General features: G+C 40.2%; 1 protein-coding gene, 2 non-coding genes and 1 pseudogene across 6 annotated transcripts; 3 read left to right on the top strand and 1 right to left on the bottom strand.

Moving 5' to 3' along the window:
• The first annotated feature begins 118,400 nt into the window (after window positions 1–118,400).
• On the top strand, window positions 118,401–118,474 carry Trnaa-cgc (transfer RNA alanine (anticodon CGC)). The gene has a single exon. It is a non-coding gene; the product is annotated as a tRNA-Ala (tRNA).
• Window positions 118,475–239,831: 121,357 nt separating this feature from the next.
• Window positions 239,832–1,095,864, top strand: Ctnnd2 (catenin delta 2). Of its 4 annotated transcripts, XM_047555396.1 has the most exons (23): window positions 239,832–240,316; window positions 387,072–387,208; window positions 550,787–550,899; window positions 692,050–692,084; window positions 692,414–692,530; window positions 706,596–706,768; window positions 717,865–718,426; window positions 741,651–741,845; window positions 754,566–754,821; window positions 849,335–849,467; window positions 886,083–886,296; window positions 926,491–926,674; window positions 957,192–957,309; window positions 962,993–963,178; window positions 977,522–977,695; window positions 990,990–991,064; window positions 992,048–992,198; window positions 1,045,647–1,045,857; window positions 1,051,443–1,051,527; window positions 1,075,224–1,075,350; window positions 1,080,364–1,080,495; window positions 1,087,034–1,087,107; window positions 1,094,717–1,095,864. In XM_047555396.1, the coding sequence occupies exons 1-23, from the start codon at window positions 240,280–240,282 to the stop codon at window positions 1,094,975–1,094,977; spliced, it is 3,750 nt and encodes a 1,249-aa protein (XP_047411352.1). In that variant the 5' UTR covers window positions 239,832–240,279; the 3' UTR covers window positions 1,094,978–1,095,864. The 4 variants fall into 4 exon arrangements, with proteins under 4 accessions (XP_047411352.1, XP_047411353.1, XP_047411356.1 ...); XM_047555397.1 differs by lacking the exon at window positions 990,990–991,064; XM_047555400.1 differs by lacking the exons at window positions 239,832–240,316; window positions 387,072–387,208 and adding an exon at window positions 519,649–519,894.
• LOC124987711 (U6 spliceosomal RNA) lies at window positions 274,593–274,695 on the bottom strand. The gene has a single exon (XR_007109235.1). It is a non-coding gene; the product is annotated as a U6 spliceosomal RNA (small nuclear RNA).
• Window positions 921,334–924,519, top strand: LOC124986604 (H/ACA ribonucleoprotein complex subunit 1-like; annotated as a pseudogene).
• Window positions 1,095,865–1,153,433: the final 57,569 nt, after the last annotated feature.

Raw genomic sequence — 1,153,433 nt, 5'->3', positions numbered from 1 at the left:
TCCCTTCCACCATGTGAGAACACCCTGACAGTGCCATCTACAAGGAAGACGCTTCACCAGACACCAAATAACCAGCACTAGATCTCGAAAATTCCAATCTCGAGAACTATTGGAAATGAATTTTTATTATTTATAGAATATCCAGTCTCAGGTATTTTGCTATAGAAACAAAAATGGACTAAGATAAAGCTCATGTCTTTCTCCCTTGGAGATTCAGAGCTATTGTGACATTCTGACTGGAATAGTTCCAGACATGCTCAGGAGTCTGGGTGTGGGTTACTAGTGGTCCGAGGGAGAGAAACATTTTTATAGCACTCAAGTCCCAGTAACTGAGTGAATAAAGTCATAAAATTATGTAGTGACTACTGGTGATCCAGGTCAGGAATTTGAAGGGGAGAATGATTCAGCCTAAAATTATGAATTCAAATGGAAAATGAAAGTTTTCCCAGCAAAGTGTTGATTTAGACCTAGCATGTGGCACTGTTACAGGCTGTAAATTCAAGGAAGGGTGTAGTAAGAGCTTACAAAGGCTTTCAAACAAATTCTAGAAAGATTTAAGAACATATTTTGTAATTATAGGGCTATGAATAGATTTTTATCCATATTATGTCCTGAAGTCTAGATCTGAATTATCCAGTTCAGATTTCTCATTCTTCACATTCTAGCTGTGTGCCTCTAATGTGATAAGGCTGCCCTTTAATTGGAGTATTTGGTCCACTTTTAATTGTAGAGTGACTAATTTATTCGAATGAGTACAGATTCACCTTTCTCTGAGTCTTGTCATTCCTCTGTCCTCTTTTGGCTCCTCTCGTGTGGATTACTTTTTATCGACTCTATTTTACTCCCCCATTAGCTTGGTAGATTTATGACATGATGGGATTCTTTCCTATATTTTTAATGATAAACCAGAGATATAATACACGCCCTTCAGTTACCAAACTGTGGAACCCTCATTGCTTCCCATTCCAGGCAAAGACCTTTAGGCACCTCAATTTCTTTCCTCTTCCCTACTATAACCCACCTGTACCAGGTAATTTCATTCTTTTAATTCATAACTCCACAAGTCAAGGTCCACATCGTGTTTAACAGGAGGTACCCATCCAGGATGTATTTGACATTTCAAATGCTTTTCTTTCAAATGCACATCTTCCAGTTTCATCCAGGATCATGGTCCTCCTCTTCAAAAGTACAGTTCTTCAGTTTAGCTCTGCTGTGACACGTACTCTTCATATTTGTTTTCATGAGAACATCTGGTAGAAGGCTCTTCTGAGGGTTTAGGATTCTGCAGTGACAGATCTCTGTGTTTCACCTGAAGGTGTCCTATACTGACCTCCACCCTCTGCTTCAGGAGGTAAGTCCAGCCTGGCCTTCCTGCTCTTCCTTTAAAGAAATGTGTCTTTTTTCTTTGCCTTCTTTTAAGATTTCTTAAGAAATTTGCTTTGCAAATCTTGGGAATATGCTTTCTAGTTAAATGTTCATTAAAATAAGAAAGAACAACAGAAAAAAAGCTTTTTCCCTAAGTCTCACAGATCCCTGCATTATCTGTAAATCAGAGTGAGTGGCATGGTCCTGATAGCTAACTGTGCTAGAAACATGTTAGCTCGCTGTTCCTTTGTGGCTACCAGACCAACAGTATGGTCTCATTTTCTCTCCTTTGTCTTATTTATGAGGGGGGTTTGGGCACAATCTTATATGGTTTGTGTTAAAAATGATTACCCTCCTTTAAATCTTTTCTCGAATAAATTGTATTGAACAACTCCTACAATGAAATCAGTCCATAAATTAAAATGCATGTTTTCGAGCACAGCGCTTGGACTCGGAGCAACCACTGGGGCTCCGGGTGGCTGCCTGAGGAGGAGCTGCGTGGCGAGCTGTGTGGACTCGAAACGACCGCTTCTGAACACCGGGGGGTTGCCCGGAGGAAGAGGAGGAGCACGGCGGGTCGCTTGGTCTAGGAGTGACTACATCAGACCCACAGGCGGTTGCCAGAGGAGGAGGCGAGTGGTGAGTTGATTGGACTAAAAGCAACTGCTCCTGAAAACCGGTGGCCTGCCTGGAGGAGGAGCGTGGTGGGTCACTTGGTCTCAGAGCAACTGCTCCTGAACACCCGGGGGGCTACCCCGAGGAGGAGGAACAGGGCGGGTCACTTGGACTTGGAGTGACTGCCTAGGGCTACGGGTGGTTGGTGGGAGGAGGAGACCCGAAGTGAGTTGTTTGGACTCCTAGTGACTGCGTCGGAAACAGGGCGGCTGTCCGGAGGAGGAGGTGTGTGGCGGGTCTCTGGGTCTCGGAGCTATTGTACAGGGTTCCAGGTGGCGGCTCAGAGTAGGGGCCGCATAGCCAGGCGATTAGGTGTAGAGCAGGGTCCCAGGACCGGCTTCTTACTGGAAGAGCCGCACAGAGACACGCCTAGGGGCGGAGCGAAGTTTCCAGGACTGCGGGCAGATTCTCTGGGAGAGGTAGCCTAAGGAGACTCGCCTGTGAAGGGTGAGGCTCCCAGGCCCAGGAGGTAGGTCCGGGCCTCTGGGAACGTTGCTGAGGAAGACAGCCCAGCCCAGGCAGTAGTTGTAGATTGAGGGGAACCTCTAGGAGGGGAACTGACCAGCGAGACGTCCCCACCGAGTGACTCTTCCCTGCCGGGTGAGGTTTTCCCACAGGGATGGTAAAACCAAAGACACAGGCAAAAACAGGCCTTGCCTCAGCCCGCAGCCTAGTTCCCCGTTGGATGACCATTGGTCAACAAGTGGAGGCACCTCTGCCCACTAGCAGGGAATATACCCCACCTGAAGTCCACCACACCTAGAGAGGCAGCTTCCTTGTGGAGCACTGCATTATCAACTTCCTCCAAGACTTCAGGCTACTGAAGGATAAGAGGGGATATACTAGCAATCTTCAGGGACCTTATAAGTCAATAGAGGAAATCTGCAATATCTTAATGACCCACTGATTCCTGAACAATATGAGAAAACAACGGAAGAAAATGCCCCAAACAAATCTAGATGTTACATCAATAAAATCCAACGACAGCATGGCAGAAGAAATGACAGAAAGGGAGTTCAGAATGTACATAATTAAAATGATCAGGGAAGCAAATCACGAGATGAAAGATCAAATGCAGGCATTGAATGATGAGATGAAAGAGCAAATGCAGGCACTGAATGATTGCACCAATCGACAGTTAACAGAGCAAATTCAGGAAGCAAAGGAACATTTCAATAAAGAGTTAGAGATATTGAAAAAAAACCAAACAGAAATCCTTGAAATGAAGGAAACAATAAACCAAATTAAGAACTCCATAGAAAGCATAACCAATAGGATAGAACACCTGGAAGACAGAATTTCAGATATTGAAGACAAAATATTTAACCTTGAAAACAAAGTTGAACAAACAGAGAAGATGGTAAGAAATCATGAACAGAATCTCCAAGAACTATGGGATATCATGAAACGGCCAAATTTGAGAATTATTGGGATTGAGGAAGGCTTAGAGAAACAAACCAAAGGAATGAACAATCTATTCAATGAAATAATATCAGAAAATTTCCCAAATCTGAAGAATGAAATGGAAAATCAAGTCCAAGAGGCTTATAGGACTCCAAATACACAAAATTACAACAGACCCACACCAAGGCACATTATAATGAAAATATCTAACATACAAAATAAAGACAGAATTTTAAAGGCTGTGAGAGAAAAGAACCAAATTACATTCAGGGGGAAACCAATACAGATATCAGCAGATTTTTCAATCCAGACCCTAAAAGCTAGAAGGGCCTGGAACAACATTTTTCAAGCCCTAAAAGAAAATGGATGCCAACCAAGAATCTTATACCCAGCAAAACTTACCTTCAAATTTGACAATGAAATAAAATCATTCCATGATAAACAAAAGCTAAAAGAATTTACAAAAAGAAAGCCAGCATTACAGAACATTCTCAGCAAAATATTCCATGAGGAAGAGATAAAAAACAAAGAAGCAAATCAGCAAAGGGAGGAATTATCCTAAAGGAACTGTCAAATAAAGGAGGAAACAAGATGTGTCAAAAAATAAATAAAAAAATAAATAAATAAAATTTTAAATATGAACCAATTGACCGGGAATACAAATCATATCTCAATAATAACCCTGAATGTTAATGGCCTGAACTCATCAATCAAAAGACATAGACTATGATTACACAAATGATATGCCTTTACACCATGTACAGACAGAGAAACAACATGTATCCCATTTGTTTATAATAAAAAAAAAAATAAAAATAAAAAAAAGAATTCGCAAAAAAAAAAAAAAAAAAAAAGACATAGACTGGCAGATGGGATTAAAAGAAAGATCCAACAATATGTTGCCTACAAGAGACCCACCTCTTAGAAAGAGATACCCATAGACTAAAGGTGAAAGGATGGGGAAAAACATACCATGCACATGGACTCAGCAAAAAAGCTGGAGTATCCATCCTCATTTCAGATAATGTGGACTTCAAGCCAATGTTAGTCAGAAGGGATAAAGAAGGAAATTTCATACTGCTTAAGGGAAACATAAATCAGCAAGATATAACAATCATAAACATCTATGCCCCAAACAGTGACTCATCCATGTATGTTAAACAAATCCTTCTCAATTTTAGAAACCAAATAGACCATAACACAATAATACTAGGTGATTTTAATACGCCTCTCTCACCACTGGACAGATCTTCCAAACAAAAATTGAACAAAGAAACCATAGATCTCAATAACACAATCAATAATTTAGACTTAACAGACATTTATAGAATATACCATCCAACCAAGAGCGAATACACTTTCTTCTCAGCAGCACATGGATCCTTCTCTAAAATAGACCATATATTATGCCACAAAGCTAATGTCAGCAAATACAAGAAGATAGAGACACTACCTTGTATTCTATCAGATCATAATGGATTGAAGTTAGAAATAAATGAAAGAGTAAAAAACAGAAACTACTCCAACACCTGGAGATTAAACAATATGCTATTATATGATGAATGGATAACAGAAGATATTAGGAAGGAAATTAAAAAATTCTTAGAGGTAAACGAGAACAAAGAAACATCATATCAAAATCTCTGGGACACTATGAAAGCAGTACTTAGAGGAAGATTTATTTCATGGAGCACATTTAATAAAAGAAGTAAAACTCAACAAATAAACGACCTAACACTACAGCTCAAAGCCCTAGAAAAAGAAGAACAGACCAACACCAAAAGTAGTAGAAGACAGGAAATAGTTAAAATCAGAGCTGAAATCAACGAAATTGAAACAAAAGAAACAATACAAAAAATTGACAAAATAAATAGTTGGTTCTTTGAAAAAATAAACAAAATTGATAAACCTTTAGCCACACTAACAAAGAGAAGACGAGAGAAAACCCAAATCACTAAAATTCGGAATGAACAAGGAAATATCACAACAGACACGACTGAAATACAAAACATAATTAGAAGCTATTTTGAAAATCTATACTCCAACAAAATAGAAAATTTTGAAGACATCAACAGGTTTCTAGAGACATATGAATTGCCTAAACTGAACGAGGAGGACATACACAATTTAAATAGACCAATTTCAAGTAATGAAATAGAAGAAGTCATCAAAAGCCTACCAACAAAGAAAAGTCCAGGACCAGATGGGTTCTCAGCCGAGTTCTACAAAACCTTTAAAGAAGAGCTCATTCCAATACTTCTCAAAGTATTCCATGAAATAGAAGAGGAGGGAACCCTCCCAAACTCATTCTATGAAGCCAATATTACCCTGATACCTAAACCAGACAGAGACACATCAAGGAAAGAAAATTTCAGACCAATATCCTTAATGAAAATCGATGCAAAAATTCTCAACAAAATTTTAGCAAATCGCATACAAAAACATATTAAAAAGATAGTGCACCATGATCAAGTGGGTTTCATCTCAGGGATGCAAGGTTGGTTCAACATCAGGAAATCAATAAATATAATTCACCATATCAATAGACTTAAAGTCAAGAATCACATGATTATTTCAATAGATGCAGAGAAAGCATTTGATAAAATACAGCATCCCTTCATGCTCAAAACACTAGAAAAAATAGGGATAGTGGGAATGTTCCTTAACATTGTAAAGGCCATCTACGCTAAATTCATGGCTAATATCATTCTAAATGGTGAAAAACTGAAAGCATTCCCCCTAAAATCTGGAACAAGGCAGGGATGCCCTCTTTCACCACTTCTTTTCAATATTGTCCTTGAAACTCTAGCCAGAGCAATTAGACAGACCAAAGAAATTAAAGGGATACGAATAGGAAAAGAAGAACTCAAACTATCCCTATTTGCTGATGATATGATTGTATACTTAGAGGAACCAGGAAATTCCACCAGAAAACTTTTAGATCTCATAAGTGAATTCAGTAAAGTAGCGGAATATAAGATCAATGCACATAAATCTAAGGCATTTTTATACATAAGCGATGAATCTTCAGAAAGAGAAATTAGGAAAACTACCCCATTCACAATAGCTTCAAAAAAAATAAAATACTTTGGAATCAATCTCACAAAAGAGGTGAAAGACCTCTACAATGAGAACTACAGAACACTAAAGAAAGAAATTAAAGAAAACCTTAGAAGATGGAAAGATCTCCCATGTTCTTGGATAGGAAGAATTCGTATTGTCAAAATGGCCATACTACCAAAAGTTCTATACAGATTTAATGCAATTCCAATTAAAATCCCAATGATGTACCTTACAGAAATAGAGCAAGCAATTATGAAATTCATCTGGAAGAATAAAAAAACCCAGAATAGCTAAAGCAATCCGTGGCAGAAAGAGTGAAGCAGGGGGTATCGCAATACCAGATCTTCAACTCTACTACAAAGCAATAGTAACAAAAATGGCATGGTATTGGTACCAAAATAGAAAGGTGGATCAATGGTACAGAATAGAGGACACGGACACAAACCCAAATAAATACAATTTTCTCATACTAGACAAAGGGGCCAAAAATATGCAATGGAGAAAAGATAGCCTCTTCAACAAATGGTGCTGGGAAATTGGAAATCCATATGCAACAGAATGAAACTAAACCCATATCTCTCACCATGCACGAAACTAAACTCAAAATGGATTAAGGACCTCGGAATCAGACCAGAGACCTTGCATCTTATAGAAGAAAAAGTAGGCCCAGAGCTTCAACATGTCGACTTAGGACCAGACTTCCTCAACAGGACTCCCATAGCACAAGAAATAAAAGCAAGAATCAATAACTGGGATAGATTCAAACTAAAAAGCTTTCTCTCAGCAAAGGAAACTATCAGCAATGCGAAGAAAGAGCCTATAGAGTGGGAGAAAATCTTTGCCAATCGTACTTCAGATAGAGCATTAATCTCCAGAATCTATAAAGAACTCAAAAAACTCTACAACAAGAATGCAAGTAATCCAATAGACAAATGGGCTAAGGAAATGAATAGACACTTCACAGAAGAAGATCTACAAGCAATCAACAAACATATGGAAAAATGTTCAACATCTCTAGTAATAAGAGAAATGCAAATCAAAACCACCCTAAGATTTCATCTCACCCCAATTAGAATGGCGATTATCAAGAATACAAGCAACAACAGGTGTTGGTGAGGATGTGGGGAGAAAGGTACACTCATACATTGCTGGTGGGGCTGCAAATTAGTGCAGCCACTCTGGAAAGCAGTGTGGAGATTCCTTAGAAAACTTGGAATGGAGCCACCATTTGACCCAGCTATCCCACTCCTTGGCCTATACCCAAAGGACTTAAAATCAGCATATTACAGAGATACAGCCACATCAATGTTCATAGCTGCTCAATTCACAATAGCCAGATTGTGGAACCAACCTAGATGTCCTTCATTTGATGAATGGATAAAGAAACTGTGGTATATATATACAATGGAATATTACTCAGCCATAAAGAATGATAAAATTATGGCATTTGCAGGCAAATGGATGAAACTGGAGAATATTCTGCTAAGTGAGATAAGCCAATCTCAAAAAACCAAAGGACAAATGATATCGCTAATAAGTGGATGATGACACATAATGGGGGGTGGGAGGGGTTAGTGTTAGGGTTAGAGTGAGGGTTAGGGAGGGGGCAAGAATGGAGGAAGGAAGGACTGTATAGAGGGAAAAGAGGGGTGGGAGGGGTGGGGGGGAAGGGAAAAAAATAACAGAATGAATCAAACAACATTACCCTATGTAAATTTATGATTACACAAATGGTATGCCTTTACGCCATGTACAAACAGAGAAACAACATGTATCCCATTTGTTTACAATAATAAAAAAAATGCATGTTTTAAAAAAAAAATGATATCAATACTATTTGTCAATTTTTAGCCAGGTATGTTGTCACACACCTGTAATCCCAGGTGAGAGGCTGAGGGAAGAGGATCACAAGTTTTGAGGCCAGCCTCAGAATCTTAGCAAGGCTCTGAGTAACTTACCACGATTCTGTCTCAAAATAGAAAGGGCTGGGAACAGAACTCAGTGGTACTAGGTTTAATACTCAGTACCAAAAAGTATATATATATGCATTAGTCAGATTTCATAATTGTTATTGCTAATTAAATATAATCCATTCGTATATGCCTTCTAGGTACTAATTAGTGAAGTCTGATTGCCAATGTCTGAAACCTCAGCAGAGCTGACAGGCCTTTGTCACAAACCACTTCTCACAAGAGAAATGGGATTCTGAATGTGTTTTCTATAATGATGTCCCTGTGTGGCTGTGTGACTTCCGTCTTTTAAGACTGCTCCACTAGCAACTTCAGCCAGCAAGAGTAGGTAAAAACCACATTTAACTGTGAACTGAAAGTACTGTGAGCTCAACACTAGTTTGACTTCAATGTAGAGAAATGGCACTATTAAAGGTAATTTTTAAACAAATATGTAATAATTCATAAATAAGTTGATCAGATATGAAAAAAATAATGAGATGTACAGAAGCTCAGGAATAAAATTAAACTCATGTAAATTTCTGTGATCCACCATTTACCATATCTGTATTCAGGACTAGGCTTACTTTTGCGGTGAACAATAGGTCCAACAAACAAATATTAGGCTACTCTATAATAATCAAATTATCACATGTTTAATACCTAAATCCAAAATTTCTCTCTCATGATATCTGATAGTCTCACTCCTACTGTCCTGTTACCAGCTTCGTGACAGCATCCAGAATTTCCCTTCACCTGATTAATGTCTAACCATCAATTTCCCAACAGCAAGTAGAATTAACATAATTTGTGCATCAGTCTCCAGCCAAGAGCTGTCCCACTGATTTTCTTACAGCTTCCTTATGGCTCCCTCTCTAAATGACTCTCTTGCACCATTTCTATCACTTTAGGGCTGTATTCTAAACTAGTAAAACTGATGGGCTTTTCTTTTCAGTCTGTTCTTCCTAGTTTATCACATATACAATAGTGTTTGTATGGATATGGATGATCATTTTATCATTTGGATTAAAACAGTATTCTAAAAAGATTTTCTGATACAATACTCAGCAGAGTACTCAGGAATTAGATCTCTGCTATGATTTTGATAAGTGTCCCCCCAAGTCCCATGGGCTAAAGATGTGGTCCCCGCTTGGTGGCAGAACCATTTGGTGGTAGAACCTTTACAGGTGGAATCTAGTCAGAAGTTTCCCAGTTGCATATGGTCGTGCACTTGAAGGGGTCATTGGGACCCTGCCCTCTCCTCTTCATCTCTCTTCACTCTGAGGACAATATGAGGTGAGCAGTTTGCTCCAACATGTGCTTCCTGTTCCAATGTTTATTGCTTTCCTGTGATACACTGCAGGTCCCAAAGTAATATGGTCAAGAAACCATAGGCTGAAACTCCAAAATGGTGAACCAAAATAAACCTTTCCTCTCTTTATGAGCTGGTTATCTTGGATATCTGTAACAGTAATGGAAAACTGAGTAGCTTAGTCTTAGAAACTGGCAGGACTATTTCAATATCTATAGGTAATGTCCATTAGGCTGTAAATGTTCCTTTTTGGTAAGTATAAAATTCTAATCTTTGTTTCCAAAATTGTTTACCTGTTGTCAAGAGATTTTTTTGATCCAAACTAGTAAATATAATATTTAGTAAATGATTATTCATTATTTAGAATTCAAATTTTTCCCTACCTGTGGCTTAGTTTTTAGATCTTTTGGGTCTGACTCAATTAAATACCTAAATTTTACCAATTTTGAGAAATTTGGTAGTTCATGGCATCAACTTAATGTGAATGATTTAGTAGGCTTGGATTCAATAACTAGGAATTTTCAACAATGATACAGGAAGGCTGAGGACATTACTGCCATGCACATTTTTCAAAGACCACAGCAGTGCTATTAATTAACATTAAACTCAGAAGAATGTTGGTACTTGAATTATGTAAAATCACCATTGATCAGGAAATGAATCAGAGTCAAAAACATAAGTATGGTTGCAGTCGCCATTAAGCCATTACTGAACATCTTATCTAAATGTTAAGGGCTTCTTTGTATAACGATCACAAATTCAGAAAGGTCGCCATGAACAGTAGGGCTTAAAGAACAGTTCCATGAAAAGGAATAAAGCCTTCACAGAGTTCATGGCAACGTCTAACTGAGATTTTGATAAGTGAAGAAAACAACACCATCCTTGGCCTCTACGTACTAGATGGGCGTAGTGTCCCTTCCCTGGTGACAAATGGAATGCTTCCAGGTATAGCCCACCTTCCTCTGGAGGACAACATTGTTCTGGGTTGAGAGTCATTGTATTTAGATAAAAGTCAAGAAAAGTGTCTTCATTTCTTACCGTGTGCTGGACTTTCGTTTGTTAACTCATCTATTACTAAGACATTTGATATATGTTTAACAAGGAGCTAAATTTATGTCTTAAATGGGTACCTTTCTCCAGTAAAATGAGTGTCACTGAAATGTTTCCCCCACCCTTTCTGCCTAGCAAGTTGCTATTCCAGAAGGTATTGCTTACTGGGAACAATAAACAGACTTTCTCTGGTGAACAGAAGTACTCTGCTTACCACCTGTGATGACTAATTTTATGTGTCGACTTGACTGGGCTAGGGATGCCCAGATTCCTCAAAAAACATTATTTGAAGAATGTGTCTGTCAGGTATTTCCAGAGGAGATGGACATTTGAATGTGAAGTACATCCACATTGGTATCTAACTAGTAAAGCAGAGAGTCCACCTCAAAAGTCAGGGGGAAAGTTACTTCTGTCTCTTGAAATGAAACATCTATCTTCTGCTCTCAGACATTGCAACTCCTGAGTTGGGGCTTTCAGATTCTGAGATTTATACTAGCAAGACATCCCACCACACCCCATTCCTGCCTTTTTTTCTTTTTCTCAGTTTACAAACAGCAGATTCTAGGAGTCCATACTTGAGTGACCCAATTACCATCATCAGCAAATAAATGCACACATATATTTCTCTGGAGAATCTGCCTTACACACCACCATATGTAGATTTTGCTTATTGTGCGTATTTCATAAGTCCTTGCTCTTGATGATAACACACTCCTACACGACCTCCTTATTCCACATGCCACCTTGACATATTTCTGCAACTTTCACAGTGCTTTCTCCATGCATGGACTCCCTCAGCCCTGAAATTATACTGACCAGACAAGACTCACCTAACTGTGGACACATGTGCGATCATCTTTGCCATCTTGTGATATATTTTAAAACTGAGACCATTCAGTATTCACTGATGTGCCCTTCCCTGAATAACCCATGTATTAGGAAACTCTTTCTTTAATAAATAAATTTTAACATCCAGATAAGTGAAAGTAGGTTAATTTAGCTCACAGTTCTTGAGGTCCAAGAGCACAGCACTGGCTTCTGCTCAACTCTGGCAAGGGTCTCATGATGGATGGCATAGCATGGTGTGGATGAAGTCACATGTCAAGATGTGTTAGAGCTGAAGTTAGAGACTGGGGAGGGGACATGCTTGTTCTTTTAAAAAAAAATTCACTCGAGTGGAGGCTGAGAAGTACATGAATCTTTTCTGCAGACAGTGCCCCCATGATGTAATCACCTTCTACTAAGGTCCCTCTCTTAAAAGTTCCACCACTTCCATCACCACAAGCTTCCAATCCAGGAAAATTTGGGGGCCACTTTCAAATCATATCCAAACTTTAGCAGGGCACAGCCATAATCTGAGCTCTTCTGCACACCCTACAGTCACCAAGGAGAGGTATCTTGTTATGTTCAATACCTAGTGAAATTGTACTCCTCTAATGAGAACACATAACTCTTACAATCTTCTAAATGTTCCACCTTAGTGAAGTACAATCCCCAACCATTAGGTAATACAGCCATATTCATTTAAATGAAATTATGATTTTTCAATAAATAAAATTTCTTCATTGTTCAAAGTATGTGCTATAGGATATCAAATCTATTTATACAGAGGTTATAGAATCATGAGTGCAAGATAGGCACTATGAGTAGATTCAAAAGAAAATCAAACTCCTTTTTGACCTTTGCCACAATTTTTCAGGATAAACCAAAAGTTTTCATGATCTTCTAAAAATTTCACAAGATTAAAATAAATGAAATGCAAACCACAAATAATGTGTAATACCATCACATTCACGTGGACTTAAAATCTGGCTTCAACATAATATCATTTTGTATTTTAAAGTTTCCAGTTGGTCATTTAATCCATTTTAGGAGAGTTTTATGCTGTTTAACACACAGTAATCAATAAAATCAGGATGGAGACAATCTGAAGACATCAAGGGTACAAGGGTATTCCTAAGACCATCTGCTTTGTTGAGTAGTAGGAATGATCAGATCTAAGAATTGTCACTATTGTGAAAAACAAGGTTCCAAAGGGAAGTCCCTTTTGTTGCCCCTTTAGACATAGGTTCATTTTTGCTATGACTGTGTCATTGTTGCTGAAATCTAGGACTTGCAAATGGCTTTTCTGAATGTACACAAGTCGTGACAAGCATCTACTAAAGCTAGCACTGTGAGTACTGTAATAGCCCTTAAGTGCATAAATGTTCCTTTTAGGGAAAAAAAATTTGAATCAGTTGGTAATTTGATAACTTTCAAGGCTCTATGCTTGAGTAATTTAATAATTTAAAAGTATACTTCCAATTATGATGACTCATCAAATAACTGGTACTTGGCATGAAGTGAGTCAGTGGCTGTGATCAGGACGTCTTAGTCATGCTTACTCCAGAACTCCATGTCTTTTTGTGGTCCAATTCCCAAGAACAGGACTTTCTTGCCCCGACCTCAGACTTTCCCTTTTACACCAGCCAGAGAAGACAGCATGAAAGTAGAGCCACTGAAGGACACCACTGCCCCACAGTCCTCCAAAGGAAAGGGAGGAAGAGCCTGTCCCACTACAATAATCCCATTTTTTCCTAAGGGTGTATTTTGCCCATAAACTTCCTCAGTTTTCAGGCACTCTCAACTGTCATACTCTCTTCCCAATCTTGTGTAACCATGCAAAAGTTCTTAAGTTTCTTGAATATGAAGAAAGAAATCATCTGAAATACCTGCATATGTTGTATACAGAAGTTTGGTGTGGACTGCCAGTGTGAACCCCTGACCTGAAAATAGTGTTTTGTGAGGTGACTCATTTAATAGACCACTGAAAATACCTCTCTCTCTCTCTTCCTCTTTCTCTCTCCTTCACACACACACACACACTTTGATTGACTTTGATGTATGTATATTAGTATAATATAAACTGAGCTTACTGCAGGAAGAGCAAATGCCATATTGACAGAGATAAACTCTAAGAAAGGAAACGCTGAGAAGAATTTCATACATTTTAGCATGGGTGCTCAAGTGAGTTAATGCAGGATACTCAAGATGGGGAAGAGATTATGACTGGACAATATCTGTGACCTAGTGCTGTGGGACAGGTAAACACAGATGCTTGGTGCTATAGCAAGCTCCATTGCTGTCTAATAAATAACTGTGTGTCCAGGAGAACAACCTATCATATCAGAGATATCAGCTCAAATGAATTTATTCTTTGCCTAGGTAAATTGGATTGCAAAAATCTCTTCAATCAAAAATTAAGATTATTTTCTAATTTAAATATATTTAATGTCCTCCATACAATAATTTCCTGGAACAAATGGGTAACTTTTACCTATCTCTTGCCTTTAACTCAGTCTGAAGTACCAGAATGAATGAAATGAGGTGAAATGGTTAAATCAAAGTTAAGATTTTAGGGTTTTGTGGCAGAGACTATGGTCTCATATATGTGAAATCTATTCTCTCTTCCCTCCATACTAACATCACCCTCAATTTTAGAGGGGACAAAATTGTCTGACTAAAACTCTAGTACAAAAAACTTCAAAATATACCTCCCAGGCTGGGGTTGTGGCTCAGTGGTAGAGCACTTGTCTTGCATGTGTGAGGCACTGGGTTTAATTTTCAGCACCGCATATAAACAAATAAATAAATAGAATAAAGGCCCTCAACATCTAAAAACTATATTTAAAAAAATATATATATATACTTCCCAACTGATACCTAGTCCCTCCTCCCCAAAGTAAGAACTTGCTTGAGTTCTAGTAGTAAAAGTTAATATAACATGGTTTTTATTTGCAAGTTATACATCTATAAGGGCCTACTGTCTAAAATATACAAGAAACCACTCAGTAACAAACAGATGACCCTATTAAGAAAAATGGAAAATGGATATTAATCAATAAGAGATATTCAAATAGCCAACAGGCATATTTTAAAAAAGTTCTACCTCAGGGAAATGTAAATCAAAACTACAATATCACCTCAATAGAACTGCTATTATGAAAAAGGACAAAAGAAAACAAGAACATACAGAGAAAAGGGAAACCTTATACATTGTTGGTAGTCCTGTAAATAGTAAAACCATTTTGATATGTATTATGGTGGTTCCCATAGAAACAGGATCATCATATGTATTAGTCAGCTGTTTGTTGCTATGACTAAAATAACTGACAAGAACAACTTAGAGAAGGAAGGATTCATTGGGGCTCATGGTTTTAGAGGCTTCTGTCCATGGTCACTTGGCCCCATTGCTATGGGCCTGAGAGGAGGCAGACATCATGGCAGAAGGCTGTGTTGGAGGAGAGCTGCTTAGTTCATGTTAGTCAGGAGGCGGTGAAGGAAAGGGAGGGAGAGGCTGAGTACAAGAAATACCCTTCCAGGGTATTCCAGTGACCTGCTCCCTCCAACAAGGCCCCACCTCTTAAATCTCCACCACCTGCCACAATGCCAACAAATTATCAGTCCATCAGTGCTCTAGTCTACCAGGAGGCCAGAGCCCTCATGATCCAATCACGTCCCAAAGCCCCATCTCTGACTATTGCTGCATTGGGGACCAGGCCTTCAATACATGAGCCAGTGGGACACATTTAAGACCCAGACTAAGACACCACGTGATTCAACAATCTCACTATGAGTTGTATACCCAAAACACTGAAATCAGCACCCCTGAGAGGTCTCCACACTGTTCACAGCACTGTTCACAGAAACCTAGTGCCCATCAGTATACCAACAGTCTTTAAAATACTGTATATATTCACAACAGAATACTATTCAGCTTTAAAAAAACCTAAAAACCAGGAAATTCTGTTGTCATTTGCAATAATATAGATGAAACTAGAAGACATTACAATAAGTGAAATAAGTCAGGCACTCAAGTACTATGTCATCTCACTTATATGTGAAATTTTAAAGAATATTACATTTAACATAAATAGAAAATAGATGTGAATAGGAATGGGAGAGTGGACAGAGAAGGAAGAAATGGACAATGAGTATAAAGTCCAATTAGGAGGAATAAACTCCAGCATTCTACAGCACAGAGTAAGGTGACTTGAACTAAAAATCATGAGTTTGAAATTTCAAAATAGCCAAAAGAGAGGACTTTATATGTCTTCAACACAAAGGAATACAAGCATCTGAGGTGATGGATGTGCTAATTACCCTGATTTATTTTACAATATATACATGTATCGAAACACTACTTCATACCTCTTAAACATATACAATTTTTATGTGTTGCTTAAAAAAAAACTTTTAAAACTTTATAATTCATGAACCCCAATAAAAACAAATTTGTGAAAGTAGCAATCTATCAAAAATTATGTACTTCATATAAATACCACCAAATATTTATTATGCAGTTTATATAAATAACACCAAAACAGGAAAAAGAGATAAAAAGGTATAGATACCATAACAATATAATTTTTATTGTTTCTTTTCTCATTCAGTGAGTCAAAAATGCTAACTTCTATGCCTTTTTTAATATTGTGCAGATAATAGGTGGATTGTTTACTTAATAGTGTTTAAACAGCAAGATTTATATTTTAAAAAACATTGAAGTAATCCTTCAAAATCTCTAATTTTTATTTTCAGGTGGATTAAAGATCTATATGTATAAATAGATGCTTGAAAAAATATTAGATGAAGTTTTTAAAAACAACTATTTGGGGAGATTTGTGTGAACATAAATATCAACAGTGTGCTCATATATGAATAAAATCTGATTTATAAAATAAGAGATTATAAGAAAAATGGGAAGAATAATATTTGTTACAGGAAAAAATAATGAAAACCCATAAAAATATACATATCAGTGAGAGGTAATTCAATACAAAACTTCCTCAAAGACTTTGGGCAATCTAGAAAACAAGGTAATGACCCATTAAACCAGCAAGTGATTTCCAAAATTATTAGTATTTAGAATAATGTATCATAAAAATAATAAAGCTGCATTCCTAACATAATATTGCCAAATATTAAAATTTGGAAACTATCAAGAAGCTAGGAGGAATGTCTGGAAATGTATTATTGATAGACACTGCAAATGCATCAGACAATAAAAAGGAAATGTTCCAAAGGCCTGTGTAAGAGTGTCTGCAAAATTAAAAATCATATAAATTGCATCCCTGCATAATCTGCTTCATGAAGAAATTCTTATAACAGATTTATATGCATGTGTGGAAGACACCCTGAACCCATAAATAAGAGAAGTGTAAAGACCTGGCAAAGTCCATATTGTACACTACTGGGTCAGAATTTTAAAATAACATAGAGCCAGGGGGATTTTCCATGAGTTTAAAAGAAAACAATTAGTTCACATATCAAATGAAGATTGAATTCTTAAACAATAATAAGAATAGAAAATATTATGAAATGCCTATTTATTGCTCTTTCCTACAGACTCCAGAAGACTTGCCTTATTTCAAAACCTCATCGCAGAGTTACTGTGTTTATCCTCATTGTACAACCAAAGATTCAGCTATGGGAGAGGTTAAGCAAACTGCCCAGCCTTGTATTATTGTAAATGGTGGAACCCGGATTTCAAATTACATACCCTGTCTCCACAATTCTGCTCTAAACTCTAGAGTGTCCTTTATGACATATTAAAAGAACCCTGTGATATGTACACCCTCTGAGTTTATTTCATTTTAACAAACTAGGGGACATTATAGCAACAAATTATTAGGTAACAATGATCAGCTAACCACTAAGTAAGAGTAAGTTTACAGGCATGCTTTCCTGACTGAGGAACATAACAGAGCAACTGTACCTGCAAACTGGGCATAGCATATATTTATTCAGATAAATGGAGCAACCACTTGTATGCTTCATGAATTTCTAGTTTACAAAAATAAATTTGTGTCCACTCTTCATGAAACTTAATTTATTACAGACCTTCCATATACATATACCTGCAATTAGCAATCAATATTTAGTATTCGACGGGTTGGGGTTGTGGCTCAGTGTTAGAGCACTTGCCTGGCATGTATGAGGCCCTAGGTTCAATCTTCAGTACTGCATATAAACAAATAAATAAATAAATATCCATTGACAACTTGTATTAAATACTTTTTACAAGTATTAAATACTTGTAAAAAATACTAAATTTTTTTTAAAATTTAGTATTTTTATATATTCATTTAAATGATTCAATTGTTTCCCATAAAAAGATATGTTGGAATCTTAACCACCAGTACTTCAAAATGTGAACTTTCTTGGAAAAAGTATCATTGCGGGTATTTTCAGATAAGTAAAGGTGAGTTAATGACTAAGTGCTGTGGACCTTTAATCCAATTATGATCAGTATTCTTCTAAGGGGAAATTTGGACACACACACCCCCCCAGAGGACAGCACTGTGAAGACATGCACACAGAGAAGGTCACATGAGCACACAATCCACCTGCACCTTGACTTTGAACATCTGGTCCCCAAAAATATGAGAGAATAAATTCTTTCTGGTTTTAAAAATACTTTAAATATGCAAATACGAAAATATTATCTAACATTTAACTCTTTGTAAAAGGAACTCTCTAAATTGTTTCACTAAATTTACCTCAAGTGCACTCTGGCTTTGCAGTTATACAAGAATGCACTTAATTGGTTCATTATCAGAGATTAATAATAGATTTAAAAAAATACTATCTGACTAAAGACTTGCTGCCATTATATGAAGTGATAAACTGCATATCATAACGTTTGATGATGATTTTGAAAAAAAATCCTAAAGCAAATGAAATTTTTAAATGGAACATCACTACCCTTTTTCTCTATTTTTGCAATACTGGGGATTGAACCCAGAGTCTTGAACATACTAGGCAAGTGCTTTAAGACTGAACTGCAGTCACAGCTCTGACAACATTATTTCATAACATTCAGTTGTAAGGATGTGTTTGGTGTTTAGGCTCCTGATTAAATAATCTTAAACTTTAATATACTGGAGGTCAAGTGGTTGTAGGTAATATGTAAGCTCCAGAAGTAAGATCTTCAGTCATTTAAGTGATTGCGATTAATTTTATCAAAAAGAATCTCATTTAAAGATATGTATCAAAAGCATCAAGTCTCATGACATGTAGAAATACTGCTAGATGTTGAAAGAGGATTACCTAAACCGATGCTTAGAAAACCAAACTATGGTTTTAGGTATTTTGGCAAATATCTTCCTCTGTGTGTGTATGGAGTGTGAATGTGAGACAGAGAGAGAACATTAGGTATTGCCTGATCATTTCAAGTAATCAACTAAACTATTAATGGAGGACTATAATTTCCCTCCAAAAGTTGTTACCCTATTTGATGTTTTGATGTTAATGTAGTATAAGAAGGCCAAGTTGGGTGTTGGAGGTAGTTAGGAACTTCCTAACTTCCTAACTCTTAACAATGGTGGCTTGGACCAGGGTGCTAGTGGGAATGTCAATAAATAAGGAGAAATGAAAGGTGTTTGTGAGGAAGAATAAAATGAACCTGATGATCAATGATGGAGGGAAAAGGACCATGAAGGACCCTAGATTTTTGACTGGTAAAATCAAATAGATGGAGATATAATTCACTGAAATGAAGACCAATGAACAACAATGAGATGTGAAGTTCTCCACCTTTGCTTATAATAAAGGAAATGCAAAACAGCTGGATAGTGAGTGATTCTACAGCTAATGATATTCTACAACAACTGATGAAAAGGGAACAAACACTAACAGGGAGCAAGCAAAAATATCACTGATACAGTTTCACCAGGGAGCAATCAGGCAACACTTGGTAAGTCAAGATGCAAACACTCTGACTAAGCTTTTCAATGTTGCCTCCTGCAAGAGGGGCTCACACAATTGGCCTAGGAGACACAGCCAGGCTTCTTCAGTACACACTGCTTGGTCTTGCACATAGTTCCTTGCTGCATAATTCCCTCTCAGCAGTAATCACATAAGCAACTGTAATTTTTTCAAACAATGGAATATTCTTTAGTACCAAAAAGAAATAAATTGAATCAATACGTATTACCATGGATAAATAACTAAAATGTAATATAAAGCTTACAGGTTGCAAGAGAATATGCACCTCATCATGCTGATTATATAAATGCTCAAAACAATACTGCATATCATGAATAATAATACAAACTATAAAATGATATCTGACAATGATTAGCATCAATATTATGGTATTAATCACCAGTAGGGAGAAAAGAGAAGTTGTGAGGGAATTTTACGTACGTGATACTAAGGATACCAAAAAAAAAAAAAAAAAATTCGAAGTGAAATTTTGGATAGGTGAAATTATAAGAGAAATTTATTTCCTTTACTATAATTTGTAGTATTTTTCATTTACTGATAAATCATTTGATAAATAATAAACATGTTCACCAATATTCCATGGGAACTATTTTTATTACATCATAATTAGCATCATTTCTAACTCTACACTAATCATGGTGTTTAGCAAAATGAAACACATACATCGTTTCAAGAAATGCACATACACTTGGCATCCTTGTCATAAAAGCAAGGACACAGCACCTGCATCTGCCACTGAACGTTCAGTGGCTATGCAGGACAAGGAGCTACTGCTCTGGTAGACTCACCTTTCCACTCACCTCCATCAGCTCTTCAGCAGAACAAGGAAGAGCAGAGCAGTTATTTCAGTACTGATCAAACCAGACTTACGAATCTGCATCATATTGTTCTATTGGAGTTTGGAAACCCAGGGCAAGAATTTATGACATCCTCAAAATAAGAGTAAAAGCCACATCTGGAAATGTTCGTAAATTTAGAAATGAGTGGCCAGGAATGAGAGAAACTTGATTCCAAAGCTTGTCTATGACTCTCATCCTCTGTGAGACTTTGCCGAGGTCAGCCTTGGCAAGGTGCAAACTTCCTCAGCTAAGGTGCTGTCTGTGTCTTCACGTTCTACATTCCTCATACCCTTTCCACACACGACTTGCTTAATGCCAAACAACTGTAAGAGGAAATATTATTGGCACCATTTGATACACAAGCAAAGGTGCATTTACCTGCCTATTCCCCAACTTGGTAAGTGGCCCAGCCAAATTCCCAACATATGTTTTCTGACCACCTGTCTCCCATTGTTACGATCAAGACACATCATTTAGTCTGTTGACTGCATTGACATACTTAAGCTTTAGGTAAAGAAAAAGTCTTCAGGAATGAGAACTTTGAAGCATACTACAACTATTAGCTTCTGATTCAAGTGATTGAACTAGACATAGTCTGCTGAAAGTCTGAGAAAAATTAGCTACACCTCAAGTAAAGCAGTTCACAGTTAGGCAGGTGTATTCACTCACTGTACATAGGAGTCCTTAAAAGAAAACATTTCCTCATCAAGATTATTTAGCAGCATCCAGTTTGTCTGCCAATTCCTCACCATCTCTACCATTTTTAGCACTGCCCCCTCCCCCGGGCCATGTATGCTTCCCTGGAGATATCTTTGGTGGAGGAAAAGAAAAGCTCTATTATCACTAAATCATTTTGCCCTATGATAAACCCAGATCATAAAACATGCTCTGGATCACACTTAAAATTAGGAGATCCACAGATATGCATGCATAGCACCAAGGTGCAAGTGTTGAGGGGAGACCAAGGACACTTAATATGTAACTTTGTTGAATGGGGGAAATGACTAAGTGCATTACATTTTTTAGTGATTGAATGCTACCTTTAGATTATCTTTGTAAAATATGTGACCTAAACATTGAAAAATTGTATGCTTTACAAAAATCACTATTGCGCACTTAATGTATTCATCTTGAGACATTCTACCTTGAGTTTTTCCCTCTCCAGATCTAAGTTTTGAAATGCAATCAGTATAAATCTCTGTGGGATGGGTCTTCATAATTTATGTTTTTGATAATTTCTAAGCAAGCAAATTCTGCTCTAGGGTAGACAGTGATAAATTTCATGGTCCCAGAGAATATTGGAAGTTTAAGTTCTCTACACTCTGAAGTTCCTTATTGATTTTTCTTAACCCTCAGGATCCAATTTAAAATGAATTCTTCATTGCTCATAATGGAGATATGAAAAAAATGGAGGAGTAATGAAATCATGGTAGGATACACAGATATATAATTTCATCTTCTATTTGTCATTTCTGTCTTAATTCGCTTATCTAGTCTTCTTTTGTCTTTGACAGGACTGGGACCCAGGAATCCTGGGGACTTGGGAGATGTTGGAACTAGCCTCAGGGATCCAGGCTGCACCAGTGTTCAGCAACATTTTTCTGACCTCAGTAACCCTCAAGTTGGGAAGTCTGGGGAAATGTGTGAGTATTGGGAGCTCTCGGGGCTGAAGGTATCTCCAGGTGAGAAGGAGAGTCCCTGCTGACATCTTATACCAAAATATAGTCCTGGTATATGGAATCATAAGTTTTCCAACTATGCACTTTATGTTTATTTTTAAAGTTTATTCTAGACATTTTGCTTCAGAAAACAAACTTGGCTATCACATTGTTCATTTCGGTACTACTATTCTCTCTGCCCCTTTTTACATTTTAACATCTAAGGAGTAGAGTGACTGTACAATTGCCTCCAAGGTCCTCCTCCTCTTAGAATCAAGTCCAGGCAACCTGCTCCTGGAATATATGCCCAGACTGCTTGAGCTGAGATGGAAGGTTACCTTCCTTGAGACTTTGGTGCACAGTGTCTTCTACCACCATCAATGATCGGAAATAAATTCAAAGTATCCTCCATGGTTTGAGAATTTTTCAATTTGATTTAATTTCCTCACCTGCTGCTTCCCTGCATCTTTGGTCCTGAAAGATCATGGGAAGTAAAAATGTTCACTCCATGACGATGTGTGCAGGATTAATCTGCCACCGAATGCTGGCTCTATTCAATTTCTTTTTCTGCTACCCAAGTTTCTCTCCATCTATCATTGCTCACTCTTGTTTAAAGGCAATTTCAAATATCAGCACTTGGCTCCTTGCCTTAGAAAGATGACTGATTTTCCTGACAAGGGCCTGTAGCCCCTCCAGTCTCTCTTCCATTGCTGTTCTTGGTGTGGGTCCCTGTGAGGACAGTATGCTGTGAACAGAGACTTTTCCTCTGCCCTAAACCCCACCTCTACTGGACCCATGCTGCTGTAACCATGGTCTTTTTCCTCCTGGACACCTTTTCCTACCTGTGTGTTGTCTGACACTAACAGGCACCCTCATTCCTACAAGATCTCACACTAATGCAAGAAAATAATTGTGTGTGTGTGAAAAGAATCAAGATGCATTCCATTCCAGTACAACTAGAACCTTCCTTCTGTCTTTCTCATTCCTCATTATGGTGCCTTGACCACCCAAAGTTAAAGTACTGAAGTCATGATTCATCATGGTCCTTTCTCCTGATGTGTTTCTGGATGCTAATTCATGAAGAGTACTCATTTAAACTTTCTCATTTCTTCTATATCCAGATGTTACTGTGTCTTCCCTGCACTGCCAATGTGTGAGTCGGTTTTGCAGTGTTGTGACCAAAACACCTGACACGAACAATTTGAGAAAAGTCTACGTACGCTCACAGTCTCAGAGGCTTAGTCCGTGAACAGCCGACTCCACAGCTCTGGGCCAAGGTGAGGCAGAGCATCATGTGGAAGGGTGCGAAGAAGGAGAACTGCTCACTCCTGGCAGCCAGGAAGCAAGAGTGGGAGGAAGGAGCTGCGGGGAAGGTGAACCCTTCCAGGGCACACCCCAGGGGGTGTCCCACCTCCTCCAACCTGTCCACCCTTACTACCCAGTTAGTCCATTCGGAGTAGGATGGACTGATCAGGTTACAGCTTTCCTAACAATCTTTTTACCTCTGAATATTTCTGCATTAACACAGGAGGTTTAAGGGGATACCTCGGATCCAAATTATGGCAACCATAATGCTTTTTTAAAATTTAATTTGTTTTAATTAGTTATATATGACAGTAGATACATTATGTATAATGGAGTATAATTTCTCATTCTTCCAGTTATACATGATGTAGACTACCACCAGTTGTATAGTTATATATGTACATGGGGTAAAATGTCTGTTTCACTCTACTATCCTTCCTATCCCCATACCCCCTCCCCTCCCTTCTATCCCCTCTGCCTAATCTAAAGTAATTCTATTCTTCCCTAGTTCCCCACCCCCCACATTGTGAATCAGCATCGCATATTAGAGAAAACATTCGTCTTTGGTTTTGGAAGATTGACTTATTTTGCTTAACATGATATTCTCCAGCTCCATTCATTTACCTGCAAATGCTGTAATTACATTCTTTTTTAAAACTGAGTAATAATCTGTCATATATATATATATATATACACACACACCACATTTTTTTATCCATTCATCTGTCGAAGGGCACAATTAAACCCCCTGTTTCTCACCCTGAAGGAAACTCAACTCCCAGTGGATCAAATTCTTAGACACTAAACCAGAGACCCTATGCCTAATAGAAGAAAAGTAGGCCCAAATCTTCACCATGTGGGCTTAGGATCTGACTCCCTTAACAAGACTCCTAAAGCATAAGAAGTAAAATGAAGAATCAATAAATGGAATGGATTCAAACTGAAAAGGTTTTTCCCAGCAAAGGAAACAATCAGTTACATGAAGAGGGAGCCTACAGAATGGGAGAAAATCTTTACCACCTGCCCCAGTTTATATAAAGAACTCAGAAAACTTAACACCAACAAAACCAAATAACCCAATCAATAAATGGGCTAAGGAACTGAACAGACACTTCACAGAAGAAGAAATACAATTGATTAACAAATATATGAAAAAGTATTCAACATCTTCAGCCATTAGAGAAATGTAAATTAAAACTATTCTAAGGTCTCATCTCACTCCTGTCAGACTGGCACTTATGAAGAATACAAACAATAAACATTAGCAAGGATGTGGGGAAAGAGGTGCACTCATCCATTGCTGGTGGGACCCCAAATAGGTGTGAGCACTATGGAAAGCAGTGTGGAGATTCCTCAGAAGACTTGGAATGAAACCACCATTTGACCCAGTTATTCCACTTTTCAGTTTATACCCAAAGGACTTAAAATCAGCATACTACAGTGATGCAACCACATCAATGTTTACAGCAGCTCAATTCACAATAGCTAAACTATGGAACCATAATGCTTTTTAATTGACTTACTTAAAGGCCTCTTTTCTCTATTCACAGCATGATTAATTTGATATTTCAACAAATATATTTGACATCAATTTTATGTGCATAGTCAAAGTTCTTGTTAAACTGACATAATATATTAATCATCTCATTTACAAACTTTGGAGGTGTGTGTGGGTATTGTGCATATGGACTCATGCTTCATACCACAGCCACATTGTCCTTCCAAAAATGTGGATTTGATTTTTATGTCCCAAACAAAAATGTTAGTGAGTCCTCATTCTTTCACTCATTAAATGAACACCCTCTATCCTGACTCAAGAGTTTTAGTTCTTACAACCCTTCTGAATACACCACCTGGTGACATGGGATATGTAAGCTAGATGTTTTTCTGTTTCTGAAATACTTCCCCTGCCTTCCTGCTCTGTTTATAATGCAGAACATTCTCCTCCCTGCCCGGTCCACTTCTCTGTCCCACAGTGGACTGCTTCTTCCATCCTTCAAACATGGCTCCTTAAGAAAAAAACAAAAACAAAACAAACAACCTGCTTCAAACTGCGGTGAGCTCTGACCTTGCTGTATTCATGCTGCACTTGATCTCTTTCTTCAGACTTGTTTCTGACTGCAGTGTGCCTTTTACAGGTTTAGAGGCAACAGGACAAACAATGGAAGAGGAAGAGGGATTACAGGAGACACGAGGAGGTTCTGGCAAATCCCGACTCCTCCTCCTCTCCCTGAAAGAAGAGAGTTTGACAATTACCTGACCTGTCTGTCCATCTGATCCTTTCCTTGCCTCTAAAATGCAGATAACACATTAGAACTCATCTGAAATTCTGCAGAAAGTTATTTGGCACGACTGAGGTGCTCAAGGAAAGATTCCTTCCTCTCTGTGCAGCGGGCTGATCTGTCTCCGGATTACTCCTTCCCCAGGACCAGGCCGCTGCTGGAGGTGGGGTAGAACGCCCCAAAGTTTTCCACAGATGCTCTGAAGATGCGAATGATCCAATGCCATGTTCCTGATTTAAACTGGAGCTACTGTTGGCTCTAGAATGTATGTCTGAAATGAGAAAATTCACTAAAGAAGTCGAGGTTCTGTGCATTTTAACATGGGGAGGAGAAAGAAGTCTCACTGTGGGGAAAAAATAATCTTGTTTTTTAACTTTTCAATTCACACTGAAAGGTTTCCCAGCCTGTGAAGTCATTACCAACTTGAGGTCATGATCACTGGGGCAGAACTCCTGTTTGATGCCAGAACTCATCCTCAGGGCTGGTCTGAAGTACGTGGCTTCCTTCCTTATCGCACCTGCTCTCCAGTGCCTGCACCCTCACTCGCGGCAGCGCCAGCCCTTGCTCCTCTTCCCCATCCTAATGAGCTGCTGATAGAGCTGTCGTTTCACTGCTCATACTCTGCCTAATTGTGTATTACCAAGATACTAAGAACTGTCTTTCCTCGGTTGATGCGGAGGTGCCAACAAAAATGAATATCAGATGGGAACTCGAGGTGCGGGAATATCTTCTAATACAGAATCTATACAGGAATAATTATGACTGTTTATCTCTGGGGCACCATGGTGATATCCAATCCATAAAAAGAAGTCCACAAGTGAAAAGAAGAGTGAAGTCTTTTGGAGAAAGCTATTGTTGAACTTCTGTCATTACCCAAGGGAAGGCATCCAGTGGGCCAGCTCATTTACAGAAGGCAAGAGTTTGGGTGCTAAGAGGGGGTTTCTTTGGGTAATGTGTTGACAAGGGGTCCCTGCAGTCAGAAAATGGAGACAACTACCAGATTGCTGTTGCAATAAGCAGGAGAAGATAAAGTGGGTCAAGGGGCAGACGAGAGACTGTGGGAGATGGTTTTTCGTTCCCTTCAATAGGATACCAGAATCTGGAGCAGAACTTGAGAAACCTAAAGAATGCAAATGACTGCAAGTCAGCACCTGAAACAGAGAGACAGCTAGCCAGGTAAAGGGAGTGGCAGCAGAGCCATCTGGGGTGATGGAAATATCAAACAGATCACTCAAGTGACAGGAGAAAGTCAGTTTCAATAGCTTATGCACCTTTGCATTTCTTATCTGCCCCTGAGGGCATTCCATGTTGAACTTGAGTGATTTACCACAGCCCTCTTCCCCATTTAGCTTTCACAGTGTGGCAACTTAAAGGGAAAAAGAAGGAATTCAGGATTTAATGACAGAATTTGAAGCATCCTAATGGAAGTGGTGCCAAACTCAGTGGCAGCAATGGTCTGTGGCACAAGAAGAGAAATCTTCAGTTTACAGAGGAAGTTCAAGGAGTGCAGGATCAAGGACACCCTTTGAACTTTCAAGAGGACTAGTTTCCACCAAGGACTGGGAGTAGGCACAACTAGTATTGCTAGCTGCCACCAGCAAGGGCTGATGCATTCATGTGATGCTTGGTGGGAAACTTTGCAGCTTATGTTTTTGTCTTGACTTACCCAGGGATATTTAATTTCCCATAAAGGCTCTTTGCTTTTTTCTTCCTTGTTCTGTAGCCCTCTGAACAACATACCTTTTAAAATCCTGTGCAAATATTGATTTGCTTTATGTGTACAAAATCCCAAGGAAAAATTTTTGCTTTGACTTGAAATGCTTACATAATCAGAAATAAAACCCAATAAATAAGTTGAAAAGAAAATGTAGCTCAGAGTTCCTGGTATGTGTTTGTAGCTGTTAGGCCAGTTTTCCATACATCCTTCTATGGACATCCCATCTACCTCTCACATGTGCATGTACATGTGTATGTATAGACACAAAACTTACTGAGTTTTACCTGGATGCTGAAGATGCTAAGGTTTACGTGATGCCAAGCAATTTACTATTTCTATTCCATTTGTGAACTTGCATATTGGTGAATCATAGGAGTCTCCATAACCCAATGAGAATGTCCAATTTTAAAGAAGTATGTGCATTTTTCTTAATGATATTAATTTCATCACTTAATTAAGCATACCATTTAGAAAGATTCATTTCTACTTGTCAGATAACTAACAAAAATAGTATCAACCGTCTCTGCTAGAATGGCCAGCCAATATCTTTTAGTTGTGGAATCTAATGAGCAGTTCCTCACTGACTCTAAGCAACCTCATATGGTTGGCACCAGAATTTGAAGGTAACAGTCTCAATGAGAATCCTTTTTATACATTTGACAAAAAAATATCAATCACATCTAAAGAATCTTTGTGGGCTATACCAGCGATATAGTTCATTCTTTCCCACTTACAAAGGGGGGCAAAACAGGAAGATACACTAAGATTACTCAATTCTACTGGAATTAAGTCTGGGATAGATGACCGTTTTCCACAGTCAGTAGTATTTATAAAACAAGATTAACCACATACATAGACTCATGTAGCCTTCTATGGATTATATAATTTTAAATTGCTTTATGAACATATTTTTGATTTGTTTATAACTTTGAGCCTGTGAACCTAGAAGTAAAGTGTTAAAACAAGAATTTTGTTTAACAAGTGTGATCAGAGACTTCCTGTGCCGCCTGTACCAAGATGACTCTGTGGGGTTACAAGCCTTATATCTTTTCTTCAACTTACTAAAATTTACCTGACCAAATATGGATAATGAGACATCTCTTCTCTGAATTTTTAAATATTTTATCTGCAAAAGAGAAGAGGTTGCATTGTTATGGAGCCAACTATCTTTAGCTATGAATACATTATTAAAATCATTTTAACTGAACAGAGTCACATAAAAAATGAATTATGCCTAAGAATAAGTTGCTCACATTGTTGGTGGAGATAGATTGGTAATTATTTTGTGAAAACAGCAAAGGAAATAAATGTAAGTTTAAAAATACAAGCCCACTGTATTTTTAAAAACAAAAATTAATTATCAATACAAGTATAGACACATGATTCCACATCTGTGATTATTTAATCACAGGCTTAGAGTGGTGCATGCAAACACTTAGCAGGGAGGAGATAGTAAAGAATATTGCACTAATTCTATGCTGGATCAAATCTCCACAAACTTTGTGGCATAAAACAACACAGATGTATTTTCTTGCAAAAGTAGAGGCCTGAGTTCTGAAATCAGTTCCACTGGAGTAACAAGGTGTTGCCTAGCAACTCTAGGGGAGTCCACTCCTTTCCTGCCCCTTTCTAAAGCTGCCCACCGTCCTGGGCTCCTGGTAGCATCCCTTCGATCTCTGCGTCCCTCCTCAAATCCACTCCCACTATGGGCAAACTCTTCTGTCTCTCTTCTAAGGACATATGTGATCGATTAAGGATCCAGCCAGGTAACTCATGATGACCTCCCCTCTCCACATACTTAATCGCATCTATAAAGTCCCTTTGTCATAGGAGAAACAGTGAGATGCTCTGGAGATTAGGATGTGAATAATTCAGGATCATTATTTTGTCAACCACAGAAATTCCAAGGTTATTCACAATGAGCAGGTTAGAAGATACAGTTAGAATTTTCCAAATCTTTATTCATATAGAAAATTGTTCGCGTCTGTCTCCATCAGTAAGTAGCCTTGGCAATGTTAAAAATGTTTCCTTAGCTTTATGTCAATAATGTATTGAACCTGCACCATCACTAGAAACAGCTCCTGTCTAGAAACAGTGGATCATTTACCTGTGAATCTTTCTGAGGCAAGCCCCTGGGAGGGAATTTTAAACTACATTAAGAGACTGCCAACATCGATCTTGAAAACTATTCATTAGCAAACTCATTATTTGCATGTAACCATTTCTTATTGAAAGAACAAGTCCTAAATGGTGGCAAAGGTAGAGAAATGACAACAAGGGATGAGAAATAAACTAGGCTTTTCAATAAATAGGTCAATGACAGAAAATCATGATTACTCAGCTTTATTTTTAATTAAAGTTTCAACTAATTAAAATATTGGATTGTGTGACTGAGAGATAAATGATGCCTATTCCATGTACTTTAAAATGAAGTGAGAATCCGAATTGTCAATAAAGTAGGTAGAAAATTGAGATTTTTGATAACTGAGCACACAACTGATGGTTCCAAGAGAAATGAAACATTCTATTCAATAATATTTATTTTTCCTAATTGTGCTATAATTTTTCACTTTCTAATGTGGGTACAGCTTTAGCAAAACATATTGAACATGTCTCCAATTAAATAAGATGCTCACATTTACAGATATAAGATACAGTTTGAAGTTCTCTGAGTTTCATGCTCCTGTTGATACCAGAAAATCAAGTGCATGTAGCTCAAACTGGAAGCTGGTTGGCTAGGACCGCATAGCGCTTGATGAAGAAGGAGAAGAGGGTAGAAAGGAATGAGGAGGAGGAGTTGGGAGAGGAAGCAGAGGAAAGAGCCATGCCCAAATCCTTCCAGAACACAGTCATCTTTCAAGAAAGGAAAGCGATTTTATGGCTACAGGCAACCAGACTCCCAGAGAAGAATGACTTGTACTACAAAGGTGGTAGACAACTCTATTCATTAAGAAGAGAGGTTTGTTGCTCATCCTCTCTGCACACCAAGTTAGTTTTGGAGGTAAATCCATCCAAAATATTCAAGTGAACCGTTTCTGTTTATTTATGATAAGAAACCCGGGGCCCGATCGAGACTGATAGAACAGAAATATCTTTCAATTACATAGTCAAGGTGACAAGTCTTCCAGAACACTTTAACAGAACAGCATACTATATAGTTTTTTTTAAATTGTAAACAAATGGGATACATGTTGTTTCTCTCTTTGTACATGGAGTAAGGCATACCATTTGTGTAATCATAAATTTACATAGGGTAATGTTGTTTGATTCATTCTGTTATTTTCTCCCTTCCCCCCCACCCCTTCCAACCCTCTTTTCCGTCTATACAGTACTTCCTTCCTACATTCTTGCCCCCCTCCCTAACCCTAACCCTAACCCTAACACTAACCCCTCCTATCCCCCATTATGTGTCATCATCCGCTTATCAGTGAGATCATTTGTCTTTTGGATTTTTGAGATTGGCTTATCTCACTTAGCATGATATTCTCCAATTTCATCCATTGCCTGCAAATGCCATAATTTTACTATTCTTTATAGCTGAGTAATATTCCATTGTATATATATACCACAGTTTCTTTATCCATTCATCACTTGAAGGACATCTATGTTGGTTCCACAATCTGGCTATTGTGAATTGAGTAGCTACGAATATTGATGTGGCTGTATCTCTGTAGTATGCTGATTTTAAGTCCTTTGGGTATAGGCCAAGGAGTGGAATAGCTGGGTCAAATGGTGGATCCATTCCAAGCTTTCTGAGGAATCTCCACACTGCTTTCCAGAGTGGCTGCACTAATTTGCAGCCCCACCAGCAATGTATGAGTCTTTTACCACACATCCTCTCCAACACCTATTGTTGCTTGTGTTCTTGATAATCGCCATTCTAATTGGGGTGAGATGGAATCTTAGGGTAGTTTTCATTTGCATTTCTCTTATTACTAGAATGTTGAACATTTTTTCATATATCTGTTGATTGCTTGTAGATCTTCTTCTGTGAAGTGTCTGTTCATATCCTTAGCTCATTTGTTGATTGGATTATTTGTATTCTTCATGTAGAGTTTTTTTGAGTTCTTTATATATTCTGGAAATTAGTGCTCTATCTGAAGTATGAGTGGCAAAGATTTTCTCCCACTCTGTAGGCTCTCTCTTCACATTGCTGATAGTTTCCTTTGCTGAGAAAAAGCTTTTTAGTTTGAATCTATCCCAGTTATTGATTCTTTCTTTTATTTCTTGTGCTATTGGAGTCCTGTTAAGGATGTCTGATCCTAAGCCTACATGTTGAAGATTTGGACCTACTTTTTTTCTATAAGATGAAGGGTCTCTGGACTGATTTCAAGGTCCTTGATCCATTTTGAGTTGAGTTTTGTGCAGGGTGAGAGATAGGGTTTTAATTTCATTTGTTGCATGTGGATTTCCAGTTTTCCCAGCACCATTTGTTGAAGAGGCTATCTTTTCTCCATTGCATATTTTTGGGACCTTTGTCTAGTATGAGAAAATTGTATTTATTTGGGTTTGTGTCCATGTCCTCTATTCTGTAACACTGATCTACCTGTCTATTTTGATACAAATATCATGTCATTTTTGTTACTATTGCTTTGTAGTAGAGTTGAAGATCTGGTATTGCGATACCCCCTGCCTCGCTCTTTCTGCTAAGGATTGCTTTAGCTATTCTGGGTTTCTTATTCTTCCAGATGAATTTCATAATTGCTTGCTCTATTTCTGTAAGGTACGTCATTGGGATTTTAATTGGAATTGCATTGAATCTGTATAGCACTTTTGGTAGTATGGCCATTTTGACAATATGAATTCTGCCTATCCAAGAACATGGGAGATCTTTCCATCTTCTAAGGTTTTCTTTAATTTCTTTCTTTAGTGTTCTGTAGTTCTCATTGTAGAGATCTTTCACCTCTTTTGTGAGATTGATTCCCAAGTATTTTATTTTTTTCGAGGCTACTGTGAATGGGGTAGTTTTCCTAACTTCTCTTTCTGAAGATTCATCACTTATGTATAAAAATGCATTCGATTTATGAGCATTGATCTTATATCCTGCTACTTTACTGAATTCACTTATGAGTTCTATAAATTTTCTGGTGGAATTCCCAGGTTCCTCTAAATATATAATTACGTCATCAGCAAACAAGGATATTTTGAGTTCTTCGTTCTTTTTTCCTATTAGTATCCCTTTAATTTCTTTGGTTTGTCTAATTGCTCTGGTTAGAGTTTCAAGGACGATGTTGAATAGAAGTGGTGAAAGAGGGCAACTCTGCCTTGTTCCAGTTTTTAGGGGGAATGCTTTCAGTTTTTCACCATTTAGAATGATATTGGCCATGGGCTTAGCGTAGATGACCTCTACAATGTTAAGGATTGTTCCCACTATCCCTATTTTTTCTAGTGTTTTGAGCATGAAGGGATGCTGTATTTTATTGAATGTTTTTTTCTGCATGTATTGAAATAATCATGTGATTCTTAACTTTAAGTCTGTTGATATGGTGAATGACATTTATTGATTTCCAGATGTTGAACCAACCTTGCATCCCTGGGATAAAACCCACTTGATCGTGGAGCACTATCTTTTTAATATATTTTTGGATGTGATTTGCTAAAATTTTGTTGAGAATTTTTGCATCAATGTTCATTAAGGATATTGGTCTGAAATTTTCTTTCCTCGATGTGTCTCTGTCTAGTGTAGGTACCAGGGTGATATTGGCTTCATAGAATGAGTTTGGAGGGTTCCCTCCTCTTCTATTTCATGGAATACTTTGAGGAGTATTGGAATGAGCTCAGAACCCATCTGGTCCTGGACTTTTCTTTGTTGGTAGGCTTTTGATGACCTCTTCTATTTCATTGCTTGAAATTGATTTATTTAAGTTGTGTATGTCCTCCTGGTTCAGTTTAGGTAATTCATATGTCTCTAGAAACTTGTTGATGTCTTCAAGGTTTTCTGTCTTGTTGGAGTATAGATTTTCAAAATAGCTTCTAATTATGTTTTGTATTTCACTCATGTCAGTTGTGATATTTCCTTGTTCATTCCAGATTTTTAGTGATTTGGGTTTTCTCTCGTCTTCTCTTTGTTAGTGTGGCTAAGTGTTTATCAATTTTCTTTATTTTTTCAAGGGACCAACTCTTTGTTTTATTAATTTTTCGATTGTTTCTTTTGTTTCAATTTGGTTGATTTCAGCTCTGATTTTAACTATTTCCTATCTTCTACTACTTTTGGTGTTAGTCTGCTCTTCTTTTTCTAGGGCTTTGAGCTGTAGTGTTAAGTTGTTTATATGTTGATTTTATCTTCTTTTGTTGAATGCATTCCATGAAATAAATCTTCCTCTAATTACTGCTTTTATTGTGTCCCAGAGATTTTGATATGATGTGTCTTTGTTCTCGTTTACTTCTAAGAATTTTGTATTTCCCTCCTGATGTCTTCTCTTATACATTCATCATATAATAGCATATTATTTAATCTCCAGGTATTGGAGAAGTTTCTGTTTTTTATTCTGTCATTTATTTCTAATTTCAATCCATTATGATCTGATAGAATACAAGGTAGTATCTCTAGCTTCTTGTATTTGCTAACAGTAGCTTTGTGGCATGAAATATGGTCTATTTTAGAGAAGGATCCATGTGCTGCTGAGGAGAAAGTGTATTCGTTCTTTGGTGGATGGTATATTCTATATATGTCTGTTAAGTCTAAATTGTTGATTGTGTTATTGAGATCTATGGTTTCTTTATTCAATTTCTGTTTGGAAGATCTATCCAGTGGTGAGAGAGTGTGTTAAAATCATTTAGTATTATTGTGTTGTGGTCTATTTGATTTCTGGAATTGAGAAGGATTTGTTTGATGTACATGGATGAGTCAATGTTCGGGGCATAGATATTTATGATTGTTATGTCTTGCTGATTTATGCTTACCTTAAGCAGTATGTAATGTTCTTCTTTATCCATTCTGACTAACTTTGGCTTGAAGTCCACATTATCTGAAATGAGGATGGATACTCCAGCTTTTTTGCTGTGTCCATGTGATGGTATGTTTTTTCCCATCCTTTCACCTTTAGTCTATGGGTATCTTTTTCTATGAAATGAATCTCTTGCAGGCAGCATATTATTGGATTTTTTTCTTTTTAATCCAATCTGCCAATCTATGTCTTTTGATTGATGAGTTCAGGCCATTAACATTCAGGGTTATTATTGTGATATTATTTGTATTCCCAGTCATTTGACTCATTTTTGTTTTTTGACATGATTTGGTTTCTCCTTTATTTGGCTATTCCTTTAGGCTAGCTTCTCCCACTGCTGATTTGCATCATTGTTTTTCATCTCTTCCTCATGGAATATTTTGCTGAGAATGTTCTGTAATGCCAGCTTTCTTTTTGTAAATTCTTCTAGCTTTTGTTTATCATGGAAGGATTTTATTTTGTCATCAAATCTGAAGGTAAGTTTTGTTGGGTATAAGATTCTTGGTTGGCATCCATTTTCTTTCAGGGCTTGGTAAATGTTGTTCCAGGCCCTTCTAGCTTTTAGGGTCTGGATTGAAAAATCTGCTGATATTCTTATTGGTGTCCCCCTGAATGTAATTTGATTCTTTTCTCTCGTGGCCTTTAAAATTCTGTCTTTATTTTGTATGTTAGGTATTTTCATTATAATGTGCCTTGGTGTGGGTCTGTTGTAATTTTGTGTATTTGGAGTCCTATAAGTCTCTTGAACCTGGTTTTCCATTTCATTCTTCAGATTTGGGAAATTTTCTGATATTATTTCATTGAATAGATTGTTCATTCCTTTGGTTTGTTTCTCTAAGCCTTCCTCAATCCCAATAATTCTTAAATTTGTCCTTTTCATGATATCCCATAGTTATTGGAGATTCTGTTCATGATTTCTTACCATCTTCTCTTTTTGGTCAACTTTGTTTTCAAGATTAAATATTTTTTCTTCAATGTCTGAGGTTATGTCTTCCAGGTGTTCTCTCCTATTGGTTATGCTTTCTATGGAGGTTTTAACTTGGTTTATTGTTTCCTTCATTTCAAGGACTTCTCTCTTTTTTTGTTTTTCAGTATCTCTAACTCTTTATTGAAATGATCTTTTGCTTCCTGTATTTACCCTTTTAACTGTCAATTGGTGTGATCATTTAATGCCTGCATTTGCTCTTTCATCTCTTCCTTCAAAGCCTGCATTTGCTCTTTCATCTCCTCGTTTACTTCCCTGATTGTTTTAATTATGTACATTCTGAACTCCCTTTCTGACATTTCTTCTGCCATGCTGTCATTGGGTTTTATTGATATAATATCTAGGTTTGTTTGGGACATTTTCTTCCCTTGTTTTCTCATATTGGTCAGATGTCAGTGGGACCCTGAGATATTGCAGATTTCCTCTATTGGCTTATAGTGTCCCTGTAGATTTCCAGTATATCACCTCCCAGCCTTCAGTAGCCTGAAGTCTTGGAGGAACTTGATAATGCAGTGCTTCCGAAGAAAACTGCTCCTAGCCCGCGACTGGGTCCAGGGCTGGGGGCTGATTCTGCATGGAAATCCTCTCACTGGGCAGTCCTGCTCCTAGAAGCTGGCTATAGGTAGGGCCTACCCCCGCCTGAGGGAGCCGGGCTGCTCGGGGAAAGCCTCTCCCTGTCCTGCCTTGGTCCCAGAAGCCACCTGCAAGCTGGGCCTGCTGCTGGGTTCAGGGCTTGGGGTTGGCTCTGTGTGGACAGGCTCTCACTTGGCAGGCCTGCTCCGAGAATCTGGCTGTGGACCCCGCAGGAGGGAGTTGACGGAGGGAGCAGGGCTGCTTGGGGAAGACTCTAGCTGCCCTGCCCTGCTCCAAGAAGCTGCCCCTTTCTGGGTCTGCCACCCAGGCCTAGCTTCACCCGATGGGAGAGACTCACCCCGCAGCTCTACGGTGGTCCGAGTCTCTCAATACCTCCCCTTCTTGAATCCTGAGTTCTGGAGTGACGGGAGATGCAGTCACCCTCTAGTCTGCCATCTTGGATCTCTATACAGTTTTTTACAATTAACATTTTCCCCAAGCACACCACTTTATCAAATTATGTAGGCACAACAGTGTTACATGTAGATTTACAGCTCTTTTACAACTTTCTTTCAGTGAAATGTCGAGTACAATAAATAAATTCTATGTTTTATTAAAGTTTAGTCCACTACAGTTTGATTTGTAGAAAAGAAAATAAGGCTGTTTTTAGGAAATGAACAACTTCCCAATAATCCGAATTACAACTGCTTTCTTCCCTCTTTGTTTTCCCTACCTAAACTGTAAATATCACCAAGTCTCTGAAGACACATCCTGACCTAACTTCCTTCCCAATGATCCCAGCAAATCCTTCCTTTTATCCGACAGAAGTGAGACCCCAGTGGTTCTTAAGGGAATTAAATTAATTCTTGGTAACGTACTTAGAAGATAAAAAGCCCATAAGTGCTAACTATTAATTAGTATTTCTATTATAAGTATGACCTTGAAAGATGAAAATTGTAGCTCTCACAATTAAATGTTGGCTATACTTAGCAGCTATAAATACATCTTAGTGAAGAATCAGATTTTAGATTGAACCAAGGCAAAGGTTACCTAAGCATGTTCATGTTTAACTTCAGAGGAGCAAACTATCCTATATGTATGATAAATACATAATACCATATGTGTATTCATACATAATTTCAGTCATAACTAATAATATTTTCTTAATTGTATAAAGACTGAGGTAAATTAGTCAAACTTCAGAACCTCAGATAAACTAACCTATAATAAATATGGAGAAAATAAAATAAATTGTAAGAGCTAAAAATAATTTCACAAGTATCTCTCCAACAATACTATTTCATCATTTATTGTAATGGAACTTAAATTCCACTTTGATCTCTATCTCATCGAGGACAGATGAATTTAGTCAATTTAGTTTCCTCCCTTTATGTCAAAGTTCTGAAGACGTAATAAATAACCACTAGTTGGTATATGCTGTGCATGTGGCGATACATTTTTCTGTTTCTGATGCATAAACGATGTTTGCATTACTGGCTGTCATCTGATATACAAGGATATCATCTGAACATCTTTGTGTTGCTGGATGTTTTTTGTTTATTCTTGAGAGATGGACCCAAAGCATCCTGCCCTCGTATTCACCAACACCTCATAATCCATCTATCATTTCTAAGAGTCACGTAAGATTTTGTTTAAAGAAAACTAAGAAACATACTGCAAGCTCAAACATGGCATAGGACCCTACTTACCAATGACTCCAAATTCATGTCTGCTCATATTCTGTTTTCTTATATTTTTAAAAGAATCTTTTCAAAGTATTGTACAGAAAACATCACAGATCAACTCCGGATCAGGTCACCTCTACCCCAAACACTGATTTTATTTTGTTTCCCAGTTTGCAGATGCAAGTTTAGTCCAAATTAATGCTTCTACACAGACAAATGTAAAATGGAAAGATGTTTGTTACAGTATTCCTATATAATATAAATGCTATCCTGGTATTTCTATTATTCTGCAACTTACCTGTTTTTAGTAAATATAATTTTTCATAATCTGCCCTGGAAAGTATATATAATTAGTGGATATTTTATTTATATTAACTATTGTGCAATCTTCTCTCATATTAATATAGCACCTCATATTAATATACAAAGCACATATTGTTTGTCTTTTTCCTTATTAATTAACATGATCTATTTCTATTTGTTTTTTGTTTTTATTATCACAATTTTATAATCGATGCCACACACAGAATTTTTGTTTGTCATCAGTCAAATATATAAGGCTTTTCCTGTAAAGTTTAGGAAAAATTTTTCAGCCTTGAGATAAAAATAGAACATATCCTTATATTTTCTTCAAGATTCTTAAATGACATAAAAATGTATATATTTATAGGGTAATATGATGTTTCAATACATGAATGCATTGTGTAATGTTCAAATCGCCTTAAACATTTATTATTTCTTTGTGATAAAAACTTTCAAAATCATTTTTTCTAGTCATTTTGAAATATGCACTAGATTATCATTCTCTATAGTCATCCTACTGTGCAATAACACACCAGCACTTACTTCTATATAATTGTAACAGAACCCACTGAAATGTTAGATATCTATTCAGTTTGAATTTCATGTGTGTGTGATTGAGGTAGAAATCTAGTTTAATTTTTCCCAGGTACCTAGCAAATTATTCCAATAGCAGCTGTTGGACAGGTGATCCTTCCTCCATGATTTATAAAACTACATCTGCCACAGGCGAATTTCACACACACACAGAAGGTGTTCTCTAGTTCCCATTTGATTGATGTGTTTGTCTACCTTTACTCTATTTCAACCAGTAGTTTTATGACCTGTCTTAAAACCGGAAATGACAGCCTCCATTCCGCTCAGATAACCTACATATTCTGAACCATTGTCAATGGATTTTAAATTATTTTCTGAGTTCCACAGAATGTTCTATTGAGATTTGCCTTAAACTTTGTTTATTTTATAGTATCAATTTCGTCTTTGAAATGGGTTATCTTGCCCTCCTTGTTTAAAGCCTTCCATAACTGTATTTTTAATGTGAGGCACATACACACAGTTTACACACGGTCCCTAGGAGAACAATCCAGATTTTGTTGCTCTTGAGGATATAATTAAAATGAAAGCTATTACTGAACTTTCTAAAATGTTATTACTGATGTACAAATACTAATTTTTTTTATTATTATGCAACCATCTATTTATTACATTCTCTTACTAGTTGTATTTTGTAGATTTTCCCGCCTCTTTGACTTTATATCACAATTTCAGTTACACTCTTATATCTTCTTTTGGGCTGTATTATGTTGCTCAAATTGCCCAATAATGATGTTAACTCATAGCCATGATATCAGGCATAAATTACTGTTCCTAATATCAGTGGAAATATTTGCATTTTTATACAGTTTACAACAACTCTTTTATAAAAAATTAATTTAATTGTTATATACAGTACAATTTTATCCTGTAGAACACTACCACCTTAAGAATGATAGCATATTCTACCAATATTTGTTTGAAAATTATCAGAATTATTTAAATTTTTATCTTTTTCATTTTATAATTACATATGACTACAAAAAGCAGTTTGACCTACACTTTAAATAATGCTACTTGAAGGCTTTAGCTATTTTACTTTTCTTTACATTTGCTTGTTATCTAAAATTAAATAATGTTAACTCTACTCATGTTAATATCCATTTAGTAGATTTCACCGATTTAGTTTAACCATACGTTTTCCCTGGGGTATTGTGCCTGAGGCTTTGTTTCAGATTCATGTAAGATTTAAAATGTGCAAACAAATATACTCCCTAATATTTTGTTCTAAACGACATGCTATTCAAATGGACTAGTTACAGAACTGCAATCATAATCAACAGATAAAAAGAGCCCTTTTGAGTCATAAAATCTTATGCTATCAAGTCTCTCAATTCAGTCCTGCAAGATCTTCAATGTGACAACTTATGAATTCTGATTATTCTTTCTATAAATATGCTAACAATTTATTAAATATGCTCATATACAATTGCATTTTTAAAGCACAGCGTGTAAGGAGTTCATGAAATTGACACACATTTCAATGTTAAACAATGAATAACTACCTAAATGTATTATATTTTGTGTTAAAAGTATCTGTGCCCTAAATATGCTAAATTGTTTTTGAGATGCTTCAGTGGTCTTGAGAATATTTTTTAACAAGCTAAACCAATCGATCTCTCAGAAATAAAATCCCATTCATAATTCTCTTTTAAATACAAACATGAAAGTACTGGCCAAAATAAGACTTCTTTATCTGTGAACTTAGATTTTAATTCACTTCTAAGGTTTTTAAACAGTAAAATTAATATAGAAATAAATAGCAAGGGTTTTCTGCTGCTACATATGAAGCAGTGGCTAAATTAACTCTCAAGGCAAGTTATACAATTATCTGAACTTAAAATACGTAGCATAAACCTTTGTTGTTTAATTATTGTCCAAATAATAAAGTTCAAATCCCGCAGGCTTTCCAAATTTGTTTTTCCTTCAAGTTTTTTCTTTTTCACTTTTATGTATTCTAGAAAACATAAAGTCAAAATATTAGTAATCCTAGGAAGACTCCTTATAACTTTTCCTGTGTTTATTTGCTCCTACTTCTTCCTCCACAAAAGCACTTTCCTCTTTACCAGTGTTTGCAAGATAGTCTCTACCCAAATGTCAAATCATCCTCAGAAAATCCATTGCATTTATGAATGCATATAAGTCAGCTTTTCCAGATATTTATTTTAAGTTACTTGATGTCAGATTTTAGTAAATAGTGTGTATATATATATATATATATATATATATATATATATTTAAATTTCTTTTGGAAAATATTAAAACCAGTTGAGAGCTTTTATTTCCCCCAAGATATTCAGGTACCTTTCAGTTCTACCACTAGACCTCTGGCTGTTCCCTCTCTGCGGCATCCGTGGAGTCTCAGATGCCTACGGAGTGCACTTCCACACCAGCCACACCATCTCCCACCGCTCCTGGGAGCCTCAGAGTCCACACATCTGCTAGGCTGTTGAAGAACTCCACCATAAGGTTGTTCAGGCAACACCAACTTAGAACGTCAAAATCTGAGTTCACTGCTCTTTTCTCATGTAATTCTTGCTGGTGGTGGTATCACTGAATTTAGTGACCAAAGCTAAAAATGTGGAAGTGCTCCCACACACTGTCACCTTCCTAACCTCTGTCACACACTTAACGATTACCATGCATTGAGTGTGTCCCTCAGAAATTCCTACACTGAAGCCCTACCTGGTATTAGAAGGGCCACTCGCAGGTAATTACAATGGGTAGATTAAATGAGTTCAGGAGGTGGATTCCCCCATGGTGGGATCAGTGGCTTTTAAGTCTCCAGAGAGCCACTTCCCACCATGTGAAGAGGATGCAAAGGCAAGTCGGCCACCTGCAACCCAGCAAAGAGCCCTCTCCAGAATCACCCCGGTCTCAGACGGTGTCCAGAACTCCGAGAGAAAACTTGTGCTGTTTTCACCAACCCAGTCTAAAACAGTTTGTCATACCAGCCCAGCTAACAATGACAACCACCAAAATCTCCGAATTTCCTTTCTTCTCTAATCATCTCTATTTCAGCAATATTTATTTATTTATTTTTAAATTTTTTGTTATTTTTTTTTTGATTCATTGTACACAAATGGGGTACAACTTTCATTTCTCAGGTTGTACATGAAGTAGAGTCATACTGTTTGTGCAATCATACATGTACATAGTGTGATGATGTATGTCTCATTCTATTGTCTTTCCTTCTCCCAATCCCTCCCCACCCCTCATTTTCTTCTGCACAATCCATCCTTCCTCCATTCTTGCTTTACCACCTGCACATCCTCCAGTTATGTATCACCATCCACTTATCAGAGAAATCATTTGGCCTTTGGATTTGGGGTTTGCTTTATTTCACTTAGTATGATATTCTCCAACTCTCTCCATTTACCTGTGAATGTCATGATTTTATTCTTCTTTATGGCTGAATAATATTCCACTATGTGTATATATACCACAGTTTCTTTATCCATTTGTCTATTAAAGGGCATCCAGGTTGGTTCCACAATCTAGTTTTTGTGAGTTGAGCTGCTATAATCATTGATGTGGCTGCTATTATTTCTTTTTCCATCACTGTTGCAACTGCTTGGCTCGGGGCCTCAGTGTGAGCTTGTTTGATGAGCATAGAAGGGTGTCTCCTCCATTTTCAGTTCCACTTCACTCTACTTCAATCCATCCTACAAACTTCTTTCACTGCGGTCCATTTGTAAGATGCCACTCTGTCATTTAAGAGATTTAGTTCAATGCAATAAATGCTATTGCCTTCAGAAAATATTCAACCTCTATTTTCATGATCCTGAGTAATCTTTGTGTGTGCTAAAAACCTTATCAGACACACTAATACAGAAGAAGCAATCTTCTCAACTTTTTTTTAAAAAAAAAAAGCTTGGTTAGATTTTAGAGTATGGGATAAAAATGTTCTATTCAAGAGTCTGGTGTAAAGATCATCCAGTTGCTGATTAAGGACAATTTCTCATATTTGAAATGTCACAAAAGAGGCACAGTTAATAAGGCTGGAATTCTACCAATAATTAAAACCATAACCATGATTTTCAGATTAAGGAGGTGATCCCCTAACCTCCTCAGGTGTTGGGATATATAGGTGACCTTTCTGGGTCCACACAAACTGAACAAATGATTAAAATCCCTGGTTTTGCACCTGACATCCCAACTTAGAGCATCTGGGCTGAAAATCTTTAAGCAAGTGTTACCTGTCAGGAGACATGGTGCTAGAAAAATCTCATTAATGAGCTCATCCAAGTTCTACTTTTGTTCACTGTATCTCCAAAAGTAAATCACTGGTGAAATTCACTTGCCAACTACACAACTGTCGTTAGACCACATATAAACTAGTAAAAACACGGGACAACATTTGCAAGGCTCTTAGTTTGGGATGAGTTCATTTTAATTCATTTTGCTGAAAATATTTAGATAAAATCATTTATTGATCGATACCTCTTTCCTCACTATGTAAAATAGCATTCTAATTCCTATAAAATCGGGACATAAAACCACTTGACTCCCAGCGATTTTTCAAATGATAAAGAAAGTGGAAAGACTGCCAGAAGGTGTAGGAGAGAAGAGACAGACTAACCTTTGGATAATGAACAATACATCTATTTCATACTCTCTTGAAAACAAACAATGAAAATTATGAGACAAATGAAAAGGGGAAAAACGTGCAACCCAAACACAGTATCTGTGTAGAAAAGTCTTCTGAGGACAAAAGAGAGGCTCCTGGCCTGTGGACTCTGTAAGTGGCCTTATTCAAAAGACAGAAGCCAAGACCTGTTGTTAGAAGCAGATCTGAGCACGCAGAATGCTGTGCGAGCGCCCTGGGCCCCATGGGCTAGCCTGGCACATCTTAAGGAGACCCACAGAGGACAGAAACCTCTGGGCAAGCCAGCTTTGCCAGGCGCGGTGCCAGGAAGCTCCCGAGCTGGGGCGGGGCACAAATCTGCACCTCTCTATCTTTTTTATAGATAGAGACCAGAGTAGATTTATTTGCACACAAAGGGCCACTTGCTTTGTGTTGCTGCATTTGTCCTTCTCACCCGCTGCCAGAACATTCCAGAGGCAGTCGTTTAAGGCTTGTGCTGAAACAACAACATTTTCCCCAGGCTGGTTTTACAATTCTTACTGCTGCCTACCAGTCAGACCTGTTAGACGTCAAAACACAGTTTCCTCTCTCAAATCTTTCCACCTGCACTCTGCGTTTTGTCTTGTTATTCCAGCAGTGGTGGCATCTTTACTTGAGAGATTCTGGGTGCTGAGAATACCTGGTGTAAAGGTTGATTGAGCTGGTAACTTGATTGGATTACGAGCTGCCACGATTAAGAGGCTTTTGGGTGTGTCCATGAGGGCGTGTCTAGGAATGATTGGCAGGTGGGATAGGAACTGAAGTGGAGCCCCTCCCTAAGGGTGGGTGGCACCGCCCAATAGGATGGACTAGAAGCTGGAAGAACTAGGAAGCAGATGCAGGTGGGAGCTCGGCTCTGCTTGACCGGGTTCTTGATCTCTGCTTCCATTATCTGAGGATATCGTACTTTGGCTTCTTCCCTCTTCCAAAGTGGACTCTGCCAGTGATTCTCCAAGGAGTTTATAGAAGCCTTGGTCTCAGACAAGGGTAGCCCTGTTGATCCCTCTTGTTCTGGGGCTTCCACCTCTTGGACTGCGCAGCTGCTGGTTCCTCCAGTTCTCCAGCTGCAGACGGCCATTGTGGACATCCAGCTTCTGGTCATGTAAGCCCATCTAATAAATCCCCTTTTATAATCACATTTCCTGTTGATGCTGTTCCTCCAGAGAACCCTAATACACATGGTAAGAGTGATCCTGTCCCCAATTCCTATCCCAGTGGTAGAGAATGGCTGCCCCTCTGGACTCACAGGCAAGTTCTCAAGAAATCGGGTTCTTTGCTCGGCTGCTCTGTGAGCCAGAAGTGTGACGGGCAGGTCTGTTTCCCTGTTCCTCCCTCCCTGCCACAGTGTAGATCTTCTGCCGCTCAGTGTTGGGAAGGCGGAGTCACACTAGCAGCATGTGCGAACTTCCTCTTACACCATCTTGACCAAGAAGAGGGATTAGTATTTAGGAGAGGGAGCCAACAAGCCACTGCCACGCAGTGACGGTGGCCACTGCGCACAGAATCTGGTACTGACAGGATCAGTGTTGGACAGGGGAATGCACCAGGACCTGGAGCTCATCCACACAACTGAACTTGTTTAAATATGCACACGTGCCACGCCTTAACTTCTTGGATGGTGTGAGTGAACACACTAGACAAACATCTGCCCCTCCGATTCCTCTCTCTCCCTCTCACACACACACACACACACACACACACACACACACCTCACATAGCACCAGACTTTAAAGACAGGATGGCATCTTTTGCATGCATTCTCATAGAGATAGCTATTCCAATAAGAGCTCCTCTCCTTCAAATTCAAAGAATGGAATAGGAATAGGAACTCTCTAAGTATGTTGTCGGGGCTAAAACTGATAGTGAACAGAATAAACAAAAATCTAGGCTGCTATTGGGGGGAGAAGTGCTCAAAAAGGCAATTAATCAGTCACTTGGGGAGGCAAGAAAGAATGAAAATGACGTCTGTAAACAGAACTCCAGTTGTAAGTGCTCAACAAGAAAATTATACGACAATATCACAGGTTAAACGGAAAGCAGACATACCTCAGGAAAGAAGTTCAGTTGACAAAGAAAGCCATCAGAGAACCTGTAGCCACTGCATAACAGGGACCTCAGGAACAAATGGGATGGGCTGACAGACCTGACTCCATGAGAATGTTCTAGGCCAGACTCCATTTTGCTCTGAGACTCCATGTTATGTAGGAAATAAGCTTCTCCCATGGGAACACCCCGCCTCTGTGCCCACCATCAGTTACTTAGTGTGACATGTTTAACAACACAGAATGACAATTCCTATGTAAAGAAACATTGCTCTCTTTTGATTCCTATTGCTCCTAAACAACGTACCATGTGAACAGTGATTGTGTGGATGTTAGTAACCATTCTTTAGTTTGTACCTAGGTAAGGGTCAGTTTGACCCACTTTCCTGTCTGTCGATGATCTCATGATGTTAGTTTGTAATTTCGAATCATAGCAACAGACACTTATGATTGATGTGATCTTTGGTATAAGAACCCCTACAACACTGCGGTCGGGGCTGTTCTCCCAATAGCCATTTTTTGGGGCATTGTGTGAGACAGTCAGCCGGCCGGCTTAATAAAGACTCTCAAATTTGCACTTCTCAGTGGTGATTGGTCTGTTCTTAAGTTGTGCCCCATAACACAAAGACATGATAGTAGGGCCAATTTGACCATATTAATTATGCCTGTCTAAGAACATGGAGGTCTCCCATCTTCTGAGTTCTTTGATTACTTTCTTTGTATTCTATAGTTTTCATTGTAGAGGTTTTTAACCTCCTTGGTTAGGTTTATTTCTAAGTATCTAAGTTTTCTTTCTTTCCTTTTCTTTTCTTTCTTTTTTTTTTTTTTGAGGTTATTTAAAATGAAATCATTTTCCTGATTTCTCATCAGATTCACCATTAACGTATAAAAAATACAGAAAAGTGATTGATTTTTATGTTAGTCTTGTATCCTGCCACTTTCCTGAATTAGTTTAGCAGCTCTAGAAGTCTTCTGCAGGAAATTATGGGAGTCATCAAAATATAGAATCATATCATTGACAAACAGTTAATCTGACTTCTTCTTTTCCTATTTGTTTTCCTTCAATTTCCTTTTCCTGTCTGCTTAGAGTTTCAGAAACTACGGTGAATAGGATTGATAAGAGTGGACTTCCTTGTCTTTTCCCTTATTTTAGGGGAAATGCTTTCAGTTCTCTTTCAGTGTATGATGTTGGCTTTAGGTTTGTCTTATATACTTTTACAATGTTGAAGTATGTTTCTACTATCCCTACTTTTTCCAGCATTTTTAAGATGAATTGATGCTGGATTTTTGTCTAATGCTTTTTCTGCATCTATTGAGATGATTCTCATCCTTAACTCTATTTATGTGGTGATTTACATTTATTGATTTGCATATGTTGAAACTACCTTGCATCCTGGTGATAAAACCTACTTGATCATGGTGCACTCTCTTCTTAATTTGTTTGTGAATGTGGTTTGCCAATATTTTATTAAGGATTTTTGAATCTATGTCCTCGTCTATATAGATTCACTGCAATCCCCATCAAAATACCAATGACATTCTTCACAGAACTAGGAAACACAGCGTTATAATTTAATTGGAAGACAAAAAGATGTGGACTAGCTGAAGCAATCCTGAGTTAGAAGAGCTATGCTGGAGGCATCCCAATACTGTACCTCTAATTACACTACAGAGCTATAGTCACAAAAACAGCATGGTTCTGACATCAAAACAGACATGAAGACTAATGGTATAGACAAGACACAGAGACAAACCCACAAAGATACAGTCATCCAATAATAGACAAAAGTACCAAAAATCTATGTTGGAGAAAAGATAGCTTTTTAAACAAATGGTGCTGGGGAAACTGGATATCCATATGTAGAAGAATGAAACCAGATACATATTTTATATCCTGCACAAATGTCAACTCAAAGTAAATCAAAGACCAGGAACTAGACTAGAAACTTGCAACTGCTAGAAGGAAACAGGCTCAACACTCCAACATTTTGGTACTGACACCAATTTCCTTAACAAGACAACTAAAATGCAATAAACAAGACCAAGAATCAATAAGTGGGACAACATAAAATTAAAAAGTTTCTCCACAGATGGAAATAATTAAGAGCACAAGAGAGAGTCCTAGAATGGAAGATCTTTGCCACCTGCTCCTCAGGGGACTAGTATTCAAAATACATAAGAACTTAAAATCCCAAAATAAATAAATGAGCCAGTTAATAAATGGACAAAGGAATGAAACCACACTTCTCAAAAGAAGAAACACAAATAACCAACAACCATATGATTAATGTTCAACATCACTGGCAATCAGGGAAATGCAAATCAAAACTATGTTGAGATTTCAACTAACTCCAGGTAGAATGGCAATCATCTAAAATACAAATAATAATACACGTTAGCAAGGATGTGGGGATAAAGGTACACTCATACTTTGTTATGGGACTGAAAATCAGCACAATCATCTGGAAAGCAGTGTGGAGATTCCTCAAAAGTTTAGAAAATAGAACCACCATGTGTCACAGCTATCCTACTCCTTGGTATTTATCCAAAAGTTCTAAAATCAGCATACTATAAGGACAGGGCCACATCAATGTTTATAGCAGCACAATTCACAATAGCCAAATGATGACTGCTTCCAGGTACCAGTCAACAAATGAATGGTTAAAGAAAATGTGGTATACATACACAAAACAGTTTTACTGATCAATGAAGAATTAAGTTATGGCATTTGCTGGTAAATAGATGAAACTGGAGAACATCATGCTAAGCAAGGTAAGCTAGGCTCAGAAAATCAGAGTCAAATATTTTCTCTCATTTACAAAAGTCAGAGCAAACTAAGGAAAAAGGAGGAAGGGGAATTCCATGAAAATAAAAAGGAGATCAGTGGATTATAGGAAGGGGATGGGGGCAGCAGGAAAAGGAAATAAGGGTGGAATAATATTGACTAAATATGCTGTGTGCACATATGCGTATACCAGAGTGAATCTCTATATATCTATAAAGTGCCAATTTTAAAAAACAGTAAATGAATAGGTACTAAAAGAACAGGAATGGGGGAGGGCAGAAGGGAGGGGAAAAGGAAGCACTCGGGATTGAAGTGGAGCTAATTATATTCCATGCATGTATGATTATGCCAAAATGAACCCTAATATTTTAAGTATAATGCACTGATAAAAACATAATTAAAGAAACAAAGACATGGCAAATGAGAGTCAGAAAGTGAGTTAAATGCAAAGAACAGACAAAAATAAATAAATAAATTCAATATAGGCATAATTGATATACCTAAGGAATGCAAAAAGAAATAAGACCGAAAAATCCAATATGCAATTCACCAAATTAACTTAAAATAAAAAGGTTTAAATTTACAAGTGAAAGTTACTCCAAACATCCTCAGAATTCTTACATGATTACCCAGACTGAATTACATTTTACAACGTTCACTTGAATTTAAAAATATATAATCAGAAAAATGAGAGATTGCGCTCCATTTATGTATGATTTATCAAAATATATAAATGCATTCTATTGTCATGTACAACAAATTAGAACAAATAAAAAAATTTTAAAAAGACAAAAGGAGAAAAGTGATCTACAAATGGATAAAAGTCAAACTGCAGCTAGGATTCTATGTGCCATCTTCTGATAGTATGAAATCATGGAAAAAGTCTACCATGGCTTTAATTTAAAAACGTGTTATTCATGAGTATCCTCTGGTCATAAAATAGAGCTAAAAATTTTAAATATTTGGTAAAAAAGGCAAATATTTCCAAGCAGGCATTAACACAAGGACTATGGTTACCATGAGTGACTTTTTTTCTATCCATACTTTTTTTTATTGCTACGTTATGAGTGTACATAAAGGTGGGATTCTTTGTTATGCGTTCCTACTTGCACACAATATAACAATATGACCTGGTCAACATCATTCCCCAGTATTTCCCCTTGCCCTTCTCTCCTCCCACCCCCAGTCTTTTTCTCTACTCTACAGATCTCCCTTGGATTTTCATAAGATAGCCCCTAGGCCTTCCTTCCTGCTTCCTCGCTAGCTTCCACATAGTCAAGAAAACATACAACCCTTGACCCTCTGAATTTCAGAAAAATTAAGGACAATGGTCACCAAAAAGGAATATGTAGAGATGTGTTTTCAAAAACTTGGCAGGAAATTCACTTCTACTTACATTGAGGCAAAAACCAAAGGAACTATAATACAAAGTATAAATGTTATAAACAACAACAATGCAAATATAGCATGAGTGAAATAGTTTTAGACTTCGGAAGGCTAGAAAAGAAATACCCTGAGAAAGAGGGTGCTAAAGATGAGGCTCTCTCTTATGAAAACTACCAAACAACAAAAGAAAACAGGAAACTCATGGTGAACTCATGCTCTCAAGTAAGGAAAATCTCTTGTATTCTAGAAATATCCAGGAGCTTGCCATTATTAATAAGAGCAGAAACTACCACACTAGTCGATTCTCTGTAGTGTTACACACATATGGCCCTGTACTCTTGGATTTTAAATCTAATGTTGCTTGATGAATACGTATTATACTATTCCTTTATGAGATGGCTCTGCATGGTGTCTTCTAGGTTGTTTTTCCTGACTCTCCTTGAAGACGCTTGTGGGTATCATCCTATTGTTTTACTTATGCTATGTTCTAAATCAGACTAGTGTATTTGCCTCCTGTTAGACGCAGTCGTTTCTTCTGTGCAGGACATGGACTCTGCTGTAGGGGATGGGTCTGTGTAGATCCTATGTCCCTGCTGTCCTGAACCTCACATGACCAGTTCCTGTTGAGCGATTATGATACTCCTCCCAGCACTGGGAAAAAAAAGTCTTTTCATGCGAAAAACAGCAGAAAGCATGAATGAAGGGAATCATCACCTGATAACATAAAAAATACTGATTCATGTTCGTCAAACTTCCATGTGTTTATGAAACAGACAAGAATACTTAGGTAGTATTTATCACCTATTATTCTATTTTCTGTTCATTATAATCTTATTATAAGTCAGATATAAAATTCTGCATACATATCTGTTCCATTACAATATGCATATGTGTTAATATGTGTGTGTGTGTGTGTGTGTGTGTGTGTGTGTGTGTGTAAGTATGTGTCCAATCTACTCACAACCTGAGTAGAAAAGAATCCATACAGATGAGAATGTTAAAGCATAGAATGCTAAGGTCTGCGGCACACGGTTGGGAATACAATGTGCTTAAAAATATAGTCTTACTGCATGAATTTTTCATTCAAGTGCATATTTAATTATTTAGGGATTTTCTGCGGATCAGCAATGCCCTTTGTTACACCTCGTCCTCCCGCTTGCCATTTAGACATTGCGTGCTTTCTTAACTCCTCCAGGAGAGAGGGGACTGGCGAGGGGAACGACTTCTGTTCCCTCCGGCGGCTCTCGTTAAAGGTTAGGAGGTAGAAACATTTAATTTACTGGCCAAAATACTTCCCGGGAATTACTTGTGAATTTCAATTCCTTCGCACATACTTCATTATTTTTTTGGATAATTGGAGTTAGCTGTATGTTTCCATGATTCAGAAAGAGTCTTGGTTTCTGTGGATTAAGTCAGGACAGAACAAGGGATAGATACCCACAGAATTTGGAATTTACTGCCCATATTCACTATTCATTAATTTATAGAAACAGTATGACTTCTATGTGTATATTCTTACACACCAGTAGTGCTTAACTTTCTACATTATAAAGAAATGGCATTTCACAAAATGGAGAGTTGGGAATAACGAATCTATCGTGAATTCATTAATGACCTGCCATCTCCTCAACATCTGCTTAGGTTTTCCACAGCTCCTCCTGGTCCCCAGGTCTGGGTACAGCATGGCAAGAGCCCTCTGTGGTCTCAGAGCCCGCGCTCTGCTCAGCTCTCTTAATATTAGGCCCTTTCCCTGTCGGAGCAGACATTCTGATTTAGATGAGGAGAAACAGAATTAACATTATTTTCATCAAAACTGTGCCTTGAAGAGTTAAAAAATAATTATGAATATTTAAAATATTGGTGCCTACTAAGGGTGCATACTCAGAGGTAGTGGAATTCAGTAAAATATCTGATAAAACAGAATGAAGAGGTTTATTCCTCTGCACAATATTTCCTATCAACATATAAAAATGTTAAGAAAAGCCCCAAATATTTCTTTATGAGGTATTTCTTTTATATGAATGTTATTTAGAGAACAAAATATGACAAAAATAAAATGAGAGGGTTAGTGTTCAATTTCCATGGGGACAGTAAAGAAGACTTAAAAACTTTGGAGGACAAATGAGCTTACATCTAATAAGGGTAAAGTACAAACTCCAAATGCCTGTCAGAACAATACCTGTGCAAACTACTATTGCTTCTAAGTAAAACCATGATTTCCTTAATCAGAGCTAACAATCATAAATGCTTAATATGTGCTGGATAACAAGCCTCTTTACATGTACCATCTCCTTCAGTCTTCACAAAACTAGGGATGGGGTTCTCTTTTGTCTATTTTTTTTTTTTATTTACTTCCTTGTTTTGTTCTTTTTTATTTGTTGAATCCTATTTAAACCTGGTCATGCAGGTTAAAACAACAGTTAGGATATCTTTATGTTCAGCCTGAGACAGATTTTGTTTTCTTTGACTGACTGCATGATTTTAAACCAAAAAAATCAATATAAGTTTGAAATTTTTTTAGAAAATTCAAAGATGGGGGGGAAATCACAGACAACTGCTTGAGTATTGCCTATCAAAACCAGACATATTGTTCAAGTGATATAGTTCCTTCTTTTTCCTTCACATGAGCAATTATTACAGTATAGATCATGAATGACATTTTATGTTTTCAAAACCTTTTGGTGAAGTTGTGTTCTTATGAAGCTACCCTTTAAAAACATGTTTGAACTACAGTAATTCTGAAAACTAACATGACATTTTTTATTACTTACATTAAACACATCTGGTGGAAAATAATAGGTCTAGTTCAAAAGAGCAGAGGGAAATTTTGTCTTGGAAATTAATTTTTTTCTTTTCTTATTTTTACAGACTGTACTGTGATTCATTGTACACAAATGGGGTACATCATTTTGTTTCTGTGGTTGTGCACGATGTAGATTCACACTATTAGTGTAATCATACATGTACATAGGGTAATGATGTCTGTCTCAGTCCACCATCTTTCATACTTCCATCCCTCCCCCCTCTCATTTCCCTCTACATAATCTAAAGTTCCTCCATTCTTCTCTCACGCCCACCCTCCCACCCCCATTTTGTATCATCATCCTCTTCTCAGGGAAAACAATTGGTCTTTGTTTTGGGGGGATTGGCTTATTTCACCTAGCATGATATTCTCCAATTCCATCCATTTATCTGCAAATGCCATAATTTTATTCTTCTTTATGGCTGAATAATATTCCATTGTGTATATATACCATAGTTTCTTTATCCATTCATCTGTTGAAGGGCATCTAGGTTGGTTCCACAATCTAGCTATTGTGAATTGAGCTGCTATAAACATTGATGTGGCTGCGTAACTGTAATATGCTACTTTTAAGTCCTTTGGGTATAAACCAAGGAGTGGGATAACTGGATCAAAAGGTGGGTCCATTCCAAGTTTTCTGAGAATTCTCCACACTGCTTTCCAGAGTGGCTGCACCAATTTGCAACTCCACCAGCAATGTAAAAGAGTGCCTTTTCCCCACATCCATGCCAACATCTATTATTCTTTGTGTTCTTGGTAATGCCATTCTAATTGGAATAAGATGAAATCTTTTGTCTAATTTTACATGAGGAAATTGAGGATTAATTAAGATGTTTAAGTTGCTCATGGGTAAACATTTATTAAACAGTGGAATAGAAATATTAACCCAGGCATTCTGACTAAAGAACCAAAAACCTGTAAGGAAATATGACTGAGGTACCATGATTGTATGTGCCAATGAACATCCCACACTCTAAAATTACTTATAGAGTCTCATTTAACTCAAAAGTGTACCACACTGAAATATGAAATACACTATTGATAACTGTAGTCACCCTACAAGAAATAGAAGGTCAAAGCTTGTACCTCCTATCTTGCTGTAACCGCACCTGTTGACAAGCCTCTCCCCTCTCTCCAGCCTCTCACCCTACAGTAACCATTAATCTGCTTTCAACTTCTATATGTTTGACGATTTTAGATTTCACATGAGGGAGATCATATGATATTGTTTCTTATGTGCCTGACTTATTTCCCATAACATAATATTCTGCAGTTTCACCTATATTATTACAACTGGCAGGATTTCATTCTTTTGTGTGACTTAATATACATTGGGGTGTGTGTGTGTGTGTGTGTGTTTGTCACATTCTTAATCCTTGCATCCATTGATGGACACTTAGGTTGTTTCCGTCTCTTGCTTATTGTGAATAATGTTGCAAAAAACACAAGAAATGCAGATATTTCTCCAACATATTGATTTTGGATATATACTCAGCTGCAGGATTGCTAGGTCATATGTTAATTCCATTATTCATTTTTTTAAGGAAACTCTACGCTGTTGTTCATAATGACTGTGCTAATTGATGTTCTCATCAACAGTGTGTTCAGAGGCCCCTTTCTGCCATTTGTTTTCCGTTTTTTGTCATTTTGAAAATAGGTATTCTAACTGGGATGAGGTGAGAACTCACTGAGGTTTTGAGCTGCATTTCTCTGATTTCAAGCATTTCTTCATATACCTATTTCCACTTGAATTTTCTTTTGAGAAATGTCTGTTTATGTCTTTAATCCATTTTCATCAGATTATTTGGTTTTATAGTGAGTTGAGTTCCTTATATATTATGAATATTAAGTCGCTGTCAGATGTATAATTTCCAAATATTTTCTCCCATTTTGCAAGTGGATTCCTGCTCTGTTGATTGTTTCATTTGCTAGGCAGAAGCATTTTACTTCGATGCAAATTCATTTATGTATTTTTGCTTTTATGGATAACTAGAAGAGAGGATTTTGAAAATTATTAGCACAAAGATATCATAGATATTTGAGGTGATGGATATGCTAATTACCCTGATTTTATCATTACACAATATATATGTATTGAAATATCATAAGTATATACAATTATTATTTGCTAATTAAAAGAAATAAAATTTTAAAGTAGAATTTTAACCAATTTGGATAATAAATACTGTAGCCATAGTACAGATAATAAATACTTCCTCAGCCTCCCACAAACCGTCCTGGAGCAGGTGATTGGAGAAACTAAACAGATGGACAGACAATGCATCTGTGAGAGTCCTCTGTGACAGACACAGGGACACCGTGGGTAGAGTGGACATGCAGCGCTGTCCAGAGCACTCAGGTGGGCAGGTGGGAAGCTTCGCAGGACTCAGGAGGCTGCGTGATTGCCCCTGCTTCTCGTTTCTACCAGGAGAAACCCTGGGCACAGGGAAATCCTCTTCCCCTTCGGGCAGGGGAAAGGAAGAGACATTTCTACCCGTCCACTTCAGTCTGCATTCAGATCTGATGACCACACAGGTGTCCCAGGCTTCTTTCCAAACACTGGAGCCTTCTGGTGGACATTCTGGACTGGAAAGGACTGCTCGCTGAGCTTTCTGCAGGCGGTGGTGAAGCCAAAGCCATCTTCTGCCATCTTGCTGGATTCCCCAGGTATTCATTCCTGGTTCATGACATTTAGACTGGAGAAGTTTTTTTCTATTCCTAGTTTAATGGTCTTAATAATAGTTTAATCATAAACAGGTGTGAGATTGTTTCTCCAATGCTTTCATACATTATTGGAATGATTTTTTGTTTTTTTTTTTCCTATATTCTCTTAATGAGGTAAATTACATTGATTGATTTCCCAATGTTAAATCAGATTTGAAAGCCAGTGACAAACTCTATTTACTGGTTTATGATGTGTTAACTTTTTTTACACATTGCTGGATTCAATTTGCCAATATGTGCTAAGTGATTTTCAATCTTCTCTTTCCTCCTTCAATACTGTAGATTTTGTCACAGATTATTTTGAAATCTCTGTCTTTAAATGTTTATATCTTTAGGTTGCTATTGACAAATTTACCCTTTTATTATTAAATAGCCCGCTTTCCTTGACCATAAGGAAATGTCTTGGAGTCTTTGCATTGTAGTGTAGTACACGTTCTAGAGATTACAATATGTGCCCTTAACTTTTCAAAATCTACGTAGAAGGTATATACAAGTATAGTTAGGAGGAATATAAAAATAAATGTCCAGAATGGGCAAATGAATAAAACAGAAAAGAAACAAGTGATTTCTTAGAATTGGGAGACCAGGGAGTGGATAGGTAGTAGAATGGAGAAATAAGGAATGACTTTTAAGGACTATGGAGTTTTTATTTGGGGGTAATAAAAATGTTTGAAAACTGATTTTGTTGTGAGCAAATTAAAAACTGCTGAACTGAGTGCCTTTTGGTGAATTGTATAATATGCGAATTATATTTTAACAAAGCTAATTTTCAAAAAGATACTATATCACTTTACAATAAAGATAGAATCCTTGTAACTGTATAGGTCACTTACTCCCCATGCTTTATCTTACAGTTTCCAGGGGTAGTACATCTAAATATATATATATGTTATAAGGAACCAATATAATGTTGCAATTTTACTTGGAACAATATTATGCATTTTAAAGAAATGAAAATGGAAAATTTATATTAACCTCATTGCTTACTATTTTTGAAGCATTTCATCCTCTGAAGATTACAGTTTTCCTGTGGCTTTACTTTCTTTTTGCTAGTGGAACTTCATTTAGAATTTTTAACAACCCTTAGAACTTCAACTTATGGCAATACGTTATGTTAAATTAATTTGTCTGAAAGCATTTTAGTTGCCTTCTTATTGAGAGGTATTCTCTGCACCCGGATTTCTGGGATGATACATCCATTTTCATCTGCACCAGATGATGATATTGCACTGGTAGCCACAGCTTGTAAGAAGTCAAGATTCCTGCAAATCACAACTTTCCAATGCATTCCTTTTCTCTAGTTATTTGCACATTTTCTTTTTATATTTTGATCTCAGTAATTTGATCAGGCATGCCTAATCATGATCTTCTTCCTATTAATCTTTCAATCTGTATATTTTCACCTTATGCACGACATTTTCATCGTTTCTTGACATTTTGAGGTGCTAATTCTTTCCTAACCTTCAGCAATTACTATTTCATATGTTCTAATCTTATTTAACTGCTTGTTCCACAGACTCTAATCATTTTGTTCTCAAGCTTTATTCTCTGTTCTCAGAGTTGGATAATTTCAGTTGTTTTATCTTCAAATTAATGGTCCTTTACCCTCTGTCAACACTTACTGTCAAGCCCATTCTGTGACTTTTTAATTTCAGGTATTATATCCTTTAGTTTTATAACTTTGATTTTATTTCACTTCATAATTCTTGTTTATCAGCTGAATGGTGCTATATTTTCATTCACTACAAACATGTTTTATTTACTGTATTAAGTATATTTATAATAGCTACTTAAAAATCTTTGTCTGATAAGTCAAATATCTGTATCATCTTTTATTTATTGCCTTATTATTTGAAACTGTGTCATATAGTTTTGATTTTTCACGTGTGAAGGAAGTTCAGATCATTAGCTAGACATTGTGAATATGATGTTTTAGAAATTGTGCATTCTGTTCTAGTCCCCATAGGGTATTTAAGTTTCATTATTGAACATGATTAACTTGCTTAACTCAAACTCTGAATCCTATTTCTTGGGCAGCAGCCTAGATTTCAGTTTAGTTCTGCCTTAGTCATGCTGTTTGAGTCCACCCTGTATACAGGAGGGTGACACCTTGATGCAGGAGTCAAGCTGAAGGACAGTCAATATTCACTCACAGAGCTGGGGTAACCCCCCATGGCTTCTCCTCTGAGGAGTCTCAGTTACTCCCAAGTGGTTATGGATTCCCCAGACTTTGTCTTTCAATTCTTCAAGCCAAAAATGTCCCAGGTGTCATAGTGGAGATTTCCCCACATTACACAGAATTCCCAGCAGGCTGCCTTCTAGCTGGAAGCCATATGAACAGGAAGTTCCTACACTACTCCTTTTCCCAAGCACTGAATCTCCTCGTCTCTCTGCTCTTTATCTTTATCATTATGTGCTCTTCGCTCACTTTTGTTTGTTCTCTGGGCACATCAGTTTGGTTTTTGCCATGAATTTATAGCTTTTATTACAGGAGAGGGTGTTCTATTAGAATTCTACAAACTGTATCAAAAAGATAAAGTGCCGGGCACTGCAGTGCACACCTGTAATACTAGTGACTCAGGAGGCTGAGACAGGAAGATTGCAAGTTCAAAGTCAACCTCAGCAATAGCGAGGCACTAAGAAACTCAGTGAGACCCTGTCTCTAAATAAAACAAAAAAAGGACCAGGAATGTGGCTCAGTGGTTGAGTGCCCCTAAGTTCCTGGTATCAAAAAAAAAAAAAAAAAAAAGTAAGGTGTCCCTTTAATGTAAAAAGAAATTACAGTTGTATGATTTAGTCAAAAAATGTATTAAAACTTTTATCCATTAAGTTGCCACCTTCTGTGTTCCAGGAAATGTTATTTGTTGCAATCAAATTAAGAAAGAGAATGAAGACTCAGCTTTCTCTCACAGATTTCACAATGTAGCCATAGAGGAAAACAGCCCAACCAGAGTTAAAATTTGGTGTGATGAGTGCCGTACCTGAAGTTAACCACCATGTAATACGAGAGCACAAAGATAATGCGCCTTTGCACAGTGGTTAGTCTTGAACTACTCTTAAGTTTCCTCTAGCAATGGTGTGCACAGGATCTGCTTTGTGGACTTATCAAAGTGTCACTGTCCCAGATTAAAGCATCTGCCTAGATTTAAGTTAAAAGTATTCTTTCTCCAGGATCTCCCAGTGTGATGACATTGAGATGACACATATCATCTAAAAATCTTGTCTGGGAATAAATAAACTGATCTCTGTACATCATTCTTTTAAAAGAGGATTTCTGTGTGCCTGCAATCACATAGCACAGAGAATTAATAATATATAAGGTAATTCCAAATATAGTTCCTGTTCTTTAAGGTAGAATGTTTTGACTGAATTGTTACTTATCATAGATACCATTCGTGCAGAACAGAATTTTGATTCATTTGCTAGGGAGTTGTAATCTTATAAGTTTGCCAATGCCATGAGTACCTGGAGGGAAGTAAGAAAATACAATCTGATTTCTTTCTTGAATATCCAAGAGCAATTTCATGTGCCTTCACATGTGAGTTTCAATACCTTTCTAACCAACTGCAGAAGTACGTTGTAAGTTTCATTGCTTGAACAGACAGCTGTCAAGAACCATATTGAGACTGTGTGCCTCTCTACAGGTAGTTAAAAAATAGGCAGTAATATAATGATTCTGTCACCCCAAATCATCCATCATCTGTCTCATCATTAAGATAGCTTAATTCCCATAATCACTAGATTGCATAATCACTTTCCAATGCAAAATTATCAAGCCATGTTGAGCATGGCTTGGGCAAAGTATGCAGATCATTGGTTCCAGGCATTTCAGTACCTTAAAGTAAGGACAGTAATGGTGTCACACGGGCAGCAGCATCTTTCTAGAAGGAATTAGCAATCGAATGGAAAGCATGATATCTGAGTATTATAGATTGCATGGTTTTCTGTAAGCTCCAAATTGGTACATTCTGGTTATTTTACACATCATTTCCTCCTTTTACAACCGTTAAAATTCACTGAACTGATCATTCTGCAAATCCCTGGAAATCCGCAGCTTTCGCCTGAATGAAAATTTATGTAAACTTATCTTTCGGCAGTTAAAAGGTGGTAATAAATCAGGACACCTATACATCTTTGAAATTTTAGAGATTTTATAAATATGATTATTAAAATAGATTTATGATATCACTATGCTCAAAATATATATTGCATCATAAAGTAAGTGATTTACTTAAAAGTAATGTAGCTCATTTTTTCTTTTATCATGGGACCACAGAAGTTTCTAAGAGCAAAACTATGGTGTTTTGACATGACGGCTTATAGCCACTACTAGCAGGACACCATCAGCTTCTTGCATCACTCATCAAACCTGCCATTTCTCACAGACTTTTGATGCTTTCTGAGGGGAAATTTTTTCTTCTTCTTGATTTATTCTATCTATCTAATATCCAACCTTAACTCTGAATTTGTATGAGGCTTCTTTCCAACATCCATTGGTATGGTGAGTGATGAGTTGATTTTTTAAATTAATAAGCTTTTTCTGAGTCTTATGCAAAAATGTGGTTCTTGAGTTTTCTCTCTTTTTTCTCTTGAAACACAACATTGTGGGGAACAAGATATTATGGGAAGAGGTTTGAATTAAATACATCAGCTAAAGAACAGTGTAAAATTTATGTTTTCCCTCAGTGTTTTATGAAACTTCTTAGAACCACTAGATAACATCTGGATGTACCAATCCTAATTAAGCAAACACAGCAGGAAAAACTCCTCTTAGTGCTAACCCATCTGACACCTGCAAATTCCTCATTAAACTATACATACCAATGAGGAGGTTTGAGCCTCAGCAAAGCCTACCTCAACCTTCACTTCCAAACCTAAGGATCAGGGAAAATTAGATCTAACATGAGCTTGAACATAGACACTTAACCACTCTGCTTTTCTTTTAAACATTGGTGTGAACCACATTTTATAATTTTCACGAACAAAAACTACTGAACTTTTTTCACAGTCGTTTTATCATGCAACTATTAAATTCATTGAATCACTTTTTATTTGAATTTGCATTATTTTTAATAATACCAATAATTTTCTCTTTTGTAGTGCGCTCTTTCTTAAGAAATAGAATCCAAAAAGGACTACACATGACTCTACCTAAGAAATCTTTTCTGAAAGAAGAGTTTTGTTTAGAAATAAATTCGGTAAGCACTAAATTACATTTCATGATAATTTATCGATGTCTCTGAGAATTATTATACAAAAGAGTCCTGTTTCTGATGATGAAAAAATTTTAATTCATTGATCTACCTGTTAGGAGAACAAATTTTGACAGGAACTCTCCTAGAATACTCACTGATCTTCATTTCCCTTGGAAGAAGCTCGGGTAGTAAAGTTACATAGCTCTGCTTGTGGTAACAAGTTCTGTCTGTGAAGGTTGTTGTCCTTCCTGGGAAAACATGCTGAGAAGACATGGAATACCTCCACCATCTGACAGCTAGAAAACTAGTAGGAAAGGTAGGACGTCTCTTCCCACCCTTGACTCCTCACCTCTCCCATCTAAAAAATTTTAAAAACTTAAAACTTGACAATGTTCTTTATTCAAATGCAATGCTAAGTAAGCATCTCTCTAAATAACCACACGGCCAAGTGCAGCATCAAATCTGTTCAAACTACCTCATTTCCTTGAGTTTGGTGGGTTGACAAATTGCAGAGGTCCTTAGTTTTCTTTCCAGAGTCACTTATTCATTCTGCAGATGACAAAATAACCTGTCTTTGCAATTATTAGCCGTTGTGCTGTCTTTTGTGCCATACTGTCAAATTCTTTTGATGCAACATGCAGCTGAAGAATAACATCCATCACAATTTTTTTTATTTTTTTGAAAATTTTTCTGGGTTTTTTTTCTCATACTGATTTTATGTCCTCATTAGCAAATAGAATTTAAGTGAACCATCCCATTGGTTTTGAAAAATGAGTAACACCCACATTACTCACCCTCCTTTAAGATAAAAAGTTGCTTTGTGCTGTTCCAGAGGTTCCTAAGACCACTCTCAGGTGTGACGATTTGCTAGGACTCCCAAAATTCAGTGTATAGTCACATTCATGGCAGTGATTTATTAGAAAAAGGATAAAAGCAGTATCAGCAAAGGCAAAGATCGCAGATGGCGGCGGTGGCTGGAAGAAACCAGGTGCAGGATTCCGAGAGTCTTGTCCCATTGGCGTGACACAGATGAGCTTAGGTATCCACCAGCAAGTGGGAATTACTCCCAGGACACAGTGCCCGTCGTTTTCACTGGGACTGATCATGCTCTCACACTCCGCCTGGCATGTACAGAAATGTCGAACTCCAAGAAGGAGAGCAGGCATTCAGCATAAACCAATAGTTTGCACAAACTATTTAGACCAGCAGACCATGACCTGCTTATGACAGAATGGTGGGAAGCTTTCTGAAATTCAGGTTCCCTGTTGCCAGTCAAGACCACACCTGCAGGCAGGCCATTCTGAGGATCAGAATCTCAGGCCTGCCACGGTAATTCTTATCTGTAGGTGCCAATGCAAGTCAGATCTACCTTCCATCAAAATAAATCTTGCCCCAAAATGGAATCACATAGTGTCATTTAACAGTTTAATTTTCATTAAACTGATATTTGATATTTGATAGCTCCTAAAAATGTTGCTTTTGAGTTATTCTGCATTTTATGCTACAGGATTTTGTATCTCAGGAACCATGGTCATCAGCAACTCCAGATTCACTCTCCCACCGATTGGCCCCAAAAAGAAAGCAAAGTCTGCAGCCACATGCTCATTTGAAAACCCCCAAAGAACCCTGATTGGCCTCAATCCAGTGATGGCCCACTTCTAACCCAGGCTTAGTGCAAGCAAGGCAGGTTTGGCTTTCATTCAGAGACAGAGGAGAGGTGATTAGAAGGATGTGGTCTATACCAAGAGCGGGAGCCAGCCCCTAGGAGACATGACACTGCGGGAGACAACCATCAATGTGACCATATTATGTTTAATTTTTCAAGAAGTGTATACATTTTAAATACCAAAACAAGACACTTTATTCAGCATTGCTCTCGCTGTCCTAGGCAACAGGAGGATACAAGAATGAAGAGGAGGATTTCCGTCTCCCCTATTTCACCACATAAGCATTGTGCACCCTATAAAGTAGACAAAAGGCCCCCATTCAGAACTTACCTATTCCACCTTCAAATCCAACTCTTTTCTGACCACATTTGCATCTTCTTTAAAGTTAGGGAAGCTTATTTGCAGTTACTAAGTCAGAAAGTTAAACGCCAGGGTTCAAGCCTAGAGTACCCATGACTTTGCCTCTCCTGGCAGGCAAGAGACTGCCTAAAGTGTACTTGGAAATCAAAGCAAAAATAGGTGCTGTGTACCTCAATTATTAGCTGCTTTTTAAAAGCATCATGATCTTAATAGCAGCACTTATTTCAATTGAGAAACCAGGTTGAAGATGCTCATAACCAACAACCTTAAAGTGTTTTCTTCTCAACGAATTTTGTTCCGACAGTCTAACTTGAAATTCTTACAGAGGAACATTTGCACCCCTGGGAATGGCTTCCTGGTATTGGCTTGATGCTGATTTTCAGTGTGGCTACAGAGCTTTGGCTTGAATGTCACACTCCTCAAGTATTCCCCATGCATATAGAATACATCATTGCTCTGGATGAATTTCAAAATCTTGATCTAATATAGTACTACTCCTGAGTTTATTGTGCAAAGAGAAAAAAGGGTCAGTTATATTAAATTTATATATTAAAAATTTAAGAGTACTTCATTTTTGTTTTCCACAATTTTTTTTTCTGGTACTGGGGAAACTCCACCAACTGGGTAGCCTTTCAGCATTATGCCTGGCTCTCTCGTGTCTCTCTCGTAGAGTAGAATAATTTTCTTTGATTCTTCCAAAGTCATTCCTTCCCACTGCGATCTCCATTCCCAACACTCTTCCCTTCAGGAACTTCATTTCTTTAAATGTTTTTGTTCATCCTGAGTCTTCTGAGGAGCCCACTTTTCCCTTGCCTCTCCTCCTTGAGAGTCCCTCCAAGTAGACATGGTCCCATGAAATGCTTCTCTGAATTTGCCTGCTGAAGTTGAATGCTTTGCATTCTTTTTCCATGAAATGTCACTATGCCTTTTACTGTATCTTGCCCTTCCTCAGACAGTGAATTTTAAGCTTCTTGAAGGTGGTAAAGGAATTTTTTTAATCTTCATATTTCCCACAGCTTGAAGCAATAAAACCTTACAAATGATAAGTGAGAAGCAAAGATTTACATCAATATTCCATTCATATTTCATAGACTATATATTCATTAAAATGACTGTCCCCATTAACATACTTCCAGTAAACGAGCTAATTTTCCCCATCATATGAAAAATCTCACTAATTAAGTGAATTTTTCTAAGCTTGTGTTTTAAAACAATAATATCCCCTTCCTGGCTCTGATAGTCATAATATTTGAAAATATTCATGACTTGATAAGGAAATGCCCTTGGAAAAATTTTAAGTGGGTATTTGGGGTTAATAATTTTTAATACTATTATTCTTACAGATATTCAGATTCAGTCCATAAAAATCCTCTAATTTACAAAAAAATAAGACTCAGCTACTTTCTTAGACTTAAAAATAAGTACACCTTATGACATAATTTTTAATTTCATACTTCATCCTTGAAATCTCCAGCTATGTTGGTAAATTGTCTTTATCGATTTGAAGAGCCCAATTAAAATTTTGTCAGGACCTTGGTAGCTTATCCCTGTGCCAATAATCCTGCTTAAGGTCTAATAATTAGTTTTAAGAAGAATATAAGTACAGTAAATAATATAAACTTAAAAGCTTAGCCAAGGTTATGAGGGGGAGGACCTGTGCAGGTGATTTCCTGCCTTCCATCATTTTTACTCTCGAAGACTTCATTCAGCTTAGGCTGAATTTTCAATGTTAATTGCATCTTTATTAAAATGAAGTTTAAGGCAGGGAATAGCTATTAATAAAAGCTATGCATTCACCATACACTATAATAATCATCTTTATTGCCAAATATGTGTTTTTGTGATCAATTTCAAGACCACAAAGGGTTTGAATCATGTAGTTAATCAAATACATCTTAGTATAATTACTTATGAATAACTTATTACTCAATTTGTGAATTGTATTTTTATGTGTAAAACCTAGAATTGTACCTAAAATTATGCATATCAACACATGCATCCATCAGTATGAGGTTTGGTGTGGTCAAGTTTTATAACTACGTCATTCTCTTCATTGAGCATGTAGGTTTTTAAATAAAATTTATCAATGAGGCAACACTTATATAGGCAGCAAACATAGCTAATGGCATAAGCTGCAAAGATATTCTGAGAGTTCAAACAAATGGTAAAATCTAACGAGATGAGTTTCTTAGATTAAATTGAAGGTATTGCTTCAGTCAAAATTTCTTCATCCTGAATTACTCACTTGCAGGACATAAGCAAGTTACTGATAGCATGAAAATACTGAGTGATTTTCAGCATAATTAAATGAACGTAAAACATTGAGACAATCTTAAGGCATTGGGAGAACATCAAAACCTACCTCCTCCAGGACACTGATACGAAAGATTCATATCAAACAAAGTATGTTTTTCAGGCTAAGTGTGATTTTCAGCATAATTAAGTGAACATAAAACATATTGAGACATCTAGATTATAAATTAGCATAAAGGTATTTTGAAAAAATGCCTAATGAGCATATAGTTTTCATTAGTAGAAGTAAATTATTTAGAAGTGTATTCTCCAGAATAAAGTATGCAAGATCTTTCACTGAGAGAAAAAAAAAACATATAGTATTACTTATCTAACATTATTTCCAGGAAAGTTAAAGTTTTTACTGAAAATTTTAAAACTCACTGATAATCAGTCAAGTATACAATTATTATAACAGAAAAACTTCTTTCCACAGTAGATTGTTATAACATTTTGTATGGTCACATTTTTTATAATGACAGATTACTTAGTTCCCCGCTTATAACTATACAATTTTGTTTTTATTTCTTTCAGATGTCGACTTTATCTGTATATGGTTATCAAATCAGACTTGTACTGAAGTTAGAATCTACCATCAGAAATTTGACTCAAAATTTAATAAATCCTTAGAGATGAAAGTGCTGTGGAAATATATTTGACTTTAACTTCAATTCATTTATGCACTTCTGTTGATAAACACGCTATGAAATACACAATGTTTTCAATATTACTATACAACACTGACATTTAAATGACTCAGAGATGACTATTCTGCAAAATCTACAAAAATCCTATTGTTTCAAAGAAGAGTCATAGTTTCGGTTAGCTACCAAAACAGGAATGCTCATAGTGATCTGACATCAAAACCATGGCTGACAAACTTGTTTCTTGCACTGAGACCACAGAAACTTGGAAAGAGCATTGCACCCAATCTTACAATAACAAGAAAAATAGCTGAAAATTTTTGCAACATATTAAGTTTTCTTGAATTCCTAAGAGAGCTTAGGTTGCGGGATTGTCACAACCTGAAATTGAAGGGCATGCACATATGTCCAGAAGAGAGAGGACAGAAACACTAGCCTCCTGGAAGCAGGTGCTGGATGAAGCTGAGTTGGTGAATTCACTGAAGATTTTAGCAAGTTGCTAATGGCAGATTGTGGGCTGCTGTGAGATCCCTCAGAGCTGGTATAGAGAAATTCACTCCCTGACCACAGGAAAGACTGAAGGATGAGTGAATGAAAGGCTGAGCAATTGAACCTATTGAAGATGGTGTAAGCTTCAGGAAAGAGAATACACAGCTTTGGGAATGACAGTCTTAAGGCATTGGGAGGAGAACATCAAAACCTACCTCCTCCAGGACACTGGAAAGATTCATTTCAAACAAAGTGTGTTTTTCAGGCATAAAATCTTTTTACTTCAACCAATAAAATCTAGACACAAACACGTGATATTAAGACTGCTGAAAGCCAAAGATTAAGAGAAAACTTTAAAGGGACCCAAAGATAAAGGATGTATCACAACCAGAAGAATGAAGATAAGAATCATAGATGTCTACCAATGGGAAAATATGTAACTCAAAACTGGGGCGGAATCACTGAAATACTCAATAGGAGTCAACCCAGAATTTTATATGCAGAAAAAACATCCTTCAAATTGAAAGGAAATTGAGACCAAAAAATGAAAGACATCTCCTTAGCAACAGACCTGAATCAGAAGAAATGTGACGGAAAGCTTTTCATGAAGATGGAATGATGCATTATGCATTAAATAAGCATGAGCAATAAAATCATCTTTTTTATCTTTAATTGCTTTAAGATGTATTTCTGCAGATAACGAAAACTTAGCACTGAAATGTTATGTCCTTAGAGCATACACAGAAATAGGACCACAATTGCACAGGATGAGGGGATGAATTAAGAACAGCATCACACTTTCTGGTTTCAAAATGCAGTCATTCCTCACTTTGTGGGATTGGTTACAGGACCCTCCAGGATGCCAGAAACCATGGAGGATCAATTCCCTTTTATAAAATATTAGTATTTTAGTAGAACCTAGAACATCTTCCCTTATTCCTAAAATCATCTCCAGATTATGTATGTATAACACCTAATAAAATAGAAATGTTATATGAATAGTTCTTATACTATATTGTCTAAGGAATGACAAGAAAAATGTATGAATGTGTACAGTACAAACACTTTTTCTTTTTTAAACTGGAGAGTGAACCCAGGGGCACTTTGCCATAGTTATTTTTATTTTTTGAGACATGATATAATTAGTTGTCAAGGTTGTCCATGAGCTTGCGATCCTGCTTCAGCTCCAGACTTGCTGGAATTACAGGCACGCACCACCATGCCCAGCCTGTTCTTGAATATCTTCTACACATAATTGGTTCAAGTCATAAATTCAGAAACCAGGGATACATAGGGCTTTCTATATTACAAAATTACAGTAATCTAAACAGCATGGTACTTGTACTAAAACAGACATATAGACCAATGGGACCAAAAATAAACTCACACATTTGCAGTCAATAGATCTTTAACAAGGATGCCAGGAATTTAAATTGGGGTAAAGGACAGTCTTCAATCAAGTGTTGGGAAAACTGGGTATCCACCCCACAGAGAATGAACTTGGACCCTTATCTCGCACCATAAAACAGTAAATCTACTTGAAGAAAATTTAGAAGTAAAGTTCCTTGGCATTGGACCTACCAACAATATTTTGAATATGAACCCCAAAACAGGTAACAAAAGCATAAACAGACATATGGGATTTTATTAAACTACAAACATTTCTGGACAGCAAGCAATTCACAGAGCAGTGAAAGACAGATTTTACAATGGAAGAAAATATTTATAAATCACGTATCCGAGAAAAGGGTCACTGCCCAAGCAACTCAATGGCAAGAGAACAAGTGCTCTGCGTTTTTAAAATGGACCTGAATAGACATTTCTCAACAAAATCATTCGAATGACCAATAGATATTTGAAAATATGCTCAACATCCCTAATAATCAGGGAAATGTAAATCAAAACCACAATGATATATTTCCTTATACCTTAATAGAGTGGCAACTATCCAAAAGGCTAAAGAAAAGTGTTGGTAAGAACACAGAGAAAAGGGCATCTTTGTACAATGTTGGTGGGAATGTCAGCTAGTACAGTCATTGTGGAAGACAGTATAGAGGTTCCTCCAAAAATTGAAAATAGAGCTACCATATGCTCCAGCAATCTTACTTCTGGAAGTCTATCCAAAGGAAATGCAATCAGTACTTTGAAGAGACATCCACAACCCTGGGCTCACTGCACCATTATTCACAATAAAACCAGAGATGGAAACAACCTGAATGTTTTCCTGTGGATGAACAGACAAAGAATATGTAGTATATACGCAAGGTAATGTTATTCAACCTTAAAAAAAGGAAGGAAGTCTTGCCACTTGGGACAATATGGTTGAACATGGACTACATTATGCTAAGTAAAATAAGCTGGACACTTAAAGACAAGTAGTACATGATCTCACCTGTACGGGGAATCTGATACAGCCAAGTCCAGAGGGAAAGAGTAGAACAGCAGTTTCAAGGGAGTCAGTGTGAGCAGGAGGGATGGGAAAGATGCTGGTCAGGGCTACGATGTCTCAGCTACACAGGATGAATAAACTTTGGAGATAAATGGTACAACATGGCGACCCAAGCGAATAATGCTGTATTACATCTTGGTTTGCTTAAAAAAAGGGAAACCAAATGTACCATGTTAGTTTGATTATAATGATAGAAACATTTCACCTTCCATTTTTATTTGTCTAAAAAGGAATACATGGTTATGAGGTAGTAAGGCTTCATAAGTGATATAGTAAGTGAAAGTAAACTACACTTAATTACATATGCATATTATAAAAAAGTAGCCATCAGTATCTTCTTAAAAAGAGAAATAATAAGTCAACAAGGGGTATAAAATTAAATCACAAAATAGTCAATCCACAACAAAATAGAAAAAGATAAAGAACATATGGAAAAACCAGAAAATACCTCAGAAGGTGGTAGGTTTTAATTGAACTGTATTGGCAATTGCATGAAATTTAAACTGAGGCAGTTGAAATATATTCTAGATTAAATTTTCTAGCATTAAATGATTATATTGTAAAATAAGAAATGACTGAAATAAATGATTCAGCCTTCACCCAAAGGATTAAGAAAGGCAAAGAAAATCAAAATAGAAATGAAATAATATTTCAGAATTAACAGCAGAAGTCAATAAGTCAATGCAATTGAACACAAAAATGCTGAGATCAGTTTAATTAAAAGTTAGTCCTTTGAAACAATAAATGTGATAAACATGTAGCCAAACTCTCTGAGACAGAGAAGCACAACACAAATTACATAGAAAAGAAAGAGAGGCTATTGCTACACTTCATAAATGTAGGAATTTCAGGCCAGTCAATGTACACAGGAGTGAAAGTCCTTTGAGTTGAGCAAACTCCTTGGGACAAAAGGTGTCCTGTTTGAATGGCTTAAAGACACTCTGCAGCTCCTCTGTCCTTGAGGCCTGGAGACATTATCTTGTTATAATAACCTTTGGTACTAGTGAACTCTGAGAAGCAAGCAAGTTGTGTGATCTGCACATGCACAAAGCTAACTGCACTACGTAGCCTAGTGTAACTTGATATGACCCTGGATATGGCTTCCCTTGGGAGCCACTTCTTGCTCTTTGTCATCCTTTGTGCTTGCCTCTTTATTAGCTCTCCACTTAACCCTTATAGCTGGACCCCAATTAACCTTTACACATAAACACTCCAAGGCTTATAAGGTAAAAGTACAAACAATTATATTACTTCAACAAATGTAATAGACACATTCCCTGAAAGATATAGCCTATCAAACTCCTTCAAGAAGGATTAGGTAATTCAAATCATCTCCTTATCTCTATTTTGAATATGTAGTAAAGAAGAAAGGATAGAAAATAAACAATAAAAGAGAGGATAGAAAAAATAAAGGATAGAAGCAAAATTTTCAAAAAATAAAACTCCAGACCCAAATGGATTTCCTATTAAATTTTACCCAATAGTTAAGGAATAAGTAGTACTCATTCCATACCTCTTTTCCAGAATACAAAAATAAAATTAAAAAAAAAGTGAGGGAATATTTCTAAACTCATTTGATTAGGAAAACAATACCTTGCTCTAAAACCAGAAAGATATTAAAAAAGTGAAAGTACTAGACTAACAATTATTTTTAAAATAGTGAATATCTCTAACAAATAACTAGCAAAACAAATCCAACAAGTAAAAAATAAAAACAGTTAATAAATCATGACCAAGTGGGCAATATCCTAGGAACACAAGTCTGGTCTAAGTTTTAAATATCAGTGTAATTCACCATATCAACAGAGCAAAGAAAAAAAAAATTCTGTGTTTCTCTCAATAGTTTCAGAAAAGGCCTTTGACAAAATTAAACTTAAGTTCACTAAAAAGTCTCAGGAATCTAATAACAGAGGAATTTTCTTATTACAGTAAAAAAAAAATCTAAAAAAAAAAAAAATACCTACAGCTAACCTCACACCCACTAGTTGAAGGCCGTTTTATGCTTGGACCAGGAACATGGAAAGAATGTTCTTTTTCACCACTCCTAGTTAACATTGTACTGGAGGGTTTACCCAATGCAATAACATAACATTAGTTAAAAAAAAAAGCACTCAGATTGGAAGGAAAGAGTTAAACCTGTCTTCTCAGATATCATGATTACCACATTGAAAAATCCTAAAGAGCCAGTTAATGTAATAAGTGAGTTTAACAATGACAGAGATATACACAGATCACTTGTCATGTAGTATACTTGTGATGAATTACAAATTGATTAAATGAAAAATATCATTTATAAGATCATGAAAACTGAAATTCTAAGATATAAGAGCCCAAAATGAATAGGTTACTGCTGAAATCTCCAACACACTGATGAAAAATTTTAAAAAATATCTAAAAAGAGCTATACTATATTAATGCATCAGAAAACATATCATTAACACAGGAATACTTTCAAGAAGTGAGAATATATATATTTCTTCAAAATTTCAGCATAAAATGATTTTACATATTAACAAGTTGGTTCCAAAATTTGGTGAAATAAATTACAATAGCCCTAATAATTTTGGGAAAAAAAAAGAACAAAGTTGTTCCCAATTTCAAAACTTACTAAAAAGTTACAGGTAGTTCAGTATGTTAATGAAGAAAACATAGACATATCAATCAATGTAACAAAATAGAAAGCCCAAAAATAGACCTACACATATAAACCATCAATTGATTTTTGACTAAGGTCAAAACCAATTCAGTAGAGAAAAAAACAGTCTTTCAGCAAATAGTGCTGATGCAATTAGATATTCATATGAGAAAAAAGTTAACAGCAATCCTTACCTCATATATTATAAATAATTCATAAAAACTATTTTAAGGAGATAAATATAAAAGCTATATCTATAAAATTCTTACAGTAAAGCCCAGGAAAACATCTTTGTGACTATGGATAAGCAAAGATTTCTTAGACAGTATACAAATAAATCAATAATTGGAAAAAGATATTTTTAAAATGATAATGACACTATCAAAGGATATACTGAGAAGCCATGAATTGAAGAAAATAGTAGAAAATAACTATTAAACTAAAAAGGCCAAATTTTTCTGTATCACATTTATAGCTTGATTTTTAAAATGGAAAAAGGAAATCGTGACTAAGTTTGAGTAAAGAGACGAATGTGCAAAGAAATATTTCACTTGTTTCTTTGAAAAATGTTCTTGAACTATGCATCAAAAATTATAAATGTCAAGTTGATTGAGAAGCAGTAAGATGATCTCCTGTGAATAAAAATTGTATTATGCTTGTTTATGGATAGATGGTAGATGATAGTTGGATAGATTCATAGATGATAGATTTATACGCAAACATACAATGTTGATGTGAAGACATATATTCATCTTTAACCTGTTTTTTCTCTTAATTTTTTTAAAACAGCAATTATTAAGCTGAAGTAATTGTTGAGAAGTTACAGTCATGTGAACCAGGCTAAGTAGAAGTTAATAAAAGAAGTAACAACTGCAACTCAAAACAAAACAAAAAGAACATAATGCAAATTTCCCCTGAGACAATTAAAACAATGAATGACTTCTCAATATTTTGGTAGTAAAAATATTGGAATGAAAAAAGTTTGGTCATGCAATGAAGAGTAACAAATGCAAAATTTCCTTCAGAATATGTGTGCCTAAACCTCTATTCACCATTATTCCGAAGATCCCATGTGTATTTCAGATTGTCTATTTTTCTCCATTTCTACTTTTAAAAATAATCACGTGTTTTCTGCTTTACATTTGACCTTTACATTTTATAGAACAGTGCAACAATTCACAGAAATTTCACTGAGATCAATGGTCAGTAACAGAGCTAGAATTTGGAAACAGGCAATTTGAATCTAGGGTCCTGGCTCTTAAAGAACATTGAGGAAAATTCACTGTGAATACTGCTGTGGAGAAATTTGTATTCCAGTCTGTGTGTGCTGTTTAATACTTGACCCTGTGGTACTGAGTGTAAACCACACAACTATCAATACACCCACCCATTAAAGACATTTTGGAGATGGTGAATGAGAGTGCATCAACGTGACCAAAATACACGAGAACAACTAGACGAGGAAAAGCTCATCTCGTGACCATGGTTTCAGCGATTCAGTCCATGGTCAGTCAGCTCTGTTGTTCTGGGTCTGCTGTAAACAGAACCTCACGGAGAAGGCTGTGGTAGAGGAAAGCTTTTCAGTTCATGGCCAGGAAGGGGAATATCAGGACAAATACAGTCAAGGCCTTGCATCCAGTGACCTATTACCTCCAACCATGCCCCACCTGCCTATAGTTAAAACTAGTAGTCCAACCAGCAAATGGATTAATCCAGTGATGGGAACACAGTACTAATCTTTGCCTGAAAACCCTTCTCTGGACCTTGCTGCATTGGGTATCATGTTCTCAACACCAGAGCTGTTCCTGAGACATTCTGGAACAAAAGAGTAACATATCCCAAGGAAGGTTAGCTTTCCAGAGGGTCCAAGAAGATGAGAAAGACAATTCAAGACCCAGAAGACAATATCTCCAGAGCCTAGCACCTGGGGAAGCAGGCAGTCTTGGGGAACAACTGGCAGTGGAAAGGAGGTCAGTTGCTTGGGACAAAATATCAATCAAAGCAGGTAGTCACACTAGATCAGGACTCCTTGAGCCCTCCTACTTCTTATTAGTTAGGGGTGCATCATAAAATGGAATACATGCATGAATGGAATAGCCATTTTATCATATCTACTATGTAGTATTTTGCATTGAACAAGATAATGGAGATATTTTTACCTCTAATTAATGCTGAAGAAACTGAGGCTCATTCACTGCCCAAGTTTATAAATTCCAGAAACAGAGCCCAAACTTGGCTCTTTGAACTTCAAATGAAGTATTCTTTCCCCTTTGCTAAATTACTTCTTGTGTGAGAAATTCTGAAAACATAGACAGCTCTTCCTTAACGTGGAATTAATTCTTTACTGAGGCGTCTGTACTGTCACATTTAATTAACTCGGTGTTTCAGAAAGAAGGTGTGGAAACACCTTAGCATGCTGATATTTTTGATTTTTAACTTGGCTGGTCCTTTTGAAAGCCTTAGATTGATTTTCTATAGGATATAGTATCTTGGAGTTAAGAATTAACGTTGAGATTGTGATGAAACCAAAACCATTTAGATAATCAAAAGTCTAAACAATGAAAATGTTTAAAAAATATTTGTTGTAATCTTTTATTTTTTAAGAAATTCAGTATGACTTCAGTAGTTTCTCTCTCATTCATACATATGCATATACTCAAGATTAATCTGTTGTATTGAATTATATGTGCATATTTCACATGAGTTCATTTATACTGAAACACACTGCGTTTGTTCACCCACCAACCCAGCGCTGCTCTCCAAAACCATTCAAACTCCATTTGCAGCATTTCATTAAACAGAACGTAATTGAACAAGTTGATTATGCCAGTAAATTGAATTTTTAACTTCATTTTTTTCCCTAGGCAGGGCTGACATTTTTATTTTTATTTTTATTTTTATTTTTATTTTTTACAGACTGCATTTTGATTCATTGTATACAAATGAGATGCATCGTTTCATTTCCATGGTTATACACAATGTAGATTCATACCATTCGTGTAATCATACATGTACATAGGGTAATGATGTCTGTCTCATTCCACCTTTTCATACTCCCTCCCTCATTTCCCTCTATGTAATCTAAAGTTCCTCCATTCTTCTCTCACTCGCCACCACAACTCCCATTATATATCATCATCCACTTAGGAGGGAAAACATTTGGCCTTTGGTTTTTGGGGTTTGGCTTATTTCACTTAGCATAGCATGATATTCTCCAATTTCATTCATTTATCTGCAAATGCCATACTATTTTTCTTCTTTATGGCTGAATAGTATTCTATTGTGTATATTTACCACAGTTTCTTTATCCATTCTTCTGCTGAAGGGCATCTAGGTTGGCTCCACAATCTAGCTATTGTGAATTGAGCTACTATAAACATTGATGTTATTACTGCACTGTTACTGTGTTACTGTATATGTTACTGTAGTATGCTGATTTTAAGTCCTTGGGGTATAAACCAAGGAGTGGGATAACTGGATCAAAAGGTGGGTCCATTTCAAGTTTTCTGAGGAATCTCCGAAAACTTTCCAGAGTGGCTGCACCAATTTGCAACTCCACCAGCAATGTACAAGTGTGCCTTTTTCCCCACATCCACACCAACATCTATTATTGTTTGTGTTCTTGAAAATACTCATTCTAATTGGAGTAAGATGAAATCTTAGAGTTGTTTTAATTTTCTAGACCAAGACCCTGCACCAAATAGAAGACAAAGTAGGCCCGAATCTTCAGCATGTTGGCTTAGGAGCAGACTTCCTTAACAAAACTCCCAAAGCACAAGAAATCAAAGCAAGAATCAATAAATGGGATAGAATCAAACTAAAAAGCTTTTTCTCAGGAAAGGATACAATCAATAATGTGAAAAGAGAGACTACACTGTGGGAGAAAATCTTTTCCACACGTACTTCAGTTAGAGCACTAATCTCCAAAATTCATAAAGAACTTAAAAAACTTTACACCAAAAATACAAAGATTCCCAATCAATAAATGGGCCAAGGAACTGGACAGACACTTTACAGAAGAAGATATAGAGATGATTAATAAATACATGAAAAAGTGTTTAACATCTCTAGTAATTAGGAAAATGCAATTTTTTTTCTTTTTCCCTTACTTTCCTGTTTTTAAAATTTTTTTTTATATTTTAGAGACTGCATTTTGATTCATTGTACACAAATGGGGTACATAATTTCGTTTCTATGATTGTGCACAATGTACATTCATACCATTTGTGTAATCACACATGTACAGAGGGTAATAATGTCTGTCTCATTCCGCCATTTTTCATACTCCCCCTTAACTTCTTATCTCATGTACCAAAGCATCAGAACGTTCTTCCTCCAGAACAAACTTCATCTCATCACTACTCACCTTTGGCCAAACTGGATTTTACTAGTACAGGCTGGACCCTACTAGTCACCTCCCACATTACCAACTCTAACAGCCTCTTTCTGATTCCTCTTTTCTCTGCCTTTGAATCAGTGTAGTTCAGACTGTAAAATCACCAAAGGGAATGTTGTAAACTATATCTTGTATGCAGTCCTCCCACTTATCACTCCTGAAGGGCTTTTCATTATGTACAACATTATAGTTGAAATAAAATTCAAATACATACCCATGACCAACAAAGTTCTGCATTCACATGCACCCCTGCTAACCCTTCTGTTCAAATTTCTATCACTCCACCTTTCTCAGCATAAATCAATAGGGCATGTCTATACTGATCTCATGGTCTTTACAGTGGCTGCAAATTTCACAGCAAACAATCTCCCCTAAATCTCCCAAAATCTAGATGTCTCACACCTCCAATCTGTGCTTGAATGTTTGTTCCCTTTACAGAGAGGTTGTCCATAACCAATTTATGAAAAACATTCCCAAAACTTTCCCACAATCACTATCCCATTACCTTACTTCATTTTTATACCAATTATCATTATCTGAAGTTTTGTTATTTATTTTTGCATTTGTTAACTGCCTTGCCTTCTAGATGGTAGGCTCCAAGATGGCAGCAACCCATTTGTCTTGCTCCTTATTAAATGCACAATACCTTGAATGATGCTCAGTTTCTTCAATAAGATTACTCTGGACATCAGTGGTAACCATTCCCTTCCCTCCTTCTAGCAAGGTAGAGTGTGTTGGCTGGTAATAGCTGCCTTCTCTAAGGAGTTCCCTCATACTCACTTAGGATGCACACAGTCCCTTTCACACATGGAATTCTGCCAGTGAGAAATGACATGGGGTGAAGACGTCTGCCCATCCTGAACCACCAATGCATGATTACCCTCGGTTCAATGTGCACTTTAGGGCTTCTCTGTGGGGTTAGAGTGAGGCCAGTTGCCAGCTGAAATCCCACTTTGGCTTAGCTCCAGCTCTCTTCCTTGTTCTTCTCCCTTATTCTTTTTTGTGAAAGTATTCCTTCAATAAATCATTTAAAATAGAATCAGCTGTAGAATCTAGGGAAAAGAAGATGACAGGAAAGTCACAGGAGGACTATTAGGGGAAGGGAAGGGAAGCGGGTGGGGTTAAAGAGGGTAAGAGAGAGGGTGGGTGCCATCCAAGTGTGTTATATGCATGACTGACAATGAAACTCATTATTATGTACAATTAATGTGGTAATCATTGTAATTAAAAAATAGAATCAGTCTGCTTCTGGGAACTGAGCTAAAACAGCATTCAGTACATTTTTGAGTGAATGACTGTGGAGACATCCAGTGATGTACAAGGCAACCTTGACGCACAGCATCTTTGATATTGGTTTAACTCAGTTTTTCTAAGAGTCCAAAAGTCCAAAAAGAAACATCATCTACTTTAAAAGAAAAAAAGAGAGAGAAGGAGGGAAGGAAGGAAAGAAGGAAGGAAGGAAGGAAGGAAGGAAGGAAGGAAGGAAGGAAGGAAGGAAGGAAGGAAGGAAGAGAAAATAGTTTTCCTGACCACATATTCTTGGGAAACATTACAGAGTAAAATCTCTCCACAGGAATGCTTAGGGCTTAGCCAGGCATGATGGCACGTGCCTGTAATCCCAACTGCTTGGGAGGCCGAGGTAGGAGAATCTAGAGTCCAAAGATAACCTCAGCAATGGCGAGGCACTAAGCAGCTCAGTGAGACCCTATCTCTTAATAAAATACAAAAAAGGGCTGGGGAAGTGGCTCAGTGGTTGAGTGCCCCTAAATTCAATCCCCAGCACCCCAAAATAAATAAATAAATATATAAAAGAATATTTCGGGTTTAATGATAGCCTGTTAAAGGACCTAGTTTAAAGAAGCATGCTAGGTAAAACAATAAGAAGAAGAAGTCTCTGCAAGATACACACGCCCTAATTTCTGCAAATTATGTCTATGTTGTGTTGGGTGGCAAGGGGGTATTGGGGTTGCAGGTATAGGTGGAATTGAGTTTATTAATTGCCTGATCATAAAATAGAGATTATGCTGAATTATCTGGGTGTCCCTAAAGTAATCATATAGGTTCTTTAAAGCGGAAGAGGGAGGCTAAAAAGCAGGTCAAAGTCAGAGAAAGATTTCCTGTCTGCTACTCTGCTGGCTTTGAAGAAGAAAATATCAATCTTGGAACGCAGTGTTCTGGAGAAACTTGAAAGCAAGTAGATTCCCCTAGAGCCTCCAGAAGAAGCACAGCCCTAGTCACACCTTGATGTTAACTTGGGGACCTCCAGAAACAAAAGATGATAAACTCGGGGTGTTTTGAAAAATCAAAATTTACACTAACTTATTACAGTAGTAATGTGAAACTAATATGTGCCATAAATAAACTGGTTTACTTTTGCTGAATTTTATGTTCATTAAACACCTTGGAAGACAAATCATACTTTCCATAAACTTTTCAAATGTTTCTGGCTTAATGTATATTTAAGATACGAAAATATTTTTGTTATGCCTAAATTAAATCTGATTTTCCAAAATTCAGAAAAGTAGTTTTTTTTTTTTTTTTAATAAGATAGTGTTTCCAATTTCTCTAACTGTCCACAAACTACATCATAAGAGGGAAAATCAGGGTTAAATATTTAATGGTACACAGATCAATTCTTTGTTTGGGGTAAATACTGAAAATACATTTTAGTAAAACTTTTGTAACATGTGGATCTAGAGTCACTTTTTCAGAATGAATATTTATTTAAAATATTATATATTATATAATATGTAATATATAGTATATATATTTTATATTTTATAGAAATCTTACACTCTTTGCAAAATAGAAAGAGAAACTTTATACCAATACTCAGTGTGTTCAGTTTTGGAGGCCTTGGATATGGAGGGAAAGTCAAGGTCGCCACCTCCCGAACCTTGTCCTTTTACCTTAAAAAATGCAACACACAATGAAGAAAGTCAACTATACCCTCTAGTACCAATAGTGTTTGTCATCCCAGGGCATCTTTATTCCCCTCCTCTGTGAAAACAATTTTTTTTTTAATTGATTTTCCTTGATCTTGAAACTACCTGCTTTTCTCTGCCATGCCTACATTCTTGGAAAGGTGACTTGTGGCCATCAAACACCTCGCCTTCACTGTCCCCACATCGGTACCTGATTTTTGCTCACCCTCTCTGTTTACTCTACTCTTGCAACAATCACCCCGATCAGGCTTCCTACTGGGAGATAGCCAAGTGACATTTGGCGTCCACCAGCACACCTCCAGTGAACTTAGGGCATGTTGCAGGCTGGCCCACCATGTGCATGAAGGTCCTGAGTGTCCTGAAGCATCCCGAGGTCCCCCCAGTTCAGGAGGACCACAGCAAGCTGGGCTGTTGTGTTGGGCCTGGGAACCACTTTGTCTCATTCCTAGAGTCTCAAAGAGTGGTTGTGGACAGTTTGCTATTCTTGATAATTTTGGGAGCAAATAATTACATGTAAGGGAATTAGATTGCTTATATAAATTTTAAAGAATTTTTAGACATATGGAATTTTTACAGTGAGTAACTATTTTGAATCTGAGCTCATTTAAATATGTTTGAGACTCAGTTTGTACTGGAATATTGTAAAGTCAAATGCATAATAAATTTTCAAAAGCTCCAGAGCATGTATTATCGTGTAAGTGATTCTTAAAGACTTAATCAAGTAGCCAGGTATTCATTTTGAGATTATTAAATTTATTAAATGACACACTTGTCAGTGTTCTTCTGGTGTAACAAAATACCACAGACTTGGTAACTTATAAGGAAAAGAAATTTCTCACGTTGAGAGTCAAGACCAAAAGGACACATCTGATGAAGATCTTTCTGTGTCCTAACATGGAAGAAGGTATCACATGGTGAGAGAATGTGTATGTGTGTGTGTGCAGAGATGGGGCGGGGAGTGGGGAGAGTGAGAGAGGTGGGAGGGGCCAGGGAGAAAAGCAGGGAGCCAAAACCCACCTTTCAACCCTAACTCACTCCTGAGTTACAACCTTAATCCATTCAAGAAAGCAGTGTCCCATAACCTGATCACTTCTAAGAGTATCCACTTCCAACACCGCTGCACTGGGATTATCTTCCCAACACTGAAATTCGGGGGACATACTCAAACCATAGCTGACATAGCTAAGTAAAAAGAGTGTCAATTCAAAAACAAAATTACTATGGTGTGATAAAATCCACTGATCACTGAATTGTAATTGTATATCCTCTGAATAAATGAGAATTTGAAAATGTACTCATTAAGCAAACTTATATTTGCCCATTTTTTGAAGTAGTGAAACTTTTTTCTTTAAAAACTTTTAGCCAACTTTTTCTTTGAAATGACCATACTCAGACTTCCATGCAATTTATACTAGAGAAAACTTTAAGCATACTTCCAGTTTCATGAGAAAAACTAATATTCAAGATGTCAAAATTATTGATATTATGTAATAAATGATCTTCCAAAAGACTAACACATAGCTGGTCATGCAATTTGTCACATCTCTGCTCAAAATTAAAAGCCATATCTTTGGCATGTTGTATCTTTCCACAATGACATTTTCAAAGTAAGCTGTGAAGTTAAAATGCCCAAGCAATTGCTCACTGTTCTTTTTCTTTTTAATCTATGTTCTTATTTTCCACTTAAGATAGTGTGTTTAATATAAAATGGTTAACATTTTTAATAAAAATATAATCCAAAATTTGCATTTTTTACCAAGAAATAGAAATCAGACTTTGCTTCGGCACATGATGTTATTAGACACTTTAATTTCTAAATGGACAGATACAATTAGCTACATTTCAAACATTGTGAAACACAGTATATTTCCTTCAGTATTATATGAAAATATCACAAGTTGAAATAATGATTTCATTTTCTACAGTTTCAAAGATAAAAACATTCGTGGAAGTAGACAAATGAAAATGTGAGACATCTACATAAGTGAAAGTTATTAAATCAGAGTGAGGTTTTAGATATCAGCATTTGCCTGGTTTATATCTTTCAAGTAGCACCTGCTTGATAATGTTATTTATAAAAATTTATGTAATATTTTTTGTTGGGTGCCAGGGACTGAACCCAAGGGTTCTTTGCCACTGAGTCACATCTTAAGCTCTTTATATTTATTTACTTTGTACTTTTAGAAGGCTTCTTGCTAAGTTGCTTAGGGTCTTGATAAATTGCTGAGGCTGGCCTTGAACTTGTGATCCTCCTACCTCAGTCTCCCAAGTCACTGGGATTACAGGCATGTGCCACCACACCCAGCAAATTTACATAATTTTATTTTTGAAAAAAAAATTAAAGAAAGAGAAAATAAAACAGGACAAATATTTAAAATGTACCAAAAGAAAATAAGATTCCAAATATAAAGTACAGAAATTTACAATCCAAGGACTCCTAAAGAAAACCTGAGAGTATTCTTACTCTGCAAGTTACTGAACTTTGCAATTGCATTCCTGCTGAGCAGAAGGTAAATTGACCTAAATTTTACCGGCTCTCCAACTCTGTGTAGGAGAGTGGCTAGGGGGAAATAGAGTTGCAAAATTATTGCCCAATTGCTTGAGGAACATGTTTTCAATTGGTATATTAGATTTATTAATATTGACTTTATAACAACTGCACAAAGAACATGTTTATTTGCCACTTTAAAATAAATTATCCCTGCTTTCTGAGAGTGTGGATTTTTACTTTAAGTTTTGCAGATGAATTGACATACAGAAAATACTGAACTAATATTTTATAAAATCTCCAATGTTAGGTCTGGGAGAGAAGAAAAAGAAAAAGACAGGAGCAATCTCCGATCAGGAAGCAAGAACTGCAGTAGGAGAGGTGAGCACAGAGTACCTTGCAGCAGGGCTGGAAGCGGAATTGAGGGCCAGGAGACTTGGGGCAGCAACACGGGCAGCGGGGCAGGTCTTAATTCTGACTGGAATTGAAAGTGACGAAAAATAAATAAATTATTTATAAAGAAAAGAAGGAGAAAAAAGTGACTTAATGATGAGGTTTTGTTCCAAGGTGATGAAGATGGAGTGTCAGAGCATTCTGAAACAAAAAAATATTACCAAGAAAGACAGATAGACAGACAAGGCAGCTATGCAGGGTATGGCTTGTGTTCATCAGTGGTAGGTATGCATAGTACAGTTTGTGTTCCTAAGTGGTCTAGACTGGCTGGTGCAGATAAAAACAACACAATCAGAGACTATAAAGCCTTTGGGGTGAGGGATACAGAAGAAAATCACATGCTAAATAGAGCAAAAATAGTGGAGCTAACACTGTGGAGACAGCATCGGCTGGACTCTTCTAAGCGTGTGTAGACACAGTTAGAGGACCACAGTTGGGAAAATATGCACTCCAGCATTGACTTTTGTATCTATTTCAGTTTCTCCCAAGTTCCTTGGGCCTTTTATATCAGACAACACATATATGACCTACTTCCCTCCAAAAGTCTAAATAAAACTCAAACCCATCAACAACATCCATCCTCAGAGCAACGTGTACAATTAAATCACGTGAAGAGGAGCAAGGTAAAGAGCTTACCTGCCTGTACCGCTGTTCTGCTTCTACAATAGCAAAGAAATCCTGATGATGGTACATAATGGGGATGGGAGGGAGGCAAGAATGGAAGAAGGAGGGACTTTATAGAGGGAAAAGAGAGGTGGGAGAGGTGGGGGAAGGAAAAATGACAGAATGAATCAAACATCATTAACCTATGTAAATGTATGATTACACAAATGGTACGCCTCTACTTCAGGAATCCTCTTCTTATGAGACCGCCATTCAGGCTTGAACTTGCAGTTAGGCTGAAGTGCCCTCAAAGTGACCGTTTCCCATGAATAAACATCATGGCACTGGCCTTTCATAAGTTTTTTCCAGGCCTCTGCTGACAGAGGAGAGATGATCTTCTGCACTTTACAAAAAACCAAGAGTAGGTACAAAGATTCAGGGTAATTTTAAGAATATCAGTGTGCAACTTGCTAAGAAACCAAGTAAGGAGCAAAGAGAAGGATTGGGGTGGGGGAAAAGTGTGCGATTAAGTGTAAAGAGATGGGGAAGGAAGAAAAAGAAAGAAAAAGGAGAGGCAAAGAAAACACCCTGGGAGAAACAGAAGGCTAGGGGTAAAAAAAGGAACAAAAACAAAAAAAAAAACAAAAACTAAAGAAAATAGACAACACATTTCTTAAAATCCATTTTGTATTTCCAAAATGGAAAATCCAGTTTTCGATTTGGCGCTGGTTATCATTGGTGCATCCCAATCTTAGCTCATTGGTGGCTTAAAGAGCATGCATACTGCTGTTTGGGGCCACAGCTCAGGCATTTTGCCACAACCTAACTAGGTGTTCTGTTTCACTGTTTCTCAGGTGCCTGCCATCAAGGTCAACCACAGCCTGGTCTCACTGAGAACTCAGCAGAGGAAGGATTCACTTCCATGTTGGATGCCCTTTCTAAAGGGTTGCGCAGGGAGGGCCTCATTTCCTTGCTGCATATTGGCTGCAGACTGCCCTGCATTCCTTGCTAGCTCTGACCCAGAGGCCATTGTCCAGTTATTGCCAATTGGATACCAAGAAGGCAAGAGTATATGTGCTAGCAAGATGGAATACCCAGCGTAATGCAATCTCAAAGGGTAACGTCCATTCTCTGTCATATTGTCCTAGTTAAAAGCAAGTCATAGGTATTACCCACACTCAAAAGGAGGTTGCTTGAGAGTCTGAAACAAATATTTTAAGTTTCAGTTGTAGCTATCATTTCACATGGAAATGTCCAATGTGTAAGAACTGAAATAACATGACCCACTCTCCCTGAGCTGACGAGATTGGTACCAGAAGAACTTTTATCCCTGTGTTAAACAACACCAGGCACAAATAAAAATAAACTTCTTGCTCCAGAAGACACCTGGTCCTAAATGATAACATGCTAAAAAATGTCTTACTTACCAAGACTAACAACTGCTTGAGACTCACTTTGAAATCCTGTCTTGCTGGAGCTATAAATCATAACCTCTGCCCAATCACAATTAATTCCCCCTCACAAGAATGATCTAAAATCACATAATTCAGGTTCTACAATCCTATAAACATCTTACTCTGAATTCATGCTAAAACAATGCTAAGATTCTACCAAAGTCACATGCTACCTTAAAGCAGCAAGCTTTGCTCCATCAATATAATTTTTAGAAAATTGAGTCAGTGCAAACAATGAATAGATGCTGGAAAGAATCTTCCTTGATCTGCTGATCTTCACTTGGCTGTATGAAGGAAAGAAAAAACGTAAAAAGGATACCTGGACACAAGGCAGGCTCACCCTTTAGACTTCTCTAAGTAGGTTCAGTGAAATATTAGGCGGCTAGTTCTGAGAAAGTTTTTTTTCCCCCTTCTTCTTTTGAATTGATGAAGTCTTCATTTGAAAGAAATAAGGCTAATATATTTTAAAGAGAAATTCAAATCCATAATCACATTACTATTTGAATAAATGTATTCTAACATGATTTTGCATGAATTCTTTATTCAATGTCAACCTTAAATTTCATGTTCTTCAACTTATGTCAAAGTTGATACTCAACATTTCTTCAATCTCACTTAATTGTACTTTACAAGTTTGCAGGAAATTTTTCTTTTTAAAAAATACTAACGTGAAGGACAAGTAGTTGGTATTTCCAGGTTCTCCATTTGGTATTGTCTAATTTCGGTCCAAATGGAAATCAATGACACATCATTACTGAGTGTTCAGAAATCCTGGAATGCACCGAATAGAAATGTGATAAAGGGGAAATGTCAACACAAGTTCAGATGCTTTGATGTGACTGTACAAACAACAAAACAACTTGCATTAATTAGAAAATTTGATGATGTTTTAAAGAAAAGTTTTGCATTCATTCTACATAAATTATATTTACAGTAGTAAAGCTATAAGCTGTTATTTATTTTAGGTAAATATTTCTGTCCCAAACAGGTATCTACTAAGTCAATCACCATATTTAATGCTACATTGCTTCTATGGACAAAGCGGTATGCTGCACCAGTAATGATAATTACTAAGCAATTAACATGAAAATTCACAGTGGCCCTTTGAAGTAGGCAATATGAGTATCCCCTTGTTTCAGTTGAGAAACCAAAGTTTAAAGTTTAATTTGCTCGCCTAAAGTCATATAGTTAATATATTTGCCTGGTTTGAAATCTAGACTGTGTTGCTTAGGAATCGAAGCTAGACACCTACTCTACCAGATACTCTATTTAGTAGTGCCCTCAAATACCAGAGCTCACTGTGCCTTTAGTATTTACTTTCCAATTCTGAAGAAAGGAATGAATGAACTCTACTAGTCTTTATTCATACAATAAATTAAAATACAAATCAAAATTTTGTCAGATTATTTCAAGAGTATCTCTCGATGATATTTGCCTTCTGAGAAGAATTGATATGATTAATTTTAGAGTTTCAGATGATAATTACATAAATATAATTTAAATTTAGGGAGTTAAATCTCAGATTACAAGTTTATTCATGAGATTTCTTGTTAATACCAAATCAGTATTCCTTTCCTCATCTAAATCAGCACATTATAATGGCAATTGCGACTATTCATTTATTCCAGGATGTTACTGAATATTCCTTATATACTACAATAATTTCTAGGAATATCCAACCGAATGCAAACATTGAACATTTAAATTCACAGATGAAGAATAAAGAACTTGCTAGAATTTAGGGGAAAAGATTAATACATCAACATACTTCCATTCATATATCAATTGCCATAAAAATTACACAAATATCTTCAAGCCTGGATTCCTCTTACTTCTCAATAACAGAAATCCCTGGGATGTAAATTCAGAATGCAGGTGTATGAAGTGGCATCTGCGTATCACTGAGCCACACTCCTCATGTCTCCTTACAAGACAATCTACCTGCCAATGTTTCAAAAGGTATTTCTTGGTCCAGTTGTTGATAATGAGGGTTTTGTAAAATCCCTTCAGAAACTATGAGATGAAGGCTTCCTCCAGGTATTAACTGCAAAGCAAATGAAGCTCTGTCCTAAAACAACTCCAGGAGCCAAGACTGCCTGCTCAGCACTTTCTTGCCTTGCTTGCTTGTTCCTTGGTGGGTCGGTTGTATTTCTTACTGTTACGACAGTGCATTCCATGAAGAGTTTGAGCTCAACAGTAGACAAACGAAAAGGAAGGTCAAGATATTCACCGGAAGCACTTGCCAACAGTTAACTGCCCTCTTTGAAAAACAACAGGATTAAACAAATGCACCTCTCTGCCTGTGACTTTTCACCACCTACTCAGGGGCTTGGCACCAGGGAAATGCTCTTGAGGATGGTGTTTTGTACTATTGTACTTCCAAGTCACTTTCACTTGAATAATTTACTTTTCTTCTAAATTAAACCTAACAAAGTCAATACTTCCTTATCTTTTCTCTAGGGTTTACAGAACCTAGAGCTATTATAAATGCTTTTGAAAAGGAAAGGCGGAAATCACATGCTCACACACACACGCACACACGCAGGCACATGCCAAAGAGACCCTGATGCCTAAGAAGGTGTCCTACTTCATTGTTTTGCATGTGGGCTCCTCATTGTCCCAGCTCTTAGCCTGTCCTCTCTCGACTGATCTGCACAAGTAAGCCTGCTGGGTATCTGATTGACGTGCTTCTGCACCCTTTGCAGTCGCTGTGCTATGGTCTGTTGCTCGACATGCCCGTTGCTGAGCCCATACCAGACTGCACTAACTCTCACACTTAATAATGCATCTTCATCCCCAGCAGACCTCCTTCAACGTTTCCTCTTCCCCTGGGACAGTATAGCGACTAGCATCTTATCACTGATCGCCGCAGGAGGGCCAAGAGCTAATTTGAAGAAGCCATTGGGAAGAAGGGCGAAGTGCACTGTGAGGAAGCAGGACTAGGAGGTGACAGACACTGAAAAGACAGACCAAAGGACAGGTAGGAGGCCGGAGGGACATAATACTGCCCGGGTATGTTTGGTGGGGAAAGACGTGTGTGATGGATAATTTCAGCATTTGTGTTTGAAGAAATGACAGTGTCATGACTGGAGAAAGAGAAGGCTAAAGACGGACTAGCGTCCCGGGTGGTGTGCACGTGTATGAACACAGCACACTGAATCTCACCAGCATGCGCGTCCCCAAGACACTAAATAAAAATATTAACTGTAAGGAAATAGCAGAAAGACCAGCAGAGTGCAGGGAAGGGAACCCGGGAGGGAGGAGGAGAGGAGGAGGGAAAGTGCTGGGCACTGAATTAGAGCAAATTATGCTCCATGCTTTTATAATTATGTCAACACAAACCCTAATGTTATGAATAATTAAAAAAGAACCAACAAAAAAAAAAAATAAGACCTATTACCTGTTTAGGACCTAGCACCTCACCCTGTGTGACTAGGGTTTTACCAATAGAAAAATAAAAAAATAAATAAATAAATAAATAAATAAATAAATAAATAAATAAAACAGCTTGCTGCTTCTTGACTCTGCATTTCCTAATTGCTAACTGTCCCTGCACCCCTTGTACTTGCTGTTAAGAAAGAGTGCTAGCGAGTGGAGACTGCTGGAATACATGAGCTGTATATGAGGCAAAGGATCAACAATTGACACTGCGGATTGTGGTGTTATTTCTTAATTAAATGGCTTCCTTTTTGAAAAAAATATATAATCTCTACAAGACACTTATTGTATAATTGTCCTAACCAGACTTCCTGCTGTTCCAAGCATTTAATTTTCTAGAGATTCCACTTCCTACATGATTATTTTACTCACTAACACTTTAAGAAATTAGGAATTGTACCACGTTTAAAACAGAAGAAACTTAAAGATTGGGAAGGTCTCCTCCAGCCCTACCCCTTCCAGGGAAGAGGTTGTGACACAGGGGTGAGAGGTCACCCTCCAGGCTGGAATGCCTGGTTTCAGTCCTTCCCTAAATGTTGCCTGGCACAGAAATTGTTAACTCCCTCTCAGGTTTCTCAAACCAAACAGGCGAAGTTATTATTACTTCATAGGGTTGTGATCACAACTAAATATGTTTATACATGTGACAGTCCAAAATGTGCCCAGCACAGAGTAGGTGGTCAATAGCGCTCAGTGTTCTGATACTGATTATACTTACATAGAAGAGATTTATGAAACTCCAAACGACTGCCGATTGCTGATCTTCATGTACCCAGTCAATCACATGTGGAGTTAGGACCAGCATCTTCTTCTTTTCTTCCCTATCTAATGTTATATTAGATAACCCTAATCAGAACCCTAATGATTACATTTTTCCCTCCATGCAACACACATGTGTAGGTGTGAAATACCTATGTCTGACAAGTCAGTATTTTTATTCACTTGCAAATCTTTAATTGCTTTCCATCCATATGCCAGGAGGTCATGACAAGGGATAGCAGACACAAAACCTATAACAGAGGTGAGCTATAATCTAAGGGGAGAATTGATGCTGGAAAAATGGTGGCTTTCACAGGTGCTCCTTTCTGAAGAGGAAAAGGACTTGCACAACCACTTCAGAATGGAGCCAGGAGTGAGCGTCTCACCCCAGACACAGAGCAAGGAGGTTTCCAAGTCAGGTCGTAAAGATAATCACAGAATGCATCCAAGACCTAAAGGAAGAGAAAGTGTTAAAACATAGAGAGACAGAAAAAAAAAATACAGGTTTGAGGTTCCCCTGTGTAGGACCAGCTAGGAGTGAACAAGAGAAATTTTGGAGATAGACTGTATCTGGATGTTTGTCTAGACTATGTGGGGCTGCAGAATATGGTTCCAGGTCTATTACATCATTTCACCATAAGCAGAAGTATATATTTTCAATAAGATTAACATACTTTTAAAATAGCCCAGTCGTTTCCCTTATGTAAGAAATGAAAATCCAATCCAGAAGGATACATTTAATAATGTATATAAATTGCTAATCTGTGGAACATAGCATAGTTTCTAAATCTTCCTTGTAATGTGCCTTGTTGCTGGTTGCAAGGATTGAAGTGTTAAAACAAGTTTTGATATCCATTATTTTATAAACATCATAGAAGTGAGAGTGAATAAAACTAACAGGCAAAAACATTAATCTTCTTCCATCAGCTTTAATGTAGGAAGGCAAGATGCATTGTTCCAAAAAGAAAATTCCATCCAAGATTCAGGTATAGAGAATCACTGTTATTAGGAAATCAAGAATAAAAGCAAAACCCCACTACCACCCCTTCTAAAAGTTCTTGTTGTTCTACTGGCCCAGTCCTATTTTGGGAGGAATCACATTCCTCACGGGTGTGGTGAACTTCAGCCATCTCCATGCAAAGTAGTTGTGACATAGATCTTACAAGAAAGGTCCAATTCTTGATCTCTGTAGAAGGTTGTTTGCTGGCTATTAACTTTAGATTTTTGTGAGAACCATACCTGTGGTTTAATGGTGATTCTTCCACTTACTGTGAGCTTTGGTAATTAAATATTGTCCTTGTCTATAAAATGAAAGAAAATAATAGACACCACCCAATGTAGTTTTAATTACTAAATGAGGGTATTTCTGAAATATCCCTAAAAACATTTATACTTAAAAACACTGAATAAATTCTGAGTACCTATATGAAGACAATATTATTTCTACTATGTTCAAATCACATAATTAGAGAATGTGTATGCCCAGGCAGAGAATTTTTTTTATTATTATTGTAGGTATTTTTCATCTGCCAAATGAATTTGCTAATGCGTCTCTCTCTTTGATATTTCCTAGTTTCACCATGATCCATCCAGGCTTAGATGATGTTTTTATCTTGCTCAATATTCAAAGCACTCCTTTGATGGAGAGAATCAAGTCTTTCTTCACATCTTAATGAAGTCAGAGTTTTATCCCTTGTGTACTATCCCTCCGAAAATTTTTACATTTTCTTCTTCTGATATTCCCAACTGATAAAAGGCAGCACTGTTTCTCTCCTCTGCGTTTGCCTCTAATGCATTTAAGTCTCACATTTCCCAGCTCTGCATAGGTTTGCATTATATACTCCTTTAAGTTTTCTCCTTTGCTCTTGTGGGATCCTTTGTCTTACCTGCGTCAGAAGACTATTTACCAGACAGCGTCTTCGGAGGACTCCTCTTGAAAGCCAGCTGCTGGTTCACCCTTCAAGCCTTTGAAGGGTCTGGGAGATGAGACACCTTGTAATATGGAAGACGGACAGAGATGAGCACCCCCAAGGATCCAGACAGGGCAATGGGCCTGTTGCATCCTCAGCTCTCTCCCCCAGCATGGGCCAGAGACGATGATTCCCCACTTTAAACTCCTCCCAAATCTCAAACTCTCAAAAATGTGAACAAAATACAATGACTATTTCAACACAGTGATTTCAGAGGAATATATCTTTACTTAGCAATTGCCATAAATGAGACTGTCGCCCCAAATCCCTTCATCCACGTTCATACTATATTAAAGCTTCTTCAAAGGTGTGATGGGCTGACAAATCTGACTCCATGAGAATGTTCTAGGTCAGACTCTAAGGGAAATAACTAAACAGACTCCATTTTGCTCTGAGACTCCATGTTATGTAGGAAATAAGCTTCTCCCATGGGAACACCCCGCCTCTGTGCCCACCATCAGTTACTTAGTGTGACATGCTTAATAGTATACCATGGCAACTCCTATGTAGTAAAGAATTGCTCTCTTTTGATTCCTATTGCTCCTAAACAATGTACCATGTGAACAGTGATTGTGTGGATGTTAGTAACCATTCTTTAGTTTGTACCTAGGTAAGGGTCAGTTTGACCCACTTCCTCCTCTGTAGATGATCTAATGATGTTAGTTTGTAATTTAGAATCATAGCAACAGACACTTATGATTGATGTGATCTTTAGTATAAGAACCCCTACAACCCTGTGGTCGGGGCTGTTCTCCCAATAGCTATTTTTGGGGGCATTGTGTGAGACAGTCAGCGGCCGGCTTAATAAAGACTCTCAAATTTGGACTTCTCAGTGGTGATCGGTCTGTTCTTAAGTTGCGCCCCACAACATTTGGAGGCCCCAGCAAGATTCTCGCTGCCTGGTGGGTAACCACCACTCACCACTGACCTGGAAACTCCTGCGGAGGGGAGAGGCCACAGCGTTGCTCCTAGGGGAAGGTCTCAGAGACGTTCCTCAACCCCAGGCTGCACGGTCTGTGGAGCCCCGCCCCAGGACTGAACTAAATTCTCCGAGAGAGTCACCTGTTTCTGCACCCCTGGGGGACCGGTAAGTCTGGCAGATCTGCATCTGGGGACTCTGAGGAAGGCTGGACGCAGCATTACCTCCCAAGTCTGGGACTGGCAAGACGTTGCTCATTCCCTCTGGTCTGGAATCTGGAATGGCCACTTGTCCCTGTCTTCGGTGTTTTACCTGCTCTGTGTTTGTTTGTCCTTTTCTGTTTTTTTGTTGCCCTTAAGTGTAAGCCTGGGTCAGTCTCCCTCACGTCAGTCATGTACTCCCCTCCAGTGCATGTCAACTAATTTCCAGGAATTCCAGAAGAGAGCCAGTGACTACGGAACCCGCTGCGATGTCTTTTCTCTCTCTAAATTCTGTAAGAGAGAATGACCAACTTTCGAGGTCAGATGGCCCCCTCAGGGGACCACCAAATTGTCTCTGGGCAGCCTGAAAATCCTGATCAAATGTTTTATAGTCAAATTTGGGTAAAAACATGGTTAAAAAGGTTTTTAACCTTGTTCACTAAAGCTTACATTAAAATGTAAACTGTTGCCAATAGGAATTTCCAACTATTGGAGTTGGTCCACCAAAATGCCAGGCTAAAATTTTGATGACTGCTGTCCAGGAGACCAGAAAAACCGGTTTAGAACAAGACCCCAACCTGAGGGGCTCTCCCAATTGAAGCAGCTCCCTTGCTGTCTCTTCGGGAAAATCCTTGAGGAAGGGATAGGCATAACCATTGTCTATATTCTCTTAATTCTTTTTCATCAGGATGAAGATCAAAAGGACTTTAAAATTCTATTTTTTCGAGTTCATAATTTCGATCTGGAGTGCCTAAGTTAATTTTTGATCAGAACTATTTTATTCAACTATAAAGTTTTCTTAATGCTGTTTCATTCAAAAGCCAGTTTACAAGGGTTAACTCTCAGTCTAATGAGTTTTTAAAAAATAAGCTATAAGGTCTTTGTTCATCTGTTTATTTTATGTATATGTACACTGGTGTATTATCATGTCTACATATATTTGGAACCAAAATTGACATATGAGCTCATAAGTCAAAATTTTAAAAAATGGATCCAAATGCTTTTGATTCACATAATTTAAAAGGTTTTTAAATTGAGTAAACAAAAATATGGCTTTCAAGTTACTAATACAGTTTTGTTTCTAGGTAGTCAAAAGTAATAAAATGTTAATTTTATAAAATGTCTAATATTCATTGTTTCTAGGTTTTTCTTCAATAGGAAAGAAATGACTGATATGGCTCAATACGATTCTCTGATATCTTGTTTTTTTTAAAAAAAATAACTAAATTAGATTTAACATATATGGGGTTGATCATGGGTGTGTTTGTTAGAGACATCTGATTGGTTTAAAAAGTTAAAATGCTAACTGTTAAATATAATATCAAGTACTATTAACTCCTTAAATTCCACAAGGTAACATACTTAAAACATGTTTGGTGTTTTCATAAATTGGTAAATAAAAAAAGGGTTTAAATTTACTTTACGTTATCACCAAAAAAAACATGTTTACTAAAAGTCTTAACAGGTATTATTCTATATAAAGGGTCCAAAAGTTTCAACTGTATTTAAATAGAGTTCTATAAGTAACAAAGTATTTCATCAGATTAAAATGGAGTAATTTATATGAATTCAGAAATTTATAAGGGTTGTTTCAAAATATAAATTTACAAAAAGGGGATCAGCAGATTAAAACATTACAAGGTTTTAGATATAAAAATATATTTAATAAAAATGTTTCTAGATAAAAAAGTCTTCATGTAATCAAATAAGGCTGTAATCCATCTAAGTAAACAACAAGAGTGTCTAAGTGATTAAAAAATGCTAATTAAGAGTAAATTTTAAAAGGTTTACTTGTACCAATAATTCTGAAAGCATTAATTTACTCTTAACATTGTGTCTGTTAAGTTTTATTCTGTAGAGCAACTACTCTTAAAAATCGGGGGTTTGTACAACTCTGGTTAAACAGCAACTGTTAAAGTATTGTACTACATTACAAAGTCTAAATTTTCTTTAAAAGTTAAACATGGTTAATATAAAAGCATCAATGTAATTATGATTCTATCACTCTTATATATATATATTAAATGTGTTCATATCTTCCAGGTATATAAGTCTTTAAAAGGTTTAAAAGAACATTTTATCAAGCTGGTGTTCTCCAACCTAAAGTTGTATGGTAAATCTAAACTTATCAAAATAAGAAATTTTACTGGGGATTTATTTATATCATTTAGTGTTGTGTAACTGAACCTGAACCTTATGTTGCCTTCTGCACTGGGATAAAAATGTAAATGTATTTCTAAAAGATAATGAGAGTCTGATCTGTTTAAAGGTTAATATCATGAAACAGAAAAAACATTTTGCCACTTTAGTACACAAAAGGAAAATTAAAAGCTCTCTCAGCTTTCTTTGATTCATACTTTAGGTATAATATCATACTGTGTTAACTAACATTCATATATTTATGAGGAGCCCTGCCTTACCTGAGATAAAGTTCTGCCTCCCACCTTACTAAATGTTATAGTGGCTCCAAAATAAGTCAGACTTCAGTTCACTTAAAGTTATATTCAAAAGACTGTTTTTTTGTTGTAAAATTACTATAATCTCAAACAGGTGATATAATATATAGCTCAGTCAAAATTTAAGATAGCTATTACACACTAAATATGTTTTTACTGTTGTTAATTCCATTTTGTATTTTCCTTGTAAACTCTGTAACTATTGACTGATTAATGTTTTACAGAGGTACCGCTTCAAGAACAATCTAAATTAATTTGAGGTAATAAGCCATCACCTATGGCACAGATAATATAGTCCCCAATTTAATAAAATTCAGTAAATGACTGTAAAGTCATAAACATTAAAGTTAAAGCCCCGTACTCTTACTGTATGACTGGTGAAACTGACTTGCTGGATGTTTAAGATCAAAACTTAAAGATTGAGATTAAAATTAAGGGGTCAAAAAAAATCAATATTTGGCTCTTGCCCTCAAAGTCAGCCTAAACCCAGGGAACAAGAGAACTTCTCTAAGGAGCTTTGCAACTCTGGGCCACACAACCTTCTGATCAGGGAGATTAATGAGACCACTAGAGGATGAAAAGCCAATCAGTGCACCTGCTGCAGAGTCCTTGGGAAAGGGAGACATCCCTAATGCTTCCAAAGGAAGCCACCTCATCAAGGAGCCCCTACCAGGTGAATGACACTAAAGGAGCTAAGAAGCTGCTCTCAAGTTCCCCAAGAGTGACCCCTGTGGGAACTCAGCTGACTCTTAACAGCAGATAGGAACAAGGTCAATTTGACAAGCTTGGTCTTAAACACCTAGTAAGACAGTTAAAACCAAAACACAGTCATTCCTGGACATTTTAAAAACAAAACAATAGTTATTTTCATGTAACTTAAGATGTACACTTGTGTTAGCCCCCAAAATAAATAAAACTGGAGGTAACAAAAAATATTCTTAGACAAATTGCCTGATAACTATCAAGAGAAACTGTGAGAGTTAGAAGTTTTTAGTCAGTTTAAGGCCTACAGATCATCCTAACCTCTGGTACAGGTAGATTTAATCCATGTTTACTGGTATGATTCTCTAGCCCTGAGTAACAAAAATAAATGGATCTCTACTAAACAAAAAGATCATACCAGTAAAAAGATATTTTACAAAAATCAGATGACATTGAGTAACTTAACTAAATGTTGTGTTTACATTCCTGATAACTCCAAAAGCGTTAAGATTTACAATTAAGGCCTTATCCTCTCCAACCTTGTTAGACTTTTTTAGGCCTTTTTATGGGAACAACCTCTCAGCTCTTCTACCTCCTGGTAAGAGATTATTAATTTCTATCAGCTTCATGATATTCATTGACATGTTCCAGATGCTATTTATTTTGTACTCATGGTTTTTTGTTTCTTTCATAGAACAAGACATTTACCCCTAGAAAGGAACTTTTTACTGCTTGCCCCACCCCACATCGCCCCCTCTCAGCTCGAAGCCGCAAGAGCGGTCATCGCCCTTTTTCCTTACAGCAGTAAAAAGTCCCTAAAATTAGAGGGGTAATCATAAAAATTTAAAAAGACAGTCAATATAGATAGGTTAATTGGGTTAAATCACAAAAATAAGGGCCAGTTTGGGTCCAGAAAGTTGGAGGCAAATGACCTCTGAGAGATTAAAATGTTAATGCTTCCAGAGCCCTTCCTCCACCCTTACCAAGAACCTGCTCCTGTTCTAACCTGTTGTTAAGTCTCTCCAACAAGTTCAACTTATGAGAGAACCAGCCCCAAGAGACCACTGATTTCCAACACCCATTTCAGTCAGAAGACTATGTCTACATCAAATTATTCCAGAAAGGACTAACACCTGGCTGAAATGGCAGGGACCTTACTCACAACATGGACTCATCACATTTGAGTCAAGACAACAGAAAAACGGACAGCCCTCAGAGACCCCAACCACCATCTAAAGATAAGACTGAAAAAATGTTAATCATGTTTTTTCTCTTACTTGGACTATGTCAGGAATAACTCCATGTTTGGCCCTTCAACTTTTTGAGATTACCAAATGGGATGAATTCTGTGTTACTATTCACATCTTTCCCCAGGTGTATGATGGAGAGGGGAAAAAAAAAAAAAAACCATATGGGACTAATATCTAAACAAGCAGCGCCTGTCTTAGTTCCACTACTAGTGGGAACAGGTATAGTGGGCTCCACAGCTATAGGAACCACTGCCCTGATTACTGGAAACCAGAATTTCAAAACTTAAGTAGACAAATAGATTTGGACTTAAATATGTTAGAGATAGAATTCAGTCTATTAAGCTAATGGTGTTGCACACTCACTATAATCACCTATACACTACTAATAAATCAATGATTTGATTATGTACAAAACACCAGTGGGGAATGTGATGGGTTGACAGATCCGACTCCATGAGAATGTTATCGGCCAGACTCTAAGGGAAATGACTAAACAGACTCCATTTTGCTCTGAGACTCCATGTTACGTAGGAAATAAGCTTCTCCCATGGAAACAGCCCACCTCTATGCCCATCATCAGTTACTTGGTGTGACATGTTTAATAATGTACAATGACAACTCCTATGTGGTAAAGAATTGCTCTCTTTTGATTCCTATTGCTCCTAAACAATGTACCATGTGAACAGTGATTGTGTGGATGTTAGTAACCATTCTTTAGTTTGTGCCTAGGTAAGGGTCATTTTGACCCACTTCCTCCTCTGTCGATGATCTCATGATGTTAATGTGTAATTTAGAATCATAGCAACAGATACTTATGATTGATGTGATCTTTGGTATAAGAACCCCCACAATCCTGTGGTCGGGCTGTTCTCCCAATAGCCATTTTTTGGGGGGCATTGTGTGAGACAGTCAGCTGGCCGGCTTAATAAAGACTCTCAAATTTGGACTTCTCAGTGGTGATCGGTCTGTTCTTAATTTGCGCTCCATAACAAAAGGTGCCTATGATTTCCCATTCCTCTTTGGTTGATGGTTGTCTTTCTGTGAATGGGTTTCTTTCTGTAGCTTTTTGGTCTGTGTTTCTTTTTTATTTAAGATAGTTTTTATGGATGTACTTACTTACCTACTTACTGATTTATGTAATTCTTGGAGAGGCCTAGTTGCCCCCCAGTCCCTGGTTTGGAACCTTGGGTTTCAATGGTGTTTCCCTTTTCATTGTCATGCTAATTTCCATGCAGTGGCTCACGCCTGGCTTTCTGTGCTTGCAGTTGTCCCTATTTCACTGAAGGATTGTTTGGTAGCAACTACTCTAGCTATTTCCCTGGGCCAGTAGTAGCTTTTCTGTAGTTCTTTTATGGTGGACAGGAATCAGCTTGGGGCAGCGTTCTATTTTAAGCTCCCCACCCATCCCTTGCAGGATCAAGGATCTTCCATTGCCTCTTCCCTGGACAACAACATTCCAAGTACAGCCCTAGGCTCCTATCTGGGTAACAGACCCCCTGATGGTCACGGCAGCTGGGCTCACTCTTCTGCTTCCCTCTCATTTCTGACACTTCAGGAGTTTCTTTCTTTGAAGTTTGACAATGACGTTTTGACAAATCTCCTTGAGAAACTTTTTCACTTACATGCGCAAATGTGGAATGAGTGCCACTTCACCCCAACAATTAGAAAATGCTAGCCCTGCACAAAACCTCCGCCAGAGATGTGAATGCATCTAACAGCAACGAGGTCAGTCCAGGATTTCCGTCTTCAGAGAAAGTAGGTGAACTTTCTCCACAGAGAGAACTTGTGTGCCCAAACATTTGTGTAGTTACCACTTCTTAAATTCTACTATCCACATAAAACCGTTTTAGAATGTCTACTTCCATGTCAGGAATGACAAAATATTGAATAAATAAATTTCAAAATTTTGTATTTTTTTCTTTTGTCTTTAAAGTATATTCTATTGACAGTATATATGACTAAAGATATAAACTATTCAAAAGTTACTAATATTGAATCTGTATTTCTTCTTGGTACATTCAAGTTATACATAATATTGGGGTTCATTTTGACATAATCATTCAAGCATGGAGTATAATTCTCTACAGTTAAGTCCCCAGTAGTTCCTCTTTTCCTCCCCTCCTTCCTTCCCCTGATCCATTTTCTATACTTTACTGATCTTTCTTCCATTTACTTATAGCTTTTTAAATTAGTGCATTATAGATGTACATAAAGTTGAAATTCAAATTTCCTTTTTGAGACTTTACAAAGTGATATGCAGTTAGTTTTAAGTTTTTCCGATTCTTGTTGATTTAAATCTACATAATTATGTGTAATTTCATTTGTTTTGCTTTTATAAGATTCAAGATTATCCTTGTTTCATATAGCTTTGACAGTTAATATATACCCCACCAAATTCCCCCATTTTTATGTATACAATTCAATAACTTTTATTAAATCGTAGAATGTCACGACCACCATAACAGTTTGATCATGGAACATTTCCAAATATCCAGAAAGAAACTTCTCGTGTCAAAAAGAAACCACTGGCGTCACCCTCTTGCCACCTCCGCCCCCAGGCATCCGCTCACTGTCTCTGTTGCTTCCTCAGGATGCTTCACAGGAACAGATTCACACAAGGTGTGCTCCCTACAGTCTGTCTTCTTTCACTTGGCGTGATGAACTTGGGGTCTACCCACGCTGCAGCATAGGTAGCACCTGGTTCCTTTATGTTGCCAAATGCTCCTTGGAGTGGAGACTCCACCTTTCAGTTGACATTTGTTCACCGGTTGATGGACATTTGGGCCTTATGTTTTTAAATGGCAAATACAATCATGAGTCCAAAAGATGAAGGTGTACAACAGCAAATCTCCATATACCTGTCTCCTGGGATCCTTGCCTTCTCACTCATTGTTTTAACACATCCCCTTCCATTGCTCTTTATTTCATAGGGCCTGTGTTTCTCTCTTACCCACTGATGTGCGGAGGTGTCTCTGTGTATGTGTCAATGTGTGTGCATCATTATGAGGTTTTTATTTTCATTTTCTAAATTTTGAGGTACTTTTTATAGAATAGAGATACATCTTTACTTGTGCTACATGTTGCAATCTCTTTCTGCTTTGTCTTCATTTAAGTTTATGATGATATTGCAATGCAACCTTTTTTTTTTCAATTTAACAGAGTTTACTTGAGGAAGAAAAAGATGTTAGAACTGGATAATATTCCACATCAAAGATGGTTCAAAGGCCCATCTCCACTGTGCAAAGGTTATATTCCTACCTAGAGAGAAACTGGTAGGTGTGGCCAACCAAAATAATCTGATGGACTACAGTTGGCATTTGCTTTATATGAACATGATCTGATCAGTTGGCAGCCTGACATTGACTGAAGCATGAACCAATGTGATTGCCTGAGACTAAAGCTACCTAGTTATAAAACTATGTTCTTGGTTTACAATTTATGTTTTTTTTTTCTTTTTTTCATTCTTTAACTCGTTCTCTTTAGATATACATGACAGTAGAGTGAGTAAAACTTATTCTAATTAGGATTCCATTCTTGTGGTTGTGCATGAGATGGAGTTTCACTGGTGGTGTATTCATGTATAAATACAGGAAAGTTATGTCTCATCCATTCCACAGACTTTCTTATTTCTATCCACCTCTCTTCCCCTCATTTCCCTTTGTCTAATCCAATGAACTTCTATTCTTCCTCTCACCCACCACTTATTGTGTGTTAGCATCTTCATATCAGAGAAAACATTCAGCTTTTGTTCTTTGGGGGATTGGCTTATTTCACTTAGCATGATATTCCCCAGTTCCATTTACCAGCAATTGTCATAAAGTCATTCTTTTAAAGTCAAAATTACTCAGTCATTCTGAGTAATTTTCCATTGTGTATCTACACCACATTTTCTTTATCCATTCATCTGTTGAAGGGCATCTAGGTTGGTTCCATAACTTAGCTATTGTGAATTGAGCTGCTATAAACATTGATGTCATGGTGTCACTGTAGTATGCTGATTTTAAGTCCCTCAGATACATGCCAAGGAGAGGAATAACTAGATCAAATTGTGGTTCCAATCCTGCTTTTTTTTTTTTTTTTTTTCTTTTTTTTTGGAGAAATCTTCATAATGTTTTTTAGAATGGTTACTCCAATGTTTAGTCCCACCAGCAATGATGAGTGTACCCCTTTCACCACATCCTTGCCAACATTTATTGCTCCTCATATTCTTGGTATTTGCTATTCTGACTGGAGTAAGATGGAATCTCAGTGTAGTTTTAATTTGCATTTCTCTAATTTCTAGAGATGTTCAACATTTTTTTCATATATTTGTTGACAAATCATATTTCTTCTTCTGTGAAGCGCTTGTTCGTTTCCTTTACCCATTTATTGATTGGGTTATTTGATTTTTTGTGTGTGTTATGTTTTTGAATTCTTTATATATCCTAGAGATTAATGCTCTATCTGAGGTGCAGGTGGCAAAGACTTTTCTCCCATTTGGAATCTAGTTGAGGAAGTTGGTTCCTAAGCTGACATGATGGAGAGTTGGGATACATTTTCTTCTAGTAGGTTCAGGGGATCTGGTCTTATGACTAGGTCCTTGATCCACTTTGAGTTGAGTTCTGTGCAGGATGAGAGAGAGGAGTTCAATTTCAATCTACTACACATGAATTTCCAGTTTTCCCAGCACCACTTGTTGAAGAGGTTATCTTTTCTCCAATGTATGTTTACCGTGCCTTTGTCTAGTCTGAAATAACTGTATTATGTGGGCATGTCTCTGTGTCTTTTGTTCTGTTCCATTGGTCTCCATGTTGGTTTTGGTGGCCATACCATGTTCTTTTTATTATGATGGCTCTGTAATATAATTTAAGGTCTGGTGTTGTGATGCCTACTGCTTCACTTTTCTTGCTAGGGATTGCTTTGGCTATTCTGGGGTTCTTGTTTTTTCAAATGAAATTCATGACTGCTTTTTCTATTTCCATGAAAAATGTCATTGGAATTTTTACAGAAATTGCATTAACTATGCATAGCACTTTTGGTAGTATGGTTATTTTGACTATTTTAATTCTGTCTATCCAAAAACATGGAAAAGCTTTCCATCTTCTAAGTCTTCTTTCTGTAGTGCTCTGTAGTTTCCATTGTAGAGGTCTTTCACCACTTTTGTTAGATTGATTCCCAATTTATTTTAGGCTATTGTAAATGGAATGGCTTTCCTAATTTCTCTTTCAGTTGTCTCATCATTAGTGTATAGGATCACAACTGATTTATGGGTATTAATTTTGTATCCTACTACTTTGCTGAATTCATTTATGAATATGAGAAAAAATTTTGGTGGAATTTTTTGGGATCTTCTAATACAGGATCATATCATCAGCAAATAGGGATAGGTTGAGCTCTTCTTTACCAATTTGTATCCTTTGAATCTTTCTTTTGCCTAATTGCTCTGGCTAGAGTTTCAAGAATAATGTTGAACAGAAGTGGTGAAATAGGGCATCCCTTTCTTGTTTCAGTTTTTAGAGGAAATGCTTTCAGTTTTTCTCCACTTAGAATGATGTTGATGTTGGATTTAATGTGTATATCTTTTAAAAAGTTGAGGTATGTTCCTACTATCCTTAGTTTTTCTACTGTTTTGAACATGAATAGATGCTGTATTTTGTCAAACAATGCAATCATTTTTGATATCGTCAAACTGACCTATATTTTGTAACTAGATTGATTCTAGGTAGAATAGTATTTATCAGAGTTTCTTCAAATTAGGTTCATATCTTCTTGGATTTTCATGGTTTCTATTATTTTTTGCATTTATTTATCTGATCCATTTGAAATAGGTTAAATTTTCATAGTTACTGAGGTTGATTTCAAATGTTTGTATTCTATTCAGCTAGTTCATTCATGTGCCCATAACAGATTTTTTAAGATTTTTATTTGTAGATGGACAAAATACCTTTATGTATTTATTTGTTTATTGTTTTGTTTTGTTTGTTTTGTGTGTGTGTTGCTGAGGATCATACCCAGTGCTCACACTGGGTGAGTGCGTCACCACTGAGCCACAACCCCAGCTCTCCATACAGACTTTTAAATACAGAATATTTAAACTGTTTTTCAAGGTAACGTAAGTCTACATTACCTGTTCTATTTGTTCTACATTCTCATCAACGCTTGAACGTTTATTTCTCTCGGTAAACATTACAGTCATTTATTTAATTCCGAAAGAACTAACTCTTAATTTTATTGATATTTACTAAAAGAAAAAATTAAAGTGCCCAGAACTGACATCTTTTTGATAATGTTTGATCCTGTCCAAGTAATTACACTTTGAACAGAAGGGCTTATGAATGCATAAAATCTGCCATGATGCCTGATGAACCCATAGTAAAATGTAAGTAAGAGACATTTGATTAGGTAAAGTGAATTTCCTTTATTTATTGACTTGAATAAGCAAGTGTCTGGGTCTGTGGAAGGATGACATTTGAAATCTGAGCAAGCACTGTTGAAGTTTCAGTCTTTTTAAAACTGGATCAATACTTATAAAAATCCATCAGGAAATGATCTCAGGAGTTTTCTCTCTCAAGTGAATTTATTCCCCATATATCTGCATGATGTGTAGTTACTTCCTATTACTTTCACTACTTTTTATTCCAACACACTTTTAAACTCATTCCATGTGACTTATTTCTTAAAACTGTAGTTGATTGGCATTTTTTCTTCAAAATGAATTATACCATAATAAGAGGTTTTGTTCACCTCTTACTTTTGTTACTTCCTTTTTATTCCAACATGTTTTAAGTTTAATTTTATTTTTTATTTCTTAAAATCTTCATTTGCTTAAAATTTTTTTTGCAAACTGTTACTGATTTTTAATGGGTATCAGATGTGATCCTAAGATATGTATAACCAGAAAAATGAGAGATTACACTCCATTTATGTATGCGCTATCAAAATGTATACTGTCATGTACAACTAATTAGAATTTTTAAATTAATTAAAATTTTTTTTAAAAAAGTAAAAAAAAAAATTTACAGGTGACAAAGACCACAAAGTTCTTCAGATGACAAGATATCTTAAAAAGAACAAGCCTTAAATATAGAAAACTTTTCATAATTTGATTTAATGAATAGGGTAGATAATGTGTTGTTCAGATTTTCTATTTCTTCTTCTGTCAGTTTTAGTTCTCTTTCAAGGAATTTATTTCAATGAAAATTTTTTCATGATTTGTCATAATATATTCCATTTTTACTACCTGAAGGATCAGTGCACTTAATGAAAAGCATGGATTCTATGATTCTGGGCATTGAGTTCACACACGCACAGCAGATAGGTTAGGTCCACACCTTCATCAATCTTCCACACGCCTGTGCTGTTGGCTGTTGTGCTGCCCATCATACATGTGAATTTGCTCTTTTCTCTTTGAATTCTGTCAGTTTCTGCTTCATATCTGTTGAAACTGTGTCAATACATGCATAATACTATGATTCCTTCTGGTATGGCCATCTCTTTTTTCTCATTTCTTGCCTTTTTTGAATCCATCATAAATATTTTTGCTAATACTTTTCCCACAATGAAATCCATTTAATATTCTTCTAATAGTTACTTTGGAGATTACGATACATATTCAGTACTGACCTCTGCTCTTACTTTAAAGGTAATATCTTTTTTCTCTGTTGCCTTTTAACACTTTTCTCTTTGGCCTATTTTAGGCAGTTTGCTTATTTCATTTTTATTCATTTTTACAGCTTTCTAATTAAAAAAAAAAACTTTGAAATAGACTTTCTAGTTCCTTTCAATGGGAGTGTATAAACCTGTTCCCTTTTCACATCTACAATTATAACACAGAGTAATATCTGCAAGTGTATGACACTAAAATAAATACGGTCATGGGAAGATCGGTTATAAATACAGCAAAATAAAAACTATGATATGATGAAGTATGTGCTTTATAACTAATGTATTAAATAATAGTATTGGTTTTAATATCTACTTCAAGTTGAAAATAATTATTCATTAATGACAATTTGAGTATCTGCAATGAATGTGTGATACAAAAGTAAAGATGATTTCTATTGGTGATGAAATCTCAAGTACTTTTTCTAATGTCTGCCTACTTACATGCATAAGTGAAGGAAATGCTAAATTTTAGTTATGTATTATAAGAAAATGGGTAACGTGCTTCTTATCCTTGGTTATGGTACAGTACCTGGGTTCTCTCCATGTCCCCTAAGTATCCCAAACAAAGACTTCCTGCTGTAGAGGCACAGGAGGCACTTTGCAAGAGTTGGGCTTCTGTCTTGGAGAGACCAGGTATGTGTGTGCATGTGCACATGTGTGCACGTGCATCTGCCAGGCACATGAGCACTAAGAGTGAAGAGGCAAGATTCAGCCAATGAAGGTGACTGTAAGATACTGGTGACTAACATCATGGTTAAATTCGTTATTTGTAGGATGTTCACTGAATGTAACATTAGTGTTCACAATAGCACCAGGAAAACTAAGTAGATGAAATTTTTCTCCAAGCAAAAGTGTACGGCCTCTACCTGTACCCTACCACTTTAAAAATAAATTGATACAATTAACAGTCTGATACAATTAACTGATACAAAAAATGACACAATTAAGCACTCTGAAATTCATATAATAAAGCTCTATATGGGATACAACTTTATTGAATCATTACGCCAGATAATTCTTGTAAATCTTGCAGGGAACAAGATCTGTGAACTTTGACTTTGGGGCTAGAATATTCTTTACAATTAAGAAGCCAACAAAAACTACTTTTAGACAATAATCTGGCCCTGGCACCCCATTGCTCCCAGATGGTGAACCCCTTATGGTATCCTCAGTGTTCACAGGAGGGTATTAATTCTACCTTGGTTCAGCTGTTTTTTAAAAACCATTTGCTACCTAACAAGTACAATGGAACATCGCTGAAGGTGCCCCTAGGGATGTGATACAGAACAGACTGCCATCATCAAAAAGTGTCATTGCAACAAATACTAATATGACATGCAAGATTCTAAAAGACATGGACTTTGTTTGATTTTACATAATGAAAATGATGTAGAAAACTTATGCTGAGTGTTTCCTGCCACTTAGGAAAGTTCTGATATCACAGACTGATCATATTATCCAACTTGCTCCATTTTTTCATTTTCTGATACAACTAATCATATTTTAATAGTTGTTCAATATTACTTAGAGTTATTTTTTAGAGTACACTGTATTTTTTTTGAATAATTTTCTTTCAAAGTAAGAGATAATCATTACCTTTTGGTTATGATGTTAGTTCAGAAACCCCTGCCATATACCGTAAGAGAGTAGGCAAAAAAAGAGAAGAAATACATCTTAAAGTCTCATCTGTGTCCTAGAGAAGCCATACCTAAATTCAAACTATGCCCTACCATCATCCAAATATAAGCTGATCCTAAATGTAATTAAAGTTATGAACACAATTAAGCTATGAATAAATTAAAAGATTAAATAATATTTATCTTTACTTGCCAAGCACCAGCTCAAAGAAAGCCCTTGAAATTAATGCCAATTTGACTTTAACTTCATTAACTATTAACTATTTAATAATACAAAATATCAGTTGCCTCAAAATGGTCTAAGGTCAACTCTAGGATTTCTTACTTCCAAATCAAAGAACAAGTTCATTCAAAACAAAAGTAAAGAAAGGAAAAGATGTTTATATGAATAAGTTGAAAAGTCCCGTATTCTATAATGATAATTCTCAGTCTCTTCATCCTAAGAAAATATTACATAGTTGAATTTGCAAGAACTTTCCGTGTATCCTTTACAAAGTTGCCCTTAAGTAATTAGAATTCATTAATAACATCAGGTTTCTCTTTGCCCAGTAGAGGGCACTGCTACATACAGAAACCAACACATCTCAGTACTAGGTTCTTCAAGAGCTTGTGATTGAAGGGCCCCATTAACTCCTGTACCTAGAAAATCTCAATTTTGCTTCTTGAAATGGAGAGCTCCAGAGGAACTAAGTGACAGTAGAGATGTGGGGAAGTAAAATGTGATATTATCTAAGAAATAACTACAGCGCTGCTCAGCATTGGTAGCTCATATTATCATTGACTATGACTTACAGAAGTGTTTTCAATGAGCCAGATGAAAACCAGACATTTGTTGTTTAGAATTAATATTCAGCAATAACATTGAAAATGATACATTATCTTGTTTTGTTTTGTCCCTGTTTACTAGAATTCCAATAGGTGAAGTTCTTGAAGACCAATGCTAAGAAAGCCACCATGGTTTGGGATGAGGTTCCTTCTAGCTTTGAGGCTCCTACTCCAGTAGAATTGAAACAGTGATTCATTCTTTTGAATCAGAAATTTCAAATGCTGACCCAGTTTTAGTTCACTATATATCTCATGATGATATCAGTATCCTACCACTAAAAATTGAAGTCGTGTTTTCTAATAAACCTTCCCACAGCTACTGAAATAATAAAATAATGGATATTTTTTAACACCAGAGTACCTTGGTTTAAGAAATATGCGTCTCTAATACTTAAAAGAAAACACATCTACTTTTTTCTACTAAGCATAGATTAATTTGTTTCCACTCTACAAATTTATCAAACCAATTATCCAAAATTGCTATGTTAATTTGTCATTCATATAAATTTGACACATATCATCTTAGACGGAATATTTACCTCCAGAGGTTTCCCTGATATTTCTTCATTTTAAACACATTTTGTAAAGCCTATTTGATTTTTTAAATCTCTCAACAGAAGTATAATTAATTATTTGAAAAAAGACTTAATTCTGGATGTTTAGACTTTAGACCCCTTTTCAATCTTAAGACCCTTTTTCAATCTTAAGATTTAGGGAAAATGAAGGGAATTATGTGTTAAGTGCTTAGAAATAAATATTGTTGGGGATGGTGAAGAAGATGATGATGAAGTCGATGAGATTTCCTGTCCACTCTACTATTTAAATTTTGACTAAGAAGAATGTCTGAAAAAAATTAAATAAGTGTGAGCATGAGTTAAACATTTCCAGCTCATTGATTTTGTAGCCCCAAAGTCAACACAACCATGTGCCGACTCTCCTATTACAGCACTCTGCAGGGAGGAGAAGAAATTGGTAATTTGACAGAAAATTACAAGTCAAAATAGTTTCTTTATAAAAAGATACTGCCTACAGGAATCTCCAGGAACCAACTCTAAATTATTTTACATTTAAGCATTTGACCTGAAAATATGAATCCACATTCTTCTGCCATCATAAAAATGTCATTGTTTAGACTATGAAATGAGGGGCAATAGCTAATCTGAATGAGGGAAGCTATTTTTTGACTTAGTGTGGAATGTTTTTATTTTGGTTCTAGGCTCTGCCTAAGCATTTAACACATGGCTCCCTTCATTTTTCTACCTGGGCTACCTCAGTCACCCAGTCAGTTGCCTGGGAACTAAGTCCTCTTCCTTGGAAGGTTGATGTAGTCCAGGTAAACACGCAGTGCCTATGAAGTGACAGTGACTACTAAGTTCTGATGACTATTACCAGCTCTGCAAATCACTTGTTATTGAATATTGTGCAAATTCTTTTCTTTTCTTTTCTTTTTTTTTTTTTTTTTTTTTTTTTTTTTTTTGCAGAGTTTATTGGGGCAAAACTTACAAATAGACAAATAGGGAATGAGTGGATCATGTGTAGTCCCAACTGGGCACAGATGGTCTGCAAACACCACAACCAAGCATCCTATGAAGAAAGGTCCCAAACCTGTAAATTCTTAACTTCTTTGAATCTCTTCCTTGTGCCTCAAGTTGGAATTATAATGCCCACCTTACTTATCAGAGTGTTGTTAATTCAAAATGAGACCATTAAAAAAAATGGAAATGAAAACACTCTGCAAGTGACAAAGTGCTATATAAATATTAGGATATATAATGAATTGGTAATTTAACACAGGAATTAAAACAGGCATAAGTTACTCTGTCGCATACACTGTCATCTGGGGAAATTGTTTAGAAGGATAATTTTGAATGAAAAGTTTATATTGGCTTATAAAGAGCACATCATTATTTACTACACCATTATAATTTCTTATTTGTTCTGTGGAAATGATGTTTACATTTTTCAGAGTTTTATCTGGAAACTAATGGATTTACTTAGTGGATCATAAATAATAGTGTTGGGTATATTCCTCAAGTAAAGACTTCCAAGACATATTTACGTTTTCCTTTCAAAGTAAATTTTTATTTTTTAATGGTAAGTTTCCAGTGTTTACTCAGAAGGAAAATTTTACTATTTGCTGATAAGAAAACCCTGTTCAATACACAGGGGTTCTTATCAGAGTTGCTCCGCAGACGCTCATGTACACATCTTGTTTGGGAGTGTTTGAGGAAATGAGGACATGGATACCTTAAAACCCTTTTGTCTGAAGCGAGTAACGACAGCGTGGAAAGACTGATCTTCTGTCCCTCTGGAGGGCCATCTCATGACAAGCACACCAAGAGCTAAGCCTGAGGGCCACCTCAGAAGAGCAGCAGTGGAGAGCTTGCACCTCTCATTTCCTTGCAGCGCCGTTCCCACCAGAAAACCCACGCGTGCTCTAAGGGTCCTCCCAGGGCTGCCTTCCACAGGTGGTTGAGACACAGACTGTTTCTCTGCTTAAACAAACATTTCTAGTGGCTCTGAGAATGTTAGCAATACTCCGTTCGCTGGTGCCTGGTTTATTCATCTCCTTGTTCAGTCTGCAAGTTCCCAGCTCCCTAAACATGCACGTTCCCACTGACCACGCTAACTTTCCAATCTGTCTATATCTGGATGGATAGGTAGGTAGGTAGGTCTTTGAAACTTGTGGAGTTGCTAGGACTCATCCCTTTAATGGTCCATGTTCACAAGAACAAATGTGCTCTGGGAGAAAGTGTCCATGATGGTGAGGGAAAAAATAAATAAATAAATAAAAAACTAGACAAGGGTACTTAGGGTACCAGGGTACTATACCCTGAATTGTCTGTTCAAAGACAGATGAATGACATCAGGGCCTGGTTCAGCTCCCTGTCACTCGGGGCTTCATGCTTTGGCCCACACACCGTTTTCTCTCTCTTCCACCTATAGATACACATTTCCCAGATGCTGAGACTCCTCATTCTGCTTTCCAACCACAGCACTGTTCACATCCTGCAGCCTGGGATGCAATCCCTGGCATCTGGGTCTGGCTCCCTCGGTTGGGGCTGGCAGTCCTGGATGAGACCCTCCCCTTCAGGGACCTCTCTCTGAACATGCACCATACAACTATTCCATGAATCCTTGCGTCCTTTGCCCCAGACTGGGAACCACATAAGAGGCAGGGCTGGTGTCTGTTTTCTTCTCAAGGGTCTTGTCCCCTTTCTGCAGTGCCAATCTCAGCAGGAGCTTGGTGAGTATGAGAGTAAACAAAGTCCAGAGATAAAAGGATTTTAAGCAGAGAAGCAGGAATTCACTTTTACAAAACTTTGGGGTTATTACATCTCAATTTAAACAGCAGAAAGTGTTATGGGACTGCTTTATATTATCTCATGTGCATATAGGACTGCATGACCGATGTGATCCTGTGATATGTACCATCAGCCAAAGGAGAGATTGCACTCCATGTATGTGTGATCTATCAAAATGTATAAATGCATTCTACTGTCATGGACCACTAATTAGAACAAATAAAATAAAGTAAAACAAAATAATTTTTTTTTAAATAAAGGAAAAGAGGTGAACTAGGAAACAACAACACACTGGGAACCTATCGTGTGTGAGGGATGTAACGGTGCAGACTGCCACGGAAAGGCAGAAGAGTGTGGCGGCTTACCGAGAAAAAATGTGGTCAAATAAAAAGGTGACTTCTGTCTGAGGAGGGTTTCTAAAGAAACAGACTGAGTGTAGACAGTTGATCGTGGAGAAGTGAGAGGTGACGACGGAATGTTCCACAGACCATCATCACTACTGTGAGGCACTCTCTCAACTCTCTCAGTAATTATTGTAACCAGCTGAAAATGATAGCATGATCATGTCTGAATGAGATGGGACCAAAAATCCACAGAGCACAGCACACGCAAGGTCACCTTCTTCCCCTCCTGCTTATGGTGGTGAGGAACTCAGAACCACAGTTAAGCACTTTGCACACATGACCCAATACACCAGGGGAAGGACTGGGACAAAGCTCAACTCTTATATCCTCAAATCTTACACCAACTTTTATAAAGGCACATTATCATTTCTAATATAATTTCAGCATTTTTAAAGGAATAACACATAAAATACTCTGTTCTGCAAATATTTCTTCTAGTAGTTAAACCATAATTAATTAAAACCATGTAATTCTATTTAATTTTAATGATATCCCTTTATTCTTCAAAATAAGTATTTCTCCAGTTATACTTACATTTTTCATTTGGTAAGTATCCAAGTACAGCTCTTTGCAAGTTATGTATAATATAAGCTAAAAATAATGTCTGGGTATTTGTTTCAGAACAGAAGGAATTCTAGACTAATGTGACAAATGGCATTCCCCCAACTGCACCCATTTTGGTTTAGAGTCAGCTCCAAGACTAGTTAGAGACTCAAAGTCTATCTCCATGCACTTTAAGTTTGTGACATTCAAAATTGAAATACAGTTGCTACTGTATAGTTTAGTCCATAGATAAAATGGTGAATTCCAACAAACTCACTTATTTAAGCACTATTTTAATGGTCAGCCTTATGTACAAGGTTTGAAATTTGAACTCTAGGAGAAAGAAATATGCATGCAGTGCACAATTGTTGTTGTCCAGTAAAGCAGGATGACATGGTGTACATCTTGTTCCTTCTTTTAAATTCATGCATATCCTCTTAGAACCCTCATGGATGTGTTGGTATTCCAAATAAGAATAGAAAATCATTATGACTCAGGTAACTAAGAATTAAATAACATTATAATTACATTTATTAATGTCCAGAATTAAATTGTTTCTTTTTAATATGTTCCTCTCAAGTATGACCATGTCTTCAATTAGAATAATGAAAGACATAATTTCTAAATGGTAGGGATGAGATTCTAAAGAACATCAAAAAGACAAAAGAGATTCCAAAGTTGTTTCTTAAGCATTTTTAGACTTTTATTCAAACATCCTTTTCCCATCATTTCAAATAAATCATTCCAGCCACCCAGGCCTATCTGAGTACCATGAAATATACCATCCTATATGTAAAGGTAATTGCCATGGAAAATTCCTTATTTTTACCAATTCAAAGAGGCAGTAGATACATTTAAAATAGTGGGAAGTGGGTGTTGGATAATCACTGGGAGTAATGAAGAGCTCAACAGTCTTGCTGATTGTGACACGGGCTTTGTCCAAAGGGAACACATTTTATTTTGGTTAGAAATGGGTTGGCAAGAACTCAACTCTGAGCAAGCAGCCCCATGGATACTCATTAATTTTAATTGAATGAATTGAATGTCCAGTCTAGATACAATTTTTCAAACCCAATTAATGAGGTACTTAGGTGTTGGCAAAAGTCACTGCAAGGCTTCTAGCTAATTTTAAGAATTTGGAACATGGGCAAGATGCCTGGAAATTATAAAGAAGTCAATGCAGTAATTTTATTTAAAAAGGGAAAAACAGATGATACTGTATGCACTAGGAAGCTCGGTTAATTTATGTACTCATACACAAGAAAAATGAGTTAAAATGTCAGTTTTAAAATACCTGGATAAGAGCAGGCTACAGGAGAGAGCAGACGATGTTGCCTAAGAAAAAGATATGTCAGATGCCTGTATTTCTCACTGTGCACAGAAGCCAAAATTCACATCTTCTCTTGAGATTACCTTTATCTTTTCAAATATTATCTGACTTGAAAATACTCATATTTTTTCTTCCTTTGGCAAAATGTTAATATTTTCTCATCTAAACTGACCCATTACCTACATTTAGAAATTACTCCCTAGACAAAATTTTACTGAAATTAACTTTGCACAGAAGAGCGTGCATTTTTAAAACTTCTATCACAATATGTGCTGATGTTACATGCTTTGCTGTTTAATTTAAAATAAATATCTTCACATCAATTTACTTGGTCAGTTAGATCTTCACGTTCTCATGTGCAACGCAGTGTTGGCTTTGCTAAGTCAATTTGAAGAGAGAAAGTTCTGTGAGTTCCCGTGGTGGAAGTCAGATAAAGCTGGCAGAAGCCAGGGAGAAGAAAGAGGAGCAGGGGGTGTAGCTGAGGTTCAGAGCAGAGGCATATCATGTGAAACCCTTGTGCAGAGCAGCAGTGAAGGTGAAAACACCGCAGAGCAGCCTGAAGGAGGGACCAGTGGAGAAGGAGGGAGGGTGTCCTGCATCAGGTCCAACAGGCAAGAAAGAACAATGAATGGCAGAGCAAACGCGGCCCACCGTGAGCCTGGCAGCAGAGCAGGCTCCGAGGTACAGAGCATGCCAGAGTGAACGTGTATGATTGACAGGGAGCACTGGCCTGCGACAAGGACTGCAGACAACAGCAAGAGGGTGCAGAAGACCCATTTCATGTTGCCCTGGCTACAAGCTTTAGGGACAGTGTTAATGATTTATGAGGCTCTCAGAGGGCAGAGAGAGACTTCACCCCGTCAAAGTGCAAATGTCAATTGTCAACTTCTGGAGTTACTTATACATAATGTATTGTGTGTTATATAATATTTATAATTATATAATGCATATATTTTAGACCAAAGAGAACCAGCCATGCACATAGTAATATGCTCGCTGTTGATCGTTTTAAAATAAAAACCTATGTTTCTAATGTTCACATTTGCGATTGAATTTGATCATGATCCAGTGGAAACAATGCCCGGCAGTACCTGAGGACCTCAGGGCCCCATCAGTGCCACCTGCTCAGAGCAGGGAGCACCTGAGGAGCAGACGGCTGTCTCCGGGATGCAGCGTCAGGGGCCACGCCCGCAGAAAGGGCTGAGGCCAGGCTGGAATCCTCTCGAGATTTGCACCTTTCGTCTCGGCTCTCCCAAATCCTTTTATTTAATCCCTCCTCCATCAGCCTCGTTGCTTCTGCTGTGGGTTTTTTTTCCCCCTGCCATATGGAAGATAGAAACACGTGTTCACGTCCTTGCCAAACTTACAGATGTAGCCCAAAAGCAGGAGGAAAATATTCTGCCGGGCTGGGCGTGGGTCCCTCAGTTCTACATAGGGTGGGGTTCAGCGCAGCGAAGGGCTGCCTGTGGCCTCTGCCATCTTGGAAAGGGGAGAATTTGATACAAAACTGGAACTGTCACTCTTTTTAAATGATGTTGTTTTTATATAGCTCTCACATGTGGTACCATTTTTCTCAGATGCCTGATATGTCTGGATTATCAAAAAACATACTGTATAAAAATGAAGGCATCCAATGCTGCTTAAAATCTCACGGTAACTGGGCGGGCCTTGTCAAGCACCAGCCTGCAGGGCGACAGTTGTAAATCCGCAGGGACATTAACTAGCACACTGTGACAGTTCTGCCTGAAGTCATTTTTTTTTTTTTTTAATGAAATTTTTCCAGCTGAAAGGTACCTACTCTGTGGGGTTTTGAAGGCCCTGGGCTGGAGGCTCAGTGGTCTGTAACTCTTCTCACCCCCACACCCACAAGGTTCCTGCTTCTCTGTGCCTGGCACTTTGCAGTGGTCTCTTTTCCTGAGGTTAGTAAGGGAGCAGTTGGGTCCCAGCTCTCGGCTTGTTCCCCACTACTTCCTCCAGCATGCTTCCTAAGGACCACTGGTCTGCACGCTTCCCTTTTGCCCAAAGGGTTGCCACATTGGTCTTCCATTACTGTCCAGCCCCCATCCCCTGGGTGGCCATTGTGAGATTGTACCTGTGCTACACAGTCTGTCATGTTTATCAGTGCGGAAGATGGAACTGAAGGGGCTTGGAGACCAACCACGTGGTCAGTGACTCCCTGGAGAACTCTCGGTACTGGTGTCCTTCCCACTGACTGCTGTAGGGTTGTGTTCTGTTTGTATCCTCTGCGTTGGGTTCCCTTTTATGGAATTCTTCCTGTAACAATTTCTTTGGTTATTTGGTGAGGGTTTTTACTGGGAGAGGGTCAGAGGTACCCGCTGCCCAGGTGTTCCCTATACATCACACAGTTAGGACAAAAAACCCAGGCACACCAAGACAAACTTGTCCATTAAGAGCAGAGAAACCATTGTGAAAGCCAAGTTCCCAGATGTCAACCAAAGGCAGCCCCACCAGCGTGACCTATAAAAGCTCAGTCCTGCTATGTCAACTCTTTTCTGCATAGCCAAGAGGGAGGTAGACATATGTAAGGAAACAACTTATTAGCAAAACTAAGAACCTTTGAACTAGGAAGTCACTCAAGTGCAAGGTTATGCCACACCAAATTCATGGTAAAATGCGTAGTAAGATGTAGTTCTGGGAGTCGGGAAATAGGTAATTATTCTGATCTCTGTCAGCAGGGTTCAATTCTGAGATCCTTTCCTTGGATTTCTAAGCATAGGGAGAGTGCATAAAACAGCATAAATTAGCATGTGATGTTCGGCATGAGTGCTTATTATCAGGCAAAAATTAAAATCATCCTAGATAAATGGAAGCACATAAGGAAGATTAGGGAAGGAAGAATTTATAGGTCAATAGGAGACAATGTCCAACCATAAATTTTGGCATTCTTCTATAAGCAAAGGCAGGTATAAATATCATTTTTGTAGAAGAGAAATATAACAATTATATTGTAGAGAAATAACCTGGCTTGGAGTCTACAATGGTTCTCTTTGAGTGACAACACTGTCTTATGTCATACACATGTGCAATTCCTGAGATAAGGCTACAGAAAAAGATTAGGTAAGGTTTTATTCCAACTAAAAGCTAAATGCATGGAGGGATGATGCAGGAGAGGTTAAAAGATGAATAGAGGAATTTAAAGGAAGGACAGAGGAAGGAACAGAGTTCGTTCTGAATTTACTGGCTGTAAAATCAGCAAGACTTGCTACGGTTACTTGTGTGACTTCCACGTCACTGACGAGAACACATTATCCTGGGAGAGCAAAACATTCCCTGGATACTATCTGTGGTCTAACCTTCTCCCAGGAGCTTCATCCAGGATGCTTCTCTGCACACCATGCAGCAAGTTCTTACTTAAGGCTGTTTTCTGCAGCCGCCCTCCACAAAGTCCGTGGAAAAGCCGCCAAAATGCAACTGCAATTCTGCAGGCTTTCAGGACCATCTGGTCCCAGCATGTAATTCTCTGGTCATCCGACTTCATTAATGGATGAAATCGCAAGGGATAGAGAGTCAGCTTGATCTGCCACGGTCATCCATAATTATAACTTCTCTCAAATCATCCTAGGACGATGCTAGACAGAGACAGTTCCAGGATGCACTCTGGTGAAGGTTGACGGTAAGTTAAGCAAATCTGCCCATTGATAGTTGACTCTTTTGTTATATCATTTATTTTAAAAGATTATTTTTTAAAGAAGCAGCCTTCTTTAATAGCATTAGTATTATTTTTCTCTTGTGCTACATAGAATTTTGAGGATAGAGAGCTTTCTATTTAAAAAAGAGGAAGGGAGGGAGGAGAGAGAAAGAGAGAGAGAGAGAGAGAGAGAGGACTATATTCCTTGGAAAGCAAGGCCCATGCTTTCTCCATGCAGGTTTCTTATCATTCCTTAACTTGTGTTCCCCTTCTGAGGCCATCCCTCCTCTGTGAACCACAGTAAGCTAGTCTAGGACTGGGCTCCTGGCAAGAAAGTGCTCTTCATCCATGATATGTGATCTGCTTCACGATGTTTAGCTGAACTGATTGTAATCTCTCTTGAGACCACGAGCCCAAGAGGCAAAGGGTCAGGAATGAGGACGTGAGAAGGTGGGCGATAGCATTTTGAGACTGAGACAGAGTTCACCAAGCAGTGGGCCTAGGCACAACTGGTAAGGAGAGAGAAAGAGCAAAAGCAGAGGCACAGAAAAGGGGAGAGGGGCTGGCTAAAAGAGATGGGAATAAAAGCCACCATGCGAGTCGCTCAGGGAGCTGTAACAGCATATCACAGACTGGTGGACACAACAGAAATGTCCCATTCACTGCTGGAGGCTGGGAAGCTTACGATCAGGTTGGCAGGGCCCTCTTTTGGGTTCCAGACTGCTGAGTTCTCACTGTGACCTCAGATGGTGGAAGGAGACAGGTATTTCCGCGAGGCCTCTCTAAGAAAGGTACTAACTCCATTCAAGGTGGCCCATTCTCAGGATATAATCACTTCCCAAGGGCCCCACCTCCTACACGCTCACCTTGTGGGTTAGGATTTCAGCATAAGGATTTTGGAGTGACAGATTCAGACCTCAGCAGCTGCTAATGCCTCAGGAGCCAGTAGTCCTGCATTTCCAAGCAGTTCTTCATTCGACTTTCCCAGGTCAGTCAGTTATCTCTGCTGTTTTAGGCACCAGAGAAATCTGAGCAAAAGAGAAGAAAACGCATCAGGCTTGTAAAGTGAAGCAAACAAAAGCACACTTGAAAGAGATCTTCAGTGCCTGAAAGAGGAGAGGAAACCGGTCAGGGCTTGCTTCCCAGATCTCAGGCCTTGGGAACCCTCCTTATGCTTTTTCATGAGACGAGTCCCTACAGTAACTCTCCCCCTGGCTTTTCCTGAGTTTGCTCTAGAGGGTCTCTCTTCCTGCAGGAAAAAGAAAGTCAATGTTAGGTAGCAATACTTTGTTTTAATAAAGGTAATAGTATATATTATATTTAATTGTGAAACTTCATTAGGTAAATAATCTCAGATGTTTCTTGATCATTTGTCTTTTATATCAAACACTATATATCATTTAAAGCTCTAAAATCATTCTTATTTTTTTTTTGGTACTAGAGATTGAATCTAGGGGTGCTTAATCATACTGAACTATATTCTCAGACCATTTTTTTAATAGTTTGAGACAGGGTCCTGATAAGTTGTTTAGGTATCACTAAGTTGCTGAGGCTGATCTCGAACTTACAATCCTCCTGCCTCAGACTCCCTAGTCACTTGGGATTACAGGCATGCACTACCAGGCCTGGCCCAAATCATCCTTTTTGCAATGAAGAAATTGAGAAATTTTTTAGTAGTATAATTTTTTTTAAAAATTTCACTTAAAAATAGATCTTGTATAGACCTAACAGTAAAATACCAAGAGGAATAAAATAGGAAACTATTCATAGCTTAATTCCAAATATGTATTAAATTTATCTAAATTATACCCTAATAAAACATGAAAAGTAAGTTTGACTTTACATTGTGAAATTTTAATATATGTATGAAATAAAAATAGAGGTCATGTATGACTTCTTCATATATAATAATATCCTATTAAAAATGCAAAGTGCAAGCATTTTAATTTTTCCTGACTATACAATATGTAACTGGTTAATCCTTTGGTTGTAACATGAGTGCATATTAACATACTTGGAAATACATAGATTCTTACTACAAATATATCTACGTGGGCATATTTACATTTGGTAGACTCATTTTAATCTAACCCTTATTCCCATTGACTGCCTATGCTGTATCAGTCTCTTTGCAGTGTGATGACATAACTTTCCATCATCCATTGTTAGGGATAGGAACAGACCTCCCACCAGAGCACTCACCTACCCTGCAGGGGGTCCTGGGTTTTATCCCCAGCAGTAGCAGTTGCTCTGGACTTCTGTGTTCTCTCTCTGCTCTTCAGTGCAGGGTACACTCTGAGGATATTGGGAAAGTAAAGTGTGTGGGCAAAGGAGTGAGGCAAGGAAGCAATGGTCCTTTTATATTCCTTAAACTTGATATATTCATAGTGATATGCACAGAATATTACTTGATAAATACAAGCCTGATATATACAAAATACAATGACTATACTTAAAACTAATTAGCAGAGTAAATTTGACAGCTGGCGATACCATCAAATATGTTTCTTCCACATTATTTTTAAATAATCTAAACCATGATGCAGCTACTCACTAAGAATACATTAAATTCCTAAAATTTGCATAGGTTTCAAAGAGTTCCCAGGAAGTTTGTGTAAATATAGAGACCAAACAGACTAGGGTGTGTCAAAATTTTAATGGTTACTACATACCAACAGTTAAAACTTTAAGCATATCCCACATCTTGTTTTTCTGGAATATGTTGGTCAAATCAACTAACCAAGTACTATAAAGGAAATGAGACAATTTCAATCACGTGAAAGGGAATAGAAAAGAAGGTAAGTAAAAACTTTCAAGATTTTCTGAGCTCTACTGTGGACCTGGCATTCCAAAGAGAGAATTTTTGAACAAGGTTTAACTTAATATTTATAAATATTTTATTAAGTATGATTATACCCATTTTGTAGATTACTGAAGTGAAGTGCATAAAAAATAAAGTAATTTCTTTAGATCATATTCTAGGCTGGGTTTGGGCAATGACCCCAAAAGACAATCCCTAATGCCATAATCCCAAATCTTGAAATCCTTGAAGTCTAAAATAGTGCAAGATCAAAATTCCAAAACTTCTCAAAAAAAAAATCTAAACAATCTTTTAAAAGATTTTCATTTACACTTTAAAAAGTGGATTATTTGAAAAACTTTACAAAAATTATTCAAAACTTAATATCAGCTGCCTTAAATGTTCTTATTTATGTAAACTTCATTTAGCCAATTAGATTGTAAGTGCTCTGAATTCCTAGTCCCTAGATTAATTACATTTTTATCTCATTCTTTTTAATGTGTAGTTTTAATAATTATTTACAAACACCTAATAAATTCTTTTTAAAAAAGTCAAAAAAAAAAAAACACAACAGAACATTTCATAGGCCACTTGCACAATAATAATGACATACATTTTCTTAAGCACACACATTCAGATATACTGATGAAATCATACTGGTATAACAGTTACTAGCAGACAACCCATAAAAGAAATGGGTTAAAAACAAAAAGTGTAAACATTCATCATGGGGTTTGGTAACTGCGTGCACCCAGATTTGTAACTATAGTCACCTGAAATAAAGTGATGGGCTACCTAATTCTTTGACCAAAAAAATAAAAGAAAGAAAAGAAAAAGTCATCTACAAGCAAGAGACGCCAGGATACCAGCAGTGTGGCTTGGTCCAGGTCCAGAAGCCTCGGAATCTCGAAGCTGAGGCTCAACTCTCAGTCTGAACGTTTGAGAACATGGACAGGGTTGGGGTGTAAGTCCTGCAGTCCTGAGAGTGGTAAGCCTGGAGTTTGAGGTCCAAGGCTGCAGAGGAAAGTACTGCCTCACCTCTACGCCGAGACCTGACAGCTTCTGTGTTGGTTTTCCTCTCCAGGCACGCTGATTGGATGGTGCCCACCCACATGAGGGCCCATTTCCCACCTGGTGCACCTAGACTGGGTGCTAACCTCACAGACACATCCAGATAATGTTTCATCAGGTTCTAGGTGTACGTTCCACCTAACACAGTGGAGCTGTCCTGCACAGAACCAGACTCACAACAATCCCTGTCCCAGAATTCTACTTTCTACATTTTATATGACTTTTTTTTTTTTTCCTAATGGGAATTGTGATTTGGGGGGACTTTAACTTTCAGAATTTCAACATTTATGATTTTCATCTTTCAGAATTGTGATTTGGGGAATTTAAGACTGTAGAGCGTTTGGACTTTAGGAATTTCGATCCCTGAGGATTTCACATTTAGGATTAGAGTGTTGGAAGAGTGTGGTTTTTCCCTTATGATTGACATGAGTAGAAGCCAACCAACAAGCTACTTTAGAACTGTTAATTTTAAGACAAAGGACAGCTATTACCTCAGTTTTAACCAGAAAAACAACTTTGACATTTCAGGATCTTCAAAATCAACACTATTAAGAAATTGATTGAGAAACTGGAAATCAAGAACTACCAGGGCTGGGGATATAGCTCAGTTGGTAGAGTGCTTGCCTCGCAAGCACGAGGCCCTGGGTTCAATCCCCAGCACCGCAAACAAAAAAAAAAAGGACTACCAGATACCACCACCTCCAACATTGTGATAAAAAAAGGGTATCTCTTTAAACACAAATACATTAAACATGCTTAAATCCATGAGTTCAGAGTGGCAGAGAAAAGTACATGGGATACCTTTAAATGTATCAAGAAACCAACTAATTCCAAAACTCATACATAAGAGAATTAATTTTTTTTCCATAATTTTTCCTTTCCTATATGAATTTTATCTTAAGGTATCAAATACTTGATGTGAGGAAGTTTCTTATTACAGAAGTATTACAGGCTGTAGGTAAAATCGGTGGAAGTGGCATATCATCATTTAGGAATCTATAATGAATTGAGAGTTTGCATTCCTTACCCATTATTATGTAATAAATCTTTCCAAAACATCGTCATGTCATGTAAAAGATCCTTCATGGATTCATTTACAATTCTTTGGACAGGCAACTCTGTGACTGTAAGGACTCAACTGTGCAGAACTTCTGCTGGTCTCTCCTGGATCACACACGTGGAATCAATAGAATGAGATGGTGGCAGAGGAATTCACTCGCACATTGTCAGCTGGTACTGACTCTCAGCTCAGCTTGTCTACATATCATTTAGAAGGTGGCTGCCCTCAGCTTTTTCAACCAGCAATTTTAGGATGGAAGTTGTCTTGAGTGCTAGACTAAAAAACAAAACAAAACAAAAAAACAAATTCACATCCACAAAGCTATTGAGTTATGGCGATCAAATCTGCTCACACCACCAGCCAGTGTCAAGAGGGCAGAAAGTACATTCTATCTCTTAGAGGTGTGGTAAAGTCCATGGCAAAGAACACAGAACAAATGTAGGGGAAAAGCAGCAACAGCCTCTTAAAATGCACCAAATAGCTGTAGGCAATGGCCACTGAGTATAACTAACATCCCCAAAGTGATATGCAAACATGAGCCTCTGAGTGTAAGTATATATCACCACCTAAGAGGAAAGAGTAGAGAAATAAAGCAGGGAGCACAGGAGAGATGCCCAGCCAGCACCTGGAAAGAGAAATCTAAACCTGAGCAAGTCTCCTATCTTACTAACTAAGTTGAGGATAGGAAATTCAAGAGACAGAAGACCAAGACCCACAAGAGCAAGGGGAAATTGGTACTGTAGTGAAGTTCAAACAATCTGATTTCTCCTGACAAAAACTGCAGGAAAAATAAAAATAAAAATTTAAAGGGCAAAATGGAAAAGGAAAAAACAAAACTTTCTTATCTTCAGAAATAATGATTCCCTTTGTAGGAAATCCAATGTAATCTAACTACAAAATATTATGAACAATAGTTGCCAGATACAATATCAGTAGAAAAATACATCTCAACAAAGCAATAAGCAGAAAACTTAATTAAGAATGTCCTTTTACCATGGTAATGAGAATAGAGTGATCTGAGGAAGAAATCAAATAAAAGATAGCCAAGAACTCTATGTAATAACTTTCGAAAGACCAAATAAGAAAAGTCTTATGATCAGAGGGTACATTGAGGTCTTTAAATAAGACTCGAAATACATTAACCATTCTGATCTGTGGATTAAAAGCAATTTCAAGTCTGAACTGAAACTTGAATAGATATTTTCAAAATGAGTATGGATGAGTAAATGTCCACAAATGGTCTGGATACTCCTAAAGAAAGAGAGATAAAGGGATTTGACTGCCAGGCAATGGGATAGGCTGCAAATGTGTTGTGCAAGAACAGAAGTAATGCGGAGTGGAGAAATAAGACATGGAGTGTGCGTGAGGCATCCCTCCAGCTGCAAGCAGACAGGTAATGAAATACTGCACAATGCACAGTCTGGGAAAACATCAGCACAGGCCTCTTGCCCACACAGAACAATCGATCCAGCTGGATCACGCTAACTGCCCAAGGCTGCCCGTGCAGATATTTGTAAAGAGAATGGAAGGGAGGGTTTATGTTCATGGGATGGGTTAAGATGACTCAAGTAGACAAGCATTGACCAAAAATTAAAATAACATGAAGTTTGACTTAATTAATAAAAAGTTAAAAATGTGCTTTCAACTTGAACTCTATAAGGAAGAAATTAAAAGAATAAGACATTCTTTATGAGATCATTTCAACAAAGGTAGTTGGTTAAGGTTAGCATCCAGAAACATTTGCAACTCATTAAAAGAAATAAGCAAATAAAGATAAGCAAAAGACATAAACACTATTTTCAGAAGCAGAAAGAAATATTCCTAATAAGTTTATAGAGATTTCCTCAAATTCCATAACAATGAGAACACACTAAGAAACTGGGAAAAGAGCAATTTATATGAGCTAAATGGGCCAAAAAAGTAAGAACTATCAGTACAGTATATGTTAAACTGCAAAGTCCTCAGATGTTAGGAAATAGTTTGGCATTCTATTTTAGAGATAAAGGAGTATGTAACTTGTGACCCAAAGATTTTATTTCTAACTATATGCCAATTTATAAAAGGAAAGAAGAAAGGAATATAACAAGGTAGGAAGGAGGGAAGGAAGGACAGAAGGAAGGAAGGAAGAAAGGAGGGATCGAGAGGGAGGGAGATTAAGAAAAACTAACACTTGCATACTGAGTAACTTACAGAAGAAAATTTAATGCAATGTTTTTGTCATGTTAAAAATCTTGAAAATGGGTTGGGGTTGTGACTCAGTGGTAGAGCACTTGCCTAGTATGTGTGAGACACTGGGTTTGATTTTCAGCATCACATATAAATAAATGAAAATAAAGGTCCACTGATAACTAATGAAATGTTTTTTTTTTTTAAATCTTGAAAACACCCAATTCCACCATCAAGGAAGATAATAAATAAATTGTAGAATTTTCATTGTATGGACAACATAAAGTAAAACAATAAAATTAAATTTCATTTAGAATGATACTAGCCATGGGCTTAGCATAGGTGGCCTTTACAATGTTAAGGAATGTTCCCACTATCCCTATTTTTTCTAGTGTTTTGAGCATGAAGGGTGCTGTATTTTATCAAATGCTTTTTCTGCATCTATTGAAATAATCATGTGATTCTTGACTTTAAGTCTATTGATATGGTGAATTACATTTATTGATTTCCTGATGTTGAACCAACCTTGCATCCCTGGGATGAAACTCACTTGATCATGGTGCACTATCTTTTTAATATGTTTTTGTATGCGATTTGCTAAAATTTTGTTTAGGATTTTTGCATCGATGTTCATTAAGGATATTGGTCTGAAATTTTCTTTCCTCGATGTGTCTCTGTCTGGTTTAGGTATCAGGGTAATATTGGCTTCATAGAATGAGTTTGGGAGGGTTCCCTCCTCTTCTATTTTATGGAATACTTTGAGAAGTATTGGAATGAGCTCTTCTTTAAAGGTTTTGTAGAACTCGGCTGAGAACCCATCTGGTCCCGGACCTTTCTTTGTTGGTAGGCTTTTGATGACTTCTTCTATTTCATTACTTGAAATTGGTCTATTTAAATTGTGTATGTCCTCCTTGTTCAGTTTAGGCAATTCATATGTCTCTAGAAACCTGTTGATGTCTTCGAAATTTTCTATTTTGTTGGAGTATAGATTTTCAAAATAGCTTCTAATTATGTTTTGTATTTCAGTCGTGTCTGTTGTGATATTTCCTTGTTCATTCTGAATTTTAGTGATTTGGGTTTTCTCTCGTCTTCTCTTTGTTAGTGTGGCTAAAGGTTTATCAATTTTGTTTATTTTTTCAAAGAACCAACTATTTATTTTGTCAATTTTTTGTATTGTTTCTTTTGTTTCAATTTCGTTGATTTCAGCTTGGAATTTAACTATTTCCTGTCTTCTACTACTTTTGGTGTTGGTCTGTTCTTCTTTTTCTAGGCCTTTGAGCTGTAGTATTAGGTCGTTTATTTGTTGAGTTTTACTTCTTTTATTAAATGCGCTCCATGAAATAAATTTTCCTCTAAGTACTTCTTTCATAGTGTCCCAGAGATTTTGATATGATGTTTCTTTGTTCTCATTTACCTCTAAGAATTTTTTAATTTCCTTCCTGATATCTTCTGTTATCCATTCATCATATAATAGCATATTGTTTAATCTCCAGGTGTTGGAGTAGTTTCTGTTTTTTACTCTTTCATTTATTTCTAACTTCAATCCATTATGATCTGATAGAATACAAGGTAGTGTCTCTATCTTCTTGTATTTGCTAACATTAGCTTTGTGGCATAATATATGGTCTATTTTAGAGAAGGATCCATGTGCTGCTGAGAAGAAAGTGTATTTGCTCTTGGTTGGATGGTATATTCTATAAATGTCTGTTAAGTCTAAATTATTGATTGTGTTATTGAGATCTATGGTTTCTTTGTTCAATTTTTGTTTGGAAGATCTGTCCAGTGGTGAGAGAGGCATGTTAAAATCACTGAAAGCATTCCCCCTAAAAACTGGAACAAGGCAGGGATGCCCTCTTTCACCACTTCTTTTCAATATCGCCCTTGAAACTCTAGCCAGAGCAATTAGACAGACCAAAGAAATTAAAGGGATACGAATAGGAAAAGAAGAACTCAAACTATCCCTATTTACTGATGATATGATTATATACTTAGAAGAACCAGGAAATTCCACCAGAAAACTTTTAGATCTCATAAGTGAATTCAGTAAAGTAGCGGGATATAAGATCAATGCACATAAATCTAAGACATTTTTATATATGTGATGAATCTTCAGAAAGAGAAATTAGGAAAGCTACCCCATTCACAATAGCATCAAAAAAAATAAAATACTTGGGAATCAATCTCACAAAAAAGGTGAAAGACCTCTACAATGAGAACTACAGAACACGAAAGAAAGAAATTAAAGAAAACCTTAGAAGAAGGAAAGATCTCCCATGTTCTTGGATAGGCAGAATTCATATTGTCAAAATGGCCATACTACCTAAAGTGCTATACAGATTCAATGCAATTCCAATTAAAATCCCAATGATGTACCTTACAGAAATAGAGCAAGCAATTATGAAATTCATCTGGAAGAATAAAAAACCCAGAATAGCTAAAGCAATACTTGGCAGAAAGAGTGAAGCAGGGGGTATCGCAATACCAGATCTTCAACTCTACTACAAAGCAATAGTAACAAAAACGGCATGGTATTGGTACCAAAATAGAAAGGTGGATCAATGGTACAGAATAGAGGACACGGACACAAACCAAATAAATACAATTTTCTCATACTAGACAAAGGGGCCAAAAATATGCAATGGAGAAAAGATAGCCTCTTCAACAAATGGTGCTGGGAGAATTGGAAATCCATATGCAACAGAATGAAACTAAACCCATATCTCTCACCATGCATGAAACTAAACTCAAAATGGATTAAGGACCTCGGAATCAGACCAGAGACCTTGCATCTTATAGACGAAAAAGTAGGCCCAGAGCTTCAACATGTCGGTTTAGGACCAGACTTCCTCAACAGGACTCCCATGGCACAAGAAATAAAAGCAAGAATCAATAACTGGGATAGATTCAAACTAAAAAGCTTTCTCTCAGCAAAGGAAACTATCAGCAATGCGAAGAAAGAGCCTACAGAGTGGGAGAAAGTCTTTACCAATCATACTTCAGATAGAGCACTAATCTCCAGAATCTATAAAGAACTCAAAAAACTCTACACCAAGAATGCAAATAATCCAATCGACAAATGGGCTAAGGAAATGAACAGACACTTCACAGAAGAAGATATACAAGCAATCAACAAACATACGGAAAAATGTTCAACATCTCTAGTAATAAGAGAAATGCAAATCAAAACCACCCTAAGATTCCATCTCACCCCAATTAGAATGGCGAGTATCAAGAATACAAGCAACAACAGGTGTTGGCGAGGATGTGGGGAGAAAGGTACACTCATACATTGCTGGTGGGGCTGCAAACTAGAGCAGCCACTCTGGAAAGCAGTGTGGAGACTCCTTAGAAAACTTGGAATGGAACCACCATTTGACCCAGCTATCCCACTCCTTGGCCTGTACCCAAAGGACTTAAAATCAGCATATTACAGAGATACAGCCACATCAATGTTCATAGCTGCTCAGTTCACAATAGCCAGATTGTGGAACCAACCTAGATGTCCTTCAATTGATGAATGGATAAAGAAACTGTGGTGTATATATATACAATGGAATGTTACTCAGTCATAAAGAATGATAAAATTATGGCATTTGCAGGCAAATGGATGAAATTGGAGAATATCATGCTAAGTGAGATAAGTCAATCTCAAAAAACCAAAGGACGAATGATATCTCTAATAAGTGGATGATGACACATAATGGGAGGTGGGAGGGGTTAGTGTTAGGGTTAGAGTTAGGGTTAGGGAGGGGGGCAAGAATGGAGGAAGGAAGGACTGTATAGAGGGAAAAGAGGGGTGGGAGGGGTGGGGGGGAAGGGAAAAAAATAACAGAATGAATCAAACAACATTACCCTATGTAAATTTATGATTACACAAATGGTATACCTTTACGCCATGTACAAACAGAGAAACAACATGTATCCCATTTGTTTACAATAAAAAAATAAAAATAAAAAATAAATTAAAAAAAATTAAATTCCATTGCGCATATTAACATGGATGAATTGCAAAATTTCCTGTAAAATAGTGACAAAAGGAAAGTACACAAAAATTTTGAAAAGCTCATGAAAGATGAAAATATATATTAAGAAAAAGAAAATATGCTTAAAATACTTGAAATATAATAATATGAATGTGCACACACATAGTGCTAGAACCAATAATGAGTCCAACCAGTAAGACCTATGTATATAAATCAATTTAATTTCTATATACTACCAATAAGCAATCCAAAAAATTAAGAAAACCATTTTATTTAAGAGTTCTAATAGTACATATGTATATATATATGGCTATACACACACACATATATGTATATATTCACATGTACTCCAAATGTACTACAACTAGATCGGGCTTTTGCATCTCTAAGCTGGCTTCTTCAGATCCTCAGTATATATGCAAAGAATTTAAAATCAGTGCAATATCATGACATAGCCACATCAATGTTTATAACAGCTCAACTCACAATAGCTAAGTTATGGAGCCAAAGTAGTTGCCCCTTCAACAAATGAAAGAATAAAGAAAATGTGGTATATATACACAGTGGAGTATTATTAAGTCATTAAGAAGAATAACTTTGAAACATTTGCCTGTAAATGGATGAATCTGGAGGCTATCAGCTAAATGAAATAAGCCCCACCCCCCCAAAATAAACAAGCTCGAATGTTCTCGCTGATCCGTGGAAGCTAACATACAACAAGGGGGTGGGGAGGGGAAGATTAGAAATTCAGTAGATCAGACAAACGGGAATGAAGGGAGTAAAGGGGAGGTAGGAAAAGGAAAGACCTGGAATGAATCTGATATAACTTTCCTACGCACATATATGAATACATCATAGTGCATACCACCATAATGTACATCCACAGGAATGGGATCTAGTTAGAATCAGATATATTCCATGTGTGTATAATTATATCAAAATGGATTCTACAGCCTTGTATAACTAAAAAGAACAAATTTTTAAAAAAAGAATTTGCAATTTTCATGATTCCCCACCTACTCACCAAGCACCTGACTGCCAGGTAAAATCTCCGAGATACTTTAGTTTTTCCTCTTTCAAAACTTTTCAAAGTTCTTTCAACTGTATCGCACATGTAAAACAAAAATGGGTTTTTATATTTATCCTTTGTACACATTCTGAAGGATAATTACAAATTTAGAGAAGTATCTAGAAAATAAACATTGAAACACACTAGAATTTACCTCCTTAAACACCTACCTGGTTTATTACTCCCAGTCTTCTTTTGATTCCTCATATTCATCTTTTATTTTTTATATTTTTAAGATTTTTAAATGTTTTAAAACTTACACATAAAAACGTAAAAGTTGGACATATTAATGGTGTACCAAGTAATGTTTTGATGCTTGTCTACATAGCTTAACATTGAAAGCAACTTGAAAGATACTGATTTCCTCAGTTATCATTTCTGTGTGGTGAAAACTTTCAAAATCCTTCCTGTTAGCTTTTTGAAATATGCTGTACATTCTTGTTTTTTATAGTCACTCTACTGTGCTGGTGACTGCCAGAATCTCTTTTATCTAACTGTAATTTTATATTCACTAATCAACCTTGAACTGCTCCTCCTGCTATCCCACTCTCCACTCTCTGGGGCCTCTGGCGATCACTTTCTAACCTCAGCTTCCATGAGATCAACATTTTTAGATTCCGCATATAAATGAGATCATGCAGTACTATCTTTCTGTATCGGACTTCTCCCACTTAATGATCACCAGTTTTATTTCTGTCCAGCAAATGACAAGATTTCATTCATTTTTTGGATGAATTCTATTCCTTTGTTTATGTGTACCACATTGTCATTATCCATTAAAAAGTTGATGGACACTTAGTTTGTTTCCATGTGCTGGTTACTCTGTACAGTGCTGCAGTGATCTTGGGCCTGCAGATGTCTCTTCAACAGATGGGTTTTGTTGCCTTTGGGTTTATACACAAAAGTGGGATTGCTGGATCCTACAGCAGTTCTATTTTTAACTTCTTGAGACACCTCCTTGCTTTTTTCATAATCACTATATCTTTTACTTTTTCGGTCATGGATTTTGATAACTGACATTACCTTTTCATAGGTTTTTAACTCCGTGGAGAATGTGTGAAGGCAGATGTGAAAAGAAATCACAGCAAATCCCTGTGTCCAGGATTAACCTCATTCTCATTAAATCTCTGTCCAATATAATGTTAGGCATATAAGACACAAAATAGATAGATAGGTACATTTTAATTTTAAAAGCAAACATAGATACTATTATAGTGAAGTAATTACATTTAAATTTAACAAAAATGAATAAAAATTAAAAGATTGAAGAACTTCAAATAAATTCTGTGTTTTTAAAGAAAATACTCCTTTCTGAGTAATGTTTATGAAATTCCTTTACGGAAGTAGGTGTTTCTTTTTTTTCCTGTTTTTTTTTTTTTTTTCCTTTTTAAATGCCCATTTCAAGTTTACACACACTTTATTCTTACTACCTGGCTATCGAAGTATTATCCTTTTACTCTCACATCCTCCTCTCCTCTCTTGACTTAAGACTTTTTCTATTATATCATGAGAGTTGAAATTCTAAAACACTTAGAATTGTGTCTGCAATTAGTAAATGTGCAAATATATATTTGTAAACTAAAACTAGGTAAAATGAAAACATCGTCAGAATTAGCTACCTGTAATCTCTTTTATAGTCACAATTTTCATAGTTGTTAAATTCATATCTAAATTTAATCAATTAAGTGCTATGGTCTAAAAGTTTATGCACCCCCCCCCCAAAAATTCCAACATTGAAAGTCCCAAGGTCACACTATTCAGAGGTAGGGGCTTTGGAAGATGGTTATGTCACATGAAAGAGCCCTCAAGAAAGAGGCTATTCCTCTCACAAAGACAGGCCCAGAAGTAGGCTTGCCATCTATGAACCAGGAAGTGGGCTCTCAGCAGACCTCAAATCTTCAGCTGCTTTATTTTGAAATTTGCAGCCTCCAGAACTGTGAGAAATAGATTTAAATACATTTATGTTGTTTATAAACTACACAGTTTATGATATTTTTAGAACAGCCTAACTGCCAAATTACAAAAACATTTAGTAATGCTCCCACTGTGTCTTACTGCCTCTTTTTTTTTTCTTTTTGGAGGAATAACTCTTAGTTGGTGGATGTAAGGGTCTATTGATGTTTTTTGTATTGTAGTATTGTTTTCTTCTTTGAGATTTTGTTTCTGCTTATTTATTTTTATTTTTATTTGTTTTTTGCTATGCCAAGGAGAGTTTATTGATTGAGTTTATGTTTTCAAGCTTCTACTTCAGGCCAAATTAATATGTAAATAATGATTTAAACTAAAGTAAAATTTTTCATTTTTATTTTTGTCTTGGTTACATAAAATATGTTGGGATTCGTTCTTCTTCCCCTGAGAATTTTAAACATTTCTCCATTATCTTTTCACACCAAGAATTCTGAGTGGAAATACTTTCATGATGAAAAACAAAATACAACAAAAGCAAAATATCTTTTAGAAAATTGGGACAGAAAGAAACTGCCCTAATGATTTAAAAAAGAAAGAAAAGAAAAACAGCACATACTGTACCCAATAATGGCAAAACAAAAAGGCTAGAATGAATTTAATAAAAGATGTGCAAGAACTCTACAGAGAAAATTATAAAACTTTTTTGAATGACATTAAGAAAGACTCAAATAAGCACAGAGCTAATTTCTCAAATCTCTCCACTCTTTGCATAAAACAAGGAGTGCTTTTGCATCCCAAATGCTCAGGCTGATTCTAATTCTGGGACATTTTGTTCGACTTGTGCTAAAGAGTTGTTTCTTCCAGGATGGAGGAGATGAACAAAAGGAGCTTAAAAGAAGGAACAGGCTCGGTCAGGCCCGCACAATGTGACTTTTTAAAATTAACTGTAAATTTAAATCCCAAAGCACAAGTCCTATCATATTCTAGAGGATTTAAAAGTGGTATCACATCTAACCATTCCCCTCCCCTCTAGGATTGGACAGCCCCCCTCAACGCCTTGCAAACTTATCAATATATGCAGCATTGACCAGAAAGAGGTCAACTAAGAGCAAGAACTCTTTTCTATTTGTGTTTTGCAACCACAGTTAGCAGAGGGAAAGGGCCACACAGACATATAAAAATGTCCAGCATCCAAGGTCTGACTTCACGACCAGACACTTGAGATAATATGAAATATCCAAACTTCACTTCTCTCCTTTATGGGATGAAGTTAACAATCCTGCGACCCACTGCCAGGTGGATATGGAGAATCAGGAGCTAATGAGTAAAGGGGGGCTTTCAACTCAGAGGACCACACCCAGAGGAAAGAACTATGTGGCCTGCTCTTTGTAATTTACACTACAGTTTTATCAGCATTGATTTTGTTATTGATAATATAATGATTTTGTTGTTATTGATAATATAAACTCCAGCAGTTGAAACTTATACAAAAATGATTCAATTTTTATAAATAATTCCTTGAAACATGTATTACCACTAAAGTTCAAAAATTCAAGTATTTTCTGATTTCTTATGATTTTGCAACTGTGGCAACTCCATATGTTATAAATATTGTAGTCAGGTATTTAATAAATATTTACAAAAATGAATTGAGAAAAGATACAACAATGAAGGATCATTAAGGGAATGGTATGAATAGGCTGACCTTTCCCTTCTATACTTAGTAATTCATAAATTATTAAATAAAGGGAAGAAGGTGTTTCTGTTGGTTAAAGGTCATGAAATTTCACTGCTGTTATGACCTTGGAGCACTTGCTGAGAAGAAATTAAGATCTTTATTAGCCACTAACTAGAATATATCATTTTCTCCTGTTAGGAACAGACAACAAACCACAGTGGAGTCAGACCCTATCACAAAGAACTCGCAGGTCCTGTTATATCCTAACACGTGGCTTCGGAAATCTCAAGATCTCACTCACAAAATTACAGAGGTTGTTACTAGATGTTTTGTTAGTCTTTGTCATTTATTGCTAATACTGCAGCACATAGACTACTATGTAGCAGGTTTTTAAAAATAGTTGATGCTGGTATTTCCATAAAATATCTCATTTTTAATCTTATTTTATAAGTTTTGTTACATTATTTTGAGAAAGGCCCATGAATTTCACAAACCTGGCAAAGGAGTCCATGATTCACATCAAGGGGGAAAAATAAGAAATTAAGAATTAGATGTTTTTGAGGATATCCAATTCTACCTCCCAGACTCTGTGCCTCCCTACTGAGGGATGACCAGCAGCACCCACATTGTCAGGGCACCTATGAATGCAGAACCTGCTTCCCCATCCCAAACTACCAAATCAGAATTTGCACTTCAGGAAACACCTTCTGGCAACCTGGACATTTCTCAGTGCATTGTTCTGTAATAACAAACTTCTTATAGAAATTTGTTGGTACTTATATACTTTCACAACAATATGCAAACATTAGTCAACTTCTTCTAAGCAAAACAAAATAAGAAAAAAATGGCAGTATCCATTCTATTACCAGTAAGAAATTCATTTTCAGCATTCTTCTTGGCACAAAACTTCTTAACTCATTATTTATGATATTGAATCCACAAGGGAAATCATCTTTTCAGGCTCCAAAATAAACACATTTTGCTTCTATTTGTTCTTATTCTAAGATTTAAAACTACATGAAAATATGTGTTTGTCTTGAAAAGATAAGTCACTTCAGAATGTTGAGCATCTTTGTTTAGCAACAGCACCTATACTTCAGACTTGTGAAGCAAGAAACAAGAGATGAAAGAGATAGCCAAAGGTAATCTGATGTTGGAAAATTACTATAGTTCATTTACCATTCAGTTTTGAAGTTAAATAATTTGGGAGGCTGGGGTTGTGACTCAGTGGTAGAGTGCATTCCTAGCCCATGTGAGGCACTGGGTTTGATCCTCAACAGCATTTAAAAATAAATAAAAGATATTGTGTTTACCTACAATGAAAAAAGTATTTTTAAAAAATGAATAATTTAATATATATATACTAATTTTAATGGTTCTTAAATGTAGCAGAGGTATTTAAATATTTTTTTAAAGAAATCCAAAACAATTCTAAACTTTGAAACATGGAAGTTCATACACTCAATGATGCAATATCTTTCTTTGGAAATGTTGACAATAATTTCCTGCCAAAAACCTTTTTAGCAATACTGTCTTCCAAGAATATAGATAAAATGATTAAGCAAAGGATAACTGCAAAATATGAGATAAGGAAACGTGCATGTAATGGCATTTTCCAAAATAAAATTGAGTGCATTTTTATTATTCCAGTGCAGCGATATTTATTGACTATGATGTCAAATTCTGAGCCATCCATGAAGAAGTGTGTAGGTAACAAATACTGCAACTTCTACTTGTTTTACTTCACTAATTAAAAATTAAAAGCTATATTCATCCTGATCTTTAAAAAGTCGCATATGCCCAAGAATGCTTCTACTGTTTTGTCAGTAGACTTGATTTGGGATTCTTTTACTAATTGCAAATGTAACTTTAGAAAAGTGTATATTCTAAGAAGAGGAATTTTCCTACAAAAAAACATAATTTATTGTATCAGAAACTAAGACTATTTTGTCACATGAAAAAGCAGAGGAAAAAGTGATGAAAGATACTCACTTGGAAAAAGAAGTGAATATGCACCACTAATTTTAATTATTATCGAAGAGCTGCATAAATTAACATAAACAATGAGCAAATTTATTGTCATTTTTTCAGGATATAAAATCCAGACTCAGAGTCATAGGAGCTGAGTTTGTACTGAATACCAACCACTTGGAAAGTGAACAATGACTCAAAAATACTAGTTTTCAGGGATGACAGTTTGCTCAATGGTGAAGAGCAATAGTGACTTTCTAATCTTCCCACAATGGTATTTTGTCCTTATGACCTCAGGTTCAGAAACTTGCCAGAGTAGTCTGCTGTCTTGGAATTCCCTCTTGATTCCTATTCCTATCATCCATCTGCATTAATTGATATTTGATTTTCTTTAATCATCAATCATTTGCAGTAAATTTTGCATTCTAAATAGGTGTTGAAATCTTTGAACTTTACTGAGACACAAAAAGAATAAACTGTGTGCTTGAGGTGGGATACAGTGCATGGGATCCATTCAGAACCCACCCACTTCTGCCCCAGGAAGGATGTTTGTTTCCAGAGATGCTGGAAACAACAAGATTTCGGCTAAGAGATGCTTCCAGGATTGCCAGTAGTGATTATTCCAAGAGCCGATTGCCAGGGACTGGCCCATGTCCATATATTTCTGAAGCAGGGATACAAAAGCCATTTCATCCAACATGAGCAACTCTGTCAGGATATTGTAGTCCCGTGGGTACTTGGGGGGAATGGCCAAATCTTCTGTCTCCACCATATCTTTAACTTCTCCCTCTACCAAATGAACTCTGCTTCCTTTCCCTGCCATAGGTGCTGTTGAACTAACTTAAAGGTCCACTAAGATTCTTCCCACTTGCTGACTCCTCCATCTCAAACCTACCTCCTAGGAAACCACAGCTGAGCAAACCTAAGTCTCTCTCTCTCTTCTCTCTTCTTCCCTCTTCTCTTTTCTCTCTCTCTTTCATTTTCCTCCCTCCTCCTGGTAAAATTTCTCTCTCTAGCTGAGGGTTATTTTAAACGTATCCCATTTAGTTGCCTATTCTGTTGTTGGCTAAATACCTTCCAAGAATGCATTTTAATGAGGTTTTTGAAACTGACATTTCCTTCACCACCCAAAGGAGTAAAACAATGATAGTAGAAAAAGAGGTAGCGGTTAATATTTCTCTGTCCAAAAAAATTCTTAGCATTGACTCTGCTATCACCACTAGGAAGCATCTAATATAAATGCCAGTAAAACCCATATTCAGAGAAAAGTCCTGGTCTATATCACAGAATTACCTCATATGGAACAATCCAAGAAAATATTGCAGAATACAGAACAAGGAGGCAAAGGAATCTCTGCATTCAGTCTCCATTCATTCCTAGTATTCCTTAAGAATTTTTAGGGCAGAGTTTCACCTAAAAAAGTCATTCTCCAAATATTGCCACACACACTTACCTCTTCTTAAGGCATTTACAAGGGGAAGTTCTGTGATGTACTTGAACATCCTAACACAGAACAGATGCAGGATGTTTGCTGATTCTATCCTTCTCATCAATTCCTCTGCCCCCGATTTTCCATTGGTAATGACCATCAACTTAGCTAGACCCTAGGCAACTGTCCCAAAATAAAAGCAAAAAGGACTGGAAATATGGCTCAGTGGTGAAGGGACCTGGGGTTCCAACCCCAGTACCAAATAAATAAATAAACTAATAAATATTTTAAATGGACTACATAACTTAAAAAGTTCTATGTTCCCTCAATCATGTCTAAATATATCATTTCCATTGCATCATTTGAATATATTTTCATGTATTCTTCATATGTATTGTTTCTTGGGTTTATAAATAAAATGTGTAAAATAACGAAAATCTGTAAATCTGCGAATTAAATGATATCTTTGCATACAGGTACCACTTCAGAGAAAAGCACCCTGTTTAGACAGAATAATTGTTTTTCTCATTTTAAAAGTGATTATATTTCTTTTATTTTTATATTGAAAAGAATGAGTGATCAAGCAATAGAAATTCATAACCACTCATACATTCAACCACTTAACTTTGCATTCAATATTTACTAACTCATTGAGCTCTGTGTACTGGGACTAAACATGAGTCAAAGGGTTTTTTCTTCCTAAGTCATCTAATATCCTTGAAAAGAATAAAACAAGCGGCATATACATAACTGACTAAGCACTTAGCTATTGGAAACATATTCAACAGATATTTTTAAAGAAAGCATGCTAAGAAGAGAATTTTTCAATGCCATGAGCAAAATTAAAAAGTGAAATGTTTGCTTTTGTGTGGTATAAGGAATGAGCAATTTATTGAGTTCATCCAATCGAGTATGATTTTTCCTCACAATGTCAAAACTCCCTTTGATCTCACTGAAACAAGATAAATTTTTCCATAGTTATTTTTTGGGGGAAGAGATCCTAAAAAAAAAAAAATCAGCATTCAGGGTCAATTTAGAGATAAAAGTATATTAAGTTCACTTGGTTTTTAATTTTAACTATTACTAACAATATTTGATATTAATGAAATGAATCTTATCTACTTTCAAGTTTAAAGAACTTGCAGGAAAATTAATATGAAAGATATTAAAGGTAATTTTAAAGCTTTATTTCGTAGAGTTAGAAACAACTCAAAGTGATTATACAAGAACTCTGCATTAATTTCACGATAATAGTTCACATTTGGGCTAGAACTGTGTGATTCATCCAGTGATAAGCATCTAACAGGTTAATGCAAAACAACCGATGAAATCGTAACAGCATATTTTTGTGTTGTTTGAGGGCTGTTGTCTACTTCTTATCTCCCACAGCCCGTCTACAGTATGTGCTTGCGGGTCCTGTGGCAATTATATTCCCTGAGGACTGACATCACTCTCAGTCACTGTCATCCGTGCAGTCTCTGTTCAGTATCCAAAAGGTTCTTTGCGATGTATGAAATAGTACACTGATACAGCAAAGCTCCAAGTCACCTCCAAGGCAACCATGCCGCAGGCTGAAAATCCCCGGAAGGGAGGGAGGGGGTTGAATCCATCATCATCTTCTTTTGCCTCTCCTCCCTCCAGCCTATAGTCCAGTCGGAGCTCTGGAGAGGCCCTGACTTGAGGGATGGCATCTCTATTCCATGCCTGGAAGTCTTTCCACAACCCACCACAACCCAGCCTTCAGCCTGAGTATGCCAAAGTGTCCTCAGTCCCCTCTGCTTTTCAGAGTTCATTGTGCAGAATCCTAGATATCACTGTGGGTCATTAGACCTTCCATTAGACCCAAGAGAGGCTATCCCACTGGGTTTGAGAAGCGGGATCGGAAAGGACCAGGGAAGCAGGATTCATGTCACGGCTTACTCTGAAGATCTCCTATCAAAGTCTCACTCTCCACTATTTTAAACACATAGGTATAGATATTCATATGGATACATAGATGGACAGAAATGATCCCCGACTTAATCGTGGTTTAACTTAGGATTTCTCAACTCTGTGATTGTGTGAAAATAGTATACATTCAGTAGAAACTATACTGTGATTTTGGAATTTTAAGGCTAGCAATGTTCAATAGGACCCTGTCTCCTTTCTGGGCAGAGGTAGCTAGCTGCAGCTCCCAGTCAGCCATGCAATCGGGAGGAGAAAGAACCCATATTCTGCAGTGTATCAAGCTATGTTGCTCAGCTCTGGTGTTCAGTAGGTCAGGAGTATTAAATGCATTGGCACTTTCTATAATTTCAGTGTACAGTGATCTCATCACATCGTGACGTGAAGAGCTCACATGTGCATACCTAGAGTGTCTACATACATTCACACACTAAGGATTGAATAAGGTTTTTTTTTTTTTAATTTTTACAGACTGCATTTTGATTCATTGTACACAAATGGGATACACCATTTTGTTTCTATGGTTGTGCACAATGTAGATTTATACCATTCGTGAATCATACATGTACATAGGGTAATGATGTTTGCCTCATTCCACCATTTTTCATACCTGAATAAGGTTTTCAAGTGCCTTAGAACATGCTTTCAAATAATATTATCTTCCTAGGGCAACTTGTGCCTCACACACTTTGGACTCTAATATCCCTTTTATTTGAATCAAAATTTAAATTAAAGAAGAAGCCAATCAATTCTATTTACTGCACAAGTCTCCTACTGCCATATTAAAGATCCATTACAAATAGGCACAAAACAGCTAAATTTAATAATGATGTTCTCCTTCATTTGTGCGGGTTGGCTGGGGTTTGGTTGACTTGGGGTGGGTTCTTACAGGCTTGGCCACAAACCGGGGCAAATGACTAAGTCTGTTCCGGAGATCTCTCTTCCGTGATTCAGTCAGATCATGTTCTTGACACAACCTTTGCCAAAGTGTAAGAGATCACGCCAGAGGCACCAAGCCTGCTGTGAGCTCTCAACCTGTACTGTCACCAGAGTTCAAGAGGCCAAAGGCACTCCTCAGCAGAGCCGTGTTTTCTCACCAACTCTAATGGGATGACCAGCAAAGCCGTGTTAACCACATGACCCATGAACCTGCAGATTCCACCCCTGCAGATCAAAAACATTTGAAGTGTGTACAGACCTTTGTCCTCCTCATAATTAGTCCCTGAACAACACAGTATAACAACCATTTACCTGGCCTGGATGTTGTGTTCAGTGTACAAGTACTCCAGGAATGATTTAAAATATAAGGATATGTCATTTTACATAAGAGACTGAGCTTCTCTAGACTCTGGTATTCTTGAGGGTCAGGAATCCGTCCCCCATGGGTGTCAAGGAGTCACTGAGTCATGGACTCCTTCCACTACCATAACCCTGTCTTTGAAAGTCATGATAAAGTCACATGTTTCACCTAAGTGCTCAGAGCCTTGGCAGTTACATTCACAGCTACTGTCTTCAGACAAGAACGTCAACTCTAGAGATCGAGGTCTTCTATGGTGATCAACACTGTGGAACAAGACGCCCTCCATCATGAACGAAAATGAAAATATCCCTCCCTAGAAACAACTCTGCCATGTTTCCCTCTTGAATTCCATTTCCTTTCCTTTTGCTTACATTTTTGCCTTCCACATGACTATAGCATCTTCTTTAGAACTTGCTTTCACGTTTAATAAATTCCTCTGTTAGAGTTTACCTAGCCATACAACATAAAATCCATCAAATTCACTTTAACTAAAATTGTCCTTGCCTGTGTATAATTATTTTTTGACCTCTAACCACTCTTAGATAATGCTTATCTTTCTACATATCTTTTGACTTTTCTTTGCATCTTCTGTACATACCTTAATGAGATACTGTTCAAAACACAGTGTATAATTTGGGTTCTATTCTTTCAATTCTATGCTATCACCTATCTACATATAAGTTATAGACAGATAATAGAAATTCAGGTAGTATGGAGAGACTATGCACTTAACCTTAGTTTTTTAGGTATTTTTTTAAAGTGGTTTTATTTTATAGATTTTTAATTTAAATTCATTTAAGACTTACAAAACAATTGCAAAGATCATAAAGAGATTTCCTATTATACACTTTATATATTTTCTGATCATGATAAGAGCTTATATTCGTGGGACAATGATTAAAAGTAAGAAGCAAATATTGACACAGTATTTTTAACTAAACTATTGGCTTTATTCAGATGTCCCCAGATTTCCTGCTAATATACTTTTTCTGTTCCAGGATTCAAGCCACGATGTTACATTTGCCATTTTTTCTTATATTTCTGCAATCTAGGACAGTTTCTGAAACTTTCCTTTTTTTCTTTTGATAATTTTAAAATCTTGGAAGAGCTGAAATCAACAAAATTGAAACAAAAGAAACAATCGGAAAAATTAACAAAATAAATATTTGGTTCTTTGAAAAAAATAAACAAAATTGATAAACCCTTAGCCACACTAACAAAGAGAAAGAGAGGGAAAACTCAAATCACTAAAATTCGGAATGAACAAGGAAATATCACAACAGACACGAGTGAAATACAAAACATAACTAGAAGCTATTTTGAAATTCTATATTCCAACAAAACAGAAAACCTCGAAGACATCAACAAGTTTCTAGAGACATATGAATTACCTAAACTGAACCAGGAGGACATACACAACTTAAATAAATCAATTTCAAGCAATGAAATAGAAGAGGTCATCAAAAGCCTACCAACAAAGAAAAGTCCGGGACCAGATGGGTTCTCAGCCAAGTTCTACAAAACCTTTAAAGAACAGCTCATTCCAATACTCCTCAAAGTATTCCATGAAATAGAAGAGGACGGAACCCTCCCAAACTCATTCTATGAAGCCAATATCACCCTGATACCTAAACCAGAAAGAGACACATCGAGGAAAGAAAGTTTCAGACCAATAACCTTAATGAACATCGACGCAAAAATCCTAAACAAAATTTTAGCAAATTGCATACAAAAATATATTAAAAAGATAGTGCACCACGATCAAGTGGGTTTTATCCCAGGGATGCAAGGTTGGTTCAACATCCGGAAATCAATAAATGTCATTCACCATATCAACAGACTTAAAGTCAAGAATCACATGATTATTTCGATAGATGGAGAAAAAACATTCAATAAAATACAGCACCCCTTCATGCTCAAAACACTAGAAAAAATAGGGATAGTGGGAACATTCCTTAACATTGTAAAGGCCATCAACACTAAGTCCATGGCCAATATCATTCTAAATGGTGACAAACTGAAAGCATTCCCCCTAAAAACTGGAACAAGGCAGGGATGCCCTCTTTCACCACTTCTATTCAACATTGTCCTTGAAACTCTAGCCAGAGCAATTAGACAGACCAAAAAAATTAAAGGGATATGAATAGGAAAAGAAGAATTCAAACTATCCCTGTTTGCTGATGACATGATTATATATTTAGAGGAACCTGGAAATTCCACCAGAAAACTTTTAGAACTCATAAGTGAATTCAGTAAAATAGCAGGATACAAGATCAATGCTCATAAATCCAATGCATTTTTATACATAAGTGATGAATCTTCAGAAAGAGAAGTTAGGAAAACTACCCCATTCACAGTAGCCTCGAAAAAAATAAAATACTTGGGAATCAATCTAACCAAAGAGGTGAAAGACCTCTACAATGAGAACTACAGAACACTAAAGAAAGAAATTAAAGAAAACCTTAGAAGATGGAAAGATCTCCCATGTTCTTGGATAGGCAGAATTCATATTGTCAAAATGGCCATACTACCAAAAGTGCTATACAGATTCAATGCAATTCCAATTAAAATCCCAATGATGTACCTTACAGAAATAGAGCAAGCAATTATGAAATTCATCTGGAAGAATAAGAAACCCAGAATAGCTAAAGCAATCCTTAGCAGAAAGAGTGAAGCAGCGGGTATCGCAATACCAGATCTTCAACTCTACTACAAAGCAATAGTAACAAAAACGGCATGGTATTGGTACCAAAATAGACAGGTAGATCAATGGTACAGAATAGAGGACACGGACACAAACCCAAATAAATACAATTTTCTCATACTAGACAAAGGGGCCAAAAATATGCAATGGAGAAAAGATAGCCTCTTCAACAAATGGTGCTGGGAAAATTCGAAAACCATACACAACAGAATGAAATTAAACCCCTATCTCTCACCCTGCACAAAACTCAACTCAAAATGAATCAAGGACCTTGGAATCAGAGCAGAGATCCTGCATCTTATAGAAAAAGAAGTAGGTCCAAATCTTCAACTTGTTGGCTTAGGATCAGACTTCCTTAACAGGACTCCCATAGCACAAGAAATAAAAGCAAGAATCAACAACTGGGATAGATTCAAACTAAAAAGCCAACTATCAGTAATGTGAAGAGAGAGCCTACAGAGTGGGAGAAATCTTTGCCATTCATACTTCAGATAGAGCGCTAATTTCCAGAATATATAAAGAACTCAAAACACTCTACACCAAGAATACAAATAATCCAATCAACAAATGGGCTAAGGAAATGAACAGACACTTCACAGAAGAAGATCTACAAGCAATCAATAGATACATGAAAAAATGTTCAACATCTCTAGTAATAAGAGAAATGCAAATCAAAACTACCTTAAGATTCCATGTCACCCCAATTTGAATGGCGATTATCAAGAATACAAGCAACAATAGGTGTTGGCGAGGATGTGGGGGAAAAGGTACACTCATACATTGCTGGTGGGTTCCAAATTAGTGCATCCACTATGGAAAGCAGTATGGAGATTCCTTAGAAAGCTTGGAATGGAACCACCATTTGACCCAGCTATCCCACTCCTTGGCCTATACCCAAAGGACTTAAAATCAGCATACTACAGAGATACAGCCACATCAATGTTCATAGCTGCTCAATTCACCATAGCCAGATTGTGGAACCAACCTAGATGTCCTTCAACTGATGAATGGATAAAGAAAGTGTGGCATATATATACAATGGAATATTACTCTGCCATAAGGAATGATAAAATTATGGCATTTGAAGGCAAATGGATGAAATTGGAGAATATCATGCTAAGTTAGATAAGCCAATCTCAAAAAACCAAAGGAGAAATGATCTTGCTGATAAGAGGATGATGACATATAATGGGGGGTGGAAGGGGTCTGCATTGGGGTTAGGGTTAGGTTTAGGGTTAGGGTTAAGGAGGGTGGCAAGAATGGAGAAGGAAGGACTGTATAGAGGGAAAAGAGGAGTGGGAGGGGTGGGGGGGAGGAAAAAAATAACACAATGAATCAAACAACATTACCTATGTAAATTTATGATTACACAAATGATATGCCTTTACGCCATGTACAAACAGAGAAACAACATGTATCCCATTTGTTTACAATAAATAAATAAATAAATAATCTTGGAAGAATGTTGTCAGATATTTCATAAACTGTCCTTCAATTTGTTTTTGTTTTGTTTTCCTATGATGAAAAAGGTCATACAGCATTTGGAAAGAATACTGCAGATTGTCCTTTGCATCACATATTAGGGCCACAGCACATGATATCTATATATCTTATGACTGGTAACACTGGCCATGTTCACCTGTAAGGTGGTATCCCCAGGTCCACTGTAGAGTCACCATTTTTCCCTTCGAGTAGTATAGTCAATAAAACAGGCCACTCAGTCCCACCTCCTGGAAGGACGAGTTTCAAGGTGTCTGAAACTTACATGAAAACCATATTTGAGGAAAATAATTTGAAGATGAAAATATTCATTTATCCTTAAAATTCAGCCTAATAACTTTAACATTCCTTGCTGAATCTTGGCTATAGAAATTGTTACTGTTGGGTTCTAATAGTATTTTCTCTTTTCCCTTTATTGTCACTTCTATTATAAATAATGCTTCTATAAGAAGAGCGGACACTCTTGTCCCATTTACGTATATATTCATTTATTCTTTATATCATCATAGACTTGCAGATATTATTTTTATTGGGAGATAAAATTCAAATGCTATAAACACCATATTGCTCAAATTGTTCTGGACACCCCATTGAAAGCTTGTTCAGGTTGCTTTTTGTCCTTCAGACTTGAAAAGCCTCACTTTCTGTGTTATTGCTTTATTTTCCTTTTTAAGTAGCTCTGCACTTTCACAAGGCTCTCAGTGATGTCTGGTGCTTTTCTCCTCCATTCCATTTCTCCAAGGAGGACTGCTCCTTTCTACTGGGGCATGTGCTTGGAAGCCTGTCACCAGGAGACAATTCATTCCCAGGAATGATGAAGGTTTGTGAGCTGTTCTTGCCTGTCTGAGGCTCCTCTCCACCTCTGTCTTTGTGCTACTCTGTCTTCCTCGGAACTCTTCCCTGATCCTGTGTCACCCAAATCCACAAGACTTCTCTTACTCTGGATTTGCTTTTCTCAATTCTTATGTCCAAATATTCTGGAGATTCTAAAATTTCCTTCCTGCATGACTAATCTTTTCTCTTCGGTATTTAACTATGGAAACTTAGCTAATTTTGTAGCTTCACTGTCCACCTAAAGCATTGACCTCCTTCTAGTATCAATTGCCTGTCATTTGAACCTTCCTTCTTGCCTCCCTTGAGTCAGTTGTTACAGTGGCCATATCCAGGCTCAGGAATCTTCAGTAATTCCCCAATTTTCATCACTAGATATTCACCAGGTTACACAGAGAGGATCACCCAACAGTAGTTTAAAGACCAAGTTGACATTTTTAAGGACTTTTTTTGGTCTTTCCCCAACTCAATAAGAGAACACAAACCCTGCCTACAGACCTCAATGCCAGTCTTGTATTCACAGCCTTAGTCCTCTCGAAACCCATGCCATGATAAGGGAGACAATAACAGGGAAATGTCAATCTATAAAGGCTAACATAGTTAAAATACAGGTCACACGGCATTATAACAGACACCCAGGTTCACGGTGGTTTAAACTACATGGAAATTTACCTTCTGTTCCCACACATTTCGAGGTGTAGTCCAGGGCAACATGGTAGTCATACTTTACAAAGTCATCAAGTGACTGGTTCCCTCTGACCCAGGATGGTGTGCCGCCTTTAGGATGAACCCAATGATTCAAGATGGCTCCAGGCAGGTGTACACCCCAGCACACAGGAAGGGCGAGGACAGAAAGGAGAGCAGCTTATTTCCACTACCCTGAATGCAGAGCTTCCTCCCCACACCTGTTGGAATACTCATAGCCCACGTGGTCCCACTTCACTGTCTACAAGACTGGAAATGTAGACAGCATGGAACCAGCTAAAAATTGGAGGGTTCTAGTAGGGTGACAGAAGGGAGAAGTATCTTTGAGGACTGCTAATGTTTATTTATTCCAGAGATAACAAAACCTCTCATTCCTTTTAGCATGCCCATCCTCTCCTCTATCCTCACCCAAATTCCTCCTGTCCTTCACTCAAGACCTCACTGGTGGATTTTGTTAAATGTAAAAGCTACAATATCACTGAAAATAGATGAAAAATACAAAATATTTAGTAATAGCCAAATATGTTCAATATACCTACAGAGAAAACAACAAATTTTTTTTTATTTTGATTCATTGTACACAAATGGGATACAACCTTCATTTCTCTGGTTGTACACGAAGTAGATTTGTACCATTTCTGTAATCATACATGTACATAGGGTAATGATGTTTGTCTCATTCTATTATCTTTCTTTCCCCCCATCCCCTCCCCACCCCTCATTTTTCTCTATACAATCCATTTTTTTTTCCATTTTTACCTCCCCCCTACCTCCATTATAAATCATCATCCACTTATCAGAGAAATCATTCGGCCTTTGGTTTCTCGGGATTGGCTTATTTCACTTAGCATGATATTCTCCAACTCCATCAATTTACCTGCAAATGCCATGATTTTATTCTTCTTTATGGCTGAGCAATAGTGCATTGTGTATATGTACCACAGTTTCTTTATCCATTCATCAGTTGAAGGGCATCTACATTGGTTCCACAATCTGGTTATTGTGAATTGAGCAGCTATGGACATTGATGTGGCTACATCACTGTAGTATGCTGATTTTAAGTCCTTTGGGTATAGGCCAAGGAGTGGGATAGCTGGGTCAAATGGTGGTTCCATTCCAAGTTTTCCAAGGAATCTAGACACTGCTTTCCTGAGTGGCTGCACTAATCTGCAACCCCATTAGCAATGTATGAGTGTACCTTTTTCCCCACATCCTGGTCAACACCTATTGTTACTTGTACTCTTGATAATAGACATTCTAATTGAGGTGAGATGAAATCTTACAGTAGTTTTGATTTGCATTTCTCTTATTACTAGAGATGTTAAACATTTTTTTAATATGTCTATTGATTGCCTGTAGATCTTCTTCTGTGAAATGTCTGATCATTTCCTTAGCCCATTTATTGATTGGGTTATTTGTATTCTTGGTGTAAAGTGTTTTAAGTTCTTTATAGATTCTGGAGATTAGTGCTCTACGTGAAGTCTGTGTGGCAAAGATTTTCTCCCATTCCGTAGGCTCTCTCTTCACATTGTTGATTGTTTCCTTTGCTGAGAAAAAGCTTTTTAGTTTGACTCTATCCCATTTATTGATCCCTGCTTTTATTTCTTGCGTGTTGGGAGACATGTTAAGGAAATCTTGTCCTAAGCTGACATAATGAAGATTTGGACCTACTTTTTCTTCTATTAGGTGCAGGGTCTTTGGTCTAATTCCTAAGTCCTTGATCCATTTTGAGTTGAGTTTTGGGCAGGGTGTTTACTAAAATATTACTTGAAAATATTATTATTTCATATATTATTGTTCGTGAATTACTTTCAACCTTCTGTAAGGGAATCACTATTATATTAAGAATGCCCCCATAGTCATAATAATTACAAAAGATTATTGATATCATCATTTCTCTGTGCAAAAGTATCAATTGCTTTTCTTCTGGTGTCCAGGACTAAATTCTTTTGACCCATTTTCATGGATTTTCCTTTTAGAACATGACTGTGGGGTATACAAATAATTGCTCCTAGACATTTACTCAATCGCTTCTTCCTGCTCTATTGTAGTTCTTTCTCATGCCTGAGCTCTTCTTTGAACTGCATCGTTTGCTCACTGGCACAGGGATACAAGAAAATTGTACTGTGGTATATATCGTGCTTATTTTTTAGAAGCATCCTTTCAATTTCCCAAGTCAGCCCAAATGTAAAATGCATGCTTTCTTGCTGAATGAAGAATGCACAGTCTTTGATAAATGGCACAAGAGATTGATTTCTTTGCTTCCAAAGCTGTTTTGTTGACTTGTTTCATTTTCATTTAGTCTAGATTGCAAAAGACCTTATCTCCCTCTCCAAAGAAAGGCCTGCTGCTTAAGGAAGCACATGAAATATGTAAATAATGACAATTTTTTTCCAAATATTCATTGCACATTGTTCTTTTCATATTCACAGTGGAGAGATTTTCCCCTTAAAATATCTATATTTTGCATATTTTATATGTACATTATGAGTCAAAGTATAGCTCAATTATGATTAATTTTATGTAAAGATAGACTAATAGATCCCTTGCTTTCCTTCTAACTTATACTCCAATATGGAATTTTAATAGTTTGTATCATTTAGCTCCTATTTTGATTAAACAATGAGTCAAATTCACCTTGGAGTTTTCTGGAAACAAAACCATGTATGCATTTATTTACTTTAGAGTTATTTTTTTTTAATTTTAGTGTCCATATAGTTTTTCCATAAGGATCACTCTGTTCTTAATAAGTCATATATAGAACTTTGATTTCCCTTTCTTGTATAAATGCCATGAATACACATATGTATCATTTATGTCTATTATCCCCTGTCACTTCTCTTCTTATTTCCAAGCCTTAGTCTGAGCTTTTCCATGACAGTTGCATTACTAAGTCTATCATGTGCTTTTTCCAGTTGCCATTCATAATGTGGCACCATTGCAAAATAATCCAGTTCCACCATGTGAAACATTCACTTCCAAGTCAAGTTAAATAGCAACATCAGGTGTGGGAACTAACACTTTGGCTCGATAAGAAGAGGGAAATGACCATGAAATGTGTATATCAGTCATTGCCTGGGATTGAGCATAAGATTAAATACGCTGATATTCTAAAGCACACTGTACCAAAAAGGAAACTCTTCCATGATCCCCCTTTTCTTAGTCACAGTCCAGCAGAATTGCCTGCAAAGATCCAATGATCTGGCTTAATTGGAAGATGCTATTCTGTCCATAGGCTTTCAAAAGGCTATATAATTGATAAACGTATTAAAACAAGTCTGCAGTCTTTGCCAGTTTATCCCCCTTTTAAAACCGTAAACATCTATTTGTTATCACGCTCGGCAGGTGAGAGATGAGTTGTTATTTGGAAAAGCATTACAAGAAAAATAGAATAAATCAACTTGTCCCTGTGACATTGGTCCCTTGTCCTAGAAATATCTCCCAAAGTTTTAGTACTCTCTTAGAATTTAATAATTTTCTCTGCAAGGCCCAATGTTTTCTTCAGACACATGTCAAAAGGTATTTCAGAATGTTCCCTCATCTGAAACCATCAGACCTAGTGAATATTAAGATCGCATAGGTCCTGCCTGAAACTATGGGGAGGTTCCAGCATTATCAGAAAATGGAGTGTCTGAAAAGCAATCATAGGAAAGAGAATGGGGTCCAACACTAAAGGCTTCACATTCAAGGAAACGTATCGCCCTCAAAGTCTAAGGTCAAGAAGGCTTTGCCATGTTCTCGAGTAGACGGCAACCCTGGAGAATATACATAAAAGTTCCAGCTGACTCTTGATTGAGGAAAAGACAGGAAAGGGTTTTTTTCTTCTTTTTTCTTTCTTTTTTTTTTTTTCTTCAAAATAAAAATTCAGTACAAAGACTGAGAAAAAAGTGGCCTCTGGAGAAAAAAAGCTATAAAAATACAAAAAGGGGAGGGTTTGGAGGAAGACTGTAAAAATGAATAGAGCAATGAAGTTAAGCAATAACACGGAAAGGTGGTAAATTTTGACATATCATATCTTGGCCAGCAACAGAATTTGGCTTACTGGGAAGAGAGGAAGATGACCCTGGGGAGCAATAGCAACTAGGAAGCAGAGAAAGAAAATACACTGTGCATAGTCTGAGTTTGGAATCTATGTTTAATTTTTAAAAATCAGGTTTCTGAAGGCAGAGATACACAGAAACAAACAAAATAGAGTTTTTATGCACAATCAAGTATATCTGAAACTCTACTACTCTTTTTTTTTTATTAAATATAACTTTAAGTCAAGGTTTAATTCTAGATTTCACTACATGATATGAATTTTTAAAGCAACCCACTCTCCTCAACACTTACAAGAAGTCTTAGGAAATGAATATAAAAGCATTGGGTAGTCTTTATTATTAATTTGATGTTCATGAAGTCCAAGAGAAATTTGTGACTATAATTCCGTCATGATCTCTATTGTCAGGAAAATAAGACTTGTTGACATTCTTAATGAAGAATAACCATCCGGAATTTCATTTGTTGATGGTTAAGAACTAAAATAGTAAGTATACTTATGTCTATATTCATAAATCCTGCACTCCTTCTGTTTTTCCTAAGTATCACCTCTAATCCTAAACTGATTTTATAATTTCTTCTCTGCCAACGAGTACACTTTCACTCCAGTTATATTTTTTCACTAAGCCTTGGAGCATCCATACCATTCCTGATGCTCAGCTGTAGCACAGGTGAGTATGTGATAACCGTCAGTCCAAGGTGGACGGTGGGATGAGGACCAGGACTTCTCCGCCATCTACTCTACGAAACCATTTTCCTTTAGAGTTATGTTCCTGCAATGAGTTTTCTCTGTGTCATGTTTCATTCAATGTCTAATTTTTATTGAGCGTTTATTGTACCCCATTCCCCATATTATAACTGCTAGAGAGAGTCACTAGGTACAGCTCCCTTGAGGGAAGGTGATTGCACCAGGGTCTGCACATGAAAGCCAGGATCGTGGGGGCCACCACAGAGCTGCACCATGTGACCTTTGCCAGATTCCCTCTCTGGGTGTGGTGGCTCAGATGGCGATGGTCCCACGCTCCATGGCCTACATAACAGTCTCCTCTTTGAGTGTGAGTAAACCTGTAGGTGTGGTGAGATACCGATTTTAAGAATTATGGTACGGTATAGGACAGAGCAGACAGTAAGAAATGTAGATTATCTGTGTGGATTTTCCCAACCACATGGCCTTTTAAAGGCAGATAAGTTTCTTCATCTGATGGCAGAAAACAGAACGTGGGGAGGGATTCAAGAAAGAAGATTCTTGATGTTGTCTTTGATGCTGAACAGAATCATGTAGAAGGGAACAGAAAGCAGCCCCAGGGGACTTTCATGAGCTGCAGTCTCACAGCTATCAGGGCGTGGGGTTTCAGTGTGCAGCCAGAGGGAACAGACTCTGCCACAGCAAGAAGGGGCGATGAAGGAAGTCATCCTGGAGACTTCAGATGAGAGCTCAACGCAGCCTCGATTTCAGCTGGTATCCGCAGTAGGTAACTCATGCACATTGTGCCAGACTTCTGACTTAAAAAAACTGGGATCTTGTAAATGACCATTATTTTAAGCCATGAAGTGTAAGGTAAATTGTTATGCAACAATGTTAACCTTCTGAGGCAAAATTTCCCCAGATATTCTTTAGAGTTAAGATGATCCTGTACAATGATAGGCATCTGTGTATCTGGGGGGCAGGGAGTTAAACACTATTTGTAAGAGTACACATTGTTGTCCTACACACACATATATATACACATAGATGGAGATGGAGATACACATATGTCCATATTTAATATATTTAATAATTAATAGAAATAAGATATATTTATTTTTAATTTATCTCTGAAGAGTTCTTTCATATTCATTACAGGCTGGTGATTGCACCAAGTATTTAGCTAATCTAAATCAATAGATCTTAGTGCTTTTGAGCTGCCAAAACAAAATACCGGAAATGAAAATGACTTCTAAAGGAGAGACATTTATTTCTTGCAGTTCTGGAGCTGAGACGTCCAACACCAAGGTGCCAGCAGATTTGAGTCTGTGAGGACCTGCTTTCTGGTTCAGATGATGCATGGTTTCTTCTTTCTACCTCCGTAAAAAGGAAGAAAGAGCACCTGCAGGTCTTTTTAGTATAGGAGCACTAATCCCATTAGAAGAGCACTAACCAGCTCCCCAGAGTCCCCCCTCCTAGTACCATCACACGGATGGCTAGGATTTCAGCATGGGCATTCTGAGGGGACACAAACCTATCAAGGTCAAAGTTTTGTGGGTGGTTGATAGCAAGGTAAAAAAGACTTTCAGAATACCCAAGACTAGCTGGTTTCTTCAGCCTCATTCTCTTGTAGGTGTAGAGCAGAATTTTCCAGAGACTATGTGGCAGGGGATAGCTCAACATAGTGAATGTAGAGCAGCGAGCAGCCATCCTCTCTGAGGCAGAGACTGCAGAGCTGGTCACAGTTCAAACAGTGCCTCTTTCCCACCATGACTTACTTTGGAAAACATAGTTCTTTCTTCCTCTTTTTTTTTTTTAATGTAACCCGGTTTAATTCCTTAATCTTATAGTCCTGGACATTTACAGCTTTGTTGAATAGGAAATAACTTTTTTTCAGTTATTGAATTTTTTTTTTATTTTTTAAAATTTTCTCTAGTTATACATGACAGTAGAGTTGTTGCTAATAAAAAGTTATTTATCATAGTATCTAACAGGATAACTATTGGACATTTTAAAAGAATTAATACATGATTGTTTTAAAAATTAATCAATATCAATTGCTTAAATGGTAAATATCAACACATACATGTCATTTAAATGAAGGCTCTTTGGGTTCTCAATATTGTTTAAGAGTGTAACAATTCTGAGACCAAAACATTTGAGAATACCTAAACTAAATCTTTTCTTCTGGAAGACGTTTTCATAGTTCTCTGAGCAGATTGAAACATGTTTTATGCAGAATTCCTTGTTGACTTTGTGACTGTGAATTCCTCCACCTTTTATATGAAAGTACTTTAGCAATGTACAGAATTTAAAATTTGCACATTTTGATCCAGCAGTTTCAACCTGGATATTTTTTTTAGGCAATTAAAGTTTGTTATAATACAGAGGAAAAAGTTTGGTAGTTATATTAATAAGGGAAGGCTAACCTTTTACTCCTGTAACAAACAAATCCAAACTATCAAGCATTTAACACACGAAACATCATGTCTGGTTCATACTGCATGTGCAAGTGAAATGAATTAGCAACTATGCAGAATATAAATCGGTTTGGATTCAGAATATAAATCAGTTTGTCCAAAATGTAAGTCACTGTCACATTTGTTACATTAGTAAAAACTTAAATATGCTATGGAAATACATGACCAAGATGAATTACTTTATACAGAGGGGGTAAGAAAGAAAAGTATTTGGGCTGTGTTTTTAATAAGACCACTTGAGATAGAACATACTATTTCAATGACTTCTTCTCTTATTTCATCAGGCCAAATACCTTTTTATTCTATCTCTCTGAATAGAATTCTGCAAAATGAACTCATACTTATCTTTTATATCATAAAAATTTTTGAAGAAGTGTATTCTAGAAGATTTTGGATGATGTTCAAAAAAATAACACTTTTGCAAAGTTGTTCTGACAAATAATTAGATTTGAAAAGTGTATTTAAGTTTCAGACTGGCAATCATTGCATAGCAGATTTTTTTAAGCCAATAAAGCATAAGTAAATTGTACAGATGACAGATCTAAAAGTTCATAACTTTTTTAATCTAACAGTCTATTGTTGATACAAGGGAAAATGGTTGACATATTTTTGAATAGTTGCAAATTTTTCAGAATATGAGATTCTCAATTATTTTTTCAGTGTAGAATTTCAATATTAAGGTGAAAAAAAAAAACCAAAAAACATTTTTTCCTCAGGGTTTGTACATCAATTCAATGCTCAAATTAGAAAGTAATTCATCTGCTGCATATATAAATCACGAAAAAGTGAAAAAGTACAACTCCCCCAAACAATTCTGGATTTCCAAATCATCTTTTATGCCAAACTATTCTTATCAAGGAAGATTTATTGAAAAATTGGTCTTTCAATGTTTCCATCCATAGTCACTAGCCCCCTTTGCTTTGGGCCTAGGAAAGACAGTACATAATGGCAGGAGAGTGTGGCACAAGAAACTTCTCACCTCATGAGGGCTGAGAAGCAAAGAGAGAAACAGAAATGGTCCAGATTCCCAATCTCCCCTCCAACTACATGCACCCATTACCTAATTCCTTTCACTGGGCCCTACCTACTACCACTTCCACCACCGTCCAATAGTACCACAGGCTGCTGCCAAGTCTTTAACATCTGGGCCTTTCGGGACTTTTCAGATCCTTACCATAACAATTTTTCACAGTACAAATTATGACTTAGGGACATGGTTTTATCCAGTTAATAATATCCTACCACAAACAATATTCCCAGTCTCTGTTTTGTGCTTTATATGTTGCTATTGTAGAAGAAGATTAAAGATTAGAAGCATACAGTCCTGATAAAGATACTGCCATTTGATAAATGGTATAGTAATAATTGTTGCAGCCAAAAATCATTAATGGAGGCTAAAATAATAAAGTATTATGACAATCAAGGTATCCGCCTAGTCTCAAAGTATAGCCCCACAAGATGCTATTGATTAGAAAGGGAAGAAAAATAAAATGATAGTGGTTGAGTTTGTAAAATACCAACAAGTGATGAAAGGTAGTTAGGAATTGCATGTGGAAAGTGGCATTATGGTCTTCCTGAAGGCATGCACTCGGGAGTAGACATCACTCCAGAGCACTTATGCCAAAAGTGCAGAACCTGAACTTAATCACAAGAAAGTTTTACACAAATATATGTTTAGAGACATCTAATAAAATAACCAGTACCTGACAAAAGTGTCAGTTCATGCTAAGTAAAATAAGTCAAACCCAAAAAACCAAAGGTGGAATGTTTTCTCTGATATGTGGAAGCAAATTCACAATAAGGGGGAGAGATAGAGAAGAAGAGAGTTACTTTATATTAGGCAGAGGGGAGGAGTGAAGGAAGGGGGGTATAGGGGTATGAAGGATAGTAGAGTGAAAAGACATTATTACTGCAATGTACAAAGCTGCTCCCCCGCCCATCAGGTACAGGCATTTTGCCCGCCTCCCAACCACTTGTCAATCTGTGAACATCCTAGCTAGCTATTGGTTCATCAGTCAACTTGCAAGTATCCTTCTCCGATATTGGTCCCCTGTTAGCCCGGCAGAATTCAACTGTTTTACTCTAGCTTCCCTGCCATCTTTTCCCATTCTTCTTCTGTCTGTCCTACACACTTTCCTCTATCCTCCTGGCTTTCCACTCTCTCTAGCACACGCCCTTTCTTTTCCTTTCTCTTTTCCTCTCATTTTCTCTCTTACCCTGCAGGGAGACACTGTTTGCTTAATAAATTCCCTTATGTGATTTCCTGTGTCCTGTGTGGTTCCGTGGAAATTCCTTTACAATTCCTTCATATACATATACAACTGATATAATCCTACAATATGTACAATCAGAAAAATGAGAAATTACACTCCATGTATGTATGATCTATCAAAATGTATGAATGCATTCTACTGTCGTGTAAAAAAATTTTTTTAAAAAGTATCAGTTTATGAAAGAAAAGGAAGAGTTGATCTGAATAGAGACTAAGGAGATAAGATACATAAATGTAGTACAGGATCCTGAATAATTATTTGGACCAATCACTGGAATAAACAGTCAAAATGTGAATAAAGATAGTAGATTAGTCAATAGAAATGAGTCAATGTTTATTTCCTGGTTTTGTCAATTATACTATAGTTTTTTTAAAATTTTTTCATTGGAAAAACTGGATGGTGGTATAAGGAAACACTGTATTACATCTGAAACTTCTTAGAGGTCTCAAATTATTTCAAAGTACATAAATTTTTTAATGGCCCTTTTTTGAAAAGTATGTTGGCAGACCAATGCATATGAGTGCTGTGAGGCTACAGCATATTACTCTGTACTAAGTAAAAATAAGGAGAGAACAACTAAATGTAAACAAATTCAAACATATGTAGGAAATGAAAGTATGATGAAAAGTGTTGAAAATATTATTTCATGATATTTAGTGCACTCGCTGTTTTGAAAGGGAAAAGAGTGGTTGCCGTAGAATTTAAATGTACAAAATTAACCATATTACAAGAAGTATTTATAACATGAAGTGGAAGAATCCTTTCAGAGAAAGAAAGAAAATTTTAAATGAAATGAGAAAATGCAGAAAAAAAATGTAATGAAGGATTAAAGAAGAAAGCGAACAGTCTGTGTTATGGCTAATCTGGAATGTGCCCCAAATCCTCATGTGTACAGAAGTAGGACTTTCAGCAATGAATAGACCATGAAGGTTCTGACCTCATCAGTGGATGAATCCATCAAGTTGATTAACCCATCAACAGGAGAAGGGACTACTAGGAGGTAGGACTTTTTGGAGGAAACGGATCATAGGGATCATGTCCTGGAATGGATTATCTTCCCCCAATCCCTTTCCTCCCCTGTCCCCTGCCTCCTAGATGCCATGAGCTGCACAGCTTTCCTCTGCCACACCCTCCCGCCATGATGTTCTGCCTCAGCTCAGGCCCAGAGCAATGGAGCCAGCTCACCTTGGACTGAAACCTCTGTACAGTGAGCCAAATAAATCTCTGTTCCTTTAAATTGTTCATATTGGGTTCTTGGGTCACAATGCTGAAAAGTTTAACAGTTCATGGGAGAGACATATAAGACCATAGGCCATGAATATCCCAGGAAAATTAACATAGCAAAAGTATGAAATAAAGTCCAAATTTACCCATAGTTAAATAAGTGCAAACTAAAATGGCATCAATATGTTAGTGTGTTAGTTAACTTTCTGTTTCTGTAACAAATACCTGAGATAATCAATTTATAAAGGAGAACGTTTACTTTGCTCATAGTTTTGGAGGTTTTATCAATGGTCAATTGGCCCCATTGGTTTAGGCAGTGGTGAGGCAGCACCTTATGGCTGGAAGCCTGTGTAGAGCAAAGTTGCTTACCTCATGGCCAGAACGTGACAGAGAGAAAGAGCAAGGGGCTGGAGTCCCACTCCTCGGGAGTAGAAGACCCTCACAGGCCCCACCTCTATGATTTCTACCACCTCCCAAATCACCAAGATAAGAACTAAGCTTTTATCACATGGGTCTTTGGAGGATATTTAAGGTCCAAACTATAGCAGATAGTTCTAGGAATTCAATCTGGCCAAAGTTGAAATAAAAGTTTATAAATAATAGGGTGGATGAAGTGTGGGAAGGTGGTCATTCCCTTACATGGCTGACAAGCTTTTCGAGAGAGGTGACCATTTTGTTTGGTGGTTTAACAGTTTCTAGCAGAGTTTGACAAGCACATACTCTTCCAAGCAACAGCTTCCCTGCTAGGAATTGATTTTATTTGTCTTCTCTCAACAGACCCTAAGAATGGCTCTATCCTGAGAGTTGTAAATCCATGAGCAACGGAATTGTCTGCTTATTCCTTTCCACAATCCTAAAGAACCTGACACATGCTCAGTCCGCATAAGTGTTTGGTGAATAAATGTACGGGTCAATCAGTCAACCAATTATAGCATTGCTTGCATAGCAAAAGCTGAACAGAAATGTTCATTAAATAATCTATGATACTTTGCATAACATAGTATTGTGCAGATGTTTTGTTGTTTTGTAATGGCAAGAGTATGTTTCTGATCTCCTAGATTATTTCTTCCCCAAAATTAGGGTGAAAGTTTGAACAGATTAAAAAAAAAAATGGCCTCAAGTCATTTTCAGACAAAGAATATTCTTGTTCATGAATTGAAATCCTGAAAGCCAGCGGAACCATTCAATATTATGGCATGTGCTAATATACGGAGGCTCGTTCGGATAAATTCTATCATGTTTTTTTCTTTCAGACTCAGTATGATGAACGAATGTCAAATCACAATGATTTCAACTCGTTTGGCAGTTGCCATTCAGTCCTCCTCCCACTGGAAGCTCCCAGTCTCCCGCAGGAGAGATTATCCCTTATTCCTCCTTGGGAAGAAGAGGGGACCTGAGAGGGTCAGGAGTGCCTCCTCTCCCTTTTGCCTTTCTGCCTCACCCCCAGCACCTCCCAAAGAGAGCAGGCAGGGAGACTGAGGCACAGGTGGAGCCCTGGCCGCCCTCTGAGCACAGCTGAGGCTCAAGCTGATTGCGCTCTCCTTCATCCTCAGAGGAAACAGGACTTTGCCCAGGGCCAGCTTCCCCTCCGCCTCTGTGAGGCAGGTGACCCACTCTTACCCAGGGTGCTGTCCATGTCAGTCAGGCCCTGCAGGCAGCCTTCAAGGAGGCCAGCCCCAGGACAGGGACGCTTCCCAGTGTCAAGGACCTCGTGGAATTCCTTCGCATGCTTCCCCCAGGGGCCTTCTCTCCATGGTCTCCGAGACCTACCCCATTCCCACACCCACAGATACCACTCACACCCCCACCTCCACCTGGGTGTACAAAAGGACCAGTTGCTCTTTGTGAAAGAAAAGAGATCAATTAGACACCTACTGGAATCAAATCTTCATATCCAGAGTAAAGCCCAAGAACGAAGTTTCCCTGGGCTTTTAAATCATCTCACATTAAAAGTGACATAAGACCTGACGTGTGCTACTGAAATATGTGGAGTTTCATTTGGATAAATTCCTTTTAGTTTTTTTTTCAGATTCAGTGAGATAAAATAATTGTCAAATTATATTAAATTTAACTAGTGTCGGCAGTTGCAATTCAGACACTTGGCACAATAATCCATATGGTTAAAAAAATGAAGAAATTCTGTGCTTTTAACTATCCGTTTGCAGTCATTATGAAATATAGGTTTTGTTTTTTTAATTAATAATAAGCATAATGCATTCTATAACCTAATTTTTACCTATTGCACTTTGATGAGGGTTTTATAAAAAATAAAAACAAGTGTTTTTTTTTAATGCCAAACACTGGATCTGGCATTGTGTCGTGTCTAATGGATATAGCTACAGAAGGAAGTGTAGGATGGAATGTGTTTTAAAAATTCTATTTTCAGTAACTGCAATAACAACAAAAGATATGTCTGAAATTCCTCCTTCTCCTTAGCAGTCCCAGCTGGATTGTATGTGTTCACCTGCCTAAAATTACATTTTAAAATTGTTCATTTATAGAATATTCTTAGCAAGTAAGGGACAGAGATAGAGCTAATTAATAAAAGGACTGATTAAATTTGACATCATAAAAATGTGAATGCTGAGGTAAAACATTTCATGAGAGTCTACATAAAATCCTATAAAGTTAAGCAATTTAGATACTTTTAAAATTCATTCACATTTTTTTCTATAATTTCCAAAATTTATGCAATGAATATCCATTACTTTACTCTAAGGATAACATTTTCAAAGATTTATTTGCTGGCTAATACATTAGAAGTAATGAGGTAGGGACAAAACCAACACAGAAGTACTTTTAAGGAAAAGCATTGCTAGATGAAAAGGGTAAGGCCATTTCAAAGTATTTTTCTCATATTATGTTAATAATAATTTAAAACTGACTTTAATTTCAATAGGCTCTGGTGTTTTCATGTAAAAGAAATACCTCCTACATAAATGTAATATAGAGCTGCTATTTCTAGCAATGTGGCAGTCAAAATATCCAGAAAGTCTGTTCCTGATATGGTGGATGAAATATTCAAATATAATTTGAGTGCATAGCTAAGGAAAGAGAAACTATCAGGAATCCAAAAACTCACATAGAACTGGAAATAAGTAGTAGGGTTCTGTTACCAGTTCTAAGGGTGCTGTCATTGCAGCCATTTTGTGGCTTCCCAATTAAAAGGGCAAATGTCAATTCCCTCATCCTGAAGGTAGGTCTCTGGACATGCAAAATTGGACTTGGAATTGAGAGTCTCTTAAGGAACTGTACCCTCGGTGAGAGGATGGATTTCAGGATGAAGAAATCTGCCTTTCAGAAAGAAAGAGAAGATACTCTTCTGTTCCTGAGGAGAAAAACAAAATAGATGCTTCACTGAAATGTCCTCATGACTCATGGCACATACTCCTCACATCAGTTCAAATGCCCAAGCAGAGTGAGTAATATCCCTGAGTGTTAGGACCCAAATCAGGTCCTCTTAGAGGACCATATTCACACCTGGTCACACAGCATCCCCACAAATGAAACTTCACTGAGCCTTAAGTTCACAATAAAAGAAAGTTAGAAAATCAAAGGAAGTAAATCATTACTGAGAATCAGTACAAATAAAGAAAATCAAGCACCCCTTTAAGAACTTTGGATCATTTAAAGTTTCATATATTAAATGAAAAATACTAATGGAAAAACTATTTTTAAAAATATAAAATGAAATGTGAAAAAGAATACATACCATCAAAAATAACTTGAAAAGCAGCCATTATAACTAGAAATGAATAATGCAGTCAAAATTGAAAATTAAATGATAATGCTAGACAAGAGAGAGAAGAGAGTTCGTAGATTCAAAGTTGAAATTGAAGAAATTATCCAGGATTCAGCTTAGAGAGTCAGAGATGGAAAATATAAAAACAATTTTTAAAAGTGGAGAGTAGAATAAAAGCATTTATCAAATTTACTTGGTGTTTAGAAAATCAAGTAACAGCTTACTACAGCGGTCGTGTGCACAAGGATGCTTCTAATGAAGTCTTATCTTCAGAGCCCTTGACGGTGCTCCTTGGCGGCTACATTGAGAGGTCAGTCTCTCCCAATTTCTTGTAGCCTGGCCTCCTGGTTTGCTTTGACAAATACAGCGTGGCAGAAGTGACATTTCATGAATTGCGGAGTAGATTCTGCTCCTGACCAATTGAACAACTGCCCTGAGACTTCGGTGTACAGACTGTCGTCTGAGCCCCTTTGCATGGGAAGCCACATGGGGGGAAATTAAAGTAGTCAAGTGGCTGCCGGTGCCCTCTGCCTGACCTGTCCCTAAGACCACCCTACCCACTCTGCCTCTCACGCCTCTCAAATGACTGCAGACACGTGAGTGACTTCAGGAGAAGGGTCATACAGCTGATCCCAGGCCAGTTCTGGTGAACAGTTGTCATGTGAAAATCAGAACGGTTTGAGATGATATTATTTAGCAATTGACATCTGATGCATTTGTTAATATTCTACAACTGATATATGTCTCTAAACTTACAGCTAATGCCACATGGGGCAATTCAAAACTACAAAATTAAGTAAGAACATCAGTATGTATTTAGAATGAGAAAAAAATATTAATTTTTAAAAGGTTGTGAAAATATCACAAACATTACACAAGGCAAGAAAAAATAATACTGTTTAGCAATTAATGATTGCACACATATTTGACTACTTTTTCATAAATTATCTTTTCTAATGGCAATGATTTTGTAATAGTTTCAATGACAATATCAAAAAGACAGTCTTTTCTCTAATTCAGGCTTTATCAATCTAAACATTATTTCCATTTTTAGGCTAGATAACTATGTTTTGAAGGGCTGTCCTGTGTATTGTATATGTCATGTACCACCCCTGAGCTCTAGCTACTAAAACCTAGACATTGTCAAATGTCCCTAGGTGGGCATGAGCCCTACAACACACACAGTTTAAAACCACTCCTTAAGGTAATTGGCCATCACTTACTTCCACTGTTTCTTGATGACAGCTTAACTAAACATGTCACTTCACTCACAGACATACCTACTTCATTTCGTACTGTCAGATGGTTAGATCGTACAAATACAGGAGCTGGTAATTCTGTTTCATGAATCCCCATTTTAAAAACACATTACTATATAAATGAATCATGAACTATTATCCTATCAGAAGGTGAATGCTGCTTTTACTGGTATTGTTGAAAATCAGATTATCTGCATATAATTTTACCCATCTGATTGTTAGAAAAATTTGCCAAAGTCTGGCTTCTGATTCCAATTATTTCAACTTGTTCCCCATCATTACTCAAGACTTTTAGCGCCGTGTTGTAGATCACACTCCCAGACCAAGACACAACCCCTGCCCTTGCACCTGCACATCTTCTTTTTAATTATTATAATTACTAGTACTTATTAATTATATAAATTAATGGCTTATTGTGACATTTCCATACATGTATGTAATATAGGTGAGAAATAAATATGTGCAAAAATGCTCAACATTTTTAACTATCAGGGAAATGCAAATCAGAACTACATTGTACATCTTAATTTTGAACCAAGAACCTCATTAGGTGGGAGATGTTCATCTGGAGGCCTGTCTACTTCAACATGGCAAGCAATTACACAATTAGATAAGAGAGGGTTAAACCATAAATACAAGTAACTACTTGTCTTAGCCTTTTGTCATTACAACAAAATACCTGAGAAAAATAACTTGGAAAGATATATTTCAGATCACAATTTCAGAGGTTTCAGTCTATGGTTGACTGGCTCTCCTGCTTTGGGTCCGAGGTGAGGCAGCACATCATGGCAGAGGGTGTGGAGGAAGAAAGCTCTCATCTCATGGCAGTCAGAAAGGAGAGAGAGAGAGAGTGTGTGTCTTTCCAATGACCCACTTTAATACATGAGCTTTGGGAAAATAATCCAGATCCAAAGCATAACACTACCCAAATTAAAACAGTTGTCTAATTTATTGTTCCATTTGCTTGATCTTCAAAATGCCCATGATTCCTCCAAAGCATCCATAAAAGGAAGATTAGAGAGAGAACAATTGACATAAAAATACAGTATATTACTTTTGCAAATGTGATGAAAACATGATAGGTTGATCTTATAGTTGTGAAGACATGTAGCTCAGTCTTCCATACAAAATACCAAAGATCGTGTGGCATAAGTAAAAAAAAAAAAAGAAAGAAAAACTTTTTTTTCTCATACTGGAGGCTAGCAAGTCCAAGTTCAAAGTGCTTGCTGATCTGATGTCTGGTAAGACCTATATTTCTTGTTTTCAGTCCACAGTTACCCACTCAGTTCCAAACTTCAGCCACATTTTTAGGTATTTGTTATGGTAGTACCTGTTTTCTATCTTAATCCACTGGACTATTATAACAAAACACCGTGGCAGGCTTGTAAATAACAGGGGTTTCTTCCTCCCAGGTGTGGAGATTGAGTTAAGACCACGCCAATGGCAGATTCAGAGTTTGGTGAGGACCCACTTTCTGGATCACACAGGGTCGTCTTGCTGCATCTTCATGTACCCGGCGGGGAAGGGAGCTTTCTGGGGTATGTGTTTAAAGGGCAAAAATACCACTCATTAGGTCTCCTCTCTCAGGACTTAATTACCTCCAATAGACCCCATCTCAAAATATCATCACATTGGTGATTAGGTTTCAACTTGTTCACTTGTGAAGGACCTAAATATTTAGTCTGCAACAGAGTTTCAGCCCCAGGAATTTCATTACAAACGCATTTGACTACAGTAAAACTGGAAAAAAAAAGGAAAACAGTATTCATTTATTTATTATTTGTTCTTATGAGTTATACGTGACAGTACAGTATATTTTGACATGCTGTATATTCACGGAGTATAACTTGTTTTAATGATAGGCTCCCATTCTTTTTGGTAGTACATGATGTGGAGTTTCACTGTGTTGTATTCATATATGAACATAGGAAAGTTATGTCCAATTAATTCCACTGTCTTTCCTATTCTTATCCCCCTTCCCTTCATTCCCCTATGTCTAATCCAATGAAATTCTATTCTTCTTCTCCCCCCATCATTTATGAATTGGCATCCACATATCAGAGAAAACTTTTGATTTTTTTTATTGTTTCATTTAACTTAGCATGATAGTCTTGAGATCCAATTATTCACTGACCAAAGAAATGAAGTCGTTCGATTTTATGGCTAATATTCCATTATGTATACATACTACATTTTCTTTATCCATTCATCTGTTGAAGGGAACCTAGGTTGGTTCCATGACTTAGCTGTTATGAGTTGAGCTGCTATAAAGACTGAAGCTGTGCAACTGTAGTATGTAACTCCTTTGAATATAAACCAAGGAGAGGTATAACTGGGTCAAATGGTGGTTCCATTTCTAGTTGTTTGAGGAATATTCATACTGATTTCCATAGTGGTTGAACCAATTTGCAGTCCCACCTAAAATGTATGAGCGGACATTTTCCCCCACATCCTCGTCAACATTTATTGTTGCTTTTATTCTTGATTGTTGCCATTAGAATAGAATCTCAGTGTAGTTTTAATTTTAATTTATCTAATTGCTAGAGTTATTCAACATTTATTCACATATTTGTTGACCAGTTGTATTTCTTCTTCTGTGAATAATGTGTTCAGTTATTTTGCCAATTTATTGATTGTTTTTATGGTGGTGTTTTTTGAGTTCTTTATATATCCTGGAGATTAATGCTCTAGTTGTAGGTAGCAAAGATTTTCTCCTATTCCACAGGCACTGCATTCATACTCTTGGTTGCTATGAAGAAGCTTTCTATTTTGATACTACTCCATTTATTGATTCTTGATTTCACTTCTTGTGCTTTAGGAGTCTTGTTGATGAAGTCAGTTTCTAAGCTGACAAGACAATGACTGAATATTGGGCCTACATTTTCCTCCACTAGGCAGAGGGTATTCTGGTCTAATGCTGGTCTGCTGGTCCTTGACCCCTCTGAGTTGAGTTTTATTCAGGGTGAGAGATAAAAGTCTAATTTCATTTTATTATGTGTGGATTTCCAGTTTTCCCAGCACCATTTGTTGAAGAGGCTATCTTTTCTCCAATGTACTGTTATGGTGCCTTTGTCTAGTCTGAGATGACTGTATTTATGTGGTTTGTCTCTGTGTCTTCTATTCTGTGACAGAGGTCTTCATGTCTTTTTTGGTGCCTATACTATGCCATTTTTGTTATTATATCTCAGTAGTATAAGTTTGGTATTTTGATGCCTCCCGCTTCATTTCTCTCGATAATGATTATTCTAGCTATTCTTGTCCTCTTTTTTTCCCAATGAATTTCATGGTTGCTTTTCCTATTTCTATGAATAATGTCATTAGAATTTTAATAGGAGTCACATTATATCTGTACAACACTTTTGGTACTATGGCCATTTTGTCGATATTAATTCTGCCCATCCAAGAATCTAGGAGAACTTTCCATCTTCAAAGGTCTTCTTCAATTTCTTTCTTTAGTGTTTTGCAGTTTTCATTGTAGAGGTCTTTCACCTCTTGTTAGATTGATTCCCAAGGTTTTTTTTTTTTTTTTTTTTTTTTTTTTTTTTTTTTTTTGAGGTTATTGTGAATGGAATAGTTTTCCTAATTTCTCTTTCAACTGCTTCACTTTGCTATATAGGAACAAATCTGACTTATGGATGTTAATTCTATATCCTGTACTTTGCTGAATTTGTTTATGAGTTCTAAAAGTTTTCTGGTGGAATTATTCAGATATTCTAAATATAGGATCATGTCTTCAGCAAATAGGAATAGTTTGAGCTTTCCCGCCCCTCCATTTGTATTCCTTTAATTCTTGTTTTGCTTAATTGCTCTGGCTAGGTTTGTGAGGACTGTATCAAATAGAAGTGGTCAAAGAGGGCAATGCTGTCTTGTTCCAGTTTTTTTTTTTTCTACAGGCTGCATTTTGATATATCATTTTGTTCCTATGGTTGTGCACAATGTGGATTCATACCTTTCATGTAATCATACATGTACATAGGGTAATGATGTCTGTCTCTTTCCACCATTTTTCATACCCACTCCCTCTCATTTCCCTCTAAGTAATCTAAAGTTCCTCCATTCTTCTCTCACCCCCCCATCCCCTCACCCCCATTATATATCGTCATCCACTTATCTAGGAAAACATTCAGCCTTTGGTTTTTGGGGATTGACTTATCTCATTTAACATGATATTCTCCAATTCCATCCATTTATCTGCAAATGCCATGATATTATTCTTCATTATGGCTGAATAATATTCCATTGTGTATGTATATCACAGTTTGTATGTATATCACATTGTGTATGTATATCACTTTATCCATTCATCTGTTGAGGAGCATCTAGGTTGGTTCAACAATCTAGCTATTGTAAATTGAGCTGCTATAAACATTGATGTGACTGCGTTACTGTAGTATGCTGATTTTAAGTCCTTTGGATATAAACTGAGGAGTGGAGTAACTGGGTCAAAAGGTGGGTCCATTCCAAGATTTCTGAGGATTCTCCACACTGCTTTCCAGAGTGACTGCACCAATTTGCAACTCCACCAGCAATGTACAAGTGTGCCTTTTTCCCGACATCCACATCAACATCTATTATTGTTTGTGTTCTTGACAATAGCCATTCTAATTGGAATAAGATGAAATCTTAGAGTTGTTTTAATTTGCATTTCTCTAATTACTAGAGATGTTGAACACTTTTTCATATACTTATTAATCACCTCTTATTAATCACTTCTATAAAGTGTCTTTCCAGTTCCTTGGCCCATTTATTGATTGGGTTCTTTGTATTTTGGGTGTAAATTTTGTAAGTCTTTATAAATTGTGGAGATAAGTGTTCTATCTGAAGTGTGTGTGGAAAAGATTTTCTCCCACTCTGTAGGCTCTCTTTTAACATTATTGATTGTATCCTTTGCTGAGAAAAAGCTTTTCAGTTTGAGTCCATCCCATTTGTTGATTCTTGTTTTGCTTTCTTGTACATTGGGAGTCTTGTTAAGGAAGTCTGATCCTAAGCCAACATGATGAAGATTTATCTTCTATTTGGTGCAGAGTCTCTGGTCTAATTCCTAAGTCCTTGATCCTTTATGAGTTGAGTTTTGTGCAGGGTGAGAGATAGAGGATTAATTTCATTTTACTGCATATGGATTTCCAGTTTTCCCAGCACCATTTGTTGAACAGGTTATCTTTTCTTCATTGTATGTTTCTGGCTCCTTGTCTAGTATGAGGTAGCTGTATTTATGTGGGTTCATTTTGTGTCTTCTATTCTGTACCATTGGTCTGCCTGTCTATTTTGGTGCCGATACCATGTCGATTTTGTTACTATTGTTCTGTAGTATAGTTTAAAGTCTGGGATTGTGATACCTCCTGCTTTACTTTTCCAGCTCAAGATTGTTTTGGCTATACAGGGTCTCTTATTCTTCCAGATGAAGTTCATGATTGCTTTCTCTATTTCTATGAGGAATGTCATTGGGAGTTTAGTGGAATTGCATTGAATCTGTATAACACCTTTGGTAGTATGACCATTTTGACAATATTAATTCTGCCTATCCAAGAACCTGGTAGATCTTTTCATCTTCTAAGTTTTTCTTCAATTTCTTTCTTTAGTATTTTATAATTTTCGTTGTAGAGGTCTTTCACCTCTTTTGCTAGATTGATAATTTTTTTTTTTTTTTAGTTTATTATCAATGGAGTGGTTTTCTTAATTTCTCTTTCAGAGGATTCATCACTAATGAATAGAAATGCATTAGATTTACATGTATTGATTTTATATCCTGCTACTCTGCTGAATTCATTTATGAGTTCTGGAAGTTTTCTAGCGGAATTTTGTGGATCTTCTAAATATAGAATCATGTCATCACCAAATAGTGACAGCTTGAGTTCTTCTTTTCCTATTCATATCTCTTTAATTTCTTGGTCTGTCTAATTGCTCTGGCTAGTCTTTCAAGGATGATGTTGACTAGAAGTGATGAAAGAGGACATCCCTGCCTTTTTCCAATTTTAGAGGGAATGCTTTCAGTTTTTCTCTGTTTAGAATGATGTGGGCCTTTGGCTTAGCATAGATAGACTTTACAATGTTGAGGTATGTTCCTACTATCCCTATTTTTTCTAGTGTTTTAAGCATGAAAGGGTACTGTATTTTATCAAACATTTTCTCAGCATCTATTGAAATAATCATGATTCTTAACTTTGAGTCTATTGATGTGATGAATTACATTTATTGATTTCCAGATGTTGAACCAACCTTGCATCCCTGGGATAAACCCCACTTGATCATGGTGCACTATCTTTTTAATATGTTTTTGATTGTGATTTGCCAGAATTTTGTTAAGGATTTTTTAATCTATGTTCATCAGGGATATTGGTCTAAAGTTTTCTTTCCTTGATGAATCTTTGTCTGGTTTTGGTATCAGATTGACACTAGCCTTATAGAATGAGTTTAGAAAGGTACCCTCCTTTTCTATTTCCTGGAATACTTTGAGGAGTATTGGTATTAGTTCTTCTTTAAAGATCTTGCAGAATTTGGCTGAGAATCCATCTGGTCCTGGGCTTTTCTTGGTTGGTATGTTTTTGATAGCTTCTTCTATTTCAGTGTTTGACATTGATCTGATTAAATTGTGTAGGTTTTCCTGATTCAGTTTCTTTAAAAATTGTTCAATGTCTTCGATATTTTCTATTTTGTTGTATAGATTTTCAAAGTAGCTTCTAATTATGTTATGTATTTCAGTGATGTCTGTAGTGATCTTTCCTTTTTCATCACAAATTCTAGTATTTTGAGTATTCTCTCTTCTCTTCATTAATGTGGCTAAGGGTTTATCAATTTTGTTTACTTTTCAAAGAACTTTTTGTTTTGTCAATTTTTTGAATTGTTTCTCTTGTTTCAATTTCATTGATATCAGTTCTGATTTTAATTATTTCCTGTCTTCTACTATTTTTGGTGTTGATATGTTTTTGTTTTTCTAGAGGTTTGAGATGTAATGTTAGGTCATTTAGTTGTTGACTTTTTATTTTTTTAATGTATGAGCTCAATGCAATGAACTTTCCTCTTAGTACTGCTTTCAGATTGTCCCAGAGATTTTGATATGATGTATCATTGTTCTCATTTACTTCTAAGAATTTTTGTTATTTCTTCCCTGATGTCTTCTGTTATCATTGCATCATTCAATATCATATTATTTAGTCTCTAGGTGCAGGAGTATTTTTATTTTTTATTTTATCATTGATTTCTAATTGCATTCCATTATGGTCTGATAGAATACAAGGTAGTGTCTCTATTTTTTTGTCTTTACTAATGGCTTCTTTGTGGCATAGCATATGGTCTATTTTGGAGAAGGATCCATGAGTTACTGAGAAGAAAGTACATTCACTCAATGATGAATGAAATACTTTGTATATGTCTGTTAAGTCTATATCATTGATTGTATTATTTAGTTGTATAGTTTCTTTGTTCAGTTTTTGTTTGGAGGATCTAGCCAGTGGTGAGAGCAGTGTGTTAAACTCACCCACTATAATTGTTCTTTGATTTATTTGGTTCTTAAAATTGAGAAGGGTTTGTTTGATGTACATAGATACTCCATTGTTTGGGGCATAAATATTTAAAATTGTTATTTCTTGCTGGTTTATGCTTCCTTGCAGCAGGATCAAATGTCCTTCTTTATCCCTTCTAACTAACTTAGGTTTGAAGTGCACTTTATCTAATCTGAGGATGGAGACCCCTGCTTTTTCACTGAGTCCATGTGCATGGGATGTTTTTTCCCATCCTTTCACCTTTAGTCTGTGGATGTCTTTTTCTATGAGATGAGTCTCTTGAAGGTAGCACATTGATGGGTCTTTCTTTTTAATCCAATCTGCCAGTCTATATTTTTTGATCAATAAATTTAGGTCTTTAAAATTCAGGGTTATTATTGTGAAATGATTTGTATTCCTGGTCATTATGTCTTATTTTTAGTTTTTAACTTGACTTGGTTTCTTCTTTGATTGGTTTTTCCTTTAGGGTAGTTCCTCCCTTTGCTGACTTGTATTGTTGTTTTTCCTTCCTCCTCATGAAATATTTTGCAGAGAATCTTCTGTAGTACAGGATTTATATTTTTAAATTCTTTTAACTATTGTTTATCATGGAAAGACTTTATTTCATCATCAAATTTGAAGGTTAGTTTTGCTGGGTATAGGATTCTTGGTTGGCATCCACGTTCTTTCAGAGATTGAAATCTATCGTTCCAGATTCTTCTTGCTTTTATGATCTGGGCTGAGAAATCTGCTGATATCTGTATTGGTTTACCCTTATAAGTAATCTGACACTTTTCTTATGCAGCCTTTAAAATCCTATCTTTATTTTTGTATGTGAGTCATTTTCATTAAAATGTGACTTGGTGTGGATCTGTTGCAATTTTGTGCACCTGGTGTTTTGTAAGCCTCTGATTTTCCATTCCATTCTTCAGGCTTGGGAAAAGTTCTAATATTATTTCATTGAACAGGTTGTTCATTCCTTTTGTTTATATCTCTGTGACTTCCTCAATGCCAATAATTCTTAAATTTGATCTTTTCTTGATATCCCATAATTCTTGGAGTTTCCATTCATGATTTCTTACCATCTTCTCTGTTGATCAACTTTGTTTTCAATATTAAATATTTTGTCTTCATTATCTGAGATTCTTTCTTCTATGAGGTCTGTTCCATTGGTGATGTTTCTATTGAGTTTTTAATTTGGTTTATTGTTTCTTTCATTTCAAGGGTTTCTGCTTTTTTTTTCCAGAATCTCTATCTCTTAATTGAAGTGTTATTTTGCTTCCTGCATTTGCTCTTTTAACTGTTTATTGGAGTGATCATGCATTGCCTGCCTTTGCTTTCCTGTCTCATCTTTTGCCTCATGGATCATTATGCAGATTCTAAACTCTTTTTCTGTCATTTCTACTGGCATGCTGTCATTGGACTCCATCAAAATAGTATCTTGGTTTGTTAGGGATAATTTCTCCCTCTGTTTTTTCATATTGTTTCTGTATATTCCCCTCTAGCAGTGAAGATCTGAGGTACTGAAGTTTCCCCCTGCAGGTTTATTGTGAGGCTGCAGGTTTCCAGTACCTCTCCTTTGAGGGAGAGATCAATATTAGTGGCATCCAATACAAACTATATGCAGCCCTGAACCAGATAGCCCCTATAAAGACTTTAACATTATTATAATAAACAGAATGAGTTCGATTACTATCTACAGTATTTCTAGTGGTGGACAAAAAGGATGGGGAGGGATGTAAGATGTGAGTAAATAGAGGTAACTGACCAAGGGACGAGTGAGAGCTGGATCAAAAGAAAGTGGTCTTTACCATAAGAAAGGGAGAAAGAGACTCCAGGGGAATAGATAAATAAAAGGAAAATAGAGTGAAAAAAAAAGAAGAAGTAAAAAATTAAAAACAAAACAAGAAAAGAATCTATGGTTCACAGTCATCCACCACTCGAACCTCCCAGTCCTCAGCATCTTGATGTGAATGATACCTGTCAAAGGGCCTCCAGTCTCCTGTAGGTGTCTCAAGAAGGAGATGCCCCTGCAATGATGGTGGCTATGCCCTCAGGGATGATTCAAATTGTCTGCACCAGCCTTCTTGCATGCCAAGCTCTGTCTGCGCCTGGGAGGAGGGGGTTGGGGGAGCATTGTTCCAGTTTTTAGAGGGAATGCTAACCATTTTTATCCATTTAAAATGATGTTGACCTTGGGTTTATCATATGTAGCTTTTACAATGTCGAGGTGTGTTCCTACTATCTCTAGTTATTGTACTGTTTTGAATATGAATTGATGTTGAATTTCGTCAAATGCTTTTTCTGCATCTATTGAGATAATCATAGGAAGCTTGTCTTTAAGTCTATTGATGTGGTGAATTAAGTTCATTGATTTCCTTAGGTTGAACCAACTTTGCATCCCTGGGAGGACCTCATTTTAATATGATTTTGTATGTGATTTGCCAGAATTTTATTGAGAATTTTTGCATCTATATTCATCAGGGATATTGGTCTGAAGTTTGTTGTTGTTGTTGTTGTTGATGTGTCTTTGTCCGGTTTTGGTATCAGGGTGATATTAACTTCATAGAATGAGTTTGAAAGTGTTCCCTATTTTCTATTTCATGGAGTAATTTGTTAGTTCTTTTTTCAAAGTCTGGTAGAACTTAGCTGAGAATCTATCTGGTCCTGGGCTAGGAAGCACAATTTTTAAAAAGACAAAATATATAAAAAGAAAAAGAAAAATATCAACATCCTCTTCAATCAGAGCTGTTAAATCCAGACCATCATGAAATTGGAGCTTAAAAATAATGAAAATTTGACAAAATAGCATTTATATTTAAAATGTCAATTCAAAAACCAAGTGAAAATTGTGATATTTTTGGAAAATCTAAGAAGTACTCATTATCAACAGGGATATAACAAGGGACTTTTTGAAGACTATGTTTTGAGAAGAACAATATTCCCAGAAAGATTTGGTGTACAAAAACAATAAGGAAAAAAAGAAAATATAAATAAATTTGAAAGATGAATATGGAAAAATGTATATTTTCATCTAACACTATATGTAGTTAAATATAAGGTATTTGGCTTTCTTAAGATCTTAAGAAGTGAAGTCAGAGGGGAAAAATGAAATAAAAATAAGAAAAGTGAACCTGATGTTGTAAATTATGATGACATCCAGATGACTATAAAACTATCAATAAATGCAAGAATTTTCTAAACCAATTAAAATTGATAAGATAATTGATCAAAGGTTTGGATAAAAGATGGCTATACTAAAAGGAATAGCAGATTACTACTTGGAAGAAAAGTTTAGAAAATATAATTTTTTTTGGAATTCCACTTATAACAGCAATAAAACAAGAAAATCTAAGAATAAGTCTAACAAGGACTTAGAGGTATTTTGGAGGGATAAGTCCAATTTAAAAGTTTTTGAATTTTATTGAATTCATTGAAAGATTGGATACTGACAGTTGCTAAGACATGAGTTACTGCTGATTCACAATTACAGACAGACTGGAAACATGGGCAGTGTGTGTGGAGGGTATCTTCATGACCCCTAATGAGAAGGTGACTTTAAAAATAAATCAATCACAAGCAATGAAATAAAACTAAAACATCTTTGCCTAAAAACAGCTTTGCCTTTTTTTTAGATGTGGAAAGGAAACTTTCAGAATAAAATGTCTGTAATATTTACTGTAACAAGTAATTTATTTCTCAAAAGCAATTAACAATTCTTTTTTTTTTTTTTTTTTTGCAGTGCTGGGGATCGAACCCAGGGCTTTGTGTTTGCAAGGCAAGCACTCTACCAACTGAGCTATCTCCCCAGCCCAATTAACAATTCTTAAAAATGAAACAATCAACAATCAATTCAGTAGGTAAGCCACGAGGAAAAATCTAGGCAAATCAGAGAAGAAAAGTAAATGACCAACAAACACTTAGAAAGTTGATATTCCTCTCCAAGGTAATAAAAGACTAGCAGATTTAAACTAGGGAACACCACAAGGAACCCTAAGCAGGTTGGCACAGTTCAATTCTGAAACTACCCTGTGCTTATAAGTTTATGAGCAATCCGATTCTTCATAAGCTACTGTCAGATGTATCAACTGCATAATATGTTTGAGAACCATTTTGATGGTATCTAGAAATTTGTATTTGCACGTATACAAAAGTTAAAAAGTTCTAGATTTCAGTATATACTAAAGGATCGTATGTGGACATGTAACATGTGTATAAATGCTCATAACAACATTAGTTGTCTTTAGAAAATGTCAGAAACAATGTTAGCGCTTCTCAGTAATCAAGTAGATAATTACAATATATTCATGTAAAAATACAGTAGACTAGGGGAGTGCTAGGGTAATTTAGATTAGGTGGAGGGGAGTGAAGGTAAGAAAGGGTTAAGGGGGTAGGAAGGATAGGAGAATGAATCAGACATTATCACCCTATGTACATATATGACTACACAACCAGTGTGATTCTACGACATGTACAACCAGAAGAATGAGAAATTATATACCATTTATGGATGATGTATCAAAGCGCACTCTACTATCATGTGTAACTAATTAGAACAAATTAAAAAACAAAAAAGTAATTATAATAATAAAAAACTATAGTAGACGCTGAAATTTAGCATGTTACAGCCCATGTATCCACATTAATGAATACTATTTGACTCAAAGAAAGAGTTGAACACAGAAAACTAATCTATAAAACTTTAAAATGTGCAAAAAACTGTACATTGTCAAGATTAAAACATAGTAGAGTAACTGGTTATCTTGGGAAGAGGGAAAGATTTTGACTGCATTTTTATGTTTAATTCTCAAATATGTCCTGAGTTATTTTAAACTATAACAACATAAATAAAATTCATACAACCTATATAAAATTATAATCTAACAAGTTTTCCCTGTCCTTCTAAATATTTAGGATATATGCAAAAATTCTAAATTATTTAGACAGATCACCCTGAGTTTATGCTTTATCTTTTTATCTTTTAACATAAAAATGATACAGAAATCACCATAATTTTGATTTTATTATTATTTTCTTCTATTAAGAAGCAACAATCTCTCATCCTTTTTCCATGGATATTCAGGAATTAAAATACGGCTGCACTTTCTTTGCAAAATTCCTTAAACATTAAAATCAGGCTCTACTCCAGCTACCTGGAAAGTAAATAAAATGCAACATGAGTTGACAATTATAAAATAAGAAGTTACACATAGCTGGAAACACATGATCATAATTTTGTGCCATTTTTGTGTACAGTGTTAAATAATTGAGTATAATTTTAATTAAATCAATATTAGCATCTATGAATTATATAAATGTTAATCATTTGTACAGTGGCTAAATCTGAACTGTAAAATAACATCTCAGGGAAAAACCTGAAAGATGTGAATATTAATTATATATAAAATTCACCTGAGAATATAATTCTGATTTTTGAGTCAAACATGGTAAATATAAGGTTGCCTCTCTGGAATCAATAAAAGATCACACAAACACACACACACACACAAACATACACATACACACACACAAAGTTTTCCTTTTCCACAGTGAATAAAGACACACCTCTGTGCTTCTGGGATACATTTATATGCCTACAGTGTTGTGCCAAGGGTGTTGAAGGATAGCTGAGAACATCAGATGTGGAACAACCATTTCTTTCCCTAAGAAAGTAGGGATGGGGACAGCACTATTCACTGAGGTGAAATTCGGGACAAAGACTTTTCAGCAGAACATGGAGGTACACTCTGCAGTGCTAAATGCTACAGTCTTCCTAGGGATCTAAAAGTAAGCATTGCTTATTAAATTAGATAAAGCTATCATCTGTGAAGTGGAAACTTGCAGCAGTGTAAGGAGAAGGTAACATAGAAAAGTAGGAAACCTTATATAATTTCTATTAATCTGGGGAAACACACAACTGGCATAAAATAATTAGGCAAATCTAATTGATGTATTTATATTAACTAATCTACTTGTACTCCTTGGTATAACTTCCTAGAAATTACCCACTTTCAAACATTTTAAAAGATTGTCATATATTAACATACAAAATACTTCATTGGATCTTTAATAAAGCAGGAAACTAAAAAACATGAATGAATTACTGTTTCTCTTAGAAGTTTTTATGCTATGGAATTCTAATACTAAAGGAAATCAAACTAAGTTTCTTAATATATAGAAAATAATGATAAAATAGGATCTACTGTAAATTACAGAATAACAACAAATTTGAACTCAGAGACACATTCATTTATCACTTAACACAAATGAATTAAAATATCAATTAAGCTTTCAGTTTCGAAAGTTGGAAACAGATCCCCAAACCAGGCCTGAGAAAAGTAGAAGGAACAAATTAGGGATGATTAGAACAGAAAATAGTAGGAAAACAAAAGATGTTTATTAAGAATAACAGGAAAACCCAGTGACAAATTCTTCAAGAAGTACGGAGCATCGATCCTGCAAGGTGGATAAGGTCTAGAGCTTATTGCGGAGCATGGCGACCCCAAAGCAGCACTGTATGGTACAGACCTTCTAGACAGCTCCTCACGTTGTCACCACAAGGACAAAGAGTTAACCATGTGAGGTGACGGTAGGCTAATTAGCCTGGTGGTGGCAACACAGTGACACTGCCCAGTGCATACATGTATCAAAACATCCTTTTGTTTATCTTAAATGTATATAATTTTTGTTTGTAAATTATGCCTCAATGAAGTTGGAAAAAATTCAGAGAAAAATCTAGTAACTCTTTCCTTGAAATCAAATAATAGAGAAAACAAGATAAAGGATTAAAAGATTTATTCTAGAGAAAGCAAGCATAAATCCCCAGAAACATTATAATCCAGGGTCCTATGTAAACATATATTTGAGTAATATAAATTAAAATTAGAAATATAAATCCAGCCATGCATTACAGAGTGTCATATGATATGTTATAGGTTTTTTCCTAAGAAGACAAAGAAAGCTGAACATTTAGGAGCCTAGCCATAAAATATATAATTAATAAATAGAAATAAATCATGAAAATAATAATGAAACTTTTATAAAAGGTGAAGAAACACTAAGAAATACTCAAAACACATTTATAATAAGTTGTAATTGAAGAAGCCCTGAAACTCCCTTATAATGACAAGTCTATCCAATAAAAACCCAGAGTCAAAACCATCCTTACAGGGAAAACTTTAAAGTGTTTTTTAAGGTCAGGAACAAGATAAGCATGAGCACTTTGGCCAATAATATCAACATAAAAAGACAATAAATACTATCCTGTATGATAAAATAAAAGGTGAAATAAAATATTTGAGATGGGAAAGGAAAACATGAAGCTATCATTGCTAAGAGAAATATGTCTATTTGAGAGTGTTAGAGACAGACCCAACTAATGACTAATTTAATCAGTGTTACTGGTTACAAGTTAGATATGCAAAACTAAGTAGCCTTTGGCAAAACAACTGTAAAAACTAGAAAATGTATTCAATATAACAAATGTCTCATTCTGATAGTAACTTTAAAAGAAAGCACCTACATACAAATGTCAATAAATAATATATAAAATTTCTAAAGAAGAAATTATAAAGTCTAGATATAAATCCAGGTGAATATAACATCAAAATTTATATGCTAACATTGTGTGTTACTGGAATTTGACAGTTTTTCTATTATAATTCCATTGTACACGGGGAGCTGGTTGTAAAGACACTATTGGTGATGATATCAAACAAAACATTTTAAGTTGTCTGCTGGCTCCTTGACTCTCAGGGATGTTCTCAGCTTGAAAACAGTATCTCCAAAAGTAGCAAGACACATAACATACTGTCTGATGCATGCTTCCTCTCTCTGTATTTCAACATGAACCACCCTATTTAGTTCATAGAGGACAGGCTAAAGGATTTTAAAAGTGACACACAGGCTCTGCAAAATGTTTTTTGCTGACGGGTAACCCTACCAGCCTTTCCTTTAGTTGCCCTGCAGGATCTGATTCCTGAATATTCCCAAACCAGACTGACACCTCTCTTGCTGTTTTATCTCCTGCATATCACTGGAGTGGCCACAATTCTGTCCTTCTTTCTTAATTTTTATTTCTTTTTCTCTTTTACAAAGCTAAAAAACCAAGGGTTTCCCTGTCAGGGTGAAGTTATTTGACCTGCAGGCAGGCCCTGGGGGCAGCTTGGCTACTTCTCTGTGGGGTTTCCCAAACTCTTCTGATCTGCTCCAGTCCCCAGGGCTCCTGCTGTAGATTTTCACTCAAGACATGTAAAGAGAGATTTTAGCCAGTGAATTAAAAGTAAGGGGTTCAAAGGTGGTCACTTTAAAGGGGACAATACTTTGGATTGGTATTGTCATTCCAGTTCAAAAGTAATTTTGGAGAACTTCCTGTTGGAAGCAAATAAATTCTCCAACTCTGCTGAATGCATTGAAACACACACACACACACACACACACACACATCAAAACAGATCCACCATTGAGTTTTTATTTAATTATTTATATAAATATTTATTTACTTGCATTTCATTGAAATTGAGATGTGCCTCTTTGTGGAAATGTATTTTCCTGCATGATGAACTCATGCACCTGAATACAGAACTGTGATATTCTGAGGTCATAAACGAACTAGGATTTAAATAACATGTTACAGAATTTAAACAGCAAGTATAAAATCGATCCCAAGGTTGCCCTCTATATTAAATCCCCTACCACCCGTGACTGAGATATTTAAAGGAGTGACCTCAACATGCATGCTTTGAAAGTAACAAAGGACAGATAAAAATCCCAGGAGACTCCTTATCCAACAGGATCTGTGCACCTTTACCTAGGGGCTCTCTCCTGAGAAAACTACCTCTGCCACCATGGTTAACCTAAATTCACTAAACAGAAATGTACACCCTGGTGGACCAGTTAATTGTAAACCATGAAAACAAGCAAGCAAGCAAACAAACCAAAACAGTGGAAACAAATGATCCATAAAGGAAACAACAATAATAAGTATGTGATTTCAGAGGTGCCTCCAGGTTTTAATAGTTCCAATTAAATGTTTTAGTAAAAATTCAGGAAGTCTTTCATTGGAAATGGAAAATTTATAAGATTACATACTTGCAATTCCATCAAATATAAAATTAAGAGTGCTAAACTAAAATACAATGTAAACTAGAGAACAAATTTGTATGCACATGCATTTATTTGCACACATGAAAACTAATGCAGTTCTTTGCACGACAGGATCATGAAAATTTAATGTGTGGTAAGGCAGGCTGTTTTCAAATTATTTCAAACCAATTTTGAAACTCTTCGAAAAGAATAGCCATATATGGCTAGATTGATTCTCCTGTTTCTAGAGGAGACAACATTAATTCTTTACCATTATTATATCTAAAGATTTGAAGAAAGAGATCTCTTAAAAAACAGCTCTTTCAAAAATATTGAAATCATGAATATTCCAGAAAGATTTGGGATGATTGATTTATATGTACATAAATTACATTTCCAGAATTTTTTTTCATCTTCTGGTAGTATCTTAAAGTGATTCCACTTTAAATAATATATTAATGCCTGTTGGTGCAGAAGTTCATTCATTTCAGATGCTCAAAATTTTACTGCCAAAAATCTAATGGCAATACTAATTTCTTTGTTAGGTACAGTCTTCCTCATATGAACATCATTTTGGAAGCAGTAAAAAATAAAACTACTTAAATAATTTACTTTTCCTTCCCAGAAAACCTGAAATAATAGTGATGACCAACAGCAGATAAAGTACTTATAGTTTAAAAATAGTTCTGGCTAATTTATACTTACTCTATGTGGCTTATAATCCTCAACCTCGATTTTTTTAAATGAATATGGCTTTATTTTCAAAGAAACAATAAAACAAACTGACTGCATTTTACATTTTCACATATCTTTATGAACAGCTTTTAAATTTTTTAAAATTTTTTAGCTGATACATAACATAAAAGTTGTATATTGGGAGATCCAAGATGGTGGACTAGAGGGAGGCTGCATTCCTTGTCGCTCTGTAACTCCGGTTTCAAGCAGAGGATATCTGTTTCTTGGTGCCCATCATCCACCATTTGCCTGCCTTTCGACTGTTCATCACCTGCCTTTCACCTATCCATCACCCAATGCACAAGGTTCACCTCCTGATCGTCCGACAACAGTCAGCAAACTGATCCCTGACTGCCAGTGGAGCACCAGCTGCCTGCTGTTGCCTGGAAGTTCACTGTCACAGTACCTGCAGGTTTGGTTACACGTGGCTGCCACCATTTTGAGACAACAGCCAGGCCCCATAGGACCCCTGGCCAGACTGACTGAGCCCCATCTCCAGGATACCTGAGCCCGATCAATCACTCCCTGCCTCCAGGGACCTCACATCCACTGACTGCTCCCTGCTGTCAGGACCCCCAGACCAACTGACTGCACCCTATCACCAGGAACCTAGACTGACTGATTGCACCTGGCCTCCAGGATCCCACAACCACACCAAACACACCTGACTTCCAGGACCCCTGCCTGACCAACCGCACCCCGCCTCCAGGACCTCCAGCTGACCACGTCCACATCCTAAGCTGCAGCTCCCCAATTGCCAACACATTTCGAAGCCAGAGCAGCCATCTTGGATAATCCTGGAAGCCATAGCTCCAATCTTTAGGTGGGGCAAAACCCATCCTGAGACGCCTGCTGGAGGCTTGAAACTCATTGTCAGGTACCTCTCATGCATCAGGCTACTGAAGACTGGGAGGTTTCATTACTATATGACTGATATAGTGTAGATTTTCTTTTTTCTCCTTATTGAAAAAATTTAAGTTTTTATTTCTTTACTTTTATTGCTCTCTTTTCCTTTTGTTTACCTGTTCCCTCAGAGACTCTCCCTTTTTTGCATGCGAACATCCAATTTCTTTTGATTATACTCTCACCCTTTCTATTATCTAGAACTTCTGTATATTCTTTTCTTATCCCATTAACAGCTACATTCTACATCCCTATGGATCCTCTTTGTCCTCCATTTGAAACTGCAGACCTTATTGCAAATCTGTTTGTTTTACTGAAGATAATATTTAAACTCATTCTGTTTATTGTGACAATTTTGTTATTGTCCTCATAGGGGCTATTTGGTCTAGGATTGCATAGTGTCTGAATTGGGCACTGCTAATATTGATCTCCCCTTAAAGAAAGGGTTTTGGAAACCTACAGGGCAACTATAAGCCTATAGGGGGAAATCTTCAATACCCCAGATCTGTGCTGCTAGAGGGGAAGATGCATGAACAACATGAAAAAACAAGGGAAGAAAATGATCCAAACAAATCTAGATTCTATATTAATAGAATCCAATGACAGTATGTTAGAAGAAATGTCAGAAAAGGACTTCAGATTATACATGATTAAGATGATTCACGAAGCAAAGGATGAAATAAGAGAGCAAATGCAGGCAATGAATGATAATACCAATAAGCTGAAAGAGTAACTGCAGGAAGCAAAAGATCATTTCAACAAAGAGACAGATATTCTCAAAAAATCCAAACAGAAATCCTTGAAATGAAGAAAACAATAAACAAAATAAAAAACTCAATGGAAATCATCACCAGAAAGACTAGACCACTTGGAAGACAGAACCTCAGACAATGAAGACAAAATATTTAATCTTGAAAATAAAGTTACCCAAACAGAGAAGATGGTAAGAAATCATGAACAGAATCTCCAAGAATTATGGAACATCATGAAAAGACCAAATTTAAGAATTATTGGGATTGAGGAAGGCACAGAGATACAAACCAAAGGAATGAACAACCTATTCAATGAAATAATATCAGAAAATTTCCCAAACCTGAAGAATGAAATGGAAAATCAAATACAAGAGACTAACAGAACACCAAATGCACAAAATCACAACAGGTCCATACAAAGTCACATTATAATGAAAATGCCTAACATTCAAAATAAAGATAGGATGTTGAAGGCCGCGAGAGAAAAGCATCAGATTACATATAGGAGGAGACCAATACGGATAGCAGCCGACTTCTCAATCCAGACTCTAAAAGCTAGAAGGGCCTGGAATAACATATTTCAAGCTCTGAAAGAACGTGGTTGCCAACCAAGAATCCTATACCCAGCAAAACTAACCTTCATATTTGAAGATGAAATAAAATCCTTCCATGATAAACAAAAGTTAAAAGAATTCACAAATAGAAAGCCTACACTACAGAATGTTCTCAACAAAATATTCCATGAGGAGGAAATGAAAAACAACAATGTAGGTCAGCAAAGGGAGAAACTACCTTAGAGAAAAACCACTCAAAGGAGAAACCAAGCCAACTTAAAAACCAAAAACAAGTCAAATGTCTGGAAATACAAATCATATCTCAATGATAACCCTGAACGTTAATGGCCTAAACTCATCAATCAAAATACATAGACTGGCAGAATGGATTAAAAAGAAAGACCCAACAATATGCTGCCTGCAAGAGACTCATCTGATAGAAAAAGACATCCACATACTAAAGGTGAAAGGATGGGAAAAAAACGACCACGCACATGGACTCAGTAAAAAAGTGGGGGTTTCCATCCGTATATCAGATAAAGTGGACTTCAAGCCAAAGTTAGTCAGAAGGGATAAAGAAGGACATTTCATACTGCTTAAGGGAACCATAAGTCAGGAAGACATAACGATAGTAAATATTTATGCCCCAAACAATGGTGCATCCCTGTACATCAAACAAATCCTTCACAATGTCAGGAATCAAATAGACCACAACACAATAATTCTGGGTGACTTTAACGCACCACTGTCACTACTAGATAGATCTTCCAAACAAAAACCAACCAAAGAAACCACAGAACTCAATAACACAATCAATAACCTAGACTTAATAGTCATATATAGAATATTCCATCCATCAACAAGCGGTTTCACTTTCTTCTCAGCAGCTCATGGAACCAATAGACCATATGTTATGCCACAAAGCAGCCCTTAGGAAATGCAAAAAAATAGAGATACTTCCTTGTGTTCTATCAGATCATAATGAACTGAGAGTAGAAATCAATGACAAAATTAAAAACAGAAATTACTCCAACACCTGGAAACTAAATAATATGCTATTGAATGAAACATGGATAACTGAAAATATCAGGGAGGAGATAAAAAAAAAAATTCTTAGAGGTCAATGAGAATGACGATACAACATATCAAAATCTCTGAGACACTATGAAAGCGGTACTAAGAGGAAAATTCATTGCATGGAGCGCATTCCAGGAAAGAATGAAAAGTCAACAACTAAATGGCATAACATTACAGCTCAAAGCCCTAGAAAAAGAAGAACAGAACAACACCAAAAGTAGTAGAAGACAGGAAATAATTAAAATCAGAGCTGAAATCAATGAAATTGAGACAAAAGAAACAATTTAAAAAATTGACAAAACAAAAAGTTGGTTATTGGAGAAAGTAAACAAAATAGACAAACCCTTAATCACACTAACAAACAGAAGGAGAGAGAAAATCCAAATTACTAAAATTTGTGATGAAAAATGAAATATCACACAGACACCACTAAGATACATAACATAATGAGAAGCTACTTTGAAAATCTATATTCCAACAAAATAGAAACTACCGAAGACATTGACAAATTTCTAGAGACATATGCTCCTCCCAAACTGGACGAGGTGGACATACACAATTTAAACAGATCAGTATCAAGCAATGAAATAGAAGAAGCCATTAAAACCTATTGTCCAAGAAAAGTCCAGGACCAGACGGATTCTCAACCGAGTTCTACAAGATCTTCAAAGAAGAACTCATTCCAATACTTCTCAAAGTATTCCAGGAAATAGAAAAGGAGGATACCCTACCAAACTCATTCCATGAAGTTAATATCACCCTCATACCCAAACCAGGAAAAGATACATCAAGGAAAGAAAATTTTATACCAGTATCCTTGATGAATATAGATGCAAAGATCCTTAACAAAATATTGGCAAACCATATGCAAAAACATATTAAGAAAATCATGCACCACGATCAAGTGGGGTTCATCCCTGGAATGCAAGGATGGTTTAACATCCGTAAATCAATAAACATAATCCATCATGTCAATAGACTTAAGGATAAGAATCATATGGTTATTTCAATTGATGCAGAAAAAGCGTTTGACAAAATACAGCACCTTTCATGCTCAAAACACTAGAAAAAATAGGGATAGTAGGAACATACCTGAACATTGTAAAGGCTATTTATGGTAAGCCCATGGCCAACATCATTCTTCATGGAGAAAAACTGAAACCATTCCCTTTAAAAACGGGAACAAGACAGGGATGTCCTCTTTCACCACTTCTATTTAACATTGTCCTCGAAACTCTAGCCAGAGCAATTAGGCAGACTAAAGAAATTAAAGGGATACGAATAGGAAAAGAGGAACTTAAGCTGTCACTATTTGCTGATGACATGATTCTATATTTAGAGGATTCAAAAAACTCCTCCAGAAAACTACTAGACCTCATCAATGAATTCAGCAAAATAGCAGGCTATAAAATCAACACGCATAAATCTAAAGCATTTTTATATGCAAGCAACGAAACAGCTGAAAGGGAAATGAGGAAAACAACTCCATTTGCAATAGCCTCAAAAAAAAATAAAATACTTGGGAATCAATCTAACCAAAGAGGGAAAAGATCTCTACAATGAAAACTTCAAAACATTGAAGAAAGAAATTGAGGAAGACCTTAGAAGATGGAAGATCTCCCATGTTCTCGGATAGGCAGAATTCATATTGTCAAAATGGCCATACTACCAAAAGTGCTATACAGATTCAATGCAATTCAATTAAAATCCCAATGATGTACCTTACAGAAATAGAGCAAGCAATCATGAAATTCATCTGGAAGAATAAAAAACCCAGAAGAGCTAAAGGAATCCTTAGCAGGAAGAGTGAAGCAGGGGGCATCACAATACCAGATCTTCAACTATACTACAAAGCAATAGTAACAAAAATGGCATGGTATTGGCACCAAAATAGAAGGAAGATCAATGGTACAGAATAGAGGACACAGACACAAACCGAAATAAATACAATTTTCTCATACTAGACAAAGGTGCCAAAAATATGTGATGGAGAAAAGATAGCCTCTTCAACAAATGGTGCTAGGAAAACTGGAAATCCATATGCAGCAGAATGAAATTAAACCCCTATCTCTCACCCTGCACAAAACTCAACTCAAAATGGTTCAAGGACCTTGAAATCAGACCAGAGACCCTGCATCTTATAGAAGAAAAAGTAGGTCCAAATCTTCAACTTGTTGGCTTAGGATCAGATTTCCTTAACAGAACTCCCATAGCACAAGAAATAAAAGCAAGAATCAATACTGGGATAGATTCAAAGTAAATAGCTTTCTCTCAGCAAAGGCAACTATCAGCAATGCGAAGAGGGAGCCTACAGAGTGGGAGAATATCTTTGCCACTCATAATTCAGATAAAGCACTAATTTCCAGAATATATAAAGAACTCAAAAAACTCTACACGAAGAATACAAATAACCCAATCAACAAATGGGCTAAGGATATGAACAGACTCTTCACAGAATAAGATCTACGAACAATCAACAAACATATGAAAAAATGTTCACCATCTTTAGTAATAAAAGAAATGCAAATCAAAACTACCCTAAGATTCCATGTCACCCCAATTAGAATGGCGATTATCAAGAATACACGCAACAATATGTGTTGGAGAGGATGTGAGGAAAAAAGTACACTCATACATTGCTATTAGTGATGCAAATTAGTGCAGCCACTCTGGAAAGCAGTGTGGAGATTCCTTAGAAAACTTGGAATGGACCCACCATTTGACCCAGCTATCCCACTCCTTGGCCTATACCCAAAGGACTTAAAATCAGCATACTACAGAGATACAGCCACATCAATGTTAATAGCTGCTCAATTCACCATAGCCAGATTGTGGAACCAATCTAGATGTCCTTCAATTGATGAATGGATAAGGAAACTGTGGTATATATATATACATTGTATATATATATATACAATGGAATACTACTCAGCTATAAAGAAGAATAAAATTATGGCATTTGCAGACAAATGGATGAAATTGGAGAATATCATGCTAAGTGAGATAAGCCAACCTCAAAAAAACCCAAAGGACGAATGATCTCGCTGATAAGTGGATGATGACACATAATGGGAGGTGGGAGGGGGGCAAGAATGGAGGAAGGAGGGACTGTATAGAGGGAAAAGAAGGGTGGGAGGGGTGGGGGTAAGGAAAAATTAACAGAATGAATCAAACATCATTACCCTATATAAATGTATGATTACGCAAATGGTATGGTGTTTCTCCATGTATGAACAGAAACAACATGTATCCCATTTGTTTACAATTAAAATAAATTTTTTAAAATAGCTGTATATTTATGTGGTATCATGTAATGTGTTTGAGACATGTATACATTGATTAATGTTTAACTCAGGTTAAACAAATTCATCTTTCCAGATATTTATCATTGCTTTGTGGTAAAAATTTTCAAAATCTTTTCCTATAGATTTTTGTAATGTAGAGTTAAAATTATTACCTGTGGTCACCATACTCTGTAATAGTATCTCAGAGCATCTTGTGCCCAACTATAATTTAATACCCATTGATCAAACTTTCCCATCCCTCCTCTGCCTGTTTCCTGTGTCTCACCTCTGGTAACCACCATTCTCCTCTCAATTTCTATAAGATCGAGTTTCATATATTCCATGTAAAACGTATGAGTGAGCTAATGCAGTACTTAGCTTTCTCTGTCCGAATTATTTCACTTCTCACAGTGATCTGTAAGTCCACCAATGTTGTCAAAAATGTTAAACAATTTCGATTTTCTTGAAAAATGAAAATAGTAAGCAATATTCCTTTGAGATAGTACAATGCCTACAATATGTTCTATTTTATTTGTTATGTATGGTCTTTTAAAACATGAGAAAGGAAATATTTTGAGATTTTTAAGGAATGATGAATTTTAGAGTTTAGTGGACTCCAGACACCCCTCCTCCCTAAATTTAGCACAATCCAGTGGAGTTGTCCATGATGTAGAAACACGGATGTGCAATGGGCTCGTTCAAAGGGGCACGTGTGGATTCCTAGAAGATTAATTAAAACTGCAGTAGATGGAAGGCACATTGAAAGGCAGCACGATGCTATGCCCTATGCACAATCCACAAGGAAAATATCTATACAAGTTTTGCTCACTCAGAAATGGTGGTTTTTCTCAATTATTTACCATATTATGGATCTTTCATTGATCATGTCAAGGCTGTGCAGAGTTATATTTAAATCAACCCGGGATTCTAAACAAGATAAAAGACAAAATACTACAGTAGTAGTATTATCTGAAAAAACATTAAAAATTCTAAGATATGATATTCTCTCACTTGGTTAAATTAAAATGTTGTAACAGACCTAAGAATAGTTGTTATCACTTTAATAAGGAAAGTACTTTATTATAACAGAAGTGCAGAAATCAATACAGAAATATATATGTAGGTATATTTAAACATATGTATATATATGTGTGTGTGTATATTTCTGATGGATGGCAATAGATGGAAATTAAGAAATATTAATGAGAAATAAGAGCTCTCTGGATAACTTATAGTTTGTATCTTTTCAAACAGGAAAATGGCATGTTTTGAGAGTATTACAGAAAAAGACTCTTTTAACATTCTGTTTCCCTTAACAGTAAAAAAAAAAAGAATAAACAGAATACTATAAAACACGCTAAAATTATTAAATTTTGTCTGCTTTATCTACCTGGGCCAAAGCAATATATCCCCCATGAGTGAACATGTTCCTGGACTCCATACTCCTGAACCTGCACTTCACATTCATTTCTGGGCTGCCTGTTTTGGGTGGGAAACCTCTAAGTGACTGGTGGGCATCTGTGGAAATCAAGAGTTCCTTCATTATACTAAAAACAGGAATCAATGTTTTGAAACGCAAAGTAGTGCCTACTTTATTTTTCCAAAATTTATGCTGCTCCAGTGATTACAAGTTAATTGATCTTTTCTCCTCTGTGAAATACCAGCCTAAATCCATGGTTTTCTCTAAGGATGCTCTAATGAGAAATTTTCTTTCCTTTTTGGAAGCACATGATTTAAACCAATTTTCTGAAAAAGATTTCAGGGTAAAAGACTCCATCATTTTAAATACACAGTTAATTTTCTCAGTGATTTCATTCAAATTTGAACCATAGAAATATTCTTCTCATAAGGTGTTTTTAAATGATGCTTCAAAGAAAGAATTGAAGAAATTTTAAAAATGTACTATCCATGAAAGCAAAACTTTAGAATTTTATTGTTCTTCTTTCTTGTTTTGCAGAAAGACATGAATGAAGGTGGCTAAGTGTTTTCTATTGTGAGCTGGGGTGTGAGATTTAAGTATTCTTTTCCTTCCTTTGATCAGTAGCAATAGAAAGAAAGCAAACAAAAACAAACAAACAAAAAAAAAGAAGCACCTCTTGCAGAGTGTCATGTGAGAGAATTTAATCGAAGTACCAGATAGTTCTGGACTTTCAAATTTCTGACATTTCTGCCCCAGGACTCTTTCCCAACAATTTCACTTATTTCTGTCAATGGAATTTAGCATCCAGTATAAATGCGCTTTTATTAAGAAAGACATAGGAGTAAATGATAGCTACCTAATTAGATGCCGAGGGTGAAATCACTAAAATAAAGCTAATTCTGGATTCCTTCTAGGAAAATAATATCTTATATGTAAATTTTGTGTTATGTATACTCACATGCTTTATAAAATTAACACCATTCACACAAATCATGGATTAGGATTGTTCAGTTTTCTATGAGCAGCTTAAGTCCTGATACTTTCCTTTATAAAGACATGAGAACAGTTTTAGAATTTCACCTGTAATGATATTTGCAGGAAAAAAATTTTAAATCCTGTCATCTCTGTTAAGAGAAGATAGCACCAGGGAAGGGAACCCAGAATCACATGTGAAGTACCTGAATTATTTTTCAGAAATGACATGAATTATAGACTTTCTGACATTTTAAATATTTTCTTTCAAATTTGCCTCCAAAGAGAAAAATTTTCTCTGATGTTAGTTTTAAAATATGTTTACTTCATTATTTCAAAAGGGCTGGGGAGATAGCTCAGTTGGTAGAGTGCTTGCACTGCAAGCACAAGTCCCTGAGTTCGATCCCCAGCACCGCAAAAAAAAAAGCAAGTTGAAATTTTCTAAGAAAAATTATTTCAGTTCATGATATAACTTAGCTATTTGGTCTCGGATTTGAGTTTTTATTTAAATATATATACACATTTATATTTAAACACCATATTTACAGCTTCATGGATATGAATATTGCCCTCAAATTAATTCAAAACCATTATTTTATTGACAGGAAAACTGAAGCACACAGATAAAAATACTGAATTTGTACCCAGATAACTGCTGACAAAAACAGGAATATAATAAACAGTAAACAATAAATATATAAACAATAAAATATAGTACAATGTTTACTTTGTTGTCTGATGATGTACATTCCAAATGAAATACTTGTTGTTTTGCACAGGTTAATAAGTATTGAGAATAGTCATAATAATTGGATTCATGCTATTTACCTTTTGTGTTTGTTTTGCTTGAGTATTTCACAAACATGCTTGAGATGAAAACAGATTTGTCTAATGTCAGAAACAGAAAAAATACAGAGAAAGTATCAACAGTAGGGGTTCAAGTAAGATTTACAACTTAAGAATCTAGAAAATATATTTTAATTCTAAGCTACTTATTAGATAATGTCACTGTCTATAAAAGTATTTTTGTTTAACATCACCACATTGCAACCACCTAAATTGCCAAATTTGCTCCCAATGAATGGTTTTGTTAAGGTTTTATATAATAATAGAAAATCCATCAAAATAAATATTTATTCTGTCTTAATTTAATTTGTTAGATAACATTTTTTACGTGCCTGAATATGTAATCTTTCTTTAAAATAAATTTTAGGAGCAACAGATACACTGACCCTTCCCATGAATACTGGAATAACATTAGTGTAATTAATGGGATTGTTTCATGGCATTAACAGAGTATTCATGTAGGGGTGCATTAAGACAGGAGATTATGGCAATCTTAAAAGTTATAATCAGCAGTCAGTAAAAATCACATTTAGACTCCTAGGTGTAATGCTGCAATATCATCTGAACCCAGTTCCCAAAGGGTAGGACACATTTAAAGCAACTTAAAAAAAAATACTCCCTTTTATCTCATCAAAGGGTGAAAATCTATTTTTGCAATTATATGCAATTATTGGTCCATTACCCATTTTCTCCTCTGAGGATTGTTCATGGTCTTGGACCTCCTTAAGCACACAGGCTCCCACCAAATCAACCTTCAAGGAACGGTCATCTGAATGCAAAGAAAGCTAGGTCGGGGGTTGTGGCTCAGTGGCAGAGCACTTGCCTAGCACATGTGAGGCACTGGGCTTGATCCTCAGTGCTACATAAAAATAAATACATAAATGAAAAAATAAATAAATAAATAAATAAAGGTTAAAAATGTTTTCGTTTTCATTTTTATTTTTAGAGGAAAGCTAGGCAGTGGACACCCATGAAACAGACAGCAGTCAGGACAGATTGCATGAGAATAAGCAAGTAAATGTGGACATGAAAAAAACTCTTGCAGAGATGCACACCAAAATATATGGACACCAAAAAATCTACACACCAAAAAATATATACTGACTATAGCAACATAAATGGCATTTGAGGAGTTGTGACAGAAACCACAAGAACTGACTTTTGGTGACTGGTGCATAGAAAACACAGAGTGCCTGCCACTCACAAAACACAGGTGGTGACCGGTGCAGCCTGAGCCTCAAAGTGAAGAGCAGAACTCTACCTGCCGAGAGATTAAGTGAGGAGAAGGTCGGACAGGTGATGATTTCAAGGTGAGATGTGATTAACTTCCTGTAAGTGGGGCAAACCATGCTGGATGGTTATTGTCCCTTAAATCACTCCTGACTGGAATAGCCAGGGAACATCTAATAAAAGAAGTATTTTGTCTGAATTTTATCCTTTCTGGGGGAATCTCAAATATACCTAGAGAAGTTAAATTTATGTCAATGCCTTTTCTGATGCAGGTCAGAATGAAGAGGCATCTCTAAGACCTGTACACCTCTCTGTTTCAAGGTATTATGAAAAAGGATTGAGACATTAATCTTAGGAAGGAAGCATAGCTACAATTTTCAATCTAATAGGTGTATGGTATTAAATAACAGGGTATCCTTTAGTTGACAGAGGCCAAAAGATTGTTCTGTATCCCTGATAAGCTTTACTACTTGATGTTTCTTGGGGTTAGGTGAGAATTAATCCCAGGAATCTGAAGTCCTATGGCTTACAGCTAATTCTTGGGGTTGGGGTAAGGCATCCCCCTTCTAATAGCATTAATAGGGCAGCCTTGGTGAAAGCTGGCTGGGTTCACTACTTCCTGGAATGTGATCCTGCTGGCTAAAAATTCCCAAGAGGGAAAAACAGTCCTGGATATCACAACTGTGCATTTTGTTTTACCCAAGAACTTCCTCTCCAGGTATTGATCCAACTGGCTTTTCATCAATCCCTGGAGCCTGCAGTGCTCAAAAACACTGCAGGACAGAGCCCAGTTCTAGCAAAGAAGAGAAATCAACCATCAGCTGGAGTACTAATAATCCTCTTATCTTCACAGTCATATCGAACTTTTCCATTTGTTTTACAAAGGAATATTCTGGTTAATCTAGGTTTAGTTTTACAAAGCATTCTTTGGAACACTTCCTTCCTACTAAATTAAAGAAATATGATAAGGGGGTCAAATTTGCATATATATCTTATTTATGCCAAAACATGGATTTCCATCAGAAAGACTCTAAAGTGATAACTTTAAAGTTCTCTCTTATAATACTATCTACAATAAATAAGCTGTCACTCTTTTCTTGAACTCAGATGAAGAGGAAATATACTTGTCAGATCCTCCTTTGTTCTCTTTTCCTAGTTGGAGGGATAAAGGTACATTTAAAAAATTCATTAACTATTGTTTATCACATTTAGTGCAAAATATTTAAACTTACAAGTTTGAATTATAATGACATTTAATTTATACTTTATTCTTTGTAATCTTGATTCACCTGTTTCAATGTTTTAGAAGAAAGGAAAAAAGGGAGAAATAAGTATTCATGCTCACGATCCACAAGATTCCTTGTTATCTAACTAGATAAAGATGCTCGTTCTAACTGTACATCAAAAATGTTCCTCAAATAATTTCCTCTGCTCAGCCTGGTGTTTATATTATTATTATTGTATAGAAAATTCTACAATATTTTTTAAAGATTCACCTCAATTCCAAAACCCATTCAAAATTTTCACTATAAAAATCAAGCACTATAATATTATAGTATTTGATTTTGACACAAACAACATTTATCAAAGTTTGCATTTTGCCATGATTGCTATATTTTTTGTGATTTCTACATACATCTACCTTTTTGAATCAATTATTTGATTTTTATAGGAAATTACACCAATTATTTCAAGTACTGTGAAGACAATAATGAGTCAGGCACAGACATGGTATACTCAAATATTTTTCCTTAATAAAAAAGATGTACATAGATTCCTTGGATGTGGAGCTCAGCGTACAAAATAACAGGAGAAAGTCACCTCAGTACTGCAAAAAGAAAAAGAAAAAAAAAAGAGTTGTAACAGTTCACAGCAGGAAAACAAGTATCAGAATACAATGAAGAATACAGTGTGACACGTGGGCTTTATTTTGCATAATAAAAAGAATAAGTGAAACTTTTCAGCAGGAAAATAAAATGGTCAGGTCTAGCCCTGAGGAAAATTAAGTTGACAGCAAAGGTTCTGTTGAATCGGAAGGTGACTGGCAGGCCTGTGGGGGAACTTTATCCTGGGTGAGTTTAATGGGAACTGAAATAAGAGAAGCGTCAGTGCAACCCAAGAGGAAGACGGAGACGCACGATCTATTTTCCATGGATGTTTGGCTGTACTCAGGCACTGACAGGTGAGGTGGCATTGGAGAGCGGGTAGGAGCATTTGCTTCAAGGGAGGTCCTTGCCTCAAGTGTTGAGAACTGAGTGACAGATGTTGAAGGGGAAAAGAATGGGAAATATGACAGAAGAGGCCTCAGGTCGACAATGTGGCAATTTCAGACGGGACGCACTGAGTCCAAGTTACAAGGAGATGGATCCAGGTTTTAAGAAACATGTTTGCATTTCTATCCAAACACAAAGAAGAATTTAAAATCACAGGAGATGTGAGACTATGATGTGATGGACTCGTAAGGGAAACGTGTAGAAAGAAAGACAAGGCAGGCCCGAGGCCCCTTCCTTTTGAGGGAGACCCTTACAAGGAAATTTAATAATTACCCCTGGACTGAATGACTAGATGGCAAGGACAAATGAGAGATTTGAGAGATGTTGAAAAACAGACATTTTTTATTTTTTAAAAATTTGTAAATTTGTCCTAATTAGTTATAGATGACGGTAGAATGCATTCATTCATTTTGATAAATGATACATAAATGGAGTATAATTTCTCATTTTTCTGTTTGTACATATTGTAGGATCACATCGGTCTTGCAGTCATACATGTACATGAGTAATAATGTCTGTTTCACTTTGTGGTATATAAATATATACCACATTCTCTTTATCCATTCATCTGTTGATGGACACCTAGGTTGGTTCCATAGTTTAGTAGTTTAGCTATTGTTAGTTGAGCTGCTATAAACATTGATGTGGCTGTGTCACTGTAATATACTGCTTTTAAGTCCTTTGGGTATAGACCAAGGAGTGGGATAGCTGGGTCAAAAGGTATGGAAAGCAGTATGGAGATTCTTCAGAAAACTTGGAATGGAAAAACAGACTTTCAAAACATGCTTATGGTATTTAATCATTTTAAAACATATGCCAAGGATTTTATGTGTGGTGCTATAGAACAATTAAGAGGAACCAGTCTGTGCTCCAGATGTTTCTGCCCTGATGTTGGCTTCTTCTTTGCAAGAAGTCTGGGGCCATATTATCTGGCTCATGATATTACTGGTATTGATGATGGAGGGCCTGAATGTGAAAATGGACACAAGCCAGACCATGTGTAAAAACAGAACTCTGACTCACAACCCTCAGTAACCAGCTTAGCAAGCCAAGCAACAACCTCTACAGCAGCAGGCCCAGAAAGATCAGGACTTGGTCAATGACTGCTGGCTTGCTAATTTTTCCTACTGCTTCCTAACCAGTTACTAATTAAGGAAATCAAACATGCTCCCCAAAGCAATCCCACAGATGCCCAAATCAATCCCACTTCCAATAGCCCCCCTCCATTTTCCCTAGAGGACCTTCAGTCGGTGCACACCGGAAGCCTTCCCCTTATTTGTGTTTTCCTGTCAAAGTTTCACTTGTCTGCCAAGCACTAGTGCTTGTGAACAAACTATAATACACTAGGTCAGTCTCATCAATTCCTGGCAGATTGGGTGCTACTCTTTCTGCACTAAACTCTGCCTCTTCCTTAGAGTAAATATTCCACGTAAGTAGAAGGTATTTCAAATATATCACATGTATTTTGTGTCTGCCTGTCCCTACCTCTAATACTTGAGCCCTGACCCTTGATGAAATTCTTTCCTTCATAATAATAATATCACTGCAAATTCAATAGGGAGAAACTCTGCAAATGAAATCATGATGTTATATGACCACCAGAAGTTCAGGGATTTCTTGAGGTTCCAGAAGACTCCTCTGTTCATGAACAAGTTACAGATATACTTGTATATGCCTTTGCCTTCTTCCTTATTATTATTATTATTTTTTACTTTTACTTTTTGTGGTGCTGCTAAGGACTGAACCCAGTGCCTCACACGTGGTAGGCAGTTGCTCTGCCACTGAGTCACAGCCCCAACCCACTCCCTTATCTCAGATAGAAGTCTTCACACCAAACCTGACAGTCTGTAGGCTACGCAGGAAAATCATTGACCTAGAACTTATTAAACCATTACTATCAAAGTGCTACCCAGACTTCTCCCAAATTCCTTGAAGACAGGCACAATGAAAAAACCCAAACCTATTGGTCAAGTTTTTATATCCAAAAGACTTCTCATATTCTGCCCTGGCCCTTATAACATTTCTATTCAGAAAAGGGGGACATAACACAAACAAGATAAATGGGCAAAGATATCTATTTGTTCAAAAGCTTAGGACCATCAACAAAATTGTTATCCATAACTTCTCACTTCAAATTCCATCCCGTGGTCGATTCCTCCAAAAGTCTCTTACTTCATTACAGCAGATCTGGGCTCTGATCTTCCCAGAGCACTTCTTAGACCAAGAAACCCAAGGTCTTGACTTTGCTTGGGAAGACCACATGTCAGGATAATTACGCTGCAGAGGTTCACTAAAACCTCCCTGTTTCTTCCAATACCTCAACCAAGAATTAAAAGACATACATTTACTTTTGATTTGGTTGTTAAGTAATATGCTGGTGATGTTCAGTTTTGTTGAGAGAACAAAGGAAAACTATGAAAAAAGAGGAAGGAAAAAGGGAGGAGAGAAAGAAAAGAATCCACGTACTTGCTCTCGGCTTTGGTAGAAAATTATCAAGAGAAATGTATCAAGAGAGTAATCACGATTTTACCAAAACACAGTTAGTATAGGCTATGATATATCTAAGGAAAAAGAAACATCCTTTTTAGACAGAATAAGGACTGACAAACATCCTAAACATCTTAAAAATCAACAATTTATAAGACTACTAGGTTAAACTGGAATGAGTAAAAACTGGATATCAATTTTTCCTGCAATTGTAGCATCTCTTTATGAATTTGGCAAAATCCTAAATAAGATAAGCTTTAGGATCCAAAACCAGAGTAAGCCTGTAGAACCCAAAGATGACTCTTCAAATGTATTCTTCCCTAAGCCTCCTTAACTATGAAAAGCTCTTGTGTGTATTTGTGAGCGAGTGTTCAAACAAGCCCCTTTGCCCTTCTATGATGCATGGGGAAGCTTCAAAACCCCATGGCTTACTGCAGCCTCTCCTTGGACTGGAGAGGGCTTAACGCTGCTTTAGGACAACCTCCAGCTTGTCACTGTGTCTGCCGAATTAGTTCTAGGCTCCATGCTGATCTCATAGTTCTCAGCCAGACTACCAGATCCTGAGCATCCGAGTTCTATCAGTCCTGCCCCTGCCAGATAAGGAGGACTCAGAACTGTCTGACCTGAGTTAGGGAGCTGTCAGCACCACACTCAGATGTGTTAGACTCTATCGAGAATCCTGACCAAATATTATTTGTTGATGCATTTTATCACAAAACTAAAACTGGAAGTCATCCAACAGGATATGTCATCGTTAGTTTAAATCCTCCTTTAGAATAGAGTCATCTACATGTGATACAATCAACCCACACGGCAGAACTTACTGGGCTTGCTGAGTTTCTCAGATGACTGAAGGTCCAGCATGTGGTACCTACTGTTGGAGGATTTGCTTCTGGAGTACAAGACGTGGTTATGCCTTGGAAACAAGGAAGTTCCTACTGTAACTTATAAACCCCCTCCAAAAAACAGAGTAGTTAAGGAAGTCAATATGAATTCTTACTACTTAAAGAAATTACTTTTAAAAATATTTAATTCAATGCAAAAAGAGATAATAAGGAAGGTAAAACAAGTTATCTAGCCGATCATTATACCAAAGAGGTTCTCTTAACCAAGGCTATGATCCTATATAAGTCCTCAAAAGAAAAATCTCTAGAAGGATTCAAACAGGGAATTAAACCATTGCAGCCATTCACTCTCTGTTATTATAAGGAAAGAGTTGAAACTATGGTTTCACCCTTTACTTGGGTGATCTCTGGCCTCCCAAGGTGCCCTCATGGTGGCACCAGATTTGAAATGGATAGTAGATAAATTTCTTCATAAAACTTCTCCTCATGATACAAATTGGTTGCTTTCTTAGAACAGCATTGGTGAAGAAACCAGAAAGACGGCCACGTGTCATCTGTCAACTGTGAAGGTGACGCACGGTCTGGAACCAGCACTTCCAGTCCTTCCATTTGGACTTTTATACACATTCCCGTCTCCTTGGAATTTGAAAATGCTCTAGTTACCATCAATCTATTTTCAGAATGTGTCTTAACAATTTGTTGCTGAAAAGCTACACAATTACTGTTGCTGAGAATTTGCTTGATTTTGCTCCCATCTCAGGCATACCTTCTTTAATGTCAAGTGACTAAGGAATGTCCTTTAAAAGAACAATTATAAAATAAATCCATAATGCATCATCGTGTACTCAACAGATACACTACTCTTCCTACTTACAGTATTCTAGAAAGTTGAAAGAATTAATGACATCCATGATCAGTTACAAACCATTGATCTCTCTTGTCTAAAGGAACTTCCACCATACTTCATGACCATATGGCCCGCTCCCTGGGACTCACATCATCCCCTCCACATTGGTGACTGGAAGGCCCATACCCTCAGAGATTCCCCTTCCAGTCTTAGACCCTTTCCTGCTAAATGCAGACATGACAAAATGTTTCAGGAAACTGATCGGATAGGCTCTGTCCTGTCACCAATTTACCTATCACTTTACCAAAACAACTTTCTGTGCAGCCTCTTCATAATCCTCAATAGGGAGATTTTATATGTTGTGGAAAAAAAAGAGAAATCTCTTTAAATTTATTGAACAGACCTTTGAACACTTTCACATGGATGTTATCGGCTTCCATTCTCCTTGGGATTTGAATGTTTTAGTTAGTATACCATATTGGTACTATTGACAACCATACAGTAGTGGAGTTACAGGGAGTTGAACATTAGGTTCAAATTTTACAACCAAAGAATCAATTCAGGATTAAACAGAATTTGAAGAGTATTTCAACAGGGAGGCCAGACTGAGGATTAATAAAGATGCCCTGATCTAAAGAAGAAACTGATCCAAGACCATGTGACAAAGTTGATGACCTCAGATAGTGAATAGTGTATACCAAGGACAGAACAAGACCCTTTTTTATTTCCTGTTTTGTTTTTTTATTTGTTTTTAATCATACTTCTCATTTTCTACAGACTTCTGTGCATTCACTATTTGAAGCCCTTTTCTCTTATTTATTTTTTCTCCTTATTACCACTGTTATGGCAGACAAACACATCCTAACACCATTCTTAGATTATCCCAATTGCAGTTACTGCCTGCATTCTGACAGACTGCAGCATGAGCCATCTATCACCAGGTCTCTTTGGAAAAAATTGCCGCTGGGCAATTGTGGTCTCATCAAGTGAGACAAGCTGATAACATTTCAATTTGCACTTACACGGATAAATGACCTTAAACAAACCAATCTATAACCAGAAAAAAATCAATTTTACAATCTATTTATTAGACATTAGGTAATTGTAAATTTAAACTCAACAATCTTCATAGGACAATGGGATAATAACTTGTGACCTAGAAGAGGCTAAAAGAGAATCAAATATGTAACCCAGGTAATAAAGACTTTGATCTGACCTCATGGAATGAACATCTCTTTTCCTGGGTCTCCTGGCACCCCTACCCAATACTACTTCCTTTTTATCCAGGACACTGGATGTATTTGCCTCAGCTCTAAATCTCATTCATTTTAGGATGGAGTATTGAGATTTGTCTGTGCACAGCAACACTAATTCCACAAACAGCCATGACTGGAGATTGCATCCCAAAAGTGAGCTACAAACAAGGTCATTGTTGATTATGAAGTCTCTTTACCTGGGAGAAATGCAAACTCATTTATGCAATAGAGCAACGATCTCAATGGTGAGAGTCATACACACAGGAAAGACATTACAACTGATAACCAGTGCTGGCAGTTATTAACACAATGCCTCTGCACTAGGTGGTGCATAGTGATCTCAGTTTGTTAGCAAAAGTCATGATGAACAATTTTGTCACTCTGAACTTCATGTGGCATAGTCAGGATGATATTTGTGCATCACTTATACTCTCCTGCAGACTTAGATCGATGGAAAAGGCTAGGTGCAACTGGCTCTATAAAGCCTTAAAACCGTGTGGCCTATGAGATTTGCTCTCTTGTCTTGGGCTGGAAAATTGAAGTTCACTCTTCCAAAGCATCCAATAGGAACATTGTTTATTCTTATTGTCATGGTGCTGCATTCCTTACCAGAAACTTGATGTCATTATTATTGATGTAATACCATTCTCTCCAGATGATCACCCTCACCATACAGCAACAAAAAGGTCAAAAATATTTTACAATATGTTGGTTTGAATATAAAAGTAGACAATAACCAGACCACATGTAACACTACATTTGACTCACAACCCTCCAACTTAGGAAGCAAAACCACAATCTCTGAAGCAATCAGTTCTGAGGAGACAATTCAATAACACCAGCTTCCCTAATTTTGTCCCTGCTTCTGACTCAGGGAAAACACTCGTGGTGAGCTCACTTGCAGCCTCACCATACCAACGCCTCCCGTGAGAGCCCTTCCACACCCCTGCTTGGCTCGGACCCTCTGCCACCTGAGAAGGACTCGCCACAGGCCAAGAATTGTTTTACACATCACCTGAGAAGCAGGTGCCAAGATAGAATTCAACAAGTAAGAGATTCTTCTGGGAGAATTTTCTTTCTGCTGTGACCAAAAGACCTGATAAAAACAATTTTAGAGGAGGATAAGTTTTTTGGCCCTCACAGTTTCAGAGGTCTCAGTCCACAGGAGGACGGCTCCATTCCCTGGGGCTAGAAGTGAGGCAGAACATCATGGTAGAAGAGCGTGGCAGAGGAAAGCAGGTCAGGACATGACACCAAAGAAGCAGAGAGAGGCCTAGCGGGTAGGAGGTGGGAGACAGAGAGAGAGAACATGAGGGAGAGCACCCCCTCACCATGCACAAAATACATACCCAAAGGCACAACCCCAGGGACCCCTCCCCTCCAGCCACACCCCAAGTGCCTGTAGTTACCACCCAGTTAATCCCTACCAGGGGGATTGATGAACTGATTAGATTAAGGCTCTCATAACCCAATCATTTCACCTCGACACTTTCTTGTACTGTCTCACACATGAGCTTTTGGAGGACACCTCATATCTAAATCATAACAATGGGGAAATGAAGAGAGAACTGAACAAGACCAAGGAAGCTCTCCAAAAGTAATACTGATGATAATACTGAAGGGAAGGAAAGGAAGGAAGGAAAAGAGGAAGAGAGGGACAGAAGAATAAGGAAGGAGAGAGGGAAGGATAGAAACTTATAATGCAGTACAGTTCATTTGATTTTTTATATGTGTATATATGTATGAATGTGTTTATTCCTCTATTTATTTATTTTTGTGATGATGGGGATTGAATCTGGGGACACTCCACCACTGAGCTACATCCCCTGCTCCTTATTTTTTATTCTTTTATTTTTTAGACAGGGTTGCACTAAGTTGCCAAGGCTGACCTCCTGACTCGGCTTCCCAAGTCTCTGGGATTACAGGTGTGCACCTCTGTGACCAGCCGGTCTTAGAAATTTCCACAAAACAAGGAGAGTCCTTAAGTCCTTCAGAAATGAATGTTTATTAGCACTGCGATCAGGCTCAGCCATTGACCAGGAGGCAGCCCACCTGTGAGAGGTGTGGCTTCAACGTGATGTGTTTGGGACTTCAGAGTTCAGCTTGTGCCTTTGACCTTTTATACTCCATAAAGTAGGATGTCCAAAAGGTGTTTCATCAACTGAATTGTACTCCCCTAAACTCACATGTTAAAGTTCCAACCCTTCATATATTAGAATGTGAGCATACGTAGAAATATTCTTCAAGGACTTGACAGTCAGGATGAAGCTGCTAGAGTGAGTCTCCAATCCAACAGGACAAGTGTCCTTACAAGACGAGGAAGAGACACTCAAGAAATGCACGCCCAGAAAGAGGGCTTGGGAGGACTTGGCATGAAGATGACAACCAGCAAGCCAAGGAGAGACTTCAGAAAAACTAATCCTACCCATAACCTTCTTAGACTTTCAGCTTCCAGAAATGTGAGCAATAAATGAGGTGTTTCTATAGTGCGGATCTGAAATATCCCCCTGAGGCCCTTGAGTTCAAAGCCTGGCCCCAGCCTGCAGTACTCTTGGGAGGGGGCAGAACCTTTAAGAGGTGAGGTCTGCCTGGCGGAGGTTAGGCCATCGGGAGTGTGTCCTAGAAGGGAAAATTGGATCCTTGGCCCTTCCCTCTCTTCCTTTTTGCCTCCAGGCTGCCATGAGGTGAGCAGTTTCCCCCATATGCATTTTCACCAGGATGTACTACATTGCCACTGGCCCAACAGCAACAGAGCTATCCAACCCCAGACAGAAACCTTTGGAACCATGATCCAAAATCAATCTTTCCTCCTTAAAAGTTGTTCACTTCAGTATTTTGTCACCCTGATGGAAAGCTGACTAGCATGCTATTGGTAAGTCCACTCATCAGTGGTATATTGTTATGGCAACCCTAGTTAACTTAAAAACAAAAGCATTTTCAGAATTGCCTTAGCACTGCATTGGTCTGTATGTGTGTTGATTGATTTCATCCACACAGAACCCTGCTATATAGATACTATTATTCTCCTTATTCTTCAAATCAAACATAATTTAAATTTGTCCACACGTATAAGCAGTGAAGTCAAGATTTGCATCTGGATACTGTGGACCCAGAGTCCTCTCAACCTCATGGTATTAAACTTAGTGTCACCATTGAAAATCTAAAGCATAGTAATCCCTCCTTAGGTTTTATGCCTCTTTATGACTAGTTTTAAATACATTTTACTTTGCTTCAGTGACTTCTACTTGGAAGAATCTGTGATTTATATAACAAATGAATGATTCTTTTTTCAAAATATTTTTAAACTTTCAGTAATGTGAAAAATTCAGCAGTTTTTAACTTAATCAATTTTGCAGTCCAGGTGGATTTATTTCCATGCTAACTTGTTAGCGCATGAAGATATTTATTTTTATTTATTTATTGGTAACACACACCATGGTATGTGCTACACAAAAGTCCTTATTTTGCTCTGATTCCTCATATTATTAGATTATACATGACATAGCAATTTCCTTTCTTCAGTAGTATTTCCCCTATTAGGAGATAAAATGAGTGGCTTGACCTCTATATATTTCTCCATAATTTCTTCTATTCATACCTCTTGGACAATGATAAGATAGTGGATCAAAAAGAGCACTACCCTAGAGCACGGGATGTTAGTCCCCTGGGTTAATTACCTGCTAGTCTCAGGGAAAACATCTTCCTTCCCTGGGGTCTATGTTTTTTATTTCCTTCATCTATAAAATGAAGAACTTGGGATAAAATGAACCAAAAAACAACCTAGGAGGTAAACTCCAGCCAAGACTACCACCACACTCACCCCAAACTGCCAGCAGCGTTCCTGACAAACTGTGGCATCTCACTGGCCAGTTGCTGACCCAGTAAAGAGACTTTTGCATCTCACAGAACTATCTTGGCTTTAACGTGTGTGCAATGCTGAAGCTCTGTACTTCAAAGGCTTTCAAAGGGTTGGGGCTTCCATGAGTGCAGAAAACTCCTAGGAAAAATGACACCCGGGTGCATCTTTCCTAATTAGATATTAATGCTAGGCTGGAGTCAGACACTTTTCTGACAAGTAAAGCTGTCATAATGATGTTTGAATACTAATAAGTTAGCTAAATATGGACTTATGATTGTCATGTTGATATCAGGATTTTATTTACCATAAAAAACTTATAGCTTAGTAGTTATTGTTATGGTTTAGATATTAAGTATCCCCCAAAAGCTCATGTGTGAGAGGATGCAATAAAGTTTAGAGATGAAATGATTGGGTTATGAGAGCCTTAACCTAATCAGTGCACTAATCCCCTGATAGGAATTAGCTGGGTGGTAACTCTAGGCAGGCAGGGTGTGACGGAGGAGGTGGGTCATCGAGGGTATGCCTTTGGGGTAACTATATTGTCCTTGTTGAGTGGAGCTCTCTTTCTCTCTCTCTGCCACCTGATCATCATGTCCTGACCCATTTTCCTCCACCACACACTTCCACCATAATGTTGTGCCTCACCTCAGTCCCCCAGGAATGGAGACAGCTATCTAGAGAATGAGACCTCTGAAGTCATGAGCCCCCACATAAGTTTTTCCTCCTCTAAAATTGTTCTTATCAGGTCTTTTGGTCACAACAGTGAAAAAGCTGACTAAAACAGTAATCCATCAGGAATTATATAAGTGTGAATTTTTTTATTATTTTTCACTACTTTTAAAGATGTGAAAATTTCTGAAGGATACTCTGTCACTTCACACTCAATTCCAATCATTGTAACTACTCTCATTCATGTATATTGGAGCCATAAAATGGAAGAAATGCTAAATTAATTTCATGTGAAAAAATCCACTTAAAAATTGTCATAGTTATATAAACCTTGGTTTAGTTTCCATGTTAATAACAAACGCCTGTGTTGAATATTTCCTTTGCTTTTAGTAATCACATTTACTATAGAATTGGGAGCAAAAGTACAATACTAACTCATTTACAATTTGTTGCAAGTGTTCCTTTTGATTATGCTGCTTTTTGTGGTAATTACACTAATAAAAACTGTACTAAAATTCAACAGCTTTTCTTTTACTGCCTGAATTCATTTTTTATCTTATCCAAAGGCTTATTTAAATCAATTTTTAAAATATTCTCCCTACATAATAATTTTAAGTTAATAAATGTGATCTACCCTAATTTTCAATTTATATCAAGATCAAATATATGAATATTATGTTAGAACTTTCAGATTTCCACAAAGGTATGACAACCTTGAAATCATTATTCATGAATCATTTTCCCTGGAAAAGGCATAGACATCAATAAGCACATAGTGTCTGATGAATATTTCCTTAGCGGTGGTGGTGATGATGATGATGATGATGATGAAGGTGATGATGGTGATGAAGGCAGTTCTTTTCTTCCATACTTTGAAAATATTGTCGTCCTCACTTCTGACTGGCAAGTTCTTGCTGAGAAATCTGTTGACATACTTTGGGGGCTGCCTTTGCCATGATGAGTTGGTTTTCTCTTGCTGCTTTCAAAATTCTACCCTTGTTACTTTTTGAAAACATTATTTTGTTTTAATTAGTTATACATGACAGTAAAATGCACCTTGATACATCGTATATAATGGAGTATTCTTTCTCATTCTTCTGGTTATACCTGATATAGAATCCCACCGGTTGTATAGTTCTATATGAACAGAGGGTAATAATGTCTGTTTCACTCTACTATCCCTCCTTTCCACATACCCCTTCCCCTCCCTTTGCTCCCCTCTACCTAATATAAAGCATCTCTATTCTTCCCTTGCCTCCCCACTCCACTATGAATTTGCATCCACGTATCACAGAAAACATTCAGCTTTTGGTTTGGGAGGTTTGGCTTATTTCACTTAGCATGATATTCTCCAACTCCATCCATTTATCAGCAAAAACCATAATTTCATTATTCTTTAAGTTTGAATAATAATCCATCATACATATGTACCACATTTTTTTTAATCTATTCATCTGTTGAAGGGCACCTAGGTTAGTTCTATAGTTTAGTTATTGTGATTTGGTCTGCTATAAACATTGATGTGGGTGCATCGCTGTAATATGCTGATTTTAAGTCCTCTGGGTATAAACCAAGAAGTGGGATAGCTAAGTGGGATAGCTAGGTCAAATGGTGGTTCCATTCCAAGTTTTCTGAGGAATCTCCATACTGCTTTCCATAATGGTTGCACCAATTTGCATTCCCACCAGCAATGTATAAGAGAACCTTTTCCCCCATATACTGTTGTTAGTATTCTTGATAATTGCCAGTTGAACTGGGATGAGATGAAATCTTAGAGTAGTTTTGATTTGCAATTCTCCAATTGCTAGAATTGTTGAACATTTTGTCATATATTTGTTGATCGATTGCATTTCTTCTTCTGTGAAGTGTCTGCTCAGTTCCTTAGCCCATTTATTGATTGGGTTATTTGTTTTATTGGTGTCAAGTTTTTTGAGTTCTTTACATATCCTGAAGATTAGTGCATTATCTGAGTTGCATGTGGTAAAGATTTTCTCCCTATCTGTAGACTCTCTTTTCACATTATTGATTGTTTCTTTTGGTGAGAAGCATTTTAGTTTGAATCCATCTAATTTATTGATTCTTGATTTTACTTCTTGCACTTTGGGAGTCTTGTTAAGGAAGGCAGCATGGTGAAGATTTGGGCCTACTTTTTCTTTTGTTAAGTGCAGGGTCTCTGGGCTATCTTTGTTACTTTGTTATTCTCAAAGGTCTACCTCTGTTACTTTTGACAATTCGGTTATAATGTTTCTTAGTTTATATTTCTCTGGGTTCATAACTTTTGGAGCCCATTGAGCTTTATGAATTAAGATGTTCATTTTCCTTCCCAAACTAGAAAGTTTTGTCCATTATTTCATTATAAAATTTTTCTGCTTGTCCCCACCCTTCTATTTTCTGAGAATGCTATAATGTGTACATTGACTCACTTAATAGTGCTACATAAGTTCCTTGAATTTTTTTCTCTCTTATTTAATCCTCTAACAAGGTGATATCAAGCGACCTATATTTGTGTTTTTTGATTCTTCTGCTTGAGCAACTTGGCTAATGAAACTCTTTAGTGTATTTTTTGGTTTGATTATTATATTCTTTAGCTTCAGACTTTGTGTTTTTTTAATAGTTTCTATTCTTTTGTTGATATTCTCATTGTGTTCATGCATTGTTTTCCTAAATTTGTTTAATTATATATCTCTATGATCGTATAATTCACTAGGCTTCAAGACATTTGTATTCAATTCTTTTCTGGCAATTCATAGATCTCCATTTCTTTAGGTTCAGTTACTGAAGATTAATTTTCTTGCTTTGTGTCATCTTTTCCTGATTATTTATGTTGTTGTGGTTTTGGGTAATGCCTGTGCATTTGAAGAAATAGTTACTTTTCCCAGTCTTTACACACTTGTTTTGACAGGTGGAGACCTTCATCAACCAGTCTGGGTAGAGGTTCTGGGAGCCTCTCACACCTCTTCCATGAACGTGCCTTCTCCTTATTGGTGTGTGTAAAATCGTTAAAAGAGAGCTTTACTGAGGAGGGAGTTGTGTCTGCTTTGGTTTTTCAGAAGCATGCAATCCCTTGCTCCTTCCGTTGTCTGACTGCTGGACCACAACTGGGACCCTGGCGCAGGCATGTTCTACTTCCATCCCTCATTCCTGGTGGAGAAGCCTCCTTCTCCCTGTCTTGCATCAGAGTATGTGGTATGCAGGACCACCTGCCCCTTCCCTTTCACTGAGGTGATACCATCAATCTGCCAGCAATGCTCAGTGATGGATGAGTCAGAAACCTCCTCTGGGAGAAGAGCAGCAAAAGACCAGGCTCTGGGAAGCACAATCTTCTCCATCCCTTCTGAGAGAGAATTCTCAGTTGTGCACTTTCTAGCAATCTCACAGAGCCCTAGAAGCAGTAGCAAAGCCTCCCTTCTCTTTGTTGTTAATCTTACAGTCCCCAGGAATCTGAGTTATGCCACTTCCATCAGTGCCTCAGGTGAGGTGAGAAAGAATCTGGCCCCTTCAGCAGTGAAATAAAAGGCCAGGATTTTTAAGGCACAGTCCATTCTTTTTCCTCATGAGAGAGAAGCTCTGAGTCCTATTGGTGTGGAGGAGGACCTGACAGTGGTAAAATTTCTATTACCTGCCTTAGTGCAGCTTTTCTCAATTTCATGATCATCTGGAATACTATGATTTCTTAACTGGGATTCTGACCTCTATAAAGATATTCAGACCAATAATATTTGGTCCATATTGTTAAACTGAGTTTTCTATGGAAGAATAAGAGTTGAGACTTATTTTGCCTTCATGTTAATGTCCTTCTCACTGATACTTTTAGTTTCCTTTTTCCTGCAGTGTTCTGCTGAGTCCTCTCTCTCTGTTCACTATCCACTTTAACTCTGTTTTGATCCCAGTTTACACTTTCTATTTATTATTACATATTATTTTAATGGAATTAATGAGTTTGAAGAATAAAGACTTTTACTTGTAAAAATTGGCATATTTCTTTTATACATTGAGAAATTAATACTCCAGTTGCTTAGTTACACTGACTACCCCCAAAAGAAACCTGTTACTGCTCAAGCTTCCTTAACAACATATCATTGACTGGCATAACCAGGATAAATTTATTTTCTCACAGTTCTGGACAGTGGAAGTCCAAGATTAAGATCAAGGGGAGTCAGTTTCTGGTAAGGGCCTTCATGACTTACATTTGGATGCCTTCTTACAGTATCCTCACATGGCCTTTCTACTGTGCACATGAGACAGAGACCGAGGAAGCTTTCTGTTAATTCATCCTCTCTTTTAAAGAGGTCATCCCATCAGATTAGGCCCCACCTTTATTACCTTATTTATCCTAATTCCTTTCCCAAAGGTCCTATTTCCAAATACTATTATATTGGGTATCAAGGTCTCAAGGTAGGAATAGTTGGAGGGTTGGCCTGTGTCAGTCCATATAAAACTTAAGGAGGTTTGTGTGATTATACTTGAACTTGATCTGTGAGTTTTTGACTTTATTAAATTACCTAACGTCAGAGCTGCACATGGCAGACACATTCTAATGATGTGCAGGTTGTCTGATTAGTGATACTTCCAAGCATGCTGATACATTAATATTCATAAACCAACATTAGCATTTCCTCATAATTTATTCAAATTTTTAAAACCAGTATTTGATTCATAGTTTAATTAAAACAAAATAAATTGAATTGCAATAGATTATTTGATGAATTTGAAAAAAAAAACTTTTTGCATTCTTTGTATTCTACATCAAATAGGTTTGAGTAGGTTGGGAGCATCTTTCTTTGGCTAATATTAATTTTGGCTATTTAAAAAAATGTCAGTTATTCAAGACTGCCATTTCATAAAGTGTTAAAAGTAACTCCTGATTATCTCTGATTACTCTCAAATGTGAAATATATGTTGATGTCTTATATACAGATGTCTTATATACATTTTTCAGAACTGTAGTCACTATTTTACTCTCATTTTACTTTGAGCAACAAAAATGACCACTAGCATTTACTGTGTCTTCTGTAATACATCATTTGCAAGGATAAAACATTTCCAACAGAGACATCATCTTGATGGCTATTAATCTAAATAAACTGGTCCTAGCGAAGTTGCCACCAGTCTTCAGAAATGTGCACACATGTGATTTTATTTTTCCGGCAAATTGAGACCTCTGACTTAGCTTCCACTGATATCATGGTTTTGAAATAATATTTGGATGCATCAAATTTCATGCTGAAATCTAAATTGTTAACAGCATTTCACGATCGTTTTCATAGTAACCTTCTGCTTTTTCAACACATTAAAAATTTTTGTATAATCTTTTTGACTGAGAACAGGTAATGTCTTTCAACAAGTTACCCCATTATGCAATAGTAGGTATACAAAGTAAAAGGATGCATGTCAATATATTGTCATATTTTAAGCATATTTGCACTTATCTAAACAAATAATCTATATTCTTTATGCTTGAGATACAAAATAAAGGAGCTCACTCAAATGATTTACAACATTCTTTTAGATAAAAGCCTCACATAAATGGAGGAAGGAAGGACTGTATAGAGGGAAAAGAGGGGTAGGAGGGGTAGGGGGGAAGGGAAAAAATAACAGAATGAATCAAACAACATTACCCTATGTAAATTTATGATTACACAAATGGTATGCCTTTACGCCATGTACAAACAGAGAATCAACATGTATCCCATTTGTTTACAATAAAAAAGAAAGCCTCACATATATATTTATACTGGATATTGAACCCAAGAGAGTTTTACCACGGTGCTACAGGCCTAATACTTTTTAAATTTATTTTATATTTTTTGAGATACAGTCTCACTAAATTGCTGAGGATCTTGCTGTATTGATGAGAGTCATCTCAAACTTGTGACCCTCCTGTCTCAGCCTCCTGACCTCTGGGAGTAGAGGTGTGTGCCACCATGCCAGAACCTATAATAATTCTATGGAATTAAAAACTAATTTCCTTCAGTCAACAAGCATTTTTCTCACATTTTTTATTTGTGCATTTTGGTTGTAGATACTGATGGGATTTTTTGTTACATATTCATACCTACACACAATGCACAATATAACAATACAATTTGGCCAATATCATTCCCCAGCACTTAGACCACAAGCATTTTAATCAAACTCATCTAAAAAATTCTTTGGTTTAGTGGTAACCTTATAAAAAATAATGTGATTTTAAAACATCTTTCCCTTCCCTGAAAAAAAAAAAATTTACATAAACATTTACATCCAATTACCTTAAATACATATATCAAATTTAATAAAAATGGCAATCTAAAATTAAAAAGCAATTATTAATTAGAAGTCCACTTTCCATGTCCATATGGTGTAAACAGGAAATGCAAAGGGGTGAGCCCTCCGGTGGCTCCCCTAATTATCAGCCTGGTGAAAGAGGTTTGAAATGCAAAACACTTGGCCACGTCAGATATGTTTAAATGTACGTTATAGTTATACATGAAATTTTGCCAAAAAGAAGAAGGGGAAAAAAGGATCTCTCAGCACTTGCCCCATGAAGTTGGCTTGAGGATTCAGTAGGAAGTGTGTTTGGAACAGTGCAGCGTCGGGCACAAAAGCACCCTGAGCGGGGGCTCCCTCATTCCTGTGCACAGTGTAGGTTCCAACAATGGCCACAGCAATACGTCTCTTACAGTCTGAATGTGAGGTGTCCTCCAAAAGCTCATGAGATGGAGGAGCAATAGGTGAAATGCTTAGCTTATGAGACCTGTGACCTAACAAGTAGATTAATCCATTAATAATCGGAAAGGACTATTCCACCAAGTGGTACCTGTTGGCAGGTGGGGCATAACTGGAGGAAGCAGGTCACTGGGGTCATGTCTTGGGGATTATATGCTTTGTCCCTGGCTCCTCACACTTTTTCTCTCCCTGCTTCTTGGCTAACTTGAGGTAAGTAACCTTCCTCTGTTAGGCATTTATTTTATGTCACTCCTCCTCATCTTGGGCCCAGAGCAATGGAGGCAGGCAGCCATGGACTGAGACTCTGAAACCATAGGCCAGAATAAACTTTCCTCCCCAATTTGTTCTTGTCTGGTCCTCGCCAACATCCCAAATGGGTGAGGGAAAGGGTTCCTGTCGGAGGGATAGTCGGATGCAGAATAAAACTATGAAATGTATTTATCAGAATAATGACAGAAGACAGAATTAATTATCTTAAGAGCAGGGGCATAGCGACTGAGCCGTCCAAAAGGGTCTGGACAAAGGAAGGAGTCCGCGCTTGCTTTATTTACAGCAGTACAGATCAAAAAGGACCTGTTGGGGCTTCTTCCATGAACACAGAATGGGGGTGGAGGTAAGCAATTCATTTGACTCTAGTGGTTCATTCCCACATCTGATGCTTGTATATGAACTTGACTGATGAGCAACAACACAGGATAACCACGTGACTTAGTGTTTTCCAACAGTTATCAATAACTGTGAGTTCCTGAGGCCGGACATGCATTAACCAATGGCTCAACCATGCTTGGATCTCATACAAGCCATGGATGGCTTTCAGCACCATGTACTGTGGTCACAGTGATGAAAAACTGACTGACACACCATCCCACATCTCTTAGAGTGAAACTGAGGCTTGCCTTACACTCAAGGACACACTGTATTTCTCCTGCTGACCCTGCCTGGGCCTCTCCAGACCAACAGGGTACACTAGTCCCCTATTATCCACAGACTCACTTTCTTTCATTTAAGTTGCCTGCTGTCAACCACTGTCTGAAAATACTAAAAGGAACATTCCAGAAATAAGCAATTTGTATTATTTAAATAAGTTTTACTATAGTATATTATTAAAATTTTTTCCATTTTACCATTGTTGTTAATCTATTACTGTGCATAATTTATATATTAAACTTGATCTTTAAGTATGAATGTATAGGAAAAAAACAATATATGTAGAGTTTGGCATCTCCACTTCAGGCATCCATTGAGGTTCTTGGAAAGTATCCCTTTCAGGTGAGGAGGGGATGCATTAGAAATGAAGCCCTTTATCTTCTGTGGCAAAGTGATTCATGGAACACAGCATCCTTTTGACTATCTTTTGTGCTCACATTCTTACTCTCTGGGAACAAACCCTCATAGTGTGAGGAAGCCCAGTGTATGTGAAGAGACCACACGGAGGTAGTCCAGTTGATGGGGACCCATAAGGTTCAACTGTCAGCCAGAATCAAACCCAGACACACAGGTGAATAGGCCTTAAGTTGCCTGGTCACCAGACTTCGTGACTTCCTTCACATCTCCCTCTGGGAGCACAGACAGGCGGTCCTTACTGTTCCTGTTCAAACCCTCATTCACAAAAACTATTAAAGATCAATAAATGACTATAATTGTTTCAAGACACAAAATGCTGTTACCATTTGTTATACAAAATAATAATACAAATTATTTTATTTTATTAAGTGATAGAATATTTAAAAAGGACTGTAGTATTCCTACAGGATTGTTACTTAATAAATCCTGATGAAATTGAATTAATGCAAAATTCATTTCACAGGCATAGATTAGGGTGATTCTGACTCATCATCATAAAGTTTTTAGATGATGATTATTCTAAGGCAGATAAGGATAGTTTTTATAGTGAGCCACAAAAGTGGGAAAGTAGTAATCATAGGTACAATGTAAAAAAGTAGCCAAAGTCATAATATGAATGTTTTGTACTTCTTGTTAAATGTCAGTGGAAATACATATTTTATAATAGTCATGTTATTATTTCACTTCCATTATTACTGATACAAAATAATAACTTAATACAATGATTTATTTCCTCTATTTTCTTGCCATTCTCACTGAGCCTCAGCTAGTACCACTGTAGCAATTGGGGATCTCACATAACCTGAGGTGCAAACAGAGCATCTTGTTTATAGCAAAGGAGGTGGAAGAAAAGGCTTCTGTCCAGGGGATTGACTTGTCTTATTGCATTCTAGTTGGCCAAGTGACTGGGCAGAACTAGTGATGAAATGAATCAATTGAGGCACGGATTGAGAACTGGATTCTAAGGAAGATGCAAGGATGACCCTCATCTCCCTGGGACACTCCCTTGGCCTTCGCTGTCCATGGGTTCAACCAACTGCAGATGGACATTATTTCTAAAATAATGTAACTCTTTATGTTCAGATTTTTTTCTCATCATTATTCTCTAAATAATGCAGTATAACTACTCTTTACATAGCATTTACATTGTATTGTGCAATGCAAGTCATCTTTAGATGATTTAAAGCATAAGGAAGGATGTGTGTAGGTTATATGCAAATATCATGACATTTATATAAAGGAGCTGCACATTTGCAGATTTTGTCAATGGTGTGTCCTGTAGCCCATCCCCCGTGGATGCCCAGGGATACCTGGATACACTTGGAGGCAAGGGCATACATATCTATGCTCTCACAGACACATACATCCGTGTGCCTGGGGAGATGAGTGCATGAGTTCAAGGATCAAGGGGTAAAAACTAGCCCAAGCATCTCCTTTGATTTCTGTTTGCTGTCCCTGTGATGCTGAATGTCCTGGTCCCCAAAGGGAACACTTCCATGAGGGGATACATCACATCATCTCTGTCTCCAGGATCTTTTGAGCAAGAAAAGGAGTGCACTCGTTTTCTCAGAAAGCCATACAAATTGTCACAAGCTGAGTGATTTAAACCAATGTCAGTTTAGTCTCCCACAGCTCTGGAGTTAGCGTCTAAAATAAAGTCCTGGCAGGGCCTCGGTCCCAATAACAGCTCCAGGAAAGAATCTCCCCTCTCCTATTCCTAACTTCTAAGGGCTTCCACCCCTGTGGTGTCCTAGGCACCCCTCCACTTTCTCCCTCCACTTCCATGTGGACTTTGTCCTTGTAAGTATGTCCTCTCATCTCCTTATAAGCATAGCTGGCATTGAATTTAGGACCCACCTTAATCCCATATGACCATACCTTAACTTCTTTACTCACACTCACAAAGACCCTGTTTCTAAATAAGTTCCCTTTCTGCAGCTCCTAGTGGATGAGGATATTGGGGGTTTGTGAAGGTTGATTTTCTGTGTCAACTTGACCATCCTTGGGGCACACAAATTAGACACTATTTCTGGGTATGTGTGAGTGAGTGTTTCTCCTGCCCTCAGACTAGGATTTATACCATCAACTCTGTTGATTACCAGATCTTCAGACTCAGTCTGGATTATATCATCAGATTTTCTGCATCTTTAGCTTGTAGGTGGCAAACTGTGGGACCTCTCAGCCTCCATAACACATGAGCCAATTCCTCATAATCAGTCCTAAGTTTCATACACATAAGCACGTGCACACACACACACACACACACACACACACACACACAAACACCCAGTTTCTGACTTAGTTTTTCAATTTTACAATGATGTGGAAGCATGCCCATATAACCAATCTGTTTTTCACTTGTAGCATAGTAGTCAATAACTTATATGGGATATTCAGTATTTTGTGTCCAAATGGGCTTGTGTGTTCAGTAATTTTGCCTAACAATAGGCTACTGTGCTATGGGCACATTTCAGGGAGGTCAAGCTAAGGTCAGATGTATTAAGTGCATTTTCAACATAATGATATTTTCAATGTACAATGGGTTTATTAGGACACAATCCTATAGTACAAACATTTATCTGTGGATTCTGTTTCTCTGGAGAACTCTGAGAAACATGAAGAGACACTATTCAGCATACTATACAGAGTCACCCTCCTGGATGGACTGATTGACTATTAGGATAGTTGGGGGCAAGTAACAGTGAGAGTCCAGAAGAAAAGTAAAAAATTCAAGAAATTCCTTAAATATGATTTTATTAACATGCTGTCAATATTGATATGGGCAATGTTGTCAGATATATCAAATATATTTTTTCTATTGAGGTATACTTTATAATTTTAATTTAATAATTGTATAATAATACTTTGGTAAAGATAACTTAGGGGATCCAAGCCTATCACTTTTGACAAATTTCCTGGAAAATTTTGTGAGCTCAAAGAAAAATGTGACTTCCAGAGTGATTGAAGAGGAACATGACTTTGTACCTCTAAGTCATCCTGGTAACCCATACGGTGTTCACTGTAGTGGCACATACTGTTTCAAGGCAAGGTGCACATATTCACATGGATGAAACCTGCAAAAGCCAGGCTCCATTGTAGAGAACTGATGTTAAAAACTGCATCCACACATGAGGTCAGTCTTCCCAATAATAAGTCTACAAAGATAAAGAAGAGTTTTACACGTTCCTTCTCATACATTAGCACAAATCTGCATTTGGATGCCATAAATATATTTCCCTTTGCTGGGGAACAGTATCGTTGTCACTAAGTTACCTGACCACATTCAGGGGAATGGTCTTCAAAATGATGTGAGAAACTCGGGCACTGGGCATATCAGGGATGAATTCAACGGTTCACAGGAATTGCTTCCCAGTGTGGCCTTTGTACCAAACTTCACAGCACAAAACACGGGACCCAGTGTGTTTGCATGTGAGTCTTCTGAGGAGTTGCTCTTGCAATGTCTGAAACTACTACACAGCAGTATTACCTTACCCCACAAGTGTTCACAGGGGCAGGATGTGACTGTTTGATAAAGAGGGTTGATTAAACAGTTTTTTTAGAAAAGAATGTGACATGAGTAAGTGGTAACTGGAGAATGCATAGACCGACTTTTGCTTTTTCCACTGTGACAAATCTAGAATTTTATTTTCCAAGTCTAAAGGAAGAAGAAATGCAAAAGAAAATACTAGTTGAAGCTTTTAAGTTTTGCTCTCCAAGAAACTGAAAGTCTACTCCACACATGCCTAGTTATTCTGAGCATTGTAGTCCCTCACTCCTGATGTGCAGGGCTGTGCACAAATTCTCCTCAATTGTTGAGTGAGCACTTTGCTATACTCTGGGACTTCTCAAGAAACAAGGATCACAAACATAAGTACATGCAGGATATTACAAAAACCCTGAACCATAGAAAGGCAAATGACAAATAGCAAGTGTTAAGATGAAAGAATTTTTTTTTAAATTTGTTCTAATTAGTTGTACATGACAGTAGAATGCATTTATACATTTTGATAGATCATACATAAATGGAGTATAATTTCTCATTTTTCCAATTGTTCATGTTGTAGGATCACATTGTTCTTGCAGTCGTATATGTACATGAGGTAATAATGTGTTTCACTCCACTATCCTTCCTACCCCCATACCCCTTCCCCTCCCTTCACTCCCCTTTACCTAATATAAAGTAACTTTTTTCCCCTAATGCTACCCCCTTATTGTGAATTAGCATCCACAAATCAGAAAGAACATTCAGCCTTTGTTATTTTTGGTTTGGCTTATTTCACTTAGCGTGATATTCTCCAGCTCCACCCATTTACCAGCAAACACCATCATTTCATTCTTCTTTAAAGCTGAGTAATATTTCCACATTTTCTTTTTCCTTTCATCTGTTGAAGGGCATCTAGGTTGGTTCTATAGTTTAGCTATTGTGAGTTAATCTGCTATAAATATTGATGTGGCTGTGTCACTGTAATATGCTAATTTTAAGTCATTTGGGTATAAACCAAGAAACTGAATAACTGAGTCAAATGGTGGTTTCATTCCAATTTTTCTGAGGAATCTCCATATTGCTTTCCATAATGGTTGCCCCATTTTGCAGTCCCAACAGCAATGTATGAGTGTACATTTTTCCCTACATTCTTGCCAACATTTATTGTTGCTTGTATTCTTGATAATTGCCATTCTGATTGGAGTGAGATGAAATCTTAGAGTAGTTTTAATTTGCATTTCTTTAATTGCTAGAGATGTTGAACTTTTTTTTATATATATACTCATTGTTTTTATATCTTCCCTGTGAAGTCTCTGTTCAGTTCCTTTGCCCGTTTATTGATTGGGTTATCTGTTTCTTGGTGTTAAGTTTTTTGAGTTCTTTATATATCCTAGAGATTAATGTTTTATCTGAGGTGCATGTGGTAGAGATTTTCTCCCAATCTGCAGGCTGTCTCATCACATTATTGATTATTTCTTTTGGTGACAAGAAGCAGTTTGTTTTTTTGTTTTCTGGTTTTTTTTTTTTTTTTTTTTGCAAAGTCTTAAAATTTATTAGAGAAAAAATGGTATTTTCAACAAATGGTGCTGGAATAATTAGACATCATAGGCTTTTTATTTTGAATCCATCTCATTTATTGATTCTTGATTTACTTCCTTACACCTCAGGTGTCTTGTTAAGGAAGTCAGCTCCTAAGCCGACATGATGAAGTCTTGGGCATACTTTTTTTTTTTTTTCTAGTAGTTACAGAGTCTCTGTTCTAGTGCCTAAGTCTTTGACTTGAGTTTTGTGCAGGGTGAAAGGTAAATGTATAATTTCATTTTGTTACACATAGCTTTCCATTTTTTGCAGCACCGTTTTGTTGAGTAGGCTGTCCTTTCTCCAGTGTATGTTTTTGGCACCTTTGTCTAGTAGGAGATACCTGTATTTATGTGGGTTTGTCTCTGTGTCTTCTATTCTGTACCCTTGGTATACATGACTGTTTTGGTGCCAGTACCATGCTGTTTTTATTACTATAGCTCTATACTACAGTTTGAAGTCTGGTATTGTGATGTCTCCTGCTTCATTTTCCTTGCTAGTGATTGTTTTGTCTATTCTGGGTCTTTTATTTTTCTGAATGAATTACATGATTGCTTTTTCTAGTTCTATGAAGAATATCATTGGGATTTTTAACAGGAATTGAATTAAATTTGTATAATGCTTATGGTAGTATGGTCATTTCAATAACATTAATTCTTTCTATCCAGGAGCAGGGGAGATCTTTCCATCTTCTAATTTCTTCTTCAATGTCGTTCTTTAGTGTTCTGTAGTTCTCATTGTAGAGGTCTTTCTTCTCTTTTGTTAGATTGATTCCCAAGTTCTCTTTTTTTTTTCTTTCTTTCTTTTTTTTTTTGAGGATACTGTGAATGGCGTAGTTTTCTTTTTTCTTTTTTTTCTCTTTCAGTGGATTCATTCCTGATATATAGGAATCCATTTGATTTATGTTTATTGATTTTATATCCTGTTACTTTGCTGTACTCATTTATTAGTTGTAGACTTTTTCTGGTGGAAATTTTTGGATTTTGTAATAGAATCTTGTCATCGGCAAATAATGATAGTTTGAGTTATTCTTTACCTATTTTTATACACTTAATTTCTTTCTTCTGTCTAATTGCTCTGGCTAGAGTTTCAAGGACAATGTTGAATAAAAGTTGTGATGGACGGCATCCTTATCTTGCTCCAATTTTTAGAGGGAATGCTTTTAATTTTTTTCTGTTTAGAATTATGTTGGCCTTGGGTTTAGCATATATGACTTTTACTATGTTGAGGTATGTTCCTACTATCCCTAGTTATTCTAGTGTTTTGAACATGAAGTGGTGCTGTCTGTTGTCAAATGCTTTTTCTGCATCTATTGAGATGATCATATGATTCTTATCTTTAAATATATTGATGAGATTAATTATATTTATTGATTTCCGTATGTTGAACCAACCTTGCTTCCCTGGGATGAACCTCACTTGATCACGGTGCATTATTTTTTAATATGCTTTTGTATGCAAGTTGCCAGAATTTTATTGACAATTTTTGCATCTATGATTATCAGAGATGTTGTTCTGAAGTTTTCTTTCCTTGATGTGTCTTTGATGTGTTTTGGTATCAGGGTGATATTAGCCTCATACAATGAGTTTGGAAGGGTTCCCTCCCTTTCTACTTCATGGAATAATTTGAGGAGTAGTGTTAATTCTTCTTTGAAGGTCTTGTAGAACTTGGCTGAGAATCCATCTGTTTCTGGGCTTTTCTTAATTGGTAGGCTTTTGATGGTATTTTCTATTTCATTGCTTGAAATTGTTCTGTTCAAATCAAGTATGATCTCCTGATTCAATTTTTGTAGGTCATATGTCTCTAGAAATTTGTCAGTATCTTCAATATTTTCTATTTTATTAGAGTATAAATTTTAAAAATAGTTTCTAATTATCTTCTGTATTTTGGTTTTGTTCATTGTGATATTTCCTTTTTTATTCCATAGTTTAGTAATTTGGGTTTTCTCTCTTTTTCTCTTTGTTAGTATGGTTAAACATTTGTCAATTTTACTGATTTTCTTCAGAGAACCAACTTTTCGTTTTGTCAAGTTTTTCAATTGTTTCTTTTGTTTCAATTTCATTTATTTAAGTTCTGATTTTAATTATTTCCTGTCTTCTACTGTTTTTGGTGTTGATTTGTTCTTCTTTTCCTAGAACTTTAAGATGTAGTGTTAGGTCATTTATTTTTTGACTTTTTATTCTCTTAATAAATAATCTCAATGCAATGAACCTTCCTCTTAGTACTGACTTCATGATGTCCCAGATATTTTGGAATATTGTATCAGTATTCTCACTTACCTCTAAGTATTTGTTCATTTCATTCATGATTTCTTCTACTATCCATTCATCATTCAATAATGTATTATTTAGTCTCCATGTGTTAGAGTAGCTTCTATTTTTTATTTTATTGTTGATTTCTAATTTCAGTCCATTATGATCTGATAGAATGCAAGGTATTATCTCCATTTGTTTGTATTTACTAAGAGTTGCTTTGTGGCATAAGTTTGGTCTGTTTTAGAGATGGATCCATGTGCTGCTGAGAAAAAAGCATATTCACTCCTTGATGGATGAAATCTTCCATATGTGTCTGTTAAGTGTAAATTATTGATTGTATCATTTAATTCTACAGTTTATTTAGTTTCTGTTTAGAAGATCTGTCCAGTTTTGAGAGAGGTATGTTAAGGTCACCCAGTATTATTTTGTTATGTTCTATTTGATTCTTGAAATTAAAAAGTGTTTGCTTGATGTAGATAGATGCTCAATTGTTTGGGGCATAAATATTTCAATCATTATGTCTTGCTGATGTGCAATTCCCCTCAATAGAATGAAATAACCTTCTTTGTCCCTTCTGATTAACTTTAGCTTAACTTCCACTTCATTTGCTATGAGAATGGAAACCCTTGCTTGCTTATGCAGTCCACATGAGTGGTACATTTTTTTCCATTCTTTCACCTTTAGTCTTTGGATGTCTTTGCCTATGAGTTGAGTCTCTTGGGTCTTGTTTTTTAATCCAATCTGCAAAATTATGTCTTTTGATTGATAAGTTTAGGCCATTAACATTAAGGTTATTTTTGAGATATGATTTGTATTCCTGGTCATTTTGTTTTATTCCTTGCTTTTAATTTGACTTAATTTCTCCTTTGACTATTCTGTTGGTGTAATTCTTCCTTTTGATAGTTTTCACTTTTTATTTTCACTAAGACTTTCTTAAAGACACCAAGGAACCCTTTGCCAAATAGAAAAGAAGAAGAAGAAAAAGAAGAAGACGAACAACAACAGCAGCAGCCTGGATCTAAAAGAAGCTTTGTTGCCCCAAATAATCCGATCAAGTAGAAGAGAGAGTGAATTGAAGAAGATCATTCTAGACAGTGAAACGTCATGAAAAAGGACACCAAAAATTATGACCCGATCATGCAAAATCTCATACCAACCATCATAACTCATGGTACCTTCTTAAAAATATTATGATCTGGAACTGAGTAAGCTGTCCACTATTAATACTTCTTTCAAACTTCGAACCAGAATTCCCAACCAGAGTAGTGAGATTTATAAAAACTAACAATAATAAACATACAGAAGATTTCAAATGGGAGGCGTTTATCTATTCTGCGTGTTAACAGTACAATTGTTCTTTTTAATCCAATCTGCAAGTCTTTGATTGATGAGTTCAGTCCATTAACATTCAGGGTTATTATTGAGATATGTTTACTTCATTGTCAATTGAGAAAGTCCAAACGAATTTCCACCAGCAACTCTTATAAATGATGAGAGAGGCTAGGTTGTTGGTTTATGTCATTAGTGTGTGATTCAAGGTTGTTGGTCATATTTGTTCTTCTAATTCTAATCCTTTCTCAGTTCTCTACTTTCCCTCCTATCCACACAATCTAGTAGGTCAACCTCAGTTTTCCTGTGTAGATTTCATTTTTAATTTCACTATTACTTTCACTTTGTGTATGTCAGGTCGACATTTATATGATCTATGAAACCATTTTCTCTGATGCAAAAGTGAAATAATCATGACCCAAGTTATAAAATTATGTGTGCCATTTACTCAGTCTTCTACCCTGTCTCTTACACCAGATAGCAGCTAATTGATATTCTCACTATGGACCACTGTTCTGCAAATGCTGCACTTCACAGGGAAAAGTCAGCACTCCACAACAGGATTCCACTTGACAGAACCCAAGTAGCATCCATGTGTCTAAGGGCAGGACTTTGTCACTTCATACAGGAGCCCTAATTACATGAGATTATAAGAATACTCCAATCAGGTAAATGACAGACTGAGCTTAGGAAGAATCAATATGGAGAACTTTCTCAAATAAAAAAATTACAAGCTCCATTTCCAGACCAGAAATGCCCTGCCTTGTTTCAAGAGTTCCAAACTGCTCTCTGTTCATGAAGGTCGGAGTCCTTGTCTCTTTCACAGTTAGCTACCAACAGCAGAAAAAATCTGATTAGACTTGTGGACAATATATTCTCATACACATTGTATTATTAGCTGGATCTGCCACATCTAAGTACCATAGAATGGGTGGTTTCCACAATATTTATTTTTCTCACAATTCTAAAGGCTGAAAGTCTTACTTTGAAGGTCAGTTTCTTCTGAAGTATCTCTCCTTGACTTGTCTTTGCTCTGCATGGCTGTGTTCTGATCTCTTCCTATAAGGATCCAAGTCATGTTGACAAGTGTCCACCATAGGAGAGGAAGAGATGGTCTCTACCTTTTAATACAAGCCAGCAGCCCCAGGGGAGTTAGGATCAGAGTTCACTATACTAGAAAGAAAGCAAATAAGCCCCAGGCCATACGTAGCTTCTAAGGCCTATTTAAACTCAACTATTCTTTAACTCAGGTTACCAGTAATTTTCTCTCAGAAAGTCCCATTCACGCAGAAACATGTAAAGATTCATAGAGAATTGCTTTCCAGCAAAAACGCCTCCCTCCATTACCACCACCAGCAGAATGGGATTGGATACACTGCAAGATGCTGAAATATCATCCTTTGTGGGACCCATGGGTGGGGTCCATTTCCTTTGCCACCACTTCCATTTTCGTCCGTATTTGGTCAATTCAGCATACACTGTTGCCTGGAAGAAGGAAGAGTTTTACAATCTTGTTTAATGCCACATCACAAGGAGCAGACCCTGAGGACACCACTCAATGAAGCTTGCTGTCACTGGAAAATCCTGGGTCTCATACCTCTTTCTAATCTTACCTCTACTGGTAGTAGTCTCATCCTTGTTACCATTATCGTTGTCCTGGTATGTTCCAGAGTATCCTAACACATACTTGCCTGCCCGTATCCTGTTCCCCACACAGTGACCAGAATTCTCCACGTAGGCCCTAAATCAGGTCTTACCATGCACCTGGACGAAACTCTCCATGGGCTCCAACCATTCTCAACACAAAGCAAAGGTTTTCCCATCACTCAAATGCTCAGCATTATCTGGCGTACTTTGCCAGATCTCACGTTGCACACCTGTAATCCCAGCAATTTGGGAGGCTGAGACAGGAGGATCACAATTTCAAAACCAGCCTCAGTGAAAGTGAGGTGCTAAGGAACTCAGTGAGACCCTGTCTCTAAATAAAATATAAAATAGGACTGAGGATGTGGCTCAGTGGTTGAGAGTCCCTCAGTTCAATCCCTGGTACCAATAAATAAGGAAATAAATATATGACTCTTGATTACTTAGATGGGGATTGCACTGAATCTTTACTTCTGGTAACATGCACATTTTGACAATATTGATTTTGTCGAAGAACATAGAAGGTCTTTTCATTTTCTAATGTCTTCTTAAATTTTTTTCTTCAGAGTTAAATAATTTTCAATATAGAGCTCTTTTATTCTCAAGTATTTTATTTTATTTTTTTATTAGGCTATTGTGAATGGGATTGTTTTCCTGATTTCTTTCTTAGCAGATTTGTTTTTGAAGTATGGAAAAATAATTGACTTGTATATGCTGGTCTTATACCCTATTACTTTGCTGAATTTGCTTACCAGTTCTAGAAATCTTCTGGTGGGGTGTTTTAGGACCTCCACGTATAGGATTATGTCACCCACAAACAAGGATAATATGACTTCTTGCATTTCTATTTGTATCCCTTTATTTATTTTTTCTTGCCTGATTGCTCTGAGTAGAGTTTCAAGAACTATGTTGAATAGGAGAGGTGACACAGGGCATTCTTGTCTTGTTCCTCATTTTAGGTAAGTGTTTTCAGATTTTCTCCACATATAGCATTTATGATGTTGAGGAACATTTATGATGTTGAGGAACATTTCCTATATTCCTAGTTTCTTCAGTTTTTAGCATGAATGGGTGTTTTTTAGCATGTTGGGTTTTGCTAAAAGTTTTTATGCATCTATTTAGTTGATCCTGTTTATAGAATGGAAATAAGCAGTCCTAAAATTCTATGGAAGAATGGAAGGCCCAGAATATCAAAGCAATACTGATCAATAACAGCTATGCTGGAGACATCAGAATACCTCATTTCAAATGATAGTAGAGATGTAGTAACAAAAACAACACAGCATTGGCATACAAACAGATATGGAGACCAATAGAATCAAATAGAAGACATAGATATAGTCATCTGGTGCTCAACAAAGGTGCCAAAAACATGTTGGAGAAAGGGCTTAAAATCAGCATACTACCAAGACACAACCACATCACTGTTTATAGCAGATCAATTCACAATAGCAAAGCCATGAAACCAAACTAGGTATCCTGCAACAGATGAATGGATAAGGAAAATGTGGTCTATATACACAATTGAATATTACCCAGCCATAAAGAAGAATGACTTTAAGACATTTGCCTGTAAATGGATGGATATGGAGATTATCATGCTAAGTGAAATAAACTAGTCCCAAAACACTAAAGAATGAATGTTCTCTCTGATATGTGGATGCTATGGTCAGGGGAAGAAGAAGAGAATTTCACTGGATTAGACAAAGGAGAATGAAGGGAAGGGAAAGGAGATGAGATAAGGAAAGGCAGTAGAATGAATCAGACATAATTTTCCTATGTTCATATATGAAGAAAGGATTAGGGAAACTCTACATCATGTACAACCACAAGAATGGTATCCTAATTAGAATAAGTCATATACTATATATGTATAATATGTCAAAATACATTCTACAGTCACACATATTTTAAAAGATCAAATAAAAAAGATAATAAATAAAATTTAGTACAAAAGCTAAAGAAACAAAAGTTGGAGAAAAGATAGTCTTTTAAACGACTGTTGCTTAGAAAACTAGATATCCATTTGTAGAAAAATGAAACAAGATACCTCTTTCTCAAACTGCATAGAAATCAACACAAAGTAGCCCAAAGATCTAAAAATTAGATCAGAAATACTACAAGTGCTAGAAGAAAACACAGAGTCAACACTCCAACATTTTGGCACAAGCACCAATTTCCCTAGTAAGACCTTTTAAGGTCAAGAAACAAAACCAAGAATCAGGAAGTGGGATGGCCTCAAATTAAAAAGCATTTGCACAAAAGAAAAATCATTAAGAGTATGTATGAACTATCAAAATATATAAACACATTCTACTGTCATATACAACTAATTAGAACAAATTAAAAATTTTTAAAACAAGAGTATGAAGAAAGAATCTATAGATTGGGAGAAAATCTTAACTAGTTATTCTTCTGATGGAGTGACCAAAATTTATAAAGAACTCAAAAAACTTAATGCCAAAGAAAGCAAAGAACCCAATCAATAAATGGGAAAATGATCTGAGCAGACATTTCTCAAAAGAAGAAATCCAAATAATCAACAAATATATGAGAAAATGTTCAACATCTTAACAATCAGGGAAATGCAAATCAAAACTATCTCACTGTGGCATTGCCACCCACCACCACTGCCCCATCTCTGGGTGCAGCCTCCTCCATCTTGGGTCATCACCACCACTTCCATTGCCATCTCAGGACCCAGCTGCCTCCATCTAGGGATGCTGGACAGGGCCTGGAGGTACATCATCAAGGTTCTTGCAGATTTGGTGACACCTGGGATCTCCCTGTTAGGTGTGCTGACCACGAACGTCTTGCTGCAGAGGCTGGAGAAAGCCAGGCTCTCCTAGCTCTGTGATTCCTGAGGAGGGTAGGCTACAGCAGATGGGAAGCTTGGAGAAGGGTGTGGGGGCATCTTCTTCTTTGTTTGCCCAGTCAGTCAAGTCCTGCACCCACTAAGTTCCTGGGGCCCACGTGGGCCAGCACTCACTGAGTCCTAGCACCTAGTCAGTCCAGTCCCTGACTCCCTCCCCAGTGCAGCATCCACCGATCCCCTGGTTTCACCAGTCTGGCATCAGTCAGGCACTCAAAAAGGTCCTCTAGCTCTCTAACCCCCAGGACCCAACGTCTCCCAGGTCACCAGCCTGGCCCAGTGCTCGCAGCACCTGGTCCTCATCTGCCACATATGGAACAGCACTCAGCCTTGGGACTTCCTGGGAGAGAAGTGCCTGCCATTTTAATGGGAGCTATTTATTTTAAGTTTATATATTGTTTGCATTGGGTGCTATTAATATTGATCTCTCCCTTAAAGGTGAGGTACTGGAAACCTTCAGGGACACTATAAGTCTACATGATAGAAAATGTACTCCCTCAGATCCACACTGCTAGAAGGAAAGACGCAGGAACATCATGAAAAAACAAGGGAACAGAGTGCCCCAAACAAACCAAGATGATCCAATAACAAAATTCATTGACAACATAGTAGAAGAAACATCAGAAAAGGAGTTCAGAAGGTACATAGTTAAACTGATTCACGACATAAAGGATAACGTAAGGAGTGAAATCAGAGATAAATATCAGGAGGTGAAAGATCACTTCAATAAAGAGAGATTATGAAAAAAAATCAAACAGAATCCATAAATCAAGTTAAAAATTCAATGGCCACATCAATATTTATTGCAGCTCAACTCACAATAACTAAATTATGAAACCAACCTAGGTGCCCTTCAACAGATGAATAGATAAAGTAAATGTGGTATATTTATATATGATGGAATATTACTCAGCCTTAAAGAAGAATAAAATTATGGCATTTGCTGGTAAATAGATGGAGTTGTAGAATATTATATTAAGTGAAATAAACCAAACCCAGAAAGCCAAAGGCCAATGTTTTCTCTGATATGTGGATGCTAATTCACAGTAAGGGGGGTGGGGCTAGGGAAGAATAGAGTTACTTCACATTAGGTAGAGGGGAGTGATGGGAGGGGAAGGAGTATGGGGATAGGAAGGATGGGAGAGTGAACAGACATCATTACCTTATGACATAATGACTGCATGACTGATATGATTCTACAAGATGTACAATCAGAAAAATGAGAAATTACAGTCCATTTATGTATGATTTATCAAAATGTATAAATGCATTCTACTGTCACAACTAATTAGAATAAATTTTTAATTAAAAAAAATCCAATGGAGACTATCACCAACAGACTAGACCACTTGGAAGACATAACCTCAGGCAATGAAGACAAAATATATAATCTTGAAAATAAAGTTGACCACACAGAGAAGATGGTAAGAAACCATAAAGAGAACTTCCAAGAATTTTGGGATGACATGAAAAGGCCAAATTTAAGATTTACTGGGAGAGGAAGGCACAGAGATGCAAACCAAAGGAATGCACACATTTTTGAATGAATTAATGTCAGAAAATATCCCAAACCTGAAGAATGACATGGAAAATCAAATACAAGAGGTTTATAGGACCCCAAATGTACAAAACTACAACTGATCCACACCAAGACACATCATAACGAAAATGCCTAACATACAGAATACAGATAGAATTTTAAAGGCCACAAGAGAAAAGTATAAAATTACATATAGAGAGAAATCAACTTGGATCTCAACTGCTTTCTTAACCCAGGTCCTCAAAGCTAGGAAGTCCTGAAAAAATATATACTAAGCTCTGAAAGAAAATGGATGCCAACAAAGAATTTTATATACAGCAAAATTAAGCTTCAGATTTGAAGATGAAATAAAAACATTCCATGATAAACAAAGGTTAAAAGAATTCACAACTAGAAAACCTACTAAAGAACATTCTCAGCAAAATATACCATTAGGAGGAAATTTAAAAAGAAAAACAGTAGAGGGAGGAACTAAAGGAAAAGACAAAGGAGAAACTAAGTCAAATTAAAAACCAGAAATAAACCAAAATGACCAGGAATACAAATCACATCTCAATAATCATAATGACTATTAATGAATTAAACTCATTCATCAAAAGGTACAGACTGGCAGACTGGCAGATTGGATTAAAAAACAATATTGAACAACATGCTGTCTCCAGGAGACTTACCTCAGAGGCAAAAACATCAACAGACTGAAGGTGAAAGGATGGGAAAATACATATCACTCACGTGGAGCACATAAACAAGCAGGGGGTTCCATCCTCATATCAGATAAAGTGAACTTCTAGCCAAAGTTAGTCAGAAGGGACAAAGAAGAACATTTCATACAGCTTAAGGAAATTATTCATGAACAAGACATAAGAATCATATATATTTATGCCCCAATGAATGGAGCATCTACATGCATCAAACAAACCTTTCTCCATTTCAAGAATAAAATAGGCCACAACACAATAATAATGGGTGACTTTAACACAGCTCTCTCAATACTGGACAGATCCTCTAAACAAAAACTTAGTAAACTATAGAACTAAGTGATACAATCAATAATTTAGACTTAACAGATATATATGGAATATTTCATCCATCAAGGCATGAATATACTTTTTTCTCAATAGCACATGGATCCATCTCTAAAACAGAGCACAAAGCAACTCTTAGTAAATATAAACAAATGGAGATAATACCTTCCATTCTATCAGATCATAATGGACTGAAATTAGAAATCAATGATAAAATGAAAAGTAGAAGCTACTCTAACACATGGAGACTAAATAATACACTATTGAATGATGAATGGATAGTAGAAGAAATCATGGATGAAATGAATGAATACTTAGAGGTAAGTGAGAATACTGATACATTCCAAAATATCTGGGACACCATGAAGTCAGTACTAAGAGGAAAGTTCATTGCATTGAGATTATTTATTAAGAGAATAAAAAGCCAACAAATAAATGATCTAACTTTATATCTCAAAGTCCTAGGAAAAGAAGAACAAATCAACACGAAAAACAGAAGACAGGAAATAATCAAAATGAGGGCTTAAATAAATGAAATTGAAACAAAAAAATTCTTAAAAACTTGACTAAATAAAAATTTGTTTTTTTGAAAAAAATAAATAAAATTGGTAAACACTTGACCATGCTAATAAAGAGAAAAAGAGAGAAAACCTAAATTACTAAAATTTGTGATAAAAAAGTAATATCACAACGGACACTATTTAAATACAGAAGATAATTAGAAACTATTTTGAAAATTTATACTCTGAAAAATAGAAAATCTGCATCAACAAATTTTTAGAAACATATGACCTATCCAAACTGAATCAGGAGGAAATACACAATTTAAACAGATCAATATCAAGAATGAAATAGAAGACGCCATCAAAAGCCTACCAACAAAGAAAAGCCTGGGACCAGATTGTCTTGCAGTCAAATTATACAAGATCTTCAAAGTAGAATTAACACTAATACTCCTCAAATTATTCCATGAAGTAGAAAAGGAGGGAACCCTTCCAAACTCATTCTATGAGGTTAGTGTCACCCTGAAACAAAACCAGACAAAGTCACATCAAGGAAAGAAAACTTCAGACCAATATCCCTGATTAACATATATGCAAAAATTCTCAATAAAATTGTGGCAAATTCCACATAAAAACATCAAAAAACAGTGCACCATGAACAAGTGGGGCTTATCCCAGTAATGCAATATTGGTTCAACATATGTAAATCAATAAATGTAATTCATCACATCAATAGACTTAAAGAAAAGAATCATATGATCATCTTGACAGATGCAAAAAAATCATTTGACAGAATATAGCACCCCTCATGCTCGAAACACTAGAAAAACTCGGGTTAGTAGGAACATACCTCAACATTGTAAAACCTCACATCCATCTAAGCCTATGCCCAACATCATTATAAATGGAAAAAATTGAAAACATTCCTTCAAAAAATGGAACAACACAAGGATGTCCTCTATCACCACTTCTATTCAGCATAATCCTGGGAACTCTAGCCAAAGCAATTGAAGAAAGAAATTAAAGGGATATGAATAGGAGAAGAAGAATTCAAAGTATCACTATTTGCTGACAACATGATTCTATATTTAGAAGATCCAAAAAACTTTCCACCAGAAAACTTCCAGAACTAATAAATGAATTCAGCAAAGTAACAATATATAAAATCAACACCCATAAATCACACACATTCCTATATATCAGTGATGAATCCTCTGAAAGAGAAATTAGGAAAACTACAATATTTACAATAGTCTCCAAAAAAAAAAAAAAAAAAAAAAAAAAAAGAACTTGGGAATCCATTCTAACAAAAGAGGTGAATAGACCTCTACAATGAAAACTACAGAACACTAAAAAAAAAAAAAAAAACATAGAAGGTGGAAAGATCTCCCATACTCTTGGATAGGCAAAATTAATATTGTCAAAATGACCATATTACCAAAAACATTATACAAATTTAATGCAATTCCTATTAAAATTCCAATGATATTCTTCATAGAAATGGAAAAAGCAATCATGAATTCATTTGTAAAAATAAGAGACCCAGACTAGCCAAAGCAATCTTATCAAGAAAACTGAAGGAGGAGGCATCATAATACCAGACATTAAACTATACTACAGAGCCATAGTAGCAAAAACAGCATGGTACTGGCACCAAAACAGACACATAGACCCATGGTACAAAATAAAAAGACACAGAGAAAAACCACATATATACAGTTATCTCATACTAGACAAAGGTGCCAAAAACCTTCACTGGAGGAAAGATAGCCTCTTCAATGAAAGGTGCTGGAGAAAACTGGAAATCCATATATAACAAAATGAAATGAAATTCTTCTCACCCCGCATAAAACTCAACTTAAAGTGAATCAAAGATCCTGTGCCTAACAGGAGACAAAGTAGGCCCAAATCTTCGCCATGTCAGCTTAGGAACTGACTTTGTTAACAAGGTTCTTATAACACAAGAAGTAAAATCAAGAATCATTAAATGGGAAGGATTCAAATTAAAATGCTTCTTTTCAGCAAAGGGAACAAACAATAAGTGAAGAGAGAGCCTACAGAATGGGAGGAAATCTTTACCACATGCACCTCAGATAGAGCAGGATATATAAAGAACTCAGAAAACATCAAAAAAACAAAAAGCCCACTTCACAGAAGAAGAAATATGATTGGTCAACAAATATATGAAAAAATGCTGAACATCTCTAGCAATTAGTGAAATACAAATCAAAATTACTCTAAGATCTCATCTCACCTCAGTCAGAAAGGCAATTATCAAGACTACAAGCAACAATAAGTGTTGATGAGGATGTGGGGGAAAAGGTACACTCATACATTGTAGGTGAGATGAAACCACTATGGAAAGCAATATGGAGATTCCTCAGAAAACTTGGAATGAAACCACCATTTGATCCAGTCATTCCACTCCTCAGGACTTAAAATCAGCATATTATAGTGATATAGTCCCATCAATGTTTACAGCAGCTCAATTCACAATACTAAATTACGGAACCAACCTAGATGTCCTTCACCATTTGAATGGATAAAGTAAATGTGTTATATATACACAATTGAATATTACTCAGCTTTAAAGAAGAAAGAAGCTATGACATTTGCCAGTAAATGGATGGAGCTGGAGAATATCATGCTAAGTGAAATAAGCCAATCCCCCAAAACCAAAGGCCGAATGTTTTCTCTACTATGTGGATGCTAATTCACAAGGGGAGTGATGCTATGGAAGAATAATGTTACTTTAGATGAGGGGAGTGAAGGGAGAGGAGGGGGCTTGAGGGTAGGAAGGATAGTAGAATGAATCAGACATCATCACCCTATGTACATATATGATTACATGACCAGTCTGATTCTGTATCATGGACAAGAATGAGAAGTTATGTTACATTTAGGTATGCTGTGTCAAAATGCATTCTACCATCATGTATACCTAATTAGAACAAATAAAAAACTATCTTACAGTAATTAGAATGGCAATCATCAAGAATACAAATGATTGCTGGTGAGGATGTGAGGGAAAATGTACACTTGTACATTGTTGGTGGGACTGACTACAAATTAGTACTACTACTTTGGAAAGCAGTTTGGAGATTCCTCAAAAGAGTAGGAATGGAACCACCATATGACCCAGCTATACCATTCCTTAATATTTATCCAAAAGAACTAAAATCAGCATACTATAGTTATTCATGCATACCAATGTTTATAGCAGCACAATTCACAATAGCCAAGTTACGGAAAGTCTAGATGTCCCTCACACAATAGCCAAGTTACAGAAAGCCTAGATGTCCCTCAATAGATGATTGGATGAAGAAATTATGACATATATACAAAATGGAGATTTATTTAGCTACAAAGAAGAATGAAATCCTGACATTTGGATGGAATTGGAGAATATCTTGCTACATGAAATAAACCAGACTCAGAAGGTCAGGTGAATATTTTCTGTCATATGTGGAAAGTAGAGCAAAGAATGGCCTTTAGCTTTAACTAAAGTGAACTGAATTAAGCACTATTTGGTCTACTATTCTCAGTGTAAAATAACAGCTACTGTAAACTTAATTTATTAAAGTTGGTATTTAAATGCCTTCTCAAGACTTCCATATACTGAACAATGTAGGTAAACAGGAGTGATTTATGCTTAATGATGAACAATGATAAATCATATGTAAGTTTGAAAATTATGAAACTTAGATTTAACACCTAAATTTTAACCCAAAGAAAAGTCTCAGTAATTTGCACAAATGAATGGATTTTTAATAGTAAAATTAAAAACTATAAAGAAATAATTCAGGGTTTCTTAAATTCATATTTAAGCCAGAATTCCCAGGGAAGATTACAGAATTGCGAGAGGGTAACAATAAAAAGCAACTTGACCAGAGGACTTGAATTTTAGGTGGTCACTGAAGGAGGCAGTAGGAAAACTCACATGTGGGGAGTCACATAGTCTCAGGTTTCTGGGAGGCACAGTAGACTGACAGATGTTCACCTCTGCACAGGATTAGCTCCAGCCAGCCACAGTTAGGAAATTCAGCCTTCCTTTGAAGATGGTGAAGGGAAATTTCCCTGAACAGATTGAACAAATGGGTTCAGTTTCCAAGGACTGGGAGTGGCCAGGGCAGCCCAGGCAGGTGGAATCAGTTCAGAGTCCACAGTCTCCTCACCTGAACTTGTTCATGCCCTTATTTTGACCTAAGGGAAAGACTCTGTATTGTATTTCTCTACAGTGAATTCATTTTCTTAATTTTAGACTCTTGTATTCATCTCCTAAAATATACTTTGAGACTTCATGCTGTCTTTCAATTCTTTGTCTTTTCTTACATGCCCAGCTTGATATCTTAGTATTTTTCATTCTCATTTATCTCTTTAACAAATTATTTTATAATATGTTCTACAAAAATAAAGCTAGAAAAGTCCTCTTTTCATTTCTTCTAGTACAAGAACTTCTGTTACAGAAGGAATCACGTGTTTGTGTGTGTGCGCGTGTGTGCGCGCGCGCGCATGTGTGACCTGAACCAGACACTCACTTAACCTATATTGATAATAAGTTCTTGCTTCATGATAGCTAAATGTCAGCAACTGGGGTAATTTAGTATGGGGCAAGAGACACTCTAGACATCTGAGACTATCTCATACCATGGCAAATTAACATCTATGTTACTGCTCTGACTTACCAATGAAAGATCTTTCTCATGCCCTGCTTAATAGAAACAAAACGAGTCCTTCAAAATAATTTTCCATAAAATAGACTAAGTTTGGGATGCTCTTCAGAATGTTGACATGTATTTCAAACCAGCCCCCTGGAAACAGAGAGACAAAGGGCATTCCACCAGCATCTCTCCCTTCGAACCTGCATTGATTATCATAAGTGGAAAAGATTTTGCAAAATTGATAGGGGGATATGGACATCACAAAACTACTTACTTAATGTAATCATAACTATGATTATTTCTATGATTATATTCTTCTTTTTTATTTTTATGTTTCACATGTTTCTATTTATGAATTATAAATATTCTATACTTCATGTATGATCAGCAGACTTCAAAGTGAATCGATCTACGGATATTCATGAAGTAGAAAGAATGAAACAACTTCCATCTACTACTTGTGAATCATCCTAAGAACTGAGACCTGACAAAGGCTACAGAATCTTCCCTGGTGAAGTGGCAATCTTTGTCCTGACAAGACACGGTACTCCTGATGGTCCACACTGCCCTCCAAGGGCACTGGTCAGTCTATGTGCAGATGAGTCTCCAACAGCCAAGGCTTTGACTTCCAGTTTTTGGGGTTTTGCTTTGTTTTTTATAGTACTAGGAGTTGAATTCCAGGTGAGCTTTACCATTGGGCCACACCCCCAGTCCTTTTTTTTAAGTTTTTATTTTGAGATAGGGTCTACCTTGCTGACAGTCTTGAACTTGCAATCTTCCTGCTCAGTCTCCCATGTCGCTGGGATTACAAGCATGCACCAGCAGTTTGACTTGCTGTTTCTTTTTTTTTAACTTTTATGATGGCACAAAAAGATAAAGTGATCTGTACTTCCAACTTTGAATTTTGATCTTTCCCATGGCGGGGGAAGGATACTTCCTCACACTCTGGGCAGCAGCAATGAGCTGGACCTGCGGTGAGCTGCGGTTCCAAGTCAGCCACTTCATTTGAGGGGAAACACCTGTGCTCTGTGGCCAAGGTGTAATGTTTGATAGCTTAGGTGTATTTAGTGCATTTTCAACAGGCTATTTTCAATTAATGGTGAATTTATCAGGACATAACCCTACTCTAAGTCAAAGGGCATCTGTACAGTTTTTCCCTAAAATTTGTATTGGCAATAACTTCTGTGACACAGGAGGAAAGCTTCCTTCCCTGCTCCATTTCAACATGTCTCCCTTCTCCAACTCCACAAAAGAAAAGTGCTTTACTTACTAGGTCCTAACCCTGCCTCTGTGATTGTACTCTGTCAACCCATGACACTTTTGGCGTGAGTTAGGAGACGATACGTGTATGCCAGTTTCTGAATTCTATCCCATTCCTTTGTCCTTTATCTATTCTTCTGCAAACATCACAGTATTAATTACTAAAGATTTATAGTAAATCTTGTATCTGGTTGAAAATATACTGGAACTTTATTCTTCAAATTCAACATCGACTTGATTATCCTGGGTATTTTTTACTACTGTAAAAATAATAGAATCAGCATGCCAATTTTTAAGATCCCAGGATTTTTGTTGCTGTTTCACTGACTATAAAAATTAATTTTCAGAGAATTGATATTTGAACAGTATTGACTCTTCTAATCCATAACCATGAATATATATAACTACTAAAGAAACTATGGTACTTAAGAAATTTGTTTATTTTTCAACTGTTTATTGTAAGTTTATAGAAACACAATTGATTCATCTCAACCGAGTTGACTATTATTGCTAAATTCATACATTAAATCCGTGCACTGTTAATCTTGGATATATACAATCCTTTCTGGTTTAGTTTCCTATTGTTGCTATAATAAATTACCACTAATACTATGGCTTCTAGGAGCAAGTATTCATTAGCTTACAATTTTGGAGAAATACGTAATGGCTTCCACTGGCCTAAAACCAAGCTATTGGCAGGAAGAGGTTCACTGTACAGACAACAAGGAAAAGTCCACTTCCCTTTCCTTCCAGCCTCAGAGGCCAGTTTCTCTCCTTGGCTTCTGGCCACTTCCTCCATGGTCAATGTCAAGAGCACAGTATCTGCAAATCTTCTCACTCTGACCCTCTGACTTCACTCTCTCACTTATAAGGGCCCTGAGGTTGTACTGAGCCCACCTGGATAATCCATGACAATCTCCCCATCTCAGGTTCCTTAAATTCAGTCACACCTGTAAAACCCATTTTGCTATGTAAGAAACGTATTTACAAGTTGCAGTGATCAGGATGTGGAAACCCTTAGGTGGCCATTATTATTCTCAATGTACTTTCTATTTTTGTGACTGTTCTTTCTTCCATTGACTAACATTTACAGTAACATGTTGAACAACAGGATGCTGTGGCATATGCCTGTCATCCCCGGGACTCAGGCATCTGAGACAGGAGGACAGCAGGTTTGAGGCCAGTTAAATAGTTAAGCTACCAAAGAAATAAGACCTAACTTTAGGATTTTTAAAAAGAGATCCTACCTTAGTGTTCTCCCATATTAATAGCTTGTAGCCCTTAGTCCTAAATTGTGGTTTTTCTTTACTCTTAGTATTAGTGTGCTGGAGCTGCTGTAACAAAATACCACTTAGCAGTGACTTAAGTTCATACAGGAGTTGGAACAACTATCATCAAGGTGTTGGCAGGGCATATTTCTCTGAGGCCTCTCTCCTGGGTTTGTAGATGACCACCTTCACCTTTTGCCCTCAAAGAACCCATCCTGGGTGCATAGGCACCCCTGGTGTCTCTTCCCTTCCTAAAATGACAGAGGTTCTATTGGAACCATTAACATTGGAGGCTATTGGAAGCTCATCGTCTCATTTAACCTTTGTTACCTCTTTAAAGATCTCATCTCAAGTACAGTCACACCGAGGATTAGAGCTTCGACATATCCATTTGGAGAGAACACAATTCTGCCTTTAACGCCATAGCAGAGGGCCTTTCTGACCTCTCAACTCACTCTGGCCTGTTTGTAAGTATTCTCTGATCTGGTTGGGGCTGACCACCAAAATCTCCATTCCACTGACAAAACTCCCCAATCTCTCCAGCTCCCTCCCTCTCAGCATTGACTCTCCCTAACTTCTTGGAGTCTTGTTCCATCCACGTGAATTGAGAGTTTGATCACAGGACCTAGTGGGGAGATGGATCTCTATCCAAACATCTTTATTTCTGTCTCAAAGGATCCTCCTCCTCCAGTGCCCTCTCTCATAAGTCAACGTCACTTTATTAAAACCAGGCTTTAGTCCTTACCTTCTGCGTCCCAGTAAAACACAACTCTTGTATGTGTGCTCTACAAAAGCACTGCAAACCAGAAAATATTCCTCGGGAGAAAGTCTGTGTAAAAAGTAGTAGGTCCTTCTACAGCCTCCTCACTGTCAAGGATAGAAGCCTTAACTTGAGCAGTATCCGCTGTGTGCAACAGCGTATCATAGGTATATTTCACCAGGTATAATAATATTAAAAATAATTTCGTTGCATCTCACAGGTTTTGTTATATACTTGTGTTTATTATCACTTAAACAATTCAACCTTTCTGAGTGCATTTATGAAGTGGCATTAATGAAATTCCTCTTTCCTTTTGGGTACTTACAGTAAGAAAATATATTCTAATAAGTCTCATCACTTCAAACTTCTTGTTATTTGCTTTATAACTCAACACAAGTTTGATTTTATGGAATAAATCAATAGAATGGACATTAGAACATGTTTATGTGTAGCAATTTAAATAAAATTTTTAATTTTAAATTGAAATTTTAATTTCTGTTACTCTGAGTTCTGGGATTCTCCATGGATTCATTCTTATAAATTCCCATATTTTTGTGAATTTCTCTCTTTTTGTGCTTTTTTTCTATCTTTGCCTACATTTCTGTAGTCTTGTGAAGATATTGATCATTATCATTTAAACATTTTGTCTACTAATTCTAATATCTATATCACGTTTGGGTCTGTTTCTATTATCTGTTCATTAATTGGTTATTGGTCATGTTCTGCAGGATTATTGTTACCCTTATATAATAAACTTTACTGAATGTTGGGCAACGTACATAAACCACTGTGGAAGTTTGCCCTAATGGGTTCACTCCTGTTTCTCTAGGTGGATAGATTACCTAATCACCCCTATTCTAACCACTGAATGGGCCTGGGGCCAGCAGTAGCTCTAGTGTCCATCCTCTGCTCTTTACCTCAGCTCTCAGGGTGCAGTCCTCTGGGGTCTTGAACTGACAACTTCATGTGTCTCCCAAGGTCACTATCTCAGGCAAAATGTGAATGCTTTTCCCCTCTACATAAAGATTAATAAAGTTAGACTCTGATTTTTCAGCTGCTTTATGCTTAGCTGTTTAGTTCTAGGCAACTTTATAACTTTATATTTTAAGGAAGTTTTGAGAGCACTCTCAGCCATTCAGTCTCAGTACTCTGCTCTTTCTCTAGGGGCATCTTGATTGCTCAGGTTTCATTTTGGGTCCTGTGAGACCAACACAAGCTCCTCCACCATCTCTCAGACAGCGGCCCTCTACCCACAAAGAGCCTCAAAATGCCTCCTCTTTCACTGTGTCCAGATTGGCAGAACTTCCTGGAGGCAAAGCAGATGTGCCGTATCAGCTCTATCCTTCTCTTTCTTTCCCATCTGAGATCTTGTCTCCTCTGGTTCTTTTTGCTTCAGCAGGATTCTGATACTTTACGGAAATATTACGGTACTTTATTCAAAATCTCTAGTTATTCTCAGCAGAAGCATAGAGCTTACTCGAGCTATTCCCTCCTATCCAGAAGAGGAATCTGATCTAGTTCTCAATGGGGTGTCTATCTTTTCAAACAACTTGAAAAGAATAATCTTTATTGAACTTTTATTTACCATGAGAAAAATCACGTAATAGCAGTCAAAATATATTAAATGAAAAAATTGGCTACTCAAAGAATATTACAATCTTAAACTAGGAAGTGTGTGGAAAAACAACAGAAAAGTTCAAGAATACATTTTTTGGTTAACAAGAGCATAGACCCTTGTATATAATGTCTCAACACAAGAAAAAAAATAGGAGAAGGAAATTAAACAAGCTTCTTTAGTTCTGGGAGGTGGCATTGTGATTTTTTCATAATTTTATGAAATTTGTTAATTATATGGATGAGAATTTGGTATTTTTGTAATAAGCAAAACAATTTTTTTTCTTTTATCAATGTTGGAATCAAACCCAGGCCCTCATGCATGCTGGGCAAGGGCTGTATCACTGAGCTGCACCCCAATCCCTAAACTGAACTATATCTGCAACCCCCAAACTGAGCAAATTGCAACCCCTAATATATATGTTACTATATATGATTAACTGCAGAAAAACAAAATCTATGAGACTATGAGGATCATTAGATAACATGGTTATCAACAGGTAAACCAAAGTGATACATTGTATGGAATAGACAAAGAACATATGAAGACATACACCATTAGACATACACCATCATGACATACAACAAAATGGCAATCTACTTAACTCTGAAGTGTGTATTCATATGCTTTTTAATTTCTTAAAATTGACTAAAGGCATTAAACAATAGTGTACAAAATGGAGATAAGGGCAGGCACAATGGCACATGCCTGTAATCCCAGTGGTTCAGGAGGCTGAAGCAGGAGGATCACTAGTCCAAAGCCAGCTCAGCAACCTTGAGGCACTAAGTAACTCAGTGAGATTGTGTCTCTAAATAAAAATACAAAATAGGGCTGGGGATGTGGCTTAATGGTTGAATCCTCCTGAGTTCAATCCCTGGTATCCCTCCTAAAAAATGGAGACCAGTGTAAATATTCACCATTAGTCTGCAAGATATAATTACCTGTATGTAGGAGAAATTCAGTTAATGCTTATTTGACAAAAAAAAAAAAAAACTATTTGAAAAAAATACATTGAAAAAATTTATTGCAAAATAATGTCTTCTCTGTTTCGAAGACCAAATGAGGTACGTACAATCAGATGAGTGTTTTTTGACATAGGAAGATGTCAAAAACAGCAAAAATAAAGGTCCTTTTAATGTCATTATTCCTATTAGCCATCACTTATTGATTTCTCACTATGAGCAGGCACAGTGCCATTTGCCCACCATAGATGGATTCATTTGATTCATTCTCCCAACAAACCAAGTGACCAGATTTTGCTCATTTATAGATAAGAAAATGGGAGCTTTGAGGATTTTATTGAAATGGGTAAGCTGATTTCAGAATGGGTACAGTGTGCAACATTGAGAGTGACATCTGAGTGGGTGGAAAATGTTAAGAAGACTCTTGTTTGAAAATGAAATATTCATTTTGGAAGATGGCTTAAAAATCATTAGGGCACACTCATTAAGCAAAACATCGTGGCTTCCTCCATGGGTTAGACACCCCAAACCCCTCTCATTGTCATTTTCATTTATTTGTCTTTTCATACATGTGATTTCAGACCATATTCATTTACTCATTTCATTGACAAACCTTCATTTTCAGAGAAAATATATTATGAGAGAACTATTTATAGTGATGAGTCTGTAGTAAGCAGAGGGGAGGAATTACAGATAACACTTATTAACTGCCCCCCCTTTAAAATATTTTAATTTTGAATTTCAGGGTAACAACAAGTTTTAGTACATACTCTTTGCCCAGAGTCCTTAAATGTGAACATTTGCTTTAGCATTCTCTCCCCGACCCTCTCCTTCGCCACACACAGAAACACACACACATACATAACAATAATTTTTAAAAAAGCATAAAAAACCCTACTGAGATTTTTTTTGTTTGGATTACATTCAACCTATAGATGGATTTTTGGAGAATTGGAATTTTAACAATATTTAATATCCCAATCCATGAATGTGGTATATCTTCTTATTTAGTTCTTCAATTTCTTTCTTTAATGTTTTTACCTCTTGACATAAAATATATTTCAATTGAAATTGCATTTAGCTGTAGGTATCAAAAACCAACCACCATTCTGGCTTAATAAAATGTTGATTTTTCTCTCATAAGAAGCAGCTCAGGGAGCATAAGTCTTAGGGTGGTAGGGTGACTGCAGAAAACTTTTATTTCCCTGGTTCCTTCTATTGGAGGCTTCGACACCTTGATCTGTGGCTCTCATTCTCTCTGTCAATGTACATTCAGCCTGCAGTTTGCAATCAGGCTGTAAGGAGGAGCAAGAAGCAACCACTAATGGGGAGTTCCCCTTTTGCAAAAGTAAAATGCGCCCTGAACACTCCACCAGACTGAGACTTTTCTAACTGACAGATTCTGTGTAGCAGCCTGGGAATCTGGGAAGTAGTACTTTGTAGCTGGTCACACAGTGCATTGAACAAAATTCCTGTATAAAGGGAAGAAGGGAGGATAGATATTGGGAAGGGAACCAGCAATGATTACTGGGTTCTTCTTCGTCAGAAGAACCAACTAAGAAATTAGAGAATAAATAATGAAAGATCAGATGAAAATTCTAAAACAAAATGACACAATGAGATGGTGATGGGGAGAAATGTTTATGACTAAGAAGCTGGTACTGAAGTTATAAGGCTGAGAAAAAAAATTCTCATTGATTTGTAGATTCTTCCTTTGCATGCATAGTGATTTTGATAGCTGCATTGTTGATTAACCATTCATCATTATTATTACCAACTACTTTATTCAACAGAATCGATAGTGGGGTTCAAACTTTTGTCAATGGATCCAATTTTCCTTCCTGGAGCCACAGTAATGTGGTCATAATATAAAATCTTGATTTTCTTAAGAAAAATATTTGGGCATTTCATTCAATGACCTATTGAAACTAAAATGGTGCATTTTTATAATAAATATTGTTGTAATGCTCACATTACTTTCCTGAAAAGCAAATTCACAGGTATTAACTGATTTTGAATATTGACATAATCTCCTAACAGAAATATTGAAAATAAAAGCAAAGTGATTTCAAATACAATATTATGTCTTTCTTTGTATAACTACATGGCTACAACTTTCTTAAGAGTTAACCAAAATATTCAGATTCTTTATCTGTAACATCAACATAAATGTTATGCCATTAAACAAACTGATGCAGGAATTTTTTTTTCCTGAAATATGTACTACTAGTTCTTAGTCATAGGAATATCTTTGGTCAGTATCTGAAAAAAGTAACATTAAAATGACCCATAATTTACATACCCATTAAATTCAATATGTATTAAAATGATACAAAATGCTTCTTGCTGGTACATAAAATATAGTAACATGTCTTAGGTACTTGTGAACAGACCTGCAAAAAATCAGGAAGGATGCTGGCAATCCCTCCTTTTTGTAGAGTTGTCCCAGATTTTCAACATTTGTGTTTGGGACAGATGCTAGTGACAATCAGAAAATTCCTTCTCACACGTTCTGAAATAGCTCCTGGAGGGCAATAATGAACCACTGACCATGAAAAACCATTGACCTAGAAGTTTAGCATGAAAAATGGAAATTTGGATGACAATATTTTTAGGCTAGGTCAACTCTTTCTTGAAATGTGTCTAGAACATCTGGATGAACCTTGAAAGAACTTCCCTCTTCCATTACTTGGGTCTTGTTTTATGCAGTTCCTCCTTCCTGTTCCTGTCTGAACACCTCAAGCCAGCCACTGTGGGGAGTCTATTCCTTCATCCATGGGACATCCATTACATCTTTATGTGTTACTGTCAAATCACAACATAAAGTTGGCTTCTCCTGTCACGGAGATTCTGTGCCCAACCTCACACTCTATTCGAGATCTTTCTGCATAGATAACTTATCAAAGACTGTTATCTAGACTTCCAATGAGCAATGCTTTTCCTTTCCTACATCTGACCAGTCTACATGGGATTCAGAGGTTTTAGTACCAGGTCGTGATACTTGTAGGGACGTCATGAACCCCTCAGATCTCTGAGTCCTCCACCCAGTACATGGCTTTGTTCTGTCTTCAGGAAACACAACTCTTACCAAATGTACACACTCCACAAGCCTTTGCTTGAGGATTTCAGATCCTATTTCCTCACCATACTACCTATGTCCTGGCACAAAAACCAAAATTTCTTGAAGAAGCAAAAACAGTGAGGAAACATTTTATGAAATGGGATTTTAATCAACTCCCAAAAGCACATGCATTATCAGAAATAAATGGGGATATTTCAGTATCTTAGGCTTGTGGTTACTTTCCTGGGGTTCTGTCTTTTTTTCTTTTACTCAGTAAGTCCAATTCTATAGTTAAATTCTATAAATATATAGAATTAATCATTTTATCTTTTGTTTGCTATCAATTCTCCAAATTTGCCTAGGACTGAACCGCACTATATGCTTAATAAACATTTGCTGAAAACACATCAAATGTGTTTTAGCCATAATGAAAGGCAACCTGCATGAAGTGTGAAGCTTTGAATCAAATACTGTAGTGGTCCACAGATTGATCTTAAGTAAAATGTTCAATGCAAATACTTAACCATTTTTCAAGTCTTTAAATACAATAACAACATGTTTCAATATCAAATGCTATATCTTTAAGGACCAACACACAGTGGTGTTTATCAGACTCCCAAACACACATATCCATCATTGTGATAAAACTACTGGTTGCTATTCCAGAAAATTTTATTTAAAATTTAGATTGTAAAATTTAAAGATGTATTGTTATTCTGCTTATGTGTGGGATGGCAATAATAATGACTTACATAATTTTATTTTTCCAATTTGAAATTTTCTGTGTGATTATCAATGGGTAGTATACATTGAAAATTATAGAAATATTATCTTTTATTTGACCCTCAATAGCAAGGCACACAATACTACGTTAAACAACTTTGACTCACATAAGGATATCATTCTCCTAAAACTGATATCCTTTAAATTACAAAATATGACACACAAATTTATAAAAATATTTTGGATCATTAGATCTTATTTCTAAAAATTAAGTAAGACTTTTATTTATAAACACATGTGTTTCAAAATTTCAAGTTTAAAAATCAAGAGATATAGTAGTTAGTATTTATAGGTGATTTCCATATTATATAACTAATAATGCATTTGCAGAAAAAATACAATAAAGATTTTTTCATTTAGTATTAATTGCTATAACTTGAAAACAAAAAAATAATAATTTCCTGGTCTTATAGGAAGTTAGTGAATTCAGAATGTTCCTTTTTATAGGAACTATCAGAAGCAGGAGGCAAAAGATGGCAGCAGTGAGTCATTCGAAGATTGAACACTACACATGATCATTTTATTTTTCAAAATTACCTATTTGTGAATTTAATAATATCTTGAGTAATACATTATTTTAGAAGAATATAAATCGTAAATGTTTCAATGACATGGGGCACAGAGCAAATTAAGTCACCCTGGGCATTACTGCTCTGTTCAGGTACCCTCTCACCCATCCCCAGTGAATCTAGGGACTGCCTATGGGTCATTTTCAAGGTGCATAATTAGTGAATAGTATTTTCACCATTGCTCATCTCAAAAGTAACTCTAAAAAAGGTTTTGAAAATTATTTCCATATCTTGGATTTCTATGGGCGTAAAACACACATAAACTTTTCTATGGATATTATCTATGCACCTACCTCAATTTTAACCCAAGGGGTAACCTGATCTCCCTTCATCATTCTTCCTCTTTCCCCATGATTTCCTGAGTTAAAAGATGCAAAAAGAAAAACAAATAGACAAACAAAAGAAAAAAAAAGACAGAGGCTAAGGTTGGAAATGAAGAGCCTCTTTTAAAATATAATGTGGTCTAATACACATGGTGCCATTAATTTTTCTTGTACCAAGAACTCAGTGTGATGGACCTGCCATTCTGAGAGGAAAAAAAAAAAAAAATAGAGTTAACTATATGATGAAAGGGCCTTTCCATGTCTTTCCTCACAGGAGTCAGGCTATTTTAATATCAGACCAGCTTTACAGCTTAGAGCCACATCAGAGAACCATTTTTGCAGGTAAGGCAAGCCTACATAAGCATGTGCATCCCTGAGACGCAGGTAATAAAAATGTATCTGTTGTTGTCAGTAGTCCTTGCTTAATCTACTGCTCCATTCGTTTATGTTTACCTATGTAACCTGTTTAAAACCTTTTCTTCTTTACTCCAACTTATATTTTGACTTACTCCAAGTATATTAGAGATTAGCACTGATTAAATATTCAAGTCATTTAACTCTGTTGGATAATCTTTTCTAACACAAAATAGAAGCACACTGCTACTGAGATTCATAAGCCCCAAATCCCTCTTATTACGATTTCCAGTATTCTGTCATGCTTATCTGTGTTTCAGAAAGATCCCTGGTGGAGGGTTGGAGAAGAGAAGATCAAAACCCCTTACAGTCTGGGATCTCCAGGATCAGGGATGCTGAGCGGGGCATAGTAGCAGCATTGATCCTGGCCCCTGGGTAAGTTGTGCTTTGCCCTGGCCAGGTCTTGAAAATGTGGTAGGGATGTGCCCCTCATGACTCCTGAAACAGAGGGTTACAGGTGGAGGCCCTCAGGACTTCCTTGGCATATGACAAGGGTCTTTTTGCAACAAGAATTTCCGTAGGGTGTCTCTAGTTGCTAAATTTCACAGCAAGAGGCACACTGAGAAGTCTCAATGGGATTAATCAGCTGTCTGACCCTGAGGAGATTTGGAAAACCCATCTAAAAAAAAAAAATGAAGAATGTAATGCAGTCTGTATGGGACGACTGTGGGGGAAGGAAGATTTGAGTGTTTCCATTTTAGTTTGAAAAGGGGGAAGAAGAGGAGGAAGCGAGGGTGGCAGAGATGCAGTAGAAAACACTTAAGATAGAAGAGATGATTCGAGAGGATGAGGAGAACTCAACACTTGTAATCAATTCCAGACCAGACAAGGGTCCTTGATGCAGGAATTTTTTTTTTTTTTTAAGTCATTTCACCTGTGAAAATCATGGAACCAGAACACTGGAGGTGATGGTAAGATGGGGCGGGCACTGTGAAAAAGACATCTCACCGATGTCACGTCTTCTTTGCTCTAGAACCACGGGATCTACAAGAGCATCCACCTCAGTCCTCCAGCATGATGGGCGAGCCTGGTCCCCCTCCCCCAACTCACAATCTGTTCTAGATTCCCCCCTCACCCTCAGCCCTTTGCAGACGGACATCTGTCCCTCCAGAATCAACTGTCAGCAGCTTGCACGTGAATGAAGGACCCGACCCCTTGAGAAGCGGTCCATCCCGGGGTTCCATCCTTCCCTCATCCCTTCCAGATTTCGCCTGCTCCCCAGCATCCTCCCATCTCTGGTCCAGGGTGTGCACTCCCAAGTATGCCCGGCCCTCTCCCAACCCGCGGCCTCCTCCCTCTCTGCTGCTGCTGCCGCGAAAACCAGAAGTGGAATTCGCGTGGCGAAGCGCCGCGCTCTCGCGGCGGCACTGGGCATGCTCCGCACCCAGGGCAGGTTTCGGTGGTGGGGCGGACGCTTCCTCACTAGCCGGGCGCCGGAGCCGGCCGCCGAGGCATAGGTGGAGGCTGAGGCTGCCGCGCGTCGCGGGAGGAGCCTCGCCCTCGGCGGCGGCGGCGGCGGCGGCGACACAGGTGGCGCGGGCCGCGCGCGGGGCGCAGCACGGGAGCGCTCGGCGCCGGGCGCCGCGGCGGCCCCAGGCTCGCGCCCGCGGCGGCAGCCGGCGGAGCGGAGCGGCGGGCGCGGCTGCTGCTCTTCTAGCCCGGCTGGCAGTGGCGGTGGAGGTGACGGTGGCGGCGCCCAGAGCCCGAAGGAGCCCCGAGAAGCCCGCGGAGCCCGCGGAGCCGGGCAGGGGGCGCTGCGCTCGTCGCGCTCGGAGGGGCCGCCGAGCCGGGCGCTGCGCACTCGCGTCGGGAGCCGCCTCTCGCCCGCGGCGCTCGCCCCAGCTCCCCGCTAGCATCACTTGTCCCGCGGCCGCGTTCAGACAACAAAAGCGGAAGATGCTGCAGTTGGGCAAGGTCAGGACCTTGCCCTGAAGCCGGGCGGCGGCGCACACGCCTTTTCCCGGACTGAGGAGCGGTAGCTGGCGGCGGGTGCATGTTCGCCAGGAAGCAGTCGGGCGCCGCGCCGTTCGGTGAGTTGCTTTTGCTGGGCTGCTGGGGCCAGGCGCATCCTCCTCCTCGGCGTCGTCCTCCTCCTAGCCGCCGGTGGGGGTTGGTCCTCGGCTCCCGGCCGGCTGGCGGTGGCGGTGGCTGCTGCGCGGTCCTGCCAGCCCGGGGGAGGACCGCTATTGCTCCGGGTCCCCTCTTGGAAGACGGGTCTGCCTGGAATGGGGTGCAGGGTTAGTGCCTTTCTTGGAGCGGTTACCAAGTGGCTTCTCTGCGTGCTCCCCCTCCCTGCCACCCATCTCCCCCGGAGGAGGCGTATATAGGGCAACACCGACAATACTGCTACCCGCCACCCTCAAGAACATACCCGTTGCGTTCATGACGTCCCTAATATATGGGAGAGGACGGGGTGGGGGTGGGGAGGACTTCCCTCCAGTCTTTTGCCCTTATGTTCAATGTCATTACGATGTTTGGCTAGAACAAAATGGAAAGACTTATTCATAAGCGTCCATGGCCGTTTCTTCAGTCTACCGCTTCTTGCCAGACCCAGAGACCCTTTGGTCTATATTTAGCGGTTTCCGCGGACGCATTTTCAGCTCCATTCACAGGTTTCGGGGGCTTCTGCGTCCTGACAATAGATAGCGAGGCTCTGAAAAGCGCCGCCTGAAACACAGGTTTGGAAAGCTGTGCATGTGCATGGGAGATATGTGATGCGATATTTGGGTGATTCGTAATTAATGGCTGAAAGCAAAGCTGCTTTTCTTTACCCCCGACCTTCCTCTTCTTCTGGTGTGTAATGTGTTCATCGATTGCTACTCAGCAGGTTTGAGCCACTGTGCTGAGAATTAAGTCACTAGAAAGGTGGTGTATGTAGCCTCTTCGGTTTGGGTGGTAAGATAACAGACTTCAGAATTTTGGGGGTGTGCGTGCGTGTGGTTCCACAAAGAACAGTTACTTCCAAAATGCCCAAAGTTGTGTTTCGCAGTAAATACGGGGTAACGAAGGGTGTGGAAGATGAGAACGAGGGGCAGTTGCTCCTTTCAAGGTGTTCGTGTTTCCCCCATTGGAACTGATCGGATTTGCTTTAGCTCTGAAAGGTATTATGAACATGTATGCCTAGTGTTCTCAAGCAAATGTGTTGGCTTAGAAACAGATACGTTATGAGCATAATATCATACCTGACAGACATAGACTTTTACTTTTAGCAACTGTGTGACCAAGACCTAAGAGGCTGGGAATTTCTGAAATGACTTCCATGGAAATGGGGAGGTGCTGAAACTACCCAGGAGTTATCTCATTGTGCATCCTTCTTCTGATGACAGTTCGGTTGATCTCTGCTGGTGGGCATTCACCTACATAATGAAAAGGCTTCGGAGCCCCACTGCTTCTAAAAGCCCATGGAGAAGTGTTTGATATGACATATAAAATTGCAGAGACGGACCTGTGCATGATTTGGGGGGTTTGCTCCATAGAAGTATGACAGATAGGGGTGAGTAATCTCACATATAGACTGAAGGTTTTAAGCCCTGAGACTTCTTTCCAGAGCTTATCTCCACCACATGCATGATCCATTGTTAATGTTGTTGGGAAAAATGTTAAGTGATATCCTTACTGGTGTGTGGGTTATAAGGTCTCAGGGCTTGAATGAAGATGATTATGTTCGGAGTTAGATGTTGAAATTTGGGAGGCCTGTAATTATACTAATAACAAGTCGGTGATGCAGAAGAACTAGAAGGGTCTCCATGGCTCGAGTTAACTGAACACTATGATTAGTTCTACCAATATTGCCTTAGTTTCGCATTATTAACATCCAGAGAACTTTCCAAGAGCACTTTGGACACACTATTGTACCCTCGTCATTGTTTTAATATAAAATTTCTTCCAAAAGAAGCATTAGATGAAGTAGATATGCATTTCTCCTTCCATTTCCTTTTCCTTTGATCCAGTGTTTCAGTTTTAAAGATGATCCTTAAAAGATTAGTCAGTATCACTCTGTGCCTGTGTGTGCGTTTGGAGAGCAGCTGATGGGCTTGAGGAAAACTCGGTATATTGTCTATATGATGTTTGTGTTGTATTGTGGGTTGAAAATGATAGTACCTGATTGAATGGCAACTGTAATAAGTACATGAGGTTGTTGCTCTAATAAAATTGCCATCTTCTTATTGAAGGGAGTTAGTTAATTTGGTGTATGTTTGTGTAGTTGTATAACCCAGTCATCTTAGATGTCACTAATGTTTTCATTGTTTGTAATAATAAAAGTCAAGCACTGTCAAACTACAGTATTTCCATCTACTTCACATCTTTCACAATAGAGAGAAGCCAATTTTTTCTTCCAGTGAAATGGTTCATCAGGGAGAAAAAAATATGAAATTCAAATGATATTAGTTGGAAAGTGCCATTCATAGTTTTGTCAAATAATTTCTATGGATAATGTTACTTTCATAATGGACTCTAAAAATGAGGTTTTATTTTCATTTTTATATAATAAACATCTTATTTATTGCTTTTGGCATATCATTGAATATATAGTACCTTTACTGAAAATGTTGTAGAATTTGTTATTTTCTGTTGTGCTTTATCAAAGTTCTCTCTTATGTGGCATGATTAACATGAATCATTGAAGACTTTTGCAGATGCATTTCATCAGTTGTCCTTATCTAAGAAAGCATTAAATTTACATTTGAAGTAATTTATATAATTTGTTTATAGTGTGCATCAATATATCTAGTTGTGACAAGCCAATGAAACTGGTATATTTTGAACTTCAAAAGTTGTCTCTTTCTCTCATGATTATCTACAGGTGATGGAAACATCCATTTCTGATTGTTTCTCTGTGTGAACATTATTTTCACTTCTTTAGAGGGGATAACTGATGCTAGTATTACTATTCCTAACAGAGACTTTATTTTTAAAGATTCTCACATGGTTGGGAGTACTTAAATTAACTTACCATAATACAGGCAATGAACAGAAACCAAGCATAGACTGCCAATATTGTTAAGTCCACTATTTTGGTTGAAGGTAGGGTACAAGGGGTCTCTGCTGGCTGGTTTGTGAGTCAAGAAGTGCACTTTCAAGTCAGATTCTTTCATTGGCTTCTGAGATGATTTTCGTCAGCCGTATCCCTGAGGTGTTCCCAGGGATGCAGTCCTTTAATGGCTTCGCAGTGGCTCATGTTGTTGTGTGTGAAAAGTTTATTGAGTAGGAACAGTTCATGATACTTGTTGCTCGCTTCCAGTTTATCAGATTATATGCCAAAACAACAGCTTTTTATAGTACTATAAAATATTAAACATGTCATAGATAAATAGTTTCTTTCACATTGTCTGCCAATCCAGCCTACTGATTAATAAACTGCCTGGTTGGGTTTAATGAATCCAATTATATTCACAAACAGTACCTCCAACACAGGAAACTCACAGAAATATTTTATCATACTGTGATTTTAGTCCATTAAATATTAAGACTCATAAGAAAAATGTGTAGTTATGACACCTCCAGTTGTTTATCTTTTGATCACATAAGAGCTCAGTATAATTTCAAGCCCTATGTCATGGTTAATTGATCTGTAGGAAATGTCAGCTATATTAGGATATTGAAGTTATACTTTGTATCAATTAGTTTTTGACAAATTGGAAATAATGACTTTATAAGTGAAACAATACTTCCTAGAAGCTTTCTATCTTAGATATTCTTCTGTGTCCCATGAAGCTATTTGCAAAATGATATTTATATTTATGTTCCTGTATATTACATATTCTAATACAGTCAGTATTTCACATAAATATAAACATGCACATAGGTTGTGGGGTACAGTCCCACTTTTTCTTTGAAAGTGTATTTCTGATCAGAAATGGCAATGTTGGAAAAATAAGTTTCAATAGTGCAATACTGTTTTGGTTTCTGCTTCTAGTGGGTAAGAGAACGGGGAATAAACACTGGCTTTGAGTGGATCCCAACTCTTGACCATGTGATCCTGAGTTATTAACTTAGTTCTTCAGCTGTAAATGGGTACAGTAAGAGAATATCTCAAAATATTGAGGACAAAATAAGTGCTCATGAATAAGTGCTTATGAATTATAAGCACTTATGTAAACATAACGGATGTGTCTACATATTAGAACAGATAACTCTGTTTCATATCTGTGTTGTTAAGGAGGTTGACACACCCTCTGTATCAAAGACCTTTCAGTAGACACTGTCTCCTTACTTTGTTCTAACATTATTTTATTGTCTAGATTTTCATATAAAACACCATATTTCTACTCTAAAACATAGTATTCCTTTACATATTGAAATATATAATAATTAAGCTAGAAGAGATGTAAATTATATCTCCCTGCACCATTATTTTTAAAAGATTTTAATCTAACAGTCAGAAATTGATAAACTTTGATACTTTTTGTTAGTGGTCTATTAGTCATCTGATCAAGATCAAACTTTATACAAAGTTGTACAGAGATTAATGTTGTACAGAGAATATTATAGATAGTTTTATAAGCATCACTCAGTGAGGTCAAATGTTAAATAAACATCTGCTCAGTTTAGTATCACAGAATATGGATGCCAACAAAATACCATTGAAACAGAGTCAAAGGAAAAGTTGGGCAGGAAAAAAAATGGTGCACAAGAAGAAGACACCCCTCCTGTTAAAATCAGTTCACTGGAGAAAATAAACCAAGTGTGCACATTGGTACTTTAAAAAAAAATACATGATTCCTCCATTCTTCTCTCTACTCCCACCTGTTTGGTGTGAATCTACATCGTGTACAACCATAGAAATTAAAAGTTGAACCCCATTTGTGTACGATGAACCAAAGTGAAGTCTGTAAAAATAAAAAATAAAAATAAAAATATAAAAGATAAAAAAATATATATGGTCATTTTTTACTTGTCCCTTAACCGTCTGAATCTGCAGTGAAGGAGTTGGATTCCTCCAAGTTTGACGATGTCCTGGTCCTTTGTCCTCATCAAACCTAGAGGAATCTGATGTAAGCACTGATCTTTAGCAATATAATTTTTGGGATAATCACACTTTAATATATCTTAGAATTTGTTACAGAATATGACCTATGTAACAGGGAACTGATTTATCTTCAGTAAGAAAAGTATTTGACAATAAATATGGTTATTTATATTCAAATTTATGTTTTGTTGTGGGAAATTCCAATTTTATTACCAGAGTAAAGCACATGTTATAATAGTAAAAGTCATTTCTGTTTGTTTGTTCGTTTGTTTGTTTTTTTCAGATAAAAGTGAGCAGGTTAGCCAATTATGTTTGGTTAAATAGATGATAAGTGTCAAAAATTCTATAACTTTTGAATGACACAAATATGGTACTTACTGAAAGGTGTGTTTAGATTTTAGCATTAGGTAATGAGGAACAATTAATTTTATTGTTGAAATTAGTAAATACATTTATTAATCATAAGTAGAGGGCTAGAATTTTCTCACTTGTCATTTTTTTTTGTTTAGTAGATGTGATTATCACAACTGTCATTAGACATTTGATTTAAAAGGTATGAATTAATTAAAAAATATTTTGGGCATGTTACATATAATTTATCCTTTTGTTTTAGGAGCCTCTTTATAATCTTATAATGCTTATTGTAATATCTCATTTAAACAATAACATAAATCACAAATGTATTTACTTCAAAAATTCTAAAATGTACAGAAATATTAATTGTTGATGTCTTTAAGGAGTCAGATAAATATCAACCCTCCAATCCCTGCCCCAGGTCCTGAGCAAATTGAGTTATTGGAAGGGGAAAAAAAAAAAAAAAAGATAATGGAATGACCACCATTCTTAACACATAGCTTGGTGTGGCTGCTGAATGACATCGCAGGTTCTTGGCCTTCCTCCATTCCTCCTTCCCCACAGGGACAGAGCTGCCTCTGAGCTGGTAGAGGCCAGCCTTTCTCTGCAGGCAAGGAGATCTCCAGAGGACGAATGAAGAGGCAAGGCAAGATGCTCCTTCATTCTTCAGAGGCAGAGAAAGTAAAGGGTTGGAGAGAGGCCAGAAGTGTTTCATTAATTAAGTTCCCTTTACCTGGAAGGAAATAATGGAAGTGGGGAAGAAGTGTTCCCCATTGACATGGTTTATAAAGAATTCTGGTTGATAGAATTCTGGATATAGTATCTTCCATATTACTTCACTTAGTAGTTGAGCTCTTTAAATATTTCATTATAATTTGACACTATATCAGGAATTATCAGGAGACTGTCTAATGCCCTGGCTGATTTATAGTGAGGATGATCCATGGAATTCAATTGATTTATGTATAGCTAACTTTAAAATAACTTATCCTTAGTGTTTTTTCCCCACTTCCCATGTTAGTTTTTAACTGCCAATCAATGAATGGCTTATAAGTGGTGAGCATTGAACATAAAAAGGATAGTGTCAAAATCTGACTTCTTAAACCATTTATAAATGATGATCCAGGCTAACTAGTATCCATAGCATATTCTACCTCAAGATAGATAATTAGATTTGGTGTTTAATGTTTCAGTAATAATTGGATCAATCACAGACACAGTTAAGAAAGAAAAAAAATGCATTTCCAAATAGATATGATGTTTTATTTGGCTCAGAGCATGACTACTCAACCTAAAAATACCCACTTCTTAAAATAAATTTTATTCTTCTCCATCAAATATTTTATTTGGACTTTCAAATATTAGAGTAACATAGCAGTCATTACCTTCAGCAATACAGAATAATTTAATTTCCAGGAAGAGCAATTTCCTTGTCAGCAAACTAAGTTATCCAAATTTAAGAGCCATAGTCCAGACTCCATTTTTAACACAGTTCTTACTAGTGCAGAGCATGGTTCTTGGAGTCATAGGGACACTAAGCAAGGAAGAAGAGGCATATGGGAGAAATGCAGAAAGGCTCAGGGGCAGAACAAATTATATCACTTTTAACCAGGACATGGCAGGTGGTTCAGAAAAGTCTGACTGGTAATAACTAGATCAGGTTACTTGTGAGACGAGTTGGTTTGAAAAGAGTAATGCTGTGAGGGTACATCAGTAGATTATGCTACTTCTAGCTAAAGAAATACCATATAGGTATGAGTTATATTTTCAAGGAATAGTCACATTGGTAATATTCATCAAGGAAAAAGCCAAAAAACAAAAACAAACAAAAAAACCCAAGAAACCTCTGCTGATATGATACCCAGCACTCATAGCCCAACACATACCCACATGAATTCAAGAACACAGTGTTCATGACCTGGTTTCAAGTGTTTCTTTATATAGTATTTTCTCACAACATGTAGTTTATTACATATTCCATAACCATGCAAAAACGTGCTTTTAGATTTTAAAATTCTATTTCCTTCAGGATGTTTCTTTATTTAGCTGAATACATGATTTAACAAGGTTCATTCTTCATAAGGTGCATATTGCACTTGCCCTAGTCAGTCATACTTTTGTTATTTCTACTTCAAATTTGAGATGTATTGAGTAGATTTAGCAATTTTGTATCTTCTTGAGAAATCTACAGCATGTTAGTGAAATGTTTTTTCTGCTTTTCACATTACATTTTACTTTTTTAAAATAATTCAGGCACACTAAATATTTGGAAATACATGTGATAAAAATAAAGTTCACACCTGAATTCAAGCTCCATGGATAACCCTAATTGTGGCAGAAATGGTAACACATATATTTTTAACTTTGAAATAAGATTGCTCATATTTCATTTTTTTTACCTTTTAACATGTAAGACAGCTTCTCTCATATAATTAGTATTCATTTTTAGCATCTGTTTCCCATGCCTTTATGTAACATTTTTCACATAAATAACTCTCTAATTTTGAAGATTGATGGTGTTTTCAGTTTTTTGGCAGTGTATTTGATGCTCTGATTATATTCCTGATAGCTGAATTCTTTCTAAGGGGTTGTTTGCTTCAGAAATACCTTAGGACTAGATGTTTTCACCATTGTTGATACCTATTGTCTAGGTGTCCTTGAGAAGGGTTATGTAATTTGTGTTTCTCTCAGCAAAGCAGGAGTAAGCCAATTTCCCATGATTTTTACAACATTGGATATTATAATTAGGAAAGAAAAAAAACTCAAAATTTCCAGTTACGTAGGGGAAAATCATATTTTCCTGTGATTTCATTTGCTAATGTAACCTGTGCTGAGCTTAAATATTTCATGAGTTTGTTGTCCACTTTTATTTCTTCTAAGAATTATTTTTTCATATCTAATGCATATTTCTTACTTAACTAGATACTTCTTTTGATTTATGTTGTTTGTCTATACTAATTCCTTCATTCTTTGCCATGTCTTAACTGTATATATTTCATTTCATTTTATTAATGATTTCTGGTGGCAGGAGCATAGTTCTTAGGTTCAAGGTTAAATTAATCCACCTTTCCTGGAAGGATTTTTCTTTAAAGAAACATTATTTTGCTCACTGATTTTGTGTCTTAGTAGTAAATATGACAGTGGAACAGATAGTTGAGGGGACAGCTCAAGAGTCAGTCTTCCAATTATGGTACCATGCTTTTAGCAAGTGGGTGGGTTACTACTGAATGTCATTATTGATAGAGGGGAAATAATAATTATTGGGTGTTCAGGCTGTGACTGTGAATTAAGAGACTATGTACTTAAAATACATTGCAGGGTACTTGGTGTCTTAGTTACAAGACCTTAAGCATATTAGCTGCTGAGAAAAAAGTGCCACATCATTGTCTACAGTGTCCCCCTCTGCTTTTCTCACGGGAAGCGTAATTAGACCTCCATACAGACCCCGGGACCTCTGTGTGCAAAGGCCAGGAGCTTGTGGCAGTCTGTGCTCACAGGTGGATGCGTTTGCATGCGGTACAGACATTCACTGCGTTCTCCCGGAGGCCCTGCTGCATACATTTTAGTTTGTTGGAAGGGTCAGTTAGGACCCTGTTACTAATTAGTCAGATGTTTTCCATATTCTGCTCTGTTCCAAGAGACACATTCCTTTCTTTCTTGTCACATAGGACCATGCTTCTCCCCAGCCCTGTCCCATATTGATAATCTTTCTATCATTGGGCCTCCAATCTTAGAATAGTAATTGACACAGTAAATGGTGATTTATCATTTTGGGTATTGGTACACTATTGTTTTCATTGTCAAACTGATTCACAAATCAAGGTTTGTGTTATGTTTTAGATGTGAGGTGTCCCCAAATAGACTGAGAGCTGTCAGCTAACTAGTCCATCCTACTTTGAGTGGACAGACTGGGTTGTAACTTAAGGCAGGTGGGGCGTGACTGAAGAGGTGGCTTCTTGGGGGAACACCCTGGGAAGGTTCATCTTCCCTTGGCCCCTCCATCTCTCTCCGAGTTTTCCAACCTCTGTGAATGAAGCAGCACTCCTCTAGCAAGCTTTCCGCCATGCTGTTCATCCTCACGTTGGGCCCAGAGTGCTGGAGTCAAACCACCATGGACCATGAGCCTGTACTACAGACTTTTCCTTCTCTAACATGTCACAGCAACAAAAATCTGACTAACACAATTTGTTTACTTTGAGTTTATTTTGGGTACTAGGCGCTGGAGCCTGCTGAAAGGCACCAGGTTAGGATTCTGGGTTCGGAAATCCTAATTGTGCTTAGCATTTGCTTTTTCTTGCAAACTTGCATCTGTGCCTCTTTTGTCATTTGTTCATTGAGATAAAAACTCACGGGGATTTTGTGAATGCTATAAGATATTTCATGTGAAAATGCCATGGGAAGCACAGTCATAATAAACACTTAAGTATAAAATGTATTCATTGGAGCTTTGATGTACTTCAAAGATAGTTTTTCTTTTTCCTTTTGTATGAGTTGAAGTCAAAAGCCTTTCTTGCCTGTAAAGTGAATCTGTGACTTCCATTACTTATATGGATATAAAGTGTCCAGTTTCCTGATGGTTGTGAGACATTGTAGCATTCCTTCCCATCTAGTCTTTTCCAAAGGATCCCCTCTCTTTTACCCATCAGTGGAAGTACTTCTTGTTATTTCTTAATACCACTTCAAAACTTGTAAGATATTCCGAATTGACTAAAGACATTTTCCCGTATTTTTTTCTTCTGGCATAGATATTTGCTGCTTGAAAGAAGCGGGTAACTTGAAGCCCTTTTGTTCATCAAGAGTGAAGTCTGTAGAGCTGTCTTCAGAATATTATTTTATCCTCTGGTGGGCTGCTGAGTCTGGCACCTATGAGGCTTTATCAGAACAGTTTTAGAAGTGTGAACCATCGTTGGCTTCCATTTTTTGAACACATTCCTTAAATAATTTGACAAAATTGCTGAGAATTCTTATCGCTCCAACTGTAGCCTACCAATAGGAAGAAATCATGTGTAATTTACAAAAATTTAATTGTTCCCTGCTCTCCAAACTTTTGAAGGACATACAGGAGTTAAAGTTCCTGGTTGAGGATGTAACTTAGTGAGTAGCATGATTTCAAGTACTTGAGAAGTAATGCTAATCATTGTTTTATGTTTTTAGCAACCACAGATATGATCATTTTCCTTGTAAAGCTGAGTTTTTTCTGCAGTTCAGAGCAACCCATGTGGTACTTTTACAGCGGTGCCATTCTTCCTGTTTGATCAGTTTAGGGGATTCTTGGGGGTGTGCTTAGATTTCCTTAGTGGACCCAAGAAAGAAACAGCACCAAAGGAGAGGGTCAATAGGATTGCTGGGGGAATTGACACTCGGGTGTCATCCCTTCTTCCTCTGCACACTTTTCCTGTGGACACACAAAACAGTGTGTCCCGGTGAGCTCTGAGCTGGGACCTGAGGCTTGGTAATACACTGCTACAAAGTACAGGAATTTCAAGAGGTGGCGGGGGACTCAGGTAGCTTAAACTGGTTTGGCAACAGATATTTTTTATGATGGGCTTCTCAATGGCTCATTGGTTTACTGTTCTGTCCACAAACTGGGCAGAACTAAGTTTTGAGGAAGCAAGAAGTTATAAAAGAGTAGCATGCTACACTCTGACAGTGTTCCTTCAGATGAACTGCCCCCTTCTGAATAGTTTAGTGTTTTCTAGTTGAATCATAGCTGCTTCTCTCCTGTGCAAACTCAGATTTCAAATGCAGGTGGCTCTTCAGCTGCATCTCTGAAAGTTTTCCTTTCCCTCTGGGCCAGTTCTCTTGATATGCATGGATTGCCACTGGAACTCCAGATTTTTCATTATTGAACATAAATACTTGTGCATACCCAATATAACACGATGAGTTCGTGCGGCTTCCTCAGGGCTTGACACACGGTGCATTTTGCAACCACTCAGTTGTACCTGGGGAATGGCAGGTGGTGTGTAGCTGTAAGTGGGTATGAAGGAGACTGAGCCTGAGAAGGACTGTCTTGAGTTGTACAGGATGTGGGAGGAACTGGAAGCAAAGTGATTTGAGTTTCATAGCATATTAGTTTTTACATGTGCTTTCTCATTTTCTCTCTTGAAAGTGAGGAAAAGAATTTTAACAGCAACATAACCAATTTTTGGACTAATAAATTTTTGTTGTGTTCGCTGAATCTCAGAATACCCTGAGGTACTGTTCATCTGATTGCAAACAGCATGCGGTCCCTTACAGTTATTTATCACTGTAGCTAATTGAGATGGGGTGGGCCAGGATTGAGTGGCTCTATTCGTTTTTATCTCTGGCCCAGAGAAAATGCTATCTCCTGCTGAAAGCTGTTTCCACAGTTTCTTTCAGTGTCTTTTATGTTTGAACAGTTATGTTTGTTGCTCATTACCTTTCCTTCTTTGTGTTTAAATCAAATTGTTTTATGGATATTTTCTGTAACTTATTGATGATCAATGCATATAATCATGATTTATGTTAACTAGTTGCTCTTGTGCTATGGGAGTGATTTTATTTTTTCCTTCTGAGTATTTTTCCTTCTGAGCAGTTTTCACAGAAGTAGATCTTAGTTACCTATATATTTACTGCTGACGTATCTTTGAAGATAGATGCTGTTGGTCATTTGGCAAGAAGTAGAGCATCTTCTGCATCCATTTTGAGGCATTGAGGAGGACACTAGGGGTGGGCAGGTCACCTTGGGTCACTCAACACTTTGCAGTGATACTTTTGGCATTTGGAAAACTTTAGCATCATTTGATCATGAAGCGAAGCTGCATATGCATTCTGATTTCAAGCACAGATACAATAAACAGCACAGGTGTTACAATGTACACATGGGTGATGTTACAGAGAAAATCATGATGTCAGAAGAATTTTTGATGCTCTTCAAATATTACCAGAAGATGGTAGAACATTTTGATAACCTATCTCTAGACATTTCTTTAGCACTGAGCAGATATCTGAGTTCAATATTAAATTGCATAGGTATCCCTAAATCCAGACCTAAGAACCCATGTGTCCCCATACCACAGAAATTAGGCAAAACATGTCCAGAAATGCTTATGTGTTATAGGGCAGCCTGGCTGTGGGAGGGATTCACTAAATCTAAGTAGTGTAAGAGACTCAGCTCAGGCTGCTCTAATAAGATGCTGTAGAATGGATGGCTTAAGCAACACATTTCTTTCCCATGGTTTTGGAAGTTGGACAGCCTAAGGTCAAATTGTGGGCCAATTTAATTCCTGTTTAGGGCTTTATTTTTGGCTTGCAGATGGCTGCCTTCTGGATTATTCTCACATGGATTTCTTTCTGTCCTCCTTATGAGGCCACTCATCCCATAATGAAGGCCCCACTCTCAAGACCCATCGAACCCTAATTACCTACTAAAGGGTCCATCTCCAAATGCCACCATACCAGAAGTTAGGGCTTCATCATATGAATTTGTTTTTTGGGGGACATGTAGTCCATAACAGAGATCACAGGACAAAACTGATGAGATTCTCCAATACTAAGAAAAGCCAATCTCTATGGCAAGTTTAGATTTCACTATTGAATTGTTCTTCAATGAATGAGAATTTCCAATGGGTAATGTGGGTCATTCTTTGAGCTATTTTGAATTATTCTTCAGTTCACTGTTCAGTGTTTTGCTTTGAGTGATTAAATACAGAAGGTGACACAGAATAATGTGCTGTGGAGAATACCTAGATAAACATTTGTTTTTATTCTATCATGGTCTCTAAGTTATTTTTTTGCATATATTTTTCAAAATTGCATGGATGGTTCTCATCTTGGTTGATACCCACTTCTTACTACCTTCACTCTGAAGCTGCTGACCCACTTGCCTCATCTTTCATCAGAATTGCTGTTGCAGGCTCTTGGGCCGCTTGCCTTCTACCCTGCCTGCCAGTAACTCATCATTTGCTCATTTGCCAGAAGCTTTCTTCTGCTGACTTACATCTTGCCTTTGCTTATGACCCTAGCAATGATCATCAGAAAAGGGTTGAAACCCTTCTTGTTTTTCTCATTTCCCTTTTCTGTGTCCTTGGTCTATTAAGCTAGCACTTCCTTAACTGTCTTTCTGTCTCTCCTGATCGTCCTGCTAAAGCAGATGTTTCCCTCTTCAACAATGAGGTTTTAGCTCTTTCATAAGATGTCTGTGAACGAGAAGTCATCTCATTACTAATTGGTTTGCATGGTGGTTTTCATGGGTTCTACCATTCACATGCAGCCTCTTTGAGGCTTGGTCATCATTTAAATGACTTTAAAGTGGATTCTGTACTGACATAGTGCAAATAGGAACTCTTGAGCATGAGTATGCATGCCCAGCTTCGAGGAAGATGCCTGATGGAAGATAGGTGGAGATTTAATATATGATCATCATGGAATGCTACCATAGATATATGTTGGAATGGGAAGACAAGGTAGAAGACAGTAATCTATCACCCAGTGGGTATGAGAGATCAATATGATGATTAGTTAGCCAGAGTTGCCTGCATTTCCATGTGTGGCTCAAACAGTGCTTTTGTCTGGTAAGTTAGCTGCCATACATTTCCTGCCATGCTCAGATTCAGCAGCTGTTTCTCAAAGACAGATTATCTCAGGTAAATGTAATATAAATATGCAGGTATTTTGCTGCTAGATGATTTAAACATACTTTTATAACCCAAAAACAGAACTGTGCCAAGTTTATATTTTCATGGTCCAGTAACCATCATTTCAAAGAAAAGTAGTGGACTATGAAACAAAAATATTGATTTAGATGAGTTTTCAGGCTGATTTTTCAAGACTTCAGAGAAAACATAGATGAAAAACAATACAAGTTCAAGTAATTAGCATGTATAATTATCAAAACTAGTTTTAATTTCTTAGAGTGAAAGCGCATTTCCCATTATATTAAATTGAAGATACTGTGTATGATTTGGAATATTGTCAACTGAAAGGAAATTATTTTAAATAACTACAGAATTATCCAAATGCTAATTTTTAGATGAGGCCTTGATGTATATATATTGAAGACATTGGGATGTCTTTTATAAAGAATAAATGTCAATGTGTTTGGGATATGGAGTTTTTTTTTTTTTTTTTTTTGCAACTACAACATAATTAAATATTAGAACCCAATTATGTGGCTTCAAGAGTGAAATTCAGTAATTTCATGTTTATTTTTATTTCATCTCATACAGATAATGTAACTCAAAGTTAATATAAAATGAGGTTATTTGCTTTTATTTTATAAACTTAATTTCTCTTGTTTGGACTCCACTGTTAGAGAATTTCCTGTTTTATTTAAATTAGCTATGCCTTCAGTGAATTTTATTTGAAATATTAAACCTGCACAGTGAAAATGATTGAAGTTATTAAATATGTCATTAGATCGGGGACATTCCTCTTACCTCACAAGTGTATTTTAAGGTGCTTCCCGCTGGTATTTCAATTGTGGCCGTCCACTCAATAATTTAAACTATTTCTTTCTTGGAACACTCTACTGACTGAATATTTGTACATCTTAGCTTTTGAATCTGTCTGTGCTTGAAGCATAGTCTTGGAGAGCACTTTGGGGTCTGTGAGTATGTGCCACTGAGGCTTGTGCCTGAGACAGGCCACCTCAGGGCTTGGTGGAAGGTGGCATCCTGACCCCTCCTCCCATCTCCGGTAGCACTGTTGACAGTCTCCATTCCATCTGATGATTTTAGCTTTTGTTTTTTGAGCTTTTCAGAAAGCTGGAAAGGAGACCCTCCCTCACGCATTCAACGAGGGTTTTGCCTGCCTTGAAAAGACTTCTATTTGTCATTCTGGGAATTTGAAAAATACTCAGCCAGGCTCACTTCACCATGTTGCTGTTGAAATATGAGGTAGGACCATGTGGAAGGCTGACGTGCCGCCAGCTCTGACCTACAGGATGACGATTTCACTCTAATGATGTTCATTCTCCTTAACTGAGGAATTAGTAATTGTAAAATACTGTTTATGCCTTCCTCACACCCCCTGAAATTCTCCATGTAGTGGCTTAACAAATAAGAGACTTGAGAATTCTCTTGTGTTTTCAAATACTAAGGGAGAGGTGCCAATTCTTTGGTCATGGGGGAAACCATTGATTGGATTAAGGTTGGCATAGCTGGAAAGAATTAACTTAAATCCCTGAGCAACTTAAAGAACTCTGGGCTGATGTGTTTGGCCCTGGGGAGTGGGAAGCACGCAGTCCCTGTGCCTCAGGCAACTATTCTTATCTTCAACAACAATTCTGTCTTTCCTGGGTTTTACAGCCCAGCTGTGAGCTGTAGCTTTGGCCTTTAAGTTATGGAGGATTTAATTAATGGACCAATGTAATATTCTAATATTTTTATGAGACTATTTTCCAAGTTTTTATTTTTATTTTTGCATTTTAAGATGTTTTATGTTCATTCTAAATGAAGCTGGAGTTCATATCAGGTACTATTCATTTGTATAATGAGTCTGGTTTAGATTTTTACTTCCAATTGGATACATTGGCAGTATAGTTGCCCCTCTGTGAGTTCTGCATCTTGAGATTCAGCCAATCTGAATGGAAAATATGAAAAGAAAAAAATGTATATATATTAAACAGGAAGACTTTTTTTTATTATTGTTTCCTAAACATTACCATATAACAACTACTTACATAGCATTTACATTGTATTAGATATTGTAATAATCTAGAAGTGATTTAAGCATACAAGAGGATGTGCATAGGTTACATGCAGGCACCATTTTTTATAAGGGACTTGGGACTTGAGCATTCATGCACCACGAAGAACTCTGGAACCGATCTTCTTTGTGTACCAAGAAACTACAGTACTAAGTTGGGGGCATTAAAATATAATTTAGTGTCCACAAATATGAGCAAGCAGTTAACAAAAATTGTTACTTTTCCTATGTGCTAATCTGAATAGACCACAGTGAATCTCACCTTTATGTATATTTTACAAGGACTAATTTAAAAATTATAAATAAAAAAGAGTCAATCACAAACGTGTGTGTGTGTGTGTGTGTGTGTGTGTGTGTGTATGTGTGTATTTATACCCTGGATATGATGTGTTGAAAAGGGCACTTTTTGACTTCCCCCCAAAATTAAACCTTAGTCTAATCATGTGGAAATTATCCTTTATAATATCCAGCCAATTTTGCTCAAAACTATTAAGGTCATCAAAAATGAGGAAGGTCTGAGAAACTGAAAACAAAAATGAGGAAAACCAAAATGAATGTACTCTGGTATCCTTGATGGAGTCTTGGGACAGTAAAAGACATTAGGAACAAATTAAGTAACTCTGAATTAACTGTAGTGTGGACTTCAGTTAATAATAATATATTAACACTATTTCATTAATTTTCACAAAGGCAACATATTAAAATTTCAATAGAGGGTAAATTGGGTCCTAAAAGATAAAGGCCATTTCCTTTTTGAATGTAATTATTGACACTGGGAGTTCTTGAAATGCCTATTCAAAATTTTTAAAGATGTCAGTAAAAGAAAATATATTTTATTTTGACAGTTGTAGTCTGTCTCCCAATATTTTAGAATTGTTAGTTAAATTGATCTGTTAGTTATTAAATAGTAAATCAGCATGAAATATTTTTACCACTATGTCATGAATTTCTGGCTAAGAAGAAGGGAGGTGAATAATAAAAACTATTTTAAAAATTGATAAATTCCTTATTTTCTTGTTTATTGGTCACTTGGAATAATAAAAAATAACTCAAAAGTTAAAAAATTTCTTAAGTATTTCTTCAAAGTATGACTTTCATAGAAGCAAAGGGCTTTTCCATCATTTGTTTTGAATTTGTTTTAGTAAGTGGAAATATTTTCTTCCTAACATTTACAAAGTCAAACATGTAATTTGTCTTTATTTTATGAGTCATATTACTGATATTTGAATATAAGCTTTTAATGCCCCCCCCATCAACCCTTTTGCATAAGGTTAAGGTTGCTAGATTTAGCAAATGAAAATAAAGGATGCTTAATGCAGTTTGGATAAACAAATAGAATTTTTAGCAATAAATTTTGATTTTATAAACAATATGACTTGTTCAGTGTTAGTATATTCTGAATAGTGCATGGGGCACACATATATAAAATTTTATTTGTTGATTTTTTTCTGAAATCCAAATTCAACTGGACCTACCCCTACAGTCTCTTGGGCACAAAGTGACCTGTAGTTCTTTCCCTTTAATTCCACTAGTACTAATAATGACAATAGTAATCATTGAGCTCTTATTGCAGGTCATAGACCTGGACTTCTTACTTGTGATAGAAGGCCTGCTTCCTGGTTTGCCAGTTCTTGAACATCACTAACTTAAGTGTTACTTTCCTATTGAGGCGTCCAATGTTAACCTGAGCCTGAAGGAAACTTCTGCAGAAATCTGCTTTTCACTTACTATGGGATATTTCATACATTGCCTAATAGAGTAATCATGTGCTAAGGTGGTAGAATATCTGTCATAATTCTCTAGGCTGAAAATATAAAGTGACATAATGTCTTAATTAAAATATTGTATAACTGAAAGAGGAGGTTGTATGTCAGGATGAACTAAGTTATTCTGCCTTAGTAAATAATTGCCAGTTAGTAGCTGAAAACAATTTTAAAGGTTGGTAGATTTTTCAGCCTGGATTGTCAAGAGGTTGAGGATGGAGCTTTGGACAGTCCTAATTACTTTGGGGCACAGGCTAATGGATTCTCCACCTTGGCAAAGTCTCCCATGACCATAGAGGTCAAGAAAAAAGTGGGAATATGAGACATTATCACTTGGTCTTATTTCATTAGGCAGAGTGAGCTACATAGCTGTACCCAACTTTAAAGAGAGAGGGATACCCAGGATGTCCTCAAGGATGAAGAAAACTGGGATACTGGTAAACTGTCCTAAATGAATGATCAAAAAATAGAAAAACATTGTGAAGTCTTTGAGAATTGGATGACTGAGATATTCCTTAACTTGAAGAGTTACTCTTCGTGAACCTATAGGTTTTACTTATAAAAGAAACCTTTTTTCTGAATTCTTGTACTTAAGATAGAAACTCAGATTTTTGTAAAAACTAAGAAAAAAATGAACGTCAAAGCCTCATTAATGGTACAAAATAGTATGTGCATCATGATTGGGAATCAGTATTATGATCATGTGCTCCAATAAAATGGTAGCATGCTCCAAAGCCATCTCACTGTTTGTCAAGAAATGCAGTTATCAGACATTAAGGCAGATCAGACCTTCATTTGTGTGCGTGTGTAGACATATGCATGTGCACGCACAGGTGCACGTACACCTGTATTATACAAATATATAAATATATATTTTCCTTAACTAAGCTTGAGGACCCGATTTCTGTTTCATCCTGGTAGTAACGTGATTGGTGTCTGGAGGCTCCTGCCAGTTTTAAATGGTGCCCTGCCACCGCTGCTCCCCTCGCCCCCAGCTGACATCCCTCCCAAGGACCTCAGGGGTGGCAGTGCTGCAGTCCTGTTCCGCTGCTCCACTTGGCATCCGCCTCACCCTCTCTCTTCTGTGCGGGCACCATCTCCATGGCAACCACGGGCTGCTCAGCAGGCAGCTGTGCCATGGGGGGCGGCTGGAGCTGGCAGAGGCAATCAAAGAGCGAGGAGGCCTTGAAGAGCCCTGGAAAAAGCTTCCAGTGTAATTGCAGAGACAGAAATGAAAAATGTTATTAATTTGAGACATCCAGGCTAGCGGTGAAACCCCCAGGAGGGCCCGTCTCTCCTCTGCACCTTGCTAACGATCTGCTCCCACCTCCATGTGCCTCTTTCTGCCTTTGGCTGCTTTTCTGTGTTGGCGTTTGAGGAAATATGGGGTAGGCAGATTTTCGGCCCGGGAAGAGCATGTCTCCACCTTGGATGAATGACTGATCACATGCGTGGCAAAGCAAGGGCTCTTCTGAAATAAAAATCCGAAAAGATGTAGATACCAAATTCTAAGGTCAGTGAGTCTTCAGCTGAGGATTCTAGAAATAACCTGTAGTCACTTGAGCAGCCATACCAACCTTGGAGGAGGTTTTTGATGCAGTTGTACTCAGTTTGGGGTCTGGGTTTTAGAGCACTGCTGAGCATTTGCTGCTCCTGTTTTCTCTCAGCATTGATCTGCCCTCGGGATGTGATGTAAACTCAGGTACCAATGCCCTTTGTTCTTGGGCCTCTCTGAACCTTGCCCTACTTTCCTTTTCTCCAGGGAACTCATCTCAAAGACAAACTGGCAAACTTTTACAGGAAGTAACACATATTGTTGAGGAAAGAGAGCAAAGAAGAGCTAGAAGAAATCCTTTTGAGACCAGAACTAAGAAAAATATGTAATATTTGTAATCGAGGTTTTTTTTTTATATATACCGTATATAAATTTGTTATGCCATGTTTGTTAATACAAAGTGCTGTAGATTTTCAAGTATAACATGAAAAACAATTCAGAAAGGATATAATCAGATTTTTAGTACATCTCTGATTGTTTCTGAAATTTGTTCTTGCATGTGTGTCTGCATCTGTATGTAAAACTGTTAAGGTGTTCTCTCCTGCATTTTTAAAAGGATTAAAGCTTGAATAGCAGATAATTCTCTTTTGCATTTCTTTTATCATACACAAGACTCATTCACTTAATAGTGCCATAAGGAAATTCTCAGGATTTCATGTGCTGCTCTTTGGTGCTTAAATAATTTTGGTTATTAATTAAATAAATTTATGAAATTCGATGTTTATAGTTTTATTCCACTTGCACTAGAGTATGTCTTCCCAGTGAAATAAAGTAGTAGTCCTTTCGTTTTTCAGAATTTGATGCTCATCATGTCTTTGTCTTACAAGGGGTACTGACAGACTCTGATGATGATGACAATAGCCATGATCATTATTGAGAGTGAGAGGTTTCTTCCAGGCCCCTCTTTTCTAGCCATGGGATGGGCAGTAATATGAATGGTTCCCAACCATAGGCGTCACCTCCAGGCACATTTGAATATTGTTATTACTGACAGTTTAACAATGATTTCTTTATCTCTCAAAAATTCTTCTATTAAAAATTAAAATACAGCTTATTATATGCTTGATTTGTAATGACAGTTCAAAAGAAGTTTACTTTTAAAAGTTAAGTTAGGAACCGACTGTGGTGGGGGCACATCTGTGATCTCAGCCGCTTGGGAGGCTGAAGCATGAGGATCCTGAGTTCAAAGCCAGCTTCAGCAACTTATTGAGGCCCTAAGCAACTCAGCGAGACCCTGTCTCTGAATAAAATATAAAAAGGACTGGGGATGTGGCTTAGTGGTGAAGTGCCCCTGAGTTCAAACCTCAATACCAAAAAAAAAAAAAAAAAAAAAGTTGGGGATATTATGAGTTTTAAAAACTGTTTATAACTACATTTCCATTGCATAGTAAAATAGCAGAACTTAAAGTAGCTAGTTTAGTACCTAAAGAGAATTTATAGTATTGAATGTATGTATTAGAAAGAACAACAACTGGGAGCTAATGAGCAAAGTGCTCATCTCAGGAAATTAGAAAGCAAGGGCAAGGGAGGAAAGTTGAAGAAAGCAGATGGAAACCAGCTCTTGCAAATATGAATAGTACAGTTCCTAAGAACAGCTGTATGATTTAAGAGTTGACAGTTGTTTTATCAGTCACAAACCACTTCAGTATTTACAACAGAGGGAATTTAATGTAGGGGATTGTATGCATAATTGGCAGAGAAGCTGAGAAGTTAAATAAGGGTCAGAGACATAGCTTAGGAAAGAGTTTCAGGGGTCGTCAGCTGGGGCCAGTGTGATACCTCCTTCCCCTCCCTGTCAGGAGACACTTAATGCGTGTCACCAATGCGTGGTGGGTGTTACTGGTGTCGTGTACAGAGGCCAGTGCTGCTGCTAAGCATCATACAGGTCTAGGACAGACCCCATGGCCACTTCTGGAGGCTAACACTGAGGCACCATAATGAACTTCAGAAAATGTATGTAATTCAGGGTCAGTTAAAGCATATGAGTGTAACCTAAAGCCGGGCTAGCTTTGAACACTTGTTTCTATCCATAGCATTACTAAAAGTTCCTAAATATGTGGTATGTTTCTAAGAATAACCTTTTATGCCAGTCAGGTCACTGGGCTGTTTCAGCTTCTCTCCCAGTGCAAAGTTCCTTCTCTTTTGTTTGATTATCCATATGCTTTTACATGATTTGTATCTGAGTACCTATGTACACACACACACATGCAATTTGTTGTGCATATGATCTACTGATTTTAAACTTGTGAAGTTTTAGATGGAATTCTTTTCTTTCTTTCTTTTTTTTTTTTTTTTTTTTTTTTTTTTTTTTTTTTTTTTTTTTTTTTTTTTTTGCGGTGCTGGAGATCGAACCCAGGGCCTTGTGCTTGTAAGGCAAGCACTCTATCGACTAAGCTATCTCCCCAGTCCGATGGAATTCTTTTCTACAAAATGCATGTGTGACCAAAGTCACCTTCTTAAAAATTATATATACAATACATTTTATGTCTATCTAAAATCATAGTACAGCATTCCATCCATTTTGTCAAGGGACTAGGGAGAAGGAACGGATTGTATCTTCTGCTGCTTTATATAAATAGCCCCAGGTTGAGTAATATATAAATTGGACTCATTAAGTAACATTATTCAGGCATGTTAGGTGTGCATGATAGGAAATGAAGAATGCATACACGATCTTCACATTTTGTCTGTTTAATTCCGTATTAAGGCTGCAGAAACTTGACGGTGAACCAGCGTTAGTTCCTGGGTACCCCAAGGGCTTTCTTCCAGTGATCGTGTGTTGTCTCTTCATGTGCTTTTGAATCTTTCTAGTAAAATTGGGACTTTATTCAAGATCATTGTGAGTCTGCTTGGGTTTCTATAGAAAGATGGCAGAGACTGAGTGCTTACAAATAACATTTATTTCTGTCATTCTGGAATTTGTTGATAGACCTTTATTTTATTTGTTGATTTGTATGTGGTGCTAAGAACCGAACCCAGTGCCTCACACATGCTGGGCAAGTGCTCTACCCCTGAGCCCCAAACCCAGCCCTGGTTCTGGAATGTGTGCAGAACAAGGAGAGAGCCCTGTCTGGTGTCCCTTCTCCAATAAGAGCACCCGCCCATCATGACCCCACCTTCCAGACCTCATCCACACCTCATTTCCTCCCAGAGGCCCTGCCTGCCCTGAGTTAGACCTTCAGCATATGACTTGGAGGGGATTTAGTCCAATGGGTCACTGATGCCAGAGTCTGAAGTGTTTGGGGCATCAGTTCTTCTTTCCCAGATCTGAAGGTTTGGGTTGAGTCACGTATTCCTGGAGTGACAGCCTCAAGGATCAGTGTGCTTGCACAGATCCCGTAGTGAATTAGGGGTGAGGAAGCAGAAATCAGGCTATGGGGTAAGGTAGGTAATTTCGAAGTTAAAGAACTGAAGATAACAATAGGGTAATAGCTACTCTGACTCAAGAATTTGAAACTCAGAGAAGTCTGGTTTCTCCCAGCATGATTAAACAATTTGGAATAAAGTCTTTGCAGTTCCGAGGGCAAATTATTTTTAAGTTATCTACCTAAGTGAAGGATAGAGCCATGAATACTATATGAGGTCAAAAATCTTATTTGTTTTCTACCTGTGCAAACCAATTTGGGATTAGATAATTACCTCTTTTTTTGGGTAATAGTTTGAAAGAATCAAATGAATCACAGCTATACATGCTTTCTTTCGTATCTAACTTAAAAAATAGTTTTCGTTATATTTTCCTTTGAAAATTAATGATGGGATTTACCTTGCTGTAGTACAGGCTCTCTGGCTGACAGATTGTGGTGCTAATTTCTCGAGTGAAACATTATTACATTTTATCTGCTCTGTGATATTTGATACTTCTGCTGTATTTTTGTGAGGTGTAGAAGTTATGAAATGTTTCTCAAAAAGAGGTGATAAGAACAAGAGTATTTTAATTGTTAAAATTTGGTGTTTTAACAAAATAGGAGAAAGAGAGGGCTTCAAGTTCTGACTAATGAATTCCAAATTTTCCACTTTTTTTCTCCTTTTCCCCTGAAAACAAGTCTTTAAAAGTACACCGTATTTCAATCCCCACCGACTGGCAGGGTCTGGACATCTGTGTTGGGAAGGTTCTGTGTTTCTCCATCCCCCCAGCTCCCCTACAGTAATTTTAGATTTTCTTTTCTGGGCTCCCTCTCTATTTGCTTCTAAATAGTTCCCCCATTATATCTGCAGGAGATGTGTTCCAAGACACCCAGAACATGCCTGAAACTGCAGATAGCATGGACCCCATGTGCTTGATAACTGAGATGGCTACTAAGTGACCATGGGATTGGTAGTGTGCGCAGCATGGGTGTGCTGGGCGAAGCAATGGTTCATATCCTGTGAGAGAGAGAGCGAGATGGTATGAGATTCCCCACGACTACTCAGAAAAATGTGCAAATCAGCACTTATGAATTGTTCCTTTCTGGAAGTTTCCATTTCATAGTTCACCCTTCTGTTGACCAAAGGTAACTAAAACCACAGCATAAGAAATCCACAGGTGAGGGGGAACTAGTTCACCTCTTCTTTGGCACCAGTGCGGTCACACCACCTGCGGGTGTTGGATGGAATGAGGGCTGCTGTCAGCTGCTCTTCTGCTCCAGCTGTGTTGGGCAGGGGGCACAGGTGTAGCCTTCATTCAGGACCCTTTAAAGTCTGGTTCTGATAAATAGGGAAGTTGTAGGATGGCTACTTTGGTGACTAACCCAAGCTGGTAATTCAGTACTATCAACAGTAAGTGGGTTCTCTCTTTAAAAAATTTTCTTATCACATTTCCTAATTTGTTTAGAATGGAGAGGTGACTTTTATGCAACCTGTGTGTATTGATTTTAATATTAGGATAAGGCGTTAAACTCATAGATGGTCAATAAAATCTCTTTGTGACCCATTCACCTTGAAAGATGAATCCCTAGGGGCTGATAAGTAATCTCAGTCCTCCCAGCAAGCTTCTCTCTATGTGTATTAACTAGTCTTAAGTGCAGGTGCACTGTAGTTTAGTGATTTGCATGCTGCCTTGTTTGGTTTGGAGCAGATGGTCATGGTTTAGTATGACCGTTTTCATCTTTCAGTCCCAAGTCTGGTCCTTTCAGGTAGTATAATTCTTAATATCCATGCTTCAACATGCTCTGTCTTAAATACTATAGATTTCTTGATATTACCATTTACTGTTTTTGTTACTGCATGATAATTTTGGGCAGATAGAAGTCACTGTTGAATAATGGTTTAGGAGTGGGTAGGTTTTTTACAGGCAGTATGGAGGAATTATCAACCAAATCCTGGTACGTCTTTCTCCACAATCCCCCCAAATCATTTTACCTTCCCAAGAGTGGAATGGGATGTTTTCCAGTGGATACTCGTCCTCCTGAAATGATGTCTTATTCTTAACGAAGCCCAGGTCTCTCGATGTGCTATGAAGATTTCCAGCATCGTAAGTTACCAAAATGCTGACGGAATCGTGAAGAGGGACCACATAGTCTAAGAAGCTAATTCAGAGGCCTACATAAACTTAAGAGGATGCTACAAAGTTTTCTTTAGAAAAGCAGTGACAACTTGGAAACTCTGGTAAACTTTTAAAGATTTCACCATTGTTTCTTTGTTAAAATACAGATTGTTATAAATGTGATAGTTCTGAAACAAACAAGATGGTGAGCAGAAAGTTGAGAATGTATGCAGTACACCTTCAGTGAACACACTTGGTAGATGTGTTTCACAGTAATGCAGGGAAGAATACAAGTAACAATAAATGTTGGCAAGGATGTGGGAGGAAGGTATGCCCATACATTGCTGGGGGACTGCAAATTGGTGCGACCACTCTGGAAAGCAGTATGGAGATTCCTCAGGAAACTTGGAATGGACCCAGTTATTCCACTCCTGGGTTTATACTCAAAGGACTTAAAACCACCACACTACAGTGATGCAGCCATTTCAAGATTTACAGCAGCTCAATTCACAATAACTAAGTTTTAGAACCAACCTAAGTGCTCTTCAACAATGAGTGGATAAAGAAGATGTGCTATATATGTATACAATGGAGTATTACTCAGTCATAAAGAAGAATGAATTTATGGTGTTTGTTGGTAAATGGAATGGATGGAACTGGAAACTATCATGCTAAGTGAACTAAGCCAATTAAAAAAAAATCTTCTCTCTGATATGTGGATTCTAACCCACAGCAAGGGTTTGGAAGAATAGAAGTTCATTGGACTAGACAAAGGGGAATGAAGGGAAAGGAGGGAGGATGGGAATAGAAAAGACAGTAAAATGAATTGGACATATCTTTCCTATTGTTATATATGAATACATGACCAGAATAACTCCACATCATATAAAACTACAATATTGGGATCCTAGCTGGAACAAGTTATACTTATTCTTTGTATGTGTAATATGTCAAAATACACTCTACTATCATATATATCTAGAAAGAACAAATAAAAAAAGTACTGCAGGAAGATGAGCTTCCTCAATGCTCTGAATGCAAATTTTACCCCTTGTGAAACCAAAACTATACCATAATGATGTGGCGAGTTAGAATAAATAAAAAAGTTTTAAAAATGGAAAAAAATATTTCATACCTCAAATATTCCAATCTCTCTCTCTCTCTCTCTTTCTTTTCTTTGTAAAGAAGACTTTGTGATATTTGGTGTCAAATTTCTGGCTTCCCAGATCTTCCATTTTGATGTCCCCTATAGTCTATAGATATGGGAACATGGGTATCCCATCCAAGTCGTCTGGAGGGGATTCTTTCCAAAATGATGAGGTTGACTGTCATTAAGTACTAAGCACAGTCTTTATTTTATAAATATGTATGCAGCACTTTTTATGCACCTGGTATTACTTTGAATCCGTTAAAGTATTAACTCCTTGAGCCCCCTAAGAACACGGTTTTGTAGAGAAGGAAACTGAGGCATAGGGAAGTTGAGAAGCCTGACTGCCGTGTGTGACATCCACAGTCCAAGGTATAGAGATATGAAAGTGACTCAGGGAAGCGGCAAGGTAAGTTTAGGCTGCTATAAAAAGTGCCACAGACTGGGTGACTAATAAATAGCAGAAATTCATTTTTTGTGGTTCTGGAGGCTGAGAGTCTGGGTTGAGGGAGCCAGTGCAGTGGGGTTCTGGCGATGGTACTTTTAGGTCACAGTCAGCTGATGTCTCATAGGATGGAACTAACTCTTGGGCCTCTTCTTATTAGGGCACTAATACCGTTCGTGAGTGCTCTACCCTTCTGACCTCATCTAAGCCTAATTACTTCCCAAGACTCCATCTCCAAACACCCTCTCATTGGGAGTTAGGGTCAACATATGACTTTATTGGGTGGGGGTACAGGTTTTCCATCCATTGCAGAAGTCGTTTTCTTTACTTACCACCAAAGTGTAACTTCCCACAAATCCGTGTTCCAGATTTACATCTTGCGTAGTGCATAGTAAATTTGACCTCGGCTTGTGACTGTTCAGATTGGTGCAAGTTTCCTCCAGATACTAGCTTCCATTTTCCTGCCAGTCTTGGCATCTGCAAGTGCCAGGGACCAGTGGTCCATGACGGAACTGAGTGAGCACAGTGGTAGCAACAGGCAGGACGATTCCATCCTCTGCTCCTGAGGAGATGTGGAGATGACAGGTTTCTTGCTTTGCCCTGCAAAAGCCAACCTGGCACTAGATAGATTTTTAGCATTTCCTTCTTACAGGGAGTTGAGCCAAGGGAACTTCTATTTATCATCAAGAGTATGTAAGTCAGGGAATCTTGCAAAACATATTTGTTGTAAGCAGATCTGAGTCTTCAGCTCTGTGACTGTGTAGCTTGGTCATGAGTGTCCTTGTCTTTCCAGTTTAACTTGGTTGCCTGCCATGGAGAAGCTCAGCTTTTGAATCGGTCAAGTTTCTTCACCTCAGCCCTATTGAGGGTGTGGCCGGATCTCCCTTTGCTGTGGGACTGTCCGCATCGCAGGATGTGTGGAGCATCCTCAGCCCCTACCCACTAGAACGACAGTCATAACCCACCCCCAGGCATTGATCTGTCACGGGGCCTTGCAGTGGATCCCACCCCTCAGCAGTCTCCCTGCTGGCCCCCGTCGACTGGCCGTGGTGCTGGGGGGAACGGGCTGTGGCGCGGCCACTTCTCCCCCAAGGCAGTCTGCTTGTGTCTGCCTCATGGTTATCATGCTCCATCCTGGCCCCTCCAGCCTCGGCATTTTGAGATTTTCATCCTAATACAGATTAACTGCTATGTTAAGGGAATTAGGACATTTCTGACACCCTTATGTTTTTCTGAATTTCTTCCTGATGCTTAGTGGCCCTCTTCTGGCGCTGGAAGGCAACGCGCAGCGAGTCCACCCAGACTGGCTTTTCCCCCCACCCTCAGGTGTACATCCTGGAAGATGCTTTAGAAAATAGACACATTTTTATTTTAGTAAAAATACGTGACACGGAGTACACTGGTGTCACCAGTCTTAAGCGTGCGATTCAGTGGCCTTATGGAATTTCACAGCGTTGTGTGGCCACCACGCCATTCACTTGCGGAACTTTGTCATCATTCCAAGTAGAAGTGTTGTGCTGCTGGGCAATATTTCCTCTTCCCCGATCCTTGCAGCCCCTGGCAAATGTCATTCCCCTCACTATCTCCGTGAATTTGTCTTTTCTGCATACCTGATGTTGGTAGAATCAGGCACTGTTTGTTCTTTTGTGTCTAATGTGTTTCTCTTATGATACTTGCAAGGTTCATCTACCCTGTTGTATATATCAGAATTTGTTCCTGTGTGTGTGTGTGTGTGTGTGTGTGTGTGAGAGAGAGAGAGAGAGAGAGAGAGGGAGAGAGAGTGAGAGAGAGGAAGAAATGCACATTTTGCCATTTTGATTATCCAGTCATCCATCAGTGGGCAGTTAGTTGAGTTGCTTCTGCCTTTGGCTGTTGTGAAAGATGCTGGTACAACACCGTGTGCAAGTATCTGCTGGATTCCCTCTTTCATTTCTTTTGGGGAAATGCCTAGGAGTTCTGGGATTGCTGAATCACATGGCGATTTTGTGTTTAGTTCTTGGGGGGGAACCATCAGACTGTGTTCCACTTCATCTGACCTTTTTCAGTTCCTACCTTCCGTGGCACTTCTCTTTGTGCTGTACTGTTGTCTGCAGGAGAAGTGACCTGTCGGAGGCCAGTCCTTGGGAACATCAAGGCTAGTGCTCATCTTAGAGCTCTCTGTTCCTCTGCTCTGGGTTCCCACATCTAGCTGTTAGGGGTGATCAAAGATGGCGCTAGGGTCAGGTGTAAGAACCAGCTCTGTGGTTGGGGAGAACATTCTACTGCTTTAGATCATGGCATGGGGAGGCACTTCAGATGCCCAGCATTGCTTAGATTCTCTTTCCATTTTTAATGTATTCTTATAATTTCCCAGTAGCACATTGTTTTTAGTAAGTCACAGTATAAGTTGATATTCGAATGGTATATTGATTCCTTTGATCTGTCAAATTCTTGGCTTAGAATCATAGGTTGTGCCACAGATATTCTGGGTGATTCAGGTTCAGTGTCTTTGACTAGTTGAGACCTTCACAGACCTTATCAAATATGTGATTGTACAAGAAATTAGTAAATCTAGAGTCTCCCATTGTGTAACAAATGCCAAAAGGTGACTGGTTTTTTGAGTTACTTAGATCTCTGATACACGGTAATAAAGTGATAATCCTCAGCTCTCACACAGTAGCCACTGAGTCTTCTGCCTGTGTGACTGAGCATCCTGCTAAAAAGACAGAACATCATCTCCATGTAGGAGGGAGAGAATCTCAAGCCACTCATTAAAGTTCTGATTGACTGATTATAATAATCTAAGACATTCTTCTTTGCCTGTAATGTTTTCTGTGATTTTGTATTTTCTTCCCCCAAATAAAAACAAAAACAGCGATTATTTCTTGCCTCAAATAATTATTGGACTCTTTTTCTTCTGAAATCAGTCCAAAGTCTGAGCAAAGGGCAATTTTCCTGGCTAGAATTAACATGATATAAAAAACCAGCACTGCAGCCTGGAGCAAGCTCATGCTTCTCTGGAGCAACTCGACTTGTTGAAATCGTCCCTGGCTTCAGAACATTTTGCACCAGCCAACCAACTGGACATTGTAGGCAAGGTCACGGATGCCTTGGCAAGGCAGAGGGAGTTCAAACCCGAGTTTGGATCAGAGTCATGTAGGATCATGCACGGACTCGAAATGTTAAAGCCAGGCTGCAGGAGAATGTATAATGCCGTGTCATGCATTTGTCACGATGATAGATGTGCTTGCAGATACCTAGAAAAATGGTTACAGCTTATCTGTGGCTCCTGATAAGGTGTCAGAGAGGCAGCAACCCGCAGTGAGTCCATGATGACTGGAATCAGGTATTGATCGAGGCCACACAGAATAGCATGCTGCTATTGATCATCCTAAGAATTCCGAGGGAGGCCTACTGGCCCGCGTGCGAATGTGCCCTGCATTTTGCATGAGTAGTAGCGTCACTTTTGACGAGGCCATCACAGGAAAGACTGTTCCTTGGAGTGGGCAGAGCGCTCCTGTTTGTCTAGGCAAAATGCAGGAGGACATCCGCAGCGGGCATTTATTTAGCCCTTGGGATGTGCCAGACGCAGGGCTGCACGCAGAATCTCTTAAGATCCCCTCAACGGCCTCTGATGTTGGGTCCTTTTTATTTCCTACATCAGAGTTGTCAGCAAGGACGTCCTGATTTTCGTATTTGGTAACATTGGCCCATACTTGTATGGATCTGGGCATTGAGGTTTGGGCAGGTTCTGATGTTCCTGGCTCAGTCTTCCCTTTAGCAGAGTCTGTGTCCTCGCATGCGACTGTTCCCCTTCTCCTGCTGCTGTGACGAATCACCTTGAAGTTGGCAGCTTCAAACAATACAAATGGATTGTCTCAAACTCTGTAGGTGAGAAGCCCAACTTGGGTCTTGTCTAAAATCGAGGTGTCAGCAGAGGTCTACCCTCTGAAGGCCCCAAGGAGATCCATTGCTTTCCTTTTCCAGCTTCCGGGCACTGCCACATTCCGGGACTCCTGGCCCTTCCTCCCCTTCAAAGCCATGACTGTGGTTTGAGACCTTGTATTCCATATCTGCCCCCTTTGTGTGTACGCTTCCGGCTGCTTGTGATGACACTTGACCAATCTCATGTTCCGCTCATTCAGTGCTGTCTGAGACCTTCTTTCCCTTTTGTGTGTCCTGGGCCTGTTCACAGGATCCAGGGATTAGAGTGTGGACAACATTGGGTGACATCTTTTTCTTCCTACACTGACTCAACCCAGAAGTGAAACACCATGCTCCTTTGCTGATCTCTATTAATAAAGCCTTTGATCTCAGTTATATCAGAAGTTAACTGAGTTTATTCCTCCTCACTTCTTTTTGTCACTTTTCCATCCTGGATGGATTCCCCCCTTTTGTCAAAGCTGACAGTCCTTTCCATCTTGGCCTCTTTATTTATTTATAGTACTGAGGATGGAAGTGTTCTCCTGCTGAGCTACTTCACCACCCCTTTTAATTGTGACCCAGGGTCTCACTTGGTTGCTGAGGCTGGCCTTGAGCTTGCCATCCTCCTTCCTGCACCTCCACAGAAGCTGGGATTACAGGTGGGCACCCCTGTGCCAGGCTCCCATCTCCGTCCTTTGGAAATCTCTTCCTTTCAGAAGCAGATGAGCTACCAAAGATTGAAAAAGGAGCTCTAGACCGCGACTGTGAATAGACTTCTCAATATCTTGTCATATTAGACTGTTCTACAGATTGGAAAGCAGCAAAAACAACTGAGCCTGGGCAGGTTTGTAATTGGCCGTAGACCTGTGATTCTTGACTGGGGGTGCCTTCCTTTGTCACCAAGGGGATTTGTGGCACTGACTGAGGCACTTTGCTTGTCACAGCTGGGGGAGAAGAAGTGGCAGTGCCCCTGGCCTCTGGGTTGTAGAGTCCAGGGACACTGCTGACGGGTACAGTGCAAAGCCTGGGCAGCAAAGAGTGACCTGCGCTGCAGTGTTGGTAGTCCCCTGATGTGGACTGCGCAGCCAGGTGCTCGATGCAGGAGAGTCAGCCTGAACACTGATCCCCCATCCACCCGACAGCCACCCGAGGGCTGAGACCCATAAGCTTGAGCTCTCCTTCCAGACAGGAGACGTGACACTTTGAGATAAAATCTCACCTTTTCTTAGTTATAAGATTATCATATATATTTTTCATGAATCATGATTTGAGTATTTGTAAATATACGGAATGCAGCGTTTTCTTCTGCTTGATGTGGTTTTCCATATGTCTTGGTAATATAGTAATTATTTCTACTAAATAACTTCGATAGAAATTTCTAAGAAGAGTAACATCATTTTTCAGACACATTTTAATGAACGCCTATGAATAGAGTCTCCCCCCCCCCCGGAAATTAGAAATCCATATATACCCTTGCTGGTGGCATCCCTTGGGTTGACTCTTGAAATCTTACCTTTCATTGAAAAGGCATGTATTCCTGGAAGTGGAAAAGGGAAATCAAGTCAAGGAACAATTAGGAAGCAGTATGCTGACCTGAGCATGCAGTGAAAAATTGTGTTTGTGATCCAGTTTGTGATCCTGGTCCATTTACAAGCTGGTTACAGTAGACTAGTGGAACAGGCCTGAGCTGACCAAAGAACGGAGGGCCCTATTCTAGGTGGGCCCTAAATAAAGTCTGGAATTAGAGGATGTGAGCACAGATGTACTTCTGTGTCAAATACTGTTACTCCCCTTTTACTGAGAATGTTGAAGAGAATTATAGAATTTGGAGATGTGAAAGCATCCTTTTGTCTCAAACATTCCTGTTTTTTACTATCCTTGATTATGTACTATCTTCTGTTTATGATGTTGGCTTCAAATATGTGATTATGTTATTCTTAAATTTAGCTCAGGCAGAAGTGTTGCTTTGGTAGAAGAAGCAGGACATGGACAGTGATTGCAATTTTAGGTTGATTATGTGCTTGGGGCACGTTGATATCTGCATAGTGATTGTTAAGTTGGGCTTCTAGGGCTTAGATTTGATTATTTTCATAAAAATCAGCTTTAAAAATAAAGAACTTCTTTGTCTTCTTCCTCTACCCATGTAGCACAAATAGAAGGACCTATTATCTTAATAATTGAATTTATTGCTGGAAATTAATAATAATTGTATTGTTCTGGTAGCATCTGTTCATGTAATACTTACACCAATCAGAAATAATTGGTTCCTAAGCTAGGGAAGCTACTCTGCAAGGGATCCTGGTGTGATATTTCTGGCCCTGTAGTTTGATTCATCCCCATTGAGTAAAATCCTTTGAGACTCACAACCCTCATATTCTAAAAGAGAATTTCCACATTTCCACGATATATCATTTATGATAGGAAACAGCAATTGTTTGGCAATCAGTGGTTTTATTATTGAGCATCTATTTGCATAACAATGTGCTGGGTACTATGGAGATTTCAGATGATATCAGCTTATAGATTTATTTTCTTAAAGTGAAAGTTTTCAACTTTATTAGGAAGACATAATTTAAACCCATGAAAATGTTCTTATAAGTTTAAGGGTTAAGTGAAATATGAGAAAATAGAGGGGATCAGTCTGCCCTGAGAAACTAACAGGGACAAAGCTGTCGAGGCCCTCCCGAGCCTCTGGTCCGATTCTGAGCTGTGTAACTTGAGTCTGGAAGTCTAGTTCGTCTGTGTGCTTATTTGAGTCCTAATTTTTCTATTGAATGGAATACAGAAGACTTTTTATTTTTAACTCGTGTCTTCAAGTGATGTACACTGGTTCGTTCACATTCAATCTAATATTGCTCTTGTTTGTATCACCTCAAATGTATTCAAAATGAATTTACAGGAACCGTAAAGCAGTTCTGAGAACTGTCAGGAGGCTAAGAATGGAAGAGTTGGCTCATGTGTCAAAGGAAATGGGCTGGAGTCTAACCCAGAAGCGTACTCCAATAGGATGATGGAGGAAGGCCCCGGGGGAAGAAAGGCCCAGTGGCTTTGGTGTGATGATGACTTTTTGAGTAACTCTTCAAAGTGTCAACTTTAGGATTGTGAGGCAAAGCTCTGAAATGTCTGCTTTGGTCAGAATGATAAGGAATGCATCTGATCTCTCTGTTTCCTAATGCTGTACTCACAAATGTCCTTTTGGGGTGACCTCTTGAAATAGATGAAATATAAAGTGTGTGTGTGTGTGTGTGTGTTTTAAACCAGGGTGCCTTTGAAATAGGAAAAGGTCATGTTGTTTATGCATACATCAAAGGTTTCCAGGATTTTAAAGGGAACCCTGGCATCCTGAAGTTACAGTAATAAACATCAGTAACTGTAACAGATACCTTCATATTCTCAATGAAAAATCACGCGTATTCTACTGGTAAGACAGGACAGTCTTTGAGGAAAGTTTCATGACAGCTGGAACAGAGTCGTGTGATGCAAATGTGGAGATATGGTTGAGTCAGCAACTGGAAGAAGTATGGACCCAGCATGAGCGTGGAGTGTTGTAGGAGATGGTCATTGTGATGGAGAGGCACCGCGGGATTGGGTACCCACAGAGGGGAGGGGTGTCGGAAGTTCCGAGGGGGGCAGTCAGGGAAGCTACATTGGGAAACAGTTTCCAGAAGGTGGGGATGGCAGCCTTGCAGGTAACTGTGAAGAGCACAGGAGCCGGAGCCTGGGCCCCTGAGGTGTGGGGATGCTCCTGTGCTCACCGATGCCAGGGAAGCCGGTCGTGGCTGTAGCACAGGAGGTGGGCAGGTAGCAGGAGGTCTATCCATGGCGTCAGACTTACAGACCAAGCTGTGAGAAGCGACATCATCCAGCTCACATTTTTTCTTGGTTCTTTTCAGTTATACGTAACATCAGGACTCATTTTGACTTAATTATGAAGGCATGGACTATAACTGGCTCTAATTCAGTCCCAGCACTGCCCCTTTCCCTCCCTCCTCCCTCTTCTTGTTCCCTTCCCTCTACGGAGTTTTCTCTGACAGTGTAAAAACCTAGAATGCTTCCCAAATATGTGTGTCATCCTGGTGCAGGGGCATGCTAGCCTTCTCCCTATCCTTCCAAATTCAGTAACCCCAGGTCACACCTTAAAAGCCCTCTTCAGATTGCCTTGCTAAAGTCAGAGCGGGAGGAGGGTCAGGGAGCTCAGCTAGGAGGCCCTTGCAGGAATCCAGAAGAGGCCGTGTAGGTGTGCACACTGGAAGTGACCATGTGCTGGGTATGTTCAGAAAGGCAGAGGGTTTGCTGACTAAGGGGACTGGGTGCAAGAACTGGAGGGATAAGAGATGACGCCAAGTTTTTGGCACAGCAAAGGGAAGGCCGGAGTTGCTGTCCACTGACAGAGGAGCCTGTGAGATTGGGTGGGGAGAATTCTGTGGACCACTTTCATGTGACTGTGTGGCGTTCTGTCCCACCATACTGTACTGTGTCGTGTTGCAGAGGTTGGTCAGACGTCTAGGCAGAGGAGCCAGCAGGCACAGAGCATGCATCTGGAGCCATGCATGCAGGGCCAGAGAGACTCTAAAACATGAATGCAGGCAGTGGGTTATCATATCATATGGAAATAGAAGTGGGCTCTCTTGGTGGGAATGTGTGTGGGTGGATTAGTTGTTTCTGTTTAGGTCATGTTCTGCAGTTTGCAATGTAGACGTCAGTGCAAGAGGACCATTCAAATATATATATATATATATATATATATATATATATATAAATATACATATATATTACATATATCTAAATAGATCTATATATACATATATACATATACCTCTGTCTATTACATGTCTGTTTGTCTATCTATTGATATATCCATCTATCTTCTTATTACATATATCTAAATAGATCTATATATACATATATACATATACCTCTGTCTATTACATGTCTGTTTGCCTGTCTATCTATCTATCTGTCTATTGATCTATCCATCTATCTTCTGTGCTGGTAATTGACCCGAGCCCAGTGCACTGGTAATTGTGCACTAAGCTACATCCCCAAACTTGTTATTTTTTATTTTATACTGAGACTGGACTCTGGAAATTGCCCCAGCTGGTCTTGAACTTGGTGATCCTCCTGTCCTAGCTTCCCCAGATAGCTGAGATATCAGTCATGTGCCATCACGCATCCTAACACCTTTTAAAAAGCTCTTGTCTAAAAAACACTGTTGAGATGATTTGCAGTAAATTTCTGAAAATATGATTTTGATTTACCCTTTCACAACACAAAAAGAAATTATGTTTTACTGAGAGAAGAATTCTCGTGAAGTAGGAATGTGTTGATATGAATTTGGCAGGCTCTCTGCGATTCTCTATATCATATTTGTGGGGTTGGAACATTCTGCAGGAGATCTTGGAGTCATGGGGATTTCCAGTCATCTTTAGGAACTATTATACTCAAATAATAGCTGAGGTCATTGAGCAAAGGTAAGTCGAGGACTCTAATTAGTATCTAAATCACCTGGTTTTGCTTGTTTATGCATGTGTCATAGGTAAATTATAGCACTTGTATAAAACAACCCGCCAGTTGACCTCTGATTTCCACAGGAAGCAGTTGTTATGACTAGTGAAGCCATGAGAGTTATTTCTACTTTCTCCTAGTTTGTAATTGGAACACTTCATGTGTACATTACAGGATTTTAGCTATAATTGTAAAAAATCCAATCAAAAGAAATTGCTGAAATGGTTACATAACTGTTAAAAATTATAGATCTTTTGAAATGTTCCAAAATACAATATTATTAAGACAACATTCACACCTGAGCTCTAAAGTTTAGTAAGGAGGGGGTTGTCCAACAACTGTGATTATAGAATTACCCAGAAGTTGAAACAATAGTAAATCTAAAGAAAAACAGCAGTCGTGAGGTAGGGAAGTGTGTGCTCTTTTCTTTAGAATACTTAAGGTGCCGCAATAGGAGAATTGAAAATGATTTTAAAATATGATATGCCTGTAAGTCTTGGTTATGAAACATCCTCATTTTACAACTTCATTGTGTTTTATTATAAATACCACTTATGCATTTGTATTCTGTAAGGAATCAGAGACATTACAGTAATATACAACACTTAATAAAATCACTTTCTAGTTAATTTCAATGTGACTGAGCAAGAATAAGAAAAAACACTGCTCAACAAAATAAGTTTTAAAACAAGAACTGGTTGCAAGAATCAGTGATCTTTTATTCTTGGTACTTCTGAAGTCTCTGCTTCCGTGGGAAGCGGAGGGAAGTGCTGAACTACTGGTGGACTCACTCTTCCAACAGCATTTGCTGGTAGATTCAGCCTACAAAGCACTGTCCAGTTTTTTAGTACATTTATACTTCAAATTTACTGTCCAATAATGTTGTCAAATTTTCACTGTTTTTTATTGTAACAATGCAATTGGACCTTAAGTACCTGAGATTTAATCTGATTCCTTGCGATTCATCTGATAAATCCAAATATGATGGACAGTTGAATACAGATATAGCAATAATTCCAACTATGTATCTTTTTCTTATTGTGATGGTTCCTTAAGCAAATGATAAATAAGGGACTGGAGGAATATCAGCCACTGCATTTCTGATAGGTCTAGCCTGTGCTTATGCTGTGGTTAGTGCAGGCAGTAAGGGCAGGGTACTGAATACAGAGTAGGTAGGGCACCTGCCATTGTAGTGCTCAGAGGTTTGTTGAAAGGCAGATTCCAGCACATTAATGAATAAATGTTTGCAGCTGAGAAACAATTTTAAGTGGGAAGAGGAAGGGTGCTGGAGAGAGTGATGCACGTGAGGTACATACATGACAGGTATGTAAGCGGGTTTAATAGAAGGATATGGTCACCATGAGTAAGAGCAGGAGCAGGTTCTGAGAAAGCATGAACAGACACTCGGGGGCAAGAAAAAGCCTGGACTCTTGGCTCAGTGGAAGGAAGGTGCTTGGACAGTATTACAGAGACTGCCAGAAGCCTCAGGTCTGTACGGAGATGTGGGGACACCAAAAGCTGGCAAGACCATATTTTCTTATAAAACCAGGTGTTGGGCTGGGGTTGTGGCTCAATGATAGAGCACTTGCCTAGCACGTGTGAGGCGCTGGGTTCAATTCTCAGCACCACATACAAGTAAATAAATAAAATAAAGACCTGTGAATGTCTAAAAATATTTAAAAAATAAACCAGACATTGATTTTTCACACAGTAATTTTGTGATCATACGGTCTGGTGACCAGTGAAAAGACGTTTTGCTTACTACCATTGTGGTGTTGTTAAGGGTATTTGCTGTTGTTTTCTTAGACCTAGTACCATAGGAAGGTCTGCATATGGAACTTAACTTCTGCAGAGATGTCAATTGCAGTATAAGGCACGTGTTAAGTGTAATATGTAGGCACAGGAGTGAACTGCTCAGTCACTCAGAGGAAAGAGAGATCATTGCTGAATGAAAGAGAAGGCTCCTCCTTCTATACGGGAGTGGAACCCACCGGCCTGAAGGAGATGCTATTGCGGCAGTTTGGAGGATGAGGCTGGGGTCAGGCAGGATTCCATCAGCCTTCGACTTGAGCTTCATCAACCTTACATCACTGGGTTTTTTGAGTTAACGAGGTATTATGTGCAAAGCATGTAACCCAGGGAAAGCATAGAGAAACTTGCTGAAATATTAAATATTCTCCTCAGTTTTGCTCTCAATATGTTTATTACGTTATTTGATTGAGCTGGAAACCATAAGAGTGGATGGGCATAGAATACGTGATGCTTCGGAGCGAAGAGGGAGCAACCACGCTAAGATTTTGGATCAACTGACTGTGTGCAGTTTTCATGTGCCACAACATTAACAGGTAGGATTATGAAGAATAGGAAAATGGGAGTATTTTATTGATTTTGAGGTAAACTTGCACCTTGAGTTCACTCACTACATCCGATTTCCTCCAATTGGAAATTTATCGTTGAAATTATGGGGATTTCTCTGTGTGCACGTGCGTTGACGTCACTGTGAGGAGTCATGGAACAAACCCAGCAGGACTCCTGTTTTTGTTGTTGATTGCACGGAGTCCTGTGTTGTAGATGGCGTTGCAGGAGGCGTCCAGGGATGCCTCATAACAAGGAGGATCAGCTTAAAACTGGAGGAAAGGAGAGCGAAGGACAAGCACGGGCATCCTGATGAAGTCACTTTACCAAGAGGCACAGAGCTGGGCGGAAGCTGCACTGTCTTTAATTCTGTTCTGTCACGGTCACTGTGAGGGAACAAATCCAGCCACCCAAAAGCTTGCCACAAGGAGGCTCAGGCTTGCTGCTGGGCCCCAAAGAAAGTATTACCAAGGTCCCAGCAGCTTGCAGATGTTTCCCATCTGAAAAGTCCCCTCTGTCCTTTCAGGACTCTACCAACCACAAACAGACCTTGTCACCATTTGTGGACTGTGGCTGAAGGACAGTGTTAAAATCATGATCTTGTATGCATTACATTACATATTCTTCCTTTTCCTAAATGCACATCTACTATCTTAAAACACATCACAGAGCAGACAGGCATAATTTCCCTTACATAGAGATGATAGTTTTTCTTTAATAGCATAGGGAGTCCCCGATCAAATATGCACATTTGTAGCTCAGCTCAGATTTATTAAACATGACACTAAGTAGGTTAACCCACACTTAATGTATATTAGCTCTTCTGCTTGTTGACCCCAAAGATCACAGACACCCTTATGAGTCAAGAGCATCACATTATTCTGGGTCCAGATTACAAGATTGGAATGTCTCATTAGAACACAAGTGTACACTCATTGGCACAGGGTAATCAGATCATATTAGCCTCCTGTGCACATCTTCTCTTGCTGTCATATTGCACAGAGAGGAGCATCTTTACCATGGCTTACAAGGACACAGCCCCAATTGACTGATGTACCCCAGCCATATTGCTGGTTTCCTGTTGCTCAAAAGACCAGTACCCCAGTGCCTTTGCACCTACAGATGTCTCTCAGAGGACTTCATACCTTGATATGGCTGCTCACCTGTGGCATCCTGAGCTCCCTTTGAGGATTTCCTTCATGAGGAAGCCCATTTTCAAACTTGTATTCTTACACATGACTTAAATTAACCATTTGATAGTATAGAAAGATGCAGTGTGAAAAGCAATATCTTTAATATTTAGAATACTACTTATCAGGATTTAGGAATTAAATCTTAATATCAGTAGTATCAGAATGGTTTTTAAATATAGATATCTAATATGAAGGAAAGTTTAAAAATGCACATTCACTGTCAACATACTGGGCGTTGATTTATCTTTGAACAAACATTTCAACAAGGTTTTTGGGGGGAATTTATTAATTTGAGAATAAATAGTCATTTAATATGAAAGGGACTTCTAGATCATGTTTCCCTATGGTTGTGATATTTTAAGCTGCTGTGCTTTGGGTTTTATTGCTTGCATGTAACACTCCAGTTCATTCCAGGCCAAGGGTGCATTTTAAGAATACCCTATGATTCAGTTTCTGCCTTGTTGTCAGAATTGCTTCACATGCTACGTGTTGATGGGAGATGCATATGTATGTTCTTAATGTCCATCCTGCCCTTGAGTCGTGAATGCTTCATCTCCTTCTTGCCTTGATACTTTGTTTCTTTACCTAAACTCTGTAGTTCCTTAGGTAGAAATGACACTTAGCCAAGAACTGAGAAGGTGCCCAAGAATCGAGGGGAAGCTGCTTTAACCCGCCTGATGCAAACACTAAACGATTCTTTTGTCTGTCTCCACACCCTTGGTTGTGCAGAGACGATACTGTCAAACACAGGTGTTCTCAGCAGGTTGTAGATGGCAGTTAATTTAATTCTCACAAAAATAATCACACAGATTGTTTCTGTGTATCAGCGGAGGAGATGATCGGTACAGGAGAGGTCAGTGACCCAGGATTTGAACCTGGGGTTCAGTGCCTTTGAGGCTAACCACTCCCCCAATACCTCTCTGGGCAAGACAAGCTGCTGTTGTCCTTGTTTCAACCTGTGGGTTGATGCTTTTCCCACAGATTCTTTTGGCATCTCCAGTTAATCCCTGGTTTAAGCCTGCCCTGTGGGCATCGTAAGATTTTCATGCTTGAATGGGAAAACCCAAGGAACCATCACTCTTTAAGGAACTGTGTCTTAATCAGATTTATTTAGGTCTTTGAGTGCAGCTGCACATTACAATTACAGTGTATTTTTATCACTTACTTTATGAAAAGTGACAGTGTCATAAATGGCCCAGTTCAGAAGGGAATAGTAGGCTTTCTTATCACACGGTCTTGCCCTTTTGAATGTAGCTTTACGTGTATCATCATATTTAGTTTTAAAAACAGCAATAAAAAATCCCTGTGAAATATTATCCTGATTTTATGGAGAAGGGACTGATTACCAGGGCAATTGAAGAAATTCTTCAAGGCTAACCCTTTAGAACAGCATGTAAGCTCAAGTGCAGGATTTTCATTCCCACGTCAGCCCTGGTTGTCCTGTGTATTAGATATTTGCATTCAAATGGAAAGTATTCCTTTTACTGCCTTGGGGAGAGAGATTTCATCTGTGGAGTACGTTTGGTAAATTAGGGTTTTGAGTCTTCTTATACTCAAATAAGTGTTTGCTGAGCTCCTTCTTTGAGCCTGGCACTTTTCTGTGTGCTTAGAAGACATCAGCACAGGAAAAGGAGATCGGCTCCAGTGAAGGTTGCAGCGTGGTGGTGGGAAAGCGGAAGTGAACAGAAACAAGTGTTGTGGGTTAGAAGTCGGTGTGGGCTGTGGAAAGCAAAGTAAACTAAGAGAAGGTTAGGGAGAGTGGAGACCAGGCAAGGGGAATGTGGAATTTGACACTGGTAGTAGCTCTTTAGAAATGACCCTGAAGCAAGAAGTAAGGCAGGTGAGGAAGTTGGCCCTGATTTCCTGGGGACACTGTTACAGCACAGTGAGGACAAGGACCACATATGGCAATGTGCTTAGTGTGCTTCATGAGCTCAAGGAGGGTGCGGGGCACCTGGGAGCCTAGGAGGTTACTTAGGGGACTACTGAACAACCAGACTTTCTGGGGTCTTGTAACCCATGGCAGGTTTTGAACTAGAAGTGACATGGCCTGATGTAGCCTTAGCTCATTCCGGGGCTTCGGGAAGACTAGACTCTAAGGAGGGAATTGTGGATGCGTGGAGAGACGGTGTCCTTAGTCCGAGTGAGGGACGGTGGCAGTTTGGACTAGGGAGGTCGGTTGGTGGAGTCAGATGTCAGATGTGGCCACCTGCTGGGCCTATCCGAAGGTCGAATGGACTGAACCAGCTGGTGGTTGGGGTGTAGACTGGGAGAGAAAAGCTGGAGTTCAGGATGACTCCTAGACTCTTCACCCCTGGAACCGTGAGGGGTGGAGTCAGCACCAGGTGAGAAGGAGGGGTGCGGGGAGCGGGCCTGAGAGGTGGATCCGCGTCAGGTCAGGTTCGAGTTCAGAAGTCTTGCCGGGCAACCAAAGTCAGCGTGAAGTAGGTAGCCGGATCTGGGAGCTGGGTTCAGCTGGAGACAGAGACTTGGGCTGGTCCTAATACGCATGATGTTTAAAGCCACCAGCCTGGATGAGGTCCCCCAGGAAGTGGGTGTCAGTAGAGAAGAGATTGTAGGGGTTCTGAGTCCTGGTGCAGGGGTGGTTGGGACGTCACAGAGGGGAAACGAGTGAGGAGCGGCCGTGGAGGAGGAGAACCGGTGGGTTAGTGTTCACTCAGGAGACCATCAGGAACCTCCTTAAGACTGAGCTGGCTGAACCCCAAAGGGAGAGAGAGTGGGGAGGACTTGGGAATTGACTGCAGGTTAGCAAGGGCATGGGGCTTGGGGACGCTGGCGGAGCGAAGGGATTAAAAATGAAATGGAGCTTCTCACAGAACAGGGGCCTCAGAGTTGGGGAGCATGTGCCGTCTTTGCGGAAATGTACCTATTTTCCAATTCTGAGAGGCTTTCCGTTCCCTGGATTTGAATGTGATTCTTCTGTGGGGGGTGTTCAAAAGGGAGATGGGGAAAAATCAGAGGAGAAGGCGCCAGAGGAAAGTGACTCCCAGAAACCAGATTAAGGGAAGGCTGTCCCCACCGCGGCCCTGCCTCTCCTCCTGAGGGAAGCCTAGCCTCGTGTGGACAAGCAGTCGGCCCTCCGGGAAGTCCTGCCTCGCTCGGTCAAGCTTCTGACGCAGACTGCAAGCCAGCCTAAGTCCGAGAACTGCCAGTGAGCAGGGAGTTTCCGTTTTTAAGATTTAACCTAGGACGTCTTTTGCCTGGATGTGTGTTTTTGAACTTGTTGCTTGGATCGCTCTGAGGGACTGGATTTCATGACCAGGGAGATGGTCGCAGCCTCTGTTTCCTTCGCCTCATACTGTGCCTCTGAAAGGACCCAGGGTTTACTTAAATACGTCTTCTCAGTGTCACCCAGTGTTCTCTGAATTCTTTTTCATTTTCTTTATTGCCACTCGACGGTCACTTAGGGCCACAGTAGGAAAAGGGTGGCTTAGAATTGTGGGATCAAATTTGTCTATCATGAATTGAGCAAAGATTGTGTTATTATTTCTTATAACTTTATGAATGGACTTTTCAAAGTCTCTCTGGGGCTTTTTTGATCACCTTGAATGACTTTATTGTGAGCACTACAGGGTCATTCACTGGGTGACATTCTGGTGGTGTTCTGGGGGATGAATGCGGGTCTGAGGCCCCTGGCGGGCACTGGAAGATGTAAAGTTAACAGCTGACCCTAAGGAAAGCCAGATGGTATAGCAGGGAATGCCACTGGGCTCAGTTGTGTAGGGGTGGATGAGAGCGTAAGCTAGTTCTGAAGGTCTGAGGGAGCGCAAGGTGCTGGAGAGGAAGGGAAGGCCCACTTGAGGCAGGAGAGAAAATGCACACACCGGCTCCCTGGAAGTTTCTCTAAAGCTTTCACTCACCCTCTTGGAAAGCGTGGACTGCGTTCAGCTGCCTTGTGTCCTCACCAGATCATCCACAGCTCATTAAATGATAAACACCTTGTTCTGGCCAGGCTCTGAATATTAAGACTTAGTTTTTGAGATTCCTTTTACAATCAGCACTTTATGAAACATATTGTGTGTACCTAAGTCACAAATGGAATTACACATTGCCAAAGAGGAGACTTGGCACCAGCACCCAGGCCAAGCAGACTCCCAGAAATGTAAACACGGCACCAGGCTGCTTGAGTACCACAAGCAGAACGCACGCAGCACTGCCGGGGACAGGTTCGGGGTCGACCTGATTTGATGACTTCAGAAGTGGGCTTACCAAACAGGCCCCATGTTTAACAAAGCCCCACGATGCTGACTATTCCTGGTTGCTTGGGGATGGGTGATGTCAGCCACCATCAGGCCCCTGAGGGAAGTTGGAAAATTCCTCTGAGAAATAACCAGGGCCAAGAAAACAGACCTGGGTCACCGGGCTTCATTTTTTCAGTCATGCAGAGTAAGACATTTCTTGTCCTGATAGGTAGGGTTAGTCAAAATCCTTTCAGTGGCATTTAAATATTCTGGTAAAAGCTATCCACTCCAGAGAAACAGAACATGCATATACACACAAATAAATAATATGTATGTAATAACAACATGTTTACCTACATAAATAATGTACATGTCATTGGTCTATAGACACATAAATTACATATTTATAAAGTACATAGTATATACATATACACTACATATATATTCATATTATATATATATATATATATATGTAGGTTCAGAAAGAATGAATATTGTTTAAAGAAATTGGCTAACACAATTATGAGTACTAACAAATCCAAAATCTGTGGGACAGGAAGATAGACTAGAAATTCAAGTAGGATCATCTTTGCAATCTAAAGTCTGAGATCACAGGGCAGCCCCGTAGTTTGGGGACTCAAGCAGGGAGTTCATAGTGTAGTCTTGAGGTGGAATTATTTTTGGGAACTCTCTTTTTCCATTGTGGTCTTCGACGGATTGAACGAGGATACCGTATTATGGAGCGTGACCTGCTTTGCTCACTTAGCTGATGGTAAGTCATCAATCAAATTCACAGAGGCCCTCAGAACACCTTCCAGGCTCATGCCTGACTGCGTGACGAGGCACGGTGGCCAGCGGAGCCAGAACGTAGAACCGCCTACCACAGCAAACGTTTCACACCCATCGTGAGTACATACTGTGCTTGCACAGTAAGGAAACCTACATCAGATAATACAAAATGCACCTCAAGTTGAACTTTTGTCTTTTTATTAATCAGATGCAAATGCGTGTGTGGAAGACTGTGCTCTTGGGCTGGCACTCTGGGTCTTGTCGTCTTCCTTAGGACTCACTGTCATAATGCATCTGCAAACAAGGAAGAGAAGAATTCTCACTATTTTTAGAAAACAATGTATGTTCTGCGTTAGTAAGGCTCTCCTCTTACATTCTTCAGTGCAATGTGTTCTGCCATTTTAATAATTTATTAAAGATGCACAGTAGGAATAGCGCTGCTGTTCACTAAGGACAGGAAGTTGTTTGTTTGGTATAAATAATGCAGATGAGACCCTGCTCTCTGCATAAATGAGAAGTTGATTATTAGCAACTATTTTATTGCTAATCTATTATCTTAGAGTTTAATCTCTTGAGAATGTATTTGTCTTCCTAAGACAAAATATGTTCATCATTTTTAATTTGGCATAAAGGATAAACCTGCTTTTTCACTTACACTTCCCATTTCCTTGGAGTTTTGGTGAAGTGGGGTGAAGGGTCTTTCCGTCATGGTGTCCCTGTGCCTTCGAATGCAGAGTACGATAGCACCTGAGGTCATCTTCCTTATGTCACGTCCCTTCAGCAGATCTGTGCATTGTAAAGTTTATGTCTTACATCCAGACTCCTGGAGGAAAAGAGATGTGACCCTTGGACGAGATGTGGCTTTTCTTTCCTGGAAGGCTCATGATCATCTGATTTAGCCATTTGGTGTTGCTGGCCATGGACTGAAATGTCCCTGTTGTCATAAATGTATTTCCTTTTCTGTCTCTTTCTCAGTGTGTCAGTCTGAACACAAGATTGCCTGTTCCTTGGGAGAAGCATCCAACATGCCCATTGTATACTCTGAGAAGCATCCTCCAGCCTCACGTGTGAGGCACATAGAAGGAGTTTAATAGTTGCTTTGCAAATAGAGAATGTTTACCTTTGTAGTCAAGGGCAGGGAATCCTCACTGCCTAAACCCTACATCCACATCCATAAGGTCTTTTTTGAGGCATAGCACTGACAGCCAGGGACAGTTTTCTGGTTGTTTGGTTCTCCTTGTCAAACCAGTGTAAACCAGGTGAAAGGGAAATATGGAATTTATTGCTTCTCGTTCCCAAGGTTTTAGTCAGTTCATGCTTCACTGATCATGACTCAACTTTTTTCTTCTTTCGTGTCTTTATTCTGCTTTCTTCTTAATTCATCTTTGGCATGCTCTTTAGAAGTAGTGCAATATGTCAGTGGGAACATAACCCAGGAGTCCAGCAACCATCAGAGAGAGTATAATTATGTCCTCATGGTTCCGGAAGATTCTTAAGGATTTGCTTTGCTTGGTCCAGGTCAGATCTCATGGGAGTCACCCTGGTCCAGAGGATCTGTTGTGACCCAGCAGGCATGGTGGGCATGGGCTATTCAGCTCACACGACCTGCACACCACATATCCACGTGCCTCACATGTCTGGTCACTGCAGGGTGAGCTGCGTGTGGAAGGGGTGTACCAGAAGCTCTGTGTGTGCAAAGATGCGTGTAGATCCAGTATTGTGGAGCATGACGTGGGCTGGGACTGAGACATTGCAGTACTCAGAGATCAGATAGGGAGGCTGGGGAGGAAGGAGGTCAAACCAGAGAAGGTGGAGGAAGCTGGGAGGGTGGGTGTGCCCCTCAACCGAAGGGAGAAGTCGCAAGGGGACCATCTGGGAACACGCAGAGCTGCTGGAGGGGCGTGGGAGCCGAGAGTGTGTGAGTTGAGGGCGTGGTGCTGACTCTGGAGGCCAGGGGAGCTTGCTGAGCTGAGGAGGGGCTTGTGCCTCTGTCCCTCTCAGTGATTCTGAGCGCTGGTGAGGACAGGTTTCCTGTCGGGAGAACAAGGATGGGCTTAGGGCATCTGTGAGGGGCTTATTCAAAGTGAAGGCCAGTGTGTCTGAAGGAAAGAAAGTTGGCCCTTGTGTGAATGGGGAAGTTGAGTCATTCTGTGAGGCCAGAGTCCAAAAGAGTCACACCTTGTCAGTCAGCCCCAAATCCATGGTGTGGCTGGGAACTTACATTCCCTAACAGTATCACCAGATGCACTGCTTTAATACAGTTAACTTGACTTTCATTTATTTTATTGATTATAAAATACATTTATATTTATTTTGTAATTAAAAAAAATGAAGACTATAGTTGCTCAGAACTTAAGGACTTTATGCCTGATTATATATCTTTCCATGTTTGGATAACTACAGTAAACTCAATTTAAAACTGCCCTTTTTTTTCCCCTTAAAAGATGTACTTTTTTAGACTGTTATATTTTTTCATCCATGGAACCTACCACTGTTTGGACATAAGGAAGCAATTTGATTAATATTTTAGCATTCATTGATGACTAAAAGAAATTAAAATAGAGCACAGGAAAAAACTTTATCTTAGGTTGAATGGAGTCTATGAAATTTATGTGTAGCAATGTGGAAAACTTGCCAGCACTCTGGGAATCTTAGATTCTCATTGGTATCGAGATATATTAAAGATAAGCATTAAATGGCTTTTAAAAAGAGTTCTACATGATGACTGGTTTTTAACATAATTACTATTATTGCTGAAAAATTTTATATGTGCCACTTGACAGGGCCATCAACAAGTCATTCATTAAGAAAGGCATTTATGTACAAAAGTTTGCAAAATTACACTTATTTATGAATCCGAGCATCTACTTCCACATTGTTTGTTTCTCATCACCCCTCAAAAACAGAGCAACCCTGCCATCTGCACAGCAGGAGGCAAAAAAATTGATAAATAGTTCCTTAAAGTGTTGAAAATGTCCTTGCATTTGTATTTTCTCAAGCCAACAACATATGGCATATTTCTAATTTTTCCACTAGGATTTCTTTTTTAGTGACTGACTTGTGCTTGATTAAAACACACACACACACACACACACACACACACAATTCTTAAAGTAGAAATGGTGAAGAAACAATTGTTTTGATGCCTATTTTTGGTTTGAAGTTTTCATTTTTAATATTTTATGAAGCAAGCTCACAAATTCCTCCTGTGTGTTGAATTATGCTTCTCTGTGTTGGCCATTCATTCATTAAACAGATTTATTATGACTTATAGCCATAACGTGTTGGCCTGCATTTAAGTTTTGGGGGTGTGTTAGTGTACAAATCAAAGTTCCTGGTCTCAAGGTCTTCTACGTGTCCTGAATTAATTTAGGTGGCTTATTCATGCTCCTCTAATGAAAATCAGGCATGATTAATTAGGGATCTAAACACTAAGCAGAGCAAGACACATAGCTTGAAAACCTTTTCTTAGTTTTCATTTAGATTTAGACTTCCTGTTATTAGTTTCTATTAAGTCGTAGATTGTCTTAACCACTGTTAATTTGCTAAGCTTCTGGGACCAACTGCCTCGGACTGGGGAGCTTAAGTCACAGATACGTATTCACTCAGAGTTCTGGAGACAGGAGTGCTAGACCAATGTGCCCAAGGGTGGGAGGGCCTGTCTTTCCCTGGAGCCTGGGCAGCTGCTGGCAGTCTGTGGTGTCTCTCGGCTACTCTGGCATCGTCCTGACCCTGCCCTCATCTCCCCGTGGTATTCCTCTCCACTCATCCTGCAGGCATACCTGATGAAGGGCCCACTCTCTGCCTTATTCCATGTCCAGATAAGGCACATTCCACCATCATGTAGGTTAGAACATCAGTATGTGCTTTTGGGAGACATAATGCCATTTGTAATAGCCACCATTGAGTGGATGAGAATTGTTTTTATTTAAAAAATAGGTATTATCTACTGTTCTAGGAATAAGCAATACAGTAATTGTTTAAAAAAAAAAAAAGCATGTTAAGGTCCTTACTTTAGAAAGCTGATGTCAGATCAAATTCACAAAATTAAGACTCTAATGTCCCAGCTAGTCTGTCCTAATAGCTGGTATCAGGAGATGCTTCCCGCTTGGACACTGGTGTCCTAATGCAGCTGTGACTTCCTTGTCCATAGTTTACTGGAAAGCCTCTGGAGAGTCAGGACCTTTGTTTTATCACATGAGGTCACCCCAGGTGGGTGTACCCAGCTGGAGGCACTTTTGGGCTCCTGTTCTTGAAGGCGATGTCTCCCTGCCTCCCTAGCGATTAACAAAACTCCCCGATCTTCAACTTCCTGTCTTTACTTACAGCCAGCCTCCTGAGTTAAAAATTCAAGTTTCCTTAGAAAACTTGATTAAAGACACTAATGTGACTTACCATATAGGAAGCTTACCAGTAAAAAGGTAGCTCCCCAGGTAAGGAGTGTGATTTATTTTAAAAAGGAGCTAGTTATTGAGTTTTCAAAAATTGTCAATTCATAAGAAATCTGGCAACAGAAGATACATGGCATATATAAAAGGGTTCAGATTAAAGTAAACAACAGGTGCACCATGAATCCATTAGTTCTACCATTAAAACCAAAGTGATACAGAAGTTCTGTGCTATGCCACTTTACGTTATAACAGATTTTCCAATTTGCAAAATGAGTGAAATAATTATAGCTAGAGAGTGCTTTCATTTTAATGTGAATCTACAAATGCAAATCCTAATTTAGCTTCAGGAGTTGTGTTATTAGACTTTAAAATCTGATAAGGGTGTGTGTGTGTGTGTGTGTGTGTGTGTGTGTATGTGTATTACAGTCTATCCATTTGTTACTTAGGGACATTCATAATGTATAGTAGATAAATGACTTTATAAAGTTTAAAAAGTCTTTGGGGAGCTATTATACAACCTTCTCAGAAATAGGTATTAAAATTTCTATAAGGATATTCATTTTTAAATATACTTTACATTTTATTTGGGTATATTTGGACTTTCTTTGGTTAAACATGAAGCACATTCCCCCACTTCCATTCGTCTGGAAATATGGAATGTGGAACATTAGAGCCAGGAGGAATCGTAGCATGACAACTAGCGCCCCCACTCAGGAATGAGCAAACTAAGATCTCAAAAACAGATTGAGCATGATGGGAACTGGGATTCCAGCTGACTTCTGTTGAATCTAAATCATTATCTTAAAGACAGCAACACTGAACCACTTCAGGCTACTGGTATGTCCCAATTTAGCAGTAGATCAAACTGCAAGAGTTGCATGTTCTTTCTTATATGTGGAAATTTAAAAACAAAGTCAGTCTGAAAGCAGAATAGTGATTTGGTAGGAACTTGGAAAGGTGCCCGGGGTGGGGCACATGGTGGAAGAAGGGTGGTTAGATGTGATCGATGCATGTTGTATGCATATTTGGAGGTAACAGATCACACCAAATCCTGTTAATATGGGTCAGTAAAATAAATAAGCAAATCAACAAACAAACAAAATGTGATTACAGATAAACCCAAAGCAATGACAAAAACTACCCTTAAATTTTCTGTGCCACAAAAAATAATATACTCTTTTGTTTTCCTTTAAAGGCTTGTTATTTTAAATAAAATGAAATCACATACTTCTGAAAAACTTTTCTTCATTTGGATTTTGTTGATGCAGAAAGGGCCAGAGAGAGACCCTCTTCAGACTATATAATTGTTTAGCATTTTTAATGTGAATCTAGAATGTGAAGCACTTAGGACTGGTGAAAGGTAGCCCAGATATTGGGGCTTTAACTTTTAATAAAGATAAGGTAGTTTGTATTTCGGTATTGGCTTCAGCATCATAGTGATGAGTTAGATTTTCCTCCTTAAACTCTTGTGACTTTGTGACTTGATATCTTCTTGAGATCAGGTTTGTGGACTCAGAGGGGTTCATTTACTTATTTTCCCCTCCTGTAGTATTGGAGCAGCCTGGCAGGGAAGCTGCATCATCTCAGCACAGCTAATATTTGTTCCAGTAGGCAGTTTGGAAGTTATCCATGAGGAAGGTTTAGCAAAAGTAGCATCTTCAGGAGAATGCTCATCTCTCTGTAGGAATGGATATCATTTCCTCTAATGATGTCATTGCCTGCACACCCAACCACTGTTCTCTAAAAAGAAAATAAAGTGCATTTTAATTTTCTCCAGAGGAAAAGAGCATGAATTGTCTACTGCTCATGAGATATTACTTTTTGATAATAGATTTTCTTGTTTTATGTTCATTGTCATATATATATGACATATATGTATACACACATACACACACACACATATATAGTTTTTATAAGACAAGAAGTACAAGATTCAGAGTGTCAGATTCAGTGATGAATCTGTAAGAATGATTATATTCCATGCCAGGCATTTTTGGGGAAAATATTGATTTTTATTCTCTGCTTATAATACAATATTTCGGTCTAGTTTTAGTCCTTGTTTCTGTACTGAGCCAGGTTAATACTTGTCCCATACAACAGTGTTCCACATATTTGAAAAGACCTGATACAGATCCCTGATTATCTCCCAAACAGCGTTGCCCAACAGAAATAAAATGTGCACCCCAGAAGTAATTTAATCTTTTCTGGTAGCCACATTACCAATGCAAATATGAATTAATTTTAATAATATATTTGAGTTAAGGCAACATATTCAACATGTTATTTCAATATGTTCAATATAAAATTATAAAAGAAGTATTTCACATTGTTTTTTTAATTATTGGTTCGCAGTCTGCAGTGTATTTTATGCTTACAGCCCACCTGAATTTGCATTAGCTTACTTTTACTTGCTAAATAGCCACATGTGGCTACTGGTTACCATATTGGATAACACATTTTAAACCAAAGATCCACAGCCTTTGAAATATGTTTGGTAGTTTTAGAGATTTGAGTTTGTGCCTGCCTTGATCTAACTGATTTGCATCACATGAATGTGTACTGAGGATGCGGCCTCTCTAGTCTAGACTGGAGACTGACTTGATCTGATCTGACTCATAACCTAGAACAGTGTATACTAAGTCACTGGGTATCTTTGTAATAGATGGAGTCTGATGCTGGAGGTCTGGTGTAGACCCCAAGATTCTGCATTTCTAGCAACTTCCTAGCTGATATTCATATAACTGGCCAGGGACCACACCTTGGGTAGCAGGAGTCCATGGTGCCTGGTTTGGGAAACTTCCTATATACCTAGACCTTCCAAGATTTTCTCCATACATGTTGCTACAAGCTTTGGCTTTCCATGCTGTTCTTGTACATTTGGTTTTCTAAACCCTAGTGTAGAAATGTGTATATGTTACTGGTACATCTTACTAGATTCAGTCCACCAAGCTGTGAGTACTAACTGTGGATCTTAGTTCTTCAATCAATAAGTTTACTTACTTTCTTATTATTTATTTATTTTTTGTGGTACTGGGGATGGAACCCAGGGGTGCTGTGCCACTGAACTACATCCCTACCCCTTTTTATTTTTTGAGACAGGGTCTTGCTAAATTGCCCAGGCTGGCCTTGAACTTGCAATCCTCATGCCTCAGCCTCCTGGGTTGCTGAGTTTATAGGCATGTAACAATGCACCTGCTTACATCATTGTGTTTAGAATCACCTCCTTCTTTTAAGTAATCCCTACATCCTATCATAGTTTACTCAATATCATTCTTCATGTAAAAATGATGGTCAGCGGTTTTGAATTATAATCAATCCAGTGGTATTTTTCAGATTGTAAGTATTTGGGTAGTAAATAATTCTACAAATTACACCACTGTCTGTACATAAAGAGAACAAGATCAGCTAATGTGGAATCCCCAAAAATTCCCTGGTGATATTCAGAAACACTGTGTCTCTCATATTGAAATATTTCCTAGAAAGTCATCAGAATAAAAAGAAGAGAGCAGGCATTTGCCTTTGGGGTGGGGGAGGAGGTGCTATTCTCAGGGGGTGTGACTGACTGATGCCATTGGCTCCAGTGGTGTGGGAGTGAGTGCTTTGGTCCGCCAGAGCCGGCTGTCACGGTAAGGTTTCTTGTGATGAGAGGTCTCAGGGCTCTAGAACTCCAGAGCCTGAAGGTCCACACTGTGCCATTCTAGTCCAACCCTGGTTTTACCCATGAGGAAACTTAAAGCAGTTATGTGATTCCAGGGATAGCCAGCCAGTTTCTAGGCAAGCTATAATGCCACCGCTGCTGGAATGTCTACACGCCAGGGAGCCCCTGCCGGATAGTACCCTCTCTCCAGCCCCTGGCTTTGCTTTCTCTCTTACCAGATCCATGGACTTTGTCACTTGTGCTCTGTGTCAACTCTAGACCCAGACTGCACAACTTTGTCCTTTTAACTGTTTTATCCTGGTACCTGGCACAGCATGTATGGTCAGAAAACATGTTTTACCCACTTAATCAGTGTACAACTTAAAATAGGCATCCATGTTACAAATTTAGATAATTCTTTAATGAGTTGTGGGGCTGCGGGGAGATGTTCCATTAGCTTTCGGTTTTTTGAGATTAATCCTCTTCTTGAGAAACTTGTATGACTGGTATTGGTGCCAAAATTTGTTAAGGGACTGTCATGAAATAAAATGGTGACTGAAGTGGACTAGAAGGAGGGAGAGGGAGACCACTGCACCCTGGGAAGTCATTTTGCGTATGCCTTAACTTTTGTGAATTGAAGTGATTCCTGTAGCATTTATGAAAAGTTGGGGGATTGGTGTGGGGGTGTCTGAGGTATAAAGGAGAGAGAATATCACTGGTTTTATGGCTCTGTGAGTTAATTGAAACAGTGTGTTCCTGGCATCCATGATGTGGCATTTTAAATGAAGTTTGTTATATTAATACCAATAACATTAATCTGTTTTAAATTAGATATTTTGTGCTATTAATTAATCTGTTATACAGAAAATTTGTTTTAAAGTTTACCAGCAGCTGCCTGATAGGATAGGTAAGCACATTAAAACGTGGAACTTTTTAATTAATCTGTACATACATGGGCAGGCAGACATATTTAAGGTATTTCTTATTTTAAAGTTAACTACATTGCTTACCAGTGTTACCTTCTATTAAAGCTATAATTTCCCATGTGCCTACTTCTTATTGAAAATAAACCACGGAATGCTAACTCTGGAGGGTTTTTACCCTGAGCAGCATGGATCTCTGTGCATACATACTCTTGATTCTTAAATAAAATGAAGTAATACAGAATTATTTTGGTGAGTTTGGTTTGCAGCATTTGAATCCAAAGTTTTAAAAGCTGAACTGCAATCACAGAGAATGAGCTTTTGCCCATTTCATTTTTATTTCTTTGAGAAATATAAAAATATAGCACATATTCACTGTCTTGATTATTCTGGTCACAGTTTCACGTTTCTCTGGATGTACTTCTTAAATAAAATCTTCCATTAACCTGAGGTGATTAATTTTGAGGGACATAAATCCTATCATAACATGTTCTAAAAAGCCCCTTCAATAAATGATAGTACACAGTTAATGTTTTATAAAGAAATGTTATTTGTGGTATTTTAAGCAACTTTGTTGAGGGATTTTGTATTGATCCAATTTGAGCTTAAGAAAGATGTGTTATGTATCTATGTGTGTGTGCGTGTGTACTTTTAACCTCTTTGGTGTTTTCTGCCTCAATGAGTACTTAGGAGATTTTTTTTTTTTACTACTAATCAAAAATACTGCTTTAGCTTCTGTAACTATTTAAGAACAAAAATATCAGATTTTTGTTGTGAATATCTTTTCCTGTAGAGGTAATTTAAAAATGTTAGACTTTGAATTTTGTATTTAGAGAGTGACAACTTAAAATGCCTCTTTGTGGTAGTTTAAAAACATATCCATGAATTTAGTTATCTTTTTAAGAATATTAAACTGACTTTAATGCCTTACTACCCGTCAACATGGTTCAGCAGACTCTTGGCTGCCTGGGGCGGGTCACAGAGAGCCACACAATTCCCATAGGCTCTCTGCATCTCCCTGTCTCTCTTTCTGGAGAGTCCCACCTTTAGAGCTCTGAGCCTCTGTATAATAAGTGTGACTGTCCTGAAGCAGCCTCCTGGAGACACTTAGGTGCAGACCACACAGATATTACAGGGGACACCAGAGGGGTGCAGATACTCCACCCCAGCTCTTTATGTCTTCCAGTTCACAATCCAACTTGTGAACTCTCTGTCACCCCAGCCACTATGTTCTGACTGCAGCCATGTCCAGGTTCCCCAATGAGCTTCACTTAGTTGAGCCCTGGTAACCCTGAGCCATGGTTATCTTAGAAATAAAAAAAAAAAAAACAAACAAAAAAAAAAACAAAAACAAACTTGTCATTTTGTGCCATTAGGTCTGAGTAGTTTGTTTCTCAAAAACAATGTTGGAACACTGTTTTTGAATGACTTTCATGTTGAGCTTGGGTTTTGTGACCTCCAAATCAAGAAAGAGTTCAAAGCTGGGATGTGGTCCAGGCCCTACCCTTTCAAGGGTCTAATAGACCAAATTGACTATTGGAAGGAATAAATTTCCATTCCTTTGGTTTTATTACATTACCATGATACCAATTCTCCTTTAATATAATATTTATATATCCTAGGCTGAATTAATCATTTGATATTGTCATTCTACCATCTTATTTCCATGATATTATTTGAACTGCTTGATTACTGCTTCATTTTTCACTTTGTTAGAGAATTTATTTTTTATCTTCCTGTCTTTGCTATTTTATTTTTCACATCAAATAAAATTTGATTGTAAGGTGCACCATTATGTTAGGTGCTAATGTGAAAGAAAAGATACTGACAAATAACTTGAAGATGCAGATTTTAAGACATGACCCAATATCAAAGATGTTATAGTGTGAAGAAGTACCTCCCAAATGCATGCAGTATAGTATTTAATACCAGCATGCTCCTATTCTACAACAGTGTGTTCAGAAAATCAGATAGGCTTCAGGTAGTGGTCATGAGTTGGGTGAACTTGACTCAAGACGTGACCTTTATTCTCAAATGTAGAGCTTAAGTTCTCAGTCATTCAAAACTGGATCTTCCTGTGGCAACTGAATCATATCACCCCAAATCCCAGAAGTACCTTTCAAGTATTCATATATATCAGAATCCTTACCTCCAGAGCTAATGACTCATGCAAAGGCTGGGCTCATTTAGGAGGAGATGCCTGGTCCTCTGTGTTTACTAAATTGCCCAGGTGACTGTGATAGTCACTAAAGTTTAAGAACCACTGTTCTGGAACTTACTTAATATCTGTCAGAGAAAATGTAAAATAACTGTGCCTAGGGTATTGAAACTCTTTCAGGGTTCACTAGGGAAATCTGAAAACATAGACTCAGGGAGGGATAGAAATTCCACAGTACCGGAAGCCCCAGGAATTGCAATGTTTGGGAAGGCCTCAAGTATCCAGGTTAGGAAATACCCTGAGCCTCAGTCAGACTCTCTTGGGATACTGAAAAGGGAAAGTGCTCTAAGAAGGGAACATGAGGGTACAAAGGAGAGGGGGTGCAGAGAATGGTGCTGGGCATAAGGTCGGTTTCGTGGACCAGTAAGCAGCTGACCCCAGGGAAGCCAGTCATCCCGGCTGTTGATGCTCCAGCTGAAGGCAGGGAGAGCCTGTCAAGGGCAGGGCTATTGTAAAGAAGAAGAGTAAAGGAAGGGCCTGGAATTGCAGCCAGAGCAAAAGTACGTACATTTATCTTGAGAATTGATTTCTTTTCCAAGACAACACACACTTCCAATAACCAACATACTGTGTGGATGTTACTGACCCAAAATTGTCATTATTATACATACATTGTGCATTATTGTCTCACTCTTTAGAGTAGGCTAAAGAATCATTGACTAAACAAAAAACATTGTTAGGGAGAAAAAGACATTAAACATTAAACCTTTTGTTGCCTAGAAGATGTGACTGGTGCCCATCCTGGAAAAGCAAAGAACCACTTCACAGATGGCTTTACTTAAGACCCAGCGGCAGGGCAGCGGTGGAACGCTTCCAATCTGAGTTGGAATTTGAGATTGTCGCTTCTCACTGTGACTGGTCTTCCCTGCCCGGGCGCAGGAGACCTTGCCTGCTCTGTGTATTACACCCTGATAATAAGGCACTAATGTGTATTTACAGTTTACAGAACATTTTAACTCATGTTATCCCGTTCACTTTTCGAACATTCTTTCAGTGTTTAGTAAGATAAATTTCATAATCCTCCAGTGACATTCTAAAGCCACACAGATGGTAAAATGTGAAGCAAGGGTCTGAACCCAGGGTTTTACATTTATTTTTTGATGGATCATAATCACATATCATTATGGTATATGGTGTGATGCTTTGGTATGTTTATGCGTTGAACATGGGTCAACTCAGCATACTGAAGTTTTCCATAATTCCAAATACTTATTATTTTATTGTAAGCACAGGTGATTTGATTCAAATGCTTTTTTTTTTTGTTTTTCCTTTTATTGCCAGGCATTTTCATATCCTTTGAAGTAGATGGCTAATAAATATTGGAATAGCAATTATCATATTATTTTTCATCAGGAACTGAACTTAGAGATGTGTGGTCTCTTCTTTGTACTTTGTAGCTAGATGAATTGGTACCCTGAGAATGGAGGTGGATTAACTGGAATCAAAAACAAAGTAAGCAAGTATCAGATCCTCTGCTGGTTCCCCAGTTATGCTGTGAAACAAGACTCTTGCATTTCCTATGCTGATTATTAATCCTTAGCCAGTTCCACTAACTGGTGCTCCTCAGCAGCCCGGAGCTTCCCTGCTCGGAGCTATGGGCCTTAGAATCAGAACACTGGTGACCATCGATATTTCCCTCTTGAATTAATCTCTTTCCATTCCCTTGACATGAAGGAGCAGAAACAGCAGAAATATTTTGTACACTCTCTGATTTTTGCCCCAAGAATTTCCATTGCCTATATACCCTACCCTAGGTATAACTAAATATAGTGTAGCATTCATTGAAAAAGTTTGCTTCAAAATAAATCTGTCCTGAGATTTTAATTTAGCATTTTTATTAAATTTTAGAAAATTATGATTATTGTTTATTCATCAGCAAATCATAAGAGCTAATAGATCTCTGCTTTTAAATACAGAGAGTTTATGAGTACTTCATCTCTTTGCTTGACTTTTAAATTACTGTCTAGTGTAAATATAAATTGTAGGTGAATTTTCTTTTTGGTGGTGTTGTTAGTTTGATTCTCTTTAGTGCTATTATATATTTTTAAAAATGAAAATGGAACAAGATTTGCAGAATCAATCATATTGTCATGGTTTGGAGCCAGTAGGAGGCAGAGAGTCTGTGCATTCCGGTTAGCTCAGTGGTCCTCATCAAAGACTGACTTGTAGTTCTTTAATGCTCACATGCCACTGGTTAAGCCTATTGGCTACATTCCATAGTTGTTTTCTCTTAGATCCAGTGAAGCTATAATTGTGTTAGCACTCTCTTCCAGTCTTCAATGTTTGTCTAATTCTTCTTTGTGATAATGTACTAAAAAGTTTTCCAGTAGAAGGAAGAGGGAGGAGGATCAGGGAAAGGAGAAGTACTGGGGATTGAATAAGAACAAATTATATTCATCCAAATTATGAATTATCAAATTATATCCATTATATTGTATAGAATGTGTTTGTGTGTGTGTGTGTGTATATATATATATATATATATATATATATATATACATAGACATAAAATTATGTTCATTGGTTGGAAAGGAATGATTTTGAAAGGTTAATGGGTTTGTCTTGCTGTGGTGGCATCAGTTGTTATTAGCATCAGTTACCATTCCTATCTTGTTTAGTACCTACTGTGTGTATTTTTGTGACTGTGGTTGTGTCACTGGACAGTGGAAGGCTGGGGATTCAGTGAGGTCCCTCCCTGGCGTGGGTGAGTGATGAGCATAGCACAGGGCAAGCTCTCTCTTCTGCTTTCTTCTCTGTCTTTCCTCGTCCTTCAACCATTCAATGATGTCTGGTCCTGTTTTCTCTATAGGCTTCTCACCTTCAAAGGGGTTACGTTGAAATCTGGTAACGGGATTGGAAAGGGTGGGTATCTATATTTGTAGTTCTAGTTCCTTCAGCACGAGAGTCAGAATTTCTTACTTGGTCTCTGATGCAATAGAAGGGTACATCCACAATTGTGTCCATCCCAGAAGCAGGATGCAGGTGCTCAGTGTTCAGGGTAACTGCAGGCTGTCTGAACCCTTTATCTACTTGTTTTGCTTATTTACTTAAATGGACAGAGTTGTGCATATTTATGGGGGTCTACAGTGTGATCCTTCCATATGGGAGTATACCATAGACTAATCCAGTCAAGTTTGTAAGGTGTCTGTGCCTTTGCACTTGTACCATTCCTTCGTGGTGAGAAATATATAAGATTACGTGTTTTGACTTCTCATGTTTCCCAGCAAAGGAAAACGAGAATGCATAGGAGAAATCTGTAGATACCTACTGGTTACAGGTATTACAGATTAACTGGTACAGGGGGAGAGGTAGGGAGGTCATGATGTGATTTTGTAAAGCATTTATTTTTACATGCACAGATTTACTAAGGAGGCTGTGTTAATATTTTTGCAGGCATTTTCATGGTGTATTATTCAGAGTATTACCTTTTTCCCTGTTGGATAATTGTTTCCATTTCCTTCCTCCTACGCTCTCTTTTTCCTAGGCTTTTACCCCAAGCTACACCTGGCTCCTCATGGAGTTGTCTATTTCATGCCTTTGCTGGGAGTAGTTATGGCATTGGTCCCTTTATCTTTTTCAAGTGATTAACATTCTTTAAAATTCGAATTTGTTTCATGATGACTTGAGGATGTGATGTGTAATGTGGATACAATCAATTTCATTTTGGGGGTATGATGGGTTTTGACGCATGTGTACTGCTACACAACCAAATGTGTTCCCAGCCCAAAGCGAGGTACAAAATAGTGTCAGCAGGCCACAGAGCTTCTGCCCTTCCCTGACAGGATGTCGTCCCCTCTCCCCACCTGGGCGACCCCGTGGGATTCTGGCCCTGTGCTCTGCCCTGTCAGAATGTCTTATAAGTACATTTACACTGTGTAGAGCCTTCTGTGCTGGGCTTCTTCCACTCAGCAGAATACATCCAATGCTGCACTATGTTTTATCATTCATCAATGAGGCATTAAAAGTCAGTAGAATGCCTTGTGTGGATGTGTCACCAGTCGCTTGTCTATTCACTAGTTAATGGACTTTTACATCGTTACTGGTTTTTTGGTATTATGAATGAATTAGTTGTAAACATTTACTCCAGAGATCAACCATGTTTTCTTTTCTCAGGTAAATGCAAAGTGTATGCTTAACTTTTTTTAAAAAACCACAAGCTTCCAAAATCTCCGCACTTTTCCTACCACCACCGATGTCTAAGGGTCTCCGTTTCTCCAAATCCTTGACAGTACTATGCAGTTTCATTATGTTTTTATTTTATTCATTCCAGTAGATGGGTTGTGGTTTTTCATGGTGGTTTTACTTTCCATTTCTAGTGGCTACTGATATTGAACAACTTTTTTATATACTGTTTGCTGTCTGTTTATTTTCTTCGGTGAAGCGTCTGTTGAGATCCTTTGCCATTTGTTAGGTTGAGTCATTCTTAAAGCAGTAAGAGATTTTTTTCCTCTCTCTTCTAGTCTGTACCTTAACTTTTCTTTTTCTTTCTTTCTTTCTTTTTTTTTTTTTGACAGTATATTTCGAAGGCAGAACTATTTCATTTTAAGGTACTATCTAAATTTTTTTCTCTGATGACTATGGTCTCTGTATTATATATTTAAAATATTTGGCTCTTATATTTTCTCCTGGAAATTTTTGTACACCATTAAATCTTTGATCCTTTTAAGTTATTTGTTTATAGTGTGAGCTTCTTTATGTGTATTTCCAAAAATATGTCCAAGCATTGGCAAGACTTTCTTGTCTCCACTGAGTTATTTTATGCACTGGTCAAAAAGCAGTTGACCTTCATATGTGAGTGGACATATCTCTGAACTCTCTATGTACACTTATTCTACATGTCTAGTCTAAGGTGAAGAAAATACTGTCTCAATTACTTCAGCTTTGTGTTAGAACTTTAATGAGGAAGTGTAAGTTGTCCAACATGGTCCTTCCCTATTCACTGTTATATTTAAAAAAATCATTCTAGATCTCCATCTTTGTCACGCAAAATTTAATATCAGTTTCCTCCTTTCTATGAAAACCTCTGTTGGAATTTTGAAGATGATGGCATTGAATATAAAAAAGCAGCAGTTGAGAGAATTGACACCTAGATAGTACTGAATCTTCTGATCTAATGAATGCACATTTTCCTTTAATTATTTACATCATTGTATTATAATTGTCCTTGTATAATTAAAAATTTTTTATTATAGTTATCCATACATATTTCATATAGTTTAATGCTATAAATGGTGTTGTTTTATTTCAATTTCCAGTCATTCACTGCAAGTATGTATTTTAAAAATAGAATTTTCTGTACTGTACTTGTGTTCTGTAACCTTGCTAAGGAAACACTAGTTCTAGTAACATTTTTGGAGATTCTTTAGGGATCTATAAATAAACAATTCCATTGTCTATGAATTAGTTATATTTCTTTCTTCCTAAAAAAAATGTGTTTATTTTCTTTCTTTTATTTTATTCATGTAAAGTTCCCATGCATTGTTAAATATGAGAGGTGAGATGAACAGCCTTGCTGTATGTCCACCATTAGGGACATAATTCAGGTCTTCATCATCAAATGTATTTTGAGCTAAGTTTTTCTACATATGATATTTTTGGATCGAGATGATTCCCTTTTGTTCCTAGTTTGCAGAAAGTTCTTGTTATCATTTTCAAATTGATGAAGAGCTTTACCTTTATTCATATAATCATATTCGTGTTTTTTATTTTTTCTCTTATATGAATTATGTTTATTAATTTTTGTCTATATTTTGGACAATTATTGCATTAAGGGACACACCCCAATTAGTATGTATTTCTGGATTCAGTGTGCTAATGATGAGTTAAGGTTCATTTGTCTCTTCTGATTTGGTAAAAAATTATTCTTTTTAGTTCTATACAACACCAGGATACATGCTAACCTAATCACAATCTCTTCCTTTTATATATATGTATTTAAATTATGTGTATTTCATATAATTATCATACAAATGTTTCTTATTATGGGGCTATGTCCTGATGAATCCATTGTAAATTGAAAGTACATTTAATATACATAACCTACCAAATAACATAGCTTAGCCAAGACTACTTTAAATATGCTCAGAACACATATGTATTTTCCAATAGTTGGAAAAATACCGTGTAATGCAATGCTCATTTCATAATACAGTTTTGAATACTTCTTAGAATTTTGTAACCTGTTTTCAAAAAAATACTGGCAAGATAATGCACTAGAGATTGGTGGTTCCCCTCATGATTCTGCAGCTGACAGGCACTGCAGTTCCCTGTTTAGCCCACATTATGAGAGTGTCAGGCTATATATTGTTAGCCCAGGAAAATATCAAAATTCCACATATGAAGTATGATTTGTACTGAATGTATGTCACTTTTGCACTGTTGTAAATTAAACAAAAATCCTAAGGGTAACCACTGGAAATTGGAGCCATCTATATTTGGAGTTTCATCATTCTTCTGAGTATTTTTTAAAATTTTATCATATATTTCTGTTTTTTTCTTTAAACTTTTTCCATCCTTTTGGATTAATTGAGCTTCTTTTAAAAATGTTGCTTTATCTAAATTATTTTCATGATAATCATAACTCTTTATTTCTAGGTGGATATATCCATTTTTATTTCAGTACTTCTTATATATTGTCAAAACTTTAATATAATAATATGCATTTGTTTTATACTCTGTGCTGTGATTTCATGTTTTTCTTTTGTCTATGTTATTAACCACATAATAGCAGCTACTGTTTTTGTCAATAGATTATCTTTTGAAATGATTAAAATATTTAAGAAATCTTTTCTGTTTACATCAGTTCTAATTATTTCTACTGTTCATTTCTTTGTTACAGATCCATATTACTTCTGGTATCATTTTCTGTCTTCTATAGAATTTTCTTTATTATTTTTACATTGCACTGTCTTTCCTTGAATAGCAAGAAAATGGCAAAGCTTTTGCTTCTTGGAGAACAAGATATTATTTATTTTATTTAATATTTTTTTCAAGTAGGTGTAAAACTTTGGGTTACAGGGTTTTCCCTTTTTGTTCTCAGCCCTTCAAAGTTTGGCTCCATTGTTTTTTAGTTTGCGTAATTTCAAGTGAGAAGTCTATAATTTTCTTAGCTTTATTCTTCTGCAGGTAATGTGCTTATTCTTTCTTTTTGTTTTTTTTTTTTTCTGTCTACCACCATGATTTTATCTTTATCTTTGCTTTTTAATAAAATCAATTTAATAATAATCATTATAGTGATTTAAGTATAACTGTTCTGGATTTTAAAATGATCAGTTTTTAATTTGTAGAACTCTAATATTCTTTGATTTGTCATCTATTTTTGATTTATGTTGAAAATTCTCATTGTCTCTGCAGATATTTCTTCTGCCCTCTTCTCTCATTTTGAGATTCCAGTATTCTAGAGTTCAGACTTCTTGATATTGTTCCAATATGATGCTCTATTCATTTCATCGTGCTCTTATTTTGGATAAAGGGTGTTGATCCATGTTTAAGTTTGCGGTTTCTTTTTTCAGCTGAGTTGCCTTTTGATAAGTGTGTTGAAGGAATTCTTTTTCTCTCATATTACGTCTTTATTATCATATTTTCACTTTTTTTTTGCATTTTTCAATTTGTGGTTTGTTTCTCTTTGCTTATGTCCCCACACTTCATGCATGTTTCCTACCTTTTCTATATTAATGATCACATGTTAATGATTCTATATTAACGTGATAAAAACTAACTTTGAGTTTCCGTGGGTTAGTTTCAATACTAGGTCATTCCAGAATCTGATTCTTTTGATCATTGCTTGACACCAAGTAAATACCACATCCATTGTCTCTGGCAGGCAGTTAATAGACAAACATCAGTAGTTTAACTGCGATGGGTTTTTCTTATTACCATTGTTGTGCTTAGTACACTATAGGACCAAATTTCTCCAGTGGTGTACTCCTGTTACCTTGTGGTTAGTGTGCTGACCTAACTACTCTCTCTGGGGTGACAGAACAGTATTCTTACTTCCCTTACTCCTTTTTTAGCTTTCCATAGTTCCTAATCACCTGTACAGCAGAGGACAATTTTTATAAATGCTCTTGTTCCTCCTTAGAGGTAGTGTGTTATTGCCTGTTATCAGTAGTAGACATGGTGGGGACAGGGAGAGTTCTGAATTCCACAAGTCTAGTCTTAGGATTGTAGATCCTGTCCTCATGGGTCTAGGGTTTAGGACCTCTGTGTCATTTGTACCCTTTGAAGCATGACAGCTGGATTCTGCCTTGTGTCTCTGGTTTTTCTTGTATAGAGAGTGTTTTCCATGCCTCTCCTAATGGAAGTCAATGTCTGCTTCTTTTCTGGTGGGGAATTTAGACCCATGAGGTTTCCCTTCTTCCTAACAGAGGCACCGGTGCTTCTTCCCTCCACCAACAGCTGGTGCTTTCTTGCTTCCTGGTGGTGTGCTGCAGGGTTTCCCCCGTCTGTACTCCAGAGTCAGACACGTTTTGCTTCTTCTATTGCTGCCATCCCAACCACCCCATCAGCCCTGGGTGAAAGTTCTTGTTCATCTACTTTAAAACTTTTGCTTACTTTCATACAAGTCTGCATAGGAGAGCTGGATCTGATACCAGTTGATTGAATTTTTAGCTGTGCTGCTAACTGACCACTTACAAAATAAATTCTCTTTGATAGAAACAGTTTAACTTGCCTCTTTCAAAGTTGGATGGAGACTGAGGTATTGAGAACATCTTTCTAATGATTTTTTAAATATTCAAAACATTTTTTCTCAATATTCATGTTGAGCCTCACATTGTACATTATAATGTTTAAATAAACTTTTCCCCGGACATCATTCATAATTTCTCTTGTGGATTTTATTTTTAAAGTTCCACTGTATAATATGGTGCTGACATGGCATCGGATGCCTCAGAAATGTTTTACAAATTATCATGAACAATAACTTTTTCCCAAATTCATTCATATGAGAACATCGTTATTCATTATAAAATGTTTATCATGAAAAGGAAATATAGAACAGCAATTTAACTGATGAAAATGAGCTGTGTAACAGATGAAATTTTAATCATTTTGTAATGACTGATATTTACACTTTCATCATTATTGTATTTAGCAGTGAAAACATACTCATTGATTAATAATTTGGGTTGGCTTCTGGTGTGTTTCTGTAATGTGACTGCAACACTTTTAGGATCAAGCTCAAAAAATAAGTAATGAAAAATTTTCTTTCAAAAAATTTTTTTGTGTGTGTGCTGGGAATAGAATCCAGGGCCTCACACATGCTAGGCAAGCACCCTACCACTGAGCTGTATCCCCAGCTCTGTAAATATTTGAAAACAAATTTGAGTCAGTAAAATTTCTTGATTAGTAAGTTTCCTAGTATACACCTAGGGAAAATCCAAAAGTTCAGTGATTAGAAAGAATTGCATGCCTGATTATTAGCTTTATATATAAGTTGATATTTTCTTTGGCTTTTTGGAGGACACTGTCTGAGTTGGAAATTTTTCCATGTGCAGCTGTAATCCTTCTTATTTAATTCAGTTATACATCTGAACATAATTCTCATTATCGTTAAAAATATATTTGAATTATTGATATGAGTATTAAAATTATGCATGAAATATAGATTTAAGGACATTAAAATTAAATATATGTTGTCAGTGGTAAGAATAATTAAATCATTTTTATGTGGCAAATGAGTATCAGTAATTTATTTATTATTTTTAATGCTATTGTACTTTTATACCTTTATTTTATTTATTTTTACGTCGTACTGACGATCGAACTCAGTGCCTCACATATGCTAGGTAAATACAACCCAAATATTGGTAATTTATTATTATGTGACAAAAATACTCTCGAACTCAGTGGTTTACAGCAGCTTATGTGCATCCTCTCACGGTTTCTGTGAGCTGTGAGTCAGGCCATGGCTTAGGTGGCCTCTGTCTCCTACCTCTCCCAAGGCCTGAATAGAGAGTTGCAGCCACCTGAGGGCTTGACTGGAGAAGGTTCACTTCTATAATTGGGCCCTGGTTTTTGGTAGCATTGCATTCCTCATGAGTCACTGGGCTGAGGTTCCTGTCCTCTCTGTTGACTGGAGGCTTCCCTGAGTCCTTGCCAGTTGGTTTCTTCAATATGGCACCTTGCTTCATCCAAGTATGGAAGCCCATAAGCACTAGAGTGCATGCTATCCCCATAGGTAGCCTCCTCATGGAAACTAACCCCTCTTAATGCAGTGTTGGTTAGAGGGAGTTTTCCAAAGGGAAGGTATAGAAGGTATAAGGCCATAGACACCAGGATATATAAAGCCATAGACAACAGGATATAGGGATCATCAGGGGCCCTCTCAGAGACCACCCACCACATTCAAATAAGCATTTATTACAAAATCAAGGTAAAATTTGACTCTTGTGCTGACTATTGAACTTCTTTATGTTATAATTAAATTCTTCTAATAATTTGAAACTTATTCATTGTTTATTATTTTTCAGACCAAGTCATTAAAATTTCTTTTCGCCAAAGATATTGTGCTGTAATTTTCCCAAAACATTGTGTTAGAAATACAGAGTAAGAGGAGGTTATTGCAGAATTAATAATAGCTAAATAAGAAAGACCAAGGTGTGATTTTATTCAAATTCTTTCTCTATCATTTATTTTATACCTCTGAGACTCAATTTCTTCCTCAAGTGGAGATAACCATGCCATCCTGTTTGATAGTTTTTACATGTAGTTCCCATAAGATAATAAAAATGGAGTCCTTAATGTATTTTTCTTACATAGTAATTGCTACACAGTGAGATTTATTATTATAATGCCAATCATTAAAGAATGAGAAAGGGCTTGGGTGGTGGCTCAGTGGTAGAGAGCTTGCCTGACACGTGTGAGGCACTGGGTTTGATTCTCATCACCACATATAAATAAATAAATAAAATAAAGACTCATTGACAACTGGAAAAATATTTTCAAAAAAGAATGAGAAATTCCGTCCTATTGATGAAAAACTGTTAAGTCGTTCTTAGTAAACTGAATGCATTATTCGTGCATTTGGGGACTGATTTGCTGGCACAGTAGATTGTTAAGAAATGGTTTCAGCATACAGAGTAGTAAATGGTTAGAATAGTATACTGTTAAATGAAATCAGAATTGATTTAGTTTTACTAAACAGAGATGTCTGTGTTTCTAATTGATACGACAATGTGAATTTAAATTCCTCTCATTGATATTGTGGTGTTACCATTGATAGTTTTCTCAGAAGTAAATTCTAGAAGTAATTTATAATAGAGGATGGGAAAGTTAGAAAGTTCAGCATTACAGCAGTGTAGTACTGAAATAAGGATTAACCAACAGATTGTTTCGAGTGATAATAATTTAGGTTCTGATGGAGTTTTTGTTTCAATTTCCATGGTTGATTTTAAATGAATCTTCTATAATGAAAGCTTTAAAGTTAAAAAAACGTTGAATTTTACAGTGAACAGTCCTTAGAATGTACAAGTAATTACTATTATATTTTTCACATATCAGTGCACTTTGCCAGCCGTTTCTTCACTCTCCCAACAATTCATTGTTTATCCTTTCAAAGTTGTGTACACTGTCTAGACTAAACAGCAAGTTGTTCAGCTTGGGGACTAACCTGTAGAACTCAGTTTATTTTATGGTTCTTTTTTACATAAAACTTAGATCAAGTGGAATGAATAATCTTAAGTGTACTATTTGAGAAGTTCCAGTAAGTGAATTTTTGACCTAAATTTATATGTGCTATCTTATATGTCATAAATCAGTGTGAAAAGAACAGAAAATGGTATTTTGACAACTGGCCAACATTTGTAGAAAATAGTGTTCTCTGCAAGAGCAATTGGCAGGCTTGAATAGACATACTTTATATGTGGAAGATACTGATGGAGAATAACCATGGACATTAGTAATTTGACCAGTGGTGTCTACTTTGCAAATCGTGGATTGTTTTGAATCTTCACTTCCCATTCAGAATACATTCTGTTACTGTGATTCTTTCTGAGACTATCTGACTTGCTGATTCACCTATGGGATAAACTGAACTTGAACTTTGCATTATTTCAAGTGCAGACATTGAGCACCTTTTAAAACCCACATCCTGCAGTGCCTGAAGTTTCAAGGAATTAATTCAACTTGTATGGTGTATGGGGGCATCCTGTTGACAGAAGACCTTTATCAAAGCAGCACATGCATTATAGCACAAAAAGAAAAAACACTTGATATATAGCAATTCTTTAAAACTGTCGTAAAGGAAATTCTTTATATAAGATAAGTAGCTGGCCAAGAGATTTGAATATATAACATTGTGAGCAGATCTTTGAGAATTTGAACTGTTGTCCTTTTGAACATAAGCTCTTCTATTAATTTTGGAGCAGAAACTAATGTAATATGGATAATGTTTCGCCAATATTAAATTAAAACATTTTAAATTTTTACCTTCAGGCACGTTTCTTTCACCATTCTTCTTCTAAGTCTGAGCCTTAAGGGATATAGTCCCATGAAGGAGACAGGAGAGATTTCCTAGAGGAAAGAAATACCTTTGGATCTCAGGTTGATTTCTGGAACTTTTAGCAAGACAGAGGCATAAATGGCATGGACGTGTATAGTCAGAACAAGAGTTTCCGGTTTCCTTATTCCTTTGCCTTCTGTGTTCCGAATCCGCAACCAAGACTGGCAGATTAGACTCCAGAGTTGCCTATCAGAGTCCAAGTCAGACAATAAGAAGCAGAGAGCTCTCATTTTCTGCCCAGTGAGTATTGGGAAAAGGGAGAGAAAAGTGTCGGAAGGAGGCCTCAGACATGTGTCCTCACTTTCCCCTAAAGTCCTGGAAGAAGAGGCTGTAAATCTAGGAGAAAGCCAATGGCCTAGGGCTCTTCCTTGAGAATCAGGGAAGAGCTTGCTTCACATGCTGCCTGATAAGAACAGACTCATCAACTAAAATGCCAAGGCTTTCTCTGGCACAGTGCCTGCCCGTTGTAGCCCTCTATCGCCACCTGAGGTCCCCTTAAGGAATGTCCCCTTAAGGAATGTCCCCTTAAGGGAATGTCGTAAGCTGGAATACAGGGTGTGGGAGTCTGCTGGGATGTTTCCTGGAGGGTTTGCAAAGGTCCTGCCATGACCCTGATGAGGGGGAAACAGGCAGGTGTGGAGAGAAGGTTGCTTTGACCTGGATCCTTGTAGACCTCACAAGACCAGCGGCGCCGTATGGTTCCTTCACCAGGTGCAAGGAAATGACCCCGACTCACCAGTCAGAAGAAGGCTGTGAAGTCTTGCTGTCCTCTGGCTTCTGTGGTGATAGCTGGTGCAGGGCACCAGCAGCCCTGCAGACCCAGAACTGAGGAAACCAGAATTCAGAGCTGGTCTCCCTGTCCTTGCAGACTGGTCATCAAAGCATCCTGTGCCAGGGTGGCAGGAAGAGGCCAAGGCCCATGCTGGGAAATGCTGAATATGGATTCCAGACCTAGAGGCAGACTGCGCTGGACCGTCCCGCTAGGGTTACTGTTACAGTGAAATTTGATTATTCATCAACAATGGCGGGGGGCGGGGTTAGGCTCAGGAAAGGAGAATTTTTCTGGGGAAGTAAGAGGGGTGTGTGTGTGTGTGTGTGTGTGTGTGTGTGTGTGTGTGTGTGCGTGCGTGCATCTGCCTGTTCTGACACGTAAGTGTAAGTACATCTGAGACTTCTCATAGTTTTCTTTGTTGTTTTTGTAGTTAAATTATTCAAAACTATGTATTGTACTGCAGTAAAAGCTGTAGCTACTTTATCATGTGTGTACATTCAGTCTGTAAATCACCAGTACAGTCATTTCAGTGTCTTGCTTTTCCTCTCCCCATTCCTCAGAATATCTTTGGGAAAACCTCATTGGAGAGAAAATTAGTGAGATCTGCTGCCACCCTACAATTCCTGAGTCTGAACATGGGGGGATCCAGCAGCCTAGATCCTGCTTTTCCTTAAGTGTCAGGAAAGAATACTACTTGAACTTTGAATTTTTTTTCCACCAAGAATATAAAAATAGGTTTATTCATTTATTTATTCATTTGGTTCTTTTAAATTCTACATACATTCTTCTCTCATGTTCCCAACAGCTGGCAGCTGGCTTAATCATATTAATGAAATATTCACTGAATTTCTGCTATACAGATATTTTTATGTAGGGTGTTCAGGGAGCAGTGCACAACCCTGCCCACAAGGAACCTGAATCTAAGAGGGAAGGGAAGCAGCAGAGGTCATTTATAAACCTTTCAGCAGGCTCTGAAAGGGAGAACGAATAGGTCTTGGAGAAGAATGGTGGCTTCTTTTCTCCATTCATCACCTCCACAGGCACAGTGCTATGCTGTGAAGAGAAATCCTGCTGTAACCACAGACCTGGTGTTTTTGCTTGTAATTTTACTATGCATGTCACTGACACTTAAGGCTTGATTTTAACTGGCAGATGAGCTGTACCATTATCATGTATAATGTGCTGTCTTAGATAGCCTCTTGTGCACTCTTTTATTTTGTTGAGCTTTCTTATTCCAATATTTCCTTCCACTTCACTGCAACAGGGCTTAGATAAGGTTAAGAATGCAGGTACCTGAGCCTGAGCCAGCCAGCCTGGTTCAAATCAAATTCCCCACGTAGCAGCTGTGTGATCTAAATACTGTGACTTAATGATGCATTCAGATAATAAATTGAAGAATTCATGGATGTCCCTACATCAATATTAAAGCCTGTAAGTATATATCTAGACACATCATAATCAATACATTATCTTCTTTCCATCTGCCCATCCTTCCATCTCTCGTACCTTGTTTTTTTATGGCTAAGTAATTTCCATGCTGTTTGATAAGTAAGCATGTTATAAAGAGCCACAATCACCTACCAAAATAATGACACTTCTGTGATCGGTTTTGTTTTATTTGGTACTGGGAATCAAATCCAGGAGCCTTTGGCCTCTGAGCTACATGCCCAATTTTCTTTTTTTATTATTTTTCATTTTGAGACAGGGTTTTGCCAAGTTGCCCAAGTGGTCCTAGAACTTGCCATCCTCCTGCCTCAGCCTCCCTGGGATTACAGGTATATGCCACCACACTGGCATATCGTGGGATTTAGATACAGGGTGGAAGCAAAAGGATGAACAATACCCGTGACACTTATCTTCCCTTAATAAATCTTTGAAACTCTCCTGAGAGATTTTTTACTGAGGTAGCATTTCCCATGTTTATCCCATTTCTGTTTTCACATGATAAGTTTCTTCCCAAGCATTAGTTTTCTTCTTTTTTTATAATCCCTCTTTTCTAAAGTGTAGAGAATGTGCTTCCATTCCTGCTCAACATAAATTCCTGGCTCAGAATGAACTGCATCCCTGCATCCTGCTTAGTGAATAGACTCAAGTCTCCAGGACTCCCAAGGTCCTGCCCGTCTCCTGCCTCTGCTTTTAGCAGGCCTCGTGGAATTCCCCTAACCTTAAGAGATGAGCACTGAGCATCCCTTTCAGACATAAATTCAATCTGATTTTAATAAGCACACATTACTTTTATGTATTAAATCCAATTTGATTAAGAACATTCACTGTAGCTGTAAGTTAAAGTGTCCCCTTCCTCCCTCCCTCCTTTCTTTCCCTGCCCTTCCCTGTACCTGACCTATGGGGACTGGATCTGTAAAGGTGCTGTCACCTGCTGAGTTCTCCTGTCGTTGGTCTCTCTTGTTGGGTTCAGGGGAGAGGACCTTTGAGGACAAGCGTTTGCCTGTTCTCAGCCAGCCACTAGCCCTCCATCATGAAGGCATCCTGGTGCTGCCCGGGGCCCCTCTGAGTGCTTTCTGAGGTTCTGCTTAGATCCTGATGCAGTTTTCATGAATGACATATACAGGGGATTCCCTCTCCCAAATTGCTTCTAGCAAAAAATACGCCTGTCACCTCTCATTTCCAGGGTCTCCTTGCTCCCCAGTTGCCCTTGGGAGCAGGACCCCATCCGAAGGATCCAGCACAGTTAATTTCAGTGTGGTCCAGGTGGCTGATGGGAACTTGACTCTTCCTTGCCAATCTCACCAAGAAAGGACGAAGCAGACTGACTTAATCCTATGGCCTCTCCTCACCCTGCTCCCTGCTGCCTGTGTTTTCAGATGTCTCCAGACAGCAGGGAAGTGTGACCTCCCTGTGCATGTGTGACCCCCATCCAGGCCCAGGACCACTCACAGGTCTCCCAAGAGCACTTTAATTTTGCTCCATGCTGGGGTGTCAGGGTGGGCTCTTGGCTGTGCAGCTCAGCTGGCAGCAGGGGACAGTGAGAAGCTCTCTCCTCTCTCACAGCCACCCTTGTGTATTCAGCGTGATCTCAGAGACCTCATCAGTGGCATGAGGGGGACAGAGGAGGAGCCTTCCTCTCTCTTCTCCCAGCAGGAGGAAGATCAGAGAACTCACCTTTAGCTTGGGGAGCAGGTGGCTGTCGCTCTCCTGAGCATGGGAACCTCCTTTGGATGAAGTATTCACACAATAGAAAGGACTCCTTTCCTCCTTCTGTTGTACCAATAAGTTGCTGCGTGAAGCCCTGCTATTTGAATGGTACACTTGACCTGACCAAATCTATCATCAGAGTGGTCATGGTGGAGGAACCATTTTAACAGAATTGGGAAAAAAAAATTGGGGATTATAATCCATTTACAGTTGGTTATGTAGCATAAAAAACAACTGATATAAGATCAGAAGACTCTATCAGAGTAGTTTAGTCTCTTAGGGATTTTCTGAGATCATTAATAGCTGTCAGTTAAAACAGCATTTGTCAAATAACATCTTAAATATAAGCATTTGCTTTTATTATAATAATGATGAAAGTAAACATAGTAATGGCAATATTTCCTCCCAGTTCAATATATAGAGTAAGTAAAATAATAGAAGTGAAAATGATACACTCATACTAATATTAGTTAACATTTAATGTTAATTTTAACACATTAGATCAGAAATTTGAAGTTTCTTGTTTTGAATTGATTAAGCTTATTTTTCATTTTCATTTTTTCCACAATTTTCATGTAATATCTATATCTGGGTACATGGTAACTTGTTTTTTTTTGTTGTTGTTGTTGTTTTTTGAACCTAGCAGTACTTAACCACTAAGCCACATCCCCTTTTTTATATTTTATTAGAGACAGGGTCTTGCTAAGTTGCTGAGGATAACTTTGGACTTGTGACTCTCCTGTCTCAGCTTCCCTACCCTCCAGGATTACAGGCATGCATTACCACACCACGCCATAGTCACTTCTTAATGATACATGTCTTCTCTTCCTAAATCTGCATTTTGTAGGGATTTGAAGTTTTAGATATAATTTGTAGATGTAATTTCTTCAGCAAGAATGATTCTGGTATCTATGAAATTCTCATTATTGAGAATCCCATGAAATGAGAGAGAGCTTTAAAATAAGTTCTTCAAATACGTTTCATTTCAGTAATACAAATCTGTGTGCAATTATAACTAAGCTCCCATTGATCAGCTCAGTTATCTTGTTTAGAAACTGTAGATATGATAGGCTACATTGTAACTTCACAGCCAGATATGTGGTGCTATTTCTGCTACGCGTCCATTTGGTACTTTGTACTTGGGTGAGTTTATACAGTTGTATTCAGAATGAGGTCTAGGGATGGATAGCAAGGTCCTGGACATTTCCCCATTAAAAGCTGCAGCTGGGATCTTGTTTGTAGTAGCTTCATCTTCACCAGTGGTGGCCTTGCTTTCCTCCTGGCTGGGTGTTACTTGCTTTGCTTTTCTGCATGTGCTGGACAGCTCTCCCTGCCCATCAGCCGTCACTGCTTACAAACCTGCGGGTGTATTTTAGACATACCTGCGGTACTGCCACAGCAGCCCACACTGAGTGATGATGCATTCATCAGTGAAATCCCCCCATGTGGGTTGGAACTGCCATCTACCGAATCTTTTAATGAAATGCTTGTCCACCAGGGGCTCAGTGTTCTGCAGTGTTGAGATGGCTTCCCTCTCATCTCTGATCTTCCTGAGTTCTCTCTGTAGGTACACACAGAGGTATTTGGTCTCAGCGTATAGGTGTATTTAAAACTCATTAATAAAACCTCATTGTCATTATTTCAAATGTTTTAGGGACAACTTAATTGAACTTTGAAGATTAGACTTTCATCATTGTTAAAATGTCATATTCTGGAAATAGTAGATAGAGAAAGTAATTGAAATACATACAGGATAAAAAAAATGTGTCCAGTACATAAGCAAGTATAAAGGAAAAACATCTACAAATGAAAGTTATATCCTATTTTATTAACAATTTTCTGATAGCCATACTAAATTTTATTTTTAAGATAATTATGTAGATTCTTGTAGGATTTACCTGGATCAGTGAATAAGCATAGCCCTCAGTGATTTGAATATGATGTGAAAATTGTAGCTTCATTTTAAAGTCTTGTTAATTTTTCAGTTAGAATGCTTATTAAAATGTTTGTTCTAAAACAGATGTGGACTGTTTTAGAAAGTGGATGCGGACGTGGAATGAGATATATATATCACCAAAAATATCAGTTGCTAGGGAGATATGTGGAGATGTACTTCAGTTTGTGCAGGAACCAATTAAGAGTAGAAATATTCAAATACATTTCGGTAACAAGTGGTGATGGGGGGAGAAGGTTAGTTAAGCTTCTAAAATGAAAACTTAGCAGAGATCACAATCAGAAGATTGTGTAAATGTTCCAGAGACTGTTGGCTAAGGTAGAGCTTCATGTTTCACTTTGTTCTTGAAAAATATAGTACAAAGAATATTCTACAAGACATGTGATTAAATGGCTATATTATGAGGTGTATTGGATGTGGGGGGAATAATGGTAGTTCTGGGTGCTTTTGGTTTCATAAAGCAGTAAAAAAAAAAAAAATTAATTAATCATGGAAATTCCTTATCTGATGTTTCCAGAAAGTCAATTGACTTCAGACATGGTTTGATCAGGGCACCAGTAACTTTCTATGTGAATACCTTTACTTTGCCCTGTGCTAAAAATCAGTTTGATCATCGACTGACTTCCCTTATCACTTAAAAAAAAAAAAAAAATGGCTCACAAGGTCTGGCGCTCACATTTTTCAAATTCATCCAAACAAAGGAGCCTTTTCTTTCTTGCTCATCAAACAAAAGTGTTGAGTTTTGCAGTATTTCCCTTTCTTAGCTTTTGTCTTCTTCTGAACTGTTCCTTGAGGCCAGATGTCTTGCCTGGATTGGTTTAGACTTGAATGTCTGCCCATCAGAATCCCAACACAGTGATCCAGTCAGTTCAGAGCAGAAGCTAGAGTCAATAACAAATGAGACGGGGAAGCAGTAGATGCTTAGAGCCCATGGGTCTGCTGCTGGGGAGAACAAGAAGCTGGGGATACAATCAGGGGCCATGTCATGTCAGACTTAGGAGAGTTGACAAGCCTGCAGTTTATAAAAGGACTCATTTGCAAACTCACCTCTTAAATAATTTTTTCACAGAATTAAAAATGATACAATTTAATCTGAACATTAAGTAGGGCTAGACTTACAAAGATTTCAAATCAAGAGTAATGATAATGCTATGAGATGATAACGAATATACTTATTTTTTTTGGATTTCTGCCCCTCAGTTGCCATCTCATCTTTATTAAGATATCAGCTTTCTTAGTGAGGACTACTTGGTCCACCACCAAAGAGCAGGACCTTACCCAGCAATCCTGTTCACGTTCTCTGTTTCCATTTCGCCTGTGCCTGGACATTGGTATTTTGCCGATTCATTTCTGTGTGCATTGTTTGCTTTGCTCCTCTAGAAGCCAAGTTCCACAGGAGCAGGGATTTTTAACTGTTTAGAACACTGATAGAATAGTGTTTTCTTTCAGTTAGGAGCTTATTAAATATTTGATGGATGCATTTCCATATGCCATCTTCCCGCCTTTTAGAAGCGCTTGAGGTTTGTGAGCATACTGTGGTAGCAAAGGGTTTAAAGAAGATCATTGGGGACAAAAACATACCTGTTTCAAAATGACATCCGATGATATCTTTTTCTCCTTTTCCGCTGCTTTTTACTTCAGTACACAATTTAATTTTTTTTTTTAATTTTAGGCCATTGTAATTATACACAATCATGGGGTTCATTCTGACATTCATAAATGCAGGTAACACAGTTATTTTCCATTTCAGTCCCCATTATTCCCCTTCCCACCCACCTCACTCCCCCCTCCCCTTCCTCTACTCTGTTGGCCTTCCTTCTGTTTATTTATTAGTGTCTCATTGATCACTGGCTGTATGGATTGGAATGCATTGTGGTGTCTTCTCACATCCACCTCCTGGAATTCAGTCAAGTGTCTTCCCCAGTTTTTCCCATTCAGTCCCCCTTCTGCTCTACTATTCTCCCTTCATTTTTTGCAGGATCCCCTTTCTTTTTATTTACTTTTTATTTATTTGTTTTGGCTTCTGTGTACGAGAGAAAGCATTCAATTTCTAACCTGAGACCTTTCCCACGTCCCACCATTCAGTCAGGGACAGCCTACCTGTAGATTCAGGGTCTAGAAAGAGTATCCGCTATCATGCCAGAAACGGTAGAGGAGCAGTGGAGTTCAGGATGCTGTCAGCTTGGTAATCAGACCCTCCTGTTGTGGAAATGGGGGATTCATAGTTGTTCCTCTTTACCTGTATATAACGAAGGCCAAGGTCAAAGTTTAGGGCGGCTGGAAGTTGTGTGAGGAGGTTTGTATAAGGTTTGCAGTGCATTCCATCAGGCTTTTAATTTCTCAGTGTCTCCTACAGATTCCTAAGAGTGACTTGTCCCTAAGAAACCCAATAAATGTTTGTTGACTCAATATAAAATCCTCATGTATTTAGAGTAATCGTTTCTAAACATGCATTTCATTTTAAGATGACTTTTTATGACTTGAAGTGTGATAAGCATTTATAATTTCTCACACAAGCTATACTAAAGTTCAGATGATCCGTGTAAAATAAAACATTTTATATTTATATATATAATAACTATTTTCTTCAGTTCATATTGCAAAGTATGTCTTTCTATAAAAATAGGTCCCTAAGTACTAAAATGAGATGTTGACTAATTTACCCTAGGATTTTAAGCTTGCATTTAAAGTGGTATGACAATACTTAATTAGCTAATTTAAGAGGTTCATTGCTTTTCATTTTAATCAATAGAGTACCTGTATACACACATACACCCACATACACACACCAGCAATTTAGGGTTGCTTTGCAAATTACAATCATGCCTCACAATAAGCATTAGAAACTAAGTTGTTTTTCAAGTTAATGATTTTTCTGACATGACACAATTGATATAATTGCAAATTATGTTTTATAGTAAATGGAAAGTATGCTCATTTTTAATTTAGAAATCAACATTTGTTAAAAGTAGTAATCCACATTTAAACATTTAATGCAATGCACATTTAATTTTCAAAACATAGCTTCAGGCAACAGTTGACATTTTCTTATATTTATCAGATTGCCATTCAAAATTGAACTAAAAATTAATTTGCTATATAGTAAATCCTCAAAAAACTTATGAACATCATCCTACATTTCACAACCATCCTTAATGAAGGCCTTTCTTCTCTTTTGTAATGTCACAGTTATTGTTAATTACTTTTTAAGCTTATGTCATAATCTTAACAATTTAACTCAAATTAACATGGTAGCTTGGATGGCATCATTAGCAAAAGCTCAGAAAATGTTCTTAATATCATTTAAAACAACTGCATTGGGTACCAAATATGATTTTCTATGTAAAATACATTGTAGGCAAATACTTGCTATATTAAAGAATATGAAGTTCAAGTTGGATGAATATGATCTTATATTTAATTGCTTATATTTAAGATGCCACATTTGTCAGGAGAAATTTGTTTTCTCGTTATTTACCTAGGAAGGTATTGTCAGGTTTTATACTCTTGCCTCAGGGTCCTATACTTCCTTTGAAACATTTACTGAACCAGTAGGGTCAGATTTCCAGTTGCTATTCTTTCTTAAGATCTCTTCTTCAATCAAGAGCTGATAGAAGTTTTCTTACAGCAGGGCCCAGTGACCTCCCCCATACTCTCTGCCCTTTCAGTTGTTATTCATTACACCATGCATTTGAAATAATGTGCCAGTAATTTTTGTTTATGGTTTTTGGTTTTGTTTTGTATTCCCTGTAAATTGTGACACTTATGGAGCTGTGACCAATTCTTCATCTTGGTTTAGAAAGGCTTTCCCAGTCCCCTTGTGTATGCCTGGCAATAAATCAATATTTGGAGATGACAGGGAAGTCCCGTTTTTTTATTCATAGACCCATGACCCAGAGACGTGTGGCCCACCCTGACTCATGTCTTCCCTTCCCTGGCAGCGTATGAATTTCGACACTGACTTATTCTTTCATCATTTGTCAAATTCATCTTTATGGGTTCCCAATGGTAGTGAATAAAGTCAGAGCGAGGTAATGGGATTATGAGTGTGCATCTTAATTTTTGAAATAAGCTTCTCAGTATATATTCTAAGTGAAGATTACCAAACAGAATCCTGTGAATTTACTGCTACACTCGCATGCTTTAGAATTTTGAGCTTGAAAACTGTAATAATCACTCAGAATTCATCTTTATGCCCTGTTATATTAGATATGGCTTTGCATCACTTTAAAAGTGATGTAATTCTGTGGAATGCTGGAATAAATGAGTATTCCATTTAGAGTTTGACATTGAATTGTCCCAAGAGGCTTTAAAATAAGGGAGCCATAAACACCACATCAGGAAAGCGTTCACTTTCCCTGTCCTTATCAGAGCAAAATTAGTGCTTTCAGTTTTACACAAACACGCAGAATTTAGCACAATGCTCAACCTACATCACCACAGTGAAGTGTGTTTCCAGAATCCTCTTTGCACTGTGTAGAAAGAGGACTGACAGAGCCTCCAGCAGCCTCAGTGGGGATCATTCTGGAGGCTTTCCCTTCTGATTGGGCTTGTACTGTTAGTGGCTCAAGATAATTTCCTTAGTGTCTTCTTGAATGTGTTACTTGTAGTTGCTAATAATCTCATTTCCACTTTCAACACTTTTCTCAGTAATACATATTAAACCAATAATGCATATAAAGCTAATTCTTAACCACCATGTTTCTGGTGAGACGAATCTTGTGTGATGTAAACATGTTTATTATTTCTGTACAAATTTATTTGTAAATGCTTTAAAACCATGTTCTGATGAAAAACAAGAGGAGGATATGATCTTTTTAAAGAAGAAATCCTGATACCAGATTTGGCATGTATGGGCAATGGCTCATGGGTCCATGATTTTGTGTGTGCAATGTATGTTCTCCATGTCTTACCCATAGTTGGGAGATGTACAAAGCCTTGAAAACCAGAAACTCCTTCTTGGGTTCATGGAAGTCTTTTAGGGGCAGTCTGACCTGGACTAATGTAGCTATGTGTAGTCATTGTTTATCCTACATAATGTGGATATTCATAATTTTTTTCTTAAAAATATCACTTTATTTGATTAACCATGCTGCCCAAGACCTAACTGGGACAATCACATTAAAAAAAATGGTAGATCCACCTTTACATTGAAGACTGGAACCTCCATAATTCCAAGGACTCAGATAACCAACTCTTGGTACATATAAAAGATGAGGGTCAGTAGTTGCTTTTACTAAGAAAATGACAGATTTAGAGAAGTGTTACTGTGGTTAAGAAATGCAGAAATTGTGATTCATGTTGCAAATTCTGGTGAATGACTGTGGTTTACATTTTTTCAATGTCTCTGCCTGTGGTAGAGAGATGGAAGAAAGCAGAGGCAGCTATTTGGCAGGGCAGATATTAAATAGGAACCATCTAGTTGTAACAGAAACCAACTTCTGGCAGCTCTGAAGAACACAACGGAACAGTTGGCATGAACCTGCTTGAAGACCCAGAGCTACAGAATAGCCCCAAGAGGTCTGACTCCAAAGGAAGCATTCCCAGTGAAGGCTAGGGTTAGTTTAGGGCCTGATTGATGTCCGTCTGCATTGTGCTGGGTTGTGATTTCCAGTTTCTACTCTGCTCCCTCCAGATGGTAAGCTCCGGGGCACGCACTCTCTGTGTTCAGTTTCCCCATTCCTCAAACATCATCTGCCTGGTGGTGGGTGTTCATTAAGTATTTGGCAATAAGTAAATGAAGTATGTTTAGTTGTGGTCCAGTGACTCAAAGTCTGCACATTATGTTTTAAGTCTCTGATGTCTAACATCGTGTGGTTCAGTTGGGAAAAGGAGGAAGTGCCATGTGTCTCTAGAGGTTGTAGCAGAAGCCTTTTGGCTAGGGAAGCAGGACTTGGTTTGAAACCGTAGTGCTCCTGATGTCCCACCCAGTTTCTAATATACCATGGTCTCCTCTCTGTGATGAGAATTTCTCTTTTAGGGAGCCGCTCTTACTGGTGGAAATATTTCTTATTTCCTTTTTATCAAAGTGAAAAATAAGTGGGAGAATCACTGTTGGAAGGGGTGTAAAATTTACACAGAATCATGAATAATGGAAGTTACTTTATAGGCTTAGTGGTTCTAGAATGTCTGTTTTCATGTATATCAGAGAAAAAACAGGCCACACATTTTAGTTAGTCAAGTAGACCTCTGGGAATAGGCAAAAGTAACTGTGGTGTCTCTGCTCATGTCTTAGGGTGTGCAAATGGCAGATGAGGGGCTGGGGTTGTGACTCAGTGGCAGAGGGCTTGCCTAGCACATGAGAGGCACAGGGTTCAATTCTCAGCACCACATATAAATAAATAAAATAAAGGTCCATTGCCAACTTAAAAAAAATTTAAAAGATGGCAGACGAAGTTCTGAGTGTTGTATAGCTAGCTTTTCATACCCAAATCTACAACGATCACTAAATTGGCAGTTCTTAGGTTATATTAGATAGTAAGCGCACATTTTCCCAGATTGCCTGTAACTCCTGTCATTTGCTCACAACTCTGTACTGGATGCTGGTGCCCCCTTTTCTATGGACTCTGTGACGTAATGCTAACATTGATGGCAAAAGAAATGGGTGCTTATGAATACTGCTTAGAATAAAAAAGTTATCAAAATGGTTCTAAAATTAGAAGTACTTAGACAAACTGAATTTTCATTTATCAAAGTAGGAAGTCAAGAGAAAATGTCTAATTGGATAAAGCAATTATTATTGACATATTATTAAGAGATGTGTAAGTAACCGATAGAAAACACAAGTAAGTCTTGAAGTCACTTGTGCTAACAGGAAATAAATGTGGAAGTAGAAGAGGAAGGAAAGAATTGCTTTTCAATAGAAAAACCTTCTGAACTGTTTTTCACTTAAATATTTGCAGTACCTTAACATATGAAATTTTAAAAGAGGGGATGTAAGCACTGATCTAGTATAGCAAGTTGATTTAGGATTTTAAGTGTTTATTTTTATTATGAGTTCATGTGTATCCATTAGCAACTTGGAATCACAGGAAAGCACACGGACAAAATCACCTGTGATCTGTTCATTCAATGCTCCACTAATAAAAATGAATTTAGGGGGAGTGATTGGTGATCATGTTTTCTTTTAGGATAATATCCTCATGATGATAAACATCAACATAATGGTAGCTAACATTTGTGTTCATTAGGATAGGCGTCCTCCTAAGTGGTTTATGACATCCCCAGGAACCACAGAGATAAGTGCTTTTATAGCCCCCTTGTTGGAAATGAGGGAACCTAAACCCAGCATGTTAAGAAGCCACATTGCCACATTGTCATCGATGGCAGACTTGGGAAATGAACAGGGAAGGAATGAGCAGGAGCAAGGAAGGATTGTCTGTCCATCAGGCGACGACTGAATGAGTTCTACCTTATTAAACATATCTTGGGTATCTTATTAAAGATATCTTGGATATCTTTGGTTACTTTAAAGTTCCTTTAGGTATCTGTCCTGTATCCAGAATAATATGTGGACTCTGGTTTTCTGTTCCTGTTAATTTTATTTGCTTTAAACTGTTAGAGGTGTAATGCATCTTTTAAAAGTGTCTTAAGTGACTCAGGAAGCCGAGGCAGGAAAATTACAAGTTTGAAGCCAGCCTCTACAACTTAGGACAAAATTAAAACTTAGTCTCAAAATTAAAAAAATAAAAAGAGTTGGGGTACAGCTGAGTGGTAGAATGCCCTTGAGTTTAATGCCTGGCAGTGCAGACAAAATAAAAATGTCTTAAAGTAATTTTTGAACAGTTTTAGAGCCATGAAAAAGTTGAGAAGACAGTACAGAGAATTCCTATATACCACACAGCAGGTTCCCCCTCTTAGGAACATCTTGCATTAATGTGCTACGTAATTATAATTACAGGTCAGTATTGATACATTGTTGGTTGAAGTTCATACTCTCGTTAGGCTTTCTTAAGTTTTACCTGATGCTTTCTTCCTATAACAGGTCCCTATCCAGGACACTACGTTGCATTTAGCTCTCATGTGCCATTTGGCTTCTCTTGTTCAGGAAGCTTCTCTGACTTTCCATGTTTTAATAACTTTGACAATTATGAGGCATATTGATCGGGAACATTGTAGGATGTCCCTTTAATGGAATTTGTCTGATTGAGTGAGTAATTTGGAATTCTTTTGCATGGGAATTTCTTTTCTCATTTTAAAAATTATTCAGTCATTTATTTGATAGGGACTCTTGGATATTTATCTTATACTTTGTTATACTCCAGTGCTACTATGTCTTTTTTTGCCTTGTATTTTGCCATTTTTATTGACAGATAAAATTTTACATCATCATGGAATATATTGTGATATTTTGATACATTGTTACAATGTGTAATGAATGACTCAGGGTATTTAGTTTATCTATCAAACATTTACCATTTCTTTGCATTAAGAACATTCACAATCCTCTCTTCTAGCACTTTTGAATTATAACTCTGTTGTGTTGCTAAAATTGTTCTAGCTTTGGTCAAAGAGGCTCTGTGTCCTGCATATCTCTGACATATCTCTGCCTATTGACTAATTAATAGCACTTCACTAATTAATTTCACTTCACTCTCTGCCTCTACTAGATGCTTCAGGCTCATCTTGTGTTTTCCTTGCCCCAGTTCTAGAGTCAGACATTCCTTTAAGGAGCTCTGGTTCCTGTTTTTGAAGACTGGTATTAGAGGTCAAGGTCAGCAGATTCTATTGTGGCGGTGGTGTTTGTAGGTCCCCTCAGGCGACCTTGAAAGAAATATATGTATGTACGCTAATGTGAGCATACACATGTACCTATGGGAATTCCGTGTACAGCTACCTGCATCTACATGAAGCCATACCCCAAGTCTCTGTCTCTAGACCAGCACCACATGGATCCCCCAGCCTCCTTCCATTGCTTACATGTACCTCCCTGCTCCAAAACTGAGAGGCTGGTGCAGCCCCTTGCCATTGCTTAGGTCCTTGTTCAGTTGCAGTGGACACGAAGCCGGGTCACAGTGGTTAACCCCTTCCTCTACAGGAAACATCATCATCAACTCAATTACAACGATGTAAATGGTCTATTTTCCCTTTAGTCTCACAACCTCCACTCACTTCCAAAGTTTCTACGGCCACCATCTCTTTCCCTGCCTGCTTCATGAGATTGTGTCCTACAGCTAGACAACTTTGTCACATTTGGTATTCCATCTCATATCCCTCAATGTTCCAAATTACTTTTTAAAATTTTCCCACATTAAGCTTCATTCTTTGTACTATAAAGTTCTGTGAGCTTTGGCAAATACATCGTGTCATGTAACTACCATTATAGTTTTCCTCAAAATAGTTTCACTCCCCTAAAAAGTCACGTGTACTTCACCTGTTCCATTATTTTCTCCTCCCTTCAAACCCCTGGCAACCACTGACCTTTTCTTATTTTGTCTTTTCTGCAGTTTCATGTGATTGGAATATTATAGTACTTACCATAGAATATTATAGAACTTATAGTTCCAGAACGGCTTCTTTCATTTAGTCACATCCATTCAAGTTTCCTCCATGTCTTTTCATCGTTTGATAGCTCATTTCTCTTTAGCACTAAATAATATCCCATTGTATGGGTGTATCATAGTGTATTTACCCATTCACCATTTCAAAGGCCACCTTGGATGCTTCTAGTTTGGGCAGTACTGGTAAAGGTACTGTACACATTAACATGCACATTTTTATGTACATGTCATTTTAGATGGGTAGATGGAGTAAATACCTAGAAGTATAATTACTGACAGCATGGTAAGACTGTATGTGTTTTATGACACGTATACCAAACAACCTTCCAAAACACCGCTACCATTTTGCATTCCCATCAGCAGTGAATGAGAATATCTGTTGTCCTGGATCCTGGAGGGCAATTGATACTATCATTTTTTTAAACATTTTAGGCATTCTAATATCTGTGGAGTGTTATCTCCTTGTTGTTTTAATGTGTAATATATTTTTAAACAGAAGCCATGACTTCTACTTGAAATAGCATCTGCTTAGAAGTCCCTGGATCAGTCTTTTCAAATCTTATCCAAGAAAGTATTCATACGCTGACAAAGTAAGAAACTCACTTGAATCCTTAGAACAAAGACCAGAAGCTAGAATTTTGATAAGATGATAAGATTTTTTTTTAAAACTAAATTGGAGCAGGAAAAAAAATGAGTAAAAAGAGGGAGAATAAAACACAATAGTATAACATATCACAAATGAGAAATGTTGACAGTGGCAAAAAATGAGGAATTATGGGAGGACTGGTATGAAATACTGAGTCCAGAGATGCATATTTCATTACACAGTGTTTGTTACAGTGCCACGTATGGTAAAAAGAAAACAGATGACAATAGAAAATTGTTAACTAAATCAGAATAGAGCCAAATAATGGACTACTATATACCCATTTACATCATAGTTTAATTATATGTGACCTGGCAAACATATGCATTATAATAAGTTACAGTAAACCAAAATGTTTTTATGGTGTGATTGCAAGATTATTAACAGATACACACAGGGACTACACAGAATGGTGGAGAAAATGTTTCAAAATCTAGTAGGAGCAGCAGCATTTTCTTTCTTAAACTTTTCTCATCATTTTAAAACACTATATGATTAACCATGGAATTGCCTATTAAAAAAATCTCTGTAATATATATGATTGTTTTTAGATCACTCAGTTCAACTCCAAATTATTGGTTCTTGTCCAGTTATTTGATGTTGTAGGAGTACATTTTATTTTGATAATGAAAAGTCCTACTTTTATACTTAAGCACATAGAACGAAAGTTCCACTTCTACCTAACAGCATAGCTAAGCATATAAGAAGATGCAAAAGAAGATCTTCAGTCGTTGCCTTTGGAGACTCCTCAGTTACATGCCTAGAGGGTACCAGCCATTCCCATTTCAAGTGTTCCTGGCAATAGTGCCCCCCCCGAAACATTGCAAAAATGGAAACTGTAATCTTTGAATTATTACAGATAAGAAAGAGTGAGCGCTGACTGTACACATCTCAGTACCCTTCGAACGAGGCCATTTACAACCAAGGAAAAGCCTAGGTTTTGTTGTTAAACACAGAGCCAGAAATTGATGTACATTAAAAGAGATCCCAAAGCATACAGGGCTTTGTCCTTAGTGGAGGGAGCTATCATGGTTCTGCACACCAGGTGAGTGAGAATTTGCTAATTATTACATTTGTTCCATATTGGCTCAGAAAATAAAACCACAGTGCACCACTCACTCAGAAGTGCCGTGCTTAAGTGGTTCCTATCAGCCACCAAGACTTTTGCCAGCATGTTATTTAGCACAAGGAACAACAGCAACAAAAGAATGTGTTCATTTTGGAAGACAGGATTGTAAAGGATAATTATGGAAGAGCAACCCTGCAAGAGTCTAAACCTTATATTATTCCTGTAGGAAATTAACGTCTTAAATACCTTCCTTCTCGTGTCACTGAGAGATGCAAAGAACACTCTCATGAAAAACAGCCACAGAGCCCTGTCCACACCTTCTCATTAGAAAATTAACACTTTTCACTAGTTAACGACTCTATTTCCTTAAAGTAGTGAAAGTAGGAGAAGGGAATTCTGAAGTGTTTTTATGACTTACAAATATGAATTATAAAGCATCTACTTTATATTTGGGCCTCAGAAACTTAATTTTAAATGATAGCTGAAAATATTATGAGAAAATGCTTTATTCTGCCTCTGTCTATCTCAATTGATTCCATTTTATCAATCATTTTTTACATATTGCAGAAGAATCAAATGGCAGTATTGTTATATAAACTCTTTATTGGACTTCAGTCTTCTGTCACCTGGTCTCCAGTGCAGGGTCTGGTACAAACTGGGACAAGTGTCTTTTGCATGAATGATTAAATTAAAGGATGTATGCTGGTCCATTTCTCTTTATTGCTTCTGCTAATTGGAACAGAAGCTCAATAATATGCTCAGATATTATATGATTCCATGACCATAATGTCAATATCCCCTTCATGTTGAGGTCTGAATGGTAGGTCTCTTGCTGTTTTATATCATTAAATGTTTTGAATCACACACATAGTGTACAAGTGTTAGGAACCCTTGTCCATCTCTTGTCCAGAACACAGTAAATCAGCTTTGTCTCCATCTTTTCTCTGCTGCCAGGTGATTACCACATAAGAAAGCCCAAACTGATGCTCTGTAATTGGGTAATTATGTGAATATTTAAATTCCATTCAGCAAACATTTGCTCAACATCTCTGATGTGTCAGACATTTTAACATGCTTTATTTCATTTCATCATCTCAATGGACCAGGAAGCTGATATTGGCACTCACATTTTGGGGGAAAGAACAACCAAGGCCAAGAGAAATTAATTCAGTTGCTTAAATAAAGGAGAAGTAGCTGAGTGGGAAGCCTGTCCAAGATTCTGAAATGTCACAGTGTACCACTCTAGTCTGTGCCTTGAAATAATTTATGATTTAAGAGGGAGGGTGGTGTAGTAGAAAATCCACGGGCGTTTGACAGGAGTCTGTATCTGCTGTTGCTATTTGTGCGTTGTGTCTCTTAGAGTGACCCACGTACAGTCTCCAAGCCCTGTTTTCATCTGTTGGTAGTACTTTGCCTGGCACAACTGAAGTGTCTTATAAATGATATTTATTACTGTCTAGATGTTAGGACACTTCTGATCATATTTTAAGATATTGCTAGCACATACACAATGTTAAACAATCCTCTCTTTATCAGAATAGAGATTTGCGCACAGAATGGGGTATATTTCAGAGTATTATAGTAGTAGCATCTAATGCATTTTTCCATTAAATCCTATGTAAATGCATAAATATTTTCTCAAAGAAGATAAATGCATTGAAAATAGTGTAATGAATGGAAAGGCAGAAGAAGTTGATCAAAAACTGTGGAGATGACTAAATGTTTGGAAAACACATACACGTTTCCAAGAGGACAAGAAGTTGTAAAAGTTTGGAGATTGACTCCAAGCCACAGAATTCTGCCAAAATATATAGACATGGAAACTGGCGTTGAGTCCAAGTCTTCCATCTGAGATAAAAACGAACACTGCGCGTTGTAAATAAAAACAACGTAGGATTAAAAAAATCACCAGTGGCGTAAAATTACTGTAGAAATGTGAAGCACAAATGGGAAATTAAATCAATGAAGTATGAAATAATGTCATGAAGCAACTGGAGAATGTGAAAAAAATTTGTTAAAAAGATGAACCAGTGTGCGACAGATGATTTAAGACCTGAAGGAAAAGCAGTGAAACCCAAGCAGGGTTGCTTCTTTCAAAGTGGCAGAACATGTGGCATAAATCAAATGGCCAAGTGGTTCCAGGGTGGGAAGAGAAATTGTCGTTCGTGAGCACTGTGGAGTGCTGAGAAGAAGAAAAGGCACGAGCCCATGTGAAGAGATTTGTAAACAGGGAAGAACTAGCTAGCATACGACTTTAAAAACGAGAAGTGTTTAAAATAACTATGTTGGGTAGACTTCTTGTTTAATTGAAGGGAATGATAGAAAATATGTATTACAAACATACGCACAAGTGCATTGTTCTGTCACTAAGTAATACATCCCTATATCCATACCCGTCATATAAGTTACATATTTACATCTATTCTAACACTATTTTTATTTGTTCTAATTAGTTATATATGACAGTAGAATGCACTTTGACACATCATACATAGAGTATAACTTCTCATTCTTCTGGTTGTACATGGTGTAGAATCACACTGGTCATGTAGTCATATATGCACATAGGGTAATAATGTCTGATTCATTCTACTATCCTTCCTACCTGATACCCCTCCCCTCCCTTCACTCCCTACTACCTAATCCAAAGTAACTCAGTTCTTCCCTAGGCCCCACACCATTTGCATTCATGTATCAGAGAAAACATTCAGCCTTTGATTGTTTGGGATTGGCTTATTTCACTTAGTATGATAATCTCTAGCTCCATCCATTTACTGGCAAATGCCATAATTTCATTCTTCTTTTTTAAATTTTTTTATTATTTTTAATTAGTTATACATGACAGTAGAATGTACTTTGAAACATCATATATAATGGAGTATAACTTCTCATTCTTCTGGTTGTACATAATGGAAAATCCCATCAGTCGTATAGTTATGTATGTACACAGGGTAATAATGTCTGATTCATTCTACCATCCTTCCTATCCACATGTCCCCTCCCATCCCTTCTATTCCCTCTACCTAATCTAAAGTACCTCTGTTATTCCCCAGTTGCTCCGTCCATTGTGAATTAGCATCCACATATCAGAAAAAACGTTCATCTTTTGTTTTGGGGAGATTGGTTTATTTTGCTCCATCCATTTGCCATGATTTTATTCTTCTTTAAGGCTGAGTAGTATTCCATCATATATATATGATATATATATGATAGATATATGGATATTTATATATGATAGAATACTGTATATATATATCATATATATCACATTTTTCATTCTTCTTTATGGTTAATATTCCATTGTGTATATATAACACATTTTCTTTGTCTTTCATCTGTTGAAGGACACCTAGATTGGTTCCACAGTTTAGCTATTGTGAATTGAGCTGCTATAAACATTGATGTGGCTGCATCACTGTAGTATGCTGATTTGAAGTTCTTTGGATATAAACAGAGGAGTGGGAAAGCTGGTTCAACTGGTGGTTCCATTCCAAGTTTTCTGAGGAATCTCCATACTGCTTTCCGTAGTATGAGATTACACCAATTTGCAGTCCTGCCAGCAATATATACCTTATTCCCCACATCCTCACCAACACTTATTGTTGCTTGTATTCTTGATAATAGACTTTCTGACTAGAGTGAGATTAAATCTTAGAGTAGTTTTGATTTGCATTTCTGTAATTGTTGGAGATCTTGAACATTTGTTCATATATTTGTTAATCGACTGTATTTCTTCTGTGAGTGTCTGCTTAGTTCCTTAGCCCTTTTATTGACTGGATTATTTGATGTTTTTGGTGGTAAAATTTTTTGAGTTTTTCTGTATCCTGGAGATTAATGCTGTATCTAAGATGCATGTGGTAAAGATTTTCTCCCATTCTGTAGGCCCTCTCTTCATGTTATTGATTATTTCCTTTGCTGAGAAGAAGCTTAAATCCCAATGATATTCTTCATAGAAATGGAAAAGGCAATCATGAAATTCATTTGGAAAAATAAGAGCCCCAGAATAGCCAAAGCAATCCTTAGCAAGAAGAGTGAAGCAGGAAGCATTATAATACTAGACCTTAAAGTATACTACAAAGCTATAGTAATAAAAACAGCATGGTACTGGCACCAAGGTAGACATGTAGACCAATGGTACAGAGTAGAAGACACAGAGGTAAACCCACATAGATACAGTTATCTCATACTAAACAAAGGCACCAAAAACATTCACTGGAGAAAAGATAACTTATTCAACAAATTATGCTGAATTGGAAGTATATATGTAACAAAATGAAATTAAACCCTTATTACTCAGCTGCATGAAACTGAATTCAAAGTGGATCACAGATTTAGGTATTAGAACAGAGATCCTGTCCTAATAGAAGAAAATGTAGGCCCAAATCTTTACCATATTGGCCTAGGATCTGACTTCTTTAACAAGACTCCTAAAGCACTACAAGTAAAATCAAGAGTCAATAAATGGGATGGATTCAACCTAGTATTATTTTAGTAAAATATATTGCTGTGATAAAAATAAAACTCACCTATCATTCTCCATAGATTCAGAAACACTTTAATTCTTGAATGAAAGTCTGTGGTATTTCTATAAAATTTGATGTATGTTCATGATTCAGGCAACTTTTATGAAGATACCTTATGTTTGTTATATAAGAACCTAGGGGGAAATATGAAAAACTTGAAAAATAAAAGGAAAATACGATTTAGTAGTATCTTCCAATACTAATGTTCGACAATGAGTCTGTGTCATCCTAAGTGTGGAAAAGGTGAAAGTTCAATTTGTCACCAAAAGGGATTTGATAATGTCATGAATCAAATACAGAACTTCTTTACCATGGTCCACTGGAAAATGACAGGGTGACTCAGTAGAGACATTTTTCTGTGAAAGAAAAGTGGACTCATTTGTCACAACCACTAAAATATGAAGTAATTGGCAGTAAACTCTAATTCTGTCCTATGGTTGACATAAAGAAAACCAGCAAGTTTCATTGGGAACCCTGTATATGTTTCCCTCGGTAACATTTTTGGTGGTCTGTACCATTTATCCTGTGCCCAGATATGCTTTGCCTTGAAGTGAAGGTGGAACATTATGCTCAAGTACTGTTCCTGAATGGCAGAGTGAAGGCCTGAATCCTTCTCCCTGTGGACCCCTTTTCTGTTCCAAACTCCATGGGCTAGTCCTGCCTTGCTTACTTGGAGCTCCCACACTTGAGACACAACTTTCAGTTAATCTAGGGACTGGTCACCGCTGTAGCCGGTGCACTATCCTTGTTAATAATAGTCATTAAACTGTAAGTACCTCTGTTTAGGAAACTGACAGAAAATGGAGTTCTTACACATTTAAAATTTTAAAATTCCTTAATTATATTGAACCTGGGGCTTGTGTCTTAGGGAAGAATTGCATCTTTACTACTAATATAATCAGCTTGAAAACGGCAATGGCTATTTCAGTGTGTCTAGAGCTGAGTTCCTTGGGGAACAATGGTGAAGATAAAATGCATGGAGGAAAACTAACACACTTACATTTGAATGTTGCTATAAATGTTTTATGAGAAAGTTGGGTTTTAATGGTTTAAAAATATATTGGTTTTAAAAATAAACTTTTTGAGGTTGAAATTATTTTTCTATGGCAATACATTTCTGAAATACAAGTCAGGTTATGAATATGTTGACCAATTTCTCAGGAATATATATCATAAATTGAAGACTGTTTCACCTGGATTTTACTGAAGAAAAGTATTTAATCTCTTCTTCTGATTTATTCTCTAAAGTCATATACATTAAAAATCATCAGGATGATTAAATGATACTCTTGACTTGCTCATTGGCCACTTAAATCTTAATACGGAGTTCTATTTCACATATTTGTTACTAATATTCTAATTAGTGTACATATTTAAGATACACTTAAATACTTAAGACACATATTTAAGATATGTTGTTTCATAAAAATACTGAATTATAAATGTAATTTTTCTTTTAACTGAATATATTAGAATAATCTTTTCATAATTTATATTTCCTAATCCTGTTCCCTTGAAATACTTTGACATTACCACATAAGTTTATCAATAAATGCTCATATATTGCAGACTTACAGATGAGTAACTTGAGGTTAATAGAGGTTAATGATACTCAGCAAAGAAAAAAATATTAACAAACCAGAATTTAGTTTAAAGAATTTCAGATTTCTGAGTCAGCAGTCTAGCCCATGAAAGAAGCTGCCTGTTCCCTCCTCTAAATTCTGCAATTAAAGTAACGATCATTATAATCATGATGGACAAACCTCAACATGATCTATAGTGTTTTTCATTTACTCCATAAAATGTTGGTACAAAACTTTCCAAAGCAAAATTTTTTCCTTCCAAATATGTATTACAAAGTAACATTTCCAACCAAATAAATCTTCTGCTTTTTTAGAAAATGTCACTAAGGGATGTGGCAGTGTCCCTTCACACACACACACCACACTACACTCCTGTCTGATAGTTAGCACAAGAGTCAAAGAGACTAACATACAAGAAAATAATTTTCAGTAAAAGCAAATAGCATTTAGAATAGTGAATTAATATCTTGGTTAGAAGAAACATAAGTTACTAAAACACTTTCTGTTTTTACTTTTGCTCTGTGGTACATTGAAACTACATCCACAAGTTTTTTCATTCTGTTTTGTTTTTTAACTTACATAGAAACATACAAAAATATTGCATTATTGAATGTTTACTGAGGAGGAAGAAAATCTGTGATATCTTTTTATAAGTACAGTCTAGCAACTTCTATAAATTTAAATGATGAAAATGTGTAGGTGGAGTAGAATAATTAAATTTAAATTCCCAAATTACATAATCTTGAATTATTGGGATACTAGCAAATAATTATTGCCAACCATGTTTGAAAATGGTTTATTATTTTCATAATTATGCTTCTGTAAAAATTTCCACCTACAAGAGATGTTGAACATTTTTTCATATATCTGTTGATCGCTTGTAGATCTGTGAAGTGTCTGGTCAGTTCCTTAGCCCATTCATTGATTGGGTTATTTGTATTCTTGATGTAAAGTTTTTTTAATTCTTTATAGATTCTGGAGATTAGTGCTCTATGTGATGTGTGTGTGGCAAAGATTTTCTCCCACTCTGTAGGCTCTCTGTTCACATCTTTGATTGTTTCCTTTGCTGAGAAAAAAACTTTTTAGTTTGAATCAATCCCAATTATTAATTCCTGCTTTTATTTCTTGTGCTTTGGGAGTCATGTTAAGGAAGTCTGATCCTAAGCTGACATGATAAAGATTTTGACCTACTTTTTCTTGTAAAAGGTGCAGGGTTTCTGGTCTGATTCTGAGGTCCTCGATCCATTTTCAGTTCAGTTTTGTGGAGGTTGAGAGATAGGGATTTAGTTTTATTTTACTGCATATGGATTTCCAGTTTTCCCAGCACCATTTGTTGAACAGGGTACCTTTTCTCCAGCATATGTTTTTGGTACCTTTGTCTAGTATGAGGTGACTGTATTTATGTGGTTTCGTCTCTGTGTATTCTATTCTGTACCATTGGTCTGCCTGTCTATTTTGGTGCCCCTACCGTGCCATTTTTGTTACCATTGCTTTGTAGTATAGTTTAAGGTCTAGTATTGTGATACCTCCTGCAACACTCTTCCTGCTAAGGATTGCTTTAGATATTCTGGGTCTCTTATTCTTCCAAATGAATTTTGTGATTGCTTTCTCTTTTTCTGTGAGGTACATTATTGGGAATTTAATTGGAATTGTATTGAATTTGTATAGCACTTTTGGTAGTATGGCCTTTTTTACAATATTAATTTTGCCTATCCAAGAACATGGGAGATCTTTCCATCTTCTAAGGTTTTCTTCAATTTCTTTCTTTAGTGTTCTGTAGTTCTCTTTGTAGAGGTCTTTCACCTCTTTTGTTAGATTGATTCTCAAGTATTTTTTTTTTTGAGGCTATTGTGTGTGGGGTAGTTTTCCTAATTTCTCTTTCAGAGGGTTCATCACTTATGAATAAAAATGCATTAGATTTATGAGTGTTGATTTTATGTGCTGCTACTTTACTGAATTCATTCATGAGTTCTAGAATTTTTCTGGTGGAATTTTTTGGCTCCTCTAAATATAGAAGAATCATGTCATCAACAAATACTGATAGTTTGAGTTCTTCTTTTCCTGTTCATATTCCTTTAATTTCTTTGGTCTGTCTAATTGCTGTGGCTAAAGTTTCAAGGACAATATTGAGTAAAAGTGGTGAAAGAGGACATCCCTGCCTTCTTCTAGTTTTTAGGGGGAAGTTTTCATCTCACCCCAATTAGAATGTCTATTATCAAGAATACAAGTGACAATAGGTGTTGACGAGGATGTGGGAAAAAAGGTACACTCATGCGCTGCTGATGGGGTTGCAAATTGGTGCAGCCACTCTGGAAAGCAGTATGGAGATTCCTCAGAAACCTTGGAATGGAACCACCAGTTGAACCAGCTTTCCCACTCCTCTGTTTATATCCAAAGAACTTCAAATCAGCATACTACAGTGATGCAGCCACATCAATGTTTATAGCAGCTCAATTCACAATAGCTAGATTGTGGAACTAACGTAGATGTCCTTCAACAGATGAATGGATAAAGAAACTGTGGTAAATAACAAAGGAATCTTATTCAGCCATAAAGAAGAATAAAATTATGGTATTTGCAGATAAATGGATGGAGTTGGAGAATATCATGCTAAGTGAAATAAGCCAATCCCATAAAAGCCAAAGGTCAAATGTTTTCTCTGATAAGTGGATGATGATACATAATGGGGGTGGGAGGGAGGGGAGGATGGATTGTATAGAGGAAAATGAGGGGTGTGGAGGGGGTGGGGGTAAGGAAAATAATAGAGTGAGACAAACATCATTACCCCATGTACATGAATGATTACACAAATGTTATGATATACCCCATGTACATGTATGATTACACAAATGGTATGATTCTACTTCGTGTACAACCAGAGAAACGATAGTTGTACCCTATTTGTGTACAATGAATCAAAATTAAAAAAAAAAAACAAAACATTTCCACCTACAGAGATATAACCATGTGCATTTATAGTTAAATTATTCTTGTACATCATGTGGAAGATGCGAGTTTCGAGATGAGTTATTTGAGGACAACATTCAGTTTGGGACAGTCTCTTTACAATTGATCATTAAATAAAATATGCATTTTTATCCTTGATCATAATTTTATAGGAATGATGCCCCTAAACCCTAAATCTTGGATTGTTTTCAAAGTGAGGGGAAAGTTAATCCCCTTTATTCTTGCCCCAATTGGAAGGCCTGTGTGGGAACCAGGACCTCCCTATGTCCTGGTGAGACAGAAGCAGGAGCAGGGCTGGGGGGGGGGGGGGGGGGGGTAACAGGAATGAGAAGTGTTCCTGCTGCCCCCTGCAGTCAGCTTGCTGACTCCAGAGGATCAATGACAGTTTATTCAGTCATGGTGAATTAAGGTGACTTTGAGTTTTTTCCAGTTATTTCATTAAGAGATCTCCTTTGGGAAAAATGTTTATAAAATCAGTCTGAATGAAAGAAGACAAAAGAAAACAAAACAGCCTTTTTTCCTCAGTGAAGTCTGCCATTTCCGGAACCTGTAATGGTTCTTTTCCTGGATTTGTATGCCTTTTCACTGCTATTAGTAATTAGAGAAATACTAACACAGTCTAGTTTTTTGTAGATACGGCTTCTGTTAAAGTTCTTATTTCTGTGCTAAGTCAAACACAATTCATTCTAAGTGCTTAAAAAAAATCCAAAACAGAGAAGAATCTTCAGATGACAAAGCAAACCAGAAGGAAATACAAACTCACACAAGCAAGACTCCAGGTTCTGGCCAGTGCTTCTTGATCTGAGGCTGCTCTGATCTCTTCTAGCATGTAACATCTGCGCACATAATTTAGCACCTAATTATATGTGTCTCCTCTTGGTAACTGTTGGCTTTTAGGTTCACAAGCAATTTGTTTAGCTCAGTTACTTAATTTTCAGCAAACTAGTATAAAAAATATAAACCTAGTGGATGTTGAAAACATCATTTGACACATTTGCTCATCTATCTTCTAGAAGTCGGAGGAAATTAACATGGGAAGCTTGGCTGTGAATACCGATAACAAGTTCCAGGAGTTGGAGCTAGGCGGGGAGAGGTCCCCCCAGCATGTGGCACACTGTCCTGGAGTAGATGAACAGGCATTCTTTCCGAGGGTCAGCAGGGGCGGAGAGAACAAGAAAACACTTGCTTCTTACAATATTTCTTCTCAATCAATTTAGGATAAGTATAAGCTGTGAGAATGGAAGACATGTTGAAACTAATACTGCTTTTGTGAAAACTTTCTCCTGAGAAGGCTAGAATAACCCTGGTGTGAGAAGTCATATTTGCAAACAGTATCAGAGGCCAGTAGGATTGGCAGATGGTTGAATGCTGTTTAAACTTGTTAGGGCTGCTCTATGGAACGACCATAAACTGAGTAGCTTAGGACAATGGAAATGTACTTTCCAGCAGTTCTGGAGACCAGAGATTCAAGAACAAGGCGTCAGTAGCAGGTCCGTCTCCCTGGAGAGGTGCTGGGAGGTTCTTTCCCAGGCCTCTCTCTCAGCTTCTGAAGTTCCTTGGCAGTGGCAGCAGAATGCCAGTCTTCATGTGGATCCTCCCCGGGTATGTTTATGGTCCAGAGTCCCTTTTTCAGCACAGTGGTCCTATTGGATCAGGGGCTTACCCTCCCTGCAACATTAACAATTCTTTTCTTGTTGTCGTTGGGCTTTTTTTGGTTATGCATGACAACAGGATTCATTTTGACATAATTATAAAGGCATGGAATAGAATTTATTCCAGTTCAGTCCCCAGTACTTCCCCTTCTCTCCTCCATTCCCCTTGTTCCCTTCCATCTGATCTACTGAGCTTTCTGCTATTTATTTATAGTTACTTTTTAAAATTAGCATCATGTGGATGTATATGATGTTGAGATTCACTGTGGCATATTCATATATGTACCTAGAAAAGTTAGGTCAGACCCATTCCACTGTCCTTATCCCACTCTCCTCCCTTCTGTTCATGCCCCTTTGTCTGCTCCACTGGTCTTTATTTTATTCTTTTTTTTTTTATTCCCCCCTCTCCCTTATTTTATATTAACTTCTGCATATCAGATAAAGTATTCTACTTTTGACTTTTTGGATTGTCTTATTTCACTTAGCAAGATAGACTCCAGTTCCAGCCATTTACTAGTCAGTGCTATAAATGCATTCTTCCTTATGACTGAGTAATACTCCATTGTGTCTGTATACTTCTTTTTCTTTATCCATTCCTCTGTTGAAGGGCACCTCAGTTGATCCCATAGCTTGGTACTGTGAGCTCTACTGCTTTAAACATAGATGTGACTGTGTCACTGTATTATGTTGGTTTTAAGTTCTTTGGATATGTAACAAGGAGTGGGATAGCTGGGTCATATGGTGGTTGCATGCCTAGTTTTTTGATTAATGTCCATACTGCTTTCCAGAGTGGTTGCATTAATTTGCAGTCCCACCAGCAATTTATGAGTGTACCTTTTTCCCCATATCCTCACCAAAATTTCTTGTTACTTGTATTCTTGATGATTGCCATTCTGATTAGAGTAAGATAAAATCTCAGTGCAATTTTAATTTGCATTTCTCTAATTGCTGGAGAAGTTGAACTTTTTTTTCATATATTTGTTGACCATTTGTAACATTTCTTAAGTACTTGCATCTACAGCAACCCCAATTCCAAATAGGTTATATTCTGATGTACTGGGGGTTAGGACTTAAGCATATGAATTTTAGAGGAATACAGTTTAAACCATAACCAATACTACATGTGAAATTAAGAATGAAGACAAAGGTGATTGTAGATTTTTGGACCAAGCGACTAGAAGAAGAAATTGCTATTTATTGAGAAAGAGAAAACTGGAAGGAGCAAGTGGGTGGGGTCTGTCTTGTCGGGGCTGAAAGGCTGAAGCCAATGAACTCACCTGAAGAGCTTATGTCTATTTTGAGGGTCAGGGTTCCTTGAACCAATAAAACAGTGAGCCATACAATACCAGTCTAATTCTGTCTTTTGGAATTTTTATCAGTAACTCAATGTCTACCATGTGGGACAAATTATGAAATTGATTACGTAAGATAATTTTTACTTATCTAAAGCATTTATAATTTGACTTCAAATGCATCCCTGGTGAATCGTGATATGCATTCCAGTTCTGCACATGTGGACCTTTTTCTTCCCTCTAAATAAATGTAGCTTATGCATTTTATCCCTGAGCTGTTTTATCATTTTAAGCCTTTTTTGGCAAGCGTCTGTTGGCTGTGAATGGGGTCTGGCAGGGAAGCTTTCCTTAGGGAATGAGGAAATGCAAGTAGAATAGCAGCATTGTGCACTGCTAGGGTATCTTTCTTTTAAGAGGACATTGCTGTTTTATTGGTAGAAGTAACCATGGAATTTGATAATTAAAAGAAAGAATAAGCAAAATTCTAAGCGACAAGAAGTGAGAATTCTATAAAAAGCCGTGTCAAGCATGAATAATATCTTGAACACTCAATTTGTTGGCCTTGATATGCTTCCTCTTAGACCCCTGCTGTAATCATATTTGAATGTCTGAAAGCTTTTTCGCCTGCACAAAAAGATACTGGGCAGGGGTATCCCAGGACTCTTGCCTTCTTAGAGAAAGTCTCCATATATAATAGACTAAGTGATAATAAAATATTCTTATGTGTGTGGATTTAATCAATATATTTGAATTTTTGAAAATGAAAAGCACAAATAAACCTCAGAGCTAATTTCAATAGTTAAAAATAAATGCTAATAGTCATTTATAGTGGATTTTTTATACATACTCATTTAGACAGCTAAAAAATATATATGCATTTTTTTTAAGAAAATTGGATCTAAATCAGTCGGCATTGCCTGACAGTTTTTGAGGGTAGAACATTGCAGTAATTATTATCAGTCCTTCCTAACTATGTAATTAGAGCATTGAGTTTGGCAGGAGTTCCCTCATTTAAACTGATTATCATAGAAGAATAAAAACTTTGAGACTGCATGGTCTAGAGAAGAGAAAAGAGAATTGATAGGGAGAAATTCTGGTTTCATTCCCAGATTTAGAATAGCTCCATCATATGACTGGGAGAGCAAGTCAATTCATTCTATTTGCAGAGTGTTGAATGCAGTCACCCACTCTCCTGGCGTGGCGTCCACATCTCTGATCCTGTTTGACCAGAGTGTGACCAGCATGCCTGCCTTTTGCTTGTCTGCTGCATCTGATTGGTGTCATAATGATTGATTTAGCTTTACTCATCCCTCAGAAGACAGGGAGCAATGTGGAGAGTGAGATCTCAGAGATTGAGGCTGGTCTAAACCAAGGAAAACCATGGATCCCAGAGTTTAGTAGTAATGACTGGAAGGGACATATGACTTTTCAGGCATGGACCTTGTGCCTGAGACGCATTTTCATGACCTGCTTTCTTTACAGGATCACATTGGGAATTGTGCTTGTATCCCCTGCATTTGTTTCTGTGGCACCATTTTCCAAATAGATTATCAGACGTATTTAGCAGTTAAAATTGCACCCATTTCCCAGCGAGTTGATGAGCCTTTGATACAGTCTTAGCAATACTTGGCCACTGTTAGCCATCATGGCTCAAGGGCTGTGTTCTCTGCTCCGCTCCGGCCACTTCCTCCCGTTCGCCCTGGCTGGTGCCTGTTGAGAACGTGACCCTGCTGTCTTCCCAGCTCAGAGAGCGTCCGACTTCATGTCAGCACTTTCCTGTTGCTGGCACTGTACCATCTTCCCCTTGGTTTACTTCACTGACAGCCTGAACCTCTGTACGGGCCCTTTCCTGGCTCTGACCCATGACACCTTCTTCCCCCAGGACTTCTGGAATAAAGAGGCATCAAATAATTGAAAGTTATCATCTTCGCCTTCTGGAGGGTCCAAGTCTGAAGTTGAGGTGTTGGCAGAGCCACACCCTCTGCAGCCTTGGAGGCCCGGGTGACCCTTGGCTTATAGGTACATGGCTCCATACTCCGTCTTTGTGTGTTCTCTGATGATTTCAGTCATATTAGATTGGGCCCATCCTACTCCAGTGTGATCATAACTAATTACATCTAAAAACTCCCGTTTCTAAACAAGGTCGCATTTGCAGGTACTGTGCAGGTAGGCCCTTACCACCTTGGGGGAGCACAGATCCACTCACACCCCTGCCTGCCTGGCTCCTTACAGGATATGTGGTTGTCATTCCTTCTACAGTCAGACTGTCCCAGACCCATACCAGATTTCTGGCACCAGCTTATTCTCAGAAGGCTCCCAGTAAGCCTTTCTTTTATAAGTGGTATTAAACCCTGCGTATCATTCAATATGCGGAGACCAAGGCCAATGTAGTCCAAGCAACAAATGCGTGCAGCTACCTTCACTAACAGAAAGCATCCGTCATTCTTTATAGAAGACCCCGAATCTCCAGGCACCCTGAGAGCAGTTCCAACCCCATGCAGAGTAGGACTCACTCCTGTTTACAGAGGAGGAGAACAGAGGGTTAAATACACACAGTGCTTATCCCCCACCTCAGGCAGTGGCCCCTCACCCAGAGGCTCCGGGAGTGGGTGTCAGGATGTTTTCCTGAGAACCAGTGACTGGCTCATGATGGCACCAAGAGGGTGAAGCAGAGTCGGGATTGGGTTATTGGAAACACAGACGAACCAGATGTGATGCCAAGTTGAAAGCAACCCAGGAAATATTGTAGAACAATTTAGAATTTATGTAACGAAGTAGGACTCCAAAACCCCAATTAACACAAAATTTCAAAATACTATTGAATCCTCTATGTTTTGAAAATGATTAGAGCAAAATGATTTTTATTTCAGATATTCAAGGATGGCTCAACATTATAAAACTAATAGATGAAATTTAGTGAACATAATGTTCATCAGAAGAAGAGTTTTCTGCTCATGTCAATAGAAGCCCAAAATACAGTTGAGAAAGTTCAATACCCAATTATGATTTTAAAATATTTCTGTTAGCAGAATGACAGAAGGAAGTTCTTCAACTTGTTAACGAGTTGCCAATCAGAATGCAATCCCATATGCCAGAGGAGTGCAGTGATAAGAAATATAGGTAAAAATCCTAACAAAAACATGCAAAACTCTTTAGAGGAAAATTACAAAATTTTATAGAAATCCATGAAGAAAACTAGAATTAACAAGATAATACCAGTTTCAGGAATAGGAAGGCTCAATGTGGAAGCCTTTGTAGAAAGTTAACCCTATAAGCAAATATAATGCACTCCACTCAAAAACCCCAAGAAGATTTTTTAGGAGTGACAAAAAAATTGATTCAAAAGTCACATATAAATATCAATGAACAAAACAATTTAAGACAATTTACAAAATAATGTTAATAAGAGTATGCAAAGGCATTGTGCAGGTTCCCATTGGAAGGAATTTCCTCATTAAGCCTTTAGAACAATAATATAAGACTAGAAATAGATTTGAACATATGTGAGAATTTCATAAGAGGGAATCATTATGTGTCTGCATGGAAATCAGGGTAAAATTAGATTTCTGTCTTCATTCCATAGTATAAATTCCAAGTTGATTTAAAGTCCTAAATATTTTAAAAATATAAAATATTAGGTAAGGTGGTGGTGCCTGGCCTTTGATGCATTTGATGGTGGCCTTCCTCATGAATTTGAGCATTCGACTAAGGATCCTTATCCCTGTGTTGACCATGAAGTTATTAGTTCAATTTAATATAACGTGCAGGAATCACTGTAATATACAGTAAATTCTGGAGTCTTGAATATATGTCTTGGTGTGTTTGTGTATTTGTGTGTGTGATGACGCTGCTTTGAGACCTTTTCATAACAGAAATAACAAGTGAACAAGAGAAATACCATTGATTCAGGGATTCAGATCTTCTCCCAAAGCTGTAAACTTGAAGGTAGCAGTGTTCTACACAGAAGTAGCAACTGTGTATTTGTTGGGAAATCAGTCTTATTAATACATAGGGCACTGTCTGTACATGTTCATTTATTTTCATTCCCAAGTAAACATACATTAAATATAGAACACGTTCTCAATAGGAAATAGCAACATTCCCCCAAGAAAATGCAACTATATTTCACCTTTTCTATTTCAAGTTCATGAACAGTTGTACAGGGCTGGAGTTGTGGCTTAGTAGTAGAGCACTTGCCTAGCACAGGTGAGGCACTGGGTCTGATCCTCAGCACCACATAAAAATAAATGAATTAGATATCGTGTTCATCTGCAACTAAAAAATATTTTAAAAAATCCAGTTGTATAGAATAACCTTCCTAGAAATCATCCTTCCTAACTCATCCTAAATCTGGGATTCATATTGTTCTAGTATGTACACACATGAGAGCACACAGACCCAGAGGCCTTTATTAAGGAGTTGGCATTAGCATTAAACCCAATGAATTCTAATATAATCAGCCACATATTTCAGATGGGGTTCTATAATGCTTTTTGTTAATTAAAAATCTTAAAAAGTACCAAATTGAACCTACTGAGAAATAAAAAGTACATTTGACAACTAACTGCCCTAAGTAATAAGTGCATCAGTTGCAGGTTACCTGTTAGAATGCTCAGGACTGGAGGACCAACCTCACGGTAGGTAGGGCCATGCTGGCTACATGTATTGGCATGTAAATGATTCCTAGAAGTGTGACTGAAGAGTAGCACTTAATACATCACGAATTGCCATTCTTAGTACAGTTGCATTTATTTGACCTATAATTTATGTTCTCTCAGATCTTTTGCTGAGTTGATAATGTACTTGGGGATTTGGTCTTGATTACACATAGACTGATCAATCTATGTGTTCACGTGCACAGCAAGTTTGCTTAGCTCTATTTAACCAGAATATGTTTAATGGTACTGTTTTATCTTTAGCAGTGTCAGCTGTTTTCATCCAGAATACTGTATAAAGATACCATTGCTTACATTAAGAAGAATTGTAGAGAACAATAAGGGCTTGATCTTTCCCCCAACATTTCCCATTGTGGCATAGTCCAGAATTCCCACATTAAGACCATCCTATCCAGTATGTAGCACAAACACCTGGCCAACTCCAGCGGTGGTGGGGTGCAGTTTGTTGATGTTATATGACTTTATTATTGAAGCACTTTTGATCTCTGTAGAAACCAAGTGTGTGGAAGGCAGGAGTTCCTTCCTTGGACATTTTAATGATTTTTTTCCTAATCTCCAAATCCATTCTGATATTACAGAACACATTGTAACTCTAGTATAATAATAAAATTAAAATGTGGATAAGCCCTAAAGTCTCCCTGGGACTCACAAGTTTAGTTTGTCAACAAAAATGTGAGAATTTTGTGTAAAGAAAGGCAACTGCTTATTCATAGAAGTTATTAAGGAAAAAAAAACTGCCAACTTTCAGGGATAGAGATCTCAAGAAAAAGTCTCTTCCTTTTCTACTTTGGTTCAGTTTCTTCTGTGCAAAATATGTTGCTGATTTGCTTAAATGACCTTAGCATAGTTCCACATTTTTGTTCTTTGTGCCATTGGAAAGCATTCCATGTCTTCATCCTGCTCCTGCATTTCTTAACTTTAGGGAAGAATTGAATTATCAACATCAATTAATTTTCATAACATCTCTCTGGAAAATCAGCAGCATTTAGTTTTCTAGGTTAGATACCAAGGGACTTAAGGTGTAATGCTTTATTTATAACCCCCTCAAATGATTTATCTGACAGAGAGCATCTTGGGAAGCTGCCTCACTTTTAAAAGTGTTAATAAATTAATAGAGTAACAGAAAGAAGTCTCCAGGAACTATGCAAATTGAAGAATCCCCTTCTGAGAGGGCAGTCTTCCACTTTGCTTTTCTAAAATGAAATTGTGACATCTGTAGCAGTGAATCCTGATTACTGAGAGGGAAGAGCAGCTCCTGTCCTCTGAGGGCAGATCTGGTACTCTGCACTGCACCTGTGGTGGCTGTGGCCAGGGGGCCCTCCTTAGCCTGGCCTTGGTGCCTGTCTCTTGTGCATGCAGGCTTACACACAGCTGTGCTGCCTAACCAGGGAGCTGGGCCCTGTGCTTAGCAGCACGTAGGACATGCTCCAGGCAGGGGCTTGATAAGAGCGACAGCAGCCTGTGACCTGTATGCGGGACTTCTCTGGTCAGCTCACTCTCCAGTCCCACGCTGACTCACCAGCCATCAGTCAAGGAAGAGGTTCAGGTTTAAACCTGTTCTCACTGGTATGTCACCCCCTCCTCTAGGAGAAGAAATGTGGGGCGGACATTCTTCCCACTTCAGAACGGTGGAAATGCTGAACCCCAAGTCTCAGCGAAGCCATGTCTTTATGAGAGACACATTTTGATACTAATTGTTAAGACATTTTACCATTTAACCTGCAATTAGGGAATACTCCTATACATTTTATTTTACACTCCCTGCCCCCACTAACAGTATGTCAGTAGCACATTTTCATCTCACTCTTTCTTGCTACTGTGCTAAATAGTACTGATTTGTTTTGATAGAACATGCATTATGCAAACAATTCATATTTTATTCACTTTAAATTAGAACTTAAACTTTTGAAATAACTTTTGATATTTGATGTTCAGGTTACTGAAAAGTATCTAAAATGGTTATTTTTAAAGTCATATTAGCATTTCTGTACTTCAGCCATTATTATTTATGATATTTACTTATACAGTTTCTACATGTCCTACTTTTAAAAAGATAGCTTGCAAAATAGTGACTATTTTTGACTAACACATATTCATATTCATCTTCAAGGTATATCTGAATATGTGAATTCTGTAATGTTTGAATACATTAATTATGTTTCAGTGAATTATAATTTCCAATATATGCTGTAACTCATTTATGCTACTTGTAGTCAGGTACTACATAATGACCCTTACATTGACAACTGTCCATTTAATGGTCATCCCATGAGACTGCATTGGCTGGTGAGGTCAGAGCCCACTGGCTCTATTTTTTATGATGATGAAATTGACCAATCAGATATTTCTTAGAATGTGTTGCTGTCCAAAGTACACAATCAAGAACATGAATAGAGAGCCTATAGAATGGGAGAAAATTTTTGCCACCTGCACCTCAGATAGAGCATTAATCTCCAGAATATACAAAGAACTCAAAACACTTTACAACAAAAATCAAATAATTAATCAATAGATGAACAAAGGAACTGAAAAAATACTTCATGGAAGAAGAAATATGATTTGTGAACAAATATATGAAAATATGTTCAACATCTCTAGAAATCAGAGAAATGCAAATTGAAACTACAATGAGATTCTATCTCACCCCAGTCAGAATGGCAGTCATCAAAAATAGAAGGAACAATAAAGTTTGCTGAGGATGTGGGGAAAAAGTTTCACTCACATGTTGCTGGTGGGACTGCAAATTGGTGGAACCACTATGGAAAGCAGTGTGGAGATTCCTCAAAATCTTGGAATGGAATCACCATTTGACCCAGTTATCTGACTCCTCAGTTTATACCCAAAGAACTTAAAATCAACATATTACAGTGACACAACCACATCCATGTTCATAGCAGCCCAGTTTACAATAGCTAAGCTACGGAACCTATCTAGATGCCCTTCAACAGATATGGATAAAAGAAAATGTGGTATGTGTATCTATCACACACACACACACACACACATAATGGAATATTACTCAGCTTTAAATAAGAATGAAATTATGACATTTGCTAATAAATGGATGGAGGTAGAGAATATCATGCTAAGCGAAACAAGCCAAGCCCCCAAAACCAAAGGCCAAATATTTCCTCTGATATGTGAATGCTAATTCACAATAAGGGGGGATAGGGAAAATTGAGTTACTTTATATTAGGTAGAGGAGAGTAAAGGGAGGGGAAAGGGACTAGGGGTAGGAAGGATAGTAGAGTAAACAGACATTATTGCCTCATGTACATGTATGACTGCCTGACTGATGTGATCCTACAATATGTATAATTGGAAAAATGAGAGATTACATTCCATTTATGTATGATCTATCAAAGTGTATAAATGCATTCTACTGTCATGTTCAACTAATTAGATCAAATAAAAAAATTTAAAAATAAATGAATGAATACATGACCAGTGGCACTCCACATTATTTACAACCACAAGAATGGGATCCTAATTGGAGTGGGTTGTACTTTATGTAATTATAATATGTCAAACTACATTCTACTGTCATGTATATCTAAAAACAACAAATTAAAAATAAAAGAATGTGTTGCCGTTGTGAAGTGATGAACTACCATATAAGGTGCCACAACTAGATACCTCTAAAGAGGAACTTTTCATGTTAACTTTGTGCTCACAGAGAGGGCGATAGGCATACATGTAACCACCTCAGTTTGCCTGGACCACAGAAGAGAGCCTTGGTACATATTATCAGAGTGTTAGTGAACGGTTATTTCACAACAGTGTTGCACAAAGTTAGTGGCTTACAGTGACACCCAGAAATCATCCCACAGCCCCCACAGGTTGGCGTTCTCGGCGTGGCTCCGCTGATCCTCACTCCTGGTGGACTCGGGTGGAAAGCAAGGCCTCACGTCGGCCAGGCTGTTTGCCTCGGCAGGTGAGGCTGGAGAACGAGCCCTCCCCAGCTCTCTCGGGAGCCTGGTGGAATTCATCTCCACTTGGCAGTTGACTTCATGGGACGTGCTTCTTCAGAGTCAGCAATGGAGAAGGATAGTCTTCGGCTTCCAGTCACCTGTCTCTCAGGATAGTAGAGAGAACCAGACATGATGACCTCATGTCCAGATATGACTGCATGACCGATGTGATCCTACAATGGGTAGAATCAGAAAAATGAGAGCGTGTACTCCATTTGTGTATGATCTGTGAAAATGAATGAAGACATCGTGCTATCACGGATAAGGAGAACAAATTAAAAAATAGAGTTGGCCTGATCAGGCCAGGCCCCCCAAGAAAGTCTCCCTTTTCATTTATTTTGAGACCTTAATTCTACCTGAAAAGGGTTGCTTTGTCTTGACATATGACATGGCCTGATCACTGGAGTGGTATCCCTTACATTCAAGGCTTTTCTCTTGCTTGAGAAGAGGGAGTAAAGAGAAGGCATGGAGAATTGGGGATCATTTGGAGTTCTGCTGCCTCGGGAAAACCTCCTCAAGTCAGTCACCACAGACAATCTCCGAGTACCCACTGTGATAGATCCTGCACTGTTTTCATTTATTAACCACTTACATCTGATAATTTTTCACTTTTTAAGTGTTATATGTCTCTCATTTAATTGTGTTTCGCTACTCTCTTTCTATAGCTTATGCCATTTCAACAGGACAACAGTACCTCTCTTATGGAGTCCAGTCTGCCTTTGTCCCACTGTTCTCTATGACACAAAGCCAAATAGTCCACTTACTAGGGAGTTTCATGAACTTCTGCTGTTTTAACTCTGTTTTGGGACAGCAGCTTTGTGGAAGTGGTGTGGTCTGCAGCTTTGTGGAAGGGCCGTGTGGTCTGCAGCCTTGTGGAAGTGGTGTGGTCTGCAGCTTTGTGGAAGGGCTGTGTAGTCTGCAGCCTTGTGGAAGGGCCCTGTGGTCTGCAGCCTTGTGGAAGGGCCATGTGGTCTGTAGCCTTGTGGAAGTGGTGTGGTCTGCAGCTTTGGGAAGAGGTGTGGTCTGCTGGCTAAATGTGGCTGGAATCCCTGGTGTGCAGTGGGTTACAGGTGGGCTCCCTGACTCTTCTCACTCCCTGCCAAGGGTTGCCTATCCCAGGTCAACATGGTGGAGTATGGCATGTTGTCCTGGACCTGGTGACATATATTGCTAGTGGTCAACTTTCCTGGTGGCTCTCGGAGGAAAACTAGAAATTCTCAAAGCAATAGGGCAGGATAATTTTTTTTTTTTCCAAAACAGCAGATGACATCATTGCAGGTGGTAAATAGGAAGAGCTGCCAAGAGGAAATAAAAGTGCGTGTTTGATTGTTGCTAGTGGAGACTGAGCAGGTCGGCAGTGCCCTGAATGCCCACATGTGGTGGTGGAGGAGATGCTGCTTTTGCTTGGCTTTCTCCTTCCTTGTGGAAGCACCAGCTAGGTGTCTGCCTGACATCTGTCTTCTCAGGGTGCTTGGGGAGCCGAGGAGAAGGACCTGGGAATAGGAGCCCCCACCCCCTTGGGGCAGTGTCCCTTCACTTGACAGTTATTTAAGTGGACCAGCCTTTGGGAGCTGAGCATGTGCTTCAGCATCACGATTCCCTGGGGGCCACAGTCCAAACCCCACTCTGCAGAGTCCAGCAGCCGGCACCAAGAGGAAGCTTTCAATGTCCCTTTACCTGAATTCTTCCAGTCTTCTGGTTCTAGACTGGGGCCGTGAAGGTGAGTGGGCCGTTTGCTCAGCCCCCTGCAATATTAGCACGATCATGTTGGAGAATTCTGTATACATGATTGTACACAGGGAAGATCAACAGGCGGAAGAGAAGGGTAGCCCAGGTACCATAACGGAACGTGATAGGAGTAAAAGCAGACAGTTAAAGAGTAAAAAGGTTAGACAGAAGAAATGATTTTATGGAATGTAGACTGAAGTAAACTTGAGGTTGTGGTATACAACCATTACTGAGGTAGTGCAGCAGTGAGTAACACAGGATGAAACTCTGCAAGAAAAACACCTGTAGGCTTGGTGTCTGGCATCTGTGTGGGGGCAGGGTACAGTCTGTCGTGGTCATTCTTTCAGGCCTTTACCGCCTTCATGAATGTGCATTAACATATCCTGAAAATTTAAGTTTAATTAGTCTTCAGTCTTGTTTCTTAAAAAGGAAATTCTAAATATATTAAGTTTGCGGAAGTGTCACTTTTTTTTCTTGTCCAGTGGTTTTTCAAGTATTGCGTATATTAAAACGGTCTCCCTAACTCCCAATTGTACCAGACCCTCAGGTATCAAAATAATTTTTATAAACCAGATGCAACAATACAAGCAAGTTTAAAAAGCACTGCAATGATGCTTTAAAAGCAATGCAGTTCACACAGCATTTAAAAGTTAGAGGTGAGCCAGGCATGGTGGTGCATGCCTGTAATCCCAGTGGCTCGGGAGGCTGAGGCAGGAGGTTTGCCAGTTCAAAGCCAGCCTCAGCAAAAGTGAGGTGCTAAGCAACTCAGTGAGACCCTGTCTGTAAATAAAATACAGTAGGGCTGGAGATGTGGCTCCAGGGTTGTATACTTCTGAGTTCAATCCCAGTACACTTCTCCCCCCAAAAATGTTAGAAATGGTGGGTAACAGGTAGGCTGAGAGAAGAAGAAGTGAGATTACAGTGAGGCATCATGAATATCGTTCAGCATGTAGAAATGTAAAGGAAGGAAGATCACAGCTAAATGTTTATTCCACCTGTATTACCAGCTGACCCATCAGTTATGTATGTGTGAGCTATTTACCATGTGAATTATCTGGAACTTGACTCTCAGAGAACAGCAAAGCTAGCTCTTGTTTACAGCTCTTTATTTCACAGTCTGTGTTAACATGGGTCATCTTCAGAAGGCTGCTTGCACTTCTATGAAATATTGTTCAAACTGCAAAACTTACTGCAGAAAGCAAGTTCAAGTGCCAGAAAAGGTGAAAGGAAGACTCCTTTGGGGGAAGGGACTCTTGACATTCGATTATAAGCTCCCGAAGGGTGGCTTCCTCACAGTCAATAGCACTCTTACTGGCTTTTTATAAATTCAGTATTTGGAAAATGGTCATATTAGGGAATTTATAGATTAGCATATATATAATAAAAAAGGCAGTCTGAAATTGAGAAGGCCATAGACTTTTCTCAAGCTCAACCCTGTTTCCATCCAACACTCCTATGTGAAGGATTAGTGTTCCCCCTCCAGCTGGACGGCAGAGAGTGTGATAGTGTTTGTCAAGCCCTGGTGACTGGCAGGAAGAGCGGTGCCTTAGTGACCATTCTCCTCGATACCTGGCTCGACAATCGCGCTTCAGTGCATTGAGTGAAAGCAGTCACTCAATGGAAGCAGAGTAGTAGGATTGGAACAAAGGTTAAAAGAGGTTATAACATCTATGGGACAAAATCTTTACCACATGCACCTCAGATAGAGCACTAATCTCTGGGATCTTTGAAGAACTCAAAAAACTTCACACCAAAAAAAAAAAAAACCCAATCAATAAATGGGCTAAGGAACTGAACAGACACTTCATGAAAGAAGAAATACAATCCATCAAAAGATATATGAAAAATGTTCAACATCTGTAGCAACCAGAGAAATGCAAATAAAAACTAAGATTTCATCTCACTCCAGTCAAAGTGGCAATTATCAAGACTACAAGCAACAATAAATGTTGGCAAGGATGTGGGGAAAAAGGCACACTTTTACATTGCTGGTGGGACTGCAAATTGGTGCAACCATCATGGAAAGTAGTATGGGGATTTGTCAGAAAACTTGGAATGGAACCACCATTTGACCTGACTATCCCACTCCTAAGTCTTTACCCAAAGGACTTAAATCAGCATGCTATAGTGACACAGTTACATCAATGTTTCTAGCAGCTCAATTCACAATAGCTAGGCTATGGAACCAACCTAGATGCCCTTCAACAGATGAATGAATAAAGAAACTGTGGTATATATACACAATGGAATATTACTCAGCTTGAAAGAAGAATAAAATTATGGCATTTGCTGGTAAATGGTTGGAACTGGAGAATATCATGCTAAGCAAGTAATCCCCAAAAAACAAAGGTCAAATGTTTTCTCTGATATGTGGATGCTGATACATAATGGGAGGAAGACAAGAGAAGATTAGAGGAACTTTGAATTGGGTAGAGTGGAGAGAGGGGAGGGGAGGGAGTATAGGGTAGGAAAGATGGTGGAATGAGATGGACATCGTTACCCTATGTACATGTATGATTGCACGAATGGTGTGACTCTACATCATGTACAACCAGAAAAAATGAAAAGTTGTGCTCCATCTGTGTACAATGAATCAAAATGCATTCTGCTGTCATGTATAACTAATCAGAGCAAATATATATAAAGAAATTCTAGTAGCAGTTCATGGGCCCAGGCTCATGACTTCCCTTTTTCTCCACCTAACCCTGAAATCATTAGCCATTTTGGGGTGAGCTCATGTCATGTGATGTAACTGAAGATGGTGTGGCATCTACCATTTTCTGGGTTTGGGAATGGGTGTCCATTGAGTCAGTCCCATGCTAACTTAAGAGGTTTGCCAGATGCAGGGTCTAACTCAGGGGTGAGGTATCATGCCATTTCACAGGGTGGCCCCCAAAGCCTCAGCACTCCCCAGGCAAGAAACAGAAGTCCAAATTCTAAAGGGGAACGAAGTGGGAGGAAAGTTGCAAGAGAGGGAGAGATTGAATTGAGAGTGATGTTGGAGTCTTAAAATTGACAAGTGCTAAGTTCTAATAAATGAAATGACTGTGTTTTGGTAACCAGAGTCACTGAGAATTTAATAAAGTTGCACTGAGCTATCATTAAGGAATCTAGTGGTCTAGCAAGAAAGGAGAGCCTGACAAATTACAGCAGGTAGCAATTACTGGAAAAAATAAAAACAATTTGCTATTTATACATCAACAAGTGGTGAATCCTCACATAACCAACGTGGGTATTTCAAGTGCAGGAGAAGCTGTGTAAACAACTGACCTCCACCTCCGGAGCTTGCTGGTCCACCAACCCTCCTCCTAGCTCCTGCTCTGACCCACTGCAACCCACGCTGCCTGCAAACAGATGCCCACTCTGGCTGGATGCTCTCTTGCTCTCTCTGCAAGGTACCCTGCACCCTGACCCCCACCAGGTGAATTTTAGTCAAGGACTTGCTCCTACATCCATTTGTCTGTCGTGTTATCATTAATAGGTCATTGAGTTAGACAGCCCTAAGCCAGTGGAAACGAGGACCAGTGTGAAATGCAGCTGTTGCTTCAGTGCACGCTATGAGGAATCCTGGAAGACTAGAATGCACAGGTAGATGTTGGGTTAGGCCACGTGAGAAAGCAGTAAAAAAGTGGTTTGTAAAGTCATAAAAATCCAGAAGTAGTCTGCATTCAATCTACTGCAGAGTTCTGTTTTAATTTTCTCCAGTTCTCTCGATTAAGTAAGACATGAACTAACAGAGGATTCTCCACACATCCCAGGTGTGAGAAGGACGTGGCAGCCTGACCCAGGGCTTAGACCCAGAAAGGGCCTGGCGTGCTGTAAAAAGATGTGGGATTGGATCTGTATTATGTTCTAAGCTTAATAAAATGTATGTGTTTTGTTGTAACTGATTTTGGAGGATTTTTTTGATTAGTTTTTAGAGTAGTTTTAGATTTGCAGAGTTAGGGTGAAGAGAGCATGGAGATTCCATATGGTTGGCATCCTTTCCCATGTTATAAATATCTTACATCTGTATGGTACATCTGTCATGACTAATGAACCAATATTAGTGCATTATTACTAACTAAAGCCCATAGTTTATTCAGATTGCCTTCATTTTTTCCTAATGTTATTTTTCTGTCCCAGGATTCCCTCTGGGATTTCACATTACATTCAATAAAATCATGTCTGTGTCATTTTCTGGCTGTGACAGTTTCTCAGACTTTGTTTTTGATGACCTTGACAATACTGGTCACCTATTTTATAGACTATTCCTCAGTTGGGATTTGTCTGATATTTTTCTCATGATTAGCCTGGGGTTGTGGGTTTTGGCCGTAGTTGACAGAGTAAAGTGCCTGTCTTGTCATATCACATTGCAGGTACATACTGTCAAAATGATTTATCTCTGTTGATGTTGATGGTGGTCACCTGACTGGGATTTCTGATTTGAGTCACCTGGAGAACTTGATAATCATTCAAAACCTGGGTTCAGAGTTGATTCCAAAACTAAAAGATATAGATCACAGGTGGTCTGGTATAAATACCATAAGTACTGGTGCACAGTAAACTGTTAAGATTTTTTTGGCTCTGAAAATGTTTTATCCTGGGACCATCCCAGGGCCCACTACCAGATGCTGGAACTCATGTTTATGGAATAGACCTGTGGCTGTCCAACAGGTTTATCCTAATCATGAGGGAAATATAGTAAAGAACATGAGGACCTGGTGGCATTGATAGAGCCACAGCTTGAGCAATTGTATTTTTGATCAGTTTTACAGAGGAATTCTGAAATAACTGACATTTGTGAACCAAAAAATGTTGGAAGTAGGATCGTTTTTACTGTGAGAAGATGCCTGCTACTTTGCCTGCTGCACAGTCCCCAATATTGATTAGAGCACCCCTGACACATACACATCCTAGTTTCTGTGCAGGCCTCTGTGTAAGATTCAGGAGTGGGACTTCGACCTAAACTCAAGTCAACCAACTACGTCTTCCAGATCTCAGCACTCCATCCAGGGTTGGAAACGTTGTTGGGGCTCACCTCACTAACTGGAGGTAAGCATATGAATGAGAACTATGAATATAAATATTGAGTCTTCAGCAGTTGAAAAGTGCATTCCTTAGATGAAGATGTAAATACATATTATTTCCATTTTGCAAATGAGAATGTGGCAATCTAAATATCAGCATGGCTGTTATTCCAGCCAGTGTTTCCAAATAAAACTGGCATTATTTTGTTCTGTCAACAAATAAGTTGATGTGTGCTTGACATATATCCCAGTGAACTCTTTTGTGTATATTTAAATAACAGATGAGGTAATAGTGTTAAGGTTTATTTAGTTATTTTTTTAACTGTACTAGAATTTCCTTTTGCTCAGTGTTAGATCTCTGGTTTCAGTCCTACAGATCCTGCTGTCTCATCTTGTTTGACAACAGGTTCAGTGTTTTCTCTCCTATGACAACTTGCTCACGATAGTGAGTGCAAATTTTAAAATTTCTATGGGTCAGTCCTACTACTCACTTCCTTAGAATTAAAAAAAAGAATGTAATGGCTTCTTCTACGTGATTTTTTTTTTAAAGTTGATCATGAATTTGTGTATTTGTTGTATGCTTTCTTCTATTAAATCCCAATATATGGTAACTTATAAAGCAAAACAAAAATTTCAGCAGTAAGGCTACATTTGGCATAACTAATTCTGCATTGCGGTAGTGTCAAAGGCATTTGGCTATAGTGCTCATTAAATAATACCTATTTTCAGTGATATTCTTAGTAATTTGCACAGTTAGTAATCTTGCACAAAACAAACCTAAAATAAACTGAGTTTTACTGCTTGAAAAAAATCATTACACTTATACAGATTTAGAGATGTATTTATAGATGTTTGAAATTTATGTATGGATGCAGTTTTTTTCCCTGCTACTTTCTAAAATGGATTGGCAGACGCTAGCAGATTATTAAGAGGAAGTTACGTTGTTCAGTGTCGTCCACTCTTACTTGTAGCTGACTTCCTCGCCAGCAGAACCTGCTCAACACAGAAAGCTTCCTGTGTGATCTGTGCTTCACCTTTGCACTGCCGCCGGACAGTATGACACAGGATACTGGTCTGGATCTTCATATCTTCTGCTTCTTGAGGAAAGAGTGCATTTCCTTCCCTTAGTCTGTACCATCATTTATTTCCAATTCCACAAGCATAACACATTTGAGTTATGATGAGTCATTCTGGGAACTTTTATTTGGAGGTAGAAGATGAATTTAGATGACGCATGTTTTCCTACTTTCGACCATGTTCAATTGCAGGGTTTTCAAATCCTGCTGCAGGTTTCCAGCGCCCTCCTTCTGCTGTAAGGGAAGAACTGGTATTATCTGTCCTAGATGGGAATTTCTTTGTCACAAAAGGCTGAAAGATCACGGGACTGTGCCTGCTCTTCTGAAATTGAAAGGGATATACCTGCTTCTTAAAAGGAAGCCTCATTGAGTACTTCATGTGGATTTACTCTTTAAAGCAAAATTTTTTTACCATTTAGGGTTCAACTGTCACTTGGAGAGTTCTGAACATGCCAAGACTATTTAGTAAAATTCACGAATGCATATATATCCAACTTTTCAGAAATAGTTTAAATACTCAAAGTTCTCTGTAAGCTCTTCCATGGACCCCATGTTTTCAGAACTCCTATCTAAATTTCATAGCACTGTTACTATTAATTCCAACACTAGAAAACTTGAGGGAGAAAACCCTACCACTAGACTTTGTACTTTGCAAAGATGAATTCCATAGAGATAATATTTTGTCTAAAAATAAACTTTAGAAACAAAAGAAAAGGTAATTATTTGTTTATTTTTAGAGAAGAGGAAGAAATAATACAAAGGTTTAATCAAGATTAACGCTCTAAGTTACTACATAGCAAAATCACTGTAAAATGTAGTACATATGAAGAATTTAAAAATCATGGTATACCTTATGTTAGACAGTTGATCTCTGTCTTATACAAGAGTAGTCTACAAGAAAATAGCCATTTATATATTTGAAAAATTGACAAAGATTACAAATGTGCAAATTTTAAAATAAGAAATAAAAATTGTGAAGAGGGATGAAAATGCTCATGTTGTCTACTAATTAAAATAACAAAGTCTGACTGTCCTTCAGATAGCAAAATGGATGAGAAAGTCCTACTACATAGCAGAGCCTTGTTGTGTGCCTACCAAGCTCATATATCCAATTTGCCCAGAGTGAACTTTTTCAGTGTTTCAAAAGCTCTAAAATGGTATAGGATTTTAAGGCAATAGTTACATCCTAAAGAGTTGTCTTAAGGAAATGGACAAGCCAACAAAGGTTTCCATTGCAATCTTTTTTATAATGGGAAAGTGGGAGACACTTTAAATATCCAAAACCATAGCCAAACTGATAAATCATAAGGTCTCAGCTAATTAGAGAAAATGTAGTCATTATAATAACTGCATAAATGATTACTGATATAGAAGGGGGTTGGGAGAGAAGAGTGATTAAAGTCTACATGTACGAAGCAATGTTACATGATTTTGTGTGTCTGTGAAAAAATTATGTGTACATCTCAAATATTAATGTTGATTTTCTCTAAATAATATATTAAGAATTTGAACATTACTTTTTGTAATTATGTTCCTTATCTATGTTTGATGCTATATTTGATTTCTTCTGTAGTCCTGCACTTACTACATAATTTAAAAAATGTTAAAGTTCAAATCAAATTTAAAAAAATAGCACTAACAATGTGAATCTATGAAAAATGTTGGTATTTCCAGGAAGGTAGAAATTTGGCTCTTTTTCCTGGTACAGAAAAATTGAACATATTTATGAATGAAGAAACCCTCTTATTACTGGGATCTGAAAGCAAGACGAAGTCTTTCATTTCGTGTACAGATTGTGATGTTCTGAGTGTGTCAGGGGAATGCTGCTTTCTGACAGAATCCACGTCACGTATCACATGTGTTTAGGAGGGAGTAGTTTTCATTGGTTTTATCTGGATGTAGTTGTTTTTCTAGGTAACTCAGCAGGAGGAACGTGACTGAGTCTCAGGGAATAATTGGAACTAATGGCCTTGCTGCTCCTTTCTGGGCACCTGCTGAGTTCTTTGGTCTTTTCCCCTCAGTTCCTTCCTCTTTCTTTGCCTCTCCTTTCTTTCTCTTTCTGCCTGCCCCTGTTGTGTCTGTCTGTCTCTTTTTCTCTTTGAATTTTTTCTAATCTACATGGTGGAAATGCATGTTCTCACAGCTCCCAAACTTGACATTTTATACCTGTGTTCATTGGAGAAGGATCAGTGACTCTGGGCCTAGAACCAACTCTCATATCAGGCTCTGCAGGTCACAGCGTGGGTCAGATGCCCATGGCCAGACAGGTAGCCCTCGGGAGGAGCCTGGTGATATCAGAGTACATAGACTCCCTCTGCTTCTTGTGGATCACAGTGCATACATGGGGAGTTCCTGCATGTAGGGAAATAGTCAAACAAATTAAAGATATATTCACCGTGTTGAACAGTCAATTCTTATTTTTTGTTTACCACATGATAGACTAAGTCTGAATCTTCAATAGAATCTCAAGATCCTTATTATTTCTAATTATGTTTACTTCATGTAGGATTCGTTCAGTACTGAGTGTTCACATCAAGATTGGAATTTCAGGGCTGGGGAGATAGCTCAGTCAGGAGACTGCTTGCCTTGTAAGCACAAGGCCCTGGGTTTGATCCCCAGCACCCAAAAAAAAAAAAAAAAAAAAAAAAATTGGAATTTCATGTTGCTCTCAAACTCATGAATACTGTTTTGATGTTTTAAACATAACAGAAGAGGGTCCAGGGTTTCTTTTGTTTCTTCCAAAATCTATGATGCTGGTGAGGGCCATTCAGCCATAGGGAGTCTCTGTTTCTCCCAAAGTTTTCCTGACCCTGAAAGCTTTTCTTTCCTTAATAATTTAACCCATGGTAGTAGTAGTTCCCAGAGGCTGATTATAGTCTTTAAAATTCATTAGCCATTTGAATTTCATCATTTCCTCCTGAATTTTAGTAATATATATTCTGGAAAATACACAGAAAGTTATTAAACCTGGAATTAGACTGCCAACATATTTTCAATTCGAATGTTTAATTTCATAATTGGAAAATGATACATCTGCCTAGAGAAAATCAGTGGGGTTGGAAAACAAATTATGTGTCGACAGTGTTGGTACAGAAAGATTATACATATTTATGAATGGCCAAATCATCTTATTACTGGGATTTGAAAATATAATTATTAATCATTTATAATATAATGATTTCAATTGAATGCCTTATCCCGAGGCATGTGTTTTATGTGTGTGTAAATTTGCACATTTATACTGCTGACTGTACAGTATCTCTAGTTACCATCTCATTTGATCTTTAAACCTTCATTACTATAATTCAGATTCCAGTGAATTAAACGTCTGCCACAGTGCTGTAGGCAAATGGATACTATGTAAAATGATTAGTAAAATAAATTGCAACTTTTAAACTCTAGAAGAATGTCACATTTTATAGTATTTAAATAAGTATGTATAATGTGCACTTTAAGTACATTGTGGAAGTTGTTCAAAGACCATATTAAACTAAGTTCCTTTAAGGATTTAGTTGTTGCAATCCTAAATGGGAAATGATTGTCTTGTATTAATACATTGCTTTTGGCTTTAGTTACAAACACAGGTGTGTCATCCATGTCATATTCTTTTAGTATAGTTGGGTCACTGGTGGCATCACCTTTCAGAGGCCCCTGGAGGCTGTGTGACCATGGAGTTGCCACCTCAGTTTTAGCCTCCCAGGGGTTACTGTGTCTGTGTTTTCAAGGAGGTTCAGGACAGGAGGGCCCTGAAGTGACCCAGGACAGGATCCCTAAAGCAATCCAGCACTTAGGAATCAGATTTCTTGAGCATACTCTCTGGAATTCTACATTTTTAACAAGGTTCTCGGTAGATCTTGACACATACTGAAGTTTGAGAATCAGTGATTTGATGCTGAGAAGAAAGCTGTCCATTGTATAGTAGAAGGAAGTCATCAAGTAAGCAAACAGTCCTCTTTGTTCTTAAGAGAAATGGACTCTATTTTGCTAGATGAGGGGGCTCTTTCCTACAGCACATGAATCTAATCAGAAAACTGTACCATATCCTGTAACTGATTCTCCAGATGTCCAGAGGGTGGAGGAAGCCCCAGGATCCTGAAGACGCTGGAAATGAGGGCTTTTAGGGACACACTCTTTCTCTTGGGAGCGTCTCAGTGATTCATTTTTGGCCAGAACTCTTGCAGGTATTTTTTTCTCACCATCCTTGGCTTACTATGTGTGTGTAAATGAGTTTGCACATGCAGGGTGGTGTGTACTGAGAGTCTGTGCTCAGTCAGGCTACCTGGGTTCTGGGTCAGGCTGAGCTACTCCTTTCTTATTTGAACTTTGGCCTTGTCTCTTAGTGTACTGAATGCCTTGTCTCCTTAATAACTTCCCAGATGGGAGGGTGGCTTTCCAGGTTCTGTGTGCTCCTCACTATCCATGACTTAGTACATTATATCCATAATGTTGTATGCTGATTGTTACAATCACCTCATGAACAGAAAACCTTCTTTTAATTTAAAGCCTCATGCAAGAGATTTTATTTTTTATTTTTTCATGTTTAATGCTGTAATTACAAAAGAAATTGATGTGGCAAGGCATGTCAGCCCCCAATGAAGAAGTCTGTTATTCATCCCAGGATTTTTATATTGTAGTTAAAAACTTAGTGAGACATTATTAGAGTATTCTCTTAGTTGAAAAACAGAACTGTGGGTGTTATGCATAATATCTGTATCTGTCATTTTTTTTTTTTAACTGAATTTGACAAATATTATCCGGGAATATAGGAGGAAGCAGTGAGAGGATGCAGCAATGACCCTTGGTCAGCAGACCTCCTGGTGCTGTTTACTAGGTATTGGCCAAACAAGCAGACCTCACCTGGCTTCCGCAAACCTTCAGGAATGGTCGTTTGAAAACCAGCACAGAGTCCGTGAGAACTGTGTCTCATAGCAGTCTGCTTTGTTACCCTTTGGAATCCATTTCAGCATATTTAAATAAAGGCTGGAAACATTGCATTGAAAGTTTTCTTAAAGACAGTAAGACAGACGTGTTTTCTTTTTTTTTTTTTTTTTTCTTTTTTTTTTTTTTGCGGTGCTGGGGATTGAACCCAGGGCCTTTTGCTTACAAGGCAAGCACGCTACCAACTGAGCTATGCCCCCAGCCCCCAGAAGTGTTCATTCTTTTACTTGCTCTTCATAGCACATCAGTGTTTGTTTGGGATCATCACTAACCCATCTCTGGAGCACAGCATGTGCACTCTGTGACCCTTTTTCCTAGAGGCAGTGATGCCCAAGCCTGAGCTCTGGCTTTGCAGAAGTGGAGTTGGAGAATTACAGTGGGTGCATATGAACAGGTGGAGACACAGGCACAAGCCTGTGGTAACCTCACACCTGCTGTCACGTGGCACACCAGGAATGAATGGGCAAGTGTAGCCAGTGGTTCTGTGTCAGAGCGGTATTGAAGCTCTGACGGTACTGAGGCTGCCATATACAGCCACGGAATTTGTGCTCTGCAAGCTCTAGGTATTCACCTGTGCTCTTCAGAATTGATCTTGATCTTTTGATACGTTGATTGCATTCCATGGGTCTGGAGAGAGGTGAGATTTGTCATTTTAAGTGAGCTCCCAGGTCCTGAGGACATTAAATAGTGAGCCCCGAGATGACGGTGTAGATGGTACCCTAACAGAGTTGTGTAGTTGGGCACATAAGACACTTGACCACAGCTGCAAGCTACAGAGACAGGCCAGTTTCCTGGTTCTCCTTACCTAAGGTGCATATTGTTGTGAAGACTTCAGATTCACAAGTGTTTGCCTAAAATGCAGGATAGGTTTGAGATTTTATGTACTGTAACATCGAGAAGAGAAGGAGAATTCAGAGCACAGAAGTCTAGGGATGCTTGCCCTCCCTCTGTTGTTTACAACTGAAATCCGCAGAGTGGGTAGCTTTATAAAGAAAAGAGGTTTGCTTTGGCTCTGGAGGTGAAGAGGCTGCATCTGGTACAGGCCATCTTATTGGCAGAGCCCTGAGGAAGGTCAGGGCATCATGTGACAAGAGACAGGGAGTTTCCTGGTGTGTCTCCTCTCATCTCCCCCTCTTCTTATTAAGCCACCAAGATTCAATCCTGGGGGCTGCAAACTGATGGCCTGATCCTAATTACCTTCCAGTGGTGCCACCTGTATACCTTAGTCAGATGATTTCTGCCCTTTTAACACCTCATGATGGGTATTTCAACACATGGAACCTGGGGGGACACTCAGACCACACCCAAACCAAGCACTGTGGTGGGACTGAGAGGCTTCCCTTCATGGCTCCTGTGGGGCTCTGGCCATACCCCGCTCTCACTGAGAGCCAGCTAAGTGCCATTCAGCCACTCTTCTGAACATCAAGGGGCTGTGAGCCACCAACACTCAATGCCATTGGAACTTGCATTATTATCCCCGTAGAATACTTTGCATCCTGGGGGACCTGTGTTCACTGTCTGCCAAGGAGAGGTTAATACACAAGTGGAAGTAGATAATTATTCAGTGAAAATTAATAGGAAAAATAAGTTAATATATCATTTTGGTCTTTATTATAGGGGTGAAATAGTTAAAATGCCTGGTATATACGCCACAGATTTCCTCAAATTGAATAGTAAAGTGCTGGGTTCCTGGCATGTCTTCTAGAAAACCCAAACCTTTGTTTCTGTCTTGGCACCAGCTATAATTATTAAGGAATAATTCAGAATCCACAATGTTTAACACATCTATTCTGATTTAATGAAAAGATAATTTTATTCTTTTGAAATTATTTTAATTGAAATATATGATTACATGTTTTAATAAAATATTATTAAGGAATTATTTGAATTGTTATGTGACCCTAAGCAGTTTTGAGTCATTTTGAGAAGCCCATGTCCATCAAATGGGATACTTTTATTTTCAGTGTTCGGGATTGAACCCAGAGCCTCACTGGTGTAGGCAAGTGCTTTGCGTTGAGCTATTGCCCTCCTATGGGCTTCTGTGTGTTGCCTCTTGACGTCTCCAGTTTTTCTCCTTCCCTCCATCTCCTAATTTGAACCTGCTACATGGACAGATGAGCAGAGAGGAGCCTCATAACTTGACTCTGCTGTGAGTTCTACACCTTTTATCAAAGTAGTTTTCAGGCTACATTTAGAATAATATTTTCAGAAATACTCAAATCCAATTTCGAAGGTCATTACCCCATGTGTGAAATCTTTTACGTCCTCTCCAGCATCTTCAAGATTTCTAAGGAGTGCATGTGCAAAAGTGTACCTGGACCTCTGTGGCCTGGACTTGCCTTTCTTTCCAGTCCCATCTTCTAAGATTCCTTTCTACAGGTCTTTGCTCCACTTTTCTAATCCACATGGAGCCTGGGAACTTGCTGTATGAGTCCTGCCGGAGTCTGGCTCACAGTTCCCATAGCTGGGACTCCCTCCCCTCTATCATCCAGCTGACCAGCTTCCACCCATCTTGCAGGTCTGGGCTCAGCATTGCGCGTGTCTCAAGCTGGCCTCTGACTCGCCATCCCAGTCCTGCCATCTGAACATTTGTCTCACTGCATAACTGTCTTTATTCATCTGCATCATCCACGACCTTGGTACTGCGAGATCCTCTGACTTTGTTTCACCGCCTTAGTTGCCTTGGCTTTGCTCATACTCAGTGCTAACATAGAGGCCTCGTGAATGCTCCTCCATCTCATGAGTAAGTTGAAGGAACAAGCAAGAAAGGAGCGGCTGTACGTAATGAGAGCCGGGTGAGCCGCCGCTTCTTGAGGACAGACCTTAACAATACTCATGTCCTGTGGCAGATAGCATCTTGGCAAACTTTCAGTTTGAGTTGGAACCAGAAGATAATGTTTCTTGCTTTTTATCTGGACATGTTTTCTTGATATGATTTTAAGTTATTTATGTGAGTTGGGTTTATGGTATTGGCTGCATGTTATATATACTTGGTAGCAAAAACTGCTTTTGTTGTTGACTTCTTGATTTCACTGCTGAGCAGTGTCTGGTCCTCAGAAAATACATTTTTAATAGCCCAATCAACCAAGAACATTGTTCCAATCAGGTTGGATACCTGACTGAATTAACTACATTCGACAGGAACTTTGGGCAGAAGTGAAGGAAACTACAGATCTGCTTAAGAGGGAAAAGAAAAGCCATTGGTCTTATGGGATTCTCATAACAGAAAGACGTATTTCAAAGCCAGGGTTTAGGAAGAGCAGGACTGTGGAAACTCTGGGGTTATAAGCAGCGGGGACTCGTGCATGTGACTGGGATGTCCCCATTGGAGGAATCAAACTAAACAGTGTTCTGTCCTAGTATTGCTTTTCCAGGGTTCATATCTCAAGAGGACCCCATTGGATTAGAGCCACACCCACAATTGTCCAGAAAAGGATGGTATTTTAGCTTCCAATGCCTGCTGTAACAAACTATCCCAAATGTGGTGGTTTAAAAGAACACAGCGTATTATTTTATTTTCTTGCTAATCAGGAGTCTGAAATGAGTATGGCTGGGCTTGGATCAAGGTGTTGGCAGGGCTGCATTTCCTCTGGAGGCTTCAAAGGAGAATCTGTTCTCTTGCCTTCTCCAACTTCAGAGGCTGCCCATGTGTCTTGGCCTGTGACTCCCTTCCATCTTTAAAACTACCAATTGCACCATGTCAGTTTCTTCTTCTGTTGTCACGTTTTCTTCTCTGGCCCTCCTGCCTTTCTCTTCCATTTACATGGGTGTCTGACACACCCAAGCAATCCAGCATGATCTCACAGTTAGCTAACTAGCAGCCTTACTTACATCTGTACTAATTCCCCTTGCATTTATTATAGCATATGCCTTGGTTCCTGGGATTGGAACATGGATATTTGGGGGAGCCATTGGTCTGCTTTCTGTAGATGAGAATCCTTCATTAGGGCCACCCCCAAAATTCCTACAATATAAAAGGGATCAGTCTCTCAAGGGAAACTAAGTGCTGCTTAGACAAAAATGAACACTGCACAAATTGAAGTTTGCATTGCCAATTTTTTGGCACTAAAAAGAGCATTGTAAATAGGTTACTCCATACGGTGAGGAGATGCTTAAAGTGTCATTTGAGCAAGCCCTTCCCTCCTAAGTCTGCTATGGGCATTGCTGTCTCTCAGCCTTCACTAACAGGACCTGGAAAGGGGTCTGTGCCCTGATTTAAGAACAGCAGTCCTGGCAAGATTCAATTGATCAGTTATCTTTTTAATTTTTTTTTTTTTTCAAAACTGTGATTGCAAATTCAAACCCACTCGGAAGTAGGAGAAAACAAGAAGACAGAAGGATGGACGTGGATTTGACTTGGATGCAAAAGATGTACATGCTATATGGAATTGCTTCCGGCAACTCCAAGATGGCTAAACTTGTAATAAGGTGGCCTGGATTGAATTCACAAGGTCATTGCAAAGTACACGAATAAAAGCAAGCAAAGGAGAAATATGCTTGAAGGCTGTCATCTATCTTAAGCTTTCTTTTGGAGATTGCAGTGCACCTTTTTAGTTCGTCTTTCATTTACTTTTGGAAATAATTCCTTTTTGGATCATTTAGCATCTTGAATAAGCAAGTGTTTCATATTACACGTATGAAGCTTGTCCAGTGCCAAGCACTTCATTTGGGTTCATTGTATAAGAGAGCAAGATTGGAAGCATGCTCTAGACATTACAGTATGTCTCTAATAGCCAGAACTTATGGTTTTATTCTCTGCTCTATTAAAGGCTCAGGATATGACCTTGAAAGTGTTACTTAATTCTTTTATGCCTCATTACCCTCCCATCTATAAAATGTCTCAGCAAAGAGTCCTTACCTTCCCTTGGGCTGCTCAAGGGCTACTCATATGTTTCTGTACTTTTTGGTTTGTGCCAAGAAGAAATGCACAGAATGGCTATCATTTTTTTAGGGGACTCTAGAAGTGACAAAGGAAAATTGAAATTTCATCAAGTTATACCAATATTTTCCTCACTTAAAGGGGCATTTCACCTTTCACATGTTAGAAATTAAATGTACTGGAAGTCACATATATGTGTGGATATCTTTTCTCTACTAACAGAGTTCACCAATACCAATTTGTATGTGAGTTTGTCTCTTCATTTTTTCAGTTCCCATAGTTTTCTAATCATGATAAAATCCAATTTTCTAAATTGACTCATTACCTTGACTGCTATAGTCCATTTAAATTTTAAATTAGAAGCTTTCCTGGTGTCCAGTATAAGCTACATATCTTTTGCTACTGTGGGGGTAAACTAGTGTATGTCAGGGATAATTGATTTTAGGTCCAATGGGTGTTACTGGAAACCTTATGAAACCTCATACTGTCACAGTTTGCTGTGTTCAGATCTGGGCCATTATGTCACTGCATTAGACACTGCACTAAGTCATTATGTAGCAACTTAACAACTTGAATTGAGCAACGTGTTTGTGCACTGTGATACAAATTTAAATATATGCAATTCAATGCTTCATTATTCACTTTTTTCCAGGCACCTATATAATGATTAAACCATGATTTAATTGTGACTTTAATCATATCATCTTGCAAACAAAATTTAAAACTTAATTTCTGATTAATGTTCATCTTCCTAATTTTGTCCAATTTCTTAATATATCAATGGAACTTTAATCCTGTGTTCAAAGTTCAGAGAGCTGCTCCACTTTTCAAAATAGCTAATTGAGAGACATTTTCCCTCAATTGTGCAAATTATATGTGCGGTACACAGAAATTAGAAAATGATTTTCCAATATGATGATGTGTAGATTGGTTATTCTAAATTGAAATTCAGTCACTTGTACAATTTGAATTTAGCGTCATTTGCAGAGTAATTGCTGTTCCATAAACTCAGGCTCTCAGCCTGTGTTGTCTCTGGATGCCGCACACAGACACAGTCACCAGGGAGCATAGGTGGAATTCATGCAAACAAAAGGCCCTTCAAAACCTGGCATCATCCTTTCTGGTGGAATTATTGACATCATCAAGTACCAGTAGGCACTTGTTTCTTAATGAAGTTAATAAATGACTAATTGATCCAGCAAGTAAATGATTCCAGGCAAAACAAATGCTCGTACCATGAGGAGACCAGACAACCCCATAACATAACAAAGTAGGCCTCAGCACGACCAGTTCACTTCCCACTCACCCTTTCAATCATTCATTCAGCTTATTCATTTGGCAGATAATTATTGAGATACAGGTTGATGAAACCCTTTTAGCCAAGAGATCGAGATCAGTTGGTTAAGAAGAGTCATGTAAAATGGGGAATCTGGCTATTTTCGTTTCTTTTCAACTTCACTGTACCTGTGTTCACTCGACCATACAGGACCAAGGCCGTTTGTTGAAGTAGGGCCTACTCATAAGAGCCAAGTGCAAGTTCTTGCTGCCTGCTCTCCCCAGCCCGGCAGCCCCCTCCTTGCGTTCTCTATGACGTACCATTTCTGTTTCTTTAGCGTCAGTAAGGGATCTGACGCTGGTGACGCTTTCTGAAGGAAGAATTCTTCTAGATGTGTATAATTTCCCCCTCGCCCTGGACAGTCCTCTCATCTACAGTTGATTCCACAGCATATTTAATGACTTATCTTAAAGGAGCTTCACCAATGCAGTTATTTAAAATAAACAAATTTTTAAAAATCCTCTTTTTTGTTCATGAAGTTATAACTCATTGTTTTGTGTCTGTTTAATTAAATAATATGACTATTATTTAAACTAAATGGGAATGAAGGGGTTGGGAAGCAGCACTGATAGCTATTGGCAGTCTACCCAGAGAGGTCAGGAGGACCTTCAGGCTGACGTGAAGTGGACAGCTTACCACAGGTGCAAGAGAGCTTCCAGAATATATGCTTGTCATTATGGTAGGCATCGAAACACCAAAATAATCAGCCCTCTGAAGACATTCCTATGTACAAACTTTTCCTCTTCATAACAAAAATAGAAATTCATAGTTAAGATTTGATCTCTATGTGTATTATTTTCCCTCGGACTTCTCCCAACTGTGAAGAAAAAATTTCTTACTTGTCTTTTGCATCAAGTATCAATACCTACTTCTGGTCCTGGTGCAGTCTGTGGTCAGTGAATTACTTTTTAATCAATGGATTATTTTCTATATTGGTGTCAGTATTAAGAGTCATTCTGTAGAATTGCAGCATAGTAAAATGAGAAAAATGGGCTTTGTCAACTTGAATAGTGGTTCTTCCCTTTAGCTGCCTTGGCCAGGTTACCTTTCAGGGTCTCTGTTTCACCATTTGGGAAAGGGATAATCATAGAAGTACAGCCCAGGGCTGAGTATTAACTAAGCCAGTATTGGTGAAGAGCTTTAGCATGGTACCTAGTGCATAGAATGTATGCTTACTTAATGATATTATTATATTGTCTTGAAAAATATTTAGTCAGCTGTAGCTTAAAACTTGAAAGGTAGCTTTACAGCTTTTAACTCATTTGTACCATCCATATATATATATACTTTAGTATATGTGCTAGTACTGGTGTGACTTTCAAATGCATTTTTAATTGGTTATTCATCTAAGACATACAGAAATGGATAGGAAACCTTATAGGAGAAAAAGTGAATGTAAGAGAAGAATTTTGTGGTTGAATATTTGGTTTTTGTCTAACTAAAATCTACATTCCTACATAGATGGAGATTGTAAAGACACATATTGGTTTATTTTGAGGTCTTGTTTTCTTGAGAACTTGGACATTTGTATGTAAAACAAATTTCAATCACAATAGTTCATTTGTATGCTTTTAATGACCCCTTCAGGTTAATAGGGTTTTCCTATTGGAAAGACTGGAAAATTTTCTTTTTTTCACCCCTTTTAAAATATAATATCACCCTTCACTGGTTGAAATTCCATTCACCAATCTTATTTTAGAGATATGGAAAAACAAGAGACAAGGGACTCTAGCTAATAATCAAGTCAGCTCTTGGAACTAATTCTCCAGAAAGACTAGCGTAACCTTCAAACATTTCCAGGGAAAGAGAAGTGTGCTTCCTACCTAATTGGTGGAAAGTTTGTTTCGGTTTTTGTTTCTTTTGGCTCGACAGCAAAGCCAGTTTCCTTTTCTAATGGTTATCCTTGTTTCATTAAAGTTTAATATTTTTGAACACCTATAATTGACTAATTTTATAACAACTAAATATTAAACTATTTGAAATTTTATTTAGCAATCATTTCTGTATTAGAGAGTGGTAATTGCTGATGATGTGAGGCATTGCGAGTAGCCTTAAAAAAGAGAGAGTAGAAGTTGGGAACCCTGTTGGTGGAGGGAGAATTTCTCTGAACGTAGAATGAATTAATGGTGCTTTAAAATGCACTAGGTAAAAAATAAAGTTCAAAATGAATTTTAAATTACTAAATATTATCATTTCAAACTGGGAATGTGTCACCTCAAACAAACCTGTTTCCTTGTATCTAATATTGAAAAATATGACATAATTGCACAAATAATTATAAACATAGAATTGTTGCTTTTCTAATAACTTGGCTGAAATTTCCTCTGGAGTTTAAAATAATCTTAGTCTCTTAGAAGATGATAGGCTTTGCAGCATATTAAAAAGGTATGGTATGGTGGGAGCAGAAGCTGAAGGTAGTGGGAGAATGGGGAAAGGGGAGATGTGGATCCAAGGATGCAAAGTTTCAGTTACACAGCAGGAAAACACTACAGTGACCTGTTATGTGCAGTGGTGATTCTAATAAATAAGAAGGCATTGTTTGTTTCTAGCTTTTTAGCTGCAAGAAAATGAGAATATGAGGTGAGGAATTTGCTATGTAGTATCTCATTCTATAATGCAAGTGTATATCAAAATGTCATAGAGCAGCCCATAAAGATATAGTTATTGTCAATTAAAAATACATTTTTCAAACAGCATGTTATTTTGACTTAAAATATAGCATCCTATCTCAAGTTCTCAAAAGTAATTAGTATCTTCATGACAAAACTTAAAGATTCAAATTAAATTTTGAAAAAAAAAAACACAAACTTTTGAAACTAATGAGTATTGTTTTATAATAGGATTTGAAATGTAAAAGAACCATCACATTCAAACATTGATAATCCTTGGGGCTAATCAAAATGACATGTGACATAATGTCAGAAATTCAGTTTAAAATCCTTTACCATCATTGGCAACCCTTTGTGCGAGGATGCATGCTATTTACTTTTTCTTAATCTCGTTTTTCTACATTTGTGAACTGAAGTTATGAGTAGTTACTTTGTACATTTGGCATGAGGGTCAGAAGAATTTTATCCCTAATTGCAGAGAAATGGTAAAGTGCTATAGGAGGCATGACACTCACATGACAAACAATGGAGAGAAAGATGGCTTATGTTCTCTGTGCTCGGAATCAGCTTTTTGTCTGATCGATTGTTTGGTTTAAATGTCATTTTATGCAAAAGAAAACAATTATCGATTACATTTTAACTATCATAAAAAAATTAAACAATGACTCATATGGATGTTTGCCTAAGAACTTGCAAAATGCTATTCTCTTCTGTCGCTGGAGGAGTCTCCACTGGAAAGGCTTTTAGGATAAGACGGCAGTGTCTGTCACTACTTAAGAGGTTCATATTCTTAAGACAAAGAAAATCCATTTCTGGCAATCTACTCTGAAGTAATTTTCTCACACATGCACATAGAGTCAAAGAGTGGTGCTGATTTCAACGACTTTAAGTGAGTGAAGTGGAAAAAGATGAGGAAAAAGAAAAAATGCATATAAAAATTTTTACAGAGGAAAGATTTAAAAATATATCAGTTTGGGCTGGGGAGATAGCTCAGTCGGTAGAGTGCTTGCCTTGCATGCACAAGGCCCTGGGTTCGATCCCCAGCACCGAAAAACAAACAAAAAAATATATATATATATATTCAATGGAATACTTGTATATAAATAAAAAAGCATGATAAATCCAGATGTTTGGATATCCAAAACACAGTGATAAAATAAAAATGGTGACAGAACAATGTGTAAAGCCTAGTTCCACTTCTGCTATGTATACATAGATAAGTGTGGATTTGGGCTTGTGCGTGTATGTATGCAAATATTTACAAATTATGTAATTATGTGTTGATAACATACTTATCAGCTCTTTGTCACTGTGATCAAAATGCCCAACAAGAATGGCTTACAGGAGGAAAATTTTATTTTGGCTCATTGTTTCAGAGGGTTAGTTCATGATGGACTGACTCCATTGCTCTGGGCGCAAGGTGAGACAGAATATCATGGCAGAAGGGCATGGGAAAGGAGTGTTAATCTCTTTTTGTTGGCCTGGAAGCAGGGGGAGGGTCCACAGGAAGATTCACCCTCCCTACTGAACTACCTTGCTCATCCAAGCCTCACATGCCTACAGTTAACCACCTAGTCCATTCTTTCAAACTCGGTTGAACCAATCAGGTTACAGCTATCATAATCTAATCATTTTAACTCTGAATATTTCTGCATTAACACAGGAAATTTGGGAGATACCTCATATCCAGACCACAACACATACCATAATAATGTGACTGCTGATAAATTTGTCTATGGATTGTTCTTATTGTTTTGTATTTTATTTTGTTTTTAACAATCAATGTTGTGTGAATTTAAAATATTTTAGTGAATATTTTATAATGGTATTATTGTACCAATGTACTACTATTGTATTTATTTAACTTAGTTTAAATATATTATTCTTAAAATATTTAGAATTAGTGTATCTTAATGTAACAAGTAGAAACAATGCAATGTTTTATCCAATTTTTTATTTTTGAGTACTTGAGTATTTTAATCACATCACATGAATAAGAAGTTATATTTTTTAATTTTTCTATACCTGTGGATCAGCTTCTTGTTGTAATTTAAAATTCTTATAGACTATAAACTTCCTTTAATTTAGTTTACTTTCATTTTTCAGATTGTTGTATGTGTGTGTGAATTCAGGTATAAAAACGTTTACACATAAAAGAAAGTTTTTCTTTTAGTTTATCCATGAAACTTTTCAGAATGTATACTGGAGAAGATGATTAGTATTGGTTAAACTGTAAGCTCATCAACAAAGTACATGGGCAAATCACTGTTGAATTATCCTTTGATTATTTCACTAAGTAGAGATTTTAGGTATACATTTAAGTGGTGTGCTTCTTTAATTGCCTGATATGATGAGGCAGTTTGCTTAAATTATACCCTGAACAGGTGAATATCTATGTGATCAGAATTTTAACATATCAAGAAGTTAAGAAATGCATTCTGATTTTTTAAGAATGTATGGCTTAAATCACAGATCGAATTTTAGTGTAGCATAAGTATGTGTGATTATAGTTCATTTTTCAATAAATATTGCATACATATTAAAGATAAAGATCACTTTAATATTAAAAATTAATTTTATAATAATTTTCCAATATTTAGTCAAGGACTTTTTTGTTTTCAAAGCGTAATTATAAAAAATTAACAATCTTTTGAGTCTGATGCATATCTTGAACAGAGAATATTCCCTATCATCAAAGGAAACTGATGATGATGAGGAAACTGAGATCCAGGAAAACATTTTCTCAATAGGACAGTAATTAAGCTTGTACCTTTATCTCTTAGATCTGTCATACAAAGCTACCACAGGTTTCTAATGCCTCCAGACTAAAGAAAATACATGCAAAATGGGACAGAAGAAATTTTGTTTTCAAAGAGAACTTCGTATCACTTCTTTTTTTTTTTTTTTTTTATACCTGGGATTGAACTCAGGGGCAGTCAACCACTGAACCACATCCCCAGTCCTATTTTGCGTTTTATTTAGAGAGAGGCTCTCACTGAGTTGCTTAGTGCCTTGCTTTTGCTGAGGCTGGCTTTGAACTCGTGATTCTCCTATCTCAGCCTCCCAAGCCGATGGGATTACAGGCATGCACCACCGTGCCTGGCTTCACTTTATCTTTTTTTACTGAGAAACTTTTGTAACTATGCCCTGTCTTGCCCTCTTCTGGCTTATCAGTCAGGATGGGTTAGATATGCCACAATAACAAATATCCAAGTCTTAATGCTTATTAATTCAGGAGACTCACGCATCATGTCTGTTGCAAGTGGATAAACTTCCTCTTCCTCATCGTCACTCTACAACTTCTTAAGCCTCTTCTACACTGGAATGAGGCACATAGCTTCCCAAAGCAAGGAAACATGGAATGCAGACTCACGACTGACTTTCTCATGCTTGTACTCCTTCATAATTTATTGACCCAAGCAAGTCATAACATCAAGGCTGATTTTAATTAAATGTTTTCCTAGATATAAAAGAAAAAAAAATGAAAAATGAGTGAGTAACACTAATATTTACTAAGATGGATTTAACTCACCCCACCTTGGGTTGGGAAGAATGCAGTTGGTTCACACCAAGAACAGAAGGCTACTAGTGGAAGAATGGGAGGAAAATCATGTGCCAGAAGAGCGGCTTGAATGTGAATACAGAAGAAATGAAAAGCCCTTGCCAAGAGAATCTGCTGAAGGTACTGCCAGTAAATGAATCATTGGAAACTTAGCACCAGTCGAAGCTAGATAATTGAGGATTATTATGGGCATTCACTAAGGGAGAACAGTTGAAACCTGAATGTACAAGGATCTATTTTTTAAATGAGGCGCAGTGTATGAATAAGATAAGATCATCCTATGATATTAAAACAGTTTGTCCTCATCACTATTCATGTATAAGGGGCTATTGTTTTCTGCATATTTAATGAAAACTGTTGACAAAATACATCAACTCAACAGGATATCCAAAAATAGCATCATAAACTTCAGCAAAAATATTGAATGCTTACTTTTTAAATATGTGCACACAATTCTGTAACATCTTCAAACTTCTTTAAAAATATTTAAGTGGACAAATATAAAATGTATTGTGAAGTCATGATTATATTCATGTTAATCTTCTATATATTCTTTTCCCTGATTGCTTATTAGCATTGAACTTGCCTGTCAGCAACCAGAAATTTGTGATAGATCATAAATTCTGAGGGATCATGTAGAATAAATCTTGGGGATGGAAGCAGAGTCTCTGGCCTAGCCTAGTTTTCATGCATCCCATTTGGCTCTAAAAGACCATCATGAAACTATTGTAGTGTCAGAATTATGGAATGAACCCTAAAAGAACACAAAAATTGTCACTATATTCAGTATATCTTTGTTGTTGTTGTTGTTGCAAATCTAAATTTATCCTTGATCCTTGTCCCTGGAATCATTTCCTTTAGCTTCTAGATTCCATTTCTACCTTTCTCAGGTACAGACCAGGTTAGAAGTGCTTTAACAACATTCTTGCAAGTCAGGGGCTACAAGATCATTAGAACAAATACCCTTTTAGAGAGAAAAAAATGCTCATTTAGGACTATTCTATCATGTATTCATGGCCTATAAACCAAACTTAGCCTAACTTTTCTAAATGCCCCATGATTACCTTCTTTAATGTAATTATTTTTCTCACTTTTTTATTGGTGCATTATAGTATATTTTATTGTAAGACACACTACCCTAGAACTTCACACCTGAATAAACTAATGTTTATCTCATCATTTCTGTGAGTCAGGAACTCAGAAGCAGCTTAACTTGTTTCTAGAGCAATATTTCTTATAATGTTTAAGTCAAGGTCATCAGAAGGCATGCCTGGGGCTGCAGGATCTGCTCCCACCATATGGCCCACTCCTACGGCTGTGGCTGTAGGCATCAGTCCTTTGCGTTTGGTTGATGGAGACTTTAGTTTCTACTCCATAACCTCCTCATGGAACTTGAGTGTCCTCTCAATATGGCAGTTGATTCCGCAGAGTAAATGATGCAAGAGAGATCGAGATGGAAGTCACAAGGCCTGGTAGGACTTACTTTTCTCAGAAGTCATGCACCTTTCCTCCACCATTTCTTTTTTAAAGAGGAACAAATCTAGACCACACTCAAAGGGGTGTGGATTAAACTCTACTTTCTGAAGAAAGAATCATCAAAGAATCTGTGGACATAATTTAAGATCATCACACTCTCCCAAGCCAATCCTAACAGAGGTGGTTAGAACCACTAAGCAGATGAAATGCACGTGTTTTTATTAAGAGGTAAATGAAGAAAAAACAGTATCTGAGAGTCTTATTTTGAGGAAAAAAAGATTTGGTAAGGAAATATTATAAATTTGCCTTGAGGGGAGTAATGTTTAGATTTGTGCAAAATGAAATTTAAAAGAAAAAAATAGCAAAAGTCGGGTTAGGATCAGTAGTCACTTTTGCATAATGTACAATTGTTTGTCAGTTGTGTAAAATTATTGATTACTTACCAGAATATTTAAACCCCTAAAGAACAATATTTAATGAACATAAATGTGTATATATACACAACCAAGAAGTTCTTTGTTTTGTAACCTTCACAAGTACAATATATATAAATTTGATTTCACACTCTAAACAAAGCTTACTTTTTTCTTGAAGTCACATGATATAATAAGCAAATTATAACCCTGAGTCTTTCAAAATTTGTTGTTTGTGAGTAAAACTGTAAACATATCTTGCCAGCCATCAAAAATTATTTGACTCTATCTAGTTTTTCTTTTAAGGCCAGAAGAAGTATTTATTTGAAAACTTTCCAAGTCAATGGTACCAACCAAAGCTGTATAAGAGTAGTGGAAACTCTGTGCTCTCTACTTACATTTAAATGACAATTTAGCTGCTGTCATGGGTTGAACATTTTGACTGACTGGAGATATTTACTTACAGTTCGAGATTTGGTCCTTGACCGCCTATTGAGAGCCATTGGGAGGGAGGTGAAGTGGTTAAGCTCCAGTATCAAGAAATTGTGAAGTGTCAGATATGTATTTGCAATCAACATGAAGGGTAAATTGCCATAATTTGAGTGGACACTTTCAAATACTGGGCAACAAGAATATGTTGCAGACTAGTGTGTGACTGGCATTTGGAACTTTCTGTTTAATAGGTTGTGACAGTGTTGGTAATTCACAGTGGTTAAGTTGTGGACTGGTATAGAGCATGATTTTTTTTTTTATTAGATTTTATCATATAAATCTGTGGTTGGATGGGGGATATAAAATGCAAAACTACATTTAAAAAATATTATTGGGAAAATATTGGGGAAGACAAATTGTTTTTCACTTTCAAGCATGGATAGATACTGTTGAGCATCTTGCATACATTCAGGGTGAGATGGATTCTGTCTGCTGGAGCTGTGTGTGAAGAGAACTCTAGTCTCAGAGACATTGGCTGTGACAGTACATTCTGGATACTCACTGTCTGAGGAGCACTGTGTGAGGACCTTCTTTAAGTTTCGGCTAGAAGAACATTCAAACTATACTGAGTCTCTTTATTATAGAAGACATTAGAACTTCATCCATGCAAGGGGAGAGTCACAATTTAAGATACTCTGCTGTTTCAGTTTCTGCTATTATTATGTGAGGGGTTTGTAATTCCTGAATCCTGGACTTTTATTTGTCTGGCATGAGAAGTGTCTCTGTAGCTTAGTACTGCCATCAATCAGCTGTTGAAACATATTTGCATTGTCTAGGGGAGCTATGATGGGTATTGATTCCAGAAGTGGCTCCCTGTCTAATTCTTACTAAATATGAATGCTGAAACATTGTCTTATTGTGATCATTAATTTGATCTGGACATACCCATGGTAAATATAGACATAGCTTAGATTGGCACAAATATAAATGCTTTGGTTACTTTAATTCTATGTATATATTACTCAAACTCATACATTTAGATATATCTATTGTACAAACCTGAGCCGATTCATAGAAAACTTATATATCAATCAGTATTGTAAGAGTAAATTTTTGGGGATCTTAAAATTATAAATCTTTGACTTGTTCAATAAACATTAATGAGATCAATTCCTTACTAGGCACCAATTTAGGCACAGGGGTCATAAATATGAATAAGTGGGCATGATGGCACACACCTGGAATCCCATCAGCTAGAGAGGCTAAGGCAGGAGGACCACAAGTTCAAAGCCAGCCTCAGCAACTTAGTGAGACCCTGTCTCAAAATAAAAAATAGCAAGGACTGGGAATGTGATCCATGGTTAATTGCCCCTGGATTCATTCCTTGGTACTTGGTATGTATGTATCTATCAATCTATCTTGTGTGTGTGTGTGTGTGTATGAAACAGTTTCCATGCTCAGAGAATTCATGACCTAATTAGGAGCTATAAAATGTAAATTTATGGTGTTTCCATAAATTTCTATATATTATTGATTTAATAACACTCTTAGTTGCAAGTGACAGAAAATCTATCCCAAATAGCTTGGAGGAAAAGGGGACCACAGTCATGTCAAGAAGCATCCTATTTTCAAAAACCTTAAAGATTTTTTTTTTTTAATCCCAGAAGAGGTCAGATCATTACTGCTCATGGTGATAAATGCAGTGCCTGGGGAAGATTCCCACTGTCAAGGTGACAGTGAGGAGCAAGTGATTCATGTTGTCTAGACTTGTGCAGAGGGCTGGGAGAGGAGGAAACAAGTGGGCAGGATTCGGAAGGAGAAGGAAGCGGGTTTGACTCCAGCAGTCCTGATGAGGAGAACTGTGAATGCAGAATTCCGTTCAGTGAGATGTGCTGGGAGCTAAAGGAAACTTGGAGTAGCATAGCATGGGTGTGCTATGCTGGGATGGGGGCGCAGAGGAGCAAGTGTGGAGAACAGAGAATTAAATACGGGCCACGGAACATGGCTCATGGAACATGGGCGGTGGAACAGCTTCCTCCATGGTACAAAGCAGACCAGACTTCATCCTTTGTGCAATGGTTTCCAAATGTTTTCCTTCCATCAATTTACAGGTTTAAATTTCCCTTGTGAATTTTAATGGACGTGAACAAGATAGAATTGGAAATATAGTGATTTGCATGTTGTAAGTCTTCGTATTTCAATACTTTTTTCTCCCCGGTTAAAATATATGATTAAGTATCACTGGGTCATGATCTAAGATATATTTCCTGTCTCAGAGTTTGGAAGCCTCTGGTCTGGGCACTGAAGACCAGTGAAATAAATTTAGAAAAACAGAGTGTCATGATCAGATTTTGGGTAAAGGAGATTGATGCTCCCAATAAATAGTGTAGAGAATTGTTTGAAGGAAGCAATGGTGCTGGAAGACAGGCAGGTTAGGAAGATTTTGCGAGTGTCCTGGTAAGAGATGAAGAACCACGTGGAATTTTGTCTTTTGTGGAGCTGTCTGGGAGCCTTGTGTAATTAGGCCTATTGGATGTCAAGTGTGAGGTCTCCATTAGTAGTAAGCATCTGAAATATTATTTGCACACCCAACCTCTGTTGTGCAAGGTCTTGCAAAGACAAATGTAGATGAGGTTCAGTGACAGGAAACAGGCGTGGACTCCTTGCAAACTTACTTGTAAGACATTGGCTTTCAAACTCATTCTCCTGGTCCACTGGGATTCCAGAGTTGTGGAGAAAGTCTCATGCTACTTGTTAATAATACACTTGTTACAAATTGGTTATTTTCTAAGATTAACAAGTCCAAATTCAAGATCATACACAAATTCCAGGTCATCACTAAACTTTTAAAAATACTCTTCAAGGCCTTCAGATTATACACATGCCCACAGTTTATTTTCCTCCAGTGTGTTTAGGCTCACTCCTGTTGCTTCCCGAGTCCCAGTGGGGTTACCCACCTTTCTTGCCCCTCTCATTCTTCTTTCTACATTTATTTTGATTCTTTCCTCTCTGCTTGTAACCCTGCTAAGGTTTTGATCTGTAATGTCCCCAAAAGCCCATGTGTTAAAAACAGGGTCCCCTGTGCATCAAGGTTCAGGGGTAGGGCTTTGAGGCAATGATTAGTTTATGAGCATTGTAACATCATCACTGGATTAATTCAACTGAGGGGTTAATAATCTGATTAGACTCCTGGGTTGTAACTGAAGGCAAGTGGGCACGTCTGGAAGAAACAGGTCACTGGAAATACATTGTTGGGGAATGAATCTTGTCCTCCCATCTCCTTTCCCCTCTCTCTTCTGCTTCCTGGCAGCCATGAGCCGAGCTGCTTTCCTCCACCATGCCCTTCTGCCATGATGTCCTTCCTCACGTGAGCTCTGGCCCAGGATAATGGAGTCAACTAACCGTGGGCTAAGAACTCTGAAGCTAAGAGCTGAAATGACTCATTCCTCCTCAGGTTTTGGTCACGGTGATGAAGAGCTGTCTGACAAACCCTCTGCCTTTCCTGTGACACGCATTCAGGCTCTTGTCTTCCTCCACCGTTTCCCCTCCTGAGATTCTGTGGGAGCCCTTATTGCAGTTGAGGAACCTTTCCTCTCTCACCAGTGGAACTTTACCTCTTGGCTGGCTTTGCTTCACCTGGAGTTGGCTCTGGCTCTGGCGTGGCAGCTTATAAGCTTGTCTGGAGCAGGTGTCAGGGGATCAGACACCCACCGCAACTGCTGGGCTTGTTTTCTGAAAGCACCACCTTTTAAATACATTTTTAAAAGATAAGTCGTTAACATAATGTATGTTAAGACTAGATGGAAATGTTTGTTACCTCTGGGAAATAGGCCTGGGGGACACTCAGAGGGAAGAGCCCAAAGGAAGACCGTCTCCTCTCCTCACTGATCTCATTCTGCTCCGTTTTGGCTGCTTACAGTATCTCCCAAGTGTGAGAACTGCCATCACATCTTGCTCTCTGGTATCCTCCACAAAATCTTATTTATACCTTCAGATATAATTTAGGTCACTAAGAATAATAATCCAGGTGGATCTTAAGTCAGATACTCAGGTTGGTGGCCTCCTCCTCAATGATTAATAGCCCATGCAGTGACTCAGGACAGGCTTGCTGACCCTCTCAGCTTGTTCGGCCTGCCGCTGTTCCCACTTCTCTCAACATGTGGGTGGAACCGTCATCCCTGGCCTTTGCCTTGTGAGTGAATCCAACACGCAGATCCCTGCAGCTCTCCATGATTCCATCCCATCTTCACATAGCAACAAATGGCAGTGTCTGCAACTCCATGAATACTCTCTGACCCTCACCCCACATCGTAGGTACAGTTTCCCCAGCCCCTGACTTTGCCTCCCAAAGCCTTTGCAGCCGCTTTGAATGGAGTTCAGTACTGCTGCTTCCTGTCCTTGGGGGCTGTGCTCCATGGGGTTCGTCAGCTTTCTTTTTGTAAGTTTCTGGTTACACTTATCAAGTCCTAGAAGCCTACTTGATTGATGATTGTACCTGAAAATCCAAATATCAGGGTACACCATTCTCAAGCAATTGGCAGAAGCAAAAGCCTTTCTGAAAAGCATTTTCTTGAGTCATAATAAATCATTCAAATACCATACAGAAAAATGCTCCTAATGTAAAGCCCATTTTACTTACGTTATATGCTCTAGTAAGCAACCATTATTGATTTTACTCTAATAGTTCATGCATTAACTCAACAAATACTTATTAACTGGCTGCTATATATCAGAAGCTGATGCAGGTGTGGTAAATTGAAGATAGATCAAGACAAATTGAGTTTCTGCCCTAATTGTATTTAGTTTTGACAATGATTAATTATTATATTATTTGTATTATGACAAGCAATAATTTCATATTTCTCTTTTGAAAGTAAGATGTAAGGATGGATATATTTGTTTGTGGACAGAACACATGTAAGAGAGAATGATGCTGTGTCTGGTCCTGGTAATGACATGCTAACTGCAAATTTAGAATTGCAGTTTGGGTGGCCACAGGGATTCCCCAAATGAGGTGTTCCGTATTGGTGTTGAGGCCACTAGTTGATGTAATGTATGCATTTTGTGCATCCTTATATTAATAAAGAGATGTTTATGCTCAGTGTTACATAGTATTTTAGGTGTTGCTTGTGGAGCAGAAGATTATCAAAATCAATTATGTTGAAATATATTAAATTTTATAACATTAAATCACTTACATTCATATTTGGCTTTTAAGTGACAATATCTGGATCCAGGGCAGGGAAGGGCTGCCATGCAGAAGATCAGAGGATAACTTCGATCCACATGAGGGAAGGGTGTAAGGTGAGGTGAGGTTGTACACAGGGTGTGCTTGTTTGGTGTGAGAAGGATCCAGGAAAGTCACATCAGATGTTCGGGGATGATGTTGTCAACTGAAGCTAAAGTGGAAGTGTGAGAAGATTCATGGAAGCTTTTATCAACTCTAAAGTAGAATGTGGAGGGACCTGCCTGGAGAAAAGGAAAACGGGGAAACAAGGCTTGACAAGCAAGGCTTGGAAAGCATCAGGCTGTGCATCCCTGCTTCACATCCCTGTGTGGTTTCTGTCTGGCGCATTCAGCCGCCAGGTTTTATCAGTGAAGGAGAATCACAGGCAGATTGGTTTGGGTTGAGGGTTTGTAGCAAGGCCACCTTCTGCTATAGTTTGGATATTGAAAAGCTTCATGTGTTTCGAGGGTGGTGCTATTAGGAGGTGGTGGAATCTTTAGAAGGTAGTTCCTAAGGGGAAGTCCGTGGGTCACTGGTGGTGCACCTGGTCTCTTCATCTTCCATCTTCCTCTTCCTGGCTTATGAGTGTGCATTTCGCTCTACCATGAACCCCCACCTATTGCATCTGGCATCCCCACCAGAAGCCTAAAACCAATGGGTCCACATGATCTTGGACTAGAATCCAAGATTGATGAGCTAACTAAATAAGTCTTTTACTTATTTTAAAATATTTTATTATAGTGATGAAAAGCTGACTAACATAGAAAAAGGTGGATGGATTTGGAGTTGAAGGTTTGTAGGCAAGGTCTCCTTCCCTTGCTCCAAGTCTGTTCTACCTGCTTGGCCCATAGTCATTCCACATCTTGACCCATGACCACGCACTCAGACCAAACCCTTGGGATCATCCAGATTTCCCTATCCTTCTTGCATGTACCACATGGAGTCTGTCAGTTATCCTGAAAAGTTCTTCCTTCAAATTTATCCATAACGTGACCATATCTCACAACCTCTACTGCTCAGGATTAAGACATCAGATAACTCATCAAAGAGTTGATTATTGAGTATAGAACAAGGCTATAAATGAAACTGTGCAGTGATAAAAATCTTCTGCTTTTCACTGCCCAATATAGTAGCCACAGGCCAGAGTGGCTGAGTCCTTGAAGTGTGAATAGTACAACTGAAGAGCTGATTTTTAATATTAATATTCAATTAAAATGTAAATGGCCACATGTGACAAGGGGATTGCTATACTGGACATTGAAATATCGCGTTCCCTCTGGCCGCAGAGAGAGACAGGACAAACGTCTGAAGCTTTGGAAGTTTATTGTGCACAGTCTTCCTTTCTTTCCCTCTTTTCTATCCCATTCTCTCTTTTCTTTCTCTCGCTCTCTTTCCCTCTACTTAACTCTCGCCTGCTCCGGTCGCTCCGCTTCTCCTGCTCGGCTCACTCCTGTTTCGGCCGCTCCGCTTCTCCCACTCGGCTCTCGCCCTCGCTCGCAGTCTCCTTCCTCGCTTCTACCACTACTCTCAGCTTCTTCCTGCTCTCAGCTTCAGCTTCAGCTTCTCTCCCACCCACCAGGCTTATATACACTTCAACCAATCAGGGGAGAGCACACGAGGTAAACGCGCGGACAGCTGCAGGCATAGAATAGGTACAGGAGGGGGGCATGCTCTAATCACATCGTTAACTAGCCAATCATTGGAATTCGCTGGTTGTTTACTGTATAGCTGGCCGCTTTTGGCTCAGCGCCAGGCGCCATCTTGACCGTGCCCAAGGCTGGGGGTCCCGGAAACCCCGACATTGAAAGTCTAACTAATTGTGTGCTATTGAGTCCAACAGCAGGAAAGGATTTGAAGATGCTATAATTTGAAGCTGGTGGTACCTGCTCACCTAGGAGGAATAAAGAAACAGGCCTCTGTGACGTCAGAGTGATAGGGCCATGGAAATGACAAAGTGAGAGAATAATTGAAAAGATAATAGTTCAGGAACCACAAAGAAGGGGTGGACAGCTCAGTAGGAGCCAAGACTGTATCATGACCAAAAGAGCTTATTGTCAAATTGGAGGTGAAGGAGAATCAAGAAACTATAGCATGTAAATGCTGGGTGGGTCACTTAGCTGGGTGACTGACATGGAACCCATCAGTTATTTTGTTGAAGATGGCCATGTATTGATGCCAGAGTCATTAGTTGCTAGGCAAAAATGACCAAAGAAGGAGCAAATTGAAATATTAAAAAAAAAAACCAAAACTTTAAGTTGTTTTCTTTCTCTATGATGGGTAGCAATAAAATATGACATTTAATGTATTTCCTGAATCAAAAGGAACAGTGTTTCGTCTTCCAAAATGCAAATGATATTTTACTGTGTTACTAAGTATAAAGTAGATTTATAGTATCTCATGTTTGGGAAAGAAATGTTTGGAGTATTCTTCGGACACCACAAAATCTTATTACATTTGGATATGAGTTCAAATTGAAAGGGAGCCTGCATGTGGTGTGGCTACCTGCTTTCCCTCTTATTGTCACTTTAGCCAACTTCTCTGAATTCCTGAATGCTGCTTCAATGAGAATGGAAGTATTATGGTGTTTTTTAAGGTAGTATTTTGTTCTCTAGGCTTATTTCACACTGAAGAGACACAACCCTTTTTAACTAGTGATCCACGTGTGCTGATTTGAAGCAAGAGGTGGGCCTTCTCTCAACACTTTAATTCATTTTAGATACACCCTGCTACCATCAGATACAAGACTCCCATGCTTATGTCCCTGGGGGAATTTACGGAAGGAAATCTGAGAATAACCAAATTCTTCTTTTTTTTGCATAATGTCTGCTTGGGAAACTATAACAAAATAACAGTAAGCAACAAAAATTTAGTTTTTAAATTTTTAAATTTTTGTTTGTTTTAATTAGTTATGCATGACAGCAGAATGCATTTCAATTCATTGTACATGAATGGAGCACAACTGTTCATTTCTTTGGTTGTACATGATGTAGATTCCATACCATTCATTTGATCATATGGGTACCTAGTTAACAGTGTTAACCACATTCTACCATATTTCCCTCTCCCCTGCCCCCTTCCCTCCCCTCACTCCCCTCTGCCCAATCCAGAGTTCCTCCATTCATCCCTCACCCCCACTCCCATTGTGGGTCGGCATGCACATATCAGAGAAAATGTTTGGCCTTTGGTTTTTTGGGATTGGCTTATCTCGCTTAGCATAATATTTTCCAACTCCATTTACCTGCAAATGCCATAATTTTAGTCTCCTTTAAGACTAATATTCCATCCTATATATATGTCATAGTTTCTTGATCCATTCATCTATTGAAGGACATCTAGGTTGGTTATATCATTTACCTATTGTGAGTTGAGCTCTATAAACATTGATGTGATTGCATCACTATAGTATGCAGATTTTAAGACTTTTGGGTATAGACTGAGGAGTGGGATAGCTGGGTCAAATGATGGCTCCATTTCAGGTTTTCTAAGAAATCTCCATACTCTTTTCCAGAGTGGTTGCACTAATTTGTAGTCCTACCAGCAATGTATGAGTGTACCTTTTCCCCCACATCCTCACCAACACTTATTGTTGCTCGTATTCTTGATCATTGCCATTTTGACTGAAGTGAGATGATATCTTAGTTTTGATTTGCATTTCTGTAATTACTAGAGATGTTGAACACTTTTTAATATATTTGTTGATAGATTGTGTATCTTCTTCTGGGAAGTGTCTGACCAGTTCCTTAGCTCATAACTGACTAGGTTATGTGGGTTTTATTTTTGTTTTTGTTTTTGTTTTTTTTTTTTTTGGTGTTAAGTGTTCTTGAGTTCTTTGTATATCCTGGAGATTAGTGCTCTATCTGATATGCGTGTGGTACAAGTTATCTCCTACTCTGTAGGTTCTCTCTTCACACTATTGATTGTTTCCTTTGCTGAGAAGAAAATTTTAGTTTGACTCCATTCCATCTGTTTATTCCTGATTTTATTTCTTGTGTTTTGGGAGTCTTGATGAAGATTTGGGCCTGGTTTTTCTTCTATTAAGTCTCTGGTCTAATTCCTAGTCCTTGATCCACTTTGAGTTGAGTTTTGTGCAGGGTGAGAGAAAGGAATTTAATTTTATTTTGCTGCATATGGATTTCCAGTTTTCCCAGCACCATTTGTTGAAGAAGCTGTTTTTTCTCCAGTTGCACCTTTGGCACCTTTGTCTAGTATGAGATAACTGTATTTATGTGTGTTCATCTCTGTGTCTTCTATTCTGTACTACTGGCCTGCCTGTTTGTTTTGGTGACAATACCATGCTGCTTTTGTTACTATAGCTTTGAAATATACTTTAAGTTCTACTATTGAGATGTCTCCTGCTTCACTCTTCTTGCTAAGGATTGCTTTAACTATTCTGGGTCTCTTATTTTTCCAAATTTATTTTTTACTTTTCTGGCAACTGAAAGTCCAAGATCAAAGTGCCCTTAGGATTGGTTCCTGTGACACCTCTCTTTCTGGCTTGCAGGTGGCATTTTCTTGCTGTATCTTTACATGACTTTGCAACTGTGTGTACACAAGGATATCTTGCTTTTTCTCTTTCCCTTTTCTTATGAGAACACCAATCCTTTTGGATTAGGGCCCTGACCTCATGACCTCATGTAACCTTAATTACCTCCCTAAAGGCCTTGACTTCAAATACAGCCATACAGGGAATCAGAGCTATATATTCAGGGGACACATCTCAGTGCATAGTACTGCTTATGTTTCTGTGGGTGCAGAGCAGCTTGACTTGGCCCAGAAACAGTTTTGTTTTGCTGTTTTGTGGACAAGGATTTGATAGTGCTGAGTTCTGCTAGAACAGACAAGCCCTAAATTCAGGGCTATTTTTCCCTCTCTACTCTCTTTCCTTTCTCGTGTGGAAAATGGGCCTAAAATGTCACTTATATATTTGCAGATTATAATTCTATTACCCGGAAAGACTTCTCACATAGAAATTCTGTGAAGGGTCTGAAGACTTGTATATAAAGGAATAAATCTGTCTTGAATAGTCACTGAACTTGTAGGCAGATTTAAATGATTGAAGCGATGCATTTTTCTATATCACGTTGGTAAAGGAGCGAGAGACAGGCCAGCGCTGCTGACATGGTGGGGAAGTGACTTTCTCATTACACCACCAGGGGGCAGATGTGCTGGCTCAGTCTGGCTGGGGGACCCTGTGTCTTTGGCTACCAAAAGTCTGAAAAATGTACACATTCCTTAATGGTTTTGCTTCTGGAAATTTGTTGAAAATGTCAGAGATGCAAAAATGGGATAAAAATTACAAATAAGGAATAAGTAAGTACATCTTGATGTGTACAGATTATCAAAATACTGAGTAATCATTACATCATTGAACTGTAGAGCAATTATTGTTGATATAAGAAATTGTTCATGAGATGTTGCTGAGCAGTAAAACAGTTTTTCACAAATATTACCTTAGTTCTCCATTATGTAAAAATCTCTATACAGATAAGTTATAGAAGAAAAAACATGACTCAAATCCCACAGTAAACACACTCATAGGGAGGGCAGCGTTGTTGACGGTTGCTCTTCCTTTATTTCTGCCTTCTTTTTGCTTCCCTGTGTTTGGTAATTCCCTGGGTTTAACACAGTTTAAATACTAATTTTTAGTGGATTAGTTCTGATTAAGACTAAAGTACTTGGCCATATTTCTGCAAAGTATGGAAGCTTAATGCTTTTTATACTTACCATAAGGTAATCTAGGGCTTGGTTGCAGCAGGTCCTTTTGCATATTTTATTCACCTCTTCTTTTGCTCCAAGCCAGGAACATGGGAGTGGAAGTTGGCAGTCTTGGCTATCCGGACATGGTGGTGACCAATGCTTAAGTTAAATCTGGATATTAAGAACTATAAGCCATGGACATTATTCCGAATCGTTTGCAGACAGTCCTGATGGCTGCCTTAGGCAGCAGTAGCTCTATGTGGTGGAATGAGACCTGAAGAGTTCACTCCTTTCTGTTCCTGCTAGAGAAAGATAGAAGGGGCAAACAGTCCTAAACTTGCCTTGAACATGTGGATCAAGTTGGTCAGTTACCAAAGGATAAAACTTGATTTGGTGCCTCTTAAAGCCGATATTTTATTATAAGAGGCCATTGTCATACTTTTAAGGGTGCTATGTTGTAAAAATTAGGTGATAGACTAGCATTTAGGAGGCAGAACAGGTTAATGAAAATACACATCAAAAAACACTAAAATAGAAATGAAAGGGCAGAAAACATGAGTTCTGGACCCACTTATGTTCATTAATATATTTAAGACCTTAGACATTTTGTCAGAAAATATATTAAAAATCACTCTAGCCCAGAACCTGAATTAACATGGGCCAAATGAAGTTTAGAGAACACAAATATTAGAATAATAATTGAAAACATGAAACTCCCTTCTCAGAGACAGCGCTCCTGTGTTGAGTCCCGTTTGGAAGCCATCATGGTACATCCTGGTTGGGGAGGGTCTTGGTGACCAGAGTTGACCAAACACCCAGAGCTGTGACTTTCCTTCCTTCTGACATTCTACCCTGCCCCTCTCATCTCCCAAACCCCTCTTATATGGAAGGTCCTGGGTCTCAGTTACTTTATCTGGGCACAGTGTTTATTAATGTATCTGTATTCTACATAGTTATGAGACTTGATCAAGTAAGAAAACCACATCAGAAAGCAATGCAGATGCATAAATATACTTTGATCTTCCCAGCCCCACCTCCAAACTGACTTGAGTCTCTTTCTTTCATCCTGTTGGTTTCCATCCCTCACATAGTTTGAACATTTTAAGCAAGGTTGCATTTTGCCAAATCATATTTGATCTGATCTGTACTCTTTGCTCAAATTGTTTTCTTAATCCTACTAACTGAAAATCTCAAAGATTAATTTCCCCAATGTTATTCTAATCTCCTGTGATGAAATCATAGTAAGTTGCTTCAAAATATAAAAGTAAATCAAAAGGTAGTTGTAAGGTTCAACAACAAAAAAATTTGAATGACATTTTCTATTATTCTGTGTTTTAAGTAAAATTGTATAATTGGGCTTTATAATTTTGCCTAGACCTATGTTGTATGATAAATGTAGCTAATAACACAGGCAAAGGACTACTCTGAAAATTATGTCACTTAGTGTAAAAGCAGTGATACTCAGATGCACTGTAACAGGGAATATCCTTTAATATCACACAACACTGGTCCTTAGGGGGCATGGAATATACTAGGTTTAGGCATGAAAACAAATTTTATTTCCTCCCAGCTTTTTATTGAGATGTGTCTTTTGTAATGACTTGATAAAAATGACTCTGAGTTAGTTATTGGTTACTCTGTTGATGATCATCACTAGATGATATGTGTAATAAATACTTCAGTGTTTGTCTTAGTCCATTTGGGCTGCTCTTAACAAATATTGGTATTGCTGGGCTTGGTGGCATATACCTGTAATCCCTGTGGCTTGGGAGACTTAGGCAGGAGGATCACAAGTTCAAAGCCAGCCTCAGTAACTCAGTGAGGCCCTGAATAAGACCTTGTCTCAAAAGAACTGAGGATGTGGCTCACTGGTTTAGCACCCCTGGGTACAATCCCTGGTATCAAAAACCAAAAAAAAAAAAAAAAAAAAAACCCACTTGTCATATCTTACAGTTCTAAAGACTAAGTCCAAGATGAAGGCACTCAAGGATTCACTATCTATTTATGCACTAGGGTCAATGTGATTCGAGTTTCTGTTTTGTTTTGTTTTTTTCCTCATAAATAAACTCAGACAAAATAAAGTGTGGAAATGGACTTTTTCTGTTTTTGTTGCTGTCTGTTCTGGAGTAAGAGCTAGGTAAATACTTGTGGGATGGACTAGTTACTTACTGTATTTCACAGTGCCAACAAAGATTTTTATGTTAATTTCATGATTGGTAATTGTGGATCATGCATATTGGATGATCTCCTTACAGTGGTTAGACTTGAGTTACAAATATACCAATGGACAAGAGTAATAAAGTTGCCTAAAACATATGAATTTGCAGTTACAGTAGCTTCTTAGACTCATTGCTTTTTCGTCTCTTTACTCTTCGCTGGAGTCTTGCTTATTTCTTCCCCCTCTTGCCCTTTCTTGCCCACTGATCTCAGAGACAGAATGCAAAGGCATGAGCAGGCCACTGCAGATTTGCTTGGGGTGGACATAAGGAGAAGGTGTTTTGTTTCCTCCTATTGTTTCCTCTTCTACCGTTGGGTGATGTTCTGCAAGCAGTTTGTAAGTTTCTCCATTCCCACCTGTGCTTCTGGGGCCACCTGATGGGGATATCTGTTGATAGTGACCCTGTCCAGTTTCCTGAGCTTGCCTGTCCTTTTGCATTGCAGGAGCTATGCCTGTCCCAGACCAGCCTTCGTCAGCCTCTGAGAAGACCAGCTCCCTGAGCCCTGGCTTAAACACCTCCAATGGGGACGGCTCTGAAACGGAGACCACCTCTGCCATCCTCGCCTCGGTAAAAGAACAGGTAGAAACATTCCATTTTTGTGACATCGGTATATGTAGTGGGACATTGAAAGGCTGATTTTCCACATGAACAATGGTGATTAAATTGTTATTTAAGAGAAACATAATTTTCTTGCAGAATATTGGTATTTGTCATTTAAATAAAATGTGGTTAAAATTGCCAGGCATGATGGTGTATGGCTATAATTACAGCAACTTGGGTGTCTGAGGCAGGAGGATGGGAAGTTTGAAGCCAGCCTTAGCAACTTAGTGAGAACCTGTCTCAAAATAAAACATAAAATGAACTGGGGATGTGTTCAGTGGTAAAGTGACTCAGGTTTAATCCCTAGTATGAGAAAAAAAAAGTTAAAATTGCTTTTAACTTCATAATATCAGCAACTTTCCTTGGAAAATCTTCCATAGGGGAAAAAACTTTCCTATAGGAAAAGATTGGGAAGATTTGTTGCTTAACCTGATATTTAATGTCATTAAACATATGAAGCCAAATAGTTGGTCTTTAGAAAATATAAATAAATAAATTGCCAATATATATCCAGGAGGCAAAAATTTAGTAGATATTGACAGTGAATGAATATTAAATTAGATCAAGGAAAACTGGTTTTCCCAGTGTTTCTCAGGTGGATCTCGAAAGACACATTCCAGATCTTTTGCTTTCAAAGTGATCAAAATCTGAATAATACCTCCCTATTTTACTTTGCTATTAAACTGGTAAGTAAAATCTGAATCTGAGATTTAAAGAAATCATTTCATGAAAGTCATGCTCCTTGTTAATAAAAAATGATAAATGATTGAAGAATGCCAAATGACCACAATTTTTTAATTTCCTTCTGAGTATTTGCTAGAAAATAAAATCGGTATTCCTAAATATTTAAAAATTTTAATTAACTATGTTAATTTTGTATTTACTTATGGGATTCAGGTTTATATTTTGGAACATGTATTATTTATATAATCTATAATGATCAGATCAGGGTACTTAGTGTTTCCATCTGCCATTATCATTTCTGTGTGTTGGAAACCTTCAAATTCTTCTCTCGTTATTTTGAAATGCATAATAAATTGTTACAGACTGTGGTGACCTTGGTATGCTATGAAACACCACAGCTGGTTTCCCCTCTAGCTCTGTGTAGGGTACCCATTATCCAGCTGCTCCCTACCCCCACTCCCTTCCTTTCTAACTTCTAGTGGCATCTCCTCCTCTCTCCCGTGCTCGGATTATTTCATTCAGTGACAGTGAATTAGTGCCTGCCATGGGAGGATTGGCATGACTGGCCAACTCCAGGAAGTAGGCAGAAGAGTGTAGCTGGAAACTGGCAATGAAGGACAGTAGCTGTGCTCAAGAAGAAGGCTCCTCGGTCGGGAAGTTCTGTATAGAGAGTGGGAACTGATCAGGAGAAGCTAGGAAGCCACCTGCATGACCAAGCTATCAAGAGAGCCAAGGGAAGATGTTCTGACAAAGGTTCAACGATACTGTCAGTCAAAAGTGTGGCCCCCATTCAGGAAGTGTGCAGCCGGGTGGGTCTGGAAGGGGAGCTGGATAGATAGATTGGATTGTCTAATTCTGGGTGATGGATGGTGAGCAAGAAACTGCAATGAGCATCAGGCAGTAATGCTTGAACAGTTTGCTTTCAAAAGCCCGTTCTTGATTGTTCTGATTATATTTAAGGAGTAGTAGAAAAGGGGGCCAAAAAGGGGCTTCCTTCCTCTCCCCCAAATTGAAGATACTGCTTTGTTTTAATTGAGTTTCATCATGGTTTCTTACTCTGGTGTGATCTGGAAGTCCTGCTAGGCTTTAATGTGGTGGTAAATATAAAACAGAAGGGATAAATTTAACAAGAATGCTTCAAGAGTTGTCTGAGGAACATTTAATCAAAAGTAACATTTTATCAGAGAATTTAATATAACTCAATCAATGAAGACATGCCATGTTCCTATGTGGAAAAGCTTGATAGCTTCACAGTATTACTCTCCCAAATTAATATAAAGATTTTAAACCATTGTAATCAGCTTTGTGTGTCTGATTGTTCACTTCAAACTAGTATTTTTAAAGATTATAGGGAAGCATAAATATATTGAGTTCAAGGAAAATTGATAGGATTTACCTTATCAAACATCCTAATCACAGAAGTATTCAGTTGACTAGAAATAGAAAGAATGATCCCTGAAGATCTTAATGGAGAGTACAGAACAGATTCAAATACAAATAGGGGCTTACTTCATTGAAAGTTTGCATTTCTTTTCAGTACAAAGCAGTGGTTTAAATGGCATTAGCATAACTGACTCAACATCTGGAAGAAAAGTTGTTAAATCACAACCCATGTAGAAATAAGTCTCAAAAGAAAAGCCTTGCAATTGTAAAAATGCTTTGAAGAAGCATTGGGGACATATTCATATAGATTAATGGCAAAGAGGCTTTGAGTAAGTCAGGAAGCTCTGAAGCCATCTACAAATGGCAGATGCATATGGCAGTGTGAATACTAGCAATAATAGCAAGGCAAAATTAAACAGAAGAGTAGAAACACAAGCCAAGAGAGAATATAGGCCATGTGCATAACCAAATGTTGCTAAAATTAATGAAACTTCCTGATGTTCATGAGAAATAAAAAGCATAGGTAACTAGGCCGAGGATATGGGCATGGGTTTACAGAAGAAAACTGCAAACAATAAATGGATGTATGAAATGTCTTTCACTTGAATATTCTTATCAGGGCATTAAATTTTAAGTGAAATTATTTCTTTTTTAATCTACCAGGTAAACAAATGTTTAAAAAAATAGTATATAGTATTTGCTGCCTTAGGGTTAAGGTTTGGGGAAACACACATTCTTTCCATTCCAGATGAGAATGTGAATTGCTATAATGATCCCTGTCTGTGATTTGACATTTTAAATATCCAGTAACAACTTTTGGTCTGGTCATGCTTGGATGTATGTTCTATAGAAATGAGTGATCTGGGACACACGTTTTATCTATATGGACATTTATAGAAATATTTGGGATAGCAACAAAAACAACTGAAGAATATTTTTTGGTGAAAATTTGAAAAAAAGGATAAATCCTTTCTATAAAATATTATGTAGTTATTAATTAAAATGAGTTAGGACTATATATCTGGCCTTTGGGTAAAATTCATAAGAACTTTAGAAAGAAATGACATAGGATGGTATTACCCTGTGTTTTAGAAACAGAATAGCAAATTTTTGGATCTGTATGTCTGTGATCATCTAGAAAACTTAAAAAGACACCAAAGGATTAGTGTTGATTTTACTGTACATGTTTACAATTCAGTAGATACAGGAGTGGAATGAGGAGGTAGAAGAGAGTCAAACGTGTGGAAAAGAATTGGTGGCTGGAATAAACTTTGGCTAGTGGAATTACTCTTCAGCTGAAATAGTGGTGTTTGAATTCTGAGAACTTACACAAGTGCTCTGGGCCAAGCTTCATTTCTATAAAGGAAAAGGCATTTCAGAATTCTTCCCTCCCCCTCTCCCCTCCCCCTCCCTCCCCCTCCCCTCGACCTTCTCCTTTCTTTCCTTGGCAGTTCTAGGGATGAGCCCCTGCTAGGCATGTGTTAGCAAGTGCCCTCCAAATTCCTGACAGGAATTTACTAAAAACTTGGGAAAAATTTTTTTTTAAATAATTCTTTTGAATTCATTGGTTCCGGGCAGTAAAGGTGAGATTCTGTGTGGCAGATAACTAAGGTAAGAAGGAATGAAAATCTGTTTTTGGCACTTGAAATAAAGCAATTTGAAGAGCCCCCATTGGATGCTTGGAGCCAAGTCCCCTGAGCAGCATCTGCTTATGTGAGACCAGAAACCTAAAAGTAACAAATCCCGTGAACTTTCTTAGGGTGACCTGACAAAAACAACCAGGCTCTCCTTCATTGGGGATGCTAGTTCTAAGTCATTCTGAGGTTTCCTTCTCCTCTGAACCCCAAGTAAAAACTATTATCAATGGAGTTAAAGCTCAGTTAAAGATGTTTCTGTGGAAGCTGGAATCAAGAAAAACTTACTTTAAAAGTTAATGCCTTCCATGATTCCTAATAATCATATACAAACCAGTCGTTAAACCTGTTTGCTTATGGAATATAATTTTGCTTTGCTCTTTTGAGTACTCAAGAAAATGAATCTTCTGGAGTAGAAATCCCATTTTTTTACTTAGGAAATTTCAGGTGAGAGATTTTGTGATATCACACCATGTATTACCCTAGTCCTGTCTACTTGGAAGTCATCTCTACAGGAAAGAACCGGTTGTTTTGTGTAGCAGACACATCTTCTGAGCTCTCAGATAACAAGGTAACAAGTGACATACTTTGTTCACTCACTGAGTAAACATATCCAGCATCTTATACAGCAGCACACAATAAAGAGTAACACACACCCAAAGAAAACCCAGTCTGATAGAGTTCACTGGAGCCAAGTCATTAATGACACTGAAAAGAGGCCGCTAGTTAACAATGCATGGGAATAGATTCCAGTTCAAAACCATGGCGTGAGATTTAAGTCATGACATGCCATTCAACTCCCATGATGGCATGACAGAAGTGATTCCATCCTGGATTGCTCAATGAAATGTGTTCATTGATTTTTCTCTTTGTTCTAATTTTCCATCTTGATTGCTGTTTAACTGGTGGGTTTTACGCTTTTACATTATGTTAACATAAATGAAGCCATAATGTATGCAGCACTCTTTGGTAATTTTCTGTTTCAGACACACCTGCCTCATTTCCAGCAGTTATCAAGTCTCTTTTTCCATAGGGTTTTAAGAGAGAGGCACCTAATTTCCATTTCCTCCCCTGTAATCAAGTGGCCCTCACCGGAACAGGAGGTGAAGGTGGACAGTGGGTATGTAATGACTCCTGTTAGATAATTTGGATGAACAACACAGCAGCCATTAAAAACACTTCTTACTGTGAGAAACTGAAGATAGCTTGGTGATTAAGGAGGTGAGAAGGGTCAGGGATTTTTTTTTTTTTTTTTTTTTTGCTATGGGTAGTTTTCTTATGAGGACGATGGTGACCCATGAAATCAGATATTAATGATGTTTGAGAGAGGGACAGTTTTAAAGGAAGAGTTCCTGAGTCGGTGAGAGTGAACAAGGTGCGGTAAAGAAGTAGAACGAAGGCAGGTCATCCCTTCCTGCAGAGCTGAGCGAGACACAGGAATGAGACGCAGGTGTGCTGTGGCCCGTGCAGAAGAGAGCTGTGTGTTGTTCCTCTTCTGCGGCCATCTGCAGGCCGCGTTAGCTTGTCTTGAGTTCCAGCCTCTTCACTGTGTGCGGAGGTGACCAAACCAAGGTAGAGAGGGAGGGGAGCATTGGAGATGAGGGGCACAGAGAGCAATTGTAATGCTGGGCCATGGAATTCATGCTGAGCAAAAGCCAGTGACTGACAGGGGAATTGTCGGGATGAGAGGTCACAGTCAGTAGTCAGAGTACACGTGAATGGATGAGATCACTTGGAGACAGAAGTGAATTTTCAGGGGTACTTAAAACCAAGAATTTGGGAGTATGTGTTGATAAAGTCAAGACTTAAGACTGTGGGGAATGAGAAAACGAAAACAAGGAAAAGAGAGACAGATGTTGGCTAGGTCACCCCAGAGAGTCTGTGTGAGGATGCAGACAGATGCAGAAATGAAGAGGATGCACACAGACACAAGGATGAGGAGGGCCAGCAGCAACAGCTCAGATCACTGCAGTGCAGAAACCGGGAGGATGGAGGTAGCTACGGGCCTGGGAGAAGCACAGATGTGTTTGTCTGAGACTCGTCTGAGGCTGCTCATCCTAATCGTCATGTCATGTGTCTTCATTTGTTTTGTTTTTTGTTTTTATAATTCAATACCAAGTACAAATTGGTACCAAGTATTTTTTATAATTTGGTACCAAGGTTAAGGGGCACTTAACCATGAGCCATATCCCTAGCCCTTTTTTGTATTTTATTTAGAGACAGGATCTTACTGAGTTGCTTATGGCCTCACTCAGTTGCTGAGGCTGGTTTTGAACTCACGGTCCTCCTGCCTCAGTCTCTCAAGCCCTAGGATCAGGCGTGCACCACTGCACTCTGCTGTTTGTCTTAATTTTAAAACTTGTTTTAATGTCGGTCTGTCCCTTAGCTAATACTTAACTTTCAATCATGCCATATAACATCGGTCTTTGTATTTTATTTTCTTTTACTTTTTTCACTTAACTTGACATGGATTTATTATCATTCTTTTTTAAAATTTTATTTATTTTAATTTTTACAGAATGCATTTTGATTCCTTGTCCACAAATGGGGTACAATTTTTCATTTCTATGGTTGTACATGATAACAGATTCACACCATTTGTGTATTCATACATGTACATAGAGTAATGATGTTGATCTCATTCTACTATCTTTCCTTCCCCTGCCCCTTCCCCCATTTCCCTCTACACAATCCAAAATTTCTCCATTATTTTTTTACAAGCTATCCCCCCATTATATATCATCATTCACTTATCAGAGAAAACATTTGGCCTTTGGTTTTTTGGGATTGGCTTATTTCACTTAGCATGATATTCTCCAACTCCATCCATTAATCTGCAAATGTCATAATTTTATTCTTTCTTATGAATAAATAATATTCCCTTATGTATATATGCCACAGTTTCTTTATTCATCCATCTATCGAAGGGCTTCTAGGTTGATTCCACAATCTAGCTATTGTGAATTGAGCAGCCATAAATATTGATGTGGCTGCATTACTGTAGTTTGCTGATTTGGGTATAAACTGAGGAGTGGGATAGCTGGGTCAAATGGTGGGTCCATTCCAAGTTTTCTGAGGAATCTCCACAGTGCTTTTCAGAGTAGCTGCACCAATTTGCTTCTCTACTAGCCATGTATGAGTGTGCCTTTTCCCCCACATCCATGCTTGTATTGTGGATAATACCCATTCTAATTGGAGAGAGATGGAATCTTAGGGTGATTTTGATTTACATTTCTGTAATTACTAGATACGTTGAACACTTTCATATATTTGTTGATCATTTTATATCTTCTTCTGTGAAGTATCTGCCTAGTACCTTAGCCCATTTATTGATTGGGTTCTTTATATTTTTGGTGTAAAGTTTTATAAGTTCTTTATCAATTTTGGAGATAAGTGCTCTATCTGAAGTGCACGTGGAAAAGATTTTTTCCCACTCTGTAGGCTCTCTTTTCTTGTTATTGATTGTTTCCCAAATCTTTGAACCATTTTGCTCTTAGGAAAACTATGAGTTTCCTGAAAATACACTTCTGTTCCAAAATAATACTTCCTTCCCTTTGATTTACCAGTATTTCATTGGTGATCACGTGTTTCCAAAAATTAACATGCAAGATTTTTTTTTTTTAATAAACTAGAGAAATTGTTGGGACATTTTTAGAAGCTTTAGAGCCCATTGATATTTTTAAACTCTTATGACTCAGACAAATGTTTTTAGAAATAATCCTACCAGCCATTTAGTAATGAATAGATCATGCAGAGAACTTCAGTATAGGTAGCAGTCTGTGCACATTATCGTCATGCCACACCTTTCCAGTAGTTTTTGTCCTACTCTGTGTATTGGACAGCATTGCCGCAGGTTCTGCTAAGATTTGGGGTTCACCTTCAAGTACTTATTGAGGATTTCATAATACAGAACAAACATATGTAAAAAGTTTTAAAATATAAAAAATTCTCAGTGAAATTTCAAGAAAACTGTGTGTCAGTATGTTCCCAAACTCCAGATGATGCACACAGGAACAAACAAACAAAACACTTCCTGAGATTGTGGGCATTTGTAACCCTAGGCTGCTTTCCTACACTGACATTTCTTGTTTCATAAATTCTACAAGCATTGTAAATCATATTCCTGGTTTTAGAAGAATTTCAAAATATCATTATTTAGGGCATCGATGGTGTCTAGATGGTAAAAAAAAAAATGTATTCTTGCTCTTGGTCACTTTGTTGTTCTACTTGATATGGGAAGAAGTAGGGATGAAGGCACCCCACCCCCCACGGGGAAGACCATGGCACTGAGTACTTTAAACATGTTGTCATATGAAGGCACGCACTCAAAAATCCATCTCATGTAAATTCTAAAGGAAGCTTGATCTTTTACATCAATTCATGTGATGGTGTCATGCTTTCTTTTTGAGTTAGTTTCTACATTTGTAATTTTAAAGTGTCTTTGCTCTATATAACAAGAATACTATTTGGAAGAAGCACATTATAAAATACTCTCTTAATTAATATTCTTTCCTACCTATATCATTGCAAAATCTTTCAACATTATTACCGTTACTATATTGTACAACAATAGTTTCTGATACTATAATGTGGAATATAACCTATACCTATTAATTTCCAAACTGTATTTTAGAAAAACATGTTATAAAAGTAATGACAGAATTATCATCCATGAAAAATAAAAGGAAATTAAAATACCTTTGGGAAAGGTCAAGAAGATGGAGGATTATCTGCAAAGCCAGTGAACTTTAGATTCCTTTTGTCAGAAAAGATAAGAATTATACATAATGTGGTACTACTAGTTAACTGCTTCCACATATGGAAATGAAAATGAGAATCCCTTGATCGTTAATTTTTAAATTTATTTCTTCTTTCAAGAATATTGAGAATGAGAAAAATAAAAGCATGTTTCCCCCCTAATTTTCAGTGCTAGAGCATTCGTTGCATTATGAGAAGTGATTGTTTTGAGATGTCGATTGAAATGTCAAGGCCAGGAGTCTGGGAACTGTGTTCGGGAAGCTGGTGGTTTCCAGCATGGAGGAGAGGGAGCTGCGGCATCCCCAAGGCTCAGAGAGCCTGCGAATGCCAGAGAAGACGGTGGGCTTGTGGGTACAGGTCTAGTCCCCTGTGTGAAGGGCATAGATGGCAGGGGGCATCTGAATGAGGGGACCTGCTGGATTGAAGTAGTGTGGTCTCCTTGTTGACTTTGTGCATCAGAAAAATGATGGTCAAGACTAGAAATCAGGGAGAAACAAGGGTGATCAAATAATATTACAATCTTGGGAACCAGTGCTAAGGGTTCCAGTTATGGCAGACTATTTCCCCAAATGTTGATATGACCTCTACACCCACCCCCTGCCAACCCAATGCTCCCTTAAATGTATTCTGTTATTTTGATTTCTTCTCCCTAAAACATACTTTTTCTTAAAATTTCAAAATATAAGTTTTCTAAAGACCCTGCATATTTATCTTTGAAAACCTTAAACTCTGTCTTAATCCATTTGATTGCCTTCTACTCTGTTCTCTTTAAAAGTGTTCATTGTGAGGTTTATAGGACTCTAGAAGTTATGATGGGGAAAAATAAAATGCGCTTTAACCTTTATATCTAAATGAGAAGATGAGGGTATACTAGTGGGTTTTGTACTATGATGTTATAGTGCATCTCTGCCTCTTTGATATTTCTCATTAGAATTCATTTTAAATATTCATATGTGAAATCATATTAAATTTCTTAAAAGTAATGTTTTAGTAATTTAAAATTTTTTCCATTATGAAGGTAGTCCATGAATATTATAGAAAAATTGAACATCAGAAAGAATAAAAACAAAATTTTATTTGGGAAATTACTATGACCAGAGTTAGTTACAAATATTTACAGATATTTCCTTCCAGGATATATGAATATATGATTATTTGGGTACAATATTTATTTTGCTTTATAACTGTTTTATCTTTTGCACATTTAACATTGTATCAGGAATATTTTCACATATCACTGTCTTATTTTGAACATTTTCTAATGAATATATATGATACAGATTCACCATAAATTATTCAATATGATCTACCTTTATTGATATCTTAAGTTGGTTCAATTTTCTCAGTATGAACAAAAATGACCTGTCATAGTCCCTTGTACATAAATCATTGGGTCTACTTTGACAGAAGCTGCCTGGGGCAAAGTTTTGAAAAAGAGTTTAATGATCCTTACAAACTCACTGGGAAAATATGTCATAATTAATTACTGATAAGGGCCTGGGGCAGGACAACAAAGCAGGGGCGTTAGGAGTATAATAGTCAATGCTGTCTGCATGGTCTACGCAGAGTAAGAAATGGACAGAACATTCTAGGGAGAAAATGTAAATGTTCTTTATTCAGAGAAACTGAACTGAATTATTCCAAATTTGGATTTTTTAATACTTTCCAATGACATATGGTAAGTTGCAGATAAAAATATGCCACTATGAGACCTACTATTCCATATAATGAATATGAACCAATAAAAATTTGGTGGAAATACTCAAGATAAACACAAGAGTTATCACAGAACAGGAAATAATGTTAACAGTATCTCAAAATAAGATGTTCTTAGAAAGTTTTTTTATTAAAATGTACTTATTTTGTACAATATTTGTTTCATATTTCTATAAATTTGTATGTGAAACATCTTCAAGTGCGTAGTTACATAATAATTGTTTTCTTTAGTAATCATTTTGTTCAATATTTTTATTAATGACCAAAAAAATTAAAACATATTCAGTTTACCTACTGACAGCCATATAGGAAATTGCTGAAGAGTTGAAACAAGGAATTATTTTACTCTGAATTCAGTGCCATTTTCAACACACTACAGTGTCTCATAATTTAGGTATGATAATGGACTTATAATGTGGTATCTAATATGCCTCCCAAGAGATACATTTTCCTGAAATATATTTTTGGACTCTCAAGGAATCATTAATGAGAATCTGAATAAAAATAATACAGAGAACTTCTACACCTGATTATTAGTTAAGAAAGTCTGTGAAGAAGATGTTATCGTAAGGGCTTAGTATAGTCCTGCTGTAGTTGAGCATTCCTGTGACTGAGCCAGTGGCTTGCACTGCTGTTATCTCTAGCATGCATCAGTGACATAGGTAAATGTGCCGGAGGCTGCCCATCGATCACGTTCAAGTTGCTGTCACTCTGCTGCACTCATAAAAGGCACGTGCAAGTTCATGCCCTGGGCTCTAAATGAGCCTGCTCTGTGGCCTGCTGCCATGGAAAAGTGAAGCTCAGCATTCTCCTTTTCTCCTAATGACAAGTTCTGGCTTTCACATTCTCCTCATAGCCTCAGGAAGCAGCTGGACCACTCGCCTAATTACTGTGAGGAAAAAAAAAAAAACATTCAATATCAATAAGCCAAATAAAAAAGAATCACTTTTGACAGGTAATCTTCGGCATTTAGATAGACATTGCTAAATAGCTCCATTTACTAAGTCAATAGATTTAGTCATTGGGGATGCATTTGCAACTTACACATCCTGGAGATCTGCTGGATAAAGGACTTAGGCGCAAATTAAAAATTAAAGCTACATAAACGTCAATGGAATATTTTCCATAGTGGTTGTAGGTAATCACAAACAACTCCATGTAGACTTCCAACATGCTCTCTGTTCTGGGAAGTAGAATCGTGGTATACCAACTAGGGGTGTTTCTGGCCCTGAGGTGATCCGTACGACTGTAGCCCTGTTTCTGGCACCTACAGGTACCACATCCACAGCAGAGCAGAGACCCTCCACCCAAGACGTGAGCTTGGTACTCAGCCCACCTGTTAGTACAGAAAACACTTCAATAAATAAAACTGCACTCTCCCAGTACTTGTCAGAGACCTGGAATTGCCTGCTATCGACCTCCTGTCAAAAGCCCCAGGCAATTTATTCTTAAAATTAATAATCTAGAGTGTAAATACTCCATCTTTAGGAGCTCTGCTCATATTAGGAGCGTACCTCAGCCCTCCATGGAATGCCCTCTAAGAGCCTGTCTTTAAGAATGCAGTCTCGCAGTGTGACCACACTTTTCATGGAGATCCAAGGTAAGGAATACCATGATAGGAGATCTTTTGGATTGTACAGAAGAATGATATTGTAAACCTTTCCTACACTGTTGTCAATTGATTTAGCATGCATAAAGCATTTTAGTAGTAGGTGTGGTGATTTTTTTTACTGATAGAAATTAATATCTACAATAAGTTTTCCCCATAAGCACCTGAGAGCTATTAGTCTATGGAAGAAGATTATTGCTGTGTCTCCCCTGCTTCCTGGTGTGTGATCAGGAGCAGAACTGAGCTAGCCAGGCAGGAGGAGGTATTTATTTGTGTGGAGCATAGGATTTCAGGAGAGAACTTTACCACGTTTTACTATTTTATTTTAACCCAAAGTAAACCCTTTGCTCAGTTGTGCTAAACATCCTGGTTTATTTTCTGGCATAGGTCACAGCTGACCATGTTCCTTTCCTTCTTTTATAGTTATATTGGGTCTGTGTCTCCTATGTGGGCTGTCTGCATCTGCTTTCAGAATTAACCCCTTTATTTTGATAAACCCCTAGCCCCCAAATTGCAATTTCCTTTGTAAACAATGTTCAACAGAGACTCATTGAATCAGGTGAAGTGAGACATTTTCAATTTAAAATGTGACTTACTAACTCAAATGTACTCTTCATTAATAAAATTTTGATCTTTTCCCCCTTAATCTACACTGTGTGCCTTGTTTCACTTAAAAAACTCCTACCCTTGTAGTGCATGAATCTGTAACTTTAAATATGCAAAACCCACAAATACACTCATGTTATTTTTGTTTATATGCATTTATGCCAAGTCCATCAAATTTGTTGACCATCTCCTCTGATGATCTTTAACTGCTCTTAGAAAACATACCCTATCTGAGTCTCAGAGCATGATGATTAGCGACATTAGTGCTTATCTTCAATATCCTTTGTGTTTGGAGGATTTTAAATATATATTTGTGTTTGATGAAACTCTCAGTGTTGTTAAAATGAAAAACTCCTAATTATCACAGATTTGGAGGGTTTTTTGCTTGCTGTTTCTTTGTTTAATGGTGGTACGGTATAAGTGATGTATGTGGGTGAGCTATTTAAAAATGTCAGCTTTTTGTATTTTATTACAAGGTACATTTTGTGTATATTTGATAGATTACACTAGGACAGTAGAAAGCTTACTTTTATGTAGCTATATACCAGAATAATTTCAGTCTTTTCCAGTGATTATTGGAAATAGAATCTACATAGAAGAAAATGCTATCAGGATTTCTGTTGAAAAGTTGTAAGTACTCTTGCAGCAAATCCTTCATTATATCCCTGGCTCTTTTAAGGATTTATTTTTCAGCATTTTTTAGTAGAGAATCCTACTAAGTGGAGCTGGTGTCTTAAAACAGCCTATTATTGAAAGCCACTCCACTAAAACGTAAGCTATGAATGCACTTTTATGTCCCTGCAGGAAGTGAACATTTAGAAAAGCGGAGCCTGTTGTGTAGGCTGACAGCACAGTAGATGAACAGGTGCATTTTGACATTGTGCTGACCCTGGTCCTCAGTTGGCAGATTGTCCTGTTTCAGAGTGGCCACAATGCCATTTCTCATCTCTCAGGCCCCCTTACCATTGGAATCTTACCCTTTCCTCTTAACAGGTGGGCTCTCGATTCCCTCTGTTTCTTTAGGTGAGATGGGGACAGTGATGGAGGTGTCACCACGGGATAGGAGCCTGAAGGCGATACTCTCCTGCGGTGAAGTGAGGACACTCAGGGTCCTTGTAAGTGGTCCCTGTGAACAGGCCTGCAGACTTTGAGCACAGCACCCCTGAACCCCCAGATAACACAGCGCCAGCATGCCAGTCTTTCCAGTGATCTTCCCCTGGTAGACCTGGGCCACAGCAGATTTCATTGGGAGCAGAGATGATTAGTCCCATGGGTGTTTGGAAATGGATAATCTAAATAAATAGTCCTGCTGTTAAGCTGTTAATTTCTAGGCAAACTGTCACACAGTATACCTAACCAATTCACTAATTTCTCCAAAATTATATAGATTCAGTCCTGTTAAACCATTTCTAGTTTGTTATGCTTCTAAGTCTTATGATTCTGTGTATCCCAAGGTAACATTTTTATTTTAAAGCAGCCTATTGAGGTGTAACAGAATCCTACCTATTTTAGTTATTCATTGTCTTCACTACAACCAGCACTACAACCTAATTTTGAAATGCTTTTGTCCTCTTAAAAAGAAGCTCTCTGTCCATCCTTAATCACTCCTTATTTTTCCCAAGCCCCTCAGCCCTATAAGACCATGGCTGTGCCTTCTGCCTGTCTAGGCTCTTATTCTGGTCATTTCATATACACAAATTATGCGGTCTTTCATGAATGGCTTCTCTCACTCATACTGTTTGAAGGTTCTTCCATGTTTTGTATCAGGATTTCATAATTTTGGTTAACAAATAATAGCCCATTGTGTGACTTAACCTCATTTCATCAATTCTCCTATCTGCTGCTGACCATTTAGGTTGTTTTCACTTGTTGACTAGTGAGAATTATTGTTGTGATTATTTGCGACCAAGTTTTTGTGTAGACATGTTTTTATTTCTCATGGATAAATTCCCATGAGTGGAAATACTGGGTCATAGGATAAACTTCAGGCTGACTTTTTGAGAAACAGCCAGAGTGTTTTGTGAAAGAGAATGCACCTGAGGGCCCTGATTTCTTCACAGCCTTGCCAACACTTGATATTGACTGTCTTTTTAAATTACTACCATAATAGAGAACTACAGTAACAGAAATGAACTGCCAGAGCAAAGCCCAAGGATACACACCAAAAAATTCCATGGCAGAAAAATAATTTTAGATTTTAAAGTATTGAAATATTTAACAAACATTTAGCAGTATAATTATTTAGTAGACAAAATAAGTTCCCAAACCTGAGTTTTTTAAGCCCCAGCATACCCAGAGCAACACACCCTTGCCTATAGAGAGTCAAAAAGCCAATACATATGTCTCAGGTGGGACACCAACTATGTCTGACTTGCAAATTCTCATGCCAGGATGGACTGTGAGAATTGCTTTCAAACATTGTTATAAAAGACGTAAAATCTGTTGGAGAGCTGTTTGAAACTGAGAAGAGAATTAGGATAAGGAACCAAAATTCAGGGGAGTGAGTTTTTGGTTTCACGTCAGACATAATTCCTGGTTCTAAACTTGGCAATTTTAAGCTGAAAGGAATAACTTAAAAGACCCAGGTAACTCACAGAAAAACTTAGAAGGACCAAACGGGTTTGTAGTCAACACCGTTAGGAATAACGACCAGTTTTCCAGCAGATAGGCCTTAGGGATGTGATGACAAGATAAAGTTTTTTAAATGGAAAAAAGGTTCTTCAAGATGCTGGTAACTAACAAATTTAGGAAAGTACAAATAGGTCTAACTGGTTACTACTGTCTCTTCAGGAAATTGAGTAACAATGATCAATGACAGACCTTTGACCAGTGGGTGGCAGTACAGAGGACCCATGACTGGCCTAACGTGCTGTAATCACCCTTCAGCCCTGGTTGTGGCTTGGTGGACCATTGCTGCTGGCTTCTTCTGTTGATTTGCACAAAATGCCCCCCAAATATTCTTCTCTAACAAGATTAAGAAACTAGGATAAAGCTGGGAGGCGGTGTGGTAGTGCATGTCTGTAATCCCAATGGCTCAGGAGGTTGGTAATTTCAAAACCAGCCTCAGCAACTTAGCAAGGCCTTGTCTCCAAACAACAACAACAACAACAAAACAAAAAACAAACAAACAAAAAAGCCCAAACAACAACAACAAAAAGACTGGAAATGTCCCTCAGTGGTTGAGTGTCCCTGGGTTCAGTCCCTGGTACAAAAAAACAAAACAAACAAAACAGCAACGAAACTAGGATAAGGCACAATTTTTTTTTTTTTTTAAACCTCCTAGGATATAAGAAGTATGTGCTATAGAATTACCTAACACAAACAAAGCACTTACAAATTAAGGAAGAGGGATAGTGAAGTCATGTTGGTGGGAATTAAGCAAGAAAAATCTGAAAGAATATCTGGCAGGGCTTCCTAGATAGTGGATAGAAGAACTAAATGGTCTTCTCCAAAGGTACATATTTTTGAACTCTGACTTCCAACTTGTTAGTCAGTAAAATCTACTTATTCACATCCCATTACTAAAGATGAATATTGAAAATTATTTTTTTAGTAATAGTGTATATGTATATATATACTAATATATACACGTATGTCTGTATTTATACACACACACACACACACACACACACACACACATATAGTACCTGCTTAGAGTATTTTCTCAGTGTCTGAATTTTCCTTAATTTTTAAATATTGGGCATCTACAAACAGAGCAGTTATTAGGTTATTAGGTAACATTAGAAATCATTGTTTCCCTAGTGAGTCCAGTTAAGGAATTGAACAAAGACAATTCAAGAACCTTTGATAATTAGCAGGGACGTCACTCTGGCCAAAATGTGTCTTCCAGTTTCAAGGACAAGTTAAAGTTTCAGAGCTTCTCTGTGACACAGACTAAGCCACAGACTAAGCTTACATCTTACTCTGTGCCAGGAAATCTTTATTTTTCCTGAAGATAAAGTGTGTCAACTTATTTTATAAGTATTAGTTCATGAGTGGTTTTGGGGTTTGGGCTACTATTCAGCATGGTAGAAAAGGAGATATTTTTAGTAAATGAAGACTTGATTCAGATTCCTCCAGCATTTTCTTAACTGAATGGCCTTGGTAACATAATGCAACATCTGAAGCTGATTTTGATTCTATAGTAAAATGAAGATAATCAGATCTGAGTTATGATGGAATGAATGCAAATTATAACAAATATACAAAAAACATTAATTTATTAAGATGCTCATGCAAATCTCTGCTTCTTAGTTTATATTAGCTTGACAAATTACTCCTCAAGATTATTTAAACATATATGCAAACTCAAACTTGGGATGAATTCATAAAATCCTAAAGCGAATCTGGGATTTCTTTAGTAAATCAGTATTTAGAATTTTACTTATTGACATTTGGTATGTAACCATATGCCAATGTCTAATATTAAGAGATTTGAAAGGAATAAATGAAGGCAGGTTTTATTCTTCATCTTAATATGCTCATAAGGTAGTTTTATGTGAATGAAGGAGAATGTTTGTAAAAGTGAAGGAACTCAGAGCCAAATATGACCAGAAGAACATGAGGGCCTGGGATTTATAGAAACCTTGGGCTGACTTGAATTCTCATAAACATGAGAAAGGAAGATCTAAGGAGCCTTCATTAAGTCTCATGAAATTTAGCTACTATTTGAATTTTACTATGGAAAGTGCTCCTGGGTCCCTTTGGCACACCTCCTCCTTTTGAGAGCTCTGGAAAGGGACTCTGATAATGCCTGAAATATAGAAATTACTCTTTGCATAGCAGTTACAATTAAGAAAATGGAAATTACTTCATTGCAACAGTAGTAATACATTTCATACTTAACCAGTGAGGTTGAATTGAGTATGTGAAATCCATTCCAGGAGTTCTGATGTTTTATTGCCATTGGAATATTTTATGTAAGTGAATAAATCTACTCATTTCATTTAAATTGTTGAAATATTTAAGGAAGTATTAGCAGTGAGTATGGTGAAATTAATTTTCTACTTTTTCAAAAATTCTCAAATTCCTGGGATCATGATCCTAATGCTTTCAAATTTTATCATTGATGGTGATTTAATTTTAGATTGAATGAATAAATGAATGATTAATAAGTGGTAACTGTTAGGAATTGTAAGTGAAGAGACAATAAGTCAATGAAATTTTAATATATTTAGGTAGATTCAAGGGTTTCAAGGTCAGCATGTGAATATTCAATAGCAACAATACCTCAAATTTAATTTTAAGATAATTCATCCCAAGAAAATTATCATTCTTATTCATAAAATATGATATCCCTGTTTTTTTGCTTGAATTAGACCTTTATGATAATATGCACATAAATAAATCAATGAGAGATCATTTTCCCTTTGTTAACTTCAATTATTTCACTATTTAAAATAGTTAACTGTGTGTTTAACCAGATTAATACTCTTTTTGTTGCTAGGTTCACAGTATTTTTTTTTTTCAGGAAATATTTTGGCTTTACAATTAAGTAGTACCGTGTCTGGCTTGGTATAAAGGAGTCCAGAAGTCAGTATGGGAGCACCTTGGTTTTGACTGCCATGTTTGGCCTCATAGCCCAAACTCTGTGCAGTGCCACACTGGCCTGGCCATAGGGGATTGGCAGACTGGGGATAGTCACTTGAACTGAAGGGACACATCAGCATGTTTCTCTGAGCCTGTTTGTCTTAGTGCTATGTAGTCAATGGTGTCTGAAATCTGTAATTAAAAGTGGATAATCAGAAACCTTGTTTTCTGTTCTATGAAAATGTTAGAATGCTTGGTAGTTCAGCCTTGGAACAATTCATTGAAAGATCTAAATATACGCCCAATACATTCTATTTTGTTATTTGATTTTGTTTTTTGCCATTTTTGTTTTCTATTAAACCAATTCAAATTGAGCTCCTCTTACAACCAAATGAGTCCTAACTAAATTATTTATTTTTTACTCCATGAGCATTTCCTTTAAAAAGTGACTTGATAGGTAATTACATGACATTTAAAGGCAAACCCATGACATTTCCTTTTCTATCTTAAGACGTGTAGAAGATGCTTCTAAGAACTGTGTTTTAGTCAGCTGTTTTGCTGCTGATACTAAAAGGACTCAACCAGCACAATTTTAGGCAAGGTAAAGTTTATTTGAGGCTCATAGTTTCAGAGGTCTTAGTTCGCAGAAGGCCGGCTGCATTGCTTGAGGTGAGGCAGAACATCATGGTGGAATGGCAGAGGGAAGCTGCTCACATTATCAGGAAGCAAAGAGAGACTCCACTCTCCAGATAAAAATATATACCCCATAGCCACGCCCCAATCCCCACCTCCTCCAGCCACACCTACCACTCCAGAAACCACTGATTGGGTTGCGTCTCTCACAGCCCAATCATTTCTCCTCTGAACCCTCCTGCATTGTCTCACCTATGAGCTTTTGGGGGACACCTCACATCCAAACCATAACAAACTGGGTACTGAGTTGAAGCATTGCAGAGTAGGGGCTGCTGATTTGGTCTCCTGGAGCTGCATCCCAGGGAAGAGTAGGCGAGAGAGGATTCTACATGTATCCTTGATCTGGACCACATTCTGCGGTTGGTTGAAGTTCATTTCCGAAGGTGAATGGCTTTTTGACTCCTAGGAGGGTCATGGAGTTAAGTCAGTTTTGTGAATATATTGTAAAAACGTCACCGCAAGGAACCAGTCAGGGATGAGTGAGAAGGAGCATTCTTAGCTGCCCTGTTGTCCTCCTGTGCTCTTACTCTTTCAGTAGCTTGCCCTGCAGATGGAGCAGTGACAACTCAGAGATGCAGTCAAAGCATTTGTCACTCTTCTGCAGCGTCCTGTGTCACCTCATTAGGTGAGATCACATGGGGCACTGCCACTCACTGCTGCTCGAACGATGGTTCTGAAATCTTGCCTCAAGTGTTGGCATCAAGTTGGGGCACCCTTGAGGTTTAGTCATTTGTCCAGGATGTAAGCCCGTGGAGGGAAATTTATTCTAAGACAGAAAGCCTGTCTCCCTGTCCGGTGTTTTATTGTTGTGTAGCTGGTATTGTTGTTCTTAAAAGCGATAATCACTAGAGTATTAGCTAATAACTGTGTGCCACAATACAAATAGGTTTTCATTCTTCAGCCTCCTGAATCCATGCAATTTACACATAAGTAAGATTGCATTGTGACCGTGTTAAAATGAAGATGAGACTGAGTGATCTTGCAGCTTACACAGAGTCATAGACTATTACATTTCAGAGTGGGATTCAAACCCATCTTTCCTACCTTTAAAGTGAGTTCACCTCTACACTACTCTATAAATACATATAAATGAAATAAAAGATCAAAGCAGCCAATGCTTTGTAACTTTCCCTGAATAAAGTATTAGAAAGAAGAGAGAAAGATTCAGGCAATAACCTTAAGAAGAAGAAAAAAAATGGAGCTGTCATGAAAACATATCATTATCCCTAGGAAGATAAAAACATTTAAAGATTTGTTGAGATGTTTGTCTCTCTGTCTGGAAGATCGACTCTAGTCGATTTTTGCTGGGGTTTTGCTTTTCCATTTTCTACCAATTTTAGCTCCATGGGAGCGTTCCTGCTATCAGATTCATTCAGTTTGTTTTCAGATACAATCACAAGAAAAATCTTTCAAGTTCTCTTTAAAAATAAATTAAGCCATCACTCACAGCAAACATATACTCCCCATGTAACAAAATTAAGTGTGGAGTGTAATTTACAATTAAACTAATATTGAGCTTCCTGCCAATGCTGCCATCTTATTACACACTGACTCTGTTTGAATGACTGTGACTTTGGAGTCCTCAGTGTCTCCCTCCTCCCTGTCTCTCAAGCGACCCTCCAGGAGACAGAAGGTCAGGAAGCCTTGATCACCAACCATGGCAAGTTTGGGTTTAATTAATGGATTTTTTTAACTCATCACAAATTTTATTATAATTGGGATTCCAAGAAAGTTGAAGCTTTATGTTAAGTTTGATTTTTTCATGTTGATGTGGAGCTGATTTTAAAAATATTCTAATGACATAGAGGTTGTTAGTGTAGAAAGTCTTATCTTCATAATGAAAATCTAGGAAAAAACCTGTACCAGGCATATGCATATTTACATTTCCTGTGTAGGTGGATGCTAAATATCTACAAAGAATAAACCATTTTTATCCTAGCCCTTATAATCACAATTATCATGCTATTAACAATAGAAGCAAATGATGTTGTAAAATTTCCCATTCACATTTATTCTTCTTATCCTTAAATAACAAAATGCAAACTATAGTTCTTTCTGGTCATGTCAGTATTATTTCTTATGATAAGATCTTCAGTTTTCAATTCTTTTTATTCCCAATTCACAGCACTGTGCACATATCATTTTGCAGATAATGGGATTGCAACTTTATTTCCATTTATTTTCAACATGCCTTCCACATTAATATAGAAGATTTTGTTATCAAGAAATACCCCTATTTTCAAATGTTGCTTTTAAGTACCATTTCCCCGTTTTTACTATGGCACATGAATAACCAAAAAATTAACTGTGTATGAACTTACCTTCTCAAACTAGTATATTTGATTTTATTTTGAACTGATTTTAAGTGATCGAGTATGGTAACTGCTGTAAGTTACTGAATTCTAACTTTTAGAATGAATGGTTTTTTAGTGTTATTTTACCCCCGTTTGCTATTTGCAAAGCAATTTTTATATCCTCCATTTCAAAAAATACTATTTAATTATGCCTATTTATTCAGCATCATTGGAAAATGAAGAGTTTTAAATAAATAAGAGAATTTACATTTAATTAGTTTGACCTTTGTAAGTGCTATAATAATATTTTTATTCATATTATCCTTGTAAAGTTATTTTTTCATAATCTTGCTCTGAGTTCTACAGTTAAATTAAAAACAAAACACTGAAAATGTTATTGTTATTTTGTAAGTACTAAATTTACTGGTTTTCATCCATAATTACAGAAGCAAGAGCTGTGAAACTATAGCAGGGCAGGTCTGTATAGAAAATACTCCTAAAAGTTGTTTTGTAAATTCATCTGTACTTTGTGATAAAAAAAAAAAAAGTAGTGAAAACATTTATCTGTATGAGCTTAGGAACACTGAACTATCTGTAATGCTTACTGTGTAATAAAAGGTTAAGGCCATTGTCTCCCTTCTGATTTAATATAACTAATAGTTTGTGTATTGTTTCTTACATTTTGCCAGCTACCTCTCCAAACATTGTTTGATTTAACCTTGCACCGCATCCTGTAGTCCATAGGAGACATTTTGCTAATCTGACTCCATAGGTCAGGAAACTGGGAAGCAAAGGTTTGAAGTCTTTTCTCCAACATTGCAGATTATAAACTGTCAATCCAAGAGTGTACACCCGTGTTCTTCCTCCTACTAACAGTAATATTAACTAAAAATCATTGAGGATTTTCTTTGATCCAGGCACGATGCCTTACCCATTATCTTTGAGTGTCCTCAAATGGAATGATATGCAATTACAGGGCCCATCTGACAGATTAGTGATGAGGTCAAACTAGACAATTAAAGTTGGGTTAGTAAGAGTGTCTATCTCATGGAGTGTTCAGGATTTCAAAGTTAATATATCTAAAAGCTTAAAATGGAACATAATATGCAGCAAGCACACAATATATAGTAGCTACTATTTATGTCCTCTGCTTTTTTTTAAATATAAAAAGCAATAGTGAAGCCTGGACATTTATGTGCTATAGCTTAATATTAATCCAGTTGAAATGGTCAGATTTACATTTCCATATGAAATGGCATGAGATGCAAGAGTCCTACATGCTAACATTAGAACTGTGCTAGTTAAAAACAGTATCCAAGTAGTCAGTGATAGGTAAGAGGAACAAGACCTCAGTGAGTCCCCTTTGAGAACAAAGTCAATGGGAAAAACATTTGAAGGCAATAAAGAATAGTATCTCTACAAACATTTGGGTTCAAAGCTTGTTTCTTTCATTTGTTTAAAAAGGTAATAGGCAAATATTTAAAATAACTAGTGTTAAACTGCAAAAAATATGTTAATAGGCAAGGAATCAGATTGTGGGGTATTTTATTTTTTCATGACAAAGAGTAAAAGTAATTAAGCAAACACTTTAAAGCAAGTAGGTGCTCCATCCTCACCATCTCCTTCTTATTGAAGATGACTTGAACCTAAGCTGCAGTCTTGGAAAGATAGCAAGTTGAAGTCTTTAAGGAAAAGACTAGATGCATTGAGTTAAACATTTCTTTTCATCTTGCTCATTTTTTTCCCAGATTGACCATATAGGATTTTCCATTTGTAAACCAAAGAAAGGGCAAATTTAGACATCTTTTATGTTGTTTTTGCTAAATCTGAATCAGTTATTAAGGAAAATATTTTAGACAATTTTGCAACTATTTAATTTTCAACTCATTTTTTAAAGACTTTTAACCTCTGGGAGATATATCTCCCATAGACACAGCCATGGATCCATGTCTTGAAACTAAAGAATCAATTCCTTAAAACTATTGGACACTTGACATAGTTAAGATTCAGTTTATCCTTTATACCTTTATAGATTTATTGACCTGAGTTTTGAGAACATTGCAAAAGGTATGCTAAATGAGATCACTTATATCATATAGGAAAAGAAATGGCAGGTTAGTTATATAACAGGTTCTTGAAAAAGATCATCATTAATTTATTCAGTATATAGATTCTCTCAAACAACAAACACTTAGTGAATTTCTATTATATACTGAAACTGAAAAGATTAATGGGCAACATGCCTTTTTCAAGAAGTTTATAAGTTACAAGTTTTTAATGCATCAACAGGATTTTGTCGATGTTGGCAGGAAAATGGGTAACAACTGAGCACCTTGTAGGATAAAATCTCTAAAAAATGTGCTGCATTTCAGTATTGGGGGCAGGGGTAGATGGAAAATTCTGGTTCACACAGACCAGGACAGGAGAGTGTCATCAGGGCCATAGGAGCTGGTAGTGCAAGAGGTAAGAGAAAATGAGGAATTACGTTGCCGAGTACCTTCCTTATTTGATTCCTCTAGCCACCATCCAGGTCATGGAGCTTGGGTTGTTGTCTTCGTGGGTAGTTTGCTTAGATAAAAGAATTAATACTATTCAAGAGGAGATTCATTTCACCTGTAAGTGACCTCTTCACAATGACAAAGCTGAACATGGTCCCTGTTGGAGTGGGATTGGTTGACTTTGAAAAGTTTCTTCACGTTTCCTTCTCTTCTTATCAGTGTCCCCTGTGTGTCACTGTCCACTGGGCTTCTGAGTTTTGGCTTCTATACTGGGCAGATCACAAAGTGGTGATTTCAGGATAAGGTCACGTGACCCTCTTGAGTCCTTGGAGAGTAAGTAGTTGACTTGAAGTCACCAGCAGGAGTTCACTCTTTTCATAGGGGATCAACTGATGCCACTAGGGTGTTTTGTGGTGTCACAGACAGACACAGGGACCAAGGAGATGAGATTATGCAACCATAGAGTGCTTGGGACCACTACCCAACCCTTGTCTGTCTCTTAGCTTTCTGAGTCACCTTCTCTGTCATTCCAACTTGAGAACTGGACCATTTTCCAAGTGATAGTGAATGGCAACATGTTCAAGCACAGGAATTTCCATTTTGTTCTGTAGGCAGAAAATAACACTTTGAGGAGGTGGTGGTGGTTATGGTAGCAGCTGTTCTGTTTTGAAGCAGCGGGTGCGATAATCCATGTGTCTTTTAGTAAAAACATGGTGCTGTAGCCTTATGGAGTTTCCAGTGGAGAGTGTAAGCGTTTTCAGAGAAGACTAAGAGAGAGATCACAACAGCCGAACCCAGGAAGGTACCTGGGGAATGGAGTGGCGGAGGAGAGAGCTGTAGATCAAAAGAATTGATCAGTGGGATTTGATCAATGTTTGTCAGAACAAGGAACCATCAATATGTGCTTCCAAACTGAGGGACTGAGGAATTCCTTCAGTTTTCATCTGATTTAGGAAATGGAGACAAAGGGAATCAGGACAAATCCACATGAATTGTTGTTGGCTCCCCAAGGTCAAGAAATAATCATCACTCCTTGGCACCTCTCTGGGGACACTTGGCACCTTCTAAATGGTTTTAGAGTTATCTGTGTGTGTCTTCTCTCTCTCTTTTCTCTCTGAATGGAAAGATACTTATGGGTTTAGGGTATCCTCTTGTAATGAAATTGTTTTTCTATTCCATGTATCACAAAATGTGTAGCATTCATGGATTTTATGTGAGCTTCTAGAGGGATTTTCCTAATTCACTGCATCTTTATAATAGTATACAAATATGATTTTTATAGTATCTATTGAATTTTATCAATTGGATATGTTCTATTTTTATAAATATACTTGACAGTTTCACCACAGCATATATTAGGTAACAAAACATAGGTTTAATGTGAACATCGTTTGGTACAAAATCTCTTCGTATGAAAAGAAGCCCAACTTTATTCTTACTGACAACAGCATTTGCATTCTTTTTAAGCCAGCTGAATCCTTTGGTAACTTTTTAAATGACCGAAGCAATTCTCTCTGTTCTGCTCTTTTTGCTTTCGGTATAACTTATTTTTTTTACATTGTTTTTGCAGATCACTGTATGTTCTTAGCAAACAGAAAAAATAAATTAGACTAACTCAGAAAGTGTTTGGCATTGTTGTGTATAATTTTAGAGTACAGTATTAGTTCAACATCTTATTTTACGTGACATTTTGACAAGTGTCTTAACAGATTGGAGAGAAGATATGCTTTTACATGATTAAATTAGACTAAGAAACACATTCAGACCCTGTCATGGTGTAGCAGAGTTTTCCCTGAGTCCAGAGTCATTGAGGAAGAGATTCTTGACACCTCTGAGTACCTGGACTGCCGTCAACTCTGGCTGCTAATGCTGGTAAAGAATCGCAGCGTGGCAGCACTCTGATCTTGCAAAGCCTCCACCAAATGCTGCTGACTGTCCAAGACAAGCCACCTTCTCACTTTCCAGCTTCTGCTATCAAAATGGAAAAGCTGAATTTTATCTTCCCAGCCTCTTCTGCAGCCCAGTGTGTCTTGAGGCACCTCATTGACAAATACAAGCAAAAACTCATTGCATTTTTGTGATAGTTCTTGCTTTTGTGGAAAAGGTCCATAGCTGTCACCCTCATGACACCTGCTTAAGTATGGACTGAAACCCAGAACTGCAGCAGCCGCCCATGGCCCTGAGTTGAAGAATATCATTACCTGGATGGGGAAGAGTCCTGGGTGGAGAAGTTCTCTGATGGCATTCAGGTCTTCCACTTCCTTGAGCCACACTGCAGAAGTTCTACATCACACACCCTCACACTTATGCAGGGGAAAAAGAGCCCCTTTATATTGCTTTATATTAGACATTGTTGTTCAGGTTGTGCAGATGGACATTTCCTAGCAGACGTGATAACATATAAATGAAAAGTCACTATTAGTGTTATAGGCATTAGAAATGCTTGAATCTCTCTAATGTGTGGAGAAAATCATAAACTCATACAGAAAAATGTCATCTTTCCTTACTTTTAAAGCATTTTGCTGTAGGAGATCTTCTTGACCTACTCTGATAATTTTTTACGGTTTAGATATGAGGTGTCTCCCAAAAGCTCAGGTGTGAGACAGTACAGGACAATGTAGAGGTGAAGCAGTTGGGTTATGAGAGTCTTACCTAATTAGTACATTTGTACCCTGTTGGGGATTAATTGGAGGCAGGTAGGGTGTGGCTAAAGGAGGCAGGCCATTGAGCGTGTGCCTAGGGGACGTATGTTTTGTCCCTGAAGAGTGGAGCTGTCTTGGTCTGGTTCTGGTGGCCATGTCCTGAGTCATTTTCCTTTTCTGCTATGAGGTTCTGCCTCACCTCTGGCCCAGAGCAATGGAGCCGGCTGTCTGTGGACTGAGAACTCAGAAATTGTGAGTGCCAAATAAACTTTTCCTTCTCCAAATTGTTCTTGTCAGGTCTTTTGGTCACAGTGACAAAGAAACTGACTTTAAACAGTAATGATTAATGGCTCTCTTTCCTGGATAAACTAAGGCACGTTTTATATAATAAAAATGAAATATAATGCAGAACTCTCCACTGGATATTTACACCTATTACACTGGTAAACCTGTTTAGCTGACAAATCTATTCAACTATTTCTTATGCTACGAAAATCATCTTTTTCAAAAAAATATTTTTCCTTGTCAATGGATTTTTATTTTGTATATTTACATGCGGTGCTGCGAATCAAACCCAGTTCCTTTCACATGCGAGGCAAACCCTCTACCAGTCAACCCCCAAAACTGTCTTTTAAAAACATATATTTATCTACTTTTTATTTCTCCTGAATATATATGTTACTAGTTTTTATCACAATGAATATCTTTAAGTTAGCAAAATACAGAAATTTAGAGTTGGAAAGATTTTAGAAATATTCGACTTTGTCTCTATTTAATGATGCAGAAATGGAAACTCCAAGAGGTTAGCCTCGAACAGTGGGAGTTATGTACATTGGTCACATCTGAGGACCTTAGAGACTTTTTAAAAAATGTTTTAATTTGTTATAATTAGTTATACATAACAACATTTATGCATTTTGATATAGCATACATAAATGGGGTACAGTTTCTCCTTTTTCTGATTGTACATGTTGTAGAATCACATTGGTCATGCAGTCATATAAGTACATAGTTAATAGTATTTGCTTCATTCTTTTATTTATTTATTTATTTAGGTACCAGGGATTGGACCCAGGAGTGCTCAACCCCTGAACCACATCTCCAATCCCTTTTTATATTTTTTATGTTGAGACAGAGACTTGTGAAGTTTTTTAGCTCAGAGTCTCAGCTAAGTTGCTGAGGTTGGCTTTGAACTCAGGACCCTTCTGCCTCAGCCTACCAAGTCTCTGGGTTTATAGGAGTGTGCCACCATACATGGTGAGATATTTTTTAAAAATTTATTTTCCTTCTTTTTAAAAAGACTTTGTAATCTTAAGTTGTTACTAGCCTAAAATAATGGCTTATAAAATGATTTATATAACAGAGTGAGAAAATGTTAAAACTTCTATTTGGGTTTACTCTAAAGAGTAATTGAACTCTTAACATTTGCTGTGTGCTCTGCTGGTTGCATGTCCTCTGGTTTCGGTGTGGGTCAAGGTGCATTGTCATTCATCATCATTGGCCTCTTTTTCTGGGGTGTCCTCCTGTGATACAGAGGCAGGGAAGGGAAAGTGCATTTCCCAGACTCCTTTTCATTTAGGCGTCTCCATCCGTTTCAGCTTTCATCAGTCCAATTATGTGCATATGATTCAGAGGCAAAAGCAACATGCAGGTTGTCATTCTGCCTGTGAAGGGGGATGGGGATAGGGTTGGACAGGAGCTCAGTAGGTCTGTGTGGGTTGAGAAGAGGGCAGGTCTGGCAGGTCTGTCCGTTTCTAAGTCACCACCTGTCAAGAGCCACAGTGACGTAGATTCATGCTGTGGCGATTTTCCTGGTAAGAATGTTCAGAAACAAAAACGAATTTCTACTTCATGCAACAGCTTGTATGAGTCTCAAAAGCATTTTGTTAAATGAAAAGAGAGAGGCATAGAGGCTGTCTAGTATATAGAATTGCATTTGTATGGTATTCATAAAATGACAGAACTATGGGCAGCAACTCTATCAGCAGATCCCAGTATTCAGGGGACGGGCTGACAGCAAAGGAAAGCAGGGTCCCTTTGGGTGATGAAGACATTCTGTGTCTTGATTTGGTGTTACTTACACATCTGTACACATTTTCCAAGATTTTTTATTAAGACGTATGAATTTTACTATGTGCAAATTTTTCTTCTATAATCATTTAAAAAATGTATGGAAATCCGAGGTCTTGGGAAAGTCTCCCCATCCCTGTCCTCTGTCCTGCTTGTGTCTTATAACCTTGGTTCAGACAGCCCACCAGTGGAAATGGCTTCAGGCTTTTGTTTGGGGTCGGACCTAAAACAACTCACATTTATTCTTCTAGTTTGTGAGATAGGAGTCCAGGCACAGCCTAGCCCTTTCTTCTGCTCAGAGTCTCACAGCTTCAATCCAGCGTTGGTAGAGTTGGGTTTTCACAGAGGTCAACTGGAGAAGAATCTGCTTCTAGATACACACAGATCGTTGGCAGAATTCCTACGGATGTGTAGGCCTGAGGGCCTGGGCTGCTCCCTGGTCCAGGACGGAGGCTGGCCTCAGCTCTTCAGAGCAGCTCCTGGTTCCTGAAGAGCACCCACAGTTCCTGGCCTTGTGGTCTTTCCCAGCAAAACTTCCTTCATCTCACAGCTGGGATAGTATCTAGAGCCAGTCATTTGGTGGTGAAGCCTCATATAAGGCTATTAAGATGGAGTGTAAACACAGGGTGGCCTCCTGTCACTTTGCTATATCCTGTTGATTAAAAGTAGGTCACAGCACTTGGCCACACTGAGTGGGGTTTATGTTGAAGTGTAGCAGAAATTGTGGGGACCACCCTAATGACTGTGCACCATGGTCTAGAGGAAGATAAAGGAGAGTTTGCTGATTATTCTGGGAAGGCAGTTCAGAGCATGGTGGCAGCTGGTGGGAAATGGGGGCTGTGGGAACCTGGCCAACAGCAAGAAAGGATAAGGGTTCCAGTGTGAGACAGCGCTACAGGACCTCCCTGGGGACTGTCCACTCTCTCTGTAGGCTAAGTATAACTCAGATTTTTAAAATACAGTATTTCAAGAGAATCAAAAAATTTCTGTAAAGAATAGGAGTTTCACATCCCCTTGTACCCATTACTCCAATATAAACTATTTACTTTTTTAAATGTCTCATCCCTGATTATTTTATTCATAGGCCTACATATCCCTGTATGTTTACATAAATGGAATCTGACCACATATGTCCTGTTTTTCAGCTTGTTGAATTATTTCTAATGACTTTTACCTTTTCTATTTTAGGTCACTTTAATCCTTCCTTTTTTCTAATAATACTTGTCATCCTTTGAATAGAGGTCTGGTTTGTGCTTGCTTGGCTCAAGCATGGAGTTGGGTGGGAAAGGATTTTGGCTGGTGTCCTGCTCAGGTGAGTTCTGGTTTTCCACATGCCACCTGTAGCATCCTTTGTTTGAGTTAGGTCCTGGGCAGAGGAGCCAGTTACCTCTCGAATGTCACAGTGGTATTTGCCCCTTACAGACTTTTGATTGGCTGTTTGTAGATAACTTATTCCTAGACTACTGACCAATTCCAACTCTTCAAAGGGTTGTGGCTGTTTCCTTTGTCTTTCCTCTCTGGCTTTGTCTTCAGACAGTTTCTCTAGTTTAATTGACAGAAAATTGTCTTTCATATGTGAGATCATTGGTTGAATCACTCAAGATTTTCTCTCTTCATTCTAATAACATCTGCCTTCTGCTCAGCTCTGGAGAGAGACATTGGCTTTGTGTATCCTCACTGGGTGTGCATTGTGTTTTGGATCCATACTATTCACTCATATTACGTGTGATTATATTATATTATTGCCCTTGATTCCAGTGGTTTTTCTTTTCCTCATTCTGATCCACAGCTAAACTGCAACAGCTTTATCATGGTTGATCTAGCTACAGGGCCTCCAAAGAAACAACTGAATGTGTATTAATTTAGATGCAAGCTGAATACACTTGTGTTATCCTGAATTAAGTTCAGGTTAAATGCATTAAAACCAATGGAAATAGAAATTCCTAGGACCAGCACATTCAGTTCTAAACCTAAACCATCTCCGCCAGTGTTTGCTTCCATCTGGAGACCTGAATGTGACCTGCATCTGTGACGCTCAGGGCTCGGGGCCAGGATCCCCCGTGTACCTGAGGTGGCATCCACACTCCGCTGGGTGGGAATTGAGAGAGAGGGTACTCATATTTTCATCAGACCCACGTTAAAGTTAACCATCTGCTACAGTCTGTCATCTGTTTCTTGACCTCAGTGAAAAATGGTACCTGTCACTCTCATTAGGAAGGCTTCTGTATTGTGAGAAGTCTTCTTAATTAATCTTCCAGGAGGGGATGTCAGCCAGGGCCATCCTTCGAATTGTTCTGAAATGGGAGCTGTCTTCACACCTTTGTAGGTGGTCCTCTGAGGTCAAACCCAAGCAAGATTGATGGGATGAACACTATTGAGACCTCTTAGATAATTAATTTCCAGTGAGTTTTACTGCATTCTAGTCTTCTAGTCATTGCCATTGAAATAGCATTTTCAAAGTTTTGATGAAAAATTGTTTCCTTTCTTCTTTCGTATCCTCTTCATGAAGGATGCAGAAGTTGTAGGATTTGGGGTTAATGATGCCTTTAGATGAGGATTCTACTACATGTATTGTTAAAACATTATATATGGCCTTTTAAGATTCCACAAGAATCTCTCTGACAAGAGATAATTATTTTAATTTTCTCCCTCCAGGATAATATTCTTTTGCTCCCTTTTAATTGTTTCAGTTACTAATTGCTTCTGGTCAAAGACACAGAGTTCTGATCAAATTATATTTGAGATCTTCATTCCAAATTCTAGTTCTTTAGTAGACACAAGATATCCAGATAAATAATTCAAATCCAGTCTTCTTAAAAAACTAGCTTTTACAGAGACCCAAAAGATTGAAAGTCTCTTGTTCATTTATTTACTAAATAGCACCTGTGAAATTACCTGCTTGCTGAGGGTAGAAACAATGTTTTATTCCACACTAAAGCCAGGAGATGGTGGAAGTCCTCCCTTGAGCCTGGCATTTGCTGAATAAACATTAGAATGAGGGTTAAGAGCTTATTTCAATTAAACTTGATGTTGGCAACAGATGTGATTCTATAGTGACGGTGCAGATATGCCTGAGTGCCTGTCCCGTGTTACATGTGGCCTCCACGAAACCTATTACAGGCAAGGAAAGGGCGTGTTGCTGTCAGGAAACAGCATGTTTCAGGTACCATGCTGGTTCTAGGACATGTTTTGCTAGAATCACCAGTAGACCAAGTCTTTATGGTTAGTTGCCATCTCCTGATTTATATGTAGCCATAAGATACATTTTGTTTAAACCATATTAAGATTTTTTTAATTAGTTGCCAACTACATATTTTTTTTTTTTTCTGATTCCTCTTGCAAGTGGGGAAGATCATAGCCTTCTTTGTGGGAAGAGTTGGCTGGCGTTGAGCAGCTCTTACCTCTTGAGAATGGGGCATGCAGATCCCGTCAGCCCTGGACCCAGCCAGTCCTCTCATGTGCTGCCTGCATGCTCCTTCAGGATTTGCCTTTGTGACCCCTGAATGCTTCATCCTAGAATTTTGAGGAGGTGGGTTTCTCCTCTTGCCATATTTTGAAGGCAGTGCTGAAGAATGTATCAGGGATGTTAGTTGTTAAAGTTGACATGATTAGGTACACAGTCTGTCCTCCAAATTTAGTAGGAAACTTGGTCCAGTGTGGGGTCCTCAGAGTCAGGACTGGCTTGCAGAGATTAGAGCAAGGAGAAGTGGAAGCGAGCATCCCAGGAAAAGAGAGAAGGGAGGCTCACTCTCTACATAGAGCTAGAAACTAAGCTTCTGTGCTTTTTGAAGGGACCCAAGGAAGCTGTCCAGATGTGAAGAGATGGGCAGTCAGCAGGCAAGGTCTTCTCCCCAGGTTTCTACCCCTAGGATCCAGCGTAGCAGTCCTCGACCTCTGGAGAGTGACTTGGGCTGGGTGTCGTCTTTGCAATCTTGTGGGAAGGAGAGAGAGAAGAGCAACATTTATGGTAGACAGAAATCACTAATTGGTCAGGGAAAAGATGATCAGAATTCAGTCAAGGAGAATGACTCATCTTCACATGTGGCATCTTGCTGTCAGGAAGTATGGTAAAATGAGCCCTCTGTGAAGCCGCTGCATCCCTTCAAACACGGATGGTAAATCTGGGAAACTAAGAGTGCAGGTGAGCGTGGTCTTCCATGCAGTTGTGTTGAGACATGCCGGGGCCTTTTAGAGGTGATTAGGATGCTAAAGAGCATTATGCTTTTCTCAAGGGACTGTGTTCTAGCTCTCAGAACTGGTTTGGTTGCTGTGAGAACAGATTGTGATATAGTGAACCTTGCGCCTCCCCTTCCTTTCTCCTTCCCATGTGCCTGTTGGGCTCACCTATTCCGCCATGACACCCTCATCAGGCTAAAGATATCAGCACCATACCCTTGTATCTGCAGAACCATGAGTCAAAATAACACTTTCTCCTTGATAAATTAGCCAGTCTCAGGTAGGTGAATTGTTAAAGCAACAAATAACAGACTAAGACCTATGCCTCGTATTAAACAAGCAAAACTTCACTGGTATAAAATTAAGAGCATTTATTGCTCTCAGGACTAAGTCCATTCTGCTGGTTTGGGCTGGATTTGGCCACTTGTCTGAGGACCAACTGGACTGGACATCAGCTGGGTGTCACCTGGGGCAATTGGAGACCCAGACTCCGCTTGCTGCATTTCATCCTGCAGGAGGCCAGACATTACACATTCTCACAGCAGTGACTAAGGACAAACCCAGGTGTCATGTGCCTGTCAGGCCCTTGCTGTGTCACATTTCCCATTCATAGCGATGAGGCTGAGTCCAGAGACAGAGTGGGAGTTCACTGCAAAATTAATTCTCATTAAATTCTTGTTGATGTAAGCCTCCAAGCTTTTTGGGTGAGCTATATCCCCAGCCCCTTTTCAACACCTATGTAATCACATACAGAACTCATATTGGCAATTCTGTATATCATAATTCTAGCAGTTTAACTCAGAGGAGAATAAATATGAATATTGAGTGTATAGATATTATTTGGAAGGTCTATATAATCACTTTATGCAAAAGGATGGTTGGCTGGTTTGATATTATTATTAAGCTGTCAAGTTCAGTTTGGACATATTTGCACTTCACAGATGTTTACCTGAACCTCCAGCAGCCTGAGAGGAATAAACCACTGTCTCCAACATCAGATGATGGAACCCTCTGCAGGAGAGCTCCTTACTAATGGGGCATTGCTGAGGATCCTCTCAGAACAATTCAAGAGGACCAAAGACTTACTAAGGCATAAATGGGTACTTTGAAAGAATGTTGAACATTCAGATAAAAAGGAGACATCTCTACCTGTGGCCCATGATTATCTTAAAAGTCCCCTTTCTTAATTTTGACAGTTTATTTAGTCATCATACAAGATTATTTTATACTTAATGGGTCTCAAGTAGTCACAGTATATTTAACCAAAATGAGCAGCCATTTAATAAAATAACTGTTTTGATTATGCATGATAATATCAATGAAACAAGAATGATCTTGAAAGTAGCCCTGAATTAGCACCAATCTTATCCTCACTAATCTCTTTATATATCCTTTCTAAACAAAGGTGCATGTTGTGACTCGAACTCAAATTTCAAGCGGATCACTCTCTTTGAAAGGCTTTTCTCCCTCTTTACCTCAGTTGCTCAATCTGATTCTTATTTTAGGGAACTACCTTATTTTTCAGCTACCAAGTGCTGATGCAACTTCAGAAATTTCCCAAGATCTGAGAGTATTCCCTCTAGAATAATCTTCTCTTGAACTGATGTCTCTGTTAACTGTTGGCTTCTAACAAGAAACAAAAGGAAGGAGGCCAGCTGCGTAGGAGACCACAGAATGGAACTGCACGGAGCAGAGAGAAACAGCTCCTCCTGTGGGTCACCACGCAGCCACTTCCTGCCAGAGGTGGTTTTCCAAATGTACTACCCATAGCCAAATAGGGGTGCCCTGTCCTCTAAGTCACTGACTCCTCAGTGAAGTGGAAGCTCCGTAAGGTCAAAGGCAATCATCTTCAATAATTAAATATTTGAATTGAAAATTAGTTTTCATTGCCTTTGTCAAGGATCAGATGACTATGTCTCTGTGTGTTTTCCTCTGTGTATTCTAGTCTGTGCCATTGGTCTATGTGTCTTGTTTTATGCCAGTATCATGTAGTTTTTGTTACAGTCTGTGGTATAATTTGAAGTCAAGTATTGTGATGCTTCCAACTTTGCTTTTTTTTGGGTTAGAATTGCTTTGGCTATTCTGGGTCTTTTAGTTTTCCAAATGAATTTTAGAATGCATTTTTTTTTCTAGATCTTTGAAAAATGTCATTGGTATTTAGATGGAGATTACAACGAATATGCATGTTGCTTTTTGCTTTTGGTAGTATGGATACACATACACACACACACAACACACACACACACACACACACACACACACACACACACACTGAAGATAGAATTGAATCCAAGGACACTTTGTTACAGAGCTACACCCGCCATCCTTTTAATTTACTTACTTATTTTTATTTCAAGACGGAGTCTCACTAAGTTGCTTATGGCCTCATTAAGTTGCTGAGGTTGGCCTTGAATTTGTAATCCTCTGTCTCAGACACCCTGAATTGCTGGGATTATAGGTGTTGTGTCACTATGCCTGGCTAGTATGGCCTTTTAACAATATGAATTCTCCCTATCCATGAATGTGGGAGGTCTTTCCATCTTCTTGTGTCTTCTTCAATTCTTTCCTTCAGTGTTCTATAGTTTTCATTATGGAAAACCATTTTCTATCCTCTTGGTTATATTTATTCCTAGTTTTATTGTCTTTTTGTGTGTGTGGCTTTTGTGAATGTGATTATTTTCTCAACTTTTTTTCATTCTTGGTATATAGGAAAGCTATTGACTTTTCCATGTTGGTTTTGTAACCTGCTACTCCGCTGAATTTGTTTATTAGCTCCAGCTATCTTTTGTGGAGCTTTTTGGATCCTAAGTATTGAATCATATCATCTACAAATAGCAATAATTTGACTTCTTCTTTTACTACTTGTATCCTTTTTATTCCCTTCTCTTGCCTAATTGCTCTGGCCAGAATTTGTACTACTGTTTTAAATAGGATTGGTAAAAGTGAACATCCTTGTCTTGACAAAGGTGTGCTAAAAATGTGCATTGGAGAAAAGACAACGTCTTAAACAAACAGTGCTGGGACAACTACTTTTCCATATGTAGAAGACAGAAACTAGACATTTATCTCACACCCTGCCCAGAAACCAACTCGAAATGGATCAAAGACCTTGGAATTAGACTAGAAATTATGCGACTCTTAGAACAAAATGTAGGGTCAACACTCCAGCATATAGGCACAGCAAAACCTTTCTCAATAGGGCCCCTAAAGCTCAGGAAATAATGCCAAGAGTTAATAAATTCAATAGCATCAAATTAAAAAGCTTCTGCACAGCAACGGAAACAAGAATGGAAGACAGAACCTACAGAATGGGAGAAAATCTTTACCCTTCTAACAGAGTATTAATGTCTGGAATATATAAAGAACTGGAAAACAATACCAAAAAAACACAAATTTTAACACAAAAATGGGGCAAATGAATTAAAAAAACACTTCTCAAAAGAAGAAATACAAATGACCAATATATATGAAAAACTAACATCATTAGCAATTAGGAAAATACAAATCAAATCTATACTGAGATTTCATCTGACATCAATCAGAATGGCAGTCATCAAGGAAGGATGCTAATTCACAGTGAGGTGGGGGGGTAGCTAGCAAGAATAGGGTTATTTTAGATTGGGTAGAGGGGAGTGAAGGAAGGGGAGGGGGCATGGGGATAGGAAGGATAGTAGAGTGAATCAGACATGATTACCCTGTGTACATATGTCACTATATGACTGGTGGGATTCTACATCATGTATAACCAGAAGAATGAGAGATTATACTCCATTATATATGGTGTATCAAAGTGCATTCTACTGTCATGTATAACTAATTAAAACAAATTTAAAAATTTTGAAAAGAGAATACAAAGAGTAATAAATGCTGGAGAGTATATGGAGGAAAAGGAACACTTTGACACTGTTGGTGGAATTGTAAATTAGTATAACCACTGTAGAAATCAGTGTGGAGGTTGCTCAGACTAGAAATGAGCCAACACTTAACCCAGACATACCACTCTTTGATATTTATCCTAAAGAATAAAAGTCACTATAGTGTAGTGACATGTGCACACCCATGATTCTAGCAGCACAATTGCAACAGCCAGACTATGGAAACAGCCTAGGTGTCTGTCAGTGAATGGATGGATAAAAAAATATAGTATATGTACACAATGGAGCTCTTGTCCTCACTCAGACTCACCTTCATGATTTCTAACCTCATGGAGAATTAATTACAGTTTAAATGCTTAAAGGAATGTTTTCATTTTGAAAGGAGCTTGTGGACCATCCATTGGTCCATCTGGCAAGGATTTAAATAGATGGTAGTAAAACTGGGGAGAAGCAAGGCAGAGGGTTTGGACTCCTCCTTTCCTTTTAGTCCTCCATATGTTCCTTTCATCCTGGTCCCTGCCTCTCTCCCTCTGCTCCAGAGGAATGTTATTCCTCCCTCATTTGCAATTAAAGCCTTACAGTTTCCAGAGTTCTTCTCGTCCTCTCTTAGGTCAGTTAGCCTTTTCCATCTACTGCTCACACTCTGGACACACTGACCTGGTCACGCCTCCACCTTTGTTCCTTGTCCCAGGCAGTCAGTTGCCCAACCAGATTCTTCTCTTAACCCTTCAGGATTTGCTCCCCTGCATCTCTGCCTCTGCCTCCTGCATGCTTCCATGGAGCCCAGTCCTCCACTCCCTTTCCCAGAGGATCCTGGCCTCTCCTCTGACTTGTCTCAGCTTGTCCATCCCTACATGACCCAAAATGTAAACCTGACCTTACTTTCTCAGCACTCAATATTATGATTGCAGTTGAACAAAGCTATTCAGTGACTCCTCACTGAACAAAATTTGCATACTTCATGGTGATTATTTTAAAAATTTACTGTCTTTCTAAAGTACAATTAGATATATGTTTGCATATATATATGTGTATTTATGTTCATATTATATATAGTTATTCAAAACAAATTTTGATATGTTTAATTCCTCATAATATAGCAATAAGTAAGAGACAGGAAATGTGCCTATCAATATTATTATTGTTGGATAATGCTAATATTCACAATTTAGAATAATATCAAATCTCTTCATAAATTCTTATAAGACAGGTTTCTAAAAATAATCTGCATGATGAATTATACTTGTAAATTCTTTGAACTTTGTGGTGATACTGGTTCCATTGCTTTAGTAATATTTTAATTGAAATTATGTGTATGTCTGTTGAAAAACTTCACTAATATTAGTATTTGGTTCCTAAATCATTTCCAGTACTTCTAGGAGAGGAAGGTGTGAGCCCAAGACCAAAGGGTTGGAGGTGTGTATCCACTTCAGAAGGGGCACTGCATTAGCACAGGAACAGGGTTATTTACCCCCAGGCTCAAGTGGCCTTGAGGGTTGGGTTGGCCAGTGTTACCCGGGGGCCTCAGAACTGCTTCCTAAGTGGGCAGTGGCAGGCTTTCTTCTCTCTGGCATTTACTCTTGTCTGAGCCGTGATTGTTCCTGATCTTCGACAGCCCTTAGTTAGTTTCCCCGTTACACTCTTGTTCCTCAGCCCTCATTATCCCATCGCCGCACAGCAACCAGAGTGATTTTTAAAATGAAATCTGAGCTGTAACTGTACTCCTTTAAAAGCTGTAGTGGCTTCCCATTACTTTAGAACAAAGGAGCGACCTGCTACTGTTGCAGAAGAGAACTGCCAGCAAGCCTGAGAGGCAGCCTCTAAGATGGGGAGAATTCCAGGCAAGACAGGAGACTTAGTAGAGGGTAGCAAAGTTTATTAGAGGTGATAAGAAAAGGGAAATGGGGACACTCTCAGAGAAAGTGTGTTGTCTTAGAAAGCAGAAGGATTGTGTGCTACTCTTGACCTCCTAGTTTCTTTGGGGGTCCCAGGGAAGTTTCCAGAGAGTCCTTTCCAGGTCCCCCTCTTGACTTTGATTGACATCAGTGTCCCTTCCACACATTATAAAGGTTCATGGCAACCCTAAGTCACTTTGGCCCATGCTGACCATTCTAATTGTAACTTGTTCTTGCAGATTTTTTTGTTTTCTTTTTTTTTAGAGGAAATAATCTTTTTTTCCCCTGAGTTCTGGAACCTGGTCTACATGAGGGTCACAAAAGTCTCCCCCTTCAGGATAACTGTGCTCTTATGCATTTGGGGCCTGCATTTCTCCTCAGATAACAGGTTGTTTGCCAAGGAAGGTAACATATTCTGTTCACAAACCAGGCAGGGCTGCAGGCAAATTCCTTTTCTTTGTTGTTGTGTATCTCAGGTGTTTATTGTTTTTTTAAAATTTATATTCTCCACTCTTTTATCGATGCATTGTAGTTGTACGTAATGATGGAATTGGTTGTTTCATATTCATACGTGTTCACAGCATCACTGTAGTTTGGTCAGCGTCCCTCTCCAGCACTTCCTCTCCCCTCCCGCTACCCCTTCCTCTGATCTATGATCTTCCTTTGCTTTTATGTGATCACCCCCACCTTTCTTTTCCTTTCTCCTCTGTAGCTAAAATCAAGGGGAAACAAAAACCGTCCAAGATAAGAAGGTAATTGCTTTTTAAGAGGAAGTGTTTGGGGATCAGGACAGTGAGCCCAGTTTCTGGAACTGCCACCATTCATGTCTGTGACACCCGTGACCTCCCATGGACTCTGGGCAAGGTCTGCTCGGAAGACCTGCTGCTTTGCATGGTTGGTACCTTTCCACCCTGCAGGCTCCAGTGTGACTCACGCCTGCTGAGAAAGGCCTTTCCTGCCAGTGAGTAGCCCTACCACTCACCCACAACCACGCCTCCAGGTGTGGGCTGTGAAGAGCATACACTTGGCCTCTGCCTCCCTGATCAAAAGTGTAAAGCCACTTCCTGAAGATTGTGTCGTATCAAGGGAATCCTTCATTGCTTTTCCTCAATTTCCTTATCTGAGAAGTGGGTATAATAAAAGCACCTGCCTCCTTAGGTGCAGCTTTTGAATGGGTTGTTCTGTGCCCTATGCTTAGGACCATGCCCGGGCACAGAAAGTTAGTGATAGGACATTTGATCCTAACTTATAAAACACAAAGGATGTTTCATACATTTTTAATTGTTTATCTTTTATTCTTTTTCCTGCCATAGCAGTGTTAGGTGGGGGACCTTATCTGCCTTTATTCCGACACTGTCCCTGCGGCTATTCCTGGTGCACAAGAGAAGCTCCTCAAATGTTTTATTGATGGAATGTGAATTGCGATCAAACTTTTGCAAATTAAATTAAACCATATCATTGAGACTCAACAGTTTTTAGGCTGTGGTTGGCACCTGCAAATAGCTGGAATTAGGGAGGCTTTTACACTTTCCAGTGACTGGCAGAAGTGAAGGCAATTTTGAGACCAAAAGCCACCACACCTAGAGATATTTGTAAGGTTGAGTTTTACCTTCAAACAGGCACAGTTGGTGGGTTGCAGTCAAGAGATGAGGTAAAACCCTCTTGGGCAGTGCTGGTCTTCAGATTTATGCACTCATAGCACCATACCAGTTGTTAAATACTAGTCATTCTTCTTGTTGATATATAATTACTGTCCAGATGCCAAAGTGTCTGACCTCCCCAGTATTTGCAGATGCTGAGCCCAAACACAGAAAAAAGGGTTAAAAGCTGACTCTGAATACCTCTAATTTCAACAGTGAGAGCTCATATCTAACATCTGTTATGTTAGCAAGCCAATAATTTCACTCAGGAGAACTCATTCTAATGCAAATTTTTTAAAATAGCTGCTGCCAATCAGATTAAAAGATAGCTGAAGTCCCAGTGATAACCCCTCCTTGGAAGAAGGACCTTGGACTGGGGAGGGAGTGGGCCATTCCTGGAGAAAGCGATCCTTATTAGGGCAATTGACTGAACCTCCTGGAGGCTTAAACTCGGGATCTGCAAACTATATGTAGGGGCCAGATCCAGTGTGCTACTTGTTTTTCAGTGACCTATGAACTCAGAATGATTTTCACACTTTTAAATAGTTGGAAAAATTCAAAACAAGAATACTATTTGGTGACATATGAACATTATGTGGAATTCAGACTTCTATCTCTTATAAAGTTGTATCGGAACAGATGACTTTCATTTGTGTGCTGAGTGTCATCGCTTTGGTGCTAGCATGGCAGTGCTGAGTGATAGCAGATAAGGTCTCAGTACCACTAATCTCCAAAGTAATCTCTGTCCCTTTACAGAAAGTGTGTGGACCCCAGGCTTAAACTAACACACAGGCAATACCACAATATCACTGCCAAATAGTTTAAAACAAATTATAGACATGCATAGAAAGTATGAAAACATGCATAACCAATGTGGCAAATGTTTAAATGATTTGGCCATGTCAGGTAATGGGAGTTGTTTTTGAAGATTAATGACAGTGCTCTTTATGTAGTAAGTGATTAAGAACAGTACAAGACTCATATTATGATCACGAGCTTAGCATTTAATATATGACTAATATTATATGTGTATAATGAAGAATAAGTGGATCAGATTAAGAGTTATGGACAACAATGGTCTTACTTATTATTGCTTAACAATTCTAAATGTGCCTGCATTCATTTTAAAATAACAGGACTACTATAATAATATAGAACATCAAACTCATGCCAAAGATAAGGAATAGGGAGTTTGCGTTCTCTTCATCATTAGTGAAGTAAATATGGATGTGCCATTGTTATGGAATAAAGTATTCCATTTATTCTTGAGAGACCAAAAAGCATTGTTATAATACATAAGTTGGAAAATATCTCTGAATAGCTTGTTTTTTATCCATTTTATTATAATGGAAGAAAAGGGAAGTGGTCGGACGTTCTGTCCCTAGTTCTTAATGATTCTACAGAGAATAATTTAGCTCTTGAGCTTCAGTGCTATGAGAAGTAATAACGCAGTACCCAGCCCACAGAGCTGTCAAGACAAAAGGCTCCTCGCTGATTACTTCTGCAGAACAATAGATTGGACAGGATATGCCAACTGCTACATCCTCATCTTGAACAATAAGCAATATGACATGATATGCTATTATTAATTGACATCATTAATAGTACTACCTAAACCAGTGAAACCATTTTCTTCCTTCTGTGATTCCTCTTTTCCAGACCGTCTCTTCTTGACCTGGCCTTTGTAAGATTACAGTGGTCCCCTCTTATCTGTGGGGAGTGTATTCCAAGACACCCAGTAGATGCTTAAAAATGTGATTAGTACCAAATATTGTATTAATTGTTTTTACCTCTATAACCTATAGCATTGCCATGTAATATCAGAATTCATCTCTCCTTCCATGTTTTATGCTGTGGCACCTGTGTTGCTTTACTCCTCTCATGCTTTGAGTGTTCACTAAGCAAGTTAAGTGTTTTTACTTGAACACAAGTCATGTAATACTGTGAAGGACACTGATAACTGAGAAGACTAAGGGACTCATGAGTGGGTAGCATATACAATGTGGATACACTGGACAAAGGAATGACTCATTTACTCGGCAAGGTGAAACAGGAAGGCACAGGATTTTAGCACAACACTCAGAAAGACATGCAATTTAAAATTCTGAATTTCTCATTTCTTGAATTTCCATTCAGTGTTTTCTTATTGTGGTTGACCAAGGGTAAGTGAAACCACAGAAAGGAAAACCATATGTGAAGGCATCCTTCTCAATTGTCTGTTGTAATCCTCTCTCTCTCCTTTCTGTTCACTCCACCTCATCTAACATTTCAGTTTATTCTGACTGGTCTGTAATCCAGTAACGTTTGGTGAAATCCGTACCTCTGTGGGGAACATCTTTAAATATCATCTACTACATGCAGTATATTTTGGATGAATACATATATATTTAAGATGACAAAATAGGGGAATTCTCAGTCCCATTGTTATTTAGTCTCCAGTGGACAGAAAAGTCCTCAAAGCATACATTGGTTTTCCTTCTCAGCAAGCACTGGTTAGGTGTTTACTGCTTGCAAACTGTGTTTATGATACAGAGGAAAGGGGAGAGGCGAGATCACAGAATTGGAAGGTCTGATTCCTGCAAGAATATTGTAATTCTTTGTTAGAAACACAGTCAGTCCTCATTGTTTGATAATGCACATTTGAGCTTGCACGCTTGGTAATTCCACCCTCAGTGCACAAGGTGCCCTAGTCCTGCACCACAATGGAGAAGCCCATGGCCAGCCAAAGCCAGAAAGGTGGTATTCTGCTTTCCTTTTATCTCCTGCTCCATAAACAAATGTCCTTTTCATGTTATATAACACTTTTTAAAAATTGTGGTTCTTTTTTCCTATGATTTCATGTTTTAAAATGGTCCTTAAGTGTAGTGCTAACATGCTATCTAGTGTTTGCCAGTGCAAGAAGGCTGTGACAGTCTTTGTGAAGACAATACGAGTATTAAATAAACTTTATTTGGGCTGGAGTTCTGGAGATACTGGCTATGAATCAATGTTAACAAAGCAACAACATGGTTAAATAAAATGCTTTTACATAAAACAAGATCGTACATCCATAAGCTGATGAAATGTGACCAGGGCTTGTAGGGACCTGGCCTTTGGTCTCACCAGGAGCAGTGATTCAACATTAACCAATTCAGCTTTCTCACTGACTGTCAAACATAACTATCATAAATAACTACAATCAACTATATTATGTTCAGGTTGCTATGTAAATTTCTGGAAACTTGTTAAAAATTATTGATAATCACAAGTTATGCATTTACCAGTTATTTACGGAGGGGTTCTGTGTGGTAGGCATTGATCAAAGAGACAAATAGCCCTTCCTTCCTGGAGTATCTAGTACTGTTAAGATGCATTGATTTCTAAGGGCCAGTGTGTACTTCATGTGTATTGGATGGTCCTTTCAACAATCCCATGAAGTAGTCATTTTAACCCATCTTAAGGGAAAGGAAGCTGTGATTGAAGTAAATAACTGATTCAAGATGAAGTGCACCATTTTACAAAACTGAGCTTCAAATTCAAGTTCACTTGAATCCAAAGTCAGTATCTTGGTCTATTTGGGCTTTTATAACAAGATACCATCAGCTGGGTGACTGATAAGCAACAGAGACTCATTTTTCTGAAGATGGGAATATTTAAGATCAGGGCAGATTCAGTGTCTGGGAGGGCCACTTTCTGGTGTCTAGAAGGTGGATGTTTCTTGTGTCTGTATTTGAAGGAAGTGACAAATAAACTCCCTTGGATCTCTATCACGAGGTGCCGATCCTATCATGAGAGCTGTTCCACACAAGCTGATCACCCCCAAGAACCCCCTTCCTAATACCACTCTGTGGGGAGTTAGGATTTCAACACATGATTTTCTACGAGTCTTTTAAATATGGCACTATTGTGTCACCACCTATTTTTAATTACCTGAAACTATATGCTGAAAAGAAAATCAGAGAGAAATCAAAATGACTCCTGAGTGTTTAAATTTCATGTAGTAAGTGCTATACAGTAACAGTTCATTCAATTTAATAATTTAAGTGAATACTACATTGTACAACTATTGTTTCTTTTTTACTGTTATGGATTCATGATTATACTTTTCTTTGGAAACTGGAGTAACTTTGTAATACGTGTTTTTGGTTTGGGGACTAAACTTATACCAATATATGAAAATGGACAACCCAGACAGTGTTTGGTTTAAACTTTGAAGTGGGGTGGATATTTTTCTTCTTCTCTTCCAAAAGTTTTAGAGGGATAATTAGAGATTTTTATCATGCTTCACAGTTAAACTTGAAAAAAATATTTTTAAATGTCAGTGTGATTGTCTGTGTTCCACCTAATGGTATTTATCATCACAGTGACCCCCTGCCTGGTCCTGAGAATCCTCCAGAATTCTCCCCAGGCCTGTGTCCTCCCACTGCATTTGCTTTGTTGCCTGCCCAGGAACACAAATTCTATCATCAATGAGATTCCGGCAAAGCCAGATGTATATGGCAGCCAATCTCATTCTGCCTCTGGCTAGTTTTCTTTTAATACCCTACACTTGCCAGTGTTTTTCCAGTTGGATTTTTTATTTTCATGATGGGTTAGGAATCTATTTCTATCATTTTATGAATAACTAAAATTTTTGGTGGAAATGTTTGAAACAAGGTAAAAGGGAGAAAATAAAAATTGTCAATAGGTATGTTCCTCAGAATCAACAAAATGAAAATTTACAAATATATTTCAGATGTCTTTCAAATTGTCAAATATCCTGCTATAACTTTGTGTGAGGTTACATTGATTTGCAGGAAAATATATATGTGGTATTTTTCAGAAAATAGGAAACTTTATATACTTTTTATTTTAGGGAACAATTAAATGAAAATAATAGCATAGAATGTGGAAAAGATACTGAGCACACTTTAAAAATGTTAGATAATTGGGAACCAAAAGATTCCTTACTTTTTTTTTTTTTCCTCTTTTGGTACTGGGGATTGAACCCAGGGGAGCTTAACCACTGAACCACATCCCCAGCCCTTTTTACATTTTTATTTTGATACAGGATCTCTCTAAATTGTTTAGGGCCTTGCTAAGTTGGTGAGGCTGGCTTTGAACTCTCAATCCTCCTGCCTCAACTTCCTGATCCTCTATGATTGTAGGTGTGCGCCACCAAGCCTGGCTACTTTTCTTTATTATATAGTTAAAATTTCCTTTAAAGCAATAAAATTTGTATCTGAACTTGACAATCTTTAGGAAAAGATTCCTTTTGAAATTACTGATTTTTTGGTGAGAACCAGTATGTTTGGGGAATCTATAATGTTCTTTTTTTTTTTTTTTTTTTTCAAACTACTTTGTTTTATTTTTACAGATTGCATTTTGATTTACTGTACACAAACGGGGTACAATTTTTTGTTTCAGTGGTTGTACACAATGTAGATTCACACCATTCGTGTAATCATACTTGTATGTAGGGTCATGATGTCTGTCTCATTCCACCATCTTTCATATCCCCGCCTCCTCCTCCTCTGATTGCCCTCTACATAATCTAAACTTCCTCTATTCTTCTCTAGCCTCCCACCCCCCCCAACCTCCATTATGTATCATCATCCACTAAACAGGGAAAACATTCGACCTTTGGTTTTTGGGGATTCACTTATTTCGCTTAGCATGCATGATATTCTCCAATTCCATCCATTTACCTGCAAATGCCATGATATTATTATTCTTTATGGCTGAATAATACTCCATTGTTTATATATACCTCAGTTTCTTTATATGTTCTTCTGTTGAAGGGCATCTAGGTTAGTTCCACAATCTAGCTATTGTGAATTGAGCTGCTATAAACATTGATGTGTCTGCATTTCTATAGTATGCTCATTTTAAGTCCTTTGGGTATAAACCGAGGAGTGGGATGTCATGGTCAAAACCATTGTATTTTATTAACTAAAAATTTCCTTTTTTTCAACATGTTTTCAGGTTAGTATGTCAAGATCCATCCACATGGAGTTATTAATTTCCTATCGAGACTCTAGTGCATACAGCAGTGTTTTATATACCAGTTATTAGCTATCAAGCTTAGAAAGGGGATCTTGTGGAAAGCACTGATTCCTGAAGTCAGAGCCCCCCCTTGCTTGAGTAGAAGGAACTGTGGAGACTTGTGTGCTTTTCAGTTTGTTTTCCTTCTCTGTGTTACTGTAAAATGAAGAGGCATTTCAGGACCATGCAATCTTCAGTGAATATGCTTTCTCATTCCTTTGTAACATTGTCTGACAGATTTGTCTGTTGTTGTTATTCAGGTGTACATGTGAGCTGATGTGTTGCTACTTCAGTGTGTGTCCACTGTTGCAATCATTGAATTCCCACATCAGTGCCTTGGTACATTGGATTCGCTTCCTTCCCGCTTGCTCCTGGTTGATCTCATTTCCCCATCAAAGTACACTTTTCTTTGACTTTGTCATTTTCATTTAAGTCATTTTACAATTGTAGCGATGCAAGTCTACAAACTTGTAATGACAATACTTTAAAATTTGTACCTTTATTATAGTTTTTAAAAGAATAAGACAGTTTTCCCCTGGTGTTTGACTGCTGCTAAATAGTCTTTGCAATTTTGTTTTGGAAGTAAGAAGAATGGTGATTCATCGACATTGTTCAATTACTATCCTAGATTCAAGGCCATGGATTGTCATGCTACTGTGACAAAATAGCTTGCAGCGTATTATAATGTGCACTATTGAAAAAAGATGATAGGATCCAGATCCTCATAGTAAGCAGAGGAAGTCAATTTCATTATTTCAGCTTTCAAGGTAATTTGATGTAACTGATCCCTTTTGGCTTTATGATGAGAGATTTTCCTTGCTTTTTATAAATGTCACAATATCACAGTAATATAATATAGAAGCAGTATTTCTGAATAACACACCTCCTGGGATATTTCTACAACACAATGATTATTAGCTGCATGAAGCTGTGGCCTTGTTTACATGGAAAAAAAAAAAAGTGTGTCCTAATATTCTCTACAATGGCGCTCTCAAGTTGATTTATTTACTGAAAAGTGACATTAAGATATGGCTGTGTATGAAGTGTGAGTCCGTTTTTAAGTGGTGATTAACCATTTTAATGGGAGATAAATTTTTCATCAAATGATTTAAAATATAATAAAGTACTTCATTTCATTATATTTATATCTATTTACATATAGATGTATACATATGTTTATATATACATATATAGTGTTGCCTATGCATTAATATATAGAGAGCAAAGAGAGATTTTAATTTTCATGCTTCGAAAACACTTCATTTTTAATATTCTACCAGTCTTCAATGAAACATATCATTAAAATGGACATTGTCTTCTCCATTTTACAGATTAAAGAAACCTAATCTCAGTATTAAAAAAAAAAAATAGAATGTCTGAGACCTCCTTCATAGTCAATGCAAAGTCTCTCCTGTAGAAAATCTCCAAGTACAGTGTTCATTATTTTTTGATTTGTTTACTACAGTTGTCTTGAATTATATATTACATACAGTATTGCTGCTGAAGAAGTAGAATTTGACAAAAACTCAATAGAACAAAACAGCAATATGGAGAATAGACACCATTGGTAGTAACTTCATTGTCAATACTGCATGTTCCAAGTCATCTTGCAGCAACTCTTTTTTTTTGCGGTTCTTTCTCATTCATCAGAAGGGTGACTCCATCTGTGATCAGTGAATGCAGAATGGAATTATTCTCTGCTGGTGTTCTCTCCCCGCAGGCCCAAGGCCCTCTTCATTATGTCCATCCGCTATTAGTTTTCCTGCTTTCTTCAGCTTCCTGTGCGGCATTGTCTTGGGAGAATGCTCTCTGTGCTGTAAGAAGCTGCACTATTCCAACTAAACAGCAGAGCTCTGCTCACAGGAAGCAGATTCCTGAATTATAGGACTGAGTTTTCCATTAGTCACTTGATATTTTGGTCCTCAATTTCCTTATTTGGAAAATGAAGATACTTAAATCAGAAAAGCACAGAGTTATTTTTGAAACAGATTTAGATAACATGTGCAGGAATTTTAAAAATTATAAAATGAAATAGTTTTAGCAAAGTTGCCTAGAATTGCTGAACCTTGTTGCTGACATCACTGAAAATTCAAATATGATTGATGTCCGTGGAAGGCATGTGCTTCTTCATCATCTATGTTTCCAGTTTCTTGTGGAGGATTCTCAACTCACTGTGACATCCATATGCTCCATTGATCTTCACAAAGAGTATTGTCCGTTTTTCACTTGTTTCATCCACATTCATCCATTCATTCTTTTTTTAATCCATTCATTTTTTTTTTTTTTTGGGTGCTGGGGTTCGAACCCAGGGCCTTGTGCTTACAAGGCAAGCACTCTACCAACTGAGCTATCTCCCCAGCCCCAATCCATTCATTCTTTATTGGACTGTTGCTGCATGTTGAGCAACCCATGTGCACTGAGATGAGCAACGGCGGTGTGTTTTCCAGGACTTCCACTGGGGGTTGGGAGGGCTGCTACTGTAAGTGCCTTAACAGAGGCATCAAGTGTCCTATAGGTGCAGAGAAGAGGAGGGTGGAATCTGCAACACCCGGAGTAGCTTGCCCTGGCCTGGGCTTGGGAGTGGTGAAAATGGATTTTGAATCCTGTCAGCAGTCACTGCTACAGTGCACAAGCTCAAACCACACTCTAGAACCTAGACAGGAGAAGAATGTGGTGTATTGGGGGCACTGGAAATAGCTTCCTCTGATAGGTGTCGGGGGCTGTGTCTTGGGAGTGCCAGGTAAATTCCTGTAAATTCCTGTTAGACCTGTGCAGTAGACAGGTGGCCAACGATAAGGTCCTTCATAAGCTTAGCAAGGAAGTCAGGCTGGCACGGCAGAGGTTGAGTAATACCTGGTCAAAGTAGGGCAGTGAATCAACTTAAGTCGCAGGCAGGTCTCTGGCAATAGCAGGAAGGAGAGGAGGTGGGTTTGGGAAGCCAGTGAGGAGGCCATGGGTGCAGTCCTCACACACAGAAAGCGGACAAAGAACTGAACAAGGTGAAGGTCAGGGAAAATGGGAAGAGAGGGTGAGGTTGAAGAACTTTTTGATGGCAACATGGACTGACTCTTAGTAAAAGCAGACTGAAAGGGCATGTGTTAGAGCCCTGGCCACCGTCATTCTGGAAGGAATGAGGAATAAAAGGTAACATTTTCTTATGATCTCAAATACACCCTCCATTAATCTCTGTAGTATAAAATTCAAATATATAAATGTATTATAGATTGTATACATATATATACTATATATGAGGTTCGACTTATGTAAAATTATATAACACTTCCATATGTATATATAGGCTATGTCTATATTCTAGTATATAATATTTAACTATAATGTGTGTCATATGTGTATAATACACATGTCCCATATGTATACACATACTATATAAGCATTGTAACAACAATTACGCACATTGTTGAGTAGTTCAGCGTGCTAACGTTTAGGAGTTCATTGGGTTTCTTCTCTCTATTCATTAGTGAAAGCTGTATCTTGATGAGGAGCCTGAGACAGTGATTATGGGAACCCTTGTGGAGCTGGCTCCTGAGACAGCCTCATGACTGTGGCAAATGCAAACATCACGTATTGCTGTTCTGTAGAAACTGTATCCCCGTTCGCACTGTGTAACTCAACAGTGCTCTGTCCCTGCTTTGTAGTGGCTCCCTTCTGCACAACGCTGCATTCCTATCTCTGCTACAGGAGATCATTGAGTGTGGACGGCAGCAGCTGCTGAGGGCAGAGGAAGTGGCCTGGTGTGGGCAGACCCTCCCACTCTTCCTAGTAGAGGAATCCGCTCTCGCCCTCCGCACTTGATCTTTTGTGCCACAGAAACACTTTCCAAAGTCCAGGGCTTCACACACGGGTTCTCTTAACTCTTCAAACTTGTTACATAGTGGATTTGAATGCTAGGAGAACTTTCTACAGACTGTATGGATTAAAGATAACGTCCTAACCTCATCTCCTCATCTTTAAGTGGGAATGTAGCTCTCCAACTAGGTTTTATGTGAGTGGATGACATGAGATATTGTTTGAAAAGTTTCTTGGAACAGAGATTAATAATAATGTGATTAATAATAATGTGAATGGTCATCACATTGCAATTCATGACAATGGGATTGGTATTATCATTATAATGATTTTTATTACTCATTAGTGGAAATCAACTTAGAATGTATATTAGCATATACATGTCATGTTCAGAGTTTATATATTAAGGGGGAAAAGTTGAGTTTAAGAACAAAAAAAATCTTTGGCAAATTGTAGTTAGAAGAGTTTGCTTTAATTCAGTTATCCATAGATCTAAAATCCTAAATGTAGGTTGTAGAAACTAGTAGATCCTTATGCTTTTAGTTTACATATAATCAAATATTACCTGAGACTCCAATAATCAGAAAGTTCAAATGATCATATATTTTTTGTAGGAACTTCATGAGCGATGAGACTGCAAACTACCCTCGGGTTTGGCACAAGGGCTGAATTTCTTGCTCTTTGCTGTCATCTTTTTAAAGCTAGTGCCAGAATTGGCTGAATATGGTTCTCCTTCCTCTCCACGACTCCCTTAGCTCTTCCACCAACAGCTTCACTCATGTGCTTCATCTGCTGTCCCTCATTTGGATTTGCAGTGCTGGGTCTGGGTAAATAAAAATGCCTTGGGGGTCAGCGTAGTATTGATATTCCTGCATACTATCATCTGGTATTTGTAATAAGCTACTTTTAAAAAATAATAGTTCATTTAACTAATAGTCCATTTATCAATCATACTGTACTGTTTCAGAGTACAAAATGGAAATTTTGTTAACGTCCAGCTGTGAATAAGAGGAAGGTACCAAGTTACGGACTGTAAGTTTGATGGTGATTCCATAAAGATGAAGAGTTGGTCCTCTTATTAGCAGGTAGAGGGAACAGGATGTGGGGTCATTCTCTCTCATTCCTTTTTGGTTGACTGTTACTGGGAAATAGTCTAAGGAAAGAAGTTCAAGGGTTTTCAGAAATGGAGAAAATCTTCCTGTCTTAGAGCAGTTAAAATAGGAGCTGATGCACGCAGAAACTCTGAAAAAGAAGGACTGTAGCACATTTATTAGGCTCCACAGCATCAGGCCTTTCTGCAGCCTGCTGTGTGCTGTAGCTCAGTATTTACAATACGCCTAGCACTTGGGTCGTTCTTTGTCGCGGTACAGCGTGACATCCGCTGGTAGTTCTCCTAAAGCCTTTCATTCTGCCTTTCTTTTCACATGTCCTACTTAGCAAAATCAAACTGTGAGCTATAAAAAGTTGCTAGTCACTCCTCCTGGTTTTCTTGATCAGTATAGCAAACATAACTGTGGCCTTGAAAGCCATCTGACATTTATAATTGGAAGGGAACTTTCTGGAAGCAGAGAAAAGAATATATACTTCTATCTTAGAATTATTCCATTGCTTCAAGCACAGTCTCTGGGATGGCATCTACTCTCTGAAAGCTCAAGGGCCTCCCAAGCCCTCATTCCATGAGAAATGTTCCTGCCTTGTGAACTGGACATCAGTCAGTGGGAAAGAGGCAAAAAGTACCATCACCAGACAAATAAAGGCACAGCCTCAAAGCCTTTTAAAAATTATGTTCAGTGCTGCTTACTTTATATTTATTGATCGTTCATTTGGCTTCAATGTAGGATATTTAGGAGAGGGTTACAGAGGCTGGAGTAGCTACCAGCAGCTCAAAGTAAAAAGGATCTCATAAGTGTGCCGAGACTTAACTGCATAGACCAAACCCTCGAATGTTTAATGTCTCTGCTTTCACTGTGGTATTTTACTACATATTAGCATGCTTCTTTTTCAGACTTGTAATCAAAGTAGCATAGGATTTTATTTATCTCTGTTCAAAATATTGTGTTCAGCACACCATGTGGTTACTGAAAAATCACATGGAGGGGATGAGTGATCCTGGGTTCTTCATAGTCTTGGCTAAGGTACTGATTCTCAGTAGGACATTATGAATGCCATTAAGCTCAGAGGCTTTCTCTCAGTATCCAACCTGCTAAAGCAGAGACTGAGAGCTTGAACCCTCTTGTATTGTATTATAAGTGATCACCTTTGGCAGTAGCTTAAATTGCTTGTGGAATGCTGTAGATCAAATTGTTAAAGGCTGTTAGGACACCACTTCATCCTATTCCTCTGCTCTGTTCGCTTTTATTATTCTTATTCAGAGAATGAGCTCTTAAGGTACCTCTGTGCAACTTCAAACTCATGGATTCTTCAAACTCAGATTTACACCAAGCATGAAGAAGGTAGGCAGAAACATGCTTGGAACGACTGTGGGGTGGCTCTTTGATGACATCACTTACCACACTTGATTACAATTTGAGGAAATAGTTTGGGGACGGAAATTTGCATTTAAAACCAAGAACTCTGTATTGAGTATTCCACCCCAGTTTAAAATGATCAATCTGTCCAATCCAACAGGATTTTAAAAACTACTTCTCTTGAAATACTTTGAGCTATTTCTTATTAAAGAAAGGCTTATTAAAATGACCTGTCCAAACTTAACAGTGGCTGTCTCTTTTGCTGAAGTGTCAATATGCATCAGTGGCATATTGTTAGGTCTATACCCTTTTTATTCTCTTCTCTAAAATCATGAAACCCTAGTACTTTTACCTTCATGACATTTTGGAACTGCTGGGTGCTAGGCATCATATCCTCCAAACCCTCCTGTTACAGTGAGGATGTGGATTCCTGGCAGGACTCTGACTCAGGACTGTGACCTCTAAGTTTGTTCATCCATAATTGTGAGGGAAGCACAGTGTCATGCTGCTTGGAGCTCTGTAAGTTGTTTCTCCATGGGGTTTCCACAGAGAATATCAGTTACTCTTTGTGATTCCAAGTGACTTTTTGAAGGAAAGAGTTTAGGAGATCATTTCTCAGTGCTTATTTATCTTAAATTAAAAGTTTAAGAAGATAGGCATTTATTTTCTCTCTGAACACTTTACAAAGGGCAATCTTGTGAAAAAGAAATGAGGATTATTAATGATTGGGAGAGAACTGTGTAAGTGCAAAGGTAACAATTACAGGGCCATTAACTTAAGTTGTGCTGTGAATCATATAAAATCATAAATTTGGATGTAGGAAAATAAATAATTATCTTTATAATGAATTCTGTTGATTTTATCATGGATTATGATTTGAGGTTAGAATATGTAATTTAAGAGATAGTAGAAGTTAGGAGCAATTGAAATCTGTTTATTTTCTGCTACTGTTTGAAAAATAACATGCTTAGAATACTAAAACTACAGGTGAAGTTTTTATCACTTTGTTGGAGTTCACACTCTGACATGGAAACTTAACATTGCATTTAATGCATCGCTTTTAAGAGAATATTTAAATGTCTTGGATCTCCATTATGCCTAAGGATTTCTATATGAAGTTAAGATATGTTAGAAACTAGCTAGAGAGAAACCATAGGCACGTAAATTAGCAGTGTAAACAAAACCTTCAGAAAACACAGTAGATGTTACCAGTGTACAACTGACTGGCAAAAAAATTGATGTGGATAATAGAATTTATATTGTATTATGGGATTATGTATTTTATTCCAAGAGTTGAATAAATACCCTTATTAATCGTTATGTTTTTCCATGTATGGAGTTTGTAAACTCTGATTTCTTCTACCTTTCTTTCCCTTCTCATTCGTAGTTGCTTGTGTCGGGAGGTCTTCCACGACAGGGTTTTGTTTGTACTCTTGCATGAACAGCAGGCTACATGCCAGCATATGCAGCTTCTTGCTTGGTTTTCATTTTGTTTCTGTCCCAGAGCAAGGACCACTTGCAGTGCCTGACCTTGTCACAGTTCCTGGCGTGTCTTGGGTGTTCAGTAATTTCAGTGTTCTCTGCGAGAGTCTGGATCTTGAATGTGCCCCCAAGTTCTGTTGGTGAAGGCTTGGTGCACCTGGGAGATGGTGGGACTTGAGGAGGGGGGCTGACTGAAAGGGCTTCAGGCCATCAGCAGTGTGCCCTTGAAGGGGATAGTGAGGCCCCAGCTCCTTTCCCTTCTCCTCTGGTTTTTTAGTCATGAGTTGAGCAGTTTTGCTCTGTCACACCCCAGTAATGCACTGCCTTACTACGGGCCCAAAAGCAACAAGGTCAACCAATCACAGACTGAAACCTCTTCTGTTTGTGAGTTGATTATCTCAAGTAAGTTTTTACATTGATGAAAAAGCTGACTGACATAATGCCACTTAGTACAATAACTGTTCTCAACCCTTTACCTTCCACACATCATAAAATGTACTGTGATTTACATGACTTCAAATGTGTATAGCCAAAGGGATATTAAGAAAGAAATAAAAGGATGGTCGTTTTCCTTTCACTGAATTTGCCAAAAGAAGTGTCCTTTCAGTATGCACTGGGAGGAATCTTGTTATCTTGAAACATTCTGCATCCAGAGTAGGCATTCTTACATTTATATGAGTCTATCCAGATGTTGTTGGTATAATTTACAAATGGTTCCAAGTAATCAGTGTTTGATCACCTGTGGAATATTTTGTGCTGATCTGCAGGGGCAGTCTGTGACACCTGGGCTTGTCCCTGTCATCGCTGCTATCTGTTGGATTCTAATAAACATTGTACTCAGCCCGATTGTAGTACCCAGGGCTTCAGGTATAGAAAGATCTTCCACATAAAGATCTGAGTGTCTAGTAAGAGAATGTGAAACTGCCTTACTTAAAACAGACTCTCGTCTATACATCTTCTAGATAGAAACTAGAGATGATTCCCATGCTACAGGACTCTGCAGTTGCTGTTCCCAGGTACCTGGGGGAGAACAAGCTGGCGCTTACCTGCACAGACGGACAGCATGCTGTTCCAGTCATCTCATGTAGATGCTTGTCTGTTTCTTACTATTTTGTGATAATTGCTTCAAATGCTGACCGTGGGAATTCTGCTGAGAAAAATTAACCCTTTCTTGATAGGTCAGTAGATTTCTAACAGGTAATTAGTAAACTCACAGGTAGCTGGCAAGCTCAGCCAATCTGACAGGTGTGAACCTGTTTGCTCTTAAGGATTATGTGTACAGTTATTACATGTGCTATGTGTCATAGCCAATGGTAACAACATTGAGATGAATGACTCCATGATTAAAATGGGTATGTAGTTATAAAAATCATTGGTTTAAGTGAAAAACTAATATGTATAATTTCCATTGCATTTATTATCTCTTCATTAACTTTCCCTGGTGGGAATGGAAAACAACTTTTATTTCCTCAAAAGCCAAGATTGCTTAGAGAGTCCTTTAGCAGATGGGAGATACCAGCCATGTGGAACCCGTAGCAAGATCAAGTCTGTTTAAGCACACGGATAAAAAAAAGAGAGAGGTAATCTGAAAAGGCAGAGCTCATATTAGCAAAGACACAAGCTTTTCACTTCAATGTGAACAAAAAAAGCTTGCATTAAGTTCAGAGGACTTTAATCTCAGTTCCTTAGATTCATTCATCTGAGTAGTTCTGGAGTGTCAACTGAGGATGTGTTTGAATCACGTGTAAGCAGCACTTGAAAACTGAGTGGATCTTCCTGAAATCTTGAACATATTCAGGCCTAATTATGGTTTGGAAGAGAGGTACACCTCAAAGGCCAACATCAGGAACACTCCACTCCACTCCTCGGCGCTGACAGATCCTGAACTTCTCAGTGACCTGTCCAAAACTGATATTGTTCCTTACTGTTTCCCAGTTTTGTATACAATTTTCTCTTCCACCTGAAGGGAGGAATAAATACCTAAGTTGTCACTTTATTTTCACCATAATAAACAGTCAACTTCCTAATATTGAATGAGTGAATTAGATGCTAATGCAACCCCTTTTGGCTTGAGGCAATAGCGGAATGTCCTAAGAAATAAAACACAGCCTTAAGATGAGATTCAAAAATATGAGAAAAGGAAGATTAGTCTGAATTTCCAAACATGGGACAACATCCACATTAATTTTAATTCATAAAAAATAAAGCAAATGCACCATTACTTACTATAATTTAAAATAAAAGTTTGCTCAACATTTGAAGCAGCTTTTCAAAAAAATCTAGCAAAAGCCACAAACATACATTTGTAATAGTGTGGCATTTTACATGTATATTTTATCCACATAGCAAAAGCTGTGTCTATTAGTAGATTAAGATATAAATAATCATAAATGGAAATATAGGCAGGCAGCAAAAATCAAACAACCTGTGACAAGAGCATTTGGGTCCCATGTAAAAATTCTGTAACTTTCTAACCCTCTGGAAAATTCATGAGTGATTATTTTCCAAGTAGAGGGCCTGGATCTCCTGTTGTAGAATCTTTGAATATTGAAGTGATCAACTAGACATGGGAAGAAATTTTACCTTGTTTCATGGCCCATTCGTCCACTTTCAGTTTCAAAGAAATCAGATTCTCTCAGTTCAAAGTGTAGAAGAATGCAGTCACTTTACATTACAAAAGAGTGGTTAAGAATCCCAAGTGCTGCCTCCTTTTGTACAGGAGAGAAAGAGACCAAGCAGCAAGCTCTGCTACCACTCAGACACAGAGAGAGAACAATCCCAGTGATGGGCACAATTAGTTCCATTCTGTGATTGCATTATAGTGTACTTTTATTTTTACCCAAGCATATTCCTCCAATTTGGTTTGAAAGAAAAACTTTTTGTATTTTGTAATGTCTGGCTGTTGAAACAATTCCATCTATGAACACTCTTTAAAACTTCCTTTCTGAAGAGTGCATTGATCTTTGGAATGAAAAGAATTCTTTTCTTAGTCTTTGTCCTTTTTCTAAGGTGTTTGTTTCTCAGGAGTGACACAACCCTGCTGGCTTGGGATGTTCCTTCTTCCAAGAAGATATTACAGCTATAAACTGAGGGTCATGGCCAAGCCAGTGTAAGGAGGGTCAGAGTTCAGTCCCTAATTACCTCTTCCTCCAAGTGCTTTTGGATGTCCATGAACTCTGCTGTTGGACTTAGGGACTGTGATGGTATCTTAGTTTATATACATGCCTTGATCTTGTTCGACCTTACATTTGAAACTTAAATCTTGTCCTTCTTCCCTAGCCTTTTGTAATACACACTCAGCATGGCTAATGTACATTAAATAATCAAATAGGACCGCCTGAAGTTCTGTGAAGTACTCAAACTTTTGGCAATTATTTCTCCTTCTTCCTGATTGGTGATTGTATAAGAAGCAAATATAATGCCCTTGACTGTCCCCTGACACATTCAGCTGTCAATCTTGGGCAGGAGCTGGACTTGTGATGCAGAAGGGTATCAGCTGTGCTGCTTTTGGAGGGACAAAGCAGAGACATTCAAGCAGGTGAAAGGAAAGGCTGAGAGGCTTACCTGCCCCTTCTCTTGTCACTCAGCTGGTCCCCAAATATGCATTTTACTCTGTCCTCTGTTCCACATCAATATTAAGATGAGGGATTGGTATCATTTGTTTAACATATAAAAAATTAGGTAAATTTGTCATTCTGGAATATTAAAACTACTGAGAAGTTGGTATGCTTGAATAGAATATCCCAAATAGCATTAAACTATAAAACCAAATTACAGTTCCTGGAAAGAGTGAAAGCCCTTATGTCACCTCATCTATTTTCCCCTCTAGTAAAATCCCCGAAGACAGTAACATTGTGTTTGTGCAGATGTAGTAAGAATTATACACGGATCTCAGGGGTTCTGTTTTTATTAAGTAACCTGTGATATGCTAGCGCTAGATGCCTTCCAAAACGATTTATATGAACTGGCACTACACTTTTTAACATAGCTATCAACTGCCTCTATTCCAGGAGTGTAACTGCTGGATGGAATTACTTGCTATCTCACAGCTGCTAAGTAGTAGAGCTGAGATTCCCAGGCAGGGTTCCCAGGCAGCCCACCAGCTCACCTCCATATACATGAGCCTACAAGTTCACTTGTGAGTTCTGGACAGACATGAAGTATTCACTAGCTACAAATATGAACCTGGTTATTGATAACCTGAACCATGATTGTAGTTATTCATTGGAAATCTGACCAGGGAAATAAATTTTCAGTTCATCTTCTTGCTCACATCCAAAGAGGGCCAACATTTTGAACACAAAAAACCCAGGTGTCAGCAAATCAAAAAAAAAAAAAAAAAAAAAAAAAAATCCACTTGAATTCTCCCTTCAACACAATGATTTCACGATGTAATTAGTTTGTTGTTATTCTCCAGTCACCTCTGATGAAGAGTAACTTCGTATTTCATTCTCTACACAAATCCATTGGAGCAGTTCCCCTTGTGGAGGACAGAAGATCAAGTCAGCTCTATCTTTCTTTGATAAAGTATCTATGGGGGAAACTAAGTTGAATGAACTGAAGCTAATAATTTGGAAGAAAATTATCTCAGCCCAGAGCCAGCCAAGATGGGAAATGAGCAAATGTTTTTCTGTGATAAATGATGTTGTTACTTTCAAAAGTTTATAACATTTAAAGTAAATGATCTATTTTAATTTTTAAATGATCATTTAACTTAATCGACTTCGAAAACTGTTTTTCTCCAAGTATGACACAGAAGTGATATTTTCTTACAATGATATTTTTGATAATAATAAGGTATTTGCCTACATATGTGATAGATACATGACATTTTGAATAAAGAGATCACATTACCAACCAATTTACATCATTAGGGCATAGCATTTTAATTAGCAGCTTCTACTAAAACATTTAGATATGAATGAATTCTAAGAATAAACCTTTTTAATTAACTCCTCTATGTGTTTGAGATGTGTTATCAACTAACAGGATTTGAAGATGACACAGCATCTAATCTTGAGATGATTTCGGCCCTCGCGCCTCGCTAGGAAATGCTACTTTAGAGTTTTGCTGATCCAATCCCTTCTACCATCATTAAAATGAATTCTGCAATTTGATATAGTTTAGGAACAGAATAATTTACATTGCTTAATGATACTACCTATGAAGATGATGGTAAAATAAAAGTATCTTTAAATGTTATTTTATTACTTATTTAATTATGTTAGAGTTATTTTCTCTTTTGCCCTGGTTCAAATTATGATTCCCTCTTGAATTCTTTTATTAACAATAATCTTTGATTTATAATAGACTTTGAATTAAATATGTTTGTTTTAAAGTTTTGTACAAGTTTAAAATTTAATCTTGTTCATTGTCCATTTCTAAAAAAACTCTGGAATGCAGAATCTTAGAATGACGATGAAGAAAAAGCTTTATTGGGTTAATTTCAAACACATTTATTCCTCACACACACATAATTTAATTGATGTTAAGAGTACATCATATTTTAATGGTTTTCCTGATTGTTGTAAAAAAAATAACTGTTTTCCAGGAGTAAATATATATTTATTCTACAAATATCTCCATCCTACTCCTCAGGCACCTTGATAGTTGGGTAGAATTACTTGCCATCTCACAGCTAAGTAGTGGAGCTGAGATTCCCTGGCAGAGTTCCCAGGTAACCCACTGACTCACCTCCATATATTGTCCACAGTGCATATTGACAAGCTATAGATATTAAAATGTTTGCAGATAAAAATGGCAATTTAAATTTATGATTGGATTATTTAATGAGAAAATTTAGCTGTCTTTCCACTATAGATTATTCCATAGCGCAGTATAGGACATTAGGGTAACTTAATTTCTGTTAAAGATTTCTATTTCAGTCAATTATATGAATATATGTTTTTATAATGGCATGACTAGTTATCCTCCAAAAAATGCAGATGCATGACGCGCCATCTACAATGACTCTGTGGATTCTCTCTCAGCTTTACCTTCCCTCAGACCCAGATTCGAGGCATCTTTTGTAAAATGAAAATCTTAGAATTAGCGAGGAGCCTCCGGCACCTCCCCACCCTCTTCCTCCCTTCGACTCAAGACTTCCTATGGTCCAGCTCTGGTGTGTTCTGCTGCTGCCCTACTCTGGGCAGGGCAGACTGGAAATGTTTTGGTTACTTTGTTTCCTGTTGGTTTTGTGGAAAAAATTGTCTAGTAATCCTGTTTAGGATTTTAGAATGAATTAAAATGAGAGCTTTAATTAGTTCTTCTTCATTAAATCAATTAGAGGAACTTTCTCCTTACTCAGAGCCATTTATTTAAGTGTCTACAAAGTAAAAAAAAAAAAAAAAAAAAGGGAAGAAGAAAAGTATATATTTACATCTATGAATAGAAATCTAGAATTCTTTCTTTTTTAAAAATATTTCTTTAGTTTCCAGTGGGCATTTATTTATTTATTTATTTATTTATTTATTTATTTATTTATACTCGGCATTGAGGATCAAACCCAGGGATGCCAGGCAAGTGCTCCACCACTGAGCCACAACCCCAGCCTTCTGAAATTTTTTCTAATTTGGTCTTTTCAGTCAAAAAGAAGTAATTGCACTTTGAAGATGGAGGAAATAGCTTTTTCCATCTTTGGTACCCATGGTGAGTGGCTTTTTTAGTGACCTAAGGACGATAAATTTCCAGCAACTTTGGGTATGGATATGTGCTTCTGTAAAACGCGTGTGTTGTTTTGTTGTTTGTTTGTAATGGGGACCCAGGAGCACTTAACCACTGGGCCACATCCCCATGCCTTTTCCTTTTTTTATTTTGAGACAGGGTCTTAGTAAGTTGCTTGCTAATTTGTTGAGACTGGCTTTGAACTTGTGATCTTCCTGTCTCAGCCGCTTCAGTTGTCTAAGTCTTTTTAACATTGCTTTAAAATAATTTGATTTAATTAGGCTTTACGGAAATAAACTCTGGGGAGAAAAGTTCTCTGAAGAGACCACATTCAAAACTCTAAGATTCAAGGAGGTTGATATTTCAAGACACTAACAGGCAGTGGGGTCCACAGGACTTGGTGCTTCATTTAGCAAACAAGGACACTAAGTTTCTAAACGGTCCAGAAGGAAGTTACTCACTCATAAAGTTAGAACTTTACCTTCAGTCCTGCTTCTTTCTCAGGGCAAGCTTTTTCAAAATTGGCTTATCTTCGGAACCTCACTTTCTCATCTGTAAACAATCTCTACAGCGCCTTTTGAGCCACGTCATGGGATTTAGGTGGAAAGTTAGGGAATTTCCTTGCTTTGTCTAGTTCTATTTGCAGAGATAGGGGCTCAAACTCATCCAACTCCTTTAACTACATAGAACTACCTTTTATACTTAAAATCACTCTCTTAAAAACCTTTGATTTGGGGCTGGGAAGATAGCTCAGCTGGTAGAGTGCTTGCCTTGCAAGCACAAGGCCCTGGATTTGATCCCCAGTACCGCAAAAACAAAACAAAACAAAAAAACTTTTGATTTCCCAGAAACTTTTTAGCAACTGTTTTATTTGCATTTATTAAAAAAATAAAGTCATTATACACTTATATTTACAATCCCGAGAGGTTTTCTTCTTAATAAACCTTATTGATTTTTTTATGATTTTCTTGCTTTTTCATATTTCATGAGAAATGCTATCACTGTTTTTTAATAAATGTTCCTTGAATAATTCCCTGATCTAATTACTGAGTTGAATACTCATGTTTCAGAAATTTAGCTACATTTTTAGCTGTCACTGTCTTTCTTTAAAAGCTTACTTTTAATTTTTTTCTCAAAATTTTTAAACTAAATTTTGCTTTTTTGATATTGGTCCTATGAAGGTTTGTATGTTTTAACTTCATTTTAGTTTATTATCACTTGGATAATTTTTTATTATCATCAGAATGAAGCCATTCTTAAGGCTTAATATGTCAACTTGCAAAATACAAAGAATAGATTAACTTTAAAAATATGCACATTTTTCTAGTGTTCTCCGACAATGTACAAATAATTGAAACATCAAATATCAACATCTTCGATTTTCCAATTTGGATTTTCTCCCCCAATACTTTATTAATCTAATGATCCATTTCTTTCCTGTGTAAATCACTCATCTCTTACATATATACTAATATTCTTTTTATTAATTTTTATTGATTATTTTTAGTTACTTGAAACTTGAGGGTTTATTTTGACATAATCACAAAGCTTGGAGTATAATTTTTTTCTAATTCAGCCTCCAGTACTTCCTTCCTTCCCCTCCTCCCCTCCCTCTACTGTACTGATCTTTCCACAAGTTATTTGTGGTTGTTTTTAAATTAGCGTCTTGTGGGTGAACTTGGTATTGGGATTTACTGTGCTGTATTCATGTATGTACATGGAAAGTTCAGTGAAGATTTATTCTACTGATCTTCCCTTTTCCTGTCCCTGCTTCCTCCCTCTCAATCCCCTTCATTTGCTCTACTGATCTTTCTTCTATTTTGATGAGTTTCCCACTCCCTTTTATTCCTTTCTCACTCTTAATTTCTTTCTGTATCTCAGCTTTCTCTAGCAGCTCATATTTTCAGTCATCTACCAATCATTTCCATTTGGGTCTTTCAGATCTTTCAACAGTTTGTCATAGCATGAGTGTAATTGATCTTGGAGTCAGAAACTGTATGCAGTTCCCATAATTCTTGTGATTGTGCTTTCCCCCCCTAAATCAAGTAAAGTCAAAACTCCGGATTGCTTTTTGATTGACACATTCCTTGTGCCATAGTGAGTCAGCAATAGACCCTCTTCCAGTAGCTTATTCCCATTCATTCTTCAAGTGGCTCACTGTCCTTGTCCATGTCCTGCCATCTCAGGTAGCAACTGCTCAACTGTCTGTGCAGACCTCATTCCACCAGGATCCCCTGCTAAAGCTCAGCCTGATTGAGTTTCCTAAGCACAAGCTTCTGATCCCAAACTGTCAGCTCAAAATTCTTTCAAATTCTCCTGCTGCCAATGTAATGACTCTTTACTGACAATGAAAAGAGTCCCAAATCTAATTCCACCCCATCTTCCCATAACTTCAGTTTAAGGATCTCAAATTCTATCCTGTTCATCGTTTGCTATTTTCCTGAAAGTGTTCACTGATGCTAGCTATACACTACCGACAAACTACTGCAATAGTGATAGTTCTTCTTCACATGTATTTGCCTGCTTCTGACCATAAAGAAGTACCCTGCAGAAGATGTAGACTTGTGACATAAATAGTTATAAAGCTGGTTCAGTACATGATGTAACTATTTTCAGGCTTTGGAAAAACAGGTGGTATTGGATTTCATTCTTGAGGAAAGAAAAAAAAGAAAAGGAAATGTGACACTAGGAAATGAGTGTCACATTTTTTCCAGATCACTCTTAGAGTAGTGTCTCGTCCTGACACTAGTGGGAAAGCGGGGTTCTCTGAATGTGAGGGATCAGGGGTCGGAGTTTGCTGCTGCTGGAGAAACTGGAATTTGAACAGTTGGACATCAAAGAAGAGGTACATACCAAGTATGCATCAGATGTTCCCTTAGGTTCACGCCTAATTTGATTATGCTGATTGCTTGTGTGTAAAATGAGACTCCAAAAGATTTTCTGATAGAAGAGCTCCTGAGAGTTTATTGGAGATAGACCAGGTCATGTGGTGATGAGAGATGTCAGGGTTCTGGTCCACCCAGAGTGGAATGACCTTGGAGATCAAGTTGGACATTCAACTCACACCAAATTTAGAAGTGAGAACCACTGCATAGAGTCATAATGATCTCTTAGGTCTATGGAGAAAAGCAGAATACAATGACCCTCCAAGAAAGCAAAAGATCAAGTCCAACAGAACCAAAACATTCCTCCTGCAACTCAACTAGGTGTTACTTTTTAAAAAATCATTTTATTTGTTCTAATTAGTTATACATGACAGTAGAATGAGTTTATGCATTTTGATAAATCATATATAAATGGAGTGTAACCTCTCATTTTTCTGATTGCACATATTGTGAGATCACATCGGTCATGCAGACATATATGTTCATGAGGTCATAATGTCTGTTTCACTCTACTATCCTCCCTAAAACGTGGACACTCCTTTGAAGGTAACAACATAATCTATATTTGCTACAACGAATCATCAACAGATAGGAAATAAGGGAAGATGAAAGATTAAATCTGATGGTTTACATTAGATATAAATGGACAAGACATGCCATTTAGAGGGTAAAAATTTTCATGCCAGGTAAAAACAGGATCCAACTATTTGCTAACTAAAGAGTCACATTTGAAGGAAATTGAATTAAGTAATATCAACAAGAAGTATAAAAAACAGATATCAGGTGATTTAGTTTGATTAATTATTGTCAGACAAAGTAGAATATCTTTGCATAGAGACAAATACTGAAAACCTCATGTGTGTGCTAATAACAGAACTTCAAAAGAAATGAAGCAAAAACTGATAGAATTAAGATTTCTTTTTTAAAACTGAAACCATAGTTGAGATTTCAACATCTCTTTCAGTAACTGGCAGAATGAATAATGAATGATCAGTGTGTGTAGAAGATTTGAACCACCAGCTTGGTTCTGGTGTAAGGAGAGACAGAATGGAGCAATGTTCAGGGTCAAAAGAATAGAATCAGGCAGCTCCCCATTCATCTCAGATGACGAAGAGGAGAGACAAGCATTGCTTAAGAAAGGGGGAGAAGCTTTGAAACACCAAGCCCTACTGTGGGAGAGATGCTTGTGATCATGCCTCGTTTGGCCTTCACGTGGCCTGTGCTCAGCAGTGTGGAGGGACCCCTGCTTCTGTGAGAGGAGAGTCTATAGGAGTCACTTTCTTTGGTCCCATGTCTCCTTATTCCACGTGAAGATGTAGAACTGTGTTTGAATGGGGTTCCTCTGTTTTAAGGTACATGCTAACATGTTAGAGCTATAATGCATGAAAACAATAGCATAATTGAGCCCTGAAGTCTGCAGTCCACTTCAGCTTATTCTTCTGTGGGACTCTAGTATTCATTCTCATTCTATATTAAGAATATTTGCAAAAAGTAATCTAATGCACACTTTACTGAAATGAAATTTTAGAACTTTTTATTAAACTGTTAAATTATTTCTAAGTGCTGTCTAGTTATAATCAGTTTTATGATAATATTTGACTCATAATAGATCTCCAAAGACTTTTCACTGAGACTTTGTAAACTACCAAATGGCAGGATTTGTATTTATTAGACAGGACTGTGATTTCTGAAATTTCACGTTCCATGCCTACTTTAGACACTCCGCTTTAGCAGCCAATAATGCTGATTGTCCGGAAGTATATTCACATAGTGCAGTGTAAATTTTTAATTCACTAATCTGTCACTTCCTCCCATCAGCAATCAACTGTCATTTATGGAAATCTTACAGGCTGAGTGCTTGGTGCCAGAGGGCTTAAGTGACTCCAAGACATTGACTATAATGTTTTTAGGGCTTTGACAAAGATGAGATATGTCAGGTTTTTTCAGTTTAGTGAGTTTCCCATGGAATACAGCAATAAGGATAGCACAGGAAGCCAGGAAATAAGAGCTTTTCAATAATGGGTTCTGCTTATTTGTTGGGTTGTCAGTAATTTGACTTGAGTGCATCCAACCTATTGTAGGACAGCGGATAGACTTGGAGTGTCCCAACTCCAGGGTAGTCCTGACAGGCAGCAAAGCTTTCCCTGATGCATATTTAGTCTTTGTACCCACTCGGGCATCTCACTGTCTAGTACCTATACTCTTCATCATGTTGGACATTTAGTGGGTCTAGGATCATGTAGTGGACATATGTCAGTGTAAGCACACACATAGATATAATATATTTTTAGGAAATATTCCTTATTCTCATTTGGTTGAAGAGTTACAATAGTGTAAGTTTCATAATCTTTGAGAAATCAGGTGAAATTTACTATGATCTATGGACAGAGATACTCAGAAAATAGTTTTGTAACTAATAATTAGAAAGAGTAATTTCTGAAAATAAATAAATTGGATTTGATTATAAAAATAAGCCATATTTTCTCAGGTGTTTTCAAGAAATGATTTTCAACCATTTTAAACATAATTATAAACATCTACATGCCCCCAAACAAAATTAATTAGAAAAAAAATGTGGAACACTTTTTCATATTTTACCAAAATATAAATCATGAAGTTCATGAGTATTTGAACTTTATGCTCAATAGGGGTATCAAAATGATTTTTTGAACTATTTTAACTGGTGTGCCAGTTGAAATAAAGACCTTTAAAATATGCTTGTGAAAGATGTATTAATCTGAGAACTTGATTTTTATATCATCAGTGTTTAATTTTCCCTAATTGCTTGAGAAATAGAATCCCTAGCCCTGTCTATTGCCATACTTCATAAAAGCTTAGAAATGTTAAACTTTAGACACTGTAAGAGGCTGTTAAGATGAGTAAGAGAGGAAGGAGAGAAAGGAGGAGAGAGAGAGAAAAGAGAGAGAGGATATCAAGTAAATCAGGATGCAAACTTGAACACAGTGCTTTTGTGTTAAGATTTTCATCTAATAATTATTGGAAAATCTCATGGATAGATCTAGATATAAATCTTTTCTTTTTCACATGTAATTATTGTTCACTCTTTAAAAGTGAAGTACAAGTTTGATTAGATGGCTAAGTATTCACAAAACTTTTCAACAGTCTTTCCCCTTTGATTCACTTCTGCTGTGTCATTTGTTTTTCCAATTTTCCACACACTGCCGTCCTTAGTGGCATCAAGGGTGAGGTGACAGGACATTTTTCAGAAGAGTTATATAGTTGCTTCTGTGCTTATCTTTCCAGCTGTTGAGACACATTTGCAAATAATGTTTTCTTGATCTCACCAGAATAAAGCTCTAGCAGATTTCGAGACAGCAATAAGCACTGATACTCCTTCATGTGTTTCTTTAGTGAAACGCAGCGAGTCATGTCCCCACGTGTGTGACTTGAAAAATGTGCTGTGGCCACCGTCTGGCCAAATGTGATTGTAAGAAGGCCTGTCTGTAAGATGCATTCTGATTGCAGAGACGTGAAAATATGGAAAAGTGTGCATCTTAGATTTGCTAGCATGTGCTGTTTATCATTTGCTTCTTCCGGTCTCTGTTATTGGGCTTGTGTAGTTAAGTGCAAAGATGCTAGTCATTGTATCTTTTGGGACTCTTCTGTAAAGTTCACCTGCAACTACAGAGAGATGAAGGGTTTTGCTGTCTGTGGGTTTCCATAGTTCATGGGGCAGTAGGAGCACCTCCATTTCTTGGGATGGAGAGCCAGGGGTAGGGTTAAGTTATGGCAGCATGATGCAGGTTTGCAATAACCTCTGTGTGACTGGCATAGGGTACTGGAACTTCACAAAATGCTCAGGTCCAAAGTGAGGTTGTGGAGCTTCTCTGGGCCACATCAGTATGTAATTGTTTCTCTGGTGTGTTCAGCAGAAAATATAGAAGCAGAAATGATCTGGGCTTCTACTGATTAAAGGTAAAGGTTTTATAGAGCAAGTCTGAAAAGAGTTTAACCATTGCAAATACAATTATAGAATAAGAAGAGATGTAAAAGCACTTAATGATTTTATTTCTGGACATTATATGTGAATTAAAGCTGAAAATCAGTAAAGACTTAGCAATTCTCGATTCATCTTGCCTGATAACTTTATAACTTATAGTCTCAGGTCAGTTTCTAAGTGTTCTCAATCTGTTACTATGTCTAAGTCCTAAAACTCTGAAACACGTTTAGAATGAAATTATTCAAAGCTTCTTTAAAACTAAAATGATCTTTTAAATTAAATCAAAGAATTACCTGATATAAATATAACTCTTATGACCCACTAATGGAAATAAGTCGTAGATGGTTGATTCAGAAACTCCTATATGAGCAACCAAAGCTAGTGTTTCATCAATGGAAAAAAAAAAAAAAAAGCAGCAACTTGGGAAACTGAGAGCCACATTATCAGCCACTTCAATTACTGAAACCACAGCCCGTGTGGTATTTACTTCCTGGGCAGTGTATGTGAAATGTAGGAAAGCCACTTAGGGCTGCTTCCAGTGCATTTGGGTTGATCTTATTTAATTCCTAAACCCTGAAGGAAAATGATAAATCGATACAGGCAATGCTTTTTGCCATTTTTACTGTGACTTATTTCAGTTAAAAACACATGACCTTGAGCTGAATAATATGTGCATTCCTGAAAAATTACATGTTAATATAGTTTATTATGGAATGATTTTAACTGAACATGAAAGGATCAATCACGAAGAAGTTATTTCCTCCTCAATTCTGTTCTTTTAATTTAAAATTCCAGTTGTTATATATCCATGTTGTGGAAAGCAGATTCCTGCTGGGTAATACACTGCTGTTTTCTCAGTGGAATAGATGGCCCAGTTTGGCAGGTGTGGAAGAGCTTTGTGTCTTTAATAATGAAAGATTCAGGAAATGGTAGTCAATAACTGAATGAATGTAAGAACTTCAGTGTGCAGTGTTTCCTGGAGAGAGTAGACATAAAGAATAGCGAGATTTTCTTTATTGGCTACAAATTAGAAGTGTTCCCATTAAGCTACAATATAAGTATATTTAATGCAAAATCTATTTGTTTAAAAATATTCTTAAAAATGCTGATCAGTACATTTTTTAAACAAGATGAAATGACAGATTTTGAATATTGAGAAACAAAATCTAGATTTATTTTGATAATCTCCTTAAAAAAACCCAGCATTATTGACTGATAAATAATTGAAATTAATAACTTTTCAACAGAACAGCAAGACACTACACAAGACCTAGTGCTTGCCATATTTGACAAAGGTAAAAATCCTTTGGTTATTCAGCTGTCTACCAACTAGGCACAGGATAGCACTCAACACAAGAAAGGCCACATATAACAAGCACATGGTCACTATCATACTCAATGGAACAAGACAAGGATTCCCAATATCACTGCTTTTATTAAACAGAGTACAGGAAGTCTTTGCCAGAGCAATTATAGAATAAAATGAAATAGGGAAGTCATCCAAATCATAAAGGAAGAAGAAACATTGCTTCTGTTCGCAGATGACCTAATCTTTTATACAGAAAATCCTGAAAACTCCAGCAAAAATAAAATAAAATAAAATAAATAAAATAAAATAAAAAAGTTTCTGGATACAAAAACCAACATACTAGAATCAGTTGCATTTTCATATAATTACACTGAATTAATGGTGAGCTCCTATAAAGGAATAAAGATGTGATTCCATTTACAATAGTTTCAGTAAGAAGAAAATACTTAGGAATAAATTTAACCAAGGAAGGGAAGACCTGGGCACTAAAAGTTATGAAATATTGATGAACAAAATTGAAGATAACACAAACGGAAAGATAGCTGGTGTTTCTGGAGTAGAAGGGTTATTTTTGTTACAATAATCATGTTGCTCAAAATAATTCTAAAATCTGTATGGAAACATAAAAGGCCTGAAGAGCCAGAGCAATCTTGAGCAAGAAAGACAAAGCCAAAGGCATCACACTACCTAATTTCTAAGTATATTAGGAAGCTATGATATTCCAAAGAGTGTGGGAGTAGCATGAAAACAAACACAGACTAATGGAACAGGAAAGAGAGGCGGAAATAAACCCATGCATAACTCATCAACTGATCTTCAAAAAAGGCACCAAGAATTTGCAACAGGGAAAGGATAGTCTCTTCAAAAAGTGGTGCTGTGAAATCTGGATAGACAAATGCAAAAGAATGCACATGAACTCTTGTCTTTCATCATACAGAAAAATCAACTCAATACTATAGAATTCCTGGAATACCTAAGAAGAAAGCTCCTTGACGTTAGTCTTGGTAATACATTTATGAATATGAACACAAAAGACCAGACAACAAAAGCAAAATTAAACAAGTGAGATGACATTTAAAAAAAACTTGGCACAGCAAAGGAAACAGCAAAAGAAAAGGCAACCTATGGAAAAGGAGAAAAATTTGCAAATCATATGACTGATGGGGCTCAATATCCAAACATGTAAATAACTCATAAAACTCAAACTTAAAACAGTCACCACCACCCAATTAAAAATGGGAGAAGGACCTGAATAGACATTTTTTTCTTTCCCAGAGAAGGCACACAAATGACCAATAGGTATGTGAAAAAATGTTCAGTATCACCAGTCAACAGATGTGTACAAATCAAAACCACAGTGAAATATTACCTCACACGTTCCGATGGCTGTTATCAAAATGTTGAATACATGTTAGCAAGGGTGTGAATAAAAGGAGATATTTGTACAGTGTTGGTGGGGTTGTAAATTGGTAGAGCCATTATGGAAAATAGTATGTAGGTTCCTAAGAAAACTAAAAAGAGAACTACCGTATGATCCAGCAATCCAACTTTTGGGTAATTGAAATCAGTACCTTGATTTCTGCGCTCCTGAATTCATTGCAGCATTATTAGGGTTGTTTACAGTAGTTCAGATATGGAAGCAACCTAAACATCCAGGGGGATGAAGACATAAAGGGAAGATGGCCACACACGTAGGCCTGACCCATGAAAGCAGTCAATCCATAGGACGCTGGACTGGAATAAAGGATTTTATTAAAGGAATAATTATACAAGAGTAGGAAAGTGATTTTTTTTTCAAATAAAAGGAGAATTGATGACTCAGAGTGATTAGTCTCCTATGTATGTCAATCTGTTAACTTTCTGTAGTCATTAGAATTTTGGTAAAAATTAAACAACAAAAAGAAATGAAGCTGAAGATGAATACATAAACAGATGTGGGAAATAATACACAGTAACATGTAGGAATCTGCTCTAAGTACTTTAAACACTTTGTGTATACAATTTATCCATAACCCTAACAGAGAGTGGCTGCTGTTATCTGTGATCTGCACTCACAGGGAGATCAGGTGAGCTGCTCATGGTCCACCGAGGGCCAGTGCGGAATGGACCTGCGCATCTGGGTCTACACTCTGTCAAGCGATAAAGGACTCAAACGATTAACACAATGGAGATTTCAGATCATTGGAGAATATTTGAAGGGTTCATTAAGTAGTGCTAACGTACTTAATTAATCGACTACACACACGGAGCCTTAGTTTGCAGGAAAACATATTGGAGAAAGATTTCAAAAGGCTAAATAAATGTAAGTAAATTTAGGAGAAAATATTACAAAGAAAGAACTTTTCAAAGTGTAGTGAGGTGTGAAGCTAAACCCAAATGGATCTGTATATTTTTCTTCCCTGAAAAATTGATGGGTCAGGGACTTCATTAGTATCAATTACCAGGAGCTGATAAGCCTGGAGAGAGGGACTTTTGACGGAGATGTATGTGCAGCCAGCCCTAAACAGGAATAGCTGAGACACGGAGATGAACACAGTGGGATGAGACATCTTGGCTTTGGTAACTCATGTACGCACAGGGAACTCAGGCAGAATTTAATTCTATTCAATACGTGAGGCCCTAGTGAGTGCACTGGCAAAGTTGGAAACACAGTAGTGAGAAAAATCCATATTGACTAAGAAAGAAAATTGTACGTAAAATTATAATATAGTATTCTAAGTGCAGTGGTGAAAGTTCAGGATGCTTGGGATAGGAAGAATGCTTAATGCATATTTAGCATGTGTAGAAGACTTTCAGTGAAAGGAATGTCTGAACCAAGACCTAATAGTTCCCTGAGATTTAGCTTGCTCCTCTTCATAGACTTATTTGTGAACACTTCTTTTTTTTCATTATTGTTATTATTTCTATTATTATTATTATTTATTCACCTGGTGAAGACAAAAACCTGGAGTTGTATGGAATTAGGCAAATGAACAATTAGATTTATAACTGGGAATTTGACATGGAGAAGCAAGATCTTGGCTGGATGTGTAGAACAAAGATATCAGCAGGCAAGAATCTAGTCTTAGAAAACAGATGAGAGAATGAGAAGTGTACAGAGATAAAGGGTAGTTAGCACAGGTCCTCTGTAGCACCCTGAGGATCACCACAGTTATGGGACAGATGGAGCAGCCCAACGAGGATAGTGGCAAAAGCCCAAAATCACATCTGGAGAAGACTAAGTAGATGGGATGTCATAGAAAGGACCAGAAGATTATTTCAGTACAGTGGAGAGGTGAGGTGTGATTCTCTCTGACCAGCAGATAGATGTTAGTGGGGCCAATGTAGCAGAGTAGTAGTGGAACCCAGACCTCAGTAGGTAGGATGATTGGTGGAGATGACAGGGACAGGTGACTAAAGTAAATCATTACCCTGTGGTGAGCCCTGAGGGAGGACCCATTGAGGTTGAATTCCACCAGCCTGGATTCTCATGAGCAGCAATCTGTTCAGTTGTGCTATTTTTCTGAGAGAAGTAATTTTGTTGGAACTCAGACTTAGAGAAGGCAGACAGCTTAATTGATCCAGGGTTGGATTTCTTTTTTGCCAGACTCATAATGCAAGGAAAATGAACAAAGGAGTTGTGGGTATTTGCGGAAACCCAAGTTCTTTAATAAGTACTGGAGTCTAGCTGAGGAAGCAGGGCCAAGAGCAGTGGAGATTACATGGAAGCAGAAATGGTGGTGGGGAGCGGGGCCGTAGTCACAGGCTGGTATCCTGTAGGAACAAGAATGATTTCACTGGACATAAGGTACTGAAAGTGCTGGAAGGAAAGAAGGCTGAAGTGGAATAGAAGGAAGAGAAGGAGAAGAGCATTTGGGGAGGATCCCTGTGAAAATGTGTGACTGACTTTGTTTCCTGGAGACGTTCTGAGGCTGATGGGAGGAGATGGACAGTTCACAGGAGAAGAGCTCCACACGCACATGGTTCTGAGGATATCTCCCTGTCGATGGCTTCACGAGCCCTGGGGACCAGGCTGCGCCCTTCCACTTGAGGCTCTGACTGGAGTAGGTCAGACAGAGTGAGAAGACTCAGCGTCCACAGATGTCCTCAAGGAGGCTGTGCAGAACGGTTGTTCCTCTGGCACGTGCAAGGAGAGAGGGTCTGGTGGGGACGGGGGGCGGGGTGAGAGGAATGGCTCCTACATGAGCAGATAGGAATAAAAAGACACATTTAATAAAAAATCGAAATACTGAATAAACAAAATTGGTTCTAAAAATTGAAAAGCCAGACTTGCCAAGCATCATTGGTAAAAATGTTTTTGGAAAATAATTTCAAAGTGTGATCACAAATTTTAAATTAGCCTGTGAGGGGTTATTGATGGGAATGTATTCCAAGGAAGCGTTCAGGCCAGAATCCAGCGAGACACTCCTGGGAGCGTGTGCTTCAGGGTGCGGCTCCGTGGAATGGGAGAGCCTCCCTCTCTGGGAACAGGCTCTCATGACTGTGAATCCCGTACTGACTGTCTCTATCTCACTGACCTTAGGAAATCCCTTCACCCTGCTAATAGTCTTACTGGCAAAGTGGCAAAGCTCTGGTAATGGCTGCTCAGACAGTTGAAGGGGGAATGTGGGTGATACACACAAACCTGAACCCAGTGCTGGAACATGATGCTAAAGGCACTCAGTTCATTTCAGCCGCAGGGAAAAAGAAAAAGGCAAATGCAAGGCAGAAGGGAAGAGAAATGGAGTGGAAGAGAGGAGGGGAGAAGGGACAAAGGAAGAAAGGTAATTCACAGACCTTCTATGAGATAAATATAGTGCATCATAAAATGGAGTAGTGTATATCTATTACAGTCATATTATATTTTATGTATATAGTCCACAATGATTGCCAAAAAGAGGTTTTTGATTTTGAAAAAATACAGATTAAAAAACTAGATGATCAATATGATGTCCTTTTGCTTAAAAGTTGAACATTATTAATTTTTTAAAAATTAACAAATATAGATGCAAATGAAACTTAACTCACCTTTTCACACAGTAAGATTGTTATTTTCTCATTTATATATTTTTCCTTTTCTAAACAGTTTATAGTAAGGATGCTTATACAGATAATCAGTAAATTCAGGAAGTTTGTATTTCCTTATTCTTATAAAGGAAATTATTTCAAATGAATAATTAGTACATTATGTCTGAACATGTCATTAACCCTTCCTTAATTATTGCACCAAATGTCCCCAGTTTATTGAAAGATTACAATGATTTTTGACATATTCAAATTCTTGGATAAAATATCATTAATTCATGGTTTAATTCAGTATACATAACTGCAAAAGGTCATTTTAATATCATTTCTTGTAATTTGCAGTGTGAAGAACAGAATTTCTGGGATTTAATTTTGTGTTACATGCACCTGTTTTGTGTTGTTGGGTCATAACAAAATCTGTGAAATTAATCACCATATCTGCAAGTTTATAACTATATATCAAAAATTATTCAGGATTTTGCTAGTTGGTGGTTTTGGACCCCATCTGCTAGAACACTGCCATTAAACCAAATTGCCTCTCTCATATCTCTACTTGACAAAAGTAGCCATTAAAATGAGCTTATTTTCATGTATATCCTGTCTGGTAGGTTACAAGCATCAGTTGTCCAGTTCTTTGCACAAAGGGGCCTATGCATTGAACACAGGGGGGCAATCATGGCTGACTTCCTCTGCTGGTATATATTTTAAACCAGAAAAATTTTTAAAAAAATACATTTCTAGGTATCGTTCAGGGGATTCAGCTGTTTTAGTAGTTGAAAATAACAATTGTTGTTTTCCTAAAATACGTTCTAGAAGTTTAAAACAAGAAAATAAGATAATTTATTATGAAACATGCTCCATAAATTGCCAGCTTGCTGTCTGGGCCCTGTATCTGGCATGACATGTTCCTATCAGCCTTTCAAATACTATTATCCAGGTTGTTTTCACTTTCTCTTATTGATCCATTTATTGATTCTCCTATTAATGAAACTTTCCCACTATGGAGAAGAGCAGGCAAAAGTAATAAAGTCGGTCCCTGGACTAAGTGATTTCATTGTCCTTCGTGCACTGAATATTTAAAAGACAAAATCAAGGGGTCATGTACAATTATTGACCTACTTTATATACTGGACAAATAGAGCAGGTTATTTTTTAAGCATTTCTCTCTCTACTCAAAAGTTTTTCTCAATAATAATTGTTAGATCGAGAATAATAATGACCTGCAAAAAGGAGAAAATGAAATTTCCCTTCATTTTACTTCATATATATATTCAGGGAAGTAAAAGCAAACAAATATCACAGTAGAAAAAAGGAAAATAGCTCAGTAGTTTTAAATTGTATTAGTTCATTTCTGAGGAAAATTCTAGAGACATAATGACCTTTTGGTCTCTCACAAAATTCAATCATAGTAGCATAGTTGGATAGCAAATTGCACTTATATAATAATGATAATGGTAATACAATTATGTAATAAGGTAATAGATATGATTCCAATGCATGTAACTAAGACTTCTTATTTTGAGGGTTGTCTGTATATCAGGAAGTTTTATATATGAGATTAAAACTTCGTAGTAGCCAAAAATTTATTTAGAATTTGACCCAACAGATACTTTGGATTTTTTAACTATTTTTAATCTTGTTCTAATTAGTTATACATGACAGTAGAATGCATTTATGAATTTTGATAAATCATACAAAAATGGAGTATAATTTCTCATTTTTCTGTTTGTACATGTTGGATTTTAAGTAGCATTTTATCTGTGCCATTGATTAGAATTACTGGCACAGAGTTATAAAACAGCTTTATTACCTCTTCCAATTCTTTGCTTAGTGTTCACTTCTCAAAAAATGGCTGTTTTGATTCTCCTGGTCCAAACTACAACCTCCCCATTCCTTATACTCTACTGTTATTTAAAATATGATTTCCATTTTCCACCATAATATATAACTTGTTGATTTATTATAACATTCTTTAATATTTATTTAGTGCCTGGGTTCTAGAATCTAACTTCCATGAGAACAGGGATATTAATGCATTTTAATTATTTATACATTCCAAGTACCTGTGCAGTCCCTGGCACATGATAGGTATTCAAAAAAGTATTAATTAATGCATACATCTATTGAATGGGTACGCTTTTATTTATTGAATAGATATACCTCCTTTTTATATGTATAATTGGGGTTCAAAATTGTTTTCAAAACTTTGTGTCTTTTTTTAACTTTTAAGAAACAATTTTCCTAATTTTACCAGTCAAACTCCACAATTTAATATTCACTAAGAAAAAACAAACAACAAACAGCAATTACCCTAAACCTTGTGGGAGAAGCACCGTGATTATGTTATGCACCATAAAGAAAAGGCTATTGGGAATGTAATGGAATCAATGAACAGCTTTATCATTTTTAAGCATATAAATTGTTTTATATTACCTAAATGAATCCTTTCAATTACCTTGTGAGCAAGAACAAAAAGATTGCCTTTTACTGGTTTTCTGAAAAGGAAATAGATGCTAAAATAGATTAAATACCTTTCCCAGTGGGAAATGGATGCTCACAGCAAAACAGTGGAGCCTGGTTCATCCTGTCCAAGACCAACTATGTTTCCAGTGTGTTTGTTTAACTCTCACATTGCACTCGTCAGAGAAAAATGTCTGGGAGAGCTGATATGTATGTTATTTCTTGTTTCTATGCTGTCAAAGAAACAAAGCTATCTATTAATTTCACATGGACTCACAGGGCATGAGGATGGCTCCCCATTTCCAAAACTCTGTACACGGAGAGACCCTGGAGACAGGCAGAGCTACCTGTAGACAGACCTTAGCTCCTTGAGCACCTCTTGCCCCACAGTAAACAATTGGTGTTCTTTTTTGTTTTTGACTGAATGAGTGATACACTTCATGAAAGTCAAGCGCTTTTAAGGTATATTCTTAATGCTGAGTGACTCTGACATTTATCACTCCATTGATCAGCAGAATTGACTGGGCTCATTATTCTTTGATCACACCCTTGACCGAGCATAGTTGATTTGGCTCATTATTTCTTGAGAAGCTCTCTCCAAGAGAATGGCTTTGGTTGACTAAAGTGAATTGAGTGGGTAGAAGCCAACAGTGTTAGGATGTTGCATAGGATGGCACACAGAGAAGAGTGTCTGCGTGTCACTTGAGGATGTCTGAATAGCTAGGCAGACCTGAAAATGGAAATCTTAAGTCTACCAATGGTGATTGCCACTGGAATAGATGAAGGCCCTGTACTGTCCTTCTTACATGACACATGGCTCATACTGCTGTCCCCCCGTTGTTTCCCTTGTGCTGGGGCATGGGTATGGGTATGCTACAGGTCTGAACTGAGACACGCTTATCTCCAGTCCTGACATCTTAATCATTAATCACATACAGGTACTCTTTCTGTTGTTGCTCTTTTCTTGATAGTGTAACACTACAACTATTTATAGATAACTACGTATCAACATGAAATGCCAGGGATACAAACCTAGTCTGTGTGACAACCCTGAGGAATTGTTAATTGCTTAGGAAATGTTCACGGGTTTGCAAAGCTGTCCACATCAAGGCAGTCCTCTTCATTAAGTGAACCTTCAATAACCCTTAATATAATTAGTGATGAAAAGAGACAGTCTGTGACTCCATGTAATTTATGTGCATAATAAAGTCACCATTGACATTGAATTACTTATTTTTTTTCTTCCTTCTCTTTTGCAATTGTTCCCAAGAGTTGCTTGTTAAATGATTTTTGTCCCTATTACAAAGAGGGCTGAAAAAAAAATGTTAGTGCTAAAGCATTCAGATAGTGTGTGGAAAGCATGTGTCCTTGTAATGCGATTCTGAGCGAGGAGACTCCATCCCCAGCTCCAAGCTGTGTTTCTTCTTCAGCAACAACCATACCCTGATTATTTTTCTCACCTGAATTTTTGCATATAAGAAATTTCCCACTGCACAATGCTGCTTGGGCGTGGTTAACACTCGATGAAGGTTTTTTCTGTGGAGACTCTATAGGATTCTAGCCTGCGACTCATTGTTGAGGCGGGCCTTGGTTTTTGTCTTCTGTTGGCGCAGCATGCATGGCTGGGAATACCAAATTCAAGACTCTTTTGAGAGGAATTTGAACTTTATTCAGTCTCTTTGTCTTTCAAGCTGAGAAAAGGAAATGTGTTCTGTGAAACCTTAGGCTTACTAAATGCTCTGAGGAAAAACAGATTCTAGAGTGAAATAATTTGGGAAAATGCTGTATGTGAGGACTTTTTTGGTAATTCTTAAGGTGCCTTAGCTTCTCAGCACATATTGTCTGCTCTATATTGAATTTTCCATATGTATTGAGGAATGGATTATTTTAAATTTTGTATGTAACACTAATATCCAGTGGAACTAATGGAATATTGTTTTAGAGACAGGATGGTCTAACAGGGAGTCTGTTATCTAAATTAACAGTATTCATTAGGGTACTAAAACAGATAGCCCCAAAGAAAATTTATAAAATTTAACCACGGCCAAAGTGTTATACAATCAGTGCTCCTCAAACTTGACTAGCCATATGAGTCACTTGGGAATCTTGTGAAATGTAGGCTGATTTAGTAGATCTATTGTGGGCCCAAGTTTCTAATGAGCTATGAAAAGATACTGAAAACAGCCTGTATGAGAACAGCACTTTGAGTAGCAATATTTATATCAGCATTCCTCACCACTGGGAAGAGTGATGTCTTAGACTAGGTGACTCCTTGCTGGGCGTGTGTCCTGTGCATGGTAGGGTATTGAATAGCACTACTAGCCTCTACCTACTAAATGACTATATGACCATAGCACTTTCTCACCCCAGTTAGGACAACCAAAAATGTCTCCAAATGTTGCCAAAGTCCCCTTATGTTGGGAGCAAAGTAAACCCCATTTGAGACTCACTGATTTGAGTGGTTTGTATTGCAAAAACCTTTGTCTTTGACATAAGCATTCCTTCTTGGTTCTCATAGATAGGATTGGCCACAACTAGAAGTATAGTCACATTGGTATAGGCCATCAGCTATTTGAAGGCATCATTTCCTATAAAGAAATAAGATGAATTGGGATGTAGCTCAGAGGTAGGATGCTGCCTTTCATGTACAAGACCCTAGGTACAATATTCAGTATAGAAAGAAGAAAGGAAGAAAGAAAGAAAGGAAGGAAGGAAGGAAGGAAGGAAGGAAGGAAGGAAGGAAGGAAGGGTGGGATAGAGGGAGGGAGGAAAGAAATGTAAAAAAAAAATATTAAGAAACCTTGTTTCAAAATTTGGAGTTATTGAAAAGAGAACCTAGGGTGAGAGTCTGTGGTTCTGTTGAGTTTCAGGGCTAGTTAAGTAGGCATTCACAAACTTGTGTTCAGGGAATAGCATTATAATCTGAGGGGCCTTTGTATAGCCAGAGAAGAAAATGACTTTCATAAAACTGAAGGGCCTTTGCAGAGGTAACAAGAATTGAGGCTTGCAGTTCATTATTGGAGTACCTGTTATTCATCACACTAATGCTAGTGATTTTTGAAATTCTTTAGTCTGAAAGTGAAAGTAGAATTATAGCATAAACAAAGTTGGCAAACATAATGTAAAATAACAAAAAATGTTACTGGTAGCATCTGAAGAGCTGAATTCTGTAGTTAGAGAGCGGTGGACAGAATGTTCGGGAATGCCAGTTCCTTCTGTACCCGAGTGTGGTAGAGATCCACAGAGTAGGGTCATGCCACTGCCAGGAGTGGATACCAGCCTTGCATCTCCCAGAGGGGCAGCTGGAAACAGGAAGAGCTGCCCCTCATTTGGCACAACCAATCTAAAGTTCTGAGAATGTATTAAAAGTTTAATAAATCTGAGACTAATTCATTTGACTAAAAAAGAGAGACTATTATCTTTTTTCATTAAAATTAAAGACTTTAGATACCAGTTCTTTACATTAGATTTTACTGATGACTTGTTATAAAGTGTTAACTTTTCTTAAGCAGATTAATCTTGTACATATCACTTTTCTGGGCTTCACTTCTTCTCTATAAAGTGAGGCTTAGATTAGGTGATCTCTAAGGTATCCTCCAGTTTCAGGATTCCATAATTCTGTAATAGGTTTGGGTGAAGGGCAGAGAAATCAAAGTGTGTCTGAGAAAGGAATCACTAATGGAAATTTTTTTAAAAAAATCAGGTGTGTACTTTATAGTTATTGTTTGATGAAAAGATTGATAGATGAATTTTAAGGCCAATTATTTTATGTTATAATGACATCAGAGTCTTTATAATAATTTTCAAAATGAGTTTTAGTTTGATAATGCAGAATCTTTTAGTGTGCTAGTCTAATTTTTAGTGGCATTGTTCTGAGGCTAAAAAGGTACAATTCTGCGCTAAGCAATTTTGATAAACAAATAAGCAATTCAGATGAAAATAACTTGGGCATATAAAACTTTCCAGTAGAGGTAATTGGAGGGAATAAGTGTGAGCTATCAGTTTGCATGTTCACAACATGAAAATATTTCTCAAGGATATTTTGCTGGAGCAAGGGCTATCTTCTCAACTGCGTTGGGGGGGGCTTCTGTACTTATTTTTTTTTTTCAAGGAAGCTAATAGCAAGAGTTTCTTTCAATATATCAGTATACCTCTGGGCTGCATGTTCTGTTGAAATGGTTCATTGGAAAGAACTTAGTTTTTTGAGAGCATATATATTATCCTTTATTAGTTTTAAAAACATTCAGTTGGCACTTATACATAGAAACTAAGGTAAATATTTCCAAATTTATGCTTGTATTTCGAAGCTGTTACAACTTCAGAGTTTACCAACTTCTAAATGAAACTGCTGTCTTGTTATTTTGAAACTGTCATTTACTTGAGGTCGTATCTCCTTTTTCTGCTATCGTTCTGCTTCCCCTGCCCTCTGTGGTTCTCTGAATCATGATATTATTTACTCCTATTACAATCTGGCTGCACCTTGGAACCCAGAGAAATAAATTCTAAATGCATAAAAGCCTGTGTGAGGAATTGCCTCCAACTTCCAAAAGGAAGGTCATTGCTTAATATTTATGTGAACTCCACTACCCCTTCTTCATGCTCCATTCAACACCAATGTGCAAGCCTTAAACTTGCTCTCTGCGCCTGTTGATAAATAGATCTGCTCCAAATGGTTGCACGCCAGCTGGTGCCAAGATGACACACTTTACAATGCCTCAGACATGTCTTCCAGATTTGTACACTGGACCAGATAGACTTTGATTAGCAGCATTCTGCTTCTCTGGGCAGTAGAGTTAGCTGGCTGAGTTGCGTTAGAGGGTAGGAAATACTTGGGAGGTAGAAATACCTGTCTGCACTATTGTAACTGCCTTGTTTTTAGTTATCTCAGCACCTATTTTGTTACTGCTAAAAGTTTTATTTCCATAATTGCCAAGTACGGGAAGCCTATTATAGTCAAGGTCTACATGGATATGGAAGAGCAACCTAATCCTTCACAAAATGACTTCCTACTTTTATGGATATTTTATGCTAGAGTGAGAGGATAGAGAAGATAATGCTATTTGCAGGTAGCTACCTGCATAACTATCCTGGGACAAGAGTAGGTTCAAGATTGTCAGTAGTTACAGCTATAAAATATTCTATAGTCAACTTACAAACACTTTGAATGTGTATGTGTTTGATTTCCATTAGCAGGAATAATATCCATACCAAATAAGCTGTATTTCAAAGATTCATTTGTAGTCCTTAAGGAGGCAGATTTTTCTCATTTTTATTTCCTTCCCTCTAAAATCTGTGGAGATGATAGTAGAATCATGAATGGGGAAGGGAGTTAAGCCACTGATGTCAAGTGGACCTCAGAAGATGAGGAATTTGAACTATTTCTGAAAGATGAAATTAGTGGGAGTTTCAGTTTATGAAATAGAGAAAATAAGACCCAGAATGCTTGCAGAAAGAAGTTGACATAGAGGAGTAAGGATAAGAGTCTGTCTGCTGGCAGAACCTGCAGTGTCTTGGGGTTCCCCAAGCATGCAGTATGTGTGCAAGGCAAGACTAAAAGAGCCTAAGTACAGAAGATGTAAAGAAATGCTATCTATGTGTGTGTGTGTGTGAGAGAGAGAGAGAGAGAGAGAGAGAGAGAGAGAGAGAGAGAGAGAGAGAGAGAAAGAAGAGAAGAGAAGAGAAGAGAAGGGGAGGGGAGGGGAGGGGAGGGGAGGGGAGGGGAGGGGAGGCAAAGAGAAAAATACACTCTTTCCTGTGTGGAATGTGAGAAACTATTGTACTACAGCATAGTAGAAAAAATATATATCAGAATGTTAGAAAAATGGCATGTATACTTAGCTAGAATATTGAGATCTGGGGAGAATTCAGAGCAGTTTGGAGCTATTTAGAAGATAATAATAGTAACACAGTATCCATAGCATCCCTTCAGAAATGATGAATTTCCATCCTTCCCAATCTCATCTGATGTCATAAAGTTCCTGGAACAATTGCGTTCTTGTTCCTGGCGAGCTCCATTTTTTTCTGCATCAAGTTCCACCTCCACCAGACTTCCAGCCCTGTTTCCCTCATGCTCAGTAGATGATCTTGACTCCAGCTTCCTAACACTCACTGTGACCATCACCTCTCTCTTGTGAGTGATGCCTTAGTTCTGAAGATGGTATTTAGCCACGAACATCCTACACACTTTTTTTGTTCCATATTCTTTGAATCCTGATAAAAACTATGTCCTCTTATTTAAGTTTTTAACAATAATTCCTTTACTCCTGTTCTGTGCTTTTTACTCAAGAACATGGCCAAATTGTTCCCTCCATCCAAAATGTACAGGTTGGAACATCTGTCTTTTTTTGTGTGTGATTTATAGATATCCTTTCCCTGCATTCACAAACAACTGTCTTAAAAGGGTGCTTTAAAATCTGTTTCCTATTTCCAATTGAATATCACTCTTTCAGCCCATTGACCATATCTGCACCCCATAATATGACCTTCAAATTCCTCCAGCTTTTCTGTTCTTCCTGTAGGAGTCTTCCTTCTTCCATCATTGGCTTATTTCATTCCATCTTCCACTTACATATTGCAGTGTCCTGTGATTCTTCCATGGACCCTTATGTCATTCTCCCCATAGTCTCTGACCCACTTCACTGTGGCTTGTGTTCAACTACCTCCTACTCAAAATGACACTAATATTTAGTTTTCCTGGTCTTCCAAAATTCAATGTGAGATTGCAAAGAAAGAGCAATCTATGAAGAGCTCAGTGCTTTCATGGCAGACTACTGGTTTGCCACCTGTCGTTTCATAAGAGCAGGAGCAAGAGGCAGAACTGGAAAGCCAGTGCTCAAGTGATTGAGAAGAAAGTCAGGGAAGGACCTTTTCCCTTTGTGTGCCCACAGATCAGGGGTAGCTAATCTGGATTCTGCTCTCCAAGGTGCTGAACTATGAATCTTCAGAAGAATGGCTTATGAACTTTAGCTGCTTTGAAATGGGGAGACAGTTCCTTGGCTGTGTGTGCTTTTTGTCCTCTGCAGGCGTTGCTGGGGCTGAAGAAGAATAATAGAAAAACATGGTGTTATGTCCAACCACATGAAGAAAGGGTGGGTTCTCTGGTCTCATGAAGGTATGAGCCCCTAAAAGTAGATATTCACCTTATTGTGGCAAGAGTTGTGAAATAGATAAAAGAGACTGGGGAGTCTGGCCTACTGGGGGCTTCCAAAGCCTGGGGTTAGGTGTTATGTGCATTGGAAGCATGGGCCTGATTCTGTCATCTGGGTTTTGTATAGAAAACATGAACAGATTCCAGAAGACTCTGCCAGTGGGTGTTGCCCAAGACTACGTTGCCTGAGTTTGCAGCCTCCACCAACTTGCACAGAGACTTTCCTAAAGTTTCTGGATATGCTTTGATGACCAGCACAAGGGAGTATCCATTTTACCACTACCACGGTGGAATTATTCATGTGTTTATGAACAATTAATGAGAAGATTAATGATAATTAATGACTTTAATGATAGCCTCATAAGAAAATGTCTTTCTCTCTATATATTCCTGGTCAAAACCCAAAGAGAAGGATCAGGCATAAAAAAAATGTACTGTATTCCTGTCTACTCAAAATCACTGAAACTTCAAACACTGCATCATTAGAGGAGGGAAGATATTTGATTTCAAATGCAGGTTTAAGAAAACAAAAAAATTCTTATGTTAAATATAACAAGTTAAAATTATTGTTTTAGATTGAAATGTCAAAGAAAGCCTACACTCAGCTGATAAGAGGGTTATAGAGAATACCAATGTTAACCATATATATACATGCACAGGTCTTTTCCTTAGCCTTCAATTATTTTCCTCTGATCTGAACTGCTGTTGTGTTGTTTTGTACATTAAGTAGGATGTTGAAATCTCCAGATAGCACTGCTGAATTACAGCAGCTCTGAGTGTAGCTCAGGAGTGCTTGCCCACTGTGTGAGGGGCCCTGCGGATGTCCCCCCAGCACTGCCAAAAATAAATAGCAGTTTGAGAAAGTTTTGAATTGTGCATGTTTTCCTTCAGTTCCTACATTATGGGGCTCTTTGGGTATATGTAACTATTTCGTCCTTTCTAGCCTTTGCTATTACTGCTGCAAAGGCAATTGTTCTTTTTGTTCACCTTCCCTTGCAAATGAGAAGTCATTTTTCTCTTGCTGCTGTAAATATATACTGATTTTCTCTTCCAACTTTCTAACTGTAATGTGTCTGAATATGGATGTCTTTGTGTTTAACCTTCTTGCATTTTATTGAGCTTCTTGGAAGTACTAATTAATGGTTTCCACTTAATTTGGGAAGCTTACACCACTGTTTGATATTTTTGCTCCTTTCCTGCTTTCTGGTACTCCTATTACATGTGTACTGGTATGCCGAACGGTGTCCCACAGTTCTCTGAGGCTTTGCTCAATTTTCTTCTTTCTTTTTGTTCTCCATGTCAAATAATCTCCATTGGTCTTTCTTCAAGTCCACTGAGTCTTTATTTTACCAGCTCAAATATATTGTAGATATCCCCTAGAGAATCTTTCACATCAGTTATCATACTTTTCTACTTTGGAATTTCCATTTGTCTTTTAAAAATTATTTCTTTCTCTTTATTGACATGCTGTAATTGAGGAGTACTTTACTCTCCATACCTCCCTTTAATTCTTTCAGCAGGGTTCCTTGAATTCCTTGAGCATATGGATAATAACTGATTTGAAAACTTTGCCGAATCTACCATCTGGGCCCCTTCAGAGCAGTTTTTAATGTTTCATTTTGGTTGTTGTTGTTCCTCTGTATGAATCACACTTTCACATTCTTTGGGTTTTTCATAACGTTTTTGGTTGAAAACCGGACATTTAGATACTATAAATGCATCTACTTGGGGTACTGACCCTGAAGCCCTCTGCAGGGGCTGCAGCTTCAGTATCCCTCTCGTAACTCGGTTGGACTAGTGTATCAGTGTATCCGGCCTGTTTTCTTTATTTCGCATCTGCTGCGGCTCCTTAGAGGGCGCACCCATAGACGTTTATGCAGTCTCCCTTAATGCCTCGCCCGTCCAACCTCGGTTGGCTGTGGTTTCAACCAGACTCTCTTGTACTGTTTCTTTCTTGCATTTACCTGTTTGTGTTAAGTCTCTTGCTGGTGCACCTTCGTCACTGTCAGTGGCTGTTCATCTTGGAGCCTTGCCCCCCCATCATAGGAAGGGTTTTCATAACTGTCCCTCTCCAAGATCTCTGTGGTGAAAGTCACCAGATTCCGTCATCTCATTTGTGGCAGTCATTGCGTTGTCAGCCTTCTCTTAATCTTCTGTCATGGGATCTCCTCCTCGTGAGCAGTTTGTAACAAGTCCAGTGGACTATTCTCAGTTTGCAGCAGCCGAGGGAGTAATTCTACCCTAAAAGTGGGGTGAGGTAAGGAGGGTGCCTTGGGCCCTTGGTCACTTCTGTCTGAAATGGAGCTTCTGTAAACAGGACTGCAGGTGACGGCCAACGCTGGTGTTTTTCACTCCTGGGAAGACTCCGTTGCACCACAGTTGGAATCGATGGTGGGGGGGCCCTTTGTTCTTTCTGCAGCCACTGAGAGCAGAGTGGAGCTTCCGTCCCACCAATCACCAAGGAGGGGAGCATGCCAGGACCCAATGCTAAGGGCTCCCTTCTTCCCAAGGCCTAGTTGGTTACCTGGAGTAAGCGATTCTGCATCTGCTATGTGCTCTTCAAACAGTTTTCCAAGATTCTACATGTTTTTATTGAAAAATTATTCTTCCCAATTATGGTTGTTTTGTTAGGTAGAGAGTCTGAAGCTCTCGACTCCCACTCCTGGAAGTGCCTCCCAACACAATCCACTTTTAGTACCTCTTCATGACCCCATAAAGTTTCTTTACATGTTTTTCCAGCTAATTCCTGCTGCCACCCTCAGCTCCAAGCAACAACGGATCTGATTTTTTGCTCTATACCTTTGCCTGGTCTAGACATTTCATAGCAGTGACATCATACCACATGTAGTCCTCTGCCTCTGGCTTCTGTCTTATTGTCATGCTGCTGAGAGCCCTCCTAATTTGGGCTGTGTCAGTAGTTCATTCCCTTCAATTGTTGAAAGCATTCCATTCTGAGGATATTTACGTTGTGTTTACCTATTCACCTCCTGATGGACATTTGTATTGTTTCAGTTTGGGGCTATTATGAATAATGCTTCTATAGAAAATTGCATTGTCTCTTTGTATACACATAAATTTTCATTTTCCTTGAGTAAATTTTAAAAAGGGTAATTTCTGGGCATGCTGAGTTTAACTTTTAAATAACTGCCAAACTGCTTTTCACAGTGGCTGTGTTTTGCTTTATATTCCCATCAGCAGTGTATAAGATTTTCCACATGCTAAGCAACATTTGTCATTATCTGTCTTTATTACAGCCATTCTAATGAGCTTGCAGTATTTTCTTATTTTTAAGTTGTGATAATTATGTAGCTTTTTAATTGCCTGTAAATAGCATCTATATATTTTGAAAATTTATAATAGATTGTCTCTAAAATATATGAAGATAATTTTGCCTCAGAGGAAAACTGGTATAATTGTAAGCTACCAGCCTTATCTTAGGTGATATTGCATGTGATACTATTCAAGGAACCATATATACTAAAAATGACATCAGCTTAGAAATATCTACTGAGAATTACTGATCTTGTTTGATGAGGGAAGTCTAATCCTTTCCGCTCATGTTTTATTAAATCACTCATCTTCAGTCTTGAAACATCTGCAGTTATGATTTTAACATAGAATTCCGTTCTTCTGTGTTAACGCTGCTTGTTTAATCTCTTGAGTACCTCCCTTTGCAGTGGGGAGAGTCTCCGTATCCCCTGTCAGTCCACAGTGGTGTTGGAGACAGTGCGTGAAGGTGAAGGCTGAGTGAAGTCTGCCTTCTAGGAAATTTTCCCAGAAATAGAGACATGGAAATTGCTTTTTTTTTTTTTAACTGAAATTTCTGTTTGGGTGATTTTTATGGATTCATAAAAATTTTAGAACTTAAACAGATCTTCAACATCATCTTGTTCATCCATTTTATTCTTGAAATAAGAAACATGTGTCTTGGCATCAGATTTAGTTTAAAAACTTTGAGTCTTATAAACTTTCTCTGACATTAAAGATTTTCTTTTTCTTCAGAACAGACATGGTGAACAGTCTTTATTAGCGATAACACCTGGCTGTCTTCACAGTAATTTAATAATGTATCCTTTACTACTGCTTGAATACTATCAAGAACTTATTGCATCTTGTAAACATATACAATGGGATGTCTTAATTATAGGTATTACCATATATTATTGAAATAGTAGGGCTTCTCCTTTTAGACAATAAGAATTTTTTCATAGTAACAAAATCCGTGTATACTTCTTCAGGGAAAGACAAATAGATTGTTGCTATACAGGAGCCCAGGGAATATCCCCATGAAGATAATGTGACCTTGATTTGACGATAAATATAATGTAACTTGCAAAGACACTCAACTTACTATAGGATGATCCTATACAATTTCTGATGTTTTAAAGACCAAAATATGAAAGGTAATCTGCACTAGTCAGATTTTGCTGCTTTAACAAAGGCCTGAGCAAGGCTCCTTATGAAGAAAAAGAAGTCTCTTTAGCTTCCAGTGTGGAAGGTTCCAGGGCATGGCACTTGCTTTGGCCCCAAACAGGAAAGGACCTTCAACTGCATCACATCATGGTGGTTGGCAATGGCAGGGGCACATTGGAAGCAAGTACTTACATCAGCAAGCAGGAAGCAGAGGGCGCCGGGTGTGACCAGGGTCAGGCTTTGGCAACAGCCTCCTCCCTGGAGCTAACCAGATCCCAGGGGAGATTCTGTAGTCCCTTTTGAAGACTTGCCTCCGGTTGGCCTAGGAACTCCCACAAGGCCCCACCTCTTAAAGGTTCCATGGCCTCTGAATACCATCAACCTGGAGGCAAAGCTCCTAACACATGAAACTTTAAGGGGACAAACGACACCCAAACCATAGCATGATCCTATACAGTGTTTAGAATAACATACTGGGGAAGAGCTTAACGACATAAGGATTGGAAAATCTTCCCTGAGCAAGCATTTTCTCCCTATGGGAAAAAGTGACATTATATGTCTCCTTTAATATTAATGTTCCTATTGAGTGAAAGACAGCATGGAGAGTTAGGAGATGTTTGAAGCAACTGACTGGGAGAAGACTTGATTATCTGCCAGCAGGGAATCGGAGCCTAAAATATATAGGGAAGCAATCCACAGGAAGTGAAAACGGAAGTGCCTGTCCCAGGAGGAGGGTGGACAGTGCACATGATGCACACGTTGCGCGGTAGAAGCCAGAAACCCATACCCTTCAGGGAAAGGCTGCCCTCTTCACACAGGCCAGCTTGGCAAAGTCATAGGACATGAGGTGCCCTCAAGAAAAGGGACCAGAAACCCCTGCCCTCCTGCTTGGTGTGTGTGTCTGGTTTGAATATGAATGTCCCCCACAAACTCATGTGGGAGTTTAATCCCCAAAGACATGTTAATGGTATTAAGAGGGTGGAAATTTAATCTGATTATGCTGTATAGGCATGGGGCCTTTGGGAAGTAATTAGGTTTACATAAAATCATTAGGATTGGATCTTGGTGACATTATAAGGAGAGATAAAGAGAGAGAGGATTATGTGTTACAGAAAAGGGTGTGGAATGCTCTTTAGAGTCAGTATCCCAAAGTGTGAGCCATGATAAACCTCTGTTTTTAATATAGTAGCTGCCTCTAGTATTTCAACTCAGTGAAGAAAGCAGACTAATACAGCATGGGTGCTGATCACCGTAGGAGCCAGTGGGAACACAATGGATGACACTCAGTGTGCACACTGCTCAATGTCCTGCGGTCCACCTCTGGATACTTTGCATTCTCCTGGAGCCCCAAGGAGCATGTGCAGCAGGATTCATCACTGTGTTGTTGGGGTAGGAAAGGACAGGAGAATCTGCTCGGGGAGTGGACAAGTGAATTGTGGTACATGCATTGGCCTCAAAGAATGAACTGTGTCTCTGTATAGTACTGTGTTGAGGTACTGTGTTGAGTGGGAAAAAAAAAAGAAAAAAAGGAAACAGAAGTAGAATGAAAAAAAACACCAAGTACTTTCTAAAGATGCCCACATAAGTAGAAAAACGTGGAGGATGAATTCAAAGAATGTGCATCAAATGCACTAGAGTTAATTACTATTAAGTAACAGGGACTGAATTGAGGCTAGCAGACAGATGGGACGATGACCAAAACAAGCAAACAAAAGCTGATGTACAAACAGCATGGCTTTTTATGGACCAACAGTAAGAGTTCAACACACTTACTGTTTTCCTGTAAAAAAATGAATGATTTTAACTTTTTAATTAGCATAGTTTTTTCAATAATTAAATTAAAGCCTGTCATGTGGAATCCTGGTCAAATTGGGGAGCAATGACATATAGAAGTAAAAATGAACTACTCTTCAGATATAAATGCTCCATGCCTACAAGGAAGCCACAGGATGCCAAAACTGAAACGGAGAAAACTGCCTGTGGTGTCTCTCAGCGAGCTGTGTCAGGATCTCCTCTCACTGCTGGTGCTCTTGGTTTGATAGGTCCAACCTGTCCATAGTTTGAGGAGGAAATACGTTACTTCTATTCTTGTGTTACTCCTAAACAAGCCTGTATTTTGTGAGGCAGACACCTTGGAGAATTTTGAGACTCTGCAGTGTGGTGGAGTGGGGTGTTTCATGAAGCACCTGTAGTGAGCAGCTGCCCTATTGTGTACCAGAAAGATCTGCTCCATCTTCTGTCTTTTCTGCTGTCTAGCTTCAGACTTATTGACTTTAAGGTGAATTTTTTTTTTTTTAACTTTTCTAGCTCAGGCAGGGGGAACATAGCAAATGCTCAGTAATTCAAAGAAATACTGAATGTGCATTATTAAAAAATTTTGGCATGGCACTTCATTATTGAATCCTGTCTTTAACATTTGCATTTCTTCTGCTAACTAGGTTGTTTCAAATACTTCTGGACACTTGGGTGAGAGACAGTTTTGTTGTTTCCTGGTCAGGTCTGCTAGTCCCATGAGCAACCTGACCATACATCTTTCACCTCTCACTGAATGATTTCTCCTAGGAATTTACTATGTCACAGATGGTATGACAGAAATAAATAATGTTAGTCTATTCTGTTTTTGTTGTTGTTGTTTTGTTTTGTTTTGTTTTTTGTAGTTGTAGATGGATAGCATGCTTCTATTTATTTTTGTGCGGTGCTAAGTAACGAACCCAGTGCCTCACACAGGCTAACCAAGTGCTCTGCCATTGAACCACAACCCAGCCCTCTGTTCTGGTTTTGGACGCTCAACAAGTGCTAAAATGTTTCCATCAGCTCCTGTCCCACATTTTGGAGCAATACAAAAGAGTGAAAGTCTGGTTTACACTGGGCAGCTCTCAGGGCATTCAAGATGAGAGTCTTGTTCTCTGAATCTTCTCACGAGTTTTAACCACTTTTGCTTCTTTGATCCTTCCCCATGCTAGGGATGCTGTAATTCAGATAAATATGATCTTACAAAAATTGATGACCATCAATCTCCTCCTTTATTCTGGGCCTACATCTATTAATGCAACACAAAGCCTTATTAATACTTGAAAGGTCAAATGATACTACAATTTCTTTGAGAATCAATATCCATGGTGGTCAGGAACAAGGACTTTAAAGTCCAAGAACTGAGGATCTCACTGCACATACTGTTTATTTATGTGACTTTGAGCAGATAGTTTAAAACCTCTGAGTTTAAATTGCCTCATATCTTATGTTCAAATCTGATATTACTATCTTGTAGTGTTCTGAGGGTTGAGTTATGTGATACTTGTAAAATACTTCGCACTTACAGCAAGGCAGAATGAGTCTTCAGTGGATAGATTACCCATTATTTTGTGTTCTTCTATGCAAAGTAGGATTTTAAGCACCAGTCTCTTGATTCTGGACAATAAAATAATTTAAACTCTAATCAGGGCTATTTTATTAATCCTTACTAAATTTCATCTTTTAGGATTTACCTTTCATTCCAGAATGGTGAAGTTGTTTTGAATGATTTCTGTCATCCTAATAGTTGTTATCCCTGCCTAAATCGTAAATTTGGTGACAGAGTCAGTTGGGTGCTGCACAGGTGCTTCCCGTCATCTGAAATGGTCAGTATTAGAGCTGACCATGTAGCCCAGCCCTACATCAGACATTGCCCATAGTGAATTTTTCACTTTTCTTTAGGACTTCATCCACAGCTTTCAATAAGTATGTATTGATGCATCACTACAGGTAACCATCGTGTTGTTTTACAGCACTGTGTTCGAATGGCGCAGGCTGAGGTTAGATGGATTATTAAAAACACTGGGATACATGCCTGATGAAAGGTCAACTGAAGGACCTCTGTTTTGGGAACCTGCTGAAGAACTGCTGGAGTCTCCACCGGGATTAGCAAGGATCTGCTTTGCAGAGTTGCCGTCTGGGTAGATCTTGAAGAACGAATGGTCTGAGACAAGTTTTAAGGGTATTGCAGGACACAGAGACCAGCCTCCTCAGACCCTTGGCTGAAATCCAACAGCATTGCTTTCACCAAATTCCTTAGTTCTTCCAGTGCTGATAAATCTATCAGAAAGACTAAAGATCTGTCTTATGGGACAAGCTCTTCATGACCTAATTTTGGAGCCTAGAGATCACCAGTAATTCTTCAAACACTTTCCAAATACCTCTGCAAATTAGCTCAAATTTGATCCATCATCTAACCTGTACCTGGCAGCTGAAAATAGATGAAACAGGCCTCTGGCTTAACAGAAAGAGCCTCTGGCACACCAAATAAGCAGTAAGAACCACTTGGCACAATTTTTAAAACTGAGAATGAAATCACCCCGGGAGCCTTCTGTGTTTGTGTGTGTGCTGGTTAAACTCTTCTCTTAACTTGTGCTTTCCTGTTTGCACATGAAATTCAGTGCATTCAATTCAGTGCATTTATTTTAGAGGAAGCACAAATCAACATCCCTTTTTGGGGTGGGATATGTGGTATCATGTTTCCTATATCTGAGATCCCATTCATCTCACTGTCTTTGCTGCTCTAAAGAAAGAACATTAATTACACAGTGGCAGCCACAAGAGACAAAGTCAGAGTGTCTCACAAAAATGGAAATACATTGCAAAACTCAGCCACTTAACAACTTGTTAAGAGACTTAAACACCCTGGCTCTTCAATTTGTGATGGTTGATGGAATATAATTTTGTAATTAGCAATGTGTACATTCCTAATATGATAGTGTTTCATATACACTCAATGAATTATGTAAATCTCTTTTACCTGTTAAGTTTATGTTTTAGTTTTTACCTCATTACTAAATATCACACTTGGTATAGTGTTCACGTTTAAGACAATGCAATTAAAATTTTTAAATGAAATAATCAGTGGGCCACAACCAGCAATCAGCCTTAAACATGCAGCCAAATGGAATAAGAGGCCAATGCTGCTGAGGGTTTGGGAGAAGGCAGACAAGTACGTATTAACTTGCAACCCAGGATTTGAAGTGGGAGAAAAGTGTCCCTTTGCTGGCTCTGTGGCCAAATAAGTCCTGACATTTTAGTTGGGTTGTAATTTCAGAGAAGCCTCATGGTTTATTTCACATTAGGTATGTGAGAAACTTACTATTTTATACTCAGTCTTCGAATGAGCCTGATAATACCCTTCGGTACTTGTTAGCAGAAATGATACCTATTTGAAGTGGAAAGAATGTAATCATAACTTTACAGTTAAATCCTTTTAAAATCTGTGACTAAACTTTGTAGCAAACACCTTATTACATTAAATTTCTTTGTGGGCAGTCCTGAAGAAAAATTTACAGTTCATAAAACTAACTTTATTACTGGTGAAACAGCAAGTTTGCAACAGTATTTATGTAAAATGTTCGCCAGGGGACATGAATATTTTGACCTGTTTGATCCACTGATCTCATTTCTATAAGTTTGTTTTAAGAAAGTAATCTCAAAAATGGAACCCAACCATATACACCGGTCTGTTTCCTGTCACTGAAGTTGTGACTTTTCTAGAGTTTCACATAAACAAAATCATAGTGGGTTTAGTCTTTTTAGTCTTTTGTGTCTGATTTCTGTTAGAGTAATGCCTTTGACATTCATCCATGTTATTGAGTGTGTCAGTGATGTGTTCCTCCTTTTTTGGGGGGTGGTGTGCTGGGTATTGAACCCAGGGCCTGGTGCGTGTGAGGCAAGCACTCTGCCAACTGAGCTATATCCCCAGCCCTTGCCATTTTGAATAAAGCTGTTATGAACATTCAAGGCCAGGTCTTTGTGTGGGCGTGTGCTTTCATCTTCTTGGGTAGATATCTAACAGCAGAACTGCAGGGTCATGTGCTAAGTCTGTACTCCCATTTGGGAGCCACAGGATATGGGAGCTTCACTTCTGGAACCTCACCAGCACTTGGCATCATGGATCTTTACCATTTTAGCTATTCTGGGGGTTTGTGTGGTATCTCAATGTGACCTTAATTTGCATTTCTCTAATAACTAAATAAGCTCTGAATCTTTTCATATGCTCATTTCCACCATTATATCCTAGGTACTGAAGCATTCAGTATTTCCCATCTTTTTATTTGAGCTCTTATTGGTACCTACGAAGTCATGAATGTTCTTGGTGTTTACTAGAGACAAGTCTTTTATCAGAATTTGCAGGTGTTTTCTTCCAGTCCATGACTCTTTTTCATTTTGTAGTAGTGTCTTTTGAAGAGCAGAAGTTTGTAATTTTAATGAATTCTAGTATCTCTTTTAACAATATTTTCATGTTTTGATATCACTGTAAAGAAATCTTTGCCTAGTCTCTGAATACAAAAAATTTTTTCAATATTTTGTTGTAGAAGTTTTACACTTTTATATCCTATATCTAATTCTATGTTCCATTTCACATTCACTTTTGTTAATAGTGTGAAATAAGGATAGGGCAGATATATTCATTTTTCTTTTTCATATGGTTGCCCAATTGTTTCTGGGTCATTTGTTGAAAACATTCCCCTTTCTTTACTGTATGGGGTTGACCTCTTTGTTGACTATCAGCTATAATTTATATCATGTATACATGATATTACATACTCTAGACAAAATATTTTCCCCCAACCACTTCAATAAGAGAATTGGTGGAAGGAATTTTTAAGGAAAAAATTAATTCCTCTATGAAGACTAGAAGCAAGAAACAAAGACCATACTGACTCATAGCAATTTTGAGAAATGTTAGTGATTAAATTTTTTGACTTCTATTACACTCTTAACAGTTTCAGCCATTTGGTTATTTCTGTGGATGCTCTTTAATGATGCATGTTACTGGAGTATATTTTAGTTTTTAACATACTGAGGAGATTTGGATTACTGTTGTTGCTAGATTTTTTTGTTTGTTTTCGTTTTATAGACAACTACTTTTAAAATATAAACCACAAATTGCAGTAGATTATATAAATCTTCAAGTGCCATACCTGTCATAAAAGTAGATTCAATAATTATGAGCTGAAAGAAGGCACAATTGGTAGGTATAGTTTTAGCAATTATTATTGTGTCATTACACTTTGGATTTTTTTGTGTGTGTGTGTGAATATTTGTAATATCTGTAATTTTGGAAGAGGGAAAGGATCTATCACTGGGGGAATTGCAACTGTTAATTTTTCTCATTTGAGAAGAATCTTTTTTCCTAACTTCTTATACACCAAAATTACAAAAGCTACTTCCTTTTCAAGAAGTTACTGTTGATAAAAGTAAATATTTTTGAACGTTTCTCTCAATTTTTTTCTATTCTTTTACTTTTGTATTTGCAGTTATATTCTTAACACAATTTCATATGTAATTTATTCTGTTTAATAAGGTAGCATCTACATAGTACATTGTGATTGATCATTGTGAATACAATAACACCATTGTCATCAAGTATTAAACAAATTGTGTGCTACCTTACATAAATGAAAACAATGGGCATATTTAGCATTCAACATCTAGGGCATGGATACTTTAATGTAGATATGCGTGTTTTTCTTACCTTTCCTCAAGCCAGCTGGTATGTGCATCTTCTTTAAATAAAGGACATGGCCTGAGAATTCCCATATTCCTCAGTGGTCAGTCTTAATCAAGAAGAGAACATAATGAAGGTCAGTATCACTAGCTTTCAAATAGGAATGGCAGCTATAGTGGTACACACCTATAATCCCAGTGGCTCAGTAGGCTGAGGCAGGATTACAAGTTGAAGGCCAGAAGAAGCAACTTAGGCCCTAGGAAACTCAGTAAGACCCTGTCTCAATATAAAAAATAAAAAGTGCTGGGAATGTGGTTAAGTGCCAGCTCAGTGGTTAAGCGCCCCTGGATTCAATCTCTGGTACCAAAAAACAAAACAAAACAAAAGATAAAACACAAAGCAATAAACCTATCTGAGGATCCAGTGAGATCTTACTTTAAAAGTCTTGGCCCAGTACCTTGCACAATAAATCCTCAAAACTTGTGAACTTGCGTGACCTTAATTTTCCACTTCTTTAGCAGCCTGTGAGGACATAAAAATAATCTAAAGCAAGTTCATGAGTGCATGCTTCTAGTTTGACATTTTTCCTGTAAAAAGCAGTCTGCCTGCAGGCTGAACATCTCTTATGCTCTATGGAGAAAGGAATATCTCCAATGGAAAAATTCAAAGACCAACAGGGTAGTTAATTTTTTCATTCTTGTTCAATGGGAGCAGTTTTCCAGTAAATTTTCTTTTTATGATGATAAAAATAAACATGTTGCATTGTTAATGTGGCTTTGAAGGACATAGTTATAGAAAACTAAAGATATCAACAATAAAAAACATTTTATGAAGTTGAAATAGTTCATATGTGGGGGGCAAAAGAGTTGATTCAGTCATTCTGAAATTAAAGTGAATGATATTAGTGTTGTTTGCTGGTTGACTCTAGTTTTTTCCCCCTACCTTGAGATAACTGCCTCAACTTTATTTTGAAGTAGATAGGATAAGGTAAATGCTGAGAAGGTATCATTGGGGAATAGCTTTCTATGAAGGTAGGTGGTGTCCTGAGTCATGCTTTTGTGAAGGCAGTTTTGTCTCTGCAAGACTATGTTTTTCTAAAACATAAAATAAAGCCCACTAGCCTATAACAGAAGAGAGCTGTAATCAATTGTGTCATTTTAGCCATTTTAACTGCATGGTCAGTTCAATCAATTCTGTCATTTAGAATGGTGGAATAAAATCAGATCATCAAAGTGTTCAGTTTGTGAAGCTACGTGGATGCAACTGGACTCTTTCTTTCTGCAGGGACTCTTTAAAAAAATAGTCTGAACTATCTAACACTATTGCTGTGCTTACTGAACAGCTTATTGTTTGCATTTGCTTTCTGTTGATGTATTAAGCTGGTGCATCTGTTGTCCCCAATCGATGGTACATTCATAATGTTTTATGTGGGTAAGAAAATAAGTTTATTTACTTTCTGGTCTCCATTTAAAGTAATTCTTAGCTTAGGAAATAGAATCTTTTTAATACAGATTTCTAAAGAAAATAATAATTTTAAAGTACACAATTCCTTACTAGAAATTTAAAGTAGGTAATTATTGGTAACTCTGGAAAAAAGAATACCTGTTGAGCTTTTTCTTTGTTCCTAGTGAGCATTACACCTGATTTAAAATCTCTGTGACTTAAACCTGGTACTAGGACCCTGTTATTAATATTTAGATTTACTAAATTTTTAAGCACTTGCTTGACAAATTTAAATCAAATATTATTTTTAAGCGAATGATGAATATTTCATTTTAAAGTAGTGTATTTTTGTCTGTAGTGTGTGTGTGCACACTGCAAACTTTTGGGAACGAATGGAGGAGAGCTGTTTAAAGGGAGCTCAGGGAGAAGCCACCAAAGGCAGGCAAGTGGCCCTGTGTAGTGAGTTGTCCTTAGTGTCAGGCGATGGTGGGGCGTTGACGCCCTCAGCAGGGAAGCATCACATAGCAGCACAGGACAGGAGCTCACCTGCTTCCTGGCCTCATCCTTTTTACCAGGTGCTCTTGTGGTGCTTGAAGGAGAACAGGTGTGTCGTGATTCATCATCTGCATACATCTAAATAAAATAAATGCACTGCATTGTACTCATTTTATATATGCATTTAATGTATGCCATGTTTTATGCAGTATTTAAGCAAGTTTATATAATCTACAGATGTATGCTATTTATACAGTTTCTCTTCTTCTGAACCAAAAGAAAAAAAAAAAGTAAGTTCAAGAGTCAAGGAAGTCTGTTATCTAACAAAAATTAGTAGAACTACAAATGAAAATTCTGGAATTAACTCAACATTAGTTCTCAATAATGAGATGAACAAGCATGCTACTGGAAAAGCAGAATTTGCATTTGTTTTATAATTCAGACATACTTTCAAATAAAACATTTAGACAAATGTAATCAACATGAAATTCATATGTACTGCTTTTTTTCCATTACCAAAATATAATAACCGGTACCCATCTACCAATGTATATTTATCACAAAATTATTTTCTAAAAAGTGCAAATGTGGGTTGGGGATATAGCTCAGTTGGTAGAGTGCTTGCCTGTCAAGCACAAGGGCCTGGGTTTAATCCCCAGCACTGCAAAAGAAAAAAAGTTACAAATGTGGTAATTCAAATCCTGACATTCCATTTACAGAATTCCTTTAATATTGGTTTTGCATCTTTACATGTGGTAGTTGTTTTATCTGAATACATGTGCATGTATATGAATGTGTGTGTGTGTGCACACGCATGCATGTGCCACTCACACATGCATGATCATTTCAGGAGATACATGAGAGTGACTGAGTAAACAGCAATGAACCAACCCACAGCTGGGGTTGACCTCTGACGTGAGAAGCAGTGTCAAGTAGACATGTCTGCCAGGCCATGATTTCTGTAGTCATTTACAGTAACATCAGGGCCATTCTGGCATTGGTGAACCCTGAGCACGAAATAGATGCTTGAGGCCTTTGGCATCAGGAAATGCTGGGAACATGTATCAAAGCCACTGGGATGAGTGTCACCTGGCACCTGCATCTGTCCCAGAAAAAAACAGCTGCAGGCTCCAGATGCAGAGGGTAGGCTATAAGCCTGGGGACTGAGAGAGAAGGAGGTACTAAAACCAGGACCTGTGCTCTGTTGCTTTCAAATGTAGATTTTATTATTACTTAAGTATGATGAGACTGATGATCAGGAAGCAGTGAGTACTGAAGAGAAAGTTTGTTATGATTCCTAAGAAGGGACCACAGGATGTTGGGAGAATACTGGGGCGTGTGCCTGGCTGCACTTTCCCCAGGAAGGAGCCCTGAGGCAGGGGAGTGGGCTCCAGCATATAGAGCTGTCCTGGGCTGTCTGCTTCCTGGCCCTGGGTGATGAAGGCAGGGAACTCTTTGCCCTGAGAGTAAGAGCCCTATAGCGGTGCAGTGCTGTGGGCGGCTCTGGATTGGCTGCTTGCAAGTGAAGGTGACACTGGAGCTAGTCAGTTACTTTAATCTCCAGAATAGACGAGCTCTGGGAGGGGCTGCCTCTGTGGAGTCTGTCAGGCTCCAAGCTGTCTAAACATCAGAATTTCAGAAAATAAAGAGGCATAGTTAATATACCTATGATCCATAGTAACGTTGCTGGGAAGAATAATAATGAAAATGAGCTACATTTTTGAAGTTTCATCATTTTTGATTTATTATATTTTAAATCAAGAGAGCCAAAATAGCCCTGATTAAAATAGTTCTTCATGTTGATATTAAAATTTATTTGATATATTATTTTGTGCTTTTGTGGAAAATATTTGGAAACAAATACAAAGCCCAACTTGAAAGCAAGATGAACTGGACCAATGAGCTGTGTCAAGGAAGAGAATGTACAAGAAACTGTTCATGCCTTGTGACACAAAATTAAGATATTAAATCACGGGGGTGTTTAGGATACAGGTAACATCAAACTTCAAACACTAAGGTTAATCACATGATGTTTCTTCGGTGAAATTTCTGAACGCCCACCAATTTGGGTGCCATTCCTGCAGTGCCAACAGATGGCACCAGTAGTTAATGGAGACGGGTTATGGCTTTAGCTGGGAAGAATACAAGTGGGCTAGAGATTTCCAGCTACCTGCACAGCAGAAAGGAACGGGCAGATGTTAATAATGTCATTTTTATATACTCACCTAACCCAAAGTGCTGACACCATCTATTTAGAATGTTTACATTTCTTTCTTCACCATCACGGAACACATAGAGAAATTTAAAATATATATAATTGAAACTCATGTCAAGAAGGCAGATTGCTTCTGTTCAGCACAGACTCTTACATGTAGGATTCAAAAAGACTAAAAACAATGAATAACCCACTAGGACTACAAATCATCTCTCCTCAGGCCACATGAAAGGTCAGGCAGAAGAAGGACAATGTGTAGGCAATATTGACTATAAGTTTTGATTTTTTTTATTTTTAGGACTCAAGTTTAGAGTGCATATAAACAAAAATGATACAGCTCAAATCCCATGAAGGAGATATTGAAGTTTTTATTTATTAAAAATGATTGTTTAATTTGCAAAACACTTGGAATCATACAAGGTTTAAAATTACATAATTCATATTAAAATTTGGAGGGGAACAATATAGTTTTCAGGTGTGTTGTTAATAAATAATAGGTTTACCAGAATTTTTGAATTTTTAATCCAAATTAGTAGTATTTGAGAATTAAAAACAGTTCAGTGATAAAATGAGAATGTCTCAGTGCCCAGTGTATGCAGAGGCTCAGCTCATTCCTGGAGTGGGGGCTGGGGGTCACAATGGCTTTCTTTAATGGGAATAGACTAGAAAATGGCCTTGGCAGTCTTGTTGTCTATGAAAAACACAAACAAAACATCTATTTGTGGCAAATTGTGCCACTGAATAATTATTTCTTTGTATTATATCAGATACGCAAATGTGTGGAAAAGGTAAGAGACTTAAGAAGTATTTTTACAAAATGACACTTTATTGTTTGACTCCAAAATCTATAGTGTGCATGTGTGTGTTTGTGTGTGTGTGTGTGCGCGAGCGCATGGGCACACACATGCAAAGAGTGTTGTGGAGATGCTTCCCAGAACCATTAGCAGTGTTCTGTCAGTAGGGTGTTAAGGAGACAAGTGACCAGAAGCTCTTTTCTTCTGAATATAACCTGACCTGAACTAGCATGAAACTATGGCATTGTTAATCATAACGTGTGAGTCATCACTCATATTTTTCATAAACTTTAATGTGTTGACTCTGTGTACTTCTCCTTGACCCTACGGTATATGTATAGTCATATGTTTATGTTAAAAAAATTGCTCAATTCAAATATGTATCTAAATGCAAGCATTTTGCATAAGAGGTTGTGATTGTATAATTGGTAGAGAGCAGGCTTTATGATTTTTTTCAAATGATTTGAAATGGACATCAAAACTCAAATGTGCTTAGATATGAATGTTAAAATCTGATAGGATTCAGATAGCGAGGGCAGAGGAAGGGTAAGCTCTGAAGCATGTTGTTGAAGTGCTAAATATATGCAAAACAAAGAAGAAAAATCTTAGCAGATTTGAAGGGTAGACATGAGCTATCATTTTTATAGTGCTACTGTAATTGAATTCCCTGTCATCAGTTTCTTCATCCATAAAATGTAAGCAATCATACATACCTGCTTTACCAGTCTTGATGAATGGACTAAACCTCTGGTCGTGTAAGTTAGTGGTTCTGTAACTAGGAAGTTTGCAAAGCCTGTTTTATATTATAAATGGTTCTAAAATTCATGTGATAAAGACCCTTGTTTAACTTTGACACACTGGATGCCAGAATTATTTCTCCATAATATTTGTGGAAATATTTTTCTTCCAAGACATTTTGGGAAGTGACTTATATTCCTCAGTGCACCAGAACGGATAGGCAAGGTAACACTGGTCAAGAGCCGGTGTCCTTCATATTCATGCGATTGTACTTTGAAGAGCCTATAATCATAACTGCTTAGTAAATGTTTAAGTGTGTGCATAAAAAATTATTTCCAAAGTATGTGCTATAGTATTCATACTTGATAAATGATAAATGAATGAAAAAAAGGCTTCTGTCATAAGAGATAGAAGTTGTCTATTCTGCATGTGCTTATTGATATGAATCTTAAATATATTTGAATTCTTACTCAAATCTTACTCTAGTCTAGCAGATGATATTTAAATGAGAGCAACTGCATGTGATACACACGTAGCTTCACTGCCCATTCAAATATTTCTCACACACACACACACACACACACACACTCACACACACACACATCTTGTTTCTGACACTGTGTTTTGGGTGTGAGGTGTCCCCCAAAACTCACTTGTGAGATCATGCAAGAAGATTTAGAGTAGAAATGATTGGGGGCGGGGCGTGAGCATCTTAACCCAATCAGTGATTAATCCCCTGATAGGAGTTAATGGAGTGTTAATCAAAGTGGTTGGGTGTGGCTGGAAGAGGTGAGAATTGGGGTGTGGATAAGGGGTATATATTTGTATCTGGCAAGTGGAGACCTCTGTCTCTGCTTTCTGATCATCATGTGAGTTGCCTCCCTCTTCCACACATTTCTGCCATGATGTTCAGCCTCACCTTGAGGCCCAAGGAATGGAGTCTGTTGTCTATGGATTGAGCCCCTACATAAACTCTTCCTCTCTACAGTTGTTCTGTTTGCATCCTTTAATCACAGCAGTGAAGAAGCTTATTAAAACAGATGTCCTTATCATGTTTGTATGGTCTGGTGTCTGTGTGTCTAGTTCTCATGATGATCTCATCAAATAGGGACCATTATCCCCAGTCTGGAGATGAGGAAATGGAGGAACAGAGAGATTACAGAATAAAGTCCCTTTGACATGGATGTCACAAAATCTGGCTCCCTTGCCTGGGCTCTCTCCTGTGTTACTGCACACGTTCAGTGATGAAGCAGGTTTGGGAGCCTGTGCTGTGCCCACCTGATGTTCATTTACTGCCCTGAAATCATCCAGTATGTGTCTACATCATAATTGACACATTCTCCTCCAGATGAGTTGTTGCTTTGGCAACAGTGCTACCATAAAGCCACAGAACTCTACATGTTTCCCGAGAGTTTTTCTTCATTATATACCCAAGAGTTGAAAGTTCTTATAATAAGCTAGTGCCAAATTATTTTCCAAAGTGGTTGCATAAGTTATATTCTCATCAACAATAGAAATGAGGCTGTTGATTTACATCTTCTGACTCACTTGAGTTTCTTAATCTTCGTAGATGGAAATAGGACTAATTCATCAAGTGGGAAAAGGGAGGCAGAATTCTTTTTTCCTCAAACTTATCTGAAGTCAGATCTCAGGCACAATCTTTAACCTTTCCAAATACCAATGTATATGTTTTCAAATTTAAAAAATATCTTATTTAACCTGTAAAATGTAGTGTCTACATACAAATAAAAATGTGTAGGGCATGCAAATAATAACAAGTATAATCATCTTCTCAATAAGAAGCAAGTTACCTTTAAAATAATTACATTGCTTTTAAAAACAGAACTATTAGGAAAGATCCATTGACAAACAAGAGATTATCCAAACTTTTATCAAAAATGTTTAAACATTTTTAATGAATGTATGTCTTTTTAACTACACAAACACACACACACACACACACACACACAGAGTTTAAAATACAGTCCTTGGAAGTCACTGTAGATTCCTCTAAGGAGGAGTTAATAGTTTTAATTAAGTGGAAGTGGGGATTTTGCTGGGAGAGGAAGAGAGATAAAAGTCATGAGACTGGTAGGTTAATATGAAACTATAGACTATTTTGGAAACATGAAGGTCTAATCCTAATTCTGGCCTTTTTTAGGCTATAGATAATAAGGAAGATGTTGGGAAAGAGCATGATCCAGATACACAGGGTTACCTCTGGGGAATGTGTGTACCCCACCATTTAATTTAATCTGAAGCAATAAATTGCCTGAAGCAGAAAGCTCAATGAATGCATAAAAATTAAACCCAAACATGTCAATCAATGTCTTTGAGTTCCTGATTGGACAGTAGGTTTGACTACTTCCTAGTGGTGATTTATTTCCTGGAATCTGGATGGCACATGAGAGGTAAGTTCTTAGTTTTCCTTTTCATTTTGAAGGTAGTGTTGGGATTTGCCTGCATCTCTCATAAATGTCATAATGGATCTCAGTAAGAACTTTAGAAAGATTATTTTAATGTAAGCTCAGTAAGTGGCATACACATGCATGTGTGTTTATAAAACTGTGGGAAAGAAGCAAGTTAAGGCCTAAATTCATTATTGACACGAGGTCTTGGAAACAGGATCCTTGCTACACAAATGCCATCTTGAAACCGGAATGGAAACAACCCCAAGCCAGGCAGATCTCAGTGAAGAAATCTTGACCTGGGCAAAACATCTTAGAAAATGCCACCTAGAAGCCAATTGGCTCTGCCCACATCTCATTCACAACCTTATTCAGCCCGAGTGAAAGACTGTGCATTCAAGTAACTGGTACACAACTGAGGGAAAAAATTCTGCAATTCTATTCACTTAAGCTGTGGTTAATTGACCCTTAGAGAATTCTAATTTTTTTATTTTTAGGAAGAGCATATTTGTCTTGGTAAGAAATATAATCTCCTAATGCTGTTTTTTTCCCACCATGTTTTCAGTGAAAAATTTTGTCTGTACATTCTAAGTTACTTAATGCACGTGCCTTGGAAATATAGGCAGGTACATAGCTCGGATTCAGTGTTTTTCTGGCATAAATCTGCTTATTTATGCCATTAGTAAATTTAAGCATCTTTTAGGCATAACTAGCTTGCTTAAGCATTTGACAAAATACAGCACCCCTTCATGCTCAAAACATTAGAGAAACTAGGGATAGTAGGAACATACCTCAACACTGGAAAAGCTGTATATGCTAAACCCAAGGCCAACATCATTCTTAATGGACAAAAATTGAAAGCATTCCCTCTGAAAACTGGAACAAGACAAGCATGCCCTCTTCTACCACTTCTACTCAAAATTGCCCTTGAAACTCTGGCCAGAGCAATTAGACAGAAGGAAGAAATTAAAGGGTTGCAAATAGGAATAGAAGAATTCAAACTATCACTATTTGCCAGTGACAAGATTCTATATTTAGAAGATCCAGAAAATTCCACCAGAAAAGGTCTAGAACTAATATATGAATTCAGCAAAGTAACAGGATATGAAATTAACAGCCAAATGTGTTCCTATACATCAGTGATGAATTCACTGAAAGAGAAATTAGGAAAACTACCCCTTTCACAGTACCTTCAAAAAAAAAAATGAAAATATTTGGGAATCAATCTAACAAAAGAGGTGAAAGACCTCTACTATGAAAACTACAGAATACTAAAGAAGGAAATTGAAGAAGACCTTAGAAGATGGAAAGATCTCCCATGTTCTTGGGTAGACAGAATTAACATTGTCAAAATGACCAAACTACCAAAAGCACTATGCAGATTTAATGTAATTCCTATTAAAATTCCAATGACTTTCTTCATAGAAATAGAAAAAGCAATAATGAAATTCATTTGGAAAAATAAGAGACCCAGAGCAATCCTTATCAAGAAAAGTGAAGCAGGAGGCATCACAATATCAGAACTTCAATTATGCTACAGAGCCATAGTAACAAAAATGCCATGGCATTGGCACAAAAACAGACATGAAGACCAGTGGTACAGAATAGAAGACACAGACAAACCCACATAAATACTAGACAACATTACCAAAAATATACACTGGAGAAAAGACAGCCTCTTCAACAAATGGTGCTGGGAAAACTGGAAATCCGTGTTTAGCGAAATGAATTTAAACCCCTATCTCTCACCCTGCACAAAACTCAACCCAAAATGCATCAAGTATTTAGGCACTGGACCAGAGAACCCTGCGCCTAAGAAGAAAAATAGGCCTAAATCTGCACCATGTTGGCTTAGGAACTGACTTCCTTATGAAGACTCCTCATGAAGCACAAAAAGTAAAATCAAAAATCAATAAATGGGATGGATTCAAACTAAAAAGCTTCTTCTCAGCAAAGGAAACAATCAGCAATGGAAAGAGAGAGCCTACAGAGTAGGAGAGCATCTTTACCACATGCACTTCAGATAGAGCACTAAACTCCAGGAAATACAAAGAACACAAAAAACTTAACACACACACACACACACACACACACACACACACAAAAAAAAAAAAAAAAAAAAAACGCACCTAACCAAATAATCCAATCAATAAATGGGCTAAGGAACTGAACAGACACTTCATAGAAGAAATACAATTGATCAACAAATATATAAAACATGTTCAGCATCTAGCAATTACAGAAATGCAAATTGAAACTACACTGAGATTCCACCTCATTCCAATCAGAATGGCAATTATCAAGAGCATAAACAAGAACAAATGTTGGTGAGGATGTGGGGAAAAAGGTACACTCAGACATTGCTGGTAGGAATGCAAATAGGAGCAACCATTATGGAAAACAGTATGGAGATTCCTCCGAAAACTTGAAATGGAACCATCATTTGACCCAGTTATCCCACTCCTTGGTTTATACCTAAAGGACTTAAAATCAGCATACTACACTGAAGCAGCCACATCTATATTTATAGCAGCTCAATTCACCATAACTAAACTATGGAACCAACCTAGGTGCCCTTCAGTAGATGAATGGATTAGTAAAATGTGGTATATATACACAATGGAATATTACTTGACCATAAAGAAGAATGATATTATGGCACTTGCCAGGAAATGGATGGAACTGGAGATTATCATGCTATGCAATATAAGGCAATTCCAAAAAACCAAGGGCTTAATGTTTTCTCTGATATGCGGATGCTAATTCACAATGGGGAGACTAGGGAAGAATACACATTCTTTGATTAGTCAGAGGAGAGTGAAGGGAGGAAAGGGGGTTTGGGTGTAGGAAGAACAGGAATGAATCACATTATTACCCTGTGTGTACATATGATTATATGACTAGTGTAATTCTACATCATGTACAACCAGAAGGAAGAGAAGTCATACTCCATTTATGCATGACATGTCAAAATGCTTCCTTGTCATATATAACTAATTAGAAAAAATAATTTTAAAAAAGAAATAACTCTTAAATTAGAAAATTTTTGATTTCTATGAAAACCAAAATTCCAAGTCAGAAGTCATGAGTAATAAGTTCTAATAAGCAAGAAATTATAATGACATGCAATATTCACTTCATCATATTTTTTTATATATACAGCACTAGGATATACCCTAACATTATCACAAAAATGTGGAACATAGTTCAATCTCCAGCATCCCCCCAATCACGATTCCTCTCCTTCCACTGCACCAATCCTGCATTAATCCATGTACAATTTCCTTTTTTTAAAAAAAAAATCAAATAGTGTGCTATGCCTACACTGCTGCTGGGAACCACCATGCCACTTCCACATAGCATGTATGACAGTGTGGTCAGACTCATTCCCCTGATCTTCCCTTTTCCTGTCCCTCCTTACCCCTCCTCTAACCCCTGCATCTACTCTACTGATCTTTCCTCTCTTTTGATGAAATTTCTTCTCCCTTTTTATTTCCCTTCTCCCTTTGTTTTTTTTTTTTTAATTCCCCCCACTTATTTTGGAATAGCTGTTGCATATCAGAGAAAACCTTTGACCTTTGACATTTTGGGATTGACTTATTTCACTCAGCATGATATTCTCCAGTTCCATCCATTTCCTGGCATTTGTCACAGTGTCATTCTTCTTTATGGCTGAGTAATGTTCCTTTGTGTATATGTACCACATTTTCTTAATCTATTAATCTGTTGAAGGGCACCTAGTTTGCTTCCATAATTTGGCTATTGTAAATTGGCTGCTTTAAACATTAATGTGGCTATGTCACTATAGTATTCTGATTTTAAATCTTTTGTGTATACACTGAGGAGGGGCATAGCTAGGTCATGTGGTGGTTCAGTCTGCAGATTTTAAAGATTCTCCCGCTACTTTCCAGAGTAGTTACACTAATTTGCATTGCCTCCAAGGATGTGTGAGTGCTCCTTTTTCCCCACATGCTTGATAACATTTATTATTATTTCTGTGCTTAATAATTGCCGTTTTCACTGGAGTGAGACAAAATGTCAGTGTTGTTTTGATTTCCCTTTCCCTAAATGCTAGGGATTTTGAACATTATATGTATTTATATATATATAATTGTATATATTATATATATATATAATTGTATATATTATATATATATATATTCATTGATCATTTGCTTTTCTTCTTTTGAGAAATATCTGTTTAGTTCCTTTGCCCACTTACTGATGGGTTATTTGGTTTTTGTGTTCAGCGTTTTGAGTTCTTTGCATATTCTGGTGATTATTGCACTCTCTGAGGAGCTGGTAGCAAGTCTTCTTCCATTCTATAGGTTTTCTTTGCATGCTCTTGTTTCCTTTGCTGTGAAGAAGTTTTTTAATTTGATGCCATTTCACTTACTGGTTTTTCGTTTTCTTTCTTGCTGTGTACGAGTCTGATGAGGAATTCAGTTCCCGCACTGACATGTTAGAGGAGTGGGCCTGTATTCCCTTCTGGCAGTAGCAGAAGTTCTGGTGGTCACCTGTTCCTTTTGCCGAGGCACATTTAAATGCTCAAAGTCAACACTGTTTAAGTGATAGACTGCAGTGCCAATCCTGGTATGTGGCATTTCCTGTTAGACGTGTTCCCAAGTTCACATTGTTCTCCTTTCAGTCCTTGCTCAGTGAACACCTGCTGTTGGGACTTAGGTCAGTAGAAATCAGAAAGATAAAATTTCCACATCTGTTTGTTCAAAGTAAATTATTTTGTTTTGAAGGCCAGGTATTCCTTGATCACTTATTTGTATTAGGAACTCACCTTGAAATAAAATAGAATCATTGTCCCAGAAGATCTCAGTGTCTGAAGGGACCCGTCGCCCAGAACAATTGTTTATGATTCATGGAGTGAGAGATGGAGGAGACCATTTGCCAGGTGCATAAATTTGCCTGGTGAACATCTCCTTGGGAGAAGCACCCACAGCGTCTTATGGACATTGACCCTTGAGCGAGAATGAAGGTTTCCCAGGCCAGGCAGGGGAAGGTTGGCCGGCATCCGAGGGCCCACATCTGCAAAGCCTGGCTGACGGAGCTGAGTTTCTCCATTGTGATGCTGTGGCAGAGGCAGGGATGGGTTCTTAGGGTCTCTGCACTGAGCAGGGCCCAGGAAGGCAAGACCTGGACAGTGTGTGCACCGCATCTGCTTTGTTTTCAAGGAAAGACTTTAACATTTCATCCTGATGAACATGATGTAAAATGAAAATAAGTGAACTCCATGATTAAATTACCATCAACCATTCCACAGTCCCTTATCCCCCTTAGAATGAATCTTTGAAGGTTTGAGGGTTCACATGATTTTTCTTATTTATTTATTTATTATCATGAACATGGGGTGCAACTTGTTTCTCTGTACATGAAGTAGAGTCACACCATTTGTGTAATCATACATTTACGTAGGGTAATGGTATTTGAGTCATTTTGTTATCTTTTTCCTTCCCCCCTCTTTTCAATAACTCCCTCTTTTCCCTCTATACAGTCCCTCCTTCCTCCATTCTTGCCTCCCTCCCACCCCTCATTATGTATCATCATCCGCTTACCAGCGAGATCATTCGTCCTTTGGTTTTTTGAGATTTGCTTATCTCATTTAGCATGATATTTTCCAATTTCATCCATTTGCCTGCAAATGCCATAATTTTATTATTCTTTATGACTGAGTAATATTCCATTGTATATATATACCACAGTTTCTTTATCCATTCATCAATTGAAGGGCATCTAGGTTGGTTCCACAATCTGGCTATGGTGAATTGAGCAGCTATGAACATTGATGTGGCTGTATCTCTGTAGTATGCTGATTTTAAGTCCTTTGGGTATAGACCAAGGAGTGGGATAGCTGGGTCAAATGGTGGTTCCATTCTAAACTTTCTAAGGAATCTCCACACTGCTTTCCAGAGTGGCTGCACTAATTTGCAAACCCACCAGCAATGTATGAGTGTACCTTTTTCCCCACATCCTCACCAAAACCTATTGTTGCTTGTGTTCTTGATAATCGCCATTCTAATTGGGGTGAGATGGAATCTTAATGTAGTTCTGATTTGCATTTCTTTTATTACTAGAGATGTTGAACATTTTTTCACATAATTGTTGATTAATTGTAGATCTTCTGTGAAGTGTCTGTTCATTTCCTTAGCCCATTTGTTGATTGGGCTATTTGTATTGTTGGTGTAGAGTTTTTTGAGTTCTTTATATATTCTGGAAATTAGTGCTCTATCTGAAATACGTGTGGCAAAGATTTTCTCCCACTCTGTAGGCTCTGTCTTTGCATTGCTGATAGTTTCCTTTGCTGAGAGAAAGCTTTTTAGTTTGAATCTATCCCAGTTATTGATTCTTGCTTTTATTTCTTGTGCTATGGGAGTCCTGTTAAGGAAGTCTGATCCTAGGCTGACATGTTGAAGATTTGGACCTACTTTTTCTTCTATAAGGTGCAGGATCTCTGGTCTGGTTCCAAGGTCCTTAATCCATTTCGAGTTGAGTTTTGTGCAGGGTGAGAGATAGGGATTTAGTTTCATTCTGCTGCATACGGATTTCCAGTTTTCCCAGCACCATTTGTTGAAGAGGCTATCTTTTCTCCATTGCTTGTTTTTGGCACCTTTGTCTAGTATGAGAAAACTGTATTTATTAGGGTTTGTGTCTGTGTCCTCTATTCTGTACTATTGATCTACCTGTCTATTTTGGTGCCAATACATGCCATTTTTGTTACCATTGTTGTGTAGTATAGTTGAAGTTCTGGTATTGCGATTCCCCCTGCTTTACTCTTCCTGCTAAGGATAGCTTTAGCTCTTCTGGGTTTCTTATTCTTCCAGATGAATTTCATGATTGCTTGCTCTATTTCTGTGAGGTATGTCATTGGGATTTTAATTGGAATTGCATTGAATCTGTATAGCACTTTTTTTTTTTTTTTTTTTTTTTTTTTTTTTGCGGTGCTGAGGATCAAACCCAGGGACTTGTGCTTGCAATGCAAGCACTCTACCAACTGAGCTATCTACTCAGCCCTGTATAGCACTTTTGGTAGTATGGACATTTTGACAATATTAATTCTGCCTATCCAAGAACATGGGAAATCTTTCCATCTTCCAAGATTTACTTTTTCTACTGCCTCAGATCCTAGATTCATATCCTAACTCTTGGCTCCAAATTATAGTCTGACTCAAAGCTGTTTGACGTAAGTAAAGTATCTTCTCATTCCAGGTAGTTTGCAGGATTACTTTCTCCCTTAAGAGAAGTACAGGTAAGATTCAATAAGACAACCATGTAGCCATACCTACAGTATGTTACTCCTATCAAAAATAAGAATTTATCATACTCCTAGATGAGTAGAACTCTGTGGATGATATTTTTGGATCAGCATGTTTATGGTATAATTGATTTGACCAACGTTTATGATCATAACGTTCTGTTACTTATAAGTTATGACCATCAGCTACAATCCAGAGGGTTTGCTTTCATAAGCGGGGGAAGGAGAGGGGCTTAGTGAAAACCAGCTTCCCTGGCTGAGAGTAAAGTTCAGGCTGCCTTCTGGCATTATGAATTCTGGCAAGGATGTGGGAAAATTGTCGGTTCATCCATTTTTGCTTGGATTGCAAATTAGCACAACTGCTCTAGGGAGCAGTATGGAGATTCCTCAGAAGCGGTAGTAATGAATTCACCATAAGACCCAGCTCTTCCATTCCTTGGTATTTATTTAAAAGAACTAAAATCAGCTTACTGTATTGATGTGGGCACATCAATGTTACAGTAGTGCAGTTCACAGTAGTCAAATTATGGAACCAGCCTAGGTGTCCCTCAATAGAGATAGGATAAAGAAAAGTGGTATACATACACTATGTAGTTTTACTCTACCATAAAGAAGAATGAAAGTATGCCATTTGCTGGTAAATGGAATTGGAGAACATAATGCTGAGTGAAGTAAGCCATTCTCAGAAAGTCACGGGTCAAATATGTTCTCTTATGTGGAGGTTGGAGAGAAATAAGGAATGAAAAAAGGGTGGGATCTCATGAAAAATAGAAGGGAGAAAAATGGAGTCTGGGAAAGGGATGGAGGGAGAGGGAGAAGGGATGGTAAATGGAACAGCAGGATGAAATTGACCAAACTGTACTATGTGCCTATAGGAATGTATCACAATGAATTCCACTTCCATGTGCAACTACAACACACCAATTTAAAAATGAATTGATAAAAAATAAAACAGTGGTGTATCAATATGGACCAGTAACTTCACATCCATAGGCCTTAATTTCTCAACACCAAAATGGGGATATTGTTCCCTTCTTACATATCTTAAGGGGTTATAGCAAAAGCTAGCTATTCTTCCCCCAAAATTCTTCAATATATGTTTTACCCATCTAGTTTTCAATCTATTTCAAAATGCAGTATAATTGGCAAAACAAAACTTGGGAATGCCATTTTCTTATATAAACCAAATGTTTTTCCTTCCTAATCTAATAAAGCATTGAGTTTTGCTTGGATTCATTTATGAAGGTCATTACTGATATTGCACCGGCCAAGTTTTCCTCAACTCAATCCTGTGGAATAGCCTCGTGTCTTTAGTCTGGCATGCAGAGGGAACTAAGTGTGCGGGGAGCCGAAGTGGTACTTTGAGTCTGGAGCGAGTCCTAAAATTTTGTCATGGGCACTTACACTGTTATCATAAATCAACATAACAAATGCTAGGACTCGAACCAAATACCTGTCAAATAAATCAGTTCCAAACTTCTCCTTGTGTTTAAAGGAGGTCATTGTGTAGGTTAAGGGATTCTCAGTGCAGTTTGTTAGGAGGAAACTTTCATGATAAATGGTTAGTAGGCCTGCCCAAAGGGAAGGAGTCTGTCCCTAGGAGGTGAGTTTGAGATCCCCGTGCTGGGGGTGGGAGATGGCCCTCAAGTGGAAGCCACCTGTTGGCAGGTAGCTTCACACCTCCCTGGGACCGGGGCAGGCTTGAGCTAGACGCACGGACTGCAACACACCCAGACCTGTAGACAAGACTTCCTTCCTGCGGTCTCACCTGTCACCGTTGTGTATTATCAGTCTATCCTGGGCCAAAAAGTCAATATTGGAATTTTGTCCATCACAGATGTTATAAAATAGACCATTATTCTCCCAGAAGTTTAAGAAATGTCATTCTCCCACTCCAGTGCCAGTGAGTGATTAGTAATTCTAATTGAAGACCCACAGCCACAGTGACAGGGTCAGCAGAGACCCACCCATGGAGAAGGAAATTCATGCTCTTAAAGAGTCCCACATTTTTCATGTTTGGTGGGGGAAAAAATCTGCAAACTTAGAACAGCTTCTCATAATTCATCAAAAATAATGGTGTCAGATTTTGTGGAAAGTGAACAGGAAGGCACATTTCTAAACCACATTGAAATTCTGGAGGAGACAAATAATAAATCTGTAAGCAAAACCAAGAAAGCAATTGCCGTAGTTTCAGGTGATGACAAGTTACGTGAAGAAGACAAAACACAGGGGCAGTGGCATGAGAGAGTGGGGAAGGTGGCAGGCCTGGCTGAGGAGAGGCTGCCCCGAGGAGCAAGCCCTGTCCTCAGACTGCAGGGAGGAGCAGGGGGCAGCCATGCTGGGTCTAGGAGAGCTGGGCCACAGGAATCGCCTCTTGAGTCTGAGGAAGAAAATGGACCATGTGGTTAGGGTTTAGTAAAGAGAGTGAAGGATGAAGCAAAGTCAGTCACAGGGATGGCAGAGTCCTGTCCAGTCCAGGTCCTCAGGGACCCTCTGACGATGCTGAGGAGGAAGATGACAACTTATTGGGAAGCCATTTGAACATTTTAAGCAAAGGACAGAAATGTTGAAATTAAAATTTGGGAAAACTCTGCTCTGCAGAAAATAAAGATTCTGCAGGTAGGAGTGGGAGTGGGGTTGGGTCAGGGGCCAGGAGGAAACCAGGGAATCAAGTAAAATGCTATTGCAGAAATTTATTTTATCTGTTTTACTTTCCCTTTCTTTGAGGTGGAAATCTTACTCTGGGCCCAGGTGGTCTCCAACTTGTAAGCTTAAGTTTTACTTCTGACTCAGACACCAAAGTAATTGAAGAGGCCACCAATGCCCAGGAAGAAATTGGAACTAGCGATGGTGGATGGATTTGGTGGAATCAGTACAGGATGCAAAGTGAAAGATTCCACAATATTGTTTGCAGGAGAGCAGAACCAATGGAACCTGGCTTGTGTATTTTTGTGGGGTATATGGAGAAGTAACTGGTCCAGAACCTCATTCATGTCTGTCCAGTAGGACTGCAGTGCGGGTGGTCCCATTTACAGAGATGTGATGACTAGAAAAGAAGAAAGGCTGGGAGGGATGGGATGGGGATAATGGGAAAAATAACAATGCTGTTCTGGGTGTGGGAACTTAGAGACATCTGGTTTACCCAGTGGGAACAGGAAATAGGTAGTTGAATAAATGAATCCGGAGCTCCACAGGGCTGGTAGAACTGGAGGTGAAAGCTTGGGAATCATCAGCATTTAGATGATGTTTAAAGCCTTGGACCTGCCTGAAATAACACTTGGTTAATTTTCTATTTCCAACTAGGTCTTTTCTGGATTTCTATGAATCTTAGGAATTCAGAATTTACCAGGATCCTTCTTACTTTCCATTGCTCTGGGTCAATTCGCATTCTCTTTAACATAGCACATGAAGTTGGCTGCTTCTATTTCTAGATTTGTTGCAAATTTTTGATAAAATTCAGAGGTACTCTATTTTATGAATATTTTCCCCTTGGATTCCTTTTTTATGGTTGGTAATGAACTTGAGAATTTTTTATAATTCACAATGTCAACCTTAAGCACATTCCTTGCATGAGGCCTAATTATGTATCAATTTGTGTTTATAGCAGAAGGTGTGCTCCTTTTAAAGTTGGAGAGGGTTAGATGCCTGCCGTGTTCACAGACTTTCAAGCCCAAGTTTTGAGCTTTTTCCATTTGGGATGTTGACAGTTTGACATTCTTAACAGATCTAAGTTAAATAAAACATTATTTGAGTAAATATGAGGTATATGATACAGAAGTGGATACATAACTAATATTCTTGAGCACTTTTCTATCCATAATATTTTATGGAATATTAATATTCAGAGAACAGCAATTTATGTCAACTGAATTGCAATAGATTTTAAGATCATCTAATAAAAAAACTTTAACTTCTAAGTGAATTCATATTTGATAATGAATACATGCTTGCTGTTTCTTAAAATCGAATAATTAAAATTATGTGATTACTATAATTATTTTAATAGTTTATTTTTTCTTGCCATAATTTCATCTACTTTATTTATTCTAAAATGTACAATAATATTATGTTTGCCAGATATGGAGATCATAATACCTCAAATATATGTGTGGCTGTCTCGGAGGGCAACTTTATAGGATTTGTTAGGACTGGTACATATATATATTACATATATACGCACACACATATATATATATATATGTATATATGCATGTATATGTATAACTATATAGCACTATATATATTTGTTAGGGCTGATATATATACACATATATTTCATGTAACATAATACATATGTTACATAGTACATAGTGAAATACACACACACACACACACACACACACACACACACACTCGTATAACTGGGTTGCCGACTAGCTGGGTTAGTTAAACGATAACTAACTGGGTTGCTTAAACAATGGCAGTTAAGCATACTCACAGTCTGGAAGCCAGAAGTCCAAGCTCAAGTTGTCAGCAGAGTCGATTCCTTCTGAGGCTGAGGGCACATCTGTCCCATGCCTCTCTCCTGGCTTCAGGTGGCTTGTAGGTGATTCTTTCATTCCTTGGCTTATGGGAGCATTGTGCTGCTCTCTGTCTCTGTCTTCACATGGGGTTCTCCCCGTGTGCAGGTCCCAGATTATATTTCTCCTTCTTACAAGACCCTAGTCCTGTTGGATTAGCAACCACTCTAATAAACTTACTTTGAGTATTTTTTTAAAGAGCCTACCTTCAGATATAATCACATTCACTAATTCTGGGGATTAGCATGCCACAGTATCTCTTTGGGGGAAGATACCGTTCAGTCCCTAACAGTGTGTGATATCCTTTCTGTCCTAATATTCCGAATTTTCCTGAGTCATTATTAATAAGAAAATTCTGCAGACATGGTCTCTTCATCTGTATTCCTGGGAGTGCATGTGTAGCTAAAAACAGTAGTATATGTTTACAGTACATTTATAAAGCCAGTTTGTCTCCAGCCCTTACTTCCTTACTGAACTCCAAATGTGTATTTCCATTTGCCTTCCTGTTGCCTCTAGCTGCATAGATGATAGACATCTCAAACTCTGCATGTTCAAAGCACCTTTTTCTGCCCCCTCCCCAAAAGTTCCTTCACCATTCTCCTCCACCCTGGTAAATGATCCCTTCATCCCCTTCAACTCTGTCCTCAGAGCCGTCTCATCCTAAAATGTCTCTTTCCCTCTCTCCTAGTGCTGGATGAATTTGGCCTTGCTGTTGTAGCAAATGGCTTAGAATACTACCAATTTATTGATCGCACTGTCTCAGAAGTCCAATGTGAGTCTCATTGGCATGAAATCAGGATTGTCAGCAAGTCTACATTCCTTTTTGGAAGTTCTGTGGAAGAATCTTCTTCTAAGTTTATTCAGGCTGTTGTCTAAGTTCAGCTCCAGGTAGTTGTAGGGTCAGGATCTCTGGCTGAGGATCATTATTGACTTGTTAACGCCACCTGTGTTCAGTGGCTCATGGCTCCCTTCCTCCATTTGGGTTTTAAATTTCTCTGACCTTTTTCTAATTCAACTCCTATCCCTACTGTCATATCTCTCTGCTTGTTGTTTAGGGACTTGAGCAATCGGATTCTGTTAACCTGATGATTTCAGTGTCTTTTTATTTGAGCTCAACTGATTGGTAGCCTTCAGTTCTTCTTCAAAGTCCCTTCACAGAAGAACCTAGATGAATATTGAATAGCCACCCATGATGGAGATTTTTTAAAATTATTGTTTTAATTGTTGATGAACCTTTATTTTATTTATTATTTCTATGTGGTGCTGAGAATCAAACCCAGTGCCTCACACATGCTATGCAAGTGCTCTACCAAAGAGCCACAACCCCAGCACCATGAGGATCTTGAACAAGGGGACACCTTCAGGATTGTTCCTCTCACAGCCGCCGGGTCTCCTTAGCACCATTTCAGCACACTGTACTTCTCTCCTGCTGCTCCCACCCATAGTCCCAGCTCCCACCATTTCTGGATAATTACAGTAGATTGCTCTATGGCTCCATACGTGATTTCTGTGAATCATGGTTTTTTGATCAAATCAAGGTGTTTCTTCATTTTTGTTGTGTTGTTCTAGGTGGGTTCACATTAAGCTTAGTACAGTTCATATTAAATCAGTCATTCCAAAAACGAAGCAGTAGCTGCCAGATCATGTCATTCAGATTTCTCTTTTGACTTCCTTCTCTGTTTAGAATAAAATCCAAACCTTAATATGACCCTCAAGGGCCTGTGTACCCCTGAGAAACTCTGCCTCTCTACTGAGCCGTTGTACTTTGGTCTTAGAACTTATCGCCATGAAAAAACATCTAGTTCATTTATGGTGGATATTCTTGTGTGTGACTCTCCATTCGGATAGGAGACTGTCTTCAGTCTTCAGCATCAAATGGACCTGACAGCATGCTGACCTTGTGCTCACCACATCTTTAAATTCCGGGGAAATCAATTGCTTTCATATGTATCTGTCCATTCCATTAACATGGGTGTCACAGGGTGTCATGTGCTGGGCACCCCGACTTAGAGTTACCCTAGGCACAGAGAGGAGTGTGAATATGCCTTAGACTAAGCCCTTGACCCCAGATAGCTTGCAGTCTTTTCTCCATGTATTCCTCTCACCTTTATTCTACTGCACAAGTGTTATTTCAATTTTATACATAAAAGAACTTCATTGAAGACAAGTTTAGTAACTTCCCTAGGGAATCCTGGTGCTGTAGCTTAAACTTAGAGTTGTTGCTTTTACTCTAGATGTCTTTCTGTACCAAATGCTACGTTTAATCATTCTCAGCCCTCCTAAAGCTTGGATAAATTATTCAGTATTTTTCCAAAAGTGAATATAAATCATCTTCATGTTATGGTTTAATGTCTTTTTCCTGGCATTTATATATTAAAGTTAAACATTAAATTATGTGGAAACGCCTTAAAATGATTGACAGAGTAAGCCGACACAAGAGAAAACTTGTCCAGGGCGATAAAGAAGAAAGGCTTGAAAGGGGAGATGGGTTGCCAAGGGGTTTGGGTCTGGCACCAAGACTGGTTCTTCCTTTCTCCACTCTTGCCAGGGACTCAAAGAGGCAGGTATCCGTTCCTTCCTGAGGGGTACTCCTCCATTTCCAATTTTACACTTTCCATCACCTGAAGGGGCAGATGTGTGGATAGGTCTCCAGGGTCTAAAAACCAAAGGCTGGCAAAAATGGTCATGAGGCTCTCTTGAATCCCTCCACAGACAGACTTGGAATTATAAATGCCCATTTAATTTCCCACTCAACATGCTTTTAGTGAAATGCTTCTTGTGATCTTGGGGCATGGATATTTATTGGGTCCAGGTAATAGTTGAGCTTTGGGGACACATGGAAAAGATGAACCTCAGACTTTCTATAGGACAGAGGAAGAACTAGGATTTGGAAAGCCAGAGAACATTAAGGCAGGGCACAGGAGAATATGGATCACTGCATATAGAAAGCAGATATGCTGCAGAAGACCAGAACTTGGAGTCAGAACTGTGCCCAGATCATGCTCCACATATACCAGCTTGGTGGCTTTATTCAAATGACTCCTGTTCTTGAACCTCACACATCTTTAAGAAATAAACAGTACTTTTTTTATGGTGGAAGTTCTTGGATATATGTGTACAGAACTTTGCACAACATCTAGATGATGGATGCTGTCTAACTCATGGTACCAAGTACAATGTAAATTTGGGGGGCAACAGGTTGGCAATGAGGGCATGTGGTCACTTAGTGTATCAGTTGCATGGGCATGAATAGCACACTGCCTTTATTCTAAAATATTAGCCTCCATGTACACATTCCAGCACCTTCCACACATTCCACAGTTCTGTGATAAAAGGAGAACCTGCTTGGAAGTGTGAATGCTTGAAAACATGAATAGGAAATGTCTGTGTTCTTATTTCCATCCTGTGTGATATAAAGCAACCAATAACTTTGCATTTTTTGTGGGTTATAATTTTATTTAAAATTTTTTTTCTAATTAGTTATACATGACAGAATGCATTTATGTTCTTTGATATATTATATATAAATGGGGTATAATTGTTCCTTTTTCTGATTGTGCAAGTTGTAGGATCACATCAGTCATGCGGTCATATATGTACATAAGGTAATAATGTCTGTTTCACTCTACTATCCTTCCTATCCCAGAACATTGGATTTTTGAGGTATGTCTTAACACTATACACTTAATGATTTAAAAGGAAAATACTTATTCAGTCTGTTAGACCATGATTAAATGTTTACTAGATGAAATTCACTGAAGGAATAAATAAATTTGTTTAACAGAGAAAAAATTGAGTTTCTAGCAAGGCATGGTGGCTCACACCTCTAATCCCAGTGGCTTGGGAGGCTGAGGCAGGAGGATTGCAAGTTCAAAGCCAGCCTCAGCAACTCAACAAGGCCCTGCCTCAAAATAAAAAATAAAAAGGGGGGTTGTGTGTGGCTCAGTGGTTAAATGCTCCTGGTACCAAAAAAAAAAAAAAAAAAAAAAAAAATTGAGTTTCTGGAAGAAGTAGAAGGCACAAGGCAGATATGAAGTGTCTCCCAAACAAAGCTGGGTTGTAAGCTCCATGAGGATGGGCCACATGTTTCTATTGTACCTTTCACTGGAGTTACCAGAGCACAATGGGAGTGTGGTAACTATTTGTTGAATGCGTGAACATATGAATGATAACAGACTTCTCGAGCTAATGATTTGTTGGGTTTGTAATAGACTTCGCTGCGATGTTTATATTTGATCATACATTCAAGCTCTGTTCACATTCATTGCCTTTTATTTTTAGGGAACATGATCTTCCCAGGTTTTACATATTATATTAAAATAATATGATAATGAAGCCGTGTGCAGCAAGCTCTGTAATTAGCCATTTCCTCTGGATTCCTCTGGGGCCTGCAGCCTATTTCACTGTGAAAGCAGGTGTGTGGAGGGGTAATCTTGGTTACCTAAGAACAGGCAAGGTTTTGTCTTGGTATAGCACACGAGATCCTGACAATAATGCCAGCGATATTGAGTTGAAAACGGTTAGTTGCTACTGCGGCGACATTAACATGTGAAACGTGGGTGAACTATTTGTGTTTGTTCCATGAAATGGTTCCCATTAGGATGTACTTAGAATCTGTTTTGGAAACTAGACCTGACAATGTTCACATTGCAAAAGTAGGTGGTCACCTAACTAATATGCTAAATGCAGATGAAAATTTGTTCATTAGATTATGACACATGACAGGTGGACTCGTCCTGACAAGAGGGCCTGCCACATCTTGGAGTTAAAGGCTTAAGTGTCATCCCTTTGTGGTTGTGGTTGTTAAGATGCCCATTGTGAAGTCCTCTGTCCTGTATTCCTGTTTACTGTGCAATAGGGTCAAGAATAACGATACTTTTACTTTAAAATTGCCACATTATGCATTTATGTTATACTTATCAAAATACCTTAAGAAATCATGAATATATCTTGTGTGGATTCACTATTCATGGACTTTAGGCTTCCAGGAGCACAGGAGAATTAGAGAGTCAGGATTATTTCAATGAATCAACATATTTTATTATTATCAGCTTGGAAAGTAAATTGAATTATTGAATTATTGAATTTTTTTAATAGTTAAAGAGAAGGTGAAATTGCTGGTTGGTTTCTGTCTTTTTCACTGGTGAATATTGTAAGACTGTTCCACTAGTCCCCACTGGCTCAGCATGTCACTCTTCCATCTGGGCAGACGGCTGGATGATTCACTCTGGTCCCCATGGCCAAAGGGCAGTGCCCTTGTTTCCTGCTGCGACTGCCAAGAAAGTGTTTGAATAGCACTATCTAATGTCATCATGCTTATTATGCACACTGACACATGTCCGTGGGGAGCTTGCCTGAAAGGAAATATTCGTATGTGCTGCTCTGGATTCTCAAATCCGCCCAGATGACAAAAACTATGGAATTATTCTTGGTATCAACAATGAGAAGAAAACTCTAGAATGTCCCTACCTGTAATTCCCTAATTGTGGTAATGTTAATCCTGCAGCACTGATGCTAATGCATTGCCAGAAGCCACTTGCAAAGTTAGAAGATGAATTACTATGATGGTATAATAATGAAGTAGACAAAATAGATTATATTATTAATTTCTATAAGAAGAGAAATAAAATTGTATGGTGTTTTACATACACATATTGTTAAAGGCACTTCATTAGCACATTCTGAGAGGAATAAATGTTCTTGCCTGAGTCTTGGGAGAAAAGAGTAGTAGGAAAAGGTTCATTTTACCCACTTGGCAAAACATTCTGGAGAGATGGGGGTGGGGGATTGAAGGGATCTGGTGAATGGTTTGAGATATAATACTACCTAAGTGCTCTCTTTAATGAGCAGTCCCTAAATACCTAAGTTTATTTTAATATGTGCATAAGTATTATCTGTAATTAGCCTGGTAATTTAACTTCCCAGATAAGAATTTTGATATAAATTAGGTTTCTGTTATTAAATTCATAATCTTTCTATTTTTAGATATTAATAGCTACTTGAAAAATTATTAAGAGGATCAGCAGTGACAATTTATGCAAAACTATTTGTAAACCGTAAGGCAATAAATATACTTATATGTTACCATTGTGATGTGTTTTCTCATCTAGCAAAATAATAGTTCTAAAAATCTTAATAAGTTTTGAGAAGCAAACAATTAAACATTACCAGTTAAGCATAATAAAGTCATTTCAATAAATTTAAGATGTTTAAGGGTTTTCAAAAAGATCACATTGACATTTAGTGATCTAAATTTTATTTTTAATGACCTGAATTGAATCTGTCCCAATAATTTATGTTTTAATACCATATATTTTCCTTCCCAAGAAAACTTACTGCACAAAACAGGAAATTCGTGTAGAGTAGAATGCTATTTTCCATAGCACTGAAAGAGCCCAGGCAAAGTGGAGAGAATGGAGATCATTTTCATTAGATCCTAGACCAAAGAGAGGTGAACATAATGCTGCGGAAGAAAGAAAAACACATTTGTGATTCCAGTTTCCCTGTAGCTCTAAAATGTTCTGCATGACATTATAGATGTATGAAATATGTCTGTGCATATTCTTTTTTGTACATGTACCAATACAAATATTTATGTATTCCCCAGTTATGATTTCATTTCAGAGTGAGGGATTCTAACCTATTTCTACATCTTTATGTAGTTTTTTGAAATAAAAAAGTTCTTCCGGCTTTAAGCTAGTGAAGTGACTCTATTTATGAGATTTAGAATTATTTACATTCTTTTTGTTTAATTCAGATCTTTATCTGGGAGTTTTTAGTCTCCTGGGTGGACAGGGCCTCCTGGCTGCCTTCACAATGTCCGTAGATATGTTGTCCCTGATTCGTGTCAACCACCAATACTCTCATTTCCTTCTGACTTCTGTACTATTGCTGCTCGGCTAATTTCTGTCATTTCTTTTCAGATCAAACCTTTTATTACTAACATCATTGTCTGGAAGCATTCTGCTCAATAATTTTCAAATACAGTTTCATGGGCTGGTCTTCATTTTAAAAGATATGCACACTTGCTCATTCAGTTATTGGCACATTTTTCAACTGGCAAAAGCAAAAACACAATGTATTTAACGTATCAATGGAAAATATTTGGTACATCTTAGATATAGATTTCTATTTTAGAATTTTTCATTTGTTCTAATTAGTTATACATGACAGTAGCATGCATTTTTGCATTTTGATAGATCATACATAGAGTGTGAATCTCTCATTTTTCTGATTATACATATTGCAGGATCACGTGGGTCAGGCGGTCATACATATACATGAGGTAATAATGTCTGTTTCACTCTACTGTCCTTCCTAATCCATATCCCCTCCCTTCCCTTCACTCCCCTTTACCTATCTATTCTTCCCTAGTGCCCCCCACATTGTGAATTCGCATTCACGTATAAAAGAAAACATTAGGCCTTTGTTTTGTTGGCTTTGGCTTATTTGACTTAGATTGATATTCTTCAACTCCATCCATTTGCCAGGAAATACCATAATTTCATTCTTCTTTAAAGCTGAGTAATATTCATATATATATATATATATATATATATATATATATATATACACACACACACATATACACACACCACATTTTCTTTATTCATTTATCTGTTGAAGGATACCTAGGTTAGTTCCACAGTTTATCTATTGTGAGTTGAAATGCTATAAACATTGATGTGTATGCTTCAGTGTAGTATGCTGATTTTAAGTCCTTTGGGTATAAGCCAAAGAGTAGAATAGTTGGGTCAATGGTGGTTCCATTCCAAGTTTTCTGAGAAATCTCCAGATTTCTTAGCTTTAATGTGCTTCAAATACTGTTTAGAATTTAGACATCAGCAAATGCTTTTCACATACTGAATATCCTTGCATTCACTATATTAATATATATATAATCCTGATAAGTAGACATTACTTGTGATTGTCTCAGACATCCAGTGATGTCAGATGAGGAAAACAGAGATAGTATATGGAGGACATTTGAGTCTTAGATCAAATTTAGTTATCAAATTTAGTTCAAATTATTTTAGTTATAGATCCTAAGCTCAGATCCATATTTATGGTTGTGCTTCAGAATGGGATAAAAAAGCAGCTGTGGTCTCAACAGTTGGAATTTCCTACAAGTAGACATAATTTATGGTTTTTTTTAAAGCAACTCTTTAACTTTGTAATTCATCATCATGTAACTCAAGTTATCACCTGGATGACAATAGAATACCATCAAAAGCCCCAAAGAAACTTCCACCTTTAAATTCCTCAGAAATGTAGTATGACTCTAAGAAAGATAGATAGCCATTTCCATGTGTCATCTCTCATCATTGAATAATAAACTCTCTGGCCTAAAAATCTAGAGAAAAGTCTGATTTCCCTGACTTGTCATAGAATTGTACTCTCAGGCAAAGGCTTCACCTTTGATTTACATTGACCTCATAGACCAGTAGAAGCTCCAACTTCTTTGGGATTTAGAAACTAGTAAAAATAAAACCAAAAGCATAAAGACTTAAATTCTTTGTCAGTAAATATTTCACATGTGAGTAAAAAAATACTATATATGGAAAACCTACAATTGGCAACTTCAAGATATCATACACTATAGGAATTAATGAAAAAACCCCCAGAGATGTATTAAATAATGTTGTTTTGGTTATGCACCATACTCTTGATAAATTGTCTGGGGATAGAAGGTGCATGTTTTCAATATTGTTATTGACACTTCCTTTTGAAATTTTTTGAGCAAGTCATTAATGAACACTGATATTTTAATAAACATGAAAATATGCTTGCCCTTGCTGGTCAGATGTTCCGGTTAAGTCGCATACATTTTATAAATTGTCAGGGGATGGAAGGTGACTATTCAGTCTTCATCTCATTTACTAAAACCAGGCATGGAATCCTAGTGACTTGGGAGATTGAGGAAGCAGGATGGCAAGTTCAAGGTGAGGCCGGGGAACTTAGCTTTACAGTTTTAAAAATTAAAAGAATTTTAAAAAGGACTGGGATGTGACTCAGTGCAGGATACCCCTGGATTTAATCCCCAGTACCAATAAATAAATTGATAAATAGATAGATATATAACTCAATGACTGTAACTCCTAGATACTTTCCTCCCTCAGTTTTTACATCTGCCACAGGAGGCTAATTGAAAATGAAGGTGATATGTATCTCCTTTTATTTAAAAAGGTGCAACTATGACTTTCAAATGGTATCAGATAAAAGACCCTGAAATTTTCCAGGTACTATTAACCTTCATTACTTTTCAAATAGTCGACAAAACCAGGGTTGGTGAAGAATGGCTTAGTGGGTGGATCAGTGAGGACAGACCCAGTGTGCAGGTGCCCATAGGCCCTGGCTGCTTCTTAGGGGCTTGGGATTTCTTGTTGGAGATTTATTTCTTGATTGGTCAGGAAGGGCATGGAAAATATGATTCTTCATTATTTTTCTAACTTCGTAAGAGCATGCCACAGGACTTCTTAGACACGGCTCCTAGAAGACAAACTCAAAATCTTGTAACTGATTTCAGGTTTCTAGTGGTTTGCTGTTTAAGCTCAAATTCAGGTTCTACCCATTGAAGTCTGTGTGATTTGAGACAAATATAAAGTAAAGTATTGACTTACCCCCTTAGGAATGTGCTTACAAACTATGGTAAAACTCCATCCTTTGCTTAAGCTGTTTTGTTTTGTTTTGTTTTGTTTTGCTTTTGGCAGTGCTGGGGATTGAACCCAGGGCCTTGTGCTTGACAGGCAAGCACTCTACAAACTGAACTCTATCCCCAGCTCAAACTGTGTTTTTGATACAACAAAAAATATACACCAGTTTCTTATCACATGAAAGTATGGACCAAGGCAATTTCAGTACAGAGGGAAGTTAGTTACCCTTGTTGTCCTGTAAAGAGTTGCCTACTGATAAAATACCTACTATTCTTGGCTATTATTTTTAAAAATATTTCCTAGTCCATGGCACTCAATTATGAATTTAAGAAAGCCACATTATTGGTTGGGGGAAATTGTAAACTTAGAGCAAATTCTAGAAATCGTAGCATAAATGTACAGAGCTAAATGAGCCATAGCTTTTCCATCCAGTCCATCAGATGATGCGAGTGGTTTTGAAAATGCCAAGGAACCACTGCATTCCAGATGTACTCATATTTTAATGAGAGAAGCCTCAGTGTTTGGGAGATTTAAAAAGTCGTGAGCAACTCTAAACAAATGCTTATTTCAAATAGCGCAATGTCAATTTATAGAACCAACGTAAGTTGTGACCGACAGTCACGGACCTTGTTTTTAGGATATTTGCATTCCAGGAAGTGTTCAGAAAGAAGTGAATTTGCATAGTTTTATGGGAAGGACTTCAGAGTTCTCAAAGGACTGTGTAACATTTCAGCAAATCACTGTTGTGACTGGTGCTACCATATCAGGGAGGAAAATGTAGTTTGGCCATGCTGAAACGGCTGCCGCCCCAACTCCACAGGCAACCTATGGCATCACGGATAGCGAGCAAACTTAGAGATTGTTCTCAAGCATTCGGGAACATATGTGGCAAATACATTACAATTCATAAAAATCACTGATCAAGTATTTAACTACTGTTATCAGACTTAAAAACTACTGACAACGTAAAAACACAAAGAGAACACTAACGTATTCGTCAGCTTTTCATTGCTGTGACCTAGATACCTGATAGGAACAACCTAGAGGAGGGAAGGTTGTTTGGGGCTTATGGTTTCAGAGGCTGGGTCCATGATGGTGATGCAGAACCTCAGGGTGGAAGGGCATGGCGGAGGAAAGCCGCTCAGTTCATGGCAGTGAGAAAACAGAGCGCCAGCAGCCAGGGACAGTATATAATCCCCAGGGGCACATTCCCAGTGATGAACTTCTCCAGCCATGCCCCACCTGCCTACAGTCACCACCAAGCAGTCGATTCAGGTTATTAATACGTCAGATGGTTAATCCACCAGTAAGGTTGCAGATCTCATAATCTAATCATTTCACCTCTGAACACTCCTACATTTTTTAACGTGAACTTTTCAGAGGACAGCACGTATCCAAACCATAAAACTAATGTCGCAGAATTACAGGGATGCCAGTCGTGTTGAGCCTGCTGAGACATCTGTAATCCTCCCTCTGCTTGATGAGCACCCTTCGCCACTGTCCTCTGCACCCAGCTTCCCAGGGCACACATTAACTCTTTGGAATTAGAGGGCAGGATGTTGGAGGCCAAGTGTAAGGAGTGTGGTAATGGCCAAGGAGAGCCCTTCCTGCGGGGAGTAGTTATGTAGATGTGATTGGATGTACTGAATTGTGGTGTATTTTTTAAAAATTTACTTATGCTTGTTTTAAATGCACCCTTCTAGTATTTTTTGAATCTTAATTGTGCTTTCTTGTTTTCTCAGGATGTGTTTGTGTGTGTGTGTGTGTGTGCACATTTTTCAAGTAGTCTCTTTGACTAGTGTCTTAGCCAAACACATTGTGGGATGAACTTAAAATGCTTAGTCATGTGCGTTTTCTTATTGGTATTCTTTAGGTGCCTCGAGCCAAGGGCAATGACATAATACCTAAATCCAGCCAGAGATTTAATAATACTGTTTTGATCCAGTATTATTCATGATCACCACTTTGTATAAATGTTAAAAGAATATCAAATAAAGATACAAGCTAATCATGCAAAAAAACATTGAAACAAATGTCAGTCTTAATGCTTGCAGATTAAGAGGTGATACTTTCAGTAATCAGATAAGCTTAACTATTTTCTCAAAGACAGGGCCTTAACTATACGCTTGAAATAGGGAAAAGGGTAAAATATGATAGACACTTTCCTTCCAATAATAAACAGAAAATGCTCCCAGTTTTGCCATAAGGAAACTGTCTTCTGTAATTGAAAATATTGAAATCTGCTAAGGCGTGTGGGGGGGTGTTGGGGAGAAAGGAGAGAGACTATTTCAAAAAATTCCCCATTGGTCGTTGATATTTGGAAAAGGGCAGGCATTCATAGTTAAGCTGGCACATCGCTGATGTGTTTCTTTACCTTTAATGATTGTGTTTTAATAAGTATGCTCCAAATTCATTCCCTGGCGATCATGGTCGTGAAGATTTTGGTCGTTGAGGAATGACTATCTTCATTTTATTTGTGCCAGAAATGTGAAATCGTCTTTTTATTACAACATCAGGAATGCCAAGGGGTTTGCAGATCATTACCAGGAAGATCAACTTCACCTTCTGCCTGAAAAATCAAGGGTGCTTTGAAGAGAGTGAAATTAATTTCATGCCAGGCTGGACAGCTGCCCCTGTAATCACTGGGCCCTAATCTGCCATTGTGTGAGCATTAGTTGGAGATGGAGTGAAGGAACCGTGTAACTCGCCTAGTGTAAGGTCTCAGATGAGAGGCTTATTCCCTGGTAGAGCACACAGAGGCCAGACTGGACATCAGGAGCTGGACTTAGAGTATCCTGTACTTCTAGAGACGGGGTTCAGGTTCACACTGATGGATGGAAACGAGCCAGTGTGTGTGTTTGTCTTCCTAGTCTCTACGTACTGAGGGTCCTATTTCCGGGTCCAACACAAGGACTCGGGAGTTTGGGGCAGCAGAAGGCAGCACTGGGGATTTGGTTTTGTCCCAGTAGCTGTCACTGCCAGGCTCTAGGCAGAGGTCCAGCTGCCTTTGTTACTTCTGTTCTCTGGTGTTTCTCTTCTTCTTTCCTTTGCCTCCTTATATGGTCTCTTTTGGCCACGGGCAGCAGAGAAAGCTGCTGGGTTACAAATGAAAAGCTCAACTGGCCCTAAAAGGATCACTCCTTGCAGCCATTTAGTTGCAGCAGAGTCTTCATGTTGGAGCATCATGTGCCCCTTGGAAGGAAGACTCAGCAATCTGGCTGCTCATCATATGCAATTTTCAATAGAAGTACAGACTCTGACATCTGAATGCTGATTCTTGAGAAGACAAAATTTCAGGAGACTAGTCTTTCCAATAGCCTCTTCTAAATATCAAGGTTTATTAAATAAAAATTATAATATTGATATTAAAGTTACTTGTAAATCGCTACAAAGCCACTTATAATTTACAATGTTATAGCTTTTTATTTTAGAGCTACTTATTCTTCCGACTTACCAGTGTTAATAAAGAAAAGTGAATAAGAAATTAAATACAGACTGCTTGCTCTCTGTTTTCCCAAAAGGGCCATGGCACAGTGAATTTTTATAAAATTAATCATAACTATTTAAAACAGTGACTCATCTATCCTGAGTTCTGTTTTTATTTTGCAAAACTTAAAAATCTTTTATTTTATTTAAAAATGAAACTGGAAAAAATATTGCCAGAAAATTCTGGCTAAAATGCATTTTTTCGTGAAGAATATTTGATATATATAGATAGATATAAATAATTTCCCTATTTTCTTATGAATATGCTTATTATATCTTATAAATATCTTGGATTGAAAATAATTTGGGACTTTTTAAAAGTATAATATATTCCCAGAAGGAACGTATGTCATCAAGTTCAGCCCCCTTGCTATTGTGGATGGAGATCCAGTCACATCACTGAGCTGACTGATGGCTCATTTCCTTTGCTGGGTAATATTTCACTGAGTGTGTGTTTTGTGTGTGTGTGTGTGTGTGTGTGTGTGTGTATGTGCACTCTGATGGGATGACCCTTCTGTACATTTTGGGGATGGAGTCCCCCTGCACTACTGTACCATGTCTCCTAAACCAGTGCATATATATATATATATATATATATATTATATATTCACATACATGTCCACTCTCCACTATAGTTGCTGGACATCCAGTACTGTGCAGTTGGGGCTTATTGAGCATTATGGCAATTGCTGTCTGGGTCCTTGTGAGCACAGTTCTGTTCTGTACATACCTAATAGTACAATTTTTGACAGGTACAATATGTACATAAGGAATTTTGAAGACACTGACAAACATCTTATTTATCATTTTACATTCCCACTTATAGTTTTTGTAAGTTTTGCTAACACCTGATACTTGCCAATTTTCAGCATTCTCTCTCTCTCTGACTGCTCAGATGAATATATACTACCCGTTATGATGGTTAGAAAATATATATGTATACAAATATTTATATATATGTGTATATGATATATGCACACATATGTATTTCCTGGTGAGTAATGACAATGATAACTTCATTTATTTATTGACTGTAAAGATATGTGGATTTCCTTCTTTGAAGTTCTTGCTCAAATATATTGCCCCTTTTGCTATTGGGTTGCTATTAGCTTGGTATTATATTACATTCCTGACTTTATACACATACACAGAAAAGAAGAACGTGTTTATTTTCACTAGGGTACTTTCACTTTCTAAATGGCATTTTTGTGACCAGAATTTCCCAGATTTAATACGGCCCCATTTATAACTTGTTATTTCCTTTTATGGTTAGGACATTTCCTGTCCTGCAGAGGATGCCATGCCTGCTCCAAGGCCACACGAGTGTTGCACACTTCACTTTCCCAGAGTTTCATTTCACATCTACATGGGCACTCCGGTGGGATGACCCTTCTGTACGTTTTGGTGATGGGGGTCCCTCTGCATGCTGTGCCGTGTCTCCTAAACCAGTGCATGCCTGGCTTGGGTCTGGATTCTCTCCTGTCCTATGCTGTGTTTCTCTCTCCTTGCGCGGGTACCACATGGTCTTAAGGATTGCAGGTTTCAAGATCCACATTTGTTCTTTTCCTTCCAAACTGTTTGCTCTTCTTGGCCCCTGTGTTTTAAATGAATTTTGGAATCCACTACTCATTAGTTTAGCCTCTCCTTCCCCCCAGAAAATACATGATGAGATTTTGATCAGAATTGTGTTAAATCTATCAATTAATACAATTAAGTTGAAATCCTTGAGATTGAATCTGCCAGACTGTAAATATTTCTCTCCTCTCACTTAGCTGTGCTTTAATTTCAACAGTGTTATGTAGTGCTTAGTCATATTCCACTCTTACAGATTTATTCCTGGGTACTGAATGTTCTATGATATTATAAATACTATTGTTGTTTTAATTGCCTTAATATGGAAAGGAAATGTTTGTATTTGCTCAATAGCATTTTGTCTTTATTGCCTAAGACCTTCAGGACAATATTAAATCGAAGTGATATCAGTGAATGATACCTCATTCACATCAAGAGTTTTAATACTTAACTCCAATTATACTTTTTAGGCACTTATTTTGTCATTATTGAACTGAGGAGATTCCACTCTGTTCTTAGTTTGCAAAGATTTGTTTTGGTTCTGGGGATCAGACCCAGGACCTTGCATGTGCTAAATATATGTTCTACTATACATTACAAATGCACATTTAATTCAAAAAGGAGAAGAGAAGGAGAAGGAAAAGAAGAAGGAGAAAGGGCGGGGGGAAGGAAGAGGAAGAGGAAGAGGAAGTAAGTTTGGTTTCTAACCAGAATTCTCAGATGGAGCACGAGGCTCTGAAGATGTGAAGACCAAGGAGAGAGAGGGAGCCCAGCCTAAGCTAGAGTGAGGAGACTGGTCCCTTCACCTTCCTCACACTCAGCACCCTTCCTTCCTGGTGTTAGCACGGAAGGTCAGGCCAAGATAAGTTTCCCATAATTCAAAAATAAGTAGTATACCAAAAATTCAAGATAAGACAGTTGGTCAATGCTATCAGAAAAGAAAAAAAAAAAAAAGTAAGGAACAAATCAGAAAGAAAAGAAAGTAATGCAAGAATGATATACAAAAGGTCAAAAAAGTGTAACTCTAAAAAACCAAAACCACCCCATGTATTGTAAAAGAAAATAAATCATGTTCTTTTTTTTATAGTGTGACAAAATTTAAAATCATGAAAAAAGATGAAGTGAAGGCATATATCGTAAGACAAACAGGGTTTAAGAAGAATAACAATGAAGTGGCCACACTCTTGGAACAATACAGGAGAAAAGGAAGAAGTAGCTGTTTTGGAACCACATGAGAAGCATCAGAAGACTAGATGGTACCAGAACAACGTACCTATGAGGGAAACCGCAGACGAGAGAAAAGATGAGGTAGAAGCAACTAAAAAGAAGAGGATAATATAGAAGAGAACTGACTGGAGCAAAATATGGGATGACTATTCTTTCCACAACACTTTCTACCTGGGTCAATAACTTTCCTAGGAGAGGGAAATATCAGGGTAGCTTTCTAATTCTCTTCTGCAAGTTTGAGTGTCAGAAGGCGTTCATTCAGTGTCAGAAATCATTTGCAGTTTCTCCAAAATTAGAAGGAAAGAAACGTATGACAGAAAAATTGTATTCTTTGAATTTTGTATATATTTTGTGTTCATATACACAATTTAAGGAAGGCCTTCACAGAGAAGGGGGTGAGCCAAGCTTCCAGGTACCAGGGACATCCCCTTCCAGGTGAGCCATGCCTCCTGGGTTTACAGAATAGGGACATTTGCCTACTTTGAAGGCAGCAGCAAATCATCTCCAATATGCGCTTACAGAAAATATCATCACCCACGAACATTTCTTGCAAAATTGTCATAAAGACATCATATTCAAGACCTAAGTCAGGGTGAATGATTTAGGTCTAGATATACAGTTGTATTAAGAGGATATAGAGGTTGGTGTTGAGAATCTGTACAATAAGAAGTACCCCATACTTTATAAATGCGTACTTATGAATGCTTATTTTATAAAAGTATGTACAGTTTGATTTTTTTTTTCAAGGGTGGGGATCAATCCCATGTCCTTGTGTGCTAAGCAGATGCTCTATCACTGATCTACATCACAACTTTAAATTTTCAATAAGTTTATGTTGTTTTAAAAATCAAAACCTCATTTTAAAAAGTAACCTTGTTTAGTTCTTATTTGAGCCGATACTAATCACACCACTTTTCAAGTGAGGATTCTGTGTTCCCTTTCAGCACCATCAGATTTTATCCTAATGGCTTATGTGTGTATTGTTTTAGAATTGACAGACTTGCACAGATATCTTATAATAATACTCATAGCAACCTAATTACATTTCTGTCTTTTCAGTAACTTTCCCTGGGTCTTCTACTTATAGCATGTGAACCTGGGGTACAGTTGGTACACAGTTCAATAAAAAGTTTAAAATACTTTGCTGAAATTATGTTTTGGAAGCTGTGACTAAAAGCTAGAGAATCAGTAAAAGACTCAAAGTTGTTTCAATAGCTAGGGGGTGAGGCATGTATAGAAATAAAATTTGACCTCAATGTCAGTGTCTATGCAGTTTCTCTTTTCTGTGAGCCTGTTGAATTTCTACAATTTTGTATATTTTATATTCGTTTAAAATTGCACTTTCATTTCAAAATAGAAATAATTAGAACAAACTTGAGTTTATCAGTGTCCTTCTTTGAAATGAAAAATGGAGTGACTTTAATATGAATTCAGAACGTCTTGAGGCGAGGTCTCGCTTTCTCATTCACCAAGGAGACTGAGTCTGGAGTTAGTTTGAGAGTCTTTTTATGGTCTCTGCACTTGTTTTCTTGTGTTGAGATAGGGATAACTAAGAATCCAGATACAAATCTAGGGTGAAGGAATGGAAGATTAGAAAACTAGAATTTGCTAGGCAGGCTAGTGGGAGGGTCCTTTTGTGATGAAATGTTGCATAAATAATGCTGGTGGGGGTCTAAATTCACGGTTGCCATGGAGACCTTTGTGCCTGGCTGAACTCTATTCTCCTCTCTTTTAAGAAGGCAGCCACTAGGCTTGTGGTATCTGGGATGTGTCTTGCTTTGCTTTCTCTTAAACTGTTTGCAAGTGAAAGCAGAAATTAAACTATGATAATTTGGCATCCTGACTTTTTTGAGGCTGTTCTTCACTACTTTCCTGGTTTTTGAGTGCCTCTGTGTTCCTTTTAGCTGCGGTTCTGGGCGGGAGGAGCAGGTGGGTGGAAGCCTGGAGACCCGCCCGTGCCTGCACCCTGTTGCCTGGGGAAGGAGGGCAGAGTGACCCTTCCCATCTCTGGAACTAGTCGACTTGTTGGCCTAGACCACAGTTTCCAAGTGTTTAAGGACCATTTATTTCCAAAGGTACAGCAAAGGTAAAAAAAAAGTGAAAACTAACCATATCTGGGTTCCTAATGCTTTCATTATCGTTGTTGTTTGTAATGGTTTTAGTTTAGTCAGTGTCTGAACATTGAAATTGTAAATGCCAAATAATTGAATTAAACAGAAAGTGGCGATCAAGATTATTGATATACCGTTTCCTTAAAAACTAACCACCGTATATGTTTAATAATTGTTTTTAGTAAAACTTAGTGTGTACTTTAGATTTTATGAAAGTTATGATTATCCACCAAAGAGTCATTGCAATTCAGTAGGAATTAAGTCAGAGTTGATTTGAAAACTATGGGTTTTTATTTTCCCTTTGGTGCACAGTTAAATGAATAATCCCACCCAGAAGGAAATTACTCCCAGAGAATAAAGCACTAGCCTCACCCTACTAGTGTCACTAAGTAAGTGTAAAATTCAATATATTAAAAGCTAAATTGTTGTATTGCGTTCCCTTTCCTGAGATTATTTGGTTCTCAGTGATAAGATTTGCATTGCAGCTAGAAGACGATAATTGCCATGTTTTGATCATGCTAAACCGTACAGGTGTGGACGAGCTGTACACATCCCATAATTACACAAAACCTTTACCGTCCTTATGTTTCCAGATTGCTTTATTCAAATAACTCACGGAAGAACAGTTGACCAAAACTGATCACAGCTCCACAGATTCCACCCGTGTGCCACTGTAGTTAGAAAGTGTTTGTGAACAGATCAGAGAAACGGTCGATGGAGGAAAGCTAGATTTTAAACAAGATGACAGTCTGTTTATGGGAATTGTACAGTAGATCATCATATATTTGCAACATAGGTGTGCACTGTACAATTGTGAGTACAATAAAATGGAATTGCCTTGAAAATCTCTAGATCTTTACCTTTAAAACTAAGGTGTTTTGAAATGGGTAATAATAGTGACAGAATTATTTTCAACTTAATTATGAAAATCACGAGATTCAACTACTTGGTTAATATTTGAAGTATTCAGAACTGAGATGTTAAGTACAAAGAATGACCATATGTCTTAAAAATGCTTTATTTTTTTATCAGAAACAAATTTTTATGTGTTTTAATATTTTCATTGCCTAGTCTGGGTATGCTTTTTAATAAGAAAGCTTGCATGTACTCTACTGTTGCCTCTTACTAAATATTTCATTTAAATTAATTAAAAGTTAAAGGGTTATGTTACTCAAACATGTTAAAGCTAAGAAATCTTTTATTTCTAATAAATGTCAGGGAATATTAATGGTATAGATTAAGAATAGTGGTTTAAGAAAAGTTTAATCTTTGGAAGTATTTTCCATATAAATTATTATATTATTATATAGTATTATCTAAATATAAGAGTAAATGACTGTGAAACTTCACTTTAGGTAAATCATATCTACAGATTCACACTTTTTGGAATATCTGTGTAAAATATTTAAGTGACATTGAATCTATAAACTGTAGGACACAATACATTCATGTGATTCAAATAGAACTTTTAAAATTTTAACTAATTAGATGACTTGATTCACTATTACCCCAAGTCAGAAAATACAAATTTTCTATGTAAGATGGCAATTCTAACCATTTTAATTTTTTTAAATTCAGGTTTTCATCAGTCGTATATACCTGAAAATATAGCAAACAGTTCATGGTAGTTATACATGACATTGGAGCTCATTTAGACATGGTCAGACATGGGTGGAATATAATTTGTTCCACTTCAGTCCCAGTATACTTCTTTTTTTCCCTGCCTTCTTCCCTATTTTGTTCGCCTTCTTCTAGTTTACTGGTCTTCCTTCTATTTATTCAAAGTTTTTTTAAACTGGTGCTTTGTAGATATAACAGTGAAATTGACTGTAGTATATTCATATAGGTACATAGCATAATTTGGCCATTTTCATTCTGTTGTTCCATCTTTTTAGATAGCATCTTAAAACATAAGCAAAGAGTCAAACGATGTGATTCAAAAAGAAAATATACTGTGAAGATTTCCAAATGCCAAGTTGCAAAATGCTTTCTAGGCTATTTTACTTCTAAGCACAAAATCAAGAATGAGAAAAAAATAGTTTCAATTGTTTAAAAAAATGCATATGCCAAGGCAATACCAGGTTTGATCCAAATGGTCCAAGTCTGCTGAATCGCATAATCCTAATAAGTTTGACAAAATGTTCCGCTTCAAATGGCTTATGAATAAGGATGTGTTTATGCTGTGTTTCTCCAAGATGCTTATTAGCACATGAATTCCGATTTAGAATTCTGTCTGTAGGCTTTTTATCATTGTAGTTTGCAATACCTTGTATTCAATAAATATTTTGGATTCTCTCCTATGTGTTAAACATCATACGACATCACACTCTTTGTGCAGAAATGGAAAGAGGTATTCCCTGGATAGCTCAGGAACGCAGCAGCCTGGCAGGGATCCAGATGTGTTAACTAGTAACTGTGACTTGGTAAAATAATTGCGCTAATGTCAGCATGGCCAAGCAGAGGGTGAACAGTGGGAGAGTTTATACAGTAATCTTCAGTCTTTATTTCATCCTTCCCACTTAACAAAGATTAAGAAAGTTATTTGGACTAAATAACCATGTCTATAAAGATTAGTTCCTGATAGTAGCCAAAGTAGTCCTACAAAAATGCAGGTCAAATCATGTTACTCCTCTAAACAGAGTAAAAGTCCAAGTCCTTCTATGGCCAGTAAGGGCCTCCATGATCTGCCTCCTGCCCTCGTCCTCTCCCATGTCTCCTAAGATCCCCCGCCCCTGTCGTCTGCTCAAGCCTGGGAAACTCCTTGCCTCCCCTGGAACAGGCTCTCTGCCCTTTGCTTTAGTGTTTGCTGTTTACTTTTGCTTGAACCGCCATCCCAGATCCTGTTTTTCTCCCACAGTTTCCAGCCCAGGTTTGCATGTGTCTCCCTACTTCATTTTTTCATCTGCTCAGATGTCACCTGATCAATTTAAAGTGACCATTTCCAATTGTGTGTCTACATAGTCACTTATGTACCAATGCTCTTAGCCAGGTCTCCTGTGTCATGGAGGAGTGGTAGCTGAGGATTTCTTATGATGTTAGGTGACATCTGATGACCCCGAGTGGAAACACCTGGGATCGCAGCCCCTCCCCATCTGTCTGGATGCCTTTGGCTTCTCTTTTCCTCAGTTTCCTCATCATGAAAAGCCTGCCTGTTACTCTAATTTCACAGCTCCGTTTTCCAAGTTTATGTGGCTTATCTGTAGATTCTCCAAAGTATTAGAAGAACACAAAAAGAAGTATTTATAATCTCTGTGATATTAAATCACTTTCCAACCTCATTAACATGAGAAAAATGGTTCAATGTCCTCAATTATATAGGTGATCTTATTTAACTAGCAGTTCTGTTTAAGTTCTACTCAAAACCAAAACCAAACATAAAATCCTTAGAATACTAAGAATTGCTATTAAATACTAATATTAATCCTGTTTGTGATACTATTTGATTGGTTTTTTTTTTTTTTTTTTTTGGTCAGATCTAATGCCAGTGCTTATCTATAAAGTATAATAACAGTGGGTGTGTTTCATCATTTGTGGTTCAAGTCACCTGCTTCTAACCATTGAGTTCATACTACATTTAATTAGACTCAGCACATGCAATTTTTAAAATATACTCTGCAAGTCCTAAAATTTTAATAAACACTGCATTGTGGCTAATTATGTGTACCCTTCACCAGGTCTTAATTGCTTTCCAGAAATAAGAGTCACCTTCTCTAGCAAAAAAAAAAAAAAAAAAAAAAAAATATATATATATATATATACATATATATATATATATATATATTGAACCTAGGTTACAAAAGAATTTCTAGCTCTTTTTTAAAGAAGAAAAGACAATTTTAACTGTTGGTCCACTGTCTGATTGTTTTAGGACAAAGCAAATAGATTACTATTATCCGCCTTCATCCTGGAAGCCTCAGCTCCTGTTTTCCCCTGTACTGTGACATTGGCGAGCTTGTTCCTGCAGGGGGAGCCACTCTGAAGGTGGTTATTTACTGCATGGTCCCCACATTCATCACAGGCTCCTTCTCCGTTAATTTCTTGTATATCACCTCATTTTTTTCTATAAATATGTATAAATGCATTCTACTGTCATGTATAACTAATTAGAACAAAAAAATAAAAATATTTAAAAATTAAAGAAAAAATACCCTCATGCTCTTCTGAACCAGTTTCTAGAAACTTTCATCAGCATTAATAGAATTTCTTTAAGAGATACTCTATTCAGCATTGAAATGTTAAATGTAATTAAATTTAGTGGCTGAGGTTAGGATTAACTGCATTTATATTACTGTGGAGTACTTGTTCCCCAAACTGTAAACCTTGAATACAGTGGTGGAGATGGAAAAGAATTAAAGAGGGGGACTCTGAGTCAACAGTGGAGCTGTGTCTTTGGAATCACAGGCCTTCTGGTGGCCTGCCGACTTGGCCCTGCCACCCGCAGGGTCTTCTGCAGCACTGGGAGCTGGCACTGGTCCAGTCTGCCAGCGCCTTCCTGGTCCTGACATGAATTTGCAGACTCACATAGATGTATGTATATTTGGACATACATTTGGCAAAAATAATGCACATAGATTGGCCAAATGCCATGTATTTTTTATTTAGGAACTTATCTCTGGCTCTGTAAAATTAAACAGAAACATTTTATTTCTTCATTTAAAAATGTATAAACATGACCCCTGCTTTGATTTTGTTATTAGTCTGAAATAGTAATTGATAAAATTATTGAGCACATCCTGTGTGGTTCTGATTACATATGATATCTAACTAAATCATATGAAGGACCCAATGTCTTAGACATTATTATAGATATGAAACATTAAACTGAGTAATGATGTCATTGCATTATATTTCCAAGATCATAGATATAAATTGGTGCAAGATTTTGAACTCAGGTGTGCTCAACTGTGACACCTTGCTTCAGCCTTCGATACAGTGGCACTGGTCAGGGGAACCATTTCACTGAGATTTAAGCAGCCCCTCATTGGCCCTTGCCTGTTCACAGACTTCCTGCTCAGTGCCTGCCCCTCATTCTATTGGGTTTGCTGCTCACCTCCACACAGGTGCTCAGGTCCCTTTCCCTTGTCCTGCAGACACTTGATTCCTGGATCTACATGTTCCTTTTTGGAATCCCACAGGGTCTAGAGCCCAGGGATTGGTAATGGATGATAGGGAACCTACCCTTATCAGGATCGCCAGGGCCACTGTCGTAAGTGCAGCTTCCTGACAGTCTCCAAGCCTGCAGCTGGACATCTGCATTTCTAGTAGCGTTCCAAAACCACCTGTCCTGTGAGGGGGGTGCACTGAGCATTCAGAACCACCTGGCCATGAGGGAGGTGGAGAGACATGGTCAAGGATGACCTGAGAGCTCTCTGCGGGGAGATGGGAGCAGGACAGAGCCTGGAGACAGGCAGGTTACAACAGAGACTAGTGTGAGTGATGGGTTCAAGGTGAAAGGGCTTGGAGGGGTCGATGGGCATGTGACTAGTTTCAGCCTTGGATTTGGCCAGGCCCCTCTCTGCCGTCTGCCATGGCTGTATTCAGTGTTTGTGCATGAACATGGAAGAGCATGCTAGCCACACTCAGTCTTTCTGCAGATAGGGATCTTTCATTGTTGTTGTTTTTTTAAACTTTGATCACAGTTTTATTCTTTGAACTTTAAAGAGGCATTCCTTGTTTTTCAAAATTTATTTTGATATGATTTCAAGTTTATAGCAATGGTACCAAAAACTTTTGAACACTACCAATCAAGATTCTTGGCTAAGATGGGCCATTTGTTATTTTTGCCCCCAAAGTTTTTTTTTTTTTTTTTGAACCTTATAATTATACAGAGTAGTTGAGTTCATTTTGACAAAAATCATTGTGCAAAGAATTTGATTTCACTGGAGAATATCATGCTAAGTGAGATAAGCCAATCTCAAAAAACCAATGGACGAATGATATCGCTAATAAGTGGATGATGACACATAATGGGGGGTGAGAGGGGTTAGTGTTAGGGTTAGAGTTAGGGTTAGGGAGGTGGGCAAGAATGGAGGAAGGAAGGAAGGACTGTATAGAGGGAAAAGAGGGGTGGGAGGGGTGGGGGGGAAGGGGAAAAAAATAACAGAATGAATCAAACAACATTACCCTATGTAAATTTATGATTACACAAATGGTATGCCTTTACGCCATGTACAAATAGAGAAACAACATGTATTCCATTTGTTTATAATAAAAAAAAAAGAATTTGATTTCAATCTCATGCTCCTTCCCCTTCCCTCCTCCCTCCCCTGTTCTCCCTCCTCTGCTGATTCTAAACCAGATCTTAAGATGTCCTCCTCGTATCTCTGTCCACTTCCTCCCACTCTCCCCTCTGCTTTCACAGCTATTGTATTACTTAATTTTCATTCGCTCTCTCGTTTATCATTTTCACTTTATTCATCAAGTCTGTGGATGCTTCATATCTTCAAAACTCCTCAGAAGAATATTTTTAGTTCAGGGGCATAGCATAGGTATTGTACATCACTCTTTGCTGAACTCGTTTGCCAGCTGCCCTTCCAAAACCCAGGTATAAAGAGAGGACATAGTCCTGCTGTCCCAGTGGGGATCCAGAGATAAATCAATGATTATCACGGTCACTCCCCCTTCTTTCTGAAGAAAAGCAGCCCAGGAGTACAGAGCATCATGGTTTCAGATGGGCTTTATCATCCCAAGGAGACCAGACAAGTGTCTCACTACCAATTTCATCTAAGACCTTATTGTTCACTTTCGCTTTTAATAGGAATCCAGGGAACTTTATTGTCAACCTTGTTTATAGGTGACAATAGTGCGTTCAAGAAAGTTTGAGAATGTGTGAGGTTTTCATTGGAGATGAGATTCTTAGTGTATTTAACCAGGCATGAAATACCATGGGGGTGTAGAAGGAGTGTGGGAAGGAGAGCCAGAGGCCTGGCTTCCTGTGCCTGCCCCAGGGCGCTCCCCTCCTGTGTGTGAGCCTAAGGATGTGTGTGCATCCAGTTTGCTGCTCTGTTTTTCACAATGACAGTGATACTCTCATCACTGTGGCACAGGCACACTGTGATGTATAAAGTGTCTGGCTTTGTCCTTTTCCAGCTCTAGAACTTTCTACTGGACCCAGGTTAGGAGTGGATGTTCCTCTCCTGTACACCTCTAATTTTTGATAGTATGTCTTTCATCTTAGGCCAGTGAGAATATTTGCCATTTTCAAAGGCAGATTCTAAAGGGGTTTCAGATTCCATGGCTGCTCTGCATGAAGCAGCCCCTGGCTTTTGTGGAGCTTTGACTGCACCTGCCTGATGCTCTCACCAGAAAATCCATCAGCACAAGTGTGGCGCCAGAAGACCTAGTTCACTGGCTACTGCCTCCAGTTCCTTCCTTTTCTTTTCTTTCTCTTTGTGTTTTCTGCTTTGGGTTATTTGTTTAGTTTCTAATTGGAGTATTTTGAGAAAGAGCAGAGGACTAGAATCAGGTCCAGTGCTGGTATGAACTTCATCTTATTTGCTTTCTCCTGGTTCTGTCCCCATTGGGCTTTGCAGCTGCTCAGTTATTCACTTAATCCCTTTCCACCTCAGTTTCCATAACTGCAGAATTAAATGCTTCAGCTCTGTGATCCCTTATAAATGAAGAGGACTTTATTGTCTCTCAGGAGCTTCCCAGTGCAGGGTTAGAGGTACACCCCAGCGCTGTGGAGCAGAGAGACTGAGGTGGGTCCTCATCTGCATCAGGGACCAGCCCGGGAGTCTCTCATCCAGCAGTCTCCAGCTGCGCTAACTTCACTACCCTGGAGTCTTTTGAGCAAAGTCATCTATTATATTCAATTTATTTCTACACAATATAAATTTACCACTGTATCAAAATTTATATGTCAGAATAATTTTTCAAAATCCTTAAAAGATGAGAACAGTACATTTAAATGTGAGTTCAAATCTTTACTCACCACACCCCACAGGATCGTCTTGTGCACCTACTTGGAAAGAGACTACTGCCCCCAACTAAGAGCTGCAGTGTTCAGCATACTCCAGGGGATTAGCAGTCAGATCCGGAACTTGATAGGGGAGATAGGTTATGTATGAAGCTCAGCCGTACATGCTGGTAAGACCTTCATCTTGATTGTAAATGGACTTGGGGTCACTGAAGAGGATCATATGGTTGTGAGGAATTATTTTTCATTTGCAAATGAGCACAAGACCCCAGTCTTTCTGCAGACAGGGAACTAGTGAGACAATGCTGATACCTTGTTGCACTCTGTAGGTGCTAGGGAACTTCGCGAGTCAGATGCGGATGGATACCTGTTTACTGAATCATTGAACAGGAGTTTGTAGTAAGGCATTCAACACTGTACTTTCTACTCAAAACTATGGTCAAAAATTGAATTATGTCTTCAAAGTAAGCTTATAGAACACAACAACACAATATGCATCCCTTGGATATAGAATTAGGTTTCAAAAAACATATAATGTTGAAAATATGAAATAAAAACAAAAACATAGAAACAGAGGCTCTATGTCCAGCTTTGTCTGTAGGCTCAAAGGTATCAATTGCAGAAATGGATATTGTAGGGAAGGAGAGGTCATCAGCAAACAAGAGTGATGTGGAGAGCTCTGTACAGAACCAGAAACCTCCAAAACAAGGACCAGGCCCTCATAAAGTGCTCCTGTCTAAATCATAAAAGAGATGTGGTTTTCAAATAGTGAGTAGTAACTTCTGTTAATGAAAAAGTCAGTGTAATGCTTTGGCAAATCAAATGACAGACTAAAACAGCAGTTCAGATGGATTACTAGGTGTTTCTAAGGAGGCATATGGTGATTTCGATGGCCAGGGGAATGCCATGCATCTGAGTTAGAGCTGCTGTTCCTGGTAACTGTCACTCAGGGACTGCCCAAGAAGCTGACTTGGGAAGGAGGTGATGGACCTTCTAGATCCCATCCACATATAACAAATCCTGTGAGACTTTTTAAATTTTTAAATTTTATTTTTGCATAGTGCATTTTGATTCACTGTACACAAATGGGGTACATCATTTTGTTTCTATGGTTGCATACGATGTAGATTCACACCACTCATGCCATCATACATGTACATACGGTAATGATGTCTGTCTCATTCCACCATCTTTCATGCCCCCATCCTCTTCCCCCTTCTCATTTCCCTCTACGTAATCTAAAGTTCCTCCATTCTTCTCTTACCCCCATCTGCCACCTCCATTATGTATCATCATCCACTTATTAGGGAAAACATTCATTCACAATAGCTAGATTGTGGAACCAACTTAGATGCCCTTCAACAGATGAATGGATAAAGAAACTGTGGTATATATGTGTGTATATATATATATATATATATATATATATATATATACATACACACACACACACACACACACACACACAAAGGAGTTTTATTCAATCATAAAAAAGAACAAAATTATGGCATTTGCAGGTAAATGGGTGGAATTGGAGAATATCATGCTAAGTGAAATAAAGCCAATCCCCCAAAATCAAAGGCTGAATGTTTTCCCTGTGAGACTTATAAGGTACAGTGTTTAGACTGATTAGAACTAGATGAAGTTTATAGTTGGGTAAAAATCTAAAAGCCCATTATAATGTTTTCTGCACACTGAGGTTTCTGTAAGTAAGTTGTGATTTTTTTGAAAACACTAAGTCATTCCTGTATATCTGCTGTTTTAAGACAGAAAAGGAATAGAAAAGTTAGACAATTCAGATAAGTTTTTATTTATTCATCCTATACAAACCATTCCATGGAAGGTATATCTTTCTGGATATATGAATGTCTACTTCCCCACTCAGCAATTGGTTGACCATGCATATTCTGTACTCTGCGTCCTCATCTTTAAAACAGAAATATGTTGTAATAGCAAGGATACTGTTTCCTGAGTCTCCAAAGAGTATTCACTTTACTTTGGGAAGGGAAGGAGGACTTTGCTTTATGGAAAAAAAAGTAGCCAAAGTGTATCAAAATCCTGAGTGAGTGAGGGTAGAGTAAGTTACTTCTTTTGAATAAATGCAAGTTCTACAGTATTTATCAGATACCAAATCTTATTGACTATTTAATTTCTGACTAGCCTATTCCTTTTCCCACTTGAATAACAAGGGGGAAATTGTGTAGGGAAAGCTGGCCTGATATATATGAAGCAGCTGCTGCCTGACTCTGTAGCCGGGGAGGCTAATGCTGATCAGTCCTGCCCTCTCCATCAGGTAACACTGCAGCTGATGGAAATTTCACTCTCTCTGGTTTCAGGGGACCCAAGGATAATTTGGCTTTTCCTACAAAGGCATAAACAAAATATTGGCTGAGCATAGACAGATGCTAAGGTTATACTTGGTACATGATTTCATGTACTTGAATTCACTTTAATGGAGTTGAGCTTATGGTGTAAGATCTTGCAGCTCATTATAACTAAGTTGTTATGGGCTGCTAATTTGCCAGAAGCTGCTGTATCATGAGCTAGCCCAACTGCCTTGATGCCTTGATGGGTCTCCTGGCAGTTAATATGGATTAAATGTGAATCTTTTATTTTTCCCCCTGTGGTCTCACATAATGATATTAGCTTGTCTACAGTGTGACAAATTCAGTGTACCAGGAACATCTGGTACACTATTCTCTATGACTGAAAATAAGCCTGCAAACTTGGTAATGCACATCCATTAAGATGCTTCCACATATTGGGGAGATGTGGAAGGATGATGGCCATGGAAGGAATCTATGGGTCACAGTTCATTTTGCTTCAAAATAAACTGTTCAAACAGTGGCACCACCATTAACATTTCATTCCTACACGGTCTCATCTGATTATCAGGAAGCAAACATGGGTGTATGCCTTGTTAGTCTGTACTTAATTTATTCCCAAAAGAGGAACTTCAGAAATTTAAGAAATGATAATAATGGAGTAAAAAGGCACAGAAACCTGCACAGCTTGAAGAGAGTTTTAAAGGAAGTCTTTTGAAGTTGATCTGAGATCAGATCAGACTGAAATGTTCACATCATGAAGCTACATTAATAGAGTAACTATCTTTTTTTTAAATTGCAATGCAACTTATTATAAGAAATGAACAATAAATCAAATTCCATTGTCCCATGTGAATCTAAATACATTAATTTAAGAGTGTTCTTGTTTTTACTGTTATTCCCTGGGGTATATATTTTGCAGATGTAATGTAAAGGTGGACCAGTGTACACATATTAAATACCTTCTCAAGAATGGGAAAGAACTCTGGGCTGGCTGTTACTGTATTTTTTTTTTTTCTGCTAAACCACTGAGTAATCTTAAATTATTTACTTAGCCCTCTGATTAACAGTTCACTCCTCTTTATGCAAATGGACTATAGTTCATGTTCTGCATCCTTTGATGAATCATCCTGAAGCTGAAGCAGAATAAAAACATAGCTCTTATTATACACATAGTTACACTATTAGGCCAATGTATTTGGGGACAGTTGCAAGAGTAACTCCCTCTTACCTGATGCCAGTCCTGTGGCCCCTTCAAGCTTCTATTAGCCAACAGTAGATAGGACAATCACAAAGTCATCTATGGAGACAGTGAAGATAAGGGCTCCAAAACCTATGCACTGAAGATGGAAAGATTGTTTCAAAGGGGATGAAGTGCAAGAGCCTATAGCAGCTCTTTGTGCCCACAATCCCAGAGGATGTCACTGTGTCCATCTAATTATGGAAAATCTCAGCACTGACAGGGACATTTACCCACAGGCAAACTAATCTGCTGGCAGGGCAATATAGTAAAAGATCCATGTTTACTCTGTCGATCCTGAGATGTCAAAGATGGTTAAATTTCATTAGTTTTGTTACTGTTCATGATTCAAAGAGTTCAGTACATTTTCCTAGGAAGTAGCTGAAAGGGTGCATTGCATTCCATAGAGAGGACCCCTGTGGAGTACTTAAGTCAAACCTCCAATTTGCCTGATACTCAGTCTGGCCCTTCACTCCAATTAAACTGAAGTCCGAGTATACATGCAGCATTTGCCTTTCGGTGGGTTAGCACATGCGCTTTCTCCCACCTGTAATGACTAGAAAGAAGTCAACTTTAAGATTCATTCAGCTTCCCTTGATGCGATCCACATGTTACTTTGTATTCTAGTGAGTACAGTATAGCTTTCAACCCTTTTACTAGACACTAAACAGTCAATAGATTCCATACCCCAATTCATTTTGTACCTGCTTCTTCCCTGCCTGTATCACTCAGCATCTTGCAAAGTACTTTGCAAATAAGTATCTATTGCCCAACTGTCATTTTGTTTATCTGGGAAATATTTATTTGGCGCTTAAATATGTGGTAGATCCTAGAGAGTTGAAGGGTCCATCATTTTTGTCTTATAATAAAACATGACAGTAAGCCCAAAATGACTGGAATTTGTGGTTTACTACTGAGGGAAGCAGGCATAAAGCCTCAACTCTACACCCCCAGCTGCTGCTGGTGAGAAGGTGGTGTTTCTTTGCCATTTCATTTATGCACCAGAAAACTGATGCTGCGCCATTGAAGAGAAATTTGGCAGCAACATCACCACATTGCTGGAGACAAATATTGGTTCCCAGTGATCAAATGAGAGAATTTTCTAAGAATTGTTGGAGCCATTTAAAGAGTCTTAAGATGTTTCTGAGTCATAAAATACTAATAGGTGCTTACCTCTCAAAGATCTACCAACGAAACTCATTAGGTTTATTCCATAGCTTAACTATTGTGAGTTGAGCTGCTACAAACATTGATATGGCTGTGTCACTGTAGTTTGTTGATTTTAAATCCTTTGGGTATGAACCAAGGAGTGGGATAGTTGGGTCAAATGGTGGTTCCATTCCATGCTTTCTGAGGAATCTCCACACTGCTTTCCAGAGTGGTTTCACCAATTTGCAGTCCTGCCAGCAACATATGAGTGAACAATTTCCCCCACATCCTTGCCAATATTTATAGTTACTTATATTCTTGATAACTGCCATTCTGACTGGAGTGAGATGAAATCTTAGTTTTGATTAGCATTTCTCCAATTGTTAGAGATGTTGAACATTTTTCCATATATTTGTTGACCAATCGTATTTCTTCTGTGAAATGCCTGTTCAGTTCCTTTGCCCATTTGTTGAATGGGTAATTTGTTTTTGTGGTGATAGCTTTTTTGAGTTCTTTATATATCCTGGAGTTAATGATATATCTGAGGTGTGTGTGGTAAAGATTTATTTTCCCATTCTGTAGGCTCTCTCTTCACGTTCTTCATTGTTTCCTTTGCCGTGAAGAAACTTTAGTTTGATACCATCCCATTTATTGATTCTTGATTTTACTTCTTGCACTTTTAGGAGTCTTTTTGAAGAAGTCAGTCCATAAGCTGGCATGATTAAGAGTTGGGCCTACATTTTCTTCTAGTATGTGTAGTGTCTCTGGTTTAATTCCTAGGTCCTTGATCCACTTTGCATTGAGTTTTGTGCAGAGTAAGAGATAGGGGTTCAATTTCATTTTGCTACTTGTCGATTTCCAGTTTCCCTGTAAAATTTGTTGAAAGGCTGTCTTTTCTCCAATGTATGTTCATGGTGCCTTTGTCTAGTATGAGATAACTGTATTTATGTGGGTTTGTCTCTGTGTCTTCTATTCTGTTCCATTGGTCTTCATGTCTGTTTTGAAGCCAATGGAACTCATGTAGGTGCCCTTCAACAGATGAATGGATAAAGAAAATGTGGCATATATGCACAATGGAATATTACTCAGCCATAAAGTAGAATGAAATTGTAGCATGGAATTGGAGAGTATCATGCTAAGTGAAATAAGCTAATCCTAAAAGACAAAGGCTGAATATTTTCTCTCCTATTTGAATGCTAACACACAATAAGTGGGAGTGGGAAGAATAGAAGTTCATTGTATAGACAAAGGGGAATGAAGAGAAGGGATGTGGAATAGGAATGGGAAAGACAGTTGAATTAATCGGATGTAACTGTCCTGTGTTCATGTGTGCATACAGGACCAGTGTAACCACATGTTTTTCAACCACAAGAATGGGATTCTAATTACAGTAAGTTATACTTCATGTATGCATAATATGTCAAAATGCATTCTACTGTCATGTATATCTAAAAAGAACAAATAAAAATAAATCTGTAAAAAACAACAAAAAAATAAAACTCATTAGAGAATTTTAGGTCAAGTAGAGGGTAAATGATGGAAAGTGGATTATTCCATCATGCAAATTATGTGGGGTAATCTGAAAATGTCAGTTTTACCTTTGTGTTATTTCTTTTTAAGATATGGACTTCACAGTTTGGACACAGGACTTTGGAGGATAGGTCTACAGAAAGTAAACATCTCTGGGTATTTTCCTCATGTCATAGCAATTTTTACCCCTCTCTGAAAAATTTCCAAGACATTTCTTGGTGCAAAAGAAAAGAAAGAATATCTTTGAAGATGGTAGTAACTTTCTTGTAACGATTACTATTACTATGAAAGAGTAGTAAATCTTAGAAGGAGACATGGTGAGAATCTTTCCTTGTTACAGACTGTATCTGTAATTTCAAATTAATATAACTAGATCAATATTCAAAAGTCTGTGTTTTGAAAGGTTTTGTTTTGTTTTGGTTTTGGTTTTGCAGTGCTGGGGATCAAACTCAGGACCTCACCCATGCTGAGCAAGCACCATACCACTGAGTTACATCCCAGCTCTAAATGTTTTTGCATAAACCAAATGTACATCAGAATAGGGATACCTGATAATATTTGCTCAAAATCTTCAATCCCTCAATTTAATATCTAGATGTAAGAGACAAATTTTGGTGCTTATGTTAAGAAATATTTCTTTTAATGTTATAAAATGTTGAGTCATCGCAGGATTAAATGCTAATACTATTAATTTTTATTCTTAGGAAATAAGGAGCCAACGAAGATTCTAAATAGATGGAGAACATAGAACATCACAGTTGTTACTTTTTAAAGATCATTTTTGGCTATTATGTGGAAAACAGATTGAAAAAATAGCTATGACCCAAGGAGGGAACTCCAGGATGCTGGGGTCTCCTGTCTGGGCAGGAGATAGTGGGGCCAGGACTGCAGTGCTGTCTCAGATCCTCCAGGGACAGACAGGACATGACTGTCTTGTTGTCTGGAGAGAACACATGATACAGAAGTGTGGGGATTAAGTGACTTGATAAACAATGTAGTCGTTTAATGAGAAAATAAAACAGAAAAATGGGGAAAGGTTGGTGGTTCTGGTTGACTTTGATTTTGGATGAGAACCTTGGGTTTTGGGGAATGGATGCCATTAGCTGGCTGCATAAACACCAAGAGCTGGTCATTGAGTTGTGGGAATGGACACAATTATTCAGGTATAGGATAAGCAAATAGAAGTTAACAATAATCACAGGAAGATCGGTGACTGGAGAGAGAGAGACACGCAGAGAGGAGAAGGAGAAGGTCAGCCAGAGAAGTGGGAAGGAAGCAGGAGCCTCAGAGCTCCCAGAGGCCAGCAGAAGAGTCTGTCCCAGGAGGTCAGGAGACACCAAAAGGAAAATGCGAATAGCAGGCCCGGTGAAGTGCCAGCGGGGCCTGTTCCACATGCCTGAACGGAGAACTTCCGTGGTTATCCCACTGCGGTGGATGTGTAGCATCCTGGTTTCAAGGAGGAGTGTCGATTAAGGCAGAATAAGCATTAGTCTTTTGTTGTCTTTCAAATTTTTATGCGGAATAGAATCATTCCTAAAGAATCTTAGTTACACAAAAGTCATCAGGGAGAGGGAGGGGGAGGGGGAAGAGGAGGGAGGGGGAGGAAGAGGGAGAGGAGAAGGGGGAGGACTTAAATGAACAGTTCATGAAAAAGATCATGGAGATTTTTGCATTGAAGCAACCATTAAAGTAAACTCATCTTTTACATTTTCTCAGATACATTTAGTGAGCTTACCCTGTGCCTACATACTATTGTGTACCTCTGCGTTGGTGACATTAACATTGATAATTTTAATATTTATTCAAACACTGTTGAGCCTAATTTCATCCATCCATCCATGCGTCCATTCATCCATCTCTCATTCACTGAGTACATTCTATGCTAGGTGAGAAGACAGAGATAATACGAAACATGGTCTTTGCCACGGGAGTGCGGATGGTTGAGAGAGGAGACGCATGTAAACAATGATTCAATAAGGCATCACTATGAGTGTGGTGGTCAGTTCTTTGCAGGGGTAGGGAGTCAGGGTGAGATGAGGAATGTACTCGTATAGAACAGATGGTAATTAAATGAAGCTGTGTTGTGCGCCGTAAAATTGAAAGGAAAAGGCATTTCCCCTAGACTTCAGGGACAGGAAGGTAGGGAAGAAGAAGTGGGTATTTGGAGAAACAGGTGCAGAGTGTTGGAGGAGATTTCTCCATCTCTGTCCTTGTTGGATAAACCTAAGTTTTCTAGACATGCGCCCCCTTCAAAAAAAAAAAAGTGAAGGGCTGATATTAGAAGGAAATATTTCTCTCGTGGTGTGAACTTGAACATTATTATAATTCTCCCTGTCGTGCACATAAAAATGCTAGTGTTTGATTTCCAGGCAGGTGGGAAGAACTAAAAAAAGAATGAGACGTCATGAGCCTTAGTTATTTCTCCTAAGGAACTTCAAGTTGCTGTTTTGGCTGCCCTGCCAGGCTCTGAACCTCCCCTGTGGCACTGAGTGCGAGTGCTCCTGCAGTTCTGGGGCCGTGGGTTCTCAGCCTCAGCTGGCAGTTCCAGCGCTGGCATCTCTGGCAAGCTGCGTGGCGTCTTTTAATTTGGGGATGTCTCAGACGGCAGGCCTCCCTTATTGGCTAGCAGGTGTAATGACTGGGTGAAGGCACGCAAAGCGCTTAGCAAAGCAGTGTACGTGGTAAGTGAAAGCATAAAATGCTGCCTGCCATCATCACGAGCTTTAGCTATAAGTACAGTAGTCACACCAAGCTGGTAGGGATGCAAAAATCCTCAGGAGAAAATATTCAGAACACATAGTTTGGAGCACTCTTACCCACAAATTTTTATTCTGTCATTCTGAGGAATATACCAGGCATTGAAAAACATTTCTAGAGATTATTTTAATGTAGTTCAGAATCACCAATACAGTAGTACTGCTGAGTTTCTAAGCAAGCCTCATACAACTCGACATCCCCTTGAACTACTAAGAAATGTGGCCTTAATTTCCTGGAGTCCATCTTTGAGGTGGATTAAGTAGACTGGTAAGCATGCTTTATTTGGCTGGCTAGACATTTGGCAAGATAAAATGGCAGAGCAAAGCAGATGGGGCAGAATGGAGTTGGCTGTAAAGGGTGTTTTTGTTATATTTTATTGAAACTGTTCTGGAAAGGTGCCTATGATTCTGCTTCAGAGTGCTGATTCCTGTCATCTGCTGTCTTGCTAGGTGACCCAGAATGACACTGTGGTTGTTTAAAGCATTAGTCTGTCAGTTTTGTGAACTTCGGTGGACAGCTCTTTGCCGTAGTTTTTGACTCACCAGTGAGGTCTGCGCAGGCTTGCGGCTGACATTGATTAGTTCTGTTCCATCTGACATCATGGTGTGCTCTTTCCAGGTTTGCCGACACTTTGCTGTAGGCTTCCTGTTATTACCCTGTCATTTTGCCACCTTCCCTTCAGACTTGGCTTGCTCCATGTCTGAGGGGGATGGAATCAACATTGCCAAGAGGTGTGGCTCTGAAGTCAAATCATTCATGCGAAATGGGAATTAAAATTGATGTGAGAAAAGATCGCTCAGGATGACTTGAGAGTTCAAATCTTTGATGGGAACAAATGAGGGACACTAGGGAGCAAAAGCTCATCTATCCAGGGGAAAAATGGGATGGCGAAGCCACGGTCCTGTACCCTGACCATCTCCCAGGCAGAACAACACCCAAAGGTAAGGTTTAGACAATGGCAAAGACCATAATTTACTTGAGCAGTCATTTTGAAACATGATTGCAAGGACAGCTATTTTCAGATCCTCTAAAATCATCGATTCTTAGCACCTGAAGAGAAATGGCAATGAGTTTTCATTCTCTCATTTTTTATATAGCTCACTTAGCATTGGTGCTTCTAAGAACCAAGATGTATCCTGCAGACCAGGATGGCCATGAAATGGGGAGAGGGAAAGAAATATGGAGGCTGCAGGGAGCCTCTAGGCAATGGACAATCTTCTGTGATCCAGTAGAAGCCAGTGGGGACATTAGACAGTGAGCATTTTTAGGCAGGGAGGAGGGAAGAAGGTCAAAGAAGAGCAGAAGTGTGTATCAGGTGATAGATCTCACAACACAGGCAAAGTAACCATCAAATGAAGACAAAGGTAGGCACAGAAGTGGTAGAAAGTTGAGTTCACACAACATTTTTTACAAAGAATACAGGCCTAAAGAATGATTGCTATCTTTATTTCTCACCCACGGATTTGCTCAAAATAAAACAAGGTATGAACCCAAATTCTAGAAATAGAGGGCACAGTAGGAAAATCGACCAAATCTTGCAGTATCAGACTTCAGATGTGTTTCAGAATCTTCCCAACCAGGAACTGGACCAGCACATCAGAGGATGGTTATGCTTAGAAGGAAAGCAGATGGATCACCCTATGCAAGGTAGAATGTTCTAGCTCAGGGAGTTCAGCAAATGGTGCAAACACCAGGGTGCTTTAGTCTCACTCTTGCTATGGCATGTCAATCTTTGCTTTGGGATTCCCAACTACTATAAGGAAATTGCCTGACCTTCAAAGAAAGAAGGTGGATTGAACCATCAAGTTAACCCCTAATCCCTTGCTATAAATGACTAGGAGAATTTTTAAAGGGAACATGACCCCAGAAACATGGAGGGTAGGTACATAAGGAGAAAGAACTGTATGTCATCAAGTTAGAGAATCATTGGTGGTTAGAATTACTTCAAGCGCTATGAAGATAGCACCAATGACACCATTAAGCACTACCAAATGTATCTCATCCCAACTCAAGAACTAGTAAACCCAGAGGTATTAAAGTGTGAAAAATGTATGTCTTAGAAACTAATAAAATATGTGCTGGGGAATGTGGCTTAATGGTAGAGTACTTGCCTAGCATACATGGGACCCTGGTTTCAATTCCCAGCATCAATAAGTAAATAAAATAAATAAAAGAAGGACAAATAGGATAAATTGTGGTGGATGGATAGAGACAGAGTGGTAAATGACTCATCATACCCCAGGTAGTTGAGTTCTAAGTGGTGGGGAAAGGTAAAAACTTAAAATTGAGTTAGAGGTATGTAGATATAGGGAATGGGGCTTGAAATACTGCAGTAAACTAAATTGTCTGAAACACAGTTTAGATGTCAGACTCCAATGTGACAGATTATGATTTCTCTGGAGAGGGCGAAATTCAGTGTCTTGAGCTAGGACACTAGAAAGAGTATGAGAAGTAGCAGACTGAATAGCTGAAGTTTTTACCTGCAAAGTTTCACGCCCTGCTTCATCCTCTCCCCGCCTTTAGTCAACACAGTTTCCTGGCTATAGCCAAATGTGGACAATCAGAGCTGCCGGTCTTTCCTGGGGATTCTGCCTGCTGTTCTGCAAGCTCACCCAGTAATTCTCCTTGAAGGTACAAGGCATGCTCGGCCACCGCACACACTCACACTCAAATATGAGCCAATGCCCAGAGTTCTGAAGATGGTTTTCACAGAGCCAGTGATAGGAAAGTTTGGTTCTAAAACAATAGAAATTTTTGTGCAATAGGAACTATGCAGACAGAAGAACAAAAGTAACATGGCATTAATATTGTGCAGAAAGGAAAGAGATGGTTTTGCTTCCACAAAATAAATACCAGATGCTAATTAAAAAGAATACTCTGAGAATAAAATCTACCTCTCAGAAATTAAAAGCATAATAACAACAGGGAATTACTCATTCTAGACATGTAGGATTACATTGAGAAAACTTTTGAGAAAGTAAAGCAAAAGATAAAAAGAGAAAAGAAAAAGAAAGATTAAAAGAAAGTTCAATGATGGATGGGATATAGGCTTTAGCATAAGGATAATGAGAGCTTAAAAAAATGTCATCATGAGAAAAAAGAGGAAAAGAAAATCATTTTAAAGATATTCAGTAGAACTACCTAGAACTACAAATGTTTCTAGATTGAAAGGTTTAAAGGTCCCACTAAATGTCCAGCAAAAATGTCTAAAAATGGTGTCATATCAAGACAGATCACACTGAATGCTCAGAACACTGGGACCAACAAAGGTTCAACAAGTTTTCTGAGAAATAGTAAAAGAGATTTCACCACAAACAAAAACAAAAATGACCCCCAAATTCCAAGAGCTTTCACCCTTCCTAACAGCAGCATGTAGAGCAGAAGATAATGAAACTCTGTCTAGAAACCTGAGGGGAATGATTCTCATCCCAGAACTTTATTCTCTACTTGGGTTCACAACCCTGCTATCAGTCAAGTGTGTGAGTAGAATAATAACATAGAGATGCGCAATGTCACAAAAGGTGCCCCTCAGTCACTCCCCCCACCTGCAAAAACACTTCCCACTAGGACAGGAAAATAAAGTATGAAAGTGAAGAAGACAGCAGATGGAGGAGGTGGGGAATTCACAACAGACAGGAAAGGAAACCCCAGTGCGGGGAGCACAGGAGGGCCTAAGAAGCCACGGTGCTGAGAAGGCAGGTTGGAAGGCTCCAGAAGAGACTTCTTCAGTAGCCGAGGTTGGTGTTCTGTGCCTTGTGTTTGTGTTGAGGAAAGATTCATACAAATTGGAGGAGTTTTAGGTTGGATTCATGCTAGTTGGATTCATGCATCTATATAGTTTATAGATAACTAAGGAACAAAACAGTTTAACTTAGGGAGTTCAAACTATTAAGTCTGTGTCTCCATCTCTTGATTCCCATTCTTAGAGTGCTCTTTATCAGTTCCCTACAGGTACGAGGCGAGGCTAGCAACCCCCCATCTGCCATCACGGCATATGCACATGTCCTGATTTCCCGTGTAATTAAAATGTAGCATTAGGCAGAACCAAATGGCAAAGATTTGAAATGATTTCCTCCAGAGAAAATGAAATAAGAGGGCAGGAATCATTTTTGCAATGAACCCGATATCTATATCAATCTATCTGTCTATGTATCTGTCTATACATACATGTATAAAGATACAGAGAGATAGATAGATAGATAGATAGATAGATAGATAGATAGATAGATACTGGGGATTGAACTCAAGGACACTTTACCACTGAGCTACATCTCCAGTCCTTTTTACATTTTATTTTGAGACAGTCTTGCTAAATTGCTAGGGGTCTCACTAAGTGACTAAGTTTGGACTCAAACTTGCCATCCTCCTGAGTCAGCCTCTCCTTGATGGGATTACAGGTTTGTGCCAGTGCACCAAGCAACCTGAAGAATCTTTAATCCATTTCAATTTGTTCTTGGACGATTGCGTTTAAAAGCAATGACAATTATTTTCCCTTATGGAATTGTAAATATGACCAGAGTTTTGTATTTACGTATATTTGTGTGTGTGAATAATATTAGTCAGTGATTAAAAATAAAAACATATAAGAAATTTTAAAAAATACATTTTTAGTTGTAGATGAACACAACGCCTTTATTTATTTTTATGTGGTGCTGAGGATCCAACACAGTGCCTCATACATGCTAGGCAAGTGCTCTACCACTGAGCCACAAACCCAGCCCACAAAGAAGAAATTTAAGCAAAAGGAACATTACATAGTGTGTCAGCTTTATGTTGCTGTGACCAAAATACCTAACAGAAATTATGGGTGCAGAGATTCATTCAGCTCATGGTTTCGGGGGTCTCCATCTGTGGTAAGTGGGCTCTATTGCTGTGGGCCTGTGCTGAGGCAGAATATCATGTCAGAAGTGAAGCAGAGTTGGGGTGGGGGGCTGGGACTAGTTGTAGTCCCCAAGGGCATTGCCCCAGTGACCTAGGTCCTTCAGCCATGTCCCACCTGCCTGCAGTCTCCTTACCTCCCAGTAGTACATTCACCTTATTCATTTATCAAGTGGATTAATCCACCGATGAGGTCAGAGACCTCATCGCCCAGTGGCTTCCCAAAAGCCCCTCCTCTGGACATCGATGCATTGGGGACTAAGCCTTCACACATGAGCTTCTGGAAATTCAAGATCCAAACCCTAACACTCGGATAAACATTTAACAGCCCCTAAGGTAATCATGACTGTGCATTTATATTCTTCTAGCGGTGGAGTTTAAGTCCTGAGAATGTTGTGATGGAGGACGTTCCCAGATGTGGATTTTCCAGATGTTCTGCAGAAGTATTCTCACAGTAGTTTGTAGTCACAAAGTGACTTCTTTGGAGAAATGAAGGTGTCACAGTGTCTTGGTTCCACTCAGGAAGCTGTGACCCAGGATCTTGGGCCATGTGTTCATGAACAAGGTTCCTCTAACCCAACTGTGTGCCAGGCATTTGACTCAGAGATAAAACTGCAGGTTAAAACGCAGTTCCTTCCTGAGTATTTTCTCAGTCTAGCAGGTGTATGAACATTGGAATAGATAACTATAATAAAGTAAATAAAGTACAAGAACTGTGGTATAAACTGTGAGTCGATGTTTGGAGGACAGGATGATATGATGTACTGTTTAATTCATTTTAATTGACAAATACAGATTTATATATTTAGCATGTACAACATGTTAGTGTGAAATATGTATGCCTAGTGGAATACCTTAATCAAGCTAATTAATACACACATCACCTCACAGATGGTGAGAACTCTTAAATCTACTCATCAATTTTGAATAAAATACATTTTGTCTACTGTAGTCATCATGTTGTCGTTAGGTCCCTTGGACTTATACCTCCTGTCTAACTGAGATTTGTATCCTTGGACCAACTTGATCTCCTGAAATCTGAACTCCCATCCCTAGCCTTTGGAAGACCCCAATTCTGCTTCCAGGAATTCAGTTTCTGAAGACTTCACAGAAAAGTGAGATCATGTGATAATTTGTCTTTTTGTGCTTATTTTACTTAACGTCCTCCAAATTCATCTGTTTCGTCACAAATGGCAGAGTTTCCTTCCTGTTTAGTTGGAATAGTATTCCAGCATGCACATCTTCCCTATTGGTGGGTTTTCTTTTCTCATCTGAACCTGACCCAGCTGAAGAACAGTTCTTCCTTGAGGTCTGAGGCAGGACTCTGGAACCATCAGCAGCACGGTTAACCAATGGCATCCAGTTCCTATTTCTGCTCCTCACCCTCATGCTGGCCACCATGCTGTCAGGATCCATGAAGACTTTGCCAGCACTCCACTGTGTCTGGAAGGTGCTGGTACCTATTATTATCTTCCTCTCCAGGAAGGGAGAATGTCACAGTACTTACACGGCCCAGAGCGAGACCAGGGGGCCTTGGAGCAACCCTCCTACCTCCACAACAAGCCTGAGCCTCGTCAGCTGGAATCTCACTTCCCCGGTTTCTGTCAGTCACTGATGTCCTTACAGAGGCGTGGCCTGTCTTCTGTTATGCAGTAGCACCTCGTCCATCTTTTCCCATCCCCACTTCTAAAGTCCAGTCTCATTTTATCTTCTCAGATTAGTAAGTTCACACATTTATTTTAATTCATAATTCAGTGTAAAATTTTTCATTCCTTAAATCTCTTTTACCTTCCTAACTCATGGTACACGCTCAATGAAGTACTTATTGAAGGAATTAGTGAAACTACGAGTTTTGATTTCAGTTTCTATCCTGAGTTGGCTAAGCCCCCTCAAGAGAGTCTGTGTGCTTTTAACCATGGAAAATCATTTAATAAAAGCCATTTAATTAAACCAAATAAATGTTTAATCTTGGCTCTTTAGGACAAAGTTATAAAACGATATATACTGTTTTTCTTATAATAATTCTAATGCATTACATGACTCAACAATGTCCTCTTCTAGGAGTGAAACCATTTAAATCTGGCTCCCAGTGAATTTTAATGAACTTTGGCATCATGTGTCTAATGTGCTTATGAGTGTTTATAATCTCTAAGACAATATAATTTCCACACAGTGTGGAGACAGGCTGCCTCACACAACTTTGCCTTTATTAAAGCTTCTTTTACTGCAGGATGCCCCCTTTAGTCTTCGCTGTGATAAATTCCCTAGAGCCCTGGTGTCTCTGGACAGGTTATGTGTCACTTTTCCTACAGGCTGATTTACGTCATGACTTCTCCCTGGGAACCATCCAGGGAATTGTATTTGTGGCCCTCCCCTGAGGATTGACCGTCCACCAGCTTTGCTGCTTCTGTTGTTCTGTCTTCCTTCCAAACCTAGGCAGGCACCCCTTGAAGCCCTCACCTCACTCTTCCCTTCCTTGTCTATAGTCTCCCCTTCACTGAACTTGTTCAATGCCATGTTCACACAGAACCCGTGTCGCACACTTCCCTGAACAAGTCTGCTTACTTTTACTTTCTAGGTGATATTTCTTGTGTGCTCCCCTGTGCTCATAGGCAATGCACCTTTTCGCGAATGCTTTTCCATCTCAAATTTTCTAAAGAAATTTGGGGTCTTACTCAGTCACAAGAGGCCTGTCTGTCCTTCCTCCAAACAGCAAACTGACCTAGACCAGGAGGATGCCTCTCCACCTACAAGTAAGCATCCTCCCGTGCCAGGGAGCTCTTCCACCTGTGGGAACATACTCTGCTCTCACAGCATTTGGGCCACAGGGTGGCCTGTGCCAAGGAGAAAAACCAGGCTTCAGTAGAAATATCAATCCTTTGTCTCAGGTCCGAGAACCTCAGTGACACCTTTTCTTATTCCTGACTAATAGCTCAGTATCAGTTCCAAACATAATGCCATGCCAAGTAGGGTGGCTATGTCCAGAGAGCGCGCAGCTCCAGTGACATGCCATGGCCTAAAGGGCCCTCCTGATGAACCCTAGGCCATTTGCTGGGCAGAGGCAGGAAGTGCCCGCCTGGAGGCAGGTTCCCTGCTGCACTGCAGGGGTGGAGCCAGAGGCACCTGGGAGGGAGGACAGCACTGGAGGTGAGGGAAGTAATGGCATCTGGAGTTCCAGACCCAGGTAGCAGGTAGGCAGTCTGCAGAGGGGCAGAACAGAGCAGCCCGTCTGTGGGAGAAAACAGCAGAGCCGTTTGAAAGGATGACGAGGAATCAGCTCCTGCTCTCGACAGGGCTGCGAACATCTGCCAGCACTCACCAGTTAGACTGGGAAGCCCTTGATTCATGTCTTGCCTCAGTAGTGCAGAATAATTTGCCCTAGTTTAAATCTTGGACTGTTTCCCCTAATAGATCTTAAGCAAGACAAAAGTATCAAATTACCTCCAAGTAATTTGTGGTGTCCCAGAACAGAGCTGAAGGTATTTGCAGGAATACAAAGTTATCTAGAGCCCAAGAAAGTAAAATTAAAGAAGTTTCTCATCAAAGATCACCATATGTCCAGAGCAGCAGGGACTGTGACCCACACGGAGGAGGAAAATTGATCAGTTGAAACTGGCACAGATGTTAGAATTAGCACTGAAGGACATGAACACGGTTGGTTTTAAGTGTATTCCATATGTTTAAAAAGATAGTGGAGTCGTGAAGACATGAGAAAGACCCAAATAAGGGCTGGATTGTGGCTCAGGGGTAGAGCACTCGCCTAGCATGCAGGAGGCCTCGGGTCTGATCCTCAGCACCACATAAAAATAAGTAAATAAATAAATAAAGGTATTGTGTCCACCTACAACTAAAAAATTTATTAAAAACAAAGACCCAAATGAAACTTAAAGAGGTGTTTGATTCATCAGTCTGAAATAAAAATATACCGGATGGGAGTATTGGTAGATTCAACATTGCAGAAAAAATATTATTTCATTTGACGACCCTAACGTAAATTAAACACAAAGAAAAAAATTAAAACAGAGAATCTGTGAGCTGTGGGATAGTTCCAAGTGACATAATATGGACTTACCTGGAATCACTGAAGGAGAGAAGAAAGTGGAGAAGAGAAACATTTTGAAAAGAAATAGTGGCAATTTTTGTTGTTTTTTTTTGTTTTTTTTTTGGTTTTTTTTTTTAGATTTGATAGAAACTACAAAACCACAAATCACAGAAGCTCAGTGAACCCCAAGCATAAGAAACTTGAAGAAAATGACTCCAGAGAACATCATCATTAAATTGTGGAGAACCGGTGATGGAGAAAAAAATTTTAAAAGCAGAGGAAAAAAAAAAAAAGATAGCATATATACAAAAAAAAAAGTTAAAGATAACTATAGATTTTTGGCCAGCAACAGTGCAATTAAGAGGACTTTGAAGCAAACATGTCTTCCAAAAATGAGGGCAAAATAAAAACTTTTAAAAGTCATGTCAAGTTGAAAGTATTCACTACCAAAATAGCAGTACTGCAAGAAGGTTTCAAGACAGTCCTGCGGACAGAGGAGAATGGAAATATGGCCATACAAAGGGAGGCAGAGTGCTCGAAATTCCGCTGGTCTCTCTTGAGAGGTAGTTTGAAGATTAAGTCGAGGCCTTCCACAATATGGAAGAAGAATATGCTGGCCCACAGCTGAAGCAGGCACAACCCAGAGTGGTTAAGGAACCCTGAGTCACAGCCTGGTGCTGTGTCACTGTGAGGGGACAGAGATGAGGATGATGGGAATACACGGTTAAGATAATAATTCTATTATTATTATCGGTGCTGACTCCACATGCTTTCTTTGCCAAAAAGCAATTTGCCTGCAGCCCTGCCTGGCCCAAGTAGATAGGATATGTCACATTCTTCAGCGAATGACCTGTTATGGACAAGGAAATGCAGGCAGGAAATAACTTTGATAAGAGGAACCTAAATTATTTGAAGGGAGAAACTTTCATGTCCCTTTTCACAGACCAGATCCTGGAAGACAAGGATGGTTTCTCCTAATCATATCTGTAAGAATGTATGGTTAAGTGTCCAATCAGAACCTGTCAGAACCGGCCAAGGTGACTGAGAGTTGCCATGGCAGTGGGACCGATGTCACACTGCTGAAAGTCAAAAGTAGGACTCTTTGGAAACTTCTCTGGGATCCCCAATAAAACTGGAATGCATTGGCTATTCTGAGCCTCATATTTGCAAATGAATTTCATGACTTCTTTTTCTATTTCTATGAGGACATCATTGGAATTTTAATAGGAATTGCATGAAATCTGTATAGCAAATAGGGATAATTTGAGTTGTTCTTTTCCTATTTGTATCCCTTTAATTTCTTTCTTTTGTGTAAATGCTTTGACTTGGGTTTCAAGGCTGGAATAGAAGTGGTAAAAGAGGGCATCCCTGTCTTGTTTCAACTTTCAGAGGGATTGCTTTCATTTTTTTTCTCCAATTAGAATGAAGTTGGCCTTGGGTTTAGCATAGATAGCTTTTCCAATGTTGAAGTATGTTCCTAGTATGCTCCTACTATCCCTAGTTTTTCTAGTGTTTTGAAGATGAATGGATGCTGTATTTTGTTAAGTGTTTTTTTCTGCCTCTGTTGAGATAATCATGTGATTCTTGTCTTTAAGTCTATTGATGTGATGAATTACATTTGTTGATTTCCCATGCTGAACCAACCCTGCATCTCGGGGATGAACCCCACTTGATCATGGTGCACTATCTTTTTAATGTGCTTTTTATATTGGATTCCCAGAAGAGCCAAAGCAATCCTTAGTGAGAAAAGTGAAGCAGGAGGCATCTTGACACCAGATCTTTAATTATACAACAGGGCTATAGAAATGAAAACGGCATGGTATTAGCACCAAAACAAACATGAAGACCAATGGTACAGAACAAAAGACCCAGAAACAAACACAAATAAATACAGCTATCTCATAGTAGACAAAGGCACCATGAATATACATTGGAGAAAAGAGCCTCTTCAATCAATGACGCTGGGAAAACTGGAAGATCATGTGTAGTACAATGAAATTTAACCCCATTCTCTAACTCTGCACAAATCAACTCAAAGTAGATCGAGGACCTAGGCATTAAACCAGAGACCCTGCACCTACGAGAGGAAAATGTAGACCTAACTCTCTATCATATTGACTTAGGAACTGAATTCATCTATAAGACTCCTAAAGCACAAGAAGTAAAATAAAGAATCAATAAATGGGATAGATCAAACCAAAAAGATTCTTCACAGCGAAGGAAACAGTCAAGAACATGGAGAGCCTACAGAATAGAAGGCAATCTTTGCCACCAATATCTCAGTTAGATCAGTAATGTCCAATATATACAAAGAACTGAAAAAAAGTTAACATCACAAAAACAAATAACCCAGATAATGAATGGGCAAAGGAACTGGACAGACACCTCACAGAAGACATGAATGGTCAACAAATATGTTCAACATCTCTAGCAATTAGAGAAATGCAAATTAAAACTACCATGAGATTTAATCTCACTCCGGTCAGAATGACAGTTATCAAGATTAAAGTAACAATAAATGTTGGCAAGGATGTGGGGAAAAGGTTCACTCATACATTGCTGCTGGGACTGCAAATTGGTACAACCGCTATGGAAAGCAGTATGGAGATCCCTCAGAAAACCTGGAATGGACCCACCATTTGACCCAGCCATCCCACTCCTTGGTGTATACCCAAAGGTGTTAAAATCAGCACACTACAGTGATGCAGCCACATCAATGTTTATAGCAGCTCGATTCACAATGGCTAAGCTATGGAACCAACCAATGTGCCTTTCCACAGATGAATGGATTAAGAAAATGTGGTATATATACACAACGGAATTTATGTAAAGAATGAAATTATGGCATTTACTAGTAAATGGATAGAACTGGAGAGTATCATGATATGTGAAATAAGCCAATCCCCCATAATCCAAGGCTGAATGTTGTGTCTGATATGTGGGTGCTAATACCCAATAAGGTAGAAGGGAGTATAGAAGTTCATTGGATTAAACAAAGGGGAATGAAGGGATGGAAGGGGAATGGGAATAGGAAAGACAGTAGAATTAATCAGACATAACTTTCTTATGTATGTATAGGAATACAAAACAGTGGAACTCCACAACAAGTACAACCAGAAAAATGGGATCCTAATTAGAATGAGTTATACTCCATGTATGTGTAATATATCAAAATACACTCCACTGTCATGTTTATCTAAAAAAGACAAAACAAACAAACAAACAAAATCAAACTGGAATGCCCGAGAGGCACATTGTCCCTCTCCTCTCTGAGAGGACCCACTCTCTCCCTTGAGAATGTCCCCTTTCCCTTTTCCTATTTCTTCAATAACTCATTCCTGTTACTCTGAGTGACATGTCTTAAATCTTTCTGACTTGATTGCAAGAATTGGGGCTTGAAGGGGGGGTCTTTCATTGCCTCAGTTTCTTGAAAGGCCCCAGCTCTGTAGCATCACCATGGTTTCCTAGGTCCCACGGAGATGCCGTGAATTAAAAATTTTTACTTAGACAACAGAAATCATGAATATCCATGGAGCAGTGAGGAGCTCTGTGTTTCGTTTCCAAGGTGTTGTCAGTACAGGTTGAGTTTTCTAATACACAGATAGACTTAAGGCACAATATGTTTTAAAGTCTGAATATAAAAAAATCTAGAGCTTGGATATTTTTGTGGGAGAGAACTGCCAAAGCAATAGACTGAGAGGGAGGGAAGGAATGTTAGATATCAGTGGTGCATCTGGAAGAGGTCTTGTTATTTATTTACTGCTAATAATACTTGGCGCCATTGGAATATGCAGGACTAAAAGTTGGAACTTAACCAACAATTTATGTTCTCAGTCTTAACACCCTAAAGTGAAAGGATGAATTCTCATTTGCAAAGTGTCTTTTACTTTACTCCCCCCACAAATGTCAATGTTTGAAAAAGAAAAAAAATCTGCTCTCATGGAAAAGAGCCAGGGCAGATTTAATATATGTATGGGACACACCACATTTTACATTTCAAAGATCTCACCTGAGACCACCCCAGGGTAGTGAATAAAATAAAGTCTTCTTTTTTGGGAAAGAAAAATCTATGCAACTTTGGAAGTTTTAATTCTCCAAAACAGACCCTTCAGAATGAGATAGCATTTTTGCTTTCTCATCCACAAAATATAACTGTGAAGCTAATTTAGTTTTTTGTGAAGTTAAGTGTGAATTTGTAAATATTTTTCTGAAAGTTTTAGTTAACACCCATGATTTGTTGTAATTGTTTGTTAAATAATTTAAGTGTATGGAAAAATAAAATATAATGACTAAAATATGATTCCAAAGTGCTGTAGTTAGAATAGCTGAGATCCTTAAAGTTCTAACTGATTCATTTTTCATTAAAGTTAATCCTAAGCTTCAGTCAGCTTTACAAAAGCATTTTTCATTGATTCCCATGATTATTTTTAAAGGCGATGTGTCACGTATCTCAAAGATTGTGCTTTTAGTAATTAGACTGTATAGAATGTGTATCATTGTCTGTCTGCTGGAATTTGAAGAATGAAAAACCAGGTTTTAAAACATTACTTTCTCTAATTTATAATACCATAAATAATATGAGACAAAATTAGCATATTGAAGCAGTTAGAAGCCCAGTGGGGGTAAACACAGGACTTCTAGTCATGATAACTAATGAATTGTTTACTCAGTGCTCCAATTTTAATGTCAGGAATGTTAATGTCACTTGGACGCTGACCAACGGCCAGAAATAGCAAGGCTAATATTTCCTAGGCCATAGAACACTTCATCCTCACCCCCAACTTACAAAATGAGTGGACTAAACCCATTTCACAGGTGATGAAGCAGATCTCAAGTAGCTTATTTTAAGCTGGTGGACTGCACCGTGTCTGCACTTGTGACCCTTGTCCCTTTCCACAGTGACATCCTGTTTTTCGAAGGCGACACCTTTGAGAATTGTATTCTGCCGTCAGCTGTTCTGTCTGAATTTCCCATTTCATATGAGCATATCATTCACCGTGTGGCTTGGTTTCTTTCAGGAATTGCAGTTTGAAAGGCTGACCCGAGAGCTGGAGGCAGAGCGCCAGATCGTAGCCAGCCAGCTAGAGCGATGCAAGCTTGGATCCGAGACCGGCAGCATGAGCAGCATCAGGTACTGGCTCTCTGCTGTCCTCCTGTTTTCTCTGCTTCCAGAGGCTTTGAACGTAAATCGTGGTGTTTATCTTCTCCTTTCAAACCCGACTGGGAATTGGAACGTTCAGTCAGACGTTGGAAAGTAATTGTAACTGACCTGATTTAAGATGTTCAAAAGGTGCCCAGAATGGCCTGATTTGTACTCAAAACTCTTCTCACAAAATTAATGCCTGCCCCAAATGCAAATTATGCATAATTTTACACAAAGGGAGGCTTTGCCTTCAGACCACTTTTTGGAAACCAGAGATGCCAAATCATGAACTCCCAGAATGGTTCTTTTTTTTTATTCTAAATGATCCACAGACTCAGGTTCCTGAAATGAAAGAGAACATTTTGGTGTAGCCTATATTGTTTGCTAATGCGTAATGAGAAATTATAAAGTTGTCTCTCAAGTGTCAGCCACACATGCAATTTCCCATGTGTGAAAATATTACCCATCCATGGGTTGAAGTGACTGTTGAATTGGGTTTTTTATTTTTTTAAATATATACATATATATTTTTATTTTTTTAAATATATACATATATATTTAGTGGACACAGTACCTTTGTTTTATTTTTATGTGGTGCCGAGGATCAAACCCAGGGCCTCATGCGTTCTAGGTGAGCATTCTACCACTGAGCCACAGCTCCAGCCCCAGAATTGTTTTGTTTTAAAACCCAACCATTTAGTCACATGATCAGAAAAATTTTCCTCCCTAGGACCTTGCTTTTATATTTAAGCATATAAGGATTGTGAGTGTGTGGGTGGACATGAGTGGGTAAGTGGAACTTCCATTGCTCAGAAGCACATTGAACTTCCCCATCTTGTTTGATGAGGTGCTCTTGGCACTGTGCATTTTTAGAGGGGTGTCTTATTTAAGGAAATAGTAGCAGATACACTCTAACATTTCTGTGACCTAACCCAGTAGCAGTCTGTTGCCACGCCTGAAACGGAGTGAGGCAGGGAGGCTGGGAAGGGGCTACTTCCTCTCTGTGCTGTGAGCAAGGACCAGGTCCCTTTTCTCTGAAGGTCTGGCCATCTCTGGGCCTCCTCCTCATTAGCATTTCCAACATTGTCACTGTGATGTTGATGACCAGGCCCATGGCCTGTCACAGATGGAAATGGGGCAGTGATTTTTGGCCCTGGGCTCTGCTGCAAATTTACTCTGGACTCTTTTTTTAAGTTCTACTGCTCTAGAATAATAAAAAAGCATATGCCATTCATCTTATAACTTTGTTCTTTCATTGGTTGGATATGAAAAGCCTTTAAATGGATATCTTTGTGCCCTATGTTGTGAGATGGCTGGGATATCATTTCCATCAGGAAGTCTTCTGTAGAACATAGAGAAATATCTGTTATACAACTGAGAACCTAGAGCATAGCTCTAGTAGGTCGGTTCAGTGTGGTCTCTTAAACTCACCGCAGACTTGTCAAAACATCCACATTGCAAAAGCAGGATGCATACAGAAAAATGTGAAATCTTCACTTTAAATTGGTTGGATGGTTGAACGTGAGTCCCTGTGGGAACAGAAGCCTGCGTTTGCTTCTCTGCCTGTGTTTGTGGGTCTCTGAAGAGTTCTGGGTTAAAGCCCAACCCGTCTTGAGAGGAGGAGACGGTCAGACTGTATAGCTCCCTGGGCACCACTGAACAGACATCTGTTTTGCGTGAAGCCTGTTTACCTTTTGGTTTACGTCCTAATCTGTGTGTGTGACAGTGTCACATACTGTGTGTCTTCTACTCCTTTTCACCCCCCCCAGTCCCTGCCTGGAGCAGGTCTAGCGAACCCTGCCTGTGCCTCGATTTCCAGTGCCTGACTGAACCTGAAATGGTCCCACCCAATGATGAGCCTGTAAAATTGGAGCAGCGACTCAAAATCTGTGACATCCAATGGTCACCAGGGCACAGAAGCCACAGTGGCGTATGTGTTAGTGGAGGACTCTGGTGACAGAGAGCAGCCCAAGAGAGAGACTGGATAGTTCCTGAAAATCAGGGAGACTGAGTTTGGTTTCTTTCTTATTTTATTTTAGGACAGGCTGCATGTATAACATTACCTGTCAACTTCTTAAACCTTTCCTCTTTCTTCATTTGATTTGATTTTTCTTGAGTTGATTTCTTTTCTTGGTTCCAAAGTGTCTTGAACAAAACACATCATTGAATGACTAATTTAGATAGAAAAATGATACCTTGACAATTTTGGTTCTTCACTTCCTGGCTTATAGCCCATGGTACCTCATCAATAATTTCGTGTTAAATATGTATTAGAGTGTTAAGTGAAGAAGACACTGTCCAATTAGTCTCTCTTACCATAATTAATATTAGTCTTTTCCAAGCTTAATTATTTTGTATTTTTGTAAATCTCTAATATACAAATCCACATTTATACAACACAAGCATTTTATTGATATATGACTAGAGAAAATCCCTACGTACCTTCTACAGTTGTTGAATTTTTTGTATTTTTTAAAATCATAACCTACTTGTATGTGTAACTTCAGGAAAGCACCTTTGGAAATTCATGTCTTCATTAGGATGAGAGACTAACCTAGTTATCACATCAAAAGGGATATTTAAACAAAAATAGAATATCAACAATTTCTCCAAAAGGAGGACAGTTAGAGAAGTCTGTGATAATTTAGATGTTGACTCATACCTCTTAGTGATGCTAGAGGGTGACTGGGGGTATTTCTCAGAGGATTTGGAACAAAATCAAGTCATATTTTCCTGACTTATTTTCATGTAACAGGTGGAATTCACTTATAAATATAACTTGTTTTTTCTTTTGCCTTTACTAACGATAGGAGATCATTCCCTCTGATTCTGAAGACTAGAAGTCACATCAACATTTGAACTTAACTGAAAAATGTCTGTATGTAGTTATAGCAGTCAACTTTATAGCAGCACATCAAAGAGTAAATGAGAACCGGGAACGGGAGGGAAGGAATCTGGAGATGTTCACTGTTGCAGCAGATCGGCTTCAGCATAGCTGCAGACGGGAGCATTGTGACCTCTTAAACTCTTACAGACTTGCCTTGACGTTCAAGGCAGATCATGGTTTCCAGACTCAGACTGATTTATAGTTGCCTAAGTCTTCTCAGTCATCTGAAAGGAACTACTGGTGCTTGTTACTAGAGGTACAGTTCTCCTTGTGCCTTATCTCCTTCCTACATTGGCTTTCTATACCCAGAACCTGTTTTTAGACCAAACCTTTCCAGATTCTTGGATCCTCCTTCCATTACTGTGATTATAATGTGCTTCCATACTTTCTCCCAGATTCCCCCAAACCATCCGGACCTGAGGTAGGTGCATTATGCAGATGCCCTCTGTTTGATGTCATGGTGTAGTCTCTCCATCTTTAGGGACTAAATAAGCACCTGTTGGTAGTAGCTTCACCAGGCCTGTCAAAAGGTCTTAGTCTGGCAGCCTGCTGAGCCTTTTGGTCCAGAGACCTGCCTGAGTCTATGCCCTTGGAATATTCTCCAAGACCCTGTAGCAGCGCCCTAACTCATCCTCTGCCTACCTTCATCCCAAATCCTTTCTCCACATGGCATGAGATTAGTTTGCATACTACATGAATCTATCAAGGGCACTCCCAACTTCTGCAGCCTATACCACACTTTCCTGCCTCAGTACCTACAAAACCCTGTGGTCTCTTTTTCCTGGAACATCCTATCTCTTGAGCCTGGTTACCTCCTTCTGTTGCTCCAACCACTGATCTAAGGGGCTTGTATCCTTCTGAATATGTTCTCGAGTAGTCCAAACTGGACCAGATGTCCCTTCTTTGGGAGTCATTATAACTCAATAAAGCATTGGCTAGGTTGCAGCTAACACTTCGTGGATAATTCTTTAAGCACCCTGTTGCAAACATTTTTACTCTTCTTTTAAAGGATAAATGGAGATTTTCTCAAGTGCTACTGAAAAATTAAGGGCATCTCAATAGATACCTGCTCTCCTTGTCTCCTTGGGGGAGCAGGAACATAATGGAGAAAAGCTGAATTCTAATCACTGTTGGATGCTTCGTAGGGACTGCTTCCTAGCTGAGCTTAACTCTTTGAAGACTGTTGAGGATAGATGGTGATGATGGTGACAGTGATGACAATAGCAATGATGATGTGGACATGTTGTGACAATAATAAGACTAGCACTGGCTGTGTTCTTCCTGTGGGCTAGTACTTTTCTAAGAATTTTTCACGTCACCTCATTTCATACTTGGGATAACCCAGGTAAATGACATCATTGTCTCCACTTTGTCCATGCAGCAGCCATGGTAGAACAAGGCAGGAAAATGGGTCCATGGGAGGGCATCACATCAGGGGTCAGACTGCACTGACTGTGCTGAACAGGCCAGGAGGGGCTGGGGTCACAGCGGCTCAGACATGGTAAGAACCATGACCATCCCTGCAGCACACAAGGCACCTGGGGCTTCACTGACGAACTCCCTCTAACAGAGCTGGTAAATGGGCATTGGAAGGCCACAGAGGCAGGGAGCTGGACATGTCACTTGTGCAGCAGGGAGGACATAGACCATAGCCAAGGCCAGCAGAGTTCCAGCCTCTACTAACGAAGGAAGGCAGCGATAGCAGCAGGCTGCAGGGAAGCAGGTGGTGGTCCTAATTACATCATTCCTGCCCTTGAACTCTTGCAGTCACTCTTGGAAAGTCCCTGTGAAGGGAAGGAGGATCGCAGAAGGTGTTAGAGAGCAGGCCGACCTCAGAGCATCCTGATTTGATGCTCAGACACAGGTGGCTCCTCTGGGTAAGACTCCAGGAGATGGAACAATAGCAACAATTTCACCGTGGAGGGGATCGTAGTTTAAGTTCCTGTGCTAGACGCATTGCATGTTGTATGAAGGGAACAGTAGATGAGTCGAATATGTGAGTCAAATGGATTTAATCATGGGGACCTTTATCTCCATAAATATGAAGTCCAGAGGTTGACAAGCTTCTTTTGCTGACCTGATGACATCATGACCCTAGCAAACCTCTCTGGGGTCCTGTGGCATTTCACTGATGGTTTCAAGAAGTGGCCTCAGCCAGGTGGAGTGACCTATGCCTATAATCCCAGCAGCTTGGGAGGCTGAGGCAGGTTCAAAGTCAGCCTCAGCAACTTAGTGAGGTCCTGTCTCAAACTATGGGGATATAGCTCAGTCCTTAAGTGCCTCTGGGTTCAATCCTTGGTACCTTAAAGACAAGAAGTGACCCTTGATTGTGCAGAGTGGGAAGGGAGGGGAGGTTTTTATTGTCTTTCCCTTCATACACACATACACATACACAGAGAGACAAACAAATCCAACAGACACACACACAGCTATATCTTATATGAAAAAATGTACCTGTATGTAACTATATCGGGTGTTATTTATTTTTATTATATACAATGTATATATACCTGAAAAGTAATTCCCAGAGGTCCTCACGTGGCCTGCCATGGCCCTGGGGCATCTGAGAAGTTCCAGACTCCTTCATATAGCTCGGTCGCCTTGATGCCCAAACCAAACTTGAAGCGTGACAGTCAGGAAGGAGGAGATGGCTCTGTGAAGACCCTGGCAGCTCCTAAACCTGCTACTCACGGAGCCGTCACAACCACCTGCCAGGAAACAGCATTTCTTACATCGGGTGGATGAGGAAGTAGTTTCCATGCCGAATAACTTGCTCAAAGCACATAGACAGCAAGGGCCCCGCTGGGATCCAGTCCCAGGCTGCAGATTCCAGACCCCTGTTCTTTCATCCTGTGCTACAGCTTTTCCTTGATCCTGTCTTCCTGGCTCCCACCTGACCCTGTATTTACCTGACATTCTATTTCTCACAACTGAAGTATTGAAATCTTGTTTCATGTGGTGTCTCTTACCCTGGGAGACCCTTCAGCACAGTGGCCTTGACGTAGTCATTCAGGTGGCCATCGTCCAAGACAGTACCTGCCATTCAGTTGTTACTGAAACTAACCAGCTTCTCTGGATCCTGGCAGTCACCTCTTCCTTTGGACATAGTTTATTTATTTAGAAATTGCCATTTGATTTTATATCATTTCTTGATATCACTGTCCCTGTGTCCTCACTAAAGAAAATTAAATGCTATTCAGAATTTTCACTATTGCCAGTTCCCTCAACTCTTGGCTTACCCAGGTGTTCCAGATGCGGGCCTCTTTTTCATAGCCCACGCTTCCCTAGCCGGTCCCAAGAACTGTGAGCCAGTTGAACCGTGTCTGCCCCTTAAGGTGGCAAAATCCTAGGAAGTTCACCAAGGTTTCTATTATCCCTGGTGTTCACAGCCTATACAACCCCAGGGACGTGAACAGGAAGAGGCTTCATGCCTGTAATTAGGTTATGTTATAACCTCATGGCATATGGAGATTATCTGGGTAGGCCTGACCTAGTTACATAAACCCTTTAAATCTGGGTCTGGAGGTCAGAGACAAAGGAAGTCAGAAACTCAATCAAAGATTTCACAGATATTTGACATGAGATATATTTTCTGTTGCTGGCTTTAAAGATGGAGCGGCTGTATGGCTAGCAATGCAGTCGGCATCTAAATGTTGAGAGGAATCCTGCACTGATATCCAGTGTGGAAACCAGACCTGTAACTGAAAGGAATTAAATTTAGCTGACAACCTGGATGAACTTGAAGGGGATTATTCCCTAGAATCCCCCAGAAATGAAATTCACCCTTCAGAAAATTTCCTGATAGCCTTATAAAACTCTGAGAAGAGAATCTGCCCACCCGTGAACCTTCAAAACCTATATAACTGATAGCTAAAGCAATCTGTACTGTTTCAAGCTGCTCAGCTTGTAGTGATTGGTTACATGGTGATAGAAAACTAATGTGATGCTTTTTAGTCGATCACACGAGATATGTATATATATATAGCTAAAAACTGAATTGTGAAATTTTTTGAGAGGCAATAATTGTAATTCTTTGATGACTTGTACCCCATTCAAAAGTTCAGGGCGGATGGCCTATTTTATTCTTCACGCATATGTGCATCCACACAGAAGTCTGTAGCCCTGGTTCTGAGAAGTGGAGCTGTTTGTGCAGCAGGTTGATGCTTTGCTGTATGACAAAGGCACTAAAGAAAGCAAAAGTCCTAAGTGTCACCACTATCATAATACAAATACTCAGGACTGCCATTTGTAGTTTTAGATATTTTAAAAAGCAAAACATTAATAAATTAGCATTTAGCAAAGGAATGTAAGTCAAATACTCACATACGTTTTTGTCAAAATTAAATTTATTTATTTAAAAGTGTGATAGAATCTGGTTGTGGTGGCACACACCTATGATCCCAGCAACTCAGGAGACTGAGACCAGAAAATCCCAAGTTCAAGACCAACCTCAGCAACTTAGCAAGGCCCTAAGCAACTTAGTGAGACCCTTGTCTTACAATTAAAAAAAACATTTTTTTTTTTTAAGGACTGGAGGATGTGGCTCAGTGGTAAAGCCCCTGGGTTCAATCCCCAGTAACCACCCCACCCTCAAAAGAAGCATGGTAGGTGAATTTTATTAAAGAAATAAATCACATATGAATATAATTATTTCCAAAATAGGATGATTCATACATTTTCCACTAAATTTTAATTTATGATATTTAAATAATTAATTTTTTTTTTTTACTCTTTTAAAGTAAAGAACAAATAGATTAGCCAAAGTATTTCATTTTGGAAAGTAGGTGTTTTAGGTATTGAAATAATTGCTTCTTAGTTTTTAAAATAAGGTTCTTCTTTTTGGGTGCAGTGGCACACACCTGTAATCCTAGCAGCTTGGGAGGCTGAGATTTGAGGATCACAAGTTCAAAGCCAGCCTCAGCAACTTAACAAGGCCCTAAGAAACTTAGGAGACCCTATCTCTAAATAAACTGTATAAAAGGGCCGTGGATGTGGCTTAGTGTTTAATCCCCAAACCAAATAATAATAATAATAATAATAACAACAACAATATTAATAATAATAATAATAAATTAAAAATAAAATAAGGTTCTTCTTTTTTGGGGGTGGTGGTACCGGGGATTGAACTCAGGGACACAACCACTGAGCCACATCCCCAGCCCTTTTTTGTATTTTATTTAGAGTTAGGATCTCCGTGAGTTGCTTAGCACCTGACTTTTGCTGAGGCTAGCTTTGAAATTGCAATCCTCCTGTCTCAGCCTTCAAAGCCACTGGGATTACAGGATGGTTCTTCTTATAATGTAAATATCTCTATTTGCATATACCAATTCCCAAACATACTCATTTAGCCAAACATAAAAGTCACCTGTAGTGTAGGATTTTTAGGTACTTATTTACAGTGAATACATGCTTGCCAGCTAGAAAAAAAATTTTTGATCTTTTTTTGTTTTGTTTTGTTTTTTGGTTTTAAAATTTTACTTTTCCTTTAAATACTGGTTTTATTTTAAATTAGAAAGACAGTAGATGCAGTTCCTGCCTTGGTCTGTTTTGTACTGCTATGCCAGAATACCACAGACTGGCTAATTTACAGAGACTAGGGAGAGCTCAGGAGGATGGGAACTCCAAGAGTAAGCTGCAGGCATCTGGTGAGAGCTTTTGTGCTGAGCCCTCAGGTGGTGAGAGATGGAGAGAGGGCGGCTGGCTCTGGGGCCCTTGCACAGCAGTGTTGGTCCCTCTGCTCATGGGGAAAGGGCTCTGTGACCCAACGGCCTCCCACCAGGCCCGACCTGAAGGGGAGGGTGGGGGTCCTTTAGCTCCAACACAGTGTGAGGGACACAAACATTCACACGGTGGCAGCCCCATGCTAGGAAAGAATCATTTTGAGGGGATAGAACGTTATCCCCCCAAAAAGTTATGTCCAGTCATTTTAAAAAGACAGTAAGTTTATTGAAATTGCAATCCAAATTACTAATGCAGAAGTCATTTCCAAAGTCTTTGAGAATGGCTGCTTCATTATAAAGAATAGAAAAGCAGAGGGACTATAGACATATTTTGATAATTTTCCCCCTACATTGCCAATTTAAAAAAAAAAAAAAGAAAAAACTTTTCTCTGTTTATTTCCAGTGTAATTCCAGAGCAGAGACCCCTCTCAGAAAGTTTCTAATTTTCCTATTCTACCACCATCTTTCTTGTTCTCTCTCTCTCTTTTTTTAAATTTTCAATTGCCTGTTCCTGCTCCCTACTTTAGGATTCTGTTTCATAATTTTCTTTTTCCTACATAAATTCGTATGAACATCTGGAATACTTTCTGGGTCCTCCTGTTCACCTGCATGCTTTGTGGCCCATCGAATTTCTGCTCAGGTCTCCACTGAAATCTCCTCCAGCAGAAATAACAGCAGCAAGCACAGCTGCTGCTGGGTGGGTAGAACAGCACTCATCCATCTAATCCTCTTTAGCCTCCCGGCCCTTATCCCTCTGAGCCTTTCTCATCTAGCCTGGGGTCCCAGGTCCCTACATGAGCCATGACTACCTAGTAGCCCAGGTTCTTTGAATGTCTGATCCAGAGCACATTTACAAACTGGATTAAAGCTGCTATCTCCTCCCCACAGACATGAAGACTTGGAAGTCTCTGTCTATCCAGCCTGTACTCCCTCCTCTGGTCTCTTAGTATTCCTCCAGGCGGGGACTTGAGTATAGGGCAAAGCAGTGGCTGAAACATAGTAACTGTTCCATGTGGAAAGACAGATGGTTAAATGAAAATGTAGCAAGTCATTACTGTTGTTATCCCATTGCTATTGTTTGGGTAAAAACACCAGAATTCTTAATCTCTAAACATTTCCATCTTTCATAAGTTAAAATACATCTCACATGCCTATTTTGTCTTACATATTTATTTGTAATATTGTCGTATACCACACAATGACATTCGGGCCAATAGACCCCATGTACAACAGTGTCTCCTAGCATTATGGCATCTGGCAATGCTGTAGCCATCAGGGTTTATAAAGGTACACACACTGATGGTCACACAATGACGAGATCACCTAACATACCTTTGTAGTTATGTATTATATGACCATATAAATTTACATGAATTATATATGCATTTTCATTTATAAGATATATGTAGTATATGAATATAATATAAAATATATTATTCCGACTTTGATCAGAATATTACATTTCAGTATTTATTCTGGTTAGTTTTTGTGGAAATGTCTACCTCTTCAAATGGTACCGTGAAATTTCAAGGTAGGTTATTTTATGTCCTTCTGTGTGGAATTAAGGTTGTTTTAGCCTATACTTTCTTGATCATAAGCAGTTGATGATGATAGTTTTAGCAATCATACTAGTAATGATCTTAATAATAATTAACGGCAGTATTTATTGAACAATTTCCATAAACCATGCACAATGTTGAATGGCTTACATGGATTATGCCATGTATTCCTAATTCCTTCTGTGAGTTAATTCTCAATTTTTCATTTCAAGGTGAAAAGAATGAGATAGAAGAAAATTCACATTCCCAAATCCAACTCTCTAGCAATTGATTTTTTTAAATTTATTTTTATTGTAAACAAATGGGATACATGTTGTTTCTATGTTTGTACATGGAATAAAGGCATAGCATTTGTGTAATCATACATTTACAAAGGGTAATGGTGTTTGATTCATTCTATTATTTTATCCTTCCCCCCCACCCCTCCCACCCTTCTTTTCCCTCTGTACAGTCCCCCCTTCCTCCATTCTTGCCCCCCTCCAATCCCCCATTATGTGTCATCATCCACTTATCAGCAAGATCATTCGCTCTTTGGTTTTTTTGAGATTGGCTTATCTCACTTAGCAAGATAGTCTCCAATTTCATCCATTTGCCTGCAAATGCCATAATTTTATTATTCTTTATGACTGAGTAATATTCCTTTGTATATATATACCACAGTTTCCTTATCCATTCATCAATTGAGGGGCATCTAGGTTGGTTCCACAATCTGGCTATTGTGAACTGAGCAGCCATGAACATTGATTGATGTGGCTGCATCACTGTAGTATGCTGATTTTAAGACCTTTGGGTATAGACCAAGGAGTGGGATAGCTGGGTCAAATAGTGGTTCCATTCCAAGCTTTCCGAGGAATCTCCATACTGTTTTCCAGAGTGGCTGCGCTAATTTGCAAACCCACCAACAATGTATGAGTGTACCTTTTCCCCCACATCCTTGCCAACACCTATGGTTGCTTTTATTCTTGATGATCACCATTCTAATTGGGGTGAGATAGAATCTTAGGGTAGTTTTGATTTGCATTTCTCTTATTACTAGAGATGTTGAACATTTTTTCATATATCTGTTGATTACGTGTAGATCTTCTGTGTAGTATCTGTTCATTTCCTTAGCCCATTTGTTGATTGGGTTATTTGTATTCTTCGTGTAAACTTTTTTGAGTTCTTTATACATTCTGGAGATTAGTGCTATATCGGAATTATGAGTGGCAAAGATTTTCTCCCACTCTGTAGGCTCTCTCTTCACATTGCTGATAGTTTCCTTTGCTGAGAGAAAGCTTTTTAGTTTGAATCTATCCCAGTTGTTGATTCTTGCTTTTATTTCTTCTGCTATGGGAGTCCTGTTAAGGAAGTCTGATCCTAGGCCAACATGTTGAAGATTTGGACCTACTTTTTCTTATATAAGATAAAGGGTCTCTGGTCTGATTCCAAGGTCCTTGATCCATTTTGAGTTGATTTTTGTGCAGGGTGAGAGATAGGGGTTTAATTTCATTCTGTTGCATATGGATTTCCAGTTTTCCCAGCACCATTTGTTTTCTCCATTGCATATTTTGGCACCTTAGTCTAGTATGAGAAAATTGTATTTATTTGGATTTGTGTCCATGTCCTCTATTCTGTACTATTGATCTACCTGTCTATTTTGGTACCAATACCATGCCATTTTTGTTACTATTGCTTTGTAGTAGAGTTGAAGATCTGGTATTGTGAGGCCCCCTGCTTCACTCTTCCCGCTACGGATTGCTTTAGCTATTCTGGGTTTCTTATTCTTCCAGGTGAATTTCATGATTGCTTGCTCTATTTCCGTAAGGTACGTCATTGGGATTTTAATTGGAATTGCATTGAATCTGTATAGCCCTTTTGGTAGTGTGGCCATTTTGACAATATTAATTCTGCCTATCCAAGAACATGGGAGATCTTTCCATCTTCTAAGGTTTGCTTTAATTTCTTTCTTTAGTGTTCTGTAGTTCTCATTGTAGAGGTCTTTCACCTCTTTCATTAGCTTGATTCCAAAGTATTTTATTTTTTTCGATGCTATTGTGAATGGGGTAGTTTTCCTAACTTCTCTTTCTGAAGATTCATCACTTATATATAAAAATGCATTGGATTTATGAGCATTGATCTTATATCCCGCTACTTTACTGAATTCACTTAAGAGTTCTAAAAGTTTTCTTGTGGAATTCCTCGGTTCCTCTAAATATATAATCATGTCATCAGCAAATAGGGATAGTTTGAGTTCTTCTTTTCCTATTCATATCCCTTTCATGTCTTTGGTTTGTCTAATTGCTTTGGCTAGAGTTTCGAGGACAATGTTGAATAGAAGTGGTGAAAGAGGGCATCCCTGCCTTGGCCCAGTTTTTAGGGGGAATGCTTTCAGTTTTTCACCATTTAGAATGATATTGGCCATGGGCTTAGCATAGATGGCCTTTACAATGTTAAGGAATGTTCCCACTATTCCTTTTTTTTTTTTTTTTCTAGTGTTTTGAGCATGAAGGGATGCTGTATTTTATCAAATGCTTTTTCTGCATCTATCGCAATAATCATGAGATTCTTGACTTTAAGTCTATTGATATGGTGAATTACATTTATTGATTTCCTGATGTTGAACCAACCTTGCATCCCTGGGATAAAACCCACTTGATCGTGGTGCACTATCTTTTTAATATATTTTGTATGCAATCTGCTAAAATTTCGTTGAGAATTTTTGCGTTGATGTTCATTAAGGATATTGGTCTGAAATTTTCTTTCCTCGATGTGTCTCTGTCTGGATTAGGTATCAGGGTGATATTGGCTTCATAGAATGAATTTGGGAGGGTTCCCTACCTCTTCTATTTCATGGAATACTTTGAGAATATTGGAATGAGCTCTTCTTTAAAGGTTTTGTAGAACTCGGCCGAGAACCCATCTGGTCCCAGACTTTTCTTTGTTGGTAGGCTTTTGATGACTTCTATTTCATTACTTGAAATTGGTCTATTTAAATTGTGTATGTACTCCTGGTTCAGTTTAGGTAATTCATATGTCTCTAGAAACCTGTTGAGTGTTTGAGATTCTCTGTTTTGTTGGAGTATAGATTTTCAAAATACTTCTAATTATGTTTTGTGTTTCACTCATGTCTGTTGTGATATTTCCTTGTTCATTCTGAATTTTAGTAATTTGAGTTTTCTCCCTCTTTCTCTTTGTTAGTGTGGCTAAGGATTTATCAATTTTGTTTATTTTTTCAAAGAACCAACTATTTATTTTGTTAATTTTTTCTATTGTTTCTTTTGTTTCAATTTCATTGATTTCAGCTCTGATTTTAACTATTTCCTGTCTTCTACTTCTTTTGGTGTTGGTCTTTTCTTCTTTTTCAAGGGCTTTGAGCTTTAGTGTTAAGTCATTTATTTGTTGATTTTTTCTTCTTTTATTGAATGTGCTCCATGAAATAAATCTTCCTCTAAGTACTGCTTTCATAGTGTCCCAGAGATTTTGATTTGATGTGTCTTTGTTCTCATTTACTTCTAAGAATTTTTTTATTTCCCTCCTGATGTCTTCTGTTATCCATTCATCATATAATAGCATATTATTTAATTTCCAGGTGTTGGAGTAGTTTCTGTTTTTTATTGTCATTTATTTCTAATTTCAATTCATTATGATCTGATAGAATACAAGGTAGTATCTCTATCATCTTGTATTTGCTAACAGTAGCTTTGTGGCATAAAACACGGTCTGTTTTAGAGAAGGATCCATGTGCTGCTGAGAAGAAAGTATATTTGCTCTTTGTTGGATGGTATATTCTGTGTATGTCCATTAAATCTAAATTATTGATTGTGTTATTGAGATCTATGATTTCTTTATTCAATTTTTGTTTGGAAGCTCTGACCAGTGGTGAGAGAGGTGTTTTAAAATCGCCTAGAATTATTGTGTTGTTGTCTATTCGATTTCTGGAATTGAGAAGGATTTGTTTGATGTACATGGATGAGCCACTGTTTGGAGCATAGATATTTATGATTGTTATGGCTTGCTGATTTATGCTTCCTGAAGCAGTATGAAATATCCTTCTTTATCCCTTCTGACTAACTTTGGCTTGAAGTCCACATTATCTGAAATGAGTGTGGATACTCCAGCTTCTTTGCTGGGTCCATGTGTGTGGTATGTTTTTTCCCATCCTTTCACCTTTAGTCTGTGGGGTATCTCTTTCTATGAGATGAGTCTCTTGCAGGCAGCATACTATTGGATATTTCTTTTTAATCCAATCTGCCAGTCTATGTCATTTGATTGATGAGTTCAGGCCATTAACATTCAGGGTTATTATTGACATCTGATTTGTATTCCTGGTCATTTGGCTAATTTTTGTTTTTTGACACAACTTGGTTTCTCCTTTATTTGGCTATTCCTTTAGGCTAGTTCCTCCCTTTTCTGATTTGCATCATTGTTTTTCATGTCTTCTTCATGGAATATTTTGCTGAGAATGTTTTGTAATGCCAGCTTTCTTTTTGTAAATTCTTTTAGCTTTTGTTTATCATGGAAGGATTTTATTTCGTTGTCAAATCTGAAGGTCAGTTTTGCTGGGTATAAGATTCTTGGTTGCCATCCATTTTCTTTCAGGGCTTGGTAAATGTTGTTCCAGGCCCTTCTAGCTTTTAGGGTCTGGATTGAAAAATCTGCTGATATCCGTATTGGTTTCCCCCTGAATGTAATTTGATTCTTTTCTCTTACAGCCTTTAAAATTCTGTCTTTATTTTGTATGTTAAGTATTCTCATTGTAATGTGCCTTGGTGTGGGTCTGTTGTAATTTTGTGTATTTTGAGTCCTATAAGTCTCTTATACTTGATTTTCCATTTCATTCTTCAGATTTGGGAACTTTTCTGATATTATTTCATTGAACAGATTGTTCATTCCTTTGGTTTTTTCTCTGTGCCTTCCTCAATTCCAATAATTCTTAAATTTGGCCTTTTCATGATATCCCATAATTCTTGTAGATTCTGTTCCTGATTTCTTACCATCTTCTCTGTTTGGTCAACTTTGTGTTCAAGATTAAATATTTTGTCTACAATGTCTGAGGTTCTGTCTTCCAGGTGTTCTATCCTATTGGTTATGCTTTCTATGGAGTTTTTAATTTGGTTTATTGTTTCCTTCATTTCAAGGATTTCTGTTTGTTTTTTTTAAGTATCTCTAACTCTTTATTGAAATGATCTTTTTTTGCTTCCCATATTTGCTCTCTTAACTGTTGATTGGTGCGATCATTCAATGCCTGCATTTGCTCTTTCATTTCTTCCTTCAATGCCTGCATTTGCTCTTTCATCTCCTCGTTTGCTTCCCTGATCATTTTAATTATGTTTTTTCTGAACTCCCTTTCTGACATTTCTTCTGCCATGCCGTCATTGGGTTTTATTGATATAGTATCTAAATTTGTTTGGGACATTTTCTTCCCTTGTTTTCTCATATTGGTCAGATATCAGTGGGACTCTGAGATAGTGCAGATTTCCTCTATTGGCTTATAGTGTCCCTGTAGATTTCCAGTATATCACCTCCTAGCCTTCAGTAGCCTGAAGTCTTGGAGGAAGTTGATAATGTAATGCTCCTGAAGAAAGTGCCCTTCTAGCGGTGGTGGCCTTCATGGGGGGTATATTCCCTGATGGTGGGCAGGGGCTCCTACACTTGTTGACCAATGGTCAACCAAAGGGAACTAGGCTACAGGCTGGGGCGTGGCTGGTCTGGGCTTGTGTCTGGCCTGCCACCCAGGCCAGTGGAGCCTAGTTGTGCGCAGAAACCTCTTGCTGGCCAACCCTGCTCCGAGAAGCCGCCTGCTCTTCGGGCTTGCCACAGGGCCTGGGTGAGCCTGGCTGTACATGGAAGCCCCTCGCTGCCCGGCCCTGCCCCAAGAAGCAGCCCGTGGTCTGGGCCCGCCGTTGGGACTGGGGGTTGGGACTGGCTGTGCGTGGAAAACCTCTCACTGGGCGGGCCTGCACCAAGAAGTTGCCTGTGGATGGGGCCTGCCGCCGGAGGACGCCTGGCTGCCCTGTCCTGCTCCGAGAAGCTGCCTGCAGACGGGGGCCCACCGCTGGGTCCCTAGACATTGATTTTTTAAGCCAGTCATCTCTAGTCCCCAAGCACATGTGTAAATGCCACCCCACAGTGCTGTTACTCAGTCCTACCTGGTGTCTTGAGTCATGTTGGAACAACCTTTCAACTGTCTCCATTCCCTTTCACCCTAGGATGCAAACATTGCTTAACAGATTTTCTGCTTATCGCTCTCTGATGCAATCATTATAGCTATTTTGAGATTCTTTATGCAAATATGTTTCTGAGATTGAATCTTACACAAATAAGGTTAAAAAAATTGGATCCTGTGTTGTCATTATTATTAAATACATCTGCAGTAATTCCTCAGTATTTTCCTAAAAATTTCCAGTTCCCTTGCTAATTATCCATTGCCAGTTGTTAATTCTACAGATTTATGTCTTATATAAAATACCAGTTACTATATTAAGCAAATTGTCCTTAATTTCTATGGAAATAATATTCATGTGACCTAAGAATTTTATGTAGGTTCTTAGAATGTTTGAATACTTAATGTTTATACTTATTTACTATCTCTCTTATATGAATAACTGTATCTTAATACCTTTCTATCAATTTTGAAATCTAACATATTCAAAAATATCAATTCAAACCACTAATGTTCATTTTACATCTAAAAATAATCAATATACCAACATTTATTTTACAGTTTTTTTTAATAAAACAAAGTTTTTAGGAAAAGTAACCTTAAAGAATTTGAATTTTAACATTCTGATCTATAGAAAACTTTAAATCTTTGAAATTTAATTAGTCTAGAAGATTCTTCATAATTTTCTCCTATATTAATAGCATTTTAAATGTTTTCTCATGGATGTAAAATATTCATTTTATAATTCCATAAGTTATAACTCAGTGTCAGGATTGTTAGACTGGGGATGAGGCTTAGTAGTACATGCACTTTACCAGCACACATGAAACCCTGGTTTTGATCCCTAGTAACACACACACATACGTATTGTCTAGTTTTGCAATAATATTAAAAATGTTAAAATATTTTTAATTTCTCTCTGAATTTTATTTTTCATCCTTAAGAATGGGGATATGCTCCTCTAAAAATTTGCAAATACTGAATAAGAAATGTAAGGAAAGAATTTCACATACTTACTAACTAGCAGACCATATTTGTTTACTTTTTTTTTTAAAGTTAACTTGGGTTTTAATTTATATCAACACTCATGTGCAAAATTAACCCCAAAGTTAATGAGTACATACCTTAAAAGTGACTCTAAAAAATAAAGTGTCCCTTTTTGTAAAATTGGAACAGAAATCCAGCCACAGTTACAAGCAGCCTTATCACAGCAAATAACCTCTTATGAATGACAACTAAAGAAAAATAACAGTAGTTCCCAAATAAGTAGCTCTGAAAAAGAGAGGACATATATAATTTGACATATCTTGAAAACCAATGGGAATAAAGCTCCGAAAGTCATTCCATTTTCACAACTACTTTGTTTCCTTTTTGACAAATGCACAGAAAGCCTTTTCACTGCAGTCTCTTTAGAATGGTTCCTCCCACCATGGCTAAAATGGCATGTTGGAATAACACCATGTTTGTCTCCTTCACAGTGTAGACACAGACCACCACACAGAAATGGGCAAGATGAAAGGGAAGCAAGCTCAAATCAGTTTCCCTCTTACACGGGAAATCTTGGTGTATTTCTGGACCACTCGGGGAACTGACGGTGTGACCTCTGATAGTGCGCGATCCTAAGTGGAAGAACGTAGTGCAGAGATGGCCTCTGTAGGGCAGGAACACGGAGCATTCAGACCCAGACGCCCACAGCACTGTGGATAGATGTGTTCCACCAGGGAGGTGCAGTGCGCAGTGACCAGTGGTGCAGGCTCTGTCCTCTCCTGCTTGCGGGTCTGTTGATGAAGGCATGTGTGTCCTTCACATCCATTCTGCCTTCCTTCAGATGCTGAGGGTCTCAAGGGTCTTGGCAAGTCTCATGTGTTTGTTATTCAGCTTTTGTTCTGATCTCTATCTATAAAGGATTGGAAACCAGAGGTATTTCAGCTGACGTGATAACAACGAGCATTCGACCCACTGCAGGGGAGAGGGCTTCAGTGGGTGGACCCTGGGAGGACTCCAGCTTGCTGAGCCAGCACTTGCTGTTCCAAGCGTCCAGCCGCGTGATGCGAAGGGCAGTGGGGGTGTAGAGAATGTGGAGGTAACTGACAAGTTCCTGGTCTTGGCAGGAACGCATTGGAGGAGTGTACTCAGGGAGAGTCACTGGGTTTCAGGGTCTCTGTTTCCTTGTCTGTAAACAGTAAGCAGCGAGTGGTAAGTTTGTTCCAGCTTTCTGCTCTCCTGCCCTTTGTTTCATGCAAACCTCTTGTGATGGGTAGTGAGTCATATCAGGGTGTTAAACATGGTGACATCACCTGAGCTTGAGTAACAGAGCATAGTAATGAAGTCCTGAGATGTGGTGCTTCAGTGGAAGGTGGATTAGTGGAAGGTAGATTTGTACTTATTTAATTATGTGTTCTCTTTGTACTTATATAACTAAATATATGTGTGTGTGTGTGTGTGTGTGTGTGTGTGAGCGCATATATATATACAAATAAATAAAAAGCACAGGCTTTATATTTAAGGAAAAAACAGCATAGATTAAAAATACATTGAAAACTGTCTCAAATGGTCTCGGTGCTTCCTACTTTGGCTAAAAATCGAGATTAAAAATGGAGTGTTTCACACCAAGAGCTCACTTGTGTTGGAGGGGCCCTTTTAGGAATAATGGTTGATTGCATTTTAAAAGACTGCTCATGAAGTCCTTCTGAGGGCCAGACACGTTAGTAAGTTCTCCTTGTGCTGCAAAAGCAGCTGTGACGTGGCTCCTGCCTCCACAGGGCTTACTACCGAGCAGAGGGTCCGGGAAGGCACAGGTGAAGCTTGACAAAGTTGGTCAGTGCTGTGAGGGCAACAGGAGGGGATGCCAGCGACGGTTTCACAGAAGGAAATTTCTGTGTCCAGGGCCTGAAACATTGGAAGGAAATGGGATAGAGGGACTACTCAGAGGGGAAGTGCAGCGGCAAGAAAGGCGCCCATGGATGTGGGAGCCGCGTGGCTGGACCAGAGTCCGTACAGACGGGTTGGTGCTGGATAGGGGTCAGGACTTGAGCAGTCCACCTTGTGCACCACCGGGTAGGTCAGGCTAGAGCCTGGCTTTTGTGGAGTAGGCAAGAGAACCTCAAAGACAACAGCTGAAGCCCACAGAGGCAGGGAGAGCACAAGCTGGAGATGGGAGCCCCTGGTAGGGAGATTGTCCTGAAACGAAATCCAAGGTCATCCTCATCTGCAGAGGCTTCAGAATTAAAGTCCAGAGGTGCTGGGCGGTCACGTGGGCTAAAGGATGCAGGGCAGGATTGGGAAACTTATTTTTTTACAAAATTTAAACCTTTGGTAGGATAAACCAATACTGTGATCTTAGCTTTTACCATGAGCATTACCCATCTTCAACAAGAACGGTTTGATTTGTTTTACTTCATCCTGTGTGAATGTATCCTAATTCCCTTTTATCCAGGAGAAACTATCATAGAATTTTAAATTTAAGAGATTGCTGTGCTAGCAGCAGGCAGCAAAGATGTTGCCTAATTTGTTGACAGTAAAGCGGTATTCATAAGCTCCAGTCTTCTCAAACATCTGTTTGTTTAGTACCTCAAGAGCTGAGGAAGTTTAAAAATCGTCACACATTGTTGCTTAGTCTTCTGCACTTATTTGAGAATGTAACTCTCAGCAAGATTTTATTGAAAAGATCCGTCCAAGGAATTGACTGCCGACTGTACTCAAAATTTAGCAATTAACCTTCTCTCCCTAATGTGTGAATGATGGTGTCCACCTGTTGAGAACTCATTGTCATTTTAACACGCCTCATTTAAGGTAAAGAACTACATTTTGTCTTTTGGGACTCACATATTACCTGTCATTTCCTAAGGTTCCAACCCTGAAGCTCTAATTTAAGGAGGTAGAAAATGTGGTGGTGGAGACAACGATGTTTGGAACTGGCGAGTTCTGTATTTGAGTGTCAGCTCTGCTTGTTACTAACTGTCCCACGGGGAAGTACTCTGCTCCATTGGGAATCTCATTGCACTATGAATTTTGGACAATAATACTTACCTGAGAAGCTCATTGTTAGGATTAGGTGTGGAAATGCAGGTAAACAAGTAGCATAGTGTTTGTCACTGAAAAAATTCAGCACATGTAGGCTGGTCCTCTTCATTATTGGATTTATCTACATGTTACAGTGATTCGCATGTGACATGCACAAATAGGAAATGCCCCAATTTCCACAGAACAATGTACTTAGTTATGTCTTTTCTTTCTTTTGTTTGCTGGGTTAGTGCTATGACACAAGATTGACCAAAGACAGATTATTCTGAGGATCGCCATTTTCTAACCTAGGACAATACCCAACCACTGCCCTTTTCTACCCCAGGAAAGGGCGTTCTCAATGCATGAGTCGTGTGCGTGATAACGCAGTTTTGATGCCCTAATTATCACACTGCTTAGGACACAGTCTCATCACCATGAAAATTGCTTTTGCCCTGAGGTGGATAGTTGCTCAAAGACACTGCAGTTTCAAGGTCTTCATTCTAGTACTAATGAGCTTCATTTAATTCCCTTGTAATCTGGTATTAGAGAACAATTTTACCAGAGAGATTAATATGGGAATAGAGGCAATCCTCAGTGTTGTCTAAACTTTGGAATTGTTAGCATTCTTTTAAAACCTCGAGAGTGCTTGAGGTTCCTGAAACCTGCTGACATCCTGCAAAGCCTGCCTGTGGCCCCGAGGGTGGGTGCTGGTATCGCCCACCAAAGGTGAAGCTGGAGGAGCATGGAACTGTGAGCCCACTGTTATGAGGAGGAGGAGGAGGAGGCAAGCCCGCCTTCATCCACCCTCCCACTCGTCCAAGGCTTGTAAGTCACGGTCATGCTGTGTGTCACCCAATGCAGGGGCCATTGGAATACAGCCTGCCTGCTTGCAACCCACAGACTTAATGCTACCTGAGGGATACTACTTGACTTCAAGAGGGTGTGAGCAAGATCTTGCCCTGATTATTAAAGCTGCTCTTCTAAGTCAGTAACAAAATTTCAGTCAAGCTGACTTGCCTGTGCATGCTAGACCACTTCATGATAAAATAAAACAGCAAGGGCAAGATCAAAATTCAAGGGGGGGGAATGAAATTAACTCGATTCTATTCAACTTGCCCTTTGGGGTGGGGACGCAGAGGTGTATTTTAAGCTTATACCTAACCATTTCAAACAGTTAATATGTTGGCTAATGAACTTGCATTCCAGAGGGAGAAAATGAATCAGCACCTAGAACTGTTGGAGCCCGAACAAAAGACTGATAAACTAACGAAGAAACAAAACTGCAGAATATTTGAATGGTATTAAAGAAACAATGGAAACTTCAAAATGAGGTCATTTTAGGAAATAAAATATGAAGGAGTTAGAAGTACTCTGACAGAGGATTGGGTTTGCCATTTTTTGCAAAAGATTTAATGTGCCTCAATCCCAGGGAGAATTCTTTCATTATAAGTCAGAAAAATACAAATTTCTATGATGCTCTTTGGATCCAATGATAAGATATTTCCAAATATAAGTATTCTATTATAGTAGACTAGATGGTAGACGGTTTAGAAATGTTATCATTTATTAATAGGACTTTATAAAGTGAAAGGAATTTAAGGTTATGGTATATAAAAATAACTTCCAGAAACAAATCGATGAAGATCCTTGTGCATATTATAAATATAATATATACATTTGAGAATATGTAGTATATGTGTATTCACAAATACCTAAATCTGCTGACCAATAATTGTCGGAGACTCCTCTCTCCCTCCCTCCCTCCCTTTGTCTCTCGCTACACTAGAGATTAGTACTTCTCTGAATTTTGTATTTAATCATTCCCTTGTAATTCTTTATGTTTTTCTGCCTGTATGAATCCTAATATGCAAATTATTTGGATTTCCTGTTTTTGGATTTCATAATGTGTTTTGCATGCGTTGCAACTTGTCTTTCCTACTCGGCTCTGTGTCTTGGATTTATCTGTGTTGACATGGGGGCTGCTATCTCATGCATTGTTTTTTTTCACCGATGCCTTCTGCTCCATCATGTGAATATGCCACAGGGTGTTTATCCTTTTCAGGAGAAAATTCACAGAGTGTTTAGGTTTTGCTTCTGTAAACATATGGCCAGGGACATTGTCACAGTAGGTTTATCCTGTGGTCTTGCAGTGATTCCCCTGGGCATACACAGAAAAGCAGTAACTGGGGTGTAGGATTGGAACTTTTCTACTTCTCTCGAAAGTTCTGAAGAATTTTGAGGAGTAGTTGTATGAATTTTCACTCTCATCAGCAATGTGGAGTCCAATGCTCCATGTACTCAGCAAAAGTTCATAGTTCCCAAACTGTTTTGCTGTTGTTGCATATCTGGTGGATGTGAAGTTTGCATTTCTCTGATTTATGCACTAATGGAACTGCTGATTATTTGCTATTAATGTTTATTCTTCTACTGAATTGCTATTCATGTCTTTCTCCTATTTTTCTATTGGTGTTTTGCCATTTTCTTAGTATTTTAACCCAAACTGCAGTGACATCTCTGAAAAGTATTCGTTTTTCACATGTATATGGTCTACTTCTGAGACATTGGGGAATCTTTATAACTTTATGAGTCTGAATCTTCTGATTCACAGACTTTGTGTAAACTTATTTCATTCCTTTAAAATCTCTTTCCATGAAACTTAGGCATTTCTTCATTAAGGCTTGACACCGTTTCTTCTTGCATTCATTCCTAGGGTCCTTACAGTGTATCCTACTATTGGAAATGTTGTATTTTCTTTATTAGATGCATCCTCTAAGCATTTCTTTTCTAAATAATGCAGTTATTTTTACATATTGATAGGATAAGAAAACTTGCTAACCCCTCCAAATACTTACAGTAATTTGTCAGTGCCTTTAGGGATTTTACGTGTGTTATCCATGAAGATTATTATCTGTCTTCTTCTAAAATCTTAAAATATTTTACTTTGTTTTGTCTTTTCATAATGGTAAGAAATAGTGTAAATAAGTCACTTTATTAATTTACTATAATTCCATTTATGTTTGCCATTAAGAAAACTACTGTATGCCTGTGGTGCACGCCTGTTATCCCAGTGGATAACAGGAGGCTGAGGCAGGAGGATTGCAAATTCAAAGTCAGCCTCAGCAACAGCGAGGAGCTGAGCAACTCAGTGAGACTCTGTCTCTAAGTAAAATACAAACTCTAGCTGGGGATGTGGCTCAGTGGTTGAGTGTCCCTGGGTTCAATCTCCAGTATCCTACCCTCCCACCAAAAAATAGAGCACTACAGTAGATTTTTTTTCAAAAACAACTTTATTGAGATATAACTCCTATGCCATGTAGTTCAACCATTTCAGTGTAAAATGTGATCTTTTTTTGGCATGCTCAGGGACACTTGAGGCAGTTGCTACAAACATTTTCATCGCCTGGTGATGGGGGCTTTTTCCAGCCCTAGGTTTTCTTTATGTGCCCATTCTGGACATTTATATAAATAGACTCATGCGATATGTAATCTTTAACTATTAACTCCTTTCATTTAGCATAATCTTTTCAAGGTTCTTCCTTGTTGCACCCAATATTAGTACTTTATTTTTATTGTCAAATGATTTTCCATGGTATAGCTGTGGAGCACACAGTTGTCAGGCTTGTTCCACTTTTTAGATATTATGAACAATACTACCGTGAGCATTCACATACAAGATACCGTGTAGACAAGTTTTCATTTCTCCTGTGACAATCCTACAAGTGGAGTTACTGGATCACTGTATGGAATGAACCTTTTGCTATAGATTCGTTTTATTCAGTTTGAGTCATTTCATTTTAATTTAATGTTGTAGTTTGTAAATGACTTTTAGATTTCAGTTGATGCAGCCCTCTTCATCTCTTGGTTGTTGCTGAGTAATTTTCCATTTCGTGAACATGCCACAGTGTGTGTTGGTTAGTCATTGATGTACATTCTTATTGTTTCTAGGTTTTGCTCTTTACAATTGGAGGTGCTATGAATGACCTTTTTGAAAGTCTTTGTGTACAGTAATAATCATTTTCTGTCAAGTCAGTGCCTGAATGTGGCATGACTGAGTCAATGGCAAGTTTACACTCAACCCTTTGAGAAACTGCCAGATCCCTTCCAGATGATGCACTGTTTTCTTTTCCTAGCAGAATATCAGGGTTCTATTAAGCTGTTTCTGGTATTAAAATGAGTTCTATTTTTTTTTTTCATTTCTAGAAGTTCAGCTTTTTTTATATGCAGATCTGTGGAATATTCTGTTTCTTCTTTTTAATTTAAAAGTCCCCTTTGTAAGTTTTAAACATACTAAATGTTTTCTACATATTTTTTTCTGAATCTGATCATTCACTCTCTTGAATCTTCTTCATTTTGATTCTTTGTCTTGTTTTTTACAAATACCTGCTCATGGAGGTGTGTTTTCTCATGTGCTGGACTTGTGGTTATGAGTTCATGCTCCTCAGAACTTACATGAGGTAACAAGTTGAGGTCCGAGTTTAAGATACGGTCATCTGAAAAAGAGGGGTCTTTTGCAAAGTGTGAGGCAATACTCCCGACTTCAGAGCCCTTTGCACTGGCTCCTTGGTCTGTACCTGGGAGAACATCATCAGGGAAGAACGTGGCATTAAGCTGAGCACCTGTGAGTAAGGGCTCTTCCATCTCCAAAGGCCTCATCCTCTGATGTTTACAGTGAATTCTTAAAGGGTGGGTGTCATTCTTGCCTTGGTTACTCCAGTCCCTCCGTCCCTGATATCCATAGGACATACCTTCCCAAGCCTGCAGTGTGTGCCTGGAACTGCAGAAAGTGCCAGCCCCTATACATGTGTAATTATGTATGATAAACTTTAACTCATAGACGAGGCACTGTAAGAAATTAATAATGATAACTCATAATGAGATAGAACAAAATAGCAATATACAGTAATGAAAGTTACATGAGTGTTCTCTCTCTTTCTCTCTCTCTTCCTCCCTCCCTGCCTTCTTCTTCCTCCCTCTTGTTCTCTCAAAATAGCATATTGTGCTGTGCTCACCCATCTTCTGGTGATGTGAGATTATCCAGGCCTTTGTGCTGGGTGAAGCGAGGTAGTGTTAAGCTCCGTTGGCCTTCTGATGATAGGTCAGAAGAAGGATCGTTGAACCATGAGGTTGCCTGATGACCATGGGTAACAGAAATGGACAGCATGACTCCAGATGAGAGGGAAATGCTATACGTACTTCTGGCTTTAAGAGGAAGTTGTTGACATCATCTGCCAATTTATCAATGAGCAGATCAGATGGGACAAAATAACACTAAAGAAAATAAGGCCATAGGAAACTCTCACGGTATCGTGTTACAAACATGAACTGTACAGGAAATATCGGGCTGATTGTCATTCGTTAGCATTTGGTGAGGGGAAATCTTTCCCCCACACTGGGAAGGCATTGCCGAGTCTTCTGTGCCTCAAGGGTGCCTGTCTGTGTGAAGAATGTTTACCTTGATTGGAAAGCGTGCTCGTGGCTAAAACCTTCCTGATCAATCCCCATCATGTTTCAACACGAAGAGCTAAGGTCTGGGATGTGCAGGCTTCACCTATGTAGAAAATGAGGAGAAGACCCTACCCATTTTGCTGTCCCTGAATAATTTGCCAAGATGAACCTGAAAAAAATGAAATAATTTATACTGCAGTTGGTTATCTCACAGGCAATAGTTGTTGAGTTCAGTTACTTAAAAACCTGTTTATTGGCACTAGAGCATATTTAGAAGAGGCACACATGTATGTCTAATACTAGGCAATTTAGGGCCCTGATGTCCTATAGTTTTGATCTAAAAATGCAATACCAATAAATGAGAGCTCTAGAGTTCAGAAGGAAGAGTGCCTGTTCAACCTCCCCTTCCTTTTGCCCTAGGCTTTGCAGGATGCACATAAAGCAGGAGTCAGGTGAGGTTTCATCAAGGGTCCCTGATGGTGAAGAAGAGGCATGGACTTCTCCTTGGTAGATAACATAAGAGTGGTATGGAAGTCACTTGTTTCTTAAACTTATTGAGAATTTCCCAAATTAAGAGCTAGATAGTGACCTTTTCATTTCTTTGGAAAGCACAATTTCAGTAACTTGACTGATCCTGTGCCCCCTTAAATCAATCACTAGATACATATGCACATATGTTCTCCCATCACCTTCCCATTATTTAAGCAAGAATATTTATGAAGGTGTCTCTGATGGTAGAGGTTTTGCAAAGCAAAGCTTTTTAGTCAGTGATGAAACGTTTGACTTTACTGCTGTATGTCATCACCTTATATCAACAGCTGCTTCAACCATCACCTCATTTATTTTAACAGTAACTTCAGTTGATACTCAGAATCCTCCTTTGGAGAGTTTACCCACAAACCAGCAGAATATCTGGAATGATCAGTTGAAAGGACCCTGGAAATAATGAATTCAGTTTCTTAGTTTAAATTTTACAATTGTCCACATCTTCACCTTCCCTGAAAAGCAGATGCTTTGTTTGGACATGCAGTGGGTCTCTGCAGCCTGAGGCCCGTAGGGCTACACCTGCAGATATTCACTGTGAATATTTACCAGCTCTGAGACTTGGAATGTGTACTGGTGGGCTGCATCTGAGGTAAGCCCCCACAGCACTGCTCTTGGCTGATAGAACCATTTGAATTACATTGTGCATTTGTAATGGGGGTGGGGGAATGTGTCTCCAAAGAGGCAAAACTGTTTGTTTGTTTGTTTGGTTAGGAAAAAAAAACCTTAGATATTAGAGTGGTTCATGATTCTCCAAAAGCCACAAAATACAAACAGATTCAGAGGAAATCTGGAGTGGTAATATTGGATGGGCTGGTGGAAGGAATTGAAAAAAGCTAAAAAAAAAAAAAAAAAAAAAAAAAAAAAAAAAATGGCTCCTTTCAGTACCAATGGTGAAACACTGGCTGGTGAATATGGTTTATGAGGGTTCAGACCCTGATATGCATTTGGATTCATCAACTCTGAGAAAAGTCATTGTGAACAAGTAGTGGAATCAGTTGAGTGTAGGCATCACAGAGAAATGTTCCTTTAACAAAGATAAGAAATCTATTGTCCTTTGTATGTATGGCTTTTCGTAGAAAAATTCAAGTTCATATGTGTTTGTGATTCTCTAAGGTGAGAAGCTTTGTGACTCTTCTGTGATTCCCTAAACCCTTGTCCCTAAGACTCAGTTTAATTAGGAAAGGTGTTCTACCTATTGAGGTCCTTCTATGGTGGTGGCCAGGGTTGGAAACAAACAACAACAACAAGAGAAATTGTGGTATTTCCCTAACTGGGACCGTGACAACCTTGGGAATGAATTTGTACTGGGAATGGTTTTTCTTTGTGGTTATTTACCTTTATCCAAGAAACTGGTAGCAGACTGCTTACAGCGATTTTGAAGTGTGGCTGCAGAGCACAGGTTGACCGTAGTTCTCCGCCCTGACTGCTCTATTAAAAGCACTCCCCCCAGGCCTTAGCCTCAGGGCTCTGATTCCAGCAGCCCATAGACCGGCCTCAGAGCTGATTAGGGGTAATGAATTGTATGTGCAGGGACTTCAGCCTCAGCTCCTCTTCTGAAGTCATCGCTCTCCTTTGCCTGTGCTGTCCACTGCACGCGCACACTGGACTTTGGGTCAGACCCACAGTTGAGAACTTTGTGGTCTGTTTTTAGTATACCTGTGGGAGTGTTGGACCCTGAGTCTGTAAGAGACCTGTTTCCAACATTGCCACCTTGAAATAATAGCAGTAATAACTCAAATTCATTGACCTCTGACCTTTTCAAAGCACTTATCTAATTCTCATACCAGACCATAAACTATTATTATGTCCATACTCAACAGAGGGCAAACCCATGGGAAAGAATTGCATGGAATGTCAACACGGGCCGTGACCTCAGGTTTAGGTCATACTGTTTTACTGGACTCCCTGCGGAATTCCTATCAACTGTTGGGAGTAATGATTAAACACTTACCAGGAGTAAGGGAATCTGTCAGATCAGGTAAGGGGGAACAAGGTCACCGCTCAGGAGGACACATACGCCACTGTTGAATGGCGAGGCCCATGTCAATGAAGAGCCATGCTGGCAACTTGAAAGTGCCCTAAAGAGGAACTCTGGAGGAGACAGAGTTTTTTGTAGCTGAAGTGAGCAACAAAACTCCATTTTGAACCAGAGTGAAGCTACATAGGGCGAAGAGAAAACATATGAAATTGCTATTATCCATCCGTTTGACCCACAGCAATGGCAATTTCATATGGTTTTGTCTCTGAGATAGGTGTTCCAGATTGAGAACCGAGTTATGGACATCGACAGGTTAGCATCCATGACCAAAGGGCTGTGATTCTGCTTGTCCTTGGCATCATCTATGGCTTGCTGGCCACACAGATGTCACACAGGATCCTTGCAGTTGAATGATCTGCTCATCTGCACCATGGGTCTGGACCAGTGGTCCTCTGAATAGCTTTAGTGCAAAGCACCTCACATGTCACTGAGCTGCTTTTAAGTGACAAGTCAGATTAGGCCATCAGAAGCCAGGTGGAGACAATACTAATTTGAGAATAAAGCTCAGCACCTCTGGAAGTTGTGAGAAAGCCTTCCGGAACTTCCAGCTCTAAGGCCGACCCAGGGCTGTGCCCTGGCCAGAGCTGGGAGAGCTTTTTCCTACAGTAGCAGACACCAGAGGGGAAAATCTTCAAATGTGGATGCCCTTCACAGTCACCAAGAGTGATGTCCAAATCGAAGAACACTCTCCACCTGTGTGCACTGTTTCAAGAATTTCATATCTCACATCAGCTTTGTTAAAGCCGGAGGGGCAGGTCTAAGGTTTTCAGCATTGAATCCTCTGAATCCAGGACACCAGTGAGCATTGTGCCCTTGGCTGCTGAATTGACTTGGAGTATGTGCCACACATCTGGGTAGCAACATTTAGTGTTAAGAGCAATAATGTTAACTAATTTTAAAAGAAAGAATTTAAAGAGTTTTTAGAAAGAATGTACATTCTACACGTTATTTTTTTATCCACTAAACTCTTATTATAGACAATCAGGTGAAAAATGTTATTAGTCTACTGGAAAACTATTGAGAATTGTTTATGAGAACTTTGTCATTAAAAATAACATCCTGTGAATTGCTGGAGAGCTCTACAAACCAGAATACATCGACCTAAGTGTTCCCAGACAGTCTGATTAGGAAAGAGCTCTTCATGGAAAATAACTGAGAAGACACTGAGATGGATAACTTACATTTCTCCTCATTAGCCATCCGTATCTCAAGTAGAACACCAGGGTCCTGATGGAATATGGACAATAAATAAGTTACTCAGTTGCCATGTGGCTGGGAATCTGTGCATCTAGAAAATTTAATGAAAATAGCAAAAGTAGTGGCCTTTAACCTCTGGAATTAAGATCAAAAAAGAAGTATTACAGTAAATCTAATTTTACCCTGTTTATGCAGTATTCCTTACTTCTGTATGCTTAAGAGAACACTCTTAAGAATGGTTGCTATTGCTCTTGAGTGACTTCTAGGGACATTGTGGGTTAATACAGACAATCTTACATTGGTGACCAATGAACTCAAACAAGCATCCATGATTCCAAACTCTATATTATTTTACAGGGGAATATAATGAAGAAACATTTATAAAATAGTTTATGAATTTATTTTTAAATGTTTGCTTATGTTTATTTTTTTCTGTAGAAACTTAAGATATGCTTTTCATAGTCCTCTTTGCTGGAGTACTATGCTTTAAGCATAAATACCCATCTCCCTGCTCTTGAGAGGAGCACCCTACTTCTGAATCCCATCTGCCCACTCTAACCTAAATGTATCTTTATTATTTTGCCACTGCTTTCCTTTTCCATGTCAGAATAGGAAGGAAAATTTTAAAATAATTATTTGCTCCAGAGGATACAAATGCCCAAATTAAAAGGATAATACTAGATCTGAGAACGAATGGATTTACAAAATTACAGAATTGTGCAATATATATAAATTCTATTTGATTCTATTCCAAAATTTAAAAAAATAAAATTTTTAATGCTAATTTCACCTTTGAATTTTTTTTTTGGAAGTTGCAAACAAATTTTGTCTTCATGTATATTACCTTTCCCTTACTATAACAAAATACCCAAGAAAATTAACTTATACAGAGAAAAGCTTTATTTTGATTGACAGTCTACAGGTTCTCATCCAAGACCAAATGTGCATTTTTTTTTGGCCTCCAGCGTGGGCAGCACAGCGTGGTTGGAGCAGACCTCTTATATCATGACCCAGAAAGACAAGAAAAAGATGAGGTCCCCAAATCCCCTAGAAGGGCATGTTCAGGGTCATGTTCCCAGTGACCTATGGATCCCCATCCAGGCCCTACCTCCTAAACGTCCATGGTACCTTCTGGTAGTACCACACTGGGGATCAAGCCTTGAGCACATGGACCTTTTGGGGACATTGCCCATTTTCAAACCATAGCTGATGATGGATTAGCAATGATGCACATTTTGCTTAACAATAAATAGGACATATTGAGTGATCACCATGTGTCAGTTTCTGAAATGGAAGTTTGCATGTCCAAACTCCTTTTTAATTTCATTTTTAATTAACAAATAATAATTTCATGTATGTTTGCAAGGCACCACGTGATGTTTTGATATGTTTACAATGTGGGGTTAACAGATTCATCACCTCATATACTTAAGTTATTCTGTGGTGAAATCATTCAAATGCTATTCTTTGAGCAATTTTGAAATATACAATATGTTATTATTTACTACATTATCCATTTTGTGCACTAAATTGTGAAAGCTTGTTTCTGCTCCTCTTTTTTTATTGAGGCATACTCTAACAAAAAGATAACTTCAACATTATTTATCAAAAACTTAATTTATTAATCAAGGGAAGGATTTTACTTTAGAACACTGAAGTATCATAAAGATGCTGATCCAATGTTAAAGATGCCTGGGTTGTCTTTAAACTGTGCTTTATAGCTCTTAACCAGCATTTACCAGATTAATCAATATGTAAAGCAAAATTGGAAACCATTGGAAATTCATATCTATTTAAAAAGTCAATGTTATATTTGTAATCCCAATGGTTTATTAGCTCAAGGGCACATCAGAAAGACTGGGAGGCATTGTTAAGGAGTAATTACGCCTTGACACCCTTTCCCCATCCCTCCAGCCTTTGATTCAGCCAGTCTGAATTGAACCCCAGACTTTGCATATTTTAGGTACCAGTTGATGCGAATACTACAAGTCTGGGAACCATACTTTTAAACTCTAACATATTAAACACATTTTAAAATAATTAGGTCTAATATTTATTGATTAAATACTGTGGATTTTACACCATAGATCAACTGAGCACTTTACATACAGAATCGTATTTAACTCTACAATAAGCCTGTGAGGTAGACTCTGTGTTTAGCTTTGATAGTTTGGGGAGGAAAAGGATGATTATCGTTCAGGATACTTTTCTAAGTCACCTGATTAGTAGCAGACCTGGAATTTACACCCAGTACTGCAGCTCCAGACCTCATGTTGGAAACACCAGTAGAAAGCAGGTCTTGGTTTGTCAACCATTTTACATATTTACTAAAACTCCAAGTGCACATTTTTTGCATGTCATCAAATGTACTTCCCTGGGGCATTTCAAGCATGAAAATACTATGTTTTTAAATAATCTTCTGTGCAATGGCAAATGAAGTAATGCTTTTAATTTTCCTTGAATCTATTAATACTCAAGAAACTAAGAAAAACCTGCCTCTAAAATATTACACTTGTGAAAGGTGCTCTTGTTATAATGGAGGGGACAGAAAGCATGTCACAGAGTTTCACACTCAACATGATACTACTGAGTCTTGGTGGCATCCACAAGAGGGTGGTGTACATTATTTGGGTCTATTTCGAAGCACATTTTGTACCATACTGCAGGCAGATTTTTATTTTTTTACAATAATTAAAGACTTTTTGCATAAGAAAGTGAATCATTTTATCAGGATTCTTCTGCCTTTTAAACTAATGCACATGAACGAATATTCCATAAAAGCATTTTATCATTTAAAGTGTCTGATCCTTTTTCAAAGTTCGCTCCAGAACAGAAGTCAGAGCAGGGAGAATTGGTCCATCTCCTTCTGAAGAGGGAAACATCACTTCCTTACTCAGACAAGGAACCTGAGATTCAGATTTTAAATGAATGTTGCCAATCAGACGTCAGTGCCCATAACAAGCGGAGGAAACCTTGGGAGTCTGCCATTTTTATGCTATCACCTTGGAATTTTCAGTTATTCCACAAGATGCATCAAATTAAATAGGGAAGGTGAAAATGGCTTAAGAAATAGAAAGTATATAAAATGGAAAGGGAAAGCCTGTTTTCGTATTTCTTCCATTTGAGTAGAAAAAGATAGATGTTGAATGTTTTTTGGTTTTTAATTTGGGGGAAGTCGGGGGCAAACTCTTTTCGTAAGATGATTCTGTGAAATGCACCGCTGCACAGAGCCAGCCTGCTGTGGATGCATCCATACTTGCAAGCAGTGTGAATGAAGCAGGTACTCTCCAGGATGAGGACAGGGTTCTCTGCTCTCTACAGTCTAGATCACTAAACCTTGGCTTTTCAAAGTGAGGCCCTGAGCCCAGGGGCATCATTCCCCCCTGGAAGCTTATTAGATATGTGGATCTCAAGCCTGCACCAGAGATCCTGGGTCAGGATCTGCATTTTAGCAAGACACTGGGATCATTTGAATGTACATTTGAGTTTGATGAAAGCTGTCATGAGGTTCCACGATGGTAAAAACAGCCACCTCCACGAAGCCAAAGAGGTGGAGTGGCACTGGGTGGCAGTGTTGATGTTGGGTCAGGAGGACTTCAACTGAAGGCAGCTTCCGGATCCACTGTGGAAAGCAGCAGTGGTGTTGGGTGTAAGTTAACCAGGGCGGCACCACCTTGGACCTTCCAGGCTGAGGGTGCTCAGGGCCTGCGGTCTGGGAAGCTTTTGCTCGTGATTCCAACTGGAGGTTCCTGGAGAACATTTTCTCCCTGGGCGGCTATGGCTACCAAGTCTCACACCAGGTAGAAAGCCTCATGAGGTTAAGTCCTCTTAGGACTGCGGGGACCTTCCTGGGTATGAGTTAGATTTTAGGGTTTTTGAGAGCCATTCCTTGGTGACTCAGAAATATAAACACAGACTATCACGTTGTTTTCCGTAAAAGGTGCCTTTAGATTTACAGTGGAAGTCTTGCATTTGTTGCAAGATTCAATGTTTATTTGTCACTTTGGGAAAAGGTAGCTGGCCTCCGTGTGTGTGACTGTGAGCTCCTCTTGACTCCTCTGTCCAGAGTGTTGTGAGCCTGCATTTCTACCTCCCCTCTTCTCAGCCCCCTGGGGCTGTCTCTTCACGGGAGCTCTAGTGACTGTGTTCAAGTTTCCACTAATTGCTTTATTATTTCATAAAGAGGCATTAATTGCTAACATAATTTTGCCTCTCTGTTGAATTGCCTCCTTCTTGTATGCAAAGTGACTACTTCTAATTCTTTCCCGTTTTCCACCCCGCTCAGCCTCTTCCTGTCAGTGGGGAAACAGTGGGCACACCTGCCCGGGTGGTATGTGGCGTCCCTTTCTGCACAGTCCCTGGCTACAGCACCTTTTCCTTGATGATTTAAAACTACATCCTGTGAAAGACTGATTAAAGTTTATTTCTTGAGCTAGCAGATGTCCTTTTCATCCAAGCCTCTGGAATCTCTGTCCTATTTTTGAACTGTAAAATTAATTTGAACAATAGAACAAAACATTTTTATGCAGAGTAGCTTTCTTATTTATTGTCGAGTTTGATGATTTAATATCATATTTTAAATTATTCTAGTCTTTGTAGATGGTTGATTCCAAAGCACACAACACACATGTGTGCACACACACATACCCCATGACAACATTCCATACATATAAACAAAATGCATATCATTCAACCCTCAAGACTCAGAAAACACAAAACATATGGTACACACACTACACATGTAATACACGCGCGTGTATACACAAACACACACACACACACACACACACACACACACACACCAGTAATCTGCATAAAATCTACAGATCAAGGACGGTGCCTGTTTTACCCATATATTTTCCCCTGCAAGGTGGATGCCCCATAGTAGGTTCTCAGTACCTTAATAAAAATGTGCTTCATAGTTCAAAGTCCTTTAATATCCTTTTCATTAAGAAAATAAACATTTTGGAATTGAAATTGGTGTGAAAAATGTTCTCTGATAAATAGTTGGAAAGTAAGTGTCTTATGTTTCTAATAAATGTTATTCTGGTTCCCTGGGAAGCTTACTCAGATATGGAGAGTAACATGTAGGGAGCTTATCGTGGGTGCTTTGGGGGTCAATGTGTGGAAGGGAATAAAGGGAAGAATATTACCCAGAGGATCTGGGTACAGATACATAGAGAGATACATGACAGATGATGAGAGGAGACTTCTCAGGGGAAGTGACTCACTTGGCTCTGGAAGCTGAGAATCCCATGGCAGGCTGTCTCCAAGCTGAGGACCCTGGGGCATATGTAGCATGGCTCCGTCCAAATACAGAGTCCTCGGAGCGTGGAAGCTGAGGGTGTCATTCAGTGTGCCCAAAAGACTGACAACCCAGGGCTTGCTGGTGTGAGACCTGGGATCCAAAGGTCCAAAGACCAGAAAGCCAGGGTCTGATGTCCAAGGGCAGGAAGAGACCAGTGTCCTTACTCCAGGAGAGAGAGGCGGGCTAGGGACAGGACTGCTCTTCCTTCCTTCTTTTTTTTCACTCTTTGTGGACCTCCAGTCAGTTGTGTGGAGCTTGCCATTTAAGGGCAGATCTTCCCCACCCGTCCACTATCCCACAGACCCGTCTCCCCTGAAGCACCCTCCTAGGCACACCCAGAATCCATTCTTTGCTGGTTCTCTGGGTATTCCTTAATCCAGTCCAAATGACCCCTAAAATTAACACTGACCAGAAGACAAGAAGGGGAGGGAATTGGCATGTGTACGTGTCAGCTCTGTGGAATAGCCACTGAAAAGGAGCCTGGGAATGATATCTCAAAATGCTGTGTGTTCTCTCATTTTGTTCTTTATCCTTTCCTGAGTTGTCCCATTAATGATTAATATTTACTACCTTGTGATAAAGATTCCCCATGGTGATGGCTCTCCCTGACCTTCTGAGTTCACTGTGGGGGACCCCTCTACCATCCCTCACCCTGCATAAATACGTGCAGTGTATGTAGACAGCACTCATGCTCGATTCCTGCCTGTGACATCCGTCCGCATGACTTTTGGCCTGGTGTGCATTTTTGGAGACACTTGGATCAGTCCCCCTTGCCTGGCCACACTGGATTTCACCTCTTTAGTACATTCAGAACGATCACTTCTGAGAGGATATCAGCGGGTTCCTTTCTGTCCTCTGCTGCCATTGGGGTAATGATGGTTGTATTTGCAGCATGTTATTTTCATTGCTCGCAGGAGAGAGAACCATGTTTATATTGTCAGCAGGGTAATTTACATTAAAGGTGCATCAGTTTAAGACAGGGTGCGGCTGAAGGTGTGCATTTCTAAGAAAACATTGTTTCTTACCCCAGGGTTAGATCACTATCAGTGGAAAAACCCCAGTGCGGAGTCCATAATCTAGGATGGTCAAAAATCAGTCCCAAATCCATACCGTCAGGTTTGCTAATTGGCAAAAAGGGTACTGAAGACAGGTAGTCACTGATGACATGAGTGATGTCAAGGAGTATATGGTTAGGATCCCTGTCCATGTATGGGATCGGGGTGTCAGATTCTGGAAATTCCCACAATTAAATATTTCGAACATGGTATTCAAGGCTCGAGGCTTGAAGCCCCATGGATCCACACCCCAGTTCCAAAGGACAGATCTCCTGAGCTGACTTGGACATTGGCTACTTCTGGCCCCCATGCTGCTGCACCCCTCCTGGAATGAGCCTCCCCTTTCTCCCGGAAGGCAAGAGGCTGGCCCCAGGGCTAGGAAGCAGAGGGACTGGCAGATCATAAGGCTGTGTGGGTGCTGGGTGATGAAGGCAGGAACTTGAGGTGGAATTTGTCTAAAAGCTGGGTTCCTTTACAGCAGGTGATGAGTGTAGGGACAGGATTATCCGCTGCCACCAAGTCCTTCAGTTGGTATATTCCTTATGTGTTTAGATATGATGGGCCATTCTCGAATCCTTGTCTTGGACCTGCTTCCCCGGTGGAGTTGCCTCTACTACTTTGATCATGTAAACTTTGAGGGGGGCCCCTGAGAAGTTAAAACTAAATAAACTGTTGTAGTCAAAGAGAATGCAGGACACCCATTTGATAGCAGCAATTTGGTATCCAAAGCTAAACTTGCTGCAGGGTTTTACTCAAAGCTCAGTGTGAACACAGCTTCAGGAAGTGGTCTCGTGGCATATGGTATGTAATTTCCTGGATAAATTAGTACTTCTGAATAATATTTGAATGATGGAGTTATTTGAACAAAAGGATTTTATTAATTCTGCTCTGGATACCTAAGCACATATTGTTCTGAGTAATTTTAAAGACAATAAAGCAAAAGAAGATCTTTCAAATCCATGATTTTAGATTGTTTGAAAATATCATTAATCTCTCTATAGTCCATTTTTATGAAAATATTTCTAAATCGATTTGAAATTTTGCCTTGAATAAAGCTGAAGTTATCTACATAATCTTGGGCTGACTCTGAAGTCCCCATTCATATTCATAATTATGCTAAAGATGTAGGAAATCCATTGCATGCTCTGTATTTAGGAGACTACAAAACTAGTTTCCAAACTAAGCTTCATTTGATTATTCTCCCATGTGGATATTGCTTTTTATTGAATCATTTTTCCTTCTGAATTTCTCTTGAGCACCAAAGCAGAGTTAAAAATAGATCAAAGATGGCTCAAATTATGTAGAACCATAGTGTGTATTTCTTATTTATGAACTTTGGAAGACTTGTCCTTCTTGTTTGTCTTCTTTTCTGAATATCTACAAGTTAAATGTATCTCACTGAAAGACACTTTGGCTTTCAGAGCATTCAGTTTTTTAACTGAAATTAAATCATTGGTTTAGGGATATTCCCAGATATCACAATCAATACCCCCCCACACACCTTTTTAAATATGTGTTTTACACACTTAATAGGAAATTAATGCTTGGATGGAAACAAGACTGCCTTTGGGTTGAGCTTTGCTTTCTGTTTCTTTTGACCCATGGTGAGCAACCCTCACTTTCCCAAATCACACAACCAGTGACTATGAAACATGGCTGTGTTGTCACTGCAAGCACCCATCTGTCTGTCCAGATGAGCACAGTGCAATCCAGGGGTTTCCTCTTGTCAGATGATTTCATCTCCCATCAGAAGATCAAAGACTCGGATGTGTCCCTTGAAGTCAGTGGCATCAATTGCCATGGTCAGGAGGCTGAGACAGCCCTGACTGGGTCTCCTGGGGCCACCTTACTGCTTATGATAGAGGGTTTTCACTGAAGTGAGGGCAGATGCATGCTACATTGGAATATCTCCTTCGGTTCAGATTCTGTCCCAGGTGTCCCCATGGAATAACTAGCCTGATTCCCCATGGCCATCTTCTCTGATGCAGGCTCAAGTAGGGTTGGACTGGGTTCAACATCTGTTTGCAACTGGACATTTGGGATAGAGTCTTCTGAGAACCTTGGCATGGCTTGAACTCCCTGTCTTATTTATTTATTTATTTTTTGGTACTAGGGATTGAACTAGGGGTGCTTCCCTCTGAGCCACATCTCCAGCCCTTTTTAAAAATATTTTGTTTATGGCTGGGGATATAGCTATGCTTGCCTCGCATGCACAAGGCCAAGGATTCAATCCCCATTATCACCAAAAACAGACAAACAAAAAAATGTTGTTTAAAGACAGGGTCTCAATGAGTTGCTTAGGCCTCGCTACATTGCTGAGGCTGGCTTGGAACTTGCGATCCTCCTGCCTCAGCCTCCAGAGCTGCTGGGATCACAGGTGTGCACTACCTGGCCTGGCTCTTTCAACCGTTTCTGAGACCTGATTTCCCATTCCACTCAGAGCTGTCCCAGTCCCTGTGATACATTTCAATTACTTTGACATTCCCAAATCTCCATGAAATAGAGGATGAACTCCTGAATATGTGTAATAAGAAATTTCCATTTTTTGTGTGAACCACTGGAAATAAAAGCTCTTCATTTATGATTGCTGCACTCTACTTCATGAACCTGCAACAGGTGTGCACATGAAAAGTCAGCAAGTCTTCCTTCAAGGAGCTGGCCCTAAGACTTCGGGGGTCATCGCAGGAGGCCGTTGTGCGTGCAGCTTGTACGCGCTTGGCTGCGAGGTGCCGCCATGCCTCCATGATGGGTGATGTTGTCATTTGACATCAAGCACCACTGCAGGAGCAACGGTGTGCTCCTTCCTTCTGAACCCTCGGAAGAGGCTCAGGCTCAGAGGCCAGGGCTGAAAACGGCATCGATCGATCCACCCCAGGGAGTGTTTCGTCATGTCAGTCTTTACATGTTTGCTCATGTAGTATGACTTTTTAAAGATGGACTCTTAATATGTTTGTTATGATATTATTCTGATTTATTTACTGTTCTAGAAAAATCTGTTTAAATTGGTTCAGAGGAACACCATAGACCCTTGCTGCTGCTCAGCATCGAGTTGTAGCCTTGCCCTTCATCTGAGTACCCCAGCTCCGTCCAGGAGACAGTGTGCACCCCTGCCCATCATGCATCCCCGTGTCCACTCTTCTCTGTGAGGTGCTGAAGGAGACGTTAAGCATAAGATCACCCCCCTTGTTAAGAGTGGTTAGTGGTATGAAATGTTACACAAAGTGACGTAGGAGCTTTGGAGAGTGTTATCATGTGACAGGGCTCTTGGTGTGAATCTGTAACCAGAGAAACAGATAGAAAGTCCCAGAGATGTTTTCGAACAGCCTAAACTCTGCCTTCCCTCTTTCTGTCCAAGATGAAGCATGTGGAATCTGTGGAAGGCAGGTCTTAGTGCCTGCAGGTGCAGCAGAGGGGCCTCAGGAGCTGTCCGAGGGACTTCACGTGCAGGGGTCGTGAGTCTGAGTCACAGTGAGGGTGGTGGGAAGGAGGGTGGGGCCCAGGACGATCTTGCAGGAGGCCTGCAGGGGATTCCTTGCCACCGGCAGAGGTGTGAGTGTGAACGGTGGTTGGCACAGTGCGCCTTTTGCACACCCGTCTTGGTTCCTTCTTGCACCTGTCCTAGAGTAGCTGTGGGTGCAGCCTGTGCCTGAGCCCTCCTGCTCACAGGGTAGGGCAAGGCTGCTGGCCCTGGCTGGCCCGCGGTCTAGGCAGATGTCTCACAGGATCTGAGTGCAAGGATTTCAGTATGACACTCTACTGCTCTTAATTTTCTTTTTCTTTCTTTCTTTCTTTCTTTTTTTACTTTTTAAAATTGTGGTAAAATATGCATAACATAAAATGTGCCATTTTAGCCATTTTTGAGTGGACAGTTCAGATTGTGATGTCCTTTTCCACTCGTGAACAACCTTCCTCACAGTCCTTTCCCAGAGCGTTTTCATCCTCCAGCACCATCCTTGCTCTGGTCTAGAGAGTTCTGCCTCTGAAGCTCACGTTGCGGTTTTATTGCTGTTCACTGTGGCAGGATTGGGAAGGGTGGTTTTCGGGGAAATGGAGGGTTATGCCTTTCTCTCCGGGGTGTGTCAGTTCTGTTTGAAAGCAAGGCCGCTGCTTGTGTTTGCTCTTCCCCACGTGCCCACTTGCATTCCCACCTTCTGCCAGAAGATGAAGCAACAAGCAACCCTTGCTAGCACACACTCTTGGGCTTCCCAGCCTCCAGAGACTTTGATTCAAAATAAACCTCTTTTCTCTCTCTCCCTCTCCTTCTCCCTTCTTCTCTCTCACAATTGAACCCAGATCTTACACATGCTAAACAGGTATTCTACTGCCAACCTTTCTTCTTATAAATACCCAACCTCAGGTGTTCAGTTGTAGCAATAGAAAATGGGATAAGATAGCCTATCATATAATAACTCCCCATATTCCTTTCCTCACCCCCAACCTCTCATCTTTTTTCTATAACTATGAATCTGCTACTCTAGGTACCTCATATAAAGAGAATCATAGAGCATTTGTCCTCTGTCTGACTTATTTCATAGCCTAATGTCATTAGAATTTGTCCATGCTGTAACATGTATCAGTATTTCTTTGATTTACAGTTAAAGACTGTTTCATAGTATGTAAATACCTCATTTGGCTTATCAGTCATCTTTTGATGGATACACAGGTCACTTCCACCTTTTGGTTTTTGTATATAATGTTGCTGTGAACACTACTGAACAGGTGCCTGTTTGAGTCACAACTTTCAATCTTTGTGGTATGTACCTAAGAGTGGAATTGCTGGATCATATGGTAATTCTGTGTTTAACTTCATTCCTTAGTTTTCTTCTGTACAGAATTCAGTCAGTCAGTGGGCTGTGATAATACAAGAATTAAATAATTAGCCAGGCACTGACATCTGGTATACTCTAGGTAAGTCTTGGCCGGTATGATTTTTCCTCAAGAGCCAGCTCTGGCTCCTGTGTACAGCCAGCGTGGTGAGAACCAAGAACTGAGGCTTGGACCTCAGCACTGCTGGACACAAGAGGGTATGCACCTCTTGCAGGGGTGGGCTGCCCATCCTCTGAAGCAGTGTGCAGTCATGGGGTGCTCTTCTTCCAGCTTCCCATGATCCTGGTATCTCAAGGTGGAAAGTGCCCTACGAGGCATTCTTACCTACAACAACTGGCATCTGAAATCAACACATTCAGATTCTACTCTTCCAGAGAGCTATGAGAGAACAAAATATGACCATGTACTTTTAATTTACAAATGCTCTCCACCATGTGACAGTGGATCAGTTTGTCAGCTCATGAGTTTCACCCTGAAATACCACATGGGTTGATAGGAGCCTTCTGGGGGAGGGGACTGTCCAGAGAAGGGGTTTCTGTTAAAAATTCAGCACTTTGTGCTCTGAGTGCTGTGAGTTGGGCTGAGTGTGAAAAATCTCTTTTGATACGTAACTCAAGCGTGGATGTCTGGCCGTGGCTAAAAAGCCCCAAAGCTCTCTCTAGTGTATCATTTATGAGGAAGTTAGTTCTGTAGACGCTTGCTCTCTGTCACTGGGGAAAGGTCATCTTACAGTAAACACAAAAATCACCGCAGTCTCCTTTGACAACCTGCTTTTCTAAATTAGTTAAAGTTAGTTAAGTATTCTATTTAAATTCCTGTGTCACATAGTATCATACAAAGAGTTTTGAGAATTTTGAATAAGTCACGCATCAGTGAATACCCAGGATTCTAGTAGCAGGACAACATTGTAGTCTAAAAAAATTGGTTGTTTCCTTCACATGATGAACAGCAAAATAAGTTTTGCAAAATGAATTGATTATATGTACATAATTTGAGGTATGACAGAAGCTCTAGAGTACCTTGTCACAGAAAACATTCATATTACATTTATTTTGTCAAGGGCAATAATTGTGTTGAGGTGTGTGGGTGTTTGGTTGGAAAAAAGAAAAGGTGGACTTTTTTTAGAGAGAGAAGCTTGTGGGGGGGAACAGACAAAAGCTGGTTCCCTCCTGTTTGCCTCCAACATCCATCTTCAAATTACCTGAGATCCCTTGGAGCAGGAAGGGCTTTGTGGAGGAAAGAAGCTATTAAAGCAGCATCCCCCATGTCACCACCCCTTGTCCTCATTCAGCCCCCATCAAGGCGGCTGGCTCTGGAGGGGCCCTGGCATGGTCCAGACACAAAAGAACCATAACCCCCTGGTTGCTGAGGCTTGAAAGTCCCTCAGCCAAGAACAGAAGCGATTCATTCTGCAACTTACAACAAAAGCACTTTTGAATTTCATGGCTTTAGTTTGATTGTGTTTAAGTCTGGGTGTAATAAGTGAAGAAAACAATTAAAATACTTCTGTTCTGTCCGGCTGTGAAAAGACACATAGCATTCTGGGTGCCGGAAGTGGGGAGGGGCTCGTGGAGGGGGATGGGAGGCCCGGCACTTGGGAGGTGGGGTGCCAGGGCAGCAGGGGATTAGAGATGTCAGCACAAGGTTTGCAGCCTGCGCCGTCCCCCCCCCCCTCCCCCCCCCCGTCTGTCTTCTTAGGATTAGCTGAGGCCAATTCCAAAGGAACTGGCCCTTAGGGGACTTTGTTCCCCCTACCCAAGCATTTCTGCTCATAGTGATGTGTGAGAATCCCTTCTGAAACAGGGTTGAATTTGTATAACCAGGGGATTAATTAGCCGAGGAATCACTGTGACAATCAGAGATAAGGCACCACAACCCAGGACCCTGGGGGAAGGCCTGTGCTCAGCCAGCACAAGGTGAAGAGGAGTGAGGACTCCTTGTGCCCCAGCCTTGTCCAGGTGGGGCAGAGAAGGATGGCAGCGTCCGGATGCAGGGAGAGGGGCCATTCCAGCCGGGGAAGGAGAGGGTAGCACAGCTGGAAGTCCTTCCTGTCAGATCCTCTCAGAGCCTCTGCGCGGACCAGCCCATTGTCACTGTTTCCACCTGGGCATAACCGAGGAGCGCTGCTGTTTGATCTTCACCCAAGGTTCCCCTCAAAGGTGCACGGCCTTCAGCCTGTGGCACCCTGCCTTGAACCAGTAACCTAAGAAATGCCCACTGTAGGTTTCTGACTGTCCTGGTGTACAGCTATAAAACAAATACGGCTGGCAATTTCCTGTTTTGGGTTCTGAAATTCAGGATCCTCCGTTGTGGAGGGACTCCAAGCTACGCCACTGTGTCCTAATACCATGTTCTAAGCACCTACTTGTGCACCACATGCTCACGTTACATTTATACTCTGGTGTTCCAAATAGAACATTGTTTTTAAAGCCTGGAAACAATTTCAAATCAGAAGCTGTAAGAATCTTAAAAAATAATGTCACGTGATTATAAAAAAAAAAATGTGATTGTACTTCCGTCCAACCACACATATTAGGGAATGATTCACATTAGAACAGGAAGAAGCCTTGGAGAATACCTGTTTCATGATCTTTCATAATTTTTAAGCTTTCATTGTGGCCAGCATTTGTGGATTAAGGGTGAAATTATAACCATTTGTGAAATATTTTTTTAAAAATAAAAGTAAGAATATAATAGGGAAAAACCAGCTCTTTGCATATAACCATGCCAACTAGCTTCATTAAAATTTTTTTATAAATTTTGATATCAGAAATGTTGGGCTCTTTATTGAAAATTATTAGTCTTTCCAGAAAAAACTTTGTTTTTTAAAATCAAGTGCATACACATGTATGAACAAAAATATGGGTATGCACAGCTTCTAGAAACAGAACTCATCAAATTGCATTTTTCTTATATCCAAAAAATGTCTTTGCTCCTTTGTCCTCCAGGAGCAGTACCTGTGTCTATATGGGATAATGGGATTTAATGAGTTTAGAATAATTTGGCCTGAAACCTGTGATGACCGTCTGCCATTTCGTCATGAGTAGGCTGATCAGAATGAATGGGAGACACTGGGTTCGGGAGCTCCCGTCTCTGTGCGCTTCCAGTTTTCACAGAGAGAGTCTCATTCACATGGAGTCTGAGCTGGTGGCTGCATGCAGCAAGTGCTCATTGTGAGTGCTGATTTGATATTGTCTCCCTGCAGATAGAGCCTGGGCAGTGTTGAAATCTAACACAGATAATAGAGTTGATTGTAGTCTGTGGCGGTGCTTGGGAGAATGATACTAACAAAACACCAGATTGTGATGATGGGTTATTATCAGAAATTAGAGTTTTTACAGCTGGAATGGAGCTGACAGGTTTCAGAAGAAAACTAAGGCCTGGCTGTCAGGTGACTGGTGCAAAATCACAAGGCCAAGACTATTGTTGGATACTTGGGACTTCCAGTCCAGGGTCTTTTCCCTAATCCACACCACACTGAGATTAATTACACTTCAATCAGGTATGAAAAATTTGCAATCTTTATTCCAACCCACACAGACTCAAAAATGTGTTTATGGCAATATCAAATTGATTGCGCTGTTTTTAACATCTATCTACCATCTTGATTTACTATGTTTTAATTTCCACCTCCTGGATGACAGAACTGATAGCCAGTAATTGTGCAGTGTGTTTGTTAGTTGGAGATGAATCTCGCTCTTCACTGTGCTGTACCTCTGCCTTATGAAGCGGGTTCATGTAGTTGGAAAGCAGATTCAGGTTATAGCAACGTTCTCCACATTGTAAGCAGTTGTCAGTAAAAGGCAGGAGAGGAGAATTCGTCAACTATTGCTATTGAGAGAACACCCAGTTTTGTCACCCTGCAATGCATAGTTCTTTCTCCTCCCTAGTGGGTAACATTAGCTGTACACTCTCCATTCAGTACACACCCATTGTGTCTGCTGTCCCTAACACTGTGCCACCTTGAAGGGACACAGCATGATCTCTGTCCCCTTGGGATGACAAAAGGGGATGATAATGTGGCAGACTATTTGGAAGATTGTTAAGAAAATTCAAAGGCAATGTTGATGGTATGTTTGTTTGATTCTGGTGATGGCGACGATGACAGAGACAGACACACACTGGGAATTGACTGTGAGTCAAGCATGAACTCAGTCTGTTACCTGGATTATTTCATTCAGTCACTAGAACAACTCCCTACAGTGACAGCTATTAAGATTCCTCTGTAAGAACAATGAGAGGAGTAGAGGCTAAGATAAATTTGATAATGTGCCCGAGAATAACCAAGGAAAGTCAGGTACAGAGGAGATTCCTCTAATGTGTGTCTTAATGTTAAGACAGGATTTTTATTTATTCATTTTTGAGATGGTGATTACTTCAATAACTTGAAGCTGTTATTCAAAGGCAAATAACATTAAGAAATGCATTGCCCTTTTAATATTGAAAAAGCCTTTGACTTTAGGAAATGCTTGATTTCCCTCTGATATGAATGTTTATTGTATTTCCTAGTGGTAACAAGTATATCATCTGCTTGAGAATTCTGATTACCCCTCTTCTGTTCCATGAATCAAAATAGGAAGTCTGGAAAATAGGAAAACAATGTGCATTGCATTAAGTAAATGATAAACCAAATAGCACAGAGTAATTTATTTTCATTTGTTTCCTTGGGTTCATATAATCACACTGTTTCATTATGAAATGTAAATCTTGATCATCATTAGCATTTCTCCAAAACAGCAATCCTGACTACATTAAGTCTATTTATTGCAAACTGCTAGGTGCTGAGCTCTGGCATATGGTGGTGGGGATAACACAGCTACGATGGGGATAACTCAAAGCTACGAGAGAGGAAGCTGCCCGTCTAACTAGGAAAAGCGGGAGGTGTGGCAGGCGATGAGTTGGCACGGGAGGAAGGCGGGGACCACTGGGAAGGGCACAGATCAGGAGCAGTCTTGACGGTGTCAGATAGGACTCAAATGGAATAAGACCCATGGGGTTGATGCTAAACCAGGCTTCTCAGAAATAACTGTGAAAGATCCTGCTATATGAGTCTAATCACTTCAGACCCAAGGAAAACATCACTCTGCCCTGTGAGTTTTGGCCTTCCTGCTCAGAAGTGGCAAACCCAGCATGAACTTTGTTCCCCTGTGAGAACTTGTACTCAGAGGAAGGATCATAGGCTGATGTTCCTTCCCTCTAATCCTGGATAATCCCAGGATTGTGGTGGCAGGCCATGAGGATATTGGGAAGAACCATTCAGATGTAATTGGCCTAAGATGTGGATGGCAGTGAGATGCCTAGTGTGGACAAAGAGGATCCAAGCCTGTCACAAACCAAGAGTTCTGAGATACTCTTTACCAGCTCAAGTTATAGTTTTCCACAAGAAGGGATTAGAGTTTCTAACCATATCACACTGTCTTCTACCCATCTAGCCAGACAGACAGACAGACAACCTGCCTGCCCACTAGCCAGTTCAAAAACGATTATTAAATACTTCCCATGTGTTGTGATTCATGTAGCTTATATACCCATGTGAGCAGATGACAAGTAAACCACAGACCAACAAATAAGGAAATAAAATACAAAAAACAATGAACAGTGTCTCACGCTGTTTCAGAAAGTGCCGATGCAGAAACCAAGATGCCCGTAATCTAGGTGTAAGTACTCTGATATCTACCAGTTGACCAGGAGAGAATGAAAAGTAAATATAAGAACCCTTCAGTCACAGTGGTCAAGAGAAGAGGACCTCAAGGAAGAGACTCTAAGCCACATAGGACACTGCTAAGAGATGTCTAAGATGAACCTTGACTAGAAGCAATCAAATGTGCTAGTCTGGAATCCATTGGTGACATTGGTAAGATCAATTTCAACAAGATAATGGGATAAAAGTTTGATTAAAGTAGAAACTCGAAGAAGCAATAACTTTCTGGAGAAACTTTGCTATAAAAAGAAGTTATAAATGAAAATGTCATGATCGAGTATATGGTCTACACGTTAGGCTGCTATTTAAGTACATGTTGCTGGCCCAATTCTGAAGGACTAGTTGTCCAACCTTACTGAGTCTTAGACACTTCATTTATGCAGGGAGGGTCTCAATTATACCTAGGAAGGAAGTCCCACATGGGGTTCAATCTTTTTCCACACTATACTAAAACCAAAACTTGTTAACTAACATTACCCCATCACTCTCCCCTGACCCCTAGCTCCCACTGTCCTCTCTGCTTCTGTGAGTCTGACCTCTTTGGGTTCCAGATATCAGTGAGGTCATACAATATTTGTCATTCTGTGTTGGGAGATTTAATACACAGCATGTTGATCATAATGAGTAATACTAGACTGCATTGTGAACTTCAAATTTGCTCAAAGGGTAGATGGTAGGCGTTTTTTTCACACACACACAATAAAAAAAGAATGAGAAAAAGACAATGTTAACTATGTTAAGTAGTAGATACATTTCTGAGCTTGACCTTGTGATCATTTCACAGTGTGCACATTCATCAGAACATCTGGTTGTATACTTAGGTATACTTTTTATTTATTTGTCAATCAAGCTGTTTTTGTTTGTTCAATAAAGCTGTTAATGTTTTTCTTAACATAATCACTTAAATTAGTGTTATCCTATCATAGAAGAATTCATACATTTTGAGAATCACTTTAATTTGATTCTATATGTAAATAATCTAGTTTTGGTGGGGATAATATGAAGCTTGACTTTTTTTATTTCCTAGAGTCTAAGCAGTGTAGTTAACATAGTTGTGAAATTGTGAATAATAGAATAAGCAGGTAACGCAGTTGCCATGCAGTGTGTACCTCATGTATTCCCCTGGAGCTTGCACATGAAGGTCAAGTGTGCTTACTCAAAATGTAAAACTTCCTGAACTCTGGAGCTTCTTTGGACATTGAAAACTGATTATTATCATATACTTGCACATCCACACACATATACTGTGTACAAGATCTATCTTAGTTGGTAGTAACTACACAAACATTGGCAACAATAAATTTTGAAGTTGGCAGTTCTCCAAATGTTTTCTTTTACAAGATTGTTTAGCTATTCTGTGTTCTTGCATATGCATATAAATTTTAAGATCTTCTTGACAATTTCTGCAAAAACAAAAATGAAAGCAGATATTTTGGTAGAAATTGTGTTAAATCCATCGATTAATTTGGTATATGTTGACATATTAATAATATTAAGTTTTCCAGTCTGTATATATAGAGTATCATCATATTTACTTAGATTTTTCTTAATTTGTTGGCAATACTTTTAATTTTCACAGTACAGGTTTTGCATTTATTTTGTTAAATTTACTCCTAAATATTTTCGATGCTATTTGTACGTAAAATTTGAATCTTAATCTTAATTTTGGGTCTTCCAGTTCTAGCATACCAAAAGATAATATTTTTTCTATACTGACCTTGTGTTCTGACACATTGCTGAACTCCATTATCAGTTCTTAAAGTCATTTCACACATTCTTTGGATTCTATACATGCAAGATCATATCATCCGTGAATAGAGAGAGGCCTCCTTCCACTCCGTCCAGATGACTTTTACTTCTTTTTCATGCCTAAGTGCCTCAGTCAGAATTTCCTTTGCCATATTAAGCAGATGTGGTGAGGTTTTTCTGATTTAGTGGTTGTTATCTTTTTAAAGAAGTGAGTACACATACACACACACACACACACACACACACATACACATATGTAATTATTCATGGTGACTCTGGAAATTTACTCTTCTAATCTTTATTTTTTAATAATACTATAATTATTGTCCTTTAAAAGTTAAGCAAATATTTCCAACTGAAATAAACTATTAGCATGTATTGTTAATTGCCCTAAAATACCTCATTATAGGTTCTATAACTATTTTCTAGCCTTTTAACAGAAAATTATAACTTTGAATATTTAGATTTTTTTCATACATATAACAGATGCACTGCCGCTGAAATTCAAACATGACTGTTATTTAAAATCCCAACGTGGTGCTCTGTTCATAAAGAAGCATACTTTGAAGTGTCATAAAAATCTTGTAATTGCACACTTGGGGTATGCTTTTGGAATTGCCAAATACAAAGAAATTCAATGATGTGTTATAAATATGGCGGAACTCAACCAAGTTTACCCCTTGATTATAGCATCCGGAATCTTCTTAGTCAGAAATGAAATGACCACATTCACCTCTATGTGCTCCCTAGTAGAGTAGAGCTGAGGCTGGTTAAAATAAAGCACAAATGGGATTTCCACCTGAGACTCTGCCCTACCCTTTCTAGTTTTTCACATTGCATTGCTCTAGTTTTGTCAGCAGAAAGAGGAGAGAAGCTTCATTTTGTCTGCAGAGTTTCACATCATTAACTTTCCAGTGTCACTTCTATTATATGAGGGAAATGAATGGGCCAATATTTGAGGGAAAGCACTGCAGTATTCCCCATGCTGGGAAAACACGCCATCAGAGCGTGCGGGCCAGGAGGCTCCGCAAAGAGGCACCTCCCTTTCATTAGGGAATTAATTTTGTTGGTGCGGATTAACGGGATGTGTGGTTTCTGTCTTGTTTGCCTTGCCTTTAAGTCAACTTTATTAATTCAGTTTCATGTTGAACATATGTGATCCTAACATTAGAACATATTCTTTGCATTATTGTGATGAAAAAAGCATTTGCATGCATTTTGTAGAAATATCATGCATATGATTTTTGAGGTGTGTGTATACTTGCATGTTTCTGTCTTATGTGGAAGTGGTCCAGAGTCTAAGTAAATGCACTTGTCAGAAGGGATGGGTTTCCTGTGTGAATGCCTGAAATGCCAGCCCCAGTGTGCAAACTGGCACTGTGTATTCATGCAGCATTGCTTTTTGAGGTCACACTATGACATTTAAACACAGGAAATTTTTTATAATGTTGACAGTTTTTAAAGAACAGTAAAATGAAGAAGACAGCTGATCAACCTTGAAATGTGTTATGCTATTAGATGCAGATAAAATGATTTTTAAATATTTGCATTTCATTCATGTTCTTAAATATATTAGTTACTCAAAATCTGTCATGTGAATACAGCCAGATGTCAGGAAAAGAACTAACTTCTTTCTAGAACAAGATACATATCTATGCTACATTGATTCTTAAAGGCTACTTTATGATGCATGTATAGCCAGAAAGTTGGCTTATCTCATATGGATGTATATTCATACCTTTTATGTATACTTATATTTATTATACTTGTGAATATATTTATATCATCATAATTGTTAAGTATGAAGGAACTAAATTAGCAATTTTACAGTAGAAAGTATGTACATCTATCAAGCGTACTATATACCATGAACTAAATGTATGCTATATGAATAGTTCAACTTATAGTCAAGCATTTTGTAAATCAAGACGTATTTGAAGAGAATTTTTAAGACTCCTCTAGACCTGATTACTAGAAAGCCAAATCCAAAATGATATTTAGCTCATCAATAGCAACATGGGGGTCTTTGACTACACATTTTTGCCTATCATTTATTATTCTCTAAGAGGTTACTTTAACTTAATAGTGAAAATCATGCAATTTAAAATGAAGTGGTGAAATGCTGAAAAAAAAGTGAGAGTAAACAAGGGTTGGAAGTAGGAATGTAAGTAGACACTAATCCTTTCTTGATCAGAACAACCCAAAGTTTCCTAGGCTATCCCATGGAAGAGATGCGAAGAGATCGCCTCAGAAATAGCAGTGATGGCTCCTGCTTTTAAATATGTCACTCCTTGGGTCTGGTTTGTGGGACCAGTATAATGTTAGTTATGAATCCAGATCTTTGAAGCTGAAGGGAGAAAAGCAAAGAAAGGAGAGGTACCTACGCGCAAGGGAAGTTCTGCGACCTTGGGGAGGACGTGGTGAGTGGTACATACAGCGGGTGTGCAGCAGGGTGGAGCGGGGCTTCTGCACCTGCTCCCAGTGCCCCCCTCCTGGATTCCTATGGTGGGGGTCCCTATGAGAATAATAGCTTTGTGGAGAAGACAGCAATGGACTCCAAGTCAGCCATGATTGTAAGTGGGCAAGTTAGCGCCGCCTACAGGAATACAGGAGAAGTGGTGGGCAGAGAAAGAATGACCTCAATAGAGGATGGTTTTGGGATTTGGGGTGGGTATGAAAAACTACTTGAATCTGTGCGCTTGAGACAATGTGTCTTCCCTCCTGCTTAACTTTGCTCAAACCCAGTTTATGAGTGAGCCACGTAGTTACACACCCATGTTGTTTCACCTGTTCTCATCGGAGATACTGCCAGGAGAAATCCTGGACTAAAGAGAGCCATTCCTCATGCCACCAGAGCCCTGTGTACATCCGCTGGCAGTCAACTCCATGACATCCGCCACGGGTGTGGGTTCTACCCAGAGAGGGCGATGGAGGGAAGAAGAGACATGCCCGCATTAGTACAATTAAAGCTTGAAGAATGTAGAGTGTGTCAAGTATGGAGAGCAGCCCGTGGCTTAAAGCCCACGTGATATTAGCATGAACACATGAGGGTAGGCCTCCCCTTGTTAGGGGAAAGCTTGCAAATTCACTGCTGTCAAGATGTGACGATGCTTTATGCTTTGGGAAACTGATAGTAGAATTTTTAATTTAAAAAAAAAAATCCTGATGTTGTCTTGATGTAGGAAAATATTTCCTACAGCAATGTGTAGGGACAGTAGAAAGAGGCAGAATTTGGGGAGAAGATGTCAGACAGGTTACGGGGTCCAGTTCAAAATAAATATGTGCAGCCACCTATTTAAAAGAAATAAGAATTTTAAGATAGCAGCCACAGAGGATTAAACCAGCACCTCCTTCTTCTGAGTCTGAGTCTTCATGAGACTGTGTATGCCATGTGCCTGTGAAGCCACCTGGGTTGAATCCAGGATCCTTCTCTATTTATTTGTATGGGTGACAATACCATTGTTTATTACATGAAAATGGAATTCAGAAATAAAATCTGGTTCATCTAGATGCTAATAGGTTTTTTCTAATGAGTTTGAGCTAACTTCAAAATGTTCCTTTGATATTGTCCAAGAAATACGAATCTGGAGCTCACAAGAGATGTGCCATCTTGAAATAAAGAACTGAGTATTACTGACTTGTGGCTGGTATGTGCTATCCTCAGGGAAACTACTAGACAATATAGAATGAGAGGCAGGTGGCCAAGGCTGGAGCCCAGGAGACACCAGAATTCAAAGAGGGAGGATTTATTAGGATGAGTTTTTCTCTCGAGTATTCCAGCCTCAAGCTAGTGCTTGGCTTGTAAAGGGTAAATTAGTAGGCAGGAGAAAAGTGAAAGATAAAATGGTTCTTTGGGGCAAAATGCATGTTTTCACTATGTATCTATAAGTTAGGTGATCCATCTACTAAGTGTCCCCAAATGGGCTTATTATCATCCCTAAATTTGGAGAAAATGGAATGCAATGGGCAGTGTTCCTCATGGCTCCCAGCTCACTAACCTCCGGCCCGCGGCCCACCTCTCCCAGCCTTTGCTTCCTCCTTGTCACCCAGCACAGGATCCCACCATCTCCATCTTCCCAAGAGCCAGGGCTCTGCACAACTGTTCTCACTCCGTGACACATCCTGGGTTTAAACTTTGACTTTGATCTCTCCCTACTGCAGATAGAAACCAACAGACTGACTCATTAAAGGTTAGATGTTTTTTCTTAAAAGTGTGAAATGACCTTTAACCTATTCTAAGAAAACATGACAGAAATGCTGGGGGTCATGATTCTTTTAAAGAATACTCCAGTCACCTCTCAGCAGGACAGTGTGAGGTGCCACAGGGCTTCTACCGTGCTAGGCCAAATTATCATGCAGTTCAAATTCTTGGACGTAGTACCACCTCTCAGGGTTCCCTGTTTTACCATGTAGGATTAGTATTCAGTCACAATTTCAAGAGATGATGATGAGTGCTAGGTACAGAAACTTTAAAACATTTTGAATACCAGTGCATTTGTTTTCCATTACTTTGTTTCTTACATAACTCTGTCACTGACAAATGTCTAAAATTATAGGGAGTCCTAGTAGTAATTAATTAATTACAAATCTAGGTTGTCCAATTGTACATACATCACCAGTTGGTAAAATTTTTTGTCACGGATGAGGCCTAGACATAACCTCTCATGATAGTTGTTTCAATTAGTACTTCTCAGACCCTAGTGAGCCAGGCATTAGGGATCTTGCCAAATGTGGATCCCAACTGACTCTTTGGAGATAGGCCCCACTGTTGCATTTTTAACAAACTTTTAGGTGATGCTTATATTGCAGTGATCTTAGACCTCACTTTAATTGCAAGGGTGCCAGTGTAAGGGTAAACTGAAGAACTTTTTTTAGTTTTATTTTCTTGATTCTTCCTTCTGAAGCATTGATTCTATTCCTAAGAGGTGCAATAAGAATTTCTGTCTTGATGGTGAGGGGGAATTCTCTCTAAAAGAAGAGATAAGTTTGAACACATTGCTCAGTAATGCTGGTCTAGAACAGCACTGTGCTAGAACTTAAATAATGTCTGCCTAAGAAAAGGTAAAGGGATTGGATCCGTATTCAATATTGTTCCTACCTCAGAGATTCTATGATTTATCCTTTAAAAATAAGCAGGATGCCCATTTCTCATTTAGTGCCCCTTTATTTGTTTTTCTCATTTCTTACTTATTTTTCTTGGAAACTCTTTGTGACCTGTTATCCCTAGTGCTCAATTTCTCTACCTAATAATTATAAATATTCTCCTGCATTCAGCTTGCTTTATGTGATCCACCATTAAGTCTCATATTTTTCTCATTTTTTTCTTTTATTTACTTTCTTTGCTTTCCCCCCACAAAAGTATACTATTTGATGGGAGGAGTGGGAAATATAAAACTGTTTTGAACGAGATAAATGTTTTAAAATCTCCTATGGGATGACTTTTTAAATGATTTTTCTTAATAGTTCCACAATGTGTGTAATTTCTGGCATCTTCTGTTTCATAAGCACCTTTTAGAAGTCTAAATGCATGTACGTACTGAGAATTGTTCCCTTTTGCCAATAAAACCAAAGTCTATTCACTGATGCGATGCCTTAGGGAGAACCACTGAGTGCTAGACCTCAGAGTTTCTGGAATCGTGTTCCATTTTATTAACACTTGGTTATTTGATCTTCATGATATTCTTTTCTATTTTAAAGCAATTGATTCATCCTCATCTTATGGAAGTATATAAGGTACCAAAAATTCACTCACATCAAAGGCAAATCATGTTGCTATTATTTTAAAGTCTCCTTCCCAACTTAACTATTTTTCTAGTTTTTCTGTTGCATTCACATGTTCCTATCACCTGTTCTGGGATCTTGGTGAAGACTTGAAACTGTGCTGTATCTTGGGGAAACTTTTTGTGTTGTATCTGTTTTTTTTTTTTTTTTTTTTTTTTTTTTTTTTTTCACTACACTCTAAGCATTTTTTATTTCTGCATGAATATTAAAACTTTTTCAAAGTGCAACATAAAAGAGATTATTTCACTTGATAATGTGTTGATATATGGCGTTTGGGGCTACATTAAAGAAAACCAATTTTCTTGTTGGCATTATCGTGTCAGAAGCAGAAGGGAAACGATTTTCCTCTCTAGTTCCACATCTGTTGTCTCAACCTGAAGCTTCTGGAATGTGGCAGTTGTTTGTTAGGTAGACCATCAGCAGAAATGCCAGGGGGAATGCCCCACCCTCGTCAGACTAGGAGCTGTATTCAAGGGCATGTGCTGCAGAGAGAACCTTTGCTGCAAAACAGAGTCTTGGTTCTGTCCTTAAGAGAAGGACGGGGCTGGGGAGATAGCTCAGTTGGTAGAGTACTTGCCTTGCAAGCACAAGGCCCTGGGTTCGATCCCCAGCACCCCCCCAAAAAAAAAGAGAGAGAGAAGGAAGTGTTTATAAGTAAAATTAATTTGACCAGGGGTGAGAGCTGCTATTTCCAATAGCTGTATCATTCCCTTAGAACTGGAATACTTAAAATGACTCTAAATCCTAACAACCATCACATAAAATTGAGGAACACAGTTCAGTGTTACACATTACTTAATGTAACTGTCACCTTCCTCCATAGCTAATGCCATCAAAATAAAATCTCATGTGTTTATGTGTCCAAAGTATCATGGCGTAAGACTAACTCCTCCTTATTTGCTGAGGTCCGTCTTCTCAAAGACATAGCAAATGCCACCTGAGACCTCCTGGCTCTGCTATGGACCTGCCACTTCATGGCTTGCCCTTTGACTCCTTGGGTCCCAGGTCTATTCTGCTGCCTCTGTGGCTGGAGAACACCCCATGCCCCAGTATCTATCCACTCTCACTCCAGGCCGTAAGACACGACCCTGCGCCATCTATTCTCACAGGTCAGATGGCTCCAAGAAAGCCCACAATTTCCACACCGGGCTGCTAACCTGTTTTAGGCTTCTCTGCACCCCCAGGGTGGAGGACACCTGCCTCATCACCACACCTCAGAGTCCCTGTGTGCCCCAAGGAAGGAGGAAATCACTCTTCCCTCGAAAGCTCAACTCCTTCTCTACCTCTGGAAGATGGAGGCGGGACAGTCCTTCCTCTCTGCAGGAATCCCTTCCCACTTCACAGGGTGCCTTCTGGATCTCACAGCCCGGACAAGACCATTTTCCACTTGGTCTATTCTCTTAGCACTGGGCTCTCACAGTCCAGTCTCAGTTACACAGGACCAAACACAGTCCAATTTCCAGTCACAGGCTTCCCTTATTAAAAATGAAAATGGTTTCTATCCCCAGAGAACTCAAAAATTTCCCAGTGGTGGAGAGTCAGGTATATAATGCATAAATAGGTGATGAATATTAGAATAAAGGTGTGAAATAAAGCACAGTGAGGGAGCCCCAGGCTAGGCTGGAGGAGTCTTGAGAGTACTGTTGGAGGTGTGTGTTGAAAGGAAAGTTGGACAGAGAGCACCATGCTTTGTTTGTAGGGGATAAAGAGGATGGACCAAAATGCAGAATCAAAACATGTCTCTGTGTACCTTGGTAAGGTACAGAGGTTCATTGAATCTTAGACACAGATTTTAATTGGACCTTCCTTCTGCAGGGACTCCTGCTGATAAGACTTTGACACCTTTTTTCTATGTGTCTTTTTTCAGCCAATACTTTAAACCTTGTGTTTTTCTTTAGAAAGTGACTTTCTAATCAGATTGTCCCTTCTTACATATGAATGACAGCAGGCAATGGAGTCTGTCACTGGGGACTCATGTCAGGTGAGCATCCCAAAGGCAAGGATATTAACTTCCTGGAGAGAGTTTGGTCTGTGGAAATGTAGGTTGGCACCTTTGCTTATCCTAGGACTTGTGTGTAGGGAGGCAAGGAGACACTTCTAAAGGAAAAGTCAGATACAAGTGCCAGACAGGGCATCTCCAGGTTGTGCATATGATGGATTTAGGCAGAAAGAAGCCTCCAGAAACCCAATAGGAATGACATTAGAGGGCCATAAGATAGCCATGCTCAAAGTAAAGAGATGGAGGGACATGGAATAGTTCCTTAATGGACTCTAGGATATTTTACATGATTAACTTCCTTGTAGCAGGAATATGCGAATAATCCAACACAAAATGAACCTAATTCAAACTTACTTTTTTCAACCAACAAATTTATTTAGATTATGCTAATGTAATTATAGTGTGTGAATAATCCAGTATTGTTCCACAATTTTTAGAATTAATTTTATATGATTTTGAAAAATGTTTGTTTCCTGTCACATATTTTAAAGCTTATTTCAAATACCAGCACTCATAATTAGATTTACATATAGTAGAAAACATTCAAACATTTATTGATTTCTTCTTTGGATCCAGTGTGTTAAATAAAATCAGGATAGATAAAACAGAACATTTAGCCTATCAACAGACAGAGTTTTATACACAAATTATTATTAAACATGTTTTTAAAAAAGTGTTTTAAGACAGTTTTGAGGAGGTATCATAGAAGGATGGAAAAGAAAACTTTTAATTCTAAAATGGTTTCTTAAGGAGAATTGCAGAAAATAAGGGGTTTTGAAATACAGGTAGGACTTTTATGGCCAGAAATGAAAGCAAAATTGGCTCTACACCAAGGGACTACAATGACTGGAAATGTGAGAAGGGAATTGCAGGTGCCCCCGTGCGTCTGAGGATCCAGCACCGTGGCAGAGGAGATGGGAAGGAAAGATTGTGCTCAAATCACCCTCTGCTTAGAAGCCTGGACTCGATTCCTCAGGCAGTGGGGAGACACTGAAAGCTTCTGAGCCATATAGGGAACTTATTATGTAGGAACTTAATTGGCAACTGCCTGAAGGATGTGTTTGAGGCTAAAAAGTATTGTGGGCAATCACTCTTCAAGGCAATCCACGTACAATATCCTGGCGAGGGGCCTTGCCCAGTGGTCCACATGAAAGATGAAGAGGCCCAAAGTAGGTCGGCCCCTGGGAGGAGAGAGAAGGCTGCCGCTGTTTTAGGATTCAATTTGTAGATTTTTAAGGGGGTGTAGGGTAGGGCTTGGCAACTGATTGTCTGCAAGGGTTGAGAAACAAGGAGAAAATGACTCAGAAATTGATTAGTAGTCTCAGTGGCTGAAGCTGAGGTAATTCTGTGACTGAAGTAGGGCACAGAGGAGGAGAAGCAGTGTGCTAGGGTAATGGATTACGTTTTGGGAACACTCAACATGCTGGGATGACATCAGTAAGATGCTATCTAGCAAGTGACTAAACAAAACTTCCTTTATAAAGGACTTGTCCTTTGTCGGTCGCTCTGGTAACCCCGTAATATGCATGAAGTTTTATCTTTTACTAATGCGATTGTGTATATTCAAAGTCCACACTCTGATGTTGTGGGATACATAAAGATAGTAAACCTGTTACCATAGTAAAGCGATGTAGCACACCCATTATCTCACATAGTTATCCTTTCTTTGTGGGTGTAAAGGACAAGTAAAGTCTACTCACTTAGCAAAACTCCTGAATATGGTACAACATTGTTAACTCAAACTTCGTTATGGTACAGCTTTGTTACTCACGTTGTACCCTGGATCCCCGGTAGATTCCTCCTACATATCTATTATTATGCATTTCCAGCCCACCAGATGCCTCTGTTGAAGGGTTGCTGTGAATATCAGTGATAAGAAAGTTTAAAAAAATAAAACTCTTTGATGTACAAAAGGCAAAACAAAAATCAAGCAACATAATGCTATCATTTCTGATATTTTATTATCACATCTATGTTCTAAAGGACAAGAGTGCTTGTGAAGTAATTTTCCCTTGCTTTACAACTTGCTAGCACAGGAGACCAAGTCAGACCCCACTTTTGGCCTCCCCCCTGTGTTGGCCTCTACTCTAGAGACTTGAAGCTTGCAGACAAGGCGAGGGCTTAGAGTGGGTTTGTGTTTTGTTTTCTGTCTCAGGATTTTTGCTTTTCTTTTTCACTCTCTGACTGTGCAGCCTAAGAGAGGGAGGCGATATAACCCAATGGAAGCTCTTGTTTCATAATGTCAGTAATGGTGGGTAGGTGACAGGGGCCAGTATTTGAAACAGCTGATCTCTACTGAAAGTCCTGGGTGCCATGTGTGCATTCACTAAGCATGTCACTTTAACATTCAGCTTGGAAGTGCGGATTCATTCACCAACTTCTTGCTGAGAAGCCCGGGCCCTTGCTGTGGGCTTGCTGATTGCATTTCCTGTCTGTCTGTCTTGTACAAACTGCCCCACAATACAGCTTCTGCCGCTCTGGCGTGTTTTTGTTTTGTTTTAAGAGAAAGGAGGATGCAGAGTTACTCACGAAGCTATTTTACTACCCAGGTTTTCTTGAATTTTTTTATGATTCTTTCAGTCTTACGCTATTTTCTTTTTCGTACTAATTCAACAGTTTTGATATTCCTTCCCAAAGCATTCAACCTAGTTTTCATAGAAGCATCAACTCTCTTTTCACAGAAGTCTTTTTCCAGTTTATACCATGATTCAAGATTATATCATCTGGAGACAGGAAACCCACTGAAGTGGGCCTTGGCAGCAGAGGGCAGAAATGGGCAGAAATGGCCAGAAATGGCTCTTTGGACCACAGGGCAAAAAACAGGTCATATATGGACTCTCCAGTTAACAGCATTCCCAGGTCACCTGGGAAAGGAGCTTGCCTGTGAGACCACCAAGAGCAGGAATTTCAGCAAAGGCTGCAGTGCACTGCAGGGTGCTAGCACTGGGTTGTGGGTGGGTCTTACCAGAGGAACAGCACAGAGGTGTTGTCCAGATGGCCTGCACAGGCAGTGACTGCCGTGTGTTCCCGTCAGGGAAATCTCAAGGAAACCTATGGAATATATCCCACAAATGGAAGGGTCTGCTCCCAACAGCCCTCACATCCGGGAGCATGGATGCTGTGGTGACACTGCTCAATCCGTAAGACTTGCCCATCCACAATGGCCTTGGGCCCACAGGCAGAAAACCCTAGTGACTGCAAGCTCAGGGTGTGAGAGGACAGTGGCCAGACAGGGAAGCAGTTAACAGCTGGCTGAACCTCCTCTGGTACTGAAGTAGTTCCTAAGTGGAACTGAGGAAATGTCCAGAGACATGAGGAAATTTTGCATGCATTTTGGCATTTTAATTCTTTTTAAAAGATTAGACATTTAGGTTAGTAAAACGGGCACCCCAGGCCAGGTGGCCCTTCTGGGACTTTGGTGGTCTGGATTCAGTGACCCGCTCACACTAGAATTAAGAGAAAATGATAAATAAAGAAAACAATGAATTTAATTGCAACTTGGCTAAACCTGGGAAGGCATCTATCTACCTCTGTTTGCCTACCAAAGCATTACAATTTATAGGAACAAAAGCCAGGAAATATATGCATGTGACTTTAGCCAGGCTATATTAGCTAGAGATGTTGCAATTAATTCCTGTTTCATTGTCACCTACCTAGGGCAAGAAAACTATGTATCAGTTTGCATTCCCAACATCAGGAAGCTGGGATGAAGAAACTCACATTACCGGGAAATGAAAGGAAAAAAAGAAAAAGACATTTTGAGACTTTTAATTTGAAAGGGATGCCCTTTCAATTCCCCCATCTTGTCCATTCCTCAAACTTAAGGACCTGGGGCACTTGGCATCTCACTGGCAGTTTATTGCTGGATTGTTGGGTAGGACTCATCAGGCCTTGGAAGCATGAGAAGCCAGACACTCATTCCTAAAAGAAGAACCATTAAAACTGGAGAATGGGTGAGTCCAAAGATACATAATACCTCTACCTACTGAAAGGACTTTAGTGTTAGGAACTCATGAGCAAGAATTCTCTTTTTGACATCTCCAGGCTGCTTTCAGTTGTGGTAGAGTTGGAAAGTGACTCCAATGATCACTTGGTTCTCTGAATGATTTCCTCCAAAGACATCGCTCATTAACCTCCAAGTGGTTTGCTGCCATTTTGTGGGAGTTTTGTCTCATCTTTATCTGGTCCCATGTGTGAGGAGAGTGGCAACAGCTGAGTGGTCATCGATGTCATTGTTATCACCATCATCACCACTATCATCAGACTTGAGTGAAGTCTTACCCAAGGAGTGGATTAGACCCCACTGAGAGGGTGGGCTGGGTGTGAGCATCAAATGTTCTGTCTGTCTGAACTCTTTGCAGTTTTCCTGTTCACGTAAAAGTTGTGAATCATGACCAAATACTTAGTTCAGCTTCCAGAGAATGTCAATTATAATTATAACAGTTCTTTTGCACACTCACTCATATCTTTTGTACTTTGATAATTATCTTTTGGGATGAGATAATAATAAATCCGCTTAAATGGAAATCCTGATTTCATGTAATTCATGAAGAGTATTTTCCTCTGTGAATGATTTTTGTGCCATGCTACCCTTTGAATGACTCCTGCCCCCCAGACCAGAGTTAGGAAAAGGAGGTGTAAGGAGATCCTACTTAGGTTAAGGTGTTTTTTACTACCTGTTTTTTCCTGTTCTTCTAGTATCCTTAATTATCCCATAAATAATTAGTACAAGGTGTGTCCAAGTCATGATGGAGGGAGAAAGTGTCCATTAACAACTTTACAGGAAGAAAAGATAATGCCTGGTATGATTGCGAAGTTTGTTATGTTCTTTGGTTCTCTCTGGCTGTGTAGGCTTTGTGTGTGTAGCACCATAGCCATAACTGCCTCTGTGCAAGACAAATAAACCCACACAATCCACACACAACGGATGTTCCTGAAAACAATGTCATAACCACATTACGCCATTGGAATCCCTAGCAAAGATGTGCTGATGGGCTGATTGATGAGTTGAATGAAGCTTAATATCACAAAGTTGACAGCTTATGAAATTAGTTGAAAATAAAGGCTAAAGATGCAAGCTTTGAATATAAAACCTTCAAAAAAGTTACCCGTGACACTGGGGTCTACATAGGTGATGGATCTTCCATTTGAGAACAAAATTCCCAAGCTAAATATAATTGCCTAAGAGAACTTAGGGCTTAGAATCACAGTTCGTAGCACCATATGAGAAGGAATGCACGTTTGCAACCCTCATTGAAAATGGCAGCAGATGCTTCCCTTGTCCAGACCCTGTTGGTAAGGGACCTGTGATCCTCTCTCCATCCCACGTGGCACACGCATGTGCAGCTGCTTTCCTGTAACTACTGAGAGTCCAGTTGTGTGGGGGTCCACTCTGCCACATCCTGCTTGGAAGAGAAAAGGGTTAACTGCTGGAGGAGGATGTTGGTGATTTTTCTATCTGTTACCCAAAAAACTTATCTACTCAACAAACACACAAGAGCCAATACTCTTTTTATGAGAGGGGGCATGACAGGTCTGGCCATACCTGCTCTGGCCTCTTACAATAACATGGAGTCGCCCAACTCTCCTGTATTTATCATATGCAGATAAAGGGGTCAAGGACCGTGAGGAGCTGCTTGTGTGATGGACAGGATAGGGTGGAGTTAGGGAAGCCATTCTCTTAGGGGAAAATTCCAGAAGGAGACAGGGAACCATGCCCACGCAGTACCACATGCTTCCCGGCAGTTCCTAGAAGCCAGGCCTCTGTGTCCCATGGCTCAACCTAGTCTAATTCTGCTAAATAAGGGTGGCTTCCCACACGGATGTATCTGAAGGTGTGAAGGGACAGATGTAAGCTGGCCCCATGAAGTTATAAGCACTCCACCACCATGGAGGGCTTGTTCTGCTGTATACGTGGTTTTAGTCACTGCTACACTTTCTGATGTTAACATAATTGTCACTCTGTCAACTACATTTCTACATGTGAGGCATGAACATTAAGAAGACTTTCACTAGAGCTCATGTTTGATGTTAATACACAAAGTGTGTCCTTGTGCATGTACCTACATGGCATTCCATTCTTGCTATTCTCATCATGGGAAGTACATTTGGCCCTGTGTTCTGACCTTATATTTTTACATGTCTTTCAGGGTGTTCTCTTTCATGATGCTGTCTTCAGTAAAATCTTTCAGGGTTGAGAGCTTCCTTCTCCATCTTTCCATTAAGGCACATCCTCTTCCAAGTTTATAGACAGCTGCCTACTTTCTGGATCCTCACATGGCAGAAAGAGAGCCAGCTAGCTTTCTTGCCTCTATTTCTAAGGCATTGATCCTATGAAGGTTCCACCTTCTGACCTAGTGAATTCCCAAAGGCACACCTCCAATTGCCATTATATTGGGATTAAAATTTCAACATATAAATTTCAGGGGATAGAAGCCTTCAGTTTATTAGAGTAAATATTTATTGAATTGGATTAAACATCTAATGGTGACTTCGGATAGTACTATGAGGACCTCTTTGTGGTCAGAGGCAGGGTTTCAGTAGCTTCTGCTTCTGGTGAGCTTGGGTTGGCATTAGTCAGTTGACAGACCCAACAGTCACATCCCATATGGGTGAGGTATCCTTTCCAAGAATACACAGTTCTAGAGTGTCCTTCCCATTTCCATTTGGGCAGTAGGGGTCCTATCTACAGAGAGTCCATTTTGAAGCCTCCTTCTTTGTTTGGGTAGCACGCATAGCTTAGGAGTTTACCACAGCTCCCAGGAATGGGTTTAGGAGAATTTCACAGAAATGAGTCTATTGAGGATAAGAAGCATGCCTGTTCATCTTTCTCTCTAGTGTTAATGGAACTGTGATCATATTGCTTTAACAAGTTATTTATTAAAAGAATGGATAACTCCTGTTCTCTTTAAGTGCCCCTAGAAGAGTAGTGTATTTGTGAGAAGTTTTGAAATATGATTGAGAAGCACAAGATGGGAAACGCTAAGAAACTTCCATAAAAGAGCACTGGAAGGCGCTTGTTGATCAGCTCGGACTTAAGAGATGCTGATAGCTGACATGCTTACATTCTGCTAAATGCCATCCCTTTGTCAGCATTCGTTATGTTTTGAATATATAGTAATAATTGTATTCCTTGGTTTGCTCTGAGTAACATATTTTTATTCTACCTGGGAGAATACCAAGAAGAAATCAATTCTATTTATGTTCTTCAGAGTAGTTCATGATCTACTCTGGGATGTATTTAGCATTGTGTATGTCACAGCCTGGTGTTCAATATACCTTTGAGAGTATGGAGCTGTTGGAGTAATAAGCTGGTCAATGGAATAAAGACAGACTGGTGATAATAACGCGGAGTATTCATTATTCCTGCAACCTTAAGATGTGACTTGTCTAAGATACTGATTTCATTTCGTCTTCCTAAGTTGTATGCTCTATCTTCAACCTTTTGACTACGTTTTTGTTGTTGTTTATTTGTTCTGATTATCAGTTTTTAAGAACCAGATATAAGCACAAAATTCTGTAGATATCGATATTGTCTGTGACAATGAATGAGAGAGGTATGCTGTTCCATTGACAGGCATTACAGACCATATCTTAGTTTAAATTGTAATGGAGTGTAAAGAATTTCATGGATCTCAATCCAGAAACTGATGAATACCTTATGACAGTTATTTTGAGTGAGAAATGAGATGTATTCTGATTTGGCTTTAACATTGAAGATCTTTCCATGTGTTAGGGATGGTGCCAGATGCTTCCATGAGCATTGTCTCAGTGCAAAATTTGGAGTAGTTTTATTACAGCCTACCTGCTCTTCAGAATAGGAACATATGCAGAGAGGAGGAACTTAAATCAGAAAAAGTCCATTTCTTAGCAGAGAAATAGATGATCAAGACAACTCATATCAGAGAACAGATGAGAGTAGTTCAGATTGAAAATTAAACTATGTGTTCTATGAAACGAAGGGATTCTCAGACCCTTGCTTTCCTTCAAAATGGAACAGAATGGAGCAAAAAATAAATAAATAGATAAATAAATAAATAAAAACTACCAGATGTTAAGGCACACATGGATGGAGGGAAACATTAGATGATAGCTCAATGAGATAATTAACCATACCCAAAATGTGGGAGATCCTTTAACAAAAAAAATCAATAAAGAAAATTCAGGAGGGTATTATTAAGAGCCTTAAAAGCAAAGGTTTTTTTTAAAATTCAGATTCAAAGAAACTCATTATAAAGTCTTTTGACAAGATGATTTTTATATGAATTTTGAATTAGATCATTGAAGGGATTCTGTTAATTGGCCTGAGACTATCTTCTTGTTTGGGATAATGGCTCATCCTTATTTGGGGATATACACTGTGGCATTCATGGACAAAATGGTGGAATGCTCTGGTTTTGTTTTAAAATTCTTTAGACAAAAAAGAGGAGGAAGGAAGACAGATGGCATGAGGTCAACAAAATGCTAACAGTTATTTAAGTCATGTGATCGATGGATTGCAGGTCAGGAAACTTCTCACTGTGTACCGAGGACTCTGAAATAGACCATTGATCAACAGCATCCTCCAAGCCTTGAGTGCCTTTGGTAGTCACAGCCCACAGGGCAATGGAGAATTTGATGGGCAGGGAGGAAGAATGATTCTCACCTAGAGGTGCACAAGATTAGAGCTCTTTTTCCAGAGACATGAGCCCACAAGGCATCTATAATTGTGTTTCAGAGGCTTTGAGCTCCCTATAAGTATTTACTAGATTTCAACTGGAAATTTTTTTTTCTGGGTAGATATTCAATTGTTTTCTCTAGCTCTTATTTTTTTTTAAGATAAGCACCATTTTTAAAAGTTATCAATGGACCTTTATTTTGTTTATTTATTTATATGCAGTGCTGAGAATCGAACCCAGGACCTCACACATGCTAGGTAAGTGCTGTACCACTGAGATACAACCCCAGCCTTTCTCTAGCTCTTCAGAGATATTCATGGCTTACAAATTTGGGGATATGCTAGATTACAGGAGTTCTAAAGCCTTTTCTAGCTCTGAAATTATGTAAACCCATCTATCTGAGAACAAAAATTTAATTGTTCTATTTTAAGATCTCCCTGCACAGTGGAAAGGACTCCAGATCTCATGAAGTCTTCATTTTAATATATTCAAATTCTTAGGAGATAAGAATGTTCAAGAGCCATCAAATGCATTTAAACAAAAAAAAAAAATCACATTTATGTCTTAGACTGGTTCAGCTATTAAGACAATAGCTAAATATATCAATGAAATTTTCTCTCTTAGGCACCCTTCAATGTTATCCCAGAGTCTCTGTAGTAAAGGCTGTTAGGAGATAAAAATAAATAACAATAATGATAAAAATTTAAAAAATGCTAAAATAATAATAATAATAAAAATTTAAAAACTTGTAAGTGGAAGCATTATTGCAGCATAAAAATTCCCCAGCTATTGTATACACCAGGGAACAAGGTAACAGTCTTAGGTGCCAGCATCTCATTGGCTGTAAGGAAAGAGACCTGGTAGAAGGCCCATACTTCCATAAACCTAAGACATGTATGTGGTAGATGATCATTATAGTACTTTTGGCCATAGTATTTTGCTGGTATACTATGTTACATGTTATTTCAGGAAAAAAAAAAAAACTGCACATACACACACATAATTTTTAAAAAATGTATTACCTTTAGGATTTTCCACAAAACCTGAACTGTTGCATTTGGTGGATTTATGAGGAAGCCCAGAGTAATGTGGTTGGTTGTAGCACTTTGATTTGAATTCAGTTCTGAAATCCTGCCCTCAGAAGCCTCCCTCTCTATTGTTCAAGATTGTAATTTACCTGCTGTGTGGCTCCTAGTCATCCTTTTCCTGTTTTGTTGTCAAGTGAGGGATGAAGCAGAGCCCTTAAGTGTGTGGATACATATGTGCATGTATGTTTGAGGGGACCTGGAGAGAATGGGACAATTTTTACAGTTAAAGTTTTGTATTAGCTGTTGCTGCAGCAGAATTGCCTAATAAACCTCTTCCTAACTCGGTGGCCTGGGGCACCATGAACTTGTTTGCACTCATGATTTGGTGCATTGCTCATGAAAGAGGGTAGGCCAGTTCATGGCTGGGCAGCCCTGACTCAGGCAGTCGCTGACGGACTTGGCTCTGTGTTACAGAGAGGGTGTAAGCCAGTTCAGGGTGCAGTCGCTTGGGACCCAGGACAAAGGGGCACAAGCTTCTCATGTTGGATTGCCAGCACATAAAACTCTTCCATTTTACACATTCTCACTTCCTGTGGACTGAATCAAGTCAAGGGGCCAAGTCCAAAGGTAGTGGAGCACAGAAACCTGTTTGATGCAAGAAGAGATGAAGAGTACGGATTTACTGAATGGTGACAGAATTTATCACAAAGTCATTTTGCCACCATATTATATAAGAACATCATTAAATTTTCCTACTCAATTTATAGGTGATCTCTACTTAGTTAGACTTAAGGGTGACTCATATGTAAATCAGTGTCCAGAATTTAAGTTATAGCATCCAGTGTGTCACCCAGGTTTTATTCCCCAGTATAAAATTTTTTCTGCCTTTTCAAGATCCTGCTTCTCACACCCTTTCTTATCTTTACAAACTCTCCCTTGCCCCTTTCTCCTTGTTCTTTACTTCCCAGCAGGTCTTTTGAGACTTTAAATTGTATCAAGCTCTTCAAAGCCTTAGGACCTTTGCAGGCAGTGTGCCCTCTACCCCTCATTCTCTGCCTTGCAAATGTCTTGCTTTCTGTCTCAGTGTAAATGGTGGTCCCCAGGAGGTCTTTACTGACCACCTAAACCAGCACAGCCCCCTCTACACTCAGAGGACCCTGCTTTCTTCCTTCGTGGCCCATCGTAATTTCTGTTTACATAGTTCTTTATAAGAACAGATCACATCCACTGTTCCCATTGGACCAAAAACATCGATGGAGAAGTGACGTATTTGTTCCCTTGGCATTGTAAGTTCCAAGGTTGGTAGTCTCCAAAATTGGTTGTTGAGTGAGTGAGTACATCCAATTAGGATCCTGGGAAGTAAATTTCCTCTTTTCAGATGACTGAGTTTCCCAGCTTGGAGACTATAGACCGGTGTGAGTTTGAGCCTCAGGTTTAGTGTATGACTAGGTCTCCATCCTTCACTGAGTGAGGACAGATTTCTCTATACTGTGTGTACTAACCCTGCACTTCCTAACCTTGATCATGTTTTTGAGGATAAGCAAAATGGTGAATGAAAGTTCCTACTGCAATACTGGGCCGACATCAGGCAGTCAAAACTCAGGAATTCTGGATGGGTCTTGCTATTCCTTCTCTCCTGGGTGTGAGCCCCAGTTCTATTCCCCAGCACATCACCAGCATTTCAGAGTCCTCATCACAGTCATTGGTTGCTTTAATCCAAGTGATGCCCTTAGACACTATAGTGACATGAGCAAACCTTGAAACTAATGATCAATTAATGCTGTTTCTATGAAAAAATCAAATCTGCATCCAAACACCTGAGTGAAGGGCTTTAGGAACATAGCATGTAACTAGAGCTTTGTATTCATATGGAGTTCCCTTTACTGACAACAGTGAGAGTTCTGGCCACCCCTGATTGCATCAGACTCTCCCATTTCACCATGGAGGTGTGCAATATTGCATCCAGGTTCCTACCTTAGGAGGCAGGAGACTTCCAAAACCCCTGACTGCATTTTCTCATGGAATGCTGGGTAACCAGTACTCCTTTCCAAAACCAGTCCTATTTTATGCATCAGGTACCTGAAGAATCACTCTAGTGGTACTAGTCCCATGAAGAAATCTTACAATAAAACATTGATGACCTGCGTCATCCCTCAGATGGAAACAAAATGTTCTCATTGTGGACAGTTCTGATCACGAACTCAAGGGTAGCAGGAGACACAAGCACATGCTAACCAGCAAAGTGAGTCCCTGGACCTGGTCTGGCCCTCTGGACCATCTTCATTCCTGAGTGCCCTGAGGTTAACACGTGCACCCTAGTACTCCCTGATGTTCTTGTCCATGTCCTACAACAGTAGATTAATAAACTTAAAAGAAAATATTCTTGGCAGAAAATTGACAGGGTTATTTTAGGTAGGGAAGGAGAGATCCATGGGAAGGCATTTTATTGGTTGTGTTCACCCATATTTAATGTAGCTTAATTTCAGAATAAACTTGATGAAGGATATGAAGTGTGGAAATATGGAAGAGACTTGAGGCAGGAGAGAGGTAAGTAGAGGAAAGAACTTGTAAGGTCATTAGTAACATTGAGATACTGCCAACTTCAGTTCCTTTTGTGGGAGAAGCATCTTCAGGGCCACTGGTTGGGTTCTGAAGTAAGCATGGGATAGATAAGGGCAGAGAGAAAAAGAGCTGGGGGATCTGTGAGTCCCCCACCCTCCTCAGACATCTTCAGGGGCTACTGGAGGCAGAACTGTGGGGAGTGTCTGTTGAAAACTCTCTTCAATTCTGCAGGAACTGGAGGGAATAGCCGTGGGCGCACAGTAGGACCGGAGCAAGTTGGCCTCTGGATGCATGGTACCCTTGCCACTTCAGGGATCCAAAGCCCTGTTCTGCACACCTCATGGGGGAGTGATGCTCTGTGTGTATGCACAGGCTGCATGCTGAAGGGCAGTTCAAGGTCAATGGCAGTACAAAACCTGGATTAAACCTCAGTTACCTGATGGCCTTTGGAACCAGCTCCTGGCTCACATTATTGGGTTCTATTTTGTTAGACCACAGGTGCATTTTTGGAAACTCTTGAAATCATTGGTTTTAAGTCATTGAGTTAAATACTCACATTAAAGGGGATGGAAGAAATACTTAAAATATTAAAATTACTACTACTGAATATTCCTTAAGACAAGATTTTAAACTGAAATCATTGGCATTTTATAAATCATGATGTATATTTTAATTCCTTAAACCTGTTTTGATAAATAATAAAGATGATCGTTGGACTCAAAAAGATTTCCAATTTCAGGTCAGAGCCAGTTAAATGAAGTTGTTAGAAAATCATGAAGCTTCATCTTATTATAATTATTGATTCAACAGCAACTATAGTAACTATAGTCAGTAAATTATTTCCTTAGAGGGTATCTGCTCTTTCAACCCTAAAGCAAATTAATTAGGAATGAAAGAAATTTTAAAGAACTTTAGAGTGAAGCAGAGGAGAGAATCTTGACCCCTCCTCTATGTGGAGGGCAGGATTATGAAAGGATACTTGTAAATATGGTAGATAAACAACGACAAGATGAAACTTTGGATGGATGGAAAACTGAAAACCAAACACGTTGCAGGTCTTTTCTGGGCTGTTGTTCAATATGATAAAAAATACTTTACTACCTCCATTGGTATGATTGGCACAGCATGAATGTGTCTGGCCTCGGTGAAACATGGCACCTTCCTCCACTTCTGAAATGGTCTTTTCTACTGCTGTATTAACATTTGGAAAAATTACTTCACATCAAGCAGTCTTTTTAGAAATCTTTCCAAAATAATGGGAGTCATGCAAATAAAAAATGATAATGCGGTAGAATTGCTTATGACGGTGATATTTTCCCAGTCCTTTCATTGAGCATTTCTCAAGCATGGGGCAAATTTTCAAGAATACGTGTTTGCTTCACCAAAGAGCAGCCAAGAGGTGGCAGCACTTCTTTGAAAATTATTTACATTTATTTCATGTTGACATCTTTTTCTTTCAAATCCCACTCACATGTATATGGTAATCGAGCCATGTAATAACACGCAATTGTGGATCAGAAATCTCCCTTCCTCTGCAAATTATATGAATGCTGTAATGACTATTGATAAAACCAACCTTCAAAAGACATTTGTTTCAAAGATTTGTCCTTCTCTTTAGCTATTTGATCCCAACTGGTCCATCACGTTTGATTATGTAGCCACAAACTGACTCCATCTTCAGAGTAAGAAAATTTTCATGGAGTCACTTAATCTATTAGCAAAGATTATAGTAACCCCTCCACACACAAGAGGTTTAGAGTCTTGCTTGTCAGGATACCATGAAAAAGAATGGATATTTAAGGATCACAAATAGACCTTTTTATCCCCCTTGAGGGATCGACCTTGAATTTTCAAACCTTTCAATCTAAATATTTTCCTTAAGCCCAAATTGTGCTATATTTCTTTTTTCAGAAAGTTTTTTAAATCACTTAATATTTGATGCTTTTAATGTTATATATTTAAAAAAATAATTAACACATTCAGACTAAATTATCCCAAGCACATTCCTATTTTTCCTAGATGAACTTGTGTTTTGCAGAGACATATAGAGAATGAGGATGACATTTCCTATGACATCACAGTAAATTCAAAGGCTAATGTGTCTCTTTGAGGAATTTAATGATGAAAACGTGCAGCTCCACAAGACCTTTAAGATCAGAGGTGTCCACGTCTGTTGAGAGATCAGAGGTTTTATGTCTGCTTTGATCTCAAATTTCCAGTGAAATCTTTTTTCCAAAGGTCATCCTATGGTCTGGCCATAGAGGTGGAGTTTCAGTTGCAGGATGATGTGGAGCCTGGCAGCTCACCTCCTTCCGCTACACCACAGTCACCCTTGTGCAGAAACCCAGGGTCTGTGGGTCAGGTGAAAGGCACTGATGCAGTTTTAGCTCAGTCCCTTTGCTTCCTGAAGGTCAAGTCAGATGTGAGCAGCTAAGCAATGGTCCAAGATTGTGGAGGTTACTGAATCCGCTCCAATGATAGTAGGGTAATCATGTGAACAAAAATACATATTGATTGATTTTTATTTTACTGATTTTGTATTGGTCATTTCTTATTTTTATTGGTCATTTCTTATTTATGGTCTTGGCAGGAGAAAGTGTAACTATAAATATGGATGTGATATAGATATCTGAAAATCAATGCACAGGAGCACCTGATACAGACATATGTACATGTATTTACATATTCCTTTTCTGATATTTACACATACTTATAAATATGCGTAAGGCATACCCATAGCATTCAATAAAATTTTCCTAGCACCCAGAGCCTGGGAGATGAAAACTGCACAGCAGTCTGTAAAGGAAGAGCACAATTTAGAAACCTGTTCCCGGCATAGTGGCAACACTGGATTGTTTTTAATGTTCCCAAGACTTCATGATTCTGAGTAGACTTCAGTTAAAATCCTGGGTTTCCTCCCCTGCATTGTGATTGTAGAGGCTATGTACACTCACACGGGCATGTGTGGTTTGTGTACAGCACACACCAGGTACAGGGGTGCAGACAAGAAAGCAGACATGCTGTGGAGTTTGAGGTACATAACCAAGTGCTATACACAGTTTTCATCTCACACATGAAGATACCCAGTAACTCGTTTTATGATTCTTTGTATTGCAAAGGTTATGATCATCTTTGACAGCTGTCCTTGTTCTTTTTGAAAATATTTTTGCTGAGCAAGTTCTCATGCATGAAATCGCACTGGTTTAGTGACAGCAGAGTGTCTCAAACCCCAAATGTTCGATGGTAATTAGAAAGAATGCATCATACATAGTTGCTGAATCGCTGGATTCTGTCTAAAATATGATTTAAAACACTGACTGGGTATATGCTTGGAAATCGGACTTGTCACTTTAGCATCTTTCCATTTTGGCATCAGTAAGTGCTTCAAGGGTCCCCTCTCTGACAGGGAACTGGGACACTTGCAAAGACGAGGGTGTTAGTGTGTTATTGGACCTGAAGGAGCGTCTGGGTAGGAACAGAGTCTGGATTTTCTGAACTTCCCAGGAGGAAGGGTGAGATTAAGGTTTTGAAACCTGGCTCCAGACTGGCCTGGTTGGGAACCCCAGTCCTAGCGTGGGACCTGAGCTTCCTTAACCTCTCTATGCTCTTGCTCATCTATAGAATGGGAAGGATGTTGATATCAGCACCTGCCTCTGTGTGGTTGAGGGCAGAGAATAGGATCATGTATGGAAACCACGAAGAATGGTGTCTACTGCCCAGAATGTGCTGTATAACTGTTTGCACTTCCTACAGTAAATGAAACATCACAATAAACCCTTCAAATCCTGTCATTAAAGAGAAATTAAGGTTTCCCCAAAGGAGGCAGAAGGTGGCCTTGTGTCCCTGGGGAAGCAGCCTGGGACTGGGACAACTCCATACTAGCCAATGATAATCACCGTCATAAGTGTACAGTACTGTGGATTGTAAACAGCCTTCTAAGAATCCACTCAGCCACTTCAAAAAATGTGAATATGTAGTCACAGGCACATAACTTTTGATTTCTTAATCATAGTTATAGTTGCTGTCATAAAGTCTTGTGTTTTTATTTGAATGTGCATTTCTTTAGCATATTTTATCTCAAGGAGAGAGTTTACTAGAAATTATTCAGGCTTTGGGCAAACCATGGTCATGCATGCTGATATATTTCTTAACATTTGAAAATGTGAGGATGCAGATTCACTAAGCAATATAAAAACAATATAATGGAGTGCATGTGTGTGTGTATGTGTGTTTGTACAAATACATATTCTTTTTGTTTGTTTGCACAGATACATGTTCTTTGTGTTTGATTGATTCTTAAAGTCAATATTTGTTGTCAAGCACAAAAATTGAAGTACAAAATTCAGAATGAAGTGGCTTGAGATACTTAAGTAGTCCTCATTAAATCTGTCTGGTATTTTGTGAACCTTTTAGATCTTTTAGTTAGTACTAGCCCATGTTTTCCAAAGACAAAATACATAATAAATCTATACTTAATTTCAAAATCTATGAAAGAAATTAAAGGTATGGAAACTAAATTTGTATTTGTTTTATGAATAACACATAAAGGATAAAACTCAAATAAAACTCAAATATAATCATTTTTAGTAAGTAAAATATTCAACTATTAGTGCCTGTTTGTAAAAATCTGTGCATCATTTTCTTTTCATATGAAAATTTTAAAAATCTTATTGACTAGAGGTTTTTTTGTTTGTTTGTTTTTTTGGTACCGGGTGCTTAACCACAGAGCCATATCCCCAACCCCTTTGTGTGTGTGTGTGTGTGTGTATATATATATATATATATATATATTTTTTTTTTTTTTTTTTAAATAGGATCTTGCCAAATTACCTAGGGCCTCACGAAGTTGCTGAGGCTGACTTTGAACTTGTGATCCTCCTCCCTCAGCCTCCTGAGCTGCTAGGATTCCAGGCATGCCCTGGAGTTCTTAAACAATGCAAGAAGTCAAATGTTAATGCAGTGAAGTCAGAGAGAAAGAGCTTAATAAGTTTAGATTCTGCTTTATTTTTAGAGTAGCTATGGTACCCATGAATGTGAATTCTCACCAGGAACTTGACCATCCTTCAGTGCTGATGATACTGGGATGGTTGCAAAGCTCTTGCTACAGTGTGAGTCTGCGCCACCACAAGAGCAGGTGGAGGCAGGAGGCAATGGAACAGACACAATAAAGCTAGAATGAAATTTGCAGACTGCCTCGTATGTATTCACTAAGGTCTTGTTTCACACACATCTGTGCCTACAGATGATAAGAATGCCTCCCTAATAACAATTCTAGTTTTTAAAAAAGACTAGAAATAAAATGAATGACAAGCAAATGCGTATCAGGACACCTCGATGAGCAAGCAGAGAGAAAAAATTTATGGGAATGTAAAAGTTATGTGGGCAGCTGTGTGCCAGTCTCCACATTATTGCACGTTAATTTTGTTCCTCTTTGCATACTTGGTTACATTAGCCAGAATGCATCTCCCAACCCTGTTCTCATTTCCCTCCAAGGAAGTAAAGCTGTTTTGAAAAGCTCCTCTATTCACGTGTTTATTCCTATTCTGTTATTTTCAGATCATATTTATTGAATTTCTGAAAGGAAAATGAGTTGACAGCATAAGAAATTCAAACAAACTGCTGAATCCAGTCATCTTTTTATATCTTGTAAGTTTTATCTAGGAATATGATCAAAAAGAAGTATCTTTCTACTCAAAAATGGGGTACAGAGGATTTGGACACGTCCCCCAAAAGATATAAAGATGCTTAATGTCTTTAACCACTGGAGAGGGAGGTGCAAACCAAAGAGAGACCACAACTCACTTATGACAATGGCAAAAATCAAAACAGCAACAACATCACATTCCCGTGAGTAGAACCCACCAGACCTGGTCTCCATTCTTGAGGGAAAACAAAATGCTGTAGACCTTGAAAAACAGGTCAGGAGTTTCCTGAGAAACGCGTACTTTCCATATGACTCTGAATCCGACTTCCAAGTGTTTGTCCCAGGGAAATGAAAACTTGTGTTTCCACCAGTTCTGCACATATTACCTTTATTTAAGATCACCCAAATTCTTCTCAATGGATGACTGCTCAACGTGTGTACGTGCATACTGTGGAATACTACTTAGCAGTGAAATAGGACAAACTATCAATCTGTGCAGTGGCTTCAGGGAAACTCAATGGCATTATGCTGGTGAGAGAAATCAGTTGGAAAATATTGCATAATATATGTCTCTGTGTAACAAGGGCAAAGGGCAAAGTCCTTTGCTGGAGAGCAGACCAGTGATGGCCAGGGCTTACGGGAGTTTTAGATGGTGGAACTGCTCTCTACCCTGAGTGTGCCATCAGTTACATGAATCTGCTTATGAATCACAATGCAAAAAATGAATACCTCAGAAAATATCAATTTCATTCATCATGATAATTGCTTTCAATCATATTTCTGCCTAAGCTATTGCTATATTTCCACTTGGAAAAGTTCAAGGCAGTGGCGATTTCAAATTGCAGTGAACTTTCAAATATGAAATGAAATCATGAAATATGAAACCACAGTTTTGGTTAACCTGTTCTTTGTTGACTTTGAGAGAGACAAATGCAGATGCCTGCAGCCGAGCCGTGTTTTGAAGGGGCCCAAGTGAAGGGGTCGAATATGGATGGCTGTAAGTGACTCCGGGTGGAACATTTTCACTTTAGTGGTAAAGGATTTGTTTGTGTGGGTATTTAAAGAACTGCAAATAACACCTCAACTCCATAATTTCATGCATAGTGTTGCTCAAAAATTAGCAGATTGTCAAAATGGAAGAATAATTTTAAAATAATTCTTAAAAGTGTATCAATAAAAGTGATTCAAAGATAATAAATGAAATGAAATTTAAGAAATCTTGAGCAGGTCAGTATTTTCTGAGGTAGCCAAATTTTTAGATCATATATGATAAGAAAGAAAAGGTCATAAGGGATTGTCCATATATGGTCAGAAGTTTAAGTTACAATAAAAACAATAGTTTGTTTCTGAAAATAGAAGAGAACATTCTATCAAGAATTCCTATTGTTTGAAAATAGCTGCTTGTGTCTGTGCGTGTAGTATAACATCAGATTATAAAATGCAAAGCATGCAAGAAAAATCTAATTTTATATTTTATAATAGTAAAGATAAGATGAAATTTGTATAAGTACCTTACCTCTGTTCATCTAGTTTGAATTATTTCCAACATCACCATTTATATTCTCCATTCAGAATTTGGTCATGGATCTTTCAATATAAAAAATAAAGTCATATATATAAGTGAATAAAAAATATTTAACTTGTTTCATATTTTCACTGAACCCAGAGTTGTTTTTATGTGAACATAAATATGGACATTAAAAGTAATTGAACAATTTCAACCAAAGCTTTTGGTTATTGCTACATATGTGAACTGCTTTCAATAATTCTAAGTATCATACAGCGTATTTCAAACTATTCATAAGAAATGAAGGGGGGAAACATAGCTACTCAATAGTTGATTATTTACATCCAATTTAAAATTATTTGGTATGCAGCCTTGGTGAGATTTTTTCCAAAATTGAGGTTTAGTAAAAAATGATAGTTTGAGATGAACAATGGCAGGAAGGCCATTGAGGCCAGCGGCACGGAGACTGGCTGCCTGCTGACCTGCCCCCTTCCCGTTCCCCCTTTTCTCCTCTTCCTCATTCTCCTTTTGTCCGACTGTCTGTCTTCCCTTCCTCTCCATCTTCTCTGCATTACTTTTCAAGTGAAAAGACAATCCAAACAGGTATCTTGGAGGAGTGCATGGAATACACACACAATCACACACATACACAGGCACACAGACACATTCGCTCACATGCTGGTGAGAAGTTGCATTTTTAAGCTGATACATTCTTTTCCACTTGCATGAAATGTTTCCTTTTTGTTTTCACTTCTTTTTTTTTTTAATTTTTTACTTTAGTTGTAGTTTTGTTTATTTCAGATAACACCCCCCTCCTACATTTTTTTCTATTTATTTATTTATTTATTTATTTATTTATTTATTATTGTATACAAATGGGATACATGTTGTTTCTCTATTTGTACATGGAGTCAAGGCATACCATTTGTGTAATCATACGTTTACATAGGACAATGATGTTTGATTATTTTTTTCCCTTCCCCCCACCCCTCCCACCCCTCTTTTCCCTCTATACAGTCCTTCTTTCCTTCATTCTTAGCGCTCTCCTTATCCCTAACCCTAAACCTAACCCTAAACCTAATGCTAACCCCTCCCACCCCCCATTATATGCCCTCATTCGCTTATCAGCGAGATCATTCGTCCTTTAGTTTTTTGAGATTATCTCACTTAGCATGATATTCTCCGATTTCATCCATTTGCCTGCAAATGCCATAATTTTATCATTCTTCATTGTGGAGTAATATTCCATTGTATATATATGCCACAGTTTCTTTATCCATTCATCAACTGAAGGGCATCTAGGTTGGTTCCACAATCTGGCTATGGTGAACTGAGCAGCAATGAACATTGATGTGGCTGTATCTCTGTAGTATGCTGATTTTAAGTCCTTTGGGTATAGGCCAAGGAGTGGGATAGCTGGGTCAAATGGTGTTTCCATTCCAAGCTTTCTGAGGAATCTCCATACTGCTTTCCAGAGTGATAAGGGATATGCAAATCAAAACTTCTTTAATACATTTTAAAATTTTTAATTTTATTCCTTTCATGTTTTTTGTCAAATCAGTCTAGACATTTTATATTTTATGCTGTGCATTTTTAAATTATTTTTCCAGCTAATAGGAAAACTATTGATTGTGGGTATGTATTGTATAACTTGCTATTAAACTGATATTTTTGGAGGGGTAGTTCTTAGAGATTTTTTTCAGTTGATTCTTTGAACCCTCTTAGGTATCTAAGAAAATCAAGTTTAAAGAAAGAGTAAGAGTTTTGTATCTTGGGCCCTTTTCCCACCTCATTTAGAAAGATGGGGTAGACTTTCCAGGACAGGGCTGGATACTGCTGACATTGTGAGAAGACTCTTGAACACATGGACTCTTCATTTCCTTTACTGCTGTGTTCGGTTTGCTATCATTTTAACTAGAATCTCTCCTTTTCATGAGGAGAATAATTTTCATTTGTCTTGTTTTTATGAGTTCATGCTTGCTCCATATAATGCATATGGAAACCCTGTTATTCTTTATGGTTTGCAATAGTTCCAATGACAGAAAGATATACCTAGCACTGTCACTGATAACTAAAGCATCAGGAATACGGAATTTCCTCAGTGAACTACATGGTAATGGTTAGGTGCGTATTGTGCAGAGACAGATCTGGGTTTAAATTCTGCATCAGCCTTTGACCCTCAGTTTGACCTGTACTACTTACCTCATCTAAGCAAACATTTTGTGGTCTCTATCACACAGGAACAGCAGCATTTATGTTTTCTAGGTTCTGTGAGGATTACATTGGTGAGGATTACATTGGATAATATTTTAAGGCAGGGGTTTGGCATCTGGTGATGTTGAGTCGACAGTAGCTTTCATATGATGCATGTCCTAATTGCCCTGGAATTGCCCGTCATTTTAAGCCAGCCCGGCCCTCTCCTCCATGACTCTTTCAGATGATACTGATACTTCTGAGCAGCTCTTCTGTGTCTGTTTGGTTACATGTCTTCTTAACACATGGTCTGACTGTGGTTCCCTATCTATCAGTTGTAAAGTTCTCAAGTAGATCATAAAGCTCTTGAGCATCCTATGTTTACTTTGAATGTTCTGAAACTCAGAACCTAGAGAGGAGGCACGTAATGTCTGATTAATTGAATTTTAGAACTCTCTTAATTTTTTTTTCCTCACTTTTTCCCAGGTTCTGATTCTTAATTTTGTGAATAGATCTCATTTTATTTATCCATCAAACATCATTTGACTGTGTTTGACACTAACCAAAAGAAGAATGCTAACTTTTAAACTGTAGTATATATTTTAAATGCCTTTAAGGAATGAAGAGTATAGTCTTGTCATCAAATATTTATCTTTAATTGAAGGTAATTATTTCACAGTGTCCAGTAGGAAAAGTTAAATAATAATCAAATATTGTTTTGTGAACATGAAATTCACTATCAAAACCGTGGAATGGGGGTGGGGAGTTGGAGGTAGTTGATTTTGATGACATATTAGGGCTTCTTAGAAATCCGTGAACTGCTCTCAGCAGTGTATAGATGTTGCCTATCCTAGTGAGTAAGTACCAGTTCCCTTTGGGTATCGCAAATGCCAGGATGACCCTTTATTAAATTTTTCAGTTCTGTTTCTAGATCCATTTAACATCAGATATGACACACATTTGCCAGTTCTTACATGTGTATCATGCTAGCTCTCTGAGCGTTTGTAAGCCATATGGGAGACTCTGGCAATGCCAAACTTAGGTAACATAATATGGCCAATTTCTTGGTTTGTAAGAGGTAGTGATGGTAGCGTGACTCTTAGATTGTTGAATATTGAATGGGAGTCCACAGGGAGATAAACACCATACAGAAAAATATAATCCAAAGCCAAGAAGATGTGAAAGAATCTGCTGCATTTGTGCAGTTTGGTGAGTAGAACACGGAGGATGTGGTAGAAAGACCGATGGGGGAGCCAGCTCATCTTACCGGCACATGCATGCTGCCATGTTGGCCCAGATGGGTTCTAAACTCCATTTCTGCAACCGTTCTCAATTGCCATTCTCAATCATTCCCTCCTAAGACACTGCCATTCCAAATCCTTCCCCCAGGTGTGCCTGGCAGTGAAAGGTCCATTTAAGGACATTTCTGTCTTTGGTTTCCTATCTTTCTTCCTGATTTTCCAGTGTGCTCCTGGGAGTTGCCTTTCCTTTCACCATATTGACTTCATTCCATCTTCTGTACCAGGAACCATTCATTCATTCATCAGACGTTTTCTGAAAATAGACTCCATGCCCAGACCGTGCATCACTAAACCATCAAGATCAAGATCGGTCCTTTGGAGGAGCTGAGGGGAGACCACGGGCATCATCCTTGAGGGAAGCAGAAACTGAATAAAGCAAGAGAAATAGATGGAGGTGTAGGAATCGGAGGACATGAGCCCCATCTAAAGGCAACAGTTGCCCTTTCTGAAAACACTGCAGCACAGTGAAGAAGGTCTGCCAGTTGGGTCCTCTCCAGCTTTAAATGCCATCTGCTCACTGCCAGTTGCCAAATATCTGTCTCCAGCCTGGAATTCTCCAAAGCTCTAGGCAGCCCTTAACTCCCATGGCTGCTGGAGGTGTCAGAGGCACCTCACACGTGACCCTCGGAAGCCAGCCTTCCTCCACATGCACCACGGACCTGCTCTTTCTATTGTGACTTTCTTCACATCAGAAAATAGCTATCCCATACTTCCAGGTGCTTGGATGTGAAAGATGGGGTGTTATCTTTGCCTCTCACTTTTTATCACAGTGTGTGTTCATCAGCCCTGTTGCTTCTAAGGACATTAGACATTATCTAGAATTCAAACACTTTTTTCGGCCTCCTCAGCTGCCACCTTTATCCACCCCCGCTACTGTCCTCCTTCTACTTCTGTCTTTGATCCCAAAACTCATCTCAGTGGCAGCAAGGGGAGGCTGTGGACATGAACCATTCTCTGAACAATGCCTCTCCATGGGTTCCCCTCTCAGAAAAGCCCAAGCTGTTAAAATGGCCTGCAAGACCCTCCACCCACCATCTGCTTTCTCCTTCCCTTTGTCTTCCAAGCTCCTTTTCTTCTCTCTCCTTCCCTCTTCCTACCCCCACCCTCTGCTCCAACACCTTGGTCTCCTTGCTGTTCTGAATATGCTAGCCCAGGTCCAGCACAAGGGATCTCCCATCTGGTAGAACATTCCAGAGCACCACAGCTCTCCACTCACTTCCTCAACTCCTTTGAATCTTTGTCCAGATGTTTGCTTCTCAGTGAGATAATTTTTTTATGACCAATCAAATCAAAACAATACCCTCCCGCCCCTGGTCATCTCTGCCTGCCTCTGCTCCATTTTTTTCCCACTAGCACCTCACTCACTTGACATGCTGTTCTACTGGCATGTTTATTGGTATCTGTTTATTGGCAGCCTTCCACCATTGGAATGTTACCACCTGAGAGTGGGACTGTTGGATTCTGTCCTTCACTGCTCCATTCTGGGGCCTAGAACAATGTCCAGTATGTGAAAGGCACTCAGTGCTTCCTTTTTTAATAAATGAATATGTGTGCTGGGTGAATATGCAATCAGAAAGATGTCTATTCATAAAACCCTGAATATTCTTGGGTTGTTTATTTAGAACATTTTCACTCAAGTGTTGTTTATGTAGGTGGGGGGAATTTCATCAAGGAACCTCACCATCTAGACCCCTATTCACAGAGACACAATATATTGGGGATTCAAACCTCTCAGACAGGGGATTTGCCAGAAAGATGTGATAGATGGCAGAAAAGACTTTGCGAAATCACAAAACCCCAATTCCTGTCCTATGGAGGTCAGTTCTATAGAGTCCAGCATGTATTCTGAAATGCACACATGAGTCTAGGCTTCTGTGATGGGAAAAAGTTGGACTTTTCAATGTCTTTGGAACTGGTACAAAGATGTGTGCCTCAGACTCAAGAGAAGCAATAGCAAGGGGTCAGGCACTTTCTTCCAAATCCCAAGGCTATATTGTATTATTCAAGCCTTACAATAAAAAGACTATGCAAAGAAGGTTAGAAAGACATGTCATAACTAAAAACTTTTCAAGTATGCATTCTGGGGCTTTCAGGGCTGCTTACATCCATAATTCCTATGTCTGGTTTTAGACTTTTGAGCCAGTGACTTTCCAATCTTCTGTCTGTGACCTACAGAAAGGAATGTACTTCCTGTCCCAAACCAGCCCACACAAATACGACAACTACCAGGAAATAATTCTCAATATTCCTTTATGTGAGGTGCTCAGTCCCTGTTTGAGTCTGTTTCTGCTATTTTAAAGCTGCTGATAGCTGAAAGAAGTGAGGGGCTCATCAGAGCACCAGACTTAAGAGGGATCGAAAAGTTGCAGATGATCAAGACAAATAGTATTTTGAGGTGAAGTGTACAAAAATCAAAATTAAGAGTGACAGCCCCTGATGAGTAAGGTATCAGACTTCTGAATGAAGGCCATACCCATGTTTGCTTTATGGTCCTGCCCTTTGTGCTCTTTGATGTGATTGTCCCTTTACAGTTGGCCACCGTGTCCTGCCAGGTGGGTTTGTGAGCTTGGCCGTGGCAATGAGGCTCTGTGTCTGTGCTGTTTGACTGCAGAGTGTGTGTCCACTTGTCCCTGGTGGTTCAGACGGGAGGGCTAGTTGACAGTGGACACAGGGCACGTTTCTCCTTTGGCTCAGGCTTCCCTTGGGTCCTCAGGCCGCTGCTGCCTGACTGCCCACCACATTTACTTCTTAAAAATAAGTTGGGAAAGTGTCCTTATTCGGTTCCCTGGCTTCCTGGGGCCTGCGGGTTCTGCCAGCAGATGCAGCTCACCGACATTCCCACTCTCCCTATCACCTGCTTCCCAGATGCCTTGCCTATCTGCGTGGAGCCCTCCGGGCTTCCTTACATTCTGTGTATCTTAGTCAACATTAACCTATCCACTTTCCAACGCGCGCGCGCGCGTGTGGCACGCGCACACACACACACACACACACACTGTGTTTTTGTTTGATTTTGGTGCTGGGATTTGAACCCAGGGGCACTCTACCACTGAGCTATACACCCAACCTTTTTCATTTTTTGTTTCAAGACAGGGTGTCATTCAGTTGCAGAGGCTGGTCTTGAATTTGAGATCCTCCTGCCTCAGCCTCTCTAGTTGCTGGGAGCATAGACCTGCACCACTGGGCCTGGCTACACACACATATTCTTAAATCATAGAAAAGGCACGTGGGGTTAGTTGGCAGAACCGTGCTGAAGCAATTTCATCAGAATGGAGAGCTCTTCCTGAGTTGGCCTTAGAGAGTAGTATGCTGGGAGTCTACAGGGAGTGTTTTGTGTGTCTTGAGCACTTAACTTACATGTGGGAGTAGCTTGCAGGGGAAGAAAATTTCATAATCAGCTACTTAAAATGACAGAACAGGAGATGCAGACCTGATGCCCTCTGGGTTTTTCTGGTGGAAAGGTGACGTCAGGAAGAGAAGATGCCTTGGGGTTGCTCAGAGTGCATTAGTGAATTAAAATTCCAACTTTGTTTCCCTGTTTGGTGTTTCTTACAATAGAGTCTCTTTCAGAAGTTTTAAAATGGTTTTGTTAAATTTGCTTTGAAAACAACAAAACTTTAAATTAGATAAACAGGCGTCAGATAGTCTCCTCCTAGTGTCTGCTAACCTTAAATCTAATCGTGTGTTTTTACGATCAGATTTAAGCTCATGCGGTTGTGTACAGTGGTTCCACTTCACAAGAGCTGTATTGGGGGTGACCAGCACTGCTTTTGGAAGCCATGGTACTCAACCACCATTGCAGATTTCCCAGGACTGTGGACTAGCATGCATAATTCTCATAGGTCAGTGGTAAGTTCAAGCTGCCAAGGGAAACAAGGGCGTATCCCTATGGGAAGTAATCAAGCAGCAATATGTGTGATTTAAGAAGATCTTAAAAGAAAAGCTGTCTTTTTCTGGTTCAGATAAATGAGCAGATGTGGCTGGCATGATGTGTTTTGACAGAGTGCTCCAAAGACATGGTACTTAAGGGCTGAAAAGCCACCTCTCCAGCAATCTCGTCTTCTAAGAGCAGCACTGTCAGATTTCACAGTCTCACGCAGGAAATAAAGCAGTTTATGGAGTACAGTGGACACGAGCAACTCCGGATCGTGGGTGAAATGCAGGATTTTACATTCAATCAACTATGGAATAAAAACTGCTTTGGTAAAATAAGCATCAAGTTCATAGGTCCCCCAAGCACAGCAAAGGTGGTAGATCCATGATAAAATGGATACCAATTGATAAGATAAAGTGGGACAAATTTTTTAAAAAGTTGCAGTCTTCTCTGAAAGATAAAAAAGAAAATATGGACAAGCCCACATCCACACACCCATCTGTACATATATATGACACAGGAAGCCTAGTGTGAGAACCTAGTATGTGCAGGTGATGAAAAATACTTCCAGTAGACAGGTTAACAGGAGACAGTTCATCATTTACCAACGTCACTTTATATTCTGTTGCTGTTTGAGTGATTCGAGACTCTACCATCACCCCAAGCTGGGTGATTCACAACAATCTGTCACTGTTTGACAATATTTGCTTGATTTTACATACTTAATAAGAGTACAGGAGTTAATTGCAACTGGTTAACCAGCCATACCATTGTTAGCTTTTTTGTTCCCACTCCCAATTTTTCCAAGGAAAAGTCAAAGCCATTATCTCATGAGAAATTCTTTTTTTTTTTAAGGGAGTGGGTGTCAGGAATTGAACTCAGGGACACTCAACCATTGAGCCACTTCCCCAGCCCTATTTTGTATTTTGCATTTTATTTAGAGACAAGGTCTCACTGAGTTGCTTAGCACCTTGTTTTGCTGAAGCTGGCTTTGAACTCGTGATCCTCCTGTCTCAGCCTCCTGAGACACTGGGATTACAGGCATGCACCACTACACCTGGCTCATGAGAAATTCTGATAGATCATTGTAACCCTAGAGGAAAGATGAACGTGTAAGAGGTAGCAGCATAAATACAATTAACATATACTCAACTCAAAAATTTTTCCTTGAGTTGAGTCTGCTTTCCTAACAAGTGTTTATCTGCTGTATACAAGATTATCCCTAGATGGTTATTATTTTTTGACTTTCTGAAAATTGGTGCTATAGAGTTGAGTTAATAATGACTCATGAGAGTTAATTATCATGATAATTATACTATTAATCATGACCTGCTAATAAAACAAAGATATAAAAATTCTGTTTGTAAAGCTCTGGACTGAATCCACAAAATAGTTATCCAACACAGTCTCCTTCTCAACATTCAACTTGTTTCAGTTAACTCATAAAAAACGTAACTCAAGGCCTATTATTTCCTTAACTGTGAAGTTCCCAATTTTTTATGTTAAATGGAATCCTTATATTAAAAGGAGGGCGTTTCATTTTAGGCAATTTGTGGTCAAATAAGATCAGTTCCCTTCCTATACAATGTTATAATTTAGTGAGAGGGAAAAGTCAAAAATCAGAACTAACTTTAATAATACAACTATTACTCCAACAGGACAGGATCATCTACTTTTCATTCTTACTATAACTATAAGGAGTATGAAAATACCTTTTATATATATTGCATTTAATAATTGTAAGTGCCTTGGCTATATATTAATTTAATTATGACACAGTCATCATCCTCATATGAGTTTAGTATATATCTGTTTTTGGATCCATAAATAGTTGCTTCTGGTTCTAGTCTTACACTGAATAGGAAATAAATGTTTTAATTATAGAAAAAGAAAAGTTACTGGAAGCTGGTCATGTACAGATTGTTAGTTGTGTGGGTGCCCAGAGTTTTGAATATGTGGAGGGTGGTGCAGAACAAGCCAGGTTTTTATTCAGCTCTACTTCTACCTTTACATGGGGTCACTGGAAATTTACCCAACCCATCTAGACCTCCATCTCCTCTCCTGGAAACATGGAAAACAATATCTACCTTGCATTATTATTGAGAAGGTTGAGTGAAATTGTGTTTGTAACTTCATAGCGTGTTGCCTGACACCTAGCAAATTATCCAAGTAATAACCCTCATTGGTAATTGTAGGTGAGCCAGAATGGTCAAATGGGAATTTAAAGATATGCTGAAATTCCAAATGTTCATTAATAATGTAAGTCTATTGATAGAGTTACAAGCCTTTAAATGGATTTTCCAAGTTAATTAATCCCCAGAACCATCTGGTTTGAGTCCAGCTAAGGTTCAGCAACATAAAATCATTTATTTATTTCCTTTATGTGAATGTAGGACAGAAAATGCCCAAAACAACCCTACATTTAAATATAGAAATTAGAAAAATATGCAGGTGCCAGCCTCTGCCCCCCTTGTCAGTTGACTACACCACATTATATCAACTCCTCCGTCTTCTGTTTCTCAGGTTCACAGTTCTACTCACAAGCACTGGGAAACCTTAGCATATCCAGGTTGGACATCCCTTCAGTCTCGATTATAGTTCACTCTTTATGTATGTGTTCCCCCTAAATTCCTTAAGAGCAAGAGTCTAAGAAAGTGTTTTACACACCCAACTTCAACACATAATAAATACTATTGAACCCAAACGGATCTAAGATAGTATGCTGAACACTTTTAACTCTTCTGTCATTAGTTGCTGATTTGGTGGATTGAAGGCAGTAAGAATTAATTACCCACTGCTACTTGAGTATCCAAAATCTTAAATTTAATTCCTAGCAATATGGCTACTTGAGCAGGCTTCGACAACTCATTCAATCCCTGGGTCTGTCTGGCAAAAACAACTGTCATCAATTTTACATTCTTTCTCTTTCTGCCAATATCTAGCATAACTCACAGGCCATTAATGGGAAATGAAGCCCTGGAACCAAATTGGCTTGCTTACAGTATGGAGGGAACGGTGGGAATACTTGAGACATGCTTAATTTATGTTCTCTCTCTAAAAGGACTTCCAGTCCCAGTCTGTTGAGGCAGCACAGTTTTGCAGTTTGCACATGACCTTTGCTGAGAAAATGCAAAAACAGGTGACTGCAAGATGTCAGAGAAGTCTGGCTCTCGCATGCTGACCCATGAAGGGCAGGTGTATACAGGCAGCTGCTGAGAGCCCACCAGGGCACCGTGGAGGATAACTGGTAATAATGATGACAAGAGCTGAGAAGATCAATAGGCGACTTGCTGCGCTAATGGGGCTCAATCTAAGGGCTTAGTTTGAATGCATATGATGACATCAGGCCAGAGAAACTGCAGTTGTCATGGTCATCAAAAGTGCTTAATGAGGGCACATTTATTTTTCCCTTCTTGTATTCATGTTGGAGTCTGAAGTCAAGTGATGATTTTTGCTGTCTCTGAACAGCAATGTGCCTGGCCTCTCCCTATTGATGCTCTTTTTCTGCAATCCCGATTCCCACCTCTGCTTTCTGAAAGCTACCAGTGTCCAAGGTCAAGGTCTAATACTTCCTCCTCCAAGGTGACTGTTTACTTCCCATGTTCCCAAACAACTCTTACTTTCTCTTTCCTCTGGATTTTCATAGTATCATTTTTGAACATTGTGTTTTTCTCTTACAGAAACATTGTTTTCCATTCTAATAGTTCTCTTTTTAACTGGATTAGAAAATGCTTGATCAACCTTGCTCACTTGGGGACGTGGGGAAAAGGGATCACAATACCTGGCTCAACACAAGGGAGTTGGAGATAACATTTTATTGGATTATTAAGAAATAGTAAATAATTAATTGAAGTCTTGAACATACAAGCCATGTTGGATCCTCCCCCCAATTTCTCATGGGCAAATGTAAACATCTACTGTTAAAAAGGTTCATCATTTCCTTCCAGATGAATTTGACTGCAAACCAAATAATGATTATGTATGAATATCTCTGTTATGGTCCTTCTGCTCCAAACAACATAAATTCTACACTTAAGTCTCTTGATTACTGCTTACCAGGGTAGGAAAGGCTGTTTAATTCCAGCCACACTTTGTCACAAGCTTATGCAGAATCATCAGAATATAAGAAGGTGTTTCCATCAGCCTTTCAGCACTGACTTAAAGACCTGACAAGAACAATTTTAAAAGAAGAAGTTATTTGAAGGTTCACAATTTCAGAGGTCTTATTCCAAAGATGGCTGATTTCATTGCTCTGGGCCCAAGGTGGCAGAAGGGTTTGGAAGAGCAAAGTAGCTCAGGACACAATGATCAGGAAGTCAAGACTCTACACACCAGGTACAAAATATATACCTCAAAGGCATACCCCCAACGAGCTACCTCCTGCAGTCATATCCTACCTGCCTACAGTTATCACCCAATTAGTCCCTATCAGGGGATTAATGGACTAATTAGTTTTTATTTTTCATAACCCAATTTCTTGACCTCTAAACCCTCTTGCATCTTCTTCCACATTATCTTTTGGAGGACACCTCATCTCTAAACCATAACAGAAAGGTAAGGGGCCTACTTGAACTTGTCACAACAGTTTTCCTAGGATCTATACAACCCCTTTGTACCCTGAGAGCAATGGACAGTATTCCCACTGCTTCCTACAGAAATCCTCATTAGACAAGCCAGGATCTGGTGGTGCTTCGCTAACTTTCTCCTGGCTCCTGTTGTGGTCCTTTATCTCTCCACAGTCTTTTTGCCCATATTGATGCTGCTCTGCCCTCTCATTTTGCTCCAGGTTGGGATTTTAATTTTCCTTCTATATGAATGTCTTCCCTGGGAATGGTGAGGGAATCATTTCCCACTGCTGTTGTAGAGTGTTCCAGTGCCTTCTTTCAGCAACATGAGGGTACAGCTGCAGGGGACCCTCCTTTGCTCAGTAAGTCACTGGCATTGCTGCCCAATCCAGAAACCAATATCCCTTTAGCAACTGAGCAAATGATCTCGGGATACCATGTGTGGCTTTTGTCTTCATTGCTCGCCCTTGGGAAAGCCTACTACTTAACATGAACTACATGGGCATTCAACACCAGGAATGGACCAGAAGATGCCACAAGCTACAGTGGCTTCATGTTGATATTGCATTTGCTCCATCCTTCTTCCAATTGGCTTTCTTCTGTGGGTGCCATAAAATCTTCGAGAGTGTTATTGTCATCCGTCTCCTTAAGTCTTGTAGTCAACAGATCTGGCTACAAAATGAATCCTGTTACTTTAACTGTTGAGATCTGCCAATCTGTTTGTCTTTTCTGCTGAAGATTTTGACCTGCCAGTACATTTTGAAAAGCCAAACTGCTCAAATTTAACAAGTAAAGTTCTCTCATCTTAGATGAGAAGAGGAAACTTTTTTGTTTTATTCATTTCTCTCTCCATACTGAACTTATGTCACATAATTGCTTGTCAGTCTGACACTTTCATCTCACACATCTTTTCCAAATTAGAAAATATCTAATACAAAAATCAATAGCAGTCCTGTCTTTAAGAACTACTTAGAATGTTTTAACAGCATGAGATTTCAAAATTTAACACCAATAATCTCAAAACTGTAACATTCTTAGAAGTGAATTTAGTCAACAAGTCTTGATATCTAAATGCAGAAACTTATAGAAGAGACTGAAAAGAAAAAAAGAAGTGTAATGGATAAGATTTATGTAAATCCTCATCATTGAAAATATATGTTTCTCCCAAATACATTTGTAGACTGAATGAGTTCAATTTTAAAAAATTCATGAGACAAAATCTAAATAGAAAAATTAATCTAAAATTTATCTGGAAAGTCAATGAATGAAACTAAAAGTATTTTAGGAAAATGTTAATGAGAAATAAAATTTTCTTTCAATTATAATAGCAAAATGCTGAAATAATTATACCGGCCTGGAACTGATGCCAAGAATTTTATACAAAGCTATGGCAAATAATGAGGAAGATATTGGTGATTACCTCATCAACTGTAAGATGAGAATTTCCATCAGTAGTGGTTCTATTAAGTTGAAAGTTGTTCAACAATTATAAGGGTTAAATAAGAATCTGCCCCGGAGGGGAAAACAAATGAGTAATAGTATAAAAGGAAAGCCTCTCACAATGACATCTTTTACTTCTTTGACAATAAATTTTAAAAGCAAGGAGTTAAACTAGTTTCTGAAAATAAATTAAAGACCAAATTGTTCTATGTATGATAACAGGAAGGGCAAGTGACTTTGCCAGCCCATATTATGGACAAATGGAAAGAGGCACAGACTCATTCATCATAACAATATTTAAACAGTACCAAGTTCAGTACCTTGTAGCTTTGCTTTGGAAATTAATGCTAAATTTAACCTAATTCCTATTCTTCTGGAAAGTGATATTTATTCTTTTTGGTAACTCCTGCTTGGAACTTAATTCTTGACATGACAGGAAGTTCCTATGTCAAGTTTTCTCAGAATGATTTTGGCATGGTATTTAATGGGCCAGTTTTTGGCCTTTACAGAATGAACTGTGGAGTTTTAAAGTCATAGTCAATATGTGTCCATCAGATAGAGAGGGACACATTAATTAGTAGCATGTGCTCCTGATTTGTTTAGCATTTACTGCCAGTAAATATCTTTATCAAAAGCAATATGCTCTTCCTGGAATTTGTTATTTACAAATATTGATAACATTACTGCATTCTGAGCATAGTCAGTTGTTTCTCCTTGTTTAATATAAAAATAATAATGGGAGAAACTCTTTTAATGCCATAGAAAAACATCCAATTGGGCTTAAATTCATTTCTTAAACTCCAAACATGTATTGAAATGGTTTAACAAGAAAGTTAAAAAAATAAATCAAAAGCTAGAAAATGTATTACAGTTATAGACTTTGTATCAAGGATTTGGCAACTGAGATATCTGGGCTGAAACCCAACTTTGCCCTATGGTAGTTGTGTTCTGTGGGGGAATTTTTGACCCAGGTAAATCTATTTTCGGGGATAAAAATATCAACCATATTAGAATAATAGCTTAAAGTGAGCTGAAGGGTCCAAGAGCGGAGCCCTGGGCCTGGCAAAGCTGTTGGGCTCAGTTCTGTAGCTGTTTTTGTGCTGTTGTTAGATGATGATGATGGATTTCCTACTTCCTCTGACGTGTTCCATCCATGCTGTCGCAAAGCCACTGGGGCAAGCTGAGGTTCCACTCTATTCCACGATTCCAGAGTTGGGCAAATAACGACCACTGGACATTTTGGTAAACACCTATGTGCTCCACCTTGTTTCTCTCCAACGTCCTGATAAGGCAATACAGCTTAATCATTTGATCTCAGGTGGTGCCATCAAGTATCCTGAGTTCAAATCCCTACCCTTCCCCTAACTCGCTAGCTGTGCGACGTTGGTCAAGTTTGATAATTTGTCTGTAATGTGAAGGTGATAATGTTTGCTCATTTTTAGGGCAAAATTCAAGATGTATAATTAATGTCAGTTAATAATGTAATTTTATGTTTCCCCATAAGAAAAGGAAACAAGGGCCTTGACAGTGGATGTAACTTGTCAGTGGCCAGGCAGTGAGTGCGTGCCCACGATTTAATCCAGGTCTGTGAGGCCCAAGCGTTGGCCTTTCCTCTCTGCTTTGCTACCTGTCCCGAGTACAGTGTTGCAGGGAAGTAAAGTGCTTGGACAGGCAGTAAATTAAACAATTACATAAAAACAGGTAATTGGGAAGAATCTGCAGTTATTGGCTTTGAAAGACAAAGTATGGATATAAAACACATTAATAGCCCATTTAACTGTAACTCATATAACTTGAATTTTAATTAGAATCTGCATGATGAATATTCATGAATGAATAAACAAATAATCAAGTCCAAACTGGAGTTCAGAATTAGACCTGAGTATGTAAGGGAGCCTCCTGCGTGGTGGCCTTGGCATTGTAAATCATAGGCTGAAGAACAAGTCGTTCAGTGTATCATGTTGAGAGTTGAACTATTAATATTATTCCAACATCAAAGCCATCATTCATGAGGTAGGAGAGTATACTCATGACCATGAGAAAGATACATGATTCTTAAACAAGATACCCAAAGGTCAAATCATGAGTAAGAAGTTTTATATACTTGACTCGTTAAAAACAGAAGATTGCTAATTTAAGGAAGAACACTGTAAACAATGGTGACAGCTGGGACAAGGTGACTTGACCCAAAACTTGCAAAAGATCAATGTCCATAATATATGGAGGGTCAAAGGGCACAAAATGTGAAATAAACATGCACAAAGGGTTCAATTAAGCAATTCACAGAAAGAGGAAAACAAATGATAAGAGTTGTGAGAAGAATTGAAACCTCACAAATAATCATCAAAAAAAGTAAAGCAACAAGGTGTACTGCCTTAGACTCATCACTGTGGGGATGTTGGAAAGTCAAATAATATTCAATCCTAGTGATGCTGTTGGCAAAGAGGCCCTGGAGTCCCTGGTGAACAGGTGTAGCCACTCGGATCCAGACTGTAGACAGCTCAGCACCGGTGTTTCTTCCCTGGGCATGTGCAGTAAAGAAACTCTCCCTCAGGAGCTCACCCCCGGAGTTCAGTCTAGCATCGGGGTTGGACACAGGGCTTGGGAGCATCCTTTCCTTGTCGCTATCATTTGAGTTTAGGAAATGTATTTGATGTACCTGGTGGATTATTAAGTACCAGTTAGAAGTAATGAAGGGGATGATTTCCTAAAACATAGCTTGTTTGAAAACAAGCTTTTGTAATAACAGTTATTATAGCATATATAATGTTATATAGTGTTTTTTTACCTTACAAGTGCAAAAATACTGTCTTTTATCTAATAAATACAAAGATAAGTAGAATAGTTATGTACTTGTTATATTAGCATGTGTTGGGGTATCTGAAGCATTGATGGATGCAGAGAAAAAATAAAATTGAATAAAGAGGGACCTTACATAAAGCCTCTGCAAGAGCATGCCAAGAACTAATGTGTGACTCATACCAGGTGTCACACATGTCACACATGTACCAGGTCACACGTGTACCAGGTTCCTGAAAAGAAGAGGAGAAATTTGACAAGTCAGACCATCCAGGTCAACACTCACAAAGATGGGCTATGTGGGTAGTTTGTACTCTTGTTCAGATGGGATATGAACAGTTTTCCTTCTATGGTTTTCCTCCGCCACACCCATATTCCCAGAGGGGACTATGAGGAAAACAGATGAATCCCAGTAATTGGGACATTCTATAAAACACCTAACCAGCACTGACCAAAACTGTCAGTGTCATCAAAAACAGGGAAAATCTGAGAAGCTGTCACAGCCAAGAGGAGCTGAAAAACATACCATGACTAAATGCGATATGGAGTTCTGGTGGCATCTTGAAATAGACAGAAGGCGTTAGATTAAAATTGAAGGAAATCTCATGGTGCATTGGTGCACACCTGTAATCTCTGCAACTCAGGCTGAGGCAAGAGGATTGCAAGTTCAAAACCAGCCTCAGTAACTTGGTGAGGCCCTAAACAACTTAGTGAGACCCTGTCTCAAAATAAAAATACTAGGGATGTGGCTCAATGGTTAAGCATTCCTGAGTTCAGTCCCTGGTACCAATAAAAGGGGGGTGGTGGCAACTAAATAAACCAGGGCTTCAGTTAATGTTTAGTTAATGATAATATGTCAATATTGATCCAATGATTCTGACAAATGTATTACATCGATATAAAATAAGATATTAATGGGAATTATAAGTGAGGTGTGGGACACACGGGAACTCTTTGTACTATCTTCTTAAGATTATCCTAATTCTAAAACTCCTAAAAATATAGTCTATTTAATAAAGAAGTGGGGGTAAGAGTGGAATGGATAACAGAACTATTATGTGCTGTAAGCAGTTGGGATGTATGTGGACCCCATTTGGGAGCCTCTGAAGGCCTGAGTCATAAATGAGTGCCCTGGACAGAGGGACTTAGGCCAGAAGAGACCAGGCAGAGGCCCAAGCCAGGAATGGCAGTGGTCCTGAGTCGGGGTCAGGAGACAAGAGGGAGACCAGGGAGTTAACAGCACTGAATCCCTGCATCCTGGGGCCAGGTGGTCAAAGAGAGGAAGAGGCTGCCACGAGGGGATTCAAGTTGAAAACTGAAATACTGGAAATGTTTACAGGGGAAAAAAAAGGACCTAAGTGTTTACCATACTATAAGGAGAAAATCTGTCAAGAAAGTCACCAGTGGAAATTCACAAAGGTGGGGAATTTTCCATGGAACTGTCCTTGAATGTGTGTTTGGGACTTTCTGGTCTTAAGCAGACAACACTTAGAGCCTGCCTGTCTTTCGTCGGCCACTGTGATATGATAATTTCTGTTTGGAACGAACAGTGTCAGTTGATTGACTGTCTTCTTAGAGAGTGAATCCAGGTTTTGGTGCCCTTTTGCTCTGATAAATGCAGCTGCTTTACATCTTCTGTGCTGAAAGTAAATTAACCCATTTTTTTCCCATTTCCCCTGATGTGGTACTCCTATAAAACCTTAACCATAGTATGTGATATAATTATATAGTAGTCAATACAATTATCTAATAATAATGGGAACACAATTATAGTAATTATACTGATTTTAATGATAGTATATATAAGCTCCAGATTGTGAATCCCAACCTATTTTAATGCACCTGTGTCCATTTTGTTGAAATATTTACTGAATTGAAAACTTCACCTATGGGTGAAGTTAACCTAATGGGTTAAAGGATCCTGGGCTTAGTGTACCCATTTCCAAATCAGCTTATCCAGCTTCCAACAACACTGCTGACAGCGCTGATGTTGGCTGGACTTCATCTTGCACACTAGTGATTCTCAGAAAAGAGCAATCGACTCTGACCTCCCCCAAACATGAATAAGAGCTGATCTGCAGCACAAGAAAGGGAAATCTCCCGGCAGAGAACAGAAATGGAGAAACCAAGCTGCCCTGCTTGCCCTCAAGGTGGTAGATCCAGAGAAGTTCGAGAGCAAAGGGCATCAGAGGCCCAGGACACACCCAGCTGAAGGACACACCCATCTGGATGAGGAGGGAGCTACAACAGTATCTTTGAACAACCCCTAGAAGCAGGGGCAGCCCTGACTGTGGAAAGAGCTAGAAATTCTCTGACCTCTGCTTTAGGATCAGCAGAGTATCTTCAGGGACCTCGGATGGGGAAGTATTCTCCTGTGAGAAACCCAAACTCCAGACCAGCTTGACAGGAGACTCCAAAGTTACATAACACATGTCTTGCAGAAACTCCAGCTGAAGAAGTTCATCTGAAGACGGATCAGAATCCCTTGGCACCACAGAATAGGCAAAGGGGACTCTTCTCTGGAGGGCCCTTCCACGTAGCAAATTATGCTAGGATCCCTCAGGAAAGGAGAGAGAAGTCTACTGGAATGAGCTGAAAGTTAAAAATTTCAAGAGACAAGATAAATAAGTCATCACGCAGAAGTCAGCAATTTCAACAAATGGAGTGCTTAGCAGCCCAGGAATTTGAGTTACTTGAGCAAGCTGAAAGAAACAATAAAATAAGAGACTAGGAAATTTGAAAAAGGACCACATAGAATTTCTGGAAATGAACGTGAGCAATCACTGTATCTTAAGTATCATGGGAGTGTTTGAGTGACACCAGTACTGGCCCCCTATTCCGTGGACCAGGGCCACCTTGATGTGAAGGCTGACACCTGGGAATTGTGCAGGAACATGGCTTTGTGGTGGTCTGTGCCTTGAAGCTTGTTCTCCCTGCCGCCTTTGCCATTTCTAGGTGTACTGACTCTAACTTGGCATTTCACAAACTCTTGAATTGGAATTAATAGAAATAGAAATGTATCCATGTTTTAATCAAAAGAGGAAGAATAGCACTCTAAAAGCTAAAACATACTTTATATCTTCATTTTTTAACTAGATTTGAAGGCAAGGCTTTTTTCTTATTTGTCTTACACCCCCTAAAGTAGTATGTTTGTAGGAACGATGAACTTAAAGACATGTCTTAGAACTTCTGCATGTAAAAGTGAAAACTGCACAAGAAAGCTGATCGATCCAAATTCATTTCCTCCCTTACTAGGAATAAATCCCCAATCATTGTATGAAGTAATATTAACATTTCCCTAAATAAAAAGATCCTCCCATGAGCCCAAGTCACCTTTTTAAAAAAAAAAACTAGTAAAAAAGAAAACGTACTCATTTGTTTAGTCTACTTATTTATTTTTACCCACACATACCAACACAAAGAAAAATCAAATTATATTTCAAAGGCCAGAACATGTCACAAATGATTTACACTCATTGAATATTCTGGCTAAGGTCACCCCACTTAAAGTGGATATGAGACTTAAAAACTAAGGAAACCTGAATAAATCAGGCCCTGGCACTTAACTATGGCCATCAACCCAGAGGCCCTCACAAGTACCGGGCCCCTCCTAGCCTTGGGTATGAACGAACCCTGAGCCCAAGGTGGCAAGAGGACAGGACATCTGAGAGCCAGCCAGTGGCTCTAAGGAAGCAGACCAAGCAAGGGCCCCCAGAGGAGGAAGGTGGCAGGAGAGGGCAGCAGGCACGCAGGGCCAGGCAGGCCAGCCTGGGGAGGACCCCGCTCCACCAGACGGATGGAGCTCACCACCTGTGCTGACTCCACAGAGACTTTGGCACATGCAGGACCGTGTCGTGGATTCCCTACAAACAGGGACCTGGGTCCAGCCTTGCAGGTTGGTCTCTAGGGAGTCCACAGTAGGTCTGCGAGGGGCACCCTGGGGAGCAGCACACCTCAGCTGTGTCCAGCCCCACGTCTAGACCAACTCAGGTTTCCTTGTCCCCTGAAATAGGAGCAGAACACAGGGTGTTTTTTTTTTTTTTTTTTTTTTTTTTTTTTTTTTTCTTTTTTTGGTACCAGAGATTGAACCCAGGGGTGCTTGGCCACTGAGTCACATCCCTAGCCCTTTTCTATTTTTTATTTTGAGGCAGGGTCTGGCTAAGTTGCTTATGACCTTGCTAAATTGCTGAGGCTGGCTTTGAACTTGCGATCCTCCTGCCTCTGCTTCCCAAGCCCCTGGGATGGCTGGCGTGTGAAGATGCACCGGGCCACAGTTTTCTTTTATGAACAATTGTACCTACATAATGTTTTTCATAATAGTTCTTCATCTGTGGAAAGCTGACTTTCATGTTGAACATTTTCTCAGTTTGCTCAAAAGAATTGATTCTGTGGGGTGGGTGGGAGATGGTGGTGGGTAGGGGGAGAAGACGTCCCTGACTTTCCTACTGACCGTCCCACAGGTCCACCACAAACTTGGGTCTTGAAAATGTCATTTCTGTCTGAATCCATTTCTACCGCTGCTAATACAATATCACAGACTGGGCAAGTTGTAAAGCAAAAAGTTTTATTTTGGCTCATCGTTCTAACCTAAGTTTGAGGGGCCTGGCAAACACAGTGTGTAGGTGTGAATGTGTCTAATTTCTCTATTTTAGAAAGCCACCAAGATTTAATTGTGGAGACTTACACTGATGAACTAATCCAATCCCAAATATTTTCCAGTGCCTCACCTCTAAACACCTTGGTCAGGTTTAGTTTCTTCCCTCTGAATGCCTCACAGTGGAGACTGCAGTTATTTTTGGGTTTTTTGTTTGTTTTGTTTTGTTTTGTTTGCGGTGCTGGGGATTGAACCCAGGCCTTGTGCTTGCGAGGCAAGCACTCTACCAACTGAGCTATCTCCACAGCCCAAGACTGCAGTTTTTGAAAGGGAAAAGTAATATTCACCACAGCATTATCTTCAGGAGTAGGATAATAGGTAGGCTTTTCAGCAAAATGATTTTTTGATATTCACTTTTAGAGGTCTGGTTTTGTAAAAGTAATTCAAAATAAAAAGAGGATTCCTGATAGTATTTATAGAATACAAGTAACAATAAATGTTGGCGAGGATGTGAGGAAAAGGGTGTACTCATACATTATTGGTGGGACTGCAAATTGAGGTAAACACTCTGGAAAGCAGTATGGAGATCCTTCAAAAAACTAGGAATGGAACCACCCTTTGACCCAGGTGTCCCACTCCTTGTTTTATATACAAAGGATTTAAAATCAGCATATTAGAGTGATGCAGCCACATCAAAATTTATAGCAGCACAATTCACAATAGCTAAGTTACGGAACCAACCTAAGTGCCCGTCAACAAAAGAATGGATAAAGAAAATGAGATACATAAACATAATGGAGTATTACTCAGCCATTAAGAAGATGTTTGTAGCAGCACAATTCACAATAGCTAAGTTATGGAACCAACCTAAGTGCCCTTCAGCAGATGAATGGATAAAGAAAGTGTGATACATATACACAATGGAATATTACTCGGCCATTAAGAAGAATGACTTTATGACATTTGCCAGTAAATGGATGAATCTAGAGACCACTATGCTAAGTGAAATAAGCCAATCCCAAAAGATGAAAGGTTGAATGTTTTCTTTAATATGTGGCAGTTAACCCACATTAAGGGAGTGGGAAGAATAGAAGCTCAGTGGATTAGACAAAGGGGAATGAAGGGAATGGAGCGGGAATAGGAAAAGGGAAGAGAATGGAATGAACCTGACATCATTTTCCTGTGTACATATATCAATATAACACAGTGAATCTCACCATTGAGCACATCCCCAAGAATGGAGTCCTAGTTAGAGTAAGATATATTCCAGGCTTGTATAAGCATATCAAAATAGATTCTACTGTCATGTAAAACTAAAAAGAATCAATAAAAAGAAAGAACTCATGGTGATTAGTAATTCTTCAAAATGAGCTTCTTTCCAGGTGAACAGCTATTTGGAAGAACACTCTCCTGTGTTTAAAAAAAAAAAAAGAAAAGAAAAAGAAATCTTATCTTTTTAGAGGAGAAAATAAGGTGTGTATTAGGTTCGTTTTCTGCGGCACTACTTGTCTGTTCCATAAAATCTGCCTTGGGAAAGGCTGTCTGAACACGGCCATCTGCCCCTTGTAGCTTGGAAGTCGGCTGCTGTCCTCACCCGTGAGCTGCTGCGAGCAGCCAGCCACACTGTGCCAACACCCACATTTTTTATAATGAAATTCCAGGAAATGGCAGCAAACTCCAGGTGGATCTGGTCATCTTTCCATCAGCGTGTTTGGAAAGGCTAAACCAGACCGACTTGCTAAGGCGATTTAACCCGCTTCCTTGGTCTTAGTACTTCCCGGGATTGGGTCGTTTCGCAAGGGGCAGGTGTTGACTCACCACTCTGAGGTTTTCAGTAGCTGCTCCTGAAATAATTACAGACCAGGGACCTTCATGTCACTCGTTCGGCAAAAGTAAAGGTGACAGGGAAGCTGTGTCCTTTTTGTCTTTCTGCTTAGTCCTCACATTTCAGAACTGGAACCCAGACCACGTGGGAATGACAGGCTCCACAGTTCCTGCCTTCATCGTGGTTTGGTTTTCAGCCATTTGCCAAAACACGCTTACCCCACACGGTAACTGGGCCAACCCTTCAACAATTAAGTTCGCAAAAGTAACAATAGGGGCAGGAAGAGAATTCAAAGAATAGTACTGTTTCAGAGTGTGTCCTAGTCCAAGAAAAACTCTGAAGTACACATAGTGGAATTTGGAAAATATTTTAATACTGCTTAATGGGTAAAATTATCTAGATTCATAGTCATATGAACAATGGGAGAAAATATAAAATACTATAGTATCTTAATGTAATGATTCAAGAAAAAAGACAAAAAGAAAACCACATTTACAATGATCATGAAGACTGAAGAGGAAATTGAGTGGCGAAGAAGAGAGGGCGGTCCTTCCGGTTAGAGGAGCAGAGCCTGCAAGAGCAGCTCCTGGGACCCCAGCCTGTATTCAAGGTGGCTAGGGAGGCACTCCTCTTCCACGTTGGACATTTAAAATAATTATCGTCACGGTGATGAGCACACATCGGCTCATGCTGGGTGTTCCTGGCCTGTAGTTCAGAAACCTAGAAGCCAAGCTCAGCTCCTTTATCTCCTGAAGCTCCTGTTGGGTCCAGCAGCCGGTCTGCACCATCGTTCCCATAGTCCTGGGAGGCCCTGACCGCAGCCGCTGCTCCCCCACTGCGCACTGTGCCTTCTCACCTGCACGGTTGCCCTTCCCCGTAACCGGCCTCCGAGCTTCAGCTCTCCAACGGGCTGCTCAGCTCAAGCCTCTGCATGACCCTCACAGACAAGCTGGATCGCTTCACGCCCTGGTTCAATGGCCCGTCGAGTCCTCAGGATGCTGGAAGGTACTCAGAGTGAAGAGAGACCCTCGCAGCGGCCAGCCTCACTGTAGCTCCGGGACCCCTGGTGCCCCACACAGTTCCTCTTGCTATCAGCCCTGGGTCTCTTGCCCTGGGAGGCCTCTCCACTGGGCTGCAGCAAAGTCCTCTTATCACAGCAACCTGCTGGCCTTACTCCCTCCCTATCCCTGCTCAGCAAAGCCCGCCCCAGGCCTCCACCCTTAACACTACCATCTCTGTTCCCCCCTGCTTTTTTTTTTAAATCACCTTCTAACATATTGTTTATCTATTTATTATATTTCTTTCCAAACTATAATTCAATGGAATTTTTGTCTGTTTGGCTCATGGCTGATTTTTCTAATGCCTAAAAGGGTCCAGGTACATTGCAAGTAGTAAGTAGATATCTGATGAATGAATGAAATATCCAACACTTTTACAATGGAATTTTAAAAATTATACCCTTTAGATGTACTCCAAGAAGTCTGTTTCAGGACTGGGGCACCACTGGTTAAAAGTGAGCACAGAATAACAAAATAACTGGTTAGAAGTGCTTTGAAACTAACAATTAACTTTTGCAGTCTCTGTAGAACTTACATTGCCAAACAGTATAAGATAAACAAATAAACAAGCAAAGGAAACCAGAATCTGTTTATTTCACTTACAAATAAAATCTTACTACTCTGATTCTGGTTTATTTTTTAGACATTATGGGGAGGTCACTCTTCAGATGCTTAAATAATCTGTCAGAGCTGGGCATGGTGGTGTACCCCTATAATTCCTAAATTCATCTCCCAGTAGAAAATTATTCTGAAATCAATCCACCTCATTGGGAGAAGCTATAGTTATTTTTCTGTGCTTATTTATAATTTTATCTATCTCTTAAATTATCATGAGCATGTATCTGGCTGTCTCCATTTCTGGCACATAAGAAGAAAAAGCAGCTGGTATTTCTTAAATAAGTGTGGATGGCATATAAGGTGATCCTGATTAAGGCCGAAGGTTTTAATTAAATGAGCAATTAGCCTTGAGCATGTATGTTTATAAAACTTGGAATGGAACCACCATTTATCCAGCTATCCCACTCCTTGGTTTATACCCAAAGGACTTAAAATCAGCATTCTACAGTACTGTAGCCACATCAATGTTTATAGCAACTCAGCTCAAAATAGCTAAACTATGGAACCAACCTAGGTGCCCTGAACAGATGAAGAGGTAAAGAAAATGTGATATATATATATATATATATATATATATATATATACACACACACACACACCACACACACACACACAATGGAATATTAATCAGCTTTAAAGAAGAATGAAATTTTGCTGGTGAATGGATGGAGATAGAAAATATCATGCTAAGCAAAATAAGCCAAACCGAAAAAACCAAAGGCTGCATGTTTTCTCTGATATATGAATGTTGATTAACAATAAGGGGTGGGGGGACTAGGGAAGAACAGAGTTACTTTAGGTAGAGGGGAGTGAAAGGAGGGGAAGGGGTATGGGGGAAGGAAAGATAGTAGAGTGAAATAGACATTATTACCTCAGGTACATATACGACTGCATGACTGATGTGATCCTACAATAAGCAGAAAAATGAGAAAGTACACTCTATGATTTATCAAATTACATAAATGCACTCTACAGTCATGTATAACTAATTAGAACAAATTAAAAAATTAAAAATTTCTAAAAAATAAATAAAATCTTACAAAGAACTCTTTCCTGGCTGCCAAAGCTTAGCTGGACCTATAGTGTGTAAATATCTGCCTGCTTTGCCCATGCTTTTCCATTTAATGTTTAAAAAGCACAAGACGTGTGTCTCACATCACAGGTGCAGACAGCAAGATTCTTCCTAGAGCTCTTGTCAAAACAACGAAAGTACAGGATGCTTGGAGATGCGTTATTTTTATATTAAAGCACATCTATGGATGTTTTCTTAAGTAGTATTGTGGCCTTACCTCAGGATTCGTGATTTGACTGCATCGCACCCCATCAGATGCAGCCAGAGTTGGCCTCAGCTCTCTACTGGGATTTGGGAAGTGGCACCCCTGACGACAGAGATAGGCCACAGTGGTGGCTGTGGGCAGCAGTCACCTCAGCGGGGAGCACTCACCTTTGTGGGCATGCTTGTCAACCTGAGAAAGCACATACCCGAGGTCTCTGATGTCGACATTTTATTGAAAATGCACATGAAAGAAAAGTGATAGTGCAAAGAGCCGGTGTACCCACAGAACAGACCCATACCCCTTTATGTATTTATGCACATTCACATAGCGTGCGATTCTAACAGGTGGGTGGGCAGGCCAGAGCACGGCCGGCTGGATGGATTGCTCTTACTTCTGAAGACATTTATAAGTCCATTTTCAAGTTTTGTACATAATTAACATGAGGAATGTTCCTAAGAGTATATCATATACCAAAAAGTAGGGTTATTATTTGAATACATTTTCTAACTTGGCCAGAAGCAATATACTATAATTACAGTACACTTGAAATGAAATGTTAAAGCGGGAGCATTTAAATTGGCAAAGCTATTATATTGGACTTGTGTGATTAATCTTTGAGAGGAATGGCAAACAGATTTTTAATGAGTTTTAAATGCAGGACTAAGATTGATGGACAGTCCACACTTGGTATCAAGACTGAAGAGTATGCAAATGCAGGGAAGGAGGGCGTCCATGCAGAGTCCAGGGAAGATAGAGACAGTTTCTAGACGTGAATGCGGCTGTCCTTTGTCTTGTTTCTTTGCACTGTGCTTGGCTACTCACTGCAGACCAGTGTTAAGAAACACATAGATTAGAATCATAGCAGCTCATTTCTTTGTTGACATTAATACTACATAACATAAAAATAAGTTATTTCCCAAGACCCTAGTAATGGAATTTATTTTTTCTTGTTTATGTTTGTAACATTATTTTTTTTTATTTTTGTATTTTGAGCCTTAGAATTTTTTTGTGGATATTCTTCCCTCATCATTGCTTATTTCTGTATCCTTTGAATTATTCTGTAAAAAAAACTAAACAGAGTCATTTTTCCATCTATGCAACCACAGCACCTTCAGACTTCTGCCCCACTGTCACCTTAGGAAGTGGGCAGCAAAGCCAAGGCAACTGGAAGAGACCAAGGCCTGGTCCCAGATGAGAGGAGACAGCTGCCATGTGTCCATGCTTCACAGAAGGTCAGATCCAAAATGAATGCAAGAAAACCAGGTCACAGCAGAAGGAGAGAAGGCAGCTGCCCCAAGCCCTGTGCCTGAGGGGTCATCCAAAGCAAGGATCAAACAACCTAGACTTTAGAGGGAGAACGGTGACCTCTCTGCCCCTCAGCTCTTTGCATTTGGCCCCTCGCTTGGTGTGAGTGGGCACAACGTGTCCAGGTAGCACTGGCCTATGGGGTTGGGGGAATCATTCCCAGCAGTAAGGCCAATCTCAGGATCTCTCTGAAGCTTGGAATAAGTATGGTGTGGTCACTTGCTGGGATGTCAACTGCCTTCCACCCTTATTGGCCTTGTTGGCTTTAACCAGTTCAGTTCAGCCATAGGACTCAATATAACTTGGGTATGAAATGCCAATTAAAAATAATAATGAAACAACGATACTAATGTTACCTTACTCTTGTAATAATTTTTAAGCTTTCCTCAGAATTTACATAAATGTTACACAGTATTTCTCAGAAGCAAGGACTCTATCCTTATTTCTTTCTAAACTAAAATTGCTTCTTAGAAAATCATTTCACTAATTCTTGAGTGCAAACATTTGAGTTTTTCTGAAATGCCAGTCTGGTTTCTGTATTTATGAGGAGTGTTAACTGAACTATACAGAAAGTCCATTCCAGCTTTGAAAGTGAATAATTTCATGATTTTTTTTTTTTTACTGGAGCTAAAACATGCTTAAGATGAGTTGCGTATACCACATTGAGGGGGCAAGAGTAGCACATTCCAGGCCAAAGGTGTTTTTGTGTTTTGTTTTCTTTGTTTTTGTCTTGGGCCTTACAGTACCCCTAGTAAAAGTCAATCACAGGGTTCATAAGAATACCTGGGGTCGAAAGGGGTAGCTCTAATAGCTGACAAGTTGACAAGCATCCCACCCTAACAGGATCTTGTGGAAGGGCTCAGTGGAGCTAAGCTCGTGACTGTCAGTGTCTCTGCAGTCCCCATGAATATCCAAGTCCTCCGCAGAGGAGATGAGGCCGTGCTTCACTCTTCTGGTCTCGTGTTCGCATGCAACACATATTTATTCGGGGTACAGCTTCTAGGCTGAAGGTTCAGCCACAAACAAAGTATGCGACGTCCCTGCCTTCGCGAAGACTGCACCTGGAGAGTGGAGAAGGAAAACCAAGAACCTCAAAGAACAAAGAAGCCAACTAGGGGGAAGGGAGTGAGGGAGGGGTGCTATTTATGTGAAGGCAGCTGAGGGTGGATATTCCTGCAGAGCTGATTGAGGAAGAGGAGGGGAGTCCGCAGTGTCAGAAGGAGCGTGGCAAGCACAGCAGCCCAGAGGTGCAGGAAGGTGACCAGCCTGGCCGGCAGCCTGAGCAAGGGCCACCCTCTCACCAGCTAGTGTCCACAGGCTGGTATTCCTGTCAGTATTAACATATGAGTGTGTCTCAACATGTCCGGTATTTCGATATAACTCCCATTAAGAAATTGGCTGGACAATTATGGGAAAAGGTGACAACCACCAGGTGCGACTGTCAGGCATTTGCATGTCTTCCACGGGTTTTCCGTTTTGTTTCTTCCTGGACTTTCGTTTCCCGGGATGACTTGGACGCTAGCAGTAGTCCCGCTGCCTGACCTCAGTGAGGAGCCCCTGGGCTCCTCTGTCTTGGACACTCCCTCTGGCTATTTGTAAGATGGACCTTCTGAGTAGAAGGTGCAGGTGGCAAGGGTCTTCCTGGGAGCTCTTGTCAAAATGACAGATGAGTATCTTTGGTTGCGAAGAGTCAGCTGTACCAAAATTCGAACCCTGAATTCTGCAGTTAAAAATGGCTATTTTATCAGATTGCGTGAGGTATTAGTCATCTGACACTTCGTCAGGACTTTGGCCCCAAGTTCATGGGAGCCAGGAGGAGATGGCTGAACTTGGTTCATTGCAGGGCATGCCAGACGACACTGACTTCGATGTATTTATAAATCCTCAAAATAGTAATTAAATTACTTTTCCAAGTGTACACAAAATTGCTTACATGTAGAAATGTACAAAGATTTTATTGTCCTGAATTTTAAAGTTGGTTGAGTTCTTTTGTTTTGTTTTTGTTTTTGTTTTTGTTTTGGACCTGGCTTGAACTCAAAGGCCCTTTACCACTGAGCGACACCCCTAACCCTTTTAATTTTTAGGGCCTCACTAAATTGCTGAGGCCAGCCTCAAACTTGCAATCCTGCTGCCTCATCCTCCCAAGCTGCTGGGATTATAGGTGTATGCCACTGAGCCCGCAATTTTTTTTAGATGAAATATCATTTAATATCTCTCTGCAAGTTTGGGGAATTCATGATGTGTAGGGAAGAGATGCCTTTTTTTTTTTTTTTCTGGATAAAGAAATAAAAGAACTACCTGGAGATACTTTCCATTCTCAGAACAGAGTGTCAGCAGTGTATATTGCTGTAAATCGTGACAGGCAGGCCACCGGAGGTCTATCCCTGTTCTTGATGTTTCTGTTCTTGGCTTCAAAAACCCTCCTCCCCGAAAGTGAATATCTTCATCTTTTAACGTATTATTTTTAATAGGACAAAATAAAACCTTTGCATTGAATGCAGCCAAGCAGAATTTATAATGGTGAATTTTAATACTTAACACTCTATTTTTCTACATAAAGTGGCAAATTTAAGACTGCTGCATTGTTTATAGAGACAAGATTTAAGTGGCAATCTAGGACTCTACTCTGCATATTAGGAAAACAGTGACTTTTATCAGCAACCTCATTGTAGTACTAAATCATTTAAACTTTTAAACTCTCTAAACTGTGCAACAAAATAACAACACTAATGAAGATAAAACTTGTAATAGCCACTTAATCTATGGCAAGTCCTCTGCTAAGCACTTCCCATGCACTGTCTCATTTAATGTTGACCTTATTTATTTATTTATTCCTTATAGAACATCTTTGAGTTAGACCAGCCTCATAACCTCTACTCAAGTGGTACCTTATAGATCCCAAGAGAGAAGTAGAACCTATAGTGTTTCCTAAATGTGCAAGGTCATAGCAGGGTGCAGCTCCTCATGGCTTACAGAATGGCCGCTGGAACTGGGTTGAAGTCCCAGGGCCAGAGTCCAGACCCAAACAAGTAACAAGCCCATGCCTGTCCTGGGCTATCATGGTTTTTGGGTTTTGAAGGGAGTTGGGAACATAAGGGGTTCTAGTAATAGGGGAAAACAGGGACATGGAACAGAATTGGACATGCCAGGAGTGGACGCAGGCCCAGCACTGATGGCCATGTGGTTTGGCCTTGAAGTCACTTACACTGATGGCAAAGATCTGCTCAGAGGATGCTGAACAACAGTTTCCTATGCAGGAATAGAGAGGTGGCTCCAAATGTTTGCATATTGGAAATAATGTAGCACAGCTTTTAGGAGATAATTTATCCCTTCCCTACCAATGAAAAATCAAAGAATATTTAGATTTCTGAAGGTGATTGAGTAGAAAGAATACCAACTCTGGGTCAAGATTTCTAGTATCACCACGTACTAGCTCTGTGAACTTGAAAAAATAATGTCACTTCTGTTTAGCTTCAGAGTCTGAACAGTACTACAATGTGATGACTGATATCCATCATCATGCACTCGTGTAATAATCAATATTGTTTCCTGTATTGTGCAATGGCTTCTAGAAATTGTACCTCTAAGAGAGTCCAAGTTTTGAGATAATCTGTACCAAATCAGTTCTAGACCTTTACATTGGTTATTGTTTTCAGAAAAGAGGATTCATAGCCTGGGGTATAGCTCAGTTGGTAGAGTGCTTGCCTCACAAGCACAAGACTCTGGATCCATCCCCAGCACCCAAAAAAAAAAAAAAAAAAATTCAGAGGGGCAGGGATATGAAAGATGGTGGAATGAGACAGACCATATTACCCTATGTACATGTATGATTACACAAATGGTGTGAATCTACATTGTGCACAACCAAAGAAACGAAAAGATGTACCCCATTTGTGTATAATAAATCAAAATGCAGTCTACACAAATAAAAAAAATAAAGAAAATAAACATAAAATATCTAAATCACATCTTGTTTGGGGCTGCCTCCTCAGGTATTGAGATTGAAATATTGAAATACGGCAACTCTTTGCCTGAGAAGAATGTCCTCAATTCACTTGGGATATAGCTCTCTGCTGGTCATGGCACCTGTGTCCAGTCACAGGTGATAGCCCACAAGTCTGTGCCTAACTTTATATGTTATAAATGGAATAATAGGCAAAGCTGGTGAGTGTCCCGGAAACAATTCCCTAGTCCATCTCCACTGTGCCCTCTCCCACACATCAGGCAGGCAGAGCTGAGTACATTTACACAAGGGTAAAACCAACATTGTCTTTTAGATGCAGGAAGGAAAACCAAACACAATTCTTTTTCCCTTGGGGCACATCAAGAAGTAGCAGGACCCATTAAAATCTATTGCCCAGATGATTGAATTAGATCATAAATGAGTGATGGTAATAAGTGCTTATTTGCCCAAGTGGGTGAGGACTGACATATAATTTGCAGTCTTGTGGATGCTGTACCATGCAAAGACTAGCACATAATAATGAATAAAAGTTTCACTCTTTAATTGTATTAATTTAGGAGTATTCATTCCTGTGGCGTATGAAAGGGTTCCGTTTTCAAAAATAAATAAATGCATTCTCATTGCCAATGAGAAAGATTTATGCTGACAGAATCTAATAGCATAAGTAATCTTGTGTTATTTCTCAAAGGCGCCTGAGCAAGCATTCTTGGTTTGGATGGAAAGCAAAATGCTAAGTCTTATTATATATGATCACTTTAATTCTGAGCAGAACAAACCTTCCTTGATAAGCATTAGTTACCATTATTTAAAGTAAAAAGTCATCTTTTCTCATGCCCTTATTTTCTCTACTGTTAGAAATGTATGATCACTTCTTGAATGACAAGATGATTGATTTTAAACCAACACATCAAAAACTGGAAGGCAAAACGTGGAGGCACTGATTTCCAGAGAACTTTCTAAGCTGTCTCTGGAAAGAGATTTTAAAGGTCACCTTTTGCAATTTGATCTGAAATTCCTGGTGCAGTCTTGAACATCTACATCAAGATCAATCTCATCATAAGAGCGTAGGGAGGTGCCAATTCTGTGTTAGGTACTGCACTTCATGTAATACACATGGTTTGAAAAAATTACTTCTACTCACAGTGATCATCATGATCATAGGATATACACGCAGTAATGAAGTCAACTAGAAAAAAATTAGTAAAGAGTCCAGAGAAGAGCATTATTGTGATATCTGGCAAAATAAATAGGGTCCTCTGCATTATGCTTCATCTTAGAAATGAAATGGAAAATAAGACTGATTTTCTTTCCACTCTGCTTCTGAATACAGCAGCTTTCTGAATGCACCTCACCTCTATTTCTCAGTCCTCTAGTTGGCCTTTCTAACTGCCAAACGTTGAGTGGTTTAAAGGCTCTGGTGCCATATACTCTTCCTAAACGTACCAAAAAAAAAAAATGAACAACCCCCTGAAAGTTCATTTCTTGACTAAGTTCAGCTTAGACCTTGAACAAGTTAAGTTCTTCCAACCTCAATGCTGTGATGCAAAACTGGAAGTTATTCACTTGCATTCAGTTCCTAATACTGGAATTTTTCTCCAGTTTTTAAGAAAGAATCCAAAAGATTACTCTTCTAAAAAATATTATCAAAATATGTGTTATAATCTTATTATTTCTTAAGAGTACATAGCATGGGATAATTGAAAGGTTCCTCTAAACAAAGAATACACTTGAAGATACATGAACTTTGTTTTAAATATATAAAAGTTAGATATTACAGTAATTACATTTGACTTTTTCATTGTTTTTACAAGTAGAATTCTGAGGTCATTTTTAAAATAGGGCAAAAAATATAGGAAAACCCATCTGGAAGAGAGTATAGTAAAATTTTCTACTAAGAACTTTTAAGTCTAGCGATTTCTCCTTTTATTCATTTATTTTTTTGTGGGTGCATTGTAATTATAAATAAAAGAGGGATTCCGTTTTCCATATTCATACATGCACTTAACATAATTTGAACAATCCCATTTTCCAGGACCTTCCTTTCCCTGCACTCCTTCATCCCCCCAATCCTCTTGATCTGCTCTCCTGATCTTCTTTCTATTATTATGATTATTGTGGTTATTTTAGTCAGTGTGTTATAATGATATGCATAAGAAAGGTTCAGTGTGATACATTTGTACATGGACATAGCATAACTGGGTACAGTTCGATCCCCATGCCCTCTCCTCCTTCACTCTCTGTCTCCTTTCTGTAATCTCTTGGCTTTCCTTCTGTTTTCATAAAATTCCTTCTCTTTTCTTTTCTTGCTAGTTTCCACATTTAAGATAAAACATTTCATCCTTGACTCTGAGTTCAGTTTATTTCACTTAGTGTGGTGTTCTCTAGTTCCCTTCACTTAACCAGCAAGTGACATAATTTCATTCTTTGCTAAAGCTGAGTAATGCTTCATTTTTTCACCCGTTCATCTATTGACAGCCGCCTGGCTCTGCAACGTGTTTGTTGTGAATTGTGCTGCCGCAAACATTGGTGTGCACATACTGTGGTATATTGATTTTCATTCTTTTGGACAAATACAAAGGACTGGGTTAGCTGAATCATATGGTGGGTCTATTCTTAGTCTCTCGAAGAATCTCCATACTGTTTTCCAAAGTGGTTGTACCAATTTACAGTCCCACTAATAATGTATAAAGGTATCCCTCCACCCCTTAGCAGTTATGGTCATTTGTGTGCTTGATAATTGCCATGCTAACTGGAGTGAGATGAATGTTCCAAGTAGTTTTCATTTGCTTTTCTGTTTTTTTTTTTTTTTTCATATATTTGTTGGCCATTTGTATTTCTTTTATTGAGCAATCTCTGTTTAGATCATTTTCTCATTTATTGATTGGAATTTTGGGGGGGTGTTAAATTTTTCAAGTTCTTTACATATTCTAACTATTAATCCCTTTACAAGAGTAGCTGGCAAAGATTTTCTCCCATCCTAAGGCTCTCTCTTCACAGAGTTTCCTTTGCTGTACAGAAACTTATTAATTCTCCTTTTAATTATGTTACAGCTTATGAGGTGTTAATGTTGACAGGGTAAAATTTTTATTTATAACAGTACTCCATAAGAGAATGAGCCTCAATTCTCCACAGAACAATCCTGTTTCCATTTACTTTTTTAAAAAATTATATGCTATTAAAAAAAAGAAAAAAAATTATATGCTTTATTAGAGCAAAATATACAGTATGTGAATTATATCTCAATTTTTTTCCAAAAGTATAACCTGCAAGTCATTACTTTTTTTTTTACCCACTAGGTATTCTTTTTTTTAATTGTTTTTTTTACAGACTGCATTTTGATTCATTGTACACAAATGGGGTACAACTTTTCGTTTCTATGGTTGTGCATGATGTAGACTCACACCATTCGTGCAATCATATGTGTACATAGAGTAATAATGTTAAAATGTTACATGTTGTCATATCATGAATGACTTTCAAACAGAGTAGTACAAATTCAGCATTAACCAAGGAAATGATTTTCAAAGAAGAGAGGAAGAGTACATGTATATGTGGAAGAAGAAAGAGATGCAACTTAGAGCTTTACCTGATGAAAAATAAAATACCTAAATTGCTGCACAAACAAAAGTTTGAATTTTTTTTTTTCAGTGCTGGGACTTGAAGCCAGAGCCTCACTCGTGCTAAGCTACCACTCTACCATTGAGCTATATACCCTGAGTCCTGAATTTGTTTTCCAAAGGGTTTTCCTCTGGGGCAGGGTCTATCATGCCTGACAGTGCTGGGCCATATATTCTTTGAATATATGAGAAAGAAAACAGGGTCTTTCAGATTGCAGTCTCTTCCTGTTTGTTTTAAGTGATTCCTGGCTCCTTCATAGTCTGCTATTCTAAGTGCCTGATATCTTTGCTTAAACCCTATATGATTTACAGTAAGCAAAGATAAATTTTCCAGTGATTGGAGCCTTGTGGGACAATGGGAAAGAAATTGTGATTAAGTTAAGAAATCTAGTTATGGCACAGTATCATACTTGAAGTGTCCTTTCTACAGAAAGAGCTAAAATGCTTTTCAAAACACCAGGGCAGCCTAGTGTGCTGTGGCTTCTGCCGTCACTGTTAATAACGTGATTTTCAGTGTTCGACATCAACCTCTGATATTGGCTATCACCGCTGATGGCTCACTGCAGAGTGCACGTGTTTGCCAGGTAAGACAGAGCACTATGCATAGAGCACAGATGTTGAAATTCCCGGTGTCTGAATTTCAGCTCCGGCTTCTTTTGCCACTCTCTGGCTCTGTGGCCTTTAATGGGTCACTTCAGCTCCAAAGAGTGGGAAATGGAGATGATGCCACCTGTTTTTCAGGGTAGTTGGCAGAGCCTGAGAAGCATGCAGGGTACCTGAAACATGGCAGGCACGTGCTCTGCTGCTCTTGATGAGCTGCACTGAGGGCTGATGGAAGGTTTTTTCTCCTGGATGCTTTTCCTTCTACCTAAAGCTGATCAGTGTAATATACATATATTGTGGTATTTTTCAGACAGGCACTTCAAGCAAATATATGCACATATTATATGCACAGGCTCCAAAGTTTTTCACATTTAAATGAACTATTTCAAAAGAAGTTTAGTTTCCATGTTTGAGATGTTTTCCTGCTTTCTGAAACCAATTAATCCTTGATCCAGATCAACTGCTCGTTAGTGGACAGGCTTCTTAGAGAGACTAGAACCCTGAATAAGCTCCATGGTTTTTGAAACTCCAAACAAGCCAGGCATGGCGGTCCATGCTTGTAATCCCAGTGACTAGAAGAACAACACAAGAAAATCAGAAGTTTAAGACCTAACTGGCCAACTCTTTGAGACCCTGTCTCAAAATAAAAAATAGAATGGGCTGGGATGTAGCTACAGAAAATGAATTTCCTGGGGGAAGAAACATCCATCCCTACAACAGTCTTCCAGCACTTGCTCTTTCTTTCCAGTTACATATTTTTAAATTTTATGGGATGATTGTTACAGTTATATGACTTAAAATATTTGAATTTCTGAAAAAACTTGAGACTACCTAGCACTTTGAAAGGGTTTATAAATAGTATTGGGTTTGAAGATTTTTAAAGAAAAATCATAAAATTTTATTCTTATTTTGGGGTATATTTTTCCATAGCAACCCCATTTTTCGTTGTGGAGCATGAAATACATTTCTGTTTACCAATATGCTGTCTTGATTAATTCGGAGACTTGCAATAAAACTATCAGCCATAAGAGTTAAAAGACTAGGATTAAAAAATATATATTGAATTCCATTTGCCATTTTTATTGATGTTCTGTAGCCTGACTTTTCATCCTGTCTATGCCAGCACTGGGTATTTAGCCCAGAGGGATGTAGTAATTCTTATCCATGCAAACATGTGACATCGTTAAAATAAGCTAATCCATTTTTTTAAAAGTTTCTTCCTGAAGCATGTTTAGACTTAAACTTTACAATTATGCCAAGGATTATCCTTGTAATCACCATAGAATGTATCACTATTGAAGCAAAAACAGAGGAAAGTGGTCTTTGGAATTTCGTGTTTGCCAGTGGTATTTATTTAAGAATGAATGACTAAAGGATAATGCTAAGTAGAAGGATATGCCACTACATTTATTTTTTAAATGAAAAGCATATATTATTTGCATGCGTTGTTCAATTTGAATAAGTCTTAATCAGTTTTCTGATTCAAATTTAAAAGGCACATAATAGGATTTAAGCAAATATATTAGATCGTGAATGTGCAAACCATATAAATAAAAATACTTTGACTTTACCTTCCATAATCAATAATAGGCCTGTAGGGGTGGAAAGGTTTGATGCCTTTCACCACCCATTGTGAGTCACGACCAACACTCCTGTAACAAGCCAGGTTAATAAGAAAAAAACAAGCATTATAAACTTCTTTTATCAAAATTGTGTCACAGGGGAGTCTTCAGGAACAAAGACCCAGAGGAAACTCTTTTTATGCATAGGTTCTTTGAAGAGTGCGGAAGTGGTGTGGAAATGTGATTGGACAGAGGCGTGACCTAATAGTAACAGACAGGGGCAGGCACCCTGCAAGGCCTGTTTGCCAGACTCTTCTTGGCCCCTCTGTGAAGCACTCCTTCCTCCTCCTGGGATTGGGCCAGGACCCCTCTGGAATGAGAATTTTCATGGGATAAGAAATAAGGAGAGAGTGACCTTTCTCAGTGTTATGGCTTGCTTGGAATTTCTATATCCCACCTTAGAGAGAAGAAAATCTGATTTAGGGGACTCGATACTGGAACAAGAGTTGGTGAGAGACAGGAGGGCAGAAGAATCTTGGAGAGACTTTGCTCCTGAGACCTTCCAATCGGTCTAGGTCCGAACATGCAGCATGCCAAAGTGCTGTACTTCGTATAGCGGGAACTGAGCCCCAACGCACCATTCCAATTTAGTATATAAGCCCAATAATATTGTAATATCACCATCCCTAAGAAAATTGCACATGTGTGTCTTTGGACACAGGTAGTTGGAAGAGAATTATACAGTAATTTGTATATTTTTAGAGTTCTCATTTCTAGCTATGACTGATACAAAAATAGGGCAATGTTGAGGGAATACACTGCTTGTGTTAAATATGGCTATAAGTGTGATCAGGGAAAATGTTAATAGTAACACTGAAAGGATAGCACCACAGATACCAATTAGGACATACACATGAAAACAGTTTATCTCTGATTAATTTGTATGTTAATATAATTTTATACCTATATCTTTTGATTGTTGGATATGATTAATTTTATATAAAACATAAATGAATAGTTATTAGAGTTTCAGCAAGAGCATATCATAATTTGATAGTCTGTAAAAAAGTAGACTGCTTAAACAAAATTCCCTCTGTAATATTGATAAATGATTGAACACACTTTTGTTCAAAAGTGTGAAAGAATCTGTCCATGCAAGGTCTGCTTTGGAATGCATTTTTATGCTGAAATTAGTCTCTTTCCAGACTTGTGTTTTGTCTTGAAGCTATAGGGGTTTTATTAAACCCCTATAAAGTTGCTCTCTGTGCACTCAGAATTAGCAGAGCCAACCCAGGATCGCTGGCTCTGCTTCCCCCGTGTAGACATACTGGGTGAATGTATGCGATAGACAGCAGACTCGCTGCAGCAGTGTGAGTCATTTTTAAGAGACTTAAGTTTACCATTTGACACCATCATTGAAGGCACACTGTTCCCTTGCAGAATGTGACATACAGCTCAACACTGTAATCCCAGGAAGTTTTAGGGTGACATATGGAATAATGTCTTCTATAGATTTTGTGATAGAATTTAAGCAGTAGCACCTTTAAGTGATCCAGGTTTGACGATTAGCACCCAAGGAACTCTCACTAATGAGATTTACTACATGCAAAGAGCAACCCATTTTATACAAATGACGTGTACTTTGAAAAAGCTGTTGCATCCTGGATCTGCAGAAAGCGAGGAATGTGATCTGACAAGATGCACCGTTCGGTATAGAAGAACCAGCCTCCCAAGCCTTTTCTACCGCTCAGCTTATGCTAATTTAAAACAAAAAATGCTCTTAGAAAAATCTATCAGAATAAAACTATAGCAGATCATACTATCTGGCAACTGTCCAGGTGGCAAATTCCTTGGACTGACATTATAATCAGAAGACCAGTGACAGCTACCTTCTGTGTAGCCAGCATCCATTCCGTGTCTGTGTGCCAGACACAGTGGTAGATGCTGAGAATGCAGAGATGGGTGGGAGACAAGCTAGGTTCACTCTCAGAGAGGCATATTCCAATGACGGAGACAGATTAAAGGTGACTGATCAGAGAGTAATGTCATTTCATATAGAAATAAGGGACACCTCAGAAAGAACGATAACGACTTTGAGTTATCAGGGTCCTTAGAGACCAGATGCTCCAAGTTGGCTCCATGTTGTGTGTCCTGCAATGTGCAGTTCCCACCTCACTGTGGCCTCCGATGGCCCCCAGCCTTCATCGGGCCACCTGCCACTTGCTCACGTTTGGTGAGAGAGACCAACATCATGATGAAGGGCTGAGCCAGGTCTTGTTGATCTCAGAACAGCCGATTGCAGGGAGGTTTTGGCAGGGACAACACAGCCAGCCACTGTGCTATGTCACCACCCAGTGGCATTCCCCTTCCTCAAATTCACCGTGTCTCGAAACAGTTGATCAGGGACAGTGGATTGCTCGTGAGAGAAAGCAGAGGTTCCTCTTAGAAACCATCACGCCCTACCCGCACATAACCTTGTCATAAATGAAAGGTATTTTTATATCAATTCTGACAGTATTTATTTATATGACCTAAAATAAGCAAGGAAAATGAATTGTGTTGATTAGAATTCATCTCATATAAAAATGTTAGTAGCTGAACAATGTATTTTGATTTCTTCTTTGAACTTATTAGCAACTGAGTTCAATCCTAGAAATAAAATTACATATTTCCAAGCAAGATAAGAATGGAAGCTCAGTATTTTCCATTTTTTGAAGATAGTGTTGGAAATAAAAACAGAAATTAGACCTTTTTACTTGTCTTAGTATAGTGTCACCTGGACCATAACCTACATCTTTTACTCAAAAAGGAAAAATAAAAGAAGCCACTAATGAAATGTTAATAAATTCATGAAACCTAATTTCTATGAAGGAGTGGAAATTTCATGACAATATTTCTTATTTTTTTCTTGACTTCTGGGTAGAGATGGATGTAGCCTATGTATTGGCTACTGAAGATTTTAAAGTAATTTTAAATAAATTTATAAATATTAATAAGTTAATAAACTTAGTATATGAACCCATAAACTCGGTATTCCTGCTGATGATATTATAGACCTCCTATCGTTATTAAAGTTGTGCATTTTTATTAGCCTGCATGTACACTTGGTATGAACAGTATCACTGGCAGGAACAATCAGCGGTGTGACTAATCCCCCGAACAGTGTGCAGGGGAAATTGCAGTTGTGTGATTCCGCAGTGACTGGCCAGGTCCCTCCTCTCTGCTGCACAGAAGGTTGTCTCTCACTTTCCAGAACTCTCACTCCAGGCTTGATATAGGGACCAGTTCACCTCCAGTTTCTATAGCTTCCATCCTCACAAAAATTGAATGTGACAGAACTGTGTCTCGCAGACCCTCTCTAAGAGGTCGACTCAGTTCATACATCTAACTATGCCTCCGTCAAGATCCATGGGATGAAATCACAAAAAAGCCTCCTTCAGCTCCCACTGTCTCGCTGAAGTTTTTCCAATGGGAGGAACAACTTCTTAGGCCCCTGTGTCTCCAGCACCCACGTCAGCCACAGGAGTTGCTAACAGATCTGAGCACTTCTGTCTGGAGATGCCACCATGTGCCTTGAGCCATGTGCCATCCACCCCCAGTGGCAGGCACTGACTGCTCTTCTGGGAGAACTCTCACCCCAACTCCCCAGCTCTCAGCAGCTAAAGGTCCAGAGGTGAACTCCAGGGCCATTGCTAACACTACCGGTGTCCCCTAGTTGATTAGCTCAGGTGACACTGTGTGTTAACTGCTTTCAATATTTGTAATAAATGTTTTTAAATTTAATTAATTTTTAAGATAGTTTCAGTGGCAGGCAAATGGATGGAGTTGGGGAATATCATGCTATGTGAGATAAGCCAATCCCCCAAAAACAAAAACGGAATGTTTTCTCTGATAAGTGGATGATGATATATAATGGGGTGCAGGTGGGAGGTAAGAGAAGAATGGAGGAAGGATGGATTGCTAGAGGGAAATGAGGGGTGGGGAGGGTCAGGGGGAAGGAAAGATAATGGAATGAGACAAACACCATCACCCTGTGTACATGTATGATTACACAAACAGTGTGACTCTTATGTGACTCTACTTGGTGTACAATCAGAGAAATGATATATATGTACAATGAATCAAAAAATAATTCAAAAATAAAAATAAAAAATGTTTCAATTTGATACCTGTAATTCCTACCCCCTCATTATAGTCAGAGATTCCATTTCCATCCCAGCTTACGGTTATTCTCTCTCCCTCCCGTAAAGGTTGGCTATTTGAGAAAGGAGTTGTGGGTACTTCCAGGTGTGTGTATGTGGAACTGTTGTGGAGAAATAGGGAAGAAAAGACACCAGAGTTAAAATGAGCTGGAAAGTTATAGAACAGATGACTTCAGCCTTTCTGTCTCCAGAACTCTGAGAAAATGCATTTCTGTTGTTTAAGCCATTCAGTTTGTGATGTTGCAGACCCAGGAAACTAGGACAGTTCCTTGGTGGGCAGGCAGATCCCTCAATCTGGTGTTGAACAGATCTTCTCTACCCTCAATAGATCCCTTCGTGGCCACCCTACTCCTCATCCCATGCTGGGGGCATAGTGCTGACCACAGGACTTCAGTGCCCAGCTGTCTGCAGGTCCTGTAGCCTTGCACATCAAGAGAGGACCCTGCAAGTCACAAAGTTTCTAGAACCAGTCAGTTGCATGCATTCACTTCAGTTGCACTGACTGTCATACGTCTTCATTTTCCCATTGCTCATAGCACAGACCCTGACTGAATTTATACTTGTTGAGCATTTGAATCAACAGTTGTTTAGAGAACCGCTCGTCTGTAAGAGGGCTCACAATTTTCTCCTATTTTTTTTTGTCTTGGATCACTTAAGGTTACAATTGTGAGAGAAAATCATGTTTTTGCCAAAAATATTGGGGTATAACCTTCCAAAGAAGAGAAAACTCTTTATGCTCCACGTGAATCCCAACAAAGATCTGGGGACGTGAGTTCTCCGGTAGCCTAGTGGTTTATTTAGGACTCGTTATCATTTCCACATTGAGTTCAATCAGTTGTTATCTGTTGCTTGCTTCCAAGTGTCTTAATTCTCCTGAATCTTGGCATTAAGTCAATGCCAGAGTAGCCTCATTGGTATCTTTCCAAGTTACTATTTCTGAACTGAGTTTTAAAAAGCCAGCAGTCTACACTACTGATGGAAATAATTAATCACTTTAGATATTCCTATGTTTAAATGAAACTGTGACATTGTAAAGCAGCCAATCGACAGGTGGTATGAGAGTGGAATAAATGCATTAAGTAGAAGGAACAAATGTTTACCCAATGCCTGGTTGTTCTTCTGCCCACCCAGCAAGGTTGGTCATATGCCATCTTGGCGAAGGAGCCTGAAACTCTGAGTGTTTAAAATCTCAAGTTTATACTGTTGAGAATAGCAGAGACTGAGTTTCAATCTGATTTGATATGATTTCCAAATGAAAAAAATGTTCCCTTGCAACATACTTTTTTTTTCCTTTGGTATTTAGAGTGCTGGTAAATGTCATGTTTGGTTTATTTTGTCTTACAGTATATTACTTACAGGAAGGTACAGACATGTAAGGAAATAAAACATCAAAACAGAGAAGAAAATAAAGATAAAAGTTTGAAAGATATTCTTAACTGGAGAGTTTAAATTAACCTTTGCATATATTTGTGCGGACTTATATAAAGATGCACACATGTGCACTCACACATATGTATTTGTAGATTTGCTGTTATAAACAAATGACTTGTTTTGTATACCAGTTCCATGGGACCAATATCTTTTCATTGGGTCACATCAGTGGATTTTCTTCAGATGTACCTGTGGTAAAATGCCAATATATATATATATATATATATATATATATATATATATATATATATATATAGAGAGAGAGAGAGAGAGAGAGAGAGAGAGAGAGAGAGAGAGAGAAGTGATTGCAGGCCCATGAGATGGAATGTATTTCCCCTGATGATCACACTAATTGAAGGCTCATTCTTGAACTTCAGAAGTGATTTTAGTTCAAAGCCAGAACCTAATGCTTCTGAACTTTACCCTGCGTTCACCCCTTGGGCAGTGAGAAACCTTTGGCAGGGAGAATCACGTTTCTCCCAGCTACCTCTTCAGTGGCTTCAACTCTTCTCCCAGGAATAAATGAGCATGTTTAGTTATTATATCCAGTGTTTCTAATCAGCCTTAATATGTTTTTATCTACTCATTTTTTCAACATCGCTGTGAGTTGTGTTTCATGATATGGAGTCACTAAGCCCATTCGTCAGCAAACTAACCAGGTAACTCTGTATTCACAAAATAGTCCAATATTCAGTCTACAAAAATATGTTGGGCTGGGGAGATACCTCGGTCGGTAGAGTGCTTGCCTTGTGAGCACAAGGCCCTGGGTTCGATCCCCAGCACTGCAAAAAAAAAAAAAAAAAAAAAAAAAAAAAAAAATATATATATATATATATATATATATATGTGTGTGTGTGTGTGTGTGTGTCTATATTTGCATCTGTACTTGTAATTTATTTTGTACAAAAAATTTTAAGAAAAAATCAGTAGACAAACTATTTTAATAACATGCATACACTATTTCCACATCCTTTTAAACAGAAGAATTGGTCCTATATAGAGTGCATGTTCGTAAATACATCCTGTCTTTTTCCTGCTTATTTCTTGGAAGTTATATGGAGTATTGCATGGATATCTCTTTGTTAACATAAAGAGAAATTGATCTGTTTTTAAATAAGACACTGGTAGGGGGTTATGCTAATATCTAGATTCAAATTTGAGATTTTTATTATGGAAATCATGAAAAAATGAAGTATTGAAAAAGTAATGTCACTGTAAATTGTTCAGTTTCAAGAATCACTGTAAAGAGGGAAAAAATAACACACTGAAAAATCCAGTTATTCTCTGTGTATTTAGATGAACTTGACCAGAAAGAAAACTAAGCCAATTACATAAAGATATGGGAAGTTTTTAATATTCAGAAGGATTGCTTTCATAGTTCTCTTGAGGAAAATAGGAATACAAAATGAGGATTTATTGAATGTTTTCTAAAAAGCAGGGTGTTTTTCAACATTTGAATCTATTTGGACTTTATGTATAACATATTCATCTTCTATATTCAGATATTCTATGCAGTGAAGAACTTCATTTATTGAGAATTTCAATTTCATATTTGACAAATACTTAAATCTTAATGTTGAGACTTAAACTTATATGACTTACATGTAAATGTTTACCGAACTACCTATAAACAGTAGATTTTTTAAAAATAATTTTTGTAGTTGTAAAAGATCAGAATACCTTTATTTTATTTGTTTATTTTTATGTGGTGCTGAGGATCGAACCCAGTGCCTCACACATGCTTGGCAAGTGCTTTACCACTGAGCTACAGCCCCAGCCCTAAACAGTAGATTTTGGAAAGGATTTGTAAACTTAGTCAAAATCAGTAAAATATTTTAATTATTTTTCCCAATAATTCAATGCCACCTCTAAAATTTTGCCCCCCAAAAACAAAGTCTTACAAAGATATTTATTAGAGCATTATATGCACATGTCTCTCCATTTATATTTATATATGTATATAGATATTGATATAAAATCTGGGTACATATGTAATTTATTAAATACATAATCAAAATAAATAAGAAATAAACTGAATAATTAAAAATAAGGTAACCTAAAAATATTACATGGTATTCATACTGGCCTGGGTAGAAAGCAAATAATTATTATTTGTAATAGTATTTTTTCAAGGATTAAGGTCAGTAAGAATTGCTAACAAAACAGTCTAGTAAAAAGTAGTATGATTTTGTTTTTGTAAAAAGTAAAAAATCAGTGTGTATTAATGGATAATAATAAAACAAAATGCAATGAAATGCCCACAGAGATTAACTCTGAGTTTTCATTTTAAGTGATTTTAATTTTTTTTTACTTTGCTAAATTTCTAAATTTTTACCCTTAATATGTATTACTTTTTTTAAAGAAATCTAAAGCAGTAGTCAAAAGAAACCAGATTAAAAAGCACATAAAAGAATGTCATCTCTGACAAATTTGAAAAAAAAAACTGGATTAGAAAGCCACATGGGTCTATTTGGTACTGTAATTTTTATGTCAGATATTTAAAGATGAAAAAAAAAGCATAAGGTAATTAGGACCCAGAATTATGCTAATGGAAGCACATATTGGAAAAAAATATCTTGTTAATAGTCACATTAACTGATGATTAGGGGAGAAGACAGTTTGACTGATGTACTTCCCTCCAGACACATAATGGAGTTGGATATTGCCCACCAGCTTCCTGGGTTCTGTTAGAGACGATTTTCATCCCTTGTTGGAGATGTGAACAAATATCATTTTTTAAAACTGTAAGCATAATGAGCTCAATAATAAAATTGTTGATGAGCAGTTTTTACATTTATCTCAATTCTCAGTGCAGGTGAAATTATATACTGCAAGATTGTACATAGTTGCAAGAAAATTATGAAATATCATGAGTTTCTTTGGTACCAGTACTATGACATACCTTTCAATATCAAATAACAAGTAATTACCAAACATGATCCTGATGTAGTATTTTTTTAACTTTGCCACATATCAGTTTTCATCCTTTAAAAATTATGCCATAATGATATATTATGTTTTCAGCTCTATTCCTGAGCAAAAATACACTTTTCTACATCCAAATTTTTTTCTGGAAACCATATTTATTTTCTATATAGTTTATATCATTTCATGAAAGACAGAAACTGACAAAATAGATTTTCACTACATATGATTATACTCAGCATATAAAAACAAAAATATAGTTTTACAATTTTATAACAAACTTCAGAAATAACTCTATTCATGGTATCCAGAAATTAAATTTTAATTTTTGAAATGCACACAATTGTTCCTACATCATCTTTTCTGACATACATGTACTTTATCACAAATATGTAAAAATAGACTCATTGCCCCTCTAACTATACTTATGGTAGCATTTTAAATTGGTACAGAAATTTTATTATTCTGGTATTATAAGCTTTTTCAAATAGCAGCTGGAAAAAAATACATTTTAGTCTCTCAATTTCTGAATATAAGGCTAGATTATTTCCTAGTATTTCTCATTTGGGGATTCTCAACATTCAATCTGTTCTCATCCAGTAATAGTACAAAAGAATTTGGAAATACTTTTTATTTTCTCATAGTTTTACATAAGCATTCCAATAGTCTCTGGGTAAATTACCTGTCTTACTAAATCACGTTTTAAAAAACTCCCACCCTAGAATCATAGCATATCACAGCTAAAGCCGTATACAGCCAGTTGATTAGGAAAGTAGCCATGGAGCTTAAGGAGAATAAAAACATGCATAATTTCTTTTTTAAGTTTGAGATTAAACATTGATCACAGAGAATGTTGATGCTTTAAGTTCACACATCAACTAGAATAGTTGCAAAGTCACAGTTTATTATAAAGTCTACAAGAGACTAGGTGCAGATGAAGGTAGGCATTGGCAATCTAAATATCATCTTTATGATATTTAGGGAAGGTGTTCTATCCTTGTACATTTATGTACATTTCAAAAATTGTTTGCTCAGTACAATTCTGATTTCTGCCATCATTTCATCGTAACTATTGATAACTCTTCCGTCATCTTCCTCTCTTAAAAAATGACCCAAGTTGGTCCATAACTCATATTATTCATGGGGAACTATTCACATTTATTATCCCGTCGTCTTCTACAATCCCATTAATAAGACATTAAAGGCATGAATGGGAGAAGAGTGTTTGACTTTCCCTTTATGGATAATGAGGTACCACTGAACTTCTGGGGAAACCACAGACAGCTCATCCACCCTCTGCACCCACTGTAGTCTAAAGGGCCTTCCTACCCCCCAGGAGCCCCATCCTCAGCAGACTGGACTTGTCCCTAAGGACTCAATTTGATGACAACTCAAACATGTTGAATGTGGATTGGGAGAAGCTCACGTGTCTTCAAGTTACCGTGTGGAATGTGGCTCCAAGAAATCCACACCTGGAGTGACAGTCTTTGCTTGGCCAGGAGTCCTTTGCTTTGCTGAGTAAAATTCCATTGTTTAAATATACTACAGATTGTTTATCCATTCTCTTACTGGTGAACATCTGGATTCTTTTAAGTTAAGAGCAATTAGGAATAAAGCTGCTAAGAACTTGTACAGATCTTTTTGTATATGTTTATTTTGGACTGCTTGGAAAAATATCTTGATTAATATTCTAGATCATTGGATAGGTGTAAGCTTAATCTTTAAAGGAACTACCTGATCTCTTCCTAAGTGGGTGGACAGTTTTATACACCCATAACAGTCTAGTTGAGGTATAGTGGCTTCACAGCCTTACTATCACTAGGTATTATCAGTCTTTTTAAAAGTAGCTCTTTACCAGCATGCATGACTATAATTCCAGCGACTCAAGAGCCTGAGGCAGGAGGATCACAAGTTCAAGGTAAGTCTCAGAGAATTAGTGAGGCCCTTAGCAACTTAGTGAGACCCTGTCTCGACATAAAAAAAATAAAAAGGATTGGGGTTGTGGCTCAGTGGTTAAGCGCCCCTGGGTTCAATCCCTAGTACCAAAAAATAAAAATTAAAAAAAAGTACCTATACAAGGAGATGTGAGGCAGGGTCTCATTTGGGTTTTAATTTGCAGTCTGTATCTCTTTAGTGACCAATGACATTGAACACTTTTTTACATTATTGCCAATTATTGTAATGTAGGTGTCTATCACTGATTACGGTGATCTTAAAATAAGACTCATGAAAAATTTGATGCAGAACAAAGACACTCAAACTTTGTGCTCGTTGACAGAGTCGTTTTCCCTGTAAAATTTCATTAAATAATGAATTTCAACAGGCTTCTTTCTAGAGACAACCATAGTATTTGATATTTCAGAGCTATCCATGCATATCCAGAGAATAATTATGATAAATTCAAATCAAGACCCCTCGCTGTAGTCTGATTTGTTTCCTTTCATTGTTGTTATCATTGCTGCTGCTGTTGTTATTTTACTGACCATTCTGAGTGAAATATTGGCTTATGAATTTTTGTAAAATATTTTTTTTAGTTGTAGATGGACACAAGACCTTTAATTTTATTTTTATGTGGTGCTGAGGATCGAACCCAGTGCCTCACCCATGCTAGGTAAGTGCTCTACCACTGAGCTACAACTCCAGCCCCAATATTGACTTATTTTTAGGAGAGACTCTTCCCCTCTGAAATATCCCCAATGTCACTATGAATAGAAATGGCCTCTCCTTCACACCACAGCAGAAATGGAAGAAATATTTCAAATCTGAATTACATTTGACAGAACCATCCCCACCCACCTGAAGTCTTGTCCAGAAATGTTAAACAGAATTAAATAAGTTATTGATTCTTAATTTTCTTTTCTTCCTGTCTCATGTTAGAAATCTTCCATGTCACTACTCCCGTAGAATTCTGCATTAACTTTATCCCCTCATTCTTTCAAGATCTGGCTTAAACTACATTGTGACCCCAATGTCTTCCACGTCCTCGTATACTCAATTTATGTTAACTCAGAGCACTTTTTTGTTACCATCTATTAATTTATAATATGCATTGTTTCCATTTCAAACTACAACTTTCCTCAAGGTAATAGGACATAAGCTTTTGCCTTTTTTTTTTTTTTCAAAATCAGCTTCAGAAACTCATTGTATGTAGTATATTTGGTGTGTATCCAGCATTTCCTTTAAAAATTAAATAAAATAGAAGCAATAAAGCAGACTCAGGAAGCAATAAAGCAGACACGTAAGGTTTGGGTAGTATTTAATCCTGTTCCACACCCAGCTCTGCAGAAATCTTTTTCTTCAAAATAAACTGCAGAAATGCATTGCCTAGTAAATTTAAAAGTCAGCCATTCGATCCATTTCCTTTCCTACTGTGGGCTGCCAAGGAGAGTTCTGTCTGTGCACATAGTTTTGGTTATCTGTTACTCTACGCAAACTTTCCCAGAGCTCACTGGTTTTAACATCACCCATTCTACTTGCTCAGGATCCTGTGGGTCCGGAATCCAGGCAGGGCATATCCTGGTAGGTCTTCCATTCTGTGTGCCATTAACAGGTCTTTCATGTCACTGAGGGCTCAGAGGGAAAGACCAAGAAGGCCTCTGTAGTGTGCCTGGCACCTGAGAGCTCCTCTAGGTGGCCTCCATCTCTCCATCCAGCTGTTTTGGGCTTCCTCACAGCATGGATGTCAGTAAGGGCCAGACTTCTTATGTGGAGTCTTCCTTCCAGAAGGGAACCTACAGCTCTAGGTCCCTTGAGACCCAACCTAAAGCACTTAAAAGTTATAAGGCACTAACTCTGTTACATACTGTTGATCTGCAGTGGTCACCATTCAGTCAAGATTCAAGGAGAAATTGGCATCCTTTTTCAATTGATGAAGTGGAAAGACTTTTTTGTTGGTTTTACTTTAATCCCTCACGTGCATTGCTGACCTCAGCGTCTCTAGTTCAGCTTGACATGTCTAACCAGCTGCACTGTAGGATATTAGTCTGACAGCTGTTGCTTGGCTTCCTAACTGCTCCATGGACTCACGGTGACTGAACTGAGTTTGCCTCCAAGAGCTCTTTGTCACTGTGCACTGCAAGTTGCAGAACACAGACTCAGGGCATGTGTGCAGTGAGATACCATCCACCAAAACAGGGCTCCAGAAAAAGAAGAAAGGCCATAAAAATTCTCTACTCAGTGACATCACCTCAGTAAGAATAGCTGCTGAATACTATTTTATTTTTCTACTAATTCTCAACAGGTTGTATATTATTCCCTTCAAAGACCCAGACTCATTAAAGTGCTCATCCCTGTGTGTTACACAGTTTTATTATAGCCATGATGGGTGTTTGATTAAATCTCTGAAAAGGAGAAAAAAGGGAGATATAAAGTCTGACCCTTAATTTATTTATCCAGATAAACTAAAATTGCATTTTCTATATAGTAATCATAAATTTAAATATTGGTACTACTGTTCTGTATTCCCTGACACAAATACTATCCCAAGTTCTAAATTATAATAAAGAATACTGTTGGGTTTTTGTTGGTGGTCATGGTGGTTGGGTGTGTGTATGTTTTTGTGTTTGCACATGTATTTTAATCAGAAAGGAGGTTCATGGCAAAATTTTTAAATTTTAAAAATAGTAAACTATTTTCATTAGTTTACTAAATTAGCATGCTGAGTCTAGTCATATAGAGGGAATTTCCTCCAATAGTACAATAAATATATAAAATTCTAAATTTTGAGATTTGATTTTTAAATTTTTTTCTATATTTTGAAGATCAAGAAGACAAAGGAAACAAAGTATATTTTTTATTGTCTTTAACCCTTTAAATATAGGTGCATGTGTGTATATATATATATATATTTTTTTCCTCATCTAAATCAGCATTTTTGAACTATTAACCACTTATACAATATAGCAAGAGATGTTCTGTTCTTTGTGCCTCAGGGAATGAGTTTATTCTGTTTCTTGTTTCACACCAATATTTTGTTGCCTTTTTTCTATATATTTGATATTACTCTCGATAATAATAAAGAAAAATTCCCAATAAGATTTAAATATGCAGCATCTCCTAAAAGTTTATGTGTGAGACAATGCCAGAAAGTTAAGAGGTGTACCCACTGAGTTGGGAAAGCCTTAACCTAATCAGTGCATTAATCCCCTGGTGGGGATTAACTTGGTGTTCCTGTAGACAGGTGGGTGTGGCCAGAGGAGATGGGTCACAGGGCTGTGCCTTTGGGGTTTATATCTTGTTCCTGGTAAGCAGAGCGCTTACCACGAACATTGCCACGTCCTGAGCTGCTTTCCTCCCCACACCCTCTACCATGGTGTTCTGCCTCATCTTGGGCGAAGAGTAACAGAGTCAGCTGTCTGTGAATGGAAACCTCGGGGACCTCTGAAACCATGAGCACTAAATACATTTTTCATTATTCTCGGTTGTTCTTGTCAGGTGTTTTGGTCACAGCAGCAGAAAAGCTGACCACAACAGGTCTCTTTGTCTTCCAGTAGGGACAATACAGATCAAGTCCACCAACTACAACTAAAACACAAAAAACAGAAATTCCACTAGCTTTCTCAGTTGTCTCTTCCTGAATAGGAAAAGAAGCTGAAGGACCTGGACCTGGCTGGGTGCGCTTTCCTGCGGGTTGATGAGGACCTGTTTTGAGGAGGGCTCCCACTGCTGGAGACTCTTCCTTCACTTTTATATAACGTGCCAGAGTTTCATCTTCCAGGGTGCATTTTCCGAGAGAAGGGCTCATTTCAGCAATTTATCAGGGGCTGTGTGACTTGGAAATGGGTCCAACAGGAGCTAAATCCACACCACCAACTCCTTTCATTTAGACCATTAAGCACATTAGGTGATGAGGAGTCTGTCAGTGCCCCTGGAGCCAGATTAAATCAACAAATTAGAAATGAAGGATGTCCTCGCTGCCTGTGAACTTCCTGTGCTGCTTCATCAAGGCCGACTCTGGGTCCTGCTTTGCCCTGTCGCCTTAAACAAACACGGAGGCCTCGGGAGCAGAACAGGGACCACTAATGACAACGGCCCTGGTGAGCTCTGATTTATCTTCCTGTAATTGTCCCCACTTAGAAGCCACTAGCAGCACGTCATGGAGCCTTGATAAGTGAAAATAATGTTTCACTGAACAGAAAACTCCAACAGATGAGATATGAAAATGGGCTTAATTAGGGAAAGGAAAATTAGTTTGCTCAAGACTATAACAGAAAACAAACTGAACAACAAAACAGATGACCAGAAATATAGTAGTGGAACATTGAAAGACTAGCTTTTCCCTACAAATGTGAGCACCACCCCACTGGTTCACCCAGAGAGGAATAATTTCACCCAGGATGGCCTTTTGAATCATGGTATACCCTGCCTTTAAAAATAAAAATTGGCCGTATGTAAATTTAGATGTAGAAAAAAATTAAAGTTTCATTGGTTTCATAACAGGATTTTGCAGGGTACACTGTTAAATAATAAGTGCCCTTAAAGTATTTAGTGTAGCAGGGAATGTTCCAGGGCTCCACCACAGACTGGTGACTGCCTTCATTCCTAAGGAGTCTGTACAAATCCAGTGTTCACTCAGGAGATCGCTTCCTTGTCCTAGTGATGCTCTGAGAAAAGTACAGTACAAGGTAAAAGCTCCTTTTTTGTCACAGTACACTTCTAAAAGACAACCTTCAGTGAAATAAAAGATACACTTTGAACAAAGAGGAAGCCCTGTGTCATACGGATGGCTGACTCCCACCTGTGGACACGTTTGTGAGTGGCAGTCAGAGAGCCTCATACTGTGGGTTACAGAGATCAGCGCTATTTGCTCTCTGTCTCCAAGGAGCTCCTAGTTTGGCAAAGACAAACACTGAAAAACAAATTATTCCAGCACGTCCCGGCCAGTGATAAGCTGCTGTGGAGCCTAAGTGGATGCAGAGCCTCGTTCAGGGTCCTCTAGGGCGGGGGGCTCGGGTAGGCCAGGCAGGTCCTCCAAACCAAGCGTGCTCTGTGGAAGACTTGGTCTGGACTCAGGCGCTGGCAGCCAATGAGGGCTTTTAACTCAGATTGCTGTGATCAGATCTCTGCCTGAGGATATCCATTTCAGTGACATCTGAGATCATTGATTAGAGCAGAAAAGACTACAGGCCAGAGGAAAGGAGGAAGGCAGCTAGGCGGAGTGAAGCCAGAGAGCAGCCGGGGAGGATTTGCTGCTGTCCTCTTGTACCAGGGACCTTCACATGCATTATCTTTTAATTACCTCGGTGGCTATCTGAGATAGGTCATGTTCACATAATCCACAATGCCCAGTGCAAATATGGGGCCTGTTGTTCAAAAAGCAGGGAAAAGAATGCCATTAAAGGTATTAAAAAATACTAGGACTTTTCCCTTTCTTACATAGTGTTTCCCACTACTTAAAATTTAATGCAAGTGTAAGTAAAATTGAAATAAAATTTTAAGTTATTAGAATGATTCTACAATTGATCTTTAATTTGTTCTGTGCCAGATTTAATGCAAACATTACAGCATTTAACTTGTCCGGAGAATCCCTGAGACTATAGAGATCATATTGCACAGCCCATGCGTGCATATGCATTTCTTTTTTTTCCAGAACAGTGGACACATTGCCCAAACTGCCTCAACCATATTTATCTCACTTCGTGGTTGCCAGGACTTTCCTTCCAGGTCATCATTTTCGGCATGAGTTGTTGGCTGCCATGGAGGGAACTTGAGTCAAAGAGGCAATGATAGAGTTTCCTTGATGGTTCCTGGTTCTTAGAAGATTTGCTTTCTTCACTCAAAGCGAGTGAAGTTGGAAGGGAAAGCGTGGTCTCTTGGAGCCTTGGCACTACTGCGTACTCCATCGCCAAGACGACATGCTAACTCTGTGCATACTTGGAGTCTGATTCAGTCCCACAGCACAGGGTGGCTTCAGCAGGTCACTGCCAATGCAGTAGGTGGACAGGCAGTGGGAAACCAGGGGCACTGTATTGTGCACAGCTCCTTCAGGCAGGCACATGGCCCGCTGCTGTGTCAGATTTCACTTGCAAAACACAAGTTCAGAGATAAAAATTCTCCATTTCCAAAGGGCAACAGTAGATCCTTAACCCCAAGCAGGGGATCCTCTGAGTACAGGGCCCTGTGCAGTTGCACAGATCTCAGACAGGGAGCTGACCTCGATTATGTCATCTCGGCGTAAGCATGGAGACCTGGTTTGGAGGAGATGTGATTTCCTCCATATTCCTCTCAGACAGTGGAGAGTGTTAAAAAATATTAAGTGACCACTTTTAAAGATTGGTAAGACAGACTTCATTCAATTGGTTCAAAGGGTTTTATAGTTGGGCACAGTGGTTGGGCCCAACTCCGAATGCAACAAGGGAAAGTGGGAATTTATAGCCATGGAGCAGGGTAGGAGGTCAATGATTGGAAAGTTACTGAGAGGCAATAATAGGAATAAAAGGAGTATTCCGACCCCCCTGAACTAACACGATTCTTTCTGAAGGCAAGCTAGGGTGATAGGACATCACTTGGAGGGGGAGGGAGGAGATGAGGAACCCTATCAGATAGCAAGGATTGGGGTGTGGGTTGAACTGAGATAGCCTTTTACCACAACTGCACCCACAAGGAAGGATGTGGGAGTTCATAAAAGAGCTCAGAAGAACCTAACCAAAGTGTGGTCAAGGAGAGATTCTTTGTCAATGGGGAAGAGTTTTCATGCCACCAGGGGAGAGCTAACCAGGACCCCCAAACAACAATCGGAGGAAGTCAAGTTTCAAGGGCGCTTGCAGTGGACAATAGATGAATAGATAAAAGAGATCCCCACAATGATTGCTGGAAAGATGTGCTTTAAATATCTTTTTTTTTTTTTGCACGGTGCTGGGGATTAATAACATTCATAGATATTTCAATTCATGACTTTTAAGTGAGCTTCAGTGTTTGACGGGCAGTACCATTGTTCAGTGAGAGTGCACATTTCAAATCCTCATTCCTTCCAGAAAGGAGAACTTCAGCATACACAGAGCTGCTGGGATCTGCAGAAGGTGGGGAGGCTGATCCACTCTTTCAGTTTCAAATATTGGAGCTAAATGTTGAAAAGAAAGTAATTTTTAAATGTGTGGTTTTGTTTTTCACCCTAATAAATATAGGAAGCAACAGACAAAGTCATCAGACAAGGAGACCAGTATCCCAGGAGGCAGGATAGTAGGTTCAGGGACAGCAAGCAGACAGGCTCAGTGATTGCTCCCCTGCAAATTAGCAGCAAGAACAGCAGCTTATGCACCAGGTGAAAGCCTGACTTAACTAATATGCTTGCAGAGAGCCAATGAATTCTATTGTGTGAGGCCTCCTGAACATGCATAGCATGCATTAAAGACTTACACTTTGCTCCACTACTGTTAGCCAAAATTTCATTTTAAATTTTCCCTGAAAATATAGGCAGCAGAAATGAACACTGGGTGCTGATGAGCAGGGTAGCTGAGAAGTACCGTGTGAAGTGGCCTTCAGTGGCAGCACACTTCCTTGCATCCGATTGGCAATGGAGAGTGTGATTGGTCTATCATATTGCAGGGCTGACTCCTTCATTCACAGAACAAGGCAGAAACGAGCCAGGGCAGGGTCCTCGGAGCTCTCCTGATAAGAATGAAGAAGGAAAGGACAATCAGAATGAGCAGGCGCTTCCTTTGTTCCCCTTTTTCTCCTTCCTTCCATCTCTGTTCCTTGACTCTCTTTACCAATCTTCATTCTTCTCCCAATCTTCATTTCATTCTAGTTTAATTATTACATGAGAAAAATTCAGTAGCATTTTGTATACAGGAAAAAAAAAACCCTCAGGGAAGAGAAAAGGAAGCATGGCTAAACCATAGTCCACTCATTTTGTTGGCTTTTTATTTGGAAATTATAACATATGCATATGAAAATTCGAAATGAACTACACAGAGAAACCTTCTGTAAGTTCACCAGGGAGCTTCCCAATAGCAAACGTTTATGTGAGCAGAACCATGTCACCACGGGGAGACTGACATTTGTATGATCCAGATTTTCCCAGTTGGACATGTGTTCGTGTGTGTGTTCTGTGCACATTTATCACATAAGCAGCTTTCTGTTCCCACCACCACAGTCAGGATCATTCCATCACTGCCAGGCTCCCTCATCCCACCCTGTTAGCCACTCACCTCTCCCTTCTCTCTAAGTTCTGGCTACTACTAGTCTGCTCTCCAGTTCTGTGATTTGGTATTTCAAGGGTATTACTTGTCTTTGTTACTCAGCAAGATTTCTTTGAGAGCTGTTGTTTATTGCATATATCACAGCCGTTCCTTTGCCCTGCTAAGTAGGTTTCCTCACATGGATGCATCGATTTGTTGAACCAGTCACTTTTTGAAGGACATTGGGTTGTTTCTAGCCTTTGGCGATTATGAATAGACCTGCGATGAATATTTGTTCGTTCATTAAACTTTCTAACTAAAGCTGCTGGTGGTTTCAGATGGCTCAGGCAGTCTGGAAGCCACTCTACTGCTCTTATGGAAATAAAGATCTACAACACCACAAGAGCCACTGTGCACACATCTTACATGATTTATGCTCCATAAAGGCACTAGAATTGAAATGTATTTTTGTGAATCATTTATTGAGACTCAAAAAATAAAACAGAAAGTTATTTTTTCTCTTTTCTAATGAAAGTGTCTATGGGTTTTTTGTATATATTTCCATTAAATATCTAAGTGGGGTTAACTTTACTAATGAATAAAATCATATTTCTTCCAGTCAAATCCATGCCCAGAGTTTGACATATCTCTAGGAGAAAACACTTGTAGGAAGCAAGAACAGGTAAAAGAAGAACTGTGAGTAGATCAGAGTGAGGCAGAGGAACAGAAGAGGGGGCAAGTGCATGTGAACACACACACACACCCACATACACACATACACACACACACCTTTACAAGGAGCCAGGACAATATAAATTCGATCCTTCCTTTTGCTCACAGATGTCCCTAAAGCTAATGAGCTACCTTAACTAAGATGAGCTAACTGAATAATTTAAAACAAAAAGATTTTTGCAAAAGATGCAAAGGAATGAAACACGGGTCATCTGAGAACCTTGCTATAGTTGCCACCTCTACCATCTACTTTTCTCCAACCAAAGCATCAAGTATGAATGATTCAGCTGCAAAATGCAGTGAACCCTCTGTTCACTCTCAGCATCAGGGAATGAAGTGTTTAAGTTAATCAACATCTTACTGTGAATTCTAGTGAACACCAAAATAGAATTATCAATTTAACAATGTATAATGCAGTAGTATTAGCACATAAACTATACAGACTATTCAATTTAATGGTTTAGAAAGCACTTCAAAATATTGTAAAATCTACCAGCCAATTGATGAACAGTCTCCCTTATCATCCAGAATTGCAAATTACAATATTCCAATTTATGGAATTCCCACCAGCAAAGATATTATGATACTTGGCTTTCCAATATGGTTGAAAATGTGTTTTCAACTACACTAAATTTCTTTTCTATGAGTATAATCATTTAAAAAATAATTCCTTACTTATGCCTGAGAAGTTTCCCAGGAAACTATGGAAGTAGACATAATGTGAGACATTACTACGACACAGTACACCATTTGTTGCTGCTTCTAATATTGAATTTTTTACATAAAGTGTCTTTTGTAATATAACCACAATCAACAGCAAAACTGTAAAACAAATTTGTAGAAGAGAAACTTGAATGCATATCTTTCCCAGGCTGAGAGATTGACTTTTGTGCAGTGGCACATTTAAAATGATTGAGCTTCAGGCTAATTCTTTGTGGTTGTTTGAAACTGGAATACTTATTTTAAAGGATTTCAAAAAGAATGAAGATGCATGTTCTTTCTCTCTTGTTTAGCTCTAGCTGGCTAGCTTCTGCACATGGCGGTGTTTTGTGCTCTGTGATAAACCTAAGAGCCATGTGAATGGAGGCTACGGCGTGGGAGCCATTACTGTTTTGCTGTATCAGTTGCTTAGTTAATTTGTCAGTCACCAGCGCCAACAAAATTAGCTTAGGGATATGGATTTCCTCTGCCTCCAACTAAAAAGAAATTAATAATAGCAATTTGAGCCTGATTTATTTTCTCCCATGGTTTTGAAAATAGCAACTGGTCTTTATGGTTTTCTCTACTGCAAGAGAGATGGCAATTGCCCGAACAGACTTTGACTGCAACACTGATTGGAAACTTATGGTTTAAATGCAGTCATCTTTCTTTGTAAATCACAGACTGCCTTTTCCCTTCCCCATCTAAGTGTGGGAAAAAAGATAGACAATATAAATTCTTCAGCGTGTGTGACATATTTGTGTGATACTATTTATTGGTCCCTAGACACAAACAAGCTGGATTCTCTATGATTGACCTGCTGAACTTCTTTCAGTTCTGTGGATTGGCCGTTCTTTCTCAGGCCTCTGGTTCAAATACATGTGTACGTTCATACTTACTATGTTCTTGGCACTGTTCTTTGGCTTTCATATACTTTACATACTCAACTCTTTGTCTTTCCAGATCTTTAAAATACTAGCAAAGTCCTCATTTTACAAATGAGGAAACTGAGACTTCATTACATGAAGTGACTAGCGGAAAGTCCCTTGTCCCTGGGTGCAGGAATGCTTTGAGCTCCTCTTGTCATGCAGTAAATGCCCCTGCTTCTGTGCACTGTGCACTTACCTACTGGTGCTTGACCACTTCACACGTGGTCTCCTAACTTAGGAGCTTTGTGGTTCAGTGACTGTCTACCATGGTCCTGTAAAAATGTCTGCATGGGGGGTTCAGTCCCTTGTGAAAAGTCAAGGACAGCCTGAGGCAAAGCTCCATGGTGACTGCCCCTCATCGTGTTTACTCCACAGGTCACATTTCCACAGTATTTGAGACTTTTGACCGAAGTCATTTCATTTTGTCACCATTGCCCATTCATGTGAGATGCTGCATGCAGAACTAAAAATTATTTTGTTAGAATACGAGGTCAAGTCGTACGGACATCATCAATATCAGGATCCTTTTCCCTGTAGGCTAGAATCAAGCAATCATATGGAAGCAATTTATTTTACAATAGTTTCACTGGCTTATGTTTTAGGTACATTGCTTTACTTGAAAGCAAACTAACAAAAACTCATAGTTCTGTAGCTTTATTTCATTTTGAAAAATTTTGGAAGCAATAATGCTCCCCATGAAGCAGTGTAGAGATTGATGCTCTGGGCATCCCAAAGTGGAAAAAGAAAATAAGAAAATGTATTTGAGCAGGTTCATAAGAGACAGAGCATCCGTAGTAATGGTTTGCTTTGTGTCTTTTCCTGACATTAAGGAAACCCACTGAACTTTCATATATATATTCTTTTTATTAGAAATGGCCTGGAGGTGGGTAAGGAGACTATCATGCAGGAAATGGCCGGGGTGAAAATCACTTCTCTAGGAAATCAAAGGCTATTCTTTGGTCTAAACAAATCCCCCCACCCCACTGCATGCCCTCAGAACCTGGAAGTTATTGGTTGCTTACCAGAAGTTTTCAAACCACCTCAAACTTAAAATGCTGCAAAAGTGACTGTCATTTTTCTCACATATGAAATGGAGAAAAAAGGGAATTATGTATTTTCTCATTGTTTTCCTCTGTTACTTGTACCTATATATTTCAGAAATTTTGATATTGGTTGATTTTTAGCTATCAGTGATTCTAATAATTGTGAGAGTCTTATGTGGAATGCAATTACAAGGACTTGTATGAGCATTTAACTAAACTTACTTCCAAATGCAAGGTTGTTTTTTTTTCCCAAAGGTAAAAGACATTTTTAAGTTAATGCTAACATGTTATCCTAATAACGTTAGGACATTTTATCAGTTTTCATAAAAAGAAACATTAATTTCAAAGCAAATGACTCTGTGGAGTCATTTCTCCCCCACCACAAGCCAGCACCATGACAAGGTGGTGACTTTTGATACACGTTGATTCTTTCTCCCTCCGTATGTGTGCATATTGTCAATGGTTTCACATAGTTAGGATTTTGCAATATAAATCTCTTATACTTCTTGATTTAATTTACTCTATATTTTGTTTTTGAGAACACCAAAGGTGTCTGCCTAATTTCTTTTAATTGCCAAATGGTATTTACATGTGCATTTCCAGGTATTGACTATGGTTTGCCCAAGTGTTTCTCTATTTTCCTACCTACCATATATGAGATTTATTTTTCTGTCTCTTCCCTAACACTTAGCATTATCAGACTTTCAAACTTGTTGACAGTCTGAGGGGAATGGGAAGGAGTCTTGTGTGTAATTTGTATTGCTCCAATTCTTTTAGTGTGTTCAGTGGCCACACATGCATACAACGCATGCATTGCATGAGACCTGAGTTCAATCCCCAGAACTAGGAAAAAAAATGTTTTGTCATGAAAATAAACTGTAAATCAGTTAGAGTATTGCGTGGTACAGAGAACTTTACAAGTGTTAACTCTTAGAATCTTGCTTGTAATGTATTGTCTTTAAAGCCACTTCTTAGCATCTCTGAGGTTTATGTATGTTTATTTTTTTAAACTTTATAGACTGCATTTTGATTCATTGTACACAAATGGGGTACAACTTTTCATTTCTATGATTGTACACAATGTAGATTCACACCATTCTTGTAATCATACTTGTACATAGGATAATGATGTCTGTCTCGGCCCACTATCTTTCCTTCCCCCACCCCCTCCTGCCCCATTTCCCTCAACACCATCCAGAGTTCCTCCATTCTTCTCTTATCACCCCCACTCTCCAACCCGCCCCCCCTTGTTATGTATCATCATCCACTTATCAGAGAAAACATTCAGCCTTTGGTTTTTGGGCTTGGCTTATTTCACTTAGCATGATATTCTCCAACTCCATCCATTTACCAGCAAATACCATAATTTTATTCTTCTTTATGGCTGAGTAATTTTCAATTGTGTATATATACCACAATTTCTTTATCCATTCATCAATTGAAGGGCATCTAGTTTGGCTCTATAATCTAGCTATTGTGAATTGAGCAGCTCTGAACATTGATGTGGCTGCTTTACCGTAGTGTGCTGATTTTAAGTCCTTTGGGTATAAACCAAAGAGTGGAATAGCTAGGTCAAATAGTGGGTCCATTCCAAGTTTTCTGAGAAATCTCCACACTGCTTTCCAGAGTGGCTGCACCAATTTTCAAATCCACCAGCCATGTATGAGTGTGCCTTTTTCTCCATATTCATGCCAACACTTATTATTGCTTGTGTTCTTCATAATAGCCATTCTAATTGGAGGTAGATGAAATCTTAGGGTCATTTTGATTTGCATTTCTCTAATTACTACAGATGATGAGCACTTTTTCATATATTTGTTGATCACCTGTATATCTTCTTCTGTGAAGTGTCTGCCCAGTTACTTAGCCTATTTATTGATTGGGTACTTTGTATTTTGGGTGTATAGTATTGTAAGTTCTTTATAAATTTTGGAGATTAGTGCTCCATCTGAAGTGTGTGTGGTAAAGATTTCCTTCCACTCTTCCACTCTCTTTTCACATTATTGATTGTATCCTTTGCTGAGAAAAAGCTTTTTAGTTTGAATCCTTTCCATTTATTGATTATTACTTTTATTCCTTGCAATCTGGGGGTCTTGTTAAGAAGTCTGGTCTTAAATCAACATGATGAAGATTTGGATCTACTTTTTTTTCTATTTGGTGAAGGGACTCAGGTTTAATTCCTAGGTTCTTGATCCATTTTGAGTTGAGTTTTGTACAGAGTGAGAGAGGGGGGTTTAATTTCATTTTACTGCATATGGATTTCCAGCTTTGCCAGCATCATTTGTTGAAGAGGCTATCTTTTCTCCTTTGCATGTTTTTGGCACCTTTGTCTAGTATGAGATAACTGTACTTATGTGGGTTTGTCTTTGTGTGTTCTATTCTGTACCATTGTCTGCCTGTCTATTTTGGTGCCAATACCATGCCATTTTTGTTACTGTTGCTCTATAGTATAGTTTAAGGTCTGATATTGTGATACCTCCTGCATCACTTTTTCTGCCCAGGATTACTTTGGCTATTCTGGGTCTTTTGTTCTTCCAAATGATTTCATGATTGCTTTCTCTATTTCCATGAGGAATGGCATTGGAATTTTAATTGGAATTGTATTAAATCTGTATAGTGCCTTTGGAAGTATGACCTCAACATTATAAAGACTATCTATGCTAAGCCCATGGCCAACATCATTCTTAATGGAGAAAAACGGAAAGCATTCCCTCTAAAACCTGGAGCCAGACAGGGGTGTCTTCTTTCACTACTTCTATTCAACATCATCCTTGAAATACTAGCCAGAGTAATTAGACCAAAGAAATTAAAGGGATATGAATAGGAAGAGAAGAACTTAAGCTATCACTATTGGCCAATGACATGATTCTACATTTGGAGGATCCAAAGAACTCCACCAGAAAACTTATAGGACTAATAAAAGAATTCAGCAAAATAGCAGGATATAAAATCAACACTCATAATCTAATGCATTTCTATTCATAAGTGATGAACTCTATGAAAGAGAAATTAGGAAAACCACTCCATTCACAAGCGCCTCAAAAAAAAATTTGGAAATCGATATAACAAAAGAGGTGAAAGATCTTTACAATGAGAACTACAGAACACTAAAGAAAGAAATGAGGGAAAACCTGAGAAGATGGAAAGATCTCCCATGTTCTTGGAAGGCAGAATTAGTATTTTCAAAGTGGCCATATTACTAAAGGCACTATATAGATTCAGTGCAGTTCCAATTAAAATCCCTATGCATATTTAAAGGTTAAATGCTTTTGTATGCTACTCATTAGAAACCTGTGTTTTGTCACATCTCTGGGTACTAGAACTCATACATAGGTATGTGTAAGTACCTGTGAACTGATCTCAATTACATTTATATTTTTCTTAAATTTTATTCTTGGAGACAATTTTTGTTTTAAGTAAAAGCATTTTAGCAATAAAAGCAAACTTTATTCCAGGAAGTGAAACATGCACGTAAGTTATAATGGTTTCCAAACCATCTCTTACATTAAACTGAACTCTTTAACTGAAAGAAGTTGACCACAAGTAATTCCTAACACTTGATGTTAGTGTCTGAGACACAGTCATGATGCATGTTCATTAAATGGATAAATAGTATGTTTGCTTTTTTAAAATATCCACCTTAGAACCATTTTTAAGAGAAGAAAGGGTGTAAAATATGCAATTGTGTAGAATCCCCTAGCACCAAGAATAAAATGTGCACTTAAAGGAAATAAAATCCAAGCCAGCTTTCTCTCGGGACTTCTGTTCTCTGTGATCAGTCATACTTTTAATGCATGTTAACTGTGAGAAGGGAATCAGGGAAACCATTGAGGTGATTAATGCTTTTGTCTGCCCAAAGGAAGGTGCCTCTGCTTTGAGAGAGTAGTTTTATATTCACTGCTGATGGTATTTTTTCAATTGCAATAAGAAAAATGTTCCTTCTTCTTTCTGTTGCATCATAAAATTGAAACACTTTAGAAGGAGATGGACACAAAAGTAAACGTTATGTAGTAGCCTGATATGGAACCCTGCACATAAAATCACCCATTACTAAGTAGATGAACAAAAAGTCCCCAAGGATGAATAAGAGCTGTGGCACCACCTTGTTTGGGCTGGGGTTGCCCAGGACACATTTATTCTGCTCTCTGCTGTGGGAACAGAAGGTTTGGAAGGAAAAAAAGAAGAAAAAAAGAAAAGAAAACATTTATGAATGTAAATGATGGCACAGAAAATTTCTGTTTTGGTCAGTCTGACATTTCTTCCAGAGTCAAACAGTCCTCCAGTGTCTGGGTTTTAACACAGCAGTGGTCTATTTCTTGGTCATGCTCTTGTGTTCTCTGTGGGTTGGAGGAAATTTTCTTGCCACATGCTGACTCAAGGACCCATCCTAGGCCTCAGAGGACAGACAACAGGAAAACCTCAATCCTGCCCTCTGTGCTTGGGCAGGAAGTGATTCCTGTTACTGCCTCCCACAGGGTCTCACATGACCTTATCTTCATGCAAGGGGTGGGCAGTGTGGGCCCTAGTGTGGCTGGAAGCAAAGGACAGCAGGATTTTGCTGAGCCCTGGAGCGGCTTCTGTTGACTGGCTCACGGGTACTGCTCTAGATGACTGGGAGCTAAAGTATGTCCCTCCATGATGTTGGACCATGAAAGAGAAATTAGTTTTATAGTTGGTCAGATTCATTCAAATCCCTGTTGAATTCCTAATGAGCCATGCAGTCAAGTTACTCAACATCACTGAGCCTCATCTCTAAAAGGGTTATGCTGGTGTAAAATGGCAGAGCTGTGGTATACAGGAAGCACTTAGCAGTAAGTAGCTGTGGTGATAAAGGCAGGTAGTAGTATAGAGATGGTAGCAAATCCTGGAGGATATTATATAAGAGCATTCTTTTATCAGTTTCCAGGGGTTGCCTTAACAAATTACCACAATTGGGTGCTTAAAGTTTTATTTTCTCACAGTTTTAGAGACCAGGAGTTCAAACCCAGGTCATCAGCAGGGCTATGTTCCTATGAAGGCACAAGGGGGGGTGCCTTGGGTACCATTCATTCCAGGTTCTGAAGGCTTCAACAATCCTCAGCTTGAGGCTGGATGGCTCCACCCTCTGCCTCCCTTGGTCTTCGTGTCTTCTCTCTCGTATGAGAACATTTGTCTTTAGATTTAGAGCCCTCCTAAATGATCCAGAATGACCTCATCTGAAGATCATTAACTTAATTACATTTCAAAAACTTTTTCCAAGTAAGTTACCCTTGATTAGGTTCAAGGTTTCTGTGTACACTCATGTGTAAGGGAAAGAAGAACACCATACAGCACACTACAATAAGAAAGAAGATCCCACCCCCATGCAAATCCATGGCATATGCAAGCTTAGAATGCTGTACCACTCAGAGAGCTTGATCAGCCTTAAAAAATGGAAGACTAAAGTAGTGGAACAGCTTTAAATTCATAGTGCATCTTTAATGGAAACAGTATCTACTGTTTTTCAAACATAACAGAACATAAGGGTTATCACAGAAGCTCTTTACTAGTGCTGATTGCCAGCCCCACCTGAAGATTTTCTGATTCTGTGGGTTTCTGGTGAGGCCTAAAATACACATATTTAAGAAGCGCTGCAAACATTTCTGACAGAAGTAACCATTTGGAAATACTCAGAATTAATGTTCCTCCTGCAAATGACCATTGGGATTGATATCAAAATTTGCATCACTTAAAAATAATGGTTAATCAGCTACTGACAGTATTAAAGTAGCTAGAATGACTATGGTTTAGACTTATGGTGATGTTTCTTGGATTTTAAGATGAGATTGATTAATGTTAAATGTCACTTACTAAGAGAACCTGCTTTAAAAAAAATTAACATATCGATTTTAGGATTTTAGTTCTATTTTAAGGGTTTAACTGTAGTTAGATGTTGCTTTTATATAATGTTTTACCTTTCCAATGCAAGAAAGAGAGATGCAAGGGACTGAATTTACCAAGTTATCATTTTTTCATAGCAATTCTGTATATATCTTTTATTGCAAAACCATTTTCAAGTTTGCTAATGTGGGTTGACTCAGGAACAAGACACACTATAAAAGTCATATGTTTCTTAAGGGACTATTCTTGTATTCATCTACATCAATCATGGCTTTTCTGAACATTGATTTATACCTGAAATCGCTTTTTCTCTTATAAATGGATTCAGAAGCCACCTCTGAGGTACAGATTAAAGACCTAAACTCCACTTGCTGTTCAGGAACTGATGAGCTATTCACAGAAGCTGCTAGATCAGAGGCAAAAAATCTGGTGAAATAAGGGTAGAAAATCATTCTCAAAATGATATCTGTTCAGTAATTGACATTAGCTTTCTTGCAAGTTATTGACATAAAAAAAGTGAGTAGGTAAGAAAAGTCCACACATACAATGAAAATCGTTCACATTTAGAAGCTTTAAATTTATTTATCTATTTTGTATTTAATAAATTATTCAAAATCAATCTGTTGCCACTCTGTACAATATGATTGGCATAGGAAATATATGAACAACTCTTTATGCTGCATTATTTTATAGATGTATTGTCAAGTGAGAAAGTCAGAAATGTATATTCAGTTGGTGGAAAAGTGTTATTATTTTTAAATGACACAATTTAAACTGTAATAATCGACTGAAAGGAAATGTTCATAGGGAATGTCAAAGTAAAGGAGAAGATTTATTTTATCTTCTTTGTAATAAAAGAAGAGATAGTTATTTCTTCATTGGGCTGCTTTACAAAGTCTATATATATAAAATCTTATTCAGACTTATATTTTAAAATAACTAAAATTGTGCAAGACTGCATGTATGCAGAAGTTATTATAAGGAACAAGTTTAATGGATTGAGATTTGTTTTATAAAATGAGCTGTTCTTGTGGAAATTACTGTACAATGTCCATTTACAGCATGCTAGTACCTGTCAATCAAAAAAAGATATATGGCAAATGGACCAATTATATCACTTTTCTCAGTGAGGAATTAAAGGCAGTATCATGGAACCACTGTACTGCTCTGTGGAGCCTTTGTGACTTGCAGTTTGGGGCCTTTCTTTTCTAATCCTGGCGTTATACCTGTGTGTTCTCTTTTTTGCAGTTCAGCAGAAGAGCAGTTTCATTGGCAGCCACAAGGTAAAGTATGAGCTCGTGGTGGGTCCTTGCGCTTACTTCCGTGCACAGTAAATGGGAAACGTGACAATAACAATTGCAGGGAATCTGCTGTGGTGAACAAGTGGGGAGCTAAGTTCTCCTTGTTCTCTGGTCACTTCATGTTCTCCAGGGATAGTTGGAATTGGCTGGCCTTGGCATTAGTGCTGGCCGTCCATTACAAGTTTTATCAAATGACAACTTCATGGAGATGACTATTTGTTAGGATGCTTCTGATGATTAAGTTGTAACCTAAAGCTTTTAGTGTTAACATATCCCGTACTGATTCATCATCTTAAAATGTCTTATTTCAGATGGTCAAAAAGATATCGAAGATGAACTTACGACAGGTCTGGAGCTGGTGGACTCCTGCATTCGATCACTGCAGGAGTCGGGAATACTGGACCCGCAGGACTACTCCACCAGCGAAAGTAAGTCACAGGGCGGTTACAGTGGAAGACTTGCATCTCACGGCGCATGCGCCATAGTGCTTTCCGATGTAATTGCATCCTGCACCATACATGATAAGCACTTCAAGATATCTTTATATTGTTTTATCCAATTCCTTCCACTCTCAATTCCCTGCCTGAGTTGCCCCATCCTGACTCCCATTGGACTATAAACTATTAACTCAGTCATTGACTTCTAGATTTTTCACCAGATTTTCAGCATCAAGACTAGCATGTTTAATGAACTCGCATGTTTGTTTAACCAACACAAAGTCTGACTTAAAATCAACTGTCGTACATGGTTTATTCATACAGATCATTGTTGGTAGAGACCTTAAAAATCTGCAGTTACGTAACAAAATAGATATAAATTGGTGTAATGGATAGTGTTAAATAGTATTAAAATAATGTAATATGCAGTAACTTCTTACACTCACACTTAGTCTTGCATTACTATATTAACTTCAATAGAATATTTAAATATTTCTTTATCTTCATTTAATATTTTTCAACCAGAGTTGAAGCTTAGAAATAAAAATGTGAGGAATTGAAATGTCTTCTTTTTAATAAATTGTAAAATTCTCTCAACATATTTTAACAAGATCCCACAAAAGACTAAAAAGTAAATAATTTAACTATCTCAGGCTTTCATAATTTTGACATCAAAAATTAGTCAACCTTTTTATTCCTTAACTTTAAAAAATTAAAATTGACTCTAATGCATTTCAAGGTTCCATATAAAAGGAAGCTATAAGATTGAGATAGCACAGTTATCTTGAAAACCATTTAATTTACATATTAGATCCTCTCTGTAATCATTATACCACCACTATTCTTTGGATAACAACACTGTGGATATCCAGATTTATTTTTAAACCCATATCCACCCTCTTAATAGAACTCCTAAAGTAAGAAGAATGGTTGTTATTATAGTTGTTTTCTGTATTTTATATTTAAAATGTAGAATTGCTACTTCTCCCCCAGAGTCATAAATATGTTTCCAGCTGTAGTTAAAAGTCATTTAATCAATATTTGAACCTAGAAAGTAGAAAAAGCAGAGATAGAATAGTAGGTCTTGCAGGGAAGGAGGCAAGATAGTGAATATCACTCTTCATATAATACTAGAGTAGCATTCTCAATTTTGAGTTTAGGAGAAGTTATAACCTTTAATACATGGAAATTACAGAGAAAAAGAATGAAAAAATAAAATAAGACAGAAACAAATTAAAATAGAAGGGATAAGACAAGTTTATCAACCTAATTACTTATAAGCACACTAAATTCTCTAATAAGGATAATAATTCCAATTTGTAGTAAATAAAGATAAAATACTTATGTGATGTTTATAAGAAACACATTTAGTGAAATAAATGTTGAAATTAAAAGACTAGACAAAGCAGTGCCAGCAAATACAATGAATGCAAAGAGTGGATGAAACTGGAAGAATATTGTGAGGTATATTGGAAAGTATCAGAGCATGACCAGAGACAGAGAAGAGCTAGGCAGTGAGACCGTATTAACCTCTAAGGATGGGATAGAACTAAGGAGCCCAAATGCTCCAAACAGCAGAGAACCTGAATTCCTACAAAAAAGCTAGAAAAGCTGATGGAAAACATTGCTGTGGACACGTCAATGCTCATTCAGAAATAATGCTACAAGAGAAAGCCACAGAGTTGGAACTTAAAATTAACACATCAATGTATTAAATAAATTTCAAATTTTATTCATTGAAAGGTATTAATTTATTTATACATGCCCAGGGAATATTGACAAAAAGTGATCAGATCCTGGAAGATAAAGACAATTACATAGAAAGGCTATACTATTTGATAATAGTACACTAGAATTAAAAGCAAATAATAAAATGTTAAGTAAAAATGTAATTAAGACCAGAAAATATACTTCTGGATATCTACTGAATTAAAAGCAAAAAAGAAATTGTACGCCATTGAGAATGCAAATAAAACAGGAGTATTTTATAATAAAAACTGAATTTGGGGGTAAGAGAAGAATGGAGGAACTTTGGATTATGTAGAGGGAAATGAGAAGGGGAGGGGGAAAGGTATGAAAGATGGTAGAGTGAGACAGACATCGTTACCCTATGTTCATGTATGATTACATGAATGGTATGAATCTACATGGTGCACAACCATGGAAATGAAATGATGTACCCCATTTGTGTACAATGCATCAAAATGCAGTCTTTAAAAATAAAAAATTTTAAAGATGTTTTGAAAACTAAACTCAGAGGAAATCCAAACTTCGTTATTTAAAAAGTAAGGCAAAAATAAAGGAATGTGTTTATTTTGGGAAATTTTATAAAGAACTAAATAATTTTTTTAAAAAATCAAGAATATGAAATGATAAAAGTAAATTCAAAGACAAGGTAATGTAAAATAAAATAGAAAATATAAATAAATGCCATAAAAATAAATAAACAGAACAGATAAATATGTGAATTATTTTATTGTAAGCCAAAAGATAGCCCCAAGCTTTCCTAGGTGAGAAGCTCTGCTACACCTGAGGAAATTGGAGAGGATCTTAGCTTTTACTTTTTTCCCCCATAATTTGAATTCAAAAGTCACCTGTAGTGCTGGGGTGTAGCTCAGTGGTGAAATGTTTGCCTTAGAGGTTTGGGGCCCTGCTTGGGTCCCCAGTCCTGCAAAACCAACAAACAATAGTCATCTCAAATGCTGTACCTTCATCACAGGGAAGTCAAATGCTCAGGTAGAGCTTTTTAGGTGGTAACAGTCCAATTTCTGTTTTTCAGAAAAATGAGTTATTTTAAATTATTATATGTAGAATTACTTGAAGATTGATAAGACTTGTTAATCTTTCTTTTCATAAACTCTTACATCCTGGTTTAAAGAAAGGAAAAGAAACAAACATATAAACAAAAAGAAACTGAAATCAAAGTCCCACCCCAAAACTTCATGCACGGGGCTTGGGAACCAGCCAAATAGAGAAGGTGGTTATCCTTCAGAAACGTTCTCAACTCTCTCACTGTCACTTTCAGAATGAAGTCGCTGAGTAAAATTTAGAGAATTAATTTGAAAATATTGGGTAGATAGCCATCATTTTGGAGATCCATATTGCCAATTGTAAGTGTTCATAAGGTCATAAAATAAAAATCCCAATTGCTCTGGGCATCAGTGAGAGTCCAGATGGGATATATAGAGTCTACACGCACACACACACACACACACACACACACACACACACACGAACACACTAAAAAAAAACGGAAGATAATTGAATTAAGGAACAGAAGTGGGTGAAACTAAGGGAACACAGTGCCTGTTGAGACACGTGAAGGTTGACAATGACAAGAAAAGCCCTCACCACCTTCACACCTGGTACTCACAGAGTTGGGCAAGGTGGAAAAACAGGGAAAAGACTCTCCTAATGCCCTTCCTTTTTGCCCCCTCGGTTTCTTCCTGTGCCTCCTATTGGCCAAACCAAGCAGAGGCCAGGGAGCAGGTTGTCCTTGAGAGGACAGGCAGAGAGGGAAATGGCAAGTGAAGAGATTAAGCAGCACCCATCTCTGCTAAAGAGGAGAACCATGCACCACGTGTGGCCTTGGTTTGGAGGCACAGCAAATAGATATGTATGTAGTGGCTCCTTGACACTTTCCATCTAATTAGAGAAAGCCCATCAGTTGCTGCCGGTCCCTTGTGATTATTCAATCAGTGGCTCATTAGCTGGAATAGTCATGAACCAGCTCATGCTAAATGGGACCTGGCACCCTGCCCTTGAGAACCAGTCCCTTAATCCTAACTCAAGGGACTAAACAATGCTAAATACGTCTAAATCAAACCTGGAAAGAAAATACTAAAAGCAATCTCAGTCCCTAAGCACAAGGTATTTAATTTGTTGTAATTAAAGCTTTTGCTGTTCCAAGTTCCGATTAAAATAAATTTTGAAGCATAGTAACCCTGTCTTCTGGACCCTCAGGCAAGTGCTCTGCTCCACTGACTTTATGGGGTCACACATCTATAAAGGTTTTGCTGTACTTTGTGCTTTTTAAAAATGGCATCCTAACAGTATGTAAATCGTGTAGACAGCCTTTGGCACCCCAACACAGTTTCATGACTGCCGGCTGTGTAATTTCAGTTCTAACAAATATGTGTCACCAAGTCACTAGGAGAATGTTTTCAGAAATTGCAGTTGTTTTGCTGAAACAAAACAAAACTCACAACAAAAGACAGTGTTCTGACAGAAACCCAGACCCATCAGCTTCTCACATAATGCATAAGTTGGCCTCACCTGACACAGATCACGTAATTTATTTTAGTACATGCATCTTTGGAGATACAAATTCAGAGATAAGCATGATTGTATTTTGGCCAATAAGTAACAGAAATAGGGAAAAATGATCAGAAACAGGGAAAAATCATAAATATGAAGAACAGCTTGACATATTTAGCCAGAAATTAAGTGTTTAATATTATATTTCAAATGGTAATTATTTCTTTCTGTGACATATTAATAAATTGAAGTTCTACCATATTTTTGATAATGTCATCATTCAGTAGGAAGAAAATTTTGGGAGCTGATTATACTATAAATATTATGACAAAAAACTGCATTGTTTTGATTATTAAACCAAAATCTATTAAAATATCAGAAGTCAATTGTGTGAGTTACCTTCTGAGCAGGTAGACTCCAAATAGAATAAGCATATGTAGTTTGGTAGAAATAAATATATTATTCACTGTAGATCTATGGACTGTCACTTTCATTTAATTGTGAATATTCTTAAGTCACAGAAACTCTGAAAGATCAGGTTATTAAAGTGCTATAAAATATTACTCCATGTACTCCTATGTAATAATAATATTGAAAGTGAGAGACTTCCTGTGAAGTGCCTGTTTTCGTAATTCTTATTAAGTATAACACCCAAGGATGCAGAAGTAGTCTAAGTATATAAGGTTTTTATAAAGATTATAGTAATCAAAATGAGAAGCATATGAATCAAATTGATCAAAATATACAAATCATTGCCAGGGGAAACGGGCTGGTTTGTTTGCTTTGATTTCTGTTGTGTTGGAAGATGTGTTCTCAGATTGACCCAGTAGAATGGAAAACCTTCTGAAAAGAGTAGAAGCCCTGGATTCAAGTTCCCTCACTCCCTGAGTAGCCACAGACTGTCACCTAACCTCTGGTGATCCCTCATCCTGGAACTGTGTCTATTTGAATTAGTTGTCTGATCCTCAGATTGCTCCTTCCATTATCCATTTGATTATGGATATCCATATTAATCCATATGATTATGCTTCAATCCAGGCATGTAAAATCCAGACCTGATGATGGTCCTTCCAGAAGTTAGTCACTGTACCCAGGTCTAGGGTTGCCTGAGGCTTTATGCATCCACTTGATTCTGTTGCAATTCACTGGTGTTCTCTTGCCCAGCCACCTTTGCTGTTTGAGGCCAATGGGAAGTTAGTGGTGGAGGAAAAAAAGTGGAAGACAGGAGCAAAACACAAAGATAACTCATAGAAAGAAAGAAAACCCTCCAGGGAACTTCAATTCTCTTCTCCTTCAGATAGTGTCTCTACCTGGTTTTCAGCTAAAATGTTCAATTTCTTTTTCTTAGATTTCACTTAGATTTCCTTCTATCACAGGGACATTTAAGAAGCATGTTATGCCTTCTCTAAAGAGGTCACCAGTTTAGGGACAAAACTGGGAATTGAAGGAATAATCAAAGGCAAACAGGAAAAAGAGCACTTTATCGATCGCCTGCATAGAAGAGAGCTATGCAAAGTTCTCATTAGACACATCATCTGGGATCAAGCACTAAAACTAGTCTCTGGTGGAAATTTCCTGGTTTTGAAATTGCCAAGGCACCATAGGTGACCAGAACATAAATGTGAGGAGGTACCCAAGAATCTTTCAGGGACCCTCAAAAATCAAAGGGTCTTCACAATATTGAAGTTGCTTATCTCTTGCTTTTTCTCAAGCAAATGCTCAGGTGTGTTCTTGAGAGAACCCATGGTGAGTGAGGGCACCAGTGTGCTCCGACAACTCAGGGAACAGGTGCTGCCTATTCTTCCGTTTTAAAGATTTCCAGGAAATAGCATTATGTATAACTCGAATTGATAAAAGCTCTCAGGGATCCTCAATAATTTCGAAGAGTCTGAAAGGGGTCTAAGACAGGGAGTTTTGAGAACCACTAGAATAAACATGAAAGGACCAGGAAAGTCTTCACTGTAAAAAGATGTGTGTTCAGGACACATAAGTAAAATGTGATTAAGTGCACAAGCAAGTCATGCAGATGTGGGGGAGAAAGTGTCCTCAGAGCCAAATCCGCAACTGCTTTGTGAACTCATGGCATCCCATCAATCAACTGTGGCATTTTCTAGAGTTAGCTTCTAAGTTTTGTTTTCTTCAAGACAGATTTGTATTACTTTTCTGTTTCTTCCAATAATTATCAAGAATGAGAATATCAATCTATCTTCATTAGCTTATTTACAAAGAAATATATAAAGATTTTTCTTCTCTGCACTGTTAATTTTTTAATGATCAATAGTCTGAAGACAAATAGTTGGGAAACTGTAATGAGCTATAAAAATATCATTTTATGATCACCTATAACCCCATGCCCCATAAAATTCTTCAGTTGCACATTTTGAACTAGAGTTACATGTTTGATATTTGTCTTTTCTGAAAACAGCCTTTTTTGCTCAGTGCCCACCATTGAATACAGATCTAAAGAAACAGTTGCTCCATATTGTCAGCACATGACCAGTCTTAACTTTATTCATTTCAGATAGTCAAACTTGAAAAATCATACTAATTAAGTCAATAGCATTGGTCGAATCTAAATCAATTTAAAATCCAAATGGGTAATTCTATGTTCCTGGGACCATTAAAGTTTTAATTTCCACAAAAGCATTATGCATGGAAAGCAACTGATCAGATGAAATAGGTATTCTGGAGACAGAGACACAGAAATGAAATTTAAAAGCACACCTGCTCAGAGAACATCCATATTGATGGTAAGCTTCCTCGCATAACAAGCCCCTGGAGCTTTCCCCTCAGTTAATTTTTGGAATGGTAAATGGGCGAACCACTATTTTCAGGCAACCTCCTCAGTGAAACTCCTCCAAATGAGCTTTATAAGTCACTAATGAAGCTCAGGAGAAAACAACTCCTTTACCACCACCAGCCACCTCTTACTCCAAGTAAGTTTGTAAATTGATAAGTTCTTCTAGAATCCATAAAAAAGAAACTGCTGCTATAAATGAAGCTGATTAGTGGCACAGTTTAAGCAAAGTCCCATATTTTTTTCCTTCAGAGTGAATTTGTGGTTAGATAGGACTAAAGTGTTCTGAACAGATTTAAATTAGGTCAATAATCTTACAAATAATCAAGTTTTTCTCATTGATTTTGTAATTTATAATAACTGCTTTGATATAATCACCACAACTTATTTCCTTTATCCTTTCCTAATATCTTCTATAAAATATGTTCCCTTTCTCTTTATTTGCTCAAATAATTTACTCTCATTTAAAAAAAAATAATAACCTTCAAATCATTTTTAACCTTCCACAAAGAGCAGGTAGCGAGAGGGTAGCAATGAATGCAAATTGCTCATCGGTGATAGATGCGTGTGAATCCTGGTCTGCTCATTTTTCATGGCCTACATAAGAAGTGTTTTTAAATCATTTTGAGAAAAAATCAATTTAACCTAAGGGTAAATAATGTAACTGTACCTCCTAACAAGCGTCAATTTAACCAAAGCTGCTCTTGAGATCTCAGTCTTGAACTTGTGCATCTCCGTTTGTAAGTTTATATTTTATTCTTTTGGTTTTCCTGAATTAGCATCCTCAAAAACATCCCTTTGGCTCCTGAATGAGATGCTGCCCAACTCTACTACCTGATTTCGTTGTTGTTGTTATGGGTTTCTTGTTAGTGGTAAAATAATCCACCAGACATCCCCTTGTCTTCCAGGCTCTGGCTTCCTCTACTGATGATTTTGATGGCTGCTCTGTCCTAAAGTTTCATTTACTTAGAATCAAAATTCCCATACCCAGTCATTTCTGGGAACTTTTTAAAGATCTAGAGAGACAGAGTGCATCAGGTCCTCTTAGAATCCAGCGGAGTCCCTTTCTCACAACAGTGCATGAATCACCTTCTCCTCCAACTCCGTAGCTGAAGAAGGAAGCCTGCCCCTCCCCAGACATCAAGCGCCCGCGCACACCCCTCCTGCACTCACCCCTCTGAATGCACAGATGACAGTTCCTGCTTTCCATCCTCGTTCATTTCCTATTAGTCATGTTCAGGACAGATGTCCAACTTGAGCAGACCAGAATCAGCAAGTCTGAGTAAGCCCTCTGAAGATGTGCAGAAACAGAAACCCTCCCCTGCCTGCATGCTGTCTGCTGTGGTACCTGGAAAGAAGGCGCTCTGTGTTGCAGAAGTCTCCCGGCAGCCACTGCAGTGTGGAGGGAATCACCCTCCCAGGGATGAGACCTTTCCACGCTCCTTTGCTTCCTATGTACTTACTAAGTTCCGACAAGTGCTTTTCTTAGTAGGTCTGAAATACACGCCTTCCTGTCCAGCCCTAATGCTCTTCTTCCTCACTGACTGCAGCTTTTCTTTTCCTGCACAGCAAGAAATCCCTGATCTCTAGGCCCTCCTACCTCTGAATGCAATATTCTTCTGTTCTGTTCCTTAAGTGTCCGCAACCTCTGTTTTTATTGTGTTCCTCCTTCCCAGTTTCCTCTTGCTGTGCACAGAACCTCTGTTCAACAATTAAAATTCCTTGGAATTTGGGTCTTTCAGAGTGTAAAGGTAGCATGGCAGAGTAGGTCAATTTTCCCTTGGCAATCAGGCATCTGGGCAGGCTGCCTGGAGGTGGAGACATTTTAAAAAGCACCTGAAGTTTGGGAATGAGTTTTGAAATTCTCAGAGAAAGGAATTTCAAACTGAGGGAAGAGGAAAACTTTTCTCTGGATGCCAAAGGAGCTTGATTTTTCATCTCTTGGCTCTGACACTAGGTGCTTCTTTGTTCTATTTTTATTGCAAGCAGACCATTTTAATGAACGATGCGTTAGATGTCGTCTTTGCAAATTGAAAGCTTAAAGAATATTGAAAGTAAACAGTAAGTGATGTATGGGATGATGCTCTAACAAGATTTTCAGGAAAAACAAATCCCAATCAAGGTTTTATTATTATCAGACCATGTGGCCATGTAATTAGATAAGAAGATGATAATAATAACTGACATTCATATTGATATTTATATTTTTTCAAGGGCTTCCACACCATTATCTCATTTAGGTGCTCAAATGTGGAGAGATTAAAATGTACAGGGACAGAATAATGGTAAGCACATGCAATCTGAAGCCAGACTACAGGGTTTGAACCCCGGGCCTGCCACCAACTGTGGGCTCAGCTAGAGAAACCCTCAGTGCCCCCAGCATCAGAAGGGATGGGTCCCTTCTGCACTAGGATGTGTTAAAATCAACAGGGCACAAGCTGCTCAGGACAGTCCCTGGAACTTAGTAAGCACTCAGTACTTGTCGACTGGTGTTACTGTCACCTCTGTCACTGTGGCCATCACTGTCTCTGCCTGCGTGAACCTGAAGGAGCCCTAGGGCCCAGGTCTGCAGACATCTAGTCACGGTTTATTTTTCCCCCAGTACACGCCAGTTACTTCATTAGCATGATCATGACTTAAAAACTCCACATTGGAGGCCCTTGGAGTTTTCTGTATCGTTATATAGTGTGTCTTTTCATTATGCTTTAATGTATTCTGGGACATAAATTTAGCTAAAGCCAGCAAGAATTAATACTTCCGATAAAGTCTCTTTTGAACCTTGTACAACAGATCCAGTGCACATGATCATGGAAACTCTAAAATATCTAGTTAATTGGATCAAAAGAAACAGTATTGTACGGTCTATGTTTTTAGGACCTATAAGTGGATCTGAATTTTTATGCAAAAAATAGCATTTTGGCCTCTACATTTATTGAGGTTGACTCTGTTCCCCTGGTGGCAGAGCAAACTCCCCCAGCTAGCACCTGGGATCTCCAAGCAGCAGGTCCCTGGGGCAGGACTGTAATCTGAGCGTGAAGAGTTCTTCTGTGAACGAGGAGTCCTCCATGCAAGAAAGACTCCTGCAGCCCTAAAGGGTTGTTTCGTGTACATTTGTGACTTCAACAAATAGTGCTTTGACATTAGACAACAACTCCTGGACTTGGAGTTGGAAGACCAAGAGCTGAGTCTCATCTTCAAATTACCACGTGTCCCGACACTGCCTGTTTCACCTCTTTGCCACTATTTATACTTATAGAAATAAGAAAAAAGAAGTATGACTTTTCTTTTTTTTTTGCAAGTTGCCATGTGTTTTAGAATCAGCTAGAATATTTGAAAACCTATTGATGCATCCATATTTTACTTAAGATTCTTTTCATGGGGGAAGAAAAGCACAGGCCTGTAATCCCAACTATCCTGGACTCTGAGTCAGAAGGATCTCAAGTTAGAGGCCAACCTCAGAAAGTTAGCAAGAACCTGTCTCAAAATAAAATAAAACAAGCTGAGGATGCACTTACCCAGCATCCTGAGGCCCTGGGTTCAATCCCCAGTACATCAAGTAAAAATTTTTAAAAAGGTATTTGCTTCATGTATGTTCTTAGGATTAGCAGGATCAATTATGTAGTTTCCTTGGGATCTTTCCCCTCTGTCCAGTTGGGAATAATGAGTTTAGATCAGACCTAGGACAGGGGAGTGTCCTGAGCATTATCACTTTGTCAGTAAATGGCGTCACCTTCTCTCCCTGGTCTACAAAGGTCAGTCCTTTTGAGCAGGTCCCTGGACTCAGGTGCAAGGACTCTCCAGTGATGGTGAAGACCCAGGAAGGTCAGCAAAGTCTCTGCAACCCATCAGGTCAATGTGCTGAAGATGTACATGCCAAAACATGGCTTCTGCTTTCTGCCACCTAGAGGAGCATCATGACTTACTGCAGGTCACAGTTCACGTTTCTTTGGGAGCAACCGATTGCAGCAAGAACAAGACCGCACTTCCCCAGGGGGACTCTTAGCACGCAGCCTCTCCCCCTTCCCTTCCACATCTTCCACATCGCCCATCTCCGGCTCTGACAGCCCAGTTTACCTCTCGCCCAAGCAAGAACTGAAGGAAACTCAAAAGTTCTGAAGAAAGAAAAAAAAAATAATAAGTCTGAAACTATAAATGCTTTGGAAATCTTTGGCAAATTTGTATGTTCTACCTCAATGCACAGTAATGTTAATAAAACTAATTGAGAGTTAGATACATGCAAATTTTACTCCCATTATAAAGTAATTAAGAACTGTCCTATAATTTTAACCTTTTTCATACATCTGTGCTTTCCAAAACGGGAATGAATAAATAGTGTTGACTCAGAACCTAGTGAGCAGTGGAAAAAAATCATTCTCAAACACATCCCTGGCTGGGCTATTGTCCCTGCTGTCCCGTCCTTGCCAGGTGATGTTGGAGTTGTAAAATGATAATATATTGTTCATTGTGGCAATTACCTCTGTCAGAGCACATCTAGATTTCAGCACTTGAGATGGTTGAACAAAATAATGAGACAGAGACTCTTGGTTTGTTTTCATTGAATATTGATCAAATACACAACCGATTCTATAAAAGATGAGCAGATTTGATTATTCCAGGACAGATTTTTAGAAGCAAATTAATCATATTTTAATTGAAAATTTTTTTTTGAAAAGGGACTTTGCATTGTCATCTAAAACTCCTGCCAAGCCTCATTTGTAGGTTTCTGGAGATAACTGTTTGAATCTATTCAGAATATACAAAATTATTTTGCTTGCTAACTATATACTCAAGAAAGTTCATCAGAATAAATTCACAATCTCATTGAAAAGCAAATTATTAGGCCATGCAACTATTTTCCTTTATAGACTCTGTTAAAATATGTGGAATTAAAGATTGTATTTTACTTAATTCTATCAACATTTCAAAGTCTCTGTGCTGCTGTGCGTCTGCTGTAACTTTCATTGTCTTTGAGATGCATTATCTTGGGGACTATGGCATGGCCAATGCAGGCCATTACATCCCCTGTGGACTGTCCTGAAAGAAATAGCCCATGTAAGCCACAGTGGGAAGCTGCCCATTATCAGGTACAGTGGTGACCATTAACCTGTAGGGGACTTTGCTCTTCACCGTAGCTCCCTCTCCTCCATTAGGATGTGACCTGCAGCAGGCCTGAGGGTGGTACCCGGGGCAAAAGCCATCATCACCCTGCCTGTGCCGACTTCCTCCTCTTCTCTGGGTAGTCTTCATGTGCCACAGTCCCTAACAGTGTCCCCTCCCTTGCCTTCCAAAAGCTCTCCTCTATCTCAGCAGACCTTTAGAGAACACCCCTTGCAACTGAGCTGGGCAGCTTCCATTGCAGTGATGGAGACAGGCCCCTGGTGTCCAGAACAAAACTGAATGCATCTCTCCACAGAGACTTCCATGTCTGGCCATTAGGCCTGTAACACCTTCAATGTGCATTAAATGACCTTGTTGCAGACTGTTGGAAACTTAACCACCTGGTATCTGCTGTTTTCTTGGGACTCTATACTTTATGTTAAAAGAAAAAGATTTATAGCTGTACTTTCATTATGCTCTTCATGAGGAAGTTAGGGATGGATGGGAACATTTTTATTTCCTCGTTTGACTTTTTTTTCCCCAGAAACTATATTGCTTCCAAAGTACCAAGTCTTTTCTGTATAAGTGAATTGCCTTGTTATTCCATATCTAGTGATTTAACAACAAAAAAAGGATCTACATGTTGTTTAGAAGTTCCACCAGAGAATCACCACCAGGGAATCAAAAGGAAAGGGAAGGTCTTAAATGGCAAAGTTCACATGAACCAGTGCCATGACAAGAAGGACTCGTTGCTTTTATGCCAGACCCGTCCATCTAAGGTCAATTCTAGGCTGTCACCTGAAGTGTAAAGCCTTGATCCATCCCTAAAGGAATAACTGGAAAATGCTCACATTTATTAGAAATGATGCTATTGTCTAAAACAGACAAAGGAGGGGATCAAGGGAGGTTTAATGGGTACAGCAGAGTTGATGTGTATGTTATCACCATTCGTCAAAAATGCACCTTTGTACCATGTTACCAAGAAAGATGAGAAATCTAGGGTGGCCCCCCACACTCCCCTCACGTCGGCTCCCTCTCACACACACACTGGAAGCTAGCAAGTACGTTTCTGCTCCCTTATGCTCTTCTTAGCCCCCAAATTAAGTATTAAATTAGATTTTTGAAAATTTGCCTGAAAAGAAAATGGGCAAACCTTACAGGGATCCTATCTAAACAGAGCATAAAAAAATAACACACCATTTCATATGAAATGGTAATTAAATTATGAGGCCAGGACCTGATTCTCATTTATTCATCCCTTATATTATCAACCATGTTAGCGGCACCAATTTTAACACTGTATCTCCTCTTTGTTCTCCTACTGAGCGTTGCTGTGATGGCAAAGATAACTAGTCATCAGAGATTGTGTGAGATCAGGGTGAATTCTACATTGTATGAAGAGCTATTAATATTTTAAACACTGTCTACCCTTCTGGCACTGAGGTATTACATCACTATTTATACAATAGAATTTGTTACTGATTGGAAGGTTTCAAGTGTTTTAGCATCCTGATCATTATCTGGAAGATGTAATTATATTAACACAATTAATATGTACCAAAAGCTAGACTTTTACATTATTTCATATGTTTCTGATATTGTATGATCCAAAAATAACTACTTGATTAACTAATTTCTCCAATAAGAAGTGTCTCTATGTAGGTCAGGATGAGATCATTTGAAAAATCTACTCCTTTGAGAACTTTTAAACTGCCAAAAAAAAAAAAAAAATCTCATTTGAGAGCTGAAGTCGAATTATATGGTCATTTTAGTTCTCAGAATTCAAAGCATAGATGGCTGGAATCATGTGCATGTGATAATTCTAGGCTACTCTCAATAAATAATACATGTCATTTCTGCTTCACTGAGACTGTCACTGACTGCTCTAAATGACTTTCAATGCAGGGCCCAGCCTGCTGTCCCAGAGTGCACTTCAGCTCAATTCCAAACCTGAAGGGTCTTTCCAGTATCCGGCCAGCTACCATAGCAACCAGACTCTGGCCCTGAGTGACACAGCCCCTTCGCAGCTCCCAGCCCGCAGCACTCAAGCCCGAGCTGGGGGCCAGAGCTTCAGTCAGGTATGTGCCCTTTGCTCTATTGTGTGGGTGGGCTCCTAGGGAACAGGTGGAGATGGCGTGTGCAAGGGACGCGGTGACCCAGCTTGCCTTTCCGACATCCCATAACTTAACAGAAGATCCCCTTGGTGCTGTGAATGAAGGAAAGGAGTAGTAAAAGTGCAATTGTAAAGTAACACTGAAGATTCAATGCGTCTTCTTTGGGAATATCTGTGAGTTGCTCTTGCACGCTGCATATATTTAGCTGCATGAATATGCAAATGGATTTTGAGTTGCTGTATCTGTGTCTATACGTGATGTATGTATAATATACACTCTAAATTTGTGAGTGCTCCTGGGAAAAAACCCTGAGCATTTTTTTTTTCCTCCTAAAAGCACAAGAATGCAATTATTCTTTGTGGTTAGTAATATCAAGGAACATAGTGTAAATGTGTAATCAAGTATATAGAACTATTCTGTAGATAATTGTAATTAGTTTAGAAATAGTTACACTTTGTTGAGCATGATTTTGAAATGTTCCCTTAATTTTTTTCTTTAAGGTATGTGCTTCTTCTTACGCTTTGCATAAATTCATTAGCTGCCTTCAAAATCAATGTTTGGTTAAAAAAAAAAAAGGAAGTCAATACTAATACTAATCTGGAAATGATTTCCAGAAAGATGTATATGTTGTAATATATATACAGAGCTAATATTTTGGTTTTGATGATTTTGTGGTGCAAGGTATGTTTGATCCATTCACCAGAGTTACTGTATCAGAGGGTGGTCTTATATATTGCAATTTTAAGCTTATTTTCAGTGGCATAATGCTCTTTTAATCTGCACTTTTGCTTCTGGAATGAAGGCCCTCCCAGTCACCTTGTGAGCATGCTGAGTTTCATTTCTTAGGCTTTGCCTCTGCCTCTGCCTTACTGGTGCCACTTACCCATCACCAGCCCCTGTAAGGCCCAAGCCTAAAGCTCTGTCATAGGTTTCTTCTTGTCATTCCTCCAGAAGTACTCCCAGTGAAGCAGAAAGCTACTGGAGGCCAGTTTCATCCTGGAACCAGTAGCCCCTAGAAGGCCACGTGGCCACAAGAAATGTCTGCAGAGAGGCCAGAGGCAAGAGAAATTAGAACAACCTAGTGCAGGAACCATCACCTGCTCAGTAAGGTGGCATCAACATTATTGAAACATATGTTGAAAACTGTCATTGCACTACAATTATTACATGATTGTCTCAGCAATCATATTAGAAATAGGACTGCCTTCTCCAGGCAACACCCTCATCCAGGAGTGGCTTTATAACTTTTACCTTCTTGTGATGCTGAGCTATAGGAAAGTGGATAAAAGATAGTGAAAAAACCTTCCACTGAGACAGAGGCCTGTCCTTCCACCTCACATGAAAAGTCTGCTTTAGGGTTTAATCAGATAGTGTTACTAAGCTGTAAAGATATCAAAAGTGTATATTTAAAGTTATCAGTTGTAGTTTGAGGGTGTCAATAAATGTGAATGTTCAGAGAGAGAACTTAAGTTTGAGGCAGAGGGTACTGGTGTACTCTCCTACGTGGCAGATAACTAGTTTGAACAAGTCTCAATATTCAAACCAGGAGTCAAAGTGTACTTGACAAGTAGAGCAGAGAATGTTGTTAAAAAATCTGAATTATTTCTGTAGCTCCAGGTGGTGATGGCACCATGATCCACTCTAGTTGTGCACAGCAGTGTGAAAGGCATTTTGTATTGAGTCCCTGACAGGACCTGTGTCTAGAAGGTAATGTCAGAGAAATGTTGAAACAGTAAGATGGAACTTTCACTCCACGTTCAGAGTTATGCCCTTGAAGAAGGGAGGCTATATCCCCCTCCAGTGCTGTCTGCATTTTTCTGACCATGGAGTGGTTTTGCTAAGCCTGTCAATACTTTCTTTCCAATATTGTGAATGGTGTAAGTCTCTCCTTCAAGGCTGGGTTCATTTTGAGAAAGCCCTGTAGTTGTCAAGTGCTGCAAAGGCTGGTAAAATTCAAATGAATACAAGCAGATGCCCAGCCTAGTGGGTGAGGTCAATCGTCAATCAACACAGAGGCATTTCATATTTTATTGTTGTTGTTTAAAAAATATGTATTTCTAAAGTAAAGCAAATGGTTTTCTATCTGGCTCACAAATCTTATCTGAATGCAGTTTCAAAGGAGTATCATAAATGTTCAAGATTCTAGTTTTATTTTTTTTAAAAGCTCTAGTTTACCCAATATAATGAATGTTTACTGAGCGACCATCACCAAGTTCTCTGATCAGCCCTGATGGTGCATATGTCATCTGTAGTGCCCACTGTGTCAACCCCAGGGTAAAACTACAAGTCACAACAATTGCCATGAACTACTAGTTATCTTGTATTACTCCCAACTGAAGTGATTCTCAGACTCTAGGAGGAGTTCTTAAAGCTGGGTGGGTAGAAGGACAGCAATGTCCAGCCCTGCCCATAGCCCTGTCCAGGAAGTGGCATGAGCAGATTCACAGCTCTCTTTCCCCAGACCAACCTCTCTGCTCAGCCCAGCTGCAGGCTCCCGCTGGCTGTGCACATGATCACTCCATCCCTAGCTTCTTCCTTCAAGACGGCCTTTGCCTTTGTGGGGGCTCCTTTGAGGAGCCTCAGTCAAAATAAAGAGGCTCCTCCAGTTATATTTGTATATCTGATTATTCTTTGGAGCATACATTTATTGTGGGTCCAGGAGGTCATACAGTAGGTATGGAGTAGCAAAGATATAGACACGATCCCTGTGCTCAGAGAACTCACGCTCTTGTAGCAGGGATGGGGACTCAGATAATGAACAGAGTGGATTAGCAAATTGCACAGTGTGTCAGAAGGTGATAGTTTCTACAGGAAGAAAATAGACACAGAATAGGGTAAGCGAGACTTAAAGGACAAGGTAGGGTATGACACAAAAGAGGACCTCACAGAGAAGATGTTTGGGCAAAGGCATAGGACTCCGGGGGACAGCCAAGGCAATGGCCCCTTTGTGCACAATCTGACATGTTGACAGAACAACCCGAAAGCTAGAACAGGGTGTGGGCGTTTGCAAGGTGACGGGAGACAGAGTTGATGATGGTGAGGGGCTTGTCTTCATCTCAAAGTGAGGAGACTTGAGTGGAGGAACAATGTGACCCACCTCAGACGTTAAAAACTTTGCTCTGTCTTATCACGTATCATACGCGACAGTAGGTTGTGAAGTCATTTCTTCCCAATGCAAAAGCTGAAACCATGCAAAATACTCTCCATATCCCCAGTAACTTTCCCCAAGTTCATGAGCTCCCCATCAGGTTCCTCCAGCATCAGTCAGATTTCATAATTATACAGCCAGGCTTGTTCAGGAGCAGGTCAGAGGGTTAAGAGGTTGGCTGTCCTGTAGGTTTTGCTGTTTCTCCTCATGTAACATTTCCTACGGACTGTATGAAATTAGGAATATACAACTTCTGTCATAGAGGAGTCACCCTAAAAAGGTGGGTTTTCCCCATATCTGCATAAAACAGTCTCACCAAGCAGTTCATCCCTGAAAGAAACAAAAGCCACAAGAAATAGGAGAGTCTACATCTGTAGGCAGAACACTGGAAAAGTAGTACAGGAGCCTCAAGACAGTTAAACCATTTGCATGTCCGCCAGCAGCACTGAAGTATGCGCACAATTGTAATCCCAGGAAAACGGCCTGGGAGCTGCAGAAAATGGAGAATTGTGTGATAGTTCTCTGAAATAAACCTGTGCAATAGTGGATATTCTGGAAAAGCAATAAGCTTTTTGAGAAGCAAAATAGCCATTTCTTTTTGATCTGGCCTATCCATTTAATGCTGCACTGACTTTTATCTCTTAAAAGTCCTCACTTATACTGTACCATAATCACAAATACACCATCTGCTTCCTTCTATCAGAGGCGATGCATTTGCCGCGGGAACACTGGAACTTGTTTTTGGTGCACGCGCCTCTCAGGTGGAGGTGGACAAGGAGCGGGGAAGCTATGTGAATGGTCACAAGGTAGACTGTGGAGTCCCACTTGGTGCAGAGGAGGAGTGAGTGGCCAGAAAGCCCCTACTGCATTGGTCACGGTTTGGAAGGGGTTGCAGAGGTCACTGCCATAAGGTCATTCCAGTTTGCTTAATGATGAAAGCAGTTGTCCTTAGGTAATACTTTCAGGAGAAAAATCACCAGCCAACTTGGAAAACAAACTTAGAGAGGTATTTTTAGTATAGAGAGCCTACATCATGCAGCATTTAGAGCGGAAATCATGTTGTTTTACATATTTTCCTTGGCATGTTTTTGGGAAATTGGCAGGATATTTTTTAAAGCTGTTTTTAAGATGATTACCTATTATAAATCCCTATGCCTTGCTTCACTTTAAAACATCCCTCGATTTTCTCTTTTCAGTGCATTTAATCTGGCTTCAACAATTGAAACATTCATATTGCAGGGAGGGTGTGTTTGTGTTTTATTATAGCATTTCCTCTTCTGAGCAAATATTTGGATTATTAAAATTATACTAAGTGAGCCTCTTGCGGAAATAAAAGTTTTATATAGTGAATTATTACCCATGCTCAGGTAGGTTTTAGAAAGAGTTTCCATTAAGAAATACTTCCTTATGTATTCTTTAGGATTAAGTTATACTCAATCCTTCTGTCAACGTTTGTATTTTCTTTCTACCAAGAGATTATGAAAATGGCCATAGAAATACTGTTCTGAGCGCTTATTGATGATTACCCTAACTTTTATGAAAGGGAGTTTAAAAGAAAGAAAAAGTCAGTATCCAAGTTGCAAAAAATCTATGCCAGCCATGTTTGTACTAGAGCTTGAAGGACTTGGGAAAATGAATACCTTGCCACTGCCTCTCTAGTCTTCTCTAAGGCAAAGAGGAAGCAATGAGGGTGATCTCCGTTATTATCACAGGGTTCTAGTTGCTCTTATGGGTCCTTTTACCTGGGATGTTTCCATCTGAGGAAAGGAATTCCCTTCCAGTGCCTTAGTTTTTCAATTAACTAAGTTTAATTTGCTCTGGGCACTGCCTTGCAGTGTCAGTGGGATGGCCAGCAGGTAAGCCTAGCCCTTCTTCCCTCACTTATCTACTGATCTTAGCTTGACGGTTCAGGAATGACGTGGGAACCACCCATAGGTGCTGTCTCTTTTCCTTGTGTTACATACTGGTTTTTACCAAAACCAGGATGCTCAAGAGGATTATTAGATAAGCACTTGATGATTTCATTTGACTATTTCCAAAATTGAACCTTCCTCACAACACCGGGAGTTTTTTCCTTTGGAAATAAAGGGTGAAATTCCTTCTGAAGATTGTTGCGAAGAGAACTTACCAAGTCATGTGAGCAATAGTAGTTGTGCTGAAGCAGGTTTATGAAATCAATCCCAGGCAGTGATCAGGAGACTGACTTACTTGGGGATGCAGATTCATTCTAATAGAAAATTTTATGTAAAACCTAAATAAGATGCTTCCATTTGGAGCTGCATTTCAAAGTCGTGAGAGTCGATGGCCTTGTCCATGTCTGTGTGTAACCCTAAAGTTCTAGACAGATGTACCCTAGGAAAGTGAAAGGCTTTCTCAAGAACTTCAGTTGGCAGCACAGAACTGGCCATCCTAAATCACATTATCAGATCGTTATCAGTTAGAAATGTATTTCCTTGAAGATGTCATGCTAGTGCTCTGTCTTTCTGTACTCCAGAACTTACTCCAGCCTCCTTAAAATAGGGCAAGAGTGCCTTCAGTCATCATGGTTACTTTCTCTCCACCACTTGAGCCTTGTGGCCACTTAAGCCTTCTACGTTGAAACAGTTCCCTCAAACCCCAACCCAACCCCTTCCTCGCCCGATAGGGGCCACGTGTGTGTTCAGCTGTGCCTAGGCCCTGGCCCTGGCGGCTCTGCCTTCCTTTGAGATGTGCCTCACAGCTTTTCCTCTCTTGACCTGTACTTGCCTGTGGGCAATGGTGGTGCCATCCTCAAAGGAGAACATCATTAGTGACAAGATTGCCAGCCAAGGAAAGTGGGAAGGGTGAATACAGTACCATCCAAGGTCACTAAGCTCAGCTTTGGGAAGCCCATCCAGGGACTCTGGTTATCCATTCTTGACATTGTTGGCCTGGCTGCCCAGCATTCTGGGCAAGCCTCCCTGCTGTCCCAGAGTTAGGGCCTTGCTGACTATTTCAGGAAACTTGGAAGGTCTAAATGCATCTTCACCAGAACTGCTCGTCAACCATGGACCTGCTTTGTAAATGTGCTTCTGCTCCCGACATGGCTTCCTTGTGACTGGAAGTCAGGATTCCTTAGAGATGGCTGTCTGTCAAGTTTTTTGTTAACTGGCAGCAAGCATTGAGTTTTTTCTTTTCTTTTCTTTTTTTGTTTTGTTTGCCCTGCCAGATCTCCAAAGAATGAGGATTAAATAAGTTTCCAGGTACTGAGAATTTTCCCCTTATGACCCCTCTGCCATCCCTGCTCCCTTTGTAGAAGACACAGCGTGAAGATCAGCAAGCAACTCTTTAGTTATTGAGGCCAATATGACTTTCTGTTCCAAGGGCACCGTATTCTCAGGGACTTGTTCTTACCCAAAAGAACAGTGCCATATTTGTAAGCAAGAAAGTATGCTGTACAAACAAAAACCCAACAATGATCGGGCTCCAAAATAAGATCAAAACAACATACTGCACAGAAGAGAAGCGCAGAGAGCTCTTCAAACACTCCCCTCTTTCCTGTGTGGGTGAAGTCTGCTCTCCTCTGTGGCTTATTGAGTGACTGAGTGAGTCGAGCATGAAACTTGAGCACTATTGGTTAATGGCTGTTGGGAATGTGTGTGTATTGCCTAACTTCCCATTTCAATTTTTTTCTATTATATTTTGAAAATATGTCTTTCCCTTCAACAGTTTGATAAAAATACTTATAAATTCATTCCACAATGGCACAAGAGGCTGCAGTGTACCACTAGGTAACACATACACACACATACACACAGGCAAACAGAATTCAAAAATCACAACAATCAAATCTCCTAAATCTGACCCCTCCTGAAAGTTACATGTATACAGGTGAAATAGTTAACTGAGAGCTTTGATGGGTGAATGTTTACTAGTTTTCTTAATAAATTTCCCACAACGGCAAGCAAAAGCAGAAACAGTTGTGCTCTCCAATGAGATGGTCACTATTCATACCGTGGTGTGTAGATGTAAGTTAATTAAAATTAAGTGCACACTAAAATTCAGTTACATTGAATGTGCTCCAAACTCAGCCTGTGAGAAGCTATTAAATCAGAGCTTTATCTTGACAGGGTGACTTGTCTCTGAGTGTTCTGCTTCCTTGTCAATTTCACAGAGGTGAACCTCCTCCCCTTTTGATGGGATGGGAAAGACAAAGTAATCTTTGGTCTGAAACAAATCCGAAGAGCTGAGAATGAAGATACCAACTGGAATTGTCCCTGCCAGTGGAACATACAATAGGATCAAAGACAGTATTGGGGCCAGTCTGCTCCATGTACTTCTAAAACTTACTTTATGATTATTTCTTTTAAGGGCTTCATCAAAAATAACAAATTGATTTCAATTCTTATTGCTTTGTACACATACATTTCCAAAATTGCTAATGAAAAGAGTTCAAAGTAATAAAAAAAGTGAAATTTTACCTGAATTCTAACTTTAAAATTAGATTTATATTTTTACTGTATTAGCACACCTTTGAGAGAGAAATGAACCTCTATGACAGTAAAGTGGATAAAATTCTACAAGTCACAAGTTTGTTTTAGTATTTCTGATCCTTATTACTATAGCAGATCATAATAAGCTATCCCATGGATTGTGCAGCAGCTCTGAAGTGCGGTCTGTGTATCCCTATCTGGCTGAGTTACTAAGTTACAGAATGAGAGACAACTGAAGCACGGAAGTGGAAACTGGCTCCCAAAAGAGTAGTGGGTTAAGATGCTACAGAACAAATTTCTCTGTTTAGCCAAAGAACAACTCTAAGGCACATATTCCTCCATGAACCATTGAAACGGAGTGTAGCACCCTGGATTATTTATTGTCAACTGTGCACAACTGTCTAACAGTTGTGCTGTCTGATGAAGTGGCTACTAGTCACACCTGGCTGTGTAGATGTGAGTTAACTAAAATTAAGTGCACAGTAAAATTCATTTCCTCAGTTGACAGCCGCATTTCAGGTACTCAGTAGGCCTGTCTCCAGCGGCTGCCATATTGGAGCATAGAGGTTTGGAATATCTCCAATCCTGCTTCAGGACTATCAGAACTTGTGACTGTTCAGATATCTCCCCTTGTGGCTGACATCCTGGGAAAGCTCTCTGATTGATGGTGGCTTTTTAGACAAATAAATTCAGGAGGTTTTCTGAGTTGTGTTTTAGTGCAATTTGAACACTATCACTATCTTAAAGATACGTAACATTTTATTGTTTTTATAATGTAAAAAAAATTATTGGGAGAATTTCACCAAGATCATACAATACCTAAAAGTTTTTTGAATTGGCCTCCATCGCTTGTCAAAATACCTGGATCTAGTTTGGCACTTCTCAAATCTGCAAATTTGGGAGTGATTTAAGGAAACGTTGGAGACAATAATCAGCAGAGTTTTAAGACTCTGAGATTAGAAATTTCAACAGATTAAAAGAGAAATAAAATTTCATGTAAAAGTATTCCAGGTATTCCTGAAACACAAGATATTCTAATACTTAAATATCATAATAAAGGCTAACTTAGTAATATTTTAATTTACATTATTTTTTATTAAGTGTTTATTTGGTTAATAATTGTGCTATTTAGTAATAGCATCATTACTACAGTGTAAGGTGATTATGAATGTTATATATCCAAGATACTGCAAAGAGTGTTTGCTTTGTTATTAGCAGGGACCTCTCTTTGGTCCCTTTGTGTTCTCTGTTACTCCCATAGAAAGGTCTTTCAGAGATTCCCGTCGGAGGCTTTTCCATCACTTACCAGCTAGATTCTGCATGCCTGAATGTTGCTGAGGCCCCCTCAATAGGGAACCCCAGTAGAGCGTTAGAAGGAAAAGCTTTGTAGCTCACTGGAACTGTTCAGCAGCGGCATCTGCCTTCTGTGGCATATTGTCAGAAGCGCAGACCCTCGGGCCCACTCCAGACCCTCTGAATTAGAATCTCTTCTCAGCGGTTTCAAACCTTGGTGATCACAGACAGTCATCACCTGGAGAGCCTGTTAAAGAACAAATCCCTGACTCCTCCCCTGAGTTTTTGCCCAGTTCAAAGTGTGGTGAGGCTGCTGTGGATTAGGTACCTCCCTTTGAAAACCACTGTTCGGGGAGAACTAGTTCATACTTGGAATCACCTGTAGAGCTTCTAAAAAGTGTGATGCTTGGGTGGCACCTTCAGAGACTCTGAGTTGAATGGCCAGGGCAAGTCATAGATATATATTTTTTTCTTTTATAAACTCCCCTGGCATTCATAATATGCAGCCAGGGTTTAGAAGCCCAGTCTGTATGTTTTATGCTCAGAGGTTCTTCTGGGAGAGAAGCTCTGAGCATCTCCAGATAATGCTGGACCCTTTCCTTGGGGTTAGGGGGAGCACAGGAGTTCTGCACAGCTTGCCCACCATCCTCTATACATAAACTCCCTGGATGCAAAAGACCTGGGAACAGCCTTATAACCACTCCTTCATTCACTTCTCAAATATTCCCAAATTCTCTGCCATGAATCAGGCCCTGTTCTGGATGCTGGAGGCACTTCACTGAACAAAATCATGGAGCTTACATTTTATTTTCACTTACTGTTCAGCTCAAAATAGTTGTATGGATTGAGATTTATAATGCATTGATGAAAAAATACTTAATAATCCTATATAAATAAATACATGCATACGTGCACACACATCTTGTAGAGAATGTCTTTCAACAAGGGGTTCATCTCTCATACCACCGTGGTCTTCATAGAGGACTTTGATGTTGCTCAATTAACTCCTCAATCTTCACATGAACCTGCCATCCCAGGTTCCATTTGGAAAGCTGTGCACTGTAGGAAAGGAAGTGCTGAGCCCACCACTTGTGGTTGTATCCCCAAAGGGTGGAGAGGCATCCGCGAAACTTGGAATGGACAGCAGCTGCTCCTCTCTTCCCCTTCCTCCAGCTCTCTCCTCCCCACCCAACCCACACTTCTCATTGCAAACCTTCCTTCACAGCTTCCCTCTCACTCTTTGTAAAATCCTACCCCCTTTTCACACCACCCGGCTCTCCAAAAGCTTTCTGCTCCCCTGGGGAAAGCCTGGAAGATGGGAGACCTCCTGCCCAGAAGTAGTTGACAATGCAGTGTTTTCATTCGAATGCAAATCTGTCTCTGGACCAGATTCAAGGAAAGTGCTTTCCCCTCCAACTGTCTTTCCAGCTCCACCCCAGCCCCTGTTGTCTTTTGTGGTGTTGTAAATAAATGAGAGGCAACTGGCTTTCAGTTGGAAGACACAGCTGCAGGGGGGCTCTTGAAAGGAGCTAGATGTGAAAGATTCGGAGCCCAGTGATAAAATCTAGAAAAGGGAGGCTTTTTTGGGCTTTTCATGTGCAATTGCTCTGACTTGTCTAGAATTTTTTTTTTTTCTCTTTTGAATACTGAAAAATCAAGCATATTTCTCTGGTTGTATATTTTCGCCCCTCGTTTGACTTTTATTGTCTTAAAAAAGAAGAATCCATTCAACAGTAGCAGCAGAATCAGTTCTAAGTGTGTTTATTCTTGATGTCTTCCAGATAAGTATGCACCTTGGCCAGTTTTGGAGGTTGAAAGTGGATCATGAGATGGTGGGGCGGGGTGGTGATATTTAATGCCTGAATTCTCCAGTAAAAGTAAGAGTCGGGAGTGCACTCGGGGCGACCACGATTGCCCTGTTGAGTGGCCTTTCCGAAATCGTTATGTGGCTCATGCCATGCCTCTTGCGTGCACCCCGACGTGTAAGCAGATCATGCCTCCTCGCCAGACTCCATCCTCCGTCAGAGGCCTTGGCGGGTCGGTGTCGGCCGGGAAGGAAACCTGCCCGTGAAGCTCGGGGGCGTGAGTTCGCGTCTCGCTGCAGGCGCAGCCCGCCGGCTGGCCGTTGGCTTCTCTGGCTAAGTCGTGTCTCTCCTCTCCCGGCACAGGGCACCACGAGCCGCGCGGGCCACCTGGCGGGGCCCGAGCCCGCGCCGCCGCCGCCGCCGCCGCGGGAGCCGTTCGCGCCCAGCCTGGGCAGCGCCTTCCACCTGCCGGACGCGCCGCCCGCCGCCGCCGCCGCCGCGCTCTACTACTCGAGCTCCACGCTGCCCGCGCCGCCGCGCGGGGGCTCCCCGCTGGCCGCGCCGCAGGGCGGCTCGCCCACCAAGCTGCAGCGCGGAGGCTCGGCCCCCGAGGGCGCCGCCTACGCCGCGCCGCGCGGCTCCTCGCCCAAGCAGTCGCCCAGCCGCCTGGCCAAGTCCTACAGCACCAGCTCGCCCATCAACATCGTCGTGTCCTCGGCCGGCCTGTCCCCGATCCGCGTGACCTCGCCCCCCACCGTGCAGTCCACCATCTCCTCCTCGCCCATCCACCAGCTGAGCTCCACCATCGGCACCTACGCCACCCTGTCGCCCACCAAGCGCCTGGTTCACGCGTCCGAGCAGTACAGCAAGCACTCGCAGGAGCTGTATGCCACCGCCACCCTCCAGAGGCCGGGCAGCCTGGCAGGTAAAGGGCGCACGGTTACCTGGCGGCTCACCTGGGCGCTCTGGTGGGGGAACGTGCAGGCTTCAGACAGGCAACCGGGCTTGAGTGACAGTCAAGTGTCGGGCCGGTTTTCGCTCTTTACCGGATATTGACAATCCTAGGATGAGCCCCTCGTGGTCCCACCCGCGGCGTGCCCATGGGTCACTTCTAACTTTGGAAGGAACGTGGTCTCTCAGTCTCTAGCATCTGTCTCTCACTTCTCTCTTCCTTCTCCCGGGCTGGAAGACTCAAGCATAAAAATAAGGCAATTTTAGAAATGAGTCACATAGACCTGTTGATTTTATCCAGAAAAAAAGCAAAGCAAGAAACAATCACGATATTAATAGAAATGCCTTTAGTTGTCTACATCTAGTTGTAGAAAGTAAGGGATTTTCCCAGAGTAACTTACATAGGTGTCAGTAGTCGCATAAAAGTAACCAACAGCGAAGTACCTTGAATTTACTACCTGCCTTTTCTAGGAAGGGTGGGGATCTGGGTTGGAGAAAAGAAGCCTGCTCTTCTCTGCCAATTCAGAGAGGTGACATTTCTGTGGTGGTTATGCCCATCAGACCAGCCTGAGCGGGTGCATCTCTGCTGTTAGCACCATATGCTCAGCCTGAGCAGCCTCTGTGATTGAAAGAAAGACCCATGCTTTGTCTCCTAAAACACCTGACAAGTAACCTGGATTTATTGCCGATTTTTTTCCTTATAGAAGTATTTGGTAATTGTGTCACTCGAGTAACAGATGCTGTGCTCGTATGTTTCCTTTCTTGACACAAATAGATGACTGTGAAGATAAATAGGATAAAAAAGGAACTTGTTGCAGGCACAAGGCAGGTGGCCAAAGGCTTCTTTAATTCAGCACAGTAATTGCCAGTGTGGACTGACCTGACTTAACAGGATGCCTCCTGGTATTTGCTGTCCCCAAATTATGCTAGGTATGTTTACTGAACTGAAAATAGTCCCTCTCACTCACAGCCTGTCCCCATAGAATAGAATTTTGGAGGAAAACAATCATTAATACCAATCCAGTGCCAGTACCAAAATTTGTTTGTAGAGACTCAGGACTAGCATTCTGGTTGGAAGAAGGACCTAGAAAACAGGTGCCAAAACTTTGTTTATGTAAGTTTATAAAATAATTTGATAGGTCTTATCAAGCAGAGTGAAGGTGGAACAACTGTAAGAGATGACACCCTGTCAGCCATCGCAGCCACCAGAGAGGGGAAGAGAAGCTTGGGGAGTCCAGGAGACTTATGAAGACCATTTCATTTCCTGCACTTACCTGGTGAAAGAAATAGGAGTCTCAGCTTTCCTGTCTTCTGCCCTCTGGTTATGTGTGGTAGATTTTTGCATATTCCACTCTACCATGTGAGTGAAAATAGGGAGTGTGGCTATATGGCTGATTATATGGAGTCTGGAGGAGAGGATGAGGGAGTGGGAATGGCGTAGCATAGAGCCAAGCTCCTTATATCATTGACTTGAAAGAGGGGTTAGAAGGTTTGCATTGTGAAAATAGCTTGTGCTTTATTGTCTGCAATGGGTGTCTCAAAAGGTTTAATGTGGCTATGCACACGTATGTGTGTATTCGTGTATGTCTGTGAGTATTCAAGTGTATGTCTTTGCACGTGCCAGTGTGTGTGTGTGGTAGGTTGGTTATGGGTAAGGAAGCTTTTTTTTTTTTTGGCCAGAAAGAGAATTCCAGTTGACCAGCACATCCCCATGTGCCTTCACTTCTCTCCACATTTCCATCTGTTCCTCAAATTTTCTGGCCATATCTCATTTTTGCTACCTGGTGAGAAAAAAAAAAAAATCCAATATGCCATTGAAGAGTCTTAATTTTAGAGCTACAATGGGCATTTTAAATGTTTGCATTTATTTATTTAACATATACTTTAAAGTGTTTAAAGTTTTTTTTTCATGCGAATTGCTGCTGGTTGTTTTTTAGTTGAAAATTTTCCCATAACATGGGTAAGCACTTAGTTTGCATAAGAACGTTTGTTGGACAGGAGAAGCCTGGGTAATGTACTGAGGTATTTATGATATCAGGAACTTTGGAGCCTTCAGACTCCATGCCTTCACCCCATTCTGTGTGCTTGAGAGCATTCCAGGCAGTATCAAGCTCAGAGCCACCCAATTTGCTAATTGAAAGAGCCCAATTATGTTGCGATTGAAAAACAAATTTGGGGTTTATAGGATTGTGATTTGGGAGATCTGTCACTGCTAACTAGGAAGTGTGAATGCATGACAGACAGTGACTTTCCCTAATGGTTCATTTATGTCATAATTTTTATCATGTGTCTTTTATGTATTACCATTGAAGTAGACCCTGGAGATACAGTATCAACTGAAATCTCTAGCCTTGGGGAAAATATCACCCGAATAAATACTCATGACTGTGTGGCCAAGGATGTGTGGTCTTGTAGGATGGCTCTAATGTGAAGGTAACTTTTGAGTCTGTCCTGAGGAGGTGAGTGAGCTGGCCCTATGGATATCTGAACCAAAGGAAAAATAAGTTAGAAGGCTCATAAATGGCAGTTTGTCTGATGTGTTTGCAAAAGACATGGGGGTGGGGCATGGGTGAAGATGTGATAGTGCTATGAGGTCAGAAAGATGGCCTCGGGATGGGGCTGGAAAGCCAGATCCGGAAGGCCTGCAAAGTCTTGCTGAGGACTTAAGGAGGCTGGCTCTGCTACACCCATGGGAGCCACTGATGATTGGAGTAGAGAGTGACACAGTCTCACATAGTTTGTAACTGGCTCACTCTGGCTGCTGCATTAAGAGATTTGACTGTCAACAGCAAAATCAAGGATAAAAGTTGGAAGCAGTTGCAGTGACCTGAGCAAGAGGTGATTATGGGGTGGGCCAAAGCGATTTTGTTGGGGTGATGAGAAGAGGTGCAAATGTGCATGCATGTGGATGTGGAGCTATAGAATCATCTCATGGACTAGGTGATGCTGGCGAGGGAATGGGGATTGGATGCCTCCAGCCCACCACCAGAAGGGTGGAGTTGCCATGGACTCTGCTGGGTGGTATTGCAGAGGGCGCCGGGTGTGTTGGGGGATGATGGTGGTAAGTCCCGAGATCTCAGTCTTGAACCTGGGATGGCTGTCTGTCAGAATCAAACACTGGTCAGGCTGAGTTGGATGTGCAGGCCAGAGGTTTTTCCAAGAACTTGCTTTGTCTAGCTCTAGCATCTCCAGAGAGTAGAAGTTCTGTCTGAGGAATTCAGTCATCAGTTGCATAGGAGCGCTGACACACCCATATTTTCTGGTAGCTCTTTTTGATGGCCTGACTTTATAAAGTCTGACTGGAGATTTCAGACTTCTAACTCTCTGGGGAAACACCACACTTGAGATGAAGCCTCAAGTGAGAAAAGTGTAATTTCTCAATCACTGGAGTCAAAGATCTCTCGGTAGTTTTTCTTTTTCTTTTCAATAGCATTTCTTTTCATCAAACAGTGGTGCCTGGGTGGAAATCCACTTGACCTTGTGGGAGCCCCCCTAATGTCAGATGCACCTCCTACACACTCGTTTGACATTGTTTCATTATAGAGAGGGTTACGACGCATCTACTCATGATTTAGAAAAAAATAAGGTCATGAATGTAAAGTGTGTACATTTCATGTTTCAGTAAAAGTTAACATTTTGGGGGGGGCAATGTTTACCTACCTCGGGTGTGTGAGGAAAAAAAAAAAGTTATCCACTTTTGCTTTCAACCCTAAGCAGATTCATGAGTCCCCAAACATGCTACTTTCTGCTTTGGGCTTACAAGATGAGGGAGGCATCATCCCTGTGTCCAAAAGACCCAATTTCCATTTTAAACCAACCAGACTGGGACAGAGGTTCATTACTGAGGAAGCATCTTACTAGGATCCAGGTGTGGGTGCTTGCTGAGGATCCAGGTGTGCCCAGCGTGCTTGCTTCAGGTGCAGCCCCAGAGCTGAGCTGAAAAGAAGCAGCTGATGAGAGAGGTAGCTGGAACCAGTCCAGAAAGTTGAGGTGTGTAAGCGGTAAGGGGCAGAGGAGAGATGACCAGCAAATCCTGTTATGGGGCGCAACTTAAGAACAGACCGATCACCACTGAGAAGTCCAAATTTGAGAGTCTTGTTTAAGCCGGCCGGTTGACTGTCTCACACAATGCCCCAAAAAATGGCTATTGGGAGAACAACCCCGACCACAGGGTTGTAGGGGTTCTTATACCAAAAATCACATCAATCATAAGTGTCTGTTGCTATGATTTGAAATTACAAACTAACATCATGAGATCATCGACAGATGGGGAAGTGGGTCAAAATGACTCTTACCCAGGTACAAACTAAAGAATGGTTACTAATATCCACACAATCACTGTTCACATGGTACATTGTTTAGGAGCAATAGGAATCAAAAGAGAGTAATTCTTCACTACCTAGGAGTTGCCATTGTATATTATTAAACATGTCACACCAAGTAACTGATGATGGGCACAGAGTGGGGGTGTTCCCATGGGAGAAGCTTATTTCCTACATAACATGGAGTCTCAGAGCAAAATGGAGTCTGTTTCGTCAGTTCCCTTAGAGTCTGACCTAGAACATTCTCATGGAGTCAGGTCTGTCAGCCCATCACAATCCATCTTTCTTGAACAGAAGAGTGGTAGGGGCTTGTGAGAGACAGAGGCATGGGGGAGTTGTGACTGGTGGGTCCACACTAGAGGGATCGTAGTGTCCTCTTTTCTCAAAGTACTGACGTGACTCCATTTGCATGTTAGAAATTTCTCAGAGTGGTGTGGAAGATGGATGTACAGAGTGAAAATACAAAAGGGGGCAGGGAAACAGAAAGCCATTGCGGTGGCCCTATTCTACTTCCAGATGTATTTACTAAACTCTCACTCACTTGCTATGAAATGGGAAAATTCAACAATCACTTAAAAATGGGAGAGGAAGCCAGGCACAGTGACCCATGCCTGTAATCCCAGCGTCTTGGGAGGCTGAGGCAGGAGGATCACGAGTTCAAAGCCAGCCTCAGCAACGGCAAGGCCCTAAGCAATATAGTGAGACCCTGTCTCTAAATAAAATATAAAATTGGGCTGGGGAGGTGGCTCAGTGGTTGAGTGCCCCTGAGTTCAATCCCAGGTACCAAAATATGAACAAATAAATAAATAAAAAAAGGGAGAGGAAGAAGGCTAGATAAAGGATGTAACCTACTTTTTATGTTGGTCTCTGGGCCAACAGGTTGCCTGATTTCATGTTTTATAAATTAAGTTAAATGTATTCATTTTAATGAGTGAATATATTAAATATTAATAATGAATAAAATTATGTCAAAAACACACGGAAATGTAAAACATTCGTGTGCGCCAGGCTCTGTGCCAGAAACTTGCAAACTGGGTCTCACAGGGTCCCCAACCATTTCATGAGGTAAGTGTGTACTGTGCCCCCATCCCACGGATGTGAAAGCCGAGTCAGCAGCTTGTTCCTTGCCCTGATTTTCTTGTCTGGAATTGTGATGTGAACTTAGATCACTTTCAGTCCAGACTCTCCATACTCTTAAATGTATATGGTAAATGAATATGTGGAACATATTTTCGTGTCAGTGAAGAACAACACCAAGGGTGCAGAAATTGGATGTGAGTGGTAAAGTATTTAAATAGCTGGTGACTTTGAAGAAAGCAGAAGCATTTCAGAAACATGTCAACCTTCTATCAAGCATGACCTCAGTACCAATTTTTGTTTGGTTTTTAAAGACAATGATAGGATTCTTTCTTTTCTAAGTTTAGAGCAAAATTAATCCTGTTAGAAATGGCAATCTGAGTTGTAAATATGAATTAAAGTTGTCAAACATCAGAATGCCTACTTGATGCAAAAATGAAGAGAATGAACTGTCAGCTCTTAACCCATGATTTCAACTAAAATTTTAGGGCCTAATATGGAGGGTTATTTGGTCTAGGCATGTCCACCTCCAGCCAGAGAGACCTACAACTCAGTGTTTAGAGTGGATGGTGCACTCTGAACCCTGAATTCTGAATCCGTGGAGATTTCAGATCCATTGCCTGCCTTGTGAAGGCTTCCGGGTGCCTTGTAAGGAAGAAAAGCAACCAATGCCGGTCCTGGATGAAAGCTTTGCAGGCTCTGCTGTCAGGCTCTCAGAGAGAACCTCACCAGCGCAGGCGACCAGCTGGCCTGTGTAGCACTCTGGGATGTGGTCAGCAGGCTAGGTGGCGCCAGCCCCCAGGGCTCCTTTAAATGTCCTGCAGCTTACCTTTCCCTGCCCATGACAAGCACTCGAACACTCCTGAACATTCTGCTCCACTATCACCTTAAATCAAAAAGAAAGAAAAACAGAGAGCAAAAGTAAAATGAACCCCAGCTTCGTTTTACCAGGGTACTATCTGTCCCTCAGCCTTCCTTCACAGGTGGTTAAGGCTGACTCTCTCGGCTGGAGTTTTCAGAGGCTCTTTGGAGCAAGACATATCTGGGGAGCTCTCCCAGCACAGAGACCCCTGCATGTCCACTGGCCAGGTGTCTCGGCCTCACCCCTTCCCCAGAAGCCCTTGCCCTATAGGACCAGCCTGTGCCCAGCCCATCTTTTTTATGATGGGGGGTGGGGGTTACCAGGGATCGAACTCAGGGGGCCTTGACCTCTGAACCACATCCCCAGCCCTATTTTGTATTTTATTTAGAGACAGGATCTCACTGAGTTGCTTAGCACTTCGCTTTTGCTGAGGCTGGCTTTGAACTCACAATCCCACTGCCTCAGCCTCCTGAGCCGCTGGGACCAGGCCATCTTTTGAATCATGTTGAACAGGTATCTCTCCTGCACCCCAGTTTATTTGGGGGAATGCAGGCTGGTGCCCAATCCGGCCCTCTCCCACCAACATCTATTCTTCCAGCCATTTACCTTCTAGCATTCTGCACCCCATTTTATAGTAGGGAACCTGTTTTCTGATCTCTCATCTCTCCTGGTTTCCCCACCCTCCAGGCAGGTGGACCCTGAAATCTCTTCAGCAAACCCTGCCTTCTACGGATATGCCAAGTTCTTTCCAATGTCCTTCATTCAGAGCTCCAAAACTCCCAGGAGCCGTCATCAGCATGACCTCTATAAATTCGCATCGCACGGCATCTGCACCACACTTACCTTAGCATCTCATTTCTGTCCACTCACTGTCCAGGTCAAACTGTAGCAGGAAGAGTGCCCTTTCTAACATCTTACAGCAAGCCAGTGACTGGAGGCTGGAACTAAGAATCTAGATTGCTGGGTGACCCAAGGGGCCTTCTTGGTATCTTTCTTTCTTGTTTGATTTTCAGAAAATTAATACTTACCTACCTACCTTCCTACCCTGTAGCAACCACATCAATTAAAATGAAGTAGGCACATCTTTTTATTGTTGTTCTTTTGTAGGGAAATGGTATCTTTATGTTGAATTCTGTCAAAGCCTTGCCAATTGTATTGATATTTATATGGTTTCAACTGCACTCTAAATTTAACTGGGAAAATGTAAACTAAAAAAAAAGGTGAAAAGATATCTTAAATATTGGTTCAACCTAACACTCTCTGCCACTCATTTGCTGCCTGTATTTCTCAGATCCCACCCCAAATTACAAGTAGAGGAAAACAATTGGGAATGAAGTCACTAAAGAGAGAAGGACATGGAGAATGAGTGTTGAGTGTCACCAAGAAGTTAAGAATTTTCTGATAAACAGAAGCTCAAGGGTCGGAGTCGAGCTGGGGTTTCTGGGGAGAGCTATGGAACTGGATGTGGATGGATGACTTAAAAGCCAGTGTTTGAGATGATTCTAAGTTGGTACCCCTCCTGTTCATGTCCCCTCTTCTACCAAAATGGCAAACCGTAACCAGTTTCTATCCAAGGTGAACACAGGTGTGTTCTCTTGAAGAAACTGCACAAACCGTCTGAGAAAGTTAGGCTTCTGACCCGGATGTTGGCAGCCTGGTTGAAGTTCATGCCGTGCAGGCCGAGGTGGGATGGCAGGGGCCTGGGCTGCTCGTCCACCCACCCTCTCTGAAGGACATGGTCAGCTCACTCACCCTGCCCTCCCTGTGGTAAGTGATAACTGGGACAGTGCCCGCTAGGAAGCGCCTGTGTTCACACTGAATAGAAGCTGCTACCAGTTTTTCTTTCCTCAATGTGATAAATTAGAAAGGATTACTAAGGACTGAGATGGAATTAGTGGCATGAAAGAGAGAGACCAAAATAGAAAACTAAATTGTCTCTCAGAAGAAACAGAGGTAATTTATGGAATGGAACAGATTAAAAGAAATAAGCAAAACCTTTAGGTTCTGTATTGAGTAGGATTTAGGAGAATCTCGAGTTCATTAAATAATAACTGGGATGGTATGCAAAAGGATCAAAGAACAACAAAAAAATCTTTCTAAGCTGTAAAAATGTAACTGCCAAAGCTAAAAATGATAGAATGACTAGAAAGTTGTTAAAGAAATCACTCAGAATGTAGAACACAAAGGGAAAGAGACAGAAAATGTGAGAATAATGCAAGAAGCACCATAAAGGACAAGTCCCCAGATCGGATGTGTTACTGGAGTCTCAGAGAAAGGATAGGGAGAGGCAGTTATCAAAGAAGGCAGGCAGAGGAATTCCTCAGGGAACGTGTCTTCCTGGAAATACCCTCTGCTTGGAGTAGGAAAGATTCCTTATTCTACATCATGAAATCTCAGACACCAAGATAAAAGACCTTTTGATCTCTGAGAGAAGTAAAACGGACTCCACCGGATCAGCAGGCATAATATTGGATGGCAGAGAACAAGGAGTGGCTCACAAAGCTTTGGGGCAAAGTAATTCTCAACCCCAAATCTAAACACAGCCAATTATCCACCAAAAAGGGAGAATCAAATATTTGCAGCCTTGCAGGTAATCACAAAGCCCATCTCCTGTGCACACTGTCCTAGAAAGTCACCGTATGTAGAGAACGTAGTACAACTAAACAAGAACGTAAAACAAGAGAAAAGAACAGGCACTGATTAGAAGGGAAGGAAGACAGGTCCCAGGAAAGAGCCCAGCTGGGCGGCAGGGGATGGGGACTCAGCACACACAGTGAGCTGTGCATGTTGGCACGTCCTAAACACTCAGGGTCATTTCAGTATCTAAGCACAGAAAAAGGAAAAGAAACTTGTTGAACTGCACACAGGGAAGTAGAGGCTGTTGTTGCATACCCCCAAGCTCCACAGACTGAGGGGCTAGACAGAGGCGCATGGTTGTCTTAGTTCTGTCACCTCCTAGCTCTGTGACCTTGGACAGTTTGGTTCAAGTCAACAGGTATTCACTGAGCAACTGTTTTGTGTCAGGCAATCTTTCAGGGGCTGCGCACTCAATACTTCCACAATTATACAGTGTCTACAAAGATCACGTGAGACTGTGCCTGCCCATCAGTTTACACAGATGTTAAAAGGACTCTTTAAAATTCTTGTTATTATGGACACGCACAGCATCAGGCTCTAATGGGAAGTCAAATATAAATAAATGGAACCCATGACTTAAAGGGTCTCTTCTGACCTGAAGGAGGTTAGGAATGACAGTGCTGCAGAAGTTGCTCTTAAGTCATGTAATCATGACACGGGCAATGAAAGGGGTTCAGGGGCCTGATGAATCCCCAGAGGAAAGGCACATCCCAGTGGGAAGAGTGCCTCTGAGGAGGTGTGACCACTTTGGGGAGGCACTGAGTTGCCTCAAACAGAAATTTTTATTTGCCTCAATACATTTTTTGTTGCTATAACAAAATAACTGAAAGCTGGAGACTGCTACAGAAAGAAATTTATCTGGCTTAGAGTTTTGAGCTGAAGGTCTGAGACTGGGGGTCTCATCTCTTTGAGTCACAATGTGGCAGATAACATCTTGACACATTCAAGAGGGAGCAATCACATGATAAGCCAGGAAGGCAGAGCACCTCAGGGTCATGTTTGTTCTTTTACCACAACTCATTCTCCTAAGAACTAACTGGACTCCCACAAGAACTACATTAGCGCCTTCCCAGGACAGTGACCTAATTACCTTAAATGCTCTCTAGGCCCCTGGACTTGGCGTCTCCACCGTCTTACCACCACCACACTGGAATCCAAACTTCCAGCATGAACCCTGAGGGACAAAGCACATCCAAACCATAGCAGTATCCTATCATGTTTTGTTTTGTTTTGTTAAGTAAGGAGACTTTTTAAAATTTTTTAAGTTGTAGATGGACACAATACCTCTATTTCATCCATCCAGTTTGGTGTGGTGCTGCGGATGGAACCCAATGCCTCACACGTGCCAGGCAAGTGCTCTACCACTGAGCCACCACCCCAGCCCCAAGGAGACATTTTTAAAAATAATACATAATCTAGAAGTCCATAGAAGCTTTTGTCACTGGGTTAAGGGTCCCAAGAATATGTCAATGAGTATCTGAGGCACTAGAGACTGGAAGCAGGTGAGGGTACCTGAGAACACTGAGAAGGAATGGGAAGGAATGAGAAGGAATGGGTAGCCTGGGGCCAATTCGGGGACACTACAGTGAGCAACTCCCAGCCTGTTTCCTCTGTCGTATTTGAGAGATGGCCACAGGATGAAAACCCAATGCTAGTGCTGAACTCAGAGGGCCTTTTTCTCTTCAGGGCTGCAGATGAGAACCAGTATTCTGTTGAGAACTGCTTTTATGTTCAATCCAGAATGACAGAAGCAAACCACAGGAGGGGAAGAGAGGGACTCAGGGACACACATAGCCCTGTGTCAACTGACTGCCAGGACAGTGTCTTCATGGCTGGATCCTGAGCCCCCAACAATGGGTGAGGTTGCGGAGGGTAGTGGGGCTCCTCCCTCCCTTCGGGACGCTGCCTCTGAAGGTAATGTCAATGTGGAGCTGAGGGTAAAGTACAGTTGCATATACAAGTACGTGTACACATGCGTGTGCACATGAGCACGCACACACATCCACTGTTGACTGACTAAAATCGTAGGTCTGAAATCTCTAAAGGCTAATCCCCAATAGATCTGCACACATTTATTGTGTCATGTACTACCAAAGCAGCAACCTTGACAGAGAGAAGAAAGATCCTGAATTCTCTTGTAATCAAAAGTGTAAGAGCACTTAAACGAGTGGGCACCTGGGCTTCTGGAGGGCAGCTCGCCAGCCCACTGCGCATTTCCGAGCTTCCCACCAGAGATTTCAGCTCATGGTTGGGTCAACTATTGTAAAGCTAGCTAGTGGATAAAACTGTTACAGCCCAGGAAAACCAAAAGTCGTTGTTAGTACAAAGAAAGAGTGAATACAGAGATTCCAGATTCTCCCTAAAGTGAGCAAAATGTTTATAAATTAGCAATAGTTGACAAAAAGCATGACTCCATGGGTGTTGAACATCTGCAACAGCAAACGCCTGCCTCCTCACCTCTGAGTCCCACAGTTCCTTGGAAAGTGAACTTTTACCTTTCCTAGGTCTCCACTGCAGCATTCACGGTGACCAGAAAGCAGTCCATGGAATGCCACAGGTTCCCTGAGGGAGCGAGTAACCCTACAAGTGGATCTGGGTAGCTCTGTGGAAGTGAGAGTCTTACAAATGGGCAGCAGCTCTTCCCTGGTGCAGACCTCATGCCATGTCCTGTGGCTCTTCCACAAACCCACAGGAGAACGGCGGAGGGAATCCAAAGAAGACCATTAATAATTCTGACCATGGAGTGCGGTTAAGGAGGCCCCTCTGATTTCTGCTTGATATGCAGATATACTCAGAGTTAAAGCGCTGATTCTTCCTTGTTCAGGGTCCTGCATGGGCCCTGGGCAGGAAAGTGCTAGGTTATTACAGAGGGGGAGCCTATGCTGAACGTTGAATGGCATGTGCCTTTCCTGAAGTTTCTGACTTCAGCCTTAGTTCTCTGTGCATGGACTGGCACATGGTGGAGAAGTCAAAGCCTGAGGAGGTACACTTTTCTTTCTTTTCTGGCTGATATAAAAAAGAAGGGCAGTTTGTTTCTCTTTAGGATCTTGCTCTCTCTCTCTCTTTCTCTCTTTCTCTCTCTCTCTCTCTCTCTCATAAACACACACACACACACACACACACACACACACACGTATTCATTCGAGTCTTAAGCTCAGCTAGTGAGAAACAAGTAATACTGCAGTCTCCTCCAGGGCACACTCTTCTCCACATTTGTGTCTTAGTCCATTTGAGCTGCTGTGCAAAATATCATAAACTGCATGACTTAAAGGCAGTGGATGTTGGCAGTTCTGGAGGCCAGAAAGTCCTAGTTCAAGATGCTGACAGATTTGGTGTTGGTGAGGGCCATTCTCTGGTTCATAGATGGTGCCTTCTTGCCGTGTCTTCACATGGTGGAAGTGGCAGAAGGTCTCTCTGGGGCGTCTTTTACGTGGGCACAAATCCCATTAGTGAGAGCCATGCACCCATGACCTCATTGCCTTCCAGAGTGCCTTGACATGGGGGTTAGATTGCAACATAACAGTTTTGGGGCAAACACAAACATTCAGACCCCAGCACTCAGTTAACTTACTATTATTCACATAGCCACAAACATTCAGGTTCATAGTCTTCTTGCAAACAGGTAGCGTTTGTTCTCTACTGGAAGTAGAGTAGTGTATTAGAAAAGTATTCCTCACATCATGAGGGTTTTGTCCCAACGGTTGGGTTAGTGTATCTTCCTTGAATAAAGACAACATTTAAAAAATGATATGGGAGAATTTAGTTATAGGTTGGTCTCATAAATCATGTATGATATTAGGAAACTAATGTTTTAGAGATTATAACTGGTATTTGTATGATGATTATACATACATAACCTAGTAACTAATTGGCTTTTAAACTACACTTGCACATACACACATATTAAAACTTTTAAGAGTAAAAGAATCAAAAGAAAATTTTAAGCCTCCCCAGAATTGTTCATTAGACAATGTTAAAATGTTGATAGAGAAGTTATAAAATATAAATATAGACACTGACTAATCTAGGAAGCAGTTTGTTATTTTCTCTCTATAGGTTCTTTTTGAGAGTTAATGGTGACTTTTGTTCTGGAATTATCACAAGCCCGCTCTGTGGGTGTTGGTGAAACATAGAATGCTGTAGAGAAATGATACGGAGATAATGCATTTTAAGTTTGCATTTTAGAAGCAAAATGTCTGATTTTTGAAAGAGAATTTGTGCAGCCTGTCTATGATGTATTTAAGACAATCTGAGCGAAAAGACTGTGTGTAGGATGCTGAGACGCAAAGCATCTTAATTTATGTCTGTTTCAAAATATTACAAGCCACTTAGGAAGAAAACTGCATGCTGAAGCCTACTTTCATCTGGTTAAAACCCTCCTCCTGTCCATAAAGTCAGGATTTCATCTGCCTCCTTGGGCAGAAGCCATATCATCTAAAAGGAAAACTTAACCCTAGTTCCCTCAGCCATCAGCACTGTGGAAGCAGGGCAAGAGTCTCAACCTGTTTGTTCTGTTTGTATCTCAATCGGGGGAAAAAAAAAAAAGGATGGATGAGGACCAGCTCGTTCTGGGTTCTTTCCATGGAAATATCCATAATTACCCATAATAGTGAGGTCTAGAAGCCAGACTCCAGATGTACTGTTCCAAGTATTGAACTAATGGGGTATTGAGAGGCAGCTGTCAAGAAATAAAATAACACTCATTGAATTTTATTCCCTTGTTGATTAAAAAAAAAAAAAAGGAGAATCTGTGTGAGTATGAGCCTGGCCATTAAAAACTCTGGGAAGTGACTAATTAATAAAGCACCAAATCATAAGGTGTTTTGCATCAGTAGTTAATTAGGACAATAAGAAAATAGCATTAAACTCTTGGTCCACTCCATCCAGTGAAGAGATGTGTTTTGAAGCAAATTTTAAATACAAGCCCCCTCTCACATGAAAATTAACTCCCTATAACTCAACTTCCGTACATGCAGATGACCACATAGTATAATTACAAGTCTGAAATAATAGTTTTACAATTTGAAATCCAATGCTTTCCCCATTTCATTGCACCCAGTCTCACTGAGAAGGTTTTGGGGTGCCTAGGTAGAGTCTTTCTGGTGAACTTTCAACCAACTTCAGTCAGAAGCTATTTTATAAAGATTCCCAAGAGTTCACAGGACACAGTTGTCAGCGTGAGCTCCGTGCAGACACCCACTAGAGAACCTCAGGTAACCCCAGCCCTAGCGCAGCCGCTCCTCACAAGTTTAACTGCACAGGACAGAGACCTTCTCCAGAGACCTGTGGAAGAGAAGAGAGGCGGGAATGCCCTGTGGTCTTTGCAGGGCGCAGCCTGTGAACTCCCAGGGACTTCCCAGTAAGAGGCTAATTGCAGCGCAGTGTGCACCTTGCTGAGGCAAAACCCTGCTCCGATTTTCCTGCTCTTCTCGCACACGTCAGAAACTAAGCCTCCAGGGAACAGGCACTCCCTGCAATCCAGGAACAAGTGTTTCTGGGGGTGCCAGGAAGTTCAGGCATAAGGGGCCTGCTGAGAACCAAACCTTGACCTGTGCTCCTCAAGATCCTGCATCTTACCCCACAAAAAACAACTTGGAAATTGTTGTCCAAGCTAGGTCACTTCTTAGCAGCATTTGGAGAGTGACCGAACTGTTCCATTCCAGGGCCTTTCCCTGAGGTCCTGGTCTAGAGTGGGCCCCACACATCAAATGCTTTGAAAAGTCTCCCTGCTGAGTGCCACACAGATCCTCTCAGGGTGCAGACGCAGCAGGCATGCCCTACATGTGTGTGCACTGCAGCAGTGTGGGCACCTAGATCCTGATCCCCAGGAACACTGAGAGCATGGCCAAAGTCCACCCTGCTGATGGAAAGACATGTTTTGCTCCCTGGAACTGACTCTTGCTCCAGACTGCCTGCTTAGTAAGTCCCCTGCTGTGAACCTGGCCACCTGGAGCCAAGTCTCTCTAGAGCAGCCCAGGATGCTCACATGTCATCATGGTCACACAGCATGTGCATCCAGAACCTGGGTTGTGGGTTCTTGCTAGGTCTCACCTGCATGGCCAGCATCCAGCTGCACCCCTGAACTCTGCCTGTGTGTTACTTCTGTCCACTCCATAAGTCAGGGTACTGTGGCACTGATGTGTCTGCTTCCAGGGCTTCAGGTGGTGTCCAAACTGAAGTCCTCTAGCAACCAGATACATATTCACAGCTGGACCTGGGGGTCCTGGCTTCTGAACCTGACTAGCAACACCAACTTCACCTGAGAGCTCATTAGAAATGCACTACTTCAGGCCTTCCCTCAAATCTACTGAGTCAGAGCCTGAATTTCAGTCAGGGCATTCCTATGCACATGGCAATTGGAGCAACACTGACATGTGTGACTAGTACATTTGGAGCAACTCTGTGTGACCTGAGATTTGAAACCAAAAGGAGTTATTTTATGGGAACAGGTGCCACACCACCAACCTGGTGCATTTCACCGTGTGGATAGTATCTCAGACAAACAGCTCTCCATCATGTCAGAGCTGTGACACGGCACCATTCTTTGCATGGTGGACAAGGAAGCAGTGCAACATCTGGCTGGAAGTGAGAATGGAAAAGTCCCGCCTGTGAATGCAAAGACGTGGGGTCCACATTGCTGGTCACAGTTCATTACCACTGTCGCTTCTCTCCCAAATGCCTGCCTGTCACAAAAAGAATCAAACAAAAGAAGACTGTTTTCCTAAAAGTCTGGGAAGAAATGCTCATGGTTAGAAAGTTCAAGAACAAGGGGAAAATCTCTTTACAGGGGATGAAATGCCAGGAACACGGTTAACTGCCACGTCTTGACCCGTGATTTTAGCCATTATGTAATTCTCCCTCCAATAGATTGAATCACAATAGATTATAGTATTCACTTAGTAAAAGGGATGATGAGGTTCAATAATTATAATAAATCATATTGGAAACCTCATCAAGAAAATCACAGGAACAAATTAATTCTCTGTGTTTTGTGTACTGCCAGAGACTACATGATTATTCAAGGTTTTTGTGATAGCAAAGTTGTACTGTTACTATAATCTTTGAAAATCTAGGATTTATGAAAGAGGAGGGCATTTTTTTCTAAAATCTGAGTTTTCATAGAATGATTTTGTATCATCACAATGAACTTACTAGGCTACAATATTATCATTAGATTCATATGAATTAATACCTTCCTAACATCAGTCTGAAATATGACTCTTATCCTATGTAGGTAATGTGCCCATATGTTTTCATATTTATAACAATATGAAAAATCATGTCAAGTGAATTAGTACTTATTTGCTAAAGAAATTCAGCTCCTGAACTTGACTTAGGAGACATGGGGAAGTATTTTAGAGTCCTTTAAATACTAAAATTTGCTTGTGAATTCTTAGTCTTCAAGTAAGAAGTGGATTTTGGAATTTTGATTCAAGTCAAAAGCAAAACTCAATAACAAAGCAAGTAAATCATATCATACAGAGTTCAGTTCAGTGCCAGTGGTCTCACTGCCTTATGTAGATTCCCAAAATAGCACCGTGAAGTGTAGTTTTCTAAATGTGCTTTCTTTTGAGGTAAATTTTATTATGATGAGGTATTTCTCTGATCTAAGATATAATATTTGCATCTCTCATCAATGTAGCTAGTACACACTTATGAGATGGTAACACTAACCAGAATTATGTAAGTTTTCCTATTTCTAAGTGTTTATATGCTGGTATACATTTTTTCCCCTGGAATGTACTGGTAACAGACATCTAGCCAAACTTTTTAAAGAAATTAAAAGTCCACAAAATAACTATCACAGAGTAGAGCCATCACAGAGCAGAGACTAAGTACCTCCATAGGACATGCCACCTGGCCACATTGCTTAGTGACGCTGACAGCGCCAGAAAACATACCCCTCAAGTCAGGGATCCAGCAGAGGAGGACCTGCCATGGAGACAAAGGAGGAGAAAGTCCACCCTGATGCCAGGCTGTGCCCCTCTCTACAAAAGTTCTCTTTTACCCTTCACAGATGTAGTTCCATCAAGAAGTATTGATGCATGAACTCATCATGCAATTTTTAAAAAGTCTGGACTCCTAGATTCTACTTTGGTCTTTCCTTCACAGCACAAGGAATTAATAGTTTTTTTTCTTCTGAAGAGAGTTCTTTATCTCAGAAATGAAAAGACACCTCTTTGCTACCTGTTCACATGCACATCGCCCGCTGGCTGCCTCCTAACTTCTACAATGTCATTTAGACCCTTCTTTTGCTACTTCTGTTTCTCTGCAAATGAGCATTTAAAATAGAATGGCAAATTTGATTAAATGACAAGAACATCCTTAACCATCTAATACATATATTTCAAAACGAAAACATGCACAACTGTAGTTCTTTGTAGAAGCAGGTGAATTTTCATTAAAGCAGAGTCAGAGATCTTAGAGTACAGAAATACAAGAATATAAATGGGTCCCCGTGAAAAGCAGAATGGACCTGTTTTGTTCTGTTTAGTAGAATAACTGGCATGACATGGTAGGAAATGATGGTTTGAATAAATTAAGAAATGATAAATTGAGAGGTTTTTTTATTTGTGTATTTTTCTTTTAGACTATTTCTTCTCTGCTGTATCTGAGGCAGGGAAGCTAATGGCATGACCCCTGATCCCTGCATTAGAATCAGAAGGCCCGGGGTGTTCATTAAATTTTGCACTGTTGTACTCTACTTGGGCTGACCCACTCAGAATGTCTGGGAGGTTGTATCCAGAAATTCACATTTTCAACAAATTCCCAGTTGATCATTTGAAGACTCAACAAAGACTTGAGAAACAATCATAGTCTAAGAAATTAAAATTCTAATTTAAAAGTAGTTAGAGCTAAAACTTGGGCAGTTCTCACAATTTTCTACGTGCAACCTACCCCTGAATGTTTCAAATTCTTTTTATACAAATATGGTTTGTGTGATTGTGAAATTTTGAATTAAAAAGAAATGTGTCAAGCGGCTTGGGAGGCTGAGGTGGGAGGATTGTAGGTTAGGATAGTAAGGTTTGAAGCCAGCCTGAGCAATTTAGTGAGGCTGTAAACAACCTACTGAGACCCTGTCTCAAAATAAAAAAATAATAAAAGAAGGGTCTGGGTTTGTGGCTCAGTTGTTAAGTGCCCCTGGGTTCGATCTCTGGTACCAAAAAAAAAAGAAAAAAAGAAAAAGAAAAGGTGCTCAGTCATTGTAATCGGCTGTAGTATGAGTCTGTGAAGAGTCCACATACTTACTGGCACTTCCTTTAAAAGGCAACATAGGTCGAGTGCAGTGGGGCACACTTGTCATCCCAGTGACTCCGGAGACTGAGACAGGAGAATCACAAGTTCAAAGCCAGCATTGGCAACTCTGTGAAACTCTGTCTCGAAATAAAACATAAAAAGGCTGGGGATGTGGCTTAGTGGTAAAGAAACCCTGGTTTCAACCCCCAGTGCCAAAAAAGACGCTAATAAACTGTCTTCTATAAATATTGTGAAATGCGTCTCCTACAGAGGTCCTTTGCTGTCACAGCTGAGTTCCTGTCTTTGAGAAACATATAGCTGTTCCTTCAGTGTGACTGCCTCTCACCTTCTGTAGTTCTCTGTTAAAACACTGGATGTTCAAAAAACCTTCTTGACCTTGGTATCCAAACAACCTACCCTCCTGGTGCTTTGTCTCCTCTCCCCCTACCTCCCTCAGTGCCCTTATCCCATCTGCCTGGATGTGAGGACTCACTCACTGTCCAGGCTAGGGACATCTTCTGTCTTGAGCATCATGGTGCCCTCATCTCCAAGGGGGGCTGCCCAGGGCACTCTGTAAGTGTGTTGAATGAATGAATGAATGAATGAATGAATGAATGAATCAGTATGGTTTAACTGGCACAAATAAACAATTCACATAAAATCTAGCATATAGAAATGTAGTTGCAAATAATCCCAAAAGTAATAAATGTTACATTTTGTTGGTCAAATGTAAACACAGTTTGTTGGATTCTCTGACCCAGTGAAAATGCAGTGTGTAAGATTGGCAGCCTAGGCAGCGAGTTGAGCTTCAGCCCTTCAAACTCATCTTTATTTTCCACGTCAGGATCTTCCTGCACATCTGCCACTGACTTCCGACTTGATTAGCAAGTGTTTATCATCATTAACATGAAGGATTTTAACTCATGTCTTATTTCTTTCTAAAAAGAATTTTACCTTTCCATGGTTATTTTAGCATCCCTGCATTCTTTCCAATTATCCATTGGAATTATCCAACAGAATTTTTTCTTAAAAGAAAAAGGATAAGATTTACAGTCTGCAATAATATTTAACAAAATTATCAAAAAATTCTTGGTCATTTAGAATAATTCAAAATTAAATATTTAGTTGTTTTTGTATTTGGGTGGTTTATGTTAAGAAGTGTTTGATTTTTTTTCAAATCAAAAGATACATATGCAAGAGCTGACAACATTTCTTGAGGCTAAGATTAAATGGCATGAGAACTCCTGATTTGTTAAGTTGCTTTATCAATTGCACAACACTTTTGTGTATGATCTCTCTTGTCTCAATCCTCCAAACTCCTGGGCTATACAGATGCATATATTATTATCTCTGTTTCACACTTGAGGAAACTTGGTATCAAAGGATTTTGGTTATTTGCCTTGGTTCACCCTGCTGATTAGAGACAGATGATAGGCAAACTTCATGTCTCCTTATTTCAAGTTCTTTGAGCAACACTGACACACACACATACACACACAAAAAAAAAAACCAAAAAAAAAAAAACCAATAAATTAGAAAGTGCCTTAATGTTTCTGTTTACTTTGAAGTTTGACCATTATACCTTGATACCCTGAGCTCTGTCTCATGTACAGAACTTGATGGTGAACATGACCATCAAGCTTGCACACACCAGTCCAGGTGCAAAGGGCAGCCAGGATTGAATGGTGTCAACCTGGACCCAGGGATAGCCGTGGCCTACTGCCCCTCCTGCTGTTCAGTCTACCCAGCTCTCTGAGCCCCTGACGTGCCTCCCTCTCTCCTGACTTGGGACTGAACCCTTTCCTCTTTCCTCCCACACCAAGATCACAGCTGAGTAGTCAGGAGTCATCCCAGCATCCAGGGCAGGGCAGTGAAGAGATGGCTCTGTGGTCCCATGATAGTTGGTAGATCTGATTCGGCAACTGCCTTGGACCCAGTCCAAGGTCAGCTTGCATGCTCTCCTGAGGGGGTTCTTAGTCTGCAGGAGCTGTGACTACATAGGTCACATGGGAATTCTAACACTCTGTAGGCTTCTAGCACCACAGTCTTTCTTTAGCCTGGAAGCTAAGTGTTCATGTTTCACACATGTGTCTTTGAAGCCCTTTCAAAATCATGTTGTTCATGAAAATTGCCAATGACTGAATTCTCTAGCCATTAACTTTGTCATGTGAAGAGGAGAAATAGGAAGAATAGAAATACATGATAAAATTGAAGTATTAATGCTAGAACTGTTGCAGAAATTGGTCATGAAGTGTTGTATGGACACAGCTATTATTCTTGCAGGATGTACGTCTTCTGTGTCACAGGAAGTTGTTCAGTTTTTCCCTTTGGCTCATCCATGTTTTGATTATGTTTTTCCATTCTGCTGTTTTGAGCCCTCGACTTGGTCAAGGTCAAGTTCCCGGAATTATTCTTTACCAGCATAATAGATGAGAACATTTGACCTTGACGTCTATGACATTTTTAACCAAATCAGAATTTCTTCAGCAATTTTTCTCTTCTTATGATAGCATAGTATATGGTACTTAAGACCTACTGTAAATAGGCCATAATGGTGATGGAAAATTTTTGCTAAAGAAAAGTACATTTTCTTTGAATTAGCAGATACATCTTAGTAAAATTTCAGTACATATTCCCAGAAGTGGTTGTGTTGAGAATTGTTCTCTCAAAATTGCCCAAAGTAAATAGATCTTGTGAGTATGGATCCCATGATGCATTCTTCTTAAGCAAGGGTAGTAGAAGATCCCTCGGCCTCTCTTCTTTCCCCCAATTCTTTTTGTCTCTCTTCTAGCTTATAACTGTATCTATCCACATGATACTGAAATGTGATCACAATGGATCAACAGAAGAAACAATGCTCCTTTTAAAATACCTTATCTCCTTTGATGCTCTGCATAATGCTTAAATATCCAACTATATTTTGTGCAAGTATTTTCACAGGGAAATACCATGAACTTATAGTTTTAACATCAGCATGCTGATGGAAGAAAAATATACAGCATACTACTCAAATTCTTAATAATTTTATGATCATATATTCATTAACATTAGCAGATTGAAATTATGATATCAACAGAGGTAGACTTTACCTCTTGGTTAGGACCCCATGAATAATAGTACTAATAAAAAGTTCCTCATGCCAAGTAAATGCTTGTGACAAGAGGATCCTCACATATGCCTGTGATCATGTCACCATGTAGAAGTCCAAGCAGTTCCTTTAGATGTTTTTTGAGATTTAGGATGAGGGAATGGTGATAAAGTTACCACTCTAGATCTGCCAGTGATGGTTAACTTTTATTTAACTATACATTTGGGTATAATCATTACTTCCTTATTTCTACATGTCTGAATCCTTAGCAATGCTATCTGAATCTTCAGGAGTAAGAATTGACAGCAGAAGTTCAAGATGTGTTGTACTTAAATATATTCCTGGAAAATCTGAGCTGGAGATAATATTCAGTGCAGTGTTGGCATGTGACAAATCAGAGGCAATGAACCTAATTATGCAAAACAATTATTTCCAATCTATCATTCATTTCAACACTATCTAAATCAGAAATTATTTAATTACTACAAAGGGAAAGGTAAGGATCTTGCCTGCCCTACTCCTTTCCTTTCCTCAAAGCAGGCTGTGCTTTTTATTAATATTGCATTCATAGCGTTCTCCACATTGCTTCCTCATCCGGAAATGTTGTTTTCTGTTTATTTATATTCAGAGCAGTGAGTGCTAAATATATCAGTAAAACATTTATCTGTCAGCAATTTCAAAACTTTTGAATGGCTTTTTCCTCAAATATACTAGATGAGAATATTCAAATTCCTTGGTCATATGTTCCTGAAGAAGCAACCCTATCTTTGCACATTTGAAGATTTTGGCTTGTTGGTGTCCTCTGGGGAAAGCCTGGACAAGTAGGAGGGACATAGAACCATCCAGATACACTGTCAAGGTCAAGGAATCCCAGCCCTCGCATGCTTTAGACTGCCGTGGAGAGCTGCAAATTTGGCCAGTAGGAATGGCAGTTGGCAGTTGAATTCTGATGTGCCAAATGGGTACTCATTTGAGGGATTTAACTGAAGGGTCCTTCTCAAGCCAGCTGCACTCTCCTTTGGTTCTTGTCTATGTTCTCTGGTCATCATGGTAGACCACACCTCTCCATGCTGCCCAAGTCCATCCCAGGCCCCAGGTCCCCTGACATTTCTCCTCTAACATTGGCTCTCAGCATCTTCCAGCTCAGCACCTGGCCCTCATGCGAACACGTGTTCTGGTGTGCAGAGGTCTCCTTCTTCAAGAAACATCCACAGGTTCCCTGCTTCAAAGCAGCCTTTCCTCAGACCATGCAATGAAGTGTCCCAAATAAGGACTCACAGATGCTAGAAACCAAATGATTTGTGGCCTCAATTTTTAAATAAACCAGTTAGTGACATCCATTTGTACCTTTTATCTTAGGGAGGTCCGCTAAATGCAAACGCTTCAGGTTTGGAGAATCAGAGTAAAAGAAAATGTAACTCAGAAAACTTTTTCTTTAATGTCTACTTCTCTTAGGGTTTCAGGTGGCTGTCCCTCAAATGTTTTGACTCCTCTGTTGTCCAGGGAAACACTACTGATGGAACACATGCCTGTCTGCTTGTCAGGAATCAAGATGGTTTTGTCCTTGTGGCTCATTCACTTGCTCTTCATTTACCATAATTTCTGTTGTACAATTTAGGATACGAGGACTCTGGGTAATAAGAGGTTTTTAGAATCCACTGCCTGCCTGATTCCTTTGGTGAAGAAGCCAGTTACATTCATCAGGCTGTAAGAAAAATGATGTTTCCCCAGTTGGGTTCAGTGTGGATTTATCTCAGAAGCATTATCATCCTCACAGTGATCAGCTTTGGGAGCAAAGCAAGGCTGCTGGATGACATGATAAGCTGATCAGCTTGATGGGTTGCTGCCATTTTATGGTATTCGTTTGATTTTCTGCACATTTCAATCATTCTGTCTCCCCCCAAATTCAGATATTCTTGGATAAAACACTGTGAATATTGGCTGAGCTTTAATGTGCCTTGTTAATTTATTTCAGCTGGGTCCCGAGCCTCGTACAGCAGCCAGCATGGACACCTGGGCCCTGAGCTGCGGGCCCTGCAGTCCCCAGAACACCACATAGACCCCATCTATGAAGACCGTGTCTATCAGAAGCCCCCTATGAGGAGTCTCAGCCAGAGCCAGGGGGATCCTCTGCCGCCAGCACACACCGGCACCTACCGCACGAGCACAGGTGTGTATTCAGGACCCTGCTGCCAATTGACAGGGGGTGGGCTTCCTTGGGAGCTTAAATATTGCCCCTAAATCAAAGGTGTGCATGTGTGTATGCCCACGTGTCTGGGTACCCGCTTCCCACCAGCATGGCCACCTGCTTCTACCAGCATGTCTGAGATGATGATGGTATAAACAGAGTGTGACTTCAATTTAGCCAACTGTGTATACTATGAATGACGGAAGTACAATGGGGATTAGAAGCCTAATTTGTCAAACAGGAAAATTGAAGGAAGCAATACTGATGTTTCATACCTCCTTATTAATTTACCTAATGAATATAAGTACTCCAAGAAAACACAGCCATTACACAGAACATAAAATGCAAATGCCTGATGATCATAAGTGTTTTTTAATGGTGTCATCTACTTATTTGGCAAGCTTGGGGGAAAATATTTACTAAAAATGTAGCATATTTTGGAAGGCACACTTGGAATTTGTTTCATACACACTAATAGGTTGAATCATATGAAATTATTGTTTAAAGGTCTGATGCTGTCAATTGCATATGATTCAATCATCTCTATAGCTCCCCTGGATTCAATCTGTTTTGAATTGTACAAAGTCAAGGCCACATGAAGAAAGACAGGGTTGTCCAGGATATGTGCCTATTTGGAAAATAATTGATCTAATGTCATGATTACCGTGCTAGAGGACACTTGCATTAACTATGAAGTCAATAAAATTGAAAACCTCTTGAGAATTGCACTTATTTTAGAGTCTCACATAGCCAGGTAAACAGAAAAGAGGATGTTGCTGGTCTGCAGAACAGTAACTCCCTCCTTTCCTCTGATCACATGAGTGCTGGCAGGGACTGAGGCGCAGGACAGCTGGTGATCTGGTTCAAAGCTTGGCAAACAGATCTGTGTAGCCTCAGAGTATTGTAATGTCTGGTGACCACTAACTACAGTGTAGCAATTTTGTTAAACTGCATTATGATACTAAATTACACGTTTGGAAATCAAGACAAGCTAAGCTACTTTTATAGTTGATTATTGATATTTACATTTCAGTATTTCACTGCATCATATGAAGAAAGACACAAAACACTCTTTATTTCGCCTCTGACATTGTAAATGCCACCCAATGTTAATAATATGTATCTTGGTTTAGATGAAAAAGATTACCCATTTATTCTTCTGTCACATTTCTCTCACCTTCAGTCTGCTAGGTCTACTTGAACATTTCATTTTTCCATATAATCAACTAAGGTAATTTTGTTTCTGTGTACTCTTGTCAAGGAAAGTAACAATTTCAGTGACATTCAATACCTAATTTAAATAAAAACTGATGGCAAAAGAGAGTTATTAATTCTCTGTTGTCTATGCATATGCTCTTAGAATTATCTCTTGTTAATAAACTTCTAGGGGGTTTCATGAAAATTCACTACAATAATGAAGAAAACTTAAGTCCTCCATATCACACTGAAGACAGTGTAAGGCTCACACTTTATAAAAACAAACAAAATTAAACTAGTATTTTCCCTAAGCCTGGAGTCAGCAAACAGTGGGATCCAGCTCTGCCCCGGGTTTAGCAGCACTTGAGAGTTAAGAATGACTACTCTGTTTAAATGGTGGGGGAAAGATCACCAGTTGAATAATGATTTGTAATACGTGCAGATTTTTTGCGTGGAATTTGCATTTCAGTGTCCATGAGAAAGCATGGATGGCAGCCCCACCCTGGCGCTATGCCTCTCTAGCACCACAGGGGTGGAGTTGAGAGGCTGCAAGGACACCAAAGGCTGGCAAAACCAAAAGTACTTACGCTCTGGCCCTTTGCGGGGAAACTTTGCCAACCGCTGCTCTGTGGCATCAGTAGGGAGCCATTCTGAGTAAACGAGTGTTATTCTTTCCCCCTCCTCTGAGAGCAAGGACAGTGGCCTCCAAATGCTTCCAGGGGAAGACCTGTGTGACCCAGGGCTTTGCCAGTAATACCATGGCAGAGATCCACCAAGGTCGTGACATCCGGATGTCTGAGGCCTTATGCCAGCCTCCACCTTTGAACTTGAGACCTTCCTTGAATTTTAAGGAAATGGGTGGTTTACGCAATACTATGAAAATTTCCAGTGCACCTGGATGGTCTTTTGAGAAAACAGGTGGAGGAGGAGAAGCCATCTCACTTCAACTCCTAAATATGAAGCCACAAGCTCTTTCTTCTGTACCTGCCCGGGTTGCCCCTTGGCTATACCTGAGTCATTTCATGTTCTCACATTTTCTGAGCCAGAAACCATCTCTATCAGAGCCTGCAAGTTTGAGAAACTGTCTTTCATATATTTATATGTCCTTTTCCTTAACAATTATAACCATTCTGTATATATTTTTGTCTATCTAGTATAACATATACTTAAAAATTAATACTACAAAAATAGAGATAAAAAATAATGATAAAATAGCTGAAGGAAACATTCTCAGGTAGCTTCCCCACATCTAGTTGATCATCTTTCCGTGTCCGGTCCTATGTTGTGCACTCCCCGGTGCTGGAGACCTCTGGGGCAGGCCTCAAAGAGGCTCCCAGGGATGGAGAGCCTCATCCCTCGGGAGAATTGGACAGGTCCTTACGAGGTCTGTTAGAGCTGAGTGTTCAGGGACACTGGTTCTTAACTTGGACTGGTGACTGAGGTGGGCAGTGAGTCTTACCTTTCTGCCCCCAAATTCTGGACCATCATCTAGAGTCCCTTTGGTTGGATCCCTTAAGCCTTTCAGACAGTGCTTCAGGGAGAGTGGGGCAGGAGCTGGAGAGCCAGTGGTTTCTCATCAGTGGATCAACTCTTAGGAATGAAGATGGGTACTTACACCTAAAGATTGGTGCATAGAATCAAGCATGAGAGAGAATGATGTTATTCATACTGTGGCAAAAGCCTGCATACACGGCTACTTTCAGGAATGTTCTAGTTGCTCTGATCATATTTACTAATCCCCAGAACAATGCTAGAACAGAACTGTTATTATGATGTGCACTTTATAGGTCAGAAAACGGAGGCACTGAGATGTTGAGTGATTTGACCAAGGTTGCACAGATTGTGTGGAGCCAGCCTTTAAACCTTTGCTCCCAGACAGTCTTGCCTAAGACCTTGACCTTGGTGGACCCTGCATTTGTAAATATCATCATTTAAAAACATTCAGCTCCACAGATGAAAACAAGCATATATTCAAAAGCTATTATTTGATTAAGAAGAACTGTTGAAGACGTTGTATACTAGATGCTCTGGCCCAGTCAAAGAAACTTAGAATCTGTTCCTTCCTTGAGCATATTTTAGAGAATGAATATGAAAAATTAACTGGTAATGGATGGTAAATTTTAAAGGATAACTGAATCTCCCAGATAAAATCAAAGGCAAAATTTTAATGAAAACACTGAACAGCACATTGTGGGCCTTTGTCTCTTTGTTCTTGTGCTGGATAACATATGACTCAGGATGAGACTGTGCTATACACAGATTGAAGGGTCTAGTCGCCCTGGTCTCCTGCTCATGTCCTCTGACTGTCCACCTGCTCACAGGTGAGCCTGGGCATGGGCAGGAGTTGTCTCCACTGGCCACCTGCTGGTGTCCAGTGCTGCATCTGTACTCTGTACCTGCCAGGGCTCCTGAGCATTGCTCTGGATCCTGTGGTTAGTCTCTCTCCCCATCTCTACCCCATGCTGACCTCATCCCTGGGCCTCTCTGGCCCCAAACACCACCAAGGCTAATGTGAATAACAGACTGTTCTGCAGCGGGAAGATTTGCCGAGAGCTGACTACACAGAGAACACCAGAAAGCATCTTCAGACACTGAAGAGACAGGCTACAGCTCCCCAATCTACCCCACCAAGAGGGATGTCCCAGGTGGCATGTCCCGATGCTCAACCCATCGCCTCTCCCTACCTTTGTTCTCTGCTGCTGTAAGGAAGCAGCCCGTGCCTGCTACTTTCTAAGGAAGACAGTTTAAACCTAGGATGACATTATGTCTACCTCTGGGCACTTGGAAAGCTCCTCTGGGGTTTCTTGCACCATAAAGCTACCATCATCACGTTAGGGACCTCATGGACCTGTGTTTAGGAACACGTAGGTCCATGTGTGAGGACTGAGATGCCCGAATCCCTCTCCCCGTCTTTCCTCCTCTGCAGCTTGTAGATGGTGAAACATCCCGACAGGCATCACTATTTACCTAGGAATCGACTCTATGGTCTGAAGCTGAACAGGCTCAGACTGTCAGGGGGCATGTGGCTGAAGGGGTCTCCTGCCCCCTCCACAGTCCTAACTCTTGTCATGCCACTGCAGCTGCTTCCAGGGGAAATGTTCATCCCCCACCCGGCCCAGCAGAGGCTGCAGGCTGTGAGGACAGTTCTGTGGTCCCAGAAGAGCTGAGCAGAGACAGAAAGACAGCAGCTCACCCCTGCCCATGGACAGGAAGTGAGGAACAGAAGCCTTGTGGTGGCTCCAGGGATCTAGTTTCCTTAAAGGCAGAAGAAAAGGTTACTTGTGTCTTAGCAGTGGACCCTGGTCAGCTGGCTCTCAGAGCTGCCCCATCACCTGATATGAGGGCTGCTCCTTTCTTATAGGACCAATAAATGGTGTGGGGAGATGGCTCAGGAGACCACCGTCCCCGGATGGAGAGGCAGGGTTTTGTGGAGCCCAGTAGCACTGGCTGGTGTGCCTTGGCAGGATCATCAACCCAATGTCAGGGTTACCTGCCTGCCCAATGAAATAGAAGGCGGCACAATTTTAACTAAGGTGTCTGTTTAGATGGCACACACATTTCTTCTGAGGTGAGGCTGTCAGAACCAGAAATGTACAATCAGGAGGACATCAGGACAAGGAATGTGCTGGCCTCATGCATCACTTAGGGAAAAGTCTATTAAGTAGGAACTAAACAGCCAGAATTTCTATTTCCAACTCAAACATGTGCTTGACAGTCAACTTGGAAGTCATTTTATCAACACAGACATTTGACTCTGATACTCCCTGAACACATCTTTGCAAATGAGTGAAAACGACCCGCATCTGCCATGATGCCAGTCCTGGGAGTTTATTTTGGATAAATGTGACTTTATGTGAGAAGTGGCACCAAGGGTCCCTGAGGCAACTGTCAGCCTGTAATGAAGGAGGAATTGTTTTTAGCAGGCTGCAGGGAGAAAACCCACCAAATATCTTCCTAGGGTGACAAGTACTACCACGTGGAAAGAAAAGAGATGTGAAGAAAGTGTTTTTCAGAAAAACCTCAATTCTCTGCAAAAATAGCCAATAGTTTGATGAAGTTGTAGTGGGATTACATAAGACCTTTGCATAAAATCTTCTTATTCTTCAGTTATATATAAATATTAGTAGCAAAAGACTTTTGATTAAAACTGTAATTTGAGTTCACAAAAATGTAGATTATTAACAATTTGTCAATTGTTCTTTCTGGCTATAAAGTCAAGTACTTTTCATTGGAATAAGTTAAAGAAAGAAGATACTGTTACCTCTCAGATAAAGTCTTTGCTGTTTTGTAACATAGGGTGTAGCTAAGTGGTAGAGAACTTACTCAGTGGTCACAAGGCTCTGTGTTTGATATGCAAGACCAAAAAAAAAAAAAAAAAAAAAAAAAACCTGCCTTTTAAATCCAAAAGTCAGGGACACATTATCACCCAATTGAAAATTATAAATGATAAATATTGTCAAAAGAAAACTTCCAGTTGCCCAGTTGCTTCCTTATATCAGTTCACTTAAGATGGTATAAATAAAGTGTCTATTTATGGCTCAAAGAAGGCAGAGTATTTGATGACAGAACAGTTAATTGATAAAATTCAAAGACATGGAGACTCATAATTTTGTACAAATGGATGTTGAGGATAATGTTGAGTGACCAGCCTGGAGACCCATAACCAGTGCACTCACTTTGTCCTGGGAGGTGGACCCCAGTCTCCTGGGTGCTCACCTCACCCTTGAGTTATATCGTAAGCACAGCAACGTTGACAAGAGTAAAAGCCAAAGAGCAGGTGACAACTGAACACTGAATGGGGCTTCGTGTAACGCTATAAGGTGGAACTTAGGAGCAGATGACAACTGAACACTGAACGGGGCTTCATGTAACGCTGTAAGGTGGAACTTAGGGAGAATCAAGACACTGCCAGAAGATACACCCCCTGAAACCATAGCCACAGCCACTTCTGCCCTTAACACCAGATATTTTCTATAATTATAAGACTGTAAAAGTGCTAGAATTTACTAATATGACCGTTTGAATTCTTGGAAATATTAAATTCTTTAGAAAAATGAGTAAAACAAGACCAAGGTCATGGTTGCACTTGACATGGAAATGTTCGTTTTCTAGTATAAAAAGGACCACAGCACCACTGGTCCCACATCTGCCAGATCCCAGGCTCCATCCCTGATTTTCAGGGTCTCAGCCAGTTAAGATACTTCGTTCAAACACTTAAGCATCCCGGGAGTGTCTTTGGGGCTTCTTATTTAGCATGTGGACATTTGGATGCATAATGAATATAATAGGTCTTTTCATTATGACCACATACTGTCAAGTACTTGATATTATGTCATTTAGTGCTTAAGAAGATGGAGCAAATTTTTTTTCCTGGGCTACTCCTGTTCTTCCGCCCCTGGTTCTTGCACCCAGTTCTGTCTCCACACGGGTGAGGCCCATGAATAATGCATCTCTCTGGCTAGGAAACCTGCTCATGCTTCCCATGCAGTCTCTCCTTGCCTTCCCCTCTGGTCCTGTGACAGGTGTGAAAGACCCCTTTATCCCACCCCAGGTGAAAGAAAGAGTCCACCTTGAATACATGAGCATTCCCCACCCAACTCCCCCATTTCCATTTTGATGGAAAATTTTATCCAAGGATGTTCCTTCATCCAGGTCCATTCTGTTTTCAGTGGAGTCAAGTTTTGCTGTTTCCCTCTGAGGAAGAAGCCAATGTTGAAATAACACTGTAGATTCTGAGGAATACTAAAAGGGGGTGAATTGCCTAGGTGATCGTACTTGACCAGGCACACAGTATATCTTTTGTAATCTTCTTAGGCTTTTCTGCCAAACACATTACTCTTCAATGTGCATGAGCTATATTCACTGAACACACCCCCGTGTCAAGTGCCCAGAGTATATTAGAGGGGGAGAAACAGGCAGAGACTGGGGTCAAACTGAGTTGGAATCCAGTCTCCGCCCACTGGGTCCTCCAGCTGCTCACCTGAGAGATGATGAGGTGGTATAGGTGTAATGGTACCTGCCACCTGGGCTTCTGTGCTCAGTAAGTGAGGCAGTGTGTGTAAGCTCCTTACACGATGGCTGGAACAGCAGGAAGCTCTGCTTAAATATTGACAATTGCACCCTTCTTGTACACTCAAAACTGAAAATGTCAGAAAGATGACCACATTGTCATCACAGAATTCTCTTTACACACACTGTAAATTAAAGGCCAAATTATATAGCATTGAGTATACATTTAAATATGTGCAAAAAGCATATGTATATAGAATTAGACATGATTTTTTTTGCTTTATCCATTCAGTTTACATTATACTGTGCATAGCTATAACATTAATAACATAGTAGTCATCACTACTATGTATCAAAATGATCCTATTTCTGTTCATCATTTGTTGATTTTTTTCCTTTGAATTTATATCATGAGTACCTAATGAAGAACATGCACTTTTATATTCTTCAAGCATTATAACAAAAGAAAACTGTAGAAACTGTTCAGGAGAGGATTTTATTTCTTTTTCTCCTTAAAATACACCTCCGATACATTCACACGACTTGCGTAGTTTGTGAACCACTGTTGTGGGACTGTTTGCTCTTTGCTGATGTTTTCAGTACCTTCTTCCTCAATAAAAGCAGTGAAAACAATATCGACACTAATAATAATCTTTCCATGACGACTAATCATCATGTCTTCAATGCTTCTCCCCACAGAGATAATATGTGAAGTTGAGAGATTCTGTTAAGTTTACCCTTGACTATTTTCCCAGTGAGTTTAGGGTCAGCTTGTGCCATGTACAGAAAAGTGGGAGACACTTACAATGCAGCTCCTGAGGGCTGTGCTATAGGGTAAGCTGACCTGGGTACTGAGGTTCTTAACTCTGCTGTGATGGTCTTGACCTCTCTCTAAGAGCATGTAGTCCATATCTGTCACTTAAGACGTGTTTTTTCTGAGCTGTCTTTAATCACCTTTGTATTAATCAAGATCGCACTTACAAATGTGTGCTATGCTTTCACATTTGTCTGTGTTTGCAAATATATACAAAAGTAAAGCAAATAATATAAAAAGAGAAATGTTTTCTTCCTCTTTGTCTAACCCTACTTTACATTCCTCCCAACAAGGTTCTCACTGTGTGCTCAGATTCTTGTATTTTTTTCCCATGCTCTTTCCCCTTTTCAGTAAATAATGCTTGTCACCATCATTCATAAAGCAGAATGTTTCCTTTTATTTAAAAAAAAAAAAAGATGCCTCGCCTCCTCTTTCAACTGTAACAGCTAAAACATCTCTTTGTTTTTCCTTGATGAACTGGGGCTTTATTTGTATAGCTGTACAGAAAACAGACAGATAATTTCATGAACAGCATAGGTGATGTTGGTGTGAAGTCAGCTGCAGAAGCATCTCCTGCTCGGTATCCCCAGAGCGATCAAAGGTACTGTCCATGGAGTTGAAGAGCTCACCGAGGGGAGGAGGCTGTTTGCAGAGCAGGTGGGGAGGGGTGTGTTTGCAGAGCTGATGAAGCCCAGGCCCCTGCAGATGTTTGCCTTGAGGGGTTCATTGGATGGAGTCATCCAAGAGGAGGTCAGCGGAGCTCAAATAAGAGACTTGTTCAGCTGTACAGAGATTAAGGGGACACGTATTGAAGGAAAGTCCAATAGCGCACCAGTATTCATTTATCCTTATTGATGGACAGGCCTGATTTGTATAACCCACACCAAAACCTGAAAAATCCACCAAAAAGGGGAGAGCTTGAACCCCAAACATTGTAGTATTCACCCCCATTCCTTATGTACAGTCCTTTCAGTTTCAACATTTTAATGCTAATGCTAATAATAGTAGCTTACTTATTTAACATCTGCTATACGTTAGGGGTCTATCACTTTTCATGTACTCAAAGTAAACCATGATCCCGTGAAGTCATGGAAACATTTTTTATGTATGATTTTTTAAAAATAAGAATTTTATAGTTACATCACTGATATTTGGTTTGCAATCAGTTTGATCCTCATACATTTTTTTCTGTATGATTTTAGAATCCATTCTTTAATGTATATGTCCCCCACCCACTGACATATTGATATTTTCTTGCATGGATCAGTCTCACATTTGTTTCAAGTTAGCAGCACCAATTTGAATTCTGACTTTCTATTTCAAAATTTCCATCACCTATCTTATTTCTTGAGACCTAAAAGAAGTTTCAGTCGTGTATTTGGGGTGATACTTTTGAAGGGCCATTCATTCAAAATTTAGGTGGCATTTTTCTGTATATTTCTTCTGTTTATTGGAGTAAATTCAATTTAGTGAGAAGTTCTGTAAATGAGTTGACACACCAATTTGTAATAATTTTTGTCAATATAATACTATATTCTGTTGATTAGTTCCTATTGTAATCCCACCTCCTCTCTATCTTTAGCAGATATTTCCCTTAGTTTTAGACTTCTCATCATTTTTCCTAAGTTTTCACACCATATGGGATAATTCAGTAGCATGCATCTTTGAGGTTTTAAACCTGGTCCAACAACCGTGGTGGTCATAAGCAGAGAATCTGGAGACAGGCTGACCACAGGGTTGAGTTCCTGTCCTATCAGGTCTCAGCCAAACCTCGCCTTGTGATTTCATCTCTCTGTGCCTCAGTTTCCCATCTGTAAAGTGAGAGTGACATTTACCCTCTGCTCGGCTCTTGGAGGATATATGGGTCCACACGGTCACCCAGGAGCAACTGGTCAGGAAAGGACCTTGTGCCCGTGGCCCTTGGTGCAGTCCCTTTGTCTGATAGCATTGAGTTCAGCAGTGGCGATGGTGGTCGCTTTGCCTCGTTTGTTTAGCGTGTTCTCTGATCTGGATATTTGATGCTTCTCCTGCATTTCAATCAAGTGGTGATTCGATGGAGCCACATGGTTGTCTGGACAGTTTTGGCACTGCACCTGGAGAGCTCTGCTACCTCATTCAGTGCCGAGGACTGTCTGAGGCTGGAACAGGAACTCAGTTCCCTAACTCGAAGCAAAGCTGCACATGAGTTGATGGCATTGCCCTGGAAAAGGTCAAGTACAAGACAGACAGGAACCTAGTAACTTCCTGAAACTCTGCTCCACCCTTTCTTCCTTCCCATCCCGAGTCGTCGTTGCCTTCCTGCTTCCTTTTGATGGAATTTCACACCTGTGTTCACACTGTGATCCCGCTTCTCGTCTTCAGTTTGGAGTCTGCTCTTCGGCAGTGCTTGTCCTGAACTCCCTCGGTCACGTTATGCGTTCTCTTAACTGAGGAGCCTTTGAGAGAGTGTGAGGGCACTCTATTGTTCCATCTCTGTTCCTCTTACACACGCACGCACACACATGCACACAACAATAACACTGTGTTCTCTAGACCTCTGCGTCGTTTCCTGGTCTCTGCACTCTGTCCTCCTTTCCTGTCAACCATTGTGTATAATGTATTAATAATGAATACTTTGGTATAGATGAGGGCTTTTGTCTGAAAACCATTTTCAGCAAGATTGAACATTAATATTTAGTTTCCTGAACCAAAAAAAAAAAGAAATCCACTTTGAGAAAATGTCAGGTGTGCTTAGTTTTCTCCTTTTGCCCTTGGTTTTCTGGCCAGGTTATCACAACTCTTTTTTTTTTTTTTTTTAATATTTTTAGTTACAGATGGACACAATACCTTTATTTTATTCATTTATTTTATGATGCTGAGGATCAAACCCACATGCTAGGCAAGTGCTCTACCACTGAACTACAGCCCCAGCCCTATCACCGCTCTTAAAGAAGGTGAAATTTTGTTTACCTTTGTGCACTTGGCTAGATTTTAGACTACTTTAGCCATCACATAAAGCACATTGTTTAGAATTGTTAAAATGTGAGTTTTAATTAGACATCTTAGTAATAATTTGGAGAAATTATTAATACTTAAGAAATTGACTAGAGCCATAAAGCAGATTTTCTGATTGTGAAGGTGATGTTTATTAATCTAATCTGATTGTTCTTGAAACTTATACATCAGGGCAACCCTCATCATTTCAAAATACTTCTCTAGGAATAGACCCACTTTCATTTTCATTGTGTCATTTTATCATGTAATCTAATTTTTGGTTATGGTAAGATCAAGTGTTGAAAGTTCATTGGAAAAGGGAAACCCTGACTATATTTAAGAACCTGTTCTGTTTTAGAATAGATTCCTCCAATTCACTTAGCAACTTATTATCACTTTAACACAGTTTTCTTCCTTCCTTCCTTCCTTCCTTCCTTCCTTCCTTCCTTCCTTCCTTCTTTCTTTCTTTCTTTCTTTTTCTTTTTCTTTCTTTTCCTTCTGTGCTGGGGATTTAACCCAGGCTTCACACTTGCTGGGCTGAGCTACACCCCCAACCTTTCCTTATCTTTTTTAACAATTACTTCTCCATGTGACGTGTGTTTGGTGTCTGGTATGGCATATATTCCCTAATGTGAGAGAGGATAAAATAAGCTCTGAGGCATGCTCAAGAAGTCAGAGTTGTAGGTGGGATTTATAACTAAAATCTAATTCCACTTAGAGCAATCATGGTATCAGTGGTCATATCTGGACACTGGCTGTAATTTGGAAATATTCTGATGCATCGTGCTGGACAGTTTGTGGGTGGGTATTGATCACAGATGACAGTGGTTGGAGCAATAAATAACTCACTTTGTATTGGTCTGAAAGGTGCTAATTTCATTGTATCTATCAAACTTTAGAGGTTAAACATTTTGAGAACCAGATAAAAATAATGACATAAACGATCTAAAAAGAGCTTAGGAAGGAAACAAAAAAAAATGAGGTTCTGTTTGGAAATAGACTGATGTTAGTAGCTGGTGCCACGTCCTCTTTGGAACAGCCGAGTCCGCCCATCATTCTGTCTGCCTGGCGGTCGGGGGTCCCGTCTCCCACAAGCCTGCCCTTCACCACACACATTTGTACCTGCCACCGCTCTGCTTGAGAAGGAAGTACATACACATCTGCAGGGAGTTACTATACAGAAACTGGAGCAGCCCCCGTGGGGTGCCTGCTGCTACTCATGGGAATATGAGCCCCCCTGACTCACACATCCTGGCCTCCTCCCTATTTTCCTCTGTTCAGGGAAATCAGCTCCATTTCTAAATTTCTTCCAAGCCCTTCATGACATGCATGCAGTGTTACCTGAATGACTGCATCCCAAATGCCCTCCTCTTCAGCCGTGAAGCTGTGCACCTTCTGGAATGTTCCCTAGACTGTGGCACAGCTCACCTTTCAGTTGAACGCCCCTGCCCTTGGATATCCATTAGCAATGTACGTGTAAGGAACGGACCCTGCCCAGTTCATGTAGTGTGGGTTTCTGAAATAGCATGCTGATTGTCATTTGACTGGATAATATTGACTGTGTGGTTCAGCTATGACAGATTAATTTTTTTTATTCTTTCGAACCCCTATTTTTTATGTGTGTAATGTTCCCCCCTGCCTAGACCTGGTTAACCGTTTCTGTGAGCAGGTCCTCAATTTTTTACTTTGTCCCTACTTTCCTGTCCTAGCCCCATCTTCCCCCGGTGTCGACTCCGTCCCCTTGCAGCGCACAGGCAGTCAGCACGGGCCGCAGAGTGCAGCCGCAGCCACCTTCCAGAGGGCCAGCTATGCCGCCGGCCCCGCCTCCAACTACGCGGACCCCTACCGACAGCTGCAGTATTGTCCCTCTGTTGAGTCTCCTTACAGCAAATCCGGCCCTGCCCTCCCGCCCGAAGGCACCTTGGCCAGGTCCCCGTCCATCGACAGCATTCAGAAAGATCCCAGGTGGGTACAACCCTTTTTCTCATACCTGTGATGTCGGAAGAGGTTTTATAACTGGTTGGTGATTCAGTAGTATTATACTATTTTTCCATCACTGAAGCATTCATGTCACTGGCTAAACAGGAAAGAGGTGGCTTTACTTGGGTCTTGTACTTTTCTTTGGAATATGGTATTCACGATGGATCCCTAGGAGGTCATGATTCAATAACAAGAAATAATGATCGCAAAGCCACGTGCAGTGGTGCACACATGGAGTCACATCTACGTGGGAGGCTGAGGCAGGAGGATCACTTGAGCCCAGTTGTTTAAGACCAGTCTGGGCAACATAGCAAGACCCTATCTCAAAACAAAACAAAACTAAAGATCTTTTGATGAGAACAACTTGCAGGGATGAGGTTTCAGCCATTGAGAGATCAAGAGGAGCGCTCTGTGATGCAGTGGAAACTAGGGCAGGAGAGGGGAGGTCGTGTCCCTTGGCTTCCAGTGTCCTGGTCTAAGAGGTGTGCTTTTGTCTCGGTGGACCTAGCCTTTGTCACCTTGTGTCTTCCCATTTATCACAGTGTAAAGAGAGCACCTCCCAAGTTATTCTAAAATTATAAATTTAGAAATTCCATATGAACCTCATTTGTCTGTGTCTGAGAATAGATGAAGCAATTTGGGGATTGATAAAAACTTGGACATAGTACATTAAAGATATTGTTGTCGTGAAGTGTGTTTCTTTTTCCCTTTCTTTCTTCCAAGAGCCGCAAAGGTTTTAGTGATGTTCTACTTCTGAGGTTGCAATTTACTCCCCGTAGAGTAAAATGATGTTTTATTCATAGCCATTGGCTTTATGCAGATAGAGCCCCATAAATACATATCTGCATCTGTGAACATGATAGAAATGTCAAATTTCTGGTACATCTTTATGGAAGGGTATGTGACTTGACCCTGGTGGGAAACTTAAAATTTGTCTTGAGGAATTTTCACTAACAGAGCACACAGATTTCAGTGTACTACATTGAGAAGTTTGCATACACTCTTTAGCAAGAAGAAATCAATTCTACAAACATAAAAAGCAGAATATTATCGTCTATGGTATTCTTTGAGACAACTACTTTAGTACAGATCAAACCCACTTGGAAGGTTCTTGCTAAATACCATATTTGTTATAACCTCCATTATACAATTCAATTGTAATAAATGCTTACTCTTAAGGACTACAAATCAGAAATATACTTACATCAACAGTGCTTCCTGCCCTGGTTTTCTAGATTTTCAATGTCAACAGCAGTCTCAGTAGTCCTGGTCCTGAATTCTACCCTAAATGTTTAAGTATTCTGAGCATGTACCATTAGAATATTCTTAGGAAAATACTTCTACACTCTATTTTCAAGTAATTTTTTTGAACATGCAACTGAAAATATGTAGAAATACAATAGTAAACCCTTGAGAAATCTGAAGCAGGAGAATATATCCTTGAATTGGCTTGCTTGTATTTAACAGTGTATATTTCAATTGAGAATAAACATGTTATCTCTAATGGAAAGGCTTTAAATTTTCATATTAGGGAAATTTAGATTATAAGAAATAAATTTTTATCTCTCTAACTGCCACTTAGCTTCTGTATTTCATTCGGTATTTTAAATACATTTTATTAAATGGCATACCTTCCCATTTTATATTACTGCCACATTTATAGTCTTTTTTTCTTCTTTCAGTATATTGTCATGGCTCTTACCTTTCAAGTTATGGATTATGTCACTCATATTTATTGAGAGCCTGCTATAAACCAGAAAGAGTAACACCAACAAGAACTGTTAGAGTGAATAGGAGAATATTGGCTACGAATCTTTCGTGGGTGTTAAATTTATATGCAAATCAGTGCTACAAGAATTATAAGTTCAACATTATTTTTTAGAATGCTAAATATTGGCCTTAAAAATGTATAAATTCTGAAAAATACATACCTTCATCCTAAGCTTAAGGATGCAGACAAAACCAAGCCATATCTAGAGCTAGAACTGGATTCATGTGGCTCAATATACAAGAGGTGAATAAATCTGACTTTATACAAAATGGAGCATAAAGTACAATATTGTCTTCCTTCTAGATTTGTTTGATTTTTTTTTAACAAAGGAACATGTCAAAATGTTCTTAGTGGAAACACACGCCAAATCTGATGTTCAAATCTAAAATGGTAATGCTTATTTCAAAACATAATTTTTTTGCATTTTCCTTTAAAACGAATTTTTATTCTTCATAAGCAAATATTGCCAGAACTAGTACACTTAACTTCTAAGGCTTGAAATTGTTTACTTTTTATACTTCACATTATGACTTATGATTTAAACTTTTTCAACCTTTTGACTTTTTTCACACATTTATACCTACGGGTACCGAAGAGGATGGGTCAGAAGTTTGACGTATCATTAAACACCAAACCATGTAAGCCTCTTTACCATTACAAACAGAGGTTTATAGCACATGACAGTTTTGGTCTGTTTTCATATGTCTTTGATAAATCCTCCTTTGCGAGGTGTCCCACGGGCAGTGCCTTGATTAAGAAGCATGATGTGACTTTGGGATGGTCACCCTGCAGCAGGTGGGCACGCAGGCCAGTCAGTCCACTCTGCAGCATGTGTTGGCATGAATATTTTGCTTCTTTACCAAAAATAGAAAGGAAATGGAAACGCTGTAGTAAGGTCTTTGTCATTTTTCAGAGGAGGGGTGGGTGTAGAGAGGGGTTTGTGGATGGAGAACCTGGGAAGAAGGAGCAGCGCTAACTCTGCACTAGGTATGTGTCTCTGCTGGGTTTTTTAGTTCTTTTTCCATGTACGCCGTTTTCACCTTATTAAAGACCAGTATCTTTTCTCTTTTAAGGGGCTATACTATTACTCAGGGAGAAGTTTTTGGTCAAATTTGTTATTTTAAAATACGAATTTGGAGTCAGGAGAGCCTCAATCCATTCGTTGAACTTTAAGCCAGAGACACCATGTTTGCTTTGAGTTACTGAGTCACGGGATGCAAAAGGATTGTTGAAAGGTTGGATTTTTCCTGTTGATGGTTGGCTCAGTTATGAGGATCTGTGGCAGAATTTTGGTCTTTTTTTGCTTTTAACTGCCCTAATCAGAGACACCAACTAAAGAGTGCACAGAAGCCAAACCAAAGGGTTGGTAAAATCCAGTTTCCCTTTACAAGTTGGTGTTCACTGGGAAAATAGTTTTATATACATATAAAATTAACTTTACAGGAATGTTTTGTTTTTAAGATGCCTTTATTTTGGAATGGTTTGCTATCATCCATGTGACTTTCCTAAGGATTATTGACAGAAAAAATACATATCTGGATGCTGTACCCAGTATTAAGTCTTATATGTTCCTGTTTCTGAACATGTGTGTCAAATACAAATTCTGAGATTAAATTATATGAAAGAGGTGTCCGTGGTGTCAGGAGTCTTGAGTTGTAACAACATTTGTATTTTGAAAATGTGATTAATGAAGTAACTAGAATAACATATAGCAAGACTGATATTCCAGAGTATTGAGGATATAATGAGTGTTCTTGTCTACAGAAGAAGAGAAGCTACAGCCAAGACAGTTCACCAATGTGATGCATAAATTATAGCAGTCACAGTATCCTTTAATTATGTTTGATTAATCCCTTTTCAGGGCGTTGTACGTCTTGATGTATGCTATCTCAAAAGCAATTTTTCACACATGCCAAAAGAAATCTCACTTGATGCAAATGTGATTTACAATATAACTTTTCTTTTTGTTATTTATCATAACGGAAAAATGCTCTAATGGCATATTTTTAATGCAGATACTGGACCCAAATTAGCAACTGAATTTTCAATCAGTTCATCAAATATATTCTCCATGGAGTTATTTTAAGTCATAGACTTGATCCATAATATAAAAATAAGAACTTTTAAGGAATTATCTGTATATTTATTTTTTCTTTTTAAAATTTTTTTGTTCTAATATGTTGTTCATGACAGTAGAATGCATTTATCCATTTTAAAATTATTTATATTTTTAATTTTTTACAGATTGCATTTTGATTCATTGTACACAAATGGTGTACATCACTTCATTTCTATGATTGTACACGATGTAGATTCACACCATTCATGTAATCATACATGTACATAGAGTCATGATGTCTGTCTCACTCCACCATTTTTAATACCCCTCCCTCTTATTTCCTTCTACATAATCTAAAGTTCCTCCATTCTTCTCTCATTCCCCACCCCCCACCCCCATTATATATCATTCTCCACTTATCAGGGATAGATCATACATAAATGAATCTCTCATTTTTCTGATTATACAATTTGTAGGATCACATCGGTCAGCACTCATATATGTACATGAGGTAATAATGTCTGTTTCACTCTACTATTATTCCTACCCCACACCCCTTCCCCTCCCTTCACTCCCCTCTACCTAATCTAAAGTAACTCTATTCTTCCCTAATGCCTCCCCTCTTACTGTGAATTAGCATCTGCATAATTCAGAGAAAACATTCGGCCTTTGGTTTTCTGGGTTTGGCTTATTTTGCTTAGCATATTCTCCAACTCCATCCATTTACCAGCAAATGCCATAATGTCATTCTTTAAAACTGAATAATATTTAATCATATATATATATATATATATATATATCACATTTTATTTATCCATTCATCTGTTGAAGGGCATCTAGGTTGGTTCCATAGCTTAGCTTTGGTGAATTGAGCTGCTATAAATATTGATGTGGCTTTGTCACTATAGTATGTATATTTCTACTGTATTTTATTTGCTATTTTGAGGTATTACTGAAAGTTATTATGGACATTATATTTTTGGATCTCATTAAATACTATTGCTTCTAAATATTTTATTATTATGTAAACCTCAGTAAGAAAAATGTTTTTTCAAATGCTGCTTTTTTATTATTTGACAGTTTGCAACTCCCAAACACATAATATGTGGTGAATTGAATGTTCAGGAAGCAAAATATAGTGTTAAAATGCTAGATGATTTTCAATTTTTTCCTATAATAACACAAAACAATGAATATTTTTGTACAAAATATTCTTGTCCATTACTCAACTATTTCCTTGCATTAAATTAAAAGAGGAACTACTGGTTAAAAGATACACATTTAAAATTTGACTAATTATTACCAAACTGGCCTGTAAAAAGCTCTATCAACACAACCTCCCACAGCGACAATGGCTCTTAGCAAATCATTTTATATACAACAATGTCCTGGGTGAAATAAAATGGGTTCATTCTGCAAAATAAAAAAGAAGTGAAGTTTGAAAAATATTTTTTAAATCTTATGGGTTAAATACTCACTATTGCTGTGCAGTTGAAGTTATCATGTACCTTCAGTAACATTGCTGAAATGTTTACAATAAAACACATATAATATTCTTCACAGTCCAGTTCACTTGGGTGATGAATCCCTGGGGAGGGTGCTTTTAACTCAGATGCTCAATACTCCTTTATTTAACTGGAACGTCAGAGGGGATTCACAGTGTTGGGAAACAACCCTGGAAGGCACTTACTCCCTTGGGCCCATAGCAAACCCACCACCCTGTGTGGATGCTGCTGGCAACTGGACACTCACTTCCTGGAAGTAAAGTGGCCACTCACCTCCTCTAGACTCAGCTTACTTGTTTTCTTTGAGTCATTCAGATCTCCCACACATCTGTATAAACAGCTACAAATCTGCATCTCTTGTAAACTCATCCCCTGATCTTGTCTCCGCCCTTTGAAGTCACATGAGAATGTGCCTAATCCTTCTCTAAGAACAGCAGTACTGAGGTCCCACCTATGCCCAGGACTCCTGCCCCTGTACAAGCTGCCCTCATCCTAGGAGCTTCGAGGTAGCCCTGCAGGGGTCAGTGTCCCCCCAGGTCAGTCTCAGACCTCACCAGCAAGTACAGAAAGAGAATAAATGTTCCTGTGGACCAACCAGGGCTTATTGTGGGTTTTCTTGAAAGTAAGATAAGAGTATGCCCATAACTGATCATGGTCACAATGACAGTTAAAATTATTAATATGTAATACAGTCACACTCAGGGTTAAACTTTTCATATTAATTATTTAATTTCCTGTTTCCCAAATCCCTATCACAGGACTTCTAATAATGCCTGTTTTACATATGATGAAAATGAGACCCAGAGAGCTAGAAAATGAACCCAAATCTGACTGATTTCTAACCCTGTGTTCCTAACTGCTGTGAGTATCGATGCCAGTATCATCAACCGAGATGCCTTGTCCTTCCTCATGTGTCTTCTGCAAAGCTGTGAATCAGCTGTACTTACCTCAGTGTTTCAGTTTTCTTTTTGACTTTCATGAGGGCTTCACATCACTTCTTATGAGATGAGTCCATAAGTGGTACTACAGAAATCTCTTCTGGATCCCCACTTTGTTAGCGGGTATCACTGCTGTGACCTCTGCTCTGTGTTGCTTGAAAACTTGAAAGGCAAGCTGTATGTCCAGCAAGGTGTCGTCCGGACGTGGTGGCCACTGGCAGAGAAAGAGTCCTGTGGCTCTCGTTCCCTGCACCTCTCCTCCAGATTCATGTCAAAGCAGTCAAGGTAACTTTTCTCTGGAAGGTTCTAGGAGGGACTCTGAACATGGCCTCATGCTTGATGGAGTTTTCGCAGTTGTCCTGGAGAGAAAGGTTCCTCCAGAAGTGACCCTAATGCACTGAGTAATGAGAGGCACTGAGAGAAGCCTGGTAGAGGGGTGGAGGGGCTCCTGAATGCCAGGAGGGACAGAAGGTGTTTACTCAGGAAGACATGAGAAAGCTTTCCAAGCACAGAGAGCAGTTAGAAAGCACAGAGGGCTGGGAATGGAGTGGGGGGGACCCTCTGGAAACACTCCGGCCTGGTTCAGCTGGACTGTGGGGGATACACAGGGTGACCTCTGAGCATCCCTGTCCACCCCCACAACAGGCTGGAATGCCGGCCTCCACCTCCAAACGTGGCGATTCTTCTCCTTCATTATGACTATTGCATGCTTATTTCCTGTGGCTACTGTCTTTGTCTGTTTGGACTGACACAATAAAAATACCACAGTCTGGGTAGCTTGCGTGAAACAGAAATGTGCTGCTCATGGTTCTGAATCCCAGGAAGTCCAAGATCCCGGTGCCAGCAGACCGTGCCTGTTGAGGGCCCTTCCTCATTGATGGCGCCATCTCACCCTGTGTTTTCAGGTGGAAGATGTGGAAGAGGCCAGGCTGCTCTCAGGGGTCTTTCTGGTCAGTCCTAATCTCATTCATGAGGACTTTACCCTTAAGACCTAATCACCTCCCCAAAGGAACTGCCTCCTAAATCTGGTCATTCTTTTTTTGTTTTTTTGTTTGTTTTTAACCATTCTTTTTAAATTTTTTATTTATTCTAATAGTAAAATATGACAGTACAATGCATTTATGCATTTTGATAAATCATACATAAATGGAGTATAATTTTCGATTTTTCTGATTATACATGTTTCAGCTATCCCACTCCTTGGTTTATACTCACAGTACTTAAAATCAGCACATTACTGTGAGGCAGCCACATCAATGTTTATAGTAGCTCAACTCATAATAGCTAAACTATGGAACCAACCTAGGTGTCTCCAACAGATCAATGGATAAAGAAAATATGGTCATTAGGTTTCAATGTTTGAATTTAGAGGGGACACAAACATTCAACAATAATGGCTACCATAACTAATTATCACAAATGAGGTGGCCTTAAATCAATAAAATGTATTCTTTCAGAACCGGAAGCTAGAGGTCTGAAACCAACATGTCAGCCTTGCTGTTTCCCTCCAAGGTTCTAAGGGAGAGCCTTCTTTGCCTCCCACCTCTGGTGGCCCCAGACATTTTGTGGCTTTGGATTCACCACTCTGGTCTCTGTCTCTGTCTTCACACACTCTTCTTGGACTTTCTAACTCCCTTTGTCTTCTTCTAAAAACACCGGTCATTGAACTCAGCGTCCACCCTGATCTACTGTGACCTCATGTTAATTACATCCATAAAGACCCCATGAATAAGGCCACATTAGAAAATTCTGGGTAGACATTAACTTTGGGGGACATTATTCAAGGATTACACATGCACCAACATACTTCTATACTATGCACACTATAAAGTAGATATACACTGAAGGTAGAACTTAAAACAGGGTATGTTAAAAATTAAACACTTAAAAGTTTTTATTTTACTTCACCTTTTCATGATAACTGTCATTCTTTATTAAGAACAATGTGGTTGAATTCGTTAGCTCTGTGTGTATCATCACCATTTTTACTGGTTAACGAGGCTGATGTTCATGGCTAACTGGTTAACGAGGCTGATGTTCATGGCGCTGGGCATTGGTAGCTGGGCAAGCTTGGCTATTGTTCTGGCTTTTGGACGTGCTTGCATTATTAGTGCAATCTTGTTCATTTTGTGAGGGCTGGTTTAAAAGTAATTACTGTAAATCAGATCTTCACATGGACCAACATACAGCAGCAGCAACATGGTGCCCACATGCAAGGACTAGCAAGGGTGTTCCCAGTGACTCCGCCATGTTGTACCTTCTACTGAGACATGTTTAGTTAAATAAATGAGTAGAAAGTTTAATGTTCTTTCCTCTCACCCTGGGGACATCTTTTCTCAGCCTTGAGCTGCATATTGCCCCTCACCCAGGGAAATAGTAGATGTGGCCAGTCTTCTGAAGGGCATCAAATACAAGGGTAAAAGGATTCTTAGTGAATCACAATTGGGGCATGATCTCTGCACCGTCCTCAGTGTCCATGAGGTGAAGTGGAAATGATGAAAATACCTTCCTCATAAAATCCTTGTGAGGATGAACTGTATTTTAAGGCCCTGGAATACTTCCAGGTATGAGAGATGTATCAGTTAACTTTTTCATCACTGTGACCAGAATACCTAACAAAAGCAAAATAGAAGAAAACGTCTATTTGGGCTCACAGTTTCAGAGGTTCAGTCCATAAAGAGGTGTCTCCGCTGCTGTGACCTGAGGGGGAAGGGTGTGGTGGGTAAAGCAGCTCAGGACAAGAGGGCCAGGAAGCAAGGAGAGCTCTGCTCACCGAAGACAAAACATAAACCCCAAGGCACACCTTCCAGCCGTACCCTACCTACCAAGAGTTACCACCCAGTTCATCTCCGTCAGCAGATGACACAAGTGAGCAGGTCGCACCTCTCATAATGTCATCATTTCACCTCTGAAATCTCGGCCACATCAGAGAGTCATTTTTAGCTGTGGTTGCTGATATCACCCCCATTTCTGCAGCAACCCCTAACTCTGCCTGCAGAAGCACCTCAATTTGTTTGAGAATGGGACTGGGGAATCAGACCCACAGAATAAATGTGGGAAGATGTAGAGGCCATGAGCTGTCTGATTGGAAGGCTGAAAAGAGGCCCAGGAGCAGATCTGGAGAATTTCCTACTGGAGACCAGTAGCGCAAGGGGTTGTAGGGAGGACCAGAGCCTTGGCCAGCAGGGGAGAAGGAGGAGGGATCACTGAGGGCTCAAAGCATTAGAAGGACGAAGATGAGACTTCTCTACAAATCACTGTTTTTTTTTTTTTTTTTTTTTTGGTTGTTTTATAATACCCTTCTTTTCAAGACTTCCTTTATCAGTTTAAGGGAAAGTGATGTTCAGACAATATACTTGTCTATGCCAATGTTGATTCTTTCCATTCTAGGTTGCTATTTTGCCTCCTGATTTCAAAACCATTTGGAGGAGTAAACAACTGCATTTTTAAAATAACTGACTTCTGACCCTACCACCCACCTCATTTGCACTGTCAGGATCTGGCATAGGCGCCTCCATGACAATGCATGGTTAAAGGTAATAAAAGAATGTGACTGCATGACCAATGTGGTCCTACAGTTTGTATAATCAGAAAAGTGAGAGATTACGCTTCATTTATGTATGATCCCTCAAAATGTATAAATGCATTCCACTGTCATATACAATTAGAACAAAAAACTTTAAAAAATTTAAAAAAGGAAGAGAAAAATGAAAAGTAGCATATAAAAAATAAAGAAAGGTGGATGTCATGCTGAAGGGTATCTGTCTCCATGGTACTAATTAGTTAATGACCCATTAGCAGGCTCTCCATCACTTGTGATGGTGGATGGAGACTGTTTTGTGCTTCTCTGGTGTACAGACTTTCCTCTAGGGAGCCAACTACTTTGCCCCCCTCACTCCACACATTGTCAGTAAAGCAGACTGGAGCCCAAGTTCAGAGATGAGCATGCAGCTCACACCCGAAGTGCAGCTGACTGTCCATGGATCCCACCACCCACCAGACTTGCAGGTACATGAAGGATCTGCAGGACCCAAGTCCCAGATCTCGAAAGTGGGCAGCACACATTCTGGTCTTTCTGCGTCCAGACTAACTGGAGCCAACACAGAGTAGCAAGAGCTAACTCTGTTCTCTCTTCCTGGCATAGTTCTCCCTCCCTGATGCACCAACCCACTTGTTCCACCTACTCATGGTTAATGCAGTAACCCTGTTACTTCCTGACACATGCCTGGTTAATGTCCGTCACCTCATGATGGCGCTCTGCGTGACGTTGCATGTGTAGTCTATGGGATTTCTCATACAGGAAAGGACATGGAGTCTTTCAGGGGGAGTCGGTCCTTGAACCACTTTGCAATGAGATATGTGAATCTACTAATGAGGAAAAAAATCCTCTATAGTTGAGGGAAATCCACCTCCAAATCTTCATTTGGAAAGAAATGATTGGAAGCTTAAGACACAGCAGGAGTGTGAATATTAAAAATGAGGCACCTCTGAAATGATGCAAGACCCAAAACCAAGGGCCCCTTTCCCTCGGGAATCTTGAGAAGGAGAGTAGCCTGAAAACCCAGAGTCAGCTCTGAAATCCAAGCCCAGAGATGAGGCTGCAAAATCCAGTGTATGAGTAAAATGCATGGATTTTACTTAAAACCTTTGTGTTCCTGCTCATTTCCCAGTTGACATCTTTTGAAGTTCTAGGATGTGGTCTTGAAGGAATTGAAAGAAGCATTGGTGCTTCAAAATGAATCAAAAAGTAAAGTTTTAGGTGTTCTGACTTGAATGAGATTATGAAATGAGGGGAAGCATCCTACTACCCAAGGTTGGTTCCCACCAGAGGGATCCCTAACCAGGAAAAGAGGAACCAAGAAAATTCAGGTGACAGAACTAGCCCATTTGGTCAGTCAGCCCTCGGGAATTGTCTTCTGGGAAGATCTTAATTATATGTATGTGGCAGATGATGGGTGTATGTATCCATTACATTTGTATATCTATGTACACATTGATTATATGTATGGATATAAGTGTGTAGATATGGATAGATTATGTGTTATAGATACATACACACTCATGTATGTGTATATGCTTTTATAAATGCAATCTGTGTGGCATATTGATAAACAGATTATATGCCTAACTGTATGTGCATGTACACATATGTGCATATACTTATAGTTACATATACACATAATCTATTCATTTACTAGTTTCCACACATTGATGCAGAGATAAGATCTATAAAATTTGCATAAATATCTTGTTATTAATGTTACAAAGGGCACATCATAACAAAGTATTTTCTGTCCTATCTCTTTATCAATGCTGATAGAGTATTAAAAACTAAGAGTACATATTCATAGAATTGTTTTGCCTGCAGAAATATGGACCTGTCATGATAGCTCTGAGATTTTGAAAGGCACCTTTCTGGCTGTGTGTTTAGTAGACACCACATAGCTGTGCTCTACCTTTTGAAGTCATATGCTGTTCTAAGTGTCCTACGTTTCTCAGAGAGCTTGCCAGTTCCTAATTAGAAGAACCTCCCTCCTTTTCCCTTCCACTTACGCTACTATAGAAAAGCAATTTCATGTTTAGGATATTTTAATTAATTAATCCTCTATTAAAGCACTCCTTGTTTCTTCCATCACCATTGAACAGCTGAAATCCCCTTTGGTCATGTCATATGCAAACCAGAGTTGATATCTGACTTGATGTCATAAGTCACTTTTCTTCACCATCTGACTGTGAACATTTAATTGAGGACAAAAATGGAGCATTCGAAACATTTATTGTCTTGCAAGGCAGGTTGTAGTTGACTGTCACTTGTTAACTAATGGAAATTAATTCCCATTTCTTCTTGAGGAGTTTTGCAGCTAATAGTGCTCATTAATTTGGAGGTACTGACATTGATAAAAGAAAATTAGCATTTTATAGTAAGAAAAAATACACTTTAAACTGAAATTCCATTGCTCATGATATATTCCAGTTTGACAAGTCCAGTAACTTAATTTTTTCATCTACTGAAGATCAGGTTCAACTAATTTAACTGGGTTGTGGAACCACGTATGCTCTAGCAGCCATTAACTTCTCCAAGAAGAAAAGGAGGAAAATGGAGAGGAGGTGGAAGCAGGTGGGAAGGCGAAGGAGGAGGCATCCAGTGGGAGGCTTAGCTGGCCAAGTGTCTGCACATTAAGCGTATTTTAAGTGCCGATGTGCAGTGGAGGGTGAAACGGAAGATGTATCGTCACTTTCTCATTGTTCACCTGTTTCCTGAAGCTGCTTCACTATTTCCTTAGTTCTTCACTGTGTCTGTTGTTTAAAATCCCATAGTGGAGCAAGGCCAGGCCACCAGCTTGAAGCCCTCTCTAGAGAAGAGCCCCACACTGGTGAAGCTCCGACTGTTTGATAATTGGGCCGTTTGTTGAAACCCCAGTCTACCCTGTAAAGCTGCTCTGTACTGCAGGATGCTGCAGAAAGATCCAGGGTAATCCCCCATGGACTTGAATGTGATTCACAAACAGTAGCTTCTCTTAACTTTGTGGGAAGCTCCAAAGACCACTTCTAAGAACATCATTTATTATCCCTCATTTATTACTTGCCAAATATATTACCTAAGTAAGTTCTTTAATCCCTTTCCCAAATTTTCTCATGATCCAGTAAAATAGTAACAATAATAGTCTGTGATAATATATTGCCTAATTATAATAACTTTAAGACTCAGTTAAAAGAATAAATATTAAAATAGCTTTTAAAATTAGATGGCACAATATTGTTCTATGGAATAAAAATATTCATATTATTCAAGAAATACTGCCTCATGGTGATCAGATTTAGATATTTTTATTCATTCATTCAACAAATATTTATTGACTGCAAATTGCCAAGCACTATTCTGGATAGTGTAAACTTTTGCATAGAGAAAATGAGGTGGCATTATTAACTAGGAAATAAATAGGAAATAATCATGTTTAAAATCATAGAAGCTTAAAAATAAACTGAATTTAAATAAGACTATATGCTGCATTCTTATTTAAAATTCCCTTTAGTGACTGCTTATACCAGCCACCACATAATTCTGTTTAATGACATCAGTCATTCCTACTGTGCCTATTGTTCTTGAGCCAAAGTTCCATTTCATGACTTCTACTGAATTCCCTCTCACACTAAGTATGAAGGTAGTAACTGCAAAGACCCTGTGTCAGAAAGCTTTCAAGCAACATCAAGAAAGCAGATGGAGAGAGCATCCCCCTTCCTCCCAGAAAGCAACAGGACCCTTCCTGTTTATTCTTGACAAAGAAGTCTGCTGTATTTCCAGCCAAGCTCTGTTGCATTAGAAGAGAACTCATTAAGGTAAGTGGCAATTAACATGTATAACTGCATTAAAGTGCTCCTGTTGTTAAAGAGGAAAATACAAAACTCGGGCTTTTTTAGATAAACTGACATGTCTCTGCAGGGGCCTCATAATGTGTATGCTGTCCTTTGTTTTGAAGATGACTGCAACATTAACAGATTTAAATTTCCCATAAATCAGATTGAAAGTACCAGGCAATGTCGCTAATATTGTAAATGGGACCATTAGGAGTACAAACACTGTGTGTCTGCTAGGCAGTGTGCATGCTTGTACACATACACCCATACACATGCAAATACACAGAAGCATATGCAGACCCATGTGCACCCGTATATGCAGATGCACATACATGTATGCACACATACAGATATGTCCACACATATACACACATAGACTGCACCTGCCCTGTATAACTAACTTTGAACCCTGGAACTATTGGTATGTTTTCATTTTTTGAAAGGAAAGGAGTTTCTGTTTGATTATCTTACACTGTTGCTTTAATAAAATGAGGGCAAAACAGGCAACATACCACCGGACCCTTAGGCCCATCCGCCCGTGCTACGCATCTGTCATTCAGACCCCAGCTCTTGACTGAAGCGCCTGTGTGTAACATGCTGCATTAGCTCATTCACGGCAATAAGCACTTACAAGTTGCAAGGAAGGAGAATGCACTCTGGGGATCTCAGTCAATAGGAGCTTGTTGGAAGTTTCCAGAGGGGTATGAAAGAGACAGGAAATGGCTTCAGCAGCTTCAGCCAGGAGGGTCTCATTGAAAACCAACTCACAGACCTGGATACAAAGGCAGCTTTGGAGCTGGGCAGGAACTCTGAGCACGGCACAGAGAGCAAGTGTGGGCAGGGCCCACTGCACGGCCTTGCGGTGTGGGCTCTGGGCTTCTCTGCCCTTGCCCACCTCCCTCTGACCCCACCCTGTCTGCCTCATCTTTCAGCTCTGCCTTCCAGGGCTGCTGTTGGCGGTGGCTTCTTCCTCTGCTCTGGTTCTGTCTCTCTCCTGTGTATGTTCATCTCCAGCACCTTGAATTCCAGCTGGCTCAAGGGAGAGGCATTTTGGACTGAATTTTGTCCCCCTAGTTCATGTGTCAACATCCCAAATCCCAGCACTCAGAATGTGACTGTATTTATACATGTAGTCTTTGAAGAGGTGACGAAGTTAAAATGAGGTCATCAGGATGAGGCCCTAATCTAGTAGGATTGGTGCCCTTATAGAAAAGGAAGAGACACCAGGGATGGACTTGCACAGAGGAAAGACCATGTGAGGAATGAGAATATGGACGTCTATCTGCAAACCAAGGAGAGAGAGCTCAGGAGAAAAGAACCCTGCTGGCACCTTGGTTTTGAACTTCTGGTCTTCAGAACCATGACAAAATAAGTATGTTTGAGTTACCCAGTCTGGGGTATTTTGTTATGGTAGCCCTAGAAGACTAATCCAAGAGTCCATTGTCGAGCCATGAGGGGGTGTCCAGGATAAAGCATGCAGGACTGAGCTTGCTCACCAGGCTGCCTGCTCTGCCAACCCTGAGCAGAGTGCTTTGGGTCACTGTGAATCCAAAGGGCATTCAGCTGTGGTGGGATTCTGCAGGAATCCGCATGAGGCAGTTCTCTGAGATGGATACTGGAGGGTGACATCTGCTCTGAGCAGGCCCAGAGGGAGGCTGTTTGAGCTGGCCTGACATTTTTCTTGTATAGATGTGCCTTTTGTGAAGATGAGCTTTGTGTAGTGTTTACAATACATTGTGCAAGTTAACACATGTATCTGCTCTAACTTTGAAAAAGGGATGAGTAGGTTATAGAAAACGAAATGTAGAAAAGGTAGTTCTGTAATTTTCCACATGCACCATTGTGCGTATAATAAGTGAACCTAAGGTAGTAAGTCACTACTACTTTGATTGGGTATGCCCACATGTGGGAATGAAATATTTTCTGTAAAATAAGGACCATCATATTTTTCATTTAATTCCTTCAGTTTTGAAATCACTGAAATAAAGTATTTGCTCTATTATATTTTGAATTTTACATTAAAATATATCATCAACTTAAAAATCAACATGGGAATTACCAAAATTAAACTTGCTAGCACCTTCTTTAGAACCTCACTCTCTAAAGTGCGATGTTGAGATTCAGTGCAGAATCCCAGGCCTCAGGATCTTCATTTTAACAAGGCCCCATGTGCTCTGCACACATGAAAGTCCGAAACACTGATGTTATGGCCAGAAAAATCTCTCAGCTAGAACGTTTAGTTTCTAACCATATGAATGTGCTTTGGATTATATTGTTGTGTTAGTGGCATAATAAGGTACTAGGATCATTTGACTTTTGCAGTCTTAGGGTCTTATTTGATCAAAATCTGAATTCGAGAATACAGATATTTAAAAGAGTTGATAATATTATCAAAATGTAAACTCACTTTTCATAGCCTTACAGTATAGACTTTGGAAGATGTAATTTGCCTTTAAAAAAATTCCCACAGGATCTGTTTTCTTTAAAAAGATACAATTTTCAGCTTGTCATTCAAAGATTTTGAACAACTCCTTCCCCTTTCCTATCCCCATGCAGATGCCCCTAATGTCCCCCCCACACCACTCCCTGCTCCTTTTCCTATTGAGTCGTTCTCATCTTGCTGAGAGGGCATGGACCATTCCATCCCAGAATTGCTCAAATAAGAGTCAAAGTCTTATTCAGTCTCTTGCTGCAATGTCTTTCCCTGGTCTTTGCCCTTACCTGCCTGCCTTGACCTCCATCAGACCCAATGTACTCCCCACATCCAGCCTTCTCTGATTAACCTCAGCCAGGCGTGTCCCCACTAGCCTGAGACCCTCAACGTGGATTTAGGACCCTCCTGCTCTGTTGCCATTTCTCAGGACCCCATGGAGCACCGTGTGTGCTATTCCAGTCAGGTGGATGCTCCTCAGATCGCTCAGTTGCACACACCTCAGCAGCATTCGGACATGTTCAAGCCCGCTTTCTACGCCCAAGTGCGTCCCAGGTGACGCTGGGTTCGGAGCTCCTCGTTAGCCGTGAGCAATCCCAGACCCAACCCGCAGACTGCATTTTAACAGCAGGGGTTCATTCTGGGTTCGTTTAAGAAGCTGTGGTCTGATGGTCACTGTTGCCTGCTCATTTTCCTTCTGCCTTTTTAATAAAGAATTAACCTTTCTTACATAAGGGAGCCTCGAATCCCTGATCTGGTGCTAAACTCGGGGAGCAAGAGGATGAAGGATGCACAGCTGCTTTCAGCCCCCTGAGAGCGAGGGGACATCCAGGAACACCTGGAAGGGAGCGGCAATGCAAGGCTTGCTTTAGGGGTTCCCACTAGGCGTTCTCCTGGCTAAGCTCTCAACCAGTGGCTGTCAGGTGGAGAAGGAAGGCCTGGGGGAGGGAACTCATCTTCACAGTGTCGGATCTCACGACTGCTCTTCCCCAGCTGTCCTTACCACACTCCTTCACAGTGCCTCTGCACCCGCTTCTTAAACCACAGCAGCCGCTCCTCCCGAATCGCACTGCATACTTACATGAACAGGGTTGTGGAACAGTCTCGTGTATAAAAACCAGAATTGGAATGGATCGTAAGGCCCTGTCTCATTCTAATAATAAACAGCATTTGTTTGTGAAGATAAATGAATTTTTAAAGACTCCACATCCATCTCATTAAAAGATGCATTTTTGATAAAATTTTGTTTCATAATTGCATATCGGAATTTCTATGCTTTAACAATCATACATGTTTTGATCTATTGTGTACTAATAATAGCTGTGATGATCATTCAGTTCAAAAGAAAAAATTAACAATTAGAGCTTCATTGTCAATGGAAATGAAGGATATAGGAGGATCTGTGGGTATATGTGTGAGTGTTATTTTAATGAAAAACCTAAACATTGTCTTTTGATCTGCATACGATTCTTTTAAAGGGAAAAACCATGGAAGTTCTTTCAACAACTGAGAATGCCTCATAATCCACCTTTTATTGGGTCAAGCTCTGGGCCTTTCATTAAGCCTGCAAAGGAAAATAAAGCTTCTGAAGACTTCCATTAGGTTTGACCTTTGAACCGGTTTCTCAGAAATAAGAAAGGCGATGCAGAGGCTCCCTCTCCTTAAACCCCAGTTCAGCAGAAAGGGCCAGTCCTTCGGCTCCAGGCTTTGGTCTCCATTTAAGGCTTTCACTCTTTAGAAAACAGGACGATGTGTCAGGCTGAAAGCTGGAAAGATTAAACTTGGCCTTGAGTTTTCTGAGAAATCAGCGCTCATTCCTTAGCAAATTTCAGAAGCAAACTATTTTAGCCACACAACAAATGGTTTCTTTCAATTAATACACAGCGAATGAGGTTGTCTGGAGTCCATTGAAAACAATGGCCAACTGTACACTTTCCCAGCCTGTACCTCTCTTCATGTTCAATGGCACACTGTCGCGGCAATGGCAGACTGCCCTCCGACTGGGAAGACTTGGACATTTCATCTTTCAAGAAAGCCAGAATTCTCCCCTGCCAGTAACCCGAGGTGCCCCCGACCTTGTTAGGACAGATACCATTTAGTTTCTTCATTACTATTTACAAAAGAGAAGCCAAGGGAAATATTCTCAACTAGTTCTCAGATAGGCTGTCCAGGTGTAGGGCATGCCTCTTCCATGGTGACAGCAGTTGGTAGGAAATATTTCTTTGGTAATTTTCAACAAGAAAATAATGTGCTTATGATTCCTTATTTAAATGGGTGCTTTAAATTTTTCCCTGCTCTGTTTCAAGTGGTAACACTTGGAGAACGGTAGGCAAGGCCGAGATGTAGGAAATTAGAAAGCGTTCTGCTGCGTGCAGGAAGGAAGCAGTGTGTGCAGGTGATATCCAGCCAGATTTTAATCTGATGAGGAAAATTGCTTGAAAAGTGGGTTGGGCATTAGTCTTCATAGTTGTTTGTGTCTTTTTGGTGCTTAGCACATGAATGGGAGAGAAGGATTACCTGGGCCTGCACGAAGTCCCTTCTGCACCCAGCAGCAGGTTCAATATCTTCAGACTCTGGAGACAACCCAGACAGTAGTTAGAAAACCTCCAAGAATGCAGCTCAGCATTCTCAAGACCTGACATCTACTTGTCACCTAGCCACTGGTCTTCTCCCTCTTTGGATTGCCAATATCCACCTCATCCCCTACCTCTGCAGCCAGAGAAAGCTGTCCCCACCATCAGAGCCCCACCTTGAAGGCACAGCATCGCACTTCCTTAATGCCACATGCTTACTGTGCTGTGGTGACCCCCATTCCTCCCCGGGGACTGGGACTCTGTCCTTGGCTGGCATCTGGCTGCTTGCTTATCAGAATTTCCTGCCAAAGGAGAATACCTATACTTTTGTAGAAATTTATTCTGACTTGGAATACATATTTTGTTCTACACCATAAATGTGGTTATGTCTCTCACTTGCAATAAAGTACTTTTTCTTCTTTAGCTATCAAAATGAAAAGAGTTCACAGTAAATGCATTTAAGAGCCCCCACAAAATATGTATCATAGAACAATCCCATAAAATATTGAAAACACAAATTAACTCAGTGTAGCTTTGCTATTGCTATTTTTATATATACAAAACTGACACTTTGAGGAAACTCTTGTGGGATAGTGCATTTATGTCACTCATCTTTTTGGAAGCGATGCATAAATGCTTATTACATAATGTCATTATGCAATAGTGCCTTCATTATGTCAACAGAGATTCTGTGCAGCAAATACTTTGGTAACATTAAAATTACCAAAATGAGTAAGACATTTCCACATCCCCAAGCAACTCTGGGCTGTCCGTGGGAAAAGTACAGGTCAACAGTTTCAGTCCCATGATGTGAAAGTGCTAGGCACTGAAGTTAAGGGAGCATTTCATGTGGAAGTAGAGAGGCTTCCTAGAGAAAACCACATGAGATGACTGGAGAAGAGGCGGTTCCTAGTGAGGCTCGTGGTGAGTCTCACATGAAAGAAAAAGTAGGGTGCACTCAGTGAGGTAGAAGGTACCCGGCATGGAAGACAGGAGTGAGTCAAAGGAGAGGCAGGCTGCTCACCACCAGAGGGCGCTGTTTGAGTGCACGGTGCTGTTTCCAAGCCTGCATTGTTCCAAAGGGCTTTGACCTGGGATCATAATCACTCAGCTGTCTTTACCGTGGTTCCAGTCATGGCCACTAGGGATAGGGGGATGGGGATGAGCTTTAGAAGGTTTTCCTCTGTTTTAGGATCATAACATGGGAGTTCAGGGCTGTGAGCCACCTTTCCTGGTCCAAATTGCTAGGGAAGAGTCAGCAAGAACCACGCTCATTACCTTTGTGCGTGTGTGCATGTGTGCGTGTGCACATATGTGCTTGTGTGTGGTCTTTATTTGTCCCATCTCTTTTAAATGAAGCAAACTGTTTCCTCACGTTTTCCATCTTTCTCTTTCAGTGTATTACTTTGCATTTTTATGAGTTTCTCACAGTTCCAACTTTACATTTTTATTGCATCATTATCAAAATGTCTTACGTTGATAAGACCATGATTTGGGATGGCCTGTGCAGCGGTTATGGGGCTTTCTTAAACAGCGGTACGCACGGGCCTGGCACAGAGGGCTGGTCTGTCGGCAGAGTCGGCTCTCTGGCTTGGTAGCAGTGATGTGCACCTCAGGACCTTGTGCCATCGCCACTGTCACCTGGGCAGAGGGTGGACACAGGGCTGCAGCGCTGAGCCACCATCCCTAGTGTGGAGAGGCTGGACGCTCTGCAGAGTGTAATGCTGCTTTGACACAAAAATCTTTATTACTGACACATCTCCAAGTGGCAAAAACAGAAAATCAAATTCCCTTTTGATGTAGCAACACATGTTCTATTTTGTAAAATCACTGTTTTGTAAAATATTGTTCATTTTTATGTCCGGCTTTTTATAGCCTCAAACTGTTCTAATTCTCTTTTGCTTGGTGGTGGATCCTTCGTTACCTGTTTAGTTGTAGGTTACAAGTTATTGGAAAGATGATAAAAATGATATTTAGCCTGCATTGTTAAGCGCTGCATGTATTTAAGGAAAAAAGGAATCATGTGTGTGAATTTCCAGCATAGAGAACATGATTTATGGTGTAAGATTTTGAAAACATCTTCATGCCTGTCAAACTCAAAAAATAGATTATTACATAAAGCTATGTTCAATTCTGTCTCTTTAATCTTAGGAATTGGTGTCACTTTTTGTATTTTTGGAGATTAAACAGTGCCTTTTTGGGGTTTTCTTTTCACAATACCTTTTTCCTTTTCAGTTCTTCAACTGATGAAGTGTTTAGTATTCTGTACCAGTTCCTCACCCACAGAGATTTTTTGAAAACCATGACAGGGTTGCTGGTTTGTCTGAGGGCACCAATATTTAGATAATAACTGAGTGGGAATAAACCAACCAAAGCAACTTTTCTTTTGAGGGTAAAAGTGAAGTGTATCAATATTGCCGAGGAACAATTCTTTTCCTTCCAAAACCTGTCAAATGAATTTGTAAACATCACAAGGAAAAAAGAGAAGAGTTATAGAATATGTTGTGTTTGAACATGTGTTTAATTTCCTGTGGGCATGCGCTTGTCTTGTCAGCGGACAGCGCCAGCTGAATGCAGCGGGGGATGCGGTGATCCCTGAGCTGGGTCATGCGGTCCACCTGGGATGATCAGAACCTCTGGGCATCGTTTCCATTGCGGTCAGTTGGCATTCTAAAAGATCGGGTAGGCGAGTGTGCAAACTCAACTTCTGTCTGTGAGCTTGCCGAAGCAGTGCTGACGGCTTCGTGGACGCAGCAAGCATGGTATCCATTTCAGAGGAAAATGGGGTGCACTAAAATTTTCTGATCGTCACTTAAAGAAAATCCCCAAACCTGAACTTATGAGAAATAGAATATAACTATGGATTTAATTGGCAGTTTGTCACATTCAAAAAATGGCAAATGATGTGGCAGGACTATGTAAATAATGTGTCCATTTGGATTTACAAACATTTAGCTTGCATATCATTAAAGATCTCTAATGACACAATACCACGATGTAGGTCCTAAACACAGAGAGGGTCCAGGCGCTGCTCCAGGTATTAGAAAACAGGCCCAGGTTTTATTCTGTCAGGGCTTACCTAGTGGCCAGAGGAAGGAGACGTGAAATAAACAAATAATTGCAGCCAGGAGAGGTAGAATGTTCTGCCGAAAGCAAGCAAGGTAAAGACTCTGAAGAGGAAGATTGGTGCTCCTTGACGTAGGCTGAGCAGGGAAGGCTTTCTGTAGGAGTGGTGTTTAGATAGAGGCCTGAAGGAGAGGTGACTGTCATCAGCAGGTACCTGGAGAAGAGTCTTGGAGCTGGAAGGAACTGGAAGTGCAAGACCCTGAGACGTGTTGGTTGGCAGGTGTGAACTAAAGCCAGGAGGGTCCTGGACCTGGAGGACAGGGCAGAGTGGGTGAGGGATTTATCAAAGGATCACATTTTGAGGTGCACCTATAGGATACAGTTAGGACGCTGGGTTTGCTGTATGTTGGGTGTGATAAAATTCAATCCTTTTGCCAGTATGTAGAGTCTTAATCAGATGTAGGTTTCAGAGGGATTATTGTGGCTTCTAGAGAAAATGAACTGCATGTAAACAGGTTGGAGGCAGGGACACCCCATAGCATGCACTGCACTTGTCTAGGCAAGAAGAAAATAGCCTATGTAACTAAGCAAACAGAACGAGTGGCTACGAGGTGCCATCGAAAGTAGATGGGGCCTCTGCTGGAGGTGGAACCCACGAAATTTGCTGATGGACTAAATTTGGGGTATTAGATAAAAGAGGAGCTCTAGGCAGCTACATTGGTGTTGTCCTGAATGGCTGGGAAGAACAGGGACTCCACTAGCCAAGAGGTGCCTTTCTGGGAGACGCCCAGCTCTGGAGGCAGCACAGGAAAGAGAGGAGATGTGGAAATGGACTGTAGGTTGGACCAGGAAGGAAACTTGACAGTCTCAGCATGCAGATCCCCGAGGCTGCAGTCTCCTAGCAGGGAGGAGAAGACATACAGGAACCTCCAAACTCACAAAGGGCTTTGCAGAGAGGAGGATTTGGCAGAGCAAACAGAGGCGGCACTGGTGGTGAAATAGGAGGAGATCCAAGGGAGAACCACGTTCTGGAAGGCAAGTGAGGACAGCAGCTAGAGGGAGGGGAAGCCCCCGTGTCACCCGCTGCTCAGAGGCCCAGTATAACCAGGCCTGGGATTGGCCACTGGGTTTGGGAAGTGAGGCACTAAAACCCGGATGTATCCAACTTCCCGGAATCCAAAGGTGAGGAAGTGTAGACCTGAAGTGTAGATAAAATTCAGATAGCACAGTTTGTAGCCAAGAAGATGAGCTTCCTTGGTTCACATCTGTTCTTCTGGGTTCTGCTTGGTGTGACCTTGGACCAGTTACTGAACCTCTTTGTGACTCAGTTTGCTCAAATGTAATTTGAAGATTTTAACAGCCCTGATTTTATTGACAAGTACAGGATTTTTGTGCCCACTGCTTATAGCAGAGCCTGTCATCCCAAGGCTGTTAGCATGGCTAAGACATTAGCATTGGTATGATCAGAGGCATCAGAATGAATATTTTCTAAAGATGGTCAGAGAAAGTAAAATGAGGCAGTAGCTAGCGTCTGGGTGTGTTTTCTTTTAGATAAGGCTTTTTACATCATGTTTTTATGCTGGTAGGAATTCCCAGAGGGATAAAAACTGGTAGTGCAGGCAAAAAAAAAAAAGGATAATTGTAAGGTTCCTGCACTTGGCAGCAGGAATGGATTTAGTTGTGTGGAAGGGTAAGGGGGCAATTCTATTTCAACAAAAAAAAGGGGAAAATAGATGGGGACAGGCAACTGGCTTGAAGGATCCGAGGAGAGTGATCATGATCTCTTTCGCTTACTCACAAAGAAGCCAAGGTCTCAGGAGGTCCTCAGGAGGGGTCTGGGTCCTGGGGCTTGAGGACCCAGCAAGGCATCACTACCCTCAGGTGCAGTGACATGCTAGGTCAGGGCTGGGAGTACCCTTGAGGTCACTGGTCACAAAATGAGACTCGCCAGCAAGGCCCGATGTTGGCTCTGGTCAGGTTCAGGGTTCAGGGCATGTGGGAAGCAAGCGACATGTCACCAGGCCAAGACCATGATTGTCACCAAGTGAATGCGAAGGAGGGACACGTACCCAGAGCATGCGTATAAGTCACTGTGACTCCAGGCTGGTGGGGAGCCAGGTGACGGGCGATGGACAGGGAAAAGAACCCTGCTTAGCTTTGTCAGGGCTGGCACACAGAAACCTGAAAATGCAGGTAATGTTTAGAAGCACACTCGATTTAGAACTACTTTTGGGACCTGAACTCTCACAAATGTGATGAAAGTTGTGGACATGTTTACATTTCCACCCTTGCATAGACTCACACACTTACAGAATTCTGTATTTAATTTTCAGGTTACTTGAGGATAGGAGAACCCATGGACATAGGACCCCCAGGTGTGATTTAAGACATATAATACAAATAATAAATTAAAGAAATGGCCATACTTAAAATTTGAAAAGCTTTCTCTAAAAGATACTCTCTTCTCTTGGGAGTGAGTCAAATTAAAAGACCATTTTAGAAGACTTATAATTAGCACAAGAACTCTACTTCAAGTAGAGAAAGTAGAATACAGGGAAGAGTGGAGACTGTAAGATATTCATTTCAACAGAGTGGATAATGTGGAGTTGACTGTAAGGAGAAAGCAGAATGGGAAGTACTGACGTTTTAAATGCACCTGCCTGAGTCTGCCCTCTGGGTATTTAAGTGTCTAATTAATTGAACTGCCATAGCCACCAGGGTGCCAGGGCCAGTGAGGAGAGGAAGTAGCCTGTGAGGTCCCACAGCAGAAATGATGAGATCTGCACAGTGAGACAGTTCAAATCCAAGATCGCCCTAACCAGCCGTGTGGTCCAGGGACAGGCAAACCTCACTGAGCCTTAGTTTCTTAACCTATTAAATGGGAATAAAGTAATGATACCTCAGGAAGCTGTTTTCAGGATTAAAAGAATTGGTGCATCTAAGGTGCTTCAGATATAACTAGAAGATAGTAAGTATCCTAAATGGCTGCTTTTGGTCCTGATTTTCCACTTTTCAAAGAGTGTGATGCTATTTATGTATTCCAGAGATGATCATTACTGTTTTTTATGTTTTTCCTGGAAAAACGTATTTTAAAACTGGTCTCTTTTAATTGAGGTCTGGAATCGAATTAACATTTAGAATTCTTGTTAATGTATAGTAAAATATATCTTGATTAATGGGACAATTGATTTTTTGCCTCTTGGTCTGCATAAGTTCTGTAGTTAATGGTAATGTCCTGAAGTTGTCACTTTCAGTAACTGCTCAGTGTTACATGAAGTTAATTTCTACCTAATACGTGCTCAGATACTATGTCATCTGAGTACTCTGTTGCAGTGACTAAATGACCTGACCAAAATAACTATAGAGGAGGAAGAGTTTATTTGAGGGTTCACAGTTTTAGAGGTCTCAGTCCATAGACAGTAGGCTCCATTCCTCAGGGCTCAAGGTCAGACAGGAACAACATAGCGGGAGAGTGGCAGAAGGAAGCAACTCACATGGTGATCAGAAAGCAGAGAGAGTCCACTCGCCAGATACAAATATACACCCAAAGCCACACCCCAATTCCCACCTCCTCCAGTCACACCCTAAGACTTCAGTCACCACTCAGTTAATCCCCATCATGGTATTAATTCAGTGATTCTGTTAAAATTGTCACAACCCAATCATTTCTTCTCTGAACCTTCTTGCACCATTTCACCCATGAGCTTTTGGGAGACACCTCATATCCAAACCCTAACCCAGTGTTACGTACATCTTCATCTAAATCAAACTCTTCTTTCAGGCTGACTGTATAATAACAGTCAAAGAGGATTCAGACCCATCTTGACCAGTAACATTGTCTCTGAATGTGAGAAGCAAGAACCAGTTTTCCTAATTAAATTCTAATGTGTTCTGCAAAATTAGCTCTCAGAATTACTGAGAGGAAAAGTTGAAAGGTTGTATATGTCTCTTCCCCAAATACAAAAACATCTGATCCCCTGAACTTTGTTTTTCAAAGTATATATTCACATGTATTCATATATTATTAATTTGTTTCAAATAAAATGTCATTAATTATAATTTCCCAGTTATTGTGCTAGGTTATGCTGGAAATCAAAACTCTAAAATAAAAAGTGCCTTGAAATTAGTTTTTTTTTTTTATTGGTAAAACTTAAGAAAAGGACCAAAAAATGGGATCAACACTATAAAATTATTTATAAATTACTTTAATATTTTTCAGATGTGGAGTATAAAGTAATTTCAGATCTCTGCTATCTCTAAAACTGTATCATCTTTAAACTAATAAAATCATGGCAAAAAGCTATACTCTCTATTACATCAGTTACCATATTGAATCACCCGCAAAGCTGCCCCACTCTTTCTGGTACAAGGTAATATAAAAAAGATCATAGTTTTGAAAACATTAAACTAATACGTTTCATTGCTTGTGAACCCTCAGCAACTAGGCTTACCTGTTTTTTTTCAGAGCTCTTATTGTTTACACAACTTAGTAGAATAACTGGGAAATTAAAATTAATAATTATTTTTGTTAGCAAATTCGATTACATGACACCCAGACACATTTGAATTTCAAATAAACAGTGAATAAATTTTTAGTATGTGTTTTTAAAAATATTTGGAACATACTTACACTAAAAATTTTTCACTTTTTATATAAAGTTCAAATTTAACCGAGTGTCCTACATTTCTCAGGTGTCCCGTCACTCCGTGCACCCCTCCCCCACTGCAGAGAAGGCACCCATTTCTTCAGAGGAAGGAAACCAGGAGTCGGGGGCTCATGGTTCAACTGTGATGCTCAAACAGAAATGTAAAATGGTTAGCTGAATTTGATGAGGAATCAAGAGTCTTTGATTTGAAAAGCCCATCTGTGATGTTGGTGGGGGAAGAGGAAAAAGATTAATTGGGTCCCCAGATCACAGCCTGAAGCTGACCACAGAGCAGGCAGGACTCCAGCTATAGCATTTTCTGAATTCAGGGACGAAGCTGAAAGATCAAGCCAAATGAGCAAGTCAGGAAATTCAGAGGGGCCAGTCCACGGTGACGCTGCTGTGGGGCCCTAGGAGCAGGTTCTAGAGCCCAGCGCCTGGGATTCAGCCAGGGCGGAGAAGTGCTGAGGCATGAGAGCTCCCGAGAGGGGTTGGGACCTTCTCCTGGAACTCTGGGAGAGCCCCGGTCCCCAGGAGCATAAGCATCAGGCACTTGGGTAGAAAGGCCACATAGTGCGGTGGACTCAGCAATGCCACCCGTCACCTCAGCCTGCCCTGCTCCAGCTGGAGTTCCAGCTGATTTCATGGATCCTGCAGGATGACCCAAGGCCAGAAACTTGGAAGAAGATCAGGACCAGAGGGCAGAGAGTGTGGCCCCTTGTGCTGGAGACTCTAAGGGACCTGAGCACCACACAGCAGCTGGGGGACCCAGAGAGGCCTCTGTTCTGCTTCCTGCTGACCCAGATCCTATATGGGGAGGGGTAAAGAGGAGGAAGTAAAGGGGTTTTCCTCTTTGTGATGGAATTTAAAACCTGATGTGTCTGTACGAGTTGACTCCATCAGAAAAATCTAGATCTTGAAGGGGGTGGGAAGAGTCAGTTGCTGCAGATAAAGGTTCTGGAACAAATGACACTCAGGGACAGAAAAAGAGAGGTGGTCACCTTTCTGCACCAAAGACGAGTGTCGTTCAGGTTTCTACCCACTCCAGCAAGGTGTGCTAAGGGCCAGAGGAGATGTAAACCACAGGCGCTGCCAGACCCCTGATCTCCACAGAGGAGGCACAGTTTACATTGATTTTAAGGCATTTGGCAATGGAGGGACAGCTATTCTGGAAGGATAAGACCTCACAAGGACAAACTCATTAGAAAATATACAGAGTATATTCAAAAGTCAAGCTGTCCAGGACAGTGTGGCCGACTTTGTGTGAGTGTATGAATGAGGGTGTTCAGGTGAATGGGTGAGTGTGGATGAGTGTGTGAGAGAGAGCGGGTGGGCAGGAGGTGTAAGGGTGGCAAGGTGGAGTGTGGGTGTGGGCACGAGATGCAAGGGACTGAGCATATGGACCAGAGCGTGAGAGGACAAGGGCACGTGGACAAGGGTATGTGTGAGTGTCGTGTGGAAGGGTTGAGCACGCGTGCAGGAAAGAGTGAGTCTGCGGTGCATGGGCAGCCTGCAGTGTGAGCATGCACGAGTGTGCGAGGGGCTGAGCGTGAGCGTGGGCGGGGTGGTGTTGGAGGGTGTGAGCAGAGGGGCGCCTCCTGGCAGTCGGCCAGGCTCAGCCCGAGCAGGAGCAGGCTTGGCCAGCTCCTGGTGACCTGCTCACTGAGGCAGAAACCTGTGTTTTTGGAAACCAAGGGCGGCCTCCAGGTGTTGTGGACGAGGATTGGCAGAATCAGAGCTGTCTTGCCAGAAGATTGCAGTAATTTTAACGTGTAGGATGGAGTAAAGGGAGGGATCCTCGAGCTGTCACAGAAGATGACTTGGGGATTTTAAACTTAGAAAACAGTGCTATGAATAGCAGCAAGGAAGGCAGGAGGAGAAACGAAGTTCGAGGGGAAGCTAAGGACTCGCTTCAGATGTGAGACAGGCTGTGGCAGGTCACCCTTCAACAAAGATGGCTGAACTCCTCCGAGGGTCCAGGCCTGGGCTTAGCAGTGGGGCGTCACAGCAAGACGCTGAAGCCTCGTCCCCCTGTAGGTGGAGACTGTGCGAGGGGCGAGCGGGTTTATTTCTCTCTAGTCACATGAACCCAGGGCCTGACCTCTGGGAAGGGCCCCAGTGGGTGCTAATGAATGAAGGCAGTGATACCTCCTAAATTTGCCTGGATTTGCATCCAACATTCATGCTTCGGACTGATTTTGCTTGTTTGAAGCTGTTTATTTAAAAAAACAAAATCAAAGCACATTAAACGATGAGTACAGCCTTCACCTTTTGTGTATGCTAGCTCTGATTATGAGTTTGTGATAACAGAACCTGGAGGGAAGTGACAGTACCTTCCCTAAATCAAGACTGACCAACTACAGGGTGTGGGCCAGATCTGGCCCCTGGCCTGTTATTTTAAAGAAAGTTTTATTGCTCATGCAGCGATGGACTGTCCGGGGCTGCTTTCACAGCACAGTACCAGCTGAGATAACACAACCCGAGGATTAGGATGTCCTCCTACCACACTGTCTGCCCCAGTGGGCCCCTCTGCTTTACAGCCGGGGTCCGTGTGTTCATGTGCATGCGCGCACACACACACGCACACACACACACACACACCTCCCTTTATGATTTATGTATGTATGCATTCGGGGACATTGGCTTCTGATCTCCCCTCGCCTCATTACTGACTCAAGAGTAGAGAAAGACGTAAAAGCATGAGATGTGGAAAGAATTATTCCTGCCATAAAGAATAGTTTGTCCAATGGGATTAATAAATGACTGAAAGCAATTCAGAAAAGCCCCTTGGGATCACGCTCTGGGCAAGCTAACCGCATTGAACTAAACCGGCAGCTTTGAGCGCTCGCTTCCCTGGGCCCCTCTGGAACCTTGGCTACCACCTCCAGGCTGCAGCAGCGAGCCCTGCACCCACCCGCAAGCAGCCCGCCTGGCTCACAGAGGAGAGGCATCGTCCTCGTGAAGGTGAAGGTCGTCACTGAGGACAGAAGCCTGGATTCTATGAATTTAAGATCAAGCCTGGTTCTCTGTGCCTTTTCATTGGGTGCAGTGCAAGCCAAACCTTTGAGCATTTTGGAATTTGACGCAGCAACTTGGTAAAAGATTTTGGCCTCAAATGTCCCCATGCCTAGGTGTGGATAAAAGCATATCCATACATTTGAAAGATAGCTGGGCCTTGTGTGCCAGGGCCCAGGTCAACCTGTGTATTCTAAAAAGAGCAGATCAAGGATGCAAAAGTCTTTGTGTTTCCAAGGCAACAGAATGACAGATAACTAGATTCTTAATCCAATGGACAACATGGTGAATCCAGAACCGTTTGAACTGAAAATGGCTAGAGGAAAGCAAGCCCCTCAGAATCAGCCCTTGCTAGTCCCAGGGGCCTCTTTTTCCTAATAATGTGTCTAGAAGATGCCTAATAATGTTAATGGAAGCAGCTTCCAGCTTCTCACCTGTTGTGAAGACAAAGGCAGGAAGTGGAGATCTGCTCACTGTATGCATTATGGTATTTACTAACTGACTGACCCATGGGTTGGTTCCAGTGCCTTTCTCAATTAATTTACAAATTCTTGAAAAAAATGTACTGCTGAAGGGAAGAAGAGAGAGTAACCAGTGCACACTGGGGAATCCAGAAGTTTACATGTGAGACGTTTGGACCAATCCTTGAAGGGCGAGTAGAACTCGATGACAGAGGTATAGGACCACAGACGTGGGGTAAGGAAAGGGCATTGGTGTTGGCAGCGAGGGATCTATTTGAGGAATGCTGCATTACTGACTGCAGCTTGGTGCTGTGATGGGAACGAGGCAGGGAGCTTTGAAGAGGGGGTCAAGGATCACTCCAGGAAATCTGCATAAACCCTCCAGGCACTTGACATCAGGACCCAGGATGAGGGTGGGCGGAAGAAGGATGCAAAGGGGCAGAGGCAGGCTTCTGTAATTCACGGGAGGTTCTAGTCTCCTCTTTGCCGCTGTAGCAGAATACCTGAGACTAGGTAAGCCAGGATGACCAGGAGTGTGTGGGTCAAGGTTCGGGAGGCTGGGGAGTCCTGGTTAAAGGGCTGGCATCCAGCAAGGGCCTTCTTGCTGTGTCCTCACAAGGTGGAAGGCGGAAGGGCCAGGGAGGGTGAAGTGAGGGACCCAAACTCTCCTGTTTACTTTGAACCACTCCCAGGATAACAGCATTACTCCATTCATCAGAGCGGACCCTCCAGGGCCGAATCACCCATTCACTGTCCCACCTCTGAAGGCCACTGAATCACCTCAAGTTTTGGAAGGGACGAGCATTCTAACCTGAGCACTTAGGACCAGGTTGAGAACAACTGTACCCTGGTCTCTGCCCTTCCTGACCTTCTCCAAGCTGGCGACCTCTCTGGCCTCTACCATGACAAGAGCTGCCTACCTGGGCTCTCCACACTGCTAGTCTTGCTCCTCTCTAATCCTTCCCTCTCGCAGCAGAGAGAATATAAATTTTTCATTTGTGGAAATCATCTTGCCACTCCTTTGCTCAAATTCTTTGTCTTTTTTCCATTTCAGATCAAGGCTAAACTCTTTTAAAAAGTGTAGAAGGGAAACTGAGTGAAGAGAAAGGATCAGGGGAAGGGGAGGGGAGGGTCAAGGGGGAACAGTGGTGGAAATGATCAGAATGTTAGATGCAGGCACGGGTGTGCCACAGTGAAGCCCGCTGTTCTGTATTGTTAACAAGTTCTCAGAAAAGTCCCATAAGTCTGCGCGTGGCCCAGCCTCTCACGTCCCTGTCTTGCACACTGGGAACAGCCCTGTTGGCCTTTTCAGCACTCTGAAGGCACCACGCTCATCTCTACCCCGAGGCCTCCTGACACGGTTTCCAGCCGTGTGTTGGGATGTGCATGCTCCTCACTGATTTCCACCTTTTCACAGGCCTCATCATCTAAATTGGCGCCTGGCTCCTGGTAGACACAGAAACGTGTAGAAGAAGGAAGTAGGAGGGAAGGTACTGCGTGCGAGCTGGCAAGATGCGTAAACAATGTCGTGAGAGCCCTCTGCAGCACCCAGGGCCCACAAAACCCTTGCCTGGGCAATGGCTGCTGTGAAGGTTGGGGACAGGGAACAGTTGAGAGGTTAACACAGTATTAGCCTGAAAACTGGAGAGGGCCGACCTGAGAGCCTAGAAGTGGGAGGGTGGGGACAAGACGGGGCTGCACACAGAGCTGAAGGGCCAGGGTGTAATAGCAACTCCCGGCTCTGCTCCTTCCTCACGGTGTGATCCTGGGGACTCCACTAAGCTGTCTGTGTGCTGGGTTCCTCATCTGTCTAACAGAGATGAGAATAGTGATAGAAAGGTGCTCAGGACGACGCTACCTGTGTAGGAAGAGCTTTATGAGCATGCGTGAAAATTTCCAGCTCTAGGATTTGCTAGGGGCCCGGGGAAAGTAACTGCAGCCACCAGAGATGCGTCTTAGACTGCTGGCTAGGGGTGGAGTGGAGGATGCTGAGAGTCACCCAGCTAGCCCACCCTCATGCAGAACCCAGCATGCTGCAAGGAACGGGGATCCCGCAACTCAGGCTCCATCCTTGTCCTGAGATGACTGTGGGAAACATGCAGATGCCCAGCAGAGGGAGCGAACGGATGGACATGTAGGGACAGACCAGTGAGTGACCCCTTTCCTGCCCATCATAAAAGGCCATGGCTATTAGTTTTTCGAGAGAAAAAAGGAATTCATTTGGTCATGGTTTTATGTGAGACAAGAGAATTCACCTTGGAGACCCAGAGATCCAGGTGAACTGTTCATTTTTAAGTTTAGGTTCAGTGAAGCGTGGACAGCCATATAGAAATATGACTGGGCAAAACCCGCCTGAGCTGATGGAGACAGGCTGAGAGGGCCAGCCAGGCTGTGTGCTCTGATTCTTCTGGGCCTCTCTCTGCAGCACCCCATCCTCCAGGATATGGAGTGGGGCCTGTTTCAGTCAGCTTTTTGGCTGCTCACACTACAGGACCCCACCAGAACAATTTTAGAGGAGGAAAAGTTCACTCGGGGGTTCACGGTTCCAGAGGTCTCAATCCAGACAGGTACTCCATTCCTCAGGGCTCAAGGAGAGGCAGAACATCATGGCAGAAGAGCGTGGTAGAGGAACACAGCTCACATGATGATCAGCGAGCAGAGACTCCACTCTCCAGGTACAAATATCTACCCGAGCCACGACCCCATTGCCCCACCTCCTCTAACCACACCCCACCTCCTCCAGTCACCACTCAGGTAATCCCATCAGGTGATTAATCACTGATTGGGTTAAGGCTTTCCTAACCCAATCATTTCTTCTGTGAAACTTCTTGCGTTGTCTCACATGGACCTTTTGGGGACACCTGATCCTAACCATAACAGGGCCTCCTCTGCAATGGGGGTTTATAATGCTTAAATGCAGTAGTGGGTTCTACCTTCCAAACAAGTGAAGTGAGAGAATTTCTTTATGGCCAGTCATTACACAGAAAAGAGTTGGGAAGGTGAGGTTTTAAGACTAGCTTTGGGAACAAGGGGTTCTGGATTTCTATGACCTGCGTTGGAGAGAGGAATTTGAGCTTCTGTGGCTTACCTCAGGAGGATTGGGAGGCACAGACAGGAGGGCAGGGGAAGGCCAGAGAGAGACTTTGCTTCCAAGGATGTCACTTTGGGGCATCACTTTCTGAGCCCTAACAGATGCGTGAGCCATGTTGAAAAAGAGGGAAAAGTTGGCCCGTCTCTGACCGTAGTGGCCTAGAGGATGCCAGCTCACCTGTAAAAAGCAGAATTGACAAAGAACAGGGTGTGGTTGGAAGAAAAGGGGTGACAACCACAGGATGAGGGAGCTTCCCGTGACTGATGAACAGGGGTGGACACAGTTGAAACTCCTGTGACAGGGGAACAGGTGGGTATGGAGCTGAAACTCCTGGCCCTTCTTTGCAAGGAGCCTCCCTTCTGCCATATTCCTTGCTCCTGTCAGTTTAGATAAACATTCCTTAAAAAAAAAAAAAAAAAACTAATTTAGTATTTTAAGTTTTTATATTTTTATAGAGGAGATCAAAATTATTACACAAGTTTCAGATCTACAAAAATCTGGGTACCCTCTGGGGATGAGAAATTTATTGCTGTGAGCATTAAGGGAACAAAAAGACAGATAAACCCACCATGGGGAAGGGTGCTGGCATGCATGGGAGCGTGTGTGTGTGTGTGTGTGTGTGTGTGTGTGTGTGTGTATGAGTGCAGTTATGGGTAAGGAAGTCCAATTTAAAATAATAAAATTGCTTATAGCACATTTCACAAAGTGTTTTATTATTAATCCTCAATACCCGATGAGTCAGGTACCATTGTCCCCATTTCAGAAAACCTGAGATTTAAAATTTCCTGATTGACCAACCCAAGGTTATTGTACAAAATACAAAGTGTAAGGCTGGGGTGATTTTCCATGGCCACATTCTTCCTCCTGATGGACTTTAGAAGGACCAGGGGAGACACGATGACTTACAATCTGTATCTGAATGACAAAGTAGTAGAAATAATCTCATTGTGGCCATTGAAAATATGGCGACTACCCATTGACGGCTCCATCTTGCCAGGTGTCCATCCCAGCAGTTTTCATTTATTACACCTCTAAGTCTTCCTGACAACCCAGCAAGAGAGAATAGCATGCCAAGTGAAATAAGCCAATCCCAAAAAACCAAAGGCCAAATGTTTTCCTTGGTAAGTAGATAATGATACATAATGGGGGTGGGGGATACAGGGGTGAGAGAAGAATGGAGGAACTCTGGATTACATAGAGGGAAATGACAGGGAGGAGGGGGTAGGTATGAAAGATGGTGGAAAGAGACAGACATCATTACCCTATGCACATGTATGATTGCACAAATGGTGTGAATCTACATCATGCACAACCATTTATGTACAATGAATCAAAAGGCAGTCTAAAAAAAGAAAAAAAGAAAAAAATGCAAAGTCATCAGAGCATATTCATGGAATCCATGTGGTGGGTTACAATGTGTCTTCCAATCTATAAAAGATCTATAATTTATATACAGTAATGCATACCAAATACTAATACTCAATTATAATTTGAATAGCACATTAAAATTTAATTAAATATTAAATTTTTTTAAAAAAAGAAGAGTGATTTTATCACCTGTGTTTTATATAAGGAGGAAACCGAGGCCACAGCTAATGGGAGACTTGCCTGGGGCCACAGAGCCAGGAGGCAGGGGAGGCTGGAATCAGTGAGGCCACCTGCTTTCCCAGCCTGCACTCTAACCACCACGCTGGGCTGCCTCTGCAGGTTTCAGGAGCAACTGTACCGGTACGAGTAAATAGTTAGGAGTAAGTGTCTCCTAAGGTAACGAGCAGTAGCCTTTCTGCCCACCCAAATCTCAACATGTGTCTGTAATGCCGACCTCAAGTTCAGTTCAGCTGTGTGTTTGCAAACCTCCTGAAGGCCAGGGACTGGACTGAGCATTGTGTGGAAGGAGGGCAGTTCCTGGGGGCAGCAGAGGGCGTGGAGACATCCGTACCCTCCAATAGAAGAGTTACAGAGTAATGAGCCATGCAGTAAGAAAGGCAGGTTCAGGCAGGACCGGGAGCCCAGCCTATCCTGTGGGCCTGGACACTCCGGCTCTCTCCAGCACAGGCGAGGAGGAGGCGGGCGAGCAGGGGCCCCCTTCCTAACTTCTCACTACTTTTCTGTGGTGGGGGGGGGTGCTGGGGATTGAACTCAGAGCGCTCAACCACTGAGCCACATCCCCAGCCCTGTTTTGTATTCTCTTTAGAGACAGGGTCTCACTGAGTTGCTTAGCACCTCACTTTTTCTGAGGGTAGCTTCAAACTGGATATCCTCCTGCCTCAGCCTCCCGAGCCGAGCCACTGGGATTACAGCCTCACTGCATGTTTGGATGCTGCCAGGTGATGCCTCCTAACCAAGGGGACACGTGCTGGACTTTGGCATCCTCCATTTTCCCAGGAGGCCCTGTACCACCTTGCAGCAGCCAAGAGTTAGAGATGGAGTCACAGAAAAAAAGCAGAAACGGTGGCTGATTTCAAATCACATTGTGGCTCAGTGGAGTACAGGTGAAGTATCATCAGAGAAAGGGGGGAAGGCCCTCTTTTTCTTGGCTGGCTTTCTTTGAGCTATCCGTAAGCTGGTGTGGTCAGTTCTTGATCCCACATTTAGGCTTTCCGGGGTTCGTGCGTGCCTCTAGCCTCACACCTCCTGGGGTGCACACTGCTCCTTTGCTGTCTTCCATGCCGGCTCGACTACATAGCCAAGGAATGACTGGGGGTGCAAGAGAAAAGCGCCCCGTGGAACATGCACAGACCCCTCCCAGATTACGGCCAGCTGGACCCCCAGAGCGAGAACCGTTTCGAGGTGGGGGTGGCTCTGAAGGAACAATGCCCCCACCACTCCCTGGCCCTCTCCCTGTGCTCTCTCTCTCAGGGGTGACTGTCATCCCAGCAGCAAGCGAGCTCCACCTGTCCTGAGAAGCACACTACCCTCCCTCATCCCTCCCACAGAGGAGGCAGCCAGGCCCTGGGGAGGGACTTCCGCAGAAGCACAGAGGGCAGTCATCAGCTAATCACAAAGGGTGAGCCGGAAGCACGAGCCAGGCAGCGTGAACTCAGCACAGGTCTCTGATGGGGGGCTACCTACCAGTCCCCGCCTCAAGGGTTTGGAGAGTCTGGCTCCCAGTTGCCCATGTTCTTTCTTAGAAACTCTCTGCCACCTCCTCTGACTCACCTGTGCCTCCCCAGGACAGCACTCAGTCATTCAATAGTACGTTAGTTAGCTTTTCATTGCTGTGATAAATACCTGAGAAGAACAACTTAGAGAAAAGATCTCTTTTGACTCATGGTTTCAAAGGGTTTGGTCCATGGTTGGCTGACTCCAAGGCAGAAACATCATGGTGGAAGGGTGTGGTGGAGAAAAGCTGCTCATGTCATGACAGCCATGAAGCAGGGGAGTGAGCAGGACAGGGGCAAGATAGCGTTCCCATGGGCATGGCACCTCCTGGCATTTCCATCACTCCCGGTGATGCCGTCAGTCATCAATACATGATGAGCTCAGAGCCCCCTGGTCCCACCGCTTCCCCAGAGCCCCACCTCTGAACATCAAGCTTTCAACACAAGGGCCTTCTGGAGATATTCCAGATCAGAACCATAACAAAGGAGAATCTCGTCTGCTTCCCCATTCAGAGGGTTTGAGTGGTAACCATAGGATTTTTGGTGTGGCAGATGTGGGTAATTGATTCTTCTCCTAAAAGGGGAACAGTTCCTCAGAGACCACAACTCCAAGCACTGAGATCATCAAACTCAGATGTGCACAAATGAGTTATGATATCCAGGAAAGCTGGTTACTTCCTTGGAGAGCATCGTGAGTAATATATTCACACTATCAATAATTTATATATTCGCATGTATGCTTAACCGATCAGGAAACATAAATGGTGTCCATTTCTACAGGGTGCATCAGAGCAGTGAGGCACACTGGTGCTCGCTGTCCCCACTGAGTCTTCCTCAGCAGCCCCATAGCTGTTTTAGGAGTTAAGCGATCTGAAGGTCCAAGACTCTGCATTGTCAAGCGCTAAGGTGTCTCATGAGTGGCCAAGGTTCCTGGTGTTCTCCCATGGTGCCACTCATGTCCATGATGGTCTCAGTCTGGGAGTACCATAAAAGCTCCAGGCACACTTGCACAGAGGGAATTCATAGAGGAGATGAATCACTTGGCCACTATAGGTATTTCCTCCCTAGAAAAACCTACCAACTGTGCCAGGAGATCAAGATGACAAGCCCATGTAGTACAAGCATCCACAGAGGCCTTAAGGGGTGTGAATGCGAATGATTGCTACTCTCCACGGGCACCATTGTAACACGTCTTGCCCTGTGTGGAATCAGGAATCAAAAAACTGGAGGTCTATCTCAATTGTGCTACTCTGAGCTTGGTGACTTCCTGCAGGACACTTCACATCACTCAACCTACTTTTACTCAAACAAGGATGGCAGTATCAAGCTCTCGGCTTGTTGAGACAATATGAATGAAAAGAGCTGTGTGTGTGTTCGCCTATGATAGATATGCACGTAATAGCGAGAAGTTCACAAGTTGAATGTGAAGTGGTGGATTTCGATGAATCAGTACAGAGCAGACACTTCAAGCCCTATGCACTGGCCAGGAAATAGACAGATACTTACCAAGGTCAAGAAAAGAGAGAAGTGCACAAATTCAAGAATTGACTGGTGTACCATCCCTATCTTCTTTTCCTTCTTTAATGAATTAATTGGCTAGAGGGACTCTTCAACACACATCCGGAGTGAGCGTTTATGTATTTATACCACCAGGAGTTCTATAAGTTGTAACAGCAAGGTGACCGAAGGAAATATATTTATCAGCTGCATAAATAATAAATGACCAGGAATCAGTAGGCATGGTTCTGAAGTGCTTCCCATGTGTAACTCATTATATTTCTTACAAACCTTCTGAAGTACTATCACTGATCCTGTTTCATGGCTGAGGAAACTGAGGCCCACAAACATATGTCACCCTCCTCAGCATCACCCAGACCATAAATAATGCATTCAGATTCATGGTTACAGCCTGTGCTCCAAGCTTCTTTCTTGTATCCATTGTGCAAATAAGTGGTGCATGAATAATTTAGATTTTCCCCTAGGGGATATGTCTATGGATATGATCACCAGAAACCAAGATCATAGAATTAATAGAACTAGTTCAATGAGAGACATAACTAAATGAGAGGTAATCTAATTATTTGGACATTTTGAAAGCAAACTATAAAGAGTTTAGGAGACAGGACATTCACTATTCAGTTTACGTATTTCCAAGTTTTAGCATCTAGTTATGAAACAAAAGGCAGTAGTTCATTTCCTTGGATTTTGTTGTATTTAAGAACTGTAGTAGTTTTGGTGAAGCATGATGGTTTGATGTATGGATGGAGTCACGGTGACATGGTTCCGCCTGTAAAATTGCTTAACTTCAAAACGTGAGGTCTTTTGAAGAAGGCAGAGAAACAGGACATTGTAAAACCAAGCTCACCACAGTTTTTCTCTTCAGCCCAGTCTTAAAATTGCATGTTGGCATTTTAACATTAGGACTATAGTGTTTTCATTTTGCCTCATTATCATTGTGAATTTTGAGGTGAACATAACTAATAGTGTGATTCCTTGGAAATTTGTTGGACAATGCTAAGTGGAATCAATATGCTCCCTGGGATAAAACTCAGATGCATGCTTACTGTGGTCTGTGGTTGATTGTCCCCTTCACTCCCACTAAAATCCACTAGACTAGAGGAGCTCAGACTTTCTGGTTTCCTGATCTCCCCTTAACACTTAGAAAAATTGTAGAAGACCTCAAAAAGCTTTTTATCTATGTGAGCTACTTCTAATTAGTATGTTTTATATTGTATATCAACAATTTTGAATATTTAACTCACTGTATCTCTTAAGTATTCATTTAAAGTCAATATAATAAACCCATTGTATGTTGATATAAATATTTCATTCAAAATACCTAAATTTTTTCACAGCTAAGAAGACTGTCTTTATTTTATAATGCTGCAAGTAGCTAGTATGTCTGGCTCCATGGAAGACAGCCATGCTCTCAGATCTGCTTTTTTATGCAGTCTGTTGTAAGGCATTTTATTCAAGGTATAGGAAGAAGATATGGTCACACATGTACTTTGTTGATCTGTTATTCACCTTTATATTGCTGTCATAAAAATACATGACAAGAATAGCTTAGAGAAGGAAAGGTGTATTTTGGTTCACAGTTTTAGAGGAGTCAGCGTGTGGTTGGTTGGTTCCAAGGCAGAAACATCATGGTGGAAGGGCATGATCGAGGAAAGCAGTTAGCTTACGACAGCCAAGAAGCAGAAAGAAAGAGGAAGGGGTCAAAGAAATGACAAACCCTTCCAGATCATGCAGTCATGATCAACCTCCTCCACCTAGATCCAACTCCCAGAAGTTCTTTAATCAGTGGATTAATGCTTGATGAGGTCAGAACCCTCATGATCCAAACTCTGCTTAAAAACCCCACCTCCGAACCTTGCTGCAGGGGACCTGATTTTAACATCTGAATTTTGTTGGGATATTCCAGATCCAAACCATCACAGTTGGAAAAGGGAGAATACTTTCAAAACTTTTTGAAATTGTGGATACAGTATTATTTGAATACTACATCAAAACTCTCCAAGTTGTATTTTCTGGAAGATTGGTTGAGATATGGAATTTGAAAACATAGAAATGAACAGTTTTTACTCTGTGACTTAAAATCCATTGCTCTGTCTTGGCTGGACCTCAGTTGTCTTAAGTAGATCCGGCAAAATTATATATGATGATGGCACATATTACACTGGGTTTCTCAGAGATCTAAATATTGATATAGTTCATGATACAATATTTTTTAAATGTCACATTTGTTAATATCCCTGATGATGGCCTCACAAAGCTTTAAATATAAAAACAAAACATGTTCAAGATCGCAGATCCAAACTTTCCAACATTCTATCTTTGCATGAGAATCCAAACTGTATCATTGGCAACAAATACCGTCAGTTATTTTTTCTGGAAGTAAGAAGCTCACTTTGTTCATCTTCAAGAAGATGACCCACATATACTCAAGAAGGAATAACCAGGACCAGGAAAAAGTAGGTCATTCATACCACAGCTGAACACATAGGTGCTGGTTGAGCAGGGAACCATCATAAAGCAGAAGAGCTACATATGAATTCCATCTTATCTCCCAGAATATTAAAAATACCTGAATTCAGGGGTCAAGACTTCATTTAATTAATAGATTGTATCGTTACATGAAGGCCATTCTTGATGGAGGTGCAGCTGGCTGGCCCTTCTCCCCCTGTGCATGAGGAGAGCAGTTAAGAATATAGTAGCTGCAAGTACAGATCGATACCACTGGCTTGATTCATGCTCAGACCCAGCAGTTTGACCTGTATTGCCTCTGCAGCTTCAGTGCAATTGTGAACCAAATCAAAGGACAAATGACATAAGAATATTGTTACACAAATTATCCTAACTTGGTAGGTGCCCTGAAAGGAGTCCTGGGGTTCCTAGACCAAACTTTGAGAACTACTAGACAGTTCTGCCCCATGTTGGTTAAATTTTTGTTTCTGATTATGAGGAAGTAATTTCACACACAAACAAAAAAAACCTGTCCTAGGGAATATTTTTTTTAAAACAGCACGAATTCCTTTGAGCCATGTTTGCTGATGATTAATGATTACAGAAGCGGTGTTTTGTCCTGTATTCATAAGTTCACATAATTCCATTCCTTGAGGTGGTGAAGCAACATCAGAGTTGTTGAATGCCTTTATTTCCACTCAGTTGCTCACTATTTAGAATACATGTAAAATTTGAAATGTTTTAAGAATTTAATTTTCATTATTTGTGCTCTGTGTGATGCATTGGCTTTAATTCCTTTTAACAAGAGTAACACTATGTTTGCATTATAAAAGAAACAGTACAGATGTGCAGCCAAGCATGTTAGACTTGTTCATGAGTCATTTTATTTAAGTAACACATCTGATAAATCGAATAAAAATAGGATGCCCTTTGGACCTTTTATAAACATGCTCTCATCTAAGAGAAATGAATTATTTTTTCGAGTTTGCATTTTCAAGGGGCAGGTTAAGGACGCAGTGAAAATCCCAAGTTGCCTTGCACTGGACCAGGTGAGGGCCCCCTGTAGAGCTTTGTCCGGCCTGGAGAGTTGTCAGGAGAGACCCCCGGAGGCCATGCCATGGTTACGACTGGGGCACAGACATTCCAGTCTGCTCTCTGATTTACTACTGGGGGACCTTGGACTAAGAACTTACTTTGCTAATCCTTTGTTCCCACAGCAGTAAAATGAGAGCTAATGACATGAACCTCTAACTCTCAGTGCCTTTACGTCCATTGCGAACCTGAACTCAATGCCCGAGAAGGGTTTTGACACACGAGCTGATACTTGAGTATTTGTCTCAGGGCTGCTGAAGCAAAGACCCACCAACTCAATGGCTTACTGAGGAGAAATCCATGATCCTTCAGGCTGGAGGTCTGAGATCAGGATATTGACAAGGCCTTGTGCCCTCTGGTCTAGTCCTTTCCTGGTTTCTGGTGGGTCCTTGGCAGGGGCAGCAGAATTACAACTCACATGGTATTCTCCCTGTGTGCATGTCTGGGCCCGAGTCTCCTCTACATAAACCAGGTGGTCATGTTGGGTTAGGGACCCCTGTACCCAGTGTGACCATTTTGAATAAATACATCTGTAAGGACCCTACTTGCAAACAGAGTCCCATTCTGAGGTACTGGAGGTGGGATCCCAGCATGTGAATTTGGGGGAATATAACTCAACCCACACCACCAAGCAAACTCCTGGTAAGAGTGAGGTTTTGTGTGGTGGTTGTGTGGTTGTCTTGTGTGATTATGCTGCCTAACATGGAGCATGAATCAGAACTGAGGGTAGTTCTGAGGTTTCTAGTTTTGACGACTGCGTGAACACGTCGTGTTGCCTTGAACTGAGCTCCTCCCGAATGAGGAGCAGGGTCTGGGGGAGGGGGTTGGGGTGTCAGGGTGTGAATGAATATATTTTAATTAGGGAATCTTCATGTAGCTTGGTAGTTTATCAAGTAAAAACTGTAAAGGAAACCTGAGGAGGGATGTGGACTTAAGGTACAGTATTGTAAGTCATGAGAAAGTACATGTGTCTGTGTGGCTCACACGTATGATTCCATCCATTCTGCATTTATCAACTGCTTTGTACTAGACAGGGATTTTCCCCCACATAATTGGATATCTGGGAGATTTGGGGCACTGTTTGCATGGTAAATCTAGAGATATGTTTAGAGAAAAATAAATACTCCCCAAGAGTCCCTGGGAGTTCACGGGAGAGGCCAGTAGCAGGGCAGAGGACCAGGGCTTTTCCTTTTACAGTTTTTTTTTTCTCTTTTGCTCTCAAAGCAATAGGAGACCGTTGAGAACTTTGTGCAGGAATTGGTATGTGAAGGTTCTGCTGGGGAAGCTCTTCCATCCAGGCTCAGGCACAGAGTTTCCTCCAAGATCCATGGGACATGGCTCAGTAGCCCCCTCTCATCTGTGATTCTCTTCCTGCAGCTTCTTAACTCTGGTTGAATGAGGTGCAAAAATATTAAATGGAAAACGTTCAGGAATAAATAACTTGTGAGTTTTCAATCACACACCATTTTGAGCAGCATGGTGAAATTCTGCACATCTCCCCTGGACGTGAAGTATCCCTCTGTCCCACGTGTCCATGTTGTGGGCACCACCTTCCCTTTAATCACTTGGTACCCCTGTGAATCATCACCTCGGCTCTGTCGGTGCCACAGTGCTTGTGTTCAGGTGACCCTTATTTCCCTTAGTAAGGGCCCAAAGCGCACAGGTAGCAACGCCGGCAGTTTGGATATGCCAGAGGAAACTCACGGGGTGCTTCCTTTCAAGGAAAAGATGAAAATTCCCAATTTTAAGAGGGAAAGAGAAGAAAGCTTATGCTGAGGTTCCTAAGAGGTATGGGAGGACTGGATCCTTCTGTCCTTGAAGCGGTGAGGGAGGAAAAGGAAAGCTGTATAGCTTAGCTGTTGTGCCTCCAGCTGTGAAGGCCACTGTGGCCACGCTGTGCGGTAGGTGCCTCTGACAGTGGGAGAGACGTTGAATCTGCGTGTGTACGTGCAGGAAGACACACAGTGCACCGAGGGTTTGGTACTGTCCGTGGTCCTAGGCGTCCATCCACTGGGGGCTTGGAACTTGCCCCTTGTGCATGACGAGTGAGGTTCTGGTGTTTTTTGCAAAACATAAGGAGAGAGAAATCCAGAGGGGGAAGGAGTCACGGGATGGGACTCCCAGGTTGGACTCGGTGGACGGCAACCGCCAGGGCAGAGGTGGTGTGGGTGGGGGCAGCACAGTGGTGGCAGCAGAGCACGTGACACCAGCCAGAAAGCTCTGCATGCTTGAGGAGGGTCAGCATGTGACCTCTTGTCTTCTCTTCATGTGTCCTTCTCTCTCTCCCCGGCAGCGTAACCTCATCTGTGAGACTCTGGGGGAGGGGACACGTTGACGCCCTGGGACTCTGCTAAAATCAGCAGTTTAAATGAACTTCACAAAATCAGCTGCCATCACGCATCCGTTGTGGAGGGCCCAGTGTGTTCCGCTTCCATTAAAGAAAAAGCAGGGTTACTCTATGTTGAAACTGGAGGGGCCTAAATAAAGTCTCAGCCTCTGATTCATCTCCTTAAGGTCAAAAGGCAATATGAGCATGGGAGTCAGACCGAAGGACCTGAGATATGACCTCAGAGCAGAGGAAAAGGGACAGATAATGAGTAAAGCTGATGTTCTCAACGAAATGGATCCGTTTATATAACTTTTTTATAGTTTGCTAAAAGTTCCTCAGAAGGTCAATCATAGTTGCATCCATGGTCATTTTATCAGCAGACACAGTGAAATTATGGGTGTTCATTCACATGCGGTCATTCATTTGTGGCTAAAACACAGTTCCCAGTGTAAGAGTGATCATTATTTGAAGGAATAAAGGCACAGAGGTGGAACTAGTGAGAGGCGGGCAATTGCTTCCTCTGTGGGAGCTGAAGGGAAGACAGGGTGTGCCGGGCCCTGGCTCAAGCAGCGAGTCACAGGTCCTGAGAAGACACAGGCCCCGGTGAGGCTTGGCCTGGGCTGCGCAGGGAGCATGGTGTTAGCTCCCAGGCAGCTGCAGACACAGTTAGAGCAGCCTGCTCTGTTCTCATAGAGCTTCCGCTCTAGTCTGAGCGAGAGAGAGAGAATGCAAAGCCTTTTTAATTACTTAAAGAGACTGAGGAGTAAGGGGTGGTCTCTGTTTATGCATGGGGGGCATTGCTACATCTTAGATTTGTCAAACTGGAGAAGAACGGAGCTTGTTCTAGAAGTGTGAGGCACGTGTCCTTCAGTGGACATTTCTAGAACAGCCCCTCCTCTTCCCTCCTCTGGGACGTGTTTCTCCACACCCCATCTGTGTGGTTGCAAGGGGAGCAGCTGTGTTATGAGCAGCAGACAGGGTGACTTTTCCATGGAGGACCGGTCACAGAGCCACACCTTCTGGGGGCAGTGACTGCTCCAGGACCCAGTGGCTCACCCAGACTGAGCCCGTGAGGCCCATCCCAGGAGCACTTGGACTTGGGACCAGCAAGGGTGAGAGGCACTTTATTCCTGGCAACAGTGAGAGACTGGATCCACAAGTGGCCTTCGCAGGGCGGAGGGACACCATTCAGCAGGAAGCATCGATGGAAATCAGAGAAGAGGGTCCATAGGCTCATTCCAAGCCCGTTCTTCTCAGCTCACAGAAACCAGGTGATAATTCCCCTGGGCCCAGAGTGGTGACTAATAGTGGTAGTTGTTGTTGTTTGTTTGATTGATGTTTGATCTCCTGAGTGGTTGTCCCTTGCATTCCAAAGGTTCCGACGGATACAATAGAAGCTTCAGCAATTTGACGGGCAGGAGAATGCATCCGTACTCTTGATCAAGTACTGCTTTGAGGGTGAAGAGCCGCTCCTTTGTGAGCACACCATGAATTACTTTCCCAGGGTGCAACTGCAGTTCTTTGGGTAGAATTCAATTTAATAAGAGCCGATGCCCCCGTGGATCATTGGAAAGTGCAGAATGTTTCCACTTGTGTTATTCCACAGGGCTCTTACACTGGGAGATGGCCTGGAGCCTGAGGTCGGATGTGAGTACCCAGGAGCATCTGAGGGAAAACTGAAAAGACAGGACCCCTTTTCTTTTATCTTCACCTGTTTTGTGTCAGGTACTATGCTAGGGGCTCTGGATACTGAGACGAATCATGCAGGTACCTTAGTTGAGGCACTAAGAGCCACGTCAGCAAACAGTGCACGAGGATCCGAAGGGACCCGTGCTAAGGCAACAGACACTGGCATGGGGACACAGGTAGACTGGAGGAAGCTTCCAGGAAGAGGAGCACATCAGGCTGAGCCTGGCAGGACATCGACGGTGAGATGAGCGGCACTCCAGGTGGGGACCGTGAGACGCAGGCATGTGCGGGGTTGCTGTCAGATCCCTAGAGAAGAAGAATGTGGCCTAAGAGGCAGAACTGATGCTCAGGGGTCAAGAAAGTAAGTTAAAGCCATCACTTTGCAACTCTTTTATGACTTTGTATATTCTAATTCTGAATGTGAGAGTATGTTGCTAAAAGAATATATAACACCTTAGTAAGCAGTTTTGAGAATACTTGACATAATACATAGTGTTTTTGAAATTTAAGTTGTATCATGTGTTAATGATTAAAATTAATAGACTAGTCAGTGCATTACCTGATATTTTATTATGAATTTTACGTAGACCTGTAGCATTATCTGAATGGCAGAAAGGATTTCCAGCGTCAGTTCATCTTCCCTCCCTTGTTACTTCGTCAAACCTGTCAGTGAGGCCCAGAGAGGATGAATGGCCTATTCAAGTTCCCGGGAAAATGAGTCTAGACTAGTGACTTCCAAACGGTGGGCTGTGGCCTGCTGCTAAAGGCTGTGAAACCAACTCTGTAAAACTCAAAGAGGAGAGGGAGCGGAGACGGCCAGGCAGGGTGCAGAGGTCAGCTCACACCGCACGTGGTGGTGATCGAGTCTGGTGACTCTGTTTCACTGCTGTATCCAACGACTCTCGAGTGAGCGAAGGTCACGTATGTACACGACTACATGCATGTGTGTTCTGGCCGCAAAGTTGAATGGATTTCTCACTGTAGCTTGCCACAAATAAAGTGGAAGAAATGGTGTTCCGTGTCCTGGGCCCCTTGGTTCACTGGCCGCTGAGCATCTTGGGAAACGCCAGGCTCCCAGGGAGTCCTGGAAGTGCCTGAGGGCCTGCGGCAATCCTGACCCTCCATGGCGGCACCGATTACCACGCACATGCACCGACTTCCTGTCCGCCTCCCACTCCCTCCCTCCCGCTCCCTCTGCTGGGGTCGTCCCTCCCTGTCCCTTTGTCCACCCTGCTCTCACCGTGCGACCTTGCTGTCCAGTTTTGGTGATCACTTTCTCTGTTCTGTCCTAATGTGGGATCCTTGGAAACAGAAGCCGAGACCAGGACTTGAGTGTAGCTCAATAGTTAGGAGGTGAACCCAGCAAGTGGGGAGAGAGAGACAGGGAAGGAAGGAGTCGCCCATCCACACCGAATGTGGGGTTGCCCTGCTGGGACTATGGAGGACTTGGAGCACTTCCCCAGGTGGTCCGAGAAGGCAGGACCACCTCCTACACAGGTCCCCAGCGGGTACAGGTGTCCTGTGGTTGCACCTCAGGGCTATGCTTACCTGTCACCAAGTGACACTGGGGCTTTGGTGAAAGTCCCCAGCAAAAGCTACAAGACAGGTGCTCAGGGGGTCCATCCAAGCTCCAGGGAAACACCGCCCCGCAGTGGCTGAAGTTCAGAGTGGACCAGAAGCCTCTGCAGGGCCCCCCAAAACGACCTTATGAGGTCTGTCACCTAAGTTGGCACTTGGGTGAAGCAAGGGAGCCCATGTGGAATCCAGGATCCAATTCCTGTGACGTGCCCTCTCCTGCTTGCCGCCACCACAGATTTTTTTCTACAAATCATTTAGCTCCATCCTCTTTTGTTGGACTAATTTGTCGGATAGTCCCTTGAGTATCCGCTTCCCATAGTATAGAAAACTGAATTTACACGTGAAAGCTACTTGTTTTCCACACAGAAATCCATTCTTCCTATCCGTTGAATTATTTATTTTTCTTTGAAGAGCGCTGAGCATAAAGGTTCATTTATAACCCCAACTTCTCATAACTGATTGTGTCAGCAAGCCAGTAGTAAAGGCAGCCTGGGAATTATACATGCTGGGACAGGAAGGATAAATCACCAGGAGCACTGGTTCTCAGACAGAGGAGGCCAGCCAGAGTTCAGCTGGGCTTTTCCGGAGCACACGTGCGTCAGCCCTGTCTGGTTCTGAAATAAGGACTGAAACGCAAGTTTTGTCATGAATGTAGAGAAGAGTTTTGATTAGGTTTCAGAGTTTTCTTTTTCCATCAGTGAAATTTCAAAGTGGCAAGACCCTAATTACAGGTATTTCAGGTTTAGAAGCAAGTGTGTATCCTTGGTCTTTGTTTTCCAGAGCTCCCTTTTCAGACTTGGTTGTGTTCACTAGTTGCACACCAGGGTGGAGAAGCTGGGGATCTTCACTATCCTTATTAACCCCGGTCTCCTGGACTTGTGACAAGTTGATGTTGTATCTTATTTCTGTTGGGCACATAAAAACCAGAATCTCTGTCGTCATCCCCTTGGACACCTGGTCACGGAGATCAGGGTTTGCTTTGAAGGTGGAGGCCAGCTCCCAGTGTCCCCACCCTATCCTCTCCCTGCATGGGGAGAGTGGGAACTTAGAGGCCTGAGAGCAAAGGCCGCCCTCTGCCACCCAAAGGCAGTTCCTGTCTGGAAAATTCACTTGCAAATAAAAAAGAGCCTTCACCATAAATCCTCATTCTCTGTGATGAGCTTCAGGCCTGCTTCCCTCGCAGCCGCCCTTAGGCTGAGCTCCAGTCCGAGACAGTAGGTATCCGTTTCTTCAACAAGCGTGCTCTCGCTCACTCAGGGGCCTTTCAGCATGCTGCTCCCCCGTCTGAAATGTCTTCCTTCCCAGTCCTGTGAGCCTCAGAACTGCATTCAGATGCCGCCTCCTCCAGGAAGTCAACCGTGATCGCCAGTCTGGATGAGGTGCCCTATCACAGCACAGTACGCTTGTCCTTCCAAGCCCTGGTTTTCTCCCTCTGTCCCTTCCAGTCCACCTCCTTATTTAGACAGGGTCTGTATATGTCCAACAGAATCCCCAGAACGTAAGCACAGGGCCAGGCAAGTAACAGGGAAAGAAATGGACATACTTGCTTTGCAGGATATTATGGTTTCAACCTTAAGTGTCCTTTCTGCAGACAGTTTTACATCACTGTGATCCAAACACCTTAGAAGAACGACTTAGAGGAGGGAAGGTTTATTTTGGGTTCATGGTTTCAGGGTTGAGTCCATGGCCAACCAACTCCATTGCTCAAGGTAGGCAGAGCATCAAGGTAGAAAGAGGTGGCAGAGAAAAGCTATGAGCTCACGGCAGCCAGAAAGCAGAGAGGGAGGAAGGGACGGGGCCAGGGACAGATATAATCCAAAGCCAGTGCAGTATTTCTTCCATCCACACCTCACCTGCTTACAGTTACTCCCCAGGAGCGCCTTCAGTTTATTAATCCATCAAATGCATCAGTCCACCCGTGAGGTGTAACTCTCCTAATCCCATCTTTTCATTCATGTTGCCCTATTCCCTCTGCATGAGCTCTTTGGGGGACATTTTTAGATCCAAATCCTAGCATCCTCTGGAGGCTGATGTACCGACAGTGCTGTAGGGAGATGGTGAACCTTCAGGGTGGTGCCTCGTGAATGGTGTCGGGTCACTGGGGACATGCCATTGAAGGGAGTAGCCCACTCCAGCCCCTTTCTGTCCCCTCTTTGCTTCCTGCCACCATGAGATAAGTAGCTCCTGCCATGATGTTTGGCCTTGCCAGAGGTCCAGGGCACCAGGGTCCAGTGGCCATGGGCTGAAATCTCTGAGTCCATGAGCCAAGATAAACCTTTCCTCCCCTCAGGTCATTTTCTCAGGTTATTTTTCTTGCAACAGTGAGCTAACTCAGGGTTTCCACATTTGGCCGCAACTGAAGTCACACAACCTTCGCACACCCAAGAACCCTACTTGCATCTTGCCGCGCAAAAGCTGCTGTTTTTTTTTTTCCTTGTAGAATTTCATATAATCAACATGAAATATGATGTTCGAATTCTCCTAGCCACGTTCCATATCCTGATTGGAAAGCTGTTTCTCAGTCCTCAGTCCTTTCCTGCTTCTGGTCGTATAGTTTCCATTCCTGGAATACTAGACAGTCTCCCTTAACTTCTCCAAAGGGAAAGAACCAGAGGAAGTATATGTACAGAGAGGCAGATTCATTTTAAGGAAGCAGCTCATGCAGCGGTGGCGGCTCACCACATCCAAGCTGAGGAAGACGGACCTGGACATGTGAAAGGACCTACATAACCACCAAGTTACCAAGGATCTGGTGACAGCCTACTTGTGATAATTATAATTAAATACTCACATACAGAAAGACTGATTTACATCACAAGGATTTTAATTAGAGTTTTATAAGTATAATTGACATGGTGTTAAAATTAATTAGCAATTATTTTTGCCAAGTTTTATTTAAAGACATAACTTGAAGTTACAGTGGAAAGCATTTTATGGGCTGTTTCTGTACCAAAGAACATGGATGATTGTTGATGTACCAGAGAACGTAGATGATTTCCAACGTATCAATGTCACTTAATGTTTGTGTTTCTTTTGGAATCCTAATCTCACTTTCCGTATGCAGCAGGCAGTTCCACACCATATCACCTTTAAATGTGGGCATGATATTTCACGCACAAAGAGAAATAACCTGAGGTGACGCATCTGCCTATAGTGGTATAACTTAGAAGGCACTAAATTATTTGTGATACCTGAATATCACCTGACATGGTTGAGAAATCAGAATAGCATGTTTTTCTCTAATTCATGAAGAAAAAACATATTATAAATTATGATACATATCAGAATACAAATGGTTTTTCTATTATAAAATTAAAATTTAAAAATAATGGCTCAGGAAAATATATAATTTTTATTTGTTACAGCAACTGACCGATGTGGAGTTTTTATTCTGATGTAACACTTCCATAGAGACAGAACTGGTCTAGTAATTCAAATTAGAATTGAAGGAAATCGACTTCCTTTGTGTATTATAAAGTAAGGCACATTCACTTTCCTGGTAAATGAAATTCACTTGAAATGCAGCTCTCAGAATTGTCTCAGCTTGCCCCCTGCTCTGGAACGTTAATGTGACTTTTTTTAACCATCCTTTACAGAGCAGTGAAAGTTGTCTGTGGACAATCATTTGTGAATATTGAAAATTAAGTGGGACTACACCTTGCACAGCTGTAAGATGCTGTTCACGTGTGTATTTTCCTGTAAACCACTTTGTATGATTTAAACATGTACATTAGCTGCAGTTAGTGTTTTTCAAAGGAAAAACACCAAAAGGGTCTATATTGAAATAGAGACAGATTCATTTTAAAGAATTGGTTGACACAATTGTTGAGGTTTGGAGTCCAAAACCTGAAGAGTGGTCAGCAGACTGGACACTTGTTGAAGAGTTTCAGACTGAAGGTAGTCAGCCGGTGGAGGTTCCTCTGCTTCGAAGCACCGCAGTCTTTTACTTTTGAGGCCTTCAACTGATTGGATAAGGCTTACCCACACACTGGGTAATCTGCCTTATTCAAAGTCTGCTCATTTAAATGTGAATCCTCTACAAAAGTGACTTCACAGAAAAATCTAGAATAACGTTTGACCAAAAACCTGGATACCATGGCCTAGCCCAGGTGACCCCTAAAATTAATTTGACAGTATCTTACTACCTATAGATATAGGAGTCCACCTGTAACTTCCTTTTTGATTCAGCCTTGTTGAGATTTGCCTATCCAGGAGGGTATGTGCATATCTTATTCCTTTTTTTTTCTACTTTGTAGTTAATACATCATTATATGAATACACCACCATGCTTTTATCTGTTATCTGATTAGAAGATATTTTGGTGGTTTCCATGATTTTATTGATGGACATTTAGCAAGTAATGACCAGAACATGTGTCCTTGAGAAAATGTGAAAGTTTTTTCTGGGTATTAAAATTGCTGAACTGGAAGAATTCCATCTTCAATTTTAAGAATTACCCTCTCTTTGTTGTCTAAAATGGTTGATCCATTTATCCTCCAACTATCAGTTTATGATAGTTCCTGTTTTACCTTATGCACCAATTCTTATCAGCCTTTAAAATTTTTGACAACTGGCTAGTCTGGTTGCTTCGGTTTGTGTTTCCGATGATCTCTGAAATTTAGCACGTGTTCAGAATGGGTTTCTGTGAACCGTCTGTGCCTACCTTTCCCAATTTTATTACTGGATTATGAATGGTAGTGTCAGAACTAGGCCACCTGGGTATAGGTCCCAATCTAAAAGTCATGTGATCCTGTACAAATTTAATCTTCCTTCTCTGTAGTCTCTTATAGTCTTTAAAATGAGACGTTATGTAAAGGTGTTTTAAGTTCTTAATGAATCAATGCTTGTGTAATACTCAGGGATGGTATATAAGTGAAAGTCATTTTTTCACGCTTTATATAGCCGTGTTTTATTTAGATTATATATATATTTTTTCATTTGTTCTAATTAATTATACTGCTGTCCTACCGGGCCTCTGCCAGGTGCTTACCTGCCAGCTCCCTGGAGGGCAGAGGGAAAATGGTCCTCTCTCTGGTTTTGGGTTCTCAGAACTTAAGAGGGCATAAAACCTGGGCCGACACCTCATGCTAGTGCTCATGCACTCTGTGATTCTCCTCTGGTCCTTTCCAGAACTCATCCCCCTGGTCCAGAGAGACAGTGGGTGTCCTTCCACAGGATGTCAGCTTGTGCCCCCAGCTCTGTGACTCCTGTTAACTGTTCTAAACCATGTTCTGTGTTTGGTATGCAAAACCAAAGCTTGTTTTATTTTATTTTGTTTTAGAAGCAAAAAGCTTTTTACTTTTTTCTCTCAACCCCTTGGTCCAAGAAATACACTTTGACTATTGACCTGTATCTCCTCTATGGACTCTAAAAATTCTCCTTTGAAACCTAAAGCAGGTTACGGGTCTGCATTGCACGATGTAAGGCATGTGCTTCCCTACTGCCCTGAAGCACCTTCTTTCCAGCACAGTTGCTCCTTGGGTTATGTCCTGAAAAGCCGATTGCAATTTGGAAATGTCATGAATTGAAAATGCATTTAACACACTGACTCTGCCAATCACCGTAGCTTAGCCTGGCCTACTTCAGATGTGCTCAGAACACTCACGTTAACCTTCAGCTGGGCAAAAGCATCTAACCCAAAGGTCATGTTATAATCAAGTGTTGACTATCTCATGTACACACACAGGGGTGTTTTCTAAGTGTGATGGGACGTGGCAACACAAACATGATATCCAGAAAATGCTGGCAACATGCACCCACCAGGTGCTGGGCTGAGTCAGCTGCAGCTCGTGGCCACTGCCCAGCACCTCCAGAGAGCATCATATCACTAACCTGGGGAGGAGATCAAAATTCAAAATTCAAGTATAGTTTCTACTGAACGTGGATCATTTTTACACCATTGTAAAGTCAAAAATCCTAAATCAAAATCTGTAAGTTGGAGGCCATCTGTAGTCCCTAAATTTTCTAAAGTCCTAATATTTCCAATATTTCCTAAAACTGAGGGATGGTGAAGGCAAGTCACTCTAAAATTAAATAGTAATGACAGACATTGGGTGTACATTGAAGGACAAAATAGTGTCCTGTAGGAGTATTAGGAACAAGGAACGATTTTATTTAAAAGAAGAAGCATAGACAGAAATCACTATGCATTATAAGTCTTTCCAGGTATTTTTAATACAAACCAATTTTACAACAGCACCTTCTAATTTAATCCATAGATACCAATGGCCACTTTATGTCAGTAGTTGTTTTTAGGCCCAGAATAATTATTTTCTTCTATCACACAACTTAAAAACAAAAGGAAACATCACTGATACTACTGATTCCTTGTTTGATGGGGTAGTGTGGCTTGGGAGGAGATGGAGATGTGATGTCTCTAACTACAGAACTGCCAGTCAATCAGGAGACCTTCGTCTCTGACTCAGTGGATAAAAGGAGGAGGATATTCATTTGCTGAGGTTTTTATTTTTATTTTTCTAGGACTGGGGTTGAACCCAGGGCCCTGTGCATGCTAGGCAAGTTCTCTACCACTCAGGTAAACTCCCAGCCCTTTTTGTTTTATTTTTAGACAGAATCTCACCAAGTTGCCCTGGCTGACCTTGGACTTGCAATCCTCCCACCTCAGCCTCCAAGTGGCTGGGATTCCATGTGTGTACCACTGTGCCTGGCTACTTATGAAGGTGTTTAATGAGCATAAGGTGAGCTAGAAATGAGTGAGACTTATCCTTGAACTTCACCTCCCTCTTCTCATTCAGGAAAACATTTACCCTGTGTCCAGAGGTGGATGGTAGTAATAGTAAAACCAGATTTTATTCAGAAATTATTGCAATAGAGAAAGAGAGTTCTCAGTGTGGAACGGGACTCAGTTCTGAACACATGAAAGCCAGGAAGCAAAGCAGAGGTCAGTGATGGAAAGTACCTTGGAGACATCAAGGTTGAGGTAGTTCTTTACCCTGCTAACATGACTCCTGCTGAAGACAGCACACATTGGTGGCATGTCACTGGGGGCATGGTGGCGGGTGAGAAATTGATCAGATTTGGGGGAGGTAAGACATCAAGGAAGGGGAATTCTCTCTAATTTTACAGGGTTCCTGTCCAAACTGGACTCAGCAAGTCAGGGCCAAGGTGGAGGCCTCGTTGAGAAGGGTGCTCATAGGTGCCTGACCAAAGTTTGGTCGAGGAGAGGGTCTTTGTTAGACCCCCAGACCTTTGTGATACAGAACAGCAGTTTCTGCTTTCAGCTCGCCTCACCTCTCGGTCATGCCCACAAGAGGAGCAGAGCTCCTCCTGAAAAACAAAGCCCACCATGAGATCTACCTTGGTAACCTTCTCAGCCAGGGGCACCTCCCCAGAGCAGGACACCAGGGCCACAGCTACATGTTAGCCCTGAGTGCTGTCAGACAGCGCCATGGTGAATGGAGCTCCTTGCATGGCACAGGAAGTCATCCAGAGAATGCTGAAGTATGGAAGAAAGGCATTCCTAGATACCACAGTGCATGAGGCCAGACCAGAGCCAGTGGGCAGTGTTGGAGGAGCTGTTTTATGGTGACAGTTCCTGCTGGCCAGTTCTGAGAACTGTATGACAAGCTTACCTGAATAACGGGAAACACTGTCCCACTCAGAGGAGGGCCACAGAGCCCAGCTCACCAATGCACACTGCTGAGTTTAGAGTGAGCATTAAATTTCCTAGGTTTCATGGAAATTTACAAAGTGAACTTTTTTCCATGTGACTCACTTATGGACTATTTTCTAGAAATTTCTGAATAACCTGTTATATTTGTTGGACTCTTTGTTTTGAATTAGAAATAAATTGATTCCCTTTTTTCATTTGCCTCCTGGGTTTACAGTGGCAAGGAAGTTGATAAACCTCTTTGTTTTAGTATAGAAGATACCAGAAGTTTACATCAGGCATGGGCAAGGATTTCAATTCCAATACTGGAGGGGGAAAAAAAATGTACTATAGGCTACTGAAATCACAGTATTTTCCATTTACCTAATAGATTAAGCAGTCTACTTAAAAATTACTCAATTTATCAGGTAAATATGATTTATAAAATGACTGTTGTAAAAGATAGCAAATAATTGGAAAATTATCAAAGTGTTTTTGAAGGACTGTAAAGCCAGCCACTGAGGATTAAATCAGGCAAGGTTTGTTAGGGTGGCTGTGGCATCTTAATTTGTCACACTTTGATCTTACAGAGATCTGAGGAAGAGAGAGTGCTGGTCTGGGACACGCTTTACACGGTGTCCTGGGTTTGGAGTAAAACTCCTCTGGCAAGGATGCGTCATTATGCAGATGATGTAGCCAGGGCTTGGCCTGTCGTCACCTACAGGTGTTGCCATTAAACCTACGTAAACGATTAAAGATAAAAAAAAAGTAATAATTTAGGAGTATTAAATTACTCATAGTTCATTGCTCTGTAAGTATTTAAGGAAAGACATATTTCCATATGAAAGCCTAATTTTTATCACTTAATTGTTTCAAAAAAGATATATAAATCTTTCCACCTGAGTCCATGTTAATTGCCAAGCAGGTACTGAGAGGCTCGCAGCGGTTCCCACACAGTGTGAGGGGCAGGATGTGGCTCCAGGTGGCAGCCCGGTCATCTGTAAGGTACTGCCTTCACCTTGGTGGGGCTGGAGCATATCAGAACCACTTTAGAGTGATACTCAGAACGAGGCTTGTTTTTCTTCCCTACCCAGACCTGAAACCAAATGCTTCCTTCCAAGGGGGAGAATGCCCCAATGCCAGGCCTTCTGGAGTCTCCCTCCTGAGTACACCATGATTTACCATCTACCTCTTGCCAGTCACTCTTCTGGGTGCTGGGGTAGAAGGGCTGGAAACCTCAGGGGTGAGTTGTCTCCTTTCGTACATTCACCCATGGCTGGTCACATTGATGGGGACTGAGATCCCAGCCTGTGCCACCCTGCTGGTACCCATATCGACTCTCCAGACATGGGAGCAAACCTTGGCTGAGGATTCTCCTGAGTTTCATTTTTGCCACATCACAATGCCCGGAGCAGAAATGAGCTGTCCTTTTGAGCTCTGTGCAAATTAGATTTGTGAGCCAAATAAATGGTTGCTGTTTCAAGCTACTAAGTTTTGGAGTAGTTTGTTGAGTACTCCGTTATGGGCTGAACTGTATTCTGCCAAAATTCCTATGTTCAAGCCCTAACCTCTGGTCCCTCAGAATATGATTATATTTGGAGCCTAAGTCTTAAAAGAGGCGATTAAAATAGAATGAGTCTGTCAGAGTTGGCCTTAATCCAGCCTGACTGGGTCCTTAGGAGAAGGAGGCATCAGAATGCACAAAGAAGAAAGACCTCACGGGGGGCCCAGAGAGGAAGCCACGGAGAGGCCTCAGAGAACGCAACCCTGCTGACCATGATCTTGGGCTTCCAGAAATGTGAGAAAACAAATATCTATTGTTTAGGCCCCTCATTCCATAGTATTTTGTTATGGCCACCCTGGCAAACTAATGTACACCATAGCAAAACAGATTCAGTTTGCAAGTGTTGACAGTCCTTTTAAGTTTTTGCTACTGGCTATTGCTTCACAGAACACTGCTTCCTGCAAATGTTTGCTTCTGCAGCACAAACACCTTTCATGGTGTGCGACTTGGCTGGGTAAAGGCACATTTTAGAAAACTTGATGCAGTTCGTGAGCCATTCCTAAGACATGGTTTTACCAGACCTCTTTTAGTCAGTAATGTCAACATACCTGGCCTTTCCTTTCACCCGCTGACCTTATCTCCTCTGGAATTTACTGGGCTTGTGTAATTATTTCTGAAAGGTGAAGAAAATGTTTGCCCCAAGGATCAAACATCTGCCATTAAAAATCCCAAAAGATAAAATATTTGCTACACTTTTTTTTTTTTTTTTTTTTTTGCAATAGACTAGCTACACGGTTATTAAACTGTGTTGAGAATTTCACACATGGTGAACATGTTCCATACTAATTCAAAGAAGAAGAATTCTGGTCTTTTCTTTTTCTTTGACTTCTGGTGCCACCACTCTGGGCAATAGGAATCTGTTGCTTGCTCCTGCCTGAGTCTGAAGTATGGCTTCCCCACCCCAGGTATCACGCTGGCCATATCCTCTGCCCTCGGGTTGCTTCTTGTCCTTCTGGACATTGAAGACACAGTAGAGGTGTCTGCAGAAGGAGGCTGGACTGGACCAGGAGGGTTTTCAGGGCTGGGACATGATGAGTCCTTCAGGGAGCACTGGGGAGGGAGAGGCCTTGGAACAAGACTGAGCATTCTGTGATTGCAACAGAGCTAAGAGTCGTGGAGGTAATGCCTTGACCTAGCGTGTCCTCCCAAACAGTACATGTTGAAGCCCAGTTTCTCCATGTGACCGTACTGGAGATGGAGCTGATCAAGGTGCAGTGAGTCCAAGGGCAGCACCTTGTCCGGATAGGACTGGTGTCATGAAAGTGGAGGGGACAGAGCACTTTCTCTATCCAGGTGAGGACACAGGGAGAAGGGAGCCACTTGCAATCCAAAGAGTCCTTATAGAAATCAAAGCCCCCAGAACCTTGATCTTGGACGTTCTATCCTCCAAAACTGTGCGGAAGTGCATTTCTGTCCTTTAAGACGTTCAGTCTGTGGAATTTTGTGTGCAGCCATGGTGGTTTAAAGCATCTGTAACTCCACAGCACCAAGCTTGGTCTTCTTTTAGTAGGTTGGTGTGAACAACTGCTGACCTGTGTCCCTTTCCATTTGAGATAAGATACTGCTGGATATTGAGTGTTCTGAATTTTGTAATCAATGCTGCTTATAGAAATGAGGGGGAAGGAATGCAGAAACAAATTATGTCATTTAAAGACATCAGGTCTTTTGAATCCCATGTTCCTGGAGTGCATTGATCCTTTCTCCAGGTGAGATGCTGAGGCATAATAAGCCTGCTTAAGGTGTAGCATGAACTTCCTGTCTGCAGTATTGAAAGTAGACTCCAAAGGGCAAGGTCAGAGCCAGGAGACCAGTTAGGCAACTCTTCCAATATCTGGAGCAGAGAAGATGAGTCTTGGATCAGATGGGCACAGGGATGGATCTAAGGCATGGTCAGATTACTGATATATTTTGAAGACAGATATAACAGAATTTGTGGACAGCTTGGTTGTGGGTTTCAGGAAAGGATGGTTTCATTAATTGAGAAGCTAAAGATGGTGAGCAGAATGGTTTTATTTTTATGTGACTGTTTTTGGCTGGTTTTATTTATTTATTTTTGATACTGGGGATGAACCCAGGGATGTATCTCTAGTCTTTTTTTATTTTTTATTTTGAGACAGGGCCTCACTACGTTGCTGAGGCTGGCATTGAACTTCAGTCCTCCTGACTCAATCTCCCAGGTCACTGGGTTTACAGGTGTGCTCCGTAGCACCTGGCTGATGAAATGGTTTTAGAGGAATTTTGGCCATGTTCAGCTTTAAATGTCACTTAGATCTCTGAATGGAGACATCACTAAGGCTCCGTTCGCCAAATCTGGGAGCTGGGGCAGTTCTGGCCTGGTGGTGTACAATCAAAAGATGTTTGTCTACAAGAGTCAGGCGACTACTCACTCTCAGTGCCTGGGAGGGTCAGGTCTGTGCCTTTCCCTGGTGTACAGTAGTCCCCGTGCCCTCAGATGTGTTCAAAGATGCCAGGTCAATGCTGGAAACCCTGGGCCGTCCTCATGCACATACTGTATTTTTCCTACGCATACATACCTTTGATAGAGTTTAATTTATGTATTAGGCACAGTAATGGATCAATAGCAATAGCCATTGTAGAAAAATTATAACCATATACTGTAATAAAAATGAGTCATTGTGGTCTCTCTCTTGAAACAATCAAGAAAAATATTCATATTTTCTAATCACAGTGGATTTCATAGAAGTGAAGCCATTCCAAGCAAAACCACAGATTCGGGGAACTGCTGCAATGGCGTTCCCTCCCCCGCTTCCGTCTCAGGGGGCCCGGGTTTGAGGACAGCCTGTATTGTGACCCTGGGGCACACCCCCATCTGGTTAAAGCAGTAAGTTGGGCTGGAAGCTCCGTGACTGAGCGCAGGGAAAGAAGAGGAGGATCAGGAGGCCCAGCTGCTGTTGCCTGGAGGGCAGATGACGAGGCAGCAGCCGCAAAGAAGGGGCCTGTGAAGTGGGAGGCCACCAGGTAGAGGGTCTCGCATGGAGGGGAGTCAGTGGCGGGTGCCTGGTCCTGCCCATCCTCAGTGACTTCCTTCACGAGTCATCCAGACTCACAGCTTTACCTACTGTCTAATTGCAGTGACTCCAAGTTTACAGCTTAAACTTACCAGTTGGCCACCATCTTCAGCCTCCGCCCTGCCCATTCTCCCTTCTCGTCAGCAGCCAGGGAAACGTTCTTTTAAATGTTACCTCCTCGTGTAAGGCTCCCCTGGCCACTAGCTTCGCTATACCCCCTTTTCCTATGCCTTCTCCTTAGCACTTGTAAGTACTTTTATGTCCTCCTGGCTGCTTGCTTTCTCCTTGAAATGTCAGCACCATGGTAAAGGACTTATTTTTGTCAGTGCTCTATGGACCTTTGTTGAATCAGTGAATGAAAGAAAAGGAAATAGGAACTGTGAAGGAAGTCCAGTGAGAAAAAGGAGGCAAGCGAGGGGAAGAGATGTTGGAGAGCGTTTCATCCACTTTCTGTTGCTATAACAAAATAGCTGAGTCTGAGAAATGTATACAGAAAGAGGTTTAGTTTGGCTCATGATTCTGGAAGCTAGGACATTTAAGAACCTGGCATGACAAGGGCCTTGTGCTGCTTCAACCCATGGTGGAAAGTGGAATGGCAAACAGGTGTGTGCGGAACCACAAAACACAGGGGGGCTGCCTTGTTTACCCCAACACACTGTTGTGGTTACCAGTTGAGTTCTGCAAAAACCAGACCTCGCATACAGGAGAGCGGCATGAATCCATGCGTGAGCAATCTGCCTTGTGGGCCAGGTGTCCCCAACACAGCTGTGCCTGGAACTAAGCACTGGCGTGCATTTTGGTGCTCGCTGGTGGTGACAAACCACATTCAAACCTCTACTCCCCTAGTGACCACTAATGAAAGCTAGGTGACGTGACCCTGTGGTGGTCAACTTTCTGTCACTGTAACAAATATACCTGAGTAAATCACTTTATAAAGAGAAAACCTTTGTCTTGGCACACAGTTTTGGAGATTTCAGTCCTCAACTGGTTGGCCCCTTCGCTTTTGGACCTGTGGTAGCACATTAGGGCCAGAGTGAGTGCAGAGCAAAACTGCTCGCCTCTTGACCAGGAGGCAGAGAGAGAAGAGAGAAGGCGAGCATCCCATAACCCCCGCTGGGTTGTATTCCCAACCATCTCACTTCCTCCCAGGAGGAAGTTTCCACTGCCTCCTAATAATGCGAAGCTGGGTTCCAAGCCTCGTGCACAGCACAGCGCCAGGAGACTGAGCCCGCAGGAACCGAGCAGAGCAGTCTGGTTGAAGGGCCGGTTGAGGGAGATGCTGGGGCAGAGAGGAGGTTCCTCCGGAGGGCGGCGAGGACAGGAGGCTTTGCAGCGGGGCTGTAGGTGGCCGGCCTGCTGGAGGGAGGGGAGCCCTGTGAGGTGGGATTCAGGGAGCAGGGTGCCACGGGTCCGCGGTCTCCCAGGAGGCACCGGAGCTGAAGGCCTGGCGCAGCCGCGCGCCTTGCTCTTGGACACTGGCCTTTAGAGTTCGAGGGACAGAACGTGTTGTGACGTTTTCTTTTCTTTTTTTTTTTTTTGTATTAACAACTGATTTCACATTTTTCCCCAAATTAATTTTTCTTTTCATTGAACAATTCAATTAAAAATTGAGAAAATAAAAGAGTAAATTCTGTTCTTAATACAAATGACAGTTTTAAAAGTTTATGAATCCTTAAATTATGTTACGGAACCAAAATGTGTGTGGAGTTTTACAGCTAGCGTATTCCCTCGGGGTTATTTTAAAATATTTTCCCTCAGTGCTTCAGGAAAGGCAGAGGGTGAGGGGCTGCTTTAAGTGACATCGTCATTCCAGGTTTTTTCCTTTTTCTCTTCAAAAGTGTCCCATGTTAGTTTCTAGGGCTGTCACAACAAATCACCACAAGCTTTGTGACGGGAAGCAGCAGAAGTGTGTTCTCTGACAGTTCTGAGGCCTGAAGCCAGCAGAGCACACCAGGACCCCCGAGGTCCTTGGCTGCTGGTGGCCCATCTCTGCCTTCCTCTTCATGCCACCCTGTTCCCTCTCCTTCCTCTCACAGGACGTAAGTCATTGGATTTAGGACCTGCACTAAATGGAGGAGGAGGATTTTATCTTGAGTTCCTTAATTACATTTGCAAGGATGTAATTTTCAATAACAGGTATAAGGATTAGCACTCAGGTGCATCATTTGTAACCCACTACGAATTGTTTTGTAATTTGAGATGTGATTTTTTTTTTTGTCTTGAATCAACACATCCTTTTTTTGTGTCTAGAAAAGTCAACATCGTTCAAATAATCATATAAATAAATAAAGTTGTTTTGAGTTTCAGGGAAACAACTAAGACCATGTTTTAATGGTATTTTCTCGATCATGTGCCAAAAATAGCTGACATGGGAATTAAAATCAGATATTCAGCAATCTACAAATTATATGTTTCTCTCGCTGGCATTAAATTGTCTAGAAAACACAATTAGTAAAATGTCTGTGGAAGAAATGTGTTTTGCTCAACGCATTCCTCCGAGGACCGGCACATAATAGAATCCCGATTAATTTGAAGTCTTGTCAATCTTTGACTCTGGCTGTTTCAAAGGATTGTTTCCTTTGAACGTGGAGCTGCAGGAGTTCACGAAACAGCAGGGAACCCACAAAGGTTCCATGCTGGCGTGGGGGCGGGAAGCGTGCTCACTAAGCAGCTGCTCAGTTAAAAGCACTTGCTCGCTAGGGGTCTCATCCTGCTCAGCGCAGCCTGGCCACGTGGGCTGCAGCGAAGCCCTCTCACTGCGAGAGTGGCCCAGCACCAGCCAGGATTCCATGGGCGGGATGTGGACTGGTTGGTGCCCAGAGGCCAGTGCAAAGTGAAAGCACCCAGGAACCACTGCGGACGCCGGAACTCACGCAAGAGATTTTATTAAGCGGATACGCAGTGTCTGCCCGCAGAGAGAGAGAGAGAGAGAGAGAGAGAGAGAGCAAGAAAGCACTGCCAGGAAGGGAGGGGGAGGAGGAGAGAGGGAGAGGGAGGGGGAGGAGGAGAGGGGGAGGGGGAGGGGACAGAGGGGGAGAGAGGGGAGAGAGAGAATGAATGGTGGAGGAGTTATTCTTAAATAGTCAAATTTCGCAGGCTAAGGCTGGCTAGGATGTTCGAGGCTGACCTCTGCCATTGTACACTGGTGTGTGGGTGGGCCAGAGTACTGGCAGCAAGCTGAGCAGAGTGCAGAAATCTGGGTTCCAGTCCTGACTTTATGACTGGCCAGCCGCTGATGCGCAGCTGCCATTGAGAGAGGGCTGTGGCATGACTATCACACTGCCACAGGAGCCAGGTGTCCTGGCTGGAGTCCTGCCTCTACTTCTGACTAGCTTAACTGTGTGACCTGGGGACACTTACTGTACCTCTCTGGTCTCAGTCTCATCTGTAAGTGGAACAATACTAACTCCTACCTCATGGCACTGTGAGGGGTAAATATAGGGCCCGAGGGGACACCTGTTCCAGCTCCTTAGCCATTGTGAGAATTCCAGAACCAGCCCCAGGGGCTTTCCCACCAGCCCCTCACCCAAAAGTAGGTCTCTGAGGTTGGTGAAATGCCTCAGGAGGACCAAGAGGCTAGTCAAGCTCCAAGCTTATTGTTTTTTTCCCACAGAAAGATTTTTGAAATGTACATCAGCTCATGACAAAAATCCCTAATATTTTTCACAACCTACTTGAAGATGTGTAGTTCTGACCTGCCTCAGTCTTTGTCCTTGGAAATCAACTCTTTGTTTTCTCAGTACACTTTTGCACAGATAAAAACCAGGATTTTCATCAGAGACTTAAAAGCAAAATAATGCTATAACATTTTATACAGGAAGAAGATAATCATTAATTATTAGGCTTGATTCTTTAGGCTTATAATCTGCTTCCAGACAGATCATATTCAATTTAATTTGTATGGCAAGGCCAGGTTAAATAAATCTTGTCCCAGGCAAATTTGTAATGTGTTTTATGTTTTGGTAGGTTTTTTTTTTTTTAATGTTTATCAGCTATGTTTTTATGGAAATTGTTTTATTTTGTTTTGCTTGTTTTCTAATTACTCTCCAAAGTATGTTTTTAATGTGATATTGAACATGTTATTTTCCTGCCTCAGGCTTGTCTAACAATTTTACTGGTGCAGGTTATTTATTACACTGTGCATTCACGTGAAATGGAGATTTAATACAATGGTAGTTTCACGTGAAAAAGTTATTAGTTTTTGCTAAAACAGGCACACAGTCAAAAAAAATTAATAAGGACCCAAAGCAGTCTCACAAATGTTCATGCCTGCATAAACCCAAAGGCCCTAAGAATAGAACTTTGACATATGTTGTGAAAATTAAGAATTCTATCAAGCTGCAAAACACTACTTATAAGTACAACTGCCGGTGATCATATCAATAAGAGGTACCTGTCTGCGCCTCTAGCTAGTGGGAGAGCTAGTGATGAATACTTAATGTGATCGTTGTTTAAGGTTATCAGTTAAACTTGTTCTGCAGAGAAGTATCTGTGAGCAGGAGAGGAGGGGAATGGAGAAGGAGCATCTGCTAAAACACAGAACAAATGAATAGTAGAAAGCATACGGACTCTCCAGAAAATTTATGTTCCAATCCAATTGTTCTTCCAGGGCTGTGTCTTAGAATTGCAGTACCCCAAAGACCAGAACATCTTTTTAGGAAAACTTACTGCGTATCAGGGTAGAGCAACACATTTTTTTTCTTAGTAGAAAACATACACAGAGGCAGGGTGTTAAGCCATACTGCTGCATGTCAACCTCGAACAAATGAGAATTTCTGAAATGGAATGATCCTGAGGTTGTCCTAAGTGCCATTTACATGAGCCCTAAGTGGCTGTTACTCAGAACGCAGCTGCCGCTGCAGAGAAGACAGGAGCTACTCATTTTACCTCGAAGTTCATTAAGTCGCATGTCTCCCCCTGCGGAGATGGGCACCCTCCAGTGTCATTGGATGAAAAGCCCGATTTTTCTTCGAGCTTATGGATTTTAAGAAACAAACGGAAAGTTATTTTTAACCAAGACCACTGCCTTCCCTTGGGCGAAGAGAGGGACTCCTCTTCAGAGGAAGGGTTTTCCCTGGAATCAGCAGGGAGACCCCAGCACAGGAGACAGGACCCCCACGCCTGATCTCGTACCTGCTGCACACATTACTAATGTCCACCTGGGCACCAGAGGTGGTGAAGGCTGTAGCCAGATCACTCTCCCAAGTTGACAGATATATATAAGAATAATTATAACCACTTCAAAAGGACACTCAAATACACACCTGGGCAGACTTTCTGTGAAGGAAGAGACATCAAGTATTTTATGCTTTGTGGTCCAAAAGGCAAAGTTGAGACTATTATGTAAATACTTATATAACAGAAAATAAAACCAATTCTTCACAAATTATGGATGAAGTTCTAAAAATAATAATATCAATGAGGATATTTTTAATACAGATCTGCCAGTAAGAATGAGATTTTTTAGGGGGTAACATTTTGCCTTTCTGGGCTTCAAAGTTCCTGTTTCTTTTCATTGAATCAATCATCAGTCTTCATCTATGAAAGCCAATTTTAGCTCACAGGCTATACAAAACAGGAAGTGGCCCAGAGTGGATCCAAGGACCTCTTTGAACACACTAATAACTAATGTACTAGTGGGTTTATTTCTAGCATTTTCTCTGAATTATAAAAGTCAATAATTTGCCCTAACGTGGCTTAGCCAGGAAGCTGCTTGAGAGCAACACAGATGGAATTCAAAGATGTTTCCAGGAGCCCATGATCTTACGGTTGTTACGATATTGTTTTCCAGCTGAGGACTACCCGGGATCTAGTGGCTAAATCGGTTTAACGGGGTCTTACCGATATTAAAAGATGGAATGAAATGGAGTAGATTTTTATACCCACATACGGAAAATTGTGGTTTGGATTGGTGTTTTGGCAGAAGGGTGTCAGACTTGGGTATAGGCCAGTGTACATCTAAAACATAGTTTTATTGTGGGTCTTGATGCTATTTAGTTTGCATTGTGAAAAGCAATTTAGGAAATGTAGCTTAGTTTCCAGAATTTGTATCCTAACCAGTGAAGTGGTTTCCTCCTTCTGTTAGTGGGATGGTCCCTCTGGCTCCCTGCTCCCACCTCCTGATCACTGCTCAGCCACCCAGCCCTAGGTGAGGTCCCATCTCAAAATTAGAGCCACATTTACAAATAATACAAGATACTCAAGAAGGTAACATGATTCTTTTTAATACACCATCCTAGCCCAATATTCCTTCTTCATCCGAAGATAATGTTTCCTAACGGCGGTGGGCCTGTCCTGAGAATTGAGATGACATCTGAGTAAATGTGTGCAGTCTTGTCTATGTCACTGCTGTCTTTATCAGGTTTGCACATCTTGGAAAGTATACTGTGTATGTGGAGGAAAGGAAGGAGGAAATGCTCAGTGGATCAGAAATAAACAAAATGAAAATCATCAAAGAAAGCTCTTTTTCCCTGTGGGCTAACTTTAGCCTTTAAAGCTAATATTACCCAAATCCTCCAACAGTTACTGTATTATATATGATATATATATATATATATATATATATATATGTGATATGTGGTGAGCGTGATTGTCTAGCACTAATAGATAAGACATACATATGTAGGTACACATACCTTTGTGTAATAATAAGTTTTTTTTTCCAGCTGTGGATTGTGACCCTTTAGTGTATAGTAAAATGTTTTTATTGGTCATCGATAGTATTTTTAAACCATTTCATAGAATATAACAGAATAGAACCTATCAAAGTGTGTCACTTTAGTAAGGATAATTTTCTTTTCACTTATATGTGTGATTGGGTGTGTAAGAACTGGGTTGCAATATAAATATTTTACATTATGGCTCATTATTTTAAAATTCTGAAAAAATAGTGCTGAAGTCTTAGTGACAGTAATGATCAACATGCTCCTTTTGTTCTCCTATTGCCAAGTGCTAAAGCATGATCATCAGTATGTTACTTGATACAGTGTTCTTGTGTTTGGTGCCACATGGCTTTCACACAGACTACTCTTTGCTTCGCTTTTTCAATCTGCTGGTTATTAGAGGTTTCTTATCTGCTATTTAAAGCTTTCTTGCAATAATAAGGCTAAGGATTGGGTTGCGATAATCCAATAACCCCAAACAAAGGAAGTATTAAGAGACATAGCCCAGAAGTGTACTGTGGAACCCTAATTTAGGAGAAAGGAGCTTGATCCTTTCTAATACAGTTTATTAAAGGTACTATGTGTCGGAGTCGGGATCCTGGACTTTTTGTGAGCATTGCATTATCTATTGTCTCCCGTTGAGGAAGAATCAGCTCAGCCAGAAACGTGACACTGGAAAAGTGCGAGAATCTCACAGACTGAACATTATAGGGACAGGATTTCTTTTTCTTTTTTTTGTCATCGTATTGTTTTCCTTACAACGTATGCTAATAGGCTTATAGCAAAGCCATCTTGTACCTGACAAGTTGTACAGCTGTTACCTGGAATATCACACCAGCAATTATTAGCTCTTCCATGATAATTACACAATGCACTACTTTATGTGTGGGTCTCTGACTATAAAAATCAGTACTTGGATGTTAAAATTTCAGAAGGAACATAAATGAGAAAATCTTGCCATGCTTACACTTTTCATCTGTGAAAAAAATAAAAATGAAAAGAGCCCCACTTCAGGGAAGTTCTGGAAGGAACTAATTCCAGTAAATTTCAGCGTTCATAAGAAGTGGGTTCAAAAGGACAAGTAATACAAATTTAATTCAAGTTCATTGTGGAGGTTTTGTTTCTACCTTTTTGAAAAATAATCATCATACAATTAGTATTCCCAAGGTTAACATAATCAGTCAATTCAAGGCTCCATGTATTATAATTTTTCAACATTGATTTCTAGAATGTATACTTCATGGATAGACGTCCAGTTTTCTGAGCATGTCTGTCTTTGGGTTTATGGAATGTTAAGGTAAATATTGATGATGTCCTGCATATCCTGCAGGGGAAGGCTTACTCCTGTCAAAATCATTCTTCAGCGGTCCAAAGTGCAAGTCTAGAGAGGAACTCTGGCAGCAATTTAAAAAATAGGCACCTTTTTTGTAAGTACTTACATTTATGCCAGCCATCTACCGTGAGCCTCACACACCTGTGGCCTTTGTGAGATCAGAAGCACTGATTTCTTTCCATCAGACATGTAAATCCGTGTCCGTCCTGAACTCTGTTTCAGTGTGAGTCGCACACATGCTGTGGACTGGTGGAAGAGGAGGTGAGTGGACAGGGTAGATTTAGCTTCCTCTCAAGTGAAGAGATGCTGTGTTGTTTTTAAATTGAAGGCTGCATCTGTTTTGACAATGATCAAGAAATCTAAACTGTTTTCTAGTATTTCCACTGAAGTAGACAAGAAGAGAATTCCAATGAGAGGTTTTCCGATTTAAGGGCCTCCAAGTGTTATAAAACCATTCTTTTACATTTTTGAAGGCTAAAGGACAAAGAGAAGAGACAGCAAGCACTCAGCATGACTCTCTCAGGGCAGGTGTTGCTCTGAGCCTCTTGCTGGCCTTCCCTCCTTCCCTCCTCTGCCACCCTCTAAGCCAGATGCTCTTATCCCCCTATTGTACAGTCCAGCAGACTGAGTCCCAGGGGATGGTACCTAGTCCATGGTCTCACGGCCAGTCTATGGAGGAGTCAGGGCCCCCCACAGTTGTCTCCAGAGGCCCACGCTCTTAGCCAGTGTTGTATCTTTCAATGAAAAGTTTTGCTGAAATACAGAAAAGGAACCAAATAAGCATTAAATTCATCAAGGAGAGTTTGTTCGGCTCTTTAACTAACTCCTCCCACCTCTCCAGACACCTAAGAGAATGCTAGCGTGGAACTTCAGGACAGTAGAATCTAAAAGGGTCAGTATGCACATTGCTCACTGAGATGCAAATCCTATTTTAAAAAAAAAAACACCCACAAAGACATAAGCATGGCTGTAAGTGTGCAGAGGGACATGAACTCTAAAGGGCTGGAAAGAGTTGATGTGAAAAAGTACAGACTGCAGTGACATGGATCAGTCTTCACTGGGTTATTTTTATTCTGTTTAGTGTAAGTAGTGTATCCTTCTTTATTGTGTTGTTTTAAGTTGCTCCTTTAATGATAGGGAAAGTACATAGATACCTAACTGAAGTTACTACTTAAGCTCACTCAACATATTTTTTTATTAGTGCTTTGAATTTTAAATATACATCTGAAAAAGGAGAAGGTGACCCAGAGGAGATGCTTGCTGTGTGTCCTGACACCTGCCTGGACTTCCTAGAAAAGGTGCTGAGGTCAGACGTCTCTAAAAACTGCTACTTCACTCCAGGCCCTCAACCCCACCTCCTGTTGCCACTTTGACATTCAAAGCAGCGTTGGCCGGGCCTGCCAGTCACTCCTTTGATCCATTCCTTTCTTATTGAGGTTTTTCTGCATGACGGTGACAATTGCTTGCTCCTTCCATTGCTCATCCTCTTGTGCATGATACTGTTCACTTCCCTTTCAGTCCCATAAACTCCAAATGCCCATCATTCTTCTCTGAGTGACAGATAAATAGAAAAAATAAGGGATTTGGTTAAAATGTTAGCTGCCAAAACATTGGCAAAAAATATTTGTGTGTGAAGTCATTTTAGTGATCAGATGTTCACATAAAGTATCGTGAGCTGCTAGAACTAGACTTCCCTTTATAATCAAATGATTTGGGTTCTTATAAGGACAAACTTGTCACACCTACAAAATGTGTACTGTCTTATTAAGTAGCCCGTTACCTATTTTTCCTTTCTTAGCTGGACAAATGGATGGGCTCCCTCTTGTTGTTAATCCGCCCTCCACAAGGGAGCGATAGGAAAACCAGACCCAGCTGCGTAGGGTCTTTCAAGTTAATAAAAATCTCCTGACAGTCTAAGTTATCCATGTCTCAGTTAATGGCTGGTGACATCTAGTGGTGGCTGCATTGCAGGCACCCAAATGGCTCTCCACTGGAGACAGATCTGAAATAAACTGGTAGACACAAGTTCATATCCCTGATATTAGCAGATAGATGGAGACAAATCCTGCACCACGTGACACCATCGTCAAACACCAGTGACCCTTTGACGTCAGTGGACAATGGCGGATCTGGAGATTCCAGCAGTTTCCCTCCTTGAGAAACTGGCTCTTCCCAACGTTCGTCGTTCACCCAAAGCCAGCTCCACACCATCTCCCTGCAGCCGCGGCAGCTCATGAGTAGGAGGCAGTTGTCTCCTCATGATGTTCCCTGGAAGAGATTCCACATGGGAAGCCAACCCATAATGGCAGCTTCTTTATTAAATATGTGCAGTGGAAATTATGCTAATTAAGCTGGAGTGTAATTATAGACTAGGAAGATTCGCTCACAGTCTGACTTGAATTGTTGTAGATAAATGTGCATTAACTTAATAGTGTGCAGCTAATTATGAAAGGTAAAGGGGAGGAAGAGATGTAATCAGTTACGCGCCGTTTCAGAGAGCTGCCATCCCAGGCAAACTCTGTCTTTAAGGCCCAGGTAACCCGTAATGAGTGTTCTTCTCCCATTTTTGTCCAATTTTCAATACAGCAATAAAAATAGCCACCGGTGTCTAATTAACCCATTTAACTCTATTTGTCTGTGGCATTTATTACAGCAGAGAGTTAAATACTGTGGCTCACTACAGCTTTACGCCCTGTTTTAAGTGTGTTTGTGGAGTTAATCTTTATCCTTTATTTATGCTTTTGTGTGTATTTATGATAATTATGGAAATGAGGCAAGAACCCATTGTCCCAGTGTGGTTTCAATATACTCAACTAAAACTGTGTTCTGGGAAATGGATTCTATTTACTCAGACTCCAAACAAGGCCAAGTGGTCGTCACATATGCCTTTTGTGCCAGTTATCGATTCAAACGATCTGAGAGGCATCGTCATGCTGGGGCAATACGTTGTGGTAACATAAAGGACGAGTTAGCGAATCCGTCAGTTAAGGTTTCTAAAATCCTTCCGTGAGATGGGCTTGTGTTCTCCATCGATGCCGCCTGAACCAGCTCAAGGAAAGGCATCTGTAAAAAGGAGTGCAGAGGATGCCCAATGATTTTCAGCTGATTTTGGAAAGCTCCGTGTTCACATGTCTTCTGAGAATGATTTGGCACCTGGTCAAACACTAATAGAGTGGAGAATTCTTGACTAAGGGATAAAAAGAACCAGCACTCGCACTACTAAGTGTTTAAAGGGCGTGCTTCCCCAGGGAGGAAAAGCCACCTCTATGGTGCCTGTGACGCAGGTGAGCTTGTCCTGTGGAATCTGAGGCCATGCCACCTGTATCAGGCCTCACTCTTCTTCTGGGTTTCCAGGGAACTTTAAAGAAATCCTTTTAATTGCTTTTATAACTGGAAAACATGAAAACAGTGACATACATCAGGATTTTACTGATTCTTTTAAATGGCTGTTTTCTCTCTTCTCTCATTTACTTTAGTTCTCTGGCATATATACAGATTGTTTAAAATACTAACAATTGATGACTCCAAATTTTAATTTTAATTTCCTAAATCATTTTTGACATGTATGTGAGTTCTTTAGAAGATTTATGGCAATTTATTTTTTGACTTCATAAAATGTATCCCATCTTTGTTTTACATTTGTTTTTGCCAAGTCAACATAGGGATCAGAGAAGTTTCTCAAAGCTTACTGTGTAATCAATGTGCTTTTGATGAAGGTTCACAATTGTTCTTGCCTGGGAGATAGTGTAGCCAAATGATTACCAGCAGGTCTGCAGATTTGTACCAGGTTGGAACTCCAGCGCTCCCTACCCTGTTTTAACTACCCTGTTTGAACCTTGCACAAGGTTTTTCCTTCCCAGTTTTCTTACCCACAAACAGCATCTTTCTCAGTGATTTCAGCTGGAGTAAACAAAGTAGAGTCCACAGCCAAATCTGACACACTGCCCGTTTCTATAAAGTTTTACTGAAATATGCCATGCTCACTTGCATGTATCATGCTGTGCTTGCTTTTGTGCAGTAAGCAGAGTTAAGTAATTTTGACAGAGACCATGTCAGTAGCAAAGCCTAGAGTATTTATTATCTGGCCCTAAGAAAAAAAGTGCTGAATCCTGAATCAGATTATTATATGTGTGTATAAATATATATAAAACAACTATGTGTATGTGTAAGACCTCACACGTGCAAGTGTGTTTACATAGTTGTATGTATATAAAGCCTTTATATACATAATGTTTAATACATTGCAAGCACTCATGTTAGTTATTATAAATATTATGACTTCATCAAACTGTTTTTCTTAATTGTTCAAAATCAATTGTGAAACAGTCATTAGATAACATTAAGTACTCAATAAGTATGACAGTTAAAATATTTTCCTCTAAAAGAATTTTCAAAATGTTTTCAAAGTAAAGGCTTTGTCATTTAAGTAGATGTTAATTATAGGAATGCCTATCTGATGTGATCCTATAATATGTATGATCAGAAAAATGAAAAATCACACTCTGTGAGCTCTCAAAACGTATAAATGCATTCTACTGTCATGTACAACAAATTATAACAAATTTAAAAATTAAAAGAAAAAAAAGAATACCTATCACACCTTTCCAAGTGCCTTACGGCTGCCTAAGGAATTCTGTGAATTTGAGTGGCTGAAAACAACAGCAGGTCCTGGTCTCACAGTTCTGAAGGATGAAATCAAGGTATCAGCAGAGCCGTGCTGCTTCCCCCGGTTCGAGGGGATCCCGCCTGCCCTCCAGCTCCTACTGTTCCATTCCTTGGCTTAGAAGTGCTTCACTGAGTCCCGTCTCGCAGACACTTGGCATAGGACGCCCTGTGTGCATCTTCACGTTGCCTTGCCTCTGCGTCTCTGCATCCAAAGTGCCCTCCTGGCGTAAAGGTGCCAATCATGGGGTCAGAGCCCACCCTAATGCAGTACTGCCTTGTAAGTTGATTACATCTACAAAGACCCTATTTCCAAATAGGCACACGATTACAAATTCTGGGGGTTTGGTCTTCCATGTGGCTTTCAGAAGATAGAATTCAAGCCATAGTAGCAAATAACTATCCTCTGGAAAACTGGGACGGTTCTCTTTACATCCTAGACAACATATAGCATATTTTTTAAAGATTGAAACGAGCATTTCGGTCTATTTGATAACTGGAAGTCAGACTGATCAAAACGCTGTCGCCTACACATTTTTCCGACATTTTTGCTGGCAACACAGAACATCCACGTTTAGTTGCTCCTAAGTGAGCATGAGATTGCAGATGACCAGCACCAGAGGGAAAATACAAAGAAGGGGTTTTTAAAGTGACTTGGAACCAACATTGATCACACTATGCACATTTCCATTTATCCTCCCAGGCTTTTTACAACCTCTGTCTTAGTGTGCTTCTCCATTCTTCTCTTTCTCTCTCTTCCTCTACCTGCTTCCACCAAGACACACATTTTTATTTTCTGTACAGATTTTTAACTTGGTTTTTTCATTGAATGTCATTTCTTGGACATTTCCAGAGTTATGAAATATGTTTTTTAAACACAGTCTTATTAACTTTAACTATTCCATTCTATTGCAGTCTCTAATCATTCTCCTTGATGACTGTATTCAAAATACGGTTAAATACTGAAACAAAGGATAGAAAAGAGATGCTGGATATCTCAATAGGTTTCAGAATTCAGGGGTAAAGCCAAATGGATTGAGTCATCTACGTGGGGTCAATGGGAAAATAAAATGTAGAAGCCTCATCCTGAAAGGGAGGCGGGTCACCTGCCGTCCACAGGTACTTACCACTGTTCTGCTGTCTGCGTTCTCACTTCAGTGAAAGTGGGGTCACATGGCGTCCAGGTTTCTTTCACCTCTGAAATGGTACACTTTTGGCAGACCCAGTGGAAATTCCCTCTGGAGCATGGCAAGCCATATGTAAATAAAATGATTTCTGGCCGGGAAGTCATTTCTCAAGGCACAATTTTGTAAAAAGCCTGCATCCTTGAAAGGAGGTGGTAGGGTTATGGAAGTCGGGAGTCCGGGCCTTGACTGTCACACGGGTGTCAACAAAACATTCCCATGAACTTGGTCTCAAGGATCTGAAGGCTGCTAGTACGCTTCACGCACCAGGCAGTGTCCAGCTGATGCAAGGGCAAGGGGCTCCACTGGCAGGGGCAGGGGCCTGTGACAGTCGGCTTCTGCAGGCTCAAGGGGAAAGCCCGGTGCAGAAGGCGAGTTGGTCGCTTTCCTTTGCTGTGAGCAGGGGGCCTTCCCATCGGGCCTGCTCAGGTCAGCGGGGTCCCTCTTCACGGGTTGCTGTAAGTCTCCTCTTTTGCTTTTGGGTTTTGGTGTTTGGTTTTTCTAACCACCCTGTTTGAGATTGGCTATCATCTCCGTTCTGATTTCTCAGGTCTGAGCTGACAAGCAACTTCAGTTGCTGAGCGACTTTCACACAAGTGACTCCTTAGGGCCTGTGAAACTCCTGACATCGTTCATCCGTGAACTGTGAATTGAATAATGCATAGATATGTTTTAATGTACCTTGATTTTCCTAGCCCTTTTGTGTGAGATTTTAAGTTTTAAATAGTTACCTAACACTGGTGGTCGGGTAGTCACCGTGTTGATTTTTGGTGTATTATCCCATTACTTGAACTCCAAGTTAATTTTCCTAATGAGAAAGTTCTGAGTCCATTCATTCACACCACAGCTGCAAAATCCATCACCTCCCGCGCTTCCCCTTTCCTTCTCATTCACCCAAGTCGTTGCAGGCTGGAAAGACCGTGGCCGGCCTTGTCAGGAGGAGCCCTGGCAGCCTGCATCAGCCCCTGGTTGGGTGGTGACCAGGGACACTTCACTCTTGGTGTCCTACCACCTTGAACAGGAGAAGCAAATGGCCTTTGGTTCTTCAGCAGGATCCTGAGAGGTTACTGTCGTGTCTGAGAGGGAGACCAAGTGCAGAATGCTAAGTGACTCTGTCCACTGCAGAGTTAACTGCAGTTTCAGCTGGTGGATTTTATCACTGGGTTTTTGTCAGTCTCACTTCCAGACCGCCGGGAGAACACTGGGTAGCTTGCCAGATCTGAGCAGTCAGCGGGCAGCCAATGACAAATGAAGTATTCTGTCAGCAGGTTCTGGAGGAAGGAACTCTCGGAATATAACGAGGCTCCAGTGCGTCCCTTGTCTAACTTTGGGGCAATACCAAGAGGTTCAGCCCGGACCTGTGAGCAACTGAGAGGGGCAGGAGCCCGCAGCTCCGTCTCTGGCACTTCTGTGTCATTTTGCAACCATATTAAGGGCCATAGTTTTAATCACTCATTTTCCTTAAAGAAGAATTCACCCTAATTCCTTTTTGGTCCAAGGAACATATAGAGAGTGTCAACCCCCTGCGTGACATCAGCCTGCATACACGGGCCAGACGTACCCCTGCAAGATGTGTGAGCGAACGATAGTTAAAATTCCAAGTCCTGCTCTGGGCCTGTTGTAATTAGGAATATGTCCAAATTAATTTAATAATTTCTTAAAACATGGATTGATTCTTTAACCACTGAATTGTCTACTTCCAATAATACTAAATTTTATGCTACTGTCGTAATAATTGCTGATAAAATGTTCATCTTTGCCACCCTAATTTTTCAGATTATCAATTATCCTCTTTTTTACATATTAGAATACACATTACATAAATATGTTAATGTAATATATTTTAATATTATAAAAATAATTTTATTGTTTTTTTCATTGAGTTTTCATGTGAGAGCCTGTGGGTTTTTTTTTTTAATATTTTGAATTCTGATTAGTTACACATGTCAGTATAATGCACTTTGACACACCATACATGAATGCAGTATAACTTCTCACTTTTCTGGTTGTACATTATGTAGAATCACAACAGAGGTACAATCAAATATGTACATAGGGTTATAATGTCAGATTCATTCTACTATCATTCCCCATACCTCCTCCCTTCCCTTCACTCCCTACTACCTAATTCAGAGTACCTCTATTTTTTTCCCAACCCCCTCTTATTTTGAATTAACATCCACATATCAGAGAAAAGATTCATCCTTTGGTTTTTTGGGATTGACTTATTTTGCTTAGCATGATATTCTCCAACTCCATCCATTTATCAGTAAATGCCATCACTTCATTCTTCCTCAAAGCTGAGTAATATTCCATTGTGTATATATACCACATTTTCTTATCTGTTCACCTGTTGAAGGGCATCTAGGTCAGTTCCACAGTTTAGCTATTGCAAGTTGAACTGCTATAAACATTGATGTGGCTGCATCACTGTAGTATGCTGATTTTAAGTCCTTTGAGTATAAACCGAGAAGTGGGATAGCTGGGTCAAATGGTGGTTTCATTCGAAGTTTTCTGAGGAATCTCCATACTGCTTTCCATAATGGTTGCACCATTTTGCATTCCCAGCAGCAGAGTATGAGAGTGCCTTTTTCCCCCACATCCTTGCCAACATTTATTGTTGTTTATATTCTTGATAATTGCCATTCTGACTGGAGTTAGATGAAATCTTAGAGTAGTTCTGATTTGCATTTTTCTAATTGCTAGAGATGTTGAACATTTTTTCATACATGTTTTGATTGACTATATTTCTTCTGTGAAGTGTCTGTTCAGTTCCTTATCCCATTTAGTGATTGGATTATTTGTATCTTGGTGTTATGTTTTTTGAGTTCTTTATATATCCTGGAAATTAACACTCTATCTGAGGTATGTGTGGTAAAGATTTTTTTTCTCATTTATGTTATTGATTGTTTTCTTTGTTGAGAAGAAACTTTTTAGTTTGACTCCATCACGGAGTGAAATCGAGACCCTTTGGTGTTTTTGTTTTGGGGTTTTTTTTTGAACCAGTGGGGATTGAACCCAGGGGTGCTTAACCACTGAGCCATATCCCCAACACTTTTATGTATTTTATTTAGAGACAGGGTCTCGCCGAGTTGCTTAGGGCCTCACTACATTGCTGAGGCTGTCTTTGAACTCACAATCCTCCCACCTCAGCCTCCCAAGCCACTGGGATCACAGGTAAACTCATAAGAAGTAACAAATTTAAAATATTTCATTATGATATACGTGAAAGTGCAAACGTGTTACATAATAGCTTCTTATGGACCAGACCTTCCAAAGAGGTCAAAACACAAGAAATATTGTTTTGTATTTTTCGCCTCCCTGCATGAGCCTTTGTTTTTCTGGTTAAAATATATTCATCAACTCCCTCTGTTTCTTCTCACCGTCGTTGGCAGACCTACTGCCCACTCCTCTGTGTCACTTCAACACAATAAATGTTGGGTATCACTCAAAGAATGGCCATCCCTCTGTAGTGAGGAGGCCTGATTATTATTTTGCTCACTGCATGCAAAGCTCCACAGAGAGAACACAGATAAGGCTGAAAATTTCGAGTTTGCATTATCTATATTTTAGAAGAGTTTTTCCAAGTGCCTTGAAGTGTGTTTGCCCCCTTTAAAATATTAGTGAACAAGCCTAAGACACCTTCTTGGCCCATAGTCTTGATATGGGAAAGCTGGCTCCACTCAGTGCTGCCTCTGGAGGTCATTTCCAGCATACCATGCTCTTAAGATAGCTCTTTTCAGACCAGGCATAGTAACACATGCCTGTAGACCCAGTGACTCAAGAGGCTGAAGCAGGAGGATCCTAAGTTCAAGGCCAGCCAACAACCCTGAAAGACCCTCTTTCATAATTAAAATGTTTAAAAAGGACTGGAGTTGTATCTTAGTGGCAGGGCACGCCCAGAGTCCATCCCCAGTACCAAAACGCTCTTTTCAAACCTTTTACTCCTGTCTGATGGGAAAAAAATTAACCAAATTAAGGAACAATTTGGACATGCTGAATTCTCTTCTTGAATAGTTTCAAGATGAAGTGATGTTTCATTTAGTCCTGTGAATAGTATCCTTGGTTGTAACAAATGGAAACATGACGTAAGAACAATATCACAAAACCTGTTCCTGCATATCCTTGCTATCTATTACTGCATGACAAATTATCCCCGAATTTAATGGCTTAAAAGAACAATGGGGATTATGTCTCGTGATTCTCTGTGAAGACTGAGTTTAGCTGGGAGTTGTCACTTGGGTAGTTGCCTAAGGTTGCAGCAAGATATCCCTGGCTACATTCACGTAGTGTCCCCATGATATTGAACACCCAAGATGGCACAGTCTCATGTAGGCAGTTGAAGTCGGCTATGAAACAGGAGCTCAGTTGGAGCAATTGCCCAGTCACCTACTCCATATGGCTTAATCTTCTCCCAACTGGGCTCTAGGAGGGAGTACCCAAGAGACCCAGCTGGAAGCTGCCTGTCATCTTATGACCTGGACACACACAGACTGATTCAAGAAGTTAGCTCACTGAACTGTGGGATTGTCAATTCTGAAATTTATAAGGAAGACTGACAGGCAGGAATCTCAGGCACAAGTTGATTCAACCATCTTGAGGCAGAACTTTTTTCCTCTACAATTCTGTTTTTCTTCTTTCAATGAGTTGATGAAGCCTACCCCATTATTGAGGGTCATCTCCTTGGCTTATGGTCAGCTAAGTATAAATGGTCCCCACATCTGCAACATACTTTCAAGGCAACACTTTGATTCAGGTCTGATGAAATAACTGGGTACTGGATCTAGTCAAGTTGACACATTAAAACACAACCTTCTATAAAAAGAATTTACTGATTCATAAACTGGGCAAAGACGAAAAGCAGGAAAGAGACACAAGAATTTCCTAATTCGCTGCTCTTTGGGAAGCAGAGGGAAATCAGATATTAAAATGGGAAAAAAAGTTTATAGATTTTCTGTTTAAAGGCACTTTGGGTAAGATTTTAAAATTGAAACGGGAATGTTGTTAAAGATGATGTAAAATTCTGAGGGTTTATTATTTTTAAATTTCTCAATCTCAGATGCAACCATTTTCTTCCATTCTAGAAGATTAAAAAATACTTCTTAGTGATATTCATAACTTGGTTAAACTAAAAAAAAACAAAGCCTTTTTTGTGCCAAAGTGAAAAGATTAGAGTAGACAAAGTGAGATATTGAAGTCTAATAAAGTCTAATAAAGTCGTCTTGCAGCAGGAATTGGAACATGGAAGCCTTTTCCTTTTCAGCTTTTGTAAGGTTTTTCTGTGTGACCTTGAAGAGTTCCCTGAACCTGTTGTGCCTGGGCAGACACTTGTGGAGAAGGATTGCAGCGTTGGTGCATGAACGTTTTAACGGATTGGGGGCGACCAGGTGGAGTCCCCTGTGCTGCCAGGGAGAGAGGGGCTGAGCAGCCACCCGGTGCTGGCACAGTGCCTCCTCTCCAACCCACTTTGGGCTCCAGTCTGTCACCTGCCTGGCCTGGGGGCTGGCATCACGGCAGTGCATGCCCGGTCCCCAAACAGGAAGAGTTTTGTGCTGCCCTTGGGTCTGGGGCTTCTTAGAGGAAATCCGTTACGCCTAAGGTGCCGTCTGACTTCCTGCAGACACAGTGCACGCGGATCTGCGCTGAAAAGATCTGACTCTCAGAGAAATCTGAGTTTGATTGAGACACCAGAGCAGTGGAGGAGCATTATTCACCCCAGGAATATAACGATCGAAAATGCTACACCAGCTCGATTCCTTGATGGGAGAGAGCCTGACGGGTAATAAGAGAATGACAACAATGTTAAAATGCGTGAGGAGAGTTATTTAGCACAGCGACTCTCAGGTACCTTTTCTTGCAAATATGTGCACATCCTGCAAAGCTCCCTGTAAGGAGACGGCACAAAATCATTCTTCCACTCACCCAGCAAGGCTTTCCTGGCCCTGAGAAGGCCTGTCAACTGCTGTTTGGTGGTTCATGAGCTCTGATAAACTCTTGAAATGTTCCTGCTCCACCTGGAATACCATCGCTGTGGTTTTCTGTGCCCCAAGCCCGGCTGATGGCTGATCACTCACTTAGGTTCCATGAAGCTGAAGGTTGTCACTTAGACCCTCTCCCGCTCTGTCCTGCGCACCCATGACTCTAGAGCCAAACTTACCGCAATCCCAATCTGTGAAGCCTACTCTGCTTTGTCTCTATCATCAGCAAGAAGCAAGAGAACAGAGGCCTCTCTGGTATGATCAGAGGTGTTTAGTGCCATGTCTTCTGCTTCAGAAATATAATCCGCACCAGTGGTTCTCAAATAGGGATGAGTCCCCCCACCCCAGGGGACATGTGGCAATATCTGTGACATGAATTGGCATGATGTAAGCAAAGGGGAGACTATTGGTACTTCATTGGTAGGGACCAGAGATACTGCTAAACACGTCCTGACACAGGTCAACTCTTATCTCCAACCAAGAATTATGTGACCCAAAATGTTAATAGTGCTGAGTCTGAGAACCCCTGCCTCACCCTGATGTTGCCCCTTCTAAAACTACTCATCCTCTCAGCCACTTGCCCCTGGGGCCAGTGACCTCGATTATTCACTCTGCTTCATTGTCAGCCCGTGAATGTTTGGTGAATGAATGAACCCATGGGGCCAGGCAGGTGTGATCAGCAAGAGAACAAGCAGCTGATAGTAGCTTAGTGCTTACTGTATCTCATGTCTGCTTCCGAACATCATTATTGTTTTACTTCGAGATATTTTTGCCCTGAAATAGTTTCACTATTTCTTCAAGTGCCTACTATGTGCAAGTCATGTGCTGGATGCTGAACGCACAGTAAGGAGTTAAGAATGACTTGAACCCAGCTCACTGGAGTTTACTGCCTGGTGAGAAACCAGCATAGCACAGCTACACAGCAAGTGTGACGTTTCAGCGTGACAAGCTATGGAGGCTGCTTGCTTGCCACAGGGAAGGTCCCATGTGGTCCAACCAGCCAGAGCTGTCTGCAGTGATCTGACCCCCAAGAGATCTTTTAAGTCTGTCTGTGTACTAATATTTCCTGGGAATCGTGTCAACTTCCCTGTCACCAGGAAAGGACTTTTTCAAGTGCCATTTGAGTGGAATGGGCATTGGCCAGGCAGGTGGGGTTGGGGCACTTTAGCAAAGGGGAGGTGAGAGAACGTGGCATGGCCAGTGTTTGGAGCTGCACGCAGGTGGGTGTGCACGCAGGGCTTGCACAGAAGGGCACAGAGAGCAACGGTACAGCTGGAGGAGGAGGCAGGGGCCAGAGTTGAGGCTGCAGTAGAGCCCAGCTTTGAGTGACAGCGTGAGTGGGGGTTCCTGGAAGGTCACAGAGATGCTAGGACTTGTCTGGGGCTCCTCACGCTGACAGTGCTGTGCAGGATAAAGTGAAGGGGCACAGTCTGGAGTGAAGAGCCCTTTAGGATATTATCTTAGTTTTCAGAGCATGAGTAAATGAGGCCTTCAGCTCAGCCACGAGAATATCACAGGAAGAGAAATCATAGCCTTAGGTGTTCGAAGGAACTTTTAAGGCATTCTTTTATTCCCAGTAGCTTTTCCCCCAACAGTTAATGAAAAAACAGTCGCTTGTAAATATTTGTGTTGTTCCAAGATAGTCCTGCCCTGCGTTCCCCAGCATCCTGCTGGACTGGGTAAACTTTATGGTCATGGCAACTTTATGGGTTTCGCATTTCAAAGAAAACAAGGCAAGACCGAGTTTGCCTTTACGTTACAATATTCTGGTGATTTTAGTTCCAAGTATTTTTTGTAAAAATATTTGAAACTTCCCGAGCTGTTAAGTCAACAGGAAAAAGAAATGTTCGGGTTCCAGTCTGCTTCTGTGTCACACTTAGACTCTTTAAGGTTCTGGCTGTCTTTGGTGTAAAGTCAGTGTGTGCGAAGTCCAATCTCCGAGAGTGGCGTTTGGAGATGGCGGGGGCCAGCTATTGCAGAAGGGAGCTGTAGGGGCAGAAGAGGGGGCAATCCTCTTCTTGCCCCACATAAAGGGTCATGGCCGCACAGCTGACAGAAGAAGAGCCTGACATTTATCTGATCATAGTTCTACGAGGTGTGGGAGCCTCCACGTTCAAGGCCAAAGCCTGCGTGAACTTGCTGCTTTCACGCTTGGATTGGATGAAGCAGAGAGCCTTGTAGGCAAGTGGCTGGACCAAAGTGGTCAAGCTAATGGAAACTGACGGAGTGGACACCCAGTCGGGCTGTGTGCACAGGGTCTTCTTGGCCTCTCTGTGTAGCTTTCCTTCCTGTAGGGCAGGGGCAAGACCCCTACAGAAATGGGGTCTTATGGCCTACTATCAAAGTAGATTAGAGGATTTCTTTATGACCAGCTCTGATGCAGAAACATGAAAGGAAGCTATACTAATATATATATATATATTATATATATACTAATATATGTATATATGTATGTATGTGTGTGTGTATATATATATATTTATTTATATTTATGTGTGTATTTATTTATTTATTTATTTATTTATTGGTTTTATGACTGACTTTAGGAAAAATGGGACTCGGTTTCCTTGACATGCCTTAGAGAATGGGAAATCTAATTTCTATGCTTTTCTTGGGGGGATACGAAATGGTTGAAAAAAGGCAAGAGAAAGTTGGAGAGAAAGGTTGCTTCTGAGGCAACCTCCAAGGTCTTCACTTTGGGATTCCATCTGCTGAGCCCCAGGAGAGCTCAGCTCAGACGAGCCCTTTCTGTAGATGGAATGCACTGGCTCTCTTCGTGAAGTAGATTTACTTTGGATTTTTAATGCAAATCTTTTCTTTCCCTTCTTCTGTTTAACTACAAAGGAAGTATTAACTCACACAATAGGCAGTAAACTTAAAATACCAACTACTCTAAAGACTTAAAACCTAAATAGGTCAAGGGATATTTAGAAAAAACTCTCAGATGACATGAGTATCGTGGGAGATGAAGGGAAAGCATTCAGTGATGTACCCTGAACCTTTAGTCTGCCATCCCTTAGAATAATAATTTTAAATAGTAACAACAACCCAAACTACTTGGTAGTCAGAGAAATAAAGATGTGGGGTTGAATTGACAGTTCCTGTGACCTAACACAATGCCACTCACATATTGTTCTGGGTTATCAGAATGTGCAGAATATTCTAATCAATCACAGGTATTTGCAAATGCAAATAAGAATCATAATTGCTTCTCCCAACTCAGTGAAATATTTGATAGATTTCACACTTCTCCTTGAAGTTAAAAAAGTAACTCTCAACTGAGTTTTCTGCTTTCTAATTTTTACATTCACTGGACAGATCCAGATGTTCTCCTGAGTCTAGGAAACGTGCATTTCCTCTGACCAAGGGGAAGAAGAGCCTTCTCTGTGGTCTTGCCTCTGAGCACAGCCTGCACCTCTCATACGTACTCAAACGGAGTCAAAACGTTGCCTCAAGTGTACTGAAAAGGTGGAATGTGCACAGTTCCCTTGTGCCACCCAGAAGTGGCGTTCTCTGCCCTCCCTGCTTTCAGATCACCCTGTGTCTGGACACAGGTAGAAGTAATCATGGAACCAAACTCACAGAGCCATTGTCAAGAGAGTGAATAGACAACTGACATTTATTGCACAAATACTAAGGTCAAGTACATTAACACCAGGGTGACTTATGTAAATTTTTAAAACCCAGGGAGCTTGCTAGATTTGATGATTAAACAGCTATTGTTTTTGGAATATTCACTCCATATTAAGTATTTTTCTGGTCATCATAGTGGATTTTAATCAAAAATACTAAATAGTTTCAAGGCAATATAATAAATTATACCAGAGAAATAAATAGAAATAAATGAATATATTGAGAGTACAGGAAAATAAGTGTTTTCTATTATACTATGTTTAAAGAAAATAGTTGTTTTAAATCCAGCCTACAGAATTTCGTTGACTTCAAGTCCCTTTTGGAAGGCTTTAAACAGAGAACACTAAGATTAGTAGAAGAAAACAAATTAGGGGAAGTTATTTTATCAGGAAGGCTTTATTCTTTGCATCGACAAATAACTATTGAAATAGGTGGGGGACAGGGATATGAAAGATGGTGGAGTGAGACAGACATCGTTACCTGTTGTACATGTATGATTGCACAGATGGTGTGAATCTACATTGTGTACAACCACATAAATGAAAAGTTGTACCCTATTTGTGTACAATGAATCAAAATGCAGTCTGTAAAAATAAAAATGAAGAAAAAAAGAAAGAAAAAAAAGGGTAGATACATGGTATATATTTTTTGTATAGCATAATTATTAATTGAATGGTAGGTGACCTGAAAAACCAGAGAAAGGTAGAGCATAAATTTGGAAGAAGTTTCAAGAAATGGACTGTGGTTGGAGCCAAGCACAATTTAGAGACTGGATCATGAAGGACAAGAAAAGGGTAGTGTCTGAGGAACTGGTTGAGAACATGGATGTTTCTCCAGGTAGGACCTGTATTCCCTCCTCCATGACCTGATCTGGGCCTCAGAATTCTTAGAGTGAATTACCTGAACTTCTAAGCAGAGAAAGTATAGTAGAGATGTTTGTAGCACGTAGTGGTTTATAAACGTCAACAATATAAAACGTTGTTGTGTGAGTTACTGATTTTTTTAAAATTACACAACTCTTGATTTAAAGAGCAAAAGCAATTACAGTTGACAGATATGTAATAGATATGGTGTTAGTCCTAAATCAGGTGAGTTTTAGCTTAACCTAATGAAATTTCTGAGGGGTACACATTCATTCTTCTCCCCAACTTGTAATAGCTTTCAAAACTAATAACAACAATGGTTTGATGAGACAGCGAGCCTCCTGGTTATGGCGGTGAACTCTGAAGAGTCTGTCTGCCTATTACTTCTGCCTCCATCACCTGGTTATTTCTGGACCTTAGGCAAGTTGCCAACAGACTTTGTGCTACAGGGACTACACCTATAAAATGGGCATATTCATGCACCACCCCAGTGGGAGCGGGTGATCAGCAATGAGTAAGGCACATGTTATGATTTGGATGTGAGGTGTCCCCCAAAAGCTCACATATGAGATAATGCAGGAAGGTTCAGAGTAGAATGGATTGGGGTTGTAAGCGTCTTAACCCAATCAGTGATTTAATCCCCTGATAGGGATTAACTGAGTGGTAGCCGAAGTGGTAGGTGTGGTTGGAGGAGGTGGGAATTGGGCGTGGCTTTGGGCATATATTTGTATCTGGAGAGTGGAGACTCTCTGCTTTCTGATCATCAAGTGAGCTGCTTCCTTCCTCCACACTCTTCCACCATGATATTCAGCCTCACCTGGAGCCCCAAAGAATGGAGCCTGCCTTCTATGAACTAAGACCTCTGAAACTGAAAGCCCTCAAGTAAACTTCTTCACCTCTATAATTGTGGTGGTCAGGTCCTTTAGTCATAGCGTAAAAAGCTGACTGAAACAGTTCCTAGGCACACAAGACGTGCACAAGAAGGTCTTCAACGTGTCGACTTATTTCTGTGTGAAAGGAAGTTATGTCAGTGTTTATTGTAAAGTAGTCTTATGTTCATCAGATAATCTCCCTGATAATTAAATCTCTAAGCATCTCTAGAGGTAGTGGGCAAAGTACTCCATTCTTCCCGTTTCTGATCATTCCCACATAGTCATGTCTACAAAGAACTGCTTGTCGCATTCATTCAAGAGCACAGCTTCCCGTCACTAAATTCATTTGCTTTCTCTGGCTCTCAGGTCCCTGATGTGATTCTTCCTTCTGAAATTTAAACCCATAAAAGCCCAAGAAAGGCATGCAAGAAAGGGCAAGAAATGGGTAGGAAGGAGGTCCCTTAAGATCAAATACAATATTGAAGATGTTAACAGCAATTTCACACGGTGAGGAGCATGCTGAATATAATAAAAGAAGCGTTTTCAGTAATACCACGGCCACTAAAGTGGTACTTGTGTCATGAGCATTTCATGATCTCATGGTACTGTGCCCTTGTCCAGGTTCAACAGGAGAGAGAAGGTAACTTTGAATGTGGATATTTTCCCTAAATTATTTGTATTTTTATATTGTTAAATATAAAATATTAAATTTAATATAATATATTGCTGTTGTTTAAGTCTTTCACAGTCATAAAATGATACATTTCAAAACATTTAGAAAAGAAAACTGTTAGAAATGAGTGATAGTCTATTTCCCCAAATGACAGATGTTTAGGTTCATTTGACTTACTGAGTTGCTTAATGGAAATTCTGAATTTCAGCTACCCAACAAACTTCCATTCGGGTATGAACCATCTGCCCTTCCACTGCTACCTGTTCATTATGCTGCAGTTTCTCATGGAGGTTCAAGCCATGGCTACTGTAGAAACCATTCACTCAGGGCTGGGATTGTGGTTCAGTGGCAGAGCACTTGCCTAGCATGTGTGAGGCACTGGGTTCAATTCTCGGCACTGCATATAAATAAATAAAATAAAAGTTCATTGACAACTAAAACAATATTTTAAAAACAACCATTCACTTGGTGCTGTTCCCCAGCTCTGTGGCTCCAAGGTGTCCCAGGGCCACACAGCAAACACAGAGGAGCTCCCAGGGAGATTTTAAATTTTAGAGGGATGTACAACAAGGTCTGTTGGACACCAAGTAAAACATGAGTTCAAGTTCAACTTCAAAATTCAAAATTGTCTTACTTTACCCCTGACAACTTCATAATTCTGCAAACCTGGATTTTTAGAGCTTTCTTTGATTAAAAGTAAAAACATGTCAATGAAGGAGAGAAAACAAAGCAGGCATTTCTGAATCCAGTGTTTGAGAAGTTGCCTGGTGCCCCATAGCACGAATAGTCAGGGAATAGATAATTCCAAAGTCGTTGGATCTAATCACTTAATAAATGGGGCTGTCAAATATTTCTTTTGACCCAGGGACACAAGGAAACACTACGAAATCACAAAAAGCCTTGTGAACCAACACAGTCTGAGAACGTTCTGAATTCTCTTAAGTCAAGCATTGAGAAGTATTCAGTTAATTCTCACAAAGAAACACTACTTGTTTTAAAACATATATTTGTATGATAATTAAATATTGAACTAGCATTTTTAAAGATCCAAATTCTAGTTTTGTTTTTGTTTTTCTAGTGGTTTTGGTTTGCTACCATGTAGACAGGACTTAAAACAGTGTATTTCTTGCATATGGAAAAATGCTTAATGAAGACACTACTTTTCTTTCTTTTTTGTGGTGGTAGGGCTTGAACCCGAGGCCTTGCACATGCTAGGCAAGCCTTCTACCCCTGAGCTACAGCTCCATCCCAGATACTGCCATTCTTAATTAGTGAAAAAGGTAATAGAAATAATGTTCCTGTTGATTATGTCCGAGAGTAAACCTCTACATATCTACCACTGACTCTTTTCCTGTAGTCAAACCTCTTCCATTCGCCTTATCTGCTCCCTGCCCACTTCTAAATTGTAGAGGTTGACGACAACAATAAGAGGAAATATCTTTAAATTTATTGCAAACTTTTATTTAATTTTCAAACTAGTCATAACCATTTGCTGAGAGTTAACCATATGCTGATGTAATAAAAGCCTAGTCTAAGGCTTTATCAACAGGTCCAAGTTAGAGGTAATTGGACACCATTATCTTGAAATGAATTTATTATTATTATTGTTATTATTGCCCTTTGAACAAAAGCTGGCTATTGTATTCAGTTGCACAGCTATAGGATCATTTAGGATGAAGGTATAAGGTGACCTTTTGACACCCCTTTGACTCATGGTCTGCAGGGACTGCCAAAGAATATCCAATGTTGGCTATTTTATTCAAACTAAAGGGTGAAGATAATCTCCATATTTCACATTTGGAAAAATTCAGACAGCAATAGTGAAAATAAGTTAATTGTCTCATATCAAATGTACTGTGAAATATAGTAAAAGAAACGCCTGCACAATTCCCTTGTACTTTGTGTCTAGTAATGGGAAGTAATTGTGAATAGCTACTTGGATGTTGTACTTGTTTTTCTTTTTTAAATTTTTTTTTAATTCTTTTTATTTGTTCTAATGACAGTGGAATGCACTCTGACACACCATATGTAAATGGAGTATAACTTCTCATTCTTCTGGTTGTACGTGATGTAGAATCACACCAGTTATGTAATTATATATGTACATAGGGCAATGATCTCAGATTCAGTCTACCATCCTTCCTACTCCATATCCCCTCCTCTCCCTTCACTCTCCTCTACCTAATCCAAAGTAACTCTATTTTTCCATATATCAGAGAAAACATTCGACCTTTGGTTTTTTGGGGATTGGCTTATTTCACTTAGCATGATGTTCTCCAGCTCCATCTATTTACCAGCAAATGCCATCACTTCATTCTTCTTTAAGGCTGAGTAATATTCCATTGTGTATATATACCACATTTTCCTTATCCATTCATCTATTGAAGGATACGTAGGTTGGATCCATAGTTTGGTTGTTGTGAGTTGAGCTGCTATAAACATTTGTGTGATGGTGTCACTGTGGTATGCTGATTTTTAAGTCCTTTGGGTATAAAAAGAGAAGTGAGATAGCTGGGTCAAATGGTGGTTCCATTCCAAGTTTTCTGAGGACTCTCCATACTGCTTTCCATAATGGTTGCACCAATTTGCAGTTCCATTAGCAATGTATGAGTATACCTTTTCCCCCACATCCTCACCAACATTTATTTTTGTATTCTTGATAATTGCTGCTCTGACTAGAGTGAGATGAAATCTTAAAGTAGTTTTGATTTGCATTTCTGTAACTGCTAGAGATGTTGAGAGTGAAAAAGAACTGAGCATGGTGGCACACATCTGTAATTGCAGCAACTCCAGAGGCTAAGGCAGGAGGATTGCAAGTTTGAGGCCAGCCTCTGCAACTTAGTGAGACCCTGTTTCAAAAATAAATGAATTAATTAATTAATTAATTAAATAAAAAGGGCTAGGAATGTGGCTCAGTGATAAAGTGCTCCTGGGTTCAATCCTGGTACCAAAAAAAAAAGAAAAAGAAAAAAGAAAAAATTAAATTTGAGGAAGAATTTTTATCTTCCTTAAGATTCCTTTAAGAGCAACGTGGAACAGTCCACTCAAAGGGCTGTGTTTGGCCCCTTTTTTTGACATGGGCAGTAGTTACTATAGAACTAATTATGCAGTTGTGCTATTTTATTTTTCTTCTTACTTTAGCAGCTAAACTCAATCACCACTCAATAAGCTTCCCTGCCATTCCTAACACATTCCAGGTTAAAGCCATGTAATCCATGAAGCCACTTTTCGGGCGTTGCCCTGAGGTGTCAGACTTGCTCTCTGGGGATTTCAGTCTGTAAGGACAGAGAGTCAGACAGTGTGAGCTCCTGGCCACAAACCAGCTGGTTCACTTCCTCCTCTTCTTCCTGTTTCAACTTGTAGTTTTGTTATCGCATCGACAGAGCCGGGTCATGATTTTAACCCCCAGAATGGCACTGCTGCAGAGGCAGTGAGCGCCTGATGGGCAGCTTCTCTGTGGCGTTTTCTTCCCCTTCAGATGCGCCCTGATGGCCTCCCGGGCAGCCCACCCAGGTGTTGAGGGGGAGTAGTGAGGCTGGCAGCCCCAGCCAGCAGGCCTCTCAGCCAGGCCTGGGCTTCCTCCTGGCGAACGTGAACACTTCCACCTCTCATGAACCACAGGCACGGCCCCGTGTCCCTGATGGATCCTGACAAGGTCAGGACTCGCCATATCATCTCTGAATGCAGACAACACACAAATGTCATCCACACCACAAAAGACGGCCACACCACTCCCTGGCCAACGTGACTGCTGCTTCTCCGTCCATCACAGATTGAACGTTGCTCTGTTCTTCCCTCCTCCTAGAAAAGTGAGATTCTTTAAGATGCCCAGTCACAGATACATATGCATATCCAAATATGTATAATAAAATACATTAGAAATAACTTAGGTCTTTGTGACTTTTTCCTCAAAATCCTAACCGTGAGGCACAATCCTGATCTTCTCCTGATATTAACAGACCGAAAGCCATAGATCAAACATCCTTACATCCTGTCCTCCTAATCTGAAATCCCAGAGCATCAAATCCCTTCCTTCCAATCCCCACCCTGGGTCCACACATCGAGGTGTTTTTCTAAAAGAACAAAATGGGCTATTAATTTTAAAATAGGTACATAGTTGTAGAATATAAGCATTTTCCATAAAGTCATTATGTTTTACAAGGTAAATTTTATGGGTACTAATTTGCAATCTTTTCCCTTGGGCTATGTGCCACCAAACAAAACCTGTTCAAATTTTCAGAGCAACTCAATTCTTATGTATATGTATTATTAATTTTTCCCTGTGTACCATATTTTTCTTGACACATCTAGGAGCCTTAATGAATAAATAAATAGCATTTTAAAGTTAATTGACACTACATAGGTGTTATGATATAACTGATAATGTTCATTGTCCTAATCATCTTTTAAAATATTTAGGTCTTCAATACAAGCAGAAAGTCATTGATATTTAAACTATATGTGATTTCAAGTGCTAAATAATATCATAAGCTTGGGCTAATCACGGGACTTTATTTTTCCTCCTCAACTTCTAACAGATTGAATTCAGAGAAGAAGCCCATTGCTCGGCAGAGATTAATTCCAGGCACTTGGTACCCATGAAAGTTCCAAGGAACTGATTTTTTCATGATTTTACTGTTTGTCTCTTTTCACTTTGGCAGTTAGGAGAAACCTTGCCACTTCAAATCATTCCTCCTCGGTTCTCAAATACTAGGTCCTCGTCTCCAAAAGCTGGCCCGGGCCGCCCACCCACCCAGGCTGGGCTGAGATGGGTGGCGGGCCACCCTTCGGTGGGGAGGAGGCGGCTTTCCAGTGGGTCCCCTTTGCCCACACTTCACATGCCCCATCAGAGTCCTGCTGGCTCCCGCTGCACCAGACTCCGCTCCTCGCTCCCTCTGCTCCCCGCCACCCTGACTTTGCCTTGCGCTCGCGGGCTGCTCAGCACAGCTTGGCACAGCAGCCCCAGGGACGCTCTCAGGAACTGGGCTTCACCTGGTGTATTGGATTCACAGAAATGCGCACTTCCAAAGCAGTGCCTTCCTGGCTCCTGGCTCCTTCCTCTGTCTGCATCCTCCCCTCCCACTTCACGGTTTCCCTGCCTCCTCCTGTGGCCAATCTCCTTCTAGGTCCCTGTTTTATGGATGCTTGTGATGGCATTTAAGGCCCATTGAGTGGCCCAGGATAATCTCCTGTCTCGGGACCCTTCGTGTGGTCACATGTGCAAAGGACACTTTGCCAGACAAGGCAACACTCACGATGTCAGGAATGAGCCAGGAATTAGGACCTGGATAATGTGGGGTTACTGTCCAGTCTCCCATGTAGTCTAACCAGAGACCAAGCACAGAGCAGGTGTATCACACCCAGATTCTTCCCTCCTGATTTTCCAGTGGGATTCTGTCCTTTTGGTGAACCAACAGCACTAGTCCCTTTTCTTCTGCATTAATTTCTATCCTGCTGGCAGGTGACTTGTAAGGTCCTCGTGAGCTGGGCACAGACAGGTCCTTGGAGCACGGAGACTGCTCCATCATGAGGCTGGATCCAGAGGCTGTGGTGGAATGAATTCATGCTTATGCTGCAGTTCGGGGAATTCCATCTTACTCAAAACATAAAGACTGAAGAAAGCCCTTTCAACCTAACAGCTGTATAACAATGGAGCCCGCTTTCTAGATAGTCCTCATTCTGGTGCTACTGTTTATTTAAAAGTAAAGATTTTTTAACACGATTGACCTTATCCTTTTTGTTGTTGGTCACAAACTCTTCAGGAATGAGGGTTAAGACATTAGTGCTTTCATGTGTGCATCGTTGGATGAGTTCTGTGGCATTGGCAAGAATTGAAATGTCTTCTTTTCACTATTTTTAAAATCCTAAATTTTTATATCTGGTGCCCTTTAATCCTTCCAACTGAATCAACAAGCCAGCATAAAATCAAAGCAGCCTACCTTCATGGCTCTGGATATGAACGTCAAAGTCAGTGGGGTCTTCAAAACTTTTAAAGCTCGAAAGTTCATGAGTGATGAAGATTTCCACACCTTGGTGTAACTTCCATACAGTCGGGCTCCCCGTGGAAGTTATTCAGGTTTGCGTCCAAAGTGAGCAGTGTCCCCTCTGACGTGAAGCTGTGTCGGAAACCAAAGTCGGAATTTGTGGGGACCCTGGGTGTCCCTGCACTCTTTCGCTCCGGGAAACTTGATCAAATGTTGACACTCCTCCAATTCTTTGGTTTCAGTCCCAGCATAACGTTGTAAAGATCTTCAAACTGTTTGCTATTTAGCTCTGTGCTAAGTGCTGTGATTTTAACAGCTCAGGCAGTCCATATATGAGTGAGGGTTTAGTCACAATATTGTTGGACTATGTGACAGGTTTTAATGAAGAAAAGGTTACATTTGCATATTCTCCAGTTCCATTAACATTCTAAAGTGAAGCCCAGTAACAAATGAGTTTTGAGTTCAGCTTCCTAGGAAATTATAGATGCTTCTTACTTATTAGTCTCCTTCTCTTTGTCTAGTTATATGTAACACCTGACATTTCTAGAGGGCCCACACTGTATGCCTTGGTGCCTGATGTTATTGCCGATCTCCCACCATTATGCCTGGGCAAGCCTTATCATCATCTCAGGGAGGCAGATGGACTCTAAGAGCACCCGTGTGGCCAGCGCCTCCCAGGCCAGCCTGCAGAGACCCAGCAGCAAGCCACACAGACCTGAGCCCAGGACTGCAGAGAAAGCTGGTTCCATCCAAGGAAGCTTGCTCGCTCTGCCACCCTGCCTCTGAGGGGAGTGACAAGAAAGGAAATAGTTTCAAAACAGTAAATTTTGCTATAAGCTAAGGCAATCTTTCTCTTTTCACTTATATTTCTTCATATAAGCTTAATGTCCAAATGGATAAATGTCAATAAAAGGCTTTGAGGTTTTTAAAAAATTAAAATGTGTTACATAAATCACAAAAGAAAAATACATCCCTAGTAGCAGTCTTAGGCTAACAATTACTAGAATACATCTCGCTCTGAATAGTTTGCTAAGCACTTACAAATTTATTATATCTTCAAGGAGATCAGTGCTATTATTTATTCTCTGTAATATTATTATGTTGTTATATTATGCTGTTACTCCCTATTTCATCTGTGGAAGCCAAGATCAATAAAGACTAAGGGACTCTCCCACATTTATGAGATACAATGGACAAAGCCAGAAGTTCAAGTCTGAAGTTCAAGTTCGGAATTCTTTGCCAGTTTTTTGATGCTAAATCCTAGGTTCATCCTCCTACAGTAACCAAGAACAGAGGCAGGAGAGAGTAGTGTGCACCTATCCTCCAGTGTTGCCAGCTCTGAGAGTCAGGGGAGGCTATGTAGAAGGCCACAGGGACCTTAAGTTCCTTTACCAAGAATGGTGGGAGCCACTGAGGGCATGAAGCAGGAGAGTGGGACAGTCAAGTTAATTTTGGCATGGTTAGTTGACAGGTGGGAAGAGCCATGAGGTGGGAGGTGACTGGCAGCTGGAGCTAGGTCTGTGGAGGCAGAAACAGGGATGGAGTGGGTGATTGGGATCCCAGAGGTTTGTGGCTAGGAGAGGGGTGAAGCTGGTGCCAGCGTCCTTCTGACCTATCAGTAAGGAGCTTGGATCTCTTCTGGATTCATGCTTCTTTGGAATATTCATCTGTACCATCAGTTGTGGGGGAGGGGTGCACATGTGTACCCTCTGCATGCATGTGTTCAAAGAATCTCTAAGTCTTCTCCTCTGGAGCTCTTGTTCAAAAGATCTCTTGATATATGCCCTATGAGCCTTTGCCTATTTGCCTTTGCAATTACCACCTGGTTAATAAAGTAGACTGAGATGAGTTCTTTACTAATCACTTCCCAATAGCCTAAACCTACCTGAATTCATCTTAGCTACCCATTGCCTTTAATTTATAGGCACCCTGCAGATTTTCATTTGATTCACAAAGAATATCATTCTAGAGAGCTACTATTATCAGAAGGACCTTGCTATCTCGGTATTACAGAGGTGGTTTGGGATCATGCAACAAAAGGAAATTAAATTAGAAAGAAGAACCAGCTTCAAGTTTTCAATCCATAATTGTTTTCCACTGTGATCACATATCAAAAAGGATTCAGCATCAGCAGTCACTTAAGTGCATTTCCCAGCAAATGTGCTATTGTGCTACGTCTTTTGGAGAATGTCCTGGTATATGCATAAGACGGTATGTAAATGTATTGAATAGTCAGTGCACATGAAAGCAAATGCTTTATCTTTCCAGTAAAATGAAGCCACTTGAAAAGCCTAACTGTTCCATAGTGTCCTCAGTAAAGCAAGCACCAACACCTTTCATCCTTGACAACTCTACCAGTTGTGATAAAGGAAAGATAAAGAGGCAGGTTAGAACCCAGGAGGACACTCTTAACCTTTGTCTACTCCTCCTACGTCCTATTTTTCATGACGCCTCTGTGCAGATGACAGCGCTGATCTGGCATCAGTAGGACGCTTGCTTCTGAGCTGTCTCACGAGGTGCTGGGTGGCTGCTGCACAGCCATCTCGTCCCTCCTTAGCCCATCTTTCAGATAAATAGCACCTTCTGTGCCTTGGGGGTCAAGTTTCATTGGTGGCCTCAGAGGTTTCTTTTTTATTTCTCAGTTAAAAATTGGTTCCCTGCTTTAAGAATAGAATCCATAGAGTTGGTCCTGCCAGCCCTGGAATCTAACTGGTTGAGCTGAGGGATGTCAAAAAAGAATATCCGTTTGCACAGTGGACAATCTCACTTCTGATTTAGGATATTCTAGAGCATATTTCTTCAGGTTAAATAGAAAAACAGGAACTTTTTGGAGTAGCTCAGATGTAAGAAGGAGGATTCAGGAAAAGAATACATGGAGCATAAACCTTCTTAACATTCTATGAATAAGCCAATGTCTTTAAATAAATAATTTCCTTTTGGAAAGTTATCTTATTGTTTGTACTTTTATCCCCAGAAAATCATTAAGTGAATATGTCTACTTTTTTTCCTTTTCTTTTTTTCACTTTTGTCTATTTTTTTCAGTGCTGAAGTCGGTCTATTTTTTAAAAAGAGATGATGAAAGCAGCAAGAACAAAAATGAAAATAATAATGATATCAGCATCACCTGCTCTCCTAAGTTATATTTTCTCATATCTGAAGATTTAGCTAAATGCCATGCCTCAGTTTATTTAAATAATATATTAGGAAAATGTGATCTCTTATAAAGTATCTACTTAAGCTCATGAAAAGTGTGTATATTAATAAAATCATGGGTCATGCTATTTTTATAAATGTGGAACTTCAGTCAATACATTTAACTTCATTTATATATGTGTATGTAATCTTTTCATTTTTTATTTTGGTAGTAGGGATTAAAACCAGGGGCACTTAACCACCGAGCCCCATCCCCAGTCTTTTTTGTTTCTAATTTTGAGACAAGGTCTTGATAAGTCTTTCAGGGCCTCAATAAATTGCTGAGACTGGCTTTGAACTTGTGATCCTCCTGCTTAGCCTCCCAAATCGCTGGGATTACAGACATGTACCACCACGCCCAGCTACATATGTGTATAGTTTTATATGATCAACGTGTATGTATGCACTTAAAAACTATTTACACAAGATATCTTTTCAAGATGCTCTCTTGATGCCCCAGTGTATAAGAAAAGCAGAACAACCATTGTGAAATATTTCTGTGCAAACTACTAAGTGCATTTCCTAAGAGTGCTGGCCATATGCCACAGTCTGGAGGGCTCATCCTCACGTTCTCCTGCCTTCCTTTTGTTCAGAGAATTTGGATGGAGAGACCCGGAACTGCCCGAAGTGATCCAGATGTTGCAACATCAGTTTCCTTCAGTCCAGTCTAATGCTGCAGCCTATTTACAACACCTCTGTTTTGGAGACAATAAAATTAAAGCTGAGGTAAGCGCTACTTGGATTCTCAAATGAAAACATGTCAGACTGATAAGCATTTAGAATTTTTTAGAGTAATGTCAATGGGAAAAGACCTCAGTAAACTCAAGTTGGGTTTTCACATTTGGACCTCTCTGTAAGCCCGAATCACGGTTCTTTCCATCCAGCTAATCAGCATTGCCTCTGCATGACCAAGGAGGCGTGCCAGAAGCAGAGGCTGGCTCATCACAGCACATTCTGGGTGTGATTTGCCTTCCTCTTCTGAATTCCTCCTCTGGGGTCATCTCTGCCCCTAAGTCCTAACAACATACCAAGCATCATCAATTATTTTTTCTGAAATTGCAATCAATATGAGGAGTTATGGCCTGTCCTTCTTGGAGAACTCCTTGATAGGATGGGGATGTTGGACAATAAACCGGCTTTCTCTTCTAAACAAGCATTTCAAAGCCATTTACAAAGGTAGCAGCAGATAGAATATGGATATATGTGATCCATTAAAGAGAGTATTGTCTGTGTCCATCACGCAAATGAGTGTTAACACGCCCTGTTCTTTTGGAACACTAAAGTGCGTAACACGTTCTGTTGTGTGTTTAGTTTTGGAAAATCACCGTGGTCACTGCAACTCTGATTTTTTTAGATAAAGGATAAGAATTTGCATACAAGCAGCTGAGTAATCAAATTTTTATAAAAAGATTTTATAAACTATAATGAGTCATCTCCATAGCATGTAAGCAATTTTGAGGATGAGTCTAAATTAGTTTATGAGTGGAAAGAAGAGATTTGAAGATATAATTGCAATTTATTATAGATTTTGCTTGCTTGCACTGGGATGTATATAACCCAGCAGCTTTCTGTCTTTTTTCTCTCCCTTCCACTGGGACTACAGATGACTTGGTTTATGCCCAATCTTATCAGAAAAGTCATATTTCTTGTTTGAATGAATGTGGATCAATGGTGTGCAACCAGGTGTGATTTTTCTCCTGAGTTACATTTGACATCTGGGGACATATTTTTGTTGTCACAACTGGAGGAAGATGTGGGAGAGCTACTGGTTTCTCCTGGGTAGAGGTTGGAGATGCTGCAAAACATCCTATAATACACAGGGAAGAACATACTACTACCCAGCCCCAATGTGAATACCACCAAATTTAGACAGAGAAATATATTGTCCACCTAAGGTAAATTTAAAATGTGAAAAAAATACCTACTGTTAAAATGACCTAAAAATACATCAGTTATGTGAATACCATCCCCAAAGGAATTCATCTTAGTCATTTTTAATAGAAAACAAAGCAGCTGTGCAAACTGAAAGTCAGACTTCCGATTACGGCGTCATATGCCGGTATATAATGTTTTCAAGAACACACCCTTGAGAGTTTCTCCAAAGACCTCGAAAGCATTCCATCCATTGTTGGCATGGGGTGGTCCCAGGAGGATGGTGGGGCCTTCCCCCAAGTGAGCTAGAGCCCACTCAAAATGTGATTCCAGTGTAGAGATTGCAGCGCCAGTCTCACACCAGGACAGAGAAGGTGGGGTGCTCACGTGAGGAGGCTTTGCTCAGTGAGCAGCTTGGCTGCCATCCATCTAAAATGGACCTGAGAGACTTCTGGAAAGGAGTCTGGCTTGAGATCCTTTGGTGGGTAGGAAATGGGTTCTCACATGTGGGGCCCTGTGTGGGTAGAAACTCTCCTGGTGCTAAAGGAGGAAAACACCTAAGCCTTCTTTTCAGCTTGTTCGGATGAAGGGCAGAAGACAGAGAGGGGTGAGGCTTAAGAGCTGTCAGAAGTCAAACTTCAGAAAATGGAGCAGATTCTCTCTTCCCCCCAGTACTAGGGATTGAATCCAGGGGTGCTTTACTACTGAGCTATACCCTTCAGCCCTTTTTAACATTTTTTTATTCTAAGACAGGCTCTTACTAAATTGCTAAGGCTGGTCTTGAACTTGAGATCCTCTTTGGCTTCCCAAGTAATTGAGATTACATGCATGAGCAACTGCATCTGGCAAAACTCTGTATCACAAGCCATCACCTGGTCGTGGCCATGGGTACAGGTGTCATGGCCCAGGGTAGTTTGAACTTGCTTGCTAACTAACTCTATATATGTGCTCCAAGTTCATGGTCTAGGCATGGAGACCTCTTAGTAGTGATGCCCACTAGCAACTGGCTGTAGACTTCTTTAGCCTCAATGTCCTGTGGTTCACAGTGGCTGTTCAGTGAAGGGGCACATATATAACACCAGACGGAGGCAGCTCTCCATGCTGGACCCCTTGCTCACCAGCAGCTACCTGGAACAAGCCAGTTGTCCACTGGAGCCTCTTTAAAATAGAGATGCTGACACCTTTGAGGGGATTAAGGGACCTCATGTCTGCACACTACTTAGTGGTGGAACATCCACTCACCATGTTCTTTCCGCACAGGAACAAAGTTAGCACACTGAAGCCTTATGAATGTATGTGCGCACATGTGTGTGTGTATATCAGTGTGTACTTATCTTTACTCTGCTGTGGATTCCTTCCAGGTCATCTGCATCACCTCTCAGTGTTTGGAGTGCCCTCCAACAGCTGGCACTAGAGTAATGCTTCCAATTGTCCCAGCCCTCCTCCACTCCACCTGCTAGCTTGCCGGCTCCATGCCAATGGTGCCTGGTACTTATGAGGCTGGAGTGAGGAGGAAAACAAGGGTGGTGTCAGGGTGGTGAATGCCTTGATATCGAGCAGAAAGCACGAGATCAAAGTTGCTGTCAGCCATAGGGACAGAGACGTGCAAAAGGCCTGCCTAAAACCCAGGAGGAGCAGCCCAGCGCTTTCCTTTCTCCCCGCCCTCAGTCAGTGGGGAGTGTGTACATGCATGCAAAACTCTGATAAGAATCCTCCAGACCTGTTTTGTTCCCTCATCCCCACTCCGAGCCCAAACTGTTAGTAATGGGTTTTCCGTTTGTGACGGATGGCTGCCTGTCATGTTTTCATATACAGGTATTGATTTTTGTAATTACCTGTTGTCCAAATACTAATCTTGCAGGCACTAGCCTTTCCAAATTTACTCAGTCCTCTAGTCTTTCTATTGCATTTTATTGGATTGATTTAGCCCTTCAGTCTACATTTCATTATTAGTATTGACTCTGCTCACACAATGGATAGGCCATTGAGCAAAAGGCAGAATTAAATCTCCTATATGCGGAGGGTCATAAATCATGCCTCGCTCATTCCTTATTACAGTGCTTTGTACAGATTTCATATAATGAAGCCAAGAAATTCAGTTTTGTTCAAAATGATGCTGGATCTTATAGGTACAAAGTAGAGAATTCACTGCCATAAATCATAGACGAAAGCCCTGGTCCTAACTTTTCCTTCTGGCCTAGTGAACTGGGGTTTGAGTCTCCTGAGCTTCCCAGCGGTGAGGTAGAACTCAGAAGAGAGGGCCAGGCAGGGTCCAGTTTGACAGTCTCCAGTGACTTAGGTGAAATCTGCATTCCATGGGGCATCCTGACCCAGGGTGGGACATTCAGTGATAAGCACAGATCAGCCAGTGTATAAAAACTGGGGTTGGAGGGGGTCACATAAGCAACGGGTCAGAGAGAGATTGAGATGAGATCTGAAGCAGAACAGCTGAAGAAAAATGCAAGGAGTTTGAAGGAAGCTGAAGGTGAAGGTCTAGGTTCTGCCACAAACATGCCAAGTGCGTGCGGCTCTTCTTCATGGGTTAATGGCTATCTGATCTGTAAGCAGGTTCTCCTGCGTAATGGGCAGAGGCAAGGTTAGTGTGGATAGATGTCAGTGGTGTGTGAACCGTGCCCGCCATCCACACTGTCTCCTACATTGTTGGGAATGTCACAATAAATTGATTTCAGAGAAATTATTAGACCTGGCAACTGGCTTATGTGTATGGACTGCAGGGGACTTTCAGAGGTGCCTCAACATAGGTAACTTCCAAATATTTTTCACAAATCCTTTCTTCATTTTTTTCTGGGAACTCTTGCTCAGTTGAGAATATTAAGAACATCTCAATGATTTAGAGATAATGCTAAGTGCCTTTTGTGAGTTGTGATCATTTCAGCTTATTTATGCTGTTTCTTCCTGAATTGCCCCCATTTCTTCTAATGAAAACAGTGGACTAGTCAGGTAGAGGGACACTCACATTCACACCTGAGAGTTATGTGCAAGCCAGAACACACATACACACCAATGATTCCCTAAATGGCAGCATTTGAGATAAAATGACTCCTGGAGACTGAAAAGCATTTCCACACTTTTAAGTGACCAAAAGAATCATTCTAATTTTTAAAATTTTTAAGATATTTTACTTATTGCAAATTGGTAAATCAATCAAATTGAATTATAATTTTATTTGATTAAAATCTTAAATATTTAAATAATTAAAAATGTTTTCATTCACTTAAACAATGTGACTTTTTTCAAATACTCAGTCCTTATTGGATGACATTACCTCTGGGAAGGATTGACTAGTAGTCTCTTCTTTGTGACAGAAATGGTCAGTGATCACCAGTGATGAGGATTTAAATTAGGGCCCAGGGTGGTGGTTCATGCCTCTAATCTCAATTGCTCCGTAGGCAGAAGCCAGAGGATCCAAGTTCCAGGCCAGCCTCAGCAACTTAGTGAAAACTTTTCTCCAAATAAAATTTTTAAATGACCGGGGGTGTAGCTTAGAGGCAGAATGTTTTGGGTTTAATCCCCAGTTAAAAAAAAAATTCGTTTAGGGTTTCACCTGGTCACTTTTCGTTATATGAACAATAAGCATCAGTATTAAAAAATGCAGCTGAAGTATGAGGTACTTACATTGTATGAGATCTTACATTGTACCCTTACACTGTTCCAATACAGGGACCTTGGCCCTACAAAACCGATCCTGATTGTATTTTCCTACCTCCAAGAAGCTTCTTCACAATTGTTGTATCATCCCAGTTCCTACAAAGCATTTTTATTTTTAAAGAAATGAACTTTTTCTACCTAGTGGGAATTTTAAAAAGAAAACACAAACTAGGCTCTCAGTGGAATCTTTTTTTAAATGGACAGACAGTGTGTCAACAGGGTATTCTTATACCCTACGTTAAGTATATGGAAAGGTAGATCCACGGCCGGAGAGGATTTACGAAATGCTTAAAACCCAGCCTTGTGGAATCAGGGAAAGCTGCCCACTTCTTATAGTGATGACTACACTGGAATTTTAAAGTCAGAATTTTCCAGAAAAACATAACCTAAGGCATACCCACTTAGACCATGTGAGCAGCTCAGGTTGAAGGATCCCTGTCCCTTGAAATTTGCTTCCTGTGGGTGTCTCGAGGGTGTGTGTGCATCCTAGTGGTGTCAGTATATCATTGATAGTAATCCTTTTCCAAATTGGCATTATCTTTCTTTAGAACATAGAAATCGATTTCTGTATATAAAATATGCATACTTCCCCCTCCTCCATAATTTTGATTTTATTCAGACCAATTTACAATGTTTCATATGTTAAAAAAAAATTGAGACTTGTTCCTGTCTAGTACACTTAAAGTGCTTCATAATTTCTGCTTTATTCTTGATTCTTTCTACCTCATATAGTTCAAGAGAAGCTGCTATCCATCTTTTCAGGTGATTGCCTTTGAATAATTTCTTCTCTTCCTTCATCATAAATTGTTTCACAGTTTTTGAAAGAGAACCTGCATCTGGTTTTTAGGTATCAGTAGATGTACAATGCTCAGCTTGTGGCAAGACCTCTGGAGCTAGGCTGCCTGTGTTTGAATCCTGGCTGCTGTACTACCTTCTGGCTCTGTGACCTTCAGCAAGTTGCTTTCCCTCTTTGAACCTCAGTCTCCCAGTCTATAAAATGGCATAGTGACTCCATCTGCCTGCAGAGAGAATACAGGTAGACAGCTAGCACAGAGCCAGTGATTAAGGAATGTGAGTTATTATTAGTATCTGATGTAAATATTAATGAGAGAAATCTCTTTTTAAGAGTTAAATGTAAAACATTTTAGTTTGATGAACAAAAATCTTTGTACATATTCTGCTTCATATGCATCATCCATTTACCTTTTGAGATTTGCTGTTGTCTGTTAGGGGAGGCTGAAAGGCAGGTGGTGACATGAACAGACAGCTGGAAGACCCGTTTCCGGGGAGACACGTGACTTTGTCACGCTTAAACCACATTGTCAGGCTGGGAGGAGGAAGAGGGCCGGGAACATGGTAGGGGTGGGGAGCTAGGTCTCCTTGGAGGTGTCGACTCTCTGGGAGGTTGAAGCTTCTTGAAGGTGACAACCTGCAGGAGCATGCGGGGGAGCCAAATGTGGTCCACTGTGAGCACCAATAGCCAGGGCTGGCACTCAGCTAGGAAAGAAGACAGCCCAACACACTTGTTAAAAATCTTCGTGAAGGCTTGGTCCCTCACGTGTGAAGTGTGACGAAAGGGGCAGAACCAGTCATGGGGCCAGCGCTTGACGCTAGAAAGGGCCCTGAAATAATAGGCGTGCAACGTTGCTAACAGGCTGGGGCAGAGTCACAGCTGAAGAACACAGATATAGACCTACTGAGGCAGCATCAGTGTGAGGGGAAGTGACAAGCACAGTCCTTCCAAGTACGGAGAAAGCAGCAGAGACGAGGCATCGAGAGTCGCCCAGTGCTGGTGGTGACTGGGCACCATTTTGCTTGAAGGTAAGTGGACAGGACGCAGAGGCAAGGCCGCCTGGTCTGGCAGCACTATGGCGCCCCTCCCTGCCACATGGGTCTCCTGTTCTCATTTTGCTCTTGCCCCTCGTGGCCCTTTGGTCCCCATCCCCTGTGTCATTCAGCTCTTCTCTCTCCTCGTTTGCTTCCTTCACGTGGGCCAGTCGCGGCACTTGTCGCCACTCGTCGGCCGTAGTGGTTTTCCCTCGGGGCTGGAGACCAGGGCCAGGCTGGCAGAGGGCCTCCTCCCGGATGACAGGTGTGTGTGAGGTGCCCAATGGGACCCCGTGGTCACCAAACAGAGACATCAGCAGCTGCCGTGCCCCAGTGGAAAATGAGTCAGTGATCACCAGGACCAAGGTCAGAAAGGGTCCCAGGGGCTGGGGCTGCAGCTCAGCGGTCGAGCACTAGCCTAGCACGTGAAGTACTGGGTTCAATTCTCAGCAGCAGGAAAAATAAGTAAATAAATAAATAAAATAAAGGTATCGTGTCCATCTACCACTAAAAATATTAAAAAACAAACAAACAAAGGTAGGCCAGGTCTTGAGAGAAGAACTATCTCCTCATGGTCTCTTCATGGTCTCGTAATAGCAGTGGAGACCTCACTAGTTTGGTGGCCTTGTCCATTGAGATGTCTGACAGGAAGAGGAGAAAAGACGGAAACAGCACCGGGCAAGACTGGGCGTCGGGATGGGAGGAGCCCGTCGTTCACAGGAGCAGCAGGAGCCGGGTGCAGGGGACAGTCTCTTCTTCTTTCCCAGCTAACTCAGCTCAGGTTCTGAGCTGGTGACTTGCCTTGGCTGCTGGGGCACAGGAGAGAGGTGGCCCAGCAGTACAGTCAGACCTAGAGCCATAACTGCACTCCCTCAAGGAAGAGGGACCTGGCCGGGGTCACGGGGGAGAGAAGAGGCTAGGGTTCTGGGGATTCCGATTGCTCCCGTGGGGCAGCCAGGGCGAAGCAAGGTGCAGGCATCCGAAGGCACGGAGCAAGGCTCCGCTGAGGGCAGAGAGCACCAGCTCCTGGCTGACCCTCTCTGTAGCCCATAAGCCACATGCATCCTTGGAAATGACCCACAGAAAAGACAGTGGCCTGGTGACCTGCCTTTGTGCAAGGGTCATCTCTTCCTTCTCCCTTCCACCCCAGCAGAACTGGAGAAAGAACCAAGAGAGGAAAGGAGGAAGATAAGAGCACACTGAGGGCCGGGGCTGGCATCCTGCCTGTTCCAGGAGAAGGCAGGAGGAGCTGAGGGGCCCAGGGTGACAGCCAGGCTGAATTCCATGTGACTGGGATGAGACACTTTTAATAAGTGGATGGAAGTTAAGGAGTCAACTGATGTTGTGGTGAAATTCAGCTGCCCTGCGTTGAGACGAGACAATTGATTAAAACCACCAGGTGTACCAGGTTCTCTCTGCAAGACAGATGAGAGTCACAGCACCATCTCAAAACTGGGTCACCATGTGGGAACAGAGAAGCAGGTATCTTTCTAATCTCTGTGAAGTTTCTGGGCTGGTTTGCTAATTCCACTTTGGGTTATTTTAACTTCATCTTCTCTGGGCCATTCTTCCCATTTATTTTAATGGATCTTCTTATCACAACCCTCCCCCCACACCTTGGTCTGTAGTCTTTCCAGTAATGAGCAAAAGAGATAAAGACTAAGTGTCAGACCATTTGCAATCACCTCCCCGTGGAGGGCCTGGCTCTGACCCAGATTTCTCACAGTGCTTTGTTTCCTGGGCATAATTTTGAAGGAGATAGCCTATTTCATGTTTTAGAAAAGAAGAACTATACCTAAAGGACTAGCCCCTCCTTCAGGGACACAGTCCAACTTTATATAAACAGCCTGAACTTCTTCAGCTACCTCTTGGTTCATTCCTTTTCCTTCATCTTTAGGAGAGTTGACAGGAAAATCTTGTCACACTCTGCCACTTATTGCTGCCAGATCACCACCCTCAGGCCTGTTTCCAGGTGAAAAATCTCTAAAGCATTGAACCAAGGGAGAGAACTCTTATTCATCTGTCATGTTCTTCATTTTTCCCTTCGTTTTAAACCTTCTCCAGGGTTTTCTGGTGCACAGAGCTGGGGAGAACATCTTGTTGAAATACGGGTAGAAACAACACAAGAAAACTGCATATCATGTTGTATCTATTCATGGACACTTCTCCTGTCTTTGGTTTCCAGTTCTGTGCTGAACTGTATTTCTGCAACTGCTGACTTCATTCATCTACCCTAACTGGTCTTGCTGCTTTGACCCCCTGCCAACTTTTCCAACCTCACCAAGGTTGTTGCTCCATTTCATTCTAAACCCAAAGATTCAGACCTCCTTAACCTGACGGAGCTGCAGATGACCAGTGACTCTCCTCTGGACCCTGCCTGCCCCATCTTGGAAATGTTTAACATCACTGAAGCCAGACACCATGGAAGGAAAAAGCCACCCTGAGTTGAATGACAGCCTCAGTAGATTTAAGTGTGGGCAAACTCATGACTCAGTCTCATTCCACTTGTTCAGAATCAGACTCTGGGTGGAAGAAATGTGTCTTTATACCAAACTTTCCCACAGATGCTTTGTCCTTCTCTCTTCCTTGCTAGGTATACTTCATCTTTACAAATGTTTGCAGATGTTTCAAAAAAAGAAAACTCTATAAGTGATGCTTATTTGATGACTCTCCTGGTTTGAAGCCCCTGTGCACTTCCTGACCAAATCCCACTGTGAGTGGGGGGGAGTCTAGTTTGCTAGAAGCTTTTCAAAATTCAAATTGTTCTTCTGCACTTACAATCATTCTTAATTAATTTGCCTCTTGCATAACAAGTGAAACCCTGAGTAGACATTAACTCTGTCATCATTTGTATTTAGTGGTAGTGGATGCTTTTGGTATTTCCTATGACTCTGCACTTCCAACATTATTTAAAAGAAAGAATCTCATGAATGAAATGTATTTTCCCTGTTATCAGTGATATTTAAGGAGAAAAGTTTCCCATAAGAGTTCCAAAACCTTGTTAGAAAGTCCCCTGGGCTCTAGCAGCAGGTGAACCATACTGTCATAGCCAATATCAATGCATGTCTGGGGACCAGAAAGGAGAGTTCCAGTAGGAATCTAGGACCCCTCCCCAGCACTCCACTGCATGGAAGGGTACCAGCCCCACACGACTTCCTTATGAGCTTCGGAGTGGAAATGGAGGCCATCCTTGCCACCATCCACAGGTGCTGCAGTCTTGTGGGTGGGGCGGGGCAGGAGGGCAATGAAGGCAAATGAAGAGGAGCTAGGGCACAATGGCATTGTCCTCATCAGGTGGGCTGGGTAAGCCCTCGACTGTGTGAGCTGAATGGAGGAGCGGGAGGGATGAGCGTCAGCTCCCATGGGCATTGTCCTTAAATCCCAAGGGAACTTCTCAGACCCCACTGGTTGCTGGAAGCCTTTCCTTTGCTTCTGCCCGGGTTCCCTGCTGTCCTTGTTATCACTATCATCCACAGCTTGGAGGCCGGTTGCCTCCATCCTCTGCCCTGGGGAAGAGAATGCCACCTGCCAGCTCTTCCCTCTTCTCTTCCATGTGATGCAAACACTCTCAAGTTTGATGTTATGTAGATCTTTACCATCTTAACAGTTGATGGGAAATAGAGCAGGAATATGGTGCTTCCTTCCTAGATATTACCCTGTTTTTCTCTTATAAAGACAAATAATATTGCCCATAAGGGTCAAAATGTTGGCTATACAATTGGGCAGGTTTCCCTTAGGCTTTCTCACAGGGTCCTCTTTCCTTTTCCAAGGAGTCCTTCCCTCTGGAGGCTGTAGAGCCCAGAGCCTCAGGGTCACACAGCTGCTATGGTGTCAGTTGTGCAGGTTGATGTCCAGGGTGGGTTGGATCTCTGCAGGCAGTTACTGAAGAATGACCCAGTTTTCCAGCCCCCAGACTAGGGTGACTTGCCCATGGCCCATTTGGATAAGATTAACAGAGGACAGATTTCTCCTTGAAGAGAACATTCTATCAAGAGGCAAGTTCACCCATCACCTCTCTATATCATCTGTCTGCAACATCTTGGTACTGCACATTCAGAATGCTTTCATATTTTGTTTTTATGCCAGTTTTTATTTTCTCGTTCAGAGCCTCAGTTATCTCTGCTTTTTAGTAACAGCCAGTGGAAGGCACTCTCTTTGAATTATAATTTCTATTCAATATAAAGTTGTGAATCACCCAGAATCAAGGGAACAAAGGCACATCCCACTGAGAAAAGTTCCTGTCTCATCCATGTAAAGTTGTGTATTCCAGACCCAGAATGGTCTGGCCATGATAAAGGCATCACAGAATCTTCTCCACCCACGTTGCTGCACTCCCCCATCTTTGCCCCAGACCACCTTCTCTATCACATCTCCTCTCTCCAACTCTGACCCTCCAGCTTCCTTCTTGTAAGGACTCTTGTGTCTATATTAGGACCACCAAGATAACCCAGAATAATCTTCCCATCTCAGAATTTCTTAACATAATTATGGAAGCAAAGTCCCTTTAGCTACGTAAGGTAACATGTTCACAGGTTTGGAGGAATTAGGATGTGGGCATCTTTGGGGAAGGAGAATCGCTCAACCTACCATGTAAGCCCTGCCCACTGAGGAGAAAAACTTAAGATCCTTTGGGAGTAAAAAGAATTTATAATTTGCATTCTTCTCTCCCCTGCAAAGTTCTAGAAAATTTGAAGTATGTATGTTTAACTTTGCTGATTTTAAAATACCTAGATGGAGGCTCAGAAGGAGATGAAATGGTGATCATAGAAGAGGATTTTAGTTTGATTCATGTAGTGAGTAAGGAGCAGATAGAGGTGGGGGTAGAGTGCAGGAGGGGCTGGAGGAGCAGCGGGGGTGCTCTCCGCAGCAGATCTGAGGCCATGTGCTGCAGTTTCTCTTGTGCCAGTCTAGCTCACATGTGGGGTAAGGGCGCAAAGTCAAGACCCAGACTCCGGGAGTTGGGTGGAAGCAGGCTTGTGGCGAGCAGCCTGCAAACTCGTTTATTGCGGGAACAGCTATACATTTTATAGGCTTCTTGCCCAATCACAATGCGCCACGGGGATCAGACCACCAGGTTCCTATACGAGTTCCCTTGGTAACACCTTGTCAACTTGGGACAGTTGTGTACTTTCCTAGGTAGGAGAAGCAGAACGCTCCTCCCTGCAAGTTTTCCTTACACACTTGAGATGTTCACTGCTACTAACCAAGAACTAGGATTTCTCCCAACAGTGTGCTGAGGTCAGTTTCATGGCAATTGGTGGAGAAGCTCCATTTCCTGGCTTTGTTGGCGTGACTCTACCTGGCCCTTGTACTGGACAGCTGGAGGTTACTCGGAGTGAGGATGGAAAGAGGTTCTCCATGGGCATCACCTGTACAGTCTGCGGTGAATTTGCACAGGAGTCGGGGGGACAGTGGTGGCAGAAGCCAGTTGTGGTTGTGCACACTAAGCAAAGCCCCTCATCAGCCAGGACCCGGCAGTCTTGAAACAAGAACAAGACACACTTGCTGAGCAGATGCCGGCCATATCTCTATAGACAAAGGAGGTGGTGGAGACAGGTCCCTGGTTCACAGCCCTTCTCTGCACAGATGACCTATTTGATCAGACCAATCAGCTATTCTGGCTTCACTTTATAGATCATTAGGGTCTAAATAGACTGGGACTCCCAACGGCGCTGACAGTATCCAATATAGTTCAAGCTAATAAGGAAGCCCGATAGGCGCCAGGAGTTTATAGGGCTATCATCAATCTGGAAAATTTCTTTCTTTTTTTTTCCAATTCCACTTTCTGAGAAAAAGTCAATCTCAATTTGTCTTTACCCTAAAGACCATCTGATCTATTTTAACAGTTTTCACACAGGCTATGTTAACTCCGTTAGCTGTGACAAAAACTTCTGCAAAGAGACCCAAACGTACTAAAATATGATCTATGGCTTTGATGACCTGATAGTTACTGGGCTTATAAATGAGAAGGAGAGGGCTGGGGTTGTGCTCAGTGGTAGAGCGCTTGCCTGGCATATGTGAGGCACTGGGTTCAATCCTCAGTACCGCATATAGATAAATAAAATAAAGATCCATCGACAACTAAAAAAAATTAAAATAAAAAAGACAGAAGCCTGACAGAACTGGACTAGCCCGACTCATGTGTCAAGCTGGTCTGGGCTGGTCAATCCTGCAGAACTCTGAGGCTGACCCCACAAGGCAAGCTTGAGGAATCGGAAATTGTGCTCAACTGAAGGAAAAGGATTCCCTGATGCCTCCCTGAAATGAACAAGAGACATGACCGTTGGTATAATCCCTGGATTCTAAAGAAATCATATCTTACATTTAGGAATATTGTTAAGTCCTGTTGGGAAAAGAGGAATTAAAAAGAAAAATAAAGAAAAAGCATGAAAGAAAAGCCAAAGATGACGGGAGGGAGAAAGGAAAGGAGGGAGGGAAGAATGAACGATTGTTGAAGATGGTCCCCTAACACAAGAAGGTCTCAAGGTCTTCGGTGGGTAAGAACACTGGGCACACACGTGAATGCCCATGATCCTGAAGCGCCCTCAGCTAGATAGTGACACATTTCCACAGAGATTGGAGTCCACGGCCAAGCCCACAGAGGCGGCAGAGAGACAACAGCCTTGAGGTTTCGAGCAGCTCACCTTACCTTGCTTCACCAAAAGGCCATCAGTGACTTGCTATTGGGCAGAGAGTGCTCGTATTCTTAGGGGACCCTGGAGGCCTGAACCTCTTGGTGGACCTTGACAAGTATCAGGAAACACTGACATAAAAAAGGATCTTCCCTGAGACTCTCATCGTAAACGCAGGTATTTGCTCACGAACTCAAAGTTGGCTATGCAGAGGGGTCCAGTAAGTGCCTGTAGAGGAAGGCTGTGCACCCACATGCCCCAGCGCCCTTTCTGATGCTTCACCCTCTTCTACCGTGAAAGCAGAGCCCCACCCTATACTTCTTACCAGAGCAGTGACAGGACTCGCAGGCAAAGCAGAACATGATGGATGCTTCTGGAGGGGTTTTTGAGCGATCCTTTTGGAAAACTACCTCCTTCTATCTTCTTGTATGGAAAAGTTAATGACAGCAGGATAAAAAGCAAAGCCAGAACACCCAGAGCCTCTTCCCAGGTGGCCAGGTTGCATTCCTTTGCATGAACTGTCTGAAGTGGTGCCAGTTATAGTGACCAGTTATTACCTCTGTAGACAGGGTCACCATCCAGTGACCTCAGACTTTGGGAAGACTTTTCTGATTTTTCTGCATTGAAATTATCTGAAAAGGGAATCATTTAACCTTGACCCATGGTCAGTGGCCAGTGGTTGGGCCATCAAGTCAAGAACATGGACAAAGAGCCATGAGTGCCCTGTCCTTGGTACTACTTTTATTTTTTCAAGTTTTTTATTTTTATTTTTATTTTTTTCACTGCATTGTTTGAAAATTTTTTATTTGTTCTAGTTAGTTATACATGATAGTAGAATGCATATATGCATTTTGATAAACAATAGATAAATAGAGTATGATTTCTCATTTTTCTGATTGCACATGTTGTAGGGTCACATCGGTCATGCAGTCATACATGTGCATGAGGTAATAATGTCTGTTTACTATCCTTTCTACCCCATACACCTTATCCTCCCCTCACTCCCCTCTACCTAATCTAAGGTAACTCTATTCTTCCCTACCCGGCCCCCTCATTGTGAATTAGCTTCCACATATCAGAGAAAACATTCAGCCTTTGGTTTTTTGGGTTTGACCTATTTTACTTGGCATAATATCAATAAATGGTCTAAGGAACTGAACAGATACTTCACAAAGAAGATACACAGTTGATAAAAAAAATGCTTGAAAAAATGTTCAGCATCTCTAGCAATTAGAGACATGTAAATCAAAACTACTCTAGAATTTCATCTCACTTCAGTCAGGATGGCAATTATCAAGAATATGGGCAACAATAAGTGTTGGTGAGGATGTTAGGGAAAAGATTCACTCATGCATTGCTGGTGGGAGTGCAAACTGGTGCAACCACTCTGGAAAGCAGTATGGAGATTCCTTAGAAAACTTGGAATGGAACCACATTTGACCCAGTTATCCTGCTTCTTGGTTTATACCAAAGGACTTAAAATCAGCATACTATAGTGATGCAGCCACATCAATGTTTATAGCAGTTTAACTCACAATAGCTAAACTATGGAGCCATGTGTCCTTCAACAAATGAATGGATAAAGAAAATGTGGTAAACATATATGGAACGTTACTCAACTTTAAAGAAGAATGAAATTATGGCATTTGCTGGTAACTGGATGGAGTTGGAGAATATCATCCTTGGTACTTCTTTATGCAGAGCAGATACTAAGGTTGCCTTGGTCCTGCCACACTTAGATTTGCCCATGTCATTTTAGATGCAAGTAACTCCTACCGATCAGAACAAGACAGGATAATAGGTCCTGACCACGGACACAGATACTTGGGCATCAGAATGGGTGGACACTATAGCCATCTGCTGATGGCACTTGGGCTGGTAAAAGTAGCTGCCTTTTTCTCTGGAGCACACAACCTGTCAGTCCAGAATCCGTCACTACCTATATGTCACTTTCCTATTTCTACTGCAACAGGTTACCACAAACCCAGTAGCTTAATTACAGTGTGAACTTATTATTTGATAACTCTGGAGCTCAGAAGTCCAGAATTAATCTCTTTGGGCTGAAGTCTGACCATTAGCAGGACCGTGTTCATTTATGGAGGTTCCAGGTAGAATCTGTTAACTTGTCTTTTCCAGCTTCTAGAGGTTTCCTTACTCCTGGATTCATGGCCCCTTAATCTTCCAGGCAAGCAATGGCTGACCACATCTTCCTGGTGCTGTTGCACATTAGACTCTAATACCTGGGTCTCCCTGTAGGACATCAAAAGGAACTTTGCAGTTCCACTGGCCCCTTGAGATCATCTGGGATAAAGTCTTCATTTTAAGGTCACCTGGTAAGCAGCCTTCATTCCCTCTGCAGCTCCTGTCCCCATTGCCATGTGGCGCACATGGAATTAGGACACAGGCATGTTACAGGATCGGGAAGCCGGGAAGCGCACCTCTGATTGCAGGGTGCAACCATACCCTGTCCTGTGGGGCTGTCTCCCGCAGGCGAGGTTCTGGATTCTTTGCTGCTAACAGGATTACTCCCTGACTAGTTGCTTGACTCTGCTGTGTGGATCCTGTCCACCTCTGTGACCACACAGCCTGACCGCACACGTGCTGACCATACACTGAGCAGCTTCCGACTCTTGTTATGGAAATCTCCTTTCAGAAGTTTCAACTTAAATCAGAATTTCCTTAATTTTGTCATTCAGACTTGCTATTTTCCCACCCAATGAGCATATCTATATCCACAAATACCTCACAGTTTTTCATATTATCTTTCAGAGAATCCAAAACTAATGTTTTTCCCTTTTTTCCAAATTTTTCAGGCTTTAGATTTAATTTTTTGGCAAGGAATGCATGAAGAAATGAATCAATAGATGATAATTTGCTTTGCAATTCAAATTTTTCTATTTTAATGTCTTCCATCCAGAAGAGTGACAGCAAAATGTGAAGATTTTGAATTATGAATAATATCCTTTATTGTTCTGACTTTTATCTGTCTCTTTACCTTTTAACCCAAGTACATCTAATGGAAATTGGATATTCAGCTATAGGCCTAAGTGCTACACTATTTCACATGCTTTTATATATTTTTGCATTAAGGAAAACAAGGCATCTGCATATCTATAATTAGCTAATATATTCAGGCTGGGTTTCTATCAACAAGATGCAGGTGTACATAGTGCAGAAGCATTTTATACAGACTGTTGGCTTTTACTTGTGGGAAAAAATTACTCTCTCTTCATGAAATGAAAAGATAGTTCTAAGAAAAACATTTTCTAAGTGTATATAATGTTTGCCTGGACTAGTGCCATTATATTCATGGCTGCATAATATTCTAAAGTTCTAAGATATCTGCTTAGGTAACATTTCTCCTAAAGGGTAGACTGTGAAAACTGCCTTATTATAAAAATTCAGAGTCCAAAGTCAAAACTATATTCATCTAAAGACAGCATTGAATGCCTGCTGGGTGCCAGGCACTCCTCTTGGCCCCAACTACAGGGAATTCAGTGTGGAATAAATCAGGCAAGACCTCTGCCCTCCAGCAGTTGCAACCCTCTAGGGGGGATGGTATGGAAGAGGAGAGTCAGTGGATAAGTACATGACGTACATCAGGTGATAAATGGAGGTTCAGCAGAATCTAGAGAAGAGGGGCCCGGAACAGAGGGAGGATGTGTGAGGTGGCATAATCTTCAGAATAGCCGTTCAGCCTAAGTGGAGACTGTAGGATAGAAAGGAAGCCATGCAACAGACCCAGACCACCAGAGAAGGGAGGCCAAATGTGAGTCAGAGAGAAAGATGAGAGAAGAGAGATGGAGGTAGAGAAGAGGGGGCAGGTCATGCAGGACCAAAGGCCAAGGCTAATGATCCTCTGGATGTGATTGGAATCATCCGCAGATTCTGAATAGGAATTGACAGGGTCTGATTACATATGCTTTTTTAAAAATGAGTGACTACTATGTGAGCAGAATTTAAAACAAAAATTCTTCCCTACATCTCTGGTTCATTATGGATCCTCAGCATCTACCTGCCTGTTAATGATTGAGCATATAACTAATATACAGTTGGATACATATTTGAGAACTCGTTTTGTTTATTTTTTTAATTTATTCTAATTAGTTGTACGTGACAGTAGAATGCATTTATACATTTTAATAGATCATACATAAATGAAGTATAATTTCTCGTTTTTCTGATTGTACATGTTGCAGGATCACATGGGTCATGCAGTCATACATGTACATGAGGTAATAATGTCTGTTTCACTCTACTCTCCTTCCTACCCCATACCCCTTTCCCTCCCTTCACTCCCCTCTACCTAATCTAAAGTAACTCTATTCTTCCCTAGTGCTGCCCCACTTATTGTGAATTAGCATCCACATGTCAGAGAAAATATTTGGCCTTTGGTTTTTTGGTTTGGCTTATTTAGCTAAGACTCTTGAATTAAAAATGCAAACCAAGTCATTTATGTAGACAATATTCCTTTAAATGCATAATTAAAAAATCAGTAAAGAAAAAAAACCTACTTAAAAAACTTGGAATTTCACACGTTAAAGGTTTTTTAAGAATTCATTGATAAGCTATACCAATGAATAAAGTCTGAAAATAGAGTAAAATCCCAACATTAATTATTTGAAATGTGAGTTGCAGTCATTTAATCGGGTAAACTCCTGAACCTAAGATCTTTGAGCTGAGATTACCAATTTAAAGAAATAGCAGCCTTCTCCATTTCTGTGACTTTTTACTTACTAGAAGGTAGCAACTCCTGTAGGCAGGACCTCTGACACACCAGTAATGGGTTTTAGAAACAAAGAAAAAAATGCTACCAATTTTTTATTTAGTTAGTTTTTGTCTCTGTGACTAAAAGACCTGACGAGAACAACTTACAAGGGGGAAACGTGTATTTTGGTTCATGGTTTCAGAGGTTTGGTTCTTGGCCAGCTGACTGCATTGCTCTGGGCAAGAGGTGAGGCAGAGCATCATGCAGAAGTGCGTGGCAGGGGAAGGCAACTCAGGACATGGCACCAGGTAGCAGAGAGCGAGCGACTCTGTTCACCAAGGACAGAACACACCTCACGGCACGCCTCCGTGTCACCTCCTCCGGCCACACCCTACCTGCCTGCCCCCAGTGAATCCGCATGGGGGATGAATGCACTGATTAGGTTAAGGCTCTCATAACTCGGTCATTTCACCTCTGAACATTCTTTCATTGTTTCACATGTGAGCTTTCGGGGACACCTCATCTAAGCCATAACAAATTTTAAATTAGAATAAAAGAAAAATGGAATTAACTCCATTTTAGTAAGGAGAGACAGAGATCTTTCTTGTTCTCTCTTAAATGCATCTGTATGTATAATACAGACATATCACTGTGCTTGTGTGTGTGTGTACTGAGTTACAGTGTGTCATTTAGTACTGCTGGCTTTAAAAATCCTGGCAGGGTTGTTATGCATCAGAATTGCCACGGAAACCTTCCATGTGATGCCTGGAATAAAACCTCCTTCTTCATTAAGGGATGACACACAGGTTGGGGATGCATTGCAGGGCACTTGATGGAATTTCTTAGTACATAATTTTTAAAATTTCAAAGGTCACAGATGCACCAAACAAGTGTATTTTCTTATTAAACCACGATCCAAGTGTCGTATAAATGTTCTGCTTGGGCTGATGGACAAAATGAAGAGCGAATGCTTATTAATCAGCTGAGCAACACCATTGAAAAACTCATATTTCAAGATGCTGTGTTGCAGATGGATTTCCCTGGTAACCACTCTCTCTGTGTTCAATAGAAACGGGGTGAAAATGAGGTTGACATGTTCCAGTTCGTAGATCCTTAAAAGAGCTGGCCACAGTGGTTGAGTCTGGCAGACTTCTGGGGGAGCTCCAGGGGTCCCCAGGTGGTGGAACTCATGTTTTCCCTCTTGCCGGGTCTCTGGGATTCCCTCCAGCCTCCACCCTCAGTCTGGGGCCAGAGCTTCCTGGGGAATCACAGATGGGCTCCAATGTTACCTTGGAGCACAGGGCTCTCAGAATAAATAGAAGCCAAAGTTCATGTAAACAAAGGATTAAGAGAGGTAAAAATCCCCACGTTCATTTTATAATATTAATAAAATCCTACATCTCAAGAAGAAAGTCAAAATATTTAATATCTGATATAACAATCCACAGTGCCTTATTGTTTATATTTTTTAATTTTTTAATTAATTATACATGCCAGTAGAATGTATTTATGCATTTTAACAAATCATACATAAATGAGTAAATCATACATAAATGAGTATAATTTTTCATTTTTTTATTGTAAAAATTGTAGGATCACATTGGTCATGCAGTCATATATGTACATGAGATAATAATGTCTGTTTTATTCTACTATCCTCTCTACCCCAATACCCCTTCCCCTCCCTTCACTCCCCTCTACCTATTATAAAGTAACTCTATTCTTCCCTAGTGCCTCCTGCCTTATTGTGAATTAACATCCACCTATCAGAGAAAACATCTGGCCTTTGTTTTTTTTAGGTTTGGCTTATTTTACTTAGCATGATATTCTCCAACCTCATCCATTTACTAGCAAATGCCATAATTCCATTATTTAAAGCTAAGTAATATTACATCATACATACATATATGTACATATATACATAAATACATACATATATATATATATATACATATATATATATGCCACATTTTCTTTATCCATTCATCTGTTGAAGAACACATAGGTTTGTTCCATAGTTTAACTATTGCAAATTGAGCTGCTGTAAACATTGATGTGGCTGCATCACTGTAGTATGCTGATTTTAAGTCCTTTGAGTATAAACTGAGAAGTGGGATAGCTGGGTCAAATGGTGGCTCCATTCCAAGTTTTCTGAGGAATCTCCACACTGCTTTCCGTAATTGTTGTACCAATTTGCATTCCCAGCAGCAATATATGAGTGTTCCTTTGTCCCCACATCCTCGCCAACATTTATTGTTGCTTGTATTCTTAGTAATTGCCATTCTGACTGGAGTGAGATGGTATCTGAGAGTAGTTTAGATTAGCCTTTCTCTAATTGCTAGAGATGTTGAACCTTTTTATCATCTATTTGTTGATCGATTGTGTATCTTCTGTGAAGAGTCTGTTCCGTTCCTTATTTTGGACCATCTCTCACATTCATTCTATTGCTTCTGTTGCCCCAACGTCCCATGTCATTCCTCTGCTCAGAAACCCCTTGTGGCTGGCTGGCCATCCTGTCACCTCTGATATTTTCGAGCTAGTTTGTTCTTCAGTACTGTTTCCCACCTGCCCTCTTCCTAGCGTCCCTGACGTTCCCGGCTTTGCCTCTGGGAGGCGCTGTGTGCAGGGCAGCGGGCTTCTTCTTCCCCTGGCCTCCCTCCTCCCCAGCCTTCCACTGCGCCTCTCCTCCAAGCTTTCCTGCATCTGCTGCAAGAACCAGGGGCTACTGGCCAAAGACGTTCTCTGCAGGCACGTCACACTTGTGAGTTCCGGGCCTTTTCTTTGTATTCTACCTCATATATTGTCCAAATCTGATTATTAAAAACAGATGTCCTCCCCAGTCTTGAGTAAATTTAGGGGCCAAGAAGATATACCTGTGCCTAGCAGTGATACCCACCATTTCTTCCAACCCTATCATATGGGCAGCCCATTTAAAGTGTGGACCTATTTCACCCCAAGCATTTTGGGGTTTTAATGGTATGTTACATTTCATAGCCTGTTTTCAGATTTTTAAGTAATTCGTTCAGCCCTTATTTCTCCCAAAAGTAATGAACCCCCCGCCCCCGTTCCTACAGAGGCCAATTTGGTGATTTTCCTATGGACTTCAGGTACCTATTTCTTCCTTCACTAAGCCATGTGTTCCTCATATCCATGCACTGATGTTACTGAATATTATTAAAATTAGATATTTTTTTTCTCAACCAAAGTTTAGTCCTCTAAATAATGGTTATTACTAAAACCAAAGGAAATATATCTTCATGACATATAAGATACCTCATGATCTAAAATAGAAAGAAAAAAAGATGTATGAATAAGGAGATACTTTCCATCATGTCATTCATTTAACGAAGGAAATTTTAGATTCTATATGACTCTTACAGGTTTAATAAAAGTCTAACTTGAAGTGACTTGGATGTTTTTAAAAAGATATGTAATTTTAAAGTAAAATAAATGTATATAAAATTTTTCTCTACATATCTATCATAACCCTCTTGGTGAAATATATTACTTTACCTTAGTACTCATGTTTTGTAACTATGGGCTAAGACAAAAACCAATTTCTCCATTATTTCTATGTCTATACTTAGCATAATTTTATATTTTTAAAAGATGGTATTTTTCCATTTTACATGAACAAAAGAATAGCAGTCTTTTAACTGTGTGCTTTTGTAATGCCAATAAAATATAAATTTAGATGAAGGGCTGTGTCTTTCGTAGAGCTTTGCCATCTGTCTGTAATCAAAACTACTGTTGTGATGATCCTCGGTGCACATGTTCGTTAAAAATGAAGGGCCGACACCAGTCGTTCATGATTCCTTTCTTCGGTCAGACCCCATAGGTACGGCCCTATCTGTGGGACAGATATGGAGTTTGACCGTATTTTGCTGCTTGTGTCCCCATCAGTCCATTGGAAAGCTGCTGTGCTTCTCTCACCTGGACACTCTCAGTGGCCCTACCTGGGGCCCACTCTGTCCTCCACAAGGCAGCCGTCTTTGAACCAGTGAGTTAGGGTGACCCCGATTCCTGTCTTCCTTAGAGCAACCCTCCAGTGACAGAGAACCTCCATCCAGCTCTGCAGGCTGCCCCTCTGTGCCTCTCTGCAGCCTCCCCTCCCCTGCTCCTGGCTCCTCCCAGTGACCAGCTGCCTGACAGCCTCTATCAGCCTCCCATCTCCTTGGGTTTCTGCTGAAATGTCCCCTGGCCCAGCCCCGCCACCCCTTCCCCTGCTCTCAGCCTCCTTCCTGCTCTTTCTTTGTGTTGTCGTCATCCAGACAACACAGGTGTTGAGCGACCTGAAACTTTGTATTATGATTTGGCTGATCTTCTTTAAGGAAAAAAAAAAAAAAATGTAAAGTGACAGTAGAAAATTGCCAGTCCTCTTCTAGATAAAGCTTTCTCTGGTTTTCACTATTAAAACGGCCATGTTTGCTTCTTTGCTGGTTTCTTTACTGAATTTCGGACTCCTCTGTGGTACAGAGGCTCCTTAAAGGAGGGCTAAGTCTCTCACCTGTCTGCAAAGGTGCACGAGAAGGATCTGTCAAACAAGCCTCTGCCCAGTTCTTGCTAAAATGAAGGCTCTGGGGACTGTTTGGGCTTCTTATACTCACATTCTGAGATTACTTAAGGTTTTTCAAGTAATTAGGTTATATATCCACCTTATACAGAGTTTGTGCTGTCAAAATTTATGTGAGTTCATTCCAAATTCTCTTTTGGGTGTTGAGGAACATGTGGATTTAGCTTTGCCACCCCTAAATATGTTAGATCATATCTTTTCCAAATGAAGAGATAAAAATCTTAGCTTCCTAACTGCTAATCTAAAAAAATAGAAGACTGATGATTTTTTTAAAAATAAGACTCTAATAGGAAGAGTATTTGTTTTGGTCAGAAGTGGGCATCTGCACTCTGTGTTGGAATTCAGATGCACCCTGACTTCAGCACATCAGCCCTGGAATCTTGTTCAAATTTTCCAATCAGGAAAACTAGCACACCAAAGCTGGAACAATAGAATTTATCTGTAGACAGTTATTTTTGGAAATAACTTGTTTCCATTCTTGTTTGTGTTTTGGACTCTTTGTTCATCCTGGAAATCATATTGCTATTCCCTTAAATTAACTTTGCCTTTATTTTTTATATTTTCTTCTTAAATTCTTGCAATGCATATAATGCATAGTCAACTTCTTGATGAACTTTTCATGTAACTCAAACCTTCAATATTAGCTTGCAGTTCTGCTTTTAATCACACTTTCGATCCTAAATGCATAGGTTCTTTTTCCTGGTCGTCTGTTCTCTTCCACTATTCCATCTAGACTCTGCATCAGCACCTTGATGGTTTAAGTATTAAGCTTTCCATAATATTTTTATGTAAGATAAAATAATCCTCCATGTGTTCTTCTGTATTGAAAAATTCTTAGTTTTTATTGAGGACTCAAGATCATAGTAAAAGTTGGCAAACTTTGTCATGATGCAAAAATATATCCCTTTGGATTGAAATTGTGTTGAAACTATAGGTAAATTTTGCAGCCTTTTCAGTATCTACTCTTTCTATTCATGAACACAGTATTTTATTTTATTTAATGTGTGTGTTTATATTGCTCAGTAAAGCCATCTAATTTCATTCCTATAGATTATGCACCTCTTTGGTGAAAAGTTTATTCAATGACAAACTCAGGAGTCATCAGGAAAATGCCAATTAATACTAAAAGGAGATCATTTTGCATCCAAGAGATTGGGTAAATTAAAAGAAGAACTTAATGTAAAATATGTGCAGGTTGACCTCTCTTCACTGCTGGTGAAATGTAAATTAATGCAACCTTTCTGACCGCATCATTATAGTCCACCAAACCTGAGCACTTATCCTAGAGAAACTTTTCCACTGTGCATGAAAGTATACACAGCACTGTGGCTGGGATAAGGAAAATTGGAAACAAGTAGGTATCTATTATGAGACTAGATTTAAAATAATTGCAGCTTTCTCCTACCAAAGAATCCTTCCCAGCAGTAAATATGAGTGAACAAATCTCCTTGACTCGGGATAAATGTCATTTATGTATTGGTTTGGATAAATATCACCCACATCATGATAGATGTCGAAACTCAGTAAAGAGAATTGAGTGCAGCAGGAGACTATTGACACCGAGTTTTAAGAAATAAAGCCATTTTGTAGACACTTGGTCAGGGCAGCCCCAGAGTAAGGCAGCAAGGGCTTTAGGGCACAGCCCGGATTTGGGTCTAGCTCAGCTGTCGCTGGGTGTGATGTTAGCAATCATGCCATCTTTCCGTGTGCCTGGTTTCCTGCCCTCTAGAGCACGGTTATGAACTTCTTGTCTATCATGTTCACAGCCGATATTCCCCCGTTTGACCCTCGCTGTGTGCATTCATTCATACTGAGAGTCTCTTCTTCCGTGGCTCTGGTTCCATATCCTAAAGTCTTCCCAGCAATAGGTAAATACCCATTCGTACCTTCTCCTAGCGCTTTTCTGTATTTTGTTTCACATTTGAATTTCTATCCTATCTGGAACTTCCTTTGTGTCGCTGAAGAAATCAAATGCCATCTCCATCACGTGCCGAGCCTGCTTTCCCTAATCCAGGCATTAAATCCTGAATGTGTTTCTCAAGTCCAAAGCCTCATAAGCATGTGGATCGTTTCAGGATTGCTGTTTTTCTTCTCTTCACTGCTGCCCGTTGGTTCTTGGTCCTTTGTCATGTTAGTCTACTCCTTGATGCTTTAGGATGTGTTTATCCCTCCAACATTCTTTATTTTTTTCCTGTGATTTTTCCCCTGTGTTCATTCTTCTAGGTAAGCTTAGTATCATTATGTGCAAAACAACTCTAAGTCATTCTAGGTTTTGGATTAGAATGGCTTCAATTTTAACTGAGTATGGGGCCCAGGGGATATCTTTGCAATAGCAGGGATGTGCTATTCCATTCACATTTATTCACATCTGCTTTTCTGTACTTCAGTAAATGTATACAAGTTTCTCCAGATAGAAAGTCCTTGATTCTTTCTTAATTTCCCTAGTATTTTATATATAATGTTACTTTCTCAGATGATGTTTTTGTATTAAAATTCTGACTGATTATTTTGGGTATATAGGAAATCTATGGCTTTAGATAGATAAGGAAACTATTTTTTTAAATTTTAAGCTTATACTTTATTAAATTTTCTTATTAATCCCAAAAGATTTTTCTACTGATTTCAATAATTGTCATTCTTTTTACCAGTACCATTACCTCCTTATTCCAGTTTTTTGGTCTAACTCTATAGATCATCTTATCCTAGCAAAATTGAATCATATGGTTGGTGCCTGGTGTCCTCACTCTATTCTGACTGTAAAGGGGGGATCATCCTTAGGTTAAGTTGCTTAAGAGTCTTAGGTTTGCTGTGAGTCGAGTCCAGCAAACAAGTCTGCTCGGCTCTAAAGCAATCATTCTCAAAGGCTGAGTAAGCCAAAATCAGAGGCTTGTGTTGAACTTGGAGTCCAGAAAAGGGATCTCATCAGTGCCTCGAAGGGAGCCCTCTGTTTGACAAGTTGGGCAGGATGAGAACTTTCTAGCAACACACAAAGGAAACCAAAAGGAACAAAGTTCAAAGAAGTGTGAGAGGAACCTCCTCAACCCTGACTATCCAGAGAGCCCTGTGAATACTGTAAACCATGTCCATCTTTACAGATGGTGAACCTGTGTGTTAGGCTGTGGTCCTAACTGTATGTCACTCAGATAACACCAGGCCTTGTGTGTGGTGTTATGAAATGTCCAAGAGGTTAAGTTTCCTGCCATGGGGGAGCGCATGTCTGCCGAGTAGAGCAGATCTGCAGAGGTCAGGTACCTTTTTAAAAGTCCCACTCCCAAGCAGTGTTTGCCTCTGAATGACGAGGGGACAGACTTTCAGGGGAGTAGTTATCCACATTCTGGGATGACTGATGTTATGGTTTGGATGTGAGGTGTCCCTCAAAAGCTCACCTGTGAGACAGTGCAGGAAGGTTCAGAGGAGAAACGATTGGGTTTTGAGAGTCTTAACCCAACCAATGAATTAATCCCTGATGGGATTAACTGAAGTGGTAGTTGTGACTGGAGGAGGTGGGAATTGGGGCGTGGCTATGGGGTATATATTTTGTATCTAGAGAGTGGAGTCTCTCTCTTTGCTTCCTGATGTGAGCTGCTTCCCTCTGCCACCCTCTCCTGCCATGATGTTCAGCCTCACCTTGAGCCCTGAGGAATGGAGCCACCCTTCTATGGATTACGACCTCTGAAACCGTGAGACCCTCAGATAGACCTTTCCTCCTCTATAATTGTGCTGGTCCGATCATTTAGTCACGGCAGCGAAAAAGCTGACTGAAACAACTGATTCACCAACACTAGTGAAAACCAGGGCATTTTAATATCAGGTAATATCTAAATGTGGAAACAGAAAGTAGATATTTGAGTTCAGTTTGGAACACAGTAATAGACTCACCGGAGGCATTCTTCATCATTGCCACTGCTTCGTGATTTTGTATTGTCACAAGGACAGGTAAAAATGTCAGTAGCAGGAACCACCGGGCTTACCTGGCCCAGGTTTCATGCGTGGTGTCCTCAGGAAGGCTACCCGTGGAACCACTTGAAATTCTTATTTGCCGGGTGGGAGACTGATGCTTGCTCAGTGCACTTAAAGAGTGAGTCGAAGCTGGCGTTTGGGTTCAGCAGCTGTGCGTGTGTTTGTGCAGGTGTCGCCTCCAGCCCCGGGAGGACTGCTCTGTGGGGCACTTGGCCCCCAGGCCTGCCTCCGTGGTGGGCTGCAGGGGCTTCAGCAGAGCCCGCTGGCCGCTGTTCTTTGACTCACACATGATGAAATCTCATTCTCAGACAAGTGACCGTCTGGGGAACTTCCCTGCCTGATCGTGGTCAGCACAGGGGAATGGAAGGTGCAGGACTGGGGTGTGTGTGACTTGGCCGTGGTGCTGCAGGTGCCCAGTTCCTTTTAAGTGACCAATAGACTGTGCAGAAAATGATCATTCCCGGTCAGTCCAAAATGAAGGTTTTTCCCTATTTCCTTTATCTCATGACAGAGAAGAGAACTTGAAGGTTCGGACTGCAGCAAAATAGGTCATCACAGAGACGTTCATGAGACATGGTTTTCATTAACCGGAGTCGTGGAGAAAACCTTGGCAAACACTTCTGCAGTAGCAGCTACTGCCCTTAAGTAGCACAAAGAATTAAAGGATCGAGAGCATCGGATTCTCGCCTCTGGATGGGCTTTGGTTATTCATTGATGCACTTATTTAGCTGTGATGGTCTTATCTGACCCCAGTGCCAGCTGAGGGTCATGTGGTCAGTCCTCCAGTGGGGTGGATTTGAAGTCCAGAGTGGGATTTGAACGTCTGCTCTAGGTGACAAAGGTTCTGGGAATTGTGGGGCTTTTTGATTGGATAATTAATCAATGAATTAATAGTAATAGCATCTTTGTAGACTTATTTTTCTTTCCATATGCAACTCAACGTGTTGGTTCCTTTGCCTTCCTAATGATTCTCGGAGGTAGGCAGGATAGAAATGTAGGCTTCTTTTCCCTTTGTTTTAATATTTATTGATAGAAATAGGTCTTCAATGCATACTTTGTGTTTATATAAATTCTACATTCTCTTTGTTTCTTCTTGCTGTCTTTGGAGTTTTTTGACTCCAAAGAAACTTAACATACTATCTGTGCATTTGGTTTTTTTTTTACATGACAGTAGAGTATGTTTTGACGTTTTATACATACATAGAATAAGTGTAACTTGTTCCAGTTAGAATCCCATCATTGCGGTTGTACAAGATGTGGAGTTACGTTGGTGGTGTATTTATATATAAGGATAGGAAAGATACGTCTGATTCGTTCTACCCTCTTTCCTATTCCCATGCCTTCTTCCTTCCCTTCATACCCCTTTGTGTAGTCCAATAAACTTATCTTCCCTCCCTTGTTGAGGATTAGCATCCACATATCAGAGAGAACACTGTGCCTTTGGTTTTTATGGATTGTCTTATTTCACGTAGCATGATATTCTCCACTTACCAGCAAATGCCATCATTTAATTCTTCTTTAAGGTTGAGTAACATTCTATTGTGTATCTATACCACATTTTCTTAATCCATTCATCTGTTGAAGGGCACCTAGGTTGGTTCCATAGTTTAGCTATTGTGAATGAGCTGCTATAAATATTGATGTGGTTGGGTCACTGGAGGATCCTGGTTTTAAGTCCTTTGGGTATAAACCAAGGAGTGGGATAGCTGGGTCAAATGGTGGTTCCTTTCCCAATTTTCTAAGGAATATCCATACTGCTTTCTATACTGGTTATACCAATTTTCAATCCCACCAGCAATGTATAAATGAACCTTTTCCCTCACATCCTCATCAATATTTATTGTTGCTTGTATTCTTGATAATTGATCAGGGTGAGATGGAATCTCAGTGTAATTTTGATTTTCATTTCTCTAATTGCTAGAGATGTTCAGCACTTTTTATGTATTTTTTGACCATTTGTATTTCGTCTTCTGTGAAGTGTCTGTTCAGTTCCTTTTCTCATTTATTGATTGGGTTATTTGTTCTTTTGGTGTTAAGTTTTTTGTGTTCTTTATATATCCTGGAGATTAATGTTCTATCTGAGGTGTGTGTGATAAAGATTTTCTCCCATTCTGTAGGCTCTCTCTTCAAGTTCTTGATTGTTTCCTTTGCTGTGAAGAAGGTTTTAGTTTGATACCATCTCATTTATTGATTCTTGATTTTGTTTCTTGCACTTTAGAAGTCTTGTTGAAGACGTCAGTTCCTAAGCCTACACAATGGAGAGTTGGGCCTACTTTTTCTTCTAGTAGACACAGGGGCTCTGGTCTAATGCCTAGGTCCTTGATTCACTTTGAGTTGAGTTTTGAGCAGGATGAGAGATAGGAGTTCAATCTCATTCTACTACATATGGGTTTCCAGTTTTCCCAGCACCACTTGTTGAAGAAGCAATCTTTCCTCCAATGTATATTCATGGTGCCTTGTCTAGTATGAGATAACTGTATTTATGTGGGCTTGTCTCCGTGTCTTCTATTCTGTTCCATTGGTCTTCATGTTTGTTTTGGTGCCAATACCATCCTGTTTTTGTTACTACAACTCTGTAGTATAGTTTGAGGTCTGGTATTGTGATACCTTCTGCTTCACTTTTCTTTCTAAGGATTTCTTTGGCTATTCTGAGTCTTATTTTTCCAAATGAATTTCATGACTGCTTTTTCTATTTCCATGAAGAACATCATTGGAATCTTAATAGAAATTGCATTAAATCTGTATACACATTGGCACTATAGCCATTTTGACAATTAATTCTGCATATCCAAGAACATGGGAGAGTTTCCATCCTCTAAGGTCTTCAGTTTCTTTCCTTAGGGAAAGACTTTTGAAACCAAATAGCAGCTGGGTTTGTGGCTCAGTGATGGAGTGCTCACCTAACATGTATAAGACACTGGGTACAATCCTCAGCACCACATAAAAAATAAATAAATAAAGGTATTGTGTCCGCGTACAACTAAAAAAAAATATTTTTAAAAGTTTTAAGAAGAGAAACCAAACAGCTCTCAGCTAGACACAGGTGGTAATGAATCCATGCCCCTATGTATCTCACACCGGGGTACACGTGCAGCACCTGGGAAGAACTACATGACAGTAGACATGTCCAAGTCAGCTCATTTATTACTGGTTGCATTGATTGCCAGTGGCTTCCTTTTCATTTGTTTATTAGAAGCTGCATTGTTAACAAAGTAAAAAAAAAAAAAGGAAAAGAGGTCCTTTTCTCTTTTTGCCTCATAATACTCTCTGTATTTCCTTGAAATTATGTTTTTAAATGTGTTTTTGTCAATTACCATAACATGAAAATATTATACTTCTTTTTAAAACATAAATTAAGTAGTTGGAACATTGCCCTTACCTTGGAAATATATCTAGCAAAATATCTCCTTGGCGCAGTATTAATGTAGATGCTTTGAAATAATTTCTTAAATGAGCTATCCATATGGTTTATTCTAGAACCAATATACTCCCTATTTAACCTCATTGGTCATAGACCAGATAGGATTCAGGATGCATTATGAAATATGTAAATAATATATAGTGTACACATTAAACCAATTCATGAATTTATAACTGAACTGTGTTCCTTTTCTGATTACCATATATTATATCATCACATTATTAAATTAATTTCATATATTGACCAGGTAGTAAGTCAATTAAGAATATCCTTTAACAAGTTGATACAGGGTATAGTTCCAGACAGATATTATTTATTGAGCTGTTGTTAAGCAATTTATATGGAATCTCGTTTAATCCTGAGAACAACCCAGTGCGATAGGTTCAGATGGTGTTGGAGTTTGCAGAGAGTTAAGTAACTTGCTGGAGGCCTATGGGGTTTAAGAGGAGAAGACAGGATTGTATAACTCCCGTTCAGAAGCCGGCACCTCCTCGCTGCACTATGCCCCCTCTTTACTACCCAATTTAAAAGGAAACCTAACTCATCAGGATTCTCCCATTGAATGGAGACAGCAGGTCATTTTATACAACTGGAGGAAGAGAAAACAGAGAGAGGGAGCGAGATTCTCCATCAAAATTCTCAAAAATAATTTCTACCTTTGAACTAAAAGCATTTTCATGAAGTGAAAATTACTCAGAGGTAACAACATGAATGCACATCAATTGGGGTCTTCTGTAAATAAACATCAATTGTTTCACTGACTTTACAGTATGGTTAAGGGATTGAACTCAGTGAGCTGAATATACATTTTACAAACTAATAACTTTGTGATTTCTACATTAAAGTGTAAAAGTGAGATTTGGTTAGCTTCTGCTTTTTGATTACAAAACAAGTGACTTTTAGTAGAGAAAATTATTTAAATTTTAGTATTAATAAAAAATGTTATAACTTTTATCTTTCATTATTTTTAGACCAACCCCATTGAAATGTACCAGAAAACAGGATGTTTAGTGAAATCATTGAGCCAATGTGCTCCTTTTTATTCAGCTTGTTCTATAAACCAGTTCTCAAAGATGGTGACGTGAGTTTTCATAAATATCCAAAGCAAGAAATAGTGCCGTGCTGGTATCTGTGGGGTGTGTGTGCATGTGAATAAAGTGTGCAGTGTCATAAATATGTGACAATATTGCAGTTGTCTTGCACACTATCATTTAAATTTACTTTGAGTTTCAGATCCAGCCTAGTTTCCTTTAACACTAACCCAGAAGCCCAAAGATACACCCATTTTGCTTAAAATGAGATAGATCCCTGAGGGTTGTAGAAGTGATACCAAAGTCCTCACCTGTTCTGAGGTCCTTATTTCACCAACCAGTGGATTGACAAAGGGCCACTAGATCTTCTGCTCTTGTCCCCACCCTCAGCTCCACATTTCCCCTGCTTTACAGTGCAGAGCAGGTAAGCAATCTCTTTTGTCACACTGAAATGCCTAAAAGATCATGCCCTCAGGTGCTCACCATCCTCAAAGAAACTTTTCATGGTATTTTTCTAAATAAGGAAAAGTACTTCCCCAAATAAATTCTGTCGCAAACTGTTGAAGCGATTTTTTAACCCACTATCTACGAAATCCCCACTGTACATATCATCTGAAGGCTGTCATGACCATCCAACACAAATGCAACTGGATATGCTATAAACTGTTCATTGATGTTGATATCAATTTAATGATAATAGCTAGAGTACTGATAAGTATATTGTATTCTCAAAAATAGAGATTACATCAATAACAAATTCACTAAGAGAAGAGAGACTATTTTTAAGAGGTGATACTATAATGTTTGCATTTTTTGTGTTCAACTTAATTACTCATTCATTTGTTTTCTGGTTAAAGACTTAGATATATTCTGCCTTTTAAGGAAAAGGCAGGGAAGAAACCCAGAGCATCCTATTCTTGAACGGTTTTCAGGTATTCTCAGCTCTGGAGTTTGAATCATAAAACTCTTGTAAACAGTGGATTGATGGGAGCGATGGGAAGCTGTTTCCGTCCTCCCCTGGTGCAAAATGAGCGGCGTCACAGACCCTGAACACACACATTCTTGCTTTCATTTCTAAGACACTGTCTACATCAGGTTTTTAAATGCCCTCCTATAAACAGACTGACAGAAGAGGTGGCAGGGCAGTTTCTTCTTCTTGGGTGGTCAGTTCACTTTTTCACCCCTGGAGATGGAACCCATCAGCTTCCACTTTCTCATTCCTTGTGGACTAGTCTCACCATCTAGACCTCTGAAATTGTCACCTAAGCAGAAAAATAAATGTAAACTATTGACATAGCTACAACTGACAAAATCTGGCCACTTATCAAATAATTACTTAATAAAAAAATCTAAGTCCATCTATACAGGTCTATGAAAAGCCCTTTCCAGCCATTCTTCAGCTTATAAGGTTCAGGAAAGTAGCAGATATGGGATTTGTGCAATTCAGATCTAAAAGTGTTCATTTCCCTTAAGAATTTCAACATTGTTTTAATCCAATAACATATATATATATATATATATATATATATATATATGTATTAGTATAAATAAATTCAAATCATGGCAGGCAATCTTAGAAGGAACACAACAATATACCACTACACACTTATCAAAATGGCCAGAATCTAAACACTGACATCACGGGATGCTGGTAAGGATGTGGAGCAACAGGAACTCTCACTGAGGTGGGAATGCAAGATGGCATAGGCACTTTGGAAGACAGTTTGGTGTTCTTCCAGAACTAAATATACTCTCAGCATATAATACAGCAATTATGCTCTGACATTTACCCATAGGAGTAAAAGCTTAGAACCCTCACCCAGGTTTATAGCAGCTTTGTACATAATTGCCCTAACTCAGAAGCAACCAAGATGGTCTTTAGGAAATGAATGGATGAGTTCATGGATATCCATAAAATGGAATACTATTCAGTGCTAGAAAGAAATGAGCTCCAAAGCTATGAAAAGACATGAAGGAACCTTAAATGCATACTACTAAGAAAAAGAAACCAGTCCAGAAGGCTGTATGCTGTGTAATTCCAACTGCTTAACATCCTAGGAAAGATGGAGCCTATGGAGATGGTTAGAAAGATCAGTGATTGCCAGGGTTTGGATGAGAAGTAGGAGAACAGACAGAACACAGGACTTGGGGGCAGTGAAACCATTCTGTGGGTATGTGTCATTTTACAACCATTGAGACCTTTGGAAAGTACACCACCAAAAACGGTGTTGGCATAACACCAGCCCTATTGTAACTTTGGACTATGAACCAGGTAGAGGTTGAGAGATAGCAGTGTGTCAATTAAATGAATCCCCTTAACAAAAGAACCACTCGGGTACAGAACATCAATGGGGGAGATCAGACCTGTGTCTGTGCAGGGAGCACAGAATGCTGAGCTTTCAGCTCAATTCTTCTGGGAACCCAAAACTGCTCTAAAACATCAGAAGCCCATTGGAAAATAGTTTTAAAATGTAAAAGAAAAAGGAGGAGGAGAAGACACTAATACATGACAACTAACTACTTATTTGGTACTTATTCACTTATGACTCTGTGAGAGACTTTCAAATAGTGTATCTTTTTCTGTCGTTAAAGGTAAATGTTTCATGTTAGCCAACGTTTGATTGACTTTATTTTAATTATATTAAACCTAGATTCTTGTAGGAAGAGGGTTCAGGAAGTGAGGTGGGAGGGTAAACTGACCAGCAGTGACCGTGTGAATGAAGCCTGGGCTTAGCCTGCTGGACTCGGAGCCCTCATGGGGGAGGTAAGTCCGGAAAAGACTCCTGGACGTGGAGTCAGAGGAAGGAAGGTCCCACTTCAAAAGAAGAGTATCCCCTGGCAGCTTTTCAAAAAGTCAGACTTTATTAATGTTTAAAATAGCTTTGTCTGGAGGCTTCAGAGGGTTTCTGGTTAGATACCAGGAGAAACTGGAGAAGTTGGAGGAAGACAAGGTCTAGGAGAAAGCAGAGCAGAGGGGCAGTGAAGGGGACAGCCGGGTCCTCCCTCGCAGGCCAGGAGAGGAGTCCGGGTCAGGGCCTGCCTTTTGCTCCCACTGGAAGAGGGGGGAGGGGCACGAGGACCTGACGCCCCACTCAACATATGGGAATATTTAAATATTAATTCTGACTAACTAACTTCTAGAAAACTGAAGTGGGAGTCTCAAATTCTAAGACAAAATTCTGACTCATGAAAACAGAAGTTTTTATGTAGATGACCTGGTGACACCAAACAGGAGCAAAAGAAAAGTGTTACTGACCTATGTGTGTTTCTCTAAATAGATTAAAATAGAACTTAGGATCTCATTTTAAATTTGAGTATGTAGAATTAACTAGGGTCATACTGAAAATACTGTGATCTCATTATATTATTAAGAATTAATCTTTTATTCATTCTGAATTCATTTACCCTCTTAATGAGTTGGGATAATATTTTGGTAGTTAATTTATTGAGTCACATGAATGGGAAATGCCATAAATTAAGAATATTAATAATGATATTCAGTATAACTAAAATTTGTAGGTATGGATAAAGTTGTTTTATTTTTTGATTTATTATACCATCTGTTTCTTTAATATAGAACTGACAGGTTGACTGTAAAAATAGATTTATTATCTTTTTAATGGCTTTATCATTATTCAAATATTAAACTAAGAGAATTTTAAAGTAAAGCACACATGTTCAATATGCACACATAGAAAAAATTGATATTCACAGTTTAACCTTGCCATACAGGTGCAATTTCCCTTCTGAGGTGCTATAATGAAGCAGAGGTGGATATGATCCAGGTGTGTTCTCAGGACACACATCCAGTTTGCATCACGCAAGTAGAAACACAAAATTCATCTTTCTTGGGTGGGCACTAAGCAAGTTACACTGGGCGTAACTCTCAGTTGGGGACAGTTGTTTCCAGCTCCTTTTTCTCAGCTAGACAGTAATCCCTGAAGCCCTCATCTGCAGGTGCCAAGCAGATGGCATGGAATACCCTGCTCAGCACTGGTCCTGAGTCCTTCCTCCTCCATCCCTGGTGCTTCTCCCATGGCGGGTGGAATACATTAAGCAACAGTGCTTGTGTTTTCCAAACTAACCACTTTATGGCCCACAAGTTCTGTGAGGGTGTCTTCTTTCCCGCTCTCACTTGTTGCTGAATGAAAATCATTCCTATGGGAACGCAGAGGCTCCTGGCTGGTCCGCCTGGCATGTGTGAGGCATGCCCTCGTTTTGTTTGTAAGCAGGTAGCAATTGCTGCTGGGGGCCTCCTGGATGCATTCTTGACTGTTCACAAAAGAGTATTTTTTCACCCCTTTGAAGAAAGTAATTGCTTAATTTTGAAAAGCACTATTTAAGTAAAAATGAGAAACATTGAAGTAGTAAGTAACATAGTAACTGACGAGCCTCATTCATTGGCTCAGCAGATACTAAGTAGCATCTGCTATGTTATATCAGTGATCCAAAAGGAGACCCACCCTCCCAGAAGACAGATGATAACGGTGAATGTAACAAATCAGTTGAGCCTGTCAAGGGCTCTGAACACTGTCCCAGATGAAAGTTAAACAAGAATGCTGTGGCAGGGGGAGGGCGTGGTTCCAATTGCAGTGTGGTTAGAGGCACTTCATAAAGAGGTGGCACCTGCGTACTGGAGTCGGGGGAGGATTTGGCCAAGTGTCCTGGCACGTCTGTGAGATGAATGGGTTTTCTGTAATAAGAAAATTAAGTACAGAAGGTACCAATCCTTCTATTCCTGGGAAACACTGGAGTTTAAAGAAAGCAACAGAGGACATTACAAAATGAACTGTTGGGTCTTTCCATGTTAGAGGCAGAAGTGTTCAGACACAGCTTTACGGGTGGCAACTGAAATAGTCTGCGTGTTAACTAGCCACTTTGATTTGCTTCCAGTTTCAATTTTAAAAGGGTCCCAACATCAAAGTGCGCTATAGAGAGCACACATTTTGAAACACATTGCAAAAGTTGTTTGGCGTTTACTTAGAAAAGGTTAAAATTTTCTTTGGGTGAAAAGAACAAGAAAATTGAATGCAGTTTTTGTTGTTGTTGTTAATCAAATACCCAATTTAAGTGCAACATACTTAGCTCAAGATGTTCTGTCTCTCATTGTGAGTGACAGTCTCATTTTCCCAGATCTTCTGAGATAAAATCCCTTGTGTCAAGGATTTCAGTTTCTTGTTTAGCTCCTGGCTCCTTTGAAATGTTTGGAGTGTTCCCCTATTAAATAGCATAATTTCAGCATTTCCTCCGTCAATCCTGAAGCCTTTAAGATGGTGGTTAAATTTGATAAGCCTGAGGAATGGGGATGATTCTACTGCCTTTCGCACCTCCATCTGCTTCATGCCGTGAAAGTGTGGCATATTTTTAGAGAGAAATGTCGGAGACACCCATTCTGAAGTGAAAATCACCTTTGCAAAATTCTATAGCTTGAAAGAAATACATTTAAATTTTTATGGGTAGGATATTAAAGCAAGTACAGGCAGTAAAATCGGGGAACACTTAATGGCTTTCTTTTCCCTTTGCATGTCTTAATTCAGTTCAGTGCAATTAATTGTAGCAGATTCTTCATATAAAACAAAAAACATGTTTTGATTTAGGTAGTGAAACCTTGCCAACTGAGGTGAAATTCGTGTCCTCTGCTCTTTCAGATAAGGAGACAGGGCGGCATACAGCTCTTGGTGGACCTGCTGGATCACCGGATGACTGAAGTCCACCGCAGTGCCTGTGGGGCGCTGAGGAACTTGGTGTATGGAAAGGCCAACGATGATAACAAAATCGCCCTGAAGAACTGCGGAGGCATCCCCGCCCTGGTGAGGTTACTCCGCAAGACGACCGACCTGGAGATCCGGGAGCTGGTCACAGGTTAGAATCGTTACTAAATTATTGCATTTGATCTCAAGGCAAAGTCTCCATTATCCAGCCAGTGAATGCTCCAAAAAGATCTTTTAATCATCTGTAATCCCCCACTAACCTTCTGCCTCTAAAATTTCCTCATATCTGTTATGGTTATGTGCTGTTATGGTTCCGGGCCTCTCAGAGTGCTTATATCTTAGGCCGTTTCAATTTGTGTTTTCAAATGAGTAAACACGTGAATAATGTAGTATCAAATATCACATGCCTGGATTAATCATATTAAATTGGTAGAATCCAGAAAATGTATTTCAGTCCTTGTCAGTTGCTTTATAGGCAGTTGAGCATCTTACCATACCTGCAGGCCGTTATTAGAATTACATCAAGAATAACTGATAAAAGGACAGGGCACCTGAGTTATTGGTAATAAGTATGTAGTCTGGTTTATAGTGTGGTGAACAAGAGAGAACTTACCTTATTAGTGCTTTATTTACTGAGTAAAGTATTTGTGCCTACTCAAAGTCCCAAGGTTATATGACCACACATTAAGGAGTTTTTCAAATGTTAACATGAAAGAAAGCCTCCCATGATCATGGAATTGTGAGTTTTATAAACCAGGTCACTATCACACCTTTTAGTGTTACTGGGGCTTCATGAGAATACACAGATATGCAGCATGCACTTTTCTTAGATTATGTGTGAACGGAGCAAACCTGGCTGTGAGCCGTCCTCCGTACTTTCTAAGGTGCAGATTTACCTGCTGGAATGCCGATGATATAGGTGGCCCTGTGTGCCATCCACATTGTCTAATGCTCCTTCTTGACATGCTCACTACTGTTCTAGGTGATGTTTGGTTTCTGTTTCATCAGCATATCCATATCAACAAGTATTTGGCAAATGAACTTTAGAGTTAATGTTCCAAAATGATCTTGTAATCATCTGTAATCCCCCACTAACCTTCTGTCTCCACTCTTAAAATTTCTTCATATCTGTGCTGATGAAGCATATGCAGATGTGTTTATTTAAGAAACTGTAGTACTCAAGCTGGAGAGTCATAAATATTTATTCAGTCCTGGGTCAGGACTAACAACTTCAATATACTTTCTTGAATTTTCCTTCTGTAGGATGATTGTCACTTCTCTTTCTGACTTTTAGCTGAACTAGAACCAAACTGGTTTTATTTATTTTCTTTCCATAAATAGAAAACCATCTTTGTGGGGGGAAAATCATTGTTAAAGGTTGCAATGCTATTAATGCAGTGTTTCCCACTAAAGTACCCTGGGTCAGGAGATACAGAATCACCCTGCTCCACACATCCTATTGCCCAGGGCAGGTTTGAGTGTGCTGTAGACTGAAGCGCTCCCCGTCTTGATGGCTGTGAATGCTGGAGATGCCTGTGGAAGAAAGGACTCAGCGTGTGTCTCCATGTGCTAAGCCCTTCTGCTGGACACAAGAAGCCAAGAGTGCTCAAGGCCACAAGAACGCCTTCGGTGTGGCCACCCCCAGGGCATGTTTCATGCTTCCAAAACAACTGTACTTAACAAAATTTGGGATTGCTCCAATATAAAACCATTGTCCAGACTGCCCCCCACCACCATAGCTCATCACATTACCAAAGGAACTCAGTCACGTGCGAAAGCTTGACATGATTGATGGATTGGTGACTTAAAAGAAGAAAGCATGCTCCCTTGTCACATGACACCCTCCAGGACAGAAAGCCCTGTACCACTGCTGTCACTTGAGGTGGCTGTAAAGGAACAGAGGACAGCTGCACCACTGCCCTCAGAACTGCAGTCCTGACAGATCCTAGAGGCCACCCACTTTAGACCAGGGCCACATCAAAAATTCCATGTGAGCCCCATTTGAAAACATCAAAGGAAGATCACCTCAAAAGCAAACAAAACTCTTCAAAATGTCAGGAAGTCCCCTCTCCTGGTCACGTGGGCCATAGGAAGCATGCTGGCACTTGATATTCAGAGAGGAGACTTTCACCTCTCACTCTCCTTCTTCTGAGAAGAACAAAGGTTTGTCCCCATGGTCGTGCCATGACCCATTGTTATTTCATCAGCATGTGCTGGTGACCAAGGCTCCCTTCAGCTCCCCTCCTAGAAGAAACGCTGCCTATGGTGACAGCCAGACTGATGAAGAGTGACAGTGGTTGCTACTGTAGTCGGTGTGCTCTGCCCCTCCACAGGCAGGTTCTCACTGTGCTCAGCTGAACTTCAGGCAGGAATTTGTTTCTCAAAGACAAACATGTTGTTGCCACATTTTGACAAGCTCCAGTTCATTGCATCTGGAGTTTCCATCATGGATGCTGTTGACAATGGCAAGTACCTTGGCCTGACTATGCCCTCACAGCAGGAAACAGGAAGAGGACCCATGAGGACATTCCAGTGCAGAAGGAACCACGCTGCTTTGAGTCTTCTGCACATCCACCAAGGCAGAATTCCAAGGACGCCTGCCTAGAAACCTGCAGGAGCCAGCTGACATCCACACACATCAGTGTGCAAGTCCAGCCACTCTGAACCCACTGCCTGGAGAAAACGGAAAGCAAGGCAAAATGGCTTCAACACAGAGAACCTCCTCTTCAACTGCAACTCATGGTCATCTGCAAAGTGAGCTATGAAGCTGGGATTCTCTTGTTTCCTGCAGAGCTTTGAACACCCGTTATGTTACTCCAGATAACTTGATTTAACATCCAGGTCTTCAAAGCCTTCATCTCTCTTCCCCTTCATCCTCTTTCCACTCCTCCTCTTCTGTCTCTGCCAAGTGTGCTTGACTCTTCAGCATGGTAAACCTCCCTGTGTGAGTGCAGATGCTTCACTCATTCCTCAGTTATTCATTTCTCAAATGATTTTGAAGAGCTGCAGGTGTCAGGTGCTATTGAAGTGGCTCTGATGCTTAGGTCAGCGCCCTGTGGTGACCAGGCTCTGCTCTGAGTGGTCAGCACCTGTGCCCTACTGGCTGCTAACATGTAAAGAGACGTTCCTGACAAGGCTGTCTACATTTTAGACTTACCAGATGAGCAAGAAAGGAGTCCATGGCTCTGAAGGGTGGAGTACAGTGTAAAAGGAAAATGACTCACCGATCTTCGTTCATCTCAAGGGGCTGCCACATGTTCTTTTGGGAATTAGATTAGATATCTGTGTTGGTCAGCTTTTTACCACTGTGACCAAAATAACTGAAAAGAATGATTTAGGAGAGGTTGGCTCAGTTTCAGAAGTTCAGTCCATGGTTAGCCATCTCTATTGTTCTGGCCTCAGATTGGACAAAACCTTTTGGCAGAAGGATGTGGCAGAGGAAGGTTGCTTCTTTCATGCCAGGAAAGAAACAGAGAGTGAATTAGTGAGGCACCAGGGACAAAATTAAAACCCCAAGGCCCAACCACCACTGACCTACTCTTCAACCACACCCTACCTGCCTTTAGTTGCTACCTAGTACAGTAGTCCTTTCAGATTATTAATCCATCAGATAAATCATTCTAGAGATTAGGTTACAACTCTCAGAATCTACTCATTTCCCTCTCAGCATTGACACAGTGTCTCCTGAGCTTTGGGGTGACACCTCCTATCTAAACAGAACATTCTGCTTCTGGCCCCCAAAAGTTCATGCCCCTCTCACAGTACAGAATACATTCAGTCCACTTACACGAATCCCCATACTCTTCCCAAAGTCTAAACTCGGTCTCCTCTAAGACTCAAGAGGAGACTAAGAGTCCCTATAAAGAGCCTAAGAAACTTACCATAGATACCATATATAATGGCACAGAGTAAACATTTCCATTCAAAAGGGAGAAATAGGGAGAAAGAAAGAAAGGTTGGGACCAAAGCAAGACTGAAATCTAGTCAGGCAAACAAGTCCTGTATGTCCACATTGGCATCTGAGGCATATGGTGTCAAGATGTGATCTCCAGAGGACTTGAGCAGCTCCATTTGTTAGCCTTTCCGGTTGCAGCCCACATTATCTTTCCCTTATGCCTGTTCTGTCAGCAGCCAGCAACTTTTCCCAACAGACGTTCCTTGTTATTGGCATCTCTTAATCTGGCAGATCTTCATTCCAACTTCAGTTTCACCTTCACAGCTTCACACATTACCCTCAGTGATCCTTTCTTGCAGGGATTCTGAACTGGCCACACTTTGCCTGTCTTACCAAGCCCTCCTTTGAAATCTCAGTGGAGGCCTCTATGACCCCTAACTCTAACATTCTACATTCCTGCAGAACCAGCACCACATGAATGATGCCAACATCTGCTACCAGCTCAAGTAATATCTGGACCCCCAAGGACCACAGCTGCAATGTCCTCTGAATAGACTGGGCACCTGAGTACAATGAAATGGAACCTGGGGAAACAACTCCCTAGAAATCCCTGTGTAAAGGGTCCCCTCATGTTCTCTTGAACAAATTTTTACTTCTACACCCTTGAGTCTTCAGTAGGTGTCATCTTGTTGATTCCTGAAATGCCTTGAAGGCATTTTTTCTATTGTTTCTCTGCAAAGTACTTAGCTTCTCTTTAGTGGTGTAAATCTCTTCAATAACCACACTTTCCTTGGCCTCAATTTTACATGCACTTCTTCTCTGGCCAAACTGCTAGGTTTTCAAACCATTCCTCTTGGCTTTTTGCTCCTGATTCTGCAATAAACATGGCTAAAAGCTTGCAGCAATACCAAAGCCACTGCCTAAATAGTGTGCTGCCTTGAAATTTCTTCCACTCAATTCATTAGTTCATCACCTTTAATTTCAGCTTTACAGAAAGTTTCAGGACATGGATAAAACATAGACAAGTTCTTTTCAAGAATGTAACATGAATGAATGGTCTCCAATCCAGTTCCCGAGTGAATCCTTGTTACCCTCTGAAACATGAGCACAGTCTGTTTACATTCCTATCACATTCTGGTCATCTGAGCTCCCACAAGAATCACCCATTAAATTCTGCTTACAACTTTGTAAGGTTTATCCAGACTTCATCCCCAAACTGTTCTAAACTTTTCCCACAAACAAGTTTCAATTGCTTTTGAACCATCTAGTCAGGTGTTGTCACAGCAAGGACCCCACATCTCAACACCGATTCCTGTGTTAGCTTTTCACAGTTAGTTGTGACTAAAATGTTCCTGATATAACAACTTAAAGGACGAAAGTTTATTTTGGTGCATGGTTTCAGAGGTTCAGTCCGTGGCCATCAGATTTGCCTATTCCAGAACAGAGATGAGACAGAACATCATGGCAGAAGGGTGCAGTGGGGAAAAACTGCGGAGTGCATGGCAGCTAGGAAGCATGGAACAAGCAAGCGAAATGCCAGGGACAAAACATAAACCCCAGAGACATTCTTAAGTGACCTGCTTCTTCCAGCCACACCCTACAGTTGCTACCAAGTATAGTAGTCCTTTCAAATTATTAATCCACTAATGGATTAATCCACTCATTAGGTTACAGCTCTCATAATGTAATATTTTACTTCTGATCATTCCTATATTATCTTCTGAACTTAAACATTATATTCAAACCATAATAAGATCCAAGCATGAATTAAATAAAGCAGCGACTTAAGTGTAACAACTATACCTCTTGTTTCCTTTGCAATTCTTCATCAGACCTAATAGGAAAAATATTATAGGGGGATGGAGAGCGAGATCTTCCTTTGAAGTATTCTCTGGATATTTGCGAGCAAAGATGTGTTTCACATGAACACAAAATTTAAAAAGGATGGTTTTGGTGATCATTTTTTTTTTAGACAATCTGTTTTAGAAACTAAATTTTAAATGAGGCCCAGCTATATATCTGGAAGGACTTAAGGTATCGAGAATGCCAGATTATAAATAATAGAAGAATAAAAGAAAGAAATGATGTTATAAAGCTTTAAATTATTTATTGGATATGTTTTGGAAAACTGAACAATAACAAAATGCTAAATTGAGGTGTTTATATGCATTTACATTCAACACATAAACATACATGCTGAAAAAAACAGCTGCCTGTTTGCACTGCAGTGTCTATCACAGCAGAAGATATTTTGTCTCTACCTGTTAGGCCATGAAATAAATAATTTTCTTCCTATGCAATAATTACTATGAGATGATGATCAGCATTTTATTGAAATTCAGTTGGAGCTATTTTGTGCTACCATTACTTGAAAAGCTACTAAGCAATAAACTTTGATTAGAAATGCTGCTTGTCTTTGGGCTTGACTAATATAATTTTTCTCTCTCTAAATAAGGAAATAACCGAATTAAATTTCAAAATGACCAACTAATGATTTCAGAATGCTTTACAAGTCATAATAAAACAGTTTTTATTAAACCATAAAACTTGATAAATAAGTTTTATCTTGTTTGAAAGTAAGTGTCCTTGAGATCTCTACTTCTCAAGAGTAGAGTGTGCTGCGTCTTCTGCTTCCCACACCCACTTAATGAAGGCGCCTAGCCACCAACCAGCTTGTCATTGCTTTCCGGTCCTCTCCACAGATCTCCTCTCAGAACCTCTGTTCCTGGGGAATATCCATCTCCTGGATCCAGTGCCCCTTCTCTCTTGCTCAACTCTCCAAGTTCCTGAAAAGGGAATCTCAGGAGATGAAATCAGAAGATGTCACTCAAACTCACACATGATTGATGCATGCCAGATATGGATTTTTAGATAGAAAAATTTATTCTTCCCAGAAACATTTTCTGTATTTTAATTTCATCCTCAATATTCTAAAATTCTCTACTGACATCTGATGATACGTCTTAGGCATGTGTGTTTTTAAAAATTCACTGGCATAAAATCACTAAAACCATTCTTCTTTAATTTTGTATTTGTCTAAAGCACATCCTTGTTATAAATATCTAGGGAGTAACTCCAAGGAGGACCTTCCTCTCCCTCCACCTCCTGTAGTTTCAGAAAACTGTCCTTTAAAAAATGAGCATTTCCATGGCCCCCTTTTCTTTTCTTCTCTTTCTGGAATGAGAAGATACATTGTAAATCTCTTGGGTTATTCCTCCTTCTTGTATTTTCTTGTGTAATGTGGAGCCCTTTATCTTTTTGTCACATCATTTCTGAGTGATTTATCCAATATCTGACATTTATTTCGAGACTTTGTTTCCCCAATCAGTGAGACTTTTTGGTGGGGGTAGGAGCACAGGAGAAGACCCCCTTTCTTTTTTAATTCCAAGGAAGAACCTCTTGTGTTTTTTCAATAGCCTCTTTCTGTTTTATGAACAGAAATCACCAATGCACTCTCTAAAGATATTTTTGAGAACTATGGCTTGTGTTTGTTCTTCTCAGTAACAGGAATGCACTCACTGTTCAGTATTTCTATTTCTTATGAGGGCCTTTCTCATTGATGCATGGTGATTCTTGGAATTTCTACTTAATTTTAAGGCAGGAGAATACAGGACTCGTCTGAGCTCTGTGTACCTTGGTAAAGCTCATTAACTGTGAAGTGAGGCTTCACCTCAGGGCGTGCAGGCAGTAGCAAGGTCTGGGGTGCAGTCTTTTAAATATCTTAATCGGTAGGACTTTTGTCTAAGACTCCGATATCCATGGTAGCTTTTTACTTCTCCCCAGTGGGATCAGCTTCTTTTGAGACTCTTCCATGTTGTTAGTCTTGTTTATTTGTCTGACCTGAAAGGAGGGGTTGGGACTTTCTGGCCACCGCACGTTCTTCCTTGCACATAAGCAGAAGAGGAGAACGAGCGGGTAGATGGCTGTTTCTCTTTAGATCCTTCATGTCTCCCTTCCTATTTCTGTACCCCGTGTCCCTGTCTTCTCTGACTATGACTCTTCCCCGGGGTCTCACTGAATGGTCAGCCATCTTGTTGGGGTGCAGTCCCTGCTGTGCGTATTTCGGGCTAGACTGGCTTCCCTGTCATCTCCACCTCTCAACTTGCCTCTTACAGAAATGGGGTGAAATTTCCTACCCGCCGAATTATGTCCTTCCTTTCTTTTACTTATTCCACTGTATCCCTAATAAATAATATCTCCTGCTCTGAATATGTTCTGAACAGAGTGACATATAAAACAAAGAATAAGTACTACTCAATATTCTCTCTCTTGCTGATGGAAACCAGGTTGAGACATTACTTTAAGCATGCAGCAAGGGAGCTTGCTAATTCTGTGGAAGGGCTGCGGAACAGGGAGGAAAAGCCTTTCCCCATGAACTTGACCTGGACTGTCTTCTCACCCTCTCTTCTGCAATCATGCAGAGGCATGACTGTTAGCCCCCAAGCAGGAGCTCAGTATTTTATCAAAACCATTCGTCTTCCATCTTCTGGGGGTCTCGAAGCAGGGAGGGGAGTCACCTGGAATTCACAAGAATCACTGAATCGGGTCAGAAGAGCAAATTATGTAAGTCAGTTGCAAGGCCACTGTTTTCCCAGGATTTAAAATTAAATCCCAGTTTAACTTTGTATCCCAGATCATATCCAGCCGTGTGATCCAACAGAGCGTACTAGTGGTGCTGCAGTGAGGAGTTGCTTAATCTTACACCTCACGAAGATGAAAATGAAGAGAGACATTCCAGGAACAAAATGGCAGCACTGTAGAGATGCCCTGAATTTTAATATGAACCCTACCAAATATCAAATTCCCAAGGAGAAATTAAAAATCAAAGTTTAAATCCCCTTTCATGTTGAAGTCAAAAAACATTAAAGTTCAAAGGAATTAAAGTTGAAAAATCAATGCCACTTGCCATTGTGTGTTCGAATTCAAAGTCCACGATTCTAAAGTTAACTAAATGTAAAAAGCCATCCTCCCCAACTTTTTTTTCTGCACAGTCTCAACCAATAGGTTTCTCATGCCTCTGTTGGGTGGGTTCCTTCAGGGGTCCAGGCCTGGACTGCTTCAAACTGAAACTGGCTACACCCTTTCGTGGCAGAGGAAGATGAAATGCTTCATTCCAACTGTGACCAATCATATTGTTCAAGGGTGTGAGCACTGTCCCCTGATCAATAAATTGAAGCCTTTGCAAGCTCTGAGATAAGTTATCCCAGGCACAGCTATATACTAAAAGCCAGCCCTTGCCACAGTTGTGGCCGCGACCCCGTGAAGCTGCCCTGAGTCCCCATAGCTGCTATAACAAATCACCACAAACGCAGCAGCCTAAAACAATACACATCTTTAACTTGCAGTTCTGGAGGTTAGAAGTCTGACACAGGTCTTGCTAGGCTAAGATCAAGGTATCACCAGGGTTGTATTCCTTTCTAGATTCTTAGATTTTTATCACTGTGACAAAATACCTGAGATAAACAACTTATAATGAAGAGAGGTTTATTTTGGCTCAGGGTTTGAGAGATTACGGTCCCTGGACAATGGATTCCATTGCTTTTGGGCTTATGGCAAGGAAGAAAATCATGGTAGGGAGGGATGGCAGAGGGAAAGTGCTGAGCTCATGGTGGTCAGAAGCAAAAGAAAAGAAAGGGGCAGAGTCCCAGTGTTCCTTTAAGGACATGCCCACAGTGACCTTTCATGAGGCTCTATCTCCTGAAGTGGCCCAGCATGTCTTAATAGCCCCGTGGGGTGGAACCAGGCCTTCAGCACATGAGCCCTTAGGGAACATTCTAGATCCAAATAGCTTGGAGGCTCCTGGGGACAGTCAGTTGCCTTGTCTTTTCTAGCTTCTAGAAACTGTCCACACTCCCTTTCTTAGGAACCCTTCCTATTCTCTTAAAGCCAGCAACACTGCAACTCTGATGGTCCTTTTGTGGTCCATTTTCTTCTGACCACTGTGGGGTGATGAACTGGGCCCATCTGGTTAGGCCAGGACACTCTTCAGGGTCACCTCCCCATCTCAAATCTATAACTTGATGTCACCTGCAACACGCCTGTTGTCCTGAAGGGAACATAGCCACAGGTTCTGAGGGTTAGGGTGTGGACCTCTCTGAGGAACTAGGGTTCCGCTGACCATAGGTCTGGAGGAAGATGAGTAAACAGACATTCCTTCGATTTAGTCAGTTAAGCGATGCCAACTGGGTAGTGGCCTAACTCCAAGGGGTCATAGTCCATGAATTTAAATTGAATCAAGAGAAAACTTCCAGGCAATGGTTGATTTTGGTATTAGGCATTCACCAGTTGAACAGAGAATCATCTATGCACGTCATCTCTTTAGAAACATGATGGGAGATTGAAAAGTGTAGATGTCGCCGCCATCTTGCAGCAGTTATACAATGGCAGTGGTGACACCTCCATCCCTTGTCCCCAGGTCACCAGCCACGGTTGACCATGAAGGCAGAAGTACTGTGAAAGATATGCAAAGGAGATGTATTGTCTAGACTGTGGAAGGCCTGCCTGTGTGGCTGGAGATGAGTCTGAGGTTGACAGAGATCAGCAGGCAGGAACGGGTAAACCTGGGCAGGAAGGACCCTCTGGCGCCCTGGGGAAGGCAGCACCTCTCCAGTGCCTGTCATGGGCTGCAGTTTGCCACATGAGTGATGCACAATGCTATGGCCCTTTGCCTGAGGGCTCTGCATGAGCCTGGACCTGGGAAGCTGGAAGAGGAGGTGAGATGCAGTTTGGTGGGTGGGCACTGCCTGCTACCCACCCAGGAGTCAGAGAGCAGAGCAGCACCTGCTGCCCCTGCCTCTGTGGAATGGGTTGGATTCCTATCCTTACAAAGGCTGCAAAATCAACTTCCACAGACTCTGGGGTGGACACTGTTTTTGATACTGCCCAAATGGCACCACCTCTGTTCCCCACTCCTCAGCCCCACTTGGCTTCCTTCTGTTCCAGGCTCTGAGACCCACGCCTCTCTAGAACCTCTTTTTATTCATGTACTGGGGCTTCCTTCTGTGATTCACTTCTCTCTGCTCCTCTCCTGCATCTCTTGGGAAGACTTAGTGGAGTTCCTAACTGTTGAACCTGCTCATTAAGTTGGACGCTTTGCTTCCCAGAGTGCACAGGGACAGCAGTGTTTGCTGGGGTGGAGTTCTGCCTGCCTTTTACTTTTCCCAAAAGCATTGTGCTAAATGTTTTGTGCTTTTCTAACATTGCTCCAGGTTCTGGGGCAGAACTGGAAGCTAGTTTTTCCATAAAGACAGAAATTATTTTAGTTTGTAAGTTGTAGGGTCTATTATAACTACTCAACTCTACCTACCCTGAGTGGAAGCAGGCACAGAGAATACACCAGTGAGTGGCCCTGGCTATGTGTCAATAAAACTTGATCTATAGAAGCAGATGACTGGCCTTCAGGCCACAGTGTAAAGAACCTTTCCTCCCACAAGAAAGTTCTGATACAATGAAGAGGAGGCCACACAGTCAACTCATCGCTGCTGAAGAGTGTAGGACTGGTGAACAAGCGGGTTTTTTCATACAGTTCCTAGAATTGGGCAGACTTCTCCATCACAACAGCAGCAGTTGGGCTGTGACGGCCTCCCTCCTGCTCTGCCAGCTCCCAGGGCACATCATAAGGAGACCAGGGGATCCAAACTTCCCTGTGACCACTCATTCACAGGAAGGGAGAAGGGCAGAACTGGTTCAAGGCAGGCAAGCCCACAGATGACTTGGAAAAGTCCTTCCACCTCCCAGAAGCAGGAGAAGGATTGGGAGTAGCTGGTGTTACATTATTTGTGCTCCGTTCACAGGAAGGAAACATCTGACCTGGGGAAGATTCGTTCCCACTAGCATGTTACTGTTCATTCCAGGGATGATAGAGTGGTAGAGGGGTAAGGGCCCTCGGTCTGCCTCTTGACTGCAGGTCATCTCCTAACCAGCTTAGTATCACACATGTTCTTTGTAGGGATGTGTTCTGCTCTTATCCATCATCCTTTTGGCAATTTTAAATTTATTTCTGTACTGGAGCTGGCCCAATTACTCCTGCACAGGAAGGACAAACACTTAAAATTCTTGACATTATTCTGACTCCTGATGCTCTCCCCAACCAGATGAAGTCTAATCAAATTAGAAAATCTGCATCAGCAACTTCCTGTTCACCCCCACCCCAGTGCAAGAGGTAGAAGCAGCTCTGTAGGCTGTGAATCTCATTCCTTCGTTCATTAAACAAATGGTTGAGCGCTTGCTATACAAAAGTGAGTGTAAGATGCTTGGGATACAAGGAGTGAAGAGTCAGCACCTCCTACCCACAGGCCAGCCTTCCCTAGGTTATGACTTCCTTCTTAATGGTCAAGATCATGGTGTCTGCTTTTCAGGACGCCAGATAGAGGAAGAGAGAAAAAAATGATCACAGCTGAGAGGCGTTTCAGTTGCTTCATATGTATGAACTCTATCAAGACTCTAAGTGGAATTTCATAACCCATTAACAGATCCATTTGGGAAGATTTCAATCTTATTACTCAGATGCTGCCATTTGTGTTGTGGTGGATGAGACAGACAATAAATCCAGACAAATAAATCTGTAGTTTTGGGGAGTGCAAGGACTCTGAGTAAAAAATCAAGCAGGCTAAGGGATTAAAAGGGTAGGGACTTGTTACATGGAATGAAGCACTGCTTAAAGAAATAAAAACACATCTAATGCCCTGTTGGACTAATGGGGAGTTCCTGTCTCCACACCTGAAGTCTGGAGGTGAACACTTCAGGGACATAATGCAGCTCAACACCATTAAGGCCCCTTCCAGCCACTAGCTTACCCTCCATTAAGGAATGACTTACTAAGGGAAGACCAAGATGGTGGCACCTACTCCCAGTGAGCAAGAATTTGGTAGAAAGTGCTTTTATAAGTTAAGCAAGTTTATGCTATGGTAAGATGAACCTGCTGACATTTATGTCCAGATATGTCAATTTTATACCCCTTCTTTACTAACTGAGTCATGGGGTAGACATGGAGATGTTTCTAGAGCCTACGTGTCCCATCATTTCCTGTGGTAGCACTCATTGCTTCTCAGTGTGCCTACTGATCTCTTGTATAAGAAGGAGTAAACAAACATTCCTGAATGCCGGTGCTTACAATCATTGCCTTCTCTGTCTTTCATGCTTTCATGCTCTGAATATTCCTGATGGTCCCTGAGATCAGATTTCAGGGGCTTGCCCAAAGACACAGCTGGTGTGTGGAACATTTGAAATCCTCTCCTTATAAAACCTGTCTGTGTTATGTCCATAGTTTCCCAATATTCCCAGTCAAAATAGATCCTTGGGACACTTGATGAGTAGGCAGGGAGCAGATTTGAATCCCAGATCCCTGTGAAATATTCTGGAATGCCACACCTATAACAAGACTTTGTGGTGGTGGTTGTGATCATGAATGCTTGAGAAGCACCACTTTCTACTCTCATACGCTCTCAGTTATGGTGGGAGGAGACTGGCGGGGACTGGGGGCACACAGATGTGTGTTTTGAGAGATGATGAAACAAATCGGTGCTAATAGTAACTAAATCACCAGTGAAAATGATTAGCCCGTGTGTCATTTCTTCCCATTAGAATGATTGTGAGGTTACCTTACATTCAAACACGCTTCAGTTAAAGAGAAAACAGTGAAATAACTTGTAATGAAGATGGCAGAAATTGTCTGTCACAGTAATGAGCAGCTGCTGTTGATGGTATGGTTATCTGGAATGGGACTTGTGGTTATTATGTCCTAGACTTCTGTGCAGAGCTTCTTGGCCTTTCATCAGAACCCCCTGTGCTCCCATGTTGTGTGATCATCTCTGGTTTTACATCCCACTGAGGTAAAATGCTGGATATTCACAAACCATCTGAGGATGCCTTCATTATTCAAGTCCATGATCACTAGTGCTGGTGTCCTGAGAGGTCCCTGTTCTTATCTACCCTCATGTTTCAGAGCATGCCAAAAATTTTATGCACATTCTAATGAAAGTATTGATAGGAGTGTTCGGTCCTTTGTTTATTTGCCAGAATTGAAATGTGTGGTGCATTTTTGCTTGTTAGGTCTGACAATGCTAACTGATTTGTGGCTCTACTTTGTGACTCACAGTTACAAGTTAATTAGAAACACTTTTCCCTAATTATATTTGAGAGTTTTCTCTATTTGCTCTACAATTATCACAAAAATTACATTAACTAGCGTTAACGAACATAGCATAGAATATCCACTGGAGGAGAGAAACAAATTACACAATGTCTACATCCCTGGCCCAACACCTGGTTTCCTCTCCAACAGATGTTTTTATTTGTTATTCCCAATAACGGATCCAGAATAAACTTCCTTCTTGGATGTGCCCTAGAAGATGAAGCCGGCCTGGCAGAGAAGCTGTGGCTTTGCAGACGGTGGGCAGCTGTCTTCACTGAGGGTATATTGGCCACCATAGTAGCCAGGAACTGTCACCACATGCCCTCCTGAGGGACTGCCCCAAAGAGGAATCTCTGTGAACAATTTCTCACCACAGGTACCTGTGTTCCAGGAGACCTGTAATCCGGGGAATGGTGATTCGCTGTGGTCTTCTCATCTTCCTTCTTTCTTTCCTGCATTCCAAGATACATCTATAGTCCAGGGATAATGATGATTTAAAAATGATGCAGACAAGAACTCTGGTCTCCAGAAGTGGTCAATTTAGGATGAAAGAGTGGACAGGTAGCTATTCTACAAGGTAAACAAGGGCAAGAGGCACTTAGAGGAGAGCAAACTTCACTGAGAGATTAAGAAAGATCTCATGAGCAAAGCCATATTTCAAAAGGGTTTTAAAGACGGGCATTCAGTTTGACTTTCAGGTAATAGTAGCAGGAAAAGAAAAGATGAGTTCAGAAAGTCGTGGTTGATCTCCCTCAAACACAGTCCTTTAGGGAGAACAGATTTACACTGAGTCGTTCCTCTGGCTGCCCGGGTGAGCACGGGGGTTCTTGCACATGCACTCCAGGTCAGAGTAGGGCCCCTGGCCCATCGACTGTCACCTGTGTCCTTTCATTAAACCCTCACGCTTCCTGCCTTCAACAGTCTGATGCTCTCTCCCATCCATATTTGCCTTTAATCCTGTACTTCTTGTGTGCCTTTGGGTGGAAGGAATAACAAATAGGATGCTGTACACATCTCCACAAAATTCTGCGACTTCACACACATATTTCTAGGGAGACTTCCAGAGACAGTGGCGTCCTCTTTGATAAGGAAAAAGAAAGTTTGCGTGTGCAATTGTCTCAAAAGAGCATTGAATTAAAATTAATTAAAGAGGATTAATTAGTTAAAAAGCATTGACAGTTGACCAGCTGAAAAGCTTGGAAGTGTTTCTGTGTAATTGAAAAACATGTGGCCTTGAAACACCAAGGCCACGAGCACAGCATTCTGTATCAGACCCACTTGGTACTTATAGTAAGGAAGCATCTCAGCCAAAAAATAAATCATAAACCACTTGCCCTACGGTTTGCTTGACTTTTGTGGGAATAATTTTTTTTTTTGAGAAATGAATCTTAATTCATAAGCTCAGTTTTATTTTCAAGTGACATACCTGCTCTCTTCACAAACATGGCTTCCAGAGCCTATCTGTGCAGTTACTTAATTAAAAGCAAACGTGAACATGCACTCTAATCTGTTTTCCAGATATATTTCACAGTCAGCCACATTTTGCATTCACAAGTGTCGGTAGTTAAAAACGGCTACTTCCATTCCTCTCATTCTATGTCAAGAATCTTTTCTAGATTAAAAAGAATGACCCTCCATCCTTTATGTTTCATTCAGAATTTTTCTTCTGTTCGGTTAGCCAGAGGCACGAATATGCTTGGAACTATCGGTTGAGAAATACAGACTGGAAAACATTTTCATTAATAAAAAGAGGTCTTGGCCACTAAGTCTGGCACTTTTTGTTTTGCTTCAGTTTTTTTGTTTGCTTTTTAAGTGATTTTATAGTCTTGATGTAGCAGGTGTTTAATTTTGTGTTGGCTCCAAGCATGCTCAGGGGGACTAAGGAAAAGAGTTTAAAACGAGAGGGAGAGAACACGAAGCTGAGTCTGCTCCTTGTGGCAGTGAGTCCCTGTCTGCAGGGGGACTCTCCCAGCTAGCTGGTGCCCAAAGACGCCAGTCTCCCTACTCTTAACCCTGGGTGTTTTCGAGATGCTTATTACTATACACTGATCGTGTCTGTCCTTGCTAAAGACATTTATGTGCAGATGGTGTTCTTGTGTTTTACCTTCCTTGCCATCTTCAGGGAAATTCCTAATGCTTTGTGACATTCACAGACAGTAGAAATTTGTATTTAACACATAGTTATGCTTCTAAGATGAGCATGGATCATTTAGGCTTTTCAAGCAGTTTATCAATTTAATAACTTTCTGCAAAACTGCCCTTGCTATTAACTTAGTTATTGGAGTGTGTAAACACAGATGTGAAATTTTATTGTCATAGAAAAACTTCACATTGAGCATGGCTAGGTATTTATAATTCGAATCTAATGAAAATGTGATTGAAAAGAAAGGATCATGTGATCTCAGAATAAGAATTCTCCTGTAAGCAAGCACCAAGTGATTAAGTAAACAGTCAGTGAATGGAGAGGAATACCTCTCTGAAGTTGAGTGATCAGACTCCAAATACCAGGGTCTTATTAAAAGTCCCTTACCTCCAGGGAGCCTCCCCACCATCTCTAGGTAGCTTTGCTAATGCTTCCATTAGGGCGGCAATGAAATGCAACATTCTGAGTTGCCATGGAAACAGCTATATCTATGCAAATTACTCTTTAAAAAATCATTAGGCCACCAAAAGTCTGTCTGACATGAAATTTACAAACACTCCAACCCACGACTACCCTTGGCATTGTTTCTCCTCTTTAACTGTCCCTGGTTACTTCTGCTGTCTGTTTAATGCAAAGGAAGCACTACCGAATCCCTGGGGGAGGCCACCAGCAGGAGAGTTGAGGACAGAAAGTTGAGCGCAATCACTTACAGTAGGAATTTGGAAGGCGTCTTTGGGTTTGTTTTGGAAGAACAAAGCCACCCAGAAATGGGGAGAGAGGTTGAAGATAAAAGAAATCTATTTACAACAGCAACTACCTCCCATCCAACTTCTCCTCCAAAAGATAAAAATTATGAGCTTGCACACACAGACATGCACACACAAAGGAAGGTACACACAGGTGTGCACAGGCAGGAGAGCAAACACACATACAAGCCTGCTTGCACAGTATAGGCATGCACACACAGATGTGCATGTGCCAGCATGCACACACACACACAGCCAGTTGCATGTGCACAGCGTGTGTGCATGGGTGTGCACACACCAACTTGTGCGCACACACATCTCCATTTGCATCCCTCACGCAGCCGTTCCAGCTGCTTTGCTCCATAGATGAGGTTCTGTACTGAAAACACTACCGTCCATAGATTGTTTTGTTTGCCTGTTTGGGGCACTGGGTCTGGTGGGACTGAGTCTGGTGGGAACCTTTGCAGAACTCCAGGTCTTCCTGCTGGCTGCTGCCTCCTCCCCCCAGTGCAGGGCAGGTGCTGCTCTGCCAGTGGGCACAGTCCCATATGCTGCCCCAGAGGCAGAGCACTCCCTCAGGTGCCGAGCCCCCAGGACCTGGGAGCAGCATGTGACTCAGAGGAAGAAGGGCATGGCCCTTTGCCTCGCAGTTTGTCCAGGAATACCTGAAGACTGTGTCTCAGGCCCCAGACAGTCCAGAATAGCCTTCTCCACTGTGCCTCTTCCCCTGAGATGGAAGTGTGTTTCAGTTGCTGGACTGGGACAGAGCCAAGTGACGGCGCCCACCGCAGTCCTGCGTCCACCCGCCCATCACTGCAGCCTGCTCCTGGTACCTGATGACTGCTGTTTACTTCTGTCAGCTCTCTCCCTTCCTGCCCATCAGTCAGGCCACGGCCCGCCCGCCGGACCTGCTCAGCTGGGTCCTGGTCCCCGCCGCTGTGTTCTTACCCAGAACTTCCTGCACCACATACTACAGATTCAGTATCCCTTCTCTGAAAGCTTGAGATCAAAAGCATCTCCGATTTCAGATATTTTAAGATTTGGGAATGTTTGCATATATATAATAAGACATCTTAGAGATGGGACCCAAATCTAAACATGAAATTATTTCATTTTTCATATACATAATTACATAAACCAAAGGTACTCTTATACAATATTTTTAATAATTTTTTGCATGAAACAAAGAGTATGTATCATACCTGAAGTGGGCGGGAGGGTTTTGCCCCTTGGGAATGCTGAATTTTGTGAGTCACACATTTTTTTATTTGTTCTTTTTAGCTATACATGACAATAGAATGTATTTTGACATATATACACAGAGTAAAACGTCCCATTCTTGTGGTTGCACATGATGTGGAGTTATACTGGTTGTGTATTCATATATGAACATAGGAAAATTGTCTAATCCGTTCTACTGTCTTTCCCATTCTCATCCCCCCTCCCTTCCCTTCATTCTCCTTGGTCTAATCCAATGAACTTCTATTCTTCCCCTCCCCATTCCCCTTATTGTGTGTTAGTAGCAACATACCAAAGAAAACACTCAGCTTTTGGTTTGGGGGGATTGGCTTATTTTGTTTAGCTTGATAGTCTCAAGTTCCACCCATTTACCAGCAAATGTCATAATTTCATTCTTCTTTATGACTGAGTAATATTCCATTGTGTATATATACCACATTTTCTTTATCCTTTCATCTGTTGAAGGGCACTTGGGTTGGTTCCATCACTCAGCTATTGTGAGTTGAGCTGCTATAAACATTGTTGGTGAGTCACATATTTTTTTAACCTGGACCCATCACATGAGATCAGGTGTGGAATTTTCCACTGGTGGCATCTTATTGGTGCCCATAAAGGTTCAGATTTTGGAACGTTTTGGATTTTGGAGTCTCAGATTAGAAATGTTCATCTTGCAATAGACTCTACCGTGTGTTGTCAGGCTGCCAGGGTGCTCTGTCCTGTCTCAGCTCAGTAGCAGACCCAGGCAACAGCTCAGATGGAGTCCGCATCCATGCTGCATGTGAAAAGTTTATGGTCGTTGCCCATTTATGTCGTTTCGAGTGTGTGTGTATTGGCTTGCTTCTCTAAGAAACCACTCACACTTTCAGTGTTAGGAGATGGCAGGACTAAGTGTGTTGCCCAGCTGTGCCCTTGGGCAGAGGTGGACAAGAGCCCAGAGGTACCACCCCATCCCACAGGCCAGCTGAGCTCCCTCCCTGCAACCCGCTGTGGGGATCAGGGGCATTAGCAGATCAGCCCATTTCCTTTCAGGCTCCTATGTGCTTCTGCAACAGATAAGATTCTAGAGTGGGCGAGGCATGCAGTCCTTACGTACTTCCAGTGTGTAGAATTTAAAGCCACTCACAAGTATGTGTTTTTTTTATTTGTCCGCTTGTTTTAATGATGTAAGTATTGACCCAGAATTCTACTTCCAAAATAAATGTATTGCAGGGACTGGTAATAATGGCTCAGTTGGCAGAGTGCTTGCCTAGCATGAGCATGAAATCCCCAGCACCACCAAAAAATAAACAAATGTATTGCATTCTAAGGCGACATGACCCTACTTTCTTTGCTAGTTACAGAATTAGTGCCCTGGACTCAGTTTTCCCTCACTGAAGGCCAATGCTGTAATTTCCTCTAGGAGCAGAGCCCTCAATTCATCATTCCCAGCAAAGGGAGTATGTCATTGTTTTTGATCCCTTTTTTTTTTTTTTTTAATAAGGAGACACTAATAGGTTAATGCCATCTATCCCGAACTAAAAGTTCTTACTTATTTATACATCATTTTAGAACACAAAACCATACTTCCTCCAAACCAGTTACATATTTTTTGTTAGGTATTATCCAGGGTTACCAATTCTGGGCATAATTTAAGCCTTTAAAGAAAGGTATAAATTAGATGTGCCCTCAGACCTCTTTGCTAACCTTTAGGAGTGGAGGGCAGAATGTTTTGTAAAGCCACATTTTCCATAAGAAAACATCTTCTTGTGAAAAGAATTAAAAACTGGATACATTAGAGATTATAGTGTTAAATATGCATACTTAAAGGCATAACCCATATTTTAAATGATAGCCTTGTTTTAGAAAATATAATAAAATGCTTTGCTTTATCTTTAAAATTGAATGTCCACACAGTTTATGATAAAGCATGTCCATTCGGAAGAAAGTAGCAATCTAAAATTGAAAAATTTTAATCAAGCTATGAAAAATTATCTGCTTATTTTTGCCCATACCATCTTCATAATTAATGGTTGTAAAGTACATGAGCTGTCATCTTAGTGGGGTAATTTTAAATAGGACTTTTCCAGCTATGAGCTATTGTAGTTCTCTATCTCAAATAGTAAGACATATGTCTTTCTAACAGCTAAATTTAAATATAAGGTCAAGAATATATCGTATCTGTCTTCCTTGTACAATAAATAGATACCAATCCTTACATTCTTTTCCAGCTTGAAATGATTAAATGTTGTGATCCCTCTTGGTCTAATTAATTTTAACAATAAAAATTTATGTACTATCAATTTCAAATTTATAGACACTTAAAAAGAGTGAAGTTCTGTGGGGCTCTGTGGACTCTTCTCTCTATAATATTTCGGGCTCCGTCTCCTTCCCTTGCCCTCTCCTTGCTACACTGTCTTCCTTATGAGGCATCATTAAGTCTTGCTCCTCCTGCCTGGTTCGTGCAGCAGACCGATCCCTGATACCAGCTCCTGGTGTTCCACCGCTCCTCGAGGGCCAGGCGGTTTTGTGCCATGTCAGTGACCTTGATGTCCAGCTCAGCATATTGTAGGAGCTCCACAGATCACTCTTGGACCTGTTCCCCTTACCCACCTGCCTACCTGGGTCTCAAAGGAGTCCTCAGCTCAGAGCCCCTGTGATCTTCTCCTTTTAGCTTCCTGAGAAAAGGCTGCCCCAGGGCTGACTTGTCCTGTTCGCTGATTGTTCCTCCTCCTTGACTTCACAGCAGGTCTCTGCTTGCTCTCTGAGATGCGAAGGGTGACACCATGTTAGCTCTTCTACGGAGAAAGGCCGGACTCCATTGTGGGAACTGCAGTGGGAGTCAGGAGACCCCATCTTGGTCTCAGACAGTGCAACCCTGGCTTGAACCCTCGCGGGCTCCCTCTCTCCTCCAGCTCTTCCTTCTCTACCTCTGCTTCTTGACCTTCAGCACCAGCTGTACCTCCACGGGGCCAGTCACCACTGGGCATCAGCAAGTGTCAGCTGGCATACATTTGCTCCTGGGAATGCTTGACAGTGTTGGAAGGAGTTGCTACCTCCCTGTTTTCCTCTAATTGAAGGAGAACGTTTTTCATCTGATAGTGTGATTTTTATCATCACAAACCATACTTCTCCTGAAGGAAGAATTGTCATCATTGTCTAGATGTTTCCATAAAGAATCACTCAGCATCCTGGATCACAGTGGTTATTTCTACAAGATGTTTTTCAGAATTTAAATGAAAGATATGACCTTTTTCATCTGATATTGACTCTATGCAGTTTAATGACGATATATCGCAGATCTAAGAAAGACCAAAACTTGATGCCTTTCCAAATCTCACTTCCATTAAATATTTTGTAGTAGTACCTCTATTTTACACATATATTTCAGTTAATTTTTCTCTGTTAAAAACTCTAGAGTCGCAAATAAGTAGTGCCTTAGATCCTAGAGTATTTCAAGTTCTGTCTATTATTTTTACCATTTTTAAGAACAATGGCTATATTTTGGTCAGTGTTAGACATTGCTGTGTGGTAAGTATAGAGTTGGCAGTTAACTGAAAACCAAATCCCTTAGTTTCATCACTGAACCTCAGTGTCCTGTCTACACCTGGAAACCAAGGCACCTGAACTGGCCTTGAGCGTGAATCACAGAGAATCTTTGCCCACCGTCTCCTTGGAGATGAAATTTTAACATATATAGTCCCTGAAGAAAGCCAAAGGACTTCAGCAAAGGGAGTGAGACCCTCTTTCTTTGCAAGTTTATATGCACCATCTCTTTACACCATTTTTAATCACAGGATTGTGTACCTGGATCCCTTTAACTGAGCGCCCCCGCCCCCGACAGATCATATTCAATGTCATTATCCTTACTCTTAGAATTTTGCATAAGAATTTATATGAAAAGCATATCAGCAAATCTTACAAACTGGGTCTTTAGACGGTCTTATGTCATTTGTGTTTAAATCTGTGGATGAGGGATAACAGATGGTTGTTGGGTAGGGCAGTGACAGGCATCCCCCTTGCTAGAGAGGAACATCAGCCTGACAGCAGGGGCATGATGGGTTGGGATAAATAGCCTGCCTGAGACAAACAGAGGCAGCGAACAGGTAGGTTATCGTGATACGTTAAGCTAGAAATAATGAATCGGAAACTTGATGGTAGAGTCCAATTAGGGTCATGCCGGATTGGGTTCCCATTATGGCAACCTGGGTTAAGGAAATCAATCTCCACAGAGTAGACTAGTTGGAGGAAGAAATGGAAATAACTAGACAGATCAATAAAAACTCATTCCATGAAGGACTCACCCTACTTTAGACGACATCACGGCTGCCATCCTCAGCCGACAAACAGTCAAATAAACACACCTAGAAATGAATGGCTTAGAGCTTCGTTCCCTTACGCTCTGGCAACAGAGAAAGGAGTCCGCCCTTGCAGCAATGTATACGTGTTAATGTCCATCATCAACAGCATGCGGATATATCCAGCCGCTTCCCATTTCCAGAGCCTCTTGCAACATGGTGTTTATAATTGTTTAAACATCCTCTTACTAAGACACAAGATGGAAGAATCATGCCTGTAGAAGACGTAAAGTCAAATGTCCCCAGATTTCTAAAAGTGGGGTTATTGGTAGAAAAACAAAAGAATTAAAAGATACAGTGAAAAATAAAGTGTAGATGTTAATGGACTAAAAGTCCCAAGAATTGAAGATCAGGAAAGGACCAATAATAACTGTGGGCCTAGAGAGTATGAAGGTTAGGAAAAGGAACAATAATAATTGTGGACATAGATAGTAGTTCTGATACTTGCTAAATTCTCTGGGTGCCCCACAACTCTACTACTTTTATTGAAGTTCCAATTCTGTTCTGTTCCAATACAATATCCAATTGGGAAATAAAATAACAAAAGATATGAACTGCCATTTCAGGAAACAATGGGCAAACAGGTAAAATGCTCATATCAAGAAGTGTATTTAAAAGCAATACCAGTGGGAAGGAAATGCCACCTTTGCCATTAGATGTCCAAACCTGAAAATGGTTGTTGGCCCCCAGTGTTGGGGGGGCAGCGGTGTGCACCATTGGGTGAGATGGACATGATAGAATCTTCTTGGAGAGCATTTTAGCAGTACACCTCAATATTTTCAATGTTCATACTCTTTGCCCACTGATTCACATTTTATAAAACTATATCAAGGAGCTATTAAGAACAACTTTCAAAGCATATGAGTTTAACTATGAAAAATATGTTTAACACTCTCTGCTATGTAGTAAAGAGCCAATGTCAGGAAAAGAAATTAGACTATATGGCAGTCAGTACACAACTGGATACAAATGGTCCATCAAATAGACCATTACAGGCATTAAAAATGGAAATGTGGCTTAGATATTTGTTGATATCAAAATACATTCCTATGTTTGATGCAAAAGGTACGTTAAATACCCTGTGTGCAGTGATTGTCTTTCTGTGAAGTCACGTGTAGGTGTATGATAAGCAGAGAGGTGTACAGGAACATGTCCCCCCAAATCTGATTATCCGTGGGGGGATTTGTGCTTTTTTCTTTATCCATTTTTGTCAGACCAGAGATTTTAAAGTTACCAGAGAAAAGATAACACTGTTAGAATGTGAGAAAACTTAATGTACCAAAACCATGTACTTTTCTTGAACTTACAGTTTGATAAAAATTAATTATAATGTAAAGTGTGATTTATTTTCTACTCTCTTTACCCATACAGAGAAATCAGTAGTTTAAAAAAGAAGCAGCAGTAGCATACTAAAATTTGACTTGAAATTAAAAAGCTTAGAAATTCTAAAATTTCGACATAATCAGTAAAAGTTGCCTTCAATTCTCAGAAAATGATGCCATTTTTATATTTACCTAAGGGTTAGTCAACAGATAAATGCATTACATGTGTTCAGCATATTCAACAATATCTCCAAAAGTCATTTTTATCAATTTTGCGATTTTTACCTGGAGGAGTAATGCTAAATGTCACACAGCATTCAAATAAGCAAGATTGTCACTTTTTCTAAATTGTTTTCTGAAAAACCTATTACACTTCACATTCCCATCTTAATAGAGCCGTCAACATTAAGCATGCTTTGCCAAGCTCTGGTTTTGTTGCTACTGCTTTGATTGGGGAAATACCTAACATAAGTGATTTTGCTCCCCGCTCACCACCAGTTCTTCTACTTATCTTCACTGAGTACCTGCCCTAAGGATCAGCTGGCTGACTGGGTTTCATTTGTCCTCAGTTCACCCACTGATGGGCCTAAACAGATGCCTTATGAGGAAAACTGCAGCTCGCTTGCTTGTGGATATACTAAATAAAGGGAGAAGTTATACCTTCAGATTACCTGGGCTGCTAAAAAAAGAAATTCTCAGCAACTAACAGAGGAGGTGTCAGCTGAGATTCAGGATGTGCAGAGGATCCCAAGGTGAACAGTTTGTGAAACTAAAAATTTTATAGTGCTTTTCTTCTTTCTGCCTTACTGCCTCTCCATCAGACTTAACCGTAGGCATGCTTAGGACCAGCCCTGGGCTGCCAGCTTCTCCTCGGAACTTTACTTCAGTGACTTCTTCCAGTGCTGCAGCTTTAAATACCACCTAAGTGGCGAAGACTCCACATTTCTAGGTTCAGTGATGTGCTCCAGACTGGGAGCTCAGCTGCCTGTTGCAGAATCACTGTACATTAATCAGCATCTCAGATTTAACACATCTCAAACTGGAACCCACATTTTCCTGGGACACCCCCCCTCCACTTCTGTGCCCAAGGCCAGAATGGTTCCATTTCCCTCGGGCCCCCACATCCAGTCCAGCTGCCAGCTAGACGGTGTGACATCTAGTTTCTTTCTGGGACTTGACCATGTCCAGCTCCACTGACCCGAGCATCTCTCCCTCGGAATCCCGAAGTTGCCTCCCTGCTGGTCTGCTCACTTCTTACACTTCTCACCCCATTTCAGACCATCTCCGTGATAAAACAACCAGCTCTGGGATGATGGGAAAACGCTTTGTACTTGGTGGAGGTGATGGGTGCACATCACTGTGACTGAACTCAACGCCACCGAGTTGTGCACTTTAACACGGTTGATTAAATGTTACATGAATTTTGTAAAAATTAAAAAGAAAAAGAATCTTAGAGCTAGATGACCAGTTGAGAATTTATCCTGTTTTTTTAATTTATCACAACTGCTGCTCAGAGCAGGACTGAAACATTACGAAACAAAAACCCATCCAGGAGATTTATTTTGGCTTATGGATAAAAGGGAAACTTCCAAAGCCCCTGTTCCTGGGCTCTCATCAGGTTCCCAGCAGGACATAAAAGCACACCCACTGGGATTCTCAGGAGAACACAATGGAAGGACTCTTTTCCAAGGTGTAGGCAGGACTGGCAGAGTGCTCAATGACTCCAGAGCCCGGAGACAAAGAGCCCCCCCAAGGGTACTGTAGCCTGAAGATCATGAGGCCCAGGGGCCTAGGTAAGGAGTGCCTGCTGCATCCCTGCCCCTGACCTCTCTAGGTCCCTGGGCTGGCTGGCTAAAACCCACTGCAAGAGAGGCACTGGAGCCTGGGAGCGTCCACAGGAGGACACAGTGGGGAGCTTTCAGAAGAATAATGGGAGTCCTGACTGTAGGTAGTGTTAGATGTCAATCATAAAGCTGAAGATCAGACTTGGCAGGGAACTGAAAATCCAGGGCCTTGAGTGTTGTCCCTGAACATCAGCTTTCCTATCTAGGCACCAAAAATGAAAAGCGTAAGGATTTCCCTTGGATGCGACACACTGAATACCGACTCCTTGCTGTCTTCTTGGAGTCATGACTTCAATGATCTAGTCTTTGATGAAAATCTAGCCACAGAGGAGGCAGCAAGTGGAACGGGCTTCCCAGCGCTGAGACACTCTCACAACTTACAGACTCTCCTATTATTTTTGAAGTAGGATGTTCGCTCTGCTTGGTGCATTTTTTTTTTAAATCAAGAAAATTAGTTTATGAACAGAGATTTTCTTTTTAAAACTTTTTATTGGTTCTTTTTAGTTATACATGACAGTAGAACCCATTTTAATAAAATCACACAAGTGTGGAATATGTCTTCTTCTAACTAGGACCCCAACCTTGTGGATGCACACGATGGTGGGATTCACGGAGGTGTTGTCCTGTATGTACATGGGAAAATCATGTCAGATTCATTCCACTGTCTTCCTATCCCCCTCCCTTCCCTGCATTCCTCTTTGTCTAATATACTGAACTTCTCTTCTTCCGTGCCTCTGATTGTGGTTTACCTTCCACAAACCAACAAGAACATTCAACCTCTGGTTTTGGGGGGATGGCTTCTTTCACTTAGCATGGTTGTCTCCAGAGCCATCCATTTACTGGCAAATGTCATAAAGTCATTCTTCTTAGTGGCCAAGTGACAGTCCATTGGGTATATGTACCACATTTTCTTTGTGCGTTCGTCTGGTGAAGGGCACCTGGGCTGACTCCACAGCTTAGCCGTTGTGAATTATGTTCCTGTAAACATTGATGGACTTCTGCAGGCCCTTTAAACACCCGGGTCTCGGTGGAGCCGGAGGCCAGTTTCCAAAGTGGCATCGCCCTGCTCATGCCTCTGCCACCCGACCCTCTGCCTCTCCCTCCAGCTCTTCTCCTGTCTCCAACTGCACGGGGCGTGCCTTTGTCCTTGTGTTCTAGTCTCGCCACCCTCTAAAGCTCCTGGAGGCTCCAGACCTCTCTGTCCTTTGCCCTTCGCTCTGCAGCTCTTCAGAGGGACCGCACCCACCTTGCTGAATGTTTGTGACACTGACCAGGGCAGCTCGGTTGCTGCAAGGCTTCGAGGCTTCCGAGAGTTCTGTTACATAGGGATACTGCTCACCGAACGGGTTGGTAATGAAATGGGTGAAAGGATAAATGAATGGATGGACTCATTGGATCACGGTGAGGTTAAAGACCAAAGATGTCACCTATGAAGCTCCCGGCCACATTCCTTTACTCATAACCTATGGTTGTGCTGTGCTCAACAGAGAAAGGTGCAGTGTCGGAGCTGGGGCGCTGGACTCTGCTAGGCTAAGCACGATACGATGGGCTACTCTTTAAACAGCAATGGCAGCACCTGAGCCTCCACTCCCAGGCCACGTGGCTAGAGGCAGAGACTGGTCAGGCGTCGTCTTTAATATCCCCATGGTGAGGAGGACAGCTGCTATTCTAGTGTAAGACTGGTGATACAGCCAGTTATCAGTGACCAGTTCTGCTTCCTCAGATGTTGAAGTAGAACACCAGAGGAGCACGCCGAGGACAGCATATGAAGCAGGTTTTATTTAAAGGTAGTAACACAGCCTTCTCCCTGTAGGGACAAGGGGTCCATGGCTGGTGTTCTGCTATCCCAAGAAGTGAGAGCGCCCTCTTTTGTAGATTAGAGTCTCCTTTGTTCTCCTGCTCTCCCGCCTTATCTCTGTCCTTCCTGCCTAAGCGACTAGGCCCAGGAGATGCCGGTGAGATGGCAAAAAGCTGAGAAGCAGATGGGCAGGGGGAGGGCCAAATGGAGTGATTCAGGCAGTTAGGGGTCCAGGGGCTTTAATTAGCAGCTCCCTGCCTGCAGCCTTTTGGGAGGGGCCAGTAACCTTGGTGGTCAAAGGTCTCTGGAGACACTGACATTCCAGTCTCCCAGGGGTGGTCTCCCACGTCAATCTGATCACCTTTAATTCTGACTTCACCATGATTGTCCAAACAAGCTGTTTTTTTTTTTTTTTAATCAGCATTTTTGTTGGCATCTACTCTACATTGAGACTAGTATCCATTACCCATTCATAGCTGCAAGCCTCTACTCTCTTTATATCTGTATTTCTCTCTCTCTCTCTGTCTCTCATTCCCTGGCTAATTCTGCTCATCCCTCAAGGTCCACCCCAAGTTTCACCAAGCCATAGAATCTTCTTTGATATCCTCCCAGGGAGCTCTTTCATTCTCTTTATTTTCATGGCATACCATCGCTGACAGTTGATGAATTTTATCACTCACAACCCTATATGCTAAATTTCATTTTTCACTGGGCACGTGTGCATTCCCTCATCTCCCAGGTGGGTTCTGCTTCATTTACTATATATTCCTCAGAGGGACTGGCAATATCTCGTTCTGGCAGGTATTCACCAAACACCTGCTAAACAATTAAAACCTTAAGAAATGGCATGAGGAAACAGAAGTGTCCCCAGATTTTTTGATTTGGGCAGTGGACTTTCTTGTAGAATCTGAGAGGGGAGAGGATATATTTGGAGGAAAATTGGCAACCACAAGTGGTCACGTTTGGAGTTACGGAGGGAACTCAGAAACACAAAGTTGAGGGTGATCAGCAGAGACGTTAGCTGAGTCTTAGTGTTCTCAGCAGCCATCGGCATGTGTTTTCCATGAAATGACCTCTGAATAGAGTGTCTCCAAGTGGCAGTGTTGTTTGAAATGTGTTTATGTCCCAGCTCCACCTCGTTTGCTTGTTACCTGCCCTTGAGAGACTTCTGTAAACTCTTCAATCTCTAATTGTGAAGCTATCAAACCAAACCTCCAGCAATAGCTCTCTCCTAGGGTTGGGGTCAAGATTCATAAAATGGTGCAGGTGACATGGTCATGGCTCAGTGAACGAGGCCTTATGATTATCGCTGATATTCTGGTAGAGCAAGCATCAGACAGTTTTGATTTAACGGAAAATGAGACCTAGTTTTGAAGTAGATGGAGGGAGGATTTAGCTTTAAAGTTATTCCTCATCTCAATCTAGTGTCTGATCAGTTTTTCCCATGGAAGACTGTAGCTGTTTTTTTTTCTTTTTTTCTTCCTTTCTTTTTTTTTTTTTTTTTTTTTCTCTTTCAGTAAAGGTAAGCAGAATTGGATGTTTGCAAAAAAAATTATTTGTAAAAGTAGCTTCAAAACGGAATGTTCTTCATTCTCTGGACCCAAATGACTTCTTGAGTTTCTCCGGCTACATGACCTGCGGCTAAAAAGAAACTGGCAAAAGATGAAAAGCAGAGCATTCTCTTGTGTTCATGTATTCTGCTTCAAAGATCACAAACCACACCACTTCTTTCTAATTTCAAGTAGCAAATGTATGTGCCTGACTTTTGTCTGACTGTTCTATGCATCATAGTCAAACTCTTATCTGACCTTCATTTTCACCTACGAGTTGAATGGCTTTCAGCAAGTGACAATTTCTCTGTGTCTCAGTTTCCTCATCTGTCAAATGGAGGTGGTTGAAAGGTTGCACGAGTCAATATGTGCAAGATGATTAGCAAAGACCCTAGTGCTTAATACAAACTCAGAAATGTGAGGTATTTTGGGTGACTTTAAACATTATTTCAATGTGATCTTCTCTAGGACACCTGGTTCAACTGTCCTCTGTGATAATCTGAGATACGTGTACTTTAGCCTTGATTTCAAACAACTCTTCATCCATTTGATTATTCTTCCATTCAATGAGCACCTCTTGAAATGTTTAATAAGTAAACATTTTTTAATCTGGAGTATGTGAGGACTGAAATGCAAACCTGTCTTTGATTCCCAGCTGTTGCTCTTTTTGTTCTGCCCCGACACCGTCATCAAGACTGCTTGTCTTCAAGAGCCATTAGGAACCAAAGCACTCTTAAAACCTGTCCCAGTGCCGAAGAGTGTTCCCAACATCCTCTTTCCAAGGATATATTAGTTCATTTTTCATTACCATAGCAAAACACAAAGCTCAGTAACTTTGTAAAGAAAAAATGGGGGTGGGGGTAGGGAGTGAGAGAAGAATGGAGAAACTTTAGATTATGTAGAAGGAAATGAGAGGGAGGTGGAGTATGAAAAACGGTGGAGTGAGACAAACATCATGACCCCGTGTACATGTGTGATCACACGAATGGTGTGAATCCACATCATGTACAACCATAGAAATGAAATGATGTACCCCATTTGTGTACAATGAATCAAAATGCAGTCTGTAAAAAAATAAATTAATTAATTAATTAATTAAATTTTAAAAAAGGCTAATTTAGCTCACAGTTCTAGAAGCCAGTAATTCAAAATCAGGTGGCCCCAATTGTTGGGCCTCTGGGTAGTGCCTCACCATGAATGGCTCATGGTGGAAGTGCATGTGGGAGCAATATGTCACAGGAAAAGAAAACAAGAAAGGCAGGGGCAAGTCTCCCGTGACCAAGGGTTGCCACTACTTGAGGACTTCTCTTAAGAAGGTCCCACCCCACCCTGAGGACTAACTTGTCAACACCTTGAACTTTTTGGGAAACAAACCACATCTAAACCAGAGCTCAGGACTTGTAGCTAAGAAAGCTCTAATGAATTCAGTTCAAGTTCTTATCTTGACCCAATAGGACCAATGAGGTGGGTGTGCTCTAAATGATATAAAAAACTCCCAAGGCCACAGCCAGTTCATTTTTGACTGAGACTTTATCATTTCCCGTCTTCCTCCTCACTGCAGGCCCAGAGAGCCTGGTATGGCAGCCGGGACCTTGTGGAGGTGTGTGGGGCTGTGTAACCTCTGAGTTACAACACTTACTCAAACTGCAAACAGCTGAACACACCCAAATAAGATCCCAATTTTATGGTTGATGGAGCCCCTGCACAATCAGGAATTCGCCAAGCTCTGTATTTACCAAAGATAAAGTACTTTATATGGCTTATCATCTGTTCTAAAGGCCAACAGGAGAAAAAATCTTCTGATCAGCAGAACTTACTTTTTAGACTTACTGCCAGAAAGGCCTACTCTCTCCAGAAAGAACCAGTGTCAAAGGGCAAATCACTGCCTGGTAACTACAGCTCCTGGTTGGGTGGTTACAGGGGGATGTGCAGGTTGGGGAGCCACTGTAGGCCTGGTGGCACAGAGCAGGGATCTCTCCTGAGGAGCAAAGTCCTGCTTTTGAGAGACCAGCTCTTTCCTTCTGTTCCATGGTGGGGATTTCCTCTGGCCAGCGGTTAGGTTATGTTTGATTGGACTTAGCTTTGTTCAACCTAGGGATGGCAAAGTATGTCTGCCCCAGTGTCACTAGCCCAGGGCCAGAAATGATAGCAAGTTCACCTCCTGCATGTAGTTTTAAGATCATCAGATAATGGGGCTGTTTGTTTTTGAATATGTCTCTCCCTCTCTCCTCCTCTCTCTCCCTCAATCCTGCCATTTAAAGTTACTTTATTTAATTTATATAATTCTACAGCACAAAACTGCCAAGAAATACACTTAAAATATATAAAAAAAACTTTAATCAGCACATATATGAATTCAGTAGTTACCAGTTAAAAGGACATATGTAATCTTTGACTGATATAACTTATACAGTGCCAGGGCTGCTTTCCTGAGACCACAAAGCAGCCTGGGGGCTCTGGTGGCACTCTTTCTGAGTTCTGGCATACCCAAGGTCATTGAGGAAGACTATAGTTTAAGCAAATCTAATTTTATATTCTAACCACTTGTCTCTTGGGAATTGAGAAATACAGAATTCTGTGGTTCATTTATAAAATGCTCTGATCAGAGGTGAACCTGCGACTTTCACAGATGGCTACTGCCAGATAGTGGCATCCAAATTGTTTTCATGTTCATCTACTTAAAAACAAAAACAAGCAAATAAAAACCTACCATGGGAAGAGTTTTCTCCTTCTCAGCATCTGCAGTGCTTGGTCCCAAGTGGAAGACAAACATTGTTTTCCATGAGTCTGTTACCCCTTTATTACAAAAGTTTAAAGGAAGAATTCTAAAGAAACTAAGATATGCTTATGCCAATTTAAACTGGAAAGAGATCATAGATGTAACTGAGTTTTAAATACTTCTTTAGAAAAATAGTTGCTTAAAGTCTTCCCTCTGTAAAATTATTTCATTTTAAATTAATTCAAACTCTTAACATTGAAGATAATTTTAAAAACTACTAATCAAAACTTTAGGTGAATATGGACCTCTTGCTTATATTAATCTTACACAAACTTGGTATAAACTTTTAAAAACTGCTGTTGGTGCAGAAATTTGAATCTAAAAGTGTTGCTGAGATCCTTTTTGGCTTTGGAATAAGACAACCTCAATATCGATGGCTGTATCTTTCCCCAAAGTTGCTTTAGAACCTTGGCAATTAAAATATCTCTTGGGAACCAGGTAGATTTAATCAGCTTAAACCAGATTTTGCCTGCTGTGAAGCAGCAAAGGTCTGAGTTGCTTTCAAATGTAAAGAACAGTTCACTCTCATCCACTCTGCAGTTAACCACATTCTGTGTGTATTTTTTAAATAAGTAAGAATAATATTACTTAAATCTTAGTATTTATGTGCATGTGGCTATTTAAAATCAATTCTGCATCTGAACCAGAAGCCTATGGGAATTAGTCATGGATGATGATGAGCTGGTTCTTCTCAGTTGTTACCTCCCCTGTGGGTCCCACAGTGCTCTCCACCCCCGGCTGTCCTTGAGACCTCCATATGGCTCAGTGAGTTGAAATTCCAAGAGGCTTAGCCTTCCCCTGATCCCCACTGCAGAGGCCACCACCGTTTCCTGTGTGGGATATTAAGGAGGAGAACAGAGAGGACATTTTTTCTGGTTAACCAACCCCTGGGACTCCTGAAAGAAAACCTTAGGAGTACTGGCCTAAGGAATCCCTGAGATCAGAACGTCATTTTGGTAATAAGCTTTAACATACTCAAGATAAATGCTTTTATTTAAAACAAAACTTCCAACAGTGTCCTGTGACTGTTGTCCATTGGAAGGACTCTCAAGACAATCTCAACTCAACTCGCAGCCGTACCCTGAGGGTCTTTACTTCTCAGGGGGCCTGAGAGTGTGATCGTCTGCACCCACATATTCATGTGCACAGGATGCGCCATGCACCCCAAGGGAGCATGAGATCAGGGCCCCCCGCTTTTAATCAGCAGCCTTCTGCCCACTGCACGGGTGGGGAGTGGTAACAGTAGGGGTGGGTGTCTCCATGGCCCCTTCCACCACCCTAACTAGGCCTAACTGACTTTTATGTGATGACGTTTTTGGCCCCCATTTATATCTTCTCCTCTCTCCTTTCCCAGGGTCACAAATCTTTCTGAAAATATGATAATTATAAATTTGCTTAAAATAAATCTTACATTAATTTGTCATTAACTGATTGATTTAAAATAAATTTTCTTAACATTTTAGAAATGAATTAAGCTCAACTTTCCTCTGGACTTTGGGTTTGGGGATTGTGGTCCTCATGGGTTTGGGGATTGTGTTTTAGGTCTAACAAATGAGAAGAAGTTACAGAAAACATATAGGAGGCCGTAATAAAGTCTTGCGTGGCCAGGAGGCAATATTTGATTTTCCCATAATTTAAGACTTGCTATTATTAAAGTATTTTTCTTAATTTTTTTTTATTAAGATAGTCTTCATCTCCTTTAGGAAAAAGAAACCATAGTTACCCTCTACTGAGACAAAATGAAGGATCAAATGAAAGTAATTAAGATTTTATTAAAGAAATTTTAATAAACCAATTACTGCTCATGAATATGGATAATCTCAAGGAAAAGAGCCATCCTATGCCTGAAATAAAAATAAACTATCTTTTAGGTATATTTATTATACATAATTAGTTATTTAAATGTCTTCTTAACTAAACCTACTGTCAGAATTATATTTGGAACAGTAATCATTTTACATGGATAGAGGGAAGCTATCGAGTGCAAGTAATGAACAGAGAGATGCTATAAAGCAAATTATTACAGATTACATCTAGAAGAAATTAGCATATCTTCTTCAGGTAAATTAAAATTTGTGGGTGACCATCAACCAAAATACTACATTTTAATGTTATCTTCAGATAAAAATGAAGGGAGTCACTTGTTGAAAATGAAGAATACTGAATTCCATCTATTTCAGTCTTTCTGTGAGTTGAAAGGGTAGTATTACTTTGCCTAATTTAGAATTCTCAGAGAATTCATATAAGGAAATTACCCAAATGAAGGTCTGGAGATAAGCCTTCCAATGAGTGTTTTTCAGAGATATAAAGTTTTCTCTTCTGGCTAAAAATAGAATTTCTATTGATTCATGGTAGATACTTCCTCATAAGTGTATTTTTATATTCTTTTTTGGATTTATTATTTGTGAAATGAAATCTCACATATGCTGTTTTATTCTCTCAAGTCATTATGTCATTTTTCTAGTACCATGAAGCTTGCTTGGAGCCCATCACATCCTGCAAAGGTCCCACTGTGCAGTTATTAATTGCTGTTTTGTGCCGTCCTACCCGGGGAACTCCTCCCCGATGCCAGGGTGTGTTCTGTATGCCGAGATGCCATGTGTGTGCACTAAGAGCATTCTCCATGTTACCTACACTCAGTGTCTGCTGTCATCTCACCGTGAGGACCTTGCTGTGGGAAAGAGTAGCAACTACTTGCAGAAAATCAACAAGTCACTAAGAATGTGAGCAGGACCCAAGGGCTCTGCTGAAAATCAAAGCCAGAGAGCTGACACCAAGTGTCTGTGTAAAAATACACTTCAGTGGAATTCTATACCTTGAATCCACAGAAGTTCTGTTTTTAGCCAGAATGCAGAATGCAGCGGCAGCAGATTGGGGGGTTGTGGTGCAAGTGAGCTTGTGTGCTGGAGACGGCGGAAGGCCACTGTGACTCAGGCATAATGACAAGAGTGACTGCCACACCCGCACCCTGGGCAGGGAGTAGTATTTGGTTCACTGACACACCACTCTGTGCCTAAGAGAATCTGGCACCTGGCAGGTGCTGGATCTGCATGGAGCAGGTAAACCAATGATCAAAGCAATCTGACTCACCAGGGACTTAGAGGGCTAGGAGAAAGCTACCACAAGAAGTTCAATTCCATTTTAGATACACCAACATTTTTAAGGGAACTTACGTTAGACTAATTGCTCTCCAAAGATGTCCACATCCTAATTTCCAGACCCTGCAGGTGCTACTTCAGTTGGTATGACTGAATCAGAGCTCTTTGCAGATTTGATTCCATTAGGGATCTTGAGATTATCCTGGGTTACCCAGGTAGGCTCGATACCATCCCAAGCGTCCTCGTGAGAGGGGGGTAGGAGCTCAGAGTCAGAGAAGGAGATGCGATGATGGAAGCCAGGTCGGGGGATGCCGGACCTCAAGCCAAGGCAGCAGGCAGCCTCCAGCAGCTTGGTAAGGCGAGAGCCTCCAGGCGGCACCCTGCCAGCCCACGCGAGACTCCAGGTCTGGAAATAAATCGCTTGTGTTCTTGAAGCCAACTTTAAGCACTAAGAGGAAACTAAGGCGGGCGTTCCAAACTAAAGGAAGTGTTTAGCCTTTTCATAAGTCCTATATGTGATGCATGGTGCAGTTTTAAAAAGCCAAACGTTTATCATTTAAGTTAAAATGCATTTTAAATTCAGTTATAAACTCCAGCAGGATCCTCCTTCCTGTATGTTTTATGCTCTCACAATGGAAATTAGGAAGAGGAGCGAGGAGCTGGAGCTTGAAAAAGATGTACGAATCCAAAGGGGGGTGGAATGAGCCCACTGAACAGACGGTATGGAAAAGCAAGAGAAGGGAGGTGGGATTATACTCCGTTTATTACGATCTATCAAAATGTATAAATGCATTCCACTGTCATGGACAACTGATTAGAACAAATAAAAATTAATTTAAAAAAGTAACTCCAGAATTTAACAGATTAGAACGAGAAACACTTACCTCACGCAGTGTCTGACGGCAGGAGTCCAGGGGCAGCTGGTTTTGGTGGCTCTGACTCAGGTTTCATGAGGTTGACATCATTCTTGTGAAGGCTCAAGTGGGGCTGGAGGGCCCACTTCAGAGTTGTGTACTGTGGCAGGCACCTACTTCTCCTAAAAATAGGCAGTTTCTGAGAAAGAACTTGGGGGAATCTACAGGACTTTTTTAATAATCTCAAGTCATTCATAGTCATTTCCACCATTTTCAGTCACTAAATTCAATCCTCTCATAAAAGGATTAGGCTCCATGATTTAAAGGGGATATCAGGAAATCTGTGGACATACCCTGAACCACTGTGGAAAAAATGAGGAAGGAGTGAATACGAATTTGAGCAAAACACCATTTTCCATTTGTTCAGAGAGGATGACTAGTTATGTCCAATGTCTTCTACTAATCTCTCTCCCTCCCGCTGGGGGTGTGTGTGTGTGTTTTGCAGCATTGATGTGGACTTCCCTCCTGTTCCCCATGACATATCCACCTATATCTCAATTGTCCCCAGAAACTACTCTTTCCACTGTTGTTTTTGTGTCTAGATATTGAAATTTCAAATGGTTTGCTGAATTCCACCAAAAGGAATTTGGCCATATTGCATCCACTTAGTCTGTTCTTTGTGTGAAGTGAGATTTCTCCCTGATGAAGACTCACTGCTGTTCTAATAAACTCGCAGGCACCTGTGGGTTGGCTGTAGACATGCACTAAGGTAGAAGTAGACATGGGTCACGTACTAAGTTCATTGGAAGATGATTCACAGATGAGTCCAGCCTAGAATGAATGTGAACTGAGAAATTTCTCTCCATGTATGAGTCTGAACTATATTGCACCAGTTCATGAATTAATGAAAAATGTAAAGGAGATAAAGACACCTCTAATTGTCCTTTTCATTCTATTCTTGACAAATGTGAAATTGGGTTTTAAATTTGTCTTTAATTTTTCCTCTTCCTTTCCCTCTTCTTACCATTCATTAGAAAGCTAAAAATTATTATCATAGAATTACTTGGAAAGAAAATATTTAATCCTTGATTTTATGCATATGGTTTGTTTCATGTAGCATGATGTTCTCTAGTTTCATCCATTTACCAGAAAAATGCCATGATTTCATCCTTCTTAATGGCTGAGTAAACGCCACCATTTACATATAGCACATCTTCTGTATCTATTCATCTGATGGGCATCTGGACTGATTCCATAACTTGTCCCTTGTGAACTTCGCTGCTGTAGACTTTCATGTGGCAGTATCACTGCAGTATGCTAATTTTAATTCTCTTGAAAGTGGAAAATAACATGGGGTAAGGAGGGAATCCTGTGAACTTAAAAGAGAGATCAGTGGAGTTGAGGAAGGGGTTTAAGGAGGAGGGAGAAGGGTCTGGAAATGGGAGGCATGGAGGAATGACATTGACCAAACTAGCCTGTGTACACATATGAATATTCCACAGCGAATTTCACTTGGATGTGCATCTCTAAAGTAATAATTTTTTTGAAGCTATAAATAAAAAGAAAGAATTACTTTGGACTGGTTTAAACTTATTTCGTGTTAAGACGCCAATTTCCCCTTTATACTTAGTTCTTAGAGGAAGTGTATTTTATGGCAGAATATCACCCATATTTTAAGCATTTATTTTCAAGCTTCAATTTTCATGTATTAGTATTTCCAACTCAGGATTCGAGAGTGAAAAATTTCGTGTTATGTTTCTGGGTACCTGCACTGAATACTTAAGAGGAACATACACAAATGCTTTAATATGACATTTCTAAAAGACACCTTCAAACACCATAGTAACGCCTAATTTCTCCTGTGTGCTTTTTTTCACACAAAAAAAATGTCGATTATTTTACTCTAAAATATTTTTCAACACTAAAAACGAATTAATATAATCATTTTTATTATTTTGCTGATCAAAATTTGTAAAACATTTAGTAGGTGAAGAAATAGCTTCAGATCTTGCAGGTGGGTGCAAATGCAAAGGCCAGGGCCCAGGTGACCAGGCGGTGGTGGGAAAGACCACATCCTCTCAGGGTAGAGATCATGGTGGTGGTGGTTGTGGTGGTGGCTTCAGCTGTGTTGGCAATAGCAACACCCACTTTTGAGGTGGAGGAGGAGGCTACTTCAGAGGTGGTGGCAGAGGAGGATGCGGACACGGGGGTGGCCCCGGAGGTCTCCAGGACCTAGGCGAGTTCCTGCATGGCTGCGAAGATGACATGGTTTGTAAATGTACCACAGATAAAAATAAGGTGCCTTATTTCAATGCTCCTGTTTATTTAGAAAATAAAGAACAAATTGGAAAAGTGGATGAAATATTTGGACAACTTAGAGATTTTTATTTTTCAGTTAAATTGTCAGAAAACACGAAGGCAGTTTCCTTTAAAAAACTACAGAAGTTTCATGTAGACCCATTTAAGCTGCTGCCACTGCACAGGTTTCGACCTCGACCTCTGGGTGAGAAAGGACCTCCAAGAGGTGGCGGAGGCAGCAGTAGAGGTGGTGGATTTAGAGGTGGAGGAGGAGGTGGGGGCTTGAGAGGAGGAAGCGGGGATGGTGGTTTCCGAGGGCAAGGACATCAGTGTGGCATCTGACGCACTTCATCAGTTGACTCTGCTTTAGCTGCACCATCTGCTTCTACTCTGGATTGGAAGCTGGTGTCTTGAGCAGTCCTGAAGATGTGGTCATCTTATGACAGTGGAACTGGTGTGTTAGTGTCATGCTAGAGTGAGTGCCACAGAGATCAATTTTGCTCTGAAAGAGCATAAAGAAGTCTTAATGTTTTGTATGGTGCCTGGTACTCTGTGGGTGCTTAATAAATGGACAGGAGTTTTCATTTGAAGCATATATGAATTTTTTAAATAAAATATTTTATTCCTTTAAAAAATAAATAGCTTCATATTCTCTTTTCAAATTGATAAATGCATCTCCTGATATTCCTGGTATGTCAAAGTAGTCCAGATCACAAGGTGTTTTGGGCACCTTCTCTGTACCCTCGAGCATTTGTTTGTCTACTCTGGGAAGGATACTGACGAGAGTGCAGCGTGTTCACAGAGCCCACAGAGGGTGGTGAATGCTCTGAGGAGGGTTGGACAGCTTTTCTGTGAAGGGCCAGGCAGTACATTGACGAGGCTTTGTGGACCATACAGTCTCTGTCACAAATAATGAACTCTCCCTCTGAGAACAAAAGCAAACAGAAGATACACAAATTAACAGTCATGGCTGTGTTCCAAAACAACTTTATTTACAAAAGCAAGCAGTCCAGATTTGCCCTCAAGGTAAGCCCCTGCCTTATGGGACTGATTCCTGTACACCAGGCACCAAAAACCTTTTATTTCTGTTGTATTTGCCTAAATGAAATTCACAGTAAATGTTACTTCTAAGACAGTTGAAAGTGTTTGTCTCTGTAGTCATGTTTTTAGAGAACTTTATAGTCACTGTGATAGTAGCTTATTCAATTATTAGCAGTCAGATTTGTACTATTATTGCCCTTGGTTGGTTCCACATGTGCAAGGAGCTAATAAACAATTCAGAATGATGTTTCTTCTATGCATTCTATTCATCAGATGGCAGGTGAAACAAAATCTCATCCGCTTAAGATAGATGGAGAGCTTCTTAAACAAGTGGGAAGTCGCTTTTCTAAAGACAACTACAGTATTTTATTCCCATCTCTGCAGTGATGGTGCCTGTTTAGATGGAAGAAGCCAAAGGGCTTTCATCAGTAGGGGACAGAATAGTGCGCTGTTTCTTTTTCCTTTATGTAAACTATTCAGAAGAGAATGATTATTTTCAAAGCATTTTCAAATGACGCTCTAACCTGCGATGCCTGCAGACTGTTTCTACAATTAGTCTCGTTTTAGAAAACACGTATCTAAAAACCTAAAACATTCCACGTGTCCACAGTTTCTCTTTTACTCTGCCCACGTTAATTACTGCTCCTCTCTGCCCACTGCAAGCAGGCCCTCCATGCTCCCTGGGTCACCATTTAAGGAAGAACATTCTCGAGTTCCTTCGCGAGCTCGCTTCTAGAGAAAAACTGACCAAGTTGCCACAGGCCACAACTTGTTCAAATTGCCTCATGCACCTGTTGTCCTCGGCCTCCTGCTGGAGTCTCACCTGTCCCTTTACTGACAGCTGCTAGTGTGAGGAAGCTAGGGATGAGGTCAACCCACAGCCATGCCGAGGTGCTGGTGGAACCAGGTCCTACAGCCTGTTTTGAGTAGCTTTCACACCTCCTTGGTCTTGGCTAGAAGTTGGGCGCGTGGGTCGGTCGTATTAGAAGTTCACTGAAGCAGGGTGAGAGACTCAGTTCAGTGGGCTCTCTCGCACTTACTGTTCTTCGTGAGAGGCAGAGATGGTCATGCCCCGGTTCTGCTCGCTCGTCTGACCTTCACAGCATGCTTCTAGAGGGTTCCAATGGATGCTCTAAAATTAGCATCAGGCTCTAGGATGCTCGCCCCCACGGCCTCGCTCCTTCCTGCCAGTGCCATTAACTCCAGAAAGGAAAACGCTGAGATGAGAAGGAGTGTTAGCCACCAACGGCTCTGCTTGTGTGTCTCTTGCAGGAGTCCTGTGGAACCTCTCGTCGTGTGATGCGCTTAAAATGCCAATCATCCAGGACGCCCTGGCAGTGTTGACCAATGCGGTGATTATCCCCCACTCGGGCTGGGAAAACCCACCTCTTCAGGATGATCGGAAAATACAGCTGCATTCATCACAGGTGCTGCGCAATGCCACTGGGTGCCTAAGGTCAGTGCCGCTCCTGCCGTGGGTCCCGGGGTCCGCCCCGCGCCAGGCTCCTTCACTGCTGCCTTCCTAAGGCTCTGATTTTCTGCAGATGAGTGCCGATGTGGCAGTGGAGTATAAGAAGCTAACCAAAAGCACGTTTAAGTCTGTACTGAACTGGCGAAGGCATCTGCCGCTCCCCTGAATCTACACCAGTATCTGACTTATTTAACATAATTTTTTTTTTTTTGGTCTAGGGCCAAAAACACACATTTTCATTTCAACCAAAAATGAGTCACTTTAATTGAAAACAATAGTTGTGGGTCATTTGATGTCGTATCATGCATATAGAATAACCAGACAGGCCAGTTGCTTGGGGAGTCTGCAACAGATGCGCAGGGACCTAGTTAACTATCACCAGTCGCTGTTTTTGTTTTTGTTTGTTTTTTAATTCTCTGTGTGACTGTGCAAGTCTGTGGTTCTTAGAAAGTGCTCTTTCATAAGGCCTGTTGTGTTAAATGCTTTTTTAAATAATAGAAGTGGTAAATATGTGGTAATTCTCTCCCAGTGCATTTTTACAAAATCATCCCCAGAAATCTATGGAGAGTTCTTAGAGCCTCTTTATGCCTTGTTTAATTTTGACTCCTAGGAAAGAAAGTAATAATCAAGATACAGTTTAAACTCTGGAACCTGTGCTCCCAAGGATGTTGCATTTTGTATCAGAGCTGGGACTCTCTCTACTGGATGAGGTTAATCACGGATGGGGGCCAAGAGGGCGATTAAAAGCATCTAGTCAAATAATCTGTATTTCAAGACTGAAATGTACAGAGTTGCTTTAGCTGGGCTGGCACAAACTGCCATTTTTCTAACGCTTGTTCGGTTTCTAGGTATAAAAACCAGTCTCTGCTGAGCAAGAATGAAATCACCTCAGTGACATTAATAATCGTCATGTCATGAATATTCATACTGACACTCACAGCCGAGTCTTGAGAGGGGCCTGTGTGTGAATGTGTATGCAGAATGTGAGATAAAGAGACAGGCTGCATGAATATCTCCACACCTGCACAGCAGTGGGAACCCTCTGACATTTTTACTTTTCTTCCAGGTCACAAATTAATGAATTTTTGACATGGGTAGTCTCTAACATAAGCCAAATTTACAGTTTTCCAAAATACCCCAGTGTGACTTCAATTTTATGTCTTCTTAAAATCTGTTACTCTTCAGAAAACTCTTGTCTCACCAGGAGAATTGTAACTCTTCCAAGGCTCAAGCCGCAGGCCTTTCCCACCTGCTCTTTCTACATCAGTCATTTTCACCTATTACAATCCGTCCCTTCCTCTCTCCCACCCCCTACTTACAAGGCCTGCCATGGTTCCTAACGAATCTGTGTGTTTCAAACTGAATGGCGGAGGAGTAGAGGGCTAGTTAGCTCTCTCAGTTGAAATTCTGAGTACTGTAGGAGCATAATTATGTCTTCCTGATGTCTGCCTCAAGGGTTGGGGCGCTGCCCATAAGAGCATGCACGTGTAACACCATTGATGAAAGAGTAGATGAAGAAGTTAGACCAGCCCATGTCATGGGTCCCCCTTGTAAGTCCTCAGCTGAGGGTGAGGTCAGAACAAGGGTCTGTCAGGCTCAGGAGACTCTCTGTCCTTCTCTGTTCACACCGAGGCTCAGCTTCTGCTGCTTCTACTGCTGGCCAGAAGAGATGACAACATAGGAAGCCCAAACAGAGAGCATTTGATCAAGAAAGAGTTCATGTAGCCAAAGCAGGTTTCCTTAGCCTAGATGCAACCAGGGCTAGTGATTTCCCATGTTTCTGGGTTTATCAGGTGAGTGACAGAGCAAATCCCATCAAAATCAGTGAAACTTTAACTTCTCCTTTAATTCATTAAATTTCCATCCTGCTACAAAAAGAGACATGATTTCTCCTCCCTTATTTGTCTTTGTTTTTGTTTTTGTTGTTGTTTGTTTATTTTGGTCCCAGGGGTTGAACTCAGGGTGCTCACCCACTGAGCCACATCCCCAGACCAACTTTTATATTTTATTTAGAGATAGGGGCTCGCTGAGCTGCTTAGAGTCTCACTCAGTTGCTGAGTCTAGCTTTGAACTTGGGTCGTCCTGTCTCCCTGGGATTATAGGCATGCACCACCATGCCCAGCTCTCTTCTTATTTGAATGTGTTTCTGAATCATTCCACACTGATGATCAGGTTTGACTGGAGAGGAAGAAACAGCCCTGGAGAGGACCAAAATTAAGTTAACAAAGTGTGAGTGGATGTAAAGTTTCAAGGAATTTTTTTTCCCATTAATTGAAAAATAAAAGTTGACAATACACCCAAACAGGTGCAAATGCCTACATCATGATAGATTTTAGATTTTAGTATGAGTTTATTTACATTCTTGTTTTTCCTAGAAACTCCTAGATCTTTATTCACTTTTTTTTTTTTAATCCTTCCTAGGCTGATTTTGCCTCAAGTGTTTAATCTTGTAAGCATTTGCCGAACATTTAGTGTGTGCTGTGGGGACCAAGGAGACAAGAGGTGTGCACAGCAGCTCCTGCCCTTTAGAAACTCCTGCCTAGTAGAGCAAGGGGCACTCCTGCAGCTAGTGCTCACATAGCTTCCTGCTCTCAGGTCGACGCTGGTTAGGGTAGCACAGGAAGAAATCTGCAAGGGAGTCCCCAACCCAGCCAGGTGTGGTCAAAAATGACCTCAAGGGTCAGGTGGTATTGGGCCAGGCATACTGGGGACTTCCCCAGTGGTGTAGTGGGAAGCACCATGGCCAGAAAAGCAGCTGGCATGCTCTGGCACAGCCCTGGGGGAAGTCCAGGAATTTTGAGGTGCATTGTCCAGAGAAACTAGACTCAAATAAAATTTCAATTATAATTATTATTTATAAAAGCTTGACCTTCCAAGGACTTGAAAGTCTTGGTTCAGATATAATCAATCCATCCACTGGGTGGCACCCACTTGGCCAACATCCCTTTTGCCTTAAAATGACAGTGGTTTTCTTCCTCTCCTTTCTATTTCCCTCTGCAGAGGCCTTACTGTGGTCTGGATTGATTTGTCCCCCAGTGTTCCTTGCTAGAAGCTCGGTCCTCAGTGCACTGAGGTGGAGAGATGGTGGGACCTTTAAGAGACAGGGGCTGGTGGGAAGGATTGATGCAGTTCCTGGAGGGACTCTAGTGAGTTCCTTTGAGACAGACTTATAAAAAACGTGATCCTGGCCCCGAATCTCTCTGGCTTCAGGTTTTGCCACCTGATCTTGTCCACACACACTCCTGCCTTTGCAGATATCAATGCTGGGAGGCCCTGACCAGATGCTGAATAGATGGACTGGCCAGTCCTGAACTTCCAGTCTCCAAAAATGACCTCAATATCCTCTTTTAAAAATGTTTTTAAAATGAAGTACCCAGAATCAAGTCTTTGTTGTAATAACAGAAAACAGAATAAGACAGAATTTAAGTACAGATAGGCAAGTAGCTTGGACAGCGTTAGTCTCTAAGCCTTACCTTGAATCTTCATTTAAACAGAGTTATGGGTACCTTTTGTTTTTATTTTAAAGATAAGCCTGTATTTTAAGGATAATGACATTGACATGATTTTTCCAGTACTCAGACTCCTCCATTATTAGATGACTTTAGGACGAGTTGATATTTTGGGCTTGTTTCTGTAACTGCAGTTTCAAGAATATATAAAGAAAAATGAAAAATAAAATAAAATAAAATACAGCTCTTTCCTCAGGACAGTATTTGCTAAGCCCATGTAGCATACCAGTCCAGTAGAAGGAGCATATGGTAGGTAAGAGTAGATCTATCAGTTCACTATTGGAAATCATTACTCTTGACTTTTGTTCCTGAAGAATTCAGACTTGTTTATGTCATTTCAGGATGAGAAGCCAAGGTTAAAGATTTAAGCAGTTACTAGTCTAAAAGAGATCACATTCTTTTTTATTTTTCAGAATAAAAACAGTTTTATGAATGCAAATTGCACTGCTCTTCAATATCCAAATGCTGAGCAGAGGGGAGGTTCTGTGAGGGAGATCAGTCTGTGCTTCCGTCCTCTGGAGCCGAGAAGCTGATGCTGTCCTGCCTTTACCCAGCCCCAATCTCAGTGGACTGTGTCCACTGTCTGGTGCTGTCCCTTGGGCAGTAGGCATGGTCCAGCCTCCACGGCAGTGGCTCCCCACCGTTCCTGGGGAAGTAGCCAGCTCAAGGGCACCTTCTAGAGAGGAGCCGCTTGCCTCCCCCTGCCCTAAAGAGGCAGGGAACATCTTCATGGAAAAGCCCTGGCATAGTGACAGGGTGAAAACCTGAGCACAGCCGAGATATGAAATGAGAAGCGGTGCCCTTACTCCTCCCATTTAAAATTCATTTTGGAGTAAGAAATAGAGTTTTTCTCAAGCAGATCTATCTATTTGTTACTAAAGTATTATCTGTCACTGAGGAAAGAGGGTAGAAATGAACAAAATAATCTCTTACATTTTGTAGGAGGAGCGGGTTGATAGGGTGATGGTGGCCATCTTGGGGGACGGGATGGGCAGTAGCGCTCTGAGATCAGGACCCGGATCAGGAAGCTTCACCCTGGCTCGTCCTCATCCCTCTCCCCTGTCTCCATGTGTCTTTTGTTCTAATTCTGCCTCATTCAAGCTTTAATTTCTGATATTTAAAAATATGCTTCAAAGTAAATGTAGCCAATTGTTAGGCATAAGATGTATATATGAAGATTATTAGTCTTTTCTTCATTTTGTGGTTAAGGACTCTTCTGGTGAAATGATTTCAGTGCCAGGCTGTTCAGATCTTGAAAGGGATTTAGTTTTGTACCCATGACTGTTTTGTTGCACTGTGTGATCAAATACATCTGTTAACCTTTGGCCGACATCATCATCACCTTCCACGTGGATTGACAGCCCAGACTGAGCACTGATCAGTGAGGTCAGATGGCCTCTGCCTTTGGACAAACTCAGGTCAGCTGAGGTCAGTGTGGTGTCCTGAAAATGTGCCACTGAAATTCATGTCCACCCGTAACCTCAGCTTGTGACCTTATTTGGAAATAGGGTCTTTGGAGACATAGTTAATATTAGGTTGCACTGAGTCCTAAGTCCAGGGATTTCCTTGTTAAGGAGAGAATGGCCACAAGAGAGATGCACCGGAGGAAAGGCCAGGTGAAGACAGAGGCAGAGACTGGTGTGACAGAGTGGCAAGCCAAGGAAGCCAGGGATTGCTGGAAGCTTCCATAAGCTAGGAAGTGGGAAGGGATCCTCCCCTATGGACTTCAGAGGCAATGAGGCCCCACCAACACCTTGATTCTGGAGTTGTAGCTTCCAGAACTGCTAGGGGACACGTTTCTGTTGTTTTAAGCCATGAATTTTGTGTTTATTTGTATTGGCATCCCCAGGAAAGGAACACAATCACCCCAGTAAGAAATGGAGAGACCTGCAAAGACAGGTAGTGGCCACAACACAGGGAGAAAAAATGAGTAAATAACTCAGAGGAGAGAAACAACTTGTCCGCAAACGGTGCCCACACAGGAACAAACAACCCAGGCAGGGACCTGTTTTGTTTGTACACAGGGTATTCCCTTCCAGGGCTCAGATACATGACAAAGCATTACATGTAAGCAGGACCGAGTTCTTTAAGCTTAGATGTATTCACCTCACTGAAGATGGTTCCATTCGACTCTTGACAGAATGGCCATTAAATAAGGGTTTCCCCACACTGTATCCGACTTCTGCATGTTCTGCTATCCCTGAAGAGCCACCCTTCCGTTATTCTCCCGACTTTGAGCCAGCTTCTCAAGGTGGCTTGGATTTATCTAACACTAGGGACAGCCAGAAGTCATTCTGTGTTCTTACACAGGTAGCATGACATGATATAAGTGTCATTTCCGGAAGTAACTCCAGCAGCTGTGTACAGAATGAATACTTTCTGAACTTACTGTAAAACATGGCTGCATCTCCCACTGAAAATATCACAAATCAATACCCTAAAGATCCCTGTTGTGGCCGTTATCATCATTTCAGCTGCAGGTAAAGTCTTGCTAGGCATCCTTTTTTTTTTTTCCTGTTAATCTAAGAGGCAGTTCAATAAGAAACTTGGATCTACATTACTGTATAGCTGCACTGTATTTAGTCATGAGCACTTAAAACTTTATCTCTGGCCTATGCTTGTGCATAAGGCTGGCTTTGCTAGCTTCCCCAGCTCATTTCCCGGGGCCCCTGAGTCATTTATTTATTTTTATTATTCTATTCCCACTTCAGCATCTTGTCCTAAAGGACAACAATATACAACCCTAATTTTTTCCATCTATCTTTGTGTACACAAGAATGTTATTAAGCCCGTCAAAGGAGCTGCACTGTGTCTGTGCTTATGAGTATAATTAAACTCAGACCCTCAATTAGTCATTTTAACCCATATAATGGATGAGTGCTTAGTCCCACAGTGCCACTAATTCTAGAGTGACCTTGAGAAAACCCCATCATAAAGTAATGCTAATGATAATCACACTCCGGCTGGAATGCTCCAAGGACATTTATTTTATCTGGTTTACTCTTGCATTAGCCATGACTAAGAAGGGGAAATAGTACTATTTTTGTGTTAAGGTCAGATGACTGCCAGTATTTTTCATCTGTTCAAAAGAGTCTTAAATGTGCTTTTTAAAGTGTTGTGTGATAAGCTGTGGACTAGCTTCCCTAGGCTCCACCAGCCAAGGGCATGTTCACTGCCTGCAGCCCTCTTGTCCTGGGTTTGTGGAAGGCAAAGGGCTTGGGTTCTGTGGTGAAGAACAGAGTTGGTCACCACTTGCCCCATCCCTCCCCATCTCCCACGCCCTCTCCAAAGCAAAAGAAGCTCCTTGCTGGGCATTCTCCAGGGCCGATCAGTGTGTCTAATGGGGGATGACATTGTTTTCTTGAGTCCTGACTCAACAGTGAAGGCCCTCTACTTTGGAGGGAACAGAATTCACTGGGGACATGAGCAGGGGTCTTGAGAGCTCATCAGACTGGTTGGCACCCACCAGAGCAGCCCCAGTGGGGACAAGGCTTAGACCTCCCCAGCACGTCTAGCCCACTGACCCCACGCCCAGCCAGTCGGAGGTGGTGGTCTATACTTGTATTGGTTTGCTCAGCTGCCATAACAGAGTACCAAGCACTGTGTGGCTTAACAACAGAGATGTCTGCAGGGACGTGGAGGCTAGGAGTCTGAGTCACATTCAGCAGGGTTGGTTCTCTGAGGTCCTTGTCCTGACGTGTAGATTGCTATCTTCTCCCTGTGTCTTCACACGGCTTTCTTTCTGAGCATGTGTCCACATTTTCTCTTCTCATACGGATTCCAGTCAGGTTGAATTAAGACCATTGCTAAAGACTTCAGTATAAACTGTTCCTTCTTTAAAGATCTAGTCTTCAAATGCAGTCACCTTTTGAAGGACCTCAGTTAGGAGCTCAGTGTATGAATTTTAGGGAGATCCAATCCAGCCTGCAGCAATACTCTCATGGTGGGTTTCCCTGTTTCTTCCCACTCTGGGAAATAATTTTTAGTAAATTAAAACATTCTTATGGCAAGGTCACATAGGCCAATATGAAGCATATTTGATTCATTGTTCAATATAAATAAAAATCACTCTTATTCTCTAACTGTAAGAAAAACCAATGTTACCTTTTAGTCTCTATTTGCAAGTGGAAGTGATATCAAAAGTAATCTACAGAAAACGTTCCACACATAAGCTAACACTTTGAAAATTCACAGAACTTCAGGAAAGTCCCTTTATAAGAGACTGCCAGAAAAGTCCCTGTATATAAGACTATAAAGGCCAATTAATGAGTTTTGAATTCTTTTGTTTGTTTGTTTTTGAATAGTTAATTTTGATGAAATCAATAGTTTGATTTAGTGATAAAAGATGACTTTTAGAAAATCTCTATACATACTTATCTTCAGTTCTAATTTTTGAATTGTCTATGAAATGAAATGACCTTCAATTAAGAATCAGGTGATCTGCATTTGCACCCCAACATTACACCATCTTGTCTGGCTTCCTGAGGAAACCTGGCAGCTTTATCTTGGCCTCAGTTTCATGCCAGTGAAGGAAAAGTTTGGCCTGGAGTCCTTCATAAGATGAAATAGAAAATGCAAGCACAGCTGGGGTATTTGCTGGCTGGTTCCAGACATTCCCTAGGTGAGGATCCAAGAGAGATATTCCCAAGTGGGCTTCCCCATTGATACTCAGTGTCCCCAAGTGGGTCTCCGCATACAGTGCTATGGCTCTGGGGCCCAGTTGGGGTCTCACTGGTGTAATACTGGACTTTGAAACTGCCAGACCATCAGGAGGAAATTGGTTTTTGACTGACCCCCTTCTAGAAGCCCATTCTGATATTATGTTTCTGTAATATGCAAGCTACTAATGCAGCTGTCCCAATAATGCAGTAAGGCAGGAATTCTGATCCCATTTTATAGATCCAGAAGCTCATGCTCATAGAATAAGCAGAACTTCCCAAGACATACAGCTAGGAAATGAAAGAAGGATGCACATAAAGCCCCGATTGTGTGATGACACTGTTAGGTTTCTTCCATTCTGCCATGTTTCACAGGACAGAGACACATCATGCCCAAGGACATGCACACGTGCTTATTTGCAGCGAAGGCAAATGTGATGCTCAGTACAGATCCTTGGTCTAAGCACCAAGATGGAATTTAGCAATCCACGCAAGAAATTTACTTAGGGAAAACACCTGAGAGGAAAGAGGGAGGGAACCACAGGAGCTAGGAGAGCCATCAAACATGGCTCAGGTCTGACCCCGAGTGAAAGAGACAGGAAGGAAGAAAGGAGGAAAAGAAGAGAGGGAGGGAGGAAAGGAAGGTGTGTTGGTTAGGTCTTCATCACTGAGACCAAAATACTGACAAGAACAACTTAGAGGAGGAAAAATTTATTTTGAACTCACAGTTTCAGAGGTTCACGCCTCGTCTGGTCAACTCGTTGCTCTGGGCCTGAGGTAAGGTGGAAGATCATGGCAGAAGGACATGGCAGAGTAAAGCTGCTCAGCTCATGGTGGCCAGTAAGCAGAAAGAGGAGGAGGAGCTGGGGGACAAGATATAACCCCCGAGGGCACATCCCTGGTGACCCACTTCCTGTAGTCATGCCCTACCTGCCTTCAGTTACCACCCTGTGAGTCCTTTTAGATTATTAACCTATCAAATGAATCGATCCACCCTCTGGGTTACAGCTTGCATAATCTAAGCATTTCACCTCTGAACATTCCTTCATGAACACAGGGACTTTGGGGCAACACTCATATCCCAACCATGACTTAAGGAAGGAAGGAAAGAAGGGCAGATGAGCAGGCAGTGGAATGTCTTAGACTTAAGCAGAATTCAGCAAGACCACTGGAGAGTTCTTGAGCCCAGTCACCCTTCAAATGAGCCCAGGAACAAGTCCACCTGTCCCTGCTGTTGATCTCATCCCTGGCCCGGAGCATGCATGGCAAAGGAAGCCTTAGCATGAAGGAAGTCACAGCAACAGCTTGAGGGTACAGCAGCCAGAGCCCATTAGTCAGGGGTACTCCTGCCATCGGTCATCTGAGCAGTGTGTTTTCCTGGGTGACACATCAGCGACCCTTATGCTAGCACTTCCCTTCTCTATACACCAAGCTTATAAAATACTACTTTGTAATCAGGAAGCTACTTGATAAAACGTAAACAAGAGTTGTATCAGTCAAAAGTTTTGTTCTCTTGGGGTAGATTTCTTCAGACCCCTGCCCTAGGCTAGGCTCTGCAGTAAGTGCTCCAGCTGTGACGGAGAGTAGATAGAGTGCATGGAGTTTGCTGTTGGAAGCCCTGAACCATGTCATCAAAATAGGACAGCCAGATGCATAGGTCCACATCTGGCTGCACTGGAGTGGACAATTGGGGTGTTTTCCCTAATAAGTGCCTCAGGAGATGATAATATACTTTTAATTTCCATGGCTTATCAACTTCTTCTTACTGACACATTTTTTTCTTTATACATAAAAAAGTTTATAATTTATATCTTACAGCTCCTGAGCTGTCCATCTTCAGGATTTTGCATCTCCTTATCTTTTCCGTTAGGAAAAGTGTGAAAGGTATTTTGGGTTTTTTTCCAAGTCTGCAGAAGATCTTCCTATCCCCTGAAAGGACTACTATAATTGTGCAAAGTTCTTTCTGGTATTTACACTTTATGGACCAGTAATAGGGGTCATTTCTTTCCAAATGTTATGTTTTTTCTCTAAGTTAGAAAACTTAATATAATGATTTTACCTTAAATATAAATGATGAATATAAAGCATCCATCAAGATAGTCCATCTTAAAGTTGCTACAACTTATTTCTGCAAATTTACTGTACTTAATTATGAAAATTTACAGGTTCTAACTAAAATTTGTTTTATATTATTTATTCTGTAATTTGTAAATATGGGCTTTTTAGAAAAGAAATGAAGAATATTTTATCTTTTTGCTATGAATTCTCATTTTTCCTAATAGAATATGAATATTCAGATCTTTCTGTTAGTACAAATGACTTCCTTTAAAAATAATTTCAATGGAAAGTTCAGTTAATTCCCAATTGGTATACCCTGATGTTTAATATTTATTTCTATAAAACATTGGTTTACAAGCTGTTAGATCCCTGATAAATAAAAAAGCTGATTCATGCCTAAAATTCTTCATAACTTCTTGATATTAAAAATATAATTTTTCTCCCTGCTGTCCCCCAAATCATATTACATTGCATAAAGAGTAGCTTCCCTGGAGGAGAAGCAAAGAAATAAGCATATTAACCATAAATTAAAGAAGAAAGAGCTTGCCAAACGGTTCCACCTATAGCATACATACCAAGCTTCAGCAGGCTTTTAACCCATCTATTTTCATGCCATTTCTCCTTTCCCTGGTCAGAGTGGTATTATTTTAAAAGAAAGTCAGAAAGGGAAGGTATTGGGGAATGAGATTGATCAACTTATGTTATGTTCACGTACAAATATGATGGAATAAATCCACTATTATAATGTCTAATATTAATGCACCAATTAAAATAAATAAATAAAATAGCTGAAGTCATTTACCAGAGTTGGGACAAAACAATTAATGAGGTGATTGCAGCTAATAGACAGCAGAGTGCAGGTAGACAGCCCCCCAGGCACCCGCCATCAGACTCTGATGAAGTCCTCAGCTTGCAGGTGCGAGTCCTCCTGGAGGAAAAGAACTATAAGCCAAGAGAGCCACAGAAATCATTCAGCGTGCACCAGTTCAGAGGTTCCTGCCCTCTACCTGCCATCCGGTAAATACAGAGTGAAGGACCGATGCTCAAGTTCACGCTGCATACATCTCTTAACCTGGTTGCCCCTGTGTGGTCTTGTTTTTGAGCCTAGTGGACCCTTAATTAACCAAAACGATTTTGCATTAAATTTTCAGTGTTCCTTCATTGAACAGAATATTTGGAATAAAAGTAGAAAGTCTCCAGTTGCTATTCTCCCCATGCGTCTCCTTTCTGGGTTAATGACTTCCTCGTGTGGGCTTACAGAAGTCCACAGGCGTTACGTGGGGGCTTTGATGGGTAGCTGCAGGGTGACAGCTGACCAGCAAGGCTGGTTCCCTGGGTTCCTCAGGTTCTGGGTTTCTCTTGATCAGCCTTTGTAGCTGTGATATGGAGGAAAGATGCAGGGTCTCCGAACATGACTGCTGATGGTAGGTGGGGATTCACAGGAAGCAGAGGTGCCCTGGGGTGAGCCATGGGCACCAGCCCTGGGTTCCTGCCTGGCATGATAGAACCCTGGATGCATTTCTGTGATGGATGCATCATCATCTCATACCCAGCTGCTCATTCTGGAAACAGGAAGCTCCTGAACATCAGGACCCTTATTCCTCCCTTCTTATCTAAAGTTCTTGTTCTGAACTGACAGGAGTTTCTGGAAGTACCAATTACAAAGTCTTCCTGAAATAGAAGAGCCAAAGGGAGGACAGCCCTGCCCAGGCTTCCTGCTCGGTCTGCATGTTCTTGCCTGGGGAAGCTTTAAGCCAAGAAGAAGCATTTAGTGATAATGTGTGCTCAACACTGGAGGGTCAGGACACTGCGTCTCTCTGCGCCACGAATTCATTTTTCAGTTGTTCGGTCTGCTAAGTGAAAGGACAGATATGCCAGGACTTCAGATTAACCCCACGTCCTGCATTATTGTTCCATAGAGGTAAAAATACATCATTATTCCCCATTAACAGGCTGTATACCAGCAAGGGAGATGTGCTGTGGACGCACTGATGGGAGTTAATGAATCCCTACAACTAATTACTTTTGTCTTAAGGTAACTTGTTACCAGAAAGTAGCTGTGTTAGCTCAAAGATTTTTATGTGGGAATGGCCATACCCAGGAAGAGGCAAGCTGATTAATCATCCCCCATAATTCTCCATAATAGTCCTACCTGGGCATTCATGTTCAGAGCTTTGTTCTTCCTGGGGCTGCATTTAACCTGACCTTACTTTGAACCTACAGTGTAATTGCTAATTGCAGGCTAATTTATATAAACAAACAAGGATTCTGCCAAATGAGTGTTGTCACCAGGTCTGGGATTGAATGCTCTTGTAACTCTCTGTTCTGCACAAGATTGGGTCAGGTGGTTGGAGCTTACTGCAAAACGTAATTATTTCAAATCAGAAAAAAAAAATCGTGTCCTCCTACGGCCTTGCAGGAGGTGTGGTGTGTGGCCTGTCGTGTCCAGTGAGTGTTCACACTTTCTGGAGGAGACTGACTTCAGTCCTTTGCTCAGAATCTGGCCGGGCCTGAAGGGCAGTCTTCCTCCTCAATGATATGAAAGCGGTGCTGATAAGCTTCTTCCTAGAACAGAAGGAACTTTACTTATTTCTCCTCCGCAGGCAGCACTGTCATCCCGGCTAGCAGACATGATTAAATGTCATTTGTCCTTGACCCCTGTCACTCCTAAGCAGCTGAAATAGATTAAGAGGCTAGCACTTTCTAAATCAGATGGAGCAGAATGTCCTCAGCTGGACCTGCAGTAATAGGCTTACAAAGGAACCAATGCTGGAGTTTATTAGGACTGTCCAGGGCTTATTCCTGTGTGAGGGGAGATTATTGAGACAGATTATCCTCTTGTTTCCTCTCAAGCACCCAGGCAGGATGCTGTGCAGGCTGACCGGAGACCCTCCCAAGGGGACCCCCCAAAGATGCAAAAATAGTGACAGTGCTAGTGTCCAGATGGCCACTGGGGACAGGGATGCTGTTGGAGAAAAGGGTCCCCTTCCTTCTCACCTCTCAAGGTTTCTCCTCTTTCCTTAGAAACTTACTGAGCTTTGAAGACTTTGATGCCGGAGAAGTCAAAGGCCAAGGAGCACAGAGAACCATGGAGATCAGGTTATCTAACAGCAACAATGAGAACCTCTGCCCAAGGGACCCTGTTTGGTTCTGGCACAAACTTCTCCCCTTCACTTTATTTTTCTTTTATTAGATGAAATTCACATAAGATAAAGCGAACCATTTTAGAGTGAACAAAGCAAAGGAATTTAGCATATTAAAGGTAGTGCAGGCCACCTTTATCTGGTTCCAAAAGATATTCAGCACCCCAAAGAAACCCCATAGCCACTAAGTGGTGACCCCCCATATCCTTTCCCCTAGACCCTTGCAATTACCAGTGTATGCGCCATCTCTATGGAATGACCTCTTCTGCATATTTCATATGAATGGAATCACAACATATAGGGCCTTTGACTGGCCATTTTCATTTAGCATAATGTTTTCAAGAATCTTCCATATTCTAGCATGTTTCAGTACTTCACTCTTTTTGGTGGCTGAATAATATGCCATTATTTGGCTATACCACATTTTATGCATCTGCTCATTCGTTGATAGACCTCGGCCTGTGTCCTCTCTTTGGCTGCTGTGAATAGTGCATTATTAACACACGTTCAGGTACGTGATTTCAGTTCTTCCGGCAAGTTAATGAGGAGCAGAGTTGCTGGGTCCTATGTAAATAACTGAGCACGAGTGATAATAACATGTGCTGGCACCAGCAGAAAAGGGGAGAGAGGCGGGAGGCAGAACACAGGCCTGCTAGTTCAGATTTCCTCCCAGCCCTAGGAAACAGCCCACTTAACAGATCCAGAAACTGAGGATCAGAGAGTCTAAGCATATTGTCAAAGCCAGACAGATAAAAAGAGTCAAAACTTCCCACCAAAGTTCTCTACTGCCCCAATTGCTTTAGGAAGTAGAAAATATCTGCATCACTTATAAACCAATGATGAGATGCACAAGCATCATAGAGAAGAGCAGGACCTGCCAACGTGGGGCTTGGACGCGTTCCTGATGTGCTCCTCTCTCTCCCAGAATCCCACTTCACTCACTCCAGGTGTTCTCGCTTGAAACTCCTTTAACACGCTTGGGATAGGAATATTATCCGGGTCTGCTTCTAGTTTCCCTGTGGGATGGAGGTGAAGAAGGCGCGGCCACCAGGAGAATGTTCTGTTGCTGGCTTTCCTTTTCCTCTCCCTTCTGTAGTTCAGGCACATTATTCTGGCATCTTTGAGTTCTTCTTTCTCCTTTTCATTTTATCAAGTTACCATCTATTTGATAGGCAAAGAAGTCAGTCTCAAGCAGCCACCCCAACTGGCTGGAGAAGACAGGCGCCGTGGAGGACTGTCTGCTGCCATCTGGCTTCGGAGTGCAGGCACAGCGGGCCCAGGGCACCGGGTTGATTTCTCTTGACCATACTCAGAGACTTTTCCGGCATCTTTCATGGCTGCCCGTTCTTCCTTCAGCCTGTGTTCTTGCATATTCAAACACAAGCCCTTCAAGCCGATCTTTACTAGATCTGCATCTGCTCTTGGGATAATCAAGCTTCCCGAGAGGATATTTTTACTGAAACTGACTTCCAAAGATTGGAGCCCCTAACTTCTAGCTTTATCCCTTTTATTCACCAAACACTCTCAATAGGGAACTCTGAGCACTTAGGAACAAGGTAAAGTTAATCACAGTAAATGCAATTATCATTAATTACTCTGGCCTTTTCTACTGTTGTACCCACCAACACTTCACATGCATGTGCTTTTAAAGCAACCAGACAATATAAAAGAAACTAAATAAGCCTTCCTTCCTTCCCTCATCTTCCCACCCCAGAAGTAAACCAGTTAACTATTTTCCATGTACATTCCAGAAAATGTATGTGTTTGTAGCTTGGGATTTTGGGGGGTTTTTGTTTGTTTGTTTATTTCTAATAAATCCAATATGCATCAACTTAGATCTATGTAAATACGCTCCCCAGCACTAGATAAAGGTAAATTATCCTACACATTGCCTGAGTCTTCCCATTGCTTATCCCAAGGAGCATCAGTGACTTTTTGTAGCTGGGAGTGATGGGCTCTCCTCCTCTCCTTTCCCAGGTGATTTGGCATCATGCTGGGAACTGGAAGTGCTAGCAAATATAGATACAGGTGTCCCCTTAATGCTTCATTCCTGGGAATCATTAGTAGATTCACAAGCAAGCTCGAACTTTTTTATTAACACATATAATGATAGAAAACAACTTCAGAGTGAGGTCTGCAAACAATTATTAGAATAACGGTTTAGAATGTGTAGACTCACACCAACCTCCATGGTCTCAGGCTTCACTCAGAACATCAGCACGAGGCGTGGGAGGCAGCCAGAGGTTTGTTCCGCCATTGCAGCTCCCAGGTCCCCCCATTGTGTCAGGACTTGCACTGACCTGGTTTAACAGGTGACCTTGAAGAATGGTGGGCCTTTGCATCACTCACAATGGGAGCCTGTGGGGGCAGGAAACCACCCCACCAGAGACCTTATGCCTAATCCCAGCAGCCTGCAAATATGTCGTCTTGCCTGACTAAAGCAATTTTGAAGATGTAAGAATAAGGGACCTTGAGATGGGAGACTGTTAAAAGTTTTGGCATGGATCCCCAAAAGCAGAGAATTTTCTCTGGTTGGAGTCAGAGAAATCTTAAGGATTAAAGATTTGATGTACCATTGCTGGCTTTGAAGACAAAGAGAGCCAGCCACAAACCAAGGAATACAGGCAGCCCAGAGAAGCTGGGAAAGTCCTCAACTGACAGCCAGAAAGGAATCAGGGATTTCCGTCCTGTGACCACAAAGAACTGAATTCTCTCGATATGCTGCCTACATTATCACCTGGAGTCGGGAAAGGGTCTCAGTCCAACTGACATTATCCCTAGAGACCCGTGATGGGTCTTCTTGCCTGTAAGAAGAGAGCACTATAATGTTTTAGTCAGTGTTTTGTTACTGTGACTAAAAGACCCAACCATGACAACTGTAGAGGAAGAAAAGTTTATTTGGGGACTCACAGTTTTCGAGGTCTCAGGCCGTAGACAGCTGGCTCTGTTCCTCGGGGCTCAAGGTAAAGCGGAATACCATGGTGGAAGAGTGTGGTGGAGGGAAGCAGCTCAATCAGGAAGCAGAGAGAGAGAGACTTGCTGGATACAAAATATATACCCCATGGGCTTGCCCCCAATGTCTATCTTCTCCAGCCACACCCGCCCACCTTCCATGACCACTCAGTTAATCCCAGCAAGGGATTAATTCACTGACTGGGCTAAGACTCTTACAAACCAATCATTTATCTTCTGAACTTTCTTGCATTGTCTCCTACATGAGTTTTGGGGGGACACATCACATCTAAACCAAAATATGTAACATTATGAATTTGTGTTATTTTAAGTTACAATATTAGAAGTAATTGATTATGGTGGCAATAGATAGCTCTTTAGGTCATGAAATAGCTCCTAACTTTGGTGATTTTTCTATAGACAATCCTGGACATTAGGAATATTCCCAATAAAGCATTCCATACATGGATAATGACTCACATTCTAGCAAATGTCCTTGTTTGCTAGTGGGGTATGTCTTAAACATGCCCAACTCATCATCGATCGCCTGCTTTCCCTCTCAAAACCTTCCTTTCTCCCACTCCAAAGTAAGAGGGCATGCAGGCTCCCTGAGGACTTGTCTTTTCCTAATTTATTTCTCAAGTGTTTGCCTACAGCTACATGGAGATAGTAAGCCAAGGCTTGTGGAGTTCCCCTATTGAGTTTACCAGGATTAATGTTGTTCTTGCACGTGGAAAGACATCAAGCAAGGAAAAGCAAGGCAATTCCTGAACCATTTGGGGCCTGTATACTATTTATCATCTTTTTGAAACAATAGCTTCCTTTAGCTATGATACCACTGCTTGACTAAGCTGGTATGAAGAAAAGAAAAACAGATCCGTGCATTTTTTTATCCCAAAGTTTACAAAGTCTCTAACCTTAAAGCAGTATCTCATCAATAAAATTGAGACAATGCCTGTTAGTCGGTAAGTAGAAATAAAACAATGGATGGATTTCTCCCTCTCAGCTCCTCTGTCAGTCATCCCTTCCAGACAAATATAGGGCAAGGTTAGTATTTCTGAGATTTGGTTGGGGATGCAGGCTTTGCAGTTCAACAAGTATTGACTGAGTGCCACTCCAGGTACCGTGCTAGACGCAGACGACCTGGTTGAGAAGAAAGGCACACTCTCTGCTTTCATGGGTCTGCAGGAAGGAAGCAGTGAGTGGGGCAGGGACTGTGAAAGGGGGGCCTTGTGAGGACTGAGTGTGACTGGAACACCTCGGGAGGCTCCAGCTCAGTGACCGTTTTCAGAGCATCACGAGAGCCGCTGCGGGAGCCTCCTGGAGGCTGGGGAGGGAGGGAAGAAGCAGGAGGACAACAGACAGGAGGTGGTGATGCACGGGGAAGGCAGTGGCCAGGGGGACTCTGGAAGAGCTTTGGAGTTGGAGCTGACTTGATCCACTGGCTGCCTGGATGAGAACGTAGGGAAAGAGCGGATGGGGGGTGTGCCACACCCCGGGCTACCTGGTGAGCTAAGCAGGGTTTTGGTGCATGACCATGACGACCTAACCACTAAGGAAACCCCAAATCAGCCTCCAGGTGGCACCGCCCCTTGTGTCCCCATCCCACTTTGACCTGTCTTGCCCTCCTCGACGTTTCATTTTCTCCTCGTGGGCACCTCTTGATCACTGTGGCCATGAATACACTTTGCAATGGTCAGTTTTACTCTTATTGTCTTTTCCTCGTCATCACCAATTTAACTGTGGGTCTCCATGGTAAAGGAAACTCAGAATTTATAAGAACCAACAAAAAGGCTGACTGTCTTGGTGCAGAGTGCTGTAACAGACTGTTAGTCTGGGTGATCTATAAGCAAGAGTAATTTTTGCTCACTTCTAGAGACTGGGAAGTCCAAGGTCAAGGTGCTGGCAGGTCTCACTTCTTGCTTCAAAAATGGGACCTCTATGTACCCTCTCATGGTAGAAGGGGCAAGCAAACTCCTTCAGACTCTTTTACAAGGGCCCTAATCAATCGCATTCATGAGGGCTCCCCCCTGGACCTGGTCACCTCCCAAAGGTTCTCATCTCTTAATACCATGACCTTGATGGCTAATTTTCAACACATGTATTGTGGGAGGCACAGCATTCAGACCTTAGCCCTGACCCATGCTGACTCCCCCCGTGTACATATCAGATGGGCAATGGGTTACAGTTGTGGCTTAATCTTGCCACAGAGTAAGTGACCAGTGCAGATGGGGAGTGTTACTCATGGCCACACAGTCTCTGAGATGTGTCCATGTGGAAAAGGTTAAAGGGTGCAGAACCAATGTTCTAGGACTGCAGCAATACTAAATTTCCTCCACTGGAGTAACCTGGCACTATATATTTTATTTTTAGCATTCCGAATGAATATTTCATGATGAGTATTCATAATTAAAATTGAAATAGTGCAGGTATTTCTTGGAGAATTTTAGCAAATTACTGGATTAAGTGAAGTCATTTCATCACTAGGTCTACTAGTCTAATAGCTAATACATTTGCATGATACATAAGAATCCTCCCCCTGCATCCTTCTTATACAAAAATTAAAAAAAATTAAATCTACTCTGTCTTTTCAGCAACTGTTTTTTTGTTTGTTTGTTTGTTTTTCAACTCATCCCTGAGACCTTTCCATTCTGTACATGTAACAGATTGGTCATAGGAGGAATAAAATGAGCATTAGAAAAATCTTTGATTTTCTAGCGTTTGTTTTCTAGATTCTTTCTCTGGGGCATGGGTAGCTTGTTGTTTTCCCGTGGAGTCATTCTACATCCCTTGTGCTGAAATCCTAAGAATCGTTGTCATTTACGGAGAGCAGGAAACCTGAATGACGAGTGTGCCCTGGGCAGATGGCGGAGGGCAGAACCTTCCCCTTTGTTTTTCGGTCTTTCTCAGGGTGGCTCTTAAGGGTACAGCTTTTAAACAGGATCTGAACACTTGCTTGAAACAAAAGAGAGTGACTAGTAAGATAGCGGTTAAAAGCCCTTGGACTGCAGCCCATATTTATGCTGAGGATAGACTGTGGAACTTGACTTGCCATGGCCACCTGTGACCTGTTGTTAATGGTACTCTGTGGCTCCTGGGTGTCTTTCCAGTTTGACCTTTTTCTATGCAGCTTTATACTTCTTGGGTTTCTGAAGCATTTCTCCCTGTGCTTCTGAAGCAGTAAAAGGAAATTGTACACCCAGTGGTGCCATTATCCTGTCCTCGTTCTGAGTGCAAGCCATCTGGTGGCAGTAAACCAAGAAGAGTCATCCTGGGGTGTAACCTAGGGTTGGTGGGGAGCTTGTCTAGATTACCATTCCTGCACCAGGAGGCTTCTGAGAATCATGATGACTGCATCTCATCTGGTTACACAGAGCATCTCAAATGCCCTCATATGAAGACACGAGGTTCATCTAAAATTTTTGGAATACTTTAGCAGAAATGTTAAAATGAACGATTACAGTAAATATTTGGTGGGGTTTTTTTTGGTCTTATGTGAATGTAGTAGTTGTCCATTGCTCCTATGATGAATTACTACAGTCTTAATGACTTAGAACAACACAAGTTTATCAGCTCAGAGTTCTGCTCACCAGATGTCCAAGGGGGCTTGGTTGGTTTTTCTGCTTGGAGTCACTCAAGTCTGGAATCAAGGCATTGGCCATCGAGTTCTTGTTGGGAAACTCTGGGAAGATCCCGCTTCTAGTCTCTTTCAGGTTTTTGACCAAATCCAGTGTCATGCAATTGTAGACTTAGGGCCCCATTTCCTTGGGGGCTGTTGGAGGGAGTTGTTCTTAGATTCCATTGGCCACCATGTTCCCTGGTCATGGCCCCTTCCTTCATCTGCAAAGTCACAATGCCACTTTTCCCCTTCATTGTTCCTCATCTCTCAGTCTGAATATTCTGCCTTCCTCCTTTTCTTATAAGAATTTAGGTGATTACATTAGGACTAGCAGGATAATCCAAGATTATTTCCCTGTCTTAAGATCATTTCCATCTGCAAATCCCCTTCACAGCAGTTCCTAGGTTCATATTTGATTCAACAAGGTGGCAGAATTTGGGGGGGACAGCTTTAGAATTCTCCATACTACAATGAAGAACAAAAAGCACAAACTGTGTAGGTGTCGTAGCAGCCTTGACTGTTCAGTGAAAAACTCTGAGCTGCTCTTAATGAGTTTCCTTTCCAACATTATCCCTAAGTAGCAACTCGGTACATAAACTTAAAAGTCCTTATTGTCACTTTTTTTTAAAAGAGGACAGCTTCTGCTTTCTTTTAATAAGACTTCCAGAAATTTCTTTCTAAAATTTAAAAATATATCTCAATAATTAAGATTAAATATATATTATTCTCCCTTTCTGAAAACAGACCAAGTAATCTTAGTTTTATTTAGTTTTCTTTATATTTTTCTCTTGCCTGAAGTAGAGATGTAATTACAGTTTTTCTTCCTTTCTTCATCCCCCACCCTCTCCACACTAGATATTTTTATTCTCAAAGAGTGGACCACAGACATTAGCCATGTTTTAACTCATCACTAGCCCAAACTTCCATTTGTTTCTAGAGTATCATATTGACCTAGCTAAAACCACTCCATCATCTCTGACCAACTTATTGAAGTCAGCATTTTCTAGCATTGCATGTTCTATAGACCAAGTCGAAGACCACCAAGTTAATTTTCAAAACTTCTGAGTTCATGAGGTAGCAAGTCACAGAGATGGGCAATTTTCTTAGAGATTAAAGGAAAACTGGCTTTATTTTTAATCACTTCCTTCCAATTTGGACACAGGGCTTAAGCTGTTTTGATCCAAGGACTGCTTTTATTAGCATTTTAAGAAGTGTTTCCCCGCTAGGGAACAGATAGAGGAAGATCATCTTAGTCAGTTTGGTCTGCCATTTCAGTGTGATGGATGAGGTGGTGGTTTATGAAACACAGGAGCTTGCTTCTCTGCAGTCTGAGATCAGAGCGGCAGTGTGGTTGTATTTTATGAGAGTTCTTTTCCAGGTTGCAGACAGTTGACTTCCCCTGGGATCCCTCTCTTTTTCTTTTCTTGGTACTGAGGATTGAACCCAGGGAGTATATCCCCAGCCCTTTTTATTTTTTATTTTGAGACAGGGTATCAAAGTTGCTTAGGGCCTTGCCAAGTTGCTTGGGCTGATCTCAAAATTGCAATCCTCCTGCCTCAGTGTCCCGAGTCACTGAAATTACAGGCATGCACCTGGGGTTTCTTTCTTTAGGGCACTAATACTGATCATGAAGGCCCCATTTTTCTTAATTAATTCTTTTTTTGATTGGTTCTTTTTAGTTATACATAACTATAGGATTCCTTCTTTTTGAAGACAAATCACTTTGGTTTATTTCAAAGTGTAGTGTTGTTGCACCAGCTCTGCTCTCTCTTTTTTTTTAAATTTATTTTATTTGTTCTAATTAGTTGTACATGACCATGGAATGCATTTATGCATTTTGATAAATCACACATAAACGGAGTATCTTTCTCATGTTTCTGATTGTACATGTTGCAGGATCACATGGGTCATGCAGTCATACATGCACATGAGGTAGTAATGTCTGTTTCACTCCACTACCCTTCCTACCCCATACCCTTCCCCTCCCTTCTCTCCTCTCTACCTAATCTAAAGGGACTCTATTCTTCCCTAGCACCCCCCTTATTGTTACTTTTGACATAATTATAAAAGCGTGGAATGTAAGTTGCTCTGATTCCATCCCTAGTACTTCCCCTTTCCCTACTTTCCTCTTTTTTCCTATTCCCTTCCCTCTACTGATCTTTCTGTTATTTACTTATAGTTTTCTTTTAATGAGTATGAAGGCCGCACTCTTGTGACCTAATCAACTCCCAAAGGCTCCTCCTTCTCCTAATGCTATCACTTTGAGAGGATTCCAGCCTGGGAATTTGTTAGAAGGGACACAAACATTCAGTCCATCCCCAAGACCAAGAGAGGGGTGCAGAGAGGGATGGTCACAGCAGCCACTGTCCTGGAGGAGCAGAGCAGCTGGGCCTTCCCTTCCCTTTTCCCCATCACGTGCTGCGTTGCCGGTCACTTCACCACGCAGGCTGGCCAAGGCACTAGCCAGTTTAGGGAGCTGCCGAGGGCAGCAGTTCAGCCTGGAATTCCGAGTACAGTGATCCCTGGGCGGGCTGGGGAGCGGCATGGAAGAGGAGACACGCACCACACGCGCGACTGTGCCTCTGAGTCCACCTTCATCCCTATGGTGGTGGCTATTGGTGCTCCCCAACCTATCAGCGAGTGATCAGAGCCATCACGAAAACAAGAACCAGGCCTGAGGAAGGCTTGCCAGCCAGACAAGTGAGCCTTAAGAATCGCACGTATTTTCAGCTTTAATAAGTCTTTGAAGTACGCTTTGTTAAAATTTCCTACAAGTAAATAAATTAAAAGATTACATGACTGCATATGGGAATTAGGTGAGGAATCACAAGTTAGAAAGGTTGTTTTAACACTCGCTATGAATAATCCAGAACATAATGCCAAATCTTGAAAGTCTTCAAACTCACAATCTGACATTTAAAAGGCAGGTCGCCAATTACCCATAACCCCTTATTCGTCAGTTGTGTTTTTCCACTTCTTAGAAAATGGAGGACTTGAAATGGAAGGAATTGGACCGCATTGTTATTGCTCATCACTTATTGAGCCGTGCAATGCTAGTTTTCCTGGAAACCATCTACTTGGTGAAGTGAATATTGCATTTCTCTTTTGTAATGTTTCATGGCATATGAATATGTTATGTACCCAGTGAATATATGTATACTTTGGTTGATGAGGAATAATTTGGATAAGCAGAAAAGGAAGAAAACACTGGTTTTTATTCATTTTTTTAGTTTAATTTGCTTCTGGCTCAGGACATTTGTTTTTGCTGTTGCTGCATTTGTGATTGAGCCATGCCAGACGAATCACCGAGCAACTGGTTGCAATGGTGGCAATGGTGGCTGGTCTTGATGGGAAGATGGGGTGCTAGATCCAAGGATGAAGGCGAGGGGCTTCCAACATGGGTTGGATCCTGAGGTTCTGAGCCCACCACAAATATGGAAGAGGAAAACTTTGGGGGCATTAGTGGAGTACAGGATAGGTAGGCATCCACCCAGGCGTTGGACTACATGGTACCACCTCCAACTTCAGAAGTGGTCACTAAAATAAGCAAAGCCTAATGAGTACAACTTACCCTCCAAGTTAGAAAACAACAACTGTGACCAGCGTGTGCGTTGTTTGTGGAGCACAAAGGACCACATGCACAATTAGGCTCGCAGTTAATGGTTTTAGCCACACAGACTTGCTCTTTTTATTCCCCCTCTGATTTCCTTGTAATTTAGCCCAACGGGAAACTTCTAGCAGACGTTTCATAGAGCAGTTCACTCTGTGGTGACCATCAATTTTAATTGGAATCATGTAGCTAAACCCTAGGTAGTGCTTTACAGTGAAAGGGTGTCTGTTAAGTCAGGTATTGCTGGTTCTGCTCTGGGCTTCTCTGGAACACTGTTCCCTCATGCATGGCTAACTCCAGAAGGCATGGACCCAGGCAGTCTTTAAAGAGGGCGGTATTTAATAGTCAATGCAAGAGGAGCTCGTCCGTCTCTTTCTGATGGTTTACGTTTGTGAAGGGACTTGGGGGGTGTGGGGTGAATCCAGCAACTACCGCTCTGAGTGCAGAATGGCAGTGGGGTTCACCACCAGCCCCAGTAGGTAGCTGGGCTTTGGCCACTGAAGCATTCTGTCCCTGCAGCTCAACAGAGTAATTACCAAGTCATCATCATTCTGATTTATAAAGAAATTGCCTTCCTTAGGAGAAGACAGTAAGGTGCATCGTAATCCAAACAGCAAGACTATGCTAATCTTTAAAAAAAAAAGTTAGGGAACTTATTTCCCTAGAAATTGTTCTGACTTGGCTGTGATGAGGTATCAGCTTTGTACTCAGATGTGGAAAGAGCCATCAAGTGCTATTCAAGTACATTCAGCTTTCCAGCAAAAGTATGCAGAGGTGTGGCTGATCCTAGTATGGTTAACAGTGCCTGGCTCTCGAGGTTGGTATCCACAGTGTTCTGGTGATTCGCTGAAAATAATGAGGCCACACTACCAACACCACTGGAGCAGGGCTAGCGAGCTGCCATTTCCCTCCCTCAGAGTCCTCTTTTCTGCACAGACACAGTAGCAGACTGCTTTTCCTGTTCATGGAAGCTGTGAAGACAGGTTTTCAGGAGTGTCTTCTGGCAGAAGTAGAAGATACCAAGCAAAGAGAAGGGCAATCTGGACCAGGCTGATTCCCCCAAATTTGGTGGTATTCTTTGGGGTAATGAGATCAAGTATGGGGCAAAAAATAAAGGGGTGCCAGGCGTGGACACATGCCTATAATCCCAGCGGCTCAGGAAGCAGAGGCAGGAGCCAGCCTCAGCAACTTAGCAAGGCACTAAGCAACTCAGTGAGACCCTCTCTCTAAATAAAATATAAAATAGGGCTGGAGTTGTGGCTCAGTGGTTGAGTGCCCTGAGTTCAATCCCCAAAAAATAAAATAAATAAATAAAGTGGTGTACTTTGAACTCAAGGAGTACATTTTCACATCACATCAGCGTGTCTTATGCAGAGAGTCTTCTCATGCTCTGGGTTACGCAGAGCAGTATCCTGGCCTGGTAGATGTCTTATGCCATTGCCTTCCCCCTCACACACATGCCCCTAGAAGGATTTTGATTGGTACATGTGTGCCATTTTGGTATTGATAAAAACAGTGCAACTCTTTGACCTTCTAGAAATACCTTCTTAACTTGCATTTATCTCACAGTTGTCTGTGGGTCAGGAGTCCAGACACTAGCTAGCTTCCCCAGTTGAAATCAAGGTGTTGATAGGGTTGAGTTTCCTGCCAGTGATGCTGGAGAAAAATCTGCTTTTGGTGGCTGGTTACTTCCAATGGTGACAGAATCCAATGCCTCATGGCTGTGGTACTGAGGTCTCTGTTTCCTGGCTGAGTGCACTCCACTGGGCTTAGCTCCAACCAGCTTCTCTCTCTTCCTTGCATGCAGCCCCTCTATGCCAGAACCAGAATATGGATTGAATCCTCATGTCTGGGGTCCATGCAGTTACAGACAGAGAAAGCAGAGGATGCTCTCTGCCTTTAAGGTTCTTGTGATTAGAGTCTGGGGCACAATCCAGGACAATCTCCCTGTTTTAAGGTCCATAGCCTTAATTCCATCTGTGAAGTCCCTTTTTCCATGTAGGACCACCTAGTCACAGATTTCAAAGATCAGGGCTTAGACATCTTTGAGGGGTCAGTATTTGACTACCCCTCTGGCCCTCAAAGTTACATTCATCCCACACACTTCAACCTCATCCCAAGCTCTCTAAAAACTTTATCCCATTACAGCATTGATCCAAAGTCCTAAATCTCTTCACATCCAAACTCCAAATCTGATTCATCTAAATCAGGTGTGGCTGAGTAACCCAGTAGGCAAAGCTCCCAGGTGGGAACAATCCTCATCCCTGTGAGGACCTGTAAAAATGAAGGAGCAGCTTGTCTGTTTCCAACATGTGTCAGATGGGACAGACATGGGACAACAGTTAGAGACATTTGAGGTCAAGAAGGGAGGAAATGGAAAGAAAAGTGGAGTCTGGAAATCCAGCCCAGCAAACCACTAGGTTTCAAGGTCAAGAACTTGCCCTTGGTCATTCTCAGATCTGCCCTCTGCATAAGATGTCAGAGAAAGGTGGCCTTGGAAATGCTGTTTGAATGAACTGGACTCACCAAGCAGATGGGGGAGACTTGCTCCTGGCTTCTCTTGCGTGTTGTCCTAGCATCATAAACCTTCACTTGCCTGTTGCTGGGGAGCCACGTGGGGCAGGATCAGAACCTCTAGTGATGTACTACCCAGAACTCATGGCAGCCTACCTGGGCCAACTAGTACCTGGGGATGTCAGGAGGGATGCAGCACAGGGCACAGGGCTGGGTGACCCAGGAGCCAGGCACAGTGTTATGGACACCAGGCCTAGTAAAAATAGAGAAGTCTTGTGCAGAACTGGAATTAAACACAGAATTCTACCTTTCCCTGCCAGGTCCTCTCCTCTGTCAGAGCCTGTAGTGGTCTGCAGACCCACCTCTAAGCAGGTGTGCTGATTGGTGTGCACCAACGGTTTACCTGGACTGCTCCTGAGCTGGTGTCTATGGTTGAAGCCCACTCTTCACATCTCCATTTAAAAATAACTTCCACATGAGATGCTTCCTTGCTGGAAACACATTTAATGCCCTTTGCGTCTTTATTTCTTAAGTAACAATCCCACTATTTGTTGTTATAAATGTTAGGGAAAATAACCAATGTCAAAATTTACAAAATTGCAACTTAAGGAAAGATTCGCTGAACAGGTGAATGATAACATATCCATCCATTTCAGCCTGTATTCATTTTCTGTTGAACATCTAAGAGTCATGTTTAAAGAAGTTTGGTTCCCAAATTCTACATATTACTGATTGCTGCTGGCATAATATTTAGTTATATATATATAAATATATATATATATTTATTATATATATATAATAAATATATATATAAATATATATATATATATATATATATATATATATATATATATTTACCTGACTAGACCATGACCTTCTAAAGGTCGAATACCAGGTATTATCATCTTTATCATCATCACAAGACAGCATTGGGTATATAAAAAGGTGCCCACTTTTGTTAATTTGAATTGATTTATTTCTGCTAATTCTTTCTTCCTAGAATAGGTCCACAGCATCCATCTAACAAAATCCATAACTCTGAATTTTGGCTCAACATTACTAAGTAGAGAAAAAAGGTTAGATGTAACCTGGATGCCCATTAAGGTGCAAGAATTCTAAAAATTATGAATTATGATTTGTTTATACATGAAACCCGAGAAGTCATTCGATGACTAAGGTAGATCTGCAAGTGCCATCATAAAAAGAGACAGTGATACATCTGCACTTTCTAAGGCTAAATGCAAGTTGCCTGAGGAACCAGGATGGTAAAAATAAAACCATACCTTCCCAGATCATTTATTAGGAGTAGAAAATAATCTTGGATGATAAACACCAATGGTCACAGTGATTTCCTGGAGGAGCTCAAGGACAGCGCTCTCAGAGCTCTGCAAGGACACTTACAGCACACATTCTACTGAGTGACCACACCATTTCCTGTGGAAGGTGCACCTGCTGCAGGCCCACCAGTGTCCAGTGCTGCTGGACACCTTGTGTCTCTGAGCCTCTGTCTCTCGCTGTACTATTTAAATCAGATGGAACATACAGTACTCTCTTAGACTCTGACATGGCGCTTACAGCACACATTCAACTGAATGACCATACCATTTCCCATAAATGGTGCTTCTGCTGTAGATGGCCAGCATGCAGGAGATCAAACCAGAGAGAAAACCAAAGGGTGGGATTTGGGGGTCCCAGTCTATTTGGTTCCCTTCATACTCCCTCATCTCTTTAAATCTCCATCATTGGTTTTGTATTGGAATTATTGAGGCTGTGACCTTATTTCTGTGCTGGTACCTTATGGAGGGTAGAAAGCACATCATCCTTCTGCCATAGTTGAAAGAATAGATCTGTGTTTAGGAAGAGGGAGAAAAAGGAAACCCTCACTGCCTTCAAAGCAAAGCCCAAAGTTTCCCTTAAGATGTCTTTCACTCATTCTGGAATACTTGAATAAAAGTAGAAACTTGTGCCCAAAGGTTTGTAGGAAACCATTACTCATAACAGAGACAAATACAAACTTGTGTCCATTTAATAATATATGCTGTCTCCTCACACCTACAGTCAAGAGGCATGTGTGTGTGTGTGTGTGTGTGTGTGTGTGTGTGTGTGCGCTCTTTCCCCTTCTCTATTAAGACCATATTAATCTTTCTTGTTTCTCAACATCTTGCACATTTTAATTAAAAACATTCTAAATTTTGGAGCAGATGACTAAAATCAAATAGAAACTAGACTATGCTGGAATTAATATTGACCGTATCTAATGTTTATAAAGCTGTTCATTCCTGTTACTTCCTGTGGGTTAGTTCTGCACATTGTTGGATTACCAATGAAATTAGGGCTGATCATGACGAAGTCTACTTGTGGATCAGGAGTCTGCCTTCCCCAGCTTGAGAATGTTCAAAGGAAAGACAGCTCACCACTCAAGGAAGTGTATTTAGGATAGTTCAGACTAGGGTGTACAGGAGTTATCGTGCTTTTAGGTCTGAATTCCACAATTATTCATTTGGAAAAACTACCCTCCCCACTCCAAGGAGTCACACACAGTCTCTCATTGCCAAGGAGGTCTGATAGGGATTTTTGACAAACTTATTCTAACAGCTTCAGAGCTCAACCTGGAGAAAATCATTTCAAGGATGAATGGTCTAAACTGTTCTTTTATAAGGGACGTCCTTCTAGTTTAGAATAATACTATTGTGTCTCCTGCCGCTTTTCCCCTAGCAGAAAGTTAGCCTCCACCCTGCCTCCCCCACTAGGGACATTATCAGAAACAGGTTGGCTAACACAAGGTGCAATTTTTAAAATTTTACATAAAAATGCTGTCAGTATTCGACTAGTTGTATTATCTAAGACACTGAAATTTTTGTTTATATTTCCAGATCTTTGACAAATGCCAAAAGTCCTAATTCAAATTAAATAACATTTTCTAGGGTTACACTAAAATGCTGATGAGACCCTATTTAACACCTCCTTTGAAACTTTTTAGATATCAAAGAAAGCATTATATTCACTAGCCTTCTAGCACTAGGCCTACTTTATTTTATTTTCATCCCTAAAGAAACAAAACCAAACAAAATCCAGCCTGTCCATATTCTCCATCAAACCTGAACTCATTGCTGCCGCCTTTCCTCGTGTTTCATTTGAGTGTCTCTGTGCAGTAGCTGTGTGGCCTTGGACAGCCTCTCTAAGGCTCAGCTCCCTCACCTGCCAAGTAGAATCAGGTGCAACCACAAAACGTATTTTGAAAACAAAATGAGAGAGTGTCTGTGTTGGGTGTTGGTTACAGTGGTGGTTTGGAGAGTCAAACTATTCTACTCCTCCAGCTCAGAGGTTCTGGGACTCCTCCCCTGGCCTCTCAGCAGGCAGCAAAGAGGAACCCCTTCCTCCAAGCAAACTCTCCACACAGGGCTGGAGTCTAGCTCTCAGCTTCTGAATCACCATGGAGATGCCACTATCTGACCAGGACCCAGACCCAGGTCGATTCTAGCACCCTGTATTTTATCTGCCCTCCAGGTTGCTGAGGTTCCCAAAGTTTAAGAACCATTCCCCAACCTAGATGATTCTCTGTCCTCCTCCACCCCACACCGTGCTCCCTAAATTCTTCCAATCCCTGAGTGCCCTCCATTAACCCAGCTCTCCCAGCATCCCCTCTGTGTGGCCCAGAGTCCTGCAGGAATTTTCCGCTGGAGCCAAATCCTAACAGTGGATAGGAGAGGAGGAGTATGCTCTCAAGTGTGGAGAGACCAGCACACTCCAGACACCCACTGTCAACGAGGCTCTCGGTGACTGTAGAGCTGGAAGGTCTGTGGGCTTCCTAGGTGTGTGTTCCTGCACAACAGGCCCCTGCTGTTGACTAGCTCAGGCCCTGCAGGACAGGAAAACACTTGGAGAAACTCCTTCCCCTCAGGACTGTTGTGGACATCCCAATGACTGCATTGTCACAGAAACTCTATGTCCGTAGAGTAAATTCCTAGAAGTCTACTTCTGGCTGGGCTAAGGTATATTTTTGAGGCAGGCCAATTTAGATTTCTAAAACATTTCAATAAGTCAGAAGCTCTGTCTTTGAAAATGCTTCCATCTTCTCAAAGAAAAAGAATCCTTTGAATCAAAAGACTTCTGATTCCCTTGTCGATTATAAATGATGTGACCCCTGGGACTTTCTGAATGTCCCCCATTCTCAGTGCTCACAGACTGGCAGATCAATCACGCTAGGAAGTCCGCATGCTCTGTTTTCTGAGTTGTGGGAAGGGATCTTTCTTTTACTCCTTTCCAGAAAGTGTTGTTGAAGCCAACCCTACTCATTAAAGCTGTGTTCTTGATTAACAGTCTACATAGAGAAAAAAGTTTTCTTTACAACTTGGGGCGGTGGGGCGGGCATGGAAGGATGCTGTCTCAGTGACCACGGTGAGGGTCACTGATGACTGACGTGTCCCTCTGCTTTGCAGGAATGTAAGTTCAGCCGGAGAGGAGGCCCGCCGGAGGATGCGGGAGTGTGACGGGCTCACAGATGCCTTGCTTTACGTGGTCCAGTCTGCGCTGGGGAGCAGCGAGATCGATAGCAAGGTTTGTAGGGTCTGCACAGACCGAGCATCTTCGAGAACACAGATGTCACGCAGATATGCCTTGCCCGACCACACAGAGAGCTGTCACAGTATTTCACATTCACATCCTGAGCTCTCTCGGCTTCTCATGTGACTCAGGCAGACCTCTCCTTATGGCCTTAGAACTAGCATTCTAACTTTAAATTAGCAATGAACAACAATCCAGATTAGGTTAACATTAAAACTACCTGGGATTGGAATAATCCTATATTCTTAGATTATCTTTTCCATAACTGTTAATTGTATTAAGTGACATTTTAAAATAACTTCAAAATCTGAAAGAATGTCAAAAAGCCAAATCAGTGAAGTTTCCAGTGCTTTAAGTTATTAATATGTACTCACGGCTATAGCTTAAAAACCAAGATAGACCTGGGTGAGTTTTTCCTGTATTTGAGTTATTTTGTTTTGTCTTAACTAAATGAGTTTCAGTTCACACTAATAGAAGTGTGCAAAGTAATTTCATAATATCTTCATAAAAACACAGCCTCTACCTCTACTTTAAGGTAGTGCATGTATAAATGTGATACCTTAATGAGGACTCCGAGGAGTCACTCCTGTTAACATTTGGGGCATTGTGACTTCTCATTGTGAGGAACTGTGCCCAGGATTTTGGACGCCTTTCCTGCCTCCACCCACTGGATGCCAGTAGCATCCCCCACCCTCCCACCCTAGTAGTAACAAACAAACATATCCCCACAGGTGGCCTCACCTCCTTTGTGGAACCAAATCCACCCTGGTTGCAAACTCCTACCTGACCCCATGATCTCCAACCCCGACTCTTCATCAGAGTTGTCTTTGGGGCACTAATGAATATGTCTGCCCAGACCCCATTGTTGTCCCTAACCTGACTGCCTGGCTCCTGTTGCAAGTGTTGGTACTTTTAAAAATGAATCAGAGGATACAATGTGTGTCTTGCATTAAGAGCCTGGTAAGTGGATGGAGTTGGAGAATATCATGCCAAATGAAATAAGTCAAACCCCCCAAAACCAAAGGTCAAATGTTTTCTCTGATATGCAGGTGCTAATTCACAGTGGGGGCGTAGGGAAGCCTAGAGTTACTTTAGATTAGGTAGAGGGGAGTGAAGGAAGGGGAAGGGGTATGGGGTAGGAAGGAGAGTAGAGTGAAACAAACATTATGACTTCATGTACTTATATGATTTCATGACCTATGGAATCCTACAACATGTACAATCAGAAACATGAGAAATCATACTCAATTTAAATATGATTTATCACACAAAATGCATAAATGCATTCTACTGTCATGAATAACTAATTAGAACAAATTTAAAAAAAATTTTTAAAGAGCCTGCTTAGGAGGTGGAGTTTTGAATTGGACAATTGTAATCTGATTTGATAATATAATTGTAAAATCAGAAGAAGAAAAAAAAACAAAAACAAAGAGGAGTGATTCTACTCACTTAGGTTTTTTTTTTGTTTTTTTTTTTTTTTTTTTTTTTCCGGTGCTAGGGATCAAACCCAGGGCCTTGTGCTTATAAGGCAAGCACTCTACCAACTGAGCTATCTCCCCAGCCCAACTCCCTTAGTTTTTAATAAGCTTTGAGAGTAGTTCCCACAGAACTTCTCAGCCTTGACCACACCTTACAGTCACCAGGAAGTTTAGAAAAGCACTGATGGTTCAGCCTGGCTCCTCAAAGAGTGGGGCCCTGCTGTCTCCTGGGACTCCAACTCTTTGAGTCACAGATGCTGCTTGCCGTCGCGTCCTTGCCACCCACTAGGCCTGCATCCACTCATTTATCATGCACGATTAATTCCAAAGACAGAGCATAACGTAATAGAGGTTTAAGCATTCCTCTTTCGTAAACACCATTAATGACCAATTTAGACCTTTTAGCACCATTGACAGGAAAATTAAATCCCTGGACAAGTGACCAGTCGAGATGCCCTGAGTATTTATGAGGCCTGTTAGCATAATAGACTCATGATTTTTAAAAGAGCTACTGGAGGGGATTCTCTGCAGCAATGATGCTGAGCAGCTTAGTATTTGCCATTGGGAAAGATGGAGGCGTGGGGAGACGGAGCCTCTTACCAGGAGGCTCATAAGTGAGCTGAAATGCCATCGGACCTGCAGGTGAAGTAGAAGTCAGTGGCCTTGTGCCTCAGCCACGTTCCCCGGGCACCGTCTCTGAGCTCAGGCCGTCTAGGCTGCATGCTTGAGAGCCGGTGTGCTCCAAGGCACAGGTATATTCCATCTGATGACTCAGATATCAAACTTTTGATACTCTTAGCAGACTTGGAGGCCATCTATTTAATCCACATTTCTCCAGAGGAGAGTGTTGAAAAATCGGAAGACCCAGCTATCCCTGAGGTGTAGGAAGATCACTGAGGGTCCTTCTGGGCAGCGCCAGTGGACAGCGCCATCTCCAGCACCAGCCGGCTGAGGACCACGCCTGAGTGACCTCAGCTTTGTGACAGGGAGGATGATTGTAGCTGAATGCCAAGGCTGTTGAAAGGATCAGATGTGCTAAATCACTCAACAGTGCCTCGCTGGCTGCATGATGGGATGGAGTTTTAATATATTACTATTGTACCACAATTTTCCACTCAGCACTCTGCTTGGCCACCCTGAGCTTTCACAATGACAAGTTCGAGGGGGAAAATGAGCACACGTTCCCTTTAAGGCCAGAGAAGCTAATGAATAAAGAGCCTGGATTCCACGGAAGCTCTTAGCTCAGTTCCTGTAATTGGGACAGTTTGTTGAGTGGGTAGCATATGGTAGAGCACTCTACAGACGACTTCCAAATTAGCCCTTTCTAATAGAAAATGAGGAGTCAAAATGATCCTGGTGACCAGGAGGAACTGCTGAAAGTGCTGTGGACAGCAATGGATGTCACAAGCAAAGCCACCAGCTGCCACACGCCTTTTGCTGGGGTTCGGTCCTTTTTCTTTTCTTTCCCCCATCCTCTTAGAGAAAAGCTCTTGAATTGGTGCCTGTCTAAACCAGCCAGACTGCCACACTCCGGGGAGCTTAAGAGAGAGGGAGTTCAGTCCCTGGGCCCCTCTCGCCGCCCCAGCCCCGCCTCTTTCCCTCTCTCCCTCAGCTTCTCCCCGAATCATCTCCCCACAGCAGGTAGATTATAAAGCACTTCTCAAAACAGCAGATTTAGTCCCCAGTAGTCTTCTGTTAAACAGGAATGGCGAAGCCCCTGGGGAAGATGAACAGCAGGATGAGAAAGAAGTTTATTCTCCCAAGTCTTTGATGTAAGAAAAATCAGTTTGAGCTGATTTGAAAATCGTTCTGACTTATGCCATAACATTTTCCTTTCAATGAGAGACTTTTCTGTCTTTCATGCATCGTCCTGTGCTTACCTGCTTTCATGCCGGGTTCCTTTTTTGATGCTGAGAGGAGGTTTGAAATAGAAAATCAAGTTGACTCAAAGCCTGTGGGATTAGCGGCCGAGAAACCTTGAAAATCCGACAAGAAAGGTCTAGAATGGCAAAGGCTCCAGAGATGTGTCCTGAGAACTGGTTTTCCTGGTTGACTTTCACATGCCCGTGATCCGGCAAAGGGCAGGGACACGTTTCACCAGATTTCAGCCAATAGAGGAAAGCAGGCAGGACCGGGATCCTGCCTCCAGCCCTGAGCCTGGACTGCAGCATCTGCCCTGGTCACCTACAGCTTGGCTGCTCCTTTCCAGCCTCTGTAGAATGGAATCTTGGTACCTCTGTTCATAGTGATGGCCACACAGTGGATGTCTGGGAAGTGGAAACCAAGGTCTTGTGATTTTTCAAGCAAAACTTAGCTCAGATTAATCCGCCCCCCCCCACCTTTATTGTGATCTTTTAAAAATTGGAGTATATTTTCCTCTCCCCTGGTTCCTCAAGTCCAGGACAAAGGTCAAATGGTCAGTTCTGTCTCAACCGGCAGACTTTCTGCAAAGAGTAAGAGCATAAATGTTTTGGGCTCTGTGAGCCCCACAGTCTCTGTCCCAGCTATTCAGTCAGCCATTGTAGCAGGACAGAAACCACAGGTAATAATAAACTCTGGATGTGTTGGATTCCACTGATGTATTATGTACAGGCTCCAGACTGGCTTTGGCCCACAGGCTCTGGTTCACCAACCAACCCTCCTTGCAACAACTGGAGGTTATTAGAACCGTATTTCTTGAATCCCACATTTTGCCTCTGATAATAACAGCAAATGCATCGTCATCAGTCCCTCTTCTGAGACCTGTGTCTGGAATGTCCTTTAATTCTTACTTTAGCCCTGTGAAGCACAGAGAGTTTAAGCACCTTACCCAAGGCCACACAACTCACAAAATGGCAGAGCCGAGACTGGAACCCAAGCCACACTGACTCCCTCTGGGTCCCGTGCCGGGCTGTCCAAGCCAGGCCTTCTCCCAGCGTCAGTCATGGTTGATCCACCCACAGCACTAACCGTGCCCCAGGTGTCCTCGGTGCCTCCACGCTGCATCTCTTTCCTGTTGCTCGTGTCACAAATGGCCACACACCTGGTGGCTGGAAAAAAACCCCACATATTTATTGTATTTCAGTCCTGGAGTTACAGGAGTCCAAAATGGGTGTCACCCAGCTAACTTCAAAGTGCCATGAGGCCATGAGGGCTGGTTTCTCCTGGGTCTCTAGGGGAGAATCTGCTTCCTTCCACATCCCCTAGCTTGTGGCCTCTTCCTCCACACGCAGAGCCCCCGATGGCCTTTCATATCCCTCTGACATCACACCCTCTGGCCCTGACTCTTCTGCCTCCCTCTTTCACTTACAGAACCTTGTGATTAAAGGGCAACCTGGAAAATCCAGTTAAACGCCCCATCTGTCAGCCAGCCAATCAGCAACCTTCATTCCACCTGCAACCTTAATCACCCTCCATGGAGCCTAACACAGTCACAGGTCCCAGCAATTAGGAAGTGGACACTTGGGGGCATTATTCTGTCTGTGGCACACACATACATTAACTCCCATGACCCACACAGCAATCTACCAATGGGGTCCTACCTTGATCACTGTACAGAGGAGGACTCTGAGACCACGAATATATCATCCCAAGTCTAATAGCAGAGACCTAGAGCTCTCCAGCTGTCCAGCTCTGCATGTGCCCTTAACTGTTAAACCCCTTTGCTAGAAAATAGGAATGTTGGTCATCTTGAAAAAATCAGTAGAAGGAAAACAGTTACACCTCCCAGTGGCCATAGCCCCTCCCATGCCTAGGGCAGCCCTGGGTTGTATCACTTGTTTTACACCCAGAAGTGTAGATGGTACAGTTCAGTGTCACCCACCAGGGCCAAGCACAGTCCAGGGTCTATGCTCTTCATGATGTGGAACCCCAAATCCCAAGCAGGACTTGTCTGTGAGTACAGACACCTGGGATGGCTTGTGTTATAAATTCCTTTCCTCCCTCCAGTGACGTCAATCAGCAGCAGCAGGTGTTTAGAAGTAACCGCTGTTGATACATAGCTCGTTCGTGGGGAGAAGCGGTCTATGACCTTTCCAAGCTCCTCTGCAGTCTTTCCACCAACGCTGTCAGGGGAGCCCTGAGGGGCAGGAGATGAAGGCCTCCTGGCAGAAGCGGGTGCCTGTCCTTTCCAGGGCGGTGGGCGGCGGGCGGAGGGCGGAGTGCTGGTTAGTTCTCGTTCACTCCTGTTTTTCTCTCTTCCTTTCCTGTTTTCCCAGACCGTTGAAAACTGTGTGTGCATCTTAAGGAACCTCTCCTACCGGCTGGCGGCGGAAACGTCTCAGGGACAGCACATGGGCACGGATGAGCTGGACGGGCTGCTCTGCGGGGAGGCCAATGGCAAGGACGCGGAGAGCTCCGGGTGCTGGGGCAAGAAGAAGAAGAAAAAGAAATCCCAGGATCAGGTGATGCTGGGCGCTCGCGGCTGCATGCCCTCCTCCCGCCCTCCTCGCAGCCTTAAGTCCCTTTCCCTGTGTGTGGACACTGGCTTGCATTTCCACTGTGCAGTGAAATGGCTGAAGCGCCTGCACAGTTTTCCTGTGGGAATTTCACCGCTGAGGTGGTGGAAGTTAAGTAACCCCCCCGCCCCCCCGCAGCTGAGCCAAGATGGGAAATTTCAGAATAAGAAAAAGAGCCAGGCAAGCTGTGAGACTCCTAGGGTGGAGGGACCCTGGGGCCGAGCCTTCTGTGTGTGGCTTCCGGCATACATTGAGGTCCCCGTGGGACCAGGCTGGCTGCCATCCATGGGGCAGAGATGCCTGGAACAGAAGTGGTGTGTGCAGGGAAGCACCAACCAGTACTTGATCGCAGGTGTGGAGAGCGTTTGGTTTTGCAGCCTTGCATTTGGTGTCGCAAGTCAGAACTCACAGGCCTTTCAACAGGCTGGATGAGAAGTTTGGCTTTAGGGGACAATTCAAACTCCTTTGCAGTTAGGGAGACCTCTTCAAACAGAATGACCTTCACCTTGTGCAGCTGAACGTGGGTGCCCTGCAGTCAAGTAAAGGCCAGCAGGCAGCCTCCCCTCCTCTCCCCCAGTGCATCAGAACAGCCTCCACCACTTCCCCAGGCCTCCAGGAGGTGAAGCCCACGCCCCAGGAAAGGGAGGAGTGGGAAGGAGCCGTCCATTCTGCCGCTGGTCCAAAGCCTGCCACCGAGGTTATCCCTGTTTCTCCCAACACTGCGGTCTCACATCCATGTCCTTCCTGGACACTGAGGTCACAGGTCCAGCTGCTGAGGGTCATGCCAACTCAGAACATGCCCAACCTGGGAAATGGGTTGGAATTCACAACACCCTCCATCGCCAGTTTTTGAATTCAAGCTCAATATGCAGATCACAGTGCAGAATTCCTAAACTATTTAAAAAGTGATTTTGCCTCCAGTAAAGGTCAGGTTTAAGAAGAGCTCTTGTCCTGGGTAAGAACCAGTAAGAATGCATTCTTTTTCTTTCTTTCTTTCTTTCTTTTTTTTTTTTTTTTTTTTGCGGTTCTTAAATCCAGTTCCTGAATTCTCCTCGCACACACCCGCGTTAGTATTCGTTTTAGGTTGCAGTTCTCTAGTGGTTTGCATCTCCAGGTCCTTCCGACAGCGTCTGGATTTACGCGATCAGCTTACACACGCCTGTGCTGTGGGGATCCATGCTCACTGACTCTGACTGCAGCCTTCTCCCTCTGAGAACTAAGCCCAGTCCCACTTTTTCCCCTGTCATGAGTCAGGCTGTGTCTCTCATCTTCCCCTGAGTGGAAGGAGACTGTCAGGAAGGATCCAGCCCTGATTCTTCACCTCCTCAAGCTCTGCAGTGGGGTGCAGGGCGCCTGGCAGGTGTTCCCTGGGCCGTCCCAATGCCAGACCGCGAGGTGCTGCCTTGCCCTCGGGTTTTGCACCTGTAGAGATAGAAGTCAGACCACTGTAGTTCTGAACATTCCCTTCCCTTCAGCGGGAACATGGGCTCGCAAAGGCAGATGCTGGGGTTTCCTTGGGACTGGTGCCCCCCACCCCCACTTTCTTCTGGAAATGTGAGCCACCTAGTAAAGTTTCACAGGAGGAAGGCAACTCTGCAGGCACGTGGAGCTTCCCGACTTAACCAGGGGAACAAGCCCCAGTCTCACCCCAGCCGGAAGGACTCATCTTCTAAAAGGGCTCCTGGCAACTCTGGAAGGCAAATTTGGGAAATTGTAACTCAGCAATGGTCAAGGAGACTTTCCATTGAGACTGAATTCAGTCCCATTCCAGGATCTTGTCTCCTGATTTTGAACTTGCGTGGTATCCCTGTCGCTTCCTTGTGAGTGACAAAGGGTTTCATTTAGGAAGATTCTGACCCTAACACCCACCCTTTCCCAACTCTGCCAACATGTCCTTCCATGAATTTAAATCTTCCAGGTGATGGAAGGCGTTGGGAGTTGGTTGGGCCCCAAGAAATGAACAGTTGCTAGGGAAGAACATGGGTGGGCCTCACCCCTACATGCCCCTCTTTCCAGGGGTGACCCTGCCTTGAAATTGCAGGGTGCGCTACTTTCTAGGCTTGTAATGATGCACTTGGAACAATTTCTTATGACATTGATGAGCTGTTTTCTACGCTGAGTATAACAAAGTCGGTAGTAGAATTTGATTTTTGCCTAAAGGCTTAAATGAAATTTTACGTGGTTCATTTGTCCCATTTTTTCTTACGATATCCTTTTTTTTTTTTTTTTTAAGTGTGGAAGAATCCTTATTGTTCTCTGGTGTTGATTTGGATGTGATTTAAAAGCCTTTTTTTTTGGAGGCAGATTTTTTTTTTATAATTTTTTATTTATCTTTAAAATTTTTACAGACTGCATTTTGATTCATTATGCACAAATGGGGTGCATCATTTCGTTTCTATGGTTGTACATGATGTAGATTCATACCAATTAAAAAAGTTTTGTAGAAACTGCCATAAACCAAAAAGCAATGGAACACTGTTGTTTATAAAGAAGATTGAAGTTATGATTTCAGCCAAATGATAGTTTTTTTAAGGTTTTTAATGTGCTCTAAATTAATACAAAACTATTTTGAAGTGCTAGAAAATTAAACATCGAGCTTAATGAGAATGTAAACAGACAACGACCATGCTTGTTTGAATAACCATTTAGTGTGTTTGGTCAAGTTCAATACATTTTAAAACAGTCCAAACTAAAAACAGTCTTGCATGTAAAGACTCAGAGAAAGGAGGCAAAGCCAAAAATCTTGGAGATGGGGAGGGGAGTGAAGATGGATTATAAGATTAAATGAGGGCGAGGAATAGGAGGGTGCCATCAAATCCAGCAGGCACTGGCTGGTGGCCAGGGCCTCTGGACTGGACTAGACGCCTCGGGAGAGAACTGAGTGTGGATGACACCACCCTCTGGAGAGCATTGGCATTGGGCCAGCCTGGCATCTCTGCTGGGAATTAGCAGCCTTTCCCTGCGGTTCCCTCCAGGGCTGTGCCTGGACACAGCAGTCCAGGAGTCCGCAGGAACTAGGGCTGTGTGCTCCCAAGGAGAGAAGGCACCAGGGCTTCTCTGTTAGCACCACTGCCAAAACGTTGCAGCAGGTGAGCTGTAGAAGCATCTCGAGCCCTCTCCAGGGCAAAGCACCTGGGCAGCGGGTTCCCTTCAGGACCTAGAAACGAACTTCACTTGCAAAAAGCTTCCAGAGTTCTAAGTTTATAGCTTTAACATTGGTCCAGTATCACCTGGTTGCTATTGAAATATTCTATACCCGAACAGACACCTGTGTGCATCACATCTGACCTAAGACTTTGCAAACACCTTTATGTCTGACTGTTGCTGAATTTTAGGAAGTTCCTAGTTTCTTCAGTCCTTTTTTAGGCAAAACCTCCCCTAAAGCATGCTGCATATCTTATGCCAAAGAGGCAGCCTCACCTGGGAGGACCCTCCCTGACAGGGGGTGGCTTTGTGTCGGTAGTCTCTCTTCTTCTTCTCCTTCTCTGTCTTCAACTCCTCCTCCTCCCCCCCCTTCTTCTTCCTCTTCACTCTCTCCTCTCTCTTTCTCTCTCTCTCTCTCTCTCTCTCTCTCTCTCTCTCTCTCTCTCTCTCTCTCTTCATCTCCCGCCTCACCCCCCAATTTGGCAATTTGGGGTATGGTCAAGGATGCTATGCAGGTGTCTGAGGTACTGCTCCCACAGGGTTGACAGGTAACAGGACCCTGTCCTGCAGGCTGCTGGGCAGAGCAGACCTGGGTCTTCAAGATCCACTCAGTGTAACCCTGACTATAAAATAAGCAGAGAGACCTGCTGAGAAAGAACAAGCAAAGCAAGTAGACCCCCTCAACCTCACAACCTCTGAGTTTTACTTATCAGTCACTGAAAATGTTTAAGTCCAAGTGGGTTAAAAAATATGTGTTCTCATGGGTGAGGATACAAATGATCAGAATCCAAACATGATTCTGATCCAGTATTTTTATGTGATAGATCTTTGTTTCACAGTCAGTACTTTCTAGTTAAGAGATAATTTGTTGCTCTTTTTTAAAACTCTCTTAAATTATGGATGCCAAGCACGTAGGTTAGTGGAAGCTTCACTTGGGGTACTTAGCACGATGGTTTATACGTGAAAGGGATAGGAATGGGCTTCTGTGTAAAATGTCTGGAGTCCTCTTAGTTATCCTGTGAGGGGGGACACACTGATAGACCCTGCAAGCCCTCCCCTAACACTTCCCTGTCCTGAGGTCCCAAGCGCTCACTCATGCTGTTCCTCTACCTGGTGTCCTTCCCTTTCTTCCACCACTGGGAGAATGATTCTTCATGACCAGACGTGGCCTTCCCCTACTCTGAAGAGAAAAATCCGCCCCTCCCTAATCTGTCTACCTTTGTGTCATTTGTGAAACTCCTCTCCTGGTCCATATCGTGCCATGAGGTGGGTGCAGCAGGTGGCCCCCACCGAGAGGGAATGTCCAGGGGGGAGGACTGTGTAGGTTTTCTTTTTCTGTGACTTCTAACCTCCCAGCACCTGGCACCAGATGTGTGGAATGGTGCTCAACCCTGGTCCCTGGTGCCCTCTGACTCTTGCTGTGGGTTTATTTCAGGACTTGACCCCCACTCTTCTGTTTCTTTTCTGTGAAGACTTTGCCTCCAAGGGTCTCTGTAGGCTAAGTGTGTCCCATGGTCCTGTCCTTCAGAGTGGTCACACTCCTCCAGTTGCTCAAGACAGTGTTGAGTTGCATCACTTTCTTAGTCAGTATTGTGAATCTCCATCCATCCATAATTATGATCATGCAAGAGCTTAGAAGTCTCTGGAAGCATCACCGAGAAGCAGTACATTTGATCATGCCAGACTAAACAAAAGCTTCGCTCCTGGGTGTTGGCATGAGTCATACATACATGGTATTAGACATGGAATCCCATCACCTGCAAGGTTTCCTTGAATTTTTTAGGACTTTGGGTATCACGTTGGGAGCCCACTAGGTCATATGGATGCTATTGGTCAAATATGAGACTCTGAGGCCGTGTGAGCATGCAATGTCTCAAGGCACAAACGTGAGGTCTATTACTAGTTCAGGTCACCACGCCGGAGATTTAAACTTTAAATGACAGTTTCTCTTTATTTCAGATGAAACAGATGTTAATTATGAGTACAAATACAGTTGGCCCTCAGTGGTCAAGGATTCTGCATTCATAGATTCAACCAACTGCGGATAGAAAATATTTGGAAAGAGAATTGTATCTGTATTGAACATGCACATATATTTTCTTGTCATTATTCCCTGATCAATATGGTACAATTATTGACATAGCACATACATTGCATTAGATATTATAAGTAATCTAGAGTGATTTGGAGCACAATGGGAGTTGTGTATAGCTTATATGCACATATTATGCCATTTTTAATAAGAGACTTGAGCATATGTGGATCTTGGTATCCTCTGGGGGTCCTGGAACCAGATACCAAGGATTGACTATATACACACATGACATGGAAGTAAAATAGTATTAAGCACAAGAAAAAAATAATGTACATACTTCCACTATCCTCCTTCTGTAGGAACTCACAATTACAATTTGTACCTGGGCATATGCCCTTTTGGTTCTTTTTAACTCACATTTATTCAGAGCTTTGTTTAACCCTTCAAAATATAAATATACTCCCTGGGTCAGAGGCAAATACAAAATGAACAGGTGCACGTCCCACCAGGGCAGACCTCTGCTCCACAGTCATCCGAGGCAGGCGCCTTAGAGCTTACACGACTCTGTCTTTAGGATGCTGCTCTCCATTCTGACCCAAGGTGGCTCTTGACAGCCACGGTCCAGGGGTAGATGGGGAGAGCCCTGCCCCACCGGACATTGCATACATCACTGTTACTGGTACCCAGGTGCCCTGAGCAGTCCACAGGAACACCTGAGCTGCAAGGGAGGCTGGGGATTTAGTCTCGGGACCTGTTGTAAATGACCCTTGGGCATTTTGTTAGTACAGAAAAACAAGGTGTAGTGGCATAATGAAGGGAGTTTAGTAGGAGCTCCCTGTCCCTCTGAGTCACTGACCTCATTCAGCATTTTTTGCACATAGTAATAATAACAGTAATGGCGTTTATGCGTTCTATCGTTGGTACATTCTCTGGAAACATCGAGGCCCCTTCTCACCTGTACTTGGGGCTGCTCCCCTGCCCCTGTGATTCTTCTGCAGGGGAGAAACAGGTTGAGGAAAGTGGGCTAGCTGTGGCAGTTTGTCCCTGGACAGCACGGCCTTTCTCCTTCCAACAAGTTGTTCTTTATGCAGTGCTGAGGAGCTAGAGATCCCACTGTCAGGCATACCGTGATGCAGAGAGCCAGTGCCTCTTTAGAAAATGAAGTTGCTTCTAATTTTTCACTAGTGTAAACTGCAATAAACATCCATGTAGCTAAATCTCACTGACCTCCTTAATTGCATCTTAAAGAAACATCTTCAAAGTGAAATGTCTAGACCAAATGAATGTCTTCAAAGGCTTTTGATACAAGAACAAAAATTTGTCTATCTCTCTGCCAATGGCAGTTGAGGTATGTGGAGTAGATTTCGTTGTAATCGCTTTATGGATCTGCCCTTCATGACATTGCTAAAACTCTCAGCTTTTCATTTCCTAGCATCACGAGTTGTTTTTCTTCTCTCCAGTCATTTTCTTTTTCTCATTAGTAACCATGATTTTTCTTTTGCTATTTAATACCATTTCCTCTCCACCATCTGCTTCGTTCAGCTGCCACTCACTCCTCTTGGCTGCTTCCAGTCTAGTCTCGCTCTGTGAAAACCCCTCCATATGCTGGGAGCTTGTTGATTCAAGGCATGATATTCCATGTCTTGGAAGCAGTGAACCACTTGCTCCTGCAAAGATCAGCTGCACCTTTCCATACAGCGATGCTCCTGTATCCATGAATGAGATTTTTCATCTCCCTTTCCCCACCTCCAAAAGCATCTGAAAATGCTGCTTACTTATTTTCCATGATTTGCAGACTTAAAGCTGTTTCAACTAGCTCATTAAGTTTTCTTAGTTACATTCTGCCACTCGGTACTCCATGCCACCAATACTCTGTCTTGGACTACGGGACCAGAGTTTCTCAACTTTGGTGCTGGAGACATTTGCAGCTGAGTAATGATCTATTGTGGGTCTGTCCTGTGCATTGTGGGATGTTTATCAGCATCCCTGGGTCCTACCAGATAGCACTAGCACCACCAACCCAACCCACCCCGCCCCTGTTGTCATACCCAAACATCTCTTCTGCAGATACTGCCAGCTGTCCTTTGAGAGGCAACACTGCCCTGGTTGTTGAGTCCAGGATGCTAAGGTTGCCTTGTTTTGTTTTGTTTTGTTTTTGTTTCTGTTTGTGTGTTTGTGTGGGGGGGTGTGGTAGGAATTAAACCCAGGACCTCATGCATGCTAGGCAAACGCTCTACCACTGAGCCACATCCCCAGCCCTAAACTCTCTTTTGAGGGATGAATCACCGAACAACCAAGACTACGTGGTCATCTGAGGGATGTTGACCTGCAGGGGACAGAGTCCCTTTTAGAAAGCAGATCACAGGGAGGGCCTTGTCTCAGGTTTCCCTAGATTGGGATGAGAAGTTAGGAGCAGAGGGATGGAAGATGAGAGTACTGCTGTTCCAGGTGGCTTCAGCAGTGACTTGAGAGGGACAGGTCAGTCCAGTGATGTGAGCAGCCGTGGTGGTAGCGTCCTCCAAGGGCAGCCAGCCAGCCTCATTTTTCCAGCCTCCCTCCCTCTCCCGGGGATGCATGCCACTCCTGGCCCTGCACATGCTGGAGGTGAATCAGCAGGTAGTCTGGAATGTCCTTTGTTCTGAGCCTTTGTTCAGAAAGCATCCCAGGCCTCTTCTTGGCAGAGGTTTCTGATTTCTCAAGTGCAAGAGCCCTCCTATCTTGTGCAGGGAAAAGCCTGGGACATTGCAGTGCCACCCAGACACAGCTAACTGGCCACCAGCCCTGTTTCTTCTCCACACAGCCTCAATCTCAGCCTCAGCCTCAGCCTCAGCCTCAGCCAGCAGCCTCCCCACAGTGCTGGGGCTCCCCTGGCCTCTGAAACTCCCAGGATTCGGCACAAAGAATTGTGTATCCTGTGGCTTTTTGCAGATGAACTGGTGTCACCAGTCCTCACCTGTCACCTCTATTCTCACCCCCAAAAGGCTGTAGTGGCCATGAAATACCGTGAAGGCATAATCAGCTCCTAACTCTGGTGTTCAGCAGAGCCGAGCAGCCCTGGCAGACCATGGGTGGACTTGGGGTTGGGTCCTAAGTGTTTTCTAAAGGACTTGGTGCTGACTGCAGCCCGAGGAAACCAAAGCCCCTGACAGTTTACCTACATTGAGCCATGTTCTTTTCCTGTATTTGGCAATGTGTGACTTCCCCTGGGAAGGAAGAATGGGATCTTAAAATCAGAGTGTTCCTCTGTTGATGCAGATTCTTTCCCTTTGTTCTGCAGCATCTCTGGTCTGTTTATTTCCCTGAAATCCCATTTTAAAAAGCTATGCTGCATCCTAAGAGCGTTCATGTTCCCTGGCTGGTAGAGAAATCTCGGTAATAGAGGTGCGCTCTGCTGGTGAGGCCACATTTGCTGTTTACATCCCAAGATACAGCTCAGCGGGAAGGGTTCTTTGGGGAGGGAGACTTGCTGGCTGAGACTGAAGCGAGGCCCATTGGGAGGATATGCACTTCTGCTTGAAATCCTTGTCCCCGTTTAGTGAATGCTTCCTGTTTGTATCTCCTCAGTACCCAGCACAGGGTGCTGGACACCAGAGACTGGGCACCTTGTAAGCTAGTTCGAAGGGAAGAGAATCTGTCTTTTAATTCTCCTCATTCAATAGGGAATTTTATGAATGTAATTCATAATAAGAGTTATCCTGTGAGTCTCTATACCTTAAAGAACCCTGCATGTAGTAGAGTCCCTGTAAAGTGTATTAACATCTTGACCTTTTTGTTTGTTCATTTGGTTGGTTGGTTTGGGATTTTTTTTAATTTTTAATTTTATTGTTTTTACTTTGTAATTTTCATCCCTAGGTTTTATCATTCCCTTCACGTAAAGAGTCAATGGCTTCTACTAGTCCATCCTCAAACCAACCAGATAGAAATCTTTCAAATAGAACTTAGGCTCTACCAGGAAACCAAAAGTATTTTTAAATTTTAATTGGCACATAAAAATCATATGTACTTCAGAGGTACAGTGTGATAATTCAGTGCGTGTATACAGCATATAATGATCAGATCAGCAGAATTGGTACATCCACCATCTCAAACAGAGCATTCAGAATCCTCTCTGCTGGCTGTGTTGAAATATGCCCTCAGCAGTGTCGGCCAGGTGCCCTGGGTTACCCACCAGGCTCTCGAGCCCTAGAAGCTGCTGCTCCCTTCCACCTGCACACCCCACACGTCACGTTCCCTCTCAGGCTAGTGACGCCATCCTGCATCCTGTGCCCTGACCACCGCCATATCAAGAAGCATCATGTCTAAGCTGGTTACTCCTGAAGCTTGTTGTTCTCTTCCTTTCCAACAAGAGTTTAAGCATTACCTTCTGGAGGGCAAATGCATGTGTTTAATTCTATGCAACTTTTGAAATCGGATAATAAGCCATGTACTGACTTTTTAATTGATTTTATTAGCAGAGTTGTACTTTCGAAGCCAGTATAGAATCTGCTGGTATGTTTTGGAGTGAGGCACTAGTTGGGGTGACAAAAAACCGATCTTGTGGTTTGTTCCATGATCTGTTTTCCACATCATCCTCTAAGCTGCCTGCCTGTCCCCAATAGTCCTTCATGGCAGAAAGGTCGTGAAGTAGCTGCAGGACTCCCCTACATGACTTTTCTTAGTGCTTGCTGTGTTAACATGAGAAAATGTCACAGACTGATTATAACCTACCTGATCCTTAGCTTGACGAATTCTAAATACATGTGTAAAATCCTACATTCCCATAAACAAGACAATTAATTAGAGGATCTTTAACCCTAGAAACATACTAGTATTTTTCCTGTTTAACCACATGTGAATGGCAAAGTATAATTCGAATATATTTTTTAATTTTATTTTTACAGACTGCATTTTGATTCATCGTACACAAATGGGGTGCAACTTTTTTTTTCTATGGTTGTGCACGATGTAGATTCACACCATTCTTATGAAGTGATACATGGAAAAATCAAGAGTGGCTGCAACATTCGTTCATTTTATTTGTTAAAATGTAACCAATAGACATATTGCACAAAATCGCAGAACACTTATCTAATGATTAATCCTGGGAGCAAAACCATGCAAGGAAGGTGTGTCTTCACTGAGAATCCCCTCCCTACAAGCTGGGATGAGGTGAAACCCAGCAAAACCTGTGCTGCAAACTGAAGCACCTCATTCCTTTGCTTTCCTTTACCAGCCCTGCATTTCTAAATTGCAGTCTGCAGATGGAGATATATAAATGTAATGCCCATGGTGTGTCTATGCCCATTGAACAAATTGGTATTATAATCATACGGCTGTTGCCCTGTTGATTTCCTGCAGATACATTGTTTCCCATTCTTTGTATCAGAAAGTTCTCTCTCCTGTTAACGTTTTGCTTCTGTATGCACTTTCTTTCACATGTCAAACTTTTATTTTTATTATTTGTTCTAATGAGTTATACATGACAGTAGAATGCACTTTGACACAGCATACATAAATGGAGCATAATTTCTCATTCTTCTGGTTGTACATGTTATAGAATCACATTGGTCATATAATCCTATATGTACATGGGGTAATAATGTCTGATTCATTCTACTGTCCTTTCAATCCCCACATCCCTTCTCTCCCTTCACTCCCCTCTACCTAATCCAAAGTGACTATTCTTCCCTAGCAACCACTACCACCACCCACCGCTGCCACTGGCTTATTGTGAATTAGCATCTGATTATCAGAGAAAACTTTCAGCCTTTGGTTTTTTGAGATTGACTTATTTCACTTAGCATGATATTTCCCAGTTCCATCCATTTACTGGCAAATGCCATAATTTCATTCGTCTTTAAGGCTGAGTAATAGTCCAAGAATTTTCATTTATATGTCCTCAAATATAGTAGAGATCAAATACAATTTGCACAAGATTTTCAAATTTAGTCCTGTGTTCTCTTGGACCAAGTAGCTGTTAATTTGGTTAGCCTTTTGACCATGTTAAAGATTTAATCTCCATTTGCTTCACTCAGTGTAGAGGTTTGTACAAATGTTAGGAAAGAAGCATCATATATTTAAACTTATAAATGATGTATTTCCATTTTGGTAAGAGTTGCATATCCCATTTCTCACAGGTCTTCATCAAGAGAAAGATTCACATTAAAAGTTTTCTTGTGCACAATAGAGTTACTTTAGATTAGGTAGAGGGGAGCGAAGGGAGGGGAAGGGGTATGGGGTAGAAAGGATAGTAGAGTTGAACAGACACTATTGCCTCATGTACATGTATGACTGCATGATCCATGTGATCCTACAACATGTACAATCAGAAACATGAGAGATTATACTCCATTTATGTACAATTTATCAAAATGCATAAAATTCATTCTAGTGCCATGTATAACTAATTAAAACAAATTTAAAAATTAACTTTAAAAAGTTTTAACATGCAGAACAGTTTTATCTACCTCAGGGTGTGATCCTAACTGTGCCCATTCCCTATTGCCTGGTTGATGTTGGTTAGCTGGACAAAATAATGTCAAATGTGTTAACCCTTTAGAAAAGTCCAATCATTTTCATTAATGAAAACCTCTTCTTTAATGAATAACCGATCATTTGCCCCTATTAACTCAATAAAAGTTTGAATCAAGTATCCAGATACAGGTCAGATACACCAACTGGCTTTGAAATACTTCTTTTTCTTCGGTGTTAACCTGCCAGGGGGCCATCAGTGTTCTGAAATAGCAAAGAATCCCCTTTGAACTCTCTCTCTACTTACCATCAAAGATTATCTATATTCACATCAGTTGTGCTTTTATTTCCTTCAGAGTGTCTCTGCAGCCATTAAGAGATGATTGTAATAAAAGGTATTTAAGAGCTTCATAGATGGCATGTCAGAGCAGAGGAAAATTGTCTACTGCTACAGCCATTTATCCAGCTTTATCTACTGTGCAGAAGTTGGAAAGGTAGAACACGAGAAAACCCAACGAGAGATAGTGCAGCTTCTTTTTCCCTTTTTCTACTTCAGGTGTCACATTAGTGAGGAGCCTGCCAACACTACTTCACTACACGCCCTACTCTCATGTCAGCTCTTCTGGAAGAGGAAAATCCCATCCTTGTTGAGTTGAGATTTCATATGCTTATTTAAAATGTTTAAGGAGATGATAGAGTAGAAAATAAAACTAACAAAACATCCAATGAACTCTTTTTCTATTTCTTGTTACACCAGCAGTAGACTCACTGCCCTAACTGGCTTCCTTTGAGAAACCAGTATTATTACTGCTTCATCATCCAAGTTGACAAAGCTACAGAATGACTGGTGTCTTTCCCAAGTGTCCTTTCTGTTCAGTACAAAGAGCAGGTCTCAATTAATGAGCCAGGAGCCATAGGACAAGGACAATTCACTTTCAGTGTTTTTGTTAATATTTGGAAGAGGTGTGCTGGCATCGTGGCTGGCTGTTCACAGGTGCAAATCATCTCTGAATGGTTTTGGTTAACAACAAGACACTCCATGTGCTTGAGTCTCCTTGTTATAAAGTTGAAATTGAGTGACAAGCTCATTGAAGATGACCTTTAGTGGGGTATCCAACATCCATCAAGGGACATAATCCATCTTTGAAATTTAGCTTTGACTTAAGTTAAGATGTATGGTAATGGAAAGAAAAAAGGCATGAATTTTGAATTTGTCTCTTGAAAAATAAGTAATAAAATTCTGGAACTTATTTATGACTTAAATAATTTTCTAGTATCTCTAACAACATTTCCATTTTTTATGTTGGAAGGATATGAGGCAAACCTCTATTTTCTTCCAGTCAAAATTTCAAGACTAAGAAACATGACTCAGATTCTGAAATAGTTTTTTTTCACATTTATTTACAAACATACACATCTATACACAGATGTACATAGGTAAAATACCTGTGAAGAAGCTTAGCATGTATCATTTACACTCTATTGATTTTAAATACATTAGTGGATACAAGTGGGTTAGTTAGCTTGGCACCTCACCCTAAAATTATAAAGGAAGAGCTTTGTTTTACTGTTTTTCCCAGAAGTAGGAGAATATTTTCCCAGACAGATGCTTATTTCATTTCTGTCCTCATTATACTCATTGCCTTTGTTTTCCACAAAAGTTAAATCATTTTATAATCAAAGGCCACAATCATTATTTCAATTTTTAATTTTTTAAAAATCAGAGTGATGATAAAGACTTTGAGTGGAGACAGAAATGAAAGACAGACATTTTATCAAAGTGTTTTTTCTAATCACTGCAGGTTTTTATGATGCACGTTACTTAGGGAGAAGCACCATCTCCCATAGCGCTTTGAATCTTATTTGTTCATTTAACTTTTATTGTTGTCATTTGTCCAAGTTGCTATAATCTTCATAACTCTCATTTTTAGTGGTGTGCTGGTATTTCTTTGTATAAAGAAATGTATATAAGCCATAATTTAAAAATTATGTGTAATTAATTTTTAATTACCCGCTCTCCCATTATTCCTTATATTTAATTCAAAGCAAATTTAACTATAAGATCCAGATTTGCCTATAGCTCATGTCAGTGCATCTAATAAACCGTAGCAATTTTCTGTCTTTCATCCATTCTGTCATTTGTTTGTTAGATGCAATGTAGTACCCCAAATCAAGCACATATGTATTTACAAATTATATCAGAATTTATCACAGTTATGCATAAATTATTATCATTTTGCATTCCAGGAAGGCTTTTCATTGCTGGTAACTTACTATGCAACAGCTGTTATATGCTAAATATAATATGTACTACTTTAATCTTCAACCTTTTTCCACCCTGCCAATCAAAATTTCCCCATCTCTGCTTGTTTCTTCCTGAACAGGTTGTGTCTGGATAGTTCTCAGAGAGCTAACCCCGGGTTGCTGCCAGTTTCAGTCTCTTCTGTACATGCCCCAACCCCCCCACACACACTCCATCATAAGCTCTCCTGGCAGGAGTGGCTATCCTAATTTCGGTGGTCCCTGGATTCTTAACCCTCCCTGTCCTCAATAGTCACTGGGTTTTATCATGCCTGCTTTTGTTTTTGTCTGTGATGTTTGCAGAAAGAAATGTCAGGAAGTTGTTAAAGATGTTCACTCTCTCGTTTTTCTTCCACCAGTGGGATGGAGTAGGACCTCTTCCAGACTGTGCAGAACCACCAAAAGGGATCCAGATGCTGTGGCACCCCTCCATAGTCAAACCCTACCTCACACTGCTCTCTGAGTGCTCAAACCCAGACACGCTGGAAGGGGCGGCAGGCGCCCTGCAGAACTTGGCCGCAGGGAGCTGGAAGGTATGGCTAGTTCGTTACAATACAAAAGAATCTGGAGTTGCAGCAGGTCTTTAGAAAACAATGCAAGTGCAATTCTAACACGGATGTTAGGAGAAAAACTGATTATGTTGAGTTGTTGGACTTAGAAAGTTATTCCTTAAAAAAAAAGTTCTTCTTAAGGTTTCAGAGTTCTTTGAGGACCACCGTGCACAGGGATGAATAGAACGGTCGTTGGAAACGCTGCGAAATGCTCGCCTTTCTATGGGTGCAGCTGAGCTGCTTCATTTCAGGGACAGTTGTGGCATGTGGAAGTTTTCAAAACTCCATCATCAACTGTTAATCTCCAGACACCCATATGAATGTTTAAGATGTTGTACTGGGTCCCAGGCCCCAAAGAAGACCCCTTACATTTTTGAATCATGGACTTACAGAGGAGAATAATATTGTTAATTCCCTTGGGAAAATTATTTAAATGAATGTATGATTTTGAGAAGATGAGAGGGTCTTTTTCTCCAAGTCCTTATAAACTGATGCTGTCCCTGATTTAATTTCACAGAAAATTCTCATTTTTGGTAGAAAAGGACTCACCAGGGCAAATAATTCTTGACCATGGGCACTTGTAGTTACATGCACCAATTTGCCTTGTTGCATTAAAATAAAAAAGGTGTGACCACTCTTAGAGAAATGAGGGTAGAACATATGGGGGAAATGCCAAGAGAAAAATAAAACATCAAAAATGTTTTGATTTTTTTGCCATCATGTTCCATCCATTTAATATCAAAGTCAGGATTCGGGATGTTCATAAATCACTCTTTCTTTGACATTCATTCTCTTCAAAATGACATTAGCATTGACACATAGCTACAGCACTTTCAGAAGCTCAGAGCCAGAGATGGCACACGTCCTGGCCTCAGATCACCATGCAACTGCACACTCCCTTGTGCTCATACCGTCCAATGTCAGCCTCCTTGTCACTTCCCCCCACCTCTCTCTCTCTCTCTCTCTCTCTCTCTCTCTCTCTCTCGTTCATCCTCACTTCCATTGCTCTAGCCCCAGCCCCAGCCCTTCCTTCTCAGCTGTGACCCTCACAGCTCGTGGGCCCAGTCTTGAGTCTTCCCGCGGAGCTGCTTGCTGCTTGTGTGATGGGCTCATCCCTCTATTGAGAACCTGAGGAATGAACATAATTGTCCCTTTCCCTTCCTGCCTGTAAAGCATCCCTAGTGTTTCTACCTAAAGAATTCAGGTTAGGCTAGACTGAAAGATGTCTCCTGCTTTCAACCAAAGGTGGGTGCAGAAAAGTTTCAAAAGCAGAGTCACAATAGGCAGAAGGCCAGAGTGTGACCTTCTATGACTAGGAAGGTCATTAGTAGAAATCACTTCTCTGAAGAGGTTCTCACATTTCATGTCCCTGTCAGCTTAACATGGTCCAGTCGGTTTTGACTCAAACCACAGTTCAGACTCAGGATCTGGCTTGTCAGAGTGTGGTGATCCTGGCAGGCTACACCCCTTGTGTGTCTTACGCGGGTCATCTCAAACAGAGAAGATCGTGGCTGCCGAACTCTCCACCTGCGCAGCCATCGCCACCAGGATGCAAAGATGGGAGCGAGATGGCATAGCCCAAGGATTGTCACCTTTGCAACCAAGACCAGCACCCCTGCCCCATGGCCCTATATAGACAGACCTGGAGAGGAAGGGGAAGAGTGGGTCTGACTGAGGTACAAAGACCTGAATATCCAGATGCTGGCAAAGCTAGTCTGCTATCTGAGCTCTGTTCCTAACCAACTATCATGTCCCCTGAAAAATAGGTAGGTCCCTATCAGGATAATTTTAAAATGATGAAATGTCTTGGGGCACTTGAAGGTTTGGAATATAAGACTTTGACTTTTAAACTCTGTATTCTTCATGTTCAAAACTAAGAGGATATGGCAAAAATATGTAAAAGACCCAAACCGAACTTATAGGGTTGAAAACAAAATGTCTTCATCTATGGAATTGACTCTATTTAAGTGGAATTAACAGCAGATTATTGTAAAAGAAAAAAAAAATAGTGAACTTGAAGACATTAAGGGGAACTCTAAATAAAAGAAGAATGCAGAACTCGTCAGAGTCAAGTAGTCTGAGAAATGTAGTGGAGCCTCACACAAGAAAAGGGAGAGAGGAGGAAGAGAACAGAAAAGAAAATATTTAAGGAAATAATGGTAAAATCTGTTCACATTTAATGAAAACCACAAATTTGCAGATCCAAGCAGCTCAAGGAACACAAAAAACAAGGAACATGAAGAAACTATACCAAAGTACATTATAATCCAGTTGCTCAGAACTGGTAATAAAAGGAAAATCTTAGAAGCAGCCTAAGGAAAAAGGCATGTACTGTACAAGGAGCCACAGCACATCTAACCAGCGACGTCCAAGAGTAGCATCGTCAACATCATTCCTTCATACCACGAGTCCTTGCTGAGCTGCGACTGTCTCTAGAAGGGAACGGGGTCTGTGAGCCCCTAAAGTCGACCCCAGCGTCCACTTGTTCTATACTCCACTGCTTGGTGGAGCAACCATGCTCCAACGGTAGCAGTCTCCTGCTTTAGATGATATAATGCCAATTATGAGAGATGTGTGACAGTTATTCTCAGCGTTTAACCCCGGCAGTACCTCCACACATCTTTCTTGTAGATGACATCTACTTATAAACGTCTATCTGTCAGTAAGAATTTAGTAGCATATTGTGACCTTCCTCAGATAATCACATTTATGACCATTTACTTGGTCCTCTGATTCAGATAGGAATAGGCTTTTTATGCAGTACAAAGTTGACAGAAAGAGCTGTTGTGCAGTGTCCGGGCTCAGCCATGCTAGCAGGCTGTAGGTTCAGAAGTGCTGCCCAGTTCTGCTGTTCCTGCCTTGTGGAAGCTTCTGTGCACGACACCAGGCTCCTGTCTCAGGGGCAACCAGGCCAGCGTGAGAACTGCTGACAGATGTCATATTTAGGTGGTGGGAGTAAGAAAATGGCAGGTTTGAAGAATGTTTGTATTTCTATATTTTCAAATTATCTCCTACTTTGGATTATACAATTCCAGTTATGAAAGATGTGTAGCTATCATTCTCAATGTTTTCTAGAAATAGCATCTTGCTGTTTCCAGAATATAAACCTATATATTAGCGTAGTCCAGTTGTCCCACTGTGACCACTATCCACACACATCCGGGAACATTTATTTGGTAAATGTTTTCTATGTAGGAACAATTAAGAAGGGGAAAACTGAAGTCAAGATCACAGAAGTTGTTCTGTATTTTGAACGAAGTTTAACAGCTATACCACTGGAATTCCCAGTCTACATTGTAGGCATGGAACTAGAAAATTCAAGGAGTACCTTTTACAAGTAGACACCCAGATGCACAGTAAGAAGTCACAGGAGATACCCTGATGGCAAAGAGAGAAGAAAGAGGAGTGAGGAAAAGAAAACATACAGACACAAGAAAGAACAACTCCCAAAAGTTGTTCTAAGAACTGGTAGTCATAGCACTGACCTCTGTCAGCAAGAACATGTTAAATCGCCACTAGTAAATTCTAGAAGATGGAAAGAATTTTAGAATGCTGGTCTTATTCTAAGCTCTGCTTCCTGAATAATTCTAGACAAATGGGTTAGTCCTCAAGCAGCATGAGTTACTGCTCAGGAACATTCTGTGAAGTTGTAAATAAATACACACTTGTGTAGGAGCTTTTTATTGAAATACAAATACACAGGCACACATAGAATTCAATCATATTATTGACATCTCTTGTGTAATTTATTAATTTGCTATACAAAGTGGGATGGTAGATAGAAAATTCGTGAGCAAGATTGGGAAAGATTCATTAAACCAAACACTAAAAAAAATCTTATTATTACTTTAAGAAAATTGAAAATGACATATACAGAAACCAAGCAGGAAGACCATTATTTTAAAAAGTCTAGTTCAAACACCAGTTCTTGAATAATTAAAATATTGACTTAGAATACACAATAGCATCAACCTTCATAGGGATTGTAGTGCCATCTGAAATCTAGAGTATTAAGAATGCGTTTTTATAGCAATTGTCAAAATTTAGTGGTATTTCTTTAGTGTCCTTAACTTTTTATGGCCCAACAAAAACAGAAATGTGAAAGTAAAACACCAGAATTTTGCATGGAGACAGCTTTTTATGGACCTCATTGTCTGAAACAATAACTTTCCTTTATGAGAAGAGCATGCACACTCTTTTTTTCTGTGACAAATTGACTAGCAAACTAGCTCTTCATAATGGCCCTAAACACTTTTTAAAGTTTAAAACACTCATTACTTGGTTTATGAGCATCAGAAGAAGATAATGGCATTATTCAGAAGCAAAGTGATAAATGTTTTTCATAGCCGACATAGACATCAGTTACCTTTTTCTCATTTACAGTACAATGATTTTGTTTGTTGCAGAATATTAAAACAATTGGATAGAGGTAGCTTGAAGATTTCCAGAATGTGAATGAATGCTCTTTCACTCCATTTGTGAATATTTCTATTGTAATTGAGTTTTATGAAAACCCAGGGATTGAATTACAGAAACACATCTGTACTGGCTATGAAGTCAAACACTTTAGGTATCTTTGTAATTTCAATTTCCCCCCTAAAATGTGAATATTCTCCCATTGCTTTTAAAAATAAGATAGGAGAAAAAGGATATTTGTAAAAGATATGTCAGTATTTAATGAGCTAACATGATAGCAACATAGACTTAGTGAAGAAGGAAAGAGAATCTGTGACCATGTGGTCCAATTGAATAAAAAAATATAAGGGAACTGGGAAATTTGAGACTTGTCCTTAGAAACAGGGACAATAACCTAAGGAAGGACACTGAACTTAGCATAGCTTAGTGCTCAGTGTATTGTGCAGAAGTGAACCAGGGAAGATTAGTGAAGTGCAACAAAGAGAAGTTAAGACCATGGTTTGACTTAAGACACAGTGAATTGCCTTTGTCCCAGTTAACAGCATGAGTAAAGGCAAGAGGTTTAAATGCAAAGAAAAAGAGTTTTGAAAGATTGTGAGGAACGTGGGGCACAAAGCATAATGCCTCATCAACTAGAACTGGGCCAGAGTAAGCACCAGGGTATCTGGGGACTCTGTCCCATCAGAAGCCTCCTGGAGACAGTACTCGGAGCAGAGACGATGTTCAGCCCAAAGCAGGACAAGAGGCCCAACCCAAGGAGCAGACTATGGGAGGAGCAGGCCCACAACCACACCTAACTCAGCAATTTCCTCCCTAAAAGAAGTACTGTGGAGGTACCCACCCAAGGGCTGCACCCGTCCACATCCTCATCACCTCGCCAGGGAACCCATTTTTTTTGTTGTTGTTGGTCATTGATTTCATCTGGTTTCTGAAATCCTAAGTTGCAGAACTCCATCCTGAAGTTATAGAAACCACTAAACCAAAGGAACTTCCACTTCCAGCTGAGATACCAAGATGGAGTGACAAAGCTCTGATTTACCCTCCTTCAAAGATCAATAATGACTATAAAACAGAAACAGATGAAACAGTGGATTTTTGGTAAGACACTAAGCATTAGTCAAGGAAGGATAGTGATCTCCAGAGACAGGAAACAAACAAGATGAGCCCTTGAAGGCCTCAGCTCTCTAAGCCATGCATAACGACTGAGATCCTGGGAAAGCCTGCAAACACTGTGCATGGACACAATGGGACCGGGAATCTGGGGAGATCAAGGTGACTGGGGGTCATAGACCTGGAGATACACAGAGGATCCCCCTCTGCTACCAAGCAGAGAACCATCAGCACATGATTATGAGGGAAACACCTAAGTCTGGAGAAAGTCATCTAAAATTACAAGACAGTAAAATTTGGCACTTACATAGATTGGGTGTAATGTGTGTTTCTAAGAGACAGACAGGAAAAACCTCATACAGCATGGGCAATCAGGTAGAGTGCTCAGAGGGTCTTGCCTCCATATGAGGAATAATTAGTGCAGAACTATTGAATCTTAAAAGTAAGATCCAAATGCATCAATATTTTCCAAGTAAATTAATTCCATTCTTGAACAAAGCTTTAAAATATCTATGGGAATATAAGAGCATCCAGAATCCAATAAATTGAATTTAAGAATGTCCAGTTGAAAATTACCCTGTTACAATTCATAATGAGAAACCAGCTTAGAAGTGATGGAGTTGAAACTGGCAAACAGGAATGTTTTTTAAATTTCTTTTATTTGTTCTAATTAGTTATACATGACAGTAGATGCATTTATGCACTTTGATAAATCATACATAAATGGGGTATGATTTCTCATTTTTCTGATAATACATGTTGTAGGGCCCTTCAACAGATGAATGAATAAAGAAAATGTATATACAAACAATTTTTTTATAACTACATTATATGGGTTCATAACATTAAATAGAAACAGAACGTATATAAAGGAATGAAATAAAACTAGAGTTAAAAGTACAATGCCTAAAATGAAAAAAAAAAAAAAGCACATTAGACATCTACAGATTAGACACTATGGAAGAAAAGATTAGTGATCTGGAAAATGGCAATAGAAATTATCTCAAATGAAAAACTGAGAGAAAAAAGAAAAAAAAAAACATACAGATTGTTATTGAACATCAATTGATATTTGGAGTCGCCAAATGAGAGGACAGAGAGAGCAGCAAGAGGACCAAAAACAATCGAAGGAATAAAGATTAGAAATTTTCCAAGTTTAATGAAAAAACTGTAAACTCCCAGATCCAAGCAGTTCAAAGAATCCCAAACTCCAGGAACATGAAGAAATCATAATGAGGTGCATCATCATCAAATTTTTCAAAATCAGTAAGAAAGGGAAGTAGCCAGAGGGCGGGGGAACCTGTGTTCCTGCAGACCTGCAAAGATGAAGCAGCACATTTCCCATGAGCGCAAGGCAGGGGGAAGAGAGAGGGAAACATCCCAAACACTGAAGAAACAGGGAACCTGCTGCACTCCTCCCGTAGTAAGCTGGTCTTGGTTTGGTACCTAGCAGAGGCACCGTGTCCCTGAAGGAAACGTCCAGGTCACCAATTACCTAGAGCAGTTATAGAGCTAGCTATAAATGAACTCCTTCCAAGCCTGATGAGAACCTGACCTCAGCTGGCCACAGGCATTGTTCCTCACCTGAAGAGTGGCACCAGAGACATTCTAACATAAAATGTCACCTGAATTGTGCAACACACTCAGAGAATCGGTATCCCGCCATGTGCCACCCAGCACTCTGTTTGCCTCAGCCTGGAGAACAGCAAGCGTGCAGAAGCCCTGAGTCGAAGGCTCCAGCCCCACACAGGGGCCGCAGGTGAAGGGTGCATGTTCCTCCCACTTGGAACCTTAGCAGTTCCTTTGTGGCAGTGGTCAGAACCCGCTGGCCCCTTTAGCTACAGTGGCTCTCATCCTTTTTGCATAGATCCTTTCAGAGGAGAATGCTGTGTTCAATAAGAAAGCACTTGATGCTGTAAATCAACCTGACATCTTCTCTCACCAATTAAACCCAATTAAACATGTAAAAATCTCCTACTATGGGCCAGAAACTGGACGACAGTTGAGAAAAAGAGACCAATATGACTTGGTCTCTTCCCTTATAATATAGTAAACATGTGAATAAAGAGTTCAGATAGCCATTATATTCACTGTGCGCAGAGTGTGTGCAGGTCCAGGGTGACTCTGAAGTCACCTTGACAAGGAAGTGGTAAGGCAGGAGGAGGCTCACTCCCAGCATCACTGGTTAAAACCTCAGGACTAGGATTCAGTGATTTAAATTCCTTTTAGTACTCTAGTATAGCTCATTCTTTAGGGAAATACCAGCTGCCATAACAAAAGGACTTCCAAACATGCAAGGGCCCAAGCAAGATGGAACACAGATGTCCCTTTCTCTACTGGCGTCAGAGGAAGGGCAGGGGTTGGAGGCAGGAAGCCCCCCTCCGGGAACTAATTCACCTACACTGAGAGCTGCTCTGTCATCTTCAACATGAGGCTCACAGAACTGCCCACGTCACCACCATCCATCAGCAGGAAGAGAGAAATAACCTGAGAGACTCAAATCGGTCACAGGAAACGTCCTGTTGTCAAAGCCAGGTCACACCTATATGTGTGGCTTTACTTGTAATCTGGGCTCCACTCCTGGCCACCAGAAGACAGATGCTTCTCTAAGTCCTACTCCACCAACAACAAACAAAAATTTGCAGAAAGGTGATCTAAATCCAGATTCAAGAAAAATAAAGGTCTCTCTTCTAATGGGACAAGGATTTGCTAATATATTCATGTTACAAAATTAAGCACTTGCTATCTTAGTAAAAGAGTTGCACTTGAGTCAGCTGACTGCCTGGGCTTCTACAAAAACTCTGCTTTGTACATGCAAGACCAGGTGGCCTCATCCACATGATCCCTGCAGACTGTGCCTTAAGGTCAAGTTTCAGATTTCCCACTCCCCACCAAAAGGAAGAAATAGTTTACTATCTCCAAAGTAGAATGTTTTCTGGATTTAAAAGAAAAATATGAAGTCCACCCCATCTACCCATGAGGTACTATGTTTAATAAGACAAAAGAAAAAAAAAGTAGATATATTAAAGGAAAAGTTTTCCAACCTGGTTTCTAATAAGCAAGAAGAAGAAACAACTGAATTATTTTTATCAGGTATTGAATAAAAAATAGAGCTGAATCCGCCATGTCTGGGAATGCCGTGGCTGGGAGCCTGCCCCTGTCCATCAGCATCTCCAGAGCTTAAAGGGCGGGACGTCAGCAGCGTCAGCTGAACCTCCGTCCTGTCAATCACCTCAACCGTGTTCGGAGCCTCTCTTAGTTCACCAAAAGGCATTTCTAGATGCCAGTCGCACACAATGATGACACCTCCAATATTTGATAGCATTCACAATAAAAAATAAATAAAAACTTCCTGTGTTCAGAAAGGTTCATTTTTAAAGACTAGTTTGTTTTTTTTTAATTGAATATCACTGATTCTTGAGATAGCCAGAAAGCTGGGAAAACATGTGCAATTGTTCTTATTTGTTTAGCAAATGCTTCCTCTGGGCTCTCTTGCTCTAGCTTGACCTTCTTTATCTGTTCTTCCCATGAAAGCACATCAAAATGCTATTTCCCCCAAGAAACCCTATTGACTAGAAACTCATATTTTCAACATTACATGCATACATGCAATAAAAGTCAGTATTGGCACTAACCTGATTCACATTTAAATATATAGTCAGACAAACAAAAGACACTTTAAACATACTGTAACTACCATTAACATAACAAAGATTTGTATGTATTAAATTGATTTATTGCTTTGTGAACGTAAGGAGATTTTTCACTAGTCCTCCTGATTAGAGATACCACTTTATAAAACAGATTTTTGGAATTTTGAAAAGAAAGCTGCACGATCCTAAAAGATTACACTGAATTTAAAGAGCTGACACCTGAATCACATGTTCACTGCAGAGAAACCTGTCATAGGAAGGGCCTTGTGCTGATACAAGTTGCTTCATAAATCCTATAGCAGCCACCAAACAGAGTTCTCTTTCAAACTCAAAACCTTGGCAATTCAGGTTCTAATAATAAAACAAGACAATGTGAAGTGTGCAGCAAAAAAACCCGTGGTTTCTGAATATTTAGTACATTGCTTTGTAGTAAATTCCAGAGAGATAAGGCAGAATAAATAATTTTGAGGGGATGATTTCTGCCCTCTTATCATGGGAACAAGGTGCCATGGTAAATAACATGGTATTGTAAATCAATGCAGCAGCACATATTAGAATCCCCAGCCATCCATACCTAACTCACTGTATGCATTTCTCATTATATAGCATGGGACTTTGAACACATTGTGACTCATGACACCACAAGATGCTAAAATTCTTCTGAAAGATTAAACTATATTTGGAAGAGTTAAGTTTTGAAATGTGACCTTTCTTTTCCATGTCAGAAGAAAAAGTGGGGAACTAGGCACAGTGTGCACACCTACAACCCCAACCATGCGGGAGGCTGAGGCAGGAGGATCACACACAAGTTGAAGACCAGCCTGGGCTACTTAGCAAAATCCTGTCTCAAAAGTAAAATATGTTTGTAAAGTAGGGATTGGGATGTAGCTCAGTATTGAGGGTTTACTTGGCAAGTGTGAGTTCCTAAGAACAAACCCATTACCACAAAAAAGAAAGGAAGGAAGGGGGAAAGGAAAGGAGAGAGAGAGAGGGAAGGAGAAAGAGGAATGAGGGAGGGAAGAAGGAAAAGTGGGGAAATGGCTAATTTAATAAAATCAGTGGGAAAATGCTCATTTAACGGGAAAGCATTTAATTTCAGATACTTCTAAAGCAAGAGTATTCATAAAGAATAGAAAATTAATCAACAAATTCAGAATTTTAGCAGTATAATGGGTTCAGCCTCAGAACAGGCTATTTTGTACTTAAAGGAGCGCATTATCTTTAGTTACTTAGTAAATTGTTGGGATTTAAAGAGGGAAAAGCTAAATTACAATGTTAATCTCCTTTTAGGGACATAAATCAGCTTAAACCGAATTGCCTCATCATAAGCAGGGGAGAGATTTTTAGAAAAATTATAGCCATCAGTTGTGTTTATAGCCAGGCTGCAATTTTTCAAAATCAAGCCCCTCAAAATCCACATGAGAGAGAAGCAGCCTGGACTTACGGGGTTAAAAACATTGACCTGATGTCGTCACCAAACCCTCAATACATACAGTGAGGAAATGTATCCAACACAGTTGCATGTGCAAGTAAACTTGGTTTTACACAGTTCACTGTAGGTTAACCTCTGAGCCCTTGTTTTAACCGGTTTAAAAAAAAAAAAAAAAGGTTGGGGGTGTGGGGTGGAGAAGGGAAAGAAAAAACAGACATTTCTAGGTACAATCAACCAACAGCTGCTTCGTAGTCCCTTCAGGTGTAAAGCATGGCTCCATTTCTGCTGTCAGCCCTCATCCTATCCTTATCCTCAGCAGTGGAAGCTGAATTTGGGGGTCTTAGAGGAACATTCTGCAGAGGAAATGGGGACCGGATCATGAATTGGTTCCATTTCTCAGTCTGGAATCACTCTGCCATGTGCTGCCCCTTGTCCAGGACACACACAGATGTGCTGATTGGTGACTGAGCCAGCTCTGGACCATTGTGTTCAGCTGGCTGGCACCTGCTTCCCTCGATGCTCAGCTCCCCTGATATGACTGCATCCCCTCCAAGCCCACATTCTTATGTGTGGCCTGCTTCCTGGCCAAGCGACCCCTTTATAGCTCTTGCCTGTAGCCCTTCCTCTGTTGACTTATACACCCTACCAATGTAAGCCCACAGAAACCCTCAGGGGCTATCCCTTGCCACACTGGGACCACAGGCACATTCTCCAAATGAGCAAGTCACGCCACCACCCCTACTCTGTGGTCCCCAGAGCAGACCCTGTAGCAGCTAGAAGAGTGTACCGGTTGCCAAGAGTTTAAATCAAAACCACAATAGGAGTAACACTGTCATAAGGGTGAAGACATAGAGAAAAGGGCACATGACTCATAGCAGTTAAGATAGAGACCTTGGGAATGAACCTTGACATTGTGCACACAAGCTGTATGAATGTTTTACAAATTTGCAACATCTTTTTAAAATTTCTTTTAAATTTTTTATTTTTTGTTTTTTTGTTCTAATTAGTTATACATGACAGTAGAATGCATTTATACATTTTAATAGATCATACATAAATAGAGTGTAATTTCTCATTTTTCTGATTGTACATATTCTAGGACCGCATCGGTCATGCAGTCATATATGTACCTGGGGTAATAATGTCTGTTTCATCTACTATCCTTCCCTTCCCTTCACTGCCTTCTACCTAAAGTAACTCTGTTCTTCCGTATGCCCCCTCTTATTGTGAATTAGCATTAGCATACCAGAGAAAACATTTGGCCTTTGGTCTCTTGGCTTATTTCACTTAGCATGATATTCTCCAACTCCATCCATTTACTGATGTAATTTAAGTAATTTATTCTGAGTTGCCATATGCTGTGGTGATACTAGAAATCTTCCATACAAACACAAATACCCACATACAACTCAAAGGCGCTAAGTAAAAGTCATTTCCATGCATCGATAAGTTAAGTGCCAGACCCATTGTCTGGTTATCCTTTTCATTTAGGGAGAACATATTACTGTGGACCATTTTCTCATATCAAAAATGTGTTTCCAGGACTCAGACATACTGAGGGTACTCCATGACCATTCTTTCATTTTTGTTATTCTCAAATCACTTCTTATCAAAACTGAACAACTCTCATTACTTTCCAAGCACCAAATCATCTTTCCATCCAACATGGGGGGGAGAGTTCCAAAAAGGACAAAGCCATGACTGTTCCTTCTTGGCTCATTTCAGTTCTCCTGAGTCTGTGGGGGGATGGAGAGGGAGTGGGCAGTGTCTGAGGGGCCGAGCATAGCGGCTTAGGCAAAAAGGAAGGAGGAGGTGATGGCAAAGGGGAATAATGTCAGCAGATGTGGAGAAGCAGGACCCAGGGTCAGCTTCACGGGTGACTCCTGTGGCTACATTAGTTAACATCTTTGTGTATAAATTTCCTCATCTACAAAATGTTAATGCTGACCTCCCTGAGGTTTGGAGAAGTCAAACGCATAAGCAGGTGGCACGGGCCTGGAAAGAAGTGGTACCAGAGAAGACGGCCGGCTAGGGGTCCTGCTTCAGCCTGCCTAAGTCGCCAGGAGCACCCCTGCGGTGCCCCAGGTCAAGAATATCTCCCCAGTGTTATGATTTACGGTTGATGTTCACTTTGAATATGTCCAGGTTGACACTACGCTCTGACTTCCATTCTGTTCCTTCCTTTTTCCAGCTTCCCTCCACGGTTTTAAGCATGAACCAACCATAAGTGGGCTGCCTGAGCGCAGGCTTGAAGTCTGTTCTGGGCTGGGTGCTGCAGGCAGGGAAGTCATTTGCAGCATGTGGGTTGAATGCACGGTGCAGTGGGCCTTGGTACCAGGGGACGGTGCTTCCTCCTGGGAAGGATGTCAGACCAAATCCTAACACGCAGCTTCAATCCTTGGTGCTTTTCCACGCCTCAGACTCCTGGACAGCCATCTCTCTGCTCTCTGAGGATGGGGCTATAAAATAGTTCTCTGCAACCAAGAGATGTCTCAGTGGGTTCTGTCTACTTGCCTACCCCTCAGGCTTCCTGAGCTCGAGGAAACACAGGGGCAGGAGAAAACCGTGCATTATTGGATGATGGTGATAAGAAACTATGTGAATGTGACTTCTAACGTAGGACAGGATGAAGTTGTTTGTTTTTTTAATCTCATATTTCATGCAGGGCTGGGCTGAGGATGTGGCAGGCATGGCGTATGCCCTACGTTCACTGCCAGAGGGGGCTCCCTGCCTGCCACAGGTGAGAGCCAGCTCTGGGGTGCCTGCCCTTATGGGGGAAGGAGGGTGGAGAGGGCCCGCGGGGGAGGGGTTGGGAGGACTGGTCCCAGGAGGACTCCCTCAGAATCCAAAACCTCATTCCGTGAATGCAGTTTTCTCAGATCACAAATGAAATTGCAACCGATCCAACCCTTACATATGTCAGTTATTTATTGGGACACTACAGAAGAATGTAAAGCATGTACGCACATGTATGAAAAGCTTTTTGTTAAATGAATCTGAATCTGAATGCTTTATTTTTCTGATACTGCCTGTACATTTCAATTTGAAGCATTAACTGTGTTCCATTAAGGCCTGTGACTGCCAATCCCCCCCCCAAATTTTTTATGTCTTACTTTATAAGTACGACATTGAATTATGACCCTGAACATAATGCATTTTGATGTTTATCTTTTTTTAAAAAATGTACAGTTTTCACTGTAAATGTTGTGCTTACCCCCTCCCCCCTACCTTTTCTTTTTACTGCTTGGCAAAGGACTTACTCCTTTTTGTGTTTGGCAGCTGATCTCTCTGCCCCACCTCCAAATTCAGAACTCCTTTGCAAAGTCACCATGTTCAACTCATCCCACTTTCTACTTTTTGGTGGTTCTTCTTTGAATCCTCTTATTGAGAATGGCCAGTCCTGCCTGTCCCAACTCTCCACATCTTAAAGCATTAAGCACACCCCACCGATGGCTTTCAAACTCAAGTGCCGGAAATACTGTCATAATAGAAGCGAAGTGTGGTTCATGGATTAACCCTGAAACCTTTATCTTATGTTGAAGGGAAAAAAAAGTTCAATCATTTAAATGCATGTCTAACTTGTTCAACCTATTCTGCAACTAGGTCTTGGTAATTCATCCTTTTTGGCTCCTGTAAACAGCCGTCTGAATCCCACCCATGATATTTGCTCACGGGGTTTTCCACCTCTGTTCCTAACGTCCTTTGCCTTCCCTCTTTTGGCAGTGGTCAGTATATATCCGAGCTGCTGTCCGAAAAGAAAAAGGCCTGCCCATTCTTGTGGAGCTGCTCCGGATAGACAATGACCGTGTGGTGTGTGCGGTGGCCACAGCACTCCGGAACATGGCCTTGGACGTCAGAAACAAGGAACTCATCGGTATGTCCTCTGACTCACAGAGCCCCAGCTTCTCAATGAAAATGCTTTTTTTGTGGGGTGTGCATGGTGAAATCCACATATGGTGCCACATATGTGAGCCGAAGCGGTGCATTTATTAGCAGCCTCGTGTTTTCTGGGTCTTCTGCTTCAATTCCAAAGAACTAATTAATCTTTTACAACTTAGAGGGAAAGGTGGTCTTGTTGCCATTTTTCATCCTTGCAAATTAAAAACGGGCCACATGCTGAGTACTTCATCCTGTCCCAGTCTTCTGAGTCTCTCAGAAGAGGGACTTCTGAGTCTCTCTCAGAAGACTGTGTTTACTCCCACCTGTGAGCTGAGGAATCCTGATGGGGGACACATCCCTTTGCTCCCCATTTCTATTTTTGATTTCTTTTGGGTGAGCCCATACTGAATCTTTAATCCTATTTTTTTTCTAAATCACCTCCCCATGAGATACTGAGGATCTTTTATTGTAGATTCTTTAAAGAGGTATTACACTCACATATTTATTTAACAAACATGTATTTATAACCTGCTTCACTCCAGGCCAGTTCTAGGCCCAGAGATTTATATCAATAAGTCAGACTAACAAAAGTCTTGCTCTTGTGGTGTTTGCATTCAAGAGAGGGGAGATATCAAATCAAGAAATGAAGCACACAGTGTCTTAGGAAGGTTTACAGGGAGGATGGGGCAGGGTAAAGGAGGCTGGGATTGGAAAGGTGGCAGGTCCTTTTTTAATTCACATAACACAAAGTTAACCTTTCTACAGTTCCGGTGCCATTTGGTACATTCCCAGTGTTGTATAACCAGCACCTCCGTCAAGTTCCAGAGCATGTTCAGCACCCAAAGGACCAGCCATGTCCCTTAAACAGTCCCCCTACCTCCCCTTCTCCCAGCCTCCCAGCCACCAAGCCAAGTTGCTTCCTGTCTATGGGGTGCCCTGCTCTGGACCTTTCAGGTACATGAAACCATGTAAAATTATTTCCTTTCCTTTGCTCAATTTGTTATAATCCCATTTGTCTATTTTTGTGTCATTGCCTGAGCTTTTGGGGTCAAATAGAGAAAACCATTGCCTGGACTGATATTGTATAGATTTTCCCATTTTCTTCCATGAGTTCTATAGTTTCAAGTCTCTTGTTTAGATATTTAATTCATTTTTAGTTCATTTTTTTGTATATGGTGTGAGGTAAGGGTCCAGTTTCATTCTTCTGTTTGTGGATATCCAGTTTAATGTTGTAATTCTATATGAGAGGTCAATGTAGCATGGTTGGAAGGAAACCCTTGAGCAGAGACTGAAGGGAAGCAGATAGCCAGGTAGATACTTAGGGGGAAGAAACTCCAATGTGAAGGGGCAGTTTCTGCAGACAGCTGCCTAGATTGGAGCTGGGAAGGAGACAGTGGGTGAAAGGTCTTCAAGGGATCTGATGTGTCTGGTAGAGTGAGTGGTAGGAGCCCAGGTCAGAAAGACTCCTAGTGCCTCTCTCTTTGAAGATGAGATCAAGCTGATTGATATGTGGGGAAGGATGACCTCACAGAAACTTGGTGGGAAACCACCCTAGTCCCCATGGACCATTGCCCTGATGGATAAGCATCTGGTATTAAGATGATTCCTGTAGGGTTGCTGGTCAGTCAGTTTAGAGAGCACAGTCTGGCAGACTGAGCAGGTACCAGGTGCCAGTGGACAGCATCTGGAGGTCGGGCCAACTACTGTGGCCAACATACAGCTTACTTGTAGCCTCTGGGGAACTGGGAGAAATGGGATATGAGTGTACCAAGGAGCAATACTCCTTTCCTGAGCTGCTGGATGACCAGGCATGATATACTCTAAACCCTTTATCTGGGAACCAGACACTTTTCCTGCCCATCCATAATACTCAACAGATCCTCCAGTGAAAATCAAAGTATTTGCAAATTTTTAGCCATTTATTCACAGTGAAACAAGACTTCAAATCTGTATCTAATAAATTTTATTCATTGCGCTTGCAATGTGTTAAAAGACAGGAAATAGCCAGGTGCATTGGCACATGCCTGTAATCCCAGTGGCTCAGGAGGCTGAGGCCAGAGGATCCCAAGTTCAAAGACAGCCTCAGCAACTTAGCAAGACCCTGTCTCAAAATAAAAAGTAAAAATGGGCTGGGGATGTGTCTCAGTGATTAAGTACCCCTGGGTTCAATCCTGGTACAAAAGGGGGAAAAAAAGGCAGGAAATAAACTTGCAATTTGATATGTATAGTTAGTTTGAGTTTAATTTAAAATTTTGTGAATTAAGTATATTCTGTATATTTAAACTAGGTTATTAGCTCAAAAGCTCAAAGTACCCTCTCCGTATACACTTTTCTTTCCCTTGGACAGGATAGCACTGGGGTTTCCGATAAAATCCTCTCTTCTCTGTAACATGGAGGAAAAATCAATAGCTAATCAGTCTACTGCCTGGGTGCTAACTACTGGCTATTGTGAGCTTGTGTGTTTTATTTCTTTTGGTGGATTAAAATATAACAAAATAGTGAACTATTGATTGGTTTTCTAGCTCCTAGGCATCTCTTCTTTCTCAAAAGCCAGTTATCTAGTTCTCTCTGTGAGGCAGGAACATTTGGAGCCCCATATTGCTCATGTTAAATTAAGCTTTTACTATCAAATGTCACCAGACAGGAAATGGATCCAGTCATTTAGAAGCACAAGTGAAAATATCTAAATCATGGGCTTTATAGAATCAATAACTGTTTTTCTTGAATGAGAAGAGCTGAATTTTAAAAAACATTAGATTCTCTTAGAAGAAAGGAAATGTGACTTTTACTAACTCTTTAAATATTGTATTATAGTAGTGATTTTTGTAGAAAAATGATATGAATAACTTTATACATTCAAAATAAAACTGCAGTTACTTTGAACCTAGAACAAGAAGAAAAGAAAGTGAATGTGAAGTTGTTCTCCTACCAACTCTCATTGAAAGTTTTGGTGACATCAGTTGATTTCATGTCTTTAAAGGTCATCTATATGCCGATGACTCCCAGTTCATTCTCTCTGGCATGATCCCAGTCTCATGGCCAGCATTCTGCCCACGTGTCCACTGTGAATTATCCACAGACGACCTTTCCACAATCTTCCCATAACAGCAAATGGCCAGTTGTCCTTATGCCCAGGAAGGACACCCTGGAGTCGTCTTCAATTCACATCCACCCCACTTTCATATCCAATCCATCAACAAATCAAGTCATCCTTCCAGGTTCCCCCAGAATCCGACACTTGTCAGCATCTTCATGGCTTTCTCCCTGGTCCAGATCTCCCATCATCTCTCTCAGGTTCTTACAGTGGCCTCCTACCAAGTCCCTGTACAGCCACCTTCTACCTGTACAGTTACTTGTGCAGCAGCAGAGTGGTCCTATTTAAACCTGAATCAGAACGTGTCATTTCTTCATCCCAAATCCTCCTCATCACTGTCCAACTAGGTCTTCACAAGACAGATGCAACTCTGTCAAATCCAGCTCCCTACTACCTACACAGCCTCCCCTTCTGTGCCTCTCCACAGCAGTGCCTTGCTGTGGACATTGGATCACTGCATTTCCTTTATCACAGGAGCCAAGACCCTCCCTTGGGACCTCTCAACCTGCTGCTCCCTCTGCCAGCAGTCCTCTTCCCTCTCTTACCTCCCTAACCCTAACCCTAACCCAAATGTTACATTCCCAAGAGAAATCTTGTTGGCCACCATAAGTAGCATCCCACCTGCCTCCTTTCCCACTTAAGCTTTCTCCACAGCACAGCACTGATCACCTTCTAATAGATGGTTGCAACTTAAGATGCTTCCACTTAACAATTTTTGACTTTAACATGGTGTGAAAGCAATACGCGTTCAGTAGAAACTGCACTTAGTGATTTGAATCTCAATCTTTTCCCAGGCTAGTGAGATTTGAAGTCGTATCCTTTTTCTTGATACAGTAGCAGCAAGCTGTAGTTTAGCCACGTGACCACAGCAGGTGCAGTCCATATTCTACAGAAATGCTGTGTTGCTGAGCTGTGACGTTCAGTAGATTAGGTGCATTAAGTGTATCTTTGACTTACAGACTTACGGTATTTTCAACTTACCATAGTTTATTGGGGAATAATCCCATTGTAAGTCAAGGAACACTGTAACATTTCTCATCCTTCTTCTCTCACTAGAATGTGAACCCATTGAGGGCCAGGAGCACTGTCTTATTTGTTTGCTGATGGGTTCCATGTACCTGGAACAGTGTGGGTCCGTGTAGGGACTTAATAAATATTTGCCTAATGAAAGATGGAACTAGGTTTTTCTTCTCTACCCTTCATCTTCTAACAAACCAAGTCAGCCAAACAATAATAAATCAAGTAAAAGATTAACTAGGGTAAAGGGTTTTATGTTAATAAAAATAAAAACATCAGTTGATTTCCTTCTTAAAGTATGAGATTCATGCAGACACTCAGAATTTCAGAAGGAATTCAGTTTTTCCATCCTTGTTTCTGGGTTTCAGTTTAAATTACAACTCTCCCTCAATTATTCTCTGAGTAAGGGGTTGGGTAGGCTAGACACCCACTGTGGTTACAGAACATCCCCCTTGGACCCTGTTATTGGAAAAGCTCCTAAGAAGCTTGTGAACCATGGTCACGCTCCCTGTCAGGTCTAAGGAGAAGCATACAGCAGCACCAACTGGAATATTACACACTCTGCCTCTCCCTTTCTTCCCCCGGGGCTGTTTCCATGGTTTTGTGTATGTCTCTGTGGTAAGTGGTAAGTATGCTAGAGATAGACCTTTGTGCTCCTAATGCTGGCACAGTAGCTGAGGTTAATGCACATCCATACATTTCTTTGCCAACTTCAAAAATGTTAATTATCCTTCTGAGTGGGGAAGACTTTTAAAAAGAATGGCAGTAATTAGCTTCTGTGAAAAGGTGGAAAGGCCCTACAATATTGTCACTTCAACAAGTCTAGCAACATGCCACCTGTTTCAGCGCTTGGACAATTTTTTATCAAGACTGAAGGCGTTTGTTTTAGCCAAATTCCCACCCTCTACCAACAAACAAAGAAAACCCCACAAAACTAAAGCCTGTGGCACACATGAACTTGCACTTGCTGACCTCCTACTTGTCCCTGAAAGCTCAGCTCATGGCGACCCTTTCTGAACTCAGCATGGGTGCGTAGCACCATCAAACCTTTCTGTTTATCTCAGATTTCTGTTGTGTAATTCTATCATCTCATTGCCTCTTTTTTTTCTACCCATGAATTGCATCCTCCCCACTGAAATAATCAGCAGGGAGGGTCAGGTTCAGGTTAGAGTTAGGATTTGGGCTGCATTTAACTGATATTCCATAATGCCTGGCGCTTTGCTGTGTCCATAACAGGCACTCAGTGCACACTTGCTGAATGAGCCAGCTGTTTCGGCAAAGGAGCTCAGATGCTCTCTAACCCAGGTCTCTAAGAAACTCATCCTGCTGCTGCTTGGAAGAGGTTCAAGACAGGGGCGGAGGGAGAAGAGTAGAGCTTTCTGCACGTGACCTGGTCATGCCAGAGCTCCGTGCTGGCCGTGCTGCTGCACCCCTGTGATGACATTGCCAGAGCTACATAGCACCCTTCCTTGACTTCCCTGGGAGGTGGCCACTTGCCACACTTTGTGACAGGTGGACCGTGACTGGGATGCGGGGAGCATCCCTCCAGCTGCCTGGGTGCCTCTCCCTAGGCCCGAGAGAGGTCAGACCCAGTTGCTGTGGTGCTTTTGCCTCATCCTTCTGGGCTTGCAGGACCCTCCCTCCCTCCCTCCCTGCATCACCATGTGGATGCTTGGTTCTCTCCAGTGTGATGACCTCTGTGAGGAGTTCTCTGACATCCGAACACGTTCATAATCTCTGAGCCATGCGTCCCATTGGGCTGACCATCTTTCCACTTTGTCAGTGTGTCCAGGCAATGCTCTCCTCTCTGTTGGAGTTGCGCTCCGTTGCCCTTCCTCTCCCTCTACAAGCTTGCAGATCACCTCTTTCATCCTTTCTGGGGGTTCAGGGAGTGGAGCAAGAGCAGGAGGTTTTTCTAGCTTGCTTTCTTGCCCCAATCTGTTATAAATATACTCAAAAGACTACTCAAAAGACTGCTCCAAGATGAAGATTGCTGGTGATATTCAGAGGACAACATAAAATGTTCTGCCTTAACTGAAGGTACAGATTGAATGAAGAAAGTGGAAATGCTGTCCAGCAATGACAACCACCCCTTCCCCAGACAGATCTGTGCTTGGTGAGAAACGGGTTTTCCTTTGGAGAACTAGGTTGGAGGTGGGGAGATGAGGGGGGAATCGTCATCATATCAGTACTGTCCTAAAAGTTGCCAGCTTTGCACACATTGCCTTTCATTTTGAGATCTCACAGCTGAATTTTTAAGAGGTATATTATACAATTCTAGACCAGGAAAAGACTTATCTTTATTCAAACTCTGAAATATATTCTTTGCCCAAATCCTTAATTGTGCACGAGTGCATGTTCTCTGGGGAACCAACAGATACCTACAAATGCTTCTCAGGAAATAATTCCTCCAGGTCTGCCTAGCTTCTGCAGCCCAGGAGTGAAATAAGTTCCAGGTCTCATCTGTCTGTGTGTGGGTTACCATGTGGCCTGCACAGCGTCTCCTGGCAGAACTGGAAAGCAGAGGGCCTCCTATCAGTTAAAACCGATACCATGTGCTTTATTATGTTCCCATCTTGTGCCAGGGGCTTGGTGTGGCAAAATCCCCTGGGGAATGGGCACCCATTGGGGAGCAGTCCCCTTGTGGGTCACACATCTCAAGGTACCTTAATACCATCTCTACCTGTGCTTTTGACCCTGGTGAATTTGTGCCCAGGGAAGACTTGAGGCTCTGGAAACCTCCATGCAACCCAGGGAGGCAGGATGCTATTTTTATTCCTGAGAATATGTAAGCTTCACTTTATTAAGTAGATATGAGAACATTTTTAGAAACATACCTTCTCTGCTTCTCAAAACATGCTCTTGAGCCCAGGGCAGATGTTGTTTTAATTAAAACATATGCAATTTCAATTAGTATTTTAAGAAGAAACCTGATTTCCTAGACAAGGTGATTTATCAGAGCACTCTGCTGGCTCTCCTTAATAACTTGATTTTCACAAGCCACATTCCAACAGAAGGGAAGTGCTATACTTTGGCAGAAACTTCCCGTCTTCTGATGAGGTGTCTGTGCTGGAGTGCTCTTCTCCTGACCCCAGAACCTGATCTTACGAATGCTCCCTCCCTTTTCTGCAAAACCAGGGGTTCTTTGCTAATTAACTTTAGACACCTATTGGGGAATTTTGGCTGCTGGGTCTGGCAGATAAGAATGCCTTGGAAGGGGAGTTGTAAATAAATCAAAGAGCCAATAATTATTTTATTAAACAAGACTTTAATGATTCATCCCTTGGAAATACTCCATAAGGAGAAAGGCAAATTGGGAAACTTCCAGTTGATTCAAATTCAGGACCTCAGCTCAAAATCCTTCAAGACAGAGACAAAGACAGACACAAGAGAGACAGGCAGAGTCAGATAGAAAGTGATCCATTTAACTTTATTTTGACTATTTAGGTATTCATTTTATGCCTGGCAAACAATTTCAGAGGAAAAGGTTTAGAGAAGTGAAAGAGGAGAAATGAAAGTGTTCTCCTCAACTACCCCAACCAGGTCTTGAGAATCTAAAAATAGAAAAGAGGATTTAAACAGGACAATGTTTTTGAATTGTATTCCTTTTGAAGTGTGGATTCTCCTCCTTGTGAAAGAAAGAAAGTAAGGAAAGAAGGAAGAAAAGTCTTAATCATGTGGCAAGAAATTGCAAGATTTACTCTCTTATAGGAAAAATAATGGATTAGGAAAGAGTTTAAAAGTTTAAAGACAATATTCTTTAAATCATTCTGACTTAACATTTTGGTTGTGTTTATCATGCTGCAATAACTGGGCATTTAGCTAAAAAAGAAAGGCGTAGAATGAATTGGACATGACTTTCCTGTGTTCAACCAGTGTAACTCCACATCAGGTACAACTGCAAGAATGGGAAGCTATACTCCATGTACGTATGACATGTCAAAATGCATTCTACTGTCATGCGTAACTCAGAAGAACAAATGTAAAAAGAAATAAGAAAGGTGTACAAATCAGACCATCCGGTGGTTCTGCCCAGAAGGTGCACACTAAGAGAAGTGGACACCTTAGAGAGACACGCAGCCTGAGCAGCCTGAGCAGGAGGCAGGAGGACCTTCAGCCAGGGAGGAGCTAAGAGCTTGGCATGCAGTCCCTGCAGCTCTGGGTAGCCTGAGGTTCAACCAGGGTGCTCACCTGTGAAATGCTCAGACTGCAGCAGCAGTCTCTGCCCCAAACCCAGAGTATCAAGAAGAAAAACCTGATTTGGTTCATCTTGAGACAGGAGCCAAAGGAACGTTTAGTTACAAGAGAGGAGAGGCAAAGAATCTAGCAATTTCCAACAGCCCCTCCTCAAAATGTCCTAAAGTTTCTTTTGGAAACTTATTTGAAATTCACAGATTTTTTTCTTATTCCCTAGAAAGTTCATGAAAATTTATTGCCTATCAGAATTAGCCTGGTACTTTTTAAATATAAAATAAAAAGTTCTATTCAATTTTGTGTATTACATCTTTAAGCAATGTCAGGAAAAATGAATGACTTTGAAGAATAGAGCAATTTAAAAAAGAAAAAAAGAAAAAAAAAAAAACAAGTGGCTTGTTTCATACATAATGTCCTTTGAGTTCCAGATTGTATCACCCTGGTCATTTGATACAGGCAACTGCACTTGGGAGAGGACAGACCGGGCTCTTGCAGACAGACATTAATGTGCAGTGTGCTGCTTTTAATTAAGAATCAGTAATATTGCAACATCAACATGGAGGTTATTCAGTGTTCAAGACAGAACGAAAGATAAAAATCCCCGTGGCCCTCACCTTGAGGCTTGAACAGTTTAATTTACTTGTCAGAAAGGAAAGTTATAGCCATGAAATGGAAAGTGGATGTATTAAATTTTTAATTGAATATTAAGTTCAGGCTAATACCTCCAGTGTCTGTATGAGTCAGGTCCATTTTAAGAGTGACCTTAATTCTCCAAAAATATTCCAAACCCAATAGTTCTAACTTTCAAGCCATCGTGGACTTTGTCAAATCCTAACCCACGCCCTGGTTTCCTGCTTTCCTCCATTTCCCCAGTGACCGATGAATGGAAACATCGACTTATGTCCTTCCTCTTCTTTATCCCCATGCAGTAAGTCCCTCCTGGTGTCGTGCCAGTCTTCCTTGGGGTGTTTCTTGTGTTTCTTACCACTCCTGTGCTTTCTTTCCCTTTTCAGCTCCAGCCCAGGGAAGGTCAGGTGCAGGGCACACCTGGTCTCCTACCTCGCTGTGGCCCCCTGACCTTCATAAAGGGCTCCAGTTAGGGGCTACTCATGTTCCGGGATGTGAATGACACAGAATGAACTTGGTGCCTGATTTTTATTTCAACAAAACGGTTTTTCTCTGTACGAGCCTCAGTGCTTCGTAGCACGATGGGCGTGCGATGCCCTTCTCCTCGCCCCGCTTTAACCTTCTCACCCACTAACGGATTTGTCAGTCTTGGCTTCTGAGCATGGCATCCCTGGTTACCTGCTGCCCCTTTCCTCCCGGCTCCCTGGTTTTTTCCCTCCGCTTGACCTCGGGGCTCCTCCCGCGTCTCCTCTCTTCTTCATCTGCACACTGTGGCTCAGGACTCACCTGCTTTCTTTCTGGAGTGTCCTTCGTGTCTTCCTGCCCAGCGAGGGTAATTCATGTAAACCTTGCGTAATTTCTCTTCTGCCAGAGAACGTCCTTCTGTTCTTTCATATAGCACAGGTCTTCTGAAAGCTGAGCTCCCTCAGCTTTTGAGGTTTTGTCTGAAAATACCTTTATTTTGCCATCAGGCATGCAGGATAGTTCTGCTCTATAGGATTCTGAGATGGGGTTTTTGTTTGTTTGTTCGTTTGTTTCCTTTCAGCACTTTACAATCATCCTACCATGGTCCTGGGTTCTCCATTGCTTCTGATGAGAACAGTCACTCTGCTGTGGTTCCCCCCAGTGCCTGTGTTTTTATGCTCCCTGCTTTTAAGCTGCTGGTTCTTGGTGCACTCTGGTGTTTCTCCAACTCCCTTCACTTTCCTCTCTTTCTGTGGCTCCAGTTACAAGTGTGTTTCACTTCCTGATCCTGATGCTGTCCTGTAGGTCTGGGTTACTTGGTTCCAGGTTTTGCATTCTTCTTTTCCACTTTGTGCTTTAGCTTTGACAATTTCTAGAAGTCTGTCTTCAAAGTCAGTGCTTCTTTCAAGTGCTGTCTTAATGTACAAAGGTCAACATAAATCCTTCATTTCTGATATTGTATTTTCTAATTCTAGAATTTCTATAGTTTTCACTTCTCTGCTGAATTTGTCCATTTTTTCACCCATGTTGTCCATTTTTCCACTAAATAACAGATAAAGTCCTTTCTGTGCATTCTTACACCTGGATGGCTATGAATTTGCTTATAATAACTCTTTCCTCTTAATTCGTGGTCACATTTTCTTGTGTCTTTGCATGTCTTGTTATTTTCCTTTATTTTATTTGTTCTTTTTAGCTATATGTGACGGTAGAGTGTATTTTGACATATTATACATGGAGTATAATTTATTCTAATCAGGATCCCATTCTTATGGTTGTGGAGTTTCACTGGTTGTGTCTTCATATATGAACATAGGAAAGTTATATTCAATTCATTCTGCTGTCTTTCATATCCCCCTCCCCCTTCCTTCTTATATGCCAGCCATTTTGGGCTAAATTGGTATAATAGACTAAATTAAATAATTTATTTCTCCCCAAAAGGGAACAGACTATTTCTTCTAGTGGGTGACTGAGGTGGTAGGGTTGAACTAATTAATGCATATTTTAGCTCCATCCAGTCTTTATGTAAGTTCAGCCTAGTTGTATCTTCAGTTAAACTCAGTTTTCCACTGAGTTCAAGTGTTTACAGATTATGCTCAGTATCTAACCTACAGTGAGACTTGGAAGCTGAGCACCTACAGATTCTGGAACTTTCCCCATGCATCACAGTCCAGCCCAGTCACCGGTTATCTGAGCCACAGGCCATCTCCCTCTCTTTCTCTCTCTCTTCTTCTCCCTCCCTCTCTTCCCTTCTCTACTGCAATGATCAACTGCCAGCTTTTGGGATCAATACATCACCTTAATTTTTCAGGCCTTCAGTGGTTTTGCTTCCGCTGACTGTGCATCCTGGGTTCTCACATTCCTAAGCTCACAGCTTTCCTCCAGAGGGCCCTCTCTCTGCTGATCCTGAGACACTGCAACCCGTCACTTCAGCAGTGTCCCCATCCCAACCGCCGCTTCCCCTCCTCTCTTGTCCTCTCCTCTTCCATCTTCCAAGACCAACTCAGGTCCCACCTTTCGCCAACCTATGTAAACTCTTTTGTGCTGTGTGCACGTTCATGAAAGTCCACGTGGTTCAGGTGTAGTGGAGTCAGCGACTCAGCCAGGCTAGTACCGTTCAGGAGCAAGAGTGTCTTTCTCTCGCTTCACTTTGTCTGCCTCTTTTGCAAGTCCTGACCCTGCCTCACAGTGTGTTGGTGTGAAATGGTCTCCCAGGTGGCATGGCTTCTGCGCTGGCTGTGAAGGCCCTGGGAGCGTGCACAGTGTTCTCCTCAGCTGCTGCTTCAGGCCCCAGCACAGGGCTGTCCAGGGTCCGGGAGAGACTTGTGAAGTACCATTCCAGTGCATAGTCAGTTGGAGTCTTGACGTTATGGCCTCACACACCAAGACTCGTCATACGTAGATTTTCTAATTATTTTAAATCCATTGGCAGCTATAACCTCTAGCACAGCTTCTTTTACAATTGAGATGTACCTACCTTCACCTTCCTTCCTTACTTTGAACACACTACCACTACATCCCTAAAGATAGAATTTGGTCCTTAACTTTTTATTTTGCAAACCAAAATAACTTTTGGTTTGCAAAAAATACTTTGAAGTCATTTTGAAGAACACAGTTCTTAACCTTGATATTCATTGGAATTGCCCGAGCCCATCTCCAGGGACGCTCAGATATCTTAAGATATCTTAAGGCCCATTCGGGAATTCTGAAATATTCCAGGTTGATAACTACTGATTGAGGGTCTGTAAGACCCAAAATGGATACAAGCCTACTCATCTTCTGAAAAATTGTCTTCTGCCAATTTTGAAATGTTTTTAATGATGAATATTTAAACACATATTTTTCTGACACATTCCATTTCTTTGATCAAAAAAATAAGTTAAATTTTTTCTCCAGAAATATTCTGATCCAAATTTCCTCCTTATCTTACTGTGTGTAATGAATAATTACTTCTAATTGACTAGCCAATTTCCGGCAGGATTACCACTAATGTTATTAATACCTACAGTCAAAGTTTAAATTGCTGTGTGTGTGTGTGTGTGTGTGTGTGTGTGTGTGTAATAGGAATTTCAAGACAACTACTCCCTTGTTTTAGTATAAGCTTTCATAACACACACTTGGATGAAGATATCATGATCCTCTTCACTTTAGGAAGGATTCTTTACCTTTCCACTTATTAAAGACCCCTATGTTGAAAGACCAATTTAACCAAGAGCACAGGCTTAAAGCCCCCAGTGGGTGAAGACATGAGGTGTCCAAGTTGCTGCCCAGTCCAGGAATCATACAGGTGACCAGCATGGTTAGCCAGCAAGCGTCCTTCCCTCAGCTCCAATCTTAGCTCACATCTAGAACCAGAAACCCTCATTTTTACTCTGTACCCAGATATTCCTCCTCATACTTTGTCCCTTGGCTTCTTTGAGTATCTCTGCTTAGGTGTGGTTGAATAGGAAAGAATGCCCTTCATATTCCAGTGAGCAAGCAAAGGACAAGAAAAGAGCTAGGTGCACTAGCACAGGCCTGTAATCCCCATAGCTCGGGAGGCTGAAGCAGGAGGATGGTGAATTCAATGCCAGCCTCAGCAATTTAGCAAGACCCTGAGCAACTTAGTGAGACTCTACCCCAAAGTAAAACATAAAAAGGGCTGGGGATGTGTCAGTGGTTCAATCTCCAGTACCAGAAAGGAAAAGAGAAAAGAGAAGAGAAGAAAAAAGAAAAAAGCAAGAAAAATAGACAGAAAACATGAATATTGATACTTGAAGATACAACCTTGCCTCAACCCTTCTCCAAAAGTGATGTGGTATTAGCATTATGTTTCCTTAAGCTATTTTTTCATGAATTAAATCTTCCTATCACTTCAGCAAAGCAATTGTCCCCAATATATGCAGGAAACTAGTTCCAGGACCTCCCCACTCAAAAACCAAATCCCCTGGTTATCCAAGTCTCTTGCATAAAACAACATAGTAACCTATTCACATCCTCTCCTATGCTTTAACCCTCTTTAGATTACTTCTGATACCTAACATGCGATGTAAATAGTTATTCTACTGTATTGTTTTGGGAATAATGGCAAGAAAAAGAAAGCCTCATATATTCAGTACAGATGCAATTTTTAGAAATATTTTTAATCCTTAGTTATTGAATCCATAGATGTGGAACCTGAAAATATGGCCAACTATTCTTCTTCTTCTTTTTCTTTTCTTTTCTTTTTTCTTTCTTCTTTTGCTGCTACATTGTGCCTTATGCCTGGATGATTTTGAATCAAGCTCTTGGTTTACAGAGGGGATGTTAAGGCAGTATGTGTTTTGAGTTGCTTTTGAGTCTTTGAGGCAGGATTTTTTAGAAGTGTTTCCATCTAGTATCTAGTATCTAGTCCCCTTCCCATCCTTTAACACAGGTGGCATGCACTGTAGCTTTGGGATACAATACTGGAGAAGCTAATGGGTACCCTTGAAGGTCAAATCTTTGCTCTTTTTCTACCAAATGAAGGAATGGCAGACAACGAGGAGACCCAAGGAGTGAGTCCGTTGTGCAGTGAGCTTTCCAGTGAACCTAATACTACACAACAAGTGTCACCTTCTGTGACAACTCACTTACCCTAAGAGCAATGCTGAAATCGAGTTCCTTCCTGCTGATTCCCACTATTGGCCTAAGCGGGGAGGGGGATGGGGAGAGGTAGAAGAGGAAAGAGAGAGTCAGTGGTGGCTCTTGGCAAGGATGTTGTGAAGTGAAGAAGAATTGTTTCTAAGACTTCAGAAGGGAAAATTGAGGAATTACTCAGTTACTTTCCATTAGGTCAGGGACTAGAATTAGCTAAACACATTTGAATCACAAATTAGAGAAGCTCCTCTGGGATCCATGTTTTAAACTTGAAGCATGTGACAGTGTTACTATGGATTGGATAGTAACAATCTCTGAGCAACAATGAATACTGAACGTTCAGTAATTAAGTACAATTTGCAACAAAGCCCATCTTAAATGGGTAGGTGACCTCAGATGTGAAAACATGATTTCATTCGTGGTAATTAGGCACAAATTGGAAGGGACAGAGTGAGCCAGGCTCTGTCTTCTTCCCACTTTGGTTTAAGGCAGTGCACAGCTCTTTAGTTTCCCAGGTGGTTTCAAAGACCACTCTAGGCCCAGTGAGCTCCAGGTGGGAATGGGACACAGTGGAGGATTCGGAGGTGTTGGAGTGGAAGGACACTATGCAGACGAGACAGCAACAGCCACAACTATACTCCAGCTGCTGGAAAACCAAGCAGCCAGCTCAGGGACCTGCTTGAAAGGAACGCAGGAAACACACACCACTACCTAGACTAGCTCGTCAGTCTAAGTTCAATGAGTGAGTCCAGATTTTACTATTTCCTAGGTTCATTACTTTTCTTTAGGAATTCAGTAGAACTTTCGGGAATGAAAGCTGCATTCCTGTTTTGCTTTGGTAAGACAGAGAGGGGCGACTTTTAGATCATGGAGCTGATAGAGCTGGGGAGGCCCAGGCTTGGAGAAGGGATCAGACAGCCATAAGTCAGCTCTGGCTGGGTCAGCAAGGAGAAGAGAGGACCCATTCCAGGACTGACTTATGGAATGCTAGAGGGGGAAGGCCCAGGATCAGGAAGGGGATGGGGTGTGGGTGTACCTACCTTGAGGGAGGCACTTCTCTGGTGACTTTGCCTCTTCTCCCCTTGCCACCTGCCCTCAGGCTCACTTCTCACCTGCAGCAGCTGAGAACCAGTCTCGGTTTTGTTCTGAAGTCCCCAGGTCCAGGGCTTTTCCATCTACATTTGTTACCTTGTCTCTGCTCAGTTATTCAGTGACTAGATTTTCCTCTCTGCTGGGTTTCTTTCTAAATTCAAAGGCATGTGAGACTCCTTGTTTTAAATACAGCAAAGACTAGGTTCAACAAGTACCTAAGAATAGGCCGGTAACAGGGCTGAAAGGGGCTGGGATCCTGAATAAAGGAATGGAAGAGAACAGACCCTACCTTCTCCCAAGGCCTCCTATCAATGCCAGAGGGAGGACTCATTAATGTTCAAACCCAAGATTCTGCCCACCAAGTTTCCTGAAGTTCTAAAGTCATTTTTTTCTGTTGCTGGCCTCTCCGGGGTGGGCTGCCTGTTTCCAATATTCTCCTTGAAAGGTCCTGTGGTCTTACACAGGATCCTCCGTGATAACCACAGGTGGCCTGACCATCCAGGTTGAAAGGGGTCTATATCCACTTATTGATAGACTCATCAATTACAGATCACTGACAGAATGATTAAAGGGTGGGATCCACAATTTATTTTTGCTTGTTAACTTTCTAAAAGATTGTTGTTAGCTATTTACTACTCCCTTACAACATCACATTTAAAAATTGTTAAATGTGCCACAGATGTAATCCCTGTGTTGTATTCTAAAATAAATCTGACATGTACCCTTTAAAAAATAATATCTAAGAAATCTGAATATTATAGTGGTTTAACATCCACTATCATTCTCTTTGATAATATGTGAGCTAATGCTTCATTAATGTTAGAAGTTCTACGTTGTTTTTGCTCCTTGAATATGATTCTTCCACAGTTGCCCAAATTTTACCCTGATTAATGTCTCTAATGCTTTAAAGTCTCTTATGGATCATTGTCTCTCTAAGCAAAACATACACAAGTTTAATTTTAACTTTTAATACTTCTAATGGTATCAGGTTTTAAATTAAAATTTTATGGATTAAGTTATTACTATAGGTGTTAGCAGAATGCAATTGATCAAAATTGCATACATGTCATAAATCTTGTTGAAATCATTAGAGTAAAATTTGATTGGAAACATGTTTCTTAGATGAATGAGCTTCTCCCACCCCGATTTATATGTTCAACTGAATACTACTTATTTGAAAAAAGCAGGGTTCAGTATCATTCTTTTCCTATTTTTGCTTTGCTTTGGTTTTATAGACTGAAATACTAAGAAACATATCTACACACCTAAGCAAAGGTCTTTCCTTATAGCATTGCCATCTGATTCTTTGAACTTCTTATGCCTGTGGTTTCAAACATCTCATCGGGATCCATCCTCAACCGTTAGTTTTAATTCTCTCTTAACTGACAACTTGATTTAGCCCCCCTTCAAATCTGTTGGAGGGAACGCCTTAGAAACTCCCCTGCTGAAAGAAGCAATGGATGGTCCATCATGGAAGCCGCCTCCGTCTCCTTGTGACCCAGTCACAGGTATTTGCAGTACCTGGGTTTTGTCTCACAGAATGTGCACCCTCCTGGAGCAGGGAGGGATCTGAGCCGGCTCTGTGCAACGGGAGGAGGTAGGTGGTAAAGAGTAGCTGCGTGTCCTCAAGCAGATGGGTCTTGCTGCCATGGTGCACTGGGAAGAGGAGGATCTAAAGGGGCTTCTCTGAACCCCAAGACTCACATCTCCTCGGCAAGCTTCACGTGGCCCCAGGGCACACAGGCTCCTTTTGGAGACCCGAGCCCTAGGATAGCCTGACCTTGACAGCCCTAGAGCCATGACTTTGAGGTTGTTCATACAGAATCAAAGGTTAATGGTGGGAAGATGTGCTTCTCTCTTGAATGAACTTTGGTTTTCACAAGCTATTTCTGCATGTGCCAGCACTGAGCCGCAGCTCTCCAGAGGGAGCTTCCCACAAAGAAAAGCAGCCAGCTGCGTGGTGCAAAACACCGGCGAGATTTAAGGGTCACATTTGAAGCTAATTAAGACTACAGGACGAATTTTATGCTAGATAATAATTTCTTATCTGCATATAGAGGATCATTATTGGGACAATAAGTGCAGTATTTAAAACTTTCTAGGGATCAATTAAATATAAAGAAGTCCTGCTTTCAGACTACAAGTGCCACAATTCAGTTCTTATACCGCAAAAGTTTACTGTGATTATTTAATTTAGTTACCAAGATACTAGAATAAGAAATAGTTGGGTATTGCAAGGGTTTATCATTGTTTTCTCCTTGTCTGTTGACTTTCAAGATGAGAAATTAATTTATATCCTCCTTTATTCATTCACTTTCCCCATTCATTCAGTATTATTGAGTGCCTACTATGTGCCAACCACAATACAGCATGGAAGTTTCTTCTGCTTCATGGAGATTATGGTCTGCTGGTGAAAACAGTCACAGAAGCAGGCAAATAATATTTACTTTCTGCTTTGCATATGAATAAAATATGGTAGGGGATTAGAAAGTGACAAGGGAAGGGGAATTTTGAATGTAGCAATCAGAGAAGGATTCTGTGAACAGGTGGGTCCTGAGTGGTGGACAGGAGCTGTCAGTAAGCCATCAGAGACCATTTTCTGGGTACAAGGAGTAGCAAGAGTGAAAACCCTGGCATAACTGAGAGCTTGTCCTGTGGCAGAAACAGGGACAGGGTCAATATTGTCACAGTCAGTAACTGATCAGGGGCAGGTTGAAGATGCTAATGGTGGAGGGGCGCCTGTAAGAACAGGCAGAAATTTGGATTTTCCTCTAAGGGTTTTGTCTGGAAAGAGTATAACTGGATTTACATTACAGTCTTTTCTGGTCGACTTTTGCACACTAGCCTGTAGGGAAGGAGAGAGACCTGAGGGGGCTTGATTTCAGGAGTCTGGAAGGAGAGTGTACCGTCCTGAACCCTGGCTGCAGCTGGGGTGGTGGGAAAGGATTTTGAATGTGGAACCAGCAGCAGGACTTGGGGAACAAAATGCTGTAAATAGAAAGAGGACAGAGGCAGGGAGGGGCTGGTAGGAACTAGAGTGTGATTTGGGAATGAAAGTGTGGAATGTGTGTTAGACTGGAAAAGGCAGATGCCAAGTAGGAAGCCAGAAATACTATTTTGTAGCTCAGGACTGAGATACTCAGGTATGTGTCATTGGAGATAAAGGGGAAAAGAGATAGTAAAAGTCACGGTCCAATTATGTTCATTCTCTAAACACACAAACGTGTACAAGAAGCCTAATCTTTAAATAAAAACCCTAGCTGCTGGTAGACCTACCTTTTGTGACTCATTAACCAAAGACAGGATTTTTACATAATTTTCTTCATTTTTACTTTTGAATAAAGAAACAAGAGATAATGCTGTTTCTTTCCGGAAAATCTGAGACCACATATGTTCACATAGTTTTGGGTGACCCATCGTATTGTGAAGTGCTTTGATGGTCTCCCTACCTGCCTAAGTACAACCCTTAAGCCTGATCCTGTGCATGTAGAACAACTGAGCATCACAGCTTCTCATCCACCCCAGGAAAAATATAGCCAGGTGGAGGAGGGTCAGCCAGTTCAAACTGATGAGGAGTCTGCATTTCCTTCCCCTGGTCTAGACTTCCTTAGGTATTACTTTTTATTTCCTTAGGCTTATTATTCTGGATGCTCACATTTTACTACCGAGATTCTCATCTGTCAAGTAATTTCAGTGTGTGTGTAGTCATCCCTCATTCTGCTGCTTCAGGGACTTGATGAATCCCTGTGAACAACACAGCATACCTACTCGTTCAGTCTCGTTCGGTTTTCTGTGTGGCAGAAATTATGTTAGGGTCCCATATGTGAAGTGCCAAGTTGTTTATCTGTGCAGTGTGTTAAAATGACAACGGATGGAACTGCTGCTTCACCCAGACCTTTATACGTGCAGCAGAGCGGTCGCCTCCCTTCCACACCTGCCGTACGAATGCTCCAGTTGGGATCTCGTCTCCCAGTTTTCAGCTGTGTGCAGGTCCTGGCAGGAGACTTTGTCAAACATTTAGAAGTGAAAACAGCCTGTGGTGGGACACCAAAATCTAATTGATGGAGGACCATTGGAGACACCTCATAGCCAAGCTCACCATATTTTCCAGGGATAAAAAGTATTTCAATTTCTTCTTTTTTTTTTTCCAATCCTATATAAGGCTCAACAGATTACTATGAGATGGGGGAGTGGGCTCGGTAATACTTTGTCTTTTAAATTGAACACTTTTACCCCCATTCATTTGGATTTTACTTGGCTGTGGGTGAATGATTTTCTTACTCTTCTATTCTGTTCATTCTTTGTATGCTGCAAGAGTTTTTCAAGCAACTGATTTTTGTCCCAAAGTATTTTTATTATTTTTTTCTATGGACTGAATTTGATTCATCATACACAAATGGGGTACATCATTTTGTTTCTATGGTTGTGCACGATGTAGATTCATACCATTCATGCAATCATACATGTACATAGGGTAATGATGTCTATCTCTTTCCACCATCTTTTGTACCCCCTCCCTCTCATTTCCCTCTACCTAATCTAAAGTTCCTCCATTCCTCTCTCATCCCACTCCTCCACCCCCATTATATATCATCATCCACTTATCAGGAAAAACATTTGGCCTTTGGTTTTTTGGGATTGACTTTTTTCACTTAGCATGATATTCTCTAATTCCATCTATTTATCTGCAAATGCCATAATATTTTTCTTCAGATTTATGTGATTCACACAGAATGGAAAACCATGGATGTTCTGCCTTCAAATTCCCATCATTTTTTCTATTTGTTACTCATAGCTGAGATCCAGTTCTATGGTATTGATGATCTGTGCCTATACCATTAAACAAATCAATATACCCCCTTCGAACTTCCTGTTTCCACTCGTTTCCTAGTTACTGTACCTGCGAGGCTGTTTTCTGATTTTGACAGCCCAGATGTCAGTCGTGGGGCAACATCCTATCCTTAGAGATGTGCGCCGGAGGAGGCGTGTTGGCAGAGGCATGTGACTTTCCATAATGCAGATCAAGGTCAGTCATAGTTACAGACAAACGGATGTCCCAGTGGTAAAGCACCAGGCAGGACTCGGCCCACAGTGATTCAATGGAAACTACTCCACCAGTAATCAGCTTCAGAAATATTTAGAATGATACCTGCCCACCTGACCCCAGGCCTCCTGAATCTTGCTGTTGGGCAAGAGCCCTGAGCATCTGCCTGCAGATGCTTCCCAGGCGATTCTGGTGTGTGGTTCGGGCTGAGCATCAGGTACTGCACTGTAGAGCATTAGCCCTCTCCAGGCCACCCCTCCTCTCCTGTGATATTGCCATTTTCACTCTCATAGCGCTTTTGCTTTCTGAGCTTTCAATTTTCACTTACAAAGATTTTTTAGGACCTAAAAAAATAAAGCTCAAATCAAGTGTCATCCAGATTGTGCAATGAGCCCATGAATTTAAAATACATAAGCAATTTAGAGGGGCAACTACATCATTGTCTTTAAATAAATCAGATGAGTAGTGTCAAGTTTCATTACACAGAAAACACAGGGAAAAAATTCCCAGATTCATTTAAATTTATTCTACATCTCATTTTCCAGCATTTCTTTGGTAGTAATCTAAGTTGATTCAGTCATGAGCATTAACTGAGTGATTACTATATTCAAGACATCATGCTAGGTGCTGATTCAATGCCGGGCATTTATTTTGATTCTCGTTAAAAGGAGATTGATGAATAGTATCGAAGTGCAAAGGGTTTACTCTCAAAAGTGAAAGCCATTGTTTGAATGTCTGGTTTTGACTCAAGTACGTACTTAGCAAAGGCTTGATGATGGATGACACCCCCACCCCATCTCCATGGTCCAGAGCCCCAGCATGTTGCAATTATATCTAAGAACTAACTGGAACCTCTGTTCATGAGCAAGGGTGTCTGAGATCCCACACTAAGCTGTGATCATGGGAGCTGACTTCTTTTGCAGGCAGGAAGCCAGCTCAAGCCCAACTTGGTGTTCCGGTGGACCTCCCCTTCTCTCAGCAGGCTCCACACGGGGCCAGCTCCTGGCAGGATGTCTGCATGTGGGTTCCTGCTGTGCTTTCATTGCATCATGGCGATCCCAAGTGGAGGCTGGTCCTTGTCTCTATCTCTGCCTCCTCCCCACCTGTGTTTTCTCTCCCAAAGCCAAGGACCACTTAGCGCAGTACTGCTAGGCACAGCCTCCATCTGTGGCCACCCAGCAATAGCTACCTGGAACAGCTGTGCCTTGGAACACCACCTCCTGACTTCAGAATGGTGGGAGTAAAACTTTTCCTCTACCAACCCAGATCTATGGACAGATTATCAGGAGAAAAGACAAGTTTAGTCACATACACATGGAAAAACTTGTTAAGGAGGAACTCACTAAACAGCTGGGGTAATGGTTTATATGCCAGCTTAATTGGGATGAGGCATAGATAGGCTTCTAGGGAAACTGGAAGGAGGTACAGAAGTTTCTGCTAAAGGTTGCTTATGCAGGTTCTCACCCCAGTGACCCCAGTGCTAAGGGTCAGTCTCCTTTTTGGCTGGAAGTTCCCCAGAGGGGATTGTGGCAGCTTTATTCTCAAAGAGCTCTGCCTCAAACCCATAAGGGAAGCTCAGAAAAGGCTTCTACTAGGTTTCGTCTTTATGCTATTCAGGTGTGTCCATTCAAGATCTTGGCGGCTCTGTTTAGGTCGCCTTGCCCTTCAGTTCCTCTATGGTTAGCCCTGTCTTCTCACACCTTTTGCCGTTTCCATTTCTCAGTCAAGTCTGTGGTATAACGAAATGAACTAGGCCTTGCAGGCTTCAAGGTGGAAATCAACACCTCGAGCCTGGTAAGCTGTGGCCAAGGCACATGGCTTCTTGAAGCCACATGTTGCTCTGAGAAGGCCGGCCGAGGTCCCCGCATAAGGCTGAACATTCGAAGCCTCCATTGCAAGTAACAAAGCAGAAGTGCTCAATTGTATGAGAGGGCAGAAATGTAAGGGCTCCATACAAATGTGAGCCTAGAGCCATCAAGGGTGCTTAGTGTGGGACCAGAGCTCTCTGGGACAATGTTACTATAATGTAGAAAAGTAAATCTTGCTCCCAGAAAGATGCCGAGCCTCTAGAAAATGCTAACCTGACCCTCTCCCAAGTCTCCCACTTTCACATAGAAAGCAGTCTACAATGTCCAGCTGTGCTAGGCCATAAACACGGCCTCTCTTCCAGGAGACACTGGGGTGCATGGAGATGGGAGGCAAGCTCTAGGACCCGCTCTATGGTGGGGGTGGGACGGGGGTCCTGGGGGCCCAAATGCAAGCTGGGGTTTGCAGGGAACCCCAACAAAGGTCACAGCCATGTCTTCTCAACGCCCCGTGGAGGCAGCCCTGCTCCTTTCCTGACTCTTCTGCTTTGCTTATCTGTCTTTCTGGCCGCGCATGGGACACTGCACACGCCCTAGCTCGACTCCCTTAGGCAAGTGACTCATCTTCTCTGTGCCTTTGTTTGTTTGTTTTTAAAATGGAGAGAGTGCCTTTGACCCCCTAGGACTGTGGTGAGAAGTAGGTGGAGACACAGGGACACAGGGTTCTTAGAACAGTGCTTGGGGGGGGTGCCGTGGGTCCCCTCCTGCCCTCACTGCCCTTACGCCTGTCCTTGGACTTCCGTAGGTGCAGGGGGCTTCCAGGCAAAGGCTCCTCCGCACCTCTGCTCTGTGAGCAGAGATTAAAATGTCCAGTGTATTTAGTGATCTCTAGCTATTATGACAAAGGTTTTTCTTTTTTTTCCAAAGCACATTTTTGTTTTCATTTTATTGTAGGCACAAATCTTTTTTATGCAGATACTTAATGTTTCCCAAAAAGAAACATACTCCTTCCACCAAGGTTGGGGATTTGGGCTTCACATCTCTGTTCTTCCAAGTAGCCCAGCGGTACACAATGGATCTCTGAAGCCAAGCGTTGGCAGTAGAGAGCACTCTGCAGTGACAGGAGCTGCGATCTCAAGTACCTGCAATTACGGTCTCCTACAATCTGCAGAGTTGGACACAAAGAGAGAGCTGGCTTGTGATGCCTTAATTTTAAAAGGAAAAAGCCATCAAGAACTCTGGGCTTTAATTACCCAAATTAGCTTGCCTTAAACAAAGTCAAACACATGAACACGAAGGAGAAGATCAGACACATCTTGTGACCAGACCACACATGCACTCCACCGGGTTGTGGCCTGTCTTTGATATGCCATGAACAGCACTATGCTGTCCAGATGTGGCCACCAGAAGAGCACTGTCTCTGGGAGTCTCCAGGGAACCAGGCAGAGACTCAGGTGAAAGCATATTCCAAGGCACATCCGTGGAGACGAGGATTCTCAAGGAGGACTCAGAGTGCATTATCCGATGAAGTTGAGTTCCTTCCTTGGTATGGAATTACTTTGGCCTTATACCATAGAGCTCAACCTCTTCCTTCAGACACTGAAATTCATCTGTTTCACTCATGAACCATTTAAACCTTTTTTTTTTTTTTTTCCTTTTTTTGGTACTGGGGATTGAACTCAGGGGCACTCAGCCACTGAGCCACATCCCCAGCCCTATTTTGTATTTTATTTAGAGACAGGGTCTCACTGAGTTGCTTAGCACCTCACTTTTGCTGAGGCTGGCTTTGAACTCATGATCCTCCCGAGCCACTGGGATTACAGGCGTGTGCCACCGCACCCGGTATCATTTAAGCCTTTTTTATTTCCTCTGAAACGTCCCTGGTAAGCTTGCCTCCATTTACAAACACATCAAAGCCTGGTGGGAAAAATAATAGTAGAAAAGAAAAGAGAAAACACCTTTAGTTTAAGCTTCGAATAAGACTGAATTGATTAGTCGTCTTGAGGTTAACGTGGTCTGTGAGTAAGTGTACAGCAAGCCACGGCTGTGGTCCTTTGTCTATTCTCGTTCCTCTTTGAAACTTAAATTGCTGACATCAGGTCATCTCTGCAAGGGACTCTGATGAACTCTAAAGTTGAACCAGCCACTGCCCTGTCTGAGTTTTTTGTATTCTAATAGGGACACAGAAATCAACTCAAAATCAAGCATTATGAGAAAACTAATGTCTTGCTCATGAAAATGTCCAGAGTTTGCATATTATCCAATAATGTTATAACATAATGAAGGGTCAGTGCAAAGTCTAGCTGCCTCACATGCTTGCATCTGCTTGAATTCTAGTGAAAAAAAAATCTTCAGGGATGTCCAAGACTGGCTTCCTAAACATCATCAACACAAGTTGTTGCTGAAACAAAACTGAGTTTATTGCATACCATGTTGAAGGAAGGCACACTCAAGGGAGCTGGGGCCCTGCCTCATGAAGGTTGGGGGAGGTCCCTCAGGGAATCTGAAGCTTGGTTCAGTGTGGGGCTTTCACGCTCAGGGTTGGTGGAAGCAGGAGTTCAGAGTCTCCAGTTGCAGACACATCTGTTGATAGTTTCCATTAAAGACTTGGTAGGTCTTTCCACAAGTTTCTGTATTGAATTATCAAGTTCCTTGTCTGGTCAAGATCCCCTTGAAAGAGAAAATGATGCTAATCATGATGATCAGGTGATGCTCCTGAAGAGTCAGATGTGCACGTACATTCATTGTTGAGGCTGTGTGTAGAGGGCAGTGAGGACACAAGTCAGGGGCTCACAGTCTGCGTTCTTCACAGACCGAAAGGATACATGCAACTCGAAAATCCTTCACGTCATAAAGGACAGGTAGCCAGGAAGGATATAAAAGCACAGTAACTCAAAGCTATCAGTCATCTATAGTTCATTTTCACATAACTTTAACAATCTTTTGCATCCCAGTGTCCCTACCTCTGGACCCTCACTTAATTATTCCTTCCCAACATGGTGTGAGAGAAGATGAGATCTCTCAGAGAGTGAGTCATTCAGCTGGAGGCTGAGCTCTGGCCCATTTGAAACCACACTAGGTGTTCACAGAGGCTGGGATCGTGGTGGGCAGTCATAGACGGCAAGCACAATGCTTACTCAATGCACAGCTCCAAGTCACGAAGAAACACAACAGTTAAGGATTTCTAAATCACACTCTTTTGACACTTAGGCTTAGCTGCTTTGGGACCCAGGTCTGATCACATCACTCATATTTAACTTTTGAATAAATCCAAAGCCAACAAAATGTTAGGGTGCCAATATGTATGTGTTGTGCTAAGTGAATAAGCAGTTGATATTCATACTTTAAGTTCATAAAAAACAAGCATCATAGAATCTATCACTGAAAAAAAATTTAATTCTGAAAAAGTAGGGGGAAATGACCCTATTCTTTTAAAAAAAATCCTTTGCAATTCTGATTTCCCAATTATTAGAACATTGCCATATATCATACTGTCCCAGGAGAGAAGGGTGCTGAAGCTCCAAACCTCAGGTCTCATGTTCTGGCAAAAGAAAATTTAAAGTCAGACACCAAAAGTCGTGCAAGAGAATTTTATTTTAAGTGAAGATAAAATGGAAGTGAAGTGAGAATAGGGTGAACGCGGGGTAAGGCTGAAGCAGTGAAGCATGATTAGCATCAAGGGAGCATATGGGCCATCTCTGCACAGAGAGCCACAAAGGAAGCAGTGCCTTTCCAAATTCACTGTTTGCTGTTGCCTTGAGGACTGGGGTCCACCATCTGCAGTCTGCACCAATCAGGTGTTCAACACCCTCCTATACTCGGGCTGGTATCGTTTCCAACACTACTGGCCCTCTCCGGAACTGTCATGGTGGCCATCCTACTCAAGAGGGCTTCATCTACAAGTCAGTCCTATGTTAATGCGGGCACTGAGGTCGGCAAGAGGGCTTCATCTACAAGTCAGTCCTATGTTAATGCGGGCACTGAGGTCGGCGACTGCCAGCAGGTTCACCTGACTGAAGAATCCCCCTTCTAAGATAGAAGGAGACCAAGAAGAAGACGGAGACCGTAACTGCTAGTTTCATCTTGACCTTTATGGGCCCAGTCAAGAGTTAGTCCCATTAACCCTTCCTTCTAGACATACTCCCCATTTCACTTCTTTTACTTTAGTTTCTTTATCTTCAAGTTCTGCCCTCTGGTGTTTTTCTACAGGTTCTCTGCTACAGGTTATTTGCTCCTCTGCCTTGGCAGTAACTCAAAGAAAACTCTAACTTAAAGTGGACCCACGACCTTGCAGTGCATTCTGCTGCTCATTACTAACTACTACCTGACAATACAAACTTATTTGTTAGTACCCGATGTCTATATATTTCTATTATCCTCTGTTAACTGTAGATATGATCTAGAAAAGTTCAAATGCATGAGCCCAAACAGTGGTTCAGTGTGAAGTTCTTGCCAGTGAAGACCAACTTCTTGTCGGTTCATCTCAAATTCCTAACAAGATTAGGAAAATAAAGTAGGGAGTCATGTCCTGTCTCCCTTTTTCACACGCTTCCTGCCATGGCTGAATTCCCTATGGCTAATTACCTGTCTGCCGTCCAAAGTTCTCAGCGATTTCCAGTAGCCCTTGTCTTTCTCTGCATGTTCTACTCTTCACGGGTGCCCACTGGCAGCCTGGCCATGGAGCAAAGGTGGTCCATCTTGAAGATGGCAATATTTTTAAAAATAAAGAGCCTCTTTAAGCTGCTGGAGAAGGAAAGCCACCAGTGGAGTAGGGCATTTGACTTAAGAATGTGCATATTCTCATGATTGTAGGGTGGGGGCTTTGGAAATAAACAACAACCAAAGGAGACCAGCAAAGGTGAGCTATTCTGATCGTGCATAGCAAGGGAGTCAGCACCTATCACATATTCTACCAGACTCTGAAGCAGAGGAGTAATAAACATTATAGGGCCAAAAAGGGAAGTTTCAGTTGTGACCTATTGGAGTCTGATGACTGAGAGAAGCTGGACAGAGACACACCACAAGCAGGTGTCCTGTGTATAGGTTTCTTTCTCTGGTCAGTCCTGTATGGGAATCAGGGACAAAAATTAGGGAAGCTGGCAGTTATTGAGTCTTGGCCATTTCAAGCCAGTTATTAAGGGTTCTGAGTTGTCACTAGGGACAGCATTCCAGCTTCCTGCAAGAGTGACCTTCAGCAGGCTTCCTCGGTGTTGTAGGTTGTGAGTTAAAGTTCTATTTTCCTGTAAAGTCTGGCTGTTGTCTATTTGTATATTCAGTCTTGGTGGAGATTTGTGCAACAGAGCTCTGATTCTAAAATACATTTTATTTCATATTGGTTTTTAGTCACATAATCAACCTAAACATAGCCAGGTAATCAGGAATAAATTCTGTCCTGTAAGTTTTTCCCCCTCTGGAGTTACATGCAGGGGCCCAATCTGTAGGAGTAGGCCTGAATCACAAAGGAAAGCCTGGGGGAGGATATAAGAAGCAGAGTTATCCAGCGGAAACAGCAGGCGCACTCGGTGTGTCCTGGTATCTGTTTTCTATTGAGACTTGACTTGGTGGAAACTTCTGAGTATGTTTTTTGCGTGTAAGTGTTCATGGTCTCCTAGTTCCCGGTCTGTAGACCAGGAGACCTGGGTAGAGATAGAACGTGGCTTAAAAGAGGAAGGACAAACCCCAAAAACCAAAGACTGAATGTTTTCTCTGGTATGTGGAAGCTAATTCACAATAAGGGGGTGGTAAGGATAGGGAAGAATAGAGTCCCTTTAGATTAGGTAGAGGGGAGTGAAGGAAGGGGAAGGGTATGGGAGTAGGAAGGGTAGTAGAGTGAAACAGACATTATTACCTCATGTGCATGTACGACCGCATGACCGATGTGATCCTACAACATGTACAGTCAGAAAAATGAGATTAAACTATTCATGTATGATCTATCAAAATGTATAAATGCATTCTACTGTTGTGTACAACTAATTTGAACAAATAAAATACAAAAAATTTTATTTTTTTTTAAAAAAAGAGGAAGTGCACAGTAGCACATGCATGTAATCCCAGCGGCTCAGGAGGCTATGGCAGGAGGTTCATGAGTTCAAAGCCAGCCTCAGCAATGGCGAGGTGCTAAGCAACTCAGTGAGACCCTGTCTCTACATAAAATACAAAACTGGGCTGGGAATGTGGCTCAGTGGCTGAGTGCCCCTGAGTTCAATCCCCAGTACCCACCCCCCAGAAAAAGAGGAAGGAAAGATATCATGGACTGGTAAGGAAAGAAGAAGAAAGAGCATCCAGTTGAAATTCCATAGTCTAAAAAATACATATAGAATTCTATAGTCTATATCATTTTAAAAGCAACCTGCAAAGAATATATGAAAGAAATGATGCTGTTCTCAACTTGCTGGACCCTCACTGAACACTTACACCCTACTAGGAGCCTGGCACTGGAAATAGTCTATGATATGTCATGAGTAGTCCACAACAACATGGGGACAAGAGAATGTACCCTTGGACAGTTGGATTGCTTGAGCCTTACAGATTTCTTATCTAAATGAAATGGCTACTAAGAGGCATAAATGGTGCACTTCTGTTCCTTTTGCATAAGTGGTATGGAACCCAGTTTTATGGAAGGCATACCGTGCAAGGAGGGACATGGTTGGGTGCGTGGAAAATGGGCAGGATTCCAGATTTCAGAATTCAGGAGACTTTGTAGACAGGGTGGACTTGCAGATCTATAGTGTGGGAGAGGTGGTAGATATGGTTCAGGAGTGGACAACTCCAGACTCCTCCTGCCCCCGTGGGAAGGATGCTATTTCCTTGCCCCCGGGGGAGTTGTCACAACACACTTGATGAGTCTTACATTTCCGTTCCTCAGGTTCAGAGTCAGCACACCGTCTGTGCATGTTTAGACATTTATTTTTTTCTGAGTACGTGTTCCCACCATTGCTCTCTGCAGACAAGTGAGAGAGGAATTTGACAAGCAATTTGTATTATGTCAGTTACACCAAATCACATCTCCCGTCTGCCCTTCTAATCACACAGAAGCCTCCAAAAGCCCATGAGGCATGAAGTTCCCAGAGCTTATGAGGTTATTGAGGCAACGTGAGGAGTGTAGAATAGACATCAGGAGACTTTAGCGCTGAGGATCCTCCCTGTGGCTCCCTGAAACATCCAGCCGTGACTTTCAGAAGGTGACTTGTTTCCTGCATTCCCAGCAGTTACCTGGGCTCACCGCTGAATCTCTGAAGATCTCTCTTTACGGGGGGGTAGTTTTGTCCCCCAGGAGATATTTGGTAATGTCTAGAAACATTTTTTGTTGGCACAGCTGTTATAGATGGAAGGGTTGCTACTGCCATCTAGTGGGTGGAGGCCAAGGAGGCTGCTAACCACCAGCAGAGCACCCACCAGGGAGGGTAGTATGATCCAGCCCCAAACAGCAGTAGTGCCAAGGTTGAAGACCCTGCTCCAGATCTCCTAGGAAACCTCAGAAACCTGGAAAATTCCATGTCTTCCCAACAGGAGTGCCCTTTCCCATCTTTTTAAGCAGACATAATCATGTCCTCTTAAAATCACAACTAGGAAATCCATTAAAATCCACAGTGCAGTCCCGCCAGATGACATTGGCTGGAAGCAGCACTGGTGTGACCCCCTGCAAGTTGATCCTCAGGTTGCAGATATTCCACCTGTCAGCACCTGTCACGCAGTACATGAGAGCAGTGTGGAGTAGGATGTTCCAGAGGCTCAGGTGTGTATATCGTATACCCATGGGGTGGAAGATTGCACCATGAGAGAATGTTCCAGAAACATTTCTGGGGCTGACTCTCTCCGAAATGTTTCTCTCGCCGCACAGATCCTTCTGGTTTCCCAGGCAACTAAATGTATTAGCACAAATATATGCATACAAGATTTTTATGGAAAAATAAAACAACATAATATTAAATTTAGGTTCGACAAATATTCACGATCATTTAAATCTCTGAGGCAGCTCCCATCACGCTGAGAGTAGCTTATGTTTCACACTTGGAAACTCCTCTAGGAGGCCTGACTGGTGTTTGCTGTGGTTTGGTTTGGGTGGGTTCTGGTGGGTTGCTTGCTTACTTCGTGGGCAAGTAGATGCAGAGGCTAGATGGTGCATCCTTTGGGGCAATGTCTGGGGGACCCTGTGCAGGTCAGTTCCAGTGCCAGGGCTTAGGCGATGCCTGTGTTCATTGCTTTGGGTCATGAAGCTGAAGAGTCCCTCGTGCCAGGCTAGAGGCATGCTGGGATCTGGGGTAGGGGAGGACTGATAAAGCAGCCTTACAAGAGGGGACTCAGGAAAACCTTCCTAAATGGTAGGATCCCTGAACTGAGTCTGGAGAGGTCAGGGTGAACCAGGCGAAGGAGTGAACCATGCAGGAAGCAAGAACAACAGGAGTTAAACCCGAGCACACCAGCTCACACAATTAAAAGTAGGGTCACCTGGAAGAAGAAGAGAAGCCCCAACACAGGGGTCTTGCTGGGGTTTATCCAGAAAGCAAGGAGCCACTGATATGGTCAGCAGAGAAATGCACACGGCCTTGTGCTCCCTGTTTTATTCTGCTAGAATTAATACATAAGGGATTCGTATTTATTCAGGCATCTCTGGACCTATTCCGCAATGTCAGGTGATCAAGCATCTTGCTCTATGTTTATTCACCTTTCAATGAACTAGTGGGTGTATATCATGCATGTATGTGTGTGCACACGCCATATTCTCCATATGCTAAACACACATGTGTTCTGTCCCTTCATAGAGAACATGTGTTCTTTCCCTTCATAGATAACAAACCCATTGGTGGATAATTCTCTGCCTCTGTTATAAACCCACAGCCCAGCATTTTTGTCATTGCTATTGGTGGGACTGTGGGTGACATGATTTTATCTCTGTATTCCTTTAAAACTGAAGGCCCAGCCCCCTCCTATGACATCTTCCCGGACAGGTGGAGGTGGGCACTGGCAGTTCTCCCTCACTGCTGTGAGTAATCTTTCATTTCCAAGATAAAGACCCTGTGCACACATGCCGTTCCCTGAGAACTCTCAGCTTTACAGAGGTATTTGCAATAATGAAATCCATCTAATTAACCCTTCTGAAATTCATGGGGGACTGAGTTGAGAGGAGTCCCTTATGACAGAATGACAGAATTTTAAACTATTTTTCCATTCCCAATAACGTTGGCGATTATCCTCATGAAAACATGTGGGCTTTATGTTGCAGTTGAGAAATCGGTCCTGATTTCTTTTCTTTTCTTTTCTTTTTTTGCAATAAACTGGGACAGAGTAGGATCCAGTTGCAGTGAAGAGAGCAGCCTGTAGAATAGGCTATAGCGACACCAGTGGTACTGCAGTGCTGTGTCCCCTTGCTTTTGCTTGCTTTGTCTTCTATGCCAATCTTCATTATTTGAGACCTAGCGGGTGGGATGTCATCCAAGGATATTTCAGAATGCTAAACATGGAATGATGTGTTACATGGACCTGCACACAGCTAAGGATATGTGAATATTTGTCAAATAGAACAAAGTATAGGCAACTGTTATTTGTAGTTTCCTCTTCACAGCAACTGTTTCAAACATGTGCCTAAACCCCAATGTTGAGCAGTGAATTGGTTTGCTAGAGTTGCCATAGAAAAGTACGCCTAATCATGTGGGATGAAAATAGGTATTTATTGTCCCGCAGTTTTGGAGGCTAGAAATCCAAGATGGCCGCATCAGCCAGGTTGGTTCCTTCTGCATTCCCACCTTGCTCCCAGCTCTCAGGGTTTGCTGCCAGTCCTTGGCTCTGCTTGGCTTCTGGAACCATCATGGGTTTCTCCCTGTGTGCATCTATCACAATCTAAATTTCCCCTTTTATAAGGACACCAGTCATATAGGACTGGAGTCCTCCCCACTCCAGGATGACCTCGCCGGTAGTAATTCTAGTTGCAATTCTCCTATTGCTAGATAAGGTCATATTTTAAGGAACTCGGGGTTAAAATGTCAAAATATGACAGGGACACAAATCACCTCGTTGCTGGCAGCGTTCCTATTCTCACACCCTCTCTCACCAACGGGCCCCACCAACTGCTGAGCAAGCAGACTCCCCACCCTGCCCCAGGATGAGGTCAGCCACTTCATATTTCTGGTTTGAACCAGCAAGGATGGAGGTTTGAAACCTCCAACCAAATAAAGGAGGAAAAGTGGAGAAGAAGGGTAGGGACACTCTAAGAAAAATGAGGGGTGCAGATTAGGGAAGAAATGTATAGTAAGCTGAGTGGTGGCATCCATAAGAGATGTCCACATCCAAATTCCCAGTATCTGTGAACATGACCTTCTTTGGAAAGGAGACTTTGCATGTGCAATTAAAAGTCTTGAGATGAGATCATCCTGGATTACCCAGGTGGGCCCTAAATCCTAAGACCTGATAAGAGACAGAAGAAGAGACAACATAGACACAAAGGAGAAGTCCACAGTAAGAGACAGAGAACAAAATCACGTAGCTCCAAGCCAAGAATGCCAGAATCTAGCTGAAGACAAGGAAGGGTTCTCCTTTAGAGCCTTCAGTGGGAGCAAGACCCAGCCAAGCCTAGATTTCACACTTCTGGCCTCTGAACTGTGAGAAAATACGTTGCTGATTTTTTTTAAGTTACCCCTTTCATGGTCGTTTGTTAGAGGACTCACAGAACACCAGTGCAGAAGGAACGAAGGAAGTGACATTTGCAGGAAGCACTAAACCCCACATTCCCCTCCAGCTGTGCTCTGACCAGGTTATAGAGAGAGCTGTATCCCCTGCCGGTCCCGCCGCCTGTCCCGAGTGAGGTTCCTGAGTGCCAGTATTTGTCTCCTACCCACTCACCTCGGCTCCTACCCCCGCATTCAGGCACTCTAACCTGTACTTGCTCTTAGCCGTTTATCTCTAGAAGGAAAGCAGTTGCTGGGTGAACTCCATTTAACTAATGGAATTATAACAAGTCAAACAACTATCATTGAAACTGCAGACTCTCAAGTGACTGAGCAGCCGATGCGCTCATGCTCACCCCTGGAAGCTTCCATTGGCTTTGAGAGTGAAATGGCCAGGGCGGCTCACACTGGGTTAGGGAGAGTGTGTTGAAGAATTGTCCCTAACATGAAGACTGCTACTTGCTGTGGCTCGTTGAGCGGTTTGGGCTTGCTTGGTTTGCTTTTGGTTTGGTAGTGCCTAGCACACTCATGGCTTAGTAATAACCACACTATTTATGGACCCAAGTGTAGACTCTCCTGTGATCCTTGAAGATAACCAAGTACCTCACTGCTATCAACCCAAGAATGCTGAACGGGGCTTGTGAAGTGTCAGGGAGAGTGTGCAGCATATGCTGGGCACCTACACTGTAGAAGGGGACACTGCTAGAAGTCATTCCTACCCAGGACTTTGCAGCAGTGAGAGCAGACATCTAGGAGGCTGCCACCCCTCTGCACAACCTGCTAGCAGATCCAAGGAGGCAAATGTGAATGACTGCCTCTCCCCACTGCATGGGCTCCCTAGTGAGCAGGGCAGATGGATACTTAAAACCTTCAAAAACTGGGTCTGTTTAGGTAGGAAAACTCAAATGCCAATCACTTTGCTGGCTTTGGGGTAACAGATCTACAAAACTCTATGTCCAATGTTTTCTGCTGTTTAGAATCTCCCTCACACTCTTTTCCATTCAGAGTATCTTTCTCCTTTGCAAAATCCCATCACAATAAAGAAATTGTCAAAGGACTGTCCAATTTCTTTTCTCTTCCTAATATTTTTCAGGATTAAATATTCTTGTAATCAGTGGGTGATCAGCTGGGCTCAGATCTGATTTCTAGCCATTTTGATTGGGAGGGATTAGGGGAAATAAACTCGTTCACTTTTGGGCTCGTATGCTAATTTTTAAATTCTGCTTTTATATCTACTCAGCGCCTTTTTATTCTTTATCTTTATATCTAATTTTTTTCTACCTACCTTTTTCCGAATGGTTCATATAGTTGTAATATTGACTTTTGTGGCATAGCACACACTCAACAAAGTTTTAAAGTAATCAAATATAAATCCCATAAATTTTAGTTTTATACACACAATGGAAACCTGCAATATTCTTGCTGGAGATCTGGGTAGACTAATAATGCTAACAGTTCCTTCCATTCAGAATGTCTGCTGTGCTTAATTAACAAAGAAGCAAGCAATATTACAGAGCCCAGGGTATTTTTACAGTTCATAGGAGCAGTGTTTTCAGTAGCTGGGGAATTTGGGGAAATATCCAAAACACAAGCCAACTTTTATTAGAATAATTTCTCAATATCTTTGAGTTCTTATGTTCTTTCTCTTGAACTATAAAAACACAAAAGGTTTAAAAGTTACAAGTACCACATCTCTTTATCCTGAAAAAAAATTAATATGCCCATGAACAGAAACTGAACCATAGGTTTTGACCAAGGCATCAAGTTTTATAAACTAATACTATTTAAAATCAATCTCAAAGTGAATAATGAATTTTGTTGTGAAGGATGGCTATAAATCCTCTTGTACCCAGGACAGGAGATGATCTCTGAAGAATAAGGGGGACAGCAATGTTGCAAGATTTGGTGCAATCTCAGGTTCCTGGCCTGTACTGTGAGGCCACATTATGTGTTTTTGAAGTAGAAACTGAGAACAGTTCAGCCAAGGCTGCCCTGGACTCCCTGCCTCCTGGGATTTACCTAGCTCCACAGGAGGGTTTATATAAGCAAAATCACACCCTGGGAGAGCCACATAAGACTCACTGCTACTTGAAGCTCAGTTCAGTAATTAAAAGCAGAATGAGGGTTGCTTACTGGAAACCAGTTCTTGACTTACTATTAGGTACCAGGACCAAAATAAGCTTGGGTAACAAAATTAAGTGAATTTCAAACAGTGAACTTCCTTCATTTAAGAAGCTGTCCTGAGAATTCTCCCATGAACATCTCACTGGCTAATGAGGAAGATGAAATTTTAAGCCAATGTGATAACTTTCTTATATGCCATTTAATTTAGTTTATGAAGTACTCTGTGAGTGGCCTCACTTGTGAAACCAAACGAAGGTTGCATATGTGAGTTCAGAACCAGACCCATGCGTCTAGGGACCGTGTGCACACAGGGTGAGCGGCTTCCATCAGGAGTGCTCAGATAAGTGGCCCTGTGTTTTCTCTGACCATCCCTTTTTCATAATCAAATGACTCACTCAGTTCTGATTTTTATCAACATTAACTCAAGTTGCTCTGAGATTCTGATTTCTTTGGTGGTAAAGATGTGCGGGTACTTAGAGGTTAACAGGTAAGTATAGTAGGAGGTGTAGTGAGGAGATAGCAGGCTCCAGCAGAACCACCCAGAGTGCATCTCAGAATCCCAGTTCTCTGGAAAGGCAATGGGTGCTGTGCTTGAAAAGTTCTCTCTCCAGATAAGTTCGGGGAAAACCGGGTTAAGCATTAATCAGGTGGCTACATTTTTTCTCTTAAACTGAATGGAGCCTTTACTTCACTAATTGGAAATATATTTGCATTTTAAGTCAGTGACTTGAATATGGAGTGCAGCATTTCCAATACTTATGTTAGCAATAAACCCCTTTTTAGCACAAAGCATCTTATAGGACTTCTGTTCCCCAGAGCTGTCACAGAGGCACGTGACGAGGACAGCAGGGTAAATGTGAACACGATTCACAAAAGTCAAAGCACTATTGCACCTTAGGTATGCGGCCTGAGGGCCCTGCTCAATCCTTTCATAATTCATCAGTAATGTGAGGTTATGAGATATCACCCTGTCCTCAATTTATGATATTGTTGGAACGGTACATCAGATACACCAGCTAACACGCGCAACTTACAGTGAATGTAGAAGGACTGGCTGAATAAAGGAGTGACAGAAGTGTCACACAGCTAGGAAAGACTATGCCCATGAAAGACCTCAGAGAAGAGCGAGGGAGCACGTTAGAACGGGGAGCTTGGGAGCTTTGGGCCTACAGGTACCAAAGCTCAGAGGAAAACTGCAAGCCAGCATACCTCGTTCAAGCTCTGCAACTGTATTTGTTATAGATTGGAAATTGCACCTGTCCTTTTTATACCCCAGGAAGATGTAAAGCAAAAACAAGAATAGATGTGACTCTTCTTAACAAAAGTTAAGCCTCCATATAAGGTAACCTGTAAGAAGTCACATAGGAAGAACACTGAAAGGAGAAGGTATTCCTTCTCGTGGAATCCTTAATTGAGGCTGCTTTTTATTTTGGCAGAGGTGGAAATCATTGGAGAAATCAAGAATGAGGGGGTGTGGTTTTAAAACTCACCACCAGCTCATGCACATCATCCTGGTATCCCAGCATGCTCAGGTCAGGGGATGGGTTTCAGCTTCTGTTCCTGAAAACAAACTTTTCTTACAGAAATGCTAATCTCATCCTGTCTCAGGCAGACTGTTAGACTGTTGTCTTCTGAAATTTTTATCCTAGAAGAGTACTTGGTCTTTGATAGATAGCAATCTTGACCTAAAAATAAAAGCCCTTCCTAGGTTTCTCCCCTGAAGCTAGAATCAGTTAAGTTTAACTTTTCATCTTTACTTCCTTTCTGCTAAACTTAAGCAATAAATTAAGATAATTTTTTGCTATCCATGCTTAATATTTAATCAAATTATTTAAATCCTGTTAAAATGTGTCATCCTAGTTGCTTGCCTCATTTTCAGTATTTCCCAAAAATCAATTTATTTTTAGTTCAGAAAGGTGCTTCAGTGAACTTCGTGTTAATTAACTGCCATTTTTATTTTTAGAATCATTTTTATGTGAGTTAAATATGCATATCTTGCCTGCCTTCTTGTATTCCTTATGACTCTTGACACTTGAACAGTGTGAGAGCTTCTCAGAATCTAATTCAGTGATTTCCTCTGGATGAGACTGCAAGGTGCCCCAAAATACAATTCCTTTTGTCTGCAACAAAGTGGAATAGGTTATTTATTTGAGGGTAATAACTCTCGAAAGAACTGCATCCCGTATACCATAAACCTATAAGATCCTGCCTTGCTCAATATTATCTCTCTTCAGAGGCTGGAATTACTCTTTGAATCATTTTCTCAGGCCAACTACTTACCAATTTGGGCATGTGAATTAGCTTCTTATATGTGTTATAAGTCTGTACTTGTCCTTTAAAATCATAGTTATTAGAAAAAAAGCATAAGGAACTTTAGCATATCTTCTAGAATGTGTGTCAACCTCTGCCCACAGCACCCGTTGGCTTCCTGGTTCCCACTGATCCCTTTCTGCTATGCCTCTCTCTCTCTGAATAAATCTCTAATCAATTAAAACAATGGGCAGATACATAAAAGAAGGTTCATTTAAAAAACAATGCATCTTATGAAATATTTATTCTAATCCAGCAGGAACAAAGGGACAGATGTGGAGATGAGCAGGTTCCAATTCTGGGGAAAGGGACTGACATGATTAGACCAGAGGGTTGGTGTGGCCACTGCCCTATTCAGTCCTTGAAAAGGAGACAGGAAGACAAAGCATGGAGAAGGGAAAGGGGTTTAACTGACAAGTTATTTCACAGGAGCCAGATTTAAGAACTGGACTCCACGTTCAGAATGCACAAGCACACACTGCATTTACTCAATGACATCGAGTTGGGTCCTGGTGAGCAAACCGCCCTTCTTTCTCAGGCTCATCCCTAACCACTGTTGTAGTCAGCCTTTTCATTTCTGTGACCAAAAAACCTGATGAGAGCAGCACAGAGGAGAAAAAGTTTATTTGGGCTCATGGTTTCAGAGGTTCAGTTCATGATCAACTGACTCCTTGGCTCTGGGCCCAAGTGAGGCAGAACATCATAGTAGAAGGGCATGGAGGAGGAGCACAGCTCAGAACATGGCAACCAGGAAGCAGAGAGGAGCTCTGCTCTCCAGGGATAAAATGTAAACCCCAAAGACACGACCCCAGGGACCCACCCCCTCCAGTCACATCCTACCTACCCAATTAATCCCGATCAGTGGATTAATCCACTGATTAGGTTACGACTCTCATAACCCAGTGATTTCACCTTTCTCTCATTGTGTCACACTTGAGCTTAGGGGACACTTCATATCTAAAAATGTAATAGTTATGAACTGGTAGTGCCAGTGTCAGAGATCAAGTCCATTAGGAGTCAATAACTCAAAGAAAATGCCTCAAATAAACAAAGTTTGGGACTAGAGCTAGAAAAACAAGAGTGTGTTTCTTTCGATTTTTTTGCTTAGTTTCCCTGAGTTTATCTTCTGTGCCACTTGGTTCTGTCTTCAGAATGAGCTCACAGTGTGAACACCGTCATGATAGGGCAGAGCTTGGGGTCTGCCCTTTAATTGCAGATTGAGCCACCAACTTTGTTTAGCAGTGTTCTTATTTGTGACTATTGATTTATGGTTTGTCTTATCTGACCAGTTGTATAGACTTAGGTATGGCAAGCAGTGTTGATGTAGTTCACAAAGACCAGTTTGCATGGTTATCAAAATGAAAATCATGTGACATTAAGTCCTAAGAGTTAACTTTTGTTTTGTGGCCATTGAATGTGGCAGAAATATTCTATTCCCTTTCAGTTCAACTGCTGAGATCAATAACCCAGAAATCTCTGGTGCAAGATTCAATCTTACAGGCTCCACCTGCGTGCATTACCTATGACACAGAGATTCTCTGCTGTCAGAGCTTCTGGCCATACTTCCTGTAGGGCCGGGACTCCCTGAACCACAGAACATGAACCAAGCCGGGGTCCCAGGAGGGTGCTGGGCATACCAGTTCCACATATGAGATGCACTTGTTCTTAATGGATTTGTCATGTCTTGTCAAATTATTATTTGCCTTTAAACATAACATCTCTGGCATGGTCACGGTTACATATTTGACTTACTCAATTATCTTCTGGTTGGAAGAAGTACAGATTCTAGTTCATTATATACCATGAAAACCTATGCTTAAGGAAAGTTGTGCACAGATTAGTGAAGGTACTTTATTCATTTGTCAACTCTGGAATCAAGTTGTAGCAGAAACCCAGACTGATCAATGCATGTTGTTACATTTACAGCGTCATGATGATGAGCTTTGCCCAACAGTTCATTGACTTATCATCCGTTTTAGGACTTCTTAAAGGGTCTTTTTAATGAATTCGAAAGGATTAATTAGAACAAGATCTCACTTAAAGAATGTTCCGTTCTAATTTTTACAAGCTTAACCTGTTAGATCAAGCATTAGAGACTGAAAAAGTAGAAAGAAGGCTTTTTGTAACATGCCCAATCCAAAATGTAATGTTAGCTGCAATTAAAAGTATTTCATGTAGTCTAGGTAACAAATCCTTGTTTTATTGATCTTGGATTAATCACCAGTCCAACTTCTCCAGGTTGTCTGATTCTGATGTAAATGAGTTCTGGAAATCCTGCCCCAGTCCCGCCCCTGTCTGAGAGATGTTCACTGGTGGTGACAGCATCAGCTGTTGATGACTGCCTGGAACCAGCGTCCAGGCAAGAGTTTCCAGGAGCATCTGCTCCTCAGGCCATTTTGATGTTTCTTCAGCAGATAAAATAACTGATCCATGGCTCTAGCAGGTTATTGGTTTGTTAGTTTTAGGTAAACATGGGAGAAAAATCAGAAACTGCCTATTAGCGATATGACTGAATAGTCTGGTTAGATGCTCATCATAAGCAATAATAGCAAAGCTGAGACAATTTTCGTATAAGGACTTGGTGACAACCGTCAGCATATAGAAATGTCAGTAGGAACTCCGAGAGATATCCAGGTCCTCTTAATTCACGATTGAGTGCATGGTGGGGTTGCCACCACTAAAGTGGCTCTCTTATTAATGGAAGCTTTCCTTTAAAATAAACCATTGACAAAAAATAAATAAATAAAATTATAAGGCATTGACCACTCTCATGCCATTCGCTAACATGAAAGGGAGCTTGCTTCCCTATGAAATCAAAGTTCCCTGGCTGTTGATGCTTGATCATAATGACAGTGTTTCATGTGTTGTAATGAAGTGGACATTTAGTTTCTCCTTTTCTCACTGGTCAGATCTTTCTCCTGGATTCTTGGTAAACAGTGCAGCTCTCCCCACAGTAATCAGCTACAGAAAAATCTGCAGAATGCCATCCATTTCCTTAGGCGAAGAAGAAAAATCTTTGGGATCTGGCAAACCCCAAAGATGGCGTACAGATTTTTTTTTTTTAAGCTTTTATCATTTTCACTATGAAGTATGCATTTCTGGAAGGAAATTTCTAAAAGAGTTATCAGGAGACCCAAGATATGAATGTGAGTCCTGAGTGGTTAAAGACAATTCATAACTTGGGTTTGGTTCAAAGGGTTCACAGTGATAATATATAAAATAAAGATACAACAAACCCATCAGTTATGAGGAACTCTCACATTTGTAGAAGTAAGGATCTTTTGTTAAGTATTTATTTTTTAAAATTAAGTGATTAGAGAGATTGACAAAAACAGCTCCAAGCTGACATGACCTCAAGTAGAAGTATTTTGGTGATAGGAGAACCCTGAACTCTGGGAACAGATCATCCCCAGTTCCATGTTGAAAGCAGAGTGGATACTCAAAGATTAGTTTGTCATGTCACCAGAGACACAACTCAGTTCTGACTTTATTATTTATGTACATCACATTTTGTAACATTTGCAATAAAGTATTCACTAGTCTTGTCTTCACCTTACAAGTAAACTCGTCAACATTAGGCAAACTTGATGGAGATTTTAACATGTCCAATTGTTTTCTTCAAATGCATTAGGTGTGGGCATTAGAAACCAGGGAAATAAGGCCCACTTCTCATGCTTTTGATAACTTACTGACACCCCAAATATATCTTGTATTTTTTCTTTCACATTAAAATGCAGCTAGACATTTTTACCTTAGTCTTTCTCCCTTGAAAATAAAAACACTTTCCATTACTCACGGACACGTTCACAGTACCTAGTATAGTGAGGTAGGCCAGCTGCAGCCCCAGGATCTCTAACCCCTGATCCCCCACACCTGGAAACAGGTGACCTTGTGCCACAGAGGACACTAAAGGTGCTAATCGGCTAATCTTAAGGTGGAGAAGAGACCCTGGATCATCCAGTGGACTCAACATGAACCCAGGGGTTCTTAAAAGTGGAAGGAGGTGAAGGAAGCAAACAAGAGGGTCAGAGATGTGAGGGGGATCCAACCCACAGTGCAGCTAGTTTCAAAGACGGAGCAGAGGGCTACCTGCAGGAAATGTAGGACCCCCCGGAGCCTGGGAAATGTCGAGAACACCCTCCCTGCTGTGCCAGCACCTGCCCTGCCCACTCCGCCATCTTAGCCCAGCAAAGCCCATATTGTGCTTTTAGCCGTTGTAACTGTAAAATAGTAAATCTGTGTTGTAACAACTAAGCACATGGTGATTTGTTATAGCAGCCATAGAAACTAACGCGCGCAGCATAGGCTGTCCATGTACTTGTAACTTTTAACTAACGCGACTGAGTTGTTTCTTCAGACTTAGAGGAGATGCGGAGGCAGGTGTGCGAGAACCCTAGCCAAGATCCGAGACTCATTGCCCACACTTCCTGCCACGGTGCCCGGCTGTCCGCCCTGAGCACCAGCACGGACACACACACCAACCAGGTCAAGCCCAGCAGCACGGGCAAGGCTTCAAAGCACGTTTTCATGTGCACACGCACCTGCGTTGAGTGACCAGCATTTTAGCAAAAAGAGGATGTTAGAATTTTTACCCAGAAGGTTAAATGCAATCACTCAGTTAGTAGAATTTTTGGAATTATATAAGGGTAAGAAGAACAAACCCTTTATAAAACATCAGTTATAAAATTCAGTGTAGTTGAACACCTGTTAACCTTTATCATTTTAAGAAATAATGTTGGCTTGTCTGAAATAAAACCAGAAATTTAATTGACTCACATTAATTCACAAATGAGAAAATAAACCTAATCTTGTATAAATAGATCATGCTAACAGAAGATTTATGACATAAATGCACCAAAAAAATGTGGGGAAAAAAATAAAGACCCAAAAAAGAAAGATTTATTACATGATAAAATCAGGAAGGGGACACATTTCTGTTTTACCGCCAAATTACCAAACTTGTCTAATTTTTACAAGGATTTGCCTTAGCTAAAAACATAGCATAAACTCTTTCTACCATAGGTGCCAATTATTGAAACCTTTTTTTTTTTGTTTTTTCTTTTTTGTTGTTGTTGTTGTTTTTTTTTTTTTGGGTGCTGGGATATTGAAACCTTTTTAGACGTACTTCAGCTTCCTGCAGGGCCTTGGTACGATTGTTTCCTTCCTTTGCCAATCTGACGTCCACTGGTATTTCCTTGCTGCAGCTTTTTAACCTAGCAACCAAGGCCATTAGTTTCATTCATCGCTGAACTGCTTTGCATTTCCCTTTGCCAAACGCTTTTGTGAGACAATTGTTTTTCTTAAAGGACCAACAGCTGAAATCATTCTGAGTTGATGTCTTCACTGGAACGTTTTTAGTTCTCTGTTATAATTTTACTTATAAACAATTAATTGTTTACCTAATCCAATGAAATGAGGATTTCCATTTCACAGTTTCACCCAGAAAATATAAAAGCCATGCCAATCTCTGACACATAAAATGTTTACATACACATAGAAAATAGAATCCCTCAGGAATCTTGGCAAGCTGGAGAATTCGGGGGACTTACAACTGTGTTTCTCCCTATTAAATAAGTGCATTTTTTGTCATGCTTGTCCAGTCCAGTCTGGGCCCAGGAGGTCGCCTCTCAGACTTACTAACACCCTATTGTTAGCACACACAGCCTTTCACTTCCCATACATTCGCCTGCATTTCTGTGGGACTATTCTAATTTTTCTTATTGTGAAATAATCATAGATTCAAGGAAATTGTAGAGACAATGCAGAAATGTCCCCTGTGTCCCTCACGCATTTCCTCAATGGTTACGTCCTACACAGGTATGACACAGTATTAAAACCAGGACATTAGCCCTTCGACATGCTGGCGTTGTCCAGTGTCATCCTCTCGTGTGTAGACTTGAGTGTCGATCCCGGTTACCACAGTACACACCTATTCCAACACGCCACTCATAGTCGAGGTGGGACTCCGCATGGACACACTCTTCCTTCCCCACTATTCCAAACTGCAGGCGACTGCTAATGTGCTCTCCGTCTCTGTAATTCTGTTAGTTCAAGAATGCCGTGAAGTGCAGTCTTACAGTACAAACCCTTCAAGACTGGTCCTTTTCTCCCAGCGCAATGCTGTTGCAGTCTGTCTAGATGGCAGCATGTACTGTTCTTTTATAAATTTTGTTATTTGTTCCTTTTAGTTATACATGACTGCAGAATGTATTTGACACCTTAGACATACATGGAGTACAACTTTCCATTCCTGAGGTTGTACAGGATGTGGATTTACGCTGGTCGTGTATCCATATATGAACACAGGAAAGTCATGTCAAATTCACTCTAAAGTCTATCTGATTTCCATCACCACTTCCTTCCCTTCATTCCCCTTTGTCTAATCTAAAATAGTTCTGTTCTTCCCTTCCCCACCCTGTTGTGTGTTAGCATCTGCATACCAGAGAGGACATTTGGTCTTTGGTGTTTGGGGATTGACTTATTTCACTTTGCATGATAGTCTCCAGTTCCATCCATTTACCAGCAAATACCATAATTTCATTCTTCTTTATTGCTGAGTAATATTCCACTGTATATACCTACCACATTTTCTTTATCCATTCATCTGTTGATGGGCACCTACGTCGGTTCCATAGCTTAGCTATTTTGAATTAATATGGCTACATCACTATAGTAAACAGCATGTATTGTTCTTTTTTATCACTCAGTAATATTTCATCTATTTTTGGTTGAAAAGGAAAAAGTCCTGCATGCAGCTCCTTCTAGATAGTTCCAGAGGTCAGAAATCTCCAGACTGGTCCTAATATATCTTTCAGATGTTAGCGAGCATTCAGTTTTTTTTTTTTTTTTTCCAATATCTAAGCAATACTATCTTGAGTACTTTCCTAACTTGGTCTATAGCCACATAAATCAGCTTTAAAACACATATTTTGCTTATGCTGTCCCCTCTTTGACAACAGACTATCTGGATAAATTAGATATTCTTATACTGCATAACTGATTGATTTTTATCACAAATTGAGCTCAGTTATCCATGGAGCATTGCAAAAGACAATAGCCTTCTACTACAAAGGGGAAAGAAACTCTTTTCACACTTACCTACATATACCCAATCACATAATTATCAACCCTTCACTTTTATCTCTTCATTCACTGGGAAAAAGTAAACTCAGAGTACAGAGAGGATTTGGGGATGATGGGGTGGGGGAAGCACCATCTCTCACCTAGGCAACAGTGACACTGACAGTTATATCAGAAGAATCTGTCTGATATAACTATTCTGAAACTCTGGAGTGTATTGGTGGCTTGCAACTTCCAGGGAAAGGCTTGTCAGTAAGTTGTGATTGATTTTAGTCAATATCAGTTCTTACCTCAGCAGGAGCTACACGTCTCATCCCTTGGCCCCCGGTCCCATGACAGGCAGCTGGAACAACTGACATGGTACTTCCAGAAGCCAGGATTAGCACAAGGGACCCTGTCCTCCAAATATTGGAGATCTGTGCTTTCTGCTGATATCTGCTTCCGATCACAGAGATGTAGGCAGAGGGGTCAGCACTATTGTGTGCACACGCACACACCCCCCCCCATGGTGCAAGCCCCTCTGTAGCTGAAATGATGTTCAAGGGATTTGAAGGGCTCACACATACCCGTCCCCCACAACATTTCTTTTCCCCTTAGGAGCCAGTCATTAAAGACTAGAACGTTCAAAAGCGGCTACAGAAATTAGAAAGTCAGTGTGCATGCTGAAGGAAAAATGCAGGCTCAGAAAATGTCTGTGAAAACTTAAGTTTATACCTTAAGTTACTCCATAGTACAGAGACAGCCTACAACAATCAAAACCAAAACCAAAACAAAAATGTAGTAAACCCTGGTAAAGGGTAAGGATCTGATTTCCAGAGTTAGAACATTATTAGATTCAAATTTATACTTTTCAGCAACAAAATCAACATCATCGTCATCATCATCATCATCAAGGGCTACAAAGAAATAGGGAAACATGGACAATTTATAGGAAAAAAACTTAACCAACGGAAACTGTCCCTGAGACAAGCTGGGTGGTTAATCTACTAGGTAGAGACTTAAAACAGATGTCTCAAAGATACTCAGAAAATTGAAACAAGACCCAAAAAGAGTCAAAGAAAATTATATGTAAACAAAATGGAAATAGCAATGAAAAGATAGAAAACTGAAAAAGAAACAAAAACGAGAAGTACAATAACTAAAATGAAAAAAAGGAAAACTAAAGGAATTCAAAGAAACTTTTGAGCAGACAGAAGAGTATTAACAATTATGAAGATCAGACCATTGAAATGATTGAGTCTGAAGAACAGAAAGGAAGAAGATTGTGGAAAGGAACCCATTTATTTTTTTTGAATTTTCAAACTTTATTCTGGAAAACAACCAACCACAGCCAGAGGAAGATGGTTACAGTCTTTATATCCCTCACAGATTGCTGTACATGTTAGTTAATTAATTGTTTTATAACATATCTAGATTTTTTTATTATCTTTTTTTATTTTTACAGACTGCATTTTGACTCATTGTACACAAATGGGGTACATCATTTCACTTCTATGGTTGTGCACAATGTAGATTCATACTATTTGTGCAATCATAAATGTACATAGGGTAATGATATCTGTCTCATTCCACCATTTTTCATACCCCCACCCCCTCCTCCCTTTCATTTCCCTCTATGTAACCTAAAGTTCCTCCATTCTTCTCTCAATCCCCCACCCACCTACCCCCTTTATATATCATCATCTACTTAGCAGGGAAAACATTCAGCCTATAGTTTTTTGGGATTGGCTTTTTTCACTTAGCATGATATTCTTTAATTCCATCCATCTATCTGCAAATGTCATAATATTATTCTTCTTTATGGCTGAATAATATTCCATTATGTATATATACCACAGTTTCTTTATCCATTCATCTATTGAAGGGCCTCTAAGTTGGTTCCACAATCTAGCTATTGTGAATTGAACTGCTATAAACATTGATGAGGCTGTATCACTGTAGTATGCTAATTTTAAGTCCTTTGAGTATAAACTGAGGAGTGGGACCCAGTTGGGTCAAAAGGTGGGTCCATTCCAAGTTTTCTGAGGATTCTCCACACTGCTTTCCAGAGTGGCTGCACCAATTTGCCACTCCACTAGCCATGTATGAGTGTACCTTTTCCCTCACATCCACGCTTGGATTGTGGATAATAGCCATTCTAATTGGAGAGAGATGGAATCTTAGGGTGGTTTTGATTTGCATTTCTCTAATTACTAGAGATGTTGAGCACTTTTTCATATGTTTATTAATTGCCTGTATATCTTCTTCTGTATAGAGTCTGTCCAGTGAAAGGAACCCATTCTAAGGGATCTGTAGGACCCATCAAGAGGACTGCCATTCACACTGAGAATGTCAGAAAGGAGAGAAAAGGGTAGAGAGACTGTTAGAGGAAATGAGAACGTACCAAATTTGATGAGAGGCATAAATGTAAACATCTAAGAAGCTCAATGAAATCCTTATAAGATATGGTATTTTGCCAAAACACATCATAATCTAATTGTAGGAAGACAGAGAATCTTGAAAGCAGCAATAGAAGCACCTCATCTCATAGAAGAGCTCTCCAGGAAGATGAACAGCACATCTACCTTGATAGCTCAGGAGGTCAGAAGGCAGCAGGCTGATATATTTGCCTGTTAAAAGAAAAGAAAAATACCTTATCAACCCAGAATCCTATATCCAGCAAAAATGTTCCTCAGAAGTGAGGGGAAATTAAGACATTCTCAGATAAGCAAAACTGAGGAAGATCATTAGCACTAGACCCAATCTGTGAGAAACCCCAAAGGGAGTCCTGCAGGTTGAAATGAAAGAACAATAGACAGTAATTCAGATCCCAAAAGGAGTTCAAGACCTCAGTAAAGGTAAAGACAGGCAATTGTGAAAGCCAGTATTATTTTAACAATAGTTTATGGTTTATAACTTTACTTTTTATTTTCTATATAATTAAAGAGACTAATAAACTTAAGAAAAAACCAATTATTAGTCTACAAGCTAATTTTATGGCAACTTTGGTTTGTAGCTACACATTTTGTTTTCTACATATGTTAGAGGCTAATGCATTAAAAAAGCAACGATCACTATGTTTTTGACATGTAATGATCAAAGGTTTGATTTTGTGACATCAGTAACTGAAAGGGAATAGCATGTCACTATAAACAGACAGTTTTTTGTATGTTATTGAAGTTAACTTGATAAATTCCAATTAGAGCATTATTATAGCTTTAGGATGTTGGATGTAATTCCCATGATAACCACAAAGAAAACAAAGAACATGCACAGAGGAAAAGAAGAGGGAATTAAAATTTTCACTACAAAAAAATCAACTACCTACAAAAGAGACAATAATGCAGGAAATAAGGGATTTAGAGAACAGCAAGATGACAGAAGATAAGTCCTTCCTAATTGGCAATGACTTTAAATGCAACTGGATTAGGCTTTCCAAAGACAGAAATCAATCATGTGGACCCAAAACCATGATCCTAATACATATTGTCTGTAAGAGACTAACTTTAGATCCAAAGGCAGAGAGATTGACAATAGGGTATTTGTGTACCATAATAGAGCAACGTGGTTGACAATAGAAACTTGTCAATCAATAGAAACTGTCCATCAATAGATGAACAGATAAGCAAAATGCATGAGGAAGAAAGCAAGTTCTGACAAACTACATCATGGATAAGCCTTAGGACTTCATGCTCAATGAAATAATCCACTCACAAAAGACAAACGTTCTATGATTCCACTCCACAAGGCAGCTAGAGTAGTCAACTTCATAGACAAGAAAGTAGAATGGCAGTTTCCAGATGCTGAAAAGAGGGCAGGAGGAAAATTGGTGTTTAATGTATGGAGTTTCAGTTCTGTGAGAGAAAAAGAATTCTGGATATGAAGGTGGTGGTTGGACAATGATACGAATGTACTTAATTAACATCAATTAGAAATGGGTGCTATAGTACATTTTATGGTAGGTGTTTTTATCACAGTAAAAAAAAAAAAAAAAGTTAAATAAAAAAATAAAAAAACAATTTCAGAGTATTTTAGCCAAAACTCTTAGCAGCTCCAGAAACAGAAAGGCCAAAGAAGCACCGAGAACTCAGAGGCAAAGGAGTTGTGGTGTTCCTGATCCTGGGTTTCTGTCTGTTCTACCTGATCTTTAAGAAAATGCGTTTTTTCTAATCAGTTTGAAACATTTAAGTTTATTGCAGTGAACAAGGAAGATCAGCTAAGAGAGAACTGTATCAATGATCAAAAGAAACACAAAATCTGTGTGGGAAGGAGCTCGAGAGACAGCCTCCCTGTGTAATTACAGGGCCGCACTTGGTCCATCGCTGATGGATTCTCAGGGCTTTCCACACAGTTCCTCCGGCAGGCATCTCACATCTGTGTACCCGTCAGGGTGGGTCCTCTCCATAGAGCTGAGTCCCGCAGAAGAAACAACCTGAGGATTCACTTGCATTGGTAACTGTGGCAAGACGGAGTGACTTGTCTGGTGGAGTTGGTTCTGTTTTGTTTTGTTTGGCTCCAAGAAGGTAAAGAGCTTTCCTCTCCTATGGTGTGACTCTGTGGTAGTGGATCGTGGGAAGCATGTTCACTCCAGAGGCAGGGCAGCGTGTGCACCATGCTTCCTCAAAACTCTGTGTCCTTTGAACCCGTCTCTCTGGTGGGATTTTGCTGAGCAGTTCTCTCATGTAACCTGCATAATGTGTCTGGTTCGTTTTGTATCAATGGCAGAACACCTGAGACTGAGTCATTTACGAGGATGGGGGTGTACTTGGCTCACAGTTCTGGAACCTGGAAAGTCCAGTGCTGGGCATCTATGTCTGGTGAGGGCCTTGGGCTACATCAAATGACGGTGGTGAGGGAGGGAAGGGCAAGCCGGCTCCTGGAGAGGCGAACCTCGAGGAACGGCCTCCCTGTGTAACGACACACTCTTACAGAAACTAATCCAACTCTTCAAGAGTGAGAACTCCTTCAGTCCCAGGAAATGGCAATAATCCTTCATGAGAATGGATTTCTCCTGCCCCCAGTGCCACTCTTGGGTCTCATCACCTCTCAAGACTGTGAGAGTAGAAACTAAGCCTCAGCATGGATTCTGCTGGGGACAAACCAAAATTAGCACATCTAATTTCACACATTTTCCTTTGTGTGAAAACTCAAAGTAAATCCAATTTGTCCATTATTGTTGAGCTTTAAAACTCACTTTGGTCTTCACTTCCCACTTCACTGTCCAGCTAGAAACCTCTGAGTCGTCCTTCCCTCCACTACCTCCACTCAGCACAGGACTCCAAGCCAGTCGGCTCTCCATCATGGACGCCCTTCTCTTCCAGCCTGCTGTAGCCACCTCTCCACAGTCACACACCTGAACTGTCTGGATCCTGAAGTCTTGTAGTTGCATCAGCGTGAACCATTCTGAGACTTCAGTCTGTATCATTTTCTTATTTTTAAATTAGACAAAATCCAGAAGAAGAGGGGCTGGTGCCTGAGCCATTCATTCTAAGACACTTCCTGTGCCTCATGCCAGCTCTACCCCAGGGCGAGCCCTGTGCTCCCAGGTCCTGGTCTTCATCTGTAGCGTCCCAGTGTCCCATGGGGCCACTGCTGAGCTGCACATGCCTCTTATGTCCCTGGGCCCCTGCAGAACCTCCAACCTGTTCCCTCTCCAGATCCCTAGAGAGAGTCACCACCCATTGGCCCAGACACTCCTTCCTTAGCCCTAGCAGAACCCTGACTCTCATTTCTCTCTCTAAAAAGAAAAAAATCACCAGGTGAGGTGGCACATGCCTGTAATCCCAGCAACTCCGGAAGTTGAGGCAGGAGGATGGGGAGTTCACAGCCAGCCTCAGCACTTAGCAGCTCAACAAGACCCTGTCTCTAAATAAAATATTTTTAAAAGGGATGGGTATTTGGCTCAGTGGATAAGCACCCCTGGACTCAATCCCCAGTACAAAAAAAAAGAAAAAGAGAGAGAGAGAGAGAGAGAGAGAGAGAGAGAGAGAGAGAGAGAGAGAGAGAGAGAGAGAGAAAGAAAAGAAAAGAAAAGAAAAGAAAAGAAAAGAAAGAAAGAAAGGGAAAGGAGAGGAGAGAAGAGGACAGAAGAGGAGAGGAGAGGAGAGAAAGTCAACAACTTGATGATGATAAGCTGTGTAAATTAAGGTCTGGTCCATTCTCTTTATTGACATGAAAGGGAGTTAACCCCTTTCACCTCTGAAGACATCTCAGACCTCAAGGACCCAAAAGTCTAACTGAGGGTTGGAGGAAAGGGGACCTTGATTCTTATTTGACAGCAAGAACAGCTTTTTAGTTTTTACCAGGGTTTTGGAAAAAAGAAATGAGGGAGCCTGGGACCAGCTCCCTTGAGTTGTAGGGCTGATCATTTCTGCAGAAGCTCAGACCAGAGAGCTTTATCGTCAAGGAAAAGGCAATACCCTTCTCCCACCTTCCACAGGACTCTGTGAGACCTTCCTTCCTAATGCCCCAGATTCTTTTTGTACAATAGCAACTTGTTGCCCCCTGACCTACTGCACAGTCCTAAATGTCCATCTCCTGGTCCAGCCAGCCCTGACAACCCCAGTGCAATCTAATTCTCTCTTCCTTGACCTGATGTCGTGAGCTCGCTGCACAAGGTCACTTACAGCTATAAGCATTCTGCATTTCATATTTTCTTTTTTCTTCCAATTAGCCTCAGAGTTTCTAAACAGTAAAAAGAGCTATTAGAAAAAAAAAAAAAAAAAAACTTTCCTGGCTACCCAAGTTCCATGTAAAGGTAGGATTTGATTCTAATGTGAGAAGAGAGCATTTTTGAGCACATACACAAAGGTCAAAAAATAAACAAGTAAATAAATAAATAAGGTGTGCCCTTAATATAATTTAAAAAGTTCTTCTTCCTCAGGGAATCATTTTTCTCTCAGATGGTAAAAAAGTGTCAACTAGAATGTATCTCTCTGGACAAGCAGACTCAATGAAAAATCCCCATTGTCTAGTAAAACATCAGTGAACTTTATCGGGAATGTTAGAAATCAAACAATCCCTGTATGTTTCCCCAATTGTCAAGTTGTGGTGCCTTAGGTGAGTGGCTCCTGATCTTTGTCACATGGTGGGGCACATGGACAATGACAGCGTTTGCACTGCACATCTAGGTGAGGGAAGAGGCTGCTCGGTAGGGGATTGGCTTTCCCTGCCACCTGAATGTGACAGGGACACCTGTGTCTCCTTCTGGACTCCTGAACTGGGAAGCCCTGTTAAAACTGCACATTCAGCTGTACCTGAGCTCATTCTAATGGGGACAATAGCAATCCAAACTTAGAAACACCGCAGCCAGATCCTTTCTCTGCTTTCAACATAGACAATGTCCAAGGTTACAAAGCCAGTCTTCATGCAGTCTTGGGTGTGAATGTCGCCATACGCACAAGGATTGAAATATTTTGCAATTCGGATGCCCTTTCTACATCACTTTCCTTTAGAAAAAAAAAAGAAGGAAAAAGAGAACACATCCATCTTCTCACTTTTGTGGATCTCAAACGTGTCTTCTCATGGCTCATAGGCTGGATGAGCTGATAGAAGCCCCAGCATGCTGAGTGCTACCAAGTAAACTCTTAGGGTTGAGTCTGGTCCCATGACACAACGCGAGTTGCTCAGAGAACTATCCGTGTACAGTTACCTTCTCCCTACTACTTCAAGTGCTGTCATTAGAGAAGAAATATGCCACATTTGGGGGTTTCCGGGCAAATCATTTTTGTCAGCCAGTTCCTCTGCCATCATTAAGTGGATGAAGACACTTTTCTATTTCAATAAACATCAGCATTTTCTGTCCAAGCTAAAATAAGCCAACTAAACAGAGGATAAGAGCAGATACCAAAATTACAAGGACCTATGTTTTATTTATTACTACCTGGAATTAAGATACTGCATATTACCAAGGGGTTCTATTTTCTGACCTCGGGCTCTGTGCACTAAAAAATTTAGCAGCAAAGGAAGACATCATTTAGAGAATATGCTAGAGGTAAAGAGTCTAGATAGGTTCGAGGAGCTAACCACACATGTCTGTTGGGGAATAGGAGACAAGTCAGGAATCTAACTTTGGACACTTGCCAATTCCACCCCCCAAATTTAAGAACTTCTAACTTTGCTACAGGCACTCATTTACTTCCATAAATAAATTAAGGGAACAGAATTGGAAGCTGCAGGTGGGATAAATTAATTGTCTTGCCTAAACTGCTATGTAAACTAAAACTGCTCTATAAATATGTCATTGTAAGTACCCTTATCATCAGGAGTAACCAGATTAATAAAGACAAAGTGGATGAAGGAAGCGGAATTAGATTTTATTTTTGTGCAAACAAAAACATGCTACATTAGTAAACATTGGGGGAACCCATACGATAAAATCCCATCAGAGAGGCAAGGTTACCCTGATGCACTGGGTACATAGTTAGGTAGTGTTTATCAACTTTTTTTTTTTTTTTTTTTTTTTTGCTTTACAGGGGTCAGAACTCATATACTTGATCATGTTCTCTACATATTTATGGTTTGACTCCTGTTCAATTGTACAGGTCCCAACATAGCTCCTGTGATGGTATTTTGGGGGGTTGTTAGAATTGCATACATTTTCTTGACTTTTGTGAATATGTCAGATAGGAACCTAGTGATGGCTAACATCTAGTGAGTCCTGCATCCTTGTTAATCACTGGGTCAAGTGCACTCCATACATTCACTCTTTTAATTTTTAAAATATCTTGTAAATTAGGTATCATTATCGTTCTCCTTTATAGATGGAAACAGTAAACCAAAGCTTAGAGGCATAAAATGAAGCATGCAGCGATTCATTCCTAGATGTAGCTAGCACCAAACTCCAGGCTCTGGCCATGAGGAGACAGTCAGCCTTCCATACCCATGCCTTCCTCATGCTTGGGTTCAACCAGTGCAGATCGAGCTACTTAAAAATATTGCATCTCACTGCACATTTACAGACATTTTTCTTGCCACTATTCCCTAAACAATACAGTATAGCAACTATTTACATAGCATTTATATTTTATTAAGTATTAAAAATATCTAAAGATGACTGACAATATAAAGAAAAATGTGCATGTGCCATTTTATAGAAGATATTTGAACATCCAGTTTGGTAGCCATGGGGGTGGAGCAGAGGGCTCTGGGGACCAATGCCTCCTGGACTCTGAGGAGGACCACTGTTTTCTCTGTCTGTGTTTGAACTCACTCGATAAAGGACCCTCGAAGGTGGGAAACACAAGACCGCATCTACCTGCCTCTTTGTTTTCTCCTCCCGGGACCCGTCTCTCCCTTTACCTTCTTCCTCTGCTTAGCCTCTCCTCAACTCTTCCCTGTGTTTCCTTTTCCAAAGGCAAATACGCCATGCGAGACCTGGTCCACAGGCTGCCAGGAGGGAACAACAGCAACAACGCAGCGAGCAAGGCCATGTCGGACGACACGGTGACGGCCGTCTGCTGCACCCTGCACGAAGTGATCACCAAGAACATGGAGAATGCCAAGGCCTTACGGGACGCGGGAGGCATCGAGAAGCTGGTTGGCATCTCCAAGAGCAAAGGAGACAAGTACGTTGACTGGTGACTTCCCACCTCCGTGGTGGTAGAATTGGTTCTAAGTGTGCCCATCGTCACCTGGTAATGAATAGCACTATTGATTGTCACTCAAAAGCATTTTTCTCTGATAGTCAAAAGGAAAATGGCAAATGGTTTCCAGTTTTCTGTCCTCATGAAAGCTGATCTCACTGGTACTTTGGATTTGATAAATAACTTGTGACTTGGTGATGGCCATGATATTGGTAAGGTAGACTTGACATTCAACCTTCATACTAGTGTGTTGCAAGAGACACCAGCTTAACCTGGATTGGGGCAGGTATCTTCTTGTTATTGTCCTTGTGTGGTTGCAAGTCCAGGTATTGACAGATGCACAGCCTTTGACTCTGTGCCCCTTCAGCTCCGCATAGCAACTCATAATGCAGGACAGACAGGGAAGAAGACAGCATGACACAGTCAGAGTGAACTCAGTTCCAGTCCCCCACCCCTCCTTACAGGCTGTGGTTTGGGACAAACCACATAATTTAATAAGTCATTATGTCCATATGTGCAATCTAAAACTGAGGGGGGAGCTATATGATATTCTTTCAGAAAATTCTGATAAATAAGCCCAAAAGGATGAGTAGAAATTTCCTAGCCTGAGGAAATGGTGGGAGAAGGGAGGGCTTTCAGGTAAATGGAATAAAAAGAGATAAGATGTGGTGTCAAGCAGCTGCACCACCACAAATGGGAATGTTTCCCGGTGTGATTGAAGAGCCAAGGGTATCTTAGTGTACGCAACTAAAAAATATCTCCACCAGCCAGGGTGCTGGTATATCCGTGAGCTGTCAATTTTTACAGAAACCTGTGCCAACCTTAATTAAATTTTGCCTCCTGGAAGTCCCTCAATGTAATCAAAGAAGATTAAAAGAGTAAACCTTTTGTTATTAAGGGTCTGTCTGCTTCTTGACTTTTCAGTCCCACCCCCACCCCATTCCTTTACATCTAAATGCTAAACAATTTTTCTTTCATTATTAGAAACTGTGAGAAATGCACTTGGAGACTTTCTGGAAATTCTAGCTCATTATTTAACTTAATTCAGGATATTACTAATGTGTTACAGAGCTTTCAGTGTTTCCGTTGTAAGCACCTTGAGAATTCCAAATAGGCTCAATCAACAATTCAGCATTAGAATTTGAATATTTTCCTATATCAGATAGAGAAGGCCCTTTGGACTTGTGCAATAATTGTGCAGATTGTTGGCTTGAATTATAACTATAGGTGGATAGACAGACAGACAGACAGACAGACAGACAGAGATGCTGTACCACACTCTATCTTTGCTCCATCTATGCTGCATGAAGACTTGTGCAGCAATGAAGGGGCACAGAGTCAAAGGACATGGATCCAGCAATACCTGGACTTGCAACCATGCAGGGACAACAAGGTAATCTGATAGGTAGGTAGGTAGGTAGGTAGGTAGATAGGTAATCAGATCTCGTGATGTTGCAAAATGCCAAGCTCTGAAGGCAGCTAAGTGCTTTCTTTACATAGCTTCAGTAGACCTTTGGGATCTCTAGTTGGAGTGCCCACCGGTTTGGGGCACTGAGAGTTTAGTATGTTACTGCTTCTTAAGCATATACACATAGACACACAATCTAACTTCAGTCCACAGAAACACTCTAACAACATTTTAGCTGCATCCCTGAGGCATTCAAAGATTGGAGTACTTTCTCCGAATTTTAAGACTAGAGAGCTGGGGAGTGGTACTCCTTCCCTTCCAGTGAGCCTCCCTGTGGCGGTGGGCATCCCTGAAGGGACCTTACAAAGACAGGATGCTTAACTCAGTTCTAAGTTCAGAGAAAACTATTAATCAAAATTACTAAACTCATTTGAGGAAAACATCTATCAAACAGTATGCATCCTTGTTGCCAATACAAAAAAAAGGACCTGTTATATCTGGTCCTAACTTGATTATTATTAAGAGGGAGATATTTTCACTTGATATGTCTTACATATGTCCTTTAATTTGACTAAAATTTTCTTTGTGGCACTTGTTTCATCTCATTGTCCTTGATCTTCTCTTCAGTGTCAACAACCTGGGTTTGTGAGTTTCATAAGAGGTGTTGAACTGGATTGAATCCCACATGTTTTCAGTTGTATTTCTCCAGCTTAGGCAAGCTCATCCATTTTTCAATGTAGCTAACCTTTTAAAATACATATATTGATTAATTGGGGGAAATTAAAACAAGGATTCCTTATTTCCTTAACTACCCTTTAGTTTGGTTATTCTTTTCACTGCCCTTAAAACCGAGTGAATTCAAGAGAATTGCTCCATATTGCAGCATGAAACTCACCAGTTGTCACTCAGCTCTATCATTAGAGGAGGCATTGACATCCCCATCACCTCCTAGCCATATTTTAATAAAAGAAAAACTCTTCACTGAAAATAGATTTTTTGATAGCTGATACATAAATGGAGTGTAATCTCTCATTTTTCTGAGTATACATATTGCAGAATCACATTGGTCATGCAGTCATACATGTACATGAGATAATAATGTCTGTTTCGCTCAAAGATCTAGCAAAATATATAAATGCATTCTACTGCCGTGAACAACTAATTAGAAAAATAAAATTTAAAAATTTTAAAAAAAGAAAATAGATTTTTTGGAATTGGTGATGATTTAATAACTGGAAATTATAATAGTATCAATTCACACTAGGTAATTTGTAAAATGCTAGCAAATATGTCCACCTTAAATTATTGAGAAATTACACTCCATTTATGTATGATTTATCAGAATGAATAAATGTATTCTACTGTCATGTACAAGTAATTAGAACAAATTTTAAAAATTTAAAAAAATACTTCTGGAAATAAGTTTAGTGCATATCTGATTTTTCTTTGAAATAACATGAGAAGACATAACATTAAAAGCATGCCTAGCTATGATTCTTTATTTAATGTGCTCATCTGTTTTATTTCTAAATAGATGCAAGCCTAAATATGCAGCAGTATTAAGCAGGCTGTTGAATTGACAATCACAGTGTGTTGGAACCACAACACTCAACTGCATCTTGGGAGCACAATCAATGGGACTAGGGTGCTGGGATCCTGCTGCTGGCACGACTGTTCTGAGCAGCCCCAAGGAGCTGTTCCAGTTGGCATCTTCAGCCACCCATGATTTGACAGCTCTGGTGAAGTCCAGACTTGTGTAATCATTATTGACTCTTGTAGGAGTCTTATACTCACCATTTTGAAGTCTTGATAACATTCTTTTCACATCATTTTAAACACCCATTATGGACATTCTATCATGTCTATTTCAAAAATACATTTTTTCCTGATTTTAACAGTTATATAGGAAATAGTGTTGAATGTGTCACTGTCTTTTGTCATAAGACAGAAAAGCTATTAACAGTCTCAACTCTTACTTGTCACTAAAGAACTGTGTATTGTGGCTTTGGTTATAATCACTTGTCACATTAGAAACACTCAATGTTCAAGCCCTTCAATCAATACTCATAGTTTGTCAAGTAGTTGTTTATGTGATACCAGTCTAGTGAATGAATCAAAATTAAAGTCAAAAAAGAAAGCAATCTTTCTTTGACCTTCACATGTTTTTATAACACCATGATGTATTGGCATTTTAATTAAGAAGTTAAAGACTGCTATTCATTATGCATTTACAGTCTCTTTCTATTTTATAACTAGGAAAGAAGTAGAAATAAAAATTACACTGTCAGAGAAATTTTGTATACTAACTGTTTCAACTATACTATTACTACCTGAATTTTAATATATTTTCCTCTTGGGTTGCTTGAGTATTGTCACAGACAAATATCTAGCCAACAGTAATAAAATGCAATACAATATAGCATCTAATATTTGTTCAGCATTGATTATATTATCTGTGTCCACAAAATGTTCTAAAATTGTCTTTAAGTCAAAGGAATTTAAAATTACATTTGGAGCATGACACTATCATGAATTTTGAAATAATTTCAGCAACCATTTATTTCAGTAAAAGAAATGTTATTTTAATGTAGCTAATCTTTCTTTCACATAGAAAAAAATTTAAATTTATAATAACTCTGTATTTGTTCTCTTTAATTCCTCCATATAACTGTGGCCAAAGTTGAATTTTACCTCAGTAATCATAACAATGACTATTACTCTCATCCCTCAGTGAATGGATGAAGAAACTTCAAACTGGGTTGGTCTAAATTACAAACGTGAAGACCTAGGGAAATAGCAGCCACTTTCTCCTCTGTGTCTTGGCATCCCATAATTTCATTGCAAAATGTATATCCTCAGAATATCTATTTATTTCGACTCTCAACTGCAACCTCAACCTGGCCCATCTACCATCTTCCCACTTTGTTTCAAATGCCATTTTATTTCAAAGGCCTCTTTGGTTCTGATTCAGATATTATCAGTAGCCACTGCACATCAGTCAGTTTCAGGACTGGTTATCACACTGGAGTCTTCGTGAATGGTAATATCCTGCCCAACACCAGGAGTCCCCATCTACATGGGCTAGGGGTTCACAGATTATAGCCCATGGACCAAATCCTACCAACTGCTTGTTTATGATAAATCACATTTTATTGGAACACAGCCATACTCATTTGTTTAAATATGACTCTTCATGTTCCAGTGACAGTTAAGTAACTGTGACCAAGATCATAGAATATTTACTATCTGACCCTCTGCAGAAAAAGTGATCTGACCCCTAAGGTAGATCATAATGCCAATGGCAGTCACTAGAATGGTGCTCTGGTTGTGAAACCAACCTGTTAGTGTAAAGAATTCCTGAGTCGTCAATAGCTTCCATGACCACAGGTCCAAGTGACTTCCAAGAATTCAGTTGAATTAAATTGACAGGAATTTATTAATCTAGTCTGTATTTTGAGGTGCAAATTGGCACTAAACCTAAAGACAAAATATCTAGTTATATTGTCACAGGTATTTCAAAGGCATGGCTTGAATAGCAGTTAAGAAGTTCTAGTCCAGATGTTTCTGTGACCTTGGTTTCTCCCTATGCACTATGGTTCAGATGTCAGAACTTTTAGTGCATGTAAGGCTTTATAGATTCTTACACAAATGCATTCCTCTGCGTCCATGTGAGCGTGTGCACACACCAGCGTTCACTGCCCATCTTTCTTGCTTGGCCTCAGCAGGTGTATAGAGTCAGCACTGTGTCCGCTCTCATGCCTCTGTGGGACTATGCATATCTGTTCTCTTATTACCCAGGTGTCACACAACACTGCCTTCAAAACTCCTGAAGCTGGTCCTTTCTGATGACTATTTCTTTTCTTTCTATTCCATTTTGTAGACAAACGCTAAGTCTACATTCTGACTACATGCCACTGTTCTTATGCTTCATTTTTTAAAAACTCCTTGCCAAATCATAATATCTGCCTACCCTTCACCCTCACGGACGTGTTGATGAGAATGTGAATGGGGACTGGTAGAACAATCCTTGGCCCTCCCCGGGCCTCGAGGAAAAGAGCCAGAGACCTGGGAGGAAGTACATGTTGACCTTTCCTGACGTGTCAGTGGCATGAAAACCCAGCTGCCATTCTGATGGTATTTCCTGTCTTTTCTTTATCAGACACTCTCCAAAAGTGGTCAAGGCTGCATCTCAGGTCCTAAACAGCATGTGGCAGTACCGAGATCTGAGGAGTCTGTACAAAAAGGTAAGGTTTGCTTCACCTTCTTGGCTCAAGAGCTTCACACAGGTCCTGGGCCCAAAGACTCAATATGTGGCCATAACAAGAGGCATCTCAGACGTAGAGAGCACTAGCCCAGCAGCCTCAGTAGCCAAAACACATCTAAAACAAGAGAATCAATGAAGACACAAAAACAGAAAGGACCACTGTGTCATCCCCTAAGTATACACCAGGATCCACACTTTGGGACTGAGCACATCCACACTCAAAGAGTCTTACCCCAAATTGTCTTTTCTCCTTCTCTAAGGGGTTGTGATTTTTTAATTTTTAATGAATGCATAGTACTTATACGTATTTGTGGGGTACAGTGTGAGGTTTTAATATATATATATACCTAGTGTAATAATCGATTCAGGATATTTAGCTTATCTGTCATCTGAAATATTTCTCATTTCTTTGTGGTGAGAACACTCAAGATCCAGCTATTTTGAAATATGTAATATTTTTAATTATGCTACATCACCTTACATAGGGAAGAAAACAGGTCTATCTCCTGCACTTTTGTATTCCTCAGTAGACCAAAAAGTAATGAATTCAGGGTTTTTTTGGGGGGTGGGGGAGGGGATTAGAGACAAGTCAACAAATAATTTTGGAAAGGACACAGAAAAAAATTACAAAAAGCAATTCAGAAAGTCAAGTATCACAAGCCAGAAACATTGAACTCAGTCCCAGCAGCGTGGCCCCTGCTCCTAGCCCTGAGAACCTCACCATTTCACCGCCCAGAGGGACGGAGAAGATGGTCCCAGTGACTACCAGAGAACTCAGAGAGGTTGGTCCTGGGGCACTTGGTCTGTACCCTGTGCAAGGCAGGCAGGAATTCATATCATGCCTTTGAAGGAGTCTTCACTCCCAAGGTGGTTCAAAATTAAGCCTGAAGAGAAAAATGCCACAGCTAGAGATTTCGGTTCTATATATCTCATTTCCAAATGCTTCTAAATAAAGGACACTTTTTTTTTTAAGTTAGGAAGGGAGAATTCTTTAACAGTATCTCCCAGAAGCTATTGTTTTGCTGTTCCCAGGCAAGCAAGTGTGGATTGTTAAAATTTGAGCTAATCGGGGCTGGGGAGATAGTTCAGTCGGTAGAGTGCTTGCCTTGCAAGCCCAAAGCCCTGGGTTCGATCCCCAGCACCGCAAAAAAAAAAAAAAAAAAAAAAAAAAAAAAAAAAAAAAAAAAAAAAATTGAGCTAATGAATGGGAGTAAAGAACCTAGATACACAGAAAGAAAGAAGTACCTGGATCAGACAGGGAAACACAGCTGGGGCAGGGCACGGGGTCATCCGTGGGCCACTGCCCAAAGCACCTGCGTGGCCTTGTGGAGAGAGGAGAGAGCCAAAGTCATTGCTGCCTCCTTCCCACCCACCCACCGGCCTTGCGTGCGAACAGCTCCTTGGACAGGAATAAGAGGCACAGTAAGGGTCTCTTGTTGGGAGTGAGACCCAGCTTGCCAGAGGGAAATTCTGTCTTTTTCTAAACCAATGGGAAAAAGTAAATATTTAATAACCAGCTCTACTAAGTTATAGTCTATTTCTAGATTTCCCCGAGGCCTTTGTACTTCCCTTAAGCATCCGTTACTTTGCACTTTAAGTTTATAAGTTTAGCTTATATACTTCTCTTTTAAAGTTTTCCCATTCCCCAAGAGGTAGTGTGTTGAAGTTAAAACAGAGATAACAAAATTAAGTGTTAAAGGAGTGTTGAAGATTAATTATATCTAAGTATTTTGCATGTCAGGATGAGCAAATGTTTTGGATTCTGTTCTGTTTTGCTTGAAATTCAGGTCCCAGCGTCCCTTCTCTGCTCCTTCTTGGGCTCCTCCAGGAGTCAGACACAGTCTGTCCCAGGAAGGAGTCCTTGGGCTAACCAGGCAGCCAGACGTGAAGAACATGCTATAAATTAAAATGAAGCTGGTGGTTCTGAGTCAGTGGTTCCAGAAACTCAAAGATGTATTACTGCCTCAAATAACCACTTTCCCTGGGATCCTCCGCGCTTCCTCTGTGCTGAAATGCGCCTGCTCATGCTTCTGTGCACTGGAGGGAAACAGCTTTTAGAGATGCTGCGTGCTATTTGTTAAATAGTAGTATGAGTTTTCCACCTTAGGTATTTTCTTTTTTGGTAGTAGAGTTCAAAAGGTGTAATTGTCTTTCTATTTTCATGAAAATAAGAATGTGTTGACAGGAATTTAATGGAGCTTAAACTCAAGAGCTAAAGAAGGTTTAAAGTGTGCTTCATATGAGGAGATTCAAGAAAGAGGGCTAGAGAAATAAATGATATTTTTAGTTGACCCATGATTTAAAGATGTTCAGAAAGAGCTATTGTTAATCATTTCCAAATTATGCAGTTGCGAAATGAAATGAGAACCTTGGTGCTCAATGTCATAAATGCTGTTAATAGCAAAGCTCAAAATTCAAAAATCTTTCCGTTTGAGGTCTTTTGGTAAGAAAACCAAGTTCATTTATCTTCATGAATTGTTTTAATCAGCAGGGAAGTGATCTCTATTTTGTTCTCCATTGACAATTTGCATATCATCAGAAAAAGGTCAGATCTATATCTTTTAAGTATCCCCACTTCAGATCTATTTATTAAACACCTATTATGGGCTGAGGAAAGGAAGAGTTCCAAAGGAAACCTAAGATATGGATGCAGCTACCGTGAGTAAAAATGAAATGGAGATCTTTTTAGCTTCTGAATTATGTAATTTAGCTTTAAAGCATGAATTAAGGAAAGGAAAATTATAGATCAAAGTCTTGAAGAATATTCAGAGCATACATAAGAGGTGAGAGGTAGGACTTTATGGTCAGAGGAAAACGAGGGAGATAGGAATTGGAATGACAGCTGCGTGTTTCTGGGACAGAACTGAGACTCATCTGTCACTAACATCTCCCCTAGAACCAGACACAGAGGCCAAGGTGCTTAGTTTTAGCTCAACTACTTTATTGTTTACCTCTTAGAAGACTAATTGGATGAAATATTCTTGAGGCTGGGTGTTGTTGTTCATGTGTTTGGAGCCCAGACACCTTTGGATTGACCTTCTACGGAGTGAGACCTGGCCTTCTGGGTTTGTTCCCCTCAGGGAAAACACACAATTGCAAAGAAGCTCATTGCATGCCAGATGAATAGCACATCACCTTTTAAAATTCTTAAGTTTAGACAGCCACAGATAAATCCGTGAAATGTCTTTGTCACCTGTGTCATCTTGGTGGCTGTTTCATAAAGGAAGAGACCTGAGCCTCAGAAACTGTCTGCAGGTGGGGCCAAAGCAGGACTTCAAAAGAGCTTGACTTTCTAGAACCTCAGAATGTCACTGACAACATGAGGGGCTTACATGTGACCACAGCTGGGGTCTTGGGATGACTGGGTTTGGTAGAAAGGAGGTGGGTGGTGGTGGTGGGAGTATGGACTGTGAAGTTGTAGAAACCACTGTGTATGAGTCCCGTGTAACACCAATACACGGTTCAGTGGTTGGAACGTGTCACTCTAACAGTGACTCAAACTTTAGAAGCTCCAACAAACAGGTATCTTTCATGGAACTCTCATGGAATGGCACCTGGTCAGGCAGGTGACCTAGAGCTAGCAGGTGGTCCTTGCCCGTGTGGGCAAAGCTCTCTGGCCTTCCCTTCTCACTCCAATCTGCAGGGAGGAGAGGGAGAAAGGAGGGCAAGCGACCAGGTGGCTGCCAGACTCCTGCTCACGCCCCTGGGGCTAGAACTCAGCTCTGTAGCCACGTCCAGCTGCACAAGAGTGGCAGGAAAAGTGGGCAGCTTTGAAAATATGTGACAGGAGAAGAAAGGCCATCTCCAGCAGTCATTTCATTTTGTTCAAATATCTTCAATGCTAATTGCCAATATGACCTAATGAGGCATATTATTTCATTTGAGGGTGGCCATGATTAGCCAGAATGTCCTGCTTATATTAAGCACTGATCTCTTTATCAGCAGCTTTTGCCTGTAAAGCCATATACTGAACCAGTCTACTTTCCCTTCTCCGTGATGACCTTCCTGGTTCTAAAGCTGGCCTGCCTCCATCAGGTCATTCCTTCCCAGACGTTGCTGACAGAATCTCCAGAAAACTAAATGGCCTCTTCCAATGGTCTATGGCTTCTCTCTAGGTGACTGGACGTACCCTCTGGGTCCTGAAAGTTTGAAGACCTGGGCCTCCATGTACTGCCTTCCTTCTGCTTTGTGTATCAGAGCCATTAGTGTTCTCCAACCCCTGCATCAGAGACCTTCACAGCGTCCACAGAGACCACAAGCATGTCTCCCTCTACCCCTTCCTGGATCTCAGTGAAGGAAAAGCCCAATACATTCCTTGCTGAGTTCCTGATTGTCTCAAATACAACAGCAGCCATGACAGTGCTCTGTACACTGCAAACTAATAAGCCCATGGAAGTTGCTGGAAAATACTTGTTCATGTCATTGTCACTGACAGACACTGTCCCTCCCATCCTGGAACTTTGGAGCTGAGGATTTTAGTTTGTCATTGTCACCATCACTATTCATCTCCACCAATGTTTGTATGGCTCATTTCCCTCTTGGTTCCTCTACTGTCTCCTCCTGTGTCCCTTTCCCACAGTTTTTCTGCCAAGCATCTCTGTCTGCCAACTCTATTGACCAGAGTCCCAGCAGGGAGAACCTTGCATAGTGAGGTTTTAGGGTTTTATAACATGACACAAAAGTTGGTTTTAGAAGTATTTTGTGTGCTTCCATTCCATGTTAGTGCTGCGTTTGTGTGTGTGCGGCAGGTCAGGCCTGCCGAAGACTCACGTTAGACTGGGAATCGTGGCGAGGTCTAGGGTGAAATAATTCATGAGTTCAAGCCAGCCACGTTTCCTTAGTAAGAGTCTCTGCTGGGATCCTGTATGCTTCTAGTTTGAAAACATTGTGGCAAAATGGTGTCATTCACAAAAATAGTCTTCTTATAAGTACTAGAGCACATCTATCCCCCATATGGCCTCAGGATCCCCATTGTACATCCTTTATGGGCTCATATTCCTGTTCATTTCTTGAATTTTGACATCTCGAGGATTTGACACTCAGAATTTTCTCATATCATGCCCAGCTTCTTCCTGGATTACCATAGCTTTTCTCTTTGATCCAATTACCAACTAAATCTTGTTACCTTTCTGATCTCTTTCTCTAGCCCCCTGCTAGAAACATGCTTAGATGCAGTTATCTGCAGCATCTCACTGAAATCAGATGCCAAACTCCAGGCCTGCTTCTCTTGGAGTCAGCTCTTCTTGCCTCCACTAGCCCAGCTGAAGCCCAGCTTCCCAGGTGACTGGCCAGGCACCTCCCTGACTCTAGTCTCTCCTTCACAGATCAGCATCCAGTTCACCAGAAAACCCCAGATTTCTGCTTCTGCCCTCTTCTTTATAAATTCATGAACAGCTGTCTCCTATCTCTGGATTTTGGTTTCAGGCTCCCAACTGGCTTCTGATTTCAGTCTTGTTCCTCACCAGCAAATTCTCCCAAGGGCAGACAGCATGAACTTTCTAAAGAGCAAATCTGAATTAATGACTCCTTGCAGCTACACCATTCAGTGACCACTGTGGTTCTCAGGAAAGAATCCAAATAGGTTAGCAGAACCCATGAGTCCTTTCAAAAGTGGGCGTGGCTCATCCCTGCTTCCTGCAGCCCTTCCACCACTGCACCTGAATGGAGTTCCAGGTTACTCTCCTGCTCCCCTGTCCTCCAAAGCTTTCCCAAGTCTGTACTCCATCCCATCAGCCCATCTAAATCTTCATTCTCCCTACATTTTTTGTACCACCTCCCCTGGAAATAATTTTTCTGACCCCTCCTTAGATCTGAAGTAAAGTCACTCCTTACTAATCTGAAATAATTATAGGGCAGATTAGTTTGAATGAATATAATGTTTAAATTCATACTTCGAAAGAATGACTATTAAGAATAGTTTGATCCTACAGCTAAAATGTTACAGCCTAAGCTGTATTTGTATTTTTATTAGAATATAATTTCTTTTTTTGGTTCAAAGAGTACTGTGGGAGAATTTGCACCATGGCCTTATGTTGCAAGTCATTTCTCCATGGAAATTGCAGTGGTGTTTGCCCCCAGCTCTGGTACAATTAGTATCTGTTCCTAATTAACAGTGTTGAATTAAGGGATACCAGAAATGGGTACCAGGCAAAATTAAGAAGTGCTGCCTGAAAGAGACTTTATTCATATGTGCTAGAAAATAGGAATGCAGAAAGTGAAATAGATGAAAGTAACCATAACTATGTCTTTGGCAAAAATATATGTTTTTTACTTATTAAAAAATCATAGTTCATAGTTTATCTCAACTACTTCAATTACTCTGTTTCCCAAAACTCAAAACTTCACTCTTGGATACCAGAATATGCAAAGATACAACTCTTGGTTTAATGACATGGAAACTTGAAGTTTATCTCATCCCCAACCAATATGGATCTCTATTTATTGGTCTTTATGAGGCATTAGGTCCATGATCAATTTAGTTGGCCTTCCAGAAGACGAATTCAATAATAGACTTAGGTTTTACGTTTTACATGGCCCACTTTACTTTGAAGGTTGATTTATGTAGCAGACCTTTAAAAATGTAAGCCTGTTTAGCACTTGGACTCAGGTTTTGTTTTTGTTCTTTTAGAAAGTTTACTGTTTTCTTTTAAATATATTTTTGAAGTCTTTATGTTTTTAAAGCAATTTTAGGTTTAGGTGAAATTAAGAAGAGGAGATTTCTCTGTACCCCAACACGACTATCATCATCCCCCACCAGAATGGCAATTATTAGTCAGTGCACTTGTATTGACAAATCACAATCACTCAGATTCATAGACTGCATTGGGGTTCACCCTTGGTGTTTGTATGTCCTGTGATTTTGGACAAATGCGCCATGGCAGGTATCATCATAGCCTCTTACAGAGTACTTTCACTGACCTAAAAGCCTGTCCCTCTGTTAAATCTGGACAAATTTGAACAAGATGTAGCACATAGATTTTAGACTTTGGATCAACGTTTTCCTTCAATTTTAGTAAAAGAGAACTATGCTAATTTTTAATTATCAAAAATGCAAACAAGATCTTCATATTCATTGTCACATTAGAGCAAAATGACTTTTTGCTAAAGAATTACAACTGATATGCCTGAATGTTTCATTGGCCAGTGAATCATTCCTGCCTGGTTGTGGGTGGGCACTAGGCTAATTGGCCAGCCAGGAGATTCCTCGTCACCTTCCATGACATCTTTTTGGTGCATGATTCCTCCCTAAATTCTGCTTGAGTTCCAGCTGGACACAGCAGTTTCTCGCTAACCCTAACCCTCCACCTCAACTCTCACAGTCTGCTCTTGGAGTCTCCAAGGGACTTAGCCACTCTGCCACACAAAAACCTTTGGGGGAGATCCAGGAACTCTAGCAGGTTTCTAGAACAGCCTCAGTAGCGTCCCAACTCATCCAGGCCCTTTTGTATGATGCCACGGGGACCCACCTCAGGGTTATTGATTTACAGCGCAATCACGGAGCTTCAGGTACAGTGAACTCTGCTCTGCCTTCCAAGACTCACACTGGTACATCTGCAATCACTTGGAAGAAGTAGCGGTAGGCCTGACACAAGAGTAGAAATGTGTAAGAATTGTGAGCATTGGGTGCCGAGAGGGCAAGCGGCCTGGGGGATACCACCTCTGTTCTTGCATTCCCTTGCTTCTCCATGAGCTGCTTCCCAGAAACATGCTAGGCCTTCAAAACAAACTCTTGTGTTACCCTGGAAGAGACAGGCCACTTCCTGTTGCCAAGTAGAAGGTGATTTTTTTCCAGCATGCAGCCTTCTGTTACTGAGGTTCATGTGTTCTAAGAAACTCAGAGTGCTTCAAAGGGAACAACTTCTACCATCTCCCTGGAAGAATTAAAATCCTTGATCCTTAGCTCATAAATGCAGAGATCAAATCAAAGATCAATCAAACATCAGAATCAATCTCTTGTTGACAATTAGTGGGGTTAGAAATCAGATTATTCCAGGCCTGGGATTTTTAGGATCCAGGATCCTGCCCCCTCCCCAGTGAAAGGTAGGCATTGTGCCCAGTGAGCTGCCTGTCCTGGAAACTGGGGACGGTCATGTTTCTCTGAGTAGCAATATTGTTCTTGCATTGCCATTTTGATGTGAGAAACAAAACAGAAAGCTAATCTTCAGATGCCCTTCCCTTTATTGTCAGCAATATAGACTCTCGGGTTGCACAGTCCATTCAGTGGGTGAATAATGAGCGTTGATGGGAGTGGAGTCCAAGCCCCTCATGGCCTGTCCCGCTCAGGCCTCTCCTCTCCTCCTTCCTGGTGTTCCTTTCACTGGCTCTTGCCACCATTGCACCAACAAAACAAGAAATCAATAAGTAATTAGGGATAGGTAAGGGAGTACCGGCAGGTCTCCTCCAATGTCCACACCACAGCAGCTGGGAGAGTGAAGCCAGCCCTCGTGTGGCCTCCTGCTGCCCGTTCAAGGTTGACCACTGCACAGAGATAAGCCAGGAGGCCTGTCCCTGCAAACTGAAGTTAATGGCTCATGTCTGACACCCCTTCATCAGCCTGGTTTGCTGGAAGTTTGAAGAACAATACCAGTTTCTGATGGAAATCAGAAATTTATTTTGAAATATTGTCAAGGAAAAACAGGACAAAGTTAAAATTCAAAATTGTGATGCCTAAACTTTGCAGTAAGAAGAGTGAGACATACTTTAATACTTCCTTCAGTGTGTACCATTTTGAGAATTAATAGATTTTACTTGCTGGGTATCTAAGATAGTCATGGAAAAGCACTAAATCCTCTGTAGAAATAAATTAAACTGCTAAATGTAGAGCTGTCATTTTATCAAGGAACCCGCTCACCAGGAATTCATTAATCTTTCAGCAGTGCTGGAAAGTTCCTCACCAAGAGATGACTGAAAAAACACAAAGACTTTTAGCCAGAATCTAAAACAACCCCAAAATGAAAAGGCTGAAGTTAAACTCAGCCATGGTACTTTCTCCTCCATCAATCCGGGCGTTCACTCTTGATGTTCCTATTGACAGGGAAGGTCTTTCTTCATAAGGTCCCCTGACCTCTCAGAGACAATTCTCAGGCACCCATCATATGATATCTGTCCAAAAACGAAGGCACAAATGGGAACAGAAGCAAAAATCAATTGTGCAAAAGTGGAAATCGATGCACACGGCAGTTGCTAAACGAGAAGTGACTAAGTTACAGCTATTGCTGGGACAGGTCCCCACGTCAAGGAAATCCACATAGCAGTGCCCAAATTAAACATTTCCCCTATAATTCCACTCTATTACAGAGCTCTAATCATAACAAAAATACCCTAGAGACAAAGGACAGAAAAAATGATTGCATCAGGAACACAAATCCTCAGGGAGTTTGCTGTAAGTGTATGTGCGTCCTTGCAGCCTGCTTTGTATGATTGACTCACACTTACCCACTCCTTTTTCAGCAGATCCCAGTAGATTGGGGGATGTTACCTCTGAGAACCTTAACCTGCTTCGGCCTCCCTCCCTCTCCCTCCCTGTCTCATAAGCTGTGCCTTTACCTTTCCCAGTGCCACCAACCAGGTTAGACCAAGGGGGAAGGAAGCCATAGTGACGAGATCCAACCTGACCAGCGTTGTTGTACCCTGGTTTGGTGCACTTGGGCGGTGGGAGATGTCCACCAGCTCCTTCCCTTGTGAGGGCGGTCATTGGCTTGTTGATAGTACCACCTGCTACTGAGAACCTTCCGTCTGCGACCTGGCCTGGGCCCCGCCCCCGCCAGCTGCTCAGAGCTCTGCATCAGCCTCTGGCTTCTGCCACTCCTGCATATGGACTGGGGTAGATGCAGATTCTGTGTTCCTGTAGCTCATGTCGTTTTGGAAGTCCTGTTTAAAAAGAAGAGTAAACTTTATGATTATTAAATTATGTACAGTCCTCAGAAGGAGCCCAGGCAATGGGTGGACCTGAAATTTAAGCTTTGTGAACTCCATGGTCAATTCACCTCTGACCCTGAGTCATCCTGCTAACATGACTCAAGACACCAGCCCTCGCAACACCCAAACTGCAGGGAGCGGGTCATCAAGCTCTTTAAGAAGCTCTTCCCCTGGGTTTTAGAAGAGGGGGCCTGGGGATACTCAGCCACTGGCCTCCTCCACGGAAGCTCCCCTCCACCCTCTAGAGAATTCCCAGCCTAATCTTAGGTCATCTGAAAGTGGGTCCACCACTTCTGCCACTCTGAGAACGAATGCTCTAGTGCCATACTTGGAGAAAGTGGGGCAGTGGAAAATCTACTGTCGCCTTCCTTAGGACTTCAGCAAAGACAGTGTGGGCAATCATATTAGCACATGCCATAGTACCTTGTCAGTCCTGTAATTATCTACAAGTTTTCCATAATGCCAAGTCATTATGTTGAACAAACATGACTCAAAGGAAGGTAGAGATGGACCACCTTCTGAATCCACATTCCTAGGGTGACACTAACAAATTACCGAAAAAGTTAAAATACACAAAGAAGTGATCTTGCAGTCTTAGAAGCCAGAAAAGGAGTTCACTGGGGGCAGAAATAGAGGTGTTGGCAGGGGTGCACTCCCTCCTGAGGTTCTCGAGTGTCTCCTTCCTTACCTCTTCCAGCTCCTGGAGGTGGCCCACAGGCCTTGGCTGGTGGCCTCCCCCGCCCTCTGCAACATCAACAACACTGTGTCTCTGAGGCCCTCTCTGCTTCCACTGAGTGACATCAACTTCCCAGCTGTCACCTCCTGACTCTCTCACGAGGAAGGATGCTGGGGGCTACAGTGGCCCCTGGCATCCTCAGAGTGGCCTTGCCCTTCCAGATCTTCATCACACTGCAGAGTCCCTTTTGCTATTTAAGGTGGCAGGTTCTGGGATTAGGAAAAGACAATCTTTGGGGCCCATTACTCGGCTCCCACTCCCTCTCACATGGACGTCTGAGTGTGATCGTCAAAGTGGGAACTAACACCCCGCAGAGTCACGGGCTGTCTGCTCCTCACCGCTGCCCTTCGCCACCAGCATGTTGGCCTCACTTCATGCTGACCCTCAGTCCATCCAGGCAACAGACAACTGGAAGGAGGCCGTGAGCACGCGCCACCTTCTTTTGGAGACATACCATCCAGCTCTTAGTGGCCAAATCTCTCCACCTGAAAGTCTAACCAAAAACAGAGTGCTTCTGTTACAAGGTGGAGATTTTTTTAAAGGCTACTGAGATGTTTATGCCCACACTGTGCATGCTCCGTACATGTCAGCACCAAACCCCTTGACTTTTGGTGCCCAGTTTTTATCAAAGCGCATTTTTTAGGTATCCCACTGTGCTTACATCTCACTGCAGAGGCTTCTGCGGGAGTTACTTGTTGACTTCTTCAACTTTGAAAACTAGCCATTGCCATGACTCCTTAGTTCTATGCAGGAGGCCAGAGCAGTGGGCAAAGAAGAGGACCTATAAGTTTCCGGACTATTTAAAAAGAGTCCTGCAAGCTGAGTGTGGCGGCACACACCTGTAATCCCAGCAGCTAGGGAGGCTGAGGCAGGAGGATCGTGAGCTCAAAACCAGTCTCAGCAAAAGTGAGACCCTAAGCATCTCAGTGAGACCCAGTCTCTAAATAAAATACAAAATAGGGCTGGGGATGTGGCTCAGTGGTCAAGTGCCCCCAAGTTCAATTCCCAGTACCAAAAAAAAAAAAGTCTTTCACAGTGCAAAGAGCATCAGCAATGAGAGGGAAGAAGTGAGATCCCAGACTGTGGAAATACCTTGGCTGTTTCTCATTTCTGCTTTCCCTGCACAGTGCACTTGGCGGCTGGCAGAGTGCCTGGTGGTGACCCTGATGAACCCACAGTTCTCACCAGCCTCTGATAGTCACTTATGCTATGCGCCTGATTTAACCAGATGACAGATTTACCACTGGTGACATACACAGCACCAAATTAAAATGCATCCACTGGGATCCTCCATGCCAGTCTAAACTCTAATACCCGCATTTCCCTAATCTCCTTGTGTATTACCACCTGATTTCTCTTAGTACCATCCTCCCAGTTCTCGTAGCACATGGCCATTTCCACACTCATTCGACACATATTTATTGAGTACCTACTACGTCCTTGAGTCTCCTCCAGTTTCCCGAAGTGAACATACCCACCCTGGGTGACCTTTCCCCAATTTCATGAAGGCACGCTTTTCAATCATTATTTCTTGACTGTTTTATTTTAGGCCTATTTTTACCAGGCTTTATTCTGACGTAGACTTGTTCTGCTCTTCATGGTCCAGGTTTCTGAAGTGGTTTTCTCGAAGCACGAACCTTCGCAGGTCCATTTCCCTCCCTCCTGTTTCTTCGGCCTCTCCCTCTGTTGGTTCTTCCTCTACAGAAACATTCTTTCTGTGCTTCTGTCTCTGAAAAGGGACTGTCCTCTCTCAACCGCCCTCCTCCACCTTGGGTCCTCTTTGGTCTCCAGGAGGGTGAGCCCTCCCTCTCTGCACCTGCCATGTTAGGCCACCCTCACTGCGCCCCCTGTGCCCCTGGCCTCTGCCCCCTGTCGCCCTGCACTGGATGCCCTCCTGCCTGTGGCATCCACCAGTCCCACTGCTGAGCTGGGGACCCTCCCTGCCACGTCCCCTCCACCTCCAGTGAACACTGTCCTCCTGGGCTTTGTCACCGCTCTCCTCGCCTTTCTCTGACCTTTTGAGCAGCCCCTCCTCAAATCTCCTTCGCAGTCTACTGGTCTTCCCTGGGCATTTTGCCGAGCCCCCCATACCTCCAAACATAGGTGGCCTCGCCTGCTCCCATCCTTTAAAAGAAGGTCTGGGGTCACTGCTGTCCATGCCTGTTTCTCTGTCGGGTCTTCACTCCTGCATCCTTGCTGTCCATGCCTGTTTCTCTGTCGGGTCTTCACTCCTGCATCCTTGCTGTCCATGCCTGTTTCTCTGTCGGGTCTTCACTCCTGCATCCTTGCTGTCCATGCCTGTTTCTCTGTCGGGTCTTCACTCCTGCATCCTAAGTCTGTAATAGGCCCAACTTCACAGCTGCCCGTGTGACATCACCACTTAGCCCGTGGCCCCTAGCTGGCCACGCACTGACTTAGCCTTCGATAGCATCCCCAAATCTGTTCTTTCTCCACTGTCGCCCAGCTCAGTAAATAGCGCCTGACCTACTGTGTTGTTCTTTTTAGAAACTTCTTTCTTATCGCTGCCATACTTAGCAAAATCCACGCTGATTCCGTTTCTTCAGTCTCTCTCAAATCCAGCCAAGTCTCCCGTGTGGCTCCACGGCCTGGTGCGGTCCCTGCCTCGTGGCTGCGTGGAGCGGGCTTTACCGTCCCCTCTGTTCTCCATTAAGCATTCGTAATACAGTTTGCAACTCGGCTCTGGCCTGGCAGTCCTCCCTTTAAAACGCTCCAGCCGTGTCTCATTTCTCAGGATGGAGTCCTACCCACTCTCTGTGCTCACCTCCTACCCTCCCCTTGGTGGCTTTCTCCCACCACGGTGGCCCCCATCCTTCCCGTGCTTCCTCTGCAGACTCCGCTGGGCCCCCTCCAGCCTTCCCATCACTGCACCTGCCCTCCCCACCCTCCTGGCCTGGTCCTTCTGTCTCACTTCAACTGTGGTTCCCGCCAGGAAGCCCCCTGACCCCCTCCAACTCCCGAGGCTGGTAATGACCACTCAGAATAATATAGACTTTTCTTTCATGGGTCTTTTTTGCGAATGGCTATTGCTATGACCATTTTTAAACACTCATTCCCCCCTGATTTCTCTCTCGGGCCCCACGCCTGTCTCTTTCTCTATTCTTACCTCAATTGAATTAAATTTCATTAGAAGCAAAGTGGTAGGTGCTTATGAACGCTGATTGAATAAACCTCCCACGTAGCTACCTCGGGGCTTGGGCTCTGCAGGGGAGCATTCGGTGACTCCTCCCTTCCACTGTGTGGGGCATTCTGCAGAGACCTCAGGTTTGGGACCCAAGTGAGTCTTTACTTTATCCATCCCTTTAAAGCATATATGAAAAATTCCTGATTATTTCCAATGTCAAAATGATCTAAGTGTTTAAGGCCAGACATTTGGATTTGTGAACCTGAAGGCTGGACTGTGTTCAGTTGCACCCCAAGTTCAACTTCACAGTATTGATTGGAACACAGAGGACATAGTTAAAGATCATCCAAGTCACATCTTATGGTCAAACCTCAAAAGAGACAGCAGGGAAATAAGAGGACTAATTCGGTCTTGTTTGAATTTTGCAAGCTCATTTTCCCCCTCATCCTATCGGTAATGATTATTTTTTGACAGTTAACAATGATATTACTTTCTTCAACTAAATTATATACATTTCTTTCCAACCTGTCAAATCTTCTTAGTGAAGTGGGCTCTTTAAAATTAGGCCAACTAAATTAAATTGAATTCATAAAATGAATTTACAGTCTTTTTTAAAAGATGTCACTACAGAAGATCCTTATATATACTGTACCTTTAAGTATCCAAATCAATTTAATTAAATTTCATTAGAAGCAGCAGAGCTGAAACTAACTAATGAAAGCAACTGGCATGTCAGGTGGTATTTATTTCTGCATTAAACTGCAAATACTCCCTTTTGGCCCTTAAAATTTAGTTTAAATATTTAACTTTAATGGGTTTTGGAATTGTTGATGGAATTAGCTTAAATGAATCTTTAACAAACAGTTTACCTTAAAAATAGATGGAAGCTTGTTTTATTACAGCAAAGAGAATCTGAAGGTTTCATTGATATGCAAAATTGCCTGGGTCTTCAATTACCAGGACTATGCATGGGAGTATTCTGCTTCCATTTTTTTTCTATTTAATAACCTTTATTGAAATAAGGACAATGTAGAACTACCACTAATGTGGAATATTTTCTTTCTCTGCTTAATGTGATTACATTAATAGGTTCATACACTTAAAAATGACTGCAAACTGGCACAGTTTTGAAAAATCAAGTTTTTCACACATGAGCATAATGTCTTAGCTGGTTGCCTTTTTCAGAGGTAGCAAGGATTTATGTTTTAACTTTCATTTGAAAAACAGGTCCCCGAAGAAGAAATCCTGTTTGTGAATGTAAGTGACGAGAATAAGCAGCGTGGCTGATGAGTGGATGGTCTTGGGTTGCTAAAAGCCCAAAGGATTTTTACCACACTTTTCTTTATATCTCAAGTCACTCAAAGAAAATTAGAATTGACAAGCTTTATGGGCTGTAGCGCCTTCAAGGACAGCTAAGGGGGAAAACTTGTATTCGTTACTTCAGCATCAAATAGTTTCTGTAGGCCCACTGAGAAATCCTTGTTTTGAGGCCAAATAAATCTTACCAGATGGAGGAAGTTCCAGAGCTGTTTACAAACCAGGGAGAGAAGGGCCAGTGACCACACGCCAGCCGCAGTGTCCTGGCATCTGAGCTGGACTCCAACTCTTGTGCCCAGTAGAAATAAAGAACCATTGTTATGGTCAAGGTTAATTTTTTACAGACACTGGTCTCTAAGTCAGAGGTGTTCCTGATTACCAGGAAAGATTCCCTCAATCTGACTTCGAAGTGAAGAAGACAAAGGTCGGAACTCACTCTGGGAAGGGAACTGTAAACAGGAGCGTCAGCCTTTAACTTCCCGGCTGTGGCTGGGCACTGCCACCCCGGCCTGCAGGGTCTCTGAAGCATGTCTTCTTCCAGAGGCTGAAGTCAGAGGCCACAAAGTCAGTAACTCGCAATCCCTTCCCTGCCACTTTTCATGGCCCTAGTGAGGATTTGGCGCATAATCCCTTTTCTCTCGCCTGACTGCCAAATCTGCCAAGCCTTCCTTTGAGCGACCCCTGAGGCATTTGTGCTTCTTTTGCACCTTCTTTCTAAACTCTTTGTGAGAGGATGGAGTGGCTTCTTTCCCTGGGCCTCTCCTTCTCCTTCATGGGCAGTGTCCTTTCCGCCCTTTCTCTGACTCAGCAGGCTGCCCTCCTCTGCCCACCTGGCTGTGCCGGAGGGGGTGGGCGGGTCTCTGTACACAACCCCCTGCCTGCTGGCGCTTCTCACCCCATCTCCCCAGTGCTCCCCACCCAACCCCTCTGTTGACACGCTCCGTGTACCTTCTGGCATGGGACTGCCAATTCCTGTTCCCTGCCCAATCACGTTGTTCCTGTGACACATTCAGGAAGAGGCCCTTCAGTCTGGTGGACACATTCTGGTGGGTGTGGGCAGCTGCCCCCAGCCCTGAACGAAATTGGAGCATATTAACCAGAAATGTGATGCGCTCCCCCCTCGCATCCTTTTTCCCTGGTACTCCTAAGGCTTTGTGGATGGAGAACTCTTGGTGTGGCCGTGGGCAGGAACTGTGTTCTCCGAGCTGCAGGATGCAGGAAGCAGTGGAGCTGGAGGGGCCGGGCTACGTGCTCTGAGGGATGTGTTTGGAATCAGCACCAATCTGGGGCCAGATGTGCAGATAGAATGATGCTTCGAAATCATTCTCAAGATGGAGTAAAGAGGAGGCAAGTTCATTGGCCTCATGCTGAAATATTGGCAGCTGAGAGAAATTACCTCTTCAAATGGAGCAGGCAGGCTGAAGGCTCAGTTTATTGTACTCTTTACCCCAAACTAACACTGCCTTGAGCCCAGCTGCGTGTATGTCCTAAAAGACGAATATGCTGACATAGATGAGGATCCATCTGATGAGCTATAATTAAGAAATATCATAAAACTGTCATCTTTATTCAATATGGATAGACCTTAAGAACAGTAGAGGCTATCTGTAAAATCTATGAGGTTTATTAGCATTTCCTTTTGCAATAAATAGTGTCATCATATTAAGTCCAACTAGCATTCATTAGGCACCTCTGTGTTCCAGTTATCATACTTGGTACTAGGATTTCATAAAGAGGGCACCCTGCATGCCCCACAGCTGGGGACACAGACTCTCCGGTGATGCAAAAGCATTTTGTTAATAGTAGGAAAAAGAACACCGTGGTCACTTGACTGTAAGTTCCTCCCAGCCCCAGAGGCATCGTGCATCTGGTGGAAGGGATTCGATGAACATCTGCTGCCTGCCTCCCATTGACCTGGCACACACCTGACCAGGTAAGTGCCCACGGATACAGAAGGGGAAGGCAGTGCTTGGTTCAGGGCTGCCTGCTGAACAGTGCAGACATGTGAAATTGAATCACACAGTCAGTGAATGCTGTGCCAGTCGGGTGTGACTGGGGCTCAGTGTGCGTGTGGCACCCTGAGGTTGTGACCTATTTTTGTTTCTGTAGACGTCATCCTTGAGAATGCTTTATCCGACATTCCCAAACCGAATAGGGGCTGAAGGGCTTCCTAGGATTTAGCACTTTAAAAACATGTGTGTCTTCCAATTAGTAGTCTCCTCCACCTGTGCACAAAACCTCCATCCCAGGAGCACCCCCACCGTGATTCGTTGGCATCAACGGGGGCAGGCGGGAATTTCGCCAAGAATGATGCCCAGGCACAGCGCAGACAGCTTAAACAGAATCCCAAGGGCTGTGTGGCCTGGCCATTACTCTTTCTCAAACTCCCCAGGCTCATGAATCCTGTTACCCTTAATTTATGGAGAAAAAACAGAACAAAACAAAACCTGATGCCAAGTTTACAATGTATATACTGAGGGGAAGAAGCTGACTCCTTGCAAATGTCTAATCCCACCTCTCTAGCTACAGGGACCCGGGTGACATGAGCAGGAAGAGCATCTTCCTGAGAACAGTTCTGAGCCTTGACAGACTACTCTAGCTCATCCTCTGCACAGTTGAATTGAATGTCACACAGAGTTTCCAGAATAAGAAGCTGTGGGCGAATGTGTGTTATCCTGAACAGTCTGAAAGCCGCTTAGGCCCTTGGTCCACACTGCTAGTGGAAGTCTCTCCAGTAATAACATTCTGCTTGGAGATTTTACTGGGTGCTCAAAACACATAACATGGAGGGTATTATAAGTCCAGGGACCTAAACATACTTAAGTTCTGTAAAAACTGAACTGAGTGATGGCCACTTAGACACACCATGAAGACCCCGTGGTTTTGAGACTGTGAGGTGGTACGTGAACTTGACTCCTGGACACTCTGAACCCTTGAAAATGTCAATGGGGTACATCCCAGCTTTGAGGAATAATAAATTTCATGAAGAAACATGTCAGAAACTTTAACCCAGAAGCTGAAACTGGTGGAAGGACAGTAAAAGGGTACAATAAAGAAAATCAGATGATTCCTGGTGGCAATTTAAAGTTCAATGACTTTGAACTCCTCCTCTCTTTAGATTTCCATCTCTATCTACTTGGAACAATTTAACAGCCTCCAGTTTTAAGTTTAATGTGTTAAAAATAAAAACCAATTTGAGGCACAGATATCATATCACATTTTTGACAGCTTAGCTGGGCCTTGAGCTGGAGGGCACAACTTCTGGGTCATTCTGCTGAGCCACAGACGTTAAAAAAAGTTTCTTATCGTCAATATTGAGGGTTAACGGCCCTTCCCTGGTTACTGTGGCTATTCTTAATTCTCTGGTTTTCTCCCTTGAGTTTCCTTATCTAACCCCTGCAAACCAGAGGAAATGTCACAAAGGGAATCCAGGGCAAAGCACCCCAATGTACTAGAACTCACAAAAAGTTCTCTGGCTGACAGTGAGTTAAAATTTTAACAAGAGAACAGTGATTAAGGAGGTGAACGATGATTGAAGATATGTGTCTGAGTGGTAGGTATTTTCTGAATGGGAAGTAAATGATTGGTAGCTAGCCGGATCACAAATATGTATGTGGCCAGTGGGACAGAAAGGTTAACTTAGTAACAACTTTCCCAAAGAAAAGATTTCTTCATTTCCCTTCTTATTTAGAAAGCAAAATATAGTTTTTCAATTGCCTGACCCAATATTTCATACAATAAAAGGTGTCGAGAGCCGTGAAATTCATCCTACTAATTACTCATCATAACTGTAATGAGTATTGATTAATCTATATCCTGGGCAAGCCATCCCCTGGTCTGTAGCATCCAGTGTTACACTGGTTTCTGTGAGATTTAGAAGTAGGTACATTCTGAACCCAAACTACCAAGTCCCTTCTGGACATGGTTGAATGCAGCAACGTCCAAGTCCTGCAGTTCAGCCATTGCAACTTCTGCATCATGAATGAGAGCAAGTAGGGAGCACCTCTTCTTCTGCTCCTCTTGGGGCTCCCCCGCTGCAGCTCAGGAAATTGCCCTGATCCACATCTTTAGTTGGGTTTCCATGGCCCACTCATGGAGCTCCCCTCTCCCCACCTCCACTTGGAGATCCTGCGCCCACTGACCTGCCATGTGCAGAGGGGTCTGGCTCAGGTCTGGCTCACATTCCCCTCCCCACCTCTTCTCTCGTCACCCTTAGGTGCCTGTAATCCCATCATCCAGAGACAAGTTACCTGCATGAGCATTTGCAGGACTGGACATCATGAAGGATTTGAAAGCTTTTTTTTTTTTTTTTTTTTTTTTTTTTTTGAGTGCCCCTGGGGGTTCCTTCCTAAGCAGTTTAGAACAGCCATCTTCCTGACACGGAAATACTTAGAGGAGAGCAATGTCCTCTAAGCATCATGAAATCTGCACTGCTGCTCCACACACATCTCCAGTTCCCTGCACAAGACAGAGATGCTGAGTAATCCATTGATGTCACACCAAGTAAAACCAAACCTAGCATCCTGCCATATTCATGCCTGATGTCTCCTTAGTCTGGAACGTATCAAATGTTCACCAGCGTTCTTATTGTAAAACACCTTGCCTCTTGGGACATAGAATTTCACATCCATGACCCGAGGAGCCATGGGTTTAACCGAAGCTGTGTCCTGAACCACGACTTAGAACCCCAAAGTGTACCTTCTAAATTGAAAATGAGACCAACACAAAATGATCTGCCTTCATTTGGTCATATTTAGGATTGGTTTTGCTGTCAACCAAGCATTCGCTTCAAAATAAAGCATTATCTTTTCCAAACAATTTTAAAAATCATTCTCATGTATGAGTATTAGGTACCTACCCTTTCGAGATATTTTCCACCCTGCACATTCTTTTGGTATAACTGTCCCTCCCTGTCATTACCACCACCCTCCAGAGGATCTAAGAGAAACCCACAGAATCCCAGTGGACACATTTTCTCCATACCCATTACCATGACATGTTCCCTCCTGTCCCTGAGAAGGAGGTTACACCTTACACCCTTCATTCATTAACCCTGCTGCTGCCTATTTCCTGAGCCTCCTGGGTCATCCATCATTGTCTAACTGAGCCATGACAGGCCGTGAACAACCATGGGCTGCCTCAACAGCCATCTTTGTCCTACCTGTGGTCTCCTGGCAGTAAACCCCCTGTGTCCACTACCTGCTGCTCTTTCTTCATCTTCTTGCTCTGACCCTCAGAGACCTTGAGGACCTCACCCACCCTCTCGGGTGGTAGCTGTTTCATCTTCCATCAGCTCCCTCACCCCTCGTCACTGGTCCTAGAGGTAGAGTAAGTGACCCCCCCTTGCTCCTCATTGCTCACTGGAGAACTTTGCCTTCCCTCCCCTTTCAAGAACCCCCAGCATCTGCCAAGTACCCCCACTCCAGCAGACTCTGAGGGTCCCCAGTCCACTAGCTAATTTCCACTCTCCATCCCTCCCTCCTATCTTTCTTTTCCTCTCTACCCAACCTAGATCCTGTGGACTTCATGACTTTCCCTTGTCCTTGTCCCTCTCCAAGTTCCTTACCTATAAACCTCCACCCAACTTACCCTCCTGGCCCCTGGATGTGGTTGGGTAAAGGCCAAGGACCGTGCTGATTGGTCACCTCTTTCTCTAGTCATTGCGGCAACACCTCAAGTAGTGTCCCCACAACCCTGCTGCCCACCTGGCCGCCCCCCACCTGGCCATAGCCAAGTGGCTCCCCCTCACCGCCAAAACTGTTCCACACCCTGCTTCTCCTTCTCCTTTCCCTTCCTCTCTCCTCTTCTGTCCTCTAAACTCCAACCCATCCTTACCTTCAGCAGCTGACCTGGCTTTTCATTTTCCCCGGGAAAACACGAAGCAGCAAGAGAGAACGTGCTCCTCCTGCTATCTCTGGCTCTTACCATCTCCTCATTGCATCCTGGCCAGAGAGTCCGTCTGGCCTCCCTCCTGCTCCTGTGGCCAGTGACCCCTTTGCTCGCCGAATTCTATCAGCCTATTTCCTCCTTGATCTTGCCCTCTCCCCTACGTCACCAGTTTTTCCCTCCTGGGTGTTGAGTCATTCCATCAGCCTACAAAATGCTGCAAAATCTTCCCAGGGATCTACTGAAACACCTCTTGATCCCTCTCTCTTCAAGCCCCATTCCTTTGCTGCCCTTTTATGGTAGAATATAGCCACATACTGTCTGGACTCCCTGTCTCGCCTTCATTAGTTCCCATTATCTTTTGAGCCTTCTTGAGGGAGACATTCACAGACTGGCCGAAGAAAGTGCTTTTGTCCCCACCATGACGTTCTCCATCTTTTCAAGACCAGCAGACGGGCTTGGTCCTCCTCCTTACTTGATTGGTCTCCTCCTCCTTGTGCATCTGCTCTCCTGGTCTTGCCTGATATCACACCCACCTGGTTTCCTGCCAGCTCACCTTGTTCCTACTCTGCCCTGAGAAGAACCCCTGACTCTCCACCCTCTAAATTCTGGAGTGCCCAGGGCTCACTGGCCTTCTGTCTTCTGCTTTCCTGTATTTACATTCTCACATATGGTTCCATCCATCCTCTTGAATAATATCTACATGCTGAACCCCAGAATTTCTTCTCTAGCCACGGCCTTGCTCCAGGTTCACAGACTGCTTGGTTCTCTTGTCCCTGTTCCATCTCTAACCCACCCTGTGCCAAGGTGACCCTGCTTCCCCTCCTACCCTGCTTCTCTCCCATTGTTCTCCCCTAGTAAGTGGCACCTGCCATTCTGGTTCACGCCAGAAGCATCAGGCTGGGGCTTGACTTCTCTGCCCCACACTCGAGAGCCAAGTCCTTCGCCAGTCCTCCAGTGTGGGTGCATCTTCCCTGTCTCCTCCCCGCACCCCATCTGAGGCGGCCTGGGCTCCCCTCTCTTGGTGAAGGTGCTGCCTCATTCCATCCCCTGTACACCCTCCTCAGCACAGAAGGCTTCTCACTGCCCGGGTCCCCTTGCTTACTCTGCTTGGTCACAGCAGCCTTTCCTTTGTCCTTACGGGAGTCAGACCCGTTCCCGCCCAGCACCTTTGCCTCTGTTCATCCTGTGGCTGAGAGGCCCTCCTCTGTCCTTGGAGTGTGAGTCCTTGTCACTCTCCGAGTCCCTGCTACAGCATTAGCTCTTCCGACTGCTTCCTTGACCATCGGCCACTGTAGCCACCCCAGCCCCGCCCACCACACCCCTCTCCCTTAACCCTGCTTCTCTCCCAGGTACTTGTAAGTACGTCACGTTTTAATTTTAATGTTTTCACATGCTTACATTTTGACTTTGAGGGCCCTCTTGACTTTGTAAGGCTCAAGTTCCTCCTCTGTGAATTGGGGAGAATACTAACAGCCAGCTCTTGGGCTCATTGAGAGAATCTTGCACCATAGTAAGTACCTAATAAATGCTTTTAAAATAACTCACCTCTAATCTGAACTTTTTCCTTCCATTCAAGTGGGACAGGAATAACAAAAATTAGATAAATGAAGAGACACAATAGTGGAAAGAGTATGAATTGTTCTTTATTCATTTTCATCTGTTGATATTTTCAGTGAGTCTCAATAAAGCATTTAATTCCCTTAAAAGTCTTAATATAATTCAAAATGAAAAGCTGAAAGAGTTGGAAACAATTATCTCTGTGAAGCAAGACTTGCTCTTCTTTGTTTCAACATTAGTACTAGGACACTTTAGTTTGATGGACGTGTGGTTGAGTTTTAGAAAGACTGGAAGGCAATACTGTACCATGCTAATGGATCTGTCTAGGCCAGGGAAGATGGTATCGTCAGCTGTTCTTACTGTCTTCTTTACATTTTGTAAATTCCCCCAATGATCCATAATGTATTTATATGTTTTTAAATAAAAATCATATGCATGCTTTTCATATATGAACTGGATATTAGGAGGTTAATGGAGGCTTGGTAGCATGCGTTTGAAATTTGCTGCATATTTAAAAATGTAATCTCTGGGGCACAGGGAACACAGCAGTCAAGTGTGGATACTGAGCAGCAGCTGCTAAGACCTTGAGACAGGAGGGATTGGGCCTCAGTGACAGGGAAGAGGGTTGGAAACAGGGTAAGCAAGATAAGTGGGAAGGGAGGATGCCCCCCTTCTTCTGATCGCTCACAGATTGGTCCTGAGAAGAGAAGAGTAAGCACTTTGGGGAGACTCGGAGATAGGAGGAGAGGAGGCAGATAGGGCTGGAGACAGGCAGGCAAAGGATGAACATTTTCAGGGTCATCTGACATTCGGAGCATCATATTTGCATTTAATAAAAACCTCTGGTCAAAGCAAGTTTGCAAAGAGGCCGTTTATTCCACATTTGGGAAAGAAATAGGCACTCAAAGCAAGGGCTCCCAGCCAGGCTGTCTGGAGAAGAAGGGGCATGTCTTCCTTCACCTTCTCTCTGTTAACCTTGATGATGGCCAGAAGCTCTGTAATCTCTTTTGACATGCTATAGAAATGTTTTGCAAATTCAAATGCTTAGAACTTCCAAATGTCGAGATGAAAAATCACTCTGCCTTTCCACGTAATAGGAGCACACTGTTTCTTGCAGGATGGATGGTCACAATATCACTTTGTAGCCTCATCTTCAACCATCGAGAGGGATCGGCAAAGGCCCTACTCCTCCTCCCGCACGCCCTCCATCTCCCCTGTGCGCGTGTCTCCCAACAACCGCTCAGGTAAGAGGCTGCCCCGGGCCAGCCCAGGCCTTGGTTTCCCCTGGGCAAAGGCTCTCACCCCAGTCCCTTAGCGGAGACACACCCAGAGAAACTGCCCCAATTCAAACTTTGACTAGGAATATGAAATGACTTTGTGTTATGCATGCACATATTCAGAGCAAATTCTCTAACAGGTTCACATGCACGAAATCCCTATCAGGAAACTGCCTTCACTGAAGAGCGAGTGTAAGGAAAACCATCAAGAGTTTGCACATCAAATTTAAAGTTTGAGTTGCATTTTCTTTTTTGTAATTTGGATAACGGAGTAGAGGATACAGGATGTACTGTTTCTTTGGCATGGCATGTTTGACATATGTCTTTGAGGGTTTTAGAACTATTCTGTATCTAAATGGCTTTTTATTATTGCCTACAAATCATTGATAAATTCTTACAATGAACTTTAACTTGTAAGTCATTCCATTTAATTTTCTAATTTTGTCACATTCCTCTTGCTTAAATTTTGAGCTTCAGTCACTCATCTGTAAAAGCATTTTATGTTATATCATTTTCCGATTATCTTAAGGAATGCCAAAGATTAGAGGGAAAGATTCACGATAAAATATGAACACCTCATCTAGTAATGTAAGTGGCATGGGTTTATTGTTCTTTTAACCAAAGTGCAAGTTTTTAAAACTTTTCCCTTCTGCATTTTGATTTTGTTTGGAGAATGAAAGGCGGACAGATAATCTATGCCCTCACGTGCCCAGCTCCGCCGGCTTCCACCAGCCTCCCTGCCGTACTCTCCCGCCCACTCCCGGATGAGGAGATCATATTTTCTGAAAGGATATTCTGGAGGCATTGGCAGAAAACACTGCCCAGCAAAGTGGCCTCTCTACCCCCAGGGACAATTGCAAGTCCTTACACCAGTCTTTACTGTCAGAATGACAAGGAATATCAGAAACCAGTGGGGAACCTGAGACTGACAGGAGCCACCCTCTCCAGCCCCGAGAAAGCTTCTAGGTTAGGGCATTGCTGTGGCTGGAGACGATTGGTCCAGCCTCGGATGAGGATCACTGCCACCTAACCTAGCAGCACAGAGGTGGCCTCTTTTGCTTCTTTTCCTACATTTCCAGCAGCTTTAAAAAAATAAGGAACAGAGAGCCCAGGAAGCATAAGGAAAGTATCTTTTTTAAAAAGTTCAATTAAAAACTAAAGAAGATGAAGTGATATAAAAGCTCAGAAGGTGCTGGATGTGAACAGCCTCCTCTCAGGAGCAGGCAGGGCTGGGGACTCAGCCATTCAGCCAGTGCCTTGGTATTTCCTAGGCCAGGCACATCGAGACACCTAATAAACACTTGTTTGCATGATTTGATTTTTCCCAGAGCTTAATCCTGATTTACTGGAGACTCGAAGCACCACTGCGCATGAGGTCTCAGGAGATAATTACACACTTGACGTGGTTTAATAAACACCACCATCTGTGCAGTATTAGACTCTAATTTTAAAAGCTTTGGTTAAGAAGCTCCGAAAAATTATCCCTCCGTGATTGCATGGCAGTGACTCCTAAAAGGCCAGCCTCTACATAGGTAGCACCAGGAGAAAGTAGGAGAGATAGAGAAGGGACTTTTCTGGAAAAGAGAGGTGAGCGCAAGACAGAAAAGAGGGCAGAGGGTGGTGGAGGCGCCTGAGACTCCAGCACAGGCACCCATGTTCTGGAAACAGCAGGAAATGGGCAAAGCTCAGCTCAGCTGGGGGCTCTCAGGGACTTAGGTGTTCTTGCAGAGGTCCCCCTTTTAGCTTCAGAACCCCACATATTAATACAATGCAGTGGCCTGTTACAGGGCTGGGACCTTCTGGGAAACTGAGGCAGCACAAAGACCCCCTTCGAACCCCGATTCTTATGATCGGGTCAGAAAGATTTCAGACTTGTCACTCAGAGTAACAGGAATGAGTTTATTGAAATAATAGAGAAAGGGAAAGGGGACACTCTCAAGGGAAAGAGTAGGTCCTCTCAGAGAGGAGAGGGACAACATGCCTCTCCTACGTCCCAGTTTTTTGGGGGATCCCAGAAAGTTTCCAGAGAGTCTACCCAGCTCCACTTCTTGACTTGACTGACAGAAGCTGACATCAGACTGCCAAGTCCTTACTGTCATGGCAACTGTAGATCACCTTGGCCCACGCTGACCGGTTCTAATTCCTTACAGATTTTCTGGTTAGAAGCAACTATCCTTGTCTCCCAGAGTTTCAGGATCTGGTCACAAAAGCCTGCTGGTCCCTCCCATTGACATTACCTCAGGCCCGCATTTCTCCTGCAGATAGGTAGATTGCTGAGGAATTGACGCATCCTGTTCACCGAGGCTGGGCAGGGCTGCAGGGAAATTGCTTCTTGGAAAAGAAAGAGTGTGGGGGTCAGCAGAGTGGGCCCGTTTTATGGACTTACTCTCTTAACCTGCTCCTCCATCCTCATCCGTTCCCCAACAGACCCAGTGTCATTTGCCCCCAGGGGTCCCAGGTGGAGCAGAGACAGCCTTGATTTTGTTCTGATAGGTTTGGGAGGGGGTCAAGGACTTTTCAGGAAGGGAACACTCCATTTCCTTTCCCAGCATTTGGCGTGACTTCTCCGGAGCACTTGAGGCTCTTGTGCTGGCGTTGAGCACCCACTTCCTCGCTGGCTGAGAGCTCCCCAGGATCAGGAAGCGCTGAGTGGCCCAGGGCTCTGCCTTCCCCCGGGGCCCACCAGGGATTTGAACACAAAAGACACTTAGTCTGACAAACAAGATTCAGTGATTCAGTGAAGCGAAGGGGCATTCAGGGTGCAAGCAGCCCCGTGCACTGACCGGGGCTGGGGTGAGGGACCCAGCACTGGGTGAACCACATGCTAAAAGGGAAGCAGGTTGACTGGGAAGGGCGTTGGATGCTACAAAGGAAAGAGGACTTAGTGCTAGAAATCAGACTTCCTCAGGAGTCCCATCCTCCATCTCCCCCAGGTATGCTAGTTAAACCTGGACTCTGAGGCCCCGTCACTGAAAATGCAAACACCAAGATCAAACATCCAGGATTCGGTGCTGGAGCCCCTGAGTTCCCAGGTGTTTGGGTTAAGGAAGACGGGGAGCACTGCACTAGGACACAGGAAGCTGGGGACATTTGGGTCAGAACTGGTCGCAACCCCGATGGCCCGTAGGTGGGAGCAGGGCTGCCCCCCCAGAACACCTGCTGCTGCCCCTGCTTTCCTCATCTCGGCACTGGCCGGGCGGTTGGGGTGCTGCCAACCATTCCATCTCCCAGGAAGAATCAGCCTTTGAGATTCACTTCTTAGCCTCCAAGTTCAACTTTTCCTCTGATTTTGGTAGTAGCAGAGCTCATTCCCTGATCCAACAGCCAGGAGTGACCAAAGTGTAAGGTGTGTGTGAGGGACTGTCGTGCAGATCATTCAAGGAGCCACAGCAGGGACACCTGTCAGGAGAAGAAGCTCTCGGCCCTGCCCTGGGCCACCTGGAGAAAAGCTTGGTGGTCTTGGTCACCCCGTGTGGACAGGTGCTGCTTCTGCTTCCTTGAGAGCAGTTTGGACAACATTGATAACATTTAAATCAAAATGCATTTCTTTAAAACATGGATTCTTAATTATCAGTACCGGCTGACCATCCCTCATTCAAAATGCTTGGGACCAGAGTGTTTCAGAATTCTGTCTTACATGTATACACACACACACATACACACACACACACATTGGTATGTACCCAGAATATATAATACATATTATATATACTTCTAGATATATATATATATATATATATATATTGTTTATTGTTATGGTTTAGATGTTGTCTCCCCCAAAAGCTCATGTGTGAGACAATACAAGGTTTGGAAGAGAAATAACTGGGTAAGACTCTTAACCTAATCAGTGAATTGATCCTTGATGGGATTAACTGAGTGTAACTAGAGGCAGGTGGGGTGTGGCTGGAGGAAGTGGTTCATTGGGGGCGTGGTGTGGGGGTATGTATTTTGTATCTGGCAAGTGGAGTTTCTCTCTGCTTCCTGATCATCATGTGAGCTGCCTCCCTCTGCCACACTCTTCTGCCATGATATTCAACCTCACCTAGAGCACCGAGGAATGGCGCCTGCTATCTACGGATTGAGACCTCTGAAATCGTGAGCCCCAAATAAACTTTTCCTCCTTTAAAATTGTTCTGGTCAGGTGTTTTAGTCCCAGCAGTGAAAAAGTTGACATATACATACATATATATACATACATATTATATCCAGAAATCGGAAATACTCTGGCCCTGGCCCCAAACACACACACACACACACACACACACACACACACACACACATGCGCGCGCATGCGCGCACGGTATATCTTCAAGATAGGACCTGGTCCAAACATGAAATTTATTTCTGTTTCATATGCACATTACACATATATCCTGAAGGTAATTTTATACAAAAATTGTCTGTTTTGACTGCAACCTATCACTTGAGATCAGGTATAGAATTTTTTTACCTTTGGTATAATGACAACACTGAGAAAGTTTCTGATTTTGGAGCATTTCAGATTTTGAATTTTTGGATTAGGGATGCCAAAGCTGTAACAGCTCCTCTGAAACACATCCATTTTTTTTTTTTTTACAAAAAGGAGAAATGGAGACAGGGAGAGAGGGAAGGGGAGGGTACAGGGAAAGAGAAAGAAACCAAGACTGGTCTTCATTCTTAAAACTGCCACATACGCCTCAGGCAGCTCATGTCTCTGCAGGATTTCTCTCTAAGGAAAATGGTCCCAGAATGTAATCTTCAAATGCCTGCCTCTAAGTCACACATCTCCCCTTAACTATAAAACACTGGTTGTCACAGTCTGTCACCAGTGTCGCAAAGTGATAAGTTCAAGAGCAAAAACCACCAAAAACTCTCAGGAGGCCCTGCCTAGATCTTTTACGTAGATGGAGCCGCGGCTTTATGGCTTTAACTGCTCATGTGGAAAGGCAAACTTGCTTAGAATGAGATGCAGAAAACCTTCCTTCTCATTTCTTCATCTAGCAAGTGCCCCAGCTTCACCTCGGGAAATGATCAGCCTCAAGGAAAGGAAGACGGACTATGAGTCCACCAGCAGCAATGCCACCTACCATGGAACTAAAGGCGAACACACTTCTAGGAAAGACGCCATGACAGGTGAGCGCATCTGCCTGCCTCCTCCTCGGACAGCTGACTTGACCGGGGACAGGGCAGGAAGCTGGAACCTCAGCCTGCACACCATGCTTTGCAGCTCAGGAGGTCTAATAGGTGTTGGGTCACTTGAGATCTTCATAGTCATGATTCCCAGAAACTGAAAATGAGGAGATTAAGCAAAGATATAAAAACTGAGCACCTTAGAGATGGGAAGCACTAAGAGAAAATGTTCTCTCTACACCTTTACTATTTCCTTTTCCCCTGTCCAGCTCATCACATCCCTGCCAGTTAGAAAGGAGAGTCAATATGTATTTCTTCTTCATTGGCACAACCCATGGTAGAGAAGATTCCAAGATGGTGTTACTCTATAGCTCACCTTTGCCCATTAGGAAAGGAGGGAAGGGAAGGAGAATGGGAACAGAGAGCAGGGGAGAGGTTAGACTTAAAGGAATCCCTCAGAACTCCTGTGGAGATATTTTTCCTCTTGTCATAAGGCTAGCCTCTTACCATGGCAGTTTGCCGGAAAGCTTCATTAGAATGCACTCCTTGGTATACCCAATGGACTTAAAATCAGCACACTACAGTGACGCAGCCACATCTATGTTTATAGCAGTTCAATTCACAATAGTTAAGCTGTGGAACCAACCTAGGTGCCCTTAAACAGATGAACGGATAAAGAAAACATGGTATATATATATATACACACATCTTACACACAATGAAATATTACTCAGCAATAAAGAAGAAGGAAATTATGGCATTTGCCCATAAAAGGATGAAACTAGAGACTATCATGCTAAGTGAAATAAACCAATCCCAAAAAACCGAAGGCCAAATGACCTCTCTGATATTCAGATGCTAACACAAAATGGGGGAAAGGGAGGCAGAGAGAATAGAAATACTCTGGATTAGACAAGGAGAATGAAGGGAAGGAAGCACAGATGGGAATAGGAGAGACAGTAGAATGAATCAGATATCCCTTTTCTATGTTCATATATGCACACACCACAAGTGAAACTCCACTTCATGTACAACCACAGAATGAGATCCTAATTAGAAGAAGTCATGCTCCATGTATGTATAATATGTCAAACTAGACTCTTCTGTCATGTATATCTAAAAAGAACAAATAAAAATGAATAAATAAGAAAGGAACCGACCAGCACAGTCTCTCTAGGGAGGCATTCATCTTCTGAGCCCTTCACTCCTCACTATCGTTATACCCATTGTCTTCCTTTCTCACCTGCTGGGACTCTGAGGAGACCAGAACTGGTGTACTTGGCATCTGTGGACCACCTCCTCCTGCCTGGCCTGCCCCTGCTGGCTGGTCTTCACTCTTCTTCTCTGCAGTTCTCCTTGGGGCATTCTCCAGGGTTTCCATATTCTTCCTGTCCCAGCGGTCCTCCTTTAAGGAACAGGATTTGGAATGTTATTGTAGAGGGGTTCATACATAAAAGTAGAACTTTCAGAGCTGCGGGAATATCACAGACGACTACTTGGTTCTTCACCACATAGACATGGAAATGGGTTCTGCCCGAAAGTCAGCCATGAGTAATAGAGCTTTAAGAGAACACAGTTATACTAAATCATTCATTAAACTGGGGTGCAGAGGTGCAACCCTAAAGTGACACTGAGACACTCTTATCAGAAATCTTGAAAGCAGGGGGCACATTTCTCTGATGTTATTTACATGCAGATCTTCAGGGAAGCAGAATAAACAAATGGGATGATTTATTAAAATGTCTTCCAAACCCAGGACAGCTAAGATAAATTTTTCCAATAGCAAATGTATTTACCCTGGTGGCTGTGTTTTCTGCATTAACTCTGCACAGCTGCATAAAGCAAAGCATAATAAACAGATGTTTTTCATGCCCACTCAGAGATCCACGTTCTGCCTCCTCATGCAGACCCTACAAGGGCAGATGCCACGTTGCTCCCGAAATTTCCCTTGGATGGGAGAACTGAGCTCATTACAAGGCCATAGCCCATGAATGTTGCCCCGGTCATAAATGAACATGAACAAAGTTGTGAATCTTCATGTGGGGTCCCTAGAGTGGAGCTGTTCACTGCAGAATCCACTTTGTGCAGATGACTCTGCATTAGTAATGGCACCTACTTCGCCTGACCATTCAGTTTGCAGTCACTCCAGGAAGTCACATCACCAGAAGTCTGGGCAACAAATTGAGATGATGGTCATGAGAATAATCATGAGATTGATTATAGTATTATCACTTAAACTTAGTGTTGCTCTTCAACTCTCTGGTCCAGTAGAATCACTCAGAAGGTTTTTAAAGGTGGGTGTGTTCACAGTGAGATAGTTCCAATAGTACATGACTCTGCCCCCACACATAATAAAATAAAACATAAAATCTGATGTTTCCCATGTTCAGCCTTCCTAGGAAATGGCAGGAATCTTGACAACTCTGTTACTGAGATATACATAAATCTTCAAACCTCATTAAAGGCTTAAACAGCTTTGCTCTAACTTACTTAAAAATGCAATTCAAAACTGCACCATCAATCATGCAGCAAGCCTAGAACACTGAGATCTTTATTGAATGCGTGTACATAGGGAAGGTTCGTCTGAAGCCAATAAGACCAATGTAAAATCTACTGTTGTCATCACAGAAACGCTGGTAGGGTGGCTACAAAGGAAGAGGGGTGGTAGTGGTGGTGGTGGTGGTGGTGGTGGACATGACGAGGGTGGTAATGAGGCTGGTGGTGGGATGGTGCTGGCCAGGGTGGTTTTGGTGCAGGTGGTGGAGGTGTTGGTGAAAATAAGTTTTGGGTGTGAGGCTATTCGTGGTGTTGGAGGTAAGGCTGCTGGTGTTGTTTGTCCCATTATACAGACAGAGGAATGAATAAGTCCTCAGCCAAGCCACGTAGGAGCCAATATTCCATACAGGAATAGAAGGGTCGAATTGCCAATCTCTGCTCTGGAGCCCTTTGGCAAATGCCTATCATTCAAGTATTTACCTGCAAAATCAGATTTTTTGTGTGACCTCCACACCAAAAGCAGTATTTTTTTTCTCATTCAAGAATAAATCCAGCCAGGCACAGTGGTGCATACCCGTAATCCCAGTGGCTCAGGGGGCCGAGGCAGGAGGACCGCGAGTTCAAAGCCAGCCTCAGCAAGGGCGAGGCACTAAGCAACTCAGTGGGACCCTGTCTCTAAATCAAATACAAAACAGGGCTGGGATGTGTCTCAGTGGTCGAGTGCCCTGAGTTCCATCCCCAGTTACCCACCACCCCCCGCAAAAAAAGAATAAATCCCAGGGTACTGGAGTGTTGCTCAGTGGTAGAGCACTGCCCAGCATGTGTCATGTCCTGGGTTCAATTCCCAGTCACACACACACAAAATTGTAATTTAAAAATTAACAAGAAAAGAATAAACTCAAGGGACATGTAATTGTCAGTGTATGGAGAACTATCTGGAACTCTACCATCTTCATATCTGGAACATCCAGCCATTCCCCACCCAGAACAAGCTCTCTGCCCAGGAAAAACCCTGGGAAGGCTTCCCTCAGACGCCCCCTGTGGAGGGAGGTGTAAGCAGTTCCTTGCCGGAGCCCTCATCTCCCCTACTTAGCTCTTAGAAATCCAGGGCTTCTAGGATGTTGCTCCAGACCTCCCCTGACCACCTCTTCTGGGTTCATTTTCCAACTTAGATGAAGTCCCTTCAAATATCTCCTATCCTCAGGGTTCCTCTCCTCTGAGGAGTCCTCAGGAACCCAGTCAGCTGTTCACTGAGGCTTGCAGGACTCTGACAGCTGTTTCTCGCAGTCGTGCTGCCTAGGAAGAAACCTCTAGGTGTGGATGCTCGCCCAAGGCAGGGCTGCTTGCTCCTCAGCTGCTCGCCTGACTTTTAAGTTGATCCAGGGATTTCGCCCTCCCATCTGAGCTTCCCAAACGCCTTTCCATCAGATGGTCTGTGCCGTTTTTGCCAGTTTCTCACGCATGCCTTTTAAAGCCATCCTAATCCTCAATATGTTGATTCCGTTGGAATCTGGGTGTTTGGGGGATGATACAAAAAAGAAAAGCATCTGTTTAAGTCAGTTTTGCATCTCTGTGACCAAAAGACCTGACAAGAACAACGTAGAGAAGCAAAAGTTTATTTTGGCTCCTGGTTTCAGAGGTTCAGTCCAGGGTTGGCCGACTTGATAGCTCTGGACCCGAGGTGAGGCAGAACATCATGGTGGAAGGTGTGGCTGAGAAAAGCAGCTGAGGACACAGCAGAGGAAGCAGAGAGGGACAAAATATAAACCCGAGTCACGCCCCAGGGACCTGTCTCCTCCAGCCACACCCGACCTGCCCAGTCACCACCCAGTTAATCCCTATCAGGGGTTTAATGCACGGATTGGGTTCAGGTTCCCGTAACCCAGTCGTTTCACCTCGGAATGTTCTTGCATTGTCTCTCGTGAGCTTTGGGGGCCGCCTCATCTCTAGGCCACAGTGGCATTTCTCTGTCCACTCGGCTCAGACACACCAGGGCAGGGCATCCATGGAGACCTGCCTCATGTTGCCATTCAACCACAAGTCCCGTCTAACAGGTGAGTGGCCAGGAGCTGAGCAGGAACTGCCAGGAGGGAGTGTAACAGGGAGGGGTCGAGCTCTACCAGCACCGGTGTCTAGCCACCTGCCCCCAGCCCCCCACCCTTGCATTTTATTCTAAGCAACAGAGAGAACAATATGTCAGCTTTGCAGGGATGCTTTCTGTCGGGAGCTGGAGCTCTGGCGGCAGACTCTTCTGGGGTTTGCGCCTCCTTTCACTCATTCAGCAAACCGAGCACTGACTCTGAGTGTCCACAGAGGCCACACTGTGCCAGGCTCTGGGGACGTGTACGATGGTGACAAGTCCCACCGTCTCTGTCCTCCTGAGCTTCTGCTCTAGTCGGCACAGGCAGGCATTGTGGCAGGTCATCAGGAGACACGTCACAGCAGGATAACACTGTGCCATATTGTGTGGCATGAAGGGACTCACTGGAGCAGTGAGTCGGGGTCCCGGCTGGGACCGCCCTGGGCAGAGAGGTGGCACCTCAATACTAGGAGGCCGCCAGAGTCCGGGGGAAGCAAATCCTAGAAGGAAGATCAAGCACAGTCTCCTGGGGCTGGGGCTGGGCTCAGCGGCAGAGCGCTTGCCTAGCACGTGTGAGGCACTGGGTTGGAGCCTCAGCACCACATACAAATAAATAAAATAAAGGAATCCTGTCCACCTACAACTAGAAAAAACAAAGTACGGTCTCCCCAAAGCCAAACAAGCTTGGCTCCCTCGATGGAGAGAAGAGGGCCAGGGCAGCCAAGGTGCATCTCTAGAGGAGGGAGAGACGCCGTGGAAGGTCAGCCGGGCAGGTCATGCGGAACCTGGCGGACCATGAAGGAGAGCATCTCAGTGGGGACAGCCCTCCAGCATCGATGAGCGGAGGGAGGGACATAGTCAGTCTGCCTGACAGTGGTCCTTCTGGGGGTTGGGAACAGGGTGAGAGGAGAACCAGAGCTTGGGGACAGGAAGCTGGGCCTCCAGAGAGGACTCAGTGGTCCAGGGAGAGGAGTGCCTTCGCCCGGGAGGATTGCAGAGTCTATGAAACTGAAGGTGTGCTCTCGCCTCGCTTCCCAAGCAGAATTTTCCAAGAGGGGTTTGCTGCACAGTTCCCGTGTGCCTGCAGGTACAGTCACCACGGGCGGCCGTGAACTTGAACCTTGACAGGCTGATTAGAGCTAGTGCTACAGCAACCTTGCCTCGGACAGAGCAGGTGTCGTGCGATCAGTTTCATCCCTTGGATCCTGGAAACGAAGGATAAGCCCTTCTTATTTCCAGAGTGCCTTGTGTCCCACTGTCACTTGACAAGCAGACTTTCTTGAGCTTTCTTGAGCCATGACCTTTCATTAACTGTGCCCTTCCTCAGGGCCTGTGGCATGTGCCTCGAGGGGTCTGGGTGAGGAGGAGGCCCAGTCACCCACTCAGCCCGTGCAAGCTGCTGGCAGCTGGTGGCGGCCTTCCTTCCTGTCGGCCACACCCGTAGTGGGCAAGGCACCCTGTCTCCGCACCCGGCAAGATTCAGAGCCGCAGCCTCCCAGACGCACAGGGAACATTCAGGAGGCACCACCGACGGGTCCCTCGGGCTGTGGAGAAATGAATTATCTAAATGATGATCAGGCACTTCTGTGAGCTCGAATTAGCAATGTTATTCTTGTCATTCTTTAGCTAAAAACTAAGCCGCCCACCAGACTGCATGCTCGGTACAGGTGACAAGCCTTCTCAGCAGAGAAGAAGGCGACGACGCTGGTGAGGTGGCCTCTGTGTGGCACGTCCTGACCCTGGCTGTGGTGTGGGCAGTGTCGAGGAGGCTGGCGGCGTGGGGAGGTGACAGGGCCACTGTTCTTTCTGCAAATCTCTGTGTAAAACGAGGCTGGGGTCAAGGAATCTCTTTATTGAATGGTTGAGGAGCCGCTGGCTTGGGCGGGGTGGGGACGGCTCAGTAGCCACTGTTCCTCACTGCGGTCTGCTCTCTTTGCTAACACTTCTCTTTCCTTTGGCTCGTAGCTCAAAACACTGGAATTTCAACTCTGTACAGGAATTCCTATGGTGCGCCCGCCGAGGACATCAAACACAACCAGGTACGGTGAGCGCGGCCTTCCCACCCACCCTTCCTTCGCCTCAAGTGAAATGGCCCGAATTTTACAGAATTTAACTACCTCTCCCCTCACATCATCAAGGATGGGGAAGAAACGTGCCTGACGTCCTCTCACCTGCCGCGGCACACACGTGGGGGCGTGGGGGCGGGGCTCAGAGTCTCAGATCAAACACAGTGCTGGGTTTCGTGCTAGCTGCTGCCTGACCTGCTGCAGAACATGTGTCCCGCTGCGGTGCTGCTGGGTTTGGATGTGGTTTGTCCCCAGGGTCCATGTGTGGGAGACTGGGTCCTCAGTGTGGTGGCGTTGAGGTGGTGAGACCTTTAACAAGTGGAGCCGAATGGAAGGTCACTGGGACCCTCAGTGGTGATTAAGGTGATTCTCATGGGACCTGAAATTAGTTCTCTCAAGAGTGAGCAAGATGTTTGAAACAAAGCCTTCTCCTCCTCTGGCTTCCTGTCTCATCTGTGATCTCTCTCACATGCCATTGTCACGCCATCTACCCTGTGGTCCTCACCAGAGCCAGGCCTATACCAACATGCCTCTGGACCTCCAGACTGTGAGATAAATAAACCTCTTTTCTTTATAACATTACCCAGCCTCAGGTGTCTCATTATAGCAAGAGACACCAGACTAATATAGGTGTGAAGCTAAAGGAAGGTCCGAAATAGATAAGTGTAAGATGCCATTTGCTAAGCAGAAACTGTCTAATTTCTGGGCAGGAATTGAAAAGGTCCTGTAACCCAGCCAACTCTAATTAGGAAGAAAACACTCATTATACATGATAGTTACCAAGAACACAGAAATATCAAGTTTAATCTAAACAACCAAATACAATGCACTGAACGTGCCTTGCTGAGCAAAGTCTAGTGGAGGAACAGCAGAGTCTACATCACCTGGGAGCTCATTACAAGTGCAGAAGAGAGTCTTCGAGTCTTCTCTAGTGCCCTAACCCATTCCAGCTCTTCTGCAGCAGAGCTGCATTTTAATAAGATGCTCCAGTGATTTGTGTGAACATTCTTGTTTTAGGAGCTCTGAATAGTAGGCCCTTCACTAATATGAGTCTGTGTGTGTGTTTTAGTCAGCAAACATTCATCGAAGGGTCATTTTCTCTGTGGCTCTGCAGGAACTATAAAAGCAAGGAGGCAAAGCCAGTGCCTCTTACTTGATTGACAACCTTATTGTCAACCTCTCTCTCCCTCCCTTGGTGGGCATCACAGCAAGACTGGCTCCTCAGAGCTGGTTGCTATTAATAACCATCAGCAGAAATGGTTTCTGCTGATATATTTTGTTCCTGCCATACTTCAGGAAAGTTGAGCTAAGGAGATAAACCTGAGAGCCGTGTGCTAATAATCAAATGAAGGGAAGCATGGAAGGGCGATGTGTAGCTTCGGAACAGTACACTGCAGGCTAGCCTAGCATCTACCCCTTCCAGCAGAACCATCTGGGCAGGGGAGAAGGACCCCAGGCTGCCTCCTTGACTGCAAGTCGTTATTTTTTTCCTAATCAAATGTCACCAGGAGATGTGACCATCAGCAGAGGAATTAACCTCTCACTCTCAATTTTCCAGTCCAAGTGCAGCCATTCTGGAAGACACGTGGTGTTGTCTGTGACCCCCTGGTGAACACAGTGGCCCTGCCTCCTGCCTGACACATTGCTAACAGCTCATCTCCCTCCCCTAAGCTCTGGTCTTTACTAAAAGCAAGGAAGTCCACAAATAAATAAATTGGGTCACGAGCACTAGACAGGAGGTCACCAGCAAGGCCCACAACTGCACACATGCCAACATGCCTGTCTGAGCATAAAGGGAAACAGAAAAAAACGTGTGGGAATGCCACCTCCTGTGGAAATCAGCCACTTTTCTTATAGCAAGTACCACAAAATTCCTTAGTGCAGTGCGCAGACTCTCTCCAGCTCTTAAGGAGACCTGTCAGGAGGCACTAGGACACTGATTTTGCATCCAAGAGTATAACTGAGAAGCTCATCAGCAGAATCTGTAAATTCCCCACCAGCCCTCCTCTCTAAGGAATCCCACATTGTTGGCAATGAGAAAGCACCTGATGTGGCCCAGGAGTCCTTGGCATGTCATGATGTGGCTACAGGGGGCTCCAGAGGACTGCCCGCTGTCTAGATGTAGAGACAGGCCATAACTGTCCTAAGGGGCACATCTTAAGAATATTCTGGGCCTTTACACCAATTAGAATTGATGTGCCAAGATGGTGTCCTGCAGTGGAGGGAGCCCAGTCCAGGGTAGTCTTTCCCCTGCATTCCCCAGAGTTCAGTCTCAGAGTGAAGCCTCAGGGCCACACAGGTTCTGGTGAATGCTGCTGAACACCTGCTGTCCCCTCAGAAAATGAACATGAGCAGAGGGGAGCCCCCACAGAGCTGAGCCTGTGGTCTGGTGGTACTTCGGTGCCTTCATTATTCCTGAGCAGGGCAGTAAAGGGAAGTGGGCGATTGGGCTGGTCATCCTATTCTGACCTGAAGCAGCATTTGAAAAATATCCACCAAAGAGAGTTTTTTCCCCCTAAAAAAAATATTCCAAGGAAATCATGATCATAAGCCATTGAACCTGGAGAATGGAATAGAATGTCGTACCTATGGTAGACTCTGTTATTGGAGTAAATTTGTAGTCTGAACAGTTTAACTGGGAGGAATGTTCTGGAGTTCATTTAGGGTTTCTCTGTCTCAATGACCAATTAGGCCTCAGGAACCTCACAGAGGAGGCTGGAAGCAACCAGTCTTCTAGAGGAAGCAGTTCACTTAGAGAATCAAGTTCCCGGAGGGTCTCCAAGAGGAGGCTAAAGACTATGAGGGCTGAGAACGAGGTAGCAGCTCTGGAAGCAGGTTGGGTATGATGGAGTCAGGGCATCCCCTATGATCCAGGCTTCCCTTGACTCAGGGCGAAAGGAGCCAGGCTCTGCTTTGGTGCTGCCTTTGTGACTACCTAGAACCCCATTTACATATTCAGTGAATCCAGAGCTTAATGACTCCTAGAAGAAACAACTAATTGTGTAAATAGAGTTTGTGGTCCTAGGAGTTTATGTCTGGGGTCAGTGGATCACAGGCATCATTTGAAAGCATTAATGACTTTTATTCTCTGAAAGTTCTGTTGAGTTTCTACCTATCTATTCCATTCTTATAAAAAGAAATATCTTATTCAACTTTATTTAACAATAGGCTTTTTGTTTTTAAACTAGAATTTGGTGTTTTGATAACCAGTTTTCAAATTACTGCTTCCCTCCACCTGGTTTTTCTGTCTCCTTGTTCCACTTTTCCCTCTTCTATGCCAAGTGTTGTCAAATTTGGGCATGAGTCAGAACTCCCCCAAGGGATGTTAAAACACTGATTGCTGAACCCCAACCCCAGAGTTTCTGGTTCAGTAGGTTTGGTGTGGGGCCCAATAATTTGCATCTTGAACAAGTTCCCAGGGAGTGGTGCGGATGCTACTGGAAACACAATTTGAGAACCACTGAGCTTATTGCCACTTGGTCTCCTTCCTTAATACTCTGACTCTTCAGATTCCCCAGTATGGAAAAGTTTGAAGATTTTATATGGGCAGAATTTCCCTTGTGTTCAAAATAAATCCAGTGTGCTGGTTGTATGGGTCGGTTTTCTGTAGTTATAACAAAATACCTGAGTCTGGGTTATGTATAAAGAAAAGAGGTTTATTTAACTCCCAGTTTGGGAAGTTGAAAGTTCAAGATCAGGAGGCTCCAGAGTTCCAGCCTCTGGTGAAGTCCTGGTGGTTACATTACAACCTGGCAGAGAAGCAAAAAGGGAAAATGACTGCATCCAAATGAGGCCAAGCGCTTGGGTGGCTTTACTTTATAAAGGCCTGTTTTCTACAGAATGAATTCAGTCTGGAAGACCAGCATTAATCTCTTCCAAGGTGGTGCCTCCGTGACCCACTTGTCTCCCACTAGGCCCCACCTCTTAAGGTTCCACCAGCTCAAAAATACCTACCAATGACCAAACTTCGAGCATGGGAACCTTGTGGGGACAGAGCGCATCCAAACCAGAGCGCTGGACGACTTGGTGAGGAGCAACCTCAAAGAAGTCTTCTGTTCTCATGCTGACAGAGTTGGGGGGTCTTTTGGAACCATGCTCCATAATTTGTATCAGACATTCTACTACTGAGGGAAAAGTCAAGCAAAGATGATTTACAAGGACAGGAGTCACAGGACAAGCACAAAGATCGTGGTCCCCACAACCCCCAAGTGAGCTGGTCATACTTCCCCTTCCTGGAGAGGATCCTGCCTTGAGGCAAAGCCAGCCACAGCCTCAGACTCCTTGGGTGAGCCAGAGCTTCTCCAGACCACAGCAGACACCCAAATTTAGAAATTCCCACTGCTACACAGGGTCATTCTTCCTTCATAGAAATCTGGTTTATGCACGATATTTTTAATGCACTTATTTTTAGTTCTTTTATGGGACGGGCTTATAGTTGAGAGCATTTCATCTGCCAAATTTTGAACACATTCAGATATTTCCTTAGAGAAAATTATAAAATTCATCAACATTTCTCCACTATAGATATGTTTCACCAGCTGACATTCATACCAACAGACCAGTGAGCAAGTCCAGTCCCTGCCAATGCAACAGTGCCACCCACCACCCATCCTAAGTACTTTCTTGACCTGTACACTTAGAACTCAGCCACTAAGCCTTAGAAGGGGTGGATACGGGACTCTATGAACAGAAAGTAAGTGTTTTAGATAATAAGCTTATACCCAGCTCTAAAATGTGCACCAACCAGAGAGAACATGACAATAGTTAAAAAAAAAAAAATGTGTAATAAGTTGACCCTAGAAATGAAAGCAGCAGCCACAGTCAGATGAGTGACTTCCTGACGTCCTCCTGTCTCCAGCAGTGCCCCTCTGGAGGTGAAGACCAGCACAAGACACACCTCTTATTGGTCTTTTTCCACTGACCTCCTTGCTTATCATAGAACCCAGAGTCAGCTCAGTGAGGACGTCCCTCCAAGGTTTGACCACCATGACTCTGTTGAAACTACTGGCATTATAAAGAGAACACAGGCCTTAGAGTCGGCCAGGCATGTGTTCAAAGTCCAGCTCCACAGCCTCACTCACCAGGATGTCCTGAAGTCATTGCATAATGGTTCTGAACTTCAGTTTCCTCTCCTCTAATTAAAGATGGATGGATGGATGGATGGATGGACGGATGGATGGGTGGATGATATCAATATGGATAGACATATACATGAAGAGTAAACAAAGCAGAATTTGTTAAATGTTGAAGATGGTGCATTCAGCCACCACTAACTAGACATGTGAACGGACTGGACACTGCTGTGATGGACCACTGCTTCTCTGAAGAGCAGTTCGATACTAGCATAAATCAATTACATATAAAAGAGGGAGTTTCACTTCCTTGAGAGAAGAAATATGTGCAGGCCATTAGAGGCATTCACTCACACACTACGTGCTAATTGCAAATCATTATTTACTAACTGAGACCAATTTCTAGAGGGTGTTTCCATGCTGAACCTTTAGTTAAATTAATAGGGAATAACTGAATGCTGGAAAGTTATCTAACTGTATTTTTTAAAGACCGTTTTATGGTTGAAACCAGACTTCCTCCCCAGTGACTGGACGTAGCAGAGCTGGCACATCCCTGTAGTACGCACTAGTTGGGGGTCTCCCTTACCCCACACCTTGGGAGGTTCTGCTTACTTCAGGGGCAGACACTTGGAGAGGAACCCACAGCCAGCCATAAGGGAAAAGGCTAGTTCTGCCCCCAGGTGCAAATGCTAGTCAATGTATTATCAGCCCATGAACACTCTGGTCTCAGTCTCCCTGAAGCCAAGTAGAGGGAACTAATTCTTGACTTCATGTATCTTGAAGGCTCCTGTAATCCCTGAATATGTCTAGGCCCATTTATCAAACGGTAACAGGCAGAGGGGAAAGCATAAAGGGGCGTATTGAGGTGCACTATGGGAAACCGGACAATTCTGAAGGCCCCGCCCTGCTAATCAAAGGCCTCGTCCCACAGCATACCTGATTCAACCAGTTCTTAATAGCACCAGTTAGGGGACGTTTTTGTCCCCCAGAGTGCAGAGTGTTTGTGTATCTAAGGCTGTGGTCCCTGGTCCCTTAGGCAGGTGTGAGGGAGTGGCCCCACCACAGGGAAGCCTCGGTCCCTCGTGTGCACGCAGGGGTCAGGAGCATACTGATGATGGCCCTCTGCTGGAGGGATGATTCCTGAGTGGCCATTCGACCTTGACATCTTCACTGTCCCCTGGAGATTGCAGTACCTATGTGTGATCCCAGGAAATGCAGAAAAGATGAAAGTAAAGTCCTGGGGTTCTGCAGCTTCTGGTCTACCCCACTTTAATTTTAAAAGGTCATGTAGTAAAATAGTGTGGCCATTATGGTAAACAGCTTGGTGCTTCCTTGAAAAGTTAAGTACCCTTTAGTAGGTACTTACCCAAGAGAAGGAAAAGCAGGGATGTAAGACACTCGTACACCATGACCTGAGCAGCCTCCCTTGCAAGAGCCAGGAGGCGGGAAGAGCCCAAGTGTCCACAAGCAGAGGAAAGATGAGCAAAACATGGGCTGCCCCATAAGGGAATCTCATTAATGTCCAAAGCAGGGACACTCTGGCACATGTGACAACATGAATGAACCATGAACTCATGATGCCGAGAGAAAACGCTGGACACACAGGGACAGATCCTGAAGAGCTCTGTGGATCTGAGGCTCTGAAGCAGGCAAACTCAGAGAGCATGGAGTGTGGGTGCCGGGGCGGGGGAGGGGGCATGGTGTGTGGTGAGTGCGAGTTCCTGTGTCGGGTGAGCAGGAAGTGGTGGGAGGGGGCGGGTGGGATGTGCTAAGCCACAGACCCAGCATTCTACAATGGACACCAGGGCCAGTTTTATGTTATGTCTACTTTGCCACCGTGATAATGAGGGAAAGTTTATGTGAATGATAATTTGTGGACCCAAGAACCGATTCTGAAAAGAAATGCGTGATTACGGGTGCGGGGAGGCACATCATTCAGCCACAAAGAGAATAGTATCCCGTCATCTGCAGCACCAGGGACGGAACTGGACATTTCAGTGTTCAGTGAAAAAAACCGGACCCAGAACATGTTCTCACGCATGCCTGCAAGCTGGGTCATGGAAGCAGAGAGTAGGGGTCCCTAGAGGCTGGGGTGTGGGAGGAAAGGAGGTGATGCTGAGCCCAAACCCCAGTTACAGGAGGAACAGCCCTGGTGTTCTGCGTCACCACAGAGTGACCACAGGACACAAGACATTCCATACATTTTATAAAGAGGGTGGTTCACAGGTTCCCAGCACAGATAACTGACGAATATTCCAAGAGAGGAATATTACACTGTTGGATCATGCTACTCTGGACACCTGTGTGGGACCGTCACACCTCTCCCATAGCTATGATCAATTTAATATTTTTTTTTCCTTAAAAAAAAACAAAGGCAGCAGCATTTGGGGAAGGCTCCGGGGTGAATGCCCAGCAGCAAGTGGGCTGTCCCCCAGCCCGGTGAGTGGCCTGGTGGGAGGGCGCTGCCGGAATCGAGCTGACCCAGCCTGGCTCTTCCCTCCCCCGCACAGGGCTCAGCACAGCCGGTCCCCCAGGAACCCAGCAGGAAGGATTACGAGGCCTACCAGCCTTTTCAGAACTCCACGAGAAACTACGACGAGTCCTTCTTCGAGGACCAGGTCCACCACCGCCCTCCAGCCAGCGAGTACACCATGCACCTGGGCCTCAAGTCCACGGGCAACTACGTCGACTTCTACTCGGCCGCCCGTCCCTACAGCGAACTGAACTATGAAACGAGCCACTACCCGGCCTCGCCCGACTCCTGGGTGTGAGGCGGGCGGCGGAGCAGTGCATGTGCATGCATACACCAGACATTCCTTCCCCGCCAGTTTAGTTTGTTCAAGCCTGTTCCGTAGGGGGCTGCGGTAACCAGTGAGCCATCTGCACAGCTGTCTTAGAGAGCTACACAGATCGAACCATAACGGGAAATCGGGAGGGAGCCAGGGCGATCCTGAGCAGACAGCGGGCCACTCTGGTCTGAGCTGTAGGGTGACAGCGCTTCACAGAGAAGGCAGCGGAGGGAGGGGAGAGGAGAGGGCCAGGGCGGCGGGCGGTGAGGTTAGTTAAGCACAAGACACAGAAGAGTTTAGGCACTTATGGGGGACGGCTTCTCACGCTTTGTTTACTCTCTTCATCCGTTGTGACTCTAGGCTTCAAGTTGCATTGGGGTTCCTCTGTATAGCAAGATGTTTCTTGCCTTTTGTTAATGCATTGTTGTAAAGTATTTGATGTACATTACAGATTAAAGAAGAAGAGCGCATTGTGTATATTACACCAATGCCGCCGTGTTTCCTCATCTATGGTTCTAAATATTGCTTCAATTTCAAACTTTTGGAAGATGTATGGATTTCCAGTTTTTTCTTTTCTTTTCTTTCTCCCAGTATGTTTTAACAAAAAACAAAAAAACAAAAAAAAAGGAAAAAAAGGAATATTTAGCAGTATTGTTCGTTCTGATATGTGAATTTGTTTGTGGCAACTAACGAGGCGTTCAGCAGTTCCTGACGATTAACATCCATCATTCCACTCTCCTTGTCAACAAAGTGCTTTTCCACTGCCTAAAATTTTAGATGTAGATATTTGAAATAGATTTTTTCATTTATACCAGTTTTCTTTATGATGATACAGTGTTAAAAGAAAATAAATTACAATTGATCTGTCATCCATATTTGCTAAGAATGTCTATTTCCAAGGACCTAGCTTACAAAAATACACATCCTTGCTGTGCGTCTGTGCGTGTGTGGGTGTGTGTATGTCCATGTACGTAGGGAAAAATGACCTGTGTGAGATTTTATTTTGATAGAAGCGATTTCATTTGCTGTTCATCTTGTGCAGACTTTGTTTTGGGGTTCTAGTATCAATGTACATCAGTTTGTTCCTTTCATACTGTATCTATTCTTCTGACCATCTAGTGACTCAGGATATTAGGCCAGTTGAAGTGAAGTGATAGGATTTCCACACGTTCACACATTCTTGGATACCAACTCTTTCTACAGGTCAATTTCCTTCCACGTTTTACACCCTCAGAAAACACTACAAACCATGGCCAATCGATAATTTCACTTTGGGGCCAATTACTTGAAGTGTCCACAGAAAATGTAAACTGCTCGCCTTATTCCCCCCCCAGACTTTTTGTTTGTGGCAGGGAGCAGTAGACAATTATGGGATAGATGATTAAAACTGAACTTGAAGCTAATGTTAGACTAGTGGTTAACAGAGCTAAGAAATAAGGCTGACCATTTCAAAGAACATGGACTGTGGGTGAATTAGCTTCGCTCTTTAGATGCAAGTGACTGAGGCCAATAGGTGCCTAGTAAATGTTAACTGTTCTTGGAAAAAATAAAAAAATAAATAACAAAAGAAATTGGCTGCCATCTTCCTTTAAAATTTACTCCCCTTCACGCCACAAAGTTTAATTCAGCTCAAAGTCTAAAGTCATGGTTCTTTCTCCAAATTTAACAGCAATCCCAATATACTTCATTTGTGCCTATTTTTAGAAATGTTAATTTCCAGAATAGAGCAGCAGACAGAAACTTACATATGAATTTCCTAAAGATTACATAGAAGTTGGACCTTGAAGCTTTGTTTACTGTAGGATTCCAGGTGTCTGGGTTTCCTCAAAAAAATGTTCCCACCCCTACTTCTAGAGAGAGAGAAATATACAGCATTAAAGCAGAGCTGCTCTTCATCTGTGTAGTAGAATGAAATTGTCAAGTTCATAAAGGCAGAGTGTGGTATAGACATTACTTATCCACAACCTAATAACTGGTTCAACCTTCCCAAAAGTGAACAGTGGGATGCTTTCCTTGCTCAGAGTTGTGAGGGGAAAACTAATGCATATGCTAACAAAGTCCTCCTAGCAGGAACTTGTGAGTTTTTTTTATGACTTCGAATCTCATTTCATGGCCCACATTAACAACTCTTGAAGACCAAGGATGTATTTGCTGTCTATAGTTCTTTGAGGGCACATGGTACCAGACTGTGGTTAACTGATTCATTCAGGAACCTCTGGAATCACAGCTGCAGGGAGAAGAAGGAAATTTAAAGTGTGTATAGTTACTCAAGCCAATCCTGTTTTTCTTTTCATAAATACACATAGAGATAGATGATAGGCAGGCCAAACAGAAGATAGCTGATAGATGGAAGGGAAGGAAGGAAGGAAGGAAGGGAGGGAGGGAGGGAGGGAGGAAGGGAGGGGAAAGAAAGAAAGAAAGAAAGAAAGAAAGAAAGAAAGAAAGAAAGAAAGAAAGAAAGAAAGAGAAAGAAAGAAAGAAAGAAAGAAAGAAGAAAGAAAGAAAGAAAGAAAGAAAAGAAAGAAAGAAAGAAAGAAAGAAAGAAAGAAAGAAAGAAAGAAAGAAAGAAAGAAAGAAAGAAGGAAGGAAGGGGAAGGGAAAGGAAGGAAGGGAGAGGAAGGAAGGAAGAAAAATAGATTATGGGTAGATAACTAGATAGATGGGTCTTAACTAAACTGAAAATGGCATGCAGGCCCACAGGGTCCCTTGGTAAAGTTGTTCAACTGATGATATATAAAGAGACGTGTTGGTTAAAAGCCTCAAGTGGCAAGAAACCTTTGGTTTTGCTTTCACTGTGCTGATGAGCAAGTAAGATCCCTCCCCCAAGTGGCTGCCTCTTGAGTCTACAAGAGCCTCCAGACCCTGGATCATCCTACGAGATGGGAATGGTATTTTTCAGAGGAAAAGGAAAAACAGCTAGCACAGCTTCTTTTTCCATTCAGTTCTATATGGCAGACACTAAATACACCCAGTGCGCTTGCTCAGATGTAAAACCCAGACGTTTGGTAGAAGAGCAGAGACCTGAATGCTGATCACCAGGGTCTGGTGAAGGAACATTTAGACCACACCATTATAAATGGCATTCACACTTCAAAAAATGAGATCTTTCAATACCGGTTCAGCTGTAATATCACACATTAATACTTCAGTCCTCATTAACAATTACGGGTTAAGCAATAAAATATCAAATTTCTAGGAATTAGGGTGACACAGAGTCATATCTTACTGGCACTGACCTAGGTGAAGTTTAGGCAGGGATGACTTGTTCTTAATAAGACTCACATTATGGAAAGCGGCTCTTAAAGAATAAGAAGATAAAAACAGCATTTAATCCAAATAGCAAATAAACAATAACTACATACCAACAACCACCAAAATTCTCAATGTGGGGGTCTGTCTGGTTTCCCACTTCAACTCTTCCTTAGCGTCTACACCATCCCCCTCATGCTGGGAGCTGTGGCCCTGGGCTGAGGTCTGCAGATGCCCATCTGAGTCGGGGAAATAGCATAACTACTGCCTGAGCACACTGTTTGCAAAAGGTCACTCCAGGCTGCCAAGGTCTCCCACCAGCCAAATAGGAAAACCCGGAATGATCAGCTTAGCTCCCCTGAGACGGCAGGAGAAGGCCGCGGCCAGTGGGTCATGGACTTCACCTCACCAGCTGACCGAAGGGTGGAATGTCTGTATGACACGGCGAGTAGAAAAGTCAAGCAATGGGGTGTGGGGTGCTTTAGGACTGCACGTCCCAGACCGGGGCCTGCTGACACCTGGCCGAGTCCCCTGGTGAGTAGTGCTCTTCCTTTCCCAGCTGTAGGCAGGACAGTAGTGCTAAATGCAGGCCAAGCAACCAGATAATCAAGGCCAAACTAGTGGCCACCTGATCACCAGCCTGTAACCTTGGTCTCTCTAAAATCCCCAAAAGCATTTCCCTGTGTATGTGGTGGTAAGACCCACCCCCAGCTGGCTGCAAGCCCTCTCAGACATTTGTCACACACCGTGTCCTTGGGCACCAGGTGCTGCCCAGATTCTGCTGGGGTGTTATGGAATTTATGGGTGAACACTTGATGGCCTTCAAAAATCTGAAAATTTAGTTTGCCCAAGAGTTTCATGCACGTGAACTGAATAAGAACTGGACTCTGGGTTTCCGAGGCCTTGCTTAGAGACAATGTCCTAGAGACAATGTCCGTTCTATGGTGCATCTCCCATCAGGATCTTCATCAGGGTGCACCTTGGCGAGGGCTCTGCCAGAAAGGGAACCTTGTGCACTCCACTCCCCTCCAAGCGCCATATTGTTTGCTCACCTGTAGAACCAAACAGCAAGGAGAATTGGGATGTGCTGGGTTATCCGTGGCCTTCCAAAGTGAAGGACCAAGAACTCCCTTTGCTCTCAACTCCAACACTCCAACACTCCAGTGGACTCGCACACGTGCTATGCCAGGCAGAAGCTTTCTATCCCAGTCCCTGACACAAACACCCAGTTCCACGCTGGCAGGCAGACCTAGACCTAGGCCTCATCATCGGTTAAATAATAAGCAACTTGTCTTCGTCTGAATTTGCATCAGCTATGGGAGATGAAGGAGAAATAAAATCCTCTCCCAAGTCCCTTAGCATACCAGGAAATGGTGAACCAGGCATTTGAAGCAGAATTTAGGCCTCACTAAGATAATGCAGTTCTTGACATAAACTTCAGCAATGGCCATATTAGCCCCCATCACACATCTTTAAAATATTTAAATATGAATATGTGGTTGTTCAATTTCTCAGTAAAATGAAAACCAAAGACTTTTAGGAAGTGCCTGGTGTCCCATGCTCGAATAACAGACATAAAACTCCAGGGCTGCTGATGCAAGCTGCTGGAGAAAATAGAAGCTGCGCACACTGCTCAGCTGCGGTGCCTCCTGGCACTTTTGAGCAGGATGACCTTTTCTCAGTTTGAGAGCAGGGGTGAGCCTCGGTCCTGAGTGTTGCAGCATCGTCTGCATCCCTGGCCTCTGCCCACCTGATGCCTGGAGACCCCTTACAGCTGTCTCCAGAAGTACCAGAGTTCCCAGGGGAAAAACCAACCCCAGTGGAGGCGACTGCTCCAGTGACCTGCACGAGGGGCCAACCACGACAGAACCCAGGAAAGGAGAATGTCGCAGTCCCACCGTGGTGAGCAAAAAACAAGACAGAGCAGACAGCGGTGTAGAATTTAAAGAAAGGATAGACTTCCAGTGAGCACGAAGAGGAGCATTTCAGGAAGCAAACGAGAATGAAGGAGAAGGCTAGGAAGGAAGCACCAAGAATGGGCAGAGACACAGGCAACAATTTTTATTTTAAAATTAGGAACAGAGTAAGGAGTAATTAGGAGAGAAAGAAAAAGTAGCTGGGGGCAAAGCCGGAGGCCTCTGAAAAGTCACGTAAAGGCAAGCTAAGCTGTAGCTCTGTGCTCTCTGTGATGCGGCATGCATCAGAATCACCGGGAGCACATGACCCAGCGAGCTGGTCAGTGTCTGACCGGGTAGGGCTGGCTGTGGCCAAGAACTTGTATTCCTAACAAGCTCCCAAATGATGTTCGTGTTTCTTGTCTGAGGATCACACTTTGAGAATTCCTGGTCTAGAGGAATCACTTATGAGACGATTGTAATGATCCAGAAGAGTTTTCCTCAAAATCACTCCCACCCCAGCCTTTCTGCATCAGACTCTGCCTGTTCACAAGATGCCTGGGTGATGCACAGAACATTAAAGAACGACAGTCCAGGAAAGAAACTAGGGTCTGAGCTAGGAGGATTACAGTAAAACTAGCAAAACTCCTAACACCTAATGTCTGCAGGGGGTCTTCATTCCCTCGTGAAAGCAGACATCCATGAGATAACACATGGTCACAGAGCAGAGGAAAGTGAACTGTCCTCCATGCGAATTAAATGCAAATCAATGGCCATGCTAAAACTGTATGTAAAGTATCTGCAATAACCAGTTAGCAAAGGAAAAAATGGTCATGATACCACTACTTGTATATACAACTTGCTCAATTATCAAAATCACACAATTTCGAACTACTTCCATTCTGATTATCTTCTGCTCTTTAACAAACTACTCCAAAAGTCATTCAAGAATTTTCAGTTTAGACTGGACTCCATGGGGACAGCTCAACTCTGCTCCTCTCAGCATCTGCTACGAGGTCGGGAGCTGAAAGTCGGGGTCTTGGGCTGGGGAGTTTGGGCAACTGGGGCAGGAATAGCTGCAGCTCAAGGGCACTGGGGCATCTTCCAAGGCCTCCCCACACGTTCTCTCCAGCAGAAACACTCCAGAGTGGCCACGCTTCTTACACATCGTCTCAAGGCTTCCAAAATCTACGTCCCAAGACAAGGAGCCAAGCCCAAGAGTTAGGATGCATCAGCCAATGCAGTTGCAAAACCCTGCCCAGTTTCAAGGTGAGGGGTGGGGAACAGATTCCAAGGTCTCCATCTGGCTTTTCCTCATGGCAAAAGCTCTGCCATCTGAATTCTGGATGCTCCTTGAAAGATAGTCATAACTCCCAGAGACGTAGAAAGGTGTCAGCAAGGACAGCATGTGCTTCACTCAATAGGGATATGCGAAAGGTATTGTCATGGGCTGAAGGTGTCCCCTCAAATGCATAAGTTGAAGTCCTAACTCCAGGCCCTCAGAATGTGACCTCTGAAGAGATAACAGTTAAAAGATTAGTGGGGTGGGCTCCATTTCAATAGGACCGGTGTCATTTTAAGGGGAAACTAGTTCACATGCAAGGACAAAGGGAAGTCCATGGGAGGACACAGTGGGAGGGTGGCCAAGTAGGGTCAGAGTGGAACCAACTGCAACAGTGCCTTCTCCCAGACTTCCGGAACTGCCAGAAAAGGCATTCCTGCTGGTTAAGCCCCGCCCGTGGTACTTTGATACTGTAGCCCAAGCACATTAATACAGGGATCAAAGGGCAACTCCACTAAATCCAACCCGACTGGACACATTCTGAAGTTGAGCAAGCCGCCAGGCATCCGATCTTCATCCTGATGGGGCACCACCAGGAGAACCACGTTTAGCAGCACTAAGGGGTCAGATGAGGCCATGACGCTTCTCCAAGGGGCTCAGTATTCCTGATGTGACCTGAGTCTCTGCCAAGGAAACAAGCCAATGGCATTTACAATTCTCTACCCCAGCCAGGGCTGCCTCCCAGAGAGTCCGGCCTCTTTCCTTTCAGCTCCATCTTTGAGCAAGATCTTTCAGTGGGTCTCAAAGCTTTTCAAGGATCATGGCTTTCCTGGGACCTCCCAAACCTGCAAAGGTTCTCTCCAGTTCCATTTGGGAAGACTGAGCCATATGGTAAGTATGATAGAGAAGGCGATTTTTTAAAAATTGATAATCAAGTGCTTTCACTTCGTGTGCTGAGTTGAATAGTTTTCCCCCAAAATTAAATGTCCAGGAGAAGTTCAGGTAACTTATTTGGAAACAGGTCTCTGCAGAAGGAATCAAGGGAAGAAAAGAGGCCATACTGAATGAAGGTGAGTCCTAAATCCCTCAAGCGTGTTCTTTTAAGGGACAGGTAAGACAGAGACACAGGGAGGAGGCCCTGTGGCAATGGAGACAGGAGCTGGGGACATGCATCATGAGCCGCCGACTGCCAGAAACAAGCAGTGGCCAGGGAGAAGTTGGGAAGAGATTCCCCCTCGGATTCTCCAGAAGGAACCAGCACATCCTGTGCCTCCATTTCTGACTTCTGGCATCTAGAACTGAGAAAGAACATACTTCTGTTGTTTTAAGTCACCAAGTTTGTAGTAATATGTGATGGCAACCCTGGGAAATGAATGCACTTTGTTTAGGCAAGATTATATGTCATTATAGCCACGTCTGATCTTAGTCTTCATCTTTTACTGCTGACTCTCTTCAGGTCTTACCTCTCTTGCCTTCCTGCCCCACATACGGGCAGGCTGATAGGGCCCTGGCTCATCTCCTCTTTTAGTACCAGAAGAAACATAAACCTCCCAAGAATAGGAACTTTCCCGCTGTTCCATATCTTAGCCATGTATGAAGGCCCACGTCCATTCTCTCTGCTTACCCCTGCCAGCTCCACCTGAGAGTCCTCTGTGTGAGTGACAAACCTTCTCTCAAACTCTCTTGGTGTGTGTTGTCACCCTAAATAACAAATAGAGATACTCCAAAGATAGCTATTTTATTTGGGAATAAACACTGCTACAGGAATACATGTGGGCATATCCAAGGAAGCAAAGGAAGGCAAAGGTATTTATAGGTAATTAAGTTATTGTAGTTGTTCTGAAACATGCGTCCTTGACTACAAGGATCAATCACAAAGGCGGTGTCAGACACAGTTTAGTCAGGCAGCTGCTGGTTGATGTCCTCACGGAAGGAGGTTCTTTGTGCACCTGTGGTGCTCCTTGTGCACGGTTGTGGTTCTGTCCTTGTGAGAGTTCTACTAAACTCGTTTGCTGACAATTCTCGTCATCAGGCATGAGGTCACCTCTTAACCACTCTGTTTCATTTATTTTTTTACACAAGTGTCTCCATTTTGATTCTGACACCTTTCACAATGCAAAGTCATCAACCTGCACACTCAAACCAAATTTTGGATCAGGGGTCCCTCCTGCTTCTGCAGAGGGTCTATATAACACAAATAGAGGAAGGAGACTCCTCTGGGAAGAATACCAGTATTAAGTGACTGCTAGCCACAGAAACAAGTAGGATCTTAGAGCTCTTCCTCCAGTACCCTGGCCACCAACATCCAGGTTCATGTCCATTGACAGACCCACCTACTTCCCAGGAGCTCATCAGCAGAGTCTCCTGAGGTCATTAAGACAAGGTGGCCTCCAAGAGAACCAGAGCGGTGACTGCAACAGCCTGCTTCATAGATGGCACGGTAGCGTCCATGTTCTTGGCTTCAGCCCTCTCCCTATCTGCAGCAGGGTTGACAGGGTTCACTTAGTCAGCAAGCAGGGGATGGCACCAAAAAAAAAGGAAAAAAAAAAAAAAAAAAAAAAAACAAGGAAAAGATGACGTCTGTGAGTCTACGTTGTGACTAAGCATGTCTCAGCATTTCTTGCTTCCATAGTGACTCTTATTGACCAGGAGACCCAGACTTGGCACTACCTGCTCAGGTCATATGCCAAAGTCAGTTGAAGAAATTCAATTTGGCTTTTGGCACCTAAAGAGGGTCTAAAGAAAATGCAGTGGTGGCTGTAAAGCTACCATCTCTAGACTGAGCTGCCAAAAATATCGAGTAGACTTTCCAGGTCAATGCATCCTCACCCTACCCAAGCCAGCCACCTGGGCTCCAAGAGGCAGAGGACCAGGAAAAGCAGTGCTTTCAGTGGCTCCACACGGGGACAGAGGGGAAAGGAGTTGCCAGGTGGGGCTTCACATGAAACCATGATATTTAAACTGCATGGATAAGGGGATGTCTCTCTGAGGACCACATCTGTCACAATTCTTTGGTTGCACGTGACTGAAACCATGATCCAGACTTCAGGAACAGAATGAAATTGACTGGCACTTGTCAATGAGAAGCCTGGAAGTCATTAAGCTGCAGGCTCTGCTGGATTCAGGGGCCAGAGTCATCTCCAGCTCTCTCCTCCCTAGCTCTCATCGCTCTCTCCAGCTGTCCTGCTTTTCATCTTTGAGTTCAGATGTAACTAGATCTCCAGGAAGTTTGTCCTCTCGGCCTTAAATCCATTAAGCAAGAAGAACTCCAAGAAGACTCAGCGAAAGTCTCAGGGTATCTCATTAGCTGTTCCGGGGTCACATGCTCATCCCTGATAGAGTTGTTAAAGATGGGAGAATGGAAAGCTGGAAAGACACAATCATTCCTTTTGAAAAACCATCATATACCAAGTACTATACTAGGGACTTTGTTCCGCATTTTCCAATTGATTTTTAAGACAATTCCTGAGAAATGTATTTGCTCTTCCTGATCTTCCAGCCAGCAAAGAAAGATTCAGAAAGGTTAAATAACTTGCTTAAGGTCACTGAGTAAGTGGTGGGATTGAGAGGGTAATGCTGAACTTAGGACTTCATACTTGAGTTAGACTGGAGCTTGGGGCCACCTAGTCCAAAGCTGATTCAAGCTTACAGCATCCTCGAGTGATGTCCACACAGCTGCTCATAGCATGCCAGAGATGCACACCAGTTTAAGTCAGCCCAGTCAATGCAATAAATAGCAAGAAAGGTGCTTCTTATTTTGAACTTGTATCTGTACCCTTTATAAGTTCCATTCTCCAAGGTGTCTTGGACACCACACGCAGGTACCTATTCATCCTATGTCATCCTTCTTTCTCTTTTAATGTTTTTAATAGTGCATTAAAGTCATACATAATATTGAGATTCATTTTTGACATAATTATGGTGTATTGAATATAACTGGTGCCATTTCAGAACCTACTACTTCCCCTCCCCACTCCCTTCCCTTGTTCCTCCCCTTTCTCTGCTCTACTGATCTTCCTTATTTGTATTTCTTTGGTTTTTTTAATTGGTGCTTTATAGATACACATACAGGTGAGGTTCACTGTGGTATATTCACCTATGTACATAGCATAATTTGGTCAAGTGCATTCTGCAGTTCCTCCATTTTCCTGTCCCTCCTCTCTCCCTCCTTATCTAACCTTTCCTCTACTCCACTGATCTCCTTTTTACTTTCCTGGGATCCACCTATCCCCGCTTTTGCCTTTTCCCTCATTTTTCTCTAGCTTCTGCATATAAGAGAAAACATGCAAATTTGACTTTCTGGATCTGGTTTATTTTACTTAGCGTGATATTCTTCAGTTCCATTGACTTACCAGCAAATTCCATAACTTCATTCTTCTTCATGGTTGAGTAAAACATCATTATGTAAACAGACCACATTTTCTTTGTCCATGCATAAGTTCTTGGGCACCTGGGCCAGTTCCATAACTTGGCTATTGGGACTTGCACTTCTATAAATAGGGATGTGCCTACATCACCAAAGTATGCTGATTTTAGTTCTTTTGGATAAATATCAAGTGGGCTAGCTGGAACATATGGTGACCCATTTTTAGTCTTTTGAGGAAACTTCCTACTGCTTTCCAAAGTGGTTGTACCAATCTAGAGTTCCACCAACAATGCAAACAATGCATGAGTGTAGTATTTTCCCCACATGCTTGCAGGATGTATTACTCTATGTATTCTGATGACTGCCATTCTAACTGGAGAGAGATGAAATCTCAATATACTTTTGGTTTGCCTTTCCATGATTGCCAAAGATGTGGAACATTTTTTCATGTATTTGTCGGCCATTTGTATTTCTTATTTTGCCCATTGGGTATCTTGTATTCATTGGGTTATTTGGATTTTTGTATTAATTTTTTGAGTTCTTTAAATATTCTGGATATTAATCCTTTCATAGGATTAATGGCAAAGATTTTGTAATTCTGTGGGTCCTCTCTTCATAATCCTAATTGTTCTCTTTGCTGTGCAGAAGTTTTTAAATTTGACAATGTCTCACTTCTTGATTCTTGGTTTTTTGGTTTTTTCCCCCTTGATCTTTAGTGGTCTTGTTAAGGAAGTTGGCACTGATATGTTGTAGTATTGATCCTATGTTTTCTTTTAACAGTTGCAAGGTTTCTGGCCTAATTCCTAGAGGCCCTTGATCTACTTTGAGTTGGCTTTTATGCAGGGTGAGAGATAGGGATCTCGTTTCATTTTTCTACATAGAGATATCCAGTTTTCCCAGCACTGTTTGTTAAGTCTATCTTTTCTCCAACATATGTTTTTGACACCTTTGTTGGGTGTGCTTATGTGGGCTTGTCTCTGTCCTTCTATTCTATTCCATCGATCTTCATGTCTATTTTAATTCCAATGCCAGGCTGTTTTTATTACTATATCTCTGTGGTATAATTTGAGATGAGGTATTGTGATGCCTCCATTGTTGCTTTTCTTGCTTATTATTGCTTTGGTTATTCTGTCTTTTATTCTTTTTATTCAAATTTATAAATCAATTTTAGGACTTTTTTTCTAGTTCTGTGAAGAATATCATTGGTACTTGATGGGGATTATCTTGAATCTGTTTAATGCTTTTGGTAGTGTGACCATTTTGACAACATTAATTCTGCCTATCCAAGAACATGGGGGTCTTTCCATTTTCTAAGCTGTCTTCAATTTCTTTCTTCAGAGCTTTGTAGTTTTCATTGTAGAGGTTTCTCACCTCCTTGGTTAGTATTTTAGTTTTTGAGGTTATTGTGAATGGGATGGTTTTCCTGATTTCTATCTCAGTAAAATCATAATTGGAATATAGGAAAGCTATTGATTTATGAATGTTGATCTTGTATCCTGCTACCTTTTCTGAATTTGTTTATGAGCTCTAGAAGTCTTCTGGTGGAATTTTTTTTTTTTTGAGTCTTCTAGATGTAGAATCATGTCATCAGCAAACAGAGATACTTTCACGTCTTCTCTTCCTATTTATAACTCTTTGATTTTCTTTCTATACCTGATTACTCTGGCTAGAGTTTTAAAAACCATGTTGCATAGGAAGGGTGATCGTGGACATCCTCGTCTTGTTCCTGATTTTAGGGGAAGTGTTTTCAATTATTCTCTGTTCAGTATGATACTAGATTTGGGTTTGTCATATATGCCCTTTATAATGTTGAGGCAAGTTCCTGCATCCCTAGTTCTTCCAGCATTTTTAACATTAACTGGTGCTGGATTTTGTTGAGGGTCTTTTCTGCTTTTATTGAGATAATCATACGGTTCTTGTTCTTAATCCTATTTATATGGTGCATTGCATGCACTGATTTGCATATGTTGAACCAACCTTGCATTCCTGAGATGAAGCCCACTTAATCTGATTAAGCAGACCCCAGCACCATGCTCCAGGACTTCCCAGCTTCTGGAACCACCTCAGTATTTTGGTATAGCAACAGAAAACGGCCCAGAACAGGCACTAACCCCACTCAGGTGGGCTCTACCTCATGATCTAATCACCTCCTGGAGGTTCTGCCTCCCAACACCGCACACTGGTAGTTAGGGTTTTGATGAGGGGCAGACAAACTTTCAGTCCATAGAATTCTCTCACTACCTAATAAGAGACCTTGGACAGGTCACTTTCTGCTCTGGGTCTCAATGTCCCCTGTTAGCAAAATAAGAGTGTTGAACTAGAAGAACTTCCAAAGTCCCTTCCAGCAAACTTATTCTTTGATATCCATTTTTTTCCTTCTCCTATAGCAATAAGTTCAATGAAGCATTCACTTCTTGCTCTAATGGTTTCGAATTTGGATACTGTTTTAAAAACACTGAAAATTTCTTGCAGAGATAAACAGTAGTAATTAGGTCAATGTCTCCCCTAACATATCCCCAGCCTATCCACTTATTTGCCTGTAGATTTTTTTCATTCTCTCTCACCTTGTTTCAAAGGCTTCTTGCCTGTTCATGAAAATCTCACCCAGTAATTCTTGATGATGAGAGAAGTGTACCATTCTGAAATTTGAAGGTACACTTCTAAATAACTCCCATGAGAAACTCCTCGTGATGTGCTTTCTATTAGAGGCCAGGGAGACATTATTTCCTGTTAAAAAAAGACAAGGAGTCAGTGAGCTTTATTAACAGCTTCCTACCTTCTGTGTTCTCCTCTGATCCAGGAGCTGCTGCTCCACCAGCTGGCACAGCTGACCCTCACCTCGGAGTCCAGCACTATTTCCACTTCAAGCACCACACCCCACGTTGCTTCAAAAAGATGCCCATTTATTTATAAAAATGGTCCTGGTTTCTGCGCCATGTTAGATGTGCTCATTTCTCAAAAGAATAAATTATAAGCACAGTAGTACATGTTCAGCTTATGAATGTAAAAGAATGGAAAAATATACAATTAATGAAACAGATGCTGTTTCCATGAGAGAGAGCCGTTTGTCACCTTCACACACCCTATACCTTGATTACAAATGTCCATCACTGGAAATGGTGATGAAGCCCAGAAACTTGTTCCAAAAATATGATTTGTAAGGTGCTGGCACAGGTTATTAAAACATCCAGTAATGATCACTAGACTAACAAGGAGATTTTATTTCAAATGGAAAAATCATTACAGCTGACGATAGGAAGAGATAAGCTCTAGAATAATTAATGTTTTCGCTCTCCTTTGGTCTTTGGCATCAGTCTGTGGCATACAGAGATGGTGTGGAAAAGGGGACTCTGGTCAAACTGGAAGGAGCTATTTAAATTGAGTCTTTCTTTACTGGATAAAACCATATCCTATTTTTCAGTACCTTTTCAGGGATAATTTAGTACTCAGTCAAATAAAAGCCCCAAGTCTTTCAAGTGAGTGGCCGATTCTGGTGGATCACGGAGGAAAAAGAGGTGTCACAGGAGTGTGGAGGGGATGCAGAAACAGTAGGGAAGGTTCCAGGCACAGGTGCTGAAATCCAGCCATAGTCCTGGCCAACCAGGAACCAGAGCTGCAGCCACTGCCCTGTAGGTGCCAGAGGAACCATTTACTCACCATCGTTCATCAGAGAACTAGGAGAAGCAGTGAAGGAGACGCTCAGCAGTCTGAGTGTTGGGACTAATGACACGTTAACTAACTCAGGCTGACTCCTTACTCCCTGGCGAGTGAGCAAGATCGAGGTCTCAAAGGCAGTTTCAAAAGTTAATGACGATAAACCCGACCACCGTCAGGGATTGGTTAACAACAGTTCTGGGAACGTGATCAGCTCATGCTTGCCATATAGTCCTATGGGGGCCTGCATGAACCCTCTGTGCCTTGCTGACCTTTAAGCTGATTGGTTCCCACCTAGCCTCCACCCTACATAAAAGTTGTGTGATTTCCTCAATAAATGAGTTCCTGCTGTGACGGGTCTCCCTGAGGCGTCTGATTGTCCTCTGCCCGGGGTGCTGGGAGCAGGCGGTCAGTCGGCCCTACCTTTCTGGTCTGGCCTTGCTGGGGAGTGTCCCCTTCCCTTCTTGCTGGTCGAGAAGAGCAAGGGGGCTTAAGACCCCAACATCTGAGTAAAGAACTCATCCTTTTCTCCCTGCTTCCTGCTCTATTCATTCATTCCAGATATCCTCCTAACCTCACCTCCAGCCAAGAATCCCTTAAAATAGCAGGAGCTGGATTTACCCTCCCACCTTAAACACTTGAAAACTGGACAAAATTCACACACCAAAGGTATGGACAAAGTTCTGCATAGGATTGTGGTCCCCGAGTGGAAGAAAACACCAAGATGAGCCTATGATATCAACATCATTGGGGTCCCACGCTGCCTGCAGGTAAGGAGTGACCCCACAGAACCTACATTGAGAAGAGACAAAGCCAAGGAGTCCCGGAGTGTGACAGATGCAGGAGAGAAGAAAGCCATACAGAGGTAAACTGAGGCTGTGTCTGAGGGTTGATGTCTTCCAAAAGGTCATCTGTTGGGGTAACAGTACTCGGAAGGGATCGAGTCCCGGGCACAGAACCTTGTGAATGGGACTTGTCCCTTCTCCAAGAGGCCCGAGAGAGAGACTCCTTGCTCCTTTCACCATGTGAGGTTACAGTGAGGGGTCTGCAGCTGGTAACCTGGAAGAGCACCCTCTTCAGAGCCTGACCAGTCTGGCACCCTGATCTCTGACTCGTAGTCTCTGGAACTGTGGGACATACATTTCTATTGTTATAAGACATTCCTTTTATGGTAATGTGTTAAGCAGCCTGAGCTGACTTAGCTGGACAAGGCCCTCCTCCCATTGAGTCCTAAAAAGTTCCAGCCCTTTGTTCTTACTTCCTAGACTCCTCCTGGACCAAAAACTGTATTTTTATAGTCTTCAGATACACTAAGGTGGAGCTTATTAGGTTGCAGATCTCCCCTGAGAGCAGTGTGATCCAAAACCATTCATCTTTTGACTGGACAAGAGTATTTCTCACACATCACCAGACATATATTAAAAATGACCACCACCCCCCTTGAGTCGCTTCTGTGAGTTATTGATTGATTGAGTCTACGACTGGCTTCTAACCAGCTCTTCTGCACCAAGCATTACACAAGAAATGGAGCGGTTGACACGGAGTCCTTACTTAGCCTTAAGCAAATCAGCCATCAAGGAACACAGCCCTGACTCACGCTCCATGAGACACATTTCGGATGACCACATTTTCGGAGGGTAACCTTCATTCCACGTCCTGGGGACCTCTTTCTCCCTCATTTTCTCTGAAGACTGCTGGCATCTTGACTATCTGTAGCACTAACTTGCTAATCCACATGGAGAATTTTTAGTAATGACTTTGTATGTATTTGTGAAATTGAACTGCTTTAAATACTTGGGACTGAGACTGAGACAAGCTGGCAGATGTTTTTCTCTCAGCTGCAGCAGACAGTTGACATAGTCTTACCACCAAGCACCTATTCACTCGGTTGCTGATAATAATGCCACAATTTTTCTCTGCCCATGTGCACCGAATGGGATTGACTTTCCTCTGGTCCCAGGACTCAAACATGACCAGTCAGAGGATAGTATCTCCCTAGTCACTGTGATTGACTTGAAGAGGATTGTGTCACCCAATCAGAACCAAGTAAATGCAAGACCTTCCCAACTTTTCCTTAGAAGTAGGAAGATATGAGTCAGGAGTTGACAAGGACTACCACGCAGAGTTCTGGAAATGAGACCAAGGAAGCACAAGTTAGAGCCAGAAGACAGAGGGACACCAAGCCCTGATAGGTGTTAGAACATCTTGGTCATTGCTTACCTAAGGTTTTTTTTTTTGTTTTTTGTTTTTTGTTTTTTGTTTTTAAGTTAATGAGCCAATGAGTTTAGTTGGTTGGTTGGTTTCTGCTTAGTTTAAGTTGACTTTCCTAAGTCTTGTTGTTGAAGGACCAAGCCCCACTGGAAGCAGATCTGTCTCAAGTTTTTAAATTCATTTTTAATACCTGAGTTAATCACTTCCTTTTCTGAGTCTGAATTTTCTAATCCTTTTATTGGAAGCCTTCTAACTCCAACACCACTGAAGTGTCTCTGCTTCTCTTGTTGTTCACTGTCCCCAAAGCTTGTCACTGAGAACGACAGCTCATCTCTAAGATGACCCTCTTTTTAAGTGTATCCAGGTCCTCCAGGTCCTATAGGCTACATGATGAAAAATACAGTGTCAAACAACATCAGTCAGATTATTTAGGACACTTTGTTTTCACACATGCCAGGGCACGGCACGGGTTTTCAGGGTTTATTTGACAACTAAACATATTTTTCACATGGCAACTATTAGCATGCTAGGAGACTTGTGTTTTAAGGAATGCATCTGGGAAATTGTAGTTAAAGTGTTGCTTTTCCAGCTATCCCCGAGAGGAAAACAGAATAGTGTGACTTCACGAGAACCGGACTATCAGATCTGTGATAGCCAGCAAGAACCTAATAACGCTGCTCTTGAGAAAAGATCCCCTTGGGAGTTCCATGGAAGATACTGGAAGGAGTAGAGGGGAGGAGGATAAGCCCATGTGAGGCTCCACGTGGTGGTTGTGGGGTGTTCTGGAGAGTTCAGAAGCTGCAGATCAGCATTGGGACATGATAGTGGAGGGGGGATTAGAGGTGTGCAAAGAGGCAGAAAGAGCAGGAAAGGAAGGGTGGGGAAACCTTCACAATGTACTTATGACAACTTTGGGTTAACAGATGAATGACGCTTACTTGCTGTATAAAATATTATTGATAATGGAGACCAGCATCTCTTAATTTGGATTTAAATTAATTTTCAACCATTTATTATCAACCATCTTCCTCCTTCTGATAGAATCTCTCACATCTTTAAATAATCAGTGTGGGAAGAAATCTCCCCAGCACCAAGACTTCGTATGATCTTAGAGGTGATCATTCTTAACTTGAACAAGATGGCTTACATTGTTTACTAAAAGCCAAGAGAAACAGAAAGGATAACTGAGAAGTCAACAAATACATAAATAAACTTGCAGGTAGTTACACAATTTGCCACAACTTTTTCTATATGGTGTAGGAGTTTTCACTTATTTCAATTATGTTTGAAATATTAAATATGCTACCTGAGTAGATGAGACTTTCAAACATAAAAATCAATAAAATGCATTTGCTCTGGGACCATGACAGAGACATGGAGCTGAGCTACTTACTTCTGCTGCTGAGTGTACAGTGGACATTTTTCAGGTTGCCATGATCCTTTGTATCCTCCTCATCTTGTATCATAACTCATCCAGAATCAAGAGCTCATGTTATCATGCACGGGCTGTATATCCCCTTGATATATTAAAGGTATATAATCATCACTCCTGCTTTGGACCTTTTAAAATGACTAAGAACAAGATGTGAAAATTGCCAGGTAAAAAAGGAGAGAGATGCAGAAATGAGGGAGACTGCTGGAGAAGCAGAGAGAGAACAAAGTCAGACACTTCAACCATGGATCACAGAGCTCAGGGGACCTTCTTCTAGTTAGGAACCCTTTATTCTAAAGACACAACAATAGCTTGAATAATGGCCCCTTAAAGTGTCCACATTCATATCCCCAGAACCTGTGAATATGTATGACCACACATAGCAAGAGGACTTCGCAGGTGTGATTGAATTAAGGATCTTGAGACAGGAAGGCTCTCCTGAATTATTCAGAGGCCAAATATGACTCTCAACAGTTCTAAAGAGAGGGAGGCAAGAGGGTCAGAGAAGGAGAAGTGACGATGGAATCCGAGCTGGGCGCTCCATGATCGTTGGCTGGAAGGGTCGTGAGCCATGGAATACAGATGACCTCAGGAAGCTAGAAAAGGGAAGGAGGTGGATTCTCCCTTGGGCCTGCAGCAGCAACACAGCCCTACTGACACACGGCACCAAGGCTGTAGGTGGGTGGGGATCTTTACAGCAGCAGAGGACCCTCATACAGACACTGTCCCACGGGGCCTTAGACCTCTGTCTCTCATGTGTGATTATCTTCATGAACAAATTGCTTAAAGAATACTAAAGGCCAGTGAATCATAGCAGTAATTATGATTGTTTATCTATTTCAAATTTTATTTAACCTGCTCTGTTTGGGTTAAATATGTTTAAAGAGGAAATTTCTAAAAATGATGGAGCTGTCTTTAAAATGAGACAGTCTCCCAAATCAGTTCTCTGTTTATCAAAACAGTAGATTTCCATGTTCAAGGTCAAGATTGTAGAATGTTTTTGTATATTTAAAAGGAGATAAAATCTTATAGCAATTAGTAAAATTTGTGTAGATTCCTTTTTGGAAAAGGATTCTCTTGGGATAGACACAGAAACCAATATATCTTAGAATATGATTTTGTCATTTTATTTCTACAGGATCAGAAAATGAAACAACAAGCAGAAAAAGAATTGGAATCTTTGGAGTGCCAACTGATGATTTGGCAGAAAGTTTGGAAGCAATCAGTTTATCGTGCACTACATGTTCATTGATCACTCCCCCTAGAGAAGATTATGTCAGCACAAAGAGGTAAAGAAGGGTGCCTGTTCGCAGGGAATCCACAATATGATGCAGTCAGAGTTCCCCTGATATGATCAAAACTGGGACAAAGAGAAGAAAAAGAAAGTTAAAAGAGCATTAACACCCAGAAAATCTGGTTTGGGACAATTTGATCCAAAAAAAAAAAAATGCGGAAGAATAAAACCATGTCAGGGTGAGTTAATAGCCATAAAATTGTGTGGAACGAGCATCACTTTGTGTGTGATCAAAAAAGTTAAACCCACACAGGAAAATATCTAACTATTCTCAAGTATTTTTATTTGTTCCAATTTTCTCTAAACTGTGAACCATTCTTTAAAAAATATTTATTTTGTATGCCTGGTTTGTTGCTGTAGAATTTAACAATTTCCCAAAACTAAGAATAAATTCTCGCTCACATCCCACATGGGCAAGGTAAAGGGTTCCTGTCGGAGGGATGAACTGACTGCAAAATAAAAGCTATACAATTTATTTATCAGAAATAAAGACAGAAGATAAAATTATCTTAAGAGCAGGGGCATGACCAATTGAGCCATCGAGAAGGGTCTGGTTCTAACAAGGAAGGAGCCCACACTTGCTTTATTTATAGTGGTACAGATCAAAAGGGACCAGGAGGAGCGGTGAGTGTAGCGGTGAGCTACATCCAATGCTTATATATGAACTTGAGCGGTGAGCTAACAGAGGATAACCACATGGCTTGGACGTTCTCGAACAGTCATTATGGAATGGTGAGTTCCTGAGGTCAGATATTCCCAGTTAATGGCTTGAATTATGCTTGGTTCCCATACAAGCTGTGGATGGCTTCCCACAAGAAATAAACCTTTTTCAGAATAAGGAACCACAAGACACAGTAACGGATGATGTTCAGAGACAGGGTCCATCATTACCAAAAATGTTAACCAGATTTGGGGACATGTACATTCTCCTTAAGCAACTCACAGAGAAGGAAATGGAGCAGCCAGCAGAGCAGAGAGACACACCAGAACCACGTGGAGTCATCTGGGGACACGTGGGTCTTCCTCCCTCTCCCTGCTGCCTCCTCTCCTGGTGCTGCTAGATTCTTCTTCCTCCATTCACTTCCTAAATGCCAATCTTCCTGCTCTGTGCCCTCCCCTTGAATGTCAGTTATTTCAACTGTCTTCAGTTGACTGCATACCCACAAGTTCATGTCTTCAGTTAAAACATGTGTCCCAAAGTCTAGCCTCGAATGAAAGACTGCTTCTGTCTGTGCACGCCCGTCCCGTGTCTGACGTGTGCATGTTGGGCTAAGTTTCCTGCAGCCTCCTGCAAGCCTCTCCTTCTCTACACCCCTAGCCTATGTGGGGGTCCAGTCGTTCTCAGTTCTACCTTCTATCCTCCTGGCCTGCATCAGTACCCACCCTGACAGCCTTGGTATTTCTGCTCCACAGATTCCTCCTCTTCCCACCTTCTCTGCTCTTCTCCAGTCCTTATTTCATCTCACCTGGATTACTGCAGTAGCAAGCTCAATGGCTTCCCTCTGCATGGAATGAGCTCCCTAGCCATCTCCATTGGACAGAGATACATCCTTCTTCAACATAATCCAGTCTTAGAGCTAGCCATCTTCATTTCCTTTCCAAGAACCGTTGGGATGTAGTTCGAATTTCAAGAACCTTCATAATAAGGAATTGCCTCCATGGTAGCTCCAAATACTTACCTATACTTGTCCCTCCACCCATCCCAAAGGATTGGTCACCCCAAAAAGACTTCACAATGGGTTCTTCTCTCTATCTGGAATATAAACTGCTACCATTTAACTTCTACATATTCCTCAGGCTTAGACTAAATGTCATCACCCTTAGGCAGGGTTCTCTGAGTCTGTGGTCAAATGCGGGCCCCCTCCGGCTCCGACTGCAAGCTTCTGTATGTCCTCATCACTGTGTTTGGCAGTCAGACTTGTGTTTGCTTTGTAGGCCTCCTAAAAGAGGACAGCAACTTAAGGGTCATCGTGGGCATCTTGCAGTCTTGAGGTCCTGGCACCATGCCTGGTTAATAAATGTGGTGGCATCAAAGTGTGCTGAAAGTACTGAGATAATGGACTCATTTTACAAGAATAATGGGGTGGTCTCTGCTCAGAAATCATCTCAGAGTTGGGAAAGACTCAGACATATCAAAAGAATCAATTGGCAAAAATTTTATTATTATTGAATTGAAATGAAGTTTGTAGGATTTAGAAACTAGATGCAGTGTTTCTCTAGGGAAAGGCCAGGTGATAGTTCCCAGGGTCCTGAAGTAGGAGAAATTTTGTCAGGCAACAGTCAGAAACAATGATGATTTCATGCTTTGAACAATTTATTTGGGCCCTTTCTCCATTTTCCTCAGACCACCTATGAGAAATGATGTAGAGGTAACAGCATTAAAAACAGTCTCTATTCAGTGAAGTGGGTGTTTGATAAGACTCTATAATAAAGTTATAAATAAATTTCATGTAAAGTCTTCTACAATGAACACAAAATACCAGCACGTCTCTATCTGGAAGATAATAACGCTTTCCTTTAAAGCTAAAATGCTTCTCCTGTTACAGACCACTGAGCCCTTCCACTTGCTTACTGCTTCCTGATTTACAAGGCTTTGTCATCCATAAAATCTTTACTTTCTCTGAATTGAGTCAAATATCTCCCTGTACCTTAAGTACAGAGACAAAAACCCCCAGAGGCATTGTGGGCTTGGACATGAGATCTGGGGTTCACAGTTTCTCAATTAGTAAAAAAAACTCACAAACCTTCCACCCTTAAGCCATTCTCCAAACTTCAATAAGCACCAGGATGTCAAAGCCATTTCCTTTATCCTCTTAGTGACCTCACACATAAGACAGAGGAGTTCAGACATTAAACCACCATTAAGCTCACTTTGGTTGTGGGATTCCCACAGGCTCAGCAAATCTGACCTAATTACTGGCGCCTTAAATGTGAGACAAGGGTGTTCTGAGGTTGCTTACGCAAAGGTCTTGCACAATTAAAAAATTGAAAACCAACAGGGAGAGAGGAGACCACTGTAACTTAATTAAAAAGGAGCTTCTGGTGAGAAAAGCTAAATGGATCAGGAATGCTGATGACAGAAACACCAGTCACCTGAAGTGGCCTGGTAAGTAGACACGGAGCTCTGCTCCTCTCTTCCTCCTGCGCAGCTCGGCAAAGGGTGCGCGGGAAGGAGGAGCGAGGAGGGGAAGGAAAGCAGGAAGGGAGGGAGAAGATGACCACAGGAAAGGGAATCTCAGGCAGGGAGAGCAGCAGGAAGAGGACCCAGAGGCCGAGCCACTGCGGTGTCCAGTTAGCCGCCCCTCCTCTTCTGTTTCCCTGGAAAGACCTCTCTTCTGGTTCATTCCATTCTTCCCATCTCCACCTAAATACTCGTCTCCCTCTTCATTCATTCTTCATTCTCTTCTTTCTTCCGTCACAGCCACTGATTCCAATTGGAAGGCTGGGAGATGGGGTGCAGAGGTTGGTAATGGGGGATTTCCTCACACGGATGCTTCCTTGAGTGATGATTTGAGCCAGTCATCGTTCCCATAGAACCAGTTCTGTCTCAGGGACCTTGGGCTCGGAACTGAAATCAGGTTGGATACAGAAAAACAGTTCAAAAAATATTCGAATATTGTCTCAAATGGTCTTGGATCTGCATTTTTGGGGGAGCTGTGTATGTCAGTTAGCCACTTGAAGAGCTTACAGGTTTAGGAAAACACACAATCCCTATAAAACTGGAGGCTCCTGGGTTCCTTTTCCCTCTCTCAAGGGTTGGATTTGCTGAGGAAGTTCCAACCTTCTCTTTTCAGTCCCTGAGCCTCCCCTAGACCTCCTCTATCTCCCTTTGTGGACCCAGGTGGCTACATGGGTGTCCATACTATAGCCCCCAAGAGGCAGCACCCTCCTACCCATTTCATCTTTCAGAAGCCGCTGTAGAAGGTCCCTCCATGGTCAACCAAATCCCTAAATCCTGCACATGTACCCACTGGGCGATTGGAATGTCTGACCTGGCTCCGTACGCTGTTCTCTGGTGCATCTCCGGGAAGGTGGAATCGGAGACGGCGGGCGGAGCAGACCAGGCTGGAGCGCTCCAGGTCCAGCTCCACCTCCGCCGCCATGAGAACCGCACACGGGTCATGCCCTTCCTGGGCTGTGAAGTCAGCCGAGCCCACGAAGGTAAAACAGAGGTTTCTGCAAGGACAGCAGTCCCACTCGGCCTCATTTTGAGGGGTGGTCTAGGGCAGCTTCGACCACAGATGAAAAATGATGGCACGAAGGAGAAGCAGAAGACTCAGGTGTAGGACACCTGCACTTCCTCACACCTGGGTCCTGCAGCCTCTGTGACCTGCGACCCCTGCACCCGCTCAGGCAGCAAGAGGGATGAGTAATTCATCAAGTGCTGCCTGTCCACCCTGCCCCACCCACTGACTCGTGTCACTGCTGGGAAGAAGGGCCAGCAATCAGAAGACCGGACAGTATGGATACACTGTCCACTGCCACAGCTTCCTGAATAAGGATCCAGGCCCGTACACCCTCACACCAGCACCCCAGGGCACTGAAGCTAAGTAGGTGAATTTTATTTTATTGAGGAAACAAAATTAAAGTTTTTATAACAAGACGGCTTCACAGAGGGGATAAGAGGAAGGGCTTTGGAATCAGAAAGTCTGTGTTTAAATCTGGTCTCCAACCACTACTCCAGTGATATGAAGTCAGTTCCTCCATTCCTTTACCTCTGGAAGCCACAGTTTCTCCATCTATGAAATGGGGATGTCAGTGGTGCTAACATTCTAGACAAGAGTATGGGATATTAGTGTGAAACACCTGGCATCCAGCTCATAGTAAACACTCAATAAATAAATTATCCTCAATCAGGAAAAATGCTTGAAGCTACTAACAAGATGGCCACAAAAATTTTTATTTTAAGACTAACTTTACAGAGTTATAATTTACACTTGATCACACGTGTCCACGTGTGCAGTTAAGCACCTTCGACTCGTGTATGCCTCCTGCAGTCACTGCTCCAGGTGAGAACACACTCTCTCCCACCCAGGAGCGCCCCCTTGCAGTCCATCTCTGCCAGTGCCCAGCCCCAGGCCATCACTAATGTGCTTTCGACACTACTGATCAGCTTTGTGCCTTCTAGAATTTCACAGAAATCAGTTCAGCGCGTGCTCCTGTGCCTCGTGCCTTTCGTTCAGCCTGCTGGCTTTGAGTCCATCTCTGCTGTTACGTGCATCAGCACTTCCTTCCTTCATTGCTGAGCGCAACTCCATTGGATGGATGTGGCTCCATTTTTCATCCATCCCCAGTTGATGGACAGCTGGTGGATTCCAGTTTGGAGCTCCTAGGAATAAACATTTATGGATGTTGGATAATAGAGTTTTGGTTTTCGTTTTGCTTTTGGTCGTGGTGGAATGAGCACATTTATTTTTCTTCTGGGCAAATACGTGGCAGTAGAATGTCAGAGACATATCATAATATACACATAATATACACAGAACTTTTGTTTTTAAGCAGGAATTGAACTCAGAGGTGCTTAACCACAAAACCACACTCCCAGTCCTCTTTTAATTTTTATTTTGGGACAGTGTTTCACTAAGTTGCTTAAAGCCTCACTAAATGCACATAACATTTTAAGAGACTACCAAATTATTTTTTAGAGGGGTTCCTGGTATATTCACCTAAAGAAAGATCTGAGAGTTCCAACTTTTCATAGCCTCACTGGCCTTTGGTATTGTCCATTTTTAAAATTTTAGCCTTTTTTATTGGATGACTAGTGGTTTTACCTGATTTTTCTCTTATGAATAATGAACAAGTATTCATGTACTTACTAACTCAATGATTTCTTTTAAGATACTGACTCTATTAGTCAGGGTTCTCTAGAGGAACAGAATCAACAGGAAGTATGATTATAAAAGGGGATTTTTTAGAAAGACTTCCATGACCAGAAGTTGGATAGTCCACAATGACCATCTGCAGGCTGGGGAGCTGAAGGAACCAGTAGATGCACAGTCCAAGAAGCTGAAGCCTCAGAACAGGAGGGATCCACAAGGCTACCCTAGTCCAAGACTGAGGGCTTCTGGAAACCCCATGGAGAATCACTGGCAGAGTCCACTTTGGAAGAGTGAAGAAGCAAAAGTCCAATATCCTCAGGCAATTGCAGCAGCAATCAAGAACCTGTTCAAGAAGAGGCGAGCTTGCATCTGCATCTGTTTCCTTATTCTTGCAACTTTTATTCCATCCAAGCCACCATCCTACTGAACAATGCTGCCCACACTTAGGGAGGGGCTCCACTTCAGTTCCCTATCCCACCTGCCAATCATTCCTAGACGCACCTTCTTGGACACACCCAGAAGCCTCTTAATCATCGGCATCTCTTAATCCAATCAAGTTGACAATTCAAATTAACCATTACACCGATCAAATAATTTACCTATATTTTACTGGGTTGTGTGTCTTCCCCTAATTAAGTCATTAGAGTGCTTTATAATTTCTGGATGCAAGCCCTTTGAGACACATGTGCGCTGCAAACATACTTTTCCAAGTTTCTGGTTTGCCTTTTCATTTTTTAGTATGTCTTTTGAAGAATAAACTTTTAAAAATTCATTGAGGTATTGCTCTTTAAAATTTCATAGTAGAGTTTTTATTTGTTTGTGTCCTAAGAAATCTTTGTCTACCCCAGAGCTGTGAAGATTTTTTCCTGTTTCTTTTCAATATCGTATCATTTGGTTATTATATTTAGGTTTGGGATCCAATGTTTCTGTTTAATGTTTTGGCATGATGGAAGGCAGAGCTCAAAGCTCAGCTCCTCCCACACAGATAGGCAAGTGTCCCAGCCCTACTCACCAAGAAGACCACACTTTCTCCACTGAATTGCAATTGCGCCAGACTTCCACATCTAACAACGGTGGAGCAGTGCATTTACTCTTAAATAATTTGGACACTGGATAACAGAAAGGAAGCAATGAAATGAGAAGGGAGACCAAGAGTGTAGAGGAAGAGGACAGGTGGAGGGAGGAGGGAAAAGAGGGGTTACTGGGAATGAAATTGACCAAATTGCTATGTGCGTAAATGAACATGCCATCCATAATGCAGCCCACTATTAGGGATAAGTATGATCTATCAATTGAAAAAGCTAATTAAATTTTTTTTAAAAAGTTTTGACCAAGAAAAAGAAACAGTGAACAATAGGCAACTGAGGAATAGAAGACAGTGATCAGTACACAAGGAAAACAGTGTCAGGGTGTCTGCAGTTGCACCAGCTCGTGCCTGGAGGAAGATTGAGGTTTCAGTGCAGAAAGAAGAAACCCAAGTCAGTCCAGCACTCTCCATGAGTTGGAAAGGCCAAGGTGAGGGGCCAAGGAGGCGGAGCAGGAATTGCCAGCAAAGCAGGAAGAAGCAGAGCTAGTATCCTCGCTCCCGCCATCCGCGGTTGAGGGCCGCCCTCAGAGCCTCCTCCCAGCCCTTCTAACCCAGGCAGGCACCCTGGAGAAAGGCCTCAGGCTGACACAGGTGCTGCTGTGGGGCCCCGTCTGCTGCTTTGGAATGGTGTCGAGGTGACATGGGTTCAGAGCTAGCAATTTCTACCTCAGAGGTCCAGAGCCACCTGTGCAGGGGAAACCAGCCCACTCTCTCGTCCTGATGATAAACTACAGGGTGCTCAGGGTTCCCCTACTGCCACCACCCTATTCCCCTATCCCGTCCTGACAAGAATTAGGTGGGACCAGAGTGCACCTTTCCCCAGGGCTTGGTGGGCCATGGCACAGCAGTGGGGAGCCCAAGCCTGAGCAGCAAAGGAGGACCAGGTAAAGACTGCAAGAGGGTTGCTGCTGAAAGCTGAGAGGGGCAGGACGGGCCCTTCAGGGGCTTGCTCCCAGAGAGAACCGGGGTATTTGAGGTTGAGGTCCTACAAATTTGTAGGATCTCAAAACCTGGGGCTCTAAAGCCCGTTAGAGGTGCTGTCCATGAGTCCTTACTGCCACAGACCAGAGAGCAGAGCCTGCTTCCTCCCCCCAGCATGCAGTGGCCTTTCACCAGGGGGCCTGTGCCATGACCCACCTGTCAATGCCGACTTCATGGTATCCTAGCTTCTCAGAACACTGCCACTTCAACAAAACCTCCAGGCAAATTGTCCACTTAATTTCTCCAGTGCCCAGTCTTTGAATGACATCTGCACATAGTAGACCCCACTGAACACATGTAGAAGGAACGCATACGGAGCAACCTTCCATTCCAGGCCTTTTCCCTGTTGTCCCCTCTGTCATGTTCTCCCTCCCAGAACCCATCTCTCCCCACTCTGTGTTCCAGAGCCCACATCAGGAGTTGCTTCTTTGGGAACTCCTTGTCTCCCAGGCAGAATTAATAACCGCCTCTCCCAAGAGCTTTCAGCATCCATTTATTTCTCTGCTTAGTTCTTACCTCTTGATCCAGAGATGATTATAAACACCATCACTGGTCATGATCCTCGCTCACAGATGACACGTGTCTGTTCTGAGACAAAGAAACCAAACCTGGATTTAATCTATCTCCAAGATATACCCACTTTAGAAAGCCATGACTGAAGTGCCCTTTATCACGATGCAAAAAGCCAAAAATTAGGAACAATAAGTGCCAGGAGAATAATGAAAATGACAAGTCTCCATTTCCACCCCTAATTAGTTAATCATAACGGGTAACTGCCTTCCAACTACTGAGAGCTTAGCGGCACCTGGAAGTCACATGCAGGGAAGTTTCACTCTTGGATTTTGTCATTGTAACTTCACCACTCAAAGAGCGACAAACAGCATCCCAACATGATAATGTCAAAAGCTCATTCTCAAAAACCTTGCTCTGGGGCTGGGGATATAGCTCAGTTGGTAGAGTGCTTGCCTTGCAAGCACAAGGCCTTGGGTTCAATCTCCAGCACCGCCAAAAAAATAAATAAAAGCAAAACCTTTTTCTATTGGATGCTTGCATTGCTTGAATGTGACCCCCAAAATCACGGGCTAGAAGCTTAGTTCCCGGTGTGGCATGTTGAGAGATGGCGGGACATTTAGACTAGGGGGTCTGGTGGAAGGTAATTAGGTTGGAGGCACCACTCCCAGAAGGGATTTATGCAGGTCGCGGGGTTGTTGTAAGACTGCTCCTCCCTCCCTTGAGGCCGTCTTCCATCGGCACCCAGGCACACTGGTCCACATGCCATTGTTGAGCCATCTGCCTTGAGACCTGCACAGGAGCTGAGCAGATGCCAGCGCCATGCTCTTGAACCTCTAGCACTGTGAGCTAAAGAAACCTCATTTCTTTATAATAACAGAAAAAGGACTAAGACAGATGCTATGTTAGGCTGAAGAAAAGGCTCATAGAAATAGATTAACATGGCTGGAAAATACCTAAGAGATCGTTTCTTCAAGTAAACCCCTTTTAAACCTTTCTGAACTAAGGAATTGACTCCATGTTATGCTTACGGACCTTCAGAAGAGATCACGCACCACCCCTGCAAGTGTCCATGTGTTTCGGGCAGTACTGCTCATGTACATTGACTTCAGGCTAGAAGGCCTCTTCCTCTGGACGCCTCCTATATATGTATGTATGGTGTGGCACCATAATTAACCATGCTCAAGAGAATGCCAATGCTAGCAAATCAGAAGAATCAACTGTCACGTATTTGAGACAGTTGTCAAGACTCAGTAAATTCCACTCCAATGTGTCACAGAATCAGAAACCCTAACTTCCAAAATATAAAAGTTCCAGGATAGTCCAAATGTAACGCCTCCATACATCAGCAGTGTCAGGGTCTCAGTGAGGATCCATAAACTTCAAGATGCCACACCAGAATCATCAGTTAACCGAAGACTCCAGAGGAAATAGGATACAGGCTGGTTGCTAGTATGCAAATTCCCAGATGTAAGATGAACCGTCACACTGTGAGAACAAAGTCCCCAAAGACCAGAAACAACTAGAGTCTGCCTCTGCCTTTCCCGGACCTTCTTTGACTGTTCTGACCACTTCTGGTGATGACTATGTTAAGCATAGTGGCTCTGGAGAAGCATTCTCCTCTGGAGAAGCATTCTCCTCTAGCAAGCAAAACCTACTCTATTAAAAAAAATGCATAAGAATTCTTTAAATTTCACTTTAACTCTCGTGTAATGACTTTTTTGTGGCCCAAAATTAAAGAATCAATGATTTGTTCAATTGAGTTAGCAGATAGTTACAGATCTTACCTTCAATTCATATAGGTAATCTGCTCAGGTGTATTTTAAAATCAGCATTTGCAGTTCACTGTAATTTGCAAAAGACAGTTTTCTGTAACGGTTATTACCTTGGCTGAGACCTTCATGAGTTTCCCCCTGGATCCCGGTAAACCATCCAAGAGGCCCACTCGGTTTACCAGCCTCCAGACTCCAGCTAGAGCAGACAAAGCAGACCCCTTGCTTAGGATCTTCCAATGGCTCTGCTCAGGATTGGGGGTAGGGGATTAAGGAGCTGGACAAGGCTCTTCTTCACCCTCACCTCCCTCCCCCCCTGTCTCTTCTTCCCAACTGTACCAAACACCAGCTGTTGCCCTGAGATGTCATTACACTGCTTGCCTCTGTTTTTATATGCTGTAGCCTCTGCCTGGGATTCTCTTTCTTGAACTTGAAGCCTCAGATTAGCCATCATCTTCAAGAATCTGCCCTCCACGATGACACTTCCCATTATTGTTTATGTAATGGCGTCCAGAAAAATGATAACGAATGGATTGAGAAGAACCAAGAGGTCACCTGAGGCTTCTCTGGACAGAGGACCAGATCCCACCCCATAGGTCAGCACCTATATCCTGTGTTGGTTCTGTGAAAACAGGAGCTACAGCCTTCATGGGCACGGAGTGACTCTGCACCTGCATGATTGGCTCTCAGTGTGCTGGCTTCTTCTTTGGCATAAACAAATGCAGTCAGTGAAGAACCTGGTACTGTTCCTGCCTGACCTATAACTGCACATCAATGTGACAGGATGGACAACTTAGCAAAGCCAGAGTTTATCGCCAATTGCCTTGATTGTTGGCTACAAAACAACTATTTCCCTTCTGGTATATTGGAGGTGAACAAATTCTGTGAAAATGGCATTTCCTTTACATGGTAGAAATGAGAGTTATCCCCTCCATGAAGAAATTGATTTCGTTCCTCCTTTTTATACTCAACCAGACTAAACCTCTCTGAATTTGAGGAGTCTTCTGCAAATTGCAAGAGCCTATGGTAATGAAGATTTCTCTTGGACTATAAGGCTGCCAAGGTCCCCCATGAAACATCCAGTTCCACTGGGTTCAGTCTAGCAGCCTGAAACCAGAACTCCGTGCATACTTGAAATGTGGCACCACAATAATCATAAGAAAACTCACAACATATTTACATTAACAAATACATTTTTGTACCCTAAGTAACCACAGAGCAAATGTCCTTTCCATACTGCTCTCGTTGTTTTTCCTGAGTGATTTAATTTGAGAGTTAATACCAAAGCCCTTGCGTAGCTCCAGGCATCCTTAGCACATCGAGAGGAAGAGTTTGTCAAAAACAACGTGTATTCAGAAGAGACAGATGCTTAATTTTTTTTTTTACTTACCTTGAACTGAATACTATTCCAAAACTAAAATGACCGGCTCGCCTTGCTGCAGGCCATGGTGGCATCTCCAGGCAAAAGCTTTCCTGGAAGCCCCAAAGCGCACCCATTTGACCCTGAGCACCCATCCCTTCAGAGAGTTGTCACTGCCACTCTGCTCTCTGCAAAGAAGTAACTCAGGGGAGAACAAAGACAGGCAAGGCAAGCTGTCAATCATTTCGATTCTTCATTTTCCTGAATAGAATATTTTTCATAATTTACTAAAAAATGCATGGCCACTCATTTGGAATCCCTTCATTAATGGGAGGCATTAAGTCTAATCTGCTTTGCCCTTCTGAAGAACTGCCTTCATTTCAAATCCTGCTCTCAGTGGAAGGTCGACGCCTCTACCTCTCAACAGTGTTTCATTCCATTCAAGCCCCCCGGATTCAGTTAAACAAGGCTTTTCATAATGTCACCATAATCTACCTGAGAACAAAGCCGTACCTTATTCAGGAGGTTGATGCATACATGCAGCATCATTCTTAAGCTCTTGGGAAGAACACAAACATTAACTACCTTTATTTTTATCATCTCTTCTGTACCTAATGCATAGCGGGCACTCAATTCATGTCTGTTGAATTAACCTAAATGTGGACGACTGGAAAGACACAAAGGGAAAGGTGTCATGAGAATGATAATAAGTTCCAAAGAGAGAGTCATCCCCTGTGCAAGCATTGCCAACCTCCCAGCCTCCGTCTTGGACCACCTCCTGAGCCTGGGCACACACTCACAAGCAGACAGGACTGCCATCCCACGGCGTCATCTGCTGCCAGCCTAGAGTTGTACTCTGTGCTCTCATTTCCCAAAGAAAACTTGCCACCTGAGGTACCAGTGAGCAATGAGATTTTTCAGGTTCCGGAGGGAGCCTATGAACATCACCACTGCACACCGGGAGTGAGACTCGCTCCTCAACGCCATTCCCTGCGGTACCCCGCCTGGCCACTCACGTGCTGGATTCAGTACTGTCATCAGAGTAAGAAGTCATCATACTGAGGACGGCTTTCCCACAGAGGGGTTTCCACAGTTGGGAGAGAGAAAAAGAGGTATGGAGATAAAAAGTGGAACAGAAAAGACCTAGCTGTCACAGAGACGTCACAAGGCCACAGGCTCAACCTTGCCACCGTGATGGCACCTTAACCTGGCTCTGCACTTCAAAAAGGAAGAGAAGAGGACCACACAGGGAAAGGGGTTCATAATGCCGGAGCCTCTCAAGTCATCCCACGGAATAGTCCAAGAGTGTATTTCAACAGGAGGAAACAACGTATGCACCAACTGTTCAGTGAAGAAACGTCAACACTAGGGGAGGAAGGGGTGGACTGGGGTGAAAGACGGAAAGCAGGCGTCCTGCCCACTGTGCAATATTTTTTCTCGATTTAACAATGTATGGAAAAAGTGTATAATTATATTAAGTAAAGAAGAAAAAGAAAAATTAAAAAGCAATAGACCATGGTTATGGATTCCAGTTGTGTAAAAAAATAAGTGGAAAAAGGTTTGAAAGTGCTTTTAGACTTTTTAGAATGGTTATCATTAACAAGAAGCTGTCAGTTAAGGTTGTTTTCAAAAAAACATATCTAATAGTTACTTCATCAACTTTTGAATTAAAAAGAGCAAAAAGACTTGTTTACACCCAAAAAAGTTGTTTTTTTTTTTTAATTTAGACAAGAATCCTAAGTAACTCCACAGAGTCCGTGGAGAACACTTTCCACAGCAGAGTCACGCCTCACCTGGGGACTGTGGCTCACAGGTGCAGCAGCCAACATGGGGTGGAGGTTCCCCTGAATTCCAGGAAGGGCTTCCAGGGGCTGCTTTGGAAGCGCTAAGCACGGCTCCTCCTTTCAGCTTCCCTAAAGACCCACAAGCCCACCAGTCTAAAGGGGGCCACCAGTGAGAACATTTCTGAACCCAACACCGTTTTACCTCTCATAAAACAATTCTAGAAAAAACCATTCTGTCAGTATTTGCACCTTGTAATCAAAAGATGGGGTTAAATCAGTATCTGCTGTGGAACAACAGGAAGGGAGGTCCCAGTTATTTTTTAATGTCGTCTGAAAGGGAAAGGAGTCACGCCAAATAACCCCAGACAAACAGCAGGCGCAGCTGGCAGGAGCATCGGCGCCGTGAAGCCGTCACTGGGTCCCAGGTTAGTTCTTTCGATGCTTTTAAGGACCGCCTCTCATGACCTAGCCCGACTGAAATAAGAAGAAAGTGACATTGAGGTGCCTCACACGTGGCCTCATGGAAACAAGATTTTGTTCGCTCATCTTGTTTTCTTTTAGATTTGAGCAAAGCGTTTCTAGTAAACCCTGCCATCAAACCCCAAAACAAATCCTAAAGAAAACTCTTGACATAACATAGAAGGCACCCTCAAGTGCAGGCTGGGCGAATGTTCCCGTCTGCACCAGGGAAATGTTCCCATTTATGAAGGAAGCCCCGGGGCAGGAGAACGCCCGCAGCCCCAGGCATCCCTGAGAACTGACTACAGAGGCTTACCCCTGGCCTTTCAGAGCAAGCAACAGATAGCTCGGTTCCCACTTTTCCCACCAAAATACAATCTAATTTCCTTTCTCCCATTTCGCCCCCGCTGGGTTAGTCTGCAGAAAATGTCAGCTTCTAAACAAGAATAAGTCTCGGAAACAGAAACCACCTGCTTCCCAAACCCAGACCGGGGTTCTCAAAATGGCAGCATCAGCCTCATCTGGGAACATGGGTAGAAATGACATTTGCAGCCCCACCACAAGCTTCCTGGGTCAGAGTCTGGGTTTCAGCAGGCTCTCCAGGTGTGTCTACGCTTTCAAATGTGAGTAGCAATTGTCAGGTAACAGGTTGTTAAAAATAAGACCACTTGTCTGGACTCAGTTGTTGGGCCTGGTCCCCCTTCACATACCCATCGCTGTACTCTCCAAAAGGGAGACGGGCTTTGTGGACAGGAAGCAATAAAGCAGGAAGAACAATCTGGAAAGGGAGAGGAAGGCCTGGGCTGAGGGAGGAGAGAAGCAGCAGCAGCTCCGGCTCTTGGGGAAATGCCAATCAGATGAACTGATCTGGAAAAAAAGGATTGCGTTAGATCAGCACAAAATAGGAACGGGGGCCTGTGGCAGAGACCGTCGTGACTCTGGACATTTGAGTGCAGGATTCTGGACCTGGTCAATGCTAGGGACAGAAATTTTGCTTTCAGCAGACACCTTTAAAAGTTGAACGGAGGCCCTCCAGTCGGGTCCTCCCCACTGCAGCCGTCAGGGAGGCCACGTGTGCAGGTGGCAGAAATGCAGGATGCTACACCTGATGGTCTCACAGGGTAGAGCTCTCCTGGAAAGCCACTGGATTTCCAGTCAACTTGGCCTGAGCAACAGACTTTAGTGCTGTTAAGGCACTGAGAGCTCAGGGTTGGATGTGCTGCAAACAGCCGAGGACGCTGAGCAGGTGGGAAGGTCAGCCTAAAGGGAGGCCAGAGTCCAAGCTTGTCCTGGCTGGGGGTAAGCCCTGACCGAGAACCCTCAGCCACGGGACCAACACAATCAGGCATGGGAACGTGCCAAGGCTGAAGCTACGCTCAGTGCTGGTAAGCCATCTTTACCTAGAAGGGGTGGAAAGAGTAACAGACAGGGTATGCTGTGCAGGTGTCTCTGGGGTCGAGCCTGTTGACGGAGAAGCAGGGGCTCCTGCTCAATCCCCTTGTAGAGGACAGCTCTGTCACCTGGAGGAACCCTGCTGAACATCATCATACCCCTCAGCTCTCCTTAACAGGCTTGCTTCTCAGCGGACTATGTGGCACGATAGAGTTAACATGCTTTTTTGTGATTGCTCATAGGCTTTGGAAAGCAGGAACCCTGGAGCCTCCATAAGCACATTCCAGTTGATACCGCTCTTTACCGGTGACGAGTCCTGCTTCCTCAGGTGTTGAAGTATAACGCCGGAGAAGCACGCCGAGGCAAATGTAGAGTGGAAACGCAGCTTTATTATAAAGAAAAGTAAAAGCAGACTTCCCCCAGGTGGAAAAAGGGGACCCAAAGGCGGAATCCATGGGATGAGCAAATCTCGTCCTTTTTATGGGTTTTATTCTCCCATTCTTTCCCCCTTATCTCCTCCCTTCCTGCCTACCTGATTAGGCCTGGTTTTGCAGGTGAGATATAAAAAGTGAAAAGCGGATGGGGCAGGGGGAGGGGCAAAGTGACTCAGACAGGCAAGGGCCCAGGCGGCATTAATCAGCAGCTTCCTGCCTGTAGTCTCTGAGGAGGGCAGGTAAATTTGGTTATCAATGGGTTCTGCAGGTCCATGACATTCCATTCTCCCATGGCAGTTTCCAACTTCCAGAGGCAGATGACTTTATGGCCTCCATTTTCTTGATCTGACCCGATTTCCTATTTCTACACTAACTGCCTGTCCCCAATTCTGGCTTCACAATTGTCCATCTAGCCCCTGTATTTTATAGTGGGCTCCTGGAATCCGATTTCTACCAAGACGGTGTGACCGTCAGGGAAAGGGGCATTGTGAGATTTCCTTAAAGACTAAGCAGTGGAAACAACTGCTGATTCAAACCTTGACCCATTACCACAGGGAAACATGCACATGAGCAGATGACTAGTTGTTGGGACTTGAACAAACTCTTTTCTGAACACGTACAATGATGCTTTTGTGTTAATGTAATTAGGAACTTGAAATTTTGAATTGCTGCTCGGGGGAGGAAAGACAGGTACTACTCTGTCAAAATGAATAATCCGACGACCTTGCTGTGGTGTGTAGGGAGAAGGGTCCTGCTGAAATGTAAGACTGGCCACCCACAGTGTCTGCCCCCGACTCTTCTGCTAGGCCTGGGTGCCAGGAGCAGTAGAAGTGGACAAGAAGGCCTGTCCAGACGGCGATGGTTGCCAATTCTCCCATGGAGCAGTCTCCTGAGGAGTATCTATCTTTCCTCCTCCAAGAAAGACTATTGCTCCTTCATTTCATTGTTTCCTCTCACTAAATAAAGAAGTGAGACAAAACAGGGTAGATTGATACCACTCTTTACCGATGACGAGTCCTGCTTCCTCAGGTGTTGAAGTATAACGATGGAGAAGCATGCCGAGGGAAATGTAGAGTGGAAAATGCAGCTTTATTAAAGAAAAGTAAAAGCAGACTTCTCCCAGGTGGAAGAAGGGGACCCACAGGCGGAATCCATGGGATGAGCAAATCTTGTCCTTTTTATGGGTTTTATTCTCCCATTCTCTCCCCCTTATCTCTTTCCTTCCTGCCTACGGGATTAGGCCTGGTTTTGCAGGTGAGATGTAAAAAGTGAAAAGCAGATGGGGCAGGGGGAGGGTCAAAGTGATTCAGGCAGGTAAGGGCCCAGGGGCATCAATCAGCATCCTCCTGCCTGTAGTCCCTAACAAGGGCAGGTAAATTTGGTTATCAATGTGCTCTGCAGGTCCATCTCCCAGGGCAGTCTCCAACTTCCAGAGGCAGATGGCTTTCATGGCCTCCATTTCCTGGATCTGACTCGATCCCCTATTTCTACACTAACTGCCTGTCCCCAATTCTGGCTTCAAGATGAGCAGTGAGAGAGAGGAGTATGGTATCAGCACTAGAAATATTCCCTCTGTTTCCCAGACTTCCTGGTTCTCAATTTCGGAGACCTTGCTGGTTGTTGCTGCCCCTGGTCCAGACAGAATTTAGAAAAAAAATACCCAAACCTTAACATGATGCAGGTCTGCACGTAGATGAGCTGTTCTCAGTCTATTTCTGTTGCTATGGCAAAGTATCTGAGACTGGGTAATTTATAAAAAATAGAGTTTTATTTAGCTTATGGATCTGGTGGCTGGGAAGTCCAAGAGCAGGGTGCCAGCATCCTCTCAGCCTTGGAGGGCCTCCTGCTGCCCCATGGTGCGGCAGAAGGCATCAAAGGCAAGACAGAGCAAGCAAGCTAGAGAGAACTTGCTTCTATAATGGAGCCACCCATCAAGTTGTGACTATATCCACCCATTCAGGAGGGCTGCCCTCCTGACCCAGCCTCTGCCCAAAGACCCCACTTCCAAATGCCATTAGCATATGAATCTGGGGACTTGGCTTCCCAACAGGAAACCACGGCAGACACCTCAAATGGCCTCCCTGCCTTTACCATGTTCAAAAGACAATAAGGACCTGCACTCCTCTACCTTAGGACTAATGTCTTAATGTGCCAGAAGGAGGGCACCAATTTCATGCCCTCTTCCTCTTCTGAATCTCCTCATCCACTGCTTTATGACTGTAACTTTCAGAGAAAACTGGCGGCGTGTTTACTTTACCGTTTAATCAACAAGCAACTGCAAACCACTGCAAGTCTTGCCTAAATCTGGCTTTCAAAAAATAGCATAGCAGGATTTGGATTATCTTAATTACTTAACTCTCTACTTTCCAACCTGATACTAGCAACAAGAAGCAGCCTGGCAAATTTTTTTTAGAAATTTAATTTATGACATAAGCTGTGTGCAAAAACTTCCCTCATTTAAAATCCGGTGCAATTTGTTAAACTTCAGAACAACCATGTGGTCTGCATTTGCCTGGGTAGACATTCTCCGACTCCATTGCTGTGGAGATGTGAGATCCATTGCTCAGGTGACAGCTGGTAAAATAGTCATGACAAGCTCTGGGCACAGTGTCAACCACAACATGATGACCTGTTGCCGTATCAGGAAAACAAACCCAAACAATTAGAGGACGTGCAGAGGAGGAGAATGCCCCCCTGCCTATAAAGTCACATTAGACAAGAAAAAAGTGGTGAGTCTTCGAATTAGAAAAGGAGAAACGCAGGCATAGCCCTTTCCGGTGATGGACAAGTGGGGTGGCATTGAAACAAGAATTTCCTGTTGCAAAGTTCCGGAGACCAGAAGTCTGAGCTCATCGTGCTGACAGGGTTGGCTCCTTCTGGGGCTGTGGGGGAATCTGTTCTGTGCCTCTGCCCTGCTTCTGGGGATTTGCTAGTAACCCCTGGTGTTCCTTGGCTTCGTGGGACAGCACCCTCCTAATCTCTGCTTCATTTTCATGTGGCATTCTCCTTTTGTGCGAGTCTATCTCTCAATTTCCTGTCTCTACAAGGATGCCAGGGACATTGGACTAGAGCCCATCCTAAGCACCTCATTTTAACTGGATGACCCCTGTAAATACTCTGTCTCCAACAAGGTCAATCCTCAGGTACTGGGAGTTAGGACTGCAACAGGTGAACTTGAGGGAGAGGACACAATTCGATCCATAACGGCACATGTTCACGTCAGATAGGATGGGAGGTTGGGTGTTGCCATCCAGACATAACCTGGGACTTGCCAGTGCCTTTACTTCTTGGAGAAAATAACTGTTCTAGGTAGCAGGTGGTGGGCCACATCCTTGGACCAGTGAGGAGCCACTCAGTGACAGTAGGTAACTGCTGGAGATCCCTTCCAGCTGACAGGAGACCAGGCTCTCTCAGTTAAGCTAAGCTCAGTTGGAAATAAAATATCAACCCCTGCAGTTCCTGTCAGAAACCTTCAGGCTTCTGTGGATGTGATTCTTGTTTCTCTGATTCAGCACCAAATAGAAATATTTGTTGATATAACTGTTCTTTCATTTCCTAATCTTTTATATGTGTTTGGTGGATTGCATAATATCCATCCCAAAACACACAGATCCAAGTTGTAACACCCAGTAACTGTGAATGTGATCTTATTTGGAAATAGGGTCCTTGCAGATGGAATTAAATTGACTCTCAGGATAAAATTATCCTGCGTTTAGAGTGAGCCCAGATCCAGTGACTGATGTGCATCTGTGAGGAACGAGAAAGAGGTGAGACACGCAGGCCTTCCCACACAGCCAGGACCAAAACACCAGGACCCTGGAGTGAAGGAAGTCGACGAAGTGAGGGTCACAAAGGAGTCCGAGTCACTCATCTCTCAAAGCACTGTCAACACGAGAGGTGCAGGGGAGCCTAGGACCAAAGCCAAAACAGCTGAAAATCTAACCAGAGCCATTGGAATCTTTATGGTGTTCAGGAAATAAATACTGAGGTTGAACAAAGTGGAGGGTCCAGGAAAATATTCCAGTTTTCACTGGGGCCCCTGCAGGACCGCACTCGACAGGGGGGGGAAGCTGAAGCCGACCAGATCTCACAGAGACCGGAAAGAGCCTGCCTGACTCGACAGTGCCTGACTCGCAATGGTTTGACTTACAAGTCTTTCCACTTTACGATAGTGCAGAAGGGCCACACCTCAAGTAGAAACTGTATAATTTTGAACTTTGATGTCTCGTGGGGCAGCGATATGTGGTGTGGTACTCTCAGGATTCTGGCAGTGACGGTGAGCCCCAGTGCCTGGGCAGTCACTCGATCCTCAGGGGGCACTGTGATGCTCTGAGGCGTGTCCCTGATACCGCCGTTTACTGGTGACGAGTTCTGCTTCTTCTAATGTTGAAGATTAAGCACTAGAGAAGCAGCCAAGGCAAGCATATTAAGCAGGTTTTATTTAAAGGTAATAATACAGGCTTCTCCTGGCAGGAAGAAGGGGGCCATGGCTGATGTTCTAAAGTCCCCAGAAGTGAGCGCACCCTACATCTTTTATAGGTTAGGGTCTCTTTTGTTCTCCAGTTCTCTCCCCCTTATCTCTCCTTCTTGACTAGGCCTGGTTTTGCATTAAGTGAGAAGCCATGGGCAGGGGGAAGACCAAGGTGATTCAGGCAGGCAAGGGTCCAGGGGGCATTAATTAGCAGCTCCTTGCTTGAAGTCCTTGATAAAGGCAGGTAAATTTGGTCATCAATGGGCTCTGGAGCTCCTTGACATTCCATTCTTCCAGGGGCAGTCTCCAACTTCCAGAGGCAGATGGCTTCATTTCCTCGAATTGACCCGATTTCGTATTTCAACACTAACTACCTGTCCTTAATTCTGGCTTCATCCCTAAGATGCAATGTTTGGTAGGTGAGGTATTTAAATGCTTCCTACCTTATCCGGGTTTATTGGAACCTGGCCCCACCATGAGCTGAGGAGCATTTATATTCAATCCAGTCCCCAATTGAAGAGCAGAGGTCTGCTCCTAACCCAGCTCCACATCAGGAGGTAAAGAGAATCTCTCAGGAGGGAGATCACAGGTCCAGAGCCTCTGCAACTTCCCCTGGCTACAAATGTATGTGAATTCACAGCATTCAGAGAAGTGTAGCAGCATAGCAAGAGACAGGGTAAATCAAGAGTCGGGGAAAAGGGAAGAAAAGACGAAGGAAACAAACCTCCAAAACTTAGGAAAAAGACCTAGACTGTCACTGTTATCAACAGATTTTAAGAAAACAGCAAAGTGGAGAATTTCACCAGAGAATTGAAACTTATTAAAATAAAATCAGATGGAAATTCTAAACTCGATAAGAACAATAACTAAAATTAATATTAGACAGACATGGTTTGAAGGAAATTAGACAACACTGCTAGAAAGAGTATTCATGATTTGGAAGGTAAATCATTAAAAAGTATCCATACTAAGCCACATAAAAGGGAAATGAGAAAGCAGATTTAAACACAAAAAGCAGAAGACATGAGAATTATGGAATATGATGCTGAATAGGTCCACTGTGTGTGTCTCAGAATGAAGAGGAAAGAACAGGACAGAATTAAGATTTGAAAAAATAATGGCTGTGAATTTACTGAAATTAAAAAAAAAAAAAACTATGAAGTTAAAAATACTATACTTGGGCAATATAAATAGACTATTACATGTTGACATATGCTATGGTTTGAATAAGCATCCCCTAAATGTCTATGTGATGAAGACTTGGTCCCCAACGTGGAACCACTGAGAGTAGCAGAGCTTTTAGGAACTGGAAACTGGAGGGAGATCCTTAGGTCATTTGGAGCATGCTCTCCAAGGGAATTGTGGAATACTAGGCTCTTCCTCTTTCTTTGCTTGCTGACTCATAAGGTGGGTGGTTTGCTCCACCATGCATTCCCATCATGATGTGCTGCCCTCACCAGAGACCAAAAAGCAATGGGATCACTTGGTCTTGCACTGGGACTCTGAGTCAAAAATAAACCTTTTCTTATTATAAGCTAAATGCCTCAGGCATTTCATGATAGTGATGCAAAGTTGACTAATATTAACACACCATAGCTGAAAATCAAAGACAATGAGAAAAATCTTAAAAACAGTCAGAGAATGGAAAGAGTATACTATCTCCTGAAAATCAACAAGAAGATGAACTGTCAACTTTTTAATTCAATCAACTGATGCCAAAAAACATAGAGTTGCATATTTAAAATAATAAAAGAAACTAATTGCCAACATAGAATGCAACGCCCAGGGAAAATCTTTTCAAAATTTGGATTAAAAAGAAAATTTTTCACCAGCAAACCTTACTAAACTAAAAGTACTCTCTTTTCATGCAAGAGAAATATGATCTCTGCCTAAAACACAAAAATGCCAGAAGGAGTTAAAAGGAAAACGAAGTATAAAAAGCAAATAAATCCCAATGATATAAAAATAGTAATAATAACATGAGGTTTAAAACATGAAATTAAAATTTCTGTGAAAATAATACAGAAAGCAGAATGTGGTAAATGTTAAAAGTTTTTTAATATGTTTCTATTGTCCAAGAAGTAAACTGATGTAATATTAATATAAAAACTAATGTAATATTAATGTAAAAATACTGTTTTTACTTTAATAAATTAAGAGGCACTTTGTAATCTTTACTGTAAAGACTGAAAGAGTAGTAGAAAATAAATGCCTGAAAAACTAATAGAATATAATGGAATAATTTTAACACTTGAAAATTCCAAAATAATAAATAGAGGACAGAAAAAAGAAACATAAACAGCAGGATGTAGAGAAAACAAATAGGAGGTAAGTATAAATGCAAATACTTCAGAAATCACATCAAATGCAAAAAAGATTTAATGCTTTAATGAAAAGTATTATAAAACTGAATTAAGAAGAAAACAAAATCTAACTAGAGATTCATTTGAAACATAGGAATACACAACAATTTAAAACAGAGGATAGAAAAGTTATACCATAAAAATATGGATCAACTGAGCATGATGGTCCCTGCCTGTAGACCCAGCATTTGGGAGTTTGACGTGGGAGGATCGCTTAAGCTCTGAAGTTCAAGATCAACCTAAACAACATAGCAAGAGCCCATCTCAAAAAGAAACCAAATGAACAAATAAAAGCTGGTCAAAGCAGTTTTTAGAGACCAGCTTTCAGATCAGAAGCATTAGTAAAGGTAAAGGAAAGTAGGTGAATCCACCAGGAAGATAAAAACAACGGTATGCTCCTGAAGACACAGCTCTTCAAAAGATTGTGACATTGGAGAGGACAGAGAGGAGTGTTTCTGATGCCAGGTGGATTCTAGACAGCAGATGTGAGCCCCTCAGAACACAACACACAATAGACTAAAGAGGGAAGAAGGGAGTCAGCTTAGGGACCCAGCAGATTGTGAGAAATGAGCGTGGCTTCTGATTTTAAGTTGTTCTTCCCTTCATCCTAACTGCCTTACATTACTCTCAAATCTTCAGCAAGGTGTTTTAAACAACACTACCTTAATAAATGTTATGCTTTGGGCATTAAAGGAAGAGTTGAGTCAGAGTTGAACATGAGTGTTGTGAGGGCTTACCTGTGTGGAAAGGATCACCAAGATGGCACATGGAAAATGGTGGACGATGTCATAAGCAGGCACGTGGGGTAGGAAGTGACAAGTGGACCAGAAAGAATGGGGTTACTCTTAGGTTTCTCAGCAAGGGACTAGACTCCTAGTCAGGTCGCATGGAGTCCTGGGTTCTGGGATTTGATTTGTGGCCTCTGAGAGGCTGATAGCTTGGAACACTTGGGCTCCTCTTAGTCTGAACATCAGTTTGCTTTCTTGGAAAGAACTTTCCAGGTATCAAGTAATGGAAAGACTGTCCCAATAGGAGATATAATCCCATTGTGGTGACTGAGCAGGAGTTGATGACTACAGATGCTGAGGAAGGACTTCCTACTTCCAGAGGGAGATTTCCCAGGCAAACTTGTTCCATCCACACACTGGACACTAGTAGAGGTATCTTTTAAACTGAAGTATAGAAAATCATTTCATGAATATAAAAGGCAGGTTAACTGTGTGCCTTGAGGAGAATTTCCATGAGAGAGTCATCCCATTCTCTTCCTGCTGTGACCTGGACACACTTGTATTTGGGGACTGCTCCTCAATGGCACTTGGGATATAAACAAAAGGCAAGAGCAGAGAACACGAGGGCAGAGATGCAAGCCAAGCATTCAGGTTGCCATCAGAGAGAAGCCATCAAAAGGATATGTCCCAGCTCTGGGCCATAACGGATCCTGCAGCTGGAAGAAAGGAGAGATTGGTCTGGCCAGGAGAGCAGCCTATTTCTCCCTGTGTAAGCCAGGAGAATGTGGTCTGATTTTAGAAGCGGTAATATTATTTTAAAGTCTATCTTTAAATCATTGTTTTCAGTGGCCTAACTTATTTTTTTTTTTTTTAAGAAAAATCAATACATAAAAAGCAAGGTAAGCCAGGCACAGTGGTGCACACCTGTAATCCCAGTAACTCGGGAGGCTGAGGCAGAAGGATCACTTGTTCAAAGCCAGCCTCAGCAAAAGCAAGGTGCTAAGCAACTCAGTGAGACCCCGTCTCTAAATAAAATACAAAACAGGAAATAAGGCTGGGGATGTGGCTCAGTGGTTAAGTGCCCCTGAGTTCAACCCCTGGTACCCTGTACCTCCCGCCCCACCAAAAAAAAAAAAGCAAGTTAAAGTCAACAAATAATTGAGTCAAATTAATGGAAAGAAAATTTATCTCTCAACAACCACACTATTGAAAAGCAGAGTCCTGACTTTCTAAAATTTCTCATCAGGAGGGCAGAAATTCTCGACTTTAGTTTTTGCTTCATGCTGCTTGTGATTGCTCCTCGTGGCTTTCCCACTATTAGCCAGATCCACGGAGACCCTCACTTCAGCCCGGTATTACAATGGAGCACTGTTAAATTGTGTGAAGTAAATTGCCGCACTGCACTGAATTACTCATAGAAGGGTTGATTTAGCTACACCGAACTGTCAAATTGAGGATGTATTCCAAAAGAGAATTTTATAAAAACCTTATTTTAGGTTGAAAAGTTAGATTTTTTTTCTTGCTCCTGGACTACAATAGACTAGTGATGATGATTGTTTATTTCCTTGAAAATAATGATAATAAAAAAAAAAAAAAAAAACAGTTCTAGGTGGTTTTCCCTGGCTGGTGTGCCCAAGCAAATTTTGAAGGTAACTATTTCCTCAGGTCCTTGGGAGCTTCATAATGAATCAAGTCACCCAAACCCCCAAACTAGGAAATAAAGATACTAAAAGTTAGTTGCTCTCTCTGTGACCCCTCCCTCTACTGCCTGTTCTGGTCATGGGTGGCCCTGGCGAATTGGAAATAAATCAATTTTGATCTCTGCACCTGCTCTCACTCATTTTCCCAGTCTTCCTGTTGTTTTTCCTGACTCTCAGCCTGGTTTTCTTGGCTCTCTGACACCCCAGAGTTACTGGCATTTTCTTCTGATCCTTCCTGTCCACTCCTCAATAAGGTCAATCCACCTGTCTACCCGTAGATTGACCTCCTACTGGAGGTGACTGGCAAAGACGTAAATGATTTTGAAGACTTACAGTGATGTCATGCCTTCTTCCTGCCAGAAAACATTTTTGTTTAACAGAAAAGATCAGTGGGGTAACCTAACTGCTCTCAGCCCTGACTGAACATCAGAATTGCCTAAAGCAATTTTTAAAATTATCAAATGCCAAGGCTGCTTCCATGGATATGCTGGTTTGGTAAAAATGGTATTTTTTTTAAAAATCCTCCCCAGGTGAATCTGTTGTCAAGAGAGGGGCTGGAAATCACTATGACCCTAAGGGAAGAGAAGCATTGTGGTTACAAGATAGACAGAGGTCTGCTCAGAAGGCTGCCTTGGATCTCATCATGCTGGTGACTGGCTGCTGGGTTGGGCGCTCTCCTCATGCCCCTTGTTGACTAATAGAAGAACTTCTCACAGGTCTCATCTCTGATGAGAATAGAAGCTATTTTTCTCTAACCAGCTGACCACACCAAGATCTCTCAAATGCGGCTGGCCCCACAACGTGGCGCTTCCTCGAAGTTCTCTCCTTCCCAGGACTTGGCCATTTCTCCTCTTGTCCTCAGAGCACAGACACATCCATCTTCTGGAGACCCCAAAGAAACAAATGACAAATTTTCTTTATGTTTATCCCCTTTATTCCATTAAAGTGTAGCACAGACACCTCTTCAGAGAAAGAGAGCAGAAGACGCCACTTGGCCCTCCTGCAAAGCAACCGCAAGAAAGTCTGAGACCCAGCATCTGTTCCCAGGGAGCACCTAAAGGATGTGTAAGTAGACCGCCCTCTTCTCAGCGACCTGCCTTCTTTGACAATAGTGGGATTACCTCATAATAGAGACGCCTAGGAAATTGTCTTTCTGCTTTGCACTGTCATGTAAAAGCAGAACGGGTAAGGCTGAATTGTTTTGTGCATCATCTGAAGAAATTTTATGCTCCAAATTTACCTCCTTATTATATTATTTATGTCCCAAACTGATAGCCTTTTAAAATTGCAATTGTACAAGCATCTTGAGTCAGCATAAATTGTCACTGTCGGGTGACATGGCACACTAGTCTTGGAATGTTTCGTAAGGTTAGCATGCTCAATGGCCCAGGTTAGGAAACCAGAGCTGTTGTTAAGTGGTCTTTGTTAAATCCATGTAGCCAAAGAGCCTCCTCTGTAGGAACTAAGAACAGGAGCTCCCAGAAGGCTGTGTGAGCTTCCACACAAGGAAGGAGAATCCAAAGATGAGGAAAAGCCAGAGGGTTTTGAAAACAGGTAAGACAGACCAGCCAGTCACTGATTACCTCACCTAGCATCTAGGAGGCAACCACGCTCTGAACTGGCAGTAAACTAGAATCACTAGTCACATGGAACTAAGGCTTCCTTAGCACAATCACATGAGTGGGACATTCTGAAGGGGTCTTTAACATCTGAATGTCTTCCAAGATGACCATGCCTGGTGATGCTTACTCTGGACTTATGATCTTTGAGACCAGAAGGGAAGGCCGGGTCCTCCCCTGGCTAGCTAGTGTTCCTTTCCATGTCTCCACAGTTTCTGTGGTTTTCGGATTGCCATTAGTGACCCCACCCACATTAAGATTTAGAGTGGGGAAAGAGAAAGGGCCTGAAGACCAGTTGGCTTTCCCACATCTGCACATCACATTGATATGTGGGCCTTTGCTCTTAGAATATCATTTTGCACACAAATTGGGAAGTAACCCAGAAATCCAAGCAAATACCAATTTAATATTGATTAAAATAGTTATCCTCAGCACCAAAAAAAAAAAAAAAAAGGCCAGCTAGAAGACCAGTTGTAACCCCTTCGCAAATAGGATAAATGACCAGATTTTGTGTTCCATTCATTTTCATCCACCAGTTTAGACTGAAATGCATCTTTTAGAACAATATTTCACTTTCTCCATAGTCTAGAAACCTTTCACTCATTTTTAAATGTTTATGAATTTCTGAAAGTACCACCTAATAAGGAACCTTTCCTAAGTTATTGCTGTACTGTAGCCTGTTATGGTCGCACTGTTGACTTGGTGCCAGAAACTGTCACAAAGAATATATGCCTGTATCTTCTCTTAAAATTTGTTTAGTTGAGCTGGGTGAGTTAGGGTGAGTGTAACTGTTAAGAATATTGGCTTTAAAAAATAACGCTGATAATAGCGATAAATCGTCAAACTCTTGAGCCTAATTAAAGTCAACAGGATGACAAACGAGACCCTTGCACTGTCTCATGGCTTGGGACTGCAAAACCATCAAAATATGACATGTGTTGTGACAAAGGGATTTACCGTGTGACTGTATTTATTGCTCAGTCCACCCACTTTTCTTCCACCCTCCCTGAACTCCGAGAAAGGGGAGAAGCACACTTAAATTACTCCTTTCACAGTTTAAATTGGATATCTGCTCTTCCCGCACCTTCCCTGTGGATTCTTAGGGTCTAACTAACTGAAGAGAAGCAGATCTGAGGACAGCCACTCAGTCACTTCTGCAGGTGACGCCAGTGGGCTACAGATGCACCAGGCCACCGCCTGGATCATCCCCCAAACACTGGCCTTAGCTTTTAGCACCTTGTTTGCTTTGACATCTGCCCTATCGCATTTGGCCTGGCTCCTTTTGCTTGCAAGCCCTTTGGTTGTTAAAGGTATGTTCAGTGTTTCAGGAATGAGCTGGGAGCGATCAAGCTCCATTAGAGAGCTTCTGGGAGGATATTCTAACCAAGTTCAAGGGAGAGGAAAGAGCAGAATCTGTTTCAGCCTCAGGAAGAGAAACACCAAGCCAAGCCCTTGTCCTGACTGCCAGTGGATATCAGGGAAACCACTTTCCAACATCCAGCTCTTGACATCATAAATGTATCCATCCAAGGGCGTCTTATTACCCCTTCCTATGCTCAAGCATTGTGGGTTTTGTCCTTCTAATTACCAATCTCTTCTTTGTTTTCTATTTGGATTTCCTTCTGTGTTCTCTCGGCTGAACGTGTCATCATTTAAAATGCTCTGTTGTAAACTGAAGTGTTAATCACGTGAGAGAGAGCGGAGCCTGTGCATGAATTACACAGTCCAGGAGTTTCTAAATAATGGTCCTTGACATTTGAATAGCAGGTTGCAAATAACATCTAACACATCATTTGACGTTCACCAAAATGCAACGAAATAAGCAAGGGAGCCACTGGGGAAACTGAGCCCCAGGTGTGCCTGTCTAGGTCCCGTCGCTGCCTGGTGTGACCTTTGCCTGCTGCCCTTCTGAAGAACAAGGAGGCAGACCACCTGACCTGCCAGTTCTGGTCCTGACCCCCAGCTGAAGGCCCCAGAGCTCAAACTGTGCAGCTGCAAGTGACTGTGCCAGGGATCTTCTTTTCCTTTCTCTGAACCTAAGAAAATTTCTCATTTTGGTAAAGAATTAGAATTTGCTTAGATAAAAAAATAATTTAAACTTGTATTAAATAAACACACACACACACAGTTGGAGTCAGTCACTTGTGAAATAACACATTTCATCTGTGTTGCACCTACAGCCTTCTCAAAAGCTCGTCATCTCTAGAATGTGGACCACACAGAAACAGGAAAAACATGGCAGTTAGCAGAGACCCCGTGGGGACTTGGGAGCTGCGGCTCACAGGACACATACGTCACTGAGAGAGGAGGAATAAGCTCAGGAGACCGCGGTGCCCATAGTTACAATTGCAGAGTTGATGTTAAATAGTACATAGGCTGATTAAGTTGATTTAGCTATTCCACATGAATACATTGATCAAACCATCCGTTGTTCACCCTAAATGTGCGTAATTTATTTATCAATTGACTTCAATCCATTCCTCTTTTAAAGGAAGCCCTTGTCCTCTAAGTTTGCGGTGAGCTCACTGCACACTTTCTGTTAGCAAGACTTCTAAGCGCTGCCAGTGTCGCTGGCGGAATCCACAGAGGCTGCTTTCAATCACTGTGCTCTAAGCTCACCAAAGCCGAGTGTCCTGTATAAAACAAAAGCAGGATAAATAGATAACCCTGACCGTGCTCCCCGTGTCTTCCAGCTACCTTTCAGGTAGCCTGCCAGGAATGCAGATGCAGAGCCCGCTCCGCGGTGGCTGAACAGACACGCTCCTCAGCCGGGACAGGAAGCTGGGCTCCAGGGATGAGCCAGGGTGTGGATGGACTGGTGCTCCAGCTCCGAAGGAACCACCACCCAGACCCGGGATGGGAACCCAGGGGCAGGAGCACCATCTGGGATGTCAAATCTGCACCATGAGGCGCTGTGAGGGGCAGCTCCCCTTGGTCAGCACTGCCCGAGCGGAAGTCACGTCTCCAACAAGGAAAGCCAAGGCCCTCCTCGGACGTACCCTGACCGAGCCGTGGCTGACGACTCGCTCACGTCGAGGACCAAGGCTTTTCTGTTGTTGACGTTGTTTCAGAGATCTTAGTTGGCTTAATTCTTAATTCCACAACTGAGCAACACTTCATTTGGTAACAGGACAAGGGTCCCCAGGGTCCACACTGTAAGAACAATGCAGACAAGTCAGGACCATTCAGAGGAAAGCCACCAAGGGAGAAGCCCATTCAGAGCATGCTGGGAACTTTTGGGTGAAATCAACGCCTGTGAATGACAGGATGCATAGGGAGAGAAGGTGGGTACAGTTGGGAGGAGCTGGGCCTCAGGAACTCAGGGAAGGAATGCATGTGGGCCCCCCAGGCAGGTGCCGGCGGGCGTGCAGGGATTCTACCAGGGGAGTCTGGCTCACCTTGGGAAGGGCCCCCAGAGCCTGTGACCACCTGACATCTCTCCCTTGCATGTCTCTGCATCAGCTCAAAGCCAGAGTCGCTCTTCTCAAACATCACCCCCTGCCTTGTCACGTCCTCAATGGCAGAAGGGAGAGACTAAACAGAGTTTGAAACAGTCACATGTAAAACAAAATTTATTTTGTGGTTTGCCATTTTATAACATTTCCTCTCCTAAGATAGGTATGGTTTTTACATAGTAAGTGGATATTTTCCCATAGTTTCATCAAAACGAACTCCCCAGAGAAATGGATCAGATTTATCTGTAACTTTCTATGTCTCTGCATAGTGCCAAGGTTGGAAGTTCTAGTTTTAAAAAAAGAAAAGGAATTAGGGAATCCTTGTTTCTCTAAACCCAAACTTTACAGTATAGTTCTTCAAATTATATACTTGAAGTGATCTTCCCACCCTCTTCTGAATCTCCTGCTTCTGGGTCTAGCCTTTGGTTCTGCTGTACCTCCTGCCCTGATACCATCTGTCTGCCCACCCTCCATGCTAGTATCTCTAAATTGCATATCCTCTAAGTACCTCCCAATACAATCATTCTTCTTCCTCCCATTGCTCCACCACTATCAGGCAATGGAATTCTTTATTGGAATTCACCCCATGCACCACTCTCAGAATAATCTTGCCAAAGTTTGTCAACCACGTTTAAAAATCAATGTACAAAAATCAGTAGCGTTGCTATATGTCAATAGCAAATGATCCAAAATAGAAATCAAGAAAGCAATTCCGTCTACAATGGTACTTGTGCCCGGCTAGTATAGAATTCGGATACCACACAAACATTTGCCCTCTTGAGCTCAAGGAACGCCGGCTGAGTAATGTCTCTACTCAGCACGGTAATGGAGGGGGTGTGGCAGCCTCTTCGAGGGAGTCCAGTCCCAGTGCGAGCCGCCCCACCTTGCACCTTGATGGAGTTACCCACCGACAGGAGAGCCTGGAAGGACAGCTGCACGTCTCAAAGTGAGGCACCCTCTGGAAGTTGACAGAGAGCCAGGGACAAGGACTGTCGAAGCAATTATGACCTTCTCAATAAGAGGACTTACATAATTACAGTGGGTGAACTATTCTATTTAGATTTACAGTCGACTCATGATTAGAAATGGTTGGCCACATAATCACAGAGTCTGGGTTCCTGAATGATGAATTAGATGCGGTGGCTTCCTTTTATGTAAGTCCTCCTAAAAGCCACACTGCCTTAAATAGAGCCCCTTTGAAATGAATCATACTGCACGCTAGAGACTGGAAAAGTAAATACACTGAAATTGAGTCCAAAAACTCCTTTTTTTTCCCTCTAAGCTAGCCAAAATTTTAAAACTTGTGTTCATGGGGGGCTCTTGGAGTAGTCTTGGGCTAAACTCAAAATAGAGGCTACAAATCATGTTATAAAAACCCTTTTCATTTACTGACTTGTTTTCAAGTATGAGAAAAGAATCCAACATTTACTAGCCACAAAACTAAAAGTGACTTTCCGAGGACACGTTGGGGACCTCCCCATCCAACACCCACTCCACCTTCCAGCATGGTTACGTCTCAGACACCAGCTGGCAATCAGCTCCTTCCTTCCTTCCTTCCTTCTTTCTTCTTTCCTTCCTTCCTTCCTTCCTTCCTTCCTTCCTTCCTTCCTTCCTTCCTTCCTTCCTTCCTTCCTTCCTTTTCTCTCTCTCTTTTTCTCTCTTCAATCTGTCTTTCTTTTAAAATTTTTAATTGTGATATGATACAATAACATTTACCTTCTTAGCCCTTTCAGTGTGCTGATCCCTAATGTTAAGTCTATTCACATCATCAGATGCAGATCTCCAGAACTTTCTGAGTTTACTAAATTGAAACACCACACCTTTAATCAAGACTCCCTGTTCCCCTACCCTCTCCCCTGGAAACCAACATTATACTGCGTCTCTGAGTTTGACTCCTCCAGGCATCTCATACAAGGGGAGTCATGAGCTGTTTATTCTTGTGACTGACTCGTTTATTTAACATAATGTTCGAGGTTCATCCATGTTGTAGTATGTATCATGATGTCCTTCCTTTTAAGACTGAGTAATACTCCACTGCATTATAGCCCACATCTGATTTATGCTCATCAATCAAGGTCAATGGACACTTGGGTTCTTTTGGCTCTTGTGGAAAATGCTACTACAAGTATTTGTTTGAGACCTTGTTTTTAATCCTTTTGAACATAGACCCAGGAGAGGAATCACTGGATCTTATGGAAATTCTATTAATTTTTTTAGGGACTCTCATACTGTTTTCCATACTTTCTTGTCCTTTTAATGGTCATGGCTTATTGATTTTTATTCTGGCAATAAGAGTTACACATACTCATTGTAAAAGTCTTCAAAAATAGAAAGAGAACGTGACCAGTTATCCCAGCAAAAACTAAGGCTAATGAAGTATGTTGCCTTCTAGGCCTGTATAAGTATTTTCCTGGTTTATTAAGTGAGTCATGTTCATCAAAATGTTTTATAAGAAAGTAAATATGATAGCTAACAATAACAGCAGAGTCAATTAATGAAGTAACCACTTAAAAAACTGGCCCTACTGCTTTGCCCAGGGCAAGGCCCCATGGATGGTGTGGTCTAGGAGGAGGGGGCTCTTGCCAGACACAGAATCTGTCAGTGCCTTGGTCTGGGGCTTCCTCAGAAGTGACACCAAAGCCCGGGGCTGGTCACCTTCCCGGGAATGGCTGGGAGTACCCCAAGTGTGGAGTCTGGCTTGCTCAAGTCGCTTTGGCTTGGAACATGGCCAGGGCAGCCTGGACAGGAGGGTTAGGGTTAAGTTTAGCCATTTCCAGCCTTTTTTTATTGGCTTGGCCTTGTTTTGATGAGTGTGTTAAATGTCTGCCACGTGCAAAAAACTTGCACAGTATGTCAAGATGTGGTGCAGAGGCCATGAACCGTGGCATACCTTGCATGTTTGAGGAGCAGCAAGAATGTCCATGTGGATGGGCCAGGGCTGGAGGGACATGGAGGAACATGCGCAGCAAAGTGAGCAGCCAGGTCTGCGAGAAGAGGGCAGCCACCGAGAACGGACAACTCAAGGCCCAGTGGAGGAAGCACCTCAGGAAGGAGGGCCATGACTGGTGCCAAGGAATCAAAGTCAAGGACTGAGAAAGACCATTGGATGGGCAGCCCTGGAGGTGCCTGGACGGGGGAGCTTCCCTGGAAAGGTTGCAAAGAAAGCAAGGTGGCCATGAGAGAGGAATTGGAGACAAGGGGAAACAATTTCTCTAACAACTTTCCCTATCAAAGGAACAGAGAAATGAGGCAGAAGCTAGAGACCAGAGTGGGTCAGAGAAAGGGGTTGGGGGATGGGAGAGAGAGCTGCTGTTTGGATCTGACTCTTAGGAATGATTCAGAGGGAGGAAAATTGGTGAAGTTCAGAAGAAAACATGGTCTGGGCCACACCCCAGAGCACAAGAGGGGCCAGATCCAGGGCTCAGCGTAGGTCAGCCTTGGTGGACCTTCACTGCTCCTCAGCAGACCCTTCATCCGTCCTCCCCTCTAAAGAGTGAGCTCCACAGGAGCATGGCTCTGTTTTGCCCAGTTTACTGTATCCTCGGTGCCCACGATGCGCCTGCATCTAGTAAGTGCCTAATAGTTGCTGTTACACCCATCTCTAAGGAAATGTATGCCTCCGAACTCATTCAACACAGTTCATTATTCCTTTAAGAATTAGTATTTAAGCATCATTATGTTTTAAATTCTGTGGAAAATAAAATTAAAAATTTCCCCAAAGTTTTTCTTTTGATCTTAAAGGTAAAGTAATAAAATACATTTCTTTCTCCTCGTTTTTTTACTGCAAATTTTTCGGCAGAAGTGACCTCTTTCTCTCACCCCGTCAGTGGTTCCTCTTCCTCACCTTGACGTCGCAAGACTACACATTCAGCAGAAATAGACTGGTGATACAGATGCTGTCTGTGAGTTGCATTTTCATTTAATGCTGTATCTTAGGCCTCTTCCTGTGTCAAAGCACATAATTCTCTATCCCATTGCAATGCCCACGGGGCTGGACAACAGAAATCGACCTTTAATAGTCATGGTGAGCAGAGTGGCGAAGTACTTTCTATGCATCAGGTTTTCGATTAAGCACTTGACCTGTGTTGCTTCCTTTAATTATTGTCTATGACACTTATGAAAATGCGGGCTTAGCAGGTGGTTTCCCTGAGAGGCTAGCCCAGGCCTATCTGGCTCCTGGTGGGCACTCACACCCAGGGATTGCCTGCCTACTTACTCCTGTCTCTATTTCCCTGGTGAGGAATTTCTAGAACTTCTGTAGCAAAAGGTATGTACAATTTGACTTTTGAAACATATGCAAATTTTCCTCCAAAAATGCATTTTGAGTTTGTATTGCCTATTTCCCACAACCAACCCTCCCTGCATATCTCTTGATTACTGTAATGCACAGTTTTAAAGATGATTGGTAGCCAGGCATGGTGGCGCACACCTGAAATCCCAGCGACTCTGGAAGTTGAGGCAGGAGGATCGCATGTTCAAAGCCAGTCTTAGCAAAAGTGAGGTGCTCAGCAACTCGGTGAGAACCTGTCTCTAAAAAAAATACAAAATAGGGCTGGGGATGTGGCTCAGTGGTCGAGTTCTATCCCCAGTTCCCTCCACCCCACAAAAAAATGACAATTGGTGGCGTTATACTTCTTCTTTTATAATTTGCTTGTTTGTGATCCACTCTTCCTACTGAGGTACCCCTCATCCTCATACTCACAGAAGTTCTTTATGTTTGTACTATTAACCCTCATAAGATTTTTTTTCTAGTTTAGTGTTCTTTATATGGAAATTCTATCATTGAGCTGAAGATTTTTGTTTTGATATTGTCAGATTTCTTCTTGGTGTTTTCTGCCTTTGTGTCCAAGATCACAGACATAATCACCAAAAATTTCAAGTTTTTTAGTTTTATTTTTAATTAAAATATTTAATTCTCCTGAGTTTTATGTATGTACAAGGTCAGGCAGGAATTCCATTTGTTTATTTTAAAATTGTTGGCCACAATCTCCAATTGTATCCACAGGACATAACTTTTCTCCAGGGATTTGAAGTGCCATTTCTTTTGTTTGTATTATCCCTGATTTTTTTCCTAGAGCTACAACTTCAATGACCAATCTTATCTTGCATCGGCACTATGCTACTTTAAATGTGTAATAAAATGATCAATGTTTGCTAGCACTATTTTCACCCCTTTCTCTTCTTTAAAAAATAAATCATGGCTAAGACTCAGAAAATCAAGGGTCAAAGCCAGAGCAAAGTAAGGGATCAAATGGGAGGGGTCAGATATCATAAAGACAAGAGTTGGAGAAGATCAGTGGAGTAGAAGGAGGTAGGCAGGGAGGGAGGAGAGTCTGGCAGGGGAGGAAGTACAGAATGAGTTTGGCAAAATTACACCACGTGCATATGTAAATACACCACAGCAAATTCCACCCTTGACACTATCTATAGAGTACCAATTAAAAATAAGTGAGGGTTATTTTCCAGTCAGATAATAAAACAGAATTAATACTTAAATAAATAGATGAATAAAGGAGTGAAAGGAAGACCAGGAGAGTAGAGAAAGTGGAATTGGGAAGGGAGGAGACGAGGTCAAGAGGGCCTGAAATGGAGTAAATTAAACTCCACTTATGTATGATCATGTCACAATGAACCGTTACGCATAACTGTAATGCACCAATGAAAGCAAAACAATTATGGATATAGAATACATATACATATATCCTTATATATATATATATATAAATTACATATATACTTTAGTATATTCTTTTTAAATAGAGGGAAATTAGTTTAGGCTTTGAATTTATAGAATAAAGTAGATTAAAATTTTTTATCTCTTCAGTTTAGAGCCTTTGCAACTAAGGAAAATGTATCACTCTTTATTTATCAAAGTCTTTGTTTATATTCTTTTTTGAAAAGAGTTTTAGTCTTCCTCACATAAATTCTGTGCCACATGTCTTGTAAGTTTTATTCCTAAGAATTTTGTCACTGCTATTGAAAATGCCATCTTTTATTTCCATCATATTTTTTATGTTTATGGTTGATAGAGTAAAAAAAAAAAAAAAAAAAAAAAAACATCGCTGAAAGCAAACGTTGCGGGGTGAGGGGCAATGAGTTTACACACTGTGTTGGAACGTGAGTTGAGAGCAACTGGGCCTGTCTAAAAAGGTGAAGAAGATACAGAATTGTCCCCAATCCCTGGTACACACTGTAGGTCCCTGGGGCTGGAGAGACACTCACATTTGTGAAAAGGAGACTTGTACTTGAATGTTCACACCAGCAAGCGATGGAATAAGTGGAGCTGTGTTCTTGCGCAGCAATAATCCACAGTCAGGAGGTGTCGTGCCCACTCACCCTCCCAACAGAATTCTACCAACATGCTACTGACCAGGGCAAGCAGGCTCAGAAAGAACCCTTTCAGTGTGACACCATTTCCATGGCATCAAATCAACTGCAAGCGGAATCCGAGCATGCATGCATACTTAAGGAGGGCATTAGACCTGCATGCAAATGGCCAGCACCAGTCTCAGGTAAGCACCACCTCCAAGGAAGATTGTGTCAGGAGGGCGCTGCTGGGGGCCTCAGCTGCATGGCTACCTTTGCTTTCTTAAGCCAGATGGCAGGTGCACAGGTGTACATGCAGCTTCCTTGTGTTGCTCAGTGTCTGACATATTTTATGCTAATTTGTGAGTAAAAACACTGCCACTTTCTGTATGTCAATTCTGTAACAAGTTTATCTAATTTTCCTCCCGTTTCTAAGAGTTTTTGCACGTTTGTGCTTGGGTCTTCCAGGCAGTTCCTTACACCCTCTGAGAATACTGCCTCTGTCTAACCCGGCTATAGAACCCATGGCAGTTCTCCCCGGCTTCACTGTGGCCTTCCCAGAGCAATGGAAGATGGTGCTTAGAGAGTTCATCTATTCTACTGTCCGTCCATCACCCAATGTGACATTGGCTAGTGTTCCAATGCAGTGATGGGGCACAGAATGTATGGATTTTGCAGATATGGATACATACGTGTGACGAGCAGATATGTCTAACATGCATGAACTGGGGGAGTTTCTCCCACATCCTATGCAAGGCAACTTTCCGTAAATTTTAATAAGAATGATTGGCCTCGTAGGTATGTTAAATATTATGGTATTTTAAAATATAGACAATTAAATGACTTTTCCTCATCCATTTTTTTTAAAGAGTACACTCTACTAGTAGATTGTCTCATCTTAAGCCATCCTTACATTCCCAGAGCTTGACTTTGGACATTGCTTTTGTCCTCTGCTGATGTTGTAATGACAGAAGGCTCCGTGGTCAAGGCGGGTGGGATCGGGCGGTTTCTCACGTGTTCTGCCCTGTAGGAAACAGGGTTGACTGCCATCAGGAAAGAAAAGGACAGCCTCACCCTCCGGGTGTGAAGGAAGACATGAAAGAATCCCCCAAGGGAGGCAACAGCTTTGAGAGGGAGGCACAGGGTCTTTCCTGACTCCTTCCTTAATTTTTTCCATTTCTAGGATTTTCTTCAGCGCTTTAGAAATGAACTCCGAACACAGCACAGCTTTCCGTCCCCGCGCTTGCAGCACCACAGTCTCCCACATTCCTCTTGCAGCAGATGAAATGATTCTTGTGGAGACTGGAGACATATCTGACCATGAGCGTTTCATCTGAGGGAACTGTTTTAGGTTTTTTTTCCCTACATTTAGACTTTTCCTCCAAGTAAAATAAAATCACCTCCCTGTCTCTCCTCATGTCTTGACCCAAATGAAAGGTAGCAGAGTGGGGGAAATTGCCAATCTCTTGTCTAAGATCCGGCAATATCCACTGGGCTGGCAGTTCATTTTCAGCCAGTCAGAACATGACAGTGATAAGCTACCCCTCTTACCCAGAAAGGAAAACCAAAAGAGAGATTTGGGGGAGAGCGAAAGAGGAAGTAAAAGGAATTTCTCAGCAGCAAAATCTTAAGGGGCCACTATAACAATCCTTGTTCTTTGTCAGTGGTGACAGTAGAGGAGGACTAAGATTGTGGGTTGGAACAGTTTCAGGCAGAGGAGGAAAGAAACCCCATATCTCAATTACAGTATCAGGGTCAGAGTCAATCTGTAGAAAATTCAGAACAATGACTTACTGTTCCATAGCAGAAAAAAAATTGTTGAAAATAACTTTTAACTTTTCTAACTTGCCTTACATAGACTGACAACTGACTCGGCACAGCACTCATTAACAGTAGTTATGATGGCAGTGTCCATTTTTCTAGGCATTACCAGACAATACTCACCAAAAATCCTCACTGGATTGTTTCTTGTATCCTAAGGAAGGCTAACTGGAGGCCCCATATCCCTTCTCGATGTGTTTCTGATTGTGAGGCTCTTCAAGCTGGGTTAACAGCAGAGGCCATTGCAGTAAGACAGCAGCGTCTCTTCACCCCCACTTTGTCTTAGCTTGGATTCGAGAGTCTGGCTTCTCTCCGCCCCTGCTATGGGATAATGCCATGCCTTACCTGCTGGCGGTAAGTGTTGAACCTGGCAGGCTGCAACAGATTTGCTGCAGTGTCCAAGACCAGGGGCTTCCTCAGGTTCCACTTATGTGACTTTCCCTCTAGTCCTCCCCTGGGGGCATGAGGTTGATGGGTAGGGGCAGGGCCTTGCAGGCTGACAACTTGGAGAACGTGGGTCTTTCATTTACTTCAACAACATTCAGCAAGTTGATTCCTAAGCTTCTGTTTCTTTATCATGAAGATGTCCCCACCATAGGCAGGTTCTAAGGATTAAACTAGATGCCATTTATAAAGGGCTTGTCATGATGCCTGGCATTTTGAATGGTTCCTAGACCATATTTTAAAGACCTTAATGAATTATCCATAATGACATCATTTGCTCCTTTTCCAAATTTCTGTAATAATATGTTTCAACAGCATCCAGGTTTAACAAGAGTTCTGTTCTTGTTTGAGCTATAATCTTCTTTAAAGTAATATTATCATCATCTGGATCATGGTAATGATACAGGACCAGGATTTCTTAGGCCATGTGCTATATGTAGCATGTTTATGTTCCCCCAAAACTCGTGTGCTGGTATCCTAACACCCAAGGTGATGGTATTAGGAAGTAGGGCCTTTCAGAGATGGTTCTGTCATGAGGGGAGGGTTCTTA

Source organism: Sciurus carolinensis, chromosome 6 (genome assembly GCF_902686445.1).
Source record: "Sciurus carolinensis chromosome 6, mSciCar1.2, whole genome shotgun sequence".
NCBI lineage: Eukaryota > Metazoa > Chordata > Mammalia > Rodentia > Sciuridae > Sciurus > Sciurus carolinensis.
The sequence above is the reverse complement of the archived record's forward strand: the minus strand, read 5'-3'. Positions and strand labels throughout refer to the sequence as shown.

Coding starts and splice junctions, on each gene's coding strand:
- Ctnnd2 (XM_047555396.1), top strand. CDS start 240,280: ATGTTCGCCAGGAAGCAGTCGGGCGCCGCGCCGTTCG. Junction 240,317..387,071: donor GTCGGGCGCCGCGCCGTTCG/GTGAGTTGCTTT, acceptor TTTGCATTGCAG/GAGCTATGCCTGTCCCAGAC. Junction 991,065..992,047: donor GGGCTCCCTGCCTGCCACAG/GTGAGAGCCAGC, acceptor CTCTTTTGGCAG/TGGTCAGTATATATCCGAGC.